The following is a 1019412-nucleotide window of genomic DNA, read 5'->3' as shown; positions in this document are numbered from 1 at the left end:
TTGTTTCCTCCTTAATGCTAACAAGACAAAGAAGGTGGTTCTAGAATTCAGGAGAGCTCACACATAGTAGTGGAAACTGCGAGAGTCTCACACAATCTCTGATGGTCCCAGACACATCCTGTCAGCAAAGCTCACCAATACCATAGTTTCTGAGGAGAGCTGGACAATGCACATCATTCCATAGATTCACAGGAGGGAGCATCCTAACAAGCTATGTCACTGCTTGGTCTTGAAACTGCACTGGTAGGCAGGAAGGCTCTGCAATGGATAGTCAAAACTACCCAATGCATCACTGGCACCAGCCTACCCGCCATCATGTACAGAAACATGCCAGAAAAGGGCCAGTAACATCAGAGAGGATCCCATACATCCTGCTCATGGACTGTTTGCCCCACTCCCATCAGGGAGGAGGTTACATAGCATCCAGACCAGCACCACCAGATTCAAAAATAGTTACTTTCTCCAAGCAGTAAGACTGATCAACATCTCCTCCCACTAACTCCACTACTACTTTATTATTTCCTGTCAGTTACCTTACGAACAGCCTAGCATCACATTTTGGACATGCAATCTATCTATATGTACAAGCTATCTGATGTATTTATATTTGTTGTGTGTTATTTTAGTATTATTATTGTGTTCTTTATCTTTTTGGGGTTGTTTTTCCCAAAAAAGTAACAATTGCTTCATTCTCCTTACACTTGAGTACACGAAACAATATCACTTTATCTTGAATCTTGAGTGGTAAAATTGAAGGAATCAGATTACAATGCATAGAGAATAAAGTGAGACTAGGATTGGTGTAAACCATATAACCATATAACAATTACAGCACGGAAACAGGCCATCTCAGCCCTTCTAGTCCATGCCGAATGTTTACTCTCACCTAGTCCCACTGGCCCACACTCAGCCCATAACCCTCCATTCCTTTCCTGTCCATATACCTATCCAATTTTACTTTAAATGACAATACCGAATCTGCCTCTACCACTTCTACTGGAAGCTCGTTCCACACAGATACCACTCTCTGAGTAAAGAAATTCCTCCTCATGTTACCCTTAAACTTTTGCCCCCTAACACTCAACTCATGTCCTCTTGTTTGAAACTTCCCTGGTCTCAATGGAAAAAGACTATCCACATCAACTCGATCTATCCCCCTCATAATCTTAAATACCTCTATCAAGTCCCCCCTAAAATCGATGGCTGGAGGTCTGCCTGGATCAGATGAGCAAAAGGGCTTGACTCCACACCATACAAGGCATGTACTAATATATGGGTAATGGAAAGAGATGATGATATGGATATGACTGAATGAGATGATGATATGCATATGACTGAATGAGATGATATGCATATAACTGAATGAGATGGTATGCATATGACTGAATGAGAAGATGATATGCATATGACTGAATGAGATGATATGCATAGGACTGAATGAGAAGATGATATGCATATGACTGAATGAGATGATGATATGCATATGACTGAATGAGATGATATGCATATGATTGAATGAGATGATGATATGCATATGACTGAATGAGATGATATGCATATGACTGAATGAGATGATGATATGCATATGACTGAATGAGATGATATGCATATGACTGAATGAGATGATGATATGCATATGACTGAATGAGATGATATGCATATGACTGAATGAGATGATATGCATATGACTGAATGAGATGATGATATGCATATGACTGAATGAGATTATATGCATATGACTGAATGAGATGATGATGTGCATATGACTGAATGAGATTATATGCATATGACTGAATGAGATGATGATATGCATATGACTGAATGAGATTATATGCATATGACTGAATGAGATGATGATGTGCATATGACTGAATGAGATTATATGCATATGACTGAATGAGATTATATGCATATGACTGAATGAGATGATGATGTGCATATGAATATAGAACGTGGGAGGCTGCCCAAAGGAGTTTTAGCAAAAGTGGACCTGGGTTGACAAAGGCATGGATGGACATTCTTACGAGAGGTGTGCAGAAAGGTAATGAAATTAGCTGACAGTTCAGCTCATGAAGGGCTCAGATAGTGAGACAAACCCTCAACAGTCAAACAGAGCAGTATAATTGATCATTGCTGACCACATGTCTATGCTTAAACTGACCATAAGACTGTATTCAATTCTAGTGTGACATGGTAGTGCAATGCCAGCAACTTAGGTTCAGTTCCACTGCTGTCTATAAGGAATTAGTACATTCCACCACCCCCCCCCCCCCCCCCCCGTGATTGTGTCGGTTTCCTTCTACACTCTTTGGTAGTAGGTTAACAGGTCACATGATGTATTTGATTGGTGCAGGTTTGTTGGGCCAGAAGGGCCTGATAAACAACCCTTCTGTATCTCTAAATAAATTAACTAAAATAAGACTTTCATCTCCAAAAAGAGAAAATGCTGGTGATATGTAGCAGGTCAGGCAGCATCTGTGGAAGGATAAACAGTGATAATGTCAAGTTGATGACATTTCATTAACGCTAGGAAAAGTTAGAGGATCTGCATGTGTGTATTAGTCTGCGGATTAGAGAGATGGGTGAGGAGACACCGGCTGTGTCTGCAATTGAATAAAAGTGGATGCAGATATGAGTGGTGAATGCTGATTCATGACCAAGAGGAGAATGAGAAAGGGAGAGAGGGGATAAAATTAATGAGATACTGACGCTCCCTTAAAAATGCTCTGTATGTCAGAAAGTATCTGTGGAGAGCGAAGAATGGAGATTAAGTCACAGGCTGATGACCTTTTATCAGAATTGGTCAGAATTAGAATCAGGTTTATTATCACCAGCTTGTGATGTGAAATTTTTTAACTTAGCAGCAGCAGTTCAATGCAATACATAATCTAGCAGAGAGAAAAAATAATAAATTAAAACATAATAAATAAACAAATAAATCAATTACATATATTGAATAGATTTTTTAAAAATGTCCAAAATCAGAAATACTGTATATTAAAAAAAGTGAGGTAGTGTCCAAGGGTTCAATCAGATGGCAGACAAAAAGAAGCTGTACCTGAACCGCTGGTTGTGTGCCTTCAGGATTCTGTACCTCCTGCCTAATGGTCAGTGAGGAAAGGGCATGCCCTGGGTGCTGGAGGTCCTTAATAATGGACACTGCATTTCTGAGACACTGTTTCCTGAAGATGTCCTGGGTACTTTGTAGGCTGGTAGCCAAGATGGAACTGACTAGATTAACAACCTTCTGCAGCTTCTTCGGTCCTGTGCAGTAGCCCCTCTATACCAAACAGTGATGCAGTCTGTCAGAATGCTCTCCACAGTACAGTTATAGAAGTTTTTCAGTGTATTTGTTGACATGCCAAATCTCTTCAAGCTCCTAATAAAGTATAGCCGCTGTCTTGCCTTCTTTATAACTACATTGATATGTTAGGACCAGGTTAGGTCTTCAGAGATCTTGACATCCAGGAACTTGAAGCTGCTCACTCTCTCCACTTCTGATCCCTCTATGAGGATTGGTATGTGTTCCTTTGTCTTATCCTTCCTGAAGTCCACAATCAACTCTTTCATCTTACTGACGTTGAGTGCCAGGTTGTTGTTGTGGCACCATTCCACTAGTTGGCATCTCTCACTCCTGTACACCCTCTCATCACCACCTGAGATTCTACCAACGTTTGTAATTTCAGCAAATTTGCAGATGGTGTTTGAGCTATGCCTAGCCACACAGTCATGTGTGTACAGAGAGTAGAGCAGTGGGCTAAGTACACACCCCTGAGGTGCGCCAGTGTTGATTGTCAGTGAGGAGGATATGTTATCACCAATCCACACAGATTGTGGTCTTCCGGTTAGGAAGTCGGGGATCTAATTGCAAAGGGAGGTATGGAGGCCCAGTTTCTGCAACTTCTCAACCAGAATTGTGGGAATGATGGTATTAAATGTTGAGCTGTAGACGATGAACAGCATCCTGACATAGGTGTTTGTGTTGTCTTGGTGGTTTAAAGCCGTGTGGAGAGCTATTGAGATTGCATCTGCCGTTGACCTTGATAGGCAGATTGCAATGGATCCAGGTCCTTGCTAGGGCAGGACCTTAGTCTAGTCATGACCAACCTCTCAAAGCATTTCATCACTGTCCATGTGAGTGTTAACAGGTGATAGTCATTAAGGCAGCCCACATTATTCTTCTTTGGCTCTGGTATAATTGCTGCTTAACATCAGTTCTAACATCAGCAGGAAAGCTTGGTTATCGGAAGTTTTGAATTCATTGTTGAGTCTCCCTTACATATAAATGAATAGCTACTGTATATGGCTCCCTGAAAGTGACATCGCAGGAATACAGGGCAGTGAAGAAGCTGTTTGGTACTGGCTTTCATCATTCAGGACAGAGAGTATAATAGCTGGGACAGAAGGCAGTTGTGCAAGCGGTTGGTGTGCAATGAGTTGTATTGCGTGTTATTGTGGTCACCCTGTATAGGAAAGATGACACGGGTCAAAGAAGATTTAGGAGAATTTTGCCAAGACTCAAAGGTCTGAGTTATAGGGAGAAGTTTTCAGGCCAGGAGTATACAGTATGAGAATGAGTGGTGACCTTACAAAGCAAAGTATACATGAAGAGCATACAGAGGGTCTTTTTCCTAGGATAGGGCAGTCTAAACTGGAATTGGGGAGATTGAGAGGGGATCTGATTGAAACGTTTAAGATAATTAAAGGATTTGATAGGATTGAGGCAGGAAATATGTTCCAGATGTTGGGAGAGTCCAGTACCAGAGGGCATGGATTGAGAATAAGAGGTCAGTTATTTAAAACAGAGTTGAGGAAAAACTTCTTCTCCCAGAGAGTTGTGGAGGTGTGGAATGCACTGCCTCAGAAGACGGTGGAGGCCAATTCTCTGGATGCTTTCAAGAAGGAGCTAGATAGATATCTGATGGGTAGGGGAATCAAGGGATATGGGGACAAGGCAGGGACTGGGTATTGATAGTGAATGATCAGCCATGATCTCAGAATGGCGGTGCAGACTCGAGGGGCCGAATGGTCTACTTCTGCACCTATTGTCTATTGTCTATTAAACTAGAGACATAGCTTTAAGGTGAGAGGAGCAGTATTTAGAAGAGACCTGAAGGCAACTTTTTCATTCAAAGGATGAATGAACTGCCAGAAGAGGTGCTGGACAGCTTTCTTCACTATACTCAGTGACCACTTTATTAGATAACTAATATAGTGACCTCTGAGTACAGGGTCAAGGTCTTCTACCGCTGTAGCCCATTCACTTCGACCTTCAATGTTTTGTGTATTCAGAGAAGCCCTTCTGCACACCATTGTTGTAATGTGTGGTCAGTTCAGCTACTGTTGCCTTCCTGTCAGGTTAAACCAGTCTGAACTTACATTAACAAGGCTTTCTCATCCACACAACTGTCTTCACTGGATTTTTTTTGTCTTGCACTGTTCTCTGTACACTCTGGAGCAGGGATCCCCACCACGGGTCCACAGATCCCTCAGCTAACGGTAGGGGTCCATAGCATAAAAAAGGTTGGGAACCCCTGCTCTGGAGACTGGTGTGCATGAAAATTCCAGGACGACAGCAGATTCTGAAATACTCAAACCACCCTGTCTGGCACCAACAAGCATTCCATGGTCAAAATCACTTAGATCACATTTCTTACCATTCTGATTCTTGGTCTGAAGAACTAAACCTCTTGACCATGTCTACATGCTTTTATGCAGTTGCTGCCACATGATTTTCTGATTCTATATTTGCATTAAGGAGCAGGTGTCCAGGTGTATCTAATAAAGTGAGTGCATTGTGACCTCTGGGGGGGGGGGGCGGACGTGGTCGACAGCCACCCCCGCTTTTCTAATGACCAGTACTGTTTATTGTTCTTGTGTTAAAATGCTTTTGTGGGATTATGGTGGGAAGTTCCAGTTCATTTATTGTTACATTTTAGCTTGGGTTATGCAGTTATTTGCTTGAGTATTTGTGGTCATCCTAATTATAACCAGGGTGTGTGATGGTCACCTCCCGTCTGTATGAGACTGGTTGGGTTCACTCTCTGTGTCCTGTAATCCTCAAGTCATGTCCTCTCGTACTAGACTCCCCCACCATGGGAAACAACTTTGTCACATCCACTCTGTCCAAGCCTTTCAACATTCGAAATGTTTCTATGAGGTCCCCCTTCATTCTTCTAAACTCCAAGGAGTACAGCCCAAGAGCAGTCAAATGTTCCTCATATGTTAACCCTCTCATTCCCAGAATTATTCTAGTGAATCTTCTCTGAACCCTCTCCAATGTCAGCACATCTTTTCTTAAATAAGGAGCCCAAAACTGCACACAGTATTCCAAGTGAGGTCTTACCAGTGCCTTATAGAGCCTCAGCATCACATCCCTGATCCTATACTCTATTCCTCTAGAAATGAATGCCAACATTGCATTTGCCTTCTTCACCACTGACTCAACCTGAAGGTTAACCTTAAGGGTATCCTCCCAAGTCCCGTTGCATCTCAGAACTTTGAATTCTCTCCCCATTTAAATAATAATCTGCCCATTTATTTCTTCTACCAAAGTGCATGACCGTACACTTTCCGACATTGTAATTAATTTGCCACTTCTTTGCCCATTCTCCCAATCTATCCAAGCCCCTCTGCAGACTCTCTGTTTCCTCAGCACTACCGGCCCCTCTACCTATCTTTGTATCATCAGCAAACTTGGCCACAAAGCCATCTATTCCATAATCCAAATCATTGATATGCAATGTAAAAAGAAGCGGCCCCAACACGGACCCCTGAGGTAACCGGCAGCCAACCAGAATGGGATCCCTTTATTCCCACTCTCTGTTTCCTGCCAATCAACCAATGCTCTATCCCCGTATGTAACTTTCCTCTAATTCCATGGGCTCTTACCTTGTTTAGCAGCCTCATGTGCAGCACCTTGTCAAAGGCCTTCTGAAAATCCAAATACACAACATCCACTGCATCTCCCTTGTCTAGCCTACTTGTAATTTCCTCAAAAAATTGCATTAGGTTGTCAGGCAGGATTTTCCTTTAAGGAAACCATGCTGAGTTCTGCCTATCTTGTCATATGCCTCCAGGTACTCCATAACCTCATCCTTGACAATCAACTCCAACAACTTTGCAACCACCGATGTCAACCAACAGGTCTATAATTTCCTTTTTGCTTCCTTGCCCCCTTCTTAAAATAGCAAAGTGACATTTGAAATCTTCCAGTCCTCCGGAACCAGGCCAGAATCTATCGACTTTTGAAAGATCATTGCTAATGCCTTCGCAATCTCCACTGCTACTTCCTTCAGAACACGAGGGTGCATTCCATCTGGTCCAGGAGATTTATCTACCCTTAGACTATTCAGCTTCCTGAGTACTTTCTCTGTCGTAATTGTGACTGCGTGTTTCTCTTCCCTGACACCCTTGAGTGTCCAGTATACTGTTGATGTCTTCCTCAGTGAAGACTGATGCAAAATACTTGTTCAGTTCCTCTGCCATCTCCTTATCTCTCATTACAATTTCTCCAGCATCATTTTCGATCGGTCCTATATCTACTCTCACCTGCCTTTTACTCTTTATATACTTGAAAAAGTTTTTAGTATCCTCTTTGATATTATTTGCTAGCTTCCTTTCATAGTTCATCTTTTCCCTCTTAATGATCTTCTTAGTTTCCTTTTGTAAGCTTTTAAAAACTTCCCAATCCTCTGTCTTCCCACTAATTTTTGCTTCCTTGTATGCCCTCTGCTTTGCTTTTACTTTGGCTTTGACTTCTCTTGTCAGCCACGGCTGTATCCTTTTTCCATTTGAAAATTTCTTCTTCTTTGGAATATATCTGTCTAGCACCTTCCTCACTTCTCGCATAAACTCCAGCCACTGCTGCTCTACCGTCCTTCCTGCTAGTGTCCCTTTCCAGTCAACCTTGGTCAGTTCCTCTCTCATGCCACTGTAGTTTCCTTTACTCCACTGAAATACCGACACATCAGATTTCGGCTTCTCGTTCTCAAATTTCACAGTGAACTCAATCATGTTGTGATCACTGCCTCCTAAGGGTTCCTTCACTTCCATCTCTCTAATCACCTCTGGTTCATTACACAATACCCATCCAGTACAGCCGATCCCCCATCAAGGACCTTTAACCCCTGCTCAACCCATAAAGATTCTGTACCTTCCGATCCTATGTCAACTCTTTCTAATGATTTAACATCATTTCTTACTATTAAAGCCACTCATGCCACCCCCTCTACCTACCTACCTATCCTTCCAATACACCGTGTATCCTTGGACGTTCAGCTCCCAGAGACTTGCATCGTTTAGCCATGTCTCAGTGATGGCCACAATATCATACCTGCCAATCTGTAACTGTACAACAAGATCATCCACTTTATTCCTTATGCTGCATGCATTTAAGTTTTACACCTTAAGTCCGGTATTTGGTATTTTTTGCATTGATTGCACTGCAACTCATCCCAATGGCTGCAAATTTGCTCCATCACCTGCCTGTCCTTCCTGACATCCTTACTGCTCACTACCTTAGATCTATTTCTGTTTTCCCTCTCCTCTGCTCCATCATTCCTCCCATCTCCCTGCCAAATTAGTTGAAACCCTCCCTAACAGCAGTATTAAACGTTCCTGCCAGGATATTGGTCCCCCTGGGATTCAAGTGCAACCCGTCCTTTTTGTACAGGTCACACCTGCCCCAAAAGAGGACCCAATGATCCAGAAACTTGAATCCCCACTTCCTGCTCCAATCCCTCAGCCACGCATTTATCCCCCACCTCATTCCATTCCTACTCTCACTGTCGCATGGCACAGGCAGTAATCCTGAGATTACTACCTTTATGGTCCTTCTTCTCAACTGCCTTCCTAACTCCATATATTCTCCTTTCAGGACCTCTTCCCTTTTCCTACCTATGTCATTGGTACCTATATGTACCACAACCTCTGGCTCCTCACCCTCCCACTTCAGGATATCTTGGACGAGATCAGTAACATCCCAGACCCTGGCACCAGGGCGGCAAACTACCATCTAAGTCTCCTGATTGTGTACACAGAATCGCCTATCTGACCCCCTAACTATCGAGTCCCCTATTACTACTGCCTTTCTCTTCCTTTCCCTACCCTTCTGAGCTACAGGGCTGGACTCTGTGCCGGAGGCATGGCCGCCCCAGGTAGGCTGTCCCCCCCAACAGTACTCAAACAGGAATACTTATTGTCAAGGGGTACAGCTACTGGGGTACTCTCTAGTATCTGACTCTTCCCCTTCGCCCTCCTAATACTTGTCTGCCTCCTGTGGCCCTGGTGTGACCAACTGCCTGTAACGCCTCTCTATTAACTCCTCACTCTCCCTGATCAATAGACAATAGACAATAGGTGCAGAAGTAGATCATTCATCCTTCGAGCCTGCACCACCATTCAGAGATCATGAGATTCTGAGATCATTCTGAGATCTTCAGATGAAGATCATTGAACTGCAGCTCCAGTTCCCTAACACAGTCCCTTAGGAGCTGCAGCTCGGCACACCTGGAGCAGATGTGGACGTCCGGGAGGCAAAGAGACTCCAGGATCTCCCACATCCGACACCGAGAACAACAAGCTGCCCTCACACTCATACTTCCCCCTTTCCTCAAATAACAGGAAAAACTGAAACCTACCTTGCCTCACCCACTTCCACCTAAGTCCATTGAGCCAAAGCCCTTAAGCCCTCACTCTGCTCCTGGCTCACTCCACTGCCGCAAACGACACTGCCTGCTGTTTAAGGCTGTGCCTTTTTTAAACCTTCCCCACCTCACTGCCCAATGTCACACGCCTGCGCAGTCCTGCCTCTCTTAACTCCAAAGAGAATAAGAAAAAATCAAAATGGCTCCTGCCGCACTCCCGTTCTGATCCTATAACCATAGAACATATAACCATATAACAAATACAGCACAGAAACAGGCGATCTCAGCCTTTCTAGTCTGTGCCAAATGCTTACTCACCTAGTCCCACCGACCCGCACTCAGCCCATAACCCTCCATTCCTTTCCTGTCCATATACCTATCCAATCTTAAGTTAAATGACAATACCGAACCTGCCTCTACCACTTCTACTGGAAGCTCATTCCACACAGCTACCACTCTCTGAGTAAAGAAGTTCCCCCTCGTGTTACCCCTAAACTTTTGCCCCCTAACTCTCAACTCATGTCCTCTTGCTTGAATCTCCCCTACTCTCAATGGAAAAAGACTATCCACGTCAACTCTATCCATCCCCCTCATAATTTTAAATACCTCTATCAAGTCCCCCCTCAACCTTCTATGCTCCAAAGAATGAAGACCTAACTTGTTCAACCTTTCCCTGTAACTTAGGTAGAAATCCAGGTAACATTCTAGTAAATCTTCTCTGTACTCTCTCTATTTTGTTGACATCTTTCCTATAATTCGGTGACCAGAACTGTACACAATACTCCAAATTTGGCCTTGTACAATTTTAACAATTTTAACATTTTTAACATTTAACAACTCCTATATTCAATGCTCTGATTTATAAAGGCCAACATACCAAAAGCTTTCTTAACCACCCTGTCCACATGAGATTCCACCTTCAGGGAACTATGCACCATTATTCCTAGATCACTCTGTTCTACTGCATTCTTCAATGCCCTATTATTTACCATGTATGTCCTATTTTGATTAGTCCTACCAAAATGTAGCACCTCACACTTATCAGCATTAAACTCCATCTGCCATCACTCAGCTCACTCTTCTAACTGGCCTAAATCTTTCTGCAAACTTTGAAAACTTACTTCATTATCCACAACGCCACAAACAGTATCATCTGCATACTTATTTATCCAATTTACTACCCCATCATCCAGATCATTAATGTATATGACAAACAACATTGGACACAGTACAGATCCATGAGGCACACCACTAGTCACCAGCCTCCAACCTGACAAACAGTTATCCACCACTACTCTCTGGCATCTCCCATCCAGCCACTGTTGAATCCATTTTACTACTTCAATATTAATACCTAGCAATTGATCCTTCCTAACTAATCTTCCATGTGGAACCTTGTCAAAGGCCTTTCTGAAGTCCATATAGACAACGTCCACTGCTTTACCCTCATCAACTTTACTCGTAACCTCTTCAAAATATTCAATAAGATTTGTCAAACATGACCTTCCACGCACAAATCCATGTTAACTGTTCCTAATCAGACCCTGTGTATCCATATAATTATATATACCATCTCTAAGAATACCTTCCATTAATTTTCCCACCACTGACATCAAACTGTCAGGCCTATAATTGCTAGGTTTACTCTTAGAACCCTTTTTAAACAATGGAACCACATGAGCAATACGCCAATCCTCTGGCACCATCCCTGTTTCTAATGACATTTGAAATATTTCTGTCCGAGCCCCTGCTATTTCTACACTAACCTCCCTCAAGGTCCTAGGGAATATCCTGTCAGGATCTGGAGATTTATCCACTTTTATATTCCTTAAAAGCACCAGTACTTCCTCTTCTTTAATCGCCATAGTTTCTGTAACTTCCCTATTTGTTTCCCTTACCTTACACAATTCAATATCCTTCTCCTTAGTGAATACCGAAGAAAATAAATTGTTCAAAATCGCTCCATCTCGTTCGGTTCCACACATAGCTGTCCACTCTAATTCTCTAAGGGATAAATTTTATCCATCACTATCCTTTTGCGATTATTATAACTGTAGAAACCCTTTGGATCTATTTTCACCTTACTTGCCAAAGTAACCTCGTATTGTATTTTAGCTTTTTTAATTTCTTTCTTAAGATTCTTCTTACATTCATTATATTCCTCGAGCACCTCATTTACTCCATGCTGCCTATATTTATTGTAGATATCTCTCTTTTTCCTAACCAAGTTTCCAATATCCCTTGAAAACCATGGCTCTCTCAAACTTTTAACCTTTTCTTTCAACCTAACAGGACATAAGGATCCTGTACCCTCAAAATTTCACCTTTACATGACCGCCATTTCTCTATTACATCCTTCCCATAAAACAAATTGTCCCAATCCACTCCTTCTAAATCCTTTTACATCTCCTCAAAGTTAGCCTTTCTCCAATCAAAAATCTCAACCCTGGGTCCAGTCCTATCCTTCTCCATAATTATATTGTAACTAATGGCATTGTGATCACTGGACCTGAAGTGCTCCCCAACACATACCTCCATCACCTGACCTATTTCTTTCCTTAACAGAAGATCCAGCACTGCCCTTTCTCTAGTTGGTACCTCTATGTATTGCTGCAAAAAACTATCCTGCACACACTTTACAAACTCCAAACCATCCATCCCTTTTACAGTATGGGCTTCCCAGTCTATGTGTGGAAAATTATAATCTCCCACAATCACAACCCTGTGCTTACTACAAATATCTACTATCTCCTTGCAAATTTGCTCCTCCAATTCTCACTCCCCATTAGGTGGTCTATAATACACCCCTATAAGTGTTACTACACCTTTCCCATTCCTCAATTCCACCCAAATAGTCTCCCTAGACGAGCCCTCTAATCTATCCTGCCAGAGCACCGCTGTAATATTTTCTTTGACAAGCAACGCAACACCTCCCCCTCTTGTCCCTCCGATTCTATCACACCTGAAGCAACAAAATCCAGGAATATTTAGTTGCCAATCACACCCCTCCTGCAACCATGTTTCACTAATAGCTACAACATCATATTTCCAGGTATCAATCCATGCTCTAAGCTCATCCATCTTTCTTACAATGCTCCTAACATTAAAATAAATGCATTTAAGAAATTCTCTACCTCTTCCACTCTGTTTATCTTTAACAGTACAAAGAACTTTACTGTCTTCTTTTTCTTCCTTCTCCCATACATCTGTTCCTACACTTTGGTTCCCCTCCCCCCTTGTATCTAGTTTAAATCCACTGGAGTCTCTCTCGCAAACCTACCTGCAAGAATATTTGGCCCCCTCCAGTTCAGATGTAAACCGTCCTGCCGGAATAGGTCCCACTTTCCCTGGAAAACTGCCCAATTATCTATAAATCTGAAGCCCTCCGTCCTGCACCATATCTTCAGCCACGTGTTGATCTGCACTATCTTATTATTTCTAAACCCACCTGCAATCCTGAGATTGCTATTCTGGAGGTCCTGTCCTTTAACTTGGCACCTAGCTCCCTAAACTCACCTTTCAGGACCTCCTCACTCTTCCTCCCCACGTCATTGGTCCCTACATGGACCACGACATCAGTCTGCTCACCCTCCCTCTTGAGAATACTGAGAATTCGATCCAAGATATTGTGGACGCTGGCACCAGGAAGGCAACAGACCATCCGGGATTCTCGATCTCTTCCACAGAACCTCCTATCTGCCCCCCTATTGAATCCCCTATCACTACTGCTCTCCTCTTTTCCCTCCTTCTCTTCTGAGGGTCCAGTCTTGGTGCCAGAGACGCAACCACTGCAACTTGTCCCTGGTAGGTCATCCCCACCAACAGTATCCAAAACGGTATACTTATCGTTGATGGGAATGGCCACAGGGGTGCTCTGCTCTTCCTGTCTATTCCCCTTCCCTCCCCTGACAGTCACCCAACTACCTGTCTCCTGACTCCTGGGGGTGACTATCTCCCTGAAACTCCCGTCTATTTCTGCCTCTGCCTCCCGAATGATCCGAAGTTCATCCAGGTCCAGCTCCAGTTCCCTAACACAGTTTGTCAGGAGCTGCAACTGGATGCACCTTTTACAGGTGTAGTCATCAGGGACAACAGTGCTCACCCTGACTTCCCACATACTGCAAACTTCCTCCAACTTCCTTTTCCACATGAAACCCAATTTAGAATTTCTGCCCTTTTTAAATCTTCCCCGCATCACCGCCAGATGTCACATGCCTGCACAGTCCCACCTCTCTTAACTCCGATGAGAATAAGAAAAAATCAAAATAGCTCCTGCTGCACTCCAGTTCTGATCCTCCAACTTCTCTTCTCCTGATGAGGACGAGTCCGTGAGATGGGTGAGAGACCAGTGCTGTGCTGACCCCGCCGGTGACCACAAAACCATCTCTGCTACCAGTGCGGTGAGGCAGGCCATTTGGACCGGGACTACCCCACACTGGCACCATGCCACAGCCCAGAACAGCCATCGGAAACGTCGAGTGGGCAGCACCGCTCGAATCCTCCAGCTGAATACCTCCAGTGTCGCCCCTCCAGGTGGGCCATTTGGATGAAGAGCAAGGAACCCCTAGGGTTCATTTTTTCTGTGGACTGTCACTTTAAAATGCCAGGAGATTGAGACTGACTTTTGGACACTGTTTGAAGAGGGAGGGAGAGGGAGAGCGAGATTGATTAAAATGCCAGGAGAATGAGACTGGTTTAAACTTTCAGTAGCCCAAAAGGAGTGAGTTGAGATCGATCCACAGTATTAATAAACGACTCTCACAAGTTTCTGCAACTAGAAGAAGTTTGCAGAGAGGGGAGAGGAGAGGAAGGTTTGAAACAGAAGCAACCTAGTGACAAAGAGATCACTGTTTGGACTCTCTCTCCAAGTAGCAAATGAGAGTGAGTTTGTTTCCATTCGGATATTAAAGTGTGATTGTCACAGTTAATCCACAGGAGTGGGTTCTCTGGTGAGGGGAAAACCTTTGTGAATACCACATGTGTATTTACCCTTTGTTGGGGTGTGGTAATTCACTGAAGAAAGGCACCCCTGTGACAAATCACTGTTGCAGTTATTTCATATGTTGTGGAACTGGATAAGTGGCTATCACGTTATGTGTGGTTGTGGTAACCTTGTGGAATCTACCGGTGTGTCTACCCTTGCCTGGAAGAAGGTCCCCTTTGTGATAAACTACTATTGGTGATAATCCATACGTGGATTTTGTTTGAGTATCCTGTGGACACCACTTTGAGATGTCCTGTAGCTGAATTCGGGTGTGGTACCACTTGTATGAAAGGACATTTGTTGAAGATCACTGTCGGTGATTCTTTGTGTGTGGAGAGGAACAACTTTGGAGATAAAACCTACTGCTATTGTTATTTTGTATAGCTGTCGTGGAATCTGTGGAATATCAACGTAATTGCTTTCTCACAACATTCGCCTTTGGATTACAAACATTTTGCATTAATTAACCTGTGCATCTGAACTGAACTTTTCTTACATACCATAGTAAGACTCTATCATTTACCACCTAAGCCTGAAGTTTGGGGATTTATATATTTACACCTATTTATGCATAACACCATCATCTCTTGATTTACCTGGTTTAAGTCACTATATGACGAAGTTACTAAAGAAAGTGTTTTGTTAACAGCAAAACCAGACTCCAGGTGTGTTCTATTGTTGCTGACATTTTTACAGGGTTGTGTGTATGTGACATAAGGCTTATACATGGAGTTTAACGAGCTCCTTCACATATCATTATGGACCAAATGCTCGCTATCTATCTATCTAAATATCTACTATTTAGCCAATCATTGTGTCATGAACAAAAATACTTTCCAGACCACCTACATTCTCATGCAAGTCAGTTATATCTCTATTACAAACATCAGGTCCCAGCACCGATCCCTGTGGTATACCACGAATTCAAACTTTCAGTCAGAAAAACAAACCTCCACCACTGCTATTAGAAGCAGAATCAGACCATTCAGTCCACCGTCTACTCCACCATCCCATCAAGTCTAGTCCACCAGCCCACCAAATCTACTCCACCAGCCCACCAAGTCTATTCCACCATCCCACCATCTACTCCATCATCCCATCGTCTACTCCACCAGCCCACCGTCTACTCCACCAGCCCACCAAGTCTACTCCACCAGCCCATTAAGTCTACTCCACCAGCCCACCGTCTACTCCACCATCCCACCAAGTCTACTCCACCATCCCACCAAGTCTACACCAGCCCACCGTCTACTTCACCAGCCCATCAAGTCTACTCCACCAGCCCATGAAGGCTGATTTATTTACCCTTTCAACAACATTCTCTAGCCTTCCCCCTGTTACCTTTGACACCTTACCTGTCAACCTTCACTTCAAATATGCCTATTGATTTGGCCTCCACAGCCATCTCTGGAAAAGAGTTCCACAGTTTCATCACCCTCTGGCTAAAGAAATTCCTCACTCATCTCTGTTTAAAAGGGACAGCCTTTTGTTCTGAGGGTGTGCCCTCTGGCTCTCATCTCCCCCACTATTGGAAACATCCTTTTCATGTCCACTTTATCTAGGCTTTTCAATATTTGATAGGTTTCAATGAGATTCCCTGGCATTCTTCTAAACTCCAGAGCATACAGGTCCAGGGTGATCAGACACTCCTTGACCATTAATCCTTTCATTCCTGGGATCGTTCCCATAAATCTCCTCTGCCAACACATCCTTTCTTAGATAAGGGGTCCAAAACCACCCACAATACTCCAAGTGTGGTCTGACCAATGCTTTCTACAGCCTCAACATTACATGTTTAATTTTATATTCTAGTCCTCTCAAAATAAGTGATAATATTGCATTTGTCTGCCTTACCAATGACCCAACCTGCAAATAAACCTTGAGGGAAGCATGCATAAGGATTCATAAGTCACTTTGCACCTTTGCTCTGTGTTTAGAAAATAGTCTATGCCTTTATTCATTCTACAAAGGTGCATGACAATACACTGCCTTATATTATATTCTATCTACCATTTTGTTCATTCTTGCAATCTGTCCAAATCCTTCTGCATACTCCCTGTCATAACTACCAGTCCTTCCCCATCTTTGTTCTCCACAAACTTGGCCACAAAACCATCAATTTGATCATCATTGACACATAACATGAAAAGAACACTCATCCCTGTAAAACACAACTAGTTACCAGCAGCCAACCAGAAAAATCCCTCTTTATTCCAACACTTTGCCTCCTGCCATTCAGCCAATCTTCTGCCTATGCTAGTATTTTTCATGTAATACTCTCTGCCTCCTATCACCAGTCAATTTTTGATCCAATTTGCCAACATACCAAACTTTCTGAAAATGTGGGACCTATCTGCTGAAAGTATACCATATTTACTACCCAGCTTTCTTTCTTTCTTTCTTTTTTCTTTTTCAATCTTTTTATTAAATTTCATATATAAAAAAACATAACATAATATTATATTAAATAGGTTATAAATACACTAGACTTGAAGTTAAATTAGTAATAAGATAACAATATCTTATTAAAATATCAGCAAAAAAAATCGTACAATAATCAATCAAACCTATATTGATTATACATGAAAAAGAATAAGAATAGTCATCAAAAGAAAAAAATTATAAAAATGCAAGAAAAAATGTATATTAAAAAAAATAAACCTAAACTAACATGGGCAATAATAATAGTTTATGTGTATATGATAGTGTCAAAAACTCCGGAACTCCATACCAGAACAAGAATAAAAAGAGAAAAGGTCTGGAAGAGGCCAAATTAATTCATATGAAAGTGTCGAATGAACGGTCCCCAAGTTTCTTCAAATTTAATTGATGAATCGAAAATAGTACTTCTAATTTTTTCTAAACTCATACAAGAGATAGTTTGAGAAAACCACTGAAATGTGGTAGGAGGGTTTACTTCTTTCCAATTTTGTAATATAGACATTTTGGCCATTAATGTTACAAAGGCGATCATTCGTCTAATTGAAGGGGAAAGTCGACTACCATCCTCATTTGGTATACCAAAAATTGCAGTAATAAAATGAGGTTGTAAATCAATATTCCAAATTGAGGAAATGGTAGCAAATATGTCCTTCCAATAGTTATGTAAAGTGGGACATGACCAAAACATGTGGGTCAATGAGGCCACATCTGAATGACATCTGTCACATTGAGGGTTAATATGAGAATAAAATCGAGCAAGCTTATCTTTAGACATATGAGCTCTATGTACGACCTTAAATTGTATTAAAGCATGTTTAGCACATATAGAAGAAGAATTAACCATTTGTAGAATTTTTTCCCATTTTTCTGTTGATATATTATATTGAAGTTCTTTTTCCCACTCTTGTTTAATTCTACCTGATACTTCTGGTTGTATCTTCATAATCATATTATAAATAAGAGCCACTAATCCCTTCTGACAAGGATTCAAGGTAAAAATCATATCTGAAAAATCTATCAAAGTTGAATTGGGGAAGGATGGTAGAACTTTATATAAAAAATTTCTAATTTGTAAATATCTAAAAAAATTAGATTTAGGTAACTTAAATTTGTTGGAAAGTTGGTCAAAAGACATCAAACTACCTTCAGAAAAAAGATCACGAAAACATATTATACCTTTCCTTTTCCATATGCTAAAAGCTTGATCTGTTAAAGAAGGTTTAAAAAGGAAGTTAAGTAAGATAGGGCTATCAAGAACAAAGTTTTTCAGAGTAAAAAACTTATGAAATTGAAACCAAAGCTACCCAGCTTTCATTAATTTCCTAAGTTACCACCTCAAAAACATTGATTCGGATTAGTGAAATGAGTTTTCCCCTACACAAAACCATACTGACTCTCAATCAGTCTCTACCTTTCCAAGTGATCACAAATCCTATACATGAATTTTTCCAATAATTTCCTTACTCACTGTCCTGTAGTTTCCTGACCCACCCTTTTATGGGAATCATATTAGCTACAGTCTAGACTTCTGGTACCTCACCTATGGCCAAAAATGATGCAAAAATCTCCATCAGAGTCCCAACTTCTTTACATCTCATAACGCCCTGGGAGAGATTTCATTAGGCCCTGGGAATTTGTCCACATTAATGTGATTCAATATGTCTAACACTTCCTCTTTCATGATACATACATGTTGAGGTAGTCAGAGTATACCTTCTTTAATTCTCTATCCATCCCTGGTGAATAACGACAAGAAATATTACTTAGGACACAATACTTGTCCCCTAGTTCTATACAAAAACTTCACTTTTGGCATGCACATGCACTTTGGAAAAAGGATTAAAGATGTAGACTATTTTGTAAATGGGGAGCAAATTCAGAAAGTGGAAGTGCAAAGAGACTTGGGAGTCCTCGTGCAGGATTTCCTAAAGGTTAACTTGCAGGTTGAGTAGGTAGTGAGGAGGGGAAATGCAATGTTAGTATTCATTTCAAGAGGAGAAGAATAGAAATGGAAATGTAATGCTGAGGCTTTGTAAGGCATTAATCAGACCACATCTGGAGTATTGAACGGATATGCTGGGATTGAGAAGGTACAGAGGAGATTTACAAGAATAATTCTAAGAAAGAAATGGTAAATATATGAGGACTGTTTGATAGCTCTGGGGCTGGATTCACTGGAATTTAGAAGAATGAAGGGGGATCTCATTGAAACCTATCAAATATTGAAAAGCCTAGGTAGAGTGGATGTGGAAGGTATTTTGCAAATAGCGGGAGGGCAGAGTTGGAGGGCACAGCCCCAAAATATAAGGGCATCCCTTGAGAACAGAGATGAGGAGGAATTCCTTTACCCAGAGCATGTTGAATCTCTGTTATTAATTGCCACCGTTAGCTCTGGAGCCCAAGTCATTGGGTACATTTAAAGCGGAGGTTGATTGGTTTTTGATTAGTAAGGATGTCAAAGGGGTTGAGAGGGAAATAAATCAGCCATGATCAAATGGTGGAGCCGGTGTGAGGGCCAAAAGGGTTAACTCTGCTCCTATGCCTTATAGTCTTGCAGACTTTGGTTCCTTGAGGGGACTTGTACTTTCTTCTGGCAGCCCACTTGCTTCTAATTTATTTATAAAATGGTCTAGTGGTGGTGAGTACAATACCATCCTCATCAATGGAGCTGCTACAGAGATGGTGGACAGCTTCCTATTCCATATTATTATCAACCTCAGGTAGTGATCAAGAAATCACATCTGTGTAGGTATTTTAATAACCTAATAACCTTGTGGCAGGGCCTGTAGTGCCCCACCCCTCACCCCCACTGTGCAGAGTTAGGGAAGTCTATCCGAGTACAGAGCATTGTCGACCTATTGCGCGTAGTCCAAATCATGGGACGTCCCACGAGGTTCAGAGAAAGTGGCTGGGACCATGCCGCTGGGCACAAAGGACAGGCTTTCCTTTCAGAGGGAAGCTTCTGCTGTTGTCTTCACTTCTAGGGCAGGCACGACAGGTGGAATATCTCAATCATACTCTGGGCACAACTAGTGGAATTGTAGGGGAGAGAACAGTGTCTACACCACCGAGAGGGGCATGGAGAGGTGGGGCCTCACTCTCTCTATCCATACCCACACGTCAGAGCACCTGAGAGGCACACCCTTCCCTCCCCAGAACCAGCAAACTGTCTCCTGTTAGTTAGACTTGCATCATTCCTGGTGGGGGCTGTCGGGATGCGGCGAGTAATCGGGATCTTCCTGTGCTGAGGTGCCAGTGAGCGAGTTTGCTGTGCAGCATGGCTTGAGGTTTAGATACCTCTGCTCCACAATACCAGTTAATGCATGTTTCCTACCTGATCTGACTGTCAAGTCCTGATTTGACCTGGCATCAGGAAGTCACTTCTCTGCAGAAGTCATGCCAAGTATCTGGTCTTAGCCTCTCATGTCCACATCTTTCCACCATGGTTTAGGCAAAGGGGGTACCGTACACATTGCCAGCCAGAAGCATTGAGAGTGGGACCTAAGAATGGGATGTCAAGATTAAAGTGATGAGTATTCTGTGTTCCAGTGCTTTTGATTCACTGGTGGTATCTCAGGACTGGTGTTAATTGCCCATCCCTAATTCACTTCTGGTGAAATTGCCCCAAATGATTTTCACCAAACAATGAGAAGGCATCTGCAGTGTGCGACTCGGAGGGGAACCTGAAGGTGTTCCTCTGTGTCTGGTGGACAGCAGTGGAGATGCTGTTGTAAAAGAGTTAGTGTTAGTGAGTGGTTAATTATTGTCGTGTGTACTGAGATAGAGTCAAAAGCTGCAGTTTGCATGTTATCCTCTATGAGTTTGCACTGTTCCACACATAAATGCATTACAGTAGTAAAATGAAGGAAAACAGAACGTAGAATATAGAATTACAGAGAAAATGTATTGCAAGGGCCATGATAAGGTATTGTAGATTGGGAGATCAGGAATTCATCTTTTAGCATTTGAGAATAAAACTAGTCAATGGAGGGGAAATTAACTGGGACACATTTACAATTCTTTTCAATTTCTTGTGATCTTGGACAGAGCAGCCATCAAATCAAGCTGTGATACATCTGCAAAATGCTGGTGGAACACAGCAGGCCAGGCAGCATCTATAGGAAGAAAAACTGTCAACATTTTGGGCCGAGACCCTTCGTCAGGACTAACTGAAAGAAAAGATAGTAAGAGATTTGAAAGTAGGAGGGGAAGAGGGAAATCTGAAATGATAGGAGAAGACAGGAGGGGGTGGGGTGAAGCTAAGAGCTGGAAAGGTGATTGGCAAAAGGGATACAGAGCTGGAGAAGGAAAAGGATCATGGGACAGGAGGCCTAGGGAGAAAGAAAAGGGAAGGGGAGCACCAGAAGGAGATGGAGAACAGGCAAAGAGTGATGGGCAGAGAGAGAAAAAAAAGTGGGGGGAATAAATAAATCAGGGATGGAATAAGAAGGGAAGGAGGGGCATTAACGGAAGTTAGAGAAGTCAATGTTCATGCCATCAGGTTGGAGGCTACCCAGCCAGTATATAAGGTGTTGTTCCTCCAACCTGAGTGTGGCTTCATCTTAGCAGTAGAGGAGGCCATGGATAGACATATCAGAATGGGAACAACACCATTTCAGCCCTGGGAAATAGCCTCTGACTATCCACACAATCAATGCCTCTCATCATCTTAAACACCTCTATCAGGTCACCTCCCATCCTCCGTCGCTCCAAGGAGAAAAGGCTGAGTTCACTCAACCTATTCTCATAAGACATGCTCCCCAATCCAGGCAACATCCTTGTAAATCTCCTCTGCACCCTTTCTATGGCTTCCACATCCTTCCTGTAGTGAGGTGATCAGATTAGTTTACTTGGCTATGTTGTCTATGTGGTTGGACGGGGCAGGTTATTGGTAATGTTAACTTAATAAGACCATGAGATATAGGAACAGAATTAGGCTATTTAGCTCATAAAGCCTACTCTGTCATTCCATCATGGCTGATTTATTATCCCTCACAATCCCATTCTCCTGCCTTCTCCACAGAACCTCAGAACAATACAGCACAGAGACAGGTGTCAGAATATCTCTGAGGGTGAACCCTCACAAAGCACCAGGGCCTGATGATGTACCTGGTAGGGTACTGAAAATCTGTTTGAACCAACTGGTGGAGTGTTCAAGGACATCTTCAATCTCTCACTGCTGCAGTCCCAGATCCCACCTGCTTCAAAAGGGTGCCCAAGGAGAGCAGTGAGTGTGGCCTCAGCAACTATTGGCTAGTAGCACTAGTATCTATGTGATGAGGTGCTTAGAGAGATTGGTCATGGACAGAATCAACTACTGCCCAAGCAAAGACCTGAACCCGCTGAAATTTGTCTACAATGGAAGCAATTTCACTGGCTCTCCACTTGACCTTGGATCACCTGGACTATAGTCATACTTACAGTATGTCAGGCTGCTGTTTACTGATTACAGTGCAGAACTCAACAAAATCACACCCTCCATTCTAATCCACAAGCTCCAAAACCTGGGCCTCTGTACTTCCTTCTGCAACGAGGTTGTCTCTGGGAGACCATAGTTGGTGCAGATCAGAAATAACGTCATGGGCATTGTACTCCCCAGCATCCAGGAGACATTCAAAAGACAATGCCTCAAAGGGGCGTTGTCCATCAGTTAGGACCTCCCTCACCCAGGACTTGCCCTGTTCTCATTACTACCATCAAGGAGGAGGTACAGGATCCTAAAGATGGTCTATTTATAGGAACAGTTTGTTCCCCTGCACCATCAGGTTTCTGAATGGATAATGAACCAATGTACACTATCTAGTTTATTTTTTCTTTACTTTCTCTTTGCACTACTTATTCAGTTTTTATATATTTTAATGTAATTTACAGTTATTTCTATGTATTGCAATGTACAACATATTTTATGACATTTGCCTGTAATAATTAAATGATTCTAATTCATATTGATGCAATTACAAAGAAGGCAGGACAACAGTTATGAGGAGTTTGAGGAGATTTGGTATGTCAAAGACCCTTGTAAGTGTTTACAGATGTACACGAGAGCATTCTAACTGGTTCCATCACTGTCTGGTATGGAGAGGCCACTGCTCAGAGTCGGAAAAGCTGTAGAGAGTTGTAAACTCGGTCATCTCCATCATGGCATTAACATCCCCAGCATTGAGGACACTTCCAAGGAGTGATGCCTCATAGAGACAGCATCCATAATAAGAGTCCCCATCTCTCAGGATAATCCCTCTTCTCATTGTTACCATTAAGGGAGGAATACAGGAGTCTGAATAGACACACTTTATAATTCAGAAATGGCTTCTTTCCCTCTGCCATCAGACTTATGAATGGACTATGAACCCATCAACACTACTTCACTTTTTGGCTCTTTTTTACATGCTACTTATAATAATTTTTTAAAACTAAGTTATAATGTATTACAAAGTACTGCTTCTGTAAAACAACAAATTTCATGTCATATGCCAGTGATATTAAATCTGATTCTCCTGCCTGTTCCTGTAACAATGGAATCCTCTATCACGGCTGCACTCCCCTTCTTCCCCCTTCCCTTCTGAGCTGCAGAGCTAGACTCTTACCGAGACCCGGTTCTCCCTGATACGTCATGACCTCAACAGTGTCCACAGGTGGTATACTTACTGAGCAGAACAACCCAGGAGTGGTCTGCACTGGCTGCCTATTCCCTTTCCCTCTCCTGACAGTCACTCAGGTACCTGCCTCCTGCAATGTAAGGACAACTACCTCGCTGGTGTTCCTGTCCCTCACCTCCTCATTCTCCCAAATAAGCTGAAGGTCACTGAGCTGCAGCCCCGTTTCCTTAACAGGGTCTCTAAGGAGCTGCAGCTCCTTACACTTCAGGCAGATGTAGTTAACATGTCTCTGAGTTCCACACAAAGAACATATCACTAATTCTGGACCCGTTCTCAGTGCACTAACTATGCACTTGTAGACAAAGAAAGAGCTGTAGATTTACCAAGAACCACCTCCTGTGCTTACCAAAGCCTGTAATTGCTGAGGCATGTTGAGTGAAACCACTCCTAGGAAACTGAAGCTGTCAACTTTTGATGTAACAGGAGCAAGTGGACTGCTTCTCTCTTCCCTCCTCTCCCCCACCTAGTTTTGCTGCCACTTGAAGGAAAGGCTGTTGTCATGTCACCCTGTTACTAAGCTTTCTGAGCTTACTAAGCTGTCCCACGAGTTAGCCTGGTGGATTTCCTTTGAACTGCCTCCAGTCACAGCTGTGTCCTTTTTTAGGCAAGGGGAACGAAACTCTATGCAGTACTCCAGATGTACACTCACCAACAGCTGTAAACAAAACTTCCCTGTTCTTAAACTCTACCCCCACAATAAAGACCAACACGTCACTTGCTTTCTTAATGACTCATTGGACCTGCCTGCTAACCTTCTGTGGTTCATGCATTGGACCACCTACATCCCTTTGAAATTCATTCCCCTGCACTCTCTCTCCATTTCGACGTGTATGACTCACATTTGTCCATATTAAACACAAATGGTCAAGTTTTTGACCAATTGTTCAATCTATTCAAATAAAGCAGCCATGATGAAATAGCGGAGCAAACTTGATGGTTTAATTCTGTTCCTCTTCTCATAGAGTCTATCCTATTTGCAACTGGTTTGTAAAGAGTGCAAAAAAGTGTGCTGCCTACTGACGATAGCAAAGACTTTGGCTGTTAATTAATTAACAAGCATCTACTAAAGGTACATGAAATTGGATTCACTGATCCTGCTTGTTTTTTCCCAAGGATACTGTTAATGATTTTTATCATGGTGCAAGAGCCATTTTATGCCCTGAATAGTGAAGCTTTACTTGAGTACTGTATAAAATATATTTGATGGAGAACCATTCATTGAGTGTTGTGATGGCTGGATGTCAGAACATCGCTGCTTGCTCACACATTCACCCAGCAGCCCAGCCTTCCGAACTCCCCCACTGGCAATGTGACTACTTTCTGTCCCTGATCACTAGAATCGCTTCCCTCCTCCTCTCAACCTTGCCGTTGTCCATCAGCTTCTCCACTCCTGACCCGTCCATTTGCTCTGCTAGGTTTTCATATGGGACACTTCTGTGCTAAAATGAAAATTGTTGGGTTATTGTTGTTGGCACATACTTGTTCAAAAAATTGTGTCTGTAATACAAGTTCAAGTAAACCAAAACTGGTTCCACCACAGAGATGCCAGAGACTGGAGCTTACAGCAGTTCAGCAGGTGCAGGGGGGTTGGGGGGAAAGAGGAATGGTCTATGTTTTGGGTTGAGATCTTGCATCAGGACTGAGAGAGGAGAGAGAAGAGGGGAGGTGGTGAAATGGGAAATGGTGAGAGGGCAGTTGGCCAATGTAGGGAGCAGTGGGGAAGAGGTGAGGGGGGAGATGGCCAGTGTAGAGAGGGGCCAGGGATGACTGCTGGATTGAGAAGAGCTGATGGATGACGAGCAGATTGGGTAGGGCAAAGGGTGGAGTTAGGATAAATCCATCATGACCTAAAATGAGTCAGATGGAGCTAGAAATGGGGAGATGAGGGGAGGGTAATAAATTGGATTTAAAAGGTCTACCTTTGTTGCAATCTGTTAAAGTGAAGAGGTGATAACGGGAGTGATGCAGAGAAAATGTCGGAAGAGCTCAGCAGGCCAGGCAAATAGGCGATAATGGGAATCATTAGGGGAGAAGTGAATGTGAGATAGGGGCTTAAGTGAGTGAATGGAACCAGGAGGCAGAGGGGGACAGAAATAGGGTTGGTAATGGGGTTCTGTGGGGAAAAGGAAACAATAAAATGACAGACACCACTAGAGGTTGTTTACATGTGTTAATAAATCTTTGTAGAACAGTGGTGAACTGTGGATTATTAACTGATCTGGATGGCTGACTGACAGCTAAACTACAAATTGATGTCTGAACTACTGCCTCTCCCCAGGGCTGGCCCTGAGCTCTTGTCCAGGATTGTGTTACTTACAAGATGGTCAGCAGTTTTTCCGTTACAGTGGGATGTATGTAACGTTCTTCTGTAACCCTGGTTTCAGTCGTTACGTATATTGAACCAGCAGCTACATGCGTGTTGAGTCGGTGGACAAGAGATCCATCCATGTGTGTTGATGAGTAAACTACCTTGTTTCTACAAAAACAATCTGCACGGTTCAGGGATTTATGTAAAGAACTATTATGAACATTAATTCACAGGGGAATAGGGGTGGTTTAAATGGATATGTTCACAGAGTGGGAGGTGCCTGGAACACGGTAGTAGTGGTGTTGAAGAGGCTGTTTGATAGACACATGAATATTCGCTGACTGGATGAATATAGATCATAGGCAGGCAGAAAGGATAAGCTTAATTAGTCATCATTAATTTAATTGGCTCAGCACAATATAATGGGCTGAAGGGCCTGATCTAGCATTCTTTGTTAATGATGTTTATGCATGTGTATAAGAAGAATTCTGCACTTAGCTGTAGGAAAGGTAGGGCAAACCTGGATCAGACATGATAGAAGTTTATAAAATTGTGAAATACATAGATAGATAGGCAGAATCGTTCTCCCAGGTTGCAAATGTCAGGTACTACAGAACTTAGGTTTAAGGTGAGAGTGAGAGGTTTAAAGAGATGTACGAGGTGAGTTGTTTACAGTGCTGGGTGTCTGAAATGTAGGTTTAAGGTGAGAGTGAGAGGTTTGAAGGAGATGTATGGGGTGAATTGTTTACAGAATGCTGTGTGTCTGAAATGTGCCTATAGGGGAGCTGGTGGAAGCAGATCTGAAAGCAATGTTTAAGAAACGTTTAGACAGAGATATGAACAGAGGAAATTGAACCATGTGCAGGTAGTTTCAATTGGCATTGTGATTGGCACATCTGCCATGTCCTGAATGGCCTTTCCTACATTGTACTGTTCTTTTCATAGATTTACACTGCTGACTAGGATTAGCTACAAGACACAGGAGCAGAATTAGGCCATTCAGCCCATCGAGTCTGCTCCGCCATTCCATCATGGCTGATACAGGATCCACTCAGCCCCATACACATGTACCAGAGGGCATGGATTGAGAATAAGAGGTCAGTTATTTAAAACAGAGTTGAGGAAGAGCTTCTTCTCCCAGAGAGTTGTGGAGGTGTGGAATGCACTGCCTCGGAAGACAGTGGAGGCCAATTCTCTGGATGCTTTCAAGAAGGAGCTAGATAGATACTGATGGATAGGGGAATCAAGGGATATGGGGACAAGGCAGGGACTGGGTATTGATAGTGAATGATCAGCCATGATCTCAGAATGGCAGTGCAGACTCGAGGGGCCAAATGGTCTACTTCTGCACCTATTGTCTATTGTCTATTGTCATGTCTTCTAGCCATAAATGATCAACTTCCACTTTAAATATCCGCATAGACTTGACCTCCACCACGGTCTGTGGCCGAGCATTTCACAGATTCACCATCCTTTGGCTAAAGCCACATGACAGAGCTATATCCCTTTCCAAGGGAAACAAGCCATAGATATCAACATGGAGAAAGATATGATTGTGTTCAGACTTGGCAGGATTCTGTAGCATCTAAAGTAAATTAATACAATTAAAATGCTGTTTTAATTTGGGATAGTTTTTGTGAATTGCATCTCAGTTTAGCTGAGAGTGGCTAATAAATTATTAGAACTATGTTTTTTTTCTCAGTTCTCTTGCCAAGTGATCTGACTGACCAAGTAATGTAACAGGTTCTTAACAATATGAGCCAGTTTGTAAGTTTGGAATCGAGTCTAGGAATGAAATCTGAATACTACTGTGCCAATCCTGGTGATCTCCCAGATGTATGGATGGGCCAAGGACATAGGGTAACAGAGGAAATGAAACAGATTGACATTAGGAAGGAAACAGTGATGAGTAGACTGATGGGACTGAAGGCTAACAAATCCCCAGGTCCAGATGGTCTGCATCCTAGGGTACTAAAGGAGGTGGCCCTGGAAATTGCGGATGCATTGATAATCATTTTCCAATGTTCCTCAGATTCAGGATCAGTTCCTGAGGATTGGAGAATGGCTAATGTTATCCCACTTTTTAAGAAAGGAAGAAGGGAGAAAACAGAGAACTATTGACCTGTCAGCCTGACATCGGTGGTGGGGAAGATGCTAGAGTCCATTATTAAGGATGAAATAGTGGCATATCTAGATAGCAGTGATAGGATTGGGCCGAGCCAGCATGGATTTACCAAGGGTAAATCATGCTTGACTAATCTGTTGGAGTTTTTCAAGGATGTAACCAGGAAGTTAGATGGGGGAGATCCAGTGGATGTAGTGTACCTCGATTTTCAGAAGGCATTTGATAAGGTCCCACATAGAAGATTGGTGGGTAAAATCAAAGCTCAGGGCATCCGGGGGAAGACATTGACATGGATAGAAAATTGGTTGGCAGATAGAAAGCAAAGGGTAGCGGTGAATGGGTGTTTCTCGGAATGGCAGGTGGTGACTAGTGGGGTGCCACAGGGCTCGGTATTGGGACCACAGCTGTTTATGATTTACGTCAACGATTTAGATGAAAGCATTGAGAAAGATGAAAGCAAATTTGCTGATGATACTAAGCTGGGTGGCAGTGTGATATGTGATGAGGATGTTAGGAGAATTCAGGGTGACTTGGATAGGCTGGGTGAGTGGGCAGATACTTGGCAGATGATGTTTAATGTGAATAAGTGTGAGGTTATCCACTTTGGGAGTAAGTACAGGAAGGCAGATTATTATCTGAATGGTGTAGTGTTGGGTAAGGGAGAAATACAAAGAGATCTAGGAGTCCTTGTTCATCAGTCACTGAAGGTGAATGAGCAAGTGCAGCAGGCAGTGTAGAAAGCTAATAGAATGTTGGCCTTTATTGCAAAGGGAATTGAGTACAAGAGCAAGGAAATCCTCTTGCATTTGTACAGAGCCCTGTGAGACCACACCTGGAGTATTGTGTACAGTTTTGGTCTCCAGGGTTAAGGAAGGACATCCTGGCTGTAGAGGAAGTGCAGTGTAGATTCATGAGGTTAATTCCTGGGATGTCTGGACTGCCTTACGCAGAGAGGTTAGAGAGACTGGGCTTGTACACGCTGGAATTAAGGAGATTGAGAGGGGATCTGATTGCAACATATAAGATTATTAAGGGATTGGACAAGATAGAGGCAGGAAATATGTTCCAGATGCTGGGAGAGTCCAGTACCAGAGGGCATGGTTTGAGAATAAGGGGTAGGTCATTTAGGACAGAGTTAAGGAAAAACTTCTTCTCCCAGAGAGTTGTGGGGGTCTGGAATGCACTGCCTCAGAAGGTAGTAGAAGCCAATTCTCTGGATGCTTTCAAGAAGGAACTAGATAGGTATCTTATGGATAGGGAGATCAAGGGATATGGGGACATGGCAGGAACCGGGTATTGATAGTAGATGATCAGCCATGATCTCAAAATGGCAGTGCAGGCTCGAAGGGCCAAATGGTCTACTTCTGCACCTATTGTCTATTGTCTATCATTAGTCTACTAACAGGCTCAGTTTCTCATAGTGGGAACTTCACATAGAACGTCCCAGAAAATGGTGACACGGGGTGATGAAGGAGACCTCTGGTGGGTTTGCTTTTATTGGCTGTGGCACCAAACACATGAGTTGTGGTGCTGTGGTACAATTGTACAAAACTTTGCCTAAACTACACTTGAGCACTATGTGCACTTCGGGTCACCTAGCAACAGGAAAGATGTCCTTAAGCTGGAAAGGTGCAGGGAGGCCTGTGGTGAACTACATATACCTGTCTGGACAGACCCCTCTGCTGACTGCTCCTGAGGCTCCTCCCACTGACGCCTGTATAAAGGCAGTTGGAGGCACTGCTCCTCCCTCAGTCTCCAGGATGTCATGTGGTGGTCTCTTGCTACTAATCGTGGTCTCTTGCAGCTAATAAAAGCCTATTGTCCGCCTCACATCTCCGAGAGTTATTGATGGTGCATCAAGGCCTCACAAGAATGTCACTGGCTTGAATTCTAGAGAGACACTGGTTATGGCCAGGTGGTTTTTCTTCGAGCAAAGGAGTCAAGGGGTGACTCTGCAGTGGTTTATAAAATTGAAAGGTACAGAAAAGGTAGATAGTTACAATCTTTTTCCCAGGGTAGGAGGGGTTAAAACTAGAGGGCAAATGGAAGAGGAAAGATTTAAAGGGGACCAGACAGTAATTATTGACAAAGAGGATAGAGTTATAGAAAATTGCACCACATTTAGTCTGTGCTAAACCATTTAGACTGCACTCAGACCATAGCAGTCCAGATCCCTCCCATCTATGAGAATCCATTGAGTATAAAAACTGGAGTCATTTTGCAGCTGTATAAATTTAGTTAGGCCACATTTGGATTGTTGAGCATACTTCTGGTTGTCACATTACAGTGTGGTGACTACATAGAATGAACAGCCAGAGGAAGTGGTTGAGGTGGGTACAATTACAATGCCTAAGAGACAGTTGAACAGTTAAATGGATAGGAAAGGTTTAGATGGATATAGATCAAAAGCAGAGAATGGGACTGGCATGGTCAGCGTGGGTGAATTAGGCTGTAGACCCAGTCTCTGTGCTCTATAACACTGTTATAGGAATATTGCAATATCTATCCCTTTATTAATTACTGGGCTTTATCTGTAGCCCTCTATTTTTCTCAGCTCCATGTACAGTACCTATCCAAAAGTCTCTTAAAAGACCCTATCCACCACCATTGTCGGCAGCCCATTCCACGCACTCACTACTCTTTGAGTAAAAAAACTTACCCCTGACATCTCCTCTGCACCTACTCCCCAGCACCTTAAACCTGTGTCCTTGTGTGGCAACCATTTCAGCCCTTGGAGAAAGCCTCTCGTCAACTTATACACCTCTATCAGCTCATCCTCTGTCAATCAAAGAAGGCAGAGTTGACTCAACCTATTCTCATAAGGCATGTTCCCCAATCCAGGCAACATCCTTGTAAATCTCCTCTGCACCCTTTCTATGGTTTCCACATCCTTCCTGTAGTGAGGTGACCAGAACTGAGCACAGTACTCCAAGTGGGGTCTGACCAGGGTTCTATATAGCTGCAACATTACCTCTCAGCTCCTAAATTCAATTCCACAATCAATGAAGGCCGATACACCGTATGCCTTCTTAACCACAGAGTCAACCTGCGCAGCTGCTTCGAGCATCCTATGGACTCGGACCCCAAGATCCCTCTGATCCTCCACACTGCCGAGAGTCTTACTATTAATACTATATTCTGCCATCATAGTTGACCTACAAGAATGAACCACTTCACACTTATCTGGGTGGAACTCCATCTGCCACTTCTCAGCCCAGTTTTGCATCCTATCAGTGTCCCGCTGTAACCTCTGACAGCCCTCCACACTATCCACACCTCCAACCTTTGTGTCATCAGCAAACTTACTAACCCATCCCTCCACTTCCTCATCAGGTAATTTATAAAAATCACAAAGAGTAAGGGTCCCCGAACAGATCCCTGAGGCACCCCACTGGTGACAGACCTCCATGCAGAATATGACCTGTCTACAACCACTCTTTGCCTTCTGTGGGCAAGCCAGTTCTGGATCCACAAAGCAATGTCCCCTTGGACGCAGAAGATAAAAAGCAGTAACACCAAAGCCTCCAGAATGCTGTGGTTGGTGCTCTCCTAAATGGACACGATAGCCCTGCCCTTTTGCTGCGGTTGGTATCGCTGCTGAGCCCAGCTGTGCGCATGCTTCGTGGTGTCACGTCGCGGTTTCCATGAAAGGTGGAATCGGCTCAGGTTGTGGAAAGCAGGGCCTGTTGATTGACGAGTGAGCAATTTTATAGGAATATCTAACCCTGAACTTTGCATGCATTCTATAAGTTAACACACTTTAAGTTGATTCAGCCAATAAAAGTGCCGCTGTAATGCACCATTTGGGATAATTGGAGGTCACAAACAGAGCATGAGAATTTTAGTAGTATATAGATTTAATCTGAGCTGCTAAACATGATGGGGTTGGAAATAGCAGATGGGTTAGGGGAAATGTCAAAAACGAATATGTCGCCCTTGTTCAGGGAGGCTTATGTGGACATTCATTGGCTGGATAGTTTAGCACTGATGGAGGGCAGGGTTTAGTCAGTGTTTGGAGAAGTTTGAATTAGTTGAGGATAACCTATCATTGATGTAATTGGCAGATGGTGTTTGAGTGGGTTCATAACGGGAACACATTGAATGTTGTCCATGTGAATGTTTTCATAGTCTGATCTTGAACTAATTAAAGTTGTGGAGAGTTTCACTGAAGGGTCAAAGCGAACTATGCTTTAAATGAGTCTAGCTCAGGACCCCTTGCTTAATGGTATTGGTCCATGGCATAAGAAAGGTTGGAAACTCCTGGTGGCTCTTGCAGCCTTTGTATAAAACATAATACTTTTCAGGCATCAGTTTTATCTGGTCTTTTATTGCTTAAGTTTAAGCTCTAGCTAAAATTATCTTCAGAATCATGATTCGGTCCTTCTTTTGGATGAACCAAATATTCACTCTCATGTTCTTTATTTCTCAGTTCTTTCAGTTAGTAGTTTAGTTCTGGCCATGAGGTAGCCCCTTCAAACTAATCAGGAAGCATGTACCCATTCTCTTCCTGCAGCCCTGGGGTGTCCAGACGTTGGGAGTATTCTACATAGAACCAGCACTGTGCTTAGCAACAATTCTGTAGTCAGATACAGATGTGATCCTGGGTTCAGACTGTCTGTATCATCATTGCTGTACTGCAATGGCAACAGTTGGAATGACAGCAAACCTGGGACATCATTGACCTGCAGTACTGTGCTTCTTGAGGTAATTCCAGAAAGGATGGGCCCAGACTGGGGTGAACTCATAAGCTCATGTTCAATATCAACTGCATCTGTCAGTCAATGGGCATGGTCTGTTTCCAGCATTAGGAATTGAAAGACTAGAGGACAGGGTGAGAAGGGTAAGAGTTAACTGAGGTCTGAGGGGCTTGCCTTCACACAGTGGGTGGTTGGTACCTGAAGTGAGCTGCCAGAGGAAGTGGCTGAGACAGGCACAGTGACTTTTAAAGCATATTTAGACAGGTATCGTGAAAAGAAGTATTTAGAACTCAGGCAAATGAGACTAGCTTCGATAGACAACTTGGTTGGCATGGGTGTGGTTTGCAGAAGGGCCTGGCTTCGTACTACATTACTCTGATTGTGACAAGCCTTCCGTTCTGTATATTCGTCTTCAAACAGAGAAGTAAGAAGTCTGATGTCTGTTGTAAGATGGTTTCTTTGATCTGGGCTAGTGGGAGATCAGTGCTGTAGTGAGCCCTGCTACTGGCAGGCTGGGAGAGACTGGTGGTTTGTAGTGCCTTCCCAATTACTTCAGATCCAAGGGTACCGGTACAGTACTTTGTTCCCTGAAAGTGGCAACACCGATGGGTAGGGTGGTGGAGAAGGCGTTTGACAATTTGGCATGCTTATTTGTATCATTTGGGAACCAAGTACAGGAGATGGGATGTTATAGCTATACAAGGCATAGGTAAGACCACGCTTGAAACTTGGTGTCCAGTTCTGGTCACCCAGCTGTATGAACGAGTCCATTAAGCTGAAGAGGGTGCAGAAAAGATTGATGGCAATGTTATCAGGAGAGACTAGATAGGTTGGAGCTGCTTTCCTTGGAGTGGAGAAGGCGGAGGAGTGATTTTCTATTGGTTTATAAACCCTAACCCTAATGCCATAGACAAGGTGGATGTTTTTCCCGGGTAAAGCTACAGCTAGAGGGCATGGGTTCAATGTGTGAGGGGACAGATCTTGAAGGAGGTCCTCATTAGGGGATCAGAGATAGACAGGGTCATTAGCTATAAATTCTTTGATGATAACGTATCACAGGTTCTATCCAAGGATCAGCATTTAAAAGCAGGCACAACAGCCTCTCGACTTACTTAGAAGTTTGAGTAGATTTGGCATGTCACCAAAAACTTTGACAAACTTCTATAGATGCACAGTGGAGAGCATCCTAACTGGGTACATCTCAGCCTGGTATGGAGACAACAGTGCCCAGGAATAAACAAGACCACAGGAGGTGGTGAATATAGCCCAGTCCATCACACGCAAAGCCCTTCCCACATCTACAGAGACAGACAACCAGTGCGCAAAAGAAGACAAATTGTGCAAATAAAAAATACTGAGAATACGATTTGTAAAAAAAATGTAAGTGAGTCTCGGTTGTAGAATCATTTTGGAGTTGTATTCAGTGAAGTTATCCATACTAGATCAGGAGCCTGAGGTTTCAGTGTTATTCACACCAAAAGCAGCATCCATCATCAAAGACACTCCCCACCCCTCCCCCACCATCCAGGCAATGGGCTATTTTCACTAATACCATTGGAAGGAGGTACAGACCACCACGTTCCTACCCTACAACCCTATTACCCTACAACCATCAGGCTTCTGATCCAGTGTGGATAACTTTCCTGAATACAACTCCAAACTGATTCCACCACCTACAGATTCACTTTCAAGAATTTTTTTACAAATCGTGTTCTCGGTATTTTTATTTGCAGTTTGCCTTCTTTTGTTGTCAGTCTTTGTTTATGTATGTCTTTTGGTATATTCTATTGTATTTCTTTATTTTTCCCATAAATGTCTGCAAGAAAATGAGTCTCAAGGTACTCTATGGTAACATAAGTATTCTGGTAATAAATTCACTTTGAGCTTTGAATATAAGGAGCAAGTTTTTCCACACAGTGTGATGGGTATTTGGAATGAGCTGCCAGAGGAAGTGGTAGAGGAGGGTACAATTACAATATTTAAAATAAGTGTGTTTCGGATACATGGACAAGGAAGATTTAGAGGGATATCGGCCCAATGTTAGAAAATGGGACTAGCTGAAGAAAGCACCTTGGTCACAGGGACTAATTAGGGTGAAGGGCTTACCTTTGTGCTGTTTACCTCAGTACTTCTATTGTGTGTGTACACTGCAGAAGGAGACAGCAGTGACTCTTGGGGTTAAACTGATTTCTCTTGAAGGCAAAGTAACTATTATAGAATGAAGATCGTGGGGTTTTAACTCCATGGGAAGCCAGCCTGACCAATGGTCCTTGCTGTCATCAAACAGGGATCAGTCATGGAAAGACTGCAGCCCAGGCTCAGGTGGGTTGGGAAGAGAGAGCATTGTTTGTGGAGGAAGCTGAAATGATGGGCACAGCATGTCTAAAGGGTTCTGGAGTCATTGTGGAGGATCAGAGATTGAGGGAGGTTGGGGGAGAGGGGATTGAAGATCAGGGAGAGAGGAAGGCACACTGAGAGGGGATGGTAGACATTGCAGACATTATTTACGTCCAGTTCACACTCTTGACACTCTGCTCCCAGAAGCAGATCCATTGCTTTTGTCTTCACCCACCCCTGGAAAAGCTGCCACTTTAAAAGATCAGCCTGTCTCCTGGCAACATCTAACACCAAGCTACCCATTTATGAGATTTTAAATTACCCCTGCTTCACTTTCCTCTCTTTTGCTCCTCTTACTCCACACTGGCTTCACACAAGATAGGCAGGTTACAGCAGAGCAGTTGAACACAGAACAATTGCAAGGAGGTCTTGGGCTGGAAACCCCTGTCAAAACACCACTGGAAATTGTCCTCTAACCAACATACCATAGGCAACAGCTGCCTATAAGCTATTAATTAAAAAAATAATTCTGACTTGTTTACTGCTGTATTTTTATTTCTGAGTCGGGTACTGTATAGTGAAGTACAAAAAGATACTTAACAGGATTACAAATTCATTGCCAAACACGAACATACTGTTATTAAAGAAAAAGCTGTTAGGAAATCTACTTAAAGTTCAACATAGTAACACTTGAAAAATTGTAAAAGGCTCCTTTCTAAAACACATCCCTCTGTCCAAACATCACTCTGGTGCTGTTATAAATATCGTCCGGACTTTGCAGCACCTCCCTACAAACCAACCTGTGATCAGCAAATATGCAACTCAACATAACACCACAGGTATTTAGAATGGAAGGACAGATTTTAGTAGCAATCTGTTTGACCAAAGATCATCAGAAGATCAGGTAAAGATTCAACCAGGGTTAGTGTCATCAATTTTGCACATCTGCATTTGCCGTAATTGACAAGAGCAACACACAAAAAACTCCCATCCCATCAATGCAGATCCAATCCTCTACAGTCTTCCTAGGACCAGAGGACCCCTCCCCCAGAATCTGAATAGTATCACCTTTATCTGCAAACTCTACATCTCTGAAACAACCTGAAAAATCATTACACCGATCAAATTTTGTAACAAACCGATTACTTCCATCTTTATCACCAACACCAACTTTTTTTCCCAGTCCTATCGACTGTGCATTTTTCCATACATGCTGTGTGGCCTGCTGAGTTCTTTCAGCATTTTGTGTGTGTTGATAAGAACAGGTGGTTTGTCCCACAATGTCTGTGCTGAGCATGGACTAGAAGGGCCAAGATGGCCTGTTTCCATGCTGTAATTGTTATATGGTTATTATTCCAAACTAAATTATTGTCTCTGCCATGTTCCTCTATTCTCTATATATTCATGTACCTACTTAAAAGTCTCCAAACACCATTATTGTATCTGCTTCTACCACCACCCTTGGCAGCACATTCCATACGCCTAGTTCTCCCTGTGTCCATGTGTCCCGCATGCCCAGTTCTCTCTGTATCCACACATTTCCTTCAAGCTATACCACCTGACCCCCAAGAGATGTTGGAGTTGATTATTAAGGTTGAGGTCTCGGGGTACTTGGAGGCACATGATTAATTAGGCTGAAGTCAGCATGGTTTCCTCAAGGGAAAACCTCGTCTGACAAATCTGTTAGAATTCTTTGAAGAAATAACAAACAAGATAGTCAAAGGAGAATTGGTGGATGTTGTGTACTTGGATTTTCAGTAAGCCATGGTATTACAAGAAAGAATCTAGCCTGGATAAAGCAGCCTGATTGGCAGGAGGCAAAGGGTGAAATTAAAAGGAGCCATTTCTAGTTGGCTGAGGTGACTAGTGGGGTTCCAGAGGTGTGTTGCGACCTCTTCTTTTTACATCATAAGTCAATGGAATAATGGAATTGATGGCTTTGTGGCCAGTTTTGCGGACAATATAAAAGGTGGAGGGTTGTTTTGAGGAAGTAGAGAGGTTACAGAAGGACTTAGATTATAAGAATGAGCAAAGAAGTGGCAGGTGGAATACAGTGTTGAGAAGTGTATGGTCAGGCACTTTGGTAGGAGGAATAAAAGGTAGACTATTTTCTAAAAGGAAAGAGAATTTTAAAAGATCTGAGGTGCAAAGGGGCTTGGGAATCCTCTTGCAGGATTCCTTAATGGTTAATTTGCAGGTTGAGTCTGTGGTGATTAAGTTAAGTGCAATGTTAGTATTCATTTCAAGAGGACTGGAATATAAAAGCAAGGATGTAATGTTGAGGCTTTATAAAGCATTGGTGAAACCTTCGAATTTTGTGTGCAGTTGGAGTATTGTATGAAGACCAAGTCATTGGGTATATTTAAGGCAGAGGTTGATAGGTTCTTGATTGATCATGGCATGAAGCGATATGGGGAGAGGGCAGGATTATTCAATTATTCTCCCCTGGGGAAAAAGATTTGGGCTGAATTTCTTATTTATGCCCTTTCATAATTTTATAAACTTTAAACAGATCTCCCGTCTGCCTTTGACACTCGAGAGAAAACAGTCCAGGTTAGTGCAATCTCTCCTTGTAACTCCTACCTGTAGGTAAGTCAGTATCCTGGTAAACAGCCTTCATATTCTCTCCAAAGCCCCCACACCCTTCCTGCCATGGGGTAACATGTGACACTTCATTTGTGGTCTGGATAAAGTTTCAACGTGACTTCCTGACCATGGCCCTGATGACACAAAGGTTGGGGGTATTGTGGATTGTGTGGAGGGCTATCAGAGGTTACAATGGGACATTGATAGGATGCAAAACTGGGCTGAGAAATGGCAGATGGAGGCAAATGTCAAATGGCAAATGTCCTCCTTTTCTGCCATGGCCAAACTCAGGTTGGAGGAGCAACACCTCATATTCCATCTGGGTAGCCTCCAGCCTGGTGGCATGAACATTAGTTTCTCCAATGTGGTAATCTTTCCCTTTACTCCTTCCTTATTCAATTCCTCGCTCTGCCCTCTTACCTCACTTATCAGTCACCTCCTCCTATCCTTTTTCAAACGGTTTACTCTACTCTGCTAATAGATACCTTTCTCTCCAGCCTTTTACTTTTTCCACCTACCACTCCAGCTTCTTACTTTATCCCCCACCCACCTGGTTTCACCTATCACTTTATATCTAGTGTTCCTTCCCCTCCCCCTGATCTTCATATTCTGACACCTTCCCCTTTCCAGCCCGATGAAGGGGCTAGGCTGCAAATCTGAGCACACACACAAAATGCTGTGGGCTCTCAGCAGGCCAAGCAGCATCTATGGAAAAGAGTGGGCCGAAACCCTTCATGGTCTTGGCCCATAGTAACGGGTCTTGGCCTGTAACATCAAGTCTCAGCCCAGAATGTTGACTGTAACTCTTTTCCATAGATGCTGTCTGGCCCGCTGAGCTCCCCCAGCATTCTGTGTGCTGCTGCAGCACATTCATCAATAACTTTTCTAAAAAAGAGACCAATGTTAATGGGAATTACTGTATTTACAGAAACCATTTGTTACAATAATACAAGCAACAGCAAGCTTTTAAAATGCATATTACTAATGATAAAGACCATTTTTTGGTATACAGCAATCCCAGCTTCATCTGAGTCCCAATACCTTGAAATTCCCCTCCATTTCAAAAACATGCTGCATTTTTCTACAAAATGGATGAACCTTATATATTTCAACCACTATGCTCTCACCCATTCACTTTGACATCCCTTTGACACCTCTCTGCATTGTCCTCAGAACCTACACTAGATCTAAAGTAGATTGTTCCTCACCACTCTAGAAAACCATCTCATACACACTCCATATCTGCAGCCTTTACACAAGTTACAATTACCAGATTTTCCTTGTTACACACTCCTCTAATTTCCAGATTTATATTGTGCCCTGCATTACCTGCAAACAGCTCTCAGCATCTTCTGCCTCTTGCTATTACTAAACTTCATCTTGATTTTCTGAGCTAAGATCCTTCCTTTCTGCTGCTGAGGTACCTCTTGTACTATTAGTATAGATGAATGCTTGGTAGTTGACATGGGTATGGTGGGCCAAGAGCTTCTCTCTATGCTGAAGTTTACTTTTTGACTTAAACCTGTTCTTCAACAACAGGGAACTGACAGTATATTCTCACAATTTCCATCTCAATAATTGCAGTTTATGACATCAAAGAAATACTTTGACTTCAAAAACTTGGACCTTTTAAAAGGTTCTGCTGGAATCAGTAATTATTTGTAGGAACTGTCAATCTTCCTCATCTAGATTCCTCTGAAACAGAAGTGCATTCATAACATATTTCAGAATCAAAGGAGAGGAGAACAATGTAATCCCTGTGTTGGGATTGTAGGGTTCTCAAAATTCCATTTTTGCATGATTTGCTGAAACTTGCTTAAAAAAAAAGCTTCAGGCAATTTCTACCCTTCCTCAAAGTTATACCTTTGAGACTATCTCTGAGGCTCATTATTTTTGAGACGAAGTATTGAAGATGTTCAGCTCTTGTTCTGTCGAGCAGCAACGTTATCTTCAAAAGCTGCAGGTTTTATGAAAATATCTTTCAAAGAAGAATAGTATTTTGAAGCCAGAATGGTTATGTACTGTAAATGTTAATCAAAATGTTAAAAGTAAATGTTAACTTTGTTTGTTAAAAGTAAAAATGCTGCTTTGTTATGCTAACTGGTGAGAGAGTGCTTCTTCTTGCAGAGCACTGTCGCAGCTTGTTTGGGTTATAGTTACTGATAACAGGAACTGTATTCATTTATTAACCAATTCGGATAGATGTTATTCTGTGAGCTGTTATTGTGTGGACTTTTGGGGAGTCGGGAAGGAGACTGCGAGGAAGGCAGACGGGTGCTAGAGGTGCTGCTGGTTGATCCCAGGTGCGCGGGTCGTGGAGGTTAGAGAAGATTGAAGAGTTAATGGAAGACTCGATGGTTGAGCTCCAACGATGTTCACTAATTGACTGAACCCTGATAAGTTCTGACGCCTTTTTCTTTTCTTTCATCTATATTTTATCGTTATTAATCACCTAGTTCTAGTAAGATGTATAAAGTGTATTCTGTAAACGTACATGGTGTGCGCTTGATATTGTGTGTGCGAGTTTGTATTAATGTGCATTTCACAGCATCCACGTATATGGGAGGCACGGTTTGGCGGGTGGATGAATCTTCCCCTAGACATACACCAGCCGATCGCGAAAGCATTACAGTTAAAAGATTAATAGTGTGAAACACGTTCTTCAAAATCTACTTAAATGTTCCCTCTATACATCACTAGGGCTTGTAGTTTTCAGTTTTAACTGATAGGAACTCAGAAAGTAACCCCAAAAGCCTAAGTCCAAATAAAAAAAAATCTTTCGCTAACAAAATCCTTGAGGCAACAACAATATCACTCATATTAAATGTGCAGTTTCATTCATGTTGCTTTAAGAATGCAAACAGATCAGTTAAATGTGACATGGCAGATGGAATTTAATTGAGATAAATGTAAGTTATTGCACCTTGGAAGGTCAAAAACTCAAGTGTAGAGTAAGTGGCAGGACCTTACAGAGTAGTAACGCAAGCTGAAAGAGTAGGAAGGGAGCTGCTTGCCTTTTTGACCAAAGAATTCATCAAGGTCTGTGGAACAATAGTGTTGAATGTGGAAATGAAATCCAGAAGTAACATTCTGACATAAGAGTTCTTGTTTTCTAGGTGTGTCAGGACTAGATGTATAACTGGTGCTATGACATCTGTTGCAGAGTGGTTCTGTCGGTAAGTATATCGTGGCCGGAATGGAGTTTTTACCAGCCATTCAAAGCACTTGATTATTGGCATCAATGCCAGCAGCCAGTAGTCATTTAGTTCTGAAGGTGTGGAGTTCTTTGGTAAAAGAATGATGGCCGCTAGACAATAAGGAACTCCTAATCTCTGTCAACCTCAACAAGGATCTTGAAACTCACTGGCTAGTTACACAGCACTTTCTCTGTAACAGTAATACCATATTCTGCATTCTATTTTTGTCAGCAAATTTACAAACCCATCCCTCCACTTCCTCATGCAGGTCATTTATAAAAATCATGAAGAGTAGAGGTCCCAGAACAGATCCCCGAGGCACCCCACTGGTTACTGACCTCCATGCAGGATATGACCCATCTACAACCACTTTTTGCCTTCTGTGAGCAAACCGGTTCTGGATCCAAAGCAATGTCCCCTTGGATACCATGACTCTCTACTTTCTCAATAAGCCTTGCATGGGGTACCTTATCAAATGCCTTTCTGAAATCTATATACACTACATCTACTGCTCTATCTTCATCAATGTGCTTAGTCACATCCTCTCCTGTCCTCATTGATGATGCAAAGATCATTGCCAGAGGCTCAGCAATCTCCTCCCTCCCTTACCTCCCTCGCCTGGTGTACATCCTATCTGGTCCAAGTGACTTATCCAACCTGATGCTTTCCAAAACTTCCAGCACATCCTTTCTTAATATCTACATTCTCAAGCTTTTCAGTCCCAGTGCAAGTCATTGCTACAATTGCTAAAATCATTTTCTGTAGTGAATACTGAAGCAAAGTATTCGTTAAGTACCTTAGCTATTTCAATGGGCAGTATCAATGGTGGTGGAAGGGAAACTTCATTCCTTAAAGGAGGACATCTCAGATGCCTGGAAGGGAAAGCCTCATCCTGAGAACAGATGCAGCAGAGACAAAGGAACTGAGAAAAGGGAATAGCATTTTTACTAGGGACAGGTTGGGAAGAAGTATAATCAAGAGAGGCGTGGAAATCGGTAGGTTTATAAAAGATATCAGTTTGTCTCCAGAGATGGAGAGAGAGTGATCAAGAAAGTAGAGAGGGGTGTCAGAAATGGACCAAGTGAATTTAAGGACAGGGTGGACCCTTTAACAAGACTACACACAATGCTGCAAACTTGACTTCTTCAATATCTTAAATTACTTCCCAACTCCAGTATCCATTTCCCTGACCGATGAAGGTCAGCATGCCATTGCCTTCTTCACAACCCTATCTACCTCTGTTGCTGCTTTCTGTGAACTTGCATTTCTGGGTTCCATAGTTCCATAACACTTCCCAGGATAGTACTATTCACCTTATAAATCCTACCATGGTTTGATCCCCCAAAGTGCAATAGTTCACATTTATCTGGATTGAAATCTGGACAGCTGTTAAAAATCCCCCAGTAATTTTCATAAACTTCCACACATCTATTCAATGTTAACAAAACATTAACTGTTGTTCTTTTCACTTCCTGGCTGTTGTAGGTAAGTAGTTTATTATTAGTGTATGTACCAAGACAGATACTGTGGAAATCGTTGTTTTGTACGCCTTCCATGGTGAAAATCGTTGTTTCGCATGTCATCCACACTGTATTTCAGACATTGATGTATGAATATGGTGTTAGATACAGAAAATGTGCTGTGCTGGGAGACAAATGAAGCACAAGGGCCACAACGAGGTAGATTGAGAGATCAATTGTTATCCTTATTGTACAAGAGCTCCGACAAAGGGTCTGATAACACTGGGATAGAAGCTGTCCCTGAGTTTTGTTGTATGTGCTCTCAGACTTTTGTATCTTTTGCCTGATAGGAGAGGTGAGAAGAGACAGTTTTTGGGGTGGAAGGTGTTATGTTGGTCACTTTCTCTAGGAAGTGTCAACAGAGAGGAGGCTGGTTTGCGCAGACAGTTGGTATAATTTTTTTTGATCTTGGGCAGAGCTGTTGCCACACTAAGCTGTGATAGGATGCTTTTATTGTGTTGCTGTAAAAATTGATGAAGTTGGGGTAAAAGTGCATTTCAATCTTGTCTCTGCAGATATTGACGGGTGTGCCAGGGTGTGTATGGCAGTCAGGCACGGTGTGAGTGGAGGTGCTTAAATATTTAGGGTTTTTGTCCCCGTGACTACACACTGAGTAACAATAGGTTTCAATGTGAAGGTGAGGATAGTCTCATTTTACAATTATTATCTCTTGTCATTGGGTCCAGATAAAGGACAGTTTGTGTACAAATTCCACTACCACATCCATGGGATATGGGGTAAATGGGACTAGCTCAGTTGGATAACTTGCTCTGCATGTGTGAATTGAGTCAAAAGCCTGTTTCTGTGCCAAGAAGTTCTATGACTTTACCAAAATAGTTCCAGTGAATTCTCCCTTCAGTGCACAATGCTGAAGTCTATTCTGCTGGTCTTGCATCATCTGAGTTGTGTTGGCTCGAACTTTTTCAAGTGTCCCAATACTTACAGCAGTGGGATTTCCAAACAGGAGGATGGTAGGGAAGTTACTGAAAAAAAATTCTGAGGAGACAGGATAAATCTACCCTTGGAAAGACAGGGATCGATCAGGGAAATCTGTCGATTTGTTGGTTGCAGACTCCATTTGACTAATTACATACTTTTTCAAAATAAATTAGTCATAGAAAAGTACAACACAGAAACAGGCCCTTTGGCTCATCTAGTCCAGTCCAAGCCAAACCATTTAAACTGCCTCATCCCATTAGCCTGTACCCAGACCATAGCCTACCAACCATGTACCTATCCAGATTTCTCTTAAATGTTGAAATCAAGCTTGCATGCACCACTTGTGTTGGCAGCTCATTCCACTCATATGACCCTGAGTGAAGAAGTTACACCTTTCACCCTTAACCCACAACCTCTAGTAGTCCTACCCAACCTCCAGTGGAAAACCCTACTTGCATTTACTCTATCTATACCCCTTATGATTTGATAGATGTATACAAAATGTCCCCTCAATCTTCCATGTTCCAAAGAAAAAAGTCGTCTATTCAGTCTTTCCTTATAACTCAGGTCCTCCAGTCCCAACATCCTTGTAAATTTTCTCTGAACTCTTTCAACCTATTTACATCTTTCCTGTAGATAGGTAAACAAAACTGCACACAATACTCCAAATTATGCCTCACCAACATCTTATACAACTTCAACATTACATCCCGTCTCCTGTATTCGATACATTGATTTGTGGCCAATGTGCCGCAAGTTTTATGACCCTATTTACCTGTGTCACCACTTTCAATGAATTATGAACCTGTATTCCCAGATCCCTTTGTTCTACCACACTCCTCTGTGACTGCCATTCACTGTGTAAGACCTACCCTGGTTGGTCCCACCGAAGTGCAACACCTCACGCTTCTTTGCATTCAATTTTTCAGCTCAGTTTTCCATCTCGTCCAGGTCTCACTGCAAGATCTGATAGACTTTCTCATTGTACACCACACACCCAATCTTGGCATCAGCTGATCCACATTATCATCCAGATCATTGATAAAGATGACAAACAACAATGGACCCAACATCAGTCCCTGCAGGATTCCACTAGTCACAAGCCTCCAGTTAGAGAGACAACCATCTACTACCACTCTTCTGGCTTTTCCCACAAAGCCTATTTACTACCTCATCCTGAATGCTGAGTGACTGAACTTTCTTGATCAACCTCCCATGTGGGACCTTGTCAAATGCCTCCAAGTCCCCAATTCTTCTAAACAACATCCACTGTCTTGCCTTCATCAACTTCCCTCAAAAATCTCTAAAGGATTAGTTAGACATGGCCTACCACATCCAAAGCTATGCTTGACTATCCATAATCAGTTCCTATCTATCCAAATATTTGCATATCTGTTCCCTTAGAATACCATCCAATAAATTTGGCGAGGTTGTTGATGCAGTTCCCCATTGATTTCAGTAAGGTCTTTTATAGGGTCCCACATGGAAAACTAGTCCTCATGACAGCCATTGGGATCCAAGGCAAATTGGATCTAAAGTTAGCTTGGTAATAGGAGGTTGGTGAGGATTGTGTTGGTGATTGATAACCTATGAACAACGGTGTTCACAGGGATCATTGCTGGGATTCTTACTGTTTGTTTTGTTTTATACTTATTAACCTTTAATAATTTAGATGAGAATGTAGGAGTTTGTGACTGATAGGAATATCGGTGGTGGTGTTGATAGTGAGAAGGGCAAGTTTCAGTTTACAGAATGTGACTGAGCCCTGGTACATTGGATTAAACAATAATAGATTGATTTTATTCCTGGTAAGTGCAGGGCAATGCATTTCAGGAGGAAGTAAGTCCTGGACCATGAACCTGTTCCTGAGGATGAATAGTTTAATGTCAAATACATATGTTTGTATTGCAGATGAAATGCAACTATAAAAATGGCGGCTACACCCAGCTCTGCATCAATACCAGTGGAGGGTACAGTGGAGGGTATATCCTCAGTCCTTACAATAAGTGATTAGGGTTCCAGAAGCAATCCTAGACAATTACTTGTATACATAGTCGAGGCTTAAACTGTAAAGTGTTCTCAATGTCATTAATATCAGTCTTTATTAATATTTGGCATTTTAGGATAGTAATTTTATTGAACTTGTTACAGAATCAGAATTGTTGGTCAAGTTGTTCACTGGTGAACCTCAAACCTCTGAAGCTTTAGAGAAAATCCTAGATCGTTGAATTTCTCCTTACAGCTGAAACCAGATGGATCTGTTCTGCATGACCTCCAAAGATCTAATCCCTCCTTTCTTGAGGCTCCCAGAACTGAATAGAGTATTCCTGATGCTGCCTAACAGATTTATTCAGTTGCAACATGCCTTCCCGACATTCAGACATAATTTCCCAACCAATGAAGGCAAGCATGCAAAATGCCTTTTTAACCACGATCGACTCATGCTGTCACTTATAGGGAGCTATGGATTGCATTCCAGGATCCCTCTGTACATTAATACATTTAATGGTTCTATTTACTGAAAACTTTCTTCTTACATTAGCCTTTCCAAAGTGCTGCACTTCACACTTGTCTGCATTACACTCCACCTGACAGTTCTCTGTCCAAATTTCCAACTGGTCTATATTGTGTCTATTCTCTGGCAAACACCCTCAGTATCCAGAAATTCTAACTATTTCACTTCTTTGGCAAACTTACTAACCAGACCACCTCCACTTTCAATCAAGTTGTTTATATTATAAACAGCAAAGGTCCCAGCACTGATCCTTGTGGAACACCAATGGACACAGATATCTGGTTTGAAGAACATTCCTCCACCACTACATAGAAACATAGAAAATAGGTGCAGGAGTAGGCCATTCTGCCCTTCGAGCCTGCACCGCCATTCAGTATGATCATGGCTGATCATCCAACTCAGAACCCCGTACCTGCTTTCTCTCTATACCCCCTGATCCCTTTAGCCATAAGGGCCATATCTAACTTCCTCTTAAATATAGCCAATGAACTGGCCTCAACTGTTTCCTGTGGCAGAGAATTCTACAGATTCATCACTCTCTGTGTGCAGAAGTTTTTCCTCATCTCAGTCCTAAAAGGCTTCCCCTTTATCCTTAAACTGTGACCCCTCGTTCTGGACTTCCCCAACATCGGAAACAATCTTCCTGCATCTAGCATGTCCAATCCCTTTAGAATTTTATACGTTTCAATAAGATCCCCCCTCAATCTTCTAAATTCCAGCGAGTATAAGCCTAGTCGATCCAGTCTTTCTTCATATGAAAGTCCTGCCATCCCAGGAATCAATCTGGTGAACCTTCTCTGTACTCCCTCTATGGCAAGAATGTCTTTCCTCAGAATAGGGGACCAAAACTGCACACAATATTCTAGGTGTGGTCTCACCAAGGCCTTGTATACATTTAGTTCACTCTTGTACTATAGTCTATCTTCGAAGCTTTGAGACCCTTACGCTCAAAGTATATTACGCTTTCACAACAGTCCCCCTCAAATAAACAGAATGGAACAATACTGTTAAATAACTTGACCTCTCAGCATTCTAGGATTCCTTTCTTAATATAACGGCAAAGTACAGGTAAATCTGGAAGATTCCTGTCCATACTCTGGCAGAGTAGGATGCCTTTGAACAGAAAGTTCTACAAAAGATTGTGGAGTTGGCTGGGCACATCACAGGTAAAGCCCTCTCAGCCATTGAGCACACCTACATGAAATGCTTTTGTAGGAAAGCAACATCCGTCTTGAACCTGGTGGTGTGAGTCCTGAGCCTCTTGTACCCCCTACCTAATGGCAGCAGCGAGAAGAGAGCATGTCCTGGGTGGTGGGGTACAAGAGGCTCAGGACTCACACCACCAGGTTCAAGAACAGTTACTACCCCTCAACCATCAGGCTCTTGAACAAAAGGGGATAGCTACACCCACTGGCCCATCCATTGAGATGTTCCCACAACCAAGGATCTCACTTCAAGGACACTTTATCTCATGTTCTTGCTATTTATTGCAATTTATTTATATTTGCATTTGCACAGTTTGTTGTCTTCTGCACTCTGGTTGATCTTTCATTGATCCTGTTATAGTCACTATTCTATAGATTTGCTGAGTATGCCCACAGGAAAATGGATCTCCGGGCTGTACGTGGTGACATATGTGTACTTTGATAAAACTTACTTTTATACTTTGAAGTACTGTTTCTGAGCATGTTTCAATCCTTATTTGTAGAAGTAAGGACAGTCTATCTCCTATGACTAAACCAATATTCAAACCAACTGACTGTATATGCCCTCCCCTATTTGGCTTTCCAAAATAAGACCATAAGATATAGGAGCAGAACTAGGCCATTCTGTCCATCAAATCTGCTCCACCATTCCATCATGGCTGATTTATTTTCCCCCTCAACCCCATTATCCTGCCTTCTCCCTGTAACCTTTGGCGTACTTACTAATCAAGAAACTTCAAATTCCACTTTAAATATAGTGGTGCTAGAAAGTTTGTGAATCCTGTAGAAATTCCTCTATTTCTGCATAAATATGACCTAAAATGTGATCAGATCTTCACTTAAGTCCTAAAACTAGATAAAGAGAACCTAATTAAATAAATAACACAAAAAAACATAGAATGATAAAAAGTAAATCACCTGAAATAACATTGCAGCAACATGTTAATATTACATTTTGTTCAGGTTTACATACTACGAATATAAATATAAAATAGTTCTATTTTCCATCAAAATCTTTACACAACAAGTACCAGGGCACATTACATTCAGCATATAAGCAGCTTGTATCTTTTCATCGCATTCAAACTATTTATTTCATCAGATGCAATGAGACACATTTAGTATTTACACATGATTAGATTATATCAAGTACCCTTGTATTGATTTTCAGTCTGATGCTGGCCCTAATGCACTCCTGTTAATTTAGCGTGTTAAGAAGAGTTTTCAGTTAATAGGAAAATACATTCTAAAACTGTGCATGCAGCAAATTCATTAATGCACAGCTTGGCTTTACTCTGATACACAGCTCCATAAAGCTTTAAAAAAAACCCTCGTTTTCTTATCTGCATACATGTGCAATACAAAATTCTATCTCAACATGCTCTATTAAGATTCCTAATAAGGAAATGCCCATGTCAATTTGCATTGGAAGTTACCAGTCTCGGTCTGGTTGATGCTTCATTCCACCACTTCTGATTTGCAAAATTTCTACACTACAAATACAATCTGCAAGACCATGCATAATAGGTTTTCGTCACTTTCACTAGCCAAAAGCTGTAGTTAAGCATTCTGGAAATAATCTTGTATATTAATCGAAAATAGAATTCTGTTCCCTGCTAAATGCTAAAATGTGGATTATCAGATCTCCATATACTTTACTGCAGAAGAGTGAAAATAGAACATTTAGTATGCACAAAACATACTTGGTAACCATTTTTCTCACTATATGCTGTGGTTGTTTTCCAACAAGTCAAACGTAAAGGTGAACCTTCAAACCTGCCAGTTTCAACTGAGTAAAATTCTACATGTCAATAGCTACAAATATAGGAGTCATAACTGACTCAAATAAATAACAGTATTAAATAAACAATGCTTCATATTATCCCTTGTATTATTGCATTTCAGTTAACATAACTCTATCAGAAACATGTTCATTTAAAAAGCGGTGGAACTATAAAGCGTTGTCAAGAGGAAGCTCTTCATGCTTCACAGGGTCACAATTCTACTGCAGAAAACAGCCAGTATTTGGCAGGAAGTCTTGTACATAAGAGGCAACTGCTTTGGTCAGGTAGGTCATGGTTCCATAGTTGCCACTGGGAGCACTGTCGTAGAACAAATTGCAAACCCTTGTGGTTGCATCAATGTCTAATATGGAATCACTTGCTCCAAGGGATTTCTGGAATGCAAGCAGAAAGGGAATTGATGTTATAAATAGCAACTTGGACACAGTTCCAATTCATGGGCTGCATAATCATATCCTTTCAACACAAACAGATCTGTCCTTCCCATTAACTTCTACCAGGTCCTCCTTCAGTCTCTGACACGAAAGAAAATTCAGAAGTTTGTCTAAACTTTCCTTATACTCACTCTCTCACCTAGGCAGCATTCTGGTAAACCTCTTCTGCACTCTCTCCAAAGACTCCACATCGTTGTTGAAATGAGGCTATGAGAAACACACATAATACTCCAAGTGCAGCCAAACCAAACTTTTGCACAGCTGCAATATGATTAGGTTAATCGTTGTGAAACGGCAGTTCGGTGAACTCCAGGAAGCATCTTCTCAGAACTGCTAAAATTTGTTTTCATTCAAAGTATGTGCTAATGTGAAGTTGCCCCCTTACTTTTTCAGTAAGCATGTGATATAACTAATCTGGAATGCCATACTATTGAGAAGTGTGGTGTCACATCTCATCACATTGCTTTACAGTCCATACAGTGCAAAGTCAGCCTCGATTATTCTAAACACCAGTGCAATTTCAATCTTTGCCTTGATCATTCTAAACACTGGTGTTACATGAGGTTCTGTCTTCAGCCCCCTACTCAACTTCCTATACACTCATGACTATGTGGCCAGGTTCTGTAATAACTCTGTGTAAATGGTCATGTAGAGGGACATATCACAAATAACAATGAGATGGAGTACAGAGAGCTTAGTGGCATGGCATAATGACAGCAGTCTTTCCCTCAGTGTCAGTAAAACAGAAGAGTTGATAATTTTTTTTTGGGGGGGGGGGGTGTGAAACTCCTCCTGTCTTCATCAATGGTGCTCAAGTTGAGAGGCTGAGAAATTCAAGTTCCAAAAAGTAAACATCAGCAACTTGTCTTAGTCCAACCACATAGACGCCACAGCAAGAATATTCATCAGTGCCTCTGCTTCCTCAGAAGGTAAATAAATTTGACATGTCTCCATCAATGTTTACCAGTTTTTATTGACGCACCAAAGAAAACATCCTATCGGGATTCATCATGGTAAGGCAAATTCTCTGCCTGTCACTGCAAAAAAATGCTGAGAGTTGTGGACACAGCTCAGCACATCCCAGAAACCAGCCATAAGACAAGGCCATTCAGCCCATTGAGTCTACTGATTTATTACCCCCTCAACCCCATTCTTCTGCCTCTCCCTGTAACCTTTGACACCTTGACTAACCCAGAACCTTTCAATCTTTGCATTAAATACACCTAATGACTTGGCCTACACTGCTGTCTATGGCAATGAATTCCACAGATTCACTATCCTCTGGCTAACGAAATCCTCCTCATCTCTGTTCAGAATGGACATCGTGCTATTCTGAGGCTGTGCCCTCTGGTCCTATATTCCACTACTATAGGAAACAACCTCTCTACATCCACTCTATCTATGCCTTTCAATATTCAGTATGTTTCAATGAGATTCCTTCTCTCATTCATTCTTTTAAACTCCAGTGAGTACAGGCCCAGAGCCATCAAACGCTCTTCATATTGGGTCAACAAATTTGTGGATGACACCAAGATTGGTGGTGCTGTGGACAGGGAGGAAAACTATTAGAGCTTGTAGCAGATCTGGACCAGTTGGAAAAATGGCAGATGGAATTCAATGCAGCAAGCGTGAAGTGTTGCTCTTTGGGAAGACAAAACCAGTGTGGGTCTCACCTGCAGAGAGTAGGGCACTGAGGAGTCCAGTAGAACAGAGGGATCTGGGAATACAGCTCCATAATTTCTTGAAATTGGCCTCACACACAGATAGGGTCGTAAAGGAAGCTTTTGGCATACAGGCCTTCATAAAACTATGTACTAAGTACAGAGTTGAGATGTTAAGTTGGCGAGGCCTTACTTAGACTATTGTGTGCTGTTTTGGTCATCTACCTACAGGAAAGTAAGATTGAAAAAGTACAGAGAAAAGATATTGCTGTGACTTGAGGACCTGATTTATAGACAATGGTTGAATAGGTTAGGATTTTATTCTCTAGAACATAGCAAATTGAGGGGAGATTTTAAAGAAGTATATAAAATTTTGAGGGGTATAGACAGGATAAATGCAAGCAGGCTTTTTTCCACAAGAGGTTTGGTGAGGCTACAACAACAGGTCATGGGTTAAGGGTGAAAGGTGAAATATTTAAGGGGAACATGAGGGGGAACTTCTTCACTCAGTTGGAAGAGTGTGGAATGAGCTGTCAGTGCATGTGTATTATGGGTTTGGTTTAAACATTTAAGAGAAATTTGAATAGGTACCCGGATGAGTGTGAGCTGAAGGGCTATTGTCTGAGTGTGGGTCAGTGAGACTAGACAGATCAATGGTTAAGCACAGATTAGATGGGCTGAAAGGCCTGATCCTGTGCTGTAGTGTTCTATGACTCTATACTTTCACCCTTTCATTCCAAGAATCATTCTCGTGACTCTCTCTAATGCATTCACATTTTTTTTCTTAGGTAAGGGGCCCAAAACTGCTCACAATACTCCACGTCCTGTCTGACCAATTCCTCATAAAGCTTCAGCATCACATCCTCACTCTTACGTTCCAGTCCTTTCAAAATGAATGCTAACATTGCATTTGCTTTTGTTACCACCAACTCAACCTGCAAGTTAACCTTTAGGGAATTCTGCATAAGGACCCCCAATTCCCTTTGCACCTCCGATTTATGAATTTCCTCCCCATTTAGAAAATTGTCTATGCCTTTATTCTTTCTACCAAGCTCAGAGCCATTCACTTTCCTACACGATATTCCATCTGCTACTACTTTAGCCAATCTCACAATCTATCCAAGTCCTTCTGCAATCTCCTGCTTTCTCAACACTATCTGTCCCTTCACCTATCTTTGTATCATATGCAAACATAGCCACAAAGTCATCAATTCTGTTATGCAAATCATGGATACATAACATGAAGTGTTCCCAACACCAACCCGGAGGAATTCCACTAGTTACTGGCAGCCAACCAGAATAGGCCTCCTTTTTTCCCAGACTTTCCCTTCTGCTAGTTCGCCAATCTTTTATCCATACCACAGGCTCTTATCTCGGTAAACAGCCTCATGTGTGCATCTTGTCAAAAGCCTTCTGAAAATCCAAGTGAACAACATCGCCAGAATTCAGAATAAAAATATTCTCTATATGATACAAGGCAATATAGAATCAAAATCTCAGTTCTTAAATGTTTACTTATGCATATGTTTTAAATCAGCTTCCACCAGTGTTTACCTGGTCTTGTAAAAAATACTCATTGGCCATGAGTATGATGTGATCCACGTATATTACACCACCAACACTGTGGACCTCCAGCTCTGCGAGTACGGTGAGGACTAGAATGGTTTCCACCAGAAGCTGTCTGTATTCAGGGTGAGGAACACGGTTCAGAACGGACTCAACCTGCACTGCAAATTTTATCTCTTGGGGTGTCATCTTAAAATGAATCAAATTGAAGAGTTAAATCATACGAAAGTGAAATTAACACATTCTCTGATCTTCATACAACTAATGATACAATCTTTCCTTAATAATATGCTACATTTTAAAGATAAATTTAAAACATTTTTAACACTGGTTGAGTTAGCAAAGTGAAATAGAACTGATTCCCGATGTTCTTAAGGAATCATATTTTATTTTACCTGGAGATACAGCATAGAACAGCTCCTTCTGGTCCTTCGAGCCACACCACCCAGCAAATCCAGAATTAACCCTAGCCTAATCATGGGACAATCAGCAATGACCAATTAATCTACTAACTGGTATGCCCAGAGCAGCTGGAAATTCGAAGCAACCCACACACCTCACAGTAACTGGCCACCTCACGGTAACTGGCCATCAGTGATAAAGGAATTGAATGTCTTACTTCTCTTGTGGTTGAAGAAGGAATCACAAAGCCATCAATGGAAATGCCATGGCACTACATTTAAAGGAAGGCATGGGTTAAAATCAAATCCATTGTGCCTACAGATTTCAACATTTCAAAGGAGATAATGTGCAGAGGTTATTCATACAAATATTATCATGTATACTTAAATATAACATACATACACACTACATCTCTTCCACATACTCTTTGAAAACACTATCTCAGGTGCACTGTGCTGTTCATACCCTTTCAGGAATTATTATTGATTCTACTTAACAGCTCTGAGCAAAAATAAATTTTCCATTTAGTAGTTCTCATAATAATAGCTTTAAATTTGTGTCATAGCTTCTGTCAATGAAAATTGTCTCTACAGCTTATCGAAATCCTTCATAATCCTGGGCACCCCCCTTAATATTTTACTGAATTTTCTTCAATCATAAAGCAATCCCATCTTCCTGAGGTGCCCTGCTCCAAGCTCTCTACATAATTCCAGTTTGAGCAAAGGTTCATTTTATTGTCAAAGTATGCATGTACAACTCTGATATTTATTTTTTCCAGAGAGCCATGCAGTACAGAAATACCCCGGGTGTTGATGGAAGAAAAGACATCAACTCCATCCCAATCCCTGGCACGAAAAAGAAACAAAACTTGCAGACCCCAAAAATCCATCCTCCCCACATCAGTCACAATAATGATCACTGACCCCGTACACGACAATCCCCGAGCCCTCATTCACACAAAGAACAGTGACAGTAGCATCAAACTCCCGACAGCCCCCTTTACACACAAAAATGAACAGATCACTCACCAGCCAATCATACACAAGAACGGAAACACCGCAAGACTGAAGGAAATGAATATATAGTACAGTCCAACAATCACATAAACCTCAGACAAGTATCTTTTCACCTGCATTCGAGGACAGTAGCTCAGTCGCTCAGTCCTTCTGTAAAGAATGACCGCCAATCTGGGTCCAAACATTACCGATAAAGTCAAATGTGCCCATCCTCAGCCAAACGCACTGATCCGGGGCTGAGCAAGCAGATCTGGCTGCTGACTGTCCCCGTTGTGAGTCATCTCTGAACCCTCCGCTCCCCCCCCCCCCCCACCGCATTCACCTTAATACTTCAATCTTTCACGCTGCTTTGAGTCATTCACAACCTTGTCTCTGGTCTTTTCCATGAGTCATCTTGTGTTCTCAGACCTTTTCGCCCCCCCCCCCCCCTCACCCCCATCTCTGATCTCCACGAGGCAGCTCTCCAGACACAACATAGTGCTGGATACTTCAATCAAGTTCCAAACTGTACAGAACAAGCTCCAACCATTTCCATAACATAAACAAGACAAAAAGAACAAGCAAAAGGCATAGAAAAAGTAAAATAATCCGATAGATTTGCTATATGAAAGATGTCGCCCAAGGAATTATTCACTGGCACCACCTTGATCACAAGTAATAGTAATATCAATGTCTGCAACACAACATCCTCATCAAGATGATGTCTATGGCAACACAATACACTCACCAAGATGGTGTCCATAGCAACACAACAACCTCATCAAGATGGTGTCCATAGCAACACAACAACCTCAGCAAGATGGTGTCCATAGCAACACAACAACCTCACCAAGACAGTATCCAGGGCAACACAACACCCTCTCCAAGACAGTATCCAGAGGAACACAACCTCACCAACACAGCATCCAGCAGAATACATTATAGATAGATTTGTTGTTGAATTATAGGAAAGTCATCATTCAGCTGGAAAGAGTGCAAAGAAATTTTCCAGGACTGCTGTCAATATCTGAGGTCCTAAGTTAGAGGAGAGGTTGGCCAGGCTAGGGCTTCATTCTCTGGAGCATAAATGACTGATTCATAACATCATAGGGTGAATGCACTTTTCACCCCCCTCCCACCCCAGGGAAAAGCAATCAAAATCTAGTGGGTATACGTTTCAGCAGAAATTTAAAAGGGACCCAAGGGTAATTTTTTCTGCACAGAGGATGGCGTCTATGATGAGCTCTCAGAAGAAGTGGCTGGGGCAGGTACAATAACAACATTTAAAAGACATTTGGACAAGGATGAGGTTAGGAAAGGTTTAGAGAGATAAGGGCCTAACATAGGCAAATAGGACTAGCTTAAATGAACAGATTGGACAAGGGTCAGTTTCTGTATTCTGTGATCCCCTTGCATGAGGAAAGTCCATCGCCCAGTCCCCATCCTCATCACATTATACAGAGGTTGTATTGAAAGCATCCTGAGCAGCTGCATCACTGCCTGGTTCGGAAATTGCACCATCTCGGATCGCAAGACCCTGCAGCTGATAGTGAGGACAGCTGAGAAGATCATCGGGGTCTCTCTTCCCGCCATCACGGACATCTACACTACACACTGCATCCGCAAAGGAAACAGCAATATGAAGGACCCCATGCACCCCTCATACAAACTCTTCTCCCTCCTGCCATCTGGGAAAAGGCTCTGAAGCATTTGGGCTCTCACGACCAGACTATGTTTCTTCCTCCAAGCTATCAGACTCCTCAATACCTGAAACCTGGACTGACACCTTGCCCTATTATCCTGCTTATTATTTATTGTAATGCCTGCACTGGTTTTGTGCACTTTATGCAGTCCTGTGTAGGTCTGTAGTCTAGTGTAGCTTTCTCTGTATTTTTTTTATTTTTACGTAGTTCAGTCTAGTTTTTGTACTGTGTCACGGTCCTGAAAAACGTTGTCTCATTTTTATTATGTACTGTACCAGCAGTTATGGTCTAAATGACAATAAAAGTGACTTGACTTGACTTGTCTTGATATGGCATCCAACACAAAACACTTCCCTCATCGAGAAGGCATCTGAAGCAAAATTATACTGAACAGGAAAGAGAGTGCTCGTGGGTAAGATCTTTTTAGATATGAGAAAAATAGAAAAGATCAGCAAAAGTTAATGTGGGCCATTTATACTCAGAAACAAGAGAAACTATTTTGGGGAATAGGGTATGTGTGGGGAAATTAAACTAATATTCCTGTCTTCACCAAAGGGGTGGCACAGTAGTGTATGGGTTAGTGTAACTCTATTACAGCTCCTGCGGTCCAGGTTTAAGTCCGATACTGTCTGTAAGGAATTTGTATATTCTCCCTGTGACAGCATGGGTTTCCTCCGGGTGCTCTGGTTTCCTCCCACGTTCCAAAAACATACGGGCTAGTTGGTTATGTGGGTGTAATTGGCAGCGAGGTCTTACTGGATTGGAATCTCTATAAACAAATTAATAAATAACCTGGCCTTGAGTGAACTGAGAGAGTTATTACGGCAACTGATGCGACTGAATGGCAATACACCCCCAGACTCTGATGTGTTGCATGCTGGAGATTTGAACAAGGCAACCCCAGAATCAGATACAACATATGGAAACACCCCTTTGGCCAACAGAGTCCATGCTGACGAGCAACCAACAACTTACACCAGACCATGACAACACATTTATCAACACCCTCCAGGCTCTACCATTCACTTACACCTACCCCAGGCTCTACCACTCACCTACACCCACCCCAGGTTCTACCATTCACCTACACCCACCCCAGGCTCTACCATTAACCTACACCTACCCCAGGCACTACCACTCACCTACACCTACCCCAGGCTCTACTACTCACCTACACCCACCCCAGGCTCTACCACTCACTTACACCCACCCCAGGCTCTACAACTCACCTACACCTACCCCAGGCTCTACCACTCACTTACACCCACCCCAGGCTCTACCACTCACTTACACCCACCCTAGGCTCTACCACTCTCTTACACCCACCCCAGACTCTACCACTCACTTACACCCACCCCAGGCTCTACCATTCACCTACACCCACCCCAGGCTCTACCATTCACCTACACCCACCCCAGGCTATACCACTCACCTACACCCACCCCAGGCTCTACCATTCACCTACACCTACCCCAGGCACCACCACTCACCTACACCCACCCCAGGCTCTACCACTCACCAACACCCACCCCAGGCTCTACCATTCACTTACACCCACCCCAGGCTCTACCACTCACTTACACCCACCCCAGGCTCTACCACTCACTTACACCCACCCCAGGCTCTACCATTCACAAACACCCACCCCAGGCTCTACCATTCACTTACACCTACCCCAGGCTGTACCACTCTCTTACACCCACCCCAGGCTCTACCACTCACTTACACCCACCCCAGGCTCTACCATTCACCTACACCCACCCCAGGCTCTACCATTCACCTACACCCACCCCAGGCTCTACCACTCACTTACACCCACCCCAGGCTCTACCATTCACTTACACCCACCCCAGGCTCTACCATTCACCTACACCCACCCCAGGCTCTACCACTCACTTACACCCACCCCAGGCTCTACCACTCACTTACACCCACCCCAGGCTCTACCATTCACCTACACCTACCCCAGGCTCTACCATTCACCTACACCCACCCCAGGCTCTACCACTCACTTACACCCACCCCAGGCTTAACCACTCTCTTACACCCACCCCAGGCTCTACCACTCACTTACACCCACCCCAGGCTCTACCATTCACTTACACCCACCCCAGGCTCTACCACTCTCTTACACCCACCCCAGGCTCTACCACTCACTTACACCCACCCCAGGCTCTACCATTCACTTACACCCACCCCAGGCTCTACCATTCACCTACACCTACCCCAGGCTCTACCACTCACTTACACCCACCCCAGGCTCTACCATTCACTTACACCTACCCCAGGCTCTACCACTCACTTACACCCACCCCAGGCTCTACCATTCACCTACACCCACCCCAGGCTCTACCACTCACTTACACCCACCCCAGGCTCTACCACTCACTTACACCCACCCCAGGCTCTACCACTCTCTTACACCCACCCCAGGCGCTACCACTCACTTACACCCACCCCAGGCTCTACCACTCACTTACACCCACCCCAGGCTCTACCACTCACTTACACCCACCCCAGGCTCTACCACTCACTTACACCCACCCCAGGCTCTACCATTCACTTACACCCACCCCAGGCTCTACCACTCACTTACACCTACCCCAGGCTCTACCACTCTCTTACACCTACCCCAGGCTCTACCACTCACTTACACCCACCCCAGGCTCTACCATTCACCTACACCCACCCCAGGCTCTACCACTCACTTACACCCACCCCAGGCTCTACCACTCACTTACACCCACCCCAGGCTCTACCACTCTCTTACACCCACCCCAGGCTCTACCACTCACTTACACCCACCCCAGGCTCTACCACTCTCTTACACCCACCCCAGGCTCTACCACTCACTTACACCCACCCCAGGCTCTACCACTCTCTTACACCCACCCCAGGCTCTACCACTCACTTACACCCACCCCAGGCTCTACCACTCTCTTACACCCACCCCAGGCTCTACCACTCACTTACACCCACCCCAGGCTCTACCACTCACTTACACCCACCCCAGGCTCTACCATTCACTTACACCCACCCCAGGCTCTACCACTCACTTACACCTACCCCAGGCTCTACCACTCACTTACACCTACCCCAGGCTCTACCACTCTCTTACACCCACCCCAGGCTCTACCACTCACTTACACCCACCCCAGGCTCTATTATTCACTTACACCCACCCCAAGCTCTACCACTCACTTACACCTACCCCAGGCTCTACCACTCACCTACACCTACCCCAGGCTCTACCACTCACTTACACCCACCCCAGGCTCTACCACTCACTTACACCCACCCTAGGCTCTACCACTCACTTACACCCACCCCAGGCTCTACCACTCACTTACACACACCCCAGGCTCTACCATTCACCTACACCCACCCCAGGCTCTACCACTCACTTACACCCACCCTAGGCTCTACCACTCACTTACACCCACCCCAGGCTCTACCACTCACTTACACCCACCCCAGGCTCTACCATTCACCTACACCCACCCCAGGCTCTACCATTCACCTACACCCACCCCAGGCTCTACCACTCACTTACACCCACCCCAGGCTTAACCACTCTCTTACACCCACCCCAGGCTCTACCACTCACTTACACCCACCCCAGGCTCTACCACTCACTTACACCCACCCCAGGCTCTATCACTCACTTACACCCACCCCAGGCTCTACCATTCACTTACACCCACCCCAGGCTCTACCACTCACTTACACCCACCGCAGGCTCTACCATTCACTTACACCCACCCCAGGCTCTACCATTCACTTACACCCACCCCAGGCTCTATTATTCACTTACACCCACCCCAAGCTCTACCACTCACCTACACCCACCCCAGGCTCTACCACTCACTTACACCCACCCCAGGCTCTACCACTCACTTACACCCACCCCAGGCTCTACCACTCACTTACACCTACCCCAGGCTCTACCACTCTCTTACACCCACCCCAGGCTCTACCACTCACTTACACCCACCCCAGGCTCAATTATTCACTTACACCCACCCCAGGCTCTACCACTCACTTACACCCACCCCAGGCTCTACCATTCACTTACACCCACCCCAGGCTCTACCACTCACTTACACCCACCCCAGGCTCTCCCACTCACCTACACCTACCCCAGGCTCTACCACTCACCTACACCTACCCCAGGCTCTACCACTCACTTACACCCACCCCAGGATCTACCATTCACTTACACCCACCCCAGGCTCTACCATTCACCTACACCTACCCCAGGCTCTACCACTCACTTACACCCACCCCAGGCTCTACCATTCACTTACACCCACCCCAGGCTCTACCATTCACCTACACCTACCCCAGGCTCTACCACTCACTTACACCCACCCCAGGCTCTACCACTCACTTACACCCACACCAGGCTCTACCATTCACTTACACCCACCCCAGGCTCTACCATTCACCTACACCTACCCCAGGCTCTACCACTCACTTACACCCACCCCAGGCTCTACCATTCACTTACACCCACCCCAGGCTCTACCATTCACCTACACCTACCCCAGGCTCTACCACTCACTTACACCCACCCCAGGCTCTACCATTCACTTACAGCTACCCCAGGCTCAACCACTCACTTACACCCACCCCAGGCTCTACCATTCACCTATACCCACCCCAGGCTCTACCACTCACTTACACCCACCCCAGGCTCTACCACTCACTTACACCCACCCCAGGCTCTACCACTCACTTACACCCACCCCAGGCTCTACCACTCTCTTACACCCACCCCAGGCTCTACCACTCACTTACACCCACCCCAGGGTCTACCACTCTCTTACACCCACCCCAGGCTCTACCACTCACTTACACCCACCCCAGGCTCTACCACTCTCTTACACCCACCCCAGGCTCTACCACTCACTTACACCCACCCCAGGCTCTACCACTCACTTACACCCACCCCAGGCTCTACCACTCACTTACACCCACCCCAGGCTCTACCATTCACTTACACCCACCCCAGGCTCTACCACTCACTTACACCTACCCCAGGCTCTACCACTCACTTACACCTACCCCAGGCTCTACCACTCACTTACACCCACCCCAGGCTCTACCACTCACCTACACCCACCCCAGGCTCTACCACTCTCTTACACCCACCCCAGGCTCTACCACTCTCTTACACCCACCCCAGGCTCTACCACTCACTTACACCCACCCCAGGCTCTACCACTCACCTACACCCACCCCAGGCTCTACCACTCTCTTACACCCACCCCAGGCTCTACCACTCTCTTACACCCACCCCAGGCTCTACCACTCACTTACACCCACCCCAGGCTCTACCACTCACTTACACCCACCCCAGGCTCTACCACTCACTTACACCCACCCCAGGCTCTACCACTCACTTACACCCACCCCAGGCTCTACCACTCACTTACACCCACCCCAGGCTCTACCATTCACTTACACCCACCCCAGGCTCTACCATTCACCTACACCTACCCCAGGCTCCACAACTCACTTACACCCACCCCAGGCTCCACCATTCACTTACACCCACCCCAGGCTCTACCATTCACCTACACCTACCCCAGGCTCTACCACTCACCTACACCCACCCCAGGCTCTACCATTCACCTACACCTACCCCAGGCTCTACCACTCACCTACACCCACCCCAGGCTCTACCACTCACTTACACCCACCCCAGGCTCTACCACTCACTTACACCCACCCCAGGCTCTACCACTCACTTACACCCACCCCAGGCTCTACCACTCACTTACACCTACCCCAGGCTCTACCACTCTCTTACACCCACCCCAGGCTCTACCACTCACTTACACCCACCCCAGGCTCTACCACTCACTTACACCCACCCCAGGCTCTATTATTCACTTACACCCACCCCAGGCTCTACCACTCACTTACACCCACCCCAGGCTCTACCACTCACTTACACCCACCCCAGGCTCTATTATTCACTTACACCCACCCCAGGCTCTACCACTCACTTACACCCACCCCAGGCTCTACCATTCACTTACACCCACCCCAGGCTCTACCACTCACTTACACCCACCCCAGGCTCTCCCACCCACCTACACCTACCCCAGGCTCTACCACTCACCTACACCTACCCCAGGCTCTACCACTCACTTACACCCACCCCAGGCTCTACCATTCACTTACACCCACCCCAGGCTCTACCATTCACCTACACCTACCCCAGGCTCTACCACTCACTTACACCCACCCCAGGCTCTACCATTCACTTACACCCACCCCAGGCTCTACCATTCACCTACACCTACCCCAGGCTCTACCACTCACTTACACCCACCCCAGGCTCTACCATTCACTTACACCCACCCCAGGCTCTACCATTCACCTACACCTACCCCAGGCTCTACCACTCACTTACACCCACCCCAGGCTCTACCACTCACTTACACCCACACCAGGCTCTACCATTCACTTACACCCACCCCAGGCTCTACCATTCACCTACACCTACCCCAGGCTCTACCACTCACTTACACCCACCCCAGGCTCTACCATTCACTTACACCCACCCCAGGCTCTACCACTCACTTACACCCACCCCAGGCTCTACCACTCTCTTACACCCACCCCAGGCTCTACCACTCACTTACACCCACCCCAGGCTCTACCATTCACTTACACCCACCCCAGGCTCTACCACTCACTTACACCCACCCCAGGCTCTACCACTCTCTTACACCCACCCCAGGCTCTACCACTCACTTACACCCACCCCAGGCACTACCACTCACCTACACCCACCCCAGGCTCTACCACTCTCTTACACCCACCCCAGGCTCTACCACTCACTTACACCCACCCCAGGCTCTACCACTCTCTTACACCCACCCCAGGCTCTACCACTCACTTACACCCAACCCAGGCTCTACCACTCACCTACACCCACCCCAGGCTCTACCACTCTCTTACACCCACCCCAGGCTCTACCACTCTCTTACACCCACCCCAGGCTCTACCACTCACTTACACCCACCCCAGGCTCTACCACTCACTTACACCCACCCCAGGCTCTACCACTCACTTACACCCACCCCAGGCTCTACCACTCACTTACACCCACCCCAGGCTCTACTATTCACTTACACCCACCCCAGGCTCTACCACTCACTTACACCCACCCCAGGCTCTACCATTCACTTACACCCACCCCAGGCTCTACCACTCACCTACACCCACCCCAGGCTCTACCATTCACTTACACCCACCCCAGGCTCTACCACTCACTTACACCCACCCCAGGCTCTACCACTCACTTACACCCACCCCAGGCTCTACCACTCACTTACACCCACCCCAGGCTCTACCATTCACTTACACCCACCCCAGGCTCTACCACTCACTTACACCCACCCCAGGCTCTACTATTCACTTACACCCACCCCAGGCTCTACCACTCACTTACACCCACCCGAGGCTCTACCATTCACTTACACCCACCCCAGGCTCTACCACTCACCTACACCCACCCCAGGCTCTACCATTCACTTACACCCACCCCAGGCTCTACCACTCACTTACACCCACCCCAGGCTCTACTATTCACTTACACCCACCCCAGGCTCTACCACTCACTTACACCCACCCCAGGCTCTACCATTCACCTACACCTACCCCAGGCTCCACAACTCACTTACACCCACCCCAGGCTCTACCATTCACTTACACCCACCCCAGGCTCTACCATTCACCTACACCTACCCCAGGCTCTACCACTCACCTACACCCACCCCAGGCTCTACCATTCACCTACACCTACCCCAGGCTCTACCACTCACCTACACCCACCCCAGGCTCTACCACTCACTTACACCCACCCCAGGCTCTACCACTCACTTACACCCACCCCAGGCTCTACCACTCACTTACACCTACCCCAGGCTCTACCACTCTCTTACACCCACCCCAGGCTCTACCACTCACTTACACCCACCCCAGGCTCTATTATTCACTTACACCCACCCCAGGCTCTACCACTCACTTACACCCACCCCAGGCTCTACCATTCACTTACACCCACCCCAGGCTCTACCACTCACTTACACCCACCCCAGGCTCTCCCACTCACCTACAACTACCCCAGGCTCTACCACTCACCTACACCTACCCCAGGCTCTACCACTCACTTACACCCACCCCAGGCTCTACCATTCACTTACACCCACCCCAGGCTCTACCATTCACCTACACCTACCCCAGGCTCTACCACTCACTTACACCCACCCCAGGCTCTACCATTCACTTACACCCACCCCAGGCTCTACCACTCACTTACACCCACCCCAGGCTCTCCCACCCACCTACACCTACCCCAGGCTCTACCACTCACCTACACCTACCCCAGGCTCTACCACTCACTTACACCCACCCCAGGCTCTACCATTCACTTACACCCACCCCAGGCTCTACCATTCACCTACACCTACCCCAGGCTCTACCACTCACTTACACCCACCCCAGGCTCTACCATTCACTTACACCCACCCCAGGCTCTACCATTCACCTACACCTACCCCAGGCTCTACCACTCACTTACACCCACCCCAGGCTCTACCATTCACTTACACCCACCCCAGGCTCTACCATTCACCTACACCTACCCCAGGCTCTACCACTCACTTACACCCACCCCAGGCTCTACCACTCACTTACACCCACACCAGGCTCTACCATTCACTTACACCCACCCCAGGCTCTACCATTCACCTACACCTACCCCAGGCTCTACCACTCACTTACACCCACCCCAGGCTCTACCATTCACTTACACCCACCCCAGGCTCTACCACTCACTTACACCCACCCCAGGCTCTACCACTCTCTTACACCCACCCCAGGCTCTACCACTCACTTACACCCACCCCAGGCACTACCACTCACCTACACCCACCCCAGGCTCTACCACTCTCTTACACCCACCCCAGGCTCTACCACTCACTTACACCCACCCCAGGCTCTACCACTCTCTTACACCCACCCCAGGCTCTACCACTCACTTACACCCAACCCAGGCTCTACCACTCACCTACACCCACCCCAGGCTCTACCACTCTCTTACACCCACCCCAGGCTCTACCACTCTCTTACACCCACCCCAGGCTCTACCACTCACTTACACCCACCCCAGGCTCTACCACTCACTTACACCCACCCCAGGCTCTACCACTCACTTACACCCACCCCAGGCTCTACCACTCACTTACACCCACCCCAGGCTCTACTATTCACTTACACCCACCCCAGGCTCTACCACTCACTTACACCCACCCCAGGCTCTACCATTCACTTACACCCACCCCAGGCTCTACCACTCACCTACACCCACCCCAGGCTCTACCATTCACTTACACCCACCCCAGGCTCTACCACTCACTTACACCCACCCCAGGCTCTACCACTCACTTACACCCACCCCAGGCTCTACCACTCACTTACACCCACCCCAGGCTCTACCATTCACTTACACCCACCCCAGGCTCTACCACTCACTTACACCCACCCCAGGCTCTACTATTCACTTACACCCACCCCAGGCTCTACCACTCACTTACACCCACCCGAGGCTCTACCATTCACTTACACCCACCCCAGGCTCTACCACTCACCTACACCCACCCCAGGCTCTACCATTCACTTACACCCACCCCAGGCTCTACCACTCACTTACACCCACCCCAGGCTCTACTATTCACTTACACCCACCCCAGGCTCTACCACTCACTTACACCCACCCCAGGCTCTACCATTCACCTACACCTACCCCAGGCTCCACAACTCACTTACACCCACCCCAGGCTCTACCATTCACTTACACCCACCCCAGGCTCTACCATTCACCTACACCTACCCCAGGCTCTACCACTCACCTACACCCACCCCAGGCTCTACCATTCACCTACACCTACCCCAGGCTCTACCACTCACCTACACCCACCCCAGGCTCTACCACTCACTTACACCCACCCCAGGCTCTACCACTCACTTACACCCACCCCAGGCTCTACCACTCACTTACACCTACCCCAGGCTCTACCACTCTCTTACACCCACCCCAGGCTCTACCACTCACTTACACCCACCCCAGGCTCTATTATTCACTTACACCCACCCCAGGCTCTACCACTCACTTACACCCACCCCAGGCTCTACCATTCACTTACACCCACCCCAGGCTCTACCACTCACTTACACCCACCCCAGGCTCTCCCACTCACCTACAACTACCCCAGGCTCTACCACTCACCTACACCTACCCCAGGCTCTACCACTCACTTACACCCACCCCAGGCTCTACCATTCACTTACACCCACCCCAGGCTCTACCATTCACCTACACCTACCCCAGGCTCTACCACTCACTTACACCCACCCCAGGCTCTACCATTCACTTACACCCACCCCAGGCTCTACCATTCACCTACACCTACCCCAGGCTCTACCACTCACTTACACCCACCCCAGGCTCTACCATTCACTTACACCCACCCCAGGCTCTACCATTCACCTACACCTACCCCAGGCTCTACCACTCACTTACACCCACCCCAGGCTCTACCACTCACTTACACCCACACCAGGCTCTACCATTCACTTACACCCACCCCAGGCTCTACCGTTCACCTACACCTACCCCAGGCTCTACCACTCACTTACACCCACCCCAGGCTCTACCATTCACTTACACCCACCCCAGGCTCTACCATTCACCTACACCTACCCCAGGCTCTACCACTCACTTACACCCACCCCAGGCTCTACCATTCACTTACACCTACCCCAGGCGCTACCACTCACTTACACCCACCCCAGGCTCTACCATTCACCTACACCCACCCCAGGCTCTACCACTCACTTACACCCACCCCAGGCTCTACCACTCACTTACACCCACCCCAGGCTCTACCACTCTCTTACACCCACCCCAGGCTCTACCACTCACTTACACCCACCCCAGGCTCTACCACTCTCTTACACCCACCCCAGGCTCTACCACTCACTTACACCCACCCCAGGCTCTACCATTCACCTACACCCACCCCAGGATCTACCACTCACTTACACCCACCCCAGGCTCTACCACTCACTTACACCCACCCCAGGCTCTACCACTCACTTACACCCACCCCAGGCTCTACCACTCACTTACACCCACCCCAGGCTCTACCACTCTCTTACACCCACCCCAGGCTCTACCACTCTCTTACACCCACCCCAGGCTCTACCACTCACTTACACCCACCCCAGGCTCTACCACTCACTTACACCCACCCCAGGCTCTACCACTCACTTACACCCACCCCAGGCTCTACCATTCACTTACACCCACCCCAGGCTCTACCACTCACTTACACCTACCCCAGGCTCTACCACTCTCTTACACCCACCCCAGGCTCTACCACTCACTTACACCCACCCCAGGCTCTATTATTCACTTACACCCACCCCAAGCTCTACCACTCACTTACACCTACCCCAGGCTCTACCACTCACCTACACCCACCCCAGGCTCTACCACTCACTTACACCCACCCCAGGCTCTACCACTCACTTACACCCACCCTAGGCTCTACCACTCACTTACACCCACCCCAGGCTCTACCACTCACTTACACCCACCCCAGGCTCTACCATTCACCTACACCCACCCCAGGCTCTACCACTCACTTACACCCACCCTAGGCTCTACCACTCACTTACACCCACCCCAGGCTCTACCACTCACTTACACCCACCCCAGGCTCTACCATTCACCTACACCCACCCCAGGCTCTACCATTCACCTACACCCACCCCAGGCTCTACCACTCACTTACACCCACCCCAGGCTTAACCACTCTCTTACACCCACCCCAGGCTCTACCACTCACTTACACCCACCCCAGGCTCTACCACTCACTTACACCCACCCCAGGCTCTATCACTCACTTACACCCACCCCAGGCTCTACCATTCACTTACACCCACCCCAGGCTCTACCACTCACTTACACCCACCGCAGGCTCTACCATTCACTTACACCCACCCCAGGCTCTACCATTCACTTACACCCACCCCAGGCTCTACCATTCACCTACACCTACCCCAGGCTCTACCACTCACCTACACCCACCCCAGGCTCTACCATTCACTTACACCTACCCCAGGCACTACCACTCACTTACACCCACCCCAGGCTCTACCATTCACCTACACCCACCCCAGGCTCTACCACTCACTTACACCCACCCCAGGCTCTACCACTCTCTTACACCCACCCCAGGCTCTACCACTCACTTACACCCACCCCAGGCTCTACCACTCTCTTACACCCACCCCAGGCTCTACCACTCACTTACACCCACCCCAGGCTCTACCACTCACTTACACCCACCCCAGGCTCTACCATTCACTTACACCCACCCCAGGCTCTACCACTCACTTACACCTACCCCAGGCTCTACCACTCTCTTACACCCACCCCAGGCTCTACCATTCACTTACACCCACCCCAGGCTCTACCACTCACTTACACCCACCCCAGGCTCTACCACTCTCTTACACCCACCCCAGGCTCTACCACTCACTTACACCCACCCCAGGCTCTACCACTCTCTTACACCCAACCCCAGGCTCTACCACTCACTTACACCCATCCCAGGCTCTACCACTCTCTTACACCCACCCCAGGCTCTACCACTCACTTACACCCACCCCAGGCTCTACCATTCACTTACACCCACACCAGGCTCTACCATTCACTTACACCCACCCCAGGCTCTACCACTCACTTACACCTACCCCAGGCTCTACCACTCTCTTACACCCACCCCAGGCTCTACCACTCACTTACACCCACCCCAGGCTCTATTATTCACTTACACCCACCCCAAGCTCTACCACTCACTTACACCTAGCCCAGGCTCTACCACTCACCTACACCTACCCCAGGCTCTACCACTCACTTACACCCACCCCAGGCTCTACCACTCACTTACACCCACCCTAGGCTCTACCACTCACTTACACCCACCCCAGGCTCTACCACTCACTTACACCCACCCCAGGCTCTACCATTCACCTACACCCACCCCAGGCTCTACCACTCACTTACACCCACCCTAGGCTCTACCACTCACTTACACCCACCCCAGGCTCTACCATTCACCTACACTCACCCCAGGCTCTACCATTCACCTACACCCACCCCAGGCTCTACCACTCACTTACACCCACCCTAGGCTCTACCACTCACTTACACCCACCCCAGGCTCTACCACTCACTTACACCCACCCCAGGCTCTACCATTCACCTACACTCACCCCAGGCTCTACCATTCACCTACACCCACCCCAGGCTCTACCACTCACTTACACCCACCCTAGGCTCTACCACTCACTTACACCCACCCCAGGCTCTACCACTCACTTACACCCACCCCAGGCTCTACCATTCACCTACACTCACCCCAGGCTCTACCATTCACCTACACCCACCCCAGGCTCTACCACTCACTTACACCCACCCCAGGCTTAACCACTCTCTTACACCCACCCCAGGCTTAACCACTCTCTTACACCCACCCCAGGCTCTACCACTCTCTTACACCCACCCCAGGCTCTACCACTCACCTCACCCACCCCAGGCTCTACCACTCTCTTACACCCACCCCAGGCTCTACCACTCTCTTACACCCACCCCAGGCTCTACCACTCACTTACACCCACCCCAGGCTCTACCACTCACTTACACCCACCCCAGGCTCTACCACTCACTTACACCCACCCCAGGCTCTACCATTCCCCTACACCTACCCCAGGCTCTACCACTCACCTACACCCACCCCAGGCTCTACCACTCACTTACACCCACCCCAGGCTCTACCACTCACTTGCACCCACCCCAGGCTCTACCACTCACTTACACCCACCCCAGGCTCTACCAGTCTCTTACACCCACCCCAGGCTCTACTATTCACTTACACCCATCCCAGGCTCTACCACTCACCTACACCCACCCCAGGCTCTACCATTCACCTACACCTACCCCAGGCTCTACCACTCACTTACACCCACCCTAGGCTCTACCACTCTCTTACACCCACCCCAGGCTCTACCACTCACTTACACCCACCCCAGGCTCTACCACTCTCTTACACCCACCCCAGGCTCTACCACTCACTTACACCCACCCCAGGCTCTACCACTCACTTACACCCACCCCAGGCTCTACCACTCACTTACACCCACCCCAGGCTCTACCATTCACTTACACCCACCCTAGGCTCTACCACTCACTTACACCTACCCCAGGCTCTACCACTCTCTTACACCCACCCCAGGCTCTACCACTCACTTACACCCACCCCTGGCTCTATTATTCACTTACACCCACCCCAAGCTCTACCACTCACTTACACCTACCCCAGGCTCTACCACTCACCTACACCTACCCCAGGCTCAACCACTCACTTACACCCACCCCAGGCTCTGCCACTCACTTACACCCACCCTAGGCTCTACCACTCACTTACACCCACCCCAGGCTCTACCACTCACTTACACCCACCCCAGGCTCTACCATTCACCTACACCCACCCCAGGCTCTACCACTCAATTACACCCACCCTAGGCTCTACCACTCACTTACACCCACCCCAGGCTCTACCACTCACTTACACCCACCCCAGGCTCTACCATTCACCTACACCCACCCCAGGCTCTACCATTCACCTACACCCACCCCAGGCTCTACTACTCACTTACACCCACCCCAGGCTTAACCACTCTCTTACACCCACCCCAGGCTCTACCATTCACTTACACCTACCCCAGGCTCTACCACTCACTTACACCCACCCCAGGCTCTACCATTCACCTACACCCACCCCAGGCTCTACCACTCACTTACACCCACCCCAGGCTCTACCACTCACTTACACCCACCCCAGGCTCTACCACTCACTTACACCCACCCCAGGCTCTACCACTCACTTACACCCACCCCAGGCTCTACCACTCACTTACACCCACCCCAGGCTCTACCATTCACTTACACCCACCCCAGGCTCTACCACTCACTTACACCTACCCCAGGCTCTACCACTCTCTTACACCCACCCCAGGCTCTACCATTCACTTACACCTACCCCAGGCTCTACCACTCACTTACACCCACCCCAGGCTCTACCATTCACCTACACCCACCCCAGGCTCTACCACTCACTTACACCCACCCCAGGCTCTACCACTCACTTACACCCACCCCAGGCTCTACCACTCTCTTACACCCACCCCAGGCTCTACCACTCACTTACACCCACCCCAGGCTCTACCACTCACTTACACCCACCCCAGGCTCTATCACTCACTTACACCCACCCCAGGCTCTACCATTCACTTACACCCACCCCAGGCTCTACCACTCACTTACACCCACCCCAGGCTCTACCATTCACTTACACCCACCCCAGGCTCTACCATTCACTTACACCCACCCCAGGCTCTACCATTCACCTACACCTACCCCAGGCTCTACCACTCACCTACACCCACCCCAGGCTCTACCATTCACTTACACCTACCCCAGGCTCTACCACTCACTTACACCCACCCCAGGCTCTACCACTCACCTACACCCACCCCAGGCTCTACCACTCACTTACACCCACCCCAGGCTCTACCACTCACTTACACCCACCCCAGGCTCTACCACTCTCTTACACCCACCCCAGGCTCTACCACTCACTTACACCCACCCCAGGCTCTACCACTCTCTTACACCCACCCCAGGCTCTACCACTCACTTACACCCACCCCAGGCTCTACCACTCACTTACACCCACCCCAGGCTCTACCACTCACTTACACCCACCCTAGGCTCTACCATTCACTTACACCCACCCCAGGCTCTACCACTCACTTACACCTACCCCAGGCTCTACCACACTCTTACACCCACCCCAGGCTCTACCATTCACTTACACCTACCCCAGGCTCTACCACTCACTTACACCCACCCCAGGCTCTACCATTCACCTACACCCACCCCAGGCTCTACCACTCACTTACACCCACCCCAGGCTCTACCACTCACTTACACCCACCCCAGGCTCTACCACTCTCTTACACCCACCCCAGGCTCTACCACTCACTTACACCCACCCCAGGCTCTACCACTCTCTTACACCCACCCCAGGCTCTACCACTCACTTACACCCACCCCAGGCTCTACCACTCTCTTACACCCAGCCCAGGCTCTACCACTCACTTACACCCACCCCAGGCTCTACCACTCACTTACACCCACCCCAGGCTCTACCACTCACTTACACCCACCCCAGGCTCTACCATTCACTTACACCCACCCCAGGCTCTACCACTCACTTACACCTACCCCAGGCTCTACCACTCTCTTACACCCACCCCAGGCTCTACCACTCACTTACACCCACCCCAGGCTCTATTATTCACTTACACCCACCCCAAGCTCTACCACTCACTTACACCTACCCCAGGCTCTACCACTCACCTGCACCTACCCCAGGCTCTACCACTCACTTACACCCACCCCAGGCTCTACCACTCACTTACACCCACCCTAGGCTCTACCACTCACTTACACCCACCCCAGGCTCTACCACTCACTTACACCCACCCCAGGCTCTACCATTCACCTACACCCACCCCAGGCTCTACCACTCACTTACACCCACCCTAGGCTCTACCACTCACTTACACCCACCCCAGGCTCTACCACTCACTTACACCCACCCCAGGCTCTACCATTCACCTACACTCACCCCAGGCTCTACCATTCACCTACACCCACCCCAGGCTCTACCACTCACTTACACCCACCGCAGGCTTAACCACTCTCTTACACCCACCCCAGGCTTAACCACTCTCTTACACCCACCCCAGGCTCTACCACTCTCTTACACCCACCCCAGGCTCTACCACTCACCTCACCCACCCCAGGCTCTACCACTCTCTTACACCCACCCCAGGCTCTACCACTCTCTTACACCCACCCCAGGCTCTACCACTCACTTACACCCACCCCAGGCTCTACCACTCACTTACACCCACCCCAGGCTCTACCACTCACTTACACCCACCCCAGGCTCTACCACTCACTTACACCCACCCCAGGCTCTACTATTCACTTACACCCACCCCAGGCTCTACCACTCACTTACACCCACCCCAGGCTCTACCATTCACTTACACCCACCCCAGGCTCTACCACTCACTTACACCCACCCCAAGCTCTACCACTCACTTACACCCACCCCAGGCTCTACCATTCACTTACACCCACCCCAGGCTCTACCATTCACCTACACCCACCCCAGGCTCTACCACTCACTTACACCCACCCCAGGCTCTACCATTCACCTACACCCACCCCAGGCTCTACCACTCACCTACACCCACCCCAGGCTCTACCACTCACTTACACCCACCCCAGGCTCTACCACTCACTTACACCCACCCCAGGCTCTACCATTCCCCTACACCTACCCCAGACTCTACCACTCACCTACACCCACCCCAGGCTCTACCACTCACTTACACCCACCCCAGGCTCTACCATTCCCCTACACCTACCCCAGGCTCTACCACTCACCTACACCCACCCCAGGCTCTACCACTCACTTACACCCACCCCAGGCTCTACCACTCACTTGCACCCACCCCAGGCTCTACCACTCACTTACACCCACCCCAGGCTCTACCAGTCTCTTACACCCACCCCAGGCTCTACTATTCACTTACACCCATCCCAGGCTCTACCACTCACCTACACCCACCCCAGGCTCTACCATTCACCTACACCTACCCCAGGATCTACCACTCACTTACACCCACCCTAGGCTCTACCACTCTCTTACACCCACCCCAGGCTCTACCACTCACTTACACCCACCCCAGGCTCTACCACTCTCTTACACCCACCCCAGGCTCTACCACTCACTTACACCCACCCCAGGCTCTACCACTCACTTACACCCACCCCAGGCTCTACCACTCACTTACACCCACCCCAGGCTCTACCATTCACTTACACCCACCACAGGCTCTACCACTCACTTACACCCACCCCAGGCTCTACCACTCACTTACACCTACCCCAGGCTCTACCAGTCTCTTACACCCACCCCAGGCTCTACTATTCACTTACATCCATCCCAGGCTCTACCACTCACCTACACCCACCCCAGGCTCTACCATTCACCTACACCTACCCCAGGCTCTACCACTCACTTACACCCACCCTAGGCTCTACCACTCACTTACACCCACCCCAGGCTCTACCACTCACTTACACCCACCCCAGGCTCTACCATTCACCTACACCCACCGCAGGCTCTACCATTCACCTACACCTACCCCAGGCTATACCACTCACTTACACCCACCCCAGGCTCTACCACTCACTTACACCCACACCAGGCTCTACCATTCACTTACACCCACCCCAGGCTCTACCACTCTCTTACACCCACCCCAGGCTCTACCACTCACTTACACCCACCCCAGGCTCTACCACTCACTTACACCCACCCCAGGCTCTACCACTCACTTACACCCACCCCAGGCTCTACCACTCTCTTACACCCACCCCAGGCTCTACCACTCTCTTACACCCACCCCAGGCTCTACCACTCACTTACACCCACCCCAGGCTCTACCACTCTCTTACACCCACCCCAGGCTCTACCACTCACTTACACCCACCCCAGGCTCTACCACTCACTTACACCCACCCCAGGCTCTACCACTCACTTACACCCACCCCAGGCTCTACCATTCACTTACACCCACCCTAGGCTCTACCACTCACTTACACCTACCCCAGGCTCTACCACTCTCTTACACCCACCCCAGGCTCTACCACTCACTTACACCCACCCCAGGCTCTATTATTCACTTACACCCACCCCAAGCTCTACCACTCACTTACACCTACCCCAGGCTCTACCACTCACCTACACCTACCCCAGGCTCAACAACTCACTTACACCCACCCCAGGCTCTACCACTCACTTACACCCACCCTAGGCTCTACCACTCACTTACACCCACCCCAGGCTCTACCACTCACTTACACCCACCCCAGGCTCTACCATTCACCTACACCCACCCCAGGCTCTACCATTCACCTACACCCACCCCAGGCTCTACTACTCACTTACACCCACCCCAGGCTTAACCACTCTCTTACACCTACCCCAGGCTCTACCACTCACTTACACCCACCCCAGGCTCTACCATTCACCTACACCCACCCCAGGCTCTACCACTCACTTACACCCACCCCAGGCTCTACCACTCACTTACACCCACCCCAGGCTCTACCACTCTCTTACACCCACCCCAGGCTCTACCACTCACTTACACCCACCCCAGGCTCTACCACTCTCTTACACCCACCCCAGGCTCTACCACTCACTTACACCCACCCCAGGCTCTACCACTCACTTACACCCACCCCAGGCTCTACCACTCACTTACACCCACCCCAGGCTCTACCATTCACTTACACCCACCCCAGGCTCTACCACTCACTTACACCTACCCCAGGCTCTACCACTCACTTACACCCACCCCAGGCTCTACCACTCACTTACACCCACCCCAGGCTCTACCACTCTCTTACACCCACCCCAGGCTCTACCATTCACTTACACCTACCCCAGGCTCTACCACTCACTTACACCCACCCCAGGCTCTACCATTCACCTACACCCACCCCAGGCTCCACCACTCACTTACACCCACCCCAGGCTCTACCACTCACTTACACCCACCCCAGGCTCTACCACTCTCTTACACCCACCCCAGGCTCTACCACTCACTTACACCCACCCCAGGCTCTACCACTCACTTACACCCACCCCAGGCTCTATCACTCACTTACACCCACCCCAGGCTCTACCATTCACTTACACCCACCCCAGGCTCTACCACTCACTTACACCCACCCCAGGCTCTACCATTCACTTACACCCACCCCAGGCTCTACCATTCACTTACACCCACCCCAGGCTCTACCATTCACCTACACCTACCCCAGGCTCTACCACTCACCTACACCCACCCCAGGCTCTACCATTCACTTACACCTACCCCAGGCTCTACCACTCACTTACACCCACCCCAGGCTCTACCATTCACCTACACCCACCCCAGGGTCTACCACTCACTTACACCCACCCCAGGCTCTACCACTCACTTACACCCACCCCAGGCTCTACCACTCTCTTACACCCACCCCAGGCTCTACCACTCACTTACACCCACCCCAGGCTCTACCACTCTCTTACACCCACCCCAGGCTCTACCACTCACTTACACCCACCCCAGGCTCTACCACTCACTTACACCCACCCCAGGCTCTACCACTCACTTACACCCACCCTAGGCTCTACCATTCACTTACACCCACCCCAGGCTCTACCACTCACTTACACCCACCCCAGGCTCTACCACTCTCTTACACCCACCCCAGGCTCTACCATTCACTTACACCCACCCCAGGCTCTACCACTCTCTTACACCCACCCCAGGCTCTACCACTCACTTACACCCACCCCAGGCTCTACCACTCACTTACACCCACCCCAGGCTCTACCACTCACTTACACCCACCCCAGGCTCTACCATTCACTTACACCCACCCCAGGCTCTACCACTCACTTACACCTACCCCAGGCTCTACCACTCTCTTACACCCACCCCAGGCTCTACCACTCACTTACACCCACCCCAGGCTCTATTATTCACTTACACCCACCCCAAGCTCTACCACTCACTTACACCTACCCCAGGCTCTACCACTCACCTACACCTACCCCAGGCTCTACCACTCACTTACACCCACCCCAGGCTCTACCACTCACTTACACCCACCCCAGGCTCTATTATTCACTTACACCCACCCCAAGCTCTACCACTCACTTACACCTACCCCAGGCTCTACCACTCACCTGCACCTACCCCAGGCTCTACCACTCACTTACACCCACCCCAGGCTCTACCACTCACTTACACCCACCCTAGGCTCTACCACTCACTTACACCCACCCCAGGCTCTACCACTCACTTACACCCACCCCAGGCTCTACCATTCACCTACACCCACCCCAGGCTCTACCACTCACTTACACCCACCCTAGGCTCTACCACTCACTTACACCCACCCCAGGCTCTACCACTCACTTACACCCACCCCAGGCTCTACCATTCACCTACACTCACCCCAGGCTCTACCATTCACCTACACTCACCCCAGGCTCTACCATTCACCTACACCCACCCCAGGCTCTACCACTCACTTACACCCACCCCAGGCTTAACCACTCTCTTACACCCACCCCAGGCTTAACCACTCTCTTACTCCCACCCCAGGCTCTACCAGTCTCTTACACCCACCCCAGGCTCTACTATTCACTTACACCCATCCCAGGCTCTACCACTCACCTACACCCACCCCAGGCTCTACCACTCACCTACACCTACCCCAGGCTCTACCACTCACTTACACCCACCCTAGGCTCTACCACTCTCTTACACCCACCCCAGGCTCTACCACTCACTTACACCCACCCCAGGCTCTACCACTCTCTTACACCCACCCCAGGCTCTACCACTCACTTACACCCACCCCAGGCTCTACCACTCACTTACACCCACTCCAGGCTCTACCACTCACTTACACCCACCCCAGGCTCTACCATTCACTTACACCCACCACAGGCTCTACCACTCACTTACACCCACCCCAGGCTCTACCACTCACTTACACCTACCCCAGGCTCTACCAGTCTCTTACACCCACCCCAGGCTCTACTATTCACTTACATCCATCCCAGGCTCTACCACTCACCTACACCCACCCCAGGCTCTACCATTCACCTACACCTACCCCAGGCTCTACCACTCACTTACACCCACCCTAGGCTCTACCACTCACTTACACCCACCCCAGGCTCTACCACTCACTTACACCCACCCCAGGCTCTACCATTCACCTACACCCACCCCAGGCTCTACCATTCACCTACACCTACCCCAGGCTATACCACTCACTTACACCCACCCCAGGCTCTACCACTCACTTACACCCACACCAGGCTCTACCATTCACTTACACCCACCCCAGGCTCTACCACTCTCTTACACCCACCCCAGGCTCTACCACTCACTTACACCCACCCCAGGCTCTACCACTCACTTACACCCACCCCAGGCTCTACCACTCTCTTACACCCACCCCAGGCTCTACCACTCACTTACACCCACCCCAGGCTCTACCACTCTCTTACACCCACCCCAGGCTCTACCACTCACTTACACCCACCCCAGGCTCTACCACTCTCTTACACCCACCCCAGGCTCTACCACTCACTTACACCCACCCCAGGCTCTACCACTCACTTACACCCACCCCAGGCTCTACCACTCACTTACACCCACCCCAGGCTCTACCATTCACTTACACCCACCCTAGGCTCTACCACTCACTTACACCTACCCCAGGCTCTACCACTCTCTTACACCCACCCCAGGCTCTACCACTCACTTACACCCACCCCAGGCTCTATTATTCACTTACACCCACCCCAAGCTCTACCACTCACTTACACCTACCCCAGGCTCTACCACTCACCTACACCTACCCCAGGCTCAACCACTCACTTACACCCACCCCAGGCTCTACCACTCACTTACACCCACCCTAGGCTCTACCACTCACTTACACCCACCCCAGGCTCTACCACTCACTTACACCCACCCCAGGCTCTACCATTCACCTACACCCACCCCAGGCTCTACCATTCACCTACACCCACCCCAGGCTCTACTACTCACTTACACCCACCCCAGGCTTAACCACTCTCTTACACCTACCCCAGGCTCTACCACTCACTTACACCCACCCCAGGCTCTACCATTCACCTACACCCACCCCAGGCTCTACCACTCACTTACACCCACCCCAGGCTCTACCACTCACTTACACCCACCCCAGGCTCTACCACTCTCTTACACCCACCCCAGGCTCTACCACTCACTTACACCCACCCCAGGCTCTACCACTCTCTTACACCCACCCCAGGCTCTACCACTCACTTACACCCACCCCAGGCTCTACCACTCACTTACACCCACCCCAGGCTCTACCACTCACTTACACCCACCCCAGGCTCTACCATTCACTTACACCCACCCCAGGCTCTACCACTCACTTACACCTACCCCAGGCTCTACCACTCTCTTACACCCACCCCAGGCTCTGCCATTCACTTACACCTACCCCAGGCTCTACCACTCACTTACACCCACCCCAGGCTCTACCATTCACCTACACCCACCCCAGGCTCCACCACTCACTTACACCCACCCCAGGCTCTACCACTCACTTACACCCACCCCAGGCTCTACCACTCTCTTACACCCACCCCAGGCTCTACCACTCACTTACACCCACCCCAGGCTCTACCACTCACTTACACCCACCCCAGGCTCTATCACTCACTTACACCCACCCCAGGCTCTACCATTCACTTACACCCACCCCAGGCTCTACCACTCACTTACACCCACCCCAGGCTCTACCATTCACTTACACCCACCCCAGGCTCTACCATTCACTTACACCCACCCCAGGCTCTACCATTCACCTACACCTACCCCAGGCTCTACCACTCACCTACACCCACCCCAGGCTCTACCATTCACCTACACCCACCCCAGGCTCTACCACTCACTTACACCCACCCCAGGCTCTACCACTCACTTACACCCACCCCAGGCTCTACCACTCTCTTACACCCACCCCAGGCTCTACCACTCACTTACACCCACCCCAGGCTCTACCACTCTCTTACACCCACCCCAGGCTCTACCACTCACTTACACCCACCCCAGGCTCTACCACTCACTTACACCCACCCCAGGCTCTACCACTCACTTACACCCACCCTAGGCTCTACCATTCACTTACACCCACCCCAGGCTCTGCCATTCACTTACACCTACCCCAGGCTCTACCACTCACTTACACCCACCCCAGGCTCTACCATTCACCTACACCCACCCCAGGCTCCACCACTCACTTACACCCACCCCAGGCTCTACCACTCACTTACACCCACCCCAGGCTCTACCACTCTCTTACACCCACCCCAGGCTCTACCACTCACTTACACCCACCCCAGGCTCTACCACTCACTTACACCCACCCCAGGCTCTACCACTCACTTACACCCACCCCAGGCTCTACCACTCACTTACACCCACCCTAGGCTCTACCACTCACTTACACCCACCCCAGGCTCTACCACTCACTTACACCCACCCCAGGCTCTACCACTCACTTACACCCACCCTAGGCTCTACCACTCACTTACACCTACCCCAGGCTCTACCACTCTCTTACACCCACCCCAGGCTCTACCATTCACTTACACCTACCCCAGGCTCTACCACTCACTTACACCCACCCCAGGCTCTACCATTCACCTACACCCACCCCAGGCTCTACCACTCACTTACACCCACCCCAGGCTCTACCACTCACTTACACCCACCCCAGGGTCTACCACTCTCTTACACCCACCCCAGGCTCTACCACTCACTTACACCCACCCCAGGCTCTACCACTCTCTTACACCCACCCCAGGCTCTACCACTCACTTACACCCACCCCAGGCTCTACCACTCTCTTACACCCACCCCAGGCTCTACCACTCACTTACACCCACCCCAGGCTCTACCACTCACTTACACCCACCCCAGGCTCTACCACTCACTTACACCCACCCCAGGCTCTACCATTCACTTACACCCACCCCAGGCTCTACCACTCACTTACACCTACCCCAGGCTCTACCACTCTCTTACACCCACCCCAGGCTCTACCACTCACTTACACCCACCCCAGGCTCTATTATTCACTTACACCCACCCCAAGCTCTACCACTCACTTACACCTACCCCAGGCTCTACCACTCACCTACACCTACCCCAGGCTCTACCACTCACTTACACCCACCCCAGGCTCTACCATTCACCTACACCCACCCCAGGCTCTACCACTCACTTACACCCACCCTAGGCTCTACCACTCACTTACACCCACCCCAGGCTCTACCACTCACTTACACCCACCCCAGGCTCTACCAGTCACCTACACTCACCCCAGGCTCTACCATTCACCTACACCCACCCCAGGCTCTACCACTCACTTACACCCACCCCAGGCTTAACCACTCTCTTACACCCACCCCAGGCTTAACTACTCTCTTACTCCCACCCCAGGCTCTACCACTCTCTTACACCCACCCCAGGCTCTACCACTCACCTCACCCACCCCAGGCTCTACCACTCTCTTACACCCACCCCAGGCTCTACCACTCTCTTACACCCACCCCAGGCTCTACCACTCACTTACACCCACCCCAGGCTCTACCACTCACTTACACCCACCCCAGGCTCTACCACTCACTTACACCCACCCCAGGCTCTACCACTCACTTACACCCACCCCAGGCTCTACTATTCACTTACACCCACCCCAGGCTCTACCACTCACTTACACCCACCCCAGGCTCTACCATTCACTTACACCCACCCCAGGCTCTACCACTCACTTACACCCACCCCAAGCTCTACCACTCACTTACACCCACCCCAGGCTCTACCATTCACTTACACCCACCCCAGGCTCTACCATTCACCTACACCCACCCCAGGCTCTACCACTCACTTACACCCACCCCAGGCTCTACCATTCACCTACACCTACCCCAGGCTCTACCACTCACCTACACCCACCCCAGGCTCTACCATTCCCCTACACCTACCCCAGGCTCTACCACTCACCTACACCCACCCCAGGCTCTACCACTCACTTACACCCACCCCAGGCTCTACCATTCCCCTACACCTACCCCAGGCTCTACCACTCACCTACACCCACCCCAGGCTCTACCACTCACTTACACCCACCCCAGGCTCTACCACTCACTTGCACCCACCCCAGGCTCCACCACTCACTTGCACCCACCCCAGGCTCTATCACTCACTTACACCCACCCCAGGCTCTACCACTCACTTACACCTACCCCAGGCTCTACCACTCTCTTACACCCACCCCAGGCTCTACCATTCACTTACACCTACCCCAGGCTCTACCACTCACTTACACCCACCCCAGGCTCTACCATTCACCTACACCCACCCCAGGCTCTACCACTCACTTACACCCACCCCAGGCTCTACCACTCACTTACACCCACCCCAGGCTCTACCACTCTCTTACACCCACCCCAGGCTCTACCACTCACTTACACCCACCCCAGGCTCTACCACTCTCTTACACCCACCCCAGGCTCTACCACTCACTTACACCCACCTCAGGCTCTACCACTCTCTTACACCCACCCCAGGCTCTACCACTCACTTACACCCACCCCAGGCTCTACCACTCACTTACACCCACCCCAGGCTCTACCACTCTCTTACACCCACCCCAGGCTCTACCACTCACTTACACCCACCCCAGGCTCTATTATTCACTTACACCCACCCCAAGCTCTACCACTCACTTACACCTACCCCAGGCTCTACCACTCACCTACACCTACCCCAGGCTCTACCACTCACTTACACCCACCCCAGGCTCTACCACTCACTTACACCCACCCCAGGCTCTACCACTCACTTACACCCACCCCAGGCTCTACCACTCACTTACACCCACCCCAGGCTCTACTATTCACTTACACCCACCCCAGGCTCTACCACTCACTTACACCCACCCCAGGCTCTACCATTCACTTACACCCACCCCAGGCTCTACCACTCACTTACACCCACCCCAAGCTCTACCACTCACTTACACCCACCCCAGGCTCTACCATTCACTTACACCCACCCCAGGCTCTACCATTCACCTACACCCACCCCAGGCTCTACCACTCACTTACACCCACCCCAGGCTCTACCATTCACCTACACCTACCCCAGGCTCTACCACTCACCTACACCCACCCCAGGCTCTACCACTCACTTACACCCACCCCAGGCTCTACCACTCACTTACACCCACCCCAGGCTCTACCATTCCCCTACACCTACCCCAGGCTCTACCACTCACCTACACCCACCCCAGGCTCTACCACTCACTTACACCCACCCCAGGCTCTACCATTCCCCTACACCTACCCCAGGCTCTACCACTCACCTACACCCACCCCAGGCTCTACCACTCACTTACACCCACCCCAGGCTCTACCACTCACTTGCACCCACCCCAGGCTCTACCACTCACTTACACCCACCCCAGGCTCTATCACTCACTTACACCCACCCCAGGCTCTACCATTCACTTACACCCACCCCAGGCTCTACCACTCACTTACACCCACCCCAGGCTCTACCATTCACTTACACCCACCCCAGGCTCTACCATTCACTTACACCCACCCCAGGCTCTACCATTCACCTACACCTACCCCAGGCTCTACCACTCACCTACACCCACCCCAGGCTCTACCATTCACCTACACCTACCCCAGGCTCTACCACTCACCTACACCCACCCCAGGCTCTACCACTCACTTACACCCACCCCAGGCTCTACCACTCACTTACACCCACCCCAGGCTCTACCAGTCTCTTGCACCCACCCCAGGCTCTACTATTCACTTACACCCATCCCAGGCTCTACCACTCACCTACACCCACCCCAGGCTCTACCATTCACCTACACCTACCCCAGGCTCTACCACTCACTTACACCCACCCTAGGCTCTACCACTCTCTTACACCCACCCCAGGCTCTACCACTCACTTACACCCACCCCAGGCTCTACCACTCTCTTACACCCACCCCAGGCTCTACCACTCACTTACACCCACCCCAGGCTCTACCACTCACTTACACCCACCCCAGGCTCTACCACTCACTTACACCCACCCCAGGCTCTACCACTCACTTACACCTACCCCAGGCTCTACCAGTCTCTTACACCCACCCCAGGCTCTACTATTCACTTACACCCATCCCAGGCTCTACCACACCTACACCCACCCCAGGCTCTACCATTCACCTACACCTACCCCAGGCTCTACCACTCACTTACACCCACCCTAGGCTCTACCACTCACTTACACCCACCCCAGGCTCTACCACTCACTTACACCCACCCCAGGCTCTACCATTCACCTACACCCACCCCAGGCTCTACCATTCACCTACACCTACCCCAGGCTATACCACTCACTTACACCCACCCCAGGCTCTACCACTCACTTACACCCACACCAGGCTCTACCATTCACTTACACCCACCCCAGGCTCTACCATTCACCTACACCTACCCCAGGCTCTACCACTCACTTACACCCACCCCAGGCTCTACCATTCACTTACACCCACCCCAGGCTCTACCATTCACCTACACCTACCCCAGGCTCTACCACTCACTTACACCCACCCCAGGCTCTACCATTCACTTACACCTACCCCAGGCTCTACCACTCACTTACACCCACCCCAGGCTCTACCATTCACCTACACCCACCCCAGGCTCTACCACTCACTTACACCCACCCCAGGCTCTACCACTCACTTACACCCACCCCAGGCTCTACCACTCTCTTACACCCACCCCAGGCTCTACCACTCTCTTACACCCACCCCAGGCTCTACCACTCACTTACACCCACCCCAGGCTCTACCACTCACTTACACCCACCCCAGGCTCTACCACTCACTTACACCCACCCCAGGCTCTACCATTCACTTACACCCACCCCAGGCTCTACCACTCACTTACACCTACCCCAGGCTCTACCACTCTCTTACACCCACCCCAGGCTCTACCACTCACTTACACCCACCCCAGGCTCTATTATTCACTTACACCCACCCCAAGCTCTACCACTCACTTACACCTACCCCAGGCTCTACCACTCACCTACACCTACCCCAGGCTCTACCACTCACTTACACCCACCCCAGGCTCTACCACTCACTTACACCCACCCTAGGCTCTACCACTCTCTTACACCCACCCCAGGCTCTACCACTCACTTACACCCACCCCAGGCTCTATTATTCACTTACACCCACCCCAAGCTCTACCACTCACCTACACCTACCCCAGGCTCTACCACTCACTTACACCCACCCTAGGCTCTACCACTCTCTTACACCCACCCCAGGCTCTACCACTCACTTACACCCACCCCAGGCTCTACCACTCTCTTACACCCACCCCAGGCTCTACCACTCACTTACACCCACCCCAGGCTCTACCACTCACTTACACCCACCCCAGGCTCTACCACTCTCTTACACCCACCCCAGGCTCTACCACTCACTTACACCCACCCCAGGCTCTACCACTCACTTACACCCACCCCAGGCTCTACCATTCACTTACACCCACCCCAGGCTCTACCACTCACTTACACCCACCCCAGGCTCTACCACTCACTTACACCTACCCCAGGCTCTACCAGTCTCTTACACCCACCCCAGGCTCTACTATTCACCTACACCCATCCCAGGCTCTACCACTCACCTACACCCACCCCAGGCTCTACCATTCAGCTACACCTACCCCAGGCTCTACCACTCACTTACACCCACCCTAGGCTCTACCACTCACTTACACCCACCCCAGGCTCTACCACTCACTTACACCCACCCCAGGCTCTACCATTCACCTACACCCACCCCAGGCTCTACCATTCACCTACACCTACCCCAGGCTATACCACTCACTTACACCCACCCCAGGCTCTACCACTCACGTACACCCACACCAGGCTCTACCATTCACTTACACCCACCCCAGGCTCTACCATTCACCTACACCTACCCCAGGCTCTACCACTCACTTACACCCACCCCAGGCTCTACCATTCACCTACACCCACCCCAGGCTCTACCATTCACCTACACCTACCCCAGGCTCTACCACTCACTTACACCCACCCCAGGCTCTACCATTCACTTACACCTACCCCAGGCTCTACCACTCACTTACACCCACCCCAGGCTCTACCATTCACCTACACCCACCCCAGGCTCTACCACTCACTTACACCCACCCCAGGCTCTACCACTCACTTACACCCACCCCAGGCTCTACCACTCTCTTACACCCACCCCAGGCTCTACCACTCACCTCACCCACCCCAGGCTCTACCACTCTCTTACACCCACCCCAGGCTCTACCACTCTCTTACACCCACCCCAGGCTCTACCACTCACTTACACCCACCCCAGGCTCTACCACTCACTTACACCCACCCCAGGCTCTACCACTCACTTACACCCACCCCAGGCTCTACCATTCACTTACACCCACCCCAGGCTCTACCACTCACTTACACCCACCCCTAGCTTTACCACTCACTTACACCCACCCCAGGCTCTACCATTCACTTACACCCACCCCAGGGTCTACCATTCACCTACACCCACCCCAGGCTCTACCACTCACTTACACCCACCCCAGGCTCTACCATTCACCTACACCTACCCCAGGCTCTACCACTCACCTACACCCACCCCAGGCTCTACCACTCACTTACACCCACCCCAGGCTCTACCACTCACTTACACCCACCCCAGGCTCTACCATTCCCCTACACCTACCCCAGGCTCTACCACTCACCTACACCCACCCCAGGCTCTACCACTCACTTACACCCACCCCAGGCTCTACCATTCCCCTACACCTACCCCAGGCTCTACCACTCACCTACACCCACCCCAGGCTCTACCACTCACTTACACCCACCCCAGGCTCTACCACTCACTTGCACCCACCCCAGGCTCCACCACTCACTTGCACCCACCCCAGGCTCTATCACTCACTTACACCCACCCCAGGCTCTACCATTCACTTACACCCACCCCAGGCTCTACCACTCACTTACACCCACCCCAGGCTCTACCATTCACCTACACCTACCCCAGGCTCTACCACTCACCTACACCCACCCCAGGCTCTACCACTCACTTACACCCACCCCAGGCTCTACCACTCACTTACACCCACCCCAGGCTCTACCAGTCTCTTGCACCCACCCCAGGCTCTACTATTCACTTACACCCATCCCAGGCTCTACCACTCACCTACACCCACCCCAGGCTCTACCATTCACCTACACCTACCCCAGGCTCTACCACTCACTTACACCCACCCTAGGCTCTACCACTCTCTTACACCCACCCCAGGCTCTACCACTCACTTACACCCACCCCAGGCTCTACCACTCTCTTACACCCACCCCAGGCTCTACCACTCACTTACACCCACCCCAGGCTCTACCACTCACTTACACCCACCCCAGGCTCTACCACTCACTTACACCCACCCCAGGCTCTACCACTCACTTACACCTACCCCAGGCTCTACCAGTCTCTTACACCCACCCCAGGCTCTACTATTCACTTACACCCATCCCAGGCTCTACCACACCTACACCCACCCCAGGCTCTACCATTCACCTACACCTACCCCAGGCTCTACCACTCACTTACACCCACCCTAGGCTCTACCACTCACTTACACCCACCCCAGGCTCTACCACTCACTTACACCCACCCCAGGCTCTACCATTCACCTACACCCACCCCAGGCTCTACCATTCACCTACACCTACCCCAGGCTATACCACTCACTTACACCCACCCCAGGCTCTACCACTCACTTACACCCACACCAGGCTCTACCATTCACTTACACCCACCCCAGGCTCTACCATTCACCTACACCTACCCCAGGCTCTACCACTCACTTACACCCACCCCAGGCTCTACCATTCACTTACACCCACCCCAGGCTCTACCATTCACCTACACCTACCCCAGGCTCTACCACTCACTTACACCCACCCCAGGCTCTACCATTCACTTACACCTACCCCAGGCTCTACCACTCACTTACACCCACCCCAGGCTCTACCATTCACCTACACCCACCCCAGGCTCTACCACTCACTTACACCCACCCCAGGCTCTACCACTCACTTACACCCACCCCAGGCTCTACCACTCTCTTACACCCACCCCAGGCTCTACCACTCTCTTACACCCACCCCAGGCTCTACCACTCACTTACACCCACCCCAGGCTCTACCACTCACTTACACCCACCCCAGGCTCTACCACTCACTTACACCCACCCCAGGCTCTACCATTCACTTACACCCACCCCAGGCTCTACCATTCACCTACACCTACCCCAGGCTCTACCACTCACCTACACCCACCCCAGGCTCTACCATTCACCTACACCTACCCCAGGCTCTACCACTCACCTACACCCACCCCAGGCTCTACCACTCACTTACACCCACCCCAGGCTCTACCACTCACTTACACCCACCCCAGGCTCTACCAGTCTCTTGCACCCACCCCAGGCTCTACTATTCACTTACACCCATCCCAGGCTCTACCACTCACCTACACCCACCCCAGGCTCTACCATTCACCTACACCTACCCCAGGCTCTACCACTCACTTACACCCACCCTAGGCTCTACCACTCTCTTACACCCACCCCAGGCTCTACCACTCACTTACACCCACCCCAGGCTCTACCACTCTCTTACACCCACCCCAGGCTCTACCACTCACTTACACCCACCCCAGGCTCTACCACTCACTTACACCCACCCCAGGCTCTACCACTCACTTACACCCACCCCAGGCTCTACCACTTACTTACACCTACCCCAGGCTCTACCAGTCTCTTACACCCACCCCAGGCTCTACTATTCACTTACACCCATCCCAGGCTCTACCACACCTACACCCACCCCAGGCTCTACCATTCACCTACACCTACCCCAGGCTCTACCACTCACTTACACCCACCCTAGGCTCTACCACTCACTTACACCCACCCCAGGCTCTACCACTCACTTACACCCACCCCAGGCTCTACCATTCACCTACACCCACCCCAGGCTCTACCATTCACCTACACCTACCCCAGGCTATACCACTCACTTACACCCACCCCAGGCTCTACCACTCACTTACACCCACACCAGGCTCTACCATTCACTTACACCCACCCCAGGCTCTACCATTCACCTACACCTACCCCAGGCTCTACCACTCACTTACACCCACCCCAGGCTCTACCATTCACTTACACCCACCCCAGGCTCTACCATTCACCTACACCTACCCCAGGCTCTACCACTCACTTACACCCACCCCAGGCTCTACCATTCACTTACACCTACCCCAGGCTCTACCACTCACTTACACCCACCCCAGGCTCTACCATTCACCTACACCCACCCCAGGCTCTACCACTCACTTACACCCACCCCAGGCTCTACCACTCACTTACACCCACCCCAGGCTCTACCACTCTCTTACACCTACCCCAGGCTCTACCAGTCTCTTACACCCACCCCAGGCTCTACTATTCACCTACACCCATCCCAGGCTCTACCACTCACCTACACCCACCCCAGGCTCTACCATTCACCTACACCTACCCCAGGCTCTACCACTCACTTACACCCACCCTAGGCTCTACCACTCACTTACACCCACCCCAGGCTCTACCACTCACTTACACCCACCCCAGGCTCTACCATTCACCTACACCCATCCCAGGCTCTACCACACCTACACCCACCCCAGGCTCTACCATTCACCTACACCTACCCCAGGCTCTACCACTCACTTACACCCACCCTAGGCTCTACCACTCACTTACACCCACCCCAGGCTCTACCACTCACTTACACCCACCCCAGGCTCTACCATTCACCTACACCCACCCCAGGCTCTACCATTCACCTACACCTACCCCAGGCTATACCACTCACTTACACCCACCCCAGGCTCTACCACTCACTTACACCCACACCAGGCTCTACCATTCACTTACACCCACCCCAGGCTCTACCATTCACCTACACCTACCCCAGGCTCTACCACTCACTTACACCCACCCCAGGCTCTACCATTCACTTACACCCACCCCAGGCTCTACCATTCACCTACACCTACCCCAGGCTCTACCACTCACTTACACCCACCCCAGGCTCTACCATTCACTTACACCTACCCCAGGCTCTACCACTCACTTACACCCACCCCAGGCTCTACCATTCACCTACACCCACCCCAGGCTCTACCACTCACTTACACCCACCCCAGGCTCTACCACTCACTTACACCCACCCCAGGCTCTACCACTCTCTTACACCCACCCCAGGCTCTACCACTCTCTTACACCCACCCCAGGCTCTACCACTCACTTACACCCACCCCAGGCTCTACCACTCACTTACACCCACCCCAGGCTCTACCACTCACTTACACCCACCCCAGGCTCTACCATTCACTTACACCCACCCCAGGCTCTACCATTCACCTACACCTACCCCAGGCTCTACCACTCACCTACACCCACCCCAGGCTCTACCATTCACCTACACCTACCCCAGGCTCTACCACTCACCTACACCCACCCCAGGCTCTACCACTCACTTACACCCACCCCAGGCTCTACCACTCACTTACACCCACCCCAGGCTCTACCAGTCTCTTGCACCCACCCCAGGCTCTACTATTCACTTACACCCATCCCAGGCTCTACCACTCACCTACACCCACCCCAGGCTCTACCATTCACCTACACCTACCCCAGGCTCTACCACTCACTTACACCCACCCTAGGCTCTACCACTCTCTTACACCCACCCCAGGCTCTACCACTCACTTACACCCACCCCAGGCTCTACCACTCTCTTACACCCACCCCAGGCTCTACCACTCACTTACACCCACCCCAGGCTCTACCACTCACTTACACCCACCCCAGGCTCTACCACTCACTTACACCCACCCCAGGCTCTACCACTCACTTACACCTACCCCAGGCTCTACCAGTCTCTTACACCCACCCCAGGCTCTACTATTCACTTACACCCATCCCAGGCTCTACCACACCTACACCCACCCCAGGCTCTACCATTCACCTACACCTACCCCAGGCTCTACCACTCACTTACACCCACCCTAGGCTCTACCACTCACTTACACCCACCCCAGGCTCTACCACTCACTTACACCCACCCCAGGCTCTACCATTCACCTACACCCACCCCAGGCTCTACCATTCACCTACACCTACCCCAGGCTATACCACTCACTTACACCCACCCCAGGCTCTACCACTCACTTACACCCACACCAGGCTCTACCATTCACTTACACCCACCCCAGGCTCTACCATTCACCTACACCTACCCCAGGCTCTACCACTCACTTACACCCACCCCAGGCTCTACCATTCACTTACACCCACCCCAGGCTCTACCATTCACCTACACCTACCCCAGGCTCTACCACTCACTTACACCCACCCCAGGCTCTACCATTCACTTACACCTACCCCAGGCTCTACCACTCACTTACACCCACCCCAGGCTCTACCATTCACCTACACCCACCCCAGGCTCTACCACTCACTTACACCCACCCCAGGCTCTACCACTCACTTACACCCACCCCAGGCTCTACCACTCTCTTACACCCACCCCAGGCTCTACCACTCTCTTACACCCACCCCAGGCTCTACCACTCACTTACACCCACCCCAGGCTCTACCACTCACTTACACCCACCCCAGGCTCTACCACTCACTTACACCCACCCCAGGCTCTACCATTCACTTACACCCACCCCAGGCTCTACCACTCACTTACACCTACCCCAGGCTCTACCACTCTCTTACACCCACCCCAGGCTCTACCACTCACTTACACCCACCCCAGGCTCTATTATTCACTTACACCCACCCCAAGCTCTACCACTCACTTACACCTACCCCAGGCTCTACCACTCACCTACACCTACCCCAGGCTCTACCACTCACTTACACCCACCCCAGGCTCTACCACTCACTTACACCCACCCTAGGCTCTACCACTCTCTTACACCCACCCCAGGCTCTACCACTCACTTACACCCACCCCAGGCTCTATTATTCACTTACACCCACCCCAAGCTCTACCACTCACCTACACCTACCCCAGGCTCTACCACTCACTTACACCCACCCTAGGCTCTACCACTCTCTTACACCCACCCCAGGCTCTACCACTCACTTACACCCACCCCAGGCTCTACCACTCTCTTACACCCACCCCAGGCTCTACCACTCACTTACACCCACCCCAGGCTCTACCACTCACTTACACCCACCCCAGGCTCTACCACTCTCTTACACCCACCCCAGGCTCTACCACTCACTTACACCCACCCCAGGCTCTACCACTCACTTACACCCACCCCAGGCTCTACCACTCACTTACACCCACCCCAGGCTCTACCATTCACTTACACCCACCCCAGGCTCTACCACTCACTTACACCCACCCCAGGCTCTACCACTCACTTACACCTACCCCAGGCTCTACCAGTCTCTTACACCCACCCCAGGCTCTACTATTCACCTACACCCATCCCAGGCTCTACCACTCACCTACACCCACCCCAGGCTCTACCATTCACCTACACCTACCCCAGGCTCTACCACTCACTTACACCCACCCTAGGCTCTACCACTCACTTACACCCACCCCAGGCTCTACCACTCACTTACACCCACCCCAGGCTCTACCATTCACCTACACCCACCCCAGGCTCTACCATTCACCTACACCTACCCCAGGCTATACCACTCACTTACACCCACCCCAGGCTCTACCACTCACGTACACCCACACCAGGCTCTACCATTCACTTACACCCACCCCAGGCTCTACCATTCACCTACACCTACCCCAGGCTCTACCACTCACTTACACCCACCCCAGGCTCTACCATTCACCTACACCCACCCCAGGCTCTACCATTCACCTACACCTACCCCAGGCTCTACCACTCACTTACACCCACCCCAGGCTCTACCATTCACTTACACCTACCCCAGGCTCTACCACTCACTTACACCCACCCCAGGCTCTACCATTCACCTACACCCACCCCAGGCTCTACCACTCACTTACACCCACCCCAGGCTCTACCACTCACTTACACCCACCCCAGGCTCTACCACTCTCTTACACCCACCCCAGGCTCTACCACTCACCTCACCCACCCCAGGCTCTACCACTCTCTTACACCCACCCCAGGCTCTACCACTCTCTTACACCCACCCCAGGCTCTACCACTCACTTACACCCACCCCAGGCTCTACCACTCACTTACACCCACCCCAGGCTCTACCACTCACTTACACCCACCCCAGGCTCTACCATTCACTTACACCCACCCCAGGCTCTACCACTCACTTACACCCACCCCTAGCTTTACCACTCACTTACACCCACCCCAGGCTCTACCATTCACTTACACCCACCCCAGGCTCTACCATTCACCTACACCCACCCCAGGCTCTACCACTCACTTACACCCACCCCAGGCTCTACCATTCACCTACACCTACCCCAGGCTCTACCACTCACCTACACCCACCCCAGGCTCTACCACTCACTTACACCCACCCCAGGCTCTACCACTCACTTACACCCACCCCAGGCTCTACCATTCCCCTACACCTACCCCAGGCTCTACCACTCACCTACACCCACCCCAGGCTCTACCACTCACTTACACCCACCCCAGGCTCTACCATTCCCCTACACCTACCCCAGGCTCTACCACTCACCTACACCCACCCCAGGCTCTACCACTCACTTACACCCACCCCAGGCTCTACCACTCACTTGCACCCACCCCAGGCTCCACCACTCACTTGCACCCACCCCAGGCTCTATCACTCACTTACACCCACCCCAGGCTCTACCATTCACTTACACCCACCCCAGGCTCTACCACTCACTTACACCCACCCCAGGCTCTACCATTCACTTACACCCACCCCAGGCTCTACCATTCACTTACACCCACCCCAGGCTCTACCATTCACCTACACCTACCCCAGGCTCTACCACTCACCTACACCCACCCCAGGCTCTACCATTCACCTACACCTACCCCAGGCTCTACCACTCACCTACACCCACCCCAGGCTCTACCACTCACTTACACCCACCCCAGGCCCTACCACTCACTTACACCCACCCCAGGCTCTACCACTCACTTACACCCACCCCAGGCTCTACCACTCACTTACACCCACCCCAGGCTCTACCACTCACTTACACCTACCCCAGGCTCTACCACTCTCTTACACCCACCCCAGGCTCTACTATTCACTTACACCCATCCCAGGCTCTACCACTCACCTACACCCACCCCAGGCTCTACCATTCACCTACACCTACCCCAGGCTCTACCACTCACTTACACCCACCCTAGGCTCTACCACTCACTTATACCCACCCCAGGCTCTACCACTCACTTACACCCACCCCAGGCTCTACCATTCACCTACACCCACCCCAGGCTCTACCACTCACTTACACCCACCCCAGGCTCTACCACTCTCTTACACCCACCCCAGGCTCTACCACTCACTTACACCCACCCCAGGCTCTACCACTCACCTCACCCACCCCAGGCTCTACCACTCTCTTACACCCACCCCAGGCTCTACCACTCTCTTACACCCACCCCAGGCTCTACCACTCACTTACACCCACCCCAGGCTCTACCACTCACTTACACCCACCCCAGGCTCTACCACTCACTTACACCCACCCCAGGCTCTACTATTCACTTACACCCACCCCAGGCTCTACCACTCACTTACACCCACCCCAGGCTCTACCATTCACTTACACCCACCCCAGGCTCTACCACTCACTTACACCCACCCCAGGCTCTACCACTCACTTACACCCACCCCAGGCTCTACCACTCTCTTACACCCACCCCAGGCTCTACCACTCACTTACACCCACCCCAGGCTCTACCACTCACTTACACCCACCCCAGGCTCTACCACTCACTTACACCCACCCCAGGCTCTACCATTCACTTACACCCACCCCAGGCTCTACCACTCACTTACACCTACCCCAGGCTCTACCACTCTCTTACACCCACCCCAGGCTCTACCACTCACTTACACCCACCCCAGGCTCTTTTATTCACTTACACCCACCCCAAGCTCTACCACTCACTTACACCTACCCCAGGCTCTACCACTCACCTACACCTACTCCAGGCTCTACCACTCACTTACACCCATCCCAGGCTCTACCACTCACTTACACCCACCCTAGGCTCTACCACTCACTTACACCCACCCCAGGCTCTACCACTCACTTACACCCACCCCAGGCTCTACCATTCACCTACACCCACCCCAGGCTCTACCACTCACTTACACCCACCCTAGGCTCTACCACTCACTTACACCCACCCCAGGCTCTACCACTCACTTACACCCACCCCAGGATCTACCATTCACCTACACCCACCCCAGGCTCTACCATTCACCTACACCCACCCCAGGCTCTACCACTCTCTTACACCCACCCCAGGCTTAACCACTCTCTTACACCCACCCCAGGCTCTACCACTCACTTACACCCACCCCAGGCTCTACCACTCACTTACACCCACCCCAGGCTCTACCACTCTCTTACACCCACCCCAGGCTCTACCACTCACTTACACCCACCCCAGGCTCTACCACTCACTTACACCCACCCCAGGCTCTACCACTCTCTTACACCCACCCCAGGCTCTACCACTCACTTACACCCACCCCAGGCTCTACCACTCACCTCACCCACCCCAGGCTCTACCACTCTCTTACACCCACCCCAGGCTCTACCACTCTCTTACACCCACCCCAGGCTCTACCACTCACTTACACCCACCCCAGGCTCTACCACTCACTTACACCCACCCCAGGCTCTACCATTCACTTACACCCACCCCAGGCTCTACCACTCACTTACACCCACCCCAGGCTCTACCACTCACTTACACCCACCCCAGGCTCTACCATTCACTTACACCCACCCCAGGCTCTACCATTCACCTACACCCACCCCAGGCTCTACCACTCACTTACACCCACCCCAGGCTCTACCATTCACCTACACCTACCCCAGGCTCTACCACTCACCTACACCCACCCCAGGCTCTACCACTCACTTACACCCACCCCAGGCTCTACCACTCACTTACACCCACCCCAGGCTCTACCATTCCCCTACACCTACCCCAGGCTCTACCACTCACCTACACCCACCCCAGGCTCTACCACTCACTTACACCCACCCCAGGCTCTACCATTCCCCTACACCTACCCCAGGCTCTACCACTCACCTACACCCACCCCAGGCTCTACCACTCACTTACACCCACCCCAGGCTCTACCACTCACTTGCACCCACCCCAGGCTCCACCACTCACTTGCACCCACCCCAGGCTCTATCACTCACTTACACCCACCCCAGGCTCTACCATTCACTTACACCCACCCCAGGCTCTACCACTCACTTACACCCACCCCAGGCTCTACCATTCACTTACACCCACCCCAGGCTCTACCATTCACTTACACCCACCCCAGGCTCTACCATTCACCTACACCTACCCCAGGCTCTACCACTCACCTACACCCACCCCAGGCTCTACCATTCACCTACACCTACCCCAGGCTCTACCACTCACCTACACCCACCCCAGGCTCTACCACTCACTTACACCCACCCCAGGCTCTACCACTCACTTACACCCACCCCAGGCTCTACCACTCACTTACACCCACCCCAGGCTCTACCACTCACTTACACCCACACCAGGCTCTACCACTCACTTACACCTACCCCAGGCTCTACCACTCACTTACACCCACCCCAGGCTCTCCCACTCACTTACACCTACCCCAGGCTCTACCACTCACTTACACCCACCCCAGGCTCTACCACTCACCTACACCTACCCCAGATTCTACCTCTCACCTACACCCTTACAACAGCCAATTTATTTACTCATCCATGTCTTTAGGAAGTGGGAGGAAACTAAAGCACTCAGGTTCAACCCCCACAGTCACAGGGAGAGCATGCAGACTCCACATAGACAGCACCTGAGGTCAGGTTTGAACCTGGGTCTCTAGCACTGTGTGGCAGCAGTTCCACCCACTGCCTGTTGTACTGCCCTGAATAAACTTTTAAATTCCACCGGTTCTAGACCAATTGAAACAGATTGGAAGGTTGTAAATGCAGCCTCATTATTAAGGAAGACATTCAGGCCAGATGAAAATAATGAACGAATCATGCAGAGTCAACATCGACTTATGAAAAAGGAATGATCTGATAAATCTGTGGTGATTTTGGTGTTTATAATTAATAGAATCCATGAGAGTGAACCAGTGATGTGCAGTATTTGGAGATAGAATAAGAGACACATAGATGACCATGCCATGTCCCTTATTGCTGCATCATTGAGGGAATTGACCTTGACCTCGCTTAACCATGTTGCACGATGGTGAGGGCGTTGTTTTGAAATCCCACAATGGTGGGGGGCTTGGTTGAATCAGATGCCATATTGATCAGGGTGCGGTCTTGTTCCACACATCATCCTGATGAGGTTCTTATATTGCATTGGATGTCGTTCTTGTCAGGCTGTTATTTTGTTCCTGATGCCATGTTGGTAAGGGTCTTCAGCTGCATAAGATGTTGTATCAGCGAGGGTGTTGTTTTGTTCCAGATGCCTTGTTGATGAGGATGTTGTCTTATACAACTTGAACTCTCTGCCTTTAGTAGAATTCACACAATATGACGCGTGTAAGAAATGAGCAGTCTAGCTTAGAGCATGAACTTGAATTGATGCTGACAACAATTATGGAAACATTAACATACATTGCATTTACCAGATTATAAATAGCCTTTTCATTCATTCACAATACCTGGACATCTCCATTAAGACTGGAAATTAATATTCAATTTGGACATCCTGAGGATCTGAAAGGCAGATTTGTGTCATGTCACAAACTCACCTTCTGGAGAAGTTTCCAGACCTTTTCGTAGAAACCCATGGGGACTCGGTTAATAGCTCCATCGAGGCGGCGTCGACGCAACCACTGCCCCTGACGGTCATCCCAGCTCAAGTGGGCACTGAAGGAGTTGGTGGGAGATGCTGTGCCTGTGGGAGACGATGGGCTGCTGCATTGCTAAAACAAGGAAAGCAGGTTAGTGCTTCATTCAATAACAGTACGACATAGGCAGCCAGCCTGCATCTGATTCAAGGCAGGGTTCCTGGCGGAAGGATGGGACTCTGCAGTGCAGATAGGGTGGTTAAAAATGCATATAAAACCTCAAGATACAGGAGCAGAATTAGGCCAATCGAGCCTGCCCTGCCTTTTCATCATGACAGATGCATTTTCCCTCTCAGCCCCAACCTCCTACCTTCTCCTTGACCAATCAAGAATCTATCAACCCCTGCCTTAATTATAACAAACAGTTGGCTTCCACAGCCCGTTATGGAAAAGAATTCCACAGATTCACCACACTCTGGCTAAAGGAACTCTTTCTCATCTCTGTTCTAAAAGGACACCCCTCTATTCTGAGGCTGTGTCCTCTGGTCCTAGATTCCCTCACCATAGGAAACATCTTCACCACATCCACTCTACTGAGGCCTTTCAACATTCAACAGGTTTCAATTAGGTCACCCCTCATTCTTCTGAATTCCATTGAGTTCAGCCCAGAGCCATCAAATACTCTTCATATGACATATTTTTCAATCCTGGAATCATTTTCGTAAACCTCCTTGTCTCCAGTTTCAGCACATCCTTCTGAAGGGGCCCAAAACACCTCACAATGCTCCAAGTGAGGTCTCTCGGGTTCTTTATAAAGTCTCAATATTACATCCTTGCTTTTATATTCTAGTCTTCTTGAAATAAATGCTAACATCACATTTGCCTTCCTCTCCACCTACTCAACCTGCAATTAACCTTTCTGAAAATCCTGCACGAGTATTCCTAAGTCCCTTTGCCCCTCAAATTTTGGATTTAGATGGAGCAGAGTGTGTTAGGTGTGTCCAGGAAGGATTTTTGACACAAAATATATAGGCTGACTGGGGGATCTAGTACTCGGCAATGAACAGACCTCTCAGTGGGTGAACATATTGGAGACAGTAACCACAACTCCCTGACCTTTACCACAGCCTTATGAGTAGACAGTATGGGAAAGAATTTAATTACGGGAGTGTAAATTATGATACCCTTTGGCAGGAACTTGGGAACATAAATTTGGAATGTATGCTTGAGGTTCTGGATAGGTTTGTCCCATTAAGGCAGGGAAAAGATGGCACGGTGAACGATCCGCGGTTGACAAGAGATGTAAAATATTTCATTCAGGGGTAGAAGAATACTTAATGTTTGGAAAGCAAGGGTCAGAAAGGCCTCTTGAGAGTTACAAGGAAGCCAAAAAAAGAGATTAAGAATGGATATAGGAGAGCTAGAAGGGGAAATAAGAAGGATTAAGATTTTCTTAGAGACATGATTAGTGCAAGGCATCCTGCATATACATGAAGAATAGAAGGATGACATGAGAAGGGATAACAAAGGAAACATGCCTGCGGTCAGAGGAGATTGTTAATGAATACTTCACTTCAGTATTCATCAGTGAGAGGGACCATGAGGAATGTGAGGAACAGAGAACAGGCTGATATGCTGGAACATTTAAAAACATAAGGATAGATAATAGTACGTACTCCAGGTTACTACAGGAAGCAAGCAAAGAGATGGTTTCACCTTTCGTGATGATCTTTGCATCCTCACTGGCCAAAGGAAGAGTGCCAGAGGATCGGAGGATGGCAAATGTTATTCCTTTGACCACGGAAGGTAATAGAGATACCTCTGGGAATTAATGACCAGTGAGTCTTATGTTAGTGGCTGGCAAACTATTGGAGCTGATTCTTAGGGACAGGATTGATGAACATTTGGAGAAACATATTCAGATCATCAACTGTCAAAATCATTTCCCCAGGGTAGATTGGTCAAATATCAGTGGACATGCTTTAAAGGTTGGGGGGGCATTGGACAGCCAGGAGGAGAATGCAGTTTTCGTAAACATCTAACGTAGATATCACGTGGAGACAATTCTGAATTTAAACAAAATGAACAAAATGGATGACCTTATGCCCAGGGTTGTTTGTGTCTATTTAATTTAACTTCAGTTCACTGTACAAGTTTGGTGAGGAAAGGACGTCAAAGGGACATCAAAATGATCTTCCTTTATCCCCATCAAATTTTTTTTGAAACCTTTAGTTTATTCTTTGTAAGCATATTGAGAGGAGAGACGTGAGATTCTATGACTGGACAAATTTCCAGAAACACATTAAATCAGGGCTGGCATCTCCATCCAGAACCATAGCTTCATGTTGTACTTGTTCTTTCTTATCAGTCCTATGTAGTTCTAATACAATACTTTCTAATACTATGGAGGCATGGTTATCTTATCAAATGATTTTTGTGCATTTTCTGATTTACAGATAAAATCTGCTTATTGGATAGCTGTAAAAGTAGAACCCATCCGTTTTACGCAGGGATGGTCGTTAGGTCTCTAAAATGGCCTAAACATTGGAGACAGCCTTTGGAACTTAGTAACAGCAGGGTTACCCACTATATTGTTACTCAAGCACCAGATTACAAAATTCCAATCATTAAATTCCAATGTTGCCATGTTGTGGTTTAGAAAGTTAACATAATCACAATAAAATCAGGCCCAGAATTGCAACAGTGAAGCAAACACAGGAAACTGCTAAATCCTAAACTGGATTTTATATAGTAGATCCAAAATAAAAGAATGGTGGAGAATAATTTTCCACAGTTTAGAGATCTTGGCAGCAAACATAGAAACCCCATATCAACGGGAACTATACAATGCTATGGATAATTCTTTAAACTGTAAACGTGCACTTCAAAGTTAACTTATTATCAATGTACGCATATGTCACCATATACAACCCTGAATCATGTTTTTGCAGGCATACAGCATAAATCCAAGAATCAATGAAAGACCACACCCAACAGGACGGACAAACAACCAGTGTGCGAAAGTTCAAAAAAGGTGTAAATTCAAAAGAAAAAATAATCATAGAAATAATCCTCAATACCCGAAGCCTGGACTGACACCTTGCCCTACTGTCCTGTTTATTATTTACTGTAATGTCTGCACTGTTTTTGTGCACTTTATGCAGTCCAGTGTAGGTCTGTAGTATAGCTTTCTCTGTTTTTTTTATTATGTAGTTCAGTCTAGTTTTTTGTACTGTGTCATGTAACACCATGGTCCTGAAAAACGTTGTCTCATTTTTACTATGCACTGTACCAGCAGTTATGGTCGAAATGACAATAAAAGTTGACGTGACTTGAATAAGTCAATAAGCAATAGAGAACATGAGATGAAGAGTCCAGAGGTTGTGGAAACAGTTCAGTGAAGATATGAATAGAACTCAGCAGCAGAGGTTTGGAGATGTTAGATTTTAATCAGATCTGGTTCATTGCTGATAAAACAATGCATTTACTGGGCAATTCAATGCTTGCGCAGGCTGCAGAACTTCCCCTGATAACTCAGTTTGTGGGTTCTGATGAGACTGAGACAGAGTTTTGAATGCATTTCAGTGTTTGAAAAGGCATCCACAATCCACACTGTGAAAAATAACACAGATGAATGAGGGAGGTTGAGGGAAAGAGAAGAGATTTTATGGAAAAACCTGGAGCAATGATCTATTTAGGAATGTATGATGATAAGCTACAGTGTCAGAGAGGTTTTTTATGTTCAGTCTCCAAAATAAAAGAATGCTGGAAGAACTCAACAGGTCAGGCAGCATCTGTGGAGACTGGGAAAGTTAACTTACCATTACAGAGAAGGTGGGGGAGGGATTTATAGAACAAAGGAAATATCCTTGACAAGGTAAAGGTAAATAAGTTAATGTGGCCGTCAGAACCAGATTATAGTTCCTAGTTATCTATTGCTAACAGCAGGATGAGGAACATTCCTAACAAGTCAGAGTTTACCAACAAAATGAGTCAAAATCATAGGTAGATGACATATCTTTCCCCCTGTCCATCCTCACCAACCTCATCACTCCAGCTTAAAGCAATTTCCCACACAGTTGCCGGAGACAGCACCTCTTCCACTTCCACCATCCAGGGACCCAGTGGTCCCTGCAGGTGAATTGGTGATTTCCTGGCACTTTTTCCAATCTAGTGTACTGCATTCGAAGTTCATAGTGTGGTCTCCTCACAAACAAATGTAAATTGGGTGACAGTTTTATGGAAAACTTGAGCTGAGATCACCCTGTTGCTGGTCATTTTAATTCCCCATCCCATTGACCATCCTATTCTATCGGTCTGTAACTTCCTGCATTCTAACAATGCACACTTGAGGAACAATACTTTACCTCATTTCTGCTGAACTTGATATTGATTTTTTCAACTTTATGTAACTTGCTCCTTTTTTCTATCTGTATCAGAATTGACTATTTCTGCCAATTATCCATTTGTGATATTATTGGCTCAATTTTGCTCTCTCTATTACTAAAACCCAACTTGCTAAGCACGTCCCAAAGTCCTGTCATTAACAACACAGAATACATAAAAAGCAAAATAATGTTCTTCTAACCATCTGATTAACCTGGCTGGCCTCATCTTAGTTCAACCATTCTTTGTTACTGAAAAGTAACTCGTTTTCTCTCAGTTCCATTTCGAACCAACTTAACTGGTAACCCTGTTCCTGTCTCCACAGATGCTGCCTGACCTGCTGAGTGTTTCCAGCACTTTCAGATGTTATTTCAAGCACCTGTGCTTCTTTCACATACCTGTTTCATTTCACTCTTTAGCTTATTGATGCCTGCCCTCTCGGTTTTTGTTGCTCCTGTGTGGCCAACTTCATGGATGGAAATAGCAGGACTCATGCCAATAGAATCCACTGATCGGACTTTAAAGCACAAAACATATTATCCAATTAGACTGCTATATATTGAAAAATATAGATGGCAAAAAGTGACCGCATCATTCCTAAAATGAAGTAAAACTTTTCATAAGAACAATGTTGCTTATATAGCACAATATTAGGATGGGACAAAATGTTGGCCAAGGTTTGAAGAAACAAATGTTGGAAAAACTTGGAAGGGCAGACAGCATCTGTGAAGGCAAAGGGATAGGCTGATATTTCACGTTGAGCACCCTGCATTAGGACTATTATGATAGTCATGGAAGATTTCAATAATGTTAATAATAACAGTATATGGAATAAGGTAAATGATCTTGTAGTGCAGTTAGAAATTGGCAGATAGGACATTGTGGGCATCATTGAGTCATGGCTGAAAGAAGATCTTGGTGGGAGTCCAATGATATACAGTTGGCCCTCCTTATCCATGGGGGATTGGTTCTGGGACCCTCCGCATATACCAAAAAATGCAGATGCTCAAGTTGGTGGAGTTTAGGACCCAGCAGAGCTCCGGAGCTTATTTAACCTGTCTCCGTGCGGTGGACTTTAGGACAAATGTAGACAAAGGACTTTAGGAGTTCTGGACTTTATTTAACCTGTCTCAGTACAGTGGACTTTAGGACCCAGCGGAGCTCGTGACATGCCGCCCACAGTATTTCTGTTCTGGAAAACGATCACGATTGAAAATAAGCGGAACTAATAAAGTGATCAGAAAGAGGTGAAACACCATCGGTCATTGGAAAAATGTTAGGCTACAGTCAGTCAACAATCGAAACAATTTTAAAGGATAAAGTGAGAATAATAGAGCATGTGAAGGCCCTGCCCTGATGAAAGCTACAATTATTACTAAGCAACTCAGTGGTTTAATTATTGAAATACATATGTTTCTTAAGTATTTTATACGATTAGAAAGATATACTAAGACTTAGATATACTAAGACAAATGTTTGACTAACTCACGCTAAATAATACCGGATGTACCTGTTCCAACTTAGAGAACTTACGGTTTTTCTTCTCGATTCCCGATCCGCGGTAACCTATGCATATCCTCCCATATACAGTACTTCAAATCATCTCTAGATTACTTATAATACCTAATACAATGTAACTGCTATGTAAATAGTTGTCATACTGTATTGTTTAGGGAATAATGACAAGAAAAAAAAGTTTGTACATGCTCAAACAACAAGTGCTGGAGCGAGAACTTCCGGATTTTCCAATCCGCAGTTGGTTGAATCTGTGCATGTGGAACCCTTGAATAAGAAGGGCCGACTGTACATTGTTTAAGTAAAATGGCAGGTAGGTAATGAGGGTGGGGATGTTCTGTTGATAAAAAATGAAATCAAATCCTTAAAACAGGTGTCATAGGATTGGAATATGCAGAATCCTTGTTGGTAGAGTTAAGAAACTGAAGGGGTAAAAAGACCTTGATGGGAGTTATATCAGGCCTCTGAACAGTAGCCAGAACATGGAATAAAAATTAAAATGGGAAACAAAATAGGCATGTGAAAAGGACACTATTATGATAGTTATGGGAGCATTTCAGTATTCTGGTAGATTGGGAAAACCAGATTAGTGTTGGTTCCCTAGAGAAAGAATTTGTAAAATGCCTATGAGATGGCTCTTTAGACCAGCTTGTGGTTGAGCCCACTCAGGGAAAGGCAAATCTGCATTGGGTGTTGTGTAATGAACCTTATTTGATTAAGGCGCTTAAGATAAAGGAACCCTTAGAAGGCAGTGATCATTATATGATAGAATTCATCCTATAGTTTGAGAGGGAGAAGCTAAAATCTATATTACAGAGGAGTAAAGTGAACTACAGAGGCATGAGAAAGCTGTTGATCAAAGTTGATTGGTAAGGGGCACTGGCATGGATGATGGGAGAACAGGAATGACAGGAGTTTCTGAGAACAATTCAGAAGCAGCAAGATCCCAAAATACATCCCAAAGAAGTAGTAAGTTTTCCTAAGGGAGGGTGAGGCAATTGTGTCTGACAAGAAAAGTCAAAAGCAGCATAAAAGCAAAAGAGTGAGTGTACCAAATAGCAAAAAATTAGTTGGAAGCTGAAGGATTGGAAAACTTTTAAAAATCAGCAGAAGTCAACTAAAAAGCAAATGAGAGAAAAGATGAAATAAGAAGGTAAGATAGCCATTAAGAGAGAATACCAAATATTTTTCAAATATTTATATAAAGAATAAATGAGAGAAGAGAGTGCTTTATCATACTGCCAGAAAATGACGCTGGAGAGGTAGTAATGGGGGACAAAGAAACAGCGGATGACTGGAAACTGATTTTATAGCAAACGTTAAAAATACTCCCACTTGCAGTAATTTAAAAAAGAAACACTTAATTTCTAACAACTCCATAAAGTTGACACTGACCACTTTTTTCCACACCAAACTCTTTTCCACTTAGGATGTGATGCAGGAGTTTCTTCATGTCAAAAGGGCACAGATTCATCAAATTCTCAGAAGCTTCTTCTCCTGTGTGGATAATGAGAATGTCATTTGAAGAATTAGATTTACATTTAATATTTTATCTGTTGCATGTTTAAGCAACTTCAACAAAGAGAGACACAAACAAGTTATACCTGTCTCCAGTCCAAAGCCCATCCTGCTGCCCACCTGCCTGGCCAGATTTTAAAGCACTCCATGTTGTTGCTGCTCCCTTTTACCTTGCAATAATGAACTGTACTCATTCTGGCCTTGTGCAGCTATTATCTTTCCTACAGTGATGAACAGTATTGCTTTTCCTGCATCAATACAGTAAAGCAGTGGTTAGCAAAATGCTTTACAGTACCAACAACCTGGGTTCAATACCCGCCACTGTCTGTAAAGAGTTTGTATGTTCGCACTGTGACCACTGTTTCCTTCCACATTCCAAAGACATACTGGTTGATAGGTTAATTGGTCATTGTAAATTATCCTATGATTAGGTTAGGGTTAAATCGAGGGTTGATTGGTGACCCGGCTTGAAATAAATAAAACCATCTCAGCCATAGCACAGAATATGACTACTATAATATATTATATATTATAATATAATATATAATATATGGCATATGCTATATAATATAATATAATGAATTTGACTTAATTCATTCAATTGTGGTCACCCTATGGATGTGAAGGCCATGGAGAGCGCTTACAACATGCTGCATGAGCTACAGGAGAGGATGAACTAACTTGGGTTATTTTCTCTGGAGCATTGGAGGCTGAGGAAAGACCTGATAGAGGTTTATAACATTATGAGTGGCATGGATAGTGTGGTCAGTCAGAATCTTTATGCCAGGGTTAAAATGACTAATATTAGGTGGTATCTATTAATCATTTTGATCCTGGGAAAAAGGTGAAAGGGGAAAAGTTAAAAAGAGATGGGTAAGTTCTGTTTTTCTTTGCACAGTGACTGGTGCCTGGACTGAGCTGTCAGGGACAGTGATGGAGGTTTAAGGTGCTTTTAGATGGATACATGAGTATGTAGAGAATAGAAGTACAGGTAGTCCCCGAGTTACGAATGTCCAACTTACGGACAACTCGTACTTACGAACCGAGGAAGGAAAACACCGTCCGCCATTTTAAGTCGGATCCCGACGCCATCCACCATTTTAAGTCGTTGCCATTGACACTGTGTTGAGTGTTTAACTTTGTATCTGGCTTAAAATTTTCTTAGTAAGATTCACCCTGACCCCGCTCCCACCACCCCCCACCCGTTCCAGTCGGCTGGTGGTGCAGTGAGATCAGAGCCGGGCTGAAGAACGGAGGTTTCCGTGCCGGGTTGATGTCAATCCAGTGACTCCCATACCATCCGTGCTGGTTTGATGTCGAGCTCACAACTTGACCTCGTTAAAAAAAAAGCTGCCACCTCCAGTTTAAATTCCCACACGGAATATTGTGGATGATCAAATGTGCAAACCCAGCACAGCCTCCACTTGTCCCATTCAGCCTGTCTCAGTGCAGTGGTCCTTAAGACTCAGCGGACCTCAAGAGCCGGTGCAGGTCGGGACCCGACGCTCGCAGTGTTTCTGTTCCGTTGACGGTGTGCAGTGGTCCTTAAGACCCAGTGGACCTTGGGAGCCGGCAGAGGTCGGGACCTGACGCCCGCAGTGTTTCTGTTCCAATGACGGGAAGCGATCTCGATTGAAAATAAAGTGGAAACAATAAAGCGTTTGTAAAGAGGTGAAACATCATTGGAAAAGTGTTAGGCTACAGTCGGTCAACGATCGGAACAATTTTAAAGGATAACGATAAAGTGAGAATAATGGAGCATTTGAAAGGCCCTGCCCCGACGAAAGCTACAATTATTACTAAGCAACGCAGAGGTTTAATTATTGGAATACATATGTTTCTTAAGTGTTTTATATGCATAGAAAGGTAAAATATATACTGTATACTAAGACAAACATTTGACTGATGCTAAATAATACCGGATGTACTTGTTCCGACTTACACACAAATCCGACTTAAATACGGACTCAGGAACTGAACTCATACGTAACCTGGGGACTACCTGTATATAGACCATGTCCAGGCAGAAAGTTCTGTTTAACTACACTTTAGTAAAGTAGTGCGGTAAACTGCTGTGGGCCAAAGGAACTGAACCTGTGCTGTATTGCTCTGTGTCCTATGTCTATGTCTGGTTACCCAGTTAAACTCTACAGAATATCTAAAATAACAACATAAAATACAGGAAGCACTCAGCAGGTCAGGCAGCAACTTTGGAAGGACAAACAGTTCTAAGATCAGATGTTTCTGTCACCCCCCTTCTTCCTCGATTTCTCATTGCACTAAAGGACATTAACATCTTGTGTTATATAACAACACTCACTCAGTGTTCAACATCAAGTGCTGATATTGGTTTAAATTTACAAGAACATCACTTAGACAGAGCAAGAAACTACATCAACTAAACATTTGTAGTTAAATACTGAACAAACATCCTAAAAAGGGACAGTATTCATGATGTCATTTTAAGCTTGAACTATTCAAACAGGGAGACTGTATTCAGATGAACTGTCTACATCGCTTGTGGTGTTCCACTTTCCTCCCTTGTCCCAAAGACAGGCCACTGTAAATCACTCCTTTAGTAACTGAGTGATGGAAGAGCCTGGGAGAGGGAGTAGTTACATGGACATGAGTGGGGGAATGAGATTGAAGGGATTGCTAGACAGAGTGCAAAATATTTACAAGATGCTGCTGAGACTAAGGCCCAACTCAACCTTGCCATCTCAATTGCCTACCTGACCAAATACGATTTACCTGAATTTTGACCTATTTTCTTCTTCATCTTTCCCACATGTACTTGTCCAAATGTTTTTGAACATTGTAATTGTGTCTATTTCTACCACTTCCTCTGGAAGCTCAAAGTACATACCCACCCCTCTTTGTAGAAGAAGTTGCTCCTGAGGTCTCCTTTAAATCTTTTCCCTCGCTACTTTAGCCTTTGGCCTCCAGTTTTAGAATTCTCTAACTTGGATAAAGACTGTGACCATCAAGCTTATCTTCTGTATATCCCTCATGGGTGTTAAGGTCACCTTTCAGCCTCCTATTCTCCAGAGAAAACACTCCCAGTCTATTCAGAGTCTCCTAATAACTCAAGATCTCCCTTTCTACCTTGTTTCCTGAAACACAGTGAAATCATTTGTGCACGCTGATGTGCATGGTTACAGACTACACATGTGGAAGCACAACACGAGAACACAACGTAACAATGTTCTTCTTGGAAGTCCGTCGGAAACATCGACGACAGTGAAACCCGAACTGGGAAACGCAGATGCGCAGGCAGGTCGGGCACGTTACGGCCACTGAAGGGTCGGGTCATCTCTTCTTGTGGTCCTGGCGCTTTTGATTGAGGTCCTTCAGCCACTGCTCTTCAAATGTGCTGGTGCCTTTGTAGACTGCCAGGTGCCAGGCATTAGGGTCTTTGGCCAACGACTCCCAACCAGTCACGGGGATATCGCATGCCTTGAAGGACATTTTCATGCAATCTTTATAACGCTTTGTGGGGCCTCCTTGCTTTCTGGTGCCATGGGCCAGCTCGGAAAAGAATCCCATTTTTGGAAAGCGGTTGTCTTCCATCTGGACCACATGTCAAACACATCAGAGTTGAGCCTTCACGGTCAGTGCCCCTGTGCCAGAGGTCTCAGCCCTTCGTAGGTGGAATGTTCTTGATGTTCTTGTGGTATGGGGTCACAAGCCATACAGTAGAGAAGTCAGGACGACTGTTCTATAGACTACAAGCTTGGTCTTCACCCTGATGCCATCTTCACCCCACACTCATGTTCCTAGCCTGCCAAAGGATGCCCCAGCGTCTGCAAGTCTGTTTGAGATCTCTCAATCTAGACTGCAAGAGGAGGTGAGGCAGTTTCCCAAGTAGTTGAAGGCATCAGTATTGTTGAGTTGTGTGCCTTCACTCTCATTTGTGGTTCTGTAAAGTTGGTATGGGGTGCAGGCTGAAGTAGAACTTCTGTCTTCTGCAGGCTGATGGTTAGGTCGAATTTTCTTGCAGCCACAGCGAAGCAGTCCGTGGCTTCTGCAGATCCCTTTCACTGTGCATTGCAAGAGTGCAGTCATTTGCAAAGAGGAAGTCTGGTACTATTGCTTCCAGCACTTTGACCTTGGTCTTGAGGTGTCGCAGATCAAAGAAGTGTCCATCAGTCCTGTAGCGAATTGTTATTCTGCATCAGTCTGTGAGAAAGCAGAGAACAGTATCGTGCAGACAGGAGGCTGAACAGAATAGGCACGAGGGCACTGCCCTGCTGGACACCATTAGCTACTAGAAAGTGGTCAGAGATGCAGCTGTTTTCAATGACCCTGGCCTTTGTGGAATGACCTGTAATGCTGAGCAGCCTAACTTGGTAAGGATGTGCCAAAGGCCTTTGCGACAGACAGTATCAAATGCCACAAAGAGGATGTAGAGATTCTAGTTCTGTTCCTGGCACTTCTGGATCTGTCTGACAGCAAAGATCACGTCCATTAGATCTGAAACCACACTGGCTTTCTGAGAACATCAGCAAGGAGGTGAGGGGTGACCCTGTTCAGTATGGGATGGCCCATGATCTTCCTACCTGTGCTCAGGAGAGTTATGGTTGTGCATGATCGCACACTATACACATGCAAACACAACATGAGAACACAATGTAACAAATATTGAGAATATAGTGGGCAGTGAAGAAAGTTGCCTAAGGTTACAATGGAATCTTGGTCAATTGAGCCAGTGGGCCAAGGAATAGACAACAGAGTTTAACTCAGATAAACAGACTCTGGGGAATGTTACAGAACAGATACACAAAAGGGAGTAGGTACATAGTTCTTTGAAGGTGCTGACACAGCGTTACTAAGTGGCAAAGATGGTATTTGGCATGCTTGCCTTCATCAGACATGCCATTGAATACGAGAGTTAAGACATCATTTTACAGCTCCATGGGACACTGGGGTAAGGTCATATTTAGAGTGCTTCATACTGTCCTGGTGACTCTGCTACAGGAAGGATGTCATTAAACTGGAAGGCTGCAGAAAAGATTTACAAGGATGTTACCAAGACTGCAGGGTTTGAAGTTCAAGTAGAGACTGAAGAGTCTCAGACGTTTTTCCCTGGAGTATGGGACACTGAGAGGTGACTTTAGAGACAGCCTTTAAAACTTTAAAGGGTGTAAATAATGTGTACAGTCACAGTCCTTTCCCCTGAGTAAGGGAATTTAAAACTAGAGGGCACAGATTTAAGATGAGAGAGGAAATATTTAAAAGGGGCCTGAGGGTAAATTGTCACAGAAAGGGTGGTGAGTGTATGGGACAAACTGCCAGAGGGTGCTAGAGGCGGGTATAGTAACGACATTTGAAAGACTTTTGAAAAATTACATGTATCAAAAAGGTTTAGAAGGATATGGGCTAAATGTAAGCAAATGAGACTAGCTCAGATATGCATCTCGGTCAGCATGGGTGTGTTGGGCTGAAGGACCTGTTTTCTGTGACTATATGAATATGAGAAAGCAGCACAGCATTCTGGCTCTTCAAACTGCTCCAATGCCACCTCAGTTCTATCTTCCTGCACTCTTTCCAGATCCCTTTCTTTAAGATCCAGAAATCTATGTTTACAATGAATCCCAGGACTAATCACCATGGTAGAGAATTCCAAAGACTCACTGCCTTCCGGGGGGAAAGTTTTTTCTTCCAATTCAATCTTAAACATCCTATTGCTGCTTTTCAAAACTGAGCCTGGTTCTAGACCTCTAAACTGGGAGTTCAGAAGTGATGGTCACAGTGTTTTAGAGTAAAACTAGATTTAAGATGTGACCCCCCTGGATCTACCGAGTCAAACCCTACAGGCTTATGGGGTGCTCTCATTCTTCTAAGTTCCAACAGATACAGGCTGCTGATGCCCTTTGCCCAGGCCAGGCTGTTCCTTCTCTGAAGATTGAGGGTTAACTTGCAGGGCCAAATAGTTGTTAAAGCGCATTTCATATTGTGCTCTGTTGACTGAACATACCTGAACAACAAAGACTGTAAGCAAGCTCTGTGGCCATCACCTGAATGATGAGTCCGATTCTCAGCCTGAGCATCTCAGCAAAGAGAGAGGGTTGTGTCCTTACGTACATTGCAAGGTAGACCATGATTTCCTAATTCAAATGCAGGGAGAGCACTAGAGTCAGATAACGATACTGGTGGAATAACTCTTAACGACACTGTTTAAAAAGGAATGCAGTGAAGACTATACCTGGGTCAGAACTGCTAAGCTGATGTCTTGACCACTTGCTTCATAAATAAGTTCAGCCAGTTCATCAGGGGGTAGAGGGCTGGGAAATAAAAGCAAACACATTCCATAAGCACATGGAACAGCTTCTCAACATGCTTAAAAATATTTTTTTTCCCATAGTAGGGGAATCAAGGGTTATTGGGAAAAGGCAGGTAGGTGGAGATGAGTCCATGGCCAGATCAGCCATGATCTTATTGAATGGCAGAGCAGGCTCAACAGGCCAGATGGCTGACTCCTGCTCCTATTTCCACATACTAACCTCACAATGAATCACTTCCAGAATGTGATGTAAAATCCAAAATTATCTTAACTACCACAGATTTCAAAAGGAAATTACTTTCTTGCTGGCCAACAGTGAAATTTTGGAGAGGTAAGAATGGACAGAGCCATAAAGAGATCCTAATCCACCCACTGTCTTTTATTGGCTTTCTTCCATTATGGCCTGTTTAAGTTTAGAGAAAATAAGAAGTCGGACATTTGATACATCCTCTAAATTTGAGCAAATCTGGTGTCTTTTTATTGAATATTTTCATTTGATTTGATTTATTACTCATCCAATTCCTTTTCTGAAGTTTTAGATTTGATCAGAAAGTCTTTCTTCCTTTTTATTTGGTCGTATCTTCAGAATGGACTTGCCCAGTCCCTTTTTTTTCTTTTTTCTTGTTTAGTGTAGTGAGGTTCTTTTTCTTTTTCCAATTAATAATTTAAAGTTTTTTTTTCTTCACGAACTGATAAGAGAATTAGTTGTCTTTTTTTATTATATATTATATACTAGCTTAACACTAGGTATGATTTTGATAATGTCTATTTCACTTCCTGTTTATATTGTTATTAATCTAAATATTTGAGATAATTCTCCTCCTGTCTGTATTTATGCTCCTTTTAAATCAATAAAAAGATTGATAAAGAAAGAAGAAAGAGAGATGTAGTCAGAAAGTAATCTCAGCACAAGTGTCACATTAGAACCAGGCAGCTAGTGGAGTAGAAAGCTAACTACTGTGAGGCAAGGGGCAGGATATAAGCTAAGAAATCGGGTGGTGTGAGGTTTAAGGTTCAGAGTTTATATTAGTGAGTAAACTCTGGCATTTAAATCTGTCTGCAATACAGATACCAGGGATGAAGGCAGTAAATTACAATCTGCTAAAACTGCTTAACAGCAATATTATTGACAAATTAATTTCATTAAGCTACATATATGTTAAATATTTTGATATTGTATAAACACATTTTAGATCAAAACATGGAGGAACAAAAATAGTTGAAGTTGAACACATCAACAGCTGAAGTTAAGATATTCTGAATGCAACCAGAGAACAGGCTCTCAGATTTGGAGTACACCCTGTCTGTGTCAGTCACCCAATTTAACACAGGACTGGGTCTGTGCCCCTACGGATCTTCAAACATACATCCATTGTGCTTGAAGGTGGTTCACACTGGAACTCCAAGCTCAGAAAACAATGCCAACCCACCAAGTGTTCCCTCTTGTGGTGAGGAGGAAGCCTTTTTTGTATCATTGCTAAGTCTCCATTTTTGTTACAGCACTGGAAGGAAGGACAAATGTACTTTCAGCTCACATCCCTCTTTTTAAACAAGTGTCATGGAAATGTACATTTGTTAATCATCAATACGGTATTTATGAGGAACTGAATACAGATTTGGTGATGAAACATGTACAACGTCTAGTGTTCAACATATACAGACACACTAAATAATGTGAAATTTACTCTCACACAATCAACCAGAGTAACTTAGACCAATCCTGAGTTTAAGAGCTAACTCACTCACTTCCTTCAGGGAGGAAGTTTGGATTCAAAGTGCAGGTGCTGCTGGAATAACAGTAAGTGGTCAACATGACGCCTGCATACAGCGCTCCCTCGGTCGACATCTTCTGGATAGACCACAAAACTGTTTATTTTATTTCTTTTACATACATTTTTCGTCTTAAATGTGTTTCCGGAAATGTCAGAGCCTGTGATTTACAGTTTGGAGATCGACTGGGTGATCGAGAGCTTTGCTGTATCTGGAAGTGAGTGCGAGCTTGAACGCCCTTGAGGCGTAGAAATTACGAGACATTTGACTCCATCTTGCAGATTATAGCTTCCATTACTTGTCGATCAGAGCAATGAGGAAGGTTTTTGTGTGGGGGAAGGGTACAGGGGGTCTGTTCTGTTTATGTTAGTTTTTTGTTGGGATGTTGATGATCGTGTTGCTGTTCTTTTTCCATGTGGGGGGGGGTGGGTTTGTTACTTCTCTTTGAACTGACTTCCATGGTTTTCTTTATTTTGTGGCTATCTGGAGAAGAGGAGTCTCAGAGTTGTATAGTGCATACATACTTTGAAAATAAATGAACCTGTGAAGTGGTCAGATTTGAGTGTAGGACAAATCCACACTTCACAGCTTTGCCACACCTATTGTACATGGAGCAGTGAGACTCCAGTTGCTATGATACTCACCAATTATAACTTAAGAGGGGAGTAAGGCATTCTGAATATTGCCAGAGTAGGCTATTTGAATGGGTTCTCCAATTACAGTTGCCATACCTTACCCACAGCCCTGCAAACTAATCATGCAAACCCTGTTAAAAGTGAAACCTGGCTGAATCCACCTTTCAGAGGAATGTATGCTCTCGCAACTTGCCTCTGGGTCTTTGCCCTGAGCACATGGAGAAGGTTCAGGGAAGCTCTCAAAAGCTGTTAAATACTTACGTTGTGATGATCCTCTCACGCGGTTCTGGGGGAAGGCCAACCGTTAGCTGCTTCTGATACGACAGGAGGTCTGTGCAAGCCTTCATACCAAGAAGATAAGCAATTTTAACAAGGCAAACAAAACAACGTCTGGAAAGCATCTGCACTGAAAATGCAGTTATCTACTTCCAAGTCTTAACACCAGCAGTCCCTGTCAGAATCAAAGCAGGTAGCTGAAAAACAAACCACTACAGGAACTCAAGAGGGTCAGGCAGCATCTGAAGGGGCAGGAGGATGGTTGTGTTTTGGGTCAGGATGAGTGTAGGGGAGAGGTAACTGATAAAAAGATCAGAGGACACTGCTTAATGTTCTGAGCTGCTCCAACAGTTTGTGCTAAGATTCCAGCATGTGCAATCTCATGTCCCATTGACCACATTCAAAGCGATTTTCAAGAACTACAACATCCTGGAGAGGGTTAAACTTGCTGGGATTAAGCATTTGCACAAGGACAGACCTCATTCCTTGTTACTTCAGTGGCCTTATCCCCCCAGGATAGAGCTCACAATTTAGCATTTAGCTGTATACTAATAGTACACCACGTACCTCAGCGAGGACTTCAATCCTCTTCCTGAGCATGCCTGAAATGTAGCGGATCAGTCCCCACTCACGATTTTGGCCGGCTTTACTGTACAGCTCAGTCAAGAGGCTTCGTACTGTGGCACCATTCTGTCCCCCAATATTTGTGTCCCAATCTGGGCCCCTGCATCAGAGGTGAAAAAGGAAATGTCGTTTGGTTCATCATGGATTTGTGTTCATACTGGTTATTGAATATCGAGCTCCAATCTTCTTTGTCCCACCAATACCCACAACCCCAAGCACATTCCCATCTTCAGCCCCACCACGGAACTTCAATGGTCACAGGCCCAACAGGCCTAAAAACCTGACTTTGGGAAGATTAGTAGATGAGAGCATTCAGGTCCGGAGCACAACTGAAGTTTCTCTGATAGGTGGACTGGTGGGGAGTGTAGGAACCACTGTATTATCTCGTAAGTGGGTACTTCTATTTCTGGGTAACACAAACTGGGGCACCACTGGCAGCAGGCACAGAGTCAGACAGTGTGGAAACAGGCAGCTTGATTCATCATTTCCATGCTGACCATGACAAATCAAAGTTACATAGGAACTCCCACAACAAATATCAATGTGATAATGAATGGAAGATGCAGAAACACTCAGCCATAATGGGGCTAGATAACCTAAACAGTACTTTAACTAATTTAACAACAGTAATTTTTAACTAGATTAGTCATGATTTCCTTGATTGCTTATTAATATTTCACATAAGCAAATAATATTTCTTCACACATTGGGGAGAGCTGAACTGACTTTTCACAAGGCTGGAGCATGTGGACTTTTAACATTACAATCCATCTTCCATGACTGTATATAGGCAGTATGGAAATCTCAGTTTCAGACTGAGTGAATACTAGGAAGTTACCTCATTAATTCAAACAAACAGGTGGTAATATACAACTGTAAATGGTATAATCAGGACAAGAATTCCAGAAAGCTTCAGCTTGCTTCAGAACAAACACAGAAGTTTCAGATCAACTGCATGGATTTGCTTCACATGTGACCAAACTCCTTTGTTACGTTTCTTCTCAATTTTAGCCTGGAAATTAGCTCGTGTAGGTGATTTTCACAGTCAAGGAAAAGATTCTTTATACGAGCATTGCAAAATGTTGACAGTGCCTTTATCTCTCGGCCAGTATCTGAGGACTGGATGTGGATGATCACACTGCCGGTTTTTGAATGTTGCTCTACATAGAAACATAGAAAACCTACAGCACAACAGAGGCCCTTCGGCCCACAATGCTGTACTTTCTGCACATTTATTTGTTTTTTTTTAGCATTTCATTTGCTGAAAACACTGTTAAAGCTGATTAATATATACAGCGGCATGCAAAAGTTTGGGCACCACTGGTCAAAATTTATGTTACTGTGAATAGTTAAGTGAGTAGAAGGTAAACTGATTTCCAAGTCATAAAGTTAAAAATGAAACATTCTTTTCAACATTTTAAGCAAGGTTAGTGTATTATTTTTGTTTTGTGCAATTTTAGAGTGAAAAAAAGGAAAGGAGCACCATGCAAAAGTTTAGACACCCCAAGAGATTTGAGCTTTCAGATAACTTTATCCAAGGTCTCAGACCTTAATTAGCTTGTTAGGGCTATGGCTTGTTCACTGTCATCGTTAGGAAAGGCCAGGTGGTGCAAATTTCAAAGCTTTATAAATACCCTGACCCCACAAACCTTGTCCCAAGAGCTAGCTGGCTGAGGGCTGATTTTTTTGATGGTTGATCAGTGGTGGTTTCCCTTACTTTTGGTTGGTCAGTTTGCTTAATTTTACGTACTTTATTAATTTATTTTCTTCCCCTTTATTCAGCCTAGTAGTTTAAAAGGGTTAGTTTGTAGCCTATGGCTGCAAAGGAGGGAGGGAGGGTTGAGATTGAAGGAGGAGGGTGGGAGACTGTGGAATACTCCAGAAGTAAGGGTAGCCAAAACAGAGGTGCACCAAATGAAAGACCCGATGTAATAGGGGACAACAAATTGAAGAAAATGGATGACTTGGAGGAATTTATAGTTCTGTATAAAATTAAAGGTCAGAAGGAAGGGGAAGGAGGATTTAGAGTCCTTAATCCTTTGAAACTGAAAGCAGGATTAGAGAACCAAACAGGCCAAGATTTTGTATAATAGATTGCTGAAAATTTGTCGCAAAGATGTTGACCAATATAACAATGCTAAAACAGTGGGAAAATTGGTTGTGAAAATGGAGTGTATTACTCCGAAAGAAAGGAAGGGAGTTAGGGGGGTAGTGTATGGTATTTGGTCTGGCATGACTGAAAAGGAAATTTTAGACAATATTAAAGGTGGTCGAGTGATTGAAGCCAAGTGATTAAAATTGAGAAAAAGAGGTAATTGGGATTCTCCTGTCCAGCTGGTTTTTGCAGGTGATGTTCTTTCATCTAGAGTCTATCTTGGGAGCAACACACAAAATGCTGGTGGAACACAGCAGGCCAGGCAGCATCTATAGGGAGAAGCGCTGTTGACATTTCGGGCTGAGACCCTTCATCAGGACTAACTGAAAGGAAAGATAGTAAGAGATTTGAAAGTAGGAGGGGGAGGGGAAAATGCAAAATGATAGAAGACCGGAGGGGGTGGGGTGAAGCTGAGAGCCAGAAAGGTGATTAGCAAAAGGGATACAGTGCTAGAGAAGGGAAAGGAGGCCTAGGGAGAAAGAAAGGGGGACAGGAGCACCGGAGGGAGATGGAGGCAGAGAGAGAAAGAAAAAAAGGAGGGGAAAAAATTTTTCAGGGATGTGGTTAGAAGGGGAGGAGGGGCATTAACAGAAGTTAGAGAAGTCAATGTTCATGCCATCAGGTTGGAGGCTACCCAGCCGGTATATAAGGTGTTGTTCCTCCAACCTGACTGTGGCTTCATCTTGACAGTAGAGGAGGCCATGGATAGACATATCAGAATGGGAATGGGACGTGGAATTAAAATGTGTAGCCACTGGGAGATCCTGCTTTCTCTGGCAGACCGAGCGTAGGTGTTCAGCGACACGGTCTCCCAGTCTGTGTCGGGTCTCACCAATATATAAAAGGCCACACCGGGAGCCTTAAAGGTCACAGTATACCACACCAGCCGACTCACAAGTGAAGTGTCGCCTCACCTGGAAGGACTGTCTGGGGCCCTGAATGGTGGTGAGGGAGGAAGTGTAAGGGCAGGTGTAGCACTTGTTCCACTTACAAGGATAAGTGCCAGGAGGGAGATCGGTGGGAAGGGATGGGGGGAAACGAGTGGACAAGGGAGTTGTGTAGGGAACAATCCCTGCGGAAAGCAGAAGGGGGGGGGGGGAGGGAAAGATGTGCTTGGTAGTGGGATCCCGTTGAAGGTGGCGGAAGTTACGTTGGATCTGGAGGCTGAGGACAAGGGGGACCCTATCCCGAGCGGGGTGGTCAGCAGATGGAGTGAAGGCAGATGTGCAGATCTCTCCCATTTCCTGCACATCTGCAACCAAGAGGTTGGATATGATAAAAGTAGTTGTTGGAGCTGCAGAGACAGTCCTTGATAGGAAACATGTTTTACTGGGAAAATTACATGAGTATATGAGAGACAAACAATCACTGAATACTTCCCAGTTGTTGGGGTCAGAAGGATGGGGGAGCTTTATTTGAAGAGGCCGATAATTAGTATTTGGATGTTTTTGATATTACAATGGAATGCAAGGTTTAATTGCAAATGGTCAATTTAAAAGGTTTATTGGAACTTTTAAAGATAAGCCTGATTTGATCTGTATACAGGAGACATGGTTAAAGCCTCATTTAGATTTTGTGATCCCTGGGTATGATAGTTTGAGAGCTGACAGAATGGGTAAATCTGGTGGAGGGTGAGCAACTTTCATAAAAACAGGACTTCAGTTTAGAAGACCGGATTTTAAATCTAACCTTGAAATTATGGCTGTGGAGGTTTGGAGCTCTCGTGGTCAAACAACTTTGATTAACTTCTATAATCCATGTAATATGATGATGTTATCAGGTTTTGATGGAATTATGAATAAGGTAAGATCCCCAGTAATCTGGGTTGAAGATTTCAATGCCCATAATCCTATGTGGGGTAGTGAAAGTAAAGATAGTAATGGAGCGGTGGTAGAGGAGTTTCTAGATAAATACAACATGGTACTTCTAAACGATGGAAGGCCTACAAGATTTAATATTGTAAAGAATACTTGTAGTCACTTAGACTTATCAATCACTTCCTCAAACTTAGCCAGGATTGGGGAATGGGATGTTATGGACAGGTACACACTAGGAAGTGATCACTATCCTATATTATGTAGATTAGGTAGAAATTTGATAGTAGAAGTTGAGGAGAGGGCTGCTAGGTATAATTTTTAATTGGTCCGGTGGATGAGTACCAGGAGAAAGCTGTGGATATAATAGACGAGATTGATGGTGAGGGCTTCATAGATGAGTGGAATGAATCCCTCTGTTCTATAATTCATAAAGTTGCTCAGTTGACTATTCCGCTACAGAATGTTCCTAAGGCTTGAGGCATATTCCATGGCGGAATAAAATTTGTGATATAGCAGCAAGAAATGGAAATAGAGCTTACAGGAAATTAAGAAAGTACCCAGTGTTAGATAATGTTATGGAGTATAAAAAGGAAAGAGCAGTAGCAAGGAGAGTAATTAAAAATGCAAAGAGGGATAGCTGGAGAAGATTTTGTGGAACCCTGGGCCCTGAGACATCTATAAAGCAGCTATGGATGATCATTCACAGAACGTCAGGGATGTATAGAAAACCATCTATCCCAGCTTTGCTGGAAGGAGATATTGAAGCTGTAACTAACAAGGCAAAGGCTGATATGTTTGTAGAGGGGTTCCAAGCATTACACAGTTCTGGAGAGCCAGGGGATTTGAGAAAGGAAATTATGTTAAAGGAAAGTTGGAAATTGGACAGGAGCTTGGATGATAACAGCTCCATGAATTTGTTTTTCTCCCTTCAGGAATTGCAGGAAGCTGTCCAATCTGGTTCAAACACTTCTCCTGGTAGGGATGGACTGTGTTATGAATTGCTTAAGCATTTGGATGACTCTGTATTAATAGAAATGCTAGCTTTGTTTAATTCAGTGTGGAAAGAAGGAAAATTACCAGTAGAATGGAAGCATGTGATGGTAGTTCCAGTTTTAAAGCCAGGTAAAGACATATCTAGTCCTAGTTCGTATTGGCCTATAGCTTTAACATCAGTTTTTTGTAAAACTATGGGATGATTGGTCGCCAACAGACTTGTTTATTTTTTTTAGAAAATAAGGGGCATTTTGCTGCCTATCAAAATTGTTTTAGAACTGGAAGATCAACAATGGATTCTGTTGCCCTTTTAGATCATGATATTAAAAAGGCATTTCAAAATAGAGAAGTAATGGTAACTACTATGGAAGGATGGTTTATTAATTAGACTCTATGATGCGGGAATTAGAGATAGAATGTTTAACTGGATCAGAGATTTTCTTGTAAGAATAAGCGGTTCAAGCTCCAAGTCAGTTAAAATAGATAATGGTACTCCTCAAGGAAGCGTCATTAGTCCTGTTCTTTTTTTAATGTCATGATAAACAATATCTTTGAGCAGGTAGCGACAGGATTTGGCAAATTGTTGTTTGCAGATGATGGAGCAATCAGGAAAAAGAGGACGAAACGTCTAGTATATATCAAGGCAGGTTCAAAAGGCTTTAAGATCAGTTAAAAACTGGGCAAACAAATGGGGTTTCAGGATTTCTGCTTCAGTCCAAATATATGATTTTTGGCTTTAGAAGAAGGATTCCTGATTGTGAATTGTGTCTGTATGATTCTCCATTAGAAAGGGTCAAGGTATTCAAGTTTTTAGGTATCTGGTTTGATCAAGGACTTACTTTGGAGGTACATATGGATAAAACAATTGGAAAGTGTGAGGAAGTTTTAAATGTTATGAGAAGTATTGCTGGATGTTACTGGGCAGCAGGATGGGAAACTATGTACTTAATATATCTAGCTATGATTAGATCAGTAATTGATTATGGTTGTATCGCTTATGGTTCTGCTGCTACTGTAGTGCTTGAAAAATTAGACACTGTGCAGTCCAAAGCACTTAGGACTCTGCTGGGAAGCTTTCAGAACATCAGTTCCTGCATTATGTGTGGAGATGGGGGAAGCACCTCTACATTTAAGACGAGTTAAGTTGGGCCTGCAGTATTGAGCAAAACTAAATGGCTTCAATCACAGCTGTCCATCAAAATGTCTTTTGCAGGAGATGTCGAAGCACCAAAGTAAAATAAAAAGATACCCATTTTTAGATTTGGTTAATATCTGGGCTGTGAAATTTAAACTGATTGAGGAAGACGTAGCTGACCAAATTTGCTTGCCACTCATTCCTTTTTGGCTTTTGCCAGAACCAGAAGTAGACCTATTCCTCCTTTTTCAGCTTCAAGGAAGCAGAGCAATTTCAACAGCATTGATCATAAATGAATATTTAAATAATAAATGGTGATCTTATCTGAAGATTTTTACTGATGGCTCAGTAGACTCAGAGAGCTGTAAGGCAGGATTTGGGGTGTATGTGTCTCAACTTGGAGTTGAGATTGGTCACCGGGTTTCAGATGATGCTTCTGTCTTTGCAATAGAATTATTAACAATCCTCTGGGCCTTATGGTGGATAGAAGACTCTCGACCATGCAGAGTTCTCATCCGTTCGGATTCTGCTGCTGCCTTAGAGGCTATAAAAGGGAATAAATCAAAAGCTTGTCCTGTCATAGTTATCGAGATTCTCTTAGTTTTGTTTAGAGTAGGGAAGATGGGTTGTGAAGTTAGATTTACATGGATACCTGGTCATGCTGGGGTGGAGGGAAATGAAATTGTGGATGGCATTGCAAAGTCTTCCTTACAGAGTGGGCAAGTAGGAATTAGAATACCCCCAGGCAGAGCAGAACTAAGAAGTAGGATAAAAAAAGGCATAGGGAAAAAATGGCAGGAGGATTGGAAAAATGAATTAAAGGGAAGGCATTTCTTTCCTAGTCACCCTCTAGTTAAAAAGGTCTCAGACTGTTACTCTTTAAATCATAGAGATATGGTGAAATTAACAAGACTTAGGTTGAGGCATTGTGGATTAACTATTACTTAAGAATAATAGGAAAACATCCAACTGGATTATGTGACTGTGATAGTCTAGAGACAGTTCAGCATGTTTTGCTGAGTTGTAATCAATATAAAATTGAAAGAAGAATATTGTTCAAGAGGCTGTCTGATTTAAGTGTTTTTTGTTTTTCTATTAAATCTTTGTTTGGCCATCAAGAGAACCACCATCTGATTGAAAAGTTTATTATTCTGTTTCTACATGCAACTAGTTTCTATTTGAGAATCTGAGTTTCTTGAAATTCTGTGATTGATTGTACATCCTGCGGAGGGCAGTAATACCCCATGATGCATCAGAAGGGGAGGAGGAGGAGGAGGAGAAGAAGAAGAAGCAACCATGTCCCAACAATCAGCAGCCATGGGCTCCTCTAAGCAGCTGCCTAGCACTCTGAAAATTAAAATAAATGCTGCCCACAAAGCAGGAGAAGGCTATAAGAAAAGCATTTTCAGGTAGCCATTTCCTCAGTTCGTAATGTAATTAAGAAATGGCAGTTAACAAGAATGGTGGAGGTCAAGTTGAGGTCTGGAAGACCAAGAAAACTTACTGAGAGAACTGCTTGTAGGAGTGCAAATCAAACCTCCCCAATTTAGCAGACTCTGGAGTGGTGGTGCACTGTTCTACTGTGCAGCGACACCTGCACAAATATGACCTTCATGGAAGAGTCATCAGAAGAAAACCTTTCCTGCATCCTCACCACAAAATTCAGCATCAGAAGTTTGCAATCTAAACAAGCCTGATGCATTTTGGAACTGGTGAAGTTAAAATAAAACTTTTTGGCTGCAATGAGCAAAGGTATGTTTGGAGAGAAAAGGGTGCAGAATTTCATGAAAAAAACACCTCTCCAACTGTTAAGCATGGGGGTGGATCGATCATGCTTTGGGCTTGTGTTGCAGCCAGTGACACGGGGAACATTTCACTGGTACAGGGAAGAATTAATTCAATTAAATACCAGAAAATTCTGGAAGTAAACATCACACCATCTGTAAAAAAGCTGAAGATGAAAAGAAGATGGCTTCTACAACAGGATAATGATCCTAAACACACCTTAAAATTCACAATGGACTACCTCAAAAGGTGCAAGCTGAAGGTTTTGCCATAGCCCTCACAGTCCCCCGACCTAAACATCATCAAAAATCAGTGGATAGACCTCAAAAGAGCAGTGCATACAAGACGGCCCAAGAATCTCACAGAACTAGAAGCCTTTTGCAAGGAAGAATGGGCGAAAATCCCCCAAACAAGAATTAAAAGACTTAGCTGGCTACAGAAAGCGTTTACAAGCTGCGATACTTGCCAAAGGGGGTATTACTAAGTATTGACCATGCAGGGTGCCCAAACTTTTGCTTCGGGCCCTTTTCCTTTTTTGTTATTTTGAAACAGTAAAAGATGGAAATAAAGCAATCTTGCTTAAAATATTAAAGAAATGTGTAAACTTTAACTTTATGCCTTTTGGAAATCAGGTCATCTTTTACTCGCTTAGCTTTTCACAGTAACAGAAATTTTGACCAGGGGTACCCAAACTTTTGTACGCCTCTGTATGCATCATTTTCATTATGAAAAGAAATAAGTTATAAATCACATGAAAGGCAAAACACATTAAGGTGTTGAGAGTAATTGAACACAGCACAGAACAGGCCTTTTGCCCCATGACATTGTAGCAAACTTTTCATCTACTCTAAGATCAATTTAACCCTTCCCTCTACAAAGCTGTTCATGTTTCTTTCATCCACCTGCCCATCTAAGAGTCTCTGAAAAATCCCTACCTGCTTCTACCACCACCCCTGGCAGCACATTCCACGTGCCCACCACTCTCTGTAAAAACCTTACCTCTGCCATCCCTCCTATACCTTCCTCCAGTCAGTCACTTTAAAATTATGCCATTTCTACCTTGGGAAAACTAGCTGGCTATACACTCTAGTCAAGCCTCTTATACACCTTATCGAGTCACCTCTCATCATCCTTCACTCTAAAAAGAAAAGACCTAATTCACTGGACAGATATAAGCTATCAAGAGGCATAGATCGAATGGTGTTCTTCAACCTCACTTCTTTTTATTGGTCTTTGCGAAGTGCCTAATAACCGAAATAATTTCAAGCTCTACAGAAAGTCCTGACAGGCCTCTTTGGAACACCAGTACAAAAGTAATTGTAAAGTTAAAAAAATTCCATGTTATGTAAGCAACCTAGTATGGGAGAGAGGGAAAATTGGAAAGGATTCACATAGGCTTCATTTATAAGGAGAGATTGAATATGCCAGGACTTCTTCCCCTAGAGCTTTTCCCTTATATGAGTTCTTAATCATCTGGGACAAAGATAAAGTGAAAAGTGACAGTCCTTTCCCGGGTAGGTGAGTCTAAAACTCAAGGTGAGAGGGGGGAGACCTAAAGGGGATTTGATGGCCAGTTTTAGGTGGGTGTATGGAATGAGATGTCAGAGGAAGCTGCAGAGACAGATACAATTCAACATTTGGACAGGTGCATGAATAGAGAAGGTGTAGAGGGATATGGACCAAATGTCAGCAAATGGAACTAGCTCAGATAGACAACTTGCCTGGCATGGCACAGCTAGTTAAAAGGGCCTGATTTTGTGCATGTAACTATGCCAAAAGCACAAATTACTTTCTTGCTCCTCATAGAGCTGAATACTCTGTTCTTTGCTTCCAACAACTCAGTTTGCATCTGGAAGACCATAAGCTGTGCTTCGACTTTTTATTCTCGATGACTTCTCAGATGAAATGTTAGCCTCACGCTCACATTGCTGAGTCAGTCATATTAAGTGTAACTAAGCAATGTTTATTTATTGAAGACTTTTCCATAGATGTAACCTCTCCCAGCTCCTTCATCCATCATTAATCATTCTCGAGAGCAACACCCTCAAAATGCTGTGTCAGGCAGAATCAATGTTCCAGGCTGAGACCCTCATCAGGACTGGAAAGGAAGGCCAACAGAGGACAGATTAGAAGCTGGGGAGAGAAGGAGTACAAACTGACAGCTGATTATTCAGGAGTCCACTATTAAAGATGAGATTTTAGGGTATATGGAAACACATGATAAAATAGGCCAATGTTTCTTTAAGGGGAGATCTTGCCTGACAAACCTGTCAGAATTCTTTGAAGAAATAACAAAGGATAGATAAAGGAGAATCAGTGGATGTTGTTTACTTGGATTTTCAGAAGGCCTTTGAGAAGGTGCCACACACGAGGTTGCTTAACAAGGTAAGAGCCCATGGTACTTCAGAAAAGATACTAGCATTGGTAGAAGACTGGCTGATTAGCAGAAGGCAATAAAGGAATCATAAGCATAATATGATTAGGAATAGTCAGTATGGCTTTGTGAAATTGGTCATGCTTTACGAGCCTGTTTGAATTTTTTGAGGATATGACTAAATATGTTGATGAAGGTAGAGCAGTAGATGTAGTGTATATGGATAACATTTCTGTGAAGTTATGGGACACCTTGATGAATGTAAATTCAAGGAGTTGTTTGGGAAAATGTACCAAACACAGAAAATGATTTGCATGGGGAATTACATCTACAGTGGTATCCTGGGTAGGGAAGATGTTTAAGGAAAATAATGAATTATTTTAAATCAGAAGGCCAGCCACATCTTGTCAACACTGACTTTCAAATTATGACTGATTACTCATAGAAAAATTGCTCATGCAAGCAACTGGGATGCGACAATATTAAAGAGAGAGTCAAGTCTTTGTGCAACTTGCTTTACACAGTTCCAGCAAGTGAGAGGCAAATGAGGGCCATGCTGCTGAAATGTTGTTTGACTACAAGAGCTGGGACGTCAGGTCACATTGGTTAGGCTGTACTTGGAGTACCATTCACAGCTTCATTTACCCTACAATAGGAAGGATGTGATTAAGTCCAGAGAGGACTGACAAGGATGTTCTCTGGATTGGAGGTTTTGAGTTAGCAAGAGAGAGTGGACAGGCTGAAAGGCAATGTGATAGATGTTTATAAAACAATGGAGAGCCAGAGTCTGTTTCCCTTGTATAAAAGTGGAGAACATGAGCATAAGGTGAGCGGAAGGAGGCTTAAGCTTTTCACAAAGAGGGAATTCAGAATCTGGAATGAACTACCAAGTGCTAGAGGCAGAAACAGCTTTTCTGAGGCTCTGGACAACTACTTGAATAATAGAGACAAAGAGGAATATGGAATTAATGCAGGCAAATGGGGTTAGTATAGATAGTCATGATGGTTGGTATAGATATCATATACAGACGTCTATGACTTAAATTGGTTACTGCTTTTCAAAAAAACTCTAAGTGGGTGGAGGATTGAAGAAAGAAAGATATTTAAATTGCTCAGTGACATTGCTCAGAACATTTCAGGAGTTTCACTTACTTAATGACATACAGGATGTAGAGTATATCTGCCTGGTCTTGTAGTGTGATGCATTCTTTCAACTGTTCAACCAATAACGCGAAGTCAATATCCCCATGGGCATCCTTGGGCAAGCTGAGATCCACACGATGATCCGTCTTAGTGAGAAAAAAAGGAACTGCGGTTATTTTTTGTCCACATTAATTTGCACGTTGCTAAATTCATAAAGGCTCATTATTATCATAGAATTAAAACATTAGAACTCTCAATCTGTACTTGCTTTTCAAATACACGATCCACTTTTTGAAAAAACCTCTCGTAACTCTTTGAGGGTACAAAGCTACACTATAGGGCAGAGTTCTTCCAGCAGATCAGTGCTTTATATTTCTGCACCTGCAGTCTCTTGAGTTCAAGAGAAAGCTCACATTTAATTTCCACAAACTGCTGTCTGCACTTTGTGTCTGTCCACTTGATACCATTTTGTGTACGTAAAGAAGGAATGCTGCAATCATACAACATGCTCACATTTGCAGTACTGATCCAGGTGCTGATATGCCCCATAGACAAATTGTTCAGCTATCAATAACACCATTAGAAGCTTTTAGGGGAGAGAGCAATTAGATTTACAGTAGAGAAACTAATTATTAAACAGGAATACAGGAGGAATTTCAGAAACAGAATTGGGTTTAATATCACTAGCATATGTGGCAAAATTTGTTGTTTTGTGGCAGCAATACATTACTACAAATTACAATAAGTATATATAAAAATAAATTCAATAAGTAATACAAAAAGAGAGGGAAAATACTGAGGAAGTTCATAATCCATTCAGAAATCTGATGGTGAAGGGGAAGAAGCTGTCCCCGAAACATTGAGTGTGCGTCTTCAGGCACCTGTAGCAATGGGAAAAGGATGATGGGGGTCCTTAATGATGGATACAGCCTGTTTGAGAAATGGCCTTTTGAAGGTGTCCTGGATGCTGGGGAGGCTAGTGCCCATGATGGAGCTGGCAGAGTTTACAACTTTCTGCAGCTCTCTCTGATCCTGTGCAGTGGCCCCTCCATACTAGATGGTGATGCAACCAGTTAGAATGCTCTCCACAGTACATAAGTAGGAATTTGCCAGTGTCTTTGGTGACGAACCAACCCTCCTCAAACTCCTGATGAAATGCAAGCACTGTTGTGCCTTCTTTGTAATTGCATCGATATGTTGGGCTCAGGATTGATCCTTGGGAACTTGAAACTGCTCACTGTGCAGCTGCCTGAGTGCAACAACCTTGCACATCAGTAGGACCAGGGAATAGATTGTGGACTTCAGCAAGGGGAAGTCAGGACAGCAGCAGTCCTCCTTGAGGGGTCACTTCAGCTTCCTGGGCAACAACATTCCAGTGACCTCACAAAGCGTGCACCAGTGGTTGGACTTCATTGGTATGTCACCAAAGACTCTTGCAGATTTCTATGTACAGTGGAAATCATTCCCACTGGCTGTATCTCAGTCCAGTATGGAGGCTCCAAAGGGCAGAATAGAAAGTCGGTTGTAGACTCAGCCACTTCAGCTGACGCTTCATAGTACAGGTGACCAGGGTTCAATTCCCACCGCTGCCTGTAAGGAGTTTGTACGTTCTCCCCATGACCATGTAGGTTTCCTCCCACAGACTAAAGATGTACTGGGTTGGTAGTTTATTTGGTCATTGCTCCATGATTAGGCTGGGCAGTGTGCCTTGAAGGGCGTATTCTGTGCTTTATCTGAATCGATCATTAAATGGCAGATAAAGGAAGGAGCAATTCCTTCAGCTCACACCGAACAGCACCAGTGAGTGATCATGTTTTAGTTAGTTATGTGTTTGGTCAGCACGACCAAGCAACAACTTGGCTGACATTACCCACCTCCCCAGGAAAGGAGGTCATACTGTCTGCTCCCAAAGTCATCAAAATACTTTTCATACGACAAGCCAGTCAATCATTTTTGTGAACCTCCGTTGAACCCTCTCCAGTTTGAGCACATCCCTTCTTAGATAGGGACCAAAACTGCTCACAATACTCCAAGTGAGGTCTCACCAGTGCTATATAAAGTCTCAACATTACATCCTTGCTCTTATGTTCTAGTCCTCCTGAAATGTATGTTAACATTGCATTTGTTTTCCTCACCACAGACTCAACCTGCAAATTAACCTGTAGGGAATACTGCATAAGGACACCCACGTCCCTCTTGTATTTTCTGTCCAGTTAAAAAATAGTCTACCTTTTTATTTCTTCTACCAAAACACATGACCATACACTTTCTGACTGTAATCCGTCTGCCACTCTTTGTCCACTCTCCTATTGAAGTGCTTCCAGCCATTGAGTATAAGAAGTGCTTCTGAACCTCTCTACTTCCTCAAAAGTACCTGCCCCTCCATCAATCTTTGTATCATCCTCAAAATTTGCAACAAAGCCATCAATTCAATGACCCAAGTCATTGACATATAATGTACAAACGTAAAAAGAAGCAGTCGCAACATAGACCCCTGTGAAACATCACTAGTTACTGGCAGCCAACCAGAAAAGGCTCCTTTTATTGCCACTCTTTGCCTCCTGGCAGTTAGCCAATGCTCTAGACACGCTAGTATCTTTCCTGTTAAACCATGGGCTCTTAAGTTGTTAAGCAGCCTCATGTGTGACACCTTGTCAAAGGCCTTCTGAAAATCCAAGTACCCAACATCAACTGATTCTGCTTTATCTAGCCTGCTTGTTATTTCTTCAAAGAGTTACACTAGATTTGTCAGGCAAGATTTTCCCTTGAGGAAATGCATGCCTACTATGGCCTATTTGTCGCCTCCATGTACTCCAAAAACATATCCTTAACATCAATTTCAAACCTTCCCAACCACTGAGGTCAGACAAACTGACCTATAACATCCTTTCTTCTGCCTCTCCCTTCTTTTTGCAATTTTCCAGTCTTCTGGAACCATTCCAGAATCTAGTGATTCTTGAAAGTCCATTACTAATGCCTCCACAATCTCTTCAGCCACCTCTTTCAGAATTCTGGAGTGTACACCATCTGCTCCAAGTAATTTATGTACCTTCATACCTTCCAGTTTCCCAAGAACCTTGTCCCTCGTAATGGCAACTTCACACACTTCTGTCCCCTGACAGCTGGAACTTCCACCATACTGCTAGTGTCTTCCACAGTGAAGACTGATGTAAAATACTTATTCAATTCTTCCACCATTTCCTTGACCCCATTACTATCTCTCCAACATTGTCTTCCAGTGGTTCGATATCCAAACTTGTCTTTCTTTTCCACTTCATGTATCTCAAGAAATTTTGGTATCCTCTTTAATATTAATGGCTGGATTACTTTTGAATTCTGTTTTCGTCTTCTTAATGACTCCTGCTACCTTCTGTTGGTTTTTTAAAGCTTCCTAATCCTCTAATTTCTCACTATGTTTTGCTCTATTATATGCCCTCTCTTTGGCTTTTATGTAGTCTTTAATTTCCCTTGTTAGCCATGGTTGTATCATCTTTCTTCCTCTTTGGCCTGTATCTTCTGAATTGTTTCCAGAAATTCCAGCCATTGCTGCTGTGCCATCGTCCCTGCCGGTGTTCTTTTCTAATCAATTCTGGCCAACTCCTCTCTCATGCCTCTGTAATGCTCTTTAATCATTGATCATATGGATAGTCAGAGGCTTTATCCCAGGGCTGAAATGGCTAACATGAGAGGACACAATTTTAAGGTGCTTGGAAGTAGGTACAGAGGAGAAGTCAAGGGTAAGTTTTTACACAGAGAGTGGTGAGTGCATGGAATGGGCTGCCAGCAACGGTGGTGGAGGCGGATACGATAAGGTCTTTTAAGAGATAGGTTCTTGGTTAGGTACATGAAGCTTAGAAAAATAGAGGGCTATGTGTAACCTTAGGTAATTTCTAAGTACATATTCAGCACAGCATTGTGGGTCAAAGGGCCTGTATTGTGCTGTAGGTTTTTTATATTTCTATGTTTCTAATCCCGTAATACTGATACACCTGACTTTAGCTTCTCCTTCTCAAATTTCAGGGTGAATTCAATCAAATTATGATCACTTTCCTTTTAAGCACTTTTATCTGAAGCTCTCTAACCAATTCCAGTTCATTGTACAACACCTAATCCACAATAGCTGATCCCCCAGTGGGCTCAACCATGAGCTGCTCTTAAAAGCCATCTCACAGGCATTCTAGAAATTCCCACTCTTGGGATCCAGCACCAACCTGATTTTCCCAATCTACCTATATATTAAAATCCATGACTACTGTAATATTGCTCTCTCAGCCCCAATCTCCTGCCTTCTCCCTATATCCCTTCAAGCCCTGACTAATCAAGAACCTATCAATCTCTGCCTTAAATATACCCAATGACTTGGCCTCCACAGCTGCCCTGCAGCAATGAATTCCTTAGGTTCACCACTCACTGGCTAAAGAAATTCCTCCTCATCTCCATTCCAAATGACATTCCTCTATACCAGGGGTAGGCAACCTTAAACACGAATGATTTTCTAGCATGCATTATTCATTAAATTGAGGCAAAACATAACTAGATGTATTTAAATGGATAATTCCCATATTTCAAGGTTTTTATGGCATTTATCTTGCCCATCGTCTGCTCATTAATACGCGATCCGGCCCACAGAGGCAAAAAGGTTGCTGACCCCTGCTCTATACTGAGGCCATGGCCTCTGATTTTAGACTACCCCACCACAGGAAACATCCCCTCCACATCCACTCTATAGAGGCCTTTCAACGTTCAATAGTTTTCAATGATGACACCCCTCATTCTTCTGAATTCAAGTGAACACAGGCCCAGAGCCATCAAACACTCCTCATATGACAAGCCTTTCAATTCTGGAATAATTTTCGTAAAGCTTTCCAGTGTCAGCACATCCCTTCCAAGATAAGGGCTCCAAAACTGCTCACAATACTTCAAATGAGGCCTCACTCGTAGTTTATAAAACCTTAACTTTAAATCCTTGCTTTTATATTCTAGTCCTTTCAAAATGAATGCTAACATCACATTTGCCACTAACTCAAACGGCAAATTAAACTTTAAGGAATCCTGCATGAGAATTACAAAACCCCCTTTGCACCTCGAATTTTTGAATTTCCTGACCTTTTGGAAAATATTTAATGCTTTTATTTCTTCTACCAAAATGCATGGCCATACATTTCTGAACACTGTATTCCACTTTAAGGAAACCATGTTGACTTTGGCCTATTTTATCACGTGCCTCTAAGTACCCCAAAACCACACCCTTAACAATCAGCTCCGACATCTTCCCAACCACTGAGGTCAGACTAACTGGCCTAAAGTTTCTTTTCTTCTGCCTCTCTCCCTTCTTGAAGAGTGGAGTGACATTTGCAATTTTCTAGTCTACAGGAACCATTCCAGAATCCACTGATTCTTGAAAGATCATTACTAATGCCTCCACAATATCTTCAGCCATCTCTTTCAGAACTCTGGTCCAGGTAGTCACCTTCATATATTTCCGTTTCCCAAGAACCTTCTCCCTAGTAACGGTGACTTCACTCACTTCTGTCCCGACACTCTCGAACTTCCAGCACACTACTAGTGTCTTCCAAAGTGAAGATCAATGCAAAATACTTATTCAGTTCATCTGCCATTTCCTTGTCCCCCATTACTACCTCTCTACCATCATTTTCAATCAGTCCAATATCTACTCTCATCTCTCCTTTACATTTTATATATCTGAAGAAACACTTGATATCCTGTTTAATATCATTGGCTAGGTTACCTTTGTATTCCATTTTTTCCTTCGTTATGACTTTTTTTTTTAGTTACCTTCTGGTGGTTTTTAAAGCTTCCCAATTTTCTAACTTCCCATTATGTTTTGCTCTATTTGCTCTATGGCTGTTACGTTGGCTTTCACTTCTCATGGTTGCATCAAACTAGAATACTTCTTCCTTGGGATGTATCAATCCTGTGCCTTCTGAATTGCTCCCAGAAACTCTAGCCATTGTTGCTCCACTGTCATTCCTGCTAGTGTTTCCTTTGAATCAATTTTGGCCAGCTCCTCTGTCATGCCTCTGTAATTCCCTTTACCCCACTGCAATACTGATACATCTGACTTTAGCTTCTCCTTCTCAAGCTGCAGGGTGAATTCTATCATATTATGAATACTGTCCTCTAAGGGTTCCTTTACCTTAAGCTCTCTAATCAATTCTGGTTCATAGCACAACATACAATCTAGAAAAGCTGATTCCCAGTGGGCACTACCACAAGCTGATCTAAAAATCCATCTTGTAGGTATCCAACAATTTCCCTCTTTTAGGATCTGGCAAAAACCTGATTTTCCCATATTGAAAATATGCATATTGAAAACCCCCATGACTATTGTACCATTGCCTTTTTGATATGCATTCTCTATCTACCTTCGTCATTTGTAGACCATATTTTTGCTACTGTAGAGGTCTGTATATAACTTCCATCAGGGTCTTTTTACTCTTGCAGTTCCTTAGCTCTATCCACAACGATTCTACGTCTTCCAATCCTATGACACCTCTTTCTAAAGCCTTGATTTCATTTTTTACCAACAGAGCCACCTCACCCCTCTGCCTGTCCTTTTGATACAATGTGTCTCTTTGAACATTAAGCCCCCAGCTCTAATCTTCTGTCAGCCACGATTAAGTGATGCCCACAACGTCATACGTGCCAATCTGTAACTGTGCTACAAATTCATCTACCTTATTCTGTATACCGTGTGTATTCAAATATAACACCTTCAGTCCTTTTTCATCACCTTTTTTGATTTTGTCCTAGAATATACCACTAAAGTAGTGGTAGAAACTCAATAGCATCTTAACAGTTTGGGGAGTATACAATGGGACAATGGGAGCAGGATAATTGGGAAAGATCTCTGAGGTAAAAGCATGCAGTGGGCTGAATGACCAGCTTTATGCTGCACCTTTTATGGTTTTCCAAGTAGTCTGGAACAGTGATACACTGACTGTTGGATAACATATTTGGGATTCTGCAGCAACCACTAACAAAGTACATATACGCATTCAATGATTTCTCTCACCTACGAGTTTATATATAAAACGATTCTGTCCCAATAACATGCATCAAAGAAGAACTGAAATATTTTCGAGAACTAACCTTCACCATTTGTGAATTTGGAACTTCCAGCAAATTCAGAGTCTTCCGATGAATAACTGGAACTTTCATGGGTAGGTACATGGAGCAACCTTTAACAAAACACAAGATGTGCATCACAGCAACTTTAATAACCACACAGGCTGTTATATCAGGCATATTAATCTCTGAGAATGAAGGGCATCTCATCATTAATTTGGAAACTCTGCCCATTAACTAATCTACAGGGTAAATACCATTACCAATCAAATATCAGTGCCTGTCCATCACTTGCTGCTTTGATTTCAGATTTTCAGTAAAGTTTGATTACCACTCTGTTTCACTCCTCTCTGATGTTGTGCAAGTTAGTGAGTGTTTCACATGCACACCAGCACCTGTCAGAGGTGGACAATTTTGGGATAAGGGAACCATGTTAAATTGTGGGGAAGCAGTAGAATGAGGCATAAGGTTAAGCATTGAAAAACTGAGACCTTCAGTGATTTGAGGAGAGCCTCCAATTCTAACCACTGAGTGTAAGAAGGCAGTATTTAGTGGATTCTATGGGGACCATCTTGCTGAGCGGTGAGGTGATTGCCCAAAAGCTACAGGAGGGTGAATCCATTAGAGGTGATATGTACAAGCATGCAATGGGCGAATGTACTCTGTACTGCATCGTTAATGATTTTGTATATCAATGCTCCAAACTGCTTGCAATGTATCACACAAGATGCTGCAGGAACAAGACTCAAGGGACTGAGTTAAAGGGAAGGATTAGATGAACTGGGCCGTTATTGTAACACACATAAAACATTGGAGGAATTCAACAGGCCAGGAGTATAGTTGACATTTTGGACTGAGACCCTTCATCAGGACTTGGCCTGAAATGCCAACTATTTACTCTTTTCCATAGATGCTGTCTGGCATGCTGAGTTGCTCCACTATGTTGTGTACATTACCAGCATCAACAGATTTTCTCTTGTTTGTGATGGCGCCATTATTGTGCTCAGTTTTGGTCACTTCATTGTAGAAGGAATGTGAAAGCTTTAAGAAGGGCTCAGAGGAGATTTACCTGGATGCTGTCAGGATTAGAAAGCATGTCTTGACGAAAGGTTGAACAAGCTGGGGCTTTTCTCTTTGGAGTAAAGAAAGTTGAAAACTGACTTGATACAAGATGATAAGAGGCTTTGATAGGGTGGACAACCAATGCCATTTTCCCAGGATGGCAATGGTTAACAGGAGAGCACATACATTTAAGATGGATTAAAGAGAAATAGAAGGCTATGTGGGAGGGAAGGGTTAGTCTGATCTCAGAGTAGGTTAAAAGGTCAGCACAACATCATACTGTGCTGTATTGTTCTATGTTCCCCCTTTACTCCTTGGAATGTAGGAGACTGTAGATTCATGTAAAATTATAAAGGGCACAGATCAGATGAATGGTCTTTTATACAGGAATTGGAAATCAAAAACCAGAGGATATATTTTAGCATTAGAGGTGAAAGGTTTAATAAGAATCTAAGGGGCAATAGTTTTTTTGACACAGTGAGTGGTAGATGTATGACATCAAATGCCAGAGGAAGGGGTTGAAGCAGGTTCATTTAGTAAGTATGTGGACAAGAATTCAGAGGTAGATAAGCCAAGTGCTAGGAAATGGGATAAGCATGTAAATCTTGGTCAGCATGGACACTGTGCAACATACTGTATGTGATAAAGGACTCCAGATTCCAGCATCTGCAGTGGCTTGTGTCTTCATTCTCAAGACAGCTTCCACTAGTTTTTCAGCAACACCATTTCTGGCCAGAAGGCCACAGAAACTGTTCCCAACCCTGCTGATTTAGGGGAAGCACCACTAACTCTTAGCAAGTCACCTTTCTGCAACGCTCACAGACTGTGCCAAAATCTCAAGTCCAAGGGATGGGAACAGGTTTGGTGCCAACAATCAATTGACCTAAGTTTTTAAAAATCAATCCTTATTTATCAGTACCTATTGCAGATACATCACAAAAGAAACTTCAAGCAAGTTTCCGAAAAGAGTACAATTTCCTCAATTGTGAAAAGTTTTAATTACTTGGTAATTCCAGTCCTGTTGCTTTGGCCACCATCTCGATCACATCCTTCGTTGTGTGCTCAGCCTCGAACACGTGATGCATTCCTGGTTTCCAGGAAGTTGGAGGAAGTTGCTTCGATACAGGTGTTGTGCTCTGTAGCAAGTGATTTACGTACTGCATGAGCTCATCTTCATTGTCAACTGTGTATCAAAAAAAAATCAGGAAAAGTCAAGCAAATCCAGTGGGCAAAGCAGATGGGGCAGATCAGGGAGCACCAGAGGGTTGGTAGCTCAACTACACTTACTTTAATGTAAGGGCTGACTATCACAAATAAGTCAGATGAGCTCAGAGCTTAGATCTGCACTTGAAACTTTGACATTGTTTTAACTGCTGAAATGTGGCAACACTGGCAGCTTAATGTTTCATATGTGACATGAGGGGGAGTTCCAACGCTGATTAGGGACAACATACTAACAATAATTACAGAGACATCCTGAAGAGATCATCCAAATAGAATAAGAGGCATGATGAGTTTGCTAGTATTATGTTAGAGGCCTCACTATAGTTAGTGGGAGTTAAAGAACAAGACATGCAGGAAAGATGCAAGCACAAGAACAATGCATTTGCGATTTTTTTATTAGAGGTGAAAGGTTTAATAAGAACCTAAGGGACGACTTCCGGTATGGCAGCCACTTAGAAAGTCGTGTTTCACACTGCTCTGCTTTAGCAACTATAATTTCTACAGAAAATACTCTCATTTGCAACAATTCTTCGAAGCACAATGTCAGTGCAGGTGTTATAATGCCGAAGGCTGGTGAAATAAGTAAAGAAACGGGCAAAGCATCTTTTCAGCTGAAATTAACTGACTATGGGGTTTGTGGTGAATCACCAAGTTAACGAAGAAATGGCAAAAGAGGAGGCCAGCGGAGTGGGGGAACTCGGAGGTATGAAAGCGGATGCAACACTGGCTGCTATAAACTGCATGAAAACAGAGTTTTCATCAAGGTCTGAGGGAATTATGGCAGCAATACAAGATATGAGGAAGGAGATAAATGATTGTGCTGAACGTGTATCACAGGCCGAAATGCGAATATCTAACGCTGAGGACAATGTAGCAAGCTTGAAGACTAAAATACACACACTGGAATCAAAAAATAAGACTTTGAAGGATAAACTCTTGGATTTAGAAACGAGATCCTGATGGAACAACCTGAGACTGGTAGGCCTGCCAGAGGGTGCGGAGGGACGAGATATATGTTCTTTTTTTTAAGAGAAGTGATTACCGAAGGTACTGGAGGTTAAAAATCTGTGGTCCTCAATTGATATTGAAAGGGCACACCAAATTGGACCGATGAGGGAAACCAAGGCGCCACCGAGAACACTAATAATGAAGTGCCTCAACTACAAGGACAAGCAGGCAGTCTTTACTACTTCACGGGCTAAAAAAAGACATTCAGTACAAGGACCAGCAAGTAAGATTCTATTCGGACCTAGCCATGGGAATACACCAATTGAGGAAGCAATTCATGCAGGTCCGCCAAGATCTACGTAGCCTGGGGATCCAACATGGAGTGGTTTACCCTGCAAAACTGTTAGTGACACATAAAGGACGCACCTACACTTTCAAAACCCTGACTGAGGCGGAAGAGTTTAAGAAGATCCAGAAAGATGCCGACGGAAACTAAATAAAAACGGCAGAACATTTGAATGTGAGATGTACTAAATGTACTAAACACATGACTGTTACAAAATCTTCTTAATCAGTGTTTTGGATTCTGCTAAAATGTTTGGCTGATTTGGCCAAATATATTAAGCACAAATATGTTCATGCAAGCAGATGTGCATGTAAAAGCATACATATACTGAAATACTAACAGTTGAGGTATAAATATGCTCTTTAAGGATATGTTGTGTTTTACATGTGGGACAAAAATAGTTGATCGGTTAAGAGCTAATGACTTAAGAGTAAAAATATTACAGGTGTTGCAGATGAGAGTTAATTAGCGTTACAGTAAGGATAGCAGCAGTGATTGATTGGTTTGAGTAAAGATAAGAGTGAACGGACTGATCCTCACTAAGTGTAGAACTGTCATCAGCGATAACAGGAGACAGAATGTTTTTTGGGGGGTTCCCACAAAAGTTTATTCCCACGAATTGTTCATGTTCGGTGTGTCAGATGTGGGTTCAATCATCTAGGTTTGTTAGGCTTCTCTTTAAATGTATTCCTATATTGCAAGGTAATCTATTTTTTCTTGTTGGAAATGTCTCAAGGTGTGAATCTTAACTTTGTTTCTTGGAACTGCAGAGGTCTGCAGCAGCTTAGAAAAGTTAAACAAGTCATGAACAAGATAAACGAAATGGATTCCAAAACTGTATTTCTACAAGAAACTCATCTCTTAGATGAGGACAGTATAAAAATTAAAAGGAGGTGGCAGGGTAGTGTATACACAGCATCACTCTCATCTAGGGCTAGAGGAGTTATGATTCTTATTTATAAAACAGTCCCATTCCAAGTGAAAAATGTAATTAAAGACAGAAAGGGAAGATATTTAATAATCCAAGGTTCTCTACTAACTGAAAATTTAAACTTAGTAAACTTGTATGGCCCCAATATAGATGATCCTAGTTTCAGGAAAATCAGGAAAAAGGGCAGGACAAGATGGTCTTCCAATTGATTTGTATAAAAAAATCAAGAATAAATTGCTAATTCTACTTTTGGAAAAGTTTCTAGAGGCATTTCAGAATGGTAGTCTTCCACCATTTATGAATAACACTTTGATTACCTTACTGCCAAAACCAGGTAAACCTCCAAACAGGTGTGAGAACATGAGACCCATTAGTTTGTTAAATTCTGATCTTAAGATTATCTGTAAACTTTTAGCAAAACATCTGCAAAGCTTACTGCCTAATATCGTAAGTAGAGATCAAAATGGATTTATAATGAAAGGCAAGGTTTCCACAATGTAAGAAGCGTATTGAATATTATCCACAATAACAAAGAAGCATCGACACAGCACTTCCATCATTGGATGCTGAAAAAGCTTTTGATAAGATTGAATGGCCTTATCTTTTCAACGTCTTAGAATAATTTGGGTGTGGAAATAACTTCATAAAATGGGTTTGGGTAATATACAAAAATTCTACATCAGAAATCTTAACAAATAGAAACATTTCAAAACCAATATCAGTAAAGGCTGCCGACAAGGTTGTCCACTCTCGCCCTTATTATTTACAATGGCAATTGAACCTCTAGCAATAGCAATATGTTCACACCCGCAGTTCTGTGGAATAACAACAGGACAGATAGAACACAGAATTGCCTTGTATGCTGATGATATAATTTTATTTATATCCAATTTAAATAAATCGATCTCAACCTTGCTACAGCTAATTAAATCATTTGGTGAGATTTCAGGATACAAAGTGAATAATACTCTATATTACTGCTCAACACTAATGAAAGAAGGGATCCAATTTTGGAGGTAATCCAATTTACTGTTGTACAACAGTTTAATTATTTGGGAGTAGAGATTCTGCCTAGGTTAGAACATACTGTTAATGCTAATTATGACCCCTTAATGATAGATATTAATAAGTCAATTGAAAGATGGGTGGCTCTACCAATATCTACAATTGGGAGAATCAACATTCAAAAATGAATATACTACCAAAGCTACTCTATCTATTCCAAAATATTCCTTTGCCACCACCTTTAAACCTGTTCTCAAAAATCAAAAAGATATTTTTGAGATTTATATGGAACAATAGGAGAGCAAGACTTCGTTTATCTTTACTGTATTTGCCATTTGATCGAGGGGGGGTCTAAAATAAAATATCCAAACGTCATGTGGTATTATTGGGCTGTACAACTGAGAACTATTATGTTCTATTTTTCAACAAATGATTCTCCTCATTGGATAGAAATGGAATCTCACGGTCTAAAACTACCTCTTCCTTTATACATATACTCAGATACAGTTAAAAAATTACGGAAGCAAACTTAAAATCCAATTGTAAAGCACATGATATGGTATGATGTAAAAAAAATTTAAAGGAACCAAATGTATTATCACAATATAGTCCAATATGGGGCAATCAGTTCTTTGTACCAGGAAGAGCAGATGCGACATTTAAAGAATGGAAATCCAAGGGACTTCAAATGATTCAAAACCTTTATTTAGCAGACTCAGACATTATGATGTCTTTTGAGGAGCTGAGGTGTACCTTTAACCTCAATAGTAAACATTTCTACAAATATCTCCAGCTAAGAAGTTTTGTTAAGGTAAACCAAAACAACACACTTACCAGACCCCTACATTCACACTTGGAAAAAATTATGATAAAGGACAGTTTGAGAAAGGGTATCATTTTGGGATTTTATAATTCGCTGGTATCTTGCTCATCTGAAAATTCACAATACAAATTGAAAACTTGGGAGGAAAATTTGCAGCTTAAAATTTCAGACTAAGAGTGGAAAACAGTGGAAAAATGTTCATACTAAGTCAATAAACACTCGCCTTAAATTGACACAGTACAAATGGTTAATGTTGACATGTCACACCAGTGGAATTAAACCGATAAAACAAAATCATATCAGACGTATGTACAGAAGCTAGAGGTACATTGTTTCATTATATGTGGCAATGTAGAGAGACTGGAGCATTCTGGGAAGAGGTACGAGCTATAATCGAGAAAATTATTTCACTGGACCCTAAACTCTTTCTGTTGGGTTTATACCTAGAGAAACACAATTACAGTAAAAATGAACGCATTTATAGATCTCAGCTTCCTTCATGCTAAAAAATGTATTGCACAATTATGGAAAAGTACTCATAGACCAAGCACTACTCAATGGATAAGGCTGATGTTATCAAGTCTCCCATTGGAAAGGATAGCCTATATATTAAGGTCTAAACAGCAGATATTTGAGAATATATGGAGACCCTTCATTAACTATGTCAAGGATTTGGACTTAACAGAAGATTAAAAGAGTATTACCTTCCGTAGACAATGCAGCTTCCAAACTTGTAGAAAATTTATATCATTTATTTATTGATTTCTGAATTGTATTATAAATACCTGTTAAATTTTACACATCTTTTATATATAGATTACCACCTGTTGAAATAGGAGAAGCATTTTTTTGTGTTTTTTTTGTGCGTGTGTTGTCTTGTTTGTTGTGTTAATACAGGAACTTCTATATTTTCTGAATAATACAAGAAAGTTTAGGAAGGTAAAAGCTGTATTTCATGGTACTAAAATGCAAATAAACATATTGTGGCAAAAAAAAACTTAAGGGGCAACTTTTTTTTTGACACAATGGGTGGAACCAAATGCCAGAGAAGTGGTAGAGGCAAGTTCCTTAGATACATTTAATAAGTATGTGGGCAGGTATACAGATGACAGGAGTTCAGATGGAGATGAGCCAATATCAGCTAAGTAAGCTATCCCAATATAAACTGAGATTACTTCAAGTGTGATGCTTAGATCAGGTACAACTTGTCGTGAGTGTCCAAGATGGTTTTTTGTGACCTACGTGAGATAAGACAGTACTCAGACTCATCTTTGGAAATGAAACTGGGTAGGTGGTGGAAGTATGAGTGGGAGAACACTTTGGGAACAGTGAACACTAGCCTGCAAGTTTCAAGGTTATTAAGGAGAGGGATAAAGTTAATTTTAAATTGGGAGAAGTCTGATTGTAATAGTGTTAGCAAAGACCAGATGAAAGAAGACTAGGAACAGATGTTTGCAGATAAAATAAGATTAGAGAAGGGGCAGTCTTCAAAAGTAAAGGAGTTCAGGGCCAGTAAGTCCCAGTATAAGTGAAAGGAAAAGATGGCTAGAAGACAAAGGATATGTGGAAAAAAGGGAAAGTATGGCATATATAGATAGATGTAATCTACTGAGGAATACAGATTCTGTAGGAGAAAACTTAAGAAAGGTATTGAGAGCAAAGAGAGGTAATGAAATATCATTGACAAACATGACTAAGGAGATTTCCAAGACATTCTGTATGCACACCAGGAGTGAGAGGGTAATCAGGGGAAAGGTGGGTGACTTAGGAACCAAAGAGAGTGACATGGACGAGGTTTTAAATAAATACTTCTCATCGGTATTCACCAAGACAAATATTGTGGAAGACAGTAAGCTCAGGGAGGGGTATGTGGTTAATCTGGAGCAAGTCAGCATTAAGAAGGTGGAGGAGTTTGACTTTCACAAATCTCAGGCTTGTATATGGTGACATATATGTACTTTGATGTTACATAAATTTACTATGAACTTGAATGAAAGGGTGGTTATATCTCTAGGGCTAAAATGGTATATATCCAAGAATGCTGTGGTAAATAAGGGAGGAGAACTGGGGACCTGATTGAGATGTTTGCATCTTTACCAGCCACAGGTGAGGACAAGTGTGCAGGGTGATAGCTTTTTTTTTATTGAAGAGGTCAAGTAGGACAAATGAGCCTTATGCCAGTGGGAGAGAAATTATTTGAGCAAGTCCAATAGACAGGTTTTATGTACGTTTGGAAAGGCAGGCATGATCAGGTATAGTCAGTATGGGCTTCTGCATCACTGTTGACTGAGCTTTTGAGGGGTTAACTAAGAATACAGATGAAGGCTAGGTAGTAAACATTGCCTATGCAGATTTTAGTAAGCATTTGGCAACATCCTGCAAGATAAGCTGGTTCAGAACATTGAAATACAATGTGAGCTGACTAATTGTATCCAGAATGTATGGTGGTAAGAGGCAGAGGTAGGGAACAGCAGGAGGATGCTTTTCTGATTGGAAGTCTGACCAGTGGTGTACCACAGGGATTGGTGCTGGGACTGTTTTTGGTGACATATGCCGATGATTTTGATGGGAATGTAGGAGGAATTATTAGTAAGTTTGCTGAGCACATAAAATTGGTGGTGTTGTGGATGGTGAGGAACATGGTCTAAAGTATCAGTCAGAAAGTTGGGTGGAGAATTAGCAGGTGAAATTTTATTTCAACAAGTGCAAGGTAATGCACTTTGAGAAGAAGGGATAGGATATACACAGTAAATGGCAGGGCACCAAGGAACATTGATAAGAAATAAGGTCTTTGGGCTTGAAGTCCAAACATTTGGCATTTTTGGTGTCAGTGGTTGGAACGTAGAATATAAAAGCTGGGACATAATATTTACAAAACACACACTACAGTGCATATAGATTACTATGTACAGGTATGATCACCACACAACACAATGGCTGAAGTTGGAATGAATAGAGTGTAGAGAATAGACAATAGACAATAGGTGCAGAAGTAGACCATTCGGCCCCTCGAGTCTACACCGCCATTCTGAGATCATGGCTGATCATTCGCTATCAATACCCAGTCCCTGCCTTGTCCCCATATCCCTTGATTCCCCTATCCATCAGATATCTATCTAGCTCCTTCTTGAAAGCATCCAGAGAATTGGCCTCCACCGTCTTCCGAGGCAGTGCATTCCACACCTCCACAACTCTCTGGGAGAAGAAGTTCTTCCTCAACTCTTTTAAATAACTGACCTCTTATTCTCAATCCATGCCCTCTGGTACTGGACTCTCCCAACATCTGGAACATATTTCCTGCCTCAATCCTATCAAATCCTTTAATTATCTTAAACGTTTCAATCAGATCCCCTCTCAATCTCCTCAATTCCAGTGTGCACATGCCCAATCTCTCCAATCTCTCTGCGTAAGACAGCCCTGCCATCCCAGGAATCAACCTAGTGAATCTACGCTGCACTTCCTCAATTGCCAGAATGTCCTTCCTTAAACCTGGAGACCAAAACTGTACACAATATTCCAGGTGTGGTCTCACACCTGAAGATACAGTACACTGAGATGCTGCCTAGATTGGAGGACTTTATATTGGGGACAGATTGGATAAGACTGCCATTGTTTTCCCTTAAGTCCTGAAGGCCAAAGGAAACCTGATAGGTCTCAAGAAGCACAGGTTTAAGATGAGAGATCTGAGGGGAATTTTGTTTTGCACACAGAAAGTGGCTGATATCTAGAATGCGCTGCCAGAGGAGGTGAGGAAATCAGATATAGTCACTATATTTCATAAACATTTTGACAGAAACTAAAATAAGCAAGGCATAGAGATAAATATCGAATTCAGATAGGCAAAAAGGTCAGCAGCAAAGTGGTGGGCAGAATGGCCCATTTCCGTACACCAGCACCCACAGATGGACTTACAATCAGCCACATTAATTAGGGCATTATGTATAAACTATACACAGAGAAAGCAGCAACATTCCGTGAGCCCCAAGGAATGTTTTATATTTAAAATCTTATATCCTTCTGTGATTTCACAAAACCTTTTATTCTCCCAGGGTTTAATACTTCTCAATATCAAGCTGTCTTGCGTAGTCACAGTCTGTTCACTCCCATGCCAATTGTTTCTTACTCCCCCAACTATCAGATTTCTAAAGGGTTGATGAACCCACAAAAGCACCTCATTATTCCTATTTCCTTTGCACTATTTACATAATTTTCATAATTTATAGATTTTTATGTCTTATGCTGTACTGCTACCACAAAACAACAAATTGCAGGTCATATGTCACTAATTTTGCTTCTGAACTGCCAATTTCCTAGGGGATTATCAGAGAGATATCTCTATTTCCCTCAGTCTAGCAGCAGCACAGCAATGGTTTTCAGCTTTCTCAGCCATTCCTGTGGCCTTTCTATTACAGCTATTTCCACAGTTTTAGTTTCTGGCCAATGAGCTCAATGACTTGGTTTTCTTCATTGAATCTTCCAGCTGGTTTTCCACGAAAAGGCCCAGCTAATGAACTGCTTCCACACATTTTACGCTCCAAGGATCATCTCAAGCTCTTTACACGAAACAGTGAAAGTACTTATAGCACATCTGACTGGGAATGGCAAGTAGGAACCAACATTTTAGTTCCCATTGTATTCAAACTTCTATTCAAGTTAAAATTACTCTCCAAACTAAGCTCACCTGAAATAAAATTCACTATACAAAGCAGGCCAGGCAGCATCTATAGGACGAAGCACTATCGACGTTTCGGGCTGAGACCCTTCATCAGGACTCGGCACGAAACGTTGACAGTGCTTCTTCCTATAGATGCTGCCTGGCCTGCAGAGTTCCACCAGCATTTTGTGGGTGTTGCTTGAATTTCCAGCATCTGCAGATTTCCTCATGTTTGCATTCACTATACAAATGTTTGATATAGAGAAAAAATGAACAGAAGCGATTTTGATTCCACCTAATTTGTAACATGCAAAAGCAGCAGTGGAAAGTGAGTAAACAACAGCAGTGAAGTGGAGGACTCCTACCATCATTTCTGTAGCATGAATCATGTACAGATACAGATTCTGCCACCTCTGTTGTAGGAGTGAAACCGCCTTCACTGAAATAATCATCCAAAAGGAAACCATCAGGTCCTGGATCCATGAAACTCAGATGTGTGTAGCATGAGGTAATCAGAAATTCCGACAGTTTCCCGGTTTTTATCCTAAAAGTTTAATCAGTATATTCATAATTAGGTACTTCTACAAAACACCACTGCTCAAATAATGGCAATAATTCAAACTGAAGTGACAATAAGTAACTCCATACCTGGCCCCTCCAAAATAACCATCGTGCAGCTTTCGCAGGGTGCAAAGAATGTTGGAGTCAATGTCTGTTCCGTCCTCAGCTGCAACAGAGAAGGGGCAGATTTAACAACCACACAATAACTGTGAAATTCCCAGTGCATTCAATCAAAGAATAAAATCTTCAGCACATGCATGGCCCTTCAGCCCATAATGTCTGTGCTGGCCACACTGCTAAAGTAAATAGTTCTGCCTGCACAGGGCCTATATCCCTTCGTATTTATGTAGCTATCTAAAGCCTCATTATATCTGCTTCCTCTACCACTCTGTGTAAAAATAAACTTCTCCCTTAAACATTTCCCCTTTCACCTTAAATGCCCATCCTCTAGTACTTGTATTTCTAGCCTGGGAAATGGACACTGATTGTCTACATCCCTCATAATATTATGAACTTCTATCAGGTGTCCCTTCAGTGCCAGACACTCCAGAGAAAATAATTCATGCTTGGACAAATTGTCCTTTACCAATAACCTTGCCTACACCTTCTCCAAAACCTTCCTGTAATGAAGTGGTGAGAATTATATTCAATTCTCCAAATGAATGCTAATCAAATGAATTCCTGTTTGTTATGCTCAGACCACTAAAGGCAAGCAAGCCACATGCCTTCTTTAACACTCTATCCACTTGCATTGCCAACTGAACTTCAAGATTCATTTGTACATTAACGTTGCTAAGGGTTCTGGAAGAGTCACCCCAGATTAGAGGTGTTAGCAGAAAACACCGTCAACCTCCCCTGTGGCACCACCCCAAGCTGTTCTGTTAGTGTACCCCTAACTACAACAGCTTCAGCCTACTGGCCTCTATGTTCAAAAAGCACTTTAGGTGCAATCTACTATCTGTCAACAAGTTTTGAACATACAGTATGAACATACAAGTTTTGAACAAACATACATACAGTATGTTTAAAACTTGTTGTACAGATCCTGTCCTCTGCATTGTCATTTAGTGCCCTCCTTCATCCAATGCCTGCTTTCTCTCCGACTTCTTTATTATATTGAACTACCATAAGACATGGGAACAGAATTAGGCCATTCAGCCCATCGTGTCTGCTCTGCCATTCCGTCGTGCTGATCCCGGATCCCACTCAACCCCATACACCTATCTTTTTGCCATATCCTACAACAGGATAGTCAGCACAAGTGACTTTAAAATTCATTTTAATGATCTGTCAAATGTGATCTCTGAGGCAGCTATATTTATGAACTTACTAGACAGACTAGATCTTACGCTGGTATGAGAAGTACTCTATAAATAAGTTGTTAGTGACTACTGACATAGAGTGCAGAGAAGGCCCTTCCGCAGCCCTGCAATCCCCCATTTAAACCCAAGCCTAATCACAGGACAACGACCAATTAAACTATCAGTTGGTATGTGTTTCAACTGTGGGAGGAATGCAGAGCACCTGGACGAAACCCACACGGTCACGGAGAGAACTTATAAACTCCTTACAGGCAGCGGTGGGAATTGAACCTGGGTCACTGGTACTGTAAAGCGTTGTGCTAATCACTACATATGCTGCCTCGTGGTTACTATTATTATTAACTGCATACTTTCTCATACATTAGAACTCACAATGCTGCAGTAAATACCCTCTGGAGGAGCAGAGCAGGAAGAATACTGGAATGACACAGGGGATGTTCCTAGTGATGGGTAGTACTCTAAAGGTCACTCGAAAGCATAAACTATATTGCACCACATTACTAATGGTGACTTAGAAGGGAATGACAACATGCTTTCTCTACACAGTTAAACACGTTGCCCTACATCCCATTCAGATATTTTACGATGTGTCCTGCGCATTTTCATTGACTTATACAACATGGAAACAGGCTTTTCAGTCTGAGATCATCAAGTACCGATCCCATTTCATTCTCCCCACATTTCCCTCAACTGCCCCCAGGTTCCAGCACCAAACCCCCACACCCATGGGGCAATTTGCAGCAGCAATAAACCTTCCAGCCTGCAGGTTTTTGGGATGTGGGGAGAAACTCACATGGTCACATGGTGAGCATGCAAACTCCACACAGACATCACCTGAGGTTAGGACTGAAACCAGATCACTGGAGCGGTGATGCACTAACTCTATCAGCTGCCGCTCTGTGTCTCTGAACACCACACCTACATATCTGAGCATTTTTACATAGCTGCATTAATAAGCTCAGGTCCTCCCATATCACCTTACTCAACTGCTCCAGAGATTTGGAAACTGATATTTCAGCTGATACTGAAGCAGTGCCAAAGGTAGCAACTTTCCGACAGGATACTAACTCAGGCTTCATCACCTTTATAGTGCTCCTGTCGTGCTTTTGAAAGAGAATTCTACACCAACTTACTGGCCAGTGTCTGTCCCTTCATCAACAACATTGAATCATTATCTGATCACTGGCACACTGTTCTCCTGCAACTGTAACTATATTTCCAGAATACTTCCGTTACCCTAACTCTGCTTTTGTTTCTTTGCAAAGGGAAAGCTGGTGGGCAAGAAAACAATCTTCAGATGAAATATACTTTTCTGAAGTAATTATAGAAGAATAACTAGCACTACTGACATATCATACACACCTTCTAAGCATTCCTTTGATGTGAGGAGCTAATTATGATACCAGTTGCTATGATTAAATTTCACACTATTATTTCCAACCTGTGACAAGACAAATGAACTCTTACTCAGCATGGTTTTAGTGATGGGGAAGGTGACCATTGGACGGCCTGTCATCTTCCAGGTGGAGAAGAGGTAGGCGAGGTCGGTCCGGAGCATTTCCACAATCATACGGTTGTCCAAGGCCAAGTAAAATTGATGCAGATCAATAAACTGTCCAGTAAAAAAATAGAGAGAGCATCACTGTAAGTAATTCAAGAGCAGAGATCCTCTGCATAGATTCACAGGAAGTTCAATGAACATAATCTAATGCTCAGAGCATCTACCAGGGGAAAGTGGGTTCGGTAAGGAAGGGCAGAGGGTAGCTTGAGTTTTCTTTGTCTATTAGTACCTAGCTTGAGTAGTGAGAATGGATGCCCAGTTAGAGGTGTGCTCCTCATGCTAGGTGTTGGAGATCTAAGAGACCTCTAGTCTCCATAATGGCTACATCTGTGAGATGTGCTTCAAGATAGTGTTAGGGAACTGGAGCTGCAGCTGCACGACCTTCAGCTCATTCAGCAGAATGAGGAGGTGACAGACAGGAGCTACAGGGAGGTAGTCATCCGTAAGTTGCAGGAGTTAGGTATCTGGGTGACAGTCAGGAGAGGGAAGGAGAACAGGCAGACAGAGCAGAGTGCTCCCGTGTCCATTCCCCACAAAAACAAGTATATGACTTTGGATACTGTTGAGGGTGACCTGTTAAGGGGAAAGCTGCAGCAACCAGAGCTCTTGCACTGAGTCTGGCTCGTTGGCAGAAGCAAAAGGAGGGGAACGAGGAGAGTATTGGTGATATTGCTTTGTTATATAAAACATACTTGGGGCATCTCAGTAGGGTGGTGGTGTGCACAATGCTTTGCAGTACATGGGTTCAGTTCCCAACACTGCCTGTAAGGAGTTTGTACATCTCCCCGTAACCACATGGGTTTCCTCCGAGTGCTCCAATTTCCTCCCACGTTCAAAGATGGACTGTTTGGTAGGTTAGTTGGTCATGATTAGGCTCAGATTAAATTGGGGGATTGCTGGGCAGCATGGCTCGAAGGGCCAGAAGGACCTATTCTGCGCTGTATCTCAATAAATAAATAAATTACAATATTCAATTATTAGGGGCACAGAGAGGAGATTCTGTGAACGTGAAAGACTCCCGGATGGCTTCAGGTCAGGTCAACAGCATCCTTAAGTGGAAGGTGAGAGCTGGAAGTTATGGTACATATACTGGTACCAATGAGATTGGTAAGAAAGGGAACAAGGTCCTGTTTACTTCTTTGTGTTAACTGTTCCTCTTTTGACAGATGCTGCCTGATCTGCTTCATATTGCCAGCATTTCCCTTTCATTTTCTATTTGTATTAAAGAAATCAGGTTACAGCTGTACAGGGCATTGAAACACAGAGTTTTCTTTTTTCAGGGTATATACTTTCACAAGAAGTAATACTTTCAAAGTAATTTAGAGGTCCCAGTCCCTGGATGAGAAGTCACCTAACAAAGAAAGGATGTGGGCCAATACTTAGTGGAATTTTGGAAGGGAAACTTTTGGGGGGAACTTACAAGGTGGATGATTCCCTTCTGGGATGAGCCTCGAACCAGGGACACAGTTTCAGAATAAGATAAAGATGAAGAATTCTGTAGTGCCAGTGATCACTGAAGTTGAGGCAGGTTGATCTTAGGTGTCTTGGGTAAGGGAGGGAAGTGCAACAGTTGCCAAGATCCTAAATTATTAATAATGGAGCAGGCTCAAGAGTTTTAGTCTGAGCAAACACAGCTCCTGTGAACTGCTTAGGAAATTACAGCTATCCTGTCCATTCAACAAACAAGGTTCAGTGACAATGTTCAGTGACATTTAAAACACAAAAAATATACAAGCTAACTCTGAATTTGAGATTTGTATCCTAAACAAACACATTCAGGGATAGTGCAAAAATTGCAGTGCTGGCTTCCAGTTTACCTGTGGAGTAAACGAGAAGGTCTGGTTTCTGATCACGTACAACTTCGAGGTACCAAGAACGCCAATATGTCTATATGGGCGGCCACTAAGATTCAATTTCTTGTTGCATCCTATTAGGAGATAAAATCATAAACACATTAGATCACGCTGATACTGGCAATCCAGAACAACGCACACAAAATGCTGGAGGAACTCAACAGGTCAGGCAGCGTCCATGGAGAGGAATAAACAGTCGTTGCTTCAGGCTGAGATCCTTCATGAGGGCTGGAAAGGAAGGAGGGGGTGAAGATACCAGAATAAGAAAGTAGGAAGAGAAGAAGGGGAACAAGTTAGAAGGTGATAGGTGCAGTCAGGTGGGTGGAAAAGTGGGGGAGGCAGTGTAATGAAGTAAAAATCCAGGAGGTGATAGGTGGAAAAGGTAAGGGCTAAAGAAGGAGGAAGCTGATAGGAAGAGAGTGGATCAAAGGAGAGAGGGAAGGAGGAGGGGCACTGGAAGAGGTGATAGGCAGGTAAGGGACAGACAGAAAGAAAGTAGAAAACAAGAGAAATAAGTGACTGAAAGAACAGAGTTCCTCTAAATGAACCATCTAAGGTCAATAACCATACTTGTTAATTCCAATATTTTCTGTTTTATCGAGAGTTTACATTTTTCTCATTTACCTAATTATCCGTTAAAATGTTTGTTGGAAATCTGTGATTTCCTCTCTTGTCATGTAGGTATCCAGTGCTCTGTGTGAAGTTATCAATTTTAAGCAGCACTTACCCAACTTTGCATATATGTGGCTCAAGATTCTTCCTGGCTGCACTTTGATTGGAAAAACATCAGAAACGGTCTCAATTTGTAAACCATGCTTTGCCAGAATGTTCTTAATCTTTTCAGATTCAGCCAATATTGACACTGAAAAGCAAGAAAGAAACTGTTAGACCCAGTGATGTGAATTAGCTTCAACGCTGAACATCCATTTTCCACACTAATAGACCATACATGATTTGGGAAAGGTAAGTAAGGGTAGAACTTGCTAAAAGGCTTGCAGAGAAGGAAATTATTAATGTCAATTTGGCTCTTTTTGACCATTCCCATATCAACTAACACTTTAAACAAACAAATATATTAAAGGCTGAATAATTAGCTCCTTTACATACTTAATATTGCTAAAAGCAGATGTTCAGCTGTTTTAAAACTACTAAACAATTGCTGTTGTGTTGGGCTGCAGAGCAGCAGACCATATTGGACTCGAGTTCTTCTTTTCTCAAAGTTTTTTTTGTGCACTGATCAAATATTCTTTCATTGAATGAAACTTTTTGAAGATGTGACTAAACACATTGATGAAGGAAGTGCAGTAGATATAGTGTATATGGAATTCAGCAAGGAATTTGATAAGGTACCCCATGCAAGGCTTATTGAGAAAGTAAGGAGGCATGGTCCAAGGGGACATTGCTTTGTGGATTCAGAACTGGCTTGCCCACAGAAGGCAAAGAGTGGTTGTAGATGGGTCATATTCTGCATGGAGGTCAGAGACCAGTGGTGTGCCTCAGGGATCTGTTCTGGGACCCTTACTCTTCATGATTTTTATAAATGAGGGATGGGTTAGTAAGTTTGCTGATGACACCAAGGTTGGAGGTGTTATGGATAGTGTGGAGGGCTGTCAGAGGTTACAGCGGGACATTGATAGGATGCAAAACTGGGCTGAGAAATGGCAGATGGAGTTCAACCCAGATAAATGTGAGGTGGTTCATTTGGTAGGTCAAATATGATGGCAGAATATAGTATTAATGGTAAAACGCTTGGCAGTGTGGAGGATCAGAGAGATCTTGGGGTCTGAGTCCATAGGATGCTCAAAGCAGCTGCGCAGGTTGACACTGTGGTTAAGTAGGCATACTGTGTATTGGCTTTCATCGATTGTGGAATTGAATTTAGGAGCCGAGAGGTAATGTTGCAGCTATGTAGGACCCTGGTCAGACCCCACTTGGAGTACTTTGCTCAGTTCTGGTCGCCTCACTACAGGAAGGATGTGGAAGCCATAGGAAGGGTGCAGAGGAGATTTACAAGGATGTTGCCTGGATTGGGGAGCATGCCTTATGAGAATAGGTTGAGTGAACTCGGCTTTTTCTCCTTGGAGCGATGGAGGATGAGAGGTGACCTGATAGAGATGAATAAGATAATAAGAGGCATTGATCATGTGGATAATTAGAGGCTTTTTCCCAGGGCTGAAATGTTTGCCACAAGAGGACACAGGTTTAAGGTGCTGGGCAGTAGGTACAGAAGAGATGTTGGGGATAAGTGTTTTTACGCAGAAATTGGTGAGTGTGTGGAATGGGCTGCCGGCAACGGTGGTGGAGGCGGATACGATAGGGTCTTTTAAGAGACTTTTGGATAGGTACATGGAGCTTTGAAAAATAAATGGCTATAGGTAAGCCTTGTGATTTCTACAGTAGAGAGATGTCCGGCACAACCTTGTGGGCCAAAGGGCCTGTATTGCGCTGTAGGTTTTCTATGTTTCTATGTTACTCTATTTGCACCTGTCATAATCTTCTAAACTTGCATCAAGTCTCCTCTCAGCCTCTGCTGATTCAACCTCTCCTCATAGCACATACCTTCAAACCTAGGCAGCACCCTGAGAAGCCTCTGCTATACCCTCTCCAATAAGCAACATAACACCTTGACTCAATGCCTTGATTAATAAAGGCAAGCAAGCCATTTGCGTTCTCTACCAGCCTTTCTGTGCAGCCACATTCAGGGAGCTATGGACTTAGACCCCAAGATCTGTCTGTGTATCAACACTTAGAAGGGTCTTACCATTAACAGTGTACTGCCCCTTTACAACTGATCCCCCAAAGTTCCACACTTTCTTGTGTTTCTGTTTACCTCTATGTCTCTTCCTTCACCCACCCCACCCCACCTCTGGCTCCACCTTCCTTTCCCTCACCCGTTCTCTGTCTACCTATCACCTACTGATCCCTGTCACTCCTTTGCCTCTCCCCCTTAAATAGCCACCTCCCTCTCCACTCAGCCCCCGATGCAAGATCTTCACCTAAAACCATAACAACTCCTGATGCAAGATCTTCACCTCAAACCACAACAGCTCCCTGCTGAGTTCCTCCAGCAACCTACGTCATTTTTTTTTGGTAATCCCTTGGTCGTCTTCCTGCTCAGTACCTTTAGCGTTTGCCTCACTGTGAAAAGTTTTCTTTAGAGATATATAGAGAGCACGTGATTGCTGTTGTCACTGGAGCACCATAATATTCAGGTATGGTACCTGGGCCATGCTTAGAAATTTTCATCGGAAATTGACAAACAGTATATTTTTAACAATTTCTGCAGAAAAGGGGAGCTTAAAAAGGGAAAGAGTGTGTGTGTGTGTGTATATATATATATATAAATAAGTAGATTTTATATATATATAAAATATAAATATATATTTTTTTCTTTTTAGCAAAACTACAGCAACATCAACATTATGTACTGAAGAATAGAATTCTGATGGTGAGCATATCTCACAGACCTTGGACAACAACATCAGGCCTGCTAATGGTAGAAAGTCTTCGATTTAATGGATCAATTTCTCCAGGAGCTAGAAATCCCTGCAAAACAAATGGTGGCCAAATGAATGGTAAAAGTCAATCAACATTGCCTCATGGCAAGCAAGTTGTATCTTCCATGCTATGCAGCGAGTGGACTATCCATCAGCAACGCAGCTGCAAGTTAAGTTTCACATTGTACCTGTCCCTACATGCACTCATGCATATGACAACAGACTCCACTTTGACTTTCCTAATGTGATGTTATGCTTTCAGGTTGATGACAATGAGATTAGCCTTCTGTAGGCAATAGGAAGAAATGATAAAGTCCGTGGGGAAGTTTTGCAGGTTTATTGAAACTATCTCTGCATCGGTCACCTGCATTGCACCTTCTCTGTAACTACAACACTACATTCTGCATTCTAGTACTACCTTTCCCTTTGTACTGTCTTCATGTTATTATAGGCCTCCATTAGTCTCAATAGACCATGGATTTGCCCCTTGGAAAGTTTCCAGGGCGCAAGCCTGGGCAAGATTTTTTTTAATGGAAGACCGGCAGTTGCCCAAGCTGCAAGTCTCCGCTCTCCACACCACCGATGTTGTCCAAGAGAAAGGCATTAGGACCCATACAGCTTGGCGCTGGTGTCATCGCAGAGCAATGTGTGGTTAAGTGCCTTGCTCAAGGGCACACACGCAGCCTCAGTCAAGGCTCAAACTAGTGACCTTCAGATCACTAGATGAATGCCTTAACCACTTGACCACGCACCAACACTAACTGCCTTCATGTATGATGTATAGAATGGCATGGACAATAACATTTTTCTGCATCTTGATACATGAGACAATAATACACCAGTTATCAGCTTGACCAATTTGAAACTTGGGCATAAACAGCAGCACTTGATAGTAAAAAGTCCTGTCTTACAGGATTCACACCATTTTTAAAGGCAGCTGTCAGTTTATACTTGGCCACAATTCTTGTCTGCCTGCACCTTCAGAAATCTACAAGAACTGCCAGCTTGTGGTGGATTGAAGATTGGCTAAATGTTCCCCGGCAAAGGATTTTAGAGGATGCAAGACTGTCTGAAGGCTTCAGGTCCCTCCCACTTTTCACAACACTAATGATTGAGGTGCAGATGTTGGAGAATGATTCTCGAGGTTGTGGAGAAGGAGATGGAGAGATAGCACTAAGGATATGGACTTCTGGGGAAAATGGGGTCCAGTTTTTCAAATTATGTTCTATTTGAAAAATTGTCTCATGCACAAGAACTTTACTGAAGAGAGCTGGAGGAAGTATTGAGTGTTGATAGAAGTAGATTTGAACTTTTCAATGCTTCAATTTTAAAGGTATACAACTATACTCACGAAACAGAAGCACGGGAAGATGTATTTATTGTATTCAGTGCACAGTGATTACAGCTGTGCTATTTCAAAACATATCAAATACTACAGTGCAGTGAAGGAGCAGTAGCAAGAGCAGAGCTACAAGCTGATATTTATGACCTGTCCTGCTGTTATAAAATTATTGAACAGTCTCCGATAATATTAAATGGAATCTACCTCATCATGACTCTTGCATCTTATTGTCTGCCTGCTCTTCATTTTCTTTGTAACTGTAACATTCGGCATTCAGTGTTTTATTTTCCCTTGTCCTACTTCGATCTACTTATGTGATGAAACGACCTGTCTGGATGGCGTGCAAAACTAACTTTTCACTGTAACACAATAGATATGCTAACTAACAGAAGCAATTATAAAGAATAAAATCATGTTTGATTCTGAGCTGAACAGCTAAAGGCTACTTCAATTAATCCATTTATGAAACACAAGGTGCACTATAGGTTTGTCCTTTAGAAAAAAAGAGTGAAAGTACCTCACCAATATAACAGATGAACTGCATACCTCAGAGAGGAGATTCCCAAGGATATACAAAGATTGTCCCCACATATGAGGCAATTTTCCTTTTGCAATTCTGTCCACAGAATGTGGGTTCTTGTATTCCTCATCCACCTGGCAACAAAGATGGTAGGTAATTATACTGTAACTCGTGCCCAAACTGAAAGTTCAGAACTACCAAACCATATTATGTGTAACTATCAATAATGTCTGATGATGACACCAAATGAGTGTTTCACTAGAGTATGAACAATAAAATGTGCAGACGTCACAAGAGTAGACAACAGGAAGGGATGACTAGAAAGTGATGCATGGGACAGACACGCTCTCTGATGGAGAACGTTTGCTCACAACACATGGCAGGGTTCCACACCGTGAAACAGCAGCAGCTTTAACAGGTGCCTAGTAACATTGTGGAGACATCCAGCTGGAAATCATTCAGAGCTTCCTCTGGTTTTCCATGTTAAATGCTAAACCCCTAAGTCCATAGAAAGGTGGATGTCAATTACAAAGGCTGAAATGGTTAAATAGTTGATTTATTACCAATAAATCAAAGTATTTATTGATTAAATGTTACAGTGCGCAGTCTGCTCCTCCAACCCTTTGAGCCATGCCAACTTAGCAACACCCAACAAACCCAATTAAGCTTAATCTAATCAGGGGACAATTTACAATGACCAATTAACCTATCGTCTTTGGACTGCGGAAGGAAACTAGAGGACCTGGAGAAAACCCACCCATTCAACGGGAAGGAACATTAATAATAATGTAATAATTATTATAACCAAAACAGTGAAGGAGTTCTGCATAACACAATCACTTTAGCTGACATCACATCAGATCAATTGACTAAATTACACGTTACGAATGTGCCACAACTCTGAGGGGCCGAAGGGCACAAAGTCGCCCCCTCCTTTTTTGAGAATCGCAAGATCGCTATTAATTCGGGTCTGGGACCCAGGAAATGAGAGAGACACGCAGAATCCTCAAAGTTTGGAATTTGTCCTGGCCTCAGCGAACCAAAAACCCCTGATAACGGCTATTGTCACTTGGAGACGGAATTGTGTATTGAGTACTGTACTATTCATTGAAGCCCTCGGGGATGACCAGAGTGGGCTGGTTGAGGGATTGCATCATCCCAACCTGATTGGGATCTGAGACCCCGTGAGTAAGGATAAAAGAGGGTCTGGGGAACAACCCCTTTAGACGCACCAGGAGAAACGCTGGAAAGCCAGTGACAGCATTTTATAGCGAACGCCGGTGAGGGCCCGTGTGCGTCCTCCCTTGCCTGGGTAGCGGGCTCATCACGGAAGAATGGCTTTAGCTGAAGGAGAGGCCACAAATGAACAGCCACACCAACGAGACTCCGACGGATCAAAATCATAAAAAAGGAAAGCTGGCAAGTTTTTCCAAATCTCTCTCTCTCCAACAAAAGGCGGCAGCCTGCATGAACTGAGTGACTTTTATATTTCCATCGGACAATACATTATCCCCTAGACAGTGATAGAGCTATTTCTTATTATTATTATACCCGCACTTTTAGATTTAGTATTGACGACGTATATTATCTGTATGTTTGCATTGATATTATTTTTGTGTATTTTTGCTAATAAATACTGTTAAAAATAGTACCATCAGACTTCAACGGACCTCTCTATCTTTGCTGGTAAGTGACCCAGTTACGGGGTTCGTAACACATATCACTGTCAATTCAGACTGCAAACTTTCTTGGCGATAATACTGTAAACTTGTTCAATAAGATCATCTGCTCTGAGCTTTAGATTGGTAATGAAGGCATTGCAGACCTTTTCAGCAGGAACAGCGTACAGTTCTGGTATTAGCCGTATGCCATTCTGTTCCCTTAAAAGAACTTCTTCCAGGGCTTCTTTGTACTCTTCAACCTGTAACCATGGAAAAGAGAGTATTTATAGTGCCATATCACCCTTCCTGAACTGCTCCACAGCTTATCAAGTTCCTCTACTGCACTCTTTCCTACAGTATTAAAATGGAAATTCTTTAATTTGTGGCACTGGAATATAGGACTTCTATGCAGAGAATAAATGTACATATATATGAGGTGGGAAACAGGTTTGCCACAAATGAAAAGTATCCTTCGGCAATTCTATCAAGTGTCGATGTAGTGTTATAGAACAGTGAAGAAGCACGGAAGTCCAAAGCTCGCTCCACTGCAAATTTTAGAACCAATATATTAACAGGTTGTCCCATGGATGTGCCAATGCAAAGGATCAGAACAAGCTGCAGAGGGTTGTACACTCAGCCATTTCCATCACGGGCACTCGCCTCCACACCACCAAGGACATCTTCAAACAGCAGTACCTCAAGAAACCAATATTCATCATTATGGACTAGATCGGGTGGATGTGGAGAGGATGTTTCCTGTGGTAAGGGTATCCAGAACTAGAGGGCACAGCCTCAAAATTGAGGGGCAACCTTTTAGAAAGAAGAGAAGGAGGAATTTTTTTAGCCAGAGAAGGGTGAATCTGTTGAATGCTCTGCCACAGTGGGTGGAGGCCAAGTCAGTGGCTATACTTAAGGCGGAAGCTGATCATTTCCTGATCGGTCAGGGCATCAAAGGATATGGTGAGAAGGCAGGTGCATGAGGATGAGTGGTTTCCGGCATCAGCCATGATTGAATGGCAGAGTAGACTCAATGGGCTGAATGGCCTAATTCTGCTCCTATGTCTTATGGACCCAGATTATCCAGGACAAGCCCTCTTCTCATTACTACCATCAGGGAGTATGTGTTTGAAAACAAACACTCAACATCTTAGGAACAACCACTTCCCCTTTGCCATCAGATTTCTGAACAGTCCATGAACCCATGAAAACTGACTCACTATTTTGTTCTCTTTTGTGCAATATGTATTTTCTAACGCACTGTAATTTACAGCGTTTTGATGTATTGTCCTATGCTGCTGCTGCAAAACAACAAATGTCGTAACATGTGTCAATGACAATAAACTTGTCTGATCTGATCTGCTATCCCCCGTCATGTCTGATCTGATCTGATCTGGTATCCCTGTCATGTCTGATCTGATCTGATCTGGTATCTCTGTCATGTCTGATTTGATCTGCTATTCCCCTGATGTGTCTGATCTGATCGGATCTGCTATTCCCCTGACGTGTCTGATCTGATCTGATCTGATCTGGTATCTTGGTCATGTCTGATCTGATCTGCTATTCCCGATGTGTCTGATCTGATCAGATCTGGTATCCCTGTCATGTCTGATCTGATCTGCCATTCCCCTGTCATGTCTGATAGGATCTGCTATCCCTCTGTCATGTCTGATCTGATCTGATCTGGTATCCCCGTCATGTCTGATCTGCTATCCCTCTATCGGGTCTGATCTGATCTGATCTGGTATCCCCTGTCATGTCTGATCTGATCTAAACTGCTATTCTTCTGTCATGTCTGATCTGATCTGGTATCCCCCTCTGTCATGTTCAATTTGATCTGCTATCACCCTGTCATGTCTGATCTGATCTGGTATCCCCCTCTTGTCATGTCCAATCTGATCTGCTATCCCCGTCATGTCTGATCTGATCTGGTATCCCCCTCTTGTCATGTCCAATCTGATCTGCTATCCCCGTCATGTCTGATATGATCTGCTATTCCTCTGTCGGGTCTGATCTGATCTGATCTGGTATCCTCCTGTAGTGTCTGATCTGGTCTGACCTGCTATCACCCTCTGTCGCGTCTGAAGCACTTTTCCCCTGGAACATTAAGTTGTCAGTCCTGCATAATTCACCAGCTTGTGCTGCTTTCCTCTGAGAAGCCATTCGCCGCAGTATCGAAAACACTGTGCCTGAATGACAACAGGGGACTCGTGCACTTCCTGCTCTGTTTTTACTGCCACCCACCTCCTCTGTTGTTGCACAACCCACTAGCTAAACAGTTACTGCATTCCAAAAGCTCCACGGCATCAGCCAAATACCGAATGAACACAAATGGAAGCTCAGCCATTACCGCTGTCACACTGAAAAGACTGTAAGTGAAGAGAATGGTGTTGATAAAAATCAACAGGCAGTATACTGACTGACTGCTACCTTGCTGAGGCCTGGTGGCAACTCTCCGACACCTCCTCATACCTACCCCTCGAAGGGGTTCCCTCTCCGGCCATCATATCAGACCTCATCAACTCTGGAGAACTCCCATCCACTGGTACCAGACTTGTAGTCCCCTTACCCTGCACTGTCCCATTCTGCCCCCTACCCCCTACCACAAACCTGACTGTCCCAGTAGGCCTATTGCCTCTGCCCACTCCTGCCCCACTGAAGTTGTGTCCTCACTCCTCAACTCTGTTCAGTTCCCCCTTTGGTTCAATCTCTTCCCACCTACATCCGCAACAGTTCTCATGTTCTTAATCCCCTCAGTAATTTTCCATTCCCTGGCCTTGACGCCTCATTTCACCATGAGTGTCCAAACCCTATACACTTCATACCCCATTAAGGCCTTGAAACTCTTGCTCCTGTATCAGTGAAAGAACCAACCACCGCCAGTCTCCTCTGTCTGGCAGAAGTGGTCCTCACCTTCAACAATCTCTTTGTCTCCTCCCACTGTCTCTAGACTCAAAGGGCAGCCATGGGCACCTGCATGGGCCCCAGCCTGCCTCTTCGTTGGTTACATAGAATAATCCATGTTCCAAGTCTTCCCTGGTAATGTTCCCTAACTCTTCCTCCGCTACACTGACGACTGCATTGGAGCTGCTTCATGCACCCATGCTGAGCTCGTCAATTTCATCAACTTTACCTCCAACTTCCACCCTGCCCTTAAATTCACTTTGCCTATCCCCTCTCCCCTTTCTCCATCTCTGGAGACAAACTGTCACCAGACACCTTTTATAAACCTACCAATTCCCACAGCTATTATGACTATACCTTTTCCCAACCTGTCCAGTAAAAATGCCATTCCCTTTCCTTAGTTTCTTCATCCACTGCATTCCTGCATTGGGCATGAAATGGAGAGTGAAGGGAGGGTTTGCACCCAGTTAATCTGGTGGGTTTACTTGGCATTCCAGACTGGAGTAAGAAAATGTTATCAAGTCATTTGAAAGGCAAGCAGCACACTGCAGACTCAAGCAAATAATACATCACACTGGAATTTGCCAGAAAGAATTTCCCACAGCTTTTGATTCTAGAAACTACTATTAAAACCAAGTACCTAGAGCAGATTAGTGTAATTATAATAGAACAATACAGAATTATAATAATCGTGCACCGATTATATTTATCATTAAAATGTGCCTATCACATCACCAGTGAGTCCCCATGCCCCTTCCTACCTGCACCTTATCTTCTTTAAATACTCCGTCAATGAGGAGGTAAGTCCAGAACACGGGCCATTCACATTCAATGTTTTCAAACAACTGCAATTCAGCAGAATCATAGTGCAGCCTGTTTGGGTCCTGAGAATAGAGACAATCTTCAATTACAGAGACTTCATCATTGCTGTAAATTAACATGCAAAGTTATGATGTTCAAAGACAATGAAAACAGTACGAATTTTCAAGGATTAACAAAATACACATGTACAAAACTAGTGAGCACAAATTGAAGGTTAAGATTTAGAAGGGACCTTAAGGGCTACTTTTTCATGCACTGGAGAGTGAGTATATCGAATGATCTGTGGAGGAAGTGAGTATATTGAATGATCTGCCAGAGGGAGGGAGTATATTGAATGATCTGCCAGAGGGAGTGAGTATATTGAATGATCTGCCAGAGGGGGTGACTATATTGAATGATCTGCCAGAGGAAGTGCGTATATTAAAATGATCTGCAAGAGGAAGTGAGTATATTGAATGATGTGCCAGAGGGAGGGAGTATATTGAATGATCTGCCAGAGGGAGTGAGTATATTGAATGATCTGCCAGAGGAAGTGCGTATATTAAAATGATCTGCCAGAGGAAGTGAGTATATTGAATGATCTGCCAGGGGGAGGGAGTATATTGAATTATCTGCCAGAGGGAGGGAGTATATTGAATGATCTGCCAGAGGGAGTGGGTGTATTGAATGATCTGCCAGAGGGAGTGAGTATATTTAATGATCGGACAGAGGAAGTGCGTATATTAAAATGATCAGCCAGAGGAAGTGAGTATATTGAATGATCTGCCAGAGGGAGTGAGTATATTGAATGATCTGCCAGAGGGAGTGGGTGTATTGAGTGATCTGCCAGAGGGAGTGGGTGTATTGAATGATCTGACAGAGGAAGTGAATATATTAAAATGAACTGCCAGAGGAAGTGAGTATATTGAATGATCTGCCAGAGGAAGTGAGTATATTAAAATGATCTGCCAGAAGAAGTGAGTATATTGAATGATCTGCCACAGGAAGTGCGTATATTAAAATGATCTGCCAGAGGAAGTGAGTATATTGAATGACGTGCCAGAGGGAGGGAGTATATTGAATGATCTGCCAGAGGGAGTGAGTATATTGAATGATCTGCCAGAGGAAGTGCGTATATTAAAATGATCTGCCAGAGGAAGTGAGTATATTGAATGATCTGCCAGGGGGAGGGAGTATATTGAATTATCTGCCAGAGGGAGGGAGTATATTGAATGATCTGCCAGAGGGAGGGAGTATATTGAATGATCTGCCAGAGGGAGTGGGTGTATTGAATGATCTGCCAGAGGGAGTGAGTATATTTAATGATCGGACAGAGGAAGTGGGTGTATTGAGTGATCTGCCAGAGGGAGTGGGTGTATTGAATGATCTGACAGAGGAAGTGAGTATATTAAAATGAACTGCCAGAGGAAGTGAGTATATTGAATGATCTGCCAGAGGAAGTGAGTATATTAAAATGATCTGCCAGAAGAAGTGAGTATATTGAATGATCTACCAGAGGGAGTGAGTATATTGAATGATCTGCCAGAGGAAGTGCGTATATTAAAATGATCTGCCAGAGGAAGTGAGTATATTGAATGATCTGCCAGAGGGAGTGGGTGTATTGAGTGATCTGCCAGAGGGAGTGGGTGTATTGAATAATCTGCCAGAGGAAGTGAGTATATTGGATGATCTGCCAGAGAGAGTGAGTATATTGAATGATCTGCCAGAGGGAGTGGGTGTGTTGAATGATCAGAGAGAGGGAGTGAGTATATTGAATGATCTGCCAGAGGGGGTGAGTATATTGAATGATCTGCCAGAGGGGGTGAATATATTGAAAGATCTGCCAGAGGAAGTGCGTATATTAAAATGATCTGCCAGAGGAAGTGAGTATATTGAATGATGTGCCAGAGGGAGGGAGTATATTGAATGATCTGCCAGAGGGAGGGAGTATATTGAATGATCTGCCAGAGGGAGTGGGTGTATTGAATGATCAGAGAGAGGGAGTGAGTATATTGAATGATCTGCCAGAGGGGGTGAGTATATTGAATGATCTGCCAGAGGGGGTGAGTATATTGAATGATCTGCCAGAGGAAGTGCGTATATTGAATGATGTGCCAGAGGGAGGGAGTATATTGAATGATCTGCCAGAGGGAGGGAGTATATTGAATGATCTGCCAGAGGGAGGGAGTATATTGAATGATCTGCCAGAGGGAGGGAGTATATTGAATGATCTGCCAGAGGGAGTGCGTATATTAAAATGATCTGCCAGAGGAAGTGAGTATATTGAATGATCTGCCAGGGGGAGGGAGTATATTGAATGATCTGCCAGAGGGAGGGAGTATATTGAATGATCGGACAGAGGAAGTGCGTATATTAAAATGATCTGCCAGAGGAAGTGAGTATATTGAATGATCTGCCAGAGGGAGTGGGTGTATTGAGTGATCTGCCAGAGGGAGTGGGTGTATTGAATGCTCTGCCAGAGGGAGTGAGTATATTGGATGATCTGCCAGAGGGAGGGAGTGAGTATATTGAATGATCTGCCAGAGGAAGTGAGTATATTAAAATGATCTGCCAGAGGGAGGGAGTATATTGAATGATCGGACAGAGGAAGTGCGTATATTAAAATGATCTGCCAGAGGAAGTGAGTATATCGAATGATCTGCCAGAGGAAGTGAGTGTATTGAATGATCTGCCAGAGGGAATGGGTGTATTGAATGATCTGCCAGAGGAAGTGAGTGTATTGAATGATCTGCCAGAGGGAATGGGTGTATTCAATGATCTGCCAGAGGAAGTGAGTGTATTGAATGATCTGACAGAGGGAATGGGTGTATTCAATGATCTGCCAGAGGAAGTGAGTGTATTGAATGATCTGCCAGAGGGAATGGGTGTATTGAATGATCTGCCAGAGGGAGTGAGTATATTGAATGATCTGCCAGAGGAAGTGCGTGTATTGAATGATCTGCCAGAGGAAGTGAGTGTATTGAATGATTTGTCAGAGGGAGTGGGTGTATTGAATGATCTGCCAGAGGAAGTGAGTATATCGAATGATCTGCCAGAGGAAGTGAGTGTATTGAATGATCTGCCAGAGGGAATGGGTGTATTGAATGATCTGCCAGAGGAAGTGAGTGTATTGAATGATCTGCCAGAGGGAATGGGTGTATTCAATGATCTGCCAGAGGAAGTGAGTGTATTGAATGATCTGCCAGAGGGAATGGGTGTATTCAATGATCTGCCAGAGGAAGTGAGTGTATTGAATGATCTGCCAGAGGGAATGGGTGTATTGAATGATCTGCCAGAGGGAGTGAGTATATTGAATGATCTGCCAGAGGAAGTGCGTATATTAAAATGATCTGCCAGAGGAAGTGAGTATATTGAATGATCTGCCAGGGGGAGGGAGTATATTGAATTATCTGCCAGAGGGAGTGAGTATATTGAATGATCTGCCAGAGGAAGTGCGTATATTAAAATGATCTGCCAGAGGAAGTGAGTATATTGAATGATCTGCCAGGGGGAGGGAGTATATTGAATTATCTGCCAGAGGGAGGGAGTATATTGAATGATCTGCCAGAGGGAGGGAGTATATTGAATGATCTGCCAGAGGGAGTGGGTGTATTGAATCATCTGCCAGAGGGAGTGAGTATATTTAATGATCGGACAGAGGAAGTGCGTATATTAAAATGATCAGCCAGAGGAAGTGAGTATATTGAATGATCAGCCAGAGGGAGTGAGTATATTGAATGATCTGCCAGAGGGAGTGGGTGTATTGAGTGATTTGCCAGAGGGAGTGGGTGTATTGAATGATCTGACAGAGGAAGTGAGTATATTAAAATGAACTGCCAGAGGAAGTGAGTATATTGAATGATCTGCCAGAGGAAGTGAGTATATTAAAATGATCTGCCAGAAGAAGTGAGTATATTGAATGATCTACCAGAGGGAGTGAGTATATTGAATGATCTGCCAGAGGAAGTGCGTATATTAAAATGATCTGCCAGAGGAAGTGAGTATATTGAATGATCTGCCAGAGGGAGTGGGTGTATTGAGTGATCTGCCAGAGGGAGTGGGTGTATTGAATAATCTGCCAGAGGAAGTGAGTATATTGGATGATCTGCCAGAGAGAGTGAGTATATTGAATGATCTGCCAGAGGGAGTGGGTGTATTGAATGATCAGAGAGAGGGAGTGAGTATATTGAATGATCTGCCAGAGGGGGTGAGTATATTGAATGATCTGCCAGAGGGGGTGAGTATATTGAAAGATCTGCCAGAGGAAGTGCGTATATTAAAATGATCTGCCAGAGGAAGTGAGTATATTGAATGATGTGCCAGAGGGAGGGAGTATATTGAATGATCTGCCAGAGGGAGTATATTGAATGATCTGCCAGAGGGAGTGGGTGTATTGAATGATCAGAGAGAGGGAGTGAGTATATTGAATGATCTGCCAGAGGGGGTGAGTATATTGAATGATCTGCCAGAGGGAGTGAGTATATTGAATGATCTGCCAGAGGAAGTGCGTATATTAAAATGATCTGCCAGAGGAAGTGAGTATATTGAATGATCTGCCAGAGGGAGTGAGTATATTGAATGATCTGACAGAGGGAGTGGGTGTATTGTGTGATCTGCCAGAGGGAGTGGGTGTATTGAATGCTCTGCCAGAGGGAGTGAGTATATTGGATGATCTGCCAGAGGGAGGGAGTGAGTATATTGAATGATCTGCCAGAGGAAGTGAGTATATTAAAATGATCTGCCAGAGGGAGGGAGTATATTGAATGATCGGACAGAGGAAGTGCGTATATTAAAATGATCTGCCAGAGGAAGTGAGTATATCGAATGATCTGCCAGAGGAAGTGAGTGTATTGAATGATCTGCCAGAGGGAATGGGTGTATTGAATGATCTGCCAGAGGAAGTGAGTGTATTGAATGATCTGCCAGAGGGAATGGGTGTATTCAATGATCTGCCAGAGGAAGTGAGTGTATTGAATGATCTGACAGAGGGAATGGGTGTATTCAATGATCTGCCAGAGGAAGTGAGTGTATTGAATGATCTGCCAGAGGGAATGGGTGTATTGAATGATCTGCCAGAGGGAGTGAGTATATTGAATGATCTGCCAGAGGAAGTGCGTGTATTGAATGATCTGCCAGAGGAAGTGAGTGTATTGAATGATTTGTCAGAGGGAGTGGGTGTATTGAATGATCTGCCAGAGGAAGTGAGTATATCGAATGATCTGCCAGAGGAAGTGAGTGTATTGAATGATCTGCCAGAGGGAATGGGTGTATTGAATGATCTGCCAGAGGAAGTGAGTGTATTGAATGATCTGCCAGAGGGAATGGGTGTATTCAATGATCTGCCAGAGGAAGTGAGTGTATTGAATGATCTGCCAGAGGGAATGGGTGTATTCAATGATCTGCCAGAGGAAGTGAGTGTATTGAATGATCTGCCAGAGGGAATGGGTGTATTGAATGATCTGCCAGAGGGAGTGAGTATATTGAATGATCTGCCAGAGGAAGTGCGTATATTAAAATGATCTGCCAGAGGAAGTGAGTATATTGAATGATCTGCCAGGGGGAGGGAGTATATTGAATTATCTGCCAGAGGGAGTGAGTATATTGAATGATCTGCCAGAGGAAGTGCGTATATTAAAATGATCTGCCAGAGGAAGTGAGTATATTGAATGATCTGCCAGGGGGAGGGAGTATATTGAATTATCTGCCAGAGGGAGGGAGTATATTGAATGATCTGCCAGAGGGAGGGAGTATATTGAATGATCTGCCAGAGGGAGTGGGTGTATTGAATCATCTGCCAGAGGGAGTGAGTATATTTAATGATCGGACAGAGGAAGTGCGTATATTAAAATGATCAGCCAGAGGAAGTGAGTATATTGAATGATCAGCCAGAGGGAGTGAGTATATTGAATGATCTGCCAGAGGGAGTGGGTGTATTGAGTGATTTGCCAGAGGGAGTGGGTGTATTGAATGATCTGACAGAGGAAGTGAGTATATTAAAATGAACTGCCAGAGGAAGTGAGTATATTGAATGATCTGCCAGAGGAAGTGAGTATATTAAAATGATCTGCCAGAAGAAGTGAGTATATTGAATGATCTACCAGAGGGAGTGAGTATATTAAAATGATCTGCCAGAGGAAGTGAGTATATTGAATGATCTGCCAGAGGGAGTGGGTGTATTGAGTGATCTGCCAGAGGGAGTGGGTGTATTGAATAATCTGCCAGAGGAAGTGAGTATATTGGATGATCTGCCAGAGAGAGTGAGTATATTGAATGATCTGCCAGAGGGAGTGGGTGTATTGAATGATCAGAGAGAGGGAGTGAGTATATTGAATGATCTGCCAGAGGGGGTGAGTATATTGAATGATCTGCCAGAGGGGGTGAGTATATTGAAAGATCTGCCAGAGGAAGTGCGTATATTAAAATGATCTGCCAGAGGAAGTGAGTATATTGAATGATGTGCCAGAGGGAGGGAGTATATTGAATGATCTGCCAGAGGGAGTATATTGAATGATCTGCCAGAGGGAGTGGGTGTATTGAATGATCAGAGAGAGGGAGTGAGTATATTGAATGATCTGCCAGAGGGGGTGAGTATATTGAATGATCTGCCAGAGGGGGTGAGTATATTGAATGATCTGCCAGAGGAAGTGCGTATATTGAATGATGTGCCAGAGGGAGGGAGTATATTGAATGATCTGCCAGAGGGAGGGAGTATATTGAATGATCTGCCAGAGGGAGGGAGTATATTGAATGATCTGCCAGAGGGAGGGAGTATATTGAATGATCTGCCAGAGGGAGTGCGTATATTAAAATGATCTGCCAGAGGAAGTGAGTATATTGAATGATCTGCCAGGGGGAGGGAGTATATTGAATGATCTGCCAGAGGGAGGGAGTATATTGAATGATCGGACAGAGGAAGTGCGTATATTAAAATGATCTGCCAGAGGAAGTGAGTATATTGAATGATCTGCCAGAGGGAGTGAGTATATTGAATGATCTGACAGAGGGAGTGGGTGTATTGAGTGATCTGCCAGAGGGAGTGGGTGTATTGAATGCTCTGCCAGAGGGAGTGAGTATATTGGATGATCTGCCAGAGGGAGGGAGTGAGTATATTGAATGATCTGCCAGAGGAAGTGAGTATATTAAAATGATCTGCCAGAGGGAGGGAGTATATTGAATGATCGGACAGAGGAAGTGCGTATATTAAAATGATCTGCCAGAGGAAGTGAGTATATCGAATGATCTGCCAGAGGAAGTGAGTGTATTGAATGATCTGCCAGAGGGAATGGGTGTATTGAATGATCTGCCAGAGGAAGTGAGTGTATTGAATGATCTGCCAGAGGGAATGGGTGTATTCAATGATCTGCCAGAGGAAGTGAGTGTATTGAATGATCTGACAGAGGGAATGGGTGTATTCAATGATCTGCCAGAGGAAGTGAGTGTATTGAATGATCTGCCAGAGGGAATGGGTGTATTGAATGATCTGCCAGAGGGAGTGAGTATATTGAATGATCTGCCAGAGGAAGTGCGTGTATTGAATGATCTGCCAGAGGAAGTGAGTGTATTGAATGATTTGTCAGAGGGAGTGGGTGTATTGAATGATCTGCCAGAGGAAGTGAGTATATCGAATGATCTGCCAGAGGAAGTGAGTGTATTGAATGATCTGCCAGAGGGAATGGGTGTATTGAATGATCTGCCAGAGGAAGTGAGTGTATAGAATGATCTGCCAGAGGGAATGGGTGTATTCAATGATCTGCCAGAGGAAGTGAGTGTATTGAATGATCTGCCAGAGGGAATGGGTGTATTCAATGATCTGCCAGAGGAAGTGAGTGTATTGAATGATCTGCCAGAGGGAATGGGTGTATTGAATGATCTGCCAGAGGGAGTGAGTATATTGAATGATCTGCCAGAGGAAGTGCGTATATTAAAATGATCTGCCAGAGGAAGTGAGTATATTGAATGATCTGCCAGGGGGAGGGAGTATATTGAATTATCTGCCAGAGGGAGTGAGTATATTGAATGATCTGCCAGAGGAAGTGCGTATATTAAAATGATCTGCCAGAGGAAGTGAGTATATTGAATGATCTGCCAGGGGGAGGGAGTATATTGAATTATCTGCCAGAGGGAGGGAGTATATTGAATGATCTGCCAGAGGGAGGGAGTATATTGAATGATCTGCCAGAGGGAGTGGGTGTATTGAATCATCTGCCAGAGGGAGTGAGTATATTTAATGATCGGACAGAGGAAGTGCGTATATTAAAATGATCAGCCAGAGGAAGTGAGTATATTGAATGATCAGCCAGAGGGAGTGAGTATATTGAATGATCTGCCAGAGGGAGTGGGTGTATTGAGTGATTTGCCAGAGGGAGTGGGTGTATTGAATGATCTGACAGAGGAAGTGAGTATATTAAAATGAACTGCCAGAGGAAGTGAGTATATTGAATGATCTGCCAGAGGAAGTGAGTATATTAAAATGATCTGCCAGAAGAAGTGAGTATACTGAATGATCTGCCAGAGGGAGTGAGTATATTGGATGATCTGCCAGAGGGAGTGAGTATATTGAATGATCTACCAGAGGGAGTGTGTGTATTGAATAATCTGACAGAGGAAGTGAGTATATTGAATGATCTGCCAGAGGGAGTGGGTGTATTGAGTGATCTGCCAGAGGGAGTGGGTGTATTGAATAATCTGTCAGAGGAAGTGAGTATATTGGATGATCTGCCAGAGGGAGTGAGTATATTGAATGATCTGCCAGAGGGAGTGGGTGTATTGAATGATCAGACAGAGGGAGTGAGTATATTGAATGATCTGCCAGAGGGGGTGAGTATATTGAATGATCTGCCAGAGGGGGTGAGTATATTGAATGATCTGCCAGAGGAAGTGCATATATTAAAATGATCTGCCAGAGGAAGTGAGTATATTGTATGATGTGCCAGAGGGAGGGAGTATATTGAATGATCTGCCAGAGGGAGTGCGTATATTAAAATGATCTGCCAGAGAAAGTGAGTATATTGAATGATCTGCCAGGGGGAGGGAGTATATTGAATGATCTGCCAGAGGGAGGGAGTATATTGAATGATCTGCCAGAGGGAGTGGGTGTATTGAGTGATCTGCCAGAAGGAGTGGGTGTATTGAATGATCTGCCAGAGGGAGTGAGTATATTGGATGATCTGCCAGAGGGAGGGAGTGAGTATATTGAATGATCTGCCAGAGGAAGTGAGTATATTAAAATAATCTGCCAGAGGAAGTGAGTATATTGAATGATCTGCCAGAGGGAGTGGGTGTATTGAGTGATCTGCCAGAGGGAGTGGGTGTATTGAATGATCTGCCAGAGGAAGTGAGTGAGTATATCAAAATGATCTGCCAGAGGAAGTGAGTATATTGAATGATCTGCCAGAGGGAGTGAGTATATTGGATGATCTGCCAGAGGGAGGGAGTGAGTATATTGAATGATCTGCCAGAGCGAGTGTGTGTATTGAATAATCTGACAGAGGAAGTGAGTATATTGAATGATCTGCCAGAGGAAGTGCGTATATTAAAATGATCTGCCAGAGGAAGTGAGTATATTGAATGATCTGCCAGAGGGAGTGGGTGTATTGAGTGATCTGCCAGAGGGAGTGGGTGTATTGAATGATCTGCCAGAGGAAGTGAGTAAGTATATCAAAATGATCTGCCAGAGGAAGTGAGTATATTGAATGATCTGCCAGAGGGACTGAGTATATTGAATGGTCTGCCAGAGGGAGTGGGTGTATTGTATGATCTGCCAGAGGGAGTGAGTATATTGAATAGTCTGCCAGAGGGACTGAGTATATTGAATGGTCTGCCAGAGGGACTGAGTATATTGAATGGTCTGCCAGAGGGACTGAGTATATTGAATGGTCTGCCAGAGGGAATGGGTGTATTGAATGACCTGCCAGAGGAAGTGAGTGTATTGAATGATCTGCCAGAGGGAATGGGTGTATTCAATGATCTGCCAGAGGAAGTGAGTGTATTGAATGATCTGCCAGAGGGAATGGGTGTATTCAATGATCTGCCAGAGGAAGTGAGTGTATTGAATGATCGGCCAGAGGGAATGGGTGTATTGAATGATCTGCCAGAGGGAGTGAGTATATTGAATGATCTGCCAGAGGAAGTGAGTATATTGAATGATCTGCCAGAGGAAGTGAGTATATTGAATGATCTGCCAGAGGAAGTGAGTGTATTGAATGATCTGCCAGAGGAAGTGAGTGTATTGAATGATTTGTCAGAGGGAGTGGGTGTATTCAATGATCTGCCAGAGGAAGTGAGTATATCGAATGATCTGCCAGAGGAAGTGAGTGTATTGAATGATCTGCCAGAGGGAATGGGTGTATTCAATGATCTGTCAGAGGAAGTGAGTGTATTGAATGATCTGCCAGAGGGAGTGAGTATATTGAATGATCTGCCAGAGGAAGTGAGTATATTAAAATGATCTGCCAGAGGAAGTGAGTATATTGAATGATCTGCCAGGGGGAGGGAGTATATTGAATGATCTGCCAGAGGGAGGGAGTATATTGAATGATCTGCCAGAGGGAGTGGGTGTATTGAATGATCTGCCAGAGGGAGTGAGTATATTTAATGATCGGACAGAGGAAGTGCGTATATTAAAATGATCTGCCAGAGGAAGTGAGTATATTGAATGATCTGCCAGAGGGAATGAGTATATTGAATGATCTGCCAGAGGGAGTGGGTGTATTGAGTGATCTGCCAGAGGGAGTGGGTGTATTGAATGATCTGCCAGAGGGAGTGAGTATATTGGGTGATCTGCCAGAGGGAGGGAGTGAGTATATTGAATGATCTGCCAGAGGAAGTGAGTATATTAAAATGATCTGCCAGAGGAAGTGAGTATATTAAATGATCTGCCACAGGGAGTGGGTGTATTGAGTGATCTGCCAGAGGGAGTGGGTGTATTGAATGATCAGAGAGAGGGAGTGAGTATATTGAATGATCTGCCAGAGGGGGTGAGTATATTGAATGATCTGCCAGAGGGGGTGAGTATATTGAATGATCTGCCAGAGGAAGTGCGTATATTGAATGATGTGCCAGAGGGAGGGAGTATATTGAATGATCTGCCAGAGGGAGGGAGTATATTGAATGATCTGCCAGAGGGAGGGAGTATATTGAATGATCTGCCAGAGGGAGGGAGTATATTGAATGATCTGCCAGAGGGAGTGCGTATATTAAAATGATCTGCCAGAGGAAGTGAGTATATTGAATGATCTGCCAGGGGGAGGGAGTATATTGAATGATCTGCCAGAGGGAGGGAGTATATTGAATGATCGGACAGAGGAAGTGCGTATATTAAAATGATCTGCCAGAGGAAGTGAGTATATTGAATGATCTGCCAGAGGGAGTGAGTATATTGAATGATCTGACAGAGGGAGTGGGTGTATTGAGTGATCTGCCAGAGGGAGTGGGTGTATTGAATGCTCTGCCAGAGGGAGTGAGTATATTGGATGATCTGCCAGAGGGAGGGAGTGAGTATATTGAATGATCTGCCAGAGGAAGTGAGTATATTAAAATGATCTGCCAGAGGGAGGGAGTATATTGAATGATCGGACAGAGGAAGTGCGTATATTAAAATGATCTGCCAGAGGAAGTGAGTATATCGAATGATCTGCCAGAGGAAGTGAGTGTATTGAATGATCTGCCAGAGGGAATGGGTGTATTGAATGATCTGCCAGAGGAAGTGAGTGTATTGAATGATCTGCCAGAGGGAATGGGTGTATTGAATGATCTGCCAGAGGAAGTGAGTGTATTGAATGATCTGACAGAGGGAATGGGTGTATTCAATGATCTGCCAGAGGAAGTGAGTGTATTGAATGATCTGCCAGAGGGAATGGGTGTATTGAATGATCTGCCAGAGGGAGTGAGTATATTGAATGATCTGCCAGAGGAAGTGCGTGTATTGAATGATCTGCCAGAGGAAGTGAGTGTATTGAATGATTTGTCAGAGGGAGTGGGTGTATTGAATGATCTGCCAGAGGAAGTGAGTATATCGAATGATCTGCCAGAGGAAGTGAGTGTATTGAATGATCTGCCAGAGGGAATGGGTGTATTGAATGATCTGCCAGAGGAAGTGAGTGTATTGAATGATCTGCCAGAGGGAATGGGTGTATTCAATGATCTGCCAGAGGAAGTGAGTGTATTGAATGATCTGCCAGAGGGAATGGGTGTATTCAATGATCTGCCAGAGGAAGTGAGTGTATTGAATGATCTGCCAGAGGGAATGGGTGTATTGAATGATCTGCCAGAGGGAGTGAGTATATTGAATGATCTGCCAGAGGAAGTGCGTATATTAAAATGATCTGCCAGAGGAAGTGAGTATATTGAATGATCTGCCAGGGGGAGGGAGTATATTGAATTATCTGCCAGAGGGAGTGAGTATATTGAATGATCTGCCAGAGGAAGTGCGTATATTAAAATGATCTGCCAGAGGAAGTGAGTATATTGAATGATCTGCCAGGGGGAGGGAGTATATTGAATTATCTGCCAGAGGGAGGGAGTATATTGAATGATCTGCCAGAGGGAGGGAGTATATTGAATGATCTGCCAGAGGGAGTGGGTGTATTGAATCATCTGCCAGAGGGAGTGAGTATATTTAATGATCGGACAGAGGAAGTGCGTATATTAAAATGATCAGCCAGAGGAAGTGAGTATATTGAATGATCAGCCAGAGGGAGTGAGTATATTGAATGATCTGCCAGAGGGAGTGGGTGTATTGAGTGATTTGCCAGAGGGAGTGGGTGTATTGAATGATCTGACAGAGGAAGTGAGTATATTAAAATGAACTGCCAGAGGAAGTGAGTATATTGAATGATCTGCCAGAGGAAGTGAGTATATTAAAATGATCTGCCAGAAGAAGTGAGTATATTGAATGATCTACCAGAGGGAGTGAGTATATTGAATGATCTGCCAGAGGAAGTGCGTATATTAAAATGATCTGCCAGAGGAAGTGAGTATATTGAATGATCTGCCAGAGGGAGTGGGTGTATTGAGTGATCTGCCAGAGGGAGTGGGTGTATTGAATAATCTGCCAGAGGAAGTGAGTATATTGGATGATCTGCCAGAGAGAGTGAGTATATTGAATGATCTGCCAGAGGGAGTGGGTGTATTGAATGATCAGAGAGAGGGAGTGAGTATATTGAATGATCTGCCAGAGGGGGTGAGTATATTGAATGATCTGCCAGAGGGGATGAGTATATTGAAAGATCTGCCAGAGGAAGTGCGTATATTAAAATGATCTGCCAGAGGAAGTGAATATATTGAATGATGTGCCAGAGGGAGGGAGTATATTGAATGATCTGCCAGAGGGAGGGAGTATATTGAATGATCTGCCAGAGGGAGTGGGTGTATTGAATGATCAGAGAGAGGGAGTGAGTATATTGAATGATCTGCCAGAGGGGGTGAGTATATTGAATGATCTGCCAGAGGGGGTGAGTATATTGAATGATCTGCCAGAGGAAGTGCGTATATTGAATGATGTGCCAGAGGGAGGGAGTATATTGAATGATCTGCCAGAGGGAGGGAGTATATTGAATGATCTGCCAGAGGGAGGGAGTATATTGAATGATCTGCCAGAGGGAGGGAGTATATTGAATGATCGGACAGAGGAAGTGCGTATATTAAAATGATCTGCCAGAGGAAGTGAGTATATTGAATGATCTGCCAGAGGGAGTGAGTATATTGAATGATCTGACAGAGGGAGTGGGTGTATTGAGTGATCTGCCAGAGGGAGTGGGTGTATTGAATGCTCTGCCAGAGGGAGTGAGTATATTGGATGATCTGCCAGAGGGAGGGAGTGAGTATATTGAATGATCTGCCAGAGGAAGTGAGTATATTAAAATGATCTGCCAGAGGGAGGGAGTATATTGAATGATCGGACAGAGGAAGTGCGTATATTAAAATGATCTGCCAGAGGAAGTGAGTATATCGAATGATCTGCCAGAGGAAGTGAGTGTATTGAATGATCTGCCAGAGGGAATGGGTGTATTGAATGATCTGCCAGAGGAAGTGAGTGTATTGAATGATCTGCCAGAGGGAATGGGTGTATTCAATGATCTGCCAGAGGAAGTGAGTGTATTGAATGATCTGACAGAGGGAATGGGTGTATTCAATGATCTGCCAGAGGAAGTGAGTGTATTGAATGATCTGCCAGAGGGAATGGGTGTATTGAATGATCTGCCAGAGGGAGTGAGTATATTGAATGATCTGCCAGAGGAAGTGCGTGTATTGAATGATCTGCCAGAGGAAGTGAGTGTATTGAATGATTTGTCAGAGGGAGTGGGTGTATTGAATGATCTGCCAGAGGAAGTGAGTATATCGAATGATCTGCCAGAGGAAGTGAGTGTATTGAATGATCTGCCAGAGGGAATGGGTGTATTGAATGATCTGCCAGAGGAAGTGAGTGTATAGAATGATCTGCCAGAGGGAATGGGTGTATTCAATGATCTGCCAGAGGAAGTGAGTGTATTGAATGATCTGCCAGAGGGAATGGGTGTATTCAATGATCTGCCAGAGGAAGTGCGTATATTAAAATGATCTGCCAGAGGAAGTGAGTATATTGAATGATCTGCCAGGGGGAGGGAGTATATTGAATTATCTGCCAGAGGGAGTGAGTATATTGAATGATCTGCCAGAGGAAGTGCGTATATTAAAATGATCTGCCAGAGGAAGTGAGTATATTGAATGATCTGCCAGGGGGAGGGAGTATATTGAATTATCTGCCAGAGGGAGGGAGTATATTGAATGATCTGCCAGAGGGAGGGAGTATATTGAATGATCTGCCAGAGGGAGTGGGTGTATTGAATCATCTGCCAGAGGGAGTGAGTATATTTAATGATCGGACAGAGGAAGTGCGTATATTAAAATGATCAGCCAGAGGAAGTGAGTATATTGAATGATCAGCCAGAGGGAGTGAGTATATTGAATGATCTGCCAGAGGGAGTGGGTGTATTGAGTGATTTGCCAGAGGGAGTGGGTGTATTGAATGATCTGACAGAGGAAGTGAGTATATTAAAATGAACTGCCAGAGGAAGTGAGTATATTGAATGATCTGCCAGAGGAAGTGAGTATATTAAAATGATCTGCCAGAAGAAGTGAGTATACTGAATGATCTGCCAGAGGGAGTGAGTATATTGGATGATCTGCCAGAGGGAGTGAGTATATTGAATGATCTACCAGAGGGAGTGTGTGTATTGAATAATCTGACAGAGGAAGTGAGTATATTGAATGATCTGCCAGAGGGAGTGGGTGTATTGAGTGATCTGCCAGAGGGAGTGGGTGTATTGAATAATCTGCCAGAGGAAGTGAGTATATTGGATGATCTGCCAGAGGGAGTGAGTATATTGAATGATCTGCCAGAGGGAGTGGGTGTATTGAATGATCAGACAGAGGGAGTGAGTATATTGAATGATCTGCCAGAGGGGGTGAGTATATTGAATGATCTGCCAGAGGGGGTGAGTATATTGAATGATCTGCCAGAGGAAGTGCATATATTAAAATGATCTGCCAGAGGAAGTGAGTATATTGTATGATGTGCCAGAGGGAGGGAGTATATTGAATGATCTGCCAGAGGGAGTGCGTATATTAAAATGATCTGCCAGAGAAAGTGAGTATATTGAATGATCTGCCAGGGGGAGGGAGTATATTGAATGATCTGCCAGAGGGAGGGAGTATATTGAATGATCTGCCAGAGGGAGTGGGTGTATTGAGTGATCTGCCAGAAGGAGTGGGTGTATTGAATGATCTGCCAGAGGGAGTGAGTATATTGGATGATCTGCCAGAGGGAGGGAGTGAGTATATTGAATGATCTGCCAGAGGAAGTGAGTATATTAAAATAATCTGCCAGAGGAAGTGAGTATATTGAATGATCTGCCAGAGGGAGTGGGTGTATTGAGTGATCTGCCAGAGGGAGTGGGTGTATTGAATGATCTGCCAGAGGAAGTGAGTGAGTATATCAAAATGATCTGCCAGAGGAAGTGAGTATATTGAATGATCTGCCAGAGGGAGTGAGTATATTGGATGATCTGCCAGAGGGAGGGAGTGAGTATATTGGATGATCTGCCAGAGGGAGGGAGTGAGTATATTGAATGATCTGCCAGAGGAAGTGAGTATATTAAAATAATCTGCCAGAGGAAGTGAGTATATTAAAATGATCTGCCAGAGGGAGGGAGTATATTGAATGATCGGACAGAGGAAGTGCGTATATTAAAATGATCTGCCAGAGGAAGTGAGTATATCGAATGATCTGCCAGAGGAAGTGAGTGTATTGAATGATCTGCCAGAGGGAATGGGTGTATTCAATGATCTGCCAGAGGAAGTGAGTGTATTGAATGATCTGACAGAGGGAATGGGTGTATTCAATGATCTGCCAGAGGAAGTGAGTGTATTGAATGATCTGCCAGAGGGAATGGGTGTATTGAATGATCTGCCAGAGGGAGTGAGTATATTGAATGATCTGCCAGAGGAAGTGCGTGTATTGAATGATCTGCCAGAGGAAGTGAGTGTATTGAATGATTTGTCAGAGGGAGTGGGTGTATTGAATGATCTGCCAGAGGAAGTGAGTATATCGAATGATCTGCCAGAGGAAGTGAGTGTATTGAATGATCTGCCAGAGGGAATGGGTGTATTGAATGATCTGCCAGAGGAAGTGAGTGTATAGAATGATCTGCCAGAGGGAATGGGTGTATTCAATGATCTGCCAGAGGAAGTGAGTGTATTGAATGATCTGCCAGAGGGAATGGGTGTATTCAATGATCTGCCAGAGGAAGTGCGTATATTAAAATGATCTGCCAGAGGAAGTGAGTATATTGAATGATCTGCCAGGGGGAGGGAGTATATTGAATTATCTGCCAGAGGGAGTGAGTATATTGAATGATCTGCCAGAGGAAGTGCGTATATTAAAATGATCTGCCAGAGGAAGTGAGTATATTGAATGATCTGCCAGGGGGAGGGAGTATATTGAATTATCTGCCAGAGGGAGGGAGTATATTGAATGATCTGCCAGAGGGAGGGAGTATATTGAATGATCTGCCAGAGGGAGTGGGTGTATTGAATCATCTGCCAGAGGGAGTGAGTATATTTAATGATCGGACAGAGGAAGTGCGTATATTAAAATGATCAGCCAGAGGAAGTGAGTATATTGAATGATCAGCCAGAGGGAGTGAGTATATTGAATGATCTGCCAGAGGGAGTGGGTGTATTGAGTGATTTGCCAGAGGGAGTGGGTGTATTGAATGATCTGACAGAGGAAGTGAGTATATTAAAATGAACTGCCAGAGGAAGTGAGTATATTGAATGATCTGCCAGAGGAAGTGAGTATATTAAAATGATCTGCCAGAAGAAGTGAGTATACTGAATGATCTGCCAGAGGGAGTGAGTATATTGGATGATCTGCCAGAGGGAGTGAGTATATTGAATGATCTACCAGAGGGAGTGTGTGTATTGAATAATCTGACAGAGGAAGTGAGTATATTGAATGATCTGCCAGAGGGAGTGGGTGTATTGAGTGATCTGCCAGAGGGAGTGGGTGTATTGAATAATCTGCCAGAGGAAGTGAGTATATTGGATGATCTGCCAGAGGGAGTGAGTATATTGAATGATCTGCCAGAGGGAGTGGGTGTATTGAATGATCAGACAGAGGGAGTGAGTATATTGAATGATCTGCCAGAGGGGGTGAGTATATTGAATGATCTGCCAGAGGGGGTGAGTATATTGAATGATCTGCCAGAGGAAGTGCATATATTAAAATGATCTGCCAGAGGAAGTGAGTATATTGTATGATGTGCCAGAGGGAGGGAGTATATTGAATGATCTGCCAGAGGGAGTGCGTATATTAAAATGATCTGCCAGAGAAAGTGAGTATATTGAATGATCTGCCAGGGGGAGGGAGTATATTGAATGATCTGCCAGAGGGAGGGAGTATATTGAATGATCTGCCAGAGGGAGTGGGTGTATTGAGTGATCTGCCAGAAGGAGTGGGTGTATTGAATGATCTGCCAGAGGGAGTGAGTATATTGGATGATCTGCCAGAGGGAGGGAGTGAGTATATTGAATGATCTGCCAGAGGAAGTGAGTATATTAAAATAATCTGCCAGAGGAAGTGAGTATATTGAATGATCTGCCAGAGGGAGTGGGTGTATTGAGTGATCTGCCAGAGGGAGTGGGTGTATTGAATGATCTGCCAGAGGAAGTGAGTGAGTATATCAAAATGATCTGCCAGAGGAAGTGAGTATATTGAATGATCTGCCAGAGGGAGTGAGTATATTGGATGATCTGCCAGAGGGAGGGAGTGAGTATATTGAATGATCTGCCAGAGCGAGTGTGTGTATTGAATAATCTGACAGAGGAAGTGAGTATATTGAATGATCTGCCAGAGGAAGTGCGTATATTAAAATGATCTGCCAGAGGAAGTGAGTATATTGAATGATCTGCCAGAGGGAGTGGGTGTATTGAGTGATCTGCCAGAGGGAGTGGGTGTATTGAATGATCTGCCAGAGGAAGTGAGTAAGTATATCAAAATGATCTGCCAGAGGAAGTGAGTATATTGAATGATCTGCCAGAGGGACTGAGTATATTGAATGGTCTGCCAGAGGTAGTGGGTGTATTGTATGATCTGCCAGAGGGAGTGAGTATATTGAATGGTCTGCCAGAGGGACTGAGTATATTGAATGGTCTGCCAGAGGGACTGAGTATATTGAATGGTCTGCCAGAGGGACTGAGTATATTGAATGGTCTGCCAGAGGGAGTGAGTATATTGAATGATCTACCAGAGGGAGTGTGTGTATTGAATAATCTGACAGAGGAAGTGAGTATATTAAAATGAACTGCCAGAGGAAGTGAGTATATTGAATGATCTGCCAGAGGAAGTGAGTATATTAAAATGATCTGCCAGAAGAAGTGAGTATACTGAATGATCTGCCAGAGGGAGTGAGTATATTGGATGATCTGCCAGAGGGAGTGAGTATATTGAATGATCTACCAGAGGGAGTGTGTGTATTGAATAATCTGACAGAGGAAGTGAGTATATTGAATGATCTGCCAGAGGGAGTGGGTGTATTGAGTGATCTGCCAGAGGGAGTGGGTGTATTGAATAATCTGCCAGAGGAAGTGAGTATATTGGATGATCTGCCAGAGGGAGTGAGTATATTGAATGATCTGCCAGAGGGAGTGGGTGTATTGAATGATCAGACAGAGGGAGTGAGTATATTGAATGATCTGCCAGAGGGGGTGAGTATATTGAATGATCTGCCAGAGGGGGTGAGTATATTGAATGATCTGCCAGAGGAAGTGCATATATTAAAATGATCTGCCAGAGGAAGTGAGTATATTGTATGATGTGCCAGAGGGAGGGAGTATATTGAATGATCTGCCAGAGGGAGTGCGTATATTAAAATGATCTGCCAGAGAAAGTGAGTATATTGAATGATCTGCCAGGGGGAGGGAGTATATTGAATGATCTGCCAGAGGGAGGGAGTATATTGAATGATCTGCCAGAGGGAGTGGGTGTATTGAGTGATCTGCCAGAAGGAGTGGGTGTATTGAATGATCTGCCAGAGGGAGTGAGTATATTGGATGATCTGCCAGAGGGAGGGAGTGAGTATATTGAATGATCTGCCAGAGGAAGTGAGTATATTAAAATAATCTGCCAGAGGAAGTGAGTATATTGAATGATCTGCCAGAGGGAGTGGGTGTATTGAGTGATCTGCCAGAGGGAGTGGGTGTATTGAATGATCTGCCAGAGGAAGTGAGTGAGTATATCAAAATGATCTGCCAGAGGAAGTGAGTATATTGAATGATCTGCCAGAGGGAGTGAGTATATTGGATGATCTGCCAGAGGGAGGGAGTGAGTATATTGAATGATCTGCCAGAGCGAGTGTGTGTATTGAATAATCTGACAGAGGAAGTGAGTATATTGAATGATCTGCCAGAGGAAGTGCGTATATTAAAATGATCTGCCAGAGGAAGTGAGTATATTGAATGATCTGCCAGAGGGAGTGGGTGTATTGAGTGATCTGCCAGAGGGAGTGGGTGTATTGAATGATCTGCCAGAGGAAGTGAGTAAGTATATCAAAATGATCTGCCAGAGGAAGTGAGTATATTGAATGATCTGCCAGAGGGACTGAGTATATTGAATGGTCTGCCAGAGGTAGTGGGTGTATTGTATGATCTGCCAGAGGGAGTGAGTATATTGAATGGTCTGCCAGAGGGACTGAGTATATTGAATGGTCTGCCAGAGGGACTGAGTATATTGAATGGTCTGCCAGAGGGACTGAGTATATTGAATGGTCTGCCAGAGGGAATGGGTGTATTGAATGATCTGCCAGAGGAAGTGAGTGTATTGAATGATCTGCCAGAGGGAATGGGTGTATTCAATGATCTGCCAGAGGAAGTGAGTGTATTGAATGATCTGCCAGAGGGAATGGGTGTATTCAATGATCTGCCAGAGGAAGTGAGTGTATTGAATGATCGGCCAGAGGGAATGGGTGTATTGAATGATCTGCCAGAGGGAGTGAGTATATTGAATGATCTGCCAGAGGAAGTGAGTATATTGAATGATCTGCCAGAGGAAGTGAGTATATTGAATGATCTGCCAGAGGAAGTGAGTGTATTGAATGATCTGCCAGAGGAAGTGAGTGTATTGAATGATTTGTCAGAGGGAGTGGGTGTATTCAATGATCTGCCAGAGGAAGTGAGTATATCGAATGATCTGCCAGAGGAAGTGAGTGTATTGAATGATCTGCCAGAGGGAATGGGTGTATTCAATGATCTGTCAGAGGAAGTGAGTGTATTGAATGATCTGCCAGAGGAAGTGAGTATATTAAAATGATCTGCCAGAGGAAGTGAGTATATTGAATGATCTGCCAGGGGGAGGGAGTATATTGAATGATCTGCCAGAGGGAGGGAGTATATTGAATGATCTGCCAGAGGGAGTGGGTGTATTGAATGATCTGCCAGAGGGAGTGAGTATATTTAATGATCGGACAGAGGAAGTGCGTATATTAAAATGATCTGCCAGAGGAAGTGAGTATATTGAATGATCTGCCAGAGGGAATGAGTATATTGAATGATCTGCCAGAGGGAGTGGGTGTATTGAGTGATCTGCCAGAGGGAGTGGGTGTATTGAATGATCTGCCAGAGGGAGTGAGTATATTGGGTGATCTGCCAGAGGGAGGGAGTGAGTATATTGAATGATCTGCCAGAGGAAGTGAGTATATTAAAATGATCTGCCAGAGGAAGTGAGTATATTAAATGATCTGCCACAGGGAGTGGGTGTATTGAGTGATCTGCCAGAGGGAGTGGGTGTATTGAATGATCTGCCAGAGGAAGTGAGTGAGTATATCAAAATGATCTGCCAGAGGAAGTGAGTATATTGAATGATCTGCCAGAGGGAGTGAGTATATTGGATGATCTGCCAGAGGGAGGGAGTGAGTATATTGAATGCTCTGCCAGAGGGAGTGTGTGTATTGAATAATCTGACAGAGGAAGTGAGTATATTGAATGATCTGCCAGAGGAAGTGAGTGAGTATATCAAAATGATCTGCCAGAGGAAGTGAGTATATTGAATGATCTGCCAGAGGAAGTGAGTATATTGAATGATCTGCCAGAGGAAGTGAGTGTATTGAATGATCTGCCAGAGGAAGTGAGTGTATTGAATGATTTGTCAGAGGGAGTGGGTGTATTCAATGATCTGCCAGAGGAAGTGAGTATATCGAATGATCTGCCAGAGGAAGTGAGTGTATTGAATGATCTGCCAGAGGGAATGGGTGTATTCAATGATCTGTCAGAGGAAGTGAGTGTATTGAATGATCTGCCAGAGGGAGTGAGTATATTGAATGATCTGCCAGAGGAAGTGAGTATATTAAAATGATCTGCCAGAGGAAGTGAGTATATTGAATGATCTGCCAGGGGGAGGGAGTATATTGAATGATCTGCCAGAGGGAGGGAGTATATTGAATGATCTGCCAGAGGGAGTGGGTGTATTGAATGATCTGCCAGAGGGAGTGAGTATATTTAATGATCGGACAGAGGAAGTGCGTATATTAAAATGATCTGCCAGAGGAAGTGAGTATATTGAATGATCTGCCAGAGGGAATGAGTATATTGAATGATCTGCCAGAGGAAGTGAGTGAGTATATCAAAATGATCTGCCAGAGGAAGTGAGTATATTGAATGATCTGCCAGAGGGACTGAGTATATTGAATGGTCTGCCAGAGGGAGTGGGTGTATTGAATGATCTGCCAGAGGGAGTGAGTATATTGAATGGTCTGCCAGAGGGACTGAGTATATTGAATGGTCTGCCAGAGGGACTGAGTATATTGAATGGTCTGCCAGAGGGAGAGGGTGTATTGAATGATCTGCCAGAGGAAGTGAGTGTATTGAATGATCTGCCAGAGGGAATGGGTGTATTGAATGATCTGCCAGAGGAAGTGAGTGTATTGAATGATCAGCCAGAGGGAATGGGTGTATTCAATGATCTGCCAGAGGAAGTGAGTGTATTGAATGATCTGCCAGAGGGAATGGGTGTATTGAATGATCTGCCAGAGGAAGTGAGTGTATTGAATGATCTGCCAGAGGAAGTGAGTGTATTGAATGATTTGTCAGAGGGAGTGGGTATATTGAATGATCTGCCAGAGGAAGTGAGTATATCGAATGATCTGCCAGAGGAAGTGAATGTATTGAATGATCTGCCAGAGGGAATGGGTGTATTGAATGATCTGCCAGAGGAAGTGAGTGTATTGAATGATCTGCCAGAGGGAATGGGTGTATTCAATGATCTGCCAGAGGAAGTGAGTGTATTGAATGATCTGCCAGAGGGAGTGAGTATATTGAATGATCTGCCAGAGGAAGTGCGTATATTCAAATGATCTGCCAGAGGAAGTGAGTATATTGAATGATCTGCCAGGGGGAGGGAGTATATTGAATTATCTGCCAGAGGGAGGGAGTATATTGAATGATGTGCCAGAGGGAGTGGGTGTATTGAATGATCTGCCAGAGGGAGTGAGTATATTTAATGATCGGACAGAGGAAGTGCGTATATTAAAATGATCAGCCAGAGGAAGTGAGTATATTGAATGATCTGCCTGAGGGAGTGAGTATATTGAATGATCTGCCAGAGGGAGTGGGTGTATTAAGTGATCTGCCAGAGGGAGTGGGTGTATTGAATGATCTGACAGAGGAAGTGAGTATATTAAAATGATCTGCCAGAAGAAGTGAGTATATTGAATGATCTGCCAGAGGAAGTGCGTATATTAAAATGATCTGCCAGAGGAAGTGAGTATATTGAATGATGTGCCAGAGGGAGGGAGTATATTGAATGATCTGCCAGAGGGAGTGAGTATATTAAATGATCTGCCAGAGGAAGTGCGTATATTAAAATGATCTGCCAGAGGAAGTGAGTATATTGAATGATCTGCCAGAGGGAGGGAGTATATTGAATTATCCGCCAGAGGGAGGGAGTATATTGAATGATCTGCCAGAGGGAGGGAGTATATTTAATGATCGGACAGAGGAAGTGCGTATATTAAAATGATCAGCCAGAGGAAGTGAGTATATTGAATGATCTGCCAGAGGGAGTGAGTATATTGAATGATCTGCCACAGGAAGTGCGTATATTAAAATGATCTGCCGGAGGGAGTGAGTATATTGGATGATCTGCCAGAGGGAGTGAGTATATTGAATGATGAGCCAGAAGAAGTGAGTATATTGAATGATCTGCCAGAGGAAGTGCGTATATTAAAATGATCTGCCAGAGGAATTGAGTATATTGAATGATGTGCCAGAGGGAGGGAGTATATTGAATGATCTGCCAGAGAGAGTGAGTATATTGAATGATCTGCCAGAGGAAGTGCGTATATTAAAATGATCTGCCAGAGGAAGTGATTATATTGAATGATCTGCCAGGGGGAGGGAGTATATTGAATTATCTGCCAGAGGGAGGGAGTATATTGAATGATCTGCCAGAGGGAGGGAGTATATTTAATGATCGGACAGAGGAAGTGTGTATATTAAAATGATCAGCCAGAGGAAGTGAGTATATTGAATGATCTGCCAGAGGAAGTGAGTATATTGAAATGATCTGCCAGAAGAAGTGAGTATATTGAATGATCTGCCGGAGGGAGTGAGTATATTGGATGATCTGCCAGAGGGAGTGTGTGTATTGAATAATCTGACAGAGGAAGTGAGTATATTGAATGATCTGCCAGAGGAAGTGCGTATAATAAAATGATCTGCCAGAGGAAGTGAGTATATTGAATGATCTGTCAGAGGGAGTGGGTGTTTTGAATGATCTGCCAGAGGAAGTGAGTATATTGGATGATCTGCCAGAGGGAGTGAGTATATTGAATGATCTGCCAGAGGGAGTGGGTGTATTGAATGATCAGACAGAGGGAGTGAGTATATTGAATGACCTGCCAGAGGGGGTGAGTATATTGAATGATCTGCCAGAGGAAGTGCATATATTAAAATGATCTGCCAGAGGAAGTGAGTATATTGAATGATGTGCCAGAGGGAGGGAGTATATTGAATGATCTGCCAGAGGGAGTGCGTATATTAAAATGATCTGCCAGAGAAAGTGAGTATATTGAATGATCTGCCAGGGGGAGGGAGTATATTGAATAATCTGCCAGAGGCAGGGAGTATATTGAATGATCTGCCAGAGGGAGTGGGTGTATTGAGTGATCTGCCAGAAGGAGTGGGTGTATTGAATGATCTGCCAGAGGGAGTGAGTATATTGGATGATCTGCCAGAGGGAGGGAGTGAGTATATTGAATGATCTGCCAGAGGGAGTGGGTGTATTGAGTGATCTGCCAGAGGGAGTGGGTGTATTGAATGATCTGCCAGAGGAAGTGAGTGAGTATATCAAAATGATCTGCCAGAGGAAGTGAGTATATTGAATGATCTGCCAGAGGGAGTGAGTATATTGGATGATCTGCCAGAGGGAGGGAGTGAGTATATTGAATGATCTGCCAGAGCGAGTGTGTGTATTGAATAATCTGACAGAGGAAGTGAGTATACTGAATGATCTGCCAGAGGAAGTGCATATATTAAAATGATCTGCCAGAGGAAGTGAGTATATTGAATGATCTGCCAGAGGGAGTGGGTGTATTGAGTGATCTGCCAGAGGGAGTGGGTGTATTGAATGATCTGCCAGAGGAAGTGAGTAAGTATATCAAAATGATCTGCCAGAGGAAGTGAGTATATTGAATGATCTGCCAGAGGGACTGAGTATATTGAATGGTCTGCCAGAGGGAGTGGGTGTATTGTATGATCTGCCAGAGGGAGTGAGTATATTGAATGGTCTGCCAGAGGGACTGAGTATATTGAATGGTCTGCCAGAGGGACTGAGTATATTGAATGGTCTGCCAGAGGGACTGAGTATATTGAATGGTCTGCCAGAGGGAATGGGTGTATTGAATGATCTGCCAGAGGAAGTGAGTGTATTGAATGATCAGCCAGAGGGAATGGGTGTATTCAATGATCTGCCAGAGGAAGTGAGTGTATTGAATGATCTGCCAGAGGGAATGGGTGTATTGAATGATCTGCCAGAGGGAGTGAGTATATTGAATGATCTGCCAGAGGAAGTGAGTATATTGAATGATCTGCCAGAGGAAGTGAGTGTATTGAATGATCTGCCAGAGGAAGTGAGTGTATTGAATGATTTGTCAGAGGGAGTGGGTATATTGAATGATCTGCCAGAGGAAGTGAGTATATCGAATGATCTGCCAGAGGAAGTGAATGTATTGAATGATCTGCCAGAGGGAATGGGTGTATTGAATGATCTGCCAGAGGAAGTGAGTGTATTGAATGATCTGCCAGAGGGAATGGGTGTATTCAATGATCTGCCAGAGGAAGTGAGTGAATTGAATGATCTGCCAGAGGGAGTGAGTATATTGAATGATCTGCCAGAGGAAGTGCGTATATTCAAATGATCTGCCAGAGGAAGTGAGTATATTGAATGATCTGCCAGGGGGAGGGAGTATATTGAATTATCTGCCAGAGGGAGGGAGTATATTGAATGATGTGCCAGAGGGAGTGGGTGTATTGAATGATCTGCCAGAGGGAGTGAGTATATTTAATGATCGGACAGAGGAAGTGCGTATATTAAAATGATCAGCCAGAGGAAGTGAGTATATTGAATGATCTGCCAGAGGGAGAGAGTATATTGAATGATCTGCCAGAGGGAGTGGGTGTATTAAGTGATCTGCCAGAGGGAGTGGGTGTATTGAATGATCTGACAGAGGAAGTGAGTATATTAAAATGAACTGCCAGAGGAAGTGAGTATATTGAATGATCTGCCAGAGGAAGTGAGTATATTAAAATGATCTGCCAGAAGAAGTGAGTATATTGAATGATCTGCCAGAGGAAGTGCGTATATTAAAATGATCTGCCAGAGGAAGTGAGTATATGGAATGATGTGCCAGAGGGAGGGAGTATATTGAATGATCTGCCAGAGGGAGTGAGTATATTAAATGATCTGCCAGAGGAAGTGCGTATATTAAAATGATCTGCCAGAGGAAGTGAGTATATTGAATGATCTGCCAGAGGGATGGAGTATATTGAATGATCTGCCAGAGGGAGGGAGTATATTGAATGATCTGCCAGTGGGAGGGAGTATATTTAATGATCGGACAGAGGAAGTGCGTATATTAAAATGATCAGCCAGAGGAAGTGAGTATATTGAATGATCTGCCAGAGGGAGTGAGTATATTGAATGATCTGCCAGAGGAAGTGCGTATATTAAAATGATCTGCCAGAGGAAGTGAGTATATTGAATGATCTGCCAGAGGAAGTGAGTATATTGAATGATCTGCCAGAGGAAGTGAGTGTATTGAATGATCTGTCAGAGGGAGTGGGTGTTTTGAATGACCTGCCAGAGGAAGTGAGTATATTAAAATGAACTGCCAGAGGAAGTGAGTATATTGAATGATCTGCCAGAGGAAGTGAGTATATTAAAATGATCTGCCAGAAGAAGTGAGTATATTGAATGATCTGCCAGAGGAAGTGCGTATATTAAAATGATCTGCCAGAAGAAGTGAGTATATTGAATGATCTGCCGGAGGGAGTGAGTATATTGGATGATCTGCCAGAGGGAGTGAGTATATTGAATGATGAGCCAGAGGGAGGGAGTATATTGAATGATCTGCCAGAGGGAGTGAGTATATTGAATGATCTGCCAGAGGAAGTGCGTATATTAAAATGATCTGCCAGAGGAAGTGATTATATTGAATGATCTGCCAGGGGGAGGGAGTATATTGAATTATCTGCCAGAGGGAGGGAGTATATTGAATGATCTGCCAGAGGGAGGGAGTATATTTAATGATCGGACAGAGGAAGTGCGTATATTAAAATGATCAGCCAGAGGAAGTGAGTATATTGAATGATCTGCCAGAGGGAGTGAGTATATTGAATGATCTGCCAGAGGGAGTGGGTGTATTGAGTGATCTGCCAGAGGGAGTGGGTGTATTGAATGATCTGACAGAGGAAGTGAGTATATTAAAATGAACTGCCAGAGGAAGTGAGTATATTGAATGATCTGCCAGAGGAAGTGAGTATATTAAAATGATCTGCCAGAAGAAGTGAGTATATTGAATGATCTGCCGGAGGGAGTGAGTATATTGGATGATCTGCCAGAGGGACTGAGTATATTGAATGATGTGCCAGAGGGAGGGAGTATATTGAATGATCTGCCAGAGGGAGTGAGTATATTGAATGATCTGCCAGAGGGACTGAGTACATTGAATGATCTGCCAGAGGAAGTGAGCGTATTGAATGATCTGCCAGAGGGAATGGGTGTATTCAATGATCTGCCAGAAGAAGTGAGCGTATTGAATGATCTGCCAGAGGGAATGGGTGTATTCAATGATCTGCCAGAGGAAGTGAGTGTATTGAATGATCTGCCAGAGGGAATGGGTGTATTGAATGATCTGCCAGAGGGAGTGAGTATATTGAATGATCTGCCCGAGGGACTGAGTATATTGAATGGTCTGCCAGAGGGAGTGGGTGTATTGAATGATCTGCCAGAGGGAGTGAGTATATTGAATGGTCTGCCAGAGGGACTGAGTATATTGAATGGTTTGCCAGAGGGAGAGGGTGTATTGAATGATCTGCCAGAGGAAGTGAGTATTGAATGATCTGCCAGAGGGAATGGGTGTATTCAATGATCTGCCAGAGGAAGTGAGTGTATTGAATGATCTGCCAGAGGGAATGGGTGTATTGAATGATCTGCCAGAGGGAGTGAGTATATTGAATGATCTGCCAAAGAGGGAGTGGGTGTATTGTGTGATCTGCCAGAGGGAGTGGGTGTATTGAATGATCTGACAGAGGAAGTGAGGATATTAAAATGAACTGCCAGAGGAAGTGAGTATATTGAATGATCTGCCAGAGGAAGTGAGTATATTAAAATGATCTGCCAGAAGAAGTGAGTATATTGAATGATCTGCCGGAGGGAGTGAGTATATTGGATGATCTGCCAGAGGGAGTGAGTATATTGAATGATCTACCAGAGGGAGTGGGTGTATTGAATGATCTGACAGAGGAAGTGAGTATATTAAAATGAACTGCCAGAGGAAGTGAGTATATTGAATGATCTGCCAGAGGAAGTGAGTATATTAAAATGATCTGCCAGAAGAAGTGAGTATATTGAATGATCTGCCGGAGGGAGTGAGTATATTGGATGATCTGCCAGAGAGAGTGAGTATATTGAATGATCTACCGGAGGGAGTGTGTGTATTGAATTATCTGCCAGAGGGAGGGAGTATAATGAATGATCTGCCAGAGGGAGGGAGTATATTTAATGATCGGACAGAGGAAGTGCGTATATTAAAATGATCAGCCAGAGGAAGTGAGTATATTGAATGATCTGCCAGAGGGAGTGAGTATATTGAATGATCTGCCAGAGGGAGTGGGTGTATTGAGTGATCTGCCAGAGGGAGTGGGTGTATTGAATGATCTGACAGAGGAAGTGAGTATATTAAAATGAACTGCCAGAGGAAGTGAGTATATTGAATGATCTGCCAGAGGAAGTGAGTATATTAAAATGATCTGCCAGAAGAAGTGAGTATATTGAATGATCTGCCGGAGGGAGTGAGTATATTGGATGATCTGCCAGAGGGAGTGAGTATATTGAATGATCTACCAGAGGGAGTGTGTGTATTGAATAATCTGACAGAGGAAGTGAGTATATTGAATGATCTGCCAGAGGAAGTGCATATATTAAAATGATCTGCCAGAGGAAGTGAGTATATTGAATGATCTGCCAGAGGGAATGGGTGTATTGAATGATCTGCCAGAGGGAGTGAGTATATTGAATGATCTGCCAGAGGAAGTGAGTATATTGAATGATCTGCTAGAGGAAGTGAGTGTATTGAATGATCTGCCAGAGGAAGTGAGTGTATTGAATGATCTGTCAGAGGGAGTGGGTGTTTTGAATGATCTGCCAGAGGAAGTGAGTATATCGAATGATCTGCCAGAGGAAGTGAGTGTATTGAATGATCTGCTAGAGGGAATGGGTGTATTCAATGATCTGCCAGAGGAAGTGAGTGTATTGAATGATCTGCCAGAGGGAATGGGTGTATTGAATGATCTGCCAGAGGGAGTGAGTATATTTAATGATCGGACAGAGGAAGTGCGTATATTAAAATGATCAGCCAGAGGAAGTGCGTATATTGAATGATCTGCCAGAGGAAGTGCGTATATTAAAATGATCTGCCAGAAGAAGTGAGTATATTGAATGATCTGCCAGAGGAAGTGAGTATATTAAAATGATCTGCCAGAAGAAGTGTGTGTATTGAATAATCTGACAGAGGAAGTGAGTATATTGAATGATCTGCTAGAGGAAGTGTGTATATTAAAATGATCTGCCAGAGGAAGTGAGTATATTGAATGATCTGCCAGAGGGAGTGGGTGTATTGAGTGATCTGCCAGAGGGAGTGGGTGTATTGAATGATCTGCCAGAGGAAGTGAGTGAGTATATCAAAATGATCTGCCAGAGGAAGTGAGTATATTGATTGATCTGCCAGAGGGACTGAGTACATTGAATGATCTGCCAGAGGGAGTGGGTGTATTGAGTGATCTGCCAGAGGGAGTGGGTGTATTGAATGCTCTGCCAGAGGGAGTGAGTATATTGGATGATCTGCCAGAGGGAGGGAGTATATTGAATGATCTGCCAGAGGGAGTGCGTATATTAAAATGATCTGCCAGAGGAAGTGAGTATATTGAATGATCTGCCAGGGGGAGGGAGTATATTGAATGATCTGCCAGAGGGAGGGAGTATATTGAATGATCGGACAGAGGAAGTGCGTATATTAAAATGATCTGCCAGAGGAAGTGAGTATATTGAATGATCTGCCAGAGGGAGTGAGTATATTGAATGATCTGACAGAGGGAGTGGGTGTATTGAGTGATCTGCCAGAGGGAGTGGGTGTATTGAATGCTCTGCCAGAGGGAGTGAGTGTATTGAGTGATCTGCCAGAGGGAGTGGGTGTATTGAGTGATCTGCCAGAGGGAGTGGGTGTATTGAATGATCAGAGAGAGGGAGTGAGTATATTGAATGATCTGCCAGAGGGGGTGAGTATATTGAATGATCTGCCAGAGGGGGTGAGTATATTGAATGATCTGCCAGAGGAAGTGCGTATATTGAATGATGTGCCAGAGGGAGGGAGTATATTGAATGATCTGCCAGAGGGAGGGAGTATATTGAATGATCTGCCAGAGGGAGGGAGTATATTGAATGATCTGCCAGAGGGAGGGAGTATATTGAATGATCTGCCAGAGGGAGTGCGTATATTAAAATGATCTGCCAGAGGAAGTGAGTATATTGAATGATCTGCCAGGGGGAGGGAGTATATTGAATGATCTGCCAGAGGGAGGGAGTATATTGAATGATCGGACAGAGGAAGTGCGTATATTAAAATGATCTGCCAGAGGAAGTGAGTATATTGAATGATCTGCCAGAGGGAGTGAGTATATTGAATGATCTGACAGAGGGAGTGGGTGTATTGAGTGATCTGCCAGAGGGAGTGGGTGTATTGAATGCTCTGCCAGAGGGAGTGAGTATATTGGATGATCTGCCAGAGGGAGGGAGTGAGTATATTGAATGATCTGCCAGAGGAAGTGAGTATATTAAAATGATCTGCCAGAGGGAGGGAGTATATTGAATGATCGGACAGAGGAAGTGCGTATATTAAAATGATCTGCCAGAGGAAGTGAGTATATCGAATGATCTGCCAGAGGAAGTGAGTGTATTGAATGATCTGCCAGAGGGAATGGGTGTATTGAATGATCTGCCAGAGGAAGTGAGTGTATTGAATGATCTGCCAGAGGGAATGGGTGTATTCAATGATCTGCCAGAGGAAGTGAGTGTATTGAATGATCTGACAGAGGGAATGGGTGTATTCAATGATCTGCCAGAGGAAGTGAGTGTATTGAATGATCTGCCAGAGGGAATGGGTGTATTGAATGATCTGCCAGAGGGAGTGAGTATATTGAATGATCTGCCAGAGGAAGTGCGTGTATTGAATGATCTGCCAGAGGAAGTGAGTGTATTGAATGATTTGTCAGAGGGAGTGGGTGTATTGAATGATCTGCCAGAGGAAGTGAGTATATCGAATGATCTGCCAGAGGAAGTGAGTGTATTGAATGATCTGCCAGAGGGAATGGGTGTATTGAATGATCTGCCAGAGGAAGTGAGTGTATTGAATGATCTGCCAGAGGGAATGGGTGTATTCAATGATCTGCCAGAGGAAGTGAGTGTATTGAATGATCTGCCAGAGGGAATGGGTGTATTCAATGATCTGCCAGAGGAAGTGAGTGTATTGAATGATCTGCCAGAGGGAATGGGTGTATTGAATGATCTGCCAGAGGGAGTGAGTATATTGAATGATCTGCCAGAGGAAGTGCGTATATTAAAATGATCTGCCAGAGGAAGTGAGTATATTGAATGATCTGCCAGGGGGAGGGAGTATATTGAATTATCTGCCAGAGGGAGTGAGTATATTGAATGATCTGCCAGAGGAAGTGCGTATATTAAAATGATCTGCCAGAGGAAGTGAGTATATTGAATGATCTGCCAGGGGGAGGGAGTATATTGAATTATCTGCCAGAGGGAGGGAGTATATTGAATGATCTGCCAGAGGGAGGGAGTATATTGAATGATCTGCCAGAGGGAGTGGGTGTATTGAATCATCTGCCAGAGGGAGTGAGTATATTTAATGATCGGACAGAGGAAGTGCGTATATTAAAATGATCAGCCAGAGGAAGTGAGTATATTGAATGATCAGCCAGAGGGAGTGAGTATATTGAATGATCTGCCAGAGGGAGTGGGTGTATTGAGTGATTTGCCAGAGGGAGTGGGTGTATTGAATGATCTGACAGAGGAAGTGAGTATATTAAAATGAACTGCCAGAGGAAGTGAGTATATTGAATGATCTGCCAGAGGAAGTGAGTATATTAAAATGATCTGCCAGAAGAAGTGAGTATATTGAATGATCTACCAGAGGGAGTGAGTATATTGAATGATCTGCCAGAGGAAGTGCGTATATTAAAATGATCTGCCAGAGGAAGTGAGTATATTGAATGATCTGCCAGAGGGAGTGGGTGTATTGAGTGATCTGCCAGAGGGAGTGGGTGTATTGAATAATCTGCCAGAGGAAGTGAGTATATTGGATGATCTGCCAGAGAGAGTGAGTATATTGAATGATCTGCCAGAGGGAGTGGGTGTATTGAATGATCAGAGAGAGGGAGTGAGTATATTGAATGATCTGCCAGAGGGGGTGAGTATATTGAATGATCTGCCAGAGGGGGTGAGTATATTGAAAGATCTGCCAGAGGAAGTGCGTATATTAAAATGATCTGCCAGAGGAAGTGAATATATTGAATGATGTGCCAGAGGGAGGGAGTATATTGAATGATCTGCCAGAGGGAGGGAGTATATTGAATGATCTGCCAGAGGGAGTGGGTGTATTGAATGATCAGAGAGAGGGAGTGAGTATATTGAATGATCTGCCAGAGGGGGTGAGTATATTGAATGATCTGCCAGAGGGGGTGAGTATATTGAATGATCTGCCAGAGGAAGTGCGTATATTGAATGATGTGCCAGAGGGAGGGAGTATATTGAATGATCTGCCAGAGGGAGGGAGTATATTGAATGATCTGCCAGAGGGAGGGAGTATATTGAATGATCTGCCAGAGGGAGGGAGTATATTGAATGATCGGACAGAGGAAGTGCGTATATTAAAATGATCTGCCAGAGGAAGTGAGTATATTGAATGATCTGCCAGAGGGAGTGAGTATATTGAATGATCTGACAGAGGGAGTGGGTGTATTGAGTGATCTGCCAGAGGGAGTGGGTGTATTGAATGCTCTGCCAGAGGGAGTGAGTATATTGGATGATCTGCCAGAGGGAGGGAGTGAGTATATTGAATGATCTGCCAGAGGAAGTGAGTATATTAAAATGATCTGCCAGAGGGAGGGAGTATATTGAATGATCGGACAGAGGAAGTGCGTATATTAAAATGATCTGCCAGAGGAAGTGAGTATATCGAATGATCTGCCAGAGGAAGTGAGTGTATTGAATGATCTGCCAGAGGGAATGGGTGTATTGAATGATCTGCCAGAGGAAGTGAGTGTATTGAATGATCTGCCAGAGGGAATGGGTGTATTCAATGATCTGCCAGAGGAAGTGAGTGTATTGAATGATCTGACAGAGGGAATGGGTGTATTCAATGATCTGCCAGAGGAAGTGAGTGTATTGAATGATCTGCCAGAGGGAATGGGTGTATTGAATGATCTGCCAGAGGGAGTGAGTATATTGAATGATCTGCCAGAGGAAGTGCGTGTATTGAATGATCTGCCAGAGGAAGTGAGTGTATTGAATGATTTGTCAGAGGGAGTGGGTGTATTGAATGATCTGCCAGAGGAAGTGAGTATATCGAATGATCTGCCAGAGGAAGTGAGTGTATTGAATGATCTGCCAGAGGGAATGGGTGTATTGAATGATCTGCCAGAGGAAGTGAGTGTATAGAATGATCTGCCAGAGGGAATGGGTGTATTCAATGATCTGCCAGAGGAAGTGAGTGTATTGAATGATCTGCCAGAGGGAATGGGTGTATTCAATGATCTGCCAGAGGAAGTGCGTATATTAAAATGATCTGCCAGAGGAAGTGAGTATATTGAATGATCTGCCAGGGGGAGGGAGTATATTGAATTATCTGCCAGAGGGAGTGAGTATATTGAATGATCTGCCAGAGGAAGTGCGTATATTAAAATGATCTGCCAGAGGAAGTGAGTATATTGAATGATCTGCCAGGGGGAGGGAGTATATTGAATTATCTGCCAGAGGGAGGGAGTATATTGAATGATCTGCCAGAGGGAGGGAGTATATTGAATGATCTGCCAGAGGGAGTGGGTGTATTGAATCATCTGCCAGAGGGAGTGAGTATATTTAATGATCGGACAGAGGAAGTGCGTATATTAAAATGATCAGCCAGAGGAAGTGAGTATATTGAATGATCAGCCAGAGGGAGTGAGTATATTGAATGATCTGCCAGAGGGAGTGGGTGTATTGAGTGATTTGCCAGAGGGAGTGGGTGTATTGAATGATCTGACAGAGGAAGTGAGTATATTAAAATGAACTGCCAGAGGAAGTGAGTATATTGAATGATCTGCCAGAGGAAGTGAGTATATTAAAATGATCTGCCAGAAGAAGTGAGTATACTGAATGATCTGCCAGAGGGAGTGAGTATATTGGATGATCTGCCAGAGGGAGTGAGTATATTGAATGATCTACCAGAGGGAGTGTGTGTATTGAATAATCTGACAGAGGAAGTGAGTATATTGAATGATCTGCCAGAGGGAGTGGGTGTATTGAGTGATCTGCCAGAGGGAGTGGGTGTATTGAATAATCTGCCAGAGGAAGTGAGTATATTGGATGATCTGCCAGAGGGAGTGAGTATATTGAATGATCTGCCAGAGGGAGTGGGTGTATTGAATGATCAGACAGAGGGAGTGAGTATATTGAATGATCTGCCAGAGGGGGTGAGTATATTGAATGATCTGCCAGAGGGGGTGAGTATATTGAATGATCTGCCAGAGGAAGTGCATATATTAAAATGATCTGCCAGAGGAAGTGAGTATATTGTATGATGTGCCAGAGGGAGGGAGTATATTGAATGATCTGCCAGAGGGAGTGCGTATATTAAAATGATCTGCCAGAGAAAGTGAGTATATTGAATGATCTGCCAGGGGGAGGGAGTATATTGAATGATCTGCCAGAGGGAGGGAGTATATTGAATGATCTGCCAGAGGGAGTGGGTGTATTGAGTGATCTGCCAGAAGGAGTGGGTGTATTGAATGATCTGCCAGAGGGAGTGAGTATATTGGATGATCTGCCAGAGGGAGGGAGTGAGTATATTGAATGATCTGCCAGAGGAAGTGAGTATATTAAAATAATCTGCCAGAGGAAGTGAGTATATTGAATGATCTGCCAGAGGGAGTGGGTGTATTGAGTGATCTGCCAGAGGGAGTGGGTGTATTGAATGATCTGCCAGAGGAAGTGAGTGAGTATATCAAAATGATCTGCCAGAGGAAGTGAGTATATTGAATGATCTGCCAGAGGGAGTGAGTATATTGGATGATCTGCCAGAGGGAGGGAGTGAGTATATTGAATGATCTGCCAGAGCGAGTGTGTGTATTGAATAATCTGACAGAGGAAGTGAGTATATTGAATGATCTGCCAGAGGAAGTGCGTATATTAAAATGATCTGCCAGAGGAAGTGAGTATATTGAATGATCTGCCAGAGGGAGTGGGTGTATTGAGTGATCTGCCAGAGGGAGTGGGTGTATTGAATGATCTGCCAGAGGAAGTGAGTAAGTATATCAAAATGATCTGCCAGAGGAAGTGAGTATATTGAATGATCTGCCAGAGGGACTGAGTATATTGAATGGTCTGCCAGAGGTAGTGGGTGTATTGTATGATCTGCCAGAGGGAGTGAGTATATTGAATGGTCTGCCAGAGGGACTGAGTATATTGAATGGTCTGCCAGAGGGACTGAGTATATTGAATGGTCTGCCAGAGGGACTGAGTATATTGAATGGTCTGCCAGAGGGAGTGAGTATATTGAATGATCTACCAGAGGGAGTGTGTGTATTGAATAATCTGACAGAGGAAGTGAGTATATTAAAATGAACTGCCAGAGGAAGTGAGTATATTGAATGATCTGCCAGAGGAAGTGAGTATATTAAAATGATCTGCCAGAAGAAGTGAGTATACTGAATGATCTGCCAGAGGGAGTGAGTATATTGGATGATCTGCCAGAGGGAGTGAGTATATTGAATGATCTACCAGAGGGAGTGTGTGTATTGAATAATCTGACAGAGGAAGTGAGTATATTGAATGATCTGCCAGAGGGAGTGGGTGTATTGAGTGATCTGCCAGAGGGAGTGGGTGTATTGAATAATCTGCCAGAGGAAGTGAGTATATTGGATGATCTGCCAGAGGGAGTGAGTATATTGAATGATCTGCCAGAGGGAGTGGGTGTATTGAATGATCAGACAGAGGGAGTGAGTATATTGAATGATCTGCCAGAGGGGGTGAGTATATTGAATGATCTGCCAGAGGGGGTGAGTATATTGAATGATCTGCCAGAGGAAGTGCATATATTAAAATGATCTGCCAGAGGAAGTGAGTATATTGTATGATGTGCCAGAGGGAGGGAGTATATTGAATGATCTGCCAGAGGGAGTGCGTATATTAAAATGATCTGCCAGAGAAAGTGAGTATATTGAATGATCTGCCAGGGGGAGGGAGTATATTGAATGATCTGCCAGAGGGAGGGAGTATATTGAATGATCTGCCAGAGGGAGTGGGTGTATTGAGTGATCTGCCAGAAGGAGTGGGTGTATTGAATGATCTGCCAGAGGGAGTGAGTATATTGGATGATCTGCCAGAGGGAGGGAGTGAGTATATTGAATGATCTGCCAGAGGAAGTGAGTATATTAAAATAATCTGCCAGAGGAAGTGAGTATATTGAATGATCTGCCAGAGGGAGTGGGTGTATTGAGTGATCTGCCAGAGGGAGTGGGTGTATTGAATGATCTGCCAGAGGAAGTGAGTGAGTATATCAAAATGATCTGCCAGAGGAAGTGAGTATATTGAATGATCTGCCAGAGGGAGTGAGTATATTGGATGATCTGCCAGAGGGAGGGAGTGAGTATATTGAATGATCTGCCAGAGCGAGTGTGTGTATTGAATAATCTGACAGAGGAAGTGAGTATATTGAATGATCTGCCAGAGGAAGTGCGTATATTAAAATGATCTGCCAGAGGAAGTGAGTATATTGAATGATCTGCCAGAGGGAGTGGGTGTATTGAGTGATCTGCCAGAGGGAGTGGGTGTATTGAATGATCTGCCAGAGGAAGTGAGTAAGTATATCAAAATGATCTGCCAGAGGAAGTGAGTATATTGAATGATCTGCCAGAGGGACTGAGTATATTGAATGGTCTGCCAGAGGTAGTGGGTGTATTGTATGATCTGCCAGAGGGAGTGAGTATATTGAATGGTCTGCCAGAGGGACTGAGTATATTGAATGGTCTGCCAGAGGGACTGAGTATATTGAATGGTCTGCCAGAGGGACTGAGTATATTGAATGGTCTGCCAGAGGGAATGGGTGTATTGAATGATCTGCCAGAGGAAGTGAGTGTATTGAATGATCTGCCAGAGGGAATGGGTGTATTCAATGATCTGCCAGAGGAAGTGAGTGTATTGAATGATCTGCCAGAGGGAATGGGTGTATTCAATGATCTGCCAGAGGAAGTGAGTGTATTGAATGATCGGCCAGAGGGAATGGGTGTATTGAATGATCTGCCAGAGGGAGTGAGTATATTGAATGATCTGCCAGAGGAAGTGAGTATATTGAATGATCTGCCAGAGGAAGTGAGTATATTGAATGATCTGCCAGAGGAAGTGAGTGTATTGAATGATCTGCCAGAGGAAGTGAGTGTATTGAATGATTTGTCAGAGGGAGTGGGTGTATTCAATGATCTGCCAGAGGAAGTGAGTATATCGAATGATCTGCCAGAGGAAGTGAGTGTATTGAATGATCTGCCAGAGGGAATGGGTGTATTCAATGATCTGTCAGAGGAAGTGAGTGTATTGAATGATCTGCCAGAGGAAGTGAGTATATTAAAATGATCTGCCAGAGGAAGTGAGTATATTGAATGATCTGCCAGGGGGAGGGAGTATATTGAATGATCTGCCAGAGGGAGGGAGTATATTGAATGATCTGCCAGAGGGAGTGGGTGTATTGAATGATCTGCCAGAGGGAGTGAGTATATTTAATGATCGGACAGAGGAAGTGCGTATATTAAAATGATCTGCCAGAGGAAGTGAGTATATTGAATGATCTGCCAGAGGGAATGAGTATATTGAATGATCTGCCAGAGGGAGTGGGTGTATTGAGTGATCTGCCAGAGGGAGTGGGTGTATTGAATGATCTGCCAGAGGGAGTGAGTATATTGGGTGATCTGCCAGAGGGAGGGAGTGAGTATATTGAATGATCTGCCAGAGGAAGTGAGTATATTAAAATGATCTGCCAGAGGAAGTGAGTATATTAAATGATCTGCCACAGGGAGTGGGTGTATTGAGTGATCTGCCAGAGGGAGTGGGTGTATTGAATGATCTGCCAGAGGAAGTGAGTGAGTATATCAAAATGATCTGCCAGAGGAAGTGAGTATATTGAATGATCTGCCAGAGGGAGTGAGTATATTGGATGATCTGCCAGAGGGAGGGAGTGAGTATATTGAATGCTCTGCCAGAGGGAGTGTGTGTATTGAATAATCTGACAGAGGAAGTGAGTATATTGAATGATCTGCCAGAGGAAGTGAGTGAGTATATCAAAATGATCTGCCAGAGGAAGTGAGTATATTGAATGATCTGCCAGAGGAAGTGAGTATATTGAATGATCTGCCAGAGGAAGTGAGTGTATTGAATGATCTGCCAGAGGAAGTGAGTGTATTGAATGATTTGTCAGAGGGAGTGGGTGTATTCAATGATCTGCCAGAGGAAGTGAGTATATCGAATGATCTGCCAGAGGAAGTGAGTGTATTGAATGATCTGCCAGAGGGAATGGGTGTATTCAATGATCTGTCAGAGGAAGTGAGTGTATTGAATGATCTGCCAGAGGGAGTGAGTATATTGAATGATCTGCCAGAGGAAGTGAGTATATTAAAATGATCTGCCAGAGGAAGTGAGTATATTGAATGATCTGCCAGGGGGAGGGAGTATATTGAATGATCTGCCAGAGGGAGGGAGTATATTGAATGATCTGCCAGAGGGAGTGGGTGTATTGAATGATCTGCCAGAGGGAGTGAGTATATTTAATGATCGGACAGAGGAAGTGCGTATATTAAAATGATCTGCCAGAGGAAGTGAGTATATTGAATGATCTGCCAGAGGGAATGAGTATATTGAATGATCTGCCAGAGGAAGTGAGTGAGTATATCAAAATGATCTGCCAGAGGAAGTGAGTATATTGAATGATCTGCCAGAGGGACTGAGTATATTGAATGGTCTGCCAGAGGGAGTGGGTGTATTGAATGATCTGCCAGAGGGAGTGAGTATATTGAATGGTCTGCCAGAGGGACTGAGTATATTGAATGGTCTGCCAGAGGGACTGAGTATATTGAATGGTCTGCCAGAGGGAGAGGGTGTATTGAATGATCTGCCAGAGGAAGTGAGTGTATTGAATGATCTGCCAGAGGGAATGGGTGTATTGAATGATCTGCCAGAGGAAGTGAGTGTATTGAATGATCAGCCAGAGGGAATGGGTGTATTCAATGATCTGCCAGAGGAAGTGAGTGTATTGAATGATCTGCCAGAGGGAATGGGTGTATTGAATGATCTGCCAGAGGAAGAGAGTGTATTGAATGATCTGCCAGAGGAAGTGAGTGTATTGAATGATTTGTCAGAGGGAGTGGGTATATTGAATGATCTGCCAGAGGAAGTGAGTATATCGAATGATCTGCCAGAGGAAGTGAATGTATTGAATGATCTGCCAGAGGGAATGGGTGTATTGAATGATCTGCCAGAGGAAGTGAGTGTATTGAATGATCTGCCAGAGGGAATGGGTGTATTCAATGATCTGCCAGAGGAAGTGAGTGTATTGAATGATCTGCCAGAGGGAGTGAGTATATTGAATGATCTGCCAGAGGAAGTGCGTATATTCAAATGATCTGCCAGAGGAAGTGAGTATATTGAATGATCTGCCAGGGGGAGGGAGTATATTGAATTATCTGCCAGAGGGAGGGAGTATATTGAATGATGTGCCAGAGGGAGTGGGTGTATTGAATGATCTGCCAGAGGGAGTGAGTATATTTAATGATCGGACAGAGGAAGTGCGTATATTAAAATGATCAGCCAGAGGAAGTGAGTATATTGAATGATCTGCCTGAGGGAGTGAGTATATTGAATGATCTGCCAGAGGGAGTGGGTGTATTAAGTGATCTGCCAGAGGGAGTGGGTGTATTGAATGATCTGACAGAGGAAGTGAGTATATTAAAATGATCTGCCAGAAGAAGTGAGTATATTGAATGATCTGCCAGAGGAAGTGCGTATATTAAAATGATCTGCCAGAGGAAGTGAGTATATTGAATGATGTGCCAGAGGGAGGGAGTATATTGAATGATCTGCCAGAGGGAGTGAGTATATTAAATGATCTGCCAGAGGAAGTGCGTATATTAAAATGATCTGCCAGAGGAAGTGAGTATATTGAATGATCTGCCAGAGGGAGGGAGTATATTGAATTATCCGCCAGAGGGAGGGAGTATATTGAATGATCTGCCAGAGGGAGGGAGTATATTTAATGATCGGACAGAGGAAGTGCGTATATTAAAATGATCAGCCAGAGGAAGTGAGTATATTGAATGATCTGCCAGAGGGAGTGAGTATATTGAATGATCTGCCACAGGAAGTGCGTATATTAAAATGATCTGCCGGAGGGAGTGAGTATATTGGATGATCTGCCAGAGGGAGTGAGTATATTGAATGATGAGCCAGAAGAAGTGAGTATATTGAATGATCTGCCAGAGGAAGTGCGTATATTAAAATGATCTGCCAGAGGAATTGAGTATATTGAATGATGTGCCAGAGGGAGGGAGTATATTGAATGATCTGCCAGAGAGAGTGAGTATATTGAATGATCTGCCAGAGGAAGTGCGTATATTAAAATGATCTGCCAGAGGAAGTGATTATATTGAATGATCTGCCAGGGGGAGGGAGTATATTGAATTATCTGCCAGAGGGAGGGAGTATATTGAATGATCTGCCAGAGGGAGGGAGTATATTTAATGATCGGACAGAGGAAGTGTGTATATTAAAATGATCAGCCAGAGGAAGTGAGTATATTGAATGATCTGCCAGAGGAAGTGAGTATATTGAAATGATCTGCCAGAAGAAGTGAGTATATTGAATGATCTGCCGGAGGGAGTGAGTATATTGGATGATCTGCCAGAGGGAGTGTGTGTATTGAATAATCTGACAGAGGAAGTGAGTATATTGAATGATCTGCCAGAGGAAGTGCGTATAATAAAATGATCTGCCAGAGGAAGTGAGTATATTGAATGATCTGTCAGAGGGAGTGGGTGTTTTGAATGATCTGCCAGAGGAAGTGAGTATATTGGATGATCTGCCAGAGGGAGTGAGTATATTGAATGATCTGCCAGAGGGAGTGGGTGTATTGAATGATCAGACAGAGGGAGTGAGTATATTGAATGACCTGCCAGAGGGGGTGAGTATATTGAATGATCTGCCAGAGGAAGTGCATATATTAAAATGATCTGCCAGAGGAAGTGAGTATATTGAATGATGTGCCAGAGGGAGGGAGTATATTGAATGATCTGCCAGAGGGAGTGCGTATATTAAAATGATCTGCCAGAGAAAGTGAGTATATTGAATGATCTGCCAGGGGGAGGGAGTATATTGAATAATCTGCCAGAGGCAGGGAGTATATTGAATGATCTGCCAGAGGGAGTGGGTGTATTGAGTGATCTGCCAGAAGGAGTGGGTGTATTGAATGATCTGCCAGAGGGAGTGAGTATATTGGATGATCTGCCAGAGGGAGGGAGTGAGTATATTGAATGATCTGCCAGAGGGAGTGGGTGTATTGAGTGATCTGCCAGAGGGAGTGGGTGTATTGAATGATCTGCCAGAGGAAGTGAGTGAGTATATCAAAATGATCTGCCAGAGGAAGTGAGTATATTGAATGATCTGCCAGAGGGAGTGAGTATATTGGATGATCTGCCAGAGGGAGGGAGTGAGTATATTGAATGATCTGCCAGAGCGAGTGTGTGTATTGAATAATCTGACAGAGGAAGTGAGTATACTGAATGATCTGCCAGAGGAAGTGCATATATTAAAATGATCTGCCAGAGGAAGTGAGTATATTGAATGATCTGCCAGAGGGAGTGGGTGTATTGAGTGATCTGCCAGAGGGAGTGGGTGTATTGAATGATCTGCCAGAGGAAGTGAGTAAGTATATCAAAATGATCTGCCAGAGGAAGTGAGTATATTGAATGATCTGCCAGAGGGACTGAGTATATTGAATGGTCTGCCAGAGGGAGTGGGTGTATTGTATGATCTGCCAGAGGGAGTGAGTATATTGAATGGTCTGCCAGAGGGACTGAGTATATTGAATGGTCTGCCAGAGGGACTGAGTATATTGAATGGTCTGCCAGAGGGACTGAGTATATTGAATGGTCTGCCAGAGGGAATGGGTGTATTGAATGATCTGCCAGAGGAAGTGAGTGTATTGAATGATCAGCCAGAGGGAATGGGTGTATTCAATGATCTGCCAGAGGAAGTGAGTGTATTGAATGATCTGCCAGAGGGAATGGGTGTATTGAATGATCTGCCAGAGGGAGTGAGTATATTGAATGATCTGCCAGAGGAAGTGAGTATATTGAATGATCTGCCAGAGGAAGTGAGTGTATTGAATGATCTGCCAGAGGAAGTGAGTGTATTGAATGATTTGTCAGAGGGAGTGGGTATATTGAATGATCTGCCAGAGGAAGTGAGTATATCGAATGATCTGCCAGAGGAAGTGAATGTATTGAATGATCTGCCAGAGGGAATGGGTGTATTGAATGATCTGCCAGAGGAAGTGAGTGTATTGAATGATCTGCCAGAGGGAATGGGTGTATTCAATGATCTGCCAGAGGAAGTGAGTGAATTGAATGATCTGCCAGAGGGAGTGAGTATATTGAATGATCTGCCAGAGGAAGTGCGTATATTCAAATGATCTGCCAGAGGAAGTGAGTATATTGAATGATCTGCCAGGGGGAGGGAGTATATTGAATTATCTGCCAGAGGGAGGGAGTATATTGAATGATGTGCCAGAGGGAGTGGGTGTATTGAATGATCTGCCAGAGGGAGTGAGTATATTTAATGATCGGACAGAGGAAGTGCGTATATTAAAATGATCAGCCAGAGGAAGTGAGTATATTGAATGATCTGCCAGAGGGAGAGAGTATATTGAATGATCTGCCAGAGGGAGTGGGTGTATTAAGTGATCTGCCAGAGGGAGTGGGTGTATTGAATGATCTGACAGAGGAAGTGAGTATATTAAAATGAACTGCCAGAGGAAGTGAGTATATTGAATGATCTGCCAGAGGAAGTGAGTATATTAAAATGATCTGCCAGAAGAAGTGAGTATATTGAATGATCTGCCAGAGGAAGTGCGTATATTAAAATGATCTGCCAGAGGAAGTGAGTATATGGAATGATGTGCCAGAGGGAGGGAGTATATTGAATGATCTGCCAGAGGGAGTGAGTATATTAAATGATCTGCCAGAGGAAGTGCGTATATTAAAATGATCTGCCAGAGGAAGTGAGTATATTGAATGATCTGCCAGAGGGATGGAGTATATTGAATGATCTGCCAGAGGGAGGGAGTATATTGAATGATCTGCCAGTGGGAGGGAGTATATTTAATGATCGGACAGAGGAAGTGCGTATATTAAAATGATCAGCCAGAGGAAGTGAGTATATTGAATGATCTGCCAGAGGGAGTGAGTATATTGAATGATCTGCCAGAGGAAGTGCGTATATTAAAATGATCTGCCAGAGGAAGTGAGTATATTGAATGATCTGCCAGAGGAAGTGAGTATATTGAATGATCTGCCAGAGGAAGTGAGTGTATTGAATGATCTGTCAGAGGGAGTGGGTGTTTTGAATGACCTGCCAGAGGAAGTGAGTATATTAAAATGAACTGCCAGAGGAAGTGAGTATATTGAATGATCTGCCAGAGGAAGTGAGTATATTAAAATGATCTGCCAGAAGAAGTGAGTATATTGAATGATCTGCCAGAGGAAGTGCGTATATTAAAATGATCTGCCAGAAGAAGTGAGTATATTGAATGATCTGCCGGAGGGAGTGAGTATATTGGATGATCTGCCAGAGGGAGTGAGTATATTGAATGATGAGCCAGAGGGAGGGAGTATATTGAATGATCTGCCAGAGGGAGTGAGTATATTGAATGATCTGCCAGAGGAAGTGCGTATATTAAAATGATCTGCCAGAGGAAGTGATTATATTGAATGATCTGCCAGGGGGAGGGAGTATATTGAATTATCTGCCAGAGGGAGGGAGTATATTGAATGATCTGCCAGAGGGAGGGAGTATATTTAATGATCGGACAGAGGAAGTGCGTATATTAAAATGATCAGCCAGAGGAAGTGAGTATATTGAATGATCTGCCAGAGGGAGTGAGTATATTGAATGATCTGCCAGAGGGAGTGGGTGTATTGAGTGATCTGCCAGAGGGAGTGGGTGTATTGAATGATCTGACAGAGGAAGTGAGTATATTAAAATGAACTGCCAGAGGAAGTGAGTATATTGAATGATCTGCCAGAGGAAGTGAGTATATTAAAATGATCTGCCAGAAGAAGTGAGTATATTGAATGATCTGCCGGAGGGAGTGAGTATATTGGATGATCTGCCAGAGGGACTGAGTATATTGAATGATGTGCCAGAGGGAGGGAGTATATTGAATGATCTGCCAGAGGGAGTGAGTATATTGAATGATCTGCCAGAGGGACTGAGTACATTGAATGATCTGCCAGAGGAAGTGAGCGTATTGAATGATCTGCCAGAGGGAATGGGTGTATTCAATGATCTGCCAGAAGAAGTGAGCGTATTGAATGATCTGCCAGAGGGAATGGGTGTATTCAATGATCTGCCAGAGGAAGTGAGTGTATTGAATGATCTGCCAGAGGGAATGGGTGTATTGAATGATCTGCCAGAGGGAGTGAGTATATTGAATGATCTGCCCGAGGGACTGAGTATATTGAATGGTCTGCCAGAGGGAGTGGGTGTATTGAATGATCTGCCAGAGGGAGTGAGTATATTGAATGGTCTGCCAGAGGGACTGAGTATATTGAATGGTTTGCCAGAGGGAGAGGGTGTATTGAATGATCTGCCAGAGGAAGTGAGTGTATTGAATGATCTGCCAGAGGGAATGGGTGTATTCAATGATCTGCCAGAGGAAGTGAGTGTATTGAATGATCTGCCAGAGGGAATGGGTGTATTGAATGATCTGCCAGAGGGAGTGAGTATATTGAATGATCTGCCAGAGGGAGTGGGTGTATTGTGTGATCTGCCAGAGGGAGTGGGTGTATTGAATGATCTGACAGAGGAAGTGAGGATATTAAAATGAACTGCCAGAGGAAGTGAGTATATTGAATGATCTGCCAGAGGAAGTGAGTATATTAAAATGATCTGCCAGAAGAAGTGAGTATATTGAATGATCTGCCGGAGGGAGTGAGTATATTGGATGATCTGCCAGAGGGAGTGAGTATATTGAATGATCTACCAGAGGGAGTGGGTGTATTGAATGATCTGACAGAGGAAGTGAGTATATTAAAATGAACTGCCAGAGGAAGTGAGTATATTGAATGATCTGCCAGAGGAAGTGAGTATATTAAAATGATCTGCCAGAAGAAGTGAGTATATTGAATGATCTGCCGGAGGGAGTGAGTATATTGGATGATCTGCCAGAGAGAGTGAGTATATTGAATGATCTACCGGAGGGAGTGTGTGTATTGAATTATCTGCCAGAGGGAGGGAGTATAATGAATGATCTGCCAGAGGGAGGGAGTATATTTAATGATCGGACAGAGGAAGTGCGTATATTAAAATGATCAGCCAGAGGAAGTGAGTATATTGAATGATCTGCCAGAGGGAGTGAGTATATTGAATGATCTGCCAGAGGGAGTGGGTGTATTGAGTGATCTGCCAGAGGGAGTGGGTGTATTGAATGATCTGACAGAGGAAGTGAGTATATTAAAATGAACTGCCAGAGGAAGTGAGTATATTGAATGATCTGCCAGAGGAAGTGAGTATATTAAAATGATCTGCCAGAAGAAGTGAGTATATTGAATGATCTGCCGGAGGGAGTGAGTATATTGGATGATCTGCCAGAGGGAGTGAGTATATTGAATGATCTACCAGAGGGAGTGTGTGTATTGAATAATCTGACAGAGGAAGTGAGTATATTGAATGATCTGCCAGAGGAAGTGCATATATTAAAATGATCTGCCAGAGGAAGTGAGTATATTGAATGATCTGCCAGAGGGAATGGGTGTATTGAATGATCTGCCAGAGGGAGTGAGTATATTGAATGATCTGCCAGAGGAAGTGAGTATATTGAATGATCTGCTAGAGGAAGTGAGTGTATTGAATGATCTGCCAGAGGAAGTGAGTGTATTGAATGATCTGTCAGAGGGAGTGGGTGTTTTGAATGATCTGCCAGAGGAAGTGAGTATATCGAATGATCTGCCAGAGGAAGTGAGTGTATTGAATGATCTGCTAGAGGGAATGGGTGTATTCAATGATCTGCCAGAGGAAGTGAGTGTATTGAATGATCTGCCAGAGGGAATGGGTGTATTGAATGATCTGCCAGAGGGAGTGAGTATATTTAATGATCGGACAGAGGAAGTGCGTATATTAAAATGATCAGCCAGAGGAAGTGCGTATATTGAATGATCTGCCAGAGGAAGTGCGTATATTAAAATGATCTGCCAGAAGAAGTGAGTATATTGAATGATCTGCCAGAGGAAGTGAGTATATTAAAATGATCTGCCAGAAGAAGTGTGTGTATTGAATAATCTGACAGAGGAAGTGAGTATATTGAATGATCTGCTAGAGGAAGTGTGTATATTAAAATGATCTGCCAGAGGAAGTGAGTATATTGAATGATCTGCCAGAGGGAGTGGGTGTATTGAGTGATCTGCCAGAGGGAGTGGGTGTATTGAATGATCTGCCAGAGGAAGTGAGTGAGTATATCAAAATGATCTGCCAGAGGAAGTGAGTATATTGATTGATCTGCCAGAGGGACTGAGTACATTGAATGATCTGCCAGAGGGAGTGGGTGTATTGAGTGATCTGCCAGAGGGAGTGGGTGTATTGAATGATCTGCCAGAGGAAGTGAGTGAGTATATCAAAATGATCTGCCAGAGGAAGTGAGTATATTGAATGATCTGCCAGAGGGACTGAGTATATTGAATGGTCTGCCAGAGGGACTGAGTATATTGAATGGTCTGCCAGAGGGAGTGAGTATATTGAATGGTCTGCCAGTGGGACTGAGTATATTGAATGGTCTGCCAGAGGGAGAGGGTGTATTGAATGATCTGCCAGAGGAAGTGAGTGTATTGAATGATCTGCCAGAGGGAATGGGTGTATTGAATGATCTGCCAGAGGAAGTGAGCGTATTGAATGATCTGCCAGAGGGAATGGGTGTATTCAATGATCTGCCAGAGGAAGTGAGTGTATTGAATGATCTGCCAGAGGGAATGGGTGTATTCAATGATCTGCCAGAGGAAGTGAGTGTATTGAATGATCTGCCAGAGGGAATGGGTGTATTGAATGATCTGCCAGAGGGAGTGAGTATATTGAATGATCTGCCCGAGGGACTGAGTATATTGAATGGTCTGCCAGAGGGAGTGGGTGTATTGAATGATCTGCCAGAGGGAGTGAGTATATTGAATGGTCTGCCAGAGGGACTGAGTATATTGAATGGTTTGCCAGAGGGAGAGGGTGTATTGAATGATCTGCCAGAGGAAGTGAGTGTATTGAATGATCTGCCAGAGGGAATGGGTGTATTCAATGATCTGCCAGAGGAAGTGAGTGTATTGAATGATCTGCCAGAGGGAATGGGTGTATTGAATGATCTGTCAGAGGGAGTGGGTGTATTGAATGATCTGCCAGAGGAAGTGAGTATATGGAATGATCTGCCAGAGGGAGTGCGTGTATTGAATGATCTGCCAGAGGAAGTGAGTGTATTGAATGATCTGCCAGAGGAAGTGAGTATATGGAATGATCTGCCAGTGGAAGTCAGCGTATTGAATGATCTGCCAGAGGAAGTGAGTATATGGAATGATCTGCCAGTGGAAGTCAGCGTATTGAATGATCTGCCAGAGGGGGTGGTTGTATTGAATGATCTGCCAGAGGGGGTGGGTGTATTGAATGATCTGCCAGAGGGGTTGGGTGTATTGAATGATCTGCCAGAGGGGGTGGGTGTATTGAATGATCTGCCAGAGGGAGTGAGTATATTGAATGATCTGCCAGAGGAAGTGAGTGTATTGAATGATCTGTCAGAGGGAGTGGGTGTATTGAATGATCTGCCAGAGGAAGTGAGTATATCGAATGATCTGCCAGAGGAAGTGAGTGTATTGAATGATCTGTCAGAGGGAGTGCGTGTATTGAATGATCTGCCAGAGGAAGTGAGTATATGGAATGATCTGCCAGTGGAAGTCAGCGTATTGAATGATCTGCCAGAGGGAGTGAGTGTATTGAATGATCTGCCAGAGGGAGTGCGTGTATTGAATAATCTGCCAGAGGAAGTGAGTGTATCGAATGATCTGCCAGAGGAAGTGAGTGTATTGAATGATCTGCCAGAGGAAGTGAGTGTCTTGAATGATCTGTCAGAGGGAGTGGGTGTATTGAATGATCTGCCAGAGGGGGTGGGTGTATTGAATGATCTGCCAGAGGGGGTGGGTGTATTGAATGATCTGCAGGTACAATAGTATCACTTATGAAGCACTTGGATGGACATGAAGGTGTAGACTTTGGAGGGATAAAGGGGGAATACTGGAAATAGGAATGAGCTGGGTGGGCACCGTGGTTGGCATAAATTTGTTGACATGTGTGGCCTGTATCGTATTGCATTGTTCTGTGACTGACTCCCTTGAGAGGAAAGAGGGAGCGTTCAACATCATAAAACTTGTACACCTCACGTGGCTGTGTTGAACCTATACACTGAAATTTGAAGGCAGCATCTATGGATGGTTACAAAATGTTAAGCGAAGGAGCTTCAGCGAAGAGCATGAATTGCACATTGTGATGGACCCAGCCCACAGATCATACTCATCTCACTACCACACTTGCCTTCATATGGTTTCAGATAAGCTCCCAGTATCACCACCAAAAGGTTTCCAAAAGCTGTGTGGTCCATGGTGGGAGTGACTGCAGAGAGCACATACAAGGGCCTCACCCATGAAGTGCCCAATTACCACTCACAACTTGAGCTGTCAAACACATTGTCCACCAATTCTAAATGCTTCTAAAATACTGTTTAAGTAATAGACTTAAAAATAAAATCAACATCACATAAAACCAAGTTAAAAGTGGAAATTAACAGGAAATTGTAATTTTAATTTGTTACGAAAAACATCAGAGCAGTTAGCAATACTTATCTCTCTTGTGAAGGTCAGTAATTGTGTGAAACGGACTGAGCTCAATGGATACACAGCATGAAGCTGAAGGGTCAGGTATGAAGTGCTAAACTCAGCCGTGCGTCTGGAATAAATTCTATATTACCCAAGACAGAGCACCCCACCTGATTGGCACTGCATCCAATACACAAAACATCCATTCTGTCCACCACGGGTACATACTGCCTTCAGCACCAACCACTGAATGGACTTGTTACTCAACTGCACCTTTCAAATCTGTGATTTCTATCACCAACTCAACAAAGGCAGCAGGTGTAAGAGAACACCACCACCTACAGTTACCCCTCCATGTTGTTCATCAAATGACCCGGAAGTATAAAACCATTCTTTCATCATCTCAGGATGAACTCCCTCCCCTTTGGCTCTGGGAATGCAACTTTATCAGAAGGACTGCAGTGGCTCACCCTTACTTCCTCATGGCCAATTAGGCAAGACAAATAATAAATACAGTGGATTCTGGATAATTGGGCCATTAGTTAATCGGGGCAGCCAACTCTTAAAGAACAAGAACTAATCAATAAAATAGCCAGGATTCCCTTTGTGAGTTTGGGACCTATGCCATGTAAATAGGGATGGAGGTGGTCACCAAACAGTTTCTAACTGTCATCAGTCACAGGCACTTGTGTGGCCGTTAGACACTACACCATGCTTAAAGCCAACAGTATTTAACAAGGGTCAGTTGCATGTGTTTGTGTTGTAAAAGTAGTGATTTTTGTCACTGATGGTTGGTGAGAAATAAACAGTAAGACTATTCAGAACTGTTTTGCTCACTGCAGTTTCGAGAATTCAGGTTTGGTGATACCAGAAATGGCCAAGAGTGAAAATGAAATGATTTCATTGCTCTAACAAGAAAGGAACTACGAAGAATTTGAAGGTATTAGCAAACACCTTGAATGTTACAATGAAAACGAAGATTTGGAGGAAAGGATTGTGTGAAGACAGTCCATTATCTACGCTAGGTGTCTGCACTGATTTTGTTCATTTACATCAGTGTACACTGAATGAATTCCTCCATTGATAACCATTAGGAACAAATACACAGCTTTACAATCCTGTAGTAGTACTGATAGTGTTCTAATCTATCCTGTTTTCATTTAAATACATGTTACTCCGTTAAATGGTAACTGCCTTTTTTTATCTTTTAATTATTTCCATGAAACTTTGACTAACCAGGGGAAATGCTTAATTGGGCCAAAATGTACTGGTCCCAATGTGTCCCAATTAACCAGAATCCACTGTACTTCCTTGCAAAACTCTTGAAAAATTAATAAATGAAAAAGTGACTGCAACAGCTTTCCGTATGCACATGCTATAGCGCTCAAACGCAGAATTCTGAAACACTAACTATATTCATTGGAGCTAAGCAGCATCACTGCCTCGAACTACTAGCTATCTTCACTAGGATCTGACTCATTGATTTTTGTAGATTTCCCATTTGGTCAAATGATGCACGTATCAATTAATAAGCAAAATAAAATAATCTCTGTATACCAACCTCTCTTGGAGTTTTGTATCCATCTCTTAGAAATCGACAGCAGCCATATCGTCCCTGTGCAACAGAAGTCAAACAATCACTAAGAAAACGTGGGCAGGGCAAGCACAATGGGCCACATACCACTGCAAAATATGAAGCTTTCATTAGAGATAAATCTGTTATGTAGTGACACAGTGTCCGCCCCATACAAGTGTTCTCTAGGGAATTCCGACCTAACCCGCAATCTTTGCCTCACAATACACAGATAAAAGTACCAGTTAGACACAATCCATGAAGGCTAAAGGTCCAATAGGTAGGCTGCTGCATAAAATATTTTTAAATAATATCAACAAAATGTAATGCTCTAGTGCTCAGAGAACATGCCTTGCACAGTTCCACAGACATCAGACAAATAAAACAGTCCACTGAATGATTCGGCCTTTCACCTGGGGTATTGGTAATCAGCTCACCAGAGGCTTCTCCTCCTCCTTCCATGGTGAGTTGCAACCACTACAGGTGGGCGTAGACAGCCTTGCAGTCACAAGAGAGGGAAGGAACACTCAAAAACAAGAGAAAATCTGCAGATGATGGAAATCCAAAGCAGCACACACAAAATGCTGGAGGAACGCACCAACAATGGAAAAGAGTACAATCGACATTTTGGATCGAGACCCTTACCGGCCTGATTAACTCCGGATCTCCCATCCACTGCCACCAACCTCATAGTTCCCTCACTTCACACTCCCTGTTTCTACCTCCTACCCAAGATCCACAAACCTGCTTGTCCAGGTAGACCCATTGTCTCAGCTTGTTCCTGCCCCACTGAACTCATATCTGCATACCTCGACTCTGTTTTATCCCCCCCAGTTCAGATCTTACCTACCTACATCTGTGCCACTTCACACACTCTAGATCTTTTCTATGATTTCAAGATCCCTGGGCCTGAGCATCTTATTTTCACTATGGATGTCCAGTCCCTCCACACCTCCATCCCCCACCAGGAAGGCCTCAAAGCCCTCCCATTTCTTTCTGGATACCAGACCCAACCAGTTCCCCTCCAACACCACTCTCTGTTTGACAGAACTTGTCCTCACTCTTAATAATTTCTTCTTTGGCTCCTCCCACTTCCTTCAAACAAAGGTGTAGCCATGGGCACTCGCATGGGTCCCTGCTATGCCTGCCTGTTGGAACAGTCCATGTTCCAAGTCCACACAGGTGTCACTCCTCAATTTTTCCTATGCTACACTGATGACTGCATTGGGGTTGCTTCCTGCACCCATGCAGAACACACTGACCATCAGCTTTGCCTCCAATTTCCATTCTGCCATCAAATTTACCTGGTCCATTTCCAATACCTTCCCCCCCCCCCCCCCCCACCTTTCTCAATCTCTGTTTCTAACTCTGGAGGCAGCTTGTCTACTTATGTTTATTATAAACACACTGACTCTCCAGCTACCTGGACTATACCTTTTCCCACCCTGTTACTTGTCATCCCCTTCTCTCAATTCCTCCATCTCTGCCACACATAAAGTCTCAGGATGAGACTTTATGTTCCAGAAGCAAAGAGATGTACTCCTTCTTCAAAGCAAGGGAAGAATCAATGCACCCTCAACCGCATCTCTTCCATTTCACGCAGGTTTGCCCTCACCCCATCTTCCCACCACCCCATCCGGGATAGGGTTCCTCTTGTCCTCACCTACCACCCCACAAACCTCTGTATCCTGCACATAATTCTCTGAAACTTCCGCAACTTGGCAACTGAAACTCGGGATCCTATCACGAAGCACATCTTGCCATTTCTCCCCCACCCGCTTTCTGCAGGATCACTGCCGAAGTGACTCCCTTCTCCATTTGTCCCTCCCCACTTATCTCCCTCTTGGCACTTATCCTTGCAAGCGGAACAAGTGCTACACCTGCCCCTATGCCTCCTTCCTCACTACAATTCAGGGTCCCAGACAGTCCTTCCAGGGGCTGTATCCAGTGCTCCTGGTGTGGCCTCTTGTACATCAGAGAGACTCATTGAGGATTGGGAGGAAATTTTTTGGTTTAGTGAATTTTTCATTATCATCTCCCATTCTCCTTAATTATATTTTTATCCCTTCCATGACTGACAAAGTCTTTAAGGATTGGGATGAACTAGGTATTAAGTGTTTTTGGGACCTGTTTATTTCAGGATCTCTTGCTTCATTTGACCAATTGTCAAATAAATTTGCACTCCCAAAAACATATTTTTACAAACACCTTCAAATTAGAGATTTCTTACGTTTCCAATTAACTACTTTTCCTATAGGTCCTGATAAAAATTTACTGGACGATCTTTTAAATTTAAAACTTTTTGTTAATGGTTCTATTACCGGTAACTATAACTTGTTGATTGAATCTAGACAAGACTTTCTAGATAAAATAAAAAAAAGCTAGGGAGGAAGACCTAAATTGTCAGATTTCTGATGATAGATGGAATAAAATTCTTAAACGGGTTAATAAATCATCTTTCTGTGCTCATCATTCTCTTCTACAATTTAAAGTGGTTCATAGAGCTTACTTTTCTAAACAGAAGCTGTCCAGTTTTTATCCGAATGTTTCTCCACTTTGTAATAAATGTAACTCTGCTGATGCCTCTTTAATTCATATGTTTTGGTTCTGCCTTAAAATTGAAAAGTTTTGGTGGGAAGTATTCCATACCTTCTCACAACTTTTTAGGGTCCAATTTGACCCAAATCCCCTTACTGCCATGTTTGGTATTATTGCAGATGAAGATATAACTTTAAATACTTCTAACCTACAGGTTTTAGTTTTTACCTCTCTTTTAGCAAGGAGAGCAATTTGCTTAAATAGAAGGAGTCTACCCCTTCTACACATCTTCAATGGCTACGTGATATTATGTCTTATTTAAATTTAGAAAAGATCCGCTGCTCAGTCTTAAATTCAAAACAATCTTTTTATGATATCTGGGGACCTTTCTTAAATTACTTTTCCAATTTATAAAGCTTAACAGTGCACAGACTTTTATGTATATTTTTATCTTCTCTGCTTAAGCGAATATGTTTTCTAATTTATCCATTATCATCCATCAGCTTTTTTCTTTGGTAGTTGGTAGGGGGTTGACTTTTTTTTTATATAATTTTTTTTTATGATGTATGACCTATCTTTAAATTTTTGATTACAGGGTGGTATACCTTTAGGTGTTATGCTATAGCATTTTGATCAATTTTATCACAAGATATGAATGTACACAAGTCATGTTGAGATGTATCTATGTGTTGCACTCTGTAAATCGTGTTTTTTTTTTCTTCTGAATAAAAATATTGTAAAAAGAGGATTGGGAGACTGCTTCGCTGAACATCTATATTCCATCTGGCAGCAACAGCGGGATCTCCCGGTGGCCACCCATTTTAATTCCACTTTCCATTCCCATTCTGACATGTCAGTCCATGGCCTCTCCTACTATGATGATGAGACCTCACTCAGGCTGGAGGAGCAGCATCTTGCATGCCATCAGGGTAGCCTTCAACCTGGTGGCATGAACATTGATTTCTCAAACGTCTGGTAATGTTCCCTCCCCCTTCACTATTCCCCATTCACATTTCCCTCACCTTATCTCCTTAACCTACCCATCACCTCTCTATGGTTCTCCTCCCCCTTCTCTTTCTTCCATGGCCTTCTGTCCTCTCCTATGAGACTCACCCTTCTCCGTGCCTGTATCCCTTTCACCAAGCAACTTCCCAACTCTTTAGTTCACCCCTCTCCCACCTCCCGGTTTCACCTATCACCTTGTCTTTCTTCCTCCCCTCCCCCCACCTTCTAACTCAGACTCATCGTTTTTTCTCTCCAGTCCTGATGAAGGGTCTCAGCCCTAAACATCAACTATACTCTTCTCCGTAGATGCTGTAGATGCCTGGTTCCTAAGGTTGTCATAGCTGGGGGCGGTAGTGGGGATAAGCTCCAAATGGTGTGCGTCTCGAACAGCCTCTGACAACCAAGTCCAACTCTTGGCCTTTACATGTGACCTAGCTACTAGGCCCGGAAGAACTGCTTCTACTGACAAGGGAAGGGGCAAAGGTGGACCACCGGCACCTCAAAACCAGTTTTGATGTTGGGCAGGTGGGGCTCGTAAGCCTCGGACAGCAGCCCACCTAGGAGTAGGAAAACCCATGGGAAAGGCTTTGAGAGTAAATCCCGAGGAAGAAATCTGGAGCTGAGGTCTCTAAGGCAGCTTAATGTTGTTTACAACCTCTTTTCGGCAACCTCTGCGATGACACTGGTGCCAAGCTGTACCGGCGCTTGCCCTTCCCTTGAACTACATGAGTGACGTGGAGAGGGGCAACCCACTGCATGGGCAACAGCCGGTTCTTCAATCCTTCCCACCCAGGCTTGCGCCCTAGAGAGGACACAGTCTACCAGAGACACAAACCCATGATCCCCGAGATTGATGGCTGCCTGGCTTGCTGAGTTCCTTCAGCATTTGTGACAGGTGAACACTCAGTCTATCCAGCGAGTACAGGGGTACAGATGTCCTGCCTGACCTGCATCATTTCCATTACTGATCTTGTCTGTCCATTAATACTCCTGCCTACATAAATCAGCCAATTTCAGTTCATGTAATTGATTTCAATTTCATTGACACTCTGCCACATTATTTTGGGGGAGGCGGAGCTAAGAGTCTTACTACCCTTTGTGTGAAGGAACATCACATAATAGCTATCTAACCTTCAGTTTTTTTTTGTTTTTTGTTTTTGTTAACCCTTTTGTTTGCCTGCAAGATGGTTTCTGTTGTCTATCCCCTCAATTCTTTATGACTGTCCTCAACAAGATACCTCTCTATGAAAGTTGATACAGGAGAATAGCTGTGTGGATTAGAGGAGATGAGATGTCTCTGGAAAGGATTAACTGGAATTCTGCAATGCTGGAGCATTTCTACCCCTCACAATTTCAGCTGCCAGGAGTTAAAACTGCCAGCGTGTCCTATATCTCTAGGGATTATCTCTTTGCTTTGCTGATTTCGGTATTCATACCTCTAACCATTGCTGCTTCTTCTTCATTTTAAAAATCTACTGTTCTTGAACTCAGTGTGAATAATCTTACACTTCCCTACAGTGAGTTCATCTGCTACTCTACCATTCATTTTATTTATCAATCACCATTTGCAACTATCTGCAACAAATTATTTTCTGCAAAATCCATTTGGCACAATCAGCATAATTATACACAAACAAGAGAAAATCTGCAGATGCTGGAAATCAAAGTAATACATACAAAATGCTTGAGGAACTCAGCAGGCCAGGTAGCATCTATGGAAAAGAGTGAGCAGACGGTGTTTTGGGCAGAAACCCTTCATCAGGACTGGGAAAAGAGATCAGAAGTCAGGGTAAGAAGATGAGGGAAGGGAGGAAGAAGTACAAAGTAGTAGGGGTTAGTAAAGGGCTGGGAAGTCAATTGGTGAAAGAGATACAGGACTGGAGAAGGAGGAATCTAATAGGAGAGGACAGAAGACCACAGAAAAAAGGGGAGGGGTACCAGAGGGAGGTGAAGAGCAGGTAAGGAGAAAAGGTGAGAGAGGGAAATTGTGAATGGGGGAGGGCAAATACTGGAAGTTCGAGAAATTGACGTTTGAGAAATCGATATAATTATACAGATAGCTCTTAGTTGCCTCATCCTAGTAATTTCTAAACACAGTGCTACTATCCACTTCCTGTCAACTGTTTACTGCTGCATCATTCTCACACTCGCTTTCATCCTCCTAACCAATTTTTTACCAAGGACATTGGAAAGGACGTATATAAGAGTCAGTATCTCAGGAAGGCAACATCCATTATCATGAACTGCCCACCATGTGGGCCATGCCCTCTTCGCAATGCTGTCATCGAACAGGAGACACGGGAGCCTAAAGACCTAAATGTCAAGGCTTAATTTCTCCCCACTGCCAAGAGGGATCAATCTGAAAAACAACGGACTAAATATTTTTTCTCTCTCTTTGATTTTACACGAGTGTTGTTACTTCTTTTTGCATATAAAAGTTATGTTAAATTTATGTTATCTTCAGTTTATTTTTGTTTATATTTGTCCTCATAATGTAGTGTTGCTGCCAGTAAAAGCTAATTTTCATACCCTGCACCCTTTACCGAGGACATTGTGTTCATATGCCCATGACAACAATAAACTTGAACATGCAATTGTCTCCAAATCAAGATTCTCCCAATTCCTTGGATTGAATCTCACTGAAATCAGCTGCAGAAAACACAGTTGTTGAATGTATGGGAGCTTACTTGCAGCTTGGTAATGATTTCATTCTTTGTCACATTCACCAGATCGATGTCTTCCACAGCAAAGGCAGGGTAGGAAATAATTGAAAGCAGCCCAGCATCAATCTCTTTTGATGTAGATGCTCTGGGTAGCATAGAAAGAAGAATGGACTGGAATAGAAGAAAAAAAATCAATTAAACGCAATCAAACCAATGTACTTGGACTGATCAATAACCCATGGAAAACATCTGGTCCAAATTGTATCCAGACCACGTCATTAGCTCCTCCACAGATCAGTTGGCACAGGTATTTGCAGATAGTTTTAACCTCTCGCTGCATTCCCATCTGTTTTAGGAAGATCAGTTTCCTAGAGTGTAAGAAAAACAAAGTAATGTGCCTCAATGGCTACCAGCCAGTAATTCTAACATCCACCATCACAAAGTGCTTTGATACGCTGGTCATGGCATGCCTTAACTCCAGCCTCCCAGACCACCTCGACCCACTGCAGTTGCCTGCCCTGGAACAGATCTATGGCAGAAGGCACCTCTTAACCCTATATTCATCTCTGGACCACCTATGGTTTATAATCTAGTCATGCCTTTAGTACTGTAATTCCCAGCAAACTCATCTCCAAATCCCTGGACTTAAGACACATCACCTCTCTTTGCAACTGGATCCTGACTTCCTGACTAACAGACTGTAATCAACAAGAATAGGAGGTAGCACCTCCACATCAAATATCTTAAACACTGGTCCCCAATGAAGCTGTGTTCTCAGCCTCCTACCCTACTCCCTACACACACACACGATTACGTGGCCAAATTCAGTTCTAACTTTACAAGTTCCTAGGAGTGAACCTCCTGTTCTGATGTCACAGCCAAGGAAGCTTACTAGGGCCTTTACTTCTTCAAGAGGCTGAAGAAATTTGGCAAGCGACACAGGTTTTTGTGGCAACTGCTCTGCACAGTGCATGAAACCACAGTGTTGTCAGCACAGCCACACACATCACAGAGACTTTGACAAAGTCCATCCTACCCTCCATGGATTCTGTCTACACTTCTCATTGCCTTAGGAAAGCAGCCAACATAATCAAAGACCCCTTCCACTACAAGATACCAAAGCCTGGAAGCATGTACAACCAGGCTCAAGAATAGTTTCTGTATTGCTGTTATTGGACTATTTAATGGTTCCCTTGTACAATAAGATGGACTCTTGACTTAAACATAGAAAATAGGTGCAGGAGTAGGCCATTCGGCCCTTCGAGCCTGCACCGCCATTCAGTATGATCATCCAACTCAGAACCCTGTACCTGCTTTCTCTCCATACCCCCGATCCCTTTAGCCACAAGGGCCATATCTAACTTCCTCTTAAATATAGCCAATGAACCGGTCTCAACTGTTTCCTGTGGCAGAGAATTCCACAGATTCACCACTCTCTGTGTGAAGAAATTTTTCCTCATCTTGGTCTTAAAAGGTTTCCCCTTTATCCTTAAACTGTGACCCCTCGTTCTGGACTTCCCCAACATCAGAAACAATCTTCCTGCATCTAGCCTGTCCAATTCCTTTAGAATTTTATATGTTTCAATAAGATCCCCCCCCCAATCTTCTAAATTCCAGTGAGTATAAGCCTAGTTGATCCAGTCTTTCTTCATATGAAAGTCCTGCCATCCCAGGAATCAATCTGGTGAATCTTCTCTGTACTCCCTCTATGGCAAGAATGTCTTTCCTCAGATTAGGGGACCAAAACTCCACACAATACTCTAGGTGCGGTCTCACCAAGGCCTTGTACAACTGCAGTAGAACCTCCCCGCTCCTGTACTTGAATCCTTTTGCTATGAATGCCAACATACAATTTGCCTTTTTCACCGCCTGCTGTACCTGCATGCCCACTTTCAATGACTGGTGTACAATGACACCTAGGTCTCATTGCACTTCCCCTTTTCCAAATCGGCCACCATTCAGATAATAATCTGTTTTCCTGTTCTTGCAACTTCAGATCTACCTTGTTGTGACTTTATAAATTGCTGTCTACCTGCACTGCCTCTGTACTCACACTTTATTCTGCATTCTGTTACTGCTTTACCTTGTGCTGCTGAATATACTGTAGATTTAGTACAAGGTGAATTAGTCTGTACCACTGATATGCAAGACCAGTTATAAGTAAGACCAATTGACCTGCACATAGTATTCCCTCAGGATTACCTGGCAATGTTGTACCTCATCCGGAAGAACATGGATGACTGATCGTGGGCCTCCACAGGCTCCAAACAAATCCAGCTCATCGATTGCCTCCAGAGCTGCCTGCAAGTAGAGGACAATTAAATGGATCCAAAAACATCCAAGCCAGGCCTGCCCCATCTACATGGGAGCCAACCATTACCCAGGCTGTCCCAATTCAAGCATTGCTGATCATTTGGATAAACACAGCAAACTGGTTCAGCTGGTTTAAATAGTAAAATTCACTTGAATTTGCCACTCAGTTCATGGAAGTAAATGTTTTGCTTCTATGAACATACAACAGGAATTCAATTAATCACCTTTCAACGATCACTGGGTAAGCCTCGTCTACATTTCTCAGCCTTTAAGTTTAATTAAATTTTGACAATTTTCAAGCACAAAGAGGAACAGAGATGTGCATTTAATACATCTCAAATATTTTAATGAATTGCTATTAACACAATTCTTTAATTTTCTTAAATATCCTTTCTGTGCAAATGATTGGGGACATGCACCTTGTTCAATGGAAGCCCATCACTGACAGGTTCGTTAACATGTGCCTCCACTGTAACACTCTGTTTGCTCTTGAAGAAACAGTCAGAGGTTTACAGAGTTAGACATGTCAAACTTCTTTCAAACAACTTTAGTTTATGTAACTTGTGGTGCTGAGTGTTTTGAGATCGATTATTTGAGCCTGCAACTCAAGTCTGAGAAGTTAGATCTAAAATCATCACATTAACTGAGTGAGTGAACTATACATACTAAACATTTTAACAGTTTTTCTTTACTCAGGAACCTCAAAACAACAGGAAAATTGAATCCAACTCCTAAGCTCTCCATTTTCATCTGCAACTCTGAATATAACTCGTGGTGATCTTTCTTTGTTCAGTATTGTTGAGCCAAAATGTTTACATTGAAGTGATCTCATGATAAGTATTTTAAATGGTGACAGTGGGTTAACCCCAGTGGAACATTGGTGAACCAAGATAGGTTGGAGATGGGGTCTCTGTCATACTTTTGAGCACTGCAGGGCAGGCTTGTTATAGAGGAGTACTCTTTATATCAGATTTCACTGGGGTCAAATTCCTCCTTAGAAAGGCAAAGCAAGCATAAATTTTTTGCAGCTGTCACATGCAATCAACTGCCACAACAAAGCTTTGTAACCTTTTTCCCATCCCTACCTCCCCACTTGCCCTACAAACATGCCTGTGCTGTGAACTGCAACATTAACTAGTGTTATTCTATGCTCAGTGAGTACAAAACAGGACTTGTGGTCCACAATATCTGAACTTGGACAGGGTGACAGTTAAACAAGCAAAATTATTTTGTTGTTGGAGCTGCAAATAGTGTATGTTTCAATACCCTGCTGACTTTAGCCTTGTGTGGTAAAGAAGACTTTGGGGAATCAACAAAGAAAACCTAGCTCCACTCTCTACTAATGGAGGCACGATGCTCATGTTCCCAGTCTAATTAAGCTGTCAGAATGCCACGATGGGACCCAGGTATTTATTTAGCAGAACGTCCTTCCGGACCAATGGGCAGCGATGCCAGCAACCCACTTATTTAATCCTGGTCTAATCACAGAACAATTTACAATGACCAATTAACCTACCAACCGTACGAGGAAACTGGAGCTCCCGGAAGAAGCCCACACGGCCACAGGATAAACGTAGAAACTCCTTACAGGCACAGCAAAACTTACAGTGAAATGTGTTGTTTGCATTAACAACCAAGGATGTCACCGTGCTGCATCTCTGTTGAGCTGGTGGCTCAGACTTAGTTACTTTTTCAGGTTTGTAGGATTGGCTTTGGGGATAGAGAGGGGACACAGGGTTTAGGGACAGACTTGTGGAGGAGTTAGAGGTGTCAAACTCGAGACCTCCTCTTTGCATTCCATGTTGATGTGTGACAAAGGACAGGGCATAAAGGTTCTGATGTCGGGCCAGCAGACCAGCAAGAATTAGGGCTGGTGGCCACCCCCCATTACCACCAGCTCAGCAAGTCATCGATGGGTTCCTGGTTTGAAGTTCAATACGACCAAAGGAACAAGGACTGGTGAATCGGCGAGACCAGTATTTGGGGCTTAGAGTTCAGGATCTGGAGTACAAGCGGGGTCTTCATTCAACAAGTCAATGATGATGAATGAGGATCGATATTGAAAACAGAAGCCCGAAGTCCAGCCAAACATTGAGGCCCAGTGGCCAGACCCCTGAACCTGCAAGTCCATTGGGCAAGTTGAAGGTCCAATGTCTGTGAATCCGCAAGTCCACAGGGGACTGAAGGCCTGGCCTGGGGCTGGAAGACTGTTTATGATTGGAAGGAGGATCAGGGATTATCTAGCTGTTATTGTGTTCTGTTTTGTTCTGCTGAGCATTGTAGGCAAGCTATGTTGGTGCCAGAATGTCTAGTGACATGAGGGCTTCCCTGCCTCCAAGCACATCCTTAGGTTGTGCTGGTTGTTAATGTGAACAAGACAGGTCACTGTATGTTTCAATGCATGCACGATAACAAATAAATACAAATCTGAACCTGAAGTTGTGAATATAACTGAACATTGTACAATGATTAGCACATCTCAATCATTAGAATCTCAGATGGAGACGAGAGGGCCTACAGGAGCAAGATACACCAGCTAGTTGAGTGGAGTCACAGCAATAACAGTAACATCAGTAACACCAACCAGCTGATTGTGGACTTCAGATGAGAGAACACATACCAGTCCTCATAAGAGGGATTAGAAGTGGAGACAGTAAGCATTTCAAGTTCCTGGGTCAAGATCCCTGAGGATCTAACCTGGTCCCAACATATTGATGCAGCTATAAAGAAGGTAAGACAGTGGCTATATTTCATTAGGAGTTTGAGGAGATTTGGTTTGTCACCTAAAAAACTTCTGGTATAGGCGGGAGGTTGGGGACTACTGCACAGGATCGAAAGAAGCTACAGAAAATTGTAAAATTAGTCAGCTCCATCTTGGGTACCAGCCTCTGTAGTATCCAAGACATCTTCAATGATCAATCCCTCACAAAGGTGATGACAATTATTAGGACCCCCGTTACCCAGGATATTGTTACCGTCAGGTAGGAGGTACAGGAGCCTAAAGGCATACACTCAGCGATTTAGAAACAGGTCTTTCCCTCTGCCATCTGATTCTTAAATGAACATTGAACCCATGAACACTACCTCACTTTTTTATGATTTCTGTTTTTGCACTAATTTTAATATACACATATATACTTCCTGTAATTGATCTATTTACTTATTTTCTTTCTATGTTATCATGTATTGTATTATACTGCTGCTGCTAAGCTAACAAATTTCACGACATATGCCGGTGATAACAAACTGATTCTGATTCAGACATGTCCATTCTGACTTTTTGATGGCAGTAAGCCCATCTGGTCAAAGACCTTAAAATTAATGACAATATTACTTCATATTATAAGAAGAATTTTAGACTTTCCAACAAGAAGGACACCTGGTTATGGATGAAACATTGTGAGGATAAAGATAAAGATACGTCTGAAATGCCGACTATTTATTCCCCCCAGAGCTGCTGCCTGACTTGCTGAGATCCTCCAGCATTTTGAGTGTTCCTCAAGACTTCCAGCACTTGCGGAACCTTGTGTGTTCATTGCCTTCACATTCTGTTCTTCTATTAATAAAATCAAAGATTTCTTAAGCATTATTCAAAATAAACAGTTCTATCAACAAATCTTGTTAGCTTTAAAGTCTCATTCAAGGTCAAGTTAAAGTTCAAGATTATTGTACACATGTACATCTCCAATTGAAACAATGTTCCTCCGGACCAAGGGATCCGCACAGACCACACAAAGTAATATTACCACAAATAACTTAATAAATAATAAGGTGCATTTATGACACAAGTTAGAACGTAAACAGAAGAACATGACTGGCTCTTCAAACGTGATGAGACCTGGTCAGTGGCAGGGAGTTCAGTGCTCTCATGGCCTGGGGGAAGAAGCTGGTTCCCATCCTAACAGTTCTCGTCCTACACCTTCAGGTTCTTACACTCTGTGTAAAACTGCACCACTTTAGATTACTTCTCTTCATTCTTAATATCTAGCTTTAAACTTCCCTACACTGAATATCAGTTGCAATTGCCTAGCCAATGCATTCTGTACTACCGTTTACCGGCGGTATTTATTACCTTGGCCATGCCCACAGAGCTTGCATTCAACTCTGCTATTCCCTGGTTCATTTTATCTCCTCGCTCCCACATGCCATAATCCTAAGAAAAAAGGACACACATCAATTTTATTTGTCTGCTGTTATTGAGACCATGAACATGTGACAACCACAATGTTAAATCAGCATTCAATAGCAGGGTCTCATCAGTGGAGAACACATCCAGTTCAAAGACTTCAGCAAGATCACCACATTCAGCCTGCAACTGAACCCAGCTGCAATGTCCCACTTATAACAGTGCAGTGGTGTGACACCAGATTTACTGGAATTGGTATCCGATATCATATGTACCAACACACAGGGAAAAGCTTGTCTTATACAGATCAAATCATAATAATGCCAAATAAACTGTAAAAGTTACAGAGAAACAACAGTGCAGGTGAACACTAAAGTGCAAGTGCACGGACAATTCAAAGTGACCTACTGGGAACTGAGCATAGAGAGCTCTTCCCGCAAGGATAAAGCACTCCTGGGGGGATCCAGAAATGTAGCGCTGAAACTTTTGGCATACTGGCCTTCATAAATCAAAGTATTGAGTACAGGAGTTGGGATATTATATTGAAGTTGCACAAGACATTGGTGAGGCCTAATTTGGAGTATTGTGTACAGCTGTGATTGTTTACCTACAGGGAAGATGTCAATAAGAATGACAGTCTGCAGCGAAAATTAACATTGCCAGGATTTGAGGACCTAAGTGATAAGGAGAGTTAGGACTTTATTCCCTAGAAGGTAGAAGAATGAGGGGAGATTTGACAGAGGTATATAAAATTATGAGGGGGTAAAGATAGGATAAATGCAAAGAGGCTCTTCCCCTGAGATTAGATGGAATTAGAACTGGAGGTGACGGGTTAAGATTGAAAGGTGAAATGTTTAAAGGGGAACGTCTTCATTCAGAGGGTGGTGAGTGTGGAATGAAAATGCCAGTGGAATTGGTGCTTGCGGGTTCGATTTCAACATTTAAGAGAAATTAGATATGTACGTGGATGAGAGAAGTACGGAGAACTATGGTGTGGGTGGAAGTTGATAGGAATAGGCAGATTAATAGTTTGGTCCAGACTAATGCCTGTTTCCTTGCTGAAGAATTCTATGACTCTATGTTGATGTCAGGGAAGACAAGTCTCTCGTCACATGCACAAAGGTACAGGAGGAATGTAAAGCAGTATCATGGGCACATTGGTTCAGTCAACATTTTGCTTACATCTTCGGAAACAGCTCAATTTCTGTCTTTGACATCTCTTTTTTTCCCTTTCAGTGTTCTCTTGAAGACCCTGACCTGGAGTTACATGCTGACTTCAGTTCTTTGCGGGAATGGGACCCACTCTCACCACTGGTTGCTATTTGATATCACAAGAACGCAGACTGGAAGACTAGCGCCTTCTGGGTTCCAGGATTTCATTGCTCTGGAAGCGGGCAGACTCAAGGTCAGTACCTCTCTGCAGGAAATAGTGTGTCGTGGGAGATGAAAGATGGAAAGCAATGAGCTGGCTGCTGGCTGTGTGACCCGAGACCCGAGTTCTTTGGGCACAGAGCTTGAAAAAATCAATGCAACAGACTTTTAACATCATAAATCAGCTAGTCATTTGTTATGTCTCTCCTCTCACTGTGAAACGGGGACACCTCTTTTATCCCTTATTATGGAGAGAGAGTGATTGTACAGTCGGCCCTCCTTATCCGTGAGGGATTGGTTCCGGGACCCCTCGCGGCTGCTCAAGTCCCTTATTCAACTTGTCTCAATGCGGTGAATCTTAGGACCCAGCGGAACCCCAGACCTTATTTAACCTGTCGCAGACCACTGGACATTAGGACCCGGCAGCAGAACTCTGAATCCGCAGTGTTTCTGTTCACGAAAATAATCACGATCACGATTGAAAATAAAGTGGAAATAATAAAGTAATCGGAAAGAGGTGAAAGGCCATCGGTCATTGGAAGAGCATTTGGTTACGTCGGTCAACGATCAGAACAATTTTAAAGGATAAAGAGAGAAAGGCACTGCCCCAATGAAAGCTACAATTATTACTAAGCAACTCAATGGTTTAATTATTGGGTTTTGGGTTTTTGATCCTCCACATCAACCTGGCACGGTGGAGAGCGCACTCGGGGGCAGTCTGTCACTGGAATGAACTCAGGAACTTCCATTCCTGAGCCCGGCGCTGAAACATACGTTCTTAAGTGTTTTATATGCATAGAAAGGTAAAATATATACTATATACTAAGACAAACGTTTGACTAACTGACGCTAATTAATACTAGATGTACCTGTTCCGACTTACTTAGTAAGAGAACTTAACGATTTTTTTCAATCCCAATCCACAATAATCCACGCACATCCTCCTGTATACTTTAAATCATCACTAGATTACTTATAATACCTAATACAATGTAAATGCTATGTAAAATAGTTGCTATACTGCATTGTTTAGGGAATAATGACAAGAAAAAAAGGTCTGTACATGCTCGAACAACAAGTGCTGGAAGAGCACTTCTGGGTTTTCGCAATTCACGGTTGGTTGAATTCGCGGATAAGGAGGGCCGACTGTAGTAAATCAAATACCAGGTGAACAAGTAGTCTTTGGGGTACTGCAAGTCTGCGTCTTATTTGATGCTTTGCTGCACACTTGAGCGCTCAGTGGGAGCACCAATGCTTTTTTAACCATTTAACCATATAACAATCACAGCACGGAAACAGACCATCTCAGCCCTCCTAGTCCATGCCGAACTCTTAATTTCACCTAGTCCCACCTACCCGCACTCAGCCCATAACCCTCCACTCCTTTCCTGTCCATATACCTATCCAATTTTACCTTAAATGACATAACTGAACTGGCCTCTACTACTTCTACAGGAAGCTCATTCCACACAGCTACCACTCTCTGAGTAAAGAAATACCCCCTCGTGTTTCCCTTAAACTTCTGCCCCCTAACTCTCAAATCATGTCCTCTCGTTTGAACCTCCCCTACTCTCAATGGAAACAGCCTATTCACGTCAACTCTATCTATCCCTCTCAAAATCTTAAATACCTCAATCAAATCCCCCCTCAACCTTCTAGGCTCCAATGAATAGAGACCTAACTTGTTCAACCTTTCTCTGTAACTTAAGTGCTGAAACCCAGGTAACATCCTAGTAAATCGTCTCTGCACTCTCTCTAATTTATTGATATCTTTCCTATAATTCGGTGACCAGAACTGTACACAATATTCCAAATTTGGCCTTACCAATGCCTTGTACAATTTTAACATTACATCCCAACTTCTGTACTCAATGCTCTGATTTATAAAGGCCAGCGTTCCAAAAGCCTTCTTCACCACCCTATCTACATGAGACACCACCTTCAGGGAACTATGCACTGTTATTCCTAGATCTCTCTGTTCCACTGCATTCCTCAATGCCCTACCATTTACCCTGTATGTTCTATTTGGATTATTCCTGCCAAAATGTAGAACCTCACACTTCTCAGCATTAAATTCCATCTGCCAACGTTCAGCCCATTCTTCTAACCGGCATAAATCTCCCTGCAAGCTTTGAAAACTCACCTCATTATCCACAACACCTCCTACCTTAGTATCATCGGCATACTTACTAATCCAATTTACCACCCCATCATCCAGATCATTTATGTATATTACAAACAACATTGGGCCCAAAACAGATCCCTGAGGCACCCCGCTAGTCACCGGCCTCCATCCCGATAAACAATTATCCACCACTACTTTCTGGCATCTCCCATCTAGCCACTGTTGAATCCATTTTATTACTCCAGCATTAATACCTAACGACTGAACCTTCTTAACTAACCTTCCATATGGAACTTTGTCAAAGGCCTTGCTGAAGTCCATATAGACTACATCCACTGCCTTACCCTCGTCAACATTCCTCGTAACTTCTTCAAAAAATTCAATAAGGTTTGTCAAACATGACCTTCCATGCACAAATCCATGCTGGCTACTCCTAATCAGATCCTGTCTATCCAAATAATTATAAATACTATCTCTAAGAATACTTTCCATTAATTTACCCACCATTGATGTCAAACTGACAGGTCTATAATTGCTAGGCTTACTTCTAGAACCCTTCTTAAACAATGGAACCACATGAGCAATGCGCCAATCCTCCGGCACAATCCCCGTTTCTAATGACATCTGAAAGATCTCCGTCAGAGCTCCTGCTATCTCTACACAAACTTCCCTCAAGGTCCTAGGGAATATCCTGTCAGGACCCGGAGATTTATCCACTTTTAAATTTCTTAAAAGCGCCAGTACTTCCACCTCTTTAATTGTCATAGGTTCCATAACTTCCTTACTTGTTTCCCACACCTTACACAATTCAATATCCTTCTCCTTAGTGAATACCAAAGAGAAGAAATCGTTCAAAATCTCTCCCATCTCCCTCGGCTCCACACATAGCTGACCACCCTGATTCTCTAAGGGACCAATTTTATCCCTCACTATCCCCTTGCTTTTAATATAACTGTAGAAACCTTTCAGATTTACTTTCACCTTATTTGCCAAACCAACCTCGTATCTTCTTTTAGCTTTTCTAATCTCTTTAAGATTCCTTTTACATTCTTTATATTCCTCGAGCAATTCCTTTACTCCATGCTGCCTATATCTATTGTAGACATCCCTCTTTTTCAAGTTTCTAATATCCCTTGAAAACCATGGTGCTTTCAAACCTTTAACCTTTCCTTTCAACCTAACAGGAACATAAAGATTCTGTACTCTCATAATTTTACCCTTAAATGACCTCCATTTCTCTATTACATCGTTCCCATAAAACAACTTGACCCAATCCACTCTCTCTAAATCCCTTCGCATCTCCTTTTTGCTGGTGGGGGGTGTTGTTGCTTTGCTGCTGCTTATGCATGTGGGGGGGAACTGGGGGGGGTTGGGGTTCTAACATTTAATTGTCATTCATTCTTTGGGGCACCCCTCTGTTTTCGTGGATGATTGCAAAGAATAAGTTCAGGATGTATATTGTATACATTCCTCTGACATTAAATGTACTTTTGAAACCTTTGAAACAACAGACAAAACTAACAGCAGTAGTAGCCCCATTTTGAAAGCCTAACACATGACAGCCAAGGCAAGCTGACATAACAAACTCTAAATTTCAGAACTCGGGACTTGGAGCAACAGCAGCAAGTTTAACAGCAGTCGGTCTTGGAGTTCATTTGTGAGTTTCACACTACAGGAATTTACGAGGCAAGTTTGCTACTTGTTAATTAATTGTTAATGGCAAATTTAACTAATTACCAGCAGTCAATAAAAAGATACAATCCAGTGGAGTGGCCATTTTAAGAATGGGGAGCTGAGGCTGTATAGGTATTGAGTGAAAGGGTGGGCCTTTAAAATTAAAAAATACTGTGATGAGCTACAGGTAAGTTTTAGTTTGCTGTTGGTCCTTGTGTTTGATTCATTGTAGGTTGACTGGTAGTTAGGGTAATTAGTTAGGGTAATTGAATGCTTCTCCTGCAAGCTGTGGGAAACGGGGGAACCTCTGCGGCTACATCTGTGGGAATTGCATTTCAGCTGCAGCTCCTACCAGACTGGACTCAACAAATGGAGTTGGTGCTGGTCATCAGGGAAGCTGAGACTGAGAGCTGGTCCCACCCAAGGTACAGGTTCTTAAAATAAATGACCAGCAGGAATAGTCAAGGAAATAGGCAGAAAATGCAGGATTCCCCAGTGGACATTCCCCTCATTAGCAAGTAGTCTTGTTAGATATCGCTAAGGGTGACGTTTTTTTCAGGGGTGGCCATTCCCCTCACTAATGTGTATTCTCATTGGATATTGCTAAGAGTGATGGTCTTACAGGGTTATCAGCAGTCAGGGCACTCTCTCTGAGACTCAGAAAGGATGCAGTCAGAGTGAAAGTGAAAGTGGACAGACAGAAGATTCTGTTGCCTGCAAGAGAAATATTAGTGTAGGTCACCTCCCAGGTGCTAGGATCAAGGACGTCTCTGAGTGGCTGTAAAAAATTCTCAAGGGGGGGGAAGGTGAACAGCCAAAGGCCGTTGTAAATGTTGATACAAAAGACAGATACAGGGGATGAGGTCCTACAGCATAAGTATAAGCAATTGGTAAGAAATTAAGAAGCAAAATGTTGAGGGTAGTGATAACTTGTACAAGCGAAGTCAGAGATAGAAAGTAGGCTGAATGAGCATGTGGCTGAGGAACTAGTGTAGGGATGGGTACTCTTGAACCACTGGGATCTCTTCTGGGGGCAGAGGAGACCTGCACAAGAGGGACAGGTTGCACTTGAACCAGACAGCGAAAGTGCTAAGATGATAACATGAGTGAATCTGCAGATGCTGGAAATAAATAAAAACACAAAATGCAGGCAAAACTCAGCAGGCCAGACAGCATCTATGGGAGGAGGTAGTGATGACGTTTCGGGCCGAAACCCTTCATCAGGAGTGAAGTAACATGGGATGGTTGAGGGGGGATAAGAAGTGGAGGGAGGGATAAAGTAGAGAGCTGGGAAGTGATAGGCTGGAGGGAAATGGGCTAGGGGGAAGGTGGAGAATTATGGGAAATAAAAGGGAAAGAAAGGTAGGGCTGGGGGGAGATTATAGTGAGGGGGAAAAAGAGAGAGAAAGAGAACCAGACTAAAATAATAGATAGGGATGGGGTAAGGGGGGGGGGGGGGGGGGGGTTGGGGTATCAACAGTGGTCTGTGAGTTGAATGTTCATGCCGGCAGGTAGGAGGCTACCTAGGCGGGAGATAAGGTATTGCTCCATTGACCTGCGTGTGGCCTCATCTTGACGGTAGAGGAGACCGTGGACAGACATGTCGGAGTGGGAGTGGTCTGTGGAACTGAAGTGTGTGGCCACAGGGAGATCCCGCCACTGCTGGAGGACTGAGCGCCGGTGTTCTGCGGCAGGTCTCCCCAATGTATAAGATGATAAATGATTCAAACTAGATTGGCTGGACCATGCCCTCTTGATGCTGCCATCAGGGAGGAGGAACAGCAGCCTGAAATCCCACACATCAAGGGTTAACTACCATCACTTCTACAACTGACTGGAGAAGTGTGAACTCCACCCGTTTGTATTTTCTTTATCTTTTAAAATGTGCACTACTGTCATTACTTGTTTTGTTTGGCCCATGTATAAGCAGTATAATCTGTGTAATTTGTTAACTTTTTATTTTTGTCACGTTCTGTGCCACTGCAAAAAGGTAATTTTCATGGCATTTGTGCTTTGTGTATATGCCTTGTGACGACAACGAGCTCTTCATTGACTCTGTTTCTGAGGATACAGGACTGGTCTGACAAGAATAACAATGAGAATGAGTTAATCAGGAGAATGGCAGCTTAAGTCACAAGCTCCTCCGGAAAAACGCATATTAAGCCCCGTTAACCCATCAAATATAGTATTTTTCAAAAAAATTTGAACTGAAAAGAGGGGCAATAATGGGGAAAAGGAATGGAAATTAAAAAAGCGACACTGCGGAGCCTGCGACCGAGAGGAGTGCAGCGAGCGGCTCTCCGACCCGACCACGTGCGAGCGAGGCAGCCCCTGGGCCTTGTTCAGTCGAAGTGGCGAATATCTTCGAAATCCTGAAAGAAATAATGGAGGTCCAGAAAGATATAAAGCAGTAGCTCCGTGATATTAAGGCGGAGCTCGCCGGCGTCAATCAAAAAATAGCGGTGGCAGAGACTCGAATTGAGAAGGTGGAAGATCGCGTTCAAAACGTGGAACTGATATTGAGTAAGACGATAAAAATAACATCACCAAGAAGGTAAACTGCTTGATCTGGAGGGAAGATCACAGTGGAAAAATATCAGAATCTACAACGTTCCCGAAGGAGCAGAGGGCTTGTCCATGATGGAGTTTGTCAAATAGTTACTGCGGGACGCGCTGGATCTTCCCTCGGTTATTAAGCTGGAAATTGAAAGAGCGCATCGCGTGTTCGTTCCGAAACCTACCCAGGATAGAAAGCCACGCTCAATAATAATTAAATTCCTGCGGTACAGCACCAAGACGCAGATTCTACAAAGGGCCTGGGGTAAGAAGAGAGTGTTTTATGACAACAGGACACGGTTGTACCAGACAGTGGAAGAGGCGACTACAGACATGAAGGCCAGGGGGTTGTCCGTTAGCATCACCAAAACGAGGGAAAGCCTGACTGAGGAATTATCCTGCTCCGCTTGGGAAATAGTGTGAGAATCGAGAAGGCAGGAGACCCGAGGAGGCAGAGAGAAATATATTAGGAAGAGACCAGGAGTTTCCCAAAGAAAGTCGTCACCCCCTTCAGAAGAGCCATAAGGTTTGGCTAACTTTAAAAATGTTGAGAAGCTAAACGGAAGCGAAAGTTGACGGTGATATACCTATCTCAAGAAATACTTACTATAATGTGGATTTTATATACTTAGTAGTTATTCTTTATTCGCTCACTTACTCCTTTTTCCCCACCAAAATGAGTATACATGTATGTAATGTGTGTGTGTATATGTATGTATATATACTAGTATATATATACTAATATATATATTAGTACACAGGGAAATCTTTTCTGTGTAATGGAATTGTTCACTGACTTTTATGAATACTGTAATGGGGGCCCTCAACTCACAAGTTGGAGGGGTTATCCCCCACAGCTAGACATTTCCTCTAGCTCAACGCAGGATCATCCACTAGATGAATCACACGTTCGTTGCCATTTTTGTTTTTATTTGCGTTTCTTGGTTCTTATTTGTTCGGGGAGTAGATCGATTAAGTTTTATTCTAATTTCAATGATACATTGACAGATAAATACAGATGGCTAAGGACAAGGTAAAATTCATTTCTTTTAAAGTCAATGGGCTATTAAATCCAATCAAATGTAGGAGAATTTTATCCAATTTGATTCATACTGGGAAAAATGGTTCAACTACATAATGCCTCATAGGCCTGATTTTATTCTCACAAATCAATGAATCTGTTGTAAAAAAAAGATCATTCCCTACTTGTACATAGTTCTTTCCTATTGCTTGTTTTTTCTTTCCACTCTTTTCTATGAGTGTATACCTCAGATAAATACTTTGTAGAGATTTGTGATATATATGATTATATGATATATATATGTACAATGTCTGAAATACATCTAATGGAAATGTTTGTTTGATGATGAACTTCAATAAAAATAAATTATTTAAAAAAAAAAGAGAATGAGTTAATCAATCACAAACTTGAAGTATTCCTGGACTGAAAGGTCCAGCTTTTATTCAAGGGAAAAGAAACTGGTCTGCAGACCAAATGGCAGATCAACAACAATCTCAAAACAATTTATTGCAACAGGAGATGTGATGACACAGCCTGCATGTGAGCTTTCTAAGGAATTACTTTCAAAACTAGATTCAGGTTTTTTCAGAATTGAATGAAGAATTTTGTAGAATAGGGTCAGTTTTGAGGTTTAGTGTGTGGGTAAGTAGGGGAATGCCTGAACAGAATTGGGGATTGTAAGAAAATTAGTTAAGTTTGTATAATGGTCAACTTGGGTGTCATATAAACTGGAAAGGGATAATGACAGTGTCAATAATGGAGGCACAGTTTAATCATATTTTGGGGAAGCATTTGTATTGAATGGTGTGGGGAAGAGCTGGGGTAAAAATAAACACTCACAACAGGACATGACCATAAATTACAACAGGGAGAACGGGAGTCTGTCTAGTGAAGTAGACAAAATCTGATTGGAGGCAACCCTGCAGATAAGACACAGATCAAATACTACAGAGATGTGGGTTACTGATGTTGTAAAATATGTTTATAGCTATTATAACAGAAATACTATGAATTGCTGGAACATTTTCAGTGGAATACCTTCGAGTTCTGACTCAAGTATTTCCCAGTGCATACTGTTGCAGGGACTGAAACACTGCTTTGTTGAATAAACACCACTGCTGTATAAGAGATTTAATTTGTGCTGTCCTGATTCAAGGGCAACTGGTCCTTGTGTGAAAGACAGATTCAGGGTGCAGATAAAACACAAATCCCTGCAACATAAGCTGATTCAAAAATACATCTTGAGACGAGAGGAGATCCCTATTCAGATGCTAAAACTGGGCAGAGAAGCATTTCAGTCACAAGTTTGTGCAGATGAGAACAGGCTTGGGTAAGGTAAATACTGGTAAGCTGCTTCACTCTTCATCTGTTAGTACAATGTTAGAGTGGTGAGGATGGCCCTGGGGCTGTTGTGTTCTCTGTGGACAATGTAGGAATTCTGGGAGATCTCCAGCTTCCCAGATAACCACATCTGCACCGGATACACCAAGCTGCAGCTCCTCAGAACATATTAATGAACTGGAGCTGCAGCTCGATGACCTTCAGCTCACACGGGACAATGAGGTGGTGATTGACAGGAGCTGCAGAAAAGTAGTCACCACTAAGTTGCAGGAGGCAGGTACGTGGGTGACCGTCAGGAGAGGGAAAGGAAATGGACTGTCAGTACAGAGTACCCTTGTGTCTGTTCCCCTCAATAATAAGTACTCCACTTGCAATCCTCCAATATGTTTTCTGTAAAACTTCAACTTGCCTTTGACTCTGACGCTGACTCCTTCCAGTGTGGCTCGCAGTTGAAGAGCAGTAATCTTTCTGTTCTCACTCATCCCTGTGCACCACTCTACAACAAAGCACCCAGATAGCTTGCTGTACTCACTCACATTAACTTTGAAGAGCTGCCAGTGAGGCAGCCAGCATGAATCAATTACCCTGGCTATTCGTGTTTCTCATCTAATCTCTGCAAATACTTACAGCAACTTTATAAGCAGCCTCGATGTAAAATACAAGATTCTGTATAAACGATACTTCATCCAAGGTGAAAATGATGCGTAACCCTATGGAAAGCATAATATCAAATTACTATAAAGAAGAGAAAACCTGCAGATGCAGGAAATCCAAGCAACACACACAATGCTGGAGGAACTCAGTCCAGGCAGTATTTATAGAAAAAAGTACACCTGTCCTGTGAAGGGTCTCAACCCAAAATGTTGACTGTACTTTCTTTCCATAAGATGCTGGCTGGCCTGTGTGTCTGTCATAAAGGTCATTTTCAAATCTTTTAAAGGCAATTCTATCCTGCACAACAAATCATCCCAGTGCTTTGATATGGAATGACATTTTGTGGTATTTACATTGAAACTACTTTCCTTGTTTAATCATTCATTCCTGATGTCTGGACACTGAATTAAGCTTCAGCCAAATTCCCTTTCAATAAAGCCACATTTTGCCAAATATAGAATGCTTTAGGAGGTAATTTTCAACTGTCTCACCAGCCTAGTAACATGATGAGATCTGACGCCACTCACCCTGGGAACCCAGACAAGAGGGACTCAGACAGAGCGAGGGAGATGGAAACTTCTGACCCCAGGTGATGCTATCCTAAAATCTTAGTCTGATTTCAATCATCTGAAACATTTGTTTAAAGCATGAATTGATGGTCTCTGGGAGACTGAGGGTCCCCTAGGTAGCTACAGTACTTGGACAAGTGCTGCAGCTTCCACTGGAACCACAGGTGAGAGAAGAAACCCTGAGCCTATATGTTAGACATCTTTAGCAGCTGTAGGAGCCAGAGGGGATGGTGGAAGTTTGAGCTGTTGAATTGTCCCACTTGGTGTAGTTTGATACACCTGAGTTCTGTGCCTTCCTGCACTTCTGCTGCTAGGATGACCTAGAAGAGGAAAGCCATAGCAGTCAGGTCTCTGGCACCTGGTCTGGCTTTATGGCTCAGGAGGGAGAAGAGCCAAGCTATAAAGATAGGGGATTCATTAGTTAGGGGAACAGATAGGAGATTCTTGGACATAATGTCACCTCCCAGGTGGCAGGGTCAGAGACACCTCAGATCAGGTCCACAGCATTCTTGAGTGGAAGGGCAAGAAGCTAGAAGTTCTGGTCAATGTCGGAACCAACGGTATGCATCCTGCAAAGTGAGTTCTGGGAGTAAGCTGCTAAGATAAAGTACAGAAAGTCCAGGGTTGTGATCTCAAAACAGCTACTTGTGCCATGCGTTAGTGGGGTCAGAAATGGGAAAAATTGTACAGATGGCAAAACCCTCCCTCCGAAACATTTCTGGAACATTTCCTTCTCTTTTAGGGAAAGTGTACAGAAGGGATGGTTTGCACCTGAACTGGAAGGCTTGCTAGTGCAGCATGGGTGGGGGTGAGGGGAGAGAAGAAAAGGTAATTCTGATTTATCAGAAAGGATCTGGCAAGTGTGTTGGGACAGGCTGTTTCTGGCAAAGATATACTTGGTAAGTAGGAGACCCTCAAAAGTGAAACCTTGCGAGATAGTTTGTTCCTGTCAGAATAAAAGGCAAGAATAACATGTTTAGAGAACCTTGTTTTTTGAGAGAGTCCCTGGTTAGGAAAAAGGAGCTCAGCGGCTATGGGTAGGAAGGAACAAATGAGATGCTTGAGTTAAGAAATGCAAGAGAACAGTTGAGAAGAAAATTGGGGGGGGGGGGGGGGGTGCTAAAAGAAGGCACAAGGTTGCCCCAGCAGACAAGGTGAAAGGAGAAGCCCAAGAGATTCTAGAGATGTGTTAAGAGCAAAAGGATTGCAAGGGACAAAATTGGTCCTCTAGAATATCAGAATGGTAATCTATATGTGGAGCTAAAAGAGATGGAGGAGATCTTAAATAGATTTTTTTGCATCTGTATTTAATCAGGAGACAGACAGCCTATAGCAGTGAGTAAAAGCTGCAGGGGTCAAGGACTCTATGCAGATTACAGGAGGAGGTGTTTGCTGCCTTGAGTAATTAGGGTGGGTAAATCCTGCAACCCCCGCCCCAAGGCTTGATAGGATGTTTCCTCAGTCCCTGTGGAAAGCTAGTGGAGAAATTACTGGGGCCCTGGCAGTGATATTTAAAAATCCTTAACTGGGAGGACAGCTAATGTTTTTCCATTGTTTCAGAAAAGCTCTAAGAACAAGCCAGGAAATTGTAGGCCAGTGAGCCTGATATCAGTGGGAAAGGTACTGGAAGGTATTTTACGGCTCTGGGTGAACTGATTAAGGATGGTCAGCATAGTTCTGTGCATGCTAGTTCATGGCTAACTAATCTTAAGAGTTTTTCAAGGAAGTTATTAGGAAAGTTGATGAAGGCAAGTCAATGGATGTTGTTTACATGGACTTTAGCAAGGCCTTTGACAAGGTCCCACAAGGGAGGCTTATCAAGAAGGTTGTCACTTGGCATTCAGGAGGAGGTAGTAGTTTGGATTAGACATTGGCTTTGTGGGAGAAACCAGAAAGTGGTTATAGAAGACTGCTTCTCTGACTGGAGGCCCGTGACTAGTGTGCTGGTGTCAGTGCTGGGTCTGTTTGTCATCTATATCAACAGTTCAGATAATGTGGTAAACTGAATCAGCAAATTTGTGGATGACAATAACATTAGGGGGTATAGTGGACAGTGAGGGAAAACTATCAAGCTTGCAGTAGGATCTGGCTCAGCAGGAAAAATGGGCTGAAAAATAGCAGATGAAGTTTCATGTTGACAAGTGGGAGGTCTTGCACTTTAGGAGGACAAACCACAGTGAGTGGTAAGGCTCTGAGGAGTGGTATAACAGGAAACTGGGAATACAGATCCATAATGCTTTGAATGTGGGGTCACAGGTAGAGAAGGTCGTAAAGAAAGCTTCTGGCGCGTTGGCCTTCATAAATCAAAATATTGAGTACAGGAGTTGGGATGTTATGTTGTTTGTATAAAATGTTGGTGAGGCCTAATTTGCACATATCTACCTACCAGATGGATATGAATAAGATTGAAGTAATGCAGAAAAATTTTTCAAGGAATGTTGTCAGTCTTGAGGACCTAAGCTATAGGGAAAGGTTGAATAGGTTGGGACATTATTCCCTAAAGTGCTGAAGATAGAGAGATTTCATAGTGGTACACAAAATTGAGGGCTACTGATGGAGTAAATGCAAGTAGGCTTTTTTCACTGTGGCTGGGTGAGAATAGAACTAGAGGCTGTGTGTTGAGTGAAAGGTGAAATGGTTAAGGGGACCATGAAGGTAGTGAGAGTGCGGAAAGAGCTGCCAGCAGAAGTGCTGGATGCACTGCTTTGGAGTTGAGGCCAAACTGCTTTTCCCAGAGTAGCAAATTTGTGGAATTCTCTACTCAGAAGCAGTAGAGGCTCCTCTTAATATATTTAAGCCACAGTTATAGTTTTTGCATAGCAGGAGAATGAATCCAAAACTGGCATATGTTGTGAAATTTGTTGTGGTAGCAGTATGTTGCAATATACAATTTAAAATTATCAATTACAATAAGAAATGTATGACAATTAAGCAATAAGTGGTAAAAAGAGCAAGAAAGGGTGAGTTAGTTTTTGGGTTCATTGCTCATTCAGAAATCTGATGGCAGAGGGGAAGAAACTTCATGAACAGTGTACCTCCTTGGGCTTCTGTCTGTACCACCTCCTTGATGATAGCAGTGAGAACAGGGCATATCCTGGGTGATGGGGGTCCTTATTGATGGATGCCATATTTTTGAGGCATGGCATTTTGAAGGTGTCCTGCATGCTGTGGAGGTTAATGCCCATAATGGAGCTGGCTGAGTTTTCAACTTGCTGCAGCTTTTTCAAGTCTTGTGCAATGGAACACCCCCACCCCCCTGCCAGCCAGTGATGCAACCAGTTAGAATGCTCTCCACTGTACACCTATACAAATTTGAGAGTCTTTGGTAGCATCCCAAGTCTCCTCAAACTCCTAATAAAATATTGCTGCTGTCATGCCTTTAGAACTGAATCATGCGTTGCATCCAGGATAGATCTTCAGGGATGTTGACACATAGGAACTAGAAACTGCTCACCCTTTCCACTGACGAGGACTGGTGTGGTCCCCTTGCCTTTCCTGAAGGTCACAATTAATTCCTTGGTCTTACAGACATTGAATGCAACACCACCCAGCCAGCTGATCTCTCTCATTCCTGTATGCTCCCTCGTCACCATCTGAAATTCTGCCAACAATAATTGTCAACAACAAATTTGTAGCTGTGGTATGAGTTGTGCCTTAGCCAGTCGTGTGTACAGAGGGCACAGCAGTGGGCTATGCATGCATCCTTCAGGTGTGCTGGTGTTGATCGTCAGCAAGGAGGAAATGTTAATTCTGATCTGGTCTCCCAATGAGGAAGTCAAGGATCTAGGTGCAGGTCCAGGTTTTAGAACTTGTTGATTAGAACTGAGGGTATGATTGTGTTGGATGTGAAGCTGTAATCAATAAACAGCAGCCTGACAAAAGGTATTGCTATCACCCAGGTGATTCAAGGCTAAGTGCAGAGTCAGTGAGATTGCATCTGCTGTAAACCTATTGTGGTAATAAGCAAATCGCAATGGGTCTAAGTCCTTGCTTAGGCAGGAATTAATTCTAGTCATGGCCAACCTCTCTGAGCACTTCATCACAGTAGATGTGAGTGAAACTGGCCAGGAACTGAGACAGCTCGGGCTACTCTTGGGCACTGGTATGATTGACACCATTTTGAAGCAGATGTTAACCTCAAACTGCAGCAGTGAGATTGAAGATGTCCTTGAACACTCCCACCAGTTGGTTGCTACAGGTTTTCAGAGCCTGCAAGGGTTCACCCTCTTAATAGATGTTCTAATGTGGCCTCTGAGATGGAGATCACAGGGTCACCAGAGGCTGTAGGTGCCGTTTTTTTCTCCCTTTCAAAGTGTGTAGGAAAGGTGTTGAGCTCATCTGGGAGTGAAGCATCACAGTCATTCAGGATCTTTTTATGATGTGTCAGTGATTTTGGATGATGGAATTGAAGGCTTTGTGGTCAAGTTCACCCAAGATACAAAGGCAGGTAGAGGGGCAGGTAGTGTTGAGGAAGCAGAGGTTCCAGAAGGACTTGGACAGATTAGGAAAATGGGCAAATAAGTAGTAGATGTTAAGTGTCAGGAAGAAAGTGTCATGTACTTCAGTACAAGATACAAAAGGGTAGACTATTTTCTAAATGGACAGAAAATTCAAGAATCTGAGGTGCAAAGGGACTTGCTGGATTCCCTAAAGATTAAATTGCAGGTAGAGTCGGTGGTGCGGAAGGCAAATGCAATGTTAGCATTCACCTTGAGAGGATTAGAATACAAAAGTAAAGATGTAATGCTAAGGCTTTGTAAGGTACTGCTGAGGCCACATTTGGTGTATTGTGATCAGCTTTGAGCCCCTTATCTAAGAAAGAATGTGCTTACATTGAAGAGGGTTCAAAGGAAACTCATGACAATAATTCCAGGAATGAAAGGCTTATCATATGAGGAGCATTTGATGGCTCTGGGTCTGTACTCACTGGAATTCAGAAGAATTGGGGGGAGGGTGGATTTCAAATGTTGGAAGGCCTCAATGGGGTAGATTTGGAAAGGATGGGGGAGTCCAAGATCAGGAGACACTTTCAGAATAGGGGGATTCTAAATTTCAGAATTTAGAATGGAGATGAGGAATTTCTTTAGCCAGAGTGGTGAATCCAAATTTTATCACCACAGGTGGCTGTGAAGGCCAAGTCTTTATGTATATTTAAGACAGAGGTTGATAGATTCTTGAAGGGATATGGAGAGAAATTAGGAAATTGGGACTGAGGAAAATGGATCAGCCATGATGAGATGGCACAGCAGACTTGAAGGGCCAAATGGCCTAATTCTGTTCCTATATCTTACAACCAGGTGATCAGACTTTCGGAAGTGACTGTGATTGGTTAAGGGTTATGAGGAACAGGCAGGTAGGTAAAGCCAAGTCCACAGCCCAATTAGCCATGATCTTGCTAAATGGCAGAGAGGGCTCAATAGGCCAGAACATCTATTCCTGATTATGCTCTGATGAGAATATGCAAACTCCAGACAGTGTCCAAAGTCAGATTCAAACCCTAGTCTCTGGTTCTATAAGGCAATAGCTCTACCCCTCTGCCAAACCTGAAGAATGCTTAACAAGAACCTGTCTGATAGTCATGCCTTATCTGGGAGATGCCACACAAGAACTGAAGATGCTTCACGCAATCTGCTAGAAGAACCTAGTGGGTTAAGCAGTTTGCTATCTCACTTCTCCACTTTCCCAATGTGGGACTTCAGCCTGAAATGTCAACAACTTCTTTCCAGCCACCAAGACTTTCCAACTTGCTGAGTTCTTCCAGTGGATTGTGTGCTCCAGATTCCAGCATCCACAATCCCATGTCAACAAAGAAGCCTTGATGCTGAAATTTGGTGTCACTAAAGCAGTTTAGCCAGCAGGCTGCTAGTAAATGTACAACTGTTTAAAGCATTTTATTAAACACAACCTCTAAAATAAAGTGGGGCTGTTCTCACCTGATGCAGTCATCTGTGCAAGAAAGAGCAGATAGAGGGAGGTAGCATCCACTTGAAGGTGGCCCCATTCATTGTCACCGACCACTGTCGCACACGTGGCTGTATTGTACTTGGCATGGAGAGAGTCCTTCGTGCTCTGGCTTTGTTTAAACTTTTCAACTTTCTCCACCTAGGATTCAAGTAAATTGCAGCTTTGATTAGAAACACAGACAGCAGATGCTGGAACCTGATGCAAAACAAAAGGAGGAACTCAGCAAGTCAGGCACCATCTGTGCAGGAAGATGGACAGTTGACACTTCAGTCAAGACCCTTCAAGGCTGAAAGATGGAGAGGAGATGGCTAGTGTGAGAGGTAGAGGGAAGGATTAAGGCAAGAACTAGCCGTTGGGAGGCACATGATAATTAGATGGGGGGGGGGGGAAGGAGAGTGGGAATAGGCTGGGAGATGATGGATGGAGTTAATAAAGGATTGAGGCTGTGGGGCTGCTACAGGCTTTGTGTCTAAGTGGTCTGTGACATTTACTATGTGCAGAACTGAGGCTGTAGGGCTGCTTCAGGCTTCGTATCTGAATCAGAATCGGGTTTCTTATCACTGCCATGTGTTGTGAAATTTGCTAACTTGGTGGCAGCAGCTGTACAGTGCATTACATGATGCAGAAAAAGTGTATATATGTAGATTAAAATAGTGCAATAACAGAAATAATATATTCTTTAAAGTGAGGTAGTGTTCATGGGTTCAATGTCCATTTAGTAATCATATGACAGAGGGGAAGAAGCTGTTTCTGAATCACTGAGTGTGCCTTCAGGCTTCTGTACCTCCTTCCTGTTAGTAACAATGAGAAGAGGACATGTCCTGGGTGATGGATGACACCTGAGGCACTGTTGCTTGAAGACGTCTTGGTTACTACGGAGGTTAGTACCCAAGATGGGACTGACTATATTTACAACCCTCTGCAGCTTCTTCCAGTCTTGTGTTGTAGTCCCCCTCACCCATACCAAACAGTGATGCAATCTGTCAGAATGTCTTTCATGGTACATCTATAGAAGTTTTGAGTGTTTTAAGTGACAAACCAAATCTCTTCAAACTGCTAATGAAATGTAGCTGTTGCCTTGCCTTCTTTATAGCTGCACCAATATGTAAGGACTAGGTTAGATCCTCAGATCTTGACACTCAGCAACTTGAAATTGCTCTCTCTCCACTTCTGATCCCTCTGAAGATTGGTTCATGTTCCCTTTTCTTGCCCTTCCTAAAGTCCACAATCAACTGACATTGAGTGCCAGGTTGTTGATGTGACACCACTCGTATCTCGCTCCTGAGATTCTAACAACGAGGACTCTCTTGTTCTAAATACTATTTGCTTTCTTTTATTGTTTACACAATTTGTTTTTTCTCTCTGCACATTGGGTATTTGTTGGCCTGTAGCGCCTCATTTCCTAGCGTATCCGAACCGACTCACAATTAGATAGCCTACGGGGGTTTGCGAGCACAGAGCTTTGGAGCCTCTTCGCCATGGGGGGCCGGTTGACAGAGGCTTAAAAGTGAGGCTGAAGTTTTCGAATAAAGTTTTTCCTTCGACTGCAGCTACCGACTCCGTGTCGTAATTTTAGCGCTGCTTGTAGCACACCGCTACAATTGGTGACCCCGACGGTCCAAACGATTTTTGGACCAGAAATGACCGACGCCGCCTCTGTTCATGCGGTTTCGTTGAAACTGCCGGGTTTCTGGACACAGCGCCCGGACCTATGGTTCCGGCAAGCCGAAGCCCAATTCCACGTTCACCGGATCACCTCAGAAGACACCCGCTACTACTACGTGGTGGGCTCCCTCGACCAGGACACAGCTGCCCAGGTCGCGGAGTTCGTACAGTCGCCCCCGGCAGACGGCAAGTACACGGAATTCAAAGCCCTGCTCCTCAGGACTTTCGGACTCTCACGGCGCGAGCGGGCTGCCCGTTTACTGCACCTGGATGGCTTGGGCGACAGACCTCCATCGGCTTTAATGAACGAGATGTTGTCTCTGGCCGAGGGACACACAGGCCTCATGTTTGAGCAGGCATTCCTGGAGCAGCTGCCCGAGGACATACGCCTGCTGCTGTCCGACGCGGATTTCAGTGACCCCCGGAAGGTGGCAGCCCGGGCGGACTTGCTGTGGGACGCCAAAAAGGTGAGCGGGGCGTCCATCGCACAGATCTCCCAGCCACGCTCCCGGCAGCAAACCAGTCCAGGCCCGGCCGCAGAGCCCACTAACCCCCGGCCCAATGACCACTGGTGCTTCTACCACCAGCGGTGGGGCGCAGAAGCCCGCCGTTGCCGCCCGCCCTGCAAGTTCCCGGGAAACGCCAGGGCCAGCCGCCGCTGATGGCTACGGCGGCTGGCCATCGGGATAGCCTCCTGTATGTGTGGGATAGAAGGTCGGGACGCCGGTTTTTGGTCGATACTGGGGCTGAGATCAGCGTTTTACCTCCGACGAGTTACGACACCCGCAGCAGGGCACCGGGTCCCCCCCTGAGGGCCGTGAATGGCAGCACAGTAAGGACCTATGGCACCCGTCAGGTGCAGCTACTGTTCGGCCCCAGCCAGTTCACGTGGGACTTCACACTGGCCGCCGTAGCCCAACCGCTTCTGGGTGCGGATTTTTTGCGAGCTCACAGCCTGCTGGTTGACCTGCCCAGGAAGAGACTGGTACACGCCGAGACCTTTCAGACGTTCTCCCTGGGCACGGCCCAGTTGCCAGCCCCTCACCTCGGCTCCATCACGCTGTCCGACAACGATTTCACCAGGGTCCTGGCGGAGTTCCCATCGGTTCTGGCACGGCAGTTCACAGCAGCCATGCCCAGGCACGGCGTACAGCACCACATCCCGACGCAGGGACCACCCCTCCATGCCCGTGCTCGGCGGCTTCCCCCGGACAAGCTCCGACTGGCGAAGGAGGAGTTCCAGAGAATGGAGGAATTGGGGATCATCCGGCGGTCCGACAGCCCCTGGGCTTCCCCCCTGCACATGGTGCCCAAAGCGACGGGGGGCTGGAGACCGTGCGGCGACTACCGCAGGCTGAACGAGGCTACCACACCGGACCGCTACCCTGTGCCGCACATTCAGGACTTTGCGGCAAACCTGCACGGCGCCCGGATCTTCTCCAAGGTCGACCTTGTCCGAGGGTACCATCAAATCCCGATGCATCCTGACGACGTCCCCAAAACGGCTCTCATCACCCCGTTTGGCCTCTTCGAGTTCCTCCGCATGCCGTTCGGCCTGAAGAATGCCGCACAGACGTTCCAGCGGTTAATGGATGCGGTGGGACGGGACCTGGACTTCGCGTTCATCTATTTGGATGACATCCTCATAGCCAGCGGCAGTCGTCAGGAGCATCTGTCCCACCTCCGTCAACTCTGCGCCCGACTGAGTGAGTACGGTCTTACAATCAACCCTGCCAAATGCCAGTTCGGACTTGATACCATTGACTTCCTGGGCCACAGGATTACTAAAGACGGGGCAACCCCTCTGCCCGCTAAGGTAGATGCGGTCCGCCACTTCCCCCGACCCACCACGATCAAAGGCCTTCAGGAATTCGTAGGTATGGTCAATTTCTACCGCCGCTTCCTCCCTTCAGCTGCCCGGATCATGCGCCCCCTGTTCGCCCTGATGTCGGGTCCGAGCAAGAACATTACCTGGGACGAGGAGTCCGCCGCCGCTTTCGTTCAAACGAAGGAAGCTTAGGCTGACGCCGCAATGCTAGTACATCCCAGAATGGACACCCCTACCGCCCTCACAGTGGACGCATCAAACACGGCAGTCGGTGGGGTGCTGGAGCAGCTCATCGCAGGTCGCTGGCAACCCCTGGCGTTTTTCAGCAAACACCTGCGGCCACCCGAGCTCAAGTACAGTGCTTTTGACCGGGAACTGTTGGCGCTCTACCTGGCAATCCGGCATTTCAGGTACTTCCTAGAAAGTCGGCCCTTCACCGCGTTCACGGACCACAAACCGCTTACCTTTGCGTTTACGAAAGCATCCGACCCCTGGTCATCCCGCCAGCAACGCCACCTGTCCTACATCTCTGAATACACAACGGATGTCCGGCACGTCTCGGGTAAGGACAATGTCGTGGCGGATGCGCTCTCTCGCCCTACCGTTCATGCCCTTTCCCAAGGGGTAGACTTTGAGGCACTGGCAGAGGCACAGCAGGTAGATGAGGAGATTCCGAGTTACAGGACTGCGGTCTCTGGTTTGCAGCTCCAGGACTTCCCCGTGGGCCCAGGTGAGAGGACCCTACTCTGTGACGTCGCCACCGGCCGGCCCCGTCCGGTCGTCCCCGCAGCCTGGCGGCGACGTGTTTTCGACTCCATTCATAACTTGGCGCATCCCTCCATCCGGACAACTGTCCGGCTGGTTTCCAGCAGGTTCGTTTGGCACGGTCTCCGCAAACAGGTCAGTGAATGGGCCAGAACGTGCATGCACTGCCAGACGGCCAAGGTTCAGCGGCACACCAAAGCCCCACCGCAGCAGTTCCATCCCGCCCACCGGCGTTTCGACCACATTCATGTGGATATCGTGGGCCCCCTGCCAGTGGCGCGCGGAGCGCGTTACCTCCTGACTATCGTGGACCGGTTCACAAGATGGCCAGAGGCGGTCCCGCTCACCGACACCACCTCCGAATCTTGCGCCCGAGCCCTGCTCGCCACCTGGATATCCCGCTTTGGTGTACCAGCCCACATTACCTCCGACAGAGGCGCCCAGTTCACCTCCAGCCTGTGGTCAGCTATGGCCAGCCTTTTGGGGACTCAGCTGCACCACACCACTGCCTACCACCCACAGTCGAACGGGCTAGTGGAGCGTTTCCACCGTCACCTGAAGTCGGCCCTCATGGCCCGCCTGCGGGGAGCCAACTGGGCGGACGACCTTCCCTGGGTCCTTCTCGGCATCCGCACAGCGCCCAAGGACGACCTGCACGCCTCGTCGGCCGAGTTGGTATACGGCGCGCCCCTGGCTGTCCCCGGGGAGTTCCTACCAGCCCCGAGGGGGCAAGAGGAAGAACCCGCTGCAGTCCTGGGCAGACTTCGCGAGAAGCTCGGTAACCTGGCCCCCATACCCACTTCACAGCATGGGCGGCACCCGACCTGCGTACCCAAAGACCTACGGAACTATAAGTTTGTGTTTGTACGAAGGGGCGGGCATCGGCCACCGCTGCAGCGGCCATACGAGGGGCCGTTTACGGTGCTCCGGAACAACGGGTCCACGTTCGTGCTGGACGTTGGGGGGAAGGAGGAGGTTTTCACGGTGGACCGCCTCAAGCCGGCCCATGTGGACCTGGCGCAACCGGCCGAGTTTCCGGCGCCTCGGCGCAGAGGCCGACCTCCCAAGCAGGTTCTGGCCCAGGCTGTGGACATTGGGGGGGTGTATCGCCGGTTCTGGGGGGGGGTTATGTAGCGCCTCATTTCCTAGCGTATCCGAACCGACTCACAATTAGATAGCCTACGGGGGTTTGCGAGCACAGAGCTTTGGAGCCTCTTCGCCATGGGGGGCCGGTTGACAGAGGCTTAAAAGTGAGGCTGAAGTTTTCGAATAAAGTTTTTCCTTCGACTGCAGCTACCGACTCCGTGTCGTAATTTTAGCGCTGCTTGTAGCACACCGCTACAGGCCTTTTTTAAATGAGTTCTTTGTGGTTGTCTAAGGAGACAAATCTCAATGTTGTATAATGTATTAATTCTTGTATAAAGTACTTGGAACTTTGATAAAGGACTGCAGATGATATAATTCGGATGAAGGTGGAGCATGGAATCAAGTGAGGGAGATGGAGGAGGAGAATGTGGGGTGGTAGGCAAATAATGAGTAGTGGAGGGAAAGAAGCAGTGATGGGATCTGGGATACGTGTAGGAAGAAACAGGTTGATGAGGAGAAGAGTGCCAGAGGGGGAGCAGTTTACCAAAACTGGGAGAATTCAATGTTCGTGCCATCAGGTTGTATTGAATTGGCTTTATTTCTTACATCTTTCATGTATGAGGGAAAATCTTTACATTATGTCTCCATCGAAATTTGCGATCATAGTAATTTATAAAACAGTCGATGTAATATAGAGTATACTCAAATCAGTGTGAGTTCATCAGTCTGATGGCCTGGTGGCAGGAGCCTGTTGGTCCTGACTTTTATGCTGTGGTACCATTTCCTAGATGGTAGCAGCTGGAATAGTTTGTGGGGACCCAAGCCATCCCAATCAATGATCCTAAGGGGCCCTTTTTACAGACCTGTCCTTGTAAATGTTCTGAATCACAGGAAGTTCACAACTACAGAAGCGCTGGGCCGTCCACACCACTCTCTGCAGAGTCCTGCAATTAAGGGAGGTACAGTTCCCATACCAGGCAGTGATTCAGCCAGTCAGGATGCTCTCAATTGTGCCCCTGTAGAAAGTTCTTAGATTTGGGGGCCCATACCAAATTTCCTCCTCTGTATGAGGTGAAAGAGGCACTGTTGTGCCTTTCACCACACAGCTGGCTGGCATAGACCACATGAGGTAAAACATAGAAATATAGAAAACCTTCAGCACAATACAGGCCCTTCGGCCCACAAAGTTGTGCCAAACACGTCCCCACCTTAGAAATAACTACGCTTACCTATAGCCCTCTATTTTTCTAAGCTCCACATACCTATCCAAAAATCTCTTGAAAGACCCTATCGTATCCACTTCCACCACCGTTGCTGGCAGCCCATTCCACGCAGTCACCAGTTTCTGAGCAAAAACTTACCCCTGATATCTCCTCCGTACCTACTCCCCAGCACCTTAAACCTGTGACCACTTGAGGCAACCATTTCAGCCCTGGGAAAAACCCTCTGACTATCCACACAATCAATGCCTCGCATCATCTTGTACACCTCTATCAGGTCACCTCTCATCCTCCGTCACTCCAAGGAGAAAAGGCCGAGTTCACTCAACCTGTTTTCATAAGGCATGCTCCCCAATCCAGGCAACATCCTTGTATATCTCCTCTGCACCCTTTCTATGGCTTCCACATCCTTCCTGTAGTGAGGCGACCAGAATTGAACTCCAAGTGGGGTCTGACCAGGGTCCTATATAGCTGCCACATTACCTCTTGGCTTCTAAATTCAATTCCACAATCGATGAAGGCCAATACACCATAAGCCTTCTTAACCACAGAGTCAACTTGCGCAGCTGCTTTGAATGTCCTATGCACTCGGACCCCAAGATCCCTCTGATCCTCCACACAGCCAAGAGTCTTGCCATTAATGCTATATTCTGTCATCATATTTGACCTACCAAAATGAACCACCTCACATTTATCTGGGTTGAACTCCATCTGCCATTTCTCAGCCCAGTTTTGCATCCTATCAATGTCACCCTGTAACCTCTGACAGCCCTCCACACTATCTATATCACCTCCAACCTTTGTGTCATCAGCAAACTTACTAACCCATCCCTCATTTATAAAAATCATGAAGAGTAAGGGTCCCAGAACAGATCCCTGAGGCATTCCACTGGTCACCGACCTCCATGCATAACATGACCCGTCTACAACCACTCTTTGCCTTCTGTGGGCAAGCAAGTTCTGGATCCACAAAGCAATGTCCCCTTGGATCCCATGCCTCCTTACTTTCTCAATAAGCCTTGCATGGGGTACCTTATCAAATGCCTTGCTGAATTCCATATACACTATATCTACTGCACTTCCTTCATCAATGAAGATCCTCGGTGATGTGGATGACGAGGAACTTGAAGCTGTTTACCCTCTCAACCCCAGATCCACTGATGTCAATAGGGGTTAGCCTGTCTCCATTCCTCCTGTAATCCACAACCAGCTCCTTTGTTTTTGTGACATTGAAGGAGAGGCTGTTTTCTTGACACCACTGTGTCAGAAAGATGACTTCTTCCCTGTAGGCCACCTTGTTATTGTTTGAGATAAGGCCAATCAATGTAGTGTCATCGGCAAATTTAATTAGCAGTTTGGAGCTGGCGGTGACAGTCATGGGCATACAGGGAGTAAAGGAGGGGACTCAGTACATAGCCCGGAGGGGCTACTGCATTGAGAGTCCGAGGGCTGGAGGTGAGGGAGCCCACTCTTACAACCTGCTGGCGATCTTGTAGACTAGAGAAGAATACAGTCTGGTCTCACCCTGTCAGTAGAGGAGGCTGATGATAGACAGGTTGGTGTGAGAATGGGGAGGATAACAGGACAACTATATGGTTCTCATAACAAACAATTCCTAGACTGTCTAGCACTAATGGGTTTAAAGTACAATGTATTTAATGCAGAAATCACAATCCAGTATCAGATTTTGGGTTCCTTTTCACTACAATAGTTGTTAATAAATGCCATTATCTTTACTGTGGGGGAAATGACCCAGGAGAGCTTTAACATGATATGCCTATACCCTCACACAATATATGCTACAGTTAGTCCAAAAACAACTTAAGCAACTTAAAATTGTGGGGAGTTTTATTTGTTCCTCTTTCAGCACCAGCCTGCATCTACCTTAATGCTTAGGGATTTGATTCCTGATTCCAAGTACTTACTGAGCCAGCTGCCCTGAACTTCCTGAGCTGCTTCCTGAGAGAAAGCAGCTGCTCTCTGAGCATATTTGGGTCATGTGTTATATTAACGTCTCAGTCTTTGACTTAATTTACCATTGGTCCTCAGTGAAGCTTGTGATAACTTGCATATAAATGTCTCAGACCTCTCACTTTACATTCCTTTCATTCCACCCCCCCAACACTGAAGATGCATCCTTAGCCCCAAAGGTACAATAAGGTACAATGCACTTCCATTGACAGGAATTAGAATTATTTTTAGCAGCAATGTTTGAAGGAAATTGCAGAAATTAAAGTAGCAATAAAGATCAGGAGGAAATCAGAATATCTGCAGTAATGGAAATTCAACAATTAATGTACACCCACTCTGCACTATTAATCAGGAATTGTTGAAGCTACAATCATCGGTATGATACAGTGTTATCAATTGATGAAACCAGCAGATTAATACAAGCAACATACCTGTCTTATCATGCATTGGAGGAGCCCCCTCATTAACTTCACAACACTCTGTGGAAACAAATAATCAGTTCAGATCTTCACACACATGGCTTGTTGGTGAATTAGATAAACCATCAGTCCATCTAAATATTTTGATGGGGTCAATAAAAAAGCCTGAAATAAAAGGGTCTAAACCACAGCTAACCTTCTAAGCCCTGGCAGCATTCTAGTGCAAATACTAACAGGAGGCATCGTCTTGGCCCATTGAGTGACATCAGGAAATACTTGTACATATAACAGTAGTGGTTTCAGAAACTTCCTCAATCATAGAGCACAGGTAGATGAATAGTGAGGTGCTATGAGGGGGAAGAGAGAGGAACTCCTCTGAAAACTTTTTCTTTAACATTAGTTTATTTAAAAACCATCTTTACAATATAAGCTACCTGTTCTGCAAATAAGCATTTCTAAGACTTGTTCTCTAATATACCAATATGGCTACCATACAAGGACAAAACTTGCTGATATTTCATTGGTTTCAGCATCTTCTAATAAAGTGGGGAGACTTGTTAAAGTTCCAATTCCTGGTGTCCACTCAGTGACACTCCCACGTCAATGATACCAGGAGTATTTGTGTTTTAATCCACACCCAGTGACTGAACAACACAATTCAGTGGGAGTGATACTTTGACAATGAGTACAAGAAGCCCTTGGACAGCAAATGTTTAAAATGAGATTTAAGACACTTTGTCCATAAGTGACATGCTTGCACTATCACTTGCACTAAATTTATCCTTGCTCTCCTGGCAATATACTTCTGACTTGCTTCTCAGAACAGATTCAAAGACCTTGTTTCTTTCAGTGACAAACTCTGCTCTATTTATGACCCTAGTGCATTTGAACCATGGGGTGGTGTTGCTTCTTTGAAAGACCCCTTCATTCTAAGTACCCTCACCACAGAAGTAGCACAGTTAGAGGTGTAGTTGTTGGCAGCAACCCCATCCCTGCAGCTTGAAGATCTTGTGTTTAAGTTAGACTGATGATGGGAATGTTGCATTATTGTACAAGCCTCCTTTTAGACAAGATACTAAACCAAAGCTCCATTTTACTGTTTCACAATGGCATGTACTGGAAGAGCAACAGAGCCCCCTGAGGATGGCTGAGTTTATTTTTTAAATGAGTACCAGGGACTCCCAAGCATTGACAGAACTGGCACCGAAGAGGTCTCTCCACACTTCGTGCAGCCTTGGAGGGGACAGCATTTTAACGGAGAGTTATTCTCTCATCTCCCTCCCATTAGGCAGAAGGTAAAATACTTGAACAGCTTCTGTCTTACTGTTATAATAATCCAGAACAGAGTTCTTGTATGATGAAAATGTACTCTTGATCTCTGTCTACCTCATTGTTGTCCTTGCAATGTATTTGTCGGCCTGCACTGCACTCTCTGTCACAGTAAATCTATATTCATCATTCTCTTGCTTTCCTTTTGAACCATCTCCAGGTCTTGTGTATGGAATGATTGGTCTCAATGGCACACTACATCTTTCTTCAAGAGGAATGAGGCTATAGAACAGGGGTTTCCAACCTGGTGTCCACAGGCCCCTCAGTTAATGGTAGGAGTCCATGTCATAAAGCAAGGATGGGAACCCCTGTTATAGAGGGAGTTGAGTTTTTGAGTTATAAAGTTTATATGCAAGAAGAGTAAGCAAATATAGGAGCTTGAGGGGTGACCTGTTCAGATACAAGATCATGAGGGGCATAAAGAGTGAAAGGGCTTAGTCTTTTTCCCAGGCAAACTGTACTAACAACAAAAGGAAACAAGAAAAAATTTGCAGATGCTGGAAATCTGAGCGACACACACAACAATGCTGGAGAAACTCAGCAGGCCAGACAGCATCTATGGAAAAGAGTACAGTTGACATTTCGGACTGAAATCCTTTGTCAGTCCTGCCAAAGGGCTTTGGCCTGTAAAGTTGACTATACTCTTTTCCTAGATATTGCCTGGTCTGCTGAGTTCCTCCAGCATTTTGTGTGTTGCATAACAACAATAGGACATAGCTTTATGTCAGGCAAGAGATTTAAAAGGGACATCTGGGGCAGTTTCTTTATACCAAGGGTGATGTATATTTGGAGTGAGCTGACAGAAATTATGGTTGAGGCAAGCGCATTACAAAATTTTAAAGCCATCTGAGAGAGTACAAGGGTAGATGTTAGAATGCTTGGGTGGATGTTCCAAACTCACTGGGCTACACAGACAGCATGGGCAGGTTTGGCTTAAGGGCATGTTATTGCAAAGCATGAAAAGATGGCTGTAGTGACCAATCCCGGTCCAAGCATACTTCATGTCCTTATTCATGTAATCATTCATACTTCATGTCCTTATGATTGCAAGACACTGCTGGATATCAAGAACATCAAATACTGCAGGTCTACACCGTCAGTGAGTTGCTCAATAGAGATGGAGCTGGATTATTGCATACCTTTGTGTTGTCACCCGAGCTGGTGGTGTACCATTGCCAGGCAGTGCACCTTCCAACAAATGGAGGGAATGATTGTCTTGGACATTTCATGTGATCACAAGACCTTGTTGGGCATTGGTAATGTAGAATACTACAAGTTCAGTTTACTGGGGAGAATGACGGAGGGGAAATGGTTGTGACACGGTCTCGGCCCACCTGCCATGGGGTTGTCTGTTGCAGCAGGTCCAGGAGAGGAGACAGAGGTGGTATTGGAGAGCGGAGACCTCTGGGTGCACTGGAATCTGCACTAGGTTGGGGGCTGGCCTCTCCACTGTTCAATCAGCACTCCAAAGTGGTATTTCCTCAGTGGAAGAACAAGCTGGAGTAGGACAACATCCCATGTACTATCTGTCTACAGGCCGTGCCACTTAGGCTGTAGTTTTTGTGACTCTTTTCTGCTATCATGACCATGTGTGCTGTTGGTGATGTGTATTGCACCTTGTGGAACACTTCAGTTTTTCTATATTCATGTATCATTGAATGAGAATTAACTTTATCTTTGATTCTATGAGCTTAGAATTGTGATTACCAGCAGGGGTGGTTACATGCCCTAAAGAGGCGTTAGGGGAAATAGAGGTCGTCGGGGAGCTTTGGTAGGGGTGCAGTAAGTGGCATCCTAACTTGAGACATAAGACCCGACTGACCGTTAGTAGAGCAGGCACTTCCAAAAAAGGATGAGGCACTGGATCATAGGAAGAACCATAGCTCTGCAGGCAGCAAGCATTCGTCGTCACAATGTGTCTGAAACTCGGCAATCACATCCGAACTTATCAACCTAACAGATATTATTGGGGATGCATAAATTAGCAACCAGGGTGCCCACCAGTTCTCCCGACTCGTGGCATGGAACGAGTTCATGCAATTTAAGAGTAGGTAAGTACACCCTCTCAACTTTCTGTACAGATCTATGGAAAACAAGTTGAGCAACAAGTTGGCCAGAACCAAGTGGCAAAACAGACCCAATCAGTGAACTGCCAATCCCAAGGATTTCTTGAGATGTTCAAAGCAACCTAATCACAGGACAATTTACAATGACCAATTAACCTACCAACTGGACTGTGGGAGGAAACAAAGCCCCAGTGGGGATGAGGTAGTGACTGGACAATCTGTGTCAATGATGCTGAAGGGCAGGAGTACCAGCCAGGAGTGGTAAACTCTCACCATTCATTCAAAATAATTTACCCAAAAGAAGATGCGACCTTTCCCACAATTCCTGGAGAAGCCTTCCTAATATCATTTCATCTTGGGTTGGTCATTCATTCTTCAATATAATGGCAGGAAATAGCTTTAAATTGCAGAGCAAATTAACTAATTTTAATTGGACAACCCATCCTCCAAAACTGATACAAAAAATCAATGTTTTTCCTGGCAAAAATAAGAAGGTGGCATCCATCAAGGGCCCTCACCATCCATACCCTCTTCTCATCACTCGATCAGGGAGGAGTTACAGGAGCCTGAAGACACACTCAATACTTTAAAAACACCTTCTTCACCTCTGCCATCAGATTTCTGGATGCTCCATGAACTGTTCCTCCTTCACACTATTTACCTTTATTGCAGCTAATGGAAATCTGTTATGCCTGCACTGTGCTACCGCCGCAAATCAAATATCAGTGACAATAAACCTGACTCTGATTATAGATGTTCATAACTGCAATAGATGTAACCAAGGGTCTAAAGTTTGAATTGTTTACTTCCCACATTAACAATGTACTTCAATGCAAGAAGTTTCATAGGAAAAGCAGGTGAGCCCAGGGCATGAATCAACACCTGGAATTACAGAGCTGATTACAAAGTATTTGGAAGTTTTCACGTTTTGGTGTTTTACAACATTGAATCATAGTGGATTTAATTTGTTTTTTTTTGACACTGATCAACAGAAAAAGATTCTTTTGTGTCAAAGTGAAAACAGATCTCTACAAAGTGATCAAGATTAATTACAAATAAAAAAAATGAATTGCGTAAGTATTCACTCCTTTAATATAACACACCAGATGATCACTGGTGCAGCCAATTGGTTTTAGAAGTCACATAATTAGTTAAATGGACATCACTTCTGTACAGTCAAGGTGTTTCAATTGATTGTAGTAAAAATACACCCGGATCTGGAAGGTCCAAAAGCTGGACAGTCAGTATCCTGGCAAAAACCTACACCATGGAGTCAAGAGTAGTAGTTAGGAGATTGATACAAGAACAGTTCCAAGTCACTGAATATCCCTTGGAGTACAGTTAAATCAATCATCAAAAAATGGAAGGAATACAACATAGCTGTAAATTGCCTGAGCAGGCCATTCTTAAAAACTGAGTGACCATGAAAGAAGGGGACTAGTGAGGAAGGCCACCAAGAGACCTATGACAACTGTGGAGGAGTTACAAACTTCTGTGTTGAAATGACTGCACGTACAATGACTGTTGCCTGGATGCTTCACATGTTGCAGCTTTATGGGAGAGGGGCAAAGATAAAGCCACTGTTGAAATATTCTCATGTGAAATCTCGGCTTCAGTTTGCCAGAAGTTTCTATGATTTGATGAAACAAAAACTGAGTTTTGGCCATCTGACTAAACACCAGACATCATCAAAAACACAACATCCCTACCGTGAAGCATGGTGGTGGCTGCATCACGCTGCGGGGATGCGTCACGGCATCACGCTGCGGGGATGCGTCACGGCATCACGCTGCGGGGATGCGTCACGGCATCACGCTGCGGGGATGCGTCACGGCATCACGCTGCGGGGATGCGTCACGGCATCACGCTGCGGGGATGCGTCACGGCATCACGCTGCGGGGATGCGTCACGGCATCACGCTGCGGGGATGCGTCACGGCATCACGCTGCGGGGATGCGTCACGGCATCACGCTGTGGGGATGCTTCACTGCAGCAGGCCCTGGAAGGCATGAAAGCAGAGGGTAAAATGAAGCAAAATACAGTGTATTCCTGGTAGAGAACTGCGACTTGGGAGTAGATTTGTCTTCCAGCAAGACAATGACACCAAACATAAAGTTAAAGCTATACAGGAATGGCTTAAAAACAGTTAATGTCCTGGAGTGGCCAAGTCAGAGTCCAGACCACAATCCAATTGAGGATTTGTGGCTGGACTTGAAAAGGTCTGTTCACTCAGGATCCCTGTGCAATCCGACAGAGCTTGAGCAGTTTTGTAAAGAAGAATGGGTGAAAAATTGCAGTCCAGAGCAGATGTTAAAAGCTGATTGAGACCTATCCACACAGATGCAAAGCTGTAATTGCTGCCACAGGTAAGTCTACTAAATACAGACTTGAAGGGGGTGAATAATTATGCAATCTATTATATTTAATAATTGTAACAAATTTACACTCATTTATAGAAATTTGTTTTCACTTTTACATGAGTCTTTTCTGTTGATCAGTTTCAAAAAAGTCAAATTAAATCTACTGATTCAATGTTGCCAAACAATAAAATGTGAAAATTTCCATGGAGGGGGTGAATTCTTTTTATAGGAATTGTATCCGCTATGAAAGGCATTCAATAAAACCATGCTACCTGAAGCCATGAATCTATTGGTATGAGGTTTAGAGAGGAAATAAATGATGTAGCTTGCTGATGATGTGAATGATGTGTATTCCTGTTTCTTTCATTAATATTTCCTTTCTCACCACAACTGACCTGCTCGAGTTCATAAGCTTTGGCCTTATCTTCATCTCGGTCAGCATTCTTGCGGTAGGCTAATCCCAGGCCCCAGATAGCCAGAATACTGTACACGTTGTCTCTCACCCAGGCATCCTTCTGATCCACACTCGCTGGCAACAGTCCCGTGACTGGGTTCTGAAAATATCAAGATGTTAATTAAAATGGCTACATTAAAAATAATCTATTTCAATAGATTCACCTTAACATGGTCAATTATTAAACATCGGACAGTATGTGCACAGTTTAAGTTATGGGAAGGCTCCAGATTGTTCCAGAGACATCAGTTTGAAACACAGTAACCAGGCAACAGGGAGTTTAAACTCAAAAAAAAAATCAGATATTCATTCAGGAAAAGTGCATCAGAGTAAGGAACCATACATAAAGACATTTAAATTAAGTCCTGCTATCTCGACCAACTCTAATCGATGTGCACCTCAAGATTCACTGATGTGATTGACCCTCAACACTTCCGTACCCCATGAGATGGGCAACAAATGGGTGGACATTCTGAACAACAGCCACATCCAACAAATGTTTTAAAATGCCCATTTTTATCAATCGCCATAGAGAGGATCCCATCCAGATGCAGTAGGGCTTGCTATGGTAACTGCTCTACTCAGAACTGCAAGATACTGCAGAAAGTTGTGGAGACACGAGAGACTGTTGATGCTGGGAATCTGGAGTGACACCTCAGCAGGTTAGGCAGTGTCTATGGAGTGAAATGAACTGTTGGCATTTTGGGCAGAGACTAATTTTCTGTGAGTTATGGCCATCACAGAAACCAACCTCCCCTCTCTGGATTCTGTTACCACTTCTCGCTGCCTCAGTAAAGCAGCCAACATCACCAAACACTCCATTTATTCCAGATATTTTCAACTTCTCCCCCTTCCTAATGGGCAAAAGATATAAAAGCCTGAAAGTAAGTACTATTGGACTCGAACAGCTTCTACAAGATCATTGAACAGTCGCCTAGTACAATAACATAGATTCTTGACCTCAATGGTCTTGCATTTTGTCTTCCGCTCTACACTGTCTATATCTGCAACACTATATTCCGCACTCTTATTCTCGTAGACCCTCAAAGTGCTGTTGTAAAATTATTTGAATGGATAGCATACAAAATAGTTTTCACTGTGTCCTGCTATCAATTTATTAATAGATTTGATAGCACCTTAACTACAATTCTCATACCTACCTGCACAACACTCTGCAAAGACAACACTATATTCTTCATCCTACTCCTGATGTACCTATGATCTGTCTAGGTGGCATGTGGGCAAAGTTTCCCAACTGTACCTCGGCAAATATTAAAATAATAAACCAATACAGCCCAATATCTGTGAGAGCAATCTAATTCCACTCTCTCCTCAGAGCCCTGCAAACTCTAACTCTGTACTTTCGGCACAGCCAGCAGCATTGCCCCAGATACTGCATGCCAGATCCTGACTAGTTACTGTGTATTAAACTTTTCCTCAGCTCGCTTTGGTTGTTTTTAACCAGCTACCTTTTAACTAATAGGAATAGTTTCTCTATTTACTCTCTCTGGACCCTTTGTGATTTTAAAATCCTCTATCACACTCCTTCACAATTTTCTTGGTACCAGTGGGAACAGTGCCAGCTTGCTCAATCTCTCTATGCAACTCAAGTCCCTCAGCACTGGGATCATTTAGTAAATCTCTTCTGCACCCTCACTCAACCCTTCATATCTCTCCTACAGTGCAAAGGCAGGGATTGGACACTATACCCCAGCAAATCAATATTTTACAAAAGTTCATCACTTCCTTGCTCGTGTACTAGACACAGGAGACAGAATCTTTTTCACAGGGTAAAATTGTCAAATACTAGAGGATATGCATTTAAAGTGAGAGAGGGAAAATTTAAAGGAGATCTTTGGGGCAAGTTTTTGTTTTACATCGTCCTAAATGACTACAAAGGGAGTGATGGAAACAGGTTCAATAGTGGTGTTTAAGAGGCTGTTTGATAGGCATGTGAAAATGTATATAGATGGATGGATATAGATTGTGTGCAGGAAGAGATTTAGTTAAACTTGGCATCATGTTTGGCACAGATATCTTCACTGAAAGGCCTGTTGCTTTATTGTCTATTTCTCAATCCCAGAATGTCATAAACTTTTTTTTTAAGCAACTTTCTCGAGCTGTCCTTTCCCTGCAAGCACATGCACCTCTCTGTCCCTCGACTGCTTGAGCTTTCCACTTTATCAGTTTTCCAAAATAAAATGTCCCACTTTCTGTGCAACACTGCCAGCTGCCCATCCAATCCAGCAGTCTGACAATAGCTCCTGGTCTTTCAATGTCCTCCTCAGTATTGATATCTTCCCAGGCTTTGTGCCATTTGCAAATCTGGAAATTGTACTGTCTACATTAACATCCACAAAGAAAAACAGTGTGCTCAGACCAAACCTCGAGGAATACTTCCCTCCTGTCTGATAAACAACCTTTCACTACTGTTTCCAAAGCTTGGCCAATTTTCTACCACAGTCTCTTCTAGTACACAGGATTCTATAAGATATAGGAGCAGAAGTAGGCCATTCGGCCCATCGCTAACAAGCCAATTTGAGGCCTGTTGGAGTTTAATATACAAAATGCTCCCTGTATTGATCCCTGCGAAACCTCATCAAAAAAATTTTTCATCTTTCTAAGCAACAAGTCAATGCTGGCTTTTTCTAATCAATTCACATTTGTCCAGGGTAATACCAATTCAGTAACTGATATAAATTTCGATAATTTTCCTGATTGAGCCTAAACTGAATAGCCTATCATTGCTGGGTTCAAGAACAATATCCCAGTTCTCAGGTACTAGTGTCAGATCTGCAAATGTTTGGAAGGTTATAGTTGGGGGTCTGTGCAAATTCCATTTATACATCCCCGGCACTTGATCTTCCTTTGAGACTCCAGCACAATCTTCCTTGGTGCCATGCCCTCTGCCCCATAAATCAACTTAATTGCTGATTCACCCTACCACTCTCCTGGTGATTCTGCAGAATACTCTTGGATCCCTGTTTTCATTTTGCATCCAATCTCTCCTCAAGTACACCTTACCTATGGTATTTCCTTTTCTTACCTCTCAGCTGAACTTTGTGCAATGCACCCTTCTCTCACTCCTATTACCACTGTGCAACTTGCTTTCTCCACTTTCTCTCTTGCACTGTCATTCTAGGGGTTCTGAGTCAGAATTGGACAGCATGGAAACAGGCCCCTATCTACACCACATATCGAGCTCACATGGAACAGTACCGCACAGGCCCAGGCCCTATGCCCACAATGGCTGTGGCAAGCTAATGATAAATGTTTATGCAAGATCCACATTTCCTCATTCCCTGCAAATTTATTCCCACCTGGACAGAAAAGACACATACTGTTCATAGACTTCAGTTCAGCATTCAACACAATCATCCCTCAGAAACTGATTGGAAAGCTGAGCCTACTGGGCCTGAACGCCTCTCTCTGCAACTGGATCCTAGACTTCCTGACTGGGAGACCTCAGTCAGTCCGGATTGGAGGCAGCATCTCCAACACCATCACACTGAGCACAGGGCCCCCCAGGGCTGTGTGCTCAGTCCACTGCTGTTCACTCTGCTGACCCACGACTGTGCTGCAACACACAGCTCGAACCACATCATCAAGTTCGCCGATGACACGACCGTGGTGGGTCTCATCAGCAAGAACAATGAGTCAGCTTACAGAGAGGAGGTGCAGGAGCTAACAGACTGGTGCAGAGCCAACAACCTGTCTCTTAATGTGAACAAAACAAAGGAGATGGTTGTTGAGCTCAGGAGGGCACAGAGCGACCACTCCCCGCTGAACATCGACGGCTCCTTGGTAGAGATCGTTAAGAGCACCAGATTCCTTGGTGTTCACCCGGTGGAGAATCTCACCTGGTCCCTCAACAAGCTCCATAGCAAAGAAAGCCCAGCAGCATCTCTACTTTCTGCGAAGGCCGAGGAAAGTCCATCTCCCACCCCCCATCCTCATCACATTCTACAGGGGTTGTATTGAGAGCATCCTGAGCAGCTGCATCACTGCCTGGTTCGGAAATTGCACCATCTCGGATCGCAAGACCCTGCAGCAGATAGTGAGGTCAGCTGAGAAGATCATCAAGGTCTCTCTTCCCGCCATCACGGACATTTACACTACACACTGCATCCACAAGCAAACAGCATTATGAAGGACCCCATGCACCCCTCATACAAACTCTTCTCCCCCCCTGCCATCTGGGAAAAGGCAACAAAGCATTTGGGCTCTCACAGCCAGACTATGTAACAGTTTCTTCCCCCAGGCTATCAGACTCTCAACACCCACAGCCTGGACTGACTCCTTGCCCTATTGTCCTGTTTATTATTTATTGTAATGCCTGCACTTTGTGCACTTTATGCACTCCTGGGTAGGTCTGCAGTCTAGTGTAGTTGTTTTTTTTTCTGTGTCATTCTTTTACGTACTTCAGTCTAGTTTTTGTACTGGGTCATGTAACACCATAGTCCTGAAAAAACGTCTCATTTTTACTATGTACTGTACCAGCAGTTATGGTCAAAATGATAATAAAAGTGACTTGCCTTGATATTACTGTACCTCTCAAACACTACTGTCATATGTGCTTCTAGTCTATCTTGGCCTTTCAATGTTCGCTGATTTCAATGAGAACCCCCCTCATTCTACATCAAATATAACCACAACATGATTACCCCTATCTTCACCCTCTTGATTGTACCTGGACTGGAGCTGAAACATTTACACTTTCAACTTCTCCCTTGCACTGTTCAATTACAACTTTACCTGCTGAACTTTGATTACAACTGAACCCAGCCTGAACTGTTCCCATTCCCACTAAAGCTAATGCTTTTTCAATTGACTGATGTTATATTAGACATTACTCATACATTTTCGATAATGAACTAGACAGTAAAAGGCTATGATCATGCTCCAGTCACCCCACTCCACATTCCCTGGCTCCAGACAAGATGTGGTGTACACATGGACAGTACACGCCATGTCCCCTTCAAACAGCAAGGCTGGAATAAGCAAATCATCGAGCAGCATCAGCAGCTGTTAGACACACCAGCTATAGTCAGAAAAGATCCCATTCCTGGGGCAGGATTTCCAATCCTGATCTGTGGTTCAGGGTCCTGAAGGCAGTTACTCCTGTTCCTAAAAAGTGACAAATAGCAGTCTTGAATAAATTATTATTTTTTTACAAAGAACAATGCTAAAAAAATCTTCACTTGTTCTGGGTTTCATTAGATGTCTTCAGAATCCTATTGCTTTAGGATGGCACATGGAGTTTATTATCCTCAGTAAACAGCCGGTTGCAAGGGTCTGTAAATCCATTCAGGTATGATCTCTTCTGTAGGCCCAGTCTTGTATCATATTGTGGTGCAGCTGACTCACAGCAGCAGAGATTCTATCTTTGACTTCCAGTGCTGTCTGTGTGGAGTTTGAATGTTCTCCTGGTGTCTGTGAAAGCTTCCCCAGGTGTTCCAGTTTCCTCCAACAGCCCAAAGACAGGTGGGTTGGTCACTGTAAATTGTCCCTATCAGGTTAGGGAGGGATTAAAATCTGGGGTGGAGGGGGTGATGAGAACAGTTTAGTGTAAATGTATGGCTGAAGGTGGGCCGAAGGATCTATTTTCGTGATGCATCTCTCTTAATAAATTCACCTCCATTTTGGAGATTGTTTCTTAGTAGAATGAAGCCTGGGGATGCAGTGAATGACTCTGAAAGCTGAATTGATACACTCATGTTAACTTCATTGTTAACTCCAGCTCATCCAATCTTCCATCAGTGGTACAACACTCCAGTCCTGGTAACATCTTGGTGAATCTCCTCTCCACACTCTCCAGTGGGATTTATAGAGTCTCCAATTGGATTTATAGAGTCACAGAGTCAGGCTACACAAGAACAGACCCTTCATTCCATATCAATCACATTTTATTCACCCCATATTCCCATCAACTCCCCCCTCACCTGGGTCGCTGATGATGCAATGTGTGACAAGAACAGCCTAATTTGTGAATGCACCAACTCCGTTTACATTTCCATCATAACTGCCCTGCTCTTTTAATCCTTGTATTGACTAGTTCAAGGAAGCAGTCTCTTATGCCTTTTGATCACATCTCCTTCCTCACTGCAGCTCTAACGTTGATGTAAAACCAGCCTCACGTGGCTTCCTGCCTAAAGTCAATTATTTATTCTGTGCCACACAACTCTGATCTGCATTTTACACAACCCCTCAGCACTGCAAACTTTAGTCCCAGAACAATCCAATTTTAATGTACACAGTCAGGGGACAAGCCTAGATTTCAGCTCCCCAGAAATATAATAGCCTTCCAGTAAACCTTCCTCCCACTGCAAGCCCAGTTGGAGGTTCTTAAAGGGGCCCTACATCTCTACTGGGATCACTGCTCAGAAATGCTGCAGTACAGTCGAAGAGTCTGCACCTGTAGCTGACTCAGCAACTCAGAACCTGCTCACAGAAGCAGACCCTACAGCCCGCCAACTCATCCGTGCAGACTGCATCCCATCTCCCCACATTTGGCCCATAATCCTCTATCAAAGATATTGCCATGGATAGCAGATTGGCAGGAGGCAAAGAGTAGGAATAAAGGAGGCCTTTCCTGGTTGGCTGCAGATGACAAGTGGTGTTCCACAGGTTCAGTATTGGAGTGAGCTGCTTCACAGATAAGACCATAAGACATAGGAGCAGAATTGGGCCATTTAGCCCATCGAGTCTGCTCTGTCATTCCATCATGGCTGAACCTGGGTCCCATTTAACCCCATACACCTGCCCTCTCACCATACCCCTTGATGCCTGACCAATCAGGAATCTCATTTTCGCATTGAATAAACCCATGGACTTTGGCCTACACCGCAGTCTGTGGCACTCTGCTTAAAAAAAAATTCTCCTTACTTCTGTTCTAAAAGGTCTTCCCTCAATTTTTGAGGCTGTGCCCTCTAGTTCTGGATAGTCCCACCAGAGGAAACACCCTCTCCACATCCACCTTACCTAGTCTTTTCAACATTCGGTAGGTTTCAATGAGATTGCCAAGCATTCTTCTAAATTCCAGCGAGTTCAGGCCCAGAACTGCTGAACACTCCTAGTATGTTAACACCTTCATTCCCAGAGTCATCCTCCTGAACCTCCTCTGGACCCTCTCCAATGACAGCACATCCTTTCTGAGATACAGGGCCCAAAACTGTTGACAATACTAAAGGCTCATCATTATGCCTTTATTTTTATATTCTATTTTTCTTGAAATAAATGCCAACATTGCATTTGCCTTCTTTACTACAGACGCAACCTGTGAATTAACATTCTGGGAGTCTTGCACAAGGACTCCCAAGTCCCTCTACACATCTGATGTTTGAACCTTCTCCCCACTTAGATAATAGTACCAAAATGCATTATCATACATTTCCCAACAATGTATTCTATCTACCACTTTTTTGCCCATTCTTCCAATTTGTCAAAGTCCCGTTGCAATCGTATTGCTTCCTCAACACTACCTACCCCTCCACCAATCTTCCTGTCATCCGCAAACTTTGCCACAAAGCCATCAATTCCGCTATCTAAATCATGACAAACAATGTGAAAAGTAGCAGTCCCAATACCGACCCCTGAAGAACCCCAGAAAAGGCCCCTTTTTATTCCCACTCGCTGCCTCCTGCCTGTCAGCCCTTCTTCTATCTATGCCAGTATATTTCCTGTAACACCATAGAATTTTATCTTGTTAAGCAGCCTCATGTGAGGCACCTTATCAAATGCCTTCTGAAAATCCAAGTAAATCTTCTTCGTCCACACTGTGGTTACTTCCTCGAAGTATTCTAACAGATTTATCAGGAAAGATTACCTTTTACAGAAACCATGCTGACATTGACTTAATTTATCATTAGTCACCAAGTATTCCAAAACCTTGTCCTTTATTTTATAGACTCCAACACTTTCCCAACCACTGATGTTAGGCTAACTGGCCTATAATTTCCTTTCTTTTGCCTTCCTCCCTTCTTAAAGAGTGGAGTGACATTTGCAATCTCCCAGTCCTCTGGGGCCATGCCAGAAGCAAGTGATTCTTAAAAGATCATGACCAATGCAGCCATTATCTCTTCAGCAACCTCTTTCAGGACTCTGGAATGTTGTCCATCTGGTCCAGGTGACTTGTCCACCTTAAGACCTTTGACTTTCTCCTCACACCTCACACTTTCTCCTTTGTAATCGCAATGGCACTCACTCCTGCTCGCTGACCCTCACGGAGTTCTGAAACACTGCTAGTGACTTCCACGGTAAAGACTGAATATATTAAGTTCATCTCCCATTTCTTGTCCCCATGACTACCTCACCTGTATCTAAGAGCCCATGGTATTTACAGGAAAGGTACTAGCATAGATTGGCTGACTGGCAGGAGGCAAAGAGTGGGAATGAAGGGGTTTTTTTCTGGTTGGCTACCAGTGACTAGTGTTCTGCAGGGGCCAGTATTTGGACTGCTTCTTTTCACATTAATGTGCCAATGATTTCGATGATGGAGTTGATCAAAGATAGGTGGTGCAGCAGATAATTTTGAGGATGCAGGGAGTCTGCAGGACTTAGATTGGGAGGATGATGAAAGGGAAGTGTATGGTCATACACTTTGAGGGAAGGAATAAAGTTGTAGACTATATTCTAAATGGAGAGACAATTCAAAAAAATCAGAGGTGCAAAGGCACTGGAGAGTTCTTGTGCAGGATTCCCTAAAGGGTTAACTTGCTGCTGGAGCCAGTAGTGCAACATTTTACAATGTTACATTTATTCTGTGCATGTGTAAATTATGCATAATTTGTTAATTTGTTTGTCCTCATCGCGTAATTCAGTGTTACTACTGCAAAAAGCTCATCTTCAAGCATTTATACCCTGTGTATATTGTGACAACCATAAACTTCAGCTGGAATCACATTGTTTCAAACACTAACAATTTCTGTGAGCCCTTTGAATTTTTATCCAGAACCAGGAAGTTGCATGCATTTTCCTCCTCAGAGCTGACTTCTCCCAGTGTTAGCTCAAACATCGCTTCACGTCCTCCTTCCCAGCTCCCCCTGATAGCCCTGCATATCACACGTTGTGCAAGGATGCCCTTGCTGCTTAATAGCATCGTCTGAGCAGATTACAACCGCGTGCAATGAGGACAGAGGCGACAGGAATGACCTCTCAGACTGGATTTAAATCACTTTGCGGTCAAACTCTTACTGCTTCAACAATTATCAACATAAACAGTCTCCCACCTGATGGCATAGAATGGTCCTCTGCACCAACCTCGCATACCCATCCAGCCGAACGCCAGAGTTACTTCTGCTCCTCATGGTGATCAGCTGACCAGTGATCAGCTAAATGTGGTCGGTCGCGCCTACTATTGATTGGCGGTATCCAGTTGACCAGCAGTAAGCAGTATAGATGAGTGATGCTCGTTATTGACCAGCAGAAACTGATGGTAACCAACAGCACTTTTAGGCCAGTGATGCCTAATATTGAGCAGTAATAACCAGTCTAATTCAGCGATGTCTTCTGTCGACCAGCCAGAACAATGGGGCATCCATAAGTCTCGCTGCCAAACTCTAACCAGTGTAACCCTATCGGCATAAAAAAGTTCAATCTTATCCGATGTAATAGGATAACCCCGCACTGAAATTAAGATAGAGAAAGAACGATAGAGATAAAGAAAGAGAGCGCGGAGAGAAACGGTAGGCAGGCACTCACGCACAAAGACCTTCGCAGGCGTACACACACACAGATCTCCCTCTCCCTCTCCCTCACTCACACAGAGAGATAGGCACAAACGCACCCTCGGAAGGAGACACGCACACAAACAACCACAATCACTCCAAAAGACGAGTGGGAGGAGCCGAAGCCGGAGCCCGGGCTTCCCGCTTTCGCTGTCTATGTGGCCGTGGAGTGGGCCTGCCCGATCCGCCGCTCTTCCTTCCTCCACTCTAAGCCACTCGCCGGCAATGGGCAGGTCAGACTGCGCTCTCACCAGCAGCGGTATGTCTCCGACCGCCCGATGTGGGGGAAGCGGCCTTCCTTCCACACTCCTCGGTGGAGCTGCGTGCGGACAATGACCCGGAGAACGCGCACCCACAGCCAGTCTGGGCACAACATGCAGGAGACGGCTGCAATGGAGACGAAACGCTGCAAGTTATCAGTTTCCGTCATATAGCGCAGTAGCAGGCCTTTCGGCCCAACTCCCTCATGCTGACCGATCTGAACTACTCCCATTTACCTGCAGTTTACACATATCCCGACCAGGTGTCTTTTAAAGTCGTTATTGTACTTGCCTCAACCACTTGCTCTGGCAAATCCTACCTGAAGAAGTTGCCTTTCAGATCCCTTTTAAATCGTTTACTTCTCAACCTAAACCCATGCCCTCTATTGTTTGACTCCCTCTCCCTAGGAAAAAAAAGACTCTGCTTTTAGTTTCTATGCTGCCCATGATTTTATACACCTCTTTAAGTTCACCCCTTGGTCTCCTACAGTGCAATGTATAAGGTCCCAGACTGCACAACCCCTCCCTCTAACTCAGGCTAGCAACATTCTCATAAATCTTCTCTGTACTTTTTCCAGTGTTGTCATGTTCTGGTTTACATTCAGATTTCCAGCGCCTTTTTTTTATTTGATGTTCATGTATTGGCACCAAGGTGAGATCAAACTCAGATTTCACCTTGAATTCAATGATACTAGTACCTGATCAAGGAATGATCAAGGAATCATTCAAAGTACTAGATCAAAGTTGATTGGAAGGGGACACTAGCAGGGATGATGGTAAAACACTGGAGTTTTGGGGGGGGGGCAATTTGGAAGCTACAGGATAGATTAAGAAGTATTCGAAAGGCAGGCTGACAAGGGAAGTCAAAGACAATATAAAAGCAAAGGGCATGTAATATAGCAAAAAATGGTGAGAAGTTAGAAAATTGGGAAGCTTTTAACAACCAATAGAAGGCAACTAAAAAACCAAAAAGAGAGAAAAGATGAAATATGAAAGTAAACTAGCCAATAATATCAAAGAGAATACCAATTTTTTTTCAGATTATATAAAGAGCAAAGGAGAGATGAGAGTGGATATTAGACTGCTTGAGAGATAGTAATAGAGGACAAAGAAATGGTGGACGAACTTAATAAGTTTCTTGTGTCAGTCTTCATTGGGGAAGACACTAGCAGTATACCAGAAAATTGAGAGTGTTGGGGGCAGAAGTAAGTATAGTTGCTATTACTCAGAAGAAAGTGCTTAAGAAGCTGAGAGATCTGAAGGTACGATAGATATTTCACTTGGTCCAGATGGATTACACCCCAGGGTTCTGAAAGAGGTGGCTGAAAGGATTGTGAAGACATAGGTAATGATCTTTCAAGAATCACTAGATTCTGGAATGGTTCCAAGGGATTGAAAAGTTGAAAATGTCACATCACTCCTTCAGAAGGGAGGAAGGCAGAAGAGAAGAAACTATAGGCCAGTTAGTCTGACCTCAGTGGCAGGGAAGATGTTGGAGTCCATTTTTAAGGATGAGGTTACAGGGTACACTACTTGGAAGCACATGATAACATAGGCCAAAGTCAGTATGGTTTCCTTAAGGGGGAATCTTGCCTGACAAATCTGTTGGAATTCTTTGAGGAAATAACAAGTAGGATAGACAAAGGAGAATCTGTGGATGTTGTGTACTTGGATTTTCAGAAGGCCTTTGACAAGCTGCCTTAATGAGGCTGCTCAACAAGCTGAGAGCCCATTGAATTAGAGGAACTATACTAGCATGGATAGAAGTTTGGCTGACTGGCAGGAGGCAAAGAGTTAGGCTAAAAAGGGCCTATTTTGGCTGGCTGCCAGTCATTCCACAACAGCTGATATTGGGACTGCTTCTTGTCACTTTATATGACAACAATTTGGATGACAGAATTGATGGCTTTGTGACAAAATTTGCAGATGATGCATAGACAGGTGGAGAGGTAGGTATTGTTGAGGAAGCGGAGTTTTCAGAAGGGCTTGGACGGACTGGAAGAATGCGCAGATAGAATATATTGCAGGAATGCGTATGGTCATGCACTTTGATAGAAGGAATAAAGGTGCCGACTACTCTATAAGTGGGGAGAAAATTCAAAAATCAGAGATGGGAGTTCTAATGCAGAATTCCCTAAAGATTAACTTGCAGGTTGAGTCTGGGGTAAGGAAGGCAAATCCAATGTTACCATTAATTTCAAGAGGACAAAAATTTAAGAGCTAGGAAGTGATGCTGATGTTTTAAAAGGCATTGGTCAAACTGCACTTGGAGTATTGTGAGCAGTTTTGGGCTCCTTATCTGAGTAAAGAAGTGATGGCATTGGGGAGGGTCCAGAGGAGGTTCACGAGAATGATTCCAGGAATAAAAGGGTTAATGTATTAGAAATGTTTGATGGCTCCAGGACTGCACTCGCTGGAGTTTAAAAAAACTGAGGGAGGATCTCATTGAAACCTATTGAATATTGAAAGACAGAGTGGATGTGGAAGGAATGTTTCCTATAGTGGGGGAGTCTAAAACAAGAGTGCACAGCCTCAGAGTAGAGAGCCATCCACTTAGAACAGAGATGAGGAATTTCTTTAGCCAGCAGGTGGTAAATCTGTGGAATTAATTGCTATTGACAGCTGTGAAGGCCAAGTCATTGAGTATATTTAAAGCAGAGGTTGATAGTTAGGGCATTATGGGGAGAAGGAAGGTTGAGAGGGATAATAAATCACCCTTGATGGAATGGCAGAGCAGACTCAATGCACTGAGTGGCCTAATTCTGCTTCTATTTTTATTTATTTATGAGATACAACATGAAAACAGGCCCTCCCATCCCACAAGTCTGCACAGCCTAGTAACATCCATGTTAACAATTTACATTCTAATCCACACATATCTGGAATGTGAGAGCTAGCCAGAGCACCCAGAGAAAAGCCATGCAGTCACAGGGAGAATGCACAAACTCCTTACAGACAGCAATGTGATGAAACCTGCTGTTGAGAGTGGTTTCAACTAATATGGCAGGGGGATGGGAACCGGTATGATAGAGCTGAGGATGAGCCAGCAGGTTTACAAGTAGATGATGGGTGTAACATGAATGTAAGGAAGGACAAGTCAATGATAGGGTACAAATGCAGAGCAAAGGGTTAAATTGTACCACAAAGGCAACATTCAAAAGGGCAAAGAATGTAGGACTGAAGGTGCTGTATTTAAATGTGCATAGCATTCAGAACAAGGTGGACAAACTCGCGGCACCATTTGAGATTTGTCAGTATGCCATTGTGAATATCACTGAGTCATGACTGAAAGAAGGCCATTGTTGGGAGCTTAACATCAAAGGATATACTTTGTATTGAAAGGACAGGCGGGAAGGCATAGGCAGTGGTGTGGCTTTGTTGGTAAGAGATGGAATTACATCTTTAGAAAGAGGTGACATAGGGTCAGAGAATGTCGAATCTTTGTGTGTGAAGTGAAGGGTAAAAAAAACTATTATGGGAATCATATATAGTAGCCAAAATGTGGAGGTGAGATTACAAAGGGAGCTGGAAAAGGCATGTAATAAGGGTAATTACACAATTGTAATGGATGACTTCAATATGCAAAGGAATTGGGAAAATCAGGTTGGTGTTGGATTGCAAGAGAGAGAATTTGTTGAATACCTACAAAATGGCTTTTTAGAGCAGCTTGTGCTTGAGTCTACTCGGGGAAAGGCCATCTGAGATTGGGTGCTGTGTAATAACCCATATCTTATCAGGGAGCTTAATGTAAAGGGACCCTTAGGAGCCAATGATCATAAAATGACTGAATTCATACTGCAATTTGAGAGGGAGAAGTATCGCAATGGAATAAAGGGAATTAGAGATGGTGAGAGAGGAGCTTGCCCTGGTGGGTTGGAGGAGGATAATGGCAGGAATGACGATAGAGCAGAGGTGGTGGAAGTTTCTGGAAATAGTTCACAAGGCGCAGGATAGATAGGTCCCACGGAAGAAGTTCTCAAATGGCAGGGCGAGGCAACCATGGCTAACAAGGGAAATTAAGGACTGCATAAAAGCCATGGAAAGGTTGCAAAGTAAATGGATGATTGAGAAGTTTTTAAAATCCAACCAAAGGCAACTAAAAAAAGCTATAAGGAAGGAAAAGATGAAATATGAGGACAAACTAGCCAATAATATAAAGCAAGAAACCCAAAATTTGTTTCAGTTATATAAAGAGTAAAGGGAAGGTGAGAGTTGATATTGGACCACTGGAAAATGATGCTGGTGAGTTGGTAATGGGAGACAAAGAAATGGCAGATGCACTGAATTGGAACTTTGTATCTGTCTTCACTGTGGAAGAGACCACCAGTGTGCCAGAGGTCCATGAGTGTCAGGGAGTAGGACAAAGCTATTACAAAGGACATTGCTATTACAAGGTAAACTCAAAGGTCTTAAGGTGGATGTCACCTGGACCAGATGGACTCCATCTCAGAGTCCTGAGAGAGGTTGCTGAAGAGATAACTGATGCATTGGTCATGATCTTTCAAGAATCAATTGATTTTGGCATGATCCCAGAGGACTGGAAGGTTGCAAATGTCACTCCACTCTTTAAGAAGGGAGGGGGGCAAAAGAAAGGAAATAATAGGCTAGTTAGCCTAATCTCAGTGGCTAGGAAAGTGTTAGAGTCTATTATTAAGGATGAGGTTCGGGGTACTTGGAGACTAATGATAAAATAAGTCAAAGTCAGCATGCTTTCTGTAAAGGGAAATCTTGCCAGACAAATCTGTTAAAGTTCTTTGAGAAATAACAAGCTGGGTTGACAAAGGAGAAGCAGTGGATGTCACTTACTTGGATTTTCAGAAGGCATTTGATAAGGTGCCACACATGAGGCTGCTTACCAAGATAAAATCCCATGGCATTACAGGAAAGATACTGGCATGGATACAGGAATGTCTGACAAGGCAGTTGACAGTGAGTGGGAATAATGGACGCCTTTTCTTTTTGGCTGCCAGTGACTAGTGTTCCTCGGGGCTCAGTATTGGGACAGCTACTTTTCGCATTGTTTGTCAGTGATTTGGATAATGAAATTGTTGGCTTCATGGCAATGTTTGTGGATGATACAAAGATAGGCAGAGAGGTAGATAGTGCTGATGAAGCAATTGCAGTGGAACTTTGACAAATTGGAAGAATGGGCAAAAAGTGGCAGATGGAATACAATGTTGGGAAATGTGTGGTAATGCATTTTGGTAAAAGGAACAGTAGTGTGGACTATTATCTAAATGGGGAGAAGGTTCAAACATCAAATGTGCAGAGGGACTGAGGCGTCCTGGTGCAAGACTACCAGAAGGTTAATGTACAGGTTGAGTCTGTGGTAAAGAAGGAAAATGCAATGTTGGCATTTATTTCAAGGGGAGTGGAATATAAAACCAAGGAGATAGTAAAACCAAGGAGCCTTCACAAGACACTAGTCAGGCCACACTTGGAGTATTGTCAACAGTTTTGGGCTCCTTATCTCAGAAAGCATGTGTTATCATTGGAGAGGGTCTAGAGTAGGTTCATGAGAATGATTCTGGAAATAAAGGGGTTAACATATGAGGAGCATTTGGCAGCTTTGGGCCTGTACTCACTGGAATTTAGAAGAATGCATGGGAATCTCATTGAAACTTACTGAATGTTGTAAGGACCCAATAGAGTGGATGTGGAGAGGATGTTTCTGAAGGTAGGGACATCCGGAAATGGAGGGCACAGCCTCAACACTGAAGTATGAACTTTTAAAACAGAGATAAGGATGAATTTTTTTAGCCAGAGAGTAGTGAATCTACCACAGACTGTGATGGAGGCCAAGTCTGAGGGTATACTTACGGCAGAAGTTGATTGTTTCCTGATTGGTCAGGCTACCAAAGGATATAGTGTGAAGGCAAGCGTACGGGCTTGAGTGGGATCTGGGATCGGCCATGATGGAATGGCGGAGCAGACTCGATGGGCTGAATGGTCTAAATCTGCTCCTATGTCTTATGGTCTTATAATGTGAGTCACTTTGATATGGACATCGTGGACAATGTAATTCACTCGATATAGTTAATAGCTTAGTTCACTTCCATTTTGATATAGTTGATAATGTAGTTCCCACTCAAACACACTGGAAAGAGCGAGAATACCAAAACCTGACAGCCAATATTCCACATCCAGAAGGAGCATTTTGCCAGTCACTGGAATAGGACATTGAGACATGTATCTGTACCTACAATTAACAGGGGTATAGAATGATAGGACAATGGGACGTGTACCTGTACCTACAATTAACAGGGGTATAGAATGATAGGACAATGGGACGTGTACCTCTACCTGCAATTAACAAGGGTGTAGAATGATAGATACTAGAGAGTACCCCTGTGGCTGTCCCCCTTAACAATAAGTACTCCTGTTTGAGTACTGTAGGGGTGGACAGCCTGCCTGGGGGTAGCAACAGTGGTCACGCCTCTGGCACAGAGTCTGGCCCTGTGGCTCAGAAGGGAGAGGGAAAGGAAGAGGACGGCAGCAGTGACAGGGGACTCTATAGTTAGTGGGTCAGACAGGAAAGAAACGCAGATGGTAGTTTGTCTCCCAGGTGCCAGGATCTGGGATGCTTCTGGTATCCTGAAGTGGGAAGGTGAACAGCCAGAGGTTGTGGTACATATTGGTACCAATGACATAGGCAGCAAAAGGGAAGAGGTCCTGAAAACAGACTACAGGGAGTTAGGAAGGAAGTTGAGAAGCAGGACCTCAAAGGTAGTAATCTCGGGATTACTGCCTGTGCCACACGACAGTAATAGAGTGAGGTGGCTGAGGGATTGGAGCGGGGGCAGGGATTCAGATTTCTGGATCATTGGGACCTCTTTTGGGGCAGGTGTGACATGTACAAAAAGGACGGGTTGCACTTGAATCCAAGGGTGACCAATATCCTGGCAGTGAGGTTTGCTAAGGCTATTGGGGAGAATTTAAACTAGAATTGCTGGGGGCTGGGAACTGAATTGAAGAGACGGAGGAAAGGGAGGTTGGCTCACAAATAGAGAAAGCTTGGAGACAGTACAAGAGGGAGGATAGGCAGGTGATAGTGAGGGGATGAGCTCAGACTGATGGTTTGAAATGTGTCTTATTTTAATGCTAGGAGTATTACAAACAAAGTAGATGAGCTTAGAGTGTGGGTCAGTACTTGGAGCTATGATGTTGTGGCCATTACAGAGACTTGGATGGTTCAGGAGCAGGAATGGTTACTTCGAGTGCCAGGCTTTAGATGTTTCAGAAAGGACAGGGAGGGAGGCAAAAGAGGTGGGGGCGTGGCACTGCTGATCAGAGATAGTGTGGGGGCTGCAGAAAAGGAGGAAGTCATGGAGGGGTTGTCTACTGAGTCTCTGTGGATGGAGGTTAGGAATAGGAAGGGATAAATAACTCTACTGGGTGTTTTTCATAGACCACCCAAGAGTAACAGGGATATCGAGGAGCAGATAGGGAGGCAGATTCTGGAATGGATAATAATAACAGGGTTGTTGTGGTGAGAGATTTTAATGTCCCAAATATTGATTGGCATCTCCCTAGACCACTTTACCACTGAAAGAGCCATATGGACCCGTTTCCCACAGAAAAGAAAACACTGGGAGCCACAAAACCCGTTTGACATTTAAAATGAAATAACACTGCATACAAAGTTTTTTTTTGCCTTTATGCTATGTATAAACAAACTATAATGTGTTGCATGAAATTGATGAACTCCTGCAGAGAAAACGAAATTACATTTCAGCATGCAACAAAAACATTTTGAACTCCGAAAAAAAGACGTTGGGTTGAAGGTTACTCCATAGTTAGCCTACCTTGGATCGAAAAATTGAAAGAAATCGCGCACTGGCGGGTGTCAGGCATTGGCAGTGGTGACATATTAATAGCGATAAAAAAACACGTTGTAGCGGTGTGCTAAATGCAGCGCTAAAATAACGACACGGAGTCGGTAAACTACAGTCAAAGATAACTTTCTTCGAACTAAACAGCCTTGCTTTAAAGCCTCCCTCAACCCGCACCCCCCCCCCCCCGTGGGCGCGGATGCTCCAAAAGACACGTACTCACAAACCCCCGTAGGCTATCTCCCTTAGCCGGAACGCTAGCTAATTGTGAGCCGGTTCGGATGTGCCAGGAAATGGGGTCGCCACAAAGTTTTATTTAGATTGTACAAGATCACCATAATCTTCAAATTTCAAATTACATTTCAAAAACTAACAAACTAACATAAAATACATTTTAATTAAATACTCATCATTTATTTTTCAAAGACACGGGGAGCCGCAGCACAGAGATGAAAGATCCGCATGCGGCTCCGGAGCCGCGGGTTGCCGACCTCTGCCCTAGACCAAGGGGTTTAGATGGGATGGAGTTTGTTATGTGTGTTCAGGAAGGTTTACTGACACAATATGTAAATAAGCCTCAGGTGTCAGATCTCTCAGTGGGAGAGCATTTTGGAGATAGTGATTACAATTCTATCTCTTTTACCATAGCATTGGAGAGGGATAGGAACAGATGAGTTAGGAAAGCGTTTAATTGGAGTAAGGGGAAATATGAAGCTATCAGAGCAGGAACTTGGCAGCATAAATTGGGAGCAGATGATCTCAGGGAAATGTACGGCAGAAATGTGGCAAATGTTCAGGGAATATTTGCATGGCGTTCTGCATAGGTACATTCCAATGAGACAGAAAGGATGGTAGGGTACAGGAACTGTGGTGTAAAAAGGCTGTTGAAAATCTAGTTAAGAAGAAAAGAAGAGCTTACGAAAGGTTCAAAAAACTAGGTAATGATAGAGAGCTAGAAGATCATAAGGCTAGCAGGAAGGAGCTTAATTAAGAGAGCCGGCAGGGGCCATGAGAAGACCTTGGCAAACAGGATTAAGGAAAACCCCAAGGAATTCTGCAAGTATGTGAAGAGCAAGAGGAGAAGACGTGAGAGAATAGGACCAATCAAGTGAGACAGTGGGGTAAGTGTGCATGGAACCAAAGGAGACAGCTGAAGTACTGTGCGTAAAGAATACTTTGCTTCCGTATTCACTATGGAAAAAGAACTCAGTGATTGTAGGGATGACTGACAGTGGATAGAAAAGCTTCAGCATATAGACATTAAGAAAGAAGATGTGCTGGAGCTTTTGGAAAACATCAAGTTGGATAAGTTGCCAGGACCGGATGAGGTGGACCCTGGGCTACTGTGGGAGGCGAGGGAAGAGATTGCTGAGCCTTTGGCAATAATCTTCAAATCATCAATGGTGACGGGAGAGGTTCCAGAGGATTGGAGGGTTGCAGATGTTGGTCCCTTATTCAAGAAAAGGAGTAGAGATAGCCCAGAAATTGTAGACCAGTGAGTCTTACCTCAGTGGTTGGTAAGTTGATGGAAAAGATTCTGAGAGGCAGGATTTATGAACATTTGGAGAGGCATGATATGATTAGGAATAATCAGCATAGCTTTGTCAAAGGCCAGTCATGCCTTACGAGATTAATAATTTTTTGAGATTGTGACTAAACATATTGATGAAGATAGAGCAGTAGATGTAGTGTATATGGATTTCAGCAAGGAATTTAATAAGGTACCCCATGAAAGGCTTATTGAGAAAGTAAGGAGGAATGGGATCCAAGGGGACATTGTTTTGTGGATCCAGAACTGGCTTGCCCACAGAAGGCAAAGAGTGGTTGTAGACGGGTCATATTCTGCATGGAGGTCTGTCACCAGTGGAGTGCCTCAGGGATCTGTTCTGGGACCCTTCCTCTTTGTGATTTTTATAAATGACCTGGATGAAGAAGTAGAGGGATGGGTTAGTAAGTTTGCTGATGACACAAAGGTTGGAGGTGTTGTGGATAGTGTGGAGGGCTGTCAGAGGTTACAGCAGGACATTAATAGGATGCAAAACTCGGCTGAGGTGGCAGATAGAGTTCAACCCAGATAATTGTGAAGTGGTTCATTTTGATAGGTCAAATATGATGGCAAAATATAGTATTAATGGTAAAACTCCTGATAATGTGGAGGATCATTGGGATCTTGGGATCCATAGGACACTAAAAGCAGCTGCGCAGGTTGATTCTGTGGTTAAGAAGGTGTACAGTGTTGTATTGGCCTTCATCAATCGTGGAATTGAATTTAGGAGCCGAGAGGTAATGTTGCAGCTATATAGGACCCTGGTCAGACCCCACTTGGAGTACTGTGCTCAGTTCTGGTCACCTCACTTTAGGAAGGATGTGGAAGCCATAGAAAGGGTGCAGAGGAGATTTACAAGAACGTTGCCTGGATTGGGGAGCATGCCTTATGAGAATAGGTTGAGTGAACTGGGCCTTTTCTCCCTGGAGTGCGGAGGATGAGAGGTGACCTGATAGAGATGTATAAGATGATGAGAGGCATTGATCATGTGGATAGTCAGAGGGTTTTTCCCAGGGCTGAAATAGTTGCCACAAGAGGGCACAGGTTTAAGGTGCTGGGGAGTAGGTACAGAGGAGATGTCAGGGGTAAGTTTTTTACTCACAGAGTGGTGAGTGTGTGGAATGGGCTGCAGGCAACGGTGGTGGAGGCAGATACAATAGGGCCTTTTAAGAGACTTTTAGATAGGTACATGGAGCTTAGAAAAGTAGAGGGCTATAGGTAAGCCTAGTAATTTCTAAGGTAGGGACATGTTCGGCACAACTTTGTGGGCCAAAGGTCCTGTATTGTGGTGTAGGTTTTCTATGTTCTATGTTCTACCGATAGCCCTCTATTATCTAAGCTCCATGTACCCATCTCGGAGTCTCTTAAAAGACCCTGTCTGATCCACCTCCTTCACTATTGCCAGCAGCTTATTCTATGCACTCACCACTCTCTGCGTAAAAAACTTACCCCTGACATCCCCTATGTACCGGCTTCCAAGCACCTTAAAACTGTGCCCTCTCATGTTAGCCATTTCAGTCCTGGGAAAAAGCCTCTGACTATCCACACAATCAATGCCTCTCATCATCTTGTACACCTCTATCAGGCCGGAGCTTGTTTTAGGGCTTATTATAACAGGGCTCATTACAACAGGAGGCAACAGACTAAGAGCGAGTAGGATGGAGAATTAAATAGGCAAGCACGACTTCCAGTTAGGCACAAGGCAAGATGGCAGCACTGCACCGTGCTGACTTATAACCCTCCTTTTTCACATTCTTTAGGGCTCATAGACAGTCTTAATACGAGGTTGAGTGCGAGAAAGATCTAACTAAAGGATGACCTCAAAAAAAGATTCAAACTCAACCAAGAAACAAGATACCAGCGGACGACAGCAAGCTAGTGATTCATCTGAGGACATAGCTATGCAAATTAAGCAAGCAATGGCAATGGAGATGGAATCGCTGCAAAAAACGGTAGCCCACTTGCTAAAGGAAGTCGACAGAAAAGGCTCTCGACCCCATATTCTCTGCATATGGCAGAGAATGGCAACATTCTCCGGTCGTTAAAGGAGTAAGCAGATATTCATGCTAAAAAATTTAGTGTGGTCTTCAACAAAATAGACAACATTCAGGTTCGCTTACGCAAGAATGATGAAGTTACTAACTCCTGTCTCACACAGCTGACTAAGATACAGAAGAAGCTAAACGAGTTGGAGGATAAATCCAGAAGAAACAATGTGCCTCGGATTCCAGCGCTCAAGAACTCCCACAGCACTCCATTAGAGATTGATAGAGCACATAGGATCTTTTCTAACAACACCTCAAGACCGCGGACCATGGTTTTTAAGCTTCTACGGTACACCGACCGGCAGGCTATCCTGGAGGGCACGAGGAAAGCCAAACCTACTCTCCCGGATGTCACCCTGCTGCAGTTCTTTGCCAACTACAGCTCTGGCATGATGCAAGAACGGCAGGGATACAAGGAGATCCGCGCTAAACTTCGACAGAAGGGGATTGACTCATTCCTCATATACCTGGTGATTCTGAGAGTGAATATCATGGGCATGAAGATGTCTTTTAACTTGGCAGAGGAAGTGAAAGAAGTCCTGAAATCATCGGTGCTGGAAGATATGGAAGAATACTCTGGACAAAGTCCACACGCCCCTCGTGAGGAGATGGAACTACATTAAGAGCTCAGACCAGCCTGTATGCACAATCTAACAGGCACGGGCAAGTTAATGTCCTAGGTGTGAAGTTTTCTGGTTATTCTTTTATTGGAAAGTCTTTCGATGCACTTTTGTGTTTAGTTAATTAAGGGGCCAATTTGTTTCTGAGTACTGCAGGTTAGAGTTACCTTGTTAGTACAAGGATAACATGGTAAGGTGATATAAGTCCGCCTAGAATATACTTTTTATCTTTTACTTTCTAAGGTGATATTCAACACACCCAAATGTCATACTTCATCAAGAATGAAGCTGAAAACAGCAGCGTGTTCTGAATAACTTTAGTTGTATATGTTCACTTCAGGGTTATGTCTCCGATAGACTTGTTTACGTTCATGGGCGCCAGATAAAACGTCATTGGCGTCACCACTAAGCGACAGTCTATTAAAGCAACAGTCTCCTGCAAGAGAGCCGTTGGGGTCTTGATTATATGTTATATTATATTTGAGACGAGAATGGTTTGAATTATATAGGTTAACAGGTTTGATCAGGTTTTTTTTCTTGTCTCTTTGATGTGATTGTCTATGAGAACCGCTTTGCCTTTCTAATGTGTTGGTGCTGGGGGGGGGGTGCAGTTAATGTTCAGTGTCTGACATTGCTAAGTGACTCTCACAGATGTTACAAAGTAAAGGTTTGAATGTGAGGGGTGATGGGAGGGGGGTGGGAAGGGGGTAACTCAGGGCTCCACCACCAACTTACAACAACAGAGCCAGGGGAAGATGAGCAACACAGATAAATTAGAAAATCTTACTACTTATCATTTAATGTTAGAAGATTAAACTCTCCCTACAAACATTCAAAGGTTTTAGATTTCCTATGCAGAAAGAAAATAGATATCACGCTGTTACAGGAAGCACATCTTAAACCTAATGACATTCCCAGGGTTCAAAACCGCTTTTATAAACCTGTTGTGGCATCAGATAATGGTACTCGTACGAAAGGATTTATGATATTAATGAGACGTAGTATTAATGTATCAATTGAAAGGACTGGCGCTGAAAATGAAAGATGTCTAGCTTTTTGCTACACATCCAGTCAGGGTAAAAAAGTTACATTCATTAGCTTATATGCCCCAACTATATTTGAGGTTGAATTTTTTCCCTCAATTACCTCAGAATTACTGAAGTTATGTGACTACCAACTATATGTTGGTTCGGACATGAATGCTTTGGTGAACAATAACCTCGAAAGATCTTCCTCAACTATATCAAGCTCTCAAGAATCTGCTTCCAAAGCAGTTAACCTTTTTCTAAAGGATTTAAATTTAACTGATATGTGGAGGGTGCATAATCCATCTGCGAAAGACTATACCTTCTTCTCCACAAGACATAAAACTTTCTCACGGATAGGTTACATTATTGTATCCTCCAGTTTGCTGCCTTTGGTACACTCAATAGAATTTTTGCCAAGGCATTTATCTGATCACAACCCAGTCACATCTACTTTTAATTATGGCAAAATTAAAAATAAGGCTACTGGGTGGAGGTTTAACTCCACCCTTCTAAAAAGCGACAAATTTCTAACACAACTGAGAACAAAACTTATGGAATTCATAAATTTAAATAAAAATAGTGTCTCGGATATGACAGTGATTTGGGCCTCCATCAAGGGTTTCTCAGAAATAACACAATATGGTTCAGTGCCCACCTATATAAAAGCTGGCTTCAAAAGGTTTCCACCCTAGAAGAACAATGTAGGGTTTTGGAGAATGATCTCAAAAGGAGATACATCATAACAAAAGAAAACGAGCTCAGAACAAAACAAGCAGAATTAAATGATTTATCAAGAAGCAGGGCAGAATATATGATCCATATAACCAAACATAAGTATTATGCAGAAGGCAGCAGACCGTGCCATCTTTTGGCACTCAAACAACGCTCAAACAACGCTCAAACAACAGGAAGCTAAAAGGTCTATACCAGTGATTAGATGTGCTAAACGTGGAGTAGTATCTTCAACAGAGGAAATAAATGAGACATTCAAGAATTACTTTAAAGAATTGTATACAAGTGGCTCAGTTCCTGAGAATGACTTAACAGATTTTTTTTAGTGGATTAAACCTCCCTATATTGTCATTAGAGGACACCAAAACTCTAGACTCTCCTATTACACTGGATCAACTACTTAAAACTACAAATAAGGGCCGTATGCAAGGTATAGTCGGCACACCTGTGGAACTTTACCTAGCACTTTGGGATATTCTTGGACCAGTATGGTTAGAAACATTAAATTATGCTATTGGAAATGGTGCTTTCCATAGAGATCTAAACACAGCCCTGATCACAGTTATACCTAAGCCCTGTAAGGACCCCTTGGAGTGTGCCAATCACTGTCCAATCTCCTTGATAAATGCTGACTTCAAGATATTTTCCAAAGTCTTAACCAGTAGACTCAAGACAGTCGTTGGGAAAATAATTAGCCCAGATCAAAGGGGCTTTATCATGGACGTCTCGCATCTGGTAATATTCGCCGGCTCTTACACATACTGAGTGCAACACATAAAATCCTGCTATTTCTAGGTGCTGAAAAAGCATTCAATCGCCTTGAATAGCCATATCTTTGGAGAGTTCTAAAAGAATTTAAGTTTGACGATAAATTTATCAATATGATTTAAACACTGTCTACTAATCCTGTGGGAGGAGCTGTCTCAGAGTTATTTGACATAGGATGGGGCACACGACAAGGGGATCCTTTGTCTCCCTTAATTTTTCCTATATGTATTGAACCAGCACTGATGCTGATTAATACAGATAAAAGTAAGGTGTCTCTCCCTCCCCAGATTAAGGTTACAAAAGAGGTCCTCTACTTGGGTATAAAAGTTAATACTTCCCTATCATCTGTGGCTAAAACAAATTACTCTTTAATTTTGAGTAAAATAGAGGAAGATATTAATAGATGGAGACACCTTCCAGCATCAGTCCCAGCCCATATATTGGTCATTAAAATGAATATCTTACCCCACAAACACGAGGAAATCATCAGATGCTGGAAATTCAAGCAACACACACAAAATGCTGGTGGAATGCAGCAGGCCAGGCAGCATCTATAGGAAGAAGTGTCTCAGCACAAAACATCGACTGTACTTCTTCCTATAGATGTTGCCCAGCCTGCTGTGTTCCACCAGCATTTTGTGTGTGTTGCTTGATCTTACCCTGCATTAATTTTATCAGTTCAATGATCCCACTTGCACCTCCAACAGGATATCAGCAAAAATTGGACTCCTTACTACAATGCTATGTTTGGAACAGTAAACAACCCAATATAAAGTGGTCAGCTCTACAATTCAAAATGTCCGATGGGGGGGATTGGCATGTCCAAATTTTAAACTGTATCACTGGGCTTTTGTATTAAAAAGTCTTTGCTATTGGATGGTGGAGCATAAAGTTTCATCATGAAAAACTATAGAACAAGAGCTAATAGCACCAATAAGGTTGAAGGACTTTCTCCTTATAGGTATGTCTACCAAAAAATGTGCTTTGTAAAATGGTCCAATTTTAACCCACATGCTACAAGTGTTTAGAGCAGCAGAAAAATTCCTAAAATTTAAAAGCATATGGTGCAAACCTTCTCCATTATGGAACAATAATCATTTTCTATCTGGTGGGAAACCATTCACTAACAGAACTTGGGAGAATAAAGGTATTATTACTCTTCAAGATACTAATGGGGCAAGTACTATCCTTAGCTTTCAAGAACTGGTATCTCGATATAATATTGATAAACACTCTCTTTTCTTCTACTTTACAGCAAGATCAGCTTGTAAAGCCTACAGGGTTCCTTGGGGGTCAGATTTAAAGGACCATCCCATTTTAAGTTGGATACAGAGTGCTCCAAGACAAATAGTGTCATATATCTATTATAAATTAAACTCCCAGATATATAGGCCCACATCAGGAATGAAAGCCTGGGATAGTGACATATCTGAATTGGGACAAGACTTAGACTGGGATGTGATTTGGGATAATGCTGCCGGTGCTTCGAAAAACCCAAATGATCGGTGTATACACTTGAAATTTTATCATAGATCATACTTAATACTGAGAATTAGATATCAACTGGGACTGGTTCCTGACCCATATTGCTCATTTTGCCCACACGGAACCGTAGATATACAAGAGAAAACCTGCAGATGCTGGAAATCCGAACAACACACACAAAATGCTGGAGGAACTCAGCAGGCCAGGCAGCATCTATGGAAAAAGTATAGTGAACGTTTCGGGCTGAGACCTTTGGACAGGACCTGCTGAAGGGTCTTGGCCCGAAGTGTAGACTGTACTTTTCTCAAAAGATATGGGTGTCAATCTACTTTTGGTTTAAGATGGCTCAACTGAAGGCATGTGACACCTTACTGGTGGTTCAAAAGCAAAGGAATTTGATTAAAAGCATTACTAATAACACTTTTTTTGAGGTGAATTGTGATGAACTATCACCGCAAACAATGAAGATGTGAATGAAGGCAAAGGGAATTCACGTGATGTGCCCAGCTGGTGTGCTGCCAGTTCAACGCACTTGAAGCTGGAGCCGTGCTGGTTGGAGTGGGTGATTTAGAGGGGAGAAGATGGGACAGAGGAGTTTCGATGCACGCCCAACAACCCAGGTACTAGGGTAGATCACTTTAAATGCCAAGCTGATTTGGAGAGGCTGAGAATGGCTTCTTTGGCAGTAAAATCCAGTCCAAGGTGAATCGTTGAGTGGCGTGTTCTAGGCCCAGAGTGAGCCACTGCAGTAAGGCCCGCATACAGTTTGCTGTTGGGACAATCTAAATGCCAGCCTAGATAGACTGGAAAAGCAGGATGTCGAGAGTCAGGAGAGGTGGGATTGCTCTGGGCACCAAGCCAATTTGGAGAGGTTGAGAATGTGAAATCGTGACCCAGATAGACTGGGGGCTCCTCTCTTCACAAGGCTAAGGCTATGAGACTGTCCCCGACTGATGTGAATTGTGTCTGAACTTGGTGGTGGTTTACCGACAAATATGATGAACTGAATACCAAGGTTTTGGGCCTACTCCAGGCTGCTCCGGGGATTTGGATGTAAGGAATCAGTTTGGTTCAGAATGCTGTTGTTGCTCGCTTCTATTGTTCGCATGATTTGTTTTTTTGTTTCATAAGAACATAAGAGATAGGAGCAGGAGTAGGCCAATCGGCCCCTCAAGCCTGCTCCGCCATTCAACAAGATCATGGCTGATCCAATCTTAACTCTAGTTTTCACCGACTCCCACAAGGCAACAGTGCCAACCAACAGGGCACCACGCCACCCATTTTATTTTATTATTCATCCCGCCCAAACCCATGTGATCACCTGGGGAAAAAAAAAACGATTTGCCAATTGAGGAGAAAAAATCTGGAAAATTCCTCTCCGACCCATCCAGGCTATCGAAAACTGGTCCAGGAGATCACATGGCTGATCTAAACCTAGCCTCATGTCCACTTACCTGCTCGCTCACCGTATCCCCTAATGCCATTTTTATCAAGGAAAATGTCTATCTCCGTTTTGAATTTATTGAGTGTAGTAGCTTCCACAGCTCTCTGGGGCAGTAAATTCCACAGCCCCACTACCCTCTGAGTGAAGAAATTTCTCCTCATCTCAGTCCTGGAATGGCATCCCCCTTATTTTAAGATTATGCCCCCTAGTCCTTGTTTCACCCATCATTGGGAACATTCTCCCCGCATCCACCCGATCAAGCCCCTTCACAATCTTATATGTTTCAATAAGATCGCCTCTCATTCTTCAGAACTCCAATGAGTAGAGTCCCAATCTGCTCAATCTCTCATCATACATCAACCTGCCCATCCTCGGAATTAACCTAGTGAACCTTCTCTGCATTGCCTCGAGAGCCAGTATGTCCTTTCTTAAATACGGACACCAGAACTGCACGCAGTACTCCAGGTGTGGTCTCATCAATACCCGGTACGACTGCAGTAAGACCTCCCTGTTCTTATACTCCATCCCCCTAGCAATAAAAGCCAGCATTCCATTGGCCTTCTTGACCACCTGCTGCACTTGCATACTAACTTTTTGTGTTTCCTGCACCAGGACCCCCAGATCCCTTTGCACAGAAGCACTTTCCAGTTTCTCTCCATTTAGATAATAACTTGCTGTATTATTTTTCCTGCCAAAGTGCAAGACCTCACACTTGTTAGTATTATATTTCATCTGCCAAATGTCTGCCCAATCACTCAGCCTATCTATGTCCCCCTGCAGGGTTTCAATGTCCTCCGCACTCATTACACTCCCTCCCATCTTTGTGTCATCAGCAAACTTCAATGCGTTGCACTTAGTCCCTTTCTCCAAATCATTAATATAGATTGTAAAGAGTTGGGGTCCCAACACCGACCCCTGCAGAACACCACTAGTCACCAACTGCCAGTCTGAGAATAAACCATTTATCCCAACTCTCTGTTTTCTGTTAGAAAGCCAATCCTCCACCCATGCCAGAATATTATCCCCAATCCCATAATTTTTTACTTTAAGTAATAATCTTTGGAGTGGCACTTTGTCAAATTCCTTTTGGAAGTCCAAATACACCACATCCACTGGTTCCCCTTTATCTACCCTATATATTATGTCCTCAAAGAACTCCAACAAATTTGTCAAACATGACTTCCCTTTTGTAAAGCCATGCTGACCTTGTCCTATTAAGCTATGTTTATCCAAATGCCCTGTTACTGTTTCCTTAATTATTGATTCCAACATTTTGCCAACCACAGATGTTAGGCTAACTGGCCTATAATTCCCAGCCTTCTGTCTCTTGCCCTTTTTAAATAAAGGTTACATTAGCATTTTTCCAATTTTGGCAATTTTCGCCAATTTACTTTCATAATCTATCTTCCCCTTCTTAATCAATCTTTTTGTTATTTGCTGCTGATCTTTAAAAGCTTCTCGATCTTCAATCTTCCCACTAGATTTAGCTAACTTATATAACTTTCTTTTTAGTAGTATACTTTGCTTTATTTCTTTACTTAGCCACAGATAACTATTTTTTCTTTTACACCCCTTTTTCTTCAGTGGAATATATTTTTCTTGATAGTTGTAAAATAACTCCTTAAATATACACCACTGATCAAGTACCGATCTACCCTTTAGTCTATTTTCCCAATCCATCTTAAGCAATTCCGCTCTCATACCATCATAGTCTCCTTTATTTAAGCTCAGTACGCTTGCTTGAGATCCAACTCTCTCATCCTCTAATTGAATATGGAATTTGACCATGTTATGGTCACTCATTCCAAGGGGATCCTTTACTAGGACATTTTTTATTAGTCCTGTCTCATTACACAGGACCAGATCTAAGTCGGCTTGCCCCTTTGTCGGCTCAGTAATGTATTGTTCAAGGAAACTATCCCGAAAACACTCAATAAACTCTTCTTCAAGGCTGCCGTGTCCGACTTGATTAGTCCAGTCAATATGAAAGTTAAAATCCCCCATAATTATAGCTGTTCCCTTATTACAAGCCCCAACTATTTCCTGATTTATGCTCCGACCAACTGAGTTACAGCTGTTTGGAGGCCTATAGACTACTCCCACCACTGCTTTTTTCCCTTTACTATTTCTTATTTCTACCCAAATTATTTCGTTATCCTGATCCTTTGAGCCAATATCATTTTGCTTTATTGCAGTGATTTCTTGCTTTATTAACATAGCCACCCCACCTCCTTTTCCTTCTTGCCTGTCTCTCCTAATTGTTGAATACCCTTGTATGTTTAATTCCCAGTCCTGGTCACCCTGCAGCCATGTTTCCATAATTCCCACAATATCATAACCATACGTAATTAGTTGTACCGTCAACTCATCAATTTTATTCCTAATACTACGTGCATTCTAATAAAGGACTTTCAAATATGTTTGACACTTATTTCCTATCTTTTCCTTTTGTACAACTTTACGCTTATCTCCGTACATTCTTTCCTCTCCTGACACACTCTGTCTTTTTATTCCTCCATTTTTACCTACATCCATTACCTTCTCCATTGTCTTTTTAATTATTTGCTCTCTAGAATCCTCCCCCCCCCCCCCCACTAGTTAGTTTAAAGACCTCTGTGCAGCCCTAGTTACATGATTTGCCAGGACACTAACCCCAGCCCGGTTCAGGTGAAGCCCGTCCCTCCGGAACAGTTCTCTCCTGTCCCAGTACTGGTGCCAGTGTCCCAAGAAGCAAAACCCACTTCTCCCACACCAGTCTTTGAACCACGCGTTTAACTCCCTAATTTTATTTAAATTAGCCAAATTTGCTCGTGGCTCAGGTAATAATCCAGAGATTATTACCCTTGAGGTTCTGTTTTTTAATTTGACCCCTACCTGCTCATATTCCTGTAACAGAACCTTCTTCCTTGTCCTATCTATGTCATTAGTACCGACGTGTACTAAGACAACTGGATCCTCGCCCTCCCACTGCAGGTTTCTCTCCAGCCCAGAAGAGATGTCCTTAACCCTGGCACCAGACAGGCAACATAGCCTTCGGGACTCTCGCTGTCGGTTGCAGAGAACCCTATCTATCCCCCTGACGATACTGTCCCCTATTACTACAACATTTCTATTGACTCCCCCCTCTGGAATGGCCCCCCACTCCATGGTGCTATGAGCAGGTTGCTCATCCTCCCCACAGTCCCCGCTCCTGCCCTCACAGGGAGTTAAAGCCTCGAATCTGTTGGAAAAGAGCAAGGCCTGTATCTCCTCCAGCCCTACCTCCTGGATTCCCCTACTTTCCTCACTCATAGCCACACCATCCTGTGCTTGATTGCAATCTACATTAGTTAATCTATTAGGTGTGGCTATCTCCTGGTACACAGAGTCCAGGTAACTCTCCCCCTCCCTGATGTGTCGCAGTGTCTGCAGCTCATCATTACGAAGCTGGAGTTCCTCGAGCAACAAACACTTGCTGCAAATGTAGTCGCCGTGTCCCTCAATGGTGTCTACCGGTTCCCACATCTCGCAGCAGTAACACATCACCTGCTCCAAGCTATATAGTTAATTTAATGTACTAGTATTAGTTATGCAAGAACCCTTTGCCCCAATACAGCTAACTATCACACTATTTAACAATACTTTTAAAGTTATAAGTGTAAAAGGAAGCAGGGGTACTTACCAATACTTACCAAGCAGCTAGCTGTGAGAGCTCTGCAGCTCCGGTCTTCCTCGCCTCACCCGGTTCTGCCGAAGCCCGTTGAGCCAAAGCCCTTAGGTCTCCACTCTACTCACGGCTCACTCCACTGCCCGCAATGACACAGTTCTCGCTTTATCTGTGTACATTGGGGGTTGGTCTTTATTTTTCTCAATTGGGTTCTTTCAAGTTCCTTGCTTTATGACTGCCTGTAAGCAGGCAAATCTCAAGGACATATAATTTATACATTCTTTGATAATAGATATATTTTGAATACATTGAACTTAACTTTTGTGTCAGTCTTCACTGTGGAAGACACTACTAGCAGGATGCCATAAATTCGAGAGTGTTAGGAAGTGTAGTTGCTATTTCTAAGGGGAAGGTGCTTGGTGAAAGGTCTGAAGGTCTGGACCAGATGGACTTCACTGCATGGATACCGAAAGAGGTGGCTGAAGAGATTGTGGAGGCATTAGAAATGATCTTTTGAGAATCACTAGATTTTGGAATGGTTCTGGAGGAATGTCACTTCACTCTTTAAGAAGGGAGGGAGGCAGAAGAAAGGAAATTATAGGCCAGTTAGTCTGATATCAGTGGTTGCCAAGATATTGGATTCCATTATTAAAGAGGAGGTTTTTGGGTATATTTGGTTTTTGGGTAGGCCAAAGTCAGCAAAGTCAAGGGGGATCCTTGCCTAACAAATCCACTGAAATTCTTTGAGGAAATAACCAGCAGGATGGACAAAGGAGAGTCAATGGATGTTGTTTAGATGTATTTTCAGAAGGCCCTAGAAAAGGTGGTGCAGAAGTGATGTTCCACAGGAGTCGGTATTGGGACCTCTTTCATTCACATTATATGACAATGAATTGGATGACGGAATTGAAAATTGATGGCCTTGTGACCAAGTTTACAGATGATACATGATACATACACAGCGTTGAGGAATCAGGGAGTCTGCAGAAAGACTTTGACAGATTAGGAGAATGAACAAAGAAGATATCGACAGAATATAGAGTAGGGAAGTATATGATCATGCACTGTGGTTGGAGGAATAAAAGCATTGACTATTTTCTAAATGGGGAGAAAATTCAAAACTCATAGGTGCAAAGGGACTTGGGGGACCTTGTGTAGGATTGCCTAAAGGTGGAGTTGGTGGTAAGGAAGGCAAAACCAATATTAGCATTCAGCTAAAATGAGGACTAGAATATAAGAACAAGGATGTAATGCTAAGGCTTTGCAAGGCATTGGTCAGACAACACGGAATATTGTGAGCAGTTTTGAGTTCCTTATGTAAGAAAGGATATGAAGATACGAGGTTGCTTTGGCAAGTAAGGTGAAAATAAATCCAAAGGGTTTCTGCAGTTATATTAATAGCAAAAGGATAGTGAAGGATATAATTGGTCCCTTAGAGAATCAGAGTGGACAGCTATGTGTGGAGCCAAAAGAGATGGGGGAGATTTTGAACAATTTCTTTTCTTCGGTATTCACTAAGAAGAAGGATATTGAATTGTGTAAGGTAAGGGAATCAAGTAGGGAAGTTATGGAAACTATGATGATTAAAGAGGAGGAAGTACTGGCGCTTTTAAGGAATATGAAAGTGGATAAATCTCCAGGTCCTGACAGGATAGAAACAGGGATAGTGCCGGAGGATTGGCATATTGCTCATGTGGTTCCATTGTTTAAAAAGGTTTTTAAGAGTAAACCTAGCAATTATAGGCCTGTCAGTTTGACGTCAGTAGTGGGTAAATTAATGGAAAGTATTCTTAGAGATGGTATATATAATTATCTGGATGGACAGGGTCTGATTAGGAACAGTCAACATGGATTTGTGCATGGAAGGCCATATTTGACAAATCTCATTGCATTTTTTGAAGAGGTTACGAGGAAAGTTGATGAGGGTAAAGCAGTGGATGTTGTCTATATGGACTTCAGTAAGGCCTTTGACAAGGTTCTGTACAGAAGGTTAGTTAGGAAAGTTCAATCTTTAGGTATTAATATTGAAGTAGTAAAATGGATTTAATAATGGCTGGATAGGAGATGCCAAAGAGTAGTGGTGGATAACTGTTTGTCAGGTTGGAGGCCGGTGACTAGTGGTGTGCCTCAGGGACACTAGATCCAATGTTGTTTGTCATATACATTAATGATCTGGATGATGGGGTGGTAAATTGGATTAGTAAGTATGCAGGTGATACTAAGGTAGGTGGCATTGTGGATAATGAAGTAGGTTTTCAAAGTTTGCAGAGAGATTTAGGCCAGTTAGAAGAGTGGGCTGAACCATGGCAGATGGAGTTTAATGCGGATAAGTGTGAGGTGCTACATTTTGGTAGGAATAATCCAAGTAGGGCATACATGGTAAATGATAGGGCATTGAAGAATGCAGTAGAACAGAGTGATCTAGGAATAATGGTGCATAGTTCCCTGAAGGTGGAATCTCATGTGGATAGTGTGGTAAAGAAAGCTTTTGGTATGTTGGCCTTTATAAATCAGAGCATTGAGTATAGGAGTTGGGATGTAATGTTAAAATTGTACAAGGCATTGGTGAGGCCAAATTTAGAGTATTGTGTACAGTTCTGGTCACCGAATTATAGGAAAGATGTCAACAAAATAGAGTACAGAGAAGATTTACTAGAATGTTACCTGGGTTTCAGCACCTAAGTTATAGGGAAAGATTGAACAAGTTATGTCTTTATTCTTTGGAGTGTAGAAGGTTGAGGGGGTACTTGATAGAGGTATTTAAAATTATGAGGGGGATAGATAGAGTTGACGTGGATAGGCTTTTTCCATCGAGAGTAGTGGAGATTCAAACAAGAGGACATGAGTTGAGAGTTAGGGGGAAAATGTTTAAGGGTAACACGAGGGGGAATTTCTTTATTCAGAGAGTGGTAGCTGTGTGGAACGAGCTTCCAATAGGAGTGGTAAAGGCAGGTTCGGTATTGTCATTTAAAGTAAAATTGGATAGATATATGGACAGGAAAGGAATGGAGGGTTATGGGCTGAGTGCGGGTCAGTGGGACTAGGTGAGAGTAAGCGTTTGGCATGGACTAGAAGGGCCGAGATGGCCTGTTTCCATGCTGTAATTGTTATATGGTTATATGCTGGCATTGAAGGCGGTCCAGAGGAGGTTCATGAGAATGATTCACGAATGAAAGGGTTAGTGCATAAGCAGTGTTTGAAGACTTTGGGTCTGTACTCCCTAAAGTTTAAAAAACTGAGGGCAGATCTCATTAAAGCCTATCGAATATTTAAAGGCCTAGATGGAGTGGAGAGGATGTTTCCTATCGTGAGGGAGTCTAGGAATAGAGGGCACAGCCTAAGAATAGAGGGATGTCAATTTGGAACAGAGATTAGGAGGAATTTCTTCAACAGGAGGGTGATGAATCTGGCAAATTCATTGCCATGGATGGCTGTGGAGGCTAAGTCATTGGATGTTGATAAGTTCTTGCTTAGTCAGGGTGTTAAAGGTTACAGGGAGAAGACAGAAGAATGAGGTTGAGAAGGATTATAAATCTGACATGATGGAATGGTGGAGCAGAGTTGATGGACCGAATGGCCCGATTCAGCTCCTATGTATGCCTTATTATCTTATGGTCTAAGCTTCTTCTACCCCCTTTCCAAAACTCCACATCTAGATCATTGCATTCAGTTCTGGGGCATCAGAATTGAATACTTCAGATTAGGCCCAACCAAAGTTTTATAAAGCCATAGCATAATTTTCTGAATCTTGAATCCGTTCCTCAACCAATAAATGAAAGCATGCTGTGTATCTTCTTTACAGTCAGAAACTCTTATTCCCAGAACAAAAATGTCAAATATTAGAGAACAAGCATTTAAGGTTATTGGAGAGAAGCTTGAAGGAGATATGTTTCATTTTACACATGGTGTGCTGGGTGCCTGCAGTCTGTTGCCGGGGGTCAGGGTGTGAGGTTGAGCAATGATAGAAACTGATTTGATAGTGGTGCTGAGGCGTGGTTAAATAGCCAGGTGAGTAAACAGGCACTGGTGGCACATGTACCAGGTGCAGGCAAAGGAGGTTGTTTATTTTGGCACTAAGGCTGAACCATTCCATAGTCTGTGAGTATTCCATTGTCTGTGATCTATTGGTTACAAGTTTTGCCTTGTACTGATGAGGGTGATTGGAAGTGGGTACTAATTGGTCAGAAAGTCTGAGAAGTTGCAGAATGTTTCTTCTGTGTCCAGTGCAGCGTTCAAGAGCAAGGTGTGGCTACAAATATGTTGATCTCAATACCACTTGCAATAATATATAGCTTGAACTGTCACAGTGATGTTACAGTTAATTTGTTGTGTCTGTGTACATTATCGGACATCATAAGTCTTGCCTTTATTGTAGCTCTCAGTAGTCAGACATAAGTTATCCCTTTGGTGTAGTCATTACAGCTTAAGTTCCATCTTATGTCTGTTCCATCTAAGTTCCATCTTAAGTTCCATCTTACAATTGCCAAAGACATCTTTTGCCAGACCTGGCTGGATTGCATGAAACTCTGTTGCAAATGCAGGCTTTGCCAAATCCCTTCTTCATTTCCCCACCATTCATTTCCCCACCATGAACTATGAAGACCCAAGGTCTTTCTGTACACACCCCTAAGGTTCCTGCAATTAACTCTGTGGATCCAGCCTGCACCTGACATCCGGAGAAAACATTACCTCATGCTTGTCTAGATTAAAACCCAGTTACTACCATCCTGCCCAACCTTTGATATGATCTGCATATCCTTAGACAACCCTCTACTATTTACAATTCTACCAATTTTCATCTCATCTGTAAACCCGTTAATCAGCCTACCTACTTTCTCATTCAAAACATATATACAGTTCATTTATATATACATATAAACCACCTGACTCCTCATAATCAGTCTCCATCTTTTCAACTGTTAATACTTCCTCAGAATTTCCTTTCAATGATGTAAGGCTGACTGACGTATCCCTATTGCCTTCTTTGGATAAGGGAACTGCACTGCTATCCTCCAGTTTCCTAGTACCTCACCCAAGGCGAAGTAGAAGCAAAGATCGATGTCGAAGTCCCAGGAATCTCCCCTTGCTTTGCATACTATCCTGGGATAGATCGCCCAGAGAAGAGCTAATGCTCTCCAATAGGCCTAACAAGAGGCATCTGCAATGGATTCCTCTATGCTCTGCATCAGCTTGCTATTCAGACAGGCTAGATACTCCATTTCCTGGGCACTCCCCATACTGTTCTTCTGTCATTCTTCAAAACTCTAGAGAATACAGTCCCAGTCTGCTCAAGATCTCCTAATATGATAGACCTACTATCCCTGAAACCAAGCAGCTACACACATTATATGGCTCGTATGTGCTTTCATAAGTTAGGTGCCTTTAACAGTGCATAATACTCCAGGTGCTGTCTCAGCGAAGACGCATACAATTACAGTAAGACTGGTTTAATCCTGTAATCAAATGGGGAGAGTTGTACTGCAGAAACTGGGCACTTCATCCTCTTTGATAGACCATTCTTTGCCTATCTACACTCATCCTATTGGGAACTTTAGGATCCTTCTATGCCTTGCCTATCATTTCAGTGTCCGTCTGAATTGGGTTTCTTGGGACTGTTTTCTCTGGAGTGAAGGAGACTGAGGGGTAATCTTATAGGGGTTTATAAAATTATGAGGGGCATAGATAAGATGAATGATTACTATTTTTTTACAAGTGTAGGAGAGTCTAAGACTAGAGGGCATACTTTTAAGGTGAGAGGAGCAAGTTTTAAATGGGACGTGGAGGGCCACTTTTCCACACAGAGGGTGATGGGTATATGGAGCTTCCTGTTACTTACCCTAAACCCATGGTCTCTGGTTTTAGGCACCTCTCCCATGGGGAATGTCTACAATTATGTCTATGACTCTCATAATTTTGTCACCCATCAGTGTCCCCAACTCCAAGAAAAATAAGCCCAACCTATCCAGTCTCTGCCTATGACTGAAACATTCCACTCTAGGCAACATCCCGGTGAGTTTCCTATGCACTCTGACCAATACAAACACACTGAGCCAACATTTTATAAAGCTGTAGCAGCAGCTCCCTGCTCTTATATTCCATGCCTCATTCACTACCCTATCCTGCATAGACTCTTTATTCCTCCATTTACCTATGCTGCCACCTTCAGAGCTCTTTGGATTTATACACCTTCACCATATTGCTACCTTTACACCGTTTCCATGCCCTCCACCTCTGTATCTGTCACGTTGACCGGGCATGAAATGAGGTCATGCCTGATGGTGAACTCTGTTGCCCATGACTCACCTGTCTCAATGCATCATTCTGTGGCCTCCTGCTGGACTTTCCTGCCTGTGGTCTCAAATAATCTTTATGCTCCCTGCCACAGATCTCCCTCTTGTTAGAGATCTCATTTAGTAGTCAATCACAATCCACCCCCGCAGTTCTACAGGACCTTGGCACTTTGAATATTGCATGCAATTTTGTTCTTGTTATCAGAGGAAGGATGTTTTTTTCAATGGCTCACTGCACACATTCCTGGGACAGCAGAACTGATGTATGAGGACAGATTGAGATAATTCAGTAACATTAGTTATAACAGTATAATTTATTGGTGAGACCACACAGGGTATTGTGTACAATTTTGCTTGTCCATCTGTAGGAAGTTGTCATTAAGCTGGAAAGGGTGCAGAAAAGATTTGCAAGGATGGTCGAGAGGGCGGTTGCGTTATAAAGAGATGCTGGATAGGCTGAGAGTTTTTTGTCTGTGGAGCAGAGGAGGCTATGAGGTGACATTGTAAAGTCATAAGGGATGAGGGGAGTAGATAAAGTGAGTTGTCACAGTCTGAAGCTAAAATAGGTGGTCATATCTTTAAGGTAAGAGGGGAAAGTTTAAAGGGGATCTGAGGAAAAACTTTTCCACACAGTGTGATTCGTGAATGGAGAGGCTTAGGGGGATCTGGGCCAAGTGCAGGCAAATGGAAGTAGTTCATATCAGTATCTCAGTTGGCATGGGTGAGTTGGACCAGAGTTACCATTTCCATGCTGTGCAAATCTATGACTCCATGACTAAAAATTGGAATTTATAAAATCCTGACAGAATCAGAATCAGAATCAGATTTCATATCACTGGCATATGTCGTGAAATGTTTTGCAACAGCAGTATAGAGAAATACATAACTTAAAAAACTATAAGTTACAATAAGAAACAAACTATATAACCATATAACAATTACAGCACGGAAACAGACCATCTCAGCCATTCTAGTCCATGCCAAATGCTTACTCTCACCTAGTCCCACCTACCTGCATTCAGCCCATAACCCTCCATTCCTTTCAGCAGGAAATGGGCAGCATCTTTTTTTAAATGACAAAATCGAACCTGCCTCTACCACCTCCACTGGAAGCTGATTCCACACAGCTACCACTCTCTGGGTAAAGAAGTTCGCCCTCATGTTACCCCTAAACTTTTGCCCCTTAACTCTCAACTCGTGTCCTCTTGTTTGAATCTCCCTTACTCTCAATGGAAAAAGCCTATCCACATCAACCCTATCTATCCCCCTCATTATTTTAAATACCTCTATCAAGTCCCCCCTCAACCTTCTACGCTCCAAGGAATAAAGACCTAACTTGTTCAACCTTTCTCTGTAACTTAGGTGCTGAAACCCAGGTAACATTCTAGTAAATCTCAAAGTTAAATAAAAAATTAAATAAGTAGTGAAAAAAGAGGGAAAAAAGAAATAGTGAGGTAGTGTACATGGATTCATTATCCATTCAAAAATCTGATGGCAGAGAAGTAAATGCTGTTCCTGAAACACTGAGTGTGTTTTTTCAGGCTCCTGTATCTCCTCCTTGATGGTAGCAATGAGAAGAGGGCATGTCCTGGGTGATGGAGTCTTTAATGATGGATGCCTTTAGAGGGTGTTCTCAATGCTGGGAAGGCTCCATGATGGAGCTGACTGAGTTTTCAACTTTCTGCAGCTTTTTCCAATCCTGTGCAATGACCCTTCCATACCAGGACTGAAGAGATTTGTTACTAGAATGATTTTCCTTGGTCATGGACATTTAGAAACAAGGGCCACAGCCCAAGGAAATGGGGTCTGCGATGAGGAGGAATTTCATCACCAGATGCAGGTAAATCTGTGGAATTCTCCACCACAAATATTGAAAGAAGGATATAATTATGTTACAGAAAGCTTAAGGATTAAGTGGTTTGAGAAAAAGATAAGCATGAACACAGGTAGTCTAGAAGGGCTGAATAGCTTGGCCCTGCTCTCAATTTCTAGGCTTGTGTAACTAAGAGTTGAATATCCTCATGGCTTAAATGTGATTAAATCAATGGGAGATTTGAACATTGTGTGTCTATGTACATTGACCTTTGGAGCTGATAATATTTGCCTGCAACTGGACCTTGATCCACCAGCAGCATTTAGGGAACCAGCTTGACTTTGTGTTGAGAAGATCCGAAAAGTTATAGTGCACAAAGTACTCCTTTAGCTGGTGGATCTGTTCCCTCAGAAAGTGAATATGCTTCATGTAACCAATTAATTAGCCAGCTGAAGTGTCTCATTATTCTTATTTTACTGATTTTCATTATTTGTGGAAATTATGACTCGCTTACGGAACAAAGTTGTGGTTATGAGTGCCTTTGCTTTAGGCTGCCTCATTACGTTCATTGTGTTGACTGTTAATGATGTTCTTAAGAACGTAGTGGAAGACCACATCAAAGAGGTAAGAATCAGCAGAATAGATTATGGACTTCTTACAATATTTATGCAAAGCTAGTTTACATAAATCAACATAGAATTGAGAATATGTTTAACATGTATGTTGGTCCAATGTTACCCTGTTTGTCAAAATGGGTTCAAGATCATCAGACCATAAGAAATAGGGAAATGGTCTAATTCTGCTGTTACATCTTATGGTCTAACCTGTCCACACTGAATAAGATGTCTATCTCAGTTAGTCCATTTTTCCTCTGTTTGCCTCTGATTTGGGCTCTAAACATTTCCTACTCATCTACTTGTTCAAATAACTTGAGAAATATTTTACACTCCAGAGGAACGTGAATGCCATTTTATCAGCACTAGTTTCCTTGACTCCTATACCTTGGCTGTAGTGCTCATCAGATAGAACATAGAACATAGAAATCTACAGCACATCACAATTTGTTCAATGGCCTAATCTTATGTCACTGGATGTAATCTGAATTTAGCAGTAGCCGTTATTACAAAATGCTTAAATGTGTGATTTTGTGGTTTTAATTTGCGAAGTAATTCCTACACTGACATTCCCCAAAGCTCCTGAATTACTACTAATCAAAATCCCAAAGAGGCTGTCAAATTGCACTCTGGGAGTTCCCAGCCTTGCCACCGGTAACCTTGTTCCACATATATAAAACAATGCAGCCCCAAATTTTTCAAAGTTTATTGTCATATATGCACGGGTGCAAGGTAAAACTTTACTCAGCAGCAGCATCACATAACACATAGCATCAGACACAACATTCACAACAAAAACATCAATTAAACAGACTAGATACAATCTATACAGGTAGGTTGAAGGGTGTATAGGCTTTTGTATGCCACCTGCCAAATGGTAGCTGTAAGATGTGACGGTTTGGATGGTGAAGGTCTTTGATGATAGAAGTTCTTAATTGTATCATCATGATATTTTATTATCACTAATCTTTTCTAAACTTGGTATGTTGAATATTCTGAGCAGAGGCTATCAAAAAGGTTGGAGTAAAGTAATATGTTCAGAGTAGGTATGTTTAACTTTAGCTTAAAATCAGCAAGTTGATCCTCTCTGCTACCTGTTGTAGGCCTGGTCCAACATACCTTTTCTTTAATATTGTCAGGAAACTCAGATGTATAGCAAGTGATCCATCCAATATTGGCTGATTTGCATTATGCTCAAGGCTTTTCAAGTACGGATGGCTTTGGATGGTGGGAAGGGATTGATATAGTTGCAGGCATGTTATAGAGTCGTAGAGAGATACCACCAAGTCCACACCAACCATCAACCACCCACACATTAATCACACTTTTATTAGTTCCATACTGCCATCAACTACCCTCCCCCCAGACCCACACCCACTGTCTCAGGGCAATTTACCCAAGCAAGGTAACCTTCAACCTGCCCACTTTTGGGATGTGGGAGGAAATCAGAGCACCTGGAGGATTCTCACTTCATCACAGGAAAAATGTGCAAAGCTGTGCAACCCTAACCACACTTAAATAACCATATAACTATTACAGCACAGAAACAGGCCATCTCAGCCCTTCTAGTCCATGCCGAATGCTTACTCTCACCTAGTCCCACTTACCTGCACTTAACCCATAACCCTCTATTCCTTATAGATGTAACACTTGCACAACTATTGAATTGTCTCTGATTTTGCTTATTTTCTGACTGAAATCTTGTTTTGGCACAATGACTTTTTACTGACATATATAATTTATGTTCTGTGTGATGTCTGAACATACTTGCTGCAAGCAAGGTTTTCATTGTACCTGCAGCTCACAGTACTTGTGGACATGGCGATAAACTCCTTGACCTGACTGAACTCGTTACAAACACCATCAGAAGTCAGACTGAACATGCTGTCAGACAGTCACTCTGTTAGGTGTACTGATGTGCTACCGAGGGATAACACCCTTAACAAAACTCCATTTACAGTCATGAAATTTCACTCAACCAGATGAGTGGGTAGAATTTTGCATTAAGAGCCATAGCTGGTCAGCTTGATTGATGGTCACATTTACTCAGTTTAGTGTAGTTTTTATGGATGGCCCCTGATGCGTGAATGAATGGTACAATTGGGAACAGTTGATGAGATTGATAATGGTGTTTAGACTGGCATGGGAATGGGCAAAAAGTGGAGGGGTATTGATCATGTGCAGACAGAAGGAATTTAGATTCATTTGCATGATGTTCGGCACAGATATCGTGAACTGAAGGGTCTATTCCTATTCCGTGTCCCATATTTCTCATCCTGTCTCTACAGCATATGAAGCTGAAGCTGAACAGCGAGGCATATAAGAACTGGAAGGACCCTCCTGTTCCCGTCTACATGCAGATCTTCTTTTTCCATATTGAAAACCCAGAAGAAATACTTAAAGGCAACCAGCCCATGGTGAGGGAAGTCGGACCCTACACATACATGTAAGACCAGTTTTTCTTAAAACTGCTAACTATCTAAATTAAATACAGGAACTGTTGTAAACCCTCAGCAGTCAGACATCATCAGTGGGGAAAGGACCTACTACCCTTTATAGAAGTGAGCAAGAGAGAGGAGGGGAGGAACAAGTTAATTTCCCAGTGGAGAGGAGTGTGTAGAACAAGGGAAATCTGTAATAGGATGAGTTGAGATGGTTTTATGATAGTAATAACCAGCACATTCAGCTTTTGGTCTGTGTGATGTCTTGCCTAATAGGCCAAATATGTGAGGTTGCTAAGAAAATGTTAATGTTGATATGAAGACAGAAACAGGCCCTTCCTTCCACAATACCCATGCCCACCTTCTGCCTGTCTATACTAATCACATTTGTCTGCTCTAGGAGCCTTTGTCTCATCGAAACTGATGCCCTTTTGATTTTGATACAGGGAAAATTATCCGTCTATCCGTCTGTCTGCACCTCTCATGTTGCTGAAAAACAAATCCATCTTAGTTAATCTCCATGCGCCTGCCCCCCAGCTAAAGCCCTCCAATTCAGCAATATCAGGATGAATCTCCTTTGAACTCTCTCCAGTGCAGCCATACACATCCCATAGTGTGGTAACCAGAACTATATAACATATAACAATTACAGCACGGAAACATGTCACTCGACTCTTCTAGTCCGTGCCGAACGCTTACTCTCACCTAGTCCCACCTATCTGCACTCAACCCATAACCCTCCATTCCTTTCGTGCCCATATACCTATCCGATTTTTTTTTTTAATGACAAAATCGAACCTGCCTCTGCCACTTCTACCGGAAGCTCGTTCCACACAGCTACCACGCTCTGTTCCCCCTCGTGTTACCCCTAAACTTTTACCCCTTAACTCTCAACTCATGGCCTCTTGTTTGAATCTCCCCTACTCTCAATGGAAAAAGCCTATCCACGTCAACTCTATCCCCCTCATAATTTTAAGTACCTCTATCAAGTTCCCCCTCAACCTTCTACTCTCCAAAAAATAAAGACCTAACTTGTTCAACCTTTCTCTGTAACTTAGGTGCTGAAACCCAGGTAACATTCTGGTAAATCTCCTCTGTACTCTCTCTATTTTGTTGACATCTTTCCTATAATTCGGTGACCACAACCGTACACAATACTCCAAATTTGGGCTCACCAATGCCTTGTACAATTTTAACATTACACCTCAACTCCTATTCTTAATGCTCTGATTTATAAAGGCCAGCATACCAAAAGCTTTCTTCACCACCCTATCCACATGAGATTCCACCTTCAGGAAACTATGCACCATTATTCCTAGATCACTCTGTTCTACTGCATTCCTCAATGCCCTACCATTTACCATGTACGTCCTATTTGGATTATTCCTACCAAAATGTAGCACCTCACATTTATCAGCATTAAACTCCATCTGCCATCTTTCAGCCCCTTTTCTAACTGGCCTAAATCTCTCTGCAAGCTTTGAAAACCTACTTCATTATCCACAATGCCACTTATCTTAGTATCATCTGCATTATTATTAATCCAATTTACCACCACATCATCCAGATCATTAATGTTTATGACAAGCAACATTGGACACAGCACAGATCACTGAGGCACACCACTAGTCACCGGCCTCCAACCTGACAAACAGTCATCCACCACTACTCTCTGGCATCTCCCATCCAGCCACTGTTGAATCCATTTTACTACTTCAATATTAATACCTAACGATTGAATCTTCCTAACTAACCTTCCATGTGGAACTTTGTCAAAGGCTTTACTGAAGTCCACATAGACAACATCCACTGCTTTACCCTTGTCAACTTTCCTCGTAACCTCTTCAAAAAATTCAATAAGATTTGTCAAACATGACCTTCCCTGCACAAATCCATGTTGACTGTTCCTAATCAGACCTTGTCTATCCAGATAATTATGTATACCATCTCTAAGAATGCTTTCCATTAATTTACCCACCACTGATGTCAATCTTATAGGCTTATAATTGCTAGGTTTACTCTTAGAACCCTTTTTAAACAATGGAACCTCATGAACAATATGCCAATCCTCTGGCACCATCCCTGTTTCTAATGATATTTGAAATATTTCTGTCAGAGCCCCTGCTATTTCTACACCAACTTCCCTCAAGGTCCTAGGGAATATCCTGTCAGGACCTGGAGATTTATCAACTTTTATATTCTTTAAAAACACCAGTACTTCCTCTTCTTTAATCGTCTTAGTTTCCATAACTTACCTACTTGTTTCCCTTACCTTACACAATTCAATATCCTTCTCCTTAGTGAATACCGAAGAAAAGAAATTGTTCAAAATCTCCCCCGTCTCTTTTGGCTCCACACATAGCTATCCACTTTGATTCTCTAAGGGACCAATTTTATCCCTCACTATCCTTTTGCTATTAATATAACTGTAGAAACCCTTTGGATTTATTTTCACCTTACTTGTCAAAGCAACCTCGTATCTTCTTTTAGCTTTTCTAATTTCTTTCTTAAGATTCTTTTTACATTCTTTATATTCCTCAACCACCTCATTTACTACACAGGTGTGCTTTAACTATTATTTTGTAAAGTTCCCTACTCTTATATTCTATGCCCTAACATATGATGGCAAAAATGCCATTTCCCTTCATCACCTATCCACCTGTGTTTTCCTAGTGACCCACTATATCCATGTACCTGTGGGCCTATTTCCATCCATGAACCTATCCAAATATCCTTCGAAGGTCACAATTGTAACGATATACAGCTAACTGCGCCAGCTTCTGGCTCTAACTCTCTGGAATATGGATGGCTGGCATGGCCCCTTTAACAATTCAAGACCATCCTGTTAATTGACAATTGTGCTTTAGGTGCCAAGAATTGAGTATTAAAGTAAGCCTGACTGAGTTTTGGTGTTCAATTGTAACCCAACTAGAGATATATCGTCTCTAGTCTCTAGTCACAATACTCAACTAGAGATACCGTCTCTAATCTCTAGACTCTAGTTACAATACTCAACCAGAGATATTGTCTCTAGTCTCTTGACTCTAGTTACAATACTCAACTAGAGATATCGTTTCTAGTTACAATGCCCAACTAGAGATATCGTCTCGTCTCTAGTTTCTAGTTACAATATTCAACCAGAGATATTGTCTCTAGTCTCTTGACTCTAGTTACAACACTCAACTAGAGATATCGTCTCTAGTTTCTAGTTATATTGCCCAACTAGAGATATCGTCTTGTCTCTAGTTTCTAGTTACAATACTCAACTAGAGATATTGTCTCTAGTCTCTTGACTCTAGTTACAATACTCAACCAGAGATATTGTCTCTAGTCTCTTGACTCTAGTTACAATACTCAACTAGAGATATTGTCCCTAGTCTCTAGTCTCTAATCTCTAGTTACAATACTCAACTAGAGATGTTGTCCCTAGTCTCTAGTCTCTAGTTATAATACTCAACCAGAGATGTTGTCCCTAGTCTCTAGTCTTTAGTCTCTAGTTACAATACCCAACTGGAGATATCGCCTCTTGTCTCTAGTCTCTAGTTACAATACTCAACTAAAGATATCGTCTTTGCATTTTGTTTTTGCTCAGTTCTCGTTCCAGCTTTATCCCATGTCTTGATTCTAGGCTTGGATACGCCGCCACCTGGGTCCAAACCATCCTCGTCAAGGTCTCTTGTCACAATATGATTGAGCCAACATGGACCCAGTGGGGTATCAGAGTCTCTTGGTTGCTGTGGCCAGCTACAGTGAATGGTTTCTAGACAGAACCTGGAGATACACGATCTCTAGGCTGCCATCCACCAGCATTTGCAAGAAGGATGCCAGAGTCACTCAGTTGAGGGCTGTGGAACCAGTACATCTTCCAACACTGGAGAGATTCGACAGTGACCTGGGTTCATGCCACAGCTTCAAATCTCTCTCAATTCTCATTGCTATTCGATCTCCAGCCATCCTGGTTCCTTTCGGAGCACGGAAAAGTGGCCTTCATGATCTCTCTTCTAACCGGAGAGCCATCGCCTGAGCCACCATGTGAGGTTGGAGCTAGCCCGAGCCTAATCTTAATCCGTTGCAGTTCCACACCCCAATCTCGGACCATAACCAGCCCGTCTCCGGCAGGCTCTGTTCAGCCTATGCAGATGGGTTGCACAAGGCATCAGAATCTCAGAAACACATTACTGCGGGCAACAGGTCACCTGCGGGCTGAATGTCCGAAGCTGCAGCCACCTGGAGAATGGCTAAGGCCACCCAGTATCAGAAGAACTGTGATGGCAATAGCCACTACTCCCAATCGCACAGATTCTAGTTTCATGCTGAAGGCAGAGTTCACCTGGGCAGGAACTCGAGGCTGGTGAAGACTTCTGTGGACTCTGGAGCAGTGGGCAATTTTCTGGACATACGAACAGCCCGTTGATTCGATATACCGCTGTAAGAGTTGAGTCAGCCCAAGCCCACAACTGTCTGGAATGCTGACCACTAGGTTCCAGGCAGATCCACTAACAGACTGTGGTGTTGCAGAGGAGGATTAAAGATCATGTAGAAAACAATAGTTTCTACATTATTGACTCTCCACTCATACCCTGATCCTAGGGTACCCTTGGCTCTCACAGCATAACCCATCTGTGGACTGGAGGGAGGGGAGAATCATTGCTTGGTCCAGTCATTGTAAGGGGGTGTGTTTGCAGTGTGGTGTATGACCCACATACTCTCTGGAGACCAAAAACCAGCAAGAGGACACACTTCAGTGCGAAGTTACCCAAAGCCACCAGGTCACATCTAAAGGGAGGACTTCTAAACATTGACCCTTGGAGCCTGTTCCTGTGACGCGGACCCTTGGAGTCTCTTCCTGGGACGCGGACCCTTGGAGTCTCTTCCTGGGACTCGGACCGTTGGAGTCTCTTCCTGGGACACGGACCGTTGGAGCCTGTTCCTGGGACACGGACCCTTGGAGACTGTTCCTGGGACACAGACCCTTGGAGTCTATTCCTGGGACACGGACCCTTGGAGTCTCTTCCTGGGACTCGGACCGTTGGAGTCTCTTCCTGGGACACGGACCGTTGGAGCCTGTTCCTGGGACACGGACCCTTGGAGCCTGTTCCTGGGACACGGACCCTTGGAGTCTCTTCCTGGGACTCGGACCGTTGGAGTCTCTTCCTGGGACACGGACCGTTGGAGCCTGTTCCTGGGACACGGACCCTTGGAGCCTGTTTCCTGGGACACGGACACTTGGAGCCTGTTCCTGCGACACGGACCCTTGGAGCCTGTTCCTCGGACACGGACCCTTGGAGCCTGTTCCTGGACACGGACCCTTGGAGTCTGTTTCTGGGACACGGACCCTTGGAGCCTGTTCCTGGGACACGGACCTGGAGCCTGTTTCCAGGGACACGGACCCTTGGAGCCTGTTCCTGGGAGACGGACCCTTGGAGTCTATTCCTGGGACACGGACCCTTGGAGTCTTTTCCTGGGACACGGACCCTTGGAGACTGTTCCTGGGACACGGACCCTTGGAGTCTATTCCTGGGACACGGACCCTTGGAGTCTATTCCTGGGACACGGACCCTTGGAGCCTGTTTCCTGGGACACGGACCCTTGGAGACTGTTCCTGGGACACGGACCCTTGGAGCCTGTTCCTGGGACACGGACCCTTGGAGCCTGTTCCTGGGACACGGACCCTTGGAGCCTGTTTCCTGGGACACAGACCCTTGGAGCCTGTTCCTGGGACACGGACCCTTGGAGCCTGTTCCTGGGACACGGACTCTTGGAGCCTGTTCCTGGGACACGGACCGTTGGAGCCTGTTCCTGGGACACGGACCCTTGGAGCCTGTTTCCTGGGAGACGGACCCTTGGAGCCTGTTTCCTGGGACACGGACCCTTGGAGCCTGTTCCTGGGACACGGACTCTTGGAGCCTGTTCCTGGGACACGGACCGTTTGAGCCTGTTCCTGGGACACGGACCCTTGGAGCCTGTTCCTGGGACACGGACTCTTGGAGCCTGTTCCTGGGACACGGACCGTTGGAGCCTGTTCCTGGGACACGGACCCTTGGAGCCTGTTTCCTGGGACACGGACCCTTGGAGCCTGTTTCCTGGGACACGGACACTTGGAGCCTGTTTCCTGGGACACGGACCCTTGGAGCCTGTTTCCTGGGACACCGAACCTTGGAGCCTGTTCCTGGGACACGGACCCTTGGAGCCTGTTTCCTGGGACACGGACACTTGGAGCCTGTTTCCTGGGACACGGACCCTTGGAGCCTGTTCCTGGGACACGGAACCTTGGAGCCTGTTTCCTGGGACACGGACCCTTGGAGCCTGTTCCTGGGACACGGACACTTGGAGCCTGTTTCCTGGGACACGGTCTCTTGGAGCCTGTTCCTGGGACACGGACCCTTGGAGCCTGTTTCCTGGGACACGGACCCTTGGAGCCTGTTTCCTGGGACACGGACCCTTGGAACCTGTTTCCTGGGACACGGACCCTTGGAGCCTGTTTCCTGGGACACGGACCCTTGGAGCCTGTTCCTGGGACACGGACCCTTGGAACCTGTTTCCTGGGACACGGACCCTTGGAGCCTGTTCCTGGGACACGGACCCTTGGAGCCTGTTCCTGGGACACGGACCCTTGGAACCTGTTTCCTGGGACAAGGACCCTTGGAGCCTGTTCCTGGGACACGGACCCTTGGAGCCTGTTCCTGGGACACGGACCCTTGGAGCCTGTTCCTGGGACACGGACCCTTGGAACCTGTTTCCTGGGACACGGACCCTTGGAGCCTGTTCCTGGGACACGGACCGTTGGAGCCTGTTCCTGGGACACGGACCCTTGGAGCCTGTTTCCTGGGACACGGACCCTTGGAACCTGTTTCCTGGGACACGGACCCTTGGAGCCTGTTCCTGGGACACGGACCCTTGGAGCCTGTTCCTGGGACACGGACCCTTGGAACCTGTTTCCTGGGACACGGACCCTTGGAGCCTGTTCCTGGGACACGGACCCTTGGAGCCTGTTTCCTGGGACACGGACCCTTGGAGCCTGTTCCTGGGACACGGACCCTTGGAGCCTGTTTCCTGGGACACGGACCCTTGGAGCCTGTTCCTGGGACACGGACCCTTGGAGCCTGTTCCTGGGACACGGACCCTTGGAGCCTGTTCCTGGGAGATGGACCCTTGGAGCCTGTTCCTGGGACACGGACCCTTGGAGCCTGTTCCTGGGACACGGACCCTTGGAGCCTGTTCCTGGGACACGGACCCTTGGAGCCTGTTCCTGGGAGATGGACCCTTGGAGCCTGTTCCTGGGACACGGACCCTTGGAGCCTGTTCCTGGGACACGGACCCTTGGAGCCTGTTCCTGGGACACGGACCCTTGGAGTCTGTTTCCTGGACACGGACACTTGGAGACTGTTCCTGGGAGACGGACCCTTGGAGCCTGTTTCCTGGGACACGGACCCTTGGAGCCTGTTCCCGGGGCAGACACTTGGAGCCTGTTTCCTGGGACACGGACACTTTGAGACAGTTTCCTAGGACACAGACCCTTGGAACCTGTTTCCTGGGACACGGACTCTTGGAGCCTGTTTCCTGGGACACGGACCCTTGGAGCCTGTTTCCTGGGACACGGACCCTTGGAGCCTGTTCCTGGGACACGGACCCTTGTAGCCTGTTCCTGGGACACGGACCCTTGGAGCCTGTTCCTGGGACACGGACCCTTGGAGCCTGTTCCTGGGACGGACCCTTGGAGCCTGTTTCCTGGGACACGGACCGTTGGAGCCTGTTCCCTGAGGTAGACCCGGAGCCTGTTCCTGGGACACGGACCGTTGGAGCCTGTTCCTGGGACACGGACCGTTGGAGCCTGTTCCTGGGAAACGGACCCTTGGAGCCTGTTCCTGGGACGGACCCTTGGAGCCTGTTCCTGGGACGGACCCTTGGAGCCTGTTCCTGGGACACGGACCGTTGGAGCCTGTTCCTGGGACACGGACACTTGGAGCCTGTTTCCTGGGACACGGACTCTTGGAGCCTGTTCCTGGGAGACGGACCCTTGGAGCCTGTTTCCTGGGACACGGACACTTGGAGTCTGTTTCCTGGGACACGGACCCTTGGAGCCTGTTCCTGGGACACGGACCCTTGGAGCCTGTTCCTGGGACACGGACCCTTGGAGCCTGTTCCTGGGACACGGACCCTTGGAGTCTGTTTCCTGGGACACGGACCCTTGGAGCCTGTTCCTGGGACACGGACCCTTGGAGCCTGTTCCTGGGACACGGACCCTTGGAGCCTGTTTCCTGGGACGGACCCTTGGAGCCTGTTCCTGGCACACAGACCCTTGGAGCCTGTTCCCTGAGGTAGACCCGGAGCCTGTTCCTGGGACACGGACCGTTGGAGCCTGTTCCTGGGACACGGACCCTTGGAACCTGTTTCCTGGCACACAGACCCTTGGAGCCTGTTCCCTGAGGTAGACCCGGAGCCTGTTCCTGGGACACGGACCGTTGGAGCCTGTTCCTGGGACACGGACCCTTGGAGCCTGTTCCCTGAGGTAGACCCGGAGCCTGTTCCTGGGACACGGACCGTTGGAGCCTGTTCCCTGAGGTAGACCCGGAGCCTGTTCCTGGGACACGGACCGTTGGAGCCTGTTCCTGGGACACGGACCGTTGGAGCCTGTTCCTGGGACACGGACTCTTGGAGCCTGTTCCTGGGACACGGACCCTTGGAGCCGGTTTCCTGGGACACAGACCCTTGGAGCCTGTTCCTGGGACACGGACCCTTGGAGCCTGTTTCTGGGCCAGACCCTTGGAGTCACCCCTGCAATGGTATGCACCCATCCCTGCCTCCTCTGAAACCTCGGGTGTCATCCTTGAAGGAGGGTTGAGAAGAACTTACAACAGCCATGCTGGTTGATGTTCCTTCCATCTACAAGAACTTGGAGGAGGTCTTCCGCAAGGGAAGAGTCTCCACATCGACGCTACAATCCTCTGCCTGGCACGTCTTCCGTGTGGAAAATTCAATGCGCTCTCTGGCTCAGACATTATATATAGGAAGGTCTGGCTATGGGATTTATTCAGCTCCATCGCACCAGCAGGCGCCGGCTTCTTCTTTATACAAAAGAAGGCGGGAGCCTTTGGACATCTATTGATTATAGAGGATTAAAGCATATAATAGTCAAGAATCGTTACCCCATTCCACTCATGAATACTGCCTTTGAGATTCTCCAAGGGACAAGAGTATTCACTAAGCTAGTGTGTGTACAATCTGGTCTGTATAAGGGAAGGTGATTAGTGGAAGACTGCACTCAATGCACTGACAGGGCACTATGAGTACCTTGTTAAGCCCTTCGGTCTTGCAACATCTCCAGCAGTTTTTCAAGCCTTTAGAAACAAGGTGCTTTGGGATAGTCTCCATAAGTATGCCTTCATCTACTTGGATAATATCCTAATCTTATCGAAGTCACTGGAGGAGCATGTCATCCATGTCAGGGACATTTAAAAGCGGCTTCTTAACTATAGAATTTATGTCAAGTTGGAGAAGTCTGAATTTCATGTGATGATCATTTCAGTTTTGGGTTTCACCTTCTCCAACGGCAATCTCTAGATGGACCCTACCAAGACCTCGGCAGTCAGAGACTGGCCCCAACTATCCAGACGGAAACAAGCCTGACAATTCCTGGCAGTTGCTAACTTTTACCAGAAGTTCATCAGGAGATTCAGCTCAGTGGCAGCTCCACTGATGGCTCCAGCTAAGGGATCCATGAGGCCCTTTGTCTGGACTACTGAAGCGGAGGCTACTTTTGCAGAGCTTAAACAGCAATATGCATCAGCTCCCATCTTGGTTTCAACGAACTGGGGCCTTCCCTTCATCGTGGAGGTGGATACTTAAGATATCGGATTGGGTATAGTGTTGTCTCAACAGTCACCTTCGAACAGTAAACTTCAGCTGTGTGCATTCTTCTCCAGGAGCCTATCCCCGGCATCGGGAATCGGGAGCTATTGTCAGTTGAGTTGGCACTGGAGAAATGGTGCCACTGACTTGAGGGGGCCAAGAATCTTTGTTGTCTGGACAGACCGCAAGAGCCTGGTTTATATTCAGGAGGCCAAGAGACTGAATTCCAGGCGGGCCAGGTGGTCTCTTTTCTTCAACTGTTTAACTTTGACCTAACCTATCGACTGGGGTCAAAGAATCGAAAACCAGATGCTTTGTCTCATCGGTTCAATGAATCCAAAGTAGAGGAGCAACTTGCCACCATTTCCTCAAGCAAAGATTATAGTGCCAATCGTTGGGGAAATGACAAGCTTGTTCACAAAGCCGAGGCACAAGGGGAGACCCCTAAAGGACAGTCCTATGGACTGTCTGTCCCAGTCTCTGTCAGGTCACAGGTACTCCAGTGGGGATGTTCTTTGAGAATGACCACTCACACATGGATTGCCAGGACCCCGCAATCATCAAGAGAACGTATTGATGACCCAGAATTGTGAAAGAGGTTCGACAATACATGCAGGCATACGAGATGTGTACCCAGAACAAGGAGTCCCATACCCAACCCCAAGGGCTCGACCATCCCCTACCTGTACCAGACAGACCATGGGCTCACATTTCCAGGGACTTTGTCATGGGTCTTCCCCCTTCTAGGGGGATTTTCAGAATCCATGGTTTTCCTGTGGACATAGTTACAGATTACAGTCCACAATTTGCATTACGCTTCTGGAGGGTGTTTTGCAAGCTGATAGAGGCAACAGTGAGGCTCTCCCCTGGGTTTCACCTGCAGTCCAATGGCCAAATGAAGCAGGTGAACCTAAGATATGGAACGTACCCTAAGATGTCTGGCCTCTGAAAAACCAGACATGTGGAGCAACCAGCTGACTTGGGCAGAGGTATCTACAACTATTTACAACATTCAGCACATGGGATGTCTCCTTTCAAATGCCAATTTGGGTATTCTCCACCACTCTTCGCTGAGCAGGACGCCAATGTTGGGGTTCCTGCAGCTGAAGATCTCGTCTGACACTGCAAGGAGAAAGGGCAAGGGAGATATTGTTAACTTCTACCTAGAAAGCTGAAATAAAGCTAACAGGAAGAGAAGACAGGCACCAGTTTGGCAGCCTGGTCACTGGGTCTGGTTGTCAACTCAGGATTTGCCTCTCTGGGTGGAGTCTAGGAAATTGGTGTCCAAGTTCATTGGGCCTTCAAGGTTCTCAGGAGAGTAAACCCTTTGGCTTACACCTTGCCGCTCCCCAAGACCCTTAAGATCAATCCCACTTTCCATATTTCCATGTTGAAACACGTGAGTACCAGTCCTTTAGCCCCACCAGCATCAGCCCCACAGTAATTCAGATTTGTTGATGGGGAGTAGGTTTTCACTGTAAAAAGAATTCTGGTTTCATCTACTGTTCGGGGTGTTTGGCAGTTCCTCATGAACTGGAAGGGACTCACACCTGAGGAATGGAGCTGGGTTCCCGAAAGGGACATCTTGGATCTGGCTCTCATCCATGACTACCATCATCATCTCCCTGTGCAGTCTAGAGTCAGCCACGGGGGAGAGGGTCCTGTTATGACACACACTCAGTTCTCATTCCTTCTTTATAGAAACATAGAAAACCTACAGTACAATACAGGCTCCTCGGCTCACAAATTTGTGCCGAACACCTTAGAAATTACTAGGCTTACCCATAGCCCTCTATTTTTCTAAGCTCTATGTCCCTATCCAAAAGTCTCTTAAAAGACACTATGGTATCTGCCTCCACCACCATTGCTGGCAGCCCATTCCACGCACTCACCACTCTCTGAGTAAAAAACTTACCCCTGACATCTCCTCTGTACCTATTCCCCAGCACCTTAAACCTGTGTCCTCTTGTGGCAACCATTTCAGTCCCGGGAAAAAGCCTCTGACTAGCCATGCTATCAATGCCTCTCATCATCTTATATACCTCTATCAGGTCACATCTCATCCTCCTTCGCTCCAAGGAGAAAAGGCCAAGTTCACTCAACCTATTCTCATGAGGCATGCTCCCCAATCCAGGCAACGTCCTTGTAAATCTCCTCTGCACTCTTTCTATGGTTTCCACATCCTTCCTGTAGTGAGGTGACCAGAACTGAGCACAGTACTCCAAGTGGGGTCTGACTAGGGTCCTATATAGCTGCCACATTACCTCTTGGCTCCTAAATTCAATTCCACAATCAATGAAGGCCAATACACCACATGCCTTCTTAACCACAGAGTCAACTTGCGCAGCTGCTTTGAGCATCCTATGGACTCGGACCACAAGATCCCTCTGACCCTCCACACTGCCAAGAGTCTTCCCATTAATGCTATATTCTGCCATCGTATTTGACCTACCAAAATGAACCACCTCACATTTATCTGGGTTGAACTCCATCTGCCACTTCTTAACCTAGTTTTGCATCTTATCAATGTACCACTATAACCTCTGACAGTCCTCCACATTATCTACAACATCTCCAACCTTTGTGTCATCAGCAAACATACTAATCCATCCCTCCACTTCCTCGTCCAGGTCATTTATAAAATTCACGAAATGTAAGGGTCCCAGAACAGATCCCTGAGGCACACCACTGGTGACCTGTTTACAACCAATTGAGGTTCTATACTGTGTCATGATTCCAGGCTCAGATACTCCAGCACTTTGCTGTTAAAATAATTGTACCTACCTCCATAATTTCCTCTGGCAGTTCATTCCATATACCCACAACCCTTTTCCCAAGTTGCCCCTTGGGTTTCTTTCAAATCTACTCTCTCACCCTAAATCAATGTCCTCGAGTTTTAGACTCCCCACCCTGGGAAAACATTCTGAATAGCTTTCATCTCTCCCTGGGGATCTTACCACCCTCATGTGTTACAAGACACCTTTGCAGTAGTTACATGCCAATCAATGTCTCACTTCCTGAAGTCACTATTCTCCACATCCTTCTCCTTGGTGCCCTGACAAATGAGAAGTATTCATTCAGAGCTCCATTGTTATTCCCTGGCTCCACACATAGATTATCCCTTGAATGAAAGGTCAGAGAGGGGTGAGGAGCTTTTCTTGGGCTGGGGGGGGGAGGGGTTGGAGAGGTGGAACTCCACATCATCTTTAGATATGAACTTGAAGAACTGCAGGTTTCAGTACAGGAAGAGTGAGTAGCCCTTTATCTACCAGCATAAAAGCAATGTATCAAGGCATTCTTCTGTGTTAACGATGTTCTATGATTCTACATCATTACAACTTTTCCAGCACTTGGTGCCTACTAACAGCTTCCAATCTGCTCTTTAACAGGGAGCTCAGACACAGGTCTAACGTGTTACTATTTGAAAATGCCACAATCTCTGCTGCTACTCAGAAAAGTTTTATATTCCAACCGGCTATGTCTGTAGGTGACCCTAGAGTCGATGTCATTACAACAATCAACATTCCCTTTGTAGTAAGTAACGCCATTTCTTAAACAATCAGTGTGAGACAACACACAACCTTCTAAAGAGTGAAATGTGAAAATGGGATTAAAGTATGACAATAGGAAAGGATTACTGTACTCCAATCAACTGATAGTGGTAGGTGGGGTCTCTGATTGCTGTTGTTCTCCAGAAATGATTCATCTTCTCATGGCTTCAGGCTTTAATGGCTCTTCTCAGCATAGATGGTCATCAGCAAGAGAAGACTATGAGGGCATCAATTAAAATGGATGGTCACACCCAGGGGTAAGGGAGTCTAAAGGGCAGAAGTAATTGGTTTGTTATTGTCACATGAAATTATGTAGTGAAAAACTATTTTGCATGCCATCTATAGTGATCACTTCACCACATCGGTATAGTACAGTGAGGGAGTACCAGGAGAAACACAATTACAGTACAGACTGTAGACTTGCAGAGAAAGTGCAGTTCAGGTGCAAGACCATAATGAGGTCAACAGTCCATCTTGTCATACAAGGCCACCATTTGATAGTTTAAGATGAGAGCAAAAAATCTTAATAGGGACCTGAGGGCCACTTTTTCTACACAGAAGATGGTGGGTATGTAGAATGAGCTGACAGTGGAAGAGGGAGAGGAAGATACCTATTCTCCTCTCTCTATGGTATGGTTGCTTGGTAGCATCAATATGTCTAGAGTAGATGGATGGTGTACCGTTCCAACAAGCCACCAGCATCATCTTGGTAACAAGTGGCTGAAGTGACCATGTCTCATTTGGGTTGAATTAAGAGGCCTCTGTGATTTCCACCATAGTCGAAGTTAGATGGCTTCATTATCCTGGACAATACTTCATTCTCAATGAAAGTACTGATTCAAGTGCAAGTCCTATCAGGTCCCTTTGAGACCTGGTGCTGAGGTGGAAATTCCATTAAGTGTCAGTGGGTGGGAAGATGGACAACCTCACCTTCACTCCTCAGTAACAGGAAACACATGTTGGATAAGACTCCCATGAAAGAGTTGGAGCACATTTATAATTTTCTCGTCCGTGTGAAAGTCTCAGACCAAAACATCAACTGTCTATTCTTCCCAACCTGCTGAGATTCTCCAGCTCTTTGTGTGTTGCTGTAATTTTCTCATATTTGTCTTAGCTTTGTTTAGAGGAGATTAACTTTGCTTTTCCAAATCACAGGAAGGAAGTTACAGAAAGGGAGTAGAGATAGCCCAGGAAATAATAGAACAGTAAGTCTTACTTCAGTGGTTAGTAAGTTGATGGAAAAGATCCTGAGGGGCAGGATTTATGAACATTTGGAGAGGCATTATACGATTAGAAATAGTCAGCATGGCTTTGTCAAGGGCAGGTCGTGCCTAACGAGCCTGATTGAATTTCTTGAGGATGTGACTAAACACATAGATGAAAAAAGAGCAGTAGATGTATATGGATTTCTGCAAGGCATTTGACAAGGTACCCCATACAAGGCTTAATGAGAAAGTAAGGGGGCATGGGATCCAAGGGGACATTGCTTCGTGGATCCAGAACTGGCTTGCCCACAGAAGGCAAAGCGTGGTTGTAGATGGGTCATATACTGCATCGATGTTGATCACCAGTGGGTTGACTCAGGGATCTGTTCTGGGACCCGAACTCTTCGTGATTTTTATAATTGACTTGGATGAGGAAGTGGAGGGATGGGTTAGTAAGTTTGCTGATGACACAAAGGTTGGAGGTGTTGTGGATAGTGTGGAGGGCTGTCAGAGGTTACAGCGGGACATTGATAGGATTGAAAACTGGGCTGAGAAGTGGCAGATGGAGTTCAACCCAGATAAGTGTGAAGGGGTTCATTTTGTTAGGTCAAATATGATGGCTGAATATAGTATTAATGGTAAGACTCTTGGCAGTGTGGAGGATCAGAGGGATCTTGGGGTCCAAGTCCATAGGACGCTCAAAGCAGCTGCACAGGTTGACTCTGTGGCTAAGAAGACGCACAGTGTACTGGCCTTCATCGATAGTGGAATTGAATTTAGGAGCTGAGAGGTAATGTTGCAGCTATATAGAACCCTGGTCAGACCCCACTCGGAGTACTGTGCTCAGTTCTGGTCACCTCACTGCAGAAATTATGTGGAAACCATAAAAAGGGTGCTGAGGAGATTTACAAGGATATTACCTGGATTGGGGAGGTGGTATGAAAACAGGTTGAGTGAACTTGGCCTTTTCTCCTTGGAGCGATGGAGGATGAGAGGTGACCTGATAGAGGTGTATAAGATGATGTGCATTGATCATGTGGATAGTCAGAGGCTTTTTTCCAGGGCTGAAATAGCTGCCACAAGAGGACACAGGTTTAAGGTGCTGGGGAGTAGGTACCGAGGAGATGTCAGGAGTAAGTTTTTTACTCAGAGAGTGGTGAGTGCATGGAATGGGTTGCCAGCAACAGTGGTGAAGGTGGGTACAATAGGGTCTTTTAAGAGACTTTTGGATAGGTACATGGAGCTTAGAAAAACAGAGGGCTATGTGTAACCCTAGTAAATTCTAAGGAAGGAACATGTTCGGCACAACTTTGTGGGCTGAAGGGCCTGTATTGTGCTGTAGGTTTTCTCTGTTTCTGTGTTTCCAAATCAAGGACAGCAAAGATGGAACTAAAACTGGGACTAGCATCTCAACCAGGAGATTCATGAATGTGGCCAGGGAGGGTTATACAAAAATTGCAGGGATATGGACAACAGAAGTTTCAGGAGTGTTTGACAATGAAATAGCATGATGTTAGATTGGTTCAGACTAAGGGAGACCACAGGAAATGCAAAAACTGGTTTGAAATGCTTGCCACTGCACTGCAAATAGTGAAGGATGCTGACCTAGAAGATCAAATAAACTTGGGGAATTATGAAAATTTTTAAAAAGCTGCAGGTGATGAATTTAAAATAGAAGGTCAGGTAGAATTACTCTTTCAAGTTTATCAGATGATATAAGATTTTATTCCTTATCTGTACTTCTAACAATTTTATATCATTTTTTATTCTGTATTCTTGTTGCATGTAATGCCTACACACAACAGCAACTTCCTGATTCAGATCAATGTATTTGGTGAATAAAGTTGAGCCTTGATGCTGTTGATACACAAATGATCAAAAAGAGGCACAGATCTCCTGTAGATACAAGGATATCTGATACTGACATTGTGTCTCTCCATTGCCTTAAATCCAAAAAGTTATTGATCTTGTTTGAACATACTTAGTAACTGTCTCCACTCCCCTCTTGGGTTTAGAAATCCAAAGATTCTCTATCATGTGGGTGAAGTATTTTCTTTTTCATTCTGAAGTGACTGAGTCTGGACACTAAGCAAGGAGAAACATGCTTGCTGAATTCCATCAAGCTCTGTATAAATTTTGTATCTTTCAATGTGATCATCTTTTATTCTTACAAACTCAAGAGAGTACAGGCCCAGAATGCTAAATCTCACCTTGTTAAAGCCTACCATCATCCCACACTGGCACAGCATGAACCAAGTTCATGGCACTTCTTTCAGAAATTTGTTGAATAGAGAGATCTGATCTGGGCACGATATTTCAGATGTAATTTTAATAGCCACTATTGTAGAGTCGTAGAATCTTAGGGCAATACAGCATGGAAACAATAATTGAATTGAATTGTATTGAATTGACTTTATTTCTTACATCCTTCACGTAAATGAGGAGTAAAAATCTTTACGATATGTCTCCATCTAAATGTGCAATGTGTAATCATAGTAATTTATAATAAATAGAACAGTCAATGTAATATAGAGTGCACTCAAATCAGTGTGAGTTAATCAGTCTGATGGCCTGGTGGAAGATGCTGTCTTGGAGCCTGTTGGTCCTGGCTTTTATGCTGCGTTACCACTTCCTGGATGGTAGCACCTGGAATAGATTGTGGTTGGGGTGACTTGGGTCCCCAGTGATCCTATGGACACTTTTTACACACCTGTCCTTGTAAATGTCCTGACTAGTGGAAAGTTCACATCTACAGATGTGCTGGGCTGCCCACACTACTCTCTGCAAAGTCCTGCGATTGAGGTAAGTACAATTCCCATACCAGGCAGTGATGCAGCCAGTCAGGATGCTCTCAATTGCACCCCTGTAGAAAGTTCTTAGGATCTGGGGGTCCATACCAAACTTCCTCAACCATCTGAGATGAAAGAGGCGTTGTTGTACCTTTTTCACTATGCAGCTGGTGTGTACAGACCACGTGAGGTCCTTAGTGATGTGGATGCTGAGGAACTTAAAGCTGTTTACCCTCTCAACCTCAGATCTATTGATGTGTATCGGGATTAGACTGTCTCCATTCCTCCTGTAGTCCACAAGCAGCCCCTTTGATTTTGCGAGGGGACAATTATAGAATGACTAATTAACCTAGCCAGCATGCCTCTGGAATGTGGGAGGAAACTGGAGCACCAGGGGGAAACCCAGGTGTTCCACAGCGAGGATGTACAGAGACTCCTTACAGAGGATGCTGGGATTGAACTTCGGTCTCCGATGGTCTGAGCTGTAATGGCTTCGTATTAACTGCTACGCTATTGTATCTGAAATATACAATCAATGTATCTGAAAAGTTTTCTCGGTCTTGTCAGACAAAATACTTAGTAACGTACCTGCCTTTTTCTTATCCATTGTAATCTCCCCTATCTCTGTCTGTGGGATTGAACATTAACTTTAACTTTAGCGCATTAACTTCAGCAGCCTTCTTTCTCTTTTTGGCATACCCATAGAAACTCTGGCAGTGTTTGTAATTTTCCATCTTGTGTAATGTTCCCTTTCCTTATCAATGTTTCAGTCCTTTGCTGAAATCTCCCAGTTCTCAGCATTACTATTTTTCCTTAGTCTAACGCTCATTTAAAATTCATCAGATAGTCACCACTAGATAACTTTGCTGATGTTTATTTTTGCTTTAAAGGAACCTACAGATCCACAATTTTCCATTAACTCTACAGGAACACGCTACGTTAAGAATGTGTTTGAGAGACAGCAGGATAGATGGGTTGGATTTGCTGGCTGATATGGGGATTGCAATCATCTTCTGCCGTGTAGGGATGGCCATTTTGTTTAGGAGCGTGTCATTTTCATGTGTATTCACCCCTTCTCACCCGAACCACAACAACTGGGGGCTGAGTCAAGCCAAACAGAGGAGGGAATGCTGAGTGTTGGGAGGATCTTCACTCAATGAGTCTGTGAGGCTGACTGGAAGCCACTCTTCCCCTACCTGCTCATTCTCATCACAGCTGTCTATGTGGTCCTCTCTCACACACTCTTCCTGTTCACTTCTGACTTCCAAAAAATATATTCACTATAGAAACAACCATCAGGATCGGAACTAAGGGACAGCCTGTATATTACTTACAAACAAGCTGGAGAAATTCAGCAGGTCGGGCAGCATCCGGGGAAACGAGCAGTCTCATTTCCACAGATGCTGCCCAACCTGCTGAGTTCCTCCAGCTTGTTTGTATGTGTTGATTTGACCACAGCATCTGCAGTGTACTTTGTGTTTACTGTATATTACTTGTAAGCTATGTATTAATTATGAATATTCTTGGATTCTTCGATTTACTGTCACACCTTGTAAAGCAGCTTCCCAATTTATCATTGCCAACACATGCCTTATGATTGATTTATTTACTTACTGAGATACAGAGCAGTCCCTTCCAGACCTTCAAGCTGCATTGCTCAGCAACCCCCTGATTTAATCCTAACCTAATCACAATTACTGTTACAATTACCAATTACCAGGGCATCTTTGGACTGCGGGAGGAAACTGGAGCACCCTGAGGAAACCCACAAAGTCATGGGGAAAATGAAAGAATTTTTACAGGTGGTAGCAGGAAATGAATGTAGGTTGTCATAACTTTCCCCTTTATTGATCACAGCGATGGTAGTCAATACTTTCATAACCTATTAATAATATATAACCATATAACAATTACAGCACGGAAACAGGCCATTCTGTAACATTTGCCCTTCTAGTCCGTGCTGACGCTTACACTCACCTAGTCCCACTGGCCTGCACTCAGCCCATAACCCTCCACTCCTTTCCTGTCCATATACCTATCCAATTTTACTTTAAATGACAATACCGAACCTGCCTCTACCACTTCTACTGAAATAATCATAATAATCTTCCAAGCCTTCCACATCTTCATCTGAACTTTCCACACTCTCTGAGGTGGATGCCTGGTTCTCACAGTCTGTCAGTCTACACACGTCAGTACACCTGAGGCCATTTGCAACACACGTACATTTTGGGAGTGAACATTTTTTTGGACAGTTACAGGCCAGTAGATCCAGGACGGCATCAGGTGTTGGCTGGCCTTCCATCTAGTGCACCACCAGCTGTTCAGCTTCTTCTTCTCTGTCCATCTTCCATCCTCTGCCAACAGGGCTTGGCACATGTGAGTCCTTCTCCAAACATCTTCTCCATATACCAGCCCGGTAGCTGGCTCACTGTGCATGTTTTGTTAAGCTGTCCTTGCATGGTTGGAGTTAATAACTTTCGATTTCACCTTTTCTGGCACAGAAAAGATGATACCTGAGCTCATTGACCTTGGTGGTCGATGCTTTTCGGGTATGCAGGAGTTTGTCCATCAGTTATGGGCAGAGGTCCCATTCCTGACCAAACTCTAAGAATGTGTCCTGAGTTTCCCTGTTGCTGGTCAGAAGTTTTAGGGCACTTGTTTTCCCTTTCCCTGTAAAAGCGCTGACAGTGTCACATCCTGTATATGTGTGCAACCCGATGAGAGCCCTACAAACCTCCATGCCAACAGTAGCAGCAACCTTCCTGAAGTCTACAAGCCTTGTAAGGGTTCTATTGCCACACTTCTGGAAGAATGGGGCCTCAATCTTGTCACAAAATGCTAAAGACATGATAAAGACATCCATGCCTTCTGAGCAAATCACTACAGATTGGTATCCCTCTCTTGTGGCACGGGCAGCATGGAGAAGTAGGCAGCTGACACCTCCTCACTGTCTTGAGATGTGATTCTGTAACATTTGTCATTCACAGTTGCATACAGAATCCTCTCCTGTAGCTTTGCTCTGTACTCCTCCGCCTTCCTCCATTCATGGACTAAGCTAATGAGACTATTTTTGTTACTGATGTTGGTCAGGAAGCCCCTCCACTGCCTCACCATCTGTGTGCCTGTGATACCTTGCAACTCATGACCAGTCTCTTCACCCCATAGAGATCTTTCACTAGTCTTGATAGAGTTCTCCTTGTATGTGTCGAACACAACATCTATTCTGCTACTCTGACTGCCTTCCCTCAGAGCCATACCCAGAATCGTTGTGCAACATCTCTGAAAGTAACTTGATTACCTTTCACTCTTTGGATCAAACTCATTCCATCAGCCGAAGTAGCAGAGTTTCCTGGGAGTTGCTCTTCTACTGCTGCTATGTTGCGTCCAAACAAAGACTTGTCTTCTTTCAAGAAGATCACCCTCCCATTTGAAAGCTACCACTGCTGCAATGCTATCACATATTTTATAGACAATAGATAATAGATGCAGAAGTAGACCATTCGGCCCCTTGAGTCTGCACCGCCATTCTGAGATCATGGCTGATCATTCACTATCAATACCCAGTCCCTGCCTTGTCCCCATATCCCTTGATTCCCCTATCCATCAGATATCTATCTAGCTCCTTCTTGAAAGCATCCAGAGAATTGGCCTCCACCGTCTTCCGAGGCAGTGCATTCCACACCTCCACAACTCTCTGGGAGAAGAAGCTCTTCCTCAATTCTGTTTTAAATAACTGACCTCTTATTCTCAATCCATGCCCTCTGGTACTGGACTCTCCCAACATCTGGAACATATTTCCTGCCTCAATCCTATCAAATCCTTTAATTATCTTAAACGTTTCAATCAGATCCCCTCTCAATCTCCTCAATTCCAGCGTGTACAAGCCCAATCTCTCCAATCTCTCTGCGTAAGACAGCCCTGCCATCCCAGGAATCAACCTAGTGAATCTACGCTGCATTTCCTCAATTGCCAGAATGTCCTTCCTTAAACCTGGAGACCAAAACTGTACACAATATTCCAGGTGTGGTCTCACCAGGGCCCTGTACAAATGCAAAAGGACATCCTTGCTCTTGTACTCAATTCCCCTTGTAACAAAGGCCAACATTCCATTTGCCCTCTTCACTGCCTGTTGCACTTGCTCATTCACCTTCATTGACTGGTGAACTAGGACTCCTAGGTCTCTTTGCATTTCTCCCTTACCGAACTCTACACCGTTCAGACAATACTCTGCCCTCTTGTTCCTGCTTCCAAAGTGGATAACTTCACATTTATTCACATTGAATGACATCTGCCAAGTATCTGCCCACTCACCCAGCCTATCCAAGTCTCCCTGTATTCTCCTAACGTCCTCTTCGCATGTCACACTGCCACCCAGTTTAGTATCGTCAGCAAACTTGCTGATATAGTTTTCAATGCCCTCATCTAAATCGTTGACATAAATCGTAAAGAGCTGTGGTCCCAATACAGAGCCCTGTGGTACCCCACTAGTCACCTCCAGCCAGTCCGAGAAACACCCATTCACTGCTACCCTTTGCTTTCTATCTGCCAACCAGTTGTCTTTCCATGTTGAAACCCTGCCCCCAATGCCATGAGCTCTGATTTTACTCACCAATCTCCTATGTGGCACCTTATCGAATGCCTTCTGAAAATCTAGGTACACAACATCCACTGGCTTACCCTCGTCTAACATCCTTGTTACACCCTCAAAAAACTCCAACAGATTAGTCAAGCATGATTTGCCCTTGGTAAATCCATGCTGGCTCGGCCTAATCCTATTTCTGCCATCAAGATGTGCCACTATTTTGTCCTTAATAATGGACTCAAGCATCTTCCCCATGACTCCTTCCCTCCCTTCTTGAAAAGTGGGATAACATTAGCCACTCTCCAATCTTCAGGAACTGATCCTGAATCTAAGGAACATTGGAAAATGATTACCAATGCATCCGCAATTTCCTGAGCCACCTCTTTTAGAACCCTCGGATGCAGACCATCTGGACCCGGGGATTTATTAGCCTTCAGTCCTATCAGTCTACTCATCACAGTTTCTTTCCTAATGTCAATCTGTTTCAATTCCTCTGATATCTTATGACCCTGGCCCATCTATACATCTGGGAGATTGCTTGTGTCCTCCCTAGTGAAGACAGATCTAAAGTACGCATTAAATTCTGTTGCCATTTCTCTGTTTCCTATAACAATTTCTCCCAATTCATTCTTCTAGAAATCACAATAAGAATTACACCCCCAGATGATACCAGTGGCCCAGGCTCACGGACTATTGAGATTGGATTTAAACAACAGGTGACAACCATGGTCATTAACAACAGGAGAAAACAAAACAAAAAAGTGTATGGTGTGGAAAATCTGAAATAAGGATGTTTACTAACACCAATCACCAACAGCAGCCAATGCGTCTATTGTGAGAAAATGTCCTTACAAACGAACCAATTAAACCAGGAGATAGGGGAGCAGAATTAGGCCATTTGACCCAGTGAGTCTTCTCCACCATTTCATCATGGCTGATCCAATTTTCCCTCTCAGCTCTCATCTCTGCCTTTTCCCCCAATCCTTTCATACCTTAACAAATCAAGAATCTGTCAACCTCTGCCTTAAATACACCTGGCCTCCACAGCAAACTACAGCAATGAATTCCACAGATTCATTACTCTCTAGCTAAAGAAACTGTTGCAATGAACGTGGCAAACTCAAATGCAGGACACAGGCACGGATATTGAGTTAGGATGCAGACATGGGTGTGAGTGTTGAATGGTAAACAGGAGGGAGTGCAGGTAAGCAGGAGGCAGGCAGAATTTATCTTGACACGGAGTGTAGAAAGGGAAGCGGCAGACAAAACTTTTCTTGGCACGGAGAGACGGAGTTACACAGGTAAACCTCGGTACTGGAGTAAACTTGGAATCCTTATCTTGACTCGGAGAGACTGGGTTACACAGGTAAACCTCAGAACTGGAGTAGAACTTAAAAGAATTCCCTTGACACGAAGAGACTAAGTTTGACAGGTAAATCTCGGTACTGAATCAAAATTTAGAACATTGTTATGAATCCCGTAACTGGAGAACTTACCAGCAAAGATAGAGAGGTGCGTTGAAGTCTGATGTCACTATTTTCAAACGTTTTATTTGTAAAGGGACACAAAAGTAGGGTTAATACATACATTCAGATAGTGTACATTGTCAACACTCAATCTAAAGCGCCGGTATATTAATAATCATCATTAAGAAGTGAGCTCTGCTGATGTCTAGGGGTTAATAGATTGTTCGTTGGAAATATAAAAGTCACTCAGAAAGTCTGCAGGCCTCAGCCCTTTGAAAATCGCTGGGTTTCACGTGGGGCGACCGAGAGAGGGAGACTGGGGGAGAAGAGAAAGAACTTGCCGAGTTTCGATGAATCTTCCGTGAAATCGGGGGAGCGTTGGCTTCCTCTCCCCAATGCCAGTTAAAGCGGTTTTCTGTGATTCCAGCCACAGATTCCAATCCCGGAATCTAATGCACGTGGCTTCCTTCAGAATGGCTTCCCGCTGCTGCGGGAAGACTCTCGTGTCTTCTTGGTGCGTCTGAGCGGGCTGTCCCCCTGAGACTCTCCTTTATACTTCCTCACGGGGTCGCAGGTGTCATCAGGTTGTGATGATGCAATCTCTCTCTCAACCAGCCCACCTTGCCCAAGGGCTTTTCACGTGGTCTCCATGAGACAATAGTCGCTGTTGTCTTTATTCTGTATCCCTGGTGGGACCCGCAATTTGGCACGTCTGTCTCTCTCTCTCTCTCCCCCCGACTGGGTCTACTGACCCTCCCCCCCTTTCGACGGGTGCTCTTGGGATTCTCACAAAGGAGGGGGCTGGGATCATAACACCTCCCCTCTTAAAAAACATTTTTACCAGCGGTTAAAACGGAGTGGTCCACAGTCTTACAGGAGTTTTGAATCTAACACAATACACAAGTTTTTCTTTTCACAAAATACTACCGTTATACATTCAAGTCAGTATCTAAATAGTTAACGATTACAGTGTCCCTTTCTTTAATGTCCTAACATTGCGAACTGTACATCAGACTTCAATTCAATAACCACCTATTTATTTTTTTTCCTAAGCAACAAAACTAAGGAGGTGTGACCTTAGCTTAGGTGCATTTACAAAAGTTTACGCGAATACTAATCATTTCAGTCGTTTAACTTAACCGGCAGGTCTCCAAAGGGCTGTCTTTATTATTCACAGGCTTTGGCGCAAACCTGTTCAACCTGCCTGGCTGTCTAACAATGGCATCCCCATTAACCGTCGCCTCTTTTTCGGCGAGCCCCCCTGTGGGGAACTGGAGTAATTTTTCGTGGTGAACTCCCGCCAGCCTCGTTCATTGGGGTTATTTTTTCCACACCATGCCCCAAACTTAGACCCTTTTCACCCAATTCTTCGATTTTACCCAGGTGGCTGGCCCTTTTATCAGTCCCCTTCAGGTTATTGGTGTTTGATTCGAACTCTTTGCTCAAGTAGCATGTCGAAGGCAGCCTTTTCACACCCCATCCTGGCATAACAATAGAGTGGGGGGCCCCGCTATTCCCCGGCTCACTCTGTGAGTGATCTGCCAGGTTTAAGATTTCTTCCTTCGATTTGGAAACTACAGACTTTTCGTTTCCTTCGCTAACAATCCTCACCCCCCCCATTCTTAAATTTGGCGTTAACTTTGAACCCACCTTCGAGTACAAACACCGGGGAACTCACACTTCCCCCGGTTACCAAGGTTAACCCTTTTCCCACTGAACCAAGTCCATCTGACCCACAAGGACGGCCGCCCCGTTCCACTGAATCAGATACCTCAGACTTCTTCTGAGCCCCGTTACCAGGTTCAGCACCTCGTGCATCCCCATCTCGGACACACTCAAACGGGACATTGGCCTCTTCCAGGCTTTCAACACCCGTACCTTTTTCAAATTCTAACTTCCCCCGATCCTCCCAGTTACTCTCTGGGCAGCTCCCACCCGGGGAAGGCGCAACCCTGCGAGCTGAAACAACCTCCTCGGCCTTTTCAGCAGACTCCTTTGAGGCAAGGATACCCTTTCCATCTAGGACTGCCCTCACCTCATTATCGGGAACACCTTTAGAACTCTCAAGTTCTTCAAACAATTCTGCCAAACCAGACAGATCATCCATGTCCAACTCTGGACCTTTTAACAGCTTTATGTGTTTCTCATCTTTATTTCCTACCTTTAGAACCTTTCTCTTCGCTAAGGGCAGATCTATCTCCTCTCCCTTACCCCCTTTCACTTTACTACTCTTCGTCTTACCACCCTCTAAACCCTCATGGCACAGGGTCAGCAAAGGCGTCTCGGCCAAATCAAAACTGGCCAGATTTAAACTGCTCTCGTTCACAGCTCTCTCTCTCTCGACAGGCTGCGAGAGACCGCGCCGGCGAGATGGTCCTTGGGCACTAGGGGCGGGGCCACCACACTCGCCGGTCGGCAGGTCGGCAGCATGGCTGACCAAACCTTACCCCCTGCTAAGTCGTTTCCCAGCAGGATGTCCACGTCATCTCTCGGGAATTCTGAGGGCACCCCTATTTCAACTGATCCATACCCCAGCTCACAATCCAGAATGACCTTATATAAGGGCACCATTTCTGTCCGTTTATTTATTCCTTCCACCTTTACCATGCCCATTTCCCGACCAAATTCTAGTACCTTATGGCTAACCAGGGATAATTCAGAGCCTGTATCCCTCCAGATTCGTACGGGAACTGGTGTGTCTCCCTCCGTCACAGACACGGTTCCGTGTGACAGACAACTCCCAGAGCCCTCTCGTACTCTGTCTACCTTCGGCTCTCTGGTCGATTTGCTGATTACCACGGCACACCCGATAGGGACTGTGGTTTTCCCTCTTCCTATCTCCTTCCTCGGAGCAAAGCATCGAGATGCAATGTGCCGCTCCTTTCCACAATTAAAACAGGTCAAACCCGGAGCCCTCTGGCCGTCTTGCCTTTCCCCCTCAACCTTACCGCTAGCTCCCAGTGGAACCTCTGCCTCACTCGTCGGACTTTCTCGATCGTTCCCACGGTCTCTCTGGGGACCTTTATTCGAGGGAGTCTTTGTCTTGTGGGTTAGGGCATATTCGTCCGCCAACCTGGCAAATTCTGAAATGGACTTATCCGGCTTCTTATTCAAATACACCCGGATCTCCTCCGGAACACAACTTTTAAATTCCTCAATCAAAAACAACTCCCTGAGACGCCCATAATCCTCGCCCACTCTTTCCGCGGTGCACCAACGGTCCAAGAGCACCCCCTTCTCATGGGCTAGTTCGGTATACGTTTGATTCCACCCTTTCCTTAAATTTCTAAACTTTTGTCTATAGGCCTCAGGTACCAATTCGTAAGTCCGGAGAATGGCCTTCTTTACCTCATCATAATTCTCCGCTTCTCCCTCCTCCAGGGACAAGGCCGCATATGCTCGTTGGGCCTTCCCCTTTAACACACTTTGTAACAACGCCACCCACTGCTCTTTTGGCCATTTCTGATTTACTGCCACCTTTTCAAAAAGCAAGAAATAACTATCGACATCTGCCTCCTCGAACGGGGGCACCAATCTCAACTCCCTACTAACATTAAACCGCTCTGCTTGGTCTAACCCTTGATCTCTTCGCTCGTTCTTCATCTTCTCAATTTCCCAGTCATGTTGCCTCTGTTTCTCTTTCTCGGCCCGTTCCTTCTCTTTCTCTTCTGCTTCTAGCCTCTTTAGGTGAATTTCATGCTGCCTTTGCCTTTCCCTCTCTCTCTCTGCCGCTTCCAGCTCTTTTAACTTAATTTCACGTTCCAACTTCAATTTCTCCACCTCTAACTGAACCGTCCCACTTGATGGTACCTCTTCAGGGATATCTCCCAATACCTCAGCTTCAAACACCTTCTTCCCAATGTAATACTGGGTTATGGCCCTTCGTACCTCCCGCTTTTTCATGGACGACCTCACTTCTGTGAGGTTCAACCCCTTCACTAAATTTAACAAGTCTGATTTTGTGGCCGGCTCTAGCGCCCCCACCGTTGGGTTTTCCATAAATTCACCCACGTCCATCTTTGCTGGTTTCCCGTCTGGCTACCCGCGTAACCAGATTCAAGTTTTTGATTTACAAGCCCGATTCACTGGCCTCCCAATTTGGTGTCAAATCCCGAGACAAGAACCCCAACTGTTATGAATCCCGTAACTGGACAACTTACCAGCAAAGATAGAGAGGTCCATTGAAGTCTGATGTCACTATTTTCAAACGTTTTATTCGTAAAGGGACACAAAAGTAGGGTTAATACATACATTCAGATAGTGCACATTGTCAACACTCAATCTAAAGCGCCGGTATATTAATAATCATCATTAAGAAGTGAGCTCTGCTGATGTCTAGGGGTTAATAGATTGTCCGTTGGAAATATAAAAGTCACTCAGAAGGCTGCAGGCCTCAGCCCTTTGAAAATCGCTGGGTTTCACGTGGGGCAACCGAGAGAGAGAGATTGGGGGAGAAGAGAAAGAATTTGCCGAGTTTCGATGAATCTTCCGTGAAATCGGGGGAGCGTTGGCTTCCTCTCCCCGATGCCAGTTAAAGCGGTTTTCTGTGATTCCAGCCACAGATTCCAATCCCGGAATCTAATGCACGTGGCTTCCTTCAGAATGGCTTCCCGCTGCTGCGGGAAGACTCTCGTGTCTTCTTGGTGCGTCTGAGCGGGCTGTCCCCCTGAGACTCTCCTTTATACTTCCTCACGGGGTCGCAGGTGTCATCAGGTTGTGATGATGCAATCTCTCTCTCAACCAGCCCACCTTGCCCAAGGGCTTTTCACGTGGTCTCCATGAGACAATAGTCGCTGTTGTCTTTATTCTGTATCCCTGGTGGGACCTGCAATTTGGCACGTCTGTCTCTCTCTCTCTCTCTCCCCCCGACTGGGTCTACTGACCCTCCCCCCCTTTCGACGGGTGCTCTTGGGATTCTCACAAAGGAGGGGGCTGGGATCATAACAACACACAATCCTAAGCAGCCAGGAAATGTTAATTACCACACTGGCAAAACCAACGATCTGGCAACTAGTGGTTGCAAAGCCAGGGTTCTTATGCTGCAGGTCTTCATGAAAACCAGGTGTGCTGCCATCAAAGGGAATTAGGAGAAAATGGGGAATTAATGGTCGGAACCATAGCACAATCAAAGGGAATTAGGCAAAAATGAGAAACTAAGGGTCAGGATCTTGACAGTACCCCCACCCCTCTCAACGGGAGCCTCCAGGCAAACCACCAGGTCTTGTCCGGATGTCTCGATGGAAATCTTGGATGAGGGAGGAATCCAAGATGAAAGAGCGGGTAATCCAGGTGCGCTTCTCAGGACAGTATCCCTCCCAATCAACCTGGTACTGGTGACCCCTGCCTCGGCGGCGCACATCCAGTACTCACCGGACGGTGTAAGCTGGGTAGTTGTCGATGACCCGGGTGGGTGGAGGGGGTTCAGCAGGAGGGCACAAAGGGCTGACAGACACAGGTTTCAGCTGTGAGACATGGAACATGGGATGAATGTGCATGGATCTGAGCAGTTTGAGCTTGACCACCAAGGGGTTGATGATGCTCTCAATTTCGAATGGTCTGAGGTAATGAGGGGCGAGTTTCTTGGGTTTATTCTTAAGGGGGATGTCTTTTGAATAGAGCTAAACCTTCTGAGCAGGCTGATAGTTGGGTGCAGGAATTCGACGGCGATCGGCAATCCTCTGGTTGTGGTCAGCGGAGTGGAGCAGGGCCGAGCGTGCTTCCTTCCAGACCTTGTGGCACTGGCATAGATGGGCCTGAACTAAAGGCACGGTGATGTTGTCTTCATGGGCAGGAAACAGAGGGGATTGGTAACCGAGGGAGCATCCGAAGGGAGACACTCTGGTGGTGGTGCTGACCAGGGAGTTGTGGGCGTACTCCACAAGAGTGAGATGGGTGCTCCAGGGTGATAGGTACTAGAGAGTACCCCAGTGGCTGTACCCCTTGACAGTAAGTACTCCTGTTTGAGTACTGTTGGGGGGGGGGGACAGCCTATCTGGGGGAAGCAACAGTGGCCGTGCTTCCGGCACAGAGTTTGGCCCTGTAGCTCAGAGGGGTAGGGAAGGGAAGAGGAAGGTAGTAGTGATAGGGGACTCAATAGTTAGGGGGTCAGATAGGCGATTCTGTGGACGCAATCAGGAGACCCGGATGGTAGTTTGCCTCCCTGGTGCCTGGGTCCAGGATGTTTTTAATCATGTCCAAGATATCCTGAAGTGGGAGGGTAAAGAGCCAGAGGTTGTGGTACATATAGATACCAATGGCATAGGTAGGAAGAGGGAAAAGGTCCTGAAAGGAGAATATAGGGAGTTAGGAAGGGAGTTGAGAAGAAGGACCACAAAGGCAGTAATCTCGGGATTACTGCCTGTGCCATGCGACAGTGAGAGTAGGAATGGAATGAGGTGGAGGATAAATGCGTGGCTGAGGGCTTGGAGCGGGGGCAGGGATTCAAGTTTCTGGATCATTGGGACCTCTTTTAGGGCAGGTGTGACCTGTACAAAAAGGACGGGTTACACTTGAGTCCCAGGGGGACCAATATCCTGGTGGGGAGATTTGCTAAGGCTACTGAGGAGACTATAAACCAGAATGGTTGTGGGGTGGGAATCAATTTGAAGAGACTAGGGGAGAGGAGGTTAGTTCAAAAATAGAGAAAGCTAGTAGACAGTGTGTGAGGGAGGATAGGCAGGTGATAGAGAAGGGGAGAGCTCAGACCGAAGATGTAGGGGAGAAGGAAAAAAAAGATAATAAAGTTGATCACATTGTTAGGGATAAACAGAGAGGAAGAGGTGGAGAGTTTCTTAAATGCATCTATTTTAATGCTAGGAGCATTGTAAGAAAGGTGGATGAGCTTAGAGCATGGATTGATACCAGGAAATATGATGTAGCTATTAGTGAAATATGGTTGCAGGAGGGGTGTGATTGGCAACTAAGTATTCCTGGGTTTCGTTGCTTCAGGTGTGATAGAATTGGAAGGACAAGAGGGGGAGGTGTTGCATTGCTTGGCCGAGAAAATATTACAGCAGTGCTTTGGCAGGATAGATTAGAGGGCTCATCTAGGGAGACTATTTGGGTGGAACTGAGGAATGGGAAAGGTGTAGTAACACTTATAGGGGTGTATTATAGACCACCTAATGGGGAGCAAGAATTGGAGGAGCAAATTTGTAAGGGGATAGCAGATATTTGTAGTAAGCACAAGGTTGTGGTTGTGGAAGATTTTAATTTTCCACACACAGACTGGGAAGCCCATTCTGTAAAAGGGCTGGATGGTTTGGGGTTTGTAAAATGTGTGCAGGATAGTATTTTGCAGTAATACAGAGATACTGACTAGAGAAGGGGCAGTGTTGGATGTCCCGTTAGGGAATGAGATAGGTCAGGTGATGGAGGTATGTATTGGGGAGCACTCCGGGTCCAGTGATCCCAATACCATTAGTTTCAATATAATTATGGAGAAGGATAGGACTGGACTCAGGGTTGAGATATTTGATTGGAGAAAGGCTAACTTTGAGGAGATGCAAAAGGATTTAGAAGGAGTGGATTGGGACAATTTGTTTTATGGGAAGAATGTAATAGAGAAATGGAGGTCATTTAAAGGTGAAATTTTGAGGGTACAGAATCTTTATGTTCCTGTTATGTTGAAAGGAAAGGTTAGAAGTTTGAGAGAGCCATGGATTTCAAGGAATATCGGAAACTTGGTTCAGAAAAGGAGAGAGATCTACAATAAATATAGGTAGCATGGAGTAAATGGGGTGCTCGAGGAATATAAAGAATGTAAGAAGAATCTCAAGAAAGAATTTAGAAAAGCTAAAAGGAGATACGAGGTTGCTTTGGCAAGTAAGGTGAAAATAAATCCGAAGGGTTTTTACCGTTATATTAATAGCAAAAGGATAGTGAGGGATAAAATTGGTCCCTTAGAGAATCAGAGTGGACAGCTATGTGTGGAGCTGAAAGAAATGGGGGAGATTTCTTTTCTTCGGTATTCACTAAGGAGAAGGGTATTGAATTGTGTAAGATAAGGGAAACAAGTAGGGAAGTTATGGAAACTATGACAATTAAAGAGGAGGGAGTACTGGCACTTTTATGGAATATAAAAGTGGATAAATCTCCAGGTCCTGACAAGATATTCCCTAGGACCTTGAGGAAAGTTGCTGTAGAAAGAGCAGGGGCTCTGACAGAAATATTTCTAATGTCATTAGAGACGGGCATGGTGCTAGAGGATTGGCTTATTGCTCATGTGGTTCCATTGTTTAAAAAGGGTTCTAAGAGTAAACCTAGCAATTATAGGCCTGTCAATTTGACGTCAGTGGTGGGTAAATTAATGGAAAGTATTCTTAGAGATGGTATATATAATTATCTGGATAGGCAGGGTCTGATTAGGAACAGTCAGCATGGATTTGTGTGTGGAAGGTCATGTTTGACAAATCTTATTGAATTTTTTGAATAGGTTACGAGGAGAGTTGATGAGGGTAAAGCAGTGGATGTTGTCTATATGGACTTCAGTAAGGCCTTTAACAAGGTTCCACATGGAAGGTTAGTTAGGAAGGTTCAATCGTTAGGTATTAATATTGAAGTAGTAAAATGGATTCAACAGTGGCTAGATGGGAGATGCCAGAGAGTAGTGGTGGATAACTGTTTGTCAGGTTGGAGGCCGGTGACTAGTGGTGTGCCTCAGGGATCTGTACTGGGTCCAATGTTTTTGTCATATGCATTAATGATCTGGATGATGGGGTGGTAAATTGGATTAGTAAGTATACAGATGATACTAAGGTAGGTGGCGTTGTAGGTAATAAAGTAGGTTTTTAGAGCTTGCAGAGAGATTTAGGCCAGTTAGAAGAGTGGGATGAATGATGGCAGATGGAGTTTAATGCTGATTAGTGTGAGGTGCTACATTTTGGTAGGAATAATCCAATTAGGACATACATTGTAAATGGTAAGACATTGAAGAATGCAGTAGAACAGAGTGACCTAGGAATAATGGTGCATAGTTCCCTGAAGGTGGAATCTCATGTGGATAGGGTGGTGAAGAAAGCTTTTGGTATGTTGGCCTTTATAAATCAGAGCACTGAGTATAGGAGTGGGGATGTAATGTTAAAATTGTACAAGGCATTGGTAAGGCCGAATTTGGAATATTGTGTACAGTTCTGGTCACCAAATTATAGGAAAGATGTCAACAAAATAGAGAGAGTACAGAGAAGATTTACTAGAATGTTACCTGGTTTTCAGCACTTAAATTACAGGGAAAGGCTGAACAAGTTAGGTCTTTATTCTTTGGAGCATCGAAGGTTGAGGGGGACTTGATAGAGGTATTTAAAATAATGAGGGGGATAGATCGAGTTGACGTGGATAGGCTTTTTCCATTAAGAGTAGGGGAGATTCAAACAAGAGGACATGAGTTGAGAGTTGGGGGCAAATGTTTAAGGGTAACACAAGGGGGAATTTTTTTACTCAAGTGAGTGTGGAATGAGCTTCCAGTAGAAGTGGTAGAGGCAGGTTCGGTATTGTCATTTAAAGTAAAATTGGATAGGTATATGGACAGGAAAGGAATGGAGGGTTATGGGCTGAGTGTGGGTCAGTGGGACTAGGTGAGTGTAAGCGTCGGCACAGACTAGAAGGGCCGAGATGGCCTGTTTCCATGCTGTAATTGTTATATGGTTATATGAGCTAAAGAAAAATATAGCACAGAGATTTCAAGATCTTCTTGCGATCCAAATTCCAAATTGGGTAGTAAATCCATTTCTGACCACTCATAATGAGGAATTAACAGGAAGGATGGAGGAAGAACTGATGTTACTACAAACTGACTTTGAGCTGAAGCTGAGATTCAAAAAATCACATCAAGACCTTTGGTTGCTATGTTGCACTGTGGAAAAATGTCAAGATGTTCTTTATTGCCTTTCTTTTTTTGTAATTTATTTTTTTACTGAAGTTCATCATTAAACAAACATTACCTTAAGATATATTTCAGACATTGTACATATATATCATATAATCATATATATCACAAATCTCCACCAAGTATTTATCTGAGGTATACACTTATAGAAAAGAGTGGAAAGAAAACACAAGCAAAAGGAAAGAATTATGTACAAGTAGGGAGTGATCTTTTTTTTACAACATAATCATTGATTTGTGAGTATAAAATCAGGCCTATGAGGCATTATGTAGTTAAACCATTTTTCCCAGCATGAATCAAATTGTTCCAGCTTATGGTTAGCAGATGCTGTTATCTTCTCCATTTTGTAAATGTCCATTGTAATTTCCATCCATGTATTTAAAGTTGGGCTCTCCTGTGATAACCATTTCCTGGTAAGAGTCTTTTTACCAGCCACCAACAGTATATTCATTAAATATTTATCTCTTTTCAACCATTCTTGAGGTATATATCCAAAATATATGGTCTTACTCTCTAAGGGTACTTCACATTTAAAGATGTCTTTTAGGGCATTGTGTATCCCCCTCCAATAGTTTTTGGTAACAGGGCAGTCCCAAAAAATATGATAATGATTTGCATTTTGATTTCCACAATTTCTCCAGGAAACAGGGAGATCACTATCATAATGGGATTTCTGAGAGTGTGTAATAAAATATCTTATCAAGTTTTTCCATCTAAACTCCCTCCATTTCTGTGAACTGGTAAACTTCCATTGATATCTCCATATTGTTGTCCATTCTTCCTCAGATATAATTATCCCTCCTTCCTTCTCCCATTTTGTTTTAATGTATGAAGTTGAATGTGTTTTAAGATTTGACAACTCCTTATAAATGCTTGAAATGATTCTACTACCATTATCTGAATTATGCCTTTCTAAAGAGCTCTAACAAGCATGTATTTGCCTTGGATACATTTTTAAGCATCTTATTAACACATTGTCACATCTGTAAATACCAATAAAATCTTGTTTTTCTAATAAGTGTTTCTCTTTAAGCATTTCAAAACTGAACAGTGTTCCTTCTTTCATTATGTTGCAAAGAACTGTTATTCCTTTAGCTGTCCAGTCCTTAAATCTAGCATCCAATTTATTTGATGTAAAATCCGAGTCATATGCACACCATTTAAGAATTGCAATATTTCCCTCTAGATTATATTCTTTTATAGTAGTTTTCCATATTTTAAGAGTCAATTTCACCCATGGGTTATCAATAGTATTTATGTACCTTTGCAGGTTGTTATCAGCCAAAATTGCTTGTATGGGGATGGGACATATCCGCTCCTCAATGTTTTCCCATTGAGCGTCATATGATGGGTTACACCAACATATCACAGCTCTCAACTGTGCTGCAAAATAATAATCTCTGAGAGAAGGCAGGCCCCATCCCCCCTTTCCCTTTGCTAGTTGCAAAGTTTTGAGATGAACTCTAGGCCTTTAACCCTGCCAAATATACCTTGAAATCATCTTGTTCCATTCATTGAATTGATTTTGGTTAATCTCTATTGGTAGGGTCTGAAAGTGATATAACAGTCTAGGCAGTATATTCATTTTAATAGACTCAATCCTTGAATTGAAACTGAAAAAAGGAATCAGGTTCCATTTTGCCACATCTTCCTTAATTTTTTATATAAAAGCTGATAATTGCATTCTGATAATTTTGCCAAATCTTTTGGCATAATGATGCCCAAATATTTGAAAGACTCTGTGTGCCATGCCCAGGGGAATTGACTTTCAATTTCTCTTGGTGGGCTATAGTAATATGAAAGTAATTGGGTTTTATCTATGTTGATCTTGTATCCTGATAATTGACCATATTGTTCAAAGGATTGCATCAATTTAGGTAAAGAGTATGTCGGTTGCCCTAGATAGATCAAAATGTCATCCGCATAACAAGCCAATTTATGCTCTGTCCCTTTAATAGTAATTCCCTTGATATCTTCATTTTGTCTGATGTATTGAGCTAATAGTTCCAGATATAACACAAAGTGTAGAGGTGACCATGCACAACCCTGTCTCATGCCCCTTTCTAGGGTAAGACTATTTGATAAATATCCATTGATTTTAATCCTAGCAATTGGATTGCCATATAGTGTCTGTATAGTTTTAATAATTGTGTCTTGGAAACCAAATCTATGTAAAACTCTGTAAAGAAAATTCCAATTAACCAAATCAAATGCTTTTTCAGCGTCCACCCTTATCACTATTGCTTCAGTTTTATTTTTTTGTATATGATCCATAATATGAAGTGTCCTTCGTATATTGTCTTGAGTCTGGCGTTGTCATATAAAACCTGTCTGATCATTACGTATCAGTATGGGTAGAAACTCCTCTAATCGTTTGGCCATGATGGAGGTAAATAATCTATAAACTACATTAAAAACGGATATTGGTCTAAATGACCCGCATTCCATTTTATCCTTGCCTTCTTTAGGTATAGCTGAGATTATCGCTTCCTTCCAACTAGGTGGCATTTGTGCCTTTTTTAGAACCCAGTTCAGTGTGGGGAGTAAAACAGGAATTAACTCATTTTTAAATTCTTTGTACCACTCTGCCATATACCCATCTGATCCTGGTGACTTGCTTAATTTAAGCCTACTAATTGCAGCTTTTAATTCAACTTCAGTTATGTCAGCAGTCATCATTCTATTTTGTTCTTCGCTTAAAATGGGTAACTCTAGAGAATTCAAGAAGGTGTCAATTTGGGTTATGCTTCCCCCTGGAACTTTGGAATATAGCGTTTTGTAAAACACTTCTAAAGCTTCTTGAATTTCACTTAGCTTATTTTTTATCATTTTCGTTCTTGGGTCCCTAATTCTATGAATTGTATTTTCTGCTATCTTTTTTTTTTCTGTTTCCACGCCAGTATTTTCATAGATTTCAATCCACTTTCATAATGTCTCTGTTTCAGAAACATTAAGTTTTTCCTGATTTCTTGCGTAGCCAAACTATTTATTTTATTCCTAATTCTTTTAATATCCCCTAATGTATCCTGTGCCAAATTCAATTTGTGTTTTTTCTCTAGTTTCTTCAGCCTATTTTGTAATTCCTCTAATGTTTTATTCCTTATTTTTTTCTTGTATGAAGATATCGCTATAACTTTCCCTCGTAAGACAGCCTTCAGAGTATCCCATAAAATGGGAGGTGAAACCTCTCCATTATCATTAAATTCTAAGTAGAGGCCAATTTCTTTTTTAATTTGTTCCTTAAAGTATGGATCATTGAGTAGACTTGAATTTAGTTTCCAAATAGTATTCTTTGGTTGTAGGTTAAAATCAACAGATAAATATATAGGTGCATGGTCACTGACATCTATTGTCCCAATTCCGCAGGTGTTTATTTTGTCTTTGTCTTTTCCAAACGTTATGAAATAGTCTATTCTTGTATATACAGAATGGGAAGCAGAATAATGAGTGTAATCCCTTCTGTCAGGGAAAAGGTCCCTCCATATATCAATTAAACCAGCGTCCTCAAAAAGTGTATTAACTTTCTTATGTAAAGATTTTGTTTCATAGGTTTTTCTATTGGAAGAGTCTAAGTTTGGTTGGAATTGTAAATTTAAGCCTCCCCCACTTGTTTCTGTTACCATAATATCAGTAATTTTCTGAAAGAAACCAATATCACTTCCCGTGGGTGCGTATATATTCAATAGAGTAACTGAATTGCTGTCTATATTCCCTCTTACCAGACTATATCTGCCTTCTTTATCTCTGATTTCGAATACTTTTTAAAAATTTAGCTTACTTGAGATAAGAATAGCAACTCCTCTCCTATGTCCTGATTTATATGAGGAGAAAAACAAATTAATGAAGCCCATTCTCTTTAGTTTTTTATGCTCATTATCACTTAAATGAGTTTCCTGTAAATATATTACATGGGCTTGTTCTTTTTTCATTTTGGATTAAATTCTCTTATGTTTGATTGGATTTAATAGCCCATTTACATTAAAAGAAATGAATTTTACCTTGTCCTTAGCCATCTATATTTTTCTGTCAGTGTATCATTGAAAATAGAATAAAATCGATTTACTCCCTGAACAAATAAGAACCAAGAAACGCAAATAATAACAAAAATGGCAATGAACGTATGATATCAAGGCTGAGGTCTCTAGTAGATGACCCTGCATTGAGCTAGAGGAAATGTCTAGCTGTGGGGGATAACCGCTCCTACTTGTGCCCCCATTGCCAATGTGCCAAATTCTTTCTTTACAACCCTATCAAAATTCCTCCGCCATTTTTCAGCCCATTTTTCCAGCTGATCCAAATCCCATTGCAAGTTTTGATAGTCTTCCTTGCTGTCCACTACACCCCCAAAATTGGTATCATCTGCAAATTTGCCGATCCATTTTACCATTTGTTCATCCAGTTCAACTCTTTGATTGATAATGCAGAAAGTTTGGTTAATAACTCATCTCCTTCTACCTTAGGCCACAAACTTATCAATCATCCCTGATGAGTTATTAACTTCAAATTTTCTGCATAATCACTCAAAGAGTTGAACTGCATGTACATGTAACGAGAGCTGTATATATCATCTCCTTCTGCCTTAGGCCACAAACTTATCAATCACCCCTTGTATTTAACATAGAGCATAGAATGTAGAAGAATACAACACAGAAATAGGCCCACAATATTGTGCTGAACCAATTAAATTAGTAATCAAATGGCCAACTAAACTAATCCCTTCTCTATGCACAATATCCATATTCTTCCATTTCCCTTGCATTCATTTGCCTATCTAAACGTATCTTAAAAATCCATAATGTATCTGCCTCTACCACCACCCCAGATAGTGTACTCCAGACACCCACCACTCTATGTAAAAAAACTTGCACCTCTCCTTTGAACTCAACCGCTCTCACCTTAAATGCATGTGCTCTTGTATTAGACATTTCAACCCTGGGAAAAGATACTGTCCATCTACTCAGCCTACGTCTTTTATAATCTTGCAAATCTCTATCATATCTTTTCTCAACCTTTGCCGCTCCAGAGAAAACAACCCAAGTTTGTCTCATTATAGCACATGCCCTCTAATTCCAACAGCATCCTTTTCTGCACCCTCTCCAAAGCATCAACATCCTAGAACCAGTTATAGTGGTTATTGTACTCCCAGTTGTATCACATCTTTGAACCTTTTCTCCTGTCTGCCTGCATCAATCTTTCTGAGCAGCCAGACTGAGAGGATTTAACATTTACTATTGATTAATATCAATTATTTTGAATTTAGTTGAAGAGCAATGCTTTTAAGGACTATGTTCTAACAACCTGTCTTTGACCCTGGAGGTACGTGTTCTCAAGCTTTTGTATCTTCTGCTCATTACATTAACTGACATTGGGAGCCTTGAACAAACTTGTTTTGGTTGAGTTGAGGAGAGGAAACCTGATTGGAGGGGCTTAAATTGTCTTGGCAAAATGGATGTGAATTTTGAGGCTGCAACACATTTAACATCGATTTCCATGTAATCATTTTGGTATGGTGGAGGGAGCTGTCCATTGTGTCCAAGAATGGCAGTAAAAGCATTTTGGTATAAATATATCTAAGTAACATCATGTATAAATAGTTCTTTATTCCACTTTATGATTGCTAGTTCCTGACAGGTTGTGTTAGCCTAGCATCAAAACATTATCATCAAGTGTTCCCCCATTCCCTTCTCTAGGCCCTGCTGGAAATGCAAAAGCCCATTGGGGCAGCCAGAAAATGGTCTCATCCTTCTTGTTTGAGTTGCAGAGCAGAATGGCATGCAAAACGTTTTTCATTGTTCCTGGATATATGTGACAATAACCAACCAGTTTACCTGGGTGTGTTCTACCCAGAGGCATGCGATAATTCAAAAAGACCAACTTCTCAAAAATAATTAGAAGCAGACTATCAATATTGACCTTGTGGTGATGCACACACACTATCAATGATCAGCAGTATCCTTAGACAGGGTTTACACTACTTTGGAAAAGATTTTGCCTGTATGAATGTGATAGACTATATGTTTTCCTGTTCCCTTTCCTAGGCTCTGCTGGAATCACTAAAACACATCGGTGCATCCCAGAAAATTTTCTTCTCCTTCTTGTTTGCCATGAAGAGCAGTGCAATCTTTCAAACTCACAGTGTGGAGGAGCTGCTGTGGGGTTACGAGGATCCTCTGCTGAGTCTTGGACACAAACTACTGCCATCCTATTTTCCCGACAGCCGATTTGGTCTTTTCTATGGTGTGAGTAATCTTTTCAGAGTAATATATTGAAATGAAGCAAGTTATCAACACAGGGTTTTCTGTGGTTTGATTATCCATTATTTGTTGTACAATCTGGAGCTATTATCCAGTAGTCTCCCCATAATCCACCAGACTGGGGTGGACACTCCTTGTGTAAAACTTATGACACCGAGGAGGAAAATTATTTCTGAACCACAGTTTTGAGGGAGTGATGGGTACATGGATTCAGTACACAGCGACTGATGGGTGCTGGGATTGAGTACACAAGGAATGGTGGGTACCGGGATTGGATACTCAGGGATTGATGTGTTTGGAATTGTGTGCACATGGAGTGATGGGTACTGGGAATGAGTACACAGGGAGTGATTGGTACCAGGATTGAGTACACAGGGGATGATTGGTACCGGGATTGGGAACACAGGGAGTGATTGTTCCAGGATAGGGTGCACAGGGAATGGTGGGTATTGGGAATGGCTGCACAGGGAGTGGTGATGGGTGCTGGGATTGAGTACGCAGGGAGTGATTGGTACCAGTATTGGGTACACCAGAAGAGGTGGGTACTGGGATTGGATACACAGGGAGTGATTGTTCCGGGATTGGGTACACAGGGAGTGATGAGTACCAGGATTGGGTACACAGGGAGTGATGGGTATCTGGATTGGATACGCAGGGAATGGTGGGTACTGCGTTTGGGTACACAGTAACTGATGGGTTCCAGGAATTGGTACAGAGGGAGTGATGGATACCGGGAACGGAAGGACAGGGAGTGATGAGTACCACGATTGGGTACACAGTGAGTGATGGATACCAGGATTGGGTACACAGGGAGTGATGGATACCGGGATTGGGTACACAGGGAATGATGGGTACTGGGATTGGGTACACAGTGAGTGATGGGTACCGGGATTGGGTACACAGGGAATGATGGGTACCAGGATTGGGTACACAGGGTCTGATGGGTGGATACCGGGATTGGGTACACAGGGAGGGTTTAGCACCAGGAATGGGTACACAGGGAGTGATGGGTGGATACCGGGATTGGGTACACAGGGAGGGTTTAGCACCAGGAATGGGTACACAGTGAGTGATGGATACCGGGATTGGGTACACAGGGAGTGATTGTACCGGAATTGGGTACCCAGGAAGGGGAGGGTACCGGGATTGGGTACACAGGGAGTGATGGAGTATCGGATTTGGGTACACATGGAGTGATTGTACCAGGATTGGGTACACAGAGACTAATGGGAGACCGGGATTGTGTACACAGGGAGGGATGGGTACTGGGATTGGATACACAGGGAGGGATGGGTACTGGGATTGGGTTCACAGGGAGGGGCGGGTACCGGGATTGGGTACACAGGGAGGGGTGGGTACCGGGATTGGGTACACAGGGAGGGGTGGGTACTGGAAATGGGTTCACAGGGAGGGGCGGGTACTGGGATTGGGTTCACAGGGAGGGGTGGGTACTGGGATTGGGTACACAGGGAGGGGTGGGTACTGGGATTGGATACACAGGGAGGGATGGGTACTGGGATTGGGTACACAGGGAGTGATTGTACCGGGATTGGGTACACAGGGAGTGATTGTACCGGGATTGGGTACACAAAGACTAATGGGAGACCGGGATTGTGTACACAGGGAGGGATGGGTACTGGGATTGGATACACAGGGAGGGATGGGTACTGGGATTGGGTACACAGGGAGGGGTGGGTACTGGGATTGGGTACACAGGGAGTGATTGTACCGGGATTGGGTACACAGAGACTAATGGGAGACCGGGATTGTGTACACAGGGAGGGATGGGTACTGGGATTGGGTTCACAGGGAGGGGTGGGTACCGGGATTGGGTACACAGGGAGTGATGGAGTATCGGATTTGGGTACACAGGGAGGGTTGGGTACTGGGATTGGGTACACAGGGAGGGGCGGGTACTGGGATTGGGTACACAGGGAGGGGCGGGTACTGGGATTGGGTACACAGGGAGTGATTGTACCAGGATTGGGTACACAGAGACTAATGGGAGACCGGGATTGTGTACACAGGGAGTGATGGGTACTGGGATTGGGTACACAGGGAGGGGTGGGTACTGGGATTGGGTTTACAGGGAGGGGTGGGTACTGGGATTGGATACACAGGGAGGGGTGGGTACCCAGATTGGGTACACAGGGAGTGATTGTACCGGGATTGTGTACATAGGGAGTGATGAGTACTGGGATTGGATACACAGGGAGGGGTGGGTACTGGGATTGGGTACACAGGGAGTGATTGTACCGGGATTGGGTACACAGAGACTAATGGGAGACCGGGATTGTGTACACAGGGAGTGATGGATACCAGGATTGTGTACATGGGGAGTGATGGATACCAGGATTGGGTACATGGGGAGTGATGGATACCAGGATTGGGTACACAGTGAGTGATGGATACCACGATTGGGTACACAGGGAATGATGGGTACCAGGATTGGGTACACAGGGTCTGATGGGTGGATACCGGGATTGGGTACACAGGGAGGGTTTAGCACCAGGAATGGGTACACAGTGAGTGATGGGTACCGGGATTGGGTACACAGGGAGTGATTGTACCGGGATTGTGTACACATCGAGTGATGGGTACCAGGATTGGGTACGCAGGGAGTGATGGGTGGATACCGGGATTGGGTACACAGGGAGGGTTTAGCACCAGGAATGGGTACACAGTGAGTGATGGGTACCAGGATTGGGTACACAGGGAGTGATTGTACCGGAATTGGGTACACAGAGAGTGATGGGTACCGGGATTGGGTACACAGGGAGTGATTGTACCGGGATTGGGTACACAGAGAGTGATGGGTACCGGGATTGGGTACACAGGGAGTGATTGTACCGGGATTGGGTACCCAGGGAGTGATGGGTACTGGGATTGGGTACACAGGAAGGGGAGGGTACCGGGATTGGGTACACAGAGACTAATGGGAGACCGGGATTGTGTACACAGGGAGGGATGGGTACTTGGATTGGATACACAAGGAGGGATGGGTACTGGGATTGGGTTCACAGGGAGGGGCGGGTACCGGGATTGGGTACACAGGGAGGGGTGGGTACCGGGATTGGGTACACAGGGAGGGGTGGGTACTGGAAATGGGTTCACAGGGAGGGGCGGGTACTGGGATTGGGTACACAGGGAGGGGTGGGTACCGGGATTGGGTACACAGGGAGGGGTGGGTACTGGAAATGGGTTCACAGGGAGGGGCGGGTACTGGGATTGGGTACACAGGGAGGGGTGGGTACTGGGATTGGGTTCACAGGGAGGGGTGGGTACTGCGATTGGGTACACAGGGAGGGGTGGGTACTGGGATTGGGTACACAGGGAGTGATTGTACCGGGATTGGGTACACAGAGACTAATGGGAGACCGGGATTGTGTACACAGGGAGGGATGGGTACTGGGATTGGATACACAGGGAGGGATGGGTACTGCGATTGGGTACACAGGGAGTGATTGTACCGGGATTGGGTACACAGAGACTAATGGGAGACCGGGATTGTGTACACAGGGAGGGATGGGTACTGGGATTGGATACACAGGGAGGGATGGGTACTGGGATTGGGTTCACAGGGAGGAGTGGGTACTGGGATTGGGTACACAGGGAGGGGTGGGTACTGGGATTGGGTTCACAGGGAGGAGTGGGTACTGGGATTGGGTACACAGGGAGTGATGGAGTATCGGATTGGGGTACACAGGGAGGGGTGGGTACTGGGATTGGGTACACAGGGAGGGGCGGGTACCGGGATTGGGTACACAGGGAGGGGTGGGTACCGGGATTGGCTAAACAGGGAGGGGTGGGTACTGGAAATGGGTTCACAGGGAGGGGCGGGTACTGGGATTGGGTACACAGGGAGGGGTGGGTACCGGGATTGGGTACACAAGGAGTGATTGTACCGGGATTGGGTACACAGAGACTAATGGGAGACCGAGATTGTGTACACAGGGAGGGATGGGTACTGGGATTGGGTACACAGGGAGGGGCGGGTGCTGGGATTGGGTACACAAGGAGTGATTGTACCGGGATTGGGTACACAGAGACTAATGGGAGACCGGGATTGTGTACACAGGGAAGGGTGGGTACTGGGATTGGGTTCACAGGGAGGGGTGGGTACCGGGATTGGGTACACAGGGAGGGGCGGGTACTGGGATTGGGTAAACAAAGAGTGATTGTACCGGGATTGGGTACACAGAGACTAATGGGAGACCGGGATTGTGTACACAGGGAGTGGTGGGTACTGGGATTGGGTTCACAGGGAGGGGTGGGTACTGGGATTGGGTACACAGGGAGGGGCGGGTACTGGGATTGGGTAAACAAAGAGTGATTGTACCGGGATTGGGTACACAGAGACTAATGGGAGACCGGGATTGTGTACACAGGGAGTGGTGGGTACTGGGATTGGGTACACAGGGAGGGGTGGGTACTGGGATTGGGTTCACAGGGAGGAGTGGGTACTGGGATTGGGTACACAGGGAGTGATGGAGTATCGGATTGGGGTACACAGGGAGGGGTGGGTACTGGGATTGGGTACACAGGGAGGGGCGGGTACCGGGATTGGGTACACAGGGAGGGGTGGGTACCGGGATTGGCTAAACAGGGAGGTTTGGGTACTGGAAATGGGTTCACAGGGAGGGGCGGGTACTGGGATTGGGTACACAGGGAGGGGTGGGTACCGGGATTGGGTACACAAGGAGGGGCGGGTACTGGGATTGGGTACACAGGGAGTGATTGTACCGGGATTGGGTACACAGAGACTAATGGGAGACCGGGATTGTGTACACAGGGAGGGATGGGTACTGGGATTGGATACACAGGGAGGGATGGGTACTGGGATTGGGTACACAGGGAGTGATTGTACCGGGATTGGGTACACAGAGACTAATGGGAGACCGGGATTGTGTACACAGGGAGGGATGGGTACTGGGATTGGGTTCACAGGGAGGAGTGGGTACTGGGATTGGGTACACAGGGAGGGGTGGGTACTGGGATTGGGTTCACAGGGAGGGGCGGGTACTGGGATTGGGTACACAGGGAGGGGTGGGTACCGGGATTGGGTACACAAGGAGGGGCGGGTACTGGGATTGGGTACACAGGGAGTGATTGTACCGGGATTGGGTACACAGAGACTAATGGGAGACCGGGATTGTGTACACAGGGAGGGATGGGTACTGGGATTGGATACACAGGGAGGGATGGGTACTGGGATTGGGTTCACAGGGAGGGGCGGGTACCGGGATTGGGTACACAGGGAGGGGTGGGTACCGGGATTGGGTACACAGGGAGGGGTGGGTACTGGAAATGGGTTCACAGGGAGGGGCGGGTACTGGGATTGGGTTCACAGGGAGGGGTGGGTACTGGGATTGGGTACACAGGGAGGGGTGGGTACTGGGATTGGATACACAGGGAGGGATGGGTACTGGGATTGGGTACACAGGGAGTGATTGTACCGGGATTGGGTACACAGGGAGTGATTGTACCGGGATTGGGTACACAAAGACTAATGGGAGACCGGGATTGTGTACACAGGGAGGGATGGGTACTGGGATTGGATACACAGGGAGGGATGGGTACTGGGATTGGGTACACAGGGAGGGGTGGGTACTGGGATTGGGTACACAGGGAGTGATTGTACCGGGATTGGGTACACAGAGACTAATGGGAGACCGGGATTGTGTACACAGGGAGGGATGGGTACTGGGATTGGGTTCACAGGGAGGGGTGGGTACCGGGATTGGGTACACAGGGAGTGATGGAGTATCGGATTTGGGTACACAGGGAGGGTTGGGTACTGGGATTGGGTACACAGGGAGGGGCGGGTACTGGGATTGGGTACACAGGGAGGGGCGGGTACTGGGATTGGGTACACAGGGAGTGATTGTACCAGGATTGGGTACACAGAGACTAATGGGAGACCGGGATTGTGTACACAGGGAGTGATGGGTACTGGGATTGGGTACACAGGGAGGGGTGGGTACTGGGATTGGGTTTACAGGGAGGGGTGGGTACTGGGATTGGATACACAGGGAGGGGTGGGTACCCAGATTGGGTACACAGGGAGTGATTGTACCGGGATTGTGTACATAGGGAGTGATGAGTACTGGGATTGGATACACAGGGAGGGGTGGGTACTGGGATTGGGTACACAGGGAGTGATTGTACCGGGATTGGGTACACAGAGACTAATGGGAGACCGGGATTGTGTACACAGGGAGTGATGGATACCAGGATTGTGTACATGGGGAGTGATGGATACCAGGATTGGGTACATGGGGAGTGATGGATACCAGGATTGGGTACACAGTGAGTGATGGATACCACGATTGGGTACACAGGGAATGATGGGTACCAGGATTGGGTACACAGGGTCTGATGGGTGGATACCGGGATTGGGTACACAGGGAGGGTTTAGCACCAGGAATGGGTACACAGTGAGTGATGGGTACCGGGATTGGGTACACAGGGAGTGATTGTACCGGGATTGTGTACACATCGAGTGATGGGTACCAGGATTGGGTACGCAGGGAGTGATGGGTGGATACCGGGATTGGGTACACAGGGAGGGTTTAGCACCAGGAATGGGTACACAGTGAGTGATGGGTACCAGGATTGGGTACACAGGGAGTGATTGTACCGGAATTGGGTACACAGAGAGTGATGGGTACCGGGATTGGGTACACAGGGAGTGATTGTACCGGGATTGGGTACACAGAGAGTGATGGGTACCGGGATTGGGTACACAGGGAGTGATTGTACCGGGATTGGGTACCCAGGGAGTGATGGGTACTGGGATTGGGTACACAGGAAGGGGAGGGTACCGGGATTGGGTACACAGAGACTAATGGGAGACCGGGATTGTGTACACAGGGAGGGATGGGTACTTGGATTGGATACACAAGGAGGGATGGGTACTGGGATTGGGTTCACAGGGAGGGGCGGGTACCGGGATTGGGTACACAGGGAGGGGTGGGTACCGGGATTGGGTACACAGGGAGGGGTGGGTACTGGAAATGGGTTCACAGGGAGGGGCGGGTACTGGGATTGGGTACACAGGGAGGGGTGGGTACCGGGATTGGGTACACAGGGAGGGGTGGGTACTGGAAATGGGTTCACAGGGAGGGGCGGGTACTGGGATTGGGTACACAGGGAGGGGTGGGTACTGGGATTGGGTTCACAGGGAGGGGTGGGTACTGCGATTGGGTACACAGGGAGGGGTGGGTACTGGGATTGGGTACACAGGGAGTGATTGTACCGGGATTGGGTACACAGAGACTAATGGGAGACCGGGATTGTGTACACAGGGAGGGATGGGTACTGGGATTGGATACACAGGGAGGGATGGGTACTGCGATTGGGTACACAGGGAGTGATTGTACCGGGATTGGGTACACAGAGACTAATGGGAGACCGGGATTGTGTACACAGGGAGGGATGGGTACTGGGATTGGATACACAGGGAGGGATGGGTACTGGGATTGGGTTCACAGGGAGGAGTGGGTACTGGGATTGGGTACACAGGGAGGGGTGGGTACTGGGATTGGGTTCACAGGGAGGAGTGGGTACTGGGATTGGGTACACAGGGAGTGATGGAGTATCGGATTGGGGTACACAGGGAGGGGTGGGTACTGGGATTGGGTACACAGGGAGGGGCGGGTACCGGGATTGGGTACACAGGGAGGGGTGGGTACCGGGATTGGCTAAACAGGGAGGGGTGGGTACTGGAAATGGGTTCACAGGGAGGGGCGGGTACTGGGATTGGGTACACAGGGAGGGGTGGGTACCGGGATTGGGTACACAAGGAGTGATTGTACCGGGATTGGGTACACAGAGACTAATGGGAGACCGAGATTGTGTACACAGGGAGGGATGGGTACTGGGATTGGGTACACAGGGAGGGGCGGGTGCTGGGATTGGGTACACAAGGAGTGATTGTACCGGGATTGGGTACACAGAGACTAATGGGAGACCGGGATTGTGTACACAGGGAAGGGTGGGTACTGGGATTGGGTTCACAGGGAGGGGTGGGTACCGGGATTGGGTACACAGGGAGGGGCGGGTACTGGGATTGGGTAAACAAAGAGTGATTGTACCGGGATTGGGTACACAGAGACTAATGGGAGACCGGGATTGTGTACACAGGGAGTGGTGGGTACTGGGATTGGGTTCACAGGGAGGGGTGGGTACTGGGATTGGGTACACAGGGAGGGGCGGGTACTGGGATTGGGTAAACAAAGAGTGATTGTACCGGGATTGGGTACACAGAGACTAATGGGAGACCGGGATTGTGTACACAGGGAGTGGTGGGTACTGGGATTGGGTACACAGGGAGGGGTGGGTACTGGGATTGGGTTCACAGGGAGGAGTGGGTACTGGGATTGGGTACACAGGGAGTGATGGAGTATCGGATTGGGGTACACAGGGAGGGGTGGGTACTGGGATTGGGTACACAGGGAGGGGCGGGTACCGGGATTGGGTACACAGGGAGGGGTGGGTACCGGGATTGGCTAAACAGGGAGGTTTGGGTACTGGAAATGGGTTCACAGGGAGGGGCGGGTACTGGGATTGGGTACACAGGGAGGGGTGGGTACCGGGATTGGGTACACAAGGAGGGGCGGGTACTGGGATTGGGTACACAGGGAGTGATTGTACCGGGATTGGGTACACAGAGACTAATGGGAGACCGGGATTGTGTACACAGGGAGGGATGGGTACTGGGATTGGATACACAGGGAGGGATGGGTACTGGGATTGGGTACACAGGGAGTGATTGTACCGGGATTGGGTACACAGAGACTAATGGGAGACCGGGATTGTGTACACAGGGAGGGATGGGTACTGGGATTGGGTTCACAGGGAGGAGTGGGTACTGGGATTGGGTACACAGGGAGGGGTGGGTACTGGGATTGGGTTCACAGGGAGGGGCGGGTACTGGGATTGGGTACACAGGGAGGGGTGGGTACCGGGATTGGGTACACAAGGAGGGGCGGGTACTGGGATTGGGTACACAGGGAGTGATTGTACCGGGATTGGGTACACAGAGACTAATGGGAGACCGGGATTGTGTACACAGGGAGGGATGGGTACTGGGATTGGATACACAGGGAGGGATGGGTACTGGGATTGGGTTCACAGGGAGGAGTGGGTACTGGGATTGGGTACACAGGGAGGGGTGGGTACTGGGATTGGGTTCACAGGGAGGAGTGGGTACTGGGATTGGGTACACAGGGAGTGATGGAGTATCGGATTGGGGTACACAGGGAGGGGTGGGTACTGGGATTGGGTACACAGGGAGGGGCGGGTACCGGGATTGGGTACACAGGGAGGGGTGGGTACCGGGATTGGCTAAACAGGGAGGGGTGGGTACTGGAAATGGGTTCACAGGGAGGGGCGGGTACTGGGATTGTGTACACAGGGAGGGATGGGTACTGGGATTGGGTACACAGGGAGGGGCGGGTGCTGGGATTGGGTACACAAGGAGAGATTGTACCGGGATTGGGTACACAGAGACTAATGGGAGACCGGGATTGTGTACACAGGGAAGGGTGGGTACTGGGATTGGGTTCACAGGGAGGGGTGGGTACCGGGATTGGGTACACAGGGAGGGGCGGGTACTGGGATTGGGTAAACAAAGAGTGATTGTACCGGGATTGGGTACACAGAGACTAATGGGAGACCGGGATTGTGTACACAGGGAGTGGTGGGTACTGGGATTGGGTTCACAGGGAGGGGTGGGTACTGGGATTGGGTACACAGGGAGGGGTGGGTACCGGGATTGGGTACACAGGGAGTGATTGTACCGGGATTGGGTACACAGAGACTAATGGGAGACCGGGATTGTGTACATAGGGAGTGATGGGTACTGGGATTGGATACACAGGGAGGGGTGGGTACCCAGATTGGGTACACAGGAAGTGATGGATACCAGGATTGGGTACATGGGGAGTGGTGGGTACCAGGATTAGGTGCAGAGGGAGTGATGAGTACCAGGATTAGGTACAGAGGGAGTGATGAGTACCAGGATTGGGTACGCAGGGAATGGTGGGTACTGCGTTTGGGTACACTGTAACTGATGGGTGCCAGGAATTGGTACAGAGGAAGTGATGGATACCGGGATTGGAAGGACAGGGAGTGATGAGTACCACGTTTGTGTACACAGTGAGTGATGGGTTTTGGGATTGGGTACACAGGGTCTGATGGGTGGATACCGGGATTGGGTACACAGGGAGGGTTTAGCAGCAGGAATGGGTACACATCGAGTGATGGGTACCAGGACAGGGTACACAGGGAGTGATGGGTACTGGGATTGGGTACACAGGGAGGGGTGGGTACTGGGATTGGGTACACAGGGAGGGGTGGGTACTGGGATTGGGTACACAAGGAGTGATTGTACCGTGATTGGGTACACAGAGACTAATGGGAGACCGGGATTGTGTACACAGGGAGGGGTGGGTACCGGGATTGGGTACACAGGGAGGGGTGGGTACTGGGATTGGGTACACAGGGAGTGATGGGTACTGGGATTGGGTACACAGGGAGTGATTGTACCGGGATTGGGTACACAGAGACTAATGGGAGACCGGGATTGTGTACACAGGGAGGGGTGGGGGTACTGGGATTGGGTTCACAGGGAGGGGTGGGTACTGGGATTGGGTTCACAGGGAGGGGTGGGTACCGGGATTGGGTACACAGGGAGTGATGGAGTATCGGATTTGGGTACACAGGGAGGGGTGGGTACTGGGATTGGGTACACAGGGAGGGGCGGGTACCGGGATTGGGTACACAGGGAGGGGTGGGTACCGGGATTGGCTACACAGGGAGGGGTGGGTACTGGGATTGGGTACACAGGGAGGGATGGGTACTGGGATTGTGTACACAGGGAGGGGTGGGTACTGGGATTGGGTACACAGGGAGGGGCGGGTACTGGGATTGGGTACACAAGGAGTGATTGTACCGGGATTGGGTACACAGAGACTAATGGGAGACCGGGATTGTGTACACAGGAAGGGGTGGGTACTGGGATTGGGTTCACAGGGAGGGGTGGGTACCGGGATTGGGTACACAGGGAGGGGTGGGTACTGGGATTGGGTAAACAAAGAGTGATTGTACCGGGATTGGGTACACAGAGACTAATGGGAGACCGGGATTGTGTACACAGGGAGTGGTGGGTACTGGGATTGGGTTCACAGGGAGGGGTGGGTACTGGGATTGGGTACACAGGGAGGGGTGGGTACCGGGATTGGGTTCACAGGGAGGGGTGGGTACCGGGATTGGGTACACAGGGAGGGGTGGGGTACTGGGATTGGGTTCACAGTGAGGGGTGGGTACTGGGATTGGGTACACAGGGAGGGGTGGGTACCGGGATTGGGTTCACAGGGAGGGGTGGGTACTGGGATTGGGTTCACTGGGAGGGGTGGGTACTGGGATTGGGTTCACAGGGAGGGGTGGGTACCGGGATTGGGTACACAGGGAGGGGTGGGTACTGGGATTGGTAAACAAAGAGTGATTGTACCGGGATTGGGTACACAGAGACTAATGGGAGACCAGGATTGTGTACACAGGGAGTGGTGGGTACTGGGATTGGGTTCACAGGGAGGGGTGGGTACTGGGATTGGGTACACAGGGAGGGGTGGGTACCGGGATTGGGTAAACAAAGAGTGATTGTTACCGGGATTGGGTACACAGAGACTAATGGGAGACCGGGATTGTGTACACAGGGAGTGGTGGGTACTGGGATTGGGTTCACAGGGAGGGGTGGGTACTGGGATTGGATACACAGGGAGGGATGGGTACTGGGATTGGGTTCACAGGGAGGAGTGGGTACTGGGATTGGGTACACAGGGAGGGGTGGGTACTGGGATTGGGTTCACAGGGAGGAGTGGGTACTGGGATTGGGTACACAGGGAGTGATGGAGTATCGGATTGGGATACACAGGGAGGGGTGGGTACTGGGATTGGGTACACAGGGAGGGGCGGGGTACCGGGATTGGGTACACAGGGAGGGGTGGGTACCGGGATTGGCTAAACAGGGAGGGGTGGGTACTGGAAATGGGTTCACAGGGAGGGGCGGGTACTGGGATTGGGTACACAGGGAGGGGTGGGTACCGGGATTGGGTACACAAGGAGTGATTGTACCGGGATTGGTACACAGAGACTAATGGGAGACCGAGATTGTGTACACAGGGAGGGATGGGTACTGGGATTGGGTACACAGGGAGGGGCGGGTACTGGGATTGGGTACACAAGGAGTGATTGTACCGGGATTGGGTACACAGAGACTAATGGGAGACCGGGATTGTGTACACAGGGAAGGGTGGGTACTGGGATTGGGTTCACAGGGAGGGGTGGGTACCGGGATTGGGTACACAGGGAGGGGCGGGGTACTGGGATTGGGTAAACAAAGAGTGATTGTACCGGATTGGGTACACAGAGACTAATGGGAGACCGGGATTGTGTACACAGGGAGTGGTGGGTACTGGGATTGGGTTCACAGGGAGGGGTGGGTACTGGGATTGGGTACACAGGGAGGGGTGGGGTACCGGGATTGGGTACACAGAGTGATTGTACCGGGATTGGGTACACAGAGACTAATGGGAGACCGGGATTGTGTACATAGGGAGTGATGGGTACTGGGATTGGATACACAGGGAGGGGTGGGTACCCGGATTGGGTACACAGGAAGTGATGGATACCAGGATTGGGTACATGGGGTGTGGTGGGTACCAGGATTAGGTGCAGAGGGAGTGATGAGTACCAGGATTAGGTACAGAGGGAGTGATGAGTACCAGGATTGGGTACGCAGGGAATGGTGGGTACTGTGTTTGGGTACACTGTAACTGATGGGTGCCAGGAATTGGTACAGAGGAAGTGATGGATACCGGGATTGGAAGGACAGGGAGTGATGAGTACCACGTTTGTGTACACAGTGAGTGATGGGTTTTGGGATTGGGTACACAGGGTCTGATGGGTGGATACCGGGATTGGGTACACAGGGAGGGTTTAGCAGCAGGAATGGGTACACATCGAGTGATGGGTACCAGGACAGGGTACACAGGGAGTGATGGGTACTGGGATTGGGTACACAGGGAGGGGTGGGTACTGGGATTGGGTACACAGGGAGGGGTGGGTACTGGATTGGGTACACAAGGAGTGATTGTACCGTGATTGGGTACACAGAGACTAATGGGAGACCGGGATTGTGTACACAGGGAGGGGTGGGTACCGGGATTGGGTACACAGGGAGGGGTGGGTACTGGGATTGGGTACACAGGGAGTGATGGGTACTGGGATTGGGTACACAGGGAGTGATTGTACCGGGATTGGGTACACAGAGACTAATGGGAGACCGGGATTGTGTACACAGGGAGGGGTGGGTACTGGGATTGGGTTCACAGGGAGGGGTGGGTACTGGGATTGGGTTCACAGGGAGGGGTGGGTACCGGGATTGGGTACACAGGGAGTGATGGAGTATCGGATTTGGGTACACAGGGAGGGGTGGGTACTGGGATTGGGTACACAGGGAGGGGCGGGTACCGGGATTGGGTACACAGGGAGGGGTGGGTACCGGGATTGGCTACACAGGGAGGGGTGGGTACTGGGATTGGGTACACAGGGAGGGATGGGTACTGGGATTGTGTACACAGGGAGGGGTGGGTACTGGGATTGGGTACACAGGGAGGGGCGGGTACTGGGATTGGGTACACAAGGAGTGATTGTACCGGGATTGGGTACACAGAGACTAATGGGAGACCGGGATTGTGTACACAGGGAGGGGTGGGTACTGGGATTGGGTTCACAGGGAGGGGTGGGTACCGGGATTGGGTACACAGGGAGGGGTGGGTACTGGGATTGGGTAAACAAAGAGTGATTGTACCGGGATTGGGTACACAGAGACTAATGGGAGACCGGGATTGTGTACACAGGGAGTGGTGGGTACTGGGATTGGGTTCACAGGGAGGGGTGGGTACTGGGATTGGGTACACAGGGAGGGGTGGGTACCGGGATTGGGTTCACAGGGAGGGGTGGGTACCGGGATTGGGTACACAGGGAGGGGTGGGTACTGGGATTGGGTTCACAGGGAGGGGTGGGTACTGGGATTGGGTACACAGGGAGGGGTGGGTACCGGGATTGGGTTCACAGGGAGGGGTGTGTACTGGGATTGGGTTCACAGGGAGGGGTGGGTACTGGGATTGGGTTCACAGGGAGGGGTGGGTACCGGGATTGGGTACACAGGGAGGGGTGGGTACTGGGATTGGGTAAACAAAGAGTGATTGTACCGGGATTGGGTACACAGAGACTAATGGGAGACCAGGATTGTGTACACAGGGAGTGGTGGGTACTGGGATTGGGTTCACAGGGAGGGGTGGGTACTGGGATTGGGTACACAGGGAGGGGTGGGTACCGGGATTGGGTAAACAAAGAGTGATTGTACCGGGATTGGGTACACAGAGACTAATGGGAGACCGGGATTGTGTACACAGGGAGTGGTGGGTACTGGGATTGGGTTCACAGGGAGGGGTGGGTACTGGGATTGGGTACACAGGGAGGGGTGGGTACTGGGATTGGGTACACAGGGAGTGATGGGTACCGGGATTGGGTACACAGGGAGTGATTGTACCGGGATTGTGTACATAGGGAGTGATGGGTACTGGGATTGGGTACACAGGGAGGGGCGGGTATTGGGATTGGGTACACAGGGAGTGATTGTACCGGGATTGTGTACATAGGGAGTGATGGGTACTGGGATTGGATACACAGGGAGGGGTGGATACCAGGATTGTGTACATGGGGAGTGATGGATACCAGGATTGTGTACATGGGGAGTGATGGATACCAGGATTGGGTACATGGGGAGTGATGGATACCAGGATTGGGTACATGGGGAGTGATGGATACCAGGACTGGGTACATGGGGAGTGATGGATACCAGGATTGGGTACATGGGGAGTGATGGATACCAGGATTGGGTACATGGGGAGTGGTGGGTACCAGGATTGGGTACATGGGGAGTGATGGATACCAGGATTGGGTACATGGGGAGTGATGGATACCAGGACTGGGTACATGGGGAGTGATGGATACCAGGATTGGGTACATGGGGAGTGATGGATACCAGGATTGGGTACATGGGGAGTGATGGATACCAGGACTGGGTACATGGGGAGTGATGGATACCAGGACTGGGTACATGGGGAGTGATAGATACCAGGATTAGGTACAGAGGGAGTGATGGGTACAGGGATTGGGTACACAGGGAGTGATTGTACCGGGATTGGGTACCCAGGGAGTGATGGGTACTGGGATTGGGTACACAGGGAGTGATGGAGTATCGGATTTGGGTACACATGGAGTGATTGTACCGGGATTGGGTACACAGAGACTAATGGGAGACCGGGATTGTGTACACAGGGAGGGATGGGTACTGGGATTGGGTTCACAGGGAGGGGTGGGTACCTGGATTGGGTACACAGGGAGTGATGGAGTATCGGATTTGGGTACACAGGGAGGGGTGGGTACTGGGATTGGGTACACAGGGAGGGGTGGGTACTGGGATTGGGTACACAGGGAGTGATGGAGTATCGGATTTGGGTACACAGGGAGTGATGGAGTATCGGATTTGGGTACATAGGGAGTGATGGAGTATCGGATTTGGGTACACAGGGAGGGGTGGGTACTGGGATTGGGTACACAGGGAGTGATTGTACCGGGATTGTGTACATAGGGAGTGATGGGTACCGGGATTGGGTACACAGGGAGTGATTGTACCGGGATTGTGTACATGGGGAGTGATGGATACCAGGATTGGGTACATGGGGAGTGATGGATACCAGGATTGGGTACATGGGGAGTGATGGATACCAGGATTGGGTACATGGGGAGGGGCAGGTACTGGGATTGGTTACACAAGGAGTGATTGTACCGTGATTGGGTACACTGAGACTAATGGGAGACCGGGATTGTGTACACAGGGAGGGGTGGGTACTGGGATTGGGTTCACAGGGAGGGGTGGGTACTGGGATTGGGTACACAGGGAGGGGTGGGTACCAGGATTGGGTACACAGGGAGTGATTGTACCGGGATTGGGTACACAGAGACTAATGGGAGACCGGGATTGTGTACATAGGGAGTGATGGGTACTGGGATTGGATACACAGGGAGTGATTGTACTGGGATTGGGTACACAGGGAGGGGTGGGTACTGGGATTGGGTACACAGGGAGTGATGGAGTATCGGATTTGGGTACACAGGGAGGGGTGGGTACCGGGATTGGGTACACAGGGAGTGATGGGTACAGGGATTGGGTACACAGGGAGGGGTGGGTACTGTGATTGGGTACACAGGGAGGGGTGGGTACTGGGATTGGGTACACAGGGAGTGATTGTACCGGGATTGTGTACATAGGGAGTGATGGGTACCGGGATTGGGTACACAGGGAGTGATTGTACCGGGATTGTGTACATAGGGAGTGATGGGTACCGGGATTGGGTACACAGGGAGTGATTGTACCGGGATTGTGTACATGGGGAGTGATGGATACCAGGATTGGGTACATGGGGAGTGATGGATACCAGGATTGGGTACATGGGGAGTGATGGATACCAGGATTGGGTACATGGGGAGTGATGAATACCAGGATTGGGTACATGGGGAGTGATGGATACCAGGATTGGGTACATAGGGAGTGATGAATACCAGGATTGGGTACATGGGGAGTGATGGATACCAGGATTGGGTACATGGGGAGTGGTGGGTACCAGGATTAGGTACAGAGGGAGTGATGGATACCGGGATTGGGTACACAGGGAGGGTTTAGCACCAGGAATGGGTACACAGTGAGTGATGGGTACCGGGATTGGGTACACAGGGAGTGATTGTACCGGGATTGGGTACCCAGGGAGTGATGGGTACCGGGATTGGGTACACAGGGAGGGGTGGGTACCGGGATTGGGTACACAGGGAGGGGTGGGTACTGGAAATGGGTTCACAGGGAGGGGCGGGTACTGGGATTGGGTACACAGGGAGGGGTTGGTACTGGGATTGGGTACACAGGGAGGGGTGGGTACCGAGATTGGGTACACAGGGAGGGGCAGGTACTGGGATTGGTTACACAAGGAGTGATTGTACCGTGATTGGGTACACAGAGACTAATGGGAGACCGGGATTGTGTACACAGGGAGGGGTGGGTACTGGGATTGGGTTCACAGGGAGGGGTGGGTACTGGGATTGGGTACACAGGGAGGGGTGGGTACCAGGATTGGGTACACAGGGAGTGATTGTACCGGGATTGGGTACACAGAGACTAATGGGAGACCGGGATTGTGTACATAGGGAGTGATGGGTACTGGGATTGGATACACAGGGAGTGATTGTACTGGGATTGGGTACACAGGGAGGGGTGGGTACTGGGATTGGGTACACAGGGAGTGATGGAGTATCGGATTTGGGTACACAGGGAGGGGTGGGTACCGGGATTGGGTACACAGGGAGTGATGGGTACAGGGATTGGGTACACAGGGAGGGGTGGGTACTGTGATTGGGTACATAGGGAGGGGTGGGTACTGGGATTGGGTACACAGGGAGTGATTGTACCGGGATTGTGTACATAGGGAGTGATGGGTACCGGGATTGGGTACACAGGGAGTGATTGTACCGGGATTGTGTACATAGGGAGTGATGGGTACCGGGATTGGGTACACAGGGAGTGATTGTACCGGGATTGTGTACATGGGGAGTGATGGATACCAGGATTGGGTACATGGGGAGTGATGGATACCAGGATTGGGTACATGGGGAGTGATGGATACCAGGATTGGGTACATGGGGAGTGATGAATACCAGGATTGGGTACATGGGGAGTGATGGATACCAGGATTGGGTACATAGGGAGTGATGAATACCAGGATTGGGTACATGGGGAGTGATGGATACCAGGATTGGGTACATGGGGAGTGGTGGGTACCAGGATTAGGTACAGAGGGAGTGATGGATACCGGGATTGGGTACACAGGGAGGGTTTAGCACCAGGAATGGGTACACAGTGAGTGATGGGTACCGGGATTGGGTACACAGGGAGTGATTGTACCGGGATTGGGTACCCAGGGAGTGATGGGTACCGGGATTGGGTACACAGGAAGGGGAGGGTACCGGGATTGGGTACACAGGGAGTGATGGAGTATCGGATTTGGGTACACATGGAGTGATTGTACCGGGATTGGGTACACAGAGACAAATGGGAGACCGGGATTGTGTACACAGGGAGGGGTGGGTACTGGGATTGGATACACAGGGAGTGATGGGTACCGGGATTGGGTACACAGGGAGGGGTGGGTACTGGGATTGGATACACAGGGAGGGGTGGGTACCGGGATTGGGTTCACAGGTAGGGGCGGGTACTGGGATTGTGTACACAGGGAGGGGCGGGTACTGGGATTGGGTTCACAGGGAGGGGCGGGTACCGGGATTGGGTTCACAGGGAGGGATGGGTACTGGGATTGTGTACACAGGGAGGGGTGGGTACTGGGATTGACTTCACAGGGAGGGGTGGGTACTGGGATTGGGTACACAGGGAGGGGTGGGTACTGGGATTGGATACACAGGGAGGGATGGGTACTGGGATTGGGTACACAGAGACTAATGGGAGACCGGGATTGTGTACACAGGGAGGGGTGGGTACTGGGATTGGGTACACAGGGAGGGGTGGGTACTGGGATTGGGTACACAGGGAGGGGTGGGTACCGGGATTGGGTACACAGGGAGGGGCGGGTACCGGGATTGGGTACACAGGGAGGGGCGGGTACTGGGATTGGGTACACAGGGAGGGGCGGGTACCGGGATTGGGTACACAGGGAGGGGCGGGTCCTGGGATTGGGTACACAGGGAGGGGCGGGTACTGGGATTGGGTACACAGGGAGGGGCGGGTACTGGGATTGGATACACAGGGAGGGGCGGGTACTGGGATTGGGTACATAGGGAGGGGTGGGTACTGGGATTGGGTACACAGGGAGTGATTGTACCGGGATTGGGTACACAGATACTAATGGGAGACCGGGATTGTGTACACAGGGAGGGATGGGTACTGGGATTGGGTACACAGGGAGGGGTGGGTACTGGGATTGGGTACATAGGGAGTGATGGATACCGGGATTGGGTACACAGGGAGTGATGGAGTATCGGATTTGGGTACACAGGGAGGGGTGGGTACTGGGATTGGGTACAGGGAGGGGCGGGTACCGGGATTGGGTACACAGGGAGGGGTGGGTACTGGGATTGGGTACACAGGGAGTGATTGTACCGGGATTGGGTACACAGAGACTAATGGGAGACCGGGATTGTGTACATAGGGAGTGATCGGTACTGGGATTGGATACACAGGGAGGGGTGGGTACCCAGATTGGGTACACAGGGAGTGATTGTACCGGGATTGTGTACATAGGGAGTGATGGGTACTGGGATTGGATACACAGGGAGGGGTGGGTACCCAGATTGGGTGCACAGGAAGTGATGGATACCAGGATTGGGTACATGGGGAGTGGTGGGTACCAGGATTAGGTACAGAGGGAGTGATGAGTACCAGGATTAGGTACAGAGGGAGTGATGAGTACCAGGATTGGGTACGCAGGGAATGGTGGGTACTGCGTTTGGGTACACTGTAACTGATGGGTGCCAGGAATTGGTACAGAGGAAGTGATGGATACCGGGATTGGAAGGACAGGGAGTGATGAGTACCACGATTGGGTACACAGTGAGTGATGGGTTTTGGGATTGGGGACACAGGGTCTGATGGGTGGATACCGGGATTGGGTACACAGGGAGGGTTTAGCAGCAGGAATGGGTACACAGTGAGTGATGGATACCGGGATTGAGTACACAGGGAGTGATGGGTACCAGGTTTGGGTACACAAGGAGGGATGGGTACTGGGATTGGGTACACAGGGAGTGATTGTACCGGGATTGGGTACATGGGGAGTGATTGTACCGGGATTGTGTACATGGGGGGTGATGGGTACCGGGATTGGGTACACAGGGTCTGATGGGTGGATACCGGGATTGGGTACACAGGGAGGGTTTAGCACCAGGAATGGGTACACAGTGAGTGATGGATACCAGGATTGGGTACACAGGGAGTGATGGATACCAGGATTGGGTACACAGGGTCTGATGGGTGGATACCGGGATTGGGTACACAGGGAGGGTTTAGCACCAGGAATGGGTACACAGTGAGTGATGGGTACCGGGATTGGGTACACAGGGAGTGATGGGTGGATACCGGGATTGGGTACACAGGGAGTGATTGTACCGGGATTGGGTACCCAGGGAGTGATGGGTACTGGGATTGGGTACACAGGAAGGGGAGGGTACCGGGATTGGGTACACAGGGAGTGATGGAGTATCGGATTTGGGTACACATGGAGTGATTGTACCGGGATTGGGTACACAGAGACTAATGGGAGACCGGGATTGTGTACACAGGGAGGGATGGGTACTGGGATTGGGTTCACAGGGAGGGGTGGGTACCTGGATTGGGTACACAGGGAGTGATGGAGTATCGGATTTGGGTACACAGGGAGGGGTGGGTACTGGGATTGGGTACACAGGGAGGGGTGGGTACTGGGATTGGTTACACAGGGAGTGATGGAGTATCGGATTTGGATACACAGGGAGGGGTGGGTACTGGGATTGGGTACACAGGGAGGGGTGGGTACTGGGATTGGGTACACAGGGAGTGATGGGTACTGGGATTGGGTACACAGGGAGGGGCGGGTACCGGGTTTGGGTACACAGGGAGTGATGGAGTATCGAATTTGGGTACACAGGGAGGGGTGGGTACTGGGATTGGGTACACAGGGAGGGGTGGGTACTGGGATTGGTTACACAGGGAGTGATGGAGTATCGGATTTGGATACACAGGGAGGGGTGGGTACTGGGATTGGGTACACAGGGAGGGGTGGGTACTGGGATTGGGTACACAGGGAGGGGCGGGTACCGGGTTTGGGTACACAGAGAGTGATGGATACCAGGATTGGATACACAGGGAGTGATGGAGTATCGAATTTGGGTACACAGGGAGGGGTGGGTACTGGGATTGTGTACACAGGGAGTGATGGGTACTGGGATTGGGTACACAGGGAGGGGTGGGTACTGGGATTGGGTTCACAGGGAGGGGTGGGTACTGGGATTCGGTACACAGGGAGGGGTGGGTACCGGGATTGGGTACACAGGGAGTGATGGAGTATCGAATTTGGGTACACAGGGAGGGGTGGGTACTGGGATTGGGTACACAGGGAGGGGCGGGTACCGGGATTGGGTACACAGGGAGGGGTGGGTACCGGGATTGGGTTCACAGGGAGGGGTGGGTACTGGAAATGGGTTCACAGGGAGGGGCGGGTACTGGGATTGTGTACACAGGGAGGGGTGGGTACTGGGATTGGGTTCACAGGAAGTGATGGATACCAGGATTAGGTACAGAGGGAGTGATGAGTACCAGGATTAGGTACAGAGGGAGTGATGAGTACCAGGATTGGGTACGCAGGGAATGGTGGGTACTGCGTTTGGGTACACTGTAACTGATGGGTGCCAGGAATTGGTACAGAGGAAGTGATGGATACCGGGATTGGAAGGACAGGGAGTGATGAGTACCACGATTGGGTACACAGTGAGTGATGGGTTTTGGGATTGGGTACACAGGGTCTGATGGGTGGATACCGGGATTGGGTACACAGGGAGGGTTTAGCACCAGGAATGGGTACACAGTGAGTGATGGGTACCGGGATTGGGTACACAGGGAGTGATGGGTGGATACCGGGATTGGGTACACAGGGAGTGATGGGTGGATACCGGGATTGGGTACCCAGGGAGTGATGGGTACTGGGATTGGGTACACAGGAAGGGGAGGGTACCGGGATTGGGTACACAGGGAGTGATGGAGTATCGGATTTGGGTACACATGGAGTGATTGTACCGGGATTGGGTACACAGAGACTAATGGGAGACCGGGATTGTGTACACAGGGAGGGATGGGTACTGGGATTGGGTTCACAGGGAGGGGTGGGTACCTGGATTGGGTACACAGGGAGTGATGGAGTATCGGATTTGGGTACACAGGGAGGTGTGGGTACTGGGATTGGGTACACAGGGAGGGGTGGGTACTGGGATTGGGTACACAGGGAGTGATGGGTACTGGGATTGGGTACACAGGGAGGGGCGGGTACCGGGTTTGGGTACACAGAGAGTGATGGATACCAGGATTGGATACACAGGGAGTGATGGAGTATCGAATTTGGGTACACAGGGAGCGGTGGGTACTGGGATTGTGTACACAGGGAGGGGTGGGTACTGGGATTGGGTTCACAGGGAGGGGTGGGTACTGGGATTGGGTACACAGGGAGGGGTGGGTACCGGGATTGGGTACACAGGGAGTGATGGAGTATCGAATTTGGGTACACAGGGAGGGGTGGGTACTGGGATTGGGTACACAGGGAGGGGCGGGTACCGGGATTGGGTACACAGGGAGGGGTGGGTACCGGGATTGGGTTCACAGGGAGGGGTGGGTACTGGAAATGGGTTCACAGGGAGGGGCGGGTACTGGGATTGGTTACACAGGGAGGGGTTGGTACTGGGATTGGGTACACAGGGAGGGGTATGTACCGAGATTGGGTACACAGGGAGGGGTGGGTACCGAGTTTGGGTACATAGGGAGGGGCGGGTACTGGGATTGGGTACACAAGGAGTGATTGTACCGTGATTGGGTACACAGAGACTAATGGGAGACCGGGATTGTGTACACAGGGAGGGGTGGGTACTGGGATTGGGTTCACAGGGAGGGGTGGGTACTGGGATTGGGTACACAGGGAGGGGTGGGTACCAGGATTGGGTGCACAGGGAGTGATTGTACCGGGATTGGGTACACAGAGACTAATGGGAGACCGGGATTGTGTACACAGGGAGGGGTGGGTACCTGGATTGGGTACACAGGGAGTGATTGTACCGGGATTGTGTACATAGGGAGTGATGGGTACAGGGATTGGATACACAGGGAGGGGTGGGTACCCAGATTGGGTTCACAGGAAGTGATGGATACCAGGATTGGGTACATGGGGAGTGGTGGGTACCAGGATTAGGTACAGAGGGAATGATGAGTACCAGGATTAGGTACAGAGGGAGTGATGAGTACCAGGATTGGGTACGCAGGGAATGGTGGGTACTGCGTTTGGGTACACTGTAACTGATGGGTGCCAGGAATTGGTACAGAGGAAGTGATGGATACCGGGATTGGAAGGACAGGGAGTGATGAGTACCACGATTGGGTACACAGTGAGTTATGGGTTTTGGGATTGGGGACACAGGGTCTGATGGGTGGATACCGGGATTGGGTACACAGGGAGGGTTTAGCAGCAGGAATGGGTACACAGTGAGTGATGGATACCGGGATTGAGTACACAGGGAGTGATTGTACTGGGATTGTGTTCACAGGGAGTGATGGATACCGGGATTGGATACACAGGGAGGGGTGGATACCCAGATTGGGTTCACAGGGAGTGATTGTACCAGGATTGGGTACATGGGGAGTGATGGATACCAGGATTGGGTACATGGGGAGTGATGAATACCAGGATTGGGTACATGGGGAGTGATGGATACCAGGATTGGGTACATAGGGAGTGATGGATACCAGGATTGGGTAAATGGGGAGTGGTGGGTACCAGGATTAGGTACAGAGGGAGTGATGGATACCGGGATTGGGTACACAGGGAGGGTTTAGCACCAGGAATGGGTACACAGTGAGTGATGGGTACCGGGATTGGGTACACAGGGAGTGATTGTACCGGAATTGGGTACACAGAGAGTGATGGATACCGGGATTGGGTACACAGAGAGTGATGGGTACCGGGATTGGGTACACAGGGAGTGATTGTACCGGGATTGGGTACACGGAGAGTGATTGTACCGGGATTAGGTACCCAGGGAGTGATGGAGTATCGGATTTGGGTACACATGGAGTGATTGTACCGGGATTGGGTACACAGGGAGTGATTGTACCGGGATTGGGTACACAGAGAGTGATGGGTACCGGGATTGGGTACACAGAGAGTGATGGGTACCGGGATTGGGTACACAGGGAGTGATTGTACCGGGATTGGGTACCCAGGGAGTGATGGGTACTGGGATTGGGTACACAGGAAGGGGAGGGTACCGGGATTGGGTACACAGAGACTAATGGGAGACCGGGATTGTGTACACAGGGAGGGATGGGTACTGGGATTGGATACACAAGGAGGGATGGGTACTGGGATTGGGTTCACAGGGAGGGGCGGGTACCGGGATTGGGTACACAGGGAGGGGTGGGTACCGGGATTGGGTACACAGGGAGGGGTGGGTACTGGAAATGGGTTCACAGGGAGGGGCGGGTACTGGGATTGGGTACACAGGGAGGGGTGGGTACTGGGATTGGGTTCACAGGGAGGGGTGGGTACTGGGATTGGGTACACAGGGAGGGGTGGGTACTGGGATTGGGTACACAGGGAGTGATTGTACCGGGATTGGGTACACAGAGACAAATGGGAGACCGGGATTGTGTACACAGGGAGGGATGGGTACTGGGATTGGATACACAGGGAGGGATGGGTACTGGGATTGGGTTCACAGGGAGGGGCGGGTAACAGGATTGGGTACACAGGGAGGGGTGGGTACCGGGATTGTGTACACAGGGAGGGGTGGGTACCGGGATTGGGTACACAGGGAGGGGTGGGTACTGGAAATGGGTTCACAGGGAGGGGCGGGTACCGGGATTGGGTACACAGGGAGGGGTGGGTACTGGGATTGGGTACACAGGGAGGGGTGGGTACTGGGATTGGGTACACAGGGAGGGGTGGGTACTGGGATTGGGTACACAGGGAGGGGTGGGTACTGGGATTGACTTCACAGGGAGGGGTGGGTACTGGGATTGGGTACACAGGGAGGGGTGGGTACTGGGATTGGGTACACAGGGAGGGGTGGGTACTGGCATTGGGTACACAGGGAGGGGTGGGTACTGGGATTGACTTCACAGGGAGGGGTGGGTACTGGGATTGGGTACACAGGGAGGGGTGGGTACTGGGATTGGGTACACAGGTAGGGGTGGGTACTGGGATTGGGTACACAGGGAGGGGTGGGTACTGGGATTGACTTCACAGGGAGGGGTGGGTACTGGGATTGGGTACACAGGGAGGGGTGGGTACTGGGATTGGGTACACAGGGAGGGGTGGGTACTGGGATTGACTTCACAGGGAGGGGTGGGTACCGGGATTGGGTTCACAGGGAGGGGTGGGTACTGGGATTGTGTACACAGGGAGGGGTGGGTACCGGGATTGGGTTCACAGGGAGGGGTGGGTACTGGGATTGTGTACACAGGGAGGGGTGGGTACTGGGATTGGGTTCACAGGGAGGGGCGGGTACTGGGATTGTGTACACAGGAAGGGGTGGGTACTGGGATTGGGTTCACAGGGAGGGGCGGGTACTGGGATTGTGTACACAGGGAGGGGTGGGTACTGGGATTGGGTACACAGGGAGGGATGGGTACTGGGATTGGGTACACAGGGAGGGGTGGGTACTGGGATTGGGTACACAGGGAGGGATGGGTACTGGGATTGGATACACAGGGAGGGGCGGGTACTGGGATTGGGTACACAGGGAGGGGTGGGTACTGGGATTGGGTACACAGGGAGGGATGGGTACTGGGATTGGATACACAGGGAGGGATGGGTACTGGGATTGGGTACACAGGGAGGGGCGGGTACTGGGATTGGGTACACAGGGAGGGGTGGGTACTGGGATTGGGTACATAGGGAGGGGTGGGTACTGGGATTGGGTACACAGGGAGTGATTGTACCGGGATTGGGTACACAGAGACTAATGGGAGACCGGGATTGTGTACACAGGGAGGGATGGGTACTGGGATTGGGTACACAGGGAGGGGTGGGTACTGGGATTGGGTACACAGGGAGTGATGGAGTATCGGATTTGGGTACACAGGGAGGGGTGAGTACTGGGATTGGGTACACAGGGAGGGGCGGGTACCGGGATTGGGTACACAGGGAGTGATTGTACCGGGATTGGGTACACAGAGACTAATGGGAGACCGGGATTGTGTACATAGGGAGTGATGGGTACTGGGATTGGATACACAGGGAGGGGTGGGTACCCAGATTGGGTTCACAGGGAGTGATTGTACCGGGATTGTGTACATAGGGAGTGATGGGTACTGGGATTGGATACACAGGGAGGGGTGGGTACCCAGATTGGGTTCACAGGAAGTGATGGATACCAGGATTAGGTACAGAGGGAGTGATGAGTACCAGGATTGGGTACGCAGGGAATGGTGGGTACTGCGTTTGGGTACACTGTAACTGATGGGTGCCAGGAATTGGTACAGAGGAAGTGATGGATACCGGGATTGGAAGGACAGGGAGTGATGAGTACCACGATTGGGTACACAGTGAGTGATGGGTTTTGGGATTGGGTACACAGGGTCTGATGGGTGGATACCGGGATTGGGTACACAGGGAGGGTTTAGCAGCAGGAATGGGTACACAGTGAGTGATGGATACTGGGATTGAGTACACAGGGAGTGATGGGTACCGGGATTGGGTACACAGGGAGTGATTGTACCGGGATTGGGTTCACAGGGAGGGGTGGGTACCAGGATTGGGTACACAGGGAGTGATTGTATCGGGATTGGGTACACAGGGAGTGATTGTACCGGGATTGTGTACATAGGGAGTGATGGGTACTGGGATTGGATACACAGGGAGGGGTGGATACCCAGATTGGGTACACAGAGAGTGATTGTACCGGGATTGGGTACCCAGGAAGGGGAGGGTACCGGGATTGGGTACACAGAGAGTGATGGAATATCGGATTTGGGTACACATGGAGTGATTGTACCGGGATTGGGTACACAGGGAGGGGTGGGTACTGGGATTGTGTACACAGGGAGTGATGGGTACTGGGATTGGGTTCACAGGGAGGGGTGGGTACTGGGATTGGATACACAGGGAGGGATGGGTACTGGGATTGGGTACACAGGGAGGGATGGGTACTGGGATTGGGTTCACAGGGAGGGGTGGGTACTGGGATTGGGTACACAGGGAGGGATGGGTACTGGGATTGGGTTCACAGGGAGGGGTGGGTACTGGGATTGGGTACACAGGGAGTGATTGTACCGGGATTGGGTACACAGAGACTAATGGGAGACCGGGATTGTGTACACAGGGAGGGATGGGTACTGGGATTGGATACACAGGGAGGGGCGGGTACTGGGATTGGGTTCACAGGGAGGGGTGGGTACTGGGATTGGGTTCACAGGGAGGGGTGGGTACTGGGATTGGGTTCACAGGGAGGGGTCGGTACTGGGATTGGGTTCACAGGGAGGGGTGGGTACTGGGATTGGGTACACAGGGAGGGATGGGTACTGGGATTGGATACACAGGGAGGGATGGGTACTGGGATTGGGTTCACAGGGAGGGGTGGGTACCGGGATTGTGTACACAGGGAGGGGTGGGTACTGGAAATGGGTTCACAGGGAGGGGCGGGTACTGGGATTGGGTACACAGGGAGGGGTGGGTACTGGGATTGGGTACACAGGGAGTGATTGTACCGGGATTGGGTACACAGAGAATAATGGGAGACCGGGTTGTGTACACAGGGAGGGATGGGTACTGGGATTGGATACACAGGGAGGGGCGGGTACTGGGATTGGGTACACAGGGAGGGGTGGGTACTGGGATTGGGTTTACAGGGAGGGGTGGGTACCGGGATTGGGTACACAGGGAGGGGTGGGTACTGGGATTGGGTTCACAGGGAGGGGTGGGTACCGGGATTGGGTACACAGAGACTAATGGGAGAGCGGGATTGTCTACACAGGGAGGGATGGGTACTGGGATTGGGTTCACAGGGAGTGATGGAGTATCGGATTTGGGTACACAGGGAGGGGTGGGTACTGGGATTGGGTACACAGGGAGGGGCGGGTACCGGGTTTGGGTACATAGGGAGTGATGGATTCCAGGATTGGATACACAGGGAGTGATGGAGTATCGGATTTGGGTACACAGGGAGGGGTGGGTACTGGGATTGGGTACACAGGGAGGGGCGGGTACTGGGATTGGGTACACAGGGAGGGGCGGGTACTGGGATTGGGTACACAGGGAGGGGCGGGTACTGGGATTGGGTACACAGGGAGGGGTGGGTACTGGGATTGGGTACACAGGGAGGGGCGGGTACCGGGATTGGGTACACAGGGAATGATGGGTACCTGGATTGGGTACACAGGGAGGGGTGGGTACTGGGATTGGGTTCACAGGAAGGGGAGGGTACCGGGATTGGGTACACAGGGAGTGATGGAGTATCGGATTTGGGTACACAGGGAGTGATGGAGTATCGGATTTGGGTACACAGGGAGGGGTGGGTACCGGAATTTGTGTACCGGGATTTGTTCCACAGGTAGGGGTGGGTATTGCGATTGGGTACACTGGGAGGGGTAGGTACCCGGTCTGGGTACACAGGGTGTGATGGGTGCTGGGATTGGGTAAATAGGGAGTGATGGATACCAGGACTGGGTACACAGTGAGTGATGAGCTACTGGGATTGGCTACACAGGGAGGGGTAAGTATTGGGATTGGGTACACAGGGAGTGATGTGTCCCTGGATTGGTTACACAGGGAGGGGTGGGTCTCGGGTTTGGCTACACAGGGAGGGGTGAGTATCAGGATTGTGTACACAGGGAATGATGGGCTCCCGGATTGGGTACACAGGGAGAGGTGAGTATCGGGATGGAGAACACAGGGTGTGATGGCTATTAGGACTGGGTACACAGGGAGAGATGGGTCTCAGGTTTGGGTACACTGGGATGGTTTAGAACCAGGATTAGGTACACAGGGAGTAATGGGTATCATGATTGCGTACACAGGGAGGGGTGGGTACCCGGATTGGGTACACAGGGATGAGTGGGTGCTGGGAGCGGGTACAAAGGGACGGATGGGTGCCAGGATTGGGTACACAGGGAGAGATGAGCACCAGGATAGGGTATACAGGAAGTGATAGGTATCGGGATTGGGTACACAAGGTGGGGTGGGTATCAGGATCGGGTACACAGGGAGTGAATGGTATCGGAATTAGGTACACAGGAAATGGTGGGTTCTGGGATTGCTTACACAGGGAGTGGTGGGTCCTGGGATTGGGTACAGAGGGAGGGTTGAGCACCAGGATTGATTACACAGGGAGAGGTGGGTATAGGGTTTGTGTACACAGGGAGTGATGGGTACTGGGATTGGGTACACAGGGAGTGGTGAGTACTGGGATTGGGACATAGGGTGTGATTGGTACCAGGATTGGATACCCAGGGAGTGATGGATACCAAAATGGGTACACAGGGAGTGATGAGTACCGGGATCGAGAACACAGGGAGTGATGGGTACTGGGATTGGGTACACGTGGAGTGATGAGTACCGGGATCGAGAACACAGGGAGTGATGAGTACCGGGATCGAGAACACAGGGAGTGATGAGTACCGGGATCGAGAACACAGGGAGTGATGAGTACCGGGATCGAGAACACAGGGAGTGATGAGTACCGGGATCAAGAACACAGGGAGTGATGGGTACTGGGATTTGCCCTTTCGAATGTTGACTTTGTGGTTCAATTTAACCCTTTGCTCTGTCTGCATTTGTACCCAATTATTGGCTTGTCTTTCCTTGCATTCATGTTACATTCATCATCTACTTGTAAATCTGATGGCTCATCCTGGTTCATATCCTCTTTCATACTGGTTCCCATCCCCCTGCCATATTAGTTGAAACCACTAACAACAGCTCTAGTAAACCTGCCCGCAAGAATATTTGTCCACCTGGGATTCAAGTGGAACCAAATGAAAAACTTTTCTGATTTTTAAAGCTCTTTGCCAGACTTGTGTAGGAATGCTTCTCCTGTGTCTGTGCAGTACTGCAATCGATGACTCCAACCGATAAAGTTTCCTGATTTTTTTCATCTCTAATTTTTATTGCAACACCAACAATTTATATTCAATACAACCAGTTGCCTATTATGTTTTGACTGTTTAACCCAGCCAACCCCCAACCCTCCTCCCCACCCCCTCTCCACCTGTCTCTCTCTCGCCCCCCATCCCTCTGCCATCCACCAACCAACTGAATGTGCATACACAGACAGTGCATTCCTATTTTAACAGAAGATCTTTTACATTAGATATTAAATTTGTCCACATTAAGATTGTGTTTGGTCATGCACCATTTATTCTTGCTGATGATAATTCCAGGTACGAAATGTCCAAAAAGCACTGAAGCCAGTGAGTACTTGAAATATCATGAGGAGGTTTTCAATGCTGGACTACAATCTTCTTAGCTGCAGTCAGGCCTGTCAGCCAGACTTTGCGTGTTTTTTCCATAAGGGAAAGGTGGGTGTCATCATTTAGAAGATGTACAGCGGGGTCCATTGGTAATTGTACCTCCATTAGTTCTGTACAAGTACAGTACTAATAACCTTCCCCCACAAACCAAAAACCCCTGGACATTCCCATACAGCATGTATAAAAGAGCCAACAGTTTCATGGGGGCAAAAAGAGTAATATGGGTCAAGAACCAGTCCCATTTGATGTCTAATTCTCAATGTTAGATATGCTCTATGACAAATTTCAAGTGTATATACCGATGATTTGGGTTTTTCAAAGGACCGCCAGCATTATCCCAAATCGCATCCTAGTCTAAGTCTTGTCCCAATTCAGATATGTCCCTATCCCAGGCTTTCATTCCTGATGTGGGCCTATATATCTGGGAGCAAACATGAGGAAATCTGCAGATGCTATTGTGTTCAAACAATAACACACACAAAATGCTGGTGGAACACAGCAGGCCAGGCAGCATCTATCGGGAGAAGTGCTGTCGATGTTTTGGGCCGAGACGAAGAAGATTTACACCATACGGTTTTAAATTTTAGGAATTTTTCTACTGCTCTAAACACTTGTACCATATGGGTTAAAATTGGACCGTTATACAAATCACATTTTTTAGTAGACATACCTATAAAGAGAAAGCCCTTCAACCTTATAGGTGCTATTAGCTCTTGTTCTATATTTTTCCATGACGAAACTTTATGTTCCTCCATCCAATAGCTAAGACTTTTAATACAAATGCCCAGTGAAGCAACTTAAAATCTGGACATGCCAATCCCCCATCTGACTTTTTGAATTGTAGAGCTGACCACTTTATATTGGGTTGTTTACTGTTCCAAACATAGCATTGTAGTAAGGAGTCCAGTTTTTGCCAATATCCTGCTGGAGGCGGAAGTGGGATCATTGAGCTGATAAAATTAATGCAGGGTAAGATGTTCATTTTAATGACTGATATATGGGCTGGGACTGATGCTGGCAGGTGTCTCCATCTATTAATATCTTCTATTTTTTTCAAATTAAAGAGTAATTTGTTTTAGCCACAGACTATAGGGAAGTATTAACTTTTAATACCCAAGTAGAGGACCTCATTTGTAACATTAATCTGGGGAGGGAGAGACACCTTACTTTTATCTGTATTAATCAGCATCAGTGCTGATTTTGACAAATTAACTTTGTAACCTGAAAGAAATCCAAATTGCCTCAGTGTTTTTAAAACATAGGGGAGAGTTTGTTAAACATTTGCCATATAAACTAATGTGTCGTCTGCGTAAAGTGATATCGAATGTGATGTACCTATTGTAATAGGGGAGATCTGAGGAGAGTTTCTAATTAAATGTGCAAGCAGTTCAAACAGATAGAGTAAAAATTAAGGGAGACAAAGGATCCCCTTGTCGTTTGCCCCATCCTATGTCAAATAACTCTGAGACAGCTCCTCCCTCACATACCTGGGCTGAAGGATTAGCACAGTTTGAATCATATTGATAACTTTATCGCCAAACTTAAATTCTTTTAGAACTCTCCAAAGATATGGCCATTCAAGGCGATTGAACGCTTTCTCAGCACCTAGAAACAGCAGGCCACAGGCAGGCGGGATTTTATGTGTTGCACTCAGTATGTGTAAGAGCCGGTGAATATTATCAGATGCCCTCACTATAGTCTCCCCCCAGCCCCACCTTTCTTTCTCTTTTATTTCCCATAATTCTCCACCTTCCCCCCAGCTTATTTCCCTCCAGCCTATCACTTCCCAGCTCTCTACTTCATCTGTCCCCCAACTTCTTATCCCCCCCTCGACCATCCCATGTTACTTCACTCCTGATGAAGGGTTTCGGCCCGAAATGCCGTCACTACCTCCTCCCATAGATGCTGTCTGGCCTGCTGAGTTCTGCCAGCATTTTGAGTTTTTATTTTCCCAACTACTGTCTTGAGTCTACTGGTTAAGACTTTGGAAAATATCTTGAAGTCAGCATTTATCAAGGAGATTGGACAGTGATTGGCACACTCCAAGGGGTCCTTACAGGGCTTAGGTATAACTGTGATCAGGGCTGTGGTTAGATCTCTATGGAAAGCACCATTTCCAATAGCATAATTTAATGTTTCTAACCATACTGGTCCAAGAATATCCCAAAGTGCTAGGTAAAGTTCCACAGGTGTGCCGACTATACCTTGCATATTATTTGTAGTTTTGAATGCTTTGAGTATCTCATCCAGTGTAAAAAAATTGGTGGAGTAATTCTCAGAAGGAACTGAGCCACTAGTATACAGTTCTTTAAAGTAATTTTTGAATGTCCTGTTTATTTCCTCTGTTGAAGATACTACTCCACGTTTAGCACATCTAATCACTGGTATAGACCTTTTAGCTTCCTGTTACCATATAAGCATATAACAATTACAGCACGGAAACAGGCCATCTCGGCCCTTCAAGTCCATGCTGAACGCTTACTCTCACCTAGTCCCACTGACCCACACTCAGCCCATAACCCTCCATTCCTTTCCTGTCCATATTCCTATCCAATTTTACTTTAAATGACAATACTGACCCTGCCTCTACCACTTCTACTGGAAGCTCGTTCCACACAGCTACCACTCTCTGAGTAATGAAATTCCCCCTCGTGTTACCCTTAAACTTTTGCCCCCAACTCTCAACTCATGTCCTCTTGTTTGAATCTCCCCTACTCTTAATGGAAAAAGCCTATCTACATCAACTCTGTCTATCCCCCTCATAATTTTAAATGCCTCTATCAAGTCCCCCCTCAACCTTCTATGCTCCAAAGAATAAAGACCTAACTTGTTCAACCTTTCCCTCTAACTTAGGTACTGAAACCCAGGTAACATTCTAGTAAATCTTCTCTGTACTCTCTCTATTTTGTTGACATCTTTCCTATAATTTGGTGACCAGAACCATACACAATACTCCAAATTCGGCCTTACCAATGCCTTGTACAATTTTAACATTACATCCCAACTCCTATACTCAATGCTCTGATTTATAAAGGCCAACATACCAAAAGCTTTCTTCACCACCCTATCCACATGAGGTTCCACCTTCAGGGAACTATGCACCATTATTCCTAGATCACTCTGTTCTACTGTATTCTTTAATGCCCTACCATTTATCATGTATGTCCTATTTGAATTATTCCTACCAAAATGTAGCACCTCACACTTATCACCATTAAACTCCATCTGCCATCACTCAGCCCACTCTTCTAACTGGCCTAAATCTCTCTGCAAGCTTTGAAAACCTACTTCATTATCCACAACGCCACTTACCTTAGTATCATCTGCATACTTACTAATCCAATTTACCACCCCATCATCCAGATCATTAATGTATATGACAAACAACATTGAATCCAGTGTCCCTGCGGCACACCACTAGTCACCGGCCTCCAACCTGACAAACAGTTATCCACCACTACTGTCTGGCATCTCCCATCCAGCCACTGTTGAATCCATTTTACTACTTCAATATTAATACCTAACGATTGAACCTTCCTAACTAACCTTCCGTGCGGAACGTTGTCAAAGGCCTTACTGAAGTCTATATTGACAACGTCCACTGCTTTACCCTCATCAAATTTACTCGTAACCTCTTCAAAAAATTCAGTAAGATTTGTCAAACATGACGTTCCATGCACAAATCCATGTTAACTGATCCTAATCAGACCCTGCCTATCCAGATAATTATATGTACCATCTCTAAGAATACTTTCCATTAATTTACCCACCACTGACGTCAAACCGATGGGCCTATAATTCCTAGGTTTACTCTTAGAACCCTTTTTAAACAATGGAACCACATGAGCAATACATCAATCCTCCGGCACCATCCCCATTTCTAATGACATTTGAAATATTTCTGTCAGAGCCTCTGCTATTTCTACACTAACCTCCCTCAAGGTCCTAGGGAATATCCTGTCAGGACCTGGAGATTTATCCACTTTTATATTCCTTAGAAGCGCCAGTACTTCCTCCTCTTTAATTGCCATAGTTTCCATAACTTCCCTACTTGTTTCCCTTACCTTACACAGTTCAATATCCTTCTCCTTAGTGAATACCAAAGAAAAGATATTGTTCAAAATCTCCCCTACCTCTTTCGGCTCCACACATAGCTGTCCACTCTGATTCTCTAAGGGACCAATTTTATCCCTCATTATTCTTTTGCTATTAATATAACTGTAGAAACCTTTGGACTTATTTTCACCTTACTTGCCAAAGCAACCTCTTATCTTCTTTTAGCTTTTCTAATTTCTTTCTTAAGATTCTTCTTACATTCTTTATATTCCTCGAGCACCTCATTTACTCCATGCTGCCTATATTTATTGTAGATATCTCTCTTTTTCCGAACCAAGTTTCCAATACTCCTTGAAATCCATGGCTCTCTCAAACTTCTAACCTTTCCTTTCAACCTAACAGGAACATAAAGATTCTGTACCCTCAAAATTTCACCTTTAAATGACCGCCATTTCTCTATTACATCCTTCCCATAAAACAAATTGTCCCAATCCACTCCTTCTAAATCCTTTCACATCTCCTCAAAGTTAGCCTTTCTCCAATCAAATATCTCAACCCTGGGTCCAGTCCTATCCTTCTCCATAATTATATTGAAACTAATGGTATTGTGTTCACTGGACCTGAAGTGCTCCCCAACACATACCTATGAGATCACCTGACCTATTTCATTCCCTGACAGAAGATCCAGCACTGCCCCTTCTCTAGTTGGTACCTCTATGTATTGCTGCAAAAAACTATCCTGCACACATTTTACAAACTCCAAACCATTCAGCCCTTTGACAGTATGGGCTTGCCAGTCTATGTGTGGAAAATTAAAATCTCCCACAATCACAACCCTGTGCTTACTACAAATATCTGCTATTTTCTTGCAAATTTGCTCCTCCAATTCTCGCTCCCCATTAGGTGATCTATAATATACCCCTATAAGTGTTACTACATCTTTCCCATTCCTCAATTCCACCCAAATAGGCTCCCTAGACAAGCCCTCTAATCTATCCTGCCAGAGCACCGCTGTAGTATTTTCTCTGACAAGCAACGCAATACTTCCCCCTCTTGTCCCTCTGATTCTATCACACCTGAAGCAACAAAATCCAGAAATATTTAGTTGCCAATCACACCCCTTCTGCAACCATGTTTCAGTAATAGCTACAACATCATATTTCCAGGTATCAATCCATGCTCTAAGCTCATCCACCTCTCTTACAATGCTCCTAGCATTAAAACAGATGCATTTAAGAAACTCTCCACCTCTTGCTCTCTGTTTATCTCTAACAGTACGAAGAACTTTACTGTCTTCTTTTTCTTCCTTCTCCCATACATCTGTTCCTACACTCTGGTTCCCCTCCCCCCTTGTATCTAGTTTAAATCCACTGGAGCCTCTCTAGCAAACCTACCTGCAAGAATATATGTCCCCCTCCAGTTCAGATGTAAACCTTCTCGCCGGAACAGGTCCCACCTTCCCTGGAAAACTGCCCAATTATCTTTAAATCTGAAGCCCTCACTCCTGCAACACGTCTTCAGCCACGTGTTGATCTGCACTATCTTACTATTTCTAAACCCAACTGCACGTGGCACTGGTAGCAATCCTGAGATTGCTATCCTGGAGGTCCTGTCCTTTAACTTGGCACCTAGCTCCCTAAACTCACCTTTCAGGACCTCCTCACTCTTCCTACCCACGTCATTGGTCCCTACATGGACCACAACATCTGGTTGCTCACCCTCCCTCTTGAGAATACTGAGAACTCGATCCGAGATATTGTAGACCCTGGCACCAGGGAGGCAACAGACCATCCGGGATTCTCGATCTCTTCCACAGAACCTCCTATCTGCCCCCCTATTGAATCCCCTATCACTACTGCTCTCCTCTTTTCCCTCCTTCCCTTCTGAGCTGTGGGTCCAGTCTCAGTGTCAGAGACGCAACCACTGCAACTTGTCCCTAGTAGGTCGTCCCCACCAAGAGTATCCAAAACGGTATACTTATTGATGGGAACGGCCACAGGGGTGCTCTGCTCTTCCTGTCTATTCCCCTTCCCTCTACTGACAGTCACCCAACTACCTGTCTCCTGACTCCTGGGGGTGACTATCTCCCTGAAACTCCCGTCTATTTCTGCCTCTGCCTCCTGAATGATCCGAAGTTCATCCAGCTCCAGCTCCAGTTTCTTAACTCAGTTTGTCAGGAGCTGCAGCTGGATGCACCTTTTGCAGGTGTAGTCATCAGGGACAACAGTGCTCACCTTGACTTCCCACAAACTGCAAATGGAGCACTCAACTGCGCTAACTGCTGCCTCCATTATCTACTCCTAAGCTAATTAGAATAATTAAAGGAGCTTATCTGGTCTTACCTCACCTGGAGTGAAGCTCGTACTCAGCTCGCCGAAGCCTGATTGAGCCAAAGCCGACCCACTCTGCCTCAGTCCACTCCGACGATGGCCGCTGTATATGGCAGTTTTTCTTTTTAAACCTTTGGCACGCTACGTCATGCACCTGTGAAGTCTAGCCTCTTTGCCACAATCAGTTAAAAAACAGCTTCTCTCCGAGCTTCTTTTACCTCTTCCCTCTCCGCCTCTTGCTGCGATTTAAATTTATAAAGTTTTAATCTTTTTATAAAGATAAAAAGTTGTTTGAACAAACTTCCTGGTCTTTAAAGACCTACACTAGACTTGAGCAGGAATGCTTTGTGTAGTAATTGTAGTAATTCAATCAATGACTCTGTCTGTTGATCAATATTTCCTGCTGCCCTACCATTCTTTATTTATGTCCTACCTTCACTTGGTTCCTCAAAACACATCACTTCACACTTACTAAGATTAGACAACGGTCTGCGATTGGTCTGACCAGTTTACTATCTGATCAATATAATTCTGTAGCCTACTGCAAAACCCCTCCCTATCAACAGTATTACCAATATTTGCGTCTTCTATGGACTTACTAACCATAGCTTCGACATTCACATCTAAGTTGTCACTGTATATAACAAACAGCCAAGGTCCCAGCACTGGGCCCTGCAGTAAACCACTGTACACACTTTGCGCTCACACATCAGTGGGAATAGGACTGAATGTTCTGAGAAAGGATGGCATCCTTCCATGTTACCATAAAATAAGAAGTATGTTACCACAATGTGCAAAATCCAGAACCCCCTCTGGATGACCAGGTGACTTACAATACAGAACAATACTGTACTTCACCTCACGAGATCTGTGCTGACTATGATGCCAAATTAAACTAAATTTCTTCTGCCTGCACATGATGCATATCCCTCCATTCCCTGAACATTCATGTTTTTAAGAGCCTCTTAAACATTATCATCCCATCTGCTTCCACCACCATTCCTGACACTGTCTGTGTAAAAGACTTGCCTTGCAATTTAAAGTTTTCCATAATCCATATCCTCTAATATTTGACATTTCTACTGTGGGGAAAGGATTCTGACAGTCCACCCTATCTATGTGTCACATATTCCTATAAACTTCTAGCAGATCTCCCCTCAGCTTCTGACGTTCCAGAGAAAACAGCTGAAGTTTCTCGAATCACTCAGTCTGGAGAATAAGAAATGACAAAAAGGGGGGAACTGATATCAGACACTGAGATCTTCTGAGAGCAGGAGTTCTGGGGTAGTATAAATAATATAGGAGTGAGATTATAAGAGAGTGGGAAAGCAAAGAGCAAGACTCAAAAATGCGCATTTAAAGTCAACAGAAAACCAAAAGATTTTATGTACATAAAGAACAAGAAGATAACAATTTTGTGTATTTAATAAATCAGTAATAATTGAGTAGTATTGTAAATATATTGTTTGATTCAGCATTCTTTATTGTATGGATGATTCATTATTGTTATATATGTGAAATGTGTATATATTGCATATGTCATGATGCTACCATATCATCAGTGTGCACCTCGCTTAAAGTAATAACAAAACTAGGACCCATTCTCCAGGGCTCCCGCCTTTTCCTTTCAATTAGCTTTACGACTTAGAGTTACAAAACATAATAAACTAAGAAGAGTGTAATTTATTAGCAATTGATAACATAACCAGTGGGCGCAGATGGAAGGTCAATCCCGCTACCACCTGTACGTTCTCCCCGTGACTGGATGGGCTTCCTCCCAAAGTCCATTGACATACTAGTTGGTAGGATTATTGGTAAGTGTGGGATTAAATTGGGGGAGGGGGGGTTGCTGCACAACAATGCCCGAAGGGCCTGTTCCACGCTGTATCTCAATAAATAAATAAGTGAGGCTAAAGTTCTTACTGGATACTTTCCACCTGACTTCACAAAGTGGGGATGATGCTGATGCTGTGGTTAAAATAATAGCACGTAGAAGTATTTGATGGAATAAACAGAATGCAGGAGGAGGTTTGCAGGGGTTTGGTATTTTGGAATGGTTTAAACCACCAGGCCCAGACAGGTAAATCCGAGGTGGTAGGGGCACATGCAGAAGTAGCTCAGTACTGGCCAGCTACAGGAGTGGAGCCAACTGGTATTGTATCTCTTCTTGAAGAAGGAGGAAGGGATAAACCAAGAAATTACAGGGCAGTTAGCTAAATTAGCTAAATTTCAGTGATAGGCAAATAATTGGAATCCATTGTACAGAACAGCATAATCCTTCATATAGAAGGACCCGTATCAATCAGGGACTATCAGAATGGGTTATTTAAGGGAAGGTATTTTCTGAGGAGGTAACAAAGACGATCAACAAGCAGGGATGTCAAACTCAAATACACAGTGGGCCAAAATTTAAAAATCGGTACAAGTCGAGGGCCGGACTGGTTCAGCATTTATTGCAAAACTTATTGAAATGAATTTATTACACATATTAACCTGGAACTAACAAAGCTTACAAAAACAACATTGAACATTAAATAAATAAAAAAATCAGTTGCATTTATTTCTTATGGCTTTATCTGCAGCTTTTCCGGAGTAATTTCTAATGAAAACATTTTTCCACAGGCCAACTCTCTGTGATTCACACTAGTCTAAGCCAGATACTTGGCATCTCATCTTGGATGCAAGTTCATCAATGTTTGGAGTCAGGCTCTGAGCTGAGGAAATCCTCAGAATTGAGTGAGGGTGCTCATCAGAAAGACGACTCCTGTGTGATGTTTTGTTTATCTTCATCAAAGAGAACAGTTGTTCACACAGATATGTGCTGCCAAACAGAGAGCATGTGAGCAGCTTGGGTACGCAGCTGGGGCATGGTGTCGGGAATGAAACGTAGAAACTGTGCAGCGCCCACCGAGTCATACTTTGCCTTGAGTGTGTCACTACATTGGAGTTCAATCAGCTCCATTTGTATGTTGGTTGGTACGCTTTCCACGTCAGTTGCAAATGGATTACTGAGCAGTTCAAACCTGCTTTTTTGGGCTTCAAAGTCAGCAAATCACCGAGTGAAGTCGGCACCAAGTATGCTAAGTTTTTCAGCAAACTTTGCATGTGGGAACACTGCGGTAGAAACCTGCTCTTTCATAGTTTGGCAACACGGAAAATGGCTCAAGTTTTCTTGCTGCATCTGCGTCTCCCACAGGCGCAGCTTGGTTTTAAAAGCCCTCACTGCAGCGTACATGTCTGTGATCACACGACCCCGCCCCTGAAGCTGCAGGTTGAGCGCATTGAGATGGCTCGTGATGTCACACAGAAACGCCATTTCACAAAGCAACTTTTTATCCCGGAGCTCTGTTGTGTCTTTCCCTTTGCTTTCCATGAACTGACAGATCTCCTCACGCAACTCGAAACATCTTTTCAGCACTTTTCCTTGGCTTAACCATCGCACCTCTGTGTGACAGGGCAAATCATTATATTCTGAACCCAACTCCTCCAGAAACGACTTGAACTCGCGGTGATTTAAACCTTTGGCTCTTATGAAGTTAACTGCTCGTGTTATGGTGCTCATTATATGTTCCATTTTCAAGGCTTTGCCACACAACGATTCCTGGTGTATGATGCAGTGATAAGCTGTCAGCTCACCTGCGCCGTTTTCCTCCCGCATCTTCTCCGGGATCCTGCCCACCAATCCACTCTTTTGACCGCACATCACGGGCGCTCCATCTGTCGTCAGTCCCACAAGTTTATCCCAAGGCAGCCTCATTATATTTACACATCTGGATACCTCTTCAAAGAGATCTTTTCCAGTAGTTGTGCCATGCATTGATCTTAATCCCAGAAGTTCCTCTGTTACACACAGACTTGAGTCCACTCCACGAATGAAAATTGACAATTGGGCAGTATCAGAAGTGTCCCTGCTCTCATCCACAGCAAGGGAATATGCGATGAAATCTCTTCCCTTCCCCACCAGCTGTTGTTGTAGATTGGTGGCAAGCTCACGTACACGGTCAGCAACGGTGTTTCTGCTCAGGCTCACATTTGAAAATGTTTGCCTTTTATCTGGGCACACGACGTCTCAAACTTTCATCATGCAGTTTTTAACAAATTCTCTCTCGATAAAGGGCCGGGCTGATTTAGCGATCTCTGCTGCCACAATAAAACTAGCCTTTACAGCAGCCTCACTTTGTGTTTTGGCTTTTGTGAACATAGCCTGCTGTGACGCCAGACTTCTTTTCAGCTCTTCTACCTTCTGGAGCTTCTGTTTCTTGTCCAGATGCTTGTATATGTCGTGGTGTTTCGTTTCATAGTGTCGTCTTACGTTATATTCTTTAATTACAGCCACACCGTCTCCGCACACAAGACAAACAGGTTTGCCCTTTATATCTGCGAACATATACTCGCCTCCCACCTGCCTTGAAAACCCGTTTTCAAAGTCCATCTTTCGTTCAGCCATTCTTGGGGTGAGGGATAGCTGAAAGTTGACCACGTGACTAGCGCCATAAGGATGCTGATGAGAGTCAGGCAAGCGCGAGCAATGCACTGGCAGTGTATTGTGGGATTTGTAGTATTACTGGTGCATGCAATATACCCGCAGGCCAGCACTAATAGAAAAAAAAAATATTCATTAATGATATTCAGGAAATAAACCAGGGAAACCAAATAAACACTAAAAACCCTAAAAACCTGGTATCTGAATAAACTCAGCATTAGCCATATCATACGCCATAGGCGCTTCGATTACTGGGGCCAGCTTTAATAGTAATTAGATATTATCTCGCGGGCCAAAGATAATTCCACCGCGGGCCAGATTTGGCCCGAGGGCCTTGAGTTTGACATATATGGTCTACAGGGACTTCAGCAAGGCTTTTTACCAGTTCCACATAGTGGGCTAATCAAAACTTAAAAGGCTTCAGGATCCAAGAGAGTGTGGAAAACTGAATTTAATATTGGCTCAGTTCAGGAAGCAAATGGTCATGGCTGGGTGATTTTATGACTGGAAACTGTTACCATTAGGGTTCCTAGGGGCTCCTAAATGTTGTTTTGCTTTCTCAAATATAGATTACTGACTTCTAGGAAGTTTGCAAAGAGCAGGAAAACAAGAGTGTAGAAGGAGAGAGGTGACTTAGTTAGTTGGAGAGCTAATGTGTTCAAGGAGATTCAACATTCAATGGCTGGACATTGAGTGCTGTGGAAAAACAGAGGGACCGTGGAGGGTACTGGGTGTCTGTTGATCCTTAAAGGAGAGCAGGACAGGTTGACAAGGTGGTTAACAAGACTGACACAAAGCTTTCCCACAGTATGAGTTTCCAGAAAAGCTGTACGTAGGGTTAGAATGCTGTCCTGGAGATTAGCCAGGATTGGAAACTTGTTATTGTGAGGATAAAGAGGAAAACTGAGGAAAGACTTAACTGAGATTTATAAAATTATGAATGGGCTCAATAAAATAGGGTAGATTAATACCCTTAACATAACAGTCCAAAAACAGAGAATTAAAGTAATTATTGGAAAGGTTAGAGGGGAGGGGAGGAAATTGTTCCGTGGAGAGCTGGAACTCACTGTCTGAGATTCCCTCCACACTTGGATATGTATGTAAAGAGCTATGATCAGTAGAGTGTTAGGAAAGGGAATCATACTGTCAAGCTCATTTACAACCAGCACAGAAACGATGGGAAAAATAGCCTGCTTTTGTATCACAAATATTTTGAGATTCTAACAACATTTAATCCTTTTTCAGATGAATGGAACAGATGATGGAGAGTATTTGTTTAGCACTGGCAAAAAAGATTACATGGATTTCAGCAAAATATTAATGTGGAAAGGACAAAAGTATGTAACAGTTCATAATTCCATTTATTTGTATTAAGACCCTGTACTGATACCTTAGGAATGGATTGGGAGGTGATTGTCTGTGAATAATTGTCATTCCGACATCTTGTGTTCTACTGCTCCTGTCTCAGTCCAAATGACCAAACCCATAAACAGAGTGACTTTTGCACAGTATCCATCACAGAGTCCCACTGAAGCAGACTGTTAGCAAGCAGGGGCCTGGCAAGCTATTTCTCCCACAAAAAAATCAATGCAATAAATGATCAAATAAATACACTTCAGTGAAGGTGAAGGATAAATATTGAATTCCATGTTCTACTCTGAAAGTTGCGAGAGAACCTTCTTGATACACCAGAGGTAGAAGCAGGGTCACAGTTTAACATTTCAACAGAAAGCATCTCCTTTGACACTGCATTTCTCCTGAGTGCCAATCAACATATCATGGCTGTGCTATCTTAGAGTGGGCCCAAAGCCTTGAGAGGAAAATTAGCACCCTGTATTGATTTCCTGACTGCTGATAGCTATCCTGTGTCAGCACACAGAATATCAGATTGCTTCATTCAAATAACATAGTAAAAGTATTCCACAATTCAACCCCTTCATACAGTAACATAAAATCAGACAGAAGTGTAATTACAGAGAATATAGATCAATACAGTACAGGGACAGATGCTTCGGTCCATGTCTGTGACAACTGTAATGCCAGTATTGTGTCTGTTTTCATCACTCTCTGTGTAAAAGACTTGCCCTGCTCATCTCCATTAAATTTCCCCCTCTGAGCTTAAAGCTGTATCAAAGGTTCATTTATTCTCAAGGAAAACAACTCTGAAATTCCTCTCCAGATAGCCATGAAACAAAGAAAAAGAAGGACAGCAACACGATCATCAACATCCAAATCCCTCCTCCCTGCACAAAAAAATAAATAAAAACAGAACAGGCACATCAATCCCCAAATACTCCACCAGCACACATAAAAAATGAGAATGATTGGGTGAAAAACACAGAATATAAAAATCTATAAGACATTAAAACTGTTCACAGTCCAAGTCCATATCGAAACTGCAGGAAATCTGGGTAAAATTCTCCAAGCACAGCGGCAGACCTTTCACTCTCCAGCAGCAGAGAGATCCCACCAAGATCAATAGGTCAGTCTCCCATTTCTGGCAGCAGAGCAATCCCACCAGGATCAATAGGTCAGTCTCTTATCTCCGGCATCAGAGCGATCCCACCAAGATCAATAAGTCAGTCTCCCATCTCCGGCAGCAGAGCGATCACACCAAGATCAATAGGCCGGTCTCCCATTTCCTGCAGCAGAGCGATACCACCCAGATCAATAGGTCAGTCTCCCATTTCCGGCAGTAGAACGATCCCCCAACAATCAATAGGCCAGTCTCCCATCTCCTGCAGCAGAGCGATCCCACCAAGATCAATAGGTCAGTCTCCCATCTCCTGCAGCAGAGCGATACCACCAAGATCAATAGGCCAGTCTCCCATTTCTGGCAGGAGAATGATCCCCGAACAATCAATAAGTCAGTCTCCCATCTCCGATAGCAGTGCGATCCCACAAGGATCAATAGGCCAGTCTCCCATCTCCTGCAGCAGAACGATCCCACCAAGATCAATAGGCCAGTCTCCCATTTCCTGCAGCAGAACGATCTCACCATGATCAATAGGTCAGTCTCCCATCTCCAATAGCAGAGCGATCCCACAAGGATCAATAGGCCAGTCGCCCATTTCTGGCAGGAGAATGATCCCCGAACAATCAAAAGATCAGTCTCCCATCTCCGATAGCAGTGCGATCCCACAAGGATCAATAGGCCAGTCTCCCATCTCCTGCAGCAGAGCGATCTCACCAAGATCAATAGGGCAGTCTCCCAACTCCTGCAGCAGAGCGATACCACCAAGATCAATAGGTCAGTCTCTGATCTCCGGCAGCAGAGCGATCCCACCGAGATCAATAGGGCAGTCTCCCAACTCCTGCAGCAGAGCGATACCACCAAGATCAATAGGTCAGTCTCCCATTTCTGGCAGGAGAATGATCCCCGAACAATCAATAGGTCAGTCTCCCATCTCCGGCAGCAGAGCGATCCCCCCAAGATCAATAGGTCAGTCTCCCCTCTCCGGCAGCAGAGCGATCCCACCAAGATCAATAGGTCAGTCTCTCATCTCTGATTGCAGAGCGATCCCACCAAGATCAATAGGTCTGTCTCCCATGTCCGGCAGCAGAGTGATCCCACTAAGATCAATAGGCCGGTCTCCCATTTCCTGCAGCAGAACGATCCCCCAACAGTCAATAGGTCAGTCTCCGACCTCCGACAGCAGGGTGATCCCAACAAGATCAATAGGTCAGTCTCCCATCTCCGAGAGCAGAGAGATCCCATCAAGATCAATAGGTCAATCTCCCATCTCCGGCAGCAGAGCGATACCACCAAGATCAATAGGTCAGTCTCCCAACTCCTGCAGCAGAGCGATACCACCAAGATCAATAGGTCAGTCTCCCATTTCTGGCAGGAGAATGATCCCCGAACAATCAATAGGCCAGTCTCCCATCTCCGATAGCAGTGCTATCCCACAAGGATCAATAGGTCAGTCTCACATATCCGGCAGCAGAGCGTTCCCACCAAGATCAATAGGTCAGTCTCCCATCTCCGGCAGCAGAGCGATACCACCAAGATCAATAGGTCAGTCTCCCATCTCCGATAGCAGTGCGATCCCACAAGGATCAAAAGGGCAGTCTCCCATCTCCTGCAGCAGAGCGATCCCACCGAGATCAATAGGGCAGTCTCCCATCTCCTGCAGCAGAGCGATACCACCAAGATCAATAGGGCAGTCTCCCATCTCCTGCAGCAGAGCGATCCCACCGAGATCAATAGGGCAGTCTCCCATCTCCTGCAGCAGAGAGATCCCACCAAGATCAATAGGCCAGTCTCCCATTTCTGGCAGGAGAATGATCCCCGAACAATCAATAGGTCAGTCTCCCATCTCCTGCAGCAGAGCGATCCCACCAAGATCAATAGGTCAGTCTCCCATCTCCTGCAGCAGAGCGATACCACCAAGATCAATAGGCCAGTCTCCCATTTCTGGCAGGAGAATGATCCCCGAACAATCAATAGGTCAGTCTCCCATCTCCAATAGCAGAGCGATCCCACAAGGATCATTAGGCCAGTCTCCCATCTCCGACAGCAGAGCGATCCCACCATGATCAATAGGTCTGTCTCCCATGTCAGGCAGGAGAATGATCCCCGAACAATCAATAGGTCAGTCTCCCATCTCCGATAGCAGTGCTATCCCACAAGGATCAATAGGCCAGTCTCCCATGTCCGGCAGCAGAGCGATCCCACCAAGATCAATAGGGCAGTCTCCCATCTCCAATAGCAGAGCGATCCCACAAGGATCATTAGGCCAGTCTCCCATCTCCGGCAGCAGAGCGATCCCTCCAAGATCAATACGTCAGTCTCTGATCTCCGGCAGCAGAGCGATCCCACCAGGGTCAATAGGTCAATCTCTCATCTCCGATAGCAGAGCGATCTCACCAAGATCAATAGGTCAGTCTCCGATCTCCGGCAGCAGAGCGATCCCACAAGGAATAATAGGTCAGTCTCCCATTTCCAGCAGCAGAGCGATCCCACAAGGAATAATACGTCAGTCTCTCATCTCCGACAGCAGAGCGATCCCCATCAAGATCAATAGGTCAGACTTCCATCTCCGAGAGCAGAGCGATCCCCACCAAGATCAATAGGTCAGTCTCCCATCTCCGGCAGCAGAGCGATCCCACAAGGAATAATAGGTCAGTCTCCCATTTCCGGCAGCAGAGCAATCCCACAAGGAATAATAGGTCAGTCTCTCATCTCTGACAGCAGAGCGATCCCCAGCAAGATCAATAGGTCAGTCTATCATCTCTGATTGCAGAGCGATCCCGCCAAGATCAATAGGTCAGTCTCCCCTCTCCGGCAGCAGAGCGATCCCACCAAGATCAATAGGTCAGTCTATCATCTCTGATTGCAGAGCGATCCCGCCAAGATCAATAGGTCAGTCTCCCCTCTCCGGCAGCAGAGCGATCACACCAAGATCAATAGGTCAGTCTCCCATCTCCTGCAGCAGAGCGATACCACCAAGGTCAATAGTTCAGTCTCCCATTTCCGGCAGCAGAACGATCCCCCAACAATCAATAGGTCAGTCTCCCATCTCCGACAGCAGAGCGATACCACCAAGATCAATAGGTTATTCTCCCATCTCCGATAGCAGTGCGATCCCACAAGGATCAATAGGCCAGTCTCCCATCTCCTGCAGCAGAGCGATACCACCAAGATCAATAGGCCAGTCTCCCATCTCCGGCAGCAGAGCGATCCCTCCAAGATCAATACGTCAGTCTCTGATCTCCGGCAGCAGAGCGATCCCACAAGGAATAATAGTTCAGTCTCCAATCTCCGACAGCAGAGCGATCCCAACAAGATCAATAGGCCAGTCTCCGACCTCCGACAGCAGAGTGATCCCAACAAGATCAATAGGCCAGACTCACATATCCGGCAGCAGAGCAATCCCACCAAGATCAATAGTTCAGTCTCCGATCTCCGATAGCAGTGCGATCCCACAAGGATCAATAGGCCAGTCTCCCATGTCCGGCAGCAGAGCGATCCCACCAAGATCAATAGGGCAGTCTCCCATCTCCTGCAGCAGAGTGATCTCACCATGATCAATAGGTCAGTCTCCCATCTCCAATAGCAGAGCAATCCCACCAAGATCAACAGGTCAGTCTCCAACCTCCGACAGCAGAGAGATCCCACCAAGATCAATAGGTCAGTCTCCCATCTCCGGCAGCAGAGCGATCACACCAAGATCAATAGGCCGGTCTCCCATTTCCTGCAGCAGAACGATCCCACCCAGATCAATAGGTCAGTCTCCCATTTCCGGCAGCAGAGCGATCACACCAAGATCAATAGGCCGGTCTCCCATTTCCTGCAGCAGAACGATCCCCCAACAGTCAATAGGTCAGTCTCCGACCTCCGACAGCAGGGTGATCCCAACAAGATCAATAGGTCAGTCTCCCATCAACGGCAGCAGAGAGATCCCACCAAGATCAATAGGTCAGTCTCCCATCTCCGAGAGCAGAGAGATCCCACAAGGATCAATAGGGCAGTCTCCCAACTCCTGCAGCAGAGCGATACCACCAAGATCAATAGGCCAGTCTCCCATTTCTGGCAGGAGAATGATCCCCGAACAATCAATAGGCCAGTCTCCCATTTCTGGCAGGAGAATGATCCCCGAACAATCAATAGGTCAGTCTCCCATCTCCGGCAGCAGAGCGATCCCACCAATTTCAATAGTTCAGTCTCTCATTTCCGACAGCAGAGCGATCCCACCAAGATCAATAGGTCTGTCTCCCATGTCAGGCAGCAGAGTGATCCCACCAAGATCAATAGGCCGGTCTCCCATTTCCTGCAGCAGAGCGAAACCACCCAGATCAATAGTTCAGTCTTCCATTTCCGGCAGCAGAACGATCCCCCAACAATCAATAGGGCAGTCTCCCATCTCCTGCAGCAGAGCGATCCCACCAAGTTCAATAGTTCAGTCTCTCATCTCCGACAGCAGAGCGATCCCACCAAGATCAATAGGGCAGTCTCCCAACTCCTGCAGCAGAGCGATACCACCAAGATCAATAGGTCAGTCTCCCATTTCTGGCAGGAGAATGATCCCCGAACAATCAATAGGTCAGTCTCACATATCCGGCAGCAGAGCGATCTCAGCAAGGTCAATAGGTCAGTCTCCCATCTCCGGCAGCAGAGCGTTCCCACCAAGATCAATAGGTCAGTCTCCCATTTCCGGCAGCAGAACGATCCCCCAACAATCAATAGGGCAGTCTCCCATCTCCTGCAGCAGAGCGATCCCACCAAGTTCAATAGTTCAGTCTCTCATCTCCGACAGCAGAGCGATCCCACCAAGATCAATAGGGCAGTCTCCCAACTCCTGCAGCAGAGCGATACCACCAAGATCAATAGGTCAGTCTCCCATTTCTGGCAGGAGAATGATCCCCGAACAATCAATAGGTCAGTCTCACATATCCGGCAGCAGAGCGATCTCAGCAAGGTCAATAGGTCAGTCTCCCATCTCCGGCAGCAGAGCGTTCCCACCAAGATCAATAGGTCAGTCTCCCATCTCCGACAGCAGAGCGATACCACCAAGATGAATAGCTCAGTCTCCCATCTCCGATAGCAGTGCGATCCCACAAGGATGAATAGGGCAGTCTCCCATCTCCTGCAGCACAGCGATCCCACCGAGATCAATAGGGCAGTCTCCCATCTCCTGCAGCAGAGAGATCCCACCAAGATCAATAGGCCAGTCTCCCATTTCTGGCAGGAGAATGATCCCCGAATAATCAATAGGTCAGTCTCCCATCTCCTGCAGCAGAGCGATCCCACCAAGATCAATAGGTCAGTCTCCCATCTCCTGCAGCAGAGCGATACCACCAAGATCAATCGGCCAGTCTCCCATTTCTGGCAGGAGAATGATCCCCGAACAATCAATAGGTCAGTCTCCCATCTCCGATAGCAGTGCGATCCCACAAGGATCATTAGGCCAGTCTCCCATCTCCTGCAGCAGAGCGATACCACCAAGATCAATAGGCCAGTCTCCCATCTCCGGCAGCAGAGCGATCCCTCCAAGATCAATAGGTCAGTCTCTGATCTCCGGCAGCAGAGCGATCCCACAAGGAATAATAGTTCAGTCTCCAATCTCCGACAGCAGAGCGATCCCAACAAGATCAATAGGCCAGTCTCCGACCTCCGACAGCAGAGTGATCCCAACAAGATCAATAGGCCAGACTCACATATCCGGCAGCAGAGCAATCCCACCAAGATCAATAGTTCAGTCTCCGATCTCCGATAGCAGTGCGATCCCACAAGGATCAATAGGCCAGTCTCCCATGTCCGGCAGCAGAGCGATCCCACCAAGATCAATAGGGCAGTCTCCCATCTCCTGCAGCAGAGTGATCTCACCATGATCAATAGGTCAGTCTCCCATCTCCAATAGCAGAGCAATCCCTCCAAGATCAACAGGTCAGTCTCCAACCTCCGACAGCAGAGAGATCCCACCAAGATCAATAGGTCAGTCTCCCATCTCCGACAGCAGAGAGATCCCACCAAGTTCAATAGTTCAGTCTCTCATCTCCGACAGCAGAGCGATCCCACCAAGATCAATAGGGCAGTCTCCCAACTCCTGCAGCAGAGCGATACCACCAAGATCAATAGGTCAGTCTCCCATTTCTGGCAGGAGAATGATCCCCGAACAATCAATAGGTCAGTCTCACATATCCGGCAGCAGAGCGATCTCAGCAAGGTCAATAGGTCAGTCTCCCATCTCCGGCAGCAGAGCGTTCCCACCAAGATCAATAGGTCAGTCTCCCATCTCCGACAGCAGAGCGATACCACCAAGATGAATAGCTCAGTCTCCCATCTCCGATAGCAGTGCGATCCCACAAGGATGAATAGGGCAGTCTCCCATCTCCTGCAGCACAGCGATCCCACCGAGATCAATAGGGCAGTCTCCCATCTCCTGCAGCAGAGAGATCCCACCAAGATCAATAGGCCAGTCTCCCATTTCTGGCACGAGAATGATCCCCGAATAATCTATAGGTCAGTCTCCCATCTCCTGCAGCAGAGCGATCCCACCAAGATCAATAGGTCAGTCTCCCATCTCCTGCAGCAGAGCGATACCACCAAGATCAATCGGCCAGTCTCCCATTTCTGGCAGGAGAATGATCCCCGAACAATCAATAGGTCAGTCTCCCATCTCCGATAGCAGTGCGATCCCACAAGGATCAATAGGCCAGTCTCCCATGTCCGGCAGCAGAGCGATCTCACCATGATCAATAGGTCAGTCTCCCATCTCCAATAGCAGAGCGATCCCACAAGGATCATTAGGCCAGTCTCCCATCTCCGGCAACAGAGCAATCCCACCAAGTTCAATAGGTCAGTCTTTGACCTCCGACAGCAGAACGATCCCACCAATAGGTCAGTCTCACATCTCCGGCATCAGAGAGATCCCACCAAGGTCAATAGTTCAGTCTCCCATTTCCGGCAGCAGAACGATCCCCCAACAATCAATAGGGCAGTCTCCCATCTCCTGCAGCAGAGCGATCTCACCATGATCAATAGGTCAGTCTCCCATCTCCAATAGCAGAGCGATCCCACAAGGATCAATTAGGCCAGTCTCTCATTTCCGGCAGCAGAGTGATCCCACCAGGATCAATAGGTCAGTCTCCCATCTCTGGCTGCAGAGTGATCCCAACAAGATCAATAGGTCAGTCTCCCATCTCCGGCTGCAGAGTGATCCCAACAAGATCAATAGGCCAGACTCACATATCCGGCAGCAGAGCAATCCCACCGAGATCAATAGGTCAGTCTCCCATCTCCGGCAGCAGAGTGATCCCAACAAGATCAATAGGTCAATCTCCCATCTCCGGCAGCAGAGCGATCCCACCAAGATCAATAGGTCAGTCTCTCATCTCTGATTGCAGAGCGATCCCACCAAGATCAATAGGTCTGTCTCCCATCTCCGGCAGCAGAGCGATCCCACCAAGTTCAATAGTTCAGTCTCTCATCTCCGACAGCAGAGCGATCCCACCAAGATCAATAGGGCAGTCTCCCAACTCCTGCAGCAGAGCGATACCACCAAGATCAATAGGTCAGTCTCCCATTTCTGGCAGGAGAATGATCCCCGAACAATCAATAGGTCAGTCTCACATATCCGGCAGCAGAGCGATCTCAGCAAGGTCAATAGGTCAGTCTCCCATCTCCGGCAGCAGAGCGTTCCCACCAAGATCAATAGGTCAGTCTCCCATCTCCGACAGCAGAGCGATACCACCAAGATGAATAGCTCAGTCTCCCATCTCCGATAGCAGTGCGATCCCACAAGGATGAATAGGGCAGTCTCCCATCTCCTGCAGCACAGCGATCCCACCGAGATCAATAGGGCAGTCTCCCATCTCCTGCAGCAGAGAGATCCCACCAAGATCAATAGGTCAGTCTTTGACCTCCGACAGCAGAACGATCCCACCAATAGGTCAGTCTCACATCTCCGGCATCAGAGAGATCCCACCAAGGTCAATAGTTCAGTCTCCCATTTCCGGCAGCAGAACGATCCCCCAACAATCAATAGGGCAGTCTCCCATCTCCGGCAGCAGAGCGATCCCACCAAGTTCAATAGTTCAGTCTCTCATCTCCGACAGCAGAGCGATCCCACCAAGATCAATAGGGCAGTCTCCCAACTCCTGCAGCAGAGCGATACCACCAAGATCAATAGGTCAGTCTCCCATTTCTGGCAGGAGAATGATCCCCGAACAATCAATAGGTCAGTCTCACATATCCGGCAGCAGAGCGATCTCAGCAAGGTCAATAGGTCAGTCTCCCATCTCCGGCAGCAGAGCGTTCCCACCAAGATCAATAGGTCAGTCTCCCATTTCCGGCAGCAGAACGATCCCCCAACAATCAATAGGGCAGTCTCCCATCTCCTGCAGCAGAGCGATCCCACCAAGTTCAATAGTTCAGTCTCTCATCTCCGACAGCAGAGCGATCCCACCAAGATCAATAGGGCAGTCTCCCAACTCCTGCAGCAGAGCGATACCACCAAGATCAATAGGTCAGTCTCCCATTTCTGGCAGGAGAATGATCCCCGAACAATCAATAGGTCAGTCTCACATATCCGGCAGCAGAGCGATCTCAGCAAGGTCAATAGGTCAGTCTCCCATCTCCGGCAGCAGAGCGTTCCCACCAAGATCAATAGGTCAGTCTCCCATCTCCGACAGCAGAGCGATACCACCAAGATGAATAGCTCAGTCTCCCATCTCCGATAGCAGTGCGATCCCACAAGGATGAATAGGGCAGTCTCCCATCTCCTGCAGCACAGCGATCCCACCGAGATCAATAGGGCAGTCTCCCATCTCCTGCAGCAGAGAGATCCCACCAAGATCAATAGGCCAGTCTCCCATTTCTGGCAGGAGAATGATCCCCGAATAATCAATAGGTCAGTCTCCCATCTCCTGCAGCAGAGCGATCCCACCAAGATCAATAGGTCAGTCTCCCATCTCCTGCAGCAGAGCGATACCACCAAGATCAATCGGCCAGTCTCCCATTTCTGGCAGGAGAATGATCCCCGAACAATCAATAGGTCAGTCTCCCATCTCCGATAGCAGTGCGATCCCACAAGGATCATTAGGCCAGTCTCCCATCTCCTGCAGCAGAGCGATACCACCAAGATCAATAGGCCAGTCTCCCATCTCCGGCAGCAGAGCGATCCCTCCAAGATCAATAGGTCAGTCTCTGATCTCCGGCAGCAGAGCGATCCCACAAGGAATAATAGTTCAGTCTCCAATCTCCGACAGCAGAGCGATCCCAACAAGATCAATAGGCCAGTCTCCGACCTCCGACAGCAGAGTGATCCCAACAAGATCAATAGGCCAGACTCACATATCCGGCAGCAGAGCAATCCCACCAAGATCAATAGTTCAGTCTCCGATCTCCGATAGCAGTGCGATCCCACAAGGATCAATAGGCCAGTCTCCCATGTCCGGCAGCAGAGCGATCCCACCAAGATCAATAGGGCAGTCTCCCATCTCCTGCAGCAGAGTGATCTCACCATGATCAATAGGTCAGTCTCCCATCTCCAATAGCAGAGCAATCCCTCCAAGATCAACAGGTCAGTCTCCAACCTCCGACAGCAGAGAGATCCCACCAAGATCAATAGGTCAGTCTCCCATCTCCGGCAGCAGAGCGATCACACCAAGATCAATAGGCCGGTCTCCCATTTCCTGCAGCAGAACGATCCCACCCAGATCAATAGGTCAGTCTCCCATTTCCGGCAGCAGAGCGATCACACCAAGATCAATAGGCCGGTCTCCCATTTCCTGCAGCAGAACGATCCCCCAACAGTCAATAGGTCAGTCTCCGACCTCCGACAGCAGGGTGATCCCAACAAGATCAATAGGTCAGTCTCCCATCAACGGCAGCAGAGAGATCCCACCAAGATCAATAGGTCAGTCTCCCATCTCCGAGAGCAGAGAGATCCCACAAGGATCAATAGGGCAGTCTCCCAACTCCTGCAGCAGAGCGATACCACCAAGATCAATAGGCCAGTCTCCCATTTCTGGCAGGAGAATGATCCCCGAACAATCAATAGGCCAGTCTCCCATTTCTGGCAGGAGAATGATCCCCGAACAATCAATAGGTCAGTCTCCCATCTCCGGCAGCAGAGCGATCCCACCAATTTCAATAGTTCAGTCTCTCATTTCCGACAGCAGAGCGATCCCACCAAGATCAATAGGTCTGTCTCCCATGTCAGGCAGCAGAGTGATCCCACCAAGATCAATAGGCCGGTCTCCCATTTCCTGCAGCAGAGCGAAACCACCCAGATCAATAGTTCAGTCTCCCATTTCCGGCAGCAGAACGATCCCCCAACAATCAATAGGGCAGTCTCCCATTTCCTGCAGCAGAGCGAAACCACCCAGATCAATAGGTCAGTCTCCCATTTCCGGCAGCAGAACGATCCCCCAACAATCAATAGGGCAGTCTCCCATCTCCTGCAGCAGAGCGATACCACAAGGATCAATAGGCCAGTCTCCCATGTCCGGCAGCAGAGCGATCCCACCAAGATCAATAGGGCAGTCTCCCATCTCCTGCAGCAGAGCGATCTCACCATGATCAATAGGTCAGTCTCCCATCTCCGGCAGCAGAGCGTTCCCACCAAGATCAATTAGGCCAGTCTCTCATTTCCGGCAGCAGAGCGATCCCACCAAGATCAATAGGTCAGTCTCCCATCTCCGACAGCAGAGAGATCCCACCAAGATCAATAGGTCAGTCTCCCATCTCCGACAGCAGAGAGATCCCATCAAGATCAATAGGTCAGTCTCCCATCTCCGACAGCAGAGAGATCCCATCAAGATCAATAGGTCAGTCTCCCATCTCCGACAGCAGAGAGATCCCATCAAGATCAATAGGTCAGTCTCCCATCTCCGACAGCAGAGAGATCCCACCAAGATCAATAGGTCAGTCTCCCATCTCCGACAGCAGAGAGATCCCATCAAGATCAATAGGTCAGTCTCCCATCTCCGACAGCAGAGAGATCCCACCAAGATCAATAGGTCAGTCTCCCATCTCCGAGAGCAGAGAGATCCCATCAAGATCAATAGGTCAGTCTCCCATCTCCAATAGCAGAGCGATCCCACAAGGATCAATTAGGCCAGTCTCTCATTTCCGGCAGCAGAGTGATCCCACCAGGATCAATAGGTCAGTCTCTCATCTCTGATTGCAGAGCGATCCCACCAAGATCAATAGGTCTGTCTCCCATCTCCGGCAGCAGAGCGATCCCACCAAGTTCAATAGTTCAGTCTCTCATCTCCGACAGCAGAGCGATCCCACCAAGATCAATAGGGCAGTCTCCCAACTCCTGCAGCAGAGCGATACCACCAAGATCAATAGGTCAGTCTCCCATTTCTGGCAGGAGAATGATCCCCGAACAATCAATAGGTCAGTCTCACATATCCGGCAGCAGAGCGATCTCAGCAAGGTCAATAGGTCAGTCTCCCATCTCCGGCAGCAGAGCGTTCCCACCAAGATCAATAGGTCAGTCTCCCATCTCCGACAGCAGAGCGATACCACCAAGATGAATAGCTCAGTCTCCCATCTCCGATAGCAGTGCGATCCCACAAGGATGAATAGGGCAGTCTCCCATCTCCTGCAGCACAGCGATCCCACCGAGATCAATAGGGCAGTCTCCCATCTCCTGCAGCAGAGAGATCCCACCAAGATCAATAGGCCAGTCTCCCATTTCTGGCAGGAGAATGATCCCCGAATAATCTATAGGTCAGTCTCCCATCTCCTGCAGCAGAGCGATCCCACCAAGATCAATAGGTCAGTCTCCCATCTCCTGCAGCAGAGCGATACCACCAAGATCAATCGGCCAGTCTCCCATTTCTGGCAGGAGAATGATCCCCGAACAATCAATAGGTCAGTCTCCCATCTCCGATAGCAGTGCGATCCCACAAGGATCAATAGGCCAGTCTCCCATGTCCGGCAGCAGAGCGATCTCACCATGATCAATAGGTCAGTCTCCCATCTCCAATAGCAGAGCGATCCCACAAGGATCATTAGGCCAGTCTCCCATCTCCGGCAACAGAGCAATCCCACCAAGTTCAATAGGTCAGTCTTTGACCTCCGACAGCAGAACGATCCCACCAATAGGTCAGTCTCACATCTCCGGCATCAGAGAGATCCCACCAAGGTCAATAGTTCAGTCTCCCATTTCCGGCAGCAGAACGATCCCCCAACAATCAATAGGGCAGTCTCCCATCTCCTGCAGCAGAGCGATCTCACCATGATCAATAGGTCAGTCTCCCATCTCCAATAGCAGAGCGATCCCACAAGGATCAATTAGGCCAGTCTCTCATTTCCGGCAGCAGAGCGATCCCACCAAGATCAATAGGTCAGTCTCCCATCTCCGACAGCAGAGAGATCCCATCAAGATCAATAGGTCAGTCTCCCATCTCCGACAGCAGAGAGATCCCATCAAGATCAATAGGTCAGTCTCCCATCTCCGACAGCAGAGAGATCCCATCAAGATCAATAGGTCAGTCTCCCATCTCCGACAGCAGAGAGATCCCACCAAGATCAATAGGTCAGTCTCCCATCTCCGACAGCAGAGAGATCCCATCAAGATCAATAGGTCAGTCTCCCATCTCCGACAGCAGAGAGATCCCACCAAGATCAATAGGTCAGTCTCCCATCTCCGAGAGCAGAGAGATCCCATCAAGATCAATAGGTCAGTCTCCCATCTCCAATAGCAGAGCGATCCCACAAGGATCAATTAGGCCAGTCTCTCATTTCCGGCAGCAGAGTGATCCCACCAGGATCAATAGGTCAGTCTCCCATCTCTGGCTGCAGAGTGATCCCAACAAGATCAATAGGTCAGTCTCCCATCTCCGGCTGCAGAGTGATCCCAACAAGATCAATAGGCCAGACTCACATATCCGGCAGCAGAGCGATCCCACCAAGATCAATAGGTCAGTCTCCCCTCTCCGGCAGAAGAGCGATCCCACCAAGATCAATAGGTCAGTCTCTCATCTCTGATTGCAGAGCGATCCCACCAAGATCAATAGGTCTGTCTCCCATCTCCGGCAGCAGAGCGATCCCACCAAGTTCAATAGTTCAGTCTCTCATCTCCGACAGCAGAGCGATCCCACCAAGATCAATAGGGCAGTCTCCCAACTCCTGCAGCAGAGCGATACCACCAAGATCAATAGGTCAGTCTCCCATTTCTGGCAGGAGAATGATCCCCGAACAATCAATAGGTCAGTCTCACATATCCGGCAGCAGAGCGATCTCAGCAAGGTCAATAGGTCAGTCTCCCATCTCCGGCAGCAGAGCGTTCCCACCAAGATCAATAGGTCAGTCTCCCATCTCCGACAGCAGAGCGATACCACCAAGATGAATAGCTCAGTCTCCCATCTCCGATAGCAGTGCGATCCCACAAGGATGAATAGGGCAGTCTCCCATCTCCTGCAGCACAGCGATCCCACCGAGATCAATAGGGCAGTCTCCCATCTCCTGCAGCAGAGAGATCCCACCAAGATCAATAGGCCAGTCTCCCATTTCTGGCACGAGAATGATCCCCGAATAATCTATAGGTCAGTCTCCCATCTCCTGCAGCAGAGCGATCCCACCAAGATCAATAGGTCAGTCTCCCATCTCCTGCAGCAGAGCGATACCACCAAGATCAATCAGCCAGTCTCCCATTTCTGGCAGGAGAATGATCCCCGAACAATCAATAGGTCAGTCTCCCATCTCCGATAGCAGTGCGATCCCACAAGGATCAATAGGCCAGTCTCCCATGTCCGGCAGCAGAGCGATCTCACCATGATCAATAGGTCAGTCTCCCATCTCCAATAGCAGAGCGATCCCACAAGGATCATTAGGCCAGTCTCCCATCTCCGGCAACAGAGCAATCCCACCAAGTTCAATAGGTCAGTCTTTGACCTCCGACAGCAGAACGATCCCACCAATAGGTCAGTCTCACATCTCCGGCATCAGAGAGATCCCACCAAGGTCAATAGTTCAGTCTCCCATTTCCGGCAGCAGAACGATCCCCCAACAATCAATAGGTCAGTCTCCCATCTCCGACAGCAGAGCGATACCACCAAGATCAATAGGCCAGACTCACATATCCGGCAGCAGAGCAATCCCACCAAGATCAATAGTTCAGTCTCCGATCTCCGATAGCAGTGCGATCCCACAAGGTTCAATAGGGCAGTCTCCCATCTCCTGCAGCAGAGCGATCCCACCGAGATCAATAGGGCAGTCGCCCATCTCCTGCAGCAGAGAGATCCCACCAAGATCAATAGGCCAGTCTCCCATTTCTGGCAGGAGAATGATCCCCGAACAATCAATAGGTCAGTCTCCCATCTCCAATAGCAGAGCGATCCCACAAGGATCATTAGGCCAGTCTCTCATCTCCGAGAGCAGAGCGATCCCACCAAGATCAATAGGTCTGTCTCCCATGTCAGGCAGCAGAGTGATCCCACCAAGATCAATATGCCGGTCTCCCATTTCCTGCAGCAGAGCGATACCACCCAGATCAATAGGTCAGTCTCCCATTTCTGGCAGCAGAACGATCCCCCAACAATCAATAGGGCAGTCTCCCATCTCCTGCAGCAGAGCGATACCACCAAGATCAATAGGCCAGTCTCCCATTTCTGGCAGGAGAATGATCCCCGAACAATCAATAGGTCAGTCTCCCATCTCCGATAGCAGTGCGATCCCACAAGGATCAATAGGCCAGTCTCCCATGTCCGGCAGCAGAGCGATCCCACCAAGATCAATAGGCCAGTCTCCCATTTCCTGCAGCAGAGCGATCTCACCATGATCAATAGGTCAGTCTCCCATCTCCAATAGCAGAGCGATCCCACAAGGATCATTAGGCCAGTCTCCCATCTCCGGCAACAGAGCAATCCCACCAAGTTCAATAGGTCAGTCTTTGACCTCCGACAGCAGAACGATCCCACCAATAGGTCAGTCTCCGATCTCCGGCAGCAGAGCGATCCCACCAAGATCAATAGTTCAGTCTCCCATCTCCGAGAGCAGAGAGATCCCACCAAGATCAATAGGTCAGTGTCCGACCTCCGACAGCAGGGTGATCCCAACAAGATCAATAGGTCAGTCTCCCATCTCCGGCAGCAGAGAGATCCCACCAAGATCAATAGGTCAGTCTCCCATCTCCGAGAGCAGAGAGATCCCACCAAGATCAATAGGTCAGTCTCCCATCTCCGAGAGCAGAGAGATCCCAACAAGATCAATAGGTCAATCTCCCATCTCCGGCAGCAGAGCGATCCCACCAAGATCAATAGGGCAGTCTCCCAACTCCTGCAGCAGAGAGATACCACCAAGATCAATAGGCCAGTCTCCCATTTCTGGCAGGAGAATGATCACACCAAGATCAATAGGCCGGTCTCCCATTTCCTGCAGCAGAGCGATACCACCCAGATCAATAGGTCAGTCTCCCATTTCCGGCAGCAGAACGATCCCCCAACAATCAATAGGGCAGTCTCCCATCTCCTGCAGCAGAGCGATACCACCAAGATCAATAGGCCAGTCTCGCATTTCTGGCAGGAGAATGATCCCCGAACAATCAATAGGTCAGTCTCCCATCTCCGATAGCAGTGCGATCCCACAAGGATCAATAGGCCAGTCTCCCATGTCCGGCAGCAGAGCGATCCCACCAAGATCAATAGGCCAGTCTCCCATCTCCGGCAACAGAGCAATCCCACCAAGTTCAATAGGTCAGTCTTTGACCTCCGACAGCAGAACGATCCCACCAATAGGTCAGTCTCCCATCTCCGGCAGCAGAGCGATCCCACCAAGGTCAATAGTTCAGTCTCCCATTTCCGGCAGCAGAACGATCCCCCAACAATCAATAGGTCAGTCTCCCATCTCCGACAGCAGAGCAATCCCACCAGGGTCAATAGGTCAGTCTCTCATCTCCGACAGCAGAGCGATCCCACCAAGATCAATAGGTCAGTGTCCCCTCTCCGGCAGCAGAGCGATCCCACCAAGATCAATAGGTCAGTCTATCATCTCTGATTGCAGAGCGATCCCACCAAGATCAATAGGTCAGTCTCCCCTCTCCGGCAGCAGAGCGATCCCACCAAGATCAATAGGTCAGTCTCTCATCTCCGATTGCAGAGCGATCCCACGAAGAGCAATAGGTCTGTCTCCCTTGTCCGGCAGCAGAGTGATCCCACCAAGATCAATAGGCCGGTCTCCCATTTCCTGCAGCAGAACGATCCCCCAACAGTCAATAGGTCAGTCTCCCATTTCTGGCAGGAGAATGATCCCCGAACAATCAATAGGTCAGTCTCACATATCCGGCAGCAGAGCGTTCCCACCAAGATCAATAGGTCAGTCTCCCATCTCCGACAGCAGAGCGATACCACCAAGATCAATAGGCCAGTCTCCCATTTCCTGCAGCAGAGCGATCTCACCATGATCAATAGGTCAGTCTCCCATCTCCAATAGCAGAGCGATCCCACAAGGATCATTAGGCCAGTCTCCCATCTCCGGCAACAGAGCAATCCCACCAAGTTCAATAGGTCAGTCTTTGACCTCCGACAGCAGAACGATCCCACCAATAGGTCAGTCTCCCATCTCCGGCAGCAGAGCGATCCCACCAAGGTCAATAGTTCAGTCTCCCATTTCCGGCAGCAGAACGATCCCCCAACAATCAATAGGTCAGTCTCCCATCTCCGACAGCAGAGCAATCCCACCAGGGTCAATAGGTCAGTCTCTCATCTCCGACAGCAGAGCGATCCCACCAAGATCAATAGGTCAGTGTCCCCTCTCCGGCAGCAGAGCGATCCCACCAAGATCAATAGGTCAGTCTATCATCTCTGATTGCAGAGCGATCCCACCAAGATCAATAGGTCAGTCTCCCCTCTCCGGCAGCAGAGCGATCACACCAAGATCAATAGGTCAGTCTCTCATCTCCGATTGCAGAGCGATCCCACGAAGAGCAATAGGTCTGTCTCCCATGTCCGGCAGCAGAGTGATCCCACCAAGATCAATAGGCCGGTCTCCCATTTCCTGCAGCAGAACGATCCCCCAACAGTCAATAGGTCAGTCTCCCATTTCTGGCAGGAGAATGATCCCCGAACAATCAATAGGTCAGTCTCACATATCCGGCAGCAGAGCGTTCCCACCAAGATCAATAGGTCAGTCTCCCATCTCCTGCAGCAGAGCGATACCACCAAGATCAATAGGCCAGTCTCCCATTTCTGGCAGGAGAATGATCCCCGAACAATCAATAGGTCAGTCTCCCATCTCCGATAGCAGTGCGATCCCACAAGGATCAATAGGCCAGTCTCCCATGTCCGGCAGCAGAGCGATCCCACCAAGATCAATAGGCCAGTCTCCCATCTCCGGCAACAGAGCAATCCCACCAAGTTCAATAGGTCAGTCTTTGACCTCCGACAGCAGAACGATCCCACCAATAGGTCAGTCTCCCATCTCCGGCAGCAGAGCGATCCCACCAAGGTCAATAGTTCAGTCTCCCATTTCCGGCAGCAGAACGATCCCCCAACAATCAATAGGTCAGTCTCCCATCTCCGACAGCAGAGCAATCCCACCAGGGTCAATAGGTCAGTCTCTCATCTCCGACAGCAGAGCGATCCCACCAAGATCAATAGGTCAGTGTCCCCTCTCCGGCAGCAGAGCGATCCCACCAAGATCAATAGGTCAGTCTATCATCTCTGATTGCAGAGCGATCCCACCAAGATCAATAGGTCAGTCTCCCCTCTCCGGCAGCAGAGCGATCCCACCAAGATCAATAGGTCAGTCTCTCATCTCCGATTGCAGAGCGATCCCACGAAGAGCAATAGGTCTGTCTCCCATGTCCGGCAGCAGAGTGATCCCACCAAGATCAATAGGCCGGTCTCCCATTTCCTGCAGCAGAACGATCCCCCAACAGTCAATAGGTCAGTCTCCCATTTCTGGCAGGAGAATGATCCCCGAACAATCAATAGGTCAGTCTCACATATCCGGCAGCAGAGCGTTCCCACCAAGATCAATAGGTCAGTCTCCCATCTCCGACAGCAGAGCGATACCACCAAGATCAATAGGCCAGTCTCCCATTTCCTGCAGCAGAGCGATCTCACCATGATCAATAGGTCAGTCTCCCATCTCCAATAGCAGAGCGATCCCACAAGGATCATTAGGCCAGTCTCCCATCTCCGGCAACAGAGCAATCCCACCAAGTTCAATAGGTCAGTCTTTGACCTCCGACAGCAGAACGATCCCACCAATAGGTCAGTCTCCCATCTCCGGCAGCAGAGCGATCCCACCAAGGTCAATAGTTCAGTCTCCCATTTCCGGCAGCAGAACGATCCCCCAACAATCAATAGGTCAGTCTCCCATCTCCGACAGCAGAGCAATCCCACCAGGGTCAATAGGTCAGTCTCTCATCTCCGACAGCAGAGCGATCCCACCAAGATCAATAGGTCAGTGTCCCCTCTCCGGCAGCAGAGCGATCCCACCAAGATCAATAGGTCAGTCTATCATCTCTGATTGCAGAGCGATCCCACCAAGATCAATAGGTCAGTCTCCCCTCTCCGGCAGCAGAGCGATCCCACCAAGATCAATAGGTCAGTCTCTCATCTCCGATTGCAGAGCGATCCCACGAAGAGCAATAGGTCTGTCTCCCATGTCCGGCAGCAGAGTGATCCCACCAAGATCAATAGGCCGGTCTCCCATTTCCTGCAGCAGAACGATCCCCCAACAGTCAATAGGTCAGTCTCCCATTTCTGGCAGGAGAATGATCCCCGAACAATCAATAGGTCAGTCTCACATATCCGGCAGCAGAGCGTTCCCACCAAGATCAATAGGTCAGTCTCCCATCTCCGACAGCAGAGCGATACCACCAAGATCAATAGGTCAGTCTCCCATCTCATGCAGCAGAGCGATACCACCAAGATCAATAGGCCAGTCTCCCATTTCTGGCAGGAGAATGATCCCCGAACAATCAATAGGTCAGTCTCCCATCTCCGATAGCAGTGCGATCCCACAAGGATCAATAGGCCAGTCTCCCATCTCCGGCAGCAGAGCGATCTCACCAAGATCAATAGGTCAGTCTCCCCTCTCCGGCAGCAGAGAGATCCCACCAAGATCAATAGGTCAGTCTCCCATCTCCGGCAGCAGAGCGATCCCACAAGGAATAATAGGTCAGTCTCCCATTTCCGGCAGCAGAGCAATCCCACCAGGGTCAATAGGTCAGTCTCTCATCTCCGACAGCAGAGCGATCCCCACCAAGATCAATAGGTCAGTCTCCCCTCTCCGGCAGCAGAGCGATCCCACTAAGATCAATAGGTCAGTCTATCATCTCTGATTGCAGAGAGATCCCACCAAGATCAATAGGTCAGTCTCCCCTCTCCAGCAGCAGAGCGATCCCACCAAGATCAATAGGTCAGTCTCTCATCTCTGATTGCAGAGCGATCCCACCAAGATCAATAGGTCTGTCTCCCATGTCCGGCAGCAGAGTGATCCCACCAAGATCAATAGGCCGGTCTCCCATTTCCTGCAGCAGAACGATCCCCCAACAGTCAATACGTCAGTCTCCGACCTCCGACAGCAGGGTGATCCCAACAAGATCAATAGGTCAGTCTCCCATCTCGGCTGCAGAGTGATCCCAACAAGATCAATAGGCCAGACTCACATATCCGGCAGCAGAGCAATCCCACCGAGATCAATAGGTCAGACTTCCATCTCCGAGAGCAGAGCGATCCCCACCAAGATCAATAGGTCAGACTTCCATCTCCGAGAGCAGAGCGATCCCACAAGGAATAATAGGTCAGTCTCCCATTTCCGGCAGCAGAGCGATCCCACAAGGAATAATAGGTCAGTCTCCCATTTCCGGCAGCAGAACGATCCCACAAGGAATAATAGGTCAGTCTCTCATCTCCGACAGCAGAGCGATCCCCACCAAGATCAATAGGTCAGACTTCCATCTCCGAGAGCAGAGCGATCCCGCCAAGATCAATAGGTCAGTCTATCATCTCTGATTGCAGAGCGATCCCACCAAGATCAATAGTTCAGTCTCCCCTCTCCGGCAGCAGAGAGATCCCACCAAGATCAATAGATCAGTCTCCCATCTCCGAGAGCAGAGAGATCCCACCAAGATTAATAGGTCAGTCTCCGACCTCCGACAGCAGGGTGATCCCAACAAGATCAATAGGTCAGTCTCCCATTTCTGGCAGGAGAATGATCCCCGAACAATCAATAGGTCAGTCTCCCATCTCCTGCAGCAGAGCGATCCCACCAAGATCAATAGGTCAGTCTCCCATCTCCTGCAGCAGAGCGATACCACCAAGATCAATCGGCCAGTCTCCCATTTCTGGCAGGAGAATGATCCCCGAACAATCAATAGGTCAGTCTCCCATCTCCAATAGCAGAGCGATCCCACAAGGATCATTAGGCCAGTCTCCCATCTCCGGCAGCAGAGCGATCCCACCAAGTTCAATAGTTCAGTCTCTCATCTCCGACAGCAGAGCGATCCCACCAAGATCAATAGGTCTGATTCCCATGTCAGGCAGCAGAGTGATCCCACCAAGATCAATAGGCCGGTCTCCCATTTCCTGCAGCAGAACGATCCCACCAAGATCAATAGGTCTGTCTCTCATCTCCGACAGCAGAGCGATCCCACCAAGATCAATAGGTCTGTCTCCCATTTCCGGCAGCAGAACGATCCCCCAACAATCAATAGGTCAGTCTCCCATCTCCTGCAGCAGAGCGATACCACCAAGATCAATAGGCCAGTCTCCCATTTCTGGCAGGAGAATGATCCCCGAACAATCAATAGGTCAGTCTCCCATCTCCGATAGCAGTGCGATCCCACAAGGATCAATAGGCCAGTCTCCCATCTCCGGCAGCAGAGCGATCTCACCAAGATCAATAGGTCAGTCTCCCCTCTCCGGCAGCAGAGTGAGCCCACCAAGGTCCATAGGTCAGTCTCCGACCTCTGACAGCAGGGTGATCCCAACAAGATCAATAGGTCAGTCTCCCATCTCCGGCAGCAGAGCGATCCCACAAGGAATAATAGGTCAGTCTCCCATTTCCGGCAGCAGAGCAATCCCACCAGGGTCAATAGGTCAGTCTCTCATCTCCGACAGCAGAGCGATCCCCACCAAGATCAATAGGTCAGTCTCCCCTCTCCGGCAGCAGAGCGATCCCACTAAGATCAATAGGTCAGTCTATCATCTCTGATTGCAGAGAGATCCCACCAAGATCAATAGGTCAGTCTCCCCTCTCCAGCAGCAGAGCGATCCCACCAAGATCAATAGGTCAGTCTCTCATCTCTGATTGCAGAGCGATCCCACCAAGATCAATAGGTCTGTCTCCCATGTCCGGCAGCAGAGTGATCCCACCAAGATCAATAGGCCGGTCTCCCATTTCCTGCAGCAGAACGATCCCCCAACAGTCAATACGTCAGTCTCCGACCTCCGACAGCAGGGTGATCCCAACAAGATCAATAGGTCAGTCTCCCATCTCGGCTGCAGAGTGATCCCAACAAGATCAATAGGCCAGACTCACATATCCGGCAGCAGAGCAATCCCACCGAGATCAATAGGTCAGACTTCCATCTCCGAGAGCAGAGCGATCCCCACCAAGATCAATAGGTCAGACTTCCATCTCCGAGAGCAGAGCGATCCCACAAGGAATAATAGGTCAGTCTCCCATTTCCGGCAGCAGAGCGATCCCACAAGGAATAATAGGTCAGTCTCCCATTTCCGGCAGCAGAACGATCCCACAAGGAATAATAGGTCAGTCTCTCATCTCCGACAGCAGAGCGATCCCCACCAAGATCAATAGGTCAGACTTCCATCTCCGAGAGCAGAGCGATCCCGCCAAGATCAATAGGTCAGTCTATCATCTCTGATTGCAGAGCGATCCCACCAAGATCAATAGTTCAGTCTCCCCTCTCCGGCAGCAGAGAGATCCCACCAAGATCAATAGATCAGTCTCCCATCTCCGAGAGCAGAGAGATCCCACCAAGATTAATAGGTCAGTCTCCGACCTCCGACAGCAGGGTGATCCCAACAAGATCAATAGGTCAGTCTCCCATTTCTGGCAGGAGAATGATCCCCGAACAATCAATAGGTCAGTCTCCCATCTCCTGCAGCAGAGCGATCCCACCAAGATCAATAGGTCAGTCTCCCATCTCCTGCAGCAGAGCGATACCACCAAGATCAATCGGCCAGTCTCCCATTTCTGGCAGGAGAATGATCCCCGAACAATCAATAGGTCAGTCTCCCATCTCCAATAGCAGAGCGATCCCACAAGGATCATTAGGCCAGTCTCCCATCTCCGGCAGCAGAGCGATCCCACCAAGTTCAATAGTTCAGTCTCTCATCTCCGACAGCAGAGCGATCCCACCAAGATCAATAGGTCTGATTCCCATGTCAGGCAGCAGAGTGATCCCACCAAGATCAATAGGCCGGTCTCCCATTTCCTGCAGCAGAACGATCCCACCAAGATCAATAGGTCTGTCTCCCATTTCCGGCAGCAGAACGATACCACCCAGATCAATAGGTCAGTCTCCCATTTCCGGCAGCAGAACGATACCACCCAGATCAATAGGTCAGTCTCCCATTTCCGGCAGCAGAGAGATCCCACCAAGATCAATAGGTCAGTCTCCCATCTCCGAGAGCAGAGAGATCCCACCAAGATCAATAGGCCAGTCTCCCATCTCCGGCAGCAGAGCGATCCCACCAAGATCAATAGGGCAGTCTCCCAACTCCTGCAGCAGAGCGATACCACCAAGATCAATAGGCCAGTCTCCCATTTCTGGCAGGAGAATGATCCCCGAACAATCAATAGGCCAGTCTCCCATTTCTGGCAGGAGAATGATCCCCGAACAATCAATAGGTCAGTCTCCCATCTCCAATAGCAGAGAGATCCCACCAAGATCAATAGGCCAGTCTCCCATCTCCGGCAGCAGAGCGATCCCACCAATTTCAATAGTTCAGTCTCTCATTTCCGACAGCAGAGCGATCCCACCAAGATCAATAGGTTTGTCTCCCATCTCCGACAGCAGAGTGATCCCACCAAGATCAATAGGCCGGTCTCCCATTTCCTGCAGCAGAGCGAAACCACCCAGATCAATAGGTCAGTCTCCCATTTCCGGCAGCAGAACGATCCCCCAACAATCAATAGGGCAGTCTCCCATTTCCTGCAGCAGAGCGAAACCACCCAGATCAATAGGTCAGTCTCCCATTTCCGGCAGCAGAACGATCCCCCAACAATCAATAGGGCAGTCTCCCATCTCCTGCAGCAGAGCGATACCACAAGGATCAAAAGGGCAGTCTGCCATCTCCTGCAGCAGAGCGATTCCACCGAGATCAATAGGGCAGTCTCCCATCTCCGATAGCAGTGCGATCCCACAAGGATCAATAAGGCAGTCTCCCATCTCCTGCAGCAGAGCGATCCCTCCAAGATCAATAGGCCAGTCTCCCATTTCTGGCAGGAGAATGATCCCCGAACAATCAATAGGTCAGTCTCCCATCTCCTGCAGCAGAGCGATCCCACCAAGATCAATAGGTCAGTCTCCCATCTCCTGCAGCAGAGCGATACCACCAAGATCAATCGGCCAGTCTCCCATTTCTGGCAGGAGAATGATCCCCGAACAATCAATAGGTCAGTCTCCCATCTCCAATAGCAGAGCGATCCCACAAGGATCATTAGGCCAGTCTCCCATCTCCGGCAGCAGAGCGATCCCACCAAGTTCAATAGTTCAGTCTCTCATCTCCGACAGCAGAGCGATCCCACCAAGATCAATAGGTCTGTCTCCCATGTCAGGCAGCAGAGTGATCCCACCAAGATCAATAGGCCGGTCTCCCATTTCCGGCAGCAGAACGATCCCACCAAGATCAATAGGTCAGTCTCCCATTTCCGGCAGCAGAACGATCCCACCCAGATCAATAGGTCAGTCTCCCATTTCCGGCAGCAGAGCGATCCCACCCAGTTCAATAGGTCAGTCTCCGACCTCCGACAGCAGGGTGATCCCACCAAGATCAATAGGTCAGTCTCCCATCTCCGAGAGCAGAGAGATCCCACCAAGATCAATAGGCCAGTCTCCCATCTCCGGCAGCAGAGCGATCACACCAAGATCAACAGGGCAGTCTCCCAACTCCTGCAGCAGAGCGATACCACCAAGATCAATAGGCCAGTCTCCCATTTCTGGCAGGAGAATGATCCCCGAACAATCAATAGGCCAGTCTCCCATTTCTGGCATGAGAATGATCCCCAAACAATCAATAGGTCAGTCTCACATATCCGGCAGCAGAGTGATCTCAGCAAGATCAATAGGTCAGTCTCCCATCTCCGGCAGCAGAGAGATCCCACCAAGATCAATAGGCCAGTCTCCCATCTCCGGCAGCAGAGCGATCCCACCAATTTCAATAGTTCAGTCTCTCATTTCCGACAGCAGAGCGATCCCACCAAGATCAATAGGTCTGTCTCCCATGTCAGGCAGCAGAGTGATCCCACCAAGATCAATAGGCCGGTCTCCCATTTCCTGCAGCAGAGCGAAACCACCCAGATCAATAGGTCAGTCTCCCATTTCCGGCAGCAGAACGATCCCCCAACAATCAATAGGGCAGTCTCCCATCTCCTGCAGCAGAGCGATACCACCAAGATCAATAGGCCAGTCTCCCATTTCTGGCAGGAGAATGATCCCCGAACAATCAATAGGTCAGTCTCCCATCTCCGATAGCAGTGCGATCCCACAAGGATCATTAGGCCAGTCTCCCATGTCCGGCAGCAGAGCGATCCCACCAAGATCAATAGGGCAGTCTCCCATCTCCTGCAGCAGAGCGATCTCACCATGATCAATAGGTCAGTCTCCCATCTCCAATAGCAGAGCGATCCCACAAGGATCAATTAGGCCAGTCTCCCATTTCCGGCAGCAGAGCGATCCCACCAAGATCAATAGGTCAGTCTCCGACCTCCGACAGCAGAGTGATCCCAACAAGATCAATAGGTCAGTCTCCCATCTCCGACAGCAGAGAGATCCCAACAAGATCAATAGGTCAGTCTCCCATCTCCGACAGCAGAGAGATCCCAACAAGATCAATAGGTCAGTCTCCCATCTCCGGCAGCAGAGAGATCCCACCAAGATCAATAGGTCTGTCATCCATCTCCGAGAGCAGAGAGATCCCACCAAGATCAATAGGTCAGTCTCCCATCTCCGACAGCAGAGCGATACCACCAAGATCAATAGGTCATCTCCCATCTCCGATAGCAGTGCGATCCCACAAGGATCAATAGGGCAGTCTCCCATCTCCTGCAGCAGAGCGATTCCACCGAGATCAATAGGGCAGTCTCCCATCTCCGATAGCAGTGCGATCCCACAAGGATCAATAGGGCAGTCTCCCATCTCCTGCAGCAGAGCGATCCCTCCAAGATCAATAGGCCAGTCTCCCATTTCTGGCAGGAGAATGATCCCCGAACAATCAATAGGTCAGTCTCCCATCTCCTGCGGCAGAGCGATCCCACCAAGATCAATAGGTCAGTCTCCCATCTCCTGCAGCAGAGCGATACCACCAAGATCAATCGGCCAGTCTCCCATTTCTGGCAGGAGAATGATCCCCGAACAATCAATAGGTCAGTCTCCCATCTCCTGCAGCAGAGCGATCCCACCAAGATCAATAGGTCAGTCTCCCATCTCCTGCAGCAGAGCGATCCCACCAAGATCAATAGGCCAGTCTCCCATTTCTGGCAGGAGAATGATCCCCGAACAATCAATAGGCCAGTCTCCCATTTCTGGCAGGAGAATGATCCCCGAACAATCAATAGGTCAGTCTCACATATCCGGCAGCAGAGTGATCTCAGCAAGGTCAATAGGTCAGTCTCCCATCTCCGGCAGCAGAGAGATCCCACCAAGATCAATAGGTCAGTCTCCCATCTCCGACAGCAGAGCGATCCCACCAATTTCAATAGTTCAGTCTCTCATTTCCGACAGCAGAGCGATCCCACCAAGATCAATAGGTCTGTCTCCCATGTCAGGCAGCAGAGTGATCCCACCAAGATCAATAGGCCGGTCTCCCATGTCCGGCAGCAGAGCGATCCCACCAAGATCAATAGGGCAGTCTCCCATCTCCTGCAGCAGAGCGATCTCACCATGATCAATAGGTCAGTCTCCCATCTCCAATAGCAGAGCGATCCCACAAGGATCCATTAGGCCAGTCTCCCAATTCCGGCAGCAGAGCGATCCCACCAAGATCAATAGGTCAGTCTCCGACCTCCGACAGCAGAGCGATCCCACCAAGATCAATAGGTCAGTCTCCCAACTCCAATAGCAGAGCGATCCCACAAGGATCCATTAGGCCAGTCTCCCATCTCCGGCAGCAGAGAGATCCCACCAAGATCAATAGGTCAGTCTCCCATCTCCGGCAGCAGAGTGATCCCAACAAGATCAATAGGTCAGTCTCCCATCTCCTGCAGCAGAGCGATACCACCAAGATCAATAGGTCAGTCTCCCATTTCTGGCAGGAGAATGATCCCCGAACAATCAATAAGTCAGTCTCACATATCCGGCAGCAGAGCGATCCCACCAAGATCAATAGGTCATCTCCCATCTCCGATAGCAGTGCGATCCCACAAGGATCAAAAGGGCAGTCTGCCATCTCCTGCAGCAGAGCGATTCCACCGAGATCAATAGGGCAGTCTCCCATCTCCGATAGCAGTGCGATCCCACAAGGATCAATAGGCCAGTCTCCCATCTCCTGCAGCAGAGCGATCCCACCAAGATCAATAGGTCAGTCTCCCATCTCCTGCAGCAGAGCAATACCACCAAGATCAATCGGCCAGTCTCCCATTTCTGGCAGGAGAATGATCCCCGAACAATCAATAGGTCAGTCTCCCATCTCCAATAGCAGAGCGATCCCACAAGGATCATTAGGGCAGTCTCCCATCTCCGGCAGCAGAGCGATCCCACCAAGTTCAATAGTTCAGTCTCTCATCTCCGACAGCAGAGCGATCCCACCAAGATCAATAGGTCTGTCTCCCATGTCAGGCAGCAGAGTGATCCCACCAAGATCAATAGGCCGGTCTCCCATTTCCTGCAGCAGAGCGATACCACCCAGATCAATAGGTCAGTCTCCGACCTCCGACAGCAGGGTGATCCCAACAAGATCAATAGGTCAGTCTCCCATCAACGGCAGCAGAGAGATCCCACCAAGATCAATAGGTCAGTCTCACATCTCCGAGAGCAGAGAGATCCCACCAAGATCAATAGGCCAGTCTCCCATCTCCGGCAGCAGAGCGATCCCACCAAGATCAATAGGGCAGTCTCCCAACTCCTGCAGCAGAGCGATACCACCAAGATCAATAGGCCAGTCTCCCATTTCTGGCAGGAGAATGATCCCCGAACAATCAATAGGCCAGTCTCCCATTTCTGGCAGGAGAATGATCCCCGAACAATCAATAGGCCAGTCTCCCATTTCTGGCAGGAGAATGATCCCCGAACAATCAATAGGTCAGTCTCACATATCCAGCAGCAGAGCGATCTCAGCAAGGTCAATAGGTCAGTCTCCCATCTCCGGCAGCAGAGCGATACCACCAAGATCAATAGGTCAGTCTCCCATCTCCGATAGCAGTGCGATCCCACAAGGATCAATAGGCCAGTCTCCCATTTCTGGCAGGAGAATGATCCCCAAACAATCAATAGGTCAGTCTCACATATCCGGCAGCAGAGCGATCTCAGCAAGGTCAATAGGTCAGTCTCCCATCTCCGGCAGCAGAGCGTTCCCACCAAGATCAATAGGTCAGTCTATCATCTCTGATTGCAGAGCGATCCCACCAAGATCAATAGGTCAGTCTCCCCTCTCCGGCAGCAGAGCGATCCCACCAAGATCAATAGGTCAGTCTCTCATCTCCGATTGCAGAGCGATCCCACCAAGAGCAATAGGTCTGTCTCCCATGTCCGGCAGCAGAGCGTTCCCACCAAGATCAATAGGTCAGTCTCCCATCTCCGAGAGCAGAGCGATACCACCAAGATCAATAGGTCAGTCTCCCATCTCCGATAGCAGTGCGATCCCACAAGGATCAAAAGGGCAGTCTGCCATCTCCTGCAGCAGAGCGATTCCACCGAGATCAATAGGGCAGTCTCCCATCTCCGATAGCAGTGCGATCCCACAAGGATCAATAGGGCAGTCTCCCATCTCCTGCAGCAGTGCGATCCCACCAAGATCAATAGGCCAGTCTCCCATTTCTGGCAGGAGAATGATCCCCGAACCATCAATAGGTCAGTCTCCCATCTCCTGCAGCTGAGCGATCCCACCAAGATCAATAGGTCAGTCTCCCATCTCCTGCAGCAGAGCGATACCACCAAGATCAATCGGCCAGTCTCCCATTTCTGGCAGGAGAATGATCCCCGAACAATCAATAGGTCAGTCTCCCATCTCCAATAGCAGAGCGATCCCACAAGGATCATTAGGCCAGTCTCCCATCTCCGGCAGCAGAGCGATCCCACCAAGTTCAATAGTTCAGTCTCTCATCTCCGACAGCAGTGCGATCCCACCAAGATCAATAGGTCTGTCTCCCATGTCAGGCAGCAGAGTGATCCCACCAAGATCAATAGGCCGGTCTCCCATTTCCTGCAGCAGAGCGATACCACCCAGATCAATAGGTCAGTCTCCCATTTCCGGCAGCAGAACGATCCCCCAACAATCAATAGGGCAGTCTCCCATCTCCTGCAGCAGAGCGACACCACCAAGATCAATAGGCCAGTCTCGCATTTCTGGCAGGAGAATGATGCCCGAACAATCAATAGGTCAGTCTCCCATCTCCGATAGCAGTGCGATCCCACAAGGATCAATAGGCCAGTCTCCCATGTCCGGCAGCAGAGCGATCCCACCAAGATCAATAGGCCAGTCTCCCATTTCCTGCAGCAGAGCGATCTCACCATGATCAATAGGTCAGTCTCCCATCTCCAATAGCAGAGCGATCCCACAAGGATCATTAGGCCAGTCTCCCATCTCCGGCAACAGAGCAATCCCACCAAGTTCAATAGGTCAGTCTTTGACCTCCGACAGCAGAACGATCCCACCAATAGGTCAGTCTCCCATCTCCGGCAGCAGAGCGATCCTACCAAGATCAATAGTTCAGTCTCCCATTTCCGGCAGCAGCACGATCCCCCAACAATCAATAGGTCAGTCTCCCATCTCCGACAGCAGAGCGATCCCACCAAGATCAATAGGTCAGTGTCCCCTCTCCGGCAGCAGAGCGATCCCACCAAGATCAATAGGTCAGTCTATCATCTCTGATTGCAGAGCCATCCCACCAAGATCAATAGGTCAGTCTCCCCTCTCCGGCAGCAGAGCGATCCCACCAAGATCAATAGGTCAGTCTCCCCTCTCCGGCAGCAGAGCGATCCCACCAAGATCAATAGGTCAGTCTCCCCTCTCCGGCAGCAGAGCGATCCCACCAAGAGCAATAGGTCTGTCTCCCATGTCAGGCAGCAGAGTGATCCCACCAAGATCAATAGGCCGGTCTCCCATTTCCTGCAGCAGAACGATCCCCCAACAGTCAATAGGTCAGTCTCCGACCTCCGACAGCAGGGTGATCCCAACAAGATCAATAGGTCAGTCTCCCATCTCCGAGAGCAGAGAGATCACACCAAGATCAATAGGTCAGTCTCCCATCTCCGAGAGCAGAGAGATCCCACCAAGATCAATAGGCCAGTCTCCCATCTCCGGCAGCAGAGCGATCCCACCGAGATCAACAGGGCAGTCTCCCAACTGCTGCAGCAGAGCGATACCAGCAAGATCAATAGGCCAGTCTCCCATTTCTGGCAGGAGAATGATCCCCGAACAATCAATAGGCCAGTCTCCCATTTCTGGCAGGAGAATGATCCCCGAACAATCAATAGGTCAGTCTCACAAATCCGGCAGCAGAGCGATTTCGGCAAGGTCAATAGGTCAGTCTCCCATCTCCGATAGCAGTGCGATCCCAGAAGGATCAATAGGCCAGTCTCCCATCTCCGGCAGCAGAGCGATCCCACCAATTTCAATAGTTCAGTCTCTCATCTCCGACAGCAGAGCGATCCCACCAAGATCAATAGGTCTGTCTCCCATTTCCGGCAGCAGAACGATCCCCCAACAATCAATAGGTCAGTCTCCCATCTCCTGCAGCAGAGCGATACCACCAAGATCAATAGGCCAGTCTCCCATTTCTGGCAGGAGAATGATCCCCGAACAATCAATAGGTCAGTCTCCCATCTCCGATAGCAGTGCGATCCCACAAGGATCAATAGGCCAGTCTCCCATCTCCGGCAGCAGAGCGATCTCACCAAGATCAATAGGTCAGTCTCCCCTCTCCGGCAGCAGAGTGAGCCCACCAAGGTCCATAGGTCAGTCTCCGACCTCTGACAGCAGGGTGATCCCAACAAGATCAATAGGTCAGTCTCCCATCTCCGGCAGCAGAGCGATTCCACAAGGAATAATAGGTCAGTCTCCCATTTCCGGCAGCAGAGCAATCCCACCAGGGTCAATAGGTCAGTCTCTCATCTCCGACAGCAGAGCGATCCCCACCAAGATCAATAGGTCAGTCTATCATCTCTGATTGCAGAGAGATCCCACCAAGATCAATAGGTCAGTCTCCCCTCTCCAGCAGCAGAGCGATCCCACCAAGATCAATAGGTCAGTCTCTCATCTCTGATTGCAGAGCGATCCCACCAAGATCAATAGGTCTGTCTCCCATGTCCGGCAGCAGAGTGAGCCCACCAAGGTCCATAGGTCAGTCTCCGACCTCTGACAGCAGGGTGATCCCAACAAGATCAATAGGTCAGTCTCCCATCTCCGGCAGCAGAGCGATTCCACAAGGAATAATAGGTCAGTCTCCCATTTCCGGCAGCAGAGCAATCCCACCAGGGTCAATAGGTCAGTCTCTCATCTCCGACAGCAGAGCGATCCCCACCAAGATCAATAGGTCAGTCTCCCCTCTCCGGCAGCAGAGCGATCCCACCAAGATCAATAGGTCAGTCTATCATCTCTGATTGCAGAGAGATCCCACCAAGATCAATAGTTCAGTCTCCCATTTCCGGCAGCAGAACGATCCCCCAACAATCAATAGGTCAGTCTCCCATCTCCTGCAGCAGAGCGATACCACCAAGATCAATAGGCCAGTCTCCCATTTCTGGCAGGAGAATGATCCCCGAACAATCAATAGGTCAGTCTCCCATCTCCGATAGCAGTGCGATCCCACAAGGATCAATAGGCCAGTCTCCCATCTCCGGCAGCAGAGCGATCCCACCAAGTTCAATAGGTCAGTCTCCCATCTCTGATTGCAGAGCGATCTCACCAAGGTCCATAGGTCAGTCTCCGACCTCCGACAGCAGGGTGATCCCACCAAGATCAATAGGTCAGTCTCCCATCTCTGATTGCAGAGCGATCCCACCAAGATCAATAGGTCTGTCTCCCATGTCCGGCAGCAGAGTGATCCCACCAAGATCAATAGGCCGGTCTCCCATTTCCTGCAGCAGAACGATCCCCCAACAGTCAATACGTCAGTCTCCGACCTCCGACAGCAGGGTGATCCCAACAAGATCAATAGGTCAGTCTCTCATCTCTGATTGCAGAGCAATCCCACCAAGATCAATAGGTCAGTCTCCCCTCTCCGGCAGCAGAGCGATCCCACCAAGATCAATAGGTCAGTCTCCCATCTCCGAGAGCAGAGAGATCCCACCAAGATCAATAGGTCAGTCTCCGACCTCCGACAGCAGGGTGATCCCAACAAGATCAATAGGCCAGTCTCCCATTTCTGGCAGGAGAATGATCCCACCAAGATCAATAGGTCAGTCTCCCATTTCCTGCAGCAGAGCGATACCACCCAGATCAATAGGTCAGTCTCCCATCTCCGGCAGCAGAGCGTTCCCACCAAGATCAATAGGTCAGTCTCGCATCTCCTACAGCAGAGCGATCACACAAGGATCAATAGGCCAGTCTCCCATGTCCAGCAGCAGACCGATCCCACCAAGATCAATAGGCCAGTCTCCCATCTCCGATAGCAGTGCGATCCCACAAGGATCAATAGGCCAGTCTCCCATGTCCAGCAGCAGACCGATCCCACCAAGATCAATAGGCCAGTCTCCCATTTCCTGCAGCAGAGCGATCCCACCATGATCAATACATCAGTCTCCCATCTCCAATAGCAGAGTGATCCCACAAGGATCATTAGGCCAGTCTCCCATCTCCGGCAGCAGAGCGATCCCACCAAGATCAATAGGTCTGTCTCCCATGTCAGGCAGCAGAGAGATCCCACCAAGATCAATAGGCCTGTCTCCCATTTCCTGCAGCAGAACGATCCCCCAACAATCAATAGGGCAGTCTCCCATCTCCTGCAGCAGAGCGATACCACCAAGATCAATAGGCCAGTCTCCCATTTCTGGCAGAGAATGATCCCCGAACAATCAATAGGTCAGTCTACGATCTCCGATAGCAGTGCGATCCCACAAGGATCAATAGGCCAGTCTCCCATGTCCGGCAGCAGAGCGATCCCACCAAGATCAATAGGGCAGTCTCCCAACTCCTGCAGCAGAGCGATACCACCAAGATCAATAGGCCAGTCTCCCATTTCTGGCAGGAGAATGATCCCCGAACAATCAATAGGCCAGTCTCCCATTTCTGGCAGGAGAATGATCCCCGAACAATCAATAGGTCAGTCTCACATATCCGGCAGCAGAGCGATCTCAGCAAGATCAATAGGCCAGTCTCCCATTTCTGGCAGGAGAATGATCCCCGAACAATCAATAGGTCAGTCTCCCATCTCCTGCAGCAGAGCGATCCCACCAAGATCAATAGGGCAGTCTCCCAACTCCTGCAGCAGAGCGATACCACCAAGATCAATAGGCCAGTCTCCCATTTCTGGCAGGAGAATGATCCCCGAACAATCAATAGGCCAGTCTCCCATTTCTGGCAGGAGAATGATCCCCGAACAATCAATAGGTCAGTCTCACATATCCGGCAGCAGAGCGATCTCAGCAAGATCAATAGGCCAGTCTCCCATTTCTGGCAGGAGAATGATCCCCGAACAATCAATAGGCCAGTCTCCCATTTCTGGCAGGAGAATGATCCCCGAACAATCAATAGGGCAGTCTCCGATCTCCGGCAGCAGAGCAATCCCACAAGGATCAATAGGTCAGTCTCCCCTCTCCGGCATCAGAGCGATCCCACCAAGATCAATAGGTCAGTCTCCCATCTCCGAGAGCAGAGAGATCCCACCAAGATCAATAGGTCAGTCTCCCATCTCCGGCAGCAGAGAGATCCCACCAAGATCAATAGGTCAGTCTCCCATCTCCGAGAGCAGAGAGATCCCACCAAGATCAATAGGTCTGTCTCCCATCTCCGGCAGCAGAGTGATCCCAACAAGATCAATAGGCCAGTCTCCCATTTCCTGCAGCAGAGCGATCCCACCATGATCAATACATCAGTCTCCCATCTCCAATAGCAGAGTGATCCCACAAGGATCATTAGGCTAGTCTCCCATCTCCGGCAGCAGAGCGATCCCACCAAGATCAATAGGTCTGTCTCCCATGTCAGGCAGCAGAGCGATCCCACCAAGATCAATAGGCCAGTCTCCCATTTCTGGCAGAGAATGATCCCCGAACAATCAATAGGTCAGTCTACGATCTCCGATAGCAGTGCGATCCCACAAGGATCAATAGGCCAGTCTCCCATGTCCGGCAGCAGAGCGATCCCACCAAGATCAATAGGGCAGTCTCCCAACTCCTGCAGCAGAGCGATACCACCAAGATCAATAGGCCAGTCTCCCATTTCTGGCAGGAGAATGATCCCCGAACAATCAATAGGCCAGTCTCCCATTTCTGGCAGGAGAATGATCCCCGAACAATCAATAGGTCAGTCTCACATATCCGGCAGCAGAGCGATCTCAGCAAGGTCAATAGGTCAGTCTCCCATCTCCGGCAGCAGAGCGATACCACCAAGATCAATAGGTCAGTCTCCCATCTCCGATAGCAGTGCGATACCACCAAGATCAATAGGTCAGTCTCCCATCTCCGATAGCAGTGCGATACCACCAAGATCAATAGGTCAGTCTCCCATCTCCGATAGCAGTGCAATCCCACAAGGATCAATAGGCCAGTCTCCCATCTCCGGCAGCAGAGCGATCCCACCAATTTCAATAGGCCGGTCTCCCATGTCAGGCAGGAGAATGATCCCCGAACAATCAATAGGTCAGTCTCCCATCTCCGATAGCAGTGCTATCCCACAAGGATCAATAGGTCTGTCTCCCATGTCAGGCAGCAGAGTGATCCCACCAAGATCAATAGGCCGGTCTCCCATTTCCTGCAGCAGAACGATCCCCCAACAATCAACAGGGCAGTCTCCCATCTCCTGCAGCAGAGCGATACCACCAAGATCAATAGGCCAGTCTCCCATTTCTGGCAGGAGAATGATCCCCGAACAATCAATAGGTCAGTCTCCCATCTCCGATAGCAGTGCTATCCCACAAGGATCAATAGGTCTGTCTCCCATGTCAGGCAGCAGAGTGATCCCACCAAGATCAATAGGCCGGTCTCCCATTTCCTGCAGCAGAACGATCCCCCAACAATCAACAGGGCAGTCTCCCATCTCCTGCAGCAGAGCGATCCCACCAAGATCAATAGGCCCGTCTCACATTTCCTGCAGCAGAGCGATACCACCAAGATCAATAAGTCAGTCTCCCATCTCCGACAGCAGAGCGATCCCCCAGCGATCAAAAGGCAGTCTCTCCATCAGGCAGCAGAGAGATCCCCCAGATCACAAGGCAGCCACCTTTCTCTGTAGCAGAGCGATCCCTCCAATGATCAGAAGGCGGTCTCCCTTCTCTTTAATAGAGTGATCCCACCAGCGATCAAAAGTGAATCTCCCTTCTCTATAGTAGAACAATCCCCCAGATCAGATGGCAGACAGCTGGCACTCACCTTCCTCTGTCACCTAGATGTTTCAATCTCCCTCGTTGCTTTAGTCGGTGAATAATGGAAGCTTTAATTGGTGAAATGGTGTTGTACAGCAGCTTGTTCCCCACAGCCTTCTTGCCCCGAGGTTCCCACACGGTGCCTCTGCCTCCAAGAATCCCCTTGGAGACTGCAGAACGCTGAAATGCTCAAACGATCTCCGAATTGCAAATCACAGGTTCCAATAGTTGCACTACTGGGAGTTTGAAGATGATGTCACTTGCTTTCCCAGTCACAGGCAGGTAAATATTGAATAAATAATGACATTGTTCAAAAACTATAACATGAACATTCAATACATATCTTTTAGCTCAAAGGAAAGAAGATTTTCATGATATTTTCTTCTTCATGTCCCTTTCAGATATGTCCAAAGACGTACTTTTGAACTGTAACTGTAGCCAGTTTGTAGACACAGCATTATGAATAGGAGTAGACTGTTTTCTCATATCCAGGATGAGAAATAAATGCTGGACACACGCAGGAGATACCTGTCCTCCTGTTCTTTTTCAAGATGGAGATCTGAGTTTCATCTTACAAGCCATCTCTGGCACAAAGGTTCAGAAGCAAGGAAGGGTGATTTATTCAGCGCTTCAGGAGGTCCCAGTACATAATCCCCCTCTATATGGTAACCCCTCAACCTTCTACAATCCAGAGAAAAATGTCCCCGCCTATCCAGTCTCCCCTTACAACAGAAGTCCAGTAGTCCTGGTAACATCCTCGTAAATCGTTTGAAGCCCCCGCTTCACTTTAATAACACACTTCGAGAGCAGAGTGTGCTAAATGTAACCTTACCAACATAGTGTGACATTCCAACTCCTGAAATCAATATCCTGACCAATGAGGCAAGCATGCCAAATACCCTCTTCACCACCCTGCCTCCCTGTATGGTCACTTTCAATGACCTATGTATCTGCACCCCTTTGCATTTCTGTTCTACTAAAGTCCCTGGGGCCCTACTGTATTAGTTCCGTGCTGGTTTGTCTTGCTTGAATTAAACCCAGTCTGCCATTCCTCAGCCAACTGATTACTGTACCACCAATTTTAGGGTGATCTACAAATCTACTAACCATGTCAGTGACATTCTCATTCAAGGATGGCATGGTGGCATACCGGTTAGCATAACACTTACCAGCAACATGAGTTTGGTTCTCACCACTGTCTGTAAGAGTTTATATGTTAGAGTCATGGAGAAGTACGACCCATCTAGTCCATGCCAAAACCATTTAAACTGCCTCCTCCATATCCTTCCATACCACTACTATCCATGTACCTATCCAAGCTTCTCTTAAATGTTGAAATTTAGCTCGCATGGGTCACTTGTGCTGGCAGCTCATTTCACACTCACACGACCCTCTGGGTAAAAAAATTTCTCCTCATGTTCCCCTTAAACTTTTCACCTTTAACCCTTAAGCCATGACCTCTGTTTGTAGTTCCACCCAGCCTCAGTGGAAAAGACTGCTTGCATTTACCCTATCTATACTCCTCATAATTTTGTATACCTCTATCAAATCTCCTCTCAAATTTCTATGTTCCAATGAATAAAATCCTAACCTGTTCAATCTTTCCTTATAACTCAGGTCTTAGTGGCAGCAGTACAATGCAATACACAATAATAGAAAAAACTGTGAATTGTAGTGAGTATATATATATAAAGTTACATTAAATAAGTAGTGGAAAAATAGAAATAAAAAAGTAGTCAGGTAATATTCATAGTTTCAGTGTCCATTCAGAAATTGGATGACATAGAGAAAGAAGCTGTTCCTGAATCAATGAGTGTGTCCCTTTAGACTTCTGTACCTCCTTCCTGATGATAGCAATGAGAAGAGGCCATGACCTGGGTGATGAGGGTCTTTAATGGACATCGCCTTTTTGAGGCATTGCTTCTTGAAGGTGTCCTGGATATCACGGAGGCTAGTGCTCATGATGGAGCTGACTAAGTTTAGAATTCTCTGCAGCTTATTTCAATCTTATGCAGTAACCCCCTTCCCCACACCAGACAGTGAGGCAGCCAGTTAGAATGCTCTCCATGGTACATTTGAAGAAATTTAAGTGTCTTGGGTGACATACTAAATCTCTTCGAACTCTCAATGAAAGAAAGCTGCTGTCATGTGTTGTTTGTAGCTGCATCGATATGTTGGGTTCAGGATAGATCCTCAGAGATATTGACACCCAAGAACCTGAAATTGCTCACTCTTTACTCTTCTGATCCTCTACAAGGACTGGTGTGCGTTCCCTCATCTTACCCTACTGAGGTCACCCTACTGTTTTTACTGTTAAAGCACATTGTTTAAACAAGCACATACTGGCCTGGAACTAGATTCATTGTCATAGAGTCATACAGCACAGAAAAGGCCCTTTAGTCCATCTAGTCCATATCAAATTGCTGTTCTACCTAGTTCCCTTGACCTACATCTGAATGTCTTAAACCTGTATGTGCCTTATGTTAAGGACTTTCCTCTGCTCCACTGTCATCACAATGCAGACAGAAGTGGCTAAGATAGAGGAGTGAATGTCTTCAATGCTTTGACATGTTCTGTTGGACAGATCACTTAACTGGTGGGCATCGAATACCTCGAACATGATTAATGGAACAGATGGAGCCACCTTCCACCCGTTAATAAAAAAAGATGAAGCCCTCTACATTTTTGCTCCTGATATTTGCAGGTAATTGAATAAATGTAACCTGAGCACAGTATATACTGACCATTATGATATTACAAGATCAATGCAAATGCAGAAAATGTGGGAATACTGAGTGGATCAGGCAGCATCTTTGGGAAGAGAACCAGAGTTAATTTTCCCATCCAACAATCCTCTGACAGAACTGAAAAATATCTGAAAATCTGGGTGTTTTAATTTGCAGATGGAAGGACTGATGGAGAAGACAGGAATGTCTGTGGGTAGAAAGCAAAGAGAGAAAAAGAGAGACAAATAGAGAGGGAAAGACAGATAGCGATAGAAATAGAGAGTCATAGAAAAGTACGACACAGAAACAGGCCCTTTGGCCCATCTAGTCTGTGCTAACACATTTGAACTGCCTAGTCCCATCGAACTGCACCTGGAACATATCCCTCCATACCCCTCCCATCCACTTACTTATCCAAATTTCTCTTAAGCATTGAAATTGAGCTTGCATGCACCACTTGAGCTGTCAGCTTGTTCCACACTTTCACAACCCTGAGTGAAGAAGTTTCCCCGTGTGTTTTCCTTAAACATTTCACCTTTCACCCTTAACCTATGACCTCTAGTTGGAGCTAAACAGTAAAAAAACCTGCTTGCATTTATCCTTTCTATATACTTCATAATTTTGTATACCTCTAACAAATCTCCTCTCAATGTTCTACATTCCAATGAATAAAATCCTAACCTATTCAATCTTTCCTTATAACTCATGTCTTCCAGACCTGATAATATCCTTGTAAATTTTCTCTGCACTCTTTCAACCTTGTTTACATCTTTTCTGTAGGTAGGTGTCCAAAACTGCACACAATTCTCCAAATCAGGCCTCACCAAAGTCTCAAAGAACTTCACCATAACATCCTATCTCCTGCACTCAACACTTTGATTTATGAAGGCCAATGTGAAAAAAAGCTTTCTTTATGACCATAGCTACTGTACCTGTACCTCCACTTTCAGTGAATTATGGACCTGTGTTCTCAGATACCTCTGTTCTACCACACTCCTCACTGCCCTACTGTGTAATACCTACCCAAGTTGGTCCTTTCAGAGTGCAACACCTCGCACTTGTCTGCACTAACTTCCATCCATCATTCCCCAGCCCACGTTTCCCGCTGTTCCAGATCCTGCTGCAAGTTCTAACAGTCTTCCTCGCTGTCCACTGCACCCCCAATCTTGGTGTCATCTACAAATATGCTCTTTCAGTTTACCACATTGTCAAGATTGTTGATATAGATGACAAACAACGGACCCAGCACCGATCCCTGTGGCCTTCAGTTGGTGAGGCAACCACCTGCTACCATTCTCTGGCTTCCCCCACAAAAGATGCTGAGTGACTGAACCTTTTTGACCAAGCTCCCGTGCAGAACCTTGTCAAACACCTTGTCCATGTAGACAACGTCCACTGCCTTGCCTTCATCTACTTTCCTGGTAACCTCTTCGAAAAATTCTGTAACATTGTTTAGACACGACCTACCTCGTACAAGCCTATGCTGATTATCCCAAATCAGTACCTGTCTATCCAAAATATAAATAGAACACAGCCATTACAGTTGTTGGAAATCTGAGGTAAGAAAGGTGCTGGGAATACCAAGAAGTATATTCACCATCTATCGAGATTGGAAAATGTTGATAGTACAGGCCTGTTCTGACATAAACCATAAAGGATGATTATCTAAAATGTGGTACTAGGAAAAAAATGATGAAGGAGGATCTGAGGGTGAGGAGAGAAGAGAAGAGAAGAGGAGGGGGAGTAGGCAAGGGGAGTGGGGGAAGGGTGAGAGTAGGGGAAAGAGGTGGTGGAGGGAGGTGCAGAGGAGAGGAGGTGTTGGTACGGAAGGGTAGAAGGTCAGAGCGAATGCAAAGGCCATGTAATGAATGGGTAGTACAAAGGGGAGAAATAGAGAGAAAAGGATCAGGTATAGAAAGAGGAATGACCTAGTGCAGGAGAATGAAGTAGAAATGGTTGGGATTGAGGGGTCTGGTAATAGCAAGGATTGGAAGGTGTTTGTAGGGAAAGGATAAGTTTGAAGCAAAGAAGACAAAAGAAAGAGGGAAGGCAGGAGGGCAGAACAGGAAGTGTTCAAATGTTCTTTGTAAACAATGTTGAATATTCCTTTTACAGGTCTCTGTACTTGACATTTGAAAAAGAAGTTAAGGTAAAAGGAATCAGTGCATATCGATTCATCGTTCCCAAAGAGATTTTTTCAATTGACAGTCTCAGTATCGAAGGATTTTGTCCAGCAATGAACTGCCATCTGTCCGGAGTCCTGAACATCAGCGTCTGTAAGCAAGGTAAAGAGCTTGTAGAGTCAGAGGATAACGGATATTGTATTCAGTAGGACCAATCATTCTGACAATCCATAATCACAAGCTTTATCTTGACTTTGGCCCAGATCTTTTATCCTGTTGTTTACACTCTACATCTCCATCTCGCCGTGGGTGAGGGGCTCTGATATCCCTAATGAACATGTATGGTGACAGTCCTCACTTAGTAGTAGTATATCCTGTCACCTTCCAACTCTGCTCCTCTCCAATAAGTGTCCCTCTCTTGCCATTTCCCTAGTCTCCCTCCTCTTTACCCCTCCCTTCACCCTTGGCTTGCCCCTCCACCCTTCCACCACTACCTCTCCTCCTCCCATTTCCTCTCCATTCTTTTTCCCTCTCCATCAATTCTTCTAATCTTCAGTCCCCACAAATCCCCTCCCATACCATTGTAAGCATTGTAACTGGTTCTGATCCCCGTTTGTGAAAACCCCATCTCCATGCTGAGCATTTTGTCATCTAGAACAGTCACACAGTACAGAAAAAGGCCCAACTAATCGATGCTGACCAGGACGCCCAGCCAAACTAGTCCTTTTGTCTACTCTGAACTCTGCTTATTCATCTACCAGTCCAAATGCCCTTTCATTATTGTACACTTCGTCTGGCAGCTCATTGCATATGTACACAATTCTGTGCATGAAGAATTTTTCCCTTCAGGCCCTTTTAAATCTTTCTCCTCTTGCTTTAGACCTATGCCTTTTAGATTTTGATTCACTTTCCCTAAACAAAAAAACTATGTGCATTCAGCTTACCTACAGTATGCCCCTCATGATTCTATAAATGTCTACAAAATCACTCCTCAGTACCCCTGACAAAACACAGACGGGTTTTGTAACCACACTGGTAAATAAAAACACAGAGGGTTTTGCAACCACACTGGTAAATAAAAACACAGAGGGGTTTTGTAACCCCACTGGTAAATAAAAACACAGAGCGCTTTGTAACCACGCCATTAAAAATAAACCCAGAGGGGTCTGTAATCATACTGGTAAACAAATACACAGAGTAGTTTGTAACCATGCCATTAAATATAAACACAGAGGGGTTTGTAACCATGCCAGTAAATATAAACACAGAGGGGTTTGTAAGCATGCCAGTAAATATAAACACAGAGGGTTTTGTAACCACGCCAGTAAATAAAAACACAGAGGGGTTTGTAATCACATCAGTAAATATAAACACAGAGGGTTTGTAATCACACTGGTAAATATAAACACAGAGTGGTTTGTAACCACACCAGTAAATAAAAACACAGAGGGGTTTGTAATCACATCAGTAAATATAAACACAGAGGGTTTGTAATCACACTGGTAAATATAAACACAGAGTGGTTTGTAACCACACCAGTAAATATAAAAACAGAGGAGTTTGTAGCCACGTCAGTAAATATAAACACAGAGGGGTTTGTAACCACAACAGTAAATATAAACACACAGGGTTTTGTAACCATACCAGTAAATAAAAACACAGAGGAGTTTGTAACCACATCAGTAAATATAAACACAGAAGGGTTTGTAACCACGCCAGTAAATATAAACACAGAGGGGTTTGTAACCACAACAGTAAATATAAACACAGAGGGTTTTGTAAACACGTCAGTAAAAATAAACACAGAGGGGGTTGTAACCTGACCAGTAAATATAAATACAGAGGGTTTTGTAACCAAACCAGTAAATATAAACACAGAGGAGTATGTAACAACGTCAGTAAATATAAACACAGAGTGGTTTGTAACCACATCAGTAAATAAAAACACAAAGGGTTATGTAACCACGCCACTAAATATAAACACAGAAGGGTTTGTAATCACACTGGTAAATATAAACACAGTGTGGTTTCTAACCACACTGTTAAATATAAACACAGAGCGGTTTGTAATCACACCAGTAAATATAAACACAGAGGGTTTGTAATCACACTGGTAAATATAAACCCAGAGTGGTTTGTAACCACACCAGTAAATATAAAAACAGAGGGGTTTGTAACCATACCGGTAAATATAAACACAGAGGAGTTTATAACCACATCAGTAAATATAAACACAGAGGAGTTTGTAACCACACCAGTAAATATAAACACAGAGGGTTTTGTAACCATACCGTTAAATATAAAAACAGAGGAGTTTGTAACCACATCAGTAAATATAAACACAGAGGGGTTTGTAACCACAACAGTAAATATAAACAGAGAGTGTTTTGTAACTATACCGGTAAATACCAACACAGAGGAGTTTGAAACCAGGTCAGTAAATATAATCACAGAGGGGATTGTAACCACACCAGTAAATATAAACACAGAGGGATTTGTAACCATACTGGTAAATATAAACACAGATTTGTTTGTAACCACATCAGTAAAAATAAACAGAGGGGTTTGTAACCACACCAGTAAATATAAATACAGAGGGTTTTGTAACCATACCAGTAAATGTACACACAGAGGAGTTTGTAACCACGTCAGTAAATATAAACACAGAGTGGTTTGTAACCACGTCAGTAAATATAAACACAGAGGGTTTTGTAACCACGCCAGTAAATATAAACACAGAGGGGTTTGTAATCACACTGGTAAATATAAACACAGAGTGTTTTGTAACCACACTGTTAAATATAAACACAGTGCGGTTTGTAATCACAACAGTAAATTTAAACACAGAGGGTTTGTAATCACACTGGTAAATATAAACACAGAGTGGTATGTAACCGCACCAGTAAATATAAAAACAGAGGGGTTTGTAACCATACCGGTAAATATAAACACAGAGGAGTTTATAACCACACCAGTAAATATAAACACAGAGTGGTATGTAACCGCACCAGTAAATATAAAAACAGAGGGGTTTGTAACCATACCGGTAAATATAAACACAGAGGAGTTTATAACCACACCAGTAAATATAAACACAGAGGGTTTTGTAACCATACCGTTAAATATAAACACAGAGGAGTTTGTAACCACATCAGTAAATATAAACACAGAGGGGTTTGTAACCACAACAGTAAATATAAACAGAGAGTGTTTTGTAAATATACCGGTAAATACCAACACAGAGGAGTTTGTAACCAGGTCAGTAAATATAATCACAAAGGAGATTGTAACCACACCAGTAAATATTAACACAGAGGGATTTGTAAACATACTGGTAAATATAAACACAGAGTGGTATGTAACCGCACCAGTAAATATAAAAACAGAGGGGTTTGTAACCATACCGGTAAATTATAAACACAGAGGAGTTTGTAACCACGTCAGTAAATATAAACACAGAGGGGTTTGTAACCACATCAGTAAATATAAACACAGAGGGTTTTGTAACCATACCGGTAAATATAAACACTGAGGAGTTTGTAAACACGTCAGTAAATGTAAACACAGAGGGGTTTGTAACCACGTCAGTAAATATAAACACAGAGGGTTTTGTAACCATACTGTTAAATATAAACACAGAGGAGTTTGTAACCACGTCAGTAAATATAAACACAGAGGGTTTTGTAACCACACCAGTAAATATAAACACAGAGGGATTTGTAACCATACTGGTAAATATAAACACAGAGGAGTTTCTAACCACGACAGTAAAAATAAACACAGAGGGGTTTGTAACCTCACCAGTAAATATAAACACAGAGGGATTTGTAACCATACCAGTAAATATAAACACAGAGGAGTTTGTAACCACGTCAGTAAATACAAACACAGAGTGGTTTGTAAACACGTCAGTAAATATAAACACAGAGGGTTTTGGAACAATACCGGTAAATATAAACACAGAGTAGTTTGTAATGACGTCAGTAAATATAAACACAGATGGGTTTGTAACCACACCACTAAATATAAACACAGAGGGTTATGTAACCATAACGGTAAATATAAACACAGAGGAGTTTGTAACAATACCGGTAAATATAAACACAGAGGGATTTGTAACCACACCAGTGAATATAAACACAGAGTGCTTTGTAGTCACACCAGTGAATATAAACTCAGAGTGGTTTGTAATCACACCAGTACATATAAACACAGAGGGTTTTGTAACCATACAGATAAATATAAACACAGAGGAGTTTGTAACCACACCGGTAAATATAAACACAGAGGAGTTTGTAACCACGTCAGTAAATATAAAAACCGAGGGGTTTGTAACCACACCAGTAAAGATAAACACAGAGGTGTTTGTAACCACATCAGTAAATATAAACACAGAGGTGTTTGTAAACACGTCAGTAAATATAAACACAGAGGGTTTTGTAACAATACTGGTAAACATAAACACAGCGGAGTTCATAACTACGTCAGTAAATATAAACACAGAGGGGTTTGTAACCACACAAGTAAATATAAACACAGAGTGGTTTGTAACCACAGCAGTAAATATAAACATAGAGGGGTTTGTAACCACACTGGTAAATAAAAACACAGAGGGGTTGTAACCACGCCAGTAAATAAAAACACAGAGGGTTTTGTAACCATACCTGTAATTATAAACACAGAGGAGTTTGTAACCACGTCAGTAAATATAAACACAGAGGGGTTTGTAAACACGTCAGTAAATATAAACACTGATAGGTTTGTAACCACACCAGTAAATATAAACACAGAGGGTATTATAACCACAACAGTAAATATAAACACAGAGGAGTTTGTAACCATACAGGTAAATATAAACACAGAGGAGTTTCTAACCACATCTGTAAATATAAACACAGTGGTGTATGTAAACACACCAGTAAATATAAACACAGAGGGTTTTGTAACCATACCGGTAAATATAAACACAGAGGAGTTTGTAACCACGTCAGTAAATATAAACACAGAGGGGTTTGTAACCACACCAGTAAATATAAACACAGAGGGATTTGTAACCATACTGGTAAATATAAACACAGAGGGGTTTGTAACTACAACAGTAAATATAAACACAGAGGGTTTTGTAACCATAACGGTAAATATAAACACAGAGGAGTTTGTAAGCATACCGGTAAATATAAACACAGAGGAGTTTGTAACCACTTCAGTAAATATAAACACAGAGTGGTTTGTAATCACACCAGTAAATATAAACACAGAGGGGTTTGTAACCACGTCAGTAAATATAAACACCGAGGGTTTTGTAACCATACTGGTAAATATAAACACAGAGTAGGTTGTAACCACGTCAGTAAATATAAACACAGAGGGGTTTGTAACCACGTCATTAAATATAAACACAGAGGGTTTTGTAACCATACCACTAAATATAAACACAGAGGAGAATGGAACCACGTCAGTAAATATAAACACAGAGGGTTTGTAACCACACCAGTAAATATAAACACAGAGGGTTTTGTAAATGTACCGGTAAGTATAAACAGAGAGGAGTTTGTAACTACGTAAATAAATATAAACAGAGAGGGGTTTGTAACCACTTCAGTAAATATAAACACAGAGGGGTTTGTAACCACGTCAGTAAATATAAACACAGAGGGGTTTGTAAACACGTCAGTAAATATAAAAACACAGATGGGTTTGTAACCACACCAGTAAATATAAACACAGAGGGTATTATAACCACAACAGTAAATATAAACACAGAGGAGTTTGTAACCATACAGGTAAATATAAACACAGAGGAGTTTCTAACCACATCTGTAAATATAAACACAGTGGTGTATGTAAACACACCAGTAAATATAAACACAGAGGGTTTTGTAACCATACCGGTAAATATAAACACAGAGGAGTTTGTAACCACGTCAGTAAATATAAACACAGAGGGGTTTGTAACCACACCAGTAAATATAAACACAGAGGGATTTGTAACCATACTGGTAAATATAAACACAGAGGGGTTTGTAACTACACCAGTAAATATAAACACAGAGGGTTTTGTAACCATAACGGTAAATATAAACACAGAGGAGTTTGTAAGCATACCGGTAAATATAAACACAGAGGAGTTTGTAACCACTTCAGTAAATATAAACACAGAGTGGTTTGTAATCACACCAGTAAATATAAACACAGAGGGGTTTGTAACCACGTCAGTAAATATAAACACCGAGGGTTTTGTAACCATACTGGTAAATATAAACACAGAGTAGGTTGTAACCACGTCAGTAAATATAAACACAGAGGGGTTTGTAACCACGTCATTAAATATAAACACAGAGGGTTTTGTAACCATACCACTAAATATAAACACAGAGGAGAATGGAACCACGTCAGTAAATATAAACACAGAGGGTTTGTAACCACACCAGTAAATATAAACACAGAGGAGTTTCTAACCACATCTGTAAATATAAACACAGTGGTGTATGTAAACACACCAGTAAATATAAACACAGAGGGTTTTGTAATCACACCAGTAAATATAAACACAGAGGGGTTTGTAAGCATGCCAGTAAATATAAACACAGAGGGTTTTGTAACCACGCCAGTAAATAAAAACACAGAGGGGTTTGTAATCACATCAGTAAATATAAACACAGAGGGTTTGTAATCACACTGGTAAATATAAACACAGAGTGGTTTGTAACCACACCAGTAAATAAAAACACAGAGGGGTTTGTAATCACATCAGTAAATATAAACACAGAGGGTTTGTAATCACACTGGTAAATATAAACACAGAGTGGTTTGTAACCACACCAGTAAATATAAAAACAGAGGAGTTTGTAGCCACGTCAGTAAATATAAACACAGAGGGGTTTGTAACCACAACAGTAAATATAAACACACAGGGTTTTGTAACCATACCAGTAAATAAAAACACAGAGGAGTTTGTAACCACATCAGTAAATATAAACACAGAAGGGTTTGTAACCACGCCAGTAAATATAAACACAGAGGGGTTTGTAACCACAACAGTAAATATAAACACAGAGGGTTTTGTAAACACGTCAGTAAAAATAAACACAGAGGGGGTTGTAACCTGACCAGTAAATATAAATACAGAGGGTTTTGTAACCAAACCAGTAAATATAAACACAGAGGAGTATGTAACAACGTCAGTAAATATAAACACAGAGTGGTTTGTAACCACATCAGTAAATAAAAACACAAAGGGTTATGTAACCACGCCACTAAATATAAACACAGAAGGGTTTGTAATCACACTGGTAAATATAAACACAGTGTGGTTTCTAACCACACTGTTAAATATAAACACAGAGCGGTTTGTAATCACACCAGTAAATATAAACACAGAGGGTTTGTAATCACACTGGTAAATATAAACCCAGAGTGGTTTGTAACCACACCAGTAAATATAAAAACAGAGGGGTTTGTAACCATACCGGTAAATATAAACACAGAGGAGTTTATAACCACATCAGTAAATATAAACACAGAGGAGTTTGTAACCACACCAGTAAATATAAACACAGAGGGTTTTGTAACCATACCGTTAAATATAAAAACAGAGGAGTTTGTAACCACATCAGTAAATATAAACACAGAGGGGTTTGTAACCACAACAGTAAATATAAACAGAGAGTGTTTTGTAACTATACCGGTAAATACCAACACAGAGGAGTTTGAAACCAGGTCAGTAAATATAATCACAGAGGGGATTGTAACCACACCAGTAAATATAAACACAGAGGGATTTGTAACCATACTGGTAAATATAAACACAGATTTGTTTGTAACCACATCAGTAAAAATAAACAGAGGGGTTTGTAACCACACCAGTAAATATAAATACAGAGGGTTTTGTAACCATACCAGTAAATGTACACACAGAGGAGTTTGTAACCACGTCAGTAAATATAAACACAGAGTGGTTTGTAACCACGTCAGTAAATATAAACACAGAGGGTTTTGTAACCACGCCAGTAAATATAAACACAGAGGGGTTTGTAATCACACTGGTAAATATAAACACAGAGTGTTTTGTAACCACACTGTTAAATATAAACACAGTGCGGTTTGTAATCACAACAGTAAATTTAAACACAGAGGGTTTGTAATCACACTGGTAAATATAAACACAGAGTGGTATGTAACCGCACCAGTAAATATAAAAACAGAGGGGTTTGTAACCATACCGGTAAATATAAACACAGAGGAGTTTATAACCACACCAGTAAATATAAACACAGAGTGGTATGTAACCGCACCAGTAAATATAAAAACAGAGGGGTTTGTAACCATACCGGTAAATATAAACACAGAGGAGTTTATAACCACACCAGTAAATATAAACACAGAGGGTTTTGTAACCATACCGTTAAATATAAACACAGAGGAGTTTGTAACCACATCAGTAAATATAAACACAGAGGGGTTTGTAACCACAACAGTAAATATAAACACTGAGGAGTTTGTAAACACGTCAGTAAATGTAAACACAGAGGGGTTTGTAACCAGGTCAGTAAATATAATCACAAAGGAGATTGTAACCACACCAGTAAATATTAACACAGAGGGATTTGTAAACATACTGGTAAATATAAACACAGAGTGGTATGTAACTGCACCAGTAAATATAAAAACAGAGGGGTTTGTAACCATACCGGTAAATTATAAACACAGAGGAGTTTGTAACCACGTCAGTAAATATAAACACAGAGGGGTTTGTAACCACATCAGTAAATATAAACACAGAGGGTTTTGTAACCATACCGGTAAATATAAACACTGAGGAGTTTGTAAACACGTCAGTAAATGTAAACACAGAGGGGTTTGTAACCACGTCAGTAAATATAAACACAGAGGGTTTTGTAACCATACTGTTAAATATAAACACAGAGGAGTTTGTAACCACGTCAGTAAATATAAACACAGAGGGTTTTGTAACCACACCAGTAAATATAAACACAGAGGGATTTGTAACCATACTGGTAAATATAAACACAGAGGAGTTTCTAACCACGACAGTAAAAATAAACACAGAGGGGTTTGTAACCTCACCAGTAAATATAAACACAGAGGGATTTGTAACCATACCAGTAAATATAAACACAGAGGAGTTTGTAACCACGTCAGTAAATACAAACACAGAGTGGTTTGTAAACACGTCAGTAAATATAAACACAGAGGGTTTTGGAACAATACCGGTAAATATAAACACAGAGTAGTTTGTAACGACGTCAGTAAATATAAACACAGATGGGTTTGTAACCACACCACTAAATATAAACACAGAGGGTTATGTAACCATAACGGTAAATATAAACACAGAGGAGTTTGTAACAATACCGGTAAATATAAACACAGAGGGATTTGTAACCACACCAGTGAATATAAACACAGAGTGCTTTGTAGTCACACCAGTGAATATAAACTCAGAGTGGTTTGTAATCACACCAGTACATATAAACACAGAGGGTTTTGTAACCATACAGATAAATATAAACACAGAGGAGTTTGTAACCACACCGGTAAATATAAACACAGAGGAGTTTGTAACCACGTCAGTAAATATAAAAACCGAGGGGTTTGTAACCACACCAGTAAAGATAAACACAGAGGTGTTTGTAACCACATCAGTAAATATAAACACAGAGGTGTTTGTAAACACGTCAGTAAATATAAACACAGAGGGTTTTGTAACAATACTGGTAAACATAAACACAGCGGAGTTCATAACTACGTCAGTAAATATAAACACAGAGGGGTTTGTAACCACACAAGTAAATATAAACACAGAGTGGTTTGTAACCACAGCAGTAAATATAAACATAGAGGGGTTTGTAACCACACTGGTAAATAAAAACACAGAGGGGTTGTAACCACGCCAGTAAATAAAAACACAGAGGGTTTTGTAACCATACCTGTAATTATAAACACAGAGGAGTTTGTAACCACGTCAGTAAATATAAACACAGAGGGGTTTGTAAACACGTCAGTAAATATAAACACTGATAGGTTTGTAACCACACCAGTAAATATAAACACAGAGGGTATTATAACCACAACAGTAAATATAAACACAGAGGAGTTTGTAACCATACAGGTAAATATAAACACAGAGGAGTTTCTAACCACATCTGTAAATATAAACACAGTGGTGTATGTAAACACACCAGTAAATATAAACACAGAGGGTTTTGTAACCATACCGGTAAATATAAACACAGAGGAGTTTGTAACCACGTCAGTAAATATAAACACAGAGGGGTTTGTAACCACACGAGTAAATATAAACACAGAGGGATTTGTAACCATACTGGTAAATATAAACACAGAGGGGTTTGTAACTACAACAGTAAATATAAACACAGAGGGTTTTGTAACCATAACGGTAAATATAAACACAGAGGAGTTTGTAAGCATACCGGTAAATATAAACACAGAGGAGTTTGTAACCACTTCAGTAAATATAAACACAGAGTGGTTTGTAATCACACCAGTAAATATAAACACAGAGGGGTTTGTAACCACGTCAGTAAATATAAACACCGAGGGTTTTGTAACCATACTGGTAAATATAAACACAGAGTAGGTTGTAACCACGTCAGTAAATATAAACACAGAGGGGTTTGTAACCACGTCATTAAATATAAACACAGAGGGTTTTGTAACCATACCACTAAATATAAACACAGAGGAGAATGGAACCACGTCAGTAAATATAAACACAGAGGGTTTGTAACCACACCAGTAAATATAAACACAGAGGGTTTTGTAAATGTACCGGTAAGTATAAACAGAGAGGAGTTTGTAACTACGTAAATAAATATAAACAGAGAGGGGTTTGTAACCACTTCAGTAAATATAAACACAGAGGGGTTTGTAACCACGTCAGTAAATATAAACACAGAGGGGTTTGTAAACACGTCAGTATATATAAAAACACAGATGGGTTTGTAACCACACCAGTAAATATAAACACAGAGGGTATTATAACCACAACAGTAAATATAAACACAGAGGAGTTTGTAACCATACAGGTAAATATAAACACAGAGGAGTTTCTAACCACATCTGTAAATATAAACACAGTGGTGTATGTAAACACACCGGTAAATATAAACACAGAGGGTTTTGTAACCATACCGGTAAATATAAACACAGAGGAGTTTGTAACCACGTCAGTAAATATAAACACAGAGGGGTTTGTAACCACACCAGTAAATATAAACACAGAGGGATTTGTAACCATACTGGTAAATATAAACACAGAGGGGTTTGTAACTACACCAGTAAATATAAACACAGAGGGTTTTGTAACCATAACGGTAAATATAAACACAGAGGAGTTTGTAAGCATACCGGTAAATATAAACACAGAGGAGTTTGTAACCACTTCAGTAAATATAAACACAGAGTGGTTTGTAATCACACCAGTAAATATAAACACAGAGGGGTTTGTAACCACGTCAGTAAATATAAACACCGAGGGTTTTGTAACCATACTGGTAAATATAAACACAGAGTAGGTTGTAACCACGTCAGTAAATATAAACACAGAGGGGTTTGTAACCACGTCATTAAATATAAACACAGAGGGTTTTGTAACCATACCACTAAATATAAACACAGAGGAGATTGGAACCACGTCAGTAAATATAAACACAGAGGGTTTGTAACCACACCAGTAAATATAAACACAGAGGGTTTTGTAAATGTACCGGTAAGTATAAACAGAGAGGAGTTTGTAACTACGTAAATAAATATAAACAGAGAGGGGTTTGTAACCACTTCAGTAAATATAAACACAGAGGGGTTTGTAACCACACCAGTGAATATAAACACAGAGTGGTTTGTAATCACACCAGTAAATATAAACACAGAGGGTTTTGTAAACATACCAGTAAATATAAACACAGAGGAGTTTGTAAACACGCCAGTAAATATAAAAACGGAGGGTTTTGTAACCATACCAGTAAATATAAACAAAGAGGTTTTTGTAACCATACCGGTAAATAAAAAACACAGAGGAGTTTGTAACCACGTCAGTAAATATAAACACAGAGGGGTTTGTAAACACGTCAGTAAATATAAACACAGAGGGTTTTGTACCCATACCGGTAAATAAAAAACACAGGGGAGTTTGTAACCACGTCAGTAAATATAAACACAGAGTGGTTTGTAACCACGCCAATAAATATAAACACAGAGGGTTTTGTAACCATACCGGTAAATATAAACACAGAGGAGTTTGTAACCACGTCAGTAAATATAAACAGAGAGGGGTTTGTTTCCACACCAGTAAATAAAATCTCATCGGGTCTGTAACCACACTGGTAAATAAAAACACAGAGGGGTTGTAACCACGCCAGTAAAAATAAACACAGAAGGGATTGTAACCACAACGGTAAATATAAACACAGATGAGTTTGTAACCACACTGGTAAATATAAACACAGAGGGGTTTGTATCCATGTCAATAAATATAAACACAGAGGGGTTTGTAACCACACCAGTAAATATAAACACAGAGGGCATTGTAACCACGCCAGTAAATAAAAACACATAGGTTTTGTAACCACTCCAGTAAATATAAACAGAGAGGGGTTTCTAACCATACTGGTAAATAAAAAACACAGAGGAGTTTGTAACCACGTCAGTAAATATAAACACAGAGTGGTTTGTAACCACGTCAGTAAATATAAACACAGTGGGTTTTGTAACCATACCGGTAAATATAAACACAGAGGAGGTTGTAACCACGTCAGTAAATCTGAACACAGAGGGGTTTGTAACCACACCAGTAAATATAAACACAGAGGGATTTGTAACCATACTGGTAAATAAAAACACAGAGGAGTTTGTAAACACGTCAGTAAATATAAACACAGAGGGGTTTGTAACCTCACCAGTAAATATAAACTCAGAGTGGGTTGTAACCACACTGGTAAATAAAAACACAGAGGGGTTGTAACCACGCCAAAAAATATAAACACAGAAGGTTTTTTAACCATACCGGTAAATATAAACACAGAGGAGGTTGTAACCACGTCAGTAAATATAAACACAGAGGGGTTTGTAACCATACTGGTAAATATAAACACAGAGGAGTTTGTAACCACAACAGTAAAAATAAACACAGAGGGGTTTGTAACCTCACAAGTAAATATAAACACAGAGGAGTTTGTAACCACATCAGTAAGTATAAACACAGAGGGGTTTGTAACCACACCAGTAAATATAAACACAGAGGGGTTTGTAACCTCACCAGTAAATATAAACACAGAAGGGTTTGTAACCTCACCAGTAAATATAAACTCAAAGTGGGTTGTAACCACACTGGTAAATAAAAACACAGAGGGGTTGTAACCACGCCAAAAAATATAAACACAGAGGGTTTTTTAACCATACCGGTAAATATAAACACAGAGGATGTTGTAACCACGTCAGTAAATATAAACACAGAGGGGTTTGTAACCATACTGGTAATTATAAACACAGAGGAGTTTGTAACGACGTCAGTAAATATAAACACAGAGGGGTTTGTAACCACACCAGTAATTATAAACACAGAGGAGTTTGTAACCACATCAGTAAGTATAAACACAGAGGGGTTTGTAACCACACCAGTAAATATAAACACAGAGGGTTTCGGACAATACCGGTAAATATAAACTCAGATTAGTTTGTAACCACGTCAGTAAATATAAACACAGATGGGTTTGTAACCACACCAGTAAATATAAACACAGAGGGTTTTGTAACCATAACGGTAAATATAAACACAGAGGAGTTTGTAACCATACCGGTAAATATAAACACAGAGGAGTTTGTAACCACTTCAGTAAGTATAAACACACAGGGTTTTGTACCCATACCGGTAAATAAAAAACACAGGGGAGTTTGTAATCACGTCAGTAAATATAAACACAGAGTGGATTGTAACCACGTCAATAAATATAAACACAGAGGGTTTTGTAACCACGTCAGTAAATATAAACACAGAGGGGTTTGTAACCACACCAGTAATTATAAACACAGAGGAGTTTGTAACCACATCAGTAAGTATAAACACAGAGGGGTTTGTAACCACGCCAGTAAATATAAACACAGAGGGTTTCGGAACAATACCGGTAAATATAAACTCAGATTAGTTTGTAACCACGTCAGTAAATATAAACACAGATGGGTTTGTAACCACACCAGTAAATATAAACACAGAGGGTTTTGTAACCATACCGGTAAATATAAACACAGAGGAGTTTGTAACCACTTCAGTAAATATAAACACAGTGGGTTTTGTAGCCATACCGGTAAATAAAAAACACAGGGGAGTTTGTAATCACGTCAGTAAATATAAACACAGAGGGGTTTGTAACCACGTCATTAAATATAAACACAGAGGGTTTCGGAACAATACCGGTAAATATAAACTCAGATTAGTTTGTAACCACGTCAGTAAATTTAAACACAGATGGGTTTGTAACCACACCAGTAAAAATAAACACAGAGGGTTTTGTAACCATAACGGTAAATATAAACACAGAGGAGTTTGTAACCACGTCAATAAATATAAAAACAGAGGGTTTTGTAACCATACCGGTAAATATAAACACAGAGGAGTTTGTAACCACGTCAGTAAATGTAAACACAGAGGTGTTTTGTAACCACGTCAGTAAATATAAACACAGAGGGTTTTGTAACCATACTGGTAAATATAAACGCAGAGTAGGTTGTAACCACGTCAGTAAATTTAAACACAGAGGGGTTTGTAACCACGTCATTAAATATAAACACAGAGGGTTTTGTAACCATACCACTAAATATAAACACAGAGGAGTTTGTAACCACGTCAGTAAATATAAACACAGAGGGTTTGTAACCACACCAGTAAATATAAACACAGAGGATTTTGTTAATGTACCGGTAAGTATAAACAGAGAGGAGGTTGAAACCACACTGGTAAAAAAAAACACAGAGGGGTTGTAACCACGCCAGTAAATATAAACAAAGAGGAGTTTGTAAACACGTCAGTAAATATAAAAACGGATTGATTTGTAACCATACCAGTAAATATAAACACAGAGGTTTTTGTAACCATACCGGTAAATAAAAAACACAGAGGAGTTTGTAACCACATCAGTAAATATAAAAACAGAGGGGTTTGTAACCACACCAGTAAATATAAACACAGAGGGTTTCGGAACAATACCGGTAAATATAAACTCAGATTAGTTTGTAACCACGTCAGTAAATATAAACACAGATGGGTTTGTAACCACACCAGTAAATATAAACACAGAGGGTTTTGTAACCATAACGGTAAATATAAACACAGAGGAGTTTGTAACCATACCGGTAAATATAAACACAGAGGAGTTTGTAACCACTTCAGTAAATATAAACACAGAGGGTTTTGTACCCATACCGGTAAATAAAAAACACAGGGGAGTTTGTAATCACGTCAGTAAATATAAACACAGAGTGGTTTGTAACCACATCAATAAATATAAACACGGAGGGTTTTGTAACCATACCGGTAAATATAAACACAGGGGAGTTTGTAATCACGTCAGTAAATATAAACACAGAGTGGTTTGTAACCACATCAATAAATATAAACACAGAGGGTTTTGTAACCATACCGGTAAATATAAACACAGAGGAGTTTGTAACCACGTCAGTAAATGTAAACACAGAGGGGTTTGTAACCACGTCAGTAAATATAAACACAGAGGGTTTTGTAAACATTCTGGTAAATATAAACGCAGAGTAGGTTGTAACCACGTCAGTAAATTTAAACACAGAGGGGTTTGTAACCACGTCATTAAATATAAACACAGAGGGTTTTGTAACCATACCACTAAGTATAAACACAGAGGAGTCTGTAACCATGTCAGTAAATATAAACACAGAGGGTTTGTAACCACACCAGTAAATATAAACACAGAGGGATTTGTTAATGTACCGGTAAGTATAAACAGAGAGGAGTTTGTAACTAAGTAAATAAATATAAACAGAGAGGGGTTTGTAACCACGTCAGTATATATAAACACAGAGAGTTTTGTAGCCATACCGGTAAATATAAACACAGAGGAGGTTGAAACCACACTGGTAAATAAAAACACAGAGTGGTTGTAACCACGCCAGTAAATATAAACACAGAGGAGTTTGTAACCACGTCAGTAAATATAAAAACGGAGGGTTTTGTAACCATACCAGTAAATATAAACACAGAGGTTTTTGTAACCATACCGGTAAATAAAAAACACAGAGGAGTTTGTAACCACGTCAGTAAATATAAAAACAGAGGGGTTTGTAACCACGTCAGTAAATATAAACACAGAGGGTTTTGTAACCATACTGGTAAATATAAACACAGAGTGGTTTGTAACCACACCAGTAAATATAAACACAGAGGAGTTTGTAACCACGCCAGTAAATATAAACACAGAGGGTTTGTAACCACACCAGTAAATATAAACACGGAGGGTTTTGTAAATGTACCCGTAAGTATAAACAGAGAGGAGTTTGTAACTACGTAAATAAATATAAAGAGAGAGGGGTTTGTAACTACGTCAGTAAATATAAACACAGAGGGTTTTGTAGCCAGACCGGTAAATATAAACACAGAGGAGGTTGAAACCACACTGGTAAATAAAAATACAGAGGGGTTGTAACCACGCCAGTAAATATAAACACAGAGGAGTTTGTAACCACGTCAGTAAATATAAAAACGGAGGGAATTGTAACCATACCATTAAATATAAACACAGAGGTTTTGATAACCATACCGGTAAATATAAACACAGAGGAGTTTGTAACCACATCAGTAAGTATAAACAAAGAGGGGTTTGTAACCACACCAGTAAATATAAACACAGAGGGTTTTGGAACAATACCGGTAAATATAAACACAGAGGGTTTTTTAACCATACCGGTAAATATAAACACAGAGGAGGTTGTAACCACGTCAGTAAATATAAACACAGAGGGGTTTGTAACCATACTGGTAAATATAAACACAGAGGAGTTTGTAACCACAACAGTAAAAATAAACACAGAGGGGTTTGTAACCTCACAAGTAAATATAAACACAGAGGAGTTTGTAACCACATCAGTAAGTATAAACACAGAGGGGTTTGTAACCACACCAGTAAATATAAACACAGAGGGGTTTGTAACCTCACCAGTAAATATAAACACAGAAGGGTTTGTAACCTCACCAGTAAATATAAACTCAGAGTGGGTTGTAACCACACTGGTAAATATAAACACAGAGGGGTTGTAACCACGCCAAAAAATATAAACACAGAGGGTTTTTTAACCATACCGGTAAATATAAACACAGAGGAGGTTGTAACCACGTCAGTAAATATAAACACAGAGGGGTTTGTAACCATACTGGTAATTATAAACACAGAGGAGTTTGTAACGACGTCAGTAAATATAAACACAGAGGGGTTTGTAACCACACCAGTAATTATAAACACAGAGGAGTTTGTAACCACATCAGTAAGTATAAACACAGAGGGGTTTGTAACCACACCAGTAAATATAAACACAGAGGGTTTCGGACAATACCGGTAAATATAAACTCAGATTAGTTTGTAACCACGTCAGTAAATATAAACACAGATGGGTTTGTAACCACACCAGTAAATATAAACACAGAGGGTTTTGTAACCATAACGGTAAATATAAACACAGAGGAGTTTGTAACCATACCGGTAAATATAAACACAGAGGAGTTTGTAACCACTTCAGTAAGTATAAACACAGAGGGTTTTGTACCCATACCGGTAAATAAAAAACACAGGGGAGTTTGTAATCACGTCAGTAAATATAAACACAGAGTGGATTGTAACCACGTCAATAAATATAAACACAGACGGTTTTGTAACCACGTCAGTAAATATAAACACAGAGGGGTTTGTAACCACACCAGTAATTATAAACACAGAGGAGTTTGTAACCACATCAGTAAGTATAAACACAGAGGGGTTTGTAACCACGCCAGTAAATATAAACACAGAGGGTTTCGGAACAATACCGGTAAATATAAACTCAGATTAGTTTGTAACCACGTCAGTAAATATAAACACAGATGGGTTTGTAACCACACCAGTAAATATAAACACAGAGGGTTTTGTAACCATACCGGTAAATATAAACACAGAGGAGTTTGTAACCACTTCAGTAAATATAAACACAGTGGGTTTTGTAGCCATACCGGTAAATAAAAAACACAGGGGAGTTTGTAATCACGTCAGTAAATATAAACACAGAGGGGTTTGTAACCACGTCATTAAATATAAACACAGAGGGTTTCGGAACAATACCGGTAAATATAAACTCAGATTAGTTTGTAACCACGTCAGTAAATATAAACACAGATGGGTTTGTAACCACACCACTAAATATAAACACAGAGGGTTATGTAACCATAACGGTAAATATAAACACAGAGGAGTTTGTAACAATACCGGTAAATATAAACACAGAGGGATTTGTAACCACACCAGTGAATATAAACACAGAGTGCTTTGTAGTCACACCAGTGAATATAAACTCAGAGTGGTTTGTAATCACACCAGTACATATAAACACAGAGGGTTTTGTAACCATACAGATAAATATAAACACAGAGGAGTTTGTAACCACACCGGTAAATATAAACACAGAGGAGTTTGTAACCACGTCAGTAAATATAAAAACCGAGGGGTTTGTAACCACACCAGTAAAGATAAACACAGAGGTGTTTGTAACCACATCAGTAAATATAAACACAGAGGAGTTTGTAACCACGTCAATAAATATAAACACAGAGGGTTTTGTAACCACGTCAATAAATATAAACACAGAGGGTTTTGTAACCATACCGGTAAATAAAAAACACAGGGGAGTTTGTAATCACGTCAGTAAATATAAACACAGAGGGGTTTGTAACCACGTCATTAAATATAAACACAGAGGAGTTTGTAACCACGTCAGTAAATATAAAAACCGAGGGGTTTGTAACCACACCAGTAAAGATAAACACAGAGGTGTTTGTAACCACATCAGTAAATATAAACACAGAGGAGTTTGTAACCACGTCAATAAATATAAACACAGAGGGTTTTGTAACCATACCGGTAAATATAAACACAGAGGAGTTTGTAACCACGTCAGTAAATGTAAACACAGAGGTGTTTGTAACCACGTCAGTAAATATAAACACAGAGGGTTTTGTAACCATACTGGTAAATATAAATGCAGAGTAGGTTGTAACCACGTCAGTAAATTTAAACACAGAGGGGTTTGTAACCACGTCATTAAATATAAACACAGAGGGTTTTGTAACCATACCACTAAATATAAACACAGAGGAGTTTGTAACCACGTCAGTAAATATAAACACAGAGGGTTTGTAACCACACCAGTAAATATAAACACAGAGGATTTTGTTAATGTACCGGTAAGTATAAACAGAGAGGAGGTTGAAACCACACTGGTAAAAAAAAACACAGAGGGGTTGTAACCACGCCAGTAAATATAAACAAAGAGGAGTTTGTAAACACGTCAGTAAATATAAAAACGGATTGATTTGTAACCATACCAGTAAATATAAACACAGAGGTTTTTGTAACCATACCGGTAAATAAAAAACACAGAGGAGTTTGTAACCACGTCAGTAAATATAAAAACAGAGGGGTTTGTAACCACACCAGTAAATATAAACACAGAGGGTTTCGGAACAATACCGGTAAATATAAACTCAGATTAGTTTGTAACCACGTCAGTAAATATAAACACAGATGGGTTTGTAACCACACCAGTAAATATAAACACAGAGGGTTTTGTAACCATAACGGTAAATATAAACACAGAGGAGTTTGTAACCATACCGGTAAATATAAACACAGAGGAGTTTGTAACCACTTCAGTAAATATAAACACAGAGGGTTTTGTACCCATACCGGTAAATAAAAAACACAGGGGAGTTTGTAATCACGTCAGTAAATATAAACACAGAGTGGTTTGTAACCACATCAATAAATATAAACACGGAGGGTTTTGTAACCATACCGGTAAATATAAACACAGGGGAGTTTGTAATCACGTCAGTAAATATAAACACAGAGTGGTTTGTAACCACATCAATAAATATAAACACAGAGGGTTTTGTAACCATACCGGTAAATATAAACACAGAGGAGTTTGTAACCACGTCAGTAAATGTAAACACAGAGGGGTTTGTAACCACGTCAGTAAATATAAACACAGAGGGTTTTGTAAACATACTGGTAAATATAAACGCAGAGTAGGTTGTAACCACGTCAGTAAATTTAAACACAGAGGGGTTTGTAACCACGTCATCAAATATAAACACAGAGGGTTTTGTAACCATACCACTAAGTATAAACACAGAGGAGTCTGTAACCATGTCAGTAAATATAAACACAGAGGGTTTGTAACCACACCAGTAAATATAAACACAGAGGGATTTGTTAATGTACCGGTAAGTATAAACAGAGAGGAGTTTGTAACTAAGTAAATAAATATAAACAGAGTGGGGTTTGTAACCACGTCAGTATATATAAACACAGAGAGTTTTGTAGCCATACCGGTAAATATAAACACAGAGGAGGTTGAAACCACACTGGTAAATAAAAACACAGAGGGGTTGTAACCACGCCAGTAAATATAAACACAGAGGAGTTTGTAACCACGTCAGTAAATATAAAAACGGAGGGTTTTGTAACCATACCAGTAAATATAAACACAGAGGTTTTTGTAACCATACCGGTAAATAAAAAACACAGAGGAGTTTGTAACCACGTCAGTAAATATAAAAACAGAGGGGTTTGTAACCACGTCAGTAAATATAAACACAGAGGGTTTTGTAACCATACTGGTAAATATAAACACAGAGTGGTTTGTAACCACACCAGTAAATATAAACACAGAGGAGTTTGTAACCACGCCAGTAAATATAAACACAGAGGGTTTGTAACCACACCAGTAAATATAAACACGGAGGGTTTTGTAAATGTACCCGTGAGTATAAACAGAGAGGAGATTGTAACTACGTAAATAAATATAAAGAGAGAGGGGTTTGTAACTACGTCAGTAAATATAAACACAGAGGGTTTTGTAGCCAGACCGGTAAATATAAACACAGAGGAGGTTGAAACCACACTGGTAAATAAAAATACAGAGGGGTTGTAACCACGCCAGTAAATATAAACACAGAGGAGTTTGTAACCACGTCAGTAAATATAAAAACGGAGGGAATTGTAACCATACCATTAAATATAAACACAGAGGTTTTTATAACCATACCGGTAAATATAAACAAAGAGGAGTTTGTAACCACATCAGTAAGTATAAACAAAGAGGGGTTTGTAACCACACCAGTAAATATAAACACAGAGGGTTTTGGAACAATACCGGTAAATATAAACTCAGATTAGTTTGTAACCACGTCAGTAAATATAAACACAGATGGGTTTGTAACCACACCAGTAAATATAAACACAGAGGGTTTTGTAACCATACTGGTAAATATAAACGCAGAGTAGGTTGTAACCACGTCAGTAAATGTAAACACAGAGGGGTTTGTAACCACGTCAGTAAATATAAACACAGAGGGGTTTGTAACCACACCAGTGAATATAAACACAGAGTGGTTTGTAATCACACCAGTAAATATAAACACAGAGGGGTTTGTAACCACGTCAGTAAATATAAACACCGAGGGTTTTGTAACCATACCACTAAATATAAAAACAGAGGGAACCACGTCAGTAAATATAAACACAGAGGGTTTGTAACCACACCAGTAAATATAAACACAGAGGGTTTTGTAAATGTACCGGGTAAGTATAAACAGAGAGGAGTTTGTAACTACGTAAATAAATATAAACAGAGAGGGGTTTGTAACCACTTCAGAAAATATAAACACACCGGGGTTTGTAACCACACCAGTGAATATAAACACAGAGTGGTTTGTAATCACACCAGGAAATATAAACACAGAGGGTTTTGTAACCATACCAGTAAATATAAACACAGAGGAGTTTGTAACCACGTCAGTAAATATAAAAACGGAGGGTTTTGTAACCATACCAGTAAATATGAACACAGAGGTTTTTGTAACAATACCGGTAAATAAAAAACACAGAGGAGTTTGTAACCACGTCAGTAAATATAAACACAGAGGGGTTTGTAAACACGTCAGTAAATATAAACACAGAGGGTTTTGTACCCATACCGGTAAATAAAAAACACAGGGGAGTTGGTAACCACGTCAGTAAATATAAACACAGAAGGGATCGTAACCACAACGGTAAATATAAACACAGATGTGTTTGTAACCACACTGGTAAATATAAACACAGAGGGGTTTGTATCCATGTCAATAAATATAAACACAGAGGAGTTTGTAACCACGTCAGTAAATATAAACACAGAGTGGTTTGTAACCACGTCAGTAAATATAAACACAGTGGGTTTTGTAACCATACCGGTAAATATAAACACAGAGGAGTTTGTAAACACATCAGTAAATATAAACACAGAGGGGTTTGTATCCTCACCAGTAAATATAAACTCAGAGTGGGCTGTAACCACACTGGTAAATATAAACACAGATGGGTTTGTAACCACACCAGTAAATATAAACACAGAGGGTTTTGTAACCATACCGGTAAATATAAACACAGAGGAGTTTGTACCCACGTCAGAAAATATAAACACAAAGGGGTTTGTAACGACACCAGTAAATATAAACACAGAGGGATTTGTAACCATACTGGTAAATATAAACACAGAGGAGTTTGTAACCACGACAGTAAAAATAAACACAGAGGGGTTTGTAAACACGTCAGTAAATATAAACACGGAGTGGTTTGTAACCACGTCAGTAAATATAAACACAGAGGGTTTGGTAACCATGCCTGTAATTATAAACACAGAGGAGCTTGTAACCACGTCAGTAAGTATAAACACAGAGGGGTTTGTAACCACACCAGTAAATATAAACACAGAGGGTTTCGGAACAATACCGGTAAATATAAACTCAGATTAGTTTGTAACCACGTCAGTAAATATAAACACAGATGGGTTTTGTAACCATAATGGTAAATATAAACACAGAGGAGTTTGTAACCATACCGGTAAATAAAAAACACAGAGGAGTTTGTAACCACGTCAGTAAATATAAACACAGAGGGGTTTGTAACCACATCAGTAAACATAAACACAGAGGGTTTTGTACCCATACCGGTAAATAAAAAACACAGGGGAGTTTGTAACCACGTCAGTAAATATAAACACAGAGTGGTTGTAACCACGTCAGTAAATATAAACACAGAGGGTTTTGTAACCATACCGGTAAATATAAACACTGAGGAGTTTGTAACCACGTCAGTAAATATAAACACAGAGGGTTTTGTAACCATACTGTTAAATATAAACACAGAGGAGTTTGTAAGCACGTCCATAAATATAACCACAGTGGGTTTTGTAACCACACCAGTAAATATAAACACAGAGGGATTTGTAACCATACTGGTAAATATAAAAACAGAGGAGTTTCTAACCACGACAGTAAAAATAAACACAGAGGGGTTTGTAACCTCACGAGTAAATATAAACACAGAGGGATTTGTAACCACACCAGTAAATATAAAAACAGAGGGGTTTGTAACCACGTCAGCAAATATAAACACGGAGGGTTTTGGAATCATACAGGTAAATATAAACACAGAGATGTTTGTAACCACACCAGTAAATATAAACACAGAGGGTTTTGTAAATGTACCGGTAAGTATAAACAGAGAGGAGTTTGTAACTACGTAAATAAATATAAAGAGAGTGGGGTTTGTAACTACGTCAGTAAATATAAACACAGAGGGTTTTGTAGCCATACCGGTAAATATAAACACAGAGGAGGTTGAAACCACACTGGTAAATAAAAACACAGAGGGATTGTAACCACGCCAGTAAATATAAACACAGAGGAGTTTGTAACCACGTCAGTAAATATAAACACAGAGGGTTTTGTAACCATACTGGTAAATATAAACTCAGAGTAGGTTGTAACCACGTCAGTAAATTTAAACACAGAGGGGTTTGTAACCACGTCATTAAATATAAACACAGAGGGTTTTGTAACCATACCACTAAATATAAACACAGAGGAGTTTGTAACCACGTCAGTAAATATAAACAGAGGGTTTGTAACCACACCAGTAAATATAAACACAGAGGGTTTTGTTAATGTACCGGTAAGTATAAACAGAGAGGAGTTTGTAACTACGCAAATAAATATAAACAGAGAGGGGTTTGTAACAACGTCAGTAAATATAAACACAGAGGGTCTTGTAGCCATACCGGTAAATATAAACACAGAGGAGGTGGAAACCACACTGGTAAATAAAAACACAGAGGGTTTGTAACCACGCCAGTAAATATAAACACAGAGGGTTTTGTAGCCATAACAGTAAATATAAACACAGAGGGGTTTGTAACCACACAAGTAATTATAAACACAGAGGAGTTTGCAACCACTTCAGTAAGTATAAACACAGAGGGGTTTGTAACCACACCAGTAAATATGAACACAGAGGGTTTCGGAACAATACCGGTAAATATAAACTCAGATTAGTTTGTAACCACGTCAGTAAATTTAAACACAGATGGGTTTGTAACCACACCAGTAAAAATAAACACAGAGGGTTTTGTAACCATAACGGTAAATATAAACACAGAGGAGTTTGTAACCACTTCAGTAAATATAAACACAGAGGGTTTTGTACCCATACCGGTAAATAAAAAACACAGGGGAGTTTGTAATCACGTCAGTAAATATAAACACAGAGTGGTTTGTAACCACGTCAATAAATATAAACACAGAGGGTTTTGTAACCATACCGGTAAATATAAACACAGAGGAGTTTGTAACCACGTCAGTAAATGTAAACACAGAGGGGTTTGTAACCACGTCAGTAAATATAAACACAGAGGGTTTTGTAACCATACTGGTAAATATAAACGCAGAGTAGGTTGTAACCACGTCAGTAAATTTAAACACAGAGGGGTTTGTAACCACGTCATTAAATATAAACACAGAGGGTTTTGTAACCATACCACTAAATATAAACACAGAGGAGTTTGTAACCACGTCAGTAAATATAAACACAGAGGGTTTGTAACCACACCAGTAAATATAAACACAGAGGGTTTTGTTAATGTACCGGTAAGTATAAACAGAGAGGAGGTTGAAACCACACTGGTAAAAAAAAACACAGAGGGGTTGTAACCACGCCAGTAAATATAAACACAGAGGAGTTTGTAACCACGTCAGTAAATATAAAAACGGAGGGTTTTGTAACCATACCAGTAAATATAAACACAGAGGTTTTTGTAACCATACCGGTAAATAAAAAACACAGAGCAGTTTGTAACCACATCAGTAAATATAAAAACAGAGGGGTTTGTAACCACATCAGTAAATATAAACACAGAGGGTTTCGGAACAATACCGGTAAATATAAACTCAGATTAGTTTGTAACCACGTCAGTAAATATAAACACAGATGGGTTTGTAACCACACCAGTAAATATAAACACAGAGGGTTTTGTAACGATAACGGTAAATATAAACACAGAGGAGTTTGTAACCATACCGGTAAATATAAACACAGAGGAGTTTGTAACCACTTCAGTAAATATAAACACAGAGGGTTTTGTACCCATACCGGTAAATAAAAAACACAGGGGAGTTTGTAATCACGTCAGTAAATATAAACACAGAGTGGTTTGTAACCACATCAATAAAGATAAACACAGAGGGTTTTGTAACCATACCGGTAAATATAAACACAGAGGAGTTTGTAACCACGTCAGTAAATGTAAACACAGAGGGGTTTGTAACCACGTCAGTAAATATAAACACAGAGGGTTTGTAACCACACCAGTAAATATAAACACAGAGGGTTTTGTTAATGTACCGGTAAGTATAAACAGAGAGGAGTTTGTAACTAAGTAAATAAATATAATCAGAGAGGGGATTGTAACCACGTCAGTAAATATAAACACAGAGGGTTTTGTAGCCATACCGGTAAATATAAACACAGAGGAGGTTGAAACCACACTGGTAAATAAAAACACAGAGGGGTTGTAACCACGCCAGTAAATATAAACACAGAGGAGTTTGTAACCACGTCAGTAAATATAAAAACGGAGGGTTTTGTAACCATACCAGTAAATATAAACACAGAGGAGGTTGAAACCACACTGGTAAATAAAAACACAGAGGGGTCGTAACCACGCCAGTAAATATAAACACAGAGGAGTTTGTAACCACGTCAGTAAATATAAAAACGGAGGGTTTTGTACCCATACCGGTAAATAAAAGACACAGGGGAGTTTGTAACCACGTCAGTAAATATAAACACAGAGTGGTTGTAACCACGTCAGTAAATATAAACACAGAGGAGTTTGTAACCACATCAGTAAGTATAAACACAGAGGGGTTTGTAACCACACCAGTAAATATAAACACAGAGGGTTTTGTAACCATAACGGTAAATATAAACACAGAGGAGTTTGTAAGCATACCGGTAAATATTATCACAGAGGAGTTTGTAACCACTTCAGTAAATATAAACACAGAGGGGTTTGTAACCACACCAGTGAATATAAACACAGAGTGGCTTGTAATCACACCAGTAAATATAAACACAGAGGGGTTTGTAACCACGTCAGTAAATATAAACACCGAGGGTTTTGTAACCATACCACTAAATATAAAAACAGAGGGAACCACGTCAGTAAATATAAACACAGAGGGTTTGTAACCACACCAGTAAATATAAACACAGAGGGTTTTGTAAATGTACCGGGTAAGTATAAACAGAGAGGAGTTTGTAACTACGTAAATAAATATAAACAGAGAGGGGTTTGTAACCACTTCAGAAAATATAAACACACCGGGGTTTGTAACCACACCAGTGAATATAAACACAGAGTGGTTTGTAATCACACCAGGAAATATAAACACAGAGGGTTTTGTAACCATACCAGTAAATATAAACACAGAGGAGTTTGTAACCACATCAGTAAATATAAAAACGGAGGGTTTTGTAACCATACCAGTAAATATGAACACAGAGGTTTTTGTAACAATACCGGTAAATAAAAAACACAGAGGAGTTTGTAACCACGTCAGTCAATATAAACACAGAGGGGTTTGTAAACACGTCAGTAAATATAAACACAGAGGGTTTTGTACCCATACCGGTAAATAAAAAACACAGGGGAGTTTGTAACCACGTCAGTAAATATAAAAACAGAAGGGATTGTAACCACAACGGTAAATATAAACACAGATGTGTTTGTAACCACACTGGTAAATATAAACACAGAGGGGTATGTATCCATGTCAATAAATATAAACACAGAGGGGTTTGTAACCACACCAGTAAATATAAACACAGAGGGCTTTGTAACCACGCCAGTAAATAAAAACACACAGGTTTTGTAACCACTCCAGTAAATATAAACAGAGAGGTGTTTCTAACCATACTGGTAAATAAAAATCACAGAGGAGTTTGTAACCACGTCAGTAAATATAAACACAGAGGGTTTTGTAACCATATCGGTAAATAAAAAACAGAGGAGTTTGTAACCACGTCAGTAAATATAAACACAGAGTGGTTTGTAACCACGTCAGTAAATATAAACACAGTGGGTTTTGTAACCATACCGGTAAATATAAACACAGAGGAGTTTGTAAACATGTCAGTAAATATAAACACAGAGGGGTTTGTAACCTTACCAGTAAATATAAACTCAGAGTGGGCTGTAACCACACTGGTAAATAAAAACACAGAGGGGTTGTAACCACGCCAAAAAATATAAACACAGAGGGTCTTTTAACCATACCGGTAATTATAAATACAGAGGAGGTTGTACCCACGTCAGAAAATATAAACACAGAGGGGTTTGTAACCACACCAGTAAATATAAACACAGAGGGATTTGTAACCATACTGGTAAATATAAACACAGAGGAGTTTGTAACCACGACAGTAAAAATAAACACAGAGGGGTTTGTAACCTCACAAGTAAATATATATACAGAGGGTTTTGTAACCATACCGGTAAATATAAACACAGAGGGGTTTGTAACCAAGTCAGTAAATATAAACACAGAGGGGTTTGTAACCACACCAGTAATTATAAACACAGAGGAGTTTGTAACCACATCAGTAAATGTAAACACAGAGGGGTTTGTAACGACGTCAGTAAATATAAACACAGAGGGTTTTGTAACCATACTGTTAAATACAAACACAGAGGAGTTTGTAACCACGTCAGTAAATATAAACACAGAGGGGTTTGTAACCACTCTGGTAAATATAACACAAAAGGGTTTGTAACCACGTCAGTAAATATAAACAGAGAGGGGTTTGTATCCACACCAGTAAATTAAATCTTATCAGGTCTGTAACCACACTGGTAAATAAAAACACAGAGGGGTTGTAACCACGCCAGTAAATATAAACACAGAAGGAATTGTAACCACACCGGTAAATATAAACACAGATGTGTTTGTAACCACACTGGTAAATATAAACACAGAGGGGTTTGTATCCATGTCAATAAATATAAACACAGAGGGGTTTGTAACCACACCAGTAAATATAAACACAGAGGGCTTTGTAACCACGCCAGTAAATAAAAACACACAGGTTTTGTAACCACTCTAGTAAATATAAACTGAGAGGGGTTTCTAACCATACTGGTAAATAAAAAACACAGAGGAGTTTGTAACCACGTCAGTAAATATAAACACAGAGGGGTTTGTAACCACACCAGTAATTATAAACACAGAGGAGTTTGTAACCACATCAGTAAGTATAAACACAGAGGGGTTTGTAACCACAACAGTAAATATAAACACAGAGGGTTTTGTAACAACACCGGTAAATATAAACTCAGATTAGTTCGTAACCACGTCAGTAAATATAAACACAGATGGGTTTGTAACCACACCAGTAAATATAAACACAGGGGGTTTTGTAACCATCACGGTAAATATAAACACAGAGGAGTTTGTAACCATACCAGTAAATATAAACACAGAGGAGTTTGTATCCACTTCAGTAAATATAAACACAGAGGGTTTTGTACTCATACCGGTAAATAAAAAACACAGGGGAGTTTGTAATCATGTCAGTAAATATAAACACAGAGCGGTTTGTAACCACGTCAATAAATATAAACACACTGGGTTTTGTAACCATACCGGTAAATATAAACACAGAGGAGTTTGAAACCACGTCAGTAAATGTAAACACAGAGGGGTTTGTAACCACGGCAGTAAATATAAACACAGCGGGTTTTGTAACCATACTGTTAAATATAAACACAGAGGAGTTTGTAAACACGTCAGTAATACAAACACAGAGGGGTTTGTAACCACACTGGTAAATATAACACAAAAGGGTTTGTAACCACGCCAGTAAATAACAGCACAGAGGTTTTGTAACCACTCCAGTAAATATAAACAGAGAGGGGTTTGTATCCACACCAGTAAATAAAATCTCATCAGGTCTGTAACCACAATGGTAAATAAAAACACAGAAGGAATTGTAACCACACCGGTAAATATAAACACAGGAGTTTTTAACGACTTCAGTAAATATAAACACAGAGGGGTTTGTAAACACGTCAGTAAATATAAACACAGAGGGTTTTGTACCCATACCGGTAAATAAAAAACACAGGGGAGTTTGTAACCACGTCAGTAAATATAAACACAGAAGGGATTGTAACCACAACGGCAAATATAAACACAGATGTGTTTGTAACCACACTGGTAAATATAAACACAGAGGGGTTTGTATCCATGTCAATAAATATAAACACAGAGGGGTTTGTAACCACACCAGTAAATATAAACACAGAGGGCTTTGTAACCACGCCAGTAAATAAAAACACACAGGTTTTGTAACCACTCCAGTAAATATAAACAGAGAGGTGTTTCTAACCATACTGGTAAATAAAAAACACAGAGGAGTTTGTAACCACGTCAGTAAATATAAACACAGAGTGGTTTGCAACCACGTCAGTAAATATAAACACAGTGGGTTTTGTAACCATACCGGTAAATATAAACACAGAGGAGTTTGTAAACACGTCAGTAAATATAAACACAGAGGGGTTTGTAACCTCACCAGTAAATATAAACTCAGAGTGGGCTGTAACCACACTGGTAAATAAAAACACAGAGGGGTTGTAACCACGCCAAAAAATATAAACACAGAGGGTTTTTTAACCATACCGGTAAATATAAACACAGAGGAGTTTGTAACCACGACAGTAAATATAAACACAGAGTGGTTTGTAACCACGTCAGTAAATATAAACACAGTGGGTTTTGTAACCATACCGGTAAATATAAACACAGAGGAGTTTGTAAACACGTCAGTAAATATAAACACAGAGGGGTTTGTAACCTCACCAGTAAATATAAACTCAGAGTGGGCTGTAACCACACTGGTAAATAAAAACACAGAGGGGTTGTAACCACGTCAGTAAATATAAACACAGAGGGGTTTGTAACCACGTCATTAAATATAAACACAGAGAGTTTTTTAACCATGCCGGTAAATATAAACACAGAGGAGTTTGTAACCATGACAGTAAAAATAAACACAGAGGGGTTTGTAACCTCACAAGTAAATATATATACAGAGGGTTTTGTAACCATACCGGTAAATATAAACACAGAGGGGTTTGTAACCACGTCAGGAAATATAAACACGGAGTGGTTTGTAACCACGTCAGTAAATATAAACACAGAGGGTTTGGTAACCATGCCTGTAATTAAAAACACAGAGGAGCTTGTAACCACGTCAGTAAATATAAACACAGAGGGGTTTGTAACCACACCAGTAATTATAAACACAGAGGAGTTTGTAACCACATCAGTAAGTATAAACACAAAGGGGTTTTAAACACACCAGTAAATATAAATACAGAGGGTTTTGTAACCATACCGGTAAATATAAACACAGAGGAGTTTGTAACCACGTCAGTAAATATAAACACAGAGGGGTTTGTAACCACACCAGTAATTATAAACACAGAGGAGTTTGTAACCACATCAGTAAATGTAAACACAGAGGGGTTTGTAACGACGTCAGTAAATATAAACACAGAGGGTTTTGTAACCATACTGTTAAATACAAACACAGAGGAGTTTGTAACCACGTCAGTAAATATAAACACAGAGGGGTTTGTAACCACACTAGTAAATATAACACAAAAGGGTTTGTAACCACGCCAGTATATAACAGCACAGAGGTTCTGTAACCACTCCAGTAAATATAAACAGAGAGGGGTTTGTATCCACACCAGTAAATTAAATCTCATCGGGTCTGTAACCACACTGGTAAATAAAAACACAGAGGGGTTGTAACCACGCCAGTAAATATAAACACAGAGGTTTTTGTAATCATACCGGTAAATATAAACACAGAGGAGTTTGTAACCACATCAGTAAATATAAACACAGAGGGTTTTGTAACCATACCAGTAAATATAAAAACGGAGGGTTTTGTAACCATACCAGTAAATATAAACACAGAGGGTTTTTTAACCATACCAGTAATTATAAACACAGAGGAGGTTGTACCCACGTCAGAAAATATAAACACAGAGGGGTTTGTAACCACACCAGTAAATATAAACACAGAGGGATTTGTAACCATACTGGGAAATATAAACACAGAGGAGTTTGTAACCACGACAGTAAAAATAAACACAGAGGGGTTTGTAACCTCACAAGTAAATATATATACAGAGGGTTTTGTAACCATACCGGTAAATATAAACACAGAGGGGTTTGTAACCACGTCAGTAAATATAAACACAGAGGGGTTTGTAACCACACCAGTAATTATAAACACAGAGGAGTTTGTAACCACATCAGTAAATGTAAACACAGAGGGGTTTGTAACGACGTCAGTAAATATAAACACAGAGGGTTTTGTAACCATACTGTTAAATACAAACACAGAGGAGTTTGTAACCACGTCAGTAAATATAAACACAGAGGGGTTTGTAACCACACTGGTAAATATAACACAAAAGGGTTTGTAACCACGCCAGTAAATATAAACAGAGAGGGGTTTGTATCCACATCAGTAAATTAAATCTCATCTGGTCTGTAACCACACTGGTAAATAAAAACACACAGGTTTTGTAACCACTCTAGTAAATATAAACTGAGAGGGGTTTCTAACCATACTGTTAAATATAAACACAGAAGGAATTGTAACCACACCGGTAAATATAAACACAGATGTGTTTGTAACCACACTGGTAAATATAAACACAGAGGGGTTTGTATCCATGTCAATAAATATAAACACAGAGGGGTTTGTAACCACACCAGTAAATATAAACACAGAGGGCTTTGTAACCACGCCAGTAAATAAAAACACACAGGTTTTGTAACCACTCTAGTAAATATAAACTGAGAGGGGTTTCTAACCATACTGGTAAATAAAAAACACAGAGGAGTTTGTAACCACGTCAGTAAATATAAACACAGAGGGGTTTGTAACCACACCAGTAATTATAAACACAGAGGAGTTTGTAACCACATCAGTAAGTATAAACACAGAGGGGTTTGTAACCACAACAGTAAATATAAACACAGAGGGTTTTGTAACAACACTGGTAAATATAAACTCAGATTAGTTCGTAACCACGTCAGTAAATATAAACACAGATGGGTTTGTAACCACACCAGTAAATATAAACACAGGGGGTTTTGTAACCATCACGGTAAATATAAACACAGAGGAGTTTGTAACCATACCGGTAAATATAAACACAGAGGAGTTTGTATCCACTTCAGTAAATATAAACACAGAGGGTTTTGTACTCATACCGGTAAATAAAAAACACAGGGGAGTTTGTAATCACGTCAGTAAATATAAACACAGAGTGGTTTGTAACCACGTCAATAAATATAAACACAGTGGGTTTTGTAACCATACCGGTAAATATAAACACAGAGGAGTTTGAAACCACGTCAGTAAATGTAAAACACAGAGGGGTTTGTAACCACGGCAGTAAATATAAACACAGAGGGTTTTGTAACCATACTGTTAAATATAAACACAGAGGAGTTTGTAAACACGTCAGTAATACAAACACAGAGGGGTTTGTAACCACACTGGTAAATATAACACAAAAGGGTTTGTAACCACGCCAGTAAATAACAGCACAGAGGTTTTGTAACCACTCCAGTAAATATAAACAGAGAGGGGTTTGTATCCACACCAGTAAATAAAATCTCATCGGGTCTGTAACCACACTGGTAAATAAAAACACAGAAGGAATTGTAACCACACCGGTAAATATAAACACAGAGGAGTTTTTAACCACTTCAGTAAATATAAACACAGAGGGGTTTGTAAACACGTCAGTAAATATAAACACAGAGGGTTTTGTACCCATACCGGTAAATAAAAAACACAGGGGAGTTTGTAACCACGTCAGTAAATATAAACACAGAAGGGATTGTAACCACAACGGTAAATATAAACACAGATGTGTTTGTAACCACACTGGTAAATATAAACACAGAGGGGTTTGTATCCATGTCAATAAATATAAACACAGAGGGGTTTGTAACCACACCAGTAAATATAAACACAGAGGGCTTTGTAACCACGCCAGTAAATAAAAACACACAGGTTTGGTAACCACTCCAGTAAATATAAACAGAGAGGTGTTTCTAACCATACTGGTAAATAAAAAACACAGAGGAGTTTGTAACCACGTCAGTAAATATAAACACAGAGGGTTTTGTAACCATATCGGTAAATAAAAAACAGAGGAGTTTGTAACCACGTCAGTAAATATAAACACAGAGTGGTTTGCAACCACGTCAGTAAATATAAACACAGTGGGTTTTGTAACCATACCGGTAAATATAAACACAGAGGAGTTTGTAAACACGTCAGTAAATATAAACACAGAGGGGTTTGTAACCTCACCAGTAAATATAAACTCAGAGTGGGCTGTAACCACACTGGTAAATAAAAACACAGAGGGGTTGTAACCACGCCAAAAAATATAAACACAGAGGGTTTTTTAACCATACCGGTAAATATAAACACAGAGGAGTTTGTAACCACGACAGTAAATATAAACACAGAGGGTTTTGTACTCATACCGGTAAATAAAAAACACAGGGGAGTTTGTAATCATGTCAGTAAATATAAACACAGAGCGGTTTGTAACCATGTCAATAAATATAAACACAGTGGGTTTTGTAACCATACCGGTAAATATAAACACAGAGGAGTTTGTAAACACGTCAGTAAATATAAACACAGAGGGGTTTGTAACCTCACCAGTAAATATAAACTCAGAGTGGGCTGTAACCACACTGGTAAATAAAAACACAGAGGGGTTGTAACCACGCCAAAAAATATAAACACAGAGGGTTTTTTAACCATACCGGTAAATATAAACACAGAGGAGTTTGTAACCACGACAGTAAATATAAACACAGAGGGTTTTGTACTCATACCGGTAAATAAAAAACACAGGGGAGTTTGTAATCATGTCAGTAAATATAAACACAGAGCGGTTTGTAACCACGTCAATAAATATAAACACAGTGGGTTTTGTAACCATACCGGTAAATATAAACACAGAGGAGTTTGAAACCACGTCAGTAAATGTAAACACAGAGGGGTTTGTAACCACGGCAGTAAATATAAACACAGAGGGTTTTGTAACCATACTGTTAAATATAAACACAGAGGAGTTTGTAAACACGTCAGTAATACAAACACAGAGGGGTTTGTAACCACACTGGTAAATATAACACAAAAGGGTTTGTAACCACGCCAGTAAATAACAGCACAGAGGTTTTGTAACCACTCCAGTAAATATAAACAGAGAGGGGTTTGTATCCACACCAGTAAATAAAATCTCATCGGGTCTGTAACCACAATGGTAAATAAAAACACAGAAGGAATTGTAACCACACCGGTAAATATAAACACAGAGGAGTTTTTAACGACTTCAGTAAATATAAACACAGAGGGGTTTGTAAACACGTCAGTAAATATAAACACAGAGGGTTTTGTACCCATACCGGTAAATAAAAAACACAGGGGAGTTTGTAACCACGTCAGTAAATATAAACACAGAAGGGATTGTAACCACAACGGCAAATATAAACACAGATGTGTTTGTAACCACACTGGTAAATATAAACACAGAGGGGTTTGTATCCATGTCAATAAATATAAACACAGAGGGGTTTGTAACCACACCAGTAAATATAAACACAGAGGGCTTTGTAACCACGCCAGTAAATAAAAACACACAGGTTTTGTAACCACTCCAGTAAATATAAACAGAGAGGTGTTTCTAACCATACTGGTAAATAAAAAACACAGAGGAGTTTGTAACCACGTCAGTAAATATAAACACAGAGTGGTTTGCAACCACGTCAGTAAATATAAACACAGTGGGTTTTGTAACCATACCGGTAAATATAAACACAGAGGAGTTTGTAAACACGTCAGTAAATATAAACACAGAGGGGTTTGTAACCTCACCAGTAAATATAAACTCAGAGTGGGCTGTAACCACACTGGTAAATAAAAACACAGAGGGGTTGTAACCTCGCCAAAAAATATAAACACAGAGGGTTTTTTAACCATACCGGTAAATATAAACACAGAGGAGTTTGTAACCACGACAGTAAATATAAACACAGAGTGGTTTGTAATCACGTCAGTAAATATAAACACAGTGGGTTTTGTAACCATACCGGTAAATATAAACACAGAGGAGTTTGTAAACACGTCAGTAAATATAAACACAGAGGGGTTTGTAACCTCACCAGGAAATATAAACTCAGAGTGGGCTGTAACCACACTGGTAAATAAAAACACAGAGGGGTTGTAACCACGTCAGTAAATATAAACACAGAGGGGTTTGTAACCACGTCATTAAATATAAACACAGAGAGTTTTTTAACCATGCCGGTAAATATAAACACAGAGGAGTTCATAACCACATCAGTAAATATAAACACAGAGGGTTTTGTAACCATACCAGTAAATATAAAAACGGAGGGTTTTGTAACCATACCAGTAAATATAAACACAGAGGGTTTTTTGACCATACCGGTAATTATAAACACAGAGGAGGTTGTACCCACGTCAGAAAATATAAACACAGAGGGGTTTGTAACCACACCAGTAAATATAAACACAGAGGGATTTGTAACCATACTGGTAAATATAAACACAGAGGAGTTTGTAACCACGACAGTAAAAATAAACACAGAGGGGTTTATAACCTCACAAGTAAATATATATACAGAGGGTTTTGTAACCATACCGGTAAATATAAACACAGAGGGGTTTGTAACCACGTCAGTAAATATAAACACAGAGGGGTTTGTAACCACACCAGTAATTATAAACACAGAGGAGTTTGTAACCACATCAGTAAATGTAAACACAGAGGGGTTTGTAACGACGTCAGTAAATATAAACACAGAGGGTTTTGTAACCATACTGTTAAATACAAACACAGAGGAGTTTGTAACCACGTCAGTAAATATAAACACAGAGGGGTTTGTAACCACACTGGTAAATATAACACAAAAGGGTTTGTAACCACGCCAGTAAATATAAACAGAGAGGGGTTTGTATCCACACCAGTAAATTAAATCTCATCTGGTCTGTAACCACACTGGTAAATAAAAACACAGAGGGGTTGTAACCACGCCAGTAAATATAAACACAGAAGGAATTGTAACCACACCGGTAAATATAAACACAGATGTGTTTGTAACCACACTGGTAAATATAAACACAGAGGGGTTTGTATCCATGTCAATAAATATAAACACAGAGGGGTTTGTAACCACACCAGTAAATATAAACACAGAGGGCTTTGTAACCACGCCAGTAAATAAAAACACACAGGTTTTGTAACCACTCTAGTAAATATAAACTGAGAGGGGTTTCTAACCATACTGGTAAATAAAAAACACAGAGGAGTTGTAACCACGTCAGTAAATATAAACACAGAGGGGTTTGTAACCACACCAGTAATTATAAACACAGAGGAGTTTGTAACCACATCAGTAAGTATAAACACAGAGGGGTTTGTAACCACAACAGTAAATATAAACACAGAGGGTTTTGTAACAACACTGGTAAATATAAACTCAGATTAGTTCGTAACCACGTCAGTAAATATAAACACAGATGGGTTTGTAACCACACCAGTAAATATAAACACAGGGGGTTTTGTAACCATCACGGTAAATATAAACACAGAGGAGTTTGTAACCATACCGGTAAATATAAACACAGAGGAGTTTGTATCCACTTCAGTAAATATAAACACAGAGGGTTTTGTACTCATACCGGTAAATAAAAAACACAGGGGAGTTTGTAATCACGTCAGTAAATATAAACACAGAGTGGTTTGTAACCACGTCAATAAATATAAACACAGTGGGTTTTGTAACCATACGGGTAAATATAAACACAGAGGAGTTTGAAACCATGTCAGTAAATGTAAAACACAGAGGGGTTTGTAACCACGGCAGTAAATATAAACACAGAGGGTTTTGTAACCATACTGTTAAATATAAACACAGAGGAGTTTGTAAACACGTCAGTAATACAAACACAGAGGGGTTTGTAACAACACTGGTAAATATAACACAAAAGGGTTTGTAACCACGCCAGTAAATAACAGCACAGAGGTTTTGTAACCACTCCAGTAAATATAAACAGAGAGGGGTTTGTATCCACACCAGTAAATAAAATCTCATCGGGTCTGTAACCACAATGGTAAATAAAAACACAGAAGGAATTGTAACCACACCGGTAAATATAAACACAGAGGAGTTTTTAACGACTTCAGTAAATATAAACACAGAGGGGTTTGTAAACACGTCAGTAAATATAAACACAGAGGGTTTTGTACCCATACCGGTAAATAAAAAACACAGGGGAGTTTGTAACCACGTCAGTAAATATAAACACAGAAGGGATTGTAACCACAACGGCAAATATAAACACAGATGTGTTTGTAACCACAATGGTAAATATAAACACAGAGGGGTTTGTATCCATGTCAATAAATATAAACACAGAGGGGTTTGTAACCACACCAGTAAATATAAACACAGAGGGCTTTGTAACCACGCCAGTAAATAAAAACACACAGGTTTTGTAACCACTCCAGTAAATATAAACAGAGAGGTGTTTCTAACCATACTGGTAAATAAAAAACACAGAGGAGTTTGTAACCACGTCAGTAAATATAAACACAGAGTGGTTTGCAACCACGTCAGTAAATATAAACACAGTGGGTTTTGTAACCATACCGGTAAATATAAACACAGAGGAGTTTGTAAACACGTCAGTAAATATAAACACAGAGGGGTTTGTAACCTCACCAGTAAATATAAACTCAGAGTGGGCTGTAACCACACTGGTAAATAAAAACACAGAGGGGTTGTAACCACGCCAAAAAATATAAACACAGAGGGTTTTTTAACCATACCGGTAAATATAAACACAGAGGAGTTTGTAACCACGACAGTAAATATAAACACAGAGTGGTTTGTAACCACGTCAGTAAATATAAACACAGTGGGTTTTGTAACCATACCGGTAAATATAAACACAGAGGAGTTTGTAAACACGTCAGTAAATATAAACACAGAGGGGTTTGTAACCTCACCAGTAAATATAAACTCAGAGTGGGCTGTAACCACACTGGTAAATAAAAACACAGAGGGGTTGTAACCACGTCAGTAAATATAAACACAGAGGGGTTTGTAACCACGTCATTAAATATAAACACAGAGAGTTTTTTAACCATGCCGGTAAATATAAACACAGAGGAGTTTGTAACCATGACAGTAAAAATAAACACAGAGGGGTTTGTAACCTCACAAGTAAATATATATACAGAGGGTTTTGTAACCATACCGGTAAATATAAACACAGAGGGGTTTGTAACCACGTCAGGAAATATAAACACGGAGTGGTTTGTAACCACGTCAGTAAATATAAACACAGAGGGTTTGGTAACCATGCCTGTAATTAAAAACACAGAGGAGCTTGTAACCACGTCAGTAAATATAAACACAGAGGGGTTTGTAACCACACCAGTAATTATAAACACAGAGGAGTTTGTAACCACATCAGTAAGTATAAACACAAAGGGGTTTTAAACACACCAGTAAATATAAATACAGAGGGTTTTGTAACCATACCGGTAAATATAAACACAGAGGAGTTTGTAACCACGTCAGTAAATATAAACACAGAGGGGTTTGTAACCACACCAGTAATTATAAACACAGAGGAGTTTGTAACCACATCAGCAAATGTAAACACAGAGGGGTTTGTAACGACGTCAGTAAATATAAACACAGAGGGTTTTGTAACCATACTGTTAAATACAAACACAGAGGAGTTTGTAACCACAACAGTAAATATAAACACAGAGGGTTTTGTAACAACACCGGTAAATATAAACTCAGATTAGTTCGTAACCACGTCAGTAAATATAAACACAGATGGGTTTGTAACCACACCAGTAAATATAAACACAGAGGAGTTTGTATCCACTTCAGTAAATATAAACACAGAGGGTTTTGTACTCATACCGGTAAATAAAAAACACAGGGGTGTTTGTAATCACGTCAGTAAATATAAACACAGAGTGGTTTGTAAACACGTCAATAAATATAAACACAGTGGGTTTTGTAACCATACCGGTAAATATAAACACAGAGGAGTTTGAAACCACGTCAGTAAATGTAAACACAGAGGGGTTTGTAACCACGTCAGTAAATATAAACACAGAGGGTTTTGTAACCATACTGTTAAATATAAACACAGAGGAGTTTGTAAACACGTCAGTAATACAAACACAGAGGGGTTTGTAACCACACTGGTAAGTATAACACAAAAGGGTTTGTAACCACGCCAGTAAATAACAGCACAGAGGTTTTGTAACCACTCCAGTAAATATAAACAGAGAGGGGTTTGTATCCACACCAGTAAATAAAATCTCATCGGGTCTGTAACCACACTGGTAAATAAAAACACAGAGGCGTTGTAACCACGCCAGTAAGTATAAACACAGAAGGCATTGTAACCACAACGGTAAATATAAACACAGATGTGTTTGTAACCACACTGGTAAATATAAACACAGAAGGAATTGTAACCACACCGGTAAATATAAACACAGAGGAGTTTGTAAACACGTCAGTAAATATAAACACAGAGGGGTTTGTAACCTCACCAGTAAATATAAACTCAGAGTGGGCTGTAACCACACTGGTAAATAAAAACACAGAGGGGTTGTAACCACGTCAGTAAATATAAACACAGAGGGGTTTGTAACCACGTCATTAAATATAAACACAGAGAGTTTTTTAACCATGCCGGTAAATATAAACACAGAGGAGTTCATAACCACATCAGTAAATATAAACACAGAGGGTTTTGTAACCATACCAGTAAATATAAAAACGGAGGGTTTTGTAACCATACCAGTAAATATAAACACAGAGGGTTTTTTAACCATACCGGTAATTATAAACACAGAGGAGGTTGTACCCACGTCAGAAAATATAAACACAGAGGGGTTTGTAACCACACCAGTAAATATAAACACAGAGGGATTTGTAACCATACTGGTAAATATAAACACAGAGGAGTTTGTAACCACGACAGTAAAAATAAACACAGAGGGGTTTGTAACCTCACAAGTAAATATATATACAGAGGGTTTTGTAACCATACCGGTAAATATAAACACAGAGGGGTTTGTAACCACGTCAGTAAATATAAACACAGAGGGGTTTGTAACCACACCAGTAATTATAAACACAGAGGAGTTTGTAACCACATCAGTAAATGTAAACACAGAGGGGTTTGTAACGACGTCAGTAAATATAAACACAGAGGGTTTTGTAACCATACTGTTAAATACAAACACAGAGGAGTTTGTAACCACGTCAGTAAATATAAACACAGAGGGGTTTGTAACCACACTGGTAAATATAACACAAAAGGGTTTGTAACCACGCCAGTAAATATAAACAGAGAGGGGTTTGTATCCACACCAGTAAATTAAATCTCATCTGGTCTGTAACCACACTGGTAAATAAAAACACAGAGGGGTTGTAACCACGCCAGTAAATATAAACACAGAAGGAATTGTAACCACACCGGTAAATATAAACACAGATGTGTTTGTAACCACACTGGTAAATATAAACACAGAGGGGTTTGTATCCATGTCAATAAATATAAACACAGAGGGGTTTGTAACCACACCAGTAAATATAAACACAGAGGGCTTTGTAACCACGCCAGTAAATAAAAACACACAGGTTTTGTAACCACTCTAGTAAATATAAACTGAGAGGGGTTTCTAACCATACTGGTAAATAAAAAACACAGAGGAGTTTGTAACCACGTCAGTAAATATAAACACAGAGGGGTTTGTAACCACACCAGTAATTATAAACACAGAGGAGTTTGTAACCACATCAGTAAGTATAAACACAGAGGGGTTTGTAACCACAACAGTAAATATAAACACAGAGGGTTTTGTAACAACACTGGTAAATATAAACTCAGATTAGTTCGTAACCACGTCAGTAAATATAAACACAGATGGGTTTGTAACCACACCAGTAAATATAAACACAGGGGGTTTTGTAACCATCACGGTAAATATAAACACAGAGGAGTTTGTAACCATACCGGTAAATATAAACACAGATGAGTTTGTATCCACTTCAGTAAATATAAACACAGAGGGTTTTGTACTCATACCGGTAAATAAAAAACACAGGGGAGTTTGTAATCACGTCAGTAAATATAAACACAGAGTGGTTTGTAACCACGTCAATAAATATAAACACAGTGGGTTTTGTAACCATACCGGTAAATATAAACACAGAGGAGTTTGAAACCATGTCAGTAAATGTAAAACACAGAGGGGTTTGTAACCACGGCAGTAAATATAAACACAGAGGGTTTTGTAACCATACTGTTAAATATAAACACAGAGGAGTTTGTAAACACGTCAGTAATACAAACACAGAGGGGTTTGTAACAACACTGGTAAATATAACACAAAAGGGTTTGTAACCACGCCAGTAAATAACAGCACAGAGGTTTTGTAACCACTCCAGTAAATATAAACAGAGAGGGGTTTGTATCCACACCAGTAAATAAAATCTCATCGGGTCTGTAACCACAATGGTAAATAAAAACACAGAAGGAATTGTAACCACACCGGTAAATATAAACACAGAGGAGTTTTTAACGACTTCAGTAAATATAAACACAGAGGGGTTTGTAAACACGTCAGTAAATATAAACACAGAGGGTTTTGTACCCATACCGGTAAATAAAAAACACAGGGGAGTTTGTAACCACGTCAGTAAATATAAACACAGAAGGGATTGTAACCACAACGGCAAATATAAACACAGATGTGTTTGTAACCACAATGGTAAATATAAACACAGAGGGGTTTGTATCCATGTCAATAAATATAAACACAGAGGGGTTTGTAACCACACCAGTAAATATAAACACAGAGGGCTTTGTAACCACGCCAGTAAATAAAAACACACAGGTTTTGTAACCACTCCAGTAAATATAAACAGAGAGGTGTTTCTAACCATACTGGTAAATAAAAAACACAGAGGAGTTTGTAACCACGTCAGTAAATATAAACACAGAGTGGTTTGCAACCACGTCAGTAAATATAAACACAGTGGGTTTTGTAACCATACCGGTTAATATAAACACAGAGGAGTTTGTAAACACGTCAGTAAATATAAACACAGAGGGGTTTGTAACCTCACCAGTAAATATAAACTCAGAGTGGGCTGTAACCACACTGGTAAATAAAAACACAGAGGGGTTGTAACCACGCCAAAAAATATAAACACAGAGGGTTTTTTAACCATACCGGTAAATATAAACACAGAGGAGTTTGTAACCACGACAGTAAATATAAACACAGAGTGGTTTGTAACCACGTCAGTAAATATAAACACAGTGGGTTTTGTAACCATACCGGTAAATATAAACACAGAGGAGTTTGTAAACACGTCAGTAAATATAAACACAGAGGGGTTTGTAACCTCACCAGTAAATATAAACTCAGAGTGGGCTGTAACCACACTGGTAAATAAAAACACAGAGGGGTTGTAACCACGTCAGTAAATATAAACACAGAGGGGTTTGTAACCACGTCATTAAATATAAACACAGAGAGTTTTTTAACCATGCCGGTAAATATAAACACAGAGGAGTTTGTAACCATGACAGTAAAAATAAACACAGAGGGGTTTGTAACCTCACAAGTAAATATATATACAGAGGGTTTTGTAACCATACCGGTAAATATAAACACAGAGGGGTTTGTAACCACGTCAGGAAATATAAACACGGAGTGGTTTGTAACCACGTCAGTAAATATAAACACAGAGGGTTTGGTAACCATGCCTGTAATTAAAAACACAGAGGAGCTTGTAACCACGTCAGTAAATATAAACACAGAGGGGTTTGTAACCACACCAGTAATTATAAACACAGAGGAGTTTGTAACCACATCAGTAAGTATAAACACAAAGGGGTTTTAAACACACCAGTAAATATAAATACAGAGGGTTTTGTAACCATACCAGTAAATATAAACACAGAGGAGTTTGTAACCACGTCAGTAAATATAAACACAGAGGGGTTTGTAACCACACCAGTAATTATAAACACAGAGGAGTTTGTAACCACATCAGCAAATGTAAACACAGAGGGGTTTGTAACGACGTCAGTAAATATAAACACAGAGGGTTTTGTAACCATACTGTTAAATACAAACACAGAGGAGTTTGTAACCACAACAGTAAATATAAACACAGAGGGTTTTGTAACAACACCGGTAAATATAAACTCAGATTAGTTCGTAACCACGTCAGTAAATATAAACACAGATGGGTTTGTAACCACACCAGTAAATATAAACACAGAGGAGTTTGTATCCACTTCAGTAAATATAAACACAGAGGGTTTTGTACTCATACCGGTAAATAAAAAACACAGGGGTGTTTGTAATCACGTCAGTAAATATAAACACAGAGTGGTTTGTAAACACGTCAATAAATATAAACACAGTGGGTTTTGTAACCATACCGGTAAATATAAACACAGAGGAGTTTGAAACCACGTCAGTAAATGTAAACACAGAGGGGTTTGTAACCACGTCAGTAAATATAAACACAGAGGGTTTTGTAACCATACTGTTAAATATAAACACAGAGGAGTTTGTAAACACGTCAGTAATACAAACACAGAGGGGTTTGTAACCACACTGGTAAGTATAACACAAAAGGGTTTGTAACCACGCCAGTAAATAACAGCACAGAGGTTTTGTAACCACTCCAGTAAATATAAACAGAGAGGGGTTTCTAACCATACTGGTAAATAAAAAACACAGAGGAGTTTGTAACCACGTCAGTAAATATAAACACAGAGTGGTTTGTAACCACGTCAGTAAATATAAACACAGTGGGTTTTGTAACCATACCGGTAAATATAAACACAGAGGAGTTTGTAAACACGTCAGTAAATATAAACACAGAGGGGTTTGTAACCTCACCAGTAAATATAAACTCAGAGTGGGCTGTAACCACACTGGTAAATAAAAACACAGAGGGGTTGTAACCACGTCAGTAAATATAAACACAGAGGGGTTTGTAACCACGTCATTAAATATAAACACAGAGAGTTTTTTAACCATGCCGGTAAATATAAACACAGAGGAGTTTGTAACCATGACAGTAAAAATAAACACAGAGGGGTTTGTAACCTCACAAGTAAATATATATACAGAGGGTTTTGTAACCATACCGGTAAATATAAACACAGAGGGGTTTGTAACCACGTCAGGAAATATAAACACGGAGTGGTTTGTAACCACGTCAGTAAATATAAACACAGAGGGTTTGGTAACCATGCCTGTAATTAAAAACACAGAGGAGCTTGTAACCACGTCAGTAAATATAAACACAGAGGGGTTTGTAACCACACCAGTAATTATAAACACAGAGGAGTTTGTAACCACATCAGTAAGTATAAACACAAAGGGGTTTTAAACACACCAGTAAATATAAATACAGAGGGTTTTGTAACCATACCGGTAAATATAAACACAGAGGAGTTTGTAACCACGTCAGTAAATATAAACACAGAGGGGTTTGTAACCACACCAGTAATTATAAACACAGAGGAGTTTGTAACCACATCAGCAAATGTAAACACAGAGGGGTTTGTAACGACGTCAGTAAATATAAACACAGAGGGTTTTGTAACCATACTGTTAAATACAAACACAGAGGAGTTTGTAACCACAACAGTAAATATAAACACAGAGGGTTTTGTAACAACACCGGTAAATATAAACTCAGATTAGTTCGTAACCACGTCAGTAAATATAAACACAGATGGGTTTGTAACCACACCAGTAAATATAAACACAGAGGAGTTTGTATCCACTTCAGTAAATATAAACACAGAGGGTTTTGTACTCATACCGGTAAATAAAAAACACAGGGGTGTTTGTAATCACGTCAGTAAATATAAACACAGAGTGGTTTGTAAACACGTCAATAAATATAAACACAGTGGGTTTTGTAACCATACCGGTAAATATAAACACAGAGGAGTTTGAAACCACGTCAGTAAATGTAAACACAGAGGGGTTTGTAACCACGTCAGTAAATATAAACACAGAGGGTTTTGTAACCATACTGTTAAATATAAACACAGAGGAGTTTGTAAACACGTCAGTAATACAAACACAGAGGGGTTTGTAACCACACTGGTAAGTATAACACAAAAGGGTTTGTAACCACGCCAGTAAATAACAGCACAGAGGTTTTGTAACCACTCCAGTAAATATAAACAGAGAGGGGTTTGTATCCACACCAGTAAATAAAATCTCATCGGGTCTGTAACCACACTGGTAAATAAAAACACAGAGGCGTTGTAACCACGCCAGTAAGTATAAACACAGAAGGCATTGTAACCACAACGGTAAATATAAACACAGATGTGTTTGTAACCACACTGGTAAATATAAACACAGAAGGAATTGTAACCACACCGGTAAATATAAACACAGAGGAGTTTTTAACCACTTCAGTAAATATAAACACAGAGGGTTTTGTACCCATACCGGTAAATAAAAAACACAGGGGAGTTTGTAATCACGTCAGTAAATATAAACACAGAGTGGTTTGTAACCACATCAATAAATATAAACACAGAGGGTTTTGTAACCATACCGGTAAATATAAACACAGAGGAGTTTGTAACCACGTCAGTAAATGTAAACACAGAGGGGTTTGTAACCACGTCAGTAAATATAAACACAGAGGGTTTTGTAACCATACTGGTAAATATAAACGCAGAGTAGGTTGTAACCACGTCAGTAAATTTAAACACAGAGGGGTTTGTAACCACGTCATTAAATATAAACACAGAGGGTTTTGTAACCATACCACTAAATATAAACACTGAGGAGTTTGTAACCACGTCAGTAAATATAAACACAGAGGGTTTGTAACCACACCAGTAAATATAAACACAGAGGGTTTTGTTAATGTACCGGTAAGTATAAACAGAGAGGAGTTTGTAACTAAGTAAATAAATATAAACAGAGAGGGGTTTCTAACCACGTCAGTAAATATAAAAACAGAGGGTTTTGTAGCCATACCGGTAAATATAAACACAGAGGAGGTTAAAACCACACTGGTAAATAAAAACACAGAGGGGTTGTAACCACGCCAGTAAATATAAACACAGAGGAGTTTGTAACCAAGTCAGTAAATATAAAACCGGAGGGTTTTGTAACCATACCAGTAAATATAAACACAGAGGTTTTTGTAACCATACCGGTAAATAAAAAACACAGAGGAGTTTGTAACCACATCAGTAAATATAAAAACAGAGGGGTTTGTAACCACATCAGTAAATATAAACACAGAGGGTTTTGTAACCATACTGGTAAATATAAACACAGAGTGGTTTGTAACCACACCAATAAATATAATCACAGAGGAGTTTGTAACCACGCCAGTAAATATAAACTCAGAGGGTTTGTAACCACACCAGTAAATATAAACACGGAGGGTTTTGTAAATGTACCCGTAAGTATAAACAGAGAGGAGTTTGTAACTACATAAATAAATATAAAGAGAGAGGGGTTTGTAACCATGTCAATAAACATAAACACAGAGGGTTTTGTAACCATACCGGTAAATATAAACACAGAGGAGTTTGTAACCACGTCAGTAAATGTAAACACAGAGGGGTTTGTAACCACGTCAGTAAATAGAAACACAGAGGGTTTTGTAAACATACTGGTAAATATAAACGCAGAGTAGGTTGTAACCACGTCAGTAAATTTAAACACAGAGGGGTTTGTAACCACGTCATTAAATAAAAACACAGAGGGGTTGTAACCACGCCAGTAAATATAAACACAGAAGGCATTGTAACCACAACGGTAAATATAAACACAGAAGGAATTGTAACCACACCGGTAAATATAAACACAGAGGGCTTTGTAACCACGCCAGTAAATAAAAACACAAAGGTTTTGTAACCACTCCAGTAAATATAAACAGAGAGGGGTTTCTAACCATACTGGTAAATAAAAAACACAGAGGAGTTTGTAACCACGTCAGTAAATATAAACTCAGAGGGGTTTGTAACCACGTCAGTAAATATAAACACAGAGGGTTTTGTAACCATACTGGTAAATATAAACGCAGAGTAGGTTGTAACCACGTCAGTAAATTTAAACACAGAGGGGTTTGTAACCACGTCATTAAATATAAACACAGAGGGTTTTGTAACCATACCACTAAATATAAACACAGAGGAGTTTGTAACCACGTCAGTAAATATAAACACAGAGGGTTTGTAACCACACCAGTAAATATAAACACAGAGGGTTTTGTTAATGTACCGGTAAGTATACACAGAGAGGAGTTTGTAACTAAGTAAATAAATATAAACAGAGAGGGGTTTGTAACCACGTCAGTAAATATAAACACAGAGGGTTTTGTAGCCATACCGGTAAATATAAACACAGAGGAGGTTAAAACCACACTGGTAAATAAAAACACAGAGGGGTTGTAACCACGCCAGTAAATATAAACACAGAGGAGTTTGTAACCACGTCAGTAACTATAAAACCGGAGGGTTTTGTAACCATACCAGTAAATATAAACACAGAGGTTTTTGTAACCATACCGGTAAATAAAAAACACAGAGGAGTTTGTAACCACGTCAGTAAATATAAAAACAGAGGGGTTTGTAACCACGTCAGTAAATATAAACACAGAGGGTTTTGTAACCATACTGGTAAATATAAACACAGAGTGGTTTGTAACCACACCAGTAAATATAAACACAGAGGAGTTTGTAACCACGCCTGTAAATATAAACACAGAGGGTTTGTAACCACACCAGTAAATATAAACACGGAGGGTTTTGTAAATGTACCCGTGAGTATAAACAGAGAGGATTTTGTAACTACGTAAATAAATATAAAGAGAGAGGGGTTTGTAACCATGTCAATAAATATAAACACAGAGGGTTTTGTAACCATTCCGGTAAATATAAACACAGAGGAGTTTGTAACCACGTCAGTAAATATAAACACAGAGGGTTTTGTAAACATACTGGTAAATATAAACGCAGAGTGGGTTGTAAACACGTCAGTAAATTTAAACACAGAGGGGTTTGTAACCACGTCATTAAATAAAAACACAGAGGGGTTGTAACCACGCCAGTAAATATAAACACAGAAGGCATTGTAACCACAACGGTAAATATAAACACAGAAGGAATTGTAACCACACCGGTAAATATAAACACAGAGGGCTTTGTAACCACGCCAGTAAATAAAAACACACAGGTTTTGTAACCATTCCAGTAAATATAAATAGAGAGGGGTTTCTAACCATACTGGTAAATAAAAAACACAGAGGAGTTTGTAACCACGTCAGTAAATATAAACTCAGAGGGGTTTGTAACCAAGTCAGTAAATATAAACACAGAGGGTTTTGTAACCATACCGGTAAATATAAACACAGAGGAGTTTGTAACCACGTCAGTAAATGTAAACACAGAGGGGTTTGTAACCACGTCAGTAAATATAAACACAGAGGGTTTTGTAACCATACTGGTAAATATAAACGCAGAGTAGGTTGTAACCACGTCAGTAAATTTAAACACAGAGGGGTTTGTAACCACGTCATTAAATATAAACACAGAGGGTTTTGTAACCATACCACTAAATATAAACACAGAGGAGTTTGTAACCACGTCAGTAAATATAAACACAGAGGGTTTGTAACCACACCAGTAAATATAAACACAGAGGGTTTTGTTAATGTACCGGTAAGTATACACAGAGAGGAGTTTGTAACTAAGTAAATAAATATAAACAGAGAGGGGTTTGTAACCACGTCAGTAAATATAAACACAGAGGGTTTTGTAGCCATACCGGTAAATATAAACACAGAGGAGGTTAAAACCACACTGGTAAATAAAAACACAGAGGGGTTGTAACCACGCCAGTAAATATAAACACAGAGGAGTTTGTAACCACGTCAGTAACTATAAAACCGGAGGGTTTTGTAACCATACCAGTAAATATAAACACAGAGGTTTTTGTAACCATACCGGTAAATAAAAAACACAGAGGAGTTTGTAACCACGTCAGTAAATATAAAAACAGAGGGGTTTGTAACCACGTCAGTAAATATAAACACAGAGGGTTTTGTAACCATACTGGTAAATATAAACACAGAGTGGTTTGTAACCACACCAGTAAATATAAACACAGAGGAGTTTGTAACCACGCCTGTAAATATAAACACAGAGGGTTTGTAACCACACCAGTAAATATAAACACGGAGGGTTTTGTAAATGTACCCGTGAGTATAAACAGAGAGGATTTTGTAACTACGTAAATAAATATAAAGAGAGAGGGGTTTGTAACCATGTCAATAAATATAAACACAGAGGGTTTTGTAACCATTCCGGTAAATATAAACACAGAGGAGTTTGTAACCACGTCAGTAAATATAAACACAGAGGGTTTTGTAAACATACTGGTAAATATAAACGCAGAGTGGGTTGTAAACACGTCAGTAAATTTAAACACAGAGGGGTTTGTAACCACGTCATTAAATAAAAACACAGAGGGGTTGTAACCACGCCAGTAAATATAAACACAGAAGGCATTGTAACCACAACGGTAAATATAAACACAGAAGGAATTGTAACCACACCGGTAAATATAAACACAGAGGGCTTTGTAACCACGCCAGTAAATAAAAACACACAGGTTTTGTAACCATTCCAGTAAATATAAATAGAGAGGGGTTTCTAACCATACTGGTAAATAAAAAACACAGAGGAGTTTGTAACCACGTCAGGAAAATATAAACTCAGAGGGGTTTGTAACCAAGTCAGTAAATATAAACACAGAGGGTTTTGTAACCATACCGGTAAATATAAACACAGAGGAGTTTGTAACCACGTCAGTAAATGTAAACACAGAGGGGTTTGTAACCACGTCAGTAAATATAAACACAGAGGGTTTTGTAACCATACTGGTAAATATAAACGCAGAGTAGGTTGTAACCACGTCAGTAAATTTAAACACAGAGGGGTTTGTAACCACGTCATTAAATATAAACACAGAGTGTTTTGTAACCATACCACTAAATATAAACACAGAGGAGTTTGTAACCACGTCAGTAATTATAAACACAGAGGGTTTGTAACCACACCATTAAATATAAACACAGAGGGTTTTGTTAATGTACCGGTAAGTATAAACAGAGAGGAGTTTGTAACTAAGTAAATAAATATAAACAGAGAGGGGTTTGTAACCACGTCAGTAAATATAAACACAGAGGGTTTTGTAGCCATACCGGTAAATATAAACACAGAGGAGGTTAAAACCACACTGGTAAATAAAAACACAGAGGGGTTGTAACCACGCCAGTAAATATAAACACAGAGGAGTTTGTAACCACGTCAGTAAATATAAAACCGGAGGGTTTTGTAACCATACCAGTAAATATAAACACAGAGGTTTTTGTAACCATACCGGTAAATAAAAAACACAGAGGAGTTTGTAACCACGTCAGTAAATATAAAAACAGAGGGGTTTGTAACCACGTCAGTAAATATAAACACAGAGGGTTTTGTAACCATACTGGTAAATATAAACACAGAGTGGTTTGTAACCACACCAGTAAATATAAACACAGAGGAGTTTGTAACCACGCCAGTAAATATAAACACAGAGGGTTTGTAACCACACCAGTAAATATAAACACGGAGGGTTTTGTAAATGTACCCGTAAGTATAAACAGAGAGGAGTTTGTAACTACGTAAATAAATATAAAGAGAGAGGGGTTTGTAACCATGTCAATAAATATAAACACAGAGGGTTTTGTAAATGTACCCGTAAGTATAAACAGAGAGGAGTTTGTAACTACGTCAGTAAATATAAACACAGAGGGTTTGGTAACCATGCCTGTAATTATAAACACAGAGGAGCTTGTAACCACGTCAGTAAATATAAACACAGAGGGGTTTGTAACCACACCAGTAATTATAAACACAGAGGAGTTTGTAACCACATCAGTAAGTATAAACACAAAGGGGATTTAACCACACCAGTAAATATAAATACAGAGGGTTTTGTAACCATACCGGTAAATATAAACACAGAGGAGTTTGTAACCACGTCAGTAAATATAAACCCAGAGGGGTTTGTAACCACACCAGTAATTATAAACACAGAGGAGTTTGTAACCACATCAGTAAATGTAAACACAGAGGGGTTTGTAATGACGTCAGTAAATATAAACACAGAGGGTTTTGTAACCATACTGTTAAATACAAACACAGAGGAGTTTGTAACCACGTCAGTAAATATAAACACAGAGGGGTTTGTAACCACACTGGTAAATATAACACAAAAGGGTTTGTAACCACGCCAGTAAATAACAGCACAGAGGTTTTGTAACCACTCCAGTAAATATAAACAGAGAGGGGTTTGTATCCACACCAGTAAATTAAATCTCATCGGGTCTGTAACCACACCGGTAAATATAAACACAGATGTGTTTGTAACCACACTGGTAAATATAAACACTGAGGGGTTTGTATCCATGTCAATAAATATAAACACAGAGGGGTTTGTAACCACACCAGTAAATATAAACACAGAGGGCTTTGTAACCACGCCAGTAAATAAAAACACACAGGTTTTGTAACCACTCTAGTAAATATAAACAGAGAGGGGTTTCTAACCATACTGGTAAATAAAAAACACAGAGGAGTTTGTAACCACATCAGTAAATGTAAACACAGAGGGGTTTGTAACCACACCAGTAATTATAAACACAGAGGAGTTTGTAACCACATCAGTCAGTATAAACACAGAGGGGTTTGTAACCACAACAGTAAATATAAACACAGAGGGTTTTGTAACCATACAGTTAAATATAAACACAGAGGAGTTTGTAAACACGTCAGTAAATGTAAACACAGAGGGTTTTGTAACCACTCCAGTAAATATAAACAGAGAGGGGTTTCTATCCACACCAGTAAATAAAATCTCATCGGGTCTGTAACCACACTGGTAAATAAAAACACAGAGGGGTTGTAACCACGCCAGTCAATATAAACACAGAAGGCATTGTAACCACAACGGTAAATATAAACACAGATGTGTTTGTAACCACACTGGTAAATATAAACACAGAAGGAATTGTAACCACACCGGTAAATATAAACACAGATGTGTTTGTAACCACACTGGTAAATATAAACACAGAGGCGTTTGTATCCATGTCAATAAATATAAACACAGAGGGGTTTGTAACCACACCAGTAAATATAAACATAGAGGGCTTTGTAACCACGCCAGTAAATAAAAACACACAGGTTTTGTAACCACTCCAGTAAATATAAACAGAGAGGGGTTTCTAACCATACTGGTAAATAAAAAACACAGAGGAGTTTGTAACCACATCAGTAAATATAAACTCAGAGGGGTTTGTATCCTAGTCAGTAAATATAAACACAGAGGGTTTTGTAACCATATCGGTAAATAAAAAACACAGAGGAGTTTGTAACCACGTCAGTAAATATAAACACAGAGTGGTTTGTAACCACGTCAGTAAATATAAACACAGTGGGTTTTGTAACCATACCGGTAAATATAAACACAGAGGAGGTTGTAACCACGTCAGTAAATATGAACACAGAGGTGTTTGTAACCACACCAGTAAATATAAACACAGAGGGATTTGTAACCACGTCATTAAATAAAAACACAGAGGGGTTGTAACCACGCCAGTAAATATAAACACAGAAGGCATTGTAACCACAACGGTAAATATAAACACAGAAGGAATTGTAACCACACCGGTAAATATAAACACAGAGGGCTTTGTAACCACGCCAGTAAATAAAAACACACAGGTTTTGTAACCACTCCAGTAAATATAAACAGAGAGGGGTTTCTAACCATACTGGTAAATAAAAAACACAGAGGAGTTTGTAACCACGTCAGTAAATATAAACTCAGAGGGGTTTGTAACCACGTCAGTAAATATAAACACAGAGGGTTTTGTAACCATACTGGTAAATATAAACGCAGAGTAGGTTGTAACCACGTCAGTAAATTTAAACACAGAGGGGTTTGTAACCACGTCATTAAATATAAACACAGAGGGTTTTGTAACCATACCACTAAATATAAACACAGAGGAGTTTGTAACCACGTCAGTAAATATAAACACAGAGGGTTTGTAACCACACCAGTAAATATAAACACAGAGGGTTTTGTTAATGTACCGGTAAGTATAAACAGACAGGAGTTTGTAACTAAGTAAATAAATATAAACAGAGAGGGGTTTGTAATCACGTCAGTAAATATAAACACAGAGGGTTTTGTAGCCATACCGGTAAATATAAACACAGAGGAGGTTAAAACCACACTGGTAAATAAAAACACAGAGGGGTTGTAACCACGCCAGTAAATATAAACACAGAGGAGTTTGTAACCACGTCAGTAACTATAAAACCGGAAGGTTTTGTAACCATACCAGTAAATATAAACACAGAGGTTTTTGTAACCATACCGGTAAATAAAAAACACAGAGGAGTTTGTAACCACGTCAGTAAATATAAAAACAGAGGGGTTTGTAACCACGTCAGTAAATATAAACACAGAGGGTTTTGTAACCATACTGGTAAATATAAACACAGAGTGGTTTGTAACCACACCAGTAAATATAAACACAGAGGAGTTTGTAACCACGCCTGTAAATATAAACACAGAGGGTTTGTAACCACACCAGTAAATATAAACACGGAGGGTTTTGTAAATGTACCCGTGAGTATAAACAGAGAGGAGTTTGTAACTGCATAAATAAATATAAAGTGAGAGGGGTTTGTAACCATGTCAATAAATATAAACACAGAGGGTTTTGTAACCATTCCGGTAAATATAAACACAGAGGAGTTTGTAACCACGTCAGTAAATATAAACACAGAGGGTTTTGTAAACATACTGGTAAATATAAACGCAGAGTAGGTTGTAACCACGTCAGTAAATTTAAACACAGAGGGGTTTGTAACCACGTCATTAAATAAAAACACAGAGGGGTTGTAACCACGCCAGTAAATATAAACACAGAAGGCATTGTAACCACAACGGTAAATATAAACACAGAAGGAATTGTAACCACACCGGTAAATATAAACACAGAGGGCTTTGTAACCACGCCAGTAAATAAAAACACACAGGTTTTGTAACCATTCCAGTAAATATAAACAGAGAGGGGTTTCTAACCATACTGGTAAATAAAAAACACAGAGGAGTTTGTAACCACGTCAGTAAATATAAACTCAGAGGGGTTTGTAACCAAGTCAGTAAATATAAACACAGAGGGTTTTGTAACCATACCGGTAAATATAAACACAGAGGAGTTTGTAACCACGTCAGTAAATGTAAACACAGAGGGGTTTGTAACCACGTCAGTAAATATAAACACAGAGGTTTTTGTAACCATATTGGTAAATATAAACGCAGAGTAGGTTGTAACCACGTCAGTAAATTTAAACACAGAGGGGTTTGTAACCACGTCATTAAATATAAACACAGAGTGTTTTGTAACCATACCACTAAATATAAACACAGAGGAGTTTGTAACCACGTCAGTAATTATAAACACAGAGGGTTTGTAACCACACCAGTAAATATAAACACAGAGGGTTTTGTTAATGTACCGGTAAGTATAAACAGAGAGGAGTTTGTAACTAAGTAAATAAATATAAACAGAGAGGGGTTTGTAACCACGTCAGTAAATATAAACACAGAGGGTTTTGTAGCCATACCGGTAAATATAAACACAGAGGAGGTTAAAACCACACTGGTAAATAAAAACACAGAGGGGTTGTAACCACGTCAGTAAATATAAACACAGAGGGTTTTGTAACCATACTGGTAAATATAAACGCAGAGTAGGTTGTAACCACGTCAGTAAATTTAAACACAGAGGGGTTTGTAACCACGTCATTAAATATAAACACAGAGTGTTTTGTAACCATACCACTAAATATAAACACAGAGGAGTTTGTAACCACGTCAGTAAATATAAACACAGAGGGTTTGTAACCACACCAGTAAATATAAACACAGAGGGTTTTGTTAATGTACCGGTAAGTATAAACAGAGAGGAGTTTGTAACTAAGTAAATAAATATAAACAGAGAGGGGTTTGTAACCACGTCAGTAAATATAAACACAGAGGGTTTTGTAGCCATACCGGTAAATATAAACACAGAGGAGGTTAAAACCACACTGGTAAATAAAAACACAGAGGGGTTGTAACCACGCCAGTAAATATAAACACAGAGGAGTTTGTAACCACGTCAGTAAATATAAAACCGGAGGGTTTTGTAACCATACCAGTAAATATAAACACAGAGGTTTTTGTAACCATACCGGTAAATAAAAAACACAGAGGAGTTTGTAACCACGTCAGTAAATATAAACACAGAGGGTTTTGTAAATGTACCCGTAAGTATAAACAGAGAGGAGTTTGTAACTACGTCAGTAAATATAAACACAGAGGGTTTGGTAACCATGCCTGTAATTATAAACACAGAGGAGCTTGTAACCACGTCAGTAAATATAAACACAGAGGGGTTTGTAACCACACCAGTAATTATAAACACAGAGGAGTTTGTAACCACATCAGTAAGTATAAACACAAAGGGGATTTAACCACACCAGTAAATATAAATACAGAGGGTTTTGTAACCATTCCGGTAAATATAAACACAGAGGAGTTTGTAACCAAGTCAGTAAATATAAACCCAGAGGGGTTTGTAACCACACCAGTAATTATAAACACAGAGGAGTTTGTAACCACATCAGTAAATGTAAACACAGAGGGGTTTGTAACGACGTCAGTAAATATAAACACAGAGGGTTTTGTAACCATACTGTTAAATACAAACACAGAGGAGTTTGTAACCACGTCAGTAAATATAAACACAGAGGGGTTTGTAACCACACTGGTAAATATAACACAAAAGGGTTTGTAACCACGCCAGTAAATAACAGCACAGAGGTTTTGTAACCACTCCAGTAAATATAAACAGAGAGGGGTTTGTATCCACACCAGTAAATTAAATCTCATCGGGTCTGTAACCACACCGGTAAATATAAACACAGATGTGTTTGTAACCACACTGGTAAATATAAACACTGAGGGGTTTGTATCCATGTCAATAAATATAAACACAGAGGGGTTTGTAACCACACCAGTAAATATAAACACAGAGGGCTTTGTAACCACGCCAGTAAATAAAAACACACAGGTTTTGTAACCACTCTAGTAAATATAAACAGAGAGGGGTTTCTAACCATACTGGTAAATAAAAAACACAGAGGAGTTTGTAACCACATCAGTAAATGTAAACACAGAGGGGTTTGTAACCACACCAGTAATTATAAACACAGAGGAGTTTGTAACCACATCAGTCAGTATAAACACAGAGGGGTTTGTAACCACAACAGTAAATATAAACACAGAGGGTTTTGTAACCATACAGTTAAATATAAACACAGAGGAGTTTGTAAACACGTCAGTAAATGTAAACACAGAGGGTTTTGTAACCACTCCAGTAAATATAAACAGAGAGGGGTTTCTATCCACACCAGTAAATAAAATCTCATCGGGTCTGTAACCACACTGGTAAATAAAAACACAGAGGGGTTGTAACCACGCCAGTAAATATAAACACAGAAGGCATTGTAACCACAACGGTAAATATAAACACAGATGTGTTTGTAACCACACTGGTAAATATAAACACAGAAGGAATTGTAACCACACCGGTAAATATAAACACAGATGTGTTTGTAACCACACTGGTAAATATAAACACAGAGGGGTTTGTATCCATGTCAATAAATATAAACACAGAGGAGGTTGAAACCAAACTGGTAAATAAAAACACAGAGGTGTTGTAACCACGCCAGTAAATATAAACACAGAAGGAATTGTAACCACTCCGGTAAATATAAACACAGATGTGTTTGTAACCACACTGGTAAATATAAACACAGAGGCGTTTGTATCCATGTCAATAAATATAAACACAGAGGGGTTTGTAACCACACCAGTAAATATAAACATAGCGGGCTTTGTAACCACGCCAGTAAATAAAAACACACAGGTTTTGTAACCACTCCAGTAAATATAAACAGAGAGGGGTTTCTAACCATACTGGTAAATAAAAAACACAGAGGAGTTTGTAACCACGTCAGTAAATATAAACACCGAGTGGTTTGTAACCACGTCAGTAAATATAAACACAGAGGGTTTTGTAACCATACAGTTAAATATAAACACAGAGGAGTTTGTAAACACGTCAGTAAATGTAAACACAGAGGGTTTTGTAACCACTCCAGTAAATATAAACAGAGAGGGGTTTCTAACCATACTGGTAAATAAAAAACACAGAGGAGTTTGTAACCACGTCAGTAAATATAAACACCGAGTGGTTTGTAACCACGTCAGTAAATATAAACACAGTGGGTTTTGTAACCATACCGGTAAATATAAACACAGAGGAGGTTGTAACCACGTCAGTAAATATGAACACAGAGGTGTTTGAAACCACACCAGTAAATATAAACACAGAGGGATTTGTAACCATACTGGTAAATATAAACACAGAGGAGTTTTTAAACACATCAGTAAATATAAACACAGAGGGGTTTGTAACCACACCAGTAATTATAAACACAGAGGAGTTTGTAACCACATCAGTAAGTATAAACACAGAGGGGTTTGTAACCACACCAGTAAATATAAACACAGAGGGTTTCGGAACAATACCGGTAAATATAAACTCAGATTAGTTTGTAACCACGTCAGTAAATATAAACACAGATGGGTTTGTAACCACACCAGTAAATATAAATACAGAGGGTTTTGTAACCATAACGGTAAATATAAACAGAGAGGAGTTTGTAACCATAACGGTAAATATAAACTCAGAGGAGGTTGTAACCACTTCAGTAAATTTAAACATAGAGGGGTTTGTAACCACACCAGTGAATATAAACACAGAGTGGTTTGTAATTACACCAGTAAATATAAACACAGAGGGGTTTGTAACCACGTCATTAAATATAAACACAGAGGGTTTTGTAACCATACTGGTAAATATAAACACAGAGTAGGTTGTAACCACGTCAGTAAATATAAACACAGAGGGGTTTGTAACCACGTCATTAAATATAAACACATTGGGTTTTGTATCCATACCGGTAAATATAAACACAGAGGAGGTTGTAACCACGTCAGTAAATATGAACACAGAGGGGTTTGTAACCACACCAGTAAATATAAACACAGAAGGCATTGTAACCACAACGGTAAATATAAACACAGATGTGTTTGTAACCACACTGGTAAATATAAACACAGAAGGAATTGTAACCACACCGGTAAATATAAACACAGATGTGTTTGTAACCACACTGGTAAATATAAACACAGAGGCGTTTGTATCCATGTCAATAAATATAAACACAGAGGGGTTTGTAACCACACCAGTAAATATAAACATAGAGGGCTTTGTAACCACGCCAGTAAATAAAAACACACAGGTTTTGTAACCACTCCAGTAAATATAAACAGAGAGGGGTTTCTAACCATACTGGTAAATAAAAAACACAGAGGAGTTTGTAACCACGTCAGTAAATATAAACTCAGAGGGGTTTGTAACCATACTGGTAAATATAAACACAGAGTAGGTTGTAACCACGTCAGTAAATATAAACACAGAGGGGTTTGTAACCACGTCATTAAATATAAACACATTGGGTTTTGTATCCATACCGGTAAATATAAACACAGTGGAGGTTGTAACCACGTCAGTAAATATGAACACAGAGGGGTTTGTAACCACACCAGTAAATATAAACAGAGAGGGATTTGTAACCATACTGGTAAATATAGACACAGAGGAGTTTGTAAACACGTCAGTAAATATAAACACAGAGGGGTTTGTAACCACACCAGTAATTATAAACACAGAGGAGTTTGTAACCAGATCAGTAAGTATAAACACAGAGGGGTTTGTAACCACACCAGTAAATATAAACACAGAGGAGTTTGTAACCACATCAGTAAATGTAAACACAGAGGGGTTTGTAACCACGTCAGTAAATATAAACACAGAGGGTTTTGTAACCATACAGTTAAATATAAACACAGAGGAGTTTGAAACCACGTCAGTAAATGTAAACACAGAGGGTTTTGTAACCACTCCAGTAAATATAAACAGAGAGGGGTTTCTATCCACACCAGTAAATAAAGTCTCATCGGGTCTGTAACCACACTGGTAAATAAAAACACAGAGGGGTTGTAACCACGCCAGTAAATATAAACACAGAAGGCATTGTAACCACAACGGTAAATATAAACACAGATGTGTTTGTAACCACACTGGTAAATATAAACACAGAAGGAATTGTAACCACACCGGTAAATATAAACACAGATGTGTTTGTAACCACACTGGTAAATATAAACACAGAGGCGTTTGTATCCATGTCAATAAATATAAACACAGAGGGGTTTGTAACCACACCAGTAAATATAAACATAGAGGGCTTTGTAACCACGCCAGTAAATAAAAACACACAGGTTTTGTAACCACTCCAGTAAATATAAACAGAGAGGGGTTTCTAACCATACTGGTAAGTAAAAAACACAGAGGAGTTTGTAACCACGTCAGTAAATATAAACTCAGAGGGGTTTGTAACCAAGTCAGTAAATATAAACACAGAGGGTTTTGTAACCATATCGGTAAATAAAAAACACAGAGGAGTTTGTAACCACGTCAGTAAATATAAACACAGAGTGGTTTGTAACCACGTCAGTAAATATAAACACAGTGGGTTTTGTAACCATACCGGTAAATATAAACACAGAGGTGGTTGTAACGACGTCAGTAAATATGAACACAGAGGTGTTTGTAACCACACCAGTAAATATAAACACAGAGGGATTTGTAACCATACTGGTAAATATAAACACAGAGGAGTTTGTAAACACATCAGTAAATATAAACACAGAGGGGTTTGTAACCACACCAGTAATTATAAACACAGAGGGGTTTGTATCCACATCAGTAAGTATAAACACAGAGGGGTTTGTAACCACACCAGTAAATATAAACACAGAGGGTTTCGGAACAATACCGGTAAATATAATCTCAGATTAGTTTGTAACCACGTCAGTCAATATAAACACAGATTGGTTTGTAACCACACCAGTAAATATAAACACAGAGGGTTTTGTAACCATAACGGTAAATATAAACATAGAGGAGTTTGTAACCATACCGGTAAATATAAACTCAGAGGAGGTTGTAACCACTTCAGTAAATTTAAACATAGAGGGGTTTGTAACCACACCAGTGAATATAAACACAGAGTGGTTTGTAATCACACCAGTAAATATAAACACAGAGGGGTTTGTAACCACGTCATTAAATATAAACACAGAGGGGTTTGTAACCATACTGGTAAATATAAACACAGAGTAGGTTGTAACCACGTCAGTAAATATAAACACAGAGGGGTTTGTAACCACGTCATTAAATATAAACACAGTGGGTTTTGTATCCATACCGGTAAATATAAACACAGAGGAGGTTGTAACCACATCAGTAAATATGAACACACAGGGGTTTGTAACCACACCAGTAAATATAAACACAGAGGGTTTTGTAACCATACCGTTAAATATAAACACAGAGGAGTTTGAAAACACATCAGTAAATGTAAACACAGAGGGTTTTGTAACCACTCCAGTAAATATAAACAGAGAGGGGTTTCTATCCACACCAGTAAATAAAATCTCATCGGGTCTGTAACCACACTGGTAAATAAAAACACAGAGGGGTTGTAACCACGCCAGTAAATATAAACACAGAAGGCATTGTAACCACAACGGTAAATATAAACACAGATGTGTTTGTAACCACACTGGTAAATATAAACACAGAAGGAATTGTAACCACACCGGTAAATATAAACACAGATGTGTTTGTAACCACACTGGTAAATATAAACACAGAGGCGTTTGTATCCATGTCAATAAATATAAACACAGAGGGGTTTGTAACCACACCAGTAAATATAAACATAGAGGGCTTTGTAACCACGCCAGTAAATAAAAACACACAGGTTTTGTAACCACTCCAGTAAATATAAACAGAGAGGGGTTTCTAACCATACTGGTAAATAAAAAACACAGAGGAGTTTGTAACCACGTCAGTAAATATAAACTCAGAGGGGTTTGTAACCAAGTCAGTAAGTATAAACACAGAGGGTTTTGTAACCATATCGGTAAATAAAAAACACAGAGGAGTTTGTAACCACGTCAGTCAATATAAACACAGATTGGTTTGTAACCACACCAGTAAATATAAACACAGAGGGATTTGTAACCATAACGGTAAATATAAACATAGAGGAGTTTGTAACCATACCGGTAAATATAAACTCAGAGGAGGTTGTAACCACTTCAGTAAATTTAAACATAGAGGGGTTTGTAACCACACCAGTGAATATAAACACAGAGTGGTTTGTAATCACACCAGTAAATATAAACACAGAGGGGTTTGTAACCACGTCATTACATATAAACACAGAGGGTTTTGTAACCATACTGGTAAATATAAACACAGAGTAGGTTGTAACCACGTCAGTAAATATAAACACAGAGGGGTTTGTAACCACGTCATTAAATATAAACACAGTGGGTTTTGTATCCATACTGGTAAATATAAACACAGAGGAGTTTGTAAACACGTCAGTAAATATAAACACAGAGGGGTTTGTAACCACACCAGTAATTATAAACACAGAGGAGTTTGTAACCAGATCAGTAAGTATAAACACAGAGGGGTTTGTAACCACACCAGTAAATATAAACACAGAGGAGTTTGTAACCACATCAGTAAATATAAACACAGAGGGTTTGTAACCACACCAGTAAATATAAACACAGAGGGTTTTGTAAATGTACCGGTAAGTATAAACAGAGAGGAGTTTGTAACTAAGTATATAAATATAAACAGAGAGGGGTTTGTAACCACATCAGTAAATATAAACACAGAGGGTTTTGAAGCCATACCGGTAAATATAAACACAGAGGAGATTGAAACCACACTGGTAAATAAAAACACAGAGGGGTTGTAACCACGCCAGTAAATATAAACACAGAGGTTTTTGTAATCATACCGGTAAATATAAACACAGAGGAGTTTGTAACCACATCAGTAAATATAAACACAGAGGGTTTTGTAACCATACCAGTAAATATAAACACAGAGGGTTTTGTAAATGTACCGGTAAGTATAAACAGAGAGGAGTTTGTAACTAAGTATATAAATATAAACAGAGAGGGGTTTGTAACCACGTCAGTAAATATAAACACAGAGGGTTTTGTAGCCATACCGGTAAATATAAACACAGAGGAGGTTGAAACCACACTTGTAAATAAAAACACAGAGGGGTTGTAACCACGCCAGTAAATATAAACACAGAGGTTTTTGTAATCATACCGGTAAATATAAACACAGAGGAGTTTGTAACCACATCAGTAAATATAAACATAGAGGGTTTTGTAGCCATACGGGTAAATATAAACACAGAGGAGGTTGAAACCACACTGGTAAATAAAAACACAGAGGGGTTGTAACCACGCCAGTAAATATGAACACAGAGGTTTTTGTAATCATACCGGTAAATATAAACACAGAGGAGTTTGTAACCACATCAGTAAATATAAACACAGAGGGTTTTGTAACCATACTGTTGAATATAAACACAGAGGAGTTTGTAACCACACTGGTAAATATAACACAAAAGGGTTTGTAACCACGCCAGTAAATAACAGCACAGAGGTTTTGTAACCACTCCAGTAAATATAAACTGAGAGGGGTTTGTATCCAATAGTAAATTAAATCTCATCGGGTCTGTAACCACACTGGTAATAAAAAACACAGAGGAGTTTATAACCACGTCAGTAAATATAAACACAGAGGTTTTTGGAACCATACCGGTAAATATAAACACAGAGGAGTTTGTAACCACATCAGTAAATATAAACACAGAGGGTTTTTTAACCATACCAGTAAATATAAACACAGAGGAGTTTGTAACCACATCAGTAAATATAAAAACGGAGGGTTTTGTAACCACGTCAGTAAATATAAACACAGAGGGTTTTGTACCCATACCGGTAAATAAAAAACACAGGGGAGTTTGTAACCATGTCAGTAAATATAAACACAGAGTGGTTTTTAACCACGTCAATAAATATAAACACAGAGGGGTTTGTAACCACACTGGTAAATATATCACAAAAGGGTTTGTAACCACGCCAGTAAATAACAGCACAGTGGTTTTGTAAACACTCCAGTAAATATAAACAGAGAGGGGTTTGTATCCACACCAGTAAATTAAATCTCATCGGTCTGTAACCACACTGGTAAATAAAAACACAGAGGGGTTGTAACCACGCCAGTAAATATAAACACAGAGGGATTTGTAACCACACCGGTAAAGATAAACACAGATGTGTTTGTAACCACACTGGTAAATATAAACACAGAGGGGTTTGTATCCATGTCAATAAATATAAACACAGAGGGGTTTGTAACCACACCAGTAAATATAAACACAGAGGGCTTTGTAACCACGCCAGTAAATAAAAACACACAGGTTTTGTAAACACTCTAGTAAATATAAACAGAGAGGGGTTTCTAACCATACTGGTAAATAAAAAACACAGAGGAGTTTGTAACCACGTCAGTAAATATAAACACAGAGGGGTTTGTAACCACACCAGTAATTATAAACACAGAGGAGTTTGTAACCACATCAGTAAGTATAAACACAGAGGGGTTTGTAACCACAACAGTATATATAAACACAGAGGGTTTTGGAACAACACCGGTAAATATAAACTCAGATTAGTTCGTAACCACATCAGTAAATATAAACACAGATGGGTTTGTAACCACACCAGTAAATATAAACACAGAGGGTTTTGTAACCATCACGGTAAATATAAACACAGAGGAGTTTGTAACCATACCGGTAAATAAAAAACACAGGGGAGTTTGTAATCACATCAGTAAATATAAACACAGAGTGGTTTGTAACCACGTCAATAAATATAAACTCAGAGGGTTTTGTAACCATACCGGTAAATATAAATACAGAGGAGTTTGAAACCACGTCAGTAAATGTAAACACAGAGGGGTTTGTAACCACATCAGTAAATATAAACACAGAGGGTTTTGTAACCATACTGTTAAATATAAACACAGAGGAGTTTGTAAACACGTCAGTAATATAAACACAGAGGGGTTTGCAACCACACTGGTAAATATAACACAAAAGGTTTTGTAACGACTCCAGTAAATATAAACAGAGAGTGGTTTGTATCCACACCAGTAAATAAAATCTCATCGGGTCTGTAACCACACTGGTAAATAAAAACACAGAGGGGTTGTAACCACGCCAGTAAATATAAACAGAGAAGGCATTGTAACCACAACGGTAAATATAAACACAGATGTGTTTGTAAGCAAACTGGTAAATATAAACACAGAAGGAATTGTAACCACACCGGTAAATATAAACACAGATGTGTTTGTAACCACACTGGTAAATATAAACACAGAGGGGTTTGTATCCATGTCAATAAATATAAACACAGAGGGGTTTGTAACCACACCAGTAAATATAAACATAGAGGGCTTTGTAACCACGCCAGTAAATAAAAACACACAGGTTTTGTAACCACTCCAGTAAATATAAACAGAGAGGGGTTTCTAACCATACTGGTCAATAAAAAACACAGAGGAGTTTGTAACCACGTCAGTAAATATAAACTCAGAGGGGTTTGTAACCAAGTCAGTAAATATAAACACAGTGGGTTTTGTAACCATACCGGTAAATATAAACACAGAGGAGGTTGTAACCACGTCAGTAAATATGAACACAGAGGTGTTTGTAACCACACCAGTAAATATAAACACAGAGGGATTTGTAACCATACTGGTAAATATAAACACAGAGGAGTTTGTAAACACATCAGTAAATATAAACACAGAGGGTTTTGTAACCACACCAGTAATTATAAACACAGAGGAGTTTGTAACCACACCAGTAAATATAAACACAGAGGGTTTCGGAACAATACCGGTAAATATAAACTCAGATTAGTTTGTAACCACGTCAGTAAATATAAACACAGATTGGTTTGTAACCACACCAGTAAATATAAACACAGAGGGTTTTGTAACCATAACGGTAAATATAAACACAGAGGAGATTGTAACCATACCGGTAAATATAAACTCAGAGGAGGTTGTAACCACTTCAGTAAATATAAACATAGAGGGGTTTGTAACCACACCAGTGAATATAAACACAGAGTGGTTTGTAATCACACCAGTAAATATAAACACAGAGGGGTTTGTAACCACGTCATTAAATATAAACACAGTGGGTTTTGTAACCATACTGGTAAATATAAACACAGAGTAGGTTGTAACCACGTCAGTAAATATAAACACAGAGGGGTTTGTAACCACGTCATTAAATATAAACACAGTGGGTTTTGTATCCATACCGGTAAATATAAACACAGAGGAGGTTGTAACCACGTCAGTAAATATGAACACAGAGGGGTTTGTAACCACACCAGTAAATATAAACACAGAGGGATTTGTAACCATACTGGTAAATATAAACACAGAGGAGTTTGTAAACACGTCAGTAAATATAAACACAGAGGGGTTTGTAACCACACCAGTAATTATAAACACAGAGGAGTTTGTAACCAGATCAGTAAGTATAAACACAGAGGGGTTTGTAACCACATCAGTAAATATAAACACAGAGGGTCTGTAACCACACCAGTAAATATAAACACAGAGGGTTTTGTAAATGTACCGGTATGTATAAACAGAGAGGAGTTTGTAACTAAGTATATAAATATAAACAGAGAGGGGTTTGTAACCACGTCAGTAAATATAAACACAGAGGGTTTTGTAGCCATACCGGTAAATATAAACACAGAGGAGGTTGAAACCACACTGGTAAATAAAAACACAGAGGGGTTGTAACCACGCCAGTAAATATAAACACAGAGGTTTTTGTAATCATACCGGTAAATATAAACACAGAGGAGTTTGTAACCACATCAGTAAATATAATCACAGAGGGTTTTGTAGCCATACGGGTAAATATAAACACAGAGGAGGTTGAAACCACACTGGTAAATAAAAACACAGAGGGGTTGTAACCACGCCAGTAAATATAAACACAGAGGTTTTTGTAATCATACCGGTAAATATAAACACAGAGGAGTTTGTAACCACATCAGTAAATATAAACACAGAGGGTTTTGTAACCATACTGTTGAATATAAACACAGAGGAGTTTGTAACCACGTCAGTAAATATAAACACAGAGGGGTTTGTAACCACACTGGTAAATATAACACAAAAGGGTTTGTAACCACGCCAGTAAATAACAGCACAGAGGTTTTTTAACCACTCCAGTAAATATAAACAGAGAGGGGTTTGTATCCAATAGTAAATTAAATCTCATCGGGTCTGTAACCACACTGGTAATAAAAAACACAGAGGAGTTTGTAACCACGTCAGTAAATATAAACACAGATGGGTTTGTAACCACACCAGTAAATATAAACACAGAGGATTTTGTAACCATTCCGGTAAATATAAACACAGAGGAGTTTGTAACCACATCAGTAAATATAAACACAGAGGGTTTTTTAACCATACCAGTAAATATAAACACAGAGGAGTTTGTAACCACATCAGTAAATATAAAAACGGAGGGTTTTGTAACCACGTCAGTAAATATAAACACAGAGGGTTTTGTACCCATACCGGTAAAGAAAAAACACAGGGGAGTTTGTAACCACGCCAGTAAATAAAAACACACAGGTTTTGTAACCACTCTAGTAAATATAAACAGAGAGGGGTTTCTAACCATACTGGTAAATAAAAAACACAGAGGAGTTTGTAACCACACCAGTAATTATAAACACAGAGGAGTTTGTAACCACATCAGTAAGTATAAACACAGAGGGGTTTGTAACCACAACAGTAAATATAAACACAGAGGGTTTTGGAACAACACCGGTAAATATAAACTCAGATTAGTTCGTAGCCACGTCAGTAAATATAAACACAGATGGGTTTGTAACCACACCAGTAAATATAAACACAGAGGGTTTTGTAACCATCACGGTAAATATAAACACAGAGGAGTTTGTAACCATACCGGTAAATATAAACACAGAGGAGTTTGTAACCACTTCAGTAAATATAAACACAGAGGGTTTTGTACCCATACCGGTAAATAAAAAACACAGTGGAGTTTGTAATCACGTCAGTAAATATAAACACAGAGTGGTTTGTAACCACGTCAATAAATATAAACACAGAGGGTTTTGTAACCATACCGGTAAATATAAACACAGAGGAGTTTGAAACCACGTCAGTAAATGTAAACACAGAGGGGTTTGTAACCACGTCAGTCAATATAAACACAGAGGGTTTTGTAACCATACTGTTAAAAATAAACAGAGAGGAGTTTGTAAACACGTCAGTAATATAAACACAGAGGGTTTTGTAACCATACCGGTAAATATAAACACAGAGGAGGTTGTAACCACGTCAGTAAATATGAACACAGAGGTGTTTGTAACCACACCAGTAAATATAAACACAGAGGGATTTGTAACCATACTGGTAAATATAAACACAGAGGAGTTTGTAAACACATCAGTAAATATAAACACAGAGGGTTTTGTAACCACACCAGTAATTATAAACACAGAGGAGTTTGTAACCACATCAGTAAGTATAAACACAGAGGGGTTTGTAACCACACCAGTAAATATAAACACAGAGGGTTTCGGAACAATACCGGTAAATATAAACTCAGATTAGTTTGTAACCACGTCAGTAAATATAAACACAGATTGGTTTGTAACCACACCAGTAAATATAAACACAGAGGGTTTTGTAACCATAACGGTAAATATAAACACAGAGGAGATTGTAACCATACCGGTAAATATAAACTCAGAGGAGGTTGTAACCACTTCAGTAAATATAAACATAGAGGGGTTTGTAACCACACCAGTGAATATAAACACAGAGTGGTTTGTAATCACACCAGTAAATATAAACACAGAGGGGTTTGTAACCACGTCATTAAATATAAACACAGAGGGTTTTGTAACCATACTGGTAAATATAAACACAGAGTAGGTTGTAACCACGTCAGTAAATATAAACACAGAGGGGTTTGTAACCACGTCATTAAATATAAACACAGTGGGTTTTGTATCCATACCGGTAAATATAAACACAGAGGAGGTTGTAAACACGTCAGTAAATATAAACACAGAGGGGTTTGTAACCACACCAGTAATTATAAACACAGAGGAGTTTGTAACCAGATCAGTAAGTATAAACACAGAGGGGTTTGTAACCACATCAGTAAATATAAACACAGAGGGTTTGTAACCACACCAGTAAATATAAACACAGAGGGTTTTGTAAATGTACCGGTTAGTATAAACAGAGAGGAGTTTGTAACTAAGTATATAAATATAAACAGAGAGGGGTTTGTAACCACGTCAGTAAATATAAACACAGAGGGTTTTGTAGCCATACCGGTAAATATAAACACAGAGGAGGTTGAAACCACACTGGTAAATAAAAACACAGAGGGGTTGTAACCACGCCAGTAAATATAAACACAGAGGTTTTTGTAATCATACCGGTAAATATAAACACAGAGGAGTTTGTAACCACATCAGTAAATATAAACACAGAGGGTTTTGTAGCCATACGGGTAAATATAAACACAGAGGAGGTTGAAACCACACTGGTAAATAAAAACACAGAGGGGTTGTAACCACGCCAGTAAATATAAACACAGAGGTTTTTGTAATCATACCGGTAAATATAAACACAGAGGAGTTTGTAACCACATCAGTAAATATAAACACAGAGGGTTTTGTAACCATACTGTTGAATATAAACACAGAGGAGTTTGTAACCACGTCAGTAAATATAAACACAGAGGGGTTTGTAACCACACTGGTAAATATAACACAAAAGGGTTTGTAACCACGCCAGTAAATAAAAGCACAGAGGTTTTGTAACCACTCCAGTAAATATAAACAGAGAGGGGTTTGTATCCAATAGTAAATTAAATCTCATCGGGTCTGTAACCACACTGGTAATAAAAAACACAGAGGAGTTTGTAACCACGTCAGTAAATATGAACACAGATGGGTTTGTAACCACACCAGTAAATATAAACACAGAGGATTTTGTAACCATTCCGGTAAATATAAACACAGAGGAGTTTGTAACCACATCAGTAAATATAAACACAGAGGGTTTTTTAACCATACCAGTAAATATAAACACAGAGGAGTTTGTAACCACATCAGTAAATATAAAAACGGAGGGTTTTGTAACCACGTCAGTAAATATAAACACAGAGGGTTTTGTACCCATACCGGTAAAGAAAAAACACAGGGGAGTTTGTAACCACGCCAGTAAATAAAAACACACAGGTTTTGTAACCACTCTAGTAAATATAAACAGAGAGGGGTTTCTAACCATACTGGTAAATAAAAAACACAGAGAAGTTTGTAACCACACCAGTAATTATAAACACAGAGGAGTTTGTAACCACATCAGTAAGTATAAACACAGAGGGGTTTGTAACCACAACAGTAAATATAAACACAGAGGGTTTTGGAACAACACCGGTAAATATAAACTCAGATTAGTTCGTAACCACGTCAGTAAATATAAACACAGATGGGTTTGTAACCACACCAGTAAATATAAACACAGAGGGTTTTGTAACCATCACGGTAAATATAAACACAGAGGAGTTTGTAACCATACCGGTAAATATAAACACAGAGGAGTTTGTAACCACTTCAGTAAATATAAACACAGAGGGTTTTGTAACCACACTGGTAAATAAAAACACAGAGGGGTTGTAACCACGTCAGTAAATATAAACACAGAGGGGTTTGTAACCACAAGAGTAAATATAAACTCAGAGTGGTTTGTAACCACACTGGTAAATAAAAACACAGAGGGGTTGTAACCATGCCAATAAATATAAACACAAAGGGTTTTGTAACCTCACATGTAAATATAAATACAGAGGGTTTTGTAACCATACCGGTAAATATAAACACAGAGGAGTTTGAAACCACGTCAGTAAATGTAAACACAGAGGGGTTTGTAACCACGTCAGTAAATATAAACACAGAGGGTTTTGTAACCATACTGTTAAAAATAAACACAGAGGAGTTTCTAAACACGTCAGTAATATAAACACAGAGTGTTTTGTAACCATACCGGTAAATATAAACACAGAGGAGTTTGAAACCACGTCAGTAAATGTAAACACAGAGGGTTTTGTAACCACTCCAGTAAATATAAACAGAGAGGGGTTTGTATCCACACCAGTAAATAAAATCTCATCGGGTCTGTAACCACACTGGTAAATAAAAACACAGAGGGGTTGTAACCACGCCAGTAAATATAAACACAGAAGGCATTGTAACCACAACGGTAAATTTAAACACAGATGTGTTTGTAACCACACTGGTAAATATAAACACAGAAGGAATTGTAACCACACCGGTAAATATAAACACAGATGTGTTTGTTACCACACTGGTAAATATAAACACAGAGGGGTTTGTATCCATGTCAATAAATATAAACCCAGAGGGTTTTGTAACCATACCGGTAAATATAAACACAGAGGAGTTTGAAACCACGTCAGTAAATGTAAACACAGAGGGGTTTGTAACCACGTCAGTAAATATAAACACAGAGGGTTTTGTAACCATACTGTTAAAAATAAACACAGAGGTGTTTGTAAACACGTCAGTAATATAAACACAGAGGGTTTTGTAACCATACCGGTAAATATAAACAGAGAGGGGTTTGTATCCACACCAGTAAATAAAATCTCATCGGGTCTGTAACCACACTGGTAAATAAAAACACAGAGGGGTTGTAACCATGCCAGTAAATATAAACACAGAAGGCATTGTAACCACAACGGTAAATTTAAACACAGATGTGTTTGTAAACACACTGGTAAATATAAACACAGAAGGAATTGTAACCACACCGGTAAATATAAACACAGATGTGTTTGTAACCACACTGGTAAATATAAACACAGAGGGGTTTGTATCCATGTCAATAAATATAAACACAGAGGGGTTTGTAACCACACCAGTAAATAAAAACACACAGGTTTTGTAACCACTCCAGTAAATATAAACAGAGAGGGGTTTCTAACCATACTGGTAAATGAAAAACACAGAGGAGTTTGTAACCACGTCAGTAAATATAAACTCAGAGGGGTTGGTAACCAATTCAGTAAATATAAACACAGAGGGTTTTGTAACAATATCGGTAAATAAAAAACACAGAGGAGTTTGTAACCACGTCAGTAAATATAAACACAGAGTGGTTTGTAACCACGTCAGTAAATATAAACACAGTGGGTTTTGTAACCATACCGGTAAATATAAACACAGAGGAGGTTGTAACCACGTCAGTAAATATGAACACAGAGGTGTTTGTAACCACACCAGTAAATATAAAAACAGAGGGATTTGTAACCATACTGGTAAATATAAACACAGAGGAGTTTGTAAACACATCAGTAAATATAAACACAGAGGGGTTTGTAACCACACCAGTAATTATAAACACAGAGGAGTTTGTAACCACATCAGTAAGTATAAACACAGAGGGGTTTGTGACCACACCAGTAAATATAAACACAGAGGGTTTCGGAACAATACCGGTAAATATAAACTCAGATTAGTTTGTAACCACGTCAGTAAATATAAACACAGATTGGTTTGTAACCACACCAGTAAATATAAACACAGAGGGTTTTGTAACCATAACGGTAAATATAAACACAGAGGAGTTTGTAACCATACCGGTAAATATAAACTCAGAGGAGGTTGTAACCACTTCAGTAAATATAAACATAGAGGGGTTTGTAACCACACCAGTGAATATAAACACAGAGTGGTTTGTAATCACACCAGTAAATATAAACACAGAGGGGTTTGTAACCAAGTCATTAAATATAAACACAGAGGGTTTTGTAACCATACTGGTAAATATAAACACAGAGTAGGTTGTAACCACCTCAGAAAATATAAACACAGAGGGGTTTGTAACCACGTCATTAAATATAAACACAGTGGGTTTTGTATCCACACCAGTAATTATAAACACAGAGGAGTTTGTAACCAGATCAGTAAGTATAAACACAGAGGGGTTTGTAACCACACCAGTAAATATAAACACAAGGAGTTTGTAACCACATCAGTAAATATAAACACAGAGGGTTTGTAACCACACCAGTAAATATAAACACAGAGGGTTTTGTAAATGTACCGGTAAGTATAAACAGAGAGGAGTTTGTAACTAAGTATATAAATATAAACAGAGAGGGGTTTGTAACCACGTCAGTAAATATAAACACAGAGGGTTTTGTAGCCATACCGGTAAATATAAACACAGAGGAGGATGAAACCACACTGGTAAATAAAAACACAGAGGGGTTGTAACCACGCCAGTAAATATAAACACAGAGGTTTTTGTAATCATACCGGTAAATATAAACACAGAGGAGTTTGTAACCACATCAGTAAATATAAACACAGAGGGTTTTGTAACCATACCAGTAAATATAAACACAGAGGGGTTTGTAACCACACCAGTAATTATAAACACAGAGGAGTTTGTAACCACATCAGTAAGTATAAACACAGAGGGGTTTGTGACCACACCAGTAAATATAAACACAGAGGGTTTCGGAACAATACCGGTAAATATAAACTCAGATTAGTTTGTAACCACGTCAGTAAATATAAACACAGATTGGTTTGTAACCACACCAGTAAATATAAACACAGAGGGTTTTGTAACCGTAACGGTAAATATAAACACAGAGGAGATTGTAACCATACCGGTAAATATAAACTCAGAGGAGGTTGTAACCACTTCAGTAAATATAAACATAGAGGGGTTTGTAACCACACCAGTGAATATAAACACAGAGTGGTTTGTAATCACACCAGTAAATATAAACACAGAGGGGTTTGTAACCACGTCATTAAATATAAACAAAGAGGGTTTTGTAACCACACCAGTAAATATAAACATAGAGGGCTTTGTAACCACGCCAGTAAATAAAAACACACAGGTTTTGTAACCACTCCAGTAAATATAAACAGAGAGGGGTTTCTAACCATACTGGTAAATAAAAAACACAGAGGAGTTTGTAACCACGTCAGTAAATATAAACTCAGAGGGGTTTGTAACCAATTCAGTAAATATAAACACAGAGGGTTTTGTAACAATATCGGTAAATAAAAAACACAGAGGAGTTTGTAACCACGTCAGTAAATATAAACACAGAGTGGTTTGTAACCACGTCAGTAAATATAAACACAGTGGGTTTTGTAACCATACCGGTAAATATAAACACAGAGGAGGTTGTAACCACGTCAGTAAATATGAACACAGAGGTGTTTGTAACCACACCAGTAAATATAAAAACAGAGGGATTTGTAACCATACTGGTAAATATAAACACAGAGGAGTTTGTAAACACATCAGTAAATATAAACACAGAGGGGTTTGTAACCACACCAGTAATTATAAACACAGAGGAGTTTGTAACCACATCAGTAAGTATAAACACAGAGGGGTTTGTGACCACACCAGTAAATATAAACACAGAGGGTTTCGGAACAATACCGGTAAATATAAACTCAGATTAGTTTGTAACCACGTCAGTAAATATAAACACAGATTGGTTTGTAACCACACCAGTAAATATAAACACAGAGGGTTTTGTAACCATAACGGTAAATATAAACACAGAGGAGTTTGTAACCATACCGGTAAATATAAACTCAGAGGAGGTTGTAACCACTTCAGTAAATATAAACATAGAGGGGTTTGTAACCACACCAGTGAATATAAACACAGAGTGGTTTGTAATCACACCAGTAAATATAAACACAGAGGGGTTTGTAACCACGTCATTAAATATAAACACAGAGGGTTTTGTAACCATACTGGTAAATATAAACACAGAGTAGGTTGTAACCACCTCAGTAAATATAAACACAGAGGGGTTTGTAACCACGTCATTAAATATAAACACAGTGGGTTTTGTATCCATACCGGTAAATATAAACACAGAGGAGGTTGTAACCACGTCAGTAAATATGAACACAGAGGGGTTTGTAACCACACCAGTAAATATAAACACAGAGGGATTTGTAACCATACTGGTAAATATAAACACAGAGGAGTTTGTAAACACGTCAGTAAATATAAACACAGAGGGGCTTGTAACCACACCAGTAATTATAAACACAGAGGAGTTTGTAACCAGATCAGTAAGTATAAACACAGAGGGGTTTGTAACCACACCAGTAAATATAAACACAAGGAGTTTGTAACCACATCAGTAAATATAAACACAGAGGGTTTGTAACCACACCAGTAAATATAAACACAGAGGGTTTTGTAAATGTACCGGTAAGTATAAACAGAGAGGAGTTTGTAACTAAGTATATAAATATAAACAGAGAGGGGTTTGTAACCACGTCAGTAAATATAAACACAGAGTGTTTTGTAGCCATACCGGTAAATATAAACACAGAGGAGGATGAAACCACACTGGTAAATAAAAACACAGAGGGGTTGTAACCACGCCAGTAAATATAAACACAGAGGTTTTTGTAATCATACCGGTAAATATAAACACAGAGGAGTTTGTAACCACATCAGTAAATATAAACACAGAGGGTTTTGTAACCATACCAGTAAATATAAACACAGAGGGGTTTGTAACCACACCAGTAATTATAAACACAGAGGAGTTTGTAACGACATCAGTAAGTATAAACACAGAGGGGTTTGTGACCACACCAGTAAATATAAACACAGAGGGTTTCGGAACAATACCGGTAAATATAAACTCAGATTAGTTTGTAACCACGTCAGTAAATATAAACACAGATTGGTTTGTAACCACACCAGTAAATATAAACACAGAGGGTTTTGTAACCATAACGGTAAATATAAACACAGAGGAGTTTGTAACCATACCGGTAAATATAAACTCAGAGGAGGTTGTAACCACTTCAGTAAATATAAACATAGAGGGGTTTGTAACCACACCAGTGAACATAAACACAGAGTGGTTTGTAATCACACCAGTAAATATAAACACAGAGGGGTTTGTAACCACGTCATTAAATATAAACACAGAGGGTTTTGTAACCATACTGGTAAATATAAACACAGAGTAGGTTGTAACCACCTCAGTAAATATAAACACAGAGGGGTTTGTAACCACGTCATTAAATATAAACACAGTGGGTTTTGTATCCATACCGGTAAATATAAACACAGAGGAGGTTGTAACCACGTCAGTAAATATGAACACAGAGGGGTTTGTAACCACACCAGTAAATATAAACACAGAGGGATTTGTAACCATACTGGTAAATATAAACACAGAGGAGTTTGTAAACACGTCAGTAATTATAAACACAGAGGGGCTTGTAACCACACCAGTAATAATAAACACAGAGGAGTTTGTAACCAGATCAGTAAGTATAAACACAGAGGGGTTTGTAACCACACCAGTAAATATAAACACAAGGAGTTTGTAACCACATCAGTAAATATAAACACAGAGGGTTTGTAACCACACCAGTAAATATAAACACAGAGGGTTTTGTAAATGTACCGGTAAGTATAAACAGAGAGGAGTTTGTAACTAAGTATATAAATATAAACAGAGAGGGGTTTGTAACCACGTCAGTAAATATAAACACAGAGGGTTTTGTAGCCATACCGGTAAATATAAACACAGAGGAGGATGAAACCACACTGGTAAATAAAAACACAGAGGGGTTGTAACCACGCCAGTAAATATAAACACAGAGGTTTTTGTAATCATACCTGTAAATATAAACACAGAGGAGTTTGTAACCACATCAGTAAATATAAACACAGAGGGTTTTGTAACCATACCAGTAAATATAAACACAGAGGGTTTTGTAGCCATACGGGTAAATATAAACACAGAGGAGGTTGAAACCACACTGGTAAATAAAAACACAGAGGGGTTGTAACCACGCCAGTAAATATAAACACAGAGGTTTTTGTAATCATACCGGTAAATATAAACACAGAGGAGTTTGTAACCACGTCAGTAAATATAAACACAGAGGGGTTTGTAACCACACTGGTAAATATAACACAAAAGGGTTTGTAACCACGCCAGTAAATAACAGCACAGAGGTTTTGTAACCACTCCAGTAAATATAAACAGAGAGGGGTTTGTATCCAATAGTAAATTAAATCTCATCGGGTCTGTAACCACACTGGTAATAAAAAACACAGAGGAGTTTGTAACCACGTCAGTAAATATAAACACAGATGGGTTTGTAACCACACCAGTAAATATAAACACAGAGGTTTTTGTAACCATACCGGTAAATATAAACACAGAGGAGTTTGTAACCACATCAGTAAATATAAACACAGAGGGTTTTTTAACCATACCAGTAAATATAAACACAGAGGAGTTTGTAACCACATCAGTAAATATAAAAACGGAGGGTTTTTTAACCACGTCAGTAAATATAAACACAGAGGGTTTTGTACCCATACCGGTAAATAAAAAACACAGGGGAGTTTGTAACCACGTCAGTAAATATAAACACAGAGTGGTTTGTAACCACGTCAATAAATATAAACACAGAGGGGTTTGTAACCACACTGGTAAATATAACACAAAAGGGTTTGTAACCACGCCAGTAAATAACAGCACAGTGGTTTTGTAAACACTCCAGTAAATATAAACAGAGAGGGGTTCGTATCCACACCAGTAAATTAAATCTCATCGGTCTGTAACCACACTGGTAAATGAAAACACAGAAGGGTTGTAACCACGCCAGTAAATATAAAAACAGAGGGATTTGTAACCATACTGGTAAATATAAACACAGAGGAGTTTGTAAACACATCAGTAAATATAAACACAGAGGGGTTTTAACCACACCAGTAATTATAAACACAGAGGAGTTTGTAACCACATCAGTAAGTATAAACACAGAGGGGTTTGTAACCACACCAGTAAATATAAACACAGAGGGTTTCGGAACAATACCGGTAAATATAAACTCAGATTAGTTTGTAACCACGTCAGTAAATATAAACACAGATTGGTTTGTAACCACACCAGTAAATATAAACACAGAGGGTTTTGTAACCATAACGGTAAATATAAACACAGAGGAGTTTGTAACCATACCGGTAAATATAAACTCAGAGGAGGTTGTAACCACTTCAGTAAATATAAACATAGAGGGGTTTGTAACCACACCAGTGAATATAAACACAGAGTGGTTTGTAATCACACCAGTAAATATAAACACAGAGGGGTTTGTAACCACGTCATTAAATATAAACACAGAGGGTTTTGTAACCATACTGGTAAATATAAACACAGAGTAGGTTGTAACCACGTCAGTAAATATAAACACAGAGGGGTTTGTAACCACGTCATTAAATATAAACACAGTGGGTTTTGTATCCATACCGGTAAATATAAACACAGAGGAGGTTGTAACCACATCAGTAAATATGAACACAGAGGGGTTTGTAACCACACCAGTAAATATAAACACAGAGGGATTTGTAACCATACTGGTAAATATAAACACAGAGGAGTTTGTAAACACGTCAGTAAATATAAACACAGAGGGGCTTGTAACCACACCAGTAGTTATAAACACAGAGGAGTTTGTAACCAGATCAGTAAGTATAAACACAGAGGGGTTTGTAACCACACCAGTTAATATAAACACAAGGAGTTTGTAACCACATCAGTAAATATAAACACAGAGGGTTTGTAACCACACCAGTAAATATAAACACAGAGGGTTTTGTAAATGTACCGGTAAGTATAAACAGAGAGGAGTTTGTAACTAAGTATATAAACATAAACAGAGAGGTGTTTGTAACCACGTCAGTAAATATAAACACAGAGGGTTTTGTACCCATACCGGTAAAGAAAAAACACAGGGGAGTTTGTAACCACGCCAGTAAATAAAAACACACAGGTTTTGTAACCACTCTAGTAAATATAAACAGAGAGGGGTTTCTAACCATACTGGTAAATAAAAAACACAGAGAAGTTTGTAACCACACCAGTAATTATAAACACAGAGGAGTTTGTAACCACATCAGTAAGTATAAACACAGAGGGGTTTGTAACCACAACAGTAAATATAAACACAGAGGGTTTTGGAACAACACCGGTAAATATAAACTCAGATTAGTTCGTAACCACGTCAGTAAATATAAACACAGATGGGTTTGTAACCACACCAGTAAATATAAACACAGAGGGTTTTGTAACCATCACGGTAAATATAAACACAGAGGAGTTTGTAACCATACCGGTAAATATAAACACAGAGGAGTTTGTAACCACTTCAGTAAATATAAACACAGAGGGTTTTGTAACCACACTGGTAAATAAAAACACAGAGGGGTTGTAACCACGTCAGTAAATATAAACACAGAGGGGTTTGTAACCACAAGAGTAAATATAAACTCAGAGTGGTTTGTAACCACACTGGTAAATAAAAACACAGAGGGGTTGTAACCATGCCAATAAATATAAACACAAAGGGTTTTGTAACCTCACATGTAAATATAAATACAGAGGGTTTTGTAACCATACCGGTAAATATAAACACAGAGGAGTTTGAAACCACGTCAGTAAATGTAAACACAGAGGGGTTTGTAACCACGTCAGTAAATATAAACACAGAGGGTTTTGTAACCATACTGTTAAAAATAAACACAGAGGAGTTTCTAAACACGTCAGTAATATAAACACAGAGTGTTTTGTAACCATACCGGTAAATATAAACACAGAGGAGTTTGAAACCACGTCAGTAAATGTAAACACAGAGGGTTTTGTAACCACTCCAGTAAATATAAACAGAGAGGGGTTTGTATCCACACCAGTAAATAAAATCTCATCGGGTCTGTAACCACACTGGTAAATAAAAACACAGAGGGGTTGTAACCACGCCAGTAAATATAAACACAGAAGGCATTGTAACCACAACGGTAAATTTAAACACAGATGTGTTTGTAACCACACTGGTAAATATAAACACAGAAGGAATTGTAACCACACCGGTAAATATAAACACAGATGTGTTTGTTACCACACTGGTAAATATAAACACAGAGGGGTTTGTATCCATGTCAATAAATATAAACCCAGAGGGTTTTGTAACCATACCGGTAAATATAAACACAGAGGAGTTTGAAACCACGTCAGTAAATGTAAACACAGAGGGGTTTGTAACCACGTCAGTAAATATAAACACAGAGGGTTTTGTAACCATACTGTTAAAAATAAACACAGAGGTGTTTGTAAACACATCAGTAATATAAACACAGAGGGTTTTGTAACCATACCGGTAAATATAAACAGAGAGGGGTTTGTATCCACACCAGTAAATAAAATCTCATCGGGTCTGTAACCACACTGGTAAATAAAAACACAGAGGGGTTGTAACCATGCCAGTAAATATAAACACAGAAGGCATTGTAACCACAACGGTAAATTTAAACACAGATGTGTTTGTAAGCACACTGGTAAATATAAACACAGAAGGAATTGTAACCACACCGGTAAATATAAACACAGATGTGTTTGTAACCACACTGGTAAATATAAACACAGAGGGGTTTGTATCCATGTCAATAAATATAAACACAGAGGGGTTTGTAACCACACCAGTAAATAAAAACACACAGGTTTTGTAACCACTCCAGTAAATATAAACAGAGAGGGGTTTCTAACCATACTGGTAAATGAAAAACACAGAGGAGTTTGTAACCACGTCAGTAAATATAAACTCAGAGGGGTTTGTAACCAATTCAGTAAATATAAACACAGAGGGTTTTGTAACAATATCGGTAAATAAAAAACACAGAGGAGTTTGTAACCACGTCAGTAAATATAAACACAGAGTGGTTTGTAACCACGTCAGTAAATATAAACACAGTGGGTTTTGTAACCATACCGGTAAATATAAACACAGAGGAGGTTGTAACCACGTCAGTAAATATGAACACAGAGGTGTTTGTAACCACACCAGTAAATATAAAAACAGAGGGATTTGTAACCATACTGGTAAATATAAACACAGAGGAGTTTGTAAACACATCAGTAAATATAAACACAGAGGGGTTTGTAACCACACCAGTAATTATAAACACAGAGGAGTTTGTAACCACATCAGTAAGTATAAACACAGAGGGGTTTGTGACCACACCAGTAAATATAAACACAGAGGGTTTCGGAACAATACCGGTAAATATAAACTCAGATTAGTTTGTAACCACGTCAGTAAATATAAACACAGATTGGTTTGTAACCACACCAGTAAATATAAACACAGAGGGTTTTGTAACCATAACGGTAAATATAAACACAGAGGAGTTTGTAACCATACCGGTAAATATAAACTCAGAGGAGGTTGTAACCACTTCAGTAAATATAAACATAGAGGGGTTTGTAACCACACCAGTGAATATAAACACAGAGTGGTTTGTAATCACACCAGTAAATATAAACACAGAGGGGTTTGTAACCACGTCATTAAATATAAACACAGAGGGTTTTGTAACCATACTGGTAAATATAAACACAGAGTAGGTTGTAACCACCTCAGTAAATATAAACACAGAGGGGTTTGTAACCACGTCATTAAATATAAACACAGTGGGTTTTGTATCCATACCGGTAAATATAAACACAGAGGAGGTTGTAACCACGTCAGTAAATATGAACACAGAGGGGTTTGTAACCACACCAGTAAATATAAACACAGAGGGGTTTGTAACCACGTCATTAAATATAAACACAGAGGGTTTTGTAACCATACTGTTAAAAATAAACACAGAGGTGTTTGTAAACACATCAGTAATATAAACACAGAGGGTTTTGTAACCATACCGGTAAATATAAACAGAGAGGGGTTTGTATCCACACCAGTAAATAAAATCTCATCGGGTCTGTAACCACACTGGTAAATAAAAACACAGAGGGGTTGTAACCATGCCAGTAAATATAAACACAGAAGGCATTGTAACCACAACGGTAAATTTAAACACAGATGTGTTTGTAAGCACACTGGTAAATATAAACACAGAAGGAATTGTAACCACACCGGTAAATATAAACACAGATGTGTTTGTAACCACACTGGTAAATATAAACACAGAGGGGTTTGTATCCATGTCAATAAATATAAACACAGAGGGGTTTGTAACCACACCAGTAAATAAAAACACACAGGTTTTGTAACCACTCCAGTAAATATAAACAGAGAGGGGTTTCTAACCATACTGGTAAATGAAAAACACAGAGGAGTTTGTAACCACGTCAGTAAATATAAACTCAGAGGGGTTTGTAACCAATTCAGTAAATATAAACACAGAGGGTTTTGTAACAATATCGGTAAATAAAAAACACAGAGGAGTTTGTAACCACGTCAGTAAATATAAACACAGAGTGGTTTGTAACCACGTCAGTAAATATAAACACAGTGGGTTTTGTAACCATACCGGTAAATATAAACACAGAGGAGGTTGTAACCACGTCAGTAAATATGAACACAGAGGTGTTTGTAACCACACCAGTAAATATAAAAACAGAGGGATTTGTAACCATACTGGTAAATATAAACACAGAGGAGTTTGTAAACACATCAGTAAATATAAACACAGAGGGGTTTGTAACCACACCAGTAATTATAAACACAGAGGAGTTTGTAACCACATCAGTAAGTATAAACACAGAGGGGTTTGTGACCACACCAGTAAATATAAACACAGAGGGTTTCGGAACAATACCGGTAAATATAAACTCAGATTAGTTTGTAACCACGTCAGTAAATATAAACACAGATTGGTTTGTAACCACACCAGTAAATATAAACACAGAGGGTTTTGTAACCATAACGGTAAATATAAACACAGAGGAGTTTGTAACCATACCGGTAAATATAAACTCAGAGGAGGTTGTAACCACTTCAGTAAATATAAACATAGAGGGGTTTGTAACCACACCAGTGAATATAAACACAGAGTGGTTTGTAATCACACCAGTAAATATAAACACAGAGGGGTTTGTAACCACGTCATTAAATATAAACACAGAGGGTTTTGTAACCATACTGGTAAATATAAACACAGAGTAGGTTGTAACCACCTCAGTAAATATAAACACAGAGGGGTTTGTAACCACGTCATTAAATATAAACACAGTGGGTTTTGTATCCATACCGGTAAATATAAACACAGAGGAGGTTGTAACCACGTCAGTAAATATGAACACAGAGGGGTTTGTAACCACACCAGTAAATATAAACACAGAGGGGTTTGTAACCACGTCATTAAATATAAACACAGAGGGTTTTGTAACCATACTGTTAAAAATAAACACAGAGGTGTTTGTAAACACATCAGTAATATAAACACAGAGGGTTTTGTAACCATACCGGTAAATATAAACAGAGAGGGGTTTGTATCCACACCAGTAAATAAAATCTCATCGGGTCTGTAACCACACTGGTAAATAAAAACACAGAGGGGTTGTAACCATGCCAGTAAATATAAACACAGAAGGCATTGTAACCACAACGGTAAATTTAAACACAGATGTGTTTGTAAGCACACTGGTAAATATAAACACAGAAGGAATTGTAACCACACCGGTAAATATAAACACAGATGTGTTTGTAACCACACTGGTAAATATAAACACAGAGGGGTTTGTATCCATGTCAATAAATATAAACACAGAGGGGTTTGTAACCACACCAGTAAATAAAAACACACAGGTTTTGTAACCACTCCAGTAAATATAAACAGAGAGGGGTTTCTAACCATACTGGTAAATGAAAAACACAGAGGAGTTTGTAACCACGTCAGTAAATATAAACTCAGAGGGGTTTGTAACCAATTCAGTAAATATAAACACAGAGGGTTTTGTAACAATATCGGTAAATAAAAAACACAGAGGAGTTTGTAACCACGTCAGTAAATATAAACACAGAGTGGTTTGTAACCACGTCAGTAAATATAAACACAGTGGGTTTTGTAACCATACCGGTAAATATAAACACAGAGGAGGTTGTAACCACGTCAGTAAATATGAACACAGAGGTGTTTGTAACCACACCAGTAAATATAAAAACAGAGGGATTTGTAACCATACTGGTAAATATAAACACAGAGGAGTTTGTAAACACATCAGTAAATATAAACACAGAGGGGTTTGTAACCACACCAGTAATTATAAACACAGAGGAGTTTGTAACCACATCAGTAAGTATAAACACAGAGGGGTTTGTGACCACACCAGTAAATATAAACACAGAGGGTTTCGGAACAATACCGGTAAATATAAACTCAGATTAGTTTGTAACCACGTCAGTAAATATAAACACAGATTGGTTTGTAACCACACCAGTAAATATAAACACAGAGGGTTTTGTAACCATAACGGTAAATATAAACACAGAGGAGTTTGTAACCATACCGGTAAATATAAACTCAGAGGAGGTTGTAACCACTTCAGTAAATATAAACATAGAGGGGTTTGTAACCACACCAGTGAATATAAACACAGAGTGGTTTGTAATCACACCAGTAAATATAAACACAGAGGGGTTTGTAACCACGTCATTAAATATAAACACAGAGGGTTTTGTAACCATACTGGTAAATATAAACACAGAGTAGGTTGTAACCACCTCAGTAAATATAAACACAGAGGGGTTTGTAACCACGTCATTAAATATAAACACAGTGGGTTTTGTATCCATACCGGTAAATATAAACACAGAGGAGGTTGTAACCACGTCAGTAAATATGAACACAGAGGGGTTTGTAACCACACCAGTAAATATAAACACAGAGGGATTTGTAACCATACTGGTAAATATAAACACAGAGGAGTTTGTAAACACGTCAGTAAATATAAACACAGAGGGGCTTGTAACCACACCAGTAATTATAAACACAGAGGAGTTTGTAACCAGATCAGAAAGTATAAACACAGAGGGGTTTGTAACCACACCAGTAAATATAAACACAAGGAGTTTGTAACCACATCAGTAAATATAAACACAGAGGGTTTGTAACCACACCAGTAAATATAAACACAGAGGGTTTTGTAAATGTACCGGTAAGTATAAACAGAGAGGAGTTTGTAACTAAGTATATAAATATAAACAGAGAGGGGTTTGTAACCACGTCAGTAAATATAAACACAGAGTGTTTTGTAGCCATACCGGTAAATATAAACACAGAGGAGGATGAAACCACACTGGTAAATAAAAACACAGAGGGTTTGTAACCACGCCAGTAAATATAAACACAGAGGTTTTTGTAATCATACCGGTAAATATAAACACAGAGGAGTTTGTAACCACATCAGTAAATATAAACACAGAGGGTTTTGTAACCATACCAGTAAATATAAACACAGAGGGGTTTGTAACCACACCAGTAATTATAAACACAGAGGAGTTTGTAACCACATCAGTAAGTATAAACACAGAGGGGTTTGTGACCACACCAGTAAATATAAACACAGAGGGTTTCGGAACAATACCGGTAAATATAAACTCAGATTAGTTTGTAACCACGTCAGTAAATATAAACACAGATTGGTTTGTAACCACACCAGTAAATATAAACACAGAGGGTTTTGTAACCGTAACGGTAAATATAAACACAGAGGAGATTGTAACCATACCGGTAAATATAAACTCAGAGGAGGTTGTAACCACTTCAGTAAATATAAACATAGAGGGGTTTGTAACCACACCAGTGAACATAAACACAGAGTGGTTTGTAATCACACCAGTAAATATAAACACAGAGGGGTTTGTAACCACGTCATTAAATATAAACACAGAGGGTTTTGTAACCATACTGGTAAATATAAACACAGAGTAGGTTGTAACCACCTCAGTAAATATAAACACAGAGGGGTTTGTAACCACGTCATTAAATATAAACACAGTGGGTTTTGTATCCATACCGGTAAATATAAACACAGAGGAGGTTGTAACCACGTCAGTAAATATGAACACAGAGGGGTTTGTAACCACACCAGTAAATATAAACACAGAGGGATTTGTAACCATACTGGTAAATATAAACACAGAGGAGTTTGTAAACACGTCAGTAATTATAAACACAGAGGGGCTTGTAACCACACCAGTAATAATAAACACAGAGGAGTTTGTAACCAGATCAGTAAGTATAAACACAGAGGGGTTTGTAACCACACCAGTAAATATAAACACAAGGAGTTTGTAACCACATCAGTAAATATAAACACAGAGGGTTTGTAACCACACCAGTAAATATAAACACAGAGGGTTTTGTAAATGTACCGGTAAGTATAAACAGAGAGGAGTTTGTAACTAAGTATATAAATATAAACAGAGAGGGGTTTGTAACCACGTCAGTAAATATAAACACAGAGGGTTTTGTAGCCATACCGGTAAATATAAACACAGAGGAGGATGAAACCACACTGGTAAATAAAAACACAGAGGGGTTGTAACCACGCCAGTAAATATAAACACAGAGGTTTTTGTAATCATACCTGTAAATATAAACACAGAGGAGTTTGTAACCACATCAGTAAATATAAACACAGAGGGTTTTGTAACCATACCAGTAAATATAAACACAGAGGGTTTTGTAAATGTAACGGTAAGTATAAACAGAGAGGAGTTTGTAACTAAGTATATAAATATAAACAGAGAGGGGTTTGTAACCACGTCAGTAAATATAAACACAGAGGGTTTTGTAGCCATACCGGTAAATATAAACACAGAGGAGGTTGAAACCACACTGGTAAATAAAAACACAGAGGGGTTGTAACCACGCCAGTAAATATAAACACAGAGGTTTTTGTAATCATACCGGTAAATATAAACACAGAGGAGTTTGTAACCACATCAGTAAATATAAACACAGAGGGTTTTGTAGCCATACGGGTAAATATAAACACAGAGGAGGTTGAAACCACACTGGTAAATAAAAACACAGAGGGGTTGTAACCACGCCAGTAAATATAAACACAGAGGTTTTTGTAATCATACCGGTAAATATAAACACAGAGGAGTTTGTAACCACGTCAGTAAATATAAACACAGAGGGGTTTGTAACCACACTGGTAAATATAACACAAAAGGGTTTGTAACCACGCCAGTAAATAACAGCACAGAGGTTTTGTAACCACTCCAGTAAATATAAACAGAGAGGGGTTTGTATCCAATAGTAAATTAAATCTCATCGGGTCTGTAACCACACTGGTAATAAAAAACACAGAGGAGTTTGTAACCACGTCAGTAAATATAAACACAGATGGGTTTGTAACCACACCAGTAAATATAAACACAGAGGTTTTTGTAACCATACCGGTAAATATAAACACAGAGGAGTTTGTAACCACATCAGTAAATATAAACACAGAGGGTTTTTTAACCATACCAGTAAATATAAACACAGAGGAGTTTGTAACCACATCAGTAAATATAAAAACGGAGGGTTTTTTAACCATGTCAGTAAATATAAACACAGAGGGTTTTGTACCCATACCGGTAAATAAAAAACACAGGGGAGTTTGTAACCACGTCAGTAAATATAAACACAGAGTGGTTTGTAACCACGTCAATAAATATAAACACAGAGGGGTTTGTAACCACACTGGTAAATATAACACAAAAGGGTTTGTAACCACGCCAGTAAATAACAGCACAGTGGTTTTGTAAACACTCCAGTAAATATAAACAGAGAGGGGTTTGTATCCACACCAGTAAATTAAATCTCATCGGTCTGTAACCACACTGGTAAATGAAAACACAGAAGGGTTGTAACCACGCCAGTAAATATAAAAACAGAGGGATTTGTAACCATACTGGTAAATATAAACACAGAGGAGTTTGTAAACACATCAGTAAATATAAACACAGAGGGGTTTTAACCACACCTGTAATTATAAACACAGAGGAGTTTGTAACCACATCAGTAAGTATAAACACAGAGGGGTTTGTAACCACACCAGTAAATATAAACACAGAGGGTTTCGGAACAATACCGGTAAATATAAACTCAGATTAGTTTGTAACCACGTCAGTAAATATAAACACAGATTGGTTTGTAACCACACCAGTAAATATAAACACAGAGGGTTTTGTAACCATAACGGTAAATATAAACACAGAGGAGTTTGTAACCATACCGGTAAATATAAACTCAGAGGAGGTTGTAACCACTTCAGTAAATATAAACATAGAGGGGTTTGTAACCACACCAGTGAATATAAACACAGAGTGGTTTGTAATCACACCAGTAAATATAAACACAGAGGGGTTTGTAACCACGTCATTAAATATAAACACAGAGGGTTTTGTAACCATACTGGTAAATATAAACACAGAGTAGGTTGTAACCACGTCAGTAAATATAAACACAGAGGGGTTTGTAACCACGTCATTAAATATAAACACAGTGGGTTTTGTATCCATACCGGTAAATATAAACACAGAGGAGGTTGTAACCACATCAGTAAATATGAACACAGAGGGGTTTGTAACCACACCAGTAAATATAAACACAGAGGGATTTGTAACCATACTGGTAAATATAAACACAGAGGAGTTTGTAAACACGTCAGTAAATATAAACACAGAGGGGCTTGTAACCACACCAGTAGTTATAAACACAGAGGAGTTTGTAACCAGATCAGTAAGTATAAACACAGAGGGGTTTGTAACCACACCAGTAAATATAAACACAAGGAGTTTGTAACCACATCAGTAAATATAAACACAGAGGGTTTGTAACCACACCAGTAAATATAAACACAGAGGGTTTTGTAAATGTACCGGTAAGTATAAACAGAGAGGAGTTTGTAACTAAGTATATAAATATAAACAGAGAGGGGTTTGTAACCACGTCAGTAAATATAAACACAGAGTGTTTTGTAGCCATACCGGTAAATATAAACACAGAGGAGGATGAAACCACACTGGTAAATAAAAACACAGAGGGGTTGTAACCACGCCAGTAAATATAAACACAGAGGTTTTTGTAATCATACCGGTAAATATAAACACAGAGGAGTTTCTAACCACATCAGTAAATATAAACACAGAGGAGTTTGTAACCACATCAGTAAGTATAAACACAGAGGGGTTTGTGACCACACCAGTAAATATAAACACAGAGGGTTTCGGAACAATACCGGTAAATATAAACTCAGATTAGTTTGTAACTACGTCAGTAAATATAAACACAGATTGGTTTGTAACCACACCAGTAAATATAAACACAGAGGGTTTTGTAACCGTAACGGTAAATATAAACACAGAGGAGATTGTAACCATACCGGTAAATATAAACTCAGAGGAGGTTGTAACCACTTCAGTAAATATAAACATAGAGGGGTTTGTAACCACACCAGTGAACATAAACACAGAGTGGTTTGTAATCACACCAGTAAATATAAACACAGAGGGGTTTGTAACCACGTCATTAAATATAAACACAGAGGGTTTTGTAACCATACTGGTAAATATAAACACAGAGTAGGTTGTAACCACCTCAGTAAATATAAACACAGAGCGGTTTGTAACCACGTCATTAAATATAAACACAGTGGGTTTTGTATCCATACCGGTAAATATAAACACAGAGGAGGTTGTAACCACGTCAGTAAATATGAACACAGAGGGGTTTGTAACCACACCAGTAAATATAAACACAGAGGGATTTGTAACCATACTGGTAAATATAAACACAGAGGAGTTTGTAAACACGTCAGTAATTATAAACACAGAGGGGCTTGTAACCACACCAGTAATAATAAACACAGAGGAGTTTGTAACCAGATCAGTAAGTATAAACACAGAGGGGTTTGTAACCACACCAGTAAATATAAACACAAGGAGTTTGTAACCACATCAGTAAATATAAACACAGAGGGTTTGTAACCACACCAGTAAATATAAACACAGAGGGTTTTGTAAATGTACCGGTAAGTATAAACAGAGAGGAGTTTGTAACTAAGTATATAAATATAAACAGAGAGGGGTTTGTAACCACGTCAGTAAATATAAACACAGAGGGTTTTGTAGCCATACCGGTAAATATAAACACAGAGGAGGATGAAACCACACTGGTAAATAAAAACACAGAGGGGTTGTAACCACGCCAGTAAATATAAACACAGAGGTTTTTGTAATCATACCTGTAAATATAAACACAGAGGAGTTTGTAACCACATCAGTAAATATAAACACAGAGGGTTTTGTAACCATACCAGTAAATATAAACACAGAGGGTTTTGTAAATGTACCGGTAAGTATAAACAGAGAGGAGTTTGTAACTAAGTATATAAATATAAACAGAGAGGGGTTTGTAACCACGTCAGTAAATATAAACACAGAGGGTTTTGTAGCCATACCGGTAAATATAAACACAGAGGAGGTTGAAACCACACTGGTAAATAAAAACACAGAGGGGTTGTAACCACGCCAGTAAATATAAACACAGAGGTTTTTTTAATCATACCGGTAAATATAAACACAGAGGAGTTTGTAACCACATCAGTAAATATAAACACAGAGGGTTTTGTAGCCATACGGGTAAATATAAACACAGAGGAGGTTGAAACCACACTGGTAAATAAAAACACAGAGGGGTTGTAACCACGCCAGTAAATATAAACACAGAGGTTTTTGTAATCATACCGGTAAATATAAACACAGAGGAGTTTGTAACCACGTCAGTAAATATAAACACAGAGGGGTTTGTAACCACACTGGTAAATATAACACAAAAGGGTTTGTAACCACGCCAGTAAATAACAGCACAGAGGTTTTGTAACCACTCCAGTAAATATAAACAGAGAGGGGTTTGTATCCAATAGTAAATTAAATCTCATCGGGTCTGTAACCACACTGGTAATAAAAAACACAGAGGAGTTTGTAACCACGTCAGTAAATATAAACACAGATGGGTTTGTAACCACACCAGTAAATATAAACACAGAGGTTTTTGTAACCATACCGGTAAATATAAACACAGAGGAGTTTGTAACCACATCAGTAAATATAAACACAGAGGGTTTTTTAACCATACCAGTAAATATAAACACAGAGGAGTTTGTAACCACATCAGTAAATATAAAAACGGAGGGTTTTTTAACCATGTCAGTAAATATAAACACAGAGGGTTTTGTACCCATACCGGTAAATAAAAAACACAGGGGAGTTTGTAACCACGTCAGTAAATATAAACACAGAGTGGTTTGTAACCACGTCAATAAATATAAACACAGAGGGGTTTGTAACCACACTGGTAAATATAACACAAAAGGGTTTGTAACCACGCCAGTAAATAACAGCACAGTGGTTTTGTAAACACTCCAGTAAATATAAACAGAGAGGGGTTTGTATCCACACCAGTAAATTAAATCTCATCGGTCTGTAACCACACTGGTAAATGAAAACACAGAAGGGTTGTAACCACGCCAGTAAATATAAAAACAGAGGGATTTGTAACCATACTGGTAAATATAAACACAGAGGAGTTTGTAAACACATCAGTAAATATAAACACAGAGGGGTTTTAACCACACCAGTAATTATAAACACAGAGGAGTTTGTAACCACATCAGTAAGTATAAACACAGAGGGGTTTGTAACCACACCAGTAAATATAAACACAGAGGGTTTCGGAACAATACCGGTAAATATAAACTCAGATTAGTTTGTAACCACGTCAGTAAATATAAACACAGATTGGTTTGTAACCACACCAGTAAATATAAACACAGAGGGTTTTGTAACCATAACGGTAAATATAAACACAGAGGAGTTTGTAACCATACCGGTAAATATAAACTCAGAGGAGGTTGTAACCACTTCAGTAAATATAAACATAGAGGGGTTTGTAACCACACCAGTGAATATAAACACAGAGTGGTTTGTAATCACACCAGTAAATATAAACACAGAGGGGTTTGTAACCACGTCATTAAATATAAACACAGAGGGTTTTGTAACCATACTGGTAAATATAAACACAGAGTAGGTTGTAACCACGTCAGTAAATATAAACACAGAGGGGTTTGTAACCACGTCATTAAATATAAACACAGTGGGTTTTGTATCCATACCGGTAAATATAAACACAGAGGAGGTTGTAACCACATCAGTAAATATGAACACAGAGGGGTTTGTAACCACACCAGTAAATATAAACACAGAGGGATTTGTAACCATACTGGTAAATATAAACACAGAGGAGTTTGTAAACACGTCAGTAAATATAAACACAGAGGGGCTTGTAACCACACCAGTAGTTATAAACACAGAGGAGTTTGTAACCAGATCAGTAAGTATAAACACAGAGGGGTTTGTAACCACAGCAGTAAATATAAACACAAGGAGTTTGTAACCACATCAGTAAATATAAACACAGAGGGTTTGTAACCACACCAGTAAATATAAACACAGAGGGTTTTGTAAATGTACCGGTAAGTATAAACAGAGAGGAGTTTGTAACTAAGTATATAAATATAAACAGAGAGGGGTTTGTAACCACGTCAGTAAATATAAACACAGAGTGTTTTGTAGCCATACCGGTAAATATAAACACAGAGGAGGATGAAACCACACTGGTAAATAAAAACACAGAGGGGTTGTAACCACGCCAGTAAATATAAACACAGAGGTTTTTGTAATCATACCGGTAAATATAAACACAGAGGAGTTTGTAACCACATCAGTAAATATAAACACAGAGGGTTTTGTAACCATACCAGTAAATATAAACACAGAGGGGTTTGTAACCACACCAGTAATTATAAACACAGAGGAGTTTGTAACCACATCAGTAAGTATAAACACAGAGGGGTTTGTGACCACACCAGTAAATATAAACACAGAGGGTTTCGGAACAATACCGGTAAATATAAACTCAGATTAGTTTGTAACCACGTCAGTAAATATAAACACAGATTGGTTTGTAACCACACCAGTAAATATAAACACAGAGGGTTTTGTAACCGTAACGGTAAATATAAACACAGAGGAGATTGTAACCATACCGGTAAATATAAACTCAGAGGAGGTTGTAACCACTTCAGTAAATATAAACATAGAGGGGTTTGTAACCACACCAGTGAACATAAACACAGAGTGGTTTGTAATCACACCAGTAAATATAAACACAGAGGGGTTTGTAACCACGTCATTAAATATAAACACAGAGGGTTTTGTAACCATACTGGTAAATATAAACACAGAGTAGGTTGTAACCACCTCAGTAAATATAAACACAGAGGGGTTTGTAACCACGTCATTAAATATAAACACAGTGGGTTTTGTATCCATACCGGTAAATATAAACACAGAGGAGGTTGTAACCACGTCAGTAAATATGAACACAGAGGGGTTTGTAACCACACCAGTAAATATAAACACAGAGGGATTTGTAACCATACTGGTAAATATAAACACAGAGGAGTTTGTAAACACGTCAGTAATTATAAACACAGAGGGGCTTGTAACCACACCAGTAATAATAAACACAGAGGAGTTTGTAACCAGATCAGTAAGTATAAACACAGAGGGGTTTGTAACCACACCAGTAAATATAAACACAAGGAGTTTGTAACCACATCAGTAAATATAAACACAGAGGGTTTGTAACCACACCAGTAAATATAAACACAGAGGGTTTTGTAAATGTACCGGTAAGTATAAACAGAGAGGAGTTTGTAACTAAGTATATAAATATAAACAGAGAGGGGTTTGTAACCACGTCAGTAAATATAAACACAGAGGGTTTTGTAGCCATACCGGTAAATATAAACACAGAGGAGGATGAAACCACACTGGTAAATAAAAACACAGAGGGGTTGTAACCACGCCAGTAAATATAAACACAGAGGTTTTTGTAATCATACCTGTAAATATAAACACAGAGGAGTTTGTAACCACATCAGTAAATATAAACACAGAGGGTTTTGTAACCATACCAGTAAATATAAACACAGAGGGTTTTGTAAATGTACCGGTAAGTATAAACAGAGAGGAGTTTGTAACTAAGTATATAAATATAAACAGAGAGGGGTTTGTAACCACGTCAGTAAATATAAACACAGAGGGTTTTGTAGCCATACCGGTAAATATAAACACAGAGGAGGTTGAAACCACACTGGTAAATAAAAACACAGAGGGGTTGTAACCACGCCAGTAAATATAAACACAGAGGTTTTTGTAATCATACCGGTAAATATAAACACAGAGGAGTTTGTAACCACATCAGTAAATATAAACACAGAGGGTTTTGTAGCCATACGGGTAAATATAAACACAGAGGAGGTTGAAACCACACTTGTAAATAAAAACACAGAGGGGTTGTAACCACGCCAGTAAATATAAACACAGAGGTTTTTGTAATCATACCGGTAAATATAAACACAGATGAGTTTGTAACCACGTCAGTAAATATAAACACAGAGGGGTTTGTAACCACACTGGTAAATATAACACAAAAGGGTTTGTAACCACGCCAGTAAATAACAGCACAGAGGTTTTGTAACCACTCCAGTAAATATAAACAGAGAGGGGTTTGTATCCAATAGTAAATTAAATCTCATCGGGTCTGTAACCACACTGGTAATAAAAAACACAGAGGAGTTTGTAACCACGTCAGTAAATATAAACACAGATGGGTTTGTAACCACACCAGTAAATATAAACACAGAGGTTTTTGTAACCATACCGGTAAATATAAACACAGAGGAGTTTGTAACCACATCAGTAAATATAAACACAGAGGGTTTTTTAACCATACCAGTAAATATAAACACAGAGGAGTTTGTAACCACATCAGTAAATATAAAAACGGAGGGTTTTTTAACCATGTCAGTAAATATAAACACAGAGGGTTTTGTACCCATACCGGTAAATAAAAAACACAGGGGAGTTTGTAACCACGTCAGTAAATATAAACACAGAGTGGTTTGTAACCACGTCAATAAATATAAACACAGAGGGGTTTGTAACCACACTGGTAAATATAACACAAAAGGGTTTGTAACCACGCCAGTAAATAACAGCACAGTGGTTTTGTAAACACTCCAGTAAATATAAACAGAGAGGGGTTTGTATCCACACCAGTAAATTAAATCTCATCGGTCTGTAACCACACTGGTAAATGAAAACACAGAAGGGTTGTAACCACGCCAGTAAATATAAAAACAGAGGGATTTGTAACCATACTGGTAAATATAAACACAGAGGAGTTTGTAAACACATCAGTAAATATAAACACAGAGGGGTTTTAACCACACCAGTAATTATAAACACAGAGGAGTTTGTAACCACATCAGTAAGTATAAACACAGAGGGGTTTGTAACCACACCAGTAAATATAAACACAGAGGGTTTCGGAACAATACCGGTAAATATAAACTCAGATTAGTTTGTAACCACGTCAGTAAATATAAACACAGATTGGTTTGTAACCACACCAGTAAATATAAACACAGAGGGTTTTGTAACCATAACGGTAAATATAAACACAGAGGAGTTTGTAACCATACCGGTAAATATAAACTCAGAGGAGGTTGTAACCACTTCAGTAAATATAAACATAGAGGGGTTTGTAACCACACCAGTGAATATAAACACAGAGTGGTTTGTAATCACACCAGTAAATATAAACACAGAGGGGTTTGTAACCACGTCATTAAATATAAACACAGAGGGTTTTGTAACCATACTGGTAAATATAAACACAGAGTAGGTTGTAACCACGTCAGTAAATATAAACACAGAGGGGTTTGTAACCACGTCATTAAATATAAACACAGTGGGTTTTGTATCCATACCGGTAAATATAAACACAGAGGAGGTTGTAACCACATCAGTAAATATGAACACAGAGGGGTTTGTAACCACACCAGTAAATATAAACACAGAGGGATTTGTAACCATACTGGTAAATATAAACACAGAGGAGTTTGTAAACACGTCAGTAAATATAAACACAGAGGGGCTTGTAACCACACCAGTAGTTATAAACACAGAGGAGTTTGTAACCAGATCAGTAAGTATAAACACAGAGGGGTTTGTAACCACACCAGTAAATATAAACACAAGGAGTTTGTAACCACATCAGTAAATATAAACACAGAGGGTTTGTAACCACACCAGTAAATATAAACACAGAGGGTTTTGTAAATGTACCGGTAAGTATAAACAGAGAGGAGTTTGTAACTAAGTATATAAACATAAACAGAGAGGGGTTTGTAACCACGTCAGTAAATATAAACACAGAGGGTTTTGTAGCCATACGGGTAAATATAAACACAGAGGAGGTTGAAACCACACTGGTAAATAAAAACACAGAGGGGTTGTAACCACGCCAGTAAATATAAACACAGAGGTTTTTGTAATCATACCGGTAAATATAAACACAGAGGAGTTTGTAACCACGTCAGTAAATGTAAACACAGAGGGGTTTGTAACCACACTGGTAAATATAACACAAAAGGGTTTGTAACCACGCCAGTAAATAACAGCACAGAGGTTTTGTAAACACTCCAGTAAATATAAACAGAGAGGGGTTTGTATCCAATAGTAAATTATATCTCATCGGGTCTGTAACCACACTGGTAATAAAAAACACAGAGGAGTTTGTAACCACGTCAGTAAATATAAACACAGATGGGTTTGTAACCACACCAGTAAATATAAACACAGAGCTTTTTGTAACCATACCGGTAAATATAAACACAGAGGAGTTTGTAACCACATCAGTAAATATAAACACAGAGGGTTTTTTAAACATGCCAGTAAATATAAACACAGAGGAGTTTGTAACCACATCAGTAAATATAAAAACGGAGGGTTTTGTTACCACGTCAGTAAATATAAACACAGAGGGTTTTTTACCCATACCGGTAAATAAAAAACACAGGGGAGTTTGTAACCACGTCAGTAAATATAAACACAGAGTGGTTTGTAAACACGTCAATAAATATAAACACAGAGGGGTTTGTAACCACACTGGTAAATATAACACAAAAGGGTTTGTAACCACGCCAGTAAATAACAGCACAGTGGTTTTGTAAACACTCCAGTAAATATAAACAGAGAGGGGTTTGTATCCACACCAGTAAATTAAATCTCATCGGTCTGTAACCACACTGGTAAATAAAAACACAGAAGGGTTGTAACCACGCCAGTAAATATAAAACAGAGGGATTTGTAACCATACTGGTAAATATAAACACAGAGGAGTTTGTAAACACATCAGTAAATATAAACACAGAGGGGTTTGTAACCACACCAGTAATTATAAACACAGAGGAGTTTGTAACCACATCAGTAAGTATAAACACAGAGGGGTTTGTAACCACACCAGTAAATATAAACACAGAGGGTTTCGGAACAATACCGGTAAATATAAACTCAGATTAGTTTGTAACCACGTCAGTAAATATAAACACAGATTGGTTTGTAACCACACCAGTAAATATAAACACAGAGGGTTTTGTAACCATAACGGTAAATATAAACACAGAGGAGTTTGTAACCATACCGGTAAATATAAACTCAGAGGAGGTTGTAACCACTTCAGTAAATATAAACATAGAGCGGTTTGTAACCACACCAGTAAATATAAACACAGAGGGGTTTGTAACCACGTCATTAAATATAAACACAGAGGGTTTTGTAACCATACTGGTAAATATAAACACAGAGTAGGTTGTAACCACGTCAGTAAATATAAACACAGAGGGGTTTGTAACCACGTCATTAAATATAAACACAGTGGGTTTTGTATCCATACCGGTAAATATAAACACAGAGGAGGTTGTAACCACGTCAGTAAATATGAACACAGAGGGGTTTGTAACCACACCAGTAAATATAAACACAGAGGGATTTGTAACCATACTGGTAAATATAAACACAGAGGAGTTTGTAAACACGTCAGTAAATATAAACACAGAGGGGCTTGTAACCACACCAGTAATTATAAACACAGAGGGGTTTGTAACCAGATCAGTAAGTATAAACACAGAGGGGTTTGTAACCACACCAGTAAATATAAACACAAGGAGTTTGTAACCACATCAGTAAATATAAACACAGAGGGTTTGTAACCACACCAGTAAATATAAACACAGAGGGTTTTGTAAATGTACCGGTAAGTATAAACAGAGAGGAGTTTGTAACTAAGTATATAAATATAAACAGAGAGGTGTTTGTAACCACGTCAGTAAATATAAACACAGAGGGTTTTGTAGCCATACCGGTAAATATAAACACAGAGGAGGTTGAAACCACACTGGTAAATAAAAACACAGAGGGGTTGTAACCACGCCAGTAAATATAAACACAGAGGTTTTTGTAATCACACCGGTAAATATAAACACAGAGGAGTTTGTAACCACATCAGTAAATATAAACACAGATCGTTTTGTAACCATACCAGTAAATATAAACACAGAGGGTTTTGTAAATGTACCGGTAAGTATAAACAGAGAGGAGTTTGTAACTAAGTATATAAATATAAACAGAGAGGGGTTTGTAACCACGTCAGTAAATATAAACACAGAGGGTTTTGTAGCCATACTGGTAAATATAAACACAGAGGAGGTTGAAACCACACTGGTAAATAAAAACACAGAGGGTTTGTAACCACGCCAGTAAATATAAACACAGAGGTTTTTGTAATCATACCGGTAAATATAAACACAGAGGAGTTTGTAACCACATCAGTAAATATAAACACAGAGGGTTTTGTAGCCATACGTGTAAATATAAACACAGAGGAGGTTGAAACCACAGTGGTAAATAAAAACACAGAGGGGTTGTAACCACGCCAGTAAATATAAACACAGAGGTTTTTGTAATCATACCGGTAAATATAAACACAGAGGAGTTTGTAACCACGTCAGTAAATATAAACACAGAGGGGTTTGTAACCACACTGGTAAATATAACACTAAAGGGTTTGTAACCACGCCAGTAAATAACAGCACAGAGGTTTTGTAACCACTCCAGTAAATATAAACAGAGAGGGGTTTGTATCCAATAGTAAATTAAATCTCATCGGGTCTGTAACCACACTGGTAATAAAAAACACAGAGGAGTTTGTAACCACGTCAGTAAATATAAACACAGATGGGTTTGTAACCACACCAGTAAATATAAACACAGAGGTTTTTGTAACCATACCGGTAAATATAAACACAGAGGAGTTTGTAACCACATCAGTAAATATAAACACAGAGGGTTTTTTAACCATACCAGTAAATATAAACACAGAGGAGTTTGTAACCACATCAGTAAATATAAAAACGGAGGGTTTTGTAACCACGTCAGTAAATATAAACACAGAGGGTTTTGTACCCATACCGGTAAATAAAAAACACAGGGGAGTTTGTAACCACGTCAGTAAATATAAACACAGAGTGGTTTGTAACCACGTCAATAAATATAAACACAGAGGTGTTTGTAACCACACTGGTAAATATAACACAAAAGGGTTTGTAACCACGCCAGTAAATAACAGCACAGTGGTTTTGTAAACACTCCAGTAAATATAAACAGAGAGGGGTTTGTATCCACACCAGTAAATTAAATCTCATCGGTCTGTAACCACACTGGTAAATAAAAACACAGAGGGGTTGTAACCACGCCAGTAAATATAAACACAGAGGGATTTGTAACCATACTGGTAAATATAAACACAGAGGAGTTTGTAAACACGTCAGTAAATATAAACACAGAGGGGTTTGTAACCACACCAGTAATTATAAACACAGAGGAGTTTGTAACCACATCAGTAAGTATAAACACAGAGGGGTTTGTAACCACACCAGTAAATATAAACACAGAGGGTTTCGGAACAATACCGGTAAATATAAACTCAGATTAGTTTGTAACCACGTCAGTAAATATAAACACAGATTGGTTTGTAACCACACCAGTAAATATAAACACAGAGGGTTTTGTAACCATAACGGTAAATATAAACACAGAGGAGTTTGTAACCATACCGGTAAATATAAACTCAGAGGAGGTTGTAACCACTTCAGTAAATATAAACATAGAGCGGTTTGTAACCACACCAGTAAATATAAACACAGAGGGGTTTGTAACCACGTCATTAAATATAAACACAGAGGGTTTTGTAACCATACTGGTAAATATAAACACAGAGTAGGTTGTAACCACGTCAGTAAATATAAACACAGAGGGGTTTGTAACCACGTCATTAAATATAAACACAGTGGGTTTTGTATCCATACCGGTAAATATAAACACAGAGGAGGTTGTAACCACGTCAGTAAATATGAACACAGAGGGGTTTGTAACCACACCAGTAAATATAAACACAGAGGGATTTGTAACCATACTGGTAAATATAAACACAGAGGAGTTTGTAAACACGTCAGTAAATATAAACACAGAGGGGCTTGTAACCACACCAGTAATTATAAACACAGAGGGGTTTGTAACCAGATCAGTAAGTATAAACACAGAGGGGTTTGTAACCACACCAGTAAATATAAACACAAGGAGTTTGTAACCACATCAGTAAATATAAACACAGAGGGTTTGTAACCACACCAGTAAATATAAACACAGAGGGTTTTGTAAATGTACCGGTAAGTATAAACAGAGAGGAGTTTGTAACTAAGTATATAAATATAAACAGAGAGGTGTTTGTAACCACGTCAGTAAATATAAACACAGAGGGTTTTGTAGCCATACCGGTAAATATAAACACAGAGGAGGTTGAAACCACACTGGTAAATAAAAACACAGAGGGGTTGTAACCACGCCAGTAAATATAAACACAGAGGTTTTTGTAATCACACCGGTAAATATAAACACAGAGGAGTTTGTAACCACATCAGTAAATATAAACACAGATCGTTTTGTAACCATACCAGTAAATATAAACACAGAGGGTTTTGTAAATGTACCGGTAAGTATAAACAGAGAGGAGTTTGTAACTAAGTATATAAATATAAACAGAGAGGGGTTTGTAACCACGTCAGTAAATATAAACACAGAGGGTTTTGTAGCCATACTGGTAAATATAAACACAGAGGAGGTTGAAACCACACTGGTAAATAAAAACACAGAGGGTTTGTAACCACGCCAGTAAATATAAACACAGAGGTTTTTGTAATCATACCGGTAAATATAAACACAGAGGAGTTTGTAACCACATCAGTAAATATAAACACAGAGGGTTTTGTAGCCATACGTGTAAATATAAACACAGAGGAGGTTGAAACCACACTGGTAAATAAAAACACAGAGGGGTTGTAACCACGCCAGTAAATATAAACACAGAGGTTTTTGTAATCATACCGGTAAATATAAACACAGAGGAGTTTGTAACCACGTCAGTAAATATAAACACAGAGGGGTTTGTAACCACACTGGTAAATATAACACAAAAGGGTTTGTAACCACGCCAGTAAATAACAGCACAGAGGTTTTGTAACCACTCCAGTAAATATAAACAGAGAGGGGTTTGTATCCAATAGTAAATTAAATCTCATCGGGTCTGTAACCACACTGGTAATAAAAAACACAGAGGAGTTTGTAACCACGTCAGTAAACATAAACACAGATGGGTTTGTAACCACACCAGTAAATATAAACACAGAGGTTTTTGTAACCATACCGGTAAATATAAACACAGAGGAGTTTGTAACCACATCAGTAAATATAAACACAGAGGGTTTTTTAACCATACCAGTAAATATAAACACAGAGGAGTTTGTAACCACATCAGTAAATATAAAAACGGAGGGTTTTGTAACCACGTCAGTAAATATAAACACAGAGGGTTTTGTACCCATACCGGTAAATAAAAAACACAGGGGAGTTTGTAACCACGTCAGTAAATATAAACACAGAGTGGTTTGTAACCACGTCAATAAATATAAACACAGAGGTGTTTGTAACCACACTGGTAAATATAACACAAAAGGGTTTGTAACCACGCCAGTAAATAACAGCACAGTGGTTTTGTAAACACTCCAGTAAATATAAACAGAGAGGGGTTTGTATCCACACCAGTAAATTAAATCTCATCGGTCTGTAACCACACTGGTAAATAAAAACACAGAGGGGTTGTAACCACGCCAGTAAATATAAACACAGAGGGATTTGTAACCATACTGGTAAATATAAACACAGAGGAGTTTGTAAACACGTCAGTAAATATAAACACAGAGGGGTTTGTAACCACACCAGTAATTATAAACACAGAGGAGTTTGTAACCAGATCAGTAAGTATAAACACAGAGGGGTTTGTAACCACACCAGTAAATATAAACACAGAGGAGTTTGTAACCACATCAGTAAACATAAACACAGAGGGTTTGTAACCACACCAGTAAATATAAACAGAGAGGGTTTTGTAAACATACCGGTAAGTATAAACAGAGAGGAGTTTGTAACTAAGTATATAAATATAAACAGAGAGGTGTTTGTAACCACGTCAGTAAATATAAACACAGAGGGTTTTGTAGCCATACCGGTAAATATAAACACAGAGGAGGTTGAAACCACACTGGTAAATAAAAACACAGAGGGGTTGTAACCACGCCAGTAAATATAAACACAGAGGTTTTTGTAATCACACCGGTAAATATAAACACAGAGGAGTTTGTAACCACATCAGTAAATATAAACACAGATCGTTTTGTAACCATACCAGTAAATATAAACACAGAGGGTTTTGTAAATGTACCGGTAAGTATAAACAGAGAGGAGTTTGTAACTAAGTATATAAATATAAACAGAGAGGGGTTTGTAACCACGTCAGTAAATATAAACACAGAGGGTTTTGTAGCCATACTGGTAAATATAAACACAGAGGAGGTTGAAACCACACTGGTAAATAAAAACACAGAGGGTTTGTAACCACGCCAGTAAATATAAACACAGAGGTTTTTGTAATCATACCGGTAAATATAAACACAGAGGAGTTTGTAACCACATCAGTAAATATAAACACAGAGGGTTTTGTAGCCATACGTGTAAATATAAACACAGAGGAGGTTGAAACCACACTGGTAAATAAAAACACAGAGGGGTTGTAACCACGCCAGTAAATATAAACACAGAGGGTTTGTAACCACACCAGTAAATATAAACACAGAGGGTTTTGTAAATGTACCGGTAAGTATAAACAGAGAGGAGTTTGTAACTAAGTATATAAATATAAACAGAGAGGGGTTTGTAACCACGTCAGTAAATATAAACACAGAGGGTTTTGTAGTCATACCGGTAAATATAAACACAGAGGAGGTTGAAACCACACTGGTAAATAAAAACACAGAGGGGTTGTAACCACGCCAGTAAATATAAACACAGAGGTTTTTGTAATCATACCGGTAAATATAAACACAGAGGAGTTTGTAACCACATCAGTAAATATAAACACAGAGGGTTTTGTAACCATACCAGTAAATATAAAAACGGAGGGTTTTGTAACCATACCAGTAAATATAAACACAGAGGTTTTTGTAACCATACCGGTAAATAAAAAACACAGAGGAGTTTGTAACCACGTCAGTAAATATAAACACAGAGGGGTTTGTAAACATGTCAGTAAATATAAACACAGAGGGTTTTGTACCCATACCTGTAAATAAAAAACACAGGGGAGGTTGTAACCACGTCAGTAAATATAAACAAAATGGTTTTGTAACCATATCGGTAAATATAAACAGAGAGGAGTTTGTAACCACGTCAGTAAATGTAAACACAGAGGGGTTTGTAACCACGTCAGTAAATATAAACACAGAGGGTTTTGTAACCATACTGTTAAATATAAACACAGAGGAGTTTGTAACCACGTCAGTAAATATAAACACAGAGGGGTTTGTAACCACTCCAGTAAATCTAAACAGAGAGTGGTTTGTATACACACCAGTAAATTAAATCTCATCGGTCTGTAACCACACTGGTAAATAAAAACACAGAGGTGTTGTAACCACGCCAGTAAATATAAACACAGAAGGAATTGTAACCACACCGGTAAATATAAACACAGATGTGTTTGTAACCACACTGGTAAATATAAACACAGAGGGGTTTGTATCCATGTCAATAAATATAAACACAGAGGGGTTTGTAACCACACCAGTAAATATAAACACAGAGGGTTTTGTAACCATACTGTTAAATATAAACACAGAGGAGTTTGTAAACACGTCAGTAAATATAAACACAGAGGGGTTTGTAACCACACCAGTAATTATAAACACAGAGGAGTTTGTAACCACATCAGTAAATATAAACACAGAGGGTTTGTATCCACACCAGTAAATATAAACACAGAGGGTTTTGTAAATGTACCGGTAAGTATAAACAGAGTGGAGTTTGTAACTAAGTATATAAATATAAACAGAGAGGGGTTTGTAACCACGTCAGTAAATATAAACACAGAGGGTTTTGTAGCCATACCGGTAAATATAAACACAGAGGAGGTTGAAACCACACTGGTAAATAAAAACACAGAGGGGTTGTAACCACGCCAGTAAATATAAACACAGAGGTTTTGGTAATCATACCGGTAAATATAAACAAAGAGGAGTTTTTTAACCACATCAGTAAATATAAACACAGAGGGTTTTGTAACCATACCAGTAAATATAAACACAGAGGGTTTTGTAAATGTACCGGTAAGTATAAACAGAGAGGAGTTTGTAACTAAGTATATAAATATAAACAGAGAGGGGTTTGTAACCACGTCAGTAAATATAAACACAGAGGGTTTTGTAACCATAACGGTAAATATAAACACAGAGGAGTTTGTAACCATACCGGTAAATATAAACACAGAGGGGTTTGTAACCACACTGTTAAATAAAAACACAGAGGGCTTTGTAACCAAGCCAGTAAATAAAAACACACAGGTTTTGTAACCACTCCAGTAAATATAAACAGAGAGGGGTTTCTAACCATACTGGTAAATAAAAAACACAGAGGAGTTTGTAACCGCATCAGTAAATATAAACACAGTGGGTTTTGTAACAATACCGGTAAATATAAACACAGAGGAGTTTGTAACCACGTCAGTAAATGTAAACACAGAGGGGTTTGTAACCACGTCAGTAAATATAAACACAGAGGGTTTTGTAACCATACTGGTAAAAATAAACACAGAGGAGTTTGTAACCACGTCAGTAAATATAAACACAGAGGGGTTTGTAACCACACCAGTAAATATAAACTCAGAGTGGTTTGTAACCACACTGGTAAATAAAAACACAGAGGGGTTGTAACCATGCCAATAAATATAAACACAGAGGGTTTTGTAACCTCACATGTAAATATAAATACAGAGGGTTTTGTAACCATACCGGTAAATATAAACACAGAGGAGTTTGTAACCACGTCAGTAAATATAAACACAGAGGGGTTTGTAACCACACCAGTAATTATAAACACAGAGGAGTTTGTAACCACATCAGTAAATGCAAACACAAAGGGTATTGTAACCATACCACTAAATATAAACACAGAGGAGTTTGTAACCACGTCAGTAAATATAAACACAGAGGAGGTTGTAACCACTTCAGTAAATATAAACACAGGGGTTTGTAACCACACCAGTGAATATAAACACAGAGTGGTTTGTAATCACACCAGTAAATATAAACACAGAGGGGTTTTTAACCACGTCAGTAAATATAAACACAGAGGGTATTGTAACCATACCACTAAATATAAACACAGAGGAGTTTGTAACCACGTCAGTAAATATAAACACAGATGGTTTGTAACCACACCAGTAAATATAAACACAGAGGGTTTTGTAAATGTACCGGTAAGTATAAACAGAGAGGAGTTTGTAACTACGCCAATAAATATAAACAGAGAGGGGTTTGTAACCACGTCAGTAAATATAAACACAGAGGGTTTTGTAGCCATACCGGTAAATATAAACACAGAGGAGGTGGAAACCACACTGGTAAATAAAAACACAGAGGGTTTGTAACCACGCCAGTAAATATAAACACAGAGGTTTTTGTAACCATACCAGTAAATATAAACACAGAGGAATTTGTAACCACATCAGTAAATATAAAAACGGAGGGTTTTGTAACCATACCAGTAAATATAAACACAGAGGGTTTTGTAACCATAACGGTAAATATAAACACAGAGGAGTTTGTAACCATACCGGTAAATATAAACTCAGAGGAGGTTGTAACCACTTCAGTAAATATAAACATAGAGGGGTTTGTAACCACACCAGTGAATATAAACACAGAGTGGTTTGTAATCACACCAGTAAATATAAACACAGAGGGGTTTGTAACCACGTCATTAAATATAAACACAGAGGGTTTTGTAACCATACTGGTAAATATAAACACAGAGTAGGTTGTAACCACGTCAGTAAATATAAACACTGAGGGGTTTGTAACCACGTCATTAAATATAAACACAGTGGGTTTTGTATCCATTCCGGTAAATATAAACACAGAGGAGGTTGTAACCACGTCAGTAAATATGAACACAGAGGGGTTTGTAACCACACCAGTAAATATAAACACAGAGGGTTTTTTAACCATACCAGTAAATATAAACACAGAGGAGTTTGTAACCACATCAGTCAATATAAAAACGGAGGGTTTTTTAACCATACCAGTAAATATAAACACAGAGGAGTTTGTAACCACATCAGTAAATATAAAAACGGAGGGTTTTGTAACCACGTCAGTAAATATAAACACAGAGGGTTTTGTACCCATACCGGTAAATAAAAAACACAGGGGAGTTTGTAACCACGTCAGTAAATATAAACACAGAGGGGTTTGTAAACATGTCAGTAAATATAAACACAGAGGGTTTTGTACCCATACGTGTAAATAAAAAACACAGGGGAGGTTTTAACCACGTCAGTAAATATAAACAAAGATGGTTTTGTAACCATATCGGTAAATATAAACAGAGAGGAGTTTGTAACCACGTCAGTAAATGTAAACACAGAGGGGTTTGTAACCACGTCAATAAATATAAACACAGAGGTGTTTGTAACCACACTGGTAAATATAACACAAAAGGGTTTGTAACCACGCCAGTAAATAACAGCACAGTGGTTTTGTAAACACTCCAGTAAATATAAACAGAGAGGGGTTTGTATCCACACCAGTAAATTAAATCTCATCGGTCTGTAACCACACTGGTAAATAAAAACACAGAGGGGTTGTAACCACGCCAGTAAATATAAACACAGAGGGATTTGTAACCATACTGGTAAATATAAACACAGAGGAGTTTGTAAACACGTCAGTAAATATAAACACAGAGGGGTTTGTAACCACACCAGTAATTATAAACACAGAGGAGTTTGTAACCAGATCAGTAAGTATAAACACAGAGGGGTTTGTAACCACACCAGTAAATATAAACACAGAGGAGTTTGTAACCACATCAGTAAACATAAACACAGAGGGTTTGTAACCACACCAGTAAAGATAAACAGAGAGGGTTTTGTAAACATACCGGTAAGTATAAACAGAGAGGAGTTTGTAACTAAGTATATAAATATAAACAGAGAGGGGTTTGTAACCACGTCAGTAAATATAAACACAGAGGGTTTTGTAGTCATACCAGTAAATATAAACACAGAGGAGGTTGAAACCACACTGGTAAATAAAAACACAGAGGGGTTGTAACCACGCCAGTAAATATAAACACAGAAGTTTTTGTAATCATACCGGTAAATATAAACACAGAGGAGTTTGTAACCACATCAGTAAATATAAACACAGAGGGTTTTGTAACCATACCAGTAAATATAAAAACGGAGGGTTTTGTAACCATACCAGTAAATATAAACACAGAGGTTTTTGTAACCATACCGGTAAATAAAAAACACAGAGGAGTTTGTAACCACGTCAGTAAATATAAACACAGAGGGGTTTGTAAACATGTCAGTAAATATAAACACAGAGGGTTTTGTACCCATACCTGTAAATAAAAAACACAGGGGAGGTTGTAACCACGTCAGTAAATATAAACAAAATGGTTTTGTAACCATATCGGTAAATATAAACAGAGAGGAGTTTGTAACCACGTCAGTAAATGTAAACACAGAGGGGTTTGTAACCACGTCAGTAAATATAAACACAGAGGGTTTTGTAACCATACTGTTAAATATAAACACAGAGGAGTTTGTAACCACGTCAGTAAATATAAACACAGAGGGGTTTGTAACCACTCCAGTAAATCTAAACAGAGAGTGGTTTGTATACACACCAGTAAATTAAATCTCATCGGTCTGTAACCACACTGGTAAATAAAAACACAGAGGTGTTGTAACCACGCCAGTAAATATAAACACAGAAGGAATTGTAACCACACCGGTAAATATAAACACAGATGTGTTTGTAACCACACTGGTAAATATAAACACAGAGGGGTTTGTATCCATGTCAATAAATATAAACACAGAGGGGTTTGTAACCACACCAGTAAATATAAACACAGAGGGTTTTGTAACCATACTGTTAAATATAAACACAGAGGAGTTTGTAAACACGTCAGTAAATATAAACACAGAGGGGTTTGTAACCACACCAGTAATTATAAACACAGAGGAGTTTGTAACCACATCAGTAAGTATAAACACAGAGGGGTTTGTAACCACACCAGTAAATATAAACACAGAAGGTTTCGGAACAATACCGGTAAATATAAACACAGAGGAGTTTGTAACCATACCGGTAAATATAAACTCAGAGGAGGTTGTAACCACTTCAGTAAATATAAACATAGAGGGGTTTGTAACCACATCAGTGAATATAAGCACAGAGTGGTTTATAATCACACCAGTAAATATAAACACAGAGGGGTTTGTAACCACGTCATTAAATATAAACACAGAGGGTTTTGTAACCACACTGGTAAATATAAACACAGAGTAGGTTGTAACCACGTCAGTAAATATAAACACAGAGGGGTTTGTAACCACGTCATTAAATATAAACACAGTGGGTTTTGTATCCATACCGGTAAGTATAAACACAGAGGAGGTTGTAACCACGTCAGTAAATATGAACACAGAGGGGTTTGTAACCACACCAGTAAATATAAACACAGAGGGATTTGTAACCATACTGGTAAATATAAACACAGAGGAGTTTGTAAACACGTCAGTAAATATAAACACAGAGAGGTTTGTAACCACACCAGTAATTATAAACACAGAGGAGTTTGTAACCACATCAGTAAATATAAACACAGAGGGTTTGTATCCACACCAGTAAATATAAACACAGAGGGTTTTGTAAATGTACCGGTAAGTATAAACAGAGAGGAGTTTGTAACTAAGTATATAAATATAAACAGAGAGGGGTTTGTAACCACGTCAGTAAATATAAACACAGAGGGTTTTGTAGCCATACCGGTAAATATAAACACAGAGGAGGTTGAAACCACACTGGTAAATAAAAACACAGAGGGGTTGTAACCACGCCAGTAAATATAAACACAGAGGTTTTGGTAATCATACCGGTAAATATAAACACAGAGGAGTTTTTTAACCACATCAGTAAATATAAACACAGAGGGTTTTGTAACCATACCAGTAAATATAAACACAGAGGGTTTTGTAAATGTACCGGTAAGTATAAACAGAGAGGAGTTTGTAACTAAGTATATAAATATAAACAGAGAGGGGTTTGTAACCACGTCAGTAAATATAAACACAGAGGGTTTTGTAACCATAACGGTAAATATAAACACAGAGGAGTTTGTAACCATACCGGTAAATATAAACACAGAGGGGTTTGTAACCACACTATTAAATAAAAACACAGAGGGCTTTGTAACCAAGCCAGTAAATAAAAACACACAGGTTTTGTAACCACTCCAGTAAATATAAACAGAGAGGGGTTTCTAACCATACTGGTAAATAAAAAACACAGAGGAGTTTGTAACCGCATCAGTAAATATAAACACAGTGGGTTTTGTAACAATACCGGTAAATATAAACACAGAGGAGTTTGTAACCACGTCAGTAAATGTAAACACAGAGGGGTTTGTAACCACGTCAGTAAATATAAACACAGAGGGTTTTGTAACCACACTGGTAAAAATAAACACAGAGGAGTTTGTAACCACGTCAGTAAATATAAACACAGAGGGGTTTGTAACCACACCAGTAAATATAAACTCAGAGTGGTTTGTAACCACACTGGTAAATAAAAACACAGAGGGGTTGTAACCATGCCAATAAATATAAACACAGAGGGTTTTGTAACCTCACATGTAAATATAAATACAGAGGGTTTTGTAACCATACCGGTAAATATAAACACAGAGGAGTTTGTAACCACGTCAGTAAATATAAACACAGAGGGGTTTGTAACCACACCAGTAATTATAAACACAGAGGAGTTTGTAACCACATCAGTAAATGCAAACACAAAGGGTATTGTAAACATACCACTAAATATAAACACAGAGGAGTTTGTAACCACGTCAGTAAATATAAACACAGAGGAGGTTGTAACCACTTCAGTAAATATAAACACAGAGGGTTTGTAACCACACCAGTAAATATAAACACAGAGGGTTTTGTAAATGTACCGGTAAGTATAAACAGAGAGGAGTTTGTAACTACGCAAATAAATATAAACAGAGAGGGGTTTGTAACCACGTCAGTAAATATAAACACAGAGGGTTTTGTAGCCATACCGGTAAATATAAACTCAGAGGAGGTGAAAACCACACTGGTAAATAAAAACACAGAGGGTTTGTAACCACGCCAGTAAATATAAACACAGAGGTTTTTGTAACCATACCAGTAAATATAAACACAGAGGAGTTTGTAACCACATCAGTAAATATAAAAACGGAGGGTTTTGTAACCATACCAGTAAATATAAACACAGAGGGTTTTGTAACCATAACGGTAAATATAAACACAGAGGAGTTTGTAACCATACCGGTAAATATAAACTCAGAGGAGGTTGTAACCACTTCAGTAAATATAAACATAGAGGGGTTTGTAACCACACCAGTGAATATAAACAGAGAGTGGTTTGTAATCACACCAGTAAATATAAACACAGAGGGGTTTGTAACCACGTCATTAAATATAAACACAGAGGGTTTTGTAACCATACTGTTAAATATAAACACAGAGGAGTTTGTAACCACGTCAGTAAATATAAGCACAGAGGGGTTTGTAACCACTCCAGTAAATCTAAACAGAGAGTGGTTTGTATACACACCAGTAAATTAAATCTCATCGGTCTGTAACCACACTGGTAAATAAAAACACAGAGGTGTTGTAACCACGCCAGTAAATATAAACACAGAAGGAATTGTAACCACACCGGTAAATATAAACACAGATGTGTTTGTAACCACACTGGTAAATATAAACACAGAGGGGTTTGTATCCATGTCAATAAATATAAACACAGAGGGGTTTGTAACCACACCAGTAAATATAAACACAGAGGGTTTTGTAACCATACTGTTAAATATAAACACAGAGGAGTTTGTAAACACGTCAGTAAATATAAACACAGAGGGGTTTGTAACCACACCAGTAATTATAAACACAGAGGAGTTTGTAACCACATCAGTAAGTATAAACACAGAGGGGTTTGTAACCACACCAGTAAATATAAACACAGAAGGTTTCGGAACAATACCGGTAAATATAAACACAGAGGAGTTTGTAACCATACCGGTAAATATAAACTCAGAGGAGGTTGTAACCACTTCAGTAAATATAAACATAGAGGGGTTTGTAACCACATCAGTGAATATAAGCACAGAGTGGTTTGTAATCACACCAGTAAATATAAACACAGAGGGGTTTGTAACCACGTCATTAAATATAAACAGAGAGGGTTTTGTAACCACACTGGTAAATATAAACACAGAGTAGGTTGTAACCACGTCAGTAAATATAAACACAGAGGGGTTTGTAACCACGTCATTAAATATAAACACAGTGGGTTTTGTATCCATACCGGTAAATATAAACACAGAGGAGGTTGTAACCACGTCAGTAAATATGAACACAGAGGGGTTTGTAACCACACCAGTAAATATAAACACAGAGGGATTTGTAACCATACTGGTAAATATAAACACAGAGGAGTTTGTAAACACGTCAGTAAATATAAACACAGAGAGGTTTGTAACCACACCAGTAATTATAAACACAGAGGAGTTTGTAACCACATCAGTAAATATAAACACAGAGGGTTTGTATCCACACCAGTAAATATAAACACAGAGGGTTTTGTAAATGTACCGGTAAGTATAAACAGAGAGGAGTTTGTAACTAAGTATATAAATATAAACAGAGAGGGGTTTGTAACCACGTCAGTAAATATAAACACAGAGGGTTTTGTAGCCATACCGGTAAATATAAACACAGAGGAGGTTGAAACCACACTGGTAAATAAAAACACAGAGGGGTTGTAACCACGCCAGTAAATATAAACACAGAGGTTTTGGTAATCATACCGGTAAATATAAACACAGAGGAGTTTTTTAACCACATCAGTAAATATAAACACAGAGGGTTTTGTAACCATACCAGTAAATATAAACACAGAGGGTTTTGTAAATGTACCGGTAAGTATAAACAGAGAGGAGTTTGTAACTAAGTATATAAATATAAACAGAGAGGGGTTTGTAACCACGTCAGTAAATATAAACACAGAGGGTTTTGTAACCATAACGGTAAATATAAACACAGAGGAGTTTGTAACCATACCGGTAAATATAAACACAGAGGGGTTTGTAACCACACTGTTAAATAAAAACACAGAGGGCTTTGTAACCAAGCCAGTAAATAAAAACACACAGGTTTTGTAACCACTCCAGTAAATATAAACAGAGAGGGGTTTCTAACCATACTGGTAAATAAAAAACACAGAGGAGTTTGTAACCGCATCAGTAAATATAAACACAGTGGGTTTTGTAACAATACCGGTAAATATAAACACAGAGGAGTTTGTAACCACGTCAGTAAATGTAAACACAGAGGGGTTTGTAACCACGTCAGTAAATATAAACACAGAGGGTTTTGTAACCACACTGGTAAAAATAAACACAGAGGAGTTTGTAACCACGTCAGTAAATATAAACACAGAGGGGTTTGTAACCACACCAGTAAATATAAACTCAGAGTGGTTTGTAACCACACTGGTAAATAAAAACACAGAGGGGTTGTAACCATGCCAATAAATAAAAACACAGAGGGTTTTGTAACCTCACATGTAAATATAAATACAGAGGGTTTTGTAACCATACCGGTAAATATAAACACAGAGGAGTTTGTAACCACGTCAGTAAATATAAACACAGAGGGGTTTGTAACCACAGCAGTAAATATAAACACAGAGGGTTTGTAACCACACCAGTAAATATAAACACAGAGGGTTTTGTAAATGTACCGGTAAGTATAAACAGAGAGGAGTTTGTAACTACGCAAATAAATATAAACAGAGAGGGGTTTGTAACCACGTCAGTAAATATAAACACAGAGGGTTTTGTAGCCATACCGGTAAATATAAACACAGAGGAGTTTGTAACCACATCAGTAAATATAAAAACGGAGGGTTTTGTAACCATACCAGTAAATATAAACACAGAGGGTTTTGTAACCATAACGGTAAATATAAACACAGAGGAGTTTGTAACCATACCGGTAAATATAAACTCAGAGGAGGTTGTAACCACTTCAGTAAATATAAACATAGAGGGGTTTGTAACCACACCAGTGAATATAAACACAGAGTGGTTTGTAATCACACCAGTAAATATAAACACAGAGGGGTTTGTAACCACGTCATTAAATATAAACACAGAGGGTTTTGTAACCATACTGGTAAATATAAACACAGAGTAGGTTGTAACCACGTCAGTAAATATAAACACTGAGGGGTTTGTAACCACGTCATTAAATATAAACACAGTGGGTTTTGTATCCATTCCGGGAAATATAAACACAGAGGAGGTTGTAACCACGTCAGTAAATATGAACACAGAGGGGTTTGTAACCACACCAGTAAATATAAACACAGAGGGTTTTTTAACCATACCAGTAAATATAAACACAGAGGAGTTTGTAACCGCATCAGTAAATATAAAAACGGAGGGTTTTGTAACCACGTCAGTAAATATAAACACAGAGGGTTTTGTACCCATACCGGTAAATAAAAAACACAGGGGAGTTTGTAACCACGTCAGTAAATATAAACACAGAGTGGTTTGTAACCACGTCAATAAATATAAACACAGAGGGGTTTGTAACCACACTGGTAAATATAACACAAAAGGGTTTGTAACCACGCCAGTAAATAACAGCACAGTGGTTTTGTAAACACTCCAGTAAATATAAACATAGAGGGGTTTGTATCCACACCAGTAAATTAAATCTCATCGGTCTGTAACCACACTGGTAAATAAAAACACAGAGGGGTTGTAACCACGCCAGTAAATATAAACACAGAGGGATTTGTAACCATACTGGTAAATATAAACACAGAGGAGTTTGTAAACACGTCAGTAAATATAAACACAGAGGGGTTTGTAACCACACCAGTAATTATAAACACAGAGGAGTTTGTAACCAGATCAGTAAGTATAAACACAGAGGGGTTTGTAACCACACCAGTAAATATAAACACAAGGAGTTTGTAACCACATCAGTAAATATAAACACAGAGGGTTTGTAACCACACCAGTAAATATAAACAGAGAGGGTTTTGTAAACATACCGGTAAGTATAAACAGAGAGGAGTTTGTAACTAAGTATATAAATATAAACAGAGAGGGGTTTGTAACCACGTCAGTAAATATAAACACAGAGGGTTTTGTAGTCATACCAGTAAATATAAACACAGAGGAGGTTGAAACCACACTGGTAAATAAAAACACAGAGGGGTTGTAACCACGCCAGTAAATATAAACACAGAGGTTTTTGTAATCATACCGGTAAATATAAACACAGAGGAGTTTGTAACCATACCAGTAAATATAAACACAGAGGTTTTTGTAACCATACCGGTAAATAAAAAACACAGAGGAGTTTGTAACCACGTCAGTAAATATAAACACAGAGGGGTTTGTAAACATGTCAGTAAATATAAACACAGAGGGTTTTGTACCCATACCTGTAAATAAAAAACACAGGGGAGGTTGTAACCACGTCAGTAAATATAAACAAAGATGGTTTTGTAACCATATCGGTAAATATAAACAGAGAGGAGTTTGTAACCACATCAGTAAATGTAAACACAGAGGGGTTTGTAACCACGTCAGTAAATATAAACACAGAGGGTTTTGTAACCATACTGTTAAATATAAACACAGAGGAGTTTGTAACCACGTCAGTAAATATAAACACAGAGGGGTTTGTAACCACTCCAGTAAATCTAAACAGAGAGTGGTTTGTATACACACCAGTAAATTAAATCTCATCGGTCTGTAACCACACTGGTAAATAAAAACACAGAGGTGTTGTAACCACGCCAGTAAATATAAACACAGAAGGAATTGTAACCACACCGGTAAATATAAACACAGATGTGTTTGTAACCACACTGGTAAATATAAACACAGAGGGGTTTGTATCCATGTCAATAAATATAAACACAGAGGGGTTTGTAACCACACCAGTAAATATAAACACAGAGGGTTTTGTAACCATACTGTTAAATATAAACACAGAGGAGTTTGTAAACACGTCAGTAAATATAAACACAGAGGGGTTTGTAACCACACCAGTAATTATAAACACAGAGGAGTTTGTAACCACATCAGTAAGTATAAACACAGAGGGGTTTGTAACCACACCAGTAAATATAAACACAGAAGGTTTCGGAACAATACCGGTAAATATAAACACAGAGGAGTTTGTAACCATACCGGTAAATATAAACTCAGAGGAGGTTGTAACCACTTCAGTAAATATAAACATAGAGGGGTTTGTAACCACATCAGTGAATATAAGCACAGAGTGGTTTGTAATCACACCAGTAAATATAAACACAGAGGGGTTTGTAACCACGTCATTAAATATAAACACAGAGGGTTTTGTAACCACACTGGTAAATATAAACACAGAGGGGTTTGTAACCACGTCATTAAATATAAACACAGTGGGTTTTGTATCCATACCGGTAAATATAAACACAGAGGAGGTTGTAACCACGTCAGTAAATATGAACACAGAGGGGTTTGTAACCACACCAGTAAATATAAACACAGAGGGATTTGTAACCATACTGGTAAATATAAACACAGAGGAGTTTGTAAACACGTCAGTAAATATAAACACAGAGAGGTTTGTAACCACACCAGTAATTATAAACACAGAGGAGTTTGTAACCACATCAGTAAATATAAACACAGAGGGTTTGTATCCACACCAGTAAATATAAACACAGAGGGTTTTGTAAATGTACCGGTAAGAATAAACAGAGAGGAGTTTGTAACTAAGTATATAAATATAAACAGAGAGGGGTTTGTAACCACGTCAGTAAATATAAACACAGAGGGTTTTGTAGCCATACCGGTAAATATAAACACAGAGGAGGTTGAAACCACACTGGTAAATAAAAACACAGAGGGGTTGTAACCACGCCAGTAAATATAAACACAGAGGTTTTGGTAATCATACCGGTAAATATAAACACAGAGGAGTTTTTTAACCACATCAGTAAATATAAACACAGAGGGTTTTGTAACCATACCAGTAAATATAAACACAGAGGGTTTTGTAAATGTACCGGTAAGTATAAACAGAGAGGAGTTTGTAACTAAGTATATAAATATAAACAGAGAGGGGTTTGTAACCACGTCAGTAAATATAAACACAGAGGGTTTTGTAACCATAACGGTAAATATAAACACAGAGGAGTTTGTAACCATACCGGTAAATATAAACACAGAGGGGTTTGTAACCACACTGTTAAATAAAAACACAGAGGGCTTTGTAACCAAGCCAGTAAATAAAAATACACAGGTTTTGTAACCACTCCAGTAAATATAAACAGAGAGGGGTTTCTAACCATACTGGTAAATAAAAAACACAGAGGAGTTTGTAACCGCATCAGTAAATATAAACACAGTGGGTTTTGTAACAATACCGGTAAATATAAACACAGAGGAGTTTGTAACCACGTCAGTAAATGTAAACACAGAGGGGTTTGTAACCACGTCAGTAAATATAAACACAGAGGGTTTTGTAACCATACTGGTAAAAAGTAAACAGAGAGGAGTTTGTAACCATGTCAGTAAATATAAACACAGAGGGGTTTGTAACCACACCAGTAAATATAAACTCAGAGTGGTTTGTAACCACACTGGTAAATAAAAACACAGAGGGGTTGTAACCATGCCAATAAATATAAACACAGAGGGTTTTGTAACCTCACATGTAAATATAAATACAGAGGGTTTTGTAACCATACCGGTAAATATAAACACAGAGGAGTTTGTAACCACGTCAGTAAATATAAACACAGAGGGGTTTGTAACCACACCAGTAATTATAAACACAGAGGAGTTTGTAACCACATCAGTAAATGTAAACACAGAGGGTATTGTAACCATACCACTAAATATAAACACAGAGGAGTTTGTAACCACGTCAGTAAATATAAACACAGAGGAAGTTGTAACCACTTCAGTAAATATAAACACAGGGGTTTGTAACCACACCAGTGAATATAAACACAGAGTGGTTTGTAATCACACCAGTAAATATAAACACAGAGGGGTTTTTAACCACGTCAGTAAATATAAACACAGAGGGTATTGTAACCATACCACTAAATATAAACACAGAGGAGTTTGTAACCACACCAGTAAATATAAACACAGAGGGTTTTGTAAATGTACCGGTAAGTATAAACAGAGAGGAGTTTGTAACTACGCAAATAAATATAAACAGAGAGGGGTTTGTAACCACGTCAGTAAATATAAACACAGAGGTTTTTGTAGCCATACCGGTAAATATAAACACAGAGGAGGTGGAAACCACACTGGTAAATAAAAACACAGAGGGTTTGTAACCACGCCAGTAAATATAAACACAGAGGTTTTTGTAACCATACCAGTAAATATAAACACAGAGGAGTTTGTAACCACATCAGTAAATATAAAAACGGAGGGTTTTGTAACCATACCAGTAAATATAAACACAGAGGGTTTTGTAACCATAACGGTAAATATAAACACAGAGGAGTTTGTAACCATACCGGTAAATATAAACTCAGAGGAGGTTGTAACCACTTCAGTAAATATAAACATAGAGGGGTTTGTAACCACACCAGTGAATATAAACACAGAGTGGTTTGTAATCACACCAGTAAATATAAACACAGAGGGGTTTGTAACCACGTCATTAAATATAAACACAGAGGGTTTTGTAACCATACTGGTAAATATAAACACAGAGTAGGTTGTAACCACGTCAGTAAATATAAACACAGAGGGGTTTGTAACCACGTCATTAAATATAAACACAGTGGGTTTTGTATCCATTCCGGTAAATATAAACACAGAGGAGGTTGTAACCACGTCAGTAAATATGAACACAGAGGGGTTTGTAACCACACCAGTAAATATAAACACAGAGGGATTTGTAACCATACTGGTAAATATAAACACAGAGGAGTTTGTAAACACGTCAGTAAATATAAACACAGAGGGGTTTGTAACCACACCAGCAATTATAAACACAGAGGAGTTTGTAACCAGATCAGTAAGTATAAACACAGAGGGGTTTGTAACCACACCAGTAAATATAAACACAGAGGAGTTTGTAACCACATCAGTAAACATAAACACAGAGGGTTTGTAACCACACCAGTAAATATAAAAACAGAGGGTTTTGTAAACGTACCGGTAAGTATAAACAGAGAGGAGTTTGTAACTAAGTATATAAATATAAACAGAGAGGGGTTTGTAACCACGTCAGTAAATATAAACACAGAGGGATTTGTAGTCATGCCGGTAAATATAAACACAGAGGAGGTTGAAACCACACTGGTAAATAAAAACACAGAGGGGTTGTAACCACGCCAGTAAATATAAACACAGAGGTTTTTGTAATCATACCGGTAAATATAAACACAGAAGAGTTTGTAACCACATCAGTAAATATAAACACAGAGGGTTTTGTAACCATACCAGTAAATATAAACACAGAGGGTTTTGTAAATGTACCGGTAACTATAAACACAGAGGTTTTTGTAACCATACCGGTAAATAAAAAACACAGAGGAGTTTGTAACCACGTCAGTAAATATAAACTCAGAGGGTTTTGTAGCCATACCGGTAAATATAAACACAGAGGAGGTTGAAACCACACTGGTAAATAAAAACACAGAGGGGTTGGAACCACGCCAGTAAATATAAACACAGAGGTTTTTGTAATCATACCGGTAAATATAAACACAGAGGAGTTTGTAACCACATCAGTAAATATAAACACAGAGGGTTTTGTAGCCATACGGGTAAATATAAACACAGAGGAGGTTGAAACCACACTGGTAAATAAAAACACAGAGGGGTTGTAACCACGCCAGTAAATATAAACACAGAGGTTTTTGTAATCATACCGGTAAATATAAACACAGAGGAGTTTGTAACCACGTCAGTAAATATAAAAACGGAGGGTTTTGTAACCACGTCAGTAAATATAAACACAGAGGGTTTTGTACCCATACCGGTAAATAAAAAACACAGGGGAGTTTGTAACCATGTCAGTAAATATAAACACAGAGTGGTTTGTAACCACGTCAATAAATATAAACACAGAGGGGTTTGTAACCACACTAGTAAATATAACACAAAAGGGTTTGTAACCACGCCAGTAAATAACAGCACAGTGGTTTTGTAAACACTCCAGTAAATATAAACAGAGAGGGGTTTGTATCCACACCAGTAAATTGAATCTCATCGGTCTGTAACCACACTGGTAAATAAAAACACAGAGGGGTTGTATCCACGCCAGTAAATATAAACACAGAAGGAATTGTAACCACACCGGTAAATATAAACACAGATGTGTTTGTAACCACACTGGTAAAAATAAACACAGAGGGGTTTGTATCCATGTCAATAAATATAAACACAGAGGGGTTTGTAACCACACCAGTAAATATAAACACAGAGGGTTTTGTACCCATACCGGTAAATAAAAAACACAGGGGAGTTTGTAATCACGTCAGTAAATATAAACACAGAGTGGTTTGTAACCACGTCAATAAATATAAACACAGAGGGTTTTGTAACCATACCGGTAAATATAAACACAGAGGAGTTTGTAACCACTTCAGTAAATATAAACACAGAGGGTTTTGTACCCATACCGGTAAATAAAAAACACAGAGGAGTTTGTAACCACGTCAGTAAATATAAACACAGAGGGTTTTGTAGCCATACCGGTAAATATAAACACAGAGGAGGTGGAAACCACACTGGTAAATAAAAACACAGAGGGGTTGGAACCACGCCAGTAAATATAAACACAGAGGTTTTTGTAATCATACCGGTAAATATAAACACAGAGGAGTTTGTAACCACATCAGTAAATATAAACACAGAGGGTTTTGTAGCCATACGGGTAAATATAAACACAGAGGAGGTTGAAACCACACTGGTAAATAAAAACACAGAGGGGTTGTAACCACATCAGTAAATATAAACACAGAGGGTTTTGTAACCATACCGGTAAATATAAACACAGAGGAAGTTGTAACCACGTCAGTAAATATGAGCACAGAGGTGTTTGTAACCACACCAGTAAATATAAACACAGAGGGATTTGTAACCATACTGGTAAATATAAACACAGAGGAGTTTGTAAACACATCAGTAAATATAAACACAGAGGGGTTTGTAACCACACCAGTAATTATAAACACAGAGGAGTTTGTAACCACATCAGTAAGTATAAACACAGAGGGGTTTGTAACCACACCAGTAAATATAAACACAGAGGGTTTCGGAACAATACCGGTAAATATAAACTCAGATTAGTTTGTAACCACGTCAGTAAATATAAACACAGATTGGTTTGTAACCACACCAGTAAATATAAACACAGAGGGTTTTGTAACCATAACGGTAAATATAAACACAGAGGAGTTTGTAACCATACCGGTAAATATAAACTCAGAGGAGGTTGTAACCACTTCAGTAAATATAAACATAGAGGGGTTTGTAACCACACCAGTGAATATAAACACAGAGTGGTTTGTAATCACACCTGTAAATATAAACACAGAGGGGTTTGTAACCACGTCATTAAATATAAACACAGTGGGTTTTGTATCCATACTGGTAAATATAAACACAGAGGAGTTTGTAAACACGTCAGTAAATATAAACACAGAGGGGTTTGTAACCACACCAGTAATTATAAACACAGAGGAGTTTGTAACCAGATCAGTAAGTATAAACACAGAGGGGTTTGTAACCACACCAGTAAATATAAACACAGAGGAGTTTGTAACCACATCAGTAAATATAAACACAGAGGGTTTGTAACCACACCAGTAAATATAAACAGAGAGGGTTTTGTAAATGTACCGGTAAGTATAAACAGAGAGGAGTTTGTAACTAAGTATATAAATATAAACAGAGAGGGATTTGTAACCACGTCAGTAAATATAAACACAGAGGGTTTTGTAGCCATACCGGTAAATATAAACACAGAGGAGGTTGAAACCACACTGGTAAATAAAAACACAGAGGGGTTGTAACCATGCCAGTAAATATAAACATAGAGGTTTTTGTAATCATACCGGTAAATATAAACACAGAGGAGTTCATAACCACATCAGTAAATATAAACACAGAGGGTTTTGTAACCATACCAGTAAATATAAACACAGAGGGTTTTGTAAATGTACCGGTAAGTATAAACAGAGAGGAGTTTGTAACTAAGTATATAAATATAAACAGAGAGGGGTTTGTAACCACGTCGGTAAATATAAACACAGAGGGTTTTGTAATAAAACGGTAAATATAAACACAGAGGAGTTTGTAACCATACCGGTAAATATAAACTCAGAGGAGGTTGTAACCTCTTCAGTAAATATAAACATAGAGGGATTTGTAACCACACCAGTGAATATAAACACAGAGTGGTTTGTAATCACACCAGTAATTATAAACACAGAGGAGTTTGTAACCAGATCAGTAAGTATAAACACAGAGGGGTTTGTAACCACACCAGTAAATATAAACACAGAGGAGTTTGTAACCACATCAGTAAATATAAACACAGAGGGTTTGTAACCACACCAGTAAATATAAACAGAGAGGGTTTTGTAAATGTACCGGTAAGTATAAACAGAGAGGAGTTTGTAACTAAGTATATAAATATAAACAGAGAGGGATTTGTAACCACGTCAGTAAATATAAACACAGAGGGTTTTGTAGCCATACCGGTAAATATAAACACAGAGGAGGTTGAAACCACACTGGTAAATAAAAACACAGAGGGGTTGTAACCATGCCAGTAAATATAAACATAGAGGTTTTTGTAATCATACCGGTAAATATAAACACAGAGGAGTTCATAACCACATCAGTAAATATAAACACAGAGGGTTTTGTAACCATACCAGTAAATATAAACACAGAGGGTTTTGTAAATGTACCGGTAAGTATAAACAGAGAGGAGTTTGTAACTAAGTATATAAATATAAACAGAGAGGGGTTTGTAACCACGTCGGTAAATATAAACACAGAGGGTTTTGTAATAAAACGGTAAATATAAACACAGAGGAGTTTGTAACCATACCGGTAAATATAAACTCAGAGGAGGTTGTAACCACTTCAGTAAATATAAACATAGAGGGATTTGTAACCACACCAGTGAATATAAACACAGAGTGGTTTGTAATCACACCAGTAAATATAAACACAGAGGGGTTTGTAACCACGTCATTAAATATAAACACAGAGGGTTTTGTAACCATAACGGTAAATATAAACACAGAGGAGTTTGTAACCATACCGGTAAATATAAACTCAGAGGAGGTTGTAACCACGTCAGTAAATATAAACACAGAGGGATTTCTAACCACACCAGTAAATATAAACACAGAGGGTTTTGTAAATGTACCGGTAAATATAAACACAGAGGAGGTGGAAACCACACCGGTAAATATAAACACAGAGGAGTTCATAACCACATCAGTAAATATAAACACAGAGGGTTTTGTAACCATACCAGTAAATATAAACACAGAGGGTTTTGTAAATGTACCGGTAAGTATAAACAGAGAGGAGTTTGTAACTAAGTATATAAATATAAACAGAGAGGGGTTTGTAACCACGTCGGTAAATATAAACACAGAGGGTTTTGTAACCATAACGGTAAATATAAACACAGAGGAGTTTGTAACCATACCGGTAAATATAAACTCAGAGGAGGTTGTAACCACTTCAGTAAATATAAACATAGAGGGATTTGTAACCACACCAGTGAATATAAACACAGAGTGGTTTGTAATCACACCAGTAAATATAAACACAGAGGGGTTTGTAACCACGTCATTAAATATAAACACAGAGGGTTTTGTAACCATACTGGTAAATATAAACACAGAGTAGGTTGTAACCACGTCAGTAAATATAAACACAGAGGGGTTTGTAACCACGTCATTAAATATAAACACAGTGGGTTTTGTATCCATACCGGTAAATATAAACACAGAGGAGGTTGTAACCACGTCAGTAAATATGAACACAGAGGGGTTTGTAACCACACCAGTAAATATAAACACAGAGGGATTTGTAACCATACTGGTAAATATAAACACAGAGGAGTTTGTAAACACGTCAGTTAATATAAACACAGAGGGGTGTGTAACCACACCAGTAATTATAAACACAGAGGAGTTTGTAACCAGATCAGTAAGTATAAACACAGAGGGGTTTGTAACCACACCAGTAAATATAAACACAGAGGAGTTTGTAACCACATCAGTAAACATAAACACAGAGGCTTTGTAACCACACCAGTAAATATAAACACAGAGGGTTTTGTAAATGTACCGGTAAGTATAAACAGAGAGGAGTTTGTAACTAAGTATATAAATATAAACAGAGAGGGATTTGTAACCACGTCAGTAAATATAAACACAGAGGGTTTTGTAGTCATACCGGTAAATATAAACACAGAGGAGGTTGAAACCACACTGGTAAATAAAAACACAGAGGGGTTGTAACCACGCCAGTAAATATAAACACAGAGGTTTTTGTAATCATACCGGTAAATATAAACACAGAGGAGTTTGTAACCACATCAGTAAATATAAACACAGAGGGTTTTGTAACCATACCAGTAAATATAAAAACGGAGGGTTTTGTAACCATACCAGTAAATATAAACACAGAGGTTTTTGTAACCATACCGGTAAATAAAAAACACAGAGGAGTTTGTAACCACGTCAGTAAATATAAACACAGAGGGGTTTGTAAACATGTCAGTAAATATAAACACAGAGGGTTTTGTACCCATACCTGTAAATAAAAAACACAGGGGAGGTTGTAACCACGTCAGTAAATATAAACAAAGATGGTTTTGTAACCATATCAGTAAATATAAACAGAGAGGAGTTTGTAACCACGTCAGTAAATATAAACACAGATGGGTTTGTAACCACACCAGTAAATATAAACACAGAGGTTTTTGTAACCATACCGGTAAATATAAACACAGAGGAGTTTGTAACCACATCAGTAAATATAAACACAGAGGGTTTTTTAACCATACCAGTAAATATAAACACAGAGGAGTTTGTAACCACATCAGTAAATATAAAAACGGAGGGTTTTTTAACCACGTCAGTAAATATAAACACAGAGGGTTTTGTACCCATACCGGTAAATAAAAAACACAGGGGAGTTTGTAACCACGTCAGTAAATATAAACACAGTGGGTTTTGTATCCATACTGGTAAATATAAACACAGAGGAGTTTGTAAACACGTCAGTAAATATAAACACAGAGGGGTTTGTAACCACACCAGTAATTATAAACACAGAGGAGTTTGTAACCAGATCAGTAAGTATAAACACAGAGGGGTTTGTAACCACACCAGTAAATATAAACACAGAGGAGTTTGTAACCACATCAGTAAATATAAACACAGAGGGTTTGTAACCACACCAGTAAATATAAACAGAGAGGGTTTCGGAACAATACCGGTAAATATAAACTCAGATTAGTTTGTAACCACGTCAGTAAATATAAACACAGATTGGTTTGTAACCACACCAGTAAATATAAACACAGAGGGTTTTGTAACCATAACTGTAAATATAAACACAGAGGAGTTTGTAACCATACCGGTAAATATAAACTCAGAGGAGGTTGTAACCACTTCAGTAAATATAAACATAGAGGGGTTTGTAACCACACCAGTGAATATAAACACAGAGTGGTTTGTAATCACACCTGTAAATATAAACACAGAGGGGTTTGTAACCACGTCATTAAATATAAACACAGTGGGTTTTGTATCCATACTGGTAAATATAAACACAGAGGAGTTTGTAAACACGTCAGTAAATATAAACACAGAGGGGTTTGTAACCACACCAGTAATTATAAACACAGAGGAGTTTGTAACCAGATCAGTAAGTATAAACACAGAGGGGTTTGTAACCACACCAGTAAATATAAACACAGAGGAGTTTGTAACCACATCAGTAAATATAAACACAGAGGGTTTGTAACCACACCAGTAAATATAAACAGAGAGGGTTTTGTAAATGTACCGGTAAGTATAAACAGAGAGGAGTTTGTAACTAAGTATATAAATATAAACAGAGAGGGATTTGTAACCACGTCAGTAAATATAAACACAGAGGGTTTTGTAGCCATACCGGTAAATATAAACACAGAGGAGGTTGAAACCACACTGGTAAATAAAAACACAGAGGGGTTGTAACCATGCCAGTAAATATAAACATAGAGGTTTTTGTAATCATACCGGTAAATATAAACACAGAGGAGTTCATAACCACATCAGTAAATATAAACACAGAGGGTTTTGTAACCATACCAGTAAATATAAACACAGAGGGTTTTGTAAATGTACCGGTAAGTATAAACAGAGAGGAGTTTGTAACTAAGTATATAAATATAAACAGAGAGGGGTTTGTAACCACGTCGGTAAATATAAACACAGAGGGTTTTGTAATAAAACGGTAAATATAAACACAGAGGAGTTTGTAACCATACCGGTAAATATAAACTCAGAGGAGGTTGTAACCACTTCAGTAAATATAAACATAGAGGGATTTGTAACCACACCAGTGAATATAAACACAGAGTGGTTTGTAATCACACCAGTAAATATAAACACAGAGGGGTTTGTAACCACGTCATTAAATATAAACACAGAGGGTTTTGTAACCATAACGGTAAATATAAACACAGAGGAGTTTGTAACCATACCGGTAAATATAAACTCAGAGGAGGTTGTAACCACGTCAGTAAATATAAACACAGAGGGATTTCTAACCACACCAGTAAATATAAACACAGAGGGTTTTGTAAATGTACCGGTAAATATAAACACAGAGGAGGTGGAAACCACACCGGTAAATATAAACACAGAGGAGTTCATAACCACATCAGTAAATATAAACACAGAGGGTTTTGTAACCATACCAGTAAATATAAACACAGAGGGTTTTGTAAATGTACCGGTAAGTATAAACAGAGAGGAGTTTGTAACTAAGTATATAAATATAAACAGAGAGGGGTTTGTAACCACGTCGGTAAATATAAACACAGAGGGTTTTGTAACCATAACGGTAAATATAAACACAGAGGAGTTTGTAACCATACCGGTAAATATAAACTCAGAGGAGGTTGTAACCACTTCAGTAAATATAAACATAGAGGGATTTGTAACCACACCAGTGAATATAAACACAGAGTGGTTTGTAATCACACCAGTAAATATAAACACAGAGGGGTTTGTAACCACGTCATTAAATATAAACACAGAGGGTTTTGTAACCATACTGGTAAATATAAACACAGAGTAGGTTGTAACCACGTCAGTAAATATAAACACAGAGGGGTTTGTAACCACGTCATTAAATATAAACACAGTGGGTTTTGTATCCATACCGGTAAATATAAACACAGAGGAGGTTGTAACCACGTCAGTAAATATGAACACAGAGGGGTTTGTAACCACACCAGTAAATATAAACACAGAGGGATTTGTAACCATACTGGTAAATATAAACACAGAGGAGTTTGTAAACACGTCAGTTAATATAAACACAGAGGGGTTTGTAACCACACCAGTAATTATAAACACAGAGGAGTTTGTAACCAGATCAGTAAGTATAAACACAGAGGGGTTTGTAACCACACCAGTAAATATAAACACAGAGGAGTTTGTAACCACATCAGTAAACATAAACACAGAGGCTTTGTAACCACACCAGTAAATATAAACACAGAGGGTTTTGTAAATGTACCGGTAAGTATAAACAGAGAGGAGTTTGTAACTAAGTATATAAATATAAACAGAGAGGGGTTTGTAACCACGTCAGTAAATATAAACACAGAGGGTTTTGTAGTCATACCGGTAAATATAAACACAGAGGAGGTTGAAACCACACTGGTAAATAAAAACACAGAGGGGTTGTAACCACGCCAGTAAATATAAACACAGAGGTTTTTGTAATCATACCGGTAAATATAAACACAGAGAAGTTTGTAACCACATCAGTAAATATAAACACAGAGGGTTTTGTAACCATACCAGTAAATATAAAAACGGAGGGTTTTGTAACCATACCAGTAAATATAAACACAGAGGTTTTTGTAACCATACCGGTAAATAAAAAACACAGAGGAGTTTGTAACCACGTCAGTAAATATAAACACAGAGGGGTTTGTAAACATGTCAGTAAATATAAACACAGAGGGTTTTGTACCCATACCTGTAAATAAAAAACACAGGGGAGGTTGTAACCACGTCAGTAAATATAAACAAAGATGGTTTTGTAACCATATCGGTAAATATAAACAGAGAGGAGTTTGTAACCACGTCAGTAAATATAAACACAGATGGGTTTGTAACCACACCAGTAAATATAAACACAGAGGTTTTTGTAACCATACCGGTAAATATAAACACAGAGGAGTTTGTAACCACATCAGTAAATATAAACACAGAGGGTTTTTTAACCATACCAGTAAATATAAACACAGAGGAGTTTGTAACCACATCAGTAAATATAAAAACGGAGGGTTTTTTAACCACGTCAGTAAATATAAACACAGAGGGTTTTGTACCCATACCGGTAAATAAAAAACACAGGGGAGTTTGTAACCACGTCAGTAAATATAAACACAGTGGGTTTTGTATCCATACTGGTAAATATAAACACAGAGGAGTTTGTAAACACGTCAGTAAATATAAACACAGAGGGGTTTGTAACCACACCAGTAATTATAAACACAGAGGAGTTTGTAACCAGATCAGTAAGTATAAACACAGAGGGGTTTGTAACCACACCAGTAAATATAAACACAGAGGAGTTTGTAACCACATCAGTAAATATAAACACAGAGGGTTTGTAACCACACCAGTAAATATAAACAGACAGGGTTTTGTAAATGTACCGGTAAGTATAAACAGAGAGGAGTTTGTAACTAACTATATAAATATAAACAGAGAGGGATTTGTAACCACGTCAGTAAATATAAACACAGAGGGTTTTGTAGCCATACCGGTAAATATAAACACAGAGGAGGTTGAAACCACACTGGTAAATAAAAACACAGAGGGGTTGTAACCATGCCAGTAAATATAAACATAGAGGTTTTTGTAATCATACCGGTAAATATAAACACAGAGGAGTTCATAACCACATCAGTAAATATAAACACAGAGGGTTTTGTAACCATACCAGTAAATATAAACACAGAGGGTTTTGTAAATGTACCGGTAAGTATAAACAGAGAGGAGTTTGTAACTAAGTATATAAATATAAACAGAGAGGGGTTTGTAACCACGTCGGTAAATATAAACACAGAGGGTTTTGTAACCATAACGGTAAATATAAACACAGAGGAGTTTGTAACCATACCGCTAAATATAAACTCAGAGGAGGTTGTAACCACTTCAGTAAATATAAACATAGAGGGATTTGTAACCACACCAGTGAATATAAACACAGAGTGTTTTGTAATCACACCAGTAAATATAAACACAGAGGGGTTTGTAACCACGTCATTAAATATAAACACAGAGGGTTTTGTAACCATACTGGTAAATATAAACACAGAGTAGGTTGTAACCACGTCAGTAAATATAAACACAGAGGGGTTTGTAACCACGTCATTAAATATAAACACAGTGGGTTTTGTATCCATACCGGTAAATATAAACACAGAGGAGGTTGTAACCACGTCAGTAAATATGAACACAGAGGGGTTTGTAACCACACCAGTAAATATAAACACAGAGGAGTTCATAACCACATCAGTAAATATAAACACAGAGGGTTTTGTAACCATACCAGTAAATATAAACACAGAGGGTTTTGTAAATGTACCGGTAAGTATAAACAGAGAGGAGTTTGTAACTAAGTATATAAATATAAACAGAGAGGGGTTTGTAACCACGTCGGTAAATATAAACACAGAGGGTTTTGTAACCATATCGGTAAATATAAACAGAGAGGAATTTGTAACCACGTCAGTAAATATAAACACAGATGGGTTTGTAACCACACCAGTAAATATAAACACAGAGGTTTTTGTAACCATACCGGTAAATATAAACACAGAGGAGTTTGTAACCACATCAGTAAATATAAACACAGAGGGTTTTTTAACCATACCAGTAAATATAAACACAGAGGAGTTTGTAACCACATCAGTAAATATAAAAACGGAGGGTTTTTTAACCACGTCAGTAAATATAAACACAAAGGGTTTTGTACCCATACCGGTAAATAAAAAACACAGGGGAGTTTGTAACCACGTCAGTAAATATAAACACAGAGTGGTTTGTAACCACGTCAATAAATATAAACACAGAGGGGTTTGTAACCACACTGGTAAATATAACACAAAAGGGTTTGTAACCACGCCAGTAAATAACAGCACAGTGGTTTTGTAAACACTCCAGTAAATATAAACAGAGAGGGGTTTGTATCCACACCAGCAAATTAAATCTCATCGGTCTGTAACCACACTGGTAAATGAAAACACAGAAGGGTTGTAACCACGCCAGTAAATATAAAAACAGAGGGATTTGTAACCATACTGGTAAATATAAACACAGAGGAGTTTGTAAACACATCAGTAAATATAAACACAGAGGGGTTTTAACCACACCAGTAATTATAAACACAGAGGAGTTTGTAACCACATCAGTAAGTATAAACACAGAGGGGTTTGTAACCACACCAGTAAATATAAACACAGAGGGTTTCGGAACAATACCGGTAAATATAAACTCAGATTAGTTTGTAACCACGTCAGTAAATATAAACACAGATTGGTTTGTAACCACACCAGTAAATATAAACACAGAGGGTTTTGTAACCATAACGGTAAATATAAACACAGAGGAGTTTGTAACCATACCGGTAAATATAAACTCAGAGGAGGTTGTAACCACTTCAGTAAATATAAACATAGAGGGGTTTGTAACCACACCAGTGAATATAAACACAGAGTGGTTTGTAATCACACCAGTAAATATAAACACAGAGGGGTTTGTAACCACGTCATTAAATATAAACACAGAGGGTTTTGTAACCATACTGGTAAATATAAACACAGAGTAGGTTGTAACCACGTCAGTAAATATAAACACAGAGGGGTTTGTAACCACGTCATTAAATATAAACACAGTGGGTTTTGTATCCATACCGGTAAATATAAACACAGAGGAGGTTGTCACCACATCAGTAAATATGAACACAGAGGGGTTTGTAAACACACCAGTAAATATAAACACAGAGGGATTTGTAACCATACTGGTAAATATAAACACAGAGGAGTTTGTAAACACGTCAGTAAATATAAACACAGAGGGGCTTGTAACCACACCAGTAGTTATAAACACAGAGGAGTTTGTAACCAGATCAGTAAGTATAAACACAGAGGGGTTTGTAACCACACCAGTAAATATAAACACAAGGAGTTTGTAACCACATCAGTAAATATAAACACAGAGGGTTTGTAACCACACCAGTAAATATAAACACAGAGGGTTTTGTAAATGTACCGGTAAGTATAAACAGAGAGGAGTTTGTAACTAAGTATATAAACATAAACAGAGAGGGGTTTGTAACCACGTCAGTAAATATAAACACAGAGGGTTTTGTAGCCATACGGGTAAATATAAACACAGAGGAGGTTGAAACCACACTGGTAAATAAAAACACAGAGGGGTTGTAACCACGCCAGTAAATATAAACACAGAGGTTTTTGTAATCATACCGGTAAATATAAACACAGAGGAGTTTGTAACCACGTCAGTAAATATAAACACAGAGGGGTTTGTAACCACACTGGTAAATATAACACAAAAGGGTTTGTAACCACGCCAGTAAATAACAGCACAGAGGTTTTGTAAACACTCCAGTAAATATAAACAGAGAGGGGTTTGTATCCAATAGTAAATTAAATCTCATCGGGTCTGCAACCACACTGGTAATAAAAAACACAGAGGAGTTTGTAACCACGTCAGTAAATATAAACACAGATGGGTTTGTAACCACACCAGTAAATATAAACACAGAGGTTTTTGTAACCATACCGGTAAATATAAACACAGAGGAGTTTGTAACCACATCAGTAAATATAAACACAGAGGGTTTTTTAACCATACCAGTAAATATAAACACAGAGGAGTTTGTAACCACATCAGTAAATATAAAAACGGAGGGTTTTGTAACCACGTCAGTAAATATAAACACAGAGGGTTTTGTACCCATACCGGTAAATAAAAAACACAGGGGAGTTTGTAACCACGTCAGTAAATATAAACACAGAGTGGTTTGTAACCACGTCAATAAATATAAACACAGAGGGGTTTGTAACCACACTGGTAAATATAACACAAAAGGGTTTGTAACCACGCCAGTAAATAACAGCACAGTGGTTTTGTAAACACTCCAGTAAATATAAACAGAGAGGGGTTTGTATCCACACCAGTAAATTAAATCTCATCGGTCTGTAACCACACTGGTAAATAAAAACACAGAAGGGTTGTAACCACGCCAGTAAATATAAAAACAGAGGGATTTGTAACCATACTGGTAAATATAAACACAGAGGAGTTTGTAAACACATCAGTAAATATAAACACAAAGGGGTTTGTAACCACACCAGTAATTATAAACACAGAGGAGTTTGTAACCACATCAGTAAGTATAAACACAGAGGGGTTTGTAACCACACCAGTAAATATAAACACAGAGGGTTTCGGAACAATACCGGTAAATATAAACTCAGATTAGTTTGTAACCACGTCAGTAAATATAAACACAGATTGGTTTGTAACCACACCAGTAAATATAAACACAGAGGGTTTTGTAACCATAACGGTAAATATAAACACAGAGGAGTTTGTAACCATACCGGTAAATATAAACTCAGAGGAGGTTGTAACCACTTCAGTAAATATAAACATAGAGGGGTTTGTAACCACACCAGTGAATATAAACACAGAGTGGTTTGTAATCAGACCAGTAAATATAAACACAGAGGGGTTTGTAACCATACTGGTAAATATAAACACAGAGTAGGTTTTAACCACATCAGTAAATATAAACACAGAGGGGTTTGTAACCACGTCATTAAATATAAACACAGTGGGTTTTGTATCCATACCGGTAAATATAAACACAGAGGAGGTTGTAACCACATCAGTAAATATGAACACAGAGGGGTTTGTAACCACACCAGTAAATATAAACACAGAGGGATTTGTAACCATACTGGTAAATATAAACACAGAGGAGTTTGTAAACACGTCAGTAAATATAAACACAGAGGGGCTTGTAACCACACCAGTAGTTATAAACACAGAGGAGTTTGTAACCAGATCAGTAAGTATAAACACAGAGGGGTTTGTAACCACACCAGTAAATATAAACACAAGGAGTTTGTAACCACATCAGTAAATATAAACACAGAGGGTTTGTAACCACACCAGTAAATATAAACACAGAGGGTTTTGTAAATGTACCGGTAAGTATAAACAGAGAGGAGTTTGTAACTAAGTATATAAACATAAACAGAGAGGGGTTTGTAACCACGTCAGTAAATATAAACACAGAGGGTTTTGTAGCCATACGGGTAAATATAAACACAGAGGAGGTTGAAACCACACTGGTAAATAAAAACACAGAGGGGTTGTAACCACGCCAGTAAATATAAAAACAGAGGGATTTGTAACCATACTGGTAAATATAAACACAGAGGAGTTTGTAAACACATCAGTAAATATAAACACAAAGGGGTTTGTAACCACACCAGTAATTATAAACACAGAGGAGTTTGTAACCACATCAGTAAGTATAAACACAGAGGGGTTTGTAACCACACCAGTAAATATAAACACAGAGGGTTTCGGAACAATACCGGTAAATATAAACTCAGATTAGTTTGTAACCACGTCAGTAAATATAAACACAGATTGGTTTGTAACCACACCAGTAAATATAAACACAGAGGGTTTTGTAACCATAACGGTAAATATAAACACAGAGGAGTTTGTAACCATACCGGTAAATATAAACTCAGAGGAGGTTGTAACCACTTCAGTAAATATAAACATAGAGGGGTTTGTAACCACACCAGTGAATATAAACACAGAGTGGTTTGTAATCAGACCAGTAAATATAAACACAGAGGGTTTTGTAACCATACTGGTAAATATAAACACAGAGTAGGTTTTAACCACATCAGTAAATATAAACACAGAGGGGTTTGTAACCACGTCATTAAATATAAACACAGTGGGTTTTGTATCCATACCGGTAAATATAAACACAGAGGAGGTTGTAACCACATCAGTAAATATGAACACAGAGGGGTTTGTAACCACACCAGTAAATATAAACACAGAGGGATTTGTAACCATACTGGTAAATATAAACACAGAGGAGTTTGTAAACACGTCAGTAAATATAAACACAGAGGGGCTTGTAACCACACCAGTAGTTATAAACACAGAGGAGTTTGTAACCAGATCAGTAAGTATAAACACAGAGGGGTTTGTAACCACACCAGTAAATATAAACACAAGGAGTTTGTAACCACATCAGTAAATATAAACACAGAGGGTTTGTAACCACACCAGTAAATATAAACACAGAGGGTTTTGTAAATGTACCGGTAAGTATAAACAGAGAGGAGTTTGTAACTAAGTATATAAACATAAACAGAGAGGGGTTTGTAACCACGTCAGTAAATATAAACACAGAGGGTTTTGTAGCCATACGGGTAAATATAAACACAGAGGAGGTTGAAACCACACTGGTAAATAAAAACACAGAGGGGTTGTAACCACGCCAGTAAATATAAACACAGAGGTTTTTGTAATCATACCGGTAAATATAAACACAGAGGAGTTTGTAACCACGTCAGTAAATATAAACACAGAGGGGTTTGTAACCACACTGGTAAATATAACACAAAAGGGTTTGTAACCACGCCAGTAAATAACAGCACAGAGGTTTTGTAAACACTCCAGTAAATATAAACAGAGAGGGGTTTGTATCCAATAGTAAATTAAATCTCATCGGGTCTGTAACCACACTGGTAATAAAAAACACAGAGGAGTTTGTAACCACGTCAGTAAATATAAACACAGATGGGTTTGTAACCACACCAGTAAATATAAACACAGAGGTTTTTGTAACCATACCGGTAAATATAAACACAGAGGAGTTTGTAACCACATCAGTAAATATAAACACAGAGGGTTTTTTAACCATACCAGTAAATATAAACACAGAGGAGTTTGTAACCACATCAGTAAATATAAAAACGGAGGGTTTTGTAACCACGTCAGTAAATATAAACACAGAGGGTTTTGTACCCATACCGGTAAATAAAAAACACAGGGGAGTTTGTAGCCACGTCAGTAAATATAAACACAGAGTGGTTTGTAACCACGTCAATAAATATAAACACAGAGGGGTTTGTAACCACACTGGTAAATATAACACAAAAGGGTTTGTAACCACGCCAGTAAATAACAGCACAGTGGTTTTGTAAACACTCCAGTAAATATAAACAGAGAGGGGTTTGTATCCACACCAGTAAATTAAATCTCATCGGTCTGTAACCACACTGGTAAATAAAAACACAGAAGGGTTGTAACCACGCCAGTAAATATAAAAACAGAGGGATTTGTAACCATACTGGTAAATATAAACACAGAGGAGTTTGTAAACACATCAGTAAATATAAACACAGAGGGATTTGTAACCACACCAGTAATTATAAACACAGAGGAGTTTGTAACCACATCAGTAAGTATAAACACAGAGGGGTTTGTAACCACACCAGTAAATATAAACACAGAGGGTTTCGGAACAATACCGGTAAATATAAACTCAGATTAGTTTGTAACCACGTCAGTAAATATAAACACAGATTGGTTTGTAACCACACCAGTAAATATAAACACAGAGGGTTTTGTAACCATAACGGTAAATATAAACACAGAGGAGTTTGTAACCATACCGGTAAATATAAACTCAGAGGAGGTTGTAACCACTTCAGTAAATATAAACATAGAGGGGTTTGTAACCACACCAGTGAATATAAACACAGAGTGGTTTGTAATCAGACCAGTAAATATAAACACAGAGGGGTTTGTAACCACGTCATTAAATATAAACACAGAGGGTTTTGTAACCATACTGGTAAATATAAACACAGAGTAGGTTGTAACCACATCAGTAAATATAAACACAGAGGGGTTTGTAACCACGTCATTAAATATAAACACAGTGGGTTTTGTATCCATACCGGTAAATATAAACACAGAGGAGGTTGTAACCACATCAGTAAATATGAACACAGAGGGGTTTGTAACCACACCAGTAAATATAAACACAGAGGGATTTGTAACCATACTGGTAAATATAAACACAGAGGAGTTTGTAAACACGTCAGTAAATATAAACACAGAGGGGCTTGTAACCACACCAGTAGTTATAAACACAGAGGAGTTTGTAACCAGATCAGTAAGTATAAACACAGAGGGGTTTGTAACCACACCAGTAAATATAAACACAAGGAGTTTGTAACCACATCAGTAAATATAAACACAGAGGGTTTGTAACCACACCAGTAAATATAAACACAGAGGGTTTTGTAAATGTACCGGTAAGTATAAACAGAGAGGAGTTTGTAACTAAGTATATAAACATAAACAGAGAGGGGTTTGTAACCACGTCAGTAAATATAAACACAGAGGGTTTTGTAGCCATACGGGTAAATATAAACACAGAGGAGGTTGAAACCACACTGGTAAATAAAAACACAGAGGGGTTGTAACCACGCCAGTAAATATAAACACAGAGGTTTTTGTAATCATACCGGTAAATATAAACACAGAGGAGTTTGTAACCACGTCAGTAAATATAAACACAGAGGGGTTTGTAACCACACTGGTAAATATAACACAAAAGGGTTTGTAACCACGCCAGTAAATAACAGCACAGAGGTTTTGTAAACACTCCAGTAAATATAAACAGAGAGGGGTTTGTATCCAATAGTAAATTAAATCTCATCGGGTCTGTAACCACACTGGTAATAAAAAACACAGAGGAGTTTGTAACCACGTCAGTAAATATAAACACAGATGGGTTTGTAACCACACCAGTAAATATAAACACAGAGGTTTTTGTAACCATACCGGTAAATATAAACACAGAGGAGTTTGTAACCACATCAGTAAATATAAACACAGAGGGTTTTTTAACCATACCAGTAAATATAAACACAGAGGAGTTTGTAACCACATCAGTAAATATAAAAACGGAGGGTTTTGTAACCACGTCAGTAAATATAAACACAGAGGGTTTTGTACCCATACCGGTAAATAAAAAACACAGGGGAGTTTGTAACCACGTCAGTAAATATAAACACAGAGTGGTTTGTAACCACGTCAATAAATATAAACACAGAGGGGTTTGTAACCACACTGGTAAATATAACACAAAAGGGTTTGTAACCACGCCAGTAAATAACAGCACAGTGGTTTTGTAAACACTCCAGTAAATATAAACAGAGAGGGGTTTGTATCCACACCAGTAAATTAAATCTCATCGGTCTGTAACCACACTGGTAAATAAAAACACAGAAGGGTTGTAACCACGCCAGTAAATATAAAAACAGAGGGATTTGTAACCATACTGGTAAATATAAACACAGAGGAGTTTGTAAACACATCAGTAAATATAAACACAGAGGGGTTTGTAACCACACCAGTAATTATAAACACAGAGGAGTTTGTAACCACATCAGTAAGTATAAACACAGAGGGGTTTGTAACCACACCAGTAAATATAAACACAGAGGGTTTCGGAACAATACCGGTAAATATAAACTCAGATTAGTTTGTAACCACGTCAGTAAATATAAACACAGATTGGTTTGTAACCACACCAGTAAATATAAACACAGAGGGTTTTGTAACCATAACGGTAAATATAAACACAGAGGAGTTTGTAACCATACCGGTAAATATAAACTCAGAGGAGGTTGTAACCACTTCAGTAAATATAAACATAGAGGGGTTTGTAACCACACCAGTGAATATAAACACAGAGTGGTTTGTAATCACACCAGTAAATATAAACACAGAGGGGTTTGTAACCACGTCATTAAATATAAACACAGAGGGTTTTGTAACCATACTGGTAAATATAAACACAGAGTAGGTTGTAACCACGTCAGTAAATATAAACACAGAGGGGTTTGTAACCACGTCATTAAATATAAACACAGTGGGTTTTGTATCCATACCGGTAAATATAAACACAGAGGAGGTTGTAACCACATCAGTAAATATGAACACAGAGGGGTTTGTAACCACACCAGTAAATATAAACACAGAGGGATTTGTAACCATACTGGTAAATATAAACACAGAGGAGTTTGTAAACACGTCAGTAAATATAAACACAGAGGGGCTTGTAACCACACCAGTAGTTATAAACACAGAGGAGTTTGTAACCAGATCAGTAAGTATAAACACAGAGGGGTTTGTAACCACACCAGTAAATATAAACACAGAGGGTTTTGTAACCATAACGGTAAATATAAACACAGAGGAGTTTGTAACCATACCGGTAAATATAAACTCAGAGGAGGTTGTAACCACTTCAGTAAATATAAACATAGAGGGGTTTGTAACCACACCAGTGAATATAAACACAGAGTGGTTTGTAATCAGACCAGTAAATATAAACACAGAGGGGTTTGTAACCACGTCATTAAATATAAACACAGAGGGTTTTGTAACCATACTGGTAAATATAAACACAGAGTAGGTTGTAACCACATCAGTAAATATAAACACAGAGGGGTTTGTAACCACGTCATTAAATATAAACACAGTGGGTTTTGTATCCATACCGGTAAATATAAACACAGAGGAGGTTGTAACCACATCAGTAAATATGAACACAGAGGGGTTTGTAACCACACCAGTAAATATAAACACAGAGGGATTTGTAACCATACTGGTAAATATAAACACAGAGGAGTTTGTAAACACGTCAGTAAATATAAACACAGAGGGGCTTGTAACCACACCAGTAGTTATAAACACAGAGGAGTTTGTAACCAGATCAGTAAGTATAAACACAGAGGGGTTTGTAACCACACCAGTAAATATAAACACAAGGAGTTTGTAACCACATCAGTAAATATAAACACAGAGGGTTTGTAACCACACCAGTAAATATAAACACAGAGGGTTTTGTAAATGTACCGGTAAGTATAAACAGAGAGGAGTTTGTAACTAAGTATATAAACATAAACAGAGAGGGGTTTGTAACCACGTCAGTAAATATAAACACAGAGGGTTTTGTAGCCATACGGGTAAATATAAACACAGAGGAGGTTGAAACCACACTGGTAAATAAAAACACAGAGGGGTTGTAACCACGCCAGTAAATATAAACACAGAGGTTTTTGTAATCATACCGGTAAATATAAACACAGAGGAGTTTGTAACCACGTCAGTAAATATAAACACAGAGGGGTTTGTAACCACACTGGTAAATATAACACAAAAGGGTTTGTAACCACGCCAGTAAATAACAGCACAGAGGTTTTGTAAACACTCCAGTAAATATAAACAGAGAGGGGTTTGTATCCAATAGTAAATTAAATCTCATCGGGTCTGTAACCACACTGGTAATAAAAAACACAGAGGAGTTTGTAACCACGTCAGTAAATATAAACACAGATGGGTTTGTAACCACACCAGTAAATATAAACACAGAGGTTTTTGTAACCATACCGGTAAATATAAACACAGAGGAGTTTGTAACCACATCAGTAAATATAAACACAGAGGGTTTTTTAACCATACCAGTAAATATAAACACAGAGGAGTTTGTAACCACATCAGTAAATATAAAAACGGAGGGTTTTGTAACCACGTCAGTAAATATAAACACAGAGGGTTTTGTACCCATACCGGTAAATAAAAAACACAGGGGAGTTTGTAACCACGTCAGTAAATATAAACACAGAGTGGTTTGTAACCACGTCAATAAATATAAACACAGAGGGGTTTGTAACCACACTGGTAAATATAACACAAAAGGGTTTGTAACCACGCCAGTAAATAACAGCACAGTGGTTTTGTAAACACTCCAGTAAATATAAACAGAGAGGGGTTTGTATCCACACCAGTAAATTAAATCTCATCGGTCTGTAACCACACTGGTAAATAAAAACACAGAAGGGTTGTAACCACGCCAGTAAATATAAAAACAGAGGGATTTGTAACCATACTGGTAAATATAAACACAGAGGAGTTTGTAAACACATCAGTAAATATAAACACAGAGGGGTTTGTAACCACACCAGTAATTATAAACACAGAGGAGTTTGTAACCACATCAGTAAGTATAAACACAGAGGGGTTTGTAACCACACCAGTAAATATAAACACAGAGGGTTTCGGAACAATACCGGTAAATATAAACTCAGATTAGTTTGTAACCACGTCAGTAAATATAAACACAGATTGGTTTGTAACCACACCAGTAAATATAAACACAGAGGGTTTTGTAACCATAACGGTAAATATAAACACAGAGGAGTTTGTAACCATACCGGTAAATATAAACTCAGAGGAGGTTGTAACCACTTCAGTAAATATAAACATAGAGGGGTTTGTAACCACACCAGTGAATATAAACACAGAGTGGTTTGTAATCACACCAGTAAATATAAACACAGAGGGGTTTGTAACCACGTCATTAAATATAAACACAGAGGGTTTTGTAACCATACTGGTAAATATAAACACAGAGTAGGTTGTAACCACGTCAGTAAATATAAACACAGAGGGGTTTGTAACCACGTCATTAAATATAAACACAGTGGGTTTTGTATCCATACCGGTAAATATAAACACAGAGGAGGTTGTAACCACATCAGTAAATATGAACACAGAGGGGTTTGTAACCACACCAGTAAATATAAACACAGAGGGATTTGTAACCATACTGGTAAATATAAACACAGAGGAGTTTGTAAACACGTCAGTAAATATAAACACAGAGGGGCTTGTAACCACACCAGTAGTTATAAACACAGAGGAGTTTGTAACCAGATCAGTAAGTATAAACACAGAGGGGTTTGTAACCACACCAGTAAATATAAACACAAGGAGTTTGTAACCACATCAGTAAATATAAACACAGAGGGTTTGTAACCACACCAGTAAATATAAACACAGAGGGTTTTGTAAATGTACCGGTAAGTATAAACAGAGAGGAGTTTGTAACTAAGTATATAAACATAAACAGAGAGGGGTTTGTAACCACGTCAGTAAATATAAACACAGAGGGTTTTGTAGCCATACGGGTAAATATAAACACAGAGGAGGTTGAAACCACACTGGTAAATAAAAACACAGAGGGGTTGTAACCACGCCAGTAAATATAAACACAGAGGTTTTTGTAATCATACCGGTAAATATAAACACAGAGGAGTTTGTAACCACGTCAGTAAATATAAACACAGAGGGGTTTGTAACCACACTGGTAAATATAACACAAAAGGGTTTGTAACCACGCCAGTAAATAACAGCACAGAGGTTTTGTAAACACTCCAGTAAATATAAACAGAGAGGGGTTTGTATCCAATAGTAAATTAAATCTCATCGGGTCTGTAACCACACTGGTAATAAAAAACACAGAGGAGTTTGTAACCACGTCAGTAAATATAAACACAGATGGGTTTGTAACCACACCAGTAAATATAAACACAGAGGTTTTTGTAACCATACCGGTAAATATAAACACAGAGGAGTTTGTAACCACATCAGTAAATATAAACACAGAGGGTTTTTTAACCATACCAGTAAATATAAACACAGAGGAGTTTGTAACCACATCAGTAAATATAAAAACGGAGGGTTTTGTAACCACGTCAGTAAATATAAACACAGAGGGTTTTGTACCCATACCGGTAAATAAAAAACACAGGGGAGTTTGTAACCACGTCAGTAAATATAAACACAGAGTGGTTTGTAACCACGTCAATAAATATAAACACAGAGGGGTTTGTAACCACACTGGTAAATATAACACAAAAGGGTTTGTAACCACGCCAGTAAATAACAGCACAGTGGTTTTGTAAACACTCCAGTAAATATAAACAGAGAGGGGTTTGTATCCACACCAGTAAATTAAATCTCATCGGTCTGTAACCACACTGGTAAATAAAAACACAGAAGGGTTGTAACCACGCCAGTAAATATAAAAACAGAGGGATTTGTAACCATACTGGTAAATATAAACACAGAGGAGTTTGTAAACACATCAGTAAATATAAACACAGAGGGGTTTGTAACCACACCAGTAATTATAAACACAGAGGAGTTTGTAACCACATCAGTAAGTATAAACACAGAGGGGTTTGTAACCACACCAGTAAATATAAACACAGAGGGTTTCGGAACAATACCGGTAAATATAAACTCAGATTAGTTTGTAACCACGTCAGTAAATATAAACACAGATTGGTTTGTAACCACACCAGTAAATATAAACACAGAGGGTTTTGTAACCATAACGGTAAATATAAACACAGAGGAGTTTGTAACCATACCGGTAAATATAAACTCAGAGGAGGTTGTAACCACTTCAGTAAATATAAACATAGAGGGGTTTGTAACCACACCAGTGAATATAAACACAGAGTGGTTTGTAATCACACCAGTAAATATAAACACAGAGGGGTTTGTAACCACGTCATTAAATATAAACACAGAGGGTTTTGTAACCATACTGGTAAATATAAACACAGAGTAGGTTGTAACCACGTCAGTAAATATAAACACAGAGGGGTTTGTAACCACGTCATTAAATATAAACACAGTGGGTTTTGTATCCATACCGGTAAATATAAACACAGAGGAGGTTGTAACCACATCAGTAAATATGAACACAGAGGGGTTTGTAACCACACCAGTAAATATAAACACAGAGGGATTTGTAACCATACTGGTAAATATAAACACAGAGGAGTTTGTAAACACGTCAGTAAATATAAACACAGAGGGGCTTGTAACCACACCAGTAGTTATAAACACAGAGGAGTTTGTAACCAGATCAGTAAGTATAAACACAGAGGGGTTTGTAACCACACCAGTAAATATAAACACAAGGAGTTTGTAACCACATCAGTAAATATAAACACAGAGGGTTTGTAACCACACCAGTAAATATAAACACAGAGGGTTTTGTAAATGTACCGGTAAGTATAAACAGAGAGGAGTTTGTAACTAAGTATATAAACATAAACAGAGAGGGGTTTGTAACCACATCAGTAAATATAAACACAGAGGGTTTTGTAGCCATACGGGTAAATATAAACACAGAGGAGGTTGAAACCACACTGGTAAATAAAAACACAGAGGGGTTGTAACCACGCCAGTAAATATAAACACAGAGGTTTTTGTAATCATACCGGTAAATATAAACACAGAGGAGTTTGTAACCACGTCAGTAAATATAAACACAGAGGGGTTTGTAACCACACTGGTAAATATAACACAAAAGGGTTTGTAACCACGCCAGTAAATAACAGCACAGAGGTTTTGTAAACACTCCAGTAAATATAAACAGAGAGGGGTTTGTATCCAATAGTAAATTAAATCTCATCGGGTCTGTAACCACACTGGTAATAAAAAACACAGAGGAGTTTGTAACCACGTCAGTAAATATAAACACAGATGGGTTTGTAACCACACCAGTAAATATAAACACAGAGGTTTTTGTAACCATACCGGTAAATATAAACACAGAGGAGTTTGTAACCACATCAGTAAATATAAACACAGAGGGTTTTTTAACCATACCAGTAAATATAAACACAGAGGAGTTTGTAACCACATCAGTAAATATAAAAACGGAGGGTTTTGTAACCACGTCAGTAAATATAAACACAGAGGGTTTTGTACCCATACCGGTAAATAAAAAACACAGGGGAGTTTGTAACCACGTCAGTAAATATAAACACAGAGTGGTTTGTAACCACGTCAATAAATATAAACACAGAGGGGTTTGTAACCACACTGGTAAATATAACACAAAAGGGTTTGTAACCACGCCAGTAAATAACAGCACAGTGGTTTTGTAAACACTCCAGTAAATATAAACAGAGAGGGGTTTGTATCCACACCAGTAAATTAAATCTCATCGGTCTGTAACCACACTGGTAAATAAAAACACAGAAGGGTTGTAACCACGCCAGTAAATATAAAAACAGAGGGATTTGTAACCATACTGGTAAATATAAACACAGAGGAGTTTGTAAACACATCAGTAAATATAAACACAGAGGGGTTTGTAACCACACCAGTAATTATAAACACAGAGGAGTTTGTAACCACATCAGTAAGTATAAACACAGAGGGGTTTGTAACCACACCAGTAAATATAAACACAGAGGGTTTCGGAACAATACCGGTAAATATAAACTCAGATTAGTTTGTAACCACGTCAGTAAATATAAACACAGATTGGTTTGTAACCACACCAGTAAATATAAACACAGAGGGTTTTGTAACCATAACGGTAAATATAAACACAGAGGAGTTTGTAACCATACCGGTAAATATAAACTCAGAGGAGGTTGTAACCACTTCAGTAAATATAAACATAGAGGGGTTTGTAACCACACCAGTGAATATAAACACAGAGTGGTTTGTAATCACACCAGTAAATATAAACACAGAGGGGTTTGTAACCACGTCATTAAATATAAACACAGAGGGTTTTGTAACCATACTGGTAAATATAAACACAGAGTAGGTTGTAACCACGTCAGTAAATATAAACACAGAGGGGTTTGTAACCACGTCATTAAATATAAACACAGTGGGTTTTGTATCCATACCGGTAAATATAAACACAGAGGAGGTTGTAACCACATCAGTAAATATGAACACAGAGGGGTTTGTAACCACACCAGTAAATATAAACACAGAGGGATTTGTAACCATACTGGTAAATATAAACACAGAGGAGTTTGTAAACACGTCAGTAAATATAAACACAGAGGGGCTTGTAACCACACCAGTAGTTATAAACACAGAGGAGTTTGTAACCAGATCAGTAAGTATAAACACAGAGGGGTTTGTAACCACACCAGTAAATATAAACACAAGGAGTTTGTAACCACATCAGTAAATATAAACACAGAGGGTTTGTAACCACACCAGTAAATATAAACACAGAGGGTTTTGTAAATGTACCGGTAAGTATAAACAGAGAGGAGTTTGTAACTAAGTATATAAACATAAACAGAGAGGGGTTTGTAACCACGTCAGTAAATATAAACACAGAGGGTTTTGTAGCCATACGGGTAAATATAAACACAGAGGAGGTTGAAACCACACTGGTAAATAAAAACACAGAGGGGTTGTAACCACGCCAGTAAATATAAACACAGAGGTTTTTGTAATCATACCGGTAAATATAAACACAGAGGAGTTTGTAACCACGTCAGTAAATATAAACACAGAGGGGTTTGTAACCACACTGGTAAATATAACACAAAAGGGTTTGTAACCACGCCAGTAAATAACAGCACAGAGGTTTTGTAAACACTCCAGTAAATATAAACAGAGAGGGGTTTGTATCCAATAGTAAATTAAATCTCATCGGGTCTGTAACCACACTGGTAATAAAAAACACAGAGGAGTTTGTAACCACGTCAGTAAATATAAACACAGATGGGTTTGTAACCACACCAGTAAATATAAACACAGAGGTTTTTGTAACCATACCGGTAAATATAAACACAGAGGAGTTTGTAACCACATCAGTAAATATAAACACAGAGGGTTTTTTAACCATACCAGTAAATATAAACACAGAGGAGTTTGTAACCACATCAGTAAATATAAAAACAGAGGGTTTTGTAACCACGTCAGTAAATATAAACACAGAGGGTTTTGTACCCATACCGGTAAATAAAAAACACAGGGGAGTTTGTAACCACGTCAGTAAATATAAACACAGAGTGGTTTGTAACCACGTCAATAAATATAAACACAGAGGGGTTTGTAACCACACTGGTAAATATAACACAAAAGGGTTTGTAACCACGCCAGTAAATAACAGCACAGTGGTTTTGTAAACACTCCAGTAAATATAAACAGAGAGGGGTTTGTATCCACACCAGTAAATTAAATCTCATCGGTCTGTAACCACACTGGTAAATAAAAACACAGAAGGGTTGTAACCACGCCAGTAAATATAAAAACAGAGGGATTTGTAACCATACTGGTAAATATAAACACAGAGGAGTTTGTAAACACATCAGTAAATATAAACACAGAGGGGTTTGTAACCACACCAGTAATTATAAACACAGAGGAGTTTGTAACCACATCAGTAAGTATAAACACAGAGGGGTTTGTAACCACACCAGTAAATATAAACACAGAGGGTTTCGGAACAATACCGGTAAATATAAACTCAGATTAGTTTGTAACCACGTCAGTAAATATAAACACAGATTGGTTTGTAACCACACCAGTAAATATAAACACAGAGGGTTTTGTAACCATAACGGTAAATATAAACACAGAGGAGTTTGTAACCATACCGGTAAATATAAACTCAGAGGAGGTTGTAACCACTTCAGTAAATATAAACATAGAGGGGTTTGTAACCACACCAGTGAATATAAACACAGAGTGGTTTGTAATCACACCAGTAAATATAAACACAGAGGGGTTTGTAACCACGTCATTAAATATAAACACAGAGGGTTTTGTAACCATACTGGTAAATATAAACACAGAGTAGGTTGTAACCACGTCAGTAAATATAAACACAGAGGGGTTTGTAACCACGTCATTAAATATAAACACAGTGGGTTTTGTATCCATACCGGTAAATATAAACACAGAGGAGGTTGTAACCACATCAGTAAATATGAACACAGAGGGGTTTGTAACCACACCAGTAAATATAAACACAGAGGGATTTGTAACCATACTGGTAAATATAAACACAGAGGAGTTTGTAAACACGTCAGTAAATATAAACACAGAGGGGCTTGTAACCACACCAGTAGTTATAAACACAGAGGAGTTTGTAACCAGATCAGTAAGTATAAACACAGAGGGGTTTGTAACCACACCAGTAAATATAAACACAAGGAGTTTGTAACCACATCAGTAAATATAAACACAGAGGGTTTGTAACCACACCAGTAAATATAAACACAGAGGTTTTTGTAACCATACCGGTAAATATAAACACAGAGGAGTTTGTAACCACATCAGTAAATATAAACACAGAGGGTTTTTTAACCATACCAGTAAATATAAACACAGAGGAGTTTGTAACCACATCAGTAAATATAAAAACAGAGGGTTTTGTAACCACGTCAGTAAATATAAACACAGAGGGTTTTGTACCCATACCGGTAAATAAAAAACACAGGGGAGTTTGTAACCACGTCAGTAAATATAAACACAGAGTGGTTTGTAACCACGTCAATAAATATAAACACAGAGGGGTTTGTAACCACACTGGTAAATATAACACAAAAGGGTTTGTAACCACGCCAGTAAATAACAGCACAGTGGTTTTGTAAACACTCCAGTAAATATAAACAGAGAGGGGTTTGTATCCACACCAGTAAATTAAATCTCATCGGTCTGTAACCACACTGGTAAATAAAAACACAGAAGGGTTGTAACCACGCCAGTAAATATAAAAACAGAGGGATTTGTAACCATACTGGTAAATATAAACACAGAGGAGTTTGTAAACACATCAGTAAATATAAACACAGAGGGGTTTGTAACCACACCAGTAATTATAAACACAGAGGAGTTTGTAACCACATCAGTAAGTATAAACACAGAGGGGTTTGTAACCACACCAGTAAATATAAACACAGAGGGTTTCGGAACAATACCGGTAAATATAAACTCAGATTAGTTTGTAACCACGTCAGTAAATATAAACACAGATTGGTTTGTAACCACACCAGTAAATATAAACACAGAGGGTTTTGTAACCATAACGGTAAATATAAACACAGAGGAGTTTGTAACCATACCGGTAAATATAAACTCAGAGGAGGTTGTAACCACTTCAGTAAATATAAACATAGAGGGGTTTGTAACCACACCAGTGAATATAAACACAGAGTGGTTTGTAATCACACCAGTAAATATAAACACAGAGGGGTTTGTAACCACGTCATTAAATATAAACACAGAGGGTTTTGTAACCATACTGGTAAATATAAACACAGAGTAGGTTGTAACCACGTCAGTAAATATAAACACAGAGGGGTTTGTAACCACGTCATTAAATATAAACACAGTGGGTTTTGTATCCATACCGGTAAATATAAACACAGAGGAGGTTGTAACCACATCAGTAAATATGAACACAGAGGGGTTTGTAACCACACCAGTAAATATAAACACAGAGGGATTTGTAACCATACTGGTAAATATAAACACAGAGGAGTTTGTAAACACGTCAGTAAATATAAACACAGAGGGGCTTGTAACCACACCAGTAGTTATAAACACAGAGGAGTTTGTAACCAGATCAGTAAGTATAAACACAGAGGGGTTTGTAACCACACCAGTAAATATAAACACAAGGAGTTTGTAACCACATCAGTAAATATAAACACAGAGGGTTTGTAACCACACCAGTAAATATAAACACAGAGGGTTTTGTAAATGTACCGGTAAGTATAAACAGAGAGGAGTTTGTAACTAAGTATATAAACATAAACAGAGAGGGGTTTGTAACCACGTCAGTAAATATAAACACAGAGGGTTTTGTAGCCATACGGGTAAATATAAACACAGAGGAGGTTGAAACCACACTGGTAAATAAAAACACAGAGGGGTTGTAACCACGCCAGTAAATATAAACACAGAGGTTTTTGTAATCATACCGGTAAATATAAACACAGAGGAGTTTGTAACCACGTCAGTAAATATAAACACAGAGGGGTTTGTAACCACACTGGTAAATATAACACAAAAGGGTTTGTAACCACGCCAGTAAATAACAGCACAGAGGTTTTGTAAACACTCCAGTAAATATAAACAGAGAGGGGTTTGTATCCAATAGTAAATTAAATCTCATCGGGTCTGTAACCACACTGGTAATAAAAAACACAGAGGAGTTTGTAACCACGTCAGTAAATATAAACACAGATGGGTTTGTAACCACACCAGTAAATATAAACACAGAGGTTTTTGTAACCATACCGGTAAATATAAACACAGAGGACTTTGTAACCACATCAGTAAATATAAACACAGAGGGTTTTTTAACCATACCAGTAAATATAAACACAGAGGAGTTTGTAACCACATCAGTAAATATAAAAACAGAGGGTTTTGTAACCACGTCAGTAAATATAAACACAGAGGGTTTTGTACCCATACCGGTAAATAAAAAACACAGGGGAGTTTGTAACCACGTCAGTAAATATAAACACAGAGTGGTTTGTAACCACGTCAATAAATATAAACACAGAGGGGTTTGTAACCACACTGGTAAATATAACACAAAAGGGTTTGTAACCACGCCAGTAAATAACAGCACAGTGGTTTTGTAAACACTCCAGTAAATATAAACAGAGAGGGGTTTGTATCCACACCAGTAAATTAAATCTCATCGGTCTGTAACCACACTGGTAAATAAAAACACAGAAGGGTTGTAACCACGCCAGTAAATATAAAAACAGAGGGATTTGTAACCATACTGGTAAATATAAACACAGAGGAGTTTGTAAACACATCAGTAAATATAAACACAGAGGGGTTTGTAACCACACCAGTAATTATAAACACAGAGGAGTTTGTAACCACATCAGTAAGTATAAACACAGAGGGGTTTGTAACCACACCAGTAAATATAAACACAGAGGGTTTCGGAACAATACCGGTAAATATAAACTCAGATTAGTTTGTAACCACGTCAGTAAATATAAACACAGATTGGTTTGTAACCACACCAGTAAATATAAACACAGAGGGTTTTGTAACCATAACGGTAAATATAAACACAGAGGAGTTTGTAACCATACCGGTAAATATAAACTCAGAGGAGGTTGTAACCACTTCAGTAAATATAAACATAGAGGGGTTTGTAACCACACCAGTGAATATAAACACAGAGTGGTTTGTAATCACACCAGTAAATATAAACACAGAGGGGTTTGTAACCACGTCATTAAATATAAACACAGAGGGTTTTGTAACCATACTGGTAAATATAAACACAGAGTAGGTTGTAACCACGTCAGTAAATATAAACACAGAGGGGTTTGTAACCACGTCATTAAATATAAACACAGTGGGTTTTGTATCCATACCGGTAAATATAAACACAGAGGAGGTTGTAACCACATCAGTAAATATGAACACAGAGGGGTTTGTAAACACACCAGTAAATATAAACACAGAGGGATTTGTAACCATACTGGTAAATATAAACACAGAGGAGTTTGTAAACACGTCAGTAAATATAAACACAGAGGGGCTTGTAACCACACCAGTAGTTATAAACACAGAGGAGTTTGTAACCAGATCAGTAAGTATAAACACAGAGGGGTTTGTAACCACACCAGTAAATATAAACACAAGGAGTTTGTAACCACATCAGTAAATATAAACACAGAGGGTTTGTAACCACACCAGTAAATATAAACACAGAGGGTTTTGTAAATGTACCGGTAAGTATAAACAGAGAGGAGTTTGTAACTAAGTATATAAACATAAACAGAGAGGGGTTTGTAACCACGTCAGTAAATATAAACACAGAGGGTTTTGTAGCCATACGGGTAAATATAAACACAGAGGAGGTTGAAACCACACTGGTAAATAAAAACACAGAGGGGTTGTAACCACGCCAGTAAATATAAACACAGAGGTTTTTGTAATCATACCGGTAAATATAAACACAGAGGAGTTTGTAACCACGTCAGTAAATATAAACACAGAGGGGTTTGTAACCACACTGGTAAATATAACACAAAAGGGTTTGTAACCACGCCAGTAAATAACAGCACAGAGGTTTTGTAAACACTCCAGTAAATATAAACAGAGAGGGGTTTGTATCCAATAGTAAATTAAATCTCATCGGGTCTGCAACCACACTGGTAATAAAAAACACAGAGGAGTTTGTAACCACGTCAGTAAATATAAACACAGAGTGGTTTGTAACCACGTCAATAAATATAAACACAGAGGGGTTTGTAACCACACTGGTAAATATAACACAAAAGGGTTTGTAACCACGCCAGTAAATAACAGCACAGTGGTTTTGTAAACACTCCAGTAAATATAAACAGAGAGGGGTTTGTATCCACACCAGTAAATTAAATCTCATCGGTCTGTAACCACACTGGTAAATAAAAACACAGAAGGGTTGTAACCACGCCAGTAAATATAAAAACAGAGGGATTTGTAACCATACTGGTAAATATAAACACAGAGGAGTTTGTAAACACATCAGTAAATATAAACACAAAGGGGTTTGTAACCACACCAGTAATTATAAACACAGAGGAGTTTGTAACCACATCAGTAAGTATAAACACAGAGGGGTTTGTAACCACACCAGTAAATATAAACACAGAGGGTTTCGGAACAATACCGGTAAATATAAACTCAGATTAGTTTGTAACCACGTCAGTAAATATAAACACAGATTGGTTTGTAACCACACCAGTAAATATAAACACAGAGGGTTTTGTAACCATAACGGTAAATATAAACACAGAGGAGTTTGTAACCATACCGGTAAATATAAACTCAGAGGAGGTTGTAACCACTTCAGTAAATATAAACATAGAGGGGTTTGTAACCACACCAGTGAATATAAACACAGAGTCGTTTGTAATCACACCAGTAAATATAAACACAGAGGGGTTTGTAACCACGTCATTAAATATAAACACAGAGGGTTTTGTAACCATACTGGTAAATATAAACACAGAGTAGGTTGTAACCACGTCAGTAAATATAAACACAGAGGGGTTTGTAACCACGTCATTAAATATAAACACAGTGGGTTTTGTATCCATACCGGTAAATATAAACACAGAGGAGGTTGTAACCACATCAGTAAATATGAACACAGAGGGGTTTGTAAACACACCAGTAAATATAAACACAGAGGGATTTGTAACCATACTGGTAAATATAAACACAGAGGAGTTTGTAAACACGTCAGTTAATATAAACACAGAGGGGTTTGTAACCACACCAGTAATTATAAACACAGAGGAGTTTGTAACCAGATCAGTAAGTATAAACACAGAGGGGTTTGTAACCACACCAGTAAATATAAACACAGAGGGTTTCGGAACAATACCGGTAAATATAAACTCAGATTAGTTTGTAACCACGTCAGTAAATATAAACACAGATTGGTTTGTAACCACACCAGTAAATATAAACACAGAGGGTTTTGTAACCATAACGGTAAATATAAACACAGAGGAGTTTGTAACCATACCGGTAAATATAAACTCAGAGGAGGTTGTAACCACTTCAGTAAATATAAACATAGAGGGGTTTGTAACCACACCAGTGAATATAAACACAGAGTGGTTTGTAATCACACCAGTAAATATAAACACAGAGGGGTTTGTAACCACGTCATTAAATATAAACACAGAGGGTTTTGTAACCATACTGGTAAATATAAACACAGAGTAGGTTGTAACCACGTCAGTAAATATAAACACAGAGGGGTTTGTAACCACGTCATTAAATATAAACACAGTGGGTTTTGTATCCATACCGGTAAATATAAACACAGAGGAGGTTGTAACCACATCAGTAAATATGAACACAGAGGGGTTTGTAAACACACCAGTAAATATAAACACAGAGGGATTTGTAACCATACTGGTAAATATAAACACAGAGGAGTTTGTAAACACGTCAGTAAATATAAACACAGAGGGGCTTGTAACCACACCAGTAGTTATAAACACAGAGGAGTTTGTAACCTGATCAGTAAGTATAAACACAGAGGGGTTTGTAACCACACCAGTAAATATAAACACAAGGAGTTTGTAACCACATCAGTAAATATAAACACAGAGGGTTTGTAACCACGTCAGTAAATATAAACACAGAGGGTTTTGTAGCCATACGGGTAAATATAAACACAGAGGAGGTTGAAACCACACTGGTAAATAAAAACACAGAGGGGTTGTAACCACGCCAGTAAATATAAACACAGAGGTTTTTGTAATCATACCGGTAAATATAAACACAGAGGAGTTTGTAACCACGTCAGTAAATATAAACACAGAGGGGTTTGTAACCACACTCGTAAATATAACACAAAAGGGTTTGTAACCACGCCAGTAAATAACAGCACAGAGGTTTTGTAAACACTCCAGTAAATATAAACAGAGAGGGGTTTGTATCCAATAGTAAATTAAATCTCATCGGGTCTGCAACGACACTGGTAATAAAAAACACAGAGGAGTTTGTAACCACGTCAGTAAATATAAACACAGAGTGGTTTGTAACCACGTCAATAAATATAAACACAGAGGGGTTTGTAACCACACTGGTAAATATAACACAAAAGGGTTTGTAACCACGCCAGTAAATAACAGCACAGTGGTTTTGTAAACACTCCAGTAAATATAAACAGAGAGGGGTTTGTATCCACACCAGTAAATTAAATCTCATCGGTCTGTAACCACACTGGTAAATAAAAACACAGAAGGGTTGTAACCACGCCAGTAAATATAAAAACAGAGGGATTTGTAACCATACTGGTAAATATAAACACAGAGGAGTTTGTAAACACATCAGTAAATATAAACACAAAGGGGTTTGTAACCACACCAGTAATTATAAACACAGAGGAGTTTGTAACCACATCAGTAAGTATAAACACAGAGGGGTTTGTAACCACACCAGTAAATATAAACACAGAGGGTTTCGGAACAATACCGGTAAATATAAACTCAGATTAGTTTGTAACCACGTCAGTAAATATAAACACAGATTGGTTTGTAACCACACCAGTAAATATAAACACAGAGGGTTTTGTAACCATAACGGTAAATATAAACACAGAGGAGTTTGTAACCATACCGGTAAATATAAACTCAGAGGAGGTTGTAACCACTTCAGTAAATATAAACATAGAGGGGTTTGTAACCACACCAGTGAATATAAACACAGAGTGGTTTGTAATCACACCAGTAAATATAAACACAGAGGGGTTTGTAACCACGTCATTAAATATAAACACAGAGGGTTTTGTAACCATACTGGTAAATATAAACACAGAGTAGGTTGTAACCACGTCAGTAAATATAAACACAGAGGGGTTTGTAACCACGTCATTAAATATAAACACAGTGGGTTTTGTATCCATACCGGTAAATATAAACACAGAGGAGGTTGTAACCACATCAGTAAATATGAACACAGAGGGGTTTGTAAACACACCAGTAAATATAAACACAGAGGGATTTGTAACCATACTGGTAAATATAAACACAGAGGAGTTTGTAAACACGTCAGTAAATATAAACACAGAGGGGCTTGTAACCACACCAGTAGTTATAAACACAGAGGAGTTTGTAACCAGATCAGTAAGTATAAACACAGAGGGGTTTGTAACCACACCAGTAAATATAAACACAAGGAGTTTGTAACCACATCAGTAAATATAAACACAGAGGGTTTGTAACCACACCAGTAAATATAAACACAGAGGGTTTTGTAAATGTACTGGTAAGTATAAACAGAGAGGAGTTTGTAACTAAGTATATAAACATAAACAGAGAGGGGTTTGTAACCACGTCAGTAAATATAAACACAGAGGGTTTTGTAGCCATACGTGTAAATATAAACACAGAGGAGGTTGAAACCACACTGGTAAATAAAAACACAGAGGGGTTGTAACCACGCCAGTAAATATAAACACAGAGGTTTTTGTAATCATACCGGTAAATATAAACACAGAGGAGTTTGTAACCACGTCAGTAAATATAAACACAGAGGGGTTTGTAACCACACTGGTAAATATAACACAAAAGGGTTTGTAACCACGCCAGTAAATAACAGCACAGAGGTTTTGTAAACACTCCAGTAAATATAAACAGAGAGGGGTTTGTATCCAATAGTAAATTAAATCTCATCGGGTCTGCAACCACACTGGTAATAAAAAACACAGAGGAGTTTGTAACCACGTCAGTAAATATAAACACAGATGGGTTTGTAACCACACCAGTAAATATAAACACAGAGGTTTTTGTAACCATACCGGTAAATATAAACACAGAGGAGTTTGTAACCACATCAGTAAATATAAACACAGAGGGTTTTTTAACCATACCAGTAAATATAAACACAGAGGAGTTTGTAACCACATCAGTAAATATAAAAACGGAGGGTTTTGTAACCACGTCAGTAAATATAAACACAGAGGGTTTTGTACCCATACCGGTAAATAAAAAACACAGGGGAGTTTGTAACCACGTCAGTAAATATAAACACAGAGTGGTTTGTAACCACGTCAATAAATATAAACACAGAGGGGTTTGTAACCACACTGGTAAATATAACACAAAAGGGTTTGTAACCACGCCAGCAAATAACAGCACAGTGGTTTTGTAAACACTCCAGTAAATATAAACAGAGAGGGGTTTGTATCCACACCAGTAAATTAAATCTCATCGGTCTGTAACCACACTGGTAAATAAAAACACAGAAGGGTTGTAACCACGCCAGTAAATATAAAAACAGAGGGATTTGTAACCATACTGGTAAATATAAACACAGAGGAGTTTGTAAACACATCAGTAAATATAAACACAGAGGGGTTTGTAACCACACCAGTAATTATAAACACAGAGGAGTTTGTAACCACATCAGTAAGTATAAACACAGAGGGGTTTGTAACCACACCAGTAAATATAAACACAGAGGGTTTCGGAACAATACCGGTAAATATAAACTCAGATTAGTTTGTAACCACGTCAGTAAATATAAACACAGATTGGTTTGTAACCACACCAGTAAATATAAACACAGAGGGTTTTGTAACCATAACGGTAAATATAAACACAGAGGAGTTTGTAACCATACCGGTAAATATAAACTCAGAGGAGGTTGTAACCACTTCAGTAAATATAAACATAGAGGGGTTTGTAACCACACCAGTGAATATAAACACAGAGTGGTTTGTAATCACACCAGTAAATATAAACACAGAGGGGTTTGTAACCACGTCATTAAATATAAACACAGAGGGTTTTGTAACCATACTGGTAAATATAAACACAGAGTAGGTTGTAACCACGTCATTAAATATAAACACAGTGGGTTTTGTATCCATACCGGTAAATATAAACACAGAGGAGGTTGTAACCACATCAGTAAATATGAACACAGAGGGGTTTGTAAACACACCAGTAAATATAAACACAGAGGGATTTGTAACCATACTGGTAAATATAAACACAGAGGAGTTTGTAAACACGTCAGTAAATATAAACACAGAGGGGCTTGTAACCACACCAGTAGTTATAAACACAGAGGAGTTTGTAACCAGATCAGTAAGTATAAACACAGAGGGGTTTGTAACCACACCAGTAAATATAAACACAAGGAGTTTGTAACCACATCAGTAAATATAAACACAGAGGGTTTGTAACCACACCAGTAAATATAAACACAGAGGGTTTTGTAAATGTACCGGTAAGTATAAACAGAGAGGAGTTTGTAACTAAGTATATAAACATAAACAGAGAGGGGTTTGTAACCACGTCAGTAAATATAAACACAGAGGGTTTTGTAGCCATACGGGTAAATATAAACACAGAGGAGGTTGAAACCACACTGGTAAATAAAAACACAGAGGGGTTGTAACCACGCCAGTAAATATAAACACAGAGGTTTTTGTAATCATACCGGTAAATATAAACACAGAGGAGTTTGTAACCACGTCAGTAAATATAAACACAGAGGGGTTTGTAACCACACTGGTAAATATAACACAAAAGGGTTTGTAACCACGCCAGTAAATAACAGCACAGAGGTTTTGTAAACACTCCAGTAAATATAAACAGAGAGGGGTTTGTATCCAATAGTAAATTAAATCTCATCGGGTCTGCAACCACACTGGTAATAAAAAACACAGAGGAGTTTGTAACCACGTCAGTAAATATAAACACAGATGGGTTTGTAACCACACCAGTAAATATAAACACAGAGGTTTTTGTAACCATACCGGTAAATATAAACACAGAGGAGTTTGTAACCACATCAGTAAATATAAACACAGAGGGTTTTTTAACCATACCAGTAAATATAAACACAGAGGAGTTTGTAACCACATCAGTAAATATAAAAACGGAGGGTTTTGTAACCACGTCAGTAAATATAAACACAGAGGGTTTTGTACCCATACCGGTAAATAAAAAACACAGGGGAGTTTGTAACCACGTCAGTAAATATAAACACAGAGTGGTTTGTAACCACGTCAATAAATATAAACACAGAGGGGTTTGTAACCACACTGGTAAATATAACACAAAAGGGTTTGTAACCACGCCAGTAAATAACAGCACAGTGGTTTTGTAAACACTCCAGTAAATATAAACAGAGAGGGGTTTGTATCCACACCAGTAAATTAAATCTCATCGGTCTGTAACCACACTGGTAAATAAAAACACAGAAGGGTTGTAACCACGCCAGTAAATATAAAAACAGAGGGATTTGTAACCATACTGGTAAATATAAACACAGAGGAGTTTGTAAACACATCAGTAAATATAAACACAGAGGGGTTTGTAACCACACCAGTAATTATAAACACAGAGGAGTTTGTAACCACATCAGTAAGTATAAACACAGAGGGGTTTGTAACCACACCAGTAAATATAAACACAGAGGGTTTCGGAACAATACCGGTAAATATAAACTCAGATTAGTTTGTAACCACGTCAGTAAATATAAACACAGATTGGTTTGTAACCACACCAGTAAATATAAACACAGAGGGTTTTGTAACCATAACGGTAAATATAAACACAGAGGAGTTTGTAACCATACCGGTAAATATAAACTCAGAGGAGGTTGTAACCACTTCAGTAAATATAAACATAGAGGGGTTTGTAACCACACCAGTGAATATAAACACAGAGTGGTTTGTAATCACACCAGTAAATATAAACACAGAGGGGTTTGTAACCACGTCATTAAATATAAACACAGAGGGTTTTGTAACCATACTGGTAAATATAAACACAGAGTAGGTTGTAACCACGTCAGTAAATATAAACACAGAGGGGTTTGTAACCACGTCATTAAATATAAACACAGTGGGTTTTGTATCCATACCGGTAAATATAAACACAGAGGAGGTTGTAACCACATCAGTAAATATGAACACAGAGGGGTTTGTAAACACACCAGTAAATATAAACACAGAGGGATTTGTAACCATACTGGTAAATATAAACACAGAGGAGTTTGTAAACACGTCAGTAAATATAAACACAGAGGGGCTTGTAACCACACCAGTAGTTATAAACACAGAGGAGTTTGTAACCAGATCAGTAAGTATAAACACAGAGGGGTTTGTAACCACACCAGTAAATATAAACACAAGGAGTTTGTAACCACATCAGTAAATATAAACACAGAGGGTTTGTAACCACACCAGTAAATATAAACACAGAGGGTTTTGTAAATGTACCGGTAAGTATAAACAGAGAGGAGTTTGTAACTAAGTATATAAACATAAACAGAGAGGGGTTTGTAACCACGTCAGTAAATATAAACACAGAGGGTTTTGTAGCCATACGGGTAAATATAAACACAGAGGAGGTTGAAACCACACTGGTAAATAAAAACACAGAGGGGTTGTAACCACGCCAGTAAATATAAACACAGAGGTTTTTGTAATCATACCGGTAAATATAAACACAGAGGAGTTTGTAACCACGTCAGTAAATATAAACACAGAGGGGTTTGTAACCACACTGGTAAATATAACACAAAAGGGTTTGTAACCACGCCAGTAAATAACAGCACAGAGGTTTTGTAAACACTCCAGTAAATATAAACAGAGAGGGGTTTGTATCCAATAGTAAATTAAATCTCATCGGGTCTGCAACCACACTGGTAATAAAAAACACAGAGGAGTTTGTAACCACGTCAGTAAATATAAACACAGATGGGTTTGTAACCACACCAGTAAATATAAACACAGAGGTTTTTGTAACCATACCGGTAAATATAAACACAGAGGAGTTTGTAACCACATCAGTAAATATAAACACAGAGGGTTTTTTAACCATACCAGTAAATATAAACACAGAGGAGTTTGTAACCACATCAGTAAATATAAAAACGGAGGGTTTTGTAACCACGTCAGTAAATATAAACACAGAGGGTTTTGTACCCATACCGGTAAATAAAAAACACAGGGGAGTTTGTAACCACGTCAGTAAATATAAACACAGAGTGGTTTGTAACCACGTCAATAAATATAAACACAGAGGGGTTTGTAACCACACTGGTAAATATAACACAAAAGGGTTTGTAACCACGCCAGTAAATAACAGCACAGTGGTTTTGTAAACACTCCAGTAAATATAAACAGAGAGGGGTTTGTATCCACACCAGTAAATTAAATCTCATCGGTCTGTAACCACACTGGTAAATAAAAACACAGAAGGGTTGTAACCACGCCAGTAAATATAAAAACAGAGGGATTTGTAACCATACTGGTAAATATAAACACAGAGGAGTTTGTAAACACATCAGTAAATATAAACACAAAGGGGTTTGTAACCACACCAGTAATTATAAACACAGAGGAGTTTGTAACCACATCAGTAAGTATAAACACAGAGGGGTTTGTAACCACACCAGTAAATATAAACACAGAGGGTTTCGGAACAATACCGGTAAATATAAACTCAGATTAGTTTGTAACCACGTCAGTAAATATAAACACAGATTGGTTTGTAACCACACCAGTAAATATAAACACAGAGGGTTTTGTAACCATAACGGTAAATATAAACACAGAGGAGTTTGTAACCATACCGGTAAATATAAACTCAGAGGAGGTTGTAACCACTTCAGTAAATATAAACATAGAGGGGTTTGTAACCACACCAGTGAATATAAACACAGAGTGGTTTGTAATCAGACCAGTAAATATAAACACAGAGGGGTTTGTAACCACGTCATTAAATATAAACACAGAGGGTTTTGTAACCATACTGGTAAATATAAACACAGAGTAGGTTGTAACCACATCAGTAAATATAAACACAGAGGGGTTTGTAACCACGTCATTAAATATAAACACAGTGGGTTTTGTATCCATACCGGTAAATATAAACACAGAGGAGGTTGTAACCACATCAGTAAATATGAACACAGAGGGGTTTGTAACCACACCAGTAAATATAAACACAGAGGGATTTGTAACCATACTGGTAAATATAAACACAGAGGAGTTTGTAAACACGTCAGTAAATATAAACACAGAGGGGCTTGTAACCACACCAGTAGTTATAAACACAGAGGAGTTTGTAACCAGATCAGTAAGTATAAACACAGAGGGGTTTGTAACCACACCAGTAAATATAAACACAAGGAGTTTGTAACCACATCAGTAAATATAAACACAGAGGGTTTGTAACCACACCAGTAAATATAAACACAGAGTGTTTTGTAAATGTACCGGTAAGTATAAACAGAGAGGAGTTTGTAACTAAGTATATAAACATAAACAGAGAGGGGTTTGTAACCACGTCAGTAAATATAAACACAGAGGGTTTTGTAGCCATACGGGTAAATATAAACACAGAGGAGGTTGAAACCACACTGGTAAATAAAAACACAGAGGGGTTGTAACCACGCCAGTAAATATAAACACAGAGGTTTTTGTAATCATACCGGTAAATATAAACACAGAGGAGTTTGTAACCACGTCAGTAAATATAAACACAGAGGGGTTTGTAACCACACTGGTAAATATAACACAAAAGGGTTTGTAACCACGCCAGTAAATAACAGCACAGAGGTTTTGTAAACACTCCAGTAAATATAAACAGAGAGGGGTTTGTATCCAATAGTAAATTAAATCTCATCGGGTCTGCAACCACACTGGTAATAAAAAACACAGAGGAGTTTGTAACCACGTCAGTAAATATAAACACAGATGGGTTTGTAACCACACCAGTAAATATAAACACAGAGGTTTTTGTAACCATACCGGTAAATATAAACACAGAGGAGTTTGTAACCACATCAGTAAATATAAACACAGAGGGTTTTTTAACCATACCAGTAAATATAAACACAGAGGAGTTTGTAACCACATCAGTAAATATAAAAACGGAGGGTTTTGTAACCACGTCAGTAAATATAAACACAGAGGGTTTTGTACCCATACCGGTAAATAAAAAACACAGGGGAGTTTGTAACCACGTCAGTAAATATAAACACAGAGTGGTTTGTAACCACGTCAATAAATATAAACACAGAGGGGTTTGTAACCACACTGGTAAATATAACACAAAAGGGTTTGTAACCACGCCAGTAAATAACAGCACAGTGGTTTTGTAAACACTCCAGTAAATATAAACAGAGAGGGGTTTGTATCCACACCAGTAAATTAAATCTCATCGGTCTGTAACCACACTGGTAAATAAAAACACAGAAGGGTTGTAACCACGCCAGTAAATATAAAAACAGAGGGATTTGTAACCATACTGGTAAATATAAACACAGAGGAGTTTGTAAACACATCAGTAAATATAAACACAAAGGGGTTTGTAACCACACCAGTAATTATAAACACAGAGGAGTTTGTAACCACATCAGTAAGTATAAACACAGAGGGGTTTGTAACCACACCAGTAAATATAAACACAGAGGGTTTCGGAACAATACCGGTAAATATAAACTCAGATTAGTTTGTAACCACGTCAGTAAATATAAACACAGATTGGTTTGTAACCACACCAGTAAATATAAACACAGAGGGTTTTGTAACCATAACGGTAAATATAAACACAGAGGAGTTTGTAACCATACCGGTAAATATAAACTCAGAGGAGGTTGTAACCACTTCAGTAAATATAAACATAGAGGGGTTTGTAACCACACCAGTGAATATAAACACAGAGTGGTTTGTAATCAGACCAGTAAATATAAACACAGAGGAGGTTGTAACCACGTCAGTAAATATAAACACAGAGGGTTTTGTAGCCATACGGGTAAATATAAACACAGAGGAGGTTGAAACCACACTGGTAAATAAAAACACAGAGGGGTTGTAACCACGCCAGTAAATATAAACACAGAGGTTTTTGTAATCATACCGGTAAATATAAACACAGAGGAGTTTGTAACCACGTCAGTAAATATAAACACAGAGGGGTTTGTAACCACACTGGTAAATATAACACAAAAGGGTTTGTAACCACGCCAGTAAATAACAGCACAGAGGTTTTGTAAACACTCCAGTAAATATAAACAGAGAGGGGTTTGTATCCAATAGTAAATTAAATCTCATCGGGTCTGCAACCACACTGGTAAATAAAAACACAGAGGGGTTGTAACCACGCCAGTAAATATAAACACAGAGGGATTTGTAATCATACCGGTAAATATAAACACAGAGGAGTTTGTAACCACATCAGTAAATATAAACACAGAGGGTTTTGTAACCATACCAGTAAATATAAAAACGGAGGGTTTTGTAACCATACCAGTAAATATAAACACAGAGGTTTTTGTAACCATACCGGTAAATAAAAAACACAGAGGAGTTTGTAACCACGTCAGTAAATATAAACACAGAGGGGTTTGTAAACATGTCAGTAAATATAAACACAGAGGGTTTTGTACCCATACCTGTAAATAAAAAACACAGGGGAGGTTGTAACCACGTCAGTAAATATAAACAATATGGTTTTGTAACCATATCGGTAAATATAAACAGAGAGGAGTTTGTAACCACGTCAGTAAATGTAAACACAGAGGGGTTTGTAACCACGTCAGTAAATATAAACACAGAGGGTTTTGTAACCATACTGTTAAATATAAACACAGAGGAGTTTGTAACCACGTCAGTAAATATAAACACAGAGGGGCTTGTAACCACTCCAGTAAATCTAAACAGAGAGTGGTTTGTATACACACCAGTAAATTAAATCTCATCGGTCTGTAGCCACACTGGTAAATAAAAACACAGAGGTGTTGTAACCACGCCAGTAAATATAAACACAGAAGGAATTGTAACCACACCGGTAAATATAAACACAGATGTGTTTGTAACCACACTGTTAAATATAAACACAGAGGGGTTTGTATCCATGTCAATAAATATAAACACAGAGGGGTTTGTAACCACACCAGTAAATATAAACACAGAGGAGGTTGTAACCACATCAGTAAATATGAACACAGAGGGGTTTGTAACCACACCAGTAAATATAAACACAGAGGGATTTGTAACCATACTGGTAAATATAAACACAGAGGAGTTTGTAAACACGTCAGTAAATATAAACACAGAGGGGCTTGTAACCACACCAGTAGTTATAAACACAGAGGAGTTTGTAACCAGATCAGTAAGTATAAACACAGAGGGGTTTGTAACCACACCAGTAAATATAAACACAAGGAGTTTGTAACCACATCAGTAAATATAAACACAGAGGGTTTGTAACCACACCAGTAAATATAAACACAGAGGGTTTTGTAAATGTACCGGTAAGTATAAACAGAGAGGAGTTTGTAACTAAGTATATAAACATAAACAGAGAGGGGTTTGTAACCACGTCAGTAAATATAAACACAGAGGGTTTTGTAGCCATACGGGTAAATATAAACACAGAGGAGGTTGAAACCACACTGGTAAATAAAAACACAGAGGGGTTGTAACCACGCCAGTAAATATAAACACAGAGGTTTTTGTAATCATACCGGTAAATATAAACACAGAGGAGTTTGTAACCACGTCAGTAAATATAAACACAGAGGGGTTTGTAACCACACTGGTAAATATAACACAAAAGGGTTTGTAACCACGCCAGTAAATAACAGCACAGAGGTTTTGTAAACACTCCAGTAAATATAAACAGAGAGGGGTTTGTATCCAATAGTAAATTAAATCTCATCGGGTCTGCAACCACACTGGTAATAAAAAACACAGAGGAGTTTGTAACCACGTCAGTAAATATAAACACAGATGGGTTTGTAACCACACCAGTAAATATAAACACAGAGGTTTTTGTAACCATACCGGTAAATATAAACACAGAGGAGTTTGTAACCACATCAGTAAATATAAACACAGAGGGTTTTTTAACCATACCAGTAAATATAAACACAGAGGAGTTTGTAACCACATCAGTAAATATAAAAACGGAGGGTTTTGTAACCACGTCAGTAAATATAAACACAGAGGGTTTTGTACCCATACCGGTAAATAAAAAACACAGGGGAGTTTGTAACCACGTCAGTAAATATAAACACAGAGTGGTTTGTAACCACGTCAATAAATATAAACACAGAGGGGTTTGTAACCACACTGGTAAATATAACACAAAAGGGTTTGTAACCACGCCAGTACATAACAGCACAGTGGTTTTGTAAACACTCCAGTAAATATAAACAGAGAGGGGTTTGTATCCACACCAGTAAATTAAATCTCATCGGTCTGTAACCACACTGGTAAATAAAAACACAGAAGGGTTGTAACCACGCCAGTAAATATAAAAACAGAGGGATTTGTAACCATACTGGTAAATATAAACACAGAGGAGTTTGTAAACACATCAGTAAATATAAACACAGAGGGGTTTGTAACCACACCAGTAATTATAAACACAGAGGAGTTTGTAACCACATCAATAAGTATAAACACAGAGGGGTTTGTAACCACACCAGTAAATATAAACACAGAGGGTTTCGGAACAATACCGGTAAATATAAACTCAGATTAGTTTGTAACCACGTCAGTAAATATAAACACAGATTGGTTTGTAACCACACCAGTAAATATAAACACAGAGGGTTTTGTAACCATAACGGTAAATATAAACACAGAGGAGTTTGTAACCATACCGGTAAATATAAACTCAGAGGAGGTTGTAACCACTTCAGTAAATATAAACATAGAGGGGTTTGTAACCACACCAGTGAATATAAACACAGAGTGGTTTGTAATCACACCAGTAAATATAAACACAGAGGGGTTTGTAACCACGTCATTAAATATAAACACAGAGGGTTTTGTAACCATACTGGTAAATATAAACACAGAGTAGGTTGTAACCACGTCAGTAAATATAAACACATAGGGGTTTGTAACCACGTCATTAAATATAAACACAGTGGGTTTTGTATCCATACCGGTAAATATAAACACAGAGGAGGTTGTAACCACGTCAGTAAATATGAACACAGAGGGGTTTGTAACCACACCAGTAAATATAAACACAGAGGGATTTGTAACCATACTGGTAAATATAAACACAGAGGAGTTTGTAAACACGTCAGTAAATATAAACACAGAGGGGCTTGTTACCACACCAGTAATTATAAACACAGAGGAGTTTGTAACCAGATCAGTAAGTATAAACACAGAGGGGTTTGTAACCACACCAGTAAATATAAACACAAGGAGATTATAACCACATCAGTAAATATAAACACAGAGGGTTTGTAACCACACCAGTAAATATAAACACAGAGGGTTTTGTAAATGTACCGGTAAGTATAAACAGAGAGGAGTTTGTAACTAAGTATATAAATATAAACAGAGAGGGGTTTGTAACCACGTCAGTAAATATAAACACAGAGGGTTTTGTAGCCATACCGGTAAATATAAACACAGAGGAGGTTGAAACCACACTGGTAAATAAAAACACAGAGGGGTTGTAACCACGCCAGTAAATATAAACACAGAGGTTTTTGTAATCATACCGGTAAATATAAACACAGAGGAGTTTGCAACCACATCAGTAAATATAAACACAGAGGGTTTTGTAACCATACCAGTAAATATAAACACAGAGGGTTTTGTAAATGTACCGGTAAGTATAAACAGAGAGGAGTTTGTAACTAAGTATATAAATATAAACAGAGAGGGGTTTGTAACCACGTCAGTAAATATAAACACAGAGGGTTTTGTAGCCATACTGATAAATATAAACACAGAGGAGGTTGAAACCACACTGGTAAATAAAAACACAGAGGGTTTGTAACCACGCCAGTAAATATAAACACAGAGGTTTTTGTAATCATACCGGTAAATATAAACACAGAGGAGTTTGTAACCACATCAGTAAATATAAACACAGAGGGTTTTGTAGCCATACGTGTAAATATAAACACAGAGGAGGTTGAAACCACACTGGTAAATAAAAACACAGAGGGGTTGTAACCACGCCAGTAAATATAAACACAGAGGTTTTTGTAATCATACCGGTAAATATAAACACAGAGGAGTTTGTAACCACGTCAGTAAATATAAACCCAGAGGGGTTTGTAACCACACTGGTAAATATAACACAAAAGGGTTTGTAACCACGCCAGTAAATAACAGCACAGAGGTTTTGTAACCACTCCAGTAAATATAAACAGAGAGGGGTTTGTATCCAATAGTAAATTAAATCTCATCGGGTCTGTAACCACACTGGTAAAAAAAAACACAGAGGAGTTTGTAACCACGTCAGTAAATATAAACACAGATGGGTTTGTAACCACACCAGTAAATATAAACACAGAGGTTTTTGTAACCATACCGGTAAATATAAACACAGAGGAGTTTGTAACCACATCAGTAAATATAAACACAGAGGGTTTTTTAACCATACCAGTAAATATAAACACAGAGGAGTTTGTAACCACATCAGTAAATATAAAAACGGAGGGTTTTGTAACCACGTCAGTAAATATAAACACAGAGGGTTTTGTACCCATACCGGTAAATAAAAAACACAGGGGAGTTTGTAACCACGTCAGTAAATGTAAACACAGAGTGGTTTGTAACCACGTCAATAAATATAAACACAGAGGTGTTTGTAACCACACTGGTAAATATAACACAAAAGGGTTTGTAACTACGCCAGTAAATAACAGCACAGTGGTTTTGTAAACACTCCAGTAAATATAAACAGAGAGGAGTTTGTATCCACACCAGTAAATTAAATCTCATCGGTCTGTAACCACACTGGTAAATAAAAACACAGAGGGGTTGTAACCACGCCAGTAAATATAAACACAGAGGGATTTGTAATCATACCGGTAAATATAAACACAGAGGAGTTTGTAACCACATCAGTAAATATAAACACAGAGGGTTTTGTAACCATACCAGTAAATATAAAAACGGAGGGTTTTGTAACCATACCAGTAAATATAAACACAGAGGTTTTTGTAACCATACCGGTAAATAAAAAACACAGAGGAGTTTGTAACCACGTCAGTAAATATAAACACAGAGGGGTTTGTAAACATGTCAGTAAATATAAACACAGAGGGTTTTGTACCCATACCTGTAAATAAAAAACACAGGGGAGGTTGTAACCACGTCAGTAAATATAAACAAAATGGTTTTGTAACCATATCGGTAAATATAAACAGAGAGGAGTTTGTAACCACGTCAGTAAATGTAAACACAGAGGGGTTTGTAACCACGTCAGTAAATATAAACACAGAGGGTTTTGTAACCATACTGTTAAATATAAACACAGAGGAGTTTGTAACCACGCCAGTAAATATAAACACAGAGGGGTTTGTAACCACTCCAGTAAATCTAAACAGAGAGTGGTTTGTATACACACCAGTAAATTAAATCTCATCGGTCTGTAACCACACTGGTAAATAAAAACACAGAGGTGTTGTAACCACGCCAGTAAATATAAACACAGAAGGAATTGTAACCACACCGGTAAATATAAACACAGATGTGTTTGTAACCACACTGGTAAATATAAACACAGAGGGGTTTGTATCCATGTCAATAAATATAAACACAGAGGGGTTTGTAACCACACTGGTAAATATAACACAAAAGGGTTTGTAACCACGCCAGTAAATAACAGCACAGTGGTTTTGTAAACACTCCAGTAAATATAAACATAGAGGGGTTTGTATCCACACCAGTAAATTAAATCTCATCGGTCTGTAACCACACTGGTAAATAAAAACACAGAGGGGTTGTAACCACGCCAGTAAATATAAACACAGAGGGATTTGTAACCATACTGGTAAATATAAACACAGAGGAGTTTGTAAACACGTCAGTAAATATAAACACAGAGGGGTTTGTAACCACACCAGTAATTATAAACACAGAGGAGTTTGTAACCAGATCAGTAAGTATAAACACAGAGGGGTTTGTAACCACACCAGTAATTATAAACACAGAGGAGTTTGTAACCACATCAGTAAACATAAACACAGAGGGTTTGTAACCACACCAGTAAATATAAACAGAGAGGGTTTTGTAAACATACCGGTAAGTATAAACAGAGAGGAGTTTATAACTAAGTATATAAATATAAACAGAGAGGGGTTTGTAACCACGTCAGTAAATATAAACACAGAGGGTTTTGTAGTCATACCAGTAAATATAAACACAGAGGAGGTTGAAACCACACTGGTAAATAAAAACACAGAGGGGTTGTAACCACGCCAGTAAATATAAACACAGAGGTTTTTGTAATCATACCGGTAAATATAAACACAGAGAAGTTTGTAACCACATCAGTAAATATAAACACAGAGGGTTTTGTAACCATACCAGTAAATATAAAAACGGAGGGTTTTGTAACCATACCAGTAAATATAAACACAGAGGTTTTTGTAACCATACCGGTAAATAAAAAACACAGAGGAGTTTGTAACCACGTCAGTAAATATAAACACAGAGGGGTTTGTAACCACACCAGTAATTATAAACACAGAGGAGTTTGTAACCACATCAGTAAGTATAAACACAGAGGGGTTTGTAACCACACCAGTAAATATAAACACAGAAGGTTTCGGAACAATACCGGTAAATATAAACACAGAGGAGTATGTAACCATACCGGTAAATATAAACTCAGAGGAGGTTGTAACCACTTCAGTAAATATAAACATAGAGGGGTTTGTAACCACATCAGTGAATATAAGCACAGAGTGGTTTGTAATCACACCAGTAAATATAAACCCAGAGGGGTTTGTAACCACGTCATTAAATATAATCACAGAGGGTTTTGTAACCACACTGGTAAATATAAACACAGAGTAGGTTGTAACCACGTCAGTAAATATAAACACAGAGGGGTTTGTAACCACGTCATTAAATATAAACACAGTGGGTTTTGTATCCATACCGGTAAATATAAACACAGAGGAGGTTGTAACCACGTCAGTAAATATGAACACAGAGGGGTTTGTAACCACACCAGTAAATATAAACACAGAGGGATTTGTAACCATACTGGTAAATATAAACACAGAGGAGTTTGTAAACACGTCAGTAAATATAAACACAGAGAGGTTTGTAACCACACCAGTAATTATAAACACAGAGGAGTTTGTAACCACATCAGTAAATATAAACACAGAGGGTTTGTATCCACACCAGTAAATATAAACACAGAGGGTTTTGTAAATGTACCGGTAAGTATAAACAGAGAGGAGTTTGTAACTAAGTATATAAATATAAACAGAGAGGGGTTTGTAACCACGTCAGTAAATATAAACACAGAGGGTTTTGTAGCCATACCGGTAAATATAAACACAGAGGAGGTTGAAACCACACTGGTAAATAAAAACACAGAGGGGTTGTAACCACGCCAGTAAATATAAACACAGAGGTTTTGGTAATCATACCGGTAAATATAAACACAGAGGAGTTTGTAACCACGTCAGTAAATGTAAACACAGAGGGGTTTGTAACCACACTGGTAAATATAACACAAAAGGGTTTGTAACCACGCCAGTAAATAACAGCACAGAGGTTTTGTAAACACTCCAGTAAATATAAACAGAGAGGGGTTTGTATCCAATAGTAAATTATATCTCATCGGGTCTGTAACCACACTGGTAATAAAAAACACAGAGGAGTTTGTAACCACGTCAGTAAATTTAAACACAGAGGGTTTTGTAACCATACCAGTAAATATAAACACAGAGGGTTTTGTAAATGTACCGGTAAGTATAAACAGAGAGGAGTTTGTAACTAAGTATATAAATATTAACAGAGAGGGGTTTGTAACCACGTCAGTAAATATAAACACAGAGGGTTTTGTAACCATAACGGTAAATATAAATACAGAGGAGTTTGTAACCATACCGGTAAATATAAACACAGAGGGGTTTGTAACCACACTGTTAAATAAAAACACAGAGGGCTTTGTAACCAAGCGAGTAAATAAAAACACACAGGTTTTGTAACCACTCCAGTAAATATAAACAGAGAGGGGTTTCTAACCATACTGGTAAATAAAAAACACAGGGGAGTTTGTAACCGCATCAGTAAATATAAACACAGTGGGTTTTGTAACGATACCGGTAAATATAAACACAGAGGAGTTTGTAACCACGTCAGTAAATGTAAACACAGAGGGGTTTGTAACCACGTCAGTAAATATAAACACAGAGGGTTTTGTAACCATACTGGTAAAAATAAACACAGAGGAGTTTGTAACCACGTCAGTAAATATAAACACAGAGGGGTTTGTAACCACACCAGTAAATATAAACTCAGAGTGGTTTGTAACCACACTGGTAAATAAAAACACAGAGGGGTTGTAACCATGCCAATAAATATAAACACAGAGGGTTTTGTAACCTCACATGTAAATATAAATACAGAGGGTTTTGTAACCATACCGGTAAATATAAACACAGAGGAGTTTGTAACCACGTCAGTAAATATAAACAGAGAGGGGTTTGTAACCACACCGGTAATTATAAACACAGAGGAGTTTGTAACCACAACAGTAAATGCAAACACAAAGGGTATTGTAACCATACCACTAAATATAAACACAGAGGAGTTTGTAACCACGTCAGTAAATATAAACACAGAGGAGGTTGTAACCACTTCAGTAAATATAAACACAGGGGTTTGTAACCACACCAGTGAATATAAACACAGAGTGGTTTGTAATCACACCAGTAAATATAAACACAGAGGGTTTGTAACCACACCAGTAAATATAAACACAGAGGGTTTTGTAAATGTACCGGTAAGTATAAACAGAGAGGAGTTTGTAACTACGCAAATAAATATAAACAGAGAGGGGTTTGTAACCACGTCAGTAAATATAAACACAGAGGGTTTTGTAGCCATACCGGTAAATATAAACACAGAGGAGGTGGAAACCACACTGGTAAATAAAAACACAGAGGGTTTGTAACCACGCCAGTAAATATAAACACAGAGGTTTTTGTAACCATACCAGTAAATATAAACACAGAGGAGTTTGTAACCACATCAGTAAATATAAAAACGGAGGGTTTTGTAACCATACCAGTAAATATAAACACAGAGGGTTTTGTAACCATAACGGTAAATATAAACACAGAGGAGTTTGTAACCATACCAGTAAATATAAACTCAGAGGAGGTTGTAACCACTTCAGTAAATATAAACATAGAGGAGTTTGTAACCACACCAGTAAATATAAACACAGAGGGGTTTGTAACCACGTCATTAAATATAAACACAGAGGGTTTTGTAACCATACTGGTAAATATAAACACAGAGTAGGTTGTAACCACGTCAGTAAATATAAACACTGAGGGGTTTGTAACCACGTCATTAAATATAAACACAGTGGGTTTTGTATCCATTCCGGTAAATATAAACACAGAGGAGGTTGTAACCACGTCAGTAAATATGAACACAGAGGGGTTTGTAACCACACCAGTAAATATAAACACAGAGGGTTTTTTAACCATACCAGTAAATATAAACACAGAGGAGTTTGTAACCACATCAGTAAATATAAAAACGGAGGGTTTTTTAACCATACCAGTAAATATAAACACAGAGGAGTTTGTAACCACATCAGTAAATATAAAAACGGAGGGTTTTGTAACCACGTCAGTAAATATAAACACAGAGGGTTTTGTACCCATACCGGTAAATAAAAAACACAGGGGAGTTTGTAACCACGTCAGTAAATATAAACACAGAGTGGTTTGTAACCACGTCAATAAATATAAACACAGAGGGGTTTGTAACCACACTGGTAAATATAACACAAAAGGGTTTGTAACCACGCCAGTAAATAACAGCACAGTGGTTTTGTAAACACTCCAGTAAATATAAACATAGAGGGGTTTGTATCCACACCAGTAAATTAAATCTCATCGGTCTGTAACCACACTGGTAAATAAAAACACAGAGGGGTTGTAACCACGCCAGTAAATATAAACACAGAGGGATTTGTAACCATACTGGTAAATATAAACACAGAGGAGTTTGTAAACACGTCAGTAAATATAAACACAGAGGGGTTTGTAACCACACCAGTAATTATAAACACAGAGGAGTTTGTAACCAGATCAGTAAGTATAAACACAGAGGGGTTTGTAACCACACCAGTAAATATAAACACAGAGGAGTTTGTAACCACATCAGTAAACATAAACACAGAGGGTTTGTAACCACACCAGTAAATATAAACAGAGAGGGTTTTGTAAACATACCGGTAAGTATAAACAGAGAGGAGTTTGTAACTAAGTATATAAATATAAACAGAGAGGGGTTTGTAACCACGTCAGTAAATATAAACACAGAGGGTTTTGTAGTCATACCAGTAAATATAAACACAGAGGAGGTTGAAACCACACTGGTAAATAAAAACACAGAGGGGTTGTAACCACGCCAGTAAATATAAACACAGAGGTTTTTGTAATCATACCGGTAAATATAAACACAGAGGAGTTTGTAACCACATCAGTAAATATAAACACAGAGGGTTTTGTAACCATACCAGTAAATATAAAAACGGAGGGTTTTGTAACCATACCAGTAAATATAAACACAGAGGTTTTTGTAACCATACCGGTAAATAAAAAACACAGAGGAGTTTGTAACCACGTCAGTAAATATAAACACAGAGGGGTTTGTAAACATGTCAGTAAATATAAACACAGAGGGTTTTGTACCCATACCTGTAAATAAAAAACACAGGGGAGGTTGTAACCACGTCAGTAAATATAAACAAAATGGTTTTGTAACCATATCGGTAAATATAAACAGAGAGGAGTTTGTAACCACGTCAGTAAATGTAAACACAGAGGGGTTTGTAACCACGTCAGTAAATATAAACACAGAGGGTTTTGTAACCATACTGTTAAATATAAACACAGAGGAGTTTGTAACCACGCCAGTAAATATAAACACAGAGGGGTTTGTAACCACTCCAGTAAATCTAAACAGAGAGTGGTTTGTATACACACCAGTAAATTAAATCTCATCGGTCTGTAACCACACTGGTAAATAAAAACACAGAGGTGTTGTAACCACGCCAGTAAATATAAACACAGAAGGAATTGTAACCACACCGGTAAATATAAACACAGATGTGTTTGTAACCACACTGGTAAATATAAACACAGAGGGGTTTGTATCCATGTCAATAAATATAAACACAGAGGGGTTTGTAACCACACTGGTAAATATAACACAAAAGGGTTTGTAACCACGCCAGTAAATAACAGCACAGTGGTTTTGTAAACACTCCAGTAAATATAAACATAGAGGGGTTTGTATCCACACCAGTAAATTAAATCTCATCGGTCTGTAACCACACTGGTAAATAAAAACACAGAGGGGTTGTAACCACGCCAGTAAATATAAACACAGAGGGATTTGTAACCATACTGGTAAATATAAACACAGAGGAGTTTGTAAACACGTCAGTAAATATAAACACAGAGGGGTTTGTAACCACACCAGTAATTATAAACACAGAGGAGTTTGTAACCAGATCAGTAAGTATAAACACAGAGGGGTTTGTAACCACACCAGTAATTATAAACACAGAGGAGTTTGTAACCACATCAGTAAACATAAACACAGAGGGTTTGTAACCACACCAGTAAATATAAACAGAGAGGGTTTTGTAAACATACCGGTAAGTATAAACAGAGAGGAGTTTATAACTAAGTATATAAATATAAACAGAGAGGGGTTTGTAACCACGTCAGTAAATATAAACACAGAGGGTTTTGTAGTCATACCAGTAAATATAAACACAGAGGAGGTTGAAACCACACTGGTAAATAAAAACACAGAGGGGTTGTAACCACGCCAGTAAATATAAACACAGAGGTTTTTGTAATCATACCGGTAAATATAAACACAGAGAAGTTTGTAACCACATCAGTAAATATAAACACAGAGGGTTTTGTAACCATACCAGTAAATATAAAAACGGAGGGTTTTGTAACCATACCAGTAAATATAAACACAGAGGTTTTTGTAACCATACCGGTAAATAAAAAACACAGAGGAGTTTGTAACCACGTCAGTAAATGTAAACACAGAGGGGTTTGTAACCACGTCAGTAAATATAAACACAGAGGGTTTTGTAACCATACTGTTAAATATAAACACAGAGGAGTTTGTAACCACGTCAGTAAATATAAACACAGAGGGGTTTGTAACCACTCCAGTAAATCTAAACAGAGAGTGGTTTGTATACACACCAGTAAATTAAATCTCATCGGTCTGTAACCACACTGGTAAATAAAAACACAGAGGTGTTGTAACCACGCCAGTAAATATAAACACAGAAGGAATTGTAACCACACCGGTAAGTATAAACACAGATGTGTTTGTAACCACACTGGTAAATATAAACACAGAGGGGTTTGTATCCATGTCAATAAATATAAACACAGAGGGGTTTGTAACCACACCAGTAAATATAAACACAGAGGGTTTTGTAACCATACTGTTAAATATAAACACAGAGGAGTTTGTAACCACGTCGGTAAATATAAACACAGAGGGTTTTGTAACCATAACGGTAAATATAAACACAGAGGAGTTTGTAACCATACCGGTAAATATAAACTCAGAGGAGGTTGTAACCACTTCAGTAAATATAAACATAGAGGGGTTTGTAACCACATCAGTGAATATAAGCACAGAGTGGTTTGTAATCACACCAGTAAATATAAACACAGAGGGGTTTGTAACCACGTCATTAAATATAAACACAGAGGGTTTTGTAACCACACTGGTAAATATAAACACAGAGTAGGTTGTAACCACGTCAGTAAATATAAACACAGAGGGGTTTGTAACCACGTCATTAAATATAAACACAGTGGGTTTTGTATCCATACCGGTAAATATAAACACAGAGGAGGTTGTAACCACGTCAGTAAATATGAACACAGAGGGGTTTGTAACCACACCAGTAAATATAAACACAGTGGGATTTGTAACCATACTGGTAAATATAAACACAGAGGAGTTTGTAAACACGTCAGTAAATATAAACACAGAGAGGTTTGTAACCACACCAGTAATTATAAACACAGAGGAGTTTGTAACCACATCAGTAAATATAAACACAGAGGGTTTGTATCCACACCAGTAAATATAAACACAGAGGGTTTTGTAAATGTACCGGTAAGTATAAACAGAGAGGAGTTTGTAACTAAGTATATAAATATAAACAGAGAGGGGTTTGTAACCACGTCAGTAAATATAAACACAGAGGGTTTTGTAGCCATACCGGTAAATATAAACACAGAGGAGGTTGAAACCACACTGGTAAATAAAAACACAGAGGGGTTGTAACCACGCCAGTAAATATAAACACAGAGGTTTTGGTAATCATACCGGTAAATATAAACACAGAGGAGTTTTTTAACCACATCAGTAAATATAAACACAGAGGGTTTTGTAACCATACCAGTAAATATAAACACAGAGGGTTTTGTAAATGTACCGGTAAGTATAAACAGAGAGGAGTTTGTAACTAAGTATATAAATATAAACAGAGAGGGGTTTGTAACCACGTCAGTAAATATAAACACAGAGGGTTTTGTAACCATAATGGTAAATATAAACACAGAGGAGTTTGTAACCATACAGGTAAATATAAACACAGAGGGGTTTGTAACCACACTGTTAAATAAAAACACAGAGGGCTTTGTAACCAAGCCAGTAAATAAAAACACACAGGTTTTGTAACCACTCCAGTAAATATAAACAGAGAGGGGTTTCTAACCATACTGGTAAATAAAAAACACAGAGGAGTTTGTAACCGCATTAGTAAATATAAATACAGTGGGTTTTGTAACAATACCGGTAAATATAAACACAGAGGAGTTTGTAACCACGTCAGTAAATGTAAACACAGAGGGGTTTGTAACCACGTCAGTAAATATAAACACAGAGGGTTTTGTAACCATACTGGTAAAAAGTAAACACAGAGGAGTTTGTAACCACGTCAGTAAATATAAACACAGAGGGGTTTGTAACCACACCAGTAAATATAAACTCAGAGTGGTTTGTAACCACACTGGTAAATAAAAACACAGAGGGGTTGTAACCATGCCAATAAATATAAACACAGAGGGTTTTGTAACCTCACATGTAAATATAAATACAGAGGGTTTTGTAACCATACCGGTAAATATAAACACAGAGGAGTTTGTAACCACGTCAGTAAATATAAACACAGAGGGGTTTGTAACCACACCAGTAATTATAAACACAGAGGAGTTTGTAACCACATCAGTAAATGTAAACACAGAGGGTATTGTAACCATACCACTAAATATAAACACAGAGGAGTTTGTAACCACGTCAGTAAATATAAACACAGAGGAGGTTGTAACCACTTCAGTAAATATAAACACAGGGGTTTGTAACCACTCCAGTGAATATAAACACAGAGTGGTTTGTAATCACACCAGTAAATATAAACACAGAGGGGTTTTTAACCACGTCAGTAAATATAAACACAGAGGGTATTGTAACCATACCACTAAATATAAACACAGAGGAGTTTGTAACCACGTCAGTAAATATAAACACAGAGGGTTTGTAACCACACCAGTAAATATAAACACAGAGGGTTTTGTAAATGTACCGGTAAGTATAAACAGAGAGGAGTTTGTAACTACGCAAATAAATATAAACAGAGAGGGGTCTGTAACCACGTCAGTAAATATAAACACAGAGGTTTTTGTAGCCATACCGGTAAATATAAACACAGAGGAGGTGGAAACCACACTGGTAAATAAAAACACAGAGGGTTTGTAACCACGCCAGTAAATATAAACACAGAGGTTTTTGTAACCATACCAGTAAATATAAACACAGAGGAGTTTGTAACCACATCAGTAAATATAAAAACGGAGGGTTTTGTAACCATACCAGTAAATATAAACACAGAGGGTTTTGTAACCATAACGGTAAATATAAACACAGAGGAGTTTGTAACCATACCGGTAAATATAAACTCAGAGGAGGTTGTAACCACTTCAGTAAATATAAACATAGAGGGGTTTGTAACCACACCAGTGAATATAAACACAGAGTGGTTTGTAATCACACCAGTAAATATAAACACAGAGGGGTTTGTAACCACGTCATTAAATATAAACACAGAGGGTTTTGTAACCATACTGGTAAATATAAACACAGAGTAGGTTGTAACCACGTCAGTAAATATAAACACAGAGGGGTTTGTAACCACGTCATTAAATATAAACACAGTGGGTTTTGTATCCATTCCGGTAAATATAAACACAGAGGAGGTTGTAACCACGTCAGTAAATATGAACACAGAGGGGTTTGTAACCACACCAGTAAATATAAACACAGAGGGGTTTGTAACCACACCAGTAAATATAAACACAGAGGAGTTTGTAACCACATCAGTAAACATAAACACAGAGGGTTTGTAACCACACCAGTAAATATAAACACAGAGGGTTTTGTAAACGTAACGGTAAGTATAAACAGAGAGGAGTTTGTAACTAAGTATATAAATATAAACAGAGAGGGGTTTGTAACCACGTCAGTAAATATAAACACAGAGGGTTTTGTAGCCATACCGGTAAATATAAACACAGAGGAGTTTGTAACCACATCAGTAAATATAAACACAGAGGGTTTTTTAACCATACCAGTAAATATAAACACAGAGGAGTTTGTAACCACATCAGTAAATATAAAAACGGAGGGTTTTGTAACCACGTCAGTAAATATAAACACAGAGGGTTTTGTACCCATACCGGTAAATAAAAAACACAGGGGAGTTTGTAACCATGTCAGTAAATATAAACACAGAGTGGTTTGTAACCACGTCAATAAATATAAACACAGAGGGGTTTGTAACCACACTAGTAAATATAACACAAAAGGGTTTGTAACCACGCCAGTAAATAACAGCACAGTGGTTTTGTAAACACTCCAGTAAATATAAACAGAGAGGGGTTTGTATGCACACCAGTAAATTGAATCTCATCGGTCTGTAACCACACTGGTAAATAAAAACACAGAGGGGTTGTATCCACGCCAGTAAATATAAACACAGAGGGGTTTGTAACCACTCCAGTAAATCTAAACAGAGAGTGGTTTGTATACACACCAGTAAATTAAATCTCATCGGTCTGTAACCACACTGGTAAATAAAAACACAGAGGTGTTGTAACCACGCCAGTAAATATAAACACAGAAGGAATTGTAACCACACTGGTAAATATAAACACAGATGTGTTTGTAACCACACTGGTAAATATAAACACAGAGGGGTTTGTATCCATGTCAATAAATATAAACACAGAGGGGTTTGTAACCACACCAGTAAATATAAACACAGAGGGTTTTGTAACCACACCAGTAATTATAAACACAGAGGAGTTTGTAACCACATCAGTAAGTATAAACACAGAGGGGTTTGTAACCACACCAGTAAATATAAACACAGAAGGTTTCGGAACAATACCGGTAAATATAAACACAGAGGAGTTTGTAACCATACCGGTAAATATAAACTCAGAGGAGGTTGTAACCACTTCAGTAAATATAAACATAGAGGGGTTTGTAACCACATCAGTGAATATAAGCACAGAGTGGTTTGTAATCACACCAGTAAATATAAACACAGAGGGGTTTGTAACCACGTCATTAAATATAAACACAGAGGGTTTTGTAACCACACTGGTAAATATAAACACAGAGTAGGTTGTAACCACGTCAGTAAATATAAACACAGAGGGGTTTGTAACCACGTCATTAAATATAAACACAGTGGGTTTTGTATCCATACCGGTAAATATAAACACAGAGGAGGTTGTAACCACGTCAGTAAATATGAACACAGAGGGGTTTGTAACCACACCAGTAAATATAAACACAGAGGGATTTGTAACCATACTGGTAAATATAAACACAGAGGAGTTTGTAAACACGTCAGTAAATATAAACACAGAGAGGTTTGTAACCACACCAGTAATTATAAACACAGAGGAGTTTGTAACCACATCAGTAAATATAAACACAGAGGGTTTGTATCCACACCAGTAAATATAAACACAGAGGGTTTTGTAAATGTACCGGTAAGTATAAACAGAGAGGAGTTTGTAACTAAGTATATAAATATAAACAGAGAGGGGTTTGTAACCACGTCAGTAAATATAAACACAGAGGGTTTTGTAGCCATACCGGTAAATATAAACACAGAGGAGGTTGAAACCACACTGGTAAATAAAAACACAGAGGGGTTGTAACCACGCCAGTAAATATAAACACAGAGGTTTTGGTAATCATACCGGTAAATATAAAAACAGAGGAGTTTTTTAACCACATCAGTAAATATAAACACAGAGGGTTTTGTAACCATACCAGTAAATATAAACACAGAGGGTTTTGTAAATGTACCGGTAAGTATAAACAGAGAGGAGTTTGTAACTAAGTATATAAATATAAACAGAGAGGGGTTTGTAACCACGTCAGTAAATATAAACACAGAGGGTTTTGTAACCATAACGGTAAATATAAACACAGAGGAGTTTGTAACCATACCGGTAAATATGAACACAGAGGGGTTTGTAACCACACTGTTAAATAAAAACACAGAGGGCTTTGTAACCAAGCCAGTAAATAAAAACACACAGGTTTTGTAACCACTCCAGTAAATATAAACAGAGAGGGGTTTCTAACCATACTGGTAAATAAAAAGCACAGAGGAGTTTGTAACCGCATCAGTAAATATAAACACAGTGGGTTTTGTAACAATACCGGTAAATATAAACACAGAGGAGTTTGTAACCACGTCAGTAAATGTAAACACAGAGGGGTTTGTAACCACGTCAGTAAATATAAACACAGAGGGTTTTGTAACCATACTGGTAAAAAGTAAACACAGAGGAGTTTGTAACCACGTCAGTAAATATAAACACAGAGGGGTTTGTAACCACACCAGTAAATATAAACACAGAGGGTTTTGTAACCTCACATGTAAATATAAATACAGAGGGTTTTGTAACCATACCGGTAAATATAAACACAGAGGAGTTTGTAACCACGTCAGTAAATATAAACACAGAGGGGTTTGTAACCACACCAGTAATTATAAACACAGAGGAGTTTGTAACCACATCAGTAAATGTAAACACAGAGGGTATTGTAACCATACCACTAAATATAAACACAGAGGAGTTTGTAACCACGTCAGTAAATATAAACACAGAGGAGGTTGTAACCACTTCAGTAAATATAAACACAGGGGTTTGTAACCACACCAGTGAATATAAACACAGAGTGGTTTGTAATCACACCAGTAAATATAAACACAGAGGGGTTTTTAACCACGTCAGTAAATATAAACACAGAGGGTATTGTAACCATACCACTAAATATAAACACAGAGGAGTTTGTAACCACGTCAGTAAATATAAACACAGAGGGTTTGTAACCACACCAGTAAATATAAACACAGAGGGTTTTGTAAATGTACCGGTAAGTATAAACAGAGAGGATTTTGTAACTACGCAAATAAATATAAACAGAGAGGGGTCTGTAACCACGTCAGTAAATATAAACACAGAGGTTTTTGTAGCCATACCGGTAAATATAAACACAGAGGAGGTGGAAACCACACTGGTAAATAAAAACACAGAGGGTTTGTAACCACGCCAGTAAATATAAACACAGAGGTTTTTGTAACCATACCAGTAAATATAAACACAGAGGAGTTTGTAATCACACCAGTAAATATAAACACAGAGGGGTTTGTAACCACGTCATTAAATATAAACACAGAGGGTTTTGTAACCATACTGGTAAATATAAACACAGAGTAGGTTGTAACCACGTCAGTAAATATAAACACAGAGGGGTTTGTAACCACGTCATTAAATATAAACACAGTGGGTTTTGTATCCATTCCGGTAAATATAAACACAGAGGAGGTTGTAACCACGTCAGTAAATATGAACACAGAGGGGTTTGTAACCACACCAGTAAATATAAACACAGAGGGATTTGTAACCATACTGGTAAATATAAACACAGAGGAGTTTGTAAACACGTCAGTAAATATAAACACAGAGGGGTTTGTAACCACACCAGCAATTATAAACACAGAGGAGTTTGTAACCAGATCAGTAAGTATAAACACAGAGGGGTTTGTAACCACACCAGTAAATATAAACACAGAGGAGTTTGTAACCACATCAGTAAACATAAACACAGAGGGTTTGTAACCACACCAGTAAATATAAACAAAGAGGGTTTTGTAAACGTACCGGTAAGTATAAACAGAGAGGAGTTTGTAACTAAGTATATAAATATAAACAGAGAGGGGTTTGTAACCACGTCAGTAAATATAAACACAGAGGGTTTTGTAGTCATGCCGGTAAATATAAACACAGAGGAGTTTGTAACCACATCAGTAAATATAAACACAGAGGGTTTTGTAGCCATACGGGTAAATATAAACACAGAGGAGGTTGAAACCACACTGGTAAATAAAAACACAGAGGGGTTGTAACCATGCCAGTAAATATAAACACAGAGGTTTTTGTAATCATACCGGTAAATATAAACACAGAGGAGTTTGTAACCACGTCAATAAATATAAACACAGAGGGTTTTGTAACCACACTGGTAAATGTAACACAAAAGGGTTTGTAACCACGCCAGTAAATAACAGCACAGAGGTTTTGTAACCACTCCAGTAAATATAAACAGAGAGGGGTTTGTATCCAATAGTAAATTAATTCTCATCGGGTCTGTAACCACACTGTTAATAAAAAACACAGAGGAGCTTGTAACCACGTCAGTAAATATAAACACAGATGGGTTTGTAACCACACCAGTAAATATAAACACAGAGGTTTTTGTAACCATACCGGTAAATATAAACACAGAGGAGTTTGTAACCACATCAGTAAATATAAAAACGGAGGGTTTTGTAACCATACCAGTAAATATAAACACAGAGGGTTTTGTAACCATAACGGTAAATATAAACACAGAGGAGTTTGTAACCATACCGGTAAATATAAACTCAGAGGAGGTTGTAACCACTTCAGTAAATATAAACATAGAGGGGTTTGTAACCACACCAGTGAATATAAACACAGAGTGGTTTGTAATCACACCAGTAAATATAAACACAGAGGGGTTTGTAACCACGTCATTAAATATAAACACAGAGGGTTTTGTAACCATACTGGTAAATATAAACACAGAGTAGGTTGTAACCACGTCAGTAAATATAAACACAGAGGGGTTTGTAACCACGTCATTAAATATAAACACAGTGGGTTTTGTATCCATTCCGGTAAATATAAACACAGAGGAGGTTGTAACCACGTCAGTAAATATGAACACAGAGGGGTTTGTAACCACACCAGTAAATATAAACACAGAGGGATTTGTAACCATACTGGTAAATATAAACACAGAGGAGTTTGTAAACACGTCAGTAAATATAAACACAGAGGGGTTTGTAACCACACCAGCAATTATAAACACAGAGGAGTTTGTAACCAGATCAGTAAGTATAAACACAGAGGGGTTTGTAACCACACCAGTAAATATAAACACAGAGGAGTTTGTAACCACATCAGTAAACATAAACACAGAGGGTTTGTAACCACACCAGTAAATATAAACAAAGAGGGTTTTGTAAACGTACCGGTAAGTATAAACAGAGAGGAGTTTGTAACTAAGTATATAAATATAAACAGAGAGGGGTTTGTAGCCACGTCAGTAAATATAAACACAGAGGGTTTTGTAGTCATGCCGGTAAATATAAACACAGAGGAGTTTGTAACCACATCAGTAAATATAAACACAGAGGGTTTTGTAGCCATACGGGTAAATATAAACACAGAGGAGGTTGAAACCACACTGGTAAATAAAAACACAGAGGGGTTGTAACCATGCCAGTAAATATAAACACAGAGGTTTTTGTAATCATACCGGTAAATATAAACACAGAGGAGTTTGTAACCACGTCAATAAATATAAACACAGAGGGTTTTGTAACCACACTGGTAAATGTAACACAAAAGGGTTTGTAACCACGCCAGTAAATAACAGCACAGAGGTTTTGTAACCACTCCAGTAAATATAAACAGAGAGGGGTTTGTATCCAATAGTAAATTAATTCTCATCGGGTCTGTAACCACACTGTTAATAAAAAACACAGAGGAGCTTGTAACCACGTCAGTAAATATAAACACAGATGGGTTTGTAACCACACCAGTAAATATAAACACAGAGGTTTTTGTAACCATACCGGTAAATATAAACACAGAGGAGTTTGTAACCACATCAGTAAATATAAACACAGAGGGTTTTTTAACCATACCAGTAAATATAAACACAGAGGAGTTTGTAACCACATCAGTAAATATAAAAACGGAGGGTTTTGTAACCACGTCAGTAAATATAAACACAGAGGGTTTTGTACCCATACCGGTAAATAAAAAACACAGGGGAGTTTGTAACCATGTCAGTAAATATAAACACAGAGTGGTTTGTAACCACGTCAATAAATATAAACACAGAGGGGTTTGTAACCACACTAGTAAATATAACACAAAAGGGTTTGTAACCACGCCAGTAAATAACAGCACAGTGGTTTTGTAAACACTCCAGTAAATATAAACAGAGAGGGGTTTGTATCCACACCAGTAAATTGAATCTCATCGGTCTGTAACCACACTGGTAAATAAAAACACAGAGGGGTTGTATCCACGCCAGTAAATATAAACACAGAAGGAATTGTAACCACACCGGTAAATATAAACACAGATGTGTTTGTAACCACACTGGTAAAAATAAACACAGAGGGGTTTGTATCCATGTCAATAAATATAAACACAGAGGGGTTTGTAACCACACCAGTAAATATAAACACAGAGGGTTTTGTACCCATACCGGTAAATAAAAAACACAGGGGAGTTTGTAATCACGTCAGTAAATATAAACACAGAGTGGTTTGTAACCACGTCAATAAATATAAACACAGAGGGTTTTGTAACCATACCGGTAAATATAAACACAGAGGAGTTTGTAACCACTTCAGTAAATATAAACACAGAGGGTTTTGTACCCATACCGGTAAATAAAAAACACAGAGGAGTTTGTAACCACGTCAGTAAATATAAACACAGAGGGTTTTGTAGCCATACCGGTAAATATAAACACAGAGGAGGTTGAAACCACACTGGTAAATAAAAACACAGAGGGGTTGGAACCACGCCAGTAAATATAAACACAGAGGTTTTTGTAATCATACCGGTAAATATAAACACAGAGGAGTTTGTAACCACATCAGTAAATATAAACACAGAGGGTTTTGTAGCCATACGGGTAAATATAAACACAGAGGAGGTTGAAACCACACTGGTAAATAAAAACACAGAGGGGTTGTAACCACGCCAGTAAATATAAACACAGAGGTTTTTCTAATCATACCGGTAAATATAAACACAGAGGAGTTTGTAACCACGTCAATAAATATAAACACAGAGGGTTTTGTAACCACACTGGTAAATGTAACACAAAAGGGTTTGTAACCACGCCAGTAAATAACAGCACAGAGGTTTTGTAACCACTCCAGTAAATATAAACAGAGAGGGGTTTGTATCCAATAGTAAATTAAATCTCATCGGGTCTGTAACCACACTGGTAATAAAAAACACAGAGGAGTTTGTAACCACGTCAGTAAATATAAACACAGATGGGTTTGTAACCACACCAGTAAATATAAACACAGAGGTTTTTGTAACCATACCGGTAAATATAAACACAGAGGAGTTTGTAACCACATCAGTAAATATAAACACAGAGGGTTTTTTAACCATACCAGTAAATATAAACACAGAGGAGTTTGTAACCACATCAGTAAATATAAAAACGGAGGGTTTTGTAACCACGTCAGTAAATATAAACACAGAGGGTTTTGTACCCATACCGGTAAATAAAAAACACAGGGGAGTTTGTAACCCTGTCAGTAAATATAAACACAGAGTGGTTTGTAACCACGTCAATAAATATAAACACAGAGGGGTTGGTAACCACACTAGTAAATATAACACAAAAGGGTTTGTAACCACGCCAGTAAATAACAGCACAGTGGTTTTGTAAACACTCCAGTAAATATAAACAGAGAGGGGTTTGTATCCACACCAGTAAATTGAATCTCATCGGTCTGTAACCACACTGGTAAATAAAAACACAGATGTGTTTGTAACCACACTGGTAAAAATAAACACAGAGGGGTTTGTATCCACGCCAGTAAATATAAACACAGAAGGAATTGTAACCACACCGGTAAATATAAACACAGATGTGTTTGTAACCACACTGGTAAAAATAAACACAGAGGGGTTTGTATCCATGTCAATAAATATAAACACAGAGGGGTTTGTAACCACACCAGTAAATATAAACACAGAGGGTTTTGTACCCATACCGGTAAATAAAATACACAGGGGAGTTTGTAATCACGTCAGTAAATATAAACACAGAGTGGTTTGTAACCACGTCAATAAATATAAACACAGAGGGTTTTGTAACCATACCGGTAAATATAAACACAGAGGAGTTTGTAACCACTTCAGTAAATATAAACACAGAGGGTTTTGTACCCATACCGGTAAATAAAAAACACAGAGGAGTTTGTAACCACGTCAGTAAATATAAACACAGAGGGTTTTGTAGCCATACCGGTAAATATAAACACAGAGGAGGTTGAAACCACACTGGTAAATAAAAACACAGAGGGGTTGGAACCACGCCAGTAAATATAAACACAGAGGTTTTTGTAATCATACCGGTAAATATAAACACAGAGGAGTTTGTAACCACATCAGTAAATATAAACACAGAGGGTTTTGTAGCCATACGGGTAAATATAAACACAGAGGAGGTTGAAACCACACTGGTAAATAAAAACACAGAGGGGTTGTAACCACGCCAGTAAATATAAACACAGAGGTTTTTCTAATCATACCGGTAAATATAAACACAGAGGAGTTTGTAACCACGTCAATAAATATAAACACAGAGGGTTTTGTAACCACACTGGTAAATGTAACACAAAAGGGTTTGTAACCACGCCAGTAAATAACAGCACAGAGGTTTTGTAACCACTCCAGTAAATATAAACAGAGAGGGGTTTGTATCCAATAGTAAATTAAATCTCATCGGGTCTGTAACCACACTGGTAATAAAAAACACAGAGGAGTTTGTAACCACGTCAGTAAATATAAACACAGATGGGTTTGTAACCACACCAGTAAATATAAACACAGAGGTTTTTGTAACCATACCGGTAAATATAAACACAGAGGAGTTTGTAACCACATCAGTAAATATAAACACAGAGGGTTTTTTAACCATACCAGTAAATATAAACACAGAGGAGTTTGTAACCACATCAGTAAATATAAAAACGGAGGGTTTTGTAACCACGTCAGTAAATATAAACACAGAGGGTTTTGTACCCATACCGGTAAATAAAAAACACAGGGGAGTTTGTAACCCTGTCAGTAAATATAAACACAGAGTGGTTTGTAACCACGTCAATAAATATAAACACAGAGGGGTTGGTAACCACACTAGTAAATATAACACAAAAGGGTTTGTAACCACGCCAGTAAATAACAGCACAGTGGTTTTGTAAACACTCCAGTAAATATAAACAGAGAGGGGTTTGTATCCACACCAGTAAATTGAATCTCATCGGTCTGTAACCACACTGGTAAATAAAAACACAGATGTGTTTGTAACCACACTGGTAAAAATAAACACAGAGGGGTTTGTATCCACGCCAGTAAATATAAACACAGAAGGAATTGTAACCACACCGGTAAATATAAACACAGATGTGTTTGTAACCACACTGGTAAAAATAAACACAGAGGGGTTTGTATCCATGTCAATAAATATAAACACAGAGGGGTTTGTAACCACACCAGTAAATATAAACACAGAGGGTTTTGTACCCATACCGGTAAATAAAATACACAGGGGAGTTTGTAATCACGTCAGTAAATATAAACACAGAGTGGTTTGTTACCACGTCAATAAATATAAATACAGAGGGTTTTGTAACCATACCGGTAAATATAAACACAGAGGAGTTTGTAACCACTTCAGTAAATATAAACACAGAGGGTTTTGTACCCATACCGGTAAATAAAAAACACAGGGGAGTTTGTAATCACTTCAGTAAATATAAACACAGAGTGGTTTGTAACCATGTCAATAAATATAAACACAGAGGGTTTTGTAACCATACCCGTAAATATAAACACAGAGGAGTTTGAAACCACGTCAGTAAATGTAAACACAGAGGGGTTTGTAACCGCGTCAGTAAATATAAACACAGAGGGGTTTGTAACCACACTAGTAAATATAACACAAAAGGGTTTGTAACCACGCCAGTAAATAACAGCACAGTGGTTTTGTAAACACTCCAGTAAATATAAACAGAGAGGGGTTTGTATCCACACCAGTAAATTGAATCTCATCGGTCTGTAACCACACTGGTAAATAAAAACACAGAGGGGTTGTATCCACGCCAGTAAATATAAACACAGAAGGAATTGTAACCACACCGGTAAATATAAACACAGATGTGTTTGTAACCACACTGGTAAAAATAAACACAGAGGGGTTTGTATCCATGTCAATAAATATAAACACAGAGGGGTTTGTAACCACACCAGTAAATATAAACACAGAGGGTTTTGTACCCATACCGGTAAATAAAAAACACAGGGGAGTTTGTAATCACGTCAGTAAATATAAACACAGAGTGGTTTGTAACCACGTCAATAAATATAAACACAGAGGGTTTTGTAACCATACCGGTAAATATAAACACAGAGGAGTTTGTAACCACTTCAGTAAATATAAACACAGAGGGTTTTGTACCCATACCGGTAAATAAAAAACACAGAGGAGTTTGTAACCACGTCAGTAAATATAAACACAGAGGGTTTTGTAGCCATACCGGTAAATATAAACACAGAGGAGGTTGAAACCACACTGGTAAATAAAAACACAGAGGGGTTGGAACCACGCCAGTAAATATAAACACAGAGGTTTTTGTAATCATACCGGTAAATATAAACACAGAGGAGTTTGTAACCACATCAGTAAATATAAACACAGAGGGTTTTGTAGCCATACGGGTAAATATAAACACAGAGGAGGTTGAAACCACACTGGTAAATAAAAACACAGAGGGGTTGTAACCACGCCAGTAAATATAAACACAGAGGTTTTTCTAATCATACCGGTAAATATAAACACAGAGGAGTTTGTAACCACGTCAATAAATATAAACACAGAGGGTTTTGTAACCACACTGGTAAATGTAACACAAAAGGGTTTGTAACCACGCCAGTAAATAACAGCACAGAGGTTTTGTAACCACTCCAGTAAATATAAACAGAGAGGGGTTTGTATCCAATAGTAAATTAAATCTCATCGGGTCTGTAACCACACTGGTAATAAAAAACACAGAGGAGTTTGTAACCACGTCAGTAAATATAAACACAGATGGGTTTGTAACCACACCAGTAAATATAAACACAGAGGTTTTTGTAACCATACCGGTAAATATAAACACAGAGGAGTTTGTAACCACATCAGTAAATATAAACACAGAGGGTTTTTTAACCATACCAGTAAATATAAACACAGAGGAGTTTGTAACCACATCAGTAAATATAAAAACGGAGGGTTTTGTAACCACGTCAGTAAATATAAACACAGAGGGTTTTGTACCCATACCGGTAAATAAAAAACACAGGGGAGTTTGTAACCCTGTCAGTAAATATAAACACAGAGTGGTTTGTAACCACGTCAATAAATATAAACACAGAGGGGTTGGTAACCACACTAGTAAATATAACACAAAAGGGTTTGTAACCACGCCAGTAAATAACAGCACAGTGGTTTTGTAAACACTCCAGTAAATATAAACAGAGAGGGGTTTGTATCCACACCAGTAAATTGAATCTCATCGGTCTGTAACCACACTGGTAAATAAAAACACAGATGTGTTTGTAACCACACTGGTAAAAATAAACACAGAGGGGTTTGTATCCACGCCAGTAAATATAAACACAGAAGGAATTGTAACCACACCGGTAAATATAAACACAGATGTGTTTGTAACCACACTGGTAAAAATAAACACAGAGGGGTTTGTATCCATGTCAATAAATATAAACACAGAGGGGTTTGTAACCACACCAGTAAATATAAACACAGAGGGTTTTGTACCCATACCGGTAAATAAAAAACACAGGGGAGTTTGTAATCACGTCAGTAAATATAAACACAGAGTGGTTTGTTACCACGTCAATAAATATAAATACAGAGGGTTTTGTAACCATACCGGTAAATATAAACACAGAGGAGTTTGTAACCACTTCAGTAAATATAAACACAGAGGGTTTTGTACCCATACCGGTAAATAAAAAACACAGGGGAGTTTGTAATCACTTCAGTAAATATAAACACAGAGTGGTTTGTAACCATGTCAATAAATATAAACACAGAGGGTTTTGTAACCATACCCGTAAATATAAACACAGAGGAGTTTGAAACCACGTCAGTAAATGTAAACACAGAGGGGTTTGTAACCGCGTCAGTAAATATAAACACAGAGGGTTTTGTAACCATACTGTTAAATATAAACACAGAGGAGTTTGTAAACACGTCAGTAATATAAACACAGAGGGGTTTGCAACCACACTGGTAAATATAACACAAAAGGGTTTGTAACCACGCCAGTAAATAACAGCACAGAGGTTTTGTAACCACTCCAGTAAATATAAACAGAGAGGGGTTTGTATCCACACCAGTAAATAAAATCTCATCGGGTCTGTAACCACACTGTTAAATAAAAACACAGAGGGGTTGTAACCACGCCAGTAAATATAAACACAGAAGGCATTGTAACCACAACGGTAAATATAAACACAGATGCGTTTGTAACCACACTGGTAAATATAAACACAGAAGGAATTGTAACCACACCGGTAAATATAAACACAGATGTGTTTGTAACCACACTGGTAAATATAAACACAGAGGGGTTTGTATCCATGTCAATAAATATAAACACAGAGGAGGTTGAAACCACACTGGTAAATAAAAACACAGAGGGGTTGTAACCACGCCAGTAAATAAAAACACACAGGTTTTGTAACCAATCCAGTAAATATAAACAGAGAGGGGTTTCTAACCATACTGGTAAATAAAAAACACAGAGGAGTTTGTAACCACGTCAGTAAATATAAACTCAGAGGGGTTTGTAACCAAGTCAGTAAATATAAACACAGAGGGTTTTGTAACCATATCGATAAATAAAAAACACAGAGGAGTTTGTAACCACATCAGTAAATATAAACACAGAGTGGTTTGTAACCACGTCAGTAAATATAAACACAGTGGGTTTTGTAACCATACCGGTAAATATAAACACAGAGGAAATTGTAACCACGTCAGTAAATATGAGCACAGAGGTGTTTGTAACCACACCAGTAAATATAAACACAGAGGAGTTTGTAACCACATCAGTAAGTATAAACACAGAGGGGTTTGTAACCACACCAGTAAATATAAACACAGAGGGTTTCGGAACAATACCGGTAAATATAAACTCAGATTAGTTTGTAACCACGTCAGTAAATATAAACACAGATTGGTTTGTAACCACACCAGTAAATATAAACACAGAGGGTTTTGTAACCATAACGGTAAATATAAACACAGAGGAGTTTGTAACCATACCGGTAAATATAAACTCAGAGGAGGTTGTAACCACTTCAGTAAATATAAACATAGAGGGGTTTGTAACCACACCAGTGAATATAAACACAGAGTGGTTTGTAATCACACCTGTAAATATAAACACAGAGGGGTTTGTAACCACGTCATTAAATATAAACACAGTGGGTTTTGTATCCATACTGGTAAATATAAACACAGAGGAGTTTGTAAACACGTCAGTAAATATAAACACAGAGGGGTTTGTAACCACACCAGTAATTATAAACACAGAGGAGTTTGTAACCAGATCAGTAAGTATAAACACAGAGGGGTTTGTAACCACACCAGTAAATATAAACACAGAGGAGTTTGTAACCACATCAGTAAATATAAACACAGAGGGTTTGTAACCACACCAGTAAATATAAACAGAGAGGGTTTTGTAAATGTACCGGTAAGTATAAACAGAGAGGAGTTTGTAACTAACTATATAAATATAAACAGAGAGGGATTTGTAACCACGTCAGTAAATATAAACACAGAGGGTTTTGTAGCCATACCGGTAAATATAAACACAGAGGAGGCTGAAACCACACTGGTAAATAAAAACACAGAGGGGTTGTAACCATGCCAGTAAATATAAACATAGAGGTTTTTGTAATCATACCGGTAAATATAAACACAGAGGAGTTCATAACCACATCAGTAAATATAAACACAGAGGGTTTTGTAACCATACCAGTAAATATAAACACAGAGGGTTTTGTAAATGTACCGGTAAGTATAAACAGAGAGGAGTTTGTAACTAAGTATATAAATATAAACAGAGAGGGGTTTGTAACCACGTCGGTAAATATAAACACAGAGGGTTTTGTAACCATAACGGTAAATATAAACACAGAGGAGTTTGTAACCATACCGGTAAATATAAACTCAGAGGAGGTTGTAACCACTTCAGTAAATATAAACATAGAGGGATTTGTAACCACACCAGTGAATATAAACACAGAGTGTTTTGTAATCACACCAGTAAATATAAACACAGAGGGGTTTGTAACCACGTCATTAAATATAAACACAGAGGGTTTTGTAACCATACTGGTAAATATAAACACAGAGTAGGTTGTAACCACGTCAGTAAATATAAACACAGAGGGGTTTGTAACCACGTCATTAAATATAAACACAGTGGGTTTTGTATCCATACCGGTAAATATAAACACAGAGGAGGTTGTAACCACGTCAGTAAATATGAACACAGAGGGGTTTGTAACCACACCAGTAAATATAAACACAGAGGAGTTTGTAAACACGTCAGTTAATATAAACACAGAGGGGTTTCTAACCACACCAGTAATTATAAACACAGAGGAGTTTGTAACCAGATCAGTAAGTATAAACACAGAGGGGTTTGTAACCACACCAGTAAATATAAACACAGAGGAGTTTGTAACCACATCAGTAAACATAAACACAGAGGGTTTGTAACCACACCAGTAAATATAAACACAGAGGGTTTTGTAAATGTACCGGTAAGTATAAACAGAGAGGAGTTTGTAACTAAGTATATAAATATAAACAGAGAGGGGTTTGTAACCACGTCAGTAAATATAAACACAGAGGGTTTTGTAGTCATACCGGTAAATATAAACACAGAGGAGGTTGAAACCACACTGGTAAATAAAAACACAGAGGGGTTGTAACCACGCCAGTAAATATAAACACAGAGGTTTTTGTAATCATACCGGTAAATATAAACACAGAGGAGTTTGTAACCACATCAGTAAATATAAACACAGAGGGTTTTGTAACCATACCAGTAAATATAAAAACGGAGGGTTTTGTAACCATACCAGTAAATATAAACACAGAGGTTTTTGTAACCATACCGGTAAATAAAAAACACAGAGGAGTTTGTAACCACGTCAGTAAATATAAACACAGAGGGGTTTGTAAACATGTCAGTAAATATAAACACAGAGGGTTTTGTACCCATACCTGTAAATAAAAAACACAGGGGAGGTTGTAACCACGTCAGTAAATATAAACACAGAGGGTTTTGTACCCATACCGGTAAATAAAAAACACAGGGGAGTTTGTAATCACTTCAGTAAATATAAACACAGAGTGGTTTGTAACCACGTCAATAAATATAAACACAGAGGGTTTTGTAACCATACCCGTAAATATAAACACAGAGGAGTTTGAAACCACGTCAGTAAATGTAAACACAGAGGGGTTTGTAACCGCGTCAGTAAATATAAACACAGAGGGTTTTGTAACCATACTGTTAAATATAAACACAGAGGAGTTTGTAAACACGTCAGTAATATAAACACAGAGGGGTTTGCAACCACACTGGTAAATATAACACAAAAGGGTTTGTAACCACGCCAGTAAATAACAGCACAGAGGTTTTGTAACCACTCCAGTAAATATAAACAGAGAGGGGTTTGTATCCACACCAGTAAATAAAATCTCATCGGGTCTGTAACCACACTGTTAAATAAAAACACAGAGGGGTTGTAACCACGCCAGTAAATATAAACACAGAAGGCATTGTAACCACAACGGTAAATATAAACACAGATGCGTTTGTAACCACACTGGTAAATATAAACACAGAAGGAATTGTAACCACACCGGTAAATATAAACACAGATGTGTTTGTAACCACACTGGTAAATATAAACACAGAGGGGTTTGTATCCATGTCAATAAATATAAACACAGAGGAGGTTGAAACCACACTGGTAAATAAAAACACAGAGGGGTTGTAACCACGCCAGTAAATAAAAACACACAGGTTTTGTAACCAATCCAGTAAATATAAACAGAGAGGGGTTTCTAACCATACTGGTAAATAAAAAACACAGAGGAGTTTGTAACCACGTCAGTAAATATAAACTCAGAGGGGTTTGTAACCAAGTCAGTAAATATAAACACAGAGGGTTTTGTAACCATATCGATAAATAAAAAACACAGAGGAGTTTGTAACCACATCAGTAAATATAAACACAGAGTGGTTTGTAACCACGTCAGTAAATATAAACACAGTGGGTTTTGTAACCATACCGGTAAATATAAACACAGAGGAAATTGTAACCACGTCAGTAAATATGAGCACAGAGGTGTTTGTAACCACACCAGTAAATATAAACACAGAGGAGTTTGTAACCACATCAGTAAGTATAAACACAGAGGGGTTTGTAACCACACCAGTAAATATAAACACAGAGGGTTTCGGAACAATACCGGTAAATATAAACTCAGATTAGTTTGTAACCACGTCAGTAAATATAAACACAGATTGGTTTGTAACCACACCAGTAAATATAAACACAGAGGGTTTTGTAACCATAACGGTAAATATAAACACAGAGGAGTTTGTAACCATACCGGTAAATATAAACTCAGAGGAGGTTGTAACCACTTCAGTAAATATAAACATAGAGGGGTTTGTAACCACACCAGTGAATATAAACACAGAGTGGTTTGTAATCACACCTGTAAATATAAACACAGAGGGGTTTGTAACCACGTCATTAAATATAAACACAGTGGGTTTTGTATCCATACTGGTAAATATAAACACAGAGGAGTTTGTAAACACGTCAGTAAATATAAACACAGAGGGGTTTGTAACCACACCAGTAATTATAAACACAGAGGAGTTTGTAACCAGATCAGTAAGTATAAACACAGAGGGGTTTGTAACCACACCAGTAAATATAAACACAGAGGAGTTTGTAACCACATCAGTAAATATAAACACAGAGGGTTTGTAACCACACCAGTAAATATAAACAGAGAGGGTTTTGTAAATGTACCGGTAAGTATAAACAGAGAGGAGTTTGTAACTAACTATATAAATATAAACAGAGAGGGATTTGTAACCACGTCAGTAAATATAAACACAGAGGGTTTTGTAGCCATACCGGTAAATATAAACACAGAGGAGGCTGAAACCACACTGGTAAATAAAAACACAGAGGGGTTGTAACCATGCCAGTAAATATAAACATAGAGGTTTTTGTAATCATACCGGTGAATATAAACACAGAGGAGTTCATAACCACATCAGTAAATATAAACACAGAGGGTTTTGTAACCATACCAGTAAATATAAACACAGAGGGTTTTGTAAATGTACCGGTAAGTATAAACAGAGAGGAGTTTGTAACTAAGTATATAAATATAAACAGAGAGGGGTTTGTAACCACGTCGGTAAATATAAACACAGAGGGTTTTGTAACCATAACGGTAAATATAAACACAGAGGAGTTTGTAACCATACCGGTAAATATAAACTCAGAGGAGGTTGTAACCACTTCAGTAAATATAAACATAGAGGGATTTGTAACCACACCAGTGAATATAAACACAGAGTGTTTTGTAATCACACCAGTAAATATAAACACAGAGGGGTTTGTAACCACGTCATTAAATATAAACACAGAGGGTTTTGTAACCATACTGGTAAATATAAACACAGAGTAGGTTGTAACCACGTCAGTAAATATAAACACAGAGGGGTTTGTAACCACGTCATTAAATATAAACACAGTGGGTTTTGTATCCATACCGGTAAATATAAACACAGAGGAGGTTGTAACCACGTCAGTAAATATGAACACAGAGGGGTTTGTAACCACACCAGTAAATATAAACACAGAGGAGTTTGTAAACACGTCAGTTAATATAAACACAGAGGGGTTTCTAACCACACCAGTAATTATAAACACAGAGGAGTTTGTAACCAGATCAGTAAGTATAAACACAGAGGGGTTTGTAACCACACCAGTAAATATAAACACAGAGGAGTTTGTAACCACATCAGTAAACATAAACACAGAGGGTTTGTAACCACACCAGTAAATATAAACACAGAGGGTTTTGTAAATGTACCGGTAAGTATAAACAGAGAGGAGTTTGTAACTAAGTATATAAATATAAACAGAGAGGGGTTTGTAACCACGTCAGTAAATATAAACACAGAGGGTTTTGTAGTCATACCGGTAAATATAAACACAGAGGAGGTTGAAACCACACTGGTAAATAAAAACACAGAGGGGTTGGAACCACGCCAGTAAATATAAACACAGAGGGGTTTGTAAACATGTCAGTAAATATAAACACAGAGGGTTTTGTACCCATACCTGTAAATAAAAAACACAGGGGAGGTTGTAACCACGTCAGTAAATATAAACACAGAGGGTTTTGTAGTCATGCCGGTAAATATAAACACAGAGGAGGTTGAAACCACACTGGTAAATAAAAACACAGAGGGGTTGGAACCACGCCAGTAAATATAAACACAGAGGTTTTTGTAATCATACCGGTAAATATAAACACAGAGGAGTTTGTAACCACATCAGTAAATATAAACACAGAGGGTTTTGTAGCCATACGGGTAAATATAAACACAGAGGAGGTTGAAACCACACTGGTAAATAAAAACACAGAGGGGTTGTAACCACGCCAGTAAATATAAACACAGAGGTTTTTGTAATCATACCGGTAAATATAAACACAGAGGAGTTTGTAACCACGTCAATAAATATAAACACAGAGGGTTTTGTAACCACACTGGTAAATGTAACACAAAAGGGTTTGTAACCACGCCAGTAAATAACAGCACAGAGGTTTTGTAACCACTCCAGTAAATATAAACAGAGAGGGGTTTGTATCCAATAGTAAATTAATTCTCATCGGGTCTGTAACCACACTGTTAATAAAAAACACAGAGGAGTTTGTAACCACGTCAGTAAATATAAACACAGATGGGTTTGTAACCACACCAGTAAATATAAACACAGAGGTTTTTGTAACCATACCGGTAAATATAAACACAGAGGAGTTTGTAACCACATCAGTAAATATAAACACAGAGGGTTTTTTAACCATACCAGTAAATATAAACACAGAGGAGTTTGTAACCACATCAGTAAATATAAAAACGGAGGGTTTTGTAACCACGTCAGTAAATATAAACACAGAGGGTTTTGTACCCATACCGGTAAATAAAAAACACAGGGGAGTTTGTAACCATGTCAGTAAATATAAACACAGAGTGGTTTGTAACCACGTCAATAAATATAAACACAGAGGGGTTTGTAACCACACTAGTAAATATAACACAAAAGGGTTTGTAACCACGCCAGTAAATAACAGCACAGTGGTTTTGTAAACACTCCAGTAAATATAAACAGAGAGGGGTTTGTATCCACACCAGTAAATTGAATCTCATCGGTCTGTAACCACACTGGTAAATAAAAACACAGAGGGGTTGTATCCACGCCAGTAAATATAAACACAGAAGGAATTGTAACCACACCGGTAAATATAAACACAGATGTGTTTGTAACCACACTGGTAAAAATAAACACAGAGGGGTTTGTATCCATGTCAATAAATATAAACACAGAGGGGTTTGTAACCACACCAGTAAATTTAAACACAGAGGGTTTTGTACCCATACCGGTAAATAAAAAACACAGGGGAGTTTGTAATCACGTCAGTAAATATAAACACAGAGTGGTTTGTAACCACGTCAATAAATATAAACACAGAGGGTTTTGTAACCATACCGGTAAATATAAACACAGAGGAGTTTGTAACCACTTTAGTAAATATAAACACAGAGGGTTTTGTACCCATACCGGTAAATAAAAAACACAGAGGAGTTTGTAACCACGTCAGTAAATATAAACACAGAGGGTTTTGTAGCCATACCGGTAAATATAAACACAGAGGAGGTTGAAACCACACTGGTAAATAAAAACACAGAGGGGTTGGAACCACGCCAGTAAATATAAACACAGAGGTTTTTGTAATCATACCGGTAAATATAAACACAGAGGAGTTTGTAACCACATCAGTAAATATAAACACAGAGGGTTTTGTAGCCATACGGGTAAATATAAACACAGAGGAGGTTGAAACCACACTGGTAAATAAAAACACAGAGGGGTTGTAACCACGCCAGTAAATATAAACACAGAGGTTTTTGTAATCATACCGGTAAATATAAACACAGAGGAGTTTGTAACCACGTCAATAAATATAAACACAGAGGGTTTTGTAACCACACTGGTAAATGTAACACAAAAGGGTTTGTAACCACGCCAGTAAATAACAGCACAGAGGTTTTGTAACCACTCCAGTAAATATAAACAGAGAGGGGTTTGTATCCAATAGTAAATTAAATCTCATCGGGTCTGTAACCACACTGGTAATAAAAAACACAGAGGAGTTTGTAACCACGTCAGTAACTATAAACACAGATGGGTTTGTAACCACACCAGTAAATATAAACACAGAGGTTTTTGTAACCATACCGGTAAATATAAACACAGAGGAGTTTGTAACCACATCAGTAAATATAAACACAGAGGGTTTTTTAACCATACCAGTAAATATAAACACAGAGGAGTTTGTAACCACATCAGTAAATATAAAAACGGAGGGTTTTGTAACCACGTCAGTAAATATAAACACAGAGGGTTTTGTACCCATACCGGTAAATAAAAAACACAGGGGAGTTTGTAACCATGTCAGTAAATATAAACACAGAGTGGTTTGTAACCACGTCAATAAATATAAACACAGAGGGGTTTGTAACCACACTAGTAAATATAACACAAAAGGGTTTGTAACCACGCCAGTAAATAACAGCACAGTGGTTTTGTAAACACTCCAGTAAATATAAACAGAGAGGGGTTTGTATCCACACCAGTAAATTGAATCTCATCGGTCTGTAACCACACTGGTAAATAAAAACACAGAGGGGTTGTATCCACGCCAGTAAATATAAACACAGAAGGAATTGTAACCACACCGGTAAATATAAACACAGATGTGTTTGTAACCACACTGGTAAAAATAAACACAGAGGGGTTTGTATCCATGTCAATAAATATAAACACAGAGGGGTTTGTAACCACACCAGTAAATATAAACACAGAGGGTTTTGTACCCATACTGGTAAATAAAAAACACAGGGGAGTTTGTAATCACGTCAGTAAATATAAACACAGAGTGGTTTGTAACCACGTCAATAAATATAAACACAGAGGGTTTTGTAACCATACCGGTAAATATAAACACAGAGGAGTTTGTAACCACTTCAGTAAATATAAACACAGAGGGTTTTGTACCCATACCGGTAAATAAAAAACACAGGGGAGTTTGTAATCACTTCAGTAAATATAAACACAGAGTGGTTTGTAACCACGTCAATAAATATAAACACAGAGGGTTTTGTAACCATACCCGTAAATATAAACACAGAGGAGTTTGAAACCACGTCAGTAAATGTAAACACAGAGGGGTTTGTAACCGCGTCAGTAAATATAAACACAGAGGGTTTTGTAACCATACTGTTAAATATAAACACAGAGGAGTTTGTAAACACGTCAGTAATATAAACACAGAGGGGTTTGCAACCACACTGGTAAATATAACACAAAAGGGTTTGTAACCACGCCAGTAAATAACAGCACAGAGGTTTTGTAACCACTCCAGTAAATATAAACAGAGAGGGGTTTGTATCCACACCAGTAAATAAAATCTCATCGGGTCTGTAACCACACTGTTAAATAAAAACACAGAGGGGTTGTAACCACGCCAGTAAATATAAACACAGAAGGCATTGTAACCACAACGGTAAATATAAACACAGATGCGTTTGTAACCACACTGTAAATATAAACACAGAAGGAATTGTAACCACACCGGTAAATATAAACACAGATGTGTTTGTAACCACACTGGTAAATATAAACACAGAGGGGTTTGTATCCATGTCAATAAATATAAACACAGAGGAGGTTGAAACCACACTGGTAAATAAAAACACAGAGGGGTTGTAACCACGCCAGTAAATAAAAACACACAGGTTTTGTAACCAATCCAGTAAATATAAACAGAGAGGGGTTTCTAACCATACTGGTAAATAAAAAACACAGAGGAGTTTGTAACCACGTCAGTAAATATAAACTCAGAGGGGTTTGTAACCAAGTCAGTAAATATAAACACAGAGTGGTTTGTAACCACGTCAGTAAATATAAACACAGTGGGTTTTGTAACCATACCGGTAAATATAAACACAGAGGAAATTGTAACCACGTCAGTAAATATGAGCACAGAGGTGTTTGTAACCACACCAGTAAATATAAACACAGAGGAGTTTGTAACCACATCAGTAAGTATAAACACAGAGGGGTTTGTAACCACACCAGTAAATATAAACACAGAGGGTTTCGGAACAATACCGGTAAATATAAACTCAGATTAGTTTGTAACCACGTCAGTAAATATAAACACAGATTGGTTTGTAACCACACCAGTAAATATAAACACAGAGGGTTTTGTAACCATAACGGTAAATATAAACACAGAGGAGTTTGTAACCATACCGGTAAATATAAACTCAGAGGAGGTTGTAACCAATTCAGTAAATATAAACATAGAGGGGTTTGTAACCACACCAGTGAATATAAACACAGAGTGGTTTGTAATCACACCTGTAAATATAAACACAGAGGGGTTTGTAACCACGTCATTAAATATAAACACAGTGGGTTTTGTATTCATACTGGTAAATATAAACACAGAGGAGTTTGTAAACACGTCAGTAAATATAAACACAGAGGGGTTTGTAACCACACCAGTAATTATAAACACAGAGGAGTTTGTAACCAGATCAGTAAGTATAAACACAGAGGGGTTTGTAACCACACCAGTAAATATAAACACAGAGGAGTTTGTAACCACATCAGTAAATATAAACACAGAGGGTTTGTAACCACACCAGTAAATATAAACAGAGAGGGTTTTGTAAATGTACCGGTATGTATAAACAGAGAGGAGTTTGTAACTAACTATATAAATATAAACAGAGAGGGATTTGTAACCACGTCAGTAAATATAAACACAGAGGGTTTTGTAGCCATACCGGTAAATATAAACACAGAGGAGGTTGAAACCACACTGGTAAATAAAAACACAGAGGGGTTGTAACCATGCCAGTAAATATAAACATAGAGGTTTTTGTAATCATACCGGTAAATATAAACACAGAGGAGTTCATAACCACATCAGTAAATATAAACACAGAGGGTTTTGTAACCATACCAGTAAATATAAACACAGAGGGTTTTGTAAATGTACCGGTAAGTATAAACAGAGAGGAGTTTGTAACTAAGTATATAAATATAAACAGAGAGGGGTTTGTAACCACGTCGGTAAATATAAACACAGAGGGTTTTGTAACCATAACGGTAAATATAAACACAGAGGAGTTTGTAACCATACCGGTAAATATAAACTCAGAGGAGGTTGTAACCACTTCAGTAAATATAAACATAGAGGGATTTGTAACCACACCAGTGAATATAAACACAGAGTGTTTTGTAATCACACCAGTAAATATAAACACAGAGGGGTTTGTAACCACGTCATTAAATATAAACACAGAGGGTTTTGTAACCATACTGGTAAATATAAACACAGAGTAGGTTGTAACCATGTCAGTAAATATAAACACAGAGGGGTTTGTAACCACGTCATTAAATATAAACACAGTGGGTTTTGTATCCATACCGGTAAATATAAACACAGAGGAGGTTGTAACCACGTCAGTAAATATGAACACAGAGGGGTTTGTAACCACACCAGTAAATATAAACACAGAGGAGTTTGTAAACACGTCAGTTAATATAAACACAGAGGGGTTTGTAACCACACCAGTAATTATAAACACAGAGGAGTTTGTAACCAGATCAGTAAGTATAAACTCGGAGGGGTTTGTAACCACACCAGTAAATATAAACACAGAGGAGTTTGTAACCACATCAGTAAACATAAACACAGAGGGTTTGTAACCACACCAGTAAATATAAACACAGAGGGTTTTGTAAATGTACCGGTAAGTATAAACAGAGAGGAGTTTGTAACTAAGTATATAAATATAAACAGAGAGGGGTTTGTAACCACGTCAGTAAATATAAACACAGAGGGTTTTGTAGTCATACCGGTAAATATAAACACAGAGGAGGTTGAAACCACACTGGTAAATAAAAACACAGAGGGGTTGTAACCACGCCAGTAAATATAAACACAGAGGTTTTTGTAATCATACCGGTAAATATAAACACAGAGGAGTTTGTAACGACATCAGTAAATATAAACACCGAGGGTTTTGTAACCATACCAGTAAATATAAAAACGGAGGGTTTTGTAACCATACCAGTAAATATAAACACAGAGGTTTTTGTAACCATACCGGTAAATAAAAAACACAGAGGAGTTTGTAACCACGTCAGTAAATATAAACACAGAGGGGTTTGTAAACATGTCAGTAAATATAAACACAGAGGGTTTTGTACCCATACCTGTAAATAAAAAACACAGGGGAGGTTGTAACCACGTCAGTAAATATAAACAAAGATGGTTTTGTAACCATATCGGTAAATATAAACAGAGAGGAGTTTGTAACCACGTCAGTAAATGTAAACACAGAGGGGTTTGTAACCACGTCAGTAAATATAATCACAACGGTTTTGTAACCATACTGTTAAATATAAACACAGAGGAGTTTGTAACCACGTCAGTAAATATAAACACAGAGGGGTTTGTAACCACTGCAGTAAATATAAACAGAGAGTGGTTTGTATACACACCAGTAAATTAAATCTCATCGGTCTGTAACCACACTGGTAAATGAAAACACAGAGGTGTTGTAACCACGCCAGTAAATATAAACACAGAAGGAATTGTAACCACACCGGTAAATATAAACACAGATGTGTTAGTAACCACACTGGTAAATATAAACACAGAGGGGTTTGTATCCATGTCAATAAATATAAACACAGAGGGGTTTGTAACCACACTGTTAAATAAAAACACAGAGGGCTTTGTAACCACGCCAGCAAAGAAAAACACACAGGTTTTGTAACCACTCCAGTAAATATAAACAGAGAGGGGTTTCTAACCATACTGGTAAATAAAAAACACAGAGGAGTTTGTAACCGCATCAGTAAATATAAACACAGAGGAGTTTGTAACCACGTCAGTAAATATAAACACAGACTGGTTTGTAACCACGTCAGTAAATATAAACACAGTGGGTTTTGTAACCATACCGGTAAATATAAACACAGAGGAGTTTGTAACCACGTCAGTAAATGTAAACACAGAGGGGTTTGTAACCACGTCAGTAAATATAAACACAGAGGGTTTTGTAACCACACTGGTAAAAATAAACACAGAGGAGTTTGTAACCACGTCAGTAAATATAAACACAGAGGGATTTCTAACCACACCAGTAAATATAAACACAGAGGGTTTTGTAAATGTACCGGTAAATATAAACACAGAGGAGGTGGAAACCACACCGGTAAATATAAACACAGAGGAGTTCATAACCACATCAGTAAATATAAACACAGAGGGTTTTGTAACCATACCAGTAAATATAAACACAGAGGGTTTTGTAAATGTACCGGTAAGTATAAACAGAGAGGAGTTTGTAACTAAGTATATAAATATAAACAGAGAGGGGTTTGTAACCACGTCGGTAAATATAAACACAGAGGGTTTTGTAACCATAACGGTAAATATAAACACAGAGGAGTTTGTAACCATACCGGTAAATATAAACTCAGAGGAGGTTGTAACCACTTCAGTAAATATAAACATAGAGGGATTTGTAACCACACCAGTGAATATAAACACAGAGTGGTTTGTAATCACACCAGTAAATATAAACACAGAGGGGTTTGTAACCACGTCATTAAATATAAACACAGAGGGTTTTGTAACCATACTGGTAAATATAAACACAGAGTAGGTTGTAACCACGTCAGTAAATATAAACACAGAGGGGTTTGTAACCACGTCATTAAATATAAACACAGTGGGTTTTGTATCCATACCGGTAAATATAAACACAGAGGAGGTTGTAACCACGTCAGTAAATATGAACACAGAGGGGTTTGTAACCACACCAGTAAATATAAACACAGAGGGATTTGTAACCATACTGGTAAATATAAACACAGAGGAGTTTGTAAACACGTCAGTTAATATAAACACAGAGGGGTTTGTAACCACACCAGTAATTATAAACACAGAGGAGTTTGTAACCAGATCAGTAAGTATAAACACAGAGGGTTTGTAACCACACCAGTAAATATAAACACAGAGGGTTTTGTAAATGTACCGGTAAGTATAAACAGAGAGGAGTTTGTAACTAAGTATATAAATATAAACAGAGAGGGGTTTGTAACCACGTCAGTAAATATAAACACAGAGGGTTTTGTAGTCATACCGGTAAATATAAACACAGAGGAGGTTGAAACCACACTGGTAAATAAAAACACAGAGGGGTTGTAACCACGCCAGTAAATATAAACACAGAGGTTTTTGTAATCATACCGGTAAATATAAACACAGAGGAGTTTGTAACCACATCAGTAAATATAAACACAGAAGGTTTTGTAACCATACCAGTAAATATAAAAACGGAGGGTTTTGTAACCATACCAGTAAATATAAACACAGAGGTTTTTGTAACCATACCGGTAAATAAAAAACACAGAGGAGTTTGTAACCACGTCAGTAAATATAAACACAGAGGGGTTTGTAAACATGTCAGTAAATATAAACACAGAGGGTTTTGTACCCATACCTGTAAATAAAAAACACAGGGGAGGTTGTAACCACGTCAGTAAATATAAACAAAGATGGTTTTGTAACCATATCGGTAAATATAAACAGAGAGGAGTTTGTAACCACGTCAGTAAATGTAAACACAGAGGGGTTTGTAACCACGTCAGTAAATATAAACACAACCCTTTTGTAACCATAATATAAACAGAGAGTGGTTTGTATACACACCAGTAAATTAAATCTCATCGGTCTGTAACCACACTGGTAAATGAAAACACAGAGGTGTTGTAACCACGCCAGTAAATATAAACACAGAAGGAATTGTAACCACACCGGTAAATATAAACACAGATGTGTTAGTAACCACACTGGTAAATATAAACACAGAGGGGTTTGTATCCATGTCAATAAATATAAACACAGAGGGGTTTGTAACCACACTGTTAAATAAAAACACAGAGGGCTTTGTAACCACGCCAGCAAAGAAAAACACACAGGTTTTGTAACCACTCCAGTAAATATAAACAGAGAGGGGTTTCTAACCATACTGGTAAATAAAAAACACAGAGGAGTTTGTAACCGCATCAGTAAATATAAACACAGAGGAGTTTGTAACCACGTCAGTAAATATAAACACAGACTGGTTTGTAACCACGTCAGTAAATATAAACACAGTGGGTTTTGTAACCATACCGGTAAATATAAACACAGAGGAGTTTGTAACCACGTCAGTAAATGTAAACACAGAGGGGTTTGTAACCACGTCAGTAAATATAAACACAGAGGGTTTTGTAACCACACTGGTAAAAATAAACACAGAGGAGTTTGTAACCACGTCAGTAAATATAAACACAGAGGGATTTCTAACCACACCAGTAAATATAAACACAGAGGGTTTTGTAAATGTACCGGTAAATATAAACACAGAGGAGGTGGAAACCACACCGGTAAATATAAACACAGAGGAGTTCATAACCACATCAGTAAATATAAACACAGAGGGTTTTGTAACCATACCAGTAAATATAAACACAGAGGGTTTTGTAAATGTACCGGTAAGTATAAACAGAGAGGAGTTTGTAACTAAGTATATAAATATAAACAGAGAGGGGTTTGTAACCACGTCGGTAAATATAAACACAGAGGGTTTTGTAACCATAACGGTAAATATAAACACAGAGGAGTTTGTAACCATACCGGTAAATATAAACTCAGAGGAGGTTGTAACCACTTCAGTAAATATAAACATAGAGGGATTTGTAACCACACCAGTGAATATAAACACAGAGTGGTTTGTAATCACACCAGTAAACATAAACACAGAGGGGTTTGTAACCACGTCATTAAATATAAACACAGAGGGTTTTGTAACCATACTGGTAAATATAAACACAGAGTAGGTTGTAACCACGTCAGTAAATATAAACACAGAGGGGTTTGTAACCACGTCATTAAATATAAACACAGTGGGTTTTGTATCCATACCGGTAAATATAAACACAGAGGAGGTTGTAACCACGTCAGTAAATATGAACACAGAGGGGTTTGTAACCACACCAGTAAATATAAACACAGAGGGATTTGTAACCATACTGGTAAATATAAACACAGAGGAGTTTGTAAACACGTCAGTTAATATAAACACAGAGGGGTTTGTAACCACACCAGTAATTATAAACACAGAGGAGTTTGTAACCAGATCAGTAAGTATAAACACAGAGGGTTTGTAACCACACCAGTAAATATAAACACAGAGGGTTTTGTAAATGTACCGGTAAGTATAAACAGAGAGGAGTTTGTAACTAAGTATATAAATATAAACACAGAGGGGTTTGTAACCACGTCATTAAATATAAACACAGTGGGTTTTGTATCCATACCGGTAAATATAAACACAGAGGAGGTTGTAACCACGTCAGTAAATATGAACACAGAGGGGTTTGTAACCACACCAGTAAATATAAACACAGAGGGATTTGTAACCATACTGGTAAATATAAACACAGAGGAGTTTGTAAACACGTCAGTTAATATAAACACAGAGGGGTTTGTAACCACACCAGTAATTATAAACACAGAGGAGTTTGTAACCAGATCAGTAAGTATAAACACAGAGGGTTTGTAACCACACCAGTAAATATAAACACAGAGGGTTTTGTAAATGTACCGGTAAGTATAAACAGAGAGGAGTTTGTAACTAAGTATATAAATATAAACAGAGAGGGGTTTGTAACCACGTCAGTAAATATAAACACAGAGGGTTTTGTAGTCATACCGGTAAATATAAACACAGAGGAGGTTGAAACCACACTGGTAAATAAAAACACAGAGGGATTGTAACCACGCCAGTAAATATAAACACAGAGGTTTTTGTAATCATACCGTTAAATATAAACACAGAGGAGTTTGTAACCACATCAGTAAATATAAACACAGAAGGTTTTGTAACCATACCAGTAAATATAAAAACGGAGGGTTTTGTAACCATACCAGTAAATATAAACACAGAGGTTTTTGTAACCATACCGGTAAATAAAAAACACAGAGGAGTTTGTAACCACGTCAGTAAATATAAACACAGAGGGGTTTGTAAACATGTCAGTAAATATAAACACAGAGGGTTTTGTACCCATACCTGTAAATAAAAAACACAGGGGAGGTTGTAACCACGTCAGTAAATATAAACAAAGATGGTTTTGTAACCATATCGGTAAATATAAACAGAGAGGAGTTTGTAACCACGTCAGTAAATGTAAACACAGAGGGGTTTGTAACCACGTCAGTAAATATAAACACAACGGTTTTGTAACCATAATATAAACAGAGAGTGGTTTGTATACACACCAGTAAATTAAATCTCATCGGTCTGTAACCACACTGGTAAATAAAAACACAGAGGTGTTGTAACCACGCCAGTAAATATAAACACAGAAGGAATTGTAACCACACCGGTAAATATAAACACAGATGTGTTTGTAACCACACTGGTAAATATAAACACAGAGGGGTTTGTATCCATGTCAGTAAATATAAACACAGACTGGTTTGTAACCACGTCAGTAAATATAAACACAGTGGGTTTTGTAACAATACCGGTAAATATAAACACAGAGGAGTTTGTAACCACGTCAGTAAATGTAAACACAGAGGGGTTTGTAACCACGTCAGTAAATATAAACACAGAGGGTTTTGTAACCATACTGGTAAAAATAAACACAGAGGAGTTTGTAACCACGTCAGTAAATATAAACACAGAGGGATTCCTAACCACACCAGTAAATATAAACACAGAGGGTTTTGTAAATGTACCGGTAAATATAAACACAGAGGAGGTGGAAACCACACTGGTAAATAAAAACACAGAGGGTTTGTAACCATGCCAGTAAATATAAACACAGTGGGTTTTGTAACCATACCGGTAAATATAAACACAGAGGAGTTTGTAACCACGTCAGTAAATGTAAACACAGAGGGGTTTGTAACCACGTCAGTAAATATAAACACAGAGGGTTTTGTAACCATACTGGTAAAAATAAACACAGAGGAGTTTGTAACCACGTCAGTAAATATAAACACAGAGGGGTTTGTAACCACACCAGTAAATATAAACTCAGAGTGGTTTGTAACCACACTGGTAAATAAAAACACAGAGGGGTTGTAACCATGCCAATAAATATAAACACAGAGGGTTTTGTAACCTCACATGTAAATATAAATACAGAGGGTTTTGTAACCATACCGGTAAATATAAACACAGAGGAGTTTGTAACCACGTCAGTAAATATAAACACAGAGGGGTTTGTAACAACACCAGTAATTATAAACACAGAGGAGTTTGTAACCACATCAGTAAATGTAAACACACAGGGTATTGTAACCATACCACTAAATATAAACACAGAGGAGTTTGTAACCACGTCAGTAAATATAAACACAGAGGAGGTTGTAACCACTTCAGTAAATATAAACACAGGGGTTTGTAACCACACCAGTGAATATAAACACAGAGTGGTTTGTAATCACACCAGTAAATATAAACACAGAGGGGTTTTTAACCACGTCAGTAAATATAAACACAGAGGGTATTGTAACCATACCACTAAATATAAACACAGAGGAGTTTGTAACCACGTCAGTAAATATAAACACAGAGGGTTTGTAACCACACCAGTAAATATAAACACAGAGGGTTTTGTAAATGTACCGGTAAGTATAAACAGAGAGGAGTTTGTAACTACGCAAATAAATATAAACAGAGAGGGGTTTGTAACAACGTCAGTAAATATAAACACAGAGGGTTTTGTAGCCATACCGGTAAATATAAACACAGAGGAGGTGGAAACCACACTGGTAAATAAAAACACAGAGGGGTTTGTAACCACGTCAGTAAATATAAACACAGAGGGTTTTGTAACCATACTGGTAAATATAAACACAGACTAGTTTATAACCACACCGGTAAATATAAACACAGAGGAGGTTTTAACCACTTAAGTAAATATAAACACAGGGGTTTGTATCCACACCAGTGAATATAAACACAGAGTGGTTTGTAATCACACCAGTAAATATAAACACAGAGGGGTTTTTAACCTCGTCAGTAAATATAAACACAGAGGGTATTGTAACCATACAACTAAATATAAACACAGAGGAGTTTGTAACCACGTCAGTAAATATAAACACTGAGGGTTTGTAACCACACCAGTAAATATAAACACAGAGGGTTTTGTAAATGTACCGGTAAGTATAAACAGAGAGGAGTTTGTAACTACCTAAATAAATATAAACAGAGAGGGGTTTGTAACCACGTCAGTAAATATAAACACAGGGGTTTGTAACCACACCAGTGAATATAAACACAGAGTGGTTTGTAATCACACCAGTAAATATGAACACAGAGGGGTTTTTAACCACGTCAGTAAATATAAACACAGAGGGTATTGTAACCATACAACTAAATATAAACACAGAGGAGATTGTAACCACGTCAGTAAATATAAACACTGAGGGTTTGTAACCACACCAGTAAATATAAACACAGAGGGTTTTGTAAATGTACCGGTAAGTATAAACAGAGAGGAGTTTGTAACTACGTAAATAAATATAAACAGAGAGGGGTTTGTAACCACGTCAGTAAATATAAACACAGAGGGTTTTGTAGCCATACCGGTAATTATAAACACAAAGGAGGTTGAAACCACACTGGTAAATAAAAACACAGAGGGGTTGTAACCACGCCAGTAAATATAAACACAGAGGTTTTTGTAATCGTACCGGTATATATAAACACAGAGGAGTTTGTAACCACATCAGTAAATATAAACACAGAGGGTTTTGTAACCATACCAGTAAATATAAAAACGGAGGGTTTTGTAACCATACCAGTAAATATAAACACAGAGGAGTTTGTAACCACATCAGTAAATATAAAAACGGAGGGTTTTGTAACCATACCAGTAAATATAAACACAGAGGTTTTTGTAACCATACCGGTAAATAAAAAACACAGAGGGGTTTGTAACCACGTCAGTAAATATAAACACAGAGGGGTTTGTAAACATGTCAGTAAATATAAACACAGAGCGTTTTGTACCCATACCGGTAAATAAAAAACACAGGGGAGTTTGTAACCACGTCAGTAAATATAAACACAGAGGTTTTTGTAACCATACCGGTAAATATAAACAGAGAGGAGTTTGTAACCACATCAGTAAATATAAACACAGAGGGTTTGTAACCACACCAGTAAATATAAACAGAGAGGGTTTTGTAAATGTACCGGTAAGTATAAACAGAGAGGAGCTTGTAACTAAGTATATAAATATAAACAGAGAGGGGTTTGTAACCACGTCAGTAAATATAAACACAGAGGGTTTTGTAGTCATACCGGTAAATATAAACACAGAGGAGGTTGAAACCACACTGGTAAATAAAAACACAGAGGGGTTGTAACCACGCCAGTAAATATAAACACAGAGGTTTTTGTAATCGTACCGGTATATATAAACACAGAGGAGTTTGTAACCACATCAGTAAATATAAACACAGAGGGTTTTGTAACCATACCAGTAAATATAAAAACGGAGGGTTTTGTAACCATACCAGTAAATATAAACACAGAGGAGTTTGTAACCACATCAGTAAATATAAAAACGTAGGGTTTTGTAACCATACCAGTAAATATAAACACAGAGGTTTTTGTAACCATACCGGTAAATAAAAAACACAGAGGGGTTTGTAACCACGTCAGTAAATATAAACACAGAGGGGTTTGTAAACATGTCAGTAAATATAAACACAGAGCGTTTTGTACCCATACCGGTAAATAAAAAACACAGGGGAGTTTGTAACCACGTCAGTAAATATAAACACAGAGGTTTTTGTAACCATACCGGTAAATATAAACAGAGAGGAGTTTGTAACCACGTCAGTAAATGTAAACACAGAGGGGTTTGTAACCACGTCAGTAAATATAAACACAGAGGGTTTTGTAACCATACTGTTAAATATAAACACAGAGGAGTTTGTAACCACGTCAGTAAATATAAACACAGAGTGGTTTGTAACCACACTGGTTAATATAACACAGAAGGGTTTGTAACCACGCCAGTAAATAACAGCACAGAGGATTTCTAACCACTCCAGTAAATATAAACAGAGATGTGTTTGTAACCACACTGGTAAATAGAAACACAGAAGGAATTGTAACCACACTGGTAAATATAAACACAGATGTGTTTGTAACCACACTTGTTACACAATGTACAAAAACCAGTAAATTAAATCTCATCGGTCTGTAACCACACTGGTAAATAAAAACACAGAGGTGTTGTAACCACGCCAGTAAATATAAACACAGAAGCAATTGTAACCACACCGGTAAATATAAACACAGATGTGTTTGTAACCACACTGGTAAATATAATCACAGAGGGGTTTGTAACCACACTGGTAAATATAAACACAGAGGGCTTTGTAACCACACTGGTAAATATAAACACAGAGGGGTTTGTAACCACACCAGTAAATAAAAACACACAGGTTTTGTAACCACTCCAGTAAATATAAACAGAGAGGGGTTTCTAACCATACTGGTAAATAAAAAACACAGAGGAGTTTGTAACAACGTCAGTATATATAAACACAGAGGGGTTTGTAACCAAGTCAGTAAATATAAACACAGAGGGTATTGTAACCATACCACTAAATATAAACACAGAGGAGTTTGTAACCACGTCAGTAAATATAAACACTGAGGGTTTGTAACCACACCAGTAAATATAAACACAGAGGGTTTTGTAAATGTACCGGTAAGTATAAACAGAGAGGAGTTTGTAACTACGTAAATAAATATAAACAGAGAGGGGTTTGTAACCACGTCAGTAAATATAAACACAGAGGGTTTTGTAGACATACCGGTAAATATAAACACAGAGGAGGTTGAAACCACACTGGTAAATAAAAACACAGAGGGGTTGTATCCATGCCAGTAAATATAAACACAGAGGTTTTTGTAAACATACCGGAAAATATAAACACAGAGGAGTTTGTATCCACATCAGTAAATATAAACACAGAGGGTTTTGTAACCATACCAGTAAATATAAACACAGAGGGTTTTGTAAATGTACCGGTAAGTATAAACAGAGAGGAGTTTGTAACTAAGTATATAAATATAAACAGAGAGGGGTTTGTAACCACGTCAGTAAATATAAACACAGAGGGTTTTGTAGTCATACCGGTAAATATAAACACAGAGGAGGTTGAAACCACACTGGTAAATAAAAACACAGAGGGGTTGTAACCACGCCAGTAAATATAAACACAGAGGTTTTTGTAATCACACCGGTAAATATAAACACAGAGGAGTTTGTAACCACATCAGTAAATATAAACACAGAGGGTTTTGTAACCATACCAGTAAATATAAAAACGGAGGGTTTTGTAACCATAGCAGTAAATATAAACACAGAGGAGTTTGTAACCACATCAGTAAATATAAAAACGGAGGGTTTTGTAACCATACCAGTAAATATAAACACAGAGGTTTTTGTAACCATACCGGTAAATAAAAAACACAGAGGGGTTTGTAACCACGTCAGTAAATATAATCACAGAGGGGTTTGTAAACATGTCAGTAAATATAAACACAGAGGGTTTTGTACCCATACCAGTAAATAAAAAACACAGGGGAGTTTGTAACCACGTCAGTAAATATAAACACAGAGGTTTTTGTAACCATACCGGTAAATATAAACAGAGAGGAGTTTGTAACCACGTCAGTAAATGTAAACACAGAGGGGTTTGTAACCACGTCAGTAAATATAAACACAGAGGGGTTTGTAACCACACTGGTTAATATAACACAGAAGGGTTTGTAACCACGCCAGTAAATAACAGCACAGAGGATTTGTAACCACTCCAGTAAATATAAACAGAGATGTGTTTGTAACCACACTGGTAAATATAAACACAGAAGGAATTGTAACCACACCGGTAAATATAAGCACAGATGTGTTTGTAACCACACTGGTTACACAATGTACAAAAACCAGTAAATTAAATCTCATCGGTCTGTAACCACACTGGTAAATAAAAACACAGAGGTGTTGTAACCACGCCAGTAAATATAAACACAGAAGGAATTGTAACCACACCGGTAAATATAAACACAGATGTGTTTGTAACCACACTGGTAAATATAAACACAGAGGGGTTTGTATCCATGTCAATAAATATAAACACAGAGGGGTTTGTAACCACACTGGTAAATATAAACACAGAGGGCTTTGTAACCACACCAGTAAATAAAAACACACAGGTTTTGTAACCACTCCAGTAAATATAAACAGAGAGGGGTTTCTAACCATACTGGTAAATAAAAAACACAGAGGAGTTTGTAACAATGTCAGTAAATATAAACACAGAGGGGTTTGTAACCAAGTCAGTAAATATAAACACAGAGGGTTTTGTAACCATATCGGTAAATAAAAAACACAGAGGAGTTTGTAACCACGTCAGAAAATATAAACACAGAGTGGTTTGTAACCACGTCAGTAAATATAAACACAGTGGGTTTTGTAACCATACCGGTAAATATAAACACAGAGGAGTTTGTAAACACGTCAGTAAATGTAAACACAGAGGAGTCTGTAACCACGTCAGTAAATATAAACACAGAGGGGTTTGTAACCACACCAGTAAATATAAACTCAGAGTGGTTTGTAACCACACTGGTAAATAAAAACACAGAGGGGTTGTAACCACGTCAGTAAATATAAACACAGAGGGGTTTGTAACCACACCAGTAAATATAAACTCAGAGTGGTTTGTAACCACACTGGTAAATAAAAACACAGAGGGGTTGTAACCATGCCAATAAATATAAACACAAAGGGTTTTGTAACCATACCGGTAAATATAAACACAGAGGAGGTTGTAACCACGTCAGTAAATATGAACACAGAGGGGTTTGTAACCACACCAGTAAATATAAACACAGAGGGATTTGTAACAATACTGGGAAATATAAACACAGAGGAGTTTGTAAGCACGACAGTAAAAATAAACACAGAGGGGTTTGTAACCTCACATGTAAATATAAATACAGAGGGTTTTGTAACCATACCGGTAAATATAAACACAGAGGAGTTTGTAACCACGTCAGTAAATATAAACACAGAGGGTTTTGTAGCCATACCGGTAAATATAAACACAGAGGAGGTTGAAACCACACTGGTAAATAAAAACACAGAGGGGTTGTAACCACGCCAGTAAATATAAACAGAGAGGTTTTTGTAACCATACCAGTAAATATAAACACAGAGGGATTTGTAACCATACTGGGAAATATAAACACAGAGGAGTTTGTAAGCACGACAGTAAAAATAAACACAGAGGGGTTTGTAACCTCACATGTAAATATAAATACAGAGGGTTTTGTAACCATACCGGTAAATATAAACACAGAGGAGTTTGTAACCACATCATTAAATATAAAAACGGAGGGTTTTGTAACCAAACCAGTAAATATAAACACAGAGGGTTTTGTAAATGTACCGGTAACTATAAACAGAGAGGAGTTTGTAACTAAGTATATAAATATAAACAGAGAGTGGTTAGTAACCACGTCAGTAAATATAAACACAGAGGGTTTTGTAGCCACATCAGTAAATATAAACACAGAGGGTTTTGTAGCCATACGGGTAAATATAAACACAGAGGAGGTTGAAACCACACTGGTAAATAAAAACACAGAGGGGTTGTAACCACGCCAGTAAATATAAACACAGAGGTTTTTGTAATCATACCAGTAAATATAAACACAGAGGAGTTTGTAACCACATCAGTAAATATAAACACAGAGGGTTTTGTAACCATACTGTTGAATATAAACACAGAGGAGATTGTAACCACGTCAGTAAATATAAACACAGAGGGGTCTGTAACCAAACTGGTAAATATAACAAAAATTGGTTTGTAACCACGCCAGTAAATAACAGCACAGAGGTTTTGTAACCACTCCAGTAAATATAAACAGAGAGGGGTTTGTATCCAATAGTAAATTAAATCTCATCGGGTCTGTAACCACACTGGTAATAAAAAACACAGAGGAGTTTGTAACCATACCGGTAAATATAAACACAGAGGAGTTTGTAACCACATCAGTAAATATAAACACAGAGGGTTTTTTAACCATACCAGTAAATATAAACACAGAGGAGTTTGTAACCACATCAGTAAATATAAAAACGGAGTGTTTTGTAACCATACCAGTAAATATAAACACAGAGGAGTTTGTAACCACATCAGTAAATATAAAAACGGAGGGTTTTGTAACCATACCAGTAAATATAAACACAGAGGTCTTTGTAACCATACCGGTAAATAAAAAACACAGAGGGGTTTGTAACCACGTCAGTAAATATAATCACAGAGGGGTTTGTAAACATGTCAGTAAATATAAACACAGAGGGTTTTGTACCCATACCAGTAAATAAAAAACACAGGGGAGTTTGTAACCACGTCAGTAAATATAAACACACAGGTTTTTGTAACCATACCGGTAAATATAAACAGAGAGGAGTTTGTAACCACGTCAGTAAATGTAAACACAGAGGGGTTTGTAACCACGTCAGTAAATATAAACACAGAGGGGTTTGTAACCACACTGGTTAATATAACACAGAAGGGTTTGTAACCACGCCAGTAAATAACAGCACAGAGGATTTGTAACCACTCCAGTAAATATAAACAGAGATGTGTTTGTAACCACACTGGTAAATATAAACACAGAAGGAATTGTAACCACACCGGTAAATATAAACACAGATGTGTTTGTAACCACACTGGTTACACAATGTACAAAAACCAGTAAATTAAATCTCATCGGTCTGTAACCACACTGGTAAATAAAAACACAGAGGTGTTGTAACCACGCCAGTAAATATAAACACAGAAGGAATTGTAACCACACCGGTAAATATAGACACAGATGTGTTTGTAACCACACTGGTAAATATAAACACAGAGGGCTTTGTAACCACACCAGTAAATAAAAACACACAGGTTTTGTAACCACTCCAGTAAATATAAACAGAGAGGGGTTTCTAACCATACTGGTAAATAAAAAACACAGAGGAGTTTGTAACAATGTCAGTAAATATAAACACAGAGGGGTTTGTAACCAAGTCAGTAAATATAAACACAGAGGGTTTTGTAACCATATCGGTAAATAAAAAACACAGAGGAGTTTGTAACCACGTCAGAAAATATAAACACAGAGTGGTTTGTAACCACGTCAGTAAATATAAACACAGTGGGTTTTGTAACCATACCGGTAAATATAAACACAGAGGAGTTTGTAAACACGTCAGTAAATGTAAACACAGAGGAGTCTGTAACCACGTCAGTAAATATAAACACAGAGGGGTTTGTAACCACACCAGTAAATATAAACTCAGAGTGGTTTGTAACCACACTGGTAAATAAAAACACAGAGGGGTTGTAACCACGTCAGTAAATATAAACACAGAGGGGTTTGTAACCACACCAGTAAATATAAACTCAGAGTGGTTTGTAACCACGCTGGTAAATAAAAACACAGAGGGGTTGTAACCATGCCAATAAATATAAACACAAAGGGTTTTGTAACCATACCGGTAAATATAAACACAGAGGAGGTTGTAACCACGTCAGTAAATATGAACACAGAGGGGTTTGTAACCACACCAGTAAATATAAACACAGAGGGATTTGTAACAATACTGGGAAATATAAACACAGAGGAGTTTGTAAGCACGACAGTAAAAATAAACACAGAGGGGTTTGTAACCTCACATGTAAATATAAATACAGAGGGTTTTGTAACCATACCGGTAAATATAAACACAGAGGAGTTTGTAACCACGTCAGTAAATATAAACACAGAGGGTTTTGTAGCCATACCGGTAAATATAAACACAGAGGAGGTTGAAACCACACTGGTAAATAAAAACACAGAGGGGTTGTAACCACGCCAGTAAATATAAACAGAGAGGTTTTTGTAACCATACCAGTAAATATAAACACAGAGGGATTTGTAACCATACTGGGAAATATAAACACAGAGGAGTTTGTAAGCACGACAGTAAAAATAAACACAGAGGGGTTTGTAACCTCACATGTAAATATAAATACAGAGGGTTTTGTAACCATACCGGTAAATATAAACACAGAGGAGTTTGTAACCACATCAGTAAATATAAAAACGGAGGGTTTTGTAACCATACCAGTAAATATAAACACAGAGGGTTTTGTAAATGTACCGGTAACTATAAACAGAGAGGAGTTTGTAACTAAGTATATAAATATAAACAGAGAGTGGTTAGTAACCACGTCAGTAAATATAAACACAGAGGGTTTTGTAGCCACATCAGTAAATATAAACACAGAGGGTTTTGCAGCCATACGGGTAAATATAAACACAGAGGAGGTTGAAACCACACTGGTAAATAAAAACACAGAGGGGTTGTAACCACGCCAGTAAATATAAACACAGAGGTTTTTGTAATCATACCAGTAAATATAAACACAGAGGAGTTTGTAACCACATCAGTAAATATAAACACAGAGGGTTTTGTAACCATACTGTTGAATATAAACACAGAGGAGATTGTAACCACGTCAGTAAATATAAACACAGAGGGGTTTGTAACCAAACTGGTAAATATAACAAAAATTGGTTTGTAACCACGCCAGTAAATAACAGCACAGAGGTTTTGTAACCACTCCAGTAAATATCAACAGAGAGGGGTTTGTATCCAATAGTAAATTAAATCTCATCGGGTCTGTAACCACACTGGTAATAAAAAACACAGAGGAGTTTGTAACCATACCGGTAAATATAAACACAGAGGAGTTTGTAACCACATCAGTAAATATAAAAACGGAGGGTTTTGTAACCACGTCAGTAAATATAAACACAGAGGGTTTTGTACCCATACCGGTAAATAAAAAACACAGGGGAGTTTGTAACCATGTCAGTAAATATAAACACAGAGTGGTTTGTAACCACGTCAATAAATATAAACACAGAGGGGTTTGTAACCACACTGGTAAATATAACACAAAAGGGTTTGTAACCACGCCAGTAAATAACAGCACAGTGGTTTTGTAAACACTCCAGTAAATATAAACAGAGAGGGGATTGTATCCACACCAGTAAATTAAATCTCATCGGTCTGTAACCACACTGGTAAATAAAAACACAGAGGGGTTGTAACCACGCCAGTAAATATAAACACAGAAGGAATTGTAACCACACCGGTAAATATAAACACAGATGTGTTTGTAACCACACTGGTAAATATAAACACAGAGGGGTTTGTATCCATGTCAATAAATATAAACACAGAGGGGTTTGTAACCACACTGTTAAATAAAAACACAGAGGGCTTTGTAACCACGCCAGTAAATAAAAACACACAGGTTTTGTAACCACTCCAGTAAATATAAACTCAGAGTGGTTTGTAACCACACTGGTAAATAAAAACACAGAGGGATTGTAACCATGCCAATAAATATAAACACAGAGGGTTTTGTAACCTCACATGTAAATATAAATACAGAGGGTTTTGTAACCATACCGGTAAATATAAACACAGAGGAGTTTGTAACCACGTCAGTAAATATAAACACAGAGGGGTTTGTAACAACACCAGTAATTATAAACACAGAGGAGTTTGTAACCACATCAGTAAATGTAAACACAGAGGGTATTGTAACCATACCACTAAATATAAACACAGAGGAGTTTGTAACCACGTCAGTAAATATAAACACAGAGGAGGTTGTAACCACTTCAGTAAATATAAACACAGGGGTTTGTAACCACACCAGTGAATATAAACACAGAGTGGTTTGTATTCACACCAGTAAATATAAACACAGAGGGGTTTTTAACCACGTCAGTAAATATAAACACAGAGGGTATTGTAACCATACCACTAAATATAAACACAGAGGAGTTTGTAACCACGTCAGTAAATATAAACACAGAGGGTTTGTAACCACACCAGTAAATATAAACACAGAGGGTTTTGTAAATGTACCGGTAAGTATAAACAGAGAGGAGTTTGAAACTACGCAAATAAATATAAACAGAGAGGGGTTTGTAACAACGTCAGTAAATATAAACACAGAGGGTTTTGTAGCCATACCGGTAAATATAAACACAGAGGAGGTGGAAACCACACTGGTAAATAAAAACACAGAGGGTTTGTAACCACGCCAGTAAATATAAACACAGAGGAGTTTGTAACCACATCAGTAAATATAAAAACGGAGGGTTTTGTAACCATACCAGTAAATATAAACACAGAGGTTTTTGTAACCATACCGGTAAATAAAAAAGACAGAGGAGTTTGTAACCACGTCAGTAAATATAAACACAGAGGGGTTTGTAAACATGTCAGTAAATATAAACACAGAGGGTTTTGTACCCATACCGGTAAATAAAAAACACAGGGGAGTTTGTAACCACGTCAGTAAATATAAACACAGAGGGGTTTGTAACCACTCCAGTAAATATAAACTCAGAGTGGTTTGTAACCACACTGGTAAATAAAAACACAGAGGGGTTGTAACCATGCCAATAAATATAAACACAAAGGGTTTTGTAACCTCACATGTAAATATAAATACAGAGGGTTTTGTAACCATACCGGTAAATATAAACACAGAGGAGTTTGTAACCACATCAGTAAATATAAAAACGGAGTGTTTTGTAACCATACCAGTAAATATAAACACAGAGGAGTTTGTAACCACATCAGTAAATATAAAAACGGAGGGTTTTGTAACCATACCAGTAAATATAAACACAGAGGTCTTTGTAACCATACCGGTAAATAAAAAACACAGAGGGGTTTGTAACCACGTCAGTAAATATAATCACAGAGGGGTTTGTAAACATGTCAGTAAATATAAACACAGAGGGTTTTGTACCCATACCAGTAAATAAAAAACACAGGGGAGTTTGTAACCACATCAGTAAATGTAAACACACAGGGTATTGTAACCATACCACTAAATATAAACACAGAGGAGTTTGTAACCACGTCAGTAAATATAAACACAGAGGGGTTTGTAACCACTTCAGTAAATATAAACACAGGGGTTTGTAACCACACCAGTGAATATAAACACAGAGTGGTTTGTAATCACACCAGTAAATATAAACACAGAGGGGTTTTTAACCACGTCAGTAAATATAAACACAGAGGGTATTGTAACCATACCACTAAATATAAACACAGAGGAGTTTGTAACCACGTCAGTAAATATAAACACAGAGGGTTTGTAACCACACCAGTAAATATAAACACAGAGGGTTTTGTAAATGTACCGGTAAGTATAAACAGAGAGGAGTTTGTAACTACGCAAATAAATATAAACAGAGAGGGGTTTGTAACAACCTCAGTAAATATAAACACAGAGGGTTTTGTAGCCATACCGGTAAATATAAACACAGAGGAGGTGGAAACCACACTGGTAAATAAAAACACAGAGGGTTTGTAACCACGCCAGTAAATATAAACACAGAGGTTTTTGTAACCATACCAGTAAATATAAACACAGAGGAGTTTGTAACCACATCAGTAAATATAAACACAGAGGGTTTGTAACCACACCAGTAAATATAAACAGAGAGGGTTTTGTAAATGTACCGGTAAGTATAAACAGAGAGGAGTTTGTAACTAAGTATATAAATATAAACAGAGAGGGGTTTGTAACCACGTCAGTAAATATAAACACAGAGGGTTTTGTAACCATAACGGTAAATATAAACACAGAGGAGATTGTAACCATACCGGTAAATATAAACTCAGAGGAGGTTGTAACCACTTCAGTAAATATAAACATAGAGGGATTTGTAACCACACCAGTAAATATAAACACAGAGTGGTTTGTAATCACACCAGTAAATATAAACACAGAGGGGTTTGTAACCACGTCATTAAATATAAACACAGAGGGTTTTGTAACCATACTGGTAAATATAAACACAGAGTAGGTTGTAACCACGTCAGTAAATATAAACACAGAGGGGTTTGTAACCATGTCATTAAATATAAGCACAGTGGGTTTTGTATCCATACCGGTAAATATAAACACAGAGGAGGTTGTAACCACGTCAGTAAATATGAACACAGAGGGGTTTGTAACCACACCAGTAAATATAAACACAAAGGGATTTGTAACCATACTGGTAAATATAAACACAGAGGAGTTTGGAAACACGTCAGTTAATATAAACACAGAGGGGTTTGTAACCACACCAGTAATTATAAACACAGAGGAGTTTGTAACCAGATCAGTAAGTATAAACACAGAGGGGTTTGTAACCACACCAGTAAATATAAACACAGAGGAGTTTGTAACCACATCAGTAAACATAAACACAGAGGGTTTGTAACCACACCAGTAAATATAAACACAGAGGGTTTTGTAAACGTACCGGTAAGTATAAACAGAGAGGAGTTTGTAACTAAGTATATAAATATAAACAGAGAGGGGTTTGTAACCACGTCAGTAAATATAAACACAGAGGGTTTTGTAGTTATACCGGTAAATATAAACACAGAGGAGGTTGAAACCACACTGGTAAATAAAAACACAGAGGGGTTGTAACCACACCAGTAAATATAAACACAGAGGTTTTTGTAATCATACCGGTAAATATAAACACAGAGGAGTTTGTAACCACATCAGTAAATATAAACACAGAGGGTTTTGTAACCACGTCAGTAAATATAAACACAGAGGGGTTTGTAACCACTCCAGTAAATATAAACAGAGAGTGGTTTGTATACACACCAGTAAATTAAATCTCATCGGTCTGTAACCACACTGGTAAATAAAAACACAGAGGTGTTGTAACCACGCCAGTAAATATAAACACAGAAGGAATTGTAACCACACCGGTAAATATAAACACAGATGTGTTTGTAACCACACTGGTAAATATAAACACAGAGGGGTTTGTATCCATGTCAATAAATATAAACACAGAGGGGTTTGTAACCACACTGTTAAATAAAAACACAGAGGGCTTTGTAACCACGCCAGTAAATAAAAACACAGAGGTTTTGTAACCACTCCAGTAAATATAAACTCAGAGTGGTTTGTAACCACACTGGTAAATAAAAACACAGAGGGGTTGTAACCATGCCAATAAATATAAACACAGAGGGTTTTGTAACCTCACATGTAAATATAAATACAGAGGGTTTTGTAACCATACCGGTAAATATAAACACAGAGGAGTTTGTAACCACGTCAGTAAATATAAACACAGAGGGGTTTGTAACAACACCAGTAATTATAAACACAGAGGAGTTTGTAACCACATCAGTAAATGTAAACACAGAGGGTATTGTAACCATACCACTAAATATAAACACAGAGGAGTTTGTAACCACGTCAGTAAATATAAACACAGAGGAGGTTGTAACCACTTCAGTAAATATAAACACAGGGGTTTGTAACCACACCAGTGAATATAAACACAGAGTGGTTTGTAATCACACCAGTAAATATAAACACAGAGGGGTTTTTAACCACGTCAGTAAATATAAACACAGAGGGTATTGTAACCATACCACTAAATATAAACACAGAGGAGTTTGTAACCACGTCAGTAAATATAAACACAGAGGGTTTGTAACCACACCAGTAAATATAAACACAGAGGGTTTTGTAAATGTACCGGTAAGTATAAACAGAGAGGAGTTTGTAACTACGCAAATAAATATAAACAGAGAGGGGTTTGTAACAACGTCAGTAAATATAAACACAGAGGGTTTTGTAGCCATACCGGTAAATATAAACACAGAGGAGGTGGAAACCACACTGGTAAATAAAAACACAGAGGGTTTGTAACCACGCCAGTAAATATAAACACAGAGGTTTTTGTAACCATACCAGTAAATATAAACACAGAGGAGTTTGTAACCACATCAGTAAATATAAAAACGGAGGGTTTTGTAACCATACCAGTAAATATAAACACAGAGGTTTTTGTAACCATACCGGTAAAGAAAAAAGACAGAGGAGTTTGTAACCACGTCAGTAAATATAAACACAGAGGGGTTTGTAAACATGTCAGTAAATATAAACACAGAGGGTTTTGTACCCATACCGGTAAATAAAAAACATAGGGGAGTTTGTAACCACGTCAGTAAATATAAACACAGAGGGGTTTGTAACCACACCAGTAAATATAAACTCAGAGTGGTTTGTAACCACACTGGTAAATAAAAACACAGAGGGGTTGTAACCATGCCAATAAATATAAACACAAAGGGTTTTGTAACCTCACATGTAAATATAAATACAGAGGGTTTTGTAACCATACCGGTAAATATAAACACAGAGGAGTTTGTAACCACGTCAGTAAATATAAACACAGAGGGGTTTGTAACAACACCAGTAATTATAAACACAGAGGAGTTTGTAACCACATCAGTAAATGTAAACACAGAGGGTATTGTAACCATACCACTAAATATAAACACAGAGGATTTTGTAACCACGTCAGTAAATATAAACACAGAGGAGGTTGTAACCACTTCAGTAAATATAAACACAGGGGTTTGTAACCACACCAGTGAATATAAACACAGAGTGGTTTGTAATCACACCAGTAAATATAAACACAGAGGGGTTTTTAACCACGTCAGTAAATATAAACACAGAGGGTATTGTAACCATACCACTAAATATAAACACAGAGGAGTTTGTAACCACGTCAGTAAATATAAACACAGAGGGTTTGTAACCACACCAGTAAATATAAACACAGAGGGTTTTGTAAATGTACCGGTAAGTATAAACAGAGAGGAGTTTGTAACTACGCAAATAAATATAAACAGAGAGGGGTTTGTAACCACGTCAGTAAATATAAACACAGAGGGTTTTGTAGCCATACCGGTAAATATAAACACAGAGGAGGTGGAAACCACACTGGTAAATAAAAACACAGAGGGTTTGTAACCACGCCAGTAAATATAAACACAGAGGTTTTTGTAACCATACCAGTAAATATAAACACAGAGGAGTTTGTAACCACATCAGTAAATATAAAAACGGAGGGTTTTGTAACCATACCAGTAAATATAAACACAGAGGTTTTTGTAACCATACCGGTAAAGAAAAAAGACAGAGGAGTTTGTAACCACGTCAGTAAATATAAACACAGAGGGGTTTGTAAACATGTCAGTAAATATAAACACAGAGGGTTTTGTACCCATACCGGTAAATAAAAAACATAGGGGAGTTTGTAACCACGTCAGTAAATATAAACACAGAGGGGTTTGTAACCACACCAGTAAATATAAACTCAGAGTGGTTTGTAACCACACTGGTAAATAAAAACACAGAGGGGTTGTAACCATGCCAATAAATATAAACACAAAGGGTTTTGTAACCTCACATGTAAATATAAATACAGAGGGTTTTGTAACCATACCGGTAAATATAAACACAGAGGAGTTTGTAACCACGTCAGTAAATATAAACACAGAGGGGTTTGTAACAACACCAGTAATTATAAACACAGAGGAGTTTGTAACCACATCAGTAAATGTAAACACAGAGGGTATTGTAACCATACCACTAAATATAAACACAGAGGATTTTGTAACCACGTCAGTAAATATAAACACAGAGGAGGTTGTAACCACTTCAGTAAATATAAACACAGGGGTTTGTAACCACACCAGTGAATATAAACACAGAGTGGTTTGTAATCACACCAGTAAATATAAACACAGAGGGGTTTTTAACCACGTCAGTAAATATAAACACAGAGGGTATTGTAACCATACCACTAAATATAAACACAGAGGAGTTTGTAACCACGTCAGTAAATATAAACACAGAGGGTTTGTAACCACACCAGTAAATATAAACACAGAGGGTTTTGTAAATGTACCGGTAAGTATAAACAGAGAGGAGTTTGTAACTACGCAAATAAATATAAACAGAGAGGGGTTTGTAACCACGTCAGTAAATATAAACACAGAGGGTTTTGTAGCCATACCGGTAAATATAAACACAGAGGAGGTGGAAACCACACTGGTAAATAAAAACACAGAGGGTTTGTAACCACGCCAGTAAATATAAACACAGAGGTTTTTGTAACCATACCAGTAAATATAAACACAGAGGAGTTTGTAACCACATCAGTAAATATAAAAACGGAGGGTTTTGTAACCATACCAGTAAATATAAACACAGAGGTTTTTGTAACCATACCGGTAAATAAAAAACACAGAGGAGTTTGTAACCACGTCAGTAAATATAAACACAGAGGGGTTTGTAAACATGTCAGTAAATATAAACACAGAGGGTTTTGTACCCATACCGGTAAATAAAAAACACAGGGGAGTTTGTAACCACGTCAGTAAATATAAACACAGAGGGTTTTGTAACCATACCGGTAAATATAAACAGAGAGGAGTTTGTAACCACGTCAGTAAATATAAACACAGAGGGGTTTGTAACCACACTGGTAAATATCACACAGAAGGGTTTGTAACCACGCCAGTAAACAACAGCACAGAGGTTTTGTAACCACTCCAGTAAATATAAACAGAGAGGGGTTTCTAACCATACTGGTAAATAAAAAACACAGAGGAGTTTGTAACAACGTCAGTAAATATAAACACAGGGGAGTTTGTAACCACGTCAGTAAATATAAACACAGAGGGGTTTGTAACCACACCAGTAATTATAAACACAGAGGAGTTTGTAACCACATCAGTAAATGTAAACACAGAGGGGTTTGTAACCACGTCAGTAAATAACAGCACAGAGGTTCTGTAACCACTCCAGTAAATATAAACAGAGAGGGGTTTGTATCCACACCAGTAAATGAAATCTCATCGGGTCTGTAACCACACTGGTAAATATAAACACAGAGGAGTTTGTAACCACAGCAGTAAATATAAACACAGAGGGTTTTGTAACCATACCAGTAAATATATACACAGAGGGTTTTGTAAATGTACCGGTAACTATAAACACAGAGGTTTTTGTAACCATACCGGTAAATAAAAAACACAGAGGGGTTTGTAACCACGTCAGTAAATATAAACACAGAGGGTTTTGTAGCCATACCGGTAAATATAAACACAGAGGAGTTTGTAACCACATCAGTAAATATAAACACAGAGGGTTTTGTAGCCATACGGGTAAATATAAACACAGAGGAGGTTGAAACCACACTGGTAAATAAAAACACAGAGGGGTTGTAACCACGCCAGTAAATATAAACACAGAGGTTTTTGTAATCATACCGGTAAATATAAACACAGTGGGGTTTGTAACCACACTGGTAAATATAACACAAAAGGGTTTGTAACCACGCCAGTAAATAACAGCACAGAGGTTTTGTAACCACTCCAGTAAATATAAACAGAGAGGGGTTTGTATCCAATAGTAAATTAAATCTCATCGGGTCTGTAACCACACTGGTAATAAAAAACACAGAGGAGTTTGTAACCACGTCAGTAAATATAAACACAGATGGGTTTGTAACCACACCAGTAAATATAAACACAGAGGTTTTTGTAACCATACCGGTAAATATAAACACAGAGGAGTTTGTAACCACATCAGTAAATATAAACACAGAGGGTTTTTTAACCATACCAGTAAATATAAACACAGAGGAGTTTGTAACCACATCAGTAAATATAAAAACGGAGGGTTTTGTAACCACGTCAGTAAATATAAACACAGAGGGTTTTGTACCCATACCGGTAAATAAAAAACACAGGGGAGTTTGTAACCATGTCAGTAAATATAAACACAGAGTGGTTTGTAACCACGTCAATAAATATAAACACAGAGGGGTTTGTAACCACACTAGTAAATATAACACAAAGGGGTTTGTAACCACGCCAGTAAATAACAGCACAGTGGTTTTGTAAACACTCCAGTAAATATAAACAGAGAGGGGTTTGTATCCACACCAGTAAATTGAATCTCATCGGTCTGTAACCACACTGGTAAATAAAAACACAGAGGGGTTGTAACCACGCCAGTAAATATAAACACAGAAGGAATTGTAACCACACCGGTAAAAATAAACACAGAGGGGTTTGTATCCATGTCAATAAATATAAACACAGAGGGGTTTGTAACCACACCAGTAAATATAAACACAGAGGGTTTTGTACCCATACCGGTAAATAAAAAACACAGGGGAGTTTGTAATCACGTCAGTAAATATAAACACAGAGTGGTTTGTAACCACGTCAATAAATATAAACACAGAGGGTTTTGTAACCATACCGGTAAATATAAACACAGAGGAGTTTGTAACCACTTCAGTAAATATAAACACAGAGGGTTTTGTACCCATACCGGTAAATAAAAAACACAGGGGAGTTTGTAATCACTTCAGTAAATATAAACACAGAGTGGTTTGTAACCACGTCAATAAATATAAACACAGAGGGTTTTGTAACCATACCCGTAAATATAAACACAGAGGAGTTTGAAACCACGTCAGTAAATGTAAACACAGAGGGGTTTGTAACCACGTCAATAAATATAAACACAGAGGGTTTTGTAACCATACTGTTAAATATAAACACAGAGGAGTTTGTAAACACGTCAGTAATATAAACACAGAGGGGTTTGCAACCACACTGGTAAATATAACACAAAAGGGTTTGTAACCACGCCAGTAAATAACAGCACAGAGGTTTTGTAACCACTCCAGTAAATATAAACAGAGAGGGGTTTGTATCCACACCAGTAAATAAAATCTCATCGGGTCTGTAACCACACTGTTAAATAAAAACACAGAGGGGTTGTAACCACGCCAGTAAATATAAACACAGAAGGCATTGTAACCACAACGGTAAATATAAACACAGATGCGTTTGTAACCACACTGGTAAATATAAACACAGAAGGAATTGTAACCACACCGGTAAATATAAACACAGATGTGTTTGTAACCACACTGGTAAATATAAACACAGAGGGGTTTGTATCCATGTCAATAAATATAAACACAGAGGAGGTTGAAACCACACTGGTAAATAAAAACACAGAGGGGTTGTAACCACGCCAGTAAATAAAAACACACAGGTTTTGTAACCAATCCAGTAAATATAAACAGAGAGGGGTTTCTAACCATACTGGTAAATAAAAAACACAGAGGAGTTTGTAACCACGTCAGTAAATATAAACTCAGAGGGGTTTGTAACCAAGTCAGTAAATATAAACACAGAGGGTTTTGTAACCATATCGATAAATAAAAAACACAGAGGAGTTTGTAACCACGTCAGTAAATATAAACACAGAGTGGTTTGTAACCACGTCAGTAAATATAAACACAGTGGGTTTTGTAAACATACCGGTAAATATAAACACAGAGGAAGTTGTAACCACGTCAGTAAATATGAGCACAGAGGTGTTTGTAACCACACCAGTAAATATAAACACAGAGGGATTTGTAACCATACTGGTAAATATAAACACAGAGGAGTTTGTAAACACGTCAGTAATATAAACACAGAGGGGTTTGCAACCACACTGGTAAATATAACACAAAAGGGTTTGTAACCACGCCAGTAAATAACAGCACAGAGGTTTTGTAACCACTCCAGTAAATATAAACAGAGAGGGGTTTGTATCCACACCAGTAAATAAAATCTCATCGGGTCTGTAACCACACTGTTAAATAAAAACACAGAGGGGTTGTAACCACGCCAGTAAATATAAACACAGAAGGCATTGTAACCACAACGGTAAATATAAACACAGATGCGTTTGTAACCACACTGGTAAATATAAACACAGAAGGAATTGTAACCACACCGGTAAATATAAATACAGATGTGTTTGTAACCACACTGGTAAATATAAACACAGAGGGGTTTGTATCCATGTCAATAAATATAAACACAGAGGAGGTTGAAACCACACTGGTAAATAAAAACACAGAGGGGTTGTAACCACGCCAGTAAATAAAAACACACAGGTTTTGTAACCAATCCAGTAAATATAAACAGAGAGGGGTTTCTAACCATACTGGTAAATAAAAAACACAGAGGAGTTTGTAACCACGTCAGTAAATATAAACTCAGAGGGGTTTGTAACCAAGTCAGTAAATATAAACACAGAGGGTTTTGTAACCATATCGATAAATAAAAAACACAGAGGAGTTTGTAACCACGTCAGTAAATATAAACACAGAGTGGTTTGTAAACACATCAGTAAATATAAACACAGAGGGGTTTGTAACCACACCAGTAATTATAAACACAGAGGAGTTTGTAACCACATCAGTAAGTATAAACACAGAGGGGTTTGTAACCACACCAGTAAATTTAAACACAGAGGGTTTCGGAACAATACCGGTAAATATAAACTCAGATTAGTTTGTAACCACGTCAGTAAATATAAACACAGATTGGTTTGTAACCACACCAGTAAATATAAACACAGAGGGTTTTGTAACCATAACGGTAAATATAAACACAGAGGAGTTTGTAACCATACCGGTAAATATAAACTCAGAGGAGGTTGTAACCACTTCAGTAAATATAAACATAGAGGGGTTTGTAACCACACCAGTGAATATAAACACAGAGTGGTTTGTAATCACACCAGTAAATATAAACACAGAGGGGTTTGTAACCACGTCATTAAATATAAACACAGTGGGTTTTGTATCCATACTGGTAAATATAAACACAGAGGAGTTTGTAAACACGTCAGTAAATATAAACACAGAGGGGTTTGTAACCACACCAGTAATTATAAACACAGAGGAGTTTGTAACCAGATCAGTAAGTATAAACACAGAGGGGTTTGTAACCACACCAGTAAATATAAACACAGAGGAGTTTGTAACCACATCAGTAAATATAAACACAGAGGGTTTGTAACCACACCAGTAAATATAAACAGAGAGGGTTTTGTAAATGTACCGGTAAGTATAAACAGAGAGGAGTTTGTAACTAAGTATATAAATATAAACAGAGAGGGGTTTGTAACCACGTCAGTAAATATAAACACAGAGGGTTTTGTAACCATAACGGTAAATATAAACGCAGAGGACTTTGTAACCATACCGGTAAATATAAACTCAGAGGAGGTTGTAACCACTTCAGTAATATAAACATAGAGGGATTTGTAACCACACCAGTGAATATAAACACAGAGTGGTTTGTAATCACACCAGTAAATATAAACACAGAGGGGTTTGTAACCACGTCATTAAATATAAACACAGAGGGTTTTGTAACCATACTGGTAAATATGAACACAGAGTAGGTTGTAACCACGTCAGTAAATATAAACACAGAGGGGTTTGTAACCACGTCATTAAATATAAACACAGTGGGTTTTGTATCCATACCGGTAAATATAAACACAGAGGGTTTTGTAACCATATCGATAAATAAAAAACACAGAGGAGTTTGTAACCACGTCAGTAAATATAAACACAGAGTGGTTTGTAACCACGTCAGTAAATATAAACACAGTGGGTTTTGTAAACATACCGGTAAATATAAACACAGAGGAAGTTGTAACCACGTCAGTAAATCTGATCACAGAGGTGTTTGTAACCACCCCAGTAAATATAAACACAGAGGGATTTGTAACCATACTGGTAAATATAAACACAGAGGAGTTTGTAAACACGTCAGTAATATAAACACAGAGGGGTTTGCAACCACACTGGGAAATATAACACAAAAGCGTTTGTAACCATGCCAGTAAATAACAGCACAGAGGTTTTGTAACCACTCCAGTAAATATAAACAGAGAGGGGTTTGTATCCACACCAGTAAATAAAATCTCATCGGGTCTGTAACCACACTGTTAAATAAAAACACAGAGGGGTTGTAACCACGCCAGTCAATATAAACACAGAAGGCATTGTAACCAGAACGGTAAATATAAACACAGATGCGTTTGTAACCACACTGGTAAATATAAACACAGAAGGAATTGTAACCACACCGGTAAATATAAACACAGATGTGTTCGTAACCACACTGGTAAATATAAACACAGAGGGGTTTGTATCCATGTCAATAAATATAAACACAGAGGAGGTTGAAACCACACTGGTAAATAAAAACACAGAGGGGTTGTAACCACGCCAGTAAATAAAAACACACAGGTTTTGTAACCAATCCAGTAAATATAAACAGAGAGGGGTTTCTAACCATAGTGGTAAATAAAAAACACAGAGGAGTTTGTAACCACGTCAGTAAATATAAACTCAGAGGGGTTTGTAACCAAGTCAGTAAATATAAACACAGAGGGTTTTGTAACCATATCGATAAATAAAAAACACAGAGGAGTTTGTAACCACGTCAGTAAATATAAACACAGAGTGGTTTGTAACCACGTCAGTAAATATAAACACAGTGGGTTTTGTAAACATACCGGTAAATATAAACACAGAGGAAGTTGTAACCACGTCAGTAAATATGAGCACAGAGGTGTTTGTACCCACACCAGTAAATATAAACACAGAGGGATTTGTAACCATACTGGTAAATATAAACACAGAGGAGTTTGTAAACACATCAGTAAATATAAACACAGAGGGGTTTGTAACCACACCAGTAATTATAAACACAGAGGAGTTTGTAACCACATCAGTAAGTATAAACACAGAGGGGTTTGTAATCACACCAGTAAATATAAACACAGAGGGTTTCGGAACAATACCGGTAAATATAAACTCAGATTAGTTTGTAACCACGTCAGTAAATATAAATACAGATTGGTTTGTAACCACAACAGTAAATATAAACACAGAGGGTTTTGTAACCATAACGGTAAATATAAACACAGAGGAGTTTGTAACCATACCGGTAAATATAAACTCAGAGGAGGTTGTAACCACTTCAGTAAATATAAACATAGAGGGGTTTGTAACCACACCAGTGAATATAAACACAGAGTGGTTTGTAATCACACCAGTAAATATAAACACAGAGGGGTTTGTAACCACGTCATTAAATATAAACACAGTGGGTTTTGTATCCATACTGGTAAATATAAACACAGAGGAGTTTGTAAACACGTCAGTAAATATAAACACAGAGGGGTTTGTAACCACACCAGTAATTATAAACACAGAGGAGTTTGTAAGCAGATCAGTAAGTATAAACACAGAGGGGTTTGTAACCACACCAGTAAATATAAACACAGAGGAGTTTGTAACCACATCAGTAAATATAAACACAGAGAGTTTGTAACCACACCAGTAAATATAAACAGAGAGGGTTTTGTAAATGTACCGGTAAGTATAAACAGAGAGGAGTTTGTAACTAAGTATATAAATATAAACAGAGAGGGGTTTGTAACCACGTCAGTAAATATAAACACAGAGGGTTTTGTAACCATAACGGTAAATATAAACACAGAGGAGGTTGTAACCACTTCAGTAAATATAAACATAGAGGGATTTGTAAACACACCAGTGAATATAAACACAGAGTGGTTTGTAATCACACCAGTAAATATAAACACAGAGGGGTTTGTAACCACGTCATTAAATATAAACACAGAGGGTTTTGTAACCATACTGGTAAATATAAACACAGAGTAGGTTGTAACCACGTCAGTAAATATAAACACAGAGGGGTTTGTAACCACGTCATTAAATATAAACACAGTGGGTTTTGTATCCATACCGGTAAATATAAACACAGAGGAGGTTGTAACCACGTCAGTAAATATGAACACAGAGGGGTTTGTAACCACACCAGTAAATATAAACACAGAGGGATTTGTAACCATACTGGTAAATATAAACACAGAGGAGTTTGTAAACACGTCAGTTAATATAAACACAGAGGGTTTTGTAACCACACCAGTAATTATAAACACAGAGGAGTTTGTAACCAGATCAGTAAGTATAAACACAGAGGGGTTTGTAACCACACCAGTAAATATAAACACAGAGGAGTTTGTAACCACATCAGTAAACATAAACACAGAGGGTTTGTAACCACACCAGTAAATATAAACACAGAGGGTTTTGTAAACGTACCGGTAAGTATAAACAGAGAGGAGTTTGTAACTAAGTATATAAATATAAACAGAGAGGGGTTTGTAACCACGTCAGTAAATATAAACACAGAGGGTTTTGTAGTCATACCGGGAAATATAAACACAGAGGAGGTTGAAACCACACTGGTAAATAAAAACACAGAGGGGTTGTAACCACGCCAGTAAATATAAACACAGAGGTTTTTGTAATCCTACCGGTAAATATAAACACAGAGGAGTTTGTAACCACATCAGTAAATATAAACACAGAGGGTTTTGTAACCATACCAGTAAATATAAAAACGGAGGGTTTTGTAACCATACCAGTAAATCTAAACACAGAGGTTTTTGTAACCATACCGGTAAATAAAAAACACAGAGGAGTTTGTAACCACGTCAGTAAATATAAACACAGAGGGGTTTGTAAACATGTCAGTAAATATAAACACAGAGGGTTTTGTACCCATACCTGTAAATAAAAAACACAGGGGAGGTTGTAACCACGTCAGTAAATATAAACAAAGATGGTTTTGTAACCATATCGGTAAATATAAACAGAGAGGAGTTTGTAACCACGTCAGTAAATGTAAACACAGAGGGGTTTGTAACCACGTCAGTAAATATAAACACAGAGGGTTTTGTAACCATACTGTTAAATATAAACACAGAGGAGTTTGTAACCACGTCAGTAAATATAAACACAGAGGGGTTTGTAACCACTCCAGTAAATATAAACAGAGAGTGGTTTGTATACACACCAGTAAATTAAATCTCATCGGTCTGTAACCACACTGGTAAATAAAAACACAGAGGTGTTGTAACCACGCCAGTAAATATAAACACAGAAGGAATTGTAACCACACCGGTAAATATAAACACAGATGTGTTTGTAACCACACTGGTAAATATAAACACAGAGGGGTTTGTATCCATGTCAATAAATATAAACACAGAGGGGTTTGTAACCACACTGTTAAATAAAAACACAGAGGGCTTTGTAACCACGCCAGTAAATAAAAACACACAGGTTTTGTAACCACTCCAGTAAATATAAACTCAGAGTGGTTTGTAACCACACTGGTAAATAAAAACACAGAGGGGTTGTAACCATGCCAATAAATATAAACACAGAGGGTTTTGTAACCTCACATGTAAATATAAATACAGAGGGTTTTGTAACCATACCGGTAAATATAAACACAGAGGAGTTTGTAACCACGTCAGTAAATATAAACACAGAGGGGTTTGTAACAACACCAGTAATTATAAACACAGAGGAGTTTCTAACCACATCAGTAAATGTAAACACAGAGGGTATTGTAACCATACCACTAAATATAAACACAGAGGAGTTTGTAACCACGTCAGTAAATATAAACACAGAGGAGGTTGTAACCACTTCAGTAAATATAAACACAGGGGTTTGTAACCACACCAGTGAATATAAACACAGAGTGGTTTGTAATCACACCAGTAAATATAAACACAGAGGGGTTTTTAACCACGTCAGTAAATATAAACACAGAGGGTATTGTAACCATACCACTAAATATAAACACAGGGGAGTTTGTAACCACGTCAGTAAATATAAACACAGAGGGTTTGTAACCACACCAGTAAATATAAACACAGAGGGTTTTGTAAATGTACCGGTAAGTATAAACAGAGAGGAGTTTGTAATTACGCAAATAAATATAAACAGAGAGGGGTTTGTAACAACGTCAGTAAATATAAACACAGAGGGTTTTGTAGCCATACCGGTAAATATAAACACAGAGGAGGTGGAAACCACACTGGTAAATAAAAACACAGAGGGTTTGTAACCACGCCAGTAAATATAAACACAGAGGTTTTTGTAACCATACCAGTAAATATAAACACAGAGGAGTTTGTAACCACATCAGTAAATATAAAAACGGAGGGTTTTGTAACCATACCAGTAAATATAAACACAGAGGTTTTTGTAACCATACCGGTAAATAAAAAAGACAGAGGAGTTTGTAACCACGTCAGTAAATATAAACACAGAGGGGTTTGTAAACATGTCAGTAAATATAAACACAGAGGGTTTTGTACCCATACCGGTAAATAAAAAACACAGGGGAGTTTGTAACCACGTCAGTAAATATAAACACAGAGGGGTTTGTAACCACACCAGTAAATATAAACTCAGAGTGGTTTGTAACCTCACTGGTAAATAAAAACACAGAGGGGTTGTAACCATGCCAATAAATATAAACACAAAGGGTTTTGTAACCTCACATGTAAATATAAATACAGAGTGTTTTGTAACCATACCGGTAAATATAAACACAGATGAGTTTGTAACCACGTCAGTAAATATAAACACAGAGGGGTTTGTAACAACACCAGTAATTATAAACACAGAGGAGTTTGTAACCACATCAGTAAATGTAAACACAGAGGGTATTGTAACCATACCACTAAATATAAACACAGAGGATTTTGTAACCACGTCAGTAAATATAAACACAGAGGAGGTTGTAACCACTTCAGTAAATATAAACACAGGGGTTTGTAACCACACCAGTGAATATAAACACAGAGTGGTTTGTAATCACACCAGTAAATATAAACACAGAGGGGTTTTTAACCACGTCAGTAAATATAAACACAGAGGGTATTGTAACCATACCACTAAATATAAACACAGAGGAGTTTGTAACCACGTCAGTAAATATAAACACAGAGGGTTTGTAACCACACCAGTAAATATAAACACAGAGGGTTTTGTAAATGTACCGGTAAGTATAAAGAGAGAGGAGTTTGTAACTACGCAAATAAATATAAACAGAGAGGGGTTTGTAACCACGTCAGTAAATATAAACACAGAGGGTTTTGTAGCCATACCGGTAAATATAAACACAGAGGAGGTGGAAACCACACTGGTAAATAAAAACACAGAGGGTTTGTAACCACGCCAGTAAATATAAACACAGAGGTTTTTGTAACCATACCAGTAAATATAAACACAGAGGAGTTTGTAACCACATCAGTAAATATAAAAACGGAGGGTTTTGTAACCATACCAGTAAATATAAACACAGAGGTTTTTGTAACCATACCGGTAAATAAAAAAGACAGAGGAGTTTGTAACCACGTCAGTAAATATAAACACAGAGGGGTTTGTAAACATGTCAGTAAATATAAACACAGAGGGTTTTGTACCCATACCGGTAAATAAAAAACACAGGGGAGTTTGTAACCACGTCAGTAAATATAAACACAGAGGGGTTTGTAACCACACCAGTAAATATAAACTCAGAGTGGTTTGTAACCACACTGGTAAATAAAAACACAGAGGGGTTGTAACCATGCCAGTAAATATAAACACAGAGGTTTTTGTAACCATACCGGTAAATAAAAAAGACAGAGGAGTTTGTAACCACGTCAGTAAATATAAACACAGAGGGGTTTGTAAACATGTCAGTAAATATAAACACAGAGGGTTTTCTACCCATACCGGTAAATAAAAAACACAGGGGAGTTTGTAACCACGTCAGTAAATATAAACACAGAGGAGTTTGTAACCACGTCAGTAAATATAAACACAGAGGGGTTTGTAACCACACCAGTAATTATAAACACAGAGGAGCTTGTAACCACGTCGGTAAATGTAAACACAGAGGGGTTTGTAAACACGTCAGTAAATATAAACACAGAGGGTTTTGTAACCATACTGTTAAATATAAACACAGAGGAGTTTGTAACCACGTCAGTAAATATAAACACAGAGGGGTTTGTAACCACACTGGTAAATATAACACAAAAGGGTTTGTAACCACGCCAGTAAATAACAGCACAGAGGTTTTGTAACCACTCCAGTAAATATAAACAGAGAGGGTTTTGTATCCACACCAGTAAATTAAATCTCATCGGGTCTGTAACCACACTGGTAAATAAAAACACACAGGTTTTGTAACCACTCCAGTAAATATAAACAGAGAGGGGTTTCTAACCATACTGGTAAATAAAAAACACAGAGGAGTTTGTAACCGCATCAGTAAATATAAACACAGAGGAGTTTGTAACCACGTCAGTAAATATAAACACAGAGGGGTTTGTAACCAAGTCAGTAAATATAAACACAGAGGGTTTTGTAACCATATCGGTAAATAAAAAACACAGAGGAGTTTGTAACCACGTCAGTAAATATAAACACAGAGTGGTTTGTAACCACGTCAGTAAATTTAAACACAGTGGGTTTTGTAACCATACCGGTAAATATAAACACAGAGGAGTTTGTAACCACGTCAGAAAATATAAACACAGAGTGGTTTGTAACCACGTCAGTAAATATAAACACAGAGGGGTTTGTAACCATACTGTTAAATATAAACACAGAGGAGTTTGTAACCACGTCAGTAAATATAAACACAGAGGGGTTTGTAACCACACTGGTAAATATAACACAAAAGGGTTTGTACCCACGCCAGTAAATAACAGCACAGAGGTTTTGTAACCACTCCAGTAAATATAAACAGAGAGGGTTTTGTATCCACACCAGTAAATTAAATCTCATCGGGTCTGTAACCACACTGGTAAATAAAAACACAGAGGGGTTGTAACCACGCCAGTAAATATAAACACAGAAGGAAGTGTAACCACACCGGTAAATATAAACACAGATGTGTTTGTAACCACACTGGTAAATATAAACACAGAGGGGTTTGTATCCATGTCAATAAATATAAACACAGAGGGGTTTGTAACCACACCAGTAAATATAAACACAGAGGGCTTTGTAACCACGCCAGTCAATAAAAACACACAGGTTTTGTAACTACTCCAGTAAACATAAACAGAGAGGGGTTTCTAACCATACTGGTAAATAAAAAACACAGAGGAGTTTGAAACCACGTCAGTAAATATAAACACAGAGGGGTTTGTAACCAAGTCAGTAAATATAAACACAGAGGGTTTTGTAACCATATCGGTAAATAAAAAACACAGAGGAGTTTGTAACCACGTCAGTAAATATAAACACAGAGGGGTTTGTAACCACACCAGTGAATATAAACACAGAGTGGTTTGTAACCACATCAGTAAATATAAACACAGAGGGGTTTGTAACCATACCAGTAAATATAAACACAGAGGGTTTTGTAACCATACCGGTAAATATAAACGCAGAGGAGGTTGTAACCACATCAGTAAATATAAACACAGAGGGGTTTGTAACCACACTGGTAAATATAACACAAAAGGGTTTGTAACCACGCCAGTAAATAACAGCACAGAGGTTTTGTAACCACTCCAGTAAATATAAACAGAGAGGGTTTTGTATCCACACCAGTAAATTAAATCTCATCGGGTCTGTAACCACACTGGTAAATAAATACACACAGGTTTTGTAACCACTCCAGTAAATATAAACAGAGAGGGGTTTCTAACCATACTGGTAAATAAAAAACACAGAGGAGTTTGTAACCGCATCAGTAAATATAAACACAGAGGAGTTTCTAACCACGTCAGTAAATATAAACACAGAGGGGTTTGTAACCAAGTCAGTAAATATTAACACAGAGGGTTTTGTAACCATATCGGTAAATATAAACACAGAGGAGTTTGTAACCACGTCAGAAAATATAAACACAGAGTGGTTTGTAACCACGTCAGTAAATATAAACACAGAGGGGTTTGTAACCATACTGTTAAATATAAACACAGAGGAGTTTGTAACCACGTCAGTAAATATAAACACAGAGGGGTTTGTAACCACACTGGTAAATATAACACAAAAGGGTTTGTACCCACGCCAGTAAATAACAGCACAGAGGTTTTGTAACCACTCCAGTAAATATAAACAGAGAGGGTTTTGTATCCACACCAGTAAATTAAATCTCATCGGGTCTGTAACCACACTGGTAAATAAAAACACAGAGGGGTTGTAACCACGCCAGTAAATATAAACACAGAGGGGTTTGTAACCATGTCATTAAATATAAACACAGTGGGTTTTGTATCCATACCGGTAAATATAAACACAAAGGAGGTTGTAACCACGTCAGTAAATATGAACACAGAGGGGTTTGTAACCACACCAGTAAATATAAACACAGAGGGATTTGTAACCATACTGGTAAATATAAACACAGAGGAGTTTGTAAACACGTCAGTTAATATAAACACAGAGGGGTTTGTAACCACACCAGTAATTATAAACACAGAGGAGTTTGTAACCAGATCAGTAAGTATAAACACAGAGGGGTTTGTAACCACACCAGTAAATATAAACACAGAGGAGTTTGTAACCACATCAGTAAACATAAACACAGAGGGTTTGTAACCACACCAGTAAATATAAACACAGAGGGTTTTGTAAACGTACCGGTAAGTATAAACAGAGAGGAGTTTGTAACTAAGTATATAAATATAAACAGAGAGGGGTTTGTAACCACGTCAGTAAATATAAACACAGAGGGTTTTGTAGTCATACCGGTAAATATAAACACAGAGGAGGTTGAAACCACACTGGTAAATAAAAACACAGAGGGGTTGTAACCACGCCAGTAAATTTAAACACAGAGGTTTTTGTAATCATACCGGTAAATATAAACACAGAGGAGTTTGTAACCACGTCATTAAATATAAACACAGAGGGTTTTGTAACCATACTGGTAAATATAAACACAGAGTAGGTTGTAACCACGTCAGTAAATATAAACACAGAGGGGTTTGTAACCAAGTCAGTAAATATAAACACAGAGAGTTTTGTAACCATATCGGTAAATAAAAAACACAGAGGAGTTTGTAACCACGTCAGTAAATATAAACACAGAGTGGTTTGTAACCACGTCAGTAAATTTAAACACAGTGGGTTTTGTAAGAATACCGGTAAATATAAACACAGAGGAGTTTGTAACCACGTCAGAAAATATAAACACAGAGTGGTTTGTAACCACGTCAGTAAATATAAACACAGAGGGGTTTGTAACCATACTGTTAAATATAAACACAGAGGAGTTTGTAACCACGTCAGTAAATATAAACACAGAGGGGTTTGTAACCACACTGGTAAATATAACACAAAAGGGTTTGTACCCACGCCAGTAAATAACAGCACAGAGGTTTTGTAACCACTCCAGTAAATATAAACAGAGAGGGTTTTGTATCCACACCAGTAAATTAAATCTCATCGGGTCTGTAACCACACTGGTAAATAAAAACACAGAGGGGTTGTAACCACGCCAGTAAATATAAACACAGAAGGAAGTGTAACCACACCGGTAAATATAAACACAGATGTGTTTGTAACCACACTGGTAAATATAAACACAGAGGGGTTTGTATCCATGTCAATAAATATAAACACAGAGGGGTTTGTAACCACACCAGTAAATATAAACACAGAGGGCTTTGTAACCACGCCAGTAAATAAAAACACACAGGTATTGTAACTACTGCAGTAAACATAAACAGAGAGGGGTTTCTAACCATACTGGTAAATAAAAAACACAGAGGAGTTTGAAACCACGTCAGTAAATATAAACACAGAGGGGTTTGTAACCAAGTCAGTAAATATAAACACAGAGGGTTTTGTAACCATATCGGTAAATAAAAAACACAGAGGAGTTTGTAACCACGTCAGTAAATATAAACACAGAGGAGGTTGTAACCACTTCAGTAAATATAAACACAGGGGTTTGTAACCACACCAGTGAATATAAACACAGAGTGGTTTGTAATCACACCAGTAAATATAAACACAGAGGGGTTTTTAACCACGTCAGTAAATATAAACACAGAGGGTATTGTAACCATACCACTAAATATAAACACAGAGGAGTTTGTAACCACGTCAGTAAATATAAACACAGAGGGTTTGTAACCACACCAGTAAATATAAACACAGAGGGTTTTGTAAATGTACCGGTAAGTATAAAGAGAGAGGAGTTTGTAACTACGCAAATAAATATAAACAGAGAGGGGTTTGTAGCCATACCGGTAAATATAAACACAGAGGAGGTGGAAACCACACTGGTAAATAAAAACACAGAGGGTTTGTAACCACGCCAGTAAATATAAACACAGAGGTTTTTGTAACCATACCAGTAAATATAAACACAGAGGAGTTTGTAACCACATCAGTAAATATAAAAACGGAGGGTTTTGTAACCATACCAGTAAATATAAACACAGAGGTTTTTGTAACCATACCGGTAAATAAAAAAGACAGAGGAGTTTGTAACCACGTCAGTAAATATAAACACAGAGGGGTTTGTAAACATGTCAGTAAATATAAACACAGAGGGTTTTGTACCCATACCGGTAAATAAAAAACACAGGGGAGTTTGTAACCACGTCAGTAAATATAAACACAGAGGGGTTTGTAACCACACCAGTAAATATAAACTCAGAGTGGTTTGTAACCACACTGGTAAATAAAAACACAGAGGGGTTGTAACCATGCCAATAAATATAAACACAAAGGGTTTTGTAACCTCACATGTGAATATAAATACAGAGGGTTTTGTAACCATACCGGTAAATATAAACACAGAGGAGTTTGTAACCACGTCAGTAAATATAAACACAGAGGAGGTTGTAACCACTTCAGTAAATATAAACACAGGGGTTTGTAACCACACAAGTGAATATAAACACAGAGTGGTTTGTAATCACACCAGTAAATATAAACACAGAGGGGTTTTTAACCACGTCAGTAAATATAAACACAGAGGGTTTTGTAACCATACTGTTAAATATAAACACAGAGGAGTTTGTAACCACGTCAGTAAATATAAACACAGAGGGGTTTGTAACCACTCCAGTAAATATAAACAGAGAGTGGTTTGTATACACACCAGTAAATTAAATCTCATCGGTCTGTAACCACACTGGTAAATAAAAACACAGAGGTGTTGTAACCACGCCAGTAAATATAAACACAGAAGGAATTGTAACCACACCGGTAAATATAAACACAGATGTGTTTGTAACCACACTGGTAAATATAAACACAGAGGGGTTTGTATCCATGTCAATAAATATAAACACAGAGGGGTTTGTAACCACACTGTTAAATAAAAACACAGAGGGCTTTGTAACCATGCCAGTAAATAAAAACACACAGGTTTTGTAACCACTCCAGTAAATATAAACTCAGAGTGGTTTGTAACCACACTGGTAAATAAAAACACAGAGGGGTTGTAACCATGCCAATAAATATAAACACAGAGGGTTTTGTAACCTCACATGTAAATATAAATACAGAGGGTTTTGTAACCATACCGGTAAATATAAACACAGAGGAGTTTGTAACCACGTCAGTAAATATAAACACAGAGGGGTTTGTAACAACACCAGTAATTATAAACACAGAGGAGTTTGTAACCACATCAGTAAATGTAAACACAGAGGGTATTGTAACCATACCACTAAATATAAACACAGAGGAGTTTGTAACCACGTCAGTAAATATAAACACAGAGGAGGTTGTAACCACTTCAGTAAATATAAACACAGGGGTTTGTAACCACACCAGTGAATATAAACACAGAGTGGTTTGTAATCACACCAGTAAATATAAACACAGAGGGGTTTTTAACCACGTCAGTAAATATAAACACAGAGGGTATTGTAACCATACCACTAAATATAAACACAGAGGAGTTTGTAACCACGTCAGTAAATATAAACACAGAGGGTTTGTAACCACACCAGTAAATATAAACACAGAGGGTTTTGTAAATGTACCGGTAAGTATAAACAGAGAGGAGTTTGTAACTACGCAAATAAATATAAACAGAGAGGGGTTTGTAACAACGTCAGTAAATATAAACACAGAGGGTTTTGTAGCCATACCGGTAAATATAAACACAGAGGAGGTGGAAACCACACTGGTAAATAAAAACACAGAGGGTTTGTAACCACGCCAGTAAATATAAACACAGAGGTTTTTGTAACCATACCAGTAAATATAAACACAGAGGAGTTTGTAACCACATCAGTAAATATAAAAACGGAGGGTTTTGTAACCATACCAGTAAATATAAACACAGAGGTTTTTGTAACCATACCGGTAAATAAAAAAGACAGAGGAGTTTGTAACCACGTCAGTAAATATAAACACAGAGGGGTTTGTAAACATGTCAGTAAATATAAACACAGAGGGTTTTGTACCCATACAGGTAAATAAAAAACACAGGGGAGTTTGTAACCACGTCAGTAAATATAAACACAGAGGGGTTTGTAACCACACCAGTAAATATAAACTCAGAGTGGTTTGTAACCACACTGGTAAATAAAAACACAGAGGGGTTGTAACCATGCCAATAAATATAAACACAAAGGGTTTTGTAACCTCACATGTAAATATAAATACAGAGGGTTTTGTAACCATACCGGTAAATATAAACACAGATGAGTTTGTAACCACGTCAGTAAATATAAACACTGAGGGGTTTGTAACAACACCAGTAATTATAAACACAGAGGAGTTTGTAACCACATCAGTAAATGTAAACACAGAGGGTATTGTAACCATACCACTAAATATAAACACAGAGGACTTTGTAACCACGTCAGTAAATATAAACACAGAGGAGGTTGTAACCACTTCAGTAAATATAAACACAGGGGTTTGTAACCACACCAGTGAATATAAACACAGAGTGGTTTGTAATCACACCAGTAAATATAAACACAGAGGGGTTTTTAACCACGTCAGTAAATATAAACACAGAGGGTATTGTAACCATACCACTAAATATAAACACAGAGGAGTTTGTAACCACGTCAGTAAATATAAACACAGAGGGTTTGTAACCACACCAGTAAATATAAACACAGAGGGTTTTGTAAATGTACCGGTAAGTATAAACAGAGAGGAGTTTGTAACTACGCAAATAAATATAAACAGAGAGGGGTTTGTAACCACGTCAGTAAATATAAACACAGAGGGTTTTGTAGCCATACCGGTAAATATAAACACAGAGGAGGTGGAAACCACACTGGTAAATAAAAACACAGAGGGTTTGTAACCACGCCAGTAAATATAAACACAGAGGTTTTTGTAACCATACCAGTAAATATAAACACAGAGGAGTTTGTAACCACATCAGTAAATATAAAAACGGAGGGTTTTGTAACCATACCAGTAAATATAAACACAGAGGTTTTTGTAACCATACCGGTAAATAAAAAAGACAGAGGAGTTTGTAACCACATCAGTAAATATAAACACAGAGGGGTTTGTAAACATGTCAGTAAATATAAACACAGAGGGTTTTGTACCCATACCGGTAAATAAAAAACACAGGGGAGTTTGTAACCACGTCAGTAAATATAAACACAGAGGGTTTTGTAGCCATACCGGTAAATATAAACACAGAGGAGGTGGAAACCACACTGGTAAATAAAAACACAGAGGGTTTGTAACCACGCCAGTAAATATAAACACAGAGGTTTTTGTAACCATACCAGTAAATATAAACACAGAGGAGTTTGTAACCACATCAGTAAATATAAAAACGGAGGGGTTTGTAACCATACCAGTAAATATAAACACAGAGGTTTTTGTAACCATACCGGTAAATAAAAAAGACAGAGGAGTTTGTAACCACGTCAGTAAATATAAACACAGAGGGGTTTGTAAACATGTCAGTAAATATAAACACAGAGGGTTTTGTACCCATACAGGTAAATAAAAAACACAGGGGAGTTTGTAACCACGTCAGTAAATATAAACACAGAGGGGTTTGTAACCACACCAGTAAATATAAACTCAGAGTGGTTTGTAACCACACTGGTAAATAAAAACACAGAGGGGTTGTAACCATGCCAATAAATATAAACACAAAGGGTTTTGTAACCTCACATGTAAATATAAATACAGAGGGTTTTGTAACCATACCGGTAAATATAAACACAGATGAGTTTGTAACCACGTCAGTAAATATAAACACAGAGGGTTTTGTAAATGTACCGGTAAGTATAAACAGAGAGGAGTTTGTAACTACGCAAATAAATATAAACAGAGAGGGGTTTGTAACCACGTCAGTAAATATAAACACAGAGGGTTTTGTAGCCATACCGGTAAATATAAACACAGAGGAGGTGGAAACCACACTGGTAAATAAAAACACAGAGGGTTTGTAACCACGCCAGTAAATATAAACACAGAGGTTTTTGTAACCATACCAGTAAATATAAACACAGAGGAGTTTGTAACCACATCAGTAAATATAAAAACGGAGGGTTTTGTAACCATACCAGTAAATATAAACACAGAGGTTTTTGTAACCATACCGGTAAATAAAAAAGACAGAGGAGTTTGTAACCACATCAGTAAATATAAACACAGAGGGGTTTGTAAACATGTCAGTAAATATAAACACAGAGGGTTTTGTACCCATACCGGTAAATAAAAAACACAGGGGAGTTTGTAACCACGTCAGTAAATATAAACACAGAGGGTTTTGTAGCCATACCGGTAAATATAAACACAGAGGAGGTGGAAACCACACTGGTAAATAAAAACACAGAGGGTTTGTAACCACGCCAGTAAATATAAACACAGAGGTTTTTGTAACCATACCAGTAAATATAAACACAGAGGAGTTTGTAACCACATCAGTAAATATAAAAACGGAGGGGTTTGTAACCATACCAGTAAATATAAACACAGAGGTTTTTGTAACCATACCGGTAAATAAAAAAGACAGAGGAGTTTGTAACCACGTCAGTAAATATAAACACAGAGGGGTTTGTAAACATGTCAGTAAATATAAACACAGAGGTTATTGTACCCATACAGGTAAATAAAAAACACAGGGGAGTTTGTAACCACGTCAGTAAATATAAACACAGAGGGGTTTGTAACCACACCAGTAAATATAAACTCAGAGTGGTTTGTAACCACACTGGTAAATAAAAACACAGAGGGGTTGTAACCATGCCAATAAATATAAACACAAAGGGTTTTGTAACCTCACATGTAAATATAAATACAGAGGGTTTTGTAACCATACCGGTAAATATAAACACAGATGAGTTTGTAACCACGTCAGTAAATATAAACACAGAGGGGTTTGTAACAACACCAGTAATTATAAACACAGAGGAGTTTGTAACCACATCAGTAAATGTAAACACAGAGGGTATTGTAACCATACCACTAAATATAAACACAGAGGATTTTGTAACCACGTCAGTAAATATAAACACAGAGGAGGTTGTAACCACTTCAGTAAATATAAACACAGGGGTTTGTAACCACACCAGTGAATATAAACACAGAGTGGTTTGTAATCACACCAGTAAATATAAACACAGAGGGGTTTTTAACCACGTCAGTAAATATAAACACAGAGGGTATTGTAACCATACCACTAAATATAAACACAGAGGAGTTTGTAACCACGTCAGTAAATATAAACACAGAGGGTTTGTAACCACACCAGTAAATATAAACACAGAGGGTTTTGTAAATGTACCGGTAAGTATAAACAGAGAGGAGTTTGTAACTACGCAAATAAATATAAACAGAGAGGCGTTTGTAACCACGTCAGTAAATATAAACACAGAGGGTTTTGTAGCCATACCGGTAAATATAAACACAGAGGAGGTGGAAACCACACTGGTAAATAAAAACACAGAGGGTTTGTAACCACGCCAGTAAATATAAACACAGAGGTTTTTGTAACCATACCAGTAAATATAAACACAGAGGAGTTTGTAACCACATCAGTAAATATAAAAACGGAGGGTTTTGTAACCATACCAGTAAATATAAACACAGAGGTTTTTGTAACCATACCGGTAAATAAAAAAGACAGAGGAGTTTGTAACCACATCAGTAAATATAAACACAGAGGGGTTTGTAAACATGTCAGTAAATATAAACACAGAGGGTTTTGTACCCATACCGGTAAATAAAAAACACAGGGGAGTTTGTAACCACGTCAGTAAATATAAACACAGAGGAGTTTGTAACCACGTCAGTAAATATAAACACAGAGGGGTTTGTAACCAAGTCAGTAAATATAAACACAGAGGGTTTTGTAACCATATCGGTAAATAAAAAACACAGAGGAGTTTGTAACCACGTCAGTAAATATAAACACAGAGTGGTTTGTAACCACGTCAGTAAATTTAAACACAGTGGGTTTTGTAACCATACCGGTAAATATAAACACAGAGGAGTTTGTAACCACGTCAGAAAATATAAACACAGAGTGGTTTGTAACCACGTCAGTAAATATAAACACAGAGGGGTTTGTAACCATACTGTTAAATATAAACACAGAGGAGTTTGTAACCACGTCAGTAAATATAAACACAGAGGGGTTTGTAACCACACTGGTAAATATAACACAAAAGGGTTTGTACCCACGCCAGTAAATAACAGCACAGAGGTTTTGTAACCACTCCAGTAAATATAAACAGAGAGGGTTTTGTATCCACACCAGTAAATTAAATCTCATCGGGTCTGTAACCACACTGGTAAATAAAAACACAGAGGGGTTGTAACCACGCCAGTAAATATAAACACAGAAGGAAGTGTAACCACACCGGTAAATATAAACACAGATGTGTTTGTAACCACACTGGTAAATATAAACACAGAGGGGTTTGTATCCATGTCAATAAATATAAACACAGAGGGGTTTGTAACCACACCAGTAAATATAAACACAGAGGGCTTTGTAACCACGCCAGTAAATAAAAACACACAGGTTTTGTAACTACTCCAGTAAACATAAACAGAGAGGGGTTTCTAACCATACTGGTAAATAAAAAACACAGAGGAGTTTGAAACCACGTCAGTAAATATAAACACAGAGGGGTTTGTAACCAAGTCAGTAAATATAAACACAGAGGGTTTTGTAACCATATCGGTAAATAAAAAACACAGAGGAGTTTGTAACCACGTCAGTAAATATAAACACAGAGGGGTTTGTAACCACACCAGTGAATATAAACACAGAGTGGTTTGTAACCACATCAGTAAATATAAACACAGAGGGGTTTGTAACCATACCAGTAAATATAAACACAGAGGGTTTTGTAACCATACCGGTAAATATAAACGCAGAGGAGGTTGTAACCACATCAGTAAATATAAACACAGAGGGGTTTGTAACCACACTGGTAAATATAACACAAAAGGGTTTGTAACCACGCCAGTAAATAACAGCACAGAGGTTTTGTAACCACTCCAGTAAATATAAACAGAGAGGGTTTTGTATCCACACCAGTAAATTAAATCTCATCGGGTCTGTAACCACACTGGTAAATAAAAACACACAGGTTTTGTAACCACTCCAGTAAATATAAACAGAGAGGGGTTTCTAACCATACTGGTAAATAAAAAACACAGAGGAGTTTGTAACCGCATCAGTAAATATAAACACAGAGGAGTTTCTAACCACGTCAGTAAATATAAACACAGAGGGGTTTGTAACCAAGTCAGTAAATATAAACACAGAGGGTTTTGTAACCATATCGGTAAATAAAAAACACAGAGGAGTTTGTAACCACGGCAGTAAATATAAACACAGAGTGGTTTGTAACCACGTCAGTAAATTTAAACACAGTGGGTTTTGTAACCATACCGGTAAATATAAACACAGAGGAGTTTGTAACCACGTCAGAAAATATAAACACAGAGTGGTTTGTAACCACGTCAGTAAATATAAACACAGAGGGGTTTGTAACCATACTGTTAAATATAAACACAGAGGAGTTTGTAACCACGTCAGTAAATATAAACACAGAGGGGTTTGTAACCACACTGGTAAATATAACACAAAAGGGTTTGTACCCACGCCAGTAAATAACAGCACAGAGGTTTTGTAACCACTCCAGTAAATATAAACAGAGAGGGTTTTGTATCCACACCAGTAAATTAAATCTCATCGGGTCTGTAACCACACTGGTAAATGAAAACACAGAGGGGTTGTAACCACGCCAGTAAATATAAACACAGAGGGGTTTGTAACCACGTCATTAAATATAAACACAGTGGGTTTTGTATCCATACCGGTAAATATAAACACAGAGGAGGTTGTAACCACGTCAGTAAATATGAACACAGAGGGGTTTGTAACCACACCAGTAAATATAAACACAGAGGGATTTGTAACCATACTGGTAAATATAAACACAGAGGAGTTTGTAAACACGTCAGTTAATATAAACACAGAGGGGTTTGTAACCACACCAGTAATTATAAACACAGAGGAGTTTGTAACCAGATCAGTAAGTATAAACACAGAGGGGTTTGTAACCACACCAGTAAATATAAACACAGAGGAGTTTGTAACCACATCAGTAAACATAAACACAGAGGGTTTGTAACCACACCAGTAAATATAAACACAGAGGGTTTTGTAAACGTACCGGTAAGTATAAACAGAGAGGAGTTTGTAACTAAGTATATAAATATAAACAGAGAGGGGTTTGTAACCACGTCAGTAAATATAAACACAGAGGGTTTTGTAGTCATACCGGTAAATATAAACACAGAGGAGGTTGAAACCACACTGCTAAATAAAAACACAGAGGGGTTGTAACCACGCCAGTAAATATAAACACAGAGGTTTTTGTAATCATACCGGTAAATATAAACACAGAGGGGTTTGTAACCACGTCATTAAATATAAACACAGAGGGTTTTGTAACCATACTGGTAAATATAAACACAGAGTAGGTTGTAACCACGTCAGTAAATATAAACACAGAGGGGTTTGTAACCAAGTCAGTAAATATAAACACAGAGGGTTTTGTAACCATATCGGTAAATAAAAAACACAGAGGAGTTTGTAACCACGTCAGTAAATATAAACACAGAGTGGTTTGTAACCACGTCAGTAAATTTAAACACAGTGGGTTTTGTAACCATACCGGTAAATATAAACACAGAGGAGTTTGTAACCACGTCAGAAAATATAAACACAGAGTGGTTTGTAACCACGTCAGTAAATATAAACACAGAGGGGTTTGTAACCATACTGTTAAATATAAACACAGAGGAGTTTGTAACCACGTCAGTAAATATAAGCACAGAGGGGTTTGTAACCACACTGGTAAATATAACACAAAAGGGTTTGTACCCACGCCAGTAAATAACAGCACAGAGGTTTTGTAACCACTCCAGTAAATATAAACAGAGAGGGTTTTGTATCCACACCAGTAAATTAAATCTCATCGGGTCTGTAACCACACTGGTATATAAAAACACAGAGGGGTTGTAACCACGCCAGTAAATATAAACACAGAAGGAAGTGTAACCACACCGGTAAATATAAACACTGATGTGTTTGTAACCACACTGGTAAATATAAACACAGAGGGGTTTGTATCCATGTCAATAAATATAAACACAGAGGGGTTTGTAACCACACCAGTAAATATAAACAAAGAGGGCTTTGTAACCACGCCAGTAAATAAAAACACACAGGTTTTGTAACTGCTCCAGTAAACATAAACAGAGAGGGGTTTCTAACCATACTGGTAAATAAAAAACACAGAGGAGTTTGAAACCACGTCAGTAAATATAAACACAGAGGGGTTTGTAACCAAGTCAGTAAATATAAACACAGAGGGTTTTGTAACCATATCGGTAAATAAAAAACACAGAGGAGTTTGTAACCACGTCAGTAAATATAAACACAGAGTGGTTTGTAACCACGTCAGTAAATATAAACACAGTGGATTTTGTAACCATACCGGTAAATATAAACACAGAGGAGTTTGTAACCACGTCAGTAAATGTAAACACAGAGGGGTTTGTAACCACGTCAGTAAATATAAACACAGTGGGGTTTGTAACCACACCAGTAAATATAAACTCAGAGTGGTTTGTAACCACACTGGTAAAAATAAACACAGAGGAGTTTGTAACCACGTCAGTAAATATAAACACAGAGGGGTTTGTAACCACACCAGTAAATATAAACTCAGAGTGGTTTGTAACCACACTGGTAAATATAAACACAGAGGAGTTTGTAACCACGTCAGTAAATATAAACACAGAGGGTTTTGTAGCCATACCGGTAAATATAAACACAGAGGAGGTTGAAACAATACTGGTAAATAAAAACACTGAGGGGTTGTAACCACGCCAGTAAATATAAACACAGAGGTTTTTGTAACCATACTGGTAAATATAAACACAGAGGAGTTTGTAACCACGTCAGTAAATATAAACACAGAGGGGTTTGTAACCACAGCAGTGAATATAAACACAGAGTGGTTTGTAATCACACCAGTAAATATAAACACAGAGGGGTTTGTAACCACGTCAGTAAATATAAACACAGAGGGGTTTGTAACCATACTGTTAAATATAAACACAGAGGAGTTTGTAAACACGTCAGTAAATATAAACACAGAGGGGTTTGTAACCACACCAGTAATTATAAACACAGAGGAGTTTGTAACCAGATCAGTAAGTATAAACACAGAGGGGTTTGTAACCACACCAGTAAATATAAACACAGAGGAGTTTGTAACCACATCAGTAAATATAAACACAGAGGGTTTGTAACCACACCAGTAAATATAAACAGAGAGGGTTTTGTAAATGTACCGGTAAGTATAAACAGAGAGGAGTTTGTAACTAAGTATATAAATATAAACAGAGAGGGGTTTGTAACCACGTCAGTAAATATAAACACAGAGGGTTTTGTAACCATAACGGTAAATATAAACACAGAGGAGTTTGTAACTAAGTATATAAATATAAACAGAGAGGGGTTTGTAACCACGTCAGTAAATATAAACACAGAGGGTTTTGTAACCATAACGGTAAATATAAACACAGAGGAGTTTGTAACCATACCGGTAAATATAAACTCAGAGGAGGTTGTAACCACTTCAGTAAATATAAACATAGAGGGATTTGTAACCACACCAGTGAATATAAACACAGAGTGGTTTGTAACCACGTCATTAAATATAAACACAGAGGGTTTTGTAACCATACTGGTAAATATAAACACAGAGTAGGTTGTAACCACGTCCGTAAATATAAACACAGAGGAGGTTGTAACCACGTCAGTAAATATGAACACAGAGGGGTTTGTAACCACACCAGTAAATATAAACACAGAGGGATTTGTAACCATACTGGTAAATATAAACACAGAGGAGTTTGTAAACACGTCAGTTAATATAAACACAGAGGGGTTTGTAACCACACCAGTAATTATAAACACAGAGGAGTTTGTAACCAGATCAGTAAGTATAAACACAGAGGGGTTTGTAACCACACCAGTAAATATAAACACAGAGGAGTTTGTAACCACATCAGTAAACATAAACACAGAGGGTTTGTAACCAGACCAGTAAATATAAACACAGAGGGTTTTGTAAACGTACCGGTAAGTATAAACAGAGAGGAGTTTGTAACTAAGTATATAAATATAAACAGAGAGGGGTTTGTAACCACGTCAGTAAATATAAACACAGAGGGTTTTGTAGTCATACCGGTAAATATAAACACAGAGGAGGTTGAAACCACACTGGTAAATATAAACACAGAGGAGTTTGTAACCACATCAGTAAATATAAACACAGAGGGTTTTGTAACCATACCAGTAAATATAAAAACGGAGGGTTTTGTAACCATACCAGTAAATATAAACACAGAGGTTTTTGTAACCATACCGGTAAATAAAAAACACAGAGGAGTTTGTAACCACGTCAGTAAATATAAACACAGAGGGGTTTGTAAACATGTCAGTAAATATAAACACAGAGGGTTTTGTACCCATACCTGTAAATAAAAAACACAGGGGAGGTTGTAACCACGTCAGTAAATATAAACAAAGATGGTTTTGTAACCATATCGGTAAATATAAACAGAGAGGAGTTTGTAACCACGTCAGTAAATGTAAACACAGAGGGGTTTGTAACCACGTCAGTAAATATAAACACAGAGGGTTTTGTAACCATACTGTTAAATATAAACACAGAGGAGTTTGTAACCACGTCAGTAAATATAAACACAGAGGGGTTTGTAACCACTCCAGTAAATATAAACAGAGAGTGGTTTGTATACACACCAGTAAATTAAATCTCATCGGTCTGTAACCGCACTGGTAAATAAAAACACAGAGGTGTTGTAACCACGCCAGAAAATATAAACACAGAGTGGTTTGTAACCACGTCAGTAAATATAAACACAGAGGGGTTTGTAACCATACTGTTAAATATAAACACAGAGGAGTTTGTAACCACGTCAGTAAATATAAACACAGAGGGGTTTGTAACCACACTGGTAAATATAACACAAAAGGGTTTGTACCCACGCCAGTAAATAACAGCACAGAGGTTTTGTAACCACTCCAGTAAATATAAACAGAGAGGGTTTTGTATCCACACCAGTAAATTAAATCTCATCGGGTCTGTATCCACACTGGTAAATGAAAACACAGAGGGGTTGTAACCACGCCAGTAAATATAAACACAGAGGGGTTTGTAACCACGTCATTAAATATAAACACAGTGGGTTTTGTATCCATACCGGTAAATATAAACACAGAGGAGGTTGTAACCACGTCAGTAAATATGAACACAGAGGGGTTTGTAACCACACCAGTAAATATAAACACAGAGGGATTTGTAACCATACTGGTAAATATAAACACAGAGGAGTTTGTAAACACGTCAGTTAATATAAACACAGAGGGGTTTGTAACCACACCAGTAATTATAAACACAGAGGAGTTTGTAACCAGATCAGTAAGTATAAACACAGAGGAGTTTGTAACCACATCAGTAAACATAAACACAGAGGGTTTGTAACCACACCAGTAAATATAAACACAGAGGGTTTTGTAAACGTACCGGTAAGTATAAACAGAGAGGAGTTTGTAACTAAGTATATAAATATAAACAGAGAGGGGTTTGTAACCACGTCAGTAAATATAAACACAGAGGGTTTTGTAGTCATACCGGTAAATATAAACACAGAGGAGGTTGAAACCACACTGGTAAATAAAAACACAGAGGGGTTGTAACCACGCCAGTAAATATAAACACAGAGGTTTTTGTAATCATACCGGTAAATATAAACACAGAGGGGTTTGTAACCACGTCATTAAATATAAACACAGAGGGTTTTGTAACCATACTGGTAAATATAAACACAGAGTAGGTTGTAACCACGTCAGTAAATATAAACACAGAGGGGTTTGTAACCAAGTCAGTAAATATAAACACAGAGGGTTTTGTAACCATATCGGTAAATAAAAAACACAGAGGAGTTTGTAACCACGTCAGTAAATATAAACACAGAGTGGTTTGTAACCACGTCAGTAAATTTAAACACAGTGGGTTTTGTAACCATACCGGTAAATATAAACACAGAGGAGTTTGTAACCACGTCAGAAAATATAAACACAGAGTGGTTTGTAACCACGTCAGTAAATATAAACACAGAGGGGTTTGTAACCATACTGTTAAATATAAACACAGAGGAGTTTGTAACCACGTCAGTAAATATAAACACAGAGGGGTTTGTAACCACACTGGTAAATATAACACAAAAGGGTTTGTACCCACGCCAGTAAATAACAGCACAGAGGTTTTGTAACCACTCCAGTAAATATAAACAGAGAGGGTTTTGTATCCACACCAGTAAATTAAATCTCATCGGGTCTGTAACCACACTGGTAAATAAAAACACAGAGGGGTTGTAACCACGCCAGTAAATATAAACACAGAAGGAAGTGTAACCACACCGGTAAATATAAACACTGATGTGTTTGTAACCACACTGGTAAATATAAACACAGAGGGGTTTGTATCCATGTCAATAAATATAAACACAGAGGGGTTTGTAACCACACCAGTAAATATAAACAAAGAGGGCTTTGTAACCACGCCAGTAAATAAAAACACACAGGTTTTGTAACTGCTCCAGTAAACATAAACAGAGAGGGGTTTCTAACCATACTGGTAAATAAAAAACACAGAGGAGTTTGAAACCACGTCAGTAAATATAAACACAGAGGGGTTTGTAACCAAGTCAGTAAATATAAACACAGAGGGTTTTGTAACCATATCGGTAAATAAAAAACACAGAGGAGTTTGTAACCACGTCAGTAAATATAAACACAGAGTGGTTTGTAACCACGTCAGTAAATATAAACACAGTGGATTTTGTAACCATACCGGTAAATATAAACACAGAGGAGTTTGTAACCACGTCAGTAAATGTAAACACAGAGGGGTTTGTAACCACGTCAGTAAATATAAACACAGTGGGGTTTGTAACCACACCAGTAAATATAAACTCAGAGTGGTTTGTAACCACACTGGTAAAAATAAACACAGAGGAGTTTGTAACCACGTCAGTAAATATAAACACAGAGGGGTTTGTAACCACACCAGTAAATATAAACTCAGAGTGGTTTGTAACCACACTGGTAAATATAAACACAGAAGAGTTTGTAACCACGTCAGTAAATATAAACACAGAGGGTTTTGTAGCCATACCGGTAAATATAAACACAGAGGAGGTTGAAACAATACTGGTAAATAAAAACACTGAGGGGTTGTAACCACGCCAGTAAATATAAACACAGAGGTTTTTGTAACCATACTGGTAAATATAAACACAGAGGAGTTTGTAACCACGTCAGTAAATATAAACACAGAGGGGTTTGTAACCACACCAGTAAATATAAACACAGAGGGGTTTGTAACCACGTCAGTAAATATAAACACAGAGGGGTTTGTAACCATACTGTTAAATATAAACACAGAGGAGTTTGTAAACACGTCAGTAAATATAAACACAGAGGGCTTTGTAACCACACCAGTAATTATAAACACAGAGGAGTTTGTAACCAGATCAGTAAGTATAAACACAGAGGGGTTTGTAACCACACCAGTAAATATAAACACAGAGGAGTTTGTAACCACATCAGTAAATATAAACACAGAGGGTTTGTAACCACACCAGTAAATATAAACAGAGAGGGTTTTGTAAATGTACCGGTAAGTATAAACAGAGAGGAGTTTGTAACTAAGTATATAAATATAAACAGAGAGGGGTTTGTAACCACGTCAGTAAATATAAACACAGAGGGTTTTGTAACCATAACGGTAAATATAAACACAGAGGAGTTTGTAACCATACCGGTAAATATAAACTCAGAGGAGGTTGTAACCACTTCAGTAAATATAAACATAGAGGGATTTGTAACCACACCAGTGAATATAAACACAGAGTGGTTTGTAATCACACCAGTAAATATAAACACAGAGGGGTTTGTAACCACGTCATTAAATATAAACACAGAGGGTTTTGTAACCATACTGGTAAATATAAACACAGAGTAGGTTGTAACCACGTCCGTAAATATAAACACAGAGGGGTTTGTAACCACGTCATTAAATATAAACACAGTGGGTTTTGTATCCATACCGGTAAATATAAACACAGAGGAGGTTGTAACCACGTCAGTAAATATGAACACAGAGCGGTTTGTAACCACACCAGTAAATATAAACACAGAGGGATTTGTAACCATACTGGTAAATATAAACACAGAGGAGTTTGTAAACACGTCAGTTAATATAAACACAGAGGGGTTTGTAACCACACCAGTAATTATAAACACAGAGGAGTTTGTAACCAGATCAGTAAGTATAAACACAGAGGGGTTTGTAACCACACCAGTAAATATAAACACAGAGGAGTTTGTAACCACATCAGTAAACATAAACACAGAGGGTTTGTAACCAGACCAGTAAATATAAACACAGAGGGTTTTGTAAACGTACCGGTAAGTATAAACAGAGAGGAGTTTGTAACTAAGTATATAAATATAAACAGAGAGGGGTTTGTAACCACGTCAGTAAATATAAACACAGAGGGTTTTGTAGTCATACCGGTAAATATAAACACAGAGGAGGTTGAAACCACACTGGTAAATATAAACACAGAGGAGTTTGTAACCACATCAGTAAATATAAACACAGAGGGTTTTGTAACCATACCAGTAAATATAAAAACGGAGGGTTTTGTAACCATACCAGTAAATATAAACACAGAGGTTTTTGTAACCATACCGGTAAATAAAAAACACAGAGGAGTTTGTAACCACGTCAGTAAATATAAACACAGAGGGGTTTGTAAACATGTCAGTAAATATAAACACAGAGGGTTTTGTACCCATACCTGTAAATAAAAAACACAGGGGAGGTTGTAACCACGTCAGTAAATATAAACAAAGATGGTTTTGTAACCATATCGGTAAATATAAACAGAGAGGAGTTTGTAACCACGTCAGTAAATGTAAACACAGAGGGGTTTGTAACCACGTCAGTAAATATAAACACAGAGGGTTTTGTAACCATACTGTTAAATATAAACACAGAGGAGTTTGTAACCACGTCAGTAAATATAAACACAGAGGGGTTTGTAACCACTCCAGTAAATATAAACAGAGAGTGGTTTGTATACACACCAGTAAATTAAATCTCATCGGTCTGTAACCACACTGGTAAATAAAAACACAGAGGTGTTGTAACCACGCCAGTAAATAAAAACACAGAAGGAATTGTAACCACTCCGGTAAATATAAACACAAATGTGTTTGTAACCACACTGGTAAATATAAACACAGAGGGTTTTGTATCCATGTCAATAAATATAAACTCAGAGTGGTTTGTAACCACACTGGTAAATAAAAACACAGAGGGGTTGTAACCATGCCAATAAATATAAACACAAAGGGTTTTGTAACCTCACATGTAAATATAAATACAGAGGGTTTTGTAACCATACCGGTAAATATAAACACAGAGGAGTTTGTAACCACGTCAGTAAATATAAACACAGAGGGGTTTGTAACAACACCAGTAATTATAAACACAGAGGAGTTTGTAACCACATCAGTAAATGTAAACACAGAGGGTATTGTAACCATACCACTAAATATAAACACAGAGGAGGTTGTAACCACTTCAGTAAATATAAACACAGGGGTTTGTAACCACACCAGTGAATATAAACACAGAGTGGTTTGTAATCACACCAGTAAATATAAACACAGAGGGGTTTTTAACCACGTCAGTAAATATAAACACAGAGGGTATTGTAACCATACCACTAAATATAAACACAGAGGAGTTTGTAACCACGTCAGTAAATATAAACACAGAGGGTTTGTAACCACACCAGTAAATATAAACACAGAGGGTTTTGTAAATGTACCGGTAAGTATAAACAGAGAGGAGTTTGTAACTACGCAAATAAATATAAACAGAGAGGGGTTTGTAGCCATACCGGTAAATATAAACACAGAGGAGGTGGAAACCACACTGGTAAATAAAAACACAGAGGGTTTGTAACCACGCCAGTAAATATAAACACAGAGGTTTTTGTAACCATACCAGTAAATATAAACACAGAGGAGTTTGTAACCACATCAGTAAATATAAAAACGGAGGGTTTTGTAACCATACCAGTAAATATAAACACAGAGGTTTTTGTAACCATACCGGTAAATAAAAAAGACAGAGGAGTTTGTAACCACGTCAGTAAATATAAACACAGAGGGGTTTGTAAACATGTCAGTAAATATAAACACAGAGGGTTTTGTACCCATACCGGTAAATAAAAAACACAGGGGAGTTTGTAACCACGTCAGTAAATATAAACACAGAGGGGTTTGTAACCACACCAGTAAATATAAACTCAGAGTGGTTTGTAACCTCACTGGTAAATAAAAACACAGAGGGGTTGTAACCATGCCAATAAATATAAACACAAAGGGTTTTGTAACCTCACATGTAAATATAAATACAGAGTGTTTTGTAACCATACCGGTAAATATAAACACAGATGAGTTTGTAACCACGTCAGTAAATATAAACACAGAGGGGTTTGTATCCATGTCAATAAATATAAACACAGAGGGGTTTGTAACCACACCAGTAAATATAAACAAAGAGGGCTTTGTAACCACGCCAGTAAATAAAAACACACAGGTTTTGTAACTGCTCCAGTAAACATAAACAGAGAGGGGTTTCTAACCATACTGGTAAATAAAAAACACAGAGGAGTTTGAAACCACGTCAGTAAATATAAACACAGAGGGGTTTGTAACCAAGTCAGTAAATATAAACACAGAGGGTTTTGTAACCATATCGGTAAATAAAAAACACAGAGGAGTTTGTAACCACGTCAGTAAATATAAACACAGAGTGGTTTGTAACCACGTCAGTAAATATAAACACAGTGGATTTTGTAACCATACCGGTAAATATAAACACAGAGGAGTTTGTAACCACGTCAGTAAATGTAAACACAGAGGGGTTTGTAACCACGTCAGTAAATATAAACACAGTGGGGTTTGTAACCACACCAGTAAATATAAACTCAGAGTGGTTTGTAACCACACTGGTAAAAATAGACACAGAGGAGTTTGTAACCACGTCAGTAAATATAAACACAGAGGGGTTTGTAACCACACCAGTAAATATAAACTCAGAGTGGTTTGTAACCACACTGGTAAATATAAACACAGAAGAGTTTGTAACCACGTCAGTAAATATAAACACAGAGGGTTTTGTAGCCATACCGGTAAATATAAACACAGAGGAGGTTGAAACAATACTGGTAAATAAAAACACTGAGGGGTTGTAACCACGCCAGTAAATATAAACACAGAGGTTTTTGTAACCATACTGGTAAATATAAACACAGAGGAGTTTGTAACCACGTCAGTAAATATAAACACAGAGGGGTTTGTAACCACACCAGTAAATATAAACACAGAGGGGTTTGTAACCACGTCAGTAAATATAAACACAGAGGGGTTTGTAACCATACTGTTAAATATAAACACAGAGGAGTTTGTAAACACGTCAGTAAATATAAACACAGAGGGCTTTGTAACCACACCAGTAATTATAAACACAGAGGAGTTTGTAACCAGATCAGTAAGTATAAACACAGAGGGGTTTGTAACCACACCAGTAAATATAAACACAGAGGAGTTTGTAACCACATCAGTAAATATAAACACAGAGGGTTTGTAACCACACCAGTAAATATAAACAGAGAGGGTTTTGTAAATGTACCGGTAAGTATAAACAGAGAGGAGTTTGTAACTAAGTATATAAATATAAACAGAGAGGGGTTTGTAACCACGTCAGTAAATATAAACACAGAGGGTTTTGTAACCATAACGGTAAATATAAACACAGAGGAGTTTGTAACCATACCGGTAAATATAAACTCAGAGGAGGTTGTAACCACTTCAGTAAATATAAACATAGAGGGATTTGTAACCACACCAGTGAATATAAACACAGAGTGGTTTGTAATCACACCAGTAAATATAAACACAGAGGGGTTTGTAACCACGTCATTAAATATAAACACAGAGGGTTTTGTAACCATACTGGTAAATATAAACACAGAGTAGGTTGTAACCACGTCCGTAAATATAAACACAGAGGGGTTTGTAACCACGTCATTAAATATAAACACAGTGGGTTTTGTATCCATACCGGTAAATATAAACACAGAGGAGGTTGTAACCACGTCAGTAAATATGAACACAGAGCGGTTTGTAACCACACCAGTAAATATAAACACAGAGGGATTTGTAACCATACTGGTAAATATAAACACAGAGGAGTTTGTAAACACGTCAGTTAATATAAACACAGAGGGGTTTGTAACCACACCAGTAATTATAAACACAGAGGAGTTTGTAACCAGATCAGTAAGTATAAACACAGAGGGGTTTGTAACCACACCAGTAAATATAAACACAGAGGAGTTTGTAACCACATCAGTAAACATAAACACAGAGGGTTTGTAACCAGACCAGTAAATATAAACACAGAGGGTTTTGTAAACGTACCGGTAAGTATAAACAGAGAGGAGTTTGTAACTAAGTATATAAATATAAACAGAGAGGGGTTTGTAACCACGTCAGTAAATATAAACACAGAGGGTTTTGTAGTCATACCGGTAAATATAAACACAGAGGAGGTTGAAACCACACTGGTAAATATAAACACAGAGGAGTTTGTAACCACATCAGTAAATATAAACACAGAGGGTTTTGTAACCATACCAGTAAATATAAAAACGGAGGGTTTTGTAACCATACCAGTAAATATAAACACAGAGGTTTTTGTAACCATACCGGTAAATAAAAAACACAGAGGAGTTTGTAACCACGTCAGTAAATATAAACACAGAGGGGTTTGTAAACATGTCAGTAAATATAAACACAGAGGGTTTTGTACCCATACCTGTAAATAAAAAACACAGGGGAGGTTGTAACCACGTCAGTAAATATAAACAAAGATGGTTTTGTAACCATATCGGTAAATATAAACAGAGAGGAGTTTGTAACCACGTCAGTAAATGTAAACACAGAGGGGTTTGTAACCACGTCAGTAAATATAAACACAGAGGGTTTTGTAACCATACTGTTAAATATAAACACAGAGGAGTTTGTAACCACGTCAGTAAATATAAACACAGAGGGGTTTGTAACCACTCCAGTAAATATAAACAGAGAGTGGTTTGTATACACACCAGTAAATTAAATCTCATCGGTCTGTAACCACACTGGTAAATAAAAACACAGAGGTGTTGTAACCACGCCAGTAAATAAAAACACAGAAGGAATTGTAACCACTCCGGTAAATATAAACACAAATGTGTTTGTAACCACACTGGTAAATATAAACACAGAGGGTTTTGTATCCATGTCAATAAATATAAACTCAGAGTGGTTTGTAACCACACTGGTAAATAAAAACACAGAGGGGTTGTAACCATGCCAATAAATATAAACACAAAGGGTTTTGTAACCTCACATGTAAATATAAATACAGAGGGTTTTGTAACCATACCGGTAAATATAAACACAGAGGAGTTTGTAACCACGTCAGTAAATATAAACACAGAGGGGTTTGTAACAACACCAGTAATTATAAACACAGAGGAGTTTGTAACCACATCAGTAAATGTAAACACAGAGGGTATTGTAACCATACCACTAAATATAAACACAGAGGAGGTTGTAACCACTTCAGTAAATATAAACACAGGGGTTTGTAACCACACCAGTGAATATAAACACAGAGTGGTTTGTAATCACACCAGTAAATATAAACACAGAGGGGTTTTTAACCACGTCAGTAAATATAAACACAGAGGGTATTGTAACCATACCACTAAATATAAACACAGAGGAGTTTGTAACCACGTCAGTAAATATAAACACAGAGGGTTTGTAACCACACCAGTAAATATAAACACAGAGGGTTTTGTAAATGTACCGGTAAGTATAAACAGAGAGGAGTTTGTAACTACGCAAATAAATATAAACAGAGAGGGGTTTGTAGCCATACCGGTAAATATAAACACAGAGGAGGTGGAAACCACACTGGTAAATAAAAACACAGAGGGTTTGTAACCACGCCAGTAAATATAAACACAGAGGTTTTTGTAACCATACCAGTAAATATAAACACAGAGGAGTTTGTAACCACATCAGTAAATATAAAAACGGAGGGTTTTGTAACCATACCAGTAAATATAAACACAGAGGTTTTTGTAACCATACCGGTAAATAAAAAAGACAGAGGAGTTTGTAACCACGTCAGTAAATATAAACACAGAGGGGTTTGTAAACATGTCAGTAAATATAAACACAGAGGGTTTTGTACCCATACCGGTAAATAAAAAACACAGGGGAGTTTGTAACCACGTCAGTAAATATAAACACAGAGGGGTTTGTAACCACACCAGTAAATATAAACTCAGAGTGGTTTGTAACCACACTGGTAAATAAAAACACAGAGGGGTTGTAACCATGCCAATAAATATAAACACAAAGGGTTTTGTAACCTCACATGTAAATATAAATACAGAGGGTTTTGTAACCATACCGGTAAATATAAACACAGAGGAGTTTGTAACCACGTCAGTAAATATAAACACAGAGGGGTTTGTAACAACACCAGTAATTATAAACACAGAGGAGTTTGTAACCACATCAGTAAATGTAAACACAGAGGGTATTGTAACCATACCACTAAATATAAACACAGAGGATTTTGTAACCACGTCAGTAAATATAAACACAGAGGAGGTTGTAACCACTTCAGTAAATATAAACACAGGGGTTTGTAACCACACCAGTGAATATAAACACAGAGTGGTTTGTAATCACACCAGTAAATATAAACACAGAGGGGTTTTTAACCACGTCAGTAAATATAAACACAGAGGGTATTGTAACCATACCACTAAATATAAACACAGAGGAGTTTGTAACCACGTCAGTAAATATAAACACAGAGGGTTTGTAACCACACCAGTAAATATAAACACAGAGGGTTTTGTAAATGTACCGGTAAGTATAAAGAGAGAGGAGTTTGTAAATACGCAAATAAATATAAACAGAGAGGGGTTTGTAACCACGTCAGTAAATATAAACACAGAGGGTTTTGTAGCCATACCGGTAAATATAAACACAGAGGAGGTGGAAACCACACTGGTAAATAAAAACACAGAGGGTTTGTAACCACGCCAGTAAATATAAACACAGAGGTTTTTGTAACCATACCAGTAAATATAAACACAGAGGAGTTTGTAACCACATCAGTAAATATAAAAACGGAGGGTTTTGTAACCATACCAGTAAATATAAACACAGAGGTTTTTGTAACCATACCGGTAAATAAAAAACACAGAGGAGTTTGTAACCACGTCAGAAAATATAAACACAGAGGGGTTTGTAAACATGTCAGTAAATATAAACACAGAGGGTTTTGTACCCATACCGGTAAATAAAAAACACAGGGGAGTTTGTAACCACGTCAGTAAATATAAACACAGAGGGTTTTGTAACCATACCGGTAAATATAAACAGAGAGGAGTTTGTAACCACGTCAGTAAATATAAACACAGAGGGTTTTGTAACCATACCGGTAAATATAAACAGAGAGGAGTTTGTAACCACGTCAGTAAATATAAACACAGAGGGGTTTGTAACCACACTGGTAAATATCACACAGAAGGGTTTGTAACCACACCAGTAAATATAAACTCAGAGTGGTTTGTAACCACACTGGTAAATAAAAACACAGAGGGGTTGTAACCATGCCAATAAATATAAACACAAAGGGTTTTGTAACCTCACATGTAAATATAAATACAGAGGGTTTTGTAACCATACCGGTAAATATAAACACAAGGAGTTTGTAACCACGTCAGTAAATATAAACACAGAGGAGTTTGAAACCACGTCAGTAAATATAAACACAGAGGGTATTGTAACCATACCACTAAACATAAACACAGAGGAGTTTGTAACCACGTCAGTAAATATAAACACAGAGGAGGTTGTAACCACTTCAGTAAATATAAACACAGGGGTTTGTAACCACACCAGTGAATATAAACACAGAGTGGTTTGTAAACACACCAGTAAATATAAACACAGAGGGGTTTTTAACCACGTCAGTAAATATAAAAACAGAGGGTATTGTAACCATACCACTAAATATAAACACAGAGGAGTTTGTAACCACGTCAGTAAATATAAACACAGAGGGTTTGTAACCACACCAGTAAATATAAACACAGAGGGTTTTGTAAATGTACCGGTAAGTATAAACAGAGAGGAGTTTGTAACTACGTAAATAAAAATAAACAGAGAGGGGTTTGTAACCACGTCAGTAAATATAAACACAGAGGGTTTTGTAGCCATACCGGTAAATATAAACACAGAGGAGGTTGAAACCACACTGGTAAATAAAAACACAGAGGGGTTGTAACCACGCCAGTAAATATAAACACAGAGGTTTTTGTAATCATACCGGTAAATATAAACACAAGGAGTTTGTAACCACGTCAGTAAATATAAACACAGAGGAGTTTGAAACCACGTCAGTAAATATAAACACAGAGGGTATTGTAACCATACCACTAAACATAAACACAGAGGAGTTTGTAACCACGTCAGTAAATATAAACACAGAGGAGGTTGTAACCACTTCAGTAAATATAAACACAGGGGTTTGTAACCACACCAGTGAATATAAACACAGAGTGGTTTGTAAACACACCAGTAAATATAAACACAGAGGGGTTTTTAACCACGTCAGTAAATATAAAAACAGAGGGTATTGTAACCATACCACTAAATATAAACACAGAGGAGTTTGTAACCACGTCAGTAAATATAAACACAGAGGGTTTGTAACCACACCAGTAAATATAAACACAGAGGGTTTTGTAAATGTACCGGTAAGTATATACAGAGAGGAGTTTGTAACTACGTAAATAAATATAAACAGAGAGGGGTTTGTAACCACGTCAGTAAATATAAACACAGAGGGTTTTGTAGCCATACCGGTAAATATAAACACAGAGGAGGTTGAAACCACACTGGTAAATAAAAACACAGAGGGGTTGTAACCACGCCAGTAAATATAAACACAGAGGTTTTTGTAACCATACCGGTAAATATAAACACAGAGGAGTTTGTAACCACGTCAGTAAATATAAACACAGAGGGGTTTGTAACCACACCAGTGAATATAAACACAGAGGAGTTTGTAACCACATCAGTAAATATAAAAACGGAGGGTTTTGTAACCATACCAGTAAATATAAACACAGAGGATTTTGTAACCATACCGGTAAATAAAAAACACAGAGGGGTTTGTAACCACGTCATTAAATATAAACACAGAGGGGTTTGTAAACATGTCAGTAAATATAAACACAGAGGGTTTTGTACCCATACCGGTAAATAAAAAACACAGGGGAGTTTGTAACCACGTCAGTAAATATAAACACAGAGGGTTTTGTAACCATACCGGTAAATATAAACAGAGAGGAGTTTGTAACCACGTCAGTAAATGTAAACACAGAGGGGTTTGTAACCACGTCAGTAAATATAAACACAGAGGGTTTTGTAACCATACTGTTAAATATAAACACAGAGGAGTTTGTAACCACGTCAGTAAATATAAACACAGAGGGGTTTGTAACCACTCCAGTAAATATAAACAGAGAGTGGTTTGTATACACACCAGTAAATTAAATCTCATCGGTCTGTAACCACACTGGTAAATAAAAACACAGAGGTGTTGTAACCACGCCAGTAAATATAAACACAGAAGGAATTGTAACCACACCGGTAAATATAAACACAGATGTGTTTGTAACCACACTGGTAAATATAAACACAGAGGGGTTTGTATCCATGTCAATAAATATAAACTCAGAGGGGTTTGTAACCACACTGGTAAATAAAAACACAGAGGGGTTGTAACCATGCCAATAAATATAAACACACAGGTTTTGTAACCTCACATGTAAATATAAATACAGAGGGTTTTGTAACCATACCGGTAAATATAAACCCAGAGGAGTTTGTAACCACGTCAGTAAATATAAACACAGAGGGGTTTGTAACAACACCAGTAATTATAAACACAGAGGAGTTTGTAACCACATCAGTAAATGTAAACACAGAGGGGTTTGTAACCACACCAGTAAATATAAACACAGAGGAGTTTGTAACCACATCAGTAAATATAAACACAGAGGGTTTGTAACCACACCAGTAAATATAAACACAGAGGGTTTTGTAAATGTACCGGTAAGTATAAAGAGAGAGGAGTTTGTAACTACGCAAATAAATATAAACAGAGAGGGGTTTGTAACCACGTCAGTAAATATAAACACAGAGGAGTTTGTAACCACATCAGTAAATATAAAAACGGAGGGTTTTGTAACCATACCAGTAAATATAAACACAGAGGTTTTTGTAACCATACCGGTAAATAAAAAACACAGAGGAGTTTGTAACCACGTCAGAAAATATAAACACAGAGGGGTTTGTAAACATGTCAGTAAATATAAACACAGAGGGTTTTGTACCCATACCGGTAAATAAAAAACACAGGGGAGTTTGTAACCACGTCAGTAAATATAAACACAGAGGGTTTTGTAACCATACCGGTAAATATAAACAGAGAGGAGTTTGTAACCACGTCAGTAAATGTAAACACAGAGGGGTTTGTAACCACGTCAGTAAATATAAACACAGAGGGTTTTGTAACCATACTGTTAAATATAAACACAGAGGAGTTTGTAACCACGTCAGTAAATATAAACACAGAGGGGTTTGTAACCACTCCAGTAAATATAAACAGAGAGTGGTTTGTATACACACCAGTAAATTAAATCTCATCGGTCTGTAACCACACTGGTAAATAAAAACACAGAGGTGTTGTAACCACGCCAGTAAATATAAACACAGAAGGAATTGTAACCACACCGGTAAATATAAACACAGATGTGTTTGTAACCACACTGGTAAATATAAACACAGAGGGGTTTGTATCCATGTCAATAAATATAAACTCAGAGGGGTTTGTAACCACACTGGTAAATAAAAACACAGAGGGGTTGTAACCATGCCAATAAATATAAACACACAGGTTTTGTAACCTCACATGTAAATATAAATACAGAGGGTTTTGTAACCATACCGGTAAATATAAACCCAGAGGAGTTTGTAACCACGTCAGTAAATATAAACACAGAGGGGTTTGTAACAACACCAGTAATTATAAACACAGAGGAGTTTGTAACCACATCAGTAAATGTAAACACAGAGGGGTTTGTAACCACACCAGTAAATATAAACACAGAGGAGTTTGTAACCACATCAGTAAATATAAACACAGAGGGTTTGTAACCACACCAGTAAATATAAACACAGAGGGTTTTGTAAATGTACCGGTAAGTATAAAGAGAGAGGAGTTTGTAACTACGCAAATAAATATAAACAGAGAGGGGTTTGTAACCACGTCAGTAAATATAAACACAGAGGAGTTTGTAACCACATCAGTAAATATAAAAACGGAGGGTTTTGTAACCATACCAGTAAATATAAACACAGAGGTTTTTGTAACCATACCGGTAAATAAAAAACACAGAGGAGTTTGTAACCACGTCAGAAAATATAAACACAGAGGGGTTTGTAAACATGTCAGTAAATATAAACACAGAGGGTTTTGTACCCATACCGGTAAATAAAAAACACAGGGGAGTTTGTAACCACGTCAGTAAATATAAACACAGAGGGTTTTGTAACCATACCGGTAAATATAAACAGAGAGGAGTTTGTAACCACGTCAGTAAATATAAACACAGAGGGGTTTGTAACCACACTGGTAAATATCACACAGAAGGGTTTGTAACCACACCAGTAAATATAAACTCAGAGTGGTTTGTAACCACACTGGTAAATAAAAACACAGAGGGGTTGTAACCATGCCAATAAATATAAACACAAAGGGTTTTGTAACCTCACATGTAAATATAAATACAGAGGGTTTTGTAACCATACCGGTAAATATAAACACAAGGAGTTTGTAACCACGTCAGTAAATATAAACACAGAGGAGTTTGAAACCACGTCAGTAAATATAAACACAGAGGGTATTGTAACCATACCACTAAACATAAACACAGAGGAGTTTGTAACCACGTCAGTAAATATAAACACAGAGGAGGTTGTAACCACTTCAGTAAATATAAACACAGGGGTTTGTAACCACACCAGTGAATATAAACACAGAGTGGTTTGTAAACACACCAGTAAATATAAACACAGAGGGGTTTTTAACCACGTCAGTAAATATAAACACAGAGGGTATTGTAACCATACCACTAAATATAAACACAGAGGAGTTTGTAACCACGTCAGTAAATATAAACACAGAGGGTTTGTAACCACACCAGTAAATATAAACACAGAGGGTTTTGTAAATGTACCGGTAAGTATAAACAGAGAGGAGTTTGTAACTACGTAAATAAATATAAACAGAGAGGGGTTTGTAACCACGTCAGTAAATATAAACACAGAGGGTTTTGTAGCCATACCGGTAAATATAAACACAGAGGAGGTTGAAACCACACTGGTAAATAAAAACACAGAGGGGTTGTAACCACGCCAGTAAATATAAACACAGAAGGAATTGTAACCACACCGGTAAATATAAACACAGATGTGTTTGTAACCACACTGGTAAATATAAACACAGAGGGGTTTGTATCCATGTCAATAAATATAAACTCAGAGGGGTTTGTAACCACACTGGTAAATAAAAACACAGAGGGGTTGTAACCATGCCAATAAATATAAACACACAGGTTTTGTAACCTCACATGTAAATATAAATACAGAGGGTTTTGTAACCATACCGGTAAATATAAACCCAGAGGAGTTTGTAACCACGTCAGTAAATATAAACACAGAGGGGTTTGTAACAACACCAGTAATTATAAACACAGAGGAGTTTGTAACCACATCAGTAAATGTAAACACAGAGGGGTTTGTAACCACACCAGTAAATATAAACACAGAGGAGTTTGTAACCACATCAGTAAATATAAACACAGAGGGTTTGTAACCACACCAGTAAATATAAACACAGAGGGTTTTGTAAATGTACCGGTAAGTATAAAGAGAGAGGAGTTTGTAACTACGCAAATAAATATAAACAGAGAGGGGTTTGTAACCACGTCAGTAAATATAAACACAGAGGAGTTTGTAACCACATCAGTAAATATAAAAACGGAGGGTTTTGTAACCATACCAGTAAATATAAACACAGAGGTTTTTGTAACCATACCGGTAAATAAAAAACACAGAGGAGTTTGTAACCACGTCAGAAAATATAAACACAGAGGGGTTTGTAAACATGTCAGTAAATATAAACACAGAGGGTTTTGTACCCATACCGGTAAATAAAAAACACAGGGGAGTTTGTAACCACGTCAGTAAATATAAACACAGAGGGTTTTGTAACCATACCGGTAAATATAAACAGAGAGGAGTTTGTAACCACGTCAGTAAATGTAAACACAGAGGGGTTTGTAACCACGTCAGTAAATATAAACACAGAGGGTTTTGTAACCATACTGTTAAATATAAACACAGAGGAGTTTGTAACCACGTCAGTAAATATAAACACAGAGGGGTTTGTAACCACTCCAGTAAATATAAACAGAGAGTGGTTTGTATACACACCAGTAAATTAAATCTCATCGGTCTGTAACCACACTGGTAAATAAAAACACAGAGGTGTTGTAACCACGCCAGTAAATATAAACACAGAAGGAATTGTAACCACACCGGTAAATATAAACACAGATGTGTTTGTAACCACACTGGTAAATATAAACACAGAGGGGTTTGTATCCATGTCAATAAATATAAACTCAGAGGGGTTTGTAACCACACTGGTAAATAAAAACACAGAGGGGTTGTAACCATGCCAATAAATATAAACACACAGGTTTTGTAACCTCACATGTAAATATAAATACAGAGGGTTTTGTAACCATACCGGTAAATATAAACCCAGAGGAGTTTGTAACCACGTCAGTAAATATAAACACAGAGGGGTTTGTAACAACACCAGTAATTATAAACACAGAGGAGTTTGTAACCACATCAGTAAATGTAAACACAGAGGGGTTTGTAACCACACCAGTAAATATAAACACAGAGGAGTTTGTAACCACATCAGTAAATATAAACACAGAGGGTTTGTAACCACACCAGTAAATATAAACACAGAGGGTTTTGTAAATGTACCGGTAAGTATAAAGAGAGAGGAGTTTGTAACTACGCAAATAAATATAAACAGAGAGGGGTTTGTAACCACGTCAGTAAATATAAACACAGAGGAGTTTGTAACCACATCAGTAAATATAAAAACGGAGGGTTTTGTAACCATACCAGTAAATATAAACACAGAGGTTTTTGTAACCATACCGGTAAATAAAAAACACAGAGGAGTTTGTAACCACGTCAGAAAATATAAACACAGAGGGGTTTGTAAACATGTCAGTAAATATAAACACAGAGGGTTTTGTACCCATACCGGTAAATAAAAAACACAGGGGAGTTTGTAACCACGTCAGTAAATATAAACACAGAGGGTTTTGTAACCATACCGGTAAATATAAACAGAGAGGAGTTTGTAACCACGTCAGTAAATATAAACACAGAGGGGTTTGTAACCACACTGGTAAATATCACACAGAAGGGTTTGTAACCACACCAGTAAATATAAACTCAGAGTGGTTTGTAACCACACTGGTAAATAAAAACACAGAGGGGTTGTAACCATGCCAATAAATATAAACACAAAGGGTTTTGTAACCTCACATGTAAATATAAATACAGAGGGTTTTGTAACCATACCGGTAAATATAAACACAAGGAGTTTGTAACCACGTCAGTAAATATAAACACAGAGGAGTTTGAAACCACGTCAGTAAATATAAACACAGAGGGTATTGTAACCATACCACTAAACATAAACACAGAGGAGTTTGTAACCACGTCAGTAAATATAAACACAGAGGAGGTTGTAACCACTTCAGTAAATATAAACACAGGGGTTTGTAACCACACCAGTGAATATAAACACAGAGTGGTTTGTAAACACACCAGTAAATATAAACACAGAGGGGTTTTTAACCACGTCAGTAAATATAAACACAGAGGGTATTGTAACCATACCACTAAATATAAACACAGAGGAGTTTGTAACCACGTCAGTAAATATAAACACAGAGGGTTTGTAACCACACCAGTAAATATAAACACAGAGGGTTTTGTAAATGTACCGGTAAGTATAAACAGAGAGGAGTTTGTAACTACGTAAATAAATATAAACAGAGAGGGGTTTGTAACCACGTCAGTAAATATAAACACAGAGGGTTTTGTAGCCATACCGGTAAATATAAACACAGAGGAGGTTGAAACCACACTGGTAAATAAAAACACAGAGGGGTTGTAACCACGCCAGTAAATATAAACACAGAGGTTTTTGTAACCATACCGGAAAATATAAACACAGAGGAGTTTGTATCCACATCAGTAAATATAAACACAGAGGGTTTTCTAACCATTCCAGTAAATATAAACACAGAGGAGTTTGTAACCACATCAGTAAATATAAAAACGGAGGGTTTTGTAACCATACCAGTAAATATAAACACAGAGGTTTTTGTAACCATACCGGTAAATAAAAAACACAGAGGGGTTTGTAACCACGTCATTAAATATAAACACAGAGGGGTTTGTAAACATGTCAGTAAATATAAACACAGAGGGTTTTGTACCCATACCGGTAAATAAAAAACACAGGGGAGTTTGTAACCACGTCAGTAAATATAAACACAGAGGGTTTTGTAACCATACCGGTAAATATAAACAGAGAGGAGTTTGTAACCACGTCAGTAAATGTAAACACAGAGGGGTTTGTAACCACGTCAGTAAATATAAACACAGAGGGTTTTGTAACCATACTGTTAAATATAAACACAGAGGAGTTTGTAACCACGTCAGTAAATATAAACACAGAGGGGTTTGTAACCACTCCAGTAAATATAAACAGAGAGTGGTTTGTATACACACCAGTAAATTAAATCTCATCGGTCTGTAACCACACTGGTAAATAAAAACACAGAGGTATTGTAACCACGCCAGTAAATATAAACACAGAAGGAATTGTAACCACACCGGTAAATATAAACACAGATGTGTTTGTAACCACACTGGTAAATATAAACACAGAGGGGTTTGTATCCATGTCAATAAATATAAACTCAGAGGGGTTTGTAACCACACTGGTAAATAAAAACACAGAGGAGTTGTAACCATGCCAATAAATATAAACACACAGGTTTTGTAACCTCACATGTAAATATAAATACAGAGGGTTTTGTAACCATACCGGTAAATATAAACACAGAGGGGTTTGTAACCACGTCAGTAAATATAAACACAGAGTGGTTTGTAACCACGTCAGTAAATATAAACACAGTGGATTTTGTAACCATACCGGTAAATATAAACACAGAGGAGTTTGTAACGACGTCAGTAAATGTAAACACAGAGGGGTTTGTAACCACGTCAGTAAATATAAACACAGTGGGGTTTGTAACCACACCAGTAAATATAAACTCAGAGTGGTTTGTAACCACACTGGTAAAAATAAACACAGAGGAGTTTGTAACCACGTCAGTAAATATAAACACAGAGTGGTTTGTAACCACACCAGTAACTATAAACTCAGAGTGGTTTGTAACCACACTGGTAAATATAAACACAGAGGAGTTTGTAACCACGTCAGTAAATATAAACACAGAGGGTTTTGTAGCCATACCGGTAAATATAAACACAGAGGAGGTTGAAACCACACTGGTAAATAAAAACACTGAGGGGTTGTAACCACGCCAGTAAATATAAACACAGAGGTTTTTGTAACCATACCGGTAAATATAAACACAGAGGAGTTTGTAACCACGTCAGTAAATATAAACACAGAGGGGTTTGTAACCACACCAGTGAATATAAACACAGAGTGGTTTGTAATCACACCAGTAAATATAAACACAGAGGGGTTTGTAACCACGTCAGTAAATATAAACACAGAGGGGTTTGTAACCATACTGTTAAATATAAACACAGAGGAGTTTGTAAACACGTCAGTAAATATAAACACAGAGGGGTTTGTAACCACACCAGTAATTATAAACACAGAGGAGTTTGTAACCAGATCAGTAAGTATAAACACAGAGGAGTTTGTAACCACACCAGTAAATATAAACACAGAGGAGTTTGTAACCACATCAGTAAATATAAACACAGAGGGTTTGTAACCACACCAGTAAATATAAACAGAGAGGGTTTTGTAAATGTACCGGTAAGTATAAACAGAGAGGAGTTTGTAACTACGCAAATAAATATAAACAGAGAGGGGTTTGTAACAACCTCAGTAAATATAAACACAGAGGGTTTTGTAGCCATACCGGTAAATATAAACACAGAGGAGGTGGAAACCACACTGGTAAATAAAAACACAGAGGGTTTGTAACCACGCCAGTAAATATAAACACAGAGGTTTTTGTAACCATACCAGTAAATATAAACACAGAGGAGTTTGTAACCACATCAGTAAATATAAAAACGGAGGGTTTTGTAACCATACCAGTAAATATAAACACAGAGGTTTTTGTAACCATACCGGTAAATAAAAAACACAGAGGAGTTTGTAACCACGTCAGTAAATATAAACACAGAGGGGTTTGTAAACATGTCAGTAAATATAAACACAGAGGGTTTTGTACCCATACCGGTAAATAAAAAACACAGGGGAGTTTGTAACCACGTCAGTAAATATAAACACAGAGGGTTTTGTAACCATACCGGTAAATATAAACAGAGAGGAGTTTGTAACCACGTCAGTAAATATAAACACAGAGGGGTTTGTAACCACACTGGTAAATATCACACAGAAGGGTTTGTAACCACACCAGTAAATATAAACTCAGAGTGGTTTGTAACCACACTGGTAAATAAAAACACAGAGGGGTTGTAACCATGCCAATAAATATAAACACAAAGGGTTTTGTAACCTCACATGTAAATATAAATACAGAGGGTTTTGTAACCATACCGGTAAATATAAACACAAGGAGTTTGTAACCACGTCAGTAAATATAAACACAGAGGAGTTTGAAACCACGTCAGTAAATATAAACACAGAGGGGTTTGTAACCAAGTCAGTAAATATAAACACAGAGGGTTTTGTAACCATATCGGTAAATAAAAAACACAGAGGAGTTTGTAACCACGTCAGTAAATATAAACACAGAGTGGTTTGTAACCACGTCAGTAAATATAAACACAGTGGATTTTGTAACCATACCGGTAAATATAAACACAGAGGAGTTTGTAACCACGTCAGTAAATGTAAACACAGAGGGGTTTGTAACCACGTCAGTAAATATAAACACAGTGGGGTTTGTAACCACACCAGTAAATATAAACTCAGAGTGGTTTGTAACCACACTGGTAAAAATAAACACAGAGGAGTTTGTAACCACGTCAGTAAATATAAACACAGAGTGGTTTGTAACCACACCAGTAACTATAAACTCAGAGTGGTTTGTAACCACACTGGTAAATATAAACACAGAGGAGTTTGTAACCACGTCAGTAAATATAAACACAGAGGGTTTTGTAGCCATACCGGTAAATATAAACACAGAGGAGGTTGAAACCACACTGGTAAATAAAAACACTGAGGGGTTGTAACCACGCCAGTAAATATAAACACAGAGGTTTTTGTAACCATACCGGTAAATATAAACACAGAGGAGTTTGTAACCACGTCAGTAAATATAAACACAGAGGGGTTTGTAACCACACCAGTGAATATAAACACAGAGTGGTTTGTAATCACACCAGTAAATATAAACACAGAGGGGTTTGTAACCACGTCAGTAAATATAAACACAGAGGGGTTTGTAACCATACTGTTAAATATAAACACAGAGGAGTTTGTAAACACGTCAGTAAATATAAACACAGAGGGGTTTGTAACCACACCAGTAATTATAAACACAGAGGAGTTTGTAACCAGATCAGTAAGTATAAACACAGAGGAGTTTGTAACCACACCAGTAAATATAAACACAGAGGAGTTTGTAACCACATCAGTAAATATAAACACAGAGGGTTTGTAACCACACCAGTAAATATAAACAGAGAGGGTTTTGTAAATGTACCGCTAAGTATAAACAGAGAGGAGTTTGTAACTAAGTATATAAATATAAACAGAGAGGGGTTTGTAACCACGTCAGTAAATATAAACACAGAGGGTTTTGTAACCATAACGGTAAATATAAACACAGAGGAGTTTGTAACCATACCGGTAAATATAAACTCAGAGGAGGTTGTAACCACTTCAGTAAATATAAACATAGAGGGATTTGTAACCACACCAGTGAATATAAACACAGAGTGGTTTGTAATCACACCAGTAAATATAAACACAGAGGGGTTTGTAACCACGTCATTAAATATAAACACAGAGGGTTTTGTAACCATACTGGTAAATATAAACACAGAGTAGGTTGTAACCACGTCAGTAAATATAAACACAGAGGGGTTTGTAACCACGTCATTAAATATAAGCACAGTGGGTTTTGTATCCATACCGGTAAATATAAACACAGTGGAGGTTGTAACCACGTCAGTAAATATGAACACAGAGGGGTTTGTAACCACACCAGTAAATATAAACTCAGAGTGGTTTGTAACCACACTGGTAAATATCACACAGAAGGGTTTGTAACCACACCAGTAAATATAAACTCAGAGTGGTTTGTAACCACACTGGTAAATAAAAACACAGAGGGGTTGTAACCATGCCAATAAATATAAACACAAAGGGTTTTGTAACCTCACATGTAAATATAAATACAGAGGGTTTTGTAACCATACCGGTAAATATAAACACAAGGAGTTTGTAACCACGTCAGTAAATATAAACACAGAGGAGTTTGAAACCACGTCAGTAAATATAAACACAGAGGGGTTTGTAACCAAGTCAGTAAATATAAACACAGAGGGTTTTGTAACCATATCGGTAAATAAAAAACACAGAGGAGTTTGTAACCACGTCAGTAAATATAAACACAGAGTGGTTTGTAACCACGTCAGTAAATATAAACACAGTGGATTTTGTAACCATACCGGTAAATATAAACACAGAGGAGTTTGTAACCACGTCAGTAAATGTAAACACAGAGGGGTTTGTAACCACGTCAGTAAATATAAACACAGTGGGGTTTGTAACCACACCAGTAAATATAAACTCAGAGTGGTTTGTAACCACACTGGTAAAAATAAACACAGATGAGTTTGTAACCACGTCAGTAAATATAAACACAGAGTGGTTTGTAACCACACCAGTAACTATAAACTCAGAGTGGTTTGTAACCACACTGGTAAATATAAACACAGAGGAGTTTGTAACCACGTCAGTAAATATAAACACAGAGGGTTTTGTAGCCATACCGGTAAATATAAACACAGAGGAGGTTGAAACCACACTGGTAAATAAAAACACTGAGGGGTTGTAACCACGCCAGTAAATATAAACACAGAGGTTTTTGTAACCATACCGGTAAATATAAACACAGAGGAGTTTGTAACCACGTCAGTAAATATAAACACAGAGGGGTTTGTAACCACACCAGTGAATATAAACACAGAGTGGTTTGTAATCACACCAGTAAATATAAACACAGAGGGGTTTGTAACCACGTCAGTAAATATAAACACAGAGGGGTTTGTAACCATACTGTTAAATATAAACACAGAGGAGTTTGTAAACACGTCAGTAAATATAAACACAGAGGGGTTTGTAACCACACCAGTAATTATAAACACAGAGGAGTTTGTAACCAGATCAGTAAGTATAAACACAGATGAGTTTGTAACCACACCAGTAAATATAAACACAGAGGAGTTTGTAACCACATCAGTAAATATAAACACAGAGGGTTTGTAACCACACCAGTAAATATAAACAGAGAGGGTTTTGTAAATGTACCGGTAAGTATAAACAGAGAGGAGTTTGTAACTAAGTATATAAATATAAACAGAGAGGGGTTTGTAACCACGTCGGTAAATATAAACACAGAGGGTTTTGTAACCATAACGGTAAATATAAACACAGAGGAGTTTGTAACCATACCGGTAAATATAAACTCAGAGGAGGTTGTAACCACTTCAGTAAATATAAACATAGAGGGATTTGTAACCACACCAGTGAATATAAACACAGAGGGGTTTGTAACCACGTCATTAAATATAAACACAGAGGGTTTTGTAACCATACTGGAAAATATAAACACAGAGTAGGTTGTAACCACGTCAGTAAATATAAACACAGAGGGGTTTGTAACCACGTCATTAAATATAAACACAGTGGGTTTTGTATCCATACCGGTAAATATAAACACAGAGGAGGTTGTAACCACGTCAGTAAATATGAACACAGAGGGGTTTGTAACCACACCAGTAAATATAAACACAGAGGGATTTGTAACCATACTGGTAAATATAAACACAGAGGGGTTTGTAAACACGTCAGTTAATATAAACACAGAGGGGTTTGTAACCACACCAGTAATTATAAACACAGAGGAGTTTGTAACCAGATCAGTAAGTATAAACACAGAGGGGTTTGTAACCACACCAGTAAATATAAACACAGAGGAGTTTGTAACCACATCAGTAAACATAAACACAGAGGGTTTGTAACCACACCAGTAAATATAAACACAGAGGGTTTTGTTAATGTACCGGTAAGTATAAACAGAGAGGAGTTTGTAACTAAGTATATAAATACAAACAGAGAGGGGTTTGTAACCACGTCAGTAAATATAAACACAGAGGGTTTTGTAGTCATACCGGTAAATATAAACACAGAGGAGGTTGAAATCACACTGGTAAATAAAAACACAGAGGGGTTGTAACCACGCCAGTAAATATAAACACAGAGGTTTTTGTAATCATACCGGTAAATATAAACACAGAGGAGTTTGTAACCACATCAGTAAATATAAACACAGAGGGTTTTGTAACCATACCAGTAAATATAAAAACGGAGGGTTTTGTAACCATACCAGTAAATATAAACACAGAGGTTTTTGTAACCATACCGGTAAATAAAAAACACAGAGGAGTTTGTAACCACGTCAGTAAATATAAACACAGAGGGGTTTGTAAACATGTCAGTAAATATAAACACAGAGGGTTTTGTACCCATACCTGTAAATAAAAAACACAGGGGAGGTTGTAACCACGTCAGTAAATATAAACAAAGATGGTTTTGTAACCATATCGGTAAATATAAACAGAGAGGAGTTTGTAACCACGTCAGTAAATGTAAACACAGAGGGGTTTGTAACCACGTCAGTAAATATAAACACTGAGGGTTTTGTAACCATACTGTTAAATATAAACCCAGAGGAGTTTGTAACCACATCAGTAAATATAAACACAGAGGGGTTTGTAACCACTCCAGTAAATATAAACAGAGAGTGGTTTGTATACACACCAGTAAATTAAATCTCATCGGTCTGTAACCACACTGGTAAATAAAAACACAGAGGTGTTGTAACCACGCCAGTAAATATAAACACAGAAGGAATTGTAACCACACCGGTAAATATAAACACAGATGTGTTTGTAACCACACTGGTAAATATAAACACAGAGGGGTTTGTATCCATGTCAATAAATATAAACACAGAGGGGTTTGTAACCACACTGTTAAATAAAAACACAGAGGGCTTTGTAACCACGCCAGTAAATAAAAACACACAGGTTTTGTAACCACTCCAGTAAATATAAACTCAGAGTGGTTTGTAACCACACTGGTAAATAAAAACACAGAGGGGTTGTAACCATGCCAATAAATATAAACACAGAGGGTTTTGTAACCTCACATGTAAATATAAAGCAGAGGGTTTTGTAACCATACCGGTAAATATAAACACAGAGGAGTTTGTAACCACGTCAGTAAATATAAACACAGAGGGGTTTGTAACAACACCAGTAATTATAAACACAGAGGAGTTTGTAACCACACTGTTAAATAAAAACACAGAGGGCTTTGTAACCACGCCAGTAAATAAAAACACACAGGTTTTGTAACCACTCCAGTAAATATAAACTCAGAGTGGTTTGTAACCACACTGGTAAATAAAAACACAGAGGGGTTGTAACCATGCCAATAAATATAAACACAGAGGGTTTTGTAACCTCACATGTAAATATAAATACAGAGGGTTTTGTAACCATACCGGTAAATATAAACACAGAGGAGTTTGTAACCACGTCAGTAAATATAAACACAGAGGGGTTTGTAACAACACCAGTAATTATAAACACAGAGGAGTTTGTAACCACATCAGCAAATGTAAACACAGAGGGTATTGTAACCATACCACTAAATATAAACACAGAGGAGTTTGTAACCACGTCAGTAAATATAAACACAGAGGAGGTTGTAACCACTTCAGTAAATATAAACACAGGGGTTTGTAACCACACCAGTGAATATAAATACAGAGTGGTTTGTAATCACACCAGTAAATATAAACACAGAGGGGATTTTAACCACGTCAGTAAATATAAACACAGAGGGTATTGTAACCATACCACTAAATATAAACACAGAGGAGTTTGTAACCACGTCAGTAAATATAAACACAGAGGGTTTGTAACCACACCAGTAAATATAAACACAGAGGGTTTTGTAAATGTACCGGTAAGTATAAACAGAGAGGAGTTTGTAACTACGCAAATAAATATAAACAGAGAGGGGTTTGTAACAACGTCAGTAAATATAAACACAGAGGGTTTTGTAGCCATACCGGTAAATATAAACACAGAGGAGGTGGAAACCACACTGGTAAATAAAAACACAGAGGGTTTGTAACCACGCCAGTAAATATAAACACAGAGGTTTTTGTAACCATACCAGTAAATATAAACACAGAGGAGTTTGTAACCACATCAGTAAATATAAAAACGGAGGGTTTTGTAACCATACCAGTAAATATAAACACAGAGGTTTTTGTAACCATACCGGTAAATAAAAAAGACAGAGGAGTTTGTAACCACGTCAGTAAATATAAACACAGAGGGGTTTGTAAACATGTCAGTAAATATAAACACAGAGGGTTTTGTACCCATACCGGTAAATAAAAAACACAGGGGAGTTTGTAACCACGTCAGTAAATATAAACACAGAGGGGTTTGTAACCACACCAGTAAATATAAACTCAGAGTGGTTTGTAACCACACTGGTAAATAAAAACACAGAGGGGTTGTAACCATGCCAATAAATATAATCACAAAGGGTTTTGTAACCTCACATGTAAATATAAATACAGAGGGTTTTGTAACCATACCGGTAAATATAAACACGGAGGAGTTTGTAACCACGTCAGTAAATATAAACACAGAGGGGTTTGTAACAACACCAGTAATTATAAACACAGAGGAGTTTGTAACCACATCAGTAAATGTAAATACAGAGGGTATTGTAACCATACCACTAAATATAAACACAGAGGAGTTTGTAACCACGTCAGTAAATATAAACACAGAGGAGGTTGTAACCACTTCAGTAAATATAAACACAGGGGTTTGTAACCACACCAGTGAATATAAACACAGAGTGGTTTGTAATCACACCAGTAAATATAAACACAGAGGGGTTTTTAACCACGTCAGTAAATATAAACACAGAGGGGTTTGTAACCACACCAGTAATTATAAACACAGAGGAGTTTGTAACCAGATCAGTAAGTATAAACACAGAGGGGTTTGTAACCACACCAGTAAATATAAACACAGAGGAGTTTGTAACCACATCAGTAAACATAAACACAGAGGGTTTGTAACCACACCAGTAAATATAAACACAGAGGGTTTTGTAAACGTACCGGTAAGTATAAACAGAGAGGAGTTTGTAACTAAGTATATAAATATAAACAGAGAGGGGTTTGTAACCACGTCAGTAAATATAAACACAGAGGGTTTTGTAGTCATACCGGTAAATATAAACACAGAGGAGGTTGAAACCACACTGGTAAATAAAAACACAGAGGGGTTGTAACCACGCCAGTAAATATAAACACAGAGGTTTTTGTAATCATACCGGTAAATATAAACACAGAGGAGTTTGTAACCACATCAGTAAATATAAACACAGAGGGTTTTGTAACCATACCAGTAAATATAAAAACGGAGGGTTTTGTAACCATACCAGTAAATATAAACACAGAGGTTTTTGTAACCATACCGGTAAATAAAAAACACAGAGGAGTTTGTAACCACGTCAGTAAATATAAACACAGAGGGGTTTGTAAACATGTCAGTAAATATAAACACAGAGGGTTTTGTACCCATACCGGTAAATAAAAAACACAGGGGAGTTTGTAACCACGTCAGTAAATATAAACACAGAGGGTTTTGTAACCATACCGGTAAATATAAACAGAGAGGAGTTTGTAACCACGTCAGTAAATATAAACACAGAGGGGTTTGTAACCACACTGGTAAATATCACACAGAAGGGTTTGTAACCACGCCAGTAAACAACAGCACAGAGGTTTTGTAACCACTCCAGTAAATATAAACAGAGAGGGGTATGTATACACACCAGTAAATTAAATCTCATCGGTCTGTAACCACACTGGTAAATAAAAACACAGAGGTGTTGTAACCACGCCAGTAAATATAAACACAGAAGGAATTGTAACCACATCGGTAAATATAAACACAGATGTGTTTGTAACCACACTGGTAAATATAAACACAGAGGGGTTTGTATCCATGTCAATAAATATAAACACAGAGGGGTTTGTAACCACACCAGTAAATATAAACACAGAGGGCTTTGTAGCCACGCCAGTAAATAAAAACCCACAGGTTTTGTAACCACTCAAGTAAATATAAACAGAGAGGGGTTTCTAACCATACTGGTAAATAAAAAACACAGAGGAGTTTGTAACAACGTCAGTAAATATAAACACAGGGGAGTTTGTAACCTCGTCAGTAAATATAAACACAGAGGGGTTTGTAACCACACCAGTAAATATAAGCACAGATGTGTTTGTAACCACACTGGTAAATATAAACACAGAGGGGTTTGTATCCATGTCAATAAATATAAACACAGAGGGGTTTGTAACCACACCAGTAAATATAAACACAGAGGGCTTTGTAGCCACGCCAGTAAATAAAAACCCACAGGTTTTGTAACCACTCCAGTAAATATAAACAGAGAGGGGTTTCTAACCATACTGGTAAATAAAAAACACAGAGGAGTTTGTAACAACGTCAGTAAATATAAACACAGGGGCGTTTGTAACCACGTCAGTAAATATAAACACAGAGGGGTTTGTAACCACACCAGTAATTATAAACACAGAGGAGTTTGTAACCACATCAGTAAATGTAAACACAGAGGGGTTTGTAACCACGTCAGTAAATATAAACACAGAGGGTTTTGTAAGCATACTGGTAAATATAAACACAGACTAGTTTGTAACCACACCGGTAAATATAAACACAGAGGAGGTTGTAACCACTTCAGTAAATATAAACACAGGGGTTTGTAACCACACCAGTGAATATAAACACAGAGTGGTTTGTAATCACACCAGTAAATATAAACACAGAGGGGTTTTTAACCACGTCAGTAAATATAAACACAGAGGGTATTGTAACCATACCACTAAATAAAAACACAGAGGAGTTTGTAACCACGTCAGTAAATATAAACACAGAGGGTTTGTAACCACACCAGTAAATATAAACACAGAGGGTTTTGTAAATGTACCGGTAAGTATAAACAGAGAGGAGTTTGTAACTACGTAAATAAATATAAAGAGAGAGGGGTTTGTAACCACGTCAGTAAATATAAACACAGAGGGTTTTGTAGCCATACCGGTAAATATAAACACAGAGGAGGTTGAAACCACACTGGTAAATAAAAACACAGAGGGGTTGTAACCACGCCAGTAAATATAAACACAGAGGTTTTTGTAACCATACCGGAAAATATAAACACAGAGGAGTTTGTATCCACATCAGTAAATATAAACACAGAGGGTTTTCTAACCATACCAGTAAATATAAACACAGAGGAGTTTGTAACCACATCAGTAAATATAAAAACGGAGGGTTTTGTAACCATACCAGTAAATATAAACACAGAGGTTTTTGTACCCATACCGGTAAATAAAAAACACAGGGGAGTTTGTAACCACGTCAGTAAATATAAACACAGAGGGTTTTGTAACCATACCGGTAAATATAAACAGAGAGGAGTTTGTAACCACGTCAGTAAATGTAAACACAGAGGGGTTTGTAACCACGTCAGTAAATATAAACACAGAGGGTTTTGTAACCATACTGTTAAATATAAACACAGAGGAGTTTGTAACCACGTCAGTAAATATAAACACAGAGGGGTTTGTAACCACTCCAGTAAATATAAACAGAGAGTGGTTTGTATACACACCAGTAAATTAAATCTCATCGGTCTGTAACCACACTGGTAAATAAAAACACAGAGGTGTTGTAACCACGCCAGTAAATATAAACACAGAAGGAATTGTAACCACACCGGTAAATATAAACACAGATGTGTTTGTAACCACACTGGTAAATATAAACACAGAGGGGTTTGTATCCATGTCAATAAATATAAACTCAGAGGGGTTTGTAACCACACTGGTAAATAAAAACACAGAGGGGTTGTAACCATGCCAATAAATATAAACACACAGGTTTTGTAACCTCACATGTAAATATAAATACAGAGGGTTTTGTAACCATACCGGTAAATATAAACACAGAGGAGTTTGTAACCACGTCAGTAAATATAAACACAGAGGGGTTTGTAACAACACCAGTAATTATAAACACAGAGGAGTTTGTAACCACATCAGTAAATGTAAACACAGAGGGTATTGTAACCATACCACTAAATATAAACACAGAGGAGTTTGTAACCACGTCAGTAAATATAAACACAGAGGAGGTTGTAACCACTTCAGTAAATATAAACACAGGGGTTTGTAACCACACCAGTGAATATAAACACAGAGTGGTTTGTAATCACACCAGTAAATATAAACACAGAGGGGTTTTTAACCACGTCAGAAAATATAAACACAGAGGGTATTGTAACCATACCACTAAATATAAACACAGAGGAGTTTGTAACCACGTCAGTAAATATAAACACAGAGGGTTTGTAACCACACCAGTAAATATAAACAGAGAGTGGTTTGTATACACACCAGTAAATTAAATCTCATCGGTCTGTAACCACACTGGTAAATAAAAACACAGAGGTGTTGTAACCACGCCAGTAAATATAAACACAGAAGGAATTGTAACCACACCGGTAAATATAAACACAGATGTGTTTGTAACCACACTGGTAAATATAAACACAGAGGGGTTTGTATCCATGTCAATAAATATAAACACAGAGGGGTTTGTAACCACACCAGTAAATATAAACACAGAGGGCTTTGTAGCCACGCCAGTAAATAAAAACCCACAGGTTTTGTAACCACTCCAGTAAATATAAACAGAGAGGGGTTTCTAACCATACTGGTAAATAAAAAACACAGAGGAGTTTGTAACAACGTCAGTAAATATAAACACAGGGGCGTTTGTAACCACGTCAGTAAATATAAACACAGAGGGGTTTGTAACCACACCAGTAATTATAAACACAGAGGAGTTTGTAACCACATCAGTAAATGTAAACACAGAGGGGTTTGTAACCACGTCAGTAAATATAAACACAGAGGGTTTTGTAAGCATACTGGTAAATATAAACACAGACTAGTTTGTAACCACACCGGTAAATATAAACACAGAGGAGGTTGTAACCACTTCAGTAAATATAAACACAGGGGTTTGTAACCACACCAGTGAATATAAACACAGAGTGGTTTGTAATCACACCAGTAAATATAAACACAGAGGGGTTTTTAACCACGTCAGTAAATATAAACACAGAGGGTATTGTAACCATACCACTAAATAAAAACACAGAGGAGTTTGTAACCACGTCAGTAAATATAAACACAGAGGGTTTGTAACCACACCAGTAAATATAAACACAGAGGGTTTTGTAAATGTACCGGTAAGTATAAACAGAGAGGAGTTTGTAACTACGTAAATAAATATAAAGAGAGAGGGGTTTGTAACCACGTCAGTAAATATAAACACAGAGGGTTTTGTAGCCATACCGGTAAATATAAACACAGAGGAGGTTGAAACCACACTGGTAAATAAAAACACAGAGGGGTTGTAACCACGCCAGTAAATATAAACACAGAGGTTTTTGTAACCATACCGGAAAATATAAACACAGAGGAGTTTGTATCCACATCAGTAAATATAAACACAGAGGGTTTTCTAACCATACCAGTAAATATAAACACAGAGGAGTTTGTAACCACATCAGTAAATATAAAAACGGAGGGTTTTGTAACCATACCAGTAAATATAAACACAGAGGTTTTTGTACCCATACCGGTAAATAAAAAACACAGGGGAGTTTGTAACCACGTCAGTAAATATAAACACAGAGGTTTTTGTAACCATACCAGTAAATATAAACACAGAGGTTTTTGTAACCATACCGGTAAATAAAAAAGACAGAGGAGTTTGTAACCACGTCAGTAAATATAAACACAGAGGGGTTTGTAAACATGTCAGTAAATATAAACACAGAGGGTTTTGTACCCATACCGGTAAATAAAAAACACAGGGGAGTTTGTAACCACGTCAGTAAATATAAACACAGAGGGGTTTGTAACCACACCAGTAAATATAAACTCAGAGTGGTTTGTAACCACACTGGTAAATAAAAACACAGAGGGGTTGTAACCATGCCAATAAATATAAACACAAAGGGTTTTGTAACCTCACATGTAAATATAAATACAGAGGGTTTTGTAACCATACCGGTAAATATAAACACAGAGGAGTTTGTAACCACATCAGTAAATATAAACACAGAGGGGTTTGTAACAACACCAGTAATTATAAACACAGAGGAGTTTGTAACCACATCAGTAAATGTAAACACAGAGGGTATTGTAACCATACCACTAAATATAAACACAGAGGAGTTTGTAACCACGTCAGTAAATATAAACACAGAGGAGGTTGTAACCACTTCAGTAAATATAAACACAGGGGTTTGTAACCACACCAGTGAATATAAACACAGAGTGGTTTGTAATCACACCAGTAAATATAAACACAGAGGGGTTTTTAACCACGTCAGTAAATATAAACACAGAGGGTATTGTAACCATACCACTAAATATAAACACAGAGGAGTTTGTAACCACGTCAGTAAATATAAACACAGAGGGTTTGTAACCACACCAGTAAATATAAACACAGAGGGTTTTGTAAATGTACCGGTAAGTATAAACAGAGAGGAGTTTGTAACTACGCAAATAAATATAAACAGAGAGGGGTTTGTAACCACGTCAGTAAATATAAACACAGAGGATTTTGTAGCCATACCGGTAAATATAAACACAGAGGAGGTGGAAACCACACTGGTAAATAAAAACACAGAGGGTTTGTAACCACGCCAGTAAATATAAACACAGAGGTTTTTGTAACCATACCAGTAAATTTAAACACAGAGGAGTTTGTAACCACATCAGTAAATATAAAAACGGAGGGTTTTGTAACCATACCAGTAAATATAAACACAGAGGTTTTTGTAACCATACCGGTAAATAAAAAACACAGAGGAGTTTGTAACCACGTCAGTAAATATAAACACAGAGGGGTTTGTAAACATGTCAGTAAATATAAACACAGAGGGTTTTGTACCCATACCGGTAAATAAAAAACACAGGGGAGTTTGTAACCACGTCAGTAAATATAAACACAGAGGGTTTTGTAACCATACCGGTAAATATAAACAGAGAGGAGTTTGTAACCACGTCAGTAAATATAAACACAGAGGGGTTTGTAACCACACTGGTAAATATCACACAGAAGGGTTTGTAACCACACCAGTAAATATAAACTCAGAGTGGTTTGTAACCACACTGGTAAATAAAAACACAGAGGGGTTGTAACCATGCCAATAAATATAAACACAAAGGGTTTTGTAACCTCACATGTAAATATAAATACAGAGGGTTTTGTAACCATACCGGTAAATATAAACACAAGGAGTTTGTAACCACGTCAGTAAATATAAACACAGAGGAGTTTGAAACCACGTCAGTAAATATAAACACAGAGGGGTTTGTAACCAAGTCAGTAAATATAAACACAGAGGGTTTTGTAACCATATCGGTAAATAAAAAACACAGAGGAGTTTGTAACCACGTCAGTAAATATAAACACAGAGTGGTTTGTAACCACGTCAGTAAATATAAACACAGTGGATTTTGTAACCATACCGGTAAATATAAACACAGAGGAGTTTGTAACCACGTCAGTAAATGTAAACACAGAGGGGTTTGTAACCACGTCAGTAAATATAAACACAGTGGGGTTTGTAACCACACCAGTAAATATAAACTCAGAGTGGTTTGTAACCACACTGGTAAAAATAAACACAGAGGAGTTTGTAACCACGTCAGTAAATATAAACACAGAGTGGTTTGTAACCACACCAGTAACTATAAACTCAGAGTGGTTTGTAACCACACTGGTAAATATAAACACAGAGGAGTTTGTAACCACGTCAGTAAATATAAACACAGAGGGTTTTGTAGCCATACCGGTAAATATAAACACAGAGGAGGTTGAAACCACACTGGTAAATAAAAACACTGAGGGGTTGTAACCACGCCAGTAAATATAAACACAGAGGGTTTTGTAACCATACCGGTAAATATAAACACAGAGGAGTTTGTAACCACGTCAGTAAATATAAACACAGTGGGGTTTGTAACCACACCAGTGAATATAAACACAGAGTGGTTTGTAATCACACCAGTAAATATAAACACAGAGGGGTTTGTAACCACGTCAGTAAATATAAACACAGAGGGGTTTGTAACCATACTGTTAAATGTAAACACAGAGGAGTTTGTAAACACGTCAGTAAATATAAACACAGAGGGGTTTGTAACCACACCAGTAATTATAAACACAGAGGAGTTTGTAACCAGATCAGTAAGTATAAACACAGAGGGGTTTGTAACCACACCAGTAAATATAAACACAGAGGAGTTTGTAACCACATCAGTAAATATAAACACAGAGGGTTTGTAACCACACCAGTAAATATAAACAGAGAGGGTTTTGTAAATGTACCGGTAAGTATAAACAGAGAGGAGTTTGTAACTAAGTATATAAATATAAACAGAGAGGGGTTTGTAACCACGTCAGTAAATATAAACACAGAGGGTTTTGTAACCATAACGGTAAATATAAACACAGAGGAGTTTGTAACCATACCGGTAAATATAAACTCAGAGGAGGTTGTAACCACTTCAGTAAATATAAACATAGAGGGATTTGTAACCACACCAGTGAATATAAACACAGAGTGGTTTGTAATCACACCAGTAAATATAAACACAGAGGGGTTTGTAACCACGTCATTAAATATAAACACAGAGGGTTTTGTAACCATACTGGTAAATATAAACACAGAGTAGGTTGTAACCACGTCAGTAAATATAAACACAGAGGGGTTTGTAACCACGTCATTAAATATAAACACAGTGGCTTTTGTATCCATACCGGTAAATATAAACACAGAGGAGGTTGTAACCACGTCAGTAAATATGAACACAGAGGGGTTTGTAACCACACCAGTAAATATAAACACAGAGGGATTTGTAACCATACTGGTAAATATAAACACAGAGGAGTTTGTAAACACGTCAGTTAATATAAACACAGAGGGGTTTGTAACCACACCAGTAATTATAAACACAGAGGAGTTTGTAACCAGATCAGTAAGTATAAACACAGAGGGGTTTGTAACCACACCAGTAAATATAAACACAGAGGAGTTTGTAACCACATCAATAAACATACACACAGAGGGTTTGTAACCACACCAGTAAATATAAACACAGAGGGTTTTGTAAATGTACCGGTAAGTATAAACAGAGAGGAGTTTGTAACTAAGTATATAAATATAAACAGAGAGGGGTTTGTAACCACGTCAGTAAATATAAACACAGAGGGTATTGTAGTCATACCGGTAAATATAAACACAGAGGAGGTTGAAACCACACTGGTAAATAAAAACACAGAGGGGTTGTAACCACGCCAGTAAATATAAACACAGAGGTTTTTGTAATCATACCGGTAAATATAAACACAGAGGAGTTTGTAACCACGTCAGTAAATATAAACACAGAGGGGTTTTGTAACCATACCAGTAAATATAAAAACGGAGGGTTTTGTAACCATACCAGTAAATATAAACACAGAGGTTTTTGTAACCATACCGGTAAATAAAAAACACAGAGGAGTTTGTAACCACGTCAGTAAATATAAACACAGAGGGGTTTGTAAACATGTCAGTAAATATAAACACAGAGGGTTTTGTACCCATACCTGTAAATAAAAAACACAGGGGAGGTTGTAACCACGTCAGTAAATATAAACAAAGATGGTTTTGTAACCATATCGGTAAATATAAACAGAGAGGAGTTTGTAACCACGTCAGTAAATGTAAACACAGAGGGGTTTGTAACCACGTCAGTAAATATAAACACAGAGGGTTTTGTAACCATACTGTTAAATATAAACACAGAGGAGTTTGTAACCACGTCAGTAAATATAAACACAGAGGGGTTTGTAACCACTCCAGTAAATATAAACAGAGAGTGGTTTGTATACACACCAGTAAATTAAATCTCATCGGTCTGTAACCACACTGGTAAATAAAAACACAGAGGTGTTGTAACCACGCCAGTAAATATAAACACAGAAGGAATTGTAACCACACCGGTAAATATAAACACAGATGTGTTTGTAACCACACTGGTAAATATAAACACAGAGGGGTTTGTATCCATGTCAATAAATATAAACACCGAGGGGTTTGTAACCACACTGTTAAATAAAAACACAGAGGGCTTTGTAACCACGCCAGTAAATAAAAACACACAGGTTTTGTAACCACTCCAGTAAATATAAACTCAGAGTGGTTTGTAACCACACTGGTAAATAAAAACACAGAGGGGTTGTAACCATGCCAATAAATATAAACACAGAGGGTTTTGTAACCTCACATGTAAATATAAATACAGAGGGTTTTGTAACCATACCGGTAAATATAAACACAGAGGAGTTTGTAACCACGTCAGTAAATATAAACACAGAGGGGTTTGTAACAACACCAGTAATTATAAACACATAGGAGTTTGTAACCACATCAGTAAATGTAAACACAGAGGGTATTGTAACCATACCACTAAATATAAACACAGAGGAGTTTGTAACCACGTCAGTAAATATAAACACAGAGGTTTTGTAACCACACCAGTAAATATAAACACAGAGTGTTTTGTAAATGTACCGGTAAGTATAAACAGAGAGGAGTTTGTAACTACGCAAATAAATATAAACAGAGAGGGGTTTGTAACAACGTCAGTAAATATAAACACAGAGGGTTTTGTAGCCATACCGGTAAATATAAACACAGAGGAGGTGGAAACCACACTGGTAAATAAAAACACAGAGGGTTTGTAACCACGCCAGTAAATATAAACACAGAGGTTTTTGTAACCATACCAGTAAATATAAACACAGAGGAGTTTGTAACCACATCAGTAAATATAAAAACGGAGGGTTTTGTAACCATACCAGTAAATATAAACACAGAGGTTTTTGTAACCATACCGGTAAATAAAAAAGACAGAGGAGTTTGTAACCACGTCAGTAAATATAAACACAGAGGGGTTTGTAAACATGTCAGTAAATATAAACACAGAGGGTTTTGTACCCATACCGGTAAATAAAAAACACAGGGGAGTTTGTAACCACGTCAGTAAATATAAACACAGAGGGGTTTGTAACCACACCAGTAAATATAAACTCAGAGTGGTTTGTAACCACACTGGTAAATAAAAACACAGAGGGTTGTAACCATGCCAATAAATATAAACACAAAGGGTTTTGTAACCTCACATGTAAATATAAATACAGAGGGTTTTGTAACCATACCGGTAAATATAAACACAGAGGAGTTTGTAACCACGTCAGTAAATATAAACACAGAGGGGTTTGTAACAACACCAGTAATTATAAACACAGAGGAGTTTGTAACCACATCAGTAAATGTAAACACAGAGGGTATTGTAACCATACCACTAAATATAAACACAGAGGAGTTTGTAACCACGTCAGTAAATATAAACACAGAGGAGGTTGTAACCACTTCAGTAAATATAAACACAGGGGTTTGTAACCACACCAGTGAATATAAACACAGAGTGGTTTGTAATCACACCAGTAAATATAAACACAGAGGGGTTTTTAACCACGTCAGTAAATATAAACACAGAGGGTATTGTAACCATACCACTAAATATAAACACAGAGGAGTTTGTAACCACGTCAGTAAATATAAACACAGAGGGTTTGTAACCACACCAGTAAATATAAACACAGAGGGTTTTGTAAATGTACCGGTAAGTATAAACAGAGAGGAGTTTGTAACTACGCAAATAAATATAAACAGAGAGGGGTTTGTAACCACGTCAGTAAATATAAACACAGAGGGTTTTGTAGCCATACCGGTAAATATAAACACAGAGGAGGTGGAAACCACACTGGTAAATAAAAACACAGAGTGTTTGTAACCACATCAGTAAATATAAAAACGGAGGGTTTTGTAACCATACCAGTAAATATAAACACAGAGGTTTTTGTAACCATACCGGTAAATAAAAAACACAGAGGAGTTTGTAACCACGTCAGTAAATATAAACACAGAGGGGTTTGTAAACATGTCAGTAAATATAAACACAGAGGGTTTTGTACCCATACCGGTAAATAAAAAACACAGGGGAGTTTGTAACCACGTCAGTAAATATAAACACAGAGGGTTTTGTAACCATACCGGTAAATATAAACAGAGAGGAGTTTGTAACCACGTCAGTAAATATAAACACAGAGGGGTTTGTAACCACACTGGTAAATATCACACAGAAGGGTTTGTAACCACGCCAGTAAACAACAGCACAGAGGTTTTGTAACCACTCCAGTAAATATAAACAGAGAGGGGTATGTATACACACCAGTAAATTAAATCTCATCGGTCTGTAACCACACTGGTAAATAAAAACACAGAGGTGTTGTAACCACGCCAGTAAATATAAACACAGAAGGAATTGTAACCACACCGGTAAATATAAACACAGATGTGTTTGTAACCACACTGGTAAATATAAACACAGAGGGGTTTGTATCCATGTCAATAAATATAAACACAGAGGGGTTTGTAACCACACCAGTAAATATAAACACAGAGGGTTTTGTAAACATACTGTTAAATATAAACACAGAGGAGTTTGTAAACACGTCAGTAAATATAAACACAGAGGGGTTTGTAACCACACCAGTAATTATAAACACAGAGGAGTTTGTAACCACATCAGTAAGTATAAAAACGGAGGGTTTTGTAACCATACCAGTAAATATAAACACAGAGGTTTTTGTAACCATACCGGTAAATAAAAAACACAGAGGAGTTTGTAACCACGTCAGTAAATATAAACACAGAGGGGTTTGTAAACATGTCAGTAAATATAAACACAGAGGGTTTTGTACCCATACCGGTAAATAAAAAACACAGGGGAGTTTGTAACCACGTCAGTAAATATAAACACAGAGGGTTTTGTAACCATACCGGTAAATATAAACAGAGAGGAGTTTGTAACCACGTCAGTAAATATAAACACAGAGGGGTTTGTAACCACACTGGTAAATATCACACAGAAGGGTTTGTAACCACGCCAGTAAACAACAGCACAGAGGTTTTGTAACCACTCCAGTAAATATAAACAGAGTGGGGTATGTATACACACCAGTAAATTAAATCTCATCGGTCTGTAACCACACTGGTAAATAAAAACACAGAGGTGTTGTAACCACGCCAGTAAATATAAACACAGAAGGAATTGTAACCACACCGGTAAATATAAACACAGATGTGTTTGTAACCACACTGGTAAATATAAACACAGAGGGGTTTGTATCCATGTCAATAAATATAAACACAGAGGGGTTTGTAACCACACCAGTAAATATAAACACAGAGGGTTTTGTAAACATACTGTTAAATATAAACACAGAGGAGTTTGTAAACACGTCAGTAAATATAAACACAGAGGGGTTTGTAACCACACCAGTAATTATAAACACAGAGGAGTTTGTAACCACATCAGTAAGTATAAACACAGAGGGGTTTGTAACCACACCAGTAAATATAAACACAGAGGGCTTTGTAGCCACGCCAGTAAATAAAAACCCACAGGTTTTGTAACCACTCAAGTAAATATAAACAGAGAGGGGTTTCTAACCATACTGGTAAATAAAAAACACAGAGGAGTTTGTAACAACGTCAGTAAATATAAACACAGGGGAGTTTGTAACCACGTCAGTAAATATAAACACAGAGGAGTTTGTAACCACACCAGTAAATATAAACACAGATGTGTTTGTAACCACACTGGTAAATATAAACACAGAGGGGTTTGTATCCATGTCAATAAATATAAACACCGAGGGGTTTGTAACCACACTGTTAAATAAAAACACAGAGGGCTTTGTAACCACGCCAGTAAATAAAAACACACAGGTTTTGTAACCACTCCAGTAAATATAAACTCAGAGTGGTTTGTAACCACACTGGTAAATAAAAACACAGAGGGGTTGTAACCATGCCAATAAATATAAACACAGAGGGTTTTGTAACCTCACATGTAAATATAAATACAGAGGGTTTTGTAACCATACCGGTAAATATAAACACAGAGGAGTTTGTAACCACGTCAGTAAATATAAACACAGAGGGGTTTGTAACAACACCAGTAATTATAAACACATAGGAGTTTGTAACCACATCAGTAAATGTAAACACAGAGGGTATTGTAACCATACCACTAAATATAAACACAGAGGAGTTTGTAACCACGTCAGTAAATATAAACACAGAGGTTTTGTAACCACACCAGTAAATATAAACACAGAGTGTTTTGTAAATGTACCGGTAAGTATAAACAGAGAGGAGTTTGTAACTACGCAAATAAATATAAACAGAGAGGGGTTTGTAACAACGTCAGTAAATATAAACACAGAGGGTTTTGTAGCCATACCGGTAAATATAAACACAGAGGAGGTGGAAACCACACTGGTAAATAAAAACACAGAGGGTTTGTAACCACGCCAGTAAATATAAACACAGAGGTTTTTGTAACCATACCAGTAAATATAAACACAGAGGAGTTTGTAACCACATCAGTAAATATAAAAACGGAGGGTTTTGTAACCATACCAGTAAATATAAACACAGAGGTTTTTGTAACCATACCGGTAAATAAAAAAGACAGAGGAGTTTGTAACCACGTCAGTAAATATAAACACAGAGGGGTTTGTAAACATGTCAGTAAATATAAACACAGAGGGTTTTGTACCCATACCGGTAAATAAAAAACACAGGGGAGTTTGTAACCACGTCAGTAAATATAAACACAGAGGGGTTTGTAACCACACCAGTAAATATAAACTCAGAGTGGTTTGTAACCACACTGGTAAATAAAAACACAGAGGGTTGTAACCATGCCAATAAATATAAACACAAAGGGTTTTGTAACCTCACATGTAAATATAAATACAGAGGGTTTTGTAACCATACCGGTAAATATAAACACAGAGGAGTTTGTAACCACGTCAGTAAATATAAACACAGAGGGGTTTGTAACAACACCAGTAATTATAAACACAGAGGAGTTTGTAACCACATCAGTAAATGTAAACACAGAGGGTATTGTAACCATACCACTAAATATAAACACAGAGGAGTTTGTAACCACGTCAGTAAATATAAACACAGAGGAGGTTGTAACCACTTCAGTAAATATAAACACAGGGGTTTGTAACCACACCAGTGAATATAAACACAGAGTGGTTTGTAATCACACCAGTAAATATAAACACAGAGGGGTTTTTAACCACGTCAGTAAATATAAACACAGAGGGTATTGTAACCATACCACTAAATATAAACACAGAGGAGTTTGTAACCACGTCAGTAAATATAAACACAGAGGGTTTGTAACCACACCAGTAAATATAAACACAGAGGGTTTTGTAAATGTACCGGTAAGTATAAACAGAGAGGAGTTTGTAACTACGCAAATAAATATAAACAGAGAGGGGTTTGTAACCACGTCAGTAAATATAAACACAGAGGGTTTTGTAGCCATACCGGTAAATATAAACACAGAGGAGGTGGAAACCACACTGGTAAATAAAAACACAGAGTGTTTGTAACCACATCAGTAAATATAAAAACGGAGGGTTTTGTAACCATACCAGTAAATATAAACACAGAGGTTTTTGTAACCATACCGGTAAATAAAAAACACAGAGGAGTTTGTAACCACGTCAGTAAATATAAACACAGAGGGGTTTGTAAACATGTCAGTAAATATAAACACAGAGGGTTTTGTACCCATACCGGTAAATAAAAAACACAGGGGAGTTTGTAACCACGTCAGTAAATATAAACACAGAGGGTTTTGTAACCATACCGGTAAATATAAACAGAGAGGAGTTTGTAACCACGTCAGTAAATATAAACACAGAGGGGTTTGTAACCACACTGGTAAATATCACACAGAAGGGTTTGTAACCACGCCAGTAAACAACAGCACAGAGGTTTTGTAACCACTCCAGTAAATATAAACAGAGAGGGGTATGTATACACACCAGTAAATTAAATCTCATCGGTCTGTAACCACACTGGTAAATAAAAACACAGAGGTGTTGTAACCACGCCAGTAAATATAAACACAGAAGGAATTGTAACCACACCGGTAAATATAAACACAGATGTGTTTGTAACCACACTGGTAAATATAAACACAGAGGGGTTTGTATCCATGTCAATAAATATAAACACAGAGGGGTTTGTAACCACACCAGTAAATATAAACACAGAGGGTTTTGTAAACATACTGTTAAATATAAACACAGAGGAGTTTGTAAACACGTCAGTAAATATAAACACAGAGGGGTTTGTAACCACACCAGTAATTATAAACACAGAGGAGTTTGTAACCACATCAGTAAGTATAAAAACGGAGGGTTTTGTAACCATACCAGTAAATATAAACACAGAGGTTTTTGTAACCATACCGGTAAATAAAAAACACAGAGGAGTTTGTAACCACGTCAGTAAATATAAACACAGAGGGGTTTGTAAACATGTCAGTAAATATAAACACAGAGGGTTTTGTACCCATACCGGTAAATAAAAAACACAGGGGAGTTTGTAACCACGTCAGTAAATATAAACACAGAGGGTTTTGTAACCATACCGGTAAATATAAACAGAGAGGAGTTTGTAACCACGTCAGTAAATATAAACACAGAGGGGTTTGTAACCACACTGGTAAATATCACACAGAAGGGTTTGTAACCACGCCAGTAAACAACAGCACAGAGGTTTTGTAACCACTCCAGTAAATATAAACAGAGTGGGGTATGTATACACACCAGTAAATTAAATCTCATCGGTCTGTAACCACACTGGTAAATAAAAACACAGAGGTGTTGTAACCACGCCAGTAAATATAAACACAGAAGGAATTGTAACCACACCGGTAAATATAAACACAGATGTGTTTGTAACCACACTGGTAAATATAAACACAGAGGGGTTTGTATCCATGTCAATAAATATAAACACAGAGGGGTTTGTAACCACACCAGTAAATATAAACACAGAGGGTTTTGTAAACATACTGTTAAATATAAACACAGAGGAGTTTGTAAACACGTCAGTAAATATAAACACAGAGGGGTTTGTAACCACACCAGTAATTATAAACACAGAGGAGTTTGTAACCACATCAGTAAGTATAAACACAGAGGGGTTTGTAACCACACCAGTAAATATAAACACAGAGGGCTTTGTAGCCACGCCAGTAAATAAAAACCCACAGGTTTTGTAACCACTCAAGTAAATATAAACAGAGAGGGGTTTCTAACCATACTGGTAAATAAAAAACACAGAGGAGTTTGTAACAACGTCAGTAAATATAAACACAGGGGAGTTTGTAACCACGTCAGTAAATATAAACACAGAGGAGTTTGTAACCACACCAGTAAATATAAACACAGATGTGTTTGTAACCACACTGGTAAATATAAACACAGAGGGGTTTGTATCCATGTCAATAAATATAAACACAGAGGGGTTTGTAACCACACCAGTAAATATAAACACAGAGGGCTTTGTAGCCACGCCAGTAAATAAAAACCCACAGGTTTTGTAACCACTCCAGTAAATATAAACAGAGAGGGGTTTCTAACCATACTGGTAAATAAAAAACACAGAGGAGTTTGTAACAACGTCAGTAAATATAAACACAGGGGAGTTTGTAACCACGTCAGTAAATATAAACACAGAGGGGTTTGTAACCACACCAGTAATTATAAACACAGAGGAGTTTGTAACCACATCAGTAAATGTAAACACAGAGGGGTTTGTAACCACGTCAGTAAATATAAACACAGAGGGTTTTGTAACCATACTGGTAAATATAAACACAGACTAGTTTGTAACCACACCGGTAAATATAAACACAGAGGAGGTTGTAACCACTTCAGTAAATATAAACACAGGGGTTTGTAACCACACCAGTGAATATAAACACAGAGTGGTTTGTAATCACACCAGTAAATATAAACACAGAGGGGTTTTTAACCACGTCAGTAAATATAAACACAGAGGGTATTGTAACCATACCACTAAATATAAACACAGAGGAGTTTGTAACCACGTCAGTAAATATAAACACAGAGGGTTTGTAACCACACCAGTAAATATAAACACAGAGGTTTTTGTAACCATACCGGAAAATATAAACACAGAGGAGTTTGTATCCACATCAGTAAATATAAACACAGAGGGTTTTCTAACCATACCAGTAAATATAAACACAGAGGAGTTTGTAACCACATCAGTAAATATAAAAACGGAGGGTTTTGTAACCATACCAGTAAATATAAACACAGAGGTTTTTGTAACCATACCGGTAAATAAAAAACACAGAGGGGTTTGTAACCACGTCAGTAAATATAAACACAGAGGGGTTTGTAAACATGTCAGTAAATATAAACACAGAGGGTTTTGTACCCATACCGGTAAATAAAAAACACAGGGGAGTTTGTAACCACGTCAGTAAATATAAACACAGAGGGTTTTGTAACCATACCGGTAAATATAAACAGAGAGGAGTTTGTAACCACGTCAGTAAATGTAAACACAGAGGGGTTTGTAACCACGTCAGTAAATATAAACACAGAGGGTTTTGTAACCATACTGTTAAATATAAACACAGAGGAGTTTGTAACCACGTCAGTAAATATAATCACAGAGGGGTTTGTAACCACACTGGTTAATATAACACAGAAGGGTTTGTAACCACGCCAGTAAATAACAGCACAGAGGTTTTGTAACCAAATATAAACACAGAGGGGTTTGTAACCAAGTCAGTAAATATAAACACAGAGGGTTTTGTAACCATATCGGTAAATAAAAAACACAGAGGAGTTTGTAACCACGTCAGAAAATATAAACACAGAGTGGTTTGTAACCACGTCAGTAAATATAAACACAGTGGGTTTTGTAACCATACCGGTAAATATAAACACAGAGGAGTTTGTAAACACGTCAGTAAATGTAAACACAGAGGAGTTTGTAACCACGTCAGTAAATATAAACACAGAGGGGTTTGTAACCACACCAGTAAATATAAACTCAGAGTGGTTTGTAACCACACTGGTAAATAAAAACACAGAGGGGTTGTAACCATGCCAATAAATATAAACACAGAGGGTTTTGTAACCATACCGGTAAATATAAACACAGAGGAGGTTGTAACCACGTCAGTAAATATGAACACAGAGGGGTTTGTAACCACACCAGTAAATATAAACACAGAGGGATTTGTAACCATACTGGGAAATATAAACACAGAGGAGTTTGTAAGCACGACAGTAAAAATAAACACAGAGGGGTTTGTAACCTCACATGTAAATATAAATACAGAGGGTTTTGTAACCATACCGGTAAATATAAACACAGAGGAGTTTGTAACCACGTCAGTAAATATAAACACAGAGGGTTTTGTAGCCATACCGGTAAATATAAACACAGAGGAGGTTGAAACCACACTGGTAAATAAAAACACAGAGGGGTTGTAACCACGCCAGTAAATATAAACACAGAGGTTTTTGTAACCATACCAGTAAATATAAACACAGAGGGATTTGTAACCATACTGGGAAATATAAACACAGAGGAGTTTGTAAGCACGACAGTAAAAATAAACACAGAGGGGTTTGTAACCTCACTTGTAAATATAAATACAGAGGGTTTTGTAACCATACCGGTAAATATAAACACAGAGGAGTTTGTAACCACATCAGTAAATATAAAAACGGAGGGTTTTGTAACCATACCAGTAAATATAAACACAGAGGTTTTTGTAACCATTCCGGTAAATAAAAAAGACAGAGGAGTTTGTAACCACGTCAGTAAATATAAACACAGAGGGGTTTGTAAACATGTCAGTAAATATAAACACAGAGGGTTTTGTACCCATACCGGTAAATAAAAAACACAGGGGAGTTTGTAACCACGTCAGTAAATATAAACACAGAGGGTTTTGTAACCATACCGGTAAATATAATTACAGAGGAGTTTGTAACCACATCAGTAAATATAAAAACGGAGGGGTTTGTAACCACACTGGTAAATATAACACAGAAGGGTTTGTAACCACGCCAGTAAATAACAGCACAGAGGTTTTGTAACCACTCCAGTAAATATAAACAGAGAGGGGTATGTATACACACCTGTAAATTAAATCTCATTGGTCTGTAACCACACTGGTAAATAAAAACACAGAGGGGTTGTAACCACACCAGTGAATATAAACACAGAGTGGTTTGTAATCACACCAGTAAATATAAACACAGAGGGGTTTTTAACCACGTCAGTAAATATAAACACAGAGGGGTTTGTAACCACACCAGTAATTATAAACACAGAGGAGTTTGTAACCAGATCAGTAAGTATAAACACAGAGGGGTTTGTAACCACACCAGTAAATATAAACACAGAGGAGTTTGTAACCACATCAGTAAACATAAACACAGAGGGTTTGTAACCACACCAGTAAATATAAACACAGAGGGTTTTGTAAACGTACCGGTAAGTATAAACAGAGAGGAGTTTGTAACTAAGTATATAAATATAAACAGAGAGGGGTTTGTAACCACGTCAGTAAATATAAACACAGAGGGTTTTGTAGTCATACCGGTAAATATAAACACAGAGGAGGTTGAAACCACACTGGTAAATAAAAACACAGAGGGTTTGTAACCACGCCAGTAAATATAAACACAGAGGTTTTTGTAATCATACCGGTAAATATAAACACAGAGGAGTTTGTAACCACATCAGTAAATATAAACACAGAGGGTTTTGTAACCATACCAGTAAATATAAAAACGGAGGGTTTTGTAACCATACCAGTAAATATAAACACAGAGGTTTTTGTAACCATACCGGTAAATAAAAAACACAGAGGAGTTTGTAACCACGTCAGTAAATATAAACACAGAGGGGTTTGTAAACATGTCAGTAAATATAAACACAGAGGGTTTTGTACCCATACCGGTAAATAAAAAACACAGGGGAGTTTGTAACCACGTCAGTAAATATAAACACAGAGGGTTTTGTAACCATACCGGTAAATATAAACAGAGAGGAGTTTGTAACCACGTCAGTAAATATAAACACAGAGGGGTTTGTAACCACACTGGTAAATATCACACAGAAGGGTTTGTAACCACGCCAGTAAACAACAGCACAGAGGTTTTGTAACCACTCCAGTAAATATAAACAGAGAGGGGTATGTATACACACCAGTAAATTAAATCTCATCGGTCTGTAACCACACTGGTAAATAAAAACACAGAGGTGTTGTAACCACGCCAGTAAATATAAACACAGAAGGAATTGTAACCACATCGGTAAATATAAACACAGATGTGTTTGTAACCACACTGGTAAATATAAACACAGAGGGGTTTGTATCCATGTCAATAAATATAAACACAGAGGGGTTTGTAACCACACCAGTAAATATAAACACAGAGGGCTTTGTAGCCACGCCAGTAAATAAAAACCCACAGGTTTTGTAACCACTCAAGTAAATATAAACAGAGAGGGGTTTCTAACCATACTGGTAAATAAAAAACACAGAGGAGTTTGTAACAACGTCAGTAAATATAAACACAGGGGAGTTTGTAACCACGTCAGTAAATATAAACACAGAGGGGTTTGTAACCACACCAGTAAATATAAGCACAGATGTGTTTGTAACCACACTGGTAAATATAAACACAGAGGGGTTTGTATCCATGTCAATAAATATAAACACAGAGGGGTTTGTAACCACACCAGTAAATATAAACACAGAGGGCTTTGTAGCCACGCCAGTAAATAAAAACCCACAGGTTTTGTAACCACTCCAGTAAATATAAACAGAGAGGGGTTTCTAACCATACTGGTAAATAAAAAACACAGAGGAGTTTGTAACAACGTCAGTAAATATAAACACAGGGGCGTTTGTAACCACGTCAGTAAATATAAACACAGAGGGGTTTGTAACCACACCAGTAATTATAAACACAGAGGAGTTTGTAACCACATCAGTAAATGTAAACACAGAGGGGTTTGTAACCACGTCAGTAAATATAAACACAGAGGGTTTTGTAAGCATACTGGTAAATATAAACACAGACTAGTTTGTAACCACACCGGTAAATATAAACACAGAGGAGGTTGTAACCACTTCAGTAAATATAAACACAGGGGTTTGTAACCACACCAGTGAATATAAACACAGAGTGGTTTGTAATCACACCAGTAAATATAAACACAGAGGGGTTTTTAACCACGTCAGTAAATATAAACACAGAGGGTATTGTAACCATACCACTAAATAAAAACACAGAGGAGTTTGTAACCACGTCAGTAAATATAAACACAGAGGGTTTGTAACCACACCAGTAAATATAAACACAGAGGGTTTTGTAAATGTACCGGTAAGTATAAACAGAGAGGAGTTTGTAACTACGTAAATAAATATAAAGAGAGAGGGGTTTGTAACCACGTCAGTAAATATAAACACAGAGGGTTTTGTAGCCATACCGGTAAATATAAACACAGAGGAGGTTGAAACCACACTGGTAAATAAAAACACAGAGGGGTTGTAACCACGCCAGTAAATATAAACACAGAGGTTTTTGTAACCATACCGGAAAATATAAACACAGAGGAGTTTGTATCCACATCAGTAAATATAAACACAGAGGGTTTTCTAACCATACCAGTAAATATAAACACAGAGGAGTTTGTAACCACATCAGTAAATATAAAAACGGAGGGTTTTGTAACCATACCAGTAAATATAAACACAGAGGTTTTTGTACCCATACCGGTAAATAAAAAACACAGGGGAGTTTGTAACCACGTCAGTAAATATAAACACAGAGGGTTTTGTAACCATACCGGTAAATATAAACAGAGAGGAGTTTGTAACCACGTCAGTAAATGTAAACACAGAGGGGTTTGTAACCACGTCAGTAAATATAAACACAGAGGGTTTTGTAACCATACTGTTAAATATAAACACAGAGGAGTTTGTAACCACGTCAGTAAATATAAACACAGAGGGGTTTGTAACCACTCCAGTAAATATAAACAGAGAGTGGTTTGTATACACACCAGTAAATTAAATCTCATCGGTCTGTAACCACACTGGTAAATAAAAACACAGAGGTGTTGTAACCACGCCAGTAAATATAAACACAGAAGGAATTGTAACCACACCGGTAAATATAAACACAGATGTGTTTGTAACCACACTGGTAAATATAAACACAGAGGGGTTTGTATCCATGTCAATAAATATAAACTCAGAGGGGTTTGTAACCACACTGGTAAATAAAAACACAGATGGGTTGTAACCATGCCAATAAATATAAACACACAGGTTTTGTAACCTCACATGTAAATATAAATACAGAGGGTTTTGTAACCATACCGGTAAATATAAACACAGAGGAGTTTGTAACCACGTCAGTAAATATAAACACAGAGGGGTTTGTAACAACACCAGTAATTATAAACACAGAGGAGTTTGTAACCACATCAGTAAATGTAAACACAGAGGGTATTGTAACCATACCACTAAATATAAACACAGAGGAGTTTGTAACCACGTCAGTAAATATAAACACAGAGGAGGTTGTAACCACTTCAGTAAATATAAACACAGGGGTTTGTAACCACACCAGTGAATATAAACACAGAGTGGTTTGTAATCACACCAGTAAATATAAACACAGAGGGGTTTTTAACCACGTCAGAAAATATAAACACAGAGGGTATTGTAACCATACCACTAAATATAAACACAGAGGAGTTTGTAACCACGTCAGTAAATATAAACACAGAGGGTTTGTAACCACACCAGTAAATATAAACAGAGAGTGGTTTGTATACACACCAGTAAATTAAATCTCATCGGTCTGTAACCACACTGGTAAATAAAAACACAGAGGTGTTGTAACCACGCCAGTAAATATAAACACAGAAGGAATTGTAACCACACCGGTAAATATAAACACAGATGTGTTTGTAACCACACTGGTAAATATAAACACAGAGGGGTTTGTATCCATGTCAATAAATATAAACACAGAGGGGTTTGTAACCACACCAGTAAATATAAACACAGAGGGCTTTGTAGCCACGCCAGTAAATAAAAACCCACAGGTTTTGTAACCACTCCAGTAAATATAAACAGAGAGGGGTTTCTAACCATACTGGTAAATAAAAAACACAGAGGAGTTTGTAACAACGTCAGTAAATATAAACACAGGGGCGTTTGTAACCACGTCAGTAAATATAAACACAGAGGGGTTTGTAACCACACCAGTAATTATAAACACAGAGGAGTTTGTAACCACATCAGTAAATGTAAACACAGAGGGGTTTGTAACCACGTCAGTAAATATAAACACAGAGGGTTTTGTAAGCATACTGGTAAATATAAACACAGACTAGTTTGTAACCACACAGGTAAATATAAACACAGAGGAGGTTGTAACCACTTCAGTAAATATAAACACAGGGGTTTGTAACCACACCAGTGAATATAAACACAGAGTGGTTTGTAATCACACCAGTAAATATAAACACAGAGGGGTTTTTAACCACGTCAGTAAATATAAACACAGAGGGTATTGTAACCATACCACTAAATAAAAACACAGAGGAGTTTGTAACCACGTCAGTAAATATAAACACAGAGGGTTTGTAACCACACCAGTAAATATAAACACAGAGGGTTTTGTAAATGTACCGGTAAGTATAAACAGAGAGGAGTTTGTAACTACGTAAATAAATATAAAGAGAGAGGGGTTTGTAACCACGTCAGTAAATATAAACACAGAGGGTTTTGTAGCCATACCGGTAAATATAAACACAGAGGAGGTTGAAACCACACTGGTAAATAAAAACACAGAGGGGTTGTAACCACGCCAGTAAATATAAACACAGAGGTTTTTGTAACCATACCGGAAAATATAAACACAGAGGAGTTTGTATCCACATCAGTAAATATAAACACAGAGGGTTTTCTAACCATACCAGTAAATATAAACACAGAGGAGTTTGTAACCACATCAGTAAATATAAAAACGGAGGGTTTTGTAACCATACCAGTAAATATAAACACAGAGGTTTTTGTACCCATACCGGTAAATAAAAAACACAGGGGAGTTTGTAACCACGTCAGTAAATATAAACACAGAGGTTTTTGTAACCATACCAGTAAATATAAACACAGAGGTTTTTGTAACCATACCGGTAAATAAAAAAGACAGAGGAGTTTGTAACCACGTCAGTAAATATAAACACAGAGGGGTTTGTAAACATGTCAGTAAATATAAACACAGAGGGTTTTGTACCCATACCGGTAAATAAAAAACACAGGGGAGTTTGTAACCACGTCAGTAAATATAAACACAGAGGGTTTTGTAACCATACCGGTAAATATAAACAGAGAGGAGTTTGTAACCACGTCAGTAAATATAAACACAGAGGGGTTTGTAACCACACTGGTAAATATCACACAGAAGGGTTTGTAACCACGCCAGTAAACAACAGCACAGAGGTTTTGTAACCACTCCAGTAAATATAAACAGAGTGGGGTATGTATACACACCAGTAAATTAAATCTCATCGGTCTGTAACCACACTGGTAAATAAAAACACAGAGGTGTTGTAACCACGCCAGTAAATATAAACACAGAAGGAATTGTAACCACACCGGTAAATATAAACACAGATGTGTTTGTAACCACACTGGTAAATATAAACACAGAGGGGTTTGTATCCATGTCAATAAATATAAACACAGAGGGGTTTGTAACCACACCAGTAAATATAAACACAGAGGGTTTTGTAAACATACTGTTAAATATAAACACAGAGGAGTTTGTAAACACGTCAGTAAATATAAACACAGAGGGGTTTGTAACCACACCAGTAATTATAAACACAGAGGAGTTTGTAACCACATCAGTAAGTATAAACACAGAGGGGTTTGTAACCACACCAGTAAATATAAACACAGAGGGCTTTGTAGCCACGCCAGTAAATAAAAACCCACAGGTTTTGTAACCACTCAAGTAAATATAAACAGAGAGGGGTTTCTAACCATACTGGTAAATAAAAAACACAGAGGAGTTTGTAACAACGTCAGTAAATATAAACACAGGGGAGTTTGTAACCACGTCAGTAAATATAAACACAGAGGAGTTTGTAACCACACCAGTAAATATAAACACAGATGTGTTTGTAACCACACTGGTAAATATAAACACAGAGGGGTTTGTATCCATGTCAATAAATATAAACACAGAGGGGTTTGTAACCACACCAGTAAATATAAACACAGAGGGCTTTGTAGCCACGCCAGTAAATAAAAACCCACAGGTTTTGTAACCACTCCAGTAAATATAAACAGAGAGGGGTTTCTAACCATACTGGTAAATAAAAAACACAGAGGAGTTTGTAACAACGTCAGTAAATATAAACACAGGGGAGTTTGTAACCACGTCAGTAAATATAAACACAGAGGGGTTTGTAACCACACCAGTAATTATAAACACAGAGGAGTTTGTAACCACATCAGTAAATGTAAACACAGAGGGGTTTGTAACCACGTCAGTAAATATAAACACAGAGGGTTTTGTAACCATACTGGTAAATATAAACACAGACTAGTTTGTAACCACACCGGTAAATATAAACACAGAGGAGGTTGTAACCACTTCAGTAAATATAAACACAGGGGTTTGTAACCACACCAGTGAATATAAACACAGAGTGGTTTGTAATCACACCAGTAAATATAAACACAGAGGGGTTTTTAACCACGTCAGTAAATATAAACACAGAGGGTATTGTAACCATACCACTAAATATAAACACAGAGGAGTTTGTAACCACGTCAGTAAATATAAACACAGAGGGTTTGTAACCACACCAGTAAATATAAACACAGAGGTTTTTGTAACCATACCGGAAAATATAAACACAGAGGAGTTTGTATCCACATCAGTAAATATAAACACAGAGGGTTTTCTAACCATACCAGTAAATATAAACACAGAGGAGTTTGTAACCACATCAGTAAATATAAAAACGGAGGGTTTTGTAACCATACCAGTAAATATAAACACAGAGGTTTTTGTAACCATACCGGTAAATAAAAAACACAGAGGGGTTTGTAACCACGTCAGTAAATATAAACACAGAGGGGTTTGTAAACATGTCAGTAAATATAAACACAGAGGGTTTTGTACCCATACCGGTAAATAAAAAACACAGGGGAGTTTGTAACCACGTCAGTAAATATAAACACAGAGGGTTTTGTAACCATACCGGTAAATATAAACAGAGAGGAGTTTGTAACCACGTCAGTAAATGTAAACACAGAGGGGTTTGTAACCACGTCAGTAAATATAAACACAGAGGGTTTTGTAACCATACTGTTAAATATAAACACAGAGGAGTTTGTAACCACGTCAGTAAATATAATCACAGAGGGGTTTGTAACCACACTGGTTAATATAACACAGAAGGGTTTGTAACCACGCCAGTAAATAACAGCACAGAGGTTTTGTAACCAAATATAAACACAGAGGGGTTTGTAACCAAGTCAGTAAATATAAACACAGAGGGTTTTGTAACCATATCGGTAAATAAAAAACACAGAGGAGTTTGTAACCACGTCAGAAAATATAAACACAGAGTGGTTTGTAACCACGTCAGTAAATATAAACACAGTGGGTTTTGTAACCATACCGGTAAATATAAACACAGAGGAGTTTGTAAACACGTCAGTAAATGTAAACACAGAGGAGTTTGTAACCACGTCAGTAAATATAAACACAGAGGGGTTTGTAACCACACCAGTAAATATAAACTCAGAGTGGTTTGTAACCACACTGGTAAATAAAAACACAGAGGGGTTGTAACCATGCCAATAAATATAAACACAGAGGGTTTTGTAACCATACCGGTAAATATAAACACAGAGGAGGTTGTAACCACGTCAGTAAATATGAACACAGAGGGGTTTGTAACCACACCAGTAAATATAAACACAGAGGGATTTGTAACCATACTGGGAAATATAAACACAGAGGAGTTTGTAAGCACGACAGTAAAAATAAACACAGAGGGGTTTGTAACCTCACATGTAAATATAAATACAGAGGGTTTTGTAACCATACCGGTAAATATAAACACAGAGGAGTTTGTAACCACGTCAGTAAATATAAACACAGAGGGTTTTGTAGCCATACCGGTAAATATAAACACAGAGGAGGTTGAAACCACACTGGTAAATAAAAACACAGAGGGGTTGTAACCACGCCAGTAAATATAAACACAGAGGTTTTTGTAACCATACCAGTAAATATAAACACAGAGGGATTTGTAACCATACTGGGAAATATAAACACAGAGGAGTTTGTAAGCACGACAGTAAAAATAAACACAGAGGGGTTTGTAACCTCACTTGTAAATATAAATACAGAGGGTTTTGTAACCATACCGGTAAATATAAACACAGAGGAGTTTGTAACCACATCAGTAAATATAAAAACGGAGGGTTTTGTAACCATACCAGTAAATATAAACACAGAGGTTTTTGTAACCATTCCGGTAAATAAAAAAGACAGAGGAGTTTGTAACCAGGTCAGTAAATATAAACACAGAGGGGTTTGTAAACATGTCAGTAAATATAAACACAGAGGGTTTTGTACCCATACCGGTAAATAAAAAACACAGGGGAGTTTGTAACCACGTCAGTAAATATAAACACAGAGGGTTTTGTAACCATACCGGTAAATATAATTACAGAGGAGTTTGTAACCACATCAGTAAATATAAAAACGGAGGGGTTTGTAACCACACTGGTAAATATAACACAGAAGGGTTTGTAACCACGCCAGTAAATAACAGCACAGAGGTTTTGTAACCACTCCAGTAAATATAAACAGAGAGGGGTATGTATACACACCTGTAAATTAAATCTCATTGGTCTGTAACCACACTGGTAAATAAAAACACAGAGGGGTTGTAACCACACCAGTGAATATAAACACAGAGTGGTTTGTAATCACACCAGTAAATATAAACACAGAGGGGTTTTTAACCACGTCAGTAAATATAAACACAGAGGGGTTTGTAACCACACCAGTAATTATAAACACAGAGGAGTTTGTAACCAGATCAGTAAGTATAAACACAGAGGGGTTTGTAACCACACCAGTAAATATAAACACAGAGGAGTTTGTAACCACATCAGTAAACATAAACACAGAGGGTTTGTAACCACACCAGTAAATATAAACACAGAGGGTTTTGTAAACGTACCGGTAAGTATAAACAGAGAGGAGTTTGTAACTAAGTATATAAATATAAACAGAGAGGGGTTTGTAACCACGTCAGTAAATATAAACACAGAGGGTTTTGTAGTCATACCGGTAAATATAAACACAGAGGAGGTTGAAACCACACTGGTAAATAAAAACACAGAGGGTTTGTAACCACGCCAGTAAATATAAACACAGAGGTTTTTGTAATCATACCGGTAAATATAAACACAGAGGAGTTTGTAACCACATCAGTAAATATAAACACAGAGGGTTTTGTAACCATACCAGTAAATATAAAAACGGAGGGTTTTGTAACCATACCAGTAAATATAAACACAGAGGTTTTTGTAACCATACCGGTAAATAAAAAACACAGAGGAGTTTGTAACCACGTCAGTAAATATAAACACAGAGGGGTTTGTAAACATGTCAGTAAATATAAACACAGAGGGTTTTGTACCCATACCGGTAAATAAAAAACACAGGGGAGTTTGTAACCACGTCAGTAAATATAAACACAGAGGGTTTTGTAACCATACCGGTAAATATAAACAGAGAGGAGTTTGTAACCACGTCAGTAAATATAAACACAGAGGGGTTTGTAACCACACTGGTAAATATCACACAGAAGGGTTTGTAACCACGCCAGTAAACAACAGCACAGAGGTTTTGTAACCACTCCAGTAAATATAAACAGAGAGGGGTATGTATACACACCAGTAAATTAAATCTCATCGGTCTGTAACCACACTGGTAAATAAAAACACAGAGGTGTTGTAACCACGCCAGTAAATATAAACACAGAAGGAATTGTAACCACATCGGTAAATATAAACACAGATGTGTTTGTAACCACACTGGTAAATATAAACACAGAGGGGTTTGTATCCATGTCAATAAATATAAACACAGAGGGGTTTGTAACCACACCAGTAAATATAAACACAGAGGGCTTTGTAGCCACGCCAGTAAATAAAAACCCACAGGTTTTGTAACCACTCAAGTAAATATAAACAGAGAGGGGTTTCTAACCATACTGGTAAATAAAAAACACAGAGGAGTTTGTAACAACGTCAGTAAATATAAACACAGGGGAGTTTGTAACCACGTCAGTAAATATAAACACAGAGGGGTTTGTAACCACACCAGTAAATATAAGCACAGATGTGTTTGTAACCACACTGGTAAATATAAACACAGAGGGGTTTGTATCCATGTCAATAAATATAAACACAGAGGGGTTTGTAACCACACCAGTAAATATAAACACAGAGGGCTTTGTAGCCACGCCAGTAAATAAAAACCCACAGGTTTTGTAACCACTCCAGTAAATATAAACAGAGAGGGGTTTCTAACCATACTGGTAAATAAAAAACACAGAGGAGTTTGTAACAACGTCAGTAAATATAAACACAGGGGCGTTTGTAACCACGTCAGTAAATATAAACACAGAGGGGTTTGTAACCACACCAGTAATTATAAACACAGAGGAGTTTGTAACCACATCAGTAAATGTAAACACAGAGGGGTTTGTAACCACGTCAGTAAATATAAACACAGAGGGTTTTGTAAGCATACTGGTAAATATAAACACAGACTAGTTTGTAACCACACCGGTAAATATAAACACAGAGGAGGTTGTAACCACTTCAGTAAATATAAACACAGGGGTTTGTAACCACACCAGTGAATATAAACACAGAGTGGTTTGTAATCACACCAGTAAATATAAACACAGAGGGGTTTTTAACCACGTCAGTAAATATAAACACAGAGGGTATTGTAACCATACCACTAAATAAAAACACAGAGGAGTTTGTAACCACGTCAGTAAATATAAACACAGAGGGTTTGTAACCACACCAGTAAATATAAACACAGAGGGTTTTGTAAATGTACCGGTAAGTATAAACAGAGAGGAGTTTGTAACTACGTAAATAAATATAAAGAGAGAGGGGTTTGTAACCACGTCAGTAAATATAAACACAGAGGGTTTTGTAGCCATACCGGTAAATATAAACACAGAGGAGGTTGAAACCACACTGGTAAATAAAAACACAGAGGGGTTGTAACCACGCCAGTAAATATAAACACAGAGGTTTTTGTAACCATACCGGAAAATATAAACACAGAGGAGTTTGTATCCACATCAGTAAATATAAACACAGAGGGTTTTCTAACCATACCAGTAAATATAAACACAGAGGAGTTTGTAACCACATCAGTAAATATAAAAACGGAGGGTTTTGTAACCATACCAGTAAATATAAACACAGAGGTTTTTGTACCCATACCGGTAAATAAAAAACACAGGGGAGTTTGTAACCACGTCAGTAAATATAAACACAGAGGGTTTTGTAACCATACCGGTAAATATAAACAGAGAGGAGTTTGTAACCACGTCAGTAAATGTAAACACAGAGGGGTTTGTAACCACGTCAGTAAATATAAACACAGAGGGTTTTGTAACCATACTGTTAAATATAAACACAGAGGAGTTTGTAACCACGTCAGTAAATATAAACACAGAGGGGTTTGTAACCACTCCAGTAAATATAAACAGAGAGTGGTTTGTATACACACCAGTAAATTAAATCTCATCGGTCTGTAACCACACTGGTAAATAAAAACACAGAGGTGTTGTAACCACGCCAGTAAATATAAACACAGAAGGAATTGTAACCACACCGGTAAATATAAACACAGATGTGTTTGTAACCACACTGGTAAATATAAACACAGAGGGGTTTGTATCCATGTCAATAAATATAAACTCAGAGGGGTTTGTAACCACACTGGTAAATAAAAACACAGAGGGGTTGTAACCATGCCAATAAATATAAACACACAGGTTTTGTAACCTCACATGTAAATATAAATACAGAGGGTTTTGTAACCATACCGGTAAATATAAACACAGAGGAGTTTGTAACCACGTCAGTAAATATAAACACAGAGGGGTTTGTAACAACACCAGTAATTATAAACACAGAGGAGTTTGTAACCACATCAGTAAATGTAAACACAGAGGGTATTGTAACCATACCACTAAATATAAACACAGAGGAGTTTGTAACCACGTCAGTAAATATAAACACAGAGGAGGTTGTAACCACTTCAGTAAATATAAACACAGGGGTTTGTAACCACACCAGTGAATATAAACACAGAGTGGTTTGTAATCACACCAGTAAATATAAACACAGAGGGGTTTTTAACCACGTCAGAAAATATAAACACAGAGGGTATTGTAACCATACCACTAAATATAAACACAGAGGAGTTTGTAACCACGTCAGTAAATATAAACACAGAGGGTTTGTAACCACACCAGTAAATATAAACAGAGAGTGGTTTGTATACACACCAGTAAATTAAATCTCATCGGTCTGTAACCACACTGGTAAATAAAAACACAGAGGTGTTGTAACCACGCCAGTAAATATAAACACAGAAGGAATTGTAACCACACCGGTAAATATAAACACAGATGTGTTTGTAACCACACTGGTAAATATAAACACAGAGGGGTTTGTATCCATGTCAATAAATATAAACACAGAGGGGTTTGTAACCACACCAGTAAATATAAACACAGAGGGCTTTGTAGCCACGCCAGTAAATAAAAACCCACAGGTTTTGTAACCACTCCAGTAAATATAAACAGAGAGGGGTTTCTAACCATACTGGTAAATAAAAAACACAGAGGAGTTTGTAACAACGTCAGTAAATATAAACACAGGGGCGTTTGTAACCACGTCAGTAAATATAAACACAGAGGGGTTTGTAACCACACCAGTAATTATAAACACAGAGGAGTTTGTAACCACATCAGTAAATGTAAACACAGAGGGGTTTGTAACCACGTCAGTAAATATAAACACAGAGGGTTTTGTAAGCATACTGGTAAATATAAACACAGACTAGTTTGTAACCACACCGGTAAATATAAACACAGAGGAGGTTGTAACCACTTCAGTAAATATAAACACAGGGGTTTGTAACCACACCAGTGAATATAAACACAGAGTGGTTTGTAATCACACCAGTAAATATAAACACAGAGGGGTTTTTAACCACGTCAGTAAATATAAACACAGAGGGTATTGTAACCATACCACTAAATAAAAACACAGAGGAGTTTGTAACCACGTCAGTAAATATAAACACAGAGGGTTTGTAACCACACCAGTAAATATAAACACAGAGGGTTTTGTAAATGTACCGGTAAGTATAAACAGAGAGGAGTTTGTAACTACGTAAATAAATATAAAGAGAGAGGGGTTTGTAACCACGTCAGTAAATATAAACACAGAGGGTTTTGTAGCCATACCGGTAAATATAAACACAGAGGAGGTTGAAACCACACTGGTAAATAAAAACACAGAGGGGTTGTAACCACGCCAGTAAATATAAACACAGAGGTTTTTGTAACCATACCGGAAAATATAAACACAGAGGAGTTTGTATCCACATCAGTAAATATAAACACAGAGGGTTTTCTAACCATACCAGTAAATATAAACACAGAGGAGTTTGTAACCACATCAGTAAATATAAAAACGGAGGGTTTTGTAACCATACCAGTAAATATAAACACAGAGGTTTTTGTACCCATACCGGTAAATAAAAAACACAGGGGAGTTTGTAACCACGTCAGTAAATATAAACACAGAGGGTTTTGTAACCATACCGGTAAATATAAACAGAGAGGAGTTTGTAACCACGTCAGTAAATGTAAACACAGAGGGGTTTGTAACCACGTCAGTAAATATAAACACAGAGGGTTTTGTAACCATACTGTTAAATATAAACACAGAGGAGTTTGTAACCACGTCAGTAAATATAAACACAGAGGGGTTTGTAACCACTCCAGTAAATATAAACAGAGAGTGGTTTGTATACACACCAGTAAATTAAATCTCATCGGTCTGTAACCACACTGGTAAATAAAAACACAGAGGTGTTGTAACCACGCCAGTAAATATAAACACAGAAGGAATTGTAACCACACCGGTAAATATAAACACAGATGTGTTTGTAACCACACTGGTAAATATAAACACAGAGGGGTTTGTATCCATGTCAATAAATATAAACTCAGAGGGGTTTGTAACCACACTGGTAAATAAAAACACAGAGGGGTTGTAACCATGCCAATAAATATAAACACACAGGTTTTGTAACCTCACATGTAAATATAAATACAGAGGGTTTTGTAACCATACCGGTAAATATAAACACAGAGGAGTTTGTAACCACGTCAGTAAATATAAACACAGAGGGGTTTGTAACAACACCAGTAATTATAAACACAGAGGAGTTTGTAACCACATCAGTAAATGTAAACACAGAGGGTATTGTAACCATACCACTAAATATAAACACAGAGGAGTTTGTAACCACGTCAGTAAATATAAACACAGAGGAGGTTGTAACCACTTCAGTAAATATAAACACAGGGGTTTGTAACCACACCAGTGAATATAAACACAGAGTGGTTTGTAATCACACCAGTAAATATAAACACAGAGGGGTTTTTAACCACGTCAGAAAATATAAACACAGAGGGTATTGTAACCATACCACTAAATATAAACACAGAGGAGTTTGTAACCACGTCAGTAAATATAAACACAGAGGGTTTGTAACCACACCAGTAAATATAAACAGAGAGTGGTTTGTATACACACCAGTAAATTAAATCTCATCGGTCTGTAACCACACTGGTAAATAAAAACACAGAGGTGTTGTAACCACGCCAGTAAATATAAACACAGAAGGAATTGTAACCACACCGGTAAATATAAACACAGATGTGTTTGTAACCACACTGGTAAATATAAACACAGAGGGGTTTGTATCCATGTCAATAAATATAAACACAGAGGGGTTTGTAACCACACCAGTAAATATAAACACAGAGGGCTTTGTAGCCACGCCAGTAAATAAAAACCCACAGGTTTTGTAACCACTCCAGTAAATATAAACAGAGAGGGGTTTCTAACCATACTGGTAAATAAAAAACACAGAGGAGTTTGTAACAACGTCAGTAAATATAAACACAGGGGCGTTTGTAACCACGTCAGTAAATATAAACACAGAGGGGTTTGTAACCACACCAGTAATTATAAACACAGAGGAGTTTGTAACCACATCAGTAAATGTAAACACAGAGGGGTTTGTAACCACGTCAGTAAATATAAACACAGAGGGTTTTGTAAGCATACTGGTAAATATAAACACAGACTAGTTTGTAACCACACCGGTAAATATAAACACAGAGGAGGTTGTAACCACTTCAGTAAATATAAACACAGGGGTTTGTAACCACACCAGTGAATATAAACACAGAGTGGTTTGTAATCACACCAGTAAATATAAACACAGAGGGGTTTTTAACCACGTCAGTAAATATAAACACAGAGGGTATTGTAACCATACCACTAAATAAAAACACAGAGGAGTTTGTAACCACGTCAGTAAATATAAACACAGAGGGTTTGTAACCACACCAGTAAATATAAACACAGAGGGTTTTGTAAATGTACCGGTAAGTATAAACAGAGAGGAGTTTGTAACTACGTAAATAAATATAAAGAGAGAGGGGTTTGTAACCACGTCAGTAAATATAAACACAGAGGGTTTTGTAGCCATACCGGTAAATATAAACACAGAGGAGGTTGAAACCACACTGGTAAATAAAAACACAGAGGGGTTGTAACCACGCCAGTAAATATAAACACAGAGGTTTTTGTAACCATACCGGAAAATATAAACACAGAGGAGTTTGTATCCACATCAGTAAATATAAACACAGAGGGTTTTCTAACCATACCAGTAAATATAAACACAGAGGAGTTTGTAACCACATCAGTAAATATAAAAACGGAGGGTTTTGTAACCATACCAGTAAATATAAACACAGAGGTTTTTGTACCCATACCGGTAAATAAAAAACACAGGGGAGTTTGTAACCACGTCAGTAAATATAAACACAGAGGTTTTTGTAACCATACCAGTAAATATAAACACAGAGGTTTTTGTAACCATACCGGTAAATAAAAAAGACAGAGGAGTTTGTAACCACGTCAGTAAATATAAACACAGAGGGGTTTGTAAACATGTCAGTAAATATAAACACAGAGGGTTTTGTACCCATACCGGTAAATAAAAAACACAGGGGAGTTTGTAACCACGTCAGTAAATATAAACACAGAGGGGTTTGTAACCACACCAGTAAATATAAACTCAGAGTGGTTTGTAACCACACTGGTAAATAAAAACACAGAGGGGTTGTAACCATGCCAATAAATATAAACACAAAGGGTTTTGTAACCTCACATGTAAATATAAATACAGAGGGTTTTGTAACCATACCGGTAAATATAAACACAGAGGAGTTTGTAACCACATCAGTAAATATAAACACAGAGGGGTTTGTAACAACACCAGTAATTATAAACACAGAGGAGTTTGTAACCACATCAGTAAATGTAAACACAGAGGGTATTGTAACCATACCACTAAATATAAACACAGAGGAGTTTGTAACCACGTCAGTAAATATAAACACAGAGGAGGTTGTAACCACTTCAGTAAATATAAACACAGGGGTTTGTAACCACACCAGTGAATATAAACACAGAGTGGTTTGTAATCACACCAGTAAATATAAACACAGAGGGGTTTTTAACCACGTCAGTAAATATAAACACAGAGGGTATTGTAACCATACCACTAAATATAAACACAGAGGAGTTTGTAACCACGTCAGTAAATATAAACACAGAGGGTTTGTAACCACACCAGTAAATATAAACACAGAGGGTTTTGTAAATGTACCGGTAAGTATAAACAGAGAGGAGTTTGTAACTACGCAAATAAATATAAACAGAGAGGGGTTTGTAACCACGTCAGTAAATATAAACACAGAGGGTTTTGTAGCCATACCGGTAAATATAAACACAGAGGAGGTGGAAACCACACTGGTAAATAAAAACACAGAGGGTTTGTAACCACGCCAGTAAATATAAACACAGAGGTTTTTGTAACCATACCAGTAAATTTAAACACAGAGGAGTTTGTAACCACATCAGTAAATATAAAAACGGAGGGTTTTGTAACCATACCAGTAAATATAAACACAGAGGTTTTTGTAACCATACCGGTAAATAAAAAACACAGAGGAGTTTGTAACCACGTCAGTAAATATAAACACAGAGGGGTTTGTAAACATGTCAGTAAATATAAACACAGAGGGTTTTGTACCCATACCGGTAAATAAAAAACACAGGGGAGTTTGTAACCACGTCAGTAAATATAAACACAGAGGGTTTTGTAACCATACCGGTAAATATAAACAGAGAGGAGTTTGTAACCACGTCAGTAAATATAAACACAGAGGGGTTTGTAACCACACTGGTAAATATCACACAGAAGGGTTTGTAACCACACCAGTAAATATAAACTCAGAGTGGTTTGTAACCACACTGGTAAATAAAAACACAGAGGGGTTGTAACCATGCCAATAAATATAAACACAAAGGGTTTTGTAACCTCACATGTAAATATAAATACAGAGGGTTTTGTAACCATACCGGTAAATATAAACACAAGGAGTTTGTAACCACGTCAGTAAATATAAACACAGAGGAGTTTGAAACCACGTCAGTAAATATAAACACAGAGGGGTTTGTAACCAAGTCAGTAAATATAAACACAGAGGGTTTTGTAACCATATCGGTAAATAAAAAACACAGAGGAGTTTGTAACCACGTCAGTAAATATAAACACAGAGTGGTTTGTAACCACGTCAGTAAATATAAACACAGTGGATTTTGTAACCATACCGGTAAATATAAACACAGAGGAGTTTGTAACCACGTCAGTAAATGTAAACACAGAGGGGTTTGTAACCACGTCAGTAAATATAAACACAGTGGGGTTTGTAACCACACCAGTAAATATAAACTCAGAGTGGTTTGTAACCACACTGGTAAAAATAAACACAGAGGAGTTTGTAACCACGTCAGTAAATATAAACACAGAGTGGTTTGTAACCACACCAGTAACTATAAACTCAGAGTGGTTTGTAACCACACTGGTAAATATAAACACAGAGGAGTTTGTAACCACGTCAGTAAATATAAACACAGAGGGTTTTGTAGCCATACCGGTAAATATAAACACAGAGGAGGTTGAAACCACACTGGTAAATAAAAACACTGAGGGGTTGTAACCACGCCAGTAAATATAAACACAGAGGGTTTTGTAACCATACCGGTAAATATAAACACAGAGGAGTTTGTAACCACGTCAGTAAATATAAACACAGTGGGGTTTGTAACCACACCAGTGAATATAAACACAGAGTGGTTTGTAATCACACCAGTAAATATAAACACAGAGGGGTTTGTAACCACGTCAGTAAATATAAACACAGAGGGGTTTGTAACCATACTGTTAAATGTAAACACAGAGGAGTTTGTAAACACGTCAGTAAATATAAACACAGAGGGGTTTGTAACCACACCAGTAATTATAAACACAGAGGAGTTTGTAACCAGATCAGTAAGTATAAACACAGAGGGGTTTGCAACCACACCAGTAAATATAAACACAGAGGAGTTTGTAACCACATCAGTAAATATAAACACAGAGGGTTTGTAACCACACCAGTAAATATAAACAGAGAGGGTTTTGTAAATGTACCGGTAAGTATAAACAGAGAGGAGTTTGTAACTAAGTATATAAATATAAACAGAGAGGGGTTTGTAACCACGTCAGTAAATATAAACACAGAGGGTTTTGTAACCATAACGGTAAATATAAACACAGAGGAGTTTGTAACCATACCGGTAAATATAAACTCAGAGGAGGTTGTAACCACTTCAGTAAATATAAACATAGAGGGATTTGTAACCACACCAGTGAATATAAACACAGAGTGGTTTGTAATCACACCAGTAAATATAAACACAGAGGGGTTTGTAACCACGTCATTAAATATAAACACAGAGGGTTTTGTAACCATACCGGTAAATATAAACACAGAGTAGGTTGTAACCACGTCAGTAAATATAAACACAGAGGGGTTTGTAACCACGTCATTAAATATAAACACAGTGGCTTTTGTATCCATACCGGTAAATATAAACACAGAGGAGGTTGTAACCACGTCAGTAAATATGAACACAGAGGGGTTTGTAACCACACCAGTAAATATAAACACAGAGGGATTTGTAACCATACTGGTAAATATAAACACAGAGGAGTTTGTAAACACGTCAGTTAATATAAACACAGAGGGGTTTGTAACCACACCAGTAATTATAAACACAGAGGAGTTTGTAACCAGATCAGTAAGTATAAACACAGAGGGGTTTGTAACCACACCAGTAAATATAAACACAGAGGAGTTTGTAACCACATCAATAAACATACACACAGAGGGTTTGTAACCACACCAGTAAATATAAACACAGAGGGTTTTGTAAATGTACCGGTAAGTATAAACAGAGAGGAGTTTGTAACTAAGTATATAAATATAAACAGAGAGGGGTTTGTAACCACGTCAGTAAATATAAACACAGAGGGTATTGTAGTCATACCGGTAAATATAAACACAGAGGAGGTTGAAACCACACTGGTAAATAAAAACACAGAGGGGTTGTAACCACGCCAGTAAATATAAACACAGAGGTTTTTGTAATCATACCGGTAAATATAAACACAGAGGAGTTTGTAACCACGTCAGTAAATATAAACACAGAGGGGTTTTGTAACCATACCAGTAAATATAAAAACGGAGGGTTTTGTAACCATACCAGTAAATATAAACACAGAGGTTTTTGTAACCATACCGGTAAATAAAAAACACAGAGGAGTTTGTAACCACGTCAGTAAATATAAACACAGAGGGGTTTGTAAACATGTCAGTAAATATAAACACAGAGGGTTTTGTACCCATACCTGTAAATAAAAAACACAGGGGAGGTTGTAACCACGTCAGTAAATATAAACAAAGATGGTTTTGTAACCATATCGGTAAATATAAACAGAGAGGAGTTTGTAACCACGTCAGTAAATGTAAACACAGAGGGGTTTGTAACCACGTCAGTAAATATAAACACAGAGGGTTTTGTAACCATACTGTTAAATATAAACACAGAGGAGTTTGTAACCACGTCAGTAAATATAAACACAGAGGGGTTTGTAACCACTCCAGTAAATATAAACAGAGAGTGGTTTGTATACACACCAGTAAATTAAATCTCATCGGTCTGTAACCACACTGGTAAATAAAAACACAGAGGTGTTGTAACCACGCCAGTAAATATAAACACAGAAGGAATTGTAACCACACCGGTAAATATAAACACAGATGTGTTTGTAACCACACTGGTAAATATAAACACAGAGGGGTTTGTATCCATGTCAATAAATATAAACACAGAGGGGTTTGTAACCACACTGTTAAATAAAAACACAGAGGGCATTGTAACCACGCCAGTAAATAAAAACACACAGGTTTTGTAACCACTCCAGTAAATATAAACTCAGAGTGGTTTGTAACCACACTGGTAAATAAAAACACAGAGGGGTTGTAACCATGCCAATAAATATAAACACAGAGGGTTTTGTAACCTCACATGTAAATATAAATACAGAGGGTTTTGTAACCATACCGGTAAATATAAACACAGAGGAGTTTGTAACCACGTCAGTAAATATAAACACAGAGGGGTTTGTAACAACACCAGTAATTATAAACACATAGGAGTTTGTAACCACATCAGTAAATGTAAACACAGAGGGTATTGTAACCATACCACTAAATATAAACACAGAGGAGTTTGTAACCACGTCAGTAAATATAAACACAGAGGAGGTTGTAACCACTTCAGTAAATATAAACACAGGGGTTTGTAACCACACCAGTGAATATAAACACAGAGTGGTTTGTAATCACACCAGTAAATATAAACACAGAGGGGATTTTAACCACGTCAGTAAATATAAACACAGAGGGTATTGTAACCATACCACTAAATATAAACACAGAGGAGTTTGTAACCACGTCAGTAAATATAAACACAGAGGTTTTGTAACCACACCAGTAAATATAAACACAGAGTGTTTTGTAAATGTACCGGTAAGTATAAACAGAGAGGAGTTTGTAACTACGCAAATAAATATAAACAGAGAGGGGTTTGTAACAACGTCAGTAAATATAAACACAGAGGGTTTTGTAGCCTTACCGGTAAATATAAACACAGAGGAGGTGGAAACCACACTGGTAAATAAAAACACAGAGGGTTTGTAACCACGCCAGTAAATATAAACACAGAGGTTTTTGTAACCATACCAGTAAATATAAACACAGAGGAGTTTGTAACCACATCAGTAAATATAAAAACGGAGGGTTTTGTAACCATACCAGTAAATATAAACACAGAGGTTTTTGTAACCATACCGGTAAATAAAAAAGACAGAGGAGTTTGTAACCACGTCAGTAAATATAAACACAGAGGGGTTTGTAAACTTGTCAGTAAATATAAACACAGAGGGTTTTGTACCCATACCGGTAAATAAAAAACACAGGGGAGTTTGTAACCACGTCAGTAAATATAAACACAGAGGGGTTTGTAACCACACCAGTAAATATAAACTCAGAGTGGTTTGTAACCACACTGGTAAATAAAAACACAGAGGGTTGTAACCATGCCAATAAATATAAACACAAAGGGTTTTGTAACCTCACATGTAAATATAAATACAGAGGGTTTTGTAACCATACCGGTAAATATAAACACAGAGGAGTTTGTAACCACGTCAGTAAATATAAACACAGAGGGGTTTGTAACAACACCAGTAATTATAAACACAGAGGAGTTTGTAACCACATCAGTAAATGTAAACACAGAGGGTATTGTAACCATACCACTAAATATAAACACAGAGGAGTTTGTAACCACGTCAGTAAATATAAACACAGAGGAGGTTGTAACCACTTCAGTAAATATAAACACAGGGGTTTGTAACCACACCAGTGAATATAAACACAGAGTGGTTTGTAATCACACCAGTAAATATAAACACAGAGGGGTTTTTAACCACGTCAGTAAATATAAACACAGAGGGTATTGTAACCATACCACTAAATATAAACACAGAGGAGTTTGTAACCACGTCAGTAAATATAAACACAGAGGGTTTGTAACCACACCAGTAAATATAAACACAGAGGGTTTTGTAAATGTACCGGTAAGTATAAACAGAGAGGAGTTTGTAACTACGCAAATAAATATAAACAGAGAGGGGTTTGTAACCACGTCAGTAAATATAAACACAGAGGGTTTTGTAGCCATACCGGTAAATATAAACACAGAGGAGGTGGAAACCACACTGGTAAATAAAAACACAGAGTGTTTGTAACCACATCAGTAAATATAAAAACGGAGGGTTTTGTAACCATACCAGTAAATATAAACACAGAGGTTTTTGTAACCATACCGGTAAATAAAAAACACAGAGGAGTTTGTAACCACGTCAGTAAATATAAACACAGAGGGGTTTGTAAACATGTCAGTAAATATAAACACAGAGGGTTTTGTACCCATACCGGTAAATAAAAAACACAGGGGAGTTTGTAACCACGTCAGTAAATATAAACACAGAGGGTTTTGTAACCATACCGGTAAATATAAACAGAGAGGAGTTTGTAACCACGTCAGTAAATATAAACACAGAGGGGTTTGTAACCACACTGGTAAATATCACACAGAAGGGTTTGTAACCACGCCAGTAAACAACAGCACAGAGGTTTTGTAACCACTCCAGTAAATATAAACAGAGAGGGGTATGTATACACACCAGTAAATTAAATCTCATCGGTCTGTAACCACACTGGTAAATAAAAACACAGAGGTGTTGTAACCACGCCAGTAAATATAAACACAGAAGGAATTGTAACCACACCGGTAAATATAAACACAGATGTGTTTGTAACCACACTGGTAAATATAAACACAGAGGGGTTTGTATCCATGTCAATAAATATAAACACAGAGGGGTTTGTAACCACACCAGTAAATATAAACACAGAGGGTTTTGTAAACATACTGTTAAATATAAACACAGAGGAGTTTGTAAACACGTCAGTAAATATAAACACAGAGGGGTTTGTAACCACACCAGTAATTATAAACACAGAGGAGTTTGTAACCACATCAGTAAGTAAAAAAACGGAGGGTTTTGTAACCATACCAGTAAATATAAACACAGAGGTTTTTGTAACCATACCGGTAAATAAAAAACACAGAGGAGTTTGTAACCACGTCAGTAAATATAAACACAGAGGGGTTTGTAAACATGTCAGTAAATATAAACACAGAGGGTTTTGTACCCATACCGGTAAATAAAAAACACAGGGGAGTTTGTAACCACGTCAGTAAATATAAACACAGAGGGTTTTGTAACCATACCGGTAAATATAAACAGAGAGGAGTTTGTAACCACGTCAGTAAATATAAACACAGAGGGGTTTGTAACCACACTGGTAAATATCACACAGAAGGGTTTGTAACCACGCCAGTAAACAACAGCACAGAGGTTTTGTAACCACTCCAGTAAATATAAACAGAGTGGGGTATGTATACACACCAGTAAATTAAATCTCATCGGTCTGTAACCACACTGGTAAATAAAAACACAGAGGTGTTGTAACCACGCCAGTAAATATAAAGACAGAAGGAATTGTAACCACACCGGTAAATATAAACACAGATGTGTTTGTAACCACACTGGTAAATATAAACACAGAGGGGTTTGTATCCATGTCAATAAATATAAACACAGAGGGGTTTGTAACCACACCAGTAAATATAAACACAGAGGGTTTTGTAAACATACTGTTAAATATAAACACAGAGGAGTTTGTAAACACGTCAGTAAATATAAACACAGAGGGGTTTGTAACCACACCAGTAATTATAAACACAGAGGAGTTTGTAACCACATCAGTAAGTATAAACACAGAGGGGTTTGTAACCACACCAGTAAATATAAACACAGAGGGCTTTGTAGCCACGCCAGTAAATAAAAACCCACAGGTTTTGTAACCACTCAAGTAAATATAAACAGAGAGGGGTTTCTAACCATACTGGTAAATAAAAAACACAGAGGAGTTTGTAACAACGTCAGTAAATATAAACACAGGGGAGTTTGTAACCACGTCAGTAAATATAAACACAGAGGAGTTTGTAACCACACCAGTAAATATAAACACAGATGTGTTTGTAACCACACTGGTAAATATAAACACAGAGGGGTTTGTATCCATGTCAATAAATATAAACACAGAGGGGTTTGTAACCACACCAGTAAATATAAACACAGAGGGCTTTGTAGCCACGCCAGTAAATAAAAACCCACAGGTTTTGTAACCACTCCAGTAAATATAAACAGAGAGGGGTTTCTAACCATACTGGTAAATAAAAAACACAGAGGAGTTTGTAACAACGTCAGTAAATATAAACACAGGGGAGTTTGTAACCACGTCAGTAAATATAAACACAGAGGGGTTTGTAACCACACCAGTAATTATAAACACAGAGGAGTTTGTAACCACATCAGTAAATGTAAACACAGAGGGGTTTGTAACCACGTCAGTAAATATAAACACAGAGGGTTTTGTAACCATACTGGTAAATATAAACACAGACTAGTTTGTAACCACACCGGTAAATATAAACACAGAGGAGGTTGTAACCACTTCAGTAAATATAAACACAGGGGTTTGTAACCACACCAGTGAATATAAACACAGAGTGGTTTGTAATCACACCAGTAAATATAAACACAGAGGGGTTTTTAACCACGTCAGTAAATATAAACACAGAGGGTATTGTAACCATACCACTAAATATAAACACAGAGGAGTTTGTAACCACGTCAGTAAATATAAACACAGAGGGTTTGTAACCACACCAGTAAATATAAACACAGAGGTTTTTGTAACCATACCGGAAAATATAAACACAGAGGAGTTTGTATCCACATCAGTAAATATAAACACAGAGGGTTTTCTAACCATACCAGTAAATATAAACACAGAGGAGTTTGTAACCACATCAGTAAATATAAAAACGGAGGGTTTTGTAACCATACCAGTAAATATAAACACAGAGGTTTTTGTAACCATACCGGTAAATAAAAAACACAGAGGGGTTTGTAACCACGTCAGTAAATATAAACACAGAGGGGTTTGTAAACATGTCAGTAAATATAAACACAGAGGGTTTTGTACCCATACCGGTAAATAAAAAACACAGGGGAGTTTGTAACCACGTCAGTAAATATAAACACAGAGGGTTTTGTAACCATACCGGTAAATATAAACAGAGAGGAGTTTGTAACCACGTCAGTAAATGTAAACACAGAGGGGTTTGTAACCACGTCAGTAAATATAAACACAGAGGGTTTTGTAACCATACTGTTAAATATAAACACAGAGGAGTTTGTAACCACGTCAGTAAATATAATCACAGAGGGGTTTGTAACCACACTGGTTAATATAACACAGAAGGGTTTGTAACCACGCCAGTAAATAACAGCACAGAGGTTTTGTAACCAAATATAAACACAGAGGGGTTTGTAACCAAGTCAGTAAATATAAACACAGAGGGTTTTGTAACCATATCGGTAAATAAAAAACACAGAGGAGTTTGTAACCACGTCAGAAAATATAAACACAGAGTGGTTTGTAACCACGTCAGTAAATATAAACACAGTGGGTTTTGTAACCATACCGGTAAATATAAACACAGAGGAGTTTGTAAACACGTCAGTAAATGTAAACACAGAGGAGTTTGTAACCACGTCAGTAAATATAAACACAGAGGGGTTTGTAACCACACCAGTAAATATAAACTCAGAGTGGTTTGTAACCACACTGGTAAATAAAAACACAGAGGGGTTGTAACCATGCCAATAAATATAAACACAGAGGGTTTTGTAACCATACCGGTAAATATAAACACAGAGGAGGTTGTAACCACGTCAGTAAATATGAACACAGAGGGGTTTGTAACCACACCAGTAAATATAAACACAGAGGGATTTGTAACCATACTGGGAAATATAAACACAGAGGAGTTTGTAAGCACGACAGTAAAAATAAACACAGAGGGGTTTGTAACCTCACATGTAAATATAAATACAGAGGGTTTTGTAACCATACCGGTAAATATAAACACAGAGGAGTTTGTAACCACGTCAGTAAATATAAACACAGAGGGTTTTGTAGCCATACCGGTAAATATAAACACAGAGGAGGTTGAAACCACACTGGTAAATAAAAACACAGAGGGGTTGTAACCACGCCAGTAAATATAAACACAGAGGTTTTTGTAACCATACCAGTAAATATAAACACAGAGGGATTTGTAACCATACTGGGAAATATAAACACAGAGGAGTTTGTAAGCACGACAGTAAAAATAAACACAGAGGGGTTTGTAACCTCACTTGTAAATATAAATACAGAGGGTTTTGTAACCATACCGGTAAATATAAACACAGAGGAGTTTGTAACCACATCAGTAAATATAAAAACGGAGGGTTTTGTAACCATACCAGTAAATATAAACACAGAGGTTTTTGTAACCATTCCGGTAAATAAAAAAGACAGAGGAGTTTGTAACCACGTCAGTAAATATAAACACAGAGGGGTTTGTAAACATGTCAGTAAATATAAACACAGAGGGTTTTGTACCCATACCGGTAAATAAAAAACACAGGGGAGTTTGTAACCACGTCAGTAAATATAAACACAGAGGGTTTTGTAACCATACCGGTAAATATAATTACAGAGGAGTTTGTAACCACATCAGTAAATATAAAAACGGAGGGGTTTGTAACCACACTGGTAAATATAACACAGAAGGGTTTGTAACCACGCCAGTAAATAACAGCACAGAGGTTTTGTAACCACTCCAGTAAATATAAACAGAGAGGGGTATGTATACACACCTGTAAATTAAATCTCATTGGTCTGTAACCACACTGGTAAATAAAAACACAGAGGGGTTGTAACCACACCAGTAAATATAAACACAGAAGGAATTGTAACCACACCGGTAAATATAAACACAGATCTGTTTGTAACCACACTGGTAAATATAAACACAGAGGGGTTTGTATCCATGTCAATAAATATAAACACAGAGGTGTTTGTAACCACACCAGTAAATATAAACACAGAGGGATTTGTAACCATACTGGGAAATATAAACACAGAGGAGTTTGTAAGCACGACAGTAAAAATAAACACAGAGGGGTTTGTAACCTCACATGTAAATATAAATACAGAGGGTTTTGTAACCATACCGGTAAATATAAACACAGAGGAGTTTGTAACCACGTCAGTAAATATAAACACAGAGGGGTTTGTAACCACACCAGTAATTATAAACACAGAGGATCTTGTAACCACGTCGGTAAATGTAAACACAGAGGGGTTTGTAAACACGTCAGTAAATATAAACACAGAGGGTTTTGTAACCATACTGTTAAATATAAACACAGAGGAGTTTGTAACCACGTCAGTAAATATAAACACAGAGGGGTTTGTAACCACACTGGTAAATATAACACAAAAGGGTTTGTAACCACGCCAGTAAATAACAGCACAGAGGTTTTGTAACCACTCCAGTAAATATAAACAGAGAGGGTTTTGTATCCACACCAGTAAATTAAATCTCATCGGGTCTGTAACCACACTGGTAAATAAAAACACACAGGTTTTGTAACCACTCCAGTAAATATAAACAGAGAGGGGTTTCTAACCATACTGGTAAATAAAAAACACAGAGGAGTTTGTAACCGCATCAGTAAATATAAACACAGAGGAGTTTGTAACCACGTCAGTAAATATAAACACAGAGGGGTTTGTAACCAAGTCAGTAAATATAAACACAAAGGGTTTTGTAACCATATCGGTAAATAAAAAACACAGAGGAGTTTGTAACCACGTCAGTAAATATAAACACAGAGTGGTTTGTAACCACGTCAGTAAATTTAAACACAGTGGGTTTTGTAACCATACCGCTAAATATAAACACAGAGGAGTTTGTAACCACGTCAGAAAATATAAACACAGAGTGGTTTGTAACCACGTCAGTAAATATCAACACAGAGGGTTTTGTAACCATACTGTTAAATATAAACACAGAGGAGTTTGTAACCACGTCAGTAAATATAAACACAGAGGGGTTTGTACCCATACTGTTAAATATAAACACAGAGGAGTTTGTAACCACGTCAGTAAATATAAACACAGAGGGGTTTGTAACCACACTGGTAAATATAACACAAAAGGGTTTGTACCCACGCCAGTAAATAACAGCACAGAGGTTTTGTAACCACTCCAGTAAATATAAACAGAGAGGGTTTTGTATCCACACCAGTAAATTAAATCTCATCGGGTCTGCAACCACACTGGTAAATAAAAACACAGAGGGGTTGTAACCACTCCAGTAAATATAAACACAGAAGGAAGTGTAACCACACCGGTAAATATAAACACAGATGTGTTTGTAACCACACTGGTAAATATAAACACAGAGGGGTTTGTATCCATGTCAATAAATATAAACACAGAGGGGTTTGTAACCACACCAGTAAATATAAACACAGAGGGCTTTGTAACCACGCCAGTAAATAAAAACACACAGGTTTTGTAACTACTCCAGTAAACATAAACAGAGAGGGGTTTCTAACCATACTGGTAAATAAAAAACACAGAGGAGTTTGAAACCACGTCAGTAAATATAAACACAGAGGGGTTTGTAACCAAGTCAGTAAATATAAACACAGAGGGTTTTGTAACCATATCGGTAAATAAAAAACACAGAGGAGTTTGTAACCACGTCAGTAAATATAAACACAGAGGGTTTTGTAACCATATCGGTAAATAAAAAACACAGAGGAGTTTGTAACCACGTCAGTAAATATAAACACAGAGTGGTTTGTAACCACGTCAGTAAATATAAACACAGTGGATTTTGTAACCATACCGGTAAATATAAACACAGAGGAGTTTGTAACCACGTCAGTAAATGTAAACACAGAGGGATTTGTAACCACGTCAGTAAATATAAACACAGTGGGGTTTGTAACCACACCAGTAAATATAAACTCAGAGTGGTTTGTAACCACACTGGTAAAAATAAACACAGAGGAGTTTGTAACCACGTCAGTAAATATAAACACAGAGGGGTTTGTAACCACACCAGTAAATATAAACTCAGAGTGGTTTGTAACCACACTGGTAAATATAAACACAGAGGAGTTTGTAACCAGGTCAGTAAATATAAACACAGAGGGTTTTGTAGCCATACCGGTAAATATAAACACAGAGGAGGTTGAAACCACACTGGTAAATAAAAACACTGAGGGGTTGTAACCATGCCAATAAATATAAACACAGAGGGTTTTGTAACCATACCGGTAAATATAAACACAGAGGAGGTTGTAACCACGTCAGTAAATATGAACACAGAGGGGTTTGTAACCATACCAGTAAATATAAACACAGAGGGATTTGTAACCATACTGGGAAATATAAACACAGAGCAGTTTGTAAGCACGACAGTAAAAATAAACACAGAGGGGTTTGTAACCTCACATGTAAATATAAATACAGAGGGTTTTGTAACCATACCGGTAAATATAAACACAGAGGAGTTTGTAACCACGTCAGTAAATATAAACACAGAGGGTTTTGTAGCCATACCGGTAAATATAAACACAGAGGAGGTTGAAACCACACTGGTAAATAAAAACACAGAGGGGTTGTAACCACGCCAGTAAATATAAACACAGAGGTTTTTGTAACCATACCAGTAAATATAAACACAGAGGGATTTGTAACCATACTGGGAAATATAAACACAGAGGAGTTTGTAAGCACGACAGTAAAAATAAACACAGAGGGGTTTGTAACCTCACATGTAAATATAAATACAGAGGGTTTTGTAACCATACCGGTAAATATAAACACAGAGGAGTTTGTAACCACATCAGTAAATATAAAAACGGAGGGTTTTGTAACCATACCAGTAAATATAAACACAGAGGTTTTTGTAACCATTCCGGTAAATAAAAAAAAAAAGGAGTTTGTAACCACGTCAGTAAATATAAACACAGAGGGGTTTGTAACCACGTCAGTAAATATCAACACAGAGGGTTTTGTAACCATACTGTTAAATATAAACACAGAGGAGTTTGTAACCACGTCAGTAAATATAAACACAGAGGGGTTTGTACCCATACTGTTAAATATAAACACAGAGGAGTTTGTAACCACGTCAGTAAATATAAACACAGAGGGGTTTGTAACCACACTGGTAAATATAACACAAAAGGGTTTGTACCCACGCCAGTAAATAACAGCACAGAGGATTTGTAACCACTCCAGTAAATATAAACAGAGAGGGTTTTGTATCCACACCAGTAAATTAAATCTCATCGGGTCTGTAACCACACTGGTAAATAAAAACACAGAGGGGTTGTAACCATTCCAGTAAATATAAACACAGAAGGAAGTGTAACCACACCGGTAAATATAAACACAGATGTGTTTGTAACCACACTGGTAAATATAAACACAGAGGGGTTTGTATCCATGTCAATAAATATAAACACAGAGGGGTTTGTAACCACACCAGTAAATATAAACACAGAGGGCTTTGTAACCACGCCAGTAAATAAAAACACACAGGTTTTGTAACTACTCCAGTAAACATAAACAGAGAGGGGTTTCTAACCATACTGGTAAATAAAAAACACAGAGGAGTTTGAAACCACGTCAGTAAATATAAACACAGAGGGGTTTGTAACCAAGTCAGTAAATATAAACACAGAGGGTTTTGTAACCATATCGGTAAATAAAAAACACAGAGGAGTTTGTAACCACGTCAGTAAATATAAACACAGAGTGGTTTGTAACCACGTCAGTAAATATAAACACAGTGGATTTTGTAACCATACCGGTAAATATAAACACAGAGGAGTTTGTAACCACGTCAGTAAATGTAAACACAGAGGGGTTTGTAACCACGTCAGTAAATATAAACACAGTGGGGTTTGTAACCACACCAGTAAATATAAACTCAGAGTGGTTTGTAACCACACTGGTAAAAATAAACACAGAGGAGTTTGTAACCACGTCAGTAAATATAAACACAGAGGGGTTTGTAACCACACCAGTAAATATAAACTCAGAGTGGTTTGTAACCACACTGGTAAATATAAACACAGAGGAGTTTGTAACCAGGTCAGTAAATATAAACACAGAGGGTTTTGTAGCCATACCGGTAAATATAAACACAGAGGGGTTTGTAACCACACCAGTGAATATAAACACAGAGTGGTTTGTAATCACACCAGTAAATATAAACACAGAGGGGTTTGTAACCACGTCAGTAAATATAAACACAGAGGGGTTTGTAACCATACTGTTAAATATAAACACAGAGGAGTTTGTAACCACGTCAGTAAATATAAACACAGAGGGGTTTGTAACCACACTGGTAAATATAACACAAAAGGGTTTGTACCCACGCCAGTAAATAACAGCACAGAGGTTTTGTAACCACTCCAGTAAATATAAACAGAGAGGGTTTTGTATCCACACCAGTAAATTAAATCTCATCGGGTCTGTAACCACAGTGGTAAATAAAAACACAGAGGGGTTGTAACCACGCCAGTAAATATAAACACAGAAGGAAGTGTAACCACACCGGTAAATATAAACACAGATGTGTTTGTAACCACACTGGTAAATATAAACACAGAGGGGTTTGTATCCATGTCAATAAATATAAACACAGAGGGGTTTGTAACCACACCAGTAAATATAAACACAGAGGGCTTTGTAACCACGCCAGTAAATAAAAACACACTGGTTTTGTAACTACTCCAGTAAATATAAACAGAGAGGGGTTTCTAACCATACTGGTAAATAAAAAACACAGAGGAGTTTGAAACCACGTCAATAAATATAAACACAGAGGGGTTTGTAACCAAGTCAGTAAATATAAACACAGAGGGTTTTGTAACCATATCGGTAAATAAAAAACACAGAGGAGTTTGTAACCACGTCAGTAAATGTAAACACAGAGGGGTTTGTAACCACGTCAGTAAATATAAACACAGAGGGGTTTGTAACCACACCAGTAAATATAAACTCAGAGTGGTTTGTAACCACACTGGTAAAAATAAACACAGAGGAGTTTGTAACCACGTCAGTAAATATAAACACAGAGGGGTTTGTAACCACACCAGTAAATATAAACTCAGAGTGGTTTGTAACCACACTGGTAAATATAAACACAGAGGAGTTTGTAACCACGTCAGTAAATATAAACACAGAGGGTTTTGTAGCCATACCGGTAAATATAAACACAGAGGAGGTTGAAACCACACTGGTAAATAAAAACACTGAGGGGTTGTAACCACGCCAGTAAATATAAACACAGAGGTTTTTGTAACCATACCGGTAAATATAAACACAGAGGAGTTTGTAACCACGTCAGTAAATATAAACACAGAGGGGTTTGTAACCACACCAGTGAATATAAACACAGAGTGGTTTGTAATCACACCAGTAAATATAAACACAGAGGGGTTTGTAACCACGTCAGTAAATATAAACACAGAGGGTTTTGTAACCATACTGGTAAATATAAACACAGTGGAGTTTGTAACCACACTGGTAAATAAAAACACAGTGGGTTTGTAGCCACGCCAGTAAATATAAACACAGAGGGTTTTGTAACCATACTGGTAAATATAAACACAGAGTAGGTTGTAACCACGTCAGTAAATTTAAACACAGAGGGGTTTGTAACCACGTCATTAAACATAAACACAGAGTGTTTTGTAACCATACCGCTAAATATAAACACGGAGGAGTTTGTAACCACGTCAGTAAATATAAACACAGAGGGTTTGTAACCACACCAGTAAATATAAACACAGAGGGTTTTGTAAATTTACCGGTAAGTATAAACAGGGAGGAGTTTGTAACTACGTCAATAAATATAAACAGAGAGGGATTTGTAACCACGTCAGTAAATATAAACACAGAGGGTTTTGTAGCCATACCGGGAAATATAAACACAGAGGAGGTTGAAACCACACTGGTAAATAAAAACACAGAGGGGTTGTAACCACGTCAGTAAATATAATCACAGAAGTTTTTGTAACCATACCGGTAAATAAAAAACACAGAGGAGTTTGTAACCACGTCAGTAAATATAAACACAGAGGGGTTTGTAAACACCTCAGTAAATATAAACACAGAGGGTTTTGTACCCATACCGGTAAATAAAAAACACAGGGGAGTTTGTAACCACATCTGTAAATATAAACACAGAGTGGTTTGTAACCACGTCAGTAAATATAAACACAGAGGTTTTTGTAACCATACTGGTAAATATAAACACAGAGGAGTTTGTAACTCCGTCAGTAAATGTAAACACAGAGGGGTTTGTAACCACGTCAGTAAATATAAACACAGAGGGTTTTGTAACCATACTGTTAAATATAAACACAGAGGAGTTTGTAACCACGTCAGTAAATATAAACACAGAGGGGTTTGTAACCACACTGGTAAATATAACTCAATAGGGTTTGTAACCACGCCAGTAAATAACAGCACAGAGGTTTTGCAACCACTCCAGTAAATATAAACAGAGAGGGGTTTGTATCCACACCAGTAAATAAAATCTCAGCGGGTCTGTAACCACACTGGTAAATAAAAACACAGAGGGATTGTAACCACGCCAGTAAATATAAACACAGAAGGGATTGTAACCACACCGGTAAATATAAACACAGATCTGTTTGTAACCACACTGGTAAATATAAACACAGAGGGGTTTGTGTCCACGTCAATAAATATAAACACAGATGGGTTTGTAACTACACCAGTAAATATAAACACAGAGGGGTTTGTAACCACGCCAGCAAATAAAAACACACAGGTTTTGTAACCACTCCAGTAAATATAAACAGAGAGGGGTTTCTAACCATACTGGTAAATAAAAAAACACAGAGGAGTTTGTAACCATGTTAGTAAATATAAACACAGAGGGGTTTGTAACCACATCAGTAAATATAAACACATAGGGTTTTGTAACCATACCGGTAAATATAAACACAGAGGAGTTTGTAACCACGCCAGTAAATATAAACACAGAGGTTTTTGTAACCATACCAGTAAATATAAACACAGAGGAGTTTGTAACCACGTCAGTAAATATAAATACAGAGGGGTTTGTAACCACACCAGTGAATATAAACACAGAGTGGTTTGTAATCACACCAGTAAATATAAACACAGAGGGGTTTGTAACCACGTCAGTAAATATAAACACAGAGGGTTTTGTAACCATACAGGTAAATATAAACACAGTGGAGTTTGTAACCACACTGGTAAATAAAAACACAGAGGGTTTGTAGCCACGCCAGTAAATATAAACACAGAGGGTTTTGTAACCATACTGGTAAATATAAACACAGAGTAGGTTGTAACCACGTCAGTAAATATAAACACAGAGGGTTTTGTAAATTTACCGGTAAGTATAAACAGGGAGGCTTTGTAACTACGTCAATAAATATAAACAGAGAGGGGTTTGTAACCACGTCAGTAAATATAAACACAGAGGGTTTTGTAGCCATACCGGTAAATATAAACACAGAGGAGGTTGAAACCACACTGGTAAATAAAAACACAGAGGGGTTGTAACCACGCCAGTAAATATAAACACAGAGGTTTTTGTAACCATACCGGTAAATATAAACACAGAGGAGTTTGTAACTACGTCAGTAAATATAAACACAGAGGGGTTTGTAACCACATCAGTAAATATAAACACAGAGGGTTTTGTAACCATACCAGTAAATATAAACACAGAGGAGTTTGTAACTACGTTAGTAAATATAAACACAGAGGAGTTTGTAACCACATCAGTAAATATAAACACAGAGGGTTTTGTAATCATACCAGTAAATATAAACACAGAGGAGTTTGTACCCACGTCAGCAAATATAAACACAGAGGGTTTTGTAACCATACCAGTAAATATAAACACAGAGGAGTTTGTAACCACATCAGTAAATATAATCACAGAGGTTTTTGTAACCATACCGGTAAATAAAAAACACAGAGGAGTTTGTAACCACGTCAGTAAATATAAACACAGAGGGGTTTGTAAACACCTCAGTAAATATAAACACAGAGGGTTTTGTACCCATACCGGTAAATAAAAAACACAGGAGAATTTGTAACCACATCTGTAAATATAAACACAGAGTGGTTTGTAACCACGTCAGTAAATATAAACACAGAGGTTTTTGTAACCATACTGGTAAATATAAACACAGAGGAGTTTGTAACCACGCCAGTAAATATAAACACAGAGGTTTTTGTAATCACACCAGTAAATATAAACACAGAGGGGTTTGTAACCACGTCAGTAAATATAAACACAGAGGGTTTTGTAACCATGCAGGTAAATATAAACACAGTGGAGTTTGTAACCACACTGGTAAATAAAAACACAGAGGGTTTGTAGCCACGCCAGTAAATATAAACACAGAGGGTTTTGTAACCATACTGGTAAATATAAACACAGAGTAGGTTGTAACCACGTCTGTAAATATAAACACAGAGGGTTTTGTAAATTTACCGGTAAGTATAAACAGGGAGGCTTTGTAACTACGTCAATAAATATAAACAAAGAGGGGTTTGTAACCACGTCAGTAAATATAAACACAGAGGGTTTTGTAGCCATACCGGTAAATATAAACACAGAGGAGGTTGAAACCACACTGGTAAATAAAAACACAGAGGGGTTGTAACCACGCCAGTAAATATAAACACAGAGGTTTTTGTAACCATACCGGTAAATATAAACACAGAGGAGTTTGTAACTACGTCAGTAAATATAAACACAGAGGGGTTTGTAACCACATCAGTAAATATAAACACAGAGGGTTTTGTAACCATACCAGTAAATATAAACACAGAGGAGTTTGTAACTACGTTAGTAAATATAAACACAGAGGAGTTTGTAACCACATCAGTAAATATAAACACAGAGGGTTTTGTAATCATACCAGTAAATATAAACACAGAGGAGTTTGTAACCACGTCAGCAAATATAAACACAGAGGGTTTTGTAACCATACCAGTAAATATAAACACAGAGGAGTTTGTAACCACATCAGTAAATATAATCACAGAGGTTTTTGTAACCATACCGGTAAATAAAAAACACAGAGGAGTTTGTAACCACGTCAGTAAATATAAACACAGAGGGGTTTGTAAACACCTCAGTAAATATAAACACAGAGGGTTTTGTACCCATACCGGTAAATAAAAAACACAGGGGAGTTTGTAACCACATCTGTAAATATAAACACAGAGTGGTTTGTAACCACGTCAGTAAATATAAACACAGATGTTTTTGTAACCATACTGGTAAATATAAACACAGAGGAGTTTGTAACTCCGTCAGTAAATGTAAACACAGAGGGGTTTGTAACCACGTCAGTAAATATAAACACAGAGGGTTTTGTAACCATACTGTTAAATATAAACACAGAGGAGTTTGTAACCACGTCAGTAAATATAAACACAGAGGGGTTTGTAACCACACTGGTAAATATAAGTCAAAAGGGTTTGTAACCACGCCAGTAAATAACAGCACAGAGGTTTTGCAACCACTCCAGTAAATATAAATAGAGAGGGGTTTGTATCCACACCAGTAAATAAAATCTCAGCGGGTATGTAACCACACTGGTAAATAAAAACACAGAGGGATTGTAACCACGCCAGTAAATATAAACAAAGATGGGATTGTAACCACACCGGTAAATATAAACACAGATCTGTTTGTAACCACACTGGTAAATATAAACACAGAGGGGTTTGTATCCACGTCAATAAATATAAACAAGATGGGTTTGTAACTACACCAGTAAATATAAACACAGAGGGGTTTGTAACCACGCCAGCAAATAAAAACACACAGGTTTTGTAACCACTCCAGTAAATATAAACAGAGAGGGTTTTCTAACCATACTGGTAAATAAAAAAACACGGAGGAGTTTGTAACCATGTTAGTAATTATAAACACAGAGGGGTTTGTAACCACATCAGTAAATATAAACACAGAGGGTTTTGTAACCATGCCAGTAAATATAAGCACAGAGGAGTTTGTAACCACGCCAGGAAATAAAAACACAGAGGGTATTGTAACCACTCCAGTAAATATAAACAGAGAGTGTTTTGTAACCACACCAGTAAACATAAATACAGATGGGTTTTGTACCCATACCGGTAAATAAAAAACACAGGGGAGTTTGTAACCACGTCAGTAAATGTAAACACAGAGGAGTTTTTAACCACGTCAGTAAATATAAACACAGAGGGGTTTGTAACCATACCAGTAAATATAAACACAGAGGGTTTTGTAACCATACCGGTAAATATAAACGCAGAGGAGGTTGTAACCACATCAGTAAATATAAACACAGAGGGGTTTGTAACCACACTGGTAAATATAACACAAAAGGGTTTGTAACCACTCCAGTAAATAACAGCACAGAGGTTTTGTAACCACTCCAGTAAATATTAACAGAGAGGGGTTTGTATCCACACAAGTAAATAAAATCTCAGCGGGTCTGTAACCACACTGGTAAATAAAAACACAGAGGGGTTGTAACCACGACAGTAAATATAAACACAGATGGGATTGTAACCACACCGGTAAATATAAACACAGATGTGTTTGTAACCACACTGGTAAATATAAACACAGAGGGGTTTGTATCCACGTCAATAAATATAAACACAGAGGGGTTTGTAACAACACCAGTAAATATAAACACAGAGGGGTTTGTAACCACGCCAGTAAATAAAAACACACAGGTTTTGTAACCACTCCAGTAAATATAAACAGAGAGGGGTTTCTAACCATACTGGTAAATAAAAAAACACAGAGGAGTTTGTAACCACGTCAGTAAATATAAACACAGAGGGGTTTGTAACCACGTCAGTAAATATAAACACAGAGGGTTTTGTAACCATACTGGTAAATATAAACACAGGGGAGTTTGTAACCACGTCAGTAAATATAAACACAGAGTGGTTTGTAACCACGTCAGTAAATATAAACACAGAGGGTTTTGTAACCATACTGGTAAATATAAACACAGAGGAGTTTGTAACCACGTCAGTAAATGTAAACACAGAGGGGTTTGTAACCACGTCAGTAAATATAAACACAGAGGGTTTTGTAACCATACTGTTAAATATAAACGCAGAGGAGGTTGTAACCATGTCAGTAAATATGAACACAGAGGGGTTTGTAACCACACTGGTAAATATAACTCAAAAGGGTTTGTAACCACACCAGTAAATAACAGCACAGACGTTTTGTAACCACTCCAGTAAATATAAACAGAGAGGGGTTTGTATCCACACCAGTAAATAAAATCTCAGCAGGTCTGTAACCACACTGGTAACTATAAACACAAATGAATTTGTAACCACACTGGTAATTATAAACACAGAGGGGTTTGTAACGACATCAGTAAATATAAACACAGAGGGTTTTGTAACCATGCCAGTAAATATAAGCACAGAGGAGTTTGTAACCACGCCAGGAAATAAAAACACAGAGGGTATTGTAACCACTCCAGTAAATATAAACAGAGAGTGGTTTGTAACCACACCAGTAAACATAAATACAGATGGGTTTTGTACCCATACCGGTAAATAAAAAACACAGGGGAGTTTGTAACCACGTCAGTAAATGTAAACACAGAGGAGTTTTTAACCACGTCAGTAAATATAAACACAGAGGGGTTTGTAACCATACCAGTAAATATAAACACAGAGGGTTTTGTAACCATACCGGTAAATATAAACGCAGAGGAGGTTGTAACCACATCAGTAAATATAAACACAGAGGGGTTTGTAACCACACGGGTAAATATAACACAAAAGGGTTTGTAACCACTCCAGTAAATAACAGCACAGAGGTTTTGTAACCACTCCAGTAAATATTAACAGAGAGGGGTTTGTATCCACACAAGTAAATAAAATCTCAGCGGGTCTGTAACCACACTGGTAAATAAAAACACAGAGGGGTTGTAACCACGACAGTAAATATAAACACAGAAGGGATTGTAACCACACCGGTAAATATAAACACAGATGTGTTTGTAACCACACTGGTAAATATAAACACAGAGGGGTTTGTATCCACGTCAATAAATATAAACACAGAGGGGTTTGTAACAACACCAGTAAATATAAACACAGAGGGGTTTGTAACCACGCCAGTAAATAAAAACACACAGGTTTTGTAACCACTCCAGTAAATATAAACAGAGAGGGGTTTCTAACCATACTGGTAAATAAAAAAACACAGAGGAGTTTGTAACCACGTCAGTAAATATAAACACAGAGGGGTTTGTAACCACGTCAGTAAATATAAACACAGAGGGTTTTGTAACCATACTGGTAAATATAAACACAGGGGAGTTTGTAACCACGTCAGTAAATATAAACACAGAGTGGTTTGTAACCACGTCAGTAAATATAAACACAGAGTGTTTTGTAACCATACTGGTAAATATAAACACAGAGGAGTTTGTAACCACGTCAGTAAATGTAAACACAGAGGGGTTTGTAACCACGTCAGTAAATATAAACACAGAGGGTTTTGTAACCATACTGTTAAATATAAACACAGAGGAGTTTGTAACCACATCAGTAAATATAAACACAGAGGGGTTTGTAACCACACTGGTAAATATAACACAAAAGGGTTTGTAACCACGCCAGTAAATATTAACAGAGAGGGGTTTGTATCCACACAAGTAAATAAAATCTCAGCGGGTCTGTAACCACACTGGTAAATAAAAACACAGAGGGGTTGTAACCACGACAGTAAATATAAACACAGAAGGGATTGTAACCACACCGGTAAATATAAACACAGATGTGTTTGTAACCACACTGGTAAATATAAACACAGAGGGGTTTGTATCCACGTCAATAAATATAAACACAGAGGGGTTTGTAACAACACCAGTAAATATAAACACAGAGGGGTTTGTAACCACGCCAGTAAATAAAAACACACAGGTTTTGTAACCACTCCAGTAAATATAAACAGAGAGGGGTTTCTAACCATACTGGTAAATATAAAAACACAGAGGAGTTTGTAACCACGTCAGTAAATATAAACACAGAGGGGTTTGTAACCACGTCAGTAAATATAAACACAGTGTGTTTTGTAACCATACTGGTAAATATAAACACAGGGGAGTTTATAACCACGTCAGTAAATATAAACACAGAGTGGTTTGTAACCACGTCAGTAAATATAAACACAGAGGGTTTTGTAACCATACTGTTAAATATAAACACAGAGGAGTTTGTAACCACATCAGTAAATATAAACACAGAGGGGTTTGTAACCACACTGGTAAATATAACACAAAAGGGTTTGTAACCACGCCAGTAAATATAAACAGAGAGGGGTTTGTATCCACACAAGTAAATAAAATCTCAGCGGGTCTGTAACCACACTGGTAAATAAAAACACAGAGGGGTTGTAACCACGACAGTAAATATAAACACAGAAGGGATTGTAACCACACCGGTAAATATAAACACAGATGCGTTTGTAAACACACTGGTAAATATAAACACAGAGGGGTTTGTATCCACGTCAATAAATATAAACACAGAGGGGTTTGTAACAACACCAGTAAATATAAACACAGAGGGGTTTGTAACCACGCCAGTAAATAAAAACACACAGGTTTTGTAACCACTCCAGTAAATATAAACAGAGAGGGGTTTCTAACCATACTGGTAAATAAAAAAACACAGAGGAGTTTGTAACCACGTCAGTAAATATAAACACAGAGGGGTTTGTAACCACGTCAGTAAATATAAACACAGAGGGTTTTGTAACCATACTGGTAAATATAAACACAGGGGAGTTTGTAACCACGTCAGTAAATATAAACACAGTGTGGTTTGTAACCACGTCAGTAAATATAAACACAGAGGGTTTTGTAACCATACTGGTAAATATAAACACAGAGGAGTTTGTAACCACGTCAGTAAATGTAAACACAGAGGGGTTTGTAACCACGTCAGTAAATATAAACACAGAGGGTTTTGTAACCATACTGTTAAATATAAACACAGAGGAGTTTGTAACCACATCAGTAAATATAAACACAGAGGGGTTTGTAACCACACTGGTAAATATAACACAAAAGGGTTTGTAACCACGCCAGTAAATATTAACAGAGAGGGGTTTGTATCCACACAAGTAAATAAAATCTCAGCGGGTCTGTAACCACACTGGTAAATAAAAACACAGAGGGGTTGTAACCACGACAGTAAATATAAACACAGAAGGGATTGTAACCACACCGGTAAATATAAACACAGATGTGTTTGTAACCACACTGGTAAATATAAACACAGAGGGGTTTGTATCCACGTCAATAAATATAAACACAGAGGGGTTTGTAACAACACCAGTAAATATAAACACAGAGGGGTTTGTAACCACGCCAGTAAATAAAAACACACAGGTTTTGTAACCACTCCAGTAAATATAAACAGAGAGGGGTTTCTAACCATACTGGTAAATAAAAAAACACAGAGGAGTTTGTAACCACGTCAGTAAATATAAACACAGAGGGGTTTGTAACCACGTCAGTAAATATAAACACAGAGTGTTTTGTAACCATACTGGTAAATATAAACACAGGGGAGTTTGTAACCACGTCAGTAAATATAAACACAGAGTGGTTTGTAACCACGTCAGTAAATATAAACACAGAGGGTTTTGTAACCATACTGGTAAATATAAACACAGAGGAGTTTGTAACCACGTCAGTAAATGTAAACACAGAGGGGTTTGTAACCACGTCAGTAAATATAAACACAGAGGGTTTTGTAACCATACTGTTAAATATAAACACAGAGGAGTTTGTAACCACATCAGTAAATATAAACACAGAGGGGTTTGTAACCACACTGGTAAATATAACACAAAAGGGTTTGTAACCACGCCAGTAAATATAAACAGAGAGGGGTTTGTATCCACACAAGTAAATAAAATCTCAGCGGGTCTGTAACCACACTGGTAAATAAAAACACAGAGGGGTTGTAACCACGACAGTAAATATAAACACAGAAGGGATTGTAACCACACCGGTAAATATAAACACAGATGTGTTTGTAAACACACTGGTAAATATAAACACAGAGGGGTTTGTATCCACGTCAATAAATATAAACACAGAGGGGTTTGTAACAACACCAGTAAATATAAACACAGAGGGGTTTGTAACCACGCCAGTAAATAAAAACACACAGGTTTTGTAACCACTCCAGTAAATATAAACAGAGAGGGGTTTCTAACCATACTGGTAAATAAAAAAACACAGAGGAGTTTGTAACCACGTCAATAAATATAAACACAGAGGGGTTTGTAACCACGTCAGTAAATATAAACACAGAGGGTTTTGTAACCATACTGGTAAATATAAACACAGGGGAGTTTGTAACCACGTCAGTAAATATAAACACAGAGTGGTTTGTAACCACGTCAGTAAATATAAACACAGAGGGTTTTGTAACCATACTGGTAAATATAAACACAGAGGAGTTTGTAACCACGTCAGTAAATGTAAACACAGAGGGGTTTGTAACCACGTCAGTAAATATAAACACAGAGGGTTTTGTAACCATACTGTTAAATATAAACACAGAGGAGTTTGTAACCACATCAGTAAATATAAACACAGAGGGGTTTGTAACCACACTGGTAAATATAACACAAAAGGGTTTGTAACCACGCCAGTAAATATTAACAGAGAGGGGTTTGTATCCACACAAGTAAATAAAATCTCAGCGGGTCTGTAACCACACTGGTAAATAAAAACACAGAGGGGTTGTAACCACGCCAGTAAATATAAACACAGAAGGGATTGTAACCACAGCGGTAAATATAAACACAGATGTGTTTGTAACCACACTGGTAAATATAAACACAGAGGGGTTTGTATCCACGTCAATAAATATAAACACAGAGGGGTTTGTAACCACGCCACTAAATAAAAACACACAGGTTTTGTAACCACTCCAGTAAATATAAACAGAGAGGGGTTTCTAACCATACTGGTAAATAAAAAAACACAGAGGAGTTTGTAACCACGTCAGTAAATATAAACACAGAGGGGTTTGTAACCACGTCAGTAAATATAAACACAGAGGGTTTTGTAACCATACTGGTAAATATAAACACAGGGGAGTTTGTAACCACGTCAGTAAATATAAACACAGAGTGGTTTGTAACCACATCAGTAAATATAAACACAGAGGGTTTTGTAACCATACTGGTAAATATAAACACAGAGGAGTTTGTAACCACGTCAGTAAATGTAAACACAGAGGGGTTTGTAACCACGTCAGTAAATATAAACACAGAGGGTTTTGTAACCATACTGTTAAATATAAACACAGAGGAGTTTGTAACCACATCAGTAAATATAAACACAGAGGGGTTTGTAACCACACTGGTAAATATAACACAAAAGGGTTTGTAACCACGCCAGTAAATATAAACAGAGAGGGGTTTGTATCCACACAAGTAAATAAAATCTCAGCGGGTCTGTAACCACACTGGTAAATAAAAACACAGAGGGGTTGTAACCACGCCAGTAAATATAAACACAGAAGGGATTGTAACCACACCGGTAAATATAAACACAGATGTGTTTGTAACCACACTGGTAAATATAAACACAGAGGGGTTTGTATCCACGTCAATAAATATAAACACAGAGGGGTTTGTAACCACGCCACTAAATAAAAACACACAGGTTTTGTAACCACTCCAGTAAATATAAACAGAGAGGGGTTTCTAACCATACTGGTAAATAAAAAAACACAGAGGAGTTTGTAACCACGTCAGTAAATATAAACACAGAGGGGTTTGTAACCACGTCAGTAAATATAAACACAGAGGGTTTTGTAACCATACTGGTAAATATAAACACAGGGGAGTTTGTAACCATTTCAGTAAATATAAACACAGAGTGGTTTGTAACCACATCAGTAAATATAAACACAGAGGGTTTTGTAACCATACTGGTAAATATAAACACAGAGGAGTTTGTAACCACGTCAGTAAATGTAAACACAGAGGGGTTTGTAACCACGTCAGTAAATATAAACACAGAGGGTTTTGTAACCATACTGTTAAATATAAACACAGAGGAGTTTGTAACCACATCAGTAAATATAAACACAGAGGGGTTTGTAACCACACTGGTAAATATAACACAAAAGGGTTTGTAACCACGCCAGTAAATATAAACAGAGAGGGGTTTGTATCCACACAAGTAAATAAAATCTCAGCTGGTCTGTAACCACACTGGTAAATAAAAACACAGAGGGGTTGTAACCACGCCAGTAAATATAAACACAGAAGGGATTGTAACCACACCGGTAAATATAAACACAGATGTGTTTGTAACCACACTGGTAAATATAAACACAGAGGGGTTTGTATCCACGTCAATAAATATAAACACAGAGGGGTTTGTAACCACGCCAGTAAATAAAAACACACAGGTTTTGTAACCACTCCAGTAAATATAAACAGAGAGGGGTTTCTAACCATACTGGTAAATAAAAAAACACAGAGGAGTTTGTAACCACGTCAGTAAATATAAACACAGAGGGGTTTGTAACCACGTCAGTAAATATAAACACAGAGGGTTTTGTAACCATACTGGTAAATATAAACACAGGGGAGTTTGTAACCACGTCAGTAAATATAAACACAGAGGGGTTTGTAACCATACTGGTAAATATAACACAAAAGGGTTTGTAACCACGCCATTAAATAACAGCACAGAGGTTTTGTAACCACTCCAGTAAATATAAACAGAGAGGGGTTTGTATCCACACCAGTAAATAAAATCTCAGCGGGTCTGTAACCACACCGGTAACTATAAACACAGATGGATTTGTAACCACACTGGTAATTATAAACACAGAGGGGTTTGTAACCACGTCAGTAAATATAAACACAGAGGGTTTTGTAACCATGCCAGTAAATATAAGCACAGAGGAGTTTGTAACCACGTCAGTAAATATAAACACAGAGTGGTTTGTAACCACGTCAGTAAATATAAACACAGAGGGTTTTGTAACCATACTGGTAAATATAAACACAGAGGAGTTTGTAACCACGTCAGTAAATGTAAACACAGAGGGGTTTGTAACCACGTCAATAAATATAAACGCAGAGGGTTTTGTAACCATACTGTTAAATATAAACACAGAGGAGTTTGTAACCACGTCAGTAAATATAAACACAGAGGGGTTTGTAACCACATCAATAAATATAAACGCAGAGGGTTTTGTAACCATACTGGTAAAAATAAACACAGAGGAGTTTGTAACCACATCAGTAAATATAAACACAGAGGGGTTTGTAACCACACCAGTAAATATAAACTCAGAGTGGTTTGTAACCACACTGGTAAATAAAAACACAGAGGGGTTGTAACCATGCCAATAAATATAAACGCAGAGGGTTTTGTAACCATACCGGTAAATATAAACACAGAGGAGGTTGTAACTACGTCAGTAAATATAAACACAGGGGGGTTTGTAACTACTCACTCTCCACGTGCTTCACGCAGGGTTCTTCTCGCTTGTATCTGCGATGGTTATTCTTCGAAGTTACCGCCACCGGCGCACACAAAGCATCCACTTTTATATCCATTGCTTATCAATTCAAATGTCGCATTCCCGTGTCGTTGGCCACAGGTCATGTGTCTGGTCTTTAACTCCTGGTCATTGGCTCTGGTCCAAAGCAGCATCCATCTATTGTCCTCTCCCCATCAAGGGACCATTGCTGACTCATGGCTCTTTGTTCTCAGTCAGCAATGAGCTCGAATCACCTCAGGCATTCACAAGTCTACATGTTATAGCGAACCAAAGTACACCTCACAAACAACTCCTTATTTGGAAATGACCAGTCCAGCAGATTACCTGGTCTTTGTGTCCTCTTTAAAACACTAATCAAGTCCAGCATGTCAAGCTCGCAAAATGGAGAATCAAGTGTCTTCACAAAATGGCAGCCTCCATCCCCCAAGCACACGGCAAGAACAAAGTCTGCTTCCACTGTCCTTGATTCATTAGAATTCACTGATTTGAAGATTGTCATTCTTTCAGGCCAACAAGTTATTATGAGTAATAGGTTTTCAGATGACACCAAAACTGATGGAATAATGGACAGTGAAGAAGATTGTCTAAGGTCAAGTAGGAAACTGGGCAATCTGATGGAATTTAACTCAATCAAATGCATAGAGATGTAATTTGAGAAGATAAATTGATCCACATACAGATGCACAGCTAAAAGTAACTGAATCTTTCCCGTAGTTGAGTTAGTGATCCATATACCAGTATACTGGGAGGGCTTTATAATTCTGTGTAAGATATTTAAACTTGGAATAATGTGATTGTAGAGACAGAAACAGGTCAAGTTCAAGTTCATTGTCATGGGCATACACATCCAAGGGATAAATGTCATGAAAATTAGCTCTATGTAGCAGTAGCATAGTACATTACAGACATGACATCAAATTGACACAAATTACACATAATTTACAAAACTAAACAAACATAATGACTCTAGGTATGTTGAGAGAGAAAAGAGAAATATATTCCAAATTAGTGTGAGGGTTTGTCAGGTCAGCTGAAGGACCTGTTAGCAATGGGGCAGGTGCTGTTGCTGAACTTTGAGTGTAGATTTTCAGGCTCCTGTACCTCCTGACTGATGGCAGCATTGAGAAGAGGACATGGCCCAAATAGTGGGAATTCTGATGATGGATGTCACCTTCATGAGACATCACATCTTGTAGATGTCCTCTTACAATGTTCTTATGCCGGTTGCTAACTAATCACTGCTGCCCGAAGAGCTCCAGGTCATTCGGCTTCTTATGGTGGTTTGTGCTGCTTTAGGACTAGAGTGTGTTTGAATGGGTATAAACTCCTGGAGTGTACATATCAATCTCTTAGAGGAGTGAGTATGTTTGGGAAGGAGTGGGGGGTGGGGTGGAGTCAGAGTGCTTACTCTTTCTGAGCAATCGTTTGTACAAACGTTTGTATATTTTATTGTACAGTACTTGGAGCTTTTGAGAATTGGAACAAACCCTTGCTCTCAGATGAGTTTGGTAAGTTAACCCTCTTTTATTTTGTCTTTGTACTTAAGGAGTTCCTATCTTCATATCATCTCCTCATTTTTACAATGGGGATGAGAAATTAGTGAGTGACATACTCGGAATGAAACCTGATATGGAAGCTCATCAAACGTTTCTCGACTTAGAACCAGTGAGTAGAATAGAAAGACTGTTTGTTATAGATTACAATGTATAAAGACATATTCTGAAAACTGGCAAGTGACTCACCTCCCTCAGAGTGAAATATGCAACTGTATCACATCACTCATTTAGAGAATCACAAAGTTTGCAACACAATATTTGATCCATTATCTCCACCTGCTAGCTCTAGATTACAACAACCCTAAATATATCAATTCTCCTGCTCTCCTTTGAGAAGTATTTACAGACTTCCCAGAAATATGCAATGATGTTTGCAACTGTCACTTGCCATGATATAACTTCTCATACTCCTAAAAAACATATCATTTTAGAAACTGAGCCTTTCATCCCTTCATAAGACCATAAGACATGGGATCAGAATTAGGCCATTATGCCCATCAAGACTGCTCCACTATTCAATCATGGCTGAACCTCTTTTCCCCTCCTCAGCCCCACTCCCCGGCCTTCTCCCCATAGCCTTTAATGACGTGTCCAATCAAGAACCTATCAAGCTCTGCCTTAAAGGCACCCAATGATCTGGTATCCACAGCTGCCTGTGGTAACAAATTCCACAAATTCACCACCCTTGGGCTAAAGAAATTTCTCTACATCTCTGTTTTAAATGGACACCTCTCTATCTTGAGCCAATGGCCTATTGTCCTAGACCCCCTCCACCATGGGAAACATCCTTTCTATGTCTCCTCAGCCCTTCAACATTCGAAAGGTTTCAGTGAGATTCCCCCCACCCCCCATCCTTCTAAATTCCAGCGTGTAAAGACCGAGAGCCATCAAACATCCCTCATGCGAAAAACTCATTAATTCCTGGAATCATCCTTGTGAACCTCTTCTGAATGTTCTCCAATGCCAGCACATCTCTTCTAAGATGAGGAGCCCAAAACTATTCACAATACTAAAGATGAGGCCTCACCAGAGTCTTATAAAGCCTCAGCATCACATCCCTGCTCTTGTATTCTAGACCTCTTGAAATGAATGCAAACATTGCATTTGCCTTCCTCACCACCAATTCTACCTGCAAGTGTTCTACCATGGAACCATAGAGCATTACAGCACAGTACAGGCCCTTCAGCCCTCCATGTTGTGCCGACCCATATAATCCTTAAAAAAAAGTACTAAACCCACACTATCCCATAACCCTCTATTTTTCTTTCATCCATTTGCCTGTCCAAGAGGCTCTTAAATACCCCAAATGTTTTAGCCTCCACCACCATTCCTGGCAAGTCACTCCAGGCACTAACAACCCTCTGTGTAAAAAACTTACCCCTGATGTCTCCCCTAAACTTCCCTCCCTTAATTTTGTACATATGCCCTGTTCTGTACAAAGACTCCCAATTCCCTTTACATCTCTGCTTTTTGGATTTTCTCTCTTAGAAAGTAGTCTGCACATTTATTTCTACTACCTAAGTGCATGACCGTACATTTTCCAACATTGCTTTCCATTTGCCCATTCCCCAAATCTGTCTAAGTCCTTCTGCAGCCTACCCGTTTCCTCAACACTACCTCCCCCTCCACCAATCTTCATATCATCTGCATTAGATCCATCGATTCCAACATCTAAATCATTGATATACATCATAAAAAGAAGCGGTCCCAACACCAACCCCTGTGGAACACCACAAAACACTGGCAGTCAATCAGAAAATGATCCTTTTATTCCCACTCACTGCCTCCTACAAATCAGCAAATGCTCTAACCATGCCAGTAACTTTCCTGTAATACCATGGGCTCTTAAATTTGGTAAGCTGCTTCATGTGTGGCATCTTGTCAAAAGCCTTCGGAAAGTTCAATATGCAACATCCACTGCTACCCTTTATCTATCAAACTTGTAATCTCCTCAAAGAATTCCAACAGGTTCGTCAGACAAATTTTCCCTTAAGGAAACCATGCTGGCTTTGTCCTATCTTGTCCTGTGTCGCCAAGTAGACCATAACCTCATCCCTAACAATTGGCTCCAACATCTTCCCAACTACCACAGGTTGGGCTAACTGGTCTATAATTTCCTTTCTGCTGCCTTTCCCCTTTCTTAAAGAGTGGAGTGACAGTTGCAATTTTTCAATCCTCAGGCACCATGCCAGAGACCAATGAGATTTGAAAATTCATTATTAATGCCTCCATAATCTCTACTGCTACCTCTTCCAGGACCCTAGGGTGCAGTTCATTTGGTTTGGGTGACTTACATATCCTTAGGTCTTTCAGCTTCTTGAGCATCTTCTCCCTTGTAATAGTAACTGCACTCATTCATCTTCCTTCATACATTACAACACCTGGCATACTGCTAATGTCTTCCACAGTGAAGACTGATACAAAATACTCATTCAGTTCATCTGCCATCTCCTTGTCCCCGTTATTATTTCTCCAGCCTCATTTTCTAATGGTCCTATTTCCATGTTCATCTCTTTTATTTTTTACATGCTTGAAAAAGCTTTCACTATCAATTTTACTATTGTTTGTTAGCTTGCTTTCATATTCATCTTTTCCCTCCTTTTAGTTGCTCTCTGTACAGTTTTTCCCTCCTTTTAGATTCTTTTAGTTGCTCTCTGTACGGTTTTAAAAGCTTCCCAATACTCTATCTTCCCACTAATTTTTGTTTTGTTCTATGTCCTCTCTTTTGCTTTTACATCAGCTTTGACTTCCCTTGTCAGCTGCTGTTGTACTATTTTGCCATTTGAGTATTCCTTTGTTTTTGGAATGCAAATATCCTGCACCTTCCTCATTTTTCCCAGAAACGCATGCCATGTCTGCTCTGCTGATATCCCTGACAGCATTTCCTTCCAATTACTTTGGCCAACTCCTCTCTCATACCACTGTATTTTCCTTTACTCCACTGAAATACTGCTACATGAGACTTTACTCTCTCACTATCAAATTTCAAGTTGAACTCAAACACTTGTGATCACCGTCTCCTAAGGGTTCCTTTCCCTTAAGCTCCCTAATCACCTCTGGTTCATTATATAACACCTAATCCAGTACAGTTGATCCCCTAGTAGGCTCAACGACAAACTCCTCTAAAAGGCATCATGCTAGTGATGATATTTCTTTCCATCTGCACTAATCCTACTGTATTCTCTTTGTTTTGCCAATTTAAGTAGGATTGTTCCTGATTCTACCATCTCTCTGGTAATGAATTCCAGATATCTATCTCTCTCTGTGTAAAACTTACTTCCTAGACTCCATTTAAAATTCCTTCTTCTCATGTTAAACATATGCCTTCTTGTTTTCAATACCCTAGCAGTGCCTCCTTTGCTCCTCAGGTAAAACAAGCCCAGCCTGTCCAATATCTCCCTGTCCACCAATCCAGGCACTGTTCTTTATAAGTTTCTTCTGCATTCTCTGCTGCATGATTACATCCATCCCATCAACTTCCCAAGCTCGAAGTGTGGCCCAACCAGCGTTATGTTAAATTGCAACATAACATCCAACTATTAAATTCTATGCCTCAGTCATATACCTTCTTCACCAGCTTATCAACCTATGATGTCATTTTCAAATTCAAAGTCAAAGTCATGTTTATTGCACAATGAAAAACTTGCAGCAATTTTACAGGCACATAGCATCATATAAGCTGCCTTCATACCAAAATCATGAATTAAAACATAAATAATATTCAATATTTCAAATAAAGAACATAATTAGAACAACAGAAGTCCATTATAGTACAAAGTGGTCATGTTTTGCTAAACTGTAGTCATCAGATTTTGCTGGTTGGTTCAAGAACCAAAAGGTTGAAGGAAAGTAGATATTCTTGAACTTAGTGGTTATGGGACATCAGACCAATGGTTGCTGTGAGAAAACGAACAGCATAGCCTAGATGGTGAGGAACATTAATGATGGATGCTGCCTTCTTGAGGCTGCACCTGCTAGAGGTACTTCCAATGGTGGAGAAAATATACCTGTCATGTATTAGGCAGAGTCCACTACTCTCTGCAGCTTCTAACATTCCTGGGCTTTCAAATTGCCATACCAAATTATGATGTAACCTTCAACGGCATATCTATAGAAGTTTGTTATAGTGTTTGGTGACAAGCCAAACCTCTTAAGAAAGTAGAGATGCCAGGCCCAGCCCAGGACAGACCATCTGATATGTTAAAGCTGCTGATTCCCAATGTAGTTTGCCTCAATGCACAAATCTGCCTCTTCCCCAATCCTGAAATCAACAATCAGCTCTTTAATTTGGCTGACACTGAGAGAGAGGGGTTGTTGCTGTGGCTCCACTCAACCAGATGTCCTGTCTTCCTGTCCATCACCACCTGTGATATGTCTACAACAGTAAAGTCGTTGGCCAGTTTGAAGATGGGATTGGAACTATGCTTAGCCACACAGTCATGTGTGTATAGAGAACAGAGCAGGGACATATTGACCTGAACACCAAGATTCAACATTCCTTAGTGACCAGCTATTTACTTGTAACCCTAATTGTAACCCTATATGACTTCCCAAATTGCATCACATTGCACTTGATTGCACTAGATTTAATCTGCCAACACTCCATCTAACATTCAATCTGATTAATATCCTGCTGTTACCATAATGAACTTTCTTGATATCAACAACATAACCAAGCTGCTGTAAAGAACGTTCTCCCACCTCTCTTCTCACTTGTTTTATGATCTTTCTGGGGATTGTTTTAAGTTGATGGGTCAGTAATTCCCCAGTCACTGAAAATAATATTACCAAAGATTTACATAATCTTAAAGAAAAAATTCCCAAACTCTCCTGCCCCTGAAACAGCTTCTATATTTCAAGTCTATCCTTTTGATTTTAGCTCATAATTTTGGCATTGTCCTGTGTATCTATGTTTTTGCCCTTGGAGTGTAAAGCTGTACCACCAAGCTATACAATGAAAGGAATTATGATTATTAACCTATCAGCTATTTGATGTGTTAATTGATAATATCAATCTGGTCTTACACTGCATCTCTTGAGAAGTCAGCCCAGGTGCTGAGGGCCAGCATCATATGTTCTGAAGATAGTGTGTTTGGTTGCAAAGCTGTCCTTTTAACTTCAGACTGATTATTGCTTCCTATTTACATTAAGAACTAAAGTCCGGCTCTCATTTGCAACAATAAGCTGATCAAAGAAAATTGGTTAGAAGCTTATCTTACTCAAAAACAATCTTTTGATCTTTGAAAGTTTCAGATGCTATGTTAGAAAGTTGTGCTTGGAAAAAACAGAGAAAGGACCCTGGCCCTGGACAGTGAATATCATTCACAACTTATTTCTGTACAACAGTTGCATCACTTTATATTCTTTGATTATAACCTAGAGATTGTTACACTTCATCTTCATTTATGTAAAAAATCAACTGTTGTTATGTAAAATTGTTGCAAGAACACTTCTGCAAACTTTACTTTCCACTGGTTGTGCTCTTTTCTCATCAATTAACATTCACATTGGTTCCATAAGCAGTTATAGAGTTTTCTTGGAAGCACACATGCTTCTATATTTCAGTGTTGCACAGAGAAATGCAGGCAGCCTCCAGCTCTCCCAGTCCAGGTCATGCAACCTTGCACCTTCTGTGTATTTCACCATTTGTTTCACAACCTCCAGCTTCTCTTCTCCGGGGTCAACATTCGCCTTTTTGTTCCACTTCTTGCCTCTTAATCAAAATACTCAAAGCATCACTTAGCATGCCCACACAAGATGAATAAGTGATGTACTTAGAAAGCACTGCAATTTACATGGGTCTTGTCTTAACTGAGGTGTTAGGGTGGGTCTTGGGACAATTGAATTCCAGTATCTGCAATCTCTCATTTTGTCTTCATTTTGTTCTTTTCCACTTTCCCAATCTGTACCTGCCTATCACCCCCTCCTCACCTGGATTCACTAATTGATTGCCCGCTCTTGCTCTACACCTTCCACTCATCTCTTTATGCCAGCTGCCTCCCCTCTATCTTTCAAGCCAGCTGCAAGGTCTCAACCCAAAATGTCAACTGACCCACCAAGTTCCACCAGCACCTTATGCGTTGCCAAGCCAAGAATAAAAGCAATGGGCATGTTACTGCTCATAGGCCCTCAAGCCTTTCCTGTATTTTACCAGAGATAAACCTTTTAACATTCTATTTATTAAGCTGCCATGAAAATAAAAATATTTCTTATGGGTTTCCTTGTACTAACTGAACTCTTTTTCCTGCCATTGCTTGCTGTTGTTTCTGGTTGCTGCAACCCTTGTTCCTTCTGCCTTCCATCCAGCTGTACTTACTTGAAATTCGTTGGCCACTTTTGCAGCCTTTCACTCCATCTTCTTCTGACTTCTTACTCTTGTATCAGCTGCTTCCTTCACACCTCCATAAATATTACATCACAAAGAGGTAAGAAAACTAATGTGTTTGAAATACGTTGAGCTTCCTGTATCCAACAGATGACTGGTATCCCTATCAGAGCAGCCAAGAGAATGCAGCTCAACATCCACATCCAGGCCGTGGACTATGTCTTGTAAGTTATTGTCTTTTCTTTTTGGTGTAATTGGGGGCTAGGATTGAACACAAGATAATAGAATCAGGAATAGGTCACCGGGCCACTTGAGCCTCCCGCACAATTCGATGTGAACAAGGCCTCATATCCTTCTCTGTACCAATTCCTCATAACCTTCAATTCCTTAATTTTTCACATATTTATCTACCTCCACTTAACTGATAGAAATTTATAAAATAATTGGAGGCATTGATGGGGTAGACACCCTTAATCTTTTTCAGTGTAAAAATATCAAATACTAGAAGATGTGCATTTAAGGTGGTGGTGGTGGAGGTAAGTTTAAAGGTGAATCATGGGGCAGATTTTTTTTTATACACACAGAGTGGTAGGTGCCTGTCAGGGCTGAAGGTCAAAGCAGATATGATAGAGTTGTTAACAGACATGGGAAAATGCTGCAAGATTGATCCAGTCTGTTGTAGGGCAGTTCTAGTATACCTCTATATCGATATTGTCAGGAAACTGATGTACAGCCAGGCTTAATCCAATACTGGCTGTTTTACATTATGTCCAAGGGCCTTCCAAGTGTGGTGGGAAGAGACTGATGTGGCTGTGGGGTTGTTTGTTGTTTTAACATCCTGTCCCTTAGGTTCAAAGAATTATAGAGCCTTAGAGAGATACCACCAAGTCCACACCAACCATTAACCACCCAACTACACCAATATCATGTTTCTATTAGCCCATGTGGTCATAGTCTCTCCCCAGATTCTACCACTCACCTACACATGGGGCAATTTACAGCAGGCAGCATATATACTAATCTGCACACTTTTGGGATGTGGGACAAAATCAGAGCACCCAGAGGAATCTCATGTGGTTGCAGAGATAATGTGCAAACCTGTACAACCCTAACCATCTTTCTTCTGCAACATAACACTACAGACCACCTCTTGCACAACCAACGAGTTGTCTCTTATATTGTCCACTTAGGTCTTGTTTTTGCAGTCTTTTTCTTTCTCTTTTTACTGACATATATAATTTATGTTCTGTGTGATGTCTGAACATACTTGCTGCAAGCAAGGTTTTCATTGTACCTGCAGCTCACAGTACTTGTGGACATGGCAATAAACTCCTTGACCTGACTGAACTCGTTTCAAACACCATCAGAAGTCAGACTGAACATGCTGTGAGACAGTCGCTCTGTTAGGTGTACTGATGTGCTACCAAGGGATAACACCCTTAACAAAACTCCATTTACAGTCATGAAATTTCACTCAACCAGATGATTGAGTAGAATCTAGAAGATGCTTAGTACAAATGGATAATGTGGGCTTCCAGTGGAATGAAACTTAATCCATGCTGCAGGACATGGATTTCAACATGCAGGTGAACTAGGAGAATCAGGTTGGTGCTGGACCCCAGGATAGGGTATTTGTAGAGTGCCTATGGGATGCATTCTTGGAACAGCTTGTACGAGAGCCGACCAGGGACAAGGCTATTCTGGATTTAGTGTTATGTAATGAACAGGATTTGATAAGCGATCTTGAAGTAAAGGAACATTAGGAGGTAGTGATCAAAATATGATAAGTTTTTATCTGCAATTTGAGAAGGATAAGGGCAGCTTGGAGGTGTCGGTGTTGCAGTTGAACAAAGGAGACTATGGAGCCATGAGGGAGGAGCTGGCCAAAGTTGACTGAACGGATATCCTAGCAGAAAAGACAGTGGAACGGCAATGGCTGGTATTCTTGGGAATAATGCACAAGGTGCAAAATCAGTTCATCCCCCAGAGAAGGAAGGGGGGAAAGGGGCCACAGTGGTTGACAAAGGAAGTCAGAGATTGCATAGCATTAAAAAAAAGGAAGTATGACAGAGCTAAGGTGAGTAGGAGGACAGATGATTGGGGAATTTTTAAGGAACAACAGAACTTAACTAAAAAGGCAATACAGGGAGAAAAAATGAGGTACGAACGCAAGCTAGCCAGGAATATAAAGGAGGATAGCAAAAACTTTTTTAGGTATGTGAAGAGAAAGAAGATAGTTAAAAACAATGTTGGGCCCTTGAAGAATGAATTGGGTGAAATTGTTATGGGAAACAAAGAAATGGCAGAAGAATTTAATAAGTACTTTAGATCTGTCTTCACTAAGGAAGACACAAGCAATCTCCCAGATGTATGGATGGGCCAAGGACATAGGGTAACAGAGGAAATTAAACAGATTGACATTAGGAAGGAAACGGTGATGAGTAGACTGATGGGACTGAAGGCTGACAAATCCCCAGGTCCAGATGATCTGCATCCTAGGGTACTAAAGGAGGTGGCCCTGGAAATTGCGGATGCATTGGTAATCATTTTCCAATGTTCCTTAGATTCAGGATCAGTTCCTGAGGATTGGAGAATGGCTAATGTTATCCCACTTTTTAAGAAAGGAGGGAGGGAGAAAACAGAGAACTATCGACCTGTGAGCCTAACATCAGTAGTGGGGAAGATGTGAGAGTCCATTATTAAGGATGAAATAGTGGCATATCTAGATAGCAGTGATAGGATTGGGCCGAGCCAGCATGGATTTACCAAGGGTAAATCTTGCTTGACTAATCTATTGGAGTTTTTCGAGGATGTAACCAGGAAGTTAGACAAGGGAGATCCAGTGGATGTAGTGTACCTTGATTTTCAGAAGGCATTTGATAAGGTCCCACATAGGAGATTGGTGGGTAATATCAAAGCTCATGGCATTGGGGGGAAGACATTGACATGGATAGAAAACTGGTTGGCAGATAGAAAGCAAAGGGTAGTGGTGAATGGGTGTTTCTCGGAATGGCAGCTGGTGACTAGTGGGGTACCACAGGGCTCGGTATTGGGACCACAGCTGTTTATGATTTATGTCAACGATTTAGATGAAGGCATTGAGAATAACATCAGCAAGTTTGCTGATGATACTAAGCTGGGTGGCAGTGTGACATGTGATGAGGATGTTAGGAGAATTCAGGGTGACTTGGATAGGCTGGGTGAGTGGGCAGATACTTGGCAGATGACGTTTAATGTGAATAAGTGTGAGGTTATCCACTTTGGGAGTAAGAACAGGAAGGCAGATTATTATCTGAATGGTGTAATGTTAGGTAAGGGAGAAATACAAAGAGATCTAGGAGTCCTTGTTCATCAGTCACTGAAGGTGAATGAGCAAGTGCAGCAGGCAGTGAAGAAGACTAATGGAATGTTGGCCTTTATTACAAAGGGAATTTAGTACAAGAGCAAGGAAATCCTTGCCCTGGTGAGACCACACCTGGAGTATTGTACATAGTTTTGGTCTCCAGGGTTAAGGAAGGACATCCTGGCTGTAGAGGAAGTGCAGCGTAGATTCACAAGATTAATTCCTGGGATGTCAGGACTGTCTTACGCTGAGAGGTTAGAGAGACTGGGCTTGTACACACTGGAATTGAGATTGAGAGGGGATCTGATTGCAACATATAAGATTATTAAGGGATTGGACAAGATAGAGGCAGGAAATATGTTCCAGATGCTGGGAGAGTCCAGTACCAGAGGGCATGGTTTGAGAATAAGGGGTAGGTCATTTAGGACAGAGTTAAGGAAAAACTTCTTCTCCCAGGGAGTTGTGGGGGTGTGGAATGCACTACCTCGGAAGGCAGTGGAGGCCAATTCTCTGGATGCTTTCAAGAAGGAGCTAGATAGGTATCTTATGGATAGGGGAATCAAGGGATATGGGGACAAGGCAGGAGCCAGGTATTGATAGTAGATGATCAGCCATGATCTCAAAATGGCAGTGCTGGTTCGAAGGGCCGAATGGTCTACTTCTGCACCTATTGTCTATTGTTTATTGACATTAGGTATAGGAGAGAACTCTGTGGAAGTTTTGAGCTGTAAGAAGAGACTGGACAGTTTTCTCTGGAGCATCAGAGACTGAGATGAAAACTGAAAGAAATTCATAATATTATGAAAGATGTACTAGATAGGGTAGACAGTCAGAATATTTTTCCCCCACAGTAGAAATGTCAAATACTTAAGGATATGCATTTAAGGTGAGAGGGGAAAAGTTTAACGGAGTTGTACAGGGCAAGTTTGTTTTGCCTAGAAAGTGGCAGTTGCTTAGAACGTGCCAGAAATGGTGGTGGAAGCAGATATGGTAACAGGGTTTAAGATGCTTTTAGACTGGCACATGTGTGGGCAGGAAATAGAGGGATATTGATCGTGCAGGCAGGAGGGATTTAGTTTAACTTGCCATTATGTTCAGTGCTGGAGTCTATTCCTGTGCTGTACTGTTCCAGGTCATAAATACTTTGAAGGATGCAACCTCCACCAGCCATCAGGGCACAGAATTCCAAAGATTCATCATCCTCTGAGAGAATGGAGGATAAACCTTCAGGGCTGGATGAGATTTATTCCAGTCTGCTATGGCAGGCATACAACAAGATTGCTGGTGCATTGACTGGGATTCTCAACTTTCGCTGGCCATAAGTGAAGTACCAAATGACTGGAGAACAGCAAATGTGACAGAACATAGAACAATACAGTACAGAGCATTTCAGGCCCTTTGGCCTACAATGTTGTGCTGATCTACATAGACATACTTCAAGAGCTAACTATAACCTTCCATTTTTCTTACATCCATGTGCCTATCGTAGTCTTTTAAATAGTCCTTTTGTATCAGTCTCTCCACCACCGGAAGCAGTGTGTTCCAGGGCACCCACCACTCTCTATGCAATCTGACATCTCCCTGAAACTTTCCTCCACTCACCTTAAAAGGATGTCCTCTGTATTGGCAATTGCCACCTTGGTAAAAGAATGCTGGATGTCCACTTTGCATATAGCTCTCATAATCATATACTTTTCTCAACCTCTGTTGCTCTAAAGAGAAAAGCCTTAACTCCCACAACTTTTCCTCATAAATCATATACTCCACTCCAGGCAGTATCCTGGTAAATCTCACCTACTTCCTCTGCAAAGCCTTCACATCCTTCCTACAATGAGACAATGAGAACTGAATACAGCAGTCTAAGTGTAGTCTAACCAGATTTTTGTAGAGCTGCAACATAACCTTGTGGCCCTTGAAATCACTCGTTGATTAATGAAGGCCAGCACTCCATATACAGTATCCTATATCAACCACCCTATATCAATTTTCATGACAACTTTGAGGGATTTGTGGATTTAGACACCAAGGTCTATCTATTCTTCCATGCTGATAAGAACTCTGCCATTAACCTTGTGCATCATCTTCAGGTTCGATCTTCCAGAGTCTATCACTTTATATCTTACCAGTTGAACTCATCTGCCACTTTCCCACAAAACTGCATCTTGCCTATATAGATTACTTCTGGTTAATATGATGTTACCAAATGTGTGTGACAGCATCTAAAAGATAAGAAATCTGACTAAAAATATCTTTTCTGTGGTAAATTGTGTTAAATTATCACCACAAATAGTGAAGAGGTGAGTGATAGCGAGGCAAGTTTGTGGGATGAGTCAGGTTTGTGGGGTGTTGCAGATGGAGTTCTGATGGCTTGTATGCAAAGCTAGATCACTTTGGGTGCCGAAAGAAGTTGGGGCCCAGGGAGAGAAGTTCTGATGCTCTTTCACGTGTGACATTGGAAAGGGGAGGGGGAGGAGCACCAGAGGGAGGCAATAGGCAGGCGAGGAGCCAACATGAGAGAGGGATGGGAAATGGTGAAGGGGGTGGGGGCTGGAGGCATTACTGGAAGTTTCAGAAAATTGATGTTCATGCCATCAGGTTGGAGGCTACCCAAACGGAATATAAGGTGTTGTTGCTATCAGGTTGGAGGCTATATTGGAGGTTGAGCACAGAAGGCTTTAGGCCAGGTATTGGAAGATAGGATTAATATGGATGGGTGCTCACTGTGCATGATGGGCCAAATGGACTATTACCATGCTGCCAATCTGTATGAGGAAATATCTATGGATCTTATTTTTAAATGACCAGTCCCTTACTTTGCAGTACTGTCCCCTCCTCATGATAATTCCACTAGTGGATACATCCCAGCATCTATAATAGCTTCAATAAATACACCTTGCGTTTTTCTAAACTCCAAAGAATACACACCTAATCCGTTTAGCCTTTCATAGAAGGACCACACTCTCATTCCAAGAGTTAGCCTTGTGATTCTCCGTTGGACTGGCATCAATACTTTTATATCATTTTTTTTTGCGAAGGAGATCAAAACTGTGTACTGTATTCCAGGTGTCGCTTTATCAACAACCTGTACAACTGCGATAAATCTTCCCTGTTTCTAAACTCCAGCTCTTCTACAATAAAGGCAAATATGCTTGTTGCACCTACCTGCTAACTTCTCATGATTCATACACTGGGACATCTACATACCTCTGAATTTCACTCAATTGCAGCCAATCTCCATTTAGATAATAATCTACTTTTGATTCATCTTCCTTAAGTGCCTGATAACACCTGTGATATGAAGAAGTTTCCTGTGGTCTAGAGTCATAGAGCCATAGAAAAGTACAGCACAGAAACAGGCCCTCTGTCCCATCTAGTTCATTTAACGCCTACTCACATCAACCAGTACTGTAGACCTCCATACCCCTGCCACCCACGTACTTATCCAAACTTCTCTTAAACATTGAAATCAAGCTTGCTTGCACCACTTGTGCTGGCTGCTTGTTCCACACTCTCAGAACCCTCTGAGTGAAGGAATTTCCCCTCTTGTTCCCCTTTCTCCCTTAACCCATGCCCTCTAATTGGGTCTTGGCCCGAAACGTCGACAGCGCTTCTCCCTATAGATGCTGCCTGGCCTGCTGTGTTCCACCAGCATTTTGTGTGTGTTGTTTGAATTTCCAGCATCTGCAGATTTCCTCGTGTTTGCTCTCTAGTTGTAGTTCCACTGAGCCTCAGTGGAAAAAGCCGGAGGAACCAGCATTATGGAGGTGTATTCCCCTTTTGGTCTACAGAACTCCTCAGTGCCCTACTGTTCAGTGGTTGGTCCTACTGAAGTGCAACACCTCGCACTTGTCTACATTAAATTCCATCTGTTATTTTTCAGCCCACTTTTCCAGCTGGTCCAGATCCCACTGCAAGCTCTGATAGTCTTTCTGGCTGTCAACTTCACCCCCAATCTTGATGTCATCCACAAACTTACTGATCCAGTTAACCACATTCTCATTCAGATCATTGATATGGATTACAAACAACAATGGACCCACCACCTAACTTTCTGTACCTTCATAATTTTATATATTTCCTAGTCTCATCCATATGAGTCACTGACTCATAGTTATATAGCATGAAAACAGCCTCTTGAGCCCAACTACTCCATGCTAACCAAACTAGTTTGCCTGTTTGCCCCATAATTCTCTTACCTTTTTCTGTCAATGAACCTATCTAAATAACCTTTAAATGTTATTGTACACACCTCTGGCAGTCTGTTCTATATACCCTCTGTGTGAAAAGTTTGCCCTTCAGATCCCTTTTAAATCTTTTCTCTTACACCTTGAATCAATGGCCTCAGGTTTTAGACTCTCCTATCCTGTGATCATCCACGTTATCTACCCCACTCTCATAATCTTATAAACCTCAGCTTCCTTTGCACCAGGAAAAACAGCCCCATCTCTCCAGTCTGTCATACCTCCAGTCCTGGCAACATCCCTGTGAATCTTTTCTTCATTTTTTCCTGGCTAATTACACCCTTTCTATAGCAGTGCTATCAGAAATACACACAAGATTCCAGGTGCAGTCTCAACAATGACTTGTACCACAGTAAAATAATGTGCTGACTGAAGACAATAATGCCTTTTTGTCGCCCCAACTATATTGCCACCTTCAGGGAACTATGCACTTGTACCCCTAGGTGTCTCTGTTTCACAATATCATCCAGGGCTCCACCATTTGCTGTACAAGTCCTGCCCTGGTTTAGTTTCCCAAAATGCAGCACTTTGCGTTGTCCAAATTACATTCCATCTCTCGTTTTTTAGCCCACTTTACCAGTTAATCTAAATCCTGTTGAAATCTTAGATAATCTTCTTCAATATAGAACATAGAACATAGGACAATACAGCATAGTACAAGGCCTTCAATGTTGTGCCGACCCTTAAACCCTGCCTCCCATATAACTCTCCACCTTAAATTCCTCCATATTCCTGTCTAGTAGTTTCTTAAATTTCACTAGTGTATCTGCCTCCACCACTGACTCAGGCAGTGCATTCCATGCACCAACCACTTTCTGAGTTAAAAACCTTCCTCTAATATCCCCCTTGAACTTCCATCCCCTTACCTTAAAACCACGTCCTCTTGTATTAAGCAGTGGTGCTCTGGGGAAGAGACGCTGGCTATCCACTCTATCTATTCCTCTTAATATCTTGTACACCTCTATCATGTCTCCCCTCATCCTCCTTCTCTCCAAAGAGTAAAGCCCTAGCTCCCTTAAGCTCTGATCATAATCCATACTCGCTAAACCAGGCAGCATCATGGTAAATCTCCTCTGTACCCTTTCCAATGCTTCCACATCCTTCCTGTAGTGAGGACACAGTACTCCAAGTGTGGCCTAACCAGAGTTTTATAGAGCTGCATCATTACATCGCGACTCTTAAACTCTATCCCTTGACTTATGAAAGCTAACACCCCATAAGCTTTCTTAACTACCCTATCTACCTGTGAGGCAACTTTCAGGGATCTGTGGACATGTACCCCCAGATCCCTCTGCTCCTCCATACCTCCAAGTATCCTGCTATTTACTTTGTACTCTGCCTTGGAGTTTGTCCTTCCAAAGTGTACCACCTCACACTTCTCTGGGTTGAACTCCATCTTCCACTTCTCAGCCCACTTCTGCATCCTATCAATGTCTCTCTGCCATCTTCGACAATCCTCTACACTATCTACAACACCACCAACCTTTGTGTCATCTGCAAACCCTACTACCCCCACATCCAGGTCGTTAATAAAAATAATGAAAAGTAGGGGTCCCAGAACTGATCCTTGTGGGACACCACTAGTCACAACCCTCCAATCTGAATGTACTCCCTCCACAAACAAGTCAATTATGCCACCAATTTTGATGTTATCTAATTTAGGACTGAGGTACTTTAACAGTAGGTTCCTCAATGGTAACTTTTTGGAATTCTTCCTCTTGATTCCAAATATCTCATGAGTGTAGGCACTGTGTAACCATCTTGTTCACTTTTGATTATTCTAAACTCTCAGTTGTGAAATAAGCTTCTTTCGCCTGGTTGCTCTGTTTTCCTCCTGCATTGTTGTGCTAGTCGCCAGTTTGTATGGCTACTGAAAATTACCCCTTGGATGTAGGTGATTGGTGGAACCTGAGCAGTGTTGATGGGCATGTAGGGAAAACAAAATTGATCTGTGGATTAACGTAAAGAAATATCCATGGTTGGCATGGACTTGAAAAACCTGTTTCTGTGTTGTATACATCTATGACTTGATGATAGGCGAGTAAATGTGGGGATAAATCTAACTGGTCGAAGGATTAGAGGGAAGATTATTATTTGGATCTCACTGCCTAAAAGTGTTAACACAGTTAACAAAAAAGTTTCAAAGAACTCTTTAAGAGCCATAGTCTGCTTCACTGTGAACCAAAGGTTGGGAGGAGGAATTGACCTCATCAAAAAAGCTGAAAAAGTTAGATTTAGAGTTTAGGAAAGTGTGGGTCCATGTACTGATGCATTTAATACGGTGGATTTCAAGATGATTCCATAAGCAGCAGAGTTTCAAGTGAGGGGGCAGTCAATTAAAAATTGGGTCTGTAGGAATTTCTTCTTCCAAAGGGTTCAATGGTTCCATTCAATATCAGCAAATGTATAAAGTAGTGGTCGTCGACCCGTCGATCTTTGAGACTTTCCCAGTAGATCCCGAAATAAAAAAGAAAAATAAATACACAAATACTGCTGAGAGATTGTTTCCAGGTTGCAGGATTTTAGTTCAGTTCTTTCTGCCCAGTGCGCATGCGTTTAGCTCCCCCGCCACGCACTACACAGTGTACTTCAGTGGTCCCCAACCACCAGGCTACGAGGAAACAATAGAGTCAGCTGCACCTTTCCTCATTCCCTGTCAGCCCTCTGTTGAACTTGAATACACGCGAGGTCATCAGTCGCCCTTGCACCAGGGATCACTGGTGCATCAGTCACCCTTGCACCAGGGATCACTGTTTGGCCTCGGGCGGCCGGCAGGAAGTGCTGTTGCTACTGGCCAGGAGCACTGCCTTTAAACCTGTTTAACACGCTGAATGTTCATGGGGAATCCGGTGCTAAAATATTCGCAGACGACCTAATTCAGGCTCAACGTTTCATAAGTATCAGAGCAGCTACCGCGCTGCGATCTACTGAAACAAACTTTTGTCGGCCAATAGATCCTACAAGGGGTGTGGGCGCGGGTCTGTTGCTCTCCTCGCTCAGTTGGTCGCTCTCTCCTGACTGTGACCGCCACGGCCCCGGCACAGGGACATCCGGCCCTGACCTTGTCCTCTCACCCCACCTGCAACCAGCCGCACCTGGCCAAGGCGTCTGGCAGCGGGTGGGCAGAAGGCTGGAGCTTGGACCTGGAGGCTGTCTAATGAGGCAATGAAGCCATCAAAACTGCTTTGGTACCCTGAGACCAAGCACACAGCAATTAAAGACAAACCTGTTGAGATTTTTCGGCAGAAAAAACATGAGCAGCGCGGGACAGAAGCTAAGTGCCGAGAACTGCGAAAACTAAATTGCGGAATAGACTGGACAAAAGGAATCTGCTTCGAGTATCGCTGTATTCCCGTTGTGTTTAACACCACCCCTCTCCCATCGGCTGGCCTGCCCACAAGAATATTGTCAATATTAAGCTGGGCCGCGGTGCAAAAAAAAGGGTGGTAACCCCTGGTGTTCATACATTATTTCTACTTTCGGGTTGCGAGGTCTTACTTCCGGTCTTTTCTGCCCTGGTGCGCAAGCGTGTAACTAATCGATTTGGGGTCAATCTTGCCTTTTACTAAGGCCGAGGTAGGGGATCTTGGGCTTAAAAAGGTTGGCGACCACTAGTATAAAGTATATGACCTGAAATTCTTACTCTTCACAGACATCCACGAAACTGAAGGAAAACCCCAAGGAATTAATGACAGAAAATTGTTAGAACCGAAAGCCCCCTTGCCTCTCCCATTCACAAATAACAGACACACACACACACACACAAAACTATGTATCTATGTATGACTGCAGTAGGTATTTAATGGCCTTTTTCAATATATTCCTTTACAGCCAAACTGGTCGAATAAGGACAATGCTCTTACCGGTTATCTTTTTAAATGAGGTAAGTTATATGGCTGTTACAAGATGTTAAGCTTACTATAACTGCTCTAGTATATCAAACTATTTCTCAACACAGATGCAACCTGACCCATTGAGTTAAATGAACATTCACTTGTTGGATAGGTGGCATGAGCTTTAAGAACTTGGGACTTTTGGGGGCTTCAACCATAATGATCTATTAGCTACTTGGCAAAGGCCAATAAAAAGAAGCGAGGTGTAAGCGGAGCGGCCATTATGGGAGTGGGCCAGCATTACAGTTGTCATGCTTTGTTTCAAGAGGCAAAGGCTCTAACTTATAGCAAGTTCCTTTCTTTCTCTATCAATACATAGCTAGTGCAGTGAGAATGTGTCTAGGCTCAGTGGTATGTTCTTCATGTCAGATGTGAGAACTCTTGTGAGAACTCCAGTCTCCCTGCAAACTACATAGGCACGAGGTGCATCTTGCATCCCACTGCAGCTCCTACAAACTATGTTAGGGAACTAGAGCTGCAGCTGAATAATGTTCAGCTCATATGGGAGAGTAAGGAGGCAACAGAGAGGAGCTACAGGGAGGTGGTCATCCCTAAGTTGCTGGAGGGGTGACTGTATGGGGAGGGAAAGGGAATAGGCAACCATTACCCTCAATATAAGTAAACTTCTTTGGGAAGGGGTGGGGGGACAACCGACAAGGAGAAAGCCATAGTAACCAGGTCTCTGGCATTGAGTCTGGTTCTGTGGCTCAGAAGGGACGTGGTGGGAGGAAAGGAGCACAGTAATGATAGGGGATTACATAATTAGAGAAACAGACGGGAGATTCTGTGGATGTGAAAGTGACACCTGCATGGTACGTTGCCTTTCAGGTGCAAAGGTGAGAGATGTCTCAGATCAGATACATAGCATTCTAAAGTGGGAAGGTGAACAGCCTGAAGTCGTGGTACATTATTGGCACCAATGACATAGGGATGATGTGCTGAAGGAAGAGTATAGAGCAGGTGTTTGCAGCGTATAATTCTTAAAGGAGGACACACACAATTTTACCAACTAGCCTGCTCTTGCCTCAATGTAATCACATCATGCATTGATTCTCTTCTGATACCCCTTGTCCACTCCCTTCCCATCTATATCTACAGCATCTCATGTATTCTCCACCATTTTAACAAACACCAACATACTCCTCCCAGCCCCCAATCATCCTATATCATTCACTTCATCTACTCACTCCTTCTGTCCATCATCCTCCCACCGGTTCTGCTTCCCCCAATGTACCCATCTGCTCATGTACCCTATAGTCCTGACTTAATTCCTCATTAGATAATACCATCTGTGGCCCTTTGCTGCCTCTACCAATCAATTCCCAGCCTCTGTCATTATTTCCACACTTTCCTCCTCCACCTGTCCATAGCCCTCTTCTCCTATGTTCATCTATCACCTGCCAGTTCTTGTTCCACCCATTCTCTATATCTATATATAGGCTATCTCCCAGTTTTCAGATCTTTCAGTTCAGATAAAAGGTCTTTATATGAAACTTAGTCCATTTCCCTCCAGGGTCAAGCTGATACAGAGGCACCTCCCCATTTCTACCAGCTAACAGGAGTCACCTGCCACTTGTTTCCAACTCATCACCTGAGGCCTGTTTGAACCCAGCTCTCATCCACAGTCCTTGTTCACTCATACTAACTAGCCAACCTCAACCAGTTGCTCTAAGCTTTCAGGTACTTGGCTACCTGTGGTCTTTAGCTCATGTTCTCTCTTGTTTTGTGCCCCAAGTGGCTTGTTAGTTTTGCAGTCTTATTCAATTTATCGTTCATCACTGCTTTGCTTTTGGGTCAAGCCTCCTGGGCCATTTCCTGACATACAGATTCTACCTGACCTGTTGGGTTCCTCCAGTAGTCTCTTTTTCTCTCCAGATTCCAGCACTTGCAGTCAATCTATCTTATTAGTTATTTGTTATGCTTATCATTAACCTTCACTTAGTTGTGAAAGTGGATGGCTTCACATTTTTCCACACTTCTGTCTATCAGGCATGTCTTTGTCCATTTAGTTGGCATTTCCATATCCCACAAAGGATCTCCACACTCTCCTCATATTGTTCACACTGCCACTCAGCTCTGTATCATCTGCAAACCTGGATATACTGTATTACACTTGGTCCCAATCTAACCAATAACATGGATTATGAACATCAATCTCCTGAGCCTTCCACTCAAAAAAGATCCATTTATTCCTACTTCCTTTCTTCCTGTTAATCTGACTTCATTTGTTTCGTAATCCATCATATGATCTTACTTCCATTAAATTCATTTTGGCTCTGCCTAATCTTATTCATGCTACTTCCTCCTTAATAATAGAGCTGAGAATTTTGCCAACTACTGATATCAAGTAGCTGGTTTATAAACACAGAACATAGAGAGAGTACATCACAGGAGTAGTCTCTTTGGCCCATGATATCTGAGCTGAGCACGATGCCAACTTAAATGAATCCCATCTGTCTGCACATGGTACATATCCTTTGATTCCCTACCTATTTATGTGCTTGTCTAAATGTCTCTTAAATATTATTATATTTGCTTTCACTCCTATTTCTGGTAGCATGTTGCAGGCACCTATCACTCTCTGTGCAAAGAAAAATTTGCCTCATAAATCTTACATGAACTTGCCCCCTTTCACCTTAAACCTATGTCCTTTAGTATTGGTCATTTCCATCTGAGGGGTGAAAACCAAGTATCCACACTATATATTTCTCTTATTATTCCGTCAGATCTCTCTTCAGTCTCCAACAATCCAGATGAAACAATTCAAGTTTGGCCCACTTCTCTTCATGGCTAATTCTCTCTAAATCAGGTGACATCCTGTGAAGCTCTTCTGCACCCTCTCCAAACCCTCCACATCCTTCCTTTAACACACTGACCAGAACTGCACACAGTAATAAAGATGGCTTTTTACTTTCACCCTCCCTCACTGTCAAAATCAAAGTTTATCATCATGTGCATAAGTACACGTAGGCACAAGTACAATGAAAAGCCTGCTTGTAGCGGTATGACGGATATTGTATAAGCAGCCTTCACAAGGAAAACATGTATTAAGCACAATTCTTACAAGAAAGAACATGGTTAAAGTAAAAAAAAAGCTCCATTTTAATGCAAAGTGATCAACGTGATCATAGTGTTGCCAAACTGTAGTAATTAGTAATTGCTGGTTGGTACAAGCACCGAATGGTTGAAGGAAAACAGCTGTTCTTGAATCTGGTGGGGCAGGACCAGGTTTCTGTACCTCCTGCTCAATGCTAGCTGTGAGAAGATAGCATGGCAGATACAGATGAAGAAATATAACTGCATGTAGGCAGCATTTGATAAAATGAACTATGTACATTTGCCTCTTTTCATTGGTTATTCTTTACTCCTTTGTTTTATTAGAATGCTGTGATTGATGACAAATCAGCTGTTAAATTGAAATGGGCGCTTCATATTATAAAGGTTGTGTTCTACATTCCTTACATTATCCTATGGGTTGGAATCCTGCTATTTTTGATTTCTCTTACTCTCATCTTTGTCATGTGCAGATGCAAAAAGAATAAGGTACTTTTATAACTATTACAGAATTATTTACTGTTTTGCTCACTGGCAATTTATTTCTTGCACAGTACCCCTCACTTCCTTAAAGGTACTTTTCTTTTTTCCCTTTAGGAATATGCACCTGTAGCTTTAAAACTGCCAAATATTGAAATGCACTGATGGATGTCAGACCTTGGGTATTGCTGAAATTACACAGCCATGTTGATTAGAAGTCCAACCTGATTTCGGAGCTGTACTGACTCTATATTGGAATGGAAAAACACATTATTTGACAGATTGTGTATTCATAGAATCAGTTACCAGTAATATTTAAATGTATTGTTTTCCAGGCAGTACAACTACAGTTATGAACTAGATAATTCATAATTTAAAAAACAGATTAAAATGAACCAGTCATGTTTTAAAAAACAAAATATAATTTCTAATGATTGGATACTTGGTAAAATCACTTCAAACATTTCATTTTGATTTGCTTTCTTTAAATATTTTCCACAGCACACTGTATTGTCTGTAGGGTCAAGTGCATTGTTGCCTTAATGTAAAACACAATCAATTGGAAGCAATCGATTCTACCAGTTTCAGCATGTAACTACAGTGCCTATAAAAAGTATTCACCCCTCCCCCAAAAGTTTTCATGTTTTAGTGTTTTACAACATTGAGTCACAGTGGATTTAGTTTGGCTTTTTTGATGCTGATCAATAGAAAAAGACTTCTGTGCCAAAGTGAAAACAGATCTCTATAAAGCAATATAAATTAATTACAAATATAAAACACAAAATAATTGATTACGTATTTACTCCCTTCAAGTCAATAATTAGTAGATGCACCTGAGTCTGTGTGGATAGGTCTCTATTAGCTTTGCACATCTGGACACTGCAATTTTTCCCCATTCTTTACAAAACTGCTCAAGTTCTGTCAGATTGCATGGGAATCATAAGTGAACAGCCCTGTTCAAGTCCAGCCACAAATTCTTAATCGGAATGAGGTCTGGACTGACTTGGTCACTCCAGGACAATCACTTTGTTGTTTTTAAGCCATTCCTGTGTAGCTTTGGATTTATGCTTGGAGTCATTGTCTTGCTGGAAAACAAATCTACTCCAAGTCGTGGTTCTCTTGCAGACTGCATTAGGTTTTCCTCCAGGATTTCCCTGTATTTTGCTACATTCATTTTACCCTCCACCTTCACAAGCCTTCCAGGGTCAGCTGTAGTGAAGCATCCCCACAGCATGACGCAGCCACCACCATGCTTCATGGTTGGGATGGTGTGTTTTTGATGATGTGCAGTGTTTGGCTTACACCAAACATAGCATTTAATCTGTTGGCTAGAAAGCTCAAATTTGGTTTCAGAGTCTCCCACATGCCTTCTGGCAAACTCTAGCCAAGATTTCATGTGAGATATTTCAACAGTGGCTTTATCTTTGCCCCTCTCCCATAAAGCTGCAACAGCTGAAGCATCCAGGCAACAACAGTTGTTGTACGTGCAGTTATTTCAACATTGAAGTTTGTAACTCCTTCATAACTGTCATAGGTCTCTTGGTGGCCTCCCTCACTAGTCCCCTTCTTGCACGGTCACTCAGTTTTTGAGGGCAGCCTGTTCTAGGCAGATTTACAGCTGTGCCATATTCTTTCAATTTCTTGATGATTGACTTAACTGTACTCCAAGGGATATTCAGTGACTTGGTAATGTTCTTGTATCCATCTCCTGACTAGTGCTTTTCAATATGCTGTTTGTGGAGTTGCTTAGAGTGCTCTTTTACCTTCATGGTGTAGTTTTTGCCAGGATACTGACTCATCAGCAATTGTGCCTTCCAGATAAAGGTGCATTTTTACTACAATCAGTTGAAACACCTTGACTGCACACAGGTCTCTATTTAATTAATTAATTAATTAAATTAATTACATGACTTAAAAAAATTGACTGCACCAGTGATGATTTGGTGTGTCACATTAAAGACTTATGTAATCAATTATTTTGTGTTTTATATTTGTAATTAATTTAAATCACTTTGTAGAGATCTGTTTCTACTTTGACATTAAAGTAGATCAGTGTTGATCACTGTCAAAAAAGCCAAATTAAATCCACTGTGATTTAATGTTGTAAAACAGTAAAACATGAAAACTTCTGGGCGGGGATGGGGGTGAGGAGGTGGATATTTTTTATAGGCACTGTAAATGCATTGACAGTTAGAAGTTGCTCTTGTATTCAGGAACCCAAACTGCTCACCAAGAAGAAAGCACAGTCTATAGATCGTGCTCTTGACCCGGTGTCAGAAGAACATTGAACCTCCTTTCTAAAATCACATTCACTTTCCAAAAGTTTAAATCAATCCATTAGTTGTTATCCCTTTACCTAGATCTTTGGTGAGACAAAATAATTACAGAGATCTTCTCCACAGTTTGGTATCATCCAGGCAGATCACTCCATAAATAATGAGGTAATACGAAGGAAAAACAGAGTGCAGAATGTAGTTTTACAGCTACTGAGAAAGTGCAGCACAGGCAAGGGCCATTACAAGGTAGATTTGGCGATCAAGAGTTCATCTTTTAGTGTATGAGGGGTTTATTCAACAGAGGGATAGAATGTGCCCTGAGACCGTACATACATTCTCAAGTTCTTGCATCTTCTGCCTGATGGGTGGTGGAAGAAGAGAGAACGACAAGGGTGGGGTGGGGCAGCTTTGGTTATGTTGGCTGCTTTTCCCAGGCAGTGGGTAGTGTAGGCAGAGTCCATGGAGAGGGGGTTGGCTTTTGTAATGGATTAGGTGTGTACATAGCTCTCTGCTGTTTTTGCAGCCTTCAGCAAAGCAGCTGCCATACCACACTGTGATGCATCTTGAAGGGATGTTTATTATGAGTAATATTATCGTGGCGGATATAGAAATGATAGGGAAATAAAGTCCAGGTGCCGACTCTAACTTGAATGTGATGCCGAGGTTCATTTGCCAGTTTGAAGGACGGAGTTCAAAAGCAATATGCTGCAGCTATTGAAGATCTGAACTAAAAGCAGGAATCAGCAGGTCAGGCAATATCTGCGGAGAAAGAAACAAGGTCAATAAATCAAATCAATGGTCAGGAAACAGAGGTTGCAACCAAAATAAGGACAATAAAGTCAAAAGTACACTTACTAACAATGTATACCATACACCATCTAGAAATGCATCTTCTTGCAGGCAGCCATAAAACAAAGAAGCAATAGAATCCATGAAAAGCCCCACACCACAAGGACAGGCACACATCCACTCTGCAAAAAAGAATGGAAACAGTAAAAAAAAAGCAAACAAACAATCCACAGAACATGAGTAAGTACTCCCCAAAAGTAAGTTTATTAAAATAGTTACGGTCTTTGCAAAAACCACATGGAAGAAACTCCTGCTTATCCACTGTTGGATGTTTTAGATAGTGGAGGGACTGATGAGTCAGTGATAGGTTAAACCTGGCTGCCTTGAGTATATACGAGGGGTGATTGATAAGTTTGTGGCCTAATGTAGAAAGAGTCAATTTTAGAAAACCTAGCACATTTATTTTTCGCAAACATGAGGGAATCTGCAGATGCCGCAAATTCAAGCAACACAAACAAAATGCTGGTGGAACACAGCAGGCCAGGCAGCGTCTATAGGAAGAAGTACAGTCGATGTTGTGAGCCGAGACCCTTCGTCAGGACAAAGGTTGTGATTATGCAGAAAATTTGAAATTAATAACTCATCGGGGTGATTAATATTAACTTAAAACTTTCCGCATAATCACTCAAAGAGTTGAACTGCATGTGTATGTAATGAGCACTGTATAACTTATCTCCTTCTACTTTAGGCCATAAATTTTATTAATCACCCCTGCTGTGGACACTTTCTGGAGGTCCAAGACCCGTATGCCCACGACTGCTGGACTAAGTGTGTAAATATAGGAGGGGACTATGTTGAAAAATAGATGTGCTAGGTTTTCTAAAATTGGCTCCTTCTACCTTAGGCTACGAATTTATCAATCACCCCTGGTATGTGATGAAAGACACTACTCTCCGTGAGTGATGTATCTGAGGAAACCACATGGATAAAGATGGAAACACGGCAAGTGTGGTGCCATCAAATGAGGCAATGGTGCAGAAACTAAATTAGTATTATTTTATTCTTGAAATAAAACTGGGGGAAAAGAACTTTAACAAAGACAAAGGTTTTGTTCTAAGTAAGAACTGGAATTAGATTGTAAACAAGGTGGGAGAGTGGAAATCTGATTGGATGAAGACTAACCAATCAGGAAGGATGACCTATAAGTACTACCAGACTGGACATGTCCAGGCAACATCCCTGAGGAAGATGGCAGAGTTTGTCATCAAAGCATTGGTGATAATCAATACTAGTACCCAGATGAAGCCTGAGAAGAGTTTATTCATCTGTTTTCTTTACCTTGTGGCTCACTCTAATGACCAACTATTGTCAGTTAAAAAGAACTGTACTCCACTTTGTACAAATATAAAATGGTGTTAAAGGTTTGCAGACTTCATGGTCTCTTCAATATTTTACCTACTTTACTGGGCAGTTATTATTTGCTGGTGCCGACTAGTATTCCCTCTCATATGTGTCAAACTTCAAAGTAGATTGCAAACTTTTAGCTTGCTATCATATTGAGATTCAGGGTAACTTCTTCATTGATTCACTGCTCTTTACTTCTCACCAACCATCACTTACCAATCCAACTCTGAGTGTGTGCGTTTCCTCTTGCATCCCAAAGACGAATGGTTAGAGTTACCATGTTGTGGGCATGCCAGGTTGGTGCCAGAAGCATGATGAAACTTATGGGCCATGCAGCACATTTCTCATGGGTTTGATTCGACATGAATGATGCACTTCACTGTGTATTTAGTACATGTGCCAAATAAAGCTAATCTTTAAAATCTTTATCTTTACATGTCTTTAATTTGTTGCCCTCTCCTTACATTTCAGAACATTAGGAACTATACATTTTAGATTCTACATCTAGAGTCGTAAAACATTACAGAATAGAAAGAGGCCCCTCGGTCCATGCTGAATTTTTAATCAGTCTAGTCCCATTCATCTGCACCCGGACCATTGCCCTCCATGGCCCTCTCATCCATGTACATATCCAAACTTCTCTTAAACGTTGAAATCCAACTCGCATGCACCACTTATGCTAGCAGCTCATTCTACACTCTTACTGCCCTCTGAGTGAAGAAGTTCCCCCCTCATATTCCCTTTAAACATTTCACCTTTCACCCCAATCCATGATTTCCACTTCACAGTCTCATCCAATTTTAGTGGAAAAAGCCTGCTTGCACTTAACCCATCTATACCCCTGATAATTTTGTATTCCTCTATCAAATCTCCTCTCAATCTACCACAGTCCTAAGTGTCCTACCACTTACCCTGCAAGTCCTACCCTGGTTTGTTCTCCCAGAGTGTAATATTTCACATTTTTCTGCATTAAATTCCTTATGGCACTTTCCAGCTCACTTTTCCAGCTGGTCCAGATCCCCATGCAAGGCTTATTGAGAAAGTCAGGAGGCATGGGATCCAAAGGGATATTACTTTGTGGATCCAGAACTGGCTTGCCCACAGAAGGTAAAGAGTGGTTGTAGACGGGTCATATTCTGCATGGAGGTCAGTCCCCAGTGGTGTGCCTCAGGGATCTGTTCTGGGACCCCTACTATTCGTGACTTTTATAAATGACCTGGATGAGGAAGTGGAGGGATGGTTTAGTAAATTTGCTGATGACACAAAGGTTGTGGAGGGCTGTCAGAGGTTTAAAAGGATGCAAAACTGGGCTGAGAAGTGGCAGATGGAGTTCAACCTAGGTAAGTGTGAAGTGGTTCATTTTGGTAGATCAGATATTAATGGTGGGACTCTTGGCATTGTAGAGGATCAGAGGGATCTTGGGGTCCATGTCCATAGGACACTCAAAGTTGCTGCGTGGGTTGACTCTGATTAAGAAGGCATACGGTGCATTGGCCTTCATCTATCGTGGGATTGAGTTTAGGAGCCAAGAGATGATGTTGCAGCTATATAGGACCCTATTCAGACCCCACTTGGAATACTGTGCTCGGTTCTGGTAACCTCACTACAGGAAGGATGTGGACACCATAGAAAGGGTGCAGAGGAGATTTACAAGGATGCTGCCTGGATTGGGGAGCATGCCTTATGAGAATAGGCTGAGTGAACTCGGCCTTTTCTCCTTGGAACGACGGAGGATGAGTGGGGACCTGATAGATGTGTATATGATGATGAGAGGCATTGATCGTGTGGATTGTCAGAGGCTTTTTCCCAGGGCTGAAATAGCTAGCAGAAGAGGGCACAGTTTTAAGGTGCTTGGAAGTAGGTACAGAGAATATGTCAGGGGTAAGTTTTTTTACACAGAGAGTGGTGACTGTGTGGAATGGGCTGCCAGTGACAGTGGTGGAGGGGGATAAGACAGGATCTTTTAAGAGACTCCTGGATATATATGTATATGGAGCTTAGAAAAATAGAGGGCTATGGGTAACCCCAGGTAATTTCTAAGGTAAGGACATGTTCAGCACAGCTCTGTGGGCCAAAAGGCCTGTATTGTGCTGTAGGTTTTCTATGTTCTATGACAAATAACAATGAACCCAGTACTGATCCTTCTAGCACTTCACTAGTCACAGGCCTCCAGTCAGACAGGCAGCTATATACTACCACTCTCTGGCTCCTCCAACGAAGTTATTATCTAATCCAATTTGCTACCGCATCTTGAACGCCAAGTGATTGAACCTTTTTGATGAGTACAGTCGACGTTTTGGGCCGAGACCCTTCAGTTGGACTCAACCCTAACCCTAACCTGCTGAAGGTTCTTGGCCCAAAACATCAACTGTACTCTTTTCCATAAATGTAGCCTGTCAACATGATACTGTACAGTTTGGTACTCTGAGCAATGAGGAACCAATTGCATAGGCACTAATGTGTAAGTTGCAGAAACAGTGTCTGGAGTTCGGCTGATTGTATAAATTGGAATAGGAACCTTATGTTGGCAGTAATGTGTAGAACAGCTCCCCATGAATTCACAAAATAAAGGCGGTACCTAACTTCTATGTCTTTGCCTACTTTGTGCTAGATCAGTACTAAATTCTCTAACAGGATCTGGCGACGAGGATGGGATCCCAATGAACTCATCCAAGAAACTCTTCTCATCAAGATCGGGCCAAGGTACCCACCCATGAGACTTGCTTGAAAGATACAAGTCAAGACTGGGGTAGGGTGCAGAGCTGCCCCAGACCAGTAGGTAATCACCCTGGAGTTCAGACTCAGAACAAGACGGTGTTAGGAAGAATGGGCTTGGAGTTCTGATTAAAAAGACGGTATTAAAACTAAGACAGTTAAGACCTTGTGATTAGAACCTTCCCCAATGACCAATGGAAAAGGGCAAGGGGATTATATAAGAGTGCATGTTTTTGAGTGTGTGTCTCTGTACGTCCTTGGTAGAGAAAAATTAACAGGCAGGTAAAATAGGTAACAGGGACAGTAAACCTCAGAAAGGGAATCAAAAAAACTATCTGGATCAACACCACATACCAGGAAGTGGCCTGTTGATCCCCCAATGACAGCACCCATGAACAAGAACACCCGAAAGAAGATAGAAGACAGAATCCGTTGGTTCCCCAAGGTCATCGGCAGACAAGGTTTGATTGGAAATGGGAGATGGCAGGTACTCTGTAACTTTTTCTCGTGATCACTATGGATGGAGTGGTGGGGATTGGCTTTATGGTGGATCCTTCGATCTGAAAACAGATTCAGTACAGGCAAAATGAAAGAGAAGCTGGGGTCAGAGACCCTGATTGGGATCTAGTCTATGATGGTGTTTTTACAAATGAGAAGACACCAGCTTCCAAAGGTTAAACCTAAAAAAAAAGGAAGAACAAATTAGGCAAAAGGCTGAGGTGTCCCCATCAGAACCCTCGGTTCCGACTGCCTCAGACAACGGACTACATACACTTGAATGGCACCCCCTCCCCCTAGCTGGAGCTTCCGGATGATATGGAAATAATGGAAATGGCTGCTGGGTGTCCCAGCATAGGCGGCAACAACAGCAACAGCCAAGGTGGTTCCAGTGGGGAGGTGGGGATCGGACATCATGACCCCGGGGCTGAGGGTAGAACCAGATTCACAGACCGGATTGAAGAGACAGACCTGTGGTAAGATCACAAACATGTGGGGCGAAGCCAAGGAGGGGCTGCTGAATAGTTTGACTCTCTGCTCAGGCTTCTCGCATAATGTTCCGATACTTAAACCTTGCACCCTGGCTGAGGTACGCAACATGATTAGTGGAGCCCCCCCATCCATCCCGCAAACTAGTAGCCTTCCACGGGGAACAAAGGGAATACAGACTGATACAGGCTTGCCAGATTTCTAATCCCTTACCTGGAGAAGTCCAAGCATTACTCAAGGTAGTCTATCGAACTTCCTGGCCGGAAGTTAGAACAGGATTTCCCAATGTGCCTCAAGGATCACAAGGGGACTGGGTCCCTCCTCCAGGGTACAAGGTGAGTGGTGATAGGAGTCCTACTGACTGAATAGATACAAAGATGCCATTCTCATAGGAGCCATGCAACACAGACACCTGTAACTAGATGTCAGCAAAAGAAGGGGGAGACTTTTACTGATTTTATTCCCTGGTTTAAAAATACTTGGAAATCTAGTGCAGGGATCTCCCTGGCAGCAAACGACTCTCTGACCAGAGGTAGCACATTCTTTTAAATTGACCAATCTGGAATGGCAAAACAAAAATTGGGAGGATGTCATAACATTCCTCATCAATATGGAATAGCCATTTGTAATGGCTATTTACAAATCAGGGAGAAAAGGAACGGTGTGTGCAACAAAGAAGAAGGGGTGATTTGAGAGAACAGTCAAAGCACAGGGATAAGAGTCAGGACGTATGCAGGTGGTGTGGGAAGAAAGAGCATTGGACTAAGGAGTGCCGAACCAGATGAAGTGAAAAGGGAAGAGACCTGATAAAGACAAGAGAGGGGAATTAAGTGCAGCCTCATTTACCATGTGTGAACCCTTTAATCATAACCCCTTTAACCAACAATAGGGGGCCACGAAGAGTGGGTGATACAGGCAGTAATGATCAGGCTTTCAAGAACCCCCCACAGAGGACCCCATTTTAGACATAGAGATAGATTATAGGAAAATACAAGTCCTAATTGATTCTGGCACTACAATATAGATTAATATTAGGCTAATATATTAAACCTGTTAATTTGCTTGGACACCAAGCACTCTGTAAATAAAATGCCATTATTCATTGTATCTTGAAATCCCCGAAAACAGACTATCTGAGCTCCTCACTATGATGCTACAAACAGCTGAACAATTAGGGAACCTGGCTGCTGTCTATAGATGGTGTATTGAGGGAAATCCCTGGGCAAATTGGCTAAGGCAGCAAATTGAAGCTGATAATAAAGCAGAGGAATTTCTGGATGATTTAGTTGGAATTAGTAACTGCAGTATTGTACCTCAACCTTCTGGGATCCAGATCCCAATGGTGATTGTAGAAACCAAGCAAATCAACATGAAGGCAAGAGAGAGCTAATATTCTTATTGGGTAGGGCAATTTTTGGGCCTGAGAGAATAGCAACTGCAGTTCAACTCAAACTGGAGGAACTCATCCTCAGATGCACACATTCACTACCCATGTTTCACTGGCAGTAAAACCCTTTTTTTAAGCCTCAAGATTTGAGAACTATGATGAGACTGGTGTTGGAATATAGAATGCTACCTAACCAAAGCAGAGCGACTTATTATGGACTAGATACAGGGGTAATAACAGTAACTGCATCCATTACATGCCGTCTGCGACTCCAGCCGTGAACTCCAGACCAGATCTTCACTTACTGCGATTGTGACTCCCGTCTCCCCTTCACCCACCACCACTCTGCAATACCCTCTCCCTTAGATCCCATCGTCAGCTCCTGGGCCCTCAGATGTTCCATCTTCCTCTCACCCCAACCCTTCCCTCTCCAGATACTATCAGCCTCCCTCCCCCCTCTGATCCCATCTCTCATCCGTGCCGGGTCTTTACCATTCCCTCCGACCTTCAACTCTGAGGCAGAGAGCTCTGTCCTCAGTAAGGGCCTCACCTTTGTCCCCCTTCACCCACACCTCAACGAGTTCCGCACACGCCATGACGCTGAACTCTTCTTCCGCCAGCTCCGTCTTCGAGCTTACTTCTTTGGCAAGGACTCTCCAACCTCCACCGATGACCCCCTTCTCCCATCTTCAACCCTCCTCCTCTTCATGGACACCCCGCTCTGGTCTTCTGCCTGCTCTGGATCTCTTTATTGCTAATTGCTGATGGGACATCAACCGTCTTGACTTCACCCACCCTGTTCCAGTTCCAACCTCACTCCTTCCGAACGCTCTGCACTCCGCTCCCTCCGCACCAATCACAACCTCACTATAAAACCCGCTGATAAGGGGGGAGCTGTTGTTGGCTGGCATACTGACCTCTACCTGGCCGAGGCACAACAACAACTCTCTGATTTACTCTCTCTGATTCCTCTTATTTACCCTTTGATCGTGATCCCACTAAGGAGCACCAGGCCACTGTCTCCTATGCCATCACCAACCTTATCAGCTCTGGGGATCTCCCATCCACTGCCACCAACCTCATAGTTCCCACACCCCACACTTCCCGTTTCTACCTCCTACCCGAGATCCACAAACCTGCCTGTCCAGGTAGATCTATTGTCTCAGCTTGCTCCTGCCCCACTGAACTCATTTCTGCATACCTTGACACTGTCTTATCCCCACCTTGTTCAATCTCTTCCCACCTATGTTCGTGACACTTCTCATGCTTTGAATTTTTTCAATGATTTTAAGTTCCCTGGCCCCCACCGCCTTATTTTCACCATGGACATCCAGTCCCTATATACCTCCATCCCCCACCAGGACAGACTCAAAGCTCTTCGCTTCTTTTTGGATTCCAGACCTAACCAATTCCCCTCTACTACCACTCTCCTCTATCTAGCAGAATACGTTCTTACTCTCAATAATTTCTCCTTTGGCTCCTCCCACTTCCTCCAAACCAAAGATGTAGCCATGGGCACCCACATGCTTCCCAGTTATGCCTGCCTTTTTGTTGACTGTGAAACAGTCCATGTTCCGAGTCTATACAGGTATCCGTCCCCCTCTTTTCCTTTGCTACATCGACGACTGCATTGGCGCTGCCTCCTGCACACATGCTGAGCTCGTTGACTTCATTAACTTTGCCTCCAACTTTCACCCTGCCCTCAAAATTACCTGGTCCATTTCTGACACCTCCCTCCCCTTTCTTGATCTTTTGTCTCCATCTCTGGAGACGACTTATCTACTGTAAGTCTACAGACTCTCACAGCTACCTGGACTATTCCTCTTCTCACCCTGTCTCTTGCAAAAGTGCTATCTCCTTCTCACAATTCCTCCATTTCCGCCGCATCTGCTCTCAGGATGAGGCTTTTCATTCCAGGATGAAGGAGGTGTCTTCCTTTTTTAAACAAAGGGGCTTCCCTTCTTCCACCATCAACTCTGCTCTCAAACGCATCTCTCCCATTTCCCGCACATTTGCCCTCACCCCACTCGGGATAGGGTTCCCCTTGTCCTCACCTACTACCCCACCAGCCTCCAGGTCCAACGTATAATTCTCTGTAACTTCTGCCACCTCCAACGGGATCCCACTACCAAGCATATCTTTCCCTCCCCCACTTCCTGCTTTCCACAGGGATCGCTCCTTACGCGACTCCCTTATCCACTCATCCCCCCCCCCCATCCCTTCCCACCGATCTCCCTCCTGGCACTTATCCTTGTAAACAGAACAGGTGCTACACCTGCCCTTACACTTCCTCCATCACCACCATTCAGGGCCCCAGGCAGTCCTTCCAGGTGAGGTGATACTTCACCTGTGAGTTGGCTGGTGTGGTATACTGCATCCGGTGCTCCCGGTGTGGCCTTTTATATATTGGTGAGACCTGACGCAGACTGGGAGACCGTTTCACTGAACACCTACGCTCGGTCCGCCAGAGAAAGCAGGATCTCCCAGTGGCCACACATTTTAATTCCACGTCCCATTCCCATTCTGATATGTCTATCCATGGCCTCCTCTACTGTCAAGATGAAGCCACACTCAGGTTTGAGGAACAACACCTTATATACCGGCTGGGTAGCCTCCAATCTGATGGCATGAACATTGACTTCTCTAACTTCCGTTAATGCTCCCCTTAATACCCCATCCCTGACATATTTAGTTGTTTTTTTTCTCTCTCTCTGCCTGTTCTCCATCTCCCTCTGGTGCTCCCTTCCCCCTTTCTTTCTCCCGAGGCCTCCCGTCCCATGATCCTTTCCCTTCTCCAGCTCTGTATCACTTTCGCCAATCACCTTTCCAGCTCTCAGCTTCATCCCACCCCCTCCGGTCTTCTATCATTTCTCACCCTCCCCCCCCCCCCCCCCCCCACCACCACTACTTTCAAATCTCTTAGTATCTTTCCTTTCAGTTAGTCCTGGCGAAGGGTCTGGGCCCGAAATGTCAACAATGCTTCTTTCTATAGATGCTGTCTGGCCTGCTGTGTTCCACCAGCATTTTGTGTGTGTTGTTTGAATTTCCAGCATCTGCAGAGTTCCTCATGTTTACTCTTCCCTTTAAACCCAGAGACTATGTACATGTATATGATGGGCCCTTTTCACCTTTCTCTTAGGTGGAAAGAGCCCTATTAGGTGATCCTGGTGACAAGGACTGCTGTGAAAGTCCAGGGCAGGGGTGGCCAACCTATGGCGCATGCACCAAAAGTGGCGCATTGGATGATTAGAAGTGGTGCATTGCACCCCAGTGATAATAATAAAAAAGTAAGCCTACTCATTCAAAAAGTATTAACCAAAAACCGAGAATAAATCTAAAACATAACAATTATTTTTAGTGATTTTATTATTTCATGCACATCTTTTGGTGAATGATATCTTCTTTCACATTAATCTGTTTTCAATTTTAAAAAATGTTCAATGAGTCAAACTAGGAAAGAAGGACTTCTGTTCTGTAGTCACTTCATAATTGTTCAATACATGTTTGATACTCGTTTGATCCTGAGGTGCCAGGCATCTGCACTAGTGCTGTGTCATAGGTTTTTACCAGTCGGTTTACAATTGACATTCGTGCGCTACGGAGTTGTGCTTTGTTTGTCCTTTGTGAACATTTGCAGTTTTGTACTTTTTCAAAAAATAAACTTTGTTTTTACATTCAGTTACCCATCACAGTGCAAAAGAAAATGAGCAAAAGAAAAGCATAAAGTGATAGTAAGCATGAATTCAATGAACAGTGGGAAAATGACTTTTATTTATAACGGGTCCATCAGGAAAACCATTGTGCATTGTTTGTGAAAACACTTTCTCGCATAATAGAAGACATGATCTTAATAGACACTATAAAACACATCAGACTGAAATAGAAGGAAAACTGAAGCTAGTGCTTGGGTCTGAGTTACAGAAAGAATGTGATTTAGAAAAAGGAAGAAATCAAAAGAACACAAAATATATTTGTTAAAAGTCTTATTAAGGTAAGTAATGTTCATCTTGTTTTTAAATTAAATCAATATATCATGTAAAAATGCTAAATATGTCTATATTAACATACTTTTTACAAGAATTGAATGGGGGTACAAGAGTTGAATGGCACATCTGAACTCGTGCGTGAAAATATTGACACATAGAATGTAAAAGGTTGGCACCTGTGGTCTAGTGGAAGCCTGATTGGACACACAGAACCGAGTGCAAGTTATCTTCTGAAGAAGGGAAGATGGAAAACTGATTTATGAAGAAATTACTTTTGTAGTGTAGACTTTGAGTATATTATGCTGGGAGAACCTGTACTACTTACTTGGGCTTAGTTCACAAATATGCCACATGGACTAATGTAATTAGTTGTTGGGTGTGTATGGGGATTCCTATGCATGGAGTAGGAGGTGTACCTTTATGGCCAGTTAGGAATAGAATTAGTCCATTAGTCTGTCGAGTCTGCTTCACCATTCAATCTTGGCTGATTCTTTCCCACAACCCCCAGCCCCACTTCTCAGCCTTCTCCCTGTAACCTTTGATGCCGAGTCCAATCAAGAACCTATCAAATTCTGCCTTAAATACACCCAACAATCTGGCCTTCACAACTTCCTGTGGTAACAAATTCACCACCCTCTGGCTAAAGAAATGTCTCCACCTCTGTTTTAAATGGACGCCCCTCTATCCAGAGGTCCTTTTCGCATGGTAAGGTGTCTAACCCTACCATGGGAAACATCCTTTCCACATCTACTGTCTATCAATGAGATTCCTCTAAATCCTTCTAAATCCCAGCAAGTATAGACCCAGAGCTATCAAACATTGCTCATATAATAACCCTTTAATTCCCAGAATCTTCCTTGTGAATCTGCTCTAAATGCTCTCCAATGCCAGCACATCTTTTCTTAGATGAGGAACCCAAAACTATTCACAATACTCAAGATGAGGCCTCAGCAGTGCCTTATAAAGCCTCAGCATCATATCCCTGCTCTTGTATTCTAGATCTCTTGAAATGAATGCTAACATTGCATTTGCCTTCCTCATCACCGACTTTACCACCAAGTTAACCTTTATGGTGTTCTGCACAAGGACTTCTAAGTCTCTTTGCATCTGATTTTTGGATTTTCTCCCCAATTAGAAAATAGTCTGCACATTTATTTCTACTATCAAAGTGCATGATCATGCATTTTCCAGCATAGTATTTTATTTTCCATTCTTGCCCATTTCCCTAATCTGTCTAGGTCCATCTGCAGCCTACCCATTTCCTCAACACTACCTGCCCCTCCACCAATCTTCATATCACCTGCAAACTTGGCAACAAAGCCATCTATCAAGAATTAATAGATTCTGGCATTGTACCGGATGACTGGAAAATTGCAAATGTTACTCCGCTATTTAAGAAGGGTGGGAGGCACCAGAAAGGAAACTATAGACCTGTTAGCCTGACATCAGTGGTTGGGAAGTTGTTCGAATCGACTGTTAGGGATGAGACAAGACAGGCCAAAGCCAGCATGCTTTCCTGAAAGGAAAATCCTGCCTGACTAACCTACTGCAATTTTTTGAGAAAATTTCAAGCAGGGTAGACAAAAGAGATGCAGTGGATGTGTTGTACTTGGATTTTCAGAAGGCCTTTGACAAGGTGCATACATGAGCCTGCTTAGCAAGGTAAGAGCCCATGGAATTACGGGGGAGTTACTAGCATGGGAGAAGCATTAGCTGATTGGCAGAAAACAGAATAGGAATAAAGGGATCCTATTCTGGCTGGCTGCCGGTTACCAGTGGAGTTCCACAGGGGTTGTCGTTGGGACCGTTGCTTTTTACGATATATGTCAATGATTTGGACTATGGGATTAATGGATTTGTGGCTAAGTTTATCAATAATACAAAGATAGGTGGAGTAGCGGGTAGTGTTGAGGAAACAGAGAGCCTGCAGAGAGACTTAGATAGTTTAGGGGAATGGGCAAAGAAGTTGCAAATGAAGTACAATGTTGGAAAGTGTACGGTCATGCACTTTGGTGGAAAAAAATAAATGAGCAGACTATTATTTAGATGGGGAGAGAATTCAAAATGCAGAAATGCAAAGAGACTTGGGAGTCCTTGTGCAGAATACCCCAAAGGTTAATCTCCAGGCTGAGTCAGTTGTGAAGAAGGAGAATGCAATTTTGGTATTCATTTCTAGAGGTATAGAATACAAAAGCTGGGATGTGATGTTGAGGCTCTATAAGGCGCTCATGAGACCACATTTGCAGTATTGTGTGCAGTCCTGGGTTCCTTATTTTAGAAAGGATATACTGACATTAGGGAGGGTTCAGAGAAGATTCACGATTCCAGGAATGAAAGGTTTACCGTATTAGGAATGTCTGGCAGCTCTTGGGCTGTATTCCCTGGAGGTCAGGAGAATTGGGGGTGGGGGGGGGGGGAATCTCATAGAAACATTCTGAATGTTAAAAGACTTGAACAGATTAGATTTGGCACAGTTATTTCCCATGGTAGGGGAGTCTAGGGCAAGAGGTTACAACTTCAGGATTGAAGGATGTCCATTTAGAATAGAGATGTGGAGAAATTACTTTAGTCAGAGGGAGGTAAATCTGTGGAATTCGTTGCCACGAGCGGCTGTGGAGGTCAAATCATTGGGTGCATTTAAGACAGAGATAGATAGGTTCTTGATTAGCCAGGGCATCAAAGGGTATGGGGAGGTTAGGGGAGTGGGGATGACTGGAAGAATTGTATCAGCCCATGATTGAATGGCATAGCAGACTCGATGAGCCAAATGGCTTATTTCAGCTCCTATATCTTATGGTCTTATTCCAGCATCTGAATCTTTGATATACAGCATTAAAAGAAGTAATCCCAACGCTAAACCCTGCGGAACATCACTAAGTCACTGGCAACCAACCAGGCAAGGATCCTTTTATTCCTTCCTGCTGCCTCCTACCAATTAGCCAATGCTTTAACCAATGCCTTCTGAAAGTCCAAATATACAGCATCCACTACATCCCCTTTATTTATCCAACTTGTAATCTCCTTAAAGAATTCCAACAGGTTCTTCAGGCAAGATTTTCCCTTAAGGAAACCATGTTGACATTGTCCGATCTTGCCCTGTATCACCAAGTACTCCATAACCTCATCCTTAACAATTGACTCAAAGATATTCCCAACCATTGAAGTCAGGCTAACTGCTCTATAACTTCCTTTCTGCTGCCTTCCTTCCTTCTTAAAGACCAGAACGGCAGTTGTAATTTTCCAGTTCACCAGAACCATGCTAGAGTCGAATGCTCCTTGAAAGATCATTACCAATGCCTCCACAAACTCTAACGCTACCACTTTCAGAACCCATAGGTGCAGTTCATCTGGTCTGGGTGACTTATGTACCCTTAGGTCTTGCAGCTTTTGGACACCTTCTCCCTTGTAATATTAACTGCACTCACTTCTCTTCCCTCAACCCTTCAACATCTGGCACACTGCCAGTGCCTTCCACTGTGAAGACTGATGCAAAGTACTCCTTTAGTCCATCTGCCATCTCCTTGGCCCCCATTATTATTTCTCCGACATCATTTACTAGGAATCCTATATCCACTCTCATCACACTTTTATTATTTATATACTTAGAAAACTTTTTTCTATCTACCTTAAGTGTTTGCTAGTTTGCTTTCATATTTCATCTTTTCCCTCTTAATGATTCTTTTGTTGCTTTCTGTGTTTTTAAATGCTTCCCAATCCTTTATTTTCCTGCTAGTTTTTGCTTTGTTGTTTGCCCTCTTTTGCTTTTACCTTAGCTTTGACTTCACTTGTCAGCCATGGTTGTAATATTTTGCCATTTGAGCATTTCTTCGATTTTAGAATTCATCTAATCTGCACCTTCTTGATTTTTCCCAGAAACTAACGCCATTGCTGCTTTGCTGTCCTCCCTGCCAGCATCTCCTTCCAATCTACTTTGGTCAACTCCTCTCTCATACCCTTGTAATTTTCTTTACTCCACTGAAATACTGCTACATCAGACTTTACTTTCTCTCTATCAAATTTCAAGTTGAACTCACTCATATTGTAATCACTGGCTCCTAAGGGTTCTTTTACTTCAAGTTCCCTAATCACCTCCAGTTCATTACCTAACACCCAATCCAGTATAGCTGATCCCCTAGTAGGGTCAACAACAACTGCTCTAAAAGCCATCTGGTAAGCATTCAACAAATTCATTCTCTTGAGATCCATTACCAACCCGATTTTACCAATCCACCTCCACATTAAATTCTCCCATGACTATCACAACTTTCCCTTTAGATATGACTTTTCCATTTCCCATTGTAATCTGTAGTCCACGTCCCAGCGACTGTTTGGAGGCCAGTATATAGCTCCCATCAGGGTCCTTTTACCCTTGCAGTTTCTTAATTCAACCGACATTTTCTGATTCTATGTGACATCTATGTCATTCTTTACCAACAGAGCCATGCTACCCCCGATTCAGTGATGGCCACAACATCATACCCAACAATCTGTAAGAGTGCAAAAGGATCATCCAGCTTATTTCTTATACTCTGTGCATTGAGATACAATGCCCCTACCCTTCAATTCCTCCATCTCTATCCTGTCCTTCTGACACTGGAAAAGCCACTTGCAGGACCTCATTAATTCCCCCCCCCCCCACATTATTACACTAACATATACACCACTGCCTGGAATATACCAATGAGGAACATGTCACCGGGAAGGTGATAGATATAAAAGCAACCTTTAGGAGATATTTAGACAGGCACATGAGCAAGCAGGGATCAGAAAGATATGTATTCTTTACAGGAAGATGGGATTATAGTAGATTGGCATCATAGTTGGCACAGGCAAGGTTGGCCCAAGGACCTTGTCCTGTGCTGTACCGGGACCAGATTATGATCCCTGTGACCTAGATGTTATGATCTATGTTCACCCATCCCCTTCAGTAATGTTATGATGATGCCTTGTGGTATTCTTAACCTTGATACCAGAGGCAATATATCATCCTGGGATAATGTTTACCATCACAGAAACCCATCTTCCATCCATCAATAGAATCACTTCTAACTTACAGTCTCATCACTTTGAATAACTGTAATACCCAAGGGGACTCCAAATTGAATTATCAAAAAAAAAGCACAATGCCATCATTGCTCTCCTGAACTACCCATTTGCACTTTTTCCACCTACGTTTCACTCTCCACATTATCTCTGAATCTCCTGAAACCTATCCACAAAACACTTCACCTCAAGTGCTTTGTCATGCCTATTTATTTCATTAGCACTGCTTCTCTGTATAACATCGATTCCTCCATTTACCAGACTCCGAGTTTTATGTATTTCACTCAATGGAACCCTACTCCATCACCTTCTCTCCACAAATGTTGCCTGACTCACCTATGTGTGTTTCCAAATTACAAATTGGTTCCTCAAGGTTGTTATAGTCAACAGTGGTAATGGGGACAAGCTCCCATTACCTATTAAATGCTTCAAATAGCATGCACCTGACAACCAAGTCCAGCTTTTGACCTTCACAGGCTTAGCTACTAAGCCTGGTGGAATAACCAAGTTGTGATTACAGCCACTCATAGGGAAGGCTTTGGGAGAAAACCCCGAGGGAAAAATCTGAAGCTAGAGTCCCTAAAGCAGTCCTACCTTGAGTTCAATGCAGACTGTCAACATTCCCACAACACTGCTGGTACCCAGCTGTGTCAGTCTCTGCCATTCCTTTGGGTTCATCAGATGCATGATGAGGGGAAGCTTGCTACACAGGCACCAGCTTAGTCTCCATGTTATTCTCTCAGGTTTGTGTATCTCGGCAGCTGGGATGCAATATCCATGGTTAACTCTAACCGACGAAGGCCTCGACAACATTTAATGAAATATTCTGGGGAACTGGAGGTAAAAACAAGACAGTAAATGCTCAGCAGCTGTGGAGATGGGGAGCTGGCCATTACTCATGAGTGAAAGAGGCAGGTCATAATGATTATCCACATGTACTGGGATATAGTTAAAAGCTTTTGTTTGTATACCAACCAATCAGATTATTCCGTACACGTATATCTAGGTAATAAAAAACCAATCAGCATGCAGAATGCAGTACTACGGTTATAACGTTCAGTTCAGTTAGATAAATAAAGTGCAAGTATGCGAGGTAACGAGAATTAAATGTTTATCTGTAATGTAAAATAGGTTCTTTCAAAAATTTGATCCAGTACAGAAACCATCCTTGAACCTGGCGGGACCTCTTTTCAAGCACTTATATTTTCTGTCAGCAGTCAGGGGAGCAGACAGAATGATTGGGGTTGGAGGGATTCTTGATTATAAGATCACAAGACATAATAGCAGAATTAGGCCATTCAACCCTCGACTCTGCTCCACCATTCCATCATGGCTGATCCACGATCCCACTCAAGCCCATACACCTGCCTTCCTTTGATGCTCTGACTGCTGAGAAAATGATCAACTTCCACTTTAAATATAGCCACAGACTTGGCCTCCACCACAGTCTGTAGCACAGCACTCCACAGATTCACTACTCTCTGGCTAAAAAAACCTCCTTACCTCTGATCTAAAAGGTTACCCCTCAATTTTGAGGCTGTGCCCTCTGGTTCTGGATGCCTCCACCAAAGGAGGCATCCTCTCCACATCCATCCAATCTAGTCCTTTCAACATTCAGTAGGTTTCAATGAGATTCTCACTGGAATTCAGAAGGCCCAAAGCTGCCAAATGTACCTCATATGTTAACTCCTTCATTTCAAGAGTCATCCTCAAGTATGTTCTCTGGACTCTCCAACAGCAACACGTCCTTTCTGAGATATGGGGCCCAAAACTGTTAACAGTACTCCAGGTGTGGCATAACCAGTTTCTTATAAAATTTCAACATTATGTCTGCTTTTATATTCTATTTCTCTTGAAATGAATGTCAACATTGTACTTGCCTTCTTTACCACAGACTCAACCTGTGAATTGATCTTCTTGAAGCCTTGCACAAGGACTAAGTCCTTCTGCAGTTCTGATGTTTGAACCTTCTCCCCATTTCGATAATAGTTCCTTTTACCAAAATACATTATCATACATTTCCCAACACTGTATGCCATCTGCCACTTTTTTGCCCATTCTTCTAATTTGTCTAAGCTTGCTTCCTCGGTACTACCTACCTCGCCACTTATCTTCGTATAATCCGCAAATTTTGCCACAAATCCATTAATTCCATGATCCAAATCATTGACAAACAACGTGAAAAGTAACGGTCTTTATACTGACTCCTGAGGAACACTGACTGGCAGTGGGAAACGCAGAATCAACAGAGGAGAGGCTAGTTTGATGTATTAACAGGTGTGAAGCACAAACTCCCCTCCAACATGTTGCTTTCAACATCTTGTCGGCATCAGAATGCTACTCGAACCCGTACAAGACCGTTGACCATTCGGTGCATGAATCAAAGCTAAACTCCGGCACTTCCCTGATCTTATTATCCGCAGGCCACGTGAGCGACTATGGTACCGCCCCCTCAGCATCATCTGACCAATCACGTCCAACCTGCTCCTTCCCCCTACTCAGCAAGAATTCGATTAACTCCAACCTGCGTGGGAAACTGACGGGCATCCACCCCGGCCAATCATGGTGTGAAATGCTACCGGTCGCTCGATTGATCCAATGAGATGAGGGAACACGGAACTGCAGGTTGTTCTGTTTCAAGCAGACGAAGGAGTACCGAGTCGGTTGAGGGGTGATTGTCGGAGAAACTGTGTGAGGTAAGTCGGTCCGTTGTGGCTGATAACTCCCGTTGCTTAACTGAGCGCGTCGTGTGGAGGGTTGCCTAAGTGTCTTCCTGGCTGAGTCGTGTGTTGGGAGTAGGCCCCAGATTGGCGGCCGTTGAGCTCCCATGACCTCCATTGGCGGTACACTGCGCAGCGGGGAGGGGCGTATCGTATTGTCATGGCCAGTGGACTTGTTTCACTGCTATCGGCCCAGCTCAGTTCGAGGGGCCTTGGGCCCCGGGACGTGTGTATGAGATCCTGGATTCTATGGCTGGTCCTTGCCCCTTGTCCTGTGGACTCAACTGTGATGTGGGTTATACAAATCAGTGATTTGTCTCAATCGGATTCTGATTAAGCTATATTTCCATAATCTTGCTGCTATTGTAGCAAGTGGGGTTGTTTATCTGGTTGAGTTTCCACCGCTGAATGTCAGAAGCATTTGCGAGCTTCACGGCTCTTCTTTTCATGTCTATGACTGTAAGCTTGTTGATATGTGCCTGACAGACTTTCTGGGAGGCTAATACACACAGTTCTCTTTTTATCTAATTATTTTGAATTATAAAAAGGCTGGAGCCATAAAAGACTGTCTTGGATTCTTGAACAACAAACAAGGTGTTGGAAGATCTCTGGGTCTGGCGGGAGGGAACTTAACAATTGGACATTTTGGGTTAAGATTCTGGGCAGAGGGGAGATGGCTAGTATAAAGAAGAGAAATAATGGAGCAAGAGTGACCAAGTGATAAGTGGATCCCTTCTGCTATTTCCACTTTTCCCTCCTTTATCTGCTTATCAAGCCTCACAGATTCCTTGTTAGCTCTTGATTGAGTTTTTGACCAGGTGACGAGACCAGGTGAAGCTAGAGCAGTTGATGTTGTCTACATTGATTTTATTAAGGTGTTTGATAAAGTCTCTCACAGGAGGCTGATCCAGAAGATGAGGATGCATTGTGGTGAATTGGCTGTTTGGATTTGGGACTGGCTTGCACATAGAACACAGGGAAATGGCCTAAGGAATTTATTTGAGCTGAAGATCTGTAATTAACAATGTTCTGCAAGAATCTGTGCTGGACCCTCTGTTTGTAATGTATATAAATTACCTGGATGAAAATGTACAAACCCCATTTTCAGAAAAGTTGGGATATTTTTCAAAATGCAATTAAAAACAAAAATCTGTGATATGTTAATTCATGAACCTTTATTTAACTAACAAAAGTACAAAAAAGCTTTTCAATAGTTTTACTGACCAATTTAATTGTATTTTGTAAATATACACAAATTTAGAATTTGATGGCTGCAACGCACTCAACAAAAGTTGGGACAGAGGCATGTTTACCATTGTGTTACATCACCTTTCCTTTTAATAACACTTTTTAATCATCTTGGAACTGAGGATACTAATTGTAGTAGATTTGCAATTGGAAATTTTGTCCATTCTTGCTTGATACTAGATTTCAGCTGCTCAACAGTCCATGGTCTCCGTTGTCTGATTCTCCTCTTCATGATGTGCCATACATTTTTAATAAGAAATAGATCTGGACTGGCAGCAGGCCAGTCAAGCACACGGACTCTGTGTCTACAAAGCCACGCTGTTGTAGCTCATGCAGAATGTGGTCTGGCATTGTTCTGCTGGAATAAGCATGGATGTCCCGGGAAGAGACGTCGCCTTGGTGGCAACATATGTCTCTCTAAAATCCTAATATATGCCTCAGAGTCAATGGTATCTTCACATACATGCAACTTCACCCATGCTGTGGGCACTGATGCACCCCATACCATCACAGATGCTGGCTTTTGCATCTTTCGCTGATAACAATCAGGACGGTCGTTTTCATCTTTGGCATGGAGAACTCGACGCCCGTTTTTTCTGAAAACAAGCTGAAATGTGGACTCATCCAACCACAGCGCACGGTTCCACAAACTTTCGGTCCATCTAAGATGAGCTCGGGCCCAGAGAGCTTGCCGGCGTTTCTGCATAGAGTTGATTTATGGCTTCCTCCTTGCGTAATACAGTTTCAAGTTGCATTTCTGGATGCAGTGACGCACTGTGTTAGGTGACAATGGTTTTCCGAAGTACTCCAGAGCCCAGGTGGCTATAATTGTCACAGTAGCATGATGGTTTCTTAGGCAGTGCCGCCTGAGGGCTCGAAGATAATGCGCATTCAACAGTGGTTTCCAACCTTGCCCTTTACGCATTGAGATGTCTCTGAATTCTTTGAATCTTTTCACAATATTATGTACTGTAGATGTTGAAAGACCTAAATTCTCTGTAATCTTGCGTTGGGAAATGTTCCTCTTGAACTGTCTAACAATTCTTTCACGAATTTTGGCACAAAGGGGTGAGCCATGACCCATCCTTGCTTGCAAAGACTGAGCCTTTGATGGACGCTACTTTTATACCCAGTCATGATACCTCACCTGCTACCAATTAGCCTGCTTAATGTGGAGTCTTCCAAAATCCTGTGCACTTTTCAATCTTATTTTAACTCTGTCCCAACTTTTGTTGAGTGCGTTGCAGCAATCAAATTCTAAATTTGTGTATATTTACAAAATACAATTAAGTTGGTCAGTAAAACTATTGAAAATCTTTTCTTTGTACTTTTGTCAGTTAAGTAAAGGTTCACGTGAGTTAACATATCACAGATTTTTTTTTGTATTTTGGAAAATATCCCAACTTTTCTGGAAATGGGGTTTGTAAATTGATAAGTAAGCTTGTGGATGATACCAAGATTTGTGGAATTGTGGATAGTTTAGAAGTCTGGCAAAGAATACAGCACAATACAGATCAGTTGCAGATATGGACAGAAAAATGGCAGATGGCATTTAACCCATAAATGTGAGGTGTCGCATTTGGTAAAGCAAATGCAAGGAGACAATACATTGTTAAGGGCAAGACCTTTAACAGTGTTGCTAAGCAGAGAGATCTTGGTATCTAAGTTCATAGCTCTTTGAAAGCGCTACACAAGTCAATAAGGTGGTTAAGAAGGCTTATGGAATGCTTGCTTTTATTAGTCAAGGCATTGAGTTCTAAAGTCAGGAGTTTATGTAGCAACTTTAAAATACTGGTTAGGCCACCTCTGGTTGAGTTGCCCACGATAGGAAGGATGTTGAGGCTCTGGAAAGGGTGCAGAAGAGGCTCACCAGGTTTTGAGGGTGTGTGCTGTCATGAGAGGCTGGACAAACTTGGGTTGTTTTCTCTGGAGTGGCAGAGACTGAGGGGAGATGTGACAGGTTTATAAGATTGAGAGGGATAAAATAGACGGGGCATAGCTTTTTTCCAGGAAAGGAAGGTATAATACTAGAGGGTATGCATTGAAATGAGAGGGGGTAGGTTCAAAGGGGATTCATGGAGTAAGTTGTTTACTCTGAGAATGGTGGATGCTTGGAATGTGCTCCCTGGTATGGTGGTGGAGGCAAATGCATTAGAGGTTTTTAAGGGATATTTAGATAGGCACATGAAAATGAGACAGAGGAATATGGACACTGTATGTAGGAGGGATTAGTTTTTGGGGGTTTTTATGATTTACCTTTTAGGTAGTTTGGCACAGCATTGTGAGCCAAAGGGTCTGTTCCTGTGCTGTACTGAATTGAATTGACTTCATTCTCGTACGTGAGTAAAAATCTTTATGTTATGTCTCCATCTAAATGTGCAATCATAATTTATAATAAATAGAACAGTCAATGTAATAGAGTACACTCAAGTCAGCATGAGTTAATCAGTCTGATGGCCTGGTGGAAGAAGCTGTCCCAGAGCCTGTTGGTCCTGGTTTTTATGCTGCGGTACCACTTCCCAGATGGCAGCAGCTGGAATAGATTGTGGTTGGGATGGCTTGGGTCCCCAGTGATCCTATGGACACTTTTTACACACCTGACCTCGTAAATGTCCTGAATCATGGGAAGTTCACAATTGCAGATGTGTTGGGCTGTCTGCACCACACTACAGAATTATGTGATTGAGGGAAGTACAGTTCCCATACCAGGCAGTGATGCAGCCAGCAGGATGCTCTCAATTGTGTCTCTGTAGAAAGTTCTTGGGCTTTGGGGGCCCATACCAAACTTCCTCAACCATCTGAGGTGAAAGAGGCATTCCCTCACTGGCTATTTTCCTTCTCTCTTTTAGTTGAGATGATTTGTCTCAAGCTGAAATGTCAACAGTCCATTTCCCTCCACAGATGCTTCCTGTCATCTTGGTGCTGCATGAATGGTGTTAGTTATTTCTAGTACTGGGGTATCAAATGCTTGGCTCCGATGTGGGGTCTTGACTTGAAATGTTGACCATCGGTTTCCTTCCACCAGTACTGTTAGACCTTTTGGGTACCTTCAGTAGCTTTTTGTTGTCTGTGGATTATTGTGAACTAAACAAATAGGTTGTCTTTTTTTAATAAAGTTAGTTACATCTACTGTTCTAAAAGAGTAAGTTGGGTTTTTTTGTTTAAACAAAAATTGAGCTTTTGTTTAAATGGAGCTTTGTTCACTCAATTTTCTTCAATTGTACATTTTTCTGAATATGGCTGTATTGTCCATCCTTAATTGCCTTTGAATGTGGCGAGGCAACTCTGTGAACCATAGTAATCCTGTAATAGTTGCCAACTTTTTTTGTGTATGTTTTTTTTCTGGGTCTTGATGGCACTGGCTTCCAGTTCATTCCTTGGCCAGATACAAATTGATAAGCAGGTACTGGCCAGCCAGACACAGTTATACTGACAACACACAAAATGCTGGAAAAACTCAGCAGGCCAGGCAACACCTATGGGGGAGAGAAAAGTACAGTTCATGTTTCGGGCTGAAACCCGTCGGCAGGACGGGAGAAAAATAGGTGGTGGGATGGGTGAAAGAAACACCGGGTGGTAGGTAGAACCTGGAGGGGAAGGGATGAAGTAAAGAGCTGGGAAGTTGATTGGTGAAAGAGACAGAAGGCCATTGAAGAAGGAAAAGAGGGGGAACAGCCCCAGAGGAGGTGATGGTCAGGCAAGGGGATGGGAGATGGTGATGGTGGAGGGGGGCATTACCAGGTTTGAAAAATCAATATTTATGCCATCAGGTTGGAGGCTTCCTCCAGCCTAAGTGTGACCTCATCATGACAGTGGAGGAGGCCTTGGATAGACATATTGGAATGGGAATGGAAGTGGAATTAAAATGGGTGGCCACTGGTAGATCCTGCTTGTCCTAGTGAAGTGGCATAGACTGGGAGACCGCTTCGAGCATCTACACTCTGTTGATGTAGATTGGGAGACCGTAGGATGTGGAAGGTTAAAACCAAGTGTGTGCGTACAGCTTTGAATAAAAAAGGCTGTTCTGCTCTTTTTCATTAGCCTCCTTTGGAACTTTGTCACCAAACACTTGCAGCACTGGCAGGAGTTAATAGCTGTAGAGTTCTGCAGCATGCTGGTGCTGTTATTTTCAGCTACCTGTTCAAATGCCTCAAACATAGTAGTTGTGATCTCATTCCATCACTACTTCTAGCAGTGCTTTTCAGATATCGATGAGTTCTTAATTTTTTAAAGAAAAAGGTTCCCCTCAGATTGTATTTAAAATGTGTTTCTTGCTTCTTAAATGAATGTCGTATGTTTTTGATGACTCTATCTTGTATAGTTCTATCAGATTATCCCTCAACCATCTCCACTCAGGGAAAACAAGCTGTGTCTCCATTATGCAAGTGTTCCAATGCAGGTGAACCTCCTCGGCACTTTATTGAATGCAATCATGACCTTCCTACTGTGCAGCACAGTGTTCTGATCTGTGTTTTGTGAAGTTGCAACATACTTGTTAACTTTTCTTTTCAATATGCCAACTAATTAAGGCACGTGCCATACTACCCATTTTTTGCAAACTGTGCCTTTAAACTTTAAGATGTCTCTGTTTAATATTCCTTAGTGGTCTACTGTTTGCCAAGTATGCATTTGACTTTTCAATTTATTTATAGATTTAAAATCCGTCTGCTAACACTCAGCTTTCCATCCGATTGATAGCCTGTTGTTGCCTTTGACAATCTTCCTTGCTATTCACAACAATTTTAATAGGTAGACTTGTGTATTTACACCCAAGTCATTAACATATCTGAAATGCTATACACTACAGGTCAGTCTTTCCATCCAACACAAATCTTCCACCACTACCCTCCGTTTCCTATCATCAAGTCAGTTTTGGATTGAAATTGTCAGCTTTTTGTTGCAGCTCTGAAAGGAATCATTAAATATTCCCACTCAGGATTACAGCTGAAATCCACAGTTGATTGTTTAAAAATTGTATCGATCCTCAAAATCTGTGTACCCTGGACTGCAGACATAGGTTGTGAATGTATTTTCCCTAAAGGGAAAAAGGAAATGTGGAAACTGTGCTGGGTTGCAAGTAAGATTGAAATGCAAGGCCCCCACTTCCTACCATCTTGCTAGTGAAGATAGTCTCTGGAAAATAAAATTGAAGACCTTGAAGCAAGATTGCAGTACCAGAGGGACATCAGGAGCTGCTGTGTACTTTTCTTCACGGAAATTTTTCTTCGCTATGAGCCCTTGGTATTGCAGGAAAGATTCTAGCATGGATAAAACAGTGGCTCGTTGGCAGGAGGCAAAGAGTGGGAATAAAGGAAGCCACCTCTGACAGGCTGCTGGTGACTAGTGTTAGGACTGATTCTTTTTACGTTAAATGTCAGTGATTTGGATGATGGCATTGATGGCTTTGTTGCAGTTTGAAGACAATGTGAAGATGGGTGGAGGTGCAGATAGTTCTGAAGTAGAGGCTACAGAAGGACTTAGACAGATTAGAAGAATAGGCAAAGAAATGGCAGATGGAATACAGTGTTGGGAAGTGTATGGTCATGAACTTTGGTAGAAGAAAAGAAAGAGACTATTTTCTAAGTGGAGAGAAATACAAAAAATTGAGGTGCTGGGGCATTGGGAGTCCTTGTCCAGGATTCCCTAAAGGTTAATTTGCAGGTTGAGTCTGGTGAGGAAGGCAAATGCAATGATAACATTCATTTCAGGAAAGCTAGAATATAAAAGCAAAGATGTAATGTTGAAACTTTATAAAGCAATGGTGAAGCCTCACTGGGTGTATTGTGAGCAGGTTTGGGCCCCTTAGAAGAATGTGTTGAAACTGAAGAGGGTTCAAAGGTTCACAAAAACTATTCTGGGATTGAAAGGATCTTGGCCTGTATTTACTGGAATTCAGAAGAATGAGGGGTGACCTAATTGAAATCTATCAGATGGTGAAAGCCCTTAATAGAGTGGATGTGGGGAGGATGTTTCCTGTGGTGGGAGAGTCTAAGACAGAGGATGCAGCCTCAGAATAAAGGGGCATCCTTTTAGAATGGAGATGAGGAAGAATTTCTTTAACCAGAGAGAGTGAATCTGTATTCTTTGCTACAGACAACTGTGGAGGTGCAGCCTTTGTGTATATTTAAGGCAGTTGCTGATAGATTCTTGATTGGTCAGGACATGAAGGGATATGGGGTGAATGCAGGAGTTTGGGTCTGAGAGGAAAATTGGATCAGGCTTGATGAAATGGCAGAGTAGACTTGATCAGCCAATTGGTCTAATTCTGCTCCTATATCTTGCGGAAACGTAGCTCACCCCTACCATTTCAGATGCAGCTCTGGAGCCTGAGGGCTTCACTATCCATTACATGGACAGGACAGTGGAGTCTCTTAAAGGTAGTGGAGACAGTGTGCTTCATGATAGACTCATCATGGTGCACAGATGTAGTGATTCTGTCTCAATCCTACTCGACCTGGAACATCTGGCAGTCAAGTGATGTCCATTTTGTCTTCTGAGGGAGTTTCTACCATTATCCTGGTAGGAGTGTACATTCTACTCCTGCCAATGTCACTGGAGGAACTGAACATGGTAATCAGCAGTAACGAACACTGCACTCTGAAGCTTTTCCAATCATTGTGGGGAGTTCCAACGAGATGGGCTTGAAGTCTGACCAGCTACCACCATACATTTCACCAGTGGAACCAGAGTAGCCAACATACCTGACTTCTGTTTAAACCACCAAGAATTTTTACTATGCCATTCTACACCTGCATTTAGGCAAGTCTGATTACCTGGCTGTACTACTACTACCAGTATACAGCTAGAAACTGAGGACTGCAGTACCTGTGTTGTGGGCATGGGAGGTGGAGGAGCATTTAAAGGACTGCTTTGAATCAGTGAACTGTACAATGTTCAGGAATTCACCTTTAATATGCCGCATTTGTCACTGACTTCATCAGTACCTGTGTGGATGATTGTGTGCCTTTGAGAACATAATGGATGTACCCAAACTAAAAGCTGTGGATGAACAAGGGGGTTTGCAATCTGCAGGCGGATAGGCTTGTGGCGTTCAAGACTAGTAATCCAGAACTATACAAGAAGTTCAGGTACAAACTTGTGAAAGGCTCTTCTAAGAGTAAGAAGAAACAATTCTGATTGAAGTTGGAGACTGAAACAGAGGCAAGTCAGCATTGCCGTAGTTTGCAGACCACTACTTTCTACAGGGCATAACCTAACATGAATGGCTGATGCTTTACTCTCAGATGAACTCAACACCTTTTGTGCATGCTTTGAAAGGAAGAATAAGACTACACTGTACAAATCCCTACAGCATCTTGCAACCCTGTGATATGTCTCAGAGGCTGACATCAGAACAGCTTTCAAGTGGGTGAACCCTTGCAAGGCATTAGGCCCCAATGGTGTACTTGGTAGGCACTGAAAACTTGTGCAAACTGGGAGTGTTAAAGGACATTTTCAACTTTTCTTTGCTGTTATCAGAGGTCATCTGCTTCAAAAGGGTGACGATCCTTCCAGTGCCCAAGAAGAGCAGGGTGAGCTGCCTGAACAACTATCAGACAGTTGCATTGCCATCACTGAGGTGCTTTGAGAGGTTGTAAACCAGTGTAAATAAATACCTGTCTAAGCAAGGATCCGAGCCTGCTGCAGTTTGCTGATAGGCAAAATAGGTTGACAGCAGATGCAATCACACTGGCTCTCCACTCTGCCTTTGACCACCTGAACAACAGTAATATGTACCTCTGACTGCTGTTTATTGATTAGAACTCAACATTCAACACAATACCTCAGTACTAATTAAAAGCTTCAAAACCTGGGCCTCTGTACCTCCCACTTCAGCTTGACTTCCTCATCAGGTCAGTGAGGATTGGAAATAACACATCCTCACTGACAATCAACACCAGCTTAAGCACATTCAAGGATGTGTGATTATCCTGCTGCTCTATTCTCTCTACACCCATGACTGTGTGGCTAAGCACAACTCAAATGCCATGGATATATTTTCTAATGACACAATTGTTAGCAGAATATCAGATGGTGCTGAGGTGATGTACAGGAGTGAGTTAAAGTAAATTTCTTATCAAAGTACATATTTCAGCATGTACAACCCTGAGATTAATTTCCTTGTGGGTATTCACAGTTAATAAAAGAAACAACAAAAATCAAACATTAATAAGTAAGCAATAAATATCGAGAACATGAAATACTGAGTCCTTGATGGTGAGAACAGGTTTTGGGAGCAGTTCAGTGTTGGTGTGAGTGAAGTTGCGTGAAGTGAGGTTATCCCCTTAGAATCAAGAGCCAGGAACTGTTCCTGAACCTGGTGGCATGTGTCCTGAGGGTCCTGTACCTCATTCCTAATGGCAACAGTGAGACACTTGCAAATTTCTACAGATGTACTGTGGAGAAATTCTAACTGGCTATATGTCCAACTGGTATGGGGGAGGGGCACTGCACTGGATCACAATAAGCTGCAAACTCAGTCAGCTCTATGATGGGCAGCAGCCTCCCCAGCATCCAGGACATCTTCATATCTTCATAATGCAATGCTTCCTTTTTGAGACATCTATCATGAAGCACTCCAATCACCCAGCACATGTCGTCTTCTCATTGCTACCATCAGATATCAGATGAGGTACAGGAGCTTAAATGTGTACACTCAACAATTCAGGAATAGTTTCTTCACTCACCCCCCCCCCCCCCCCCCCGGCCATCAGATTTCTGAAGAGACATTGAACACATAAACACAACTTCACTTTTTTTTGTCCTACTTATTTAATTTAACTTTAAAAAAAATGTACTGTAATTTACATTTTGTTATGTATTCCTGTAAAACAACAAATTTGATGACATATGCCTGTGATATTAAACCTGAGCAACACATGTAAAATGCTGGAGGTATTCAGTGGATCAGGCAGCATCTATAGAGATGAATAGACAGTCAACATTTTGGCTGGAGACCTTTCTTCAGGACTGGGAAGAAAGGGCGAAGATGCCTGAATAAAAAGGTGGAAGGAGGCTAGCTAAAGGTGAAGCCAAGTGGGTGGGGAAGGTCAAGGGCTGGAGAGGAAGGAATCTGATAAGAGAGGAGAGTGGACCAGAGGAGAAAGGGAAGGAGAAAACCCAGGGAGAATAATAGGCAGGTGAGAAGTAAAAGGTCAGTGGGGAATGGGGGGGGAGGGGTTGCAGAATGAGGGCAAGGAACAAAAGTTTGTGTAGGGAACACTTTGCATCTAGTGTCCACAATGCCATTAGTTTCAAAGTAAATATGCAAAAAGATGGGTCTGGTCTGTGGGTAGAGTTTCTAAATTGGGGAAAGGTAGCAGAAATGATCTGGCAAATGTTGATTGGGACAGGCTGTTTTCTGGCAAAGGTATACTTGGTAAGTGGGAGGCCTTCAAAAGTGAAATTTTGAGTGCACAGTCTGTGTGCTTGTCAGAATAAAAGGTAAAGAGTACAAGTGTAGGGAACCTTGGTTTTCAGAGATATTATGGCCCTGGTTAAGAGAAAAAAGGAAGTGCACAGCAGGTATAGGCAGGTAAGAACAAATGAGGTGCTTATGGAGTACGAAAAATGCAAGTGAAGACATTAGGAAGGCTAGAAGAAGGCATGATGTTGCACTAGCAGACAATGTGAAGGAGAATCCTAAGGGATTCTACAAATATGTTAAGAACATAAGGATAGCAAGGGACAAAATTGGTCCTTTGGAAGACCAGAATAGTAATCCATATGTGGAGCCAAAACTGATAGAGGAAACCTTAAGCAAAATAAATTTGTTTTTACTCAAAGCATACAATCTAGTGAAGTGGGCAAAGCAGCATCAACTTCATGGACCCTGTACTGATGACAGAAGAGATGTTTGCTATCCTGAGGCAAATCTGGACAGATAAATCCCCAGGGACTGACAGGGTGTTCCCTTGGACCCTTCGGGAGGCAAGTGCAGAATTTGTGGGAGCCCTAGCAGAATATTTAAATCATTCTGACAAGAGGGATACTAGAGGACTGGAGGGTATCCAATGTTGTTCACTTTTTTAAAAAAGGTGAACGTAAACATAAACCAGGTAATTATAGGCTGGTGAGTCCAACATGTGGGAAAGTTATTGGAAGGTATTCTAAGGGACTGGATATATAAAAATTTGGATAGACAAGATTAAGGATAGGCAGCATGGCTTTGTGTGTGGTAGGTTAAAACTCCTCTTGGAGTGTTTTGAAGAAGTTACCATAGAAATGGATGAAGGCAAGGCTGTAGACGTTGTTTACATGGACTTTAGCAAAGCATTTGACAAGATCCCGAATGGTCAAGAAGGTTCAGTTGCTTGGCATTCAAGATGAGGTGTTAAATTGGATTAGACATTGGCTTTGTATAACCATATAACAGTTACAGTACAGAAACAGGCCATCTTGGCCCTTCTAGTCCGTGCCGAACGCTTAATCTCACCTAGTCCCACTGACCCGCACTCAGCCCGTAACCCTCCATTCCTTTCCTGTCCATATACCTATCCAATTTTACTTTAAATGACAATACGGAACCTGCCTCTACCACTCCTACAGGAAGCTCGTTCCACATAGCTACCACTCTCTGAGTAAATAAATTCCCCCTCATGTTACCCTTAAACTTTTGCCCCTTAACTCTCAATTCATGTCCTCTTGTTTGAATCTCCCCTACTCTCAATGGAAAAAGCCTATCCACGTCAACTCTATCTATTCCCCTCATAATTTTAAATACCTCTATCAAGTCCCCCCTCAACCTTCTACGCTCCAAGAATAAAGACCTAACTTGTTCAACCTTTCCCTGTAGCTTGGGTGCCGAAACCCAGGTAACATTCTAGTAAATCTTTTCTGTACTCTCTCTCTTTTGTTGACATCTTTCCTATAAATTTGGTGACCAGAACTGTACACAATACTCCAAATTCAGCCTTGTAGGAGAAGCCAGAGAGCAGTAGGAGATGGTTGCCTCTCTGATTGGAGGCCTGTGACTAGTGGTGTAGCCAATTGGTTTTAGAAGTTACAAAATTACTTAAATGGAGATTTATCTGTGTGCAGTTAAGGTGTTTCAGCTGATTGTAGTAAGAAATACACCTGTATCTGGAAAGTCCAACTGCTGGTGAGTCAGTATCCTGGCAAACACTACACCATGAAGACAAAAGAACACTCCAAGAAGCTCTGTGTAAAAGTTATTGAAAAGCAAGTAAAGAGAAGGATACAAGAAAATTTCCAAGTCACTGAATATCCTTTGGAGTACAGTTAAGTCAATCATAAAGAAATGGAAAGAATATGACAGCTGTAAATCTGACTAGAGCAGGCAGTCCTCAAAAACTGAGTGACTGTGCAAGAAGAGGACAAGTGGGGAGGCCACCGTGAGACGCATGCCAACTTTGGAGGAGGTACAAGTGGAGATGGGAGAGACTACATACAGCAACTGTTGCCCAGGTACTTCACCAGTTGTAGCTTTATGGGCAAGTGGCAAAGAGAAAGCCACTGTTTGGAGGGGGGGGGGGGGGGGGGGTGGGGGTGGAACTCATTTGAAATCTCTGCTGGGTTTTGCCAGAAAGCATGTGGGAGACTGAAGTCCGCTGGAAGGTTTTCTGGTCTGATGAAACCAAAATTGAGCTGTTTGGCCATGAGACTAAATGGAGTTTGACATAAGCAAAACACCACACACCAGCAAAAGCACACCATCCCTGTGATGAAGCATGGTGGTGGCTGCATCATGCTGTGGGGATGCTTCACTCCAGCAGGCCCTGGAAGGCATGAAAGCAGAGGGTAAAATGCAGGGAATTCCTGGAGGAAAACCTGATGCAGCCTGCAAGAGAACTAATTTGGGAAAAGATTTGTTTTCCAGCAACATGACAACACAGGAAGGGCTTAAAAACAACAAAGTTAATGTCCAGGAGTGGCTAAGTCTGAGTCCAGACCTCAATCCAATTAAGAATTTATGGCTGGACTTGAAAAGGGCTGTTCACTCACAATCCCTGTGCAATCTGACAGAGCTTAATCAGTTTTGTAAAGAAGAATGGAGAAAATTGCAGTGTCTAGATGTGCAAAGCTGACGGAGACCTATCCACACAGACTCAGTGCTATAATGCTGCCAAAGGTGCATCTACTAAATACTGACTTGAAAGGGTTGAGTAATTATGCAATCAATTATTTTGTTTAATAATTGTAATAAATTTAGACCAAGTTGTAGAAATTTTTCACTGACAAACAGCCTTTTCTATTGATCTGTGCCAAAAAAGTCAAATAAAATCCATTGTGATTCAATGTTGTGAAACAATAAAACATGAAAACTTCCAAGAGGGGGTAATATTTTGTTAGGCACCGTAACATTCATGCCAGCAGCACCAAACTCAAAAACAGTTGCTTTCCCCAAGTAGTGAGGTTGATCAACTCTTTACTCATTAATCCACCCCTCCATGCTCACCACCACTATCAGTTCCTGTCAGTCACCTCCTGTGCCTAGTGTCACTTCATGGACATGCAATCGATCGATCTTATGTATATTACATTTTATTATTGTGTTCTTTATTATGGTTTTTCGTGTTGCATCAGATCCACAGTAACAATTATTTTGTTTTCCTTTACAGTTCAGTGCTGAAAATGCAATTAAACAACCTTTAATCTTAATGCAGGCCCATTGGGTCAAGTGGTTTTGTGCAGTATGTTAATTAAAGCCAGAAGATTTTGGAAGCTGTGAAGGCTCAAAGCTATGTTACCTTTTAATGCTTTCTTTTAACAGATGCAATTTATGCTGCTGTTTAGTCGTCAGGGGAAACTTCGACTACAAAAGTGGTATGTTCCCCTTTCGGACAAGGAGAAGAAAAAAATTACGAGGGAGCTGGTTCAGACAGTCCTAGCACGTAAACCGAAGATGTGCAGCTTTTTGGAATGGAGAGATTTGAAGATTGTGTATAAAAGGTTTGAATACAATATTCAGTTTTAACTGGTTTGGATATGCACTCACTAGTGAGTTGCTTTTTTTACATTACTAAAAATGGTTTTAAATGCAACTATTAAGAGTCCCTTGTCTTCTGTAAAAGAGATGTGGAGTAAACTTAAACATGCAGTACAGCTGACAGATGGAAAAGTGGTAAGTGTATGTCAGTAATGCAAGGAGAAAAAAATATATGGCATTATGCAAAAGGATCAGCCAGTGGGTGTAAATGGATGACTGATCTGCTAGAAATACAGCAGTGGGTTACAGACTAAAATTTAATTGAGTGGCTTGGGGGCTTGTATACAGAATAAGAGTGCCCATTATTTTCCTGCTTTGTTCCTAATTAACTGCTGAAGTTATAAACTTACTATACAAATTTACTATACAAATATAAATTTGACATGGAACCTAGAATGTTGTGAATGTTAGAACTGTTGTGAACCTAAGGGCTTCATTCACTTGTGTGCCTCTGGATGGATGTGAGATGGATGGCAACAGAGTATCTTTTTTTTTTAAAAAAGTGCATTACCTGCTGTTGGCAAGGTACCTAGTGACATGTTCATTTATATTAAGGAAACTGAGGCTCTGTCATTGAAAGCCTGAAGTTAAGAGTATTATTTGACGATTATTCCCTAATAAATGTAAAGATATGGCAGCATTTTTTTAAAAACCAGCTACTGGAAAAAATTGTTTTAAAATTAGTCTCTAGGTAAAGTATGTTAAAGGGAAAGTTAATTATGTACAGTATGTCTTGCACTGATGGCAATTATTTTCAAGTCTGAAATAAATGATGCGTGACAAATTCTACAACAGAATAGAATCCTTGAGCAATTTTCCTTAGGACTGTAAGATATAAGAGCAGAATTTGACCATTCAGCCCATTGAGTCTGCTCAGTTGTTTAATCATGGCTCGTTTATTTTCTCTTTGCCCCACCCCTTACTAATTAAGAACCTGTCAACTTAAGTATACCCAGTGACTTGGCTTCCTCATCAATTTGTGGCAATGGATTCCAGAATTCACCACCGTTAGGCGAAAGCAATTTCTCCTTGTGTTTGTTCTAAAGAGGTGCTTCTATTCTGAGTTTGTGCCCTCTGAACCTAGACTCTCCCACTGTTGGAAGCTCCTCTTGATGTCCACTCTATCTAGCCTTTCAATATTTACTAAGTTTCCCCTCATTCTTCTGAAGTCCAATGAATATGGGCCCAAATCTCTCCAAAAGTTCCTCGCATGTTGAGAGTACAATGAAAATTCACAAGGATGTGCTGGGACTGGAGGATCTGAATCATAGGGAAAGGTTGAATAGGTTAAGACTTTATTCCCTAGAACACAGGTTACCTAAGTTAGGTCTTTATTCTTTGGAGTGTGGAAGGTTGAGGGGGGACTTGATAGAGGTATTTAAAATAATGAGGGGGATAGATCGAGTTGATGTGGATAGGCTTTTTCCATTGAGAGTAGGGGAGATTCAAACAAGAGGACATGAGTTGAGCACTAGGAGGCAAAAGTTTAAGGGTAACATGAGGGGGAATTTCTTTACTCAGAGTGGTAGCTGTGTGGAACTAGCTTCCAGTAGAAGTGGTAGAGGCAGGTTTGGTATTGTCATTTAAAGTAAAATTGGATAGGTATATGGACAGGAAAGGAATGGAGGGTTATGGGCTGAGTGCGGGTCAGTGGGACTAGGTGAGAGTAAGTGTTCGGCACGGACTAGAAGGGCCGAGATGGCCTGTTTCTGTGCTGTACTTGTTATATGGTTAAATTGATCTTCTGCACTAGAACTCCCAGGTTCTTTTGTCCCTGTTTCTGAATTTGCTCCCCTTTTAGAAAATAATCTCTGCCTTTATTCCTCTAACCAAAGTGCATGACCATATACTTCCCGACATTGTAATCTGCCACTTCTATGCCCATTCTCCTAATCTGTCAAATCCTTCTGCAGCTTCCCTGCTTTCTCACCACTACTTGTCCCTCCAACTACATTTTAAATCATCTGCAAACTTGACCACAAACCCATCAATTCCATCATCCAGATTATTAGCATTTGAAATGAAAAGTCGTGGACTCAGCACTGACCCATGTGGAACACCTCTAGTTACCAACAGCTAACCAGAAAAGGCCCCCTATATTCTGTCTCTTTGTCTTGTGCCAGTTAGCCAATCTTCTGTCCATGCTACTATATTTCCAGTAATACCATGGCTCTTGTTTAACAGCCTCGTGTGACACCTTGTTAAAGGCCTTCGGAACATCCAAGTAAACAACATCCATTGACTCTCCTTTATCCATCCTGCCTGTCATTTCCTCACTAACAGTTCAAGAACATTTATTACCCCAACCATCAGGCTCTTGAACCAGTGGGGATAACTTCACTTGTCCCATCACTGAACTGTTTCCACAGCCAATGGGCTAGCTTTCAAGGACTCTTCAATCTCATGTTCTCGTATTTATTGCATTATTATTATTATTATTTTCTTTTTTATTTGTATAGTTTCTAGTCTTTTGCATTTTGGTTGTTTGACTACCCTGTTGGTGAGTCCTTCATTGATTCTCTTGTGATTCTTGGATTTACTGAGTATTCCTGCAAGAAAGTGAATCTCAGGGTTGTACATGGTGGCAAATGTGTACTTTGATAATAAATTTACTAAGAGCTTTGAACAGATTTGTCAGGCAAGGTTTCCCCTTAAGAAAACTATGCTGACTTTGGTCTACTTCATCATGTGCCTCCTAGTACTCTTGAAACCTCACCCTTAATGTACTTTTAACATCTTGCTAGCCACTAACATCAAGCTAACTGGCCTAGAATTTGCCTCCACCCCTTCTTGAAAGGTCACTATTAATGCATTCATAGTCTATTTAGCTACCTCTTTCAGAACACTGGTGTATAGTTCATCTGGTCCTGATGACTTATCTGTCTTCAGACTTCGGCTTCCCAAGCTCCTTTTCCTTTGTAATAGTGCCTATACTCAATTCTATCACTCTTGATTTTTCTGGCATACTGTTGATGTCTTCCATACTGAAGACTGGTGCTCTTCATGGACACCTCGCTCTGGTCTTCTGCCTGCTCTGGATCTCTTTATTGCTAGTTGCTGACAAGACATCAACCGTCTCGACTTCACCCACCCTGTTCCAATTCCAACCTCACTCCTTCCGAACACTCTGTTCTCCGCTCCCTCCGCATCAATCCCAACCTCACTATAAAACCCTCTGATAAGGGGGGAGCTGTTGTTGGCTGGCATACTGACCTCTACCTGGCCGAGGCACAGCAACAACTCTCTGATACTTCCTCTTATTTACCCTTTGATCATGACCCCACTAAGGAGGACCAGGCCATTGTCTCCTATACCATCACCAACCTTATCAGCTCTGGGGATCTCCCATCCATTACCACCAACCTCATAGTTCCCACACCCTGCACTTCCTGTTTCTACCTTCTACCCAAGGTCCACAAACCTGCCTGTCCAGGTAGACCTGTTGTCTCTGCTTGCTCCTGCCCCACTGAACTCATTTTTGCATACCTTGACACTGTCTTATCCCCCCTTGTTCAATCTCTTCCCACCTATGTTTGTGACACTTCTCATACTTTGAATTTTTTTTTAATGATTTTAAGTTCACTGGCCCCCACAGCCTTATTTTCACCATGGATGCCCAGTCACTATATACCTCTGTCCCCCACCGAGATGGTCTCGAAGCTCTTCGCTTCTTTTTGGATTCCAGACCTAACCAATTACCCTCTAACACCACTCTCCTCCATCTGGCAGAATTAGTTCTTACACTCAATAATTTCTCCTTTTGGCTCCTCCCACTTCCTCCAAACCAAGGGTGTAGCCATGGGCACCCGTATGGGTCCCAGTTATGCCTGCCTTTTTGTTGGCTTTGTGGAACAGTCCATGTTCCAAGTCTATACAGGTATCCATCCCCCTCTTTTCCTTCGCTACATCGACTGCATTGGCACTGCCTCCTGCATGCATGCTGAGCTCGTTGACTTCATCAGCTTTGCCTCCAACTTTCACCCTACCCTTAAATTTACCTGGTCCATTTCCGACACCTCCCTCCCCTTTCTTGATCTTTCTGTCTCCATCTCTGGAGACGGCCTATCTACTGATACCTACTATAAGTCTACAGACTCTCACAGCTACCTGGACTATTTCTCTTCCCACCCTGTCTCTTGCAAAAATGCTATCCCCTTCTCTCAATTCCTCTGTCTCCGCCGCATCTGCTCTCAGGATGAGGCTTTTCATTCCAGGACGAAGGAGATGTCTTCCTTTTTTAAACAAAGGGGCTTCCCTTCTTCCACCATCAACTCTGCTCTCAAACGCATCTCTCCCATTTCCCGCAGATCTGCCTTCACCCCATCCACCCGCCACCCCTCTCGGGATAGGGTTCCCCTTGTCCTCCCCTACCACCCCACCAGCCTCCAGGTCCAATGTATAATTCTCCGTAACTTCTGCCCCCTCCAATGGGATCCCACTACCAAGCACATCTTTCCCTCCCCCCACCCCTTCTGCTATGCGACTCTCTTGTCCACTCGTCCCCCTCATCCCTTCCCACCGATCTCCCTCCTGGCACTTATCCTTGTAAACGGAACAAGTGCTATACCTGCCCTTACAGTTCCTCCCTCACCATCATTCAGGGCCCCAGACAGTCCATCCAGGTGAGGCGACACTTCACCTGTGAGTCGGCTGGTGTGGTATACTGCATCCGGTGCTCCCGGTGTGGCCTTCTATATATCGGTGAGACCCGACGCAGACTGGGAGACCGTTTCACTGAACACCTATGCTCTGTCCGCCAGAAAAAGCAGGATCTCCCAGTGGCCACACATTTTAATTCCACGTTCCATTCCCATTCTGATATGTCTATCCATGGCCTCCTCTACTGTCAAAATGAATCCAAACTCAGGTTGGAGGAACAACACCTTATATACCGGCTGGGTAGCCTCCAACCTGATGGCATGAACGTTGACTTCTCTAACTTCTGTTAATGCCCCTCCTCCCCTTCTTACCTCATCCCTGACATATTTAGTTGTTTGCCTGTTCTCCATCTCACTCTGGTGCTTCCCCCCCCCCCTTCTCCCAAGCCCTCCCATCCCATGATCCTTTCCCTTCTCCAGCTCTGTATCACTTTTGCCTATCACCTTTCCAGCTCTTAGCTTCATCCCACTCCCTCCGGTCTTCTCCTATCATTTCGCATTTCCCCCTCCCCCCACTACTTTCAAATCTCTTACTATCTTTCCTTTCGGTTAGTCCTGACGAAGGGTCTCAGCCCAAAACGTCAACAGTGCTTCTCCTATAGATGCTGCCTGGCCTGCTGTGTTCCACCAGCATTTTGTGTGTGTTGTTTGAATTTCCAGCATCTGCAGATTTCCTCATGTTTGCTGGTGCAAAGTACTTGTTCTATTTGTCCACTATTTCTTTGTTCTCCATTACTATCTCTCCAACATTATTGTCCAGTGATGTCTGGTCTTGTCTCTTTTTTTTGTTCTTTATATATCCAAAAGAGCATTTGGTATCCTCTCATATTATTGCTAGCATACCTTCATATTTCACTCTTTCTCTTGTTGCTTTTTTTATTTGCCTTCTGTTGGTTGTGGTTTTTTAGAATTTCCCAATATCTTCTAGCTTCCCATTAATGATGCCAGGTAACGATGTTTAAAAATAGCATTACCCTCAGAATTATATGCCTTTAATTATCTGGTCCATGGGAAATACACAAGCCAAGTCTGATCAGCTTTGGTTGGACCACTTTGGGGAGGGTGTATAATGATTAATGGCCCGAAACACCTGATGATCCGAGGGTGCATTACTGACGATGTGTCCCAGTGCACACCCTGTTCGTTGAACCAAGTGGGGTCAGACCACGATAATGAAAGGTATGGACCAGATTAACCTGACTTCCCTATATAAGCCTAGCCGCCATAGCAGCTCATACTTCAAACTCTGCAGCCTAACCTCTCCCAGCCAAACATGTACATCCACCAGCCCTACACTCAAACCTAATCCTAAAGTCCAAAAGGGGCACACGCCCCGCCCCACAAACCCTAGGCACTCCCCGGTTAGCCCTGGCTTCAGCCCCACAAACCCTAAGCACACCCCGATTAACCCTTGCTAAACCCCCACAAACTGGATATCCTATGTCAAGAGGGGCAAGATTCAACAAAGGCAAGTGTTGGACTTGGTTAATTTTTGCTATATCGTATGCCCTTTTGCTTTTGTGCATTCTTTGACTTCCCTCATCAACCACAGTTGCCTCATCCTAGTTTTAGAATGCTTTCATTTTGGGATGAACCAACCCTCCATCTTCCATATTACTCCCAGAACCTCTCGCCATTGTTACTGTCATCCTTGCCTGTGTCCTCTTCCAATCAATTTTTGCCAGCACCTCTGTGATTACCTTTACTCAGCTGTAATACTGTTACATATGATTTTCGCCTCCCCCTCTCAAACTTAAGGGTGAATTCTATCATTATGATCACTGCCTTCTAAAGTTCCTTTGACTTAAGCACCCTAATCAAATCTGGGACATTACATAAAATGCAATCCAAAATGGCCTTTTCCCTAGTGAGCTTGACTGCAAGCTGCTTTTAAAAGCCATTTCATAAATATTCGATAAATTCTTTCTCTTGGTATCCAAAACCAACCTGATTTTCCCGATCTGCCTGCATGTTGAAATATCCCACGACTATCATAACATTGCCCTTTTACAAGCCGCACAACTTCATACTTGGCCGAATTCTAACCATCCGACAAGATGATCTGTCTTATATTTGTTAACTGTGTGTATTCAAATATAACCCCTTTAATCCTATATTCGAACCTTTTTCAGTTTTGTCTCCTTATTGTCTGAAGTTAAATCCTTATCCCTTTCTCAACTTTTTCTCTTATTCCTTGTTCCGGAGGCTTTAGTAACCTCTCCTGAACTCCTCTTCCCATTTGTTTTATCCAGTAAAAGTTGAAAACAATAGGACTTTGGGAAAGGACATCAATATTCTTGTTAAAGTGATTGGTGGGAAAATCCAACTAAAGCTATTAATTTTTTCAAGATGTTTGCTGTATTCCTATAACCTTAAGTTGGGGCAGGCTGGCCCAAGATGTACTTTCTAAATTTCAAATAGAATAGAGTAAGTCTCATTTTCATAAATGACGGATCTTTCAGAAAACTTGTTCAATTAAATTGCCTTTTAAAATTTATTCCTTGCTTCTGATGCAATGCACAGAATAATTTAAACACTATGAAATATAATCTTGAATCTTTCCACTTGTGCAAGTGTGAAGCATCTATCTTCACTGAATCAGAATAGTTCAGTTTCCATTCCTTTGAGGGAAGATGGAAATTTAAGACCTTATCACAGAATTGAAAAGTATTTCAAATAGTTATTACTTCCATTCTGCTTTCCCAAGAATTTGAGAATGTGGGAGAATAAAAATTAGAAGATTAACAAATGATATTTGGCATAAACTCTGTTCCTAAGTCATGGTTGGGTGGTGTATACATCAGGAAACTGTTAAATTTAGTTAGTTTGATATGTCAATGTTCTGTAGGGTGCTTCTTGATTTTTATTTTTCATCAAGTGTGTTATACATAAGAAGTGTATCTACCAGCTTTAGAAGTTACCCAAGTCTTTCAGTTGAATGTTACTTGACCCTGCCGCATCAAGAGATGTGATATAAATTTTCACAAATGTAGGTACTTTCTGACTGCATTAGCAGCTTTCAAAACACATAACATTGGAATAACCACATTTGATTTGCTATGTTCAGAGTATTTAAGTGTGAAACTTTAAAATTGACTTTGAGATAGGTACTTTATCGATCCATAAGGAAATTACTGTTGCACAGTAGCATTACAAGTACACAGATATACAAAATATTAGAAGAGGAGTAAGAAAGAATAAAAAAAGTTGCTTTAAAAATAAGATGTACAAGATTTACGTCAAAGTTTACAAGATTTCCAAGTTCATACTGGTAAGATAGATTATGGTAATTCTTGCACTTTTACAGTAATGGGTGCACATTCCCACCATACAGACAAGTATTGCTGGTAGTATTGCACAGGGTGTCTGCAATCAGTGTGGTAAACAGGTTAATAAGTCTAACAGGTGGGGGGTGGGGGGTGGTCATCACTTCTTCAGCTATAGGTTGAGTCGTTTATACAGCCTAATGGCGGAGGGTAAGAATGACTTTGTATCACAGTCTTTGGAGCAGGACAGTTGTCCTAGTCCTAAAAGTGCTCCTCTATTCAGTCATAGTGGCATGCAGAGGGTGAGAAACATTGTCCAGAATTTCCAGTATTTTCTGTAGGATGCTTTGTTACAGGAATCAAACTGGACACACTGGAGGTTGTGGTAGAACAGAGTCAGCCTTTCTAATCAGTTTATTGAGCCTGTAGGCATCACCTGTGATGCCATTACCCCAGCACATCACAGCCTAGAAGTTGGCAATGTGGTTGGCACCACCTACTGCCAACAACTTGTTGGTAGAATATTGGATGCAGATGTCAATATCATTGGTTTTATTCAGCATTTTAAATTTTCTTCAGAAGATGTAAAATAGTGTGGTTAAAAATTACGTCAGTTGATCGGGTACAGGGGCAATCATGCAATGGATTTAATAAGTGATAAAACTGTTTTGTTTGCATAGGTATGCAAGTCTTTATTTCTGCTGTGCTATTGAGGACCAGGACAATGAGCTCATAACACTTGAGATTATTCATCGTTACGTTGAACTTCTAGACAAGTATTTTGGAAGTGTGAGTTGAAATATTTAAATTCATTAAACATCTGAAATCCGCCTTCCTTAACTGCAGTTTATCCCTGTATGTATTATGCAGTGACTTTGGTAAAGAAAAATCTTAATACAAAGCATTAATATAATACTGGAGGAACAAACTATGTCAAACAGCATATATAGACGGGGATAATTTCATGCCTCATCAGGACTATTTATTCCCCTCCACAGATGCTGGCTGACTTGCTGAATTCCTCCAGCATTTTGTATGTGCTGCTCAAGATTTTCAGCATCGATAGAATCTCTTATTTAATCTTAATTCACAGCAAGGTTTTCATCAAATTTCTCACAATCCAACATCAGAATGGGTACTAGGAATAATTTGCAGGGCAGATAACAAATGTGGAGAGTGAAGCAATCTGTTTCAAGTCACTGACCACACATGCTCATCAGAACAATCATGCTCATTTGTCTCTCCATTGATGCATCATCATCTTAGATCATTATGATGAGTTGAGTTGACTTGCAGACTAGTTGAGTAATAGCCTCACAGTCTTGCTCAGGGAATCGCGTTGTACAGACAATATACCAGACTCCCTAGTCACAATTCTTGGGCTACTGTGTTTCACTGACTGGAAAGAGCCTTCAAGGCAGTTGGTACAAGTATTAATACCTTATTTATTACCCTAGGGTGTCCTCATGCTGTGCAATAGAGGAAGAAAGAAACTTACACCATTCTCTGAAATACAAACTTTACCATAGTAATTGTATCTTGTCCAACATGACTTGCACCAACACTGAGTGGAATTGGTGGAACTTTGAAGGACGTAGTTGCTAGATTAGGTATGTGGCAATTGATGAAGATAACAGCAGAACCTACCTGACACTGTCCTCTTTGACTAAATATGACAGTACTAATAAGAATGGTTATCATTTGTATTCTTCTCTTTCTATCATGATTGAGCCAGGAAAGTGACCCTACAGTGAAGAATGCTGCATCTTCCATGTATAACAATTAAGTTTCAATTTGCTGGAGGTGTTTTTTTTCTCTCTCTTGCCGGTAGAACACAATGTATCCAAGAATTGTGATAGTGGAGTCAGGTATGTTGTCTGTACAGTATGATTCTGTAAGTAAGACTTGTCAGGCTATTGGTCATTTGTGTATTCACCAAAAATAATGAGTGGCAAAATGATTGCTCAGGTAATGGATCAGGTCAAAACTCTGCTGTCCTGCGAAATATGTTTCTATTTCTCAGGATTAAATTTGCATTCATGTAACTCAAGCTTTCCTGCTGACTGAAACTGTGATCAAACTTGGTATCAACTGCAAACTTTACCATCCGTTGCATATTTGCTCTAAATTATTAATAGCTATTGACAAAGAAAAGTTCAGGATACTGAACTGTGCCACTGTACCAACCTTCTTGTTCCACAAATACCTGCCATCAAATTGTCTTTAAATTCCTACTGTTAGTATTTTTCCTTGGATTTTCTTTTTTGATTTGCTTGTCAGGTTGGGATTATATCAAATCCTTGCTAAAATTCATGCACCCAAACAAAAATTAAATCATATTTGTCAGGTATTACCTTCCTTTAACAGATCCTTGTTGACTGTGATTAGTTCATGCTTTTCTTAATGGATGTTTATATTGTTCGTGTAGATTGCAGTAATTTATTCATCACTGAAGTTAACTAATTGCCTATAATTGTCTTTAGCATCCACATTTTAGAATTCTTCTAGATGTTCAGTGTTACTTCTCTCTTAGCTAGGGAAGATTGAAAAATTACATCTTGAATCTTCAATTTTTTCCCATGCTTTTAACTACCTGGAAATAATTTAATTTGATTTATCTGCTTTCAAAAATGCCAAAAGTCCTTAATACTTTCTCCATGGGAACTACTTTTGGAAGTAGTTACTATGTTTCTCACATTTTTCACAATGTTAAAAAGAAAGTAAAATATAACAATGCTCATTGTAATTATGTGCTTTTACATGCACCCTAGAAATTTTATATTTTTGGTGCTGTGTGAAATATCTGATTTGATTATACACAACTATTTAAATTTGTAACTGTTTGAGTAGAATAAATGAAATATTGAATTAAGTTACCTGGACTGAGTTCTAAATATAGTTACATTATAGTATCTACATTTGGGTAACACATTTGTCTTTATTTACGCTTTTTGAAGGTCTGTGAGCTCGACATTATCTTTAACTTTGAAAAGGCTTATTTTATCTTGGATGAGTTCCTGTTAGGAGGTGAGGTTCAGGAGACATCAAAGAAGAATGTACTCAAGGCAATCGAACAAGCTGATCTGTTACAAGAGGTAAGATTTAAAGAATGTGCTTGCTGGGAGAAATTGTCACCTTTAGTACTAACCCGAATTTGAAAGTAAGACTTGGATTGCTGAGCACCATCTTTGTTAATCCCTTTGTTTGGATTTGTGATTTGCGCATGATTTAAAGCTACATGTTTGTCTTGTGACAAAATATGGAGGCACAAGTAGAATTTATTAAAATTCTTTGTATATGTGTAAAGGGACATGAGTCTTTGCATGCTTTTCTAGATTAGTCAACATTTGGTGTTATACATTTGTCTGGGTCTGATTAATCGGAGCCATTGGACCTTCAGATGAATGCAATTGTCCTTGGGGGTGAAGTCTCATTATGAAACAAACAATAGATTGTACTTTTGCCTTTACGTCTGCCGCTTTTTATTGTCTTTTCACTAAGAGCTTTGCTTTTTTTGGGTTTGACATATTAATCTAGTTCCTCTGTAATTAATCTCATTTTGCTGTGTTGTCCCAGTGTTGAAATTTGGGAGAGTCAGATTCCCAGATATTCTATACTCTGTGCCATTGTGTAGAGCTACAACTTTTCAGCAAATCAGTCATCAAGGCAACTTGGTAACTAATCATAGCTGCATGCCTTATGCAGAGTTTAGACCCTTCTGTAGTGCAGTCCCTTAGTTATTACTGCTAGATTTTTGCATGAAGACATTAGAAAAGGGGACTGCAGTCTCATTACTTACTGTCTGCCTGTTGAGGCATAAATATTCTGCTTGTCCCAGAACTGTGACAAGTTCCGTATCTCATCTATCATTTATTCTTCCTATGCAGCACCAGCTTTATTGTAACCTGATTAGTGCTAGAAGCTTAATGATTTTGACTTACTTCTGCCTGCTGAGCTCCATGGGTTCCACTCCACTGCTCACCCCATATTCTCTTAACTCATCCTCTCTCTTTGCCTTTGGCCATTATTGCTCTCTAGTTGACTTGGATTGATACAAATACTTCATGACACTATTCCAAGATGAAAAAGGATCTAGTGCTTTCCCAGTGTATATGACGAATAAACTCTTCTCAGGCTTCTAGCCAGGTTCGGGTATCAATTATAACTGATGAAGGTGGCAGGGTTTGTCATTGAAACGTCAATTATAATTGATGCTTGTACCCGGCTGGAAGCCCGAGAAGAGTTTATTCGCTATTCCAAGATATTTAATTGAATTGACTTTTATTTACATGAGGAGTAAAAATTTTACATCTCCATATAAATGTGCAATTTGTAGTAATATGTAATAAATAGTAAGTACAACAGGACAGTCAGTATAACAAAGAAGTACAGTTATCAGCATGAATTAAACAGTCTGATGGCTTGGTGGAAGAAGCTGTCCCGGAGCTTGTTGGTCCTAGCTTTTATGCTATGGTACCATTTCCGACATGGTAGCAACTGGAGCAGTTGGAGTTGGGGTGACTCGGGTCCCCAAAGATCTTTTTTACATACCCGTCTTTGTAAATGGCTTGAATAGTGGGAAGTTCACATCTACAGATATGCTTGGCTGTCCGCACCACTTTCTGCAGAGTCCTGTGATTGAGGGAAGTACAGTTCCCATACCAGGCAGTAATGCAGCCAGTCAGGATGCTCTCAGTTGTGCTCCTGTAGAAAGTTCTTAGGAATTGGGGGCCCATACCAAACTTCCTCAACTGTCTGAGGTGACAGAGGCACTGTTGTGCCTTTTTCTCCACGCAGCTGGTATGCACAGACCATGTGAGATCCTTGGTGATGTTTATGGAGAGGAACATAAAGCTGTTCACCCTCTCAACCCCAGATCCATTGATGTAAATAGGGTCTAATTTGTCTCCATTCCTGCTGTAGTCCACAACCAGTTCCTTTGTTTTTGCAACATTGAGATAGAGGTTGTTTTCTTGACACCACTGTTTCAGGGAAGGTTTCTCTTGTGTCAAATCTTGAAAATTACTGCTGTACTGCTTGGGGGAGTTTGTTGCACGGTGGTTGGCATATTTCTTGCATAACAGTGATTTTTTATGGCAGTTAAAGATGTGAAAGCATAATTTCACAAATGCACATGTTTTAAAATGGTGGGCAGTGAATAAAGGTCTCGCAAGTAAAAGTCAATCCTGACCTTGGGTTAGTATTGTTAAAGATTGATACAAATACGCAAAAGACTACAGATGCTGAAAAGTACTCAGCAGGTTAAGTAGCATATGGGAAGAGTGATTTAGAAGTTAATGTTTTAGCACTCGTACTGGAGAGGTTGTTTCTTTTTGATCTAAAAGTTTCTCAACTCTTGGATCACAAACATTAAACCCTTGCTTCGTGAAGTGTAACTAGCATAAAGGTAGCTTGAGTTTCTGGTGTCAGATCCTTGTGAAGGACTACCACAAAGTCCATAAGCTTAAAAAAGGAAGAGAAATTTGTTAAATCTAGATATTTAATCTTAATTCAAGATTAAATTTATTAAATCTTATCCATTGGATTTGATATGCCAGTCTTTAATTTTAGACCAGAGTCAAACCTATACAAAATTAAATGATAATATAAAGTTAACAGCTACAAGAACTATTTGCGTTCATACTTGCCTTTAACAAAGACATTAGGAGGCAGATTTTGGAAAGGTCCAAAAATAACTGAGTTGTTGTCACGAGTAATTTCCAAATTCCTGAAGATTGATTGGTGCCTCTTAGTGCAAAAGGTTTAGATGGAGTGGAATTTGTTAGGTGTTTTCAGAAAGGATTGCTGACACAGTATGCAGTTAGATGGACAAGAGTGGAAGCCATACTGGATCTGGTGCTAGGAAACAAACCAGGTTAGGTGTCAGATCTCTCAGTGGGGTGATCATTTCAGAGTCAGTGACCACAACCCTGACCTTTACCATAGACTTGGAGAGGGACAAGCAGTATGGGTAAGTATTTTATTGGGGGAGGGTGAATTTTGATGCTGTAGGCAGAAACTTTGGAGCATAAAATGGAATGGATGTATTTGGGGGAAATACACAATGGAAATGTGCAGGTTGTTTAGAGAGCGTTTGCTTAGGGTTTTGGATGTTTGTCCCATGAAGCAAGGAAAGGATAGTGGCCTTGGAGAGCCATGATTGATAAGAGATGTGAAACGTAGTTAAGAGGAAGAAAGAAGTTTATTTGAGGTTTAAGAAACAAGGGTCAGACAGTGTTTTAGTGTTTAAAAGGTAGCCAGGAAAGAAGCTAAAAATGGACTTTGGTGAGAAGGCCTTGGCAAGTAGGATTAATGAAAAACCCTAGGATTTCTACATGTATGTGAAGAATAGGAGGATGACTAGTGATGGGAGGGCTAATCAGCTATACAAGAGGAAATATGCCTGGAATCGGAAGAGGTAGGGGAAGGCCTCAATGAATACTTTGCTTCAGTATTCACCAGTCAGAGGGACATTGATGTGAGGAAAAGTCTGATATCGTAGAACATGTCGATTTTAAGCAAGAGAATGTGCTGGAAATTTTGAAAGACATTAGGGTAGATAAGTCCCTAGGGATTTACTCTAGCTTACTATGGGAAGTGAGGGAAAGAGATTGCTGAATCTTGAGATGATCCTTGCATCTTTACTTGGTACAGGAGTAGTAACAGATAATTGGTGTGGCAAATGTTATTCCTTCATTCAGGAAAGAAAAGGGATGACCCTGGGAATTGTCACAGCAGGAACCTTGCACTCAGTGTCAATAAGACCAAGGAACTGATTGTGATTCAGGAAGGACAAGTCGAGGTAATACACCCATCCTCATTGAAGAGTCAGCAGGGGAAAGGGTGAGCAGGTTCAAGTTCCTGGGTGTCAACATCTCTGAGGATCTATTTTGTGCCTGACATATTGATGCAATTATAAAGAGGGCTATATTTGAAGAGATCGGTATGTCACCCAAGACTAGCAAATTTTTACCTACGTACCAGGGAGTGCATTCTAACTGGTTGCATCACCATCTGGTATGGAGGGAACTCTGCATGTGATTGAGAAAAGCTGCAGAAGATCATAAACTGGTGCCTTATTGCTAACAATAGAGGAGTCATAGGAGCCTGAAGACACATTCAGCGACTTCTCCTCAGCTATTGGATTTCTGAATGGACAATAAACTCATGAACACTACCTTTAGTATTTTTTTACCTCTCTTTGCCCCACTTATTTTTTTGTAAGTACTTATTGTAATTTAGTTATTATTTATTTCACTGTACTGCTGCTATAAAACATGAAATTTCACAACATATCCTAGTGATATTAAATCTGATTTTTGAATAATAGAGCATTGAGTCTTATTTCAATGGTGGGCAAATTATGGGAGAAGTTTCTCAGAGACATGATTTGTGAGCATTTGTTAAAGCATAACCGGATCAGAAATAGTCACCATGGCTTGGTGCCTCGTGATCCTGCTTGAATTAACTGAGGATGTGATAAAGCACATTGATGAAGGTAGAGCAGAGGGTGCAGTGTATCTGGAATTTGCTAAGGTGTTTGACAAGATACCACAGAGTAGGCTCATTCAGAAAGTCAGGAGGCATGGGATCCAGGGAAAGGGAAACATGGCTGCGTGAGGTCAGAATTAGCTTAGGTGGAGGGTAGTATAATGTGGAGCATCTTCTGCCTGGAGGTTGTTAACCAGGGGTGTTTTGGATCAAAACACCATAAGACAGGAGCAGATTGTTACCCCTTAGTAATAATAATCAGTCAGGCACAGAAAAAATCTGTATTTATTGAAAAATACCTTTATTGTCTCAGCTATAAAGCACATAAATTTACACAACCAACAACCTGTGTGCACACCTACCAAGTATCCCTGACCCTCCTGAACAGGTAATACCTGGGAAAGGAGTCTACGTTCTGATTTGGAGTCCTCCATGTTGATGATGGTTGGTCTCCGGAGAGGTGTTGCTGCTTGAAAAGGAAGGTGTTGCTGCTGTATAAAATCATCTATTTTTATACTTTTCCTTATCACGTCAGTTTTGTTGGCTCAGTCATCTGACTGACCTGTGTCAAATACTCATTGGATGTAGCCCAGGGCTACAAGCAGTATTGTTCTATAGCCTTCATGCCATAGGTGACTACTTTTGTTCTTTGACTCTGATTGTTTCAAACTAGTCAAACTGGGTGACAAAGGCACTGAGCCTGGATGAAGAAATTGCTTCTGCCATTTTATATAAACAGGTTCTTACTTGAGAATGGCTTGAGGTTTAGCAGATCATTGGCAGAAACTCCTTGTGTCCATGTTCAGTTGCTCTGATTAAGATATCCAAGAGCAAGAATCAGTTTATAAAACAGTTCTCAATATGGCATCTGCAAGGACAGTCTCAGCAAATGAGACTGATTCCTTTCCTGTTTGCTGATTGTCTTTCTTTCTGTTCAACAAGGCTTAGGCCATTCAGCCCTTTAGGTCTGCTCCATCATTTTATTATGACTTATTTTCCTTATCAACTCCATTCACCTGGAGTCAACCTATACCTGGGGAAGTGATGAACCCCCTCCTCTTGGACTGTTTGAGGTAATTTTTTCTATACTTTTTACTTTTTTGATATTTGTATATCTCTGTGCTTGTAATACTACTGTGACACTGTAATTTCCTCAGTGAAGTATCTATTTATTTTGTAGTCTTTGCAAAGTGAATGTTGACTTTGCTTTTACCTTCCTTGCCACCAACTTAACCTGCAAGTTAACCTTTGGAGAATCCTCCATAAGGACTCCTAAGTCCTTTTTCACCTGCATATAAAAATGGAAGAATATGGATATTGTGTAGGCAGAAGAGATTATTTAGCCATTAATTATTAATTTAATTGGTTAGGCACAAATTTGTGGGCCAAATGGTTTGTTTCTGTGATGTACTATTCCATATTTTAACTCTAATTTCTGAATTTTCTCACTCTTTAGAAAGTAGTCTTTGCCTTTAAACCTACTGAAGTGCATGATCATACAGTTACCAACACTATCTGCTTCTTCTTTGTCCATTCTCCTAATCTTTCCACGTCCTTCTGGAGACTCATTGCTTCCTCAACACAACTTGTTCATATCTTCATATCTTCAAACTTGGCCACAAAGACATCAATTCTGTCATCCAAATTATTGACATATAATGTGAAAAGAACAGTTTCCAATATCGACCCCTGTCAAACAGGCAGCCAACCAGGAAAAAAAAACTCTTTGCTTCCTGCCAGTCAGCAAATCTAGTAATATTTGTATTTTTCCTGGGATACCATGGGCTCTTGTACTGTTTAGCAGCCTCATGTGTAGCACCTTCTCTAATTGTGCTATAAGATCACCTACCCTATTCTGTATACTGCATGTGTTCAAATATAACACTTTGAGTCCTGTATTTATCATCCTTTTCATTTTTATCCCCATGTTGCACTTCAGTTCAGGGGCAAAGAAGTGGCAGATGAAATACAGTGTGAGCAAGTGTATGGTCATGCATATAAAATGAAAGAGTTGACTATTTTCTGAATGGAGAAAAAAGTACGAGAAACTGAGACACAAAGGGATTTGGGAGTCCTTGTACAGGATTCCCTAAAGGTTAATTTGCAGGTTGAAGCTGTGGTGAGGAAGGCAAAAGTGATGCTAGCATTCAATTCATGATTCCAGGATTGAATGGCTAGTCATATGAAGAGTGTTTCATTGATCTGGGCCTGTGTTCACTAGAACTTAGAAGAATGAGGGGTGACTTAATTGAAACCTATTGAATGGTAAAAGGCCTTGATAGAGTGAATGTGGGGAGGCTATTTCCTATGTGAGACAGTCTAAGACCAAAGGATTCAGCCTCAGAACAGCAGGGTGTCCTTTTAGAATGGAGATGAGGAATTTGTTTAGCCAGAGGTTGACAAATCTGTGGAATTCATTGCCATTGGCAGCAGTGGAGGCCCAATCTTCATGTATATTTAGGACAGAAGTTTATAGATTCTTCATTGAGGGCATGAAGGGATATGGGGGCAAGGCAGGAGATTGAAGCTGAGAGGGGAAAATGGATCAGCCATAATGAAATGGACTTTCTTGGGGGCGCTAGATGGAGTAGGTCGCATTTTGTCTCTGCTCCGTTCATTTTTCAATTTCCTTACCACCCTTTTATTATCTATATCAAAATGTTTATAGCACCTTTATATGCTTGAATTCTGAATTTTAATTGAAAGGAGGAGTCTTTGATCAGCCTAAACAGTCTCAACTTATTTTGGAGGCTATCTCGAATCTTTTGGATGAAAAACTTGATAAAAGATTTGCTGCTTTGGAAGTAATGTTAAAGGTAGATTGGCAGCACTTGAAAAGGAGAATGAAAAACAGGAATGGCAAATTTCAGAGCTTAACTGAAGCTGGGAAACAGATTGCAGTTTGAATTCTTTGGAAAAGAAATTAACTTCGACCACTCATACATTAGAGCAGTGTAAAGTCAAGATTATTGATTTGAAGAGTCGTAGTCGCAGACAGAATTTGTGAATAATAGGACTCAGTGAAGACATTGAGAGCAAGGATCTTACTAAATTTTCTTCCCTCAATTCTTAATGGCGGGTCTTTGGCTTGGAGGCTTTTTCTTCTCCTGTATTCGACTGTGCAGATTGGACATTGAGACCCAAACTGTCGAAAGAGTTAAAACTGCGCCGTGATTCTTCAATTTCACTATGTGAATACTAAGGAGCACTTAATTCAAATTGCTCATCGGATAAGACTTACTGAACATCAAAATCTTAAGTTTCGTCCGGTTGAAGATGATTGTCTTTAGGTAATACAAGAAAGATTGCGTTTTAAATCAGTGATGTCGGAATTGTATCAAAGGAATTTCCAACCGCTTTGCTATACCCCGCTCGTCTAAGGGTTGTTCTGCCTGATAAATCGTTTAAATGGTTTAAATCTGTGGATGACTCACAACAATTTCTTGAGGATTGTTGTTTGAGCTCGGATGTCTAATAAATTTACCGTTCCTTTATGTTTGTATACATCTGGATTATTAGTTAATAACCAGCTTATATATTTGGACATTTTAAATTTGTAGAACTTTGCCCTTGGGCTGATTCTACTCGTACTTTGTTTTGGTGTACGAATATTTATTATGCTTCTATGTTAAAGTTCCTTTATTATTTTTACTTTTATTTTTAATTGTTCATTTTTGAAAATTATTAAGATTTTGACTTGGTGATTATTTGTTTTTCTTGAAATATTATTAAGATTGTATTCATTTTTTGTCTATTAAAATGGTCTGCGAATGGCTGTCTTTTTCTTAACTTGTGTTCGGCATTCCTTTCGCAATGTTTTGACTCTGGGTGGTTTTTTTAAAAAAAATTTTAAAATTTGGAGACTTGCCCTCAAGAGAGATGGGGTAGGGAGGTTCTTAGATAGTTTTCTGGCTGTCTGTTGGCCAGGTTTCGGGTCTTTGTGGGTGGGGGGTGGAATTTTTAGTTTAGTGTTTTTTGTTTGGGCTGATTTAAAACTACAAAAATGTCTGTATTGTTGTAACTTCCATTTCCTCTTTAGACTTTTTTCCTGATTGATGAGTTTCCTATGCATTATGGTTAACCCTTTACCTACTATGTGGTTTATTTAAGAAAAATGGATAATAATAACTTTGTTTCATGGAACATGAACGGCTTGAATTATCCAATTAAACAGAAGAAGCTTTTTAAAATTTTTCACAGATTGAATGCTCAGATTATTCTTGCTCAGGAGACTTGGGTGAGGAAGGAGGATAATCAGTGTTTTTTAGGTTTTGGAAAAGACAACAGTTTTATTCTAACACATCAACTAAAATGAAAGGTGGTTCTGATTTTTTTATAGACTCCCCAATCTCATTTGTTCATTATGATACAATCTCAGACCCATATGGTAGATTTCTGTTAATTACTGGTTTACTTTATTACCAAAAAGTAGTTTTGGTTAATATTTATGCACCAAATACTGACTATACTGAATTTTTTAAAGCATTTATTTGTATCGCTTCCCAATTTAAATGAATATATGTTAATAATGGGTGGAGATTTTAATTGTTGTCTGAACCCTATGATGGATAGGTCTGCGCCCAATCAGGTACTACCAAACAAATTTGCTATTTTTTATTAATTCCTTTAGAGGTTTGGAGGTTTTTAACATCCTAATGATAAAGAGTTCTCTTTCTTTTCTCATGTATATCATTTTTCATTTTCAGTCTTTTTTTATTGATTTTCCAATAGAGAAAAAAATACAGATCAGAGGAGAAGTTTTGGCAAACTCATAATACAAAAGACGTAAAAACAACAAAATATACTGTCAAAGTCAGTTAATTATAATATTAAACTATTGTATATAGTATATAAACAAGAAACCACAACTCCTCGACAAATCGTAAAGAAAAAAAAATTGGAAATTTTATTAATAAAGAGAAAAAAACCCTGCTAAACTAACCTAAAACAAAAAGAAAGAAAGAAAGATTGGGCAGTCCATTTGAGGATAAAATTAGAAAAGAAAAGAAGAAAGAAAATGTCCTTCTAGTCATCTCCAAACCTTCATGGTTAAGGAAAATTTTTCCTTAAATTTAAAAAAAAAAGAGAAAAAGTATTAAATCATATGAAAATATTGGATAAAGGATCGCCAGACTTGCTCAAAGTTAAAAGATGTGTCAAACGTCCAGCTTCTAATTTTTTCCAAATTTAAACAGGACATAATGGAGGAGAGCCAGTTAAAAACAGTAGGTGGATTAGAATCTTTCCAGTATAACACAATAGCTCTCCTAGCCAGTAAAGTTGAAAAGGCCATCACGTATTGAGTAGAAGCAGGAACTCTTCCTGTTCACGCTGGAAAATTCCCAAAGATTGCCGCAAGTGAATTGGGTTGTAAATTCACACCTATAACTTTTGATAATATCCTAAACACATCTCTCCAAAAATTATTTAACTTTACACAGGACCAAAACATATGAGTTAGAATTGCATCTGTCACATCTGTCATATATTAGAAAAAATATGCGCTAATTTATCTTTTGACATATGGGCCCTGTATACTGTCTTAAACTAAATTAAGGAGTGACGTACACAGAGGAATTATTAACTAGATAATAAATTTTACTCCATTGATCATCTGAAAATTAATGTTGATGTTCTGTTTCCCAAGTATGTTTAATCTTATCATTAGGCATCATACGTGCATTCATTAACTGCTTATATATAATAGCTATTAATCGTTTTTGAAATGGTTGAAGCTGAAAAATAGCATAAACCAAATTTGATGAATAAACCAAAGGATAGTTCAATAAAAAATCACAAAAAATTCCTAATTTGTAAATATCTTTAAAAAAGTGTACTAGATATATCATATTTATCCATTAACTGCAAAAAAGACATTAAACAATCCTCTGAAAACAAATCTAAAAATTTTTATTCCTAGTTTTCCATATTAAAAAAAGCCTTATCCAGAGTTGATGGTTTAAAGAAAAAGTTAGAATAGATAGTACTACAGAGTACAAAGTTATTTAATTCAAAAAATCTACGAAACTGAAATCAAGTTTTTAAAGTATGTTTAACAATAGGACTAAGACCTTGTCTACCTATCCTGGAGAACAAAAAAGGAAGAGGAGCTCCTGGTAAAGAAGCTAAAGAAAACCCCCTCACCGAATTATCCTCCAAATGTAACCATGAAGGGCAATCCTGGTTATATATACCATGAATCCAAAAGGTGATATAACGAATATTAATTGCCTAATAATAAAATCTAAAGTTTGGTAGCACCAGTCCTCCATCTTTTTTTGATTTTTGCAATAAAAATTTATTCACTCTGGAGCTTTTATTCTTCCAAATGTAAGACAAGATCGCAGGATCTGTTTTATCAAAAAATATTTTCGAAACAAAAGATAGAACTGCTTGAAATGTATATAAAAAAATTTTTGGTAAAGTAACCATTTTTATAGCATTTATTCCACCAATTAATGACATCGGCGACCATTTAGAAAACACTTGTTGAGTATATACAATTAGAGGGGAAAAATTATACTTGTATAGATCTTTAAAATTTTTAGTAATATTAATACCGTAAGTAAAATAGTTTTTAGCAATATTAAAAGGTATTTGATCATAATCAGAATAGTTATTAATAGGAAATGCGTCACTTTTATGTAAATTGAGTTTATATACAGGAAAAAATACTAAATTCCGTAAATGTAGATAACATAAAAGGATTAGATTTCTTAGGTTCTGAAATGTAAACTAATAAATTATCTGCATATAATGAAACCTTATGTAATTCATCTCCTCTCCTAATACCCTGCACAGAATTAGAATCCTAAGTGGGATAGCAAGTGGTTCTAAAACCAAATTAAATAATAATGGACTGAGGACAACCCTGATGTCCTCTATATAATCTAAAATAAGGTGACTTCGATTATTAGTTATAATCGCAGCCACTCGGGCTTGATAAATCAGCTTAATCCAGGAAATAAATCCAGGACTGAAATTAAACCTCTTCAAAACCTGAAACAGATAATGCCACGCCACCCTATCAAAAGCTTTCTCTGCATCCAGAGACACCATACATTCAGATTTCTTAACTAAGGGGGGAATAAATTTAACAGTCTTTGAATATTAAAATATAAATACCTGTTTTTAATAAATCCAGTTTGATCATTTGAGATAACAGTAGGCAAGATATTCTCAAGTATATTGGCTGGAATCTTAGAATTTTAAAAATCTACATTCAGTAAAGAAATGGGTCTATAAGATGCACATTCCGATAAATCTTTTCCTTTTTTAGGAATCAATGAAATTAATGCCTTTTAAAAAAAATTTTCAGAAGATTCCCAGAGAGTATAGAATCAGTAAAAGTTTGAAGATGTGGTGTTAATATTTCATGGAAAGTCTTGTAAAATTCCACTGTATAACCATCTGATGCACGGGCTTTCCCTAATTGCATAGAGGATATAGCTTTAGCTATCTCCTCTTGTTTAATAGGTGTATCTAATATATCAACATCTTGAGTCAAAATTTTGGATATATTTAGTTTTTGCAAAAATCTATTCATAATAATAGTATTGTCAGATAAATCAGATTTATAAAGATTAGAGTAGAAATCCATAAATCTTATTAATTTCATAAGGATCTAAGGTTTCAGTTCTATCTGGTCTACAACTTTTTAAAAATCTATCTTCTAACCATACCAGCCTTTAACTGACCAGCCAAAAGTTTCCCTGACTTATCTCCATGTATATAAAATAGACTTTTAGATTTAAGAATTTGCTGTTCAATGGGAAAGGTCAAAAGCAAATCATATTGTGATTGAAGTTCGACCTGTAACCCCCTGGGTCGCCTCAGGCTTGCTCAGCTCGTTCTCGTCTAGCGGAAGCAGCCTTCGGCCCCGACAATCTGGGTAATCAGCTGGTGTGGATGCTGTGTGATGTCCCCGCCTCGCCCAAAAACAGACAGTACACCATAAGCGATTAAATGAGTACAATTTATAAAGGTTACTATAACTAAGTGATTAATAATGATACAGTATATATGAAGAGAAAAAATAAAGAAAAGGCGCCAAACTTATCAAAGTCCAAACCACTTCGTGCACAACCGTTGGAGCTCAATTACTGAAGTCTTCTGGCCACCATTCGATCCCCTCCGAACTCCTCGACTCGCAGCTCAGGACCCACCGAGTGGTCAACCAAGCACATCTAGTTTCATCCCCCCTCCTCGGGCCTCCTGGCCTCGGACCCCCGCTTGGGGTCCGTTCCTCGCCCATCTTACAGCATTGCGTCCTCTCTCTCGACCCCCTCGTGCTGATCTGCCCAAAAGCCCGTCAACTAAAGCTTACAGACTCAGAAGAAAGAACATTAATCCGCATTTGGTTTACAAAGGAATACAATTCTCCCAGCACTCTCTCTTGCAACAAAGAAACATTCCTGCTAGTTAACAAAACAAAGCCCTTTTGATTACATACACAGTAACAAAGAAAAAAGAAACCCCCCTTTACAGACCCTTATATAGGTCTTCAGTAGGTTGAACTGAATATGCTTTCTCTATCTCTCATTTTATTAGTAAGCTCTGACAGTTCTGCTTTAGTTTTCTTTCTTAAAGCTGCTGAGTATGAAATTATCTGTCCCCTAAGAAAACATTTCATCGTGTCCCATATAATATAAATTTGACATTCCTTCAGTTGTATAAAATTTAAAAAATAGAGAAATTTGTTCCTTAATAAAACTAACAAAAGCCAGATCCTGTAACAATACGGGATTCAATCTCCACTGACATTTTCAAAAAGCTATTCGAAAGCTTCAGGGTTAATTTCAAAGGCGTGTGATCCGACAACGCAATGATGTCATACACACAGTCAACAACGGAGTGTAACAAACGTGTGTCTAGAAAAAAGTAATCAATTCTAGAGTATTTATGATGAACGTGTGGGGGGAAAAGAAAAATCTTTGTTGTTAGGGTGTTTATATTTCCAGATATCGACCAGGCCATATTCTAGTAAAAAAAAGAATTAATACATGCCGCCACTTTGTTAGGAAGCGACAAATTGGTTGTTGACCTGACAATCGCCGGGTTCAAACAGCAATTAAAGTCACCACCCATAATCAACTTATATTCGTTCAGAAAAAAGCTTAAAAAATTCAGATATATACACACACCAAAGCTACCTTTTGATCACATAATAAGCCAATAACAAATATCTTCCAATCGAATCAGTAATAGTATTAAAATGTACAAAAGGAATTTTGGAGTTAATAAAAATAGATACCCCTCTAACTTTATTAGTCGATAAAGTGTGAAATAAAGGGCCTTTCCAAAACTTGAAAAAACGGTCCTCATCCTGTCTCCATATATGATTTTCTTGTGCAAAAATATCTGCGTTGTTTTTAATTTCTTAAAAATCTTTTTACACTGAATAAGATGATTCACACCGTTCAGATTCCAAGAGATTATATCAATGTATATCATAATTAATCTAGAATCAATTACTTCTTTATTGATTCGCGATTAGTCTCGTCTGTCACTGCTTGTGAGTATGATGCAATTGCCATTTCTGATCGTGCACCTTTGAAATTATCAATTAAATTTATTGATGTAACCTTTAGTACCAGAAAATGGCGGTTCAATTCTATTTTGCTTCAGGATTTAAATTTTGTTAATTTCATTAAAGAACAGATTGCATTTTTCTTTTCAAGTAAATCAATGGAAGAAATTTCCAGTGGGATATTATGGGATACCTTTAAAGTATATATCTGTGGGCAAATTATTTCATACTCTGCTGGATTGAAAAAACAAATTAATAGTGAAGTACGTACATTGGTTGATAAGATTAAAGAAATTGATTTAAAAAAAATTGCTCCCAATCTGGAGCTTTATAAAGAGAGAATTGAACTTCAGATGCAACATAGTTTGTTATTAACATCCCTGATTGAAAAGCAATTACTTAGAACTAAGAGTCAATTTTATATACATGGTGATAAGTCAGGTAAATTATTAGCTAACCAATTGGAAGCTGCTTTGATGAAATGTCAGATTAATAAAGTTCATAAATGGGATGGTATTTTGACGGTTGACCATGATGAAATTAACAAATCTTTTCAAGAATTTTATACCAATCAGAACTTCCTGATGATCCTAACATAATGCATGAATTTTTAAGGAAACTGAATATTCCGAAATTACCAGTTGATGAACGTTTAGCATTAGACGCACCCATTACTGAAGAGGAAATAGCAATTTTTTCGATAAACTCTGGTAAAGCACCTGGTCCAGATGGGTATACAGCTGAATTTTTAAAATCTTTTTCAGATTTGATTTCTCCTTGGTTATTTAGAATTTTTAAAGATGCTTTATTTGTAGGTAAATTACCACAATCCTATCTCTTTAATTCGTAAAAAAGATAAAGATCCCACTGAATGTGCATCATACAGACCCATATCTTTGTTGAATGTGGATTCTAAAATCTTTTCCAAAATATTAGCAATTGGAGAAGATATTGCCACAAATTGTCTCCGAGGATCAGACAGGATTTATTAAAAATCATTATTCACATTTTAATGTTAGGAAGTTAATGAGCATTGTATACACTACTTCATCTAATACTCCAGAATGTGTTATTTTGTTTGACGCTGAGAAGGCATTTGACAGACTTGAATGGGAATATTTATTTAATATACTTGAGAAATTTAATTTTAGCCCAAAATTTATAACTTGGTTTCATTTGATATATCATACACCTTTGGCTGGCTGTATTTACCGATAATCAGAGATCTCATTTTTCAAGATACTAAACAGGGCTGTCCTTTAAGCCCTTTACTATTTGATATTGCCTTGGAGCCCTTGGCAATCGCTCTTCGTGATTCACCCAATATATTTGGCATTATTTGTGGGAATGGGACGCATGAAGTATCACTATATGCAGATGACCTATTACTATACATCTCTTTTCTTTTCTTTTTCAATCTTTTTATTAAAATATACATCTCTAACCTAGAGAAATCCATTCCTGCAGTAATAACACTACTTGCTAAGTTTAGTAGTTTTTCTGGTTATAAATTGAATCTTAATAAGAGTGTGCTTTTCCCATTAAATAAGCAAGTTCCAATATATAGATAATCACCATTTAGATTGGTTACTGATTATTTTATTTATTTGGGTGTTAAAATTACTAAGAAGCATAAGGATCTATTTAAAGTTTTTTTTACCCTTAATTGATCATGCTAAACAACTGTTTACTAAATGGTCCCCATTGTCCTTATCCTTGGTCGAATTAATGCTATAATTAAAGATTATTTTACCTAAGTTTCTGTATCTATTTCAGGTGGTATCAATTTTCATCCCTAAATCATTTTTTTGATATTATTGATTCAAAAATTTCTTCATATATACGGCAGAATAGAAATCCTAGGTTAAGTAAGAAATATTTATAGAAATCAAAAGAGGAAGGCAGTTTGGCTTTGCCGAATCTTAGATTTTATTATTGGGCAATTAATATTTGATATTTAACATTTTGGACACAAGAGTTGGATGAAACTCAATGTCCACGATGGACGAACCTCGAATGGGAGTCTGTACAGGGGTTTTCATTGGCTTCTATTTTAGGGGCTGTGCTTCCCTTTGCACTTACTAAACTGAATAAACAAATGATAAATCCAATAATTAACATACAATATGAATATGGTTTCAATTTTGTAAATTTTTTTGGATTGAATAAATTTATCCTGTCAAGTTCTAATTTTTTCTTTCAATCATCTAGAATTGATCAAGCTTTTATTTTATGGAAAACAAAGGGAATAACAGGTTTTCGTGATTTATTCATGGATGATTGTTTTATGTCTTTTGGACTGTTGTCTAATAAATGTAATTTGCCTAAATCACACTTTTTCCAGATATTTATAGATTAGACACTTTCTGAATGTTACTTTACTTACCTTTCTGATATCACATCAAATTGAAGTTACAGAAAAATTTAAGTTTAAATCCATATCAGAAGAGTTTAATAGCATTTATTTATGATTTAATTATAAAAATACGCTTAGGTACTTCTGATAAAATTTAGAATGAGTGGGAAAGAGAACGTCAGATATCTTTATCTACAGAGAAATGGGAGAAAATTCTTCAGCTAGTGAATACTTCTTCAGTGTGTGCCAGACATGCTTTGATACAATTTAAGGTGGTTCATAGGGCTCATATGTCCAAGGATAAGTTAGCTCGCTTTTACTGCCATATAAATCCTGTTTATGATAGATGTAATTCTGAAGTAGCTTCTTTGACACACATGCTCTGGTCTTGCCCTCTTCTAGGAAAATATTGGAAAGATATTTTTGATATTATTTCAGTAGTTCTGCTTGTTGATTTACAACCTCATCCTATTACTGCAATCTTTGGACTACCAGTGATAGACTCCAGTCATTTATCCTCATCAGCTTGTTGTCTAATTGCATTTGTTATATTAATAGCCAGAAGATCCATTTTACTTAAATGGAAAGATTCCAATCCCTCTACCACATTTCAATGGTTTTCCCAAACGATAGCATGTTTAAACTTGGAAAAAATTAGGAGCGGAACTTAGGATCCTTCTGTTAAATTTGAAGAAACTTGGAGGCCATTTATTCAATATTTTCATATGATGTAATTTGACCCTTTCTGAATCCTCTTTTAGTAATTTTTTGTTCATATATAGAGGAGCAGAGTTAATGACAAATTATAACTTTAGCTGATGAAATATGGCAGCCCAATTTTTTTTTACTTTAGGGTTTTTTTCTCTTTATAAAATATCTTTTATGGTTAGTTACTAAGAGATTGGGAGGCTAAACTACATTTGTTATTTGGAATCTGCTTGTACATGTTAACTGTTAATGTAATCATGATCTCTTTGTATTATTATTGCTATGTTTATTAATTTGAAACTTAATAAAAAGATTGTAAAAGAAATGACAGAGCAGACTTAATGGGCCATGTGGCCTAATTGTGTTCCTATATGGTCTTGTGGCATTATCCCGCCTACTGCAATTTTGTCCTACCACCATCTGTCTGTTCTGCCTCAATCTCACTACACACTGCACCTAGTTGTAGGCCAACTGCCCCATCCTCAGTTTCCAACCCCCTGCCAAATTAATTTAAACCTTGCCCAACAGCTCTAGCAAACCTGCCTTCAAGGATATTGGTCCCACTCAAGTTTGGGTGTTATAACCATATAATAATTACAGCACGGAAACAGGCCATCTCGACCCTTCTAGTCCATGCCGACACTTGCACTCAGCCCATAAACCCTCCATTCCTTTCCTATCCATATACCTATCCAATTTTACTTTAAGTGACAATACCGAACCTGCCTCTACCATTTCTACTGGAAGCTCGTTCCACACAGCTACCACTCTCTGATTAAAGAAATTCCCCCTCATGTTACCCTTAAACTTTTGCCCCCTAACTCTCAACTCATGTCCTCTTGTTTGAATCTCCCCTACGGTCAATGGAAAAAGCCTATCCACATCAACTCGATCTATCCCCCCTCATAATTTTAAATACCTCTATCAAGTGCCCCCTCAACCTTCTACGCTCCAAAGAATAAAGACCTAACTTGTTCAACCTTTTTATACTGGTCATACCTTCCTCAAAAGAGTTCCCAATGATCCTGACATCTGAAACCTTGTCACAGCACCAGTCTCTCAGCCACTCATTCTTCTAAATCATCCTATTCTTACTCTCACTTGCTTATCGCACAGGCAGCAATCCAGAGATGCTACCTTTCGAGGTCCTGCTTTTCAGGTTTCTACCTAACTCCCTATATTCTCTCTCTGGATCTTTTACTACCTACGAGTTGGTCCCAATATGTACCATAACTTCTAATTGTACGCTTTAGACTGCTGTGGACCCGATCTGGGAGCCATTCTCTTTCTCGTCCACAGCATATCCTGTCTGCTTCTACAGTTACAGAATCCCTTATCACTACTGCACTCCTCTTATCTACACCCCCATCCCTCCTCTCTGAGCCACAGAGACATGTTCGGTGCCAGAGACCTGGTCGCTGAGCCTTCCCCCAATGATATTCAATGTGCTACACTTATTATTGAGGGGAGCAGCCAAAGGGGTTCTGTGCAATGGCTGCCTATTCTCACTCTCTCTTTACAGTTAAGCAGCTACTTGCCTGCTCTAAGTTACGATTGACTTCCATCCTGTAGCTCCTGTCTATCACCTCCTTGTTCTCCTGAATGAGCCAGAAGTCATCCTATTGTGGCTCCAGTACCCTAATAGTTTGTGAGGAGCTACAGCTCTATTAACTTTCTGCAGATGTAGTTATTGGAGGTGTTGGAGGTCTCTAAGAATTCCGACATTTCACATAAAGAACATGCTACTGACCCTCGACCCATTCTCACTGCACCTGCCATGTACTAATAGAGGAAGAAAAAAGATCTGGTGAGAAACTTACTAGAAAATTCTCCTCACCCAAACCTCTTGAGCCAAAGCCTGACCACTCTAATACTGGCACTCCCACAATGGCAGCTCCACTTACAATTCACTTTTTATTGGCCTTTGCCAAGTCTTTAGTAGATTGTTTTGATTGAAGCCCACTAAAAAATCACAAAAGGACATGAGCTCTCTGTAAACCTCATGTCACCTCTCCACCCAGCAGGGATCTGTTCTGGGGCTCCTGTTCTTTATTATTTTTATAAATAAATTGGATGAAGAAGATGAAAGGTGGGTTGGTAAGTTTGCAAATGACATGAAGATTGTTGATGTTGTGGATCAGGCAAGACTGACAGCATGCAGAGCTGGACTGAAGTGGCTAATAGAATTCACCCCGTAAATGTGTGAAGTGATTCAGTGTGGAAGGTCAAATTTGAAGGTAGAATACGGGGTTCATGGTAGGATTCTTAGCAGTATGAGAAACCGGAGATCTTGGGGTCTCTTGGTTGCTTCATTACAGAAAGGATGTGGAAACTTTAGAGAGGGTACACAGGAGATCTACCAGGATGATGCATGGATTACCAAACATGTCTTGTGAGGCTTTTCTGTTTGGAGCATGTGAGGATGAGAGGTGTTTTGATAGAAGTGTACAAAATAAGAGGTGTAGTTTGAGTGGATATCCAGAGCCTTTCCCAAGGCAGAAATAGAAACATAGAAAACCTACAGCACAATACAGGCCCTTCGGCCCACAAAGGTGTGCTGAACATGTCCCTACCTTAGAAATTACTAGGCTCACCCATGGCCCTCTATTTTTCTGTGTACCTATCTGAAAGTCTCTTAAAAGACCCTATCATATCAGCCTCCACCACCGTTGCCGGCAGCCATTCCATGCACTCACCACTCTGAGTAAAAAACTTGCCCCTGACATCATCTCTGTACCTACTCCCCAGCACCTTAAACCTGTGTCCTCGTGTGGCAACCATTTCAGCCCTGGGAGAAAGCCTCTCGTCATCTTATACACCTCTATCAGGTCACCTCTCATCCTCTGTCACTCCAAGGAGAAAAGGCCGAGTTCACTCAACCTATTCTCATAAGGCATGCTCCCCAATCCAGGCAATATCCTTGTAAATCTCCTCTGCACCCTTTCTATGGTTTCCACATCCTTCCTGTAGTGAGGTGACCAGAACTGAGCACAGTACTCCAATTGGGGTCTGACCAGGGTCCTATATAGCTGCAACATTACCTCTCAGCTCCTAAATTCAATTCCACAATTGATGAAGGCCAATACACCATATACCTTCTTAACCACAGAGTCAACTTGCTTTGAGTGTCCTATGGACTCTAACCCCAAGATCCTCTTGATCCTCCACATTGCCAAGAGTCTTACCATTAATACTATATTCTGCCATCATATTTGACCTACCAAAATGAACCAGTTCACACTTACCTGGGTTGAACTCTCTCTGCCACTGCTCAGTTCAGTTTTGCATCCTACCAATGTCCCGCTGTAACCTCTGACAGCTGTCCACACTATCCACAACACCTCCAACCTTTGTGTCATCAGCAAACTTACTAACCCATCCCTCTACTTCCTCATCCAGGTCATTTATACAAATCACGAAGAGTAAGGGTCCCAGAACAGATCCCTGAAGCACTCCACTGGTGACTGACCTCCATGCAGAATGTGATCTTTCTACAACACTCTTTGCCTTCTGTGGTCAAGCCAGTTCTAGATTCACAAAGCAATGCCCCCTTGGATCCCATGCCTCCTTACTTTTCAATAAGCCTTGCATGGGGTGCCTTTTCAAATACCTTGCTGAAATCCATATGCACTACATCTATGGCTCTACCTTCATCAATGTGTTGAGTCACATCCTCAAAAAAAATTTGATCAGGTCCGTAAGGCACGATCTGCCCTTGACAAAGCCATGCTGACTATTCCTAATCATATTATGCCTCTCGAAATATTCATAAATCCTGCTTCTCAGGATCTTCTCCATCCACTTACCAATCACTGAGGTAAGACTCACTGGTCTATAATTTCCTGGGATATCTACTTCCTTTTTTGAATAAAGGAACAACATCAGCAACCCTCCAATCCTCTGGAACCTCTCCCGTCCCAGTTGATGATGCAAAGATCATTGCCAGAGGCTCAGCAATCTCCACCCTCGCCTCCCACCGTAGCCTGGGGTACATCTCATCCGGTCCCTGTGACTTATCCAACTTGATGCTTTCCAAAAGCTCCAGCACATCTTTTTTTAATATCCACATTCTCAAGCTTTTCAGTCTGCTACAATTCATCACTACAATCACCAAGATCCTTTTCCATAGTGAATACTGAAGTATTTGTAAATGGATAATGTATAATTTTAATGTCATTGGAGAAAAGCATGTGGGAGAGGGGAGAATATCAAATTTTTTTTTTACACAAAGTGTAGCAGGTGCATGAATTGCACTGCCAGTGGTGGCAGAATAATTGAAGATTAGCTTTATTTATTACATGTGCATCAAAACAAACATGAAGTGAACTGTGTTGTTTGCATCAAATTAGGATTGTGCACGGGGCAGCCCACAATTGTTGCTTTGCTTCTGGTGCCAGCGTAGCATCCCCACAACTCACTAACTGCACATCTTTGTGGAGAAACCAGAGCACCCAGAGAAAACACACACAGTGATGGGGAGATCATATTTACAGACAGCAGTGGGAATTGGACCCACTGGTGCTTTAAAGTGATTGTGCTAATCACTACAGTACTATACCCTCCATTTAACAATTAGAGAAATTTAAGAAATTCTTGGATAGTCATGTGTTTGATAGAAAAATTGAGGATTGTGTAGGAGGGAAGGGTTAGCTCTATCTTGGAGAAAGTTGAAAGGTGGACTGAAGAGCTTGCACTACGCTGTACTTTGTAAAGGTAGAAATGGACATAACAGAGCAGTAAAATGTTGATGGCTAGACATCATGAACAATTCTTGATTATGTCCAGACAATGTAAGAAATTATTTTGAAGGGAGCCTACTAAATGGTCTAATGTAGTAACCTTGTCTCTAGATTCTGGGTGCAGAATTGTGAGTTTTTTTTATTATAAGAGAAGAAGACAATGCATAAGAGCAAAATAAAAACTGCTGGAGGAACTTGGTAGGTAATGCAACTTCTATGGAGGCAGAGGGATGTTGACATTTTGAGTCAAGACCCTTCATTAGGGCTGAGTGTAATTTGGAACAAATGAGAGAATCTGATTGATTTTGTTTGCTTTGTAAGTTGACTGTGGAGAATACAAAGTGAAGAATGAACTGAGCTGATTGATAAATTTACTCTGCTTTTTAGTGCACTGAAATAAATGTAAAAGGGGAACATGTCTTTCAAAGTTGTATAGTTGACTATTGAATAATATTTCAAACAGCAATGTGTTCTAATTTTTTGTTGTGTAGTATTCTGTGATAAATATAACTGCAGCTATTTAATGAATTTTTGCTAGAACACCAGAAAAATTCTGTTGCCACACAGCTGTATGCATCCTGACTCTTGGGGGTTTTATGCACTCTGGCTATAAAGCAGATGTGTTGAATACCATGGAATAACCAGTGCTAGAGATCGATCTGATTTAATGTGGGCATAATTGTTGTACTATCCTTCTCTTGAGTACTTTGACTATAGTTCTTCCAAATGCAAATTTTAAATTTAAAAATCTCTTAAGTATTGTCAAAAATTGTCAGTGGCAGAATTATTTAATTCAAGCTTGGCTTGCATCTGGAGTGCCTGATGCCTTTCTGCTTGGTTGTAAAAGTTTGGACAAAGTTACAAATCAACTTTTTTTTCCAAGAATGATTTTTGGCCAGTTACATTTATTGTGCCCTGTAGGGAAAACATTTTTTGTATGGTATTCCTATTCAGTTCCCAGTCTTCATCTTTCTATTAACTTTTCCTCCCAGGTGTATTCTATTCTTTGGCATTTGGAGGACATTGGAAACAGGGGCAGGCCACTTAGCTCCTTAAGCCTGTTCTACTGTTTAATTGTAATGTTGATTCTGTATTCTTGCTGAATGCCCTCTGGTTCTCTCTCAATTACTCCTCATCAAGAATCGGGCTTTAAAAATATCTAAAGACTGTCTGTCCACTGTCCTTCAAGAAGTAGTTCCAAAAATGTACTGTCCTCCTTTGTGTTTTAAAAAGCAATTCCTTGTGTTTGAACATTGATCCGTAGATCTCTTTGGATTTTCTCACAAAAGTAAACTGTTTCTATTGCTTGGGGCCATTCAAATCCCCTCTTATTTTCCTTAACTAACATGATGATTGAATTGACCTTATTTCCTACATCCTTCACATACATGAGCAGTAAAAGTCCTTATGTTATGTTTCCATCTGAATGTGCAATGTGCAAATTACAGTAATTTGTAATAGGAGGACTTCTGGTCAAGTCCTGGTCAATGGACGAGTTGCTAAAAGCTTTCACTCTGCTCTGTTTCTTATCTCCGCACTCCTTCTCTCCCCTTTTTTATCCAAACTGTTAAACTTTTCATTTTCCTTCCTGCCTGCGAATACGCCTGCTCTACAATGACCTCAAAGAGTTCCAAACCCGGGAAAAAAGACATTCCAGTGGCTGGCCTGTTGGGCGAAAACATTATCTTGAACTTTGGATCAGCAGCATCAGGAGATGATTACTGAATTTAAGTCCTCTTTCAGTTCGTTGGATTCAAAATTGGATCAAATTAATTCCAAAGTGAAGGATCATGCCCAAAGCTTATCGTCTCGAGCTTGTTATATAAGATTTGGACCAACGCGTTAACGAGCTGGAAAACGTTTGTTTCAGCTTGTGCGATAATAATAACAAGCTAACAGCAAAAGTTACCGACCTGGAAAACCGAAGCAGATGTCAGAACCTACGTATCTTGGGCCTGTGGAGTTTATCAAACGTGGATGTCCTACTGAATTTTTCTCCATTCTACTATGTGAGATTTTCGAGAAGGATATACTTCCGACTTTGCCCGAAATAGATAGAGCTCACCGTTCCTTAGCACCTAAACCAGCGTCGGGACATGGACTGTGCCCAGTAATTTTACGATTTCATCGCTACCAAATTAAAGATCTCCTGGTCGGGGAAGCTCGGTGGAGAAAGAATTTAGTGTACAAGGGTCAATTGCTTTGTGTTGTTGAAGATTATGCTCCTCAAGATTTGACTCTGAGCCAAGTATAGAGAAGTAATGAAGGAGTAATCGTGGATTCGGGCCTTCTCTTTGGTTTCCGCTATGACTTCGAATTACTCTTCCCAGTGGAGACAATAAGTGGTCAAATTCGGTTGCAGAAGCTCAGAAATTTATTGATAGCCTCCCTGTTACTCCGATTTCTTCTGATTAACTAGATTGACGGAGAAGCATTAATTTTTTTTTCTGTTTTCCTCCGTGACCTCTTCAATTCAGTGAATTTTTTTTTACAGTCTCTAGTGGGTGGTTCATTAGGTAAAACCTGTTTACTTGTTTTTATCTTTCTTATTCTAAATACTAGTTTATATTTTTTGGATTATTACTTTGAGTCATGCTTAATAAATTTTGGAGGAATTGCTCTTTTTCACAATATATAATATTAGTCTGGAGTGTTAAGTTTTCTGTTTTTTTAAATTGATAAAAGACAGTTGATGATGTCAGGAGATAGGAAGTTGAATTATGGGGTGACTTTTTTGAAGAGCTTGCTACTGTTTTTCAGTAGCTGTCTTGCTGTGGGTTGGGAGGTGGTGGGAGGGAACTCTAATGTCAATATCATTCATAGAACTTTTAGATAGTTTTGTCATTCAGGACATATTTCTTTTCCAGTTTTTCTTTGTTTTATACTTTTGTCCCAGAGCTTTTATTCAAATTTCTGACATTGCTTATGCCTGTTATCTGGTATCTTTTTTTTAAAAGGACACTGGTTAGACCATTGAACTTTGTGAGCTGCAATGTTAAGGAATTGAACCATCCTGTTAACAGAAGGAAGGTGTTTTCGCATCTTAAACAGCTTAATGCAGCCAATTGCTTTTTTGCAAGAAGCACACATTTGTAGTTCTGATAACTCTTGTCTCATGTCAAGATGGGCGGGGCAGCATTTCCATTCTATTTTTCAGGCTAAAGCCAGGGTGGTCTCAATTCTCATAGATACAAATGGTCATTTTATCATTGTCACGGTGAAATTTATATAATACGTTGGTAGTGTTGGCTAACTTATATGCTTCTAACTTGGATGATGTGGAGTCTTTTGGATTGTTTCTTCTCTCTATTGCCTGAGTTGAGTTCATATTCTCTCATATTGGGTGGTGACTTTAACTGTTGGTTAGATCCTGTTTTGGATCGATTGTCTTCTATTCCCAGACTACCAAGCTAATCTGCTTCATTAATTCAGTCCTTACTTTCCAATTATGGCGTCTCCAATGTATGGTATTTTCTCCACCCAAGTGAGAGAGATTATTCTTTTTTTTCCACATGTTCATCACACTTTTACTAGAATTGATTACTTTTTAATTAATAATCAGTTTATCCCATCTGTCTGTTCTTGTGACTATCAGAGTATAATGATTTCAGATCATGCCCCAGTCACCCTGTCTATAATTCTTCCTGGTACTCCACAAATAAATAAGCATTGGTGTTTTAATTCGACCTTACTGTCAGATAATGATTTTGTAAAATTTATGAAGGACCAGTTAATTTTTTTCCCAAGTACTAACATATTATCTGAAACTTCAAGTCTGGTTGTTTGGGACGCTATGAAAGCATACCTAAGAGGTCAAATAATTTCATATTCTGCAAATTTGAAAAGAAGGACCTATAAAGAGTGATTAGATCTGGTCAATCAAATCAAAGAAACAGACCAACTATATGCCCAAACCTAAAATACAGAGTTGTATAAGAAACAAGTAGAACTTCAAACTAAGTTTGACCTTATTTCCACTTATCCAATTGAACACCAACTTTTGGAAAGTAAGGGCGGTTTTATATTCATGGTGATAAATTCGGTAAATTTTTAGTCAACCAACTAAGACGCTTCAAAGCTAAATAACACAGTACAAAAATTTGAATGGCAAATGGGAATATTACCTTGAATCATTCTGAAATCAATGACACTTACAGGAATTTTTATTCCTGACTCTATACTGACTCTATCCCAACTCACAGTAAATGGTAGGGCAATGAGGAATGCAGTAGAACAGAGTGATCTAGGAATAATGGTGCATAGTTCCCTGAAGGTGGAATCTCATGTGGATAGGGTGGTGAAGAAAGCTTTTGGTATGCTGGCCTTTATAAATAAGAGCATTGAGTATAACCATATAACCATACAACAATTACAGCACAGAAGCAAGCCATCTCGGCCCTTCTAGTCCGTGCCGAATGCTTACTCTCACCTAGTCCCTCTGGCCTGCACTCACCCCATAACCCTCCATTCCTTTCCTGTCCATATACCTATTCAATTTTACTTTAAATGACAATACCGAACCTGCCTCTACCACTTCTACTGGAAGCTCGTTCCAAACAGCTACCACTCTCTGAGTAAAGAAGTTCCCCCTCGTGTTACCCTTAAAATTTTGCCCCCTAAGTATAGGAGTTGGGATGTAATGTTAAAATTGTACAAGGCATTGGTGAGGCCAAATTTGGAGTATTGTGTACAGTTCTGGTCACTGAATTACAGGAGAGATATCAACAAAATAGAGAGAGTACAGAGGAGATTTACTAGAATGTTACTTGGGTTTCAGTACCTAAGTTACAGAGAACGGTTGAACACGTTAGGTCTTTATTCTTTGGAGCATAGAAGTTTGAGGGGGGACTTGATAGAGGTATTTAAAATTATGAAGGGGATAGATAGAGTTGATGCGGATAGGCTTTTTCCATTGAGAGTAGGGGAGATTCAAACAAGAGGACATGAGTTGAGAGTTAGGGGGCAAAAGTTTAGGGGTAACACGAGGAGGAACTTCTTTATTCAGAGAGTGGTAGCTGTGTGGAATGAGCTTCCAGTAGAAGTGGTAGAGGCAGGTTCGGTATTGTCGTTTAAAGTAAAATTGGATAGGTATATGGACAGGAAAGGAATGGAGGGTTATGGGCTGAGTGCGGGTCAGTGGGACTAGGTGAGAGTAAGCGTTTGGCACAGACTAGAAGGGCCGAGATGGCCTGTTTCCATGCTGTAATTGTTATATGGTTATATACTTCTGAATCTTAAATGATAACATTTCGGCCAAGAATTTCTTATAGACTAAATGTTCCTACGCTTTCTCCTGATCTCAAAGCAAAATTGAATGAGCCAATATCACTAGAGGAAATATCCTCAGCCATTTCTATACAGCAGACTGATAAATCTAGACCTGATGGGTTCTCTGTAGAATTCTATAAATCATTTTCCTCATTGCTTTCACCTCAACTAACCTTGATTTTATTTGACTCATTTAAACATGGTAAGTTGCCAGCATCATTTAATGAGGCATGCATCATTCTTTTAGCGAAAAGAGGCAAAGATCCAACAGAGTGTTCTTCGTATAGGCTGATCTCTTTGCTAAATGTTGATGTTAAAATTTTGGCTAATGTTTTGGCCCATAGATTGCAGAACATTCTACCCTTAATTGTTTCTGAAGACCAAACTGGTTTTATTAAAAATCGTCTCCCTTTTTTCAATATATGGTATCTATTTAATATCTTGTACTCACCTTTAGCTGGGATTCCTGAAGGTGTCATTTCTTTAGACGCAGAGAAAACATTTGATCATGTGGAGTGGAACTATCTCTTTGTGGTTTTAATAAAGTTTGCTCTTGGACGAAGTTCTATTAATATGGATTAAATTGTTATACTCCCATCCCACTGCCTGTCTCGACTAACTCTCAGCAATCCCAACCTTTCAGTCTTAACGTGGCACCCGGCAAGGGTGCTCTTTGAGTCCCTTACTTTTTGATCTGGCCATAGAGCCATTGGCAATTGCATTTTGTGGCTGCGTGCCGATCTGATGGGGATTTGGGGGGGGGGGAGGGTGTTGAGCATAAAGTTTCTCTTTATGCTGATGATCTTTTACTTTTTATATCAAATCCGACTACCTTCCTACCTCCAGTGTTTTCACTCCTTAACAAATTTAGCCAGTTTTCCCAGATACAAACTTAATTTACATAAGAGTGAACTCTTTCCAATAAACAGAGAAGCACAAATATTAGAGTTTCACAACCTCCCTTTTAAAGTAGTGAATAATCAATTTGCTTACCTTGGCATTACAGTAACAAGGAACTATAAGTGTCTTTTTGAAGAAAATTTTACTAATCTCTTAAATCATATAAAACAGAGTCTAGTACAGTGATCACCCCTGTCCATGTCCCTGATGGGTCGAATTAATGTTGTTAAAATGTATAACCTTCCTAAATTTTTATACTTATTTCAATCTTTACCAATTTTTATTTCTAAAGCTTTCTTCAACTCGTTAGACTCAATTATTTCATTCTGGTGGTGCATGGACAAGTGGCTAAGGTGTTGGTCCAGTGACCTGAAGGTCGCTAGTTCGAGCCTCAGCTGAGGCAGCGTGTTGTGTCCTTGAGTAAGGCACTTAATCAACAGTGCCAAGCTGAATCGGCCTGGGCCCTTCCCTTAGACAACATTGGTGGCATGGAGAGGGGAGACTTGCAGCATGTGCAACTGCCGGTCTTCCATACAACCTTCCCCAGGTCTCAGTCAACATCGAAATTGTTGGATAGCCAAAGAAGAAGATAGTTCGTCATATTTAGGGCAAACGTCCCCAATTAAATAAAGCTCACTTTCAAAAACCTAGAAGTGTAGGGGGTATGGTCTTGCCCAACTTCCGCTTATATTACTGGGCAGCCAACATACGCTGTCTTATTGTTTGGTCTTACTTTCATAATCATTCTGACTGCCCAATATGGGTAGCAATGGAGTTGAATTCTAATAAGAATTTCTCTATCTCCGCACTTCCTTGCCATCCACTTAAACCTATTGTTAATCCTGTTATCAGACCTACTTTGAGAATATGGACTCAGTTTAGGAAGTATAATGGTCTTCATGGTTTCTCTGTAGTCCTGTCTTACATAATCATCTCTTTCGGCCTTCATTGCACAACTTAACATTTCAAGTCTGGCACAGAAAGGGCATTAGCTGCTTTTAAGATCTTTTTATAGACAGTCGTTTTGCATCTTTTGAGCAACTGTCTGTAAAGTTCAACCTGCCCAACACTCACTTCTTTAGATATCTCCAAATTAGACATTTTATCAACCCTTTAATATCAAGCTTCCCTGAGGTACCCAATACAAATGTTGTTGACTTGTTTCTTCGCATGAATCCATTGTGTAAAGGTTTAATATCAATATCTACTATTTGAGATAAGTTAGCGACTTTGAGGCGAGACCCTCCTTGACAAAATTAAAACTGCATGGGAGCAACATTTAAATTTTCCTTTGCTCGATGATGTATGGGATTCAATTCTCAAGTCAGTTAATTCAACTTCTTTATGTACTCACCACTTCCTATTACAGTCTGAGGTCATACACAGGGCTCATATATCTAAAACTAAATTATCACATATCTATCCAGATATTAGTCCCTGTTGTGACAAGTGTAAAAGGGGCGAGGCTTCCCTTATTCATATGTATTGGACTTGTCCTGGCTTGGAGAAATACTGGAGAGATGTCTTTCTAACTTTATCCTATATACTTAATTACTATTTGGTACTTAATCCTCTGATTGCTCTTTTTGACACCTCGGGAGAGGTTGACACCGACTCTGAGTCCGACTAAATGTCATGCACTGACTTTTGCCTCTCTTTTTTGGCCAGACATGCAGTCCTTAGGTGGAGAGATGCTGCCCCACCCATTCATGCTAAATGGGTCAGAGACATTATGTCCTGCTCAGAGACATTAATGAACCTTGAAAAGATTCATTATTCACTTCTTAATTTGGACATAAAGTTCCAAAAGGTGTGGGGACCTTTTCTTGAATATTTTCATAATTTCCGCTTAGATTAAAGGTCCATCTTTTTTTTTCCTTCTGCATTAAATCCCTTTCTTCCAGCTTTCAGGTAAGATTTACAGTTTTTGATGTGTAAACATATTAAAGTCCAGGTAGTAGGCAATATACAGTACCTTTTTATAAATACAGCTCTGTGGAGATGAAAGTTCTGATTAACTTTTCTATATATTGTAAGCTTGGCTTGGAGTCGGGTAATGAGAGGATAGGGTGGTAACTAATTTTATATGATTCTACCATGGGTGCTTTTTTTTTAACTGTTATGAATTGTACATTCGATACCTTTGTTTTGCACTGTACAAACTTTACTGTTTTTATTGAAAAACTAAAAAAAATTAAAAATAAATATTATGTGCAGTAAGGTGTACAACAGAACAGTCAATATAGCTTAGAGATAAAATTGTGTCAATGTGAATTAATCAGTCTGATACTCTGGTGGAAGAAGCTGTCCCAGATCCTGTTTGTCCTGGCTTTTATGCTGCAGTACTGTTTCCCGGATGGCAGCAGCTGGAACAGTTTGTGGTTGGGGTGACTTGGGTCCCCAATGATCCTTCAGGCTCTTTTTACACACCTGTCTTTGTAATGTCCTGAACAGTCGGAAGTTCACATCTCTGCAGAGTCCTGCGATTTGAGGGAAGTACAGTTCCCATACCAGGCAGTGATACAAGCAGTCGGGATGTTCTCAATTGTGTCCTTGTTGAAAGAATTTGGGGACTTGTGCATAATAATCCTGGTAAGGTTGTATAAGCAGAAAAGTTGGGTTGGATATTCCAGATTTTTGAAACTAAAAGTATTGGTAGGTTAGCCAGGGAATGAGCTGAGAGCAGGCATGTGTGAAGTGGAAGAGATGCAGCTGAGGGCAATGTTCATGGTGGAGAAAGGGAAGCCCCTTTCTTTGAAGGAGGACATCTGCATCATTCTGGAATGAAAAGCCTCATCCTGAGAGTAGATGTGGCAGAGACCAAGGAATTGAATTCATTTCACACACCCTCTCACCCCAGCCCCCGACACCCTACTGGGGGTAGGGTTCCGCTTGTCCTCACCTACCATCCCACCAGCCTCAGTGGTCCAGCACATAATTCTCCACAACTTCCGCCATCTCTGAGGTCCCATCACTAAGTACATCCCCCCAACCCCCATGCGACTCCCTTGTCCATTCATCCCTCCCCACTGATCTCCCTCCTGGCATTTGCAAGTGGAACAAGTGCTACAACTGCTCCCACACCACCTCCCTCACTACCATTCAGGGCCTCAAGTAGTCCTTACAGGTAGTGTCATTTCACCTCTGAGTGTTGGGGTCATGTACTGTGTCCAGTGCTCCCTGTGTGGCCTCATATATATTGGTGAGATCCGACGTAGACTGGGAGACTACTTCACTGAGCAGCTATGCTCTATCCACCAGAAGAAGTGGGGTCTTCCAGCGGCCACCCATTTTAATTCCATTTCCCATTCCCATTCCAATTATATTATCTATGGCCTGATGAGGTCACACTCAGGTTGGAGGAACAATACCTTGTATCCCGTCTGGGTATCCTCCAACATAATGGCATGAACATCGATTTCACGAATTTCTGGTAATGTCCCTCCCCTAGCCCTTCACCATTCCCTATCTCCTTTTCCCTCTCCTTATCTCCTTATCGTCTCCCTCTGGTGCTCCACCCCACCCATGGCCTTCTGTCCTATTCTGTCAGACATCCTCCCCCCCCACCCCCCCACCAGCCCTATATCTACTTCACCAATCAACTTCCCAGCTCTCCATCCCTCCCCCTTCAGGTGTCACCGATCACTTTACGCTTCTCTCTCCCTCCGCCCCTCCCCCCCCCACCTTGTTAAATCAACTTCTCAGCTTTTTTTTCCTTCAGTCCTACCAAAGGATCTCAACCTGAAATGTCAACTGTACTCTTTTCCACGGATGCTGCCTGGTCTGCTGAGTTTCTCCAGTATTTTGTGTGTGTTGTTAATGTTTTCTGTTTTTATTTTAGATTTGCAGTTTCTGCCATTTTTTATTATTTTTCAATCTAGATATTAAATCATTGGACCTTGTAATGTCATTGACTAAGATGTTTGACTTTGTCTAAATTTCAAACACGGCAAGTTCTCATCAGATAGATTTTTAAAATTATATCTTCCCTGTCAAATAAACCATTCCACATTTTCCATAGATACAAGTGGTACTCACAAATGTGCTGGAGAGGCCAGCAGGTCAGTCAGCATCTATGGATGGGAATAAACAGTTGAAGTTTTGGGCCAAGACCCTTCATTAGTATATTTGCATGTAGTATTCCATTTGCCAGATTTTTGAACTATAACTTCTCTGTCCCCTTGTAGCTTTCTTGTGTCCTCTTCATAACTGTGTCATCAACAAATTTAGCAATCATATCTTTAGAACATTCATCCTAATAACTGAGATCCCAGCTGTGACCAGAGGTGTGCCACAGGTAAGCAAAAGGCATGCACCATAAGTGAGAAAGCCATGGAGAATATTGTAGAACAGAGACCAAAGGGTACAAATTTATACTTTACTCAAAGTGGTGACATAAATAGACAAATTGAAGACTTTGCCATGCTTTCTTCATTGAACATGGCATTGAGTGAAAGGGTTGGAACATCATTTTATAGGTGTACAAGACATTGGTGAGGCCCACCTGGAAAATGATGTGCAGTGCTCTTCGCTGTAACATAGAGATGATGTGATTAAGCTAGATAAACATCCACAAGGAAGTTGCCAGGACTGGAGAGCTTGAGTAATAAGGAGACTGGATAGGCTGGGAGTATTTTCCTGCAGCAAAGGAGGCTGAAGCATTATGTTATGGAGCATCATGACAGGCATAGATGAGATGAATGGCTGCAATCCTTAAGTTAAAGTATTTTAAAACCAGAGAAGGGATCATTGTTGAATAAACTAGTTTGATTTTAATCTGAGCTTTCATAGCATCTCTTAGAAAAGATTCTAATGGCCTGCTTCCATTGAAGGTCAACCAACTAGTGCACAAATACTTGGTTTGTCCCTTTCCTTTTTATTAACTGCTAAGTATATGAACAATCCTCTAGCAACACTGTAACTGAGGATGACTGAACATTAGTAGATGAAGTTTTTGCAATTTCTCGGATGTATTTCATCTGTTTTCCTGATTCATCCACTTCCTCAAATGCTTAGCTTCCCCTCTAATTTTTGTGTATTGATCCAATATTTTACACGAGTCCATCTATTCTTCAACAGAAACATCATTATTCCTCTTTAATGAAGACATTCAGTATCTTAGGCACATCCTCTATCTACATGCCCAAATTACCTTTTTGATCTCTGAAAGGGCATCATAAACTTTTTTTCATTGGCAGTATTTTCTACTACCCTTTCTTGCTTTCCTAATTTCTTTTCTTTTGTTTTCTGCTATAACTATGCCTTTCTGCCATCTCTTATCCTGTATGCATTATTATCGTGAGAGATCTAGATTTGACAGTCTGTTTATTACTGTAGGGATAGGTTTGTTTTGAATCTCCTGTTGCATTACTATGAGGAATTTTAGCTCTTTCCCTGGATGGTGAGAAAACTGTACCAGTTTTACAAATTTTCTAAATGGCACATATTGCTGCCCACGTATTTTGAGATGAAAATTCCACAGAATGCTGCTGAAATTGATTGTTTCAGTTATGGAGTGGTATGATAGGCTGAGGAATCTGATGAACGTTTACTACATAATGATATGTATAGATAGGGGAGATGGGAAACTTTTCCACGTGGACCATAGGACCTATAAATTTAAGATGAGTGATAAGAGATTGAGAGGGGAATTAAAGAAGAATTCATCTTCCTTCTTAGTGAAGACTGGAACACCCTGCCTGAACAGGGAAATACTCCTTCACTGTTAAAAATCATCTGAGTGTATGTTATGGAGCAAGTGCTGGGAAAATGGGATTAATATAGTTGTTTATTTGTCAGCTGGCATGGATGCTGTAGACATAGAACATAGAATATTACAGTACAGAAACAGGCCTTTTGGCTCTTCTTGGCTGTGCCGAACCATTTTTCTGCCTAGTCCCATTGACTGCACCCGGCCCATATCCCTCCATACACCTCTCATCCATGTACCTGTCCAAGTTTTTCTTAAATGTTAAAAGTGAGCCTGCACTTACCACTTCATCTGGCAATTCATTCCACACTCCCATGGCTCTGTGTGTGAAGAAGCCCCCCCACCCCAATGTTCCCTTTAAACTTTTCCCCTTCACCCTTTAACCCATGTCCTCTGTTTTTTTTTCTCCCCTAACCTCAGTGGAAAAAGCGTGCTTGAATTCACTCTATCTACACCCGTCATAATTTTATATACCTCTATCAAATCTCCCCTCATTCTTCTACGCTCCAGGGAATAAAATTCAATAAAATAAAATTCAATCTTTCTTTGTAACTCAGTTTCTCAAGTCCCAGCAACATCCTTGTAAACCACCTCTGCACTCTTTCAGCCTTTATTAATATCCTTCCTGTAATTTGGTGACCAGAAGGGTCTGTTTCTATGCTACATAGAAATCTCACTGAAGGGATAAGAAGGTGAGGACAGGAGACTATAAAGTAATAAAGGGGAAGAGACTTGCTGTCAGATGCAATAAAGTGTGGAAATGTAATACTGGAATGTGGCGGAGAGTGTGTACAGAGGTCAAAGTAGACAGGCTCGAAATGGTTATGTGTAGAATAGTTGAGAACGTGGACTGAAGTGATCAGAACAGAGGCTGTAGAGAGTGGAGATAAAATTGAATAAAAGGAGAAAGCTTTATCAGTAATGAACAATTTTGTGGTTGGAGCTGAGAGAATGAAATGGTGAAAATGTGATGAGAGATGGGACAAGAAGTGAGCAGATTTGGAAAATTGAAGTGTCACAGGCTGTGCTTATAGTTTGCAATGGAAAAAATCTAGGCAGTTTGAGGCTACATAGAGAGATCCAAGTAAAGGGAGGATAAGCCTGCTGCTTGAAGTCAGTGAATGAAACAGATTCTAGTGAGGGCTGATCAGAGGCCTAATTGATTCGTTATCAAATTCTGAGTTTGGCAGGAGATGTGAGCCAGTGCATTGAAGAGAAATGAGGAACTGGAGCATTGAGATCTAACAGTGTTTGAAATTTTGCAGCTCTTGACAATTGAGTCTTCTGTATATTGTGAATATGATGCAGGATAGACAACTGGTTAGTAATGCCTGAATATGACTGAGCTTCCAACCGTTTGTCACATGGCCACCCACTGGGAAATCAGTCTCAGCAATTGGGGTTTAGCAATTTTGAATTTAATCCCATTTTTGACACTTGTTTATTCTGCTACTCCATTTACTCTTGTCATTGCTAGCATTCATTTTCTCATTTAAAACTTTGCCTCCCATTCTATCGTTTGTTACTCCTTTTTACTCTTTAGAGAAAAAACCTGGCTTGCTCAGGTACTAACTTAAAACTTGTCATTTCAAGCTCTTCAGTTCTGATGGGCGTTCTTGTGATTGACATAAAACATTTGCTCATTCTCCCCAAGAGTACCAAAAGACTTGCAGAGGGATTTGTTTGTTTCAGACTTCCTGCATATCCACTATTTTGTTTTCAGATGCAATTCTGTTCTATCCATTTCAGATTTGAATGCTAATTAATGTTCCCTTGTCCTTAAATTTTTTCTGTGGTATTCTTCTGACTACTTGCATACTACAATGAATATGTCAGCCATTGAATTGAATATTGGTTCTGGTATAAATTCGGTTTTATTCAAAATGTATCCTTATAACATAACCTGCAAAGATGTCATCAGTATATAAGATTTTTTTCATGAATTCATGCTTAGGATCTAGTGATAAGGTCTGAAAATGGTTGTCTTGAGTGAAAATAGATAATTTTCCCCTTTCTACCACATGCTTTCAAGATAACATTTTTTTTAAATGTTAAGACTTTTAAATGTGCATCACCTTCATGAGTTCTTAACCTTGTTTATTCCATGGACTCCTTTGACAATCTGGTCAAGTCTATGGACTCCTCAGATTAATAATAATAATAAGTTTTTTTATTGATCCTGAGTGGGAAATTATTTTGTTATAGCAGCAACATTTAAAAACACACTTGGTAATAATAAACTAATAAAGTACAGAATATACACAATAATTTACCACTGCAATAATGCATGAAATAATAAAACAGATTATTAGGGTGACTGTATGATGTGTATTCTGTCACACAGAATGAACTGTTGTATTTGCTTATTGCATTTAGTAGGAAAGATTTTCTGTAACGATCCTTGTGACAGTAGAGCAGAATGAGTCTGTTCGAGAGACTCATGGAGAGGATGTGCCAGATTGTCCACAATGGATGTTTGTTTTGTGACCTCCTCTCCACCACTATCTCAATAGAGTCCAGGTTAAAGTCATGGATAGATCCAGCTTTTTTGAGTTTATTTAGTCTTTTTGCATCACCAGTACCAACACTGCTCCCCCAAAATAAACCCACAAAGAAGATTACACTTGCGACAACAGACAGATAAAAGATCTCTAACATCCTGCTGCACTCATTGAAGGATCTCAGCTTCCTTAGAAAATACTCTGCTGATCCCCATCTTGTAAACAGCCTTGGTGTTGGTTTTCCAGTCAAAAGCCTGTTGAGGTGAACACCCAAGTATTTGTACTCCTCCACCACTGCAACGTCTTCTCCCAAAATGTACACAGGAATTGTCACAGTCCTCTTCCTCCTTAGAAATAAATAAATAGATAGATAGATCGATCACCATCTCCCTAGTTTTGGCCATATTCAGGAGTAGGTAATTTCCCCCTGCACATACTTGTCTACCACTTCTCTGTACTCCAAATCCTGTCCGTCTCTGAAGCACCCAACTTCTGCAGAGTCATCAGACAACTTCTGCAAGTGACAAGACTACATTTGTACTGAAAGTCTAAGTTGTACCATGTGAACAGAAATGGAGACAGGACAATCCCTTGTGATGTTCCAGTGCCACTCGCTACCATCTCAGACATAGAACTTACCAGATGTACAAACTGGTTCTATCTCAAGATTCAAGATTCAAAAACTTATTGTCATTCTAACCATATATCAGCTCTGCAGGGCAGAATGAGACAGCGTTTCCCAGGGGCAAGTGCAATCATAACATAACAAACGCAACAAATAGTAAACACAACAGCCACATGTCGGTTAAAATCAAGTTATAAGTGTCCAGTGCAAGTTAAGTTTCCAAATCAGAGTCAGGTAGAGCAGCTCTTTAGCAGTCTTGACTGCCTGTGGGAGGAAGCTGTTTAGTAGCCTTGTGGTTTTTGTTTTGATGCTCCTATAACATTTGCCTGATGGCAGAAGAACAAACAGTTTATGGAGAGGGTGTGAGGGGTCTTTAATGATGTACCATGTCTTCTGGAGGCATTGACTTTGAAAGAGGTCCTGGACAGAAGGTAGGGAGACCCCAGTAACCTTCTCTGCTCCCTTAACCAGGTTGTGATGCAAAAGGTCAGCACACTCTCAATCCAAGAGATGGTGGATTTGTCTAATGTATTTAAATATGTAAAATAAAATGCAGAAGACTACAAAATAAACTAATTATATTGAAATATAGTTATCAAAATATTTAAAAAAAACAGTTGAAGGAGATGGTAAATCTAAAGGTTAGTGAAAGAAGTAATTTTTTCCCCCATCCAAGTTCACATACCCCCTGGAATCTATCCATCGATCCCAGGTTAGCAACCCCTTTCTTGAGTTGTATTTGTTCTCTCTGTTTATCATAAAAAATGCTGCCTCGCTCATAGGCTGAGTGAGTGATGGTGTTTACCCATTAAGCTTAAAGTTCAAAGTAAATTGTATTATCAAATTACAAATATGCCACCATTTACTGTACAACCCTAAGATTAATTTTCTTGCAGGCATGCTCAGTAGGTTCAAGAAACATAATAGAATCAATGAAAGCCAATACCCGACAGAGCAGACAAACAACCAATGTGCGGTTGTCCATGGTGAGGACAATATGAATAAGGTTGATGTTCTGGAGCATGTTGATATTAAGGGAGAATAGGTGTTGGAGTTGTTAAAATACATTAGGATGGATAAGTCCCCGGGGCCTGATGGAATATTCCCCAGACTGCTCCACGAGGCGAGGGAAGAGATTGATGAGCCTCTGGCTAGGATCTTTGTGTCCTCGTTGTCCACGGGAATGGTACCAGAGAATTGGAGGGAGGCGAATGTTGTCCCCTTGTTCAAAAAAGGTGGTAGGGATAGTCCGGGTAATTATAGACCAGTGGGCCTTGCGTCTGTGGTGGGAAAGCTGTTGGAAAGATTCTTAGAGATTGAATCTGTGGGCATTTAGAGAATCGTGGTCTGATCAGGGACAGTCAGCATGGCTTTGTGAAGGGCAGATCGTATCTAACGAGCCTGATAGAGTTCTTTGATGAGGTGACTAGGCATGTAGATGAGGGTAGTGCAGTGGATGTGATCTACATTGATTTTAGTAAGGCATTTGACAAGGTTCCACATGGTAGACTTATTCAGAAAGTCAGAAGGTATGGGATCCAAGGAAGTTTGGCCAAGTGGATTCAAAATTGGCTTTCCTGCAGAAAGCAGAGGGTCGTAGTAGAAGGAGTACCTTCAGATTGGAGGGTTGTGACTAGTGGTGTGCTACAAGAATTGGTTCTGGGACCTCTACTTTTCGTGATTTTTATTAACAACGTAGATGTGGGGGTAGAATTCTCTAAAAGGTTAGTGGTGCTGTGGATAGTGTTGAGAATTGTCGAAGATTGCAGAGAGACATTGATAGAATGCAGAAGTGGCAGATGGACTTCAACCCAGAGAAGTTTGAGGTGATACACTTTGGAAAGTACAAACTCCAAGGCAGAGTGCAAAGTAAATGGCAGGATACTTAGGAATGTGGAGGAGCAGAGGGATTTGGAGGTACATGTCCACAGATCCCTGAAAGTTGCCTCACAGGTAGATAGGGTAGTTAAGAAAGCTTATGGAGTGTTAGCTTTCATAAGTGAAGGGATAGAGTTTAAGAGTCGCGGGGTAATGATGCAGCTCTATAATACTCTGGTTAGGCCACACTTGAAGTACTGTGTCCAGTTCTGGTCGCCTCACTACAGAAAGGGTGTGGAAGCATTGGAAAGGGTACAGAGGAGATTTACCAGGATGCTGCCTGGTTTAGAGAGTATGGATTATGATCAGAGATTAAGGGAGCCAGGGCTTTACTCTGTGGAGAGGAGGATGAGAGGAAACATGATAGAGTTGTACAAGGTATTAAGAGGAATAGATAGACTGGACAGCCAGTGCCTCTTCCCCAGGGCACCACTGCTTAATTCCAGAGGACATGGCTTTAAGATGAGGGGAGGAAAGTTCAAGAGGGATATTAGAGGAAGGTTTTTTACTCAGAGAGTGGTTGGTGCGTGGAATGCACTGCCTGAGTCAGTGGTGGAGGCAGATACACTAGTGAAATTTAAGAGACTATTAGACAGGTATATGGAGGAATTTAAGGTGGAGGGTTATATGGGAGGCAGGGTTTAAGGGTTGGCACAACATTGTGGGCCGAATGGACTGTGCTGTATTGTTCTTTGTTCTCCGTAAAAGGAAAAAGAAATAATCATAAATAAGCGATAAATAGCGAGAACATGAGAGGGGTCCTTGAAGGCGAGTCCATAGGTTGTGGGAAGTTCAGTGATGAGACAACTGAAGTTGAGTGCAGTTATTTCCACTGATTCAAGAGCCTGATGTTTGAGGGATAGGATTTTCCATTCAAGGGCATTGGTGATTCCATACCAGGCTGTGATGCAACCAGTCAATATACTCTTAACCTCACATCTATAGGAAGGAAACAAGATCCTGTTAGTTTGCAATGTTTTGAAGTTATTCATAAGAACAATGAAAATGGGTTTAAATCCATTAGAGCAAAAACTGTAAAATGTCCACAAGTAGGAGAGATTTTCAATTGAATAATAGTCTGGTAACAAGGACATAAGAAGGGAACATGTATGACCATTGGAAAATGGGTTCAGGCCAGATAAACAAGAAAGCAAATGATAACGAGAGGAAAGATTTTTAAAAAATGCAGAAGTTCAATCCTGGAACACTGGGGGACACATAAAGATACCATAATGTGGTTGGTGTGGGGTTCAACCTGGACTTTAATGCAGTGTGAATTGACACTGTATGGTTTACAACGGCGGAGTAAACTTCTGCACAAGTTTCGTTGCCACAGCAGTGGCAGGTGGTTCTACCTTCTACTCGGAGCTTGGCAGCTTTTTTCTAGAAAATGTATGGGTTGCATCTTTCTTAGGATATGGAATTATTTTTTTCTTCGGCTTAAAATTTGCGGTGTAATTATTGTTGACCAACCTTTGTGAACTGAGTGAATCCAATCTGAGATGTGTCTTGTGATTTTTTTTGCCATAATTTTCTGTGTTGAAACGTGCAAAATTGATGTCAGATGGTTTGCATGGAATGCATTCCTTGGGTTTGTTGTGTAGTGATTCTGACCCAGTGTTCCATTGTTTTCATCCTTTTAATACTCTTGCCTTTTATTTTCTAGATAGCCAAGTGTTTGCATAAAGTTGTGGTTATACCCCAGTTATGCATCAATGTGCAGACTCTAGAATGTTCAAAAATAATTATTGATGGATTAATTTTTCAGAGAATGCCAATCCATTTTTCATGTTCTGACTTTAACTGATATTACTGCAACATGTGTGCAATGAAATAAAATGTATAGGATGACTCTCATTCCAGCACTAATGTGAAATACAGCTTCTGATTTATCTTGAAGACTAGTTCAGTTTCAGCAATGTTATAAGAGTGTTGCATGATCTACAACTGTATGAGATTTGTTTTACTTTTGTGTTGATAATGGTACTCCTATTCCAGGGATGTATTGGAAGAATTTGTTAATTCTCACATGCTGCTTAATTTTGTGTTTTAGAACCAAAATGAAGACTGGGGAAGTTTGTCAGCTGACGATATCTTATGATTGAAAGAAATCTTAGGCTATTGGCCATATGACTCCCCATCCAGACCTTTGGTAACTATTTTCCCATTTGAGTGGCATGGGTATAATTTGGAAGTATAATGAATGATGCACGTTTGCAAAATTGCCATGGCATTAATTGCTAAATTGCCTGATATAGGGAAAAAGCTGAAAATAAAATACTCTAAACCAAAGTAGATGGTGATGGGGTTGATCCTAAATGAAATTTGCATGATTGCAATGATGTCATGCCTTGGTGCTGCTTCTGTTTTTTTTTGAAGCTAACATTGTTAAAAGGCAGTGCTTAACTTGCAGGCTTTCATTTCAAAGAAAAGTGCTCTTAGCTGTTTAACATTATCGTGAAGTAACAGTGCATTGAAATCAAGTATCTGAAATAGCTGCACATAGTTCTGCACAAGTTACAGAAATCTTGTTCTTTGATGCAAAAAGGAAAGGTGGGGTCGTGTGTAAAATATAGTTTTTGAATTATTTTGCCGTTTTGATTGACCATGAAACACCTCATTGAGGTGGAGATTTAGGGAGGATAATCTTAAACTTGTCTTTGAAATATTGTGATTGCAGAAGATGTGAATCAGTATTGCTGATTTCTTGTTTCCTTAATTTAAAAGGAGTATCTCCTGAGTGACTGTATTTTTTTTTGTCAGTGTGTACTTGGATGTCAGGTAGAGAAAATAATTTGAAGTTGCTTCCTGCTACAATGTAATTCAGAGTTGGCTTGTGTGTGAGATGTCTTGTTGCTTCGAGAGTCTAAAAATGTAAGTTTTGTTAATCAGCCTGTCCATATTTAGAACCATAGAACATTGCAGCACAGAAACAGGCCTTTTGGCCCTTGGCTGTGCCGAACCATTTTTCTGCCCAGTCCCACTGACCTGCACCTGGCCCTTATCCCTCCATACACCTCTCATCCATGTACCTGTCCAAGTTTTTCTTAAATGTTAAAAGTGAGCCCGCATTTACTACTTCATCTGGCAGCTCATTCCACACTCCCACAGCTGTCTGTGTGAAGAAGCCCCCCCACAATGTTCCCTTTAAACTTTTCCCCCTTCACCCTTAACCCATGTCCTCTGGTTTTTTTTCTCTCCTAGCCTCAGTGGAAAAAAGCCTGCTTGCATTCACTCTATCTATACCCGTCATAATTTTATATACCACTATCAAGTCTCCCCTCATTCTTCTACGCTTCAGGGAATAAAGTCCTAACCTATTCAACCTTTCTCTGTAACTCAGTTTCTCAAGTCCCGGCAACATCCTTGTAAACCTTCTCTGCTCTCTTTCAACCTTATTAATATCCTTCCTGTAATTCGGTGACCAAAACTGCACACAATACTCCAAATTCGGCGTCACCAATGCCTTATACAACCTCACCATAACATTCCAAGTCTTATACTCAATAGTTTGATTTATAAAGGCCAATGTACCAGAAGCTCTCTTTACGACCCTATCTACCGGTGATGCCACTTTTAGGGAATTTTGTGTCTGTAGTCCCAGATTCCTCTGTTTTACTGCACTCCTCAGTGCCCTACCATTTACCTTGTATGTTCTACCTTGGTTTGTCCTTACAAAGTGCAATATCCTTTGAACTTGAATAAGAAGTTCAAGTTCAATTGTGATGGGCATAAGCTTGGCTAAATCAAGTGGTATGGAACTCATCAGTGTAATCCCATTGATTACACTGTGATGTAATTACTGTGATGTATGGAATAAAAATCACAAGGCACATTTGAAATTCTCATTGCCAAAGTTTGGGTATTCTGAGAGTCAGTCTAGCTGGTCTTGGATTTTACATAGTCACTAAAGGAGTTTTGTTTTTCAAGAAGCAAGTTCCAGACAAGGCAAAGCTAATCAACATCAAATTTGGGTTTAGCCCCAACAGCAGCATGCTACATTGTATATTTATCTCCAAAACTAGGACCATAGTTATGCTAACGGGACAAATTGTTTTTATTGCATGGTATTCTGAATCTTTTACTTGTGAGATACAGTTTTACTTTGAGTTTTAAGAGCAAAGGCACTATTATTTAATTATTTTAAGGACACTGGTGGTGTGGGTAAACAGCTGCTTGAGCTTTGACTATTACTTTGGGTTTTACTTTGTGCCTCTGCTTCTGCATCTGAATGCTTGTAGCCTGTTCCTCTTTCCTTCAGTGGAGCTGGGCTAAGATGAATGAGTCCACACGGCGGAGAACCCTAAACAGCGGTCAGCTGAAGGAACTCAGTAGGTCAGGTCGAACAGTATCTGTGGGGAGGAAAGGAATAGTTTTGAGTTCAAACCTTGCATCAGTCCTCTTTCTCCCCCCTCCCCCCCCGCCCCTCAACCAACAGATGCTGCCTGATCTTCTGAGTTCCTCCAGCAGACTGTTATTCCATATTTCAGCATCTACAGTCTCTTGTCTCCACTTGAAGCCCTAAACTCTGTAACTATCTAGGATTGCTTGAATGTATTTTTCAAGAATTGACAGAGCAAAAGGAAGCTGTTTATTGCATCACAAGTCCATGCCAGTGGTTATGCTTCACAAGCACTTTTAAACACCGGATGTCTCATGTTCTCAGCAAAATCATTTATTCTTTTCTCTCTTGTAAATATATAGCTTTCCCACAGTGGCTTGACTTTCTGCATTTTTATGACCCAATACAAATCTTCCCTGTACCTTCTCCAGTACCTTATTGACAAATTGTATTTGTAGACATGTCTCCTAAGAAGAGACTATTTGAAATTGGTATGAAGTTGTGATGGTGGGAAAAAAAATGAGATATTTACTATTCCCCAGCCTTTTTGCCATTCAATCTGCATTGTACCTTCTTGCTGTTGTCTTTTAAGTGTGAAAGTGGCAAATAACTGCTTGAGCATTCTTTCTGTTGGTGATTTGCTTTCTGTTAACTAATATAAGCTGTTTTTGTAGAATATTTACAAAATATTTTGTAATTAAGAACACCCTTGTCCCAGCATGTTTGTTGGTTGGATGTCAGTTAATACTCTCATTTTGCATTCCAATTTGAAACCCCATAGTAATAACCTTCAGCTTTCTATGTATGGATTTGGACTTAACATCCACTTGTTTCTATACTGACACTGAATTTCATTCTACAGTTATTAAATGTTTTTTTAATAAAGTCTGCATGCTAGAAGATGTTGGCATTTTGTTTTCTCCCCCTGCCCCCTGTAGCCACGCCATGAATATTTTAATGTTCCTGTATATTAATATCTTGGCTCATCTTGCGTGGTGAATCAGAGGAGGTGACCATGTCTGCTTGCTGTTGGAATGCTTTCCTGGGCTTCCTGGGCTCTGAAGTTCACATCAATGTTGTACAAATGAAATGTGACAGAAACATCAGCACTTTGTCATCTAGCTGCCTGGTGTTGTACTCATTTTTGTGTTCAGTTCATTTTAACCTTGTTCACTGCTATCCTAGTTCCAATTGTACACTATAAAATTTGAGTCTGTACCTTTTGGGTTTAACGTTTGTTTTATTGTGCATTAAGCAGCTCTGATATGAAAACCTCAAACTAAATTTAATACCAATGTCATTGAAGGAAACTGACTCATGTGTAATTAACAATTGTAGCATGCAGAATATAGAAAATGGTGCCTGGAAATGGTCTCAGTTGTAGCTGAAGTAAGAACTAGAAGTCCCAGACCACAAAAATAACTAGTTACGGATTTGTTAATTATGTAACCTGCTTCAATCAACTGCACCCATATATTATTTGCTAGGATTACACCAGTGGGGTGAAGAAAAGTTAGTCAAACCTTGGGATGTTTAAATCCATTTCACTCCTGTAATATAAGGTGACTTAGTTATCATAAACTAATCATTTTTCATGTGTATCCAGCTGACCAGGCTACATTTAAGGTTAATGTTGAAACACAGTTCCACACCTGTTGATTGCATAAATCAGTATATATTTTGCAATGGATGCTTTATTGTGTCTGTATTGTGACCTACTCCTTGCTCATCTGGACAGCAAATGAGAAGATTGCTGATTTGAGGTCCATGCATACTTACGGGTAGGTTCAGGTAGGCCAAGAGACAGAAAGATGAAGCTTACAACAGTTTTTGTTTACACATGCTTTTCTTTCGGGGGAAAATAAGGCCATTCTTTTTACTCTTTGGTGATGGAATATCAGATTAGAGATGAATGACTCTTTTTCTCTATTTGTCACAACTCTGGAATATTTCCCAGTGCCATTTTTTTTAAAAAGAGCCTTCTCATACCCTCAGTCCCAGTGTAAAGTGTTTCTACTTTTTTCTGATTATCATTGCAGTATAAATTACTTCTGTTGTAGGAGAACATTTTTTTGATAAATTGATTGTCCAAAGCTTGGCAGTTAGCAATGTTCTGATGCCCTCATGGCTATCATCATGTATGGGTGCTTGTGGTATGTTGAGAATGAGAGAACATGAATAAAGCTGCTTAACAACAATTGGAGAATTTGCCACCATTCTATTTTGGGGTTTGATTTTTGAGAGCCATGTTACTCAAATAGACTTGCATGCAGTTTAAATTTTAATAAATTAACTTTGCTCTGGTCTTGCTAATCCTAAAGCAATTTCATATTTATTAGGTTAAATATGAAGCTGGGCAAAATATTTTGTTTTAATGGAGGTTCATAATTTAGGCTGCCAGCCAATTTATTTGTATAATTTTGCAGTATTATTCATATGTCGTTCCTGTGCTTTACGATTTTTCCTCTCCTTTAGCTTCTATGTTTTATTGACAGAGGAAATAAATATTCTTTCATGGATGGACAATGGAAACTAATGCAATCAGTGAGTTGCACAGGAGTTCACAAGATGGTGTGATTAAAGTATCAGGAATAGTATCAGGAATAGAAAGTTGAAGGGCGATGAGCTGAGTAAAAAGTGGAGAGAATGATCAGCTGCAGTAGTAAGGTTAGTTGTCAAGAATTGCTCAACTTTGGCTGTATTTCATACGTAGTCTTTCAGAATAAACATACTATTTGAGCAATTCTACACATTAAACAAGTTTCTAAAACGTTCCATTTGAAGTAGTGTGACAGGAGATGTCCATTTTCCTTCCTGCTTCCTCCTGTGCAAGGGAGCATTAATTTGAACCTGCCCTGACCAAAAGTATTAACTTCTAATTTTCTAAATAAGGAACACAGTATCCAATTGGCAGGAATCATCCTGGCCTACTGTATATATCTTGGATCATGTAGTTTTCTTAACTAACATTTTTGGTGCTTGGTGTATCTAGATGTTCTCATTTTGACAGCTTTTAAGTAGTGATATAAACTTGGTCCCATTATTTTGGAATGTGTAATGTACATTTATTTGTTTGAAATTGCCTCCCAGCCCTAGAAATTGTGGATAGAGTTTGCCAAGTTAAATCTAAAGCCAGTTCAAGAGAAATTGCTGCCTTTTCAATTTGATCTAACAACTGCTGCCCTTTAGGAAATCCAACCAGACATGCTTTCCTTTTTCAGGCTGTCATTCAGACAAGTGTCAACAGGTAACCCATGAAAGTGAAAACCTCATGCATATTTTACTGTAATCTGCTCCCATGAGTGTGCCACATTTAGCTCATTTTCATCATTTAAGAGATTTAGTGGATGAAATATTTCTATAAATTTACAGACTACATATCAACATGAAACCCTCAACTAATCAAATGAACACTAAATCATGGCACTTCAATAGTAACTGGCTGTTTAAATATGAATTAAGTGTTTGCTGAGCATCATTTAACTTTCTGTAGACTTCCTTAGTCTGCTGTTTAGAAACATATTGATTATTCCTATGTTTGTAATTTGTGCTTCAGAAACAAATATATTTAGTTGTAGTATAATTATTTGTATTGTGATTGGGAGCAAGTCCTTTAGGCACAGTCTGATTAAAAAGATGACAATACTTCTGTTGTCAAAATTCAATAGTTTAATACACAGTTTACACTAACTGGTATGTTGGCTTTTGTTGCTATGCATTAAGCGGACTGAAATTGTGATTTTATTTGTAATGTAAAATTGCTTGCTTCGAAAGTGCATGTTTCTGGCATGTTATAAATAAAACAGTGCTGCATGCATCAAGGCTGTTTCCTGTGGCTATATTTCCTAACTCCTCAAACTTCTGATGGTTGATGTATACTTAAGGTATTCTGCTTTTGCTTTGATAGTAAAATAGCAAGAAGATTATGATAAAACAATTAACTTGAAAGTTGGTGATTGAACAACGGCCAAATTCAATGAGTCACCATTAGGTCTGTTTCTGTATTTTTGCCAATTCGAGATTGGCCAGGAGTACCAAGATAGGGTTGTTTTTCTGATTTTAAGCTGATTATTTTCCTCCCATAAACTTCAGTTTCAATTTTGACTGGATACCAGACTTAATTTTTTTAAACAATGTTTGTTTACCAAAAGAGTTGTGTTCCACTTAGCATTTGCTTTACTTTTTGCAGCTGGATGTACATTCTTTCACAGTTCTAACAATTGGATTATAATTTAATGTAATCATATTACACATTCTAGTATATAAAATTGGAAATTTGGCCTGGAGTATATTTTCATGATGAACTGAACAAGAGAATTTCAATCTTTAGATTGCCTTGGGTTAAATAGGAATATTAACTGGACTTGCACATCAGGATTATTTGGTGAAAGGCTCACAATAGCAAAGCTGTTAAGACTGATTCATTAATGAATCGTTCTCTATATGATCTTTAATTTCTTCTGCTGTTAAACTAACTGGTTCAATTTCAATTTGGTATGAATTCTTAATGAAGTTTATACCCAATGTTGTGGGTTTGTTTAGGTCTTAAACATTTTGGTAACTTTGACTGGACATTTAGAAGAATGCTTTGCTGTGGATGTACCTTAACCTGTCAGCCCTCCAGATTTCATTTGCAGCTCCTGCATTCCCATCTTCTAATTTTGTCTTGGAATTCCCATGTTCGTGATCTGTCTGTGTCACAGGGAAAAATTGGGCACGCACCATACAGGAACGTTTTAGATTCATATTCATACAGTGATTGTTGCTACCAAACTATTCTTCAGAACTACCTTGGCTGACTTTGCCCCTATAGAAATGTTGCATCCAAGTTAGGTCCTTAGAGATATTGACGCCCAAAAATTAGAAATTATGCTCTCTCCACTACATCTTTTCCACTTCAAACTGTGATGAATTTAACTGCTGAGGTGCTAATTAGATAATTGGTAACAATGCTTTCCATCCATCTGCAGCGTACAATTCTCTTTTGCCACACCCTATTTAAGTTGTCAAAGTAAGTTGTAACTATCTATTGTGTTTTAAAAACAAAATGGCACCTTGCCCCTTCTGAATAACTCTAAAATGTTGCTGTGTTTGCAGACTTTTGTTATTTTGTCACATCTATCTTACAGCAATGCAATTAAAATGCACTGGCCCACCTGTAGCTTCATTATATTCAGATTTCAGATTATGGCTGGCTTGAAAGAAACTAATAGGAAATAGCAACACACTTAAGTTTTATACCTCCTATGGAAAAGAAACTTCCTAGCATTCATCAGGAGTTGGTGCTGCATTGTATTAAATGGGAGAGGGTATCCATTAAATTGAAGATGGGCACATTTTTGCAGCTGGAAACACGACTTCCACAAATCCTTTACTAATGTCTTGCTCTTGTATTTGGCCATTTTTATCTTTTACCTTTTGAAGACTGCTGTGCTAATTCTTTTTATTTAGTTTTGATTACCAAAGTGTTTAATTTTGCCTCCACAGGAAGCTGAGACTCCTCGTAGCGTACTTGAAGAAATTGGACTGACATAAGTCTTCAGTTAAAATGAATGATGTCCCAAATATTCAAAATTAGATTTCACTGCTTTGATTGTTGATGTTTGGCTAACATTGTACAATGCTGCCCTTTTGGATTTTTGTTTAGTTGAAGATGTCATTTATTAATTATGCTTGAAACAAAGGGAAAACTGAAGTCAAAATGAGTCAAATAGAGACTTGGTTTAAATTGGGTTGTCAATAACTTTTTCCCAAAAATGCAATGAATACAGAATAATTGTAAGTATGACCAATTGCAACGTATATGAGAGAAGTCAGTATTGAGCTGGCATTTCTCCATTGTGCACCATTTGCCAGCTTGAGAAATTGGGTAATTTTATCTCACTTTTGATGTAAGTGAACATTTTGTTCTATGCTAAAGTGCAAAATCTCTTAAGGTATGGTTAATTGTCAGGATTTTGTACATAAAGCACATTTGTCTGTCGCTACTATGTCAATGTAGCTAGTGTCAACAGCTATTGAGTTTTGAAAACACAATCTGTTTTTAGATTGGCGTAGTTATACAGTCGTGTACTTAAATTTTGTTTGAACTTTTAATCTAGAACTTGAGTATTGGAAAATCATTGCCTTTTTAAGGATTACTGTGATCATGATGCAATACAAGGGATGTGAAAGGGATTTAATTCTGCAATATGCTGTAATCATGTAAAACTAAAAGCCAGTTTTCAATGATGTGGAATAACTGCTGGTTTACTACCTGGCATCACTGCCCCACATCAGATATAATTGCAGAGGCTTCATTTAGTGACCACTGTTTGGATCTCATCAGTGTAGTATTACCATTCCAAGTGTTCACCAAATATCCTGTAATTATTTCACCTAGACATTTACATATATCTATAAAATATCTTGGTATTACTGTGGTTTACTCCAACAATGTGTATTCATTTGCAAAAAATCTTGTTCCTCAAGTTTAAAAAGGTTGATCAACTTGGTTTGTTTGCAGTTGCTTAAATGTTATTTTCAGTTTGAAGTAAATTTATCATGTAAGTGCATATTGTCATATACTACCTTCAGATTCATTTTCTTGCAGGCATTTACAGGAAAGAAATATGATAGAATTTTCACAAAATTCTATCATATTTATACCAAAAATATACAAAGACTGACAAGCACCAATGTGCAAAAGACAAACTACAAATAAAAATAATATTGAGACCATGAGTTGTAAAGAGTCCTTTAAAGTGATTATGTAGATGGTAGAATCAGCTAGGAGTAGTGGTGACTGAAGTTATCTATGCTAGTTCAGGAGAATAATGGTTGTAAGGTAGTGATGGATCCCACACCACCAAGTTCAGGAACAAAGGCCTCCTGTGGTTCAGATCGAGTACCCCCAAAATCTTTGAGTGCTGACATAATGTCACAGATGGAAAATTCCAGAAGGCGCTGGGAAGTTTCCCAATGATGTACAGGTCTCTATCCACCACTCAGTTCTGAGAAGTGACTTCATGTATGTAATGAACAGGTTAATGAATAATATATAACACTGTCTAAAATGAAGATCTGAACCATGTACTGAAAGAGTGGATTCGGCAGCATCACATGAACAGTACGTTGATCGTGAAACAATCAAAAATCTATCGTGCCAAATTAAAAATTGAACGTAATGGTGAACCAGCAGGCTGGTTGCAGTATTTTAAGAAAAGGCACAGCATTAAATTTAAGTATTTAAAATATTTCCAAGATGAACATCTGCTGATCCCAAAGCGGCAGAAAAACTCATTGCCGCTGATGAAAATCAGCACCAGAATGTCTACAAAGCTGATTGTGTTTATACCTTACCCAAGACCTAAAAAAGTAAAATACAAATAGTGTACTGTTATCTTTTAATCAAAACATGACATTATGGGTAGAGACTGAAAGCCTGCTGTTGGTTATTGTTGTTCAACAGTCAATTCAGGTATTCTCCCAATGCTGCTCTTTTTTAATCTGCATCATTATTTTCATTATTATAATAGTATGTAATTTTTTAAAGAACATTTGTGATAAACCAGTGTAAGACAAAGACTGCTTACCAGTAGCACAGATTTATGATTAAAACAAAGGAGTGCTTCTATATAGACCCCTTGATTTGAACTCTAATTGTAGGTGGTTTGCCAGTTCATTCACTCTGGTAAGTTAATGGACACTTATAAGAATGTATCTCTGCTTTAGTTATTGTAATTGATGTATAATCTCTCTAACCAAAAAAATTACGTATCCCATTGGTAATGGTGTAAAGATTCTATAGTTTGTCAAAAGGGACAATGAGTAATGATGACCATGGACAGCAGGTTAAAAACAGTGAACAATTCAGGTTGAAGACCCTTCATCAAGGCTGGGAAGACAAAGGATCTTAAATTGCAGGGAGGAAAATAGGATATAACAATGAGATGTGAAAATAGTTATTGGGTCAGTGAGGGAGTGGAAGTAGAGAACACGAAGAAAAATGGTCAGAGCTATCCGGCATGGAAATAGGCCTTTTGGCCCATGTACACCTCTAGGTCTTTTCTATCCATGGCTCTTTTAAACATTGTAATTATACGTGCCCTTACATCTTCCTTAGCAGTTTGTTCATTACCACAACCATGTATGGAAAATGTTGCCCTTTGAGACAGTTTTAAGTTTTCTGTTTCACTGTAAATCTATGCCCTCAATTTTAAACTGATCTACAAGCAGTTTAAACTGTGAGTATTTACTTTTCTGTAACTTTTTATTTTATCTACCTCTATGAGGTCACCCTCAGTTTCCTACATTACATCAAAATTTGCTTTACCCCAATTCAGAAGTTTCTCTTACAGACCAGTTTTGCTTTCCATAACTAAAACTAATAGAATTGTGGTCACTGATCCCAAAGAGATTGCCCATTGACAGCCATTTGCCCTGCCTCATTTCCCAATAGAAAGTCTAGTGCTGCTCTTTCTCTGGTAGAGTTGTCCACATATTTTGAGAAAACTTTCATGGACACTTAACATTCTGCCCTACTCAAGCACTTTACACTCTGGCAGTCCTGACCAATATGTGGCAAATCAAAATCACCTACTAAACTATTCTTGCAGCTATTTACAAACACAATTGTCCCTGTAGTTCTGATGGACAATGGGAGAGCCTATAGTATAATCATATTGCTCATCCCACTCTTATTTCTAGGTCCCACCAATATAGCTTCAAAATATTTCCCCAAAATGTTTTAAGTGCTTCTGTGATGTTCTCTGTGATCAAAAATGCTGTAGTGCTTCAGATCTAACCAGTCCTACTCCTGTCTCAACTATCTTTCCATTATAGCAATAGTAGCTCAGTCTTTTATACTCAATCCATCATTACTGGTCAGGCTTCTTGTATTAAAATAAATACAGTTTAGACTATCAGACCTTCCTTGCATGCTCTTCCTCAGCTTGTGTTAAGCTTCATTATAACAGACCAATGCATCATGGGAGTGCAGTGTGTAACTAAAGTGGTAGACAATGGGAAAGGAATCAGCCTGGTTTCCCCCAGTATTTACAAAACCAGGTCATGGACACAAACTCTAGTACACCAGACTAGAAGTAGTACAGGTCTATTATCAGCATTTTCTTTATTTTTCAGCAAATGTTCATCAACAGCCTGGAATGAAAAATTGCTTATAAGGGTTATTGAAATACTACAGATGCACTGTATTACCTTTTTCACCAATTCTATAATGCATTTATTTATTCTCTCTATATTGCTTTTAACACTTTACCAATATCTTCTCCCCACCCCAAAAAAGTAAATGCACACTAGGGGCAATTTCTAGAACCCAACTAACTTTGCAACATGCACATCTTTGGCCTGAGGCAACACCAGTGTGCCTGGAAGAAACCCAAGCTAACATTAAGGCGAACATGCAAACTCCACACAGCACCATAGGTAGAACTGAATTGGGTTGATGAGTATTGGTAATTCCATATGCAAAAAGAATTAATAATTATGGAATCAAACATACAGCATAGATCATTCCACATCATTAACTGTTTGCCTGTCCCTCAATCTTTTACCAGTTCCCCAACACTGACCTGTTGTTTCTAGGGTTTTCCTACTGCCCCTTTGTCCACCTTTGTGAGTCCAATACTTTTAACTCTTCCATTCTGCTGCACACACTAGAATATCATTAAATACATTTAGAGTTAAAGATTATCTTGGTATCCATTTTGTTTGCATTGGGAATACAATTGGGATTCAACAAACCACAGATTGGGAAAACCTGGAAGTTCTCTCTCCAGAACTTGTTGCTTGAGCATGTACAGACTATTTTTTTCTTGTCATTATTCCCTATAACATATATTTACATAGCATTTACATTGTATTAGGTATTATAAGTAATCTAGAAATGACTTAAAAGTACAGGCGGTCCCTGGGTTATGAATGAGTTCTGTTCCTGAGTCCGTCCAAGTCGGATTTGGGGTCGGAACAGGTACATCCGGTATTATTTAGTGACAGTCAAATGTTTTTTCTTAGTATATAGTACATATTTTACCTTTCTATGCATATAAAACACTTAAGAAACATACGTATTTCAATAATTTAACCACTGCGTTGCTTAGTAATAATTGTAGCTTTTATCAGGGCAAGGCCTTTCACATGCTCCATTAAAATTGTTCCGATCGCTTTATTACTAACACCTTATTTTCGATCGTGATTATTTTTGTGAACAGAAACACGGCGGATTCAGAGCTGCGCCGCCTGGTCCTAATGTCCACTGCACGGAGACATGTTAAATAAGGGACTTGAGCATCCGTGAATTTTGGTATCCGTGGGGGGGTCCCAGAACCAATCCCCCACGGATAAGGAGGGCCGACTGTACTATCTGTTCAGTTTCCCTTTGGGTTAATGTCATCATGCTATGTATTAGTCTTGTGTCTCTTTATGACAAGATCAAGACTGTGCATACATTTTCAAGATTGGGCATACCAAGATCTTGCTTTAAACTTAGTCTTTTGATAGAAGACAATGGAGCATTGGCTGTCCTATCTGTTTTCATTGATTAGTGTACAAGACACCCTGGTCTCATTGGATCTTCCTTCTTCACCAACACTCAGGTACTCTCTGTATTTTACAACTAAGGTTTATAACCCCATATTCTTCCATGTTAACCACTTACCATATATTTGCCCACTCTAACTTCATTGTTTCTTACTTGAACATCACCAAAGAATCTAGTGAATTTGTTAAGCATGATTTTCTTTTCAAAAACCTATGCTGTCTTTGCTTATATTCTGTAATTGCATCTTTTCTCAGACTACAGTTTTTACCCAATATTGCATGTCACAATTGCTCTGGGATAAATAAAATCTTGTAAATTCAATTTTATTGAGTTCTGGTATTAGATTTAAAATTTACAGAATGGCATAAAAGTTAATTCTATAGCTGTTAGCACAGTTTGGGGTATTAAAGTTCGGAGTTCAGTTCCAGCATCCTCCAAGAAAGCTCATACATGAAGCGCACAGGTTTCCACCCACAGTTCAAAGGAAGACTGGTTAGGTTAGTCAGCCATTATAAATTGCCCTGTGATTAGGCTGTGGGCTGATGGGCAGCATAGCTCAGTGGGCTGGAAGGGCCTGTTTCCACACACTACCTCCAAATAAAAAATACTGAGCATGCTGTGGGATATTTGTAAGCAAAACAGATATTGAATGAGAAAAATAGGGAAGTGTATGCTGGCTATGTAATCCACATTGATAATTTACTATTGAAATAAAGGCCAGCTTCAGTTGCTACACATGTCCTAACTTCATAAACAAGACAGTAAGCTTCCTTTACAAATCCATATATACAAGAAACTGACTAAAATGTAACATTTATAATTTAACAACTGCATTTAAATTTACATTCCATCAGCCACGGTCCCAGTACTGGTTCAAGCAGGCAAATCTGGCACGTGACAGAAGTACAGTGTCATGTACAGTACAGAAGTTTCATCTCATTCTGAAATTGCAATGATAGCACACTATTACAGTTGCTCAACATGTGCAACAAAACTAGTGCAAAACTGATCTTAACTCCCAAAATACAAAGGATTCTGCATTCTTTCAGGATACTCCCAAATGCGAACAGCATGCATTTCCAACCAGTCTTTCCAATCCTACAACAGGAGAGCAGTCCCTTAATTTCTCTTTGGCTTTGCAGTGTTTCTATGGGAGCCAAAGACAAAGCATCTTGCAGCACTTCACCTGGAAGGAAGATAATGAATTGGAATACTGAATAAACACTTTATATCAGTACCTATACTGCAACTATGCCATTCCCACTTGTATCTCCACTTGTATCTTTGCTGTACCCACTCTGCTCAATCCCTCCTTCCACCCATTTTCTCTAATGGACCTCACCCATTTCAGCCTCAAGAAACACATCAGCTGATCAGTCCACCTCCCTGCCACTTTCACGAGTAGAATCCAGACATCTTACATCCATTCAAGACAAGCAAAATGAAAGATTTTGCATAAAACAGTCTGGTAGTCCTGGTTTTGTAACCTTGGATAAGTCTCCATGTTTAAAAGAAAATTACCTTCGTTCATCAACTGTTTCTGCTTCAATTGTTTCATCCACTTTGGCAGGTGTTGTGGTATCACTTTCAGAGCTCTTTGCACTAGGGGATGTAGAGAAGCTTCTCAGATCAGGATGATCTGAAGTGACTTGTGTATCCTTTACTATTGAACTAGCTGGCAAGTGTCTGTGATCACATTCTAGTCTTTTTGTTTTGGAGTCTTTTGATTTGGTTTCAGACTTATGCTTGTTTTTTTTACCTTTCTTTGTTTTCTTTTTACTTCTTTTCTCTTTGCTTTCTGATTCCCTCTTGCTTTTCTTGTTCCAACCATGATAAGGACTTCGACTTCTTGACCGTGATCTCTCTGTCTCTGGGTCCTTGATATTGGACTGGTCTTGACTATTGCTCCTGGATCTAGACCGACTTCTGCTCAATGACTGATCTAGGCTCCTGCTCCTTGACCTATACCGACACCTCTCTCTACTTTTGGACCTCCTTCGGTCTTGACTTCTGCTCCGGGACCTCTGTGATTTGCGAACTTCTTTACTCCAGCTTCTGCGATACCTCTCTCTGCTTCGGGACCGTTTTCTGTCCTGGCTCCTACTCCTGGACCTCTGCAACCATCTCCTATCTCTGCTTCTACTTCTCTTCCTTTTCCTTTCAGGCTCTCCAGACCTCCTCTGCTTTTTGTCTGGACTACAACTATACTTCCTCCTGGATCCACTGTGATTATCATAACGATGGCTGATTCGTTCTCGCCTCTCAGAATACTTGTTAGAATGGAACTTCCTGCGATCCGGTGACATACAAAGATCTCGATCAGCCTCCCAAAATTCACTGTTAGGATTCCTGAACACGTGAAGGAAATTGCAGTGTTTGCCTCTAGGGCACTTGCGCCTTTCGTAAAGTCCTGTTGAGAGAATTATTAATAGTAACAGTCACAAAAATGCAGCCAGTTCCTGATAGCATGCCATTGTTTAACCAAAATACAGTCCATCCTCAGGTTACAAACACCCAATTTAGAGACATACAGACAAATGAGCTCCCATAATATGAAATGCAAGTCGTGTGTACAAACTTGTTTGTTCCTTCAAATGGCAGAATTGTTTTTTGCACTCTCCATTTTTAATAACCATTTAAAAAATTTGTCGTGCTTTTAATGCCATTCATTATGATACTGCGGAGAAATGATTAACTGTATCAAGTGGTCCGTCAGCATTTCCCAACTTAGAGAACATAAAACAGTATACAGGTCCTTTGATCCTGAATATCCTTTTAACATACTCCAAGATCAATCTAGCCATCCATTTTCCTTACATCATGTACCTAAGATTCTCTTAAATGCCCCTGATGTATTTAATTCTACCACCCTCCTCAGCAGTGTGTTCGGTATTTCCACTTTGCAAAACCTACCTCTGACATCCACCCACTTCCCACCAAGAACCTTACGAGTATGCCCTATTGTATTTAGCCATTGTTGCCCTGGGAAAAAGGCACTGGCTGTTTACTATCAAATCATAGTTCATCCTCCACTCCAAAGAGAAAAGCCCTAGATCTCTAGACATACTTTCTAATCCAGGCAGCATCCTGGTAAATCTCCTCTGCACCCTCTCTCATGCTTCCACAGCAGTCATGAGACAACCAGAAGTGAATGCAGTACTGTAATGTAATCAGAGTCATATAGATCTACAATATTACATTATGGCTCTTAAACTCAAGACACCCCAACATCTATAATGCTTTCTCAACCACCCCAACAAGATTGAACATCAATCTTGAGGGATCTTATAGGCTTTGATCCCCAAGAACCCCTCTTTTTCCACACTGCTAAAAATCCTGCCATTAATCTGATACTCTGACTCACGTTCGACCTCGAAGCAAATCGCTTCACTCTTCGGACACTAGTGAAATAACATTACCACTCTCCAATATTCTGAAACTACTTACTCCTATGGCTAGGGAGGACACAAAGATCATCAACAGTGCAGCAATCTCTTCCTTCACTTTACAGAGTAATCTGGGATATATCCTGTCCCTCCTAATGTTTTCCCAAAAGTTCCACCATTTAGCCTGCTCTATGCTGTCCTCATTCACTGAGGCCCCTCTCACTGGTAAACACTGAAGCAAAGTATTCATTAAGGTTCTCCATAACCCCTGTGATTCCAAACACATTTCCTTTAAGTTCGTCTCATGCCCTTTCTGACCTTTGCTTCCTAAACCTTCCTCTTCACTAGATGTTACACATCTCTTGTCAACCTCTTGCTTTCACCCTTTCCCTGTCTCAATGGGACAAACCTATCCAGAACCCATGCAAGTGCTCCCTGAACAACCTCCACATTTCCATTGTGTATTTCCTTGAGAACGTGTTCCCAATTTACATTCTCGTGTCTAACAGCACCTCTCCCATTAAACACTTTCTCATAGTGCCTGCTCCTATTTCTGTTTAAGGCAGTATTGAAGGTCAGGGAGTGATGGTCAGTCTCCAAAATGTTTACTGCTACAAAAATGGAACCTGTTGATCACCTGAGGACAACCTGTAATTGATATTGTATGGACAAGCCTAATGAAAACTTATAATACGATAAAATGTTAATCCTATTAGCTAGATTGCCAGATTTTATTGTACAATAAAAAAATGAAGCTAGGTAGCCAATGATAAGATTTAATTGATCATTATGAGAAACTATTTACAAAAACAAACAAACCACATATTGCTGTTTTCCATCGGGTTACTGGTGAGAATTCACACTGCAACTGTTTGCCTGCGTACCAACGCCCATTGAATAATGCAAAGGCCTGCTGGCATTCCTCCTCTCTGCAGCAAAACAAACTCTTGTTAGCAACATCTGGTGACACTGAGTACATCTTAATATCATACAGGGTTGACAAATATTTTAAAAGACAGCAGAATACTGGATATATAAACAGAATAGCAAAATAAGCTTTCAAGTGAACAAGGGAGTGACCTACTAATATGTATCTCCCCGGAGAAAAGAAAATCAACTGAGGAACAAAGCTAGTTTGTCAGTTTTTCTACCGTCTGATTAGAAGCTTCATCTCAGTACTGCTGCACAGGCCGATTCCCCTGATAACAAGGGAATGATACACAATGGGACGAAATCCCTAGCAAGATCATAAAATAACAGTAGTTTGCCTGTTCACACCAACTTAAGTGTCCCAAAAAACATCTGAAGGGCAAAGGAGACCATCTAAATCCTCAACATCAACCCCTTCATCAGCTAGTGATTTAACTCAGGTTGCAATAATTCCTCACTGAATAGAAGTGACCTAACCAAAAGTAACCAGTGTGACAGTCATACAGCACAGAAATAGGCCCTTCAGGCCAACTCATCCACACTGTGTTGCTCAGCAACCTGCTTCCACCTGCCCCCTTAATCACTTCTATACAAGTAATTATCTAAATGTTGCTAACATGACTGTCAACTACTACTGACAGTTCAGCATATACAACAGTTCATCTCTATGAAAAGTGTACATTAGTCTCTGCTTTATTATTTTGTACATTGGTACACTATCTTTAAATTATTACTTGTAAAGGGGGTTTCTTTCTTTTTCTTTGTTACTGTTGGGAAAGGGTTTCCTTTTGTTAACTAGCAGGAATGCTAATTTACTGATAACGAGAATGGTATTCCTTTGTAAACCAAATAGGGATTAATGTTCTTTCTTCTGAGTCTGTAGGCTTTTGTTGACGGGCTTTTGGGCAGATCGGGGCGAGGGGGTCGAGAGAGAGGACGCAAGGCTCTAAGCTGGGCGAGGATCGGACTCCAAAGGGGGGTCCAAGGCCGGGAGATTCTCCGAGGGGGGGGGGATGAAGCTAGATGTGCTTGGTTGACCACTCGGAGGGTCCTGAGCTGTTTGGAGAGTCGAGGAGTTCGGAGGGTCCTGAGCTGCGAGTCGAGGAGTTCGGAGGGGATCGAATGGTGGCCAGAAGACTTCAGTAATTGAGCTCCAACGGCTGTGCACGAAGTGGTTTGGACTTTGATAAGTTTGGCGCCTTTTCTTTAATTTTCTCTTCATATATACTGTATCGTTATTAATCACTTAGTTATAGTAACCTTTATAAATTGTACTCATTTAATCGCATATGGTGTACTGTCTGGTTTTGGGCGAGGCGGGGACATCACACAGCATCCACACCAGCTGATTACCCAGTTTGGCGGGGCCGAAGGCTGCTCCCCCTAGACGAGAACGAGCTGAGCGAGCCTGAGGCAACCCAGGGAGTTACATACTATTTTTATTCTGTATTATTAGTTAAGCACAGAGCTAAGTGTGTTTTTAAATGTTGCTGCTGTAATGAAAGAATTTCCCACTTGGGATCAATTAAGTTATTATTCCAAATATATACCATCCTACGCATGAAGTTGGCTCTGATTTCCCTTTTTTAATCTCTTGCCTCTGATCTTGTTTTTGCAACCCTTCCCTGGGAAAAAGATAAAAGATTTCATGCTTTTACCATTTGTGCCCCCTCATGTTCTTACATTCACACTCCTCAATCTCCGACATTCCAGGGAGTAAAATCTGACTCTACACAACCTCTCCTTGTGATTTAGGCCCCCAAGTCCAGACAGCAAACTGTTAAATCTTTTCTGTTCTCTAGTTTAATAACATCTTTCCTGAAAAGAGGGTAACCAAAACTACACAATACTCAATGATGAGCGCAGTCTTATTACCATATATCAGCAATACAGCTTGCTAACTTCTATATCCAAGTTGAAGGCCAGCAAATAAAATGTTTTCTTCACCACCCTATCTACCTGCAGTGCAGTTTTATGCAAACCATGCACTTGCATTCCAATGTTCCTCTTCCATTACCCTCTCCTACCTTGATTTGATCTTCCAAAATGCAATACCTTACATTTATCTAGATTGAAAGCCATTTGCTAACCCTCAGCCCACATAACTGATTAAAATCTGTAATTTTTCGTAACCTTCTACATTTATACAGGTTTCCCCCAGTATCCGAAGGTACAGCGTTCCTATGAAATGGTTTGTAAGTCAGAATGTCATAAAGTGAAGAAGCAATTACCATTAATTTATATGGGAAAAATTTTTGAGCGTAACCAGACCCAAAAAATAACCTACCAAATAACACAAAATCTAAAATAACATAAACATATAGTAAAAGCAGGAATAATATGATAAATATACAGCCTATATGAAATAGAAATATTGTATGTACAGTGTAGTTTCACTTATCAAAATCAGGAAGACAGCAAGCCAAAATCGATATGGAGAGAAATTTTTAAAAAAATCGATGCATACACGCACGCACACACAACTGCCTGCACAAGGCTTCACGGTCATGGTAGTCTTTCTCAGGGTAAACACATGTATAAAGCGGGCATCTTTTTTTCGTAAAAGCGGAAATCCTCTTTGGTTAGCGAAAACAGGTACTAATGTAGGTCTTTCATAACAGCAAGCTGTTGTAAAGCAAACGTTCGAAAAACGGGGCCACCTGTATTCAACACCTTCGATTTTAATATCACCCACAAACTTACATGCCTTGTACATTTTTTCCAAAATGTTTATATAAATGCAATAATATTTTGGTGTATCTGGAATATATGCAAAAGTGAATAAACTTACTTTTGATACTGAACATATACATTTCCTCTAAGGTGTGGCTCATAATTGCAACTGACCTGGAAAAAGGAGGACATTACAGCTTTAGGTGCAAAAATACTCACTTTGGCTGCCAATGCCTAATATTATCAACTGGAATTTGGCTACATGACCTAACTGATGGGATCTGAATATGCTTTGATTAAGAAGTACTTCCTCCAGCTCAAGCTTTGAGCAATGTTTGTATACTACCTTAGGGTAGCACACTGAGCACGTGCTGGGAGGCTAGAAGGCAGCCTTGGGCTGGACAGGTAGGTAAGGAATGTGACTGGGTGCACTGTAGACAGGGAGCACAGTGACACAAATGGAAAACTGCAAACTGATGGAAGCCCAAGCCATAAAACAGCTTTTCCACTTCAACTAGAGCTACCTAACTCCACCGGACTACATCAGTTACATTCAGCTTAGCAATCAGAAGATCCCTATAGACAGGGGCAAGTTCAGACTGACTGTGGCAAGGTCAAGCATACTTGAACACTGCAAGAGACCCGAGTAAAACTAAATGACAGACAATAAAGATTTTGATATAATATCTAGATTTTAAGCCATGGAAGCATTATTTCTACTTCTGTGCAACAAACGTATGGAAGGTTTTGCAGAGTAGAGTAGATTAACTGGATGTTTCTAGGCTGATTATAGTCACAATAATCTAGGATGTTAGACTAGAAAAAAACGTAAGTGGTCATTGCTTTGATAGTAATGGGCTTTAGATAGTTGTAGTATTGTCCGCAATTTTAATTGCTGTAATAGAAATATGGAAGCACTGAAAATCATACAATAATTATGAGAGTGGTAACAAAATAAACAGGCTGTTGACAAGAATAAGGCTTTTTGGAAAAGGCAGCTGAAACATCACCCAACTGATATAAAATTCTGTAGCTGTGATCAGGTAGATGTAATATTCATCTACATCAAGTAGGGAATGTTAAAGTTGTTCAAAACTAGGGATACAAAATTAATCACTAATAAATCCAACAGGAAACAAAATGAGAATACATGCTGGTTATCACAGGTAGTAAAGGCAGATGGCAGTCTGCCTTTAAAAAGTGAAGTTGGAAAAACAATGCTTAAAGGAATAGATCCGAGGCAAGTTAAACAGAGCATAAAAGGCAGCACTGATCAGCTGACCCAACTGTAAATGGTACATATTAAGAACAAATGAATAACTTACCTTGAATTGTATAACTTTTCCAATGCTCTTAAATTCAGGCAACACATCTTCATAGAAATCTATAAACTGCTGGTAAATGTCCTCTTCACTATGCTCAAGACCAGAATCAGTATCATAGTCGTCTCGCCTACTTTCCTCCATGCCAAAAGTAATAAACATGGCTCTGATAAGAAGAGTCTGACTTGATGCTGGGTAAACATGTTTACGAGAGCATCTGTACAAGGAAATACATAATCACATATGAATGAGCTGTTAAAAATCAGGAAGGGTCTCGACCCGAAACATTGACTGTATTTCTCCCGATAGATACTGCCCGGCCTGCTGCGTTCCACCAGCATTTTGTGTGTGTTGCTTCAATTTCCAGCATCTGCAGATTTTCCCATGTTTGCATATCTGAACTTTGTATCATTTTAAATGAAAATTTAAAATGGGGAGAGGAGGTGTTGGAGTTGTTAAAAAACATTAGGACGGGTAAGTCCCCAGGGCCTGATGGAATATTCCCCAGGCTGCTCCACGAGGCAAGGGAAGAGAATGCTGAACCTCTGGCTAGGATCTTTATGTCCTCATTGTCCATGGGAATGGTACTGGAGGATTGGAGGGAGGCGAATGTTGTCCCCTTGTTCAAAAAAGGTAGTAGGGATAGTCCTAATAATTATAGACCAGTGAGTGGTCTATAGTCTGTGGTGGGAAAGCCGTTGGAAAAGATTCTTAGAGATATGATCTATGGGCATTTAGAGAATCATGGTCTGATCAGGGTTAGTCAGTATGGCTTTGTGAAGGGCAGATTGTGCCTAACAAGCCCAATAGAGTTCTTTGAGGAGGTGACCAGGCATATAGATGAGGGTAGTGCAGTGGATGTGATCTACATGGATTTTTGTAAGGCATTTGACAAGGTTCCACACGGTAGGCTTATTCAGAAAGTCAGAAGGCATGGGATCCAGGGAAGTTTGGCCAGGTGGATTCAGAATTGGCTTGCCTGCAGAAGGCAGAGGGTTGTGGTGGAGAGAACATTCAGATGGGAGGGTTGTGACTAGTGGTGTCCCACAAGGCTCTGTTCTGGGACCTCTACTTTTTGTGATTTTTATTAACGACCTGGATGTGGGGTTAGAAGGGTGAGTTGGCAAGTTTGCAGATGACACAAAGGTTGGTGGTGGTGTAGATAGTGTAGAGGATTGTCAAAGATTGCAGAGAGACATTGATAGGATGCAGAAGTGGGCTGAGAAGTGGCAGACGGAGTTCAACCCGGAGAAGTGTGAGGTGGTACACTTTGGAAGGACAAACTCCAAGGCAGAGTACAAAGTAAATGGCAGGATACTTGGCAGTGTGGAGGAGCAGAGGGATCTGGGGGTACATGTCCACAGATCCCTGAAAGTTGCCTCACAGGTAGATAGGGTAGTTAAGAAAGCTTATGGGGTGTTAGCTTTCATAAATCGAGGGATAGAGCTTAAGAGATGTGATGTAATGATGCAGCTCTATAAAACTCTAGTTAGGCCACATTTGGAGTATTGTGTCCAGTTCTGGTCGCCTCAGTATAGGAAGGATGTGGAAGCATTGGAAAAGGTACAGAGATTTACCAGGATGCTGCCTGGTTTAGAGAGTATGGATTATGATCAGAGATTAAGGGAGCTAGGGCTTTATTCTTTGGAGAGAAGGAGGTTGAGAGGAGACATGATAGAGATGTACAAGATATTAAGAGGAATAGACAGAGTGGATAGCCAGCGCCTCTTCCCCAGGGCACCACTGCTCAGTACAAGAGGACATGGCTTTAAGGTAAGGGGAGGGAAGTTCAAGGGGACTATTAGAGGAAGGTTTTCCATTCAGAGTGGCTGGTGCATGGAATGCACTGCCTGAGTCAATGGTGGAGGCAGATACACTAGTGAAGTTTAAGAGACTACTAGACAGGTATATGGAGGAATTTAAGGTAGGGGGTTATATGGGAGGCAGGGTTTGAGGGTCGGCACAACATTGTGGGCTGAAGGGCCTGTACTGTGCTGTACAGTTCTATGTAAAATGTTAAAAAAAAAATCGGTAGACGGGAAACGCAAAATAAATTAAAAAGTAGGAAACACTCATCAGGCCTCATGGGATGAAAAACTGAACAATGTTTCAGACTGAAATCTCTTCAACTCCTTCAGTCTTCAAAAGAAGAGAAGCTCCTAGAATCCATTAAAATGGAATCAATTGAAACCGTGGGTGCTACCTACTCCTTGCAGCAAATGGAACTCTGATTTCCTCCCATCCCTAAAGGTATTCTGACAGGATATTTGACTACCCCAAGTTATTATTAATGTAGCTAAGAGGCAAAGCTATCAGAATTCTTTCCCATCCATCACCTTTCCACTCAGTCTTCACATAGATCTCACTCTGGACATTAACTAGTACAGATGAAGGGTATCAAGCCGAAGCAAGAACTGTTGGGAAATTTAAACAAATTTGGCAGGTGTATGGGAATCGGAGTGATAGGGAAGAGGATGGGGCAGTTGATATACAAATAGATACAGTGTGCACAGAGACTAAGGATATACACTTGAAAAGGCAAAATTGTAGTCAGTGGGATGGGTTGTGTGTTAAAATTGTAGTTTCAGTTTGGAAAAGTGAGGATAAAGTAAAAGGGAAGGGAGTGCAGAAGTAGTTATGAAAGACCCCAGAATAAATAAAGAAGACAAAAAGCATAGAAAGGGATAAGAATTTAACTTCTGATAACATGGGGGTAAAATTGAAAAGGGTGATAAGTACAGGTCTGAAGGTGTTATGTTTGAATGCACGCAGTATACAGAATAAGATGGGTTATTTATTGGCAGCAGGGCTCTGTGAGCAACACTGAGTTGTGGCTGGAAGAAGATCACAGTTGTGAGCTTAACATCCAAGGATACCCATTCTACTGAAATGACAGGTTGTTGGGCAGAAGGGGTGGGGTGGCCCTGTTGATAAAAAATGAAATCAAACCTTTAGAAAGACAACACTGGATCAAAAGATGTAGAATTATTGTGGATAGAGTTAAGAAATTGCAAGGGTAAGAAACTGTACATAAACTCCCTACAGGGAGTTTTATACAGGCCTCTGAACAGCAGCCAGGGTACGGGGTACAAATTACACAGGAGATAGAAGACATGTAAAAAGGGCAACATTATGATAGTTATGGGCAATTTCAATATACAAGTAGTTTGGGAAAATCAGGTTGGTGCTGGATCCTAAGAGAAGTAGAGCAGCTTGTGGTTGAGTCCATAAGAGAAAGGCAATTATGTGTGATGTGTGAAAGGGTATTGTGTGATGAACCAGATTTGATTAGGGAGCATAAGGTAAAGGAACCCTCAGCAGACGGTGATCATAATATGATAGAATCACCCTGCAGTAGGAGAGGGAGAAGTTAAAATCAAATGCATCAGTATTACAGTGAAGTAAAGGGAACTACAGTGGCATGAGAGAAGAGCTGGCCAAAGTTGATTCAAAGAGGATTCTAGCTGGGATGACAGCATCACAGCAATGGTTGGAGTTTCTGGAAGCAGTTCGAAAGTGCATCCCAAAAGAGTAGTATTCTAAACAGAGATTAGGCAACCATGGCTAACAAGGTTTGAATGGGGCATGACTGTGCAAGTGCGTGGAGGTCGGCCAGTGAGAGCAGCAGGAAGAGTTTAAAAGAAAGACAGATTTACAAAACAGGCGACAGAGAAGTGGGAGACAGAGTAGGAAGGCTTTGGCTCAACGGGGCTTAAGCAATAAAGGGTCTAGGCCAGGTAGGTTATCGCGTTAGGGAACTAGAGATGCCACTCAATGAAACTTCCTCTGGTCAGGGAGAGTGAGGTGATAGGAGCTATAGGCAGATAGTCACCCCGGGAGCACAGGAGACAGAGAATTGGGTAACAATCAGGAGAGGGAAGGGCAAGAAGCAGTTTCCAGAGAGTACCCCAGTGGCTGTCCCCATTAAGTACTCCTGCTTGAGTACTATTGGGGGGGGAGAGGGGGAGACGGCCTACCTGTGGGAACAGAATCTAGCCGTGTCTCAGAAGGGTAGGGAAAGGAAGAGGATGGCAACAGTTATAGTTGACTCTATAGTTAGGGGGTCAGATAGGCGATTCTATAGATGCAGGAAAGAAACGCAGATGGTAGTTTGTCTCCCAGGTGCCAGGGACCGGGATGTTTCTGATCGCATCCACAATATCTTAAGTGGGAAGGAGAACAGCCAGAGGTCGTGGTACATATTGGTACCAACGACATAATTAGAAAGAAGTTGAGAAACAGGACCTCAAAGATAGTAATCTCACATGACAGTGAGACTAAGAATAGAATGAGAGGAGGATTAATGAGTTGCTGAGGATTGGAACAGGGGGCAGGGATTCAGATTTCTGGATCATTGGGACTCTTCTGAACATGTGTGACCCATACGAAAAGGACGGGCTGCACTTGAATCCCAGGGGGACCAATGTCTTGGCAGGAAGGTTTGCTAAGGCTACTGGGGAGAGTTTAAACTAGAATTGCTGGGGGGTGGGAACCAAACTGAAGTGACAGAGGAAACAGAGGTTGGCTCACAAATAGGGAAAGTTTGGAGACAGTACAAGAGGGAGAATAGGCAGGTGATAGAGAAGGGGCGAGCTCAGTCCAATGGTTTGAGGCGCGTCTATCAATGCGAGGTCTAGCATGGATCAGTACTTGGAGCAATGATGTTGTGCCCATTACAGGGACTTGGATGGTGCAGGGGCAGGAATGGCTACTTCAAGTGCCAGGCTTTAGATTTTTCAGAAAGGATAGGGAGGGAGGCAAAAGAGGCAGGGGCGTGGCACTGTCAATCAGAGATAGAGTCACAGCTGCAGAAAAGGAGGAAGTCATGGAGGGGTTGTCTACGGAGTCTCTGTGGGTGGACGTTAGGAACAGGCCACTGAGGAACAGATAGGGAGACAGATTCTGGAAAGGAGGAATAATAACAGGGCTGCTGTGGCGAGAGATTTTAATTTCCCAAATACTGATCAGCATGTCCCTAGAGGGGTTTAGATGGGGTGGAGTTAGTTAGGTGTGTTCAGGAAGGTTTCTTGACACAGTATGTAGATAAGTCTACAAGAGGAGAGGCTGTACTTGATCTGGTATTGGGAAATGAACCTGAACAGGTGTCAGGTCTCCCAGTGGGACAGCGTGTTGGAGATAGTGATCATAGTTCTATCTCCTTTACCTTGGCATTGGAGAGGGATAGGAACAGACAAGTTAGGGGAACATTTAATTGGAGTAAGGGCAAATATGTGGCTATCAGGCAGGAACTAAGAAACAATTTGGAAACAGATGTTCTCAAGGAAATGTACAGCAGAAATGTGGCAAATGTTCAGGGGTTCTGAGTAGGTACATGAGACGGAAAGGAAGGTAGGGTACAAAGGATGGTGGTGTACAAAGGCTGTTGTAAATCTAGTCAAGAAGAGCAGCTTACGGAAGGTTCAAAAAACTAGATAATGATAGGAATCTAGAAGATAAGGCTGGCAGACAGGTTTAAAGAAAATCTCAAGGCATTCTACAAGTATGTGAAAAGCAAGACAAGAGGATAAGACATGAGAGAGTAGGACCAATCAAGTGTGACAGTAGGAAAGTGTGCATGGAACTGGAGGAAATAGCAGAGGTACTTAATGAATACTTTGCTTCAGTCTTCACTACAGAAAAGGATCTTGGCAATTGTAGGGATGACTTGCAGTGGACTGAAAAGCTTAAGAATGTAGATATTAAGGAAGAGGATGTGCTGGAGTTTTGGAAAGCATCAAGTTGGATAAGTCACCGGGACTGGACGGGATGTACCCCAGGCTACTGTGTGAAGCGAGGGAGGAGATTGCTGAGCTGCTGGCAATGATCTTTGCATCATCAATGAGGATGGGAAAGGACTGGAGGGTTGTGGATATTATTTCCTTATTCAAGAAAGGGAGTAGAGATAATCCAGGAAATTATAGATCAGTGAGTCTTACTTCAATTGTTGGTGAGTTGATGGAGAAGATCCTGAGAGGTAGGATTTATGACTATTTAGAGAGGCATAATATAATTAGGAATAGTCAGCATGGCTTTGTCAAAGGCAGGTCGTGCCTTACAAGCCTGATTGAGTGGTTGTAGACGGGTTATATTCTGCATGGAGGCCGCTGACCAGTGGTGTGCCTCAGGGATCTGTTTTGGGACCCCTACTCATGGTGATTTTTATAAATAACCTGGAGGAGGAAGTGGAGGGATCTGTTAAGATTTGCTAATGACACAGGTTGAGGGTGTTGTGGATTGTGTGGAGGGCTGTCAGAAGTTACAGCAGAACATTGATAGGACGCAAAACTGGGCTGAGAAGTGGCAGATGGAGTTCAACCCAGATAAGTGTGAGGTGGTTCATTTTGGTAGGTCAAATATGGTGGCAGAATATAGCATTAATGGTAAGACTCTTGGCAGTGTGGAGGATCAGAGGGATCTTGGGGTCCAAGTCCATAGAACACTCAAAACTGCTGCGCAGGTTGACTGTGGTTAAGAAGGCATACGGTGCACTGGCCTTCATCAATCATGGGATTGAGTTTAGGAGCTGAGAGGAAATGTTGCAACTACATAGGACCCTGGTCAGACCCCACTTGGAGTACTGTGCTCAGTTCTGGTTGCCTCGCTACAGGAAGAATGTGGAAACCATAGAAAGGGTGCAGAGGAGATTTACAAGGATGTTGCTTGGATTGGGGAGCATGTTTAATGAGAATAGGCTGAGTGAACTCAGCCTTTTCTTCTTGAAGCAACAGGTGGTGTCCTGGTAGAGCCCATACTGTGAAAGGGATGGATGGTTTGGAGTTTGTAAAATGTGTGCAGGATAGTTTTTTGCAGCAATACATAAAGGTACCAACTAGAGAAGAGGCAGTGTTGGATCTTCTGTTAGGGAACGAAATAGGTCAGGTGACAGAGGTATGTGTTGGGGAGCACCTCGGGTCCAGTGATCACAATGCCATTAGTTTCAATCTAATTATGGAGAAAGATAGGACTGGACCCAGGGTTGAGATTTTTAAATGGAGAAAGGCTAACTTTGAGGCGATGCGAAAGGACTTAGAAGGAGTGGATTGGGACAGTTTGTTTTATGGGAAGGATGTATTAGAGAAATGGCGGTCATTTAAAGGTGAAATTTTGAGGGTACAGAATCTTTTTGTTCCTGTTAGGTTGAAAGGAAAGGTTAAAAGTTTGAGAGAGCCATGATTTTCAAGGGATATTGGAAACTTGGTTAGGAAAAAGAGAGATATCTACAATAAATATAGGTAGCATGGAGTAAATGAGGTGCTCGAGGAATATAAAGAATGTAAGAAGAATCTTAAAGAAATTTAAAAAGCTAAAAGATATGAGGTTGCTTTGGCAAGTAAGGTGAAAATAAATCCAAAGGGTTTTTACAGTTATATTAATAGCAAAAGGATAGAGAGGGATAAAATTGGTCCCTTAGAGAAGGAGGGTGGACAGCTAAAGTGTGGAGCCGAAAGAGATGAGGAAGATTTTGAACAATCTCTTTTTGGTATTGAATTGTGTAAGGAAAACAAGTAGGAAAGGTACAGAAACTATGACAATTAAAGAGAAAGTACTGGCGCTTTTAAAGAATATAAAAGTGGATAAATCTCCGAGTCCTGACAGGATATTCCCTAGGACCTTGAGAGAAGTTAGTGTAGAAATAGCAGGGGCTCTGACAGAAATATTTCAAATGTCATTAGAGACGGGGATGGTGCTAGAGGATTGGCTTATTGCTCATGTGGTTCCATTGTTTAAAAAGGGTTCTAAGAGTAAACCTAGCAATTATAGGCCTGTCAGTTTGACATCAGTGGCAGGTAAATTAATGGGAAGTATTCTTAGAGATGGTATATATAATTATCTGGATAGAGAGGGTCTGATTAGGAACAGTTGACCTTCCACGCACAAATCCATGTCATGTTTGACAAATCTTATTGAATTTTTTTGAAGAGCTTACGAGGAAAGTTGACGAGGGTAAAGCAGTGGATGTTGTCTATATGGACTTCAGTAAGGCCTTTGACAAGGTTACGCATGGAAGGTTAGTTAGGAAGGTTTAATCTTTAGGTATTAATATTGAAGTAGTAAAATGGATTCAACAGTGGCTGGATGGGAGGTACGAGTGAGTAGTGGTGGATAACTGTTTGTCAGGTTGGAGGCTGGTGACTAGTGGTGTGCCTCAGGCATCAGTACTGGGTCCAATGTTGTTTGTCATATACATGAATGATCCGGATGATGGGGTGGTAAATTGGATTAGTAAGTATGCAGATGATACTAAGGTAGGTGGTGGTGTGGATAATGAAGTAGGTTTTCAAAGTTTGCAGAGAGACTTAGGCCAGTTAGAAGAGTGGGCTGAGTGATGGCAGATGGAGTTTAATGCTGATAAGTTTGAGGTGCTACATTTGGGTAGGAATAATCCAAGTAGGACATACATGGTAAATGGCAGGGCATTGAAGAATGCAGTAGATCAGAGTGATCTAGGAATAATGGTGCATAGTTCCCTGAAGGTGGAATCTCATGTGGATAGGGTGGTGAAGAAATCTTTTGGTATGTTGGCCTTTATAAATCAGAGCATTGAGTATAGGAGTTGGGATGTAATGTTAAAATTGTACAAGGCATTGGTGAGGCTGAATTTGGAGTATTGTGTACAGTTCTGGTCACCGAATTATAGGAAAGATGTCAACAAAATAGAGAGTACAGAGAGAAGATTTACTAGAATGTTACCTGGGTTTCAGCACCTAAGTTACAGGGAAAGATTGAACAAGTTAGGTCTTTATTCTTTGGGGCGTAGAAGGTTGAGGGGGGATAGATAGAGTTGATAGAGGTATTTAAAATTATGAGGGGGATAGATAGAGTTGATGTGGATAGGATTTTTCCATTGAGAGTAGGGGAGATTCAAACAAGAGGACAAGAGTTGAGACTTAGGGGGCAAAAGTTTAAGGGTAACATGAGGGGCAACTTCTTCACTCAGAGAGTGGTAGCTGTGTGGAATGAGCTTCCAGTAGAAGTGGTAGAGGCAGATTCGGTATTGTCATTTAAAGTAAAATTGGATAGGTATATGGACAGGAAAGGAATGGAGGGTTATGGGCTGAGTGCGGGTCAGTGAGATTAGGTAAGAGTAAGCGTTCGGCACGGACTAGAAGGGCCGAGATGGCTTTTTTCCGTGCTGTAATTTTTATATGGTTGCAAGATAATGAGAGGGATTGATCATGTGGATAGTCAGAGGCTTTTTCTCAGGGCTGAAATGGCTAGCACGAGAGGGCATAGTGTTAAGGTGCTTGGAAGTAGGTACAGAGCAGATGTCAAGGGTATGTTTTTTTTTAAAACGCAGAGTGGTGAGTGCATGGAATGGGCTGCCGGCGGCAACGGTGGTGGAGACGGAAACGATAGGGTCTTTTAAGAGACTCCTGGATTTCTACATGGAGCTTAGAAAAATAAAGGGCTATGGGTAAAGCCCAGGTAATTCTAAGGTAGGAACATGTTCTGCACAGCTTTGTGAGCCGAAGGGCCTGTATTGTGCTGTATATTTTCTCTGTTTCTATGTTTCAAGGACAGTATAAAGGTGCTTGGGAAGTTGAAAGGTCTGAAAGCATTTAAGTTACCCCCCCCAGGGTTTTGAAAGAAGCAGCTGAAGAGATTGTGGAGGCATTAGTATTTTGGAACTGGAAAATTAATAATGTCACTGCACTCTAAGGAGGAGGAAAGAGGAAGAAATTACAGGCCATTTAGTCCAACTGCAGTGGTTGGAAAAATGTTGGAGTCTACTATTAAGAATGATGTTTCAGAGTACTTGGGGGCACATGATAAAATCAGCCAAAGTCATCATGGTTTCCTTAAGAAACCATTGTTTACTTGGATTTTCAGAAGACCTTTGACAGGTAAAACACCAAAAATGCTGGAGGAACTCAGTGTTCAGGCAGCATCCATGAAAATGAACTAACAGTCAAAGTTTCAAGCCACTACTGGAAAGGAAGGGGGAAGACACCAGAATAAAAAGGTGAACGGTGGGGAAGGAAGATAGCTGGAAGGTGATAGGTGAAGCCAGGCAGGTCAGAAAGTGCAGTGAAGTGTACGGTCATGCATTTTGGTAGAAGGAATAAAGGTGGTTCTCTAAACACAGAGAAAATTCAAAAATCAGGTAAAAAGGGTCTTGGGAGTTGTCATGCAGGATTCCCTAGTGGTTAAGGAAAATAATTGCAATGTTATCATTCATTTCGAGAGGAGTAGATAACAGCAAGGATGTGATGCCTAGGTATTAGTCAGATCACGCTTGTAGTATTGTGATTAGTTTGGGTCCCTTATCTAAGGAAAGATGTGCTGGCATTGGAGAGGGTCTGGAGGAGGCTGATGAAAATGATTCTGGAATGAAAAGGTTAATGTATGAGGAGTGTTTGATGGCTCCTGAGCCTGTACTTGCTGGAGTTTAGAAGAATGTTAAGCGTTTGAGCCTGCAATTATAGGTTGGAGACCATTTGATTGACGCAACACTTTGCTGTCTCTGAGAAGATTCCGCGAAGCAAGCGCATACTTGGATGGCCTCGATGCGAAGAAACTTCGAGGTGGGGAATGAGCTGATGTTCGACTCCATTTCACTGTTTACAGCATCCGTTAATCGCCAATTAAAGCATCGATGCAGATTGAGACATTGAGGCAAATGTGGCAGCGAGAGTTTCAGTGGTGACTGCCTGCCTTTAGATTGCTACTGGAGGAGGAGTCTGTGAGTGGCCTATGGCTGTGTGGCTCGCTATGACAGGCGGGTATGCCTCTCTTTTGATGAATGTTGGTGATACCGGAGGATGGTACTGTATCATGTTTCTGCGTTTATGGATTGCACTACTGTGTTTATGAACTGTGGGCTTCTTCCAGACTTATGGTTTTTATATTGTTTTATTATAAATCGCCTGTCCCGGTTCCATTTTGTTGTGCGAGGGGAAGGCGCTTGGGGGTGTTGATGTTCTGTTAGTTTTTGTGTGGGGGAGGGGTTGTTTTTTTGGGGGTTGATGTTCCTGTTCTATTTTGAGTAGGGAGGGGGGGTGATGATTATGATCCCTTTTTTTGTGAAAGAGAGTGGGTTTGACATTTCTGAATGACTTTCACATTCTTTGTTTTTGTGGCTATCTGCAGAATACAAATTTCAAGTTATATAGATGCATGATTTGATAACAAATGAACTTTTGAATGGGGGAGGGAATTCATTGAAACCTATCAAATATTGAATATACCCATAGACCTGGCCTCCACTGCAGTCTGTGGCAGAACATTCTACAGATTCACTACTTTCTGGCTAAAAATATTCCTCCTTACCTCTGTTCTAAAAGGTAGAACCTCAATATTGAGGCTGTGCCCTCTAGTCCTGGATACCCCCACCAGAGAAAACATCCTTTCCACATCCAGCCTAGCTAGTCCTTTTAACATGTAAGACTTCTGTTATTCTGAATTAGAGGATCTTGTTGATAGTAAAGCAAAGAATTATAAAGAGATCTTTATCAATTAACGAATGGGCTGAGGAATGGCAAATGGCTTTCAACTTTGGTTAAGTGTAAGAAGATGCATTTTGGACAGTAAACAGTAGGATGAATGGCAGAGCACCGTCCAGTGTTGTGGAACAAATGGACCTGGGAGTACAAGAGCAGCCAGCAATGAAAATGGCAGCACTAGCAGACAAGGTGGTGACAAAATGGTTTAGCAAGCTGGCATTCATCAGTCAGAGCATCAAGTTTAGGAGTACAGACATTATGTTGCAGTTATACTGTACAAGTCATTGGTGAGGGTGCATTTGGAGTATCGTGTACAGTTTTTGTCATCCTGTTATAGGTAAGACATTATCAAGCTGGAGAAGATGCAAAAGAGATTTACAAGAAAGCTGCCTGGACTAGAGGGTCCAAGTAATGGAGAGAGGTTAGTCATGCTGGAGCGCAGAACAAAATATGTCCTCGTAGCAGTTTTTAAGAATCATAAAGGTCGACCGCCATAGTCTTCCTTCCAAGCTTGAGAAGTACAAATCTAGAGGGCACAAGATGAGCAAGACTTTAGAAACACAAGAGGTAACATCTTTACAGAGGGTAGAAAGTATTTTAATGAGTTGCTAAACGAAGTGGTTGAGGTGGGTATAACTGCAATATTACGAGGCATTTGGATAGGTACATGAAGGAGAGGGGATTTGGAGGGCTACGGGCATAATGCAGGCAACTGACCTAGTAGGGAGGATGCTGTGGTTGGCATGAACGAGTAAACTGTACAATCTGTTTCCATGCTCTGCTACCTTATACTGACTTCAGAAGCACAAGAAACATTTTACTCACCTATCACCAAATCTGCAAGACCCAGTCTTAAGAAAGAATGGACAATATGACTTATCCTTTTCTGTTCCATAATCTTCTGGTGCTTCTGGATTATGCCACATGCCACCATTCTCAATCTTTTAGCAAAATAAATAGCAATAATGCAAGAGGTTAAGGATGATCATTCTTGAACAATTAATAAGGTAGCATAATGGTAATTATAGTGACAGACAGAATTAACATGCATGTCATCAGACTGAAAGCAGAGGCACGAATAAACAGCAAGTTATGGTTATGGTCCACAAGATGACTGTTCTTACTTCTTCACAGATGTTCAAGGTTCAGTCCCAGGGCCACAGCTTAATGATTTGCATCTGGCAGTATAGAGCAGCCCATCTGCTAGCCCTCCTGACCCATGTCAGAAGGTTGCAGGTTCAAGTCCTAACCAACAGCTTGATAATGATTTAAATCAAGCTTGTTTAAATCAAGGTCCTGTCGACTTTCTGTTATGCATAATACCTAGGCACTATTATGAATAAAGGAATTTAAGTTTCAATGAACATCAAATAGTCAATGAGATTACAGATAGGGCAGAATGTTATAGTAATGGAAAATTTAATCAAACAGAATGAGAAAGCAGTAGTTCCAATAAAATAGGACTACTGCAGGTACTTGATGGCACAGTGGGCTGAGGGCTTGTTACCATTCTGTATGATTCATGACTTGCCAAGAGAAGATGAAGCTTGGGACACAAGTTGTGATCACTTTGATTTGTTGTCCAGGTTTGAGACCAAGTCGCCTATTCCTGTTGTTGAGTATCCTTGTGATTATTATGTCTGCATCGGTGTTAACGACAGCTTGCCATGCATTGCCCATAATCACACTTTCAAGATACCCCATCAATTATTAAGTGGTTTATGGACAAACTTGGTACTATGTGTCAACACGTACAACACGCTGGAGGAACTCAGCAGGTCGGACGGACAGCATCCGTTGAAACAAGCGGTCAACATTTCGGGCCGAGATCCTTCATCAGGTACTGATGTTGACGTGTCCTGACGAAGGGTCTCAGCCCAAAATGTTGACTGCTCGTTTCCACGGATGCTGTCCGACCTGCTGTGTTCCTCCAACATGTTGTACGTGTTGCTTTGACCACAGCACCTGCAGTGCACTTTGCATTGGTACTACGAATGACTTTTTCATTACAGGCCTTTAAAATAAATGTTGGCGGACATTAAATTTAGAAAAGGAGGCAGCTGTGAGAGATTTCAGTTGAAGCGGATAATCTTATAAGTAACCTATTTCTCTAGGAAGAGGAGTCAACTAGGAGGCAAAGATTTAAAGCAATTGGTGGATTTAAGGAGATCTGAAGAGGGCGATTTTTCGATCGAACTGCTTTGTCACTTTCTTTGCAGTTTAACAATTAATTATCTGCTTGTATTTTAAGTAGCCTTTATATCCACAAGTTTAATATGCCTCTAGTGGCAATACAAAGTATAACTCTAAAGCTTTTTTATTCTTTCATTAAGTAGCTGGTATTTTCTCATTGGTTAATTTTACCACAGTATTAAATAAGTATTTTCTAATTGGATTATTGTTATCTACAGAATTTTCTTATCTTTTTGGTATAAAAGTAGCTATTTTATGCTAGGCACCATCTTTAGATCCCCTCTTCAAGTAGTAAGAGCCCCTGTCATTGTTCTGGTATTCTCTTTGTTCGATCAACATTTAATAAAACGATTATGAAGTAACAAGTTTTATGCCTTGTTCCTGACTTCTAAAAGAACATTGGATTTAAACACCAGAATCCAACAGTAGTAGGACTTTGGAAGTCTCTGCCTGACATGATTGTAGAGACACAAACCATCATTAAACTAGCTGAAGCGCCATGACTTGCAGGGCTATAAAGTGGGATTGTTTGATAGTGCTTTGATCAATGCAAATGCCTCCTAGTCATTCAGTGTAGATTTAGATCCTTTAATATCTATTCAGCTATAAATAAGACTTTACCAAATAGTTTCCATTGTAACTTAAAATACAAGTTTCCATAACAGTTCAAATTGCATAATTGTTCAAAAACCAGACAGTACCTGACTTTCCGCCTGATCCAGCATTTTCTGAACAGCTTCCTACAAATGGTGCAAACATAGTACTGGTAAAAATCCTGCAGTATGTCTTCTACATATCTGATTATACTTGTTAAGATTGCGAGTTTTAGAAAGTGAATTCCTGACCGCCAAAATACCCGTTACTTTAAAACAACAAAATTGAAAATAGAAATGGTACAGACTATCATTTAAATCCATTTACCAAAAAAAAGTGAAACAAAGAAAAGTTGAGCCATATTGCTACTAAGTGCCTGGTATTAAGACTAGCTCAGACCTTATTTGCTAGATGCTCAGTATTGCAGCACAGATCCATTGAAAAATACCAAAAACACAACATGAATTGATTTCCCTTATTTATGCATATATGACAAGACCACTTCTGCATAAATTTGGCTCCAGCAGTTAATATAAAGCACACTGCAAGATTTGACTAAACTGGTCATGATTAAACACCAAGGTTTGAGACAAAAATGTTTCCACAGGTAAATCTTTTACATTTTATACGGGGCAAGGTGACATTTTAAACAAAGAATCTATGAAACAATTGCTAATTGCATGTTAAGTATTTTGAAAAAGATACATCTTGATGAATTAGTAAGAGCGAGCGGTGGATGCTCTTTTGTACAAGACTGTTAAGGAATATCGTTTGTTTTGGTCCAGATAATTTTCATTATGTAAATACAATGATGATACAAAAAAACAAAATTGTAAAGAATATTGCAGTTTCTATAAAATTCCTAAGGTTTATAACTTTATTCTTTGGACTACATTGGCATAACCTTGAAAAACGTTGGAATCTTTGCAACTTTTAATCATGACCTATATCCACCAACCATGCTCCACAATAAAATATGGAATAGTGTCAATATTATGATTACACGCTGCACAAAAAAATGACAAAACTTAACTGAAGTACTTCCTGGTGCATTTATTTAAAGTAAGGTAACTAAATTTTAACAGACTGCAACTTAAACTTGCTATCAGATTTAATCCACCCAATCCAAGCAAATACCTTACAGAGCTAACTAGTTTAGCTCTTCACTATGGAGACTAACAGTTCATTATATTTTATTTAACAGACTTTCTGGCTCTAAGCTTTCCAAAACTTAAGGAACCACTATCATAACAGGGCATTGAAATGTATCCTGCTATTAAATATGCCGTAAGTGACTTTGACGTACTTAAACTCTGCCCTCAGATACATGAGGTATTCCATTGGCAGGACCCAGTTTGAAAAGTATGTACTGCATCATCTTTGTCCACAAAGCCCTATTTCAAGTCTAAATACAGAAATGTTAAGATCCCAAAATGCTTTTTAAAGAGGATATATATGTTGTGAATTTATCCTCCAAGTGCTGGAATCACCTCTCGTTCTCTTCGCTCCTGACGTTTGTGCTCCACTTCCTCCTTTTCTCTCATCTGCTGCTGTTCCCATTCTTCGCGGATTTTCCTCTGGAGACAGAAAATAAGCACATTGGTGACAGATCTCATTGCACAAACATACATTAATGATGAACATATCTCATGTTTAAGGTACACATCACTTTTCATTTTCTAAATACAAATTTGAATTTTGAATTTGACCAGAGCAAGGGTTCCCAGCCTGGGGGCCATGGACCCCTTGCTTAATGGTACTGGCCATTGGCATAGGAAAGGTTGAGAACCCCTGGACTAGAATATTTTGTCATTTCTAGAATAGTTTTACTATAATGGAAATAATTTAAACATCTTTTTCCTGGTACAAACAGACTGACAAAGCTGTGAATGACAATATAAAGTGACTAACTGACACCATTATTCCACATACAAAAGCAAGATCTCCTTTCATGATTGAATGCATATTGCATTCCTCTCTGTGGAGACAGCATGATTAGTACTTCACTTAATTAAGATATTGCTTCCTCCCAAGAAGACACTATTCATAAAACTTAATAGTCCTTTTTGGAGCTGATCTGATGCCTGGAATTACTGCCAACAGTTACTGCCTACCTACATTTGAAGTTCAAAGTAAATTTTTACCAAAGTCCATATTTGTCACCATATACAACCTTAACATTCATTTTCTTGTGGGCAAACAGAATCAAAGACTGCACCAACTTGGGCATCACCCTGTGTGCAAAAGACAGTATTTGCAGATACTAAAAGAAAGAAATATTAATAAATAAGCAATAAACAGAGAACATGAGATGAAGAATCCTTAAAAGTGAGTCCATTGATTGTGGAAACATTTTAATGATGGGATGAGTGAAGTTAAGTGAATTTCTAGCCTCTGGTTCAGGAACTTGATAGTTGAGGGGTAATAACTGTTCCAGAACCTGGTAGTGTGAGTACTGCGGCTCATGTACCTTCTTCCTGATAGCAGCAGCGAGAAGAGAGCATGGCCTGGATGTTGGGGTTCCCGATGATGGATGCTGCTTTCCAGTGACAGCGTTTCAAGTAGATGTGCTCAGTGGTGGGGAGGGCTTTATCCATGGACTATATTCATTACTTTTTGTAGGATTTTCCATTCAAGGGCCTTGGCGTTTCCATACCAGGCCGTGTTGCAGCCAGTCAATATACTCTCATTTATAGAAGTTCATCAAAGTTTAAGCTTGTCATGCCGAATCTTCACAAACTCCCAAGGAAGTAAAGACGCTGCTGTGCTTTCTTCGTAATTGTGCTTACCTGCTGGGCCCAGAACAGGTCCTCTGACATAATATTATTGAGGAATATGTTCCATTGTATGCAATGACGTTAGTTTATATTTCAGATCCTAAGAAATCAATTCCTGCTTTGTTATCTATATTTTCTGAATCTGGTAGTTATTCTGGATATAAATTAAATTTGCATAAAAGTGAGTTATTTCCTATTAACAAATATTTTGGTCAATATGACCAATTTCCTTTTAGTATTGCTAAAAATCACTTTACTTATCTCGGTATTAAAATTACCAAAAATTTTTAACAACCTGTATAAATATAACTTTCTTCCATTGAGTATACACAGCAAGTAATTTCTAAATGGTCTCCTATGATATTTGCCATATTAATGCTATTAAAATGATAGTGTTACCAAAGTTTTTATATGTATTCCAAAGCAATCCCCTCTTTTGTTCCTAAACTGTTTTTGATTATAGAATAGACTCTAAAATTTTATCTTTTTATTGGAATAATAAAAACCTAGATTGAGTAAACCTTTATTGCAGAAATTAAAAAAGTACAGTGGTATGGCTTTGCCAAACTTTTGATTGTACTACTGGGCAATTAACATTTGTTATATTTCCACCCTTATGGGTGGATTTGGAGAAAAACTTTATTGGGAGCTCTTTTTTGCTTTCTAAGATCGGTAGTTGAGATTTTAATCCTATTATTAAACATAAATTAAGGATTTGGTTTCAATTTCATTGATCCTTTGACTTTAATAACTTTCTTTCTAGTAAAATCCATTTTAATTATTTTTTTAAACCTTCAATTTTTGATCAGACCTTTTCAATTTGGAAAACCAAAGGAATAGTAACTTTTTTAGACAACAACACACACAAAATGCTCGTGGAACACAGTAGACCAGGCAGCATCTATAGGAAGAAGCTCTGACGACTTTTCGGGCCGAGACCTTCGTCAGGACTAACCCTTGTCCACTCGTTTCCCCCCCCATCCCTTCTCACCGATCTCCCTCCTGGCACTTATCCTTGTAAATGGAACAAGTGCTACACCTGCCCTTACACTTCCTCCCTCACCACCATTCAGGGCCCCAGACAGTCCTTCCAGGTGAGGCGACACTTCACCTGTGAGTCAGCTGGTGTGGTATACTGCATCCCGGTGTGGCTTTTTATATATTGATGAGACCTGACACAGACTGGGAGACCGTTTCGCTGCACTTACACTCGGTCTGCCAGAAAAAGCAGGATCTCCCAGTGGCCACACATTTTAATTCCACGTCACATTCCCATTCTGATATGTCTATCCATGGCCTCCTCTATTGTCAAAAATGAATCCAAACTCAGGTTGGAGGAACAACACCTTATATACTGGCTGGGTAGTCTCCAACCTGATGGCATGAACATTGACTTCTCTAACTTCTGTTAATGCCCCTCCTCCCCTTCTTACCCATTCCTGACGTATTTAGTTGTTTGCCTGTTCTCCATCTCCCTCTGGTGCTCCTCCACCCCCCACTTCTCCTGAGGCCTCCCATCCCATGATCCTTTCCCTTCTCCAGCTCTGTATCACTTTCGCCAATCACCTTTCTAGCTCTTAGCTTCATCCCACCTCCTCCGGTCTTCTCCTATCATTTCACATTTCCCCCTCCCCCACTACTTTCAAATCTCTTACTATCTTTCCTTTCAGTTAGTCCTAACAAAGGGTCTCGGCCCGAAATGTCGACAGCGCTTCTCCCTATAGATGCTGCCTGGCCTGCTGTGTTCCACAAGCATTTTGTATGTGGTGTTGTTTGAATTTCCAGCATCTGCAGATTTCCTCATGTTTGTAACTTTTTTAGATTTGTTCATGGGTAATTGTCTGTCTTTCACTCAGTGGATAAACATGACCTATCTAATGTACACTTTTTTAGATATTTACAAATTAAGAATTTTCTACATAATTTACTGCTAGATTTCCCCTGGTTTACTCACCCAATATTATTGATACTCTTTTTCAGGTCAAACCATTTCAAAAAGGACTGTTAGCTATAATTTATAAATGGCTATTGAATTTGCATATGTTATCTAATGATAAAATTAAAGCTGCGTGGGAATTGGAGTTTCTAAAGTCACTTTCAGATAATCAATGGGATAAAATTTTTCATTTGGTAAATACTTCTTCTACCTGTGCCCGTCACTCCTTGATACAGTTCAAGGTAGTGCAATGGGCGCATATGTCAAAGGACAAATTAGCCCGTATTTTTTCCTATTAATCCTATTTGTGATAGATGTAATATTGAGCTGGCTACTTTAACACATATGTTCTGGTCTTGTATCAATTTAGATAATTTTTGGAAAGAAGTCTTTCAAACTTTATCAAAGGTTCTGAGTTTGGACCTACAACCTAATTTACTACAATTAGGTTCTTTACAGCAATTTTTGGGATCATTCCATCGGAAGCAGAAGATAGCCCTGTTTCTGCTCAACAGATGATAGCTTTTACAACTTTATTGCATTTTGCTTAAATGGAAGGATTCTAATCCACCTACTGTTATTTATTGGCTTACCTCCATTATGTCCTGTTTAAGTTTAGAGAAAATAAGCCGTCAGACATTTGATACATCCTCTAAATTTGAGGAAACCTGGCAGCCTTTTATTCAATATTTTCATATGCTCTGACTTATGGCCCTTTCAATTACCTTTTTGAAGTTTTGGATTTGATCAGAAAGTTTTTCCTTGTTTTTTTTTTTGCTTTGACTCTCAGTTTGAGCTGCCCAGTTTTTTCTTTCTTTTGTTTTGTTTTTTTTTGTATTTTGGGGTTTTTCCTGTACATTTCAATTATAAAAATTTCTCTTTTTTTCTTTTTATGGATAAGAAAAGGATAGGACTGGAGCCAGGGTTGAGATTTTTGATTGGCGAAAGGCTAACTTTGAGGAGATGCAAAAGGATTTAGAAGGTTATATGGTTATAGTTAAGAGGAGAATCAATTAACTCTTTATTATATACTATTAGATTAATACTGTTTATACTGTTTAATCTTGACAATGTTTACTTTTCCTTTTATTCAAACTGTTATTGATATAGATATTTGTGATAATTCTCCTCATTTATATATGTACTTTTTATTTAACTAATAAAAAATTGATAAAGGAAAAAGGAGGAATTTAAAGTTGTTGACCCTCTCCACCTCTAATCCTCCAATGAGGGCTGGCTCATCAACCTCTGATTTTCTTCTCCTTGGTCTTGCTGACATTTAGTAAGAGGTTCTTGTCATCACTCAGCTAGATTTTCATCCTCCCTCCTATATGCTGATTCATCACCACCTTTGATTTGGCCTACAACAGTGGTGTCATCAGCACACTTGAATATGACACTGGAGCTGTGCTTAGCCACACAGCTATAAGCATAAGGTGAGTAGAGTAGGGGTAAAGCTCAGGGCCTTGTATTTCAGTGGAGTAAAGGAAGTTACAATGGCATGAGAGGGGAACTGGCCAAGGTTGACTGGAAAGGGACACTAGCAGGAAGGACAGTAGAGCAGCAGTGGCTGGAGCTTATGCGATAAGTGAGGAAGGTGCAAAACAGATATATTCCAAAGAAGAAGAAATTTTTGAATGGAAAAAGCATGCAACCATGGCTGACAAGAGAAGTCAAAGTAAAAGCAAAGCAGAAGGGCATACAAGGAAGCAAAAATTAGTGGAAAGACAGGATTGGGAAGTTTTTAAAAGCTTACAAAAGGAAACTAAGAAGGTCATTAAGAGGGAAAAGATGAACTATGAAAGGAAGCTAGCAAATAATATCAAAGAGGATACTAAAAACTTTTTCAAGTATATAAAGAGTAAAAGGCAGGTGAGAGTAGATATAGGACCGATCGAAAATGATGCTGGAGAAATTGTAATGAGAGATAAGGAGATGGCAGAGGAACTGAACAAGTATTTTGCATCAGTCTTCACTGAGGAAGACATCAACAGTATACTGGACACTCAAGGGTGTCAGGGAAGAGAAACACGCAGTCACAATTACGACAGAGTAAGTACTCAGGAAGCTGAATAGTCTAAGGGTAGATAAATCTCCTGGACCAGATGGAATGCACCCTCGTGTTCTGAAGGAAGTAGCAGTGGAGATTGCCGAGGCATTAGCAATGATCTTTCAAAAGTCGATAGATTCTGGCCTGGTTCCAGAGGACTGGAAGATTGCAAATGTCACTCCGCTATTCAAGAAGGGGGTAAGGACGCAAAAAAGAAATGATAGACCTGTTAGCTAGACATCGGTGGTTGGGAAGTTGTTGGGAGTCGATTATCAAGGATGAGGTTACGGAGTACCTGGTGGCATATGACAAACACAAAGTGCACTGCAGATACTGTGCTCAAATTAAGACATACAAAAAAGCTGGATGAACTCAGCAGGTCAGACAGCATGCGTTGAAAGAAGCAGTCGATGTTTCGGGTCGAAACCCTTCGTCAGGACTAAAGGAGGAGGGGGCAGGGGCCCTATAAAGAAGGTGGGGAGGGTGGAAAACCAATCAGAAGAAAGATCAAGGGGTGGGGGAGGGGAAGCAGGGAGGGGATAGGCAGGAGAGGTGAAGGAGTCTAAGGAGAAAGCACTATGGGTAGTCAAAGGCGGCAGAGTCATGAGAGGTATTAGACAGCTGGAAGAGGAGACAGAGTAGAGGTGGGATGGGGAAGGGAGAGGGAGGGAATTACCGGAAGTTGGAGAATTCTCTTACTTACCCCTGGAACAGGACGCCACCAAAAAACATCAAACCATCGTCTCCCGTACCATCACTGCCCTTATCAACTCCTGAGATCTTCCATCCTCAACCAAAAAACTCGTAATTCCAACACCCCACACTGCTCGCTTTTACCTCCTCCCCAAGATCCAGAAGCCTGACTGTCCTGGTAGGCCTATAGTTTCCACTTGCTCCTGTCCCACTGAACATGTATCTGCCTACCTCGACTCCATTTTGTCACCCATAGTTCAGTCACTCCCTACCTACATCCGGGAAACATCCCATGCCCTCCACCTCTTCAATAACTTCCAGTTCCCCGATCCCGACCACTTCACAATGGATGTCCAATCCTTACTCACTTCAATTCCCCATCCAGAAGGCCTCAAAGCCCTCTGCTACTTTCTGGACAATAGACCTCACCAGTTCCCCAACACCACCACACTCCTCAGGTTGGCGGAACTGGTACTCACACATAATAACTTCTCTTTCGGCTCTTCCCACTTTCTCCAGATCAAGGTTGTAGCTATGGGCACTTGCATGGGCCCCAGCTACGCCTGCCTCTTCATAGGTTATGTGGAAATGTCTATGCTCCAAATCTATACTGGTACTGCTCCCCAACTTTTCCTTCGATACACTGATGACTACATTGGTGCTGCTTCCTGCACCCATGCTGAGCTTGTCAATTTTATTGACTTTGCCTCTAACTTTCACCCAGCCCTCAAATTCACTTGGTCCATCTCAAGACACTTCTCTCCGCTTTTTCAATCTCTATCTCTGGAGATAGACTGTCCACTGACATCTTCTATAAACCCCATAATTACCTTGATTATAGCTCTTCCCACCCTGCCAAATGCAAAAATTCTATTCCCAGTTCCTCTGTCTCTGCCACATCTGCTCCAAGTTCTTTCCATTCCAGGACAACCCAAATGTCCAATTTCTTTAAGAATCTTGGTTTCCCTTCTGCCATCATCAATGATGCCCTCACCCGCATCTCCTCCATTTCCTGCACTTCAGCCCTCACCCCATCCTCCCGCCACCACAACAGGGACAGTGTACCCCTTGACCTCACCTATCACCCCACCAGCCTCCGGATCCAGCATATTATCCTCCGCAACTTCCAGCACCTTCAACAGGACCCCACCACTAAGGACATCTTTCCCTCTCTGCTTTTCACAGGGATCATTTGGGGGACCACTTCGTCGAGCACCTACAACCTACGACCTTCGTCGTCCGCCACAACAGACAGGATCTCCCGGTTGCCACTCACTTCAACTCTCCTTCACATTCCCATTCAGATATGTCCATACATGGCCTCCTCTACTGCCATGATGAGGCCAAACTTCGGTTGGAGGAACAACATCTCACATACCGTCTGGGTAGTCTCCAGCCCCTTGGTATGAACATTGAATTCTCCAACTTCCAGTAATCTCCTCCCTCTCCCTTCCCCATCCCACCTCTACTGTCTCCTCTTCTAGCTGCCTATCACCTCTCATGATTCTGCCTTCTTCTCCTACCCATAGTGCTTTCTCCTTAGATTCCTTCTTCACCTCTCCTGCCTATCCCCTCCCCCACCCCTTGATCTTTCCTCTGATTGGTTTTCCACCCTCCCCACCTTCTTTATAGGGCCCCTGCCCCCTCCTCTAGTCCTGACGAAGGGTTTCGACACGAAAAGTTGACTGCTTCTTTCAACGCATGCTGCCCGACCTGCTGAGTTCATCCAGCTCTTTTGTACATCTTGGCATATGACAAAATAGGCAGAACTCAGCATCGTTTCCTTAAGGAAAAATCCAGCCTGACAAACCAAATGCAATATTTTGGGGAAATTACAAGTAGGCTAGACAAGAGAGATGCAGTGGATGTTGTGTATTTGGACTTTCAAAAGGCCTTTGACAAGGTGCTGCACATGAGGTTGTTAAACAAGATAAGAGCCCATGGAACTACAAGAAAGTTACATACGTGGATACAGCATTGGTTGATTGGCAGGAAACAGAGAGTGGGAATAAAGGGATCCCATTCTGGTTCGCTGCCAGTTACCAGTGGTGTCCCACAGGGGTCCGTGTTGGGGCCGCTTCTTTTTACGTTGTATATCAACGATTTGGATTATGGAATAGATGGCTTTGTGGCTAATTTTGCTGATGATACAAAGATAGGTGGAGGGGCTGGCAGTGCTGAGGAAACAGAGTCTGTAGAGAGACTTGGATAGATTGGGGGAATGGGCAAAGAAATGGCAAATGAATTACAATGTCGGAAAGTCATGCACTTTGGTAGAAGAAATAAACGGGCAGATTATTATTTAAATAGGGAGAGAATTCAAAGTTCTGAGATGCAACGGGACTTGGGAGTCCTCGTGCAGGATACCCTTAAGGTTAACCTCCAGGTTGAGTTGGTGGTGAAGAAGGCGAATACAATGTTGGCATTCATTTCTAGAGGAATAGAGTACAGGAGCAGGGATGTGATGTTGAGGCTCTAAGACGCTGGTAAGACCTCACTTGGAATACTGTGTGCAGTTTTGGGCTCCTTATTTAAGAAAGGATGTGCTGACATTGGAGAGGGTTCAGAGAAGATTCACTAGAATGATTCTGGGAATGAGAGGGTTAACATATGAGGAACGTTTGACGGCTCTTCGACTGTACTCCTTGGAGTTTAGAAGTATGAGGGGGGACCTCATAGAAACATTTCGGATGTTGAAAGGCATGGAGAGGGTGGATGTGGCAAAGTTGTTTCCCATGGTGGGGGAGTCTAGTACAAGAGGACATGACTTGAGGATTGCAGGGCACCCATTCAGAACAGAGATACGAAAAAATTTTTTTAGCCAGAGGGTGGTGAATCTATGGAATTTGTTGCCATGGGCGGCAGTGGAGGCCAAGTCATTGGGTATATTTAAGGCAGAGATTGATAGGTATGTGAGTCGTCAGGGCATCAAAGTTTATGGTGAGAAGGCAGAGGAATGGGACTAAAGGGGAGATTGCATCAGCTCATGATGAAATGGCGGAGCAGATTCGATAGGCCGAATGGCCAACTTCTGCTCCTTTGTCTTATGGTCTTGTGGTGCACCTGTGTTGATGGATCATGTTGCCAATCTAAATTGACTGAGGTCTGCAAGTGATAAAAAGGAGGATCCATTTGGTCAAGTACAGAAGCCAAGGTCTAGGAGCTTATTGATTATGTTTGAGGAAATGATGAGCTGTAGTAGCTGTAGCTGTAGTCTCAGCCCGAAATGTCGACAGTGCTTCTCCGTATAGATGCTGCCTGGCCTGCTGTGTTCCACCAGCATTTTGTGTGTGTTGCTTGAATTTCCAGCATCTGCAGATTTCCTCGTGTTTGCTCAGTGAACACTCCAACCAGTTGATTAGAACAGGTCCTGGCCATGAACCCAATTTAGGCCAGACATTTTTTGTGGGTATACCCTCCTGAACACTGCTTGCATGTTGGCCTGTCTGAAATCATGGGATTTCAGTCATAGGATGGGGGCTGTGGGAGTTCATGGTGGTTCCCCAATGTTTTGATGGTCAAAACAAGCATCTGGAAGAAGTCCTGTTGATTTATAAGAGGTGATGGTATTTAAACCCTGCCACAACCACTGAGCATCCTTCATTGATTCAAGTTTAGTCTAGAATTGCCACTTCACCCCCAAGATGGCTTTCTGGATATCGTAGCTGGACCTCTTCTAACTTCCTGGTCAGCAGACTTGAATGCCTCTGATCTGGCTCTCAGCAGATTGTGGATCCCATGGTTCATCCAGAGTTTCTAATAAGGGAAGACCGAATGATTTTGTAGGGCACACTCATCTACAACTATTTTATTAAAAGCTGTTACAACCATAGTATATTCATTCCAATTCACAGATGAGCTCTGGAACACGGCCCAGTCCACTGACACGATGCAATCCCACAGCTGCTTCTCTGCCTCCCGCAACCACCTCTTGGCTGTCCCCCATCTCTGGAGCTTTGCTCTTTACTCTCTGCCTGTCTGCAGGAGGGCAGCCAAGTGATCAGATTTACCCCGCAATGATAGACATTTCTTATCTTAGTATAATAGCGTCTAGTGTTTTGGGACCTCTAGTGCTACAAATTGTATGCTGATGGTAATTGAGCAGAGGTTTCGTCACATATGCCTGGTTGAAGTTCCCAAAGAGATTTGAAATGCACCTGGATGGACCATTTGCTTGTAGACAGCATCAAGCCATCTCAAGCGCTTGATTATAGTTGGCCAGTGGTGGTACGCAATCTGTGATCAGGATTATGGAGAGCTCCCTAGGTAAGGAGAACACACAGCATTTGACCACGAGGTGAACGATGTCTGGGGAACAAAGCTGCCATATCGAAGACCACCGAGAGTTTATCATGAAACATTCACCTCCACCTTTCGTCTTTTCCAAACCAGCAGTTTGGTCCTTTTGGTAAAGTTCAAAGTAAATTTTATTATCAAAGTACCCTGAGATTAATTTTCTAGTGGACATAGTCAATAAATTTACAGAATAATAACCATAACAAAAGCAATGAAATGTCTTTTCCAAATCAGCATTTCAGTCCACATGGAAAACCGATTAAGTCTTCCAGTTTGACCACTGTGTTTAGTATGCTGGGAGACAGCCAAGCTCGGTAAGACGGAGTACAACAGTCCCTCATTTCTATTCAATCGAGCAATCTCACCCTCAGATCGTCAATTTTGCTTTCCAACAACTGCACATTTGCTAGCAAGATGCTGGGTAAAGGAGACCTCATACTTCTGCGTTTCAGCCTGGCTTGGAGTTCTCCCCTCCTGCCTAGCTTCCAGCCATGGCAATGAACCTTCGTCCGCTTAAAGGGCCATACCTGACAAGACCTTCAGACAATAGTGAAATCTGTAGATCATTAAGTTGATTTAGAGGGAAACTTATGTAACCCTTACCCACAGGCTGGTATATGTCTAGGGGAAAAAAGGAGATCCAGCCACTCTCCAACCCACCTCCCGTACACGCAGGTGCTGTGAGAATCGAGTTAATGCCTCGCGCCCGCCAACAGTATCAAACCCACAACAAATACCGTTATGAAATACACTTTAAAGAGTTTACTAAAATTAAAAAAATAGTAGGCAATACAATATATATATAAGGAAAAAAACAAAAGGCGCCAACTTATCAAAGTTCAGTCTGTTTAGTGCACTCGTTGGAGCTCAATCAACGAACCAATCGACCCATCCGGCCGTCGCACCTGGGACCACCCCGGTGGTCTTACGAGCAGTCCAGCACACGTCCACCTTCCTCAGCGTCTTCCTCGGCCTCTCCCAAAACCCCTCCCCCAAGTTCCCAGCATCACAAGACACAATGACATTCCCCATTGATTAACAAATGAATACAATTACCATATCAGCCATTCTAAAGTGAAACAACGGCTAGAGAAACACTTATCCGACAAAGAAACATTCCTACTTGTAACAAACCAAAGAGGCCATTTTGAGTAACATACCCAGGACATTGTACATTCTCTCCCCGCCAGCAAATGTCATGCCCTCATGGCATTACTAGAGGTCCCCAAAGCTTCTTGCAACACACAAAACCCAACCCAGGTGCAGAAAGCAGTGACATAACTACCCAGAGCAGTAGAAATCACACTCGGTTCTCCCGGTACCACATATGTCAACCGCTCCGGGGGGGCGCCTAATCCTCTGAGATCTCCATACCCCTTCTGCCCCACTGGGCTCCCTCGTCACCTGCGAACCCACTGTCTCGGACACCCCAGGTCTACCTGACAGACCCGCACCCCCTTCCTCACAGGGGTCCTCCCTCACCCGAGATCTCTCCGGCTCACGCTCAGGTTCCACCCTCTCTCCCACCAATGTAGGCTGCCTCTCCATCTGACCCTCAAGACCTTCCCTCCTCTCACCCAATTCAGTATGGGAAGGGCCAGGAGCCTCCTCTCCTGGTACTGGAGCACCAGCGAATGGGAACAGGACCCACTCATCTGAGTCGTCCTCCTCTGAATCGGTAGCCATTCCCGGGTGAGGGACCCGTCCCCGCTCTTCAGCAGCGGGCTCTTCCCGTTCTCCACTCCCTCGCAGAGTCCTTGTACTGGGCGTAACCTCCCACTCGGGCTCCTTATCCACCTGCACCGCTTGACCCAGTGGCAGCAGGTGATTCCTATGGAGTACCTTGATAGGCCCTTTGCCATCCTCGGGTTTCACCCAGTAAACTGGCAGGTTCGGCATCTGGCTCTCTATTACATAGGGGCTGGCCGCCCATCGATCTGCAAACTTGTGCTTACCAGGGAGTCCCAAATTCCGTAAAAGGACCCGATCGCCCGGTAATAATTGTACAAACTTCACCTTTCGATCATACCGCATCTTATTCCTCTGATTTTGTTTGGTAGCCGCCGCCTCGGCCAACTCGTACGCCCGCTGTAACTCCCTCTTCATGTCGGACACGTACTTTAGATGGGACTTCCCGGGAAATTCACCCACTCCACCTCCAAAACTCACGTCAATGGGCAACCTCGCTTCCCGCCCAAACATCAGATAATAGGGCGAATACCCTGTAGCATCATTGCGAGTACAATTGTAACAGTGAACCAATTGTCCAATATGACGACTCCACCTGCTTTTCTGCCCAATCTCCAGCGTCCCGAGCATATCCAACAGGGTCCTGTTGAATCTCTCTGGCTGAGGATCTCCCTGTGGGTGGTAAGGGGTAGTCCTGGATTTCTCAACCCCAAGCATAGTCAGTAATTCCTGGATAAGGCGGCTCTCAAAGTCCCGCCCCTGATCACTATGGATTCGCCTGGGAAGGCCGTAATGCACAAAGTACTTCTCCCATAACACCTTCGCCACTGTCGTCGCCTTCTGATCCTTGGTGGGAAATGCCTGAGCATAGCGAGTGTAATGATCGGTGATGACTAATACATTCGCTGTGTTGCTGGTGTCAGGCTCAATCGACAGGAAATCCATACATACCAGGTCCAAAGGTCCCGCACTCTGCAAGTGCGACAGTGGAGCCGCCAACGCTGGCAGGGTCTTCCTCTGGATGCAACGACGGCATCCCCTACAGTATTCTTCGACGTCCCCCCTCATCCGGGGCCAGTAGAACCGGTCTTTGAGTAATCCATATGTCTTTTCCACCCCCAAATGTCCAGAATCATCATGTAAGGCCTGGATACAGCCTGGCGATACTCCTCCGGCAGGACCAGTTGCCAACAGCGGGGTTGGTCCGGAGGCGTCGTTACCCGGTACAAGATTTTGTTCTTTAACTTCAACCGAGACCACTCCTTCAACAACAGAGGCACATATGGGTGTTTGCCTTCTCAGCCAACGCCCCATCCCCCTTCTCGACCGCTCTCCACACTGTGCCAATGCCCGGGTCATTTTGCTGAGCAGTTGCCACTTCCCCCGGACTCAGTTCCGGCAACTGTTTAGTCCCCAGAGCGGTCAGGTCACAGTAAACTAGGGGTATGGCGTCGTCAAAAACCCCCAAATGGTCCACGGCTCGTTCCAGCCTCCCTCTTCCCTTGGCCTTCACGGTGATAACAAACTGACACATCGCCTTCACTCCAGGGGCAGGGACACTCTCCCACTCCTCGTCCCTCTCCTCCACCCCCGGCTCCCAACGAGACAATGCATCCGCATCGATATTCTTGCTTCCGGGGCGGTACCTCAGGCTGAAATCATATACCGACAATGCCGCCAGCCACCGATGTCCTGTGGCATCCAGCTTCGCCGAAGTCAAAATATAAGTGAGAGGATTGTTATCCGTTCTCACCTCAAACTTGGCTCCGTAAAGGTAATCGCCCAGCTTGTCCACCACCGCCCACTTCAGCGCCAGGAACTCCAACTTGTGAGTGGGATAGTTTCTCTCAGATGGCGACAAGCTTCGGCTGACAAAGGCTACCGGCCTCAATGCTTTGCCATGCTCCTGGTACAGAACAGCCCCAAGATCCTCTCGGCTGGCATCCGTGTGCAGCACATATGGCTTCTGGGGATCGGCAAAAGCCAACACCGGGGCCTGGGTCAGTGCCCTTTTCAAAGATCGGAACTCCTCTTCACATTGATCATCCCATCTCGAGCCAAAAGGTTCCGCCGGTTCCAGTATCCTCCAGCATCCTGCCTCTGGTTCCCCGTCCTCTTCTTCCCCACCGGGGGATAGCCACACAACAGCTGAGTCAACGGGTGACACACTTTGGCATATCCTTTCACAAATCGCCGGTAATACCCACAGAACCTCAAAAATGAGCGCAGAGCACCCACTTTCTGGGGTCTCGGCCAGGTGGTCACGGCCTCTATCTTGGTTGGATCAGTAGCCACTCCCTCTCGCGAAATGATATGGCCAATGTAGTTAACCGACGACTTGCAGAACTGGCATTTGTCCAGGGAAAGCTTCAACCTTTCTTCATTAAGCCGGCCCAACACCTTCAACAGCCTCTCCTCATGTTCCTCCAAAGTCGATCCAAACACTATCAAATCGTCCAGGTACACCAGCACCTCCAACAGATTCATATCCCCCACAGTTCTCTCCATGAGCCTCTGGAAGGTGGCTGGGGCTCCGGATATGCCTTGGGGCATTCGTTCGAACTGAAAGAACCCCAGCGGGCAGATAAAAGCCGTCTTCTCTTTATCGGCCGCACTCATCGGGATCTGGTAATACCCACTTCTTAAATCCAGCACACTGAACCACTTCGCACCGCTCAGACAGGCCGACGCATCCTCGACTCTTGGGACAGTATATTGATCAGGGACAGTTCGCCGATTCAACGTCCTGTAGTCAACACACATGCGCACTCGCCCATTCTTCTTCCGTGCCACCACTATTGGGGACGCATAAGGACTTCGAGACTCAGCTATGATTCCGGCCTCCTTCAACTTGCACAAGTGCTGTCGCACGTCCTCAACATCTGCCGGAGCCAGCCGCCGGGATCTCTCTTGGAACGGGGTGTCCTCCGTCACCCGGATGGTGTGGCGAGTGCTTTTGGAGCAGCCAACATCAAACTCGCCCCGAGAAAAAACAGCTTCCATCTTCAGCATCTTCTCCACTAGCCTGCGTTTCCACTCCGGCGACACTGGGGAATCCCCGAAGTTAAAGGCTTCAGCGGTCAGCTCCCTTCGATGCTCCGATCCCTCCCCGTTAGGGGTCCGCACTGGTGCGCTGGACATTACCGTCACCGGGAACAGATGTGCCAGCGGCATTCCCCTCTTAAAGGTGATTTCTCTTGCCGTGGTGTTCCTGACACTTATAGCTATGTGCCTCGCATGTACCACCCCTGGTCTCTGCACTTCGGGCCTCACCAGCGCCCCCGCCGGAAATCGTGTCTCCCCTTCAAGATCGTCTGGGGCGTCTACTAACAGGGCTTCTCCCGTCGGCACTCCTGGGAATCTGGGGGTCCCCATCACTAGGGCTACCTCCCCGGGTCGGATCACCTTGGGCCTCGCCTGCGTACACCACACCGTCCCTCGTTTACACTCCGGGTCCAGCCCTTGGGAGGCAACCCCTTCTGCGAACACTGCTCGAAACACTGGATGCACCGAGAGGGTCTCCAGAAAGTCTTCCCCCCCTTTCTCCTTACAAGCTCCCAGGAGCCGTCGCACAACTGGGGAGTTAGTCCCCACCAGGAGGGCAGCACCACCGGTTTCCACCGGGTCAGGACACACCAACACCAACGTCTCAATAGCTTCCGACACTCCCACATCGCCCTCCGAGAACTCCAATCTCACCGATAGGTACCCATCGTAAGGGTAGTCACCCTTGCTCACACCCCAAATCTGCAGGGCGTCAAATGGTGTTACGGGCAAATGCTTTAGATATTGATTGTAGAAAGACCGGTACAATAAGGTCACCTGCGATCCCGTATCAAGAACTGCTTTTGCGTAAATTCCCTCTATCCGTAGACCCACACTGGCACGGGGTCCTACCAGCCCATCCGGAACAGAGGCGTGGGCACCCGGTGGTCTTCCGACTGATCTTTGGGAACGTGTTCTTCCAGAGGCTCCAGTCCGTTCCCTCACTGAGCCTCTCCTAAGTTTCCCGACACCTCTCCCTTTTTAGTCATAGGGGGGCTTGTCCTCCGCGGGACTCCTTGTCTCTCACAATCCCACCTAAAGTGACCCTCCTCTCCACAGCTATAGCACACCCTCGGCCTTCCACAGTCCCGCCTGAAATGCCCCTCTTTCCCACAGTTAAAGCACACACTGCCGGCCGCCCCTCCTCTCCCAGGACGGCTCCTGCTCCCAATCCACTGCACTGATCGCCCCTGAGAGTAGGTACCTCCCCTGTCCCTCCCCTCCAAAGGGGGTTCCCTACTCCCCGGGGGATTGTCATTCCTCCACTCAGCCACCACTTCCTGTATCGCTGAGGATTGCTCCCGTAGGCCCGTGCCCCTTTTCCGCCCCAACGCTCTCTCTTTCTCTCGCACCTCTCTAATCAGTTGCCCAAAGGACGGAGGGGGACCTTTCCTATAAGCCTGCCGGATAGACCTCGCCACCTTGTCCTCCTCCAGAGAGCCACTGAATAGCTGACTCATCCTCACGCTAGCCACGTCAGTCGCCTTCACTACCCCCCGGCGCCGCAGCCCCGAGAGCATCCCCTCCATCCTAAATATGGAGAGCTTTTCCCCTCTCCATTGTTCCAGGCGTTGAAACTCTGCTAAAAGCAGCCAGGGTTCCCCTGACAACCCAAACGCTCCCTCCAAAACTTCTAGGCAGTCCTCCACTGAGGCCCCAGGCTTCTCAGCTTTCAACTCCCGGATGATTTTGGCTGCTAAACCCCTCAAACTTCCCACCAATCGCTGCCTCTTCTCCTCCTCTGAGCCTGGCCACTCCTCTAACATCAAAGACGTATGCTCGATCCAGGTCTCATAGTCCACCTCCCCATCCGGAGTAGGCTTGGCTCCGGAGAACACCCCCAGCTTCAGCCGTGACCTCTCGGCCACCCCCACCAGGGAATTAAGTGCGGCTGCCAGCTCCGAGGCTTCCACCCTACCTGGGGAGCGGGGCTTAGTCACGACTCCCTCCTCCCACCTCCCTTTACTAGTGCCGGGCACCTCTCTGGGGTCCACCTCTAGCTCTAACTCCTCCTCCGATGTCTCCTCAGCCTCATCCTTGTAGAAGTGGAGCCCCCACGGCCCCTCCTCCCCCGGTACACTGACCGTCGCTGGCAGTTCCACCGTCCTGACTTCAGCACTCGTACGAACCAACACCCAGCTAGACTCTACCTCTTTACCACACCGTCTAGCTACCAATTCTACCTGCCCAATACCCTTCACCGAACTTAAACCCCGCACTATCGCGTCTCCCGAAACGCGAAAATCCACTCCGCTCACTACGCATGCGTACTGTACTGGTACACCTTCAAACTGGCACCAACAAACTTATCTCTGTCCATTTCCGCTCTGCTGCCTGCGCGATTCCACAGCCCCTGACAATCCAATCCGGGACGAGCACCCCACAAATGTAACCCTTACCCACAGGCTGGTATATGTCTAGGGGAAAAAAGGAGATCCAGCCACTCTCCAACCCACCTCCCGTACACACAGGTGCTGTGAGAATCGAGTTAATGCCTCGCGCCCGCCAACAGTATCAAACCCACAACAAATACCGTTATGAAATACACTTTAAAGAGTTTACTAAAATTAAAAAAATAGTAGGCAATACAATATATATATATATATATATATATATATATATATATATATATATAAGGAAAAAAACAAAAGGCGCCAACTTATCAAAGTTCAGTCTGTTTAGTGCACTCGTTGGAGCTCAATCAACGAACCAATCGACCCATCCGGCCGTCGCACCTGGGACCACCCCGGTGGTCTTACGAGCAGTCCAGCACACGTCCACCTTCCTCAGCGTCTTCCTCGGCCTCTCCCAAAAACCCGCGAAAACCCCTCCCCCAAGTTCCCAGCATCACAAGACACAATGACATTCCCCATTGATTAACAAATGAATACAATTACCATATCAGCCATTCTAAAGTGAAACAACGGCTAGAGAAACATTTATCCGACAAAGAAACATTCCTACTTGTAACAAACCAAAGAGGCCACTTTGAGTAACATACCCAGGACATTGTACACTTATTACTGCAGATTGCAGTGAGTAATTCGAAAGAGGTATAGTTAACAACATATTTAGAAGTATTGTCTGCAGTCCAGAGAACTTTGCTGTGGTTCACCAGCACCAGAGTGATGTCATTCTACATTAACTCACACTGCAAGAGCACAACAAATTTTGCTGACTTCTGCATCTAGGACTATGGCAATAAAATCCTGACAGCCAGCAAGTTCCAGACATCATCCTGGAATGTCCATCTTAGAATACAAGGATGGAGTATCAGGTGAGGTTGTGTGGCTATGATCAGAGATTAAGGGAGCTAGGGCTTTATTCTTTGGAGAGAAGGAGAATGAGAGGAGACATGATAGAGGTGTACAAGATATTAAGAGGAATAGACAGAGTGGACAGCCAGCGCCTCTTCCCCAGTACAAGAGGACATGGCTTTAAGGTAAGGGGAGGGAAGTTCAAGGGGGGTATTAGAGGAAGGTTTTTCACTCAGAGAGTGGTTGGTGTGTGGAATGCACTGCCTGAGTCAGTGGTGGAGGCAGACACACTAGTGAAGTTTAATAGACTACTAGACAGGTATATGGAGGAATTTAAAGTGGGGGGTTATATGAGAGGCAGGGTTTGAGGATCAGCACAACATTGTGGGCCGAAGAGCCTGTAATGTGCTGTACTATTCTATGGACCAGGACTTTAGTCCTTGGAGCTTAGGAGATGGAAGGGTAAACTTACAGAGCTGTATAAAGTCAAGAGAAAAGAGAATCAAAAAATAAAGTACAAAGGTTTAAGGTGAAAAGGAAAAGACTTGAAAGAGACCTGAAAGACAACCTTTTTCCATCCAGAAGGTAGTTCCAGAAGGAACGAGGAAATGGGAAAATTGTGTTGTGATTTACTAAGATATCAACACAAGACAATACATAACAGTACTGCTGAAATGAAATCTGAAATACAATTAAACCCACATCGTTTTCACCCTATGGCTAGTTACAGTTTTAGTATATTCAACTTTTCATTCAATGCTTAAATGGAATGAGCTGCTAAAGGAAATGGTTGAGGCAGATACAATATCACTTAAATGACTCTTCGACAACTACAAGGATAGAAAGGTTTCGAGGGATGTGGACCAAATGTGAACAGCTCAGATGAGCATCTTGGTCAGCATCAATAAATAAGACTGAAGGGCCTGAATTCCTCCATCATTCTACCACAAGGCATTCCAGACCCTAACCAATCACTGTAAAAATTATTTCTTCACAACACTTTTTGCTCTTTTGCCAAATCCCTTCATTCTAAGCTCAATTCTTAACCCTTCCGTCAATAGAAATAGCAGATCTGCTGTCAACTTCCCAATTTCAAAGGCATTAACTCCAACTTCTCTAGTTTGTCCTCATAAATAAGAGCCCGTATTCCTAAAATAATTTTGGTAAATTTTCTCAGCTATGCATAGCTCCCATTTTTGACAGGCCTTATTTCTGAGTGGAATGTATATTAGAATGTTGGCAAGGATTTTAAATATGTTTATTTCTAAGCAAAGCTTTGCATCTAATTTTCCAAATACTTTAGACATTACATTCTTCATACTAACAATGTTAAATTCCTTTCCAACTGACTCATTGCCGAATTCCATTTAAAATTATATTTGTGCTAATAAGCATAGTCCTCCCTACAAAATCCCTTATTAATGAACCCACACTTTGTACAACAGCAGGAATTTTATACAATCTGAAGCCACAAACAGTTATTTGAATTATGAACTACATATCCAGTTTTACCCAGTTTATCCTCAGAGCAAATGATGTAGAATGCCATTCTAATCCCACTGTTCTCAAAATAATCAATTCAAGGTGCTGAAGAGCTAAAAATCAGATTACCTCCTCCTCTTCCTGCCTTTTCTGTGCTGCTGCTTCCTTTTCCTTTTTTAGTTGGAACTCCTCCTGTGCCTTCTTTTCTTTCTCCAACCATTCTAAATGCAAACGCTCCCTATAGAAGAAAAAACAGTTATCAAAACAAGACCATAACAGCAGTGCTGAACTGGAATTGGAAATACAACTAAACCCACCATTTTCACCCTATGGCTAATTACAGTTATAGTATAATTACCTTTTTATTCAATATAATTTATCACTTCAATTGAAACAGAAAATATACATTCCTTAATTACTCAGATGGAGACGGAGAAGAATTGATGGAGATGATGAATACTGATAGTGGACACTTATCTATCATTTCTGAAACCCAAGACTACAAGAAAATATTGCTAAAGGAGTCAATATGGCCCTTTATCACTATTTAGCAAGATGATGCTGATCCTGGAAGACAATCACCTCACTCAATCCTTTCATCACTCAATTCTCCTTGAGTCCAAGGAGTCTCCTGATCTTAACTGAATGTACTCCATACCTGAAATTACAAAAAAATTAACTCCCAAAGTAATTTTTCATCTTGCTTCTAAAATGTTCCAAGTACGTTTTCTAATTTTATACACTCAGCACCTATTTATCCTGTAATACCTTTTTAGAATTAAGCTTTAATGATATCTTCTCACATTCATCTGAACCCTAAGCATGCTGTATCATTCTATTAACTATTGTAGATGTGAATTACCGTCATCCAGTTATCAACCCAATTATTCTCTGATCCTCCACTTTGAAAGCACACTTGGACATCAAAACTAAATTCACCATGCTGTCCAAGCCATAATAATCCCAGTAGATCGAAACTCTATCACGACTTTGTGTATACTTATTAATAGAATCAAACATTCTCCCAGGTACAAGTTATCATTTTTCATCTTCATCTCAATTGTAAATTGCTGATCCCTTGTACTAGCACCTACCATCATAGTTCTAATCTCCTCCACTAGAAGTATTCAAATAACACCCATCTTGTCTTGCCCTTTCTGAATCTTATGAATATCAGATACCTCCAGAGCTTCTGTCATTCAATTCAACTTACCCTCAAGGGACAATCCCATTCACTGTAGGAAGTGAATTTGCTGAAACTATTGCTTGCTAGCTGCCTCAAAGCAAGGTAATCACCCCTAAATACGGAGGCCACAAATTTATCCAGTACTTCAACACAGTATTGCTGTAGGGTAACTTCCTAAGCACTGTACCTACACCCTAGGCCTTAATTACTGGGAACACCAGCTTTACATTCATTGCACAATATCCGGGATTTCTGATCAATATCTAGATAACACACACTGGAGGAGCTCAGGTCAGGCAGCATCTATGGATGGAAATAAACAGTCAACGTTTCAGGCCAAGACTCTTCATCAGAGCTGGAAAGGAAGAGGAAAGAAGGTGGAGAAGGGAGGAAGTACAAGGTGGAAGGTGCTAGGTGAAACCAGGAGAGTGGGCGGAGCGAAAGAAAGAGCTGAGATGTTGATTGGTGAAAGAGATAAAGGATTGGAGAAGGGGGGAATCTGACAGGAAGGGACAGACTATGGAAAAAAGGTAAGGGGGAGGAGCATGAGGGAGGTGATGGGCGTTAAGGAGAGAAGGTGTGAAGGGGAAACAGGAATGGGGAATGGTGAAGGGGTGGGGAGGGGGCAATTACCAGAAGTTCAGAAATCGATGCTCACGCCATTAGACTGAGGCTACACAGACAGAATACAAGGGTGTTGCTCCTCCAACCTCAGTGTGGCCTCATCATGACAGTGGAGGCAGTCGTGGACTGACATGTCGGAATGGGAAGTAGAATTGAAATGGCTGGCCACCAGGAAACCCCGCTTGTTGTGGTTTAAATTGAAGGTGCTCGAAGCAGTCTCCCAATCTACGTAAGGTCTCACCAATATACAGGAGGCCTCGCTAGAAGCACTGATACAGTATATGATTCCAACAGACTCACAGGTGAAGCGTCGCCTCACCTGGAAGGAATGTTTGGGTCCTAAATGGTAGATGGTAGTGAGGGAGGAAGCACAGGGACAGGGGTGGCACCTGTTCAGCTTGCTGGGAGGGAGATCAGTGGGGAGCAACAAGCCGATAAGGGAGTCACATTGGGTGAGATGCTTATGGAAAGATGTGCTTGGTGGTGGGATTCCATTGAGAGATTGCAGAAGTTACGGAGAATTATGTGCAGGATATGGAGGTTTCTGGGGTGGTAGGTGAGGACACAAGGAACCCTATCCTTGGTGGGGGGGCAGGTGGATGGGGTGAAGGCAGATGTACGTGGAATGGAAGAGATGTGGGTGAGGGAGGCAATGATGGTGGAGGAAGGGAAGCCCTTTTTTGAAGAACACCTCTGTAGTTCTGGAATGAAAAGCCTCATCCTGAGAACAGATTCTGGATCAGTTCCTTCGTCTCCACTGCATCTGGTAATTGCCACCCTGCTTCATCATTCCCCATTCTTGTTCCCCTCTCACAACTTCTCTTTTTACCTGGCCATCACCTCCCTCTGTTGCTCCTCCTCTTCCCTTTTTTCCATGCACTTTATCTCTTCCACCAATAAAATTCACCCCCTCCGGGTTTCACCCATCACCTGATACCTTGTACTCCTTCCTCCCTCCATCCTTCCTTTCAGAATCAAAATCAGACTTTAATCGCCAAGTACCTGTGCACATACAAGGAATTTACTTCCGGCAGATGTTGTCTCTCTGCTTCCAGTCCTGGATGAAGGGTCTTAGCCTGAAATGTCAACAGTTTATTCCCATCCATAGATGCTCCCTGACCCCCAGCACCATGTGTATATTGCTCAAAATTTCCAGCATCTGCAGTACTGAGTATCTAATATTTTAAGATGGACCTCCAGATTCCAGCATCTGCACTCTCATGTGTCTCAGGTTTGTACAAATGGAACAAGAGTTCCTTATTCCTCAGATGTTACTATGTACACAGAGATCATGATGAAACTAGGGTAGTAAACAGAATATTGATACAGATTACTCCTAGCTGATTCCCATATTCAGACATTGCTGACACATAAAAAGATTACATTTTGATCTTTACGCTGTAATGCTACAAAAATCACCTCAGTTTAATTATTAGGCCAGCTCTTACAAAATACAGTACACATAGTACAAAAGAAAGACTTTGCCAACTATCTGGTCTTTTTAAGACAAAAATTAGTTACTGATTTGTTTTTAAAGTAGATTTCTACTAATATTTCCAATAACTTGATAACTGTCACTTTAATAAAAGTGAATGTAACTGTTTTTTCATTAAAAATGAAAATATCTTCACCACAGAAAAGCACTGACCTTTCAGCCTCCAACTCTTCTTCAGGCTCTTCTGCCTCTTCTACCTCATCTTCACAAACTAGTTCTGTAATTTGATGAATATAATTACATTCTTGAAACTTTACAAACAGATGCAAGTATAAAATTCAAATGCACAGTCAACAGGGTTAGTCATCCATTTAATTTTATATCTAGGTCACTAGTGACAAATCTCCAATAAGGCATTTCACAAAATCTGCTGTAATCACAGTTCTATAGAAATTCTCAAAAAGGTACTAAGAGGTTAACACTTTGGTACATGCCAGAATTATAGAAAAATACAGGACAGAAACAAATCCTTTGGCCCATCTATTCTATGCCAAAACCACTTAGAAACAGAAAGCCTACAGCACAATACAGGCCCTTCGGCCCACAAAGTTGTGCCAAACATGTCCCTACCTCAGAAATTACTAGGCTTACCTACAGCCCTCTATTTTTACTAAACTCCTTGTACCTATCTAAAAGCCTCTTAAAACACCATATAGTATCTGCCTCCACCACCACTGCTGGCAGCCCATTCCATGCACTTACTACTCTGAGAAAAAAAAAAATTACCCCTGACATCTCCTCCATACCTACTCCCCAGCACCTTAAACCCATGTCCTCTTGTGGCAACCATTTCAGTACTGGGAAAAAGTTTCTGACTATCCACATCATTAACGCCTCTCATCATCTTATACACCTCTGTCAGGTCACACTCATCGTCCTTTACTCCAAGGAGAAAAGGCCGAGTTGACTCAACCTATTCTTATAAAGCATGCTCCCCAATCCAGGCAACACCCTTGTAAATCTCCTCTGCACCCTTTCTATGGCTTCCATATCCTTCTTGTAGTGAGGCGACCAGAACTGAGCACAGTACTCCAAGAGGGCTCTGACCAGGGTCCCATATAGCTGCAACATTTCTTTAAAGTAATTCTTAATTTCTTTACTCAGAGTGTGGTAGCTGTGTGGAACAAGCTTCCAGTAGAAGTGGTAGAGGCAGGTTCGGTAATGTCATTTTAAAGTAAAATTGGATAGGTATATAGACAGGAAAGGAATGAAGAGTTATGGGCCGAGTGCGGGCCAGTGGGATTAGGTGACAGTAAGCATTCGGCACGGACTAGAAGGGCCGAGATGGCCTGTTTCCGTGCTGTAATTGTTATATGGTTATATAACATTACCTCTTGGCTCCTAAATTCAATTCCACGATCGATGAAGGCCAATACACCATATGCCTTCTTAACCACAGAGTCAACCTGCGCAGCTGCTTTGAGTGTCCTATGGACTTGGACCCCAAGATCCCTCTGATCCTCCACACTGCCAAGAGTCTTACCATTAATACTATATTCTGCCATAATATTTCACCTACCAAAATGAAACACTTCGCACTTATCTGGGTTGAACTCCATCTGCCACTTCTCAGCCCAGTTTTGCATCCTACCAATGTCCCGCTGTAACCTCTGACAGCCCTCCACACTATCCACAACAACCCCAACCTCTGTGTCATCAGCAAACTTACTAACCAATCCCTCTACTTCCTCATCCAGGTCATTTATAAAAATCACAAAGAGTAAGGGTCCCAGAACAGATCCCTGAGGCACTCCACTGGTGACAGACCTCCATGCAGAACATGACCCATCTACAACCACTCTTTGCCTTCCGTGGGCAAGCCAGTTCTGGATCCACAAAGCAATATCCCCTTGGATCCCATGCCTCCTTACTTTCTCAATAAGCCTTGCATGGGGTACCTTGTCAAATGCCCTGATGAAATCCATATACAGTACATCTACTGCTCTTACTTCATCAATGCGTTTAGTCACATCCTCAAAAAATTCAATCAGGCTCGTAAGGCACTACCTGCCCTTGACAAAGCCCTTGACTACTCCTAAATATACTATACCTCTCCAAATATACCTCTCAGGATATTCTCCATTAACTTACCAACCACTGAGGTAAGATTCACTGGTCTATAATTTCCTGGGCTATCTCTACTCACTTTCTTGAATAAAGAAACAACATCCGCAACCCTCCAATCCTTGGGAATCTCTCCTGTCCCCCTTGATGATGCAAGGATCATCGCCAGAGGCTCAGCAATCTCCTTCCTCGCCTCCCACAATAGCCTGGGGTACATCTAATCCGGTCCCGGTGACTTATCCAACTTGATGCTTTCTAAAAGCTCCAGCATATCCTCTTTCTTAATTTCTACATGCTGAAGCTTTTCAGTCTGTTGAAAGTCATCACTACAATCATTACAACTTTCCAGGATCTGTTTCCCTATCTACTCCTCAATATCCCTGTTACTATTGGGTGGCCTATAAAAAACACCCAGTAAAGTTACTGACCCCTTCCTGCTCCTAACCTCCATCAACATAGACTCTGTAGACAATTCCTCCATGGCATCCACCTTTTCTGCACCCATGACACTATCTCTGATCAACAATGCCACACCCCCACCTCTTACCTCCCGTCCTTTCTGAAACATCTAAAACCTGGCAATTGAAGTAACCAATCCTGTCCCTGAGCCATCCAAATCTCTGTAATGACCACCACATCATATCTCCAAGTACTGATCCACGCTCTAAGCTCATCCGCTTTGTTCACAACACTCCTTGTATTAAAATAGACACATCTCAGGCCTTTGGTCTGAGTGCGTCCCTTCTCTATCACCCACTTATCTTCCCTCTCGCACTGTCTACAAGCTTTCTGTACTGGTACCCTATATTGTATCTATATTGGTATTGCTCCCCAACTTTTCCTTCGCTACACTGATGACTACATTGGTGCTGCTTCCTGCACCCATGCTGAGCTCAATTTCATCGACTATGCCTCTAACTTCCACCCAGCCCTCAAATTCACTTGATCCATCTTGGACATTTCTCTCCCCTTTCTCGATCTCTCGGTCTCCATCTCTGGAGACAGACTGTCCACTGACATTTTCTATAAACCTACTGACTCTCATAACTACCTCAAGTATTCCTCTTACCACTCTGCCAAATGCAAAAATGCTATTCCCTATTCCCAGTTCCTCCATCTCCGCCGCCTCTGCTCCCAGGATGAGGCTTTCCGTTCCAGATCATCTCAAATATCCTCTTTCTTTAAGAATCTTGGTTTCCCTTCTGCCATCATCAATGACACCTCACCCGCATCTCCTCCATTTCCCGCACTTCGGCCCTCACCCCATCCTCCTGTCACCACAAAAGGGACTGTGTTCCCCTTGTCCTCACCTACCACCCCACCAGCCTCCAGATCCAGCATATTATCCTCCTCAATTTCCGCTACCTTCAACAGGACCCCACCACTAAGCACGTCTTTCCCTCTCTGCCCCTCTCCACTTTCTGCAGGGATCGTTCCCTCCGCAAATCCCTGGTCCACATGTCCCTCCCCACAGATCTCCCACCTGGCACTTATCCCTGCAAGCGTAAGTGCTACACCTGTTCCTACACCTCCTCTCTTACCACCATTCAGGGCCCCAAACAGTCCTTCCAGGTGAGGCAACACTTCACTTATGAGTCTGTTGGGGTCACCTATTGCATCCGGTGCTCCCAGTGCAGCCTCCTCTACATCAGCAAGACCCGACAAAGATTGGGGGAACGTTTCAAAGAGCACCACCGCTTTGTCCGCCACAACAGACAGGATCTCCCGGTTGCCACTCACTTCAACTCTCCTTCACATTCCCATTCTGATATATCCATACATGGCCTCCTCTACTGCCATGATGAGGCCAAACTCAGGTTGGAGGAGCAACACCTTATATTCCTTCTGGGTAGCCTCCAACCTGATGGCATGAACATTGATTTCTCTAACCTGTTAATGCCCCCCTCCCCCTCTTACCCCATTCTTTATTTATTTCCCCCCTCCTTTTTTCCTCTCTCTGCCCCTCTCACAATCAGTCTTTGCCTGTTCTCCATCTACCTCTGGTGCTCCCCTCCCCCTTTCTTTCTCCCTAGGCCTCCTGTCCCACGATCCTTTCCCTTCTCCAGCTCTGTATCCCTTTTGCCAATCATCTTTCCAGCTCTTAGCTTCACCCCACCCCCTCCGGTCTTCTATCATTTCAGGTTTTCCCCTCCCCCTCCTTCTTTCAAATCTCTTACTATCTTTTCTTTCAGTTAGTCCTGACGAAGGGTCTCGGCCCAAAACATTGACTGTACTTCTTCCTATAGACACTGCCTGGCCTGCTATGTTCCACCAGCATTTTGTGTGTGTGGCTTGAATTTCCAGCATCTGCAGATTTCCTCATGTTTGCGAGGACATAAAGATCCTAGCCAGAGGCTCAGCAATCTCTTCCCTCGCCTCGTGGAGCAGCCTGGGGAATATTCCGTCAGGCCCTGGGGACTTATCCGTCTTAATGTATTTTAACAACTCGAACACCTCTTCTCCCTTAATATCAACATGCTCCAGAACATCAACCTCACTCATATTGTCCTCGCCATCATCAAGTTCCCTCTCATTAGTGAATACCGAAGAGAAGTATTCATTGAGGACCTTGCTCATTTCCACAGCCTCCAGGCACATCTTCCCACCTTTATCTCTAATCCGTCCTATCTTCACTCCCGTCAACCTTTTGTTCTTCACATAATTGAAGAATGCCTTGGGGTTTTTCTTTACCTTACTCACCAAGGCTTTCTCATGTCCCCTTCTTGCTCTCCTCAGCCACTTCTTAAGCTCCTTTCTTGCCACCCTATATTCCTCAATAGACCCATCTGATCCTTGCTTCCTAAACCTCATGTATGCTGCCTTCTTCTGAGAATGTGAAAAAGGTAAGGGGTACGTGTAGAGTGGCAAGCCAGCCAGGAGCTGATCGGTTGGCAGTCCAGGATCTGGCGTAAGCGATCAGCGGGCAGGTACGAGCGGGTTGAGACGGAAGGGCCCTCCGAGAGATTTTTCTTGATCTCCCTCTCCCTCTCTGACTCCCCATTCCGACCCCTTCAGCTCCGGCTGACCATCCTACGGCCTCCACGGACCAAATGGAGAACCTCAGTTGGGAGACACAGATAACAAGTGAGAACTACAAAGATGTTTGGGGTTCGAGTCCCCTGGTTTACAAAGTTTGGGGTTCGAGTCCCCTGGTATAGGAAGCAGGGTTAGAGTCCCTGCGTGGGGTTTGGGGTTGGAAGCTCCGGAGCAATTCATATTTAATTTGATTAAGGTCTGGTCCCAACATCTGACTGAAACCGCATCCTGCCTTAGACTGGTTGTTAATAGCAGAAATCTGCCACGCGAAGGTCAGGACACTGAAGTGGATGCGAGAGTAAGTTATCAAAATGGGCCAGACTCTAGATAAATCAGGACCAAATACGCCATTATGGAAAATGTTAAAGAATTCCCTGAAAACTAGACAGAGTTACGGAGACTGAGCGCGCGGATGAACAAGAAGTTGGGAAAATGACTAGGGGGAACTTGGGATCTTGAGAAGTGTAAACGAGCAGAGAAACAGGTGTGGCGACAAAACGTTTCACAGAAATGGAAAGATCTAATTACACGTTGGTATACCATGGCCAGCAGACTTAATGAGCGCTCCCGCCAGACCTCCTGGGAGGTGAACGCAAAAAATAGAAAGATATCCATCAATGATAGTGACGGAAAACCCAGGGGCTGGCCGGTACTGAAGGCCTTATGTGAAATCTATGATAAACAGCATAGAATTGATGATCATAATGTACAATTTGGTGATAAAAGGCCAGTTCCGGATATGACTGGGCTACAGACCCTATTTGACCCTAATGAGGACACTGAGAAGGAGCAGCAGCAGCAGGTCCCTTCGCCTGCGAGGGCTGCGAATCCCGTCCCGCCTGTACCTTCGGAGCCTTCCGCTCCCCTGTGCCCTTGACCCATGATCACCCCCCCTCCATACACTCCCGACCCCAAGCCCACGGTTCACTGACCCCGTTGCGGCCCGTACCCGAGCCAAAACCAGGAAGGGGAACACACACAGTACTAAACCTGCGACCCCTAAGAACCGCATGACTCATAAATGGATTACAAGACGGAACCTCTATGTGGGTGACAGCCCATTGATAGACCCCCAAGGGGACGAGTTTGACCCTGACTGTACCCCCTCCAGTGATGATATTGACCCCGAGGATAATCCTGACGCAGCCGTTGCTCAGAAGTACCCCGATTGGCCCTACCCCGCTAAAGATCTGGGTGGATCCAAGCCCCCCCACCCCCCCCCACCCCGACAGATGTCAATGTGAGAGGTCCCTAAACCTCGTCACAATCCAGCCCAGGCTGAGGATGCTGTGCAAAATCCCTTGACGGTTTCTGTGTATACCCCTTAGTGATGCAGGGCGCTCCGGACAGAAAGCAGAAACCAGAGGAGGTCATTGAATATTTGCTGAGTACTATTAAGAGCTACCGGGCAACCCTGAGGGATCTTTTTAGTTTATGCTGTATGGCCCTCACCATTACTGAGGCAGAACAATGGCATGCTAATTTGGGGGATAATGGCCCATTAGAAACCTACGAGGATTTGGAATGGGAGGTCCCCGGCAAAAGGAAGCAAAACGGAATGCATCTGCCGAGCTCTCCGAAGGGCTCTGCAACAACCTTTAAATCTCACTAGGGTGAGAGACACGGCCGAAAAAGGAAGAGGACGGTCCTGACTTTTTTGACCGTTTCTGCTCCATTTATGCTGCGGATGTGGCATTTAACACTGGACAGCCTTCCCCACACTTTAATGCCATCCTTATCCAGTGCCTCCCAGACGAGGTCTCAAAGGCCATAAAGACACACACCTTAGACTGGACTGACAAAACCAGAAGCCAGATGTGACACCTGGTAACCCATTTCTGGGCGCAGGGCAAGTCTGTGCCGATTCTCGTTAAACGAGAAATGATACAGCGTCCTCCCCGTGTTGACGGGGGAACAGGGTATCCGACGGAATCTGTTGTGTATCCCCGTGGGTGGGTAGATGACTATGGAAATGGGCATTAAGACCATCCAAATGGACAGTACAGACCTGCCCGTCGACCCTTCCCCAGGGGACCCCAGCGCCTGCCCAACAGAATGCCGCCGCCAACAGACTACTGTTTCGCTTGCGGCGAGAGAGGCCACTGGCAGCGGTATTGCTCCCGAAGGACTGACGCCTGCCCTCCTCGTTTCCCTGCGCTGGAACCCTGGGATAGGGGTCAACCTGGACCCCCGCAGAATAGGCCCTTATACAACCACCAACCCTTTCCGACAATGACGGGAGGCGGGCGAGTGGGATTCTCAAGGCTATCCGCGCAATCTGCCGGTTCTCTCTCAGTCTGCAGAGGACGAACCAATTTTTCACCTCTGGGCCACCTCGTCCACCCTGGACCGTGATATTTGCATTCGATACACCTTCCCCCCTTTCCGACTCCCCTTTTCGGGATTGTCAGCTCTGGTGCAGGAGTTCCAGATGACCGAAGAACTCCCCACTTGCTATAACCACTATGAGTCTCTTATCAGATTTGTGGTAACCCCCAACTTGGGTGTCAACCTGGCAGAAAGGGACATACTCTGTCGCTTCCATGTCACCGTCACCTGCACCAGTGATGGTCTCACCCTGACCGAACCTCCTACCCATTGGGCATTCTGGCTTCACGTTGCCCCGCAATGGTGGGCGTTGAACCTCGCCCACCTCCCCTCCTGCTCGCCAGTCGCCCTCGAGCCCCCATACACTCCCTATGTGACCCTTGCGTACGACCCTTCAGGACGCTCAGAAGTCTTGGCAGCCTTATTCGCCCCACACTTGGGAACTGAATTTCCAATTTCAGTCTTTGCCATTGTTGACTGCGGAGGCAGGCATAGCCTTAGCTGCCCATGTCCCCGACTTCCTGTGGCAGCAGTCCCCTGGAATAAGCCCTCATATAACCCTCCGTGTAAATGAGGGTCATGCAGCTAAGGAATTGGGCCCTGCCATCTTCAGGGTGCTGCAGCAGGCAGACCTTTCCCTGACAAGAAACCCACAGGAAGTGGAAAGTGATAGCATTCTTTTCTTCGACAAGCAATGTGACGCCTCAGGAACCCCACACCACCATCAGCCTCCGACTGACCCCTGCTGCGAACCCCCCCCCCCCCCCCCGAGATATGGGCAACCTCCAAGACCGACATAGGCCTAACCCCGCTAGCCAGATACAGGTAAAGCCCAACTCACGATTGCCCTGGGTCCCGCAGTACCCTCTCAAAGCGGAAGCCGTTCAGGACATCCACCCACTTATTACCACCTCCTTAGAACAGGGTGTCTTGGTCCACTGCCTTTCGCCCCGTAATACCCCAATCTTAGCAGTGCCAAGGCCCGGATGCCCCAAGTGGCGCCTTGTACAAGATTTAAGGGCAATTAATGACATAATCCCTCCCCTACATGCCGCCGTCCCCAACCATGCAACCATTCTGGACCAGATACCCGCCACTGCACGATGGTTCACCATTATAGATTTACAACACGCTTTCTTCTCCATACCCTTACCTGAGGATTCATGCTACTTATTCGCCTTCACTTTCCAGGATCACCAATACACCTGGACCTGACTTCCCCAGGGCTTTAGGGACTTCCCCACTATTTTCTCACAGACCCTTTGTGGCCAACTGAAAGACCTCACCTTCCCTAAAAACTCAGCGCTCATCCAGTACGTTGATGACCTGCTTTTGGCTAGCAACACTCAGCATGACTGTGAGGAGGACTCAAACTATCTCCTCCATGCCCTACATTCCCTGGGGTACTTGATTTCTCTGACAAAGGTAAAACAAACGCAGATACAGGTGAAGTTTTTAGGTGTCTTGCTTAGTGCCGCAGATCGAGCACTTACGGCCGACAGAACTTGACCCATAACCCAGACACCACCTCCACAAACTCCAAAGCAAATGCGTAAATTCCTTGGCCTAGTGAACTTTTGCAGACAATGGATCCCTAATGCTGCATGCCTGACTAAGCCGCTCACCCTTTAGCCTCTCCAAAGGCCGCCTCTCCCTTGATAATGGACGAGCACCAATCGGCTGCTTTTAACTCTCTTTAATTCTCTTTCTGCCCCACCTGCACTGGGTCAGCCACTGTATGACAGGCCTTTACAGCTCTACGTTTCCATTGTCAATTTATGTGCAACAGCTATTCTCACCCAGATACATGGGGACCGGCGGCATCCGGTTGCCTATTATTCAGCACCGCTGGACCCGGTAGCCCAGGGATACCCCCCGTGCACTCAAATACTTCCTGCCGTTTACCTTATGGTTACCACAACATCCAACTTAACCCTGCATCAACCAGTGACGGTCTACTCTTCCCATGCGGTAACTGCCCTCCTAACCATGCACCAAGCTCAACATTTCACTCAGGCGAGACTCAGCCAATTTTATCCATAATCCGTTGCTGACGTTTGCCTACTGTACCATACTTAACCCTGCTACCTTTGTGGATCACCCGCCCGACCTTCTATCCGAGCCTCCCCACTCCTGCGTAGAGCGAAACCACTTCCTCATTTCCCCGCGGCCAGACCTCCAGGACATTTGAGTTCGACAATCTGGACCTGATACTTTTTGTGGACGGCTCGTCCTTTGTCTCCCCGGACGGTGTCTGGCAATCGGGTTATACCATTGTGACCCCACACACCACCTTAGAGGCGGCAGCCTTCCACCCACCAGTCTCAGCCCAACAGGCTGATCTTTTCGCCCTCACTCGCGCATGCATCCTCGCCTCGGGTCAGACAACCAATATTTACACAGATTCATGCTATGCATTTGGGGTCGCTCACGATTTGGCACACTATGGGCGCAGCGGGGCTTCCAAACGTCGGCTGGCAAAAGCATTGACAATTTGCTCAAAGCCATCCAGCTCCCCAGGGAGCTTGCGATTATTAAATGTGCCGCCCAATTATCCGATGACTCTCCCGTTAGTAAAGGCAATGCCAGAGCAGACCTGGCAGCCAAGCCAGCCTCCTCCTCTAAAGCAGTAACTGTGGATTCGGCCCCACGCCTTCTGCCTGCCAGGCAGCCGGTTGATAGCCCAGGCATATCCGACATCACGCGATTACAGGGGGACGCCCCTGTGGCAGAAATTGAAGTTTGGAAAAAACATGGTTGTAATATTAATAACGCAACGGGCCTCTGGCAGACCCCAGCAGGCCAGATTTGTATTCCTGATACTCTCCTGCCTGTCCTGGTCGACCGCCTCCACTCTGACACTCACCTCAGCCAGGAGGGAATGTGTATGTTGGGTGTTAAAAACATGGTGGTCACCCAGTTTGAATGAGGCAGTGGAGAGATGGGCAAAGGGTTGCTTAATTTGCCAAAAAGTAAACCCGGGTAAATCTATTAGATGTGATAAAGGGTGCACCCCAACCCCAGCAGGACCGTTCGACACATTACAAATGGACTTTATCAGGTTACCTAAGGTGAATTGTTACAAGTACTGTTTAGTTATAATCGACGTCTTCAGTAAATGGATTGAAGCCTTCCCCACAATGAACAACAAGGCTTCCACAGTAGTGCGGATGCTACTGAAAGAAGTTATTCCTCGTTTTGGTATCCCACAAAGACTATCATCTGATAACGGCCCGCACTTCATTGGGAAAGTAAACAAAGAACTCTGTGAAATACTAAAGATTGAACAACAATTCCACTCTGCCCACCACCCCCGAGCCGCAGGAATCGTGGAACGTGCAAACGGCACCCTGAAGGACGAACTAACTAAATTGACCCTTGAAACAGGACTAAATTGGCTTAAAGTCCTTCCCCGGGACTGTATCATATGCGCATTACACCTCAAATCGGTACTGGGCTAACTGCTGCTGAAATAGTTTATGGGCGCCCAAACAGAACCCCATGGGGCAGTGACCACAACCCCCTGCCAATACAAGTAGATCTACAAATGGTGGGCGAGGAACTGTAGTGTTATCTCAAGCATTTGTCTCTTAAGTCCCTACACACACAGGTGAAGGAAGCCTCAAGACCTCTTCCTGACAGAGAAGGCGAGTGGCAGGGAGCAGAACCAGATTGTATGTTAATAAGGAACTGGGATCGACCCAAGCTGGGACCCCAGTGGAAAGGACCGTACCAGGTCCTCTTGCAGACTCCCTCTGCTGTCAAGGTGAAGGGACAAGAACGTTGGATTCATCTGAGCGATTGCAAGTGCTGGACCTCGGACTTGCTAGAAACCACACATAAATGAAGGAACTGACAAACGGACTTGATTGAACTGTTGTGTGCTTAAATTCCTTTTTCCTTGTAGTGTCACATTGTTGAAATTATGCTCTGGCGATGGAAGGTAGGATGCTCTTGGTTATCTATATTCTTTTAGGGACAGTGGCGTATAGGACAGAGGTTCAGGGATGGCTGGACGAGGAACCAAAACCCCTAAAAGGATCGAAGGGGGACATTTCAAGGCAGAAAAGGGATTGGGGCTTCCCCAAAGGCCCCACCCTTGAAAGACCCTCCTCGGAGTTTATAGGTGGCAACTATTTCCAAAACGTGCACAAATGGCTGTATGGCACTACAACCATCGTTTGCTGTCCCCACCCCGCCAGTGACTCCTCGCTCTTTACCGTTTTCCCGCACTGAGACCATGTTGATCAGCCCTTCCGATGTGCCCCCGCCAGCAAAACGTTGCCTGAGGGGAAGAGGGTGGAACTCACCTATGACTCTTCCACGGCCCCAGTCGCAGTTTCCCCTATCCAACAGGTGGATGAGAAAAAATCTCTGGTGAGAGGAGAATCCCAAACCCCCAAAGGGTGACCGAGTATATGAGAACTGCTACTTTGGAACAGGGTGGGGATGTTCAGACGTGTATGTCTCGAATGACGTCACCTGCCTCTCCAAGCCCTGTAGGAAAAGGGAGTGTCACCCCACCAAGTGTAGCCTTAGGGATATCTTGCTCTTGCCATGAGACACAGTGCCAGTCCCTGGCCAAGGGGGTGCAATTTCTTTGTGGGGAGGGGAACTGCACCCACCTCCGAGTCAACAATCAGGTATTCCTACGACCTGAATATCGCAGGGGTACCAAACGAGTGTACGCCCCTGCCGGTATAGCAGAATGAAGTGATACCATACACCTAAAGGGTGAGGGTTGCACTGAGACCATGTATACGCTCCCGGGGTATTTTTTCTTCTACAACAGCATTGCCACCAACTTCCTGGAGTACCCATACCCTTCCTCGGTGGCCTATGGCACCCTCCTCCTTCCTCCTTCCTTGCCCTGGAACTTGGGGTCCCTCATCCCACCCGCCTGGGAGGTACGAGAGGTCTCCCAGGAATTTTGAACAGATTACCAAGTCCTGACCACCCCAACTGCAGGTCAGGTGGTTGGATATGGTTTTTTCTCTTTGGGAGCATCAGGAGCCGCTATGGCGGCCCACAATCGGAACTATCTGGCCTGTGGTCTCATGAGCCTCGGGAACGCCACCAGGGGAGCATTAAGACTCATAAATGACAGCCTTAACCAACTGCAGCTCTTCTCCATGCAAAACTGCTGTGCACTTGATTATCTCCTCGCCAGGGAGGGAGGGCTCTGTGCTATTGTAAAGGACAAATGCATAATGGGGCTAGATGATGCTACCGCCAACATAACACGGTACATGAACAAAATAGATGAACAGTTAGGATCCATCAAGGAAGGAACAGGTTGGGCAGGGTGGGGGGACTGGGGACTAAGTGCGTGGAAGGACTGGTTGTTCAATGGGGCTATTTACACGCTGATGGCTATTATCAGGATTTTTGTCTCTATCGCCATTGTCAAATGTGTCCTGAACTGCATGATGGCCTCGTTAGGGAACCTGCTGCTGGCTAAGCCACTGATGGGAATGCAGGCAACTGGCGAGGCCACCAAACTCCTCGAACCTGCACCAGAGGATTTTCACGATATTGACAAGTGATCATTTCATGATCACAGGAGGGAATGAGAATGTGAAGAGGGTAAGGGGTACGTGTTGAGGGGGTGGGCGAGGGGTAAGTGTAGCAAAATACGTAGACAGGACAAGAGAGAGGTACGTCATTGAGGAAGTAAGGACAGGTAGCTAAAATAAGGTGCCAGGCTAGACGTGGAGACCACAAGGAAAAGGGAACCTGCGACCACAAGACAATGTGTTTGGCAAAGTATTTTGAGTTACATCTATTTCAAGTGTTTCGAAGTGTGTCTGTATTAATTCCAAGTATTACGCTTGAACATTTGATAATTCTGAGTATTTCGCGTGCTTAGCTATGCAATAGCCAATCAATTGATGAATTTGAATCGGTAACCATATTTGCGAATGTAGTACCCTGCTTCTGGGTATAAGTATGACCTTTGTAAACTGACAAATTGGGAGTTGGCTACCTTACGCCCGAAGTGCGTGGGGCTGCGAACTCCTCTCTGAATAAAAGCTGCTTCAGAGGTAATTTCGTGTCTCTGGTGTTTTTCCTCAACTGAGTAGGTTAATAATTTCAGGTTGACATTTCCACCTGACTAGATTTTCCACCTCACTTGTTACCCATCGTTCCTTCACCCTACCATTCTTTGTCTTCCTCACCAGGACAAATTTACCCTAATATCCTGCAAGAGATCCCCAAGTACATTTCCATAGTACATTTCCCTGCAAAAACATCATCCAAATTTACACCCGCACGTTCTAGCCTTATAGCCTCATAATTTGCCCTTCCCCAATTAAAACTAATCAGGTGCCAATCAATATTAGGGAAGTTAAAGTCACTCATGATAACAACGCTGTTATTTTTGCCTCTTTCCAAAATATGCCTCCCAATCTGCTCCTCGGTATCTCTGCTACTACCAGGGGGCCTATAGAATACTCCCGATAGAGTAACTGCTCCCATTCTGTTCTGACTTCCACCAGTTCTGACTCAAAAGAGGATCCTGCTACATTACCCATCCTTTCTGTAGCTGTAATAGTATCCCTGACCAGTAATGCCACCCCTCCTTCCCTCCCCTCATTCCTTTTAAAGCACTGAAATCCGGGAATATTGAGAATCCATTCCTGCCCTGGTGTCAGCCAAGTCTCCGTAATGGCCACTACATCATAATTCCATGTATGTATCCAAGCTCTCAGTTCATCACCTTTGTTCCTGATGCTTCTTGCATTGAAATACATGCACTTTAGTCCTTCTACCTTAACACCCTTTATTCTACTTCTCTTTCCTCAAAGCCTCTTAATATGTTAGATCTGGCCTTACTCCATGCACTATACTTGCAGTTCTCGCATGACCTTTATCCTCCTCCCCCTCACTATTTGCTGTAACACTCTGGTTCCCCTCCTCCTGCAAATCTAGTTTAAACCCCCCGGAGTAACAATAGCAAACCATCCCATCGGAACAGGTCCCACCTTCTCTGGAACAAGGCCCAATTGTCCAGAAACATGAAGCCCTCCCTCCTGCACCAACTCCTTAGCCATGTATTTAGCTGCATTATCTTCCTATTTCTAGCCTCACTAGCACGTGGCATGGGTAGCAATCCTGAGATTGCAACCCTGGAGGTCCTGTACTTCAACTTTGCACCCATCTCCCTAAATTCTCTTAGCAGGACTTCCTTAATTCTTTGTATCCACATCACTGGTCCCTACATGGCCCACAACATCCAGCTGCTTACCTTCCCTCTTGAGAATACTGAGAACTCAATCCAAGATATCGCAGACCCTGGCACCAGGGAGGCAACAGACCATCCGGGATTCTCGATCTCTCCCAGAGAACCTCTTATTTGTCTCCATAACTATCAAATCCCCTATCACTACTGCTCTCCTCTTTTCCTTGGTTCCCTTCTGAGCTGAGAGTCCAGTCTCTGTGCCAGAGACACGACCATGGCAACTTGTCCCTGGTAATTCGTCCCCACCAACAGTATCCAAAATGGTATACTTATTATTGATGGGAGCTGCCACAGGGGTGTTCAGCTCATTCTGTCTATTCCCCTTCCCTCTCCTGAGTCACCAGCTACCTTAATTTGAATGATGGTTATTGATGGCTTTGTTGCAAAGTTTGCAGATGATACGAAGATAGGTGGAGGGGCAGGTAGTTTTGAGGAAGTATGGAGGCCACAGAAGGACTTAGATTAGGAGAATGGCCAAAGAAATGAAAAGTTAGACTATTTTCTAAATGGGGAGGCAACTGAAAACTCTCAGGTGCAAAGTGACGTGGGAGTCCCTGAAAGTTAAAGTGCAGGTTGAATCTGTGGTGAGGAAGGCAAATGCAATGTTAGCATTCATTTCAAGAGGACAAGAGTATAAAAATAAGGATACAATGTTGACGCTTCATAAAGCACTGGCGAGGCCTCACTTGGGAGTATCGTGAGCAGTTTTGGGCCCCTTATTTTCGAAAGGATGTTCTCGAAAGTAATTCCAGGATTGAACATCTTGTCAAATGAAGAGTATTAGATGGCTGAGCCTGTATTCACTGGAATTCAGAAGAACGAGGGGTGACCAAATTGAAACCTGCCATATGGTGAAAGGCCTTGATAGAGTGGATGTGGAGAGGATGTTTCCTGTGGTTGGAGTGTCCAAGACCACAGCGCACAGCCTCAGAATAGAGTGGCGTCCTTTTAGAATGAAGGTGAGGAAGAATTTCTTTAGCCAGAGTGGTGAATCTGTGGAATTCGTTGCCACGGATAACCGTGGAGACGAAGTATTCAATGTAAAGATTGATAAGATTCTTGATTGTTCAGGGCATGAAGGGACACAGGGAGAAGGCAAAAGATTGGGGCTGGGGGGGAATAATGGTTCAGCTATTATGAAATGGCAAAGCAGACACGATGGGCCAATCTGCTCCTATATCTTATGGTCTTGACAACTCCAACTTTGTTTCTCATTCCATAGATGCTAGAGTTGATGAGAGCTTCCAGAGATGTTAATTTTTGTTACTGAAAGCTAAATGTGTTCACCCCTCAATAAGCTGTGGAAATATAACTATATATTTGAATCAAAGTTTCTCTGGACCTGCTCGCTCTGAGGAAGTACTAACTAACACAACTTGAGAGCTGGAGCTGATGAAAGTTGCTTCATTACCAAGACACAGGAGCAGCCAAGCCTTGTGTAGAAGATTACTTAGCTACATATTTAAGATGCAGATGCTAGAAACGGGAAAAAAAATCAAACTGTTGGAATAAATCAGCATGCCAAGAGGGGTAATCAACGTTTTGGATGGAGACCCTGTATCAGTCTTCAAATTTCAAACTTCAGCTGTCTTGATTGTATGTGTAGTGAAAGATAATCCCAAATTTAAGACAATTACTTCATAGGGATGACTGGGTATTACTCGTGCACTAACTTATAGAAACACAGAAAACCTACAGCACAATGCAGGCCCTTCGGCCCACAAAGTTGTGCCAAATATATCCCTACCATAGAAATTACTAGGCTTACCTACAGCCCTCTATTTTTCTAAGCTCCATGTACCATTACAAGGTCATGCTGAATTTAGATGAGGGTCTAGGCCAGGCATGGGCAAACTACGGCCCGCTTTTTAATCTTTTTAATTAAGTTAATTTAATTAATTTAATTTAGTTAAGCTTTTTAATCCGTCCCGCAGAACTTGATGAAATTATATTAATAAACCTTGTCAACATTTTTTCCCCGCAATTCTGGCGTTTTCCCAATAGATGACGCACTCTATATACATTGACCTTTGTTGAGGTGCAGCGTATTACTCCACATTTGCGCTTTACTCTTTGTTCGGCTCGACCTATTTGTGTGACCAGGCGTTCAGCGTCATGAACATCAACAAAGCCAACCACAGATCCAAGTTAACTGACCAACACCTCAGATCCATCCTGAGAATCGCCACAACAAAACTAAATCCAGACTTTGATGTGCTGGCTAAAAAGGGAGACCAACAACACTGCTCCCACTGAAATTAAAAATAAGTTTCTTCGTTGTGTTATGTAAAAAATGCATTTGAAAATATTTTTTTCAATAAGCCTTACATGTTACATGTCATTTCTGTTAAGTGATGGACATGAGTAGTGCGCAGGTGCACGCACGTTCTCAAAATAAAAAATGCGCTCCAGATCAAATAACGCGCTCCGCATACTGGCGCGCTGTCACTGTTCTGTCTTTTTGCTGGTCGTTGTTGAGTTTTGGCACAGGGGACAATTGAATAAGAAGGAGCAGGACAAGTAGACCTGCATCTCCTACCGTTTTTGAAATAAAGACAGTCAGGAGGAGAGTGATGATGATAATATCTTGAAGGATAACAGAATTTTCAGTGCTTTAAAATAATAACTGTTACTATTAAAAAAAGCTGTATTTTATTCATTTAATTTTCAGTGTTTTAAAAGTCATTTCAATAAACAGCTAAATACCATGGGACTTCAAAGACAGATATTTTGTTGTAATGCATTTGTTCATTTTCAATTGAAATTAAAGCACATGTTTTCTACCTATCCCATGATATTTTATTTTCTCTTATGAGGTGTATTACCAAAACACTCCGTCCATCTGCTCCTGGTCCAGCCCCCCCCTGTCAATTTTAGAACCCTTTGTGGCCCACAAGTCAAAAAGTTTGCCCACCCCTGGCCTAGGCCCAAAAGATCAACTGCTTATTCTTTTCGTAGATGCTGCCTGACCTGCGGAGCTCCTCCAGCATTGTGTTACTCTGTATCTATATATTTACCCAAGTAGTAAATCATAATTATAATCTTACAGTAGCAACCAACCCAAGTAAACTCTCACTGTAACAGAAATTATATTTTAATGCAGAAAACTATGTGACACCCCACACTAATTGACGGAGAATAGTATACATTGAGTATTTAACTTGGATTGACATTCTTAATTTTCTAGTGAACTGTAAGCCTAAAACAAGCATAACGACCACCGACCTTCGTCTCTCTGTTTGGCCGCTGCCTGACGCTTTCGCTTACGTTTTTCTTTCTTAAGTAAGGCTCTGAACTTCTTGTGACTGTAACTAAAACAGAACAATGAAAGAAAGAGTCACAGGATCTAAAAAACTCCTCAACCATCTTCAGCTCCACTCACATCTCCATTTCCATTCTCACCGACTTCACTTTCCCTCACGCACACTAAAGACCAGTGCACACTCATCCTCCTACCACGAGCTGAATTCTGAGAACCACAACCATCAGTGGTATCGCTAGTTTACCCCACTCCGGTCGCCACATAACCAAACCCCTGCGACCCAACCCCGAACTTCTCCTGCCGACAGCAGGCCCAAACTAGAAATTCCCGCACCTCAGCCTCTGAATAGGCCCCTCCACGGCTGCCATCTTGCCGCTTCACTCGGTGTCAGTCACATGGTACGGCGACGCCGTCTTTAGGATCACGTGAACGACGGCGCCGGCTTTGGGACCACGTGATCAAAGACGGCGTCTTCAGGGTCACGTGAACAACGACGGCGCCGGCTTTGGAACCACGTGATCAAAGTCGGCGTCTTCAGGGTCACGTGAACAACGACGTCGTCTTTTGGTCACATGAACAATTAGAAGCGGAAAGTTTAGAAGGCATTTTGCTAGGAACGGGCCAAAAACGCTTGCGAAATTAGAGTGTTGAAATAACTACCAAGTTTAGGTTTGAACGTCTCTAAGGTACTACTCAGTTACACAACTAGGTGGTTTGTTCTATGTGTCCACAACTCGCTGTGTAAAGAAATGCTTCCTGATGTTAGTCTGAAATCTCCATTTAACCAGTCTCCACCTACGGCCCCATGTCCCCATGTCCTTAATTTTGAAGTAGCTTACCTAGTAGGTAAGCTTATATCATAAGCTGACATCCACTTTACTTATACCCTTAATGAAATGTATCCGCTATGTTCTTCTCTGCATAACTTTATGCCTAATACACTTAACTTCTTCCTTGGCTTTTCTCTCCCACTACTAAATCATTGAAAATACCCCTCAGGATCAATCTTTATTATCAGCAATATCCTCCTCAATCTGCCTTTTGGCATTCCAAATTATACAGTAGCTTTCATATATTCATATGTTTAACATCATTACTGTTTTTTCTGTATTCTTCATATAGCTGTCTTCAGTACTTACTATGAATAACTTTATTCATCCACGTAGTTGATTTATTTTTTTATTACTTCTCTTGACCTTGGGTATGAACTTTCCCTGCAGTGTGCGATTTAACTGTTTAATTTGACCCCATTGTTCCTCAACTGACTCAATGCCAAGCAGTTCCTTCCAGTTTACCTTCTGAAGTCTTTGTCAGCAAAATATTTCAAGCTTTGCCTTTTTGAAATTTAATTTAATCGCTTTGTTTTTTTACTGCTATACAGTACTCTCCCAAAAAATTCTATCTTGATTGTTACAGAATATCAAATCTAGACAGGCCTTCCCTCTTGTTGCTGTATTAACAGGCTGGGTCAAAAACAGTCATTCAACAACTCAATGCATTCATTTTCCTACAATCTACTGGGTTCTCCCACAGTATTTGAGAAATTAAAGTCACCCAAAACTATAACATCACCCTTAGAATTTGCTTTTTTAATATTCTAAAGGAGTATTTACTAAACTCACCATCAGCACTGGGGGTGGGGGTGGGGGTGTCTATAACATACATCCAATGTTATTCATTTATCCTTATAGCTTTCAATTCTCACCCAGATATCTTCTCAATAGATCTGAGAAGATATCTTTATATCTTAAGTCTCAGTTCATCCCCTATCATAAGCAGACTTGTGTTTTAATTCTCTCTTATGTATACCACTCCTCCACCTTTACATTGTTTTAATTCTCTCTTATGTATACCACTACTCCTCCACCTTTACGATCTTGCCTATCTTTCCTTTAATACTATATTCATTAACATTCTTTAAGTCAACCAGGGCTCAGACATTACACAAAAATACATCTGCAGATGCTGTGGATCAAGAACTCAGTAGGTCAGGCAGCATCCGTGAGAAAAGAGTAGCCAATGTTTCGGGCCAAGACCCTTCATCAGGAATGGGGGGGAGGGAGAAGAGAGGGCCAAAGCCCAGTAATAGAGATAGGGGAGGGGGTAGGGCCTAGAAGCACCAGGTGGAAAACCAATCAGAGGAAAGATAAAGGGGGGAGGGGATAAGCATGAAAGAACTGTCGAGATAAAGAAGCAGAAAGTTGAAAGGGGAGAGATACAGAAAGGGACCTGGGATAGGGGGAGGGGGAGGGAATTACCAGAAATTGGAGAATTCAATGTTCATACCACCAGGCTGAAGGCTACCCAGACAGTATATGAGGTGTTGCTCCTCCAACCTGAGTTTGGCCTCATCATGGTAGTAGAGGAGGCCATGTATGGACGTAACTAGATGGGAATGAGAGGCAGAGTTGAAGTGGGTGGCAACCGGGAGGTCCTGTCTATTGTGATGGACTGAGCGGAGATGCTCAACGCAGTGGTCCCCCAATCTGTGTCGGGTCTCGCCGATGTAGAGGAGGCCGCACCGGATGCAATAGACAACTCCAGCAGGCTCGCAGGAGAAGTGTTGCCTCACCTGGAAGGACTTTGGGGCCCGGAATGGTGGTAAGGGGGAGGTGTGGGGGCAGGTGTAGCATTTGCGCTTGCAGGGATGTGCCAGGTGGGAGTTCTGTGGGGAGGGATGTGTGGACCAGGTAGTCATGGAGGGAATGATCCCTGTGAAAAGCTGAGAGGGGTAGGGAGGGAAAGATGTGCTTGGTGGTGGGGTCCTGTTGAAGTTGCGGAGGATAATATGTTGGATCCGGAGGCTGGTGGGGTGGTAGGTGAGGACAAGGGGAACCCTGTCCCTGTTGTGGTGATGGGAGGATGGGTTAAGGGCTGAAGTGCGGGAAGTGGAGGAGATGCAGGTGAGGGCATCTTTGATGACACTAGAAGGGAAACCACGATCCTGAAAGAAAGAGGACATTTGAGAAGTCCTGGAACGGAAAGCCTCATCCTGGAAGCAGATGCAGCAGAGACGGAGGAATTGGGAATAGGGAATGGCATTTTTGCATGTGGCAGGGTGGGAAGAGGTATAGTCAAGATAGTTATAGGAGTCAGTGAGTTTGTAGAAGATGTCAGTGGATAGTCTGTCTCCAGAGATGGAGGCCCAGAGATCAAGAAAGGGGAGAGATGGACCAAGTGAATTTAAGGGCTCAGTCATTGCTATTATATCACACTTTATACGCACTTGCATTTAATTCCAGCTCAGTTATTTTATTCTGACAGGAAGTCCAGGAACCAGCTACACAAGACAGGGTGAAGGCCAAGATCTGAGTTTCTTGTCGAGCTTGAAGGGAATTATAGTATTGAATCCTGAACTGTAGTCCAGGGACAGCATTCTCACGTAAGCATCCCTCCTCTACAGGTGAGTGTGGCACTGTAGAGGGTGATGCGGACAGTCCAGCACATCTGTGGTTGTGAACTTCCGTCTATTAAGGACATTTACAGCAGCAGGTGTGTAAAAAGGGCCTGAAGGATTATCCAGTCACCCCAACCACGAACTGTTAAGCTGCTTCCGTCTGGCAAATGGTACCACAGCATTAAGGCCAGGACCAATGTACAAATCAAGTATCTGTACGATCTTACTGTGTGGGCAATATCCTCCCACATTTCCCTTCCCAGTGATGGAGACACATCATAAAGATTTTCATGCTGTGAGATGGATGTAAGAAATAAAATTCTAATTCTAATTCTTATTGCATTTATATAGGTCATCCTTACCGAAGCTTTTCATCCTATTCTGACCCATTTTAACATTTTTGAAGCCTATGGGTTTATGTTCTGATGTGTTATCCTCCACTAAGGTGTTGGAACAGTTGAATCTAGTCTGTTCTAAGTCTCCCTCCCCCCTCCCCTCATTTCCTAGTTTAAACAGTCCTCTACTAACTGAACATTAGTGCCCCCTCTGGTTCAACTGCAACCCGTCCCGACAGTAGAGGTTCCATCTGTCCCGGAAACCCATGCCCCTCTAACCAACACCATGAGTAGAGCCACATGTACAACCTTTTGATCTCCTCCATCTTACCTGAACTGGCACAGGGCACAGGCAGAACTTACAAGAAGACTACCTTGTCAGTTCTGTCCCTTAGCTTCCCCCCCCCCCCCCAATTCCTTAAATTTGTCTGGTAGAACTGACAACCTGCCCTTTACCTATGTCATTTGATCCAATGTTGGCAATGACTACTGATCCACCCCAGCTCTGACCAGGATCTTATCTACTCGTCCAGGGAGGTCTCCTACTTGTGCTCCTGTCATAGAACCATAGAACATTACAGCACAGAAACGGGCCTTTTGGCCCTTCCTGGCTGTGCTGAACCATTTTTCTGCCTAGTCCCACTGACCTGCACCTAGTCCATGTCTCTCCATACCCCACTCATCCATGTACCTGTCCAAGTTTTTCTTAAATGTTAAAAGTGAGCTGCATTCAACACTTCAACTGGCAGCTTATTCTACACTCCCACTACGCTCCATGTCAGGAAGCCCCCCTAATGTTCCCATTAAATTTTTCCCTTTTCACCCTTAACCCATGTCCTCTGGTTTTTTTTACTCTCCTAGCCTCAGTGGAAAAAGCCAGCTTGCATTCACTCTATCTATACCAATCATAATTTTATACACCTCGATCAATTCTCCCCTCATTCTTCTACGCTCCAGGGAATAAAGTCAGTTTCTCAAGTCTGGCAACATCCTTGTAAACCTTCTCTGCACTCTTTCAACCTTATTAATATCCTTCCTGTAATTCGGTGACCAAAACTGCACACAATACTCCAAATTCGCCCCCACCAATGTCTTATATAATCTCACCATAACATTCCAACTCTTATACTCAATACTTTGATTTATAAAGGCCAAAGTGCCAAAAAATCTCTTTATGACCTTATCTACCTGTGATACCACTTTTAGGGAATTATGTATCTGTACTCCTAGATCCCTCTGATCTACTGCACTCCTCAGTGTCCTACCATTTACCTTCTATGTTGTACCTTGGTTTGTCCTTCCAAAGTCCAATACCTCACACTTGTCTGTATTAAACTCCATCTGCCATTTGTCAGCCCATTTTTCCAGCTGGTCCAAATCCCTCTGCAAGCTTTGAAAACCTTCCTCACTGTCCACTACACCTCCAATCTTTGTATCATCAGCAAATTTGCTGATCCAATTTACCACATTATCACCCAGGTCATTGATATAGATGACAAATAACAATGGACCCAGCACTGATCCCTGTGGCACACAACTAGTCACAGGCCTCCACTCAGAGTAGCAATCCTCCACTACCACTCTCTGACTTCTCCCATTGAGCCAATGTCTAATCCAATTTACTACCTCACCATGTATACCTAGTGACTGAATCTTCCTAACTAACCTCCCATGCAGGACCTTGTCAAAGGCCTTACTGAAATCCATGTAGACAACATCCATTGCCTTCCTTTCATCCACTTTCCTGGTAACCTCTTCAAAATACTCTAATAGATTAGTTAAACATGACCTACCACGCACAAAGCAATGTTGACTCTCCCCAATAAGTCCCTATCTATCCAAATACTTGTATATCCTATCTCTTAGTACTCCTTCCAATAATTTACCTACTACTGACATCAAATTTACCAGCCTATAATTTCCTGGATTAATTTTAGAGCCTTTTTTAAACAGCGGAACGTGAGCTATCCTCCAATCCTCCAGCACCTCACCCGTGGATACCATCATTTTAAATATGTCTGCCAGGGCCCCTGCAATTTCAACACTAGTCTCCTTCAAGGTCTGAGGGAATACTCTGTCAGGTCCTGGGGATTTATCTACTCTGATTTGCCTCAAGACAGCAAGCACCTCCTCCTTTTTAATCTGTATAGGTTCCATGACCTCACTACTTGTTTGTCTTATTTCCGTAGACTCCTTGCCAGTTTCCTTAGTAAATACAGATGCAAAAAAAGACATTTAAGATCTCCCCCATCTCTTTTGGTTCCATACACAGCCAACCACTGATCTTCAAGAGAAACAATTTTATCTCTTACTATCCTTTTGCTCTTAATATACCTGTAGAAGCTCTTAGGATTATCCTTCACCCTGACTGCCAAAGCAACTTCATGTCTTTTAGCCCTCCTGATTTCTTTCTAAAGTTTTTTTTTCACTTTTTATACTCTTCAAGCACCTTATTTGCTCCCTGTTGCCTATACCTGTTATACATCTCTCTCTTCTTCTTTATCAGAGTTCCAATATCCCTCGAGAACCAAGGTTCCTTATTCTTATTCAATTTGCCTTTAATCCTGACAGGATCATACAAACTCTGCACTCTCAAACGTTCTCCTTTGAAGGCCTCCCCTTACCAATCACATCATTGCCAGAGAACAACCTGTCCCAATCCACACTTTCTAGATCCGTTCTTCAAATTTGGCCTTTTTCCAGTTTAGAACCTCAACCCGAGGACCAAACCTATCTTTATCCATGACCAAGTTGAAACTAATGGCGTTATGATCACCAAACCCCAAGTGTTCTCCTATGCACAATTCAATCACTTGTCCTAACTCGTTTCCTAATAGGAGATCTAACATTGCATTCTCTCTAGTTGGTACCTCTACATATTGATTTAGAAAACTTTCCTGAACACATTTTACAAACTCTAACCTATCTAGACCTTTAACAGTATGGAAGTCGCAATCAATATGTGGAAAATTAAAATCCCATAGAACCATAGAACACTACAGTACAGTACAGGCCCTTCAGCCCTCCATGTTGTGCCAACCCATATAATCCTTTAAAAAAAGCACTAAACCCACACTACCCCATAACCCTCCATTTTTCTTTCATCCATGTGCCTGTCCAAGAGGCTCTTAAATACCCCTAATGTTTTAGCCTCCACCACCATCCCTGGCAAGTCATTCCAGGCACTCACAACCCTCTGTGTAAAAAACTTACCCCTGATGTCTCCCCTAAACTTCCCTCCCTTAATTTTGTACATATGCCCTCTGGTGTTTGCTATTGGTGTCCTGGGAAACAGGTACCGACTATCCACCCTGTCTATGTCTCTCATAATCTTGTAGACTTCTATCAAGTCCCCTTTCATTCTTCTACAGTCCAAGGAGAAAAGTCCCAGCTCTGCTAACCTTGCTTCATATGACTTGTTCTCCAATCCAGGCAACATCCTGGTAAATCTCCTCTGCACCCTCTCCATAGCTTCCACATCCTCCCTATAATGAGGTGACCAGGATAGTAGGTCCCCTACTATCACAACTTTATGTTTCCTGCAGTTGTCTGCTACCTCTCTGCAGATTTGTCCAGGGAGGTCTCCTATTTGCACTCCTGCTGTTAGGCAATACACCATACCAGACTCCTTGTCAGTACACAACTGATTCTCAATCTCTGTTCCAGAGTCTCAACCCGTGGCTCACTTGCTGTGCACACCATCTCCCTCAAGGACATCTGGAGCACCCCTGCCAATTCTCTACGACACTGCAGGTCAGCTACCTCATCCTCAAGTTCAGCCAACTTGTTCTGAGGTGTTGGATTCTCACATATGACCGACCATTTGGTGTGGGGGAGGTCCATGAATCCGAACATAGGCAAAACTGGCTACACAGAGGCTACATTATTATAGTTTTAGGGGAAAGAACTACTGAATGACTTAAGATTAAATGATTATTTATTTAAATTCTTAAAAGTAAACTACTATTTAAACCACTGTTTCTACTTTGCTCGCGACATACCAGATGTGCTGACCTTCCCCGGACTATCTAGATTTGTGTTCCCTGATGGATTTGCTTTCTCTGCCGATAAACCAGAGCACAAAGCGAATCTTGGTCATCTCTTGTCAGGCCTACAACTTCACCACTTCAACTCGCTGTTTCATCAAAAGTGCTAAGCATCTTTTAACGCTAGCGCTAGCTTATGCAAAGGCGAAGTACTTGCCTTTGAGCCTCAGGAAACACTTTGGAGGTGAACACTCATGACTTCGCTTTTGATTGAGTTCCATTTGTCAGATGTAGACCTAACTGCTCCTAGTCTACATTTGCCTCGTTCTCCGTTCTGATATTATAGAGACAACACAGAAACAGGCCCTTTGCACCATCTGTCCATGTCAAACTACTGCTCTGTCTGGTTCCATTATTGGTACTTAGATGAAGTTCAGACCACATTTTATTGATAGTTAATACATAAAAATAGGTAATTGCAAAGGGTTTCCCTTTTCCTTGCAACTGTATTTGGTGAAAGTCTTGAAGTGTTAGTGGTAAGATTTCTAGTCATGAGGATGCATAATGAGCTGACATGGAAGGGCCCTATCAGTAAAATAATTGATAAATGTAAAGGAGCATTAAATATTCTCAGGTGTCTATGTGGGTATTCTTGGGGTGCTACACAAAAATTTTTGTTGACCATTTATATCTGTTTACATGGATCAGTTCTTGATTATGGCTGTGTGGCTTATGAATCAGCTTCATCTTCAAATGTAAAATGTTTGGATGTGATATAAGCACAGGCTTTAAGCCTGTGTTGTGATACAATAACATCACCTGTTTTGGCTTTGCTGGTAGAAATGGAACAATTGCCCTTACAGTTGTGGAGGCTGAAGTTGATGTGAACCTACTGGATTGATTTGAGAAGTTTTGAGAGAAATGATCACCCTGCTGGAAGTCTGTTGGAAACATCACAAGAAGACTGATTTTAGATACGGGCGTCTGGGTTCTTATCATGCTGGGAATGTGAGTTTATTGCATTATGCAATATGTCCCACTATGGCTTTCTCCGTAATCCACCTCTGTTTTTTCCAATAACTTCAGTTCATTTTAAATGACACAATTTTAGCTGTTATGCTGAAAACTCTGTTGGTTCATCAATACATTAAAGCATATATGTCAAACTCAAGGCCCACGGGCCAAATCCAGCCTGCGGTGGAATTATCTTTGGCCCGCGAGATAATATCTAATTACTATTAAAGCTGGCCCCAGTAATCGAAGCGCCTATGGCGTATGATATGGCTAATGCTGAGTTTATTCAGGTACCAGGTTTTCAGGGTTTTTAGTGTTTATTTGGTTTCCCTGGTTTATTTCCTGAATATCATTAATGAATAAATTTTTTTTCTATTAGAGCTGGCCTGCGGGTATATTGCATGCACCACTAATACTACAAATCCCACAATGCACTGCCAGTGTATTGCTCACGCTTGCCTGACTCTCTCATCAGCATCCTTATGGCGCTAGTCACGTGTGGTCAACTTTCAGCTATCCCTCACCCCAAAAATGGCTGAACGAAAGATGGACTTTGAAAACGGGTTTTCAAGGCAGATGGGAGGCGAGTATATGTTCGCAGATATAAAGGGCAAACCTGTTTGTCTTGTGTGCGGAGACGGTGTGGCTGTAATTAAAGAATATAATGGAAGACGACACTATGAAACGAAACACCTCGACATATACAAGCATCTGGACAAGAAACAGAAGCCCGTGATGTGCGGTCAAAAGAGTGGATTGGTGGGGAAGATGCGGGAGGAAAACGGCGCAGGTGAGCTGACAGCTTATCACTGCATCATACACCAGGAATCGTTGTGTGGCAAAGCCTTGAAAATGGAACATATAATGAGCACCATAACACGAGCAGTTAACTTCATAAGAGCCAAAGGTTTAAATAACCGCGAGTTCAAGTCGTTTCTGGAGGAGTTGGGTTCAGAATATAATGATTTGCCCTGTCACACAGAGGTGCGATGGTTAAGCCAAGGAAAAGTGCTGAAAAGATGTTTCGAGTTGCGTGAGGAGATCTGTCAGTTCATGGAAAGCAAAGGGAAAGACACAACAGAGCTCCGGGATAAAAAGTTGCTTTGTGAAATGGCGTTTCTGTGTGACATCACGAGCCATCTCAATGCGCTCAACCTGCAGCTTCAGGGACGGGGTCGTGTGATCACAGACATGTACGCTGCAGTGAGGGCTTTTAAAACCAAGCAGATGCAGCAAGAAAACTTGAGCCATTTTCCATGTTGCCAAACTATGAAAGAGCAGGTTTCTACCGCAGTGTTCCCACATGCAAAGTTTGCTGAAAAACTTAGCAAACTTGGTGCCGACTTCACTCGGTGATTTGCCGACTTTGAAGCCCAAAAAAGCAGGTTTGAACTGCTCAGTAATCCATTTGCAGCTGACGCGGAAAGCGTACCAACCAACATACAAATGGAGCTGATTGAACTCCAATGTAGTGACACACTCAAGGCAAAGTATGACTCGGTGGGCGCTGCACAGTTTCTACGTTTCATTCCCGAAACCATGCCCCAGCTGCGTACCCAAGCTGCTCACATGCTCTCTATGTTTGGCAGCACATATCTGTGTGAACAACTGTTCTCTTTGATGAAGATAAACAAAACATCACACTTTCTGATGAGCACCTTCACTCAATTCTGAGGATTTCCTCAGCTCAGAGCCTGACTCCAAACATTGATGAACTTGCATCCAAGATGAGATGCCAAGTATCTGGCTTAGACTAGTGTGAATCACAGAGAGTTGGCCTGTGGAAAAATGTTTTCATTAGAAATTACTCTGGAAAAGCTGCAGATAAAGCCATAAGAAATAAATGCAACTGTTTTTTATTTATTTAATGTTCAATGTTGTTTTTGTAGGCAATAACCTAAGTTTTTTTAGTTCCAGGTTAACATGTGTAATAAATTCATTTCAATAAGTTTTGCAATAAATGCTGAACCAATGCTGAACCTCAACTTGTACCGATTTTTTAATTTTGGCCCACTGTGTATTTGAGTTTGACACCCCTGCATTAGGTCTACATTTGTGTTTGCTAATGCTTGATTTCAAACGGTTTATTAATGGAAAAGGTATGGCTCCCAAAACAATCTTAGCCGAAATAGCATCGTTTCTTTCTCGTTGCCTACCTTCTTGTAATCTACGTCTGTAAGTTAATACCAGTCATAAAAAGAATGCTTGCTAGGCAATCTGCTTCATAAAAAATGAAATTCGTAAAGTGAAACAATTTTAGATATAGCAGAGACTAGACATATGAGAGCAGGTTGAAAAAATGAAGGCAACGAAAGCTGTGGGAGCACGCGCGCGTGCACAACTGATCCGGCCCGCATGAAGTCGCATTTTTCTCAATCCGGCCCATGACCTCAAATGAGTTTGACACCCCTGCATTAAAGCAAATTTTTATGGTATGTTATCCATTTTTACAGATGGATCAAAAGAGAATTTAACTGGGAATGTAGGTGTAGCTATTTTTGTGCCTGAATTGCAGGTGGTGATAAAGAAACACCTTACTAATGCTGTTATGTGTACAGCAGGTTCCATTATTTTAGACTTACAGTGGATAAAGGAAATTTGTCCATCTAAAGTTGTAATTTGTTCAGATCCCTTTTCAGAGTCTTAAATCAGGTCATTCTAGCAATACATCAGATTTACTGTTGGAAGCTCTTCAAACATTGTTTTGTATACAGTATAGAGCACTGGTTTTATGCTTGCTTCTTAAGTGTTCCTGCACATCGAGGTGTTGAGGAGAATAAGTGGGTTGATTGTTTAGCTAAGAAAACTGTTAAAAGTTCTACAGTGGATATAGACCTTCCATAGCCAATCAGAAGCTAAGGGGCTGCTAGGGTTTGAATTAGGGGCTGATGGCAAGACTTGTGGGAAAATGGGCATACGGAGAGACACCTTTACAGAATACATAAAAATGTTGGCTTGATTGGGAGAAGGGGGTAAAACAAGAAGGGAAGGAATTATTTTGACATAACTAAGAATTGGGCATGTATGTTTAATTATTCCTTATATCTTGTCAGAAAACATTCCTTATATCTTGTCCTTCTGGGGTCTGTACATTTTGTCATCATGAAGCAGTTGAAAATATATTTTTACAATGCAAAGCATATAAGGTTTAAAGAAAACAAATGGGGTAGAGAGTTTTAATTTAGAAACTTTAACTTAAGGGAATGACTTTAAATGGACAGTATCCTCTTTTATTACTTATAATTTATAGGTGTCATGGGTCCAGTTGGCCGTTCCCTTTTAACACTTATTTCTCCCTGATTATAGACTCTTATAGACAAAAGGTGCAGAAGTAGACCATTCGGCCCCTTGAGTCTGCACCGCCATTCTGAGATCATGGCTGATCATTCACTATCAATACCCAGTCCCTGCCTTGTCCCCATATCCCTTGATTCCCCCTATCCATCAGATATCTATCCAGCTCCTTCTTGAAAGCATCCAGAGAATTGGCCTCCACTGTCTTCCGAGGCAGTGCATTCCACACCTCCACAACTCTCTGGGAGAAGAAGCTCTTTCTCAACTCTGTTTTAAATAACTGACCTCTTATTCTCAATCCATGCCCTCTGGTACTGGACTCTCCCAACATCTGGAACATATTTCCTGCCTCAATCCTATCAAATCCTTTAATTATCTTAAACATTTCAATCAGATCCCCTCTCAATCTCCTCAATTCCAGCGTGTACAAGCCCAATCTCTGCAATCTCTCTGCGTAAGACAGCCCTGCCATCCCAGGAATCAACCTAGTGAATCTACGCTGCACTTCCTCAATTGCCAGAATGTCCTTCCTTAAACCTGGAGACCAAAACTGTACACAATATTCCAGGTGTGGTCTCAGCAGGGCCCTGTACAAATGCAAAAGGACATCCTTACTCTTGTACTCAATTCCCCTTGTAATAAAGGCCAACTTTCCATTTGCCCTCTTCACTGCCTGTTGCACTTGCTCATTCACCTTCATTGACTGATGAACTAGGACTCCTAGGTCTCTTTGCATTTCTCCCTTACCTAACTCTACAATGTTCAGACAATACTCTTGTTCCTGCTTCCAAAGTGGATAACTTCACACTTATTCACATTGAATGACATCTGCCAAGTATCTGCCCACTCACCCAGCCTATCCAAGTCTCCCTGTATTCTCCTAACGTCCTCTTCGCATGTCACACTGCCACCCAGTTTAGTATCGTCAGCAAACTTGCTGATAAAGTTTTCAATGCCCTCATCTAAATCGTTGACATAAATCGTAAAGAGCTGTGGTCCCAATACAGAGCCCTGTGGTACCCCATTCGTCACCTCCAGCCAGTCCGAGAAACACCCATTCACTGCTACCCTTTGCTTTCTATCTGCCAACCAGTTTTCTATCCATGTTGAAACCCTGCCCCCAGTGCCATGAGCTCTGATTTTACTCACCAATCTCCTATGTGGCACCTTATCGAATGCCTTCTGAAAATCTAGGTACACAACATCCACTGGCTTACCCTCGTCTAACGTCCTTGTTACACCCTCAAAAAACTCCAACAGATTAGTCAAGCATGATTTGCCCTTGGTAAATCCATGCTGGCTCGGCCTAATCCTATTACTGCCATCAAGATGTGCCACTATTTTGTCCTTAATAATGGACTCAAGCATCTTCCCCACGACTGACGTTAGGCTAACAGGGTGATAGTTCTCCGTTTTCTCCTTCCCTCCCTTCTTGAAAAGTGGGATAACATTAGCCACTCTCCAATCTTCAGGAACTGATCCTGAATCTAAGGAACATTGGAAAATGATTACCAATGCATCCGCAATTTCCTGAGCCACCTCTTTTAGAACCCCCGGATGCAGACCATCTGGACCCAGGGATTTATTAGCCTTCAGTCCTACCAGTCTACTCATCACAGTTTCTTTCCTAATGTCAATCTGTCTCAATTCCTCTGATATCTTATGACCCTGGCCCATCCATACATCTGGGAGATTGCTTGTGTCCTCCCTGGTGAAGACTGATCTAAAGTACGCATTAAATTCTGTTGCCATTTCCCTGTTTCCCATAACAATTTCTCCCAATTCATTCTTCAAGGGGCCAACATTGTTCTTAACTGTCTTCTTTCTCTTCACATAGCTAAAAAAGCTTTTGCTATCCCCTTTTATATTCCTGGCTAGACTGAGCTCATACCTGATTTTTTTCTCTCCGTATTGCTTTTTTAGTTAAGATCTGCTGTTCCTTAAAACTTTCCCAATCATCTGTATTCTCACTCATCTTAGCCCTGTCATACTTCTTTTTCTTTAATGCTATACAATCTCTGACTTCCTTTGTCAACCACTGTGGCCCCTTCCCCCTCTTTGAATCCTTCCTTCTCATTGGAATGAACTGCTTTTGCATCTTTTGTATTATCCCCAAGAATATCTGCCACTGCTGATCCACTGTCTTTCCTGCCAGGGCATCCACCCATTTAACTTTGGCCAGCTCTTCCCTCATGGCTCTGTAGTCTCCTTTATTTAATTGCAACACTGACACCTCTGATCTGCCCTTATCCCTCTCAAATTGTAGATAAAAACTTATCATGTTATGATCTCTACTTCCTAATGGCTCCTTTACTTCAAGATCACTTATCAATTCCTGTTCATTACACATCACCAAGTCCAAAATAGCCTCGTTCCTGGTTGGCTCAAGCACAAGCTGTTCCAAAAATACATCCCTTAGACACTCCACAAACTCCCTATCCTGGGGTCCAGCACCTACCTGATTCTCCCAGTTCACCTGCATGTTGAAATCTCCCATAACGACTGCATTACCTTTAGCACATGCCAATGTTAACTCCCTAATCAACTTGTACCCAATATCCACGCTACTGTTTGGGGGCCAGTACACAACACCCATTAGGGTCTTTTTACCCTTACTGTTCCTCAGCTCAATCCACACAGACTCTACTTCCCCTGTTCCCAAGTCACCTCTTGCTAAGGACTGAATCTCATTCCTCACCAACAGGGCCACCCCACCCCCTCTTCCCATATTTCTGTCTCTACGATAGCACGTATACCCTGGTACACTCAATTCCCAGGCCTGATCCCCTTGCAGCCATGTCTCCGTTATCCCAACAATATCGTAGTTCCCCATTTTCATCTGAGCTTCAAGCTCACCTGTCTTATTTCTGACACTACGTGCATTCAAGTATAGAATTCTTAGCCCATTCCTCCTCTCTTTGCTTAAAACACTGTCTATTGTACCTAACCCAGCTCCTTGAACTTCCATCGGGCTAATTGCACCTTGAATTTTGATGACCTTCTCAAGATCACCCAAACCTTCTACACATTTAACCCCATGCTCCTTCTGACCAACCCTCTGGATCTGGATCACTGCCCCCTGCACATCTAGTTTAAACCCCCCCGAGCAGCACCGGCAAACATTCCTGCAAGAATGTTAGTACCCCTCCGGTTCAGATGTAGACCGTCCCTTCGAAACAGATCCCAATGTCCCTGGAACAAAGACCAATTATCCAAAAACCTGAACCCTTCCTTCCTGCACCATGCTCTCAGCCTCGTATTAATGTGCATAATCATTCTATTCTTCACCTCACTCGCACGTGGCACAGGTAGCAATCCCTAGATTGTCACCCTGGAGGTCCTGCCTTTCAGCTTCACTCCTAACTCCCTGAACTCTCTAAGCAGGACCCCCTCACTCACCTTACCTACATCATTGGTCCCTACATGGACCACTACATCTGGGTTCATGCCCTCGTTCTCAAGAATAGCCTGCACCCGATCTGAGATGTCCCGGACCCTGGCACCAGGGAGGCAACATACCATCCGAGACTCCCGATCTGCCCCACAAAATCTCCTATCTGCCCCCCTGACTATAGAATCCCCTAAAACTATCGCTCTCTTCTCTTCCCTCCTCCCCTTTCTAGTTGGAGGCAGGACCACTACAACTCATTCCTGGTAGGTCATCCCCATCAACAGTATCCAGTACGGTATACTTATTGTTAATGGGAATGGCCGCAGGGGTGCTCTGCACTCTCTGCCTGCTCCTCCGCCTCTCTGGACCGTCACCCATCTGCCTACTTCTTGGTTTTTTGGTGTGACTACCTCCTGATAACTCCTATCTATCTCTGCCTCCACCTCCCGAATGATCTGTAGTTCATCCAGCTCCTGCTCCAACTCCCTAACTCGGTCTGATAGGAGCTGCAGCTGGACGCACCTTTTGCAGGTGTGGTCATCAGGGACAACTGTGTTGACCCTGACCTCCCACATACTGCATACGGAGCACACCACTGCTCTGACTGTCTCCCCCATACCTGAACTGGATTAATAGAATAAGTCTAAAAAGCACCTAGCGACCTTACCTTCTTCCCCTCAGCGAGCAATCACACAGGCTTACCGAAGTCCCCTTACGCCGAAGCCCACTTAGCCAAAGCCCAGGACTCTGCTTCCACGGACTCCGCTGCCTGGATTATGCCCCAATTTCAGTCATTTGATCTCCATTTGCTGCTAGTTTACCCAATTACCATACACCTGGTTTTCATCAGAGACTGGGGAATAAATATGATGGCGACTATCACAGGTTGCCAGTTTGTTGGTCTATTCTCGTGTGATACTTCGTTCCCTTGTCCAATTAGGACCGTTAGTTCTAAGTTCCGCTCTAGTTTCTAGATAGTCCCTGTACATCCTGTCTCCTTGTCAAGATTCCTCTGGTTTCCTGCTCTACATTGAGGTCTATGCCAGCCTCCCCAACTCAGTCGACTTGCCGGTGTCCTGCACTTGGGTTCTCCTCAGTTCTCCTCCTTGCAACAATAGGGCTTTTTGGAGTAATTTAGATTTCATTTGAAAGAATTATGAAGGGATTTTTCCCAATTCTCTACAACACACTCTAGTCTAGTTGCTGGGGGTAATGCACCTTTAAGTTGAACTGGCAACTGCCATAAAAAGTCAGAAGAAGAAGAAGAAGAAGGCAGACAGTCATGTGAGCTGTGGTGGTTAATGTGATCGTGACTGGATTGTCCTTTATCTGAGCCATCTTCCCCATTACCCTGTAAGCACCAGCATTGCTCATCCCCTCATACCCCACTCCCACGCCTACTCCTCCAATGTCACCAAAGTCCCTGCACATTCACTCCACCTCTCTGACATCACCCACCCCTTGACTTCCTGCCCATCCTCCACACTCCCTTAATCCCCATTCCTCACCCCTCAATCACCACACATCCACTCATGCACCCCATTCATCATCCCTCAAACTCTACCCACCTTACCCCCTAAACTCACTGCCCATCCTCCCAAACCCAGCCCATCTACCCTCTCAATCAATCTATCCCTCAAAACTCCTACTAACCTATCTTGTTGAACTTCCCTAAATGCTCCACCCACATAACCTCTTCTCCCTCTCCATCCTCTCCACAATGGTCACCTTCAATTGCCCCTCCCCAACAATGTTTCACCCTCTCCAACCCCTCAACCCACATTAAAAGGCTGGAGCACTAGATAACTGCTATTGGAGAGAGTATATTAAAATAAGTTAATGACTGATTGTCATGTAGAAAACCGAGTCATATTAAATGGGTCCTTTTCAGGCTAGAAAATTGTTAGCAGTACACAGTGGGGAAGGGGGTCAGTTCGTGGTCCTAGGCTACTTACTATAATGACTTTGATAGGTGAATAGAATTAAAGGTACTAGAACTTAATAGAATTAAGTTTGCTGATGACACAAAATCAGTGAAAGGAGAGGATATAATGAGGATACATGGATTGTGCAACAGGCTAATAGATTAACTGGGTGCAAACCAGACAAATGAAGTTCAATATGATCCATTGTGAGGTAAGAGGAGCCAAAAGGCAGGCAGTTATATAAAGGGAAGAGATTGTAAATGAGGGAATTTAATTCTTTTGCACGAATACAATGTTCATATCAAGATGCAGCAAGTAGTTAGACAAATGACAGGCTGGCCTTTATTGCTGGTGGATTGTTCCAAATGTGCAGTATATTGGTGAGGTTGTACCTGCAGTACTGATTACAGTTTTGGTTCCTTCATTTAAGAAAGGATATACTGGCATCAGAGACATTCCAGGAGTGATTCGCTTATCTAATTTGTAGGATGAGATAATTGTTCTTGGAGTTTGATCTTTATGCTTTGGAGTTCAGAAGAATGAAGGATGATCTCATTGAAGCATTTAAGAGCCCAAAGGGGCATGACAGAGTAAATGTTGATATTTTTTTACTGCTGGCACAACTTCAAATGAGGAGACATGTTTTCAAGATCAGAAAATTTACTTAAAACTGAAGTGCATTTTTGTTTTGTTGGAGAGGCTGCCAAACCTCTGAGCTTCTCTACCCTGCATGGTTGAGATGGTTAGCTTACTGGAGGTATTTGAAGAGGAGGTAGATTTTCAAAGATTGATAAATGGGGCAGATCATGGGGCCACTCGGGAGACTCTTGGGCTACCATATTCATGTATCTTTGTGTTGAGGAGAAAGCTTGATGGGCTCAGGGAAGGTGAGTTCAAGGAGTGGGTTGTTTGAGGCATTGGGGAATGTGGGTAGTTGAAAAGGATAGGTTGAGAGTTTGGGAAGTGTGCAATGGTTTAGATGTGTCACTGATGGAGTTAATTCTCAAGCTATGCTATTTGTGCCCATGGATCTGTATGGAGTTTCTAGTTTTCTTGTAGCTGATTCATTCATTTAGCTACATGATGTGCTTATCTGCACCATCTGGCCAATGCATCACTGAAATGGACCAATATGCTGAAATCTGCAGTTTGCTTTATCAAACAGGGTTGCAGGAAATGGTATTACAGGTCCCTAATGAAGGGGGTCTTGACCTGAAACGTTGACTGGACTCTTTTCCACATATGCTGCCTGGCTTGCTGAGTTCTTCCAGCATTTTGTGTGTGTTTGGATTTTCAGCACCTCCAGATTTCCTCGTGTTTGCAAAAAATCCTTATAGAACAGATTTGCTGGAAAAATGTAGAAAAATATTCAGATCATCCACTTTGGTATGCAAAACAGAAATATCTAACTTTTTAAAATTGACAGATTAGGAAATGTTATTTGTCATTAGCATTTTCAGCTTCAAGTTTGCCTTTGCATTTCTGGAATATGATTTGAACGCACAGTTTACTGACACAAACAGAGCTACAGTAGACACTGACACCAAGCATTTATTCCTAAAAACTCTAAATTATTCCCCATAAGCTTGGTATTCTTAAAGTATAGAAGTTATTTGTGTCCATAGTTGATATGAGTAAATTGGATGTTATTGGAATTCCAAAGTTTCGCTGGAACATGGTGATGAGGTATTTTGGTGCTGCAGTGATTTAGTGAAGGTACCCCTGTGGTTTTGCTAAGGAGACTCAGGATATGAAGGATATTAGTGAACAAGATGGGTCCTAACAATCTTGTAGTTTATGGTTGTCGTTGCTTGTGATAACTATTTCCTTCATGCCCTGAAGCCAGCTTGACTGACAGATTGCTTTCCTTGGGAGGAAAGGAATTGTTGACTTTTCAGCTCAAAGCTCTGTGTCAGGACTTGATGCAGGACTTTGACCCAAAGCATCAACAATTCCGTTCCTCCCACAAATGCTGCTCAACCCATGTTCTTCCAGCAGATAGTTTGTTGTTTGAGTTTCCAGCATCTGCAGTCTCTCATATCTCTAGATTGTTGTCCTTGGCAGGAAGAAGCCACAGCCTGGAGTTGGGTACTGAACTGCTGCTGCATTTGTGGGCAGATAGAATAATGCTTTCAGTCATGGAGAAATCCTTATTCTTATTCCAAAAATTGTTTAGGTTCCATTGGGGATCACTGAATAAAGTCTGACAAGGAACCTAATTGCAGGGGAAAAGGAAGCTTGTTAGGCTAGGAGAAAGTACTCCTGCTTGTGTGCACCAAGTCTATAATTCCCCTCCTAAGCTTTCATTGCCTATCCCACGTAAAGTGACTAGAGCAACATTTCTACACTTAACAAATATTGCAAATATATATGTTTCTATCGCAAAAAGCTAAAAAACTAACTCACTCCTTTATATCAAATAGACTAGATTATTGCAATGCACTTTTTACATGCCTTCCAAAGAAATCTATTGACAGACTTCTGCTCCCTCAGAACACCACTGCTAGACTTTTAACTAAAATCAGGAGGAGAGAACATATCATTTCTATCCTAACTACTCTGAATTGGCTTCCTGTATCTTTTAGAGTTGACTTTAAAGTTCTTGTTCTTGTTTTTAAAGTTCTCAATGGTCTGGGATCAGATTACATCACAGAATCACTTTTATAATCCTGTCCACACTCTCAAGTCTTACACCAGTCTCTTAAAAATAAACAATCTTCATTGTACAATCATTGGCAGGTCATCATTTTTGAACTACAGTATGTTGTTAAACTGCAGACTCAATAAGGAATGCAGACTTAGTTGCCAGCTCAAAACCTATTTATTTTACCCTGCTTTTACTGAACATCTTTTTGTCTTTTATTTTCATGTTTGCACTTTATCCCAGTGTAAAGCACTGTGAACTACATTGTTTGTACGAAAAATGCTCTATAAAAAAAACTATTATTATTGTATTTTCTCTCAGCTCAAACTGGTAAAACTTGAGGTACGGGCATAGCCAGCACACTCATTTCTCAATTGCCAGGAACTTTCAGACTATTCTAGTGCTGTGTAGTGTTGTGGCTTTCTGGAGATTTACATAAATATTGCTATGTAGGTCTAATTGTTTAATGCTATTATGTAGTGACTTTGCATGATACCAGTTGTAGATATTACTATTAGGACCCTGTTCATGTTCCATAGTCTTTCAATTTCATCTTTTAATTCAGCGTATTTCTGGTATGCGTGTATGTATATGTATATCCAGTTTGCTTCACTTTGTTTACTCATGGTACTGAAACAGTTCTGCACTGAAAAATCTGCCCAAGCAAAACATAAATATCCAAGGAAAAAGGTGTTGAACTTTCTTCAATGTTGTGTGCTAGCTAGCTAACTGAAAGATAGCTGCACATTCTCTGTGAGACTGTGGTCTGCATGAAGATTTTCTGACATTGGAATCTGTCCTTCCAATGTGTTCTGTGACTGTTTCACCATATTCTTCCGCTATGTTGCTTATCCGTCTTCATTCTTCTTTTTCTTTCTCCTTTGATCCCAATCTCCCTGTAGAAAATATCTCCCCAATCTTTTTCCTGCACTTTCTCCAGAATATTCCCAAGCCTATTGGCTAATTTAACAAGCCTAACTTATTAATCAACTGAATTTTTATTTTTTAGAAAATGTAATTAAAGGAACAATTTAATTTTGAAAATCTGCGGAAAATAAAATGCCCAACAGATAAACCTTATTAATAAAATAAAGCATTTAGAATAGCTATATCTATTAAGTTGTTGTTGCTTGTTTATCATGCAATATTACATCCAGATGGTTATTATGAATTGCCCTATCTGTAATAATGGATTGGTTGTAATATAATATAAAACCATAGGAGCAGAATTAGTCTGCTCTGTCATTCAGTCATGGCTGATCCTTTTTTCCTTCCTCAGCCCCAATCCCCAGCCTTCTCCCTATAACCTTTGATGTTGTGTCCAATCAAGAACCTAACAATCTCTGCCTTAAATACACCCAATGACCTGGCCTCCACAGCTACCTGTGGTAATAAATGCCTCAAATTCACTACCCTCTGGCTAAAGAAATTTCTTCATCTGTTTTGTAAGGACACCTGTCGCACTCCTCCTCACTCGGTTGGTCACTCTCTCCGGACTGCGACCACCATGGCCCTGGCACGGGGACCTCCGGCCCTGACCTTGTCCTCTCACCCCACCCACGACCAGCTGCACCTGACCAAGGCATCTGGTGGCGGGCAGGAAGCTGGAATTCGGGCCTGGAGGCTGTCTAATGAGGCAATGAAGCCCTCAAAACTGCTTTAGTACCTTGAGTCCAAGCACCCTGCACTTAAAGACAAACCCGTTGAGTTTTTTTGAGCGGAAAAAATGTGAGCAAGCGGGACAGAAGCAAGTGCTGATAGCCACGTAAACAAAGTTGTGGAATAGACTGGACATAAGGAACCTCCTTCGAGTATCGCTGTATTATCCAGTGGTGTTTAACAACAACCCCACTATCGGTCGGTCCGCAGTGCAAAAAAGGTTGGTGACCCCTGCTTTATAAGCTCTTCTCATTGCTCCTAAACTGATACCTGTAATTCTGTTCTCTACATCTGGCACACTTCAAGTATCAATTTAGTCTGGATTTGTATGCACCAAGCTTTTGTTTCAGTGTATCTATAAATTCTACAATCTTTTTGTTAGGCTGAGCATATCTTGTATAGAGCTTATATTTCCTTAGTATCTCCTTAGATTTTTTCTTAATTTTCTTACTCAAGTTATCCATTTTATACTCCATTAGGTGGGCTATTTCTGCTGTTAAGGTTTTAATTTTGTTTCATAATCTCTTCTGGCATTTTGGTGTTCTCATTTTGTTACTCAGTTTTGGGTTTTTATCAGTGAATGCTTCTATTTTGGAGTCACTGAATTGCATTGCTGTTAATGCTGTGCAGGATGTTATTGGGAGTAGTTCTTCAAGTGATTCAAGTTTTCCTAAACATTGTAGTAATATAATATTGTTGAGACTATTAACAATTTTTACAACTTTTGATGTGTTTGTTTTGGTATGTAGGGTCTTTTTGTTGAGTCAATGCCCATGTATTCTTTTAGTGTGGTGCTAAATGTTAGGATAATTTTGTTTTTTAAGCACAGCTTTGTCATCAGCATTCTGTGCAGGCTGTACATCTGTGTTGTTGTTATTACAGTCAGGCTCTGGAGCAATTGCTGAATTAACTACATTTACAGCAGTGTTTCAGGGGGTGGCATATTTATTATTTTCTTATATAGCTTCATTGTAGTCTTTAGGTTGGACTCTTTCTAGCTCTTGTGAAACTTCATGTTTTATTTACTTTCACATATCCGTAGGGATTATGATATTTTTTACTATCACTCTATGTTGATCTGCTTTTTGTTGTGCAATCACTTGCATTAAGGGATATTGTGCTTTAAACTGTTGATGAAGTTTGTTCCTCTCTGCTGTCATGTCAGTCTCAAAAATAGAGATACTCTGAAATGAGTTTACTCTAATGACTGTTTCATGTGTGTCTTCTCTTAACTGCTTGAGTGCTTTCAGCGCTCCCCTGAGAAACACCTGCAGTAGCCACAGTCTGTGATGTTGATGTGTTACTTTGAATGCTGGGGGTATCTTTCTCAGGTTTTCTGATGCCTGCCAGCCCATTCAGCAGTGCACCACTAGCAGTTCGCTGACTGTCATGCCCAGCGCTAGCTCTAGGCGTGCCTTGGTGATCCCCAGACAGTAGCCATATCACTGTTCCATAGACATCTCTCCATTTCTAAAGCAAAAGGGTATTGCTTTTTATACCTGCAGTCGGGTTTTGGTTTCAATTGTCCCTAACACAGAACAGACACTGACCAAAGCACTGTCCAATCTGGGTACAGATGTTCCTGCATTAGTTTCTGTTTTGCTCTGTGTGTGATATTTTATTTTCCACTTGCCCTGTATATCTGCAGAGTTTCCCCCAATCTGCCACCTGGGGATGCACCCGATGGACAGAAAACCCTTTGTTTGTTTGTTTGTTTATTTATTTTTGTTTCTCATCTCAAGCTGGCAGAACCTGAGATACAGGCTTAGCCAAGCACACTCATTTCTCAATTGCTAGGAAATTTTGGAGTATTCTAGTGGTGTTTAGTGTTGTGGATTTCTGGAGATTTACATAATATTGCTGTGTAGGACTAATTGTTTAATGCTATTGGGGTGAAACTAGTTGTAGATATTACTATTGGGACAATGTGTACCCTGTTCATGTCTTTCAATTTCCTCTTTTAATTCAGCATATTTCTGATGTTTTTCACTTAATGATTTCTGTACGTTATATGTGTTTGGAATGGCTATATCTATTAAGTAAGTTGCTCTTTCATGTTTATCTTGTAATATTATTTCCGGATTGGGAGAAACTCTGCAGCTATGCCCATCAGGTAGGAAATAAAATACCACTCGGACCAAATCCAGGCACATCAGTACCCAGATTATGCTTGTCCTATCCATAATAATGGATTGGTCGTAATATAATTTGTAGGACTCTGTCTCTGAAACTCGATCAGGCTTGTATGTATAGTAAGGAATGGTGTATTTTATAAGTTTATATTTGAAGCAAGGTTTTGGTGAATGCTGTTTGCTATTTGATCGTGCCTGTGTAAGTAATCAGATTGAGTTAACCTGCTGCAGGATCCTGTCATACTGGATTGTTTTTCATTTCTCTTGGCACTTTCTACTGTACATTAAGTATAAAAGAATTGAAAACTACTTAAGGTATGGAAATACCTAAGGCAATATATTATTCAAAATATTTCATAAGATTATATCATGGTTAGGCTGATTAGTAGGCACACTTATGCGAGTTTAAACTGTATTATTAATAATCATCCTTATACCAATAAAAAAGATGTTAGCTATGGTAAGGCATATTAATATTCATTATAAGTTGGGGAAATCAGTGAAAATATAACAAGTAATATTGAAATAGATTGTATTGTCATTTAAAGTAAAATTGGATAGGTATATGGACAAGAAAGGAATGGAGGGTATGGGCTGAGTGCAGGTCGGTGGGACTAGGTGAGAGTAAGTGTTCAGCACAGACTAGAAGGGCCGAGATGGCCTGTTTCCGTGCTGTAATTGTTATATGGTTGTATTGGTATAAACTTCATAATGTCCAGTAGTTGTTGACTTTGTTCGAAGTGTTTTGGCTGGTTGGTGTAAGCAGTGAGACTAAGAGGGCTCCTGTTAGTGATATAGTTCATCTTGTTACCACCTGAACTGGACGTATTTTAGATTTCTTCTTTGGGTGTGGTCTGATGATACACAAGATCAAGGAAGAGCTGTAGGTCATGGCATATTTTCCTCATAATATTTTGTCAGTTGTTGTTTATAATTCCATTCATTCATTCGACTTGAACCAATGACTCTGGCTGATGTGGACAGCAGAAAGATCAGTTAATGTTTGTCAGTCGACATAATTCATGACAAACACTCCCAGTGAAAATTGTTGCTCGGTCAGAGGTGGTTATTTGCCGGTTATTTGATGGTTATTTGCCACACATGTGAAGCTGAGGTCGCTTTGAACACCTCAAGAGGAATCCTCGGTGTCGGCAGGTTCACTGATTGGCTCTATTTCACTGTTTGGTTCCAGCCAGCACTGTTGAGAGGGTGTACTTGACTTTACCAACTGTGAAGTTGCATGAACTCATTCTGTGCCACGATTCAAGGGCACAACTGGGGTTGAACCCCCCCAGTTGCTAATTTATGCATCACCAATAACGACTGTTAGGTTGATAAGTTCGGATGTGATTGCCGAGTTTCAGACACATTGTGACGATGAATGCTTGCTGCCTGCAGAGCTATGGTTCTTCCTATGATCCAGTGCCTCATCCTTTTTTTTGGAAGTGCCTGCTCTACTAACGGTCAGGTCTGAGGCCTCAAGTTAGGGTGCCGCTTACCACCCCCACAATGACTTCTGTTTCCCTTGGGGGCGGTACTGTCCCTGTTGGGAATCACTGCTATAGAAGGTGTGAAGTTCTGTGGTGAGTGAATGATTGCAGATGGGCTGCTATGGCCTATATGATGAAAGATTTACAGTGATGTTGCCAAGAATAATAGGGTGAGTTTGGCCAGTTTAGGTCTTTATCCTTGGAATATAGGAGAATGAGGGGGACCTTATAGTAAAATGAAAAATTATGAGAGACATAGATAAGTGTCGGGGGGGGGGGGTGGGTGGTGTTCAAAACTATGGAGCATAAGTTTAGGGTGAGAAAGATAGATTTGAAAGAAATCCGAAAAGCAACTTATTTACATGGGAGGTGGTGGCCATGTGGTATAAGTTGCCAGAGAAAATGGTTACAATAGTATTATTTAAGAAACATGGTACATGGAGAGGTGGGGTTTGCAAGGCTATAACCGGAAATTGGGACTAGCTGGGTGGGCACTGTGGTCAGCATGTACGTTGGGTGAAGGGCCTGGTTCTGTGTTGTGCTGCTCCATGACTCCATATCCACACTGTTATGTAAGTTCTGCCCTTGTTCCATTTTCAGAGAATTCATATACGAGTGATATGCAGTTGGCCCATTCACTCTAACATTAATTTAATAATTCTTGACCTCACCCACAACATCCTTATTCTAGTCCTTGCCTTCATACTCCTGCAGTCCTGAAACTCCTTTGAGCTATTCTATTTATGTGCTTCAGATGAAAACTACCTCTGAAAAAAAAATCACCAACTACCTTATTCCCTTTTCCAGAATTCCCTCATTTAAGCTTTGTTTTCACCAATAGAAATTTACGAATGAAATTTGCAGGCCCACTCAACATCACTTCCCAGGAATATATTGCTCCGAATCACTTTGTTGGAACAGTTTGTAACAATGATCCTTGGGACTTCCTTGAAGTTAAAGATCCAGCTGTGATAGGGTTAGGAAGAGTACAGAGGGTATTTGAAGTTAAAGATCCAGCTGTGATAGGGTTAGGAAGAGTACAGAGGGTATTTGAAGTTAAAGGTCAAGCTGTGATAGGGTTAGGAAGGGTACAGAGGGTATTCACAAAGATGGTGCAATGGCTGGCAAATTTTAGTTATGAGAAGAGATTGTGGTTCTTTATGACTCAGAACATCTGAGCAGAGATTTAATGAGGATTCATAAAATACACATCAGATTTTACTAGAAAAACCTTGCAATAAAATAACTTTTCAAGTTAAGAGGTCTCCATTTGCTTGCTTGGCAGATTCTAAAATCTGAACTGGTATTTTGCTTGTCATCATTCTAGTTACTTGATAACATTAGCAAATATGCTTAGGCATAAACTTTTATTGCTGTAACTTTGTTAATCAGTGTCTTATGGCAGTAATAAAGACATATGCTGCATTTCCATAATCAAGACTAAACAATAGTGTGGTTTTCTAAAAATACTTTCTATCTCCTTTCCATGGCTGTTACTGGACAAATATCAACTCAACTCCTGGATACCAATATGACCCGCTAGCCTTCCTCCTCTCCACCCCAGACAGATAAATGGCCAATGGGCATCAATGCAGGGCCTGGGACTCCAATACTGGGTGATTGTGTAATGGTTCATTGTCAGATTCAATTGCATGAAGGTACTGCAAACATGAGGCCTTCACCAAGAAATATGCAGAAAGCATAGCCAAGGTGAAAGCACAGCAAAGAATCTAGCCATCAGATGTGAAGTATTCTCAGTATTTCTCTTTCTGACATGACCAGCCTCCCAAGTGGGACTTTGTCAATGGCCTTGCTAAAGTCCATATAAACCATATAACCATATAACAATTACAGCACGGAAACAGGCCATCTCGGCCCTTCTAGTCCATGCCGAACGCTTACTCTCACCTAGTCCCACTGACCCGCACTCAGCCCATAACCCTCCATTCCTTTCCTGTCCATATACCTATCCAATTTTACTTTAAGTGATAATACCAAACCTGCCTCTACCACTTCTACTGGAAGCTTGTTCCACACAGCTACCACTCTCTGAGTTAAGAAATTCCCCCTTGTGTTATCCTTAAACTTTTGCCCCCTAACTCTCAATTCATGTCCTCTTGTTTGAATAAAAGTCCACTGTCTCTCTTTCATTGACTTTCTTGGTAACTCCTTGTTAAACACAACCTATTATACACAAAGCCATGTTGACTATTTTTAATGACATGGGCATGGTATGGTCAAAGCATTCTTGTCTTCTAGAGCAACGGCCTATTCACAATGGAATTCTGCAGGCTGGTATACTTCAGGGGGTGGTACCATGTTCAACTTCCAGGTGAAGTTTAATTGTCATTCAACCATACCATGAATACAGCCAAATGAAGCAGTGTTCCTCCAGACCCAAAGTGCAAAGCACAGTACCAAAACCCATAGACAGCACAGCACACACAGACATATAACTATGATGGCTGTAAAACATACAGTCACAAATAGAACTCTAGCCCTGGTCCCTGAGTGTCAGAGTCTTGACCTATAGATTGATGTTGTCCTGGGGCTAGCTTTCTGTACACAGCAGTCCTAATCAAATGTTGGTGTAGCCATGGGTAAACACAATCCAGCTCATCTTCCATTGATGGAGGGCAGGACCAATGGGAAGGGCCAGCCCCCAATCTAGCCAGGATATTCACCGTGTAACACCACCTCCAATTTCTCCTTCCTGGGCTTTTGCAGCAGGCAATCCCACGGCACGAGGGCCTGGTTTGTGCAACAACTGAGGCCACACAGCTCCCCCACCAAAGACCAGTGAACCACATTTGCAGTATTTTACAGTACCAACGCACAATTAGGTCTTGCAATCCCAAGAAAAATGTCCAAGACACTCGTTTGCACCATTTGTTGGACTGTGCACTGCTTCTACACCTTCGCCATGGGTTGCTACAGCAGGCAGCAAAACAACACACAATCCAGTTCCACCACTATTGAGCAACTCACCACAGGGGTAGATTTGAATGACTTGATTTCCTCAAAATCCAGTAATGCCTTGTAACCTTTAAAATCAGAAGTACAAAACAAACAATTGTACTTTTGGTTGGACCCGGAGAGGCCACAGTGACTGAATACACTACCATCTTTGTGTACATACTGAAGCTTGGATCGAACAGCACAAAAACTTGCTGGGGAAAGGTTCTTGTTTAGTGCCCTCCCACCATTGTATAATGTCTAAAGGCTTCTCAGATGGTTTACTCATGAAATGTAAGAAAGGGAACATTGATCTCATGCCAATAAATAGAGAATCTTCTGCATTGGTAGAATGCTCTGCCTTGTATTGTGGAAAGTGTTGCATTCCACATTGCAATTTTTTTGAATAACTTACATTTGGGAAAGATAAACTATGAATATGCCAACTTTTCCAGCAAGACTTTCTTCAGCTTTAATGAATATTAACCGCATATACAAATTATTGTAAGTAATACTTCTGGTTTAATGCATTTAATCCAGGAAATTATAGACCAGCGAATCTTACTTCAGTGGTTGGTAAGTTGATGGAGAAGATCCTGAGAGGTAGGGTTTATGAACATTTGGAGAGGTATAACATGATTAGTAATAGTCAGCATGTCTTTGTCTAAGGCTTTGTCTTACTAGCCTGACTGAATTTTTTGAGGATGTGACTAAACATATTTATGAAGGTAGAGCCGTAGATGTAGGGTATATGGATTTCAGCAAGGCATTTGACAAGGTACCCCATGCAAGGCTTATTGAGAAAGTAAGGAGGCATGGGATCCAAAGGGACATTGCTTTGTGGATCCAGAATTGGCTTACCAACAGAAGGCAAAGAGTGGTTGCAGACGGGTCATATTCTGCTTGGAGGTCAGTGACCAGTGGTGTGCCTGAGGGATCTGTTCTGGGACCCTTACTCGTCGTGATTTTTATAAATGACCTGGATGAGGAAGTGGAGGGATGGTTAGTAAGTTTGCTGATGACACAAAGGTTGGAGGTGTTGTGGACAGTGTGGAGGGCTGTCAGAGGTTACAGCGGGATATTGATAGGATGCAAAACTGGGCTGAGAAGTGGTTCCTTGAGCTAAAATAGAATGATTTCAAACTATTGATCTGAGCGTATCCCTTCTCTATCACCTGCCTATCTTCACTCTCGCACAGCCTCCAAGCTTTCTCTATTTGTGAGCCAGCCGCCCCTTCCTCTGTCTCTTCAGTTCAGTTCCCACCCCCCAGTGATTCTAGTTTAAACTCTCCCCAATAGCCTTAGCAAACCTCCCTGCCAGGATACTGGTCCCCCTTGGATTCAAATGCAACAAATTCTTTTTGTACAGGTCACACCTACCCCAAAAGAGGTCAAAATAATCCAGAAATTGTGTGGATAGTCAGAGGCTTTTCCCCAGGGCTGAAATGGCTAGCATGAGAGGGCACAGTTTTAAGGTGCTTGGAAGTAGGTACAGAGGAGATGTAAGGGGTAAGTTTTTTTACACAGAGTGGTGAGTGCGTGGAATGGGCTGCTGGCAATGGTGGTAGAAGTGGATATGATAGCGTATTTTATGAGGCTCCTCAACAGGTACACCGTGCTCAGAAAAATAGAGAGCTATGGGTAACCCTACATAATTTCTAAGGTAGGGACATGTTCGGCACAGCTTTGTGGGATGAAGTGCCTGTATTGTGCTGTAAGTTTTCTATGTTTTATGTGTTTCAAATGATCTTCAGGGAAATTAACATAGAAACATAGAAATATAGAAAACCTACAGTACAATACAGGCCCTTTAGCCCACAAAGTTTTGTCAAACATGTCCCTACCTTAGAAATTACTAGGCTTACCTATAGCCCTCTATATTACTAAGCTCCATGTACCTATCTAAAAGTCTCTTAAAAGACCCTATCATGTCCGCCTCCACCACCATTGCCGACAGCCCATTCCACACACTCACCACTCTCTGAGTAAAAACTTACCCCTGACATCTCCTCTGTACCTGCTCCTCAGCACCTTAAACCTGTGTCCTCTTGTGGCAACCATTCCAGCCCTGGGAAAAAGCCTCTGACTATCCACATGATCAATGCCTCTCATCATCTTATACACCTCTATCAGGTCACCTCTCATCCTCTGTCGCTCCAAGGAGAAAAGGCCGAATTCACTCAACCTATTCTCATAAAGCATGTTCCCCAGTCCAGGCAACATCCTTGTAAATCTCCTCTGCACCCTTTCTATGGCTTTCACATCCTTCCTGTAGTGAGGCGACCAGAACTGAGCACAGTGGGGTCTGACCAGGGTCCTATATAGCTGCAACATTACCTCTCGGCTCCTAAATTCAATTCCACGATTGATGAAGGCCAATACACCATACGCCTTCTTAAACACAGAGTTAACCTGCGCAGCTGCTTTGAGTGTCCTATGGACTCGGACCCCAAGATCCCTCTGATCCTCCACACTGCCGAGAGTCTTACCATTAATACTATATTCTGCCATCATATTTGACCTACCAAAATGAACCACTTCACACTTATCTGGGTTGAACTCTATCTGCCACTTCTCAGCCTAGTTTTGCAACCTATCAATGTCCCACTGTAACCTCTGACAGCCCTCCACACTATCCACAACACCTCCAACCTTTGCGTCATCAGCAAACTTACTAACCCATCCCTCCACTTCCTCATCCAGGTCAATTATAAAAATCACAGAGTAAGGGTCCCAGAACAGATCCCTGAGGCACTCCACTAGTGACTGACCTCCATGCAGAATATAACCCGTCTACAAACCACTCTTTGCCTTCTGTGGGCAAGCCAGTTCTGGATCCACATAACAATGTTCCCTTGGATCCCATGCCTCTTTACTTTCTCATTAAGCCTTGCATGAGGTACCTTATCAAATACCTTGCTGAAATCCATATACACTACATCTACCACTCTTCCTTCATCAATGTGTTTAGTCACTTCCTCAAAAAATTCAATCAGCTCATAAGGAATGACCTGCCCTTGACAAAGCCATGCTAACTACTCCTAATCATATTATACCTTAACCAAATGTTCATAAATCCTGCCTCTCGGGATCTTCTCCATCAACTTACCAACCACTGAGGTAAGACTCACTGGTCTATAATTTCCTGGGCTATCTCTACTCACTTTCTTGAATATAGGAACAACATCCGCAACCCTCTAATCCTTCAGAACCTCTCCGTCCTCATTGATGATGCAAAGATCATCACCAGAGGCTCAGCAATTTCCTCCCTCGCCTCCCATAGTAGCCTGGGGTACATCTCATCTGGTCCCGGTGACTTATCCAACTTGATGCTTTCCAAAAGCCCCAGCACATCATCCTTCTTAAAGTCTATATGCTCAAGCTTTTCAGTCGGCTGAAAGTCATCACTACAATCACTAAGATCCTTTTCCATAGTGAATACTGAAGTAAAGTATTCATTAAGTACCTCTGCTATTTCCTCCGGTTCCATACACACTTTCCCACTGTCACATTTGATAGGTCCTATTTTTTCACATCTTATCCTCTTACTCTTCACCTGGGAGGCAAACTACCATCCGTGTTTCTTTCCTGGGTCCACAGAATCGCCTGTCTGACCCCTAACTAAAGTCCCCTATCACTACTGCCTTCCTCTTCCTCTTCCCTACCCTTCTGAACCACAGAGCCAGACTCTGTGCCAGAGGAACAAAATAGGCTTTAGTTATAATTTCCTCCTTAAAAGTGTAAAGGGGGTTTCTTCTTTTTTCTTTCTTACTGTGTATGTAATCAAAAGGGTTTCTTTGTTTGGTTAACTAGCAGGAATGCTCCTTTGTTGCGAGAGAGTGCTGGAAGCTTGTTTGGGTTAAAATTTACTGATAACAAGAATGGTATTCCTTTGTAAACCAAATGGGGATTAATGTTCTTTCTTCTGAGTCTGTAAGCTTTTATTGAAGGGCTTTTGGGCAGATCAGCGCGAGGGGGTCGAGAGAGAGGACGCAATGCTGTAAGCTGGGTGAGGAACGGACCCCAAGCGGGGGTCCGAGGCCCGAAGTTACTCCGAGGAGGGGGGATGAAGCTAGATGTGCTTGGTTGACCACTCGGAGGGTCCTGAGCTGCGAGTCGAGGAGTTCGGAGGGGATTGAATGGTGGCCAGAAGACTTCAGTAATTGAGCTCCAATGGTTGTGCATGAAGTGGTTTGGACTTTGATAAGTTTGGCGCCTTTTCTTTATTTTTTCCCTTTATATATACTGTATCGTTATTAATCACTTAGTTATAGTAACCTTTATAAATTGTACTCATTTAATCGGTTATGGTGTACTGTCTGTTTTTGGGCAAGGCGGGGACATCACACAGCATCTACACCAGCTGATTACCCAGTTTGGCGGGGCCGAAGGCTGCTCCCCCTAGACGAGAACGAGCTGAGCGAGCCTGAGGCGACCCAGGGGGTTACAAAAGAATTACTTGAATGAAAGAGTAATGAAAGAAAACTGTGATTTATTTTAATTTCTCTGTAGATCTACACAAAATTTCAATTGTCTAGAAAAGTTTTTACTTGATTTCCCTTTGCAAGTCTGATTAGAGCAACATTTTAATTAATTCTGTCTGCAGTCGTGACAGGCAGGTTTGTGAAGATACGTAGATTGTTTACCAGATCATCCTAGTTTAATAATTAAACCTTGTACAAGCCGGAGGAAGTCTATCTACCACAGAAAACAAAAGGTAGTGTCCTGTGTAGCTTATTCCTTTCAGTGCCCTTCATTATGAAGATGTGGTTTGTACTTTTGCTTATTCTTTTCAATCCTTTTATGGCTGCAGGGTCTAGAGCCACAGCATCGGGTCAGATCTGTTCGAAAGGTATGCTATATTACTGAAGCTCCATATTTGTCAATTTCCATCTTGTATGCTTATATCAATGTAATTATGTGATGCATTGCTGTAGCCAATTACACTTATTATTTGACTTTTGGGATCACATAATTTCAGATTTTTAAAATCTAATTATATATTAAGCAATGCCAAAATCAGATTTAAAATCTCATTCAGAAATGACTGACAATGTTATGTAGACTTGGTATGATTTAGCTTCTTCTCTCTCAGCATAAAGACAATCTAAAAGACTTTTATAACAGCATTTGGGATCGAGGATGAGCCAGTCTGCCAAGATAGTTCATGTAATGGCAGTGACTAGATAATCTGTTCTTGCAACTTTAAAGGATAAACTTTATCTGGAACTACAACATAGCTCTCTTGACCGTCTTCAGCCATGCATCATAGCCTTGGCCATGGGTTTCTTTAAAGTTCTGAGACAAGAAATGGTCAATGTTTTTACAACTCATTCACAGCTACCTACCCCAGTGCACTGATCCAGCAATACTGCAGGCAAAGTTAGGAGAAATCTCAAGAGTAAAATTTCAGTCTACAACTTCCTCGCTCAGTTAAGAATACCTCCAGTTTAAGAAAGCTGACATAGTTTTGTAACTGTATTCACCAATCTTTTGAACAAAAAAATCGGCTTCTGAGTGAGTTTGATATTTTGTTCGTTATCATTCATTTCAGATTCACCAAATGCATTTAAAGTAAGAATCAGCCTGAAGGCAGCTCTTGGAGATGAGGCCGTAAGTTCATCCTCATTAGAGACATGTGTTACAACATGTAAAGTATGGGTGATTTAAACCAACTACAGACTGGAAAAAAATGCTAATAATGTTCTTGGAATCCAAAATGAGTTTTGTGATCAGTACATTAAAGAACTGATACTGGAATAGGCTATTTTAGATTGAACTGTGCAATGACAAAGTTTAATTAAGTACCTGTATCTAATTTTAAAGAGCCCCTTGGTGACCATTAAATGATAGAATTTTAACAGTTATTTCAATATGAAAATAGCATTTTCAGTCAAAACAATTCGAACAACCTAAGTATGAGGCCAAGCTAACTGGGTAGACAGTATGAAAGAGTATGATAATAGTATAATAATGAAAGAGTATAATAGCATAATTAACATGATAATAGTATGATAAAAGCATGCTAATAGCATGACAATAGTATAATAATAGCATGAAAGAGTATGATAATAGAGAAGCAGATGCCAGCATTTTGAAAATATGCAATTTGCGGCATAGATATAATGCTTTAAGGCACAAAGGTACAACAGAAGAAGTGGCCCAACCATGGATTACAGAAGAAATTAAAGATTTATAGGTATATCTTTGAAAGGCTACCTTGGAAGGCTGTGAAGTCTCAAGTTAAAGAATTTCTGGATTTTAGAAGGAACATGGAATCCAGCAATGTGGTATAAATGTATTGTTGTAGTAGTTTAGCTTTAACCTCCTCAAAAGGAACATAGAACCATAGAAAACCTACAGCACAATACAGGCACTTTGGCCCACAAAGCTGAGCCAAACATGTCCTTACCTTAGAAATTACCCATAGCCCTCTATTTTTCTAATCTCCATGCGCCTATCCAAAGACCCTTAAACTCTTAAAAGACCCTATCGTATCGGCCTCCACCACCATTGCTGGTAGCCCATTCCATGCACTCACCACTCTCTGAGTAAAACACTTACCCCTGACATCCCCTCTGTACCTACTCCCCAGCACGTATAACCTGTTCCCTTTCGTGTTATCCATCCAGCCCTGGGAAAAAGCCTCTGACTATCCACATGATCAATGCCTCTCATCATCTTATACACCTCTATCAGGTCACCTCTCATCCTCCGTCGCTCCAAGGTGAAAAGGCAGAGACAGACAGACAGACAGACTTTATTGATCATAAGGCATGTTCCCCGATCGAGGCTGAAGCAAGCAAGCACGGAGTCCTGCTTCTACTTATTGTATTCTGATTGAGGTTTGTTGGGTAGATAGGGAAAGTTATCTTTCTCTGGTGAGAATCTGAAGTTTGGAGGTAGGTTGTTCAGATTTTTGTTGAGGAAGCAGATTAGATGGAAAGAAAAATGGAAACTTCACAAAAACACAATTAAACCTGAAATCTAACTGTGAATTTCAAAACAGTTAAGGATAAATTATTGTTATGCTCACACAGTCAAGGTAATGGGACTTACACAGGTGCTAAGATTTAAGATTCACATCATATATCTTAATGGTAGAACAGGTTTGAGATATTGAAAAGCTATTACATAACTGTGAAGAGTAAAAGCTGAGCAGAGTTTTATTTATAAACCCAGGAATCCAGGATATGTTTACCTATCCAGCCATTTGTCTTGAGGGATTTAAAATATGTAGAGTTGCCAGTCAGTGCCAAACTGGGTAACTGATTATTCCTGAAATGAGAGATTAACTTTATCACGGCATCTAATGGAAGTGATTCCATGAGAATTTGACAGCTCTTTTAATCTGGCCCTTTTTGTACAGAGAAGCTTTTACCCTGTACTAAAATCACTGAAGCAGAAGAGTGATAATCATGTGGCTTCAGACAAAGCTGAATGTTAAACATTACCCCCTGTGTTTGCTTTTAGAAAGCGGAGATAGGAAGTAGGGCATGTGAATGCAGGCTTAATGATTTTAATTCTTGTTCAATGACAGTATGATTGGGATGACAATGAGCAGTTCTACTTTCAAGCGACAGTGGCGTATGGTATGAGAAAATTAATGAACCAACCATTCAAGTGAGTACTTTGTTGGTGAATCATGGGACTATGTTTTGATTGTCCCATTTTTTCCAGTATATCCTGTTATCATAACAGAGGCAAACAATGAATTTGTATCAAGTCAATTAGAGTGAAGATTCAATCGTAATTCGAGTATATGTATGGAGGATTATGGAAGCCCCAGACAGCCTACATCAGGTCAGGTACTTTTCCCAGAGCTTATGGTTTGCCTGAGTGCTGCCAACCTGTTGTATAGGGCAGAGAAATGTCGAGTCTCCATCTCCCTCTAGTGCTCCCCTCCCCCTTCCTTTCTCCCTAGGCCTCCTGTTCCATGATCCTTTCCCTTCTCCAGCTGTGTATCCCTTTTGCTAATCAACTTTCCAACTCTTAGCTTCATCCCTCCCTCTCCTGTCTTCTCCTATCATTTTGGGTCTCCCCCTCTCCCTCCCATTTTCAAATCTCTTACTATCTCATCTTTCAATTAGTCCCAACGAAGGGTCTTGGCCCGAAACGTCGACTGTAGTTCTTCCTATAGATGCTGCCTGGCCTGTTGCGTTCCACCAGCATTTTGTGTGTGTTGCGAGTATCACAGAGTTACAGGATAGAACAACCTTCACAGGCATTTTCTTCAATAGCCAAATGCTGCTTGATAAGATTTTATTTCCCATAGACAAGAAAGCTGCAAATCTATGAGGCAATAAATCACAGGAAGTCTGAAACAATCTCTTAGACCAGCTCAACCTATGCAGAGTGAGTGTGGGCAATGTGAGTCTCCAAGGAGTGGGTGTGGGAGATGTCAGTCCCTGGGGAGTGGGTATGGGTGAGGTGAGTACCCAGGAAGTGGGTATGGGTAATGTGAGTCCCCGGGGAGTGGGTGTGGGCAATATTAGTCTCCAGGGAGTGGGTGTAGGTGATGTGAGTCTCCAGGGAGTGGGTGTGGGTAATGTGAGTCCCCGGGGAGTGGGTGTGGGTGATGTGAGTCCCCTGTTAGTAGGTGATGTTCATGTCAGTCCCTGGGGAATGGGTGTGGGAGATGTCAGTCCCCTGTTAGTGGGTGATGTTCATGTCAGTCCCTGGGGAGTGGGTGTGGGAGATGTCAGTCCCTGGGGAGTGGGTGTGGGTGAGGTGAGTACCCAGGAAGTGGGTATGGGTAATGTGAGTCCCTGGGGAGTGGGTGTGGGAGATGTCAGTCCCTGGGGAGTGGGTGTGGGTGAGGTGAGTACCCAGGAAGTGGGTATGGGTAATGTGAGTCCCCGGGGAGTGGGTGTGGGTAATGTGAGTACCCAGGGAGTGGGTGTGGGTGATGTGAGTTCCCGGGGAGTGAGTGTGGGCAATGTGAGTCCCTGGGGAGTGGGTTTGGGAGATGTCAGTCCCTGGGGAGTGGGTGTGGGTGAGGTGAGTACCCAGGAAGTGGGTATGGGTGATGTGAGTCCCCGGGGAGTGGGTGTGGGTAATGTGAGTACCCAGGGAGTGGGTGTGGGTGATGTGAGTACCCAGGGAGTGGGTGTGGGTGATTCCAGTCCCTGGGGAGTGGGTGTGGGTGATGTGAGTCCCTGAGGAGTGGGTGTGGGTGATGTGAGTCCCCGGGGAGTGGGTGTGGGTGATGCGAGTCCCCGGGGAGTGGGTGTGGGTGATGTGAGTCCCCGGGGAGTGGGTGTGGGTGATGTCAGTCCCTGGGGAGTGGGTGTGGGTGATGCGAGTTCCCAGGGAGTGGGTGTGGGTGATTCCAGTCCCTGAGGAGTGGGTGTGGGTGATGTGAGTCCCCGGGGAGTGGGTGTGGGTGATGTGAGTTCCCAGGGAGTGGATGTGGGTGATTCCAGTCCCTGAGGAGTGGGTGTGGGTGATGTGAGTCCCCGGGGAGTGAGTGTGGGTGATGTGAGTCCCCAGGGTGTGGGTGTGGGTGATGTGAGTCCCCGGGGAGTGGGTGTGGGTGATGTGAGTCCCCGGGGAGTGAGTGTGGGTGATGTGAGTCCCCAGGGTGTGGGTGTGGGTGATGTGAGTCCCCGGGGAGTGGGTGTGGGTGATGTGAGTCCCCGGGGAGTGAGTGTGGGTGATGTGAGTCCCCAGGGTGTGGGTGTGGGTGATGTGAGTCCCCGGGGAGTGGGTGTGGGTGATGCGAGTTCCCAGGGTGTGGGTGTGGTCTACATTAAATTGGTAGTGATTTTTTGCAATGGGCTTTATTTTCAGGTGGTTTTGTTGCTATCAGCCAGCAATCCACTTACATCCCTGAACTGTCTTTGATCTCCTCATCTTCATTTTTCCCATTCCAATCTCTAATTACATAGATGTGTTTCTGAAATTGACAATGTCTCAATTATAGTTGCTTGGATGTTTGTCTAGGGCAAGAGCAGTAACCTTCAGACTATTTACTTTCTTCATAGAAGTGCAAACAGGTGGCACCGATTATAATTGGTGGTTCTAAAATAACTAGAAAGTTAGGCAGGGAAATTGAATTGTTTTGAAAACTAGCATCAACTCAGTGAACTAAATGGTCTCCATCTATGATAAGGGAAATGCTAATTATAATAATTGTGCAGCATAATAGCACAGTGGTTCGTCCAAAGGCTTACTGTAGCTGCAGGCCAGGTTCAACTCTCACCATTGCCTGTTTAGCAATTGTACATCCTCCCATGACTGTGTAGGTTTCTCTGGGTGCTCCAGTTTCCTCCCACGGTCTAAAGACAGTTAAACTGGGGAATTGGTGGGCAGCTCAGCTCGAAAGCCAGAAGGGCCTATTCTGTACTGTATCTCAATAAAAAGATTCATTTACCTAAGTCGTTATGTTCCCAGAATGCAGTAACGTAGTCTGTTTAAGGGTTTAGCATTGTAGTTTCTGTCATAGTAATGTTTGGAGCAAACACAATCTGAAAATGTGCAGTGAACATTATCATGTGAATTTACAGTATTTTAAAGGAACAAAGTTCATTTGTTTTATAATAAGCTAGTTTCAACTAGAGTTTCTGGGGGCAATTCAGAAGATGCAGGACAGATACATCCAAAAAATGAAGAAGTATTCTAAATGGAATATGAAGCAACAAGAGAAGTCAAGGACAGCAGTAAAACAAAGACCAGGACAAATAAAAAAACCATAAGCAGAGAAAAGTTGAAGCATGAAGGTAAGCTAGCCAATCATATCAATGAATTCCAAAGTTTTTTTCAAACATATAAAGAGTAAGAGAGGGGAGAGCGGATATCGGACCACTGGAGCGGCAGTAATGGTGGGCGAGAAGATGGCAGAAGAGATTAATAAGTATTTTCAAGTCAAGTCAAGTGAAGTCACTTTTATTGTCATTTCGACCATAACTGCTATGTACAGTACATAGTAAAAATGAGACAACCTTTTTCAGGACCATGGTGTTACATGACACAGTACAAAAACTAGACTGAACTATGTAAAAAAAAACAACACAGAGAAAACTACACTAGACTGCAGACCTACACAGGACTGTGTAAAGTGCACAAAAACAGTGCAGGCATTACAATAAATAATAAGCAGGACAAAAGGGCAAGGTGTCAGTTGAGGCATCAGATATTGAGGAGTCTGATAATTTGGGGGAAGAAACTGTTTCATAGTCTGGTCGTGAGAGCCCGAATGCTTCGGAGCCTTTTCCCAGACGGCAGGAGGGAGAAGAGATTGTATGAGGGGTGCATGAGGTCCTTCATAATGCTGTTTCCTTTGTGGATGCAGCGTGTAGTGTAAATGTCTGTGATGGCGGGAAGAGAGACCCCGATGATCTTCTCAGCTGACTTCACTATCCGCTGCAGGGTCTTGCGATCTGAGATGGTGCAATTTCCAAACCAGGCAGTGATGCAGCTGCTCAGGACGCTCTCAATACAACCCCTGTAGAATGTGATGAGGATGGGGGGTGGGAGATGGACTTTCCTCAGCCTTCGCAGAAAGTAGAGATTCTGCTGGGCTTTCTTTGCTATGGAGCTGGTGTTGAGGGACCAGGTGAGATTCGCCACCAGGTGAGCACCAAGAAATTTGGTGCTCTTAATGATCTCTTTTGTGTCAGTCTTCACTGTGGAGGACACTAGCAGTATGCTAGAAATTCAAGAATGTTAGGAGGCAGCAGTGAGTACAGTTGCATTGCTAAGGAGAAGGTGCTTGGGAAGCTGAAAGGTCTGAAGGTTGATAAATCACTTGGACCAGATGGACAACATCCAGTGATATGAAAGAGGAATCTAAAGTGATTGTGGAGACATTAGGATTAATCATCCAAAAATTACTAGATTCTGGAAAGGTTCTGGAGGACTGGAAAGTTGTAACTGTCACTCCACTCTTCAAGAAGGGAGGGAGGAAGAAGAAAGGAAAATATTTATTTATTTATTTTTGAGATCCCGTGCAGAGCGGGCCCTTTTAGCCCCCCAATCTGCGCTATGCAGCAACCCCCTCATTCAATCGTAGGCTAATACTGAGACAATTTTACAATGACCCATTGTCTAACACATGCGGTCACGGGAAGAACATACAAACACCTTGCAGGCAGTGTCAGGAATGGAACCATGGTCACTGGTACTGTAAAGCATTGTACTAACCACTACACTACCATGCCCCCCATTATAGGCCAGTTAGCCTGTCATCAGTGGTTGGGAAGATGTTGGAGTCTATTATTAAGAGTGAAGTTTTGGGGTACTTGGAGGCACGAGATGCAGTAGGTCAAAGTCAGCATGGTTTCCTTAAGAGGAAATCTTGCCTGACAAATCTGTTGGAGTTCTTTGAGGAAATAACAAGCAGGATAGACAAAAGTGGATGTTCAAGCTACAAGACCATGGCATTACAGAAAAGATACTAGCATGGATAAAAAGATTGGCTGATTAGCAAGAGTGAGAATAAAGGGGACTTTTTCTGGTTGGCAAATGGTGCTGACAAGTAGTGTTCCGCAGAGGTCGGTATTGGGACCTCTTCTTTTTGCATTATATGTCAATGATTTGGATAATAGAATTGATGGCTTTGTGGCCAAGTTTTCTGAAAATGCAAAGATAGATGGAGGGGTGGGTAGCAGTAGGGAGTCTGCAGAAACACTAGGACAGATTGAGAGAATGGACAAAAAAGTGGCAGATGGTTGGAATAATGTGCAGGGGAGGGTATGGACGTACAATTAATTTTGAAGTGGGGAGAAAATTCAAAAATCAGGTGCAAAGGGTCTCAAGTTGAATTGGTGGTAAGGAAGGCAACTGCAATATTAAATACATTTTGAGAGGGCTAGAATATAAGAGCAAGGATGTGATGCTGAGGTTTCATAAGGCATTGGTCTGACCGCACTTGAGGTATTGTGAGCAGTTTTTGGCCCATTATCTAAGAAAAGATGTGCTGCCAATGGAGAGGATCCAGAGAAGGTCCATGAGAATGATTCTGGGAATGAAAGGGTTAATGATGAGCTTTTGTTGGCTTTGGGTCTGTACTCACTGAAATTTAGAAGAATGTGGGGGGATCCAACTGAAACCTATTGAATATTGAAAGGCCTGGAAACAATGGAGGTGGAGAGAATTTTTATTATTTTCGGGAATTCTGGGACCAGAAGGCACAGCCTCAGAATAGAAGGACGTCCATTTTGAACAGGGATGAGGAGGAATTTCTTTAGCCAGAGAGTGGTGAATCTGTGGAATTCATTGCCACAGATGGCTGTGGAGGCCAAGTCATTAAGTACATTTAAAGCAGAGGTTGAGAGGTTTTTGGGTAATCAGAGCATTAAAAGTTACAAGGAGAAAGCAGGAGAATGGGTTTGACAGGGATAACAAATCAGCCATGATGGAATGGCAGAGCAGTCTTCATGGGCGTGTGGTCTAATTCTGCTCCTGTATCTTATAATCTTATAAGATGCACAGACCTAACTGCATTTCAGCTCCGAATCGCTTTATGATCTGCTGTCAAGTACTTAAAAGGGACATTCTATGTTGTAACATTGTTTAGCTAAGTATATTACTTGCATTACCTATACTTGGTAGCCAGTAAGATTGCACAGTCGTCTGGTAGTTCCTCTCAGGTTTATCTTACCTTGAACAGATAGCATTTTGCATCATTCCCATTCTCTTCAAAAACAATTGTACCTGCTCCAGAGACTTAACAAAATCTAATCCGGTGAAGGGCTGGAGATATCAGAATCAGGTTTAATATCACCAGCATATGTCATGAAATTTGTTAACTTTACAGCAGTACAATGAATTACTTGTTAACTAAATATGAGTTACATTAAGTATTTATATGTCTGTTAAATAGTTAAGTTAAAATTAGTGCAGAAATAGAAATAGAAAGTACTGAGTTAGTTTTACACGAGGAAACCTGCAGATGCTGGAAATTCAAGCAACACACACAAAATGCTGGTGGAACACAGCAGGCCAGGCAGCATCTATAGGAAAAAACACTGTCGACGTTTCGGGCCGAGACCCTTTGGCTTGACGAATCCATTTACAAATCAGATGGCAGAGGGAAAGAAGGTGTTCCTGAATCTCTAAGAGTGTATCTTCAGGCTTGTGTACCTCCTTCTAGACAGCAACAGTGTGAAGTGGGCATGTCCACCCAATGGCCATTTACTACACTCGGTGCAGTAAGAGAAAAAAGGGAAACTTAACAGAAACTTACCCAGAGCCAATGCCTCTCTCAAGTCAAAGCCTCCTTTGAGCCAAAGCTCCTACTCTCACCACTAGCCCACTCCCAGCAAAGACCACAGCATCAAAGGTTAAGGGGAGAAGGCTGGGAAGTGGGACTGAGGAGAGGAAAAACAGATCAGCCATGATTGAATGGCAAACTCGATGGGCCAAATGGCCTAATGCTTCTATGTCTTATGTCCTGGGTGGTGGGGATCCTTAATGATGGATGCTGCCTTCCTAAGGCACTGCTCCTTGAAGATATCTTGGATACTATGGAGGCTGGCACCCATGATGGAACTGACTAATTTTACAAATTTCTGCAACTTACTTCAATCTTTTGCAGTGGCCTCCCACACCAGACGGTGATGCAGCCAGTCAGAATGCTCTTCATGGTGTTATGTACCCCTAGGGTTCATGTTTTCTGTAGACAATCACTTTAAAATGTCAGGAGAATGAGACTGGCTTTTGGACACTGTTTGAGTTGTATTAAGAGAGAGTGAGAAGAATACTCAGAAGGTTGATGTTATGGTTTCTCAGCAGTTTGTTCACATTTCCACAAGGATACTGCCTGCTTGTGAGTTCTTACACAGAGAGAGAAGGGTGGTGCAGTTTGATAGTCAGCTGCTGGACCCAAACACACACGGTTTTGGACACTTGACCAGCTTGTTGTGCCCACAGGAAGGTGTGTTTTTGGAGGATCGATCAGGAGAATTGATCAGTGGCTCTTGCAGTGCAGAAAAGGTGTGACCGGTGGGGAGTTATTTGTGTGTCCAACCCTGACTTGGGTTGATAACTCTATCACAGAAAAACGGTCACCTTGATTATGGTCACAGTCGGAGACTCTAAAGGAAGAGAAGAGGAGAGAAGAAGGTTTGAAACAGAAGAAACTTAGTGACAAAGATGTCGCTGTTTGGACTCTCTTCTCTGTAGCCCATAAGGGTGAGTTTGAGTTCCATTCGAATACAAAGCTGTGACTGTCACGTAGTTAATCCACAGGAGTGGGTTCTGTGGTGAGGAGGAAACCTTTGTGATTACCACTTGTGTGTTACCCTTGTTTGGGTGTGGTAGTTCACTGAAGAAAGGCATCCCTGTGGCAAATCACTGTAGGAGTTATTTCGTATGTTGTGGAACTGGATAAGTGGCTATCACAATTGTGTGTTTGGGGTAACCTTGTGTGAAAACTACCTGTAAGTGATAATCCTTGCCTGGGTTGGTAGTTTTACCACCTGGTACGTCAGTGATAAGCTACTGTTGGTGATAATCCATACGTGGATTCTGTTTGAGTGTCCTGTGGCCACCATTTTGGGATGACCCGTAGCTGAGTTCGGGTGTGGTACCACTTGTGTTGAAAGGATATTCGTTGAAGATCACTGTCGGTGATACTTCGTGTGTGGAGTGGAACAACTTTGGAGATAAAACCTATTGTTATTTTGGAATATCGACATAATTGCCTTCTCACAACATAGACCTTTGGATTACAAATCTCTCTCTCTCTCCAACATTAGCAACCTCATGCATTGAACTGACCTTTCTTACATATCATCGTAAGGCTGGATTCATTTACCCCTATATTTGAAAAAGCCTAGTTTTGTTCCTATATATATATCATTGCTAACCTGTTCATTATATTTGCATTTATATTACTGTATTGCTTAGTTACTAATAAACACTATTAGCAATACCACACTGCAGTGCGTTTTCCATTTCTGCTGGTTCTTTAGCCCGTCCCTGCTCCCTGACAGGTAATTTGTAGTTTTCCAGTGTTTTAGTTGACAAACCAAATCTTCTCAAACTCTGAATGAAATATAGTTGCTGTCTTGCCTTCTTTATAGTTGTACCGATATGTTGGGACCAGTTTAGATCCTCAGTGATATTGACACCCAGGAACCTGAAATTGTTCACTCTCTCCACCTGATCCCTCTTTGAGGATTGGTTCGTGTTCCTTCGTCTTACCCTTCCTGAAGTCCACAATCAGCTCTTTGGTCTTGCTGACACTGAGTGCAAGGTTGTTGTTGCAACATCACTCAACTAGCTGGTATATCTCACTCCTGTTTGCCCTCTCATCACCAGCTGAAATTCTGCCAACAATGGTTGTATCATCAGCAAATTTATCGATGCTGTTTGAGCTATGCCTAGCTGCACAGTCAATGGTATAGAGAGAGTAGAGCAGTGGACTAAGTGTTGCACCAGTGTTAATTGTCAGCAAGCTGGAGATGTTATTTTCAATCTGCACAGATTGTGGTCTTCTGGTTAGGAAGTGAGGATCCAGTTGCAGAGGCAGGTACAGAGGCCCAGGTTCTGTAGCTTTTTAATCAGGACTGATGGTATTAAACTGTGAGCCATAGTATACCAATCTCAGTATGTGTTATTGACTAGCATTGACTTAGGATCAATGCACTCAACAGGAATGAGGTTGAATGGTATCGAAACAAATAGATTGGCGCAAAGCGCCAAGAAAACACAAATAAAGCATCTATGGATTCAGAGAAAATGCACGTGTAATAGACACTGTGAAAAGCACAGGAATATGCAGAACATGGTAGGATGTGGACATTGTGAAGACAGAACAGATTCATTCAATAGGGGAATTAATTGCTAATTTAGCAGTTTAGTACCACATCATGGACCAAAGGGCCTATTCCTACATTCTAAGGAAGACTGGTGAAGTATTTTCATATGCCACCCTCTTGTTATTTGTGTAAACTGGATGCCAGGAAATTAATGTAGGGTACAGAGGCCTATAGGCAATAAGTGGCTGGTAATAATCCTCCTGGAAACATGCAGTAATAATCCTCCCAGAAACATGTAGTAATAATCCTCCTGGAAACATGCAGTAGTAATCCACCCAGAAACATGTAGTAATAATCCTCCTGGAAACATGCAGTAGTAATCCACCCAGAAACATGTAGTAATAATCCTCCTGGAAACATGCAGTAATAATCCACCCAGAAACATTTAGTAATAATCCTCCTGGAAACATGCAGTAGTAATCCATCCAGAAACATGCAGTAATAATCCTCCTGGAAACATGCAGTAGTAATCCATCCAGAAACATGCAGTAATAATCCTCCTGGCAACATGCAGTAATAATTCACCCAGAAACATGTAGTAGTAATCCTCCTGGAAACATGCAGTAGTAATCCATCCAGAAACATGCAGTAATAATCCTCCTGGCAACATGCAGTAATAATTCACCCAGAAACATGTAGTAGTAATCCTCCTGGAAACATGCAGTAGTAATCCATCCAGAAACATGTAGTAATAATCCTCCTGGCAACATGCAGTAATAATTCACCCAGAAACATGTAGTAGTAATCCTCCCGGAAACATACAGTAATAATCCTCCTGGAAACATGCAGTAGTAATCCACCCAGAAACATACAGTAATAATCCTCCCAGAAAAATGCCTAGAATTGGATGAAGAAGGCCCTTCTCCTATGTACCAGTTTCTTTCTGGCATTGCAGAGTACAATTTTTAAGCATTTAGGATTCTAAAGCCTCAATGTAGCCTGAAGAACCTTTCAGATCAAACAAATCTTCAATGTTTAATTTTCTAATATTCCCACATTCCAAAGCCATTCAGGTTAGTAGGTACGTTGACCACATGGATGTAATTGGGCGGCACAGGCTTGTTGGGCTGGGAGAGCCTGTTACTGTGCTTTATCTCTAAATAAAATAAATATAACATTTCCATTGTGTTTCTTTTTATATTAAATATAGGTCAGCTGACAGATGTATGTGTTGGGGAGCACTTCGGGTCCAGTGATCACAATAGCATTAGCTTCAATATAATTATGGAGAAGGACAGGACTGGACCTAGAGTTGAGATTTTTGATTGGAGAAAGGCTAACTTTGAGGAGATGCGAAGGGATTTAGAGAGAGTGGATTGGGTCAAGTTGTTTTATGGGAAGGATGTAATAGAGAAATGGAGGTCATTTAAGGGTGAAATTATGTGGGTACAGAATCTTTATGTTCCTGTTAGGTTGAAAGGAAAGGTTAAAGGTTTGAAAGCACCATGGTTTTCAAGGGATATTAGAAACTTGGTTCAGAAAAAGAGGGATGTCTACAATAGATATAGGCAGCATGGAGTAAAGGAATTGCTCGAGGAGTATAAAGAATGTAAAAGGAATCTTAAGAAAGAGATTAGAAAAGCTAAAAGAAGATACGAGGTTGGTTTGGCAAATAAGGTGAAAGTAAATCCGAAAGGTTTCTACAGTTATATTAAAAGCAAGAGGATAGTGAGGGATAAAATTGGTCCCTTAGAGAATCAGGGTGGTCAGCTATGTGTGGAGCCGAGGGAGATGGGAGAGATTTTGAACGATTTCTTCTCTTCAGTATTCACTAAGGAGAAGGATATTGAATTGTGTAAGGTGTGGGAAACAAGTAAGGAAGTTATGGAACCTGTGACAATTAAAGAGGTGGAAGTACTGGCGCTTTTAAGAAATTTAAAAGTGGATAAATCTCGGGGTCCTGACAGGATATTCCCCAGGACCTTGAGGGAAGTTTGTGTAGAGATAGCGGGAGCTCTGACGGAGATCTTTCAGATGTCATTAGAAACGGGGATTGTGCCGGAGGATTGGCGTATTGCTCATGTGGTTCCATTGTTTAAAAAGGGTTCTAGAAGGAAGCCTAGCAATTATAGACCTGTCAGTTTGACATCAGTGGTGGGTAAATTAATGGAAAGTATTCTTAAAGATAGTATTTATAATTATCTGGATAAACAGGATCTGATTAGGAGTAGCCAGCATGGATTTGTGCGTGGAAGGTCATGTTTGACAAACCTTACTGAATTTTTTGAAGAAGTTACGAGGAATGTTGACGAGAGTAAGGCAGTGGATGTACTCTATATGGACTTTAGCAAGGCCTTTGACAAAGTTCCACATGGAAGGTTAGTTAAGAAGGTTCAGTCATTAGGTATTAATGCTGGAGTAATAAAATGGATTCAACAGTGGCTAGATGGGAGATGCCAGAGAGTAGTGGTGGATAATTGTTTATTGGGATGGAGGCCGGTGACTAGCAGGGTGCCTCAGGGATCTGTTTTGGGCCCAATGTTGTTTGTAATATACATAAATGATCTGGATGATGGGGTGGTAAATTGGATTAGTAAGTATGCCGATGATACTAAGGTAGGAGGTGTTGTGGATAATGAGGTGAGTTTTCAAAGCTTGCAGGGAGATTTATGCCGGTTAGAAGAATGGGCTGAACGTTGGCAGATGGAGTTTAATGCTGAGAAGTGTGAGGTTCTACATTTTGGCAGGAATAATCCAAATAGAACATACAGGGTGAATGGTAGGGCATTGAGGAATGCAGTGGAACAGAGAGATCTAGGAATAACAGTGCATAGTTCCCTGAAGGTGGAGTCTCATGTAGATAGGGTGGTGAAGAAGGCTTTTGGAACGCTGGCCTTTATAAATCAGAGCATTGAGTACAGAAGTTGGGATGTAATGTTAAAATTGTACAAGGCATTGGTAAGGCATTGGTAATAATTTGGAATATTGTGTACAGTTCTGGTCACCGAATTATAGGAAAGATATCAATAAATTAGAGAGAGTGCCGAGACGATTTACTAGGATGTTACCTGGGTTTCAGCACTTAAGTTACAGAGAAAGGTTGAACAAGTTAGGTCTCTATTCATTGGAGCGTAGAAGGTTGAGGGGGGATTTGATCGAGGTATTTAAGATTTTGAGAGGGATAGATAGAGTTGACGTGAATAGGCTGTTTCCATTGAGAGTAGGGGAGATTCAAACTAGAGGACATGATTTGAGAGTTAGGGGGCAGAAGTTTAAGGGAAACATGAGGGGGTATTTCTTAAGAGAGTGATAGCTGTGTGGAATGAGCTTCCTGTAGAAGTAGTAGAGGCCAGTTCAGTTGTGTCATTTAAGGTAAAATTGGATAGGTATATGGACAGGAAAGGAGTAGAGGGTTATGGGCTGAGTGCGGGTAGGTGGGACTAGGTGAGATTAAGAGTTCGGCACGGACTAGGAGGGCCGAGATGGCCTGTTTCCATGCTGTGATTGTTATATGGTTATACAGCAGTTGCAACATGCCTTACAATTTCAGGATTAGAATCGGGTTTAATATCACGGGAATATGTCATGAAATTTGTTAACTTTGTAGCAGCAGTACAATGTAATACATGATAAATAAATATAGAGAAAAAAAATTGAGTTATGTTAGGTATATAATTTGAGAAGGAGAAACTAAATTCCAATGTGTTGGTATTTCAGTGGAATAAAAGAAATTACAATGGCATGAGAGGGGAAATGGTCAAGGTTGACTGGAAAGGGACACTAGCAGGAAGGATAGCAGAGCAGCAATGGCTGGAGTTTCTGCAAAAAATGAGGGAAGTGCAAGACAGATATATTCCAAATAAGAAGAAATTTTCAAAGGAAAGAAGGACACTACCATGGCTGACAAGTGAAGTCAGAGCCAAAGTAAAAGCAAAAGACAGGGCATGCAAGGAAGGTAAAGTTAGTGGGAAGATAAAGGATTAGGAAGCTTTTAAAAACTTGCAGAAGGAAACTAAGAAAATCATTAGGAAGGAAAAGATGAATTATAAAAGGAAGCTGGCAACTAATATCAAAGAAGATAGTCAAAGCTTTTTTAAGTACATAAAGGGTAAAAGAGAGTTGAGGGTAGAAATAGGACCAGTAGAAAATGGTGCTGGAGATATTGTTATGAGAGATATAGAGATGGCAGGGGAACTGAATGTGTATTTTGCGTCAGTCTTCACAGTGGAAGACATCTGCAGTATACCGGACATTCAAGAGTGTCAAGGAAGTGAAGTATGTGCAGTGAAAATTATGACTGAGAAGGTGCTCAGGAAGCTGAGGTCTGAGGATGGATAAATCTCCTGGACCTGATGGTATGCACCCTCGGGTTCTGAAGGAAGTACTGGAGAGATTGCGGAGGCATTAACAATGATCTTTCAAGAATTGATAGATTCTGGCATTGTACCGGATGACAGGAAAATTGCAAATGTTACTCCACTATTTGAGAAGGGTGGGAGGCAGCAGAAAGAAAACTAAAGACCTGTTAGCCTGACATCAGTAGTTGGGAGATTGTTGGAATCGTTTGTTAGGGATGAGATTACGGAGTACCTGGAGACAAATGACAAGATAGGCCAAAGCCAGCATGGTTTCCCAAAAGGACAATCCTGCCTGACTAACCTACTGCCATCTTTTGAGGAAATTCCAAGCAGGGTAGACAAAGGAGATGCAGTAGATTCAGAAGGCTTTTGACAAGGTCCCGCACAAAGGCTGCTTAGTAAGATAAGAACCCATGGAATTACAGGGGAGGCACTAGCATGGGTGGAGCATTGGCTGGTCGGTAGAAAACAGAGAGTGAGAATAAAAGGATCCAATTCTGGTTGGCTGCCGGTTACCAGTGGAGTTTCACAGGGGTCGATGTTGGGATCACTGCTTTTTAATGATGTATGTCAATGATTTGGACTATGGGATTAATGGATTTGTGGCTAAATTTGCCATGGACCTCTAGCACAAGAGGACAGGACTTCAGGATTGAAGGACATACATTTAGAACAAAGATGCAGAGAAATTACTTTAGTCAGAGGGTGATAAATCTGTGGAATTTGTTGCCACGAGCAGCTGTGGAGGCCAAGTCATTGGGTGTATTTAAGACTGAGATAGATAGGTTCTTGATTAGCCAAGGCATCAAAGAGTATGGGGAGAAGGCAGGGGAGTGAGGATGACTGGAAGAACTTGATCAGCCCATGATTGAATGGTGGAGCAAACTCGATAGGCCGAATGGTCTACTTCTGTTCCTATATCTTATGGTCTTATATATATATATATGTTTATTAAGTAGTTAAGTTAAAATAAGTAGTGCAAAATAATAGAAATAAAGAAGTAGTGAAGTAGTGTTCATGGGTTCAATGTCCATTTAGAAATCAGATGGCAGAGGAGAAGAAGCTATTCCTGAATCACTGAGTGTGGTCCTTCAGGCTTCTGTACCTCCTACCTGATGGTACAGTGAGAAAAGGGCATGCCCTGGGTGCTGGAGGTCCTTAATTATGGACAATTTCTCATATATTCTCTTTGTATACCTGCAAAGTCTTTCTCTTATCACAGCACTGTCCTGGGTAAGGTAGGTGTATTAAAAATGTTATTCATAGAGAAGATGTTGAAATTGTACCCATTGCTGTTTTACAGTGTATCTGACGTGCACATCTGTGAGGAAACAAAAAGGATCTCATTTTATTTTGTGGTGACAGATCCATATAATGGATTAAAACCTCTTCCTAAGACAGATGTGGAGAAAGCAATCAGGTATGCTTGACAGTGTTTTTAGAGAAAAGACCATTTAATTTTTTATGAGATTAATTTTTAAGTTACTACTCTGTTTTCATTTCAGAATGGTCAAAGCCAGGTTCAATAACGCCTTTTCCCTGGACGAAAACACACTGGAGTTTGTGGGTATCATCCCCACGTTTGCCCCAGTCCCAGAGCCACCTGTCACTGTGTGGCTGATTGTTTTTGGCATCATCATGGGCTTGATAGCATGTGGTCTTATTATGATAATTGTGACTGGTCAACGTGATAAAATGAAGTAAGTACTTTAAAGCATATTTTCTCCTTTTTCAATCCAGGGTGAAATAGTTACGAAGTGAGAATCTTTCACTTATAACAAGAGTAGGGTCCTTGTAAACAGTCAGTTGAAGGCATGTAAAAATGTCCTGAAAGGCATCTCTTGTTTTTGTTTTCTTTCATACAGTTAAAAGAACAAAACACAAGCATTATGAATTGAGTAAGCCATGTCTCAAGCTTCCACCAGCAGTCAAAACAATTATCAATCCATTGCTTCAGCTTCACTTTCTGACACCTACAATATAAGATCCAAAAGTCTACCTGAAAGTAGTCAACGAGCCACTGTCACAGCTCCGCCCCCATACGTCAATCACCACACTGCAGTGTAAATGCTTTAAACCATTGTTTCTAATGCTACTTCCATTGTAAATGCATATGGGTATTTATGTCTTGACACACATTTTATTCCATATCCTTACCTCTAGTTCTTTATATAATTCCTTATTCCTTATCATTGTTGAATATTGTTTTTTGTTGCATGTCGAACTAATATATCACAGCAAATTCCTAATCTGTGTAAATGTATATGGCAAATAAAATTGACCCTTGACCCTTGGTGTGGTAGAAAATTCTAAAGATTTACAACCCTCCATGAAAAAAAATTATGCTCATCACTATATTCAGGCACTCTGGCAACAGGAGGCCCAGAATCTACACCGTCACACTCTCTGAGACTCTTGCACTCATCTCTCATTCTCCAAACTCAGTAGATTCAAGATTGGAAGGACAGATTCAATCTATTGAACCTTTATTGCATTGATGCATAAGGCACAGACCAGTATAATACATAACTGATAAGGTCTCACAGCTTTCATTCTGGGCTCTGCTGTGTTTTTGCCACACGAGGTATCACCTCCCATCAGTTCTCTGCTAAGTCTCCTGACAAGACCACCAAGCCTACCAATCACTCAATCCTTGACTACCCCCTCTGATCCATATCCATCCCTCCTTTGTCGTGTCATCCCTGCTCTTCTCTGTGCTGCAAGACCTAGTTGTGACCGCAGTCACTAATGAGGAAATTTTAAGCAATCATGTTTCTATATTTCCTGCCCCAATAGTTTACCTTTTCTTCAAACAGGACTTAAGAATGTTCTGTTCCTCTGGACATGATGTTAGGTTTCCAGAAACTGTTTTGCCTTAGCTATCATTTCAATCCTGAGTGGTATTCTGCATACTGCAGACATGGAGATAATCTGAACACATACATGCCATATAGATGTTTGAAAATAATTTGAGATAATTGTCTTACAAACAACTCAATCAGCAGCAGTTTTACAATTACATCTTTGAGATAGAGCCCTCCATCAGGAGGAGAAGGAGGAGGAGAGAGGCTTTTGATGTTCAGAGTATGATTGCAACTTCATCACTAAATGTGTACAATCCATTTTTCAGTCCAATCTGGTTAGAAACACAACAACAGACCAAATTAAAGCCAATTTTTATTCTTCAACTTTATTCCTTTTCAAAAGTGACTACATGTTAGAAATACCACTGGCAACTATAGTGCTCCAGTTTTTTTTGGTTGACAGTTGTTGATGTTTAAGCCATTTTCATGTTCTGTATTTTTGTGCTTTTTCCAAATATTGTTGAAGGGCACAGATTCATCAGTTAAGAGACAAAAGCAGGTTGTTTCCTTAACTATGTTTGACTGGGTGTAATGAGACTTCAAGGAGTCTAGAATCAATGTCAAAGACTCCAAGCCTGTTCAGCTCCGTAATGCTGTCTCTGATGCTTGTGATATGCTAGTGGACAGGATGCAGCCAAGGATTTGATGGAGGGCTCTATATCAAAGATGTATTCGTAAAACTGCTGCTGCCTGAGTTGTTTGTAAAACAATTATCTCAAATTATTTTCAAACATCTATATGGCAGCATATGGGTTAGAGATGTCCTTGATTTCAGAGAATCCATTGTCTAGATCAATGTTGCGTGCTCCCTTAGGTTTCTTAATGTTTTTCCTTAGCAATTTGGCATTGAATTGAAGTTACTTAATTAGCTCAATTTAACTTTCCACTGTTGGTGTAATGCTGACTCAAATGCTGAACATGTGATCTTTATTATGGTTGTACCTCCCTGTTTATTAGTCATTAAAATCTGTATGAGAGTGAAATTTGTATTGGTCATGCAGTCAATGGGTCCAATGTTCAGTAGTAAATGTATGGGGAAGCAACCAGTGCTAACACTCAGCAAGAAGTCATTTGTTTACTATTTTAAAACGTTGTTAATCTGCTTTTGAAACTTAGGAACAAGTTTCTGGGAGAAAACATGAGATAGTTTTAATTGCTGACTATTATCACTATAATTTGAACAGCTGATGATAGAACCACAGAACGATTCAACAACAAAAAGATTTGTGTAGCAAACTTTACCTTAACATGGTATTCCATACTACACAGGAGCAAAAGCAAGCTGTATGTGGTTAAGGGTAGGAATAATAGAGAGAATAATTAGTGATAGAAATGCATTGTGTGAAAGGGAGATCTTCATACCCTTGGTTTGTTTGCTGCTGTGGAAAGATTCAGGTGCATAATGCAGTCTCAAATCTCTTATACAAATTAAAAGGTTTGTCCCTTAACTTCATCAAATTCTAATTGTTCCAATGAAATCATAATAGGAAATAAATAAACTAGATTTTGTTTCTTTGTCTGGGTTTGGAAAGGGTTTATTCCAACTGCATATGGTCATATATTTTGCTCTAACATGCTGTTGCTGTTGTAGGAAAGCAAAAGCTGCAGAAAAGGAAAGAGAAAACAAAGAGGCAAATTTCACAGGAGCTGAGAATGGAATCTCCTGTCAAACACTGTATCAGACTGAAGGCTGTCAAAATGAAGCATTCCATCCAGATGATGAAAAATTAACAACCCTGTAAAATCAACTTTCTCCTGTCTGATGGTCATTGCAGCCTTTGGTATTTTAATGGAAGAATTCACTTGGTCAGTGTTATTAAAATTAAATGATAATCTTTAAATCAGCTCAGTTTTACTTTTTCATTTTTAGAGAGTTCATTTGCTTCACACTGAATGAAGACAAATATGGAGCATTATTAAATGGTGCAGGAAATAAATCAATGTTAAATTATGTCTAAAGTTCAAGTCCTGTTTATCTCTCTTCCTTTTATGATGAATGTTTACTACTTCAGGGGTATTTCACTGGCACCATCAAATTAAAAAAATACCTGGGCTCAAAAAGTATCATTCAAATAAAAAAACATTTTTACCTTGACATGCCTTTTCTTATCCATTTAACTCAAAATAGTTTGAAATAAGATTTTGCTGAAGACTCGGGTACATTAAAATTATATGAAAAATAAAACCTATTTTATGCAAGTAAAAATATCAAAAGACTTAATTCAATATGTCCTTCAATACTTTACAGCCCATATAAAATAGAAAAATTTCCGTGTCCATAGTCACGGAAAATTTGCACTATTAGAAGTTATTCAGTCCCATGTGTGTCCACTAGTCAAAAAGGCAATATACAACTTTATCCCATTTTCCAATACTAGGACCCAGCAGATCACAGCTATCAATGTGCACATCTAAGTAATTATCCTGTTGTTGATGACTTCTGTCTAAATTTATATTGACTGTAGCAAGGCCTTCGACAACGTCTCACATGCTGGTTTAGAAGGTTCAGTCGCTTGCCATTCAGGCTCAGGGAGTAAACTGAATGCAACATTGGCTTCATAGAAGAAACCAGAGAGTGGTAGTGAATGGTTGCCTCTCTGATTGGAGGCCTATAACTAGATGTGTGCTGTAGGGACCGGTAGTGGGTCCAGTGGTAAACTGGATCAGCAAATTTGCGAATATCATCAAGAATAGGGGTGCAGTGGACAGGGAGAAAGGTTATCATGACTTGTAACAGGATGTGGACCAGATGAAAAAAATGGGTGAAAAATTGCAGAAGGAATTTAATGCAGTCAAGTGTGAGGTTTTCCACTTTGGAAGGTCAAACCAGGGTAGGACTTATGCAGTGCATGATAAGGCACTGAATAGTGTGGTAGAACAAAAGGATCTGGGAATAAAGATTGATAATTGCTTTAAAGTGGTATCACCGGCAGGTAGGATTGTAAAATGAGCTTTAGGCACATAGGTCTTCATAGATCAAAGTACAGAATAAATGACACACACAAAATGCTGGTGGAACACAGCAGGTAAGGCAGCATCTATAAGGAGAAGCACTGTCAACGTTTCGGGCCGAGACCCTTCGTCCTGAAACGTCGACAGTGCTTCTCCTTATAGATGCTGCCTGGCCTACTGTGTTTATTGGAGTATAAAAGTATAAATTTTGCTGTATAACCAAAACTATGAAGTCAGTTTTGAAACTTGCTATTTGATATGTATGTACCCAATTTAGTAGGAGAATGAAATCTTAAGAATGTAGAAGACAATGGTGTGTTAATGAGAGGTAGCTAAAGAGATGTAGATTAGAACATGATTAAATCAATTGGTAAAAACAATAGGGGCAAAAGATGTATGTGTGGTACGTGTAATACGCAACTATAGATCGATTACATATGCTAATACAACTGGACCAGGAGATTGCTATAAAAAATGCTGTGTCCAAAGGATCGGTGGGCAATCAGCGACTAGCTCAATGACTGTCTCAGTTTTGATTTGCAAATTAAAGTTTAATACTTCTTGAAGAATCTTCTGCGTCTCCTGGTCGTTTGTGGGGCACAAAAAACCACGACAAAATTGGCGACCGTGACAGGACCGGAAAAAGACCTGCAGAAAGGAAACGACAGATTGGGGACGCTTCCCAGTCCTCTAGGGACCCCCACAAGGCTAACAGAATTAAGGGTGCACCCAAACAAAAGGTAAGCGCTTTTGGCGACAATTTGGACTAAGAATTCTGTGGGGAGGTCTTGGAGTCTCAGAAGTGTGGAACCACTGCTGAAGGGTCTCTCCGGTCCAAATAATCTGGCAGAGTTGGGGGTTAATAGGAGGCTCAGAGGATTGATCAAGAACACTGCAGTGAGGGTAAGTACAAATAAGTTAATAAGAAGTTAAGTTAAGACAAATTCCATGTGGTGTTGCTAAGTCCCTGTGGATACTGCTTCGTATGAAGGTCTGAATGGGCAGGGAAAGGGCATAGAGAAAATCCTCGTGGATACTGCCTTAAGAGATAAGGGTCTGAATAGACGAGGTGCATAGAGAAAATCCCTGTGGATACCACTTTGTATGAAACAAAGATCTGAATGGGCAGGGAAAGGGAAAATAGTGAAAATCCTTGTGGATACTGTTTCGTATGAAATGAAGGTCTGATCGGGCAGGGAAAGGAAAATAGAGAAAATCCTCATGGATACCGCCTTAAGAGATAAGGGTCTGAATAGACGAGGTGCAAAGAGAAAGTTCTGTGGATACCGCTCTGAATAGAGGTCTGCACGGGCAGAACAGAATAGGAAACAAGGACAGTCCAATATGTAGTTTAAAGTGCTGGTAGATAGACAATAGACTAGGCATAGAATTAGAGTAAATAATATTATCCAGTAAACGAACTGTGAATCTCTGAAATACCTTAAAAAGAGAGAATAACATGACAGGTAAAGGAACAGCAGTAGAGTTTCTGAGCAAAAAATTCCCGTTAATTAAATATGAGATCACAAAAACTTCAGAAAAATGGGAAAAAAGAACCAATAACCGGGTCACAAAGTGGCCAAGAGAAGGAACGTTTGATGTAAGTTTGTGCGAAGAAATGGAGGGACTAATTAAAAATTACAAACCAAAAGATAAATCTGAGAAAAGAGGGCAAAAAAGAGAATGAGAAATGGAAGCTAAAACTCTTCAGAACAGAGGGAGAAAGGCTGAGGAGGACAGGTAGAATATTGATTACAAGCGAGGAAGACACTCAGGTGCTGGAAAAACAGCCTGTTAGAGAGAGAGGAGGGTACGGTGAGAAACTGGCTTCGGCTCCGTACCTGGATGTGAAAGAAACAGAAAAACTCCCTCCTCCCTATAATGAGGAAGGAACCCCTAAGCAGTGCCCCCCTGCTGATGGGAACAGTAAACATGCAGGGAGAAGTACAAGTAAGGATCATGAGGAGTCCCTGCCACAGGTGTACAGACACGGACAGGAAGAAAGAGAAGGTGACTCATTGGAGGAGCAAGAGTTAAGTGGAGAGAGAGAGGATGTGAGAATTTGTGGGGAAGAGGTAGGAGGCAGAAGCCCAGAAGAGCAGAAGGAGGCGGTAGGGGAGCGACTTGCTGAAGTAGAGAGAGAGCCAGATAAGTTAATGAGAGGGGATTGCCAGAGGAGATGTGAAAAATACTCCAGGGACCAACCAAGTATTGAATCAAGACAGAAAGGAAGGACTCCACAGGGAGACCGAGGGAAGAAGAGAATCCCGGAGACATTTGTGTGGGAGGCAGTAAAGACATACCCTGAGACAGATGGGGAGTCAGGTGAGGAGGAGAACCAGGGCAGGTGGGAAGAAGGAGGAAGAATTATGCTGTTGTTAGTAAAAGGATCAGGACAAGTGCAGTATATCCCTTGGGGATCCCAGGACCTAGAAGGGCTGAAAAACACTCTGCCCAATCTACATGAAGGAGCAGGGAAATGGATTAGAGCCTTTGAAGAAGAAACAGCGGGACAATTATTGGCTATGGGAGATTTGAAGGCACTGTTTATAAGGTTGATGGGAACCTCCAAATTTAACGAACTAATGGAAATGGCTGGCATAGTAAACTCACAACGACCCAAGAACTGACGGGGACGGGTTTGACAGAGTGAGGCAGAGGGTATGGCAGGCCCTCAGAAAGCTTTTTCCACCCAAAGTGGACCCCAGAGCCTTAAAAGGGGATCCACTGGGAGACACTGAAAACCCAGCCGCCTACGTAGGAAAACCAGTTGAAAAGGTGGAGACTGGAGACTGAGCAAGAGGTGAAGAATAGCTTATTTATGACCTCACTGTTCCGACATAGCATTTTGGATGCAATGCCTCCACAAGTAAAATCCAAACTGGAGGAAGTGGTTGGGTTAACGTCAAAGACCCCACAAGAATTTAGAGACCACGTAGTCCACGCGGTTGAGAAATACCGGAAAGACAAACAAAGGTTGGCTGAGCAGCAGGAAGAGGTGCAAAGAAAGTTAATACAAATGCAGCTCGAAGAGCCCAAAAAGAAGGAAAAAGAGAAAAACAAAAAGATGCTGCCAGCAACCACCGATCCGAGTACAGCCATCAAACTGAATGAAGCACCGCTATATGGAGGAACCGATCATACTGTAAGACAAGGGCTGGAAAACCCCATGCCAATAATTGTCTTTGGGGGAGCATTCCCACAAATGCCCTATCAGGAACAGACTAAATTCAAACAGCCCAGACGGGACTGGAAGTCCCAAGGAGGGGGACAGAGAAGCTATGGGCAGAGGGGACCAGTAAGGAAACAGGGGGAAAGAGAGGTAGAGAGATTGTGCTGGGAATGTAATCAGCCAGGGCACATGAGAAGAGATTGTCCGTTTACACCATGGCCTGTCACACACCAGCAGGAACCGATAAGAAGGGAACTAAAGTTTAGCCAAGGACCAGCCCCCACGTGCCCAAGCGGACCTGTGAACCCCTATGCGAGGTATTAGGGGTGCCCCGAGAACTTGAGTGGGAAGGGACATGTTAGAAGGGCAACTGATACCAATGATGATAGATACTGGAGCCACGCACACTTGTGTACAGCCACAGTATGCCCACCTTCCCATGTCAGGAAAGTTTATTAAGACTTTTATTAAGGGTTCTCGGGGAAAAAAAAGTTGACACAGTGCATGGCTCCAGTGCGGTTGAGAATGGGAAACAAAGGAATTGTTTTGCTGGTGCTAGTATTTAAAGGAACTCCGATTAATTTGTTAGGCAGAGATGCCTTATTGAAACTGGAATTAAAATTAGAATGCACCAGAAATGGGCTGAGTGTGGAAAGAGCAGGGGCTCAATTGATAGTGCGAGAAGACGAGAAGGCTAATGTCTTTTGGATAGGAGACATCGCAGATCAGATTCAGGGAACCTGGGAAAAATGGAAAAAGGGCGTGCAGGCTATATTACCCAGGGCGGTAATGCCCAAATCTGAGCTACATTGTACAGTGATTTTTGACGAGACTCAGAACAGGGAGTTAGAGGAGAGATGCCACCTGGAGGCATGTATCCAACAGCACCTGGAAGGGGAGGCTGTGATAATTGGAAATTAATTGGAAAGCTTTACATGTTAAGTGGAACACCTTTTTAGAAAAATGGTACAGGATACCGGAGGCTGTGCCCCAGGTAACATTGTTGGTAAACAAGGGATATCAGTCTAAAGACTAAGGACCCTTAGTTAAGAGTGTTGAAACCGTAACAGTGTGAAGGAAAATCACGCCAGAGGTGTGGATATCAGAAGACATTGCATTAAAATAATGGTAAGTGTAGATAAGGTAGGGACAGTGAGAGAGGTCGAAATAACTCCCCAACCACACATGCCCTTGCTGGGAAAGGAAAGAGGCCAGCAGAAAGATAAAAGGTTAGATGAGTTGCCATCTATTCTGTGGTCATAGCATGACACGGACGTAGGGAAAATAAAAACAGCTAGTCCGGTGGAAATAAGGCTGAAAAAAGGAGCAATTCCACCCAGGAGACCACAATACCCTCTAAGACCAGAAGCAGAAGAGGGAATAGCATCGACAGTGCAGGGGTTGCTTGAAATAGGAGTGCTTAAAAGAACAAACCGTCTATGCAATACCCCGTTGCTGCTGGTCTTAAAAGCAGATAAGTCTAAGTGGAGATTGATGCATGACTTGCGAGCGGTAAATGATGTGGTAGAGGACTGGCCAGTGGTAGTCTCCAACCCACATGCGCTTTTGACTAATGTTCCACCAGAAGCAAGTTACTTTTCAGTGATTGATTTGTGTTCGGCTTTCTTCAGCATTCCTCTAGCCGATCAGTGTCAGTATTTGTTTGCATTTACTTACAGAGGTGCTCAGTATACCTATACCAGAATGCCTCAAGGGTTTAAACATTCACCACATGTTTTTAATCAGGTGTTAAAGGCAGACGTAGAGGACATGCCATTGGAAAGTACATTGCTACAGTATGTGGATGACCTGTTGATTTGCTCCCACAGTAAGGAACAGTGTGAGCAGGACACTATAACTCTGTTAGAGAAGCTGGCGCACGGAGGACATAAAGTATCCAAAAAGAAACTACAATTTTGCACGCAGCAAGTGGAACACTTATGCAGGGTAATATCCAAGGGCGTGAAGGCGATAGCACCAGATCAGATTGAGGCAATAACTAAGGCCCCCAAACCCCAGACTGTAGGGCAGATGATGACGTTTTTGGGAATGGCAGGGTACAGCTCAGACTGGATAGGAGAATATACTGAGATTGTGGCACCTTTGAGAAAGATAATGAAAGAAGCAGGACATTCAAATTTGAAGAACAGTTTACAGTGGAATGGAGAGGCGGAGATAGCTTTCAATACTATTAAGCAGGAATTGCAGTCAGCACCAGCATTAGCTTTGCCTGACTACAAGAAGGTTTTTCATTTGTATGTATCCAACCGACAGGAGGGTTATGTCACAGCGGTTCTAACACAGGAGACAGGCACAGGAAAAGCAAAGGAGCCGATAGCATACTACAGTACGAGACTCGATGAGGTGTGCACTACCAGTAATATAGCCGATTTTGTCTTTTGTCCCTTTGGGCAATGAAGGAGAACCCCATGATTGTGTAGGGAAGACGATGGCATTTGCCAAATTGAGAGCAGATTTACGGTCAGAACCACTAGAGGATGCAAATAAAAAGGTTCTGTTCGTAGATGGCTCTTGTTATAGGGACTATGATGGAAATCATGCAGGGTTCTCAGTAGTGCAGCAGGATCAGTCGAGCTATAAGATTATTAGGATGGAATCCTGTCCCCAACTGTGTTCCACCCAACTAGCGGAAATCAAAGCCCTGACAGCTGCGTGTGAAATGATGGAAGGTGAGAAAGTAGACATCTATACTGATTCGGCATATGCTCATGGAGTATGCCATTTATTCGGGGCAGTGTGGAAGCAGAGAGGTTTTAAAAAAAAGTAATGGAGATCCTATACAACATTGTCAGCAAATTCTAGACTTAATAAAAGCCATAATGAAACCTAAAGCCTTGGCTATAGTAAAATGCCAGGCACATAAGAAGGGAAATGATGTAATAACAAAGGGAAATCAAGCTGCGGACGAAGCAGCCAGGAAAGCGTCTGGGTGTACATCAGCTGTCATTGCCCCCCAGGTAAGCCTAACTCCAGAACCTGAGGTAGAGGACCTAATTGAAATACAAGGTAAGGCAACTTTGGCAGAACAGACAATGTGGAGAAAAAGGGGGGTCAAGCAGAACCCGGAAGGCTTGTGGAGCACGGAAGACGGTTTGTTGGTAGCGCCCACCCCTCTACTGACGATTCTGATTTCAGAAGCACATGGGATTGACCATTGTGCAAGGGGGGAAGTGATAAAGAAAATAAAGAAGGACGGTTTTTGGTCACCTTATTTACAGGCTTCAGTGGACTTTGTCTTGTCACAGTGCGAGGTATGCGCACAGAATAATGTTCGAAAGGGAATTACAACCCCAATAGGTCACATTCCTGTACCTGAAGGACCATTTAAACATCTAGTGATCGATTACGTAGACATGATAAAGAGAGTGAGAGGGAAAAGATACATGCTGGTAGTAATTGATCGATTTAGCAGATGGGTGGATGCAGTACCTTCAAGAGATCAAGGGGCAAAGACAATGGTAAAATTTCTGACAAATGAAGTGATCCCAAGGTTTGGAGTACCTACAGAAGTTAGCTCAAACGATGGTTCAGCTTTTATCCAGAAAGTGGTCAAACTGGTACTACAGGCGCTGAGGATAAAGCAAAGATTTGGATGTGTATACCACCCTCAGTCACAGGGCATGGTAGAGAGAATTAATGGAACCCTGAAAGCCAAACTAAACAAAATTTGTGCAGACACTAAACTTAATTGGGTCGATGCTTTACTGTTAGCATTGATGAGTTACCGCATGCAAACTAATCGAATAACATGCCTGACACTGCATGAGATGCTCACTGGGAAGCTATCATACCTGTGATAGGGGTAAGCAAAAATGTTGAATGGATAAACTATATATACTACAATCAACAGAGATTCATCAACTTCGATGATGTGCTGGAGGCCTTAGGGCAACAGCTGGATGCAACCAGCAGGATGGCGTGGCAAAACAGACAGGTAATGGATTGGCTTTTGGCAGAAAAAGGATTTGTGTGTGTAATGT

At 41.6% G+C, this 1019412-nt stretch overlaps 5 protein-coding genes, 1 long non-coding RNA gene and 1 pseudogene across 10 annotated transcripts; 3 read left to right on the top strand and 4 right to left on the bottom strand.

Annotated features, from left to right (window-relative positions):
- Window positions 1–45356: 45356 nt before the first annotated feature.
- On the bottom strand, window positions 45357–266804 carry LOC132393015 (phosphorylase b kinase regulatory subunit alpha, liver isoform-like). Its single transcript, XM_059967706.1, has 32 exons — window positions 266477–266804; window positions 265920–266264; window positions 256634–256792; window positions 250496–250543; window positions 241499–241667; window positions 234970–235052; window positions 224201–224281; window positions 220018–220116; window positions 217840–217986; window positions 211598–211651; window positions 160269–160391; window positions 156771–156866; window positions 154972–155079; window positions 153054–153132; window positions 150314–150448; window positions 149551–149660; window positions 147640–147784; window positions 144938–145016; window positions 144655–144833; window positions 135362–135541; window positions 133321–133409; window positions 126217–126353; window positions 114749–114905; window positions 114167–114246; window positions 111423–111501; window positions 111195–111324; window positions 105095–105196; window positions 102583–102701; window positions 97760–97933; window positions 53241–53294; window positions 52610–52810; window positions 45357–49334 (listed from the first exon to the last, which is right to left on the bottom strand). Exons 2-32 carry the CDS (start codon window positions 265995–265997, stop codon window positions 49161–49163), a joined length of 3648 nt encoding a protein of 1215 aa, XP_059823689.1. The 5' UTR covers window positions 265998–266264; window positions 266477–266804; the 3' UTR covers window positions 45357–49160.
- A 15-nt stretch (window positions 266805–266819) lies between these two features.
- On the top strand, window positions 266820–792292 carry LOC132393017 (lysosome membrane protein 2-like). The gene is made up of 13 exons (XM_059967708.1): window positions 266820–266940; window positions 295801–295953; window positions 298829–298986; window positions 312220–312364; window positions 338348–338548; window positions 381072–381163; window positions 419744–419863; window positions 422001–422170; window positions 770772–770890; window positions 777257–777330; window positions 788522–788573; window positions 791965–792126; window positions 792235–792292. The coding sequence occupies exons 1-13, from the start codon at window positions 266884–266886 to the stop codon at window positions 792280–792282; spliced, it is 1551 nt and encodes a 516-aa protein (XP_059823691.1). The 5' UTR covers window positions 266820–266883; the 3' UTR covers window positions 792283–792292.
- LOC132393016 (general transcription factor II-I repeat domain-containing protein 2-like) lies at window positions 377788–379790 on the bottom strand (annotated as a pseudogene).
- A 1937-nt stretch (window positions 792293–794229) lies between the features above and the next one.
- LOC132392316 (uncharacterized) lies at window positions 794230–813076 on the bottom strand. Its single transcript, XR_009511486.1, has 4 exons — window positions 812804–813076; window positions 811299–811538; window positions 795249–795364; window positions 794230–795152 (listed from the first exon to the last, which is right to left on the bottom strand). It is a non-coding gene; the product is annotated as an uncharacterized LOC132392316 (long non-coding RNA).
- A 167-nt stretch (window positions 813077–813243) lies between these two features.
- Window positions 813244–888309, top strand: LOC132393013 (AP-1 complex subunit sigma-2). 4 transcript variants are annotated; one of them, XM_059967703.1, is made up of 6 exons: window positions 813244–813400; window positions 827406–827584; window positions 836226–836334; window positions 838503–838640; window positions 879304–879402; window positions 887080–888309. In XM_059967703.1, the coding sequence occupies exons 2-5, from the start codon at window positions 827406–827408 to the stop codon at window positions 879349–879351; spliced, it is 474 nt and encodes a 157-aa protein (XP_059823686.1). In that variant the 5' UTR covers window positions 813244–813400; the 3' UTR covers window positions 879352–879402; window positions 887080–888309. The 4 variants fall into 4 exon arrangements, with proteins under 4 accessions (XP_059823686.1, XP_059823687.1, XP_059823685.1 ...); XM_059967704.1 differs by lacking the exon at window positions 887080–888309 and adding an exon at window positions 882531–887060; XM_059967702.1 differs by lacking the exon at window positions 879304–879402.
- A 2370-nt stretch (window positions 888310–890679) lies between these two features.
- zrsr2 (zinc finger (CCCH type), RNA-binding motif and serine/arginine rich 2) lies at window positions 890680–957603 on the bottom strand. Of its 2 annotated transcripts, none has more exons than XM_059967700.1 (12): window positions 957471–957603; window positions 957101–957186; window positions 939358–939421; window positions 936029–936137; window positions 916165–916251; window positions 914782–914820; window positions 912713–912828; window positions 900447–900660; window positions 899240–899295; window positions 896338–896447; window positions 893654–894542; window positions 890680–893318 (listed from the first exon to the last, which is right to left on the bottom strand). In XM_059967700.1, the coding sequence occupies exons 1-12, from the start codon at window positions 957503–957505 to the stop codon at window positions 893315–893317; spliced, it is 1809 nt and encodes a 602-aa protein (XP_059823683.1). In that variant the 5' UTR covers window positions 957506–957603; the 3' UTR covers window positions 890680–893314. The 2 variants fall into 2 exon arrangements, with proteins under 2 accessions (XP_059823683.1, XP_059823684.1); XM_059967701.1 differs by having other exon boundaries at window positions 957101–957180; window positions 957471–957548.
- A 3552-nt stretch (window positions 957604–961155) lies between these two features.
- On the top strand, window positions 961156–1011382 carry cltrn (collectrin, amino acid transport regulator). The gene is made up of 8 exons (XM_059965995.1): window positions 961156–961159; window positions 964536–964622; window positions 990173–990211; window positions 990914–990972; window positions 992900–992982; window positions 1007727–1007843; window positions 1007929–1008123; window positions 1010879–1011382. Exons 1-8 carry the CDS (start codon window positions 961156–961158, stop codon window positions 1011027–1011029), a joined length of 735 nt encoding a protein of 244 aa, XP_059821978.1. The 3' UTR covers window positions 1011030–1011382.
- Window positions 1011383–1019412: the final 8030 nt, after the last annotated feature.

This window comes from Hypanus sabinus, chromosome 4 (assembly GCF_030144855.1).
Source record: "Hypanus sabinus isolate sHypSab1 chromosome 4, sHypSab1.hap1, whole genome shotgun sequence".
Lineage (NCBI taxonomy): Eukaryota > Metazoa > Chordata > Chondrichthyes > Myliobatiformes > Dasyatidae > Hypanus > Hypanus sabinus.
Note: the sequence above shows the minus strand (reverse complement) of the source record. Positions and strands in the feature narration are given on the sequence as shown.

What these genes read in the sequence shown, in the direction of transcription:
- LOC132393015 (XM_059967706.1), bottom strand. Translation starts at nt 265,997, where the DNA reads ATGAGGAGCAGAAGTAACTCTGGCGTTCGGCTGGATGGGTATGCGAGG. An exon ending in AGGCTGCTTATAAAGTTGCT is followed by an intron (nt 224,282 to 234,969) that starts GTAAGTATTTGC and finishes CTTTTTTCTTAG; the next exon opens with GATTATGGCATGTGGGAGCG. An exon ending in GCCTGATGTTGTTGTCCAAG is followed by an intron (nt 150,449 to 153,053) that starts GTCTGTGAGATA and finishes CTTGCTTTTCAG; the next exon opens with TGTCAATATTGGCTGAATCT.
- LOC132393017 (XM_059967708.1), top strand. Translation starts at nt 266,884, where the DNA reads ATGCTGACCGATCTGAACTACTCCCATTTACCTGCAGTTTACACATAT. An exon ending in GTCGGACCCTACACATACAT is followed by an intron (nt 298,987 to 312,219) that starts GTAAGACCAGTT and finishes GCTCTTTAACAG; the next exon opens with GGAGCTCAGACACAGGTCTA. An exon ending in CAATCAACATTCCCTTTGTA is followed by an intron (nt 312,365 to 338,347) that starts GTAAGTAACGCC and finishes TCCCTTTCCTAG; the next exon opens with GCTCTGCTGGAATCACTAAA.
- LOC132393013 (XM_059967702.1), top strand. Translation starts at nt 827,406, where the DNA reads ATGCAATTTATGCTGCTGTTTAGTCGTCAGGGGAAACTTCGACTACAA. An exon ending in TAGACAAGTATTTTGGAAGT is followed by an intron (nt 836,335 to 838,502) that starts GTGAGTTGAAAT and finishes CGCTTTTTGAAG; the next exon opens with GTCTGTGAGCTCGACATTAT. An exon ending in AAGCTGATCTGTTACAAGAG is followed by an intron (nt 838,641 to 887,079) that starts GTAAGATTTAAA and finishes TTGCCTCCACAG; the next exon opens with GAAGCTGAGACTCCTCGTAG.
- zrsr2 (XM_059967700.1), bottom strand. Translation starts at nt 957,505, where the DNA reads ATGGCAGCCGTGGAGGGGCCTATTCAGAGGCTGAG. An exon ending in GAAGAGTTGGAGGCTGAAAG is followed by an intron (nt 936,138 to 939,357) that starts GTCAGTGCTTTT and finishes TTTCTTCTATAG; the next exon opens with GGAGCGTTTGCATTTAGAAT. An exon ending in AGGAGCGAAGAGAACGAGAG is followed by an intron (nt 914,821 to 916,164) that starts GTGATTCCAGCA and finishes CACCATTTGTAG; the next exon opens with GAAGCTGTTCAGAAAATGCT.
- cltrn (XM_059965995.1), top strand. An exon ending in TTAATGAACCAACCATTCAA is followed by an intron (nt 992,983 to 1,007,726) that starts GTGAGTACTTTG and finishes GCTGTTTTACAG; the next exon opens with TGTATCTGACGTGCACATCT. An exon ending in GGTCAACGTGATAAAATGAA is followed by an intron (nt 1,008,124 to 1,010,878) that starts GTAAGTACTTTA and finishes TTGCTGTTGTAG; the next exon opens with GAAAGCAAAAGCTGCAGAAA.